The 1,152,546-nt window shown below is 42.4% G+C and overlaps 7 protein-coding genes across 28 annotated transcripts; 2 read left to right on the plus strand and 5 right to left on the minus strand.

Annotated features, from left to right (window-relative positions):
* The first annotated feature begins 44,874 nt into the window (after positions 1-44,874).
* CELF4 (CUGBP Elav-like family member 4) lies at positions 44,875-733,822 on the plus strand. Of its 16 annotated transcripts, none has more exons than XR_004420789.1 (15): positions 44,978-45,409; positions 136,143-136,225; positions 437,195-437,243; positions 632,904-633,032; positions 637,711-637,790; positions 655,750-655,893; positions 664,277-664,424; positions 669,124-669,273; positions 680,096-680,176; positions 681,188-681,253; positions 682,892-682,972; positions 689,110-689,253; positions 710,472-710,638; positions 730,350-730,437; positions 732,299-733,822. XR_004420789.1 is itself a non-coding variant. In XM_033086042.1 (14 exons), the coding sequence occupies exons 1-13, from the start codon at positions 45,130-45,132 to the stop codon at positions 710,597-710,599; spliced, it is 1,563 nt and encodes a 520-aa protein (XP_032941933.1). In that variant the 5' UTR covers positions 44,875-45,129; the 3' UTR covers positions 710,600-710,638; positions 732,299-733,822. The 16 variants fall into 16 exon arrangements, 14 of the variants coding, with proteins under 14 accessions (XP_032941933.1, XP_032941920.1, XP_032941924.1 ...); XR_004420790.1 differs by having other exon boundaries at positions 732,448-733,822; XM_033086042.1 differs by lacking the exon at positions 730,350-730,437 and having other exon boundaries at positions 44,875-45,409.
* Positions 733,823-776,826: 43,004 nt separating this feature from the next.
* KIAA1328 (KIAA1328 ortholog) lies at positions 776,827-950,199 on the minus strand. The gene is made up of 11 exons (XM_033086007.1): positions 950,115-950,199; positions 945,584-945,619; positions 943,772-943,911; positions 940,351-940,445; positions 932,103-932,218; positions 879,831-879,958; positions 834,493-835,178; positions 831,554-831,649; positions 813,658-813,842; positions 806,292-806,400; positions 776,827-780,087 (listed from the first exon to the last, which is right to left on the minus strand). The coding sequence occupies exons 1-11, from the start codon at positions 950,164-950,166 to the stop codon at positions 779,889-779,891; spliced, it is 1,842 nt and encodes a 613-aa protein (XP_032941898.1). The 5' UTR covers positions 950,167-950,199; the 3' UTR covers positions 776,827-779,888.
* Positions 950,200-950,350: 151 nt separating this feature from the next.
* On the plus strand, positions 950,351-984,863 carry TPGS2 (tubulin polyglutamylase complex subunit 2). 7 transcript variants are annotated; one of them, XR_004420755.1, is made up of 9 exons: positions 950,351-950,506; positions 954,981-955,060; positions 962,908-962,995; positions 964,338-964,469; positions 966,581-966,694; positions 968,337-968,497; positions 970,152-970,412; positions 983,415-983,535; positions 984,060-984,863. XR_004420755.1 is itself a non-coding variant. In XM_033085703.1 (8 exons), the coding sequence occupies exons 1-7, from the start codon at positions 950,434-950,436 to the stop codon at positions 970,377-970,379; spliced, it is 876 nt and encodes a 291-aa protein (XP_032941594.1). In that variant the 5' UTR covers positions 950,351-950,433; the 3' UTR covers positions 970,380-970,412; positions 983,415-984,863. The 7 variants fall into 7 exon arrangements, 5 of the variants coding, with proteins under 5 accessions (XP_032941594.1, XP_032941596.1, XP_032941592.1 ...); XR_004420756.1 differs by having other exon boundaries at positions 984,631-984,863; XM_033085703.1 differs by having other exon boundaries at positions 983,415-984,863.
* LOC117010749 (aquaporin-7-like) lies at positions 973,147-984,528 on the minus strand. Its single transcript, XM_042780159.1, has 7 exons — positions 984,509-984,528; positions 982,885-983,023; positions 979,201-979,327; positions 977,183-977,320; positions 976,351-976,469; positions 975,497-975,714; positions 973,147-973,815 (listed from the first exon to the last, which is right to left on the minus strand). The coding sequence occupies exons 1-7, from the start codon at positions 984,526-984,528 to the stop codon at positions 973,656-973,658; spliced, it is 921 nt and encodes a 306-aa protein (XP_042636093.1). The 3' UTR covers positions 973,147-973,655.
* A 22,148-nt stretch (positions 984,864-1,007,011) lies between the features above and the next one.
* LOC117010810 (phospholipase A2 inhibitor NAI-like) lies at positions 1,007,012-1,012,158 on the minus strand. Its single transcript, XM_033085798.2, has 5 exons — positions 1,012,038-1,012,158; positions 1,010,892-1,011,008; positions 1,009,226-1,009,375; positions 1,008,945-1,009,085; positions 1,007,012-1,007,400 (listed from the first exon to the last, which is right to left on the minus strand). Exons 1-5 carry the CDS (start codon positions 1,012,084-1,012,086, stop codon positions 1,007,174-1,007,176), a joined length of 684 nt encoding a protein of 227 aa, XP_032941689.1. The 5' UTR covers positions 1,012,087-1,012,158; the 3' UTR covers positions 1,007,012-1,007,173.
* A 31,973-nt stretch (positions 1,012,159-1,044,131) lies between these two features.
* On the minus strand, positions 1,044,132-1,057,703 carry LOC117010801 (aquaporin-3-like). The gene is made up of 6 exons (XM_033085789.1): positions 1,057,521-1,057,703; positions 1,048,894-1,049,020; positions 1,048,606-1,048,743; positions 1,047,185-1,047,303; positions 1,046,238-1,046,455; positions 1,044,132-1,045,598 (listed from the first exon to the last, which is right to left on the minus strand). Exons 1-6 carry the CDS (start codon positions 1,057,626-1,057,628, stop codon positions 1,045,430-1,045,432), a joined length of 879 nt encoding a protein of 292 aa, XP_032941680.1. The 5' UTR covers positions 1,057,629-1,057,703; the 3' UTR covers positions 1,044,132-1,045,429.
* Positions 1,057,704-1,106,901: 49,198 nt separating this feature from the next.
* Positions 1,106,902-1,133,595, minus strand: NOL6 (nucleolar protein 6). Its single transcript, XM_033085668.1, has 26 exons — positions 1,133,590-1,133,595; positions 1,133,292-1,133,543; positions 1,131,928-1,132,044; positions 1,131,494-1,131,673; positions 1,130,731-1,130,899; positions 1,129,798-1,129,932; positions 1,129,487-1,129,650; positions 1,129,164-1,129,284; positions 1,128,806-1,128,864; positions 1,128,562-1,128,663; positions 1,127,915-1,128,030; positions 1,127,372-1,127,549; positions 1,126,887-1,127,009; positions 1,126,583-1,126,731; positions 1,125,817-1,125,892; positions 1,123,449-1,123,589; positions 1,123,074-1,123,185; positions 1,122,699-1,122,853; positions 1,122,307-1,122,470; positions 1,121,724-1,121,876; positions 1,120,469-1,120,566; positions 1,119,479-1,119,603; positions 1,119,232-1,119,321; positions 1,117,333-1,117,530; positions 1,108,386-1,108,487; positions 1,106,902-1,107,294 (listed from the first exon to the last, which is right to left on the minus strand). Exons 1-26 carry the CDS (start codon positions 1,133,593-1,133,595, stop codon positions 1,107,145-1,107,147), a joined length of 3,435 nt encoding a protein of 1,144 aa, XP_032941559.1. The 3' UTR covers positions 1,106,902-1,107,144.
* Between the last annotated feature and the right edge of the window lie 18,951 nt (positions 1,133,596-1,152,546).

The raw sequence follows: 1,152,546 nt of genomic DNA on the forward strand, positions 1-1,152,546 counted from the left end.
TTTGCTCTTGAATTAATATTATAATCAATGCAACTTTCCATGGTGTTTGCAGTTTGTCACTACTATTTATTAGATACAGTATGTTAACACCCAAAGAATAACCAACAGAGGTATTCTCTTGTGATAGGCAAGACTGAGACACTACCCATTCCATCTTTGCCTATTGAAATGGTTCATTTTTAATGAGTAAAGCAGAGAATACTTTTAGGGGTAGGAGAGAAGAATACATGTAACACACACAAGTTAAGAAAACAGTAATCTGATTTGTAGACTTCAAATTATTCCTACAATTTTGAGCAACTTTGAGGAATAGCTGCTTTTCAGCAATTTTCTAAGAAAATTGAATACTTATGGTAAAAAAAAAAAAAGAGAGAATGGTAGAAGTTAGATTTTTTAATCCATGCTTTATGTTGGCAGTTATGCAGCTGTCTTTGCATGGTGAGCTAGGAAAAGGAATGGTTGCATCTTTATGCAGCAGGCAGAAAGAACCCACTCAGCAATCCTAACTGGAAAAGTAAGGCTGTGCTCTGTACATGGAATCCCAAACTCATAGAGTAGCCAGGGTTAGAACGGACCTTAAAGATCATCTTGTTCCAACCTTACCAGTGTTCGTTCCAACCAAGTTGCTCAGAGCCCCATCCTACCTTGCCTTGAGCATTTCCAGGGTTGGGACACCCACGGCTTCTCTGGACAAACTGTGCCAGTGCCACACCACCCTCACAGGGAAGGATTTCCTCCCCTGTAAACTAAACTTCCTCTCTTTCAGTCTGAAGTCATTCCCTCTCAGCTTGTCAGTACACATCCCTGTAAAAATTCTTCTCCATCTTTCTTGTAGGCTCTCTTGGAAGACGCAAGACTGCACTTGGGTCGCTCCAAAGCCTTTTCTATTCCAGGCTGAACAATCCCTGTTCTCTCCACCTTTCCTCATAACATCTCCTGTTTGCTTTTTTGGTTTTTTTGGTATTTTTTGGGTTTTGTTTTTTTGGTTTTTTGGTTTCTGTTTTTGTTTTTGTTTTCGTTTTAATCAGTCAGATACATTTTTTCCTTTATCTGGATACTTCACTCAGAGACTATCAAACAAAAACTGAAGTTTGTACAGTGAAGATACCCTTCAACAGTTAGGACAGGATGTAAGTAGGAACCTGTTCTTAGATAGGTCCTGGAATCTATCATGCTTGCTTATACTGTAACTTTGGATCACAGTCCATAGGTGAGCGCATATGTGTACATCCAAATTGGTAAATTACAGTATGTTTTACAATTAAATTAGCTACATCAGCTTCTGATACACAGAATCTTGTCTTTTTAGCATCAAATCTTTGAGATGAGATTCAGCTGCAAAAAATTCTCAGTATGTGACTGTTGCTGTCTGGTAGCTGTGGATGTTGTCTAGGATAACTGCACATGGGTGCCTTAGCACCCAGTGCATGACAGCATGACACTGTTCTGGATAGAAAGTTGTGTGTTAAATTGATCTGGTCTTCTGTGCATGTTTTGCTTGTTTGCTTTAGTCCAATATATATATTCCCTCTTCTGTATATCTAATCTGTTTCTCCTGTCATGGTATATTTTTTCTCCAATCCAATCCACTAGACTATTCTTACTATAGGCACTGCAAAAATATGTTTATTGTAGAAAAAAATTAAAATTTATGTTTCATAATATTTTGCTGAATTATTGCATATTAAATGCAAAGCAATTAATTTCCGTAACAATTAATTTTATTAATTGTAAATGGAATTCTATTCAAAATATTTAAAAACAAATATGTGGAGTTTTTTGTGTTGGTGGGTTTTTTTTGTTTTCTTTTGTTTTGTTTTGTGTTGTTTTGTTTTGGCAGGGAGGGCTTTTTGGGGCTTTTTTCTGTTTTGCTCTTTTTTTTTTTTTTTTTTTTTTGCATAACACAAACATTTATTCTCCCAAAAATAGCAAGTCTGCTTACAAGTACCCATCCCCTATGATTCATTTACACTGGCATTAGCCTGTCTAGTGACTTTCATCCAAACATGTAAAAGCACTGAAAAATATCAGGTAATGACTTATAATTGCTACTTCTGATGGACTATGGATTTTGTATGATGAATTTTCTTCCTCCTTACCAACCTCACATCTTTATTAGGACACTTTTTGTTGGATTTTTTTTTTTCAGGCTGTAAATTCTATGGAATAGAAATGGTATCATTTGATTTATTTTTAGAGCATCTAACATAATGTGATACTAAACATGTCTGTATATAATCAGTGTTGTATCAGTGTTAATAATAAATAATAAAAACCCTATAAGATTATTATTCATTGCTCAGGTAAAGAAAAATTAAAATAAGTAAGTAGTCTCCTGTACAAATCAAGGGCACATACAACCTTCCAAACCAACACAGATTAAGATTTACTTTCAAGGCATGACAAAATGGTGTTTCCCTAAAAGCACAATTAAAAGATCAGCATCATCTACCACGAGTATCCAAGGGTGAGCTTCACTGCGGACCTCTCCACCTGGCTTAAAATTTAGGCACATAATTTTCCTGTTCAGCAAAGAGTGAGCAGTACCCACCTCTCAAAACAAATTCCTCCCATCTCTCTCTCCTTGCTGACTCCAGAGGGAACCAAGACAGCTCAGAAATTCCTGGACATTCATGGCTCAGCTCACTTGCATGCACTGACATCTGCTGCTCCAGGCTGGGCTGGCGGACACCACGCAGGACCTTCCAGGTGCCTCTTGCCCTGCAACATTAACCTCGTGCTTAGGATCCTTTTCCAGGGAGAGCCAATGTATTCTGGTGAATAATCTAGCTCTGCCCGCGTTTAATCAGAGAAATCCCTCTGAGGAGTCACACAATTTTAGCAACTGGAGCTCAGAAAACCAGCTCTTATGTAGACACTTACCCTGCAGTTAACTAAAATTAGGTGAAATGAATCCCAAATTCATAATTTTTAAATAGCTATAGTTACATTAAATGCAAATGAGCCACTGAGCAGGGATCTGCAGTAATTTCTGATCAAAGATTCCAGAGTTGGGCTGGAAGATGATGGCTGCTAAAGTTCAGGAGCAAGCTATAAGAGGAAACTGGGGACCTCACACAGGACTTAAAATGGTGCTAGACAGACATTTCCAATAGACTTGACTCAAATCTTTCTGAAGGAAGGTATCTGGGGAGTATGAAACCTTAGTGCTAGCACCGGGATTATGTGAAGAGGACTGGTTGGTATTTTGCATATTTTTGTCTTTTTAGAGAACTCTGTATCAGATTTCCACCCTTGAAAATGGTTTACTAATTGTAGAAAGGAACTCTTTGTACCTAAAAATCAGATACGTTCCTTGCACCAAAGAGCATAAGGCAGAGATCTAGATCAAGAAATACTTAGAGATTATTTTTAAAGAAGACTGAGAAAGACTGTCAGGCTGACAGGCTCTTGAACGTGTTCCATCCGTATGGAATAGAGCACTGAGCAGCAAAAAATGTAATATACATACACTAGCAAAAAAACCCATACATAGCTAAATGACATAATGAGGGGCATTAAGAAGAGCCATGGTGCCATTCTGAATGCTAGACTGATGCAGTCAAATGAAGAGGGGAGGAAGACAGCAGTTGTGTGTGCATCAGGGAAAAAAGATTCCTCTTTAGGTCAGTTGCCTGTCAGCAAAAATATATTTTCAGTTAATACTGGAGGAAAAAATATAAGTAAATGTTCACAAACAATTGGAAAGGTTGGGAGTGGGTTTATTTTCTACTTTTTGCCTGTAAGCAAAATTAACATAAAAATGTTCAGCATACGCTTGCCGGTATGTGTTTCAGCAAATTCAAAAAAAAAGAAAATGTCCACCAAACAATAAACAAACAACAAATAATAATATCATAAGCATTTATGGAAAACCAAAAATAAAATTTGAGGTCATTTTCCTTCCAAAATATTTGTGAGTTTTTGCTTATGTTTTCAAATAAAACTTCCTTGGATGTTGTAAGCACAAGAAATGGTGACTACCTGTAAATGACCCAGATTTGTGATTTCAGTAGAAAAAATGGGAACTCCTGACTGCCTCCTGTGTTATTCACTCTGACTGTGAATACCTTGAAATACAGCAATCCCTTTCAAAGAAGTCATAAAAACTACAGTTGTAGCCATCTTTCCCATGGAAACCACTGTGACACTATCTGATTTTAGGGCAATTATGGCGATTAACATCAGTGGAAGATTTGTCTAAGCTGAATCTGTACTATTTCTTTATGGTAGACCAAAGTTGTGACTGTCTTTTTTTACATTTAAGATTAAACAGCTTTATACTAAAAAGGATCATCACAGGATCTGACACCTAGTCCAGATCTGGAGATTTCAATATTTGAATGCCTGGTCTGCTTGAGACATCCATTGCTGCTGTTCAACATCAGTAAAGTAGTTTGGCCTGTAACTGCAAAACCAACTAAAGGATCCCCTTCTGGTTACAGGGGCAATACACATCTACAGATGAGCTACAAATATTTCCAACATGCAGAGAGCAGGAAATACACAGCAACTACTACACTTGGCCCTATGTACTGCTGTGACTGCTGCCATACAAATTTTAGAAAGGCGAATGAGAAATGAAGTCATAAAAACATATGTAGAAAAGAAGGGAAAAAAAGACATTTCACAAGTCTTAACTGCAGTTAAAAATATTTCTATCATTCCTGAGTGAAGAATTTCTGCATCACTAAGATATAATTCTAGTCATCTTATACCTACACTAACAGAACAGCAGTTCCTGACTATCTAAAGATAGCAGAAGCCATGTTTTCCTAATCCTGGGGTTGTTTTTTTTCCCCCAACAAATGCAGCTGAAATAATAACAAAGCAGCCTCATTCCACCTCTACAACCCAGCAGCAAATATAAATCCATCAGGGTGACAATAGGATTAAACTGTGGGCACTGTTTGCTTGTTAGTCTTCTCCCTTAAATAACTTCCATGTGAGATGGGAAATTAATGTTGCAATAAGTTGGTTCCTGTTGTGGGCTCAACAATAGAGCCAGCAATCCTCTTACCGTGGAGCATTACTTTTGCCTGTATGTCGGCTGGCTAAACTGTTCAGTCACCTTTTGTCTCCATAGGAGTACAATATGCTTGTTGATTTGCCAAGTCCCAAATCCTATATTTAATACAATGCCTCGGTGTAATTTGAAAAATAAAAGTATGACTTTCCCTGAATACCATTAAGAAAACTGAAGGGGAGGGGAGAGAAACAGGGGCACAAGCTCACATATAGATATTCTTACATTAATACCCCAGAAAAAGACTCAAGCCGTGTCTACAGGTGGAAGGAGGCATGGACAAAAGAAAATGTATTAATTGGACCACCTCAGGACTAGGTCTTAAGTTATCATGGCTCATCTTCTTCCACTGCTCTTTCCTTGCTTTAGTGCAAGGCTGTTTTTTTGCTGCAGAGCTACCTCAACTCTGAAGGCCACTGGAGAAAGGACAGAGCCAAGCCTGTTCCTTTTCCTAACTAAGCAGATATTCCTATGCCTAAACCCAGCTGTATTGGGTTTTATTTGTTCCTAGCTGTTGAATCCAAGCCTGAGTAAATCCAACACATGTAAGTCTATGACTAAGGGCTGTCTGGTCCAAGTATTCATGAGGAAAAAGGCAACATCTACTGAGTGCTCTGGAGTTTCTGCCTGCATTCCTCCTTTAGGTGCCTTAAGCTGGTCAGAGCATTTCAGGGCTGAAGTCACTGCCATTTAAAACTGTTGAAAACAACGTTGTCAGAATGCCTGTCTGGTGAGGAAAATTATATCTTATGCCTTAAAAAAGTATTGTTTTCAAACAAATTTCATGCAAGGAGGAAAACAAATGAAACACAGTGATGGTGACAAACTGTACTGTGGCAAAACCTTCTAAATGGGATATTTCTTTTAAAATTTTAAAATAGCTTGAAAAAAAACAACACATTTGTTTAGTGCATTAAAAAAAAAAATCATTTATACTTTTACTGTGAATTAAGTGCTCTGAATTTAGTACAGCAAAATATTTGGAGTGACTTTCACCTTCCTCATTTTTTTTCCTCCAGGGAATTTAATTTTTAAGCAAGATATTTATTTATATGTTCTCAAGGAGCTTTTTGTATTTTATGAATGAACAAATAAAAATCATGGATTTAGATTTTCCCATCATACAGGGAAAATCTGTGTGTCCTCTCTCGCCAGGTGTACCACCATCTCACCACTTTTCTGTAGGTAATTAATCTGTTCCCTAAGTTTGCCTCCCATGGGGCACAAGTAATGCTCAGAGCCATCCCAGCACACAAAAAGGAGGAGAGAGGGCATTTTCAGTGGTAAAATTGTGGACATCATTTGTGTTCCAATGCACTCCTTGAAAACACCATGGATCTGCTATTGCTCACACAGGTGGCAAAAATTCTCCTCAGTTTACAGCCAGGACACAGAAAGACACAGATGAGAAAAGAGCAAGGGTACAAGAGAAAAGAGTTTTTGAGTGAGGTTTTGTTTCTATTGCATGAGTAGTAGAGTTACACATCCTACAGACTCCTCTGCGGCCATCCCTTCAATACAAACCTCATGGGACAGGAGGGAATTTTGGGCTGTCTCTGCCCCATGCTAGAGGTAAATAGATGAGTGCCATAATAAATCTGTTTTAATGAGAGAAACAGCAATTTATTATTCTGAGTGGATAAGGAATGCAAGCAGCACTGTTGTGGTTTAAACACGATTTAGCCCCACGCAGCCACTCATTCCCTCCCTGGCCATGGTGGGATGGGGAGACAATCAGAAGTGAAGAAACGCATGGGTTTTTCATGAGGACAGTTAACAGATAAAGGAAAAAACACACTCACAAGCAAAGCAAAACAAGGAATGCATCCAGCACTTCCCATCAGCATTGCAGATGCTGAGCAAGCCCCAGGAAAGCAGGGGATCCATCACACACAACGACGGCTTGGGAAGGCAAAGGCTATCACTCCAAACTCCCTGCACACACTTTCTTCTTGTTCGGTGAGAGTGATGCCTCCAGTGACATCCCTGTGATCACCTGGGGTTGGCTATCTTGCCTCTGTCCCATCCTAGCTCCCTGTGCACCTGCTGAGATGAGGTGAGAAGAAAAGAGCTTGATCCTGTGCAAGCCCTGATAATACAACCTCTCTGTATTATGAACACTGTTTCAGCAAAAATTCAAAACACCTCCCTGTGGTAGATACTGTGAGGGAAATGAACTCTATCCCAGACAAAACCAGCACATGCATGAGTCTCCACCCAAAGTACAGGAGACAATTCCCAATGGGAATAAACAGAGGGCTTCTGGAGCCAAGGTGCATTCTCAAAGTGACTTTATAAAAGCTCTCTCCTCACTCCAGTCTTCTCCCCCACTCAGCAGCCTCCTTGAGATCTCATGTATCATTGTTTTGTGCATGCCACTTTCCATGAGATGAGTTTAATAGCATTATAAAAGTCACATTGTGCACAAATTGGGAACTTCAGCGCCTCGGTAACTGCTCTGATGCATACACACTTGCAAAGTTTTTCAAAGCAGAAATGTTGAAGGCACTTCAAGGCACAAAAACATCCTTGGGTAAATTACTTCCTATTAGTATGTCACATATATCTTATATATGACTCTGGTTTCATGAAGTGACAGCCGCGCTTGACAATAAAACTTCGCACTCTTTTTTATTTATATTTTTCCTGATTTTTTTATTTCTTCCAAGTATATAATGTCTGATGCGAAACCACTTATCTTCCTGCTACCAGTGAGACCAGCGCTGCCTACTTTGCTTACCAATAAGCTGGAGCATTTCCACCCCACACCTCCACCTGAAACATCACTGCTGGTTAAGTCAGACAAGAGAAGGAAGTGGGATAGTTTTAAAAGATGGATAGGTTGTAATCCTGTGACCCATTTAACATTAAAGGGGAAAAACATGAAAGAAAAGTTGAGTATCTGAAAAAGAGATGTTTCCTTGTCTGGATAAATTCCACCTTAGATCACAGAATATCACCCTTTTTTTTCCAATATCTTGAAGGTATATAGCAAGAACAAAAAGTAGCAAGCCTTCCCTCTCACCGACAAAAAGGAAGAAAGAGGCAGAGTTTCTACCCACATGAACCCCCAAACTGCTGCAACCCTCCCTCCCCCTTTCCAGATAGTGATTCCAGAGTGAGTAATTTGATTCTCAATTATTTAATGAAGAATCTGATCTCCTTTTTTTTGTTGTTGTGTTTTATGCTTCTGCATAATGGGACACTGAAATTGAAAAATCAGTTTAAGTTCAGGTTTACAATCTATTTCACTTCCTCATTTCCAATTACAATTTTGGAATATTTTGTTGTTTGCATTTAAGGCATCATATGGAGATATTTAACACTTCATATATAGTAGGTTAAATGACAATTTTAATTGACTGTTAGGAAAGTTTAGAAATACATAAAAACTAGGAAAAGATAACTCAATTTTTTCTACTTTTCTGCCCCATACACCATTTATGCATCACTTTGAAACACAAAAACCACACCTCCTTAATAAGTTCTGATCATTTAAATCACCCTTGTTTAATTTCCTCTAGAGTATATTTCTGAAATTTTATGGCTGTGTGAAAGATGGAGTAGATATAGCTAAATTACAGAAAATAGAAGTGCATCAAGCCTACATATTAATCCCCAACTAAATTCACAGTTTCCATTTAACTGAGCTACAAGCTCTGTTTACAACTATGGGAAATATCTCCTAAATAGTTCTCTTTCCAGTTAAATTCCTAAATATAGTCACATCTGGCCAGAGGAAAGTATGGGAGGGAAAGTTCAGTAATTAATAATAAATTATTTGAAAATTTAGGTGAAAAATCTTATCTTTCAGACATTCCAAAAAAATAATCAAATTTGAATCTAGGACTGAATTATGCTCATTTGGAAATTTATATTTTCTTTAAAACTCTATATTTTTGTCTGCATTAAAAAAGTTATTCAAATTCATAACAATCATAAAAATAAATAAATAAATAAATAAATAAATAAATAAATAAATAAATAAATAAATAAATAAGATAATCCAAACAGAAAGCAGTCACCACATCAATACCATTTCCAAGGATAACTGCTAGGAGATTTTTGTTAGACACATTCTCCATGTTTATACTGGTTGAAAAATATATTATTATATCATGGCATTTTAAATAATTCAAATAATGAAAAAAAATTAAAGATCATTACTACCCCTTCAAATAAAGAATTCAATTTAGAATTAATGAGTTATGATGGTTTTAACTATTTTTTTTTTTTTAAGTTTTAGGAAGCAAACAGCTGTTCAATCCCAGATCTTGACCTGCTGGAGTTTCATTTTTTTGAACATTATATGACATCATAAATCATATATAAAGCAAATATCTGAAGCATAAATCTCCCATTAGACACACTAGACAATGTAATTTCCTTCATTTAAGCTTCAAAGATTTAATCATGACTCTTTACCTGAATTTTAGTTCTGATTTAGGTAGTGGCTGTCTAAATAAATCTCCCATAAATTGTAGGGAAAATCTTAGTTTGAAGGAAGTTGAAAAATAAGGAAAGAAGAAGAGGAAGAATAAAAGGAAAAAAAGAAGGGAGGGAGGGGGGAAGGAAGGGAGGAAGGAAGGAAGGAAGGAAGGAAGGAAGGAAGGAAGGAAGGAAGGAAGGAAGGAAGGAAGGAAGGAAGGAAGGAAGGAAGGAAGGAAGGAAGGAAGGAAGGAAGGAAGGAAGGAAGGAAGGAAGGAAGGAAGGAAGGAAGGAAGGAAGGAAGGAAGGAAGGAAGGAAGGAAGGAAGGAAGGAAGGAAGGAAGGAAGGAAGTCACAGAAAGAATCTCAGGCAAGGCTGAATCCAGAGAGATTTCAGTGGACTAAGGATAAGGCTAAACTTAATCAGAAAAAGCTTTATTCCCAAAGGGAGTTGCATTGAAAAGGAATAATTGACTACAGAACAGAAAGAACCGATTCATATTCTTTGAAGTCAAATCAAATTCCTCATCCTGAAAACTTCCTTTTACAGATTAAGGGCCAAGTTTTCTTCTGCATTCTGTGAAGTACAATAAATTACCCTGGTATGAGTGAGACGAAAACCTGTCTACAGGCATTTGATTCTTAGATCAAGGAAGCAGAATATTTTTAAATGCATTGATTATTCTGCTCACCATTTCACTGCATAAAATTGCTATAGGACAATTCCTAATCTCTGTTTTTCAGTGTATTTATTCTTATATTCTGAATAAAGCATTTTTTCACATTCCAGCGTCACCTTAACGAACATGGCCGCCAGGGTTAGTTAGGTCAAGGTCTTTCTTATTTCTTCTTCTGATAAGAAAATTGTTATTTTTGAAATTACTCTTTCACATCAAGGCAGTGTGAGTTGTCTCTAAGACCAGCAGAAGGAAGGCAGAAGTGCACTTGACACCCAAAGTGGAGAGCATTATAAGTTATACAATGGTTCTTTCTTATTTCAGAAAAACTGAGGACAGTTCCTTCTTTCACAAGAAGTCTTTGCACTAATAGGCTCTGGGTGTTTATCACCCCAGGTTTGCCTTTGTAAAGTGAGGTTCAAGACTCTGAGCTTGATGTATGAAAGCAGAGTAAGGAAGAGAGGACATAAACACTTTCCTTCTGTGAGGAAAGGAATATATAGGATGGTAGTGGTAACCTTTCACTGGGAGCATAGATAGGTGTACATATATAGATGGGAACTGCCAAAAAGCAGTTGGTTATATATTCTTGAAACAAGGCAAAGTCTTACCCACTTTTAACCTTGCAGAGTTTCCTGCACTGACATCAAGTGTTACAGGACCTCTCTGAGTGGAGAGGTCCCTGTACAAGCACGTCAGAATCTGGGCCAACACATTACAAGGAAAGAAAGGGGAAACAGCTGTCTTGAGTAAAGACAGAACAACATTACCAAGCGGTGGACTTTGGGAAATTTAGTCCTTTTCCTACTGTTTGTGTGGCCTTTGATGATACAGCTCACCTTTGCAAAAGACATTTTGCGGCAGACAGTTCAGATCGCTGTCCTTTAAATCCAGACATTACAACCAGCTGGAAGTCTGCAATGACCTCTTCCATGGCAGAGCAGAATAAATCAGTGACAAAGTGCTAGAATCATTGCAAGAACAAAAGAGGTCCCTCCCTCCTGGAGCCTGTATTTTAACCTCTTTAGATGAGATTCGTTACCTCATATGGTCCTTAGAAAGTTAGACATCTAAGTCTAAGCTAGCCATTTCTGATTCCTTAAGAGTCAACAGAAAGAAACACAAACCTTCAAAAGGGCAGCTCACCTTGTCCTCGAATTGTCTTTGGGAATGAGTCAGCAGTACTGCCCTCTGCATTACCCATATCTGTCTTTTGGCTACAATGGATGCTGAGGGCAGCCCACACCTGTAAACTTCAGACACTGAATTTATGTATGAGGACTCCCACTTTCTGTATGGTATTCCAGATTTCATTCCTGTGGAGTCAAAAGCTATGAAGTCCACGTATTCAGCACTTGCCTCTTATAAGTACTTGGATAGGTAACATAATCACAATATTGAGTTGAGAACTGATTTGAATGGAGAAAAGACTTATGCTGGTCAACTTAGTTATTGTGGAAAAAATGCACCATAAACATAAAGCCATAATATCAATCTCACTTTTATGTCCACACACACACACAAAGAAAAGGAAACAAGGTAAATTTGGTCTCAATTTACGTAGATGGATAATAAGACTTTCAATTATTGTTGCATTATTTGTTAGTATGTGGATGAAAGATTAGGTGACAATATGCAAAATATATTTTCTGCATATTATAATATTTAGTAATGTCATTCGATTTTTTATATGTTTCATTAAATTGTTTTGTGGCTTTATTATCTACCCAGATGCACAGCTCAGAAATACAATTATTCAGATTTAGAAGCAATAAAATTTGGCATGCATTTACTTGTATTCAGAATTCCTGCACGCTAAAGAGAAATTACTGCATTCTCCCCACATAGCTCGGTTCTCATGCCTTCACTGAACCATTCATTAGAAGGAGCACATTATAGAAAACACCATTTATGTTAAGAAACCCTCTGATAACAGATGTATTTGTACAAAGCAAATATTTCAATATATCATAGCCTTTTGATCATGACTATAATAGAAGCAAACCTATACACATTTTCTGTAATGCATATCTCTGTTATATGATTATTGGGGGGGGTATAGTGAAATGAGTGTTATAGATTATATGTTGTACAAAAAGCCACCTGCAGACAGAGGTTGACAGTCCTTTGAAAACATTATTGAATACAATACAAATTGTTCCATTTTATAATAAATGTTTTGAGGTTGCATTAAAAGGCATGTCTCCTAGCTGAAGCACAGGGAGCTTTCCTATAGACGAGTCATTCCAGCTTTGTTTTGCCTTTGCTATGTTTCATAAATCAAGCACTCAAATATACGACACAATGTCCTGAAGTCATCCCCTGTCCCCTGTAGTTGCGACTGAGTCTGTTCCTGATGGATAGCAGGGTAGGGAGTAAGTCAGCGGTCGTGTCCTAGCAGGGGAGCTCTCAGCAGTGGTGTCTGCTCTGCTCTGTGAGCCTGCACACAGCACCTTGGGGCCCTGCTTGGACCTCAAGTGATGATCCTGGGCAGAAGCATCCCAGATGCTTTAGTGTGTGTTTCTCGTAAAAGCATCCCAGATGCACACGGACTGTAGTACAGACCTGCTGGGCTGAGATGGGCTGTAACAGATTATCAATACACAAGTAAATACAATAAGGGTAAGGTGACACTTCTTGGTGTTCCTTCCACTCCACCCTCCAACAGGAGCTGTAATTCCACCACTAAGTGCCTTCTTTCACCAGTGTTACTTCTCACGACACTTCCACAAGGAGTGCATTCCCTGACAGAAGAACACTAATGAACTTCCATTTGCTGCCCAGGAGTAAATGGCAGGATGCTCAACCAGAGGAACATCTCCATTCTGACCGTCCCTGACCAGAATCAGGCCACACTGCCTGGTCTTTGCTCACTCAGTGTCAGTGACACTGACTGAGGCAAGAGTGTGAATTTTAGGGAGTCTCCCAAGGCACTGCCATGTGCTACACTGGGGAGTCCCACGTCCTTGGCCCTTCCTTTATGCTGTCAGAACTGTACCATAATAGGTGTTATGCTGATGGATGCCTTGAAGTTTCATGTATCTCATGAACCCAAACTGTCTCCCATTTCTGCCCCCCCATCACACAGACAACATTTATATTGTAAGCCTGTGTAAGAGAGGAGACAAGATAATCTGAGCAGCTGTGATTTAAGATTTGGACAACTGAGGCACAACATGGCCATCTCAAAGGGGCAATCCCTGACTGATGTGGGAGATCTACAGAGCATCAGAAACTGACCAAGACTTTTTTCCTATTATTTCCTTCTAAAAGCAGAAAGGTCTCCAAGCAGCAATATTGGTCTGAATATCTCTGCTTTGCAAAAGCCACAGATCTCACCCTCTTCTTTTTTTCTGCTGAAATTATTAAAATGTAGAATAGCATTTTATTTTTTAAATTAATAACTTCTGCTTCAACATTTCTGATTAGGATATAAGAGCTTTATTACATGAATGAAATCAGCATAATCTTTTTTGCCTAAATTTACACACATAATACAGATAGCTTAAGTTCCCATTTCTGCAGAGGTATAGAATTTTTATTCTTTTATCCTAATGGATAGAATTTCAGGCAATTATGTTGTTTATATTTTAGAGACCAAACTATTTTTTATGTTAATTTCAAATAACTCTATTGACTTCAACAAAGTTACAGTGGATTTACATTACTATAAATGGTAGTACATGTTGGTCCTTAAATGACTATGGGGAGTTTGGATTACCCTATGGATTTGGCAAACCACACTCAATAATTTTGCTAAAAATGTCTTTATTCCTGGGGCCATTTAATATTTATGCACTTGTTTCAAGCTTGTTTCTAAAGAGTACAATGATTTATTATGAACCAACACTTGCACAATAAGCTATAATAAAACAGCTATTTAGGTTTGCTTATGTTTACCACAAAATCAGTTCAAGGCATCTGAGAATTTTGCTTGGTTAAAATAAAGTATGTCCAATATAATGAAGAAATCGTACTTGATATAATTCATAAGCTTGTAGGACAGACAGCAAAGTGTCCTGGTTTGACAGATGCCAGTGGATATTCAGTGCCCACCACATTTTCCCCTCTTAGGGCTTCCCTGTTCCTCCTCTCCCTCCAAATACATTATCTTTTGGAATTGGGGATTGGTCTTACCAAGAGTGAAGAAGCAGCAATATCTTTCTGTTTTTCTTGGCTGAGTTATTTCACTTGAGGGTAATGTTCTGGGAGTTTCTAAATTGTAAAACAAACAGATGGCTGTCATTTATGTATGATTTTCAACTTGTACATTATAATCTTTCCATTATTATTTTGAAAAAAGTATCTGAAGAGCTTTCAGCTTCTCAAACCACGAATCACCTCTTTCCAGATCTCTGCAGTTTCCTTGGACAGGTACATTGTCTCAAGGGAGAAGAACCCTTGCTCTTCATGCATGATATGACCCTACACTGAGGTCACTGAACATTCTCCCACTTATACTGGATAACTGAGTGTTAAATGAGGATAACTTACACTGGATAACTGAGTGAGGGCTAAATGAGACCCTTAACAGGGTCAGGGTCAATGAACAGAAAGGTTTAGAAATTATATTTTATTTTATTTTAATTTACTTTAACTTATTTTAAAGACTCAGAATCTAAATTCTACAGACTAAGAAAAATATCATATTGATGACTGACATTTAAACCAAAGACAAAAATCTGAGATCCCAGATTTTGAATCTCTTTCCCTTCTGTCAAATGGTGATTTTAGTAACCAGAGACAACTTTGATTTAATTTTTCACTGTGTTCTATGGACCCTATTTTGTTGTCCATCAAGCAAGAAACATTAGTCATTGCTCTGACAACACACAGAAAAAAAAATGGCTAAAATAGAGGTCTGATATATATCAGCTGCTGTTATTCTTATTGCAAGCCAAGAGAATACAATTTCCACAAATTTGCTTAGACTCCTAAAGTCTCATGCTCAGAAATACAGCTGGGGCTTTCAAAGCTACATCAAAGCACAAGCCCTGTCATTGCCACAAGAGCAGAAACATTGCTTGAATCGTCAGCACCTGCATTATGCATACCCACTTCCTTTCCTTTGATGACATCAATGAGATCAAAATGGGTTCAGCTCTCAGAAACCAGTGTTGTGGCTCAGTCATAGGTGTTTGGGCCAGGGAGAAATTGTGGGGAGAAACTCTCCACCTTCAGGCTATGCAGTAAGGTCACCAAAGCAGTTAAAATCAATTTATTGCATCATCCTCTCTTCCAAGTTTTCGGCACTCCATGACATCACACAAGCAAAAGATTTTTCATTTAGCAGAAATGCTTTCTGAGTGGCAATTTTCACATCCTTGGGGGAAAAAAAAAAATCAAGCTAGAGGGGCCTGGAACAATTTTGGAAATCCGTGAAGAGGGAGAGAGAAGTTCTGAGGACGTAGATGAACTTTGTCACCATTGCAACCATCGGGAAATAGATCTTGTTAAAAAAGAGGCTAAAACAAAATCTGATATAATCTTATTGCTATGAAACTGCTCAAGTGACTAAAGGACAAATGGGGATGCTGGGGAGAAGGAAGCATCCCCCACTTACAGGTGTTTTCAAACTGAACAAAAAATACAAGGTGTCCTATCATCCTTAAAGAGAAAAATAGGACTGAATATGGGAAAAAGAAAGGTTAGGTTTAATGCAAAGCATTTCCTGTTTAACAAGATAGAACTTTGGCATGTGCTTCTACAAATGCCATAGATCTCTGCACATTCAGGAGGCATCATTTCCACAGTCTGATGTTTAGGTTGGTTTCAACTCCTGACCCAGGTCCCTACAAACAAGTTGTGGACAGCAGAGAGCTGAGCTGGTTGTGGTGGCTCTGTCATGGGACACTAGAACTCCAAAATGGATGGATTTCAGCAGCCTCAAACAATTGTGAGCATGAAAACAAATACATTATATAATTTGATGTGTTTAAGTCAATTGAATATGTTACCACTTGTCACTCTATAGCAAAGGAAAAGAAAATTTCACACTTGAGCAATACAGAAAACTGACCACCATTCTGGCTATCCAAACCAGTTACAGGCAGTAACCTGGCTGTGGATGTGACCAAGTCTCAGTGAAGAACTGCAGAGAGAACGCACTCATTTACAAGGGCCCAGCCATAAGTTATTCTCAGTACAAAAGGCAGTGTGTATTATTTAATAAGAGGCAACTAGTTTCCATTTTGTCCATAAGACACATGTAACCATCTCATGACTTTGTATTGTCATGCTGGAAATATTTTTTTGTTGTTGTTTTGACATGATTTGTGAGATAAAACTTAACTGCAGACACCTAAAACTTCAATCCCTCTCTCTGGAACATCTCCTGGAACTGTGAAGAGCACAGTGCAGAGGTTTTCTAGAGCTTATTCTTTGATTTAACACAAACAAATGCCTTTTAAAAAACATACTGCACTTGCTAAACAGTTACTCTGAAAGAGAAGCTGCACATCTTGGAAGGTAAAACGTAATATCCCAGCTCTGGTGAGACAGCACCAGGGTGACCAAGCTGACTGTGCTGCCTGGCATGTAGGATAAAAGTAATTTGTTCAGACCATTTCCATTTCTCCCCACTTTGTGGCTGCACTGAGACATTGCAACTAATTCTGGGAATCTTCCAGGGCCAGTTAAGAATTGAAAAGCCTAAGAAATAGCTAAAATAGCTATTAAAAAAACAAACAAGGAAAAAAAAAAAAAAACTCTCCAAAAAAGAACTAGACAAATATAAATTGACATTTAAGAAGCTGTCAAGACTTGCTATACATGCCACAAATATAAGTCCAGTTCAAGTCAAAAAAAATCCAATGTCACTGACTCAGGGAGAAAAAAAGGCTCTCTGGAGCACAGCTGACATAGGTCTGATTATGCTGACAGAGGAAAATAAAGTACTTGTTCTAGAATATTATTCTAACTTCCTTGAGAGCTTACTAAGAGACATTATGGCTAAACAGGTAATCAGACATGCCAAATCTATTTTTGCTAAATATAGTACACCTGCGATCAAAAAGTCTGACAGTGGGCTACAGTTTTGTAATTTACTGATGAGAATTAGATATATTAAGAGTAAAGAGGCCACAGGCATCCATCCTGTGGTTTAACGAACTTGTCTCCTTAGAACCATTGAGTCATATAATTTTTTTATGTTGAAAGAAACCAACTTTTAAGAACATGGAGTCCAATCATTAACCCAGCGCTGTCATGTCTACCACAAACCATGTCCCTAAGAGCTACCTCTACATGTCTTTTAAATAGCTACAGGTGTGATGACTCAATCACATCCCTGGGTAGCCTATCCCAAATCTTGAAAAGTCTTTCCACAAAGAAATTTTCCTAATTTTCAATCTAAACCTCCCCTGACACAACTTGAGGTCATTTCCTCTTGTGTTGTTGCTGTGATTTGGTACAAAAGACTAAACTCCACTTCCTTTTAGACACTTTCAGAGAGAATAAGGTCTCCTTTTCTCCAAACTAAGCAGCTCCATTTCTTTCAGCTGCTCCACATCAGTGTTATGCTCCAGATCCTTCTCCAGCTCCATTGCTCTTTGTCCAGCACCTCAATATATTTCTTTTTGTGAGGAGCCCAGCCTCTTAAGCAGGGCAGTCTGCCCTCCAGAAGTCCAAGGTGTCAGTGTTGCTGACCTCATCCTGCATACTTCTCCAAGAATCAAAAACTCTATTATTCCATGGTTACTGTGCCCAGGGCACCCTCTGACCATCACATCCCTGACCAGTTGTGTCTGCCTGACCAACTCAGTGGCCTTTTATGATGGGTGACTGCATCAGTGGACAAGGGAAGGGCTGTAGATGTCACCCTTCTGGATTTCTGTAAAGCCTCTGACATGGTGGCCCTCAACACCCTTCTCTCCAAACTGAGATGGATTCAACCAGTGAACTGCTGGATGGATAAAGAATTGATTTAATGGTTGTCCCATTGCCCCAAGATGAGCTCAGATCTTTGGCCCAGTCCCAGAGATCTGATATCACAGGTGTAAGTGAAACCTGGTGAGATTGGAACGCCCTGTTGGGGGGTCACAGGGGGTTACAAGTGCTACAGGGGGGTAGGCAGGCCAGGAGGGCTGGAGGGTGTCACTGTTTGGAATAGGAGGGCTGAAATGTGTGGAGCTCACACCTGCCAGTGGGACAGCTGTGGGTAAGAGTCCAGGGACAAACAGATAATGAAGATGCCATCGTGGGAGTCTGCTACAGACCTCATCATGCCACGATGATGTCCATGGGATCCTTGGGACACTGAACAGGACCAGGTGCAAGGAGTGCCTTGACTGCTCTGGTGAGACCCACCTGGGGTGTCCTGCCTCTAGCTCTGAGCGAGCTGGGCTAGTGGGAGGTGTCTCTGCTCATGGCAGGGGGTTTGGAACTGAGGGGTTTTTAAGGGCTCTTCCAATCCAGTCCATTCTGTGATCACATTATTACCAACCAGTCCTAGCTGTTATCTGCCCTTGACCCTTACCCATAAATTACCCATAAATTATCATTAAGCTCCAGACAACCAAAACACATGCTAACATACATGGCTACTCCCCCACCTTTCCTTCCTTGCTTTTTGATGAGGTTGAAACTACCTGTTGCAGAACACCAGGGTTCAAGAAGCCAAACCTTGTTTATTCCTGTGTATTCCCTCATTATTCCCTGCAGCTGGAAGGGTAGAAGAGAGCAATGCTGGTGCTCTGAGCCCTTAGCCACTCATCCCAAGGTATGAAGTCTCTCCTGATAGCTGTTGGACTACTTGTTGTAACTTCACGAGTGCCCACCTGGGAAATCAATGGTGAATAAAGATCTCAGGGCCCTACCAGAGAAGGTCCTTCCCTTCATGTTGATAGCTGGGCCCAAGGGCATCAGCAGTGTTCCCTGAGGAATGGGGCTGGTCTGCAGCCTTACACACACCGGCTGTGCTGGGTGGGAATTCTGTTCCCTCTGTCCCTTCAGTCAGTGTGTTCAATGCCAGTCCATCGCACATTCCCTAACATTCCTCAAACTACTCCTCTCCTCCTGGAGTGCTGTCACTAGATGGAGGAGCTTTCTGCCTCTCCCACTGGCATAAGAGCAGCTGGGTGTTCTCCCAGAGCTCTGCCTCCCTGGCTGCCTCAGTCAGGGTCAGGAGCTCACAGAGGTCCTGCCTCTCTCCCTGTGGACACCACTGCTCCCTGTTAGAGCTGGCAGGGCTTCAGTGCTCTTCTTGCACACCTTTCTGCAGGAACTGCCAGCCAAACTGCCAGGCTGTGCCCTGATGGCAGAGTCACGCCCTGTTTTCCTACCTTGTTGGTGTCACCCCTGGCTGCTAGTGCTCCCTGAGGTCTCATTTCATAGCCACCAGTGCCACTGACGCTGTCTGGCTTCTGTCATCCAAAGGCACGTGTTCCATGGGCTTCCAGCAGCTCTCCAGCTCCTCCTGAGCTTCCCTCAGGTCAGGAAACTCTGCTGTGCACAGCATCAGGGTGTTCTGCTGCCAGTCCTGCCAGGACCAGAGCTGCCCACTTCAGCAAGTCTGGGAAGACCAAGCAAAAGACATGTGCTGACAAAGGGGACAGAGGCAAAATAAAAGGGACATTTTTGGCAAATAAACCATCACACAAGGATCAAACAGCAAAGCAAGAAAACCCAAAAAGGTAGTTGTCCCAGGACAGTTGGATGTGGTACTTCACAGCAGCAATGGCACATTTTAAAGCATTCAGTCCTTGCAAAAATAGCAGGAGTTAACAAACAAAGATTCTAAGTACCAATGAAAGTCCCAATACCACTGATATCTCAGGAGAAACTCAGAAATTTGAGAATCTAGAGAGGCCTAATTTAATTTAAAATTGTTAATGAAATAAATATGATGGTTACAGATATTTTTGACAGGATATCATTTGCCAACTTCTAATAAAGTTGGTTTTGTTTGTTTTGTTTTTCCTTTTTCCTAGGACAGTGTAGAAAGCAGAGCAAACGTGGGGAACTGCACCTTTCAGTGGAAAACATAGGCATTGATTTATACCATCTTAGACACTTAAAATCAGGATCAAAATCTAAGCAAGTAAAACAAGATCCATTTCCGTCTAGTGGAGAAAAACAGACACCTTCCTGTGGATGCTTTTCCCCACCTCAAGGCAGGAATCAAACTGGGAAAAGTTCTTTTTACCTCTCTCTCTGTGTCTCTGTTCCCCCATGGGCTATACAGGGAACACAGATGGGAAGTCAGGCTTAGGTGTCTTACTGTGTGACATTTAGAATCAGGGGCACTGAATCCTGTCCTCAGCCTCAAGGATGATGCTTGACTAACAGTATCCCTAGGAGACAGCTGTTTTCCATGACCTTTTCAGTGACCTTAGGCCAGGCCTTCAATAAGAAAGCTTTTTATCACTTCACCAAGGACTCCTACATGCTACAGGAGTCCGCTCCATCACCCTTTTGCGACATTGGATCGATTTCCCTGAGAGCCTCTACTACAGCTAGTTTCAAGGTCCCAAGTTAATTTTCTTGGTATTTTCATTTCCACACCCCTTGGAGTCCTCCCTTGCAGCAAACCAAAACCCAGGGTACAAACCCAGGGACAGGACATCTGCATTTCCCTTGGGTTTCATCTGTTCCCTCATGCATGGGGCTATTGGCTACAACTCTGTGCATTTAAGATCAGGTTGCTTTGCATAGTGTCTAGCTCAGCATTAACGCGCGGGTCTGCAGCTCGCCGTGTCCTCCGAAATGCCAGCACCAGGGCACTCTCAAAAGGCAACTGGGTGGCTGCTGGGGCTGCAGGCAATACCTGGGCTTCTGCATCCCATTTTGAATCAGGTCCATGGTAGATAGCAAACAAGCATTGCTACCATCTGATGGTTGCTTGGGGAAGTGAGTTTAGATGCTGCAAATGTTCATCTCGGAAAAAAAAAACCACACAACTCCCCGTTGCATCAAGGAGCACCGTGCTGGCAGCTTCCTGGCTTGCAACAGGAAAGATTCACAGACTTATGTTTTATTTCTAGCTCCTCTCACATGACTCTGAGGAAAACAGACAGCACAGATGAGTAGAACTGAAAACCAAAGTCTTTTATATAATTAAATACTCATGTGAAGGGCAGAGGTGTATTTTTAACTTAGTCAGACATTTCACTCCCAGGGAATTAAAAAAAACCCCACAACATTATATTAAAAAGTTGCTTTATTAACAAAGGGAAAAGTTTATTATTTTCATAATATGTTTTAATGGGAGGGAGGAGGAAAAGCACGAAAAGATTCCTTTTGTTTCTTTTAAAAAGTATTTTTTTTAATTGCCTTCCTTTTCAGTGTATGGATAGATCAAGGGATTACTTTAGAATTCTTCATTATTTTGATGGCCTATTCTATATACTGGGAAACTGAGGCACTGAGATATTGAAGTTTAAAATCACAGATTGTCTATGAAAATGGCCAGTACTTGACCTTACAGTGTGGTTCACTTTACACTCTCTTTTGCATGTTCAAAATGCAGCTGTAGTGAGTTCATCTGTCACTGAAGACTCAGCATTTTCATCAATTAGGATAATTGTCCTTCTTGCATGTGTTGTGTGGCCAAATGGTTTCTGCCCACAGCACAGCTTCCATCCTCAGACCCTTCTTGCCTTCTTGTCCCACATCCATTCATTTTTAATTAATGCATCAAATGTCCAGTCCATTTTTAGTTTCTTTCCCTTCTTTCCTCCTCAGCAGCACCTAATTCCAATTCATTTTTCACTCTTTCTTGTTTTTTCCTGCCATGTAAATTTCTTGTCCTGACCTGTTTCCAACATTCTCAAGCCAGGTTTCTCTTTTTCGTATGTGCAGCAAACAATTTCCTCATCTTCCCCAAGCAAGCCCCACTCGAGGAGAGGAGAAAGGATGTATTCCAGGGAAAGCACAGGAGAGTCATTGCATTCAGGTGCAGAAATGCTGAGTTTCACAGCCCACCACCCAAACTACAATTGGAGCTGAAATTGAATTTAGCAGCTGAAATTCAAGATATCTCATAGAACTCAAGGAGCTTGTCAATTTTAGAGGCCTGTACATCAGTCAAATTGTGGTCACAGCAAGTGACCCACTGAGATCTTGAATCTTTACTACAGTTTATCAGAGTTTTAGAGCTTAATTAACAAACTATTACCAGAAATCTGTAGATAGCATAAACAATGTATTTTTCTCTAGTCTTGTTATCTGAAAAAAAGTGGTTTTGGACTTTTTGAGGGTTGAATTGGCTTATATTTTTGGTTTTGTTTTTGCTTGGGGTTTTTAGGGGACTCAGGGAACTCAAGGTTGCTGGTTGGTTCTCATTGTTTGCTTTTCTTTTGCTTGCTTGTTCTTTCCTTTGTTCTTGTTTTTGTTTGTTTGTTTTTTATTTTCTCCCTAAGAAGACATGCAAGTAACCAAGATGTCAGAGTTGTAAGGAACTGGATTTAGGGCCAAATAATGGGTAGTGTCACGAACCTTAGGAAGAAACAGGAAAACCAGAGCTGCTTATCAGAGAGAAAATAGTCTATTTTTTTCAAGGTGACAAGACCCAACAACATCTCATGAATCCATTATCTGAACTATTATCTACTTTACAAAATACCAAACTCTCCACTTAAGGAATAATTACAGTTGCAAATTGCCATCGTTTGCATAGCTTACAAATCAGACAGTTTAAAAATCCTACCTATTGAAAGCACTGAGTCTTCCACATTGCCCACAAAACAGACAAATACACAAGTCATGAAAGTTATCAAGAAAGGGACATTTTAAGTGGTGTTACACAAAGAAACCAATTTTTGTATTTATTTCTCATCCTGATTTTGGTACCTAAATACACCCTGCAACATAAGAAATGCCTAAGGTATAAACTCTTTGTAAAATTAATATGTATGGGAAATCTCATTTGAGGTAAACTGCCATGTATTTTTTATACATATTATGATTTGTTCCTGGAGAAAATGCATTTGTTTATGAGTTAAATAGTAAAAGGCTTTTGTGTACCTAGATCTTTGTGCACAATATGAAGAGTGTCAGTTCTTCAGAGTTTGTTACAGAGCAGTTGTTCTTTCCATAATGGTGCTTATGCATCTTATCATTTTTTTAGTACCATTATGCAGTTTTAAATTCTCTTCTCCATATGAGGCCTGGAAATCTCCGTCTCCATCTCAAGGTAAGAGAAAAGGTAAGGGAAAACAAGAGGAAGCTTAATGATTTACCCACAGTCATACAGGCAGCAGTAAGGCAGCTGAATGGGGTTTTCTGTGTAATGTGCAATGAGGACCATATTTGCTCTCACTCCATAAGTCCTAGAAATAAATTATTTTCCCACTGGCAGGGCTCAGCATCGTTCAGGGGTGTACTCACTTACTGGGTGGCACAGCTTGAAGTTTTAGATGGAAAACTGCAGTCACTGTGCTGAAACCTACAGCTCTTACACAAACCAAAGCTGAGCCCCTGAAATCCTTGGAGCTGGTAGAACCAGAGCTACACCAGAAGGACAGAGGGCAAGGGGTGAGACAAAGGGCTAGAGACAACCAAGGCCAAAAAGAAAATAATTTTTATTTACATTGATGTGTGAAACAAGAATTAGCACCAACAACAGCAATCCTAATGCAAAAAGAAAAGACATAAATGTGGTGGTATATTATTAAGTTACACCTGTTCTCCAAAAGTAAGGTTGAAGGACCTGTGGTAGTTTTTCCAAAAATGTGGGAGGCAAAGTAATGGTTCTTCAGTTCAAGAGCTGTCAAGGCAAGTGTGATGAATTATTTTTCAGAGGCACCATGAACAGTAAAAGAAGGCATGGATTTAAATTACAGCAAAGATTTAAAGTAGACACCAGTAATATGTTCTCCTGACATGGAATAGTTAAGTAGCTGAGTAAACTGATTGGAAATCTTGAAACATCTCCATTTCTGGAGGTTCTTTAAAACATAGTGGAGACCTGTCAGGCATCAAACAGGTAGAAAATCAGCCTTAGAAGGACAAAGGAATAGATTATTTCATGATTCTACATCCTAACCCTGAGTTATCTTCCATGTCTTACTAACCAGAGTCAACTTCTGTTTCTTCTTAAACAGAAACTGCTGTAACATACAGAACCAGGAGACAAGCATATGATCTAGTAAACTGAAGACCTAATTTGGAAAATATTCATGAGATTTCAAGGCTAGGATATTTGAGGCAAAAATAGAACCATTCTCTTCAATGATTTATAAGATTGCTTTAGAGAGACAGGGTAGAACATGCACAGTGATGTAGTGAGTGAAAACAAAAGTAATTGTTAACATGTTGCATTTTGAAGAGTAGCGGCACCATTTGCCCTCCTGAATTTTGTATCAGTATTTCCACCAGCTCTCCTGATCAGTGCAGATGTGACTTTGGTAGGCCTGGGAAAGGCATGACCTCAGTTATTCCCTTGACCTAGAAATGTCAGGGTTAATCTGTTCTTCCAATTTATATCTAGGTTGCCTGCCCTCCTTCCCTGGGAGTGTTTCAAGGCAAACACTAAGCAACCATTCAAAACTCTCAGCTGCTGTCTTATCCTCTCTTTGACAAACTCATGAGTATTTTATAAATATAAGTCTTACTTTGATTTTTGCCTGCTGCATCAAGCCCTTCAAATTAAGGGTTACTATTTCATGAGACTAAAATAGCCTCGTGGGGCATATGTCTCCAACAGTACAGCACAAACAAAATGGTAACACTCTTCCACTCACTTAATATTAGAAATAAAGTTGCTGGGGCAATTTTCTCTTTAAGATAATTATGAACGGACAGGTAATACAATTAGATGATGCCTCATTCTACATAAACCAGTTAAAAAGGTTTGGTTTGTTTTGTTTAGCTTAAACTACCTGTAAGAACTTTAACCTAAGTGGCTTCTCTGTCACCTGTACTGTAATTTGGTATTACCCCAAATGAGAACATATGTCTCACAGAAGTCGTAGCATGGTGTTTTGAAGACAGTTGGAACTATCTGAATATTCAGATAACTAGTAGCTAAATTTCTTCAGTGTAGGTGAATAGATGGCACCTCTGAGAAGCCTTAAACCTTGTTAAAGGACCTTCAGTTTTTTAGAAGGACATAAGGCCAGCAGTAATATTTGTGAACACCGCTATCATAGCTCCCAGCAACCTTAAAAATAGCCATAAAATCCATATTTGAAGTCTGAGATTGAAACATGTCTTGTGACAAATATTGTTTCCACTGGTTTGAAAAGAAATTCTGGAAGAATATGAATTCTGCTGGTTCTGTTCCCCAGTATTTCACATGGTTTTTGTTGAGTCTATTTTCTCTACAAAAAATCTATGATTTTCTGAGAGTCAGAATAGGCTAGAAATGCACCTATTTGAATGTTGCAAATAACTTTTGGTAGGGACTAGAAAGGAATGGAACATTGGGGGATGTTTAGTTGCTTTGTTTTGCGTGTTAAACCTTGGTGCCATTTGTGATGTTGCAGCACCTCAGCCTCACATCTTTGCCACATTTTTCTTCAGAGGTCACTTAGCTGTATTGTCCCTTTAACCTTCTTTATCTTCACATGAATTTTATCCCTTGCCCTGCATGAGCCCTGCAGTAGAATCCAGAACCTCAGATGGATCAGTACCTTTGGAAACCCTGTCTCATTCTGGCCCATTGTTCAGACATCTGTCTTTGGCCAAGAGTTCTCCACCACTGAGTTCCATCTCATCCCATTCTACAGCCTTGTAACTCATCAAACGTTGTTCATTCATTCCACTGTTGTGGTAGGGCTCACCCTAGAGAAGAATTTCACTGAGCTGTATGAACAATGTAGGAGAGTTTCTGTTGCTGAAAAATTTATATTCAAAAGAAACAAATAGTGAGGGAAATGCAGTATTTTTGTCATTTTTTTTTTTTTCTGAGGTTGAGTGGGAACATCAAACTATTGCCTTCTGTTCACACAAGAAAACTCTGATGTTTTAAAATACTCTTCCTCCCTGCCTAGGCTACAAAATCACCTTCCATTTCATCAAGGTTTTGTATTATGGAAATGTGAGAAGACACTCATATTTTAGAAGTTCCGATTCATTCCCAACCTTCATCTTTCAACAGATTTATTTGTTGGGTGCTTCGGTGGGCTTTTTTCTTTCTTTTTTTTCCTGTACTTTCCACTTTCCAAAAATGTTTGCTTTGATTTCACGTTGTTAAAAATAAAACCTGCGATCACCTTCACGTAAAATTTTGCCTGTGCTCCTCATTTCTTGTGTTTTCTCTGTGCTTTGGCCACTAGAGGGTAGCACAAACAGCCTCCTGGAGCGCAGGTCCAGGACCCCCAGGAGGACACGGGGGACACGGGACGTGGAGCAGGGTGGTGAAGCAGGAGCCAGGGACTGTGCACAGAGCTCCTTGCCTCTGCCCAACTCCAGAGAGTCCACCCCTGAAACAGATATGGGTGGGTCCAGATATGGATTATTCCTGTTAGCCAAGCCTAGGCGTGGTTTTGGGGAGATTAAGAAGGGTATTCGTGTGGATATAATAATGATTTTCAGCAGACGTTGGTTTTGTTTAAATGAGAATCTGCTTGTGTTTAACCCTTTGGGCAGCGTTCATTTGGATCTGATTGAGAGTGCATGGGGCATTAATTGTAGTGTTTACAGGAACAGACTGGATAAACTCGATGATGGTCAAGTTAATGAGTGTGATATTGGGAAAGAAAAAAGCAACCAAAACATATGAAAGAAGTGGGAGAGAAGACAGCATGCTTCTGTAAATTCACACGTACACTAGCCTGAATTGTCTGAATTGTTTAGAAATCTTGCTCCCACTAACAACCCTTTGGCTTATAGATCACATCACTGCCTCCTGACTCTGCTATGAGAAATTTGTTATATGTCAATCCCAAGGATGAAAGGCTTACTACATACCCAAAACCTGGAGCATAACCCAAGACTGAGAAGAAAGGAGATAGAAGCTCAGGAGATAGAAGCTCAGGAGATAGAGTAAATTTCCTGTGTGGATACTAAGAAACAGGTCAGACCTGACGCAAAATTTTTCTCCCTTCTAATGAAAATGAAAAGCAATAAAATACATTATCCAAGCTTGGATTCTGTCCACCGTGTCTGTCCTGATCAGAAAAGAAGGTGAAAAAGCCAAGTCAAAGAGAGCAAAACCACAGCTGTTGTGTACACTGACCTCCAGATATCCTGTAAACTTTAACTGCTGTACAGAAGTGAAAAAAACAGCAGCAAAAAACTTTAGGAATGATCCAGTACAGAACAGGATGCAACAGCTGAGCAAGGCCTATTATAAAGCAATTTTCATAAAGTCTCTACAGTAGGCCAAGGAACTGGAAAAAAAAAATTAAAAAATGTAAGAACAACAGACGGAAAAATTATATAACAGGTTGAAGATCATCAGTGTTTTGGTTTTTTTCTTCTCAGCAGCAATGAATCTGGTAGTAAAATCAGCAGAAAAGCAGTGTGTGGGTCCACTGATGGCAGGAAAAAAGCAGACCCAGGGGAAAGCCTAAATGGACAATAATTGCAGGTTATTATATACTGTGCTACAGTGCAGTGGAAAGCTGGTCAGCTATTAGCAAGTTTGGAAGGAATAATCAAGAGGACAGAGAAGAGTTTATAATCTTTCACACTCAGCAAATCAGAGGCAAGTCTCCAGAGCTGAGAGATGGGAAAAGAAACCAGTGATGTGATGCACCAGGGTTGTATCTCCACTGCTGAGGAAGGAATATGTCTAAATATGATTTTTTTTAAACCACTGTGGCCTGCAAAGATGTTTTTAGCTGCGGTTCCTAGGCTGAGTGCAGAAGTGTTCTAGGCTGATAGAAACAGCACCTCATGAAAGGAATTTAGTAATTTATTAAGGCCTTAAGCATTTATTTATCTGTGTTATAAGGTATTCAGGGTTTTCAACATAGACATCCACTGTCACAGAAAGAGCAGTGGGACATCCCACTCTGGTCTGGGAGTCCTGTGTCATATTTATCTGCCCCAAGCACGCCTTAGCTTTTGCAGGGCATTTGAGAGCTCACCGGATCCCTGTGTTCAGACACATGCATCCCACCCCCAGGTACATAGTGTTGTGAATCCAATGGAAAATGATAAACAACTCCTGATCCATCTGCAGGTGTCTGTCCTTCTGCCTCTGATTTATGCATCCTTGCATAACCAAACTTCTTGGTTTCCTCAGATGAGTGTCACAGCTAGCTGGGATGAGTCTGGACCTGAGTGCCTCCCAGTCCTCAATGTATTTATCCTACCAACGTTCCTGTGAAAGAAAGAGATGCTATAATTCCTCCCTGACATATGGGCAACAGAAACAGTCACGCAGAGAGCTTGTGCTCGAGAAGGAAATTGAGTCTCTCTTAGATTGTAGCTGTTGAATTGTTCCCTCTTATGCTGTTAGAACTGATTGCACAACAGACAAAGGTTTGAAAAACAGTATTACTCCTAATTAGATTCTGCTGCATTCATTTAGTTTAACACTGTAGATTATTTGTAGCTTTTTTTTAATACATCTTTGTCAAGTCCATTTTTATTTGACATATCTCAGTTCAGGAATGGCATTAGGAAAAAAGAAAAGGGAGACAAGAGCCCAACTTTTCTGCTGATTATTACAACTCCCACTGCATAGCAGATGACCGAGAAATCCTAAAGATGAGTCTGAGGGTGAAATAGGAGTGTGGAGTGTGTTTAAATTAATGAGTATGCTGAAAAAATATCTGACCAAAAAAAAAACCAAACCAAAAAAAAAAAAAAACCCAAAAAAAACCACCCCAACCAAAAAAATAAAAAACCCCAAAATACAGCAAGAAAAAGATATTTACATGATATTTACATTTCTAGATAAGTTGTCTTTAAAGGTTTTCTAAGGCAGTAGAAGAATTAAAAGAACTAAATCACTGAAGTGTAATACAAGATAAATTTACATTGTAAGGAATCACAACTCAGTTTTAACTATGGTGTTGCCACTAAGGCAAGCTTGGACTAATATTTAGGTGGGGAGCTTCAAGGGAAACCCAAGTGGCTCAGGAAATGGAATGAGTCAGTATAAGACCTCTTTCTTTTCCAGTTACCAAATTGCTTTGTGCCAGTTACCAAATAGGGATCTGCTGAGGTCGTGAAGGATATTATGATCTTGTAGATGCCTGCCTTCAAATGAGATATCAAATCAAGTCCTGACTAGTGTTAGTTATTGAAGGTCTCAGAGCCTGACTTACCCAAAGTCCAAAAGGAATAATCACAGTTTGTCTCTATACACTGACCATTCATCAAGGAGAAGTTTTTTTCCTTAAATCACAGATCTAAAACTTTGCCTCTTTGTTATCTGCTGTTAAACAGACACTGTTCTCAACATCTTTTACAATTTTACAACACAATTTTGCACCTCATCTGTGAAGGCCATTGCACTGCACTTCTGGGCTATGGCTCAACACAGAGAACTGTGATTTTCCAAGGGATGTGACAGGTGAAAGGTGGTGCTTTACATACAAAATTTGAAGATTTTAAGACATACCTTTTAGACAATAAAAATTAATAATTGTAAAAAATTTTAGCCCAGACTCAGATATACATAACAGTGGATGAGAACGACTGTTATTAATGGGGAGCAGGGATACACTGTGGGGATTGCCAAAATGTTCTTTACCAGGAGAGTGCTTTCCATCAGTGAGTACCTGGAAGAGTCTGCAAGAGGCTAGAAAGTGGGCAACTACAGAAATATACTGCTGCCAGCTGTGGGAGACGTGGAGGGCTTTGTTGGCCATGTAGTGTGATGTTATGAAGCAGAATCCTGGAGATCTTGCTCCCAGAATGCGTGGAATCATTTAGTTTACCTGGCCTCTGAGGAGAATCACTGTCCTGAGCTATTCTGCATGGATGTTGGTTCCAAGTCTGCTTTCAGAACTGCCTTGTCACATGCTGTGAGTTTTTGAATTATCCACTCCAAACGGGACAGGAGCACCTTTGCCTTTGCGTTCTACTGCATTCAAAGTGGCTTTGCTTGTGTGTGGGCTGATAAAATAAGCTGATAAAAAGACTGGATAACTAGATTAGGGCAAATAGGATATAACTGATAATGACAGTGAGTGAGAAGGCTGGCAACCGGGCAGAGATAACAGGATTTATTGGGGAAATCAAACGTGAATTGAAATGTTTTTTGGCAACCAAATGAGTTAAAACAATAAAACAAGGGACACCAAACTAGGCCTTCAGAAAATCAAACTCCTGGGCCCAGTGTAACAGGAGAGAGGAGAAAGAGAACAAATGATTGTTAACAGAGAAAAAATAAAGCAATCAAATGAAAACCAACTCACACCTTAGCAGGGGAGCAGGAGGATGAGATGAAATGATGAATTCTGAGCAGGAAAGAGAGTGGAGCAAATCCTTTTGCTTGGGCTTGAGGCCAAGCTGTGGGAAACAGGTAAATAACATATTGCTTAAACTTGAACTAGCCATGCTTCATTATCTGCATTTTTTCTTGAAAGTAAGGGGCATATATGAAAATATTGTCCATGTGTTTGTTTAATGGGAAACACAAAAAACAAAATTTATCTTCCTTCTTCAGCTCTTCATCTTGCAGGTTACCTGAGTCCATTGGTTATGGAGCAAGAACAGCTGATTTCAGGTTTCTCAGCACATGGGGAAGATGGCAGGCTGAAAAATGTACTTTGTACGTTCGCCTTTTGTAGGTGGAGAAATGACTGTTTCCTTGTAGACTGTTTTACACAAGTCAGTATGGCTAGTTTGTTTTTCTTCTTTCAGAGGTGCAATACATGATTTTGGCATTGGTTTTATAGTGAGAATTAATTAGGCATAGGATTGAGGTGAGTTAGATTAGAAGGAAGTTAAACCACATTATTAATCTAGACATATTGTTAAGGAAAACAAAATTTTGAAAAAATTTAAAAAAAACAAAAACAAAACCAAAAAACCCTAACAATAAATTCTTCCTCACTCATCAGATTTCTTCAAGGTCTTCTTCAAGCTCATGTGACTGAGATTTTTTTGGGGTTGCACTTTGGTGGTTGATTTGTGTGGGTTTTTCCTGCTTCACCTGTTGGTCCAATGTAACTTCTTCTGCTTCCAGTGCTACAGGGAAGACCACAAAACTGGAATCCAAAATGAGTCAACACATACATTCAGAGGGATGGTTTTTTATAGGCTGGGGGTGGTGTGTAGAGGATCCCAGTTAGGAGATGAACAGTGGTATTCCAAGTGTGAGTTTTTGACCTTAAAAAGATAATGGTTTTATATTGTTTCCTTGAAACACTACATAGTGGGGGAGCAAGGTAAGGGTGAAATAAAGCTATTTCCATTTCAGAGCTCATGACACGTAAAACAAAGTGGCCCACAGCCACCTCAGAGATCAGAACCAAGGAGCCAGTCCAAATCATCAGACTCCAGGTGTGAGAAAGCAGACAATATTGCCATGTATTTTTATTGAGACTGTTTCCCTGGCATCTCTCACCAGTGCTAAACACATAAGGAGAAGAATAACAAAGACTCTAAGTTGAGGGAAATAATGAAGACTTGTGAGGTTCTGTTCAGATGCAGTAATCTCCCATGTTTATTAATAGAAGGTCACCATGTGTAAATATATAATTTTGGCTGGATATGGGCAGCATCTCTTTAATTATCTGAAGAAAAAGAGTATTCATTATGTAGATAGTAAAGGAACATCATTCAGCAGAAAAGCAACAGAAAATTTCAAGCAAAGAAAGGCATGAACTGCTATTTTTCCCTGTCTCTTGCTTGTCATTATGAGTCATTTCCACAGAGTCTCTCTGTGTATGTGTAAGCGTGTATATATTTTTTCACATAAAACTATAATATCTGTATGACTTACATAAAATCATCTATGTGCCTCCTTGGTAACTCTGAAGGCAGGCAGGATCTGGAAATCCTGGGGAAAAAAAAAAAAAAGTTAAATGAATGTAGAGCTGACCTGGCTCAGTGTGCAGTGACTGAGGGTAAAATAGAATTTGGTTTCACAAATTGAACTTCCTTTCATAGCCAACGTGTCCTAAAGTGCTTTACATACAGTACAATGAGGGTGATGCTGGGAGTAGAGGCAAACACAGAAGTCATTGTAGGCACAAAAATAGCTCACATGTAGCCTTCTATATTAGAATCTGTTTCAGCAGGAGAATGGTCTTGGGAACATTATTAACTCTATATTCATCTGTTTCCTTATTGCCAAAGGATGTTGAACTTCTCCTTGGACAACCTCTGAGAGGATGGCTTGAAGAGCATCACAGTTTCCATTCTCTTTAAAAACCCCTACTATTATCACTTCCAAGTACTCACATTTCACAGCACAGCTATGACTGTATTGGTCTTTTCCTTCTTTTCTTCCATCTTGGACACTGTCTGATTGAGTATGTGTGATTGAGGATATCAGACTGTTATTCAATCAGAAGACTGGATAAGGGCCAACAGCAGCATTACACTCAGCCCTTTCCATTCATCGTATGCATTGAGTCATATTGCAGAAGAGTGTTTCATCATTGCTGAGATTCTCAGCCGTCTCAGTCCACCATCATGCAAATTATCTCCCAGGAAATTATTGAGTCCAGGGGAACTGCTATTTGTCATATGGTATTTATGTACCATATTCACCTTTCTTGTATGCATTCTTGGACCACTTATGAATTTGGAACGGAAATTTTCCCACCTACTTTCAGGAATTTACTCGAGTTAGTGACTAGTTGAGAGTCTTTCCATGTCACACTCTGTGTTTATTGAATGGATAAAAGCACCTCAAGCAGTCAATTTTGATTAGTCAGGAATAAAATGTCATCCAGAGATGCAGGTGGAGGTTACCTCCTGTTTTCCGGGGTCTTGTGTGGGCAAAAATCTAAATTCATCACTTTTGAAAAAACAAAAGTGTCTCTTCATTACTGAGTCTGTTACTCAGTTCTAGTGGGAAACTGGAGGTCAGCATAGGTAGATGATGTCCCCACTGAGAGCAGCATTAGAGTCAGGAATGAAATTCTGTCCTTATCATTTGCATCCTTCACTTCCAGAACAATGCAAACCTTGTCAGAACTTTGGAAAGTCTACTGAGTGCTTTGGGGTTCATTGTAAGCCATGTTTGAAGACTGCATCCAAACTGAATAGCAAATAATTTTTTTTTCATTTTATTAAATCTCTACTGTTCTAATTCACTGATTGCTCAAACCAGGGGGATCTGAAAACCCATACAATAGCTCCCATTCAGACTGCATGTCTCACATTTCTTTCCATGGAAACCATGGCACAGGAGCCTTGATTCAGTCCTGAAACTCATCCTGATATGAGCCCAGGGACTCAAAAACACTGTTGGGTCTACAAGCTGTTCTGTACTCAGTTAAGTTTGGAGACTAATCCTGCTCAGCTTGACTCAGCTCACATGTAAATCAGTTTATAACAGTGTCTTCCAGTTTACACAAGCTTAAGTGCAAGAAGAACATGGTCCTACTAAAGTCCCAACAGTAATTATAGCCACAGAAAGTTTTATGTGGATAAATGTCCCCAAGTGCTAAGCTCAGTATTAGGGTCCACACTGAGATTGTTCAGATATTGTATTGATTTATCAGAAGTCACATTTCTTTCCCAAGCCCACCTGATATTATTGAGTTTGTATTAGAATCTGTGATTTTCAAATCTTCAACATGGTATGTATAGCAAAATCAATGAGGTATGATGGCTGGGATGATTTGGTATTTAATCTGCTGCTGACCAAGCTGACTGCTTTCAAAGAAAGAAAAGGGGATATGGCAGCCAAAAGAGTTCTTTGAAATGCATACTTATCCATCAGATGCATGTATTTGAGAGGTAATAGTAAAGATCTTTTTTTCAACTTTCAATGCTTAGAAACACTTGAGATGAGTTTTGGTGCTTTGAAATTGAGGGGCATGGTGAGGGACACTGTGACTTTGAGTCTTATGTGCTTAGGCAGAGTTTTGACCCCTCAGTTCTTATTTTCATTTTGAAAAGTAGAATAGAGAATTTGAACAGCAGAAAGGTTTCTTATTTAATTGTTTGGCATGAAAGAGGGGATTCTTACCCCATATGGACTAAGATATACCAATCATTAAAACAGAATTCATATTTGCATGAAAGAGCTCTTCCTTTTAGATGAAAAAGCTCTGTTTTTTTCTGGGATGGTCTGTGAATTCTGATCTAAATTTTCTGTGCAGCTTGGGAGAAGTAAAGGTAGAGGGAACTGATGTCCTTTGGACACTCACACTTGTTCTCTTGGGAAGCAAATTTCCTGCAGAATACAGTCACCAAAAATTATATCCTACAACCTCAGTTAATACTGTGGGGTCTGAAACCTAGACAAGTCCAATTTATGTGACGGAAATTCTCAAGCCGCCAGCAAGGCTCTTGTCATAATTTGACCCCTTGAGGTGACCGTGGAAGACCAACAAACTTTCAGGCTCTAACAGCCTGATCTGACCACATGTCAGTAGGACAAGCTTCCCCAGGCCTGAGGCTCACAGGCTACATGGAGTTACAGAAATTGAACTGATTCAGCTGTGTGGATGCAAAAAAAGAGATCACCTAGAGATAGACATCCCTTTGCTAAAAATGTTGCAGTTTATAATTGAACCCCAAAGCCAATACATCTGTTGTTATGTTCAGGGTTGTAATATCATTACATAATGTGTATCAGCCATGTAAAAATCTTCAAACTAGCCAATTTCTCCATGGCCTGATCCCAGCTCTTCAGGGGATCAGAATTCTTTCTCACATGCTTTACTAAGAAAACTTCTCTCCCCATCAATTTCACAGATAAGAGTAATAATACACATGGCTGGTATTTGTTGGATTTTGCTGATAAAAGACTGATACAACCTTATCCTTATGTCCCATTCTGTGGAGTCTTGGTTCTGCTCAAGTTGCACTGCAAGCAAGCAGACCCCATGCTCTTGTTTAGCCAGTTAGTTGGACACTTCCTGCAGTTAAAAACAAGAAGAAATCCAGTATTTCCTTTCCTCTGCACAGACTGGGAAGAAGACCAGGCCTTTTCTATTCAAAATCAATTGCCCCTGGAAAGCAAGGTCTGTTTCTGTCAGTCTAGGACCTAGCAGGGCTCTCCTCATCTCTTCTTAGTGCTTCTCTGGCTGCTAGCCACCAGAAGCATGAACCAACACATAGAACCAGAACTACTGGACAGAAAGTCTCCCATTTTGCCTCTGAGTCTCCAACTGATCCTACTTTGGATACCCGTGTTTCATTTGACTTGTCCCATGTGCTTGAGACGACCTGCTGTTTATTCTGATGACAGACCTTCCAACCAGTCCAGTGGGTGAAAGTCTAAACTCGTATTTACACTTGCCCCATTATTTCACACAAAAAAAGCTGTTCTCCAGCTGTGTGTGAAGCTAGTGCTGGTGTATCCTAAGTTTCAATGTCAAAATATGCATGTAAATACATTCACAAACTTCTTCACTCATCTTATGTCCTTTTTTGGTGTAGATAAATTCACAAAGGTCATGATATCTTTACACTCATTCCATTATTTCCTGTCACAACATAATAGATAGTAGTGATAGAAGGTTTCCATGAGGAGCCACTGTAGATGGAGCTGGAACACTTTGTTCAGACTCTTAGATTAATTCAGAGCTATGGAATTATGGCAAGTTTCAGAGCCCTGTTGCTTCATTATGGACTCTGAAAGTTCCCATATGTTTTTTGGCATTTCTCCCCATGCACAACCTCTTTGACTTTATACTTTTACCCCTCCAGGCTCTTGCATACAGTTTTCTTAAATGTTTGTTCAGACATTCCTCAGAAAGGTCTCAGTAGTTTTACCTACCCCGTTATTTCCTGATAAACTTTTCATTTTTTTATCCCAACCAATATCCTCACCTAAGACTTTGCTAGTTCTTCCAGGAAATCTAGTTGTTTTTCCTTCTCCTGTCAGTACTGTGACTTAAAATTTTCCCTTCTCCCCTGAATTTCCTTTCAATTTTCCCTCTCTACCTCCCTCTCCCAGTTCCTCTTTTGACCTTCTCTGAGCATTTTTCTCATCTGCTGTCTCCTAGAGATCTGGCATTTCTGCTTTCTGAATTCTAATCTACCATTTCCTCTTCAGCTAAAGGTCTGGAGAGATGAACAGCCCTCAATAACACCTATCTTTCAGCATCAACTGCAGATGTAACTGGGGCTCCTAAATTAAATGGATACATGCAGAAAGCACAAAGGATAAAAAATTGTCTGTTCTAATTTCAAGCCCAGCACAACCCACTAGCTGGAGACACAGGAAAAGACCTCTTCACCCTCCTATTTCAGTCAATGGAACAGAGTCTGAATCTTTCTATTATGCTGTCACTTGGACTATAACTATTACTTTTAGATCATGGGGAGGCACATGCAACACAGTTTTCTTGAGATGCTGGAAGGTTGGCTGAGAGAAAATCAGCTTCCAGGTGGAAAAGTCATTCTGAAACGACCAAGACCCTACACTTTCCTAGAGAATGCACACTTGAGTACAGCCAAAGAACCTCTTGTATTTGTTCCATAAGCTTACTAATGTGGGCTTGGCCCCACAGCTGACTAGAACCACGAGTATTCTCTCCCACTGCTGTTGAAGGCATGAACAATTAAAATATCCCTACTTATTTCCTTCACTGTTGCTAGCTGCATGTCTGATTTTCAGAAGACAGCTCACAGTACAGGTGATTTATTATTTCTGGACAGAAACAGACAAAAAAGAAATAATCAATAGGAGTTTAAAGAGATATAAGAACAGATCTACATTTTATTACATTCATAAATTCTAGGACAGATTTATAAATTTGACCGTTAAGGAAACTGAGCATATTTGCAACACCAGTAACAAATAATGCAGGTAGAGATATCATCTATCAGACAGCAAAGAACTGATATATTTGTAGATATGTAGACAAACAGATAGGAAGGAAGTGAATTAGGCAGAGAGACTGGCAGAGAGAGGGAAAAAAAAATATTTAATGTCTCTATGAAATCCTAGCAGAAAACTGATAAGGAGAATTTTTGCATGTTTGGCTGTGGAGTATCCTCCTTCTCTGGGCAGTGTTTCCACATGTGTGCATGTGTGGATGCACTCCTACATGGGCTCACAGCCCCTCCAAAACACACACACACACACATGCTGTCAGCACTTGGTCATCTGCCACGCATCTGAGTTAGACTGAGATACATGAAATCAGCAGCATTAATGCTGGACCCTGACTGTCATTCCCTCTGGGCACTTGGAGAATAAAATAGGAGCAAGAATGGGTTTTATAAAACAAGTATTCACTCATGCAAATAAACACAGCATTGAGACAGTGCCTACAACATGTGTTGTTCAAAGCAAGGCTGGGCATAGCTTCAGAAGTAAAACATGCCATGGGATCTCAGGGTGTTCTGAATCTGAGCTCTGACTTCGCCATTTTTCCCCCCCTGAGGCTGTAAAGGTTCATGTGAAAAGAGACCAGTGATTTGGGATACTAACGTCACACACCTAATCTCCACGCTTCATTCTCTCTAAAGTTCAGCAAGCAGCTGGGTGCCTAGGTATGAATTAGCTGCTTAAAGTCTTTTTTCAGGGTTAGGCCTGATTTTCAAGAATAAACTCTGACTGTGGCTACAATTCTGAGAGGACAACACTTTCCAAAGCTAGCTTATAATCCATCTTTAACCTTGTTAAATTGAGTTAAATTCCCCAAATCCCAAACTGGATATACAAATTAAAAAAAAATAAAAATTAAAAAAAAAAATAAAAGGGTTTGCTGGGTTTTTTTGTTAGTTTTTTTTTTTCCTTGCACACAAGCCCTAATTAAAAGAAAATTATTCTGGCTGCAAAGACAAGCACTTAAATATTAAGAGCTCCCAGAATTGAGGTTACTTGCACAACCTGGATTTTCCTTTGTTGTACAGATGCATTCTAATTCAGACTTTAATTACATGATCATTCACCGAGTAGATGGCATGTGTAGTGCTGTTTGTTGACTGTAGAGGACTGAGGGACTCTACCTCACATTTCAAGTACACAAAAGAGTGGACTTTTAGGGGCAAGTATTCTTTCAGGCAAGACCTCCTGTTCTTTTAACTCATCCGCATCTCAGATCCACCCCTTTTGCTATGCATTCCCTTTCCCTGTTCTAGTGCTGTATCCAATTTCACTTTTTGGCTCTTTCTCAATTTGTCTCTTTTATCTTGCCTCAGCCTTTAAGTGCCTTTCCCCTGAATTTACCAGCCCCAGAGATCTCAGATCCTCTGTGCTTTACCAGAATTTATTTTCTGATCTTTTCTTACATCATGTTTTGTGTATTAACCCCTCACTTTTCTCTGTTTTTGCACTACAGATGGTTGCCCATTAGATTTATCTCCCCTCCCATTTCTCTCAATTTTTTCCATCTTCTTCCTACTGAGAAGCAGACTGCTGTGTCTCAGCACAGCCTTTTCTCCAAAGCTCTCAGTGGCTAGCTGGGTCAATACAAATAAATAACCAGAGAGTTCTTTAACCCTGGGTCCAAATGGCATGGCACCAACTATCCATATGGCTAAATGCTCTTTTCCATAAAAAACCCCACATTATCCTGTCTATAGTGCCTATTGAAAGCACCACAGTGGTCTGTGATGACCTCCAAGCTGCACCCAGAAGGTACCTGGGAGGCTGGTAAGGACCAAACCTGTCAAAGACTGTCTGCTAAGATTAAGGAAATTAATACTTTTCTTAAACTTATGATCTGAACTTGGCTAGTAATTTCCTATTCATTTACACATACTGTCTTTGAATCTGAATCTCAGTGTGTTCCCCATTTGAGTCCCTTTTGAATCCATCACAATCATAGTCCAGCCTCCTTGTCTTTCCAGATTACCTGAATTTCCCCCCAGCTGTTTCTTTTTAGTTTTGGCTCTAGTCTCACTGTTGGATCTCCCTGTCAGCCTCTGAAAGAAAAGGGAAGACACATTCCCTGCTTTTGTCTTAGGTATCCAGACTTCAATTTTTCCTGGCCTCTCCTGGCCCTGAGCTGCAATGACAGGAATAACTCTCTCTGCTGTAGAAAACCCGGTGAGACCCGAGTCACTGGGGAATCTGGTTTTGGAAATCTGCATCTCTAGTGAGTATCTGAGAACTGCCATTTTCCCCAGACTTTTAATTGGCCGCTTTGGGGCAGATTTTCCCAGAGATAGCAAAAAAACTCGAGAAAGAGTTTCACCTCCTGACAGCTCTTAGTATCATGCTGTAAAGCATGGGGACAGGAGAGCTTTGCAAAGCATCTCATTTGACTCAGTTCAAACCAGCCCAATTCTCCTACAGGTTGCTCTCAGGGACAGACAAATAGCTCCAGATAAAATTTTTTGAGAAATAATTAAAGAATCTGAGCTGCATGCTGGTGCCCAACTTAGAGTTTCAGCCAAAACACGTGCAGCTTATCAAAGCTGAATAGATTTTATTAGACTGAGGCAACCTTTTTAATTCGTGGTGCTACCAGATCCTATTAAAGTGAAATCTCCCTTCCTCACAGGGGCGCTGTAAGCATTAATTTGTTAATGACTGCACAATGATTTGATGATGAAAAGGACCATATTAACATGAAGCATTATTGTCCCTACAATACAGGCTTGCCTGCTTTCATTACTTATTATGTACAGGGACATACCTATTATGAAAAGGAATGTGGAGATAATAAACTTGATATTCTTTTCAAAGGACTAATCCAACATGTTTACGGTGTGTGCAGCTCGGGCAATAGGAAATTCTGGAGAGCTCTGTTTAGATAGCAGAATCCATTGTGTGCAATGTAATGATGTGCATGTGTGTGTCTGCACAAATCCTGTCTCTAAATGTACCTGCAAACACATGTATGCATGCTTTCTTCTGCTTTTCTGTCCTCTATTAACCATGGGTTTCTTTGCAGCCCTCCCTTTGCCACCTCAAACTCACCAGTGCTACTTTAATAACAAAATGCTTCTGTAAACAAACTCTCTTTTTTTTTCTTTTTTTTTTTATAACAGTGATACCTTTTGTTGTTGTTGCCTACATTGACTACAATCCTGTGCTAAGCTCCTTTGGATACAAATAATTTTTCATTTCTCTCCTCAATCAACCTTCTTGATTCTAACTAAGGCAGAGAAAACAAACAAACAAACAAACCAAAAAATAAACCACAAAAAAAACCCAACCCACACTGACTTATGCATTAATTCAGGGACCAATCTTGCAAATGTTCAGATGGGTAATCCTTCCTCAGATGAATAATCCCTCTGACCACAGCAGAGTGATTAACAACAATGCAGATTAAGGTTTTAGGATCAGGCCCATGCCCTGATGCTTGGGTTCTCACCCAAAGTTTAGTGGATGATGGTCCCTCTTCTTTTGTTAGATGTTGTTTGAGGCTCACATGCAGCTCTCAATTATTTCATTTGATTACGTAGCTAATATTCTCTGATCCTGTCAGCACTCCCTGCAAAGCCCAACAAGCTGAAGTAAACAATTTCAGCTGAGTTAGAAGACTTGGCAGGATTGGGCCCTTTAATAACAGTGGTGATCTATCTGATTTGTGATCAGAATGTCTTTGATATCAACAGTCTCATGTTTCATTTAGAAATAATCTAAATTTAAAAAGCTAGCAGAAAATTTGTAAGTATATGAGCTGGTATGGCTAACTAAATCTAAAGAAGGAGAAATTGCTATTTAAAAACAAAAGTCACACGATTTTTTTTTGCTTCAGAGTAAAACTTGCCTGCTATTAAGTTTATCTATTTAAAAATAAAGTTCACATATATTTCTTATTTATTTGAAACAAAACCTGACTGCAACTCTTTTTGCATCACACACCGACTGACGGTTTTGTGTGCTGTGGGTCCAGGGGTTTGAAGTTCAGCAGAAGAATCCCCCTCCAGCAACCTTTCGGCCTATTCCTGCCTTTCTTCTTTACTTGCTCGTTTCCTGGAGAATGAAGACAGTCAGGACTGATGTATCGCTGTGTCCCCCTTGCCTGCACCACACGGTGTTCATTAAAAACTTGCTGCTAGCAAGGGCCTGATCCAGCCCTCCTGGAAGTCATTGGAAAGCTGTCTATTGACGTCATGGGGACGAGGAGCATACTAATGCATGCAAGTACCTTTACTAATGCGGCCAGTCCTGTTAACAACACCGAAGTTGTTCACAGGATTAACAGCAATCAATCAAGCCCTTTGAAAGGCACATTAAAAGCCAAAGCCTGGTCTGCAAGCCCTTTCTCACAGGAGGTGTGTGTATACCTGTGGCTGGTCCTGCTGCATCCTCCTGCTCCCAGCCTGGCCGTGTCGGAGCCTTCTTCCAGCCGTGTTGATTTGGGGTAACATTTCTTCTGAGGAGATAAAAATTGATGGCCATCTACCCCAAAAATAAACGGTGCTTCTGTCTTATTAAAAAAAAAAAAAACAAAAAAAAAAAAAAGGAGAAGCAGGAGAAAATGGGGCTGCAAATGGCTGTGGGAGGGGGCTGCTTTTTCTGTGCAAGTACCGAAAAAAAAAAATTTAAAAGTGAAATGCTTTATTTTGGTCCCAAGCAGTTTGGTCCCAAGCAGATAAATAATTTTTACTCTCCTGAAGAAATTGAAGCCTGTTACAAAAGACCTTATCCTTACAAAATTCCTGTAGACTTCTCTGCTTCTGGATTGCTGAACTGGACCCACTGTGGTTACACTGGGAACATTTCTCACTGGGGAACTGTTCAGCAAAAGCTGGTTTACAGATAACAATTTCACTCCTCCTTTGCCTGTATCTGTTTTAAATCCACTACAGCCCCTTGTACATGTGTAAAGGTGCTTATGGGGTATAGCTTATTTCCACCCACAGCAGCAGCTGTGTTCATCTTGGAGCCCTTGTAGCAATATTTGTGTCCGTATTATTTCATCCTGCCACCCCTCACAGCTGTGCCTGTGCACCAGGGGGCTGTACTTGAACAGCATCCATTTCTAAATGACTATACTTACGGCTCTGTGAAAACGGGGCGTGGACCAGCTCAAAGTTTTAAAAAATAGAGATTGTTATAAAAGGGACACCCGCACTGAGCAGCAAAATGACTCTTTTTACTGCCCTGCTCTTTTTAATTGGCTTTCATTTGTGATTGCAGGCACAAATGGCCTGTTCGTGGACAAGGTGTTAGCAGAGCTATCCCTGGGATGGATCAGTGCTGGATTTTGTTTCACTTTTCACTGTAGTAGATATTTCTTCTTTAAAAAAAGGGCTTGAGTCTTCTTTCAGTGAGTCCTCCTAGTTCTATCACGGGTGTGGTTTTAGGGATCAGAAAGAGCGGAAATTAGGATTTTTAAGGGGCGGGGGGGGAGGGCTGAAGGATTTGGTTTCATGTGGGTTTTGTTGTTGTTGCCATTCTTTTATCACAGTGCGAGGCACAAGGCAGGATTTGAAAACAGGTGAGTCACGGGGCAGGGAATTTGGGAGTGGGGCTGTCTGAGGGTTTTACCCTCCCTGCAGCTCCCGGGCTGTCACATCTCCGTGTCTGTAGCCTTTAAAGGTCGCGGGAGTGTGCCCAGGAAGGGAAGACGGGCAGAGCAGCCCCCTGACCCCCCCCCAGCTCGGCCCCCAGCGCTCGGCACGCCTGGCCAGACGGCAGACAATGCGCGCTGCCTGCCACCAGCCCGGCACCAGGCGGCCGGCAGCCGCCGCTGCCCGTCAGCGCCCCGAGATGTTTGAAGAGCCGTAAAAGGCAGCGCAGGCTGCCGGGGGCTCCGCGCGGGTGTCGCCCCCAGGTGCGGACCCCGGAGGGTGGGATGGGGAGGCTCCGCGGGGCCGGGCCCGTCCCTCCCCCCGCCCGCAGCGCTCGCCTCGCAGGGATCGGCGCTGGCCCCGGGGAGGGGCGCAGTCCTGCCGCCCCCCGGCCACCCCCGCTCCTCTGCTGGCAGGACACGGGAGCACTCTGACACAGGAGTACTTGGAATAGCTGAGCCACCTGCAGTGGGGTGATTTTCTTTTTATTTCAAGGTTTTGGGGTTTTGGGGTTTTTTTTTGTTTTGGTTTGGTTTTTGTTTTTGTTTTGTTTTTAACGGGAGGCGGAGGGGACGGAGGGGGGTTAGCAAGACGCTGCCTTCCTTCTCTGTTACTAAAACAAAAGCCAAATAAAGTGGAAAGGCGGTAAACCTTTCTTTTGTTTGTTTGCTTGTTTGTTTTTAAAACAGACATAAAAAAAAAAAAAAATTAAAAAAAAAAAACCCAAGAAACAAATCCCGGTCAGTAAAACAGGCAGGAAGGCTGAAATTTTAAACTAATAACCTCCTTCCCCCGAGGCTGCCCCTTCTGTCGGCAGGCACACGTGTTACCTGCGCTCCCGGGGGACGGGCGGCCGGGGGGGTCCCGCTGGCAGCCCGGCCCCCCTGCCCGGCTCCCCGGGGCCGCCTCCGCCGCGGGGCTCGGCCGGCGGCGCCGCCAACAATGGCCGGGGCCCCGCGGGGCCGGGCGGCCGGGCTGCGGCCACCCCCGGGCGCTGCGGGCACCCCCGGGGCCAGCGCCGGCAGCCGGGTGGCGAGCGGCTGCGCCCGCCCGCCGGGGCACACGGGGTTCAGGCCAGGTAACTCGCAGGCTGCTCCGAGCTCGCCTGCTGGTGTTTCATCCGAGCTTCATCCCCGCACGGCTCGCACGGGAAGCGGGAGAACCGGGGGAAAGGGGAGGAAAAAAAAAAAAAAAAAAAAAAAAAAGGCAACGAGGGGAAAATTGCTCGGAGCGCACGCAGAGCCTTGTTTTGTTGCTGTTATTATTATTTGGGGGACAAGGGGGAGTTGTGTCCTTAATCCGAAGCTCCCTGCCCTCCCCACCCCCAGATGCTATGAAAGAAGAGCTGATTTCGTCTCCACCATACAGTACACTTTGTCTAGAGAGCATTGTTCGGACAAGCAACTCCCGATCACTGATGACTACAAAATACGATTTATGTTTCCATCAGAGACAGACAAAATATCCTGATGGCTTGAAAGTCGGGCAAGAAAACCTTACCTAATCAATCCCTTTCCAATATACACATGCACATACACACAGCCTGTATAGGAGATAACGCCCGCACTGACTGTACGTAAAATAAATATCGGCAGCACGAAAATTAACAACAGTCATTTCGATATTTTTCGTCTCCCTTCAAAGCTCTACAATAATATAGTTTGTGCTTTCCTAGTTTGATGTCATCATCAGTAACACAATTTATATTTTAAAAAAGAAAATTTTTAAACAGCATGCATTTTTTTTAGATGCAACATGAACAGATACAGTAAAGAGAGCTTGTAACATCACAATCACAACAACAACAGCAAAAGCAACCTCTGAGCCGGGGGGTTCATCCGTATCTGAACTGCTTTTTATTATCATTTGCGAGATTATAATAAGAGTAAATAATAAGTAAGAGACATCATCATAACAGAAAGAAGTCAGAACACCTTGGGTTGGGGTTTTTTTCCCTCTCAAATAAAAAGGCAGACTTCCCGATGATCACTGAAATTATAACGACAGCGATTGATCGGAGGGCTTGCAAAGGAAAAGGAAAAAAAAAAAATCATCATCATTGGTCCTAAAAACGCAACCGTTCCCCTTTGCTCACTTGGCACAATAGAAATTGACTGTCTCTCAAAGAGCCATGCGCCTAGTGCTATTTATAGCCAGGGGCTGTGTTGGAAGATACCATTGAGGCTCTGCCGGGCAGACAGACAGGGGGGAGGTTGGATGGGAGGAGGGGGTTTAACCAGAGTAGAGGCAAAAGCAATCCCCCACCCCTTGCCTCCCTTCCCCGTACACACACACATCCACACACTCACACCCCACCCCCTAGTCTGGCTGGGAATTTGAACCGATCCAGCCTGTTTAAACGGAAAGGACACAGATCTTCAATGTAAAAAAAAAATCAGATCAGACCCAGAGAGAGAGAGAGAGAGAGAGAGAGAGAGAGACAGAGAGGGAGGAGTGTGTGTGTGTGTGAGTGTGTGTGTGTGTGTGTGTGAAAGAGGGAGAGGGAGCGAGAGAGCGAGAGAGAGGGAGAGAGAGAGGGAGAGAGAGGGAGGGAGAGAGAAAAGAAGAGGGGGAAAAAAAGGAAAGAAGATTTTCTCTATGTATATAAAGATGGCCACGTTAGCAAACGGACAACCAGACAATACCAGCCTGAGTAGCAATCACAGCAACCCCAGCACCAACGGGCATATGAACGGATTAAACCATAGTCCCGGAAACCCATCCACCATCCCAATGAAGGACCACGATGCCATTAAGCTCTTTATTGGGCAGATCCCCCGTAACCTGGACGAGAAAGACCTCAAACCGCTCTTCGAGGAGTTCGGGAAGATCTATGAACTGACGGTGCTGAAGGACAGGTTCACTGGCATGCACAAAGGTGAGTTACCTCCTGAACTTTCCCGGGAGAGATCGGGAGAGAAAGGCAGGCTCCCTCTCTCTCCCTGGCTCTCTTTCTCTCTCTCTCTTTCCTTTCGATTTCATTTCATTTTATTTCATTTTTGGTTGGCCCGGGGGCGGAGGCGGCAGGCTGGGGGGGCAGGGAAAGAAATAATAGACCCATCCTGGAAAGAGAAGAGCGAGAGTCAGGGCAGGGAGTCAGCTCCGTTTGGCTTATTTATTAGTATTTTTTATTTCTTTCCCCGCTTTTTTGGGGGGTGAGAGGCAGCTCCCGGGGAGCGCCGGGCGAGCGGCGGCGCGGGCGCGGGGCCGGCGGCAGCTGTCCGCGGTGCTGAAGCCGGAGCGGGTGCTCTGTATTTACCTTCGGGAGCCGCTCTTCGTCAGCCCAGGGGTGTGTGTGTCCGTCTGTCTGTCCCTGGGTTCCCCCGATTTTAAAACTGTTCTATATCTGGCACCGGCGGCTTTTTCTTTTCTTTCTTTCTTTTTCTTTTCTTTTTTTTTTTTTTTTTTTTTTTTTGGCAGTTTTAAATTTTTGCTGCTGTCACATTCATTATTTGTAGTCCTCTACAAAGCAAGAAGTGGAGGAGAGTGAGTTGCTCTGCGCGGGGGGGCATTTCATTTTGGCTCTATTCAACACGGGAGTAGGGTTATAAACAACAATAAAGAAGTCCATCTCAAGCGGGGCAGGGGTGTGTGCACAAAATCGTGGTATGTATGTGTATGTGGGAAAAGACAAGACAGAAAGGACAGGTGGCAGCTTAGTTCCAGGGGAAGAAGTCTCTGACCAGGCATATTCCAAGCACTACTTTAATGTGCCCGAAGTCCGTGCTGGGAACTTTTTAGGTTTTCTCTAAAGGTAGTGGAGATGTACTCCTCGCACGATGCCTCACTTGCTCCATCTCTGCCTGCTCATTTCCCTGCTTAGCTTAGGCTCTCCGGAGGTGCCTATCAGATTAGCTGGTGCTCCGTTTTGGGGGTGGGGGAGGGTGTGTGTAGTGGGGGAGAGATGCTCAGATCCTCGGGTGGGAAAGTAGGACTCGCAGGGAGGAAGTTGAAGGTAATTTGCATGGGAGCCCCGCTTAGAAGCAGGAGAGAACCAGGAGCAATATGAGCCACCTCATTAACGCAGATTCTGAGTATGTGTGTGTTTATAGTCATTTTTTAGAAAGAAAAGGGAAAAGAAAAATACTGGGTCAGAAGTGATTGGGGTGTGACTCCAGATTTAGTGCAGTAGGAGAAAGCGTTTTGCGCGGGGCCACAGGGAGAGTGGAAGTTGTATCTTTTACAGGACAGCTTCAGTACCAGTGCTTAGTCCAGCTTGGTGGACTCCTGGCAGTGACAGTCACCGGTAATGGCATTACTGGCTTCCCAGCTATCCAGATGCCTTGGCGAGTTGTAAATCTTGAACTTAACGGCATGTTTAGCAGGCATCTCTTTCCCCTTCCCACTCACTCCCCTCCTTGCTTCCACTCTCAGGAAACAGGAATGAAAATATACCCTGACAGTGCGAAGTACGAGTTTTACACAGGCTAGAGAAAATGTTCAGGGCTCGGGGACTAGGGACTCAGTCTAAGTTACAGGATATTTCTTCCAGCCTTACTTGCCGGTCGCTTCAAACACCCTTCTCATTTTTGAAATGATCAGTGTAGCTCTTTCGAACCTTGCTTTCTTTTCAGACTGCCTTCCTAGAAGCCACATCAAGGTCTGATTGGCTTCATTTAAACATGACACCCGTACTGCAATAATTATTAATAATAGCAATAAAATAATAGTAAGAAGTGCAGAGAAGGAAAGGTCCTGAGAGATTTCATCTAATAGTGAGAGTAGACACTGAGCTCATGTGTGTGCGTGCATGTGTTTGCAAAAAATAATCTAAGGTTTCTGTAAAATAAAAATAGCAGCAGTAAAAGCTACACTGTAAAGAGTCATTCAAGTAGTGTAGAGGAAATCTTCGAGCTAACACTTCAATAAAGTATTTTTTTGGTAGTGGGAGGTTACTGTGATTTGTTGATGAGATTTTATTTTGTTATGTTTTATCTTAAACCTGAAATTAATCATCCTATGTGGTAACTTCAATTTCTGTTTCATAGACTGGAGTTCTCCCTCTTTCAGTTCAGTTCTGCTTTTACTGTATGCCTGTATTCACAGAGACAAACTCAGGAAGGAGGAGAGAGAGAGGGGGAGAGAGAGAGAGAGAGAGAGAGAGAGAGAGGAGAGAGAGAGGGATCATTTATCTTGCTTGGATGTGTTTAACACATATCCCTGAATTAAGCAAGATACTAACTTCATTTCCCTTCATTTCATTTCTGTTATAAAGCTGCAACCTAGGAAAAAAGCCAGGTGGGGAATCTTGTCACATCGTCGAACCAAATTGCATGAGTTCGTCTCAAACAAACAGTCATTTTTAACCTGCTATAAGTTTTGGACTTTGGAAAGAAAATTTATTATGATGATTGTTATTTTGCCAGCTAAGGTTTGAGTGAAGCTTCAATAGACACCGAGTTGCCAGCATTTCAGAGATCGGTTTTATTTAGTACATCCGAGAAGAGTTTGAACTCCTTTCTAGCGATGCCGCTGATTTATTAGCTAATCCTGATAAAAATGTGCCTCTGGCTACCTGGAAAAAAATTACTTTCTTGCCAGTAGTGATTAATTACTATTAAGTCAAAAAGCATGATGGGGCTTTGAAGGATGAGGGTTGTGTTTGGCTTTTTTTATTATTATTTTATTCATTTTATTTCATTTTTAATCTATTTTTTCTCTTTTCCCTTCTCTAAATGCAGTCATGTGAAGCATTGTATTCACTCCGATGTCCTTATTTTGGCTTTGCTTTGCAGGCGTAGGTGAAGAATTGCATAAAGATAGTCCAACTTGGCTCACAGGGGTAGGTTGGCAATACAAAACCCCAAGATGCTTTCCATAAGAGATGCATAATGCTTATACATTAATTGATCCATCACTCTCAGTTGATTTCATTCTTAATTCAGGGTATAAGGCTGTGGCAGTAGTACACCCTGAAGGGTTAATAGTAGGCTGTAGTTTATTTAAGTGTGTGAAGAGCAAACCTTAGGTGTAGAGGGGGAGAAGGTGGGATTGTTCTGGGAGGAGGGAAGAGGGAGGAATTAGCTTTAAGTAAAAAAAACAGCAACCGGAGTAATTTCAGGTGTAAATTCAATGAAACGAGATCAAAGGATGTGTATTCTTGAAAATATTATGAAGATATCCTATTGCGGTGCCCCTGTATAGCAGGAGGAAATTGAAAATTAAGAACTTAAAGTACATTACTATGCCCTCCTCCAAGAAAAACTATCAGAAAAGGAGAGTGAAGTCCCAGGTTCTCTCACCAGCAGCTCTGGCTGATACCAGCCAGACACCAGGAAAGAGGCAAGGGATTATGATTCTCTTGCAGATACGCAAAGAGAAAAAGGGTACGGGGGAAGCAGCTTGTGGGGGAAGGCAGGGAAGGACTGCCAGATCCCCAAGAAAATAAGCTTTCATGGCACAAGCATAGCTGCTGCATATTTCCCCCATCCTCGCTTCTCTCCACACGGGGCAGGAACAGGCTCCTGCTCTGGTACTTTGCTGTAGGGTTGGGAAGAGGCTGTGTGCTGAGATCCACGGGTAGAAATCTACCGGGGCTGAGCTGACCCACCCACGCACTCACACATGCACGCACACACATACACTGAGTTAACTAATCACACTTTAGCAATTTAGCAAGACACTCATTCATAACTTCCCCCCATCTTATCTAGCTGTGGAGTATGCTTAAAGGCTGAGTTACTGGGAGATATAAAGGTTAGTGCTCTCAGGACAGCCATATTATAATGCATTATCTTTGAAGTCATTTAAGGCCAATTTAAGTGGTATTTAGTATAATATTTATGAATTAATGTAATCTAAATATAGGACTCTCCCCATAGGTTTAAACAGTCTTTTCTATTCAAGCTTGCTTGTACCCAAGGCCTGGGAAATGTTTTAATTTAAAACACACAGGTCTCCATAATATTCTATTTAGGAAGTCAGAAGAAATCAGCATTCCGCACTTAACTGAGATTTACTGAAACACATGCAGGCGAATGCACTTAAAGTGTGGAGATAGTGTGCACTGGAAAAGCAGGAGTCTTGCATAGACTTGAGACCAACACACTTCCAACCCTAATTTAGGGGTAAAAAGTACAAACCCCCCAAAGCCTCCTTAAAATCCACTGCTGCAGCCCTGTGGTTGGGTTGTTTTTCCTACCTGACCCAAACCTCACTCTGTAAGCATTCAATGCAGATAGAAAAATGCAATATGAAGAGAATAGTTTAGTATTTTACAGGTTTACCCTCCTAAAAGTATGAATTATTTTGAAATTAAGACACCTCTAGGGTAGGGGAACAAGGCTTCTATTCATTATATTCTATTCTGTTTGATTACAAAGATAGATGATAGAAAAATTAAAATCTTTTTAAGTTTAAGGATGTTTATGAAGGTTTTGGATATGTCAGAAATTCAAAGGTGCAATGAAAATGAGCATTCAGTTAAGATGATGTGTATGTTTATATGCAGAAATATATAGATTTGTGTGTGCATATATATACAGAAAAAGATATATACACATTCATGTGTCCAGCCTTTGGGAAATGGAAATTTAGTTGAAAAGAAGCACAACGCAATACAGGTGCTGAATAAACTCCTCCATAATTGAAACATAAGACTTGCCTGGCTGAAAGCAACACATACAGCATTTAGTATGGTAGTAAACCAAACAACTTTTAGGGAGGTAAACACACAAATAAACTGGAATTAAACAGAGGCGACTTTAAGCCTTAGGTCTAAAGAGCAACCCCTTAAAACCATCACAATGCAATTGGATAGCTTGATGGAAGAGAGGAAAAAAGCAACCTCTTGTTCATTAAAATCTCCTGTACCTAGGAGTGTCTATGTGTTTTGATAATGTTAAACAGATAGTCCAGATTGCTCCACAAATTAGAAGGGTATATGTGTTAACTCTTATTTTCCAAAGGTCTGGACATGGATCCTGGTTTCTAAAAGCAGCTGCAGCCAGTTATGATGCTGTTGTTACGGTTGTGTCAGCATTTCCAATACAAACTCTAATTTTCTGGGATCTCTTGCTTGCCTGTCAAGTTTTGCACTGAAAGCTGTTCCTCAGCTAGTCCCACTACCAAATGAAGTAATCATCCTTACAAGGCGGATTTGTTTAAAAGTTACATTAATGCAGGAAAAGAAAAAAAATTAAAGTTTTTTGTCCAAAGCTTTTGTTTCTTCTCTTACATTTCTCCAGCTTAGACTTACATTTCTTACACTTTTACAGATTATGATTGCTTCCGTCGCTCAATATCTACATATACTGGTGCCTTAGGGCATTTTACAAAGTAAAAAAGGGTACTTTTTTCCTTAAAAAAACCCAACAAAACTGATTAGGAACAACTAAATTTCATAGTATTTATTCGTTCCTACCAAGGTTTTAATTAAGGGGTGAATGAAAAACTCACTAATTTCTGCAAGTAACAATAGGATCAGGGAGCAGTTTGGTTTAGTTTTATGTCATTTTCTTTCCCATATCAAACCAGAAAAAATTGGAAATTTCAGCACTGAAGTAGAGGGAAAAATTGAGGGTCCTTGTCACCTTGTATGAGAAGCGTGGTTCATCTGGTCCTGTATCCCGCATCTGCTAGTGGCCAGTGCCACCGGCAGGGCTTACTTTAGCAGAGGATTCAAATTGCACAGCATCATAAAAGCCAGACAGCTGATGGAACAGTCTTTTGAAGGAGATTGTCAGAAAGCACCTGGAAATTTTGTCTGGGTAAAGAGCGAGTGAGATTGCGGAATGTGTCTTGTGCTCAACCAAAAAGCAGATTGCACCTCTCAGGGAGGGCAGGCAGAGAACTCTCTATTCATGGTGGTCAAGAGCAAGGGACAGAAGGGTTTGAATGATCAAGAAGGGTCTCCTCCAGCCTTAAGAGCAGGAAGTACGCAGCCACATTTTTCAGCAAGACATCAGGGTGTTTTTTTATCATGCATACCCTGTGCGCATGCATACCAGCCGCACTGACCCGACAGACCATAACGACACTAAAGGAGCTGTTACTGTCCCTCCCGTCAATCAAGTGTGAACTCAGGCGGGTGTATGCGACAGGCAGTAATGGTTCCAAGGGAAAAAAAGTGGGGGAGATGATCTAGGCTGTTGGACCGCTTACCTGCATTTAAAAGAGATAGAAAGCACCAGATTCCCAACACCATACAGGTGTTGGCTACGGCCTCAAAATAATATTCCAAAAAAGCAGGGGGCTGCAGAGCTCGATGTGACCTGCCCATCGAACACGGTGCAGTTTCTGCCCCGTAAGAGTTTGCACTAAGCAAGTGAGGTGTTAAGGAAATGAAGTTGAATCCTGACTTTAACAAATAGCTGGTGCTTCATTAATCTCCACATCACCTTTACTTCGGGAGCAAAGGCCTGTTACTTGCTTGCTGAGCAGAACGCAGTGAGATCTCTGCCATCATTTAGGTGGCTTCACATTTGGAAGTCCTGCTGCAGGTTTGCACTTACTCAGTATTTCATATTCCCTTTAAAATTCTGGATTATGGGTTTACATAGCAAACCTCAACATTTGCAGCTAACGCTATTAATTTCTACGCTTGCTGGCTTGTCCCTTAACTGAGCCTAACTTCTGTAAGTGAAACTAAAACTAACACAAAGCTAAGGAGCTGGCAAAAGCCTGATCTTTGCCATATTTCTCACTCACTTAAATGCTTCACTAATGCTTGTATGACTGTTGCCAGGGTTTGTCAGGGTGGACTGATTCTTATGCATTAAGATTTGCTGCAAAAAAGGGAAAAATATTAACCATGGTGGGTAAAAGTTATAGCTTTCTTCCACCATTGCTCCACTTACTGAGCTGGGGTATCTATTACAAGAATTGGGTCTCTCTTTCCCTCTACCTCCCGAGGAGCAATCACATTTTGGGGATCTCAGGATCTCCTGAGTCACTTTATCTGTGCTGCATCTCTTGGTGTGGTCTGGAGTCAGGATGTCACCACAGAGATTGCGTTTGTTTGCTTTTGTCACTGTGAGCCACAGCCTAAATGCACATACAGGTGAATGCAGCTTTTAATGTGCATTCATTATATCCAACTGACATCCCCTTGAAGGAAGAGAGGGCTTATTATTGTCGCTCCTTAAAATAAAGATGGATGAGAGCTCTAAACCTCTCAAATAAAGTGCCTGACCATACGTAGTAGCTAAAAATAAATCATATATGGCCATCTATTCCATGTAAATGAATGGCAAGACATATAGATATAGACATTGTGTTAAGTTTGTCAAGCAGAAGCAGCCAAAAATATTGATCAAGGCAAAGGGGAAAAATTGATAATGAACTGGACTCCAAGAAGACTTTAATTGACAGTGACTTCTGTGAACCAGCTTTGGACAGTATATATAAACTGACCACGATGTAACTTTATTGCAAGGCACTCTCCTGTAATTAATTGTCACCTTTGTTAAGACTGGCTACAGATCAAAGGTTTAAAGATACTTAACAGGTTCTTAGTAACAAACCCTTCAGATGCATTAGAAATATCCGACAGCTCAGCCAATGAGGCATGCAGATTTCGATCTACCTCACCCTTATCTGTTTATTTCTCCCTCCTTTGTTGAACCTGGAAAGTCATTGCTTAACATTAACTATTTAATAGATGACTTTGTTGGCAATTTTGATGCTTTCAGCAATATATGATTGAGGTGATGGAGACCTTCACTGAAATGTCTTTTCAAAGTATTTTGCGATCAAAAAGTTGCTTATGGTTTGGTAGACCAATACTGCAGACACAGTTTGCAGTGCAGACTATTCTTACTCATTTATGTGGCTAAGGTATTCAATCTGCTTATTTCATCCCAGAAAACACAAAAAGAACATGAAAACCTGAAAAATAGGTACTCGAAAAGTGTAGCTGAGAATGAAATTTCATGGGAAAACTCCGTATGCATTGAGATAGAAGTGTGCCTGATGTTTGTATAACACACACATCAAATTATTTATTTTATGTGCATGTTAATGAAAACATGCGTTCAATACAGACAGGATAATATAGGTTTCTAAATAATTCCTTTCTAAAAGAAATTACAGAGAACATACTCTTATGTGAAAGTGGAAGGTGACTTAAGAGGGTATTCCTGGAATTATATGCAGAGTTTAACATTATATGTAACAATTTGCTTACTGTAGTATGTTAATTCATCTCTGGTTTACTTGTACATTATGTCTGAGCCTCAAAAATATTTCAGAGGCTACCAGGCTGCCTTCCCAGTGCACCGGGGCAGGTAACTCTGGACATGAAGCTTCTTCAAACAGAATAAAAACGGGCTTTGCAGACAGAGTTGGTCTGATGAGATCTGACTGCATATTTGGCCTGTTTCTAATTCAAATGCCTGTGTATATACTACACAGGGACTGTGTATGCATGCATGTATTGAAAGGGCAGACTTACATTTGCACATAGTTCCTCTCCTTCCCAGTCCCTAAGGATAGATTCGCATCACATAATATGCATCACTCACTGCAAACGCACACAAATATTTTTGTCGGACTCGGTAGCTTCTTGCAGGTAGATGTATAAAGCAGCATCAGCCTAATAATATCCCTATAAAACAACGCTTCCTTCCTAGGATCGAGAGGGATGAAGGTTGTCAGAAGATCAAAAGATATATCACAGTGTGCTTGTAGAAATCCCCTGATTATGTTTCCTCTCTATAATGCTCTAATTCACTATTTGATCAATTGTAAAAGGGCCAGTGCTTTAGGAGGAAAAAAAAGTATTAGGTTACTAGATGCTTCAGGGTGAGTGAAAATCACACCTAAAATTATATGTAGCAATACAGTAATGAACTTATCAATACTTCTTTAAGGAATCTGACAGCCCTATATGAGAGAATCAGTTCTGTGAGCAAAGGTCACAATACAGGTATTGCTTATTAAGACTATCGATAGCCTAGTTGACCAATCTAACCAGAGACTGTATAATGTACCTGCTGTTAACAGGCGGGGAGGAGAACTATGAAGAATTTACAGAATTGCCCACATGTAATATTAATAATATTGATTGATTCTAATAATATAATAAGGTAAAGATGTACTTCTTTGAAATGGTGCATGGAGGAAGCAGGGGGAGAGTGAGATACCTTTGCCGAGCAGATTGAATTGTTTTGCACCTCTCTGAAAGTTACCCTAGAGATAATTCAGTTTTCCTGCCTAGGATCCATTTCCTACTCATTATTTCACCCAACACAGACAGAAACCAGATTTGTTTTTTCTAAGATCAGGTCTTGGCCCGGCAGGTGCACGAAAGCCAGGAACCTGAGAAACTTCTTGCAGCAAGGAACATTTTGGTCAACAACTTCAGCTCCTGTCAAAATAGGATTAATCGTAGAAAGTTTTGTTCAACATAGAATTGCAATGAAAGTGTTTGATTTATTTTCCCCCACACCTTTACCAGCATTTAAAGAATGAGGGGAAAAATATGGCGGAAATAACGTATGTTCTACACTGTGTAAAATCTATAATTGATAAGAAAGGACTTTGCAGAGCAGCCACACACCTGCCCCCAAACCCGCTGAAGTCCAGAAAAAACTCTTCCTTGCCTGCAGCAGTGTTTGGATTGGGCCCGAAGTTACGGGCAGCTCTGCAGGAAGCCGCTGGTTGAAGCAGGAGCGGCCGATCACACGCGATGTGACTGACTTAAGCTTGCGAGTCACCTAAACCCAGACACGCAGACCTGGCTCCATCCGAGTGTCCTAACTACTCCCTCTGCAACAATAGGCTGCCTTATCTAGGTAAGCTAGCTCCTTCTGCTATACCATTCAGCTTCAACCGTTCTCGTTCCAGTGTCCATATGGTAGTTTCAAGAAGGTTTGCATTTCATTATGCCATTCTTTTTCAGTTTGCAGGGCAAGTGTTTTTCTTTTGTGAACATTTAATTGCTTTTAAATGCGATTTATTTGATCGTATTCCATCTTCAATAATACATGGATGAGGATGCAATTTTTCACTCTCCTTTATAAAGATATATTGTTATTCAATTATGCTATTCTGTGGGATTTGTTCTGTTTTGTGCATTCAGAGTGAGCTTGGTTACTTTTTTACTTTGCTTTCTTTCTTCCTATCTTCTTTTTATTATTATTTATATGGATTTTTTTTCTTTTTAGAGAAAGAAATCTCATTCAAGATACTGGCAATAAATGAGAAAAGTAGGAGTGGAAATGAGGAATGGGCAAGACAACCAACAAAAATCATTTGGCAAAGTCTTTAAAAGCATATCACTGCCTCGTGTTTATTTGCAAGAGGGATACAGCCAATTTTGATACCAAAAAAAGGGTATCTTAGAAATTATTTTCCTCCAAGTTTAGTAATTAACAGAGAAGTTAAAAAAAAAAGAAGTGAGTCAACACGTAGGAACACCAGCAGAAAAGGCATCTAAAGCAGGAAACAAGAGTTCGAGAGCGGTGTTAGTTTCTACATTCTCCTAGGGATTTGGAAAAAGTTTACAGCAAATTAAACAAACAAATAAAACAACAAGGAACACAAGCATTGCCATTCCTTCTGAATTATTTGTCATGGCTAACACACCTCAGAGCCGCTCCATTTAAATTGCTGCCTGTGCCTGCAGCTTCATTCAAAGGAAGGGCATTATCTGGTGGGTGAGGGCGGGCGGTGGGGACGCCCAGGTTCTAATCACAGCGTGGATAATTACTCACCAACACTCTCTGATGGAGTCACTTAAGCTCGGTGCCTTCAGGCCTGAACTGAAACCTGTTGAATCAATGGAAAGATTCCCATTGGCTCTAGTGAGCTATTGATCTTTCATTTCCCCAACTGCAATATTAGGCCAGCTGTAATTTTTTTTTTTTTTTTTAATTCTTTTTTTTATGAGGGAGAAGGTAATGGCATAAATTTGACATTTACTTTTTTCTGTGTAAAGGTTTTGGTGCATCTCTGATGGTAAATGTATTACATCAGAGCCCCTTTCAGCATAGATCCGGAAAACATGCTTTCAAAAAACACTCAATGGGGACATGGAAAATTAGCTTTGCTCATTTCACTTGTAAATGCATATTTGTCCCTGCTTTGCTAAGAAAGGGTCAATGTCAATTTTGCCAGTTTTCTTTGTGTGAGTAGGATTCAGCCTTTGTAATTTTTCTGTCTACAGGAATGTCATCATTCACTGATTCAGGATCTTGATTTATTTTTTTTCCCCTTCTTTTAGTGAATCACACACATACTCTTCATTGTTATGGCAACTGAGGGAGCTGCAAAGCAAGGATTTGATGAAGGGCTGCATCCCACCTTTCTTCTTTAAGGGCCTGATCCAAACCTATTGTTTGCAACACAGTTTGAATCAAGCTGAAGGTATCTGCCTTCACTGGGTCAGTAAAAAGAGCAAGTTCCCTCTAGACAAGTGTACTTCTGCCCTCAGTACAGGCAGATGGAATTGGCAGTCGTTGCCCATTTGCCGAGCACCGACCCAACACTCTCTGAAGTCAATAGTTAGACTCTGACCCAGCCTCACAAACAACAGACAGACACTGTGTGAATCCTTAAGCAGGGATGTGAATATCCCTGACTTTGGCAGAGCAAGGTAACCCAGAAGGGGGTTTTCACTGCTGCTACCTAAAGTGTAGGTTGTGGGGAATAAACAACATCCTAGTGTCCTTAGGTATCCAGACACAAAAAATTTAATTTAGTAATATTTTCGTCAAAGAAGAGGGTTTCAGATGATCGCCTACAGCAAAGATCTGACAAACAAATGAATCAGGTTTCCTGTGGGATTTTTAAAAATTATTTCAGTTTAGTTTTAGTTTGTTCATCAGTAGCAATGTACATGGCATTCTTTAATTTGTTTGTCTGGGGTCTTTTTTGGTGTTTCCATCCCATCTCTGCTCATCTGTTTTATGAAATAAATGAAGGAGCTGGAGTGTGCATGCAGTTATGTGTGTGTGTGTAGAGTCGATTATCTAACCCCTAGTCTATTTGAAATCATCACAGTGCACTCAAGTCAATGATATTCTGTCAAAGGTGGAGAGGAAGCCTGCGTGCAGTGTGAGTGCGTGAACGTGATGCTGTTTGATTGCCTGAAATCCAACTAAGTCTCAGTTTCAAAGGCCTGGGGGCAGCAGAGAAAGTATTTGTTTGTTTAATTATTTATATATTTACTCAGCTTTACTGACAGTGTTTGCAGATGGGGGAAAAAAGAAAAAAAAAATGAAGAAGGAATGTTGGGTTCTTGTTTGGAGGGGAATGTGTGTTGTATTAGCCTCAATCTGTTCTCCCATATAACAGCTGCTTTGTGCTGTTAAATGGTCATTTGTTACTGACCGGCTCATTGAAAAAGGCCAGAGAGGTGCTGGTAGAATTAGATTTCACAAGTTTATTCATAAAGGGAGTTGCACAATAGGTGTGTCATTCCCCTGTCTTTTCCTCTGCACCGGTCCAGGGACAGGACTTTTGGCAGCAGCTTCTTAACTCAAAAAGAAATAGCTGAGCCACCAGCAAACCAAATGACCCTGCTGTGACAAAAGATACAGGTCCGATTGCTGGGCAAGCAGCTCACTCCCTGACTCAGGCCTCTCTCCTTGGCCTCTGCCTTTGCTGTTCAAGTGCAGCACCCAGGCTTTCACTCTCTGGGCTTGCATCCAAGACCAGCTCTTCATCCTGGCTTCCCAGCCTTCCTTTCCTGGTTGCAGGTACAGGTGTGGGTGTGTGAACTTAGACCCACTCCCAAATCATGTCCCTTCCCCAGGTGCCGCTCCAGGCTCGTTGCCCATTCCCACTTGTCAGTTTACCGTGTTCATGAGTTGTTTCTTTTCCACAGCCAAGCTGCAGATCATTTTCCCCAGCTCTCACCATCGCTGTTCACGCTCCTCTTCCCTTGGTTCAGCTCTGCACCGATGTTCTGCCCTCGCGCCATCCCTTGCACAGAACACTTCACCAGTTCATGTTGCGAGTCACCCCTCGGGTTCTCTCAAACCATGCTACCTATCTCTCCTCTCTTTTCTCATCTCCTTGCCTAGTAGGTTTTGGGAAATGAAAGTCATGCTGTCCATAATTTCAGAAAGCAAAAGAGCCATCGGTAGTAGCAGAAAAACCTGCACTCACGAAATATGCAGAAACACAGCTACACAAACCGATGCATTTCTGCATGCAAACTTCTAAGAGAGTAGATAGAAAAATGTTCTTTTTTTACCCCTTTTTCGGGGCTTGAAGCTCAATGTCTTCTTTCAAACACTAAAAAAGAAAAAAAAAGAAATGGTGCAGTAAGTCTTTAATTTCACCAAGACAATTATACCTTTTTATTTTTTAACTTTGCCTATTTCATTAAATCAGCAGCTGTTTTCTCCAACCTGAACAAAGATCCTGCATATGTTTTTCCTTTGAATTCTAAAAATTGTGATCTTATTCTTAACTATCCCTGGCAGTCCATTCTGGGACTACACTTCAGCTTCTTGAAAAAATATTTTTTCCTGCTGTTTTGAAACATAACTACCAGAACTTCAGTTCCAAAACCCGTCTCTAGCAATCCAAAATTTATGCAAGAAGGCAAAATCAGAATTTGATGTGGTGTTGCATCAGAGTCTTCTTCATTCAGAGGTAGGTAGGAAGGGATTAGGAGCCTATTTCCAGCCCAGTCCTCTTACTAACCTTCTGTATCCTACCTGATCCCATTCCTAGACCTTGTTCTTCCTTAGTTTGCTATATGTAAAGAGGAATTTATGATATCCAGCTTTGCAAAGAGCTTTGTGTATATTTAAGGCAGAAGTCATGCTGTAGCTTTAGCAGTGATGGTCTAAGGTTATAAATGAGACCACATTTGTAAGGAGAGGTAATATCTTTTATTAGTCCAGCTGATGTAGCTGGGAAAAAAAAAAAAAAAAAAAAGACTTCCTTGTGTGGCTGGAAGCTTGTCTATTTTTTTTCCAATTGTATCACGCAGTCTAATAAAAGATATTACCTCTCTCAGCAAGGCTTGTCTCATTTGAGGTGTAAAGCATGTAGGCTGGTAATTTAGACCTGGTTTTTGTCTGTCTTGAGGGATTAGACCTTTCCTCACCACGCTGGGCAAGGGGAAAAGCACCCCAGGTTGGTGTTCCTGTCTCTCACTTTGTGTCATCAGCGGCAGTGGCCATCTCATAGGCATTGAGAGGTGCAGAGAAACTCTGACAGCCCCTGTTTTCTGATCCTGGAGATGTCCTTCTCTTTTTCGCCACTCTGCTCCCTTCCAAAGCACCACATGCCCTCTCCTCACCCCTGTGACTGTGATTTATTTATAAAATTGCTGCGTGCATGTGTGTGTGCGTATGTGTGTGGGCAACCACACAAACATCCCCAAGCTGCCGAGCAAGCTGATGAGCATTTTCTAATGTATTTAGCAAGTAATAATGCAAACCACAGGCAAAAAGTACAACAAGGAGACCAGGTAGAATGCTTAAGCCAGGGAAGACTTTGGAAGGAAGGGATTTTTTTTTTTCCACAGATATGAATAAATTGCAGTCCCCTCCATTGCTGGGAGATGCATTTTGGTGTTTTTTAGTTTCTTTTCTGTTTGTTTGTTTGATTTCATAAAGTGTTGCCGAAAATACTGAGCAGCAGAAAAGAATCCAGAAGTAGGCAGCAGGTTTTCAGACACAGCAAAATCTGACTCGTACGCATCAGGCAGCAGCAGTCAGAGGACAGCTATTACTTATGCTCGGCTTTACTATCAGGGAAAGTGTCGGATCATCTATTCAGATCAGGATAGTCAGCTATGCCAGAGGTTTAATCAAATATTAAACATGGTCAGTAAACTTAAACCAACGTTAGACATGCAGGAGTTCTACTCCTTTTCAAGCAAGCACTCTAAAAGAGGAAAGTTTCTCCTGTCTCTCTCTGATGGAGACCTTTTGTGGCAGGAAGGATTCTTTTTCCAGACACGGATCCACATGGGTCTATGTCTGGATAAAAAGGTGGGTACCCTGTCAAGTAGAGACAGAGTTGATTTTTCCCAACAAGTTTTTATCTTTCTCGCTCAAATCGCTTCCTGTATGCTGTTAACCGTTCACCCCATCCATTTCTCTGTCCATCTGTCCCTCTCCAAACATGTTTTTTCTCTTGCGCTCTCTTTGACAGAGTTAGAAAGGCGTGTGCTTGTAGATACGTGTATGTGTGTGTTTGCAAACCCGTTCAGGTAAATGTGCATATCTGGCTGCTTATTGATAAATAATACACTTACAAAGCCACATCTGCCTCCTTCTTCTGTACATTTGGGCTGTATTTACACCCTTCAGCTCTTATTTATTCTGAGTGAGGACAGTCAAAGGCAGAACATTTTGCAGGGAGTTATGGTTTACAATGTTACCTCTGCCTTCTATTATTCATTCTCTCTGATTTTTATCTAATCTGTCTTTGATTGTCCTGGTGCAGCTTAAGAGACAAAGTGAATTTTTATTACATCATCAATATAATCTCCAGCTAATCAGCATCTGTGTGCATTACCTTGCCCCCTTTGGCTTTTCATCTGTGTCCATAAATAATAAGGGCCGGTTTTTGTGTGCGTGCGTGTGTTTGTGTGTTGGTATCAGGAAGAGAGTCACAGCTGCACTTTTTCATTTCAGCCAGCTTGTTTTAGCAACATTGGACCCAGCTTTCTGCAGATTGTCTTGACTACTGCCCAGATTAATTTCCTGGTGCCTAATGCTTAAATCATGGAAAAAATTAAAGCGGATGAATCCATACACATCTTCTTGCAGCAACTGAACTTTTCTGTTAATTGTACACACATTTTCATGGCATTACCGGCAACATGCCGGTGCCAGTGGAGTGTGAGGTAGCCAACGTATCCCCCTATACTGGCATTTAGCCTCTAAATTTTAGTGAACACTTGCCACTCTTTCTTGGGTAGGAGGATAGTACATTGCATGTTTTTGAATAGGAAGCTTGGAGACCAGATTTTTGGCTTTTGATTGCTGATATTTTTCCACAGCTTGCTGTATAGCTCTTAGCCTGCCACTCAGGTCTGCAAATTTTGCAGAGTTGAGCTCCTATACATTTTTTCTCTTCCTTTTCCAGCTCTGGAAGAACAATGAGAATAATACCTCCCCATAAAGTAAGACTTGTGCCATACTTTGAAATTCTCATCCTCTGTACAGATGCATTGTGAATTTTAAACAGAATCACTCTGCTATCTCTTTAAAATACCCTGATTTGGCAGAGCAAGGCAATAGCAGTGCCTCTCTGTTAAGCAGGCAGATTTCAGATTGGCTTCCAGTGGCTTAGGGTGATACTCACATCCGATACACAAACTGTAACGCTTCTGTCCCGTTCTGAAGTGCCAGGATCATCCTTTCCAAGTTGTCCAAGACTCCTCGCAAACACTGTGCGAGGGTTCGATCAGATATGACAAAATCTTCAATTAAAAAAGGCACATACACTTACGGAAAAATTTTAGACTGATAGATTGCAGAGCAGCGAACCCTTTGGGAAAGAGTATGGCTGTCTTCCAGATGTAATGTAGTTATGGTATAGAGCTGTCCATCCAGCAAAGTGTGCGCTTAATTCATATTGTGGAAAGCCTCCCAGAACGCAATAGGTTCTTAAAGTTGAGCAGGTGCTTAAATGCTTTGCTGGATCTGTGGAAATCTGTAGTTCAGATGAAATAATTAAGCGTAGGGGTGTTACAGAAGCCAAGTGAAAAGCATAATTCTGTGACTCAGAAATAACACTCCTTCATAGCTGTGACAGAACAGTGAAATAATGAAGGAAGCACAGTGTACCTTGAACACCTTGCAGGGTGGATCAGGCTGAGACCACTTCTATATTTCAAAATATTTCCTTTCTGAATTCTTTTTTTAATGGACAGATTCTGATTAGATTTGGCTTGGGAATGGGATTTGCTTCAAACAAACAGAAACACTGCATATTTTCAGTTCTCGTCTTCTGTTTTCTTTTTTATAGCAAATCCTGTTCCTGGCCCCTCCAGTTCCACTCCCTGTTTTGACAAACCAGCTCATTTATCAGATGGGAAAAGAGGATGGGGGGAATAGGAATATTTTTGGTTGCTTCTGTTTTGCATGATATAATCCCCCTCTCCACTTAGCACCTCCGTAAATAGGAGTTCCAATCTGAAATTGGTCACAGTTTATCGAACTCAGGATGAGACCAGATTGGGTCCTGAGTCTCTGTCAACCATGTAATAAAGAAAATAGAGTTTTACACTGCAGGCAGATAAATCTGACACTTCATGTAACGTCTTCTGATGTTTCTGGATCTTTATCCTTTATCTTTTTATTTTTTTCTTCTTTTATTTTCTTCTTTTTAAAAATTTTTGAATGTTTATTTGCATGTGTACTGTGAGGTCTTTCTTTATTTTTCCACTATCTATTTATGCTCCCTCACAAATTTTTACACCCTTTTTTGCCCAGCTTCCCCAAAACCAGTGTCTAGATCCCCTGGGTAGGTATGAAACCATGATAATTGCTGGATAAAATTCTATCTTGAAGGATGAAGAGCATCCCCCATTTGGAACTGGAAGCCATGAAAATGAACACATCACTTATCTGAATTTGCTGTTCATTCAAGCACTGTTTATGGAGATTTACAGTTCCTTGCCTGTGCAAAGAGCTCTATTGCATGGTGTCTGCTGGAGGATTTTAGGTGGCAGTATTAGCTGCGGTATTAAAAATGCATCGGAAGGCACGGGGTGGGAGATTAGTTGGATAGAAGGACCCATGAATGAAGGGTTAATTGCATTCAAAGAGGCCATCGTATGGAGCAGAAGAGGCAATAGGTTTCTTTTCTTCAAAATTTACTAAATAGCTGGAAACACGGTTTAATGAATTTTAATGGGATCTTTCTGAATCCTATGCATATTGCATCTGCTGACTGTAGGAAGTCAAAGTATTGTTGAAAGGGAGGGTATTGCCCTACTTTAGGTTTAACAGTTCTGTATTTAAAAAAAAATATTCTGCAACAAGCACTTTATTCAATATATATTTTCTCCTCATTTAATTCCTTCCCCCCCTCCACTGCAAGTGAAAAAGACTTTCAGAATCTGTGAGCCCTCAATACCATAGATTATTCTACTGTTATGTAACACGTGCTTTACATTTATTGAGCCATCTTGTTCTGTCAAGATAAAGGAGGCCTTAGCATTTTCCTTGCTTATGAACCATCGATGAAGACACGGTGATGAATTCTCCTCTTGGTTATATCCATGTAAATCTAGAGGAACTGACTCTCGTGAATTTCTTCCAGGATTACTCTGATATAAACGAGACTGAGATTTGGCCCAGTTTGGTGGGAGAAATAGGAAGGGAAAGAGTCGGAGTTTTCTTTCTCCCTTTCAAGTGTGTATGGGCTGAGCTGGGATCTCACACTGCACAGCTCATTTCCACTGAAGCTCCAGCAGAGGCAGCAGAAAAGCCAATCTATTTGACTTCAATGAAACACAAACCAGATACCCACTCACACTTTAGAGAGAGCAGGTTTAAAGGAAGCTTTTTCCTATGGGAAACCGAGGCAGGGCATGCAGTGAGTTTGTCTCAGAGCAGCTGTGTGGATCCAGCATGTATTTTTTTACGTCTGTCTTCACTATGTTGAGGTTTTCCATTGCCTTGGTAACTTGAATTTTCTCTGTCGCTCATCCTCAAAATGCCAGGCACCCTCTCAGGCAGCTGATAGGATAAGGCTGCCCTACTTTTTATTAACCTGGGGCCCAGTTCCCCTTTGGGGTGGAGAAAGAATTGCTGAGACCCTCAGAAAAGAGGCTTTGAGGTTCCCTCGAAGCCAGCAGGAACTGACAGGGCTTGACATCTTACAGGATTGTGTCTTGGTCTGTGGAAGGAGAAAACTGCACTGTTTTAACTGCAGCAGCATGATCAGGATGACAAAACTCTGTTAGAGACATTGTAGTACCTATGTAGAAATGGTCACACTCCCATATAAGTACACAGATGCACACAAAATATAGAAAATGTGACAAAAAAGTAAAAGCATGCTGGCATTTAGGCATTTTTAAACCTATATGACCGTGGCTATTCCACTGGGATAATATTTTCTGTGACCAGTTTTTGTTACACTGGCCCTGCAGATCCAGTGGGTGTCCCAACACAGGAACCAGGGCTTCCTAAGAGCAGAGACAGCCTTAGATCTGGGTTTGGAGTGAGATTATCCAGACTGAGAACAGCAGGAGGACCTTGCACTCGGGGTTCTTTAAAAAAGAAAGACAGGTATTTAAACACTCTTCTGCAGGACTCCAGACAGCACGTCTTCCCAGTACGGTGTTGGTGTTGCTTTCCCCGCTTGTCTCCCGTCCCTCCCTCATGTGTTTCAGATCTTTCTCTGCTTACAAGCAGGCAATGTGATGCCTGCTTTTATGGCACAGATAAGTTAGCCATGCAACTCGGAGCGCCCGCCCTAAACCACCTATCCTCCTCCCTTTGATCTGGAGTCAAAACAAAAGACGGCGGCATCAAAACCATCCTTTGCCAGGTAATGGTTACTTCGTGCGCGTGTCCTTAATTCAGCTGCCAGCAGCTCTCATCTCTGTATCATGCCCAGATCTGTGCTCGTCTTAATACTTTATCAATGTGCCAGCAAGCTGCTTCTATCGTGGGTACAGCTGTGCAGAAGCTGTCAGCGTTTTTAAGTAAAGCATTAAACAATACTTCGGGAGACAGCAAATTGTTATTTCCTTACCCTCCTCCAATTCTTCCCTCTTCCCCTCCCTCGCCAAGCCCAATGATGAAGCCCTTATTTTTATGTCAGCTTCGTGCTCAAATTATACAACCCAAATGCATTTTCCTTCCTCCCCCCCACCCTGATGGGACATATTCTCTCTCTGAGGGGTGGAGTAAGAGAGGCACAGGAGTCCTTCTGAGGAGCTGCAGGCTAAATGAACCTCACGAGCAAGCTGGCTGTTTTGGTGGCAAATTTCCCCTCCATTCCAGGTGAGATGCTGGAGTGAACCCAGAAAAGCCACCTCACCCTTCCACAAGCACAGCCTGTGTTTCACAGCCCTTTCTAGACTTTTCACACACGGTGTTGTTGAGAGCTGGGAGTTAGGAGACATAGTTGTTTTGGTTTGAGTTTTTTTTTTTCCAAGCTCAGCTGTTGGTTTACTCTGTAGACGCTGAGCAAGTAATTTCTAGAGAAAAATTAAAACTGTCTGTCACTTTTTTTAGTGCCTACTTGTTTTGTGTGCTTGTTGTGTACATGCTTTGGGGAAGGGGGGGTCCCTAGCACAATTGGTGTTTCAAGTTGAACACTGTAAATTCGAGATTGATTTAGGAATTTCAAGATACTTAACTTATTGTCATTGCCTTTCTGATTCTTCCTTTACAAAACTGGATAAACAAAATTTCCCCGAGAAGAACTTTGAGATTTTCTAAAAGGTTAGTGATTGACAGTCACTTGAAGTATCAGGGATCAGACCTTGTTGGACTTGCACATACTGTGTAAAGAGATATCTCCTAACAGGAATACTTTGCCAGATTATTGCTTAAGGGAATCCAGCTTGTTTTGGTGCATAATAATCGAGCCACCCCCATTTTTTTTTTTTTTCGTTTTTTCCCCTTTTCTCCAGAGAGGGGCAGTTCTGAGGCACCAGTACCTGAGAACAAAGTTTACTCCTCGTATGTCGCGTTATCACTGACCCTCTCCTAGTAAGTCAGGTCGAATTTGATACAGGCGGGACCAAGGTCAGGCTCGCTTGACTCCGGCTGTGTCTTCCACACACCAGATACAATGCTGCCACTTTGTGGTGCCTTCCTCTCTGTTCTGCTGCACACACTCACCCAGCGCTCTCATCCTGCCAGACAGCATCCCAGCTTTCTCTCCAGGGAGGACTAGTGACACTCTGAGTCTCACACTGCCTCCTCAGGGGTGCTGTCTCCATCCCCACCTGCCTCCACAACAGGCTGAGACAAAAAAAAACCCCTCTGCCAGTGGTCATCTACTGCAAGTCCCTTGTGCACTCCCAGAGATTGTCTCGTGTGGCAGCTAGTGTTTTCAACTAAGACCCTCTGAGTTGGAAGGGAGGGAGTAAGGATGCCAAACTTTGTTTCTCAGATAAACACTGCCTGCTTTTACCCTCCTCTCCAGATCCTTACAGAGGTGGCTGATGATTTTGGTGCAAGAAAAATGTACTCAGGCCACTCTTTACTTAAACATCTTTTCTCTTTATTGTTTGTCAGGTTCTTGATCCTCTCAATTTTTTTCTATCATTGTTTTTTTCTTATTTCATTCCTTCCTTTGAAGAAAAGAAAAACACGTACACAAAAAAACACAGCAGGACAGAAATTAAACCTTTGCACAAAGATGATTTGGTAAGATGCTACTTTTCACTTGTTTGTTTTGCAATGATTATTTTTTTATAGGGGAGAAATGAAAGCGTGAGAGCAAAAGGATGTGACAGAGAGGGTAACAAAGTAGAGGGGAAAAAAGTCCTTTAATTTATTTGGAGAACTCAAACATTAGTTGTTGCTTTTTCCCTATACACATGAGAAAACCAAAAGAGCTTTAAACCCACCAGCAACACTCACATGAATGAAACGCCAGGTGGAACTGCTCCCATTTTCCTGGATATGATAAGGATAATGGCTTCCTCCTGGCGAGATTCTCCCCACATCATCCTGGTTAAGCAAGCCTTAGCTGCATTGCTATACCACTAGGCATTCCAAGGCTCCTTTTAATTTAAATGAATCCATTGCTTTGTACCGAAGGGTTGTTTCAAAATAAGGCCATAGCAGTTTCTTCAAATCCCTCTTGCTCTTTTACAAGACTATGAACATTACAGTCAGAAGCACTGGATGTCTCTGGCTCCCTGCTCATCCTCAGTGCTCCCCAGGCAGCATGGTTTGTCTCCATGCAGTGAATCCTCAGAGAGGATCTGCCCCTTGGAGATACTGAAGTCCAAACAGCAGGAGGGAACCGCCACAAGTTTAGGAATTTGCACTTCAAAACAGTGGAGGTATATCAAGGATAGTTGCTATTTCTGAGGAAGATGTGCCCCAGGCAGGAAGATTCCAGTGTTCACCCAAGGAAGTGTCTCACACTTCCTGGAAACACGTTCAAGTGCAGTAAGAAATAGCTGTGACAGAGTCCCAGCAAACCCCAGCCTTCAGCTGCAGGGCTGGGAATTTCCCCACATGTCCTGCACAGGGTGGAGTAGCCCAGGGAAGTGAGAACAGAGAAAACTCTCCTGCCCCATCTGTCCCTGGTGGCTGTTATCAAAGGACACACCTGCAGTCCTCCTGCTGTGCAAACACTGCCACACGGCCATGGTGTGTGTATCTGCCACAAGGTTTAAACAGTTTCTCATTCGCACACTCTACAAACCCAGAAAACACTGTGCTCTCAGTGGTTGCTTCGTTTGTGTTCCTGTTGGCATGAACGGCCACACACTGCCTGCTCCTACTGAGGGAGAGGGACAGATTTAGGGTGCTGAGTGCTGTTATTAGGAAAAAACACCACCTGGTGAGTTGCAGGCAGAGGTGGCATAAAGGAGAGGTTTAGTAGCCAGAGGAGCGGAATTGTGACTCTCATCCCAGGAGACAAAATTGGGATACTTGTAAATCTGACCAAAACAAGGGAAATGTTGTGTCTATTCCAGAGTAGCATTTACAGAGATATTTTCCTGTTTCAAGACCTAAGTACTTGTTTACGTATCCTTTGTCTGGGGCAAAGTTCTGTGACTCAGTTTCCTGGACTGCAAAGTAAGCAAAGTTATAATCCCATGTCTGGGAGGGCAGGATGCAAAGCCTAGTTCACGCTTGTAAAATAATTGAGATGTTTTGAGGAAGGGTCACTAGAAGGGCTGAATAATTGAAAAGGCCACAGGAGATCAATGCACAGCAAAAATACACGGTGCTTGCTGATAATTTTTAAAGCACAAGAGAACATAAACAAATAGACTATAATAATAAGGTCCTTAGACTTTTTTTTTCTTTCAGTTTAACTGACAGTAGGTGTTGGGCATTGGGTTGGGGAGGTTTTTTTGGCAGTTGTGATCCTAAGTGTGTTATATTTTTCCAGCAATGGCTGAAATCAAGAATGCACTGTGCTAGATGCTGTACAGGCACTTACAGAGTTGCCATATTCCAAATGGACACAAACAAGAGCACATCCAATAGGAGAAAAGAAGTACCAGATCATGATCAAATGTGGTGGGTTCCTAACCCAGAGTTGCACTCAGATTAAGACTCGGATCCTTAAAGGCACTTAGAGCCCAACTCTCATTGAAATCAATGGGTGTTAGATACCTAAATAGCTTTATGGATCCAAGCATAAATAACTTATCCAAGGGCAGAGCAACAATCTACAGCTGGGTTGGGAATTAAACACAGATTATACAAGTCCCAGTCTGATTTCTTAATCACAAAATCATCTTTCCTCTCCAAATTTTGTGCAATTAATCCCCAGCATTCACATCACAACACGGATGCACAATGTCCATCCCATCATATCACTGGAAACTTGCAGTGACAAAAATTATTTTCCTCAAAACAAACCCAGCTACAGACACACACCAGTGCATTTCTTTAGTGCTTGGGATTGGCTTCTGCTCTTCTTTACACCATAGAAGCTTCCATGGTATTTAGAGTTTCCTCCCCAGGTTTACACCCAGGTGACAGAGAGCAGAATCCAACCCCAGCACTACAAATTCAAACATTTTTCACCCGGCTCTAGGGAGGGGATGGATTAGACAAACTGAACTTTCTGAAAAGATCAATATGGAACATCTCTTTCAATTACTCTCCAAGGCACTAAGCCTGTGAAGTCGGTTATGATGCATTTATAAATCTTTCCAGGAGGGGCTGTCTGACATTCTCCTCTTCCACCTTTACTCCCCGCAAATAATTCCCTATTGCCTGGGATGGGCTGGCAGGGCAGTGTTACTCAGGGAAGGATCAGGCTTGAGTTTCTCAGAACCAGGACAGATGGGGACCATTTTCATCTGCCTTCCCCAGACACTAAAATTCACGTAATTAGAGAGGCAGCTGCAGAACAACAGGAGGGGCCAGGACCGAACCTTCCGAAAGCCACTGCTAAGGCACTGGCAGCAGAAGATGTTGCACAAGCTGAACGTGTGTGTTACACTCTCCAAAAACATCACAGCCCTCATGGACTACTGGTTTGGATGCAATTATATAGGGGAATGGGGTGGGGGAGCCCTTATGCCGATGCAGCTCCTTCGATTCACCGAACAGGTTTAAAGCCTACCCAAAAAATAAGGCTGAAGGTGTTGATTTAAGTTCATCTCCTACAATCCTGCTGGCTCTGGTACTGCAGGGTTGAAGTGAGGATTTGGAGCACACAGGGAGAGTTTTCTAGAGGACCATGAGTCACTACACTGTGGCTATGCTTTTCTGTGCATCTACCTGCCAGGATGACAGGAAACCTGCCAGTTAAAACAGCATCAGGGTCACTTGAGATGCAATCTGTGTCCTTAATTCTCCCTGTCCAAAACACCTTGCTTAAGATCAGGCTGTCAGAAGTTTTATTTTGTGTTCTGTCTTGGTGTCTGGTTAGAACCTTCTCTAGAGGCATTAGCTGAAAGGCAGTAATAGGCTGGGGCAGCCAGGGCTGCGAGTGTTTAATTCATATAAGCTATTTAGACGTCGCATCAACAAGGCTGCAGGATTAGCGCATATTAATTCCCATCTTTCAAATCTGACTGCAGACCAGGCCTAAAGACACCACCGCTGGCCCAGCTGTCTCCACTCTTGTATGGATGTTTTTTTCTTGGAGGGTGTGGTGAGACAGCTTTTGGGGGCACATAGGATCAGTCTGTGTCTCCTCCTAGGTGTAATAAAACCCTCATGATGGTGAGTAGACAGGAAAGAGATGCAGGGCAGTTCAGACTCCTCTCTGCATTAAATGCACCCTCCTACTGCAGATGGCATGGTCACACCTTGGGGTTGCCGTGACTCTGGGCAAGAGTCTGTCACCTCTGCTGGGGCTGAGAGCCCCACTGCTGGGTCCTGCACAGATGGAGCACAAACAGAACCTCCAGCCTCAAGGTGCTGGGATGCAAGGCAGGGGACAGGAGACAGCAGATGGACACTGGCAGGCAGGGGAAGTATGAGTTGGTGCTGAGAGGTTTTCAACAATGTGGCTGGCAGCCATCCCATCCACCCAGCCACTCTGGGTTCCCAGGCAAGAGCCAGGGGTGAAAAGGGCCTTGGCAACAGCTGAGGGGGTTTTGGTCTTGGCTTATTAACCCAGCAAATGTGACAGCCATCCTGGGACCTCTCCCACCAGGTCCCTTCTTGCCCTTCCAGCTCTTCTTTGCCCTAACTTGAGAAATGTTGGGAGGGAGGTATGCCCTTGGGTTTTGTTTGCTCTGTCAGCAATACTGGGGTGATTCCTGGCCTGAAAGGGTCTGCTTTGCTGGTGTATCTTCACACAGTGTACACCTCTGCAGCCCTTCTACCTGCCTTTAGGGAGTCAGGGCTTGCAGATGCAGGCAGGGAAGACGGGGAGCTGGCAGTGTGTGAGAAAGGCTGCAAGAACAGGTGGGGAAAGTGCTCTCCTCCATTTCTGCCCCGTGAGATGACCAACCCTCAGCAGCTACAAGGGTCAACCTCTTCGTTTTTCACCTGCTGGTGAGGGTGAGACTTGTGAGGGTCGCTAGAAGGGATGTTTAGGCAGCAGTGTGACATCTTTTGCTCACCAAGCCTGCGGAAGCCGTGGCAGTCCAGAAGATGCCCTCACTGCTGCCGGGTGGGAAAAACACTGTGGGGTGGTAGCGGGGAAAGCACTTCAGGAGCAGCTGCAGATTACGGGCGGTAAAACTGATCCCAACTGCAGGATAAGGCTGCAGTGAGCTTGAAAAGGACCTGTCGTCCTCAGTGACAGCATTTGGTGTAAGTGCCAGCCTTATTTTAACCCAGTTGGTGCTGTTAATGAGAGGATGCAAAGGCACCGAGGAAAATTTGCATGCAGCAACTGCGCAAGGATTGAATCTTTTGGAGTGAAATTTCTAGTGTGAGACAGTCTTGGTAGATGTTATGTAGAATTAATATTTATAGACCATCTTAGCTCTTAGCTGGGAATTTCTACACAGAGGTACATTTGCATTCTTGGAAAAGAACTTTTTATGAACTTTTTTTTTCTTTATCACTAAATAGAAATAACTTGTTGATATACAGCATATAATTTGAACGGGTGATTACTGTCACATTTACAGATAATTGAGCAAAGTGCATATAATAGATGTATTTTTACATTGTAGTGGTTACATTATCTAGAAAAAACAGACAAATGCACATGACTACATTAAAGATTTAGGGCTCTATTCTGCACCATTTAAGTCAATGGGAGTTTGTCACTGATTTTAATGGAAGTTAGGGGTTTATAAGCCGAAGTAATGCAGCTGCTAAGGAATAAATATTGACATAAGTGGGTCAATATATTGGTGTCTTTTAAGTACTAAAACTGTACTTTGAGATACCTATTGCAATTTTTTTTTCTTTCTTTCTTTTCTTTTTTTTTTTTTTTTTTGCATATTCATTGTAGCTGCAGTGCAGCCATCCTGCTGCTAAAAAGCAGGACATGGTGGGTACCAGTATTCATTGTGTAGTAGTGACACCTTCAGGTTACTACCAAAACCAGTCCCCTCTGTGCAAGGCACTGCACACACACGTGTGGAGAAAGAAACCTTTAGTGAGACATTTGGTGACTTGACCAAGGACATGGGGCACATTAGTGACAGAGGTTGCAGTGAAAGCCAGGGACTGCAGCTCCAGAGAGAAATCAGAACTGCACACACTTAATCAAGTCTTGCTTGGGAGGTTTGGGATATTTTTCACCAGTGGGGATAAAAAAAAATAAAAAAAAAAAAAGAGAAAGAAAAAAGAAGTTTAGGATAAGCTGAAAAGTTAATTTGTTATTTTTCTATGACAAAAATTCCTCAGGTATTTTATATTTTAACATAAATGTTAAATGTTGAGTCCTCTTCTATACTTTTCATAAAATACAATAACAAAACCAGGTCACACCCATTTAAGAAAAAAGTTATTCCCATAGATAAAGTTGTTTTTTGTTTTTTTTAAGTAAATGTATTGAATTTTTCCTTTTTATGTCCTGCTTGAAACAACTTGCCAAATTTCCTCCAAATCTGCGAACAGATTTCCTTCTTGCTAAGCTATTTTTCCCCTACAAATATCAGCTGACAAAAAAACTCTTCAAGTCTAGTCATCAAGCTAACAGTCTGCTGCTCTCAGTCTCTCCAAACTAAGCAAACAGTATATAAAATAGAAAAGAAATTAGGAAAGAGCCAAAGAGACCAGAACAAAAGCAAAAAGGATTTATTCTCTTAAAGCATCAGCCTGGAGTACGGGGATATTACTCCAAGACGCACAAGAACCACTAGAAACAGCCACCTCCATATGAACAGAGAGAGTGCTGTACTCTGCCTCCATCTAATACGTGAGATTTATAAGTGCTTCAGCTCCCCAGAGGCACTCAGGCATACTGCTATATATAGGACTGTTCCCAGATTACAGAATGCCTTCCCTTGACTGTAGCATTTTCAGTCCACAGGGATTCTTTTGCTTCTTTTTATTTTCTTTTAAAACCAGCTCACTCCAAGCTGCTTCCCTTTGTTTGCTCCCCCACCAGTGTTAATCATTGCATGGAAATGGGTTCAATGTCCAGTTCAAAAGCAATCCTAGGCAAATACAGATAAACAGCCTCTCCCAGGAAGCGACAATATTTGTGCGGCACATAATGTGGACAATAGATTTGTTTTCTGAACGAGTTAGCTGGAAAATCAGTTAGGGCTCTGCCTCACATTGAGCTGTGCCTCCACTGAGGCCAGGGCTGGGGGCTGTGGATGCTGGAGACAGGGCTGGTAGCTGGAACCACCCATGGGTTTGGGTATGCTTCTTGCAGCCCATCCACACCAGATCCATGGAGGATGCAGCTCTGTCCCAGCTCACACTCAGGTTTTTTGGCTTTCTAGATTAAAGTTTTTGCATTAATCTAAAGCATTCACAGGACAGCAACCATCACCCTCGCAGGAACAGTGAAGAGGGGAATTGGACAGTGACAGGTGCTGTTCTCGTATAGGATGTGATTTCACATGGTTTTGGGGAAGACATGGACAGATCCTGCAAGGGTGCTGAGTTCCCTCTGTGCAGAGCTGGTTTCTCTTTCTCATTAACCTACAAGGAAATTAGTCTTTTTGCCCTCCTTCACTCTGAAACTGGTGTGTGATTTCATACATTTCTGCTTCTGCAATCTGGCCCCTCCTCCATTTCTTAGATTTTTTTTTTTTGTGCTTTCCTTCCCTGTCATTATTTTTGTCCAACAGCTATTTGTTCAGTAATCTCCCCCAAGAGATTAGCACACTAATAGGCAGTCAACAAAACAAGAAAGAAAGAAAGACACAGTACTTAAAGGATGAATACTTGGGAGAGAGCATCAGTCTTTTGATGTCCTGATTCCAGTCGGGTTTATTTGCTATATATATGTCTATAATAACTATGCATCTCCGTACAGCTGTCCTACTGCTGAAGCAGAGATTTCTGACTGCCTTGCAAACCTCAAGCCTCTCCTTCACATGCAGAGAGGAGGAAAACCACAGCATTCCCAGTACCCAAAGGGGTACCCTGGCACACGTATTTAGGGCACCAGGACAGCTTAGCTGCCGAGTCAGTCCACCCATTACACACATTTTCCTGCCCTCTGTAGCAGCAGCCCATGTCCTGAAAACATCTCCACACCTTTCACTTTAACCCCATGGCTGCTCCCATTCCCATTTGAGAGGTTTGTGCCTCCTGAAGGTGCAGAACCAGGGCTCCATCTCCAAACGTAGGCGCTGGATTTCGCTCAGTCATGGCTGGCTAAAAGAATATCATCTGATCTTTAGTGACCCTACTGTGCTGAGTGGATAACAGCCAGACATTTAATTCAGATGCAGAAAAAGGCAGGGGCACTCAGGAGGGAAAAGATGGCTGCAACTGCGTCACATTTTGCAGCATGGTCTGACAAAAGCTGCAAGTACACTTTTCAAAGAAAGTTTGGTTTTTCAGGCGTGCTCCATATCAGTTGGTTGCTCTTGCTTTGTTTTTCCTCAGACAAATTCTTCTTTTAAACTGGCAGTGAAGACTTACTTAGGACTGCATTAGGGGCTCTTGAAAACACCCTGGAAATTGATACCACACACTTGGGCGATTTTATTTTTTTTAACATATTGGTAGGCATTCTTTTAATTTCCCCCTTGTGATTTTATACAGAACACTTTTTCAGGCAGATCTTTTCGCACCCCTCCAAAGCAGTCAATGAAACCATTTGCATGCATACAATTAAGCACAAGGGAGGGGGTGAAACCAGGAAAAAGCTACAGCTACAACAGCCAATAATTTCATCTGAAGAAATCCTTCAGTCAGCTAATATTCTGAAGCAACAAGTCCTTTAGAGCAGAATTTCAAAAATTCATGCATACCTCTAACAATCATTTTATATACCAACAAATTTGGGAACATATGAAACTAAAAATTTTAAATTATAATGATATTGTACATTCTGCCCCTGGTTTGCCCCTGATCCTGCACAGTTGATGATGGCAGGAGCTTTATTATTGACTTTGTGGAGCATATGATGAAGTGGCTGATGGGGTGCAGCCTCCCTCAAGTCACATGGACTGCACAAGTGTAGCAGAATTTGCCCCCACGTTTCTGATAATGTGTGACATAAAAACCCCCACTTAACATGCTCCAATACACAGAAATCATAGAGAAACAACAGGGGGACCTGTATCTGAGGAATAAAAGTGAAAGAAGTTGCATCAGCAGGAATAAATCTCTAATCTTCACAATAATACAGATCTCTTAGATATATCCAACATCCTAGGCCTCCTCCCAAAAGATCATGGCCACCCAGTCATACCCTGTGATTTCCAGTGTACACAGAAGAGGGAGTTACTCCTAGAGTTTGGAAGGCCATGAAGCTGTTACTTTTGATTTCAAAGAAAACAAATTGATGTTTGAAGATTAATAGGGTTTTATTGTCATCTCTTATGCATTGAGAAAAATGGAAGAGATAATCCAAAATTATGATGCTGGGTTGAAAATCTCTAAACAAAATACATTCAATCATTTTATCTCAAAACAGTGCATTCTGTTTCACAGTAGTTCAATCTATAAGAGTCAGATTTTCTCAATTAACCCACAGACTGAAAAATTTACATTAAAATGACAAAAAACAAGCTGAGATTCTCATATATTCTCACACATTCTGGAGTGGTTGTGAGGAAGTAGAGCAAAGCACACCAGACTTGGAGGAACTAGACGAGGGAGAGCAACACCAAAAAAAGAATAGGAATTTTTTTTCTTTAAGTATGCACATAGTACATTTAGTTCTTTTCGGGATCAGACCTCAAAATCATTGTTTAAATTTTGTTTTGCTTGCTCTTCCTGGAATCCAGTGAACATGGGTATCAGCTTTGTAGATGAAGTTGACACCTTTGAGGACTGCTCAGAAAACCTTTTAAACATTAAGGATATAATGGGAAAAAGAAATAGAAAAGAAATGCAGAGAAAAACAGAAAAAAGGAAGAACAGGGCAAGTGTGTGCAACACCTCCCTCAGACATTCTCCCAGGCTCTCACCATTTTCAGCCCAAGGGACCTCCAAAGCCTGAGGCTGCTCACTTCTTTCTGTAGTGAACCTCAATGAACTGTTTCACCCCCGTGCAGCTCCAACACACAAGTCTTGGAGGCTTTGTACCATAGGTGTATGAGATGCTCCATCTGTGTGGGTGCATCTGGTCAGGAGAGAGAAGAAAACTAATTCAGAGGGCACACTAAAACCTTGAGTAGAGTCTTCTGAAAGCACCTGAGAGGAAATACCAGTCCAGAGACCTGCCTGGAGTAGACAAGGTTTGCCTTTTAGGACTGGCATTTTAGGAATATATATCACTAGTGTAAGAAAAAGAGTGATCACATAATTCCTTGGAGAAGCAGTACATCTGGAACCAGATCAAATGTCTGCAATAAAAGCTGAACACAAGTAAAATTCACTCACATTTAATGTTTCACTCTAAGCTTCAGGGTCAGCTAGATTAGAATCAAAGTCTGTCCAACATTTCAGATGAGCCTGAAGTTTTGAGAGAAGGACTTTTGTTTTTCAACATTATTGTGTAGGTGGAACAGTAGTGAGTCTTTCACTTGAAACCAGCTATCTGTGCTCAAAAGCAGCTTGAAAAAGTGTGACTTGAGAGAGCAGAAAAAGATTTATTTTGATATATTTTTATCATGCCTTTGCAACATTTCCCAAATGAAAGGCTGAGGTATTGAAAGTGGTGACCAAATTTACCAGAACTTCTGTAACAAGATCTTTAGACCATCCAACATCCTACAAAGAAAGATCAATTTCTATCATCACCTTATCACAAAATGTTGGTTTAAAAGTTTAATTCCCGCTTTGTGCCTCTGAACAAAGCAATAACATCCTTTTGTTTTTTGTGTTTTCTGGCCCAGGCCAGCTTTGGATTTCTATTCAAACCACTCTGTATTCCAAACCCAAGCCCCTGCCTCTCCTCATCCCAGGTAGACATTTGCATCCTTTAAATGATCTTGTTTATGCTATGTTTTGGAATACAGTTATCTGAATATTAATTACGGTTTTAGTGAAGTTCATCGGTTGAGTGCAGGAATTGAGAATTCTTCCTTCGGTTGCAGCCACCTGCTTAGATTTCTGTGTTTATCTGCTTCACTGAGTTTAAATCAGTTTCTGTAAGTGAAAGTCTGTTGCTTTGAGCAGATGTTAATGCTCAGAAATAGTGTACAGTCTGCCATTAGCATATGTAGCATAACGCTAATAAATAGAGGCATGTACCACCCTTGAAGGTGATTCTGATTTCAATAGAGAAATCTTCCTCCCCGTTCTGCCAGCCCCTTTCCTTAGGGAAGCCTCTGGCATACAGCTGTTAAAAGTGAGGGATCTTCCTCCCACCCCTGGAAAGACCTTAGCAAATGGTCCATTCTGTTTATGCTACATTTGGATGATTAATGATATTGTATAGTGTAACTAAATTGTACTGCTATTATCATCAGGTCACTGCTGACAATTAGATATATCATCTCTGGGGTTCATATACAGATAACAATTTTAACTATGTGGATAAGTAAAGGTTTGATGGTGTCCTAATGTTAATGTAAATATTACCACATATTGGAAATCAGTAATGCACCACACACGGGGATCGCGTTACACAGCAGCGGCTGCCGGGGAGCTCGAGCTGGTGAGATGGTTGCAACAGTGGTTTTCTCCTTTATCCTCCTTGTTAATTTTTTCCCCTTCCCTAAGGATTTGGAACAATCCATCTGTTAAACATGACAACCATTTAGGCTCTAAGGGACCCGGAAGCTTTCAAGCAAAGCGGTAATCAAACTGATTTGGGATGTCTTGGGTTTTGGGAGGGGGGGAGTTCAGTCACCTCAGTGCCCTCCTGGCTCCCTGTTCAATGCAGGGCTTAGAGCTCCAGTACTAAGGCAGAGTCACTGGAAGAAAAGTTGTTGTTTGAGCATGGCCAGCTTAGCCATGAGAATGAGAAAATCTGAGAAAATCAGGTCCTGAAAGTGTCTTCATGTTTTGTCTCGAGAACAGATCAGTGCTCCTAATCCTGACAGCTGCAAGTAACCATTTGAGAGAGAGGTCGTATTAAGTCAAGATGAAAAATTTGAGAAAGGAGTTATTGCAGAAATGCAACATTACAGCTCCTGGCTAAAGTTGAAAGTATATTGAAAAGGTTTGGAGGAGCAAGAATTCAAATTGAGCAAAGCCTCTGCCCCTTTTACTATTCATCCATCAATAACTGGCACATGTCATGTTAGGGCACAGACTAGAAATTAATTTTCTCGCTAATATTAAGAAACTTTATTGCACCAACCCTTATCTTCATAAATCCTGATATATACCAAGAGCAAAGAACACGGAAGTCACTGCAATAATATCAGCAGAAAACTGGAGCATGATAAAAATCAGCTTTACAGGCCTTGCATTTCCATGAGTCTAATTCCCATTTCATAGGGAGGAAAACATAGCAATCTGCACTCAAAAAGAGAAGAGAATCACTGGATCAGAGCCCCCAACTGATTTATACTCACAATTTCCTTCTGAGATAGCAGCAGCGGATGTGAAAAGCAAAGACTACCAATAATTCTGTTCTCCTCCCGGCATGAGAAAGAAAAGATTTTCCTAAACTCAAGAAATTACTGGAGTCAGATTCATTGGACAGTGGTTATTTTTAAGTGGCTTGAGCTACCCTTCCATTTTTTCAGGTGGGTGATAGATCCCATTTTCCGCAGAGGAAGGCATTAAAAATGAGAATGTTTTTGCACAGAAATAAAGATACAAGCTGAGTTCACACTTCGGTGATTATTGCACACCTTGTATACTAATTAAATAATGGGGTTTAAATTAAAGTAAAATACAAAACCGAAGAAGAAACAATTAAAAATGCTAGACAATGGCTGCTCATCTTCTTAGAGAGCTGAATCCATGCAGACCTCCTGTTGGTAAATTTTTACAGATACCCAGAAACTGGCAAAACAAAAAGCCCAAAGAAAGCCAAAGCAGATCCCAGAGGACCCAGGGTTGTGCAATAGGAAAAGGGAGATGGTGGCAAGTGGATATTAGCTTCCAACTAACCAACATAGAACAGAACATCATTTCACTTGACATTCTGCCCCTCTTAGGAAAGGGATTCAGCTTCAAGACACTGTTTGGGTCTCTGGGCAGTGGTACCCAATTTCCATGGTTCTCAGAATAAAAAAGCAAATTTCTCCCTCTGCTCCAAGCACTCTTCTGCTATAAAATCAGTCCACACAACAATTTATAGAGAGGAAATAAGGAATGAATAGTATAAATTCATTTCTATTCCATTGATGCTCCCTTGCCCAATATTTGCACTTATTGATCTGCAGCTGAGGAGAAGGCCAGAAACAGTAAGAGATAAAGGTAAGCCCAAAAAGTTCTGCTATTCTAGAAGCTGGAGGGCAGAGGAGAGACAAGGAAGAAGAGCAGCAAGAGAAAGGGAGAACAGAGAAAGGAAGAGAGAATTAGAAACAGAGCAAACAAGATTAAGTTTCATCTGACTTATTGGATGTACACTTGGAAAGCAAAAGGCAGAGTGAGGAAGGGCAGGGGGAAAGAACATGAACTGCAGCAAGTTCTGTCCTGAGGCTCCATGCAATGGTTTTGTCAGAGACTCTCTGAGGCTGGTGCCACTTCACATGATGTGTAGCTTTAATGAAACAAGGAGGGGGGCAGGCAGGATGGAAGGGAAAAAGAAAAAGTGACTGAGACTCTCTGTCTCTTGCTCGGTCTCTGTTTCAGAGACCTATTGGCCATAACTCTTGCAGGGCAAATAACAAGCGTTCCCCATCCAAATGTAAGCACATTGGCACTTAATCCTATTTTATAAAGGTTATAGTTTTACATAAATCACTCGCTCTAAATGCACTTTAGTCATCCTCCTCATGTTAAGTTTCCCTTTAAGCCTAACTAGGCAAGGAGGATTTCTCCCACTGGCCCTCTGGACATGACGCCACCAAGATTGAACTATGCTCTCCATCTTTAATATCCCTGGAGGGATTCATCTATAATGATGTCAGGGGCTAAGCATATTCCCTTGCCAGGGCGGGGGAATTAAATCCGTCCTTCCCCTGTCTCACTTAGGTCCAGCACAGCTAAAAACAAGTTGTTTGGAGACCAGAGAAATCTGGTGACGTTTTACTTTTGATGTCTTGCTCTCCATGCAGGTTCCCTAATGTCTACTAAAGGGTGAGCTTAGCAGACTTTTCTTTAGTGATTTCACTATCAGTCATCCCATTAATGAAGTTTATAACAGGCACCGAGACCTCTCGTCTCTATCATATCATGTTGAATTCTCCCAGTGATTTTCAGGGTTACACTGGAAGGACAGACTGACAGACAGAGCCAGCCCTAGGTAGGCAGACAACATATTGCTTGAAAAAAACACATTTCACTAAGGAATCAGCTTAAAAGTACCACTGACATAATTGCTGCAAGTCATCTTTTATGAGTTCTCACACAGACGCATCCCTGATGAGGAAGGCACACTCAAGCTCCTGCACATTTTCCTAATGACTTCTTTGTTTCATAGCAGGGTGCACAGGCTGTTGAATCATCAAGCACTCAAGGAACTTCACAAGCTTTGACCAAGTTAGGTACAATGATTTTAGCAGCCTCAGAATAGAAGTACACTACTCCAGCTGCTGCCTTTACTTTTTTTAGTGAAAAGTTAGTTAGTCCAGGAGGATGAAGTATCCTGCCGTGGACACAGGGCTTCATGTGGCCAAAACAGAACTTGAGTTCTTTTCACTAGCACAGTTAAGCCACCTTTGTGGTCTCTCACTAAGACACCTTTAATTTAAATATTTATTCTCTTTACAAATACCCATGTTCATAGCATTTCTTCCAGTTTAATCACTCAGATTTTTGATGTAGTCAAGATTTCTGAGGTTTAATAGATTTCCAGAAATCATTGGTGTGGCGTAGGGGAGAGTCAGAGATGGTAACACCACCATCAGTAGCCTTATACTCTGAAAACTAATCTAAAAATACACCCTCTTTACAAGGAGAGAAGGTAGGTAAGTAACGTTAGCTGGCAGGAAGATTTCCCCTTCTTGATCCCTCTCCACAGATCAGTTTCTGGTAATCTGCAAGGATATCCTGAATTTCTTGTGAGTAACCCAGAAACCTTTTTCAGTTTTCCACTAGCACAGATTTTACCTAGCCTTTGTGTTTAAGAAATGATTCATGAATTCCAGGTTTAACTGAGTGTCTCTGTCTAGCATTAGAAAAGGAGCTGATGCAACAGGAAGCAGCTCTTTTGTTCTTTCTGGCCTTCCATCAGGCAAGAGACATTTTATGTGACTTCCAGTCAACCGATGCAAAACCACGAGTCATTGAACTAAATTCCCAGTGTCTGATTCAGAACACGACTGTAAATAGATGACGCTCCACTGAAATCATTGTTGTTTAACTCTCCCCACCAACTCTTTGACTCTTCACAGCAACTCTGATTCTAGCTCCAAATTAACATTAACAGCACATAATCCGTCTTAACAGAAAACTAAGGACAGATAGGAGATGAAAAGCTTGAACTCCTCTGCAGAGAGCAATCTCACACCTATGAAATCCTTAAGCCCTCTATGTCAGCCTCAGCTTAAATGACTGCAGAAGCCTAAACAGGAATGAATTTCACCCACAAACAACATGAAGAAAAATTCTACTTGCCAGTCAGTGACGATTCATGCATTAGCAAATTCACGGGAAGTTCAAAGCTGCCTAGTTCTGTCACCAGCTTTGCACAGCTGGGAGAAACTCCATTTCCTTGCAATAGTAATGACATTCTACTACAAGAGTAAGAATAAATTTGTTTTCTATCAGACAACCAATAGAAATAATTCATAAGTTTGCCTTATGCAATATGGTTGCATTTGGAAAGCTCAGCTGCAATCAGTGCCCCACAGTGCAAGGTGCTGTTCATTCTTTAACAAAAACAGAAGCCAAGAGAAACAGAAGAGAGGAAGTCATACACTCAAGGCCGTGCAGCAGCTCAGCAGCCAAGGGAAAAAATGAACTTAAGTTTTTTGACCACCAGCCCAGTGTTCCTTATGCTGCACCATTCTCTGTGCCATCAGTGAGGTCAGAGAGGGTTTTATATTTATGCACTTTACACTGTCATCATGCAAGAGCACCTCACAGCCTATTTTCTTATTTTGCCCCTAGAAAGTAAATGCTGCTTCTGTTCCCAGTAACATAAGAGAAATTGAGATATAGGAAAAGGCTGGAGCTACAACCATAAACTAACAAACAAACAAACAAATAAACAAATAAATAAATATGTCTAGACCATAATTTGTAGTGCTTATATCCCAACCTCAAAGGCTCTGCTCAGTTTCTACTCAACCCCAAAAGTACCTATTCCATCAGCATAAATACTCCTTCTCTAATGAATCCGTATCTTGGAACAGGGCCCAGAGCTGAGGTCTCCTCTGAGTCACATAAATGCCCTTACCAGAGCATCATTTTCTCAAATCTCTGCTCCAGAATTAAGACAAAAGAAACAGCAAAACATTTTTTACCTCCAGCTATCACAGCATCCAAAGCAGCACCTTGATTCTTTTTTGGTGCACATTGTTTTGGGAACAGTAGTAGCTGTCACATCCAATCACTGCCGTGTACCTGGTGGGGCACTCGCTCACCTCTGCTTGTCCAGACAGCCACCTCCAGCACCAGCATCCCCCAGCTGTGCTCAGCACACCCAGAACAGCTGCCTGCTCTCCTCTGTGCCTGAGATCCCCAAAACCTCTCTCTCTTCACACAAATATACAAGACAAATGTTTATCTGAAATGTTTAGGGCACTGAGGTTTCTGAGGATTTTCTGTTAAAATCTCCTTGGTGCTAAAAAACAGGCTGGGTCATGGAAACACAAAGCTTGTAGTTTCTCTAACAATTGACAGGGAAAAAAAACAAAAAAAAAAACCAAACCAAAAAAACAAAAAACACAACATTGCTTCTTTGTAGAGAAAAACAGTCTGGGGCCAAGGACAAAGAATCAAGTTGCTGTTTTCTAAAACATTGATTTGAACCTGCCTTACACTTAAAGCAAAACAGAACAACAATAAATCCTAAGAAAGAATCAGCAAAAAACCCACAAGGTATCAAAACTTATGGAGTTCTATAGTAAATCTAAACTGCTTGCATTAAGGTCTTCCTGCTGAAACATCCTAGGAAGACTTTTCTCCTCAAGGGGATGCCAGAGTCACCAAGGTTAGCTTATCCCCCTCCTGCAAACATCTTTGGAAAGTATCACAGCTGGAAGGCTGACGTAGATTTGAGACAGACACACACGCTGGACTGCTCATGCAAGAGACCCCACGCAGTCACAGTGACAGTCACACCTGCTCCATCTCTGCATATGCAAGTCCCAAACTGCATCTGAGCTGTTCCCATTTTCTACTCCCCTGTTTGGCTGCACAGAGCCACAGGGCAGGGCAGAGCAGCACATATGCTGTTCAGAAAACAAAGCAACAAAAACACAATGTCATCAGGAGATTCTTCAACACTACTGAAAGGTGATAAGAGAGTCTTCTTTTTTTTGAAAACACCCAAACAACACCGGTTCTCTCAGCTGCCACCACAGAAACCTGTGAACAGGGCATATCAATTTTATGCAGTCACAGAATAAACAGCAGGTGTAGAAGACACTGTCCACATGCTGTCAACAGATATTTCATATCTATGCTCCTTAACACTAAGCACCTGCATAGGCCTGTCCATTACACAAATCTTCTAGTGCAGGTGTAGCCACACTTTTGACTGAAAACTTTTTAAAAATTATTTTTATTTTTATTTTTTTAATTCTCCTGACAATCCCATTTCATTTCTAGGAAAGTATAAGACAGGCAATTGATGTCTTAGCACTTTCCACTGTTTCCCCTAAAGCCTGCCAAATTAGTTCCTGAAAATTGCTCTTAGTCCTATTAGGATTATCTGGAAAAGGTGCAACAATAGAGGATTAGGACAAAAAGGGGTTCTTTCACATAGTTCAGAGAGGGGATATATAATTTTTTTTCTCAGAAGTGAAGGTGGACTTTGGCAGATTTCTCTGCAAAGCTCTGCTCCTGTTCCTGACAGCTGTCCTGAAGTGATTTCACATGGAGGCAAAAGCTCTCCTTGTAAGATCAGACCTGGTTCCCACTCACTGCATTTGTCATGAAGGTTCCCAGCTGGTACAAATTCACATTACTTTGCCAAAACCAATAAAGCTGCAGCTCAAGTGTTGGATGTGAAGCCATTTTCTTTTTTCTGAACTTTAACTTTTTCCTTTTGAGAGCTAGTCTGTGTGAATTAGTGGTCCACCGAAAGCTAGGGTGATATAGAGTTGCATCTAAAAAGTTATTTATATAGCAGACCTGCTGCTGAAATCCCTTTGAAGGTATACACCTGACTCTAGCCCTGAATTGAACTCTTAGTCACTAAAAAGGAAATCCTTATTTCTTAATTTATGAGCATAAATTCATTTGCTACCCACCTAGAATGTGGCTGTCTAACTATTTTCTTTCAGGAAGAATAGGAATGGAACTTGGGGAGTTAGAGCTATAAGGTAGTAACTCCTTAACTGTTAAGGAATGTATAAACTCTGAAATTCACTCTCAACAGAAGCAAACACCACATCACAGAAGTTAGCAAGTGGGGAAACTATTTGCTATTCTACAGGCAGTTGTGTTTAAAAAAGCTTAGCTCCTGGAGTATCCCCTTTTTGCTCACAACCTTTTGACTCTCTCTACATAAGTAGTTAGGTGAGATTTTAGAAAATTGTACCAAAAATTATTGCAATAAGCCCTCCTTATAAATTTAACTGACTTGCTTGCCCTTTGAGCCTTTTTATTTTTGTCACTACTGAAATATCTATGTGTATTTAATGGAGGAATTCTCAAAGCCCAGTTAGGAAAAAAAAAAACCCGAAATGAAACAAAACCAGAAAAAAACTCAAAACTTTTCCAATCATTTATTTTATTAGATATAATAGAAATAATAGCAAATACTCCTGTGAACAATTTTAAAAGTCTTTCCAATATTTAATAATTGTTTAATTTCCCCTGAAGACACTTGGAAAAACAATTTACTCAAAAAAGCAGGAGGAAACAAATCCAGGACTGCACCAGAAATATTATACACAAGTCCCAGTGTCCTCTCTTTTTTATAATTTCCTTCCCACAAGCTTGTCAAGGTTTCCCCTCTTTGAGAGCACTTCCTACCCTACTTTTCGGAGGGATGACTTCTTATCACAAGAGGTAGAAGCATTGCAAAGGCCCTAAAGAGTCTATTTTGCAGTAGGTAGTAGACTGTTAAATCTCTTTGTTTCAGGTTGCAAGTACCCTTATTTCTTCTTTATGAACTTTGAGTTGGACTGTGTGTCTCAAAAAAAAACCTAGTTGTGCCTTCTCCTCCCTTAAAGCTTGGTAGTTTTATTTTTCTTTCCTAACTGATTTTTGTTCTCCTGAAAATTGTTCCAACTTGCCACTGTAAAAAATCATCTCTAAGCAGACTTCAGACATAGAAGGGTTTTTGTTTTTTTTTTTTTAATTTTTTTTTCTGAAAGCTATGGATAGACCCATTCTTGCACAGCTCCTTGGAAGTAATTCTCATTAATACAACATGTTAAATCCCAGTCTCAAGAAGACTTTGATGTGTAGGCTTAGGAGATGTTCAGGATGGGATCTATCCATTAAGAAGGGCTTGCTTGGGACAATGAGTTTGGGTATTAGAGCCTAGAGCTGTTAGTTTAAACACAAGTAATAAGATGAGGTTATTCCTGGATGTAAGGCTAAATATAGCACCACCTTTGCTGGCTTATGCTTCTGCCTGTGCAACTGTCTTACTCCTAAATCCCTATGCCACATTCCTGCACAGTTCTGGGACGCTGTTCTATCCCTCTAGGATGTTAATAAGCCTCACTGGCAAGGAAGAGAGCATTAGTCTTTGATGGGTAGGTAGATTAAATATGCACGCATAATAGTAAATATTTATTTAGGTACCTGAGCTATTCTGATTAATGGCTGCATTTTTCTTTTAAACGATTTGAGTACTTTTTAATGGCAATTAATTAGTATTTATGGCATGATTATTTAATTTATTTCACTCTTCTGCTGCTAGTACTGTCAGGGAAGCTGGAAACTCCAGGTTTTTACAGTTTTTTCAGGTTGGTAAATATTAGAGTTTGCTTCTGTCTTCTGTGTGCCTGGGGATGCACAAACCAGCATGTCTCTGCTCTATTTCCTGGCACTTATTTACCAGCAGCAGAACTACCATCCAGGGAAATAGGACTCTGATCCTGCAAGCACTTCATGAAGTTTTTTAACTTTAAGTACACAAATAAACTTGTTGTGGTCAGCAGTGGCACAAGGATTACATGCATAAGTTTCCAGAATTGGGACCTCTAGGTCTCTCTAGTGACCTGCTTAGCTTGCAGGAATAACAGGGCAGCTCTCAAAGGACTGTGCACAGAGATACCCGGTGCCATAATCTGGCTTTGTAGGTCCAATGTAAGTAGTGGTAATATGATTGATTTTTGGCCCTGATTGTTGAAGTGAGAGGAAAATAAATGAGGGTTTCAAGGGAAAGGACACAAGAAACCCTTCTGTGTCAGGGGTGTCCACTGCAGAAACTGTGAGCAAAGAGGGTGTAGCAATATATATCTTCTTTATTTGGCCTGTCAGGTAAACTACAAGGATTGCAGGTATCCATCTCTTGCTCCTGCCATCACTGTACAGACACTTTGTTGATTGACCCTGGGAAGAATCTCCAGTGTTAATCTCACAAAATATCTACTGAATTAAAAAAATATAATTTCTTCTTTGAGTGAAGTCCTTGAAGTTGTATGGGCTTTGCTGTTAGTCACTTAAGCAGTTTGAATTCTCTCTTGGCTCAAAGCATGCTTTGGCAGTTGGATTTTTTTTTTTTTTCCCTGAGGCATGTGGGTTTGTAAATGAGACCAATACTGTATTAAGCCAAAACTTTGAAGTGCCCAGGTCCATTCCAGATTTGTCTGAGATAATTTCAGAGATGTAGGGCTTCTGAGCTTTCTGAAACTGCTGACAGCCTTGATAAAACCTTGTCTCCCAACAAAGAGTAAGGACAGGATCAGCACCTTGCCTGGATCAGGCAGAGTTGGAGACTACCAACAGGGAATGAGTTGATGGGAGAGGCCCTAATGAAGCAGAGGGTGAGACAATTAGTGCCAAGGGATAAATCTTACACAGACAGTTCTCTTATTCGCTCATCCCCTAGGCTCTCCTCCCTCGACAGCCCAGAGTCAAGGCAAAGCAAACAGATGGGGAAAAATACAATTAGTTGCAGAGCCACCAGAAATCCAAACAATATTCCATCACAAGTTCTAGGCCAGCACACTAATTTATCGAGTGCGCGGTGCTGTTGGAAGTGGCCCGGTGTGCTAACTCGGCAATAGATCATGATAAAAAATGTAAGTGATCCGTTATCGCCAGGTTAATGCGCTTTACTATGCAATTCTGCTAGCTCGACAGAAACATCATTACATAATGATAATGATGCTCTGCAAACAGAAGCTGGAGGAGGGGGGGAGGGAAGGAGACCTCAGGCTCCAGGATTTTGCAGAGAAATTCCTGGGAAGAAAAGGGCTGGGTTTTCAATTCATTTTAAAATAAATATAGGAAAGTGAAGAGAGTTGAGTCTCAAAAAGCAAAGATGTTAAGGAATCATTAGTTCAAAGTAATGAATGCTTTTTTTTTTTACAGTTCATCTGCCTGATTAGGAGTGTTGATAACCATGAAATTCACCAGATATTTGCTATTGTTTCATTTCTCAAGAGCTGACAGGGCTGTTCAAATCTGGATGCACTTTGCTGATAATGTGGATGAATCAAAAAACTGTCTTCCCACCTGGCACATGGGCTTTTGCAAGCTTTGAAGAGAGACTGGAGGGAGGAGGAAGGAGGGAGGGAGAGAGAAAGCACAAGTGACACTCAGTGCCTGGGACGTGGATGCAGAGAGAGTGGGACAAGTGGGAGAGGCTGAGCTGGGCAGGGTAACAGGACTGCAGAGAAAGGTAAAAATAAAGCACAGCAGCGTGGTACTGTGTGTGAGGGAGTGCACACAGCAGTGCCCTGGGTGAGGAGTCCCCGAGAGTGAGCAGAAATAACTGTGTGATGGAAAGACAGCACTCTGCCTGCTCTGAAGGCGTGGCACTGTGAGTGACATGGTGATGCTCGTGACACAGCCATGACTCCAGCAGATGGGAGTGAGAGAAATCACTGCATGAGCAGGGCCCAACAGGGAAATTCTCCTGCCTTTGATGCCTCACTGGGTCCTGGATGCAGGACAGAGACCCAGTCCCACACACTGCACTCAGGGCTTTACCCCCATCTTGCTCTGCATCTTGTGGGTGTGACATGTTTGTCTCTGGTGCTGTGGAAAGCTCTTGCAGTTGGTGAGCTTGCCTGGGTATTTTTAGCAGGTGCTTTACATTATAAATCCTGCTGGCTTTAACATTGCTGGGTAGACTTGGTATAATTTACCTTTGGTTTAGCAAGAAATAGGAGCTGACTCAGGGATTAAGGTGTGTCAAGTCAACACAAATAAAAAATAATGCAGGGGAGGATTAGTCAAAGATGAATGCAACACGGGACCTGAGTGTTAATTGTGAGAACAGCACAGGGAAAGAAGAAATAAAACCTCCTTTAGTTACCCCCTACTTCTTTGAAAAGGGGTCAGTATTGACAACACATTCTGCTGATGTGACTCTCTGTAGTTTGCAGAGGTTGCATCCCTTCCTGTGGAACTCATTGTCTTTTAGGCCAGGTTCTGGAGTAGCATCTCTTAGATTAGGAAGCTCCTGGTAGGCCTCCTACACAGCAGGCAGGGTGGCACATCTCGTGGCTTGCAGCTGCTGTGGGATGTGGCTGTGAGCAGAGGCTTGCTGCTGACAGAATGAATTGGGAGATGCCTGATTTGACTCAGATTTTGTTCTCCAGTAGAAGGATTTCCCTTACAGGCTCCAAACAACTTAGCCATTCTGGGAAGTGGAAATTTCTGAAGCATTAAAACTCTTCATGCAAACCTGCTGTGGGAGGGAGGATGCTGTTGAGTAAAGCTGGTTGCTATCAAATACAGGATCCTGTGACTTTGGTGAAAGATGAGGAGTGACTTGGTAACATTGAAAAGACAGTGGAAAAAAGGGCTGGCCTTCCCTGGCCAATCCCTATTGGTTTTTTTTGAAAATGAAAGACCCTGAAGGTTTCAGCACCTGAACAAATTATAAAACTTCTGTCTTCCCTGAGGGTCAGGGGGTCTATTCTGTTCAAACTGCTGGGGTTCATGCTTTTGCCATATGGCAAAGGCTCAGGGTTGAATCCTTCAATGACTGTAGGGTAAACTACCTTCTACTATTATTCTCATTCAGCACAACTGTCTATACACACATATGGACTCTACAGTGAAGCCTCTATCACAGACTTCTGGCTTGTATGTTGCCCTGCTCACATTCCACATTTCATGGCTGGCATCAGGCTGTGACCAGAAGACAAAAGAAATTAAAATGGCTCAGTGTTTTTTGAACTTTTTGTTCCTGTTCAACCTATGCCCCACCCTTGACAGAAATAAATGGTTATAACAGATCTTGAAACAAAAATTTCATACCCTTAGGTTGGTTTCTTGGGAATTATCCATTATTTTTCTACAAGAATGTGCAAGGACTAATTTGGAAAGAGAGGATGGGACCTGTTGCATATGTACATGGACATGCACACATTCTCTCTAAAGACAGTGCAAAAATTGTGATTAGTTATTTAGATTACTTATGCTTCCAATTCCCAATCCAAATTAGATGGGATTTTTGCTAGTCATTGCAATTTCACAATACCCACCCCCTCCCCTTTCCCCAGTGTTCCGGCACTGTTGTCTGAACAGCCTCTGACTGGAGGTAGGAGAAGGCTGAGGGCTCCAAAATGCAGGAAAGTCAGACCTGGACAGTTGGTTTGGACCTCTTCACTGCCAATGCTGTAGCCCAGGAGTGACATTTCTTCACACTGCACGTGAGAGTCCCACCAAGCAACAGGCTGAAACTCAAATCTGGCTGCCAGCCTGCTGTGAATATGCAGGCACGAGGTGCATGAGGTGGTATGAAGGAGTGGGTACCTGTGGGTTGGGATTGTGTGTATACAGGGTAGAAAGAGGCAGGGTACTGGTACAAAATACTGCCTTCATCAGGTCCGGGCTTCTAAATTCTCTGTAGCACTGGAGTGGCACTACAGAGGTCTGAGGAAGACTCACAGGGTTAAGGACAACTGGCATCTTGTCTATCAAGTAATTTAATCCTTCTCCTAAATACAACTCTCCTGTGTTGAATCATCACCTGTCTGTTAATATGTGTGAGCCTAAAAGAAGGCATTGCTAAGATTGTACATTTTAAAATTTCATTTTCTGTAAGGAGTGCAGCGATAGAGTGGAAACACTTTTTCCCCACCAGGAAGAGGAGGGATAATGCTGGTGCCAATGGAATATGAAGCTCCTATCATTGTACTTGAAGACCAAACCAATGAAAATCTCAGTCATACAAAATGCTTTATATCTGATCTTTCACTGTAAATGTCATATAAAGAAAGGATCTCTCTGATATTTCAAGGAGCAGCAAAGTCTGTGATGACATGCTGGTATCAAGATTTGCATATTTATTATAGATAAGCTGTCAAAATGTATGTTGTCAATTTCACCTTATACTCAGAATTTAATGATGCACATAAAGGACAGAAAATCTTTAATATTAATATTAATATGATTTTAGATTATAAGACTTCATTGTGGCTATCAATCACCTAACCCTTAAGGACATGTCACTCAAGTTGATAGAGTTTATAGAAAATTAATGTGATCCATTCTGTGTGATCTATTGCAGGGTGGGGGGCTCAGGGGGTGGTACAGGGAGTAGGCAGGGGGCTGGACATCCTGAGTTTGATTCCTTTCTTGGGTATATTCAGCCCTTTGAGTAGATTAACTCTGCCTGACCTGGGACTCAATTGCTGTCTTTCATGTAGCTGTTGAGGAGCCGTGCTACCTGTAACCTGAGGGAGAGCTTGCAGCTTTGCTGATGGCCCCGTGTTGGGTCAGTGCCTGCATAAGGAGGTTGTATTTCATCAGCAAGAGGTGCTCTTGGAGAAATATTTCACTTCCACTTGCTACTTAATAGCTTTAAAGGGGATGGGTATTACAGCTCCCAAGATTCTAAAGGGGAAGGGAACACAGGAAAGTAGTTGAGGAGGCAAGCTACTCCTGTGATTGATATCCCTATAAGAAGAGTGTTGAGGTTGACAGGTTTCTTAAACTTGATTGTACAGATATTCTGGTAAAATCACCCTGATATTTAGAGAAAGGCCTTGAAAAGCAGTCACAGGCCTTGGTGGGGGTTATTTTTGGTATCTTCTTCCTCATGTCAGAACAGGCTCATTCATTTAAGACAGTACCAAATCAACACTCTTACACCTTCTTTGCATGGGCAGAAGCTCCCAGGTAGAATTCAGAGAGGAAATTGGAGGTTTAGATCTTTTACTGCAGTATCTGCTGCTGTAGTTCATTACCCTACAGTATTTGACACCAGCAGCTCCAGTGGAGCTCCTGTGCAGGACCCTTTGGAGAAGAAAAAACTTGGACCAGGTTACAACAATTAGATTTGTTTTCTTTTCAGTGGGTGGATGGAACAAGACCATTGCACGCTCTCCCTGGCAACTTTTGTATGAAAAGACACATTTTGTGGGTGAATTGAATTAGGATTAGTTTCAAGCTCAGTCACAGGTGGGGAAAAATCTGAACACTCTAACAAAATGGAGACCCTTCTCGTGTGCAGCTCTGCTGAACTGCCCTTCCTTTGCAAGCCGTATGTTCAGACTACAGCTGTGCTGGTTCAGGGCTTTCCTCACAAGTACACACAACACAGGAGTGCAGCCACACAGTCCTATTTTAAATTGCTAGTGATGGTGCATCCTGTCTGATTACCTCCCCAGCCCTCATGTCCCTTGGCATTGGTTCCCAGGGACAGAAGAGTTAAGCTAGCTGATGAAACCATGCCTTCACCTTGCTGTGGTGTGTCTGGGTCAGTTTTTTCTATGGGCAAAGCAGTCATCCAAGTTTAGAAATTATCTGGTTTGTTTCAGTCCCTGAAATTAAGTAGCTGACACTACTTTTATTTGGGACTTTAGGAAGCGAAAACTCCTGGTACCCACCTTTTGTGTTACTGTCTAAGCTGCGAGTTCTGAGAGACACTTAAATTTGTAGGGGGCACCTGGGCTTTGACACCATGGTGGGATGGGGGAGAAGGAACTGGAAACTACCTTGCTAATAATATTCCCACCAGCAGAGAATCATAATGTGAAAGTTCAAGCATGAAATGAAGACAACATGGATCTGTTTCCTTAATCCACCTCATAACACCAGCAGAAAAGAGGTAGGGGAGCTCTTATACCTAGCATGTGAAAGTACCACGAAGCTCTGGTAACACAGACTGGATCAATGTAGTTAGTTACTACTGGAGTTTATGCACATACAAACTCCTCTTATCTCTGAAAAAGACAGTATGCACAGGTTCAATAAATTAAATTAAAAAAAAAAATCAAGTGGGAATGAGAAGGGGGCCTGAAATATCTGTAGCAGCTTCAAAAACACCTTCCTTTCATCATGGTTTTTAATGGAGCTGAGTTCCTACAGATCTTGTGTTAGCAACTTGGTTTCTGTCCCATATTTGAGTGGGGAAGAAGAGATTGCATTACATCTTGATTGTATAAATTAATGGGTGAACACCCTGCACATGTCTTCTTATCCTAAATAGTACCAAAGATTCACTAGTACAACTTTCTCTGCATGCTGGCAAAATGCTGAATTGGGAGATCTTTCTCAACATGTTTATGCCTCTAGAGCAACTGTGAAAATGATAAATTCCAAAATCTGTCCTATTTTGACTGCTTTTTATCTCTTTTTATTTTTTTTTCCTGCTTCTATTCCCCTCCCCTCCACAACTTTCTTCTTCTGCTTGCATATTTAGGACACTTACTCATCTGTGTAGCTGCCTCATCTATTTCCTGCAGGCCTCCTGCATAGTAGTATAAGCAATGAAATAACCTAATCAGCCAAACGTGTGCTCTTTCTTGCATTGTGCATTTTCTCCTGGTTGTATCTGTTTATCTCTGTGTCTCCAATATCTGCTTTTATCTATTAGTATGTCTTCTTTCCCATGTTTTATCCATTAATACCTCTTGTTCAGCTGAGGATAAACTCAGTAATAATTGCACTATAAAATGAAGAGTACACTACATGTCTCGTATTGCTCAGGGGTCTGTTAATTGGAATTTATAAAGTTCAATAAACAGTAATCCAATAAGACCTAAACTCTTATTCATTTATCTTAGAGGTAATATCCAGCCTGCCAGCAGCAAGCTGGAAGTGGCTGAGCCACAAGCCTTGGTCACACGTGCAGAATGGATTTGTCTTTATACCTCTCTGTAGTAGGTACCTGTGACTGTGAGTGTCCCAGCATCCCTGTCCCTCCCAACAGCAGATGTTTTCCCCTCGTATAGGAGACTTTGAAGGAATGTGGCAATAAGCAACTCATGCAAAGCAAAAGGTAATTTTTTTTTCTCCCCTTATGTCACGACCTGTCTAGCAGATCCATGTAAAGGTAGTGAGTCCTGTGACTCTGGGTGCTTTTTGCTTTTTTCTTCAGTTGGAAACTGCTAATTTAAAGCTATTTTAAAACACTGTTTCCCCCACACACCCCTTTGAATTCTGCCTTTTGAACCGTAGCCCTGTACCAGAGGGGTCTGCTCTGCTCTCCTCCTCACTCTGGCCTAAAGCACTGCCTGTGAATCACACTGGACACCACCAGCTCATTTCCAATTCAGCCTGTGTTTGAACAGAGGGAGAGAGCATGAAGCAGCTCTGTGATATTTTTCAGTACTGTGCAGAGACCTCTGTGTGTACTAAGTTTTCTGCAGTCCACTGCAGTGGAAACCAGCAGTGGAGTCCTGAAGACAGAGATCAGGTCCTGTCCCTAAAGCAGCCTGGGAAAGCAGTGCAGATATGGGGTGAGACAGGGTCGTGTTTTGAGGCCCCTTGTTGGCTAGCATGGGGGCTGACTGAATAGCCCTGCATTTGGCTAAGCAAACAGTTAAGTGTTCTGTAATACAATCCCTGCAGATGTTGTACCAAATATATCTCAGTGATAATGCAACTTAAATAGCAATGTATTGACTGGGCAGACTAAACTGATAACATGAGACCTGATTACTGGATCAGTTTGGGAGCAAAAAGCAGTAGGACCTGAAAGTGATTTACATGGCATGAACAAATGTGTGTTTGCTGCTACCTAAAAATAAACAACAAAACAAACAAAGAAAAAAACATTGTGTAAAACCAATTTGTGGAATAGACTTTCACGCTATTTCTAGGGTTTATTTTTTCTTTTTTGTCCCCATAATAACTTGGGGCTTTAAACTGAGTTTGATAAAGCTGAATATATTGCTTAGAAACAATCTTTGAAAATAGCAGTTGAATATCTCAGTGTTTCCCAGGAAGCCCCACGGAAACCTCTCCAGCATGCAGCAGTATTTTTGCTGCTTGTGAAGAGCTGCTGTAGATCTGAGAGGAGATGCCTGGGCTGGGGATTACACAGCTGAGCTGAAGGTCTCACTTTTTCCTAACTCTTGTGCACCTTGAACCAAGACACTGTCAGCCCCTCACAAGCAAAACATGACAAACACTGCTGGCTCATCTTATCAGAAGTGCCCACAGTGCTTCTGCATTTTACCTGGATGCTCAAAGGATAGTTTGATCTTGGTTCTGTGGCATTTTTACCTCTACCTCCAGAGGCTGGAGTGTCACTGGAGTTTTTTTATTTATACCTACTCATATCCTGTCATCTGATATGAGCACCCTACTAAGATTTTGAAGCAATGATATTATGGCAGTGGTTTCTACATCATTGCCTATGCACTGGTTTCTACATCACTGCCTATTTTTGCAGCATGATGTGGTTGGCAGAAGTTTCCCATCTCAAAGTGACTAGGCAAATGTTCAGATAACTCCACTCGAGTGTTTTGCTTTTTTTCTTTTAATCTAAGGTTGCTGCTTTGGAGTCAGCAAAACTTTGAGATGTAGATAGCAGAGGTTAAGAGACTATGCAAGGAAGAGAGCATACATATTTGTCCTGTTCTTGTGCTTTTTCACTTAATAGCCATTACTGACCACTGCCAGAGATGGGACACTGGGATAAATAGCTATTGGGCCTGACCCAGCAGGCTGTGGTTACAAATAGCCTTCCTGAGACCCCTCTCTCTGCATTCACCAGCTGCATAAATAACTTTCAACCATCACAGTCTGTTCTGAGAACCTCAGCCATGTATCTAAAGTGAAGTGGAAGGAATCCTTGTCTCCGGGTCTACTCTTGTCGAGCAAAAACTAAAACCTTAATTGTGAATGACAAATGCTCTCCAAACTCCAGGAGGAATGTTGGGCAAGGCAGTAGATTTGCTTTGCCCCCTTGGGTGATGAAAAGTGGTTTACTGAAGAAAACGGAACTTGTACAAACCCTTAGCTCATCAGTGAGGAAGCTGCAACAATATATTTGACCCTTTCACACTTCACAGTTCTAACAGATTAATATTAGGGTTTAGAACAACATATGTCCCTGTTTTGAGAGTATTCACTTGTTTTAGGACTGTGGAAAAAAACACAAGCTCTATAGTAAGGAGAGCAAAGGGACCTCAATTTTAGCAACTTTAGTACAGAAATGGACAAAAATCCTACCCTTGATTCAAAGCTTCAAAGGTGTAAAGTGAAGGCTCGTTATGACCTGTTCTGTCAAATGAAGTACAGTGGTTGTTCAGAGGTAATATCCTCATATATTATCATGCTTAAAAACAGGCAATGTCATAAACTTTTTGAAGCACCTAACATACCACAGAAGCTGTGCAGGCTGGTAAAGTCACTAGTTAACATCTCTAAATCACATAAAGCTGGAAGTGCCATATTCTTTCCTGATGTGTTCAAGGTGACCTGCCATTCTCACTATAAACTGGATTTTTAATTCATTTTTTTATTTAAGAAGGGAAATGCATCCACTCTGGGGTGGTGCATAGCAGCTCTTTAACCATACTGGGGCACTGTTCCTTAGGTAGTGGCTAAGGACATGTGGCCTAACCACAATGAAGAACTGAAGATTTTGGTGGTGACCACCATCCAAATTTTGACATATTTTTCAGTAACAGAGGCAGATGCCTGTGTTTCCTCATTTCTTCACAACCATGATGCATTTGTTGAGCCTAAACACAGGTATGCCCCAGGTGTAGTGCTGCAGTCTTTACAGGTGCAGCTACAGAGTGAGCATTACTCTTTTGAGGAGGGCAGTAGGATGTGTAAAGACAGTGAAAGTGCTGGCCCCTGTGGGTTCCAACTCTTTTCTCAAAGGCAGGAATAGACATTCAAACCTCAGTAGCTTATTTTTAAATACATGTTAGACCTTTAATGCTCTGTGTAGGAACCAAAGTGTGCGGTGTTTGGAGACACCAAACACGCAGAAGATCCCACTAAAATCAGTGGTGGTGCCTTTGTGCTCAGAAGCTCTGAAATAATACCATGACAGTTTTGGAGGGATTGATGATTTCTTCCTCCCATAATCTATATCTAACCTAGACAAGATATACCTAGACCAGGACCGTGTGGAGCTCAGTGTTCTGAGCAGGAGCATCTGTCCTGTTTGATTTACTCTCGCCACGCTGTGGTTTGCACCAATCCATCCCTCAAACCCTCTTCCCTCTCTAAATCACAGTGCTGCTTCACTGACCATGTCAAAGGTTCACTTTGCTCCTGTAGAACTCTTTTCCAGCCTGGTTAGTGTCACTTAGGATTTAGCTTAGTGTTTGTTTTGAATCAGATTAATTAGTTTTCCATGACTAGTGTGTTAAGAGCTTCTTGATTCATGTGTTCTGAATATTGTCTCTGGACGTGTTTTGTGGACAGTCTTTAGAAATGTTTGTGCTGTGGTGATGTTTGTTGCTGATTGCTGTGATTTGTTGAGACATGGAACAGTTGACTGATATCACTGTTAGCAAGGGCAGGCAGAAAAATAGTGGATTTTATTCTGAGGTCACAAGTAGGAAAAAAATCCATTGCAAGTTGTAATGAAGTTTTCCCTGTGTAGCAAATAATTACTTTGAAAAGCATCTAAACAGAAGGAACTTTTTGAAAACCAAACAAAAATCTATTATGTTTTAGAGATAATAAACAAACTTACCAATGAGGCACAGCTGTTCCCTGCAGCTATGTTAATGGTGAAAGGTGTCTTTAAGCACCTGCTTAAACAGGGGTGGCCAGCACTTGACAATGTTATTGTTTTTCAAGCTGCCTTAGTAAAAATGAGTTTTAAGCAAATTTAAGTGCAACATCCTTTCTAAAAACTCCAGTGACTCCCAATGACTTCTAAAACTGTATAGCTAAAGATGTAGATTGTGGCAGCTATCTCTCCCAAACATAAATGAACCTGCAAGAAGTTGCCTATTCCCTCTCCTTGTAGGAATGCCTTCCCTTAAGGACCCTGACTGCTTTTAGTAGCAACTTTTCCTTGCACTGATCAAATTGTTAAAACTGTGTCCAAAATTAAGGTTTATCTCCAAAAATATGTTCATCTTCATCAGTGAGAGGGATCTGGTGCTTTGGCACATGTTCTCTCCATGGATCTGTGGTCTCCTTAATATCTAAAAGCCAATGGCTTCTGACTGAAAATCTGGGATATAATCTTGACATAGCAAGGGAATATGATGGGAGAAGTGCTGTTTATGGAACACTGGGATAAAGAGTGAGGTTGTCTTCCAAACACCAAGGAAATCAAACCTACTATGCTCCAGCTGCTGATAATCATAGAGGTTATGTTCATAATATAATAGATACAGACATGGAGTTGGATGTCTGAAGAGTCCAGAATTTCTTGGCAGATTGCTATGTATTAGTAGCTTTTTAATTTTGGTCATATTGTTGTCTCCTTGCTCTGTGTAAATTTGATAGAGTGCATCTTTCACACTCTCTGCTAGCTCACAGCTGCTGGGAGTGTGGTCAGGGTGACAGACTGCCATGATGTTCTGGGATACATGTTATTAAGGAATTGGTGCTTTTCTAGCCTGCCTGCAGTTCTTGGGGTTCCTGGTTTTGGCATCTTGCCTAAGCTCCATCTTTTCTTACTGTAAATATATTGAATTTGTTCAGAAGTGTGTGCATACACCAGCCATTGTCTGGAGACTGTTTTTCCCAAACTGTGTTGTATGAGGGCTGCTCAGTTTTATGCAAACCTAAATTGTTTTATAGGTGTCCCTTCTCACAATATGAAAGAGGTTTTTCTACTCCCTTTGGTAGGAAGCACAAAAAATGTTTAATTTTTCAGGAGTTTCACACCAGATACAAAGCAAGAGAAGCAATCACAGAATTACAGAATATTTTGGGTTAGGAGGAATGTTTCTAGTTATCTGTTCTAGTAGTTCTGCAATGAGCAGGGATATCTTCAACTGGATCAGTTTGCTCAGAGCCCTGTCCAACCCCATCTTGTGTGTTTGCAGGGAGGAGGGATCCAACACCTCCTTGGACAACCTATCTGATGTTTTAAAAATTATTTCAAAATATTTTTTCCTTATGCCTTATCTAAACCTTTCTTCTTTTAGTTTTATTTTAAGATCCCTTCTCCTATTGTTATAGGCCCTACCAAGCATTTTATCCCCATGTTTTTTATAGGCCTCCTTCAAATACTGAAAGGCCACAACAAAGTCTGGAAAGCCAGACCCCTGCCTTTCTCTTGAATATTCTTTTTGACACACTATATAAGTTATGGTAGCTTGCAAATTTACCATAAATCATCTTCTTCCTCCTCCTCCTCCTCCTCTTCTACACACCCCCCAAGGAGTGTGAGCTACATATGGCCCCTGCTCAGGTAAGGCTGTTACACTAGAACACACTGTAAATTTCACCAGTGCTTTGTGTGCTTTTGACTTTGGAAGATATTCCAATGGCAGGATTTGCAAATATGCTGGGAATATAGGGCCAGCCCCCTTTTCCTTGCCTTTGCTGCACACCTGCATGAAACTTACCCTACCATACCAAAACCCAGATAATCTGCAACTCAAATATCTTCTGTGTATCTGAAACAAATTGTGCTGGCTGTTTGCCATGCAGTGAAATCACACAGTTTTTCATTACACTCTCAGAAGCCTTAATTAGTGAATAAGGCAGCTGTATGCTCTCAAAAATACATCTATCAGTACAAACGGCTGCCTGATGGTCCAAAATAAAACGTGCCAACATTTCTTTCATGCTTTCTCTTCTCTTAGAGCTCATGGGCAGGTAATTGGGGGGAAAGGGACCACTGAGGATTTTGTTACTTTTTGATTTATGTTCATCCCCAATTAAGAAGAAAAGACAAAATGCATCTTTAAATTGTCTCTCTGATTAAAATTATCTGTCTCTGTATAGAATTACATTCCTTTCTGTCTCATCTAGGTACAACTGCTACCTTGTAACTCCTGATTTTGTGGGTCCTTCATGCTTAGAGGAAAGTTTCTCTGATCTTCACCCATTAGCTCCACAGGGCTGTTTGTCAGCAAGAGAAAAAAGAATGCTTGTCTTGACATGTCTTAAAGAGAGCAAGGATCTTACCTGTCTCAGAGAATTGACCAGAATGTACTGTTTTTCTAAAAAGGGGCAATATATTTTTTTTTTAATTGACATGTGTCACTTCAAGTAGCTCTTGGTATTTTTGTTGAATAAATTGGCCCTGGGGACATGTGCAGATGATGTTTCTTTGCCTGGAACTTTTCCTGGAATGTCCACTTCCTTTTTACAGCAAACTTAGAAATGAGCTTGTGGAGGTTTGTGGTTTTTTTCACTTCATGGCAGGTAAAGAGCTTCTATCACCCAGTTCCAAATTATCTCTAATAGTAGGTTTCTACCAGCTTTGAAATGAAGCAGCTGAAGCATCACTGGGGTTCTGTTTTCTCAAATTCCTAGTGGGGCAGTGAAACTGAACGCTAGTTTTTATAGAGGGGTGGAAGAAAATATCCCCCTTGCCACCTTGGAGGCTTTTGGTGAAGAAGGGAATTGAGCCCACACCTTTCACAGCAGCAGGGACGTGGCCTTGATGTCATGAATGACTGGCGTAGCTTCAAGGGGGAAGAGGATTAGTTTAGGGTGGCACCAAGGGAATGCAAATTCACATTGATTCCTCTCATCTCCCGAGCCAGGGAACTGCCTAATGATGCAAACTTGCAGAAAGTGACTGAAAGACCAAGGAAATGGTATAGAAATGGTCCAACTATTTCAAAATTTTGTATGAAGAGCGGGAAGGGTGATTAGACATCAGGCCTATTGTGAGTATTTTGTCTTGTTTGTACTGTTTTCCATAGTGGTGGTTGAAACATCCTGTTTGAGAGATGAGAGGAGAAAACTCTTTGTTCTGAGCCAGGGGTTCATGTCTGGTGGAACAATGGAGTCTGAACTTTCTGACTATCTGTATCTGACATGTACTTGTACCCTGTCTTTCTTTCTCCCCCTTGCACCCTCAGAAGATCCAAGTGCCTCTGCTTCGTTTCTCATCCAGATCACTTCTGATCCTTCCTCAACAAAATTCTGGTACAAGCCTTGGTCTCCTGTGTTTGTCTCAATGTTTGACTCAAGTGTGAGTCAGAGATCCATCTGGACACTCTCTGGGTCTTCTGCAGAAGACTCAAGGATCAGCATACGAGTTTTGCTAGCCTCAGCTGGTGGAATGTCTCTTGGCTAGTTTTCACCTCAGGTTTTCTGTTCCTTTTGTAGATTTCTAGTTGGAAAACTAACTAGCAACAAAAGAAAGTTCAGCCTTATAAATGTAAGTTGTATTAAGTGTATTAAGTGTGTACCCCTATCAACTTCTGACTCACAGTTGCAGATCCTGGGAAATCTAACATTCTTTTGCAGTACAGTGCAGATAGAAAGACATTAAGTAACTTCAGATGAACAAAACATATCAAACAAGACTAGATTTAGACTTAATTTCCCCTCCCTCACTTCCTTAATTTCTCATATTTCTGCTTCTTGGACTTTATTGTGAGGTTTTAGCTGTGGTTATGATATGAACAAAGAGCTTTGATAGTCAAGAGACTCATAAATAGAGGGCAGTGCTAATTGTAAAGCTTTTATCATTGAATTAAATAGTGAAATAAATTCTGCACATCTGAGCTTCCCAAAAAGACAATATTTAGCCTTTGCACTAAAAAAACACATTTTCTCATAAAATCATACTCCAAGCTGAATCTTATCCTTCAGCAAATAGTTGGAAGGCAAACAAGCAAAATTTGCTCCCCCAAAAATGCAAGTGAAGTAAATACAAGCCTTCTGTCCCTCAGCAGGCAGTAACATCTCCCAGATGATATGTTCCTCCTCAGAGGTCTTCAGTGGTGCTGGGAGGAGATAAGCAAGTAGACTTTTCAGACTTCTATTTTGCCTGCACATTTGATCCTCCTCGTGCCTGAAAAAGAGGTAATATATAAAATCAGAGTTATTCATGATGGCAGTAATACCATTAACTGCTGCCTTAATAGCCTGCAGGAAATGAGTGGGAGTATGCATCTTACTATTTATGGTGAGCAGAGGGACACCATGAAGAAGGCTTTGACAGCTCCAGTGGTTTCTGTGGTTGGTGTTGTCCGTGGTGTGTTTATCTGACCTCAAAATGCACTTTGGCTGGGGCAAGAGATGAAGGAAATGTGTGACCTCCTACAACAGAGGGGTTGGAGGGGAGGTGGATTTCATACACAGCTTTGTTACCCCTCTCCTGGCTGAGTTTGGCCAAGTCACTTCATATTTCTTCCAGTATCTCTCTTGGAGAAATGGAATAAAGACATTGATCCTAACTACTTTGAGACCTACACAGATAAGATAATTTCTAAGACCATGGGTGGGATTAACATGGTAGGTTGAGAGCTTTACCCTTTTCTGGGTAAATAGGATGCAATTCTCTCAGGCTGTCAATCCAGTAGCTGTCACTTGTCAGAAGCACTAAATTCAGATGCAAAATGTATAATTGCAGACAAAGTTAAGTGTACCAGGGTCAAAAGAAGGGGGTGGTGGGAAAATGAGATAAGTTGTTTATGTGGAGAGGGAAGGTATGTGTGTGGGGGAAGTGTTTGGTGAACTTCATAGACCACATCTTCTGAAGGATGGAATTGCGTTTGCATGAAGATTCCAAATGCTAGTTTCTAGCAAAAAAGCATTAGCTGCTGGAGAAGCAAAGCCATACATTATGGAGCAGCACTTTCTGTAAATTTTTTTTTGAGGCACACATTTGTAAACACATCTAAAATTAGAGTTCAGCATCAGAACAATGAGTACTAGCACTTCATATTCTTTGCTCTCAAATTTTGATGTTTTTTTTCTCTCTCTAGATCGTAATATAAGTACTGCATGTGTATATAATTTATTTATATTTTTAAAAGGAACTTTCTATATTTCCATCTGTTCCAATTAGACTGAATGGAACAGCTTTTGTAAGTAAATGGAGAGAGGGGGAGGAAAAAAGAGTAAAAAGAACAAAATGGCTTAAAACACAAACCTTGAATGGAAAAAGAGAAAACATTTGTTGCTTAGCACCAAGATGAAAAATATCTTCTCGCTACAAAACTCAGGAAGCACGATTCTTGTTCCTCCCCCTCCATCTTCCTTTTTCCCTTAGAGAACTTCCAGCCACTAGCAAGGAATATGGGTTGAGACACTTGAGCACACAAGGTCACCTAGGAGCTGGACATAGCTCCTGTGGCAGGTGTCATTTTCCTAAATAGAGAATGTCTTTGGAGTCAGAAATGAGCCTACATCACCTCTCCATGTTTTGAGTGAGTTTGTGCAATCCAAGGAGAGGGAAGATCTTCGTGGTCTTGGACAACACGATCTCCAGATTATCCTCCCAGCATCTGAAATTCTATGACTCAATATGGTCAGCAACATGTATGCTTTCTTGGTTTTGAGAGGTTGTAGTTTTGATTTCTGTCCCGATGACTTGGTGTGCGGAAAACTCTTACCAGAGACTCTAATTTTTATGGTGAATCAGTTAGTCCACTTGGCTTGTTGAGCAATGATGAGAACAGGGCAATACCCTGAAAAGCTGACTGTTTTACTATCATTCTCTTCTGCTTGGCTTTGGGATTTTTCTTTTCCTTAAATGGAATGCTTTTCAGTTTTTCTGATTTTCTGATTTGTCTTCAGGATTTCTGGCTGCTTTGTACCTCCACTTTTGGGTGAACTGAGGCTTCTAGAGCTGGTTGAAGCTTCTCTGAATTTGTTCTTCTTCCTTTGCTGGAGGGTCCCAGCAGAAAGCTGAGATATGACCCAGGGTGGAAGCTGTTTCTCCTGGGACCCTGCTCTGAAGTGTGGCACTTGGAAGGTGCATCCATGCCAGATCCTTCCTTCATCCAAGTGGGAAACCCAACCAGGCTGCCTAAGCCCTTTCTGCTCCAGAAGAGTGAACAGGCCTTCTTTATTGGCTGGAAGTTGCATGGGGATGGGAACCCATGCAGTTTTTAGGTTCATATCCCCCTCCTTCCTCTTCCCCCTCTTCCCATGTCAGAGTTTTGTTGCCATGGCTACAGTAATTACTCCAGGAGGTTTCTAGACTCTACTGAAGCTCCCATCAGTCTCGCCTCCCACCTGGGGAGCTTCTGACATTGAGTTAAAGGTCAAGTCCTCATGTAAATGTTTTCCTTTCCAAAATGAAATATTTTACCTATTTTGGGGGACTGTGGCGGCAGCACAGAAAACAGTTTGTCAAATCACTTACAAAACCAGAGCTGGGACACTTAAATTCTATTCCCATCAGGTACATGGGAGTATGGGTGGAAATCAACAGCCTCATAAGTCATATTTTAGTCCAAGTTGAATGCTTGATTTTCCCTACCTAATATTGCACATGTGCTTTGCCATTCCGTTCCATCCCCCTCCTTCCAGCTTTTCTGAGCTTCTTGTTCTCATTAATTTGTTGTTTGCTCTCCTGCCTACACGTAAAAGCTGGGATGAAATCATTTTTATTGACGTTAGTCATAGGCTGACACAGTCCTAGAAAGGATCCCCTGGGTCACTGAGTCTGCCCCCCTGCTATTGCAGCAGGCAACCACGTAATTTAATTCTTTTCATAAACTACCTGTTAAAAGCCAGAATAATCCCTTTTTAAGTGACTGGGAGGGAGATGGGGGAGGGAAAAAAAACCCTCATCCCCTGATGTTTCTTGTATAGAGGGCAAAGAAATGGAGATGTGCTGTTAGAGCACTTAGAATAAGAAGCAGGAAGATGTGGTTCTCTGATCGTTTTCCCCAATTAACCCACGCAGTCACCTGCTGGAAGGTGTTATCCATGTGTGTTAGACTAGACTGGGATCAATTAAATGATGGTGCTGACACACCAGTCCTCTCTGAAGAGAAGGACAGTGTTGCAGTTTCAGGTGCTGCACTGAGATTCATGTGACCAAGTTCTGCTTCTGTCTTTGTCCTGGATTCTTCCTAAGTAACCCCAGACAAAGAATTTCTTTGACAAGGTCTTTGCCATTTGTCCATCGATGCTGCAGATGACTTGCAGCTTTCCAGAGAGGCCCAGGCAGAAAGAAGTGTGTTTGTGATGGCTCCTCCAGAAGGAATAGCTCTGCTGAGCAGTTCTCCATCCAAGCTGTGCCTGTGCTCCGTGCCGCTGGCACGAGTGACATGGAGGTCAACTGTGCTCTCGTCAGAGGCAGACTGGAAAGCAGCAAGTGTAATTTATGGAGACTTGGCATGCAGTTAAGTGTAAAGTGATGGAAAGTGTGGTGGATCACTGCACTGGTGCACTTGACTTGTGCATCAGGCACATATCTATGCAAGTTCATGCTCAGTTCAAAGACAGTCCTGAAAGCATAAAAAATGGCAGCACTCGCAGCTGCAGCATTGTCAGTGTCAGAGGATGCCATGGGGTTTTGCTCTTGATACCTTTCTGAGCTTCTCTGCAAAGCATACAACTGTAATTAGTTGACAAGCTGGCTGTGAGGAAACTCTGGGCTTTTATAATATCCTCGTGTTGCACTGACACCTTTGATCCTGAAGCGCTTTACAAAATTCTGCATGCACACAGAAAAGACCTTTAGCATTGGCACTGACATTCAGCCACTGCTAGGGTGATCTGCAGCAGGTGGGTAAACAAAGAGCAGCTACAGCTGCATTGGGTGCTGGAGAAAGAAGAGCTGAAGCAGTTTTGGGTAGGCAACTTGCGTAAGGCCCAAGTGAATGCCATTAGAGCAGAAAAATAAAAAGAAAAAAAAGGAAGGAGCTTTCAAAAGTATGTTAGTGCAATTTTTCTAAACCAATCTGTTGAGCTAGGTAGCTTGCAATTGGAGAAAGTAATTCTGGAGGATCAAGTGTACTTGGCAATTTTCTTTGAGAGAGGGACTCAAAGAACAGAGAGCTTTTTCAAACAGTGAAAACTCCGGATACAGGCTAAGCTCAAACAGTGAAGTTGAGCTGATGGAGAAAACAACATCCTGCAAGCAGATCAAAACTGGACTGCATAGACAGCAACTTCAGCATTGGTTGAGTATAAAATCTACATGACTGGACCGCGAAAAGGATATCTGTTTATAGAGAATTTCTTTTTTGGTGAGACAAGTGCCCAATCTGCAGTCTCTTTTCATCCTGCTCATTGTGGGGCTGTTTATGCTGGAATGTAGAGGCTCTCAGAATGGTTGTGAGCAGTTCAGACCTGTGCTCACACCTGCAAACCCACACTTGGTATCTATTTGTTCTGGTCACAAATAAATATGGTACAAAACAGTGAAAGAGAGGGCAAATGTCTGCCTTTGAAGTGTTAATGTGGCCTGGCCTTCTGGTAAACTGTTTTTGGTGTCTGAGGTCAGGATTTGCTGGTCCAGTCAGTTAGGTGCCATGCTTAGCAGTCAGGGACCTTTGGCCATCTGTCTTTTCTCCTTGGATTTTGAAGACCTTTGATCTGTCAAGGTTGGACATGGATGCAGTATCTATTAATTAGTTGTGATTTTCAGTGAGCTTTCCAGTCACATCATACCTTGGTTTCCCCATTAACAAGGAAAGTAGTCTCCTCTTTCACCAGCACGCTCAGAGGAAAGGAAATGGACCTTAGGTATATTTCCATTGACTTTTATTGTTGATGGAGAGCATCCTTTAGCTCAGTTGAGAAAGCAGGAAGATGAATTTAACCCCTGGAGGTTTAGCCACAGCATTAGTTAACAGGCCTGAGCACTGCTGCTGTGGAATAATGCTGCTTCTTGCTGCTTGAATCAAACACTTTGGGGAGGTGGGCATTGAGGTAGATTGCAACTTGTCCAGATCCAGAGGATGTAATCAGCAGCATTTCTGGCTTGGAGACTTCTGGGTTCCCAGAGCTGCACTCTGGAACCTTGGTCTCTCCCAAAACACAGTGTAAAGTCATTGGACTGGACACAATATTAAACTTTCCTGCTTCACAAACCCTGATCTTCTCTGTGGTGTGTAGCCACAGCACAGCAGCAGGCTGCTGTGTAGTAAATTCATTGTGTATTGTGCAAGGGACCATTAGTTAGCTTATTATTAATACATGTGTGGGCTTTAATATACTGGTAGTGTATCTGTCAGCATCTCTACCAGGTTTGCTTTTGTCCTTTGTGTTTTCCCAAAACAAGCTTATACAATTAGTTTCTTCTTGTTTCCTAAATTATTTTTGCTGTTCCTAATTATTTCACACTCCATATAAAAGAATTATTGGGGTGGGTAATGGGAGGCAAGGGATCACCTCACCATTGCACTGCAGGCAATGTGACGTTAAGGCAATTTGGATTTGTTTTTGTACTTGTTTATATTTGGCTGCTTAAGAAATAGGAGATACTTGGGATCTGATTTTGGAGGTTAGGGTGTGACTTTCCAGTAGAGAAAAAGAGGTCTATCAGGGTGGTCTTTATGCCCAAGTAGGATGTTTGCTGGAATAGATTTAGACTAAATCACTGCCAATTCATTCAGAGATTAATGTTCTTACCTGAACATGTGGAGTTATTGGTTATTTCCCTTATTTCTATTCCTTTATAGACAATTCTCCTTCTTCCCATCTTTAGATCTGTGTAAGTAGTATCTCCAAATATTCATAGCTATTTACATCATGGGTAGAAGACAGGATTCTGTGGAAGATTGTCCTCTCAGTCTCATGCAGAAGAAATGTGTGAGAAGAGTGTGAATAAAATGAATTTTACAGCTGGGCAGTTAAAATGTTTCTGATTTTTGAGAAAGCAGCCAGCTTCTTCAATACTGGTTGACTGAATGTGAATAGGCCAAATATCACTTATTTCTTAAATATCAATTAAACAGCCATCTCAGTGAGGATTAGAATGCAGACCAGCAACGGAGAGAGCCTGAAGAGATTGTGTACGGAGTGTGCTGCTGACTTGGAGACGGTGCCTCTTGCCCATCCAGGATAGTGATCCATGTCCCTCACCAAGCATACCTGTGCTTGGAAATTTCGACCAGAACCAGAGTAGCAGCTGCGCTGTCCAAAGCTCTAGGGTAAACAGGGCCTCGAGTATGCTCATTGCCAAGTCATGCTTGGATTGCGGTGGTTAAATGCTCAAACACCATCTGCTTATATACTATTGCTGCCTTCCACAGAGCAACACCCTTGCTAACGTTTGCTTTCTGGTAGAGATGAAGCTTGTTTGCCTGTTCTTCCCAGGTTGAACTAGAGCAAACATATCCCTTTATTTTCCAGCAGAAAGTTTCTTGTTTAAAATTGGAGGGGGTCTTTCCTCAATGGACTCTTCCCTTCCAGTGATGACATCCTGCCTTCCTCTAACCTAGCCTCATACACCAAGACCATTAAAAAAATGTAGTGTAATGGGAGGTGGGTTCTGAGCTGGGCTCATCAAGATCTGGGGATGAAATTAAACAGCCAGAAACACTGTGGGGAGCATTACAGAGGTCAGGGAGAACATACTAATTAAATCTGATAAATATGTTTCTCTTGGGGACAAAAAATAAAACATGGCAGTTTGTTGTTTGTTTTTTTGTTTTTGGTTTTTTTTTTTTTTTTTGCTGTTGTTGGAGACATATTTGTTTGTTTGTTTGTTGAGTAGGTTCTTTTGTTTTCTCATTTGGTTTGGTTTTTTGGTATTCTTCTCGTACAGCGAGTGGGGAGGTCTTGGAAAGGGGAAATGCAATTTACTTGATTATATATACCACAACTGAAGGCCATGGCCAACAGTTCCCCGTTAGCAGGGAGTGGTCTGGGCTGGGTGGCAGGGCCCTTCCACTGCAAATATCACTAAAATTTTCATATCCTCAATGTGAATGAGTCCTTGCTACAGGGGAAGGGAGTGCCACAGGAAAAAACAGGGCATAAGCAGCCAAAACATCTCTAAATGGAATATTTGTTAGTTTTCCGTGAGGCACTAGGGCGTTTTTAAGCTCTTCCAAGCTTTGAACAAATTAAGACTGAGTATAAAGTGTAGATATATTTATATTTGTTACACCTCTTTTGGGTAAGTTGAGGATCTAGAGAAAGACTCATCAATTCAATACATGTTCCATTAGAAACTTCTTGGGATTAGATCAGGTTAATGAAAGGAATAAATAGGGCTTTGACATGTTGTTTGGTTTTACAGGACTGTATTGTTTTATGATGTTTTATGAGAAGCACTTATACTACTCTTCAGGCGAGAGATTATTGCGCCTTTTATAAAATGTAAAAGAAAACCCACTTCTCTTTCTTTTTCTCTCTGTTGCTAAGTAGATGCTATGTTTGTTTGCAGTCGTCATTTCCCAGTAGAAATGCTACGTTCTGGAGCACTGCCTAGAAAGAAATGGGTTCAGAGCACAGATTTCACAAGCAAAAGTGGTGGTGCGGTGGGAGGTACCCAAATCATGAATATCCAAAAAAAAATCTTGGAGTAAATAAGTTGTTTTGGAGAGATGATGAATGAGCACAGTCCCAGATGAATACACCCAAAATCCAAAAAAACCCCACTGGGCTCTGTTCTGAAATATTGCTCTTGTAACATTTTCTACTTCTTTAGAACTCTAATATCTCAACAAACAATTGAAAACATTATTCTGACATCAAACCTCTGGCTGTGCAGAGAACATCTGAGGTGATGTCAGTGTTCAATTTGAATAGGTTAAGCTCAAGCTCTGAAAGTTTCTAACACCTACTTTCAGAGCTGGTCTTTTAGTCTTTCAGCATCCTAGTTAAAATGGGACGGCTGATCTTTTGATTTGCTTGAAGGGTTTGGAGACTGTCATGCCAAATCAACAGGGAGTACTTGTTAAGCTGCTTTGTCTCTGACTTCACACTATTCTGTTAGGGTTTTAATCTTTTCTGTAGGATTTTAAACAAAAACACAGTAAAAGTGTAAAACTCCATCCTCTCTTGCTACTTTACTCTCCAACTCAGCTTCTTCATGACAGCTTTCATGTAGAATGACATCATTATTCTAGATAGTGTCATTTCCACTTTTAATATCCTCTCCCTTCCCCTATGATGACAGTCCCCAAGCAATTGGTTTAACTTTCTAACCTTCCAGTACTATGGAGATGCACAGCAGTTAGTACGGCCTTGCAGATGGGAGGCAGAGCTGAAGAAACAAAGCAATGTTCTCAGATCCACACACAGCTTGGGGGATGCACAGACTTGAGCAGGATCCTCTCGTAACCTTGGCTTTACAGGAGGCTCTGGGCTGTACTTGCAGACTGTCACTGGTTTTCTCATATGGACAAATGTCTGTTAGACCAGTGTGACCCACTTATGCATGTAACCTAATGAAGCTTTGAGTACAGACCTTTCCTCAGAGGCAAAAGGCCAATGCACTCGCCTATGAAGTCTCTTCTCATTCACCTTTAATATTTTGATGTTAATGGATCATGCTAAAAAGGATTAGCCATTTCAATTTACATTCTGCTGCTTTCTGCATTTAACATTCTCGCTGTAAGTGATGAATTATTGACTATTTAAATGTGACTACAAACAGCCTGAAAGAGAAGGTCTGCTTTACCGTTTGCAGTGCTGAACTCATGCAGCACAGGTGAAGGTGTTCCTTTCTCTTTTTAGTTACCCATCAGTGGCCTGCCTTCCCAGCTTTCACCTACTGTCCCAGTACCCCAGGCTGGTGTACTGTCTGGTGTTTAACAGCCCAAGAAGAGGCCCCAGGGTTAAATATTGTTAAGCACGTGAAATTTAACCTATATTATTGATATTGGGTTCAGACCAAAGTGTCTGCAAAGTGGCTTAAAAGGAAGAGTTCATTATAGAATAAAGCACTTTGGCAGAAGACCAAATCCACATGCCCTTAAAATTGCTCTTGATTCCCCCCTTCATATTTAAAAGTACGTAGTTACAGAAACGGCCACTGTTCAGAAATCAAGATCTGTACTTGGAAAATAAGTCAGAAGAGAACTAGGAGCAAGATGGGGTACCACTTCTTCGGACCTGAAGCACACTTGTAGCAGTGCAGTGAGGCTGGGAGATCAGTGTTTTCCTGGGCTTGAAATAGTTTTACAGCAGCCCAGAGTACACCTATGAAAGCAACGGTGAGTGCAGAGGCTTTGGGAAACAGTTTCTACAGACTGAAGTGAGGTTTCAGATTTCCCCTGGAGAAATGAAAGATTCATCCTTTGCTTCTTGCAAATCTCCTGCAAGTCAGCTGTCCTGGGCCACCTCAGAGCTCAGGAGTGGATCATGCAGCTCCAAGGTGGAAACAAGGCTTCTACCCTTGCATGTTGGATTTTTTTGGGGTGGGAAGGGGATGAAGAGACCTGGCATTGGTTTCCTGGTTACTCATTCTGGGGAAAAGTAGAACTTCCTGGTAAGAGTCCAGTTCATGCTTGCAGATGGTAATGGTGGAGGAACTTGGAAGTCTTCTCTTGTTGTGCATATGTACTGTGTCTAACATGTGATAGACAGTTTTTGTAATTTTACATGGATAGTAGGTCTGTGGCATCTTCATATGGAGATGGGCAGAGAAGAGGGACAGCTTTTCAAGCAATCAGACTGAGAATGCTGTAAACTATTTTCTGTCAATACATTTAGATTTTTTAATTTTTTTTTTCTTTCTTAAGTTCTACTTCCAAAATTGCTCTGTAGACTCTGCATCATGAGGGACTGTCCATATCTGGAAAGCAGCCACCAAGGGGAAACCACAAAAATCCAAATCACATGTGGAAACTGAAGTGCTTCTATAAAATAGGCTGCAGAAACCCTGACATAAAAGAGAGAGGCAGGCATGTATCGATGGTGTAGGCAAGATTTTACCCTTCAATGTAGTTGTCTGAAAACAAAACAGTTTTCCCAGAGCAGTTATTCAGAAGAGTATGAAATGGGTAGGTATTTGGTGAACTCTAAACAAACTCAGCCTTGTCTGAGCTCTTCTTCACACGTGTGCATGAGAAACACAAACTCCTGGTTAGAGGAGAAGGTGGCATCAACACAGATACCCCATCAGATGGCTGAGTATGACTTAGCAGTTGGCACCGAGCATGGAACTTCTGGCTCCTCTTTCTGTGATAATTATGATTTGAATCTTCCATCAGCTATGGGGAGTGTTCCATTTTAATTTTTTTTATTATTATTATTATAAAGGGATACTTTAGTGCTAAGTATTTGCTGGTTCCATTATGTTTGGTACAATATTGTGTATCTGTTTCCTCACAAATTCATATGCCTTGAGTGCCTTGCATATAAATTCACAGGTATGCAATATTACATGGTGCTGTTAATAATAATTATGTAGATTTTTTTCAGGGCCTTTTGTAAAGGAGAACAATACACTTAGAGCTCTTCTCATGCACTTAAAAACCTGACACAGGAAGTCAGAAAATTGTTGACAGAGTTTGAAACAAGTCTATTCCATCTCTGGCAAGGTTTCTTTTAAGTAAAAGAAATCACGTCCAGTGAAGTATAATAATATTTCTTGAAACTCGCTGCAATCAGGTGTTCTATATACAACAAAATATAGGTGAGTATGTGAGAAAATGCACTTTTATGTTAAGATTTCATTAATGTTTTAACCTGGCATTTTTAAGTAATGGTGCACCACCTGAAATTAGAAGACCTGTTCTACTGGTTACTAAACAAAATTAATTCTGAAATATTGGTAAATGGAAGAGCCAGTGAAGAACTAATCGAGACATTGCTGAAAGTGTAAAGTGATGTGGGAATGCTTATTGAAACAGATAAATAGCAGGAACCACTCCTGTTGCTGCATGTTTGTGTTTAGTCCCAACTGTAACAAGCAATAGTTAAAAATGAAGGTTTTTCAAGAAGAAGAATTGAATCTTCTGGAGGAGGGACGTTGTTAATTATTTCAAGAAACATGCTGACAGAAATGACTCAGTTGGAGTTGGGCAAACTTCTTTTTTTTTCTTTTTTTTTTTTTTTTCTAATGTATGTCCTTTTGGTAATCGAAGTCTTATTTAAAGAATTTTTACAGCTGTGAGAAAGAAAAAATGATAGACCTTCAAATCATTTTGGGCCTTTCAGACTATGAAGCGTGATTTCTTAGCATATGGCTAGAGGAAGAGGGTCTGGATGTGCTCTGGAAAATAATTTTCCACAAGCAATTGCCAACTCTGCAAAAGTATTTCCTGAACAGAGGCTGAAAAGATGCTTCTGATTCCACTCAGGGTGTTCTCTTTAATGGAAATGTCTAACTTGCTGCAGTAAACCTTGAAGTCCCCATGAAAAATTCATGGAGGATAGAAAAAAAGCTGAAGGACTTGCGTAGTGCTGCAGGAAGAGGCTGGCACTGAGGCTCAGTGACATGAGAAATCCTGCGGCTCTGCCAGGTGGTGCCCTGGAAATAGCGAGGAGTCCAACTCCCGTCGTGCTCTTGAGCACTGCTGAACTGGGAGAGAAGTGCTGCAGGGGAACCCAGCCACACCTCGTAATTTAACTGTGCTCCCCCTCTTTCAGCCTTGCTTTCACTCTTGGGGAGGTCCAGGCTGGAGCAGAGCTCTGGCAGTGGATGTGAATAGATTCTTCTCCTCTTGGAAGGAAGATGTGCAAAAGCCATTCCTAGCCTCCAACCACACACAGTCCTTGTGCTTGGGGAAGAAAACTGTCTTCCTTCTCCTCTGGACAAAATCTCTGTTCTGGATTCAGTTCTGTTCATTCAGTGTGAACTTAGTGTGAATTGAATTCCGTTCACTCTGTGTGAATTCAATTCAGATTATTTCACTCTTGGTGTAAGCGAATGGCAGAGAGACCTTTCTAGTGTAGAATGTGTCAGGCAGTCATTGAATTTAGCTGTTCTTTCCCTTACGAAGAGTGAGTAAAACTTGTTCTTTTTCTGAGAGATGGAGTTTTGAAAGCAAACTAATGATCCTTCAAGGCCCGCTGGGTAATGCAGGCAAATGACAATAAGGCAATAAAATTGCTGGCATAGCAATTTGAGCAGTATGACCCTTGTGGTAAGGAATTTGCCTGTAAAATACACCTAAATAAAATAAGCATAATTGTCAGAGGAGGTGTGGAGTGAGATTTCAAAAGAAGTGCAAAATAAGTAAAATATTTGCATTCCATCTTCATTTATGGGCAGCTGTGGGGGCCATGTAGGGTTTGTTTGGCAACATGGTTGGTGTGGACAATGACATCCAGAAGCAGAAGGAGAAAGGTTTCCTATGTGGTGTTATGGCACACGAGAAGTTAAGAATATCCCAGAGGTCCAGTGATTGACATCATCAAATGCACTTACGGTTCCAAAGCTCTTGTCTGTCTCAGGCCTGTTTGGCAGCAGAGCCAAAGGTCAGAGAGAAATTAATCTGCTGTAAATGAAACTAAATGGATTTCAGGGTGCTGTTTGTGACAAGAGTAAGTAGTGGAAGACTTCAGCAAGCAAAGGGCTGCAATTTAGACCTCGCTGGTGAACTGGGTCATTCATCTTTCCCATGTAAAATGAGGTGAACCTAATCTTTCCAGCAAAATAAGGATAACAAGCAAGATGGGTGTTTTTAGCAGTTTAACCCCAGGGCAGTTACTATCTAAATAACTAACTATTAATGTGCCTCTCCTGCCCTCTATCAAAACGAATAAAAAAAATAATGCTCATATGAAAATAAAAAATAGTTAATTGTTGTCATTCCAGCTATCTTAGCTCTGAACTCCTGGTAATACATTCTATGTTCTCTAAAATTACTGATGCTTGAATGGCAATTATATCTGAGGAGTACTCTGGACCAGTTCTGGTTGACAAAAATATTCTGATCCTGTTCCCAGATGTTTCTTCCATAGCATTATGGCACATGGTGCAGGGATCCCTCAACTCCTTGGCAATTGACTAAGGTAATATCCTGCTTGATTCAATCCTCCTGGGGTTCTGATTGCTTCTTATTCTCTCTCTCCCTCTTCAGTATTTTATTTAGTCCTCTGAAAACCAATTAAGACACACTGATTTAAGAAAAGCTTTGTGTACAGCCTACCTGAATATGGTCCTAGGTATGCATGTGCCTCTTTTAACATGAAGAAAACTGAGTCTGATTGAGATTTCTAGGTATTAAAAGGTATACATAATCTTCTCTTGAAATGAAGTGAAATAAATGGGTGTACTTGTAGGAGAGCTAGCTTTCTATTGAGAAACATATAATGATCCCAGCTTCTGAGGTGTCTGAGCCAAAATGTGTGTGTATATAAATGAATGTATATCTCAGTGCTTAGATGCTCGAGTGATGGATGCTTTGGAAGAAGATAAAGTAGCCAGAGAGGTATGAATAAATGTCTCACCAGTGCCTATCAATAGGCAGCGACTGCTGCTGACATGCTGTGTCTCAGTGGGCAAACCGTAAGGGCTTTAAGTAAAAACAATTATTGAATGTATGATGTCTAAATCTATTAGTTGTATACTATTATTGACTGACATTAGATTAAAAAGCATGTCCTTATTACTCCCTCCTGTCATTAACTTGCCAGAAAAGGTCAGTCAAGAAGTATATTATTACTAAATTGTAGACTCACACATTTGTAGATGAAACAGGAATAAAGCCATGGAGGACTAGAGCCAAACTTTGGTCAGGCCCAGAGCCTAGTTTTGTTCTCGCTCCCCACACTCTATAACGAGGCCAACTGTTCCCCATCCAGAGACACTGTGGCTTTGTCTGTATTCTGTGCTGAAAACAAGCGGATTTGTCTTACTGTAGCTTTTTCCCAAATGCCTCAGGGTACCTCTGCACTGTGCAAGGAACCTGGATCTAAGCCTGCATTCGAGTTCCAGTCTGCTGTCCATCAATGCAGGGCCATGGTGTGCTTGATCTAAGGGACAGAGGGAAAAGAGAGGGAATAAAGGCTTTGTGCTCAAAGTGTATATTTATCCATGCCATGGAGGGACCATTCAGCTGTGTTCAGCCTGTCTCTCTCTGTTATTTAATATTTCCTGCTGCCATGGTGGTTGATCCACACCAAATAGTGGAGAAGATGCTGCCAAAGCCTTCCTGAAAGAGCCCGACATCTGCTGCTGCAAAGCAGAAAGGATCTGTAAGCAACCTGTCCTAAATCAACTCTCTGTCAGTAGGCATCAGGAATCAAAGCCTCAAGCCAGAATATGGAAGGGTGGAGAGTGGGCAGGAAAAGAACTGGCCATCAACTTTTTTGCTGACCTAAGCATCATAAAGGCAAATACGTAGTTTCAGTGATAGACCATCCTTGTATCTTCTCTGATTTCAGCAGTAGTTAGTCTGAAACGCCTGAACTTTAGTCCATGAACTCCTTTCTAAGAAATAGTATTGAGCTAAATAGAATGCCACTTTGCAGTGACTTCAGTATTTTGGAAGTCTTTACTTGGTGATTTGTGTCATTGACACAAAATTGCAAGATCAGGGGTGGATAGGACTCCACTTTTTCCTTTTCCAGGGATTTCTTTAGATGGTCCTTCAGCTGCTCGAAGCATAACACCAAGATTTCAGAACAAATCAAGCTCAGAGGTGAAAATGGAAATTATTCTTTGTCCACAGTGTGGACTTACAGATAACAGCAGTAGGTTACTGACACAGAGAGAGAAACAACTTGCACAAAAATGAAGCTTTGTTTTGGTATTTTTCATCCCTTTACCTCCTTCCTTGGACAGAAAGATTCATCACAGCCTTTTGATTCAGAGCAAAGCACCTTACAAACATCAAATTTGTGACTTTTCTTTCAGGAATAATGTCACTGTTTTGGCCTTGTGCCTTCTTCCTTCTCTTTCCCTATTCCCAAGTAACCTCCTTGAAATCATCTGGGTTAGTGTGTTTTTATTCTTGGACTCTTGCATGCCTAAGGGAATTGAGTCACAAATGGCTTGTGTTCACAAAATTGGTGGAATAAAGCCCAAGCTTTAAAGATGCAGCTTGGCAGCTTTTAAAAGGGCGCAAGTAAAGGCATAAAACATTGGGTGAAGTTTCCAGAGCGATTTGAGAAAGTGATTTCTAAGTGAGTTTAGAGAATTTAAAGAAGATTCTGACATTCATTTTTTGTCTCATAAAGATACAGAATGATGAGCCATTACACATACATTTAAGCATCTTTAAGTGTGCTTCAGAATATATGTTATTCTGTTCCTGCAAGAATGGGGAGGGTGTGTGTGTGATTCCAGAACAGGCTCATCTTTGAAGCAAAACTCGGGAATGTCATGTGGCAGAAGTAAGAGGGAGTAAGGAAAAGAGTTTGACATTGTAGTGGGAGGGAAGGAAGGAGCTGTTTGCTCTTTGTAGAGGAGTTCAAAGGTTCAAGAACTGTTTAGGCATTTGGAAATATCTGTCCTATTCTACAGACCAAAATCAGGGAGACATGGTTAATCTTTTGACTGAGAGCTGGTCCGAGATATCCTGAAAGATCCTGAAAGTGATCTGGAGGACAAGTTTTACAGAGGAACCCATTTCTGTTTCTTAGCATGTAAAAGCAAAGCAAGAGGGACAAGGTGTGCAGACATTAATGTTTGCCATGGGATCATTCTGATTCCTTTACCTCCACTGTACTCTGTGTGCCTCTCTCCAAGATACCTATATCTCTTTAGGACTCATATCTTCTCTTTTTCTGGCAACTTTGGAAGAAGTTAAGTTTTTGAAGCTAATCTTAAGGATTTTTATCTCTTTTAAATATCCTATCTCTAGTCTGCTGTGTTTCAGAAGTGTCACACCAAATCCTGAAACAAGAGTGAGAACACCAAGCTCTGCATAATGCAGGTGCCCAGGAGAGCAGTAGGCAGGCTGGTTGCTATAACAGCTTGTAGCTGTAGAACATCTTCCATTTCAGAAAAGATCCCAAATCTCTTTATGGACTCAGTTGAGAGAAGGTAAAATGCTCTATGGACAAGCTGGGAAAAGCTGAAAGAGGCAAAGTACTGGGTTTAACTTGGTATCTAGGATAAACAGTCCTGACCTACTAAGTACTCTGTATACATAGATGAGAAAGGTAGTCAGAGTTCTTCTGCTTATTTCTAGGTAGTCTTTCAACATCTGTGAAATAGGGATAGCAATTTCTCTCTTTTCGGTAGCACTGGTGCAGAAGAAGTATCATGCAACATGGCTAGGAAACCCTATGGCTCAGGAAGCTTAAAATGCTGCACTCATCAGCTGTCGTGCTCCTCTATAGAGGACAATTATATTAGGTGAAGGATGAGATGACAACTGACACGCTGGACTGTGTCTGTGCATCCTATTTTTCTTTTGGAAATGACAGAAATGGGGAGGTTTGTCCCTATGGCTTTAATAGCCATGACTGAAGTGATCTAATTTGAGAAATGTGGATGGGAAACATTGTTGGAGTGGTCAGGCATAAAACCACTGTGAATTGTGTGGAGTTTACGACACCCTTAAGATTTCTCAAAACACCAGAGGTACTTGCTCTATATTCTTATCAGAAAATAATTTCTTTTGCAATGTGAAACTGCTTTGCATATCAAGACTCATCTTTCCTGGGAACTTTATCAGTTATCTTAAGGAAAAAAAAAAAAAGGCTAATATAAAAATTGCTATTGGGGTAACCCTGGGACAGCTTTAACTTTGCAGAAGTGTACCATAAGGCTTTTTTATTGAAAAAGGAGGAGTGGTTATATTCTAAATCTTCTTCACCTGCCACCCTAATACTTTATAGGATTCAGACTGAGGCAGTTTATATTGCACTGTGATTCCCAAATGTAGAGTCTTTTTATTTCTGGAGATTTCTAGGAGAGGATTTGGACAAAAAACATTAAATGCTTTATGTATGCCATGCATTTTGGTAGCTGGTTGGATGAGCTGACCTCACAGGCTCCATTTCATGGTAATTGGTGTGAATTGACAGTTCTGTGATTCACCTGAAACTACTAGGTAGCCAAGAGTGCTGCCCTCAGTTTTCAGAGTTGAACAGAAAATATGGTTTGCATGACTAATATGCTTATCTAGATGTTTTACCTCATGCAACAAAACTTACAAATGCATGCACTGATTTTTATTAAGCATCAAAATTATTTCCAGTGTATGTGTTTATTCGTCAAAATAATGGAGTAGTTTGCCCAAATTTCCAATAGAAATGATCTTTCCTTTCTTCCCCCCACCTTTATTTCAATGACAAATGTCTAAATTCCTAATTTCCCACCATCTATAAAGATTTCTAGGGGCTTTTTCCTTCTTTTTTTTTTATTTTTTTTTAAATTTTTTTTTTATATTCAGTAGTAGAGGTTCCCCTTCAATGTAAATTGAAATGCACAATCCTTGGAAAAAGGAAGCCAGTCCTGTTTTAGAATAGGGTGGTCTCTGAGATGCCTGGTAAATCACGGCACTGCAGAGGAGGATTTGGGTTGACAGAAAGCAGCCTGGAACACAGGAGTGGGGGAAAATTCTGGCTCATCAGGATCTGTTCCCTACCATTGCAGACAACCACATCACATAATCCCTTTCATAAGTTTATCGAGCCTCATCTTTAAACTAATTAGGTCGTTTGCTCTCACTATCCTTGTTGGAAAGCAGTTCCAGAGCATCGCTCCTCTGATGGTTAGAAACCTTTTTCTAATTCCCAAATCAAATTTATTCATGGTCAATTTATACTTATTTGTCCTTGTGCAACATTGTCCTTTATTTTAAATGCTTCTTTTCTCCTTGATATTTACAGTGGGGATGTAGCTAGCAATCCTATCTATGTGGAGCCTTTTTCCATTTTGCCAGCCAGAAAGAGCAAGCTCTTATTTCTTGCATAATACAAGAATTTGGTAATATGTCTCTGGCTCCAGGTTTCGCATTCCACCTTTTGGAATACAGATGTGGGAAATGGTACCCCCTCTTCCAGCTGAGCATTCCCAACAGCCTTGTTAACAGCAATGGTACCCTTTTTCTTGATTTTTGAACATCCTTCTTGACACATTCTTTGTTTTTTACTGCTGGGAACAACATTAGAGCAGCACACACAGATTAAGCTACTGTCCTTTCCTTTTTGCACATGAAGAAAGGGATGTAATCAAACCTCAAGCAAACAGTTTGGAACAGGGACACCCTTGGATGTGCAAAGTGCCCTGTCACACAAAGCCCACTAGATGACCAGCAGCTTTCCAAGCAGTCTCCAAATTTGTGAAGACCTACATGCATCTTGAATGCTGACCAAAACCAGAACAAACAGCAACTGAAAGCTGCTCTGCTTTTTGCCCTTCCATTCACAATGTGTGAATTCACAATTCACACTACAGAACCATGTGCAAGGGGAAAGACTGGTGTCTTGTAACTCTTCCTGGAGTGCGACGTGAGCTGCAAGTAAAGCCCTCACAAATGGAGTTCTTCTGGGGACACAAAGTTCCATGAGTTTGCAGGAATCATAGCCAAAGGGGCAGTGATATGGCTGCAGGGCATCCACTCAAAAACTGTGAAAGTCTTAGACATGGAAATGCAGAGCGGATCAAAGACTTTGTGGATACCTGGCTGTACTCCACAGAGGGCAAAGACAAGAGGTAGAGTAACACAGCCATTAGCTAGTCCAGAGTGTCAGCAGGTTGTCACCAAGGAGGGTTTTGCAGCAGTTGGACAGACCTGACCATGAGTCATCAAGTGTTAACACACTGTGATGTTGAACTGCGTGATCTGCCATGCTAAATTTTATCTGTTTATCTTGCTAAGGCAGCTTCAAACTGCACCATGCACCTACCAAACATGCCCTCATCATCTTTGGGCATGGAATTCTTACAGCATGCATCTGGCTAGAAGAAATTCTGAAATCCTTTTGTAGAGAGAGGAGAGGGAGAAAACGAAGTGATGCACATTTAGAGTCTGAGTTGTGTGAATGAATGTCATATGCATGTCAGGGGTTGGGAGGAAGATGTGGGCCTTCCAGAGATATCCAGCACCTTTGCTACTTGATAACAGCTGGATAAGAAGTTTCTGGTTATACCTCTTTTGTGTCTTTCCCAAGGTAAGGGTTCCTGCTGCCTTATAGCTAACAAAACATTCTGAATATCCTGACAAACCTGATCTGTTGCAATTAAATCATATCACACATTTCAATTCAGATGGAGAATTGCTTCAGTTGTGCTGGAGAAAGTGGCTGCATGGATTTGTTTTGATGAGGATGCTAGGATCTGTACAAGAGTGGAACAAAGACAGTCCAGTGAGAGAAACTAAAGTACAAGGAATGGAAAAATAGTGTGCAATCATATAACTGACATCTTCTATAAAGCATACATATATTAACATAGTCTTACTATAGAGGCAATTTAAATTCTGCTGTTTTCTGGTTTCTAATTTCCATGTTAAAAAAAAAAAAAAGAAAAAAAGAAAAAAAAGAAAAAAAAACAGAAAAAAAAACCAAACTCAAGATCTTGTATTTTCACTTCTGAAAATACAAGGACCTTGCAGAAATTTTATAGTCCTTTCCAAAGGAGGGTGGGGAAGGGGTGATAGGAGTGCATGTAAGGTTTCTTTCTTTTTTTTTTTTTTTCCTGGGGATGAGAGAAATATTATTTATCATTCCTCTGAGTATTATCCCATTATCATGCAGAGCATATTATCATGAGAAATTTGGTTTATCAGCAGAGGTATATTGGATAAGAAATTCTGTGATAAATTAGTTCCCTATTGAGCAATGTTGTTTTACATGAACCAAAATATTTGAGAAACGCTTCAACTCGAAGCTTCTGCCAGCTGTTGTACTTGGATCTTAAATATTTTGGTCTGTAAATGGATTGGTAAAATACTGGGAGCCCTGTAGCACACTTTTACATCTACAGCCTCTTGATTCACCTTTTGGACTACTCCATAAAATCAGATTACAGGTGGTTCTGGAAGTAGACTCTTCTAATGAATGTTTTTAAGACTGAAGCTTACTAGCCAGGGGTCTACTACTTTTCCTGGAAAACTTGCTCCCTATAAATGATAAGAAAACCCACAAAACAAGCACCCTTAAATCTGTTCACAGGAAGAAAAAAAAACCAAACCCAACACAAACAGAAATATTAAAACATAGAAAATGGATGTGGAAAACAAGGGATTCAGTTTCATCAAGTGATTACTGAATATGCAGAGATCACATTTGGACCAGAAGTCTCTGAGCCACAAGGTTGAAATCTGAGAAGAATACCCAGAGGAGGCATGATGCACATCATCTGCTTATAATCTTTCCAGGGCCTCTGCTTCTGGCCACCACTGGAGTGAGGATATTGAAAAGGTGGACTTTGTCTGATCTAGTACCTCATCCTTATATAATGTTCTAGTCCACTCCTTTTGAAGGGAGCAGTAGTTGTTCTTTGGGATTTTTAAACTCATTAAACTCTACTCTCCTACTTTCTGACATCAGCAGGGATTCTCCAGTGAGTTTTAGCCTCCCAGAGACACTCAGCAGCTGGCTCACTATTTTTAGCTTTCCTGATAGAAAAAAAATAGTAAAATGTAACCACGTCTTTGATGTGTGTCTGCTTTCAGGCATTCACTATCCACTGATTCATTGACTGGTAACAGGGAAAATTTTGGTAGGTCACTGTATTCATGAGGTAGCCTAGAAAGTTTCTTTCATCTATCTTTTAATGTCTTGGTCAAAATGGCTTCCAACAGTCTCTTTTGAGGAGAGCGCTCTGCAGTCTGAATACTTCCCCACTGGGAACTATTTGCTGGTGCTGTGTTGGTACAGACATGCCTTTCTGTTCATTTTTGGCAAAGAACTTCTCAATCTATACTAAAATACCAAGCAAGATGTCATATTAAACTTTTATTTAAAAAAAAAAACAACAAAAAACCACAAAAAGCAAAAAAAAACAGGGAAAAAATATAATAGGTTGTGTGTGTGTGTGTGTGTGTGTGTTTGATTCTCAGTTTTCTCCCTGAAATTAATCTTTACAAAATTAAAAAAAAAAAAAAATCAAATAAAAAACAATTATACCACTCAGGAAAATTTGGTGACTGGCTGTCTGCTCAGGTCCATCCAACCCCTTGAAAATTACTGGCAATTGCCCAGCTGACCACGGATGGAATGGTACTTTAATGCAAATTTTATCACAGTCAGTTGATATACTGATTTCTTTTTACCAAGAAAGGCTATTGAAATAGTTTTCTTTAAAAATGGGCTTTTTCTTGGGTTAGACAATGCGTTAAACTTCTAGATAGAATCATTAAAGTTAGAAATAGGGAGCAGGGGGAAAGTGGAGGCCTTCTGAATGCATTTGCTTTTGGATCAGTATTAGCTTTTGTTTATGGTTTCAAGTCACTTAAGTAATAAAAGTTCCATGAAGGACTGATTTGCTCTAATGGCTGGGAGAGACAGTTAGTAATGTTTACTTTTACCTTCTGAAGGGTCATAAACTTCCATCTTATCGCTTGCAATTGTCCTAAATGGCTTAAGAATCTGTGGTTGTGATTCTCTTCCAGGGTTGCAAGAATTTGTCTCTCCTTATGCCTTTTAGCAGGTTAAGTACAAAAAAGCCTTACAGAACAGTCAGATGGAACAGTGACAAAGAAAGGTGCTGGAAAACTACTGAGTTAAAAGTTTGCACGAAGAGGTACCCTCTGTCCTTTCATGCTGGTTTAATTCTTCAGCCTTTTACCTCCCTGCCTTTTCTCCAGCCCTGCCTCCAGCACACACAGACAGACACACCCCTCAGTCATGCTTAAGAGATTGTTCCACTATTGCCCTTGAACTTGTATGATCTGGAAAACCCAAGGTTATGTGGTCATGCACTACACTCATGCAAATAAATGCCAATAAAAATTAAATTAATTATATTCCAGACTAGCAGGTTGTTTAGATGCACAAGACACTTTGAGGCTGTGCAGGATGAGCAAACACCAATATTCTAAACAGTTAGGAAGCATTCCTAAAGCTCAGGCTAAGTGTTCTAATGTTGAATTTCCTGTTGTTACCTCTAGTTATTGTTCCCTAGTATCACCCTGAACAACTTTCCTCCAGTCTTCGTGCTTATGCCTTCAGGATTTGCAGCCCGTTATCATCTATCCCCCTGAGTCATCATTTACCCAAGTCATACACATTTAGTTAATCTTCTCTCGTAAGTCAGTCCTCCCAGTCCATTACGAATTTCTATTACTCATCTCTGAAATTCATCTTTTCTTTTCCATTTTTTTTTTTCTTCCGTGTGTTTCTGAACACTTTTAGGTGATTAGAGCTGACAGGATGATTTTAGATGTAGGCTTTTATTGGCACCAAAGGAAGGAGGTGTTTGATCTGGAAGAGACATACACACTATTGTATGTGATATTGTCCACTGTCATCTGAAAATGTCTTTTGACATTACTGCCTTTCAGCTTCATTTGTCCTGTTGAGCACTTGCCTCTGTGATTATTCTGTACCTGTATTTCCAGAGCTGAACCATGCAAGGTTCTGGGCATGGCTAATCCTCCCCAGCTGGGATTCAGGTGACTGACCATGCTATTAAGGGGCTCAGCACCCTCTAGGATCTGTTGCAACTTATTCTCCATTCCTCTTGATGTGTGAAATCTTCTTTGCTGTGCTGTTTAAATTTAATATCAGAACTTCTGCTTTACTAGATAGTTCTTCTACAGCTGACATTCATCATGCACGTTCCTCCTGCCAGCCCTCAGTGTTTTGTGGTCTACACTGTTCATCATCTAACACAAATTCAGTTCTCAAAGCAAAAAAAATTCTGTTATAAGCTGTTTCGAATGTTCAATTGAAACAATTTACTATATACTAACAGTTCACTAATTTTTAAGTTGATCAACAAAAATTGGGATCAAAATATGTCTCTGGTAGTTGATTACTACAGACTTTTCCTTCTGTTCTCTACGTGACAGGAAATTGTACCTCCTTTACTTCAGCCTGACAAGAGCCCTTTTTAAACTTAGTGCACTGAAGCTTGTAAATTGCACAGATCTTGTTTTAATTAAATTCACTGTTTCTTTTTCACTTCAAAGATTACATCCTTATACCTTTTGTAGAAATCTGAAGTCTTAGGCTTAAATTCACACAGTTTGTTTCAAACTTGTTACCCAAGAACTTTGTCCCACAGTAGGATGGGAAAATGCACCTGGATACAAGGGACAACAGAGTTTTCCCAGGTTACCATTTTGAGATAATATATTGGCTAAGTAATGTATTTGTGAGTCTGCACAGGAATGTGCCCACGCTCAAGAAAAACAGACTGATAGGTGCTCATAGGTCTAGGTAGACCCTTGGGAGATTTCGGGTTCGAACTTGAAGTTTACAACTAACTCTTTGTGTGGCTTTGGAGAGGTGGTGAAATCTCCTTTCAGTCTCTGCTTGCCTTGTCTAGGTTCCTGGGTTACTTATGCGTGAGCCAGGCCCTTAAAGGAAGCTTGTACCATGCAAACTTACCTCAACTAAGCTCAGCTTAGAGCTCTTTGCCAGAGGCAGTGGAAGCCCTGGCCCACAAGACAGACCTCTCTTCCTTCGTGTTACAACTGATTGATTGGGCCTTTGAGAAGCCCTTCCCATCTTTCTCCTGCCATGCTCCCTTCATTTCACCTCCCTCTCCCTCTCATCCACACACACAGAGTGTGCCTTGTGGTTCTCAGCCCTAGGAAGATAGAGGTTTGTTGATTAAGAGGATTACTTCATCCCTGAAATCTTGCAGAAGAATTTGATCCTACTTCATACCATTCCACCACCTATACTTAAAGAACAAGCCAAATTGAGAAAGGAGGATAAAGAGAAAGAAATAGGTGATAAGAGACAATACTTATTTGCTTCCAACATCTCTTAGAGAATAGAAGAAGCTATTCAAAGTCAAAACATATGGAAAACAGCATCTGGTTATGGGAGCTTGGATGTTAATTGTTCTGACAGCTGAAATTTGTCTCCAGAAATCTCATGAAGCCAGCTGGTATTGTAGAGTTTTCTCTGGCTCATATTGTGACTCTTACAAGTTTCTGGAGACTTCTAGTCTCAGGGTGATCATCTTGTAGGAGCAGATGCTGCTTAAAGATTTTCATTTCTATATCAGCTGGAATCAGGAAATACATTCTTTGTGGGTTTGGATTTGCGTTTGTAACATAAAAATCCTTAGGTGGCTTCGGATGCTCTTCCCTGAATTCAAACTTAACAAAACCTTGTGGAACTTAGCAGAGAGGTTCTGATGGTGTCCAATTTACAGCTCTTACATATGTGGTGTGGAGACAAACTCAGTAACTGTGAGTAATGAGGTTGATTTTGAGACCATTTTGAATACAAATTTCCCGAATCAGAAAACTCTGGGCTGGCAAACTTGGTAAGGACAAAAACTCTATAGAGATAATTACAATAGTTTGTTTCTGAATGGGCCAGGAGTTGTCTAATAATAGCTCTTTTCTACAGTTTTTTTAGTGCCTTTTTCTTCCAACCTTGAGCTGGAAATGTCAGAAATCTGTATTGACACTTGTGCCCTGTCTGAGAGAATAAAGAATATGAGGTTGTTTAAAGAGCATACAAGTCTGTATTTAGAACAAGCTACTTACATGTTTCTGAGACAAAAGCATAAATAACTAATCATTTGATGATGCTATCAACAAGATGTTTGCTTCATGGCCCTGACATTTTTTAAGGGTGAAAATACCAACTTTTCTTATGCAAAAATACAAATACCTTTCCTGCACATAGACTTGATGCTATTTTCCAAGAAATGTCTGTTCCTCACCCTTGTGAAAGATAATGAGCAGTAAAGGGGAAAAAAAAACCAACAAAGCAACAGAAAAGAAAAAATAAAACCCAACAAATCAAACCCACTCTATATAGATGCAGAAAAGAAAGGCTTGGACAAAGCTGTAAGTAGCAAAGCAGTCTAATTAGTTTAGAGATGGTTTTGCTTTAGCTTTATTTTGCTAAGATTCAAGGCATTGAAAGTGATTGTTGTTTAACAGTAACATAACCTCTAGAGAATAGTTGAGCATACTCAAAGAAGTTTTTCCAAAAGAAGTGAATCCAAAAATCAAAACAAAATGAAGAGGAAAAGTTTCTGAAGGAGCTAAATGTTTTAGAAAATCCACTGAGTTATTCATATGCTGCTAACAATAGAAAGAACTCAAAAGGCAGGACCCAGAACAGCAGGTACAGAGTCTAATTAATGCATGTACTCTAAGGAGGTTTAACCCCTAACATTCTGAATTTAAGTGTTACTGTTTCAACAGCAGGATTATATTCTCCTGACTTTCACTAGCAAATCACACGACACAAAACTCCCTCAACTTCTATATCTTTTTCTTTATCGCCTTACTGCAAACAAGAACTGAGGCTGCAATGTAAAATGGGTAACATAATTATGTTGGATTTTCTTTGAAGTAATAGGTAGGTTGGAGTGATTCAAACCTAGAGATAATCACGATTTTAACTTGAACTTGATGCATCATTATGGAGTACAAACTGAAATCTTCTTTTCTCATGAGTGATCTCCAGAGTTTGTTCATCACTCTCTCACCAATGACAGAGTTCTGAAACACTGGGAACACTGTTGTTTGGTCCAGAAAACCACTTGACTATTATTTTTACTTTAATAACTGTTTCTTTTTATTTTAAATCAAAAACATGCCCTAATTGTTTGATTAATAGGACTTGAAGACATACACCTCTCCTTATAACATACAATCCACAGATATTAGGCAACAAATGAGAAATTGATGTGAAGCTGTTTAAAAGTATGTTTTCCACTGCAACTCGAAGCATTAAATATTTCAAGGCATTAGGGACACCAAAACCCTCTGTGGTAGACAACTATTTTAACCAATAATCTGCATTCTGATTTTTATAACGGAGAGCCTATTCATTGGCCATTTCTTGTGTGTATGGAAATTAGACACCTGTATTAGGGGAAAACGTTCTGGATAGTCAGAACTTCAGAAACTTGAGCAGTGAGTCTTCTGTTGACTTGGCTGGGAGGATCAAAATTATATCAGAAGTTTCAGGATGAAATTTAAAGCTGAAACACTGGCAGTTATGAGAGAACAGGATCTGGTACATGGTATGTCAAATCAATGGTTCATTCTCCACCTTGCTTTGAGTGTATCAGCCAGCAAAGGATCATTCAAAGCAACTTTAGAATGAAATTTCAAGACCCCAGGAAGAGAACATCTATGTGTGAATCAGAGCCAGAAATTGCTCCCCCATCCTGGGGAAGAAAGTTTGTCAGATCAGAAGCCTTCCAGCTTTGCAGTGGTGTGGAGGCAAGGAAACTGTGGTGTTACTTTAAAAGTGAACATGAAGCCTTGGGGGTCTGCCAGTGACAATGTGCTCCTCTGTGTCAAAGCTCTGCACTCAAGAGAGACCCTGCTTGTCTGATCCAGATTAGAGCCCAGATTAGGTTGTCCTGGAATAAATTACTCTTGCTGTAGGATCTTGTCAGTAATGGTATCATGGGGCTGAGATCTCGGTGAACTATTTTGTTAAAAAATTTCTATGAGAAATTCTGACTTTTGAAAACTGATGCTTTCATTAAAAAAACCCTACTTGTTATCAAAAATCAAGACAAAACCATTGTCTGCGTTGTTGAAACATAAACCAACAGATGCTCAAGTCTCTGCTGCCTGCCTGGACAATGCTAAATATAATTAAACACAGCTTACACTGAGGACTCACTCTGATTTGGACTGTGCATATCAATGTCTCATTTTGAGCTATCATAAATGCATTTTAAGTGAGCTAATATTCTGTAAATATGGCTAACTTCTGCATTTTCAGATTCAGCCTCTAATTTGTTTTTTAGTATTGGTTCATGAATGTATATGAGTGGGTCTTTTGCATGCTTTTAACACAGAGAACCCTATCAAGTTATCTATAGCAGGAATATTACAGCAACATAATAGTTAATGGAAAATAGCATAAGAGGAAAAAGAAAATTAGCATTCCACACAGCAGGGCATTTCGGATGTTAATCTGTCTTGCAATATAATTGACAGGGAAGCTGATATCTGGGAAGATTTTTATTCCTATCTTTTTCTCTAAACAGTTAGTGTTCAGTTGTTTTGCAGCAGGGGAGATGGAGAAAAAGAAAGTTCTAGCCAAGTGAATGTTCTTTACCAGCAAAGATGTTAACTTTTGTCAGAAGGTAGTTAATCACTGAGAGAGAAACAGATGAAGAAATTGGATAAAACATTTCCAGTTCCAAAAGTCTTTATTGATTGTGTCTCCCTGAAGAAAATTCAGCTCAATCTCTGAAACCCTCAAGTGATTAAACCTTGGGCAGTCCACTGTAGACAGAGCAAATGAGAATTGTTTCAAAACCAGACATGTAGAGCTAGGATAGCTAAAGCGAAAAAGGATTTCTTTTTCACTTTGAAATCCTAGCTGGGAGACGTAACCTGAGATGTTGATTTTAAGGCAAGAGTTTTCTTAAGTATCATGATCTTTCTCTATATAACAGATCTCTGAATTTTGAAGCAATGAACTTCTTTATTTTCAGAGAAGGAGCTCTCTTAAAACACAAACCTGGAGTCTGGAAAATGGGACACAGATCTCTGGTCCACCACAAATAACTCATATATCTTGGTCTAATTTTTCAAAGGTAATTAGGGCACAGAGAAATTGAGGAATCGCTAAATGAGATGCTCAGACCTGTGACCAGTTAAGAGTTTCTATTTTCTCTTTCCCAGCAATGTGAAATTTTTCTTTCAAACCAGCTCCTCTAGAAGACTGCAGCTCTTCTTGACTTGGAGCACTAGCCCGTGACCCAAGGTGTGCAGAATTACTAGCCCCCTCCATTTTCAGTGTACAGCATGAGGGTCTTGGAGAGTTGTGCTTGGATTTCATATGCTTTTTGAAAGTCCATAGTGCTCTTCTGGAGTAAAACCTTTGGTTTCTCTGTGGGGTTTTAGGCTGTGAGGTACACTAAAGATGGTAGGGGAAAAGGTAGACACTGTGAGCTCATCCATGTTCTTTCTTCTTGTTCACTAGTTCATGTGCTGTGCAGAATTCTAACCTACCACAACACAGAAAGGCCAATTAAGGAAATCCTCACTGTAACTAATGTAATTATAACTAAAAGCAAGAAAGTATTTGACTCAAAGAAGAAAAAACAACAACTGACAGTCTTGTGGAAGTTTTATCTTTTTTTGGGCAATGTTTCTGATTTTAGTTACACTCAGAAGCATTGGAAGAGCTGTAGTTTCAGAAGTTATCACCTGTCAGCCAAGCTGTGATAACTGGTTGAGTGCATACGCTGTAGTCACAAAAGTTTGTGAATTAAAAACTGACATAGATCAGTCTCAATGCCCAGGGTTATCCTGACTGTTCTGGATTATCGTGACTGAGGTGAGCATCTGAGCCAAGAATTCTTCCAAGAGAGGCACTGGATTAAGGCTCAAATCATCAATGGAATTTCACCTCTTTGTTCCAGCTCCCCTGCCACGGTCAGGTCCATCTTCTGCTAGACCAAGGCACCAAGCCTCATCCAGCCTGGCCTTGAACATTTCTAAGGATGAGGCATCCACAACTTCTTTGGGAAACCTGTTAGAGTGCCTCATCATCTTCACAGTATTTTTTTTTCCCTAATGTCTGATGCAAATCTACCCTCTTCAAGTCTTAAACCATCTTTCCCTTTTTTCTGTCTCCCTCTAGCTGTCTTGCAGCTCCTTAAATTAGATGTCCCCAGAGCTTTCTTTTCTCCATGCTGAACAAACTCAACTCTCTCAACTTGTTTTTACAAAAGAGGTGCCCCAGGCCCTCTGATCCTGTTTGTGGTCTCCTCTGGACTCTCTCCAACAGCTCCACATCCTTCTTAAGTTTGTGACTCCAGAAATGAAAGCAGTACTCCAAGTGTGTTCTCATAAGTGTGGACTAGAGAGGAAAATCACCCCCTTAACCTGATGGACACTGCTCTTTTGCTGCAGCCCAGGGCATGGTTGGCTTTTTGGGCTACCAGTGTGCATTGCCCCAAGTCCTTCTTGGCAGGACTTCTCTCAGTGCATTCTCTGCCCAGTCCGTATTTGTGCTTGGGTTTGTCCCAAAATGGATAAAAGGCTTTGCACTTGGTCTTGCTGAACTTCACAAGGTTTGCATGGGACAGCCTCTCAAGCCTCTCAACATCCCTCTGGATGGCACAGTGTCAACTCCTGGAGTCCCTCCGCTCCAGAGTGTCAACTGCTCCACAAACTAGGTTTCTGTTTCAAGGTAATCCTGTTGAAGGTGCACTGAAACCCAGTGTCCATGTTGCCAGCAAAGATGTAAAACAGCACCAGTTCAAATACCAAATCCTGAGGAACAGGAGCACAACTTGCCATTGCTCTCCACTTGGATATCAAGCCATTGGCAGCAATGAGTGTGGCTATCCAGTCAATTCCACTGGCCCATCCCTGAAATCAATATTTCTCCATTTTAGACACAAGGATGTTTCATGAGGCAGTGTCAAATCCAGGTAGATGCTGTCAGTTGCTTTCCCCCTTTCCACCAATGCCACAGTCCTGTTGTAGAAGGCTCATGAGTTTTCCAGGTACAATTTGCCATTTGTGGAGCCACGCTGACTGTCACTAAGCACATCCTTATTTTCCAAGTAGCTCTGCTCCTACCCAACGTGGCTTGCAGTTCCCTGGGTCTTTCTAGGTTCTCTTTGACAAATAGGGATTTTTTTCCCCTCTTTTCCAGTCAGTGGGTATTTTGCTGGTCTCCCAAATATGATGGACAGTAGTTAAACCACTTCACTTGCCAGTTCCCTCTGAACCCATGGATTCATCTCATCAGGTTCTATGAACCTGTGCATTTTGAGGTTCCTCAGATAGTCTCAAACCAGATCTTCTGCTAAATTGGGCTGTTGTCCATTCTCCCAGGTCCTGCCTTTGCCTTGTTCACCTCAGGTTGTGTGACTGGCTCTCAGTTTTCAGAATTATTCTGTTCAGTTCATAGTGTGTCTCCTGACAGTTTTGCCTCCTAGGCTTGTGCAAAATCTTTTGGAGGTTTACTATGAAGTTGAAGTTGCCATTACCACAATCATTATCCACCTGTATCTCATACAATTATTATTTGCACTCTTGAATTCTCTGGAGATAAAATTAAAATAGAGCTTTTATAATTTCTTTTCCATCTCATGCTTTTGTTTTTGTTTCCCACCACCTCTTTAACAATCCTGTTTCCCAGGAGACAACTTGCTATGTCCTCATGCTTCCAAGAGACTGCAGATCAATAGGTTCAGAGTTAATTGGCAGGTGGGAGTTTCCAGATGTTTATGTGTTGGCCCAAAAGCTGTCCACTGCTAGCAAATGAACAGCTGGAAAGACACAATCCAAACAAAGCACTTTTAGCTGATTGACATATGTCTGGAATGCATGGTGTATTTGAGGAAAATGAAATTGAAATTAGGAACAGTTTGGACTGAGCCCTTCATTATCAATAATTAGTCAATTAGAATTTTTTGTTTAAATTCTGATATAATTACAAACACTGTACTGACTGAGTCATTAACACCCATAGAAGTGGAGCATAGAAATAATGCGTTGCTTTCACACTATCCTTACTTAGGAGATACATTGAGAAATGCTCATTATACTGCTGAACATGGGCAATTCAAAGGGGGTGGTTGGTGCAAATGTTTTGTAGTGGAATATGAAGCCTTCCTCCCAGAAGTCATGATCACACCCAGACCAAACAGCTGATGGCAAGTGAGTAGTTAAGTTGAACTACTTAGGAGTTTACTATGAAAAACTTTTTTTTTTTTCTCCTGTGAAATAAGTGGTTCTGTACACAATCATGAGGTTCAGCAGGGAAAATTGATTGTTCTGAAATTGAGTTCCATCTGGGAAATCAAAATGAAAAGAAGAAAAAAAATATACAAAAAACAAAACACTTTTTTTTTTCATTTTCTTTTCTCTGAAAAAAACCCTCAACATAGCTGCTCCATATGACATTATTTCAAGATTCAGTTGCTTAGGGTGCTGTATTCCATAGTGTTAACCTGAGTGTCTAGTGTGCTTTCTAAGCAACATTCTCCAGGAAGGAAGAGCCCTTTGGAGGGGTCATGTGGAGGCACATTGAAAGAGGTGGCCTAGGAAAAGTAACACCTGAAAGACACCTTTTTCAGTCATCATTCCATTAAACATCACAGTGCAAAGCAGAGATCAATGTTGATGTTTCAGGAGGACGGTAGGGTGGTGCAAGAAAGAGTATTTCCTTTCACCCTAATGCACAAGGAGGTGAAATTATTGCAGAATGGAATAATAGATATACATTGTTTTATAAGAGGCCTCGTGTTTTGAAAAAATACTATTTTAGCTGATGGCCAATGCTGCAATGTGTCTTCCACAGCAATCTTGTGGTAAGGAAAGGGAAGACAAAAATTCCCCATAAACTGTCCTTTTCAAGTTAGGTTTGAGGCCTGCTATGAACATTAATCTCTATTTCATTTGTCCACTGCTTGGATGGAACTTCTTACTGTCTCTAAGCAACTAAGTCTTACTTAAAATAAACAAGACATTATTTTTCATAAAGATATTACTTTTTACCCAACATGTGTGGGATAGATTGCAATTTGTGTGCGTGATATATGAATGAGAAGAGAAAAAGAAGAGCATTCATTTTATCTCTGGAAAATGATGGGGTTTTTTGTCTCATCATATGAGATTTCTTTTTGATTTTGAAGTCTTTTAATCCATAACACTGTGTTTGTTATACCAGTGATAATTGGATGCATTCTGAGCATTGTTTTGGGGAGTTTGGTACTTCTACCACTTTGGACAAAAGTTTTGGAGAGAACTTCATGGAGATTTCTCCCTGGTGACAACTTGTCTCCACACACACACACAGGGTGGATCTTGGGTGGAAAATTTCCACCTTGAGAGAAGAGTTGTCTTCTGCTTACTTGGCCTGAATTACAGTCATGGTACTGTAGGAGCTGCAGGACATTGTTACCCTGAACTGTCATCGTGGCCATCACAATGAGGAGAAAAATACAGCTATCATTATAAGAGCTTTACACTGCATAGTTTATCTCTATAACAGTGTACTATGATGTGCCTAATTAGACTGTATCAGCTGCTCCACGTCTGCTGCTAAAGGGAGACTTTCTTATTGTGCCTAGTAAACAGAGGGCTCTCAGCCTGTGATTTAGCACTGAAATTAAATTTAAGCATACTTTCCCATTTGATTATCAGACTATGGGTGACTTTTAAGGATCCTTTTCAATCCATTACTTCTGCTAGCTGTAAACTCTCTGCCACAATTTCTTCCTCTTTTTTAGTGGAGAAAGACGAACTGAAAACTCATCCGTTTAGAGGGGAACAAATCAAAATAATTCAAAGTACAGTAATTTCACGATTATAAGCCACACCATTTTGACGAAAATTTTGGTCTGAACCCAAAGTGCGGCTTATAATCAGGTGCGGTTTATATATGGACAAAGAACAAAAAGTTGCTGTTTTAGTTTGGAGGACAGGTGTCTACTGAGAAAGGCAGGAACTTCTCTTTGAAATGGAGAATGTAAACCCCCTCCCTCCAAATTATTATAATTTTTAAATCAAGCAGCTCTCAGGCAAAGATATGGGAATTAGGAATAACAGTTCTTTTCTAGGGAATTAAAATAGAAATACAGTACTACAAAGAAACAAGCTCCAAACCCTGACAAAGTCAGAGTACAACCTGACACCCCATCAGGCAGGGTGTTGGCAGCAGTCCCATTCCATGGTGGCTGCATCCTCCTGCAGTGACAGATGTGGCTCAGCTGGAGCAGTGCTCCTGTACAAGGTGCAGTTTCCCTCCGGAGCTCCACTGGTGATGTGGAGAAATCCGGTTTTCCTCTGGAGTCCAGTGGAGAAAGGGGCTCCCTTAGCGTCCCAAAACCTCTGTTTTTATCTTGGTAAGAAATATTGGACTCTTCCCCCTGGCTGGAGCAACTTCCAATGGGAAGCAGTAATTTTATCAGTCACACAGTGGGACTCAATGGCCATGAGCAGAAAATGACTGGCTGGAGGGAGGATGGGTTGTGAAAAGATAAAGAACAATGCCCTGCCTGGTTTCAATGGATGGCCCATTAGCAGATTATCTGCCATTGAGATAAGGATCACTGCCCCCACCCTCAACAGATGGTGATAGAACAGATACCTTTTATCACACTCTGTATTGTAACATGCGGCTTATAATCAGGTGCAGCTTATGTATGGACAAAGAATGAAAAGTTGCCAGCACCCGGAGATGCGGCTTATAGTCAGTGCGGCTTATAATCGTGAAATTACTGTACGCAAACTTTTGATGATGTTCAGTCTCCTTTTTTGATTGTCACCTTCTGCGTCTGAATCTCAATTATTGACACATAATAAATGTGATTGGCTTAAACAGACAGACAGTAAGAAGAATCCCAGAAAGTAATTCAGGAAAAGAAATAGTGAAAAAAAAATTATTTTTATTCTTTTTCATGCCATATCATAGCTTCATTGTGAGAAGAGTAGGGTGACTTCCACAGGACAATCTTTAAGGAAAAAAATTAAAAATTTACAGAAAAAAAATCCTATTTTCTTGTATGTACTAATCTATTAAACACATGTAAAAGTGTGTATTTCTTCTGTGATATTATCTAAGGAAACAATTTGGAAAAAACATTGAACATTGCATGGACAAAATGCTCACAGTGGCAATGAAAGCTGAAAAGAAGTTTACAGTCTACTGTTTGCTCACCTGTTCTGTACTTTATATATTCTTGAGGAGAGGGTAGGAGGGTCAGGATGAGGTTATGGGACTTGTTTATTTCTTTGGTAGTTTCTCTGTACTTGTGCTGCTCTTGGAAGACATGCTGCCTGAACCTTGAAAGATATGATACCTCCATTTCAAGGAGCTGGAGATATTCTGTAGTAATTTCAGAGAAAATGTCTTCTGCATAACAAGCACTTTTTTTTTGCTGCAGGAACTGGCAGGTTTTCAGTATACTGCAGTAAGAAGAAATAATTTGATCACATCAGACACACAACTGGAGTAGGATATTGCAACATCAACCAGTTTTACCAGAAGGGAAGATAGAGGTGGGGAACGAAGCCACAGCAGGGTTCTACCTGGACAGGGCTTTAGGCTTTGTAGTTGATAAGTTAATCTTTGGAAGAATCAAAGATGTAACCCATTGGTTCATCTCTGAAGTTGGAGTGATCTGTGGGTCAGGGGTGTTTTGGAGTGATTGTTTGGGCTTTGGCATGATTGTGTTTATGACTGGAAGCCAGTGAGTCCTTGCAGCAGCCAGTGCAGGGAGATGGCTTTCTGGAGTGATGCAAAAAGAGCAATGAGTTTCTGGTGCAGGTCAGGCTAAACAATAGAAATTTTCCTCTGCAGTAGGAAGTTCAAAGTCCTTGTCTGCCCTTTTCTTAAAGCACTTGGTACAAAACAAAGGCATGAGACCTTTTAGGGTATGGCAGCCAAGGGGCTTGTTCCCAGTGCTGCTGCTGGAGCAGGACTGGGATCCATGCCCCACCTTGCCATCCTATGGAACCTCTGAGATCCCTAATCCTGTGCAGCCTCATGCAGCTGACACCTCAGCATGTTTTGAAGGAAAAATAAGCACTCAGGTACACTGCTGCTCACTTTCCACTGGGGCTCAGAGGAAGCTGTTTTAGCTTCACTTCTTGACTCTTACTACCGACACACTAAGGAGAGAATTTTATGATTGATTTACTGGGAATGGGATGATGACAGGAAAGTGGTTTGTTCTATGTCTCAATTTCAGAAGGATCTTCTCTGAAATAGTACTGTTGCTGAGGTTTTTCTTTTTCTTTTCAGGCTGTGCCTTCCTAACATACTGCGAAAGGGAGTCTGCTCTAAAGGCCCAGAGCGCACTGCATGAACAGAAGACTCTGCCGGGGGTGAGTCCAGACTGATAACTTTTTTTTTTTGTTTTTCTTTTATTTTTTCCCTTTTCTTTCTTTTTAAATCTATAATGGGTTGCATATGGTGTTCTCATCTCAGATTTGGAAGCATGAAGTCTCCGTTTGTTTGGATGGTTCATTATTTGCGTTGTACTAATAAAACCAAGATACCACCAACCCACCCAAATGGTTTCCATGCACAAAACTAGAAGCTTTTTTGACCTTATTGGGAGTCAGTAAAACAGTAAGCAGCTGGTTGTGGACTGGATTCTAACAGCCTTACTCAGCTGAGGAACTGCTTTAGGATTCTGACCATTCTGAAATGTAGGAAGTCCTCTCACCAGGTGCTTCCTCTCACTACTTTTCTTCTCTGCAGCAAGGTTTGGCAGCAAGAAATCAAGAAACAGATCACATTATTGAGTTATCACAGAATGAAAACATATTCCTGATGACAAAGTGGTTTGACTCAGTTACTTTAGTATTCAAGCAGCTGTAGCAGATTGGAAAGGCGGTGAGACAAGGAGAAAAGAGAGAGAGAGGAAAGACGCACACGAGATAATGAGGAAAATTATTCACATGAGCAAGATCTAAGGTTCAGACAACACAAGCAGAACTAAAAATAGAATCAGCATTATGTGGGGAAGACCTGCCCTGCTGGGTTGGGTTTCTAGTTAAGTGGTTGCCCCGGGGAGGCAGAGAGACAATTTAGATTCAACCAGAGTACGTGGATTGGGAACAGCCAAGTGCTCCTGTAGCTGGAATGGGGCTGGTTTCACAAGGACCAGGAGCCAGTGATCACATAACTAGGAGTGGGCTTCTGATGGCTCCAGGTTGCATCTAAACTGAGAGGAAATCTATCCAAAAGTCTGTCTTTATTAGCTGGTGTTGAATGATGGATTCCTGTGTAGCTGTAACCTACCTTTCCACCAGCTCTAAGACACATCCCTTGCTCTGTGTTCTGAGGAAAGTGTTGATTCTGGTCTGCTTTTTTTCCATCATCCTGGGTCTATTTACCTATCTCTAAGCCACCTTGCCAGTTTGGAGATGCCCACGCACTTGCTCATCTACATCTATCTTTGCTTAAAAGGCCATACCTTATGCAAATATATACATACTTCATTGCCTAAAAATATTTCTGTCAGCTGACAACTCCCTCTGAATTATTTTTTTTCTAAAAACTCCTCAGCAGCAGATTGAAAGTAACTTCAGTCTTGGGGGCTTACGTTTTTATTCCTCCTCCCCCTTCCAAGGTTTTGCTTTTGCTTCTCTCTTTTCTGAATGATAAAACTGGATGGGAAAATAAAATGAGAATATGTTGAATAAGAATGTATCAGGTAACATTTGAACATGAAATTTTCTGAAATAAAATTTTCTTGAAATAAAATATGTATTTATCAAAACTAGAGATGTGATGAATAGGGTGTTGTGTATTTAAAAAAGAGACTAATTGAAATTCCAGATTTTCCACTGAGACTGTTTGCTTTTCTCATTAGAAGCCAGATCATTCACTTGCACATGGAACTATATCTTCTCTATGAGTTTAAAATCTCATTCTGAAATTATATGATGATAATATCTTCAAGAACACTGGGTCAGTGAAGTTGAGGACTCAGGTGTTAAAGAGAGAGGGCAAGTGGTGATTTAGGACTTTTTTTTCTAAATTCTTTATCTGTTCACAGTTCTGAATCTCAATCTCAGTGTTAGAGACTTCAAATCGCAAAAGTCTTAAAGTCAAAACTGTTTTCTTGTGAAAACAGTGATAAAATTCAACCATCTTTTGATTTAGGATCAAAATTTTCTTCAAAAGCTGCACTGACTGATTCTAGACTACAGGGAAACAATTTCTTCCTTGGTTTGTGTAATCTCTGTTACCTCTACTCCTACTGGCCACACTGCCTCTAGAAGGCTTTCTCTTTTTGTTGTTTTTTTATACACTTTCAGGAGACACATCAGGATCTCATTGAACTGGGAACAGTGAATCCTCTATCTAAAAGAGCAACCAGGTTTCTTAGAGTTCTGAACACTGATTTTCCCATCCCTTTCATTTCCAGTTCTATTTGTCTCAGGGTAAAGGTTTACTTTCCACCAGCAAACCCTCTTCATGCAGCTTTCTGCCAAGTTTCTGAACTCATCCTCTGAATGATGTCACTGTAGTTTATTTAAGGAAACCAGTCTTGTCTCTTGATAAAGTATCATGCCTGGATACTGTTTTATGGTTCCTATCTGAGTAGCAGAGAATTATTTATGACTTACCTGACTGTTCTTGATAACATGCACCAAAAATATCAACCATAGTTCATCACCATAAAATAAGAGGCACTTTTAAGGTCAGGGGTCTAAGTCCTTATTCACATAAGTTTACAAATGAAACATATATAACATCTTCTCTTGACACTCCACTGTCTGTGACACAAACAGCATGACTGAGAAGGCATCAAAAACAATTAACAGTCATGGTATAGGAAAAATAAATAATAGTAGACTAAGCCATTCTTTCCCATTCCCCAGGAAACTGTACACTTTCTTGTACAAAAGAGAAAACTGCTACAACATTGTTCTTTGCATTCTTTGTATTATAAAACACAGAACTGAGTAATTTTTAATAATATGCACATGAATGGTAATGTATGGAGATGTTGAGGCATGAGGAGGTTTTGTCCAGATTCAGATGCCTTGCCTTTCAGCTATGTATCACTTTGTTTTCAGTGGAGTGGCTACATGCACATATTTTACAGTAATTACTTTCTGGATGTGCTTTGTAAGATGACAGAAATATGTTTCACATATTTCTATGTTATATGTAGGACATAAACTCATCTTGTGGAATAATCAAAAGACTTCCAAGGTATGTGTTGATTAATAAAGTCTTTATGGCACTTTGTTTTTGGGTGGGAAGGAATCATGATAGATATTTTGAAGCAACTAGAATGGAATGTAAAACATAAACCTATCAGTTGGATCTTCTTCATCTGAATGAGTAAATTAGGTTCTTTTGAAGATTTTGAAATTGTTTTGCCTAAAATGGTTAATGTAGCACAGTGTGTATGTATGTGTAAAGAGCACTTTGTGATTGTTGGACAATTCAAATTCTGGTGTTTACTTGAGATTGTTTATTTTACATATAATAGAGTGGCTGGATGATAAAGTATATTAGTTCTTTAATAATTTATAGAAATGCTTTGATGTTGCAGTAATTACATTAAAGGTCACATATCAAAGGTAATTTGGTTGAGCAGCTGTGATGGTTTCTCAGAAGCAATCAATATTGCTGTCCATGGCGCTGATTTCACCAAGGGGACTGCCAGATTAAAGGAGGCTTATTACCAGACAGACAGACACGGGGGAAATCAAGAACAGATTGGAGAGATGCACTATTCTTTTTCCTCACCTATAATTAACACTGTTCACCATAATCTGTGCTAATCCTTCATAGTGGGAAACCACCTTTTTTTTTTTTTTTTTTTTTTAACTTGAGTTATAAAAAAGTGAATTAAGGCAAGAGAGAGTAATTTAGGGGAGCAAGAGAGGGAAATTAGAGAAAGTAAAAGTTGATTCACCTCTGGGATTTCTGAGGCTGATATATCCCACAATGATAAAATGCAATATCAAAACCACAGGCCATGGTCCCGAGGAAAGCAAGGCGAGGTGGGGGGAAGTGATCTCGACAATGACAGTGCAACGTATGGGAGAATTATCTGCCTGCAGATTTTGTATAATATTATCTATTTGCCCCACAAAGCTCCACAGGAAATGAAATCGGGGAAATAAAATTATGTTTTAAGTGTAGTCATTTTGATTACAAATTATAGTGAAGTGAACTTTTTCTCCCCTTTCTTTTTTCTTTCTCAAGTGAATGGCAGAGGATAATGCTGAGAAATGTAATTACGCTATCAAGATCTACTTTTATTTATAGCACAAATAAACTGAGCTCTTGTATGATAAGCACAGCAGCATTTTTCTTCCCCTAGTTCTTTGTAGCTCTCTCAGGCAACGGGAGGGAACAGTCCATGTATACTTGGTTGGAGGCACTGTCTCTTTGCATAATGTTAAAACCATCCTGTAAGACTTGCAAAGAATAACTATGAAATTAAGTATGTACGAAACTGTTAACCTCAGCAATCTGCAGGGCTTGTTCAGTCTGGGAAATAGGCTGGGTTTTCTGACTGTATCTATTCCTCTTGAAAGAGACAGTGGTACTACTGGTATGCTAAATTTCTCAGTGCGTAACATAATTAGTTTTCTCCCTAACTGTCCTGATATTCTTTGTCTCTTCTTGCCATCTAGAAAAAAATGCATTCTGTTTTATTCATTATATGCAAAAATATGCATCTTTAACATTAGAAGACAGGTGAACTCGTAAAACTCATATTAAATCCATTTCTTAAAGAAACAAACCCCTCCATCTAATCAAAGTTGCCCACAGTTTGGGGTTTTTTCCTGTATTTTCTGGTTTGTTTTTTTGTTTGGTTTTTTTTTCCTGTTGAGGTTTTTCTTGTTTTGATTTGGATTTTTGTTTGTTTGTTTATTTGTTTTAATAAAAATGTTTTTTCCAATATTACTGGTCTTACCTGATTTAATTTTTAATGTATATGTGAGGAAAGACACCCGAGCATAGGAGAGAGGAGGGAGGGTACCCTGCAAAGTCTGGCCTCTCTTAAATCCATGTAATAAGGCTTAAATGAGACATAAGTGTCATGTGGACTTCAGAAGTCCTGCACATATAGCATGGATTTCACTGTTTAAGCAGACCTTGAAATTTTACCGTCTTATTGTCTTTTTAATTTTTTTTTAAAATGTTTCAAAGCTTTATCCAAAAGCTTGTTAGAGAACCATTAAACCACATATCACCCTGCATGCTGTGTTGTGCCAAAAATGGTATTATATTCCCACAACTTCCCATTTCAAAAGTTTTTCTCTACTGATGTAAATTGCAATTTGGTCAGCAGTGGTAGGCTGGATGGGTTCCATTGATTAAAGTAGCCTGCTGAACACACAGCCTGCTCACCATGCCCTTTAGATTTTGAAAGAAAACACATTTAATTGTTCCCTTGGGAGAAACATGTCTGTTTTCTGAAGTTAAAAATGAAGATGAAAAGGAATAAAACCAGATTTGAGGGAAGAGACTTAGGAAAAAAAAAAAAAGAAAATAAAAGAAAAACAGAAAAAAAAATCCCAGTCCTTCAGAAATTCTGTAGAAATTCTCCTTTTAAGATCTCTGGATGTCAATGTCATGCTTAAAGTGATATATATTTTTTTTTTTTACCCCTTGTTTCTTCCTTCTGAGTGGCCAGCCAGTAAAAGTACTTTAGGATCTTGTTTTGGATAAAGCAGGGCAGGGGAGAGCAAGAGGAAGCTGTATGCAGTTTCCATTTGCTAAAAACCCCTGTAGTTTGACAGTGCTGTTCTGTTCACCAGATGAGATGAAACACCTGGGTCCTATCTGCTTGGTAAACATTAAAGTTCCATTTCACTAGTTAAAGATTGGCTTCTGTATCCCTATAAGGCAGCCTCTAGAATACAAAGTAAACTCTCTCTCTGCTACCCAGTCCAAAGAGGTTTGCAGAGAAAGAGCACAGTGCCAGCAACCTGACAGGACTGGTGTGTTGGATGCACACTGTTATCTCAGCTGAGACTGGTGAATTCATCACCTTTGTGAGGGCTAACCACGCTCAGCCTGAGACACAAAATGGGACAAGGGCTTCCCAGCCCTGCCTGAGATGTGGTGGCAATTGAAAAATTATGTGAAAAAAAAAAATTATAAAGGTAGCATAGTGTTGTATTTTTAATTTGACAACTTTTGGATCTCAGAGGATGATTTCCAAGTTATTCAACAAAAGCTTTTGCTGGACCTTCATTTGCTTTATGTGTTATTCAATGACAACTTTTCTCTCTGACGTGTCTGCCATAGGAGGATCAATCTAATTTTATGTACAACTGTAAAGATGAATGATAAGTAGAAAGGATTCAGGCAAGTACAAGCTGAATAAATTATAAAGGGTAAATGATGACAGGACTGGGGGTCCCAAGAGACAGTGATATGATAACAGAAACTAAAGACGAATTTATGATGGATGTAGTTAGCATGTACTGAGGCTGTTAATTCTTCAGGGTAGTTTTACAACTTCTTGTGATTGGAGCAATCAAAGTATTTCATTTTAAAGAGATGCTGTATATTTTCACTTGTCTGTTCTGCATATTTGTATGTATGTCCTCATTTACATGCATAGCAGTAAACTCCCATAGGCTAGTCAAGCTTCCTTCCCATCAAAGGACCCCTATTCTCCAAATCATAATGCCACTGTTTATGCATAAATAAATAGATAATATGTAACGATTTGAGGGCAAAGCTGGATACCAGGAAAAAAAAAAAAAGTTTCCATTTTCATAGAACACAGCAATCAAAATTTTTTAGACCCTGCAAGAATCTGAGCACCTCTAGCTACCTTCAAAGCCAAGCCTAGGGATTGAGTTAGCTCACGGATCCCTGATGAAAAATTATATATAACAAGTTTCAGGTAGGTCAAATTTTGGGCTTAAGCTGCTTTAAGAGCCGCTGATGCAGCATCATAAAGTTAGAAGCAAATCTGATCTCAGAGCAGTTCTTGATTGCATTTCATTCATACTCTTATTTCTAACTCTTGTTCCTTATTATTAAGGATATTTGCATGAAAATGATCTTTTTTCCTTCCTCTGAAGGGTTGTCTCTTGTCTGTGAGTAATGCTTACTCTGGCCTACATTTGTGAATACCATGGGCTGGATTCTGACTTCATTTACACAAGTGTAAATCAGCAATGATCTGATTGAGGTCAAGGGATTTATATGGCGTAGGAAAGAGCAGACTCAGCTATATTTGTCACTGCTGAAATGATGTCATCGTGAAAAGTACCGTAGCTCTAAATGGGGAAACATAATTTTACCAAGAATCTTTGCATGCGAATGCATGATCTCACAAAACACTGAGCATCCCTGACACCTGCTGGGCCCTTCAATAGCTCCACAGCCCACAGCTAGAGAGAAGTCCCAGACCCAAAATGTAAGGATTAAACGATGGTTGCTGTCCTAGTGTTTCAACAGCATTAACTACTAGACACTAATGAACCCTAAGCATTTGGAATGCCAGTTGCATCACCCTACTGATTTGGCAATGATGGGATACACCCAGGAATAACTTGCAAGCAGTAAATCTTCATTCCTCATCCCACGTTCCCAGTCACAGAGAGTCAGAGGAAGAGAACAGGTACCCTTTACTTTTTAATTTTTTCAGTCATATGGATGATAGTGAGTGGCATTACCTAGCCCAGGAGTCATTGTTCATAGGCTAACATTTCCATAAACACCCACTTCCCACATTTGCACTACAAAGTCTGGCTGTGATCTGCAAGGCCACTGTAAGCTTCTAGTAAAGCACTTAGAAGAAGATCCTGTATAATTATGTAATTTGGATTTCTCCCTGGGGTGATATGCCCACCTATACTACAGCTTTACCAGCTGTACTACTCATAGCCTACATTGGTGTGAGCTGTCTGCCTGATGTTTCTTATGCAGTGTATACATCCCTCAAAATCCTTCAGATACTCAGTGACAATAAAATAATTTATTTTTTCTCTTTTTTAAAATACAAAGGTTGAAGACCATGCACAAGAGTGATGGATCAGATGTGTATGTTTGCCACCAAAACCATTATCTTTGAAACACACAGACCTGCATCTTGATCTAATTTAATTTGTCTTATAATAGCAATGAAAACATGAAAACATGGACTTGAATGCTGTGGAGTAACTGCATTCCATGACTGTAATTCCTGGTGGGCAGTTCTAAAGAAAGGACTTGAATCTTGCCTGAAACTTTATTTCTGTTAGCTCTACTTATGCTATGTAGGTTAAGAACATCTATGCTTGTTGAAAACATTTCAGTTGCCGAGTAGACAGCCTGCCAGCCTTACCATGTGAAATCCATCCACTGGCTGAAGAAAGATCCTTTAAAAAAAAAAAGCTGCATTTCCTGAATTAAATAATCTAAGAGCATGATTCATGCATTAAACTTGAAACTTTAAGTTAAGGACACCTTTCAGAGAGCTATCTGAGCTGGAATGCTTTTGGGAGTGGCAGACACTGTCCCATCTCTGCGCTTACGGATAACTTCTGATAGGACCTGACGTGATGTAACCCACTTAGCTCCCGTGTTTCCCTCCTGCTGCGCTCTGTCTCTGGCAGGGAGAGAGTGCTGGGGAGTGACTGACCATGAGATTGCACTATCAGCTGAGGAGAGCAGGTATCTGAAGTGATTTTGCTCTGCTGAGTAGCTGCAGTGAGAGACTTACAGTGGCACCGCATGTATGAGCTGCTGCACTTGGCAGGTTCCCAGCAATGTCAAATCTCTCTGATTAGTTTCTGTAAGTACAAGGACAGAATTAAGCCTAACCTATTTTTCAAAGAAGAAATGTGCATTTCCCATTTTTCTCTTTAATGGGAAGTTCTTATATCTTGTGTTCCATACTTTTCTTCCCCCTCCCCTTCCCACCATGTCACTCCTTTTAAAAAAATTGTTAAAATACAATTTCTTATAAAAACATGTGCCTTCAAATTTCTTTGATTTCTTTAACATATTTTGACCTTGATATGCATTCATTTTCAGCACCAAATGAATCCTATGGTGCTAGAATGAAGTTGTTCACTTACTTTCCCCTTAGGTATGGTAAACTACAATCCTAAAATCCTCTGCTACTTTCTAGTGCATATTTTCTTTGACATGTTGCAAAAAATGAGTGTTTTGATCACTGGCTTTGTAGGCAGGTTTTGGCAGAGCAAGCTTTGTCCAGCTATAACTAATCCATTCCAAGCTCAGGTTGTTCCTTCAAACAGATGGAGAAAATTTATTTTTCTCTTGTTCTTAGAATGGCTCAGTAATTTCTATGCTACTATATTGACTTTGCACGGTAAATATGTAACTGATAAGACATGCTGGCATGAGTTTCTGATTTCATTTACAGCTTTGATCAGTGGAAGAGCACTTTGTTTTCAAGGTGGTAAAACTGGAATCAGTTTTTCTTGGTCTTTTTATTTATGGATAGCTTACAGTTAAGATCTTCCTTGGTAAACATTTGAGGTGTTGCTTCTGTCTTTTAGGTTATTTTGTAGTGTCCTTTCTCAGTGAAGTCACGCTAATATCTGCTGTCTGGCCAAGCATAATTTTCTCCTTTTCTCCTACATCCCATCTCATCCTGCACGTCTGTCCTTGCCATCTCTTATCTCCTTCGTAGATTTGCTGGAAACATTACCCTGTGTTCCCGTAATGCCTGCTTGGTGAAATGAGCTGAGATTACAGCTGCTGAGGTGGAACACCGTGCTTCCCAACTACTTCTGCCTGGGAGAGCATGCATTTTCTCCAGACAAAAGGAGAGACTCAGCTTACTGAACATTTCCACGTTTTGTGATACCACATGTATATAGACTGCAGAGCTGGCTTGTCCTAAACCTGATGTCTCTTGAAATTATGAGGCTTAGTGTACATGAGCTTTTCAGTGTTGCCCAAGAGAAACAAGGCAGCCAGGAGAGGGTTGTACATGCTGTGTTCTCTTGTCTGTTCTTCCTCAGAGCAACTGGGAGTGACTGGGGGTTGATTTCTGTGTCTGTGTTTATCCTGCATGGGAGAAGGGAGTGGGATGCACAGGGGGTGAACCTTTCAAACCTTTCAGGGTACCTGTTTTGGTGGTAGCAGCTGCTCCCACCTTCTTATTTTTTCTACCACTGCATCTTCACATTGCTTGGCATGACTCACGCTTTCACCTGGAGAGGAGAGGCTGAGACACTCCTGGGGAAGTTGGGCATGTGTTGCTGGCATTCAAAAAGCACAGAGCTTCTGAGGGGAGCCTGAGAAAATGCTGATATCTGAGGGCTTTGTATGGATTCTGGGATTTTTTGGAAGCTATAGTGGACATATATATTTTAGAATCCACAAATGTGGATACTCTACTAAGAGTACAGATGTGACAGCCTTCAAGGACAGCATCTCATGTCCCAGTGGAGGTCCCAAATTTATGAATATTGCTATGTGTTCCTCTTTCATTTTTAGTTAATTAAGCCTTAAACCTTTTCCACCAGCACTCTGAACACAACCAGCTACAGCACAACGATAATGCTTCTAAAGTGAGCCTGTCCAAACTAATTTCATTGTCCTTGTTGAGTGAAGTGCAACAATTAAGCAGACAGCACAAATGGGTCCAGATAAATCGAGTATTTACAATTATTTCAGTTTGGATAATCTAATGTGATATTCATTATGCAGCTAAGAATTATGTTTCTCGGTGAGGAGGGGCTGTCATTCAGTACTCTTGTTGGCTGGATGTAAATTCAGAGTAACTCCATGCACTCTTGCAGAGTTTAAGTTTCTTTACATCAGTCCAGCTCAAATGAGAATCTCGTCCTCTTTCTTCAGATGCCCTATAAAGCTGAATCCCTTCAGCTGTGCTTGCACTTCAGAAATACAGCCAATAGAGCTGGAAGGTCATTTTTTTCCCTATTTAATTTTTTAGTTAAGTTTAGTTTAGTTTTGTTTTGTTTTGTTTTTTTTTTCCCTGGGCCAGGGTTGTCTTGTTGAACTTGCTCACTTTAGGGAATCCAGCTTTCTCTGAGCTCCTCTTTCACTCTCCATCACTGAAACGCTGACTGACAACTTGAGTTACCCTCCAGATCTGGCACTGCTGCTGACTTTCTGAGCAGTACTGCAACCAGATCTCCTCATTACGGTACTTCCCTTTCTTGGTGTTAACACCTTGTGGCTGTGCCCTGCCTTTCCACCAATTCCAACTGAAAACTCATATGAATCTCGGTGGAAAGACAAGGGATTTATAGCAGTATATTGACGTTAAAAGGCAGATTGCTGCTACTTTCTGCTTCATTTCTTTGCAGGATACATCTCTTCTCGTTCCCTCCTCCCGGTCCCCCCCTCTGCTCAAGCAGAGCACTCTGTGTTGCTGGGCAATTTTCACCAACTTAATCACATTTGGGCCCAGTGTTTTTCCTGCATACCCTGGAGTGTGCAGTGGTTAGCCCTTGGTTATTAGTTTACACAATATATGAAGCCCATTAGAAGAGGATAATCAGGGCTTGGAGAAGGCCACCTCACTCGTTATCTGAGGAGGTTATGTTAAGCCTCTGTAGTTATTAATCATACTTTCCCATGCAGATAGCTGAAGATTAAGAGTCACATTTATCCTCTTTGCTCCTCATTCTTTCGCACTGATGTGCAAACGCTCTTTATAATCGTTGTTATTATGGTTATTCATAGCCCATCCAGGCAGCCAGGACTGCTCCTGAGATGTCTCTTGAAGCCTTGCACCTATCCTGATGATACAGATCAGAGCCACTGGAGGTCTCTCTGTTTGAAACTCGGAAAACATCCTTGAGAGTCCTAGAAAGTCTCTGCTAGCTGTTATTGAATTGCAGTATCTTGTCCAGAGGCCAAGAGAATTCTGAACAGAAGCCGACACCATTATAAGAGCCAAGTTTAACAGCAACCCTCTTGATTTCACTTGCCTTGCTTTTTAATACCAGCTCTAACCTTGAACTTTGACTAAGATGATATGCTGCCTTGTGGCTTTTTGAAACCTAGCCTAATGCCCTTTTAATCAAACTGAATGATCCTTTTCCCTTACTTCATTTTTAAAGCACTTAGTCAACTAGGATAAAATCAGAACTGTAATAAGTGGACTCAACATTGCTAAAAAAAAATATTAAAAAATAATTTTAAAAAGGGTTAAAAATAAAGGCATCCCCTAAAAATTGTTTAGGTTTTCATCAGTTTCTGATATCCTGCAAACAAATGCACACACACAAACATAACACACACAAAACAATTCTCCAGAAAAAACTGTTTAAAACCCAAGTAGTTGAAGCATTTTCTCCAATTACTCCAGTCACGGAGCCTCTGGTTCAATAAAATTAAAGTTAAAACAGCAGTTAACAACAAACGCCATGCAGCATTTAAAACTGCACAACCATCCAGTCACAGATCAGATCCGTGTACAATTGCTTCCAACACCTATTCCTTTCCTTTGTGTCCACTACCAGCATTACAGAAGCTGTCCTCCAATTTTTTTCTTGTTCCCCTTAAAGAAAACAGTTTTTATATGAGTGACCTTAGCTTCTGAAGCAGTAGCCATGTCAGTTACATGCAAAAATCCAAAATCATGGAGACCATAGTATCTATCATGCAAATTTAAAATCACCTGTTCATCCAGTTGTTAAAACCTAGATTTACTCTTTGAAACTGGAGTGTAAGTTATGTGCGTATATGTATAAGTTATATACGTAAGTTTTTCCATCCCAAAATTTTTTCTCAAACTGTGAGGAAAGGCAGATTTCCAGAATGAACACTTCACAACATTTCTCCTTTGACTGAAACGATTAAAACTCCAAACTCTGATTTCTCCTTAAGAAGTCTATCTCATCCCCAAATGCTGTGCTTATAATACCAATTCTGCCTATCTAGAGGAAATCAGTACGGCTGTATTGACTGAGAGGTCCACTTGTCTCTGTCATCTCGTGTCCTGGCTTCTCCTTTTTCCTCTTTTTTTTCCCTTCTTTTGAATTTTTGTCTGCACCTAGACAGCATGCTTGATAATGCATAAGACCTTTGCTGGGGCATTATGGGGTTTTTTTGGTTTGCTGGTTGGTTGGTTGGTTGGTTGGTTGGTTGGTTGGTTGGTTGGTTGGTTGGTTTTAGGGTTGGGGAAGGGGGTTGTTTGTTTGTGGTGTAGATTTTAAAAAATGTTTGGGTGTTTTGGTTTTTTTAAAATGTCAATTCAAGACCTTTTCCTTTGAGGTATCATAGTGGATTTGATCATGCATTTATGTGAAGACTGAGTTTTGTATCTGATAGAAAATTCTTGCTCAAATGAAAAGACCAGAAAAGCAGGAATCAACCCAAACAGGCAGGCATGACATTTGCTTGACATACATAGCTTCTCTGATACAAATCCCTGCATTACCTAATTCAAACTAAAATGTGAACAGACAGTGGCTTTTCTCTGCCCTCCCCAACTAAATTTCCTACTCACCTGATCCTTGGCTATTTGAAGATATTTGGACATGTGCTTCCTTTATTTTCTCCTCCTCTCCCTCCAATTTTTATAGAAATTGCTACATAATTTTCTAGAAACGCTAAGGAATTTTTTGAGTGGATTAATGTTTTGGTGTGTTTCATTGAGGCACAATACCAGACCTGGCTGACTTTAAGATGAATGTATAGTTTTTTGACATGCAATGATGAGAGGGGACCAGGCACACAGATGGAGTTTGCTGCACATGACCTCAGGTTTTTTTAAGATGTCCTCAGTTGTCTCTGTACAAACTGGTCTCCTTTGTCCTCCCAGAGGTGGGAAAGGCTTTGAGAGAGTGAAGAGAGAAAATACTTAAGATAAAGGGTACTTGTGAGGGCTGGACTAGAACCAGTATTTCCAAATTCTGGATTCAATACTTGCCTATACAACAGAAGAACCCACCTTTGCCTTGATATCCTAATGAAATGGAGCAAATTGCCTTTCCCCCAGTGTTATCTCTGATTGGTAGACATTTAGAGTCCTCCAGAAAAGTATTTTTTCTTTCATATGCATCTGTGTTTGTGTACAGTGCTTAGCAGTTGCAACTCCTGCTTTTGACTAGAGTGTCCTAGACACTCCTGTGATGCTGACAAAGGATGATAACTGTTGGGAGGGAAAAGCTTTCTTCCAATATAAGTTGATGACTCAGGATGATTCTTGCCTTTCAGAAGGGCTTTGCCTCTCTTCTCTTTCTCATGATTGACCTGAAAATAAATAAGGAAAGAGTGACATTCTTACTAGTGCTTTATTTTTATATTTTTTTTCAGAAAGGAGAATTTCTCTTAGACTCATGCTGTACTTGTCCATACTGTATTTGACATCTGTAATAAAATTTGGGTCAGATACACTTGTCGATAAAAAGAGGTATCCTACAAACAGCCCTGTGCTTGCATTAGGGTCATGTCAAGAATAATAGAGACTATTGTCACTGCAGTGAACCTCTGCATCATATTAAGTATTCCTCACTTCTCTCCTCCCTGCTTCCCTCCAAGACATAATATAAGATGCCTATCATGTTCCATCCCATCTCACCAAAGGGCACAGAAAGGGGAGAAGGCTAGCAGGAAGCAAAACTCCTTCAAGTTGCTCCAGCATCAATGAGCACAGGGAAAAATGGAGCATCCATTGTCTTCCTTGATCATATGTCTCCTCTCCACTTTTTTTGGTGAGAATTGCAGGGAAAAAAGTGCTTTTGTCAAGAGGAATTTCAGATTCTTCTTGTTATTTTTAAGCATAAGGTGTATGTTGGGGGTGTTTTTGAATGAACAGAGTCCTGGGGGCAGATGAGGGAATCACACCAGTGCATATGAAGGAGATGGTCCCAGGCAGCTTCCTCTCAGTGGCTTAAGGTCTCCCATGCTGCTCACAGGTGCACAAACATCAGACACCCTTATGTAAAAAATGCTCTACCTGCTGTGTCCTAGCAATGGGATTTCCTGCTGCATCTCTACACTGTCCACCAACACCAGAAAAATTCATGTGCTATCAGGGACCTGCACCCACCTCTGACCTGCTCACATCCAGAGATGGCCCCTGGCCTTAATTGCATCATTCATCTTGCCCTGATCAGCAACCACAGCAGTGTGGTGGCCCAGGATCACCTTTGTATAACCATCTTATTTTTTACCACCACGTTTGTAGTGGTCAAGAATACTGAATACTCAGTGGTCAACACTGAGCCTCAGTCAAATGTCTTCTAATTCTGGTGAGACAACGGCAAACGAGGAGGAGGGGAGACTGATTTCATTTAACTCACACTTCACAAAAGGCTTAGAAGACAGGTCATGTAGGTAAAGGAATTATTTGCTCTGAATTTAATGCCCAAAGTCGCTCTGATATGCTTTTCTGCCCCTGAATAGTATTTTCTGGGGTAGGCAGTGAAATCTAGTTCCCCCCAGAAGTGCAATGCTCACCTCTCCTCTGTACAAAACCACTTTCACTTGGCCAATGTATCAATAATTCAGTGTCACCTGCTTTGGCACCACACACCTGCACTTTCCCTCCCTTCTTGTCTCTCCTTTCCATTCTTTTTCCAAAGCCTAGTGACATCCTTTGCTATATTTTAGGTGCTAGCATAGATCAAAGTCCTCTCAGGATCAAACAATGTGCTGCATACAATCCTTACGGTAACAAACAAGGTCTTTCACTGACAGAAACACGTTCCTGTGCTGAATTTCAGACTTGATTCAAGGGTAGCTTTTGATTTCATAGGGAAATCTTCCCTGCCCTTCCCCCCAGTTCTTAAAATGGAGGGGTAGGGGGGGAAAAAAAAAAAAAAAACAAAAACACTCAGTTTGCCTATTCAGGGAGAAAGGTTTTATTGAAATTTTGGGGAGAGATTTAATATTCCCATGCTGTATGCTTTATTTGTTGTATCAAGTAGCAGACGGAGACCTTTAATGGAGGATGAATGTATCTAATGTCAAAAGCAAGAAGGAGAGAGGACTGAGACACTTGCCTGAGTGTTTCTTACGTCACTCTTAATGGTATTTTTTAATATCTTGTGGTCTTCACTTCCCAGTAAGGTTTTTTGTGTTCAAATACCCCTTCAACACAACCTTTGATGTTTGAAGTGACAGTTGGGTCCAGAGTATGTTTTGAAAGTTGGATAAATGGGTTTCAATAGAGGATACTAGTTACTATGGGCAACTATTTCCTATGAGTCCTGTCTTTGTACAACTTCAAGCAAACCTTCAAAGGAGATGAAGTGAAAATATAGGTATTAATGTACAGTTTTCTGACTAGCTTGTATCTTTTGTATTCTATCTCTTGGGGCTTCTGAAGAGCTCTCTGAAAATTTAAGTGACGTAGATGCCGAAAATTGAATGCAAATACTAATTTTGCAAATCCCATTTGCAGAGGTTCTCTTTAGTTTCCAGTACTCTGAGAGCAGTCTCTGCTGCACAACTTAGGGTTTTGTTGTGTTTAATTTTTCAGACCATTTGATAAAAATCCCTTTTAAATTATTTTCAAAAGACAATTCTACTTGAACTTTGAAAAAAATCCCAACAACATATTTTCTTTGCCACTTTCTGTACAATCAGAAAAATGGAAAAGTAAGGAATGTAAACAGTAAGTAATACCCCTCTCCACATTAATGGAAGAAAAATCTATATTTTTTCTAGGGAAAATAATTGCTGATTAATATTTCTGAACAAATAATCTTCATACTCCATAATTTGCATTCTATTATTAAAAAATCAATCAGTAGAAAGCTCCTCTTAATAATTAAGTTCAGGAATGTTACTATTTACTCATAATGTTACTGGGTTTGGAACTGTTCTGGTTCATCCTGAATCACAGAGATGGAAAAAAGCACTTACTTATAAGTGGCACACAGATGAAACATATTGCTTTCAAGAAGAAAATTAGAAATCCTCCCTTGATGCCCACTTCATCAGGGTCTGTTTATTTGCCAGGAGAGCCTTAGTTTCATTCCTAGTTGATATTTCTTCTCTAATTTTGAACATCCACTCTTCTTAGGGTACAAGTAGCTGGCTCACAGGTCCTCAGAAGATGTGAAAAATATGGATGATACGCTCTGAAAAACTGTTTGTCAGGAAGCAAGAACACGAACCCGCATCAGCCTGTGATTACCCATTATGGGATCACACACTCGCTGGCTTGCCTCAATGGCCTCTCTTCTGGAGTACATGCAGGGCAAATAGCTTTAATTTCCTTGCTGTATAGAGTGCATTTTCTGTCTTGTCTCAAGAGAGGAGGTGCTCATTTCCCCCTGAAGAGTTTCTTTGTGTATTGGTTTGGATGAGACAATCAGGAGAGAAAGTCCTCTAATCACCACATACTCAAGTGAGATGCACTGTGCCTTTCTCTCCCACAGTTAATTCCTTCAGATTCTTCCCTCACAAAGTAAAGTAATGATTTAAGTTTCCTTCCCAAGAAATATCCCTGCTGGTCATTACAGAAAGCTGATGAGGTAACTCACATGCATGAGAAGCATCACAGAATGAAAAAAAAAAAAATTTAGTAATTCACAAACTGAATGAATTTTCAAACCTCCACAAGCAAGGAAATGGTTACACAAAACAAATCATAGTGTGTACATATGCACTCTAATATGAGGAAATATCTGTAATACATGGGAGGCATAGAGAGATTTGATGTGGATTCCAATAGGTTCATTGGAAATCTCACAAATTTTGAAATCCATTCCAATTCCAGCTCTCAACCCCTGGATCATAATTTCATCTCCTTGCCACCCTCAAAGAAATAAATTCAAAAAGAAACCTAGGAAAACTGTTTTATGGGAAATATGGAATGGTTAAATGGAGTCAAAGCTTTAGTTTTTTTGAAAGGAATCCATCCACAGCTTTTCAGATTCTCTCTGAAAATGAGCATTATACAAACCTCCTTCAAAAGTACACTGGAGCAATTTCATGTAATGAAAACAGCTTCATTTAAATTAAAATACTGGTGTAATTCTCATTAAGATTTAAATTTATGAAAAATAACCCAAAGAAGTATCTTAAAGTGATTTAAAAGAGGAGGACCCTTGCTAAACTGGAAAACATCACGAGGGGCTGAAGCAACTCTCAGTGAGTAACAGGAAGATACTCACAGGAAGAGATTGGTAAAACCCAATTACTTTAAAATCTCTAGATTATGACCCAGAATGTGTGGACCAGCTCTGCACAGCCCTCAAAGGGCAGGAGGAACTGACAACTTTTCTCTACACCCTTACTCATTACCACAGCCAAATCTTTGCAGGCCTAAACCTGCCTTGCACAACTGAGGCTAATGAAGCATCTTTCTTACCAGCTGCCCATGTCCTTGGAGCTCAGGGTGCTGGGCTGTGTGAGCTGCCCTGTGACCTTTGGCTCTCTGGGCATCCTGCTGGTCACTCTCAGCTGACCAGGGCCACCATCTCTATGGCCACAGTGATCTGGGGGACCACTTCCCTCTGGGGTGGGCAGGGAGCAGCAGGAGCGTGTTGGAGGCTGTGGGATCTGCTAGAGGAGGGTGAGACAGCCAGCAGCAGATGGCTGTGAGTGCATTCTGGTGGCTGCTGACTCACGGTGCCTCGGCGCTCACGTGTCCGACAGAGGTGAAGCCCCACCGGTGTCATCCTGGGAGTCCAGCTTTAAGTGGTTGTGTGGAAAAAACTAGAGGCTTTCTGAAGTTGGAATTAAAGCACAGTTTTACTATTCCAAAGGGAAGACAATGAGGAGGCTCTTCAGGCTTTGTGTGTCGCTGGTTTTGATCTCTCTCTCTGCAAATTAGTCAATTACAAATGACTCATTTCAGTGCGGAGAACCCAAGTTAGTACTGGGGGAAGGGATGGAGTTGATTGGATTTTCTGTCAGTATGTGGGCAGATTTTTCTTATGTATGTGTTCAGTGTCTGTTTTGTTCTGCTCGCAGTTGGAACCGGTGAAAAATCTTCATCTGGATTCCCAGAAAGTAGAGCTAAGTCAAGGACACTATAAACCTCTCTTTTCATGTGAGCTATCCATTATGTCCATCCCCAGTATGTGTGGGAGGAGGTGGAACAGGGCTTAGTAAGCTGATGGTAGAGCTCTTTTATTTCCAAGGATGTTGTTTTTCTTATACTGGGAAGCTGGTGGGAGTTGTGCAGTGAGTAGGTGAATACAATTCTCAGAGGCTGGCTTGGTAGTGGCAGACGTGCAAGTTAAACTGGAAAATGCAGTCATGTGATTTGACTTTTAGATGAAGCTAAAGGGGGAGCAATATTCTGGTATTGCAGTGTTTTTGTGTGAGCTCACAGATATCAGCCCCTTTATCCAGATATTAACCCTTCTCATGTCAAAATCTCTCTCCCTGGGATTTGGCATTTTAGATTAGTTGCAGGCATCCTTATAGATATCCAAGGCCACCCTACCATTTCCTGGGAGTATCCTTACTGTCTTTTTCCCATTATCCTTTGATGTTTTATAGTGTAGTGAGACCTGATTCATGATCCTGCATGGCATGGTCAGTTGTCCTCTAGAAAGCAGAGTGGACAGGGTGAAGGAGATTATTGCCCATTTCAGTCTCACCTGAATATTCCCAAACTGTCTTTGTGAACAATCAGGTGGGTGGTTGAAGTTATTTGCATTGCTGGTTTGTACAAACCTGAGTAATCTGAGCCTGAAAGAGAGATTACTGCCTCTGTAGTGCAGAGATGCCCAGGTGATTGTGGCACTGCTGTCATGGGCTGGGGAGGCTTTACAGCTCAGATGCTCATCTGCAGCCAGCCTGGCCAGAAGCTGCTTACCTTTGGTACCACATACCTGGATCACTATTCTTTACATCACCAGAGCAGTTATTAACAGTTTAAATTCCAGCTCCCACACCTAATAGCTCACCTTGACAGATGATTTGCTTCTTTTGTCAATGCTTGGCTGTATTTTCCAGGTGGCCTTCTGTAAGGAGGAAAAGGCAGGGGGCAACGTGGACATAGTATTTATTTCAAGCACCTATACACAGGATGCAGTATATCTGGAAAGGAAATATTCCAGCCAGGCTTTCAGGAAAGCACTCCATGGGAGATGGAAAAAAAAGCACTGGGACTTCAGCATTTCTTCTTGTGCTTGGCAAAATAAAGCTGACTATTCTTGTTCTGAAGTAAATAGAAACAGAAAACCCGTCCGCTAATTTAGTTCCCAGTGATCCTGGGAGGAAATGCCAACCACTGCCTGGGACTTGAGGTTTCAAATTTGTTACCAGGTTAACTATTAGAAATATAGATTATATTGGGCAAATCATTTTGCATCTCTGAGTCTTGGGCTTTCACACATAAAAGGAAGACAAAGCTCCTGAACTCTCTTGCAAAGTGGCATAGAAAGATCACATATTTATTCTCCAGTCACCTGCTCCCCCTGCATAGGAGAAATTTCATTTTCTTCCTTAACCATTTCACTATTGTCAGATGCTGGCAAGAACTGCTAAAACACCAACTGTTTTCCCACCTCTTGGCTTTTAAAAACTGTAAGCCCTTAAAATAAATTTGAAAAACACCAACCAAGCAAAACCCTGAATTTATCATCACCTGGTAGGTCTGGATAGGGCTATTCATGAGAACAATCCAAAGGCCTTCACCTTGACTTCCCAACATAGTTTGATGTGATTTTAATCTGATTATTAGACTCTTGATACATCTTGCAAGCTTGTAAAAGATTCATTGCTGGCAGAAACATTTTCGTTACTGGGGAAACTTTTTGTTGTTGTTGATGTATGTGTTGCCTGCCATAAATACTCATCCAAGAGCCAAAGGTCATTTGGTAGCTGCTTAGCAGCTTCACTTTCTGAAATGAAACTCGAGTGTGTCGGATTTGCAGCAGAAAGCTGGGGGAGTAAAACAGATGAGGGAAGAGCAGCTCTGTAGCACTGAAGCAGCCAGATTATTTTCCATCTTTTTTGTTTGGTTTGGTCTGTTTTTTTGAGTTGTTTTGTTTGTTTATTTGTTTGTTTGTTTGCTTGCTTGCTTTGGGGTAGGGTTTTGTTGTTGGGGTTTTTTTTTGTTTTTGAGGTTTTTCTGGGGTTTTTTTTAGGTTTTTGAGGGTTTTTATTGGTTTTTAAATTACTATTACTATTATTTTGATGAGTTTTCTTGTTTTTTGCTTTGTTGCCTATTCTTCTTCTTCTTCTTAATGTTCAAGTTAAGAAGTGAAAAGTGCAAAAGGGACAGCCTTGCTACCCAAACCTTGTGTTTACTTACAGGGTTTATTTACAGGGCTGCATAGCACAGCCTGTGGCATTAAGGGATGCATTCCCAATGCCATGACCTTCTCCTGTGCTAGCCCAGGGGATTTGTCTGCAGAGCAGCAGATGCAAATTTGGGCTTGTTTTCTGGGCTAACCAGAATTGTGTGGTAACCAAGGGCAGTGGGTAATCAAGCCCTGACTTAGAAATTTCATTATGTGTACAGAAATGAGGCTGAAGAAAAAAACTGAGATTCTGGCTTATGTTGGGTGTGCAACATAAATGCATCCCAAAAAAACCCCAAAAATCATTTTAGCCCTGTGTCCATTCAGCTCTCAGTTTACTTCTATAAAGCCTGCTTGTGTAGGTAACAGTTTCTGCTAGGGCTTGCAATATCTTCAAAAAACCTCTGTGACCCACATGACACAGCACATCAGATTAGGTGGTACAGCAGCAAGTGCTCACTCTAAACTTTTTAATTTATTTTGTTTGGGGCACCACCTTATACCTCTCTAGATCTCTGAATTATCCTCGCACAGGGTCTTGTTTCTGAATCTTCAGCAGTTGTGATTTGGTGTCAATGCTGAGGAAAAAAAAAATTGGCACTGTTGACAGACCTGTTTGTCCCTGGTGCTTGAATGGCATTCACTCTTATACAGATATGTTTATATATTTATATTTATATTTATATTTATATTTATATTTATATTTATATTTATATTTATATTTATATTTATATTTATATTTATATTTATATTTATATTTATATTTATGCACCAAAAGCAAACCAGGAAACCCTTGAAACTGTCATACATTTTTGAGAAGTTAGGAGTTTTGGTTATGAAAACAGGTGCCATTCACAGAAATGACAGCAGTGCCAGAATAGCAGCAGCTCCTGACTGCAAAACCAGCACTTAATTATCTTACAGCAGTGAGGAGCAACTGGCCTGTGATGAGGAGCTACCTTTGTGCAGGATCTGTAGTGCAGCTAAGTTCACTGCTAAAATTGTGACTGCACCCCTTCTTGTTTAAAACACAAGACAATGTCAAATTTAATGAGCAGAGATGATGGAAAAATTATCAGACAGAAGTTATTCTCCTGGAAAGCACTGAAATGTTTTCTGGAACAATATTGCTTTTGGTATATTTCTTACTGGGATGGCGTCTCAGATTCAGAACAGTAATTTGACCAACAAGTTCCCTTCATCCTGTTTTGATGACATCTGGGGTTACAAATCAGTAAATAAACCTACTCTGAAACTGGTAGAGAATTCTCCTCTAAAATTGCATCTAATCACTGGATAATATACAGTGATATTTCTCCTCTTAAAATACCAGTTCTCTCTTCACAGGAGAGAAATAAGCTTCACAGCCTTGAAGTGTGCATTAAATGGAGTAATATTTTTCTGTCCAGCGCTGGTGGTACTTTTTGATCATGGCTATATTTCATCCTCAACTTCAGCCTAATGAAGGTAAAATATTTGGTTTTCTTCTTACAGCCATTGCAGAGTGGTAGCTGAGTGTGGCCAGCCAACCCATCTTTTCTTTTTCCTTAGCAGAGAGTGACCCAAAGGCGAAGGCTGCCCATGCTCTGACAGCATGGTTGGTGAATTAATCCCCTTGTCCCAGGCAAATCAGTAGCCAGGTCTCCCAAATGAAGCTAGTCAGAAAGTAGGTTTTCATCCTATTAACCCACATGCTTAGAAGATTTAACATTATGCAGCTTGCCATAAACTCTTCACTGTCTTTATTAAACTATTTATCTGAGGTAACTTCATATTTTCTTTTAGGATAAACTGGAGATAATGCAATGTGCTTGTTTTAATTTGCAAGGTTAACTGATCTAATTATCTGTGTGTGTTTATTTAAATCCTTTTGAGCACTAGGCCCTTGCAGGTGGCTGCTTTGTTTTCCACCAACAGGAAATCTTTTAAAATGAGATGATATAGCTCAGTGGGTCTTCTTGTATAAAGGATTTTCTAATAATGTATGAATTTATTAAAGACAAATAGAGGGCTTATTTACATTAAACAAATTCACAAGGAACTATTTTTGCCTTAACTGGGAAGAGCAAATGACACCTACTTCTTTCACATTAAAGGATTATACATTTTCTACAAAAATGTTTGATAGACATCAACATTTTGGGTGAGGCCTTTTGGCAGACATTTCCTTTTTCATACCAAGCAAGTTTTTCAGAGTTTGTGAGTTAATATTTTCACCAAGTCTTCGAATACTGAAGATTTGATGATTTCAGTGACACAGAAAGCAGCACCACAGTTCTAAACTTCTGCTTCAGGTTGAATGAGTGCAACCTCTGTGCTACTCTCTGTCTATATGCTCAGTAATTTAAAGAGAAGAAATATGCCCCTACAGTTGTCTAGATAACATTTCAGCAAAATTGAAAGGAGGGGAATATTTCTTTTCCTCTTTCATTCCATATGCTCCTGGCCATATTCTCTTCTAGTCTTTACATGGCTACATGAAACCTAGATGTTCTACTGGCAAATGCTGATTTACTATTTTCTATAACCAGCTGATGGAGGTAAACTACAAACAGTGCCATCTGGGGAAGCTTGTCAGCAAAGGTGCTGCATGAATGTGGCCAGACAGCCTCCAGACCAGAAAGGCCTCTGCCCTGGCACCCCCTAATCTTTCAGCCCAGGGATTACCTTGAACAGAGCCAGTTTGTGCCAGCCTGCTCCTTATGTTGTACAGTCACCAAGGCCCCCAGGCTTGCAGGACCAGTGGATTTCTTTTGTTTGTGCTGCAGAAAGCTTTCTCCTGCTAACTGTTCATCGACTCTGAATACTCCCCATATTAATGAATTACCATGTTGCTCCTATCAGCTCACAAAGCCACCTTTGATAAACAGACTCATTTGCTCTGTTTCCTGACCAAGCATTAGCTTAGTGGCCCAGCACATCCATCTTATCTTTTGGGAGCTTTGTTCACTACAGCAGAGCCGATATCTTGCTTCAGTTAAACACCTGCCAGTGATAAACAGAAGAGAGACAGGTGCTAATCTCCCCGGGCCTGCCACTCCCCAGGGAAAGAGCCCATTTGGTCATGGATATGAATTGCTGATGGATCACTCTATTGATGCCACATCTCACCATAAAGGGAATTGGCTGAAGCCCTTTCTCGATTTTGGATGTTTTTAAATCTTGGCTGGCTGGGGCGCTGCAGAATGTGCTGCAGTGAGCAGTCATGTTTGGGCTAGCATGTAAAGCAGCACTGGTTTCAGACAGAGTTGTGTATGAGGAAGGTCTTACTTTTGCTGATCCTGCTTATGCTCCAGCCGGTCTTTTACAGGCTGTCAAAACACAGAGCCAAACTGAAGTCTTTCCTCGGATTATATGTGGTCTTTACTTGAGCAGAGCCTGCACTAAGTGAGCAAAATCTAAATAAGGCTGTCAAGGCTTTGACCTAGAGTATTTACTCACACGAGTCCCAGTGAGAATTGCAGACTTTATACATCGGTGCAAATGTAAGTGTTTCAGTGCATTCTCCTGTGCTCTGACAAAGTTAATTGTCTAATCTTGACACCAAGTGCCCTGTACTTTTTAAAGTGGTTTATGCATGAGACTAATTATGTGCTGTTAATTTGGCTGCTAGCAGCTTTCTGCTTTTAACATCCATTTGATTTGGGAACCGTACAGGGTGGCATTTGCAAGTAACTAGTGCAAGGGCTGTGAACTGGATGCTAAAAGACAAAGGCAGCATGTACCAGTGGAGCACTCAGAAAGAGGGGAAAGTGCTGATTCCTTTGTCTTGGTGTCCAGAAATATTAGCATGCATGATCCACAAGTATCAGAGAATTTTTTCCTGCACAGAGAAATTTTTCCAGGATACATATACTCTTTCCATATTGATAGCGTATACAAGGAAGATTAGCATTTTTTCTAACTACGTTCAAGTGCAAGGAGAGAATTTAAGTGACAAGGTCAGGGCAGGGAGCCCTAGGTTGGGACAGATTATTTCCATCATCATACTTGAACTTCCAGTTGTCTCAACTGCTTTTGGGGGCACCTTTAAACTTAGTAATATCTTGGCATGAAGGCTTTGAAATGAGAAAAACCTGTGAGTTGTCTAAATTCTTGGGGACATGCTAGTCTGTCATAGCTAAAGGTGCCTCAAAATCTGAGCAAAGCTCTTGCACTATTTCTGGAAATGTTGAGCCTTATTTTTCACCCTCCCAGTTTTCATCAGGACTTCCAGTGGCTGCAGCTGAAAGAGGAAAAAGCCTTCGGAAAGGGCTGTGGAAAGCTAATCAACTTTGTACCATAGGACCTTTACTGTACTACTGTACTCTGCTCCCAAAGTAGTTTCTCAATGGCATAATGAAGCACTTATAAAATTTCATAAATTAATTAAAATTAAAAAAAAAAAGTGGGGGAGGCAAGCCATTGAATCAGATTAATATGACAGAAATTTGTAGGTGTTTGGGGAGGGGGATGGTCTGAGCTCCTACTGTGTTACAATCATGTTATTCATGTCATTTCTATCTGAAATGAAACATTATGCCAAAGATCTTAAGACAAAATTGAACTATTACAATGCTTCAGGAGTGGAGAAACTTGGCTGTTCAGATGCTTCTATTTCAAAAATTTAAGTAGATCAGAGAATCTGCAACTGGTTTTTATTATGAGCCACATAAACACACATTAAGTTTCTGCCAGGGCAGTCTCTGATTTGCAGTTTGGGAACTGGCAGACTTCAGGCTGCCCCCTTATGTCACATAATGGGATGTTTAATTTTAGGTTTGAGTATGATGAACCTTGATCTTGGGTTTCCAGCTGAAGTTCCCTGGGACTCTAAGCTCAAGCTCCAAAGCCAGTGTTGATCTCAGCATGCTCTAGCTCTGAGGCAGCTGGTCTTTGTTATCCACCTCAGACCTTCAGCCTGCAGGCCAAGACCTTTCTGAAACCCAAAGCAATCAAAAGAAAGCAGACTCCCCTGCAAAGAAAATGGTATAACAAATTTCTTAGGAGCTTCTCTGACTCTGTAGGCCTGATTGTTAAGAGGATGTGTGACTGTGGCATCCCTGAAATGACTGCTCTTTATATGGCACTTACCCATTTGGTATAGAAATCAGGCTGTCAACAGAGCTGTTTTGATTAAAAGGAAAAAAAAAAAGAAGAAATCCAGGTGTCATTGGTAAGGTATTAGGATCCCAAATTTTTATTTAAATCTAGGGGCTGAGAGCTGAAGACCATTTTTTTTTTCTCTGAGACAATGTAGTGTCTTAAGGCTGAGGAGTTATCACCACATGCCTGTGAACCCTTTTGAGCCTGTAGATGCATCTTTACCTGAGCAGGGGGCTAAAATAAACCCCTAAGTTGATGGATGTCTAGACAGTGAGGTTCTTTTTAAAGGAGCAGGTGTTGCAAGAAGTCGGAAAGCAACAAAATAAGGGGACTTGGTTTCTGAAGGCAGCTGGGCTGGGCAGGAGAAAAGCACAAGCACAGGGCAGCTGGTAACCTGTGCTGAGAGGAAGAATAGAGGAGGCTGCTGAGGACAGGGGAGAGCGAGCCTGCTCAAGCCGAGTGGGAGGCAGCAGGAGGAGGAAAGTTCACTGCCTGCTTAATTGCAGGGGGTGCCACAGTCCCACTGTGTACACAAAACCCTGTCAATAGCACTGAGGTGCCAGCCTGTTAATTAATGATTTACTTACACTGACCCTTAACCCTGAGGCAAATAAGGGGGATTTGTTTTGCTTCTATTAACTCCTCAGCTTGCTGAGCAGAGGCCCTGTAGTCCCCAGAATCACACGGCCACACAGGAGCTACGTGTCCTTTATTGTGAGGGGATGCAGCTTGTGGCAGAGGGGAGGGACTCCTCACGGGGCTCAGCAAAAGAACGGGGGGCTCTGGGCCTCCTTTTCCCCCTGCCTGGCTTGGAAGTGTGTGTTGATGTGGCACTGTGGGTGGTGGTAGGGGAAATATGTGCAACAGCCTCTCTGCAGCCGGATGCGATTTCCTAGCTGTATTAATGGAGATAGAAGTCCCAATACATCCTCAGGGACACCTGCTGTAATTATCACAGTCAGTTTGGCCAAATGGCTCCCAGCAGAGCCTGGGGTCTGACCTGTGACTGGAGTCAAAGCCAGATTTCTGACACAGCCCTGTCCTCCTGCATGACCATGACCAGACCTTAAGCCCATGCCAAGATTCAGGGCTCCAATTCCCATGCCATAGGAAATGAAGATCTGAGAAAGCATTGGGAAAGCAAAAGGAGCAGCAGTGATCTCTCCTTCCCCTGAGCAGTAGGAGGATAAATACATTTCAGAATGTAAAGAGATTGATACTATGGAAATAGGAACTCTATAAGTTACTTAGTTCACACACGTGCAACTCCCCGAGGGTGTAACTAGGGTTGTTCAGGTTTTTTAGTATTATTGCTTCAGGCATTACACCTGAAAATGCCAGATGTATTTAAATCAAGTGTGATGGTGTCACTGCATAGTAATAGTGTTTTATCAGGGGGATGAACCGGTCTGCTTTCTCTCTCAAGAGTGTTTGGAAGAGTATGATGCAGAGTGGTTTGGAAGGCAGATGGGTTCCTCTCTACTGGAGAATTACATTTTTATTAAAGTAGGTGGTTGTTGCTTCAGTGGAGGGCCAGTGGCGGCTGCTGTGATCAATAGAACTGTGCTTTTTATGTAAGATTTACTCTTGCTTGTCCCAGTTTTGCCGAGAATGTTCAGCTTGCAATCGATAACAATCCGTGATGACAAAGTAGCTCGTTTCAATTGAATTTGATGTCATTAAAAATGTTAAAAAAACTATTGTCTCTTCCACCTTTTTTTTAAGAAAAAAGCTTTTCAATGAGAAACTTGGGTGCTGCCCTAGCAACCCAGCAGAGTGAGAATAACCAACTATCTGTCTCAGCCTTGCCAATGCTGGTCTAGGATTATCATGGCTGAACCCAGCATCTTGTAGCCCTGTGCTTGGACTGGGTTGTGGCTGCAATTTCCCAGGAAAAGAGGTTCCATTGGTGAGGGGAGAAGATTCCTGATGGTGGGCTGTGATGTGATACCAGGCAGCTTCCAAAGTAATTTTAGCTGATACTACTCTTGCCTCTGGAATCGGGGTCCTTTTGGCCTTTGGTATTAAGAGTCTAATTTGTAATTAGAAGAATGGCAATATGATAACTTTAAGCTCTGGAAGGTAACTGTTGCCATGTATCTCATAATTTTCTGCTTCCAAAGTCAGAACACATTAGGTAAATATCCCTCTCGTGCCCAGAATGGGTGATTATCTTTTGTTCTGACTTGAAGAAACCCTGATTCAGGGACTAACTTGCTCCAACTTTTGGAGAGCAGCCACTTCTTCTGACTCTGACTGGAGCACAATTGCATTTACCAGGCTTGTCTTGCACTTTTCAGCTTGTTTAATTTCCTAATAAGTTCCTCTTCCTGGGCAGGGGAGTAATATGACTTCTCACTCTTCCAGGAAGTCAAATAATTCCTGGCTCAGGTGGTTCAGGTCACAGTGACACAGCATGGGGTAGATCCCAGCAGTAACTCTCTGCAGCAAAATAAATGGCTGCACAATTTAATTCAACTGGGAAGTGTTCTGAGCTGTAGATTTGACTTTTTCTCTCCAGTCTGCAGAATTGTGTCTGCACTTAGAGAACCTGATAATTGCTAGGGAGAGCAACCCTTAGAAATCAGCTTCCACCTTCCACCTGTTGTGGGGTTTTGGTTGGTTTTGGCTGCTTTTTGTTCCTGTTTTTTTTGTTTGTTTGGTTGGTTGTTTTTTTTTTCTTTAGCCCACATCCTTCTTTAAAAGCATCCTCACACCCAGAATGTTCCCGTCAGCAGAAACAGGTGTTTTAACATCACAGCCAGGCAGAGAGAGATATGTGTGGCTACAGAACTGCCTAATCCTTCCTGCTAGGTGAGTCTGCTGGGTTAACTATCTCCTCAGAGCAGGTAGTCCCTCCTCTGAGAGCTTCCCAATGAGGCACTGCACCAGCAGAATAAGATGAAGGGGAATGGGACGAAATGCACAAAGGCCCAAACCATCTCTACCTGCAGCTGGTGCAGAACACTCTCTTTAGATGGGCTTAGAGGTGGATGGAGCTGAAGTCTGACAAATGAGCTCGGAGACCCTGCTGTGTGCTTGGAGCAGGGGGAAGGCAGGATGAAGTGACTGCAGACCAGGCTGACAGACGGACTTTGTGCTGGTTGCTAGGCAAAGGCAACTCATGCCTGAGCCAGCAATCCCCAAACTCTCCCGAGGAGAACCAGAGCTGGAGATGAGGGTTGCTGCTATTCCAGTGCCAAGGAACAACACTTTCTTTTGTTAAGAGCGTGGTCCTGCTTTATTTGTTTCCCCTCCAGCTGCTGGACATCAGTGGCAAGGTTAACTCTGCTATGGGTGGGGAGAATTCCTCGCTGTGTCCTGCTTCACATATTTTGTTTTGCTCTGTTATAATTTCATAACCTCAGCAACAAACTTCTCCCCCTCCTCCTTCCTTTTTCCCCCTCTCCCCTCCTCCCCTTACTCCAATGGTTTATGAGTTTTGTGCTCTGTGGCCTATTAAGGTTCAGTTCCCAGCCAGTAAAAATGAGGAATTGGTTCCTGCCATTCCACGCAAGGAGTTTTAATGCACTCGGTCTCCTGGAAGCCTAAATGTTTTGTATCGGTGATAGTTGTGTAACATAAAGCCTTAATAAAGGTTTATAAGGGAAGGGATATGAAATGGAGCGTATGGAGCTCTGTCTGTGGCTCTGTTTGAGCGTTAAACCAGGGAGCATGAGTTTCCAGGAGAGCTGGGGTTCTGTGATGTGTACAAACACCCACTGCTGGGATCCCCATCCCAGCTGTGCTGCCTCCTCCTGAGACAGCAAACTGCCCATCCTCTGAGCCCTGCCTGGGGACTGTGAAGAGACATGAGTGATGTCCAGAGTGGACTCCTGTGTGTCTCACCCTGAGGTGTCCTCTGCTGCCCATCTCTCCAGAATCCTTGGAGAAGCACTTCCCTCCACGAGTTCTCTCCAAACTTGTGTGTGCAGGGATGGTGCCTGTAGGGCAGAGGGAGCAGCTAGAGGGGCACCATCTCTCTCTGCACCTTACTCAACTCTGGGCTGAAAAGTTGGGTTTTGCTTCCACTTCCATCTTTCACTTGATCTTTTTGCAGTGATCCTTGAAAAACAGTTTGCTGTCACCTCCATTTGCTGTCTCACCTTTTTGGGTTGTAAGCTCTTCAAGATGCTGTCTGCTCCTGTGCAGTGCCTAGCACAATCTTTCTTCAGTGGTCAGTGAGGCATCTAACACACATATTTAATATTTAATAGTCTTGTGGGACTCAGATGGGAAATACAGAGACAGTCTCAAACCTACCCCTTGTCTTTTCCCCAGTTGTGTGGGTGGTGCCACATGCAGTTAACAACTAGCCCCAGCAAGTGATAAAACACAAGTTTTTTATTAGTCTTCCCATCAAAATTCTTGAAAGTAGGTGCATGGGAATGCATTTAGTAGGTTTTGAGGGGTGCCCTTTAGCTGCCTTATGGTATGTAAACATGAAGGTACTTTTTGTGGCTTTGTTCTTTAGAAAAGCAGCAAATCATTTTCTCTTCCTTTTGTTGAAATGCCTCATAAACATGAGCTTTTAAAGCGAGAGGGATGGCAGATTTTTGACATATAGGGAGTTTGTTTTTTCCCCCCAGGTCTTTGAACAAATGGAAGCAAAAACATGAGAATGTCTTTCCTTCTCAATCAGTCTCGTGTTCTCTATATTTTAAATTTTAACTTCCCAGAAGTCTTCATGGGGGTTGGGAAAGCACTGAATTTTATTTTGCTGTTGCTCTTGGTTTCTGTGTTCTGATCTCTAGACCCAGTCCCATTCCCAGTCACCTCAAATTCAGATTTCTGTATGGTTTCTATTTTTATGAAAAGAACTTGAAAGACAAACATAAATGTTTTGAAGACTTTGAAAAAAGTTGTCTTCTGATCCTAAGGTTTGTTTCGTATTTCTTCAATATTGTTCTTGCAGTCACTTCACAATTCCAAAAATTTAAATTCAGATTTAATTACAACTGATTTAATTGTCAGTTTTTAACATGAACATTTTCAGGCTTAGATTTCAAAACCAATAATGTTCAAATATATGTATGGTACTTTGGTTTTATTTGTTTGTTTGTTTTTTAACAGGATAGATGAAAAAAATATGTGAAAATGGTACAATAGGGATCAGTAGTCTAGTCCTTAATATTGCAAGAAAAATGCAGGAAGAGTTTAAGAAAGACAGTGAACTGTCCTAAGTGATTAGAAATGGTGCTTCTGTAAGGTGTAAATTCCCCATAAATGTATTAAAGGATATTAACAATAAAGCCTAAAAATGATGGATGAATATTGCAATGAACTTTTTCATTGCTGATCAGGTTAATAGATGGGGTGAAGAAGAAGGCTAGTATGAGGCCTTCTAAAGGTCCTCAGGAGTTATTGCAGAGGACAAAAAGCAGAAAGATGAAATAGAGAAAATAGATATGGATAATAACCGTGCTTCTGAACAGGTGCAGTTTTCTCCTGTACAACAGAGGTGACAGAGTAATAGCAAGTGATAACTAAAATGGTGTTTCAGTAATTGCAAAGTCTTGGTCCATGCCTTAGCATCCTGCTGCTGTCCTTGGGTTACTTTGATGAGAGGACAAAGTAGTCTTAAATGAATATACTTTTCTAATGATCCAACCCACAGAAAGGCCATGGGGTTTTTTGAATGCTGTTAGGCTGGCTCCCATGCTGTTCACCTGCAAGCAGCACAGGACAGCTGTAGCTCACCAAATTTTGTCTCTGGAGCTGTCTTAAATGACACAATTTGCCATCCTGTGCTTCTCAGTATGATGGTTGATGTCCAAAAAAAGTTTCAACATTGATTGACTGACTTTCTCTGATATATATGTTTCTTGGGCTTGACATAAACAACATTTCTGGGACATTACACCATGGATTGGTGTGGGGTACCCATAGAAAGGATGGTGGTCTTAATATCATGCCCAAGTTCACTTCCATTCCTTCAGAAAATTTCCTGTTCAGCCTAGAATAAACCACTTTGTGTTACACTCAGAAAAATATCTGGGATGGGTGACTCATATTGAAATCAATATGGACCCATTGCAGACAAAAGCTCTGTCTCCTTCTTGGCTTCATTTCCATGTGTGTAAAATGGTGAGAGTGGCAACCTCTGCCTCACAGAGCAGAAGGACAAAATACTTTAAACACTGAGAGCAGCTCAGACCCTGTGGTAATGGGAAGCACACAAGTACCAAGTTGCAAATGCTTCAGACAAAAATGCCAGCAGGAAGAACAACTTCAGCATTGGAAGTAAGTCATCAGGGTATCTGCAAAGGGAAAAAAAAATTGCTTGAAAGAATCCCCTGAACAAATTAAATCTTGAGGCCTAAAGACAAAGGGAGAGAGAATTAATTTTTCTACAGATATGAAATGTTCTGAATCAGATAAGTCTTGTCATTAGAAAAGGCACTAAGCAGCAAATGTCTGGATAATACCGCCAGCTCCAAGCTTCTCTTGGAACCTCTAAATACATTAAATCCATAAAACTAAATGAAAGCAGCTGCAGTTTTATAGAAATAAAAGGCTCTCATATTAAAAAGCTAAGAGCTTATGAAATGAAAGAAAAAATAATAATAAAATTAAAGTGGGGGAGGAGGAGAGAGAGAGAGGAGTGAAAGTTAGAAACATAGGTTCCTGGGAAAGGATGATGCAAAAAAGCTCTCAGTTAATATGAGAGAATCCTTCAGAGACAAAATAACATACATTCAGTGCTCAGTAAAAAAGAATAATAATTTTTTAATAAATTTTTTTTTGGCTTTAAAGATAGGTTGTAGTGTAAAAATGCCGTTTTGCAATTAAACCTTTTAGAGTATTGTACCCTCTGAAATTTTGGGAAAGGCCCGGAGGGTTTATCCTTTTTCTCATTTCTGCTTCAGTTTTCTGAACTGAGGCATTTTGACTTTCCACTTTGAAATGCTATTCTTCCACCTTTTTAAGTTACAAAAAAAGATAAGTCTTTTTGTCCCCTCTTCTTTTTCCTTAAAACGCATCAGTGCATAGAAATAGCCAGGTACATTTTGTGAGAAATTCTGCTGTTTCTTCTCTTTGAGGGAAATGGAAACAAGATTTCTGTCCAGCAGTAATTCCTCGCGTCTTATGCATCCTTGAGGTTCTGAGAAAAGAATGAAACTGGAGGTGGGGGAATAGTGCGTGCAAAAATAACTTTCATTTGTATGCAAATTTGCTTTCATTAGGATTTTCAGTTCTTCTTTCTTAGATGTATTACAGCAGTGTTTGGAGGCCTGCTGTACAAACACATGAATTCTGCATTGCTAACATCCCTTTGTGCAAGAGCTGTTGAGCCACATCTGTGTGATTTAAGCAGAGCTGCCACTTGTTGTGTCCTGGCTTTTGCAGAGCTGTTAGAGGAGATTCGTCTTGCCCCATCTACAGCGTTTGAAACCCAACTGCCCATGCATGATTGGGCTGTCTCAGACCCATTTTATAGCCAGGAAAGGGACAGGAACCTTCAGAGACACATTGACCTTTGCCTGTTGGTCTGCATTGCCTATAAAAACAAGTCTAGGTTGAATAACTCGAACTTGGAGTTCAGATCACTGACTCCCACTCTGTGATTCCTTAACTTGCTGGAACCACTCTCACCAGATGGATGCTTTCTGTTGAAGTTGTGCATCACAGGACTGCTATTTTGCCAGCTATTCAGGAAAACGTGCATGTGGGCCAGATGGCTAAAAGTAGTGTTGATGTGTGGTGATTTAAGTAGGCCTTCTCCTGTTTGCTTTGGGGTTTTTTTTAGTTTTTATGACATGGAAAGGCTGAAGAGAGAGAAGCTGGTTGAATATCCTATTCATAGGAATAATTACTTTTGTAAGACATTTGAAGGGAAAACAAAGAATTATTTGATTCCCACAAAGAGAAAGGCAGGAGCTGAGACAATGAGACATCAGTGAATGCATATTAAACCAGCTGCCTTTAGATAGAGTATGGACTCATAGCTAGAACTGACCTAAGCTCCCTCCCTGACTGTGTCACTGGTTTGATACAAGATGATGGGTGAAATGGGTAACATCCTTCTCCATCAGTCATCTTACTCGAATAAAATGAATAAAAGATCTGATATTACCACCAGTGATTTCGTGTACTTATTGACATTAATGAGGCCTTAAGAATGTTAGAAAAAATTATGATAATTCTTTGAAATCCTTAGCTGGATGCTAGTTCTCAGCAAAACAAAATATTTTAAGTGCCATTATCCTTTAAATTCCTGTACCGTTTTGCTTTTTGCCTTGTTCTGATGTGTCAAGCCTGTGGAGCAATATTATTTCCTAGTCCTCTTGCATTGGCAGGAAGACACAAAGGCCAAGGAAAGTTCTGTGATTTATTCTAATTTTCCTTAGAACCTCTCTCTTGGTACGCTGAAACTCCAAGTGGGCAAACGCTCCCAATCCAGGAAGGCAAAGCTTGTCAGAAGTTACCATGACAACCTGAGTGTAATTAAGGCCTGTTTCAGCTGCTAACAGCTGTGTGCATTTTATCTGTCTTGAAGATTATATATACACACACACACACACTATAGATAAATATATATCTACATGGAATTGTACTGTGAGGATATCTGCATCTATCTAGCTGTACACAAGCCCACACCTAAACTGTTGCCCCTATGTACTTCCATATTAACTGAGCTGAATAAAAAAAAAGATAAAAATTGCTGTTCTTAAGGATGCTGAAGCACCAGAGCTTCTCCATTGCCTTTCCTTTTGCAACCACCCATTTCTAATGAAGTGTGGGAAAATAAATATTCATAGCCAAGAAAAAGGAAACCTTGCTTCAGGGTTAGAGTTTCCAGCATCTTTTCAGGTTGGTTGTAGAGACTAAAATTTTTGTTCCTATGAAGGAGGAAATAGGAACTTCTTCCTAGCATTAAATATCTCTTCCAAATGCATCAAGTTCTGAAATGAGTCACTTAACCTTTAGGTAGCTTGCTGTCTTCCTGCAGGAAGCCGTTCTCACCTGCACTGTTCCTGCGCTCGGAGCGGTGTGTGCTCCTCGGAGCGCCGTGTTTCCAGGCTGGGTTGGACTCTGCAGCCCAGGGCACGGTCACTGCTGCTCTGCCTGGGTCCTGTGCCGTGCACAGCTGAGGTCAGGATTGGCTGCAGCTCGTCCTCTCACAGGAGAGGGATGGGACCTGTAGGAATGGATGCTCAGACTACTCAAAAATAGGTGTCAGACTGATGTCCTTGGTGGCCAACTGGGACCAGAACCTTTTGAGAGCTACCTACAGCAGGTGTGCTCACTGTCAGCCCTGAGACCACCCTCCTGAGCTCACTGGCTTTCCCTGCCTGTGCAAGAGGCTGCACTGGGGCTGCTTGAAGGACATGCAAACCTTTCATTGTGGCGCAGTGGGTTACAGAATTGTCACCTAATAAACAGTGCTTCACTTGGCTGTGCTGAAGGTAAACAGGTTTGCTTGAGTGTGGCTCTTAAAGAATGTGGGGTTTTGTGAGATGTCACACGTAACTTGTCTGAGGCTGTGAATATATTAGACTCCCACTCAAGTTTAGATACACATCCTTCAGCAGAGGAGTTTAACTCTTCATGGAGCCCTAGGGATACAGTAAGGCATGGGGAACTTTATAATTAAAAATTTCATTTCTAATAGCTGTATAAATTTTCAGAAATCACACCAGTTTCAGTAGAAACTGATGGTCATGGCTTAAGTCAACAATTTATAGGAAAAAAGAAAAGGAAGATGACGAGGTAAAAAAATTAAGAACTGCATTTGGGAAAGATGGTTCACAAAGTAAATACAGTGTAATGAAGGCAATAATGTTATTCAAAAGACAATAAACTCTGGACGTATCTTCTAAGACCTAGACTTTTTTGTTGTTGTTCTTGTTTTTTTTAATGTCCTCTAGGTTTGCACCTGCTATAAACCATACAAATGTGGATGTCCAGAGTGTGTTTGGTTGGCCTTTGGGTTTTGTTTTGGTGGTTTTTGCTTTTTTTTTTTTTAATTATAATAATCTGAGCGGGTGAATACAGCTGCGTTCTCTTGCTCTTTCCCTTTGTGTGTGTGAAATTATAGGTGCCAAGGGATCCAGTGAACTTTCTGTTTTGGGAAGGAATCTCATTGTGATCTGCATTTTGGGAATGCAGAATTTCCCCATAGTAAGTGAACGAGGTTATGTCCCTGAATGCTTTTTGCCTGGGGGACAAAATAGAGGGAAGCTGCAGGCAGAGAAGCCAGCAGTGTGTGATTATGTCCATAAGGTCCTGTGTCTAAGGCACAGTTCTCAGAGGTCAGATAACTCTTTACAGCTCTGTTTTTGAGTGCCTGGCTGTGGAAAGGCAAGTCATCTGGCATCATTTTTCTTGAAATTCTTTGTCTCAATCCTACACTCTCTTCTGGTCTCCCTGGTCATAGTGCTCCTCTTTCTACTGCAAGTGATTGTGTCAGGACACCTTTTAATTTTTTCCTCTATAGGAGATGATTGCATAGAGTAAGTTAGGTATTTCTATTAAAAGATGCTTAAAAATCCACTGAGAATGTGTTTCATTTGTGCGCATATGCCCATATGCTCAGGCTTGTATACAATAATTGCCACATCCCAGGTACAGGTATCCTGCTCTGGGCACTGGTAAGGTTTAGATACAGCTGCAAGATAAAGTGGGACTGGTGTGCTACAAGTTAGCCCAAATCCAGAGAAATTAGAACAGCTTGAATGCAATGCTGTACCTTTAGCATGGTCTAAATGATTCCCCAGAGAAAAAAAATACATTCAGCATTTTGTGGTATTTATGTGAGGGAAGTGCTACTCAGGGGAAAGGGTGAAATGAAGTTTTCAAACAAAATAAATGGAATTTCATTTAAATAGGGGGAAAAATTGGAATGGTGGGAAGATTGGGGTAAAAGGGAGTAGGAGACCTTTGCAGAGTATGGAGCTTTTTGTTAGAGAAATTTGTATGGGTTTTGATTTGAAGAATTCTGTGAATGATCAAAATATATTCTCCATCCACCCACACCCAGTCCCTTTTCCCCAAAAAAACCCCACCAAACTAAAGAAAAACTTATTATGAAAACTGTTCATTTTTGCTGAAATAATTCCAAACTTTAGATGCCAAAGAATGATTTTCGGGTCCAACTCTTACATGTGAAAAGCTCCAGTTCTTAATTTCAAGTTGGCATATGCTTTATCAGACTGGAAAATCCATCTCTGAATGGAAGCGAAAGAAATAATAAACTGGTAATTGAGATAATATCATACCAAGATTAGCTTCCTACGTAGCTGCAATGCCTTGAGTAATTTTCTTGGGACTGTGATATACCCAGTTATATCCAAGAGTATTTTATCTTGATGTATATATGTGTGTGTGCATATATATATATATATTTATGACATACTTAAATACCCCACTGATGTTTCATAGCTGGGTAGCCATTTTGTGAAGTGCAAAGTGAATACCCTCAGAGGAAAACAGCACCACTACTTTTTGTGTACCATTTTTGGGTTCGTGCTGCCCTTTTCCTACCCCACGAGAGGTGACACCATGAGGAAAGTGTTTGTATGGAGAAGTGGAGGAAGGTGAGGATGGGATGTGCAAGGGATAGAGAGGTCAAATATTTACAGAACTAGGTCACATTTTCCAAGCTCAACTTCTGGATAGCAATCACAAAGAAAAAACTCATTCCTTCAGAAAGCAGGATGTGCCCTGAATAAGGAGGAGTCTGTAAGAAAATGAAAAACACGCTTATCACACAGTCAAAGGATCGACTTGGAACTGGGAGATTCAGCAGTTTAAATGTGCCTTTGGACTGTAAATAGACCCAAACCCCTATCTACCAGTCAAACAGACTCCAGTCCTTTTAAACATAAGATTTGCTTTAATTACAAAAGCATATTACCATTTATCCCCACACTCTAATCCCTAACCATACACCTCCTTAGCCTCTCTTATCCAGTAACTTTACTCAGCCTACCCTAACTGATATAAATCTACATCTACATATCAAACATATTCATGAATCTCGGTCAAAAAGAAAAAAAAAAATGAAATAAACCCCAAACACCCCCTTCCCCATCAGGTGCAGGATTAAGCCAGCAGAGGTGTGTGCCTGTGCTAAGTCTCACTTTGCTTCTGCTGAAGCTGTATCTCAGCAGAGGTGAGCATCCCACTCCGAGGGACAGGGACAGTCTCCCTGCCAGCCTTGCGTGCGTAGCCCATAAATCCCTTTTCTTTCAGAGTGTAGGTGTTTGGTGTCACGGTGCTTTACACATCTCCTCAGCTGCTGCCGAAGCTGCCTGAGGTCTGCTGCGATGGATCAGGGTTTTGATGTTGGTTTGCCTGTCTGTACACTTTGCTAATTAGAATAACAAAACTGGTAGCAAATCTTCAGGCATCAGCCATGCATTGCATCAATTAAAAACATCAAAAACAAAGTCTCTGCTGGTTCCTCTCCTTTCCACTTGATCTCTTACTCCATGGGATGATGTAACTGTTTCCCTAAGTCCTTCTCCTAATTACTGTGTTCCTTCCTTTCTCTCAGAGCTTTCTTGCAACCCCAATTCTCTTCTGACATTTTATTTGCTTGCCCTTTCTTTTGCTGCTAGGGGACACCACTACTCTAATAGGGGAAAACAAGCGTTTGCTGAGCTTATGTACTCTGGCAGAAATGTAAGCATATGATTTTTAACCAAATTTTTCTTCTCATTTAATTTAAGCTGACTTTAAAATTTTTCTTTAAAGTGCCAATTTTTGCAGCATTTCTTCCAAAGGATAGATAAGTATTGTTATCTCAATTGCACGGGGGGTATTCAAAACACACAAGTTTGAGTTAGATGAGCTCATATGTTCTACTGGATAAATTCTAAGCCACTGAGCAAGTAGGTTGATATCTTAGGACATTGACAAAACATGATTCTATGGAATTTAGATAAAACACCCTGAACATTAATTTTGACAGAGCTTGGATTCAGTTTTGAACTGTTAGCATTTAAACTCACTTTTCATGTTTAACTGATGCAGAAATATAAAATACTTGGAGGAAGACAGAGACACTGCCCTAAATTTTTTTCTTAGGCAGCTTAGTATGTGCAAAACAAAGCAGAGGGAGATGCCTCACTGTAAAGATAATTCTTTGTGCAGTCTGAAAAATGAGATCATAGTATAAAGAAGCTACTTCCGCACTGATGTAATTTCCTTATGGGCTTCTAATATAATTGTTTATTTTTCTTAGATTAATATAAAAATAGAAAGAGTGCATTGAATATTTCAGGTGATCCATAAATCATACTGTGGCTATTTTGGTTTTGTCATCTCACTTTGTCCAGCTTGAATTATATTGTGACACGTGGGGGAAAAGAAAAACACTGCTCAGTGGAATTCAACACCAAGTGTGAAGGCTTGAATATAACCCCCACCCACCCCAAATATTACATGTCCAAAAATGCAGACCATCAATATTTTGTCTTTTCTTCCTCCTGTTTAATCTCTCTCATGTTTTTGGTTTTGTGTATGAGTTTTTGCTGTTGCCAATGAAAACTGGGATGGAAATCTCATGACAGAGGCCAGTGTCTCCTCATCATCTTCTCCCTCTTGCTGACTCAGGCATCTCAAACACAGGGATGTTTCTGAGCCTGAACTCTCAGCCTTTCATGCCTCACTTTTCAGTCTCCTTTCCTTGCTTTCACAGTGTTTGTTTGCTTGGTATCACATTAAAACCTACCTTTGCTGGGACTTTTGAAATCTCCCTGTTGAAGCCCAGCAATGCCCCTATTTCCCTTTCCTCCTTCCTCTCTCTCTCGTCATCTGTGAACACTCAGAGCTGCTGTTGGGGGAGTGACTTGTACCAGGGCAAACTGCATTTAATTCAAGTCACTCCTTACACCTACAGAGCTGCCTTCCTGCTGTTCAGCATATGTTATGCATCCCCTCTCCGTGCCTGCTCTGTCCGCCTTGGCAATTTAATTCAAGTTGCACAGCATCATGCTTAGAGTCTCCAGTTTGCTCTCAAGTGTCAGCCAAGATGGCTGCTGTCATATTCACTTAAACATCCCATGTAGATGAGCCCTTTGTATGACAGGAGAAGGGATTTGGTGGGTCAAAACCAGCACGAACCAGGAGACACAGCATTTCCTATTTCTAGCAGAGCAATCCTGACGTTTCTGACCAGACTTCACACGCCACAAAGGACTGAGTGCAACACGCCCTTTCCTGATGAGCTTCTTCTTAATTAATTATTTCTCTTCGAAGGAGTTGTGGAGTGGGGTTGATATATTGATACACAGTACTTACAGTCAGTCCAAAGTAGAAATTGCTCTTGAAAATTTTGGAGAATGCCTTATTTATTTTTTTTAAATAAATAAATAAAAAAATAAAGGAAGCAAAGCAAAAGCCCCAAATGTTTGCAGGACTTATAAAGAAAACCCTAGAGACTAGAAAAAGGCAAAAAAGTGAGCAGTGCTAGTGCATCTGACAACGTGTAACAGGATGCCTGTTCTTGCATCATTTGGTTAAATCAACTCAAAATTACTGTCTAGGAGGAGGATAAAAGAAGGGGGGAGTGGAGGAGATAGAGGATGAAGGTGGATGGGGAACAGGGGGAAAGAAAGAAAAAGAAAAATCAATGGAAGCTGAGTGAGATTTTGTTTGCCAAGTTTCCAGCTGCTGCTCAGAGTGAATTTTTATGGCCAAGTTATAAACCTTTGAAAATAGGAGTTTCTAATGGAAATGCTGACAGACCCTTTATATGGTGACATTAACACTGGCCGCTCTGCAATTGTCCTTGCCTTCTTTTATTTATTTTCCTCTCTTTGTCCTTAAGGTCCTATCACACTTACTGTGATCCTGGTAAAGAAACAAAGAGAAAGAGGTCAAAATCCCTTAGAAACAGGAACTCTTTGTAAGCTGATGAAGCAGGTTGAGGAAAGGCAATTTCACTGTGTGGGGACAGAAATGCTTCAAGTTATTTTACCCTCCCACCACAAAGCCTCTTGTGATGCAAAGTAGTGTTAAATCTCTCAATATATATTGTTTTATCTTTCTTCTTTTTTTTCCTACTCCCAATAGCTAAATGTCTTGTGAATGGTGTTCCTCCTCACAGCCAATTAATGAGGCAAATTTTTAAGCTAATAGCAAAATTGAGCTTGAGAGTAAAAGAAAATAAAAGGGAATTGTACCCTGTGTTTTCCTTTTGGTATTTTGTGTGTGTTTCAAACATTCAAGTCTCTTTCTCAGCTGAAATTAAAGTGTTTTTTAGGGGAAAATTAGACTTTTCTGCCTGTTTATTGAAAAACTTGATTATATTCTTACAGGCTTTTTATTTACTTGAGAAAGTTTAACTTTCCTTGTGTCTGAATGGACTTAAAATGAGTCTCAAGCTGTATTTCTGAAGGATGCAGTCACCTCTGGGTTGCTGGAATAAAAATGGTCAGGAATATGACCTTGTTCATATTTGCTGCCACAAGCTTTTCCTTCACATGTGGAGGTTGGGATAGGGAGCCTCCAATGACCTGCAGAAAACAGGCTCTGTGTGGAGTCAGCAAAGGGGTTAACAACTCTGAGGGCACTTGGGGACTGCAAAAGATGTGAAACTTTCCTGAAGGAAAGGAAGGAGGGGATGTGCAAGAAGGAAATGAGGACATCAGTCTTGGCCCTCTCATTTCCTTCTGCAACGCCTTTAACTTGCCAGACAAAAGAGAAAAGTTCCTGCATCACCTGAGATTTAGTTTGGTCTTATCGTTCTTGGAGACATTAAGCATAAAGAAAGTCTTTAATGAAAGAGGGGGGGAAAAAACATCTCTGAGGTCTTAAATGCTGTTACTTACCTTTTCCATCACAAGCTGCTGTGTGCAGCAGTGCCCTGGCAGCTGTGAGGGGTGGGATGTCACATTTGTGAGGAGAGGTGTCCCATAAACTGCCCTGCCACTGTGGGTGGGTCCCAGGCTGGCCCCAGAGTGAGGGAGGCAAGTGCTGGGTCACAAGATGAGCATTTGTAGCATCTCTGAGGATGCTCAGCGAGAAGAGGTGATGACACCTTCTCCCTGGAGATGGTGATGGATCCTCCTCTCCAGTGAGGCAGCGTGTTTGCCTGGTGGCACCACTCTCTAAAATCTGTGTATCAGCTCTTCAGGGCTTGTGCCCTGAATGCACCTGCAGAGCATTTGGCCATCATTGGATTTAATAGATCTCAGTCATGCCTCCCTGCACTCCCCAGAAGGTGGAAGTCAAATACATGCCACATGCTTCAGTGCTCTTCAAACACATGTTTAGCATCTTAACTTTATTTCTTGGTTTCCATTTTGATGGTACACAAAGGGTTTAATGTTTTCATTGTTATACACAGTAGCTTAATTTTTTTCCTTGTAGCCTCTGGGCTGTTGCACCACAGTTATGAATCCCTCCTAGGAACAGCAGGGCAGAAATGTTCTTTATTATGTGCTTGAGTTTAACTTTTTTTTTTCCCTCTCCTCCCTTCGCTCCCCCCACAGTTTCGTTTGCCTCTCTGGTTTTAATTAGCCTTGCTTTTCCAATTAACATCCTGGTCTGCTGCAGTGAGGCCAAGGAGGGAACCAGAAAGGCATGGCAAGAACCCCCTTTTCTGAGAAAGACTCGTGGCTGAGGCTTGGAGACTGAATTTTCCCAAGGTGGAGCTGCATTGACTGATTCTTAATAAAAGGAGAATTTGGGGCCCAGCGGCACTGTGGGTTTGTAACAGGCATTGTTCCTTGAAAATATTAAGCTCAGTAGGAAGCACGTTCCCCCTTGGCCTCTCCTAGTCTCAGGTAGTGATATGGAAACTATCATCACATTTGAACCCCTTGCAACCTGTCCCTAGGTGACATAATGCTTTATGAATACCACTGAGCAAGCAAAAAGAAGAAAGGAAACAGGAAAATAAAAGATTAAAAGCAAAACCTTTTGGCTTGTCCCCCAGCACAATCAGTTTGATATTTTCAATGAACTAAAACAAAACAAAAACAAAATTGGGGTCGAACAAATCCCTTAATTGGGACTTAAAGATTTTCTCAGACATTTACCAGAAGTGTAAAACTGATGTTAGTACATTACCTGATGTGATACATTTATCATCTCTATCCTGGCACTTGTTTTCAATGAACTGAGTCCGGATTTTCCTCCCGGATTTTCCTTTTCCTGCACATATCCAGCAAATGGTGGGGCACAGGTGTTTTTGTCCCCTTGTCCAGCAGGCCTCCCAGACTGGCTCTGCTGGTCCCAGGCTTTCCATAGTGGTCCATCCTTCCATGAGGGGTCACAGCAGATGACAGCCAAGGAAAAAGGGGCGTGGGTCAGCCTTGTTCCCTGGGGTGCAGTGCAGGGAAAGGTGGTGATGGTGACATCCTGCCAGTGATGCTCTGTCCAGCTTTCCTTTCTCTGTCCCAGCTGTGTCCTCTGGCTGGGGGCTGATCTGCAGTCACAGAGTCCCTGATCCTAGTGAGGAATGAAAGCCTTCCAGGAAAGAACTGTAGGCACAAATTCTATATATTCATATTTGTATTCAGATTGGGTGTGTTTGCATATTTCTAGATAAATGGCATCTCGTAAGAATATCCCTTTCTAGACAATATTTTTGGTCTGATGCAGCCAATACCTATTTATTGGCACAACCAAAGTTCAAAAAATGGCTTTGATAAAGACACAGAATCTACCTAAATAAGGACAAATTAACATTCTAGAAAACGCTTTTTCACTGGTGTTCTTGAACAGACTAAACTATCAGAGCTTTAATTTTTTCTCTCTGTCCCTCTTCCTGTCTCTGCTCATTTTTCTAGCTGTGATCATGCATCCTTAATTCCATTCAGATTTCCTTCCATTGAGAAGATGGTATTAAATTAATAGCTTTGCTGGAAATACAAAAAAAAAAAAAAAAAAAAAAAAAGAGAATGTAGCCAATGTGTAAAGTACCTGGAGATTTAGCACTTTGCTGAAGAAATTAACAATTACAACAATATGAATCTCATTGCTTTGCCCAGCCCACCAAAAAATTAACAAGTCTCTTCCCCTCTAGAGATAAAAATCTTATTTAGATCTGTCAGGAATATACTTTTGTTGCATTTGCAATATCATTGTCAGTGCAGGGACAGGGGGAGGGGAAGAAGATTCTGTGTAAGGTAAGGGATTTTGAATCTAAATATTTGATCACATCATTCTCTGCTGAGATTTTATTTTTCCTTATCTTACTTCCAACAGTTTATTTTACCCTCTTCCCACTAGGATGGTGTAGCTTTAGTCACACTTCCAAAAGAGCTCTGTGTTAGACCCTGGATTCAGCCCTGGAAGGGTTATTATTAATAGTGATGTTTCTCAGTAAACTTGCCTCCCAAGGTTGTTCTAGCCAAGATTGTTTAGAAAAGTCCACTGGGATACTTGTAAGGGACACCTTGGGTCTAATGTACTAGCATTTAATGGACAAATCTATTTAGGTCCCTGTGTTAATATAAAACTGTTTTGTTAGTTGTGAAGCAGGCACAAAGCACTACTAATAACAGCTGTGAAACAGAGCTAATTCGAGCATCAGTGGCCACCTGAATACTGGAAATTCAGGGCACTCTTAAAGCCTCTCTGTTCTTGATGAGAAAAATTGGATTGGTGTAAATTTCATTATTAAAACAGAAATTCTTACTTCCCATGGAATTTCTTTTTCACTTCTTTGAAAGCAAAAATTATTTTTTCTTGAGAGAAGAGCACAATTTGATAGCTAGGGGAAGTATATTCCCTGATTTTCCATGGCTTGTTTTGGAAGGCTGATACCAGGCTGGTCTTGTAATTCAAAAGGATTTGTAGCCTGTGCTAACATGATAATGGCAATATTGGTGCTATTAATTTTGTGTTTCCCTCTGCCTTGTCCTGCCAACTTGCAGTTTTAGACAGACTTGTCTCCTGCTCTGTGGGGACGTCAGCCAGATGATCTCCCCAGCTCAGAGTGCTGCTTATTTTCCCTGGTAAAACCCTGCAGTAACCAGAGCTGCCACAGAATGGGAGAGACAATGGAGATTTCTGAGTAAAGAAAGGAGGTTTGCACCTTCAGCACTGCAGCTCCCAGTGTGGGATGAAATTGCCTCAGATTCCAGCCAGGTCCCCAGTTTTCCTTGGTGTGACACAGAAAAAGGAGGGTACAGAGAGCAGGGAGGCAAAGAGAGACCCCAAACCAACACACAGCCACTCTCTTCCCATCCCCAATTGCCTGTGCTTCCCTTCATCTGGCTCTTTTTAAAATCACATTTTCCACGGCTCACAAAAGCAGTCTTTGTGTCTGTCCTTTTCTTTCCACATTGAATAATGCAGTGGTTCTGGGTTTTCTTCTTGGAAGACTACCTAAGACTAAATCCTCACGAGCTTGGTTCATGTTCATGGCCTTACACTCAGTTTGTGTTCACTGTGGCAGGTGAAGTAATGACCCTATTTGGAGAAAGGGTGGGGGAAAAAAAATAGAGGGCATTTTTTTCTGGAATATTTCTGAAAGAAACCTTGTAGGGCAGTAAGTTAAAGACAATTTAGCATTTTTTCTCTGGGACAAGTGGGTGGAGGAAAGTTTTCGGGAACTAGAGACTGGTATGTAGGCGTTGGATAGCAACACAGCAGGAAACAACACAAGGAGCCAAAGGTCATTGGACCAGCACATCTCCTGTGTCTGCACTGCTGTGCTTTTAAATGATGCATTGCTTTGGTTTTTCTTCCTGGGGCCTGTGGTGGATAGCACCAGCAGTTTTTGTGCTGCCCTGGTGTCCTGTGAGCACCAGTGCAGCTCACTCCTGCCGTGACCCTGTGAATATCACTTTCAGTGGCACGGATCCGTCCTGCTGCTCTTGACTCTCCTGTAACTGACAGGTGCATTTCTCGGGGGACTTATTTGTCAGCCTGGAATTCCCCTTCCCCTGCTTTAGCAAAAACCTGTCGACACGATTAGCATGGGCACTGCTGATTCACCAAGTGGGAAACAAGAGGAGATTGTTTTATTTGCTAATGTCAGACGTCAGTTCAAGGTAATCTCTGACCCTTGGTCAGGTCTCAGGAAATGAAGCTAAGTGATACCTTGGCCAGTTTACTTTGACAGAAGAAGCAAAATATTATTATAAACTGTATAGAGATTTAAAAGAAAAAAAAATATGGAAAAAACCTGGAAAATTGGTAGGCAAGGAATCCCCAGTGTATTATCTCTTTGAAGGTATCTTCATCCATCTTCATGACTTTTTACTTTAAAAAAATAACCTAATCTTAGCCTAATCCTGTTCAATTTTCAAGGAGAATTGGAAGAGGTTATAGAAGGGAAAAAAAACCAAAACAAATCAAAAAATTCTCACCAAAACAATGGAAAGCCTCAGTGCTAACAGATGGGAAAAAGTATGTATAAATTACATTGCCAAAAGACTTTACTGATGGCAAGTTGGTATCTCCCTAATAAAATAATGTGAAAGGTGTTTAATTTGTGGGATAAATTAATGGCTGGCAGCATGAAAAATCCATACAGTACACAATATCCACCATCCCTCTCCTCTCTTGGATTTCATATCCAATATTGATAATAAACAAATTATTCTGGGCTTTTAACAGAGGCTAATACTAAGACTTCACAGAGCTGATTGCATTTTTCATGATGCCTGCTCTTTACATAAACTGGATATATTTTTAAGTCTGAGCCAGAAGATGACTGAATTCTCTCCCTAAACCCCTTCTGATTATAAATTGTTGCCTAAAGTAAGGTGTTAATCAGTTGTTGGTGCAAATGACTGGTGAGCAGCTGCCAGCCTGATCCCAACCTCACTGATATTAGTAGGAATCCTTAACTCTATTGTGAATGGTCCATGAAAGCAAGTAGCCTGAGATTTTCCTTCCCACTTAAAACCCACATAAAGGGACTAAGAAACAACATCTCAGGCTCAATTTCCAATGGAGGACAATGCTAATCTCTAAAAAAGTGTTACTGACAATTTGTTCTTCGTGTCTCTGGCCTTCCTATGAATGTGAAGCCCCCAAACTGGAGCTTGGTCGTGGTAACTCTCAGAACAGAATCTCCCACCACAGCAGGTGGGAATAGGACAACTCTTGGGCAGATACCCAGTGGCAGAATTTAGGATAAATGAATCCTTGTCTGCTCTTACCTCCCTCCTTAATACTCTTACTAGCATCCTGGTGAGATGAGTCCCCATTTCTGGTCTGATGATAGAAACAGATGATCTTTTAATAGTTCCAGTGGTGGGAATGCTGTTCCCTCGTCTTCCGATGAGGAGTTTAGAAACCGACAGGTAATTAGCCGGAGCAGCTGTTCATAGGAATAGGCCAATGTCCAGCTTTCCCCTCTTCAACTGTTATACTCCGTGGAAACAGGGGAAATTATATATCAGTGCAAGGGCAACTCCATTTCATGTTCCTTTTCCTCTTCTCCATCCTTTACAGTAGTTCCAACAGTACTGATGCGGTGGCAGGTACCACTTAAAGCTGAGACCTGCAAGAGAATGAGACCCTTGACTTTTATGTCAGTGGATTCAGATTTTATCCTTTTCACTATAGTTAGCATATGGCACTAAGATTTTTTTGATCTATTTCTTGAAATTCAGAATTCTAAAATTTCTCTTGGCAATGGTGGTTTTGTTCAGAAAATACAACTAAGCAGATTAAAACAATCTGTTGCATAGACAGCTTCAAATAGAAGAAGATCAAAAGTAATTTTTTTAGAGTTCTTTGGGGGGTTTTTCTGCTTTGGTGTCTCCTATGTCAACATTTTGTGAAGCGGGTGGGAAAGGAAAGAAATACGCTAGAGGCTTCAGTATAAATTAAGACGTGCTTTCCAAATCATTAAAGGGAATTGTTAGTATTCACAGACACTTGCAGGGGTCAGTTCAGCCTACCTAGGATCTGAATTGCCATCTGGCTATGCCAATCTCTGCTCATTCAATACATAGTGAACTTAGGGACTAGACTCCTAATACTAAGATGCTGTTTCCAATTTTGTATTAATATTCTACTCAGATGTTGAAGATTGTACTTCCATTAGAATCATCTAATTCAGAGGGTGCTGCTTTTTTTTTTTTTTTAATTTTAATGTGAGCTGTTGCCTTGTCAAAAGGAGTTGTGCTGGTGATGTAGTAATTCAGATTGTAAAGTTATGCATCAATAATTGCATGTTGGGCTCAGTGAGAGGTAGGACCCTGCAGGGTTAAGCACCTCATGAATGTGCAGAGATGTCTTTGGGAGTTTTCCATCGTGGGAAGGAGTAGAGAGGAATGGCAGAGAATTGGGGCAAAGAAGGCTTGTTCACCAGCAACCAGCAGTACAGCTGTGAAGAGAACTGGAGATTCAGCCTTGTGTCTTTGACTGCAGCCCCTGATTCACTCCAGCTGAGGTGTCAAGTTAGGAGCTAATCTCCTTCAGCTCACTCTGGAGTCAATGAAATCTCTTGAAGCGTTTCTGAAGGACAGGTTACTTAAGAGCTTGAAGTTAATGAGATAAATTGAACAGTTGGTGCCCCTTTAAGTTGCTGTCACTTCTGCCCATTGAAATCTCCAAAGTGCATTTGGTATGGCAGCATGACAAATCCTAAGCAACAGTAATGATGACTTCAGTCTCTCCAACACCAGTTAGACAATATAATATAAAAGTGTTAGTAGTGCATGTTGTATTTTTGGTTAGATATGCTGTTTATCTAGCTGGGAGAGGTGCTCCATGCAGAGCCCCATCAATAGCTCTGGAAACCATACTCAGTGTTGCTAATTGGATCCTCTGCATTTTCTAAATTGAGGGAGAAATGCTGGAACTGAGAAGGAGGCTGGAGCACCTCTTTTCCCTATTCACTCTGCACCACTTCTGCAGCTGCGACCATTGTTTTTCCTAGTAATTTCCAGGAACCCAGACAAAGGAGATTACATGATCACTACAGTGGCCTCTCTGAAGAGAGAGTGATTAAATGTGTTGATTAGAAATTTGCTGCACACCTCTGATAGCAGTGGCATGGATCAAAAAGTCAGGTGGGAAAAAAAAAAAAGCCTTTTGAGAAGAACTGTGAGTACATTTCTGTCAAATACTTACAAGAGTCGAGCGTAACTAACAAGTGAGCAATGAGTTGAAAAGTTTTCTAGGTAAGTAATTTACCATGTATAAAAAAACAGATGTATGAATTTAGATGTTCTGTGTCTACCCAGTGCATGGACACTGTGGTAGCCACTGCCCACTCTGCTGCTACAGATACTCAAGTACATCAGCTGTCCTAGCCCTGAGCAAGTTTTTGACCTTCATCTCTTCTGTCCCACCTAGCAATATGGTCACTCTGCCAAACTGTAAAACACCTTAGCTTTCCCTTAAGAGGAACGTCTTTTTTGCACTGAAGTGTATATTTACGGTTTCCTGCTGTCTACTGCAGGAACATGGCTTATATGGGACAGAGAATTGAGATGAAGAACTCAGGGCCCTGTAGAACTGCAGAACACAAGAATTAGATGTCCAGCACAGGAAGGCTTCTCCCTTTTTCAGCATATAAGGGATGGTGGAGTATAGAAGACTGGCTGGTGCAGTCTAAAGGAAAATGTTTTGTGTGTTTTCTCAAATTTGTAAAATCTAGAAACAGGTACATATTTTCAAAGGACTCATTAGCAAGAGTTGAAACTCTCTGTGTTGCTTTGGTGTTGTGATCTGTTGTTCTTGTGGTTCTGTAAGCATTCAGTAATAGACCATGTCTATTCTGATACTTGGGGTGTTTTTTAAAATATGGAGATAAAATCTACAGCTACTGTTTTATACATAATGTACTCTTCTTATTTTTCCTTCTTGTTTGTCTTCTGTATTTGCTCCTTGGACCCAAAATGCAAGGTGTTGAAGTATTGCAAATGTGTTTTCATGGTGGGGTTGCAAAACGATCCAGAGGGATGTGCAAGCTAACATATGATGCACATTTAATTTCCTTGTATAATTTATGGGTTTTACCGAAAATCTGTGATGAAACCAAGATTTCAAATCTGATTTTCCTGTATCCCAGTAATTTAAGAGCAGAGTTGGACATTTCAGTTAATTTTTTAGCTTATCAGGAGTGCGTGGGCTAAACTAATTGGGGTTAGATTTTTGTGGACATTCTGGATTTTAATAAAATGTCACACTAGGATGTTTATCTCTCCAGAATATTGCATTTTTCTGGCCCTAGGAGGCCTCTGTCTCAAATAAACTTTGCCATTCAGCTACCTGTGAATAAAAGATTCTTCTCTAGGTCAGCAGAGCAGACCACGAGCTTTTGAACAAGACCAGACTAAGTTTGGTCCCCTTGGCCACTGAATAATTGAGCAGACAGGAGATGTCACAAAAAGTGACAAAACAAAACTTTTGAGGCTGCTGTCATTTTTGTTACACTGCACAGGGAAACAGTGTTTTACTTGAAGAGTTTCACAGAGAAAAGAGAGATACAGAATTTTTTATTTCTCCAAAGGCTCCTTAGCAACAGAACTTTTTGCTTCCAATTTGGTGCCGCGCTCATAGGCTCAAATCCCTCACCAATGTGACCCCACTGAAACTGGGGAGGAAGCTGCCCTCCACAAGATAAACTCCATTTGTCATGGCAGGTCTGAGTGTGGCATTTTGAACTCACTGTGTATGGCCTTAGGCTCTTCTGTCTTGAAAGGAGCTGTATTTCCATCTCAGGCATACAGAGACTTTTTCATCCTAGACAGGACTCAGCCCTCCCTGCTTTAGTGATGCCTTGACTTTTCCTGTTGCTCTGTGCCTGCACTCCTGACACTGCTTCACAGACAAGGGCAGGAGGAGCCACAGCTATGCATAACGCTGCCACTGGATGAAAATTAGGCTCAAGAGCTTCAAAAGTGTTTAGAAAGTGTGTCAGACCTAGAGGATCAGTGTGTGCAATGACAGGTTGGTAAATACACAGGAGTGTGTATAGGAGTCAGAAGACTACAGTGTCAGGATCCAGGAGCTGCCAATGTCTGGTGCTTAACCAGCTGACCAGTGTAACCAGTTAATTTGTTGTAAATTCTCATCCTCAAATTTTTAATCTATTTGCCTTCTTTATTTTTCATTTTTTTAAACAACTGAGTAAAATGAGAGCAAATATTATTGTAGTGTAGATAGAGGTAAAGAAGCTACATCTTTGAAATCACCACGAAATTTTGGAATTCTCTCTCAAACTTGGGTTTCTGAGTCTAAAACATTTTTACTGTAGCTCTATTTTCCATTCTTGCCCTTTTTCAGTCTGTTGAACTGAATAGCCAAGTCCTTTCTCTCTCTCTCTCTCTCTCTCTCTCTCTTCCTCCCCCACACCCCCCTTCTCTTCTGGAATAAGCCCTCTCAAATGTATTCATTTCCTACAAATCTAATGAAAATAAGGCTGTGGATAGAGGAGGAAAAGTCTGATTCTCACTGAGGGAAAAACCTTAGTTGAGATTAAGCACATTACTTTGACAGCAGAGGATCCAAACTGGGAGGAAGACTGGAAAACAGAATGTTTAGTAGTTCTGCCTTTTGTGTACCTACATGCAGAATTCCCAGCTATCTGCTCCTTTGGAAAAGTAATATTATTTTAGTGAACAATTAAAATAATTGAAAAATAAAACAATTTTTTTTTTAAAGATGTATGTGTAAGAACTGTATGCTAATTTTGGAAAAAAAAAATCATATTTTTCGCCTGGATGATCGGTTTGGACTAGCTATTACCACAAACCAGTTCTAAACCAGGACTTTTTGTAAGCATTTATACTTGGGAAAATCACTGCACTTTCCTCAAAACTCCCTGGAGCCCATGGGATGGAGAGAGGGACAAGCAATTTACTGGCACAGAAAAATACCATTGGAGCTGCATATGAAATTCTTTCCCTCTTTTCACACAATGAGGATTGGTGTCACTGACCTGAGAGTGCTGCAGGAGTGTGTCCCACAGGAGCTGAGGCTGCAGTGGGGTGTGGCAGCTGTGGGACCAGCACCCAGCAGTTCTGCACAGAGCTCCAGGACAGGAGCTCACCCAAAACTGCAGGTGAGGGATTTTTGGAGACCCTTAAGAGGGACAAACCTGGGCATGTAACTTGAGCACAGCCCAGTGTGGTCCCATCCACTCAGTATGTCCTTCCCACCTACCCCCATGCAAACAAATCAGCTTTTCTCTAGGAGCTGCTGGGTCCTTCTGCATCCCAAAGCTTCACTGAGAGCAGATCTGCTGATCTGACCTGAGTACAAGATACCCTTCACTGCTGCTGCAGCAGGGCTGCCAGGATATTCCTGCCATCAACAGAGCTATCCATCCAATCCTCACTGGTAAATTGGAGCACAGATCACATGCTTTTTCAGGCTAATGATGATATAAGGGAGTGCAATCCATGGGTTGCCACTGCAGCAGCTCCAGGCAAGCACAGCCTCTGCTATTCAAACAAGAGGGAGGAAGAAAGCTTCCAAAATTCACCTAGTCTTTGCCCATCATGAATGATCTTTCTCCTCCTGGCTTCAGGCTTCATGGTTAATATCAGAGCCAGGTACTGCTGCCACTGAGAATTGGTAAACCTGGTGTAGCACAGCTCACTTTTCACTTGCTTACTTTTGACTCTCACAGGGATGGTCCAAGATGGGAAAATATCTCATGATATTCTGCAAGCCTCCATCCCTCAGCTGTCTGCCCAAGCAATGCAGCACCAGCTTGCCTGGCAGGGAAGATGGGGCAGGATTTTGTTGAGAGAGACAATATATCATGAATTTGAGTCTGCCTTGTGCTTCTGTTGGAGCAAATGGGAGTCGTGCCTCTAATTTAATGGAGACCAGAATCAGGGCCCTGGTCGACAGAAAATAAACCTTTTAAACAAAAAGGAGTAAAATGTGAAGATGGATTTTCTCTCTATCAGAGTTAAAAAGTACTTACTACTTGGAGGGAAAGTATTTGTCTGAATTATGACACTGAAAGTCACCTTTTCAAAGAGCTCTCTAAACAGATTTGTGTTTTACTTTCCAAAGTTCACTGCTGAAAGTTAAGAAATCCCCAATAAACATTAAAATTTATTTACAATGTTTTAGGTGTGAATATGAAGCATAAAATGAATATTTAATAAACAAGAGATTTTGCTTAACATATATGCAATTGATTCATTTTTTTATTATCCCTGTCATAATGATCATTGCTTATTTCACACTGAAATCTGTTTCTAATGGTTAGTTCTAAGCAGACACTTTCTGTGATTAACATCATTGGACATCTCATTACAGGCAATCAAAGATTTTGATCTTAAATACTTTTTGATAATTAATTTGATGTTTTATTGAGTGGTTTTGGCTATGCGATAGATGCAGGAGACAAATTCTGCATTGTATGACACTGCAAAAATCTTGGGCTAAATAACTCATCACAAAGAATATTTTCATTTGGAAAAAACAGCTATATTTAGAGTCAAGTCTCTCTAACTAGTTCTTCTGTAATGTGCAATTTAAGATTGACATGCCATCTAATCTATAACAGTGGATTACACCACTTTCCTTACTGCTGCATTCAAATATTGAGCCGAGTTTGAAGTATTGATTCAGCTGTCTTCAGCCACTAGAAATATGACAGTTTATACCAGCTATCTGGTTAGTAATGTCTCCATAAAGTGATACATTTAAAAAATACATGCTTAAAAATAATACTTTAATTTTTGCTTGCTTCTTAAGAAGACCATCATGGTTGTCATTATATGAAAATAAAATGCTCTAGTTCTGAAGGACAAGCTTTATAATTTTTTTTACTGCAGTCAATCAGGTCAGATGTACAGTCCTTGCGCAGCTGATACTCCTTTTACTACCAATGCTTTGGACATCCGCATTTTATTTTGATTTTTAAACAATTTTACTCCAGGAAGCTTTGCATAATTGGACCTTTATTCCATCACTGTGCTGGTTCAGGTCTGTTTTAGAGCTCCTGTGTGTCAAAGTAGGGGAGAGAAATAGAACCTCAATTAAGAATTCCTCATACAGTGACGAGATTTCAAGGCAAAAAGAAGATCCTGCCTTAATTTTTGCTTGGTGAATGGAGGCCAAGCTGACCTTCTGACCCAAAAACATTCTGCCTGCTCATGGCTTGTTTCTTCTGTAGTTTTTCTGGCATCATGGCTTGCTTCAGGCTTCTCTTTGTCCCACCTCATACAAGACAACCCAGGGACACCACTGCAGGGAAAATCTCCAGGGAGCGACACTATGCTAATACCCAATAAATAACAAAATTAAACCCAAACTATTTAGTGGGTAGGTCACACAGCCTTTTAAGATGACTTCTCGATGCTGGAGGGAAAAGAATATGAATCAACAGGCAGGACAGAGACCCTGTTTCTGTTGAATGACTCATTCTGGGAGTGAATTGTCTTCATTAGCATAGTGTCACCCATTTATTTTCCTCTGAGGAAGGAAAGGGCTTCAATTTCCTCTCTTCCTCACATGACCTTCTTCAAAGTTATTCTAGAAAACCACTTGGAGATCCAGCACCAGCTCTGTTGCTTTCCTGCTCTTCTCTTTTTTTCTTTTTTTCTTTTTTTTGTCAGTGTGACAATAAACACTATTTGAAGCCAAAATCCTTGTAGGCTACTTACTCTATTCTATTTAATTTCCTATATCAAGACTACATTATGACATTCTAATCAGGTTCCCACATCACACCCATTGTTGCTGAAGTGACTTTTATTTATTGTTTCTCCTGTTCTCTCTTGTGCCCTCCTTCATAAGAAGGACATTGGGGCTATCTGGGAAATGAAATGACTCACTCAGTGAGAAATCCATTTGTATCATACAGGAAGGGCAAAACAGATTTGCTCAGTTGCTTGCAGAATGTGAGGGCAAACCTTCTTGGTGGATTTCCAGAATTTTTCCCCGTGTCTTGAGCCTGGGAAACAAACAATTTTGAAATTGCTTTTTCTAACTTGGTTTGGGTGTTTCCTCTCACATCTGTCTCGAGGTTACTGACTAGAGAAGGGATAGAGGGAGGGAGAGGAAGGCGAGGGGTTGGTGATAGGAGCCTTGGACAGAATCTGGCGAGGTTATCCAGCATATCTTTTTAATTCCAAAGAGGGATCAAGTGTTCTTTTGTGTGGAATTCGAACAGGAGGGGTTTTTTAATTCTGTGGAGCTGAATTTCTGTCCTGATTATTATCTAATCCCAACATGCAAGATTAAAATTGATAGTTTTAAAGCTGAGAAATACATACGTGAGGAATGAAGCTTTTAGCTGTATTGATCAAACTACCAGTTTTATATGAGAATTAGTTAGTATTTAATCTATCTAGCAGTATATATCAAAATTACAACCTAGAGTTTTTAATACTTACAAAAAAATTGGGAGGGGAGGCTTGGGGAGGTATAAATCAATGGGATAAACTGTAATTAGCTTTTTTTCTGATAGATTATAGTTCCTTCCCCAAACGAGAACTCAGTACAGTCACTATATATATTTAAATTGCATTAACTATGCTAAGAGCTGTAAAATACCTGGAGCATGGGAGATGTCTAATATAATAAAGAAAATAGTAAGTAACAATATATAACTAGGAGCTAGTGTTGAATTTTTATGGGTCATGTTGTTTATAGGCTTATAACTGTGCTCTTTGTTGGAGCACGCACTAAGGAATAACTAACTAAGAATCAAGGAGAATACTCTGCCAGAAGATTTGCATGAGTCCTTTTCTTTTATAAACTCTGTGTATTACCCATTTTCAAATATGGTAGCCTGCTTATAGAATGCTATATTAAAAAAAAAAAAAAAAAAAAGAAAAAAAGAAAAAAAGAAAAAAACAAAAAAACAAAAAAAGAACTTTTAAAAAATAGAAAAATTTTATCAAAATATACTTTGTGTTCATCTAAATATTTTTCAGTACCAAGCACAAAAGATTAGAAAGAATTAATAAATTAAAAATAAATAAATAACCTCCCCAAAAAAAACCTAAAAACAACCCAACAATCAAAACCCCACAAACACTACAAAACATGGAATTTTAAAATTTCATTACCATTCTGAACAATTTGAAAGTTCTCAGAGCTGAGATTTTGTTGCAACAAAACCTGCACTTTACTAGCAACTCAAGTTGTGGCCAAAGGGATCTCAAACACAAACCTGGAGGACCAAGTTTGAAGAAATCTTTTGGCATTAATCAAGCTGACATCTTTAGGATGTTTTTTTCATACACTTTCTCCACCACTAATATTTTCAAGGCTGTGCTCAATCACTTCCAGCACACATACTCAGTAGTTTTATAACTGGAGGGTGACTTATTGAGTTGTCCCTCCTCTTCAGTGCCACTTTTATTTGGCTTCAGATCCTGAAATCCTCGTTCTCCAGTTCAAAGTGACTTTGTCAGAGTACCTACGTGTGGCTTGGTCTTACACCTGGGCCTATCTGAGGTGCATTTAGCAGCAACGCTTTAAACCTTGGCACAGTCATAAAGCCTTCCAAGAAGATTGCAGTTAGCTCATCACCTTCTAATGGATGCCTTGTACAGCCCCTGAAGCAAAGAAAACTCACGTACTGTTCTGAAATACACCTTGGGTTGGCTGTGCTTCTGGTCATCAAACATTAACACCAAGTGTTTGCAATTAGACTGCCTATTGTAGAGACTCAGGAGTTCTTTGAATATAGAGCAGCAAATGGTTCTGAGATAATGGCAGGCGTTATTCCCCCATAGGGGAGATCCTATTTCCAGTGGCAGGCTATCTTAATTCTACTTTTCAGCTGCTATGCAGAAAAAAAACAAAAAAATCTTGTTTCAGTCCAGCTCTGAGCATTTGATTCTTGGTCTGCATCATGGTAAATTTGGTAAAAGTTTTATTTAGCCCCACTGCTGCTTTCTTTTCTTATGACAATGCATCTATCAGGATTTTCAGGTTAATTTAGAGATCTGCCTGCTTACATGTTTATTATGAGTCTCAATCAAGCCATCTAGCCTTCTTCAAAAGTACAGAAAGCCTGGAAGTGCTTAGGATGTAATGAAAATAAGCAACTTTATGACCATAAAGGAGGAGGGAAAGAGTGGGTGGCAGAAGAGAATGAGCAAGGGGAAGTTTACATCTCTGTTGTTTCCATATGGTCCAATAGGCAGAATCTCAATTCCACAAAGACCTGAGTCAACTCTGTTGAATTCCCTGGCCACTATAGACATCCTACATGACTTTAGAAGTTACTTAGCTTGTCTGTGGCTCAGTTCTCCTTCCTGCTTACTTGCTTTTAGGCAGCACATTGCTGATAGCAAGATACTCATACTTAGTGCCAGGGTAATAGATAGGAGTTGCACAGATGATCTGAGGGTGTGACTTACCTCAGGGCCATATGCCAAGTCTTGGCTAGTGCAGGAATAAAACCAAGTCCTGTGCAGGTTGGTGGCTTCCTGGTGAGACTTTCTGCTTGCTGTGCTGTGCTGATTGACACGAGAAAGGGGCTGCGCTCGTTGCTGAGCTTCAGGATGGGCTAGATTATGGACATATACCACCACAAACAATCAGTTTAAAATATTTCTTGCTGTCGCTATCACTTGGATCTTGGTGCAGCAGTGGGTGAAGGCACGGAGCACAAACATTGGATGAAGCACGAAGGGCAAGAATACCTGATCTGAAAACTGACTTTGGTCTTGGAGGCTAATCCAGTTTGGTGCTCAGTGTGCTCATCTCCCCACCAGCTCACCAGAACATGAGCAAGCTGTGTACCTTGAAGGATCAGCCTCCTTTAGTACGTACTTTAGCCTTTGGCAATGCATTAATTAAATGAGGATAATGCTTACTTTCCCCTTGAGGATATTGTGAGGCTTGGTGTAGAGAGATATTTTGAGCCCTTCTCGTGAAAGACACTGCACAGAGTAAATGCCAAGCGTTATGCACCTCTTGAGAATCAAAAGGTCACCCACTGAAGACCAGGCTAAATTCCCATTGATTTTTATGAGAACTCTGGGTGGAACCCAGAAAAACAATCCCCAGGTCATGGACTGATCCTTCTGGCCTACTCAGTGCTGGGATCATGTAAGCTTTGATACTTTCTGGAATTAAATAATTCACTTCTTTCTTAATTTTACCATCATTAATTTAGCCTATCTTGAAGAGAAGCAATAGGTCAGTTGGATGGGGGGTAAGGAAGCCACATGGAACAAGCGAGGAGAAATTAATTAGGTATGCTGCTGGCAATGTGCTGCTACCTTCTGTGGAAGCCACAAAGCTTAGAGCTATGGAACTAACAGGGAATGAAAAATAAAATAAAAGGCTTTAGATTTACGATTCCTGCTCTTATGTGTTCTTGCCGTCGTTCATATGGATTAGGACTTAAGTTCAAACATTCCCTGTAGAAACGAGAGTTTGCTGACTTAGAACAAACAGCATTAGGAATACAGGTTAGGCAAACCCAGAGATATTCAGGTTCATCTTAAGTTTCAGCTGGAGTTGGTCTGAAGTGCTATGTTTAATTTATTTTTTTTTCACTCTGATGCAGTAATATTCATAGGATAAACAGAAACTGTGAAATCTATATTGGTCAGAGTTTTTCAGAGCTGCTTTGGGGGAGAAATGTAAAATAGACCTAACACTCAAATATTTTTATAACTCCTCTCCCTTGTCTGTTTCTAGCTTCTTCCAATATCTGTCCTTTCAGGTTATTTCAGAGTCACTCTGGGCAGTGTTAATGTTGTGAAGTTCAGGTCCACCAGAGTGGCAGATTCCTTCTATCTGAATAAGAACAGGAAACTGATATTTTTGGTATCCAGTGCTGTGGCAGTGCACAAGGTCAAGAAACAAGGCATCTCCATACAGATTAGGCTTTGTATGAACATAGCTTGTGGCATAGAAGTTATAAAAGTTACATTCATCAGATGAGGGAAAATAAAATAATTAAATGTAATGTTAGAGGTAGGAGCAGGAAAAAAATGAGGAATGACAGACAAACACAAATTTGGCCTCTGTCTCATGGAAGCCAGGCAGATGTGCTTCTATGGAGGTTGATAACTCCTCTGTTCTGAGAGTTTACAACTACCACAGGGAACAGTAAGTTTTAATATATAGGAAAAGAGGACTACTTTAGGATTGTCATTCTGTCTCAGCCTATAGAAGCTGTGATGATGATACTAGACAAGCATCCACAAATTACTGGATATTAATATTTCCTTCTGGATCAGCTGATCTTTTGGGATTCGTCAGAGCTCTGATCACTAGCTTAAGAAACAAAAACACTGATTTGAGACCTGAAATTTGACTAAGATGGAGAAGGAAATATTATGTACTTTGCAATAACTTTTTCAGCTGGTCTGGAACACATGTCCAGACTGAAAATCATGTAACAGCTGAAAATGTGACTCTTAGCCTACTTGCACAGTTCAATTCTCTTTCTCACCTGCGGCCAAGGCTGTCCCCAGGGCTGTTTGATTTTGTTCTGCTTGATCCTGAGCACCAATTCCCTGCTTTTCATAAATCCAAAAGACAGAGGAACAGCTCATAATGAAGGCAAATCCCATGATCCAGGAAGCTAAAGGGCCAGAAGGGATCATGAATTGTAAAACCACTCTACAGCTATCCCACCAGTGAAGTGGTTTCTCCTTTCCACCTCTCACCCTCCCTTGCACCCATTCTGGCTATGAATTTTGGGTCTGTAGCAGCCTGTGTTGATACCAAGTCAGAAGGCAAATCTCTTTGTCTCCACATTAGGCAAAACATTCACTGATGTCATTAAACAAGGAGCCTCTTTCTACAGCATCCCTCCTCTGGAAAGAGCCTTCTGATTTCTGCTTTGGGGAATGCATTAATGATGCCGACAGGGAACTCTCTCGCAGGTTGTTTCTTGCAGCGTACGAGGATTTTACTCTATCAAAGGGTTTCTGGCTGTCTCTTAGGGCCCAGGCAGCATTGCTGCTCTAATTCCTGGGCCTGGTTTTCATTTAGCTTTTTTACTACTTCTACCCTGGTGTGACTCCACTGACCTGCAGAGGCTTTTCTCTGATTCATGCTAAAGAAGCAGCCTGTAGTTCAGAGATCCAGAATTCGCTCTTTCCATTCCTTCCTCTCCATTTCAGGCATAGATGCTGATCTTAGTTTCATCAACACCTGCCTGAAAAATAACTCTGTTTGTGTGCATCTGTTGAATGTGTTTAAGGACAAGACACCTTGGAGCCTGTCTGTGTGAAGGGGCCAGGTGTTATCACCCAGCAGCTCTGGTGGTGAAGGGTCATGCATAAACTTCCACGAGTATTCTGTTTCCAACTTCACTCCCTCAGATGCAAAATCTTTCCTCAGGGGACTGTATTTAAAAACTTGTCCTACAAAAGAAGGGTGAAAGGGTGATATTTGCATATCTGCAAAAGCATCAGGTTTTGGGTGAGAATCTTGATAGAGGAAGGATGTCACTTTTAATAAATTCCTCTTTTGTACAAGACTGCTGAAATTTCTCTTATCTGACACAACAAAACCAAAATTTTCTAGCAATGCTGTTTGATGTGAGGAGTTCCATTCCAAGCACTTATTTGCTGAGAAGATGATTTAAAAGTTGTGAGACCTGATGCCTAATCCCAAATTCAAAGTGGTGTCATACATATCAGGTTACTGGAACCCTGTGCCTCAGTTTCCCCAGTTATAAAAGGGAGAACAGCTAACATTTTCCTATGCAAAATGCATTGAGGATTAGGCAAATTATGTAAAAGAAAGCACCTGAATCCAAATGCTGCTATAAGAGTTTATTTTCCATGTTGCTTCAAACTCTTAAAAGTAATTCAAAGTAGTGGTGGTGGGGTGTGTGTGTGTGTGTGTGTGTTAAGAAGGGAAGCAGCAAGAGTATTTATGAAAAGATGAGCAGGCTTAAAGTAACTTTACCTGAAAAGCTGTTGTCAGCATAAGGGGTGGCTTGAATTGAATGACAGAACTATGTGTGTGTTTATTTGTAGAAGTAAATGTAAAACATCTGTTGGGCCCATGTATTTAAACCTCCTGGGAGCAGCTTTGAAGCTATATACCTCTGTATCTACTCATTCTCTTTCTCCAGGTTGGTGACTAAAGATAAAAAGAAATCAAAATATGCCTAAAACAATCTCATGTGCTGATCTGGATGTGGTGTTTCAGGCTTGTTCAGATTGTAAAACTTATTTATGGTTTATTTTGTCACCAGCGATCTCCAGTATAAACCCTGGCCTCTTATTGTACATTTGGTTCTTGTTTTATCCTAGGTAATTAGACAGCAGATCCAGGTATTGAACACACATTCCTTCACTAGCTATCTAAAATTAAAGGTAATCATAAAGACATTACAGAACACATCAAGATTTCCTTTATTACGACATTAATAAGACATTATGCATCGCACCCCATTTGATTAGCATATGGTGCCTCAGAGCAAATCAGTTAACACTGATGCATCCATTAAAGTGTCCAAGCAATATCCCGCATCTCCTAAGTGATGCACAATAAATACACTGCTGTGTGGCTGCCCTCTCCCAGCCTCTGCCAGCCTGGCACAGCCCTACACCTCCCGTGGTGAGCTGGGTGTGCTGCAGATGCAGCAATGGGATGCCATCGCAGGCTTGGAGGGCCCTTGCCAGAAAGAGAAAAGGAATTTGAAAGCACATTTTAAGCCTTTGTAACCCAGCTGAGCTTGTTTTAAGAGCAGGCTTGTTTTAAAGTGTGAGTTTAGTGAGGTAGGAGTGAGCAAGGCTTTTGTCCCTCCAAGACACTGCTGTTAAATTACCCGGTTCCACCGCATCCCAAGAGCCCTGTGAGCACAGTTCCCCCAGGAAGTTAGAGCTGCACTCAGTGCCTTCCTCTGCAACTGTGCAAGTGAACCAGTTTCAAAACATCCCTCCTGTCCTTTGTCATGGAATTGCAGCAGAATCAGTAGTGCATGTATTGTCCTGATCCCCGCTGCAGTCAGTAAAGCCTGGAATAAACACATTAATTTTAGGGTTTGATAAATTTGAGTTTTGCCTTATGACTCAGTGGTCAGGGTTCCTTCTCAGATTTGGACTTACTTCTCCTGCTCTCAGAGTATAATTCTTATTGCCTAATTCTGTCCTTTCACATTTTAAATTATGCCTTTATCTAGAATTTATTTCTCTCTTCTGCAATTCAGAATTTCTATTATAATTCTATGCAATATTAGAGACATGCAGGAAGTACTGTTAAAAATTCAATTTACTTTAAAAAATTATATTATTGTGTTAAAAAAGGAAATAAGAATGCTATTCATCTAAGAGTTCAACATATTTAATTATGTTTAACACATTTAATGACATTTAAGAAATAGACTAAAGATGTATTTGGGGTTTTTTTTTGTTTCACTTTTTTTTCAGAAATTCAACCACAATTCAAAGCGAATTCTGTTGGATTGTGTCACATAACTGTGAGATTAAAGCAAACAGTAAATGTATTATCCCCTTTTTTCCTGGATGGGAAAACTGCATCGCAGGATAAGTTACATGACACAACAGAGTAACAGTAATAGCCTGGATATTAAATGCATAGTCTTGTTTGCCCCAGATAAAGTCCCTGTGCATTTCTTTCTAGAGATTGTCTCTTACTGAGCAGCCTCTATTGTTCAGACATTCTGCCTGAAAGCCTTTGTCACTAACTCAGTATAGTAAAGTAGGAGCTAAACACTTGAAACATTTTCTCTCTTACTATAACTTTCAGGCACTTCAGGAACATAAAGGACCATTTTTAAGTGTGGCACATCATATTTCTTTAAAAGAACAAGTCAAAATCTCTGATGTGCTTTTGAACTTCTGCAAAATTCACACTGCACTCTCTTTGCTCCATGACTCTTACACTGTGACAAGTTGGGGGAAGGTTGCCTGAGGTCAGCTGAATCAGACAGGAGTAAGCAAAACTATTCCTTGTCTAGTCTGTAGAGAGAGGATCACCCCAAAAAGAGAACTAGCCATGTGCAACCACTGGGCTCTTCTGCTATGAGCTGACAACTGCCTGTCTTCCTCAAAATCAGGCTCTGTAAATTTTATTTTTTTTAGAGCAATAATAGCCTTTCCTACACTGCTAACATGAATGACATTTTTTTTTCCTTTTCTATTTTTAGTTTTCAAAATAAAATCCCTATTGGCAATCATGAAATATTATCTGGGAAAAGTTCAGCAAACTGTGAACACTGCAAAGGCTGCAGATACCCAAGAGCTTAGAGGCCACAGTCAAATGGGGAAGAAAGAGGAATGTGAGAGTGGAGAACAGAGGAAGGAAGAGTAGGTATAGTTTGATGAGAATCATCTGAGTTTCTCTTGATGTCCCTGCAGTTCTGCCTTCCACTGGTGTCTTTCATCTGTGAAGCTCCAAGCCATGCCTCTCACACACTCCTGGAATTGTGGGCATGGAGCAAAGTTTTTGAGCAGGGGCAGCCTCGGTGTGTGGCACATACTATACATGCATTTTTCTTGGACCCACTCCAAAAATGCACATATTCAGACACACACAGAGGAAGCCCATTCTGAGGTTTAACAAGCACCTCGACTTTTTACAACATAAAGCTCCTCTATAGCTTCCAGAAAGGTAGAAAAGAGAAAATATCCTTTTTTTTTTTTCCTTTTATTTAATAGAAAGCTGTAAACTGCAAGGTATTTATTCAAGAGCTGTTCCCAAGAGCTATTCCATTTGCTTTTAGAGTTCTCTCTGTGTTTCTCTTAGTGTGGAAGAATTTTAATATTTGTCCCCTTCTTTTTACTTTTAAATATAATGTAAGTGGATCTGTGACAGTTTGAACTCTCTGCTTACATTTTCCCTGATTGAAAGGGCTGCAGGAAGATAGGATAAAATTTAGAGGCATGGGTCATAGTTTTGATAAAACACATTTCAAGAATTGCTGCTACAGGAATGCTACAGCTGAGATTTTCGCAGCTAGTAAAATGTAATCTCAAATGTTTTCGCTTGCTTTGCCCAATAGGAAATTCATCAAAATGGGGTTAGATCCTAATTTAAAAAGCTAAAAAAGATGATTGTGAGAAGTGACTACAAGATGGTGTGAGTTATTTCCCCACACCACTCACGCTCCCATAACATCTTTAACATTAGATCAAGTGAGGCGCCTCAGCTCCCCAGCCCTCTCCACTGCTGCCACAGCACCGCCCTTGGAAAAGCTGTGTATTCACACAGCTCTTCAAGGATTTTATTCCTCTGCAGGTCACAAACCTTTAGGTGTAGAGATGTTTGCAACCCATTAGTTTTTCCCTGACTGTGCCATGCACGACCAGCCCCGTGAGCAGCAGCACCCACGTTCTTTACAGTGCCCATGTAAACACCCAGGGGCTCTTGTGATGAGGCTGTTTGTGTTTGTGTAACTTCCACAGCTACAGAGGCTTCACTGCTGTCAGGGTTGCCTAAAAATGCACACTGATGGTGGGTAACAGTATTTGAGTCTTTAGATGCAGAGTGGTTTAATGTGCATGATGTGAGCTTGAACCTCTAATTCTTTGCTCTGGCACTGATTTCTCTGAAACTGTAAGCAATTTGTTTTACCTTTGAATCCTCCTTTCTCTGAATCACAGTGCTTACCTGCTTTGAGGTTTAATCAAGGAAACTGTGCAAGTGCCAGATACTGTATAAAAGCAAGAACCAATTATTAAAAGTGGGCTTTGGCTTTTTAAAGGTAGGATAACAGATGCTGGGTAATAAATCTCATTAACGATGATAGGGAAATCGTCTTACTTTTGAACTCTCATGGTGTTTGTTTCCTAACTTTTGTTACCGCTTAATACTTATTCTGGTTTCATTGTTTGTTTTCCAAAACTGCTGAAAACAATTAGATGACACAATGAGCTATTATTTCCCCAGGGTGTCCTAGCACTTTCAGATCTGTGTTTATGTTTAGGAATTATTGAAGCATATTGTTTTGATATGGCTTTAAGCAAAATGATTGGCTTTCAGATCTAACCAACGCTGAGATTTGAAATCTGTTGAGCAAAGTTGCAGCGTTTTTAAACAGTGTTGCAGTTAGAAATTTATGCGAGATATTTCACCGACCTAATATTTGTGTATGTGTGTGCACGCTTGTCTACTGACAAAAATTATTGACTTAATAGGCTCTGATTTTTCTCTCTCAACTTGGAATAGGAAAAACATGTCTCTTGGTTGCTCGTGATGGGAAATCTGCTTCCTGTCCACTTATATCAACAGCTCTGAACGTGGAGCTGCAAATCCAGCCTGGACTTGATTGCTCTCAGAAGTGTTCCTGCAGTTAAGAAGCTGCAGTGTAGCACTTGGTTCCACATGAGGAGAATCAGATGGGCTTTAGGATTTACTTTGCTCTGCTAGTGAATGTGCCTCAATTCTGCAAGTTCGAAATGGTGATGCATTTAAAGTTAGCTCCTGCTCTTGACTCACCCACTGTTCTTCTTGGATGATTTCTGTCTTGCAACAAGCAAAGGCACAGGAAATAAAGATCTAAGTTTGGGTGATTATTTGTCTTGAAATGATGGGTAAGGCATTCACATTGAGATAAAAAAAACAAAAAAAATAAAAAAACAACAGATTATAAAACTCATGCTTGAGTAGGAGACAAAAGTGTCCGTGATAAATTAAACCTCGACCTTAGTTTCCCTTTCCCACACAATTAGGAGTTTCATACAAATGCCTCATGGCATGCTTGAAAGAGAGAAGACAGATCTTACAAGAGGGAAATATCCTTACTCAGGGTCATGAGAAATACGAATCATCAGAAATAATAAAAGCCAAGTGAAACAGAGGTTTGAGAGAAATAGTTTTGGGGTTTTTTTGTTTAAAAAAAAAAAAAAAAGTTTTTGCTCTAGCAGACAGAAAACTGTGATAAATAGACATGCAGGTGGTGTACTTGTGTAGTCCTGGGCTTGTTGGAGATGCTGACCCACCCAGACATGGGCACATCTATCTATCAGGCAGCTCCTCTCCGAGAAGTGTCCTGTACTGATTCCCTGACTCATATTGTAAAGAGAGAGGGAGACCAGCCTCGTGCTTAGGATTTTATGATGGAGCGTAAATCAGGTCTGCCTGTACTTGACCAAGGTTGAAACCCACAGTGCTGCATGGTAATTAGATTTTTAAAAGATTTTTTTTTCCCTCTGGTTTATTTATATAGCAGTAATTACCTCCAGCACACAGTCGGAGTGACTGCTTGTCTTTCATGACCATACTTTTACCCTTTCATTTGACTGTCCTGCGCTTTTGTGGCTAATATAGAGCTTCATTCATTATCCCCGAGCCCCTTCCCCTGCCAGCCCTTGCACAGCAGCGCAGCGGGGAGCACAAGGTTATTCTGTGGCAGCTTAAGTGGGAGTGGACGTGAAGAGCGGAGCAGGGATGTGTCCCTCGGCTCTGGGAGGGCCAGACTGCTCCCACACCTTCCTCAGAGCACAGAATTCCTAGGGGGAACACAGCTTGCCTGGGGGCTGTGAGCCCATGCACCCTCTTCTTGCTGTTTCTGGTGATTTTCCCCTCTCCAGCTCTTTCTGGTGTAACTCACCAGTTGTGCAGAAATGTTCTTTAATAAGCATCTCGTTTTCCAGCTCTCCTTACCATAGATTCGTTAAGGTTGGAAAAGACCTTTAGGATCATCCAGTCCAACCAGCACTGACAAACCCACCACTAATCCATGTCCCCAAGTCCCACACCTGCATGTCTCTTAAATCCCTGCAGGAATGGTGACCCCACCACTGCCCTCGGCAGCATGCTCCAGTGCTTGACAACATTCTCAATGAAGGATCTTTCCTAATATCCAATCTAAATTTCCCCTGGGGCACATATGTCTCCCTTTGCCTCTTTTCTCCTTCCATCTCTTCCCACCTTCCTTTCCTATGAAGTATCTTTTGAATTTTTTCCTGGGTTTGAGATGGGTTTGACAGCACTTGCTTTACTGCAATTCAAAATTATTTGGTTCTTACACTTCTCATCTATACATGAGAGAAGGACCATCAGTTAGCTTCCTGCAGATAAAACACGCCCTCACTGTTTCAGCCTAGCTCCTGACAGGACCTGTGGCCCTGGAGAGAGGAGCCCAGGCTGGAGCAGGTTTGCTGCAGGACTGTGATCCCATGGGGGACCCAGCTGGAGCAGCCTGTTCCTGAGAGCACAGCCGCTCTGGGAGTGTGTGAAGAGCTGCAGCCCGTGGGAAGGACCCAGAGAGGAGCAGTTCATGCAGGAGGGACACTGGAGCTGGGGAAGGGTGTGAAGGAAGAGGCAGCCAAGACAGTGTGTGATGAGCTGACCACAGCCCCCATTTCCCATCCCCCTCCACCACTGAGATTGAGGAAATCAGGACTGAAGTTGAGCCTGGGAAGGAGGGAGGGGTGGGGGAAAGGTGTTTTAACATTTGGTTTAATTTGTCCTTATTACACTGATTTGATTGGTAATAAATTAAACTAATTTCCCTAAGCCAAATCTATTTTGTCTGAGATAGTAAATGGTGAATGATTTCTCCCTGTCCCTGTACAGACACATGATCCTTTTGTTATATTTTCTCTCCACTGTTCAGCTGAGGAGGGGAGCAAAACAGCTTTGGTGGGTACCTGATGTTCAGACGGGATCAATCCACTGTGGCCCAGTTTCTATCCGGCTGCAGTTAGGGAAGGTGATTCTCATGTGAATCAACTTTCCTGAAGTCATACAAGTGTCTTAAAACCATATTCATTCAGCTAGACCAGTGTTTGAGGTGGGAAGGACCGAGGTGGACGCCTGCTGCAGCTCTGTGTGGCCATGCTCAGGCTGCAGAGGGACACTGTCTTCTCTCTGGAGGCTCCCAAGAGCTCTGGGTGTTCCCAGTTATGTGCAACAACGTGTTCCTGGACCAGCAGAAGCGTGGGTTTTCCAGGGAATGTCTTTATGGCAATTGAAGAAGGCTTGAAGCAAAACAGCTATGAAATGGAGCATTTTCAGTGCTCGAATGAGAGAGAAGGGGCTTGCCACATGAGGTGGTGATGCTGCCATCAGGCCAGTGCAGTCAGTCAAACAAATGCAGCTCCCTTTACAGTGTGAAGAAAAATAGGTTTTAAAAGCATCACCAGCCTCCCCAAAAGCAAACAATGTTGGTGAGTCAATAAATGATGGAGTTCATAAAGTGCCATTTACTTCCCCCTCCGTCTGCAGCAGTAAATTCAGATCAGACTTTCAGTAGCTGTCTGGCCTCACAGGGGTCTTGATTTCTTTTTGAAAACCATGGATGACAGTTACTTCTCTTCCCCAAGCTGTCAAGAAGGAGCTGATATGACTGTCAGAGGTACAGTGTACATGGTGAAAGCAGCATTTTCTGTTTCCACCTCACATTTGTAAATGCGGCTGCTAACATCTGAATTCAACTCATTTCTAATTATTTCAGTAACACTGGCTTTCTCTCTCTGTGGAAATTTTTTACTATTTACCAAGTTTCCTGAGAAGATCTTGAGGGAACAGAATCTATCTGGGATATTACATAGGTCCTAGCTTCTAGTAAAGGAGGTCAGCAGCTGGTGGTTCACATCTTGGGGGCAGCATGCAGAGAGCTCTGCTGCAAGGTGTTGGTGTCAGCATCCAGGCCTTGGAGATCTTCAAACAAACTGACTAGCTGCCACCAAATCTTGGTGCCATGGGCTCAGCTGCTTCAAAACCATCACAGTAGCCCACCTGGATGTCTCTAGCCTTGTTAATCGTGGGTCTACAGCAGACAGAGCTTGGGAGGAGCCAGGTCTAGAACCACAGGGTCACAGAAGTGTTTTGGTTTGAAGGGACCTTAAAGATTGTCTCACTAAACCCCCTGCCATGGGCAAGGTCACCTTTCACCGGATGAGGTTGCTCAGAGACCCATACAACCCAGTCTTGAATATTTTCAAGGATTGGGCATCTAGTTTTTGGGCAGCCTGTGCCAGTGCTTCACCACCCCGATAAGAAAGAATAATTTTTGCTGTCTTTCAGATTAAAACCATTCCCCCTTGTCCTGCCTCTAAGTGCCCATGCAAAACATCTCTCCCCAGCTTTCTTATAAACCCACTCTGGGTTCTGAAAGGCCACAATAAAGTCACCTTGAGGCATTCTGTTCTCTGGGCTAACCAGCCCTGGCTGTCTCAGACTCTCTTCATGAGAGATGAGCTCCACATGTCTGATCATCTTTGTGGCCTTCTCTGGCCTCACTCTGACACATCCAGGCCCTTCCTATGCTGGGGACCAGAGCTGGACACAGTGCTCCAGGTGGAGCCTCCCCAGAGCAGAGCAGTGAGTTCTTTCTCTGTCTTACCTGGACTTCTCTGTTTCACACCCTTTCACACCTGCATGTGCCTGGTGCAGTAGAGATCAACCTGGCTTGTGCAATACACAACTTCTAACCATGACACCACAATCAGATTATCTGAAGAGCAGACGCTTGGCTCTCAGCACACCACAGACCTGTCCCAATACTACTTTCTGATAATTACTAAATGCAGTGCTGTTTGGGTTTTTTTGTTTGTTTGTTTGTTTGTTTTATTTTGGTTTTCAAGGTACCAAAAGCACGCACAATTTGAATTCCTGGTGTTATTTTTTTTTGCCCGCTGTAAGATAGCACCTCACATTACCATTCTCCTGCAAAAAGCCATTTTTAACAACTGCAGGTCAGGAGTCTGTTTTTCCTTCCCAGCTTCAGCCCACAGGGATTTTCATGATAACATTTAGTTTCAGAGATGCATGCTCTATGGAGAAATGTGATTCAACAGCTGCCCTTCCTGAACTGTGTCCTTAAAGTAGAAGCAAACCTTTCTTAAAGCCAGGGATGTAGGGGAACAGGTTTGTATGTGTGTGGATGGGTTTATGTGTATATATAGGGATCACCCATTTGAAGAAAATTTTGCTCTGTTTCCTCGGATGACTTCTGATTTCCAAGTACTGCAGAAATCTTGGTCTGTGGTAGCTTTTCTGCAGAGACAGTCTGTGAGTGGTGAGGACAAGCAGTGGTGCTTTGGTGGCAGAACATTGGGTTGGGGTGCAGGTGAGGAGGCAGTAAAGCACATCCCATTGTGCATGGGAGTGGAGGTCATTCCCACACCCTGGAAACCTCCTCCTGTTGGGGTGTTGGGGTGTTATGTGGTTCCTGCCCTGGCAGGGCTGCATGGGTGTGCAGGGACTGGGGATGGAAAGCAGTTGACTCCTACATATGCTGAGGAAGTGCTCAAGTCATGCAAACAGGGCTGTTAGACAATTTTCTTTGTCTCCTTTAAATTATATCCGTTTTGTTTGGTTGTTGGAGTATCTTTTCTTTGATTGTTCAGTTTCATTGGGGGGTTTTTTTTGTTTGTTTGGGTTTTTTTCTGTTTGTTTTTCCTCCTTCTTTAGTCTCCTCTTTCCTATAGATTCTCCTTGTATGTGCTGTTTTTTTAAAGCTAATTTTTTTTCTGTACATCTTCCTTCTGCCCCCTGAGGGAGGAGTTGGACCTCTACTCTTTCCACCCACAGACTCTACTTCCCACCGTCATTTGGTGTGTGTGTTTTAGGGTTCATTTTAATTATCATTAGTGTCCTGAGACGACCTACAGGCGCAAGCTGCTTTGCATTGCTGAAAGCTGGTGTGGAGTAATGCCTGGCTGGCTCCTCTCAGGCTGGGTGGGAGCTCTTGGGACCAGAGCTCTGCCCTTCACCCACCCTCCTGCGCCCTGGGGAGCCCACACAGAGCTGCCTTCCCCTGCCGCCCCTCAGCTGATTGAAAACCCTGCTCCATGGATTAAGACACAAAAGTCCTAAGTGAATTAAATTGCTCAGCCTCAGCTCTTTCCTTCGATGAGAGATTTTGGAGAACAAAAGCCTCTGTAGGTTGATTTTTTTTTCACATGGTTCAGCACAATTGGGGCATCTTGCTCTGAGCAAAAGAGAAATTGCAGGGCTGGTTGTTGGGCCCTGTCCTCCACCCTCCCCTCTGTTCTCTGCACCCAGTGCAAGAGCTGAGATGTTCCAGTTGTACACATGGTGCGGATCAGGTGGGAGTTTTTCCCCCAGCACCTTGGCCTGAATGCACTGAGGGTCCAGAACTGCCCTGGCCCCGAGTGTGCATTCCCTGATACTGTCACTTGAATTAAAGACGGATGATTTTCACAACATTCCTGCCCTGACAACATTAATCTGATGTGGCTTTCACAGCTTTAGTTGCAAATCCAATCACTTGATGGATGGGAATGTTTACCCACCCCAAATCTCAACTTTCCTGCCTTCCCCGCCTCCTAGCTAGTGTCAGCCAAGTCAGCAAGATCTCTGTCCATAAAATATACCAAGCAAGCTGCAACTTTGCAGTCTTACTGGGATTTATGGACAGGCTTAAATGATAGAGGATATTTTTTCTGTTTTGTTTTTGTCCTTTTAGGCTTTTATAAACAAACGTTTTCCATGAGTAGCTTTGTTTTCCTGAGTTTCATGTCAACCCAGCTCAGCTGATGCAGAGACCTTGCCCGTCTTTCACAGACACCTTAATTGCAATGAGTACTGTGGCAAACTGAGAGATGAATTTCAGTTTCTGGAGCATGGAATAAAATTCTTGCAAATTACTTTTAAGACTTAAATCTCCTTTTCTTTGTCAAACCAAGAGAGAATTGGAATATTGAAGAATATTGAGACAGGTGTGGGTGCAAAATTGGAACAAAACAACAAAAAATTGACAAAAAAAGCAGCCAGATCTCACTCTCTTTTTTTTCTCTAATAAGACTGTAGAGGGCTGTGTATTATTTCTTTTAATATTGGACTCCTCACGTGGCTATCTTCAATACACCAAATCAAGCAATGCAATGTGTATTTGTGTTTTTATTTGGATGTCAGTCCATGTCGCAAGAGTTGCCTCACCATGTGTGAGGAAGAAATATTGGTTGTGCCTGCTACACAGTGTAATTAATCAAGGCCTTTTAAACCTCTCTTAGTAGACAGAATGGGTCATTTTATAAGGACTGGTTCCATTCTCTAACAATTAGAAGGACTTGGTGTCATCCTCCATCTGCTATCTCACTATTAACCATAAAGCACTGGCTATTCAATGCATTAGTATCCTCTTTATAATCTCTCTCTGTTCCCCTCTCTGACTTTCCTTGAAAGGACAATGTCAAGATAAAAATCAAATATTTACTCTTGTGGGTGTAGACAAATCCTTTCTGTGTTACTTATAACACCTCAGATTATGAAATCGGACATGATTTCAATCCTCTAATTGACCTGTCATCATTTAGGCTATTTACTCTAGGTCTTGCGGTGCTCACAGTTTGGACAGTGAGTTCAAAGGAGCATGGGGGAAGAGAGATTTTATTCATAAGTTGGATGCCTTTAGTCTTTTCATGACAGTAGAAACCTTTACATCAGGTGATAACGCTGAGAGAAACAGCCTGACATTAGCTGTGAGTAAGCACAATGTACAATCACCTCTCTAAAAATGTAATTTTGCTTCTCTGGTCCCTCATTAAAGAACTACAAAGCATAATTTGAGGAAATTTTTCATGTAAGTGCTATTCTGGAAAACCTGGCTATTAAGGTTTTGTGTTGGCCCTCAATGTACACAGTAGTAAGAGAAATGTAGCTTGGTAGTAATTGGGTAGTAAGTGAGTCATATGCCCTGAAACTTCATTTGAGGGAGCAGTAAAGTCAATTGGAAGATCTCTGTTGAGTTCAGCATTATCTTCCTAGCTTTGTATGTACTGACCTGTGCTACCCGGGTAATTCTGATAAGCTGAAGGATGCCATTGGTGTCATTGTTAGAGACTCAGCCCCTCTGTTACAGATGTTGGAAGGCCCTTCATTTCCAGTCACCAGTGCTGAAGGACAACCTTATGCCTACGTGCTTCAGAGGGATGATACAGAAACCAGCATTTTTCTACCTTCTGCAAAGCAATTTCTCAGTAAACATGCACAAGTCCCTTTGAGAGGTCTTGGCTTAGGTTTAACACCGGATCATTTTTTGTTTTCTTGAAACTTAATCACTTCTGCTAAAACTTTTTTGGTGAGGGACTGAGAAAGGCAAAGTGAAGGAGGAAAAGAAAAGCCTTCAACCTTTCCAAGCACTCTTCTATCTAAGAAAACATCAAGTTTCAGCAGGCAAATTGGTGCTTGGTGCCTATTCACATCATTTTACAGCATTCTCTGAAGACAGTGCTGTTGAACGATGAACAAAAACAGGTTTTGGAGAGGTTCAAGAACACTCATGGGTGCTGCAACCTTTTCCTTTCCTTAGGGCAAGGCGTTGCTGCTTGTTGGAGTGGACAGGCGGCTACATGTTCATCCTTCACTCCTACAACATTGACTGTTTTGGTCAACACAAAGGACAGATGGATTGTCACCCTGAGGTGACACAGCATGCTTGGGAGGAACAGGAATGCAGCTAAGGGTCCATTTTGCCTCTATCAGGCAGAGGTGAGCAACTGGACTATAGGCCTATAGGAGAATTTGAGATAAAAAATCCCCCTGGCCTGAAGCTTGCCTTCTTCTATCACCATACACATGGTGTTTAAGCACAGTTTAGTGCCTAATCACAATATGTTTCATTGACAGTAACTGTTAAAATGGTTGTTTTTTACCTTCTGCCTAATGGCCATTGAGAGGTAGGCTGTGCTCTGCACGTGACAAGGTGTAAGTTAATGACTGTCATTTCAATTGCTTTTAAGAGATACTGGGAAGATTTTAGCATGCTCCCTTTTCTCCTAGTGTCTTTTCTCAAAGCGGGAGGGTGACAAAATTCAGATGTGACCATCACTGCCCATGGCAGTAAATCTGTGATGGAACCTTGATTACAGTCCATCTCTTCAAACTTGTTGTCTGGTTCTCTAGCTAGCTGACAGACAAAGTGGTATCAGCTGCTGCAAGTGTGAGATCAGATGGTGTGGGTATTACTTGTATCTTTGCTTCTGCTCTCGTTGGTGGCCTTGATCAAGTCCATGATCTTTCTGCTCCTGGATCTCACCATTGGAGGACAAAGCCTGCCACCTACAAGGATTTTTTCTAGCAAGCTTTATATCCCAGTGACCAAACATATCAAACCATTAAAAACCTTGATCGTGAGACTACAGAGGAGGGAACCCAAGAAGCTTTTGAGGGAAGGTGTCTTTATTTATCTTTTTAACCAGCCTCTTTCACAAATAATTACCCAACCAATTGACTCATTGGCAATTGGGGTACCATGCTGGTGTACCAAAAGGGGAGCTTTCCAGAGAAAAGTCTCACAAGTAAAAGAAAAACAAGTGCCTTTTGTCAAACAAATTTCTGCAGCAGAAAGCATCAATCTGTGTTAATGCAGATGCTCAGGGAGGGTAGAGATAAGAGGAGAGAAAACAGAGTTAAAAATTGCAATCAGTGCATAGTGGGCACGGTCAGCTGAAGAGTTAAGTGACAGAGCCTTATTCACTCATATGAATTAATAATTGATTCAGTAACAAATCACTAATGTTGCAGTAGTCATGGTGAATAAGATAATAAATGTGTCCTGTCCAGGGAATGCAATGTTGTTAGAATTCAGCTGAAATTATTCATAAATGTGCTACTTTTCCTCATCTCCAACTACTGCTAGTTTAGCTTTTCTTTTTAATCTTCCTAAGCTGTCACATTAGATGGTGGAGCTAGTCACATTCTATATACAGTGGGATATTAAGGAGAACTGTGGAGACATTATGTCAAATTTCAATAGATAATAGACACAAATTGAGAAACAAAGTGCCTCCATACCTTTTTGTGCTCCTCATCTAGCTTAATAAATAAATAAAATAGAAGCCCAAAGGCTATTTAATAGCTTTTGCATGTGACCCCTGCAGATTTTCTGTCCCCTCCCTCTTTCTGCTTGTGGAAGGAGCTCCAAAGACTTCTGTAGCCCTTTGGTGAGATGTGCAGTCTCCTGACTGAAGAGGCTCCAGGGTACCTGTTACTTGACCTGGTAGAGGGGATTCACAACCCCTACACACCAGTCTGAAATGCCACAGGTCCTTATGTGTGTGAACCACTCTTCACCAAGGCAGCTGGGTGACAGGAAATGAGTGAGGGCTTGTGTTGGTATTTGGAACATGAGAAAAAGGTTTTAGGGATGGAGAATCAGTCAGCCAGCAGTCAAAGAGAAGGTGAGTCAGATGGAGCAAGCTTGCAAAAGATGAGAATGCTTAGATGATGTGAACAACAAAATATCTCTAGCTTATCAGAGAAAACGACGCCAAGGACTAACACTTGTGAAAGCAAGTCAGACAAAAATGATAAATAAGGTATGCTTTTGGGTTTTTTTGTAATCAATGAGTGTAATTAACTTTGTCATAACTTCAAATGGGTGAATTTTTCATTGCTTGAAGTTTTCAAATCAACATTTGGATTCCTTCCTAGAAAAGATGCTTTAGCCAAGGGCAAGGTGTTCAGTAAGTGAGTGGAAATTGTGGTGCATCATGTTAACGAGGTGAGATTAGAGAAATCTGGCCTTAAACTCTTTGAACACAATCTTTAAGTACATCTGGAAAATGGCAACAGTATGAAACAAAAACCATCAGTGTAAAAATGAAGAATGCTGGAGGAATTACCAGTGTGTTCAAAGAGGGCAACTAATAAAGACAGGAAACAGTTCAGAGCTGAGGGCTAATGGCAAGCAATCTAGAAGTAAGGACAAGGTAATTTTCAGGACAACAGAGGGATAAGTGGTAGAACAGAGGAGATCTCATTTTAAAAGTGAGGCAAACATAGGGAATTGACATGCCTGCAATACATAGGGCTGGTCTGAATTGCGGTGGACAGCTTTGTAGGAATGTAGGTCAGGAAGTCTTCATCCCTGCTCTGCTCATATTCTTGGTAGACAGAGAAGCACATCCCTCTGAGCCAAACAGAAGACCAGGGCTGAGTCAAAGATCAGAGAAATTGCCAGAGGACTGCTCAGCACCCTTGGAGTACTGAGTTGAGAAAGGGAGGGGAGCACAGGAGAAATCAGTGAGCTCTTTGGAAAGTGATCTCAGCTCTCCCTAGTTTGATAGGTATACTTTGCTCATCAGCAGCAATTCCATACAATGTTCTAAAACTTCTTGTAAATTCACCTTTCCGTGCCCCCCTCAGATATTAGCACTTTTGACTTTAACCTCCTGTTAAGATGCAGTTTCCACCAGGAGACCCTTGCTATAGAGCAGCAGCACAGCAACCCATTTCTGTCTGGAGATGCAGCAGCCAGGGCAGGTTTATCCATACAGCCTGTGATTCCCCAAGCTGGATACCAGCCAAGATGACGTTGTCAGATCGCTTGTTTTCCAAAAAAAAGAAAAAAAACCCAACAAAATAAAACACTGCCATGGGGGCCACAGTGATCACACGACAAGAGGACCTCCCACCTCTGCCTCCCCTCCGCATCTCCCTGGGTGCTACCAGGGAACAATAAAGCCCAGCAGAAAGGAGCATCACTCCTCCTGTAATCACAGCGGATAAGACACGCTGTCTCTGCCTTCCCCCCAGGTTACCTAACCCGTGGTGGTGGCAGGAGCTGTACGTGCCTCTCTGGAATGATGTCAGAGCCAGGCGTAGGGGGCTGGGGCTGTGCCACATGGCAAGTCGCATGCAGTGTAGCTGTCTCCACGTCCTCCTCCTCCTCCTCTGTGTTTACTCACTGCAGCACAGTGCTCTGTGCAAGGGAGGTGCAGCTTGCTGGGATGCTCAGGGTGCACACATGTGCGGGCATGTGCCTGCACGGGGTGTGTGTACAGAGACAGGGCTCTCCTCCTCCCTCGCTGCTTCAGTGCCAGATTTGGGACATGCTCTCCCCTCGAGGCTATCAGGTCCCTTTAAGTGAAGCCTGAGCTCTTCCCCACTCAGCAAGAGGGACCAAAAATAAGTGAGAATGGGGCTGGAGGGAAGTGGAGAGGGCCAGAGTCCTTGGCTGGCTATTCGCCCTGTCCTCCTTCCACTTCTACATTCCGTCTTCTCCTGCCACCCAGCCCTCCCCCTCCCTCCATACACATACACTCCTTTTATTCTCAGTAAGTTATTAAAAATGTAGACATCACTGGCTCCCAGGGTCAATATGTTGTTTTTAAATTTAAACATGAATTTCCATTTCATTGAGCCTTCAGGCCTAATGAGATGTGCTTTGACAGGAGCAGCTAGCTGGAAAAGGCATGATTGAGGGGCGAGCCAATAATATTAACTCACAGCAGAGTGTGCACACACAGCGCTGGAGCCACGAGCCTTGATTCGCTCCTATCCAGGGCTCCGGATACAGCAGGCAAGGATTTCTGCTGCAGGCCCTGCAGTGAAATGTCAAATGCATTTAACCATCTGTGAGCTCTGCTTGCTCGTGCTGGCCCAAGTTGGACAGCCTGAATGGAGTTTCTTTCAGCTGGGATGACAGATGGGGCCAGGAGGGCTCTGGAAGTTGGGCTTGTCAGTTTAGAGGGCATCAGCTAAAACAAAGGGAAGAGCAGAAGGCTGTGGAGAAGGCACTGGGATGGGACTCAGGAGATGCAGAGTTCCACTGGCTTGGTGTGCAGCCAGGGTGGATCACTGAGCCTTTCAAGGAGGATCAGGAAGGGGTGTTTGCACATCCTGGGGTTGGAGGTCTCTCCTTTCCCTGGACAGGTAGTGGAAAGTTTTTCACTGTCCCTGGGGAAAGCTTCCAGTGCACAAACTTGGCGATATTTCCTGTGGGGAACACGATTTTTCCAACCCGGTCTACACAAAAGAATATGTGGGAGTCTCTGTCAGGATTGCAGCAACCCCAACTTCATTTCCACAGGGAAAACCTACTCTAATTTATGAGGTGGCCAGCCCTACCAGCACGTTCTGAGTGCTAAGGGACTACAGAGTCCTCAGCCTGGCTCTGTCACCAAATAAATTTGTCACTGGAAGTGACATTTTCCCATATTTCTGAAAGATGGCTCATTTGAGAATCTTTTCATCTGTTACAGACAGAACCTCTTACCCAGCTCCAAGACCCATGTTTTGTTATTCTTAAAATGTGTAAGACCACAGATGTGTCAGAACACCAAGGAAGTGAGAATTCACATAAAAGATAGGCTTGGTCTAGTTTTTCCTGCTTTCCATCGGAAAAAATATCAATTGGAAAGAGTGAGCAAAGGACCTCAAAAATGAAGAGAATTATTTGTGAGTTGTCTCCAAATTAGGATTAGCACAAATGTTTTCTCAGAGCTGTGTTTGGGAGAAATTAGATTTTGACCTTTAGATTTTATGAAAGGACTTTTTTTCTCCTCTGAAAATAGTGATTTAGCATTGATAAAAATTAAAACAGGAAGTAGAGAAGAAAATCAAGTTTTGGGAAAAATAAATAATTTTGATTTTCAGATCAAAATTGATGCTTCCCATAGATTCAATCCAATTAAAATGCTATTTTTTTCAATCTTTCTTTTCCTCTGTCTGGGCATATACAAAAATCCATTTCCCAACCAGACCTAATCCAGACCCCTGGTGACTCAAATGACTTAGGAGATTTCTGTCAGGTGTGATTTGTAGGGCTTCCTTGCTTTTGTTGATCCAGACTTAAAATCAGGAAGAGTCTTTCTCGTGGTACTTTACTGGGTTTGCTCCTGCTGAAATCCACAGCAGCAGATGCTGATCTGTATGTGTATGTGTGTTTATAAAATACGAAGGAAAAATGCAGCATGATATTAAATGAAAAGTAAATCAGAGTAATAATTAATAATAAAGGCTGCTGAGTATTCTGAATCTTTGAAAAGGGTTGCTGTCTTCCCCCCTGAATCCAGTGAGCACTCACTCGTATGAATAACATTACATGCATGAGTAATCCTTTTGAACTCAATGAAACCCAAGTTAAGTATGTGCAGGAGACCCACTCAGGATGGGGACCAGCAGCTTCAGCACTGAGCTGAGGGAAGCTGTAGCATTCTGTTTGTACTGTTGCCTAATTGCTAAGCAGATGTAAATAGTAGATCTCCCCAGTTCTATTCTGTTTGGGCTTGGCTGGAAGAGATTCCCTCTTGGTGCCTAAACCTTTCTGGACTCGTGCATCTGTGGCCTTTAAAATGTGATATTTAGCTTTCAGAAAGCAAATAACAACCATTGTGCACTTTTTTGCACCTTTCTCCTGAGGGTCTTCCAAAGCACTTTTGACAACATTAACTGTTGAGACCTGACAACTCCTCTGTTGAGGGACAGCATTTCAGATTTGCCATTTCTCCTTCTCCCCCTCTCTCAGTCTGCCTGTATTTTTCACTTGCATAGTGATATTTGGATCTTCCATAAAGCTTCTCCTGCTAAAAACATGTTTGTATAAGAAGTTGAGTTTCCATTTCACATCTTTTCTAGGAATAAATTTCTAATCTCTACACACTTAAAATTAAGGAAAAAGTATAACTTACAAAAATCTTACAGTTCGATATGTCTTAATGTTTGATTTTGAGAGTCCTGGGTGCTCAATTCTGATTTTATAGAGAACTAGATAGATAAAGGTGAAGTCTAATTTAGAGCATTGTGCCCAGTATCATATAAATCATCAGTGTTAGGAGCCAGAATAAGAAACCCAGAGTACCAAATCCCTTGCTTTATGTCCTGGCTGACACTTGTAGTAGGAGAGACACGAACTGCAGCAGCTGAGATGGTGTGAGGATTTGCTGCCTTAACATACAGAATGTTTTCCATAAGCTGAGTTTCATGAGTCAGCATTTCAGAGAGCAATAACTTACAGTAATAAACAGGGAAAGAACACCAAGTTTGTGTGGGTAAATTTGGTTCTAAAATGAGTGATGTACTTCGTGGTAATCAGGTACAGTTGTGATTTGAACCCCTTAAAGCCTGTGAAATATGTCCTCTGTTGGATGATTCCAGCTTTTTTTTTTTTTTTTTTTTTTCCCAGGATTGGTTTTGGTTGGGGTTTTTTGTTTTTTTTTTTTGTTTTTTTTTTCTTTCTTCCCCCACAACTTTAGCTGTCTTTAAGGAGAGGTGCCTCAGTGGGTTATTGTGCATTGCCACTACAGAAAAAGAGAATAGAGAGTGAGGCATGGAGAGGAAGAATACAAATTTCCCCATTTGCTATTGATTTCTGTGATTTGCAGAGGGAAGCTGCTGTGGCTTCTATGTGGAGGCTGTAGGTGGGGAAGATGGGGAAAATGAGGAAGCAAATTCAGGAACCGTGGATCCATGTAAATTTTTACCCATCCCTGTCTTTCTGCTCAGTGGAATCTTGGAGCGGGTTCAGGCTTTTCATGTTCACAGAGAATTGGAAGCTTATATCTCTGACCTTTTTAAAATCCATTTTGAGTCTCATCTTTCAGAGATTTAAACAAAAGATTTTGACCTAAAGAGCCATTGTTTTGCACTTTCTGATAGAGGGGATAAGAAAGACTAAGAGGAAGGGGGGGAGAAGCAGAGATTATCTGAACAGGACCTGCTGATTCAGGTGGTAATTTTGAAAGTGGGAGAAGGAGAGCAAAACCTGTGAAGGGTGCAAGTTGCTGACTTAAACTTGTAGCAGGAAATGTGGCAAGAACCTTTGGGGCACAGACAGAGTCATTGTTGGAATAATACAGTTTTCCCTACTATAGAGAAAAAAGAGACTCCATTTTTTACTGCAATCATCATCAACTACTTTTATTGTTTTTATACTTATACCCTGAAGAGATGTCTCAAATGTTTCAAGCAGAACTTCAGAGATGGAGAAAGTGTGGGATCCAACCATGGTGGGAGCTGAGACCTCTCACTATCTTAGCTTGAAATCTTCATTCTTAATGTTGTTTTTTTTTTTTTTTTTTCTTGGAGTACTTTCAATTTGAAAATTATAGTAGCTATGAAAAGATATTCATCCCAAGCCTTCTTTATTTTCCTTCTCCCTCATTCTTCTTTCTAATACTTCTGTTTCTGTTTGGAACAGATTTTTTGTGTGTTTAGGCAAACAGATAAGACTAAATTTTTCATGCCTCTTCTTTTTCTCACTGACCCACCCAAATATTTACCCACTCAGAGAATTAAAAATGGAAATGTGCTGGTAAAGAATTCTCCATAGTTAGGAATGTTGGAAGGGGATATGTCCTTTCCCTAATCACTCTGGGGGGACTTTTGTGATACAGAAGTGTGCCACCACTGGAGTATCATCTCTGTTCTTCATCTTCAGAAGGAAAGCTCAGTGTGTATGGAGAGAGGAGGCATCTGACACACCAGACACATAAGAGAGAGCAAGGATTTGCTACCTGTGGAGAGAGGGGCTCACCCCAGGCTTCAGAAAAGACTAGAGCAAAGCTCTGCCCCCTCTCCTGGCTGCCCAGCTGGAGTAGGCTGTACAGATGCAAGGACGTTCATTCAGTAAACAGACTGGCTCCAGCTGTGGAGTGTCCTGTGGGGAAGAATGGCTTGAAGCAAACTTCCACTTTCCCTAGATTTCAGTCTCGTTTCCAAAGAGAACAGAGCCTATTCATTCACCTACCCACATCTGTTCTCCTGTGTCTGTTCTACCCCCATTTCCATCTACACTGCCCCAAGACGCTTTTTAACCCATCAGTGGGTTTCAACCACATCTAAAATACCCCAAAACTCCTGATGATAATTGTGGTTACAGTGGTTGTGTAAAAATTGTAAAAGAGGAAAGGGATACCAAGGCATTTCCCCTGTGAGGAGGTGGTGGCCAGAGTCTGTCCAGGGCAGCAGCCAGTGCAGCTGGAATGTCTCATGTCCTGCACGAGCCCCGGAGCTCACAGGCTCTTGGACAAAGTGGAACTTATGGAGGAGGCTGGCTTGTCGAGATGGGAGAGCACGGGAGGCCTGAGATACAAATCTGTAGCAAGCCAAGCTTCATTAGCTTGGCTTCATACTTTGAGAAAGCAATTATTATTTCCAAAGCGCTCACAGTGTAAGGAGGATGTGCTGCTTAGCTTAGAAAAATGCCATGTCCTTGAAAAATACCTGCACCATTGGAAGATCCAGGGTTTGTACAGTCAGTCCTGAGTGCACTGAGACAGAGAGAGGAGGAGTTATCTAGGCAGCTTTGGGACAGCTTGGAGTGGGGGCATTAAGATCTAAGCATGATGTGGAAACTTCCCTATTGAAAAGAAGAAATCTGTCCCATGCCATAGGCAAAATATTGAGTCAATTGTTTCAGGACATTGGGAAGATCAAGAGGTACTCTTGGAGTGGAAGGTTTACATAATAAAATAAATAAAAGCACTAGGAAAATTTGGTTTAGGAAAAATTTCCAGAGAAGACACCTGTGGTGTCTCTCAAATATGGTTACTCATGTAACCCATTTCTGAGAAATTTCTATAATAGCTGATTTCCTGAAGATAAGAGGCTCTGGCTGGGGGTGGGGGGGATTGACTTGTATTCTTTTCTTTCTTCATCCACAAACATCTTCTAACTACTTTCTGAAATAGGTGTTGGACTTGAAGGGTCGTTAGCTGGGTCTAGCACTGCTGTATTCATTATTTCATCCTCACTTGTTGGGTATTCTGAGTGCTGCTAACTGAAGGATTGAAGTTCGAAACAGAATTCACTGGGAAGGAGCCATGGACAGATTGACAAAGCTGCTGTGGGACGAGAAACTGATAATGTGGCAGATTTATTATGACCTTTATAAACGGGCATTGGAACCTTCAATTCAAGGAGGAAGCCATTAACCCTTTTACAGATATTAAAAATAATGTCATGGGGCATTTTAAGTATGCAAAATTTTTCCTCCTGATGACACACTTTCCTTTGGGCCTGATCTGAAAAGCTGTGCATTCTCCCAGGGGCTAAGCTTCAAATAATAGAGAAGCGTGCAGGGAAAGAAGCTACTTTCACACTTCATAAAAGCAGGACAACTTTCCACCAGGGAGCCAGCAAGCAGTGTCCCTGTAGGACCTGTAAAGGTGTGTTTAAAACAAAAGTAAGACAGGATAAGAGAAGACTGCAGTGATTACCAGGGGGCCAGGTGTTCCCTGTTTAAAATAATCTGATTATTGCAAGAGTAACATCAACAGTTTCACTGATTACTCTGTGTGTGGTTCCACCCAGTTATTTCTTTGTGAAAACAAGAAAAATCTGGTAATGCAATTTTCTCATATTATAAAATATTTCAGTATTCCAAAGTTATCTGAAATATTAATGATTTGGGAAAATGTGAAGCATTTTGCTTAAGAAAGGCAACTTGACAAGAACAGTAACAGATTTCCTTAGGATTTGATGGCAATTATTAGTCTTCAGTGTGCTGAGGCTACTAAGATTTTGAGGGGAGAGTGAAAATTTTTGCTTCCCCAGCATGTGAGTGAAGACACTGAGGAAATGACAGTTGAAAGGACTTATTGAAAGAAATATATGGTGATCTGGGGGGAAAAAAAAAAGTGGTTTTGCTGAGTTTAGAGTCTCCTAAATCAGTGTTGTGGCTAATTTTTTTTTTTTTTTTTTTCAAGTTCAGTACAAAATTATTTTTATGAAAATGCAGTGGGAGTGGCTTATAACTTGCTGCACAGTGATGATGAACTACCAAGTAATTGATCAGCAATTTTTTGAGAGGTTTTACATCACTAACAGGAAAGGCACCAACAATTTTGTCATCTCTGTGCAGAATGATGGTCACAACTCCCTGTAAGCTTTGAACTGATGCCTCCCTTCAAGTCCAATGGTCCCAGCCCACAGATTTTTCCATGCACCATTTGAAGTCACAATGACTTTTGTTCCTGTGGCACTGCATACTTCATCCTACCCTTCAGAACAGAGTAGTGTGAAAAGTGCAGATATTTCCTGGAAAAGATAAAGGAAGGATAATGAAACCTCTTCCAGGCAGCATTGATTGTATGACCTTATATGAACAGTTTTTTCCTTATTTCCAGGATAAATATACCTGTTATGAGGTCTGTTGGTCAGATAGGAGGAATAGACTCTGGCTCATCTCCATTGCTCCTCTGAGCAAAAGCATCACTTTAATGAACCTAGTGTTCAGCATCCAGGGGACAAAAAGTGCACTCTGCTCTTGCAGGCAGGAGCAGGAGGGATGATTTTCCCCATCAGTGTTTTGGAATATGGATAACTGCTTTACCCCAGGATGGCAGAGCAGTCAGTAGGATATCTTTTTTCCCACAGCCTCCCACAGAGGTGATGGGGGAAAAGGAAAGAACAGTGGGGAAGAAGCCTCTTCCAGCCAATTTTCCTTTCCTTGCCGTCCCTTGTTCCTTTGATGTAGCTGCTGGGATATGTGCACAGGGACAGTGAAAGGCCCAGGCACAGAGGGGACTGCCCCAGAGAACACAGGAGCACACAAAAACAAAGCGTGTCCGTGGTGAGCAGGGTGTTCCAGCAGCACTGCTGGGGCAGAGCAGGTCTTTCCAGCAGCTCTTCCTCTGGTGTGTAAATGAAAATAGAGCTGGTACTGTGGGACACTGGAGTCTGAAACAGGAACATATCATGAACACAAAATGAAAGCGAATGACAGTTACTTTTATCTATTTGTCTTCATTTCAGTGGATTCTCCCTTCACCCATTCCCACCCGCCTCCCGTCCTTTTTTATTGGGTGAATAGCAGTTTTTGAACAATCTGATAGTAGTTGCTAGCTCAGCTCCTTTGCTTTTGAGCTGTATTTATTACTCATTTCCTGATTTCTTACAAAAGAGTTCTGCTGCCTTTGAGATTTACAGAGGGGTCTCTTTTCTGCAAGGAAAGGAAGAAGACACACAGGGAAGACTTTTCTCAAATCTGGCAGTGGAAAGAGCTTCCCCTCACCTTGTTGCTCTCACTGACCTTTTTTTCCAACACTCATGCAAATTAAAATCAGTTTTTTTCTATCTATCCATTCCCTTCTCATTCTGTATATCAGTTTCACATTGCAGATAATCAAGAAAATCCTCCTACAGTGCACTTGTTGGTGGGGATCTGGAAAGTGAGTCTCTATTCAGCTGCAAGTCAGGGCCAGACGTATCTAATTGTTGCATAATTATAACCTATTTGGTCTTCCAAACTGCTGCTGCTGCTGAAGCTTATCTAACCTTAAGAAGGACTGGCTTCAGCTGCTGCAGCTGCCACCTCAGGAATGCCTTGCCAGACCCACTGGGGCTAATAGACATTAACCCTATTGCTCTGGGGTTTCTTTCCAATGTGTGACACGTCTGTTTTTGGTCTTGTTTTTGCCCTGAGAGGACCTGGATGTGCCCATTGGTGGAGCAGCCCTGGGTGCACAGTGGGTTCTTCTCTGGCTGCTGTATGTGGATGGAGGCTTTTCACCACCACCATCACCACACCAATGCAGTTCCCAAATGGGAGTTTTGGGGACTGCAGCTGAGGAGGACAGCAGTGGAATTGCATGGGAACTTGAGCTCTAGAGAGTAGTGGGAGCTGTGGGTGCAAGGCCATGGTGATACCCAGGCAGGACCCAAGGAGGAACCTTCCAGGCCCTCCTGATCAGTGGGAAATTCAGCCCAACTCCAGAAACAAACCACCTCCTCGTCCTGTAGCACTTCTCTATGAATGTATTTGAGCCCTTACATGGTCCACATGTGAGACAAGGAGGAATAGAAGAAGGCATGGAAACACAGGTCACAGGTCATCCTGCCCTCTCTAATACTTTTTATTTACTTCTAAAAAATTTTCTGCAGAGGGAAGATCTTCCTGTTTATGTGCAAAATTGCTGAATTCTAAGGATGGTAAATGTCTTAATATTACCACACTGTGACTGAGATATGAAAGAACCCAGGTGACTTGACTTCTCCAACTCTTTATGATTTTCACCCCGTTCTCTCCCTTTCTTCAAAGTGGTTGTGCACTAAAGTACATGGGAACTGCTGCACTTTATACTCACTGAATGGAGCTTTTAAATTTGGGCTGGTAGACCTTTCTCTTGAGTACCTGCAATTTACAGTCCCTCCTCTCCACGTTTAATTGTGTTTGTAAATAATCAGTATATCTTTGGGTGGAAAAATAAAAGCGCAAAGTATCTGTTGCAGGCTAGATTTGTAAACTAAATCTTTTTTCTGCAAAAGAGAGATAAAGGGGAGGACCCCTTTGGTAGTTTATTTCCTGCACAATTAAAAAAGCTCTCATACTGCTGTAAATAAAACTCCAGCAACCATAGTCAGCTGGCACCATGTGGAAATCACTGATTTTCAGGCTGAACAAAACTGTCCTTTTGTACACCTCTGCCATTTGTTGGCACTGAGCCGAGCACAGTTTGAGTGTGTGTGGAGAGGCAGCTGGCTGTTTGCTCTGCGCCTTGCCTGTGTAGCACCCAACACAGAGATTTTCTGCCTCAAGAAGGAAATTTTGCATTGGTGAAAATACATAATTATGTGTTGGGTGGTAGGTCATTACTGTGCTGACTGCATTTGTTCCTTAAGCAGCCTGAGAGAAGCCAGTATATCCCAATAGCTAAGAAAGGATTTGCACGCCTGGCTGAGGATCTCAGTGCTTTATCTGCTCTAGTGAACCAAGCCAGCAGCTCCCTAAAATGAAGAGAAATGCAGTCACTCAGGACCTTTTCCTTTGTCAGAGTTGCACAGTCCTGGACCAGAAGGGTATTTCATGGAGAAGGGAGGGACAGAGCCTAGGTGTGGTTTTTCCCTAATATGGCTTGCTCGTTAATTCCTATTCCTAACATTAGATCACTTTTTCTTTTTGGTTTGGTTGTTTTCGGGTTTTTTTTTGTTTTTTTGGTTTTTTTAAGGGTATTTTTTGTTTGGGTTTTTTTTTTTTTGGGGGGGGTTGGTTGGTGTTTTTATGTTTGGGTTTTTTTGTGGTTTTTTTTTGTTTTTGTTTTGTGGTTTTTGTTTTTTGTTTTGTGACTGAGAAGGAAAAAAAATATCCATGACTGGTATGAAACCAGGATAATTTTATTTCCATGTGAAGTTTCAGAGTGCCTGTTCCTGTCAGCTGAATATTTTGATGGAGGAGCCAGCCTCCAGGACACCTGGCCCTGCCCCATGGGCTATGGAGAGATCCTTGCCCAGTGTCAGTAGCAAGTCTGCAGTACTTATAGCAGAAAGTGGCTTTATCCCATTTTCTCCATTTTGGCATCTTCTCACCAGTAAGATGTGCACAACTTGAAGGAAGTTCAGACAAGAGCCACAAAAATGATGAAGAGCCTGTGAGGTGTTGAATTATGAGGAGAGATTAAAAAGAACCAAATATGTGTAGCTTGGGTAAGGGATGGCTGGGGGTAGGGGGAGGAAAGGAATGTGATATTTATCTCCATGTACATACAAGGATGTAAATTCCAAGGCAGGAGATGAACTGCTTATGATAGTACAAAGGAAGATTTATTAGAAGTTGTAGTAGGAAATTAAGCAAAGGAAATTTTCAGCTGAATATCAGGAGAATTTTGTTAAGGGTATGATAATGATGATAAATATTTATATAGCATTTTAATAGTGAGAAGGGGAGAATGGTGGCACAATGATTCCTGCATCCAGTGTTTCAAGGCAAAAGGGAAGGATCACTTTCCACCCTATAATGTTATTTGATAAAAGGCTCAGTGCAGAAAAGGGAAAGCTTTCCCTCCAGTATGTGAAGCCTAAATGGCTAAAATCCTTGTCTAACCACAAATGGCTTTGGTTCTCTGGCAGTAGTAACTTGGAGAGACCTTGACCAGTTTGTCTGGAAAAGTGTTGTGTAAGCCAGTAGTTGGTCAGCTAATGCTGGTCTTTCTAAGGACAAACAGACCGGTTAAACTTTTTCCTGGGCAGGTCAAGCAGAAGATGTGGCTGTTTTCTCATGGCAGGGGCTTATATTCAGAAAAACATCAGAAAACCTGCCATTTACTTGGTAAGTAATCTCTGCCTTCCAGACTGTGATCAATTCACTTCACAGCTCTGCATTAGTGCTTTCTGAACTTAACAGGAATTTTCCTGCAGCAGCCCAAGGAAAGATATCTTCTTAGTAGGGTGGTGGAAAGCCAATGCTTGAGCACCTGGAGGCAGGAACACCAAAATAAAGTTCTTTGCAAGGGACACTGCCATACAAACCTGGAAGGAGTGTGCAGGATGGAAAATAGTAGTGTCTTCTGTGTCTCACAGCAGTTACAGTGACCTCCATCTGATGCCCCTCAAGCCCAGATTGGAGTCATTCACTTGACTTTGTCAAGCAAAGGGGAATCCCAAAGACCTTCCAAGCCTTACACACTCTTTCAGAAAAAAGATTTCACACAATTCAAAGCAAAAGAGTAGAGTGGGTTTCTTTTTTTTTTTTTTTTTATCTCTTTCCTAGTGCAGTATTCAGTGTCTGGGACAAAAAAAAAAAAAAAGGTATTGTCAGATGTGTAAATGCAAATTTAATGAGTGCGTAAAAAAAATCCCTTCAAATCAATGCAAAAATATTCCACAGTGGAGTCATTTTGATTAAAAAAAAGAAGGGGGGGGAGGAGGAGGTTGCCTGAAATAAGCAAAATTTCAAGCTAATGGGAATCTCATTCATTATTTAATCCACTCCTTATCTGAAATGTACAAAAAATGGAATCTAATATGGCGTATGTATGTTGTTGTCTTAGCGAAAAGACAGGGGCAAAGGCCTGCAATTTCACTTAATATATTAAATCCTACTGCAGGCTTTGAGCCAGATTAATAACTCTAGCGAGCTAGAAAATCCCAATATATATTTTTTCTAGCTCCATGCATGATGCAGCTTGATTCATAAGCAGCTCTACTGCTGGGCTTTATTAAATACAAATAAAATATCTCTTCTATTGCAAAAGCCCACAAGGTGACAGAAAGAGGAGAAGCAACTGTCCTTGCTAGTTAAAATGTATTTTCTTTGGCTTCCTACTCCTTAACTCAGCCCCCAAGTCCCAGGTCCCTAGAATATTTATACAGTCATAACCCTGTGCATAGAATCCAGAGGGATAAACTGAAAGGAAAGAATTTGTTCCCGATCACTGGGGCATGCTTGTGCAAAAGACCCTGCAGTGTTCCTACCCTCAAGTGGACACGACTCAATTTTATGTCCACTCAGGAGAAGAGTTTCAGCAGCCCAGCACGCTTCCTTACAGTCTGGGACAGCTGGTTTGTAGCTGATTTAAGAGTGTTACCCAACGACTCGCTGGCAGCTCTGCCACAAAACCTGGGTTGGTGCTGTGTTTGCCAGGTGGCATATTTGAATCCCCAGCTTGGAAAGCAAGAACGGTGTCGGGGAGCTCAAGATCACCAGGCTGGTTTAAAAACCATCAGATTGAAACTGTAAAATGTATAGGAGAGACCCTATATAATTTCTAAGGTTGCTTTGCAAGCCTCTCTGTGTACATGAAGCGATAGTAAAACAAAGCGTTTAGAGGAAAAAAGGAAAATCAAAGTTACATGAGCAGCATCGTCCTGACTATAAATTGTGGCACTAGTTAGGGAAATAAATTCTATTTTGGACCACACTGAAACACATGCTGTATGCATAGCTGGGGATACTCTTGAACATCCTGAAAAGAGGAGAATTTACTTATGCAAAACCTTGGTCTAAAATCTGGGCTTCTGTGCGCACAGCATTCAAGGCCAAGTTCTTGGAGTCTGTACTGGAGTAAATGGACAGGGCTTCCAGTATAGAAGGATTGGATCCCATTGCAGCTCTTTGCTTTGGTATCTCACAAAGGCATTAAAACCCCAAATGAACATGCCTTGACTCTAATGGTGCTAGTCCCTACGGAGAACACCAGCAAAAATCTGGAAACACTAAATTTTCTGTGGAAGTAGATACAGTAAAAGTATGTGTGAGTCAGATCCTTCTCAGACAGGTTAATATGGAATTAGGCAAGTGAAAAAAATATTACCTGTTCTGAAGTGGGCAGAGCTGGCCTAATATAGACCAAGGGACAGAATACCTGCAAAAGCACTTTGGGGGAACATGATACACTCTTCTTACTCACTTATTTAAGCCAAGACTTAGTCTTTCTAAAATAAACAGAAGAATAAGATCTTATTTAATTTATTCCTCTGGAGGAAATGGAGCTTTCAGCGTACTGGAACAGGATAAAATAACTTCTCCAATGTAATTTCACAACTTTTTTTTAAATTTTTTTTTTTTTTTTAAATCATAGATGACCAAGGGGGTTTGTTTCATTTTAATTAAAGGAAGAAGAAAAATGGAGACTTAAGTTAGTGCTGCAGGTTTTCAGATATTGGGCAGGGAAATAAGAAAGTAGTGGTTTTTATTGCTGCAGTTGTTTCTAAGGTGAGAAATTAGTGTAAAGTTATTTTTAAATCCACATTAGTAACTTGATGGATTTTTCCACTCACTCCTGGCACAGACCCAAGGATTCCAGTCGTGACTGCACTGAACTGATGGAAGTGGTGTCCAAAGGGACCAAGGACAAGGACATGGTGCAGGAGGAGGGATGGTGTTGTGTCTGTCTGTGAGGTGTGTGTCACGCTTTTGTTTGGGGTTGAAACTGCTCTGGTGTCACTGCAGCACCTCTGCTGTGCTGTGAGCAACAGCAAGTGGATAACCTGAAGAAATTTGAGGCTGGCATGAGCTTCTCTGGTCATGCTTCACAGCTGGGCCAGTCCTCAGCACTGCTGCTGCTGTTGGTTTATTATAGCGTGCACTGCCATGGGCACAGGGGGTCCTGTTTGAAGGTAAAAGTCCTGGACTATTAAGTGCTTACCACATGCAAAATGAAAAGATGGTCCTTGACCTGAACTGCTCGGAGATGTGAACACCTGAGAGAGGCCACAGCAAACAGATGGAGGGAGAGCAAGGTAATATAGAGCGGATTATGATTTGGTTGGGAAGTTGCAGTGATAGCACACTGGCTGCCTCGTGGGTGTTGAGTGGTTTGGAAGTGTCACTGCAAAGGTGAGTTTCAAGGAGGGATGATGAGGCGGACTCTGTAGTAGATGCCTCTGATGTTGGCAGGACTTTCACATCCCTGGTACACAAAGGTCTCTGGACAGTAGAAACAGCTGACATAGCTTTGGGGTTAAGCCAACACTATCATGCTGTTAGGATGTTTATCTGTACCAAAGGCTCTCCCATGCCTACCTCAATATTAAGGACTCAGAGGATTTTGAGGACAGAGCACATCATTTATCCTGACCTTCTGGATGTAGTAGAGGCCACGGGATTACAGTGATTCCTGCACCAGGCCCCAGTCACTGGGGCTGAATCACAGTAGCTCTCTCACAAAGGTGTACAAGCCTAACAGAGAGCATCGAAGGGAGATGGTGTCTCGCTTCCATGGGACCTGTGTACGTGTTTGCACAGCATGTGAAATATAGTAAGCATATATTTGTGGGGGATTTTTTTGTTGTTGTTTTCTTTTCTTTTTTTTTTTGAATGTTAAATGGGCTTAAGGGCCTTTCTGAAACCTCAGGGGTTTTGAGCACTGTTGTGTACTGCAGAGGCAGCAACTGCAGGCTAATTTGAAAAATTCACGCTGGACACTGGGCTGAGATGTGCCCTTTAAATGATGGTCAGTGACCCAGGAAGAATTTCCTGAGTGCAGGAGGACCTCAGCGGAATTGTTTCATGTCTGCAAGTGTGTGGCTAAGCAGTTTAAATGGAAATAGTACTAAGGGCATATTGTTTTCCTTTGGCTTGCATTTAAAGTGCTTATCTTGTGCTTCAAAGGCTCATGATTTTACACAAACTTAAGTTCAGCATAAACATTTACAAACTTTAGAAAGTCACTTGTGTTACAAATCTGTATTTTGATCGATAGGGCTTTCCCCCTCTTTTTTCCCAAATGCCATGTTACCTCTTATTTTTTTCATTTTCCTTATACAGTGAGCAGCATTCAAAGAGTCCACAGATGGTAAAGTTGGCTGTGACCATTAGAAATGAGATTTTAGCTAGAGGAATAGAATTCAGGGGGTGGGTTGTGTCTGTGCCACAGAGTTGCTTCAGAAGCCTTGAGTGGGACATGGAAATGTTATGAAAAGGAGGAGTTAAGCAGAAGGTGGTATTTGGTTTCACAAGTTCATTAGGTGTCTTTCAACCTATATGACGGTGAATGAGGGGGAATATGTTTTGTTCTAGGAACAGTGTGGAACACTGATCATTGCTGATCTTTTTTTGACACTCTAAATGGAAGTGGAAAATGAAAAAATTACTGTAAATTACAGGGAAGTTTAAAATTTCACCATAAATTATTGCATTAACTGAGCCCTATGTTGTTGTCAACATTCTTCTAAACTTCCCCCATCCATTACAACCCCTTTTCTCTGCTGAGATCATGTCTGTCTACTTTGTAAGCTCTGTGTATACAGTCCAAAACCACAGTTTCAGGCCCTGCTAAGAAATTGCGTTAGCACGAGGACAGAAAATTGATTAGTCCGTTTTCTCTGTTCCAACTTAAGAGAAGAGTGAAGCAGTAAATAGTGTTAATGCTGAAAAGTGAATTAGATTTCTAACACTGTTTCTGCTTTAATAGTTTTTTCCATTTGCTAATAGCCCAGATAATAGCAACTGCCCTTCAATAACATGTGTTGTTTTGTTTGTATCTTTCTTCTGACAGCATCTTTTTAAAGCAACATGTTACAGCTCATTCATGTAATAGTTATCAATTCTGTCCTTGTTTGTTTCTCCAGGCAAGCTAAGTATGTCCTTGTTAACACTGGCTGTCGGGCATTGTGTACCTGCAGGCTGTGCTTAGCTCCCTCCCTTTAAGGGTCTCTCAGTCAATTAAAATTGCAGATACAAATTCCAGGTGCTTTGGAGTAGGGCCTTCAAACCCAACAGCCCATTTCACACTTTTTTGGAAGGCAGAGCAGCGGAAGGATGGGTGGTGATGGCTGCTCCAGGAAGGGGCAAGGTGTCCCCTGAACGCCAAGGATGCTGAGCCAGATTGGATAATTTTGGTATCACCTTTTCCAAATTTTCCAAACCTTTTCCCCTATTTTATTCATATCAAATTCTTCCTAAAGATACTTTTACCAGTCGTGCTGCTCTTGTCAATTCTAGCTTTCTTACCTAGTCATTGCTGTATTTAAACCCTTTCCAAGAGTGTTCAAATCAGCAGGGCTATTATGTCACCTGTAGCTAATATTCTTTACCATCCTCTCCTCAGCAGAGCGAGGCGGTATTCTGCTCTGGTTTCCTTTTATCCTGCCTCTGCAACACATGTGCTGGTCCATGTGAACATTTGAAGGAGGAGGTTAAATTTGCTATAAGAAATTGATGTGTCCAGAGTGCTCCTTCATTCCTGTGTTTGTTCTGAAATACTATATTTGTCTTGAAAATCATGGTTCCCAATTAAGTAACACATATGGAGAAAAAGTCTGTCGAGCTTTCAAAGCCTGTCAAATACAGGCCACAGTGAACAGCACCAGGACACTTCCACATCATAGTCTGTGTCTTGGAGGGGTTCCCCACGTGTCCTTTGATTGACAATTTGTGATTTGGTATTGCCCAGAAAATTCATTTTCTTTCCTTGTACCAGACTTCTCAACCCACCCCATTCTGTCCCAGCATTTCAATGCTTAAATTATTAGGAAACTAGGGCAGAGACCATTTACTTTGGATGTCCATTCAGTAGTTTTCCCAAGTATTTAATCTCAGATTGGTGACTGTAAAGCTACAGTAATTTGTAATTGCAATTACTGAGTGATGACAGTTAAATGGTATGTAATAAGAGCCTTTTAGCTACATACTGTGTTTTATCCTAGTTTATCACTGACATTTCATTCAGAGAAAAAAATCTTGCAAAGTTTCAGTTTTGTAGACACAGTCAGCTAGAGCAGAAATGTTTGCAGAGGAGTGCTACTCAGTTGGTTCTGTCATGCTATCCTTGGCAAAATACGTGTTTAATTATAAAATACTCTTTTAATTTATTTGATAGTTCAAAGATCCATTTTTTTAAACTTGGAATTGGCATTTACTTGGATCTCAGAAAATATATCTGGCTTTTTTTGCTAAATTAAATATCCTGGTTAGAATTTGAATCCAAAAAAAGAAACTGGTGAAATTGGAATGGAAGAACTATTTGATTAGTGCGTTCTCAAATACATTTGATTATCCAAATTCCTTCTTCTGCAACGGTGTGCAAAGCCTGTACCTAATCCCTGAGTGAGAGAATTCACAATTGTCTAGGTGGAAAGGATGGCTTGCCACATATCCCTGGGAACCATTCTTCTCCCCTTCTCCAGGGGAGCCAGCAGAGCTTTGCAAGAAAATGAGCTTGGGAAAAAGTTTCTGAAGTTCAAATGGGATGTTTGATAAATTACTGGCCATCCTATTATTTGTTGTACTGTGATTGTGATTAGTCCAGACATAACCCTGTGTTTTTTCTGGAGTTATTTCTTTGAGATTAAGCAAAGCATAATAGTGTGATAGAGCTGAAGTTTATAAGGAAAAAGGTTAGAACATTCATTAAACTTTTCTGTATTTATCTCAGTCTTCTTGCAAGACAATTTCTTTTAAAGCCAAAGCCAGATACTTGAATGAAAAATGACCCATCTCCTTAGCTTTCCTATCCACCACTTTTCATGAAAATTGACCTCTCCATTAGATCAACTAATCAGTGGAGCATAACTGAGGTTTAATGGCCATCAAAGAGAAAACCAATTTAGTTTCAGCTGCTTTGACAGGAGTGCATCTGCAGGACTTTGGGCAGGCTCATCAGCTGGATTTTTTTCTAATTGTTGTGCCAAGACTTCGCTAAATTTCGAGTAATGATCTCTCACAACTGTCCCTTTACTTTGTGTTTGTGCTAAAAATAAGTTACTGAGTATTTCTCAGGAGGCACTTTCAAAGCCTAGACTTACATGTTTGTATGAGAACGATCATGTCTCACTCCTGTGGCATGAAAAAGAGGGATCTAACCTCTCTTCAAACTGCAGGAAGATCTGCATTTCTCTTCAAGTGCCTGAGGGGCATCACCAACAGTGATTGCAGAATTTTCACCGGGTATTTTCTTTGGAATAGATAATCCATTGTCATCAAAGAGTAAGTTCTAGGGTAAAATAAGGTGTTTCACATGCAGCAATTTTTATTTATTTATTTATTTATTTATTTATTTATTTATTTATTTTATTTTATTTTATTTTATTTTATTTGCTAGCTCCATGTTATGGTTCTTCCCTGTGAAACTGATTTTTGCTGGAAACTGGATCTAGTTTTGACTGAGTGTGAGAGCTGCAGTAAAATATTAGTGTCTTGATTGTTTGACTTCTTTTTTGGTAGAGAGAAGTTAAAACTTAGACATGGGCCCAAGAAGAAGGTTTGGGAACCTCAAGACTGGTATGATATGGCTAGATCCAGCTGATTAGGATTTCATTTTCCCATGGGGTTTTGTCCAGAATTCTTTATGAGTAATCTGAGTATAACCTAATGTGCATCTCCACACCAGTGTAAGTTTTCAGTGCAAATTACTTCTTAATTCACATTAGCTTCAGTTCATAAGAGTTCCTAGTTGGATTTCTTTCTTTTTTTTTCATCTATTGTAGAACCTCTTTTAACTTCCTGAAGTATTCTGCAGTTTCATTGATTTTTGGAGGGGGCACAAGTTAAAAAACATAATAAAAACTTCTTACAACTCATTTTGCACCTAGAATAAACATGTTTCCCATTCTTGTTCCAGGGATATTTCTGTATCTCCAGACTGATCAAGAGAAGCTCATTGCTATACAAGTACAGTCAATGAGAATAATTTTGGTAGGTTTTAAACACAGAAAAGAAGAGAAAAATGTGTGTAGAAACTAGTAAATAAAAAAAAAAATTAAAAAACCATTTTAAGACAGAGTAATGCAGAGCTTTCAAAAGCATGAATTAAACCAACCTTTCACTGATTAGGCATTAGGATGAAAGTTTCCATGGGAACATGTTATCTCATCAGTCTCTACTTCAGTGTTCCTTGTGTCCTCAATTGAAACAGCTGGAACTAGCTAAATTATGCCATTTTGTTTGTTCTCAATTGTATGAAACCTTTTTCTTTCTGTGTTTCAACTGCAACACCAAAAAGTCAGTGTCTCTTTTTTTCCATCCTTCTTCTTTCTTGGCCAATGGATCTTTAATTATTTATACAAGTGGAATATCTCCAAGAGAAGTGAGGGAGAGAAAAGGAGAGAGAGTAAAATGAAGAGAAATTGTTTTAGCTTTGCTGGTGTGGAGTTGATCCCAGTCTTGAAATAAATATCATCCTTTTTGGACTTGATTATTTACCAGTTAGGGGAAAAAAAGAAAAAGAAGAAAAATAAAAAGGAGAAAAATCATGATCCTCTGATCAATAATTCAGGCTCCTCCATCTGTGAAAATGTTGGATTTGGCCTAATTTTTCTTATAAACAAAGACCATCATCTGCTCCAGAAAATAAAATCTGCAAAATTCAGGTTCTGAAGGGGCACTTTTTCCCTGCCAAGATCCGATATATTTTTTCCCACACACATGCAATTAAAAGCCAAACCAGGAAATTATAACAGAAAATCAGGCAAGCTATCTTTCATCCTTGTTCTGGTAAAATGTCAGTTGCTTAGGGCTATGTTGTTGAAACACAGGTCAACAAGAAAGGAGTTGTTACCTTTGCCAGGTTCTGCTATTCAGCGCCTAAATCCCTTTGGTAGCATATGTTAGATACCTGATGCTGCTCTGGGAAGGAGACTCCGTATCAAGGATTGAGATGGAGCTTGAAGGACAAGAAGTAACTTTAGCCTGCATCTTGTGTTGTGCAGAATGGATATCTCTTTCAAATTTAAAATAGTTTTAGTAAAACAGCTTCAGCAATTCTGGCCCTCCCAGGATTTATTTTTGTTTTTTTCTTTAGAACTATAGAGAGATGTCTGTGTGCAAATATATGTTATTATTTCAGGTCACAGAGACCAGCTGCAGCACTGAGTGGTCTCTGAGACCTCAGCATTCAGGAGTTTCAGGTAAAGAGCTCAGGATTAGGACAACCTGAGGTTCAGGGATCTCCTTGTGTGTCTGTAATCAAGGAATTGGTGATGTTCTGTCTTCTACACCAAAAGTAAGAGTTGGAGTGCAATGGCATGCAGCTGATTTCTCCAGGTTTTGGGGAGTTAAATGGACAAGAGTGGGCAAATGTCAGGTTAAACACTGGCGGGAACTGAGTTGGGAATGGAAGGAAGGTGTGCCAGGCTGCAGAATTTGTCATATAGCTTAGAAAACTGTGTTCAGAAATAAATCTGTAGACTTCAGAAGGAGAAGAAATTTGCAAGGAAGGGAGCCTGGATCCACATCTTAGAAAAATTCAGCAGGAAAAAGTGTTTAAGGGAGCTCTGAGAGGCCTCTAGTAGAAAATGCAATATGATGCTGGTAAACACATCCTCCCCATGGCAAATCCTTCTTTGCATTTGGCTTCTTCCTTTGATTTCACAGAGGTCCAGGGGAAAAAATACACCCACAAACTACACCAAGCCAAATTTGATTGCAGCTTGTTTGGCAATTATTGTATTCATGTATGCGTGAAATTTCTGCTGGGAACTTCTCAGGGAGAGTTTGTGGCTAAATTATCATCCTTTCTCTCCTAAAACTCTAAAAATGTTAATGAAGGTTGGTGCAAAAACTTGTAACTTTAAAATTAGATTCATCCAGCAGAAATGACCTGAAAGTGAGTTCCCTGTGACAAGCAAACCTGAAATCTCGTGAGAGCAGAATGGCAGTTTTCCCTCAAGAGTGAGGGTGGTGAACTCAGCTTTGCAACATCAGAATCAAACTATCTGCCTCTGCCAGACAGGTGGGATATTTATCCACCTGCCACAGATACACATTTCTATTCAAGAGTAAACATAAGTGACATAGAGGAAGAATCTATCATAAAGTGTTTAGGGAAAAGAAAATAAAGAAACAAATACAAACCAACAAGCTTTAGTGTTTCTCTTCTAGATGCAAATAAAAATAAAATATAAAAGCCACATTGTGAAATGAAATGTAAATACAAGTGGACACTTGGACTGCATCCAGCTTGCTGGACAGTGCTCACAAGGCTGTGCTGAGCTGTGACATTACTTTAGAGAGGAGAAATCAAAACATACGACCATTTCTGGAATGCTTGTGATGCCTTTATGAAGTGGCATTTGCAGTACAGGGTGGACAGAAACAGTAATATCCAAAGGCCAGGCAGTGTTTCCATGGATGCTGAAGCTGGATGGAATAAAGTGACTGTGGTTGAGCACCAGGGTGCCTGAATATGTGTGCCTGTCCCGAGACACCCCAGGGAGCAGTGGCTGGGCTGGGGGGACAAAGAGAACACAAGAAGTGGAGACAGGAAAGGATAAGCAGGATTATTTCCTGCAGCTTTTCACAGCTCTCCCTCAGCACCAGGTTAGCCTCTGCACTCCCCTCCTGCTCCGTGGAGGTGCAGTGAGCACTGTCTGGAGCTGCTGTACCATGAGAGGGAAGTGTTTATAGCATGTGGGTTAGAGCAACAAACCTGACCGAATTCCCCAAAGGGAGCTGCACTTTCTGAGGCTTTCGACAATCTGTTGGGAAGATATATTTTTTTTCCCCTTTGTCTTTCCTTTCTATGTTCCTCAAAATTCGAGCAGCATTTTAAAGAATATAACACAGACTGTAGAGAGAAGAGGAGAGGCTTTTCTGGGGGTGTCCCTTCCTGCAGAGCAGAGCAGAGCAGAGCAGACACTGCACTTGTTTCTTTGGTGGGGTGAGAGGAATGGATGGAGACCTACCTTTCTCCTTCCCTTGCCAAGCCAGACCTGGTCATGCAGGGAAGAAAGAAAATGAAACTCGCTTTTGGGATCAGGGGATGAAGATGGGAATAACTCCTCTTCACTGTTATTTCCAGCCTGAGATTAGCTAATTTCTGAGCAGTGACGCTCCATTATGCTTTGGGGAATCGGCTGCCCAGCCCTACATTGCCAGAAAATCAGTCCTTTCACAATGATCAACCTATTTTTAATTCATCAGCAGCCAAATCCTGGGGAACAGCTCTGTGTACACGTCTATATGTGTGCAAGATAGTTATGAAAGACCTGTCTTTGACCTCCTCACTTTCAGCAGAAGGTTATTGTCTTAAATAGCACATCCAGCTCTCTATTCCCTTTGATCCTCTGAAACTTCAGCTCAGCCACCTGATATAATTTTCATCCCCCCTCCAACTCCTTGCAATCCCTCCTCCCCATCCGCCTCCCCCCAAACATTCAAAGACATTATAGCAGGAACTAATTTTGTCTGGACTATTATTAGATCATGAGATCAGGGCAACATAGAGGTCGTAAAATGTTTCATTCTCTCAGAATGGCCATCGTGCCCCTATCAGGTACCATAACGTTAGGTTTGCTTATTGTGCAGATTGCTTGAGTTGCAAATTGCACATTATCCAGCTTAAACACCTGGCATTTACATTCATTATAACCCTGACACCCCCCCTTTATGGCCTCCCGTGAGGGTCTTCCAATTGGTCAGAAGCGCAAATGAATGTTTTATGATTATGATGAATAATGTGAGGGGCTGTGGAGGGGAAAAAAAAGGAAAAAGAAGAGAAAGGGAAAACAAGAACGAGATGTAGGCAGAGGAAGGGCCTTATAAAGCACTTTGGCAATGCAGAGGTTTTTGTCAGAGGTGCATAGTGATCTCTGTAGCTGAAAGAGGACTCGATGTAACTGAATAAACAGAAATAAAGTTGCTTTCAGGAAGGGATGTGTTTTTATTGAAGGTTGAAGTTTTTGGTATCCTGACACTATACGGAGAGTTGGAGGGAGGGGGTTATATTCCCGGTGGTGCTTTTTGTTTCTGAGTGATTTCAGGCCAGCACCTGCATATATTTCCATGCCTCAGTTTCCCTTTAAGCACTCATCAGGAGTGGATTTAGCAGCCATTCTCTTCCTCTTCTGCTCTCCACCTGTCTCAGTGCCTTTGCGCTGAAACAATCCCTTCTCCAGCTCTTCCAGACTTTACACTTTCCCCAGGAAGGGGCACTTGGAGAGCTGCTGCTAACTGGACTCACATCTAGATGCAGTTTTGAGATGTGTGACTGTAACATCCAAATCAAGAGCAATTCTTTCAGTGTTTTCCTGCCTCATCTGCTGGCATGAGGAAGGGTCATAGCTTTGAATTAGGAAGCTGCAAACTAAATGTATGAAGCCATTTACTGCACTACTTCTTGGGTGTTTGGCTTTTTATTGGCTCCTTCGTTTCCGCTGTCACTGGCTGCTGGGCCAGATCTATCTCAAGAAGTCACACTGCATTTTGGACTCAGGTGTTATATTTGCTATTTTATTTCTCAGACAATACCTAGTTACACTACCCTAATGCTGTAATGCCTCAAGATTGTTTTTCAAGGGCCAGCAGAAGGTGGACAGAGTTTATCTCTTACCTCTGAGGCCATCTTCAAAGTTAAGGAGCCTTGACTGTAGTTGTTTTGGTTTTGGCTTTGGTGGTTTTTTTTTACAGGAAAGCTGTAGCTATTTTGCAATTTACTTCATTGGAGCCAGAACTTCAGACCTTATTTTCTAGACAGTGGTCAGACAGAGAAGTTGGAAAAAACACACTCTCTCTTCTGGGACTTTCATAGCCTAACAAGAGCCTGGAAATTGCCTCTGGGTTTGCTAGTGCCATGTCTTCCCTCAGGAGGCACACAGAGATCATTCCAGGATGCTCCAAGCAAGGAGGAAGGAAAAAAAATTAAAATAAATCCCAGGAAAAAAACCCAAAACAAAACAAAAAGTCTAAATGAGACTCCATGTCTCCAGAGATTGTTTCTGTGGCTTAAATGATTTTAATTAATAAATAAATAAATGAGATTGAAAGTTGCCTGAGAGAGAGACTGAGGTTCTGAGATATTTTTAACCCCTCACTCCTCCCCCCCAATGTTGTTTTGCTTCATCTCTGAGGGGGATCTGCTGGTTGCTGGGTGCTGCTGTGTGCATCTCAGTCTGGGCTAATGAGACTTTCATGTGATGGAAAGCTCAGAGCAAGGGCAAAGATAGATTTGACTATTGTGTTCAGGGCTTGTGTGCACTGTAGGTTACCAGCTGGGCAAGGGAGGCTGATTTTAAGGGCTGGTTTTGTTACAGCCTCACAATTTAGAAACAATCAAGCAGCATACTGATAATGAGAGTTTTTAAATGCAGTCTTGGGGTCTGCACAAAACTGAAGTGGTCGAATAGCAAATTGCTCTGCGTTGCTTTCTCTCACATTGTCTGTGATAGTTCACTTATTCATGATGTGCACTGAGCTCAGGGAAGCCACATGCCTGGCCTAAATCCATACAGAAAAAACAAGTCAGTCTTATAAGATCCAAGAAGGAAAGAAAGGAATATTTGCCTAAGTCTAGCATGACATTTAGAATGGGTGGAAAAGACACTGCTGGAAATCTTTCTGCCTGATCTCGTTGTGGAACGTTGGAGAGAGCAGGGCTCAGAACAAAGGGAGAGATGTGGGCTGCTGTCCCTTACAAAGGACATGCACCTGTCAGTGCTCTTGTAGTCCACCTAAGATGTCTCTGACTAAAACATAAATCATGCTTGGTACCAGTGGAGGACTCATGTCCTGAACAGAAGGGGGCTCAAACCCAGAAGGTGATTGAATCAGCAAGGAAGCCCAGTGCCCAGTCTCATATGGCTGTCATCATATTGCAACCTTCAAATTGACACATTCTTTAATTTTTCAAAATAGCCCTTTAATTGAATTATCAGCCATTGATGAAAACATACCCTTTGCCCAGTACAGGCATAATGAGACCAATTCCACAGTACTCGTGACATATCAGTTTCTCATGGCAAAGTCCTACATTCAATAGGAATGAAATCATCAGGGTTTTATAGAAACAACTCTGAGAGGGCATATAATCTATTTGATAATGTTTTGATCTCATGGATAGATAGCACTGAATATTTCAATACATCCTAGAGATTTTTCTAGGATCATATTCAATTCAATCCTATAGATGTGTGTACACCCATCCTCTCTCCTATGTCTATAGACAGAATGGATATCTGTTATACACAAAATAGCTATGTAAGTGAAAAATATTAATCCAAAGGAGGAAGGTGCCTTGTCTGTCATCAGTTACTTGAAAATTACTCTTGTGTAATTGAATCTTGCCAGAACTCCTTGACTGAACACAACATCCATTTCTGGTGGCACAGGACAAGTGCTAAAATCCACTTAAGGGGTAAGTACAGAATAAACCAAATTTTTTCCCAACTTTGTTCCCATGCCGTTGAATTATGCCTGGAAGCATGAGGGTTATTTCCCTAGAATTTCTTATCCCAGACAGTGCAACTGTGGATGTTCTCATTATGCATATAAATGTCTAATCCTATTTGGAATTATGGTGAGGTCTCGGCTTTCATGGAAACTTGTGGCAATTTGTTGCACAGGGTAATTATGCAGTGTAGTTAAAAAATAAATAAAAATCTTTTGTTGGCTTCAAATTCATTCCCCCTTTCAGCTTACTGAGACTCTTCCTCAAACTGGTAATATATGCATATATATTTTATGCAGGGTTTTTCACAGAAAGACTGCTGATCATGATAATGGTTTCTTGGAAGAATGAGGATTGTGTTTTCTGATCTCACTAATTTCTTTCTAGGCACCTATTTCTTCATATTTTGGGAATATGTATTTGCCTCAATATCACTGCTGCATAAAAAAAGATAGATTTAGTTACAGATTCAGTTTAGGTACATGATCCTGGAGTTGCAAGTTATTAAATTAAAAATAAAAAAGTACTTGAAAGAATATGCAAAAAGGTTGGTGCTGCTGGGCAGTGTATCTTGGGAGCATGATGGATCTTCCATCAGTAGGGGATGTTCACATGAAAATTGGATTGTGTTTTAAGATGAGCCATATACCAGAAAAGATAGAAGGACATGATACAGACACTATAGTGTAAAATTCTATGAGTGCTTTATATGATGTCAGACTAAAAACTACAGCATCTCCTTGTATTGCTAGTGTCTTAATCTAGAATAAATATTTTTGCTTATTATTTTTAATTAATTTAGCCCTGATTTCAAGTTGTTGAGACTTTTTTTTCCCAGTTGTTATTGGCTTGCAAATTTTTCGTTTGCTTAGAGGTTTTTGGTCATATAACATTATCTTAAATTAAAGTGTTGGAGAAGATGCTGTTCAGAATACATTCCCCTTGAACTGAGTAGGATGTTATCAGATTTTAAGTTTTCTATAGGAAATGAGTCAATAAACCTGATGCTACAAAATAGAAAGCAAGATCTTTTCAGGGGCAGATTTCACTATTCTTATAGAACTTGAGAAACTGGCTGTGAGTCTCTCTTGAATGTTATGATGTGGCTCAAAATATTTAGGGGTGGCTGATAGTTTCCTGTTAAATTGTAACAAGCTGAGAAATGTGACAAAGATGGAGCCTGTGGAAGGAAGTGGAGTTCTTTTTGCCCTTAGTGATTTGTGCTAGCTGACGTCTTCCATTATAATTCAAATTTGCAATTTCCTCTTAATTGTTTTATATAGAATCATTATCTTCAGACTACCTTTTCATGCCTACATGTAGGGCAGTTCTCTGACTCCAGTCCTCTCTTTAAAGTTTGCCCTTTCTCAGATGTACTCTTCCCTCACTTTATCTGATTCCTGCCTTGGTATCTGCAAGGGCTGGCGTTGTGTGAAGCCACAGGAACAGTACAAAGTTGCCACTCATAAAACGATTTTCAAACATGAGAAACATAGCGTTCAATTTTCCTGTCCAGAGCTGCATCCTTAAGTTGGCATTGATAAATCAGCTCTTTATTTGGTGTCACAGGAGCCAAGTCCAGGAAGATTTCCTGATGCTTCTGGAACTCTCCCTCTCCATCTGTGTGGTGGAGAGACCTCTTCATGCGGTGAACCATGAAAGGGCTGTGCCACAGATGTTGGGGACTGGCACAGAGCTGGTGATGGAAACCAGCTCAGGCTGCTGGGGCTGGGACACTTCACACCAGCTGAGGGTCAGCAGGGAATGGACAGCCTTGTTGGGCCTTGCATTTTGGACACGGTCAGCTTTTTTCTCCCAGAATTTCTTGGCATGCTCCTTTTCAACTCCCTTCCAAAAAAAAAAAATAAAATAAAATAAATAAAAAAATCCCAAACTCCCAGTGTGATGGTCTGCCTCGCCCTGTCCTCCTCTTCCTTGCCCAACTAGATCACGCTGTGAGTCTGCAGAAGTTTAGCAATAATTAGTGCCAACCTCTAGCTGCTCACTGCTTGCTGGGAATCCGGGTTGTCAGCTCCGCCTGTCACAGGGCTGTGAGGAAATGAAGCATTGGGAGGCACAGAGATGTGGGAAGGAGGAGGAGAGATGTCCCCGCGCTACAAAGCACATTGCTATTAAAGTGTCAGTTTTTTGGTTTACTGTTGCAGTTTGTGTGAAGAGTTTATGGATCAGCAGATAACAGTAATTATCACAGAGACTTTTCTGCTAAAGTCTAATCTAACCTTTTATAGTTTTGTACCACAGGGCATCCTTCTCCTCACTCCTCCCCCTACACCCTTATTTTTTAAGAGCTTATTGGGTGATTTTATTATTTTATTTTTATTTTTATGTCCTCTAAATCATCAAAGTTGACATCAGACACCTTCACATACACAAAAAAAAAAAAAAAAAAGGATGCATAGATTAATTGAATGAGAGGGAGGATGGTAGGGTTTTATTAATAATACCAATCTAGAGAGTTTATTGTAGCAAAACTCAGGAACAGATTAACTGCATTAAAAGAAAAGGGAGGGGGGAGTTGGGAAGAGTGAAAAAAATTAGAAATGTTGGTCAAGGTGAGATGCTGTCCTCAAATTTAAAGCACTTGGAAATTTATTGAATAACATTTAAGCCTTGCAAATACTGCTCTCAATCTGGAATCATTCTGTCAAAGGCAATGCCTTTACTCTCATTTGGGGAACGGAGTAGGAAGACTTATCCCAAAAGTGGCAGAGTGAAGAAAAATTGAAAAAAAGGTAAAAATCATCAGCAGCATTGCTAAAAAGTGTAGAAAAAGTACCACAAGGAAACTTTTTAACAGTTCTTTTTAAAAAAACAAAAAACTAAGTCTTTGAGATAGTGTTGTAAACTTTGTTGGGGTGTCTTGTGCTTTTCTTTTGCTGAAACACAGTTTTTTCGATGAAAATATCTGAAATGCTGATAAAACATGGTGTGTCATTTTAACAAAGGGATAAAAATTTTCATTATTTTTATTTCTGCCTCCACAGACTTTGCTGTGCAAGCATTAGAAAGAGGTCCTGATGGAGGTTAAACTCTTAGTTTATATTAATTTTTCTCCCTCTCTCTTCACTCCCACTTCTCCAGAAGAACACGAAAGGAAAGAAGTAGATCTAGAACTCAATAATGCAAGAGAGTAGGGGTTCGTTTTCCTTGCCCCACCCTTTGTGTTTCTCTGTGAAGCACTTCAGAACTGTCAGCATAGGGGTTTATTTCATTTGTTCATTATTTCATAATATGGTAAAAACTATCCCGAAAAGGGGTATTTATTTCTGTTTGATTGAGTATATGTTTTTGACAAGTTACCAATTCACAATTGTAATGTGGTGGTTTGGAGACAAGAAGCCAATTGAACAGCACGATCCACAGCTATCTGAAACTCTTCAGATTCAGAGGAAGTCACAGCCTAGCTCTGTCAGTCCTTTGGAACTTTTGAGTCTCTGGTCTCTTGGCAAGCCACCACACTTGGTTTAGGTTTTTGTCACACTTCTAGACAGGCAGTCAATGCTGATAAGGGTGAACAGTGCTGGATTGGAGCAATATCTTTTATATCTTTTGCATGAGAGATACAATTCATGTATAAGTTTTCTTCCTGTGGTGCTGTCAGCACAGACTTAGGGCTTGGGGCAACTATTTACTACTTTAGTGGTGAAAAGGAGAAGTAACTCAAAATGGGATACACAATCATTGACCCCTCGTAAGAAGAACCAATAGTTAATGAATTGTGCAGGTGGAAATGAGTAGGAAAATGCTAAAACACCCTTGAGGGTTAAATTGCTTTGTGTTTAAGGTACCAGCCTGAGATTTGGGTGGTCTAGTCCCTCTTTATTCTTCCGTTACCTTTGTGCTTCATTTCTATTTATAAAATAAGGGAATGTTTCAGAACATACATATCTGTATATTAATACTCTAAAAACCAAGGTTTCCCTGGACAGAAAAAGTCCATACAGCAACCCAGAAAGCTTCTCTATTTTTTCTTGTCTTCAAGCTGAACCGGCAGAATTATAGGTCTCCAAAACTGTTCTGTTGAGATACAAACTACCAACTCAAGTGTAATTTCCTGCAGGGACATCAACAAAGAGTCATGAAAAGGAAATACTGAGGCAAGCTATAGTCTGTAGAAGAACATGAGGGGGAAAAATCCTCTTTTAATTTATTTATTCTTAAAGAAATATAATGACACAGGGTAGCAGTCACTTTTCAGGGTATAAAACATGCCTGGGGAAACGGAGGATATTTTTGTTCCTGCCTGAGGAGTCGTGTGGATAGGTACAGCCTTGGTGGAGAAGGCATCACTGGTGCAAACCACTTGCCATGTGCTACTCTCCACCCTGTCCTACCATCTAAGTGATGGGAAATGTTCTCAGTGTACGGGTGTTCCCCTGGTGCTCAGCACAAGCATTAACTCACCTTGCAGGAACATGAGGTATAGTGTATTCCTGGATGCCAGGCATTTCACTTTTCCTCTTTTTCTCCTATTCTTCAAAAAGCTCTAGTTCATCAAAATTAAAAACAAAACAAAAAGAACAAACAAAATTAAGCAAGACAAAACAAAAATTTTAAAAAAAAGCCCAAATTTTCACCTTCTTCCTTAAAGCACACAAGACCAGCCTTTTTCATCCTAAAACGACAGAAGAATGGCAGGAACAGTGAACATGAAATGTAACAGTTCACTTAGCAGGAGAGCAGGCTCCTGGTGTTTGAGGTCTCTGAGAAGCCTCTGTCAAATGGCAGATGTGGCACTGGTGATCAGGATTTGCTCTTGCTGGATTTAGCACAGTCAGAGGATTTGGACTGTTCTAGTCAACTGTGAAAACAGTTTCCTTTTTCTGTTTTGTTCTAAATCTGAGGAGAGAGGAAAATAAAATGCCCATCTTCCAGATACACTGAAGGGCAGTTTTATTTATGTCATAATGGGAAATATTTTCATCTTGCAGATCCTTCTCTGGATGCCTCAAATTTTGACATTGTTTTTATAATCTCTGTCCCCTTTCTTCGCCCCTTAGCAATATTGACTATTGTTTATCTAAGCCCTTTCTCAGTCACCTGAATATATGTTTCAAAGATTGAATTTCTTCCCCAGAAGTAGCTCTATTCTATTTTCTCTAAAAACTGGAAGGAAATTGCTTCCAGGAGGGTATATGGCAGCTTGGATTGCAAAGGCTACCGGCATCTTCTTTCTCCAGCTCGCAGTACACAGCCAGAGATGCCATTATTGCTACTGGACTTTTCATTTCTGAAATTAACCATGTAACCAGAGGCAGTAGCTCATTTCATGGCTTTGCTGGGAAGCGAAGGAGCCAGGGACAGATATCCAGGCATTTTTACTTTGGCTGCAAATTGATTTTAGCTCTTGCTCTGGAGTTTGCAGCTGGCCTTTGGCATCTAGAAAAGCATTTGCTGAGGAGCATCCAGCACAAATTAAGGACTCTAATTTTTTTTTTTCTTTGGACATTCTCTTTGCAGGAGTATTTTTTACTCTCAGAGAGTGCAAAGGGAGGGAGGGAGGGTGTCTTCTCAGACCTCTTGTTTCCTTCCTCTAAAGCCACTTACGAGCCTTTTAGCTCCCTGCAGTAGCCTTTTGGGGGTACAGACTTTTGACCTCCTTTCAGAACTAGAGACAACAGAGCTGCCTAGAGGTGATATCAAAAACATGGAATAAATGCTCTTGTTTATGGTTTGACACTCACAGGGCACCCAAAGGCCTCGGGTTTGATGACTGCAGATCTCACAGGACCTGTGGAGGTGTTTGAGTCTAAGCACTCTGGTTTTGGAAGTTTTCCCCCATGATAATTGACAGAAGTGGTGCTGCCAGATTGGTGATGGGAGCATACACAAAAATTAGGACTCTGGATCTCCAGATGCCTCCCTTAAACATCAGTTACGTTCTCTCTCTTCTGCTATGGTACCATCATTATGATTAAGGCAGCCTACAGGACTATGGAGAAGTATAGGGATTTTCTGCTGATTTGGGCTATGAGAAATTACATCTTGGGAAATCCCGTGGATTAAGCAGATCTTTTTACCCTATTTTAGAGACTGTGATATTTGCTAACAACAAAGAAATCAATATCATTACTTTTTTCCCCAGGAAGACTGGTTTCTTTGAAATTTGAGATGGTACAATAGAAAAATGAGTGAAACAAAACATTAGGGGGGGAAAAAAAAGAACCTGAGAATCTGAAGGCTATGCCCCAGAAATATTTTTATATTTATATTTTTTATATATTTATTAAAAGTCCATGGCCAGAAATTCCACATCAGTTCTGTTTCCCACTGCTCTGAGGAACCTGTGATTTCAGATGTTAAAGGTTAAGAGCAGGGAGATGTCAGCCCTGTAGTTTGCATCTTCCCTCTCATTGTCAGCTCTCTTCTCCAGCCTGTGCAGGAAGCTATGCAGCATCATTCTGGGCAGGAGAGAGTGTAATATTCTGTATATAATCACAGTGGTTGAGGAACATCCCTCTGCAATGGCATTTAGGAGCTGGAAGCCCCTTTAAATGCCAGTGGCTCTGCAGATCATTCAGTCTGCAAACAGCAGACAAAGTAGTTAACTCTTGGTTTTGTGTTCTCAGGCATCCCATTTAACACCCTCCTTTACACCTGCAGCCTCCAGAGCACTGACGAGTGGTCACCTCCACCCTGCTGCTTCTGCCACTGCTCACACCCAGCATCCCTCCCAAGCCTGGCATGAACTTCACCACAGTGCCCAAAAGCTCACAGGTTTCCCCAAGACTGTTCATTTTACTGACTCCAGAGCAAATTAATTCTGGAATTGCTGCCTCATAGAGGGGCAGATTCCAGGCTTCCCAACTAGTACACAACACAGGTTTAGTCTAACCCTGAGCTCAGCCTTCTGCCACCAGCACCACTAGCCCCACTGGAAAATTCCACTCAGATACAGAGAATTCTCGCTGTTAATATTGTTGGTGCCATGAGTCTGGTTAATTCCTTCCATCTGCAGGACCCTACTTCAGTCTGAAGAACACTGGAAAATAGCATAGAGTCTGTGAGTGTCCTAGAGCAGGCCTGTTGCAGTTTGGTTAGATAAACAGAGTTATTTGAATCCTTTTCTGCCAGCCTAAAACTTGCTGGAGACAGGTTTTATTGAAAGGGAAAAAAAATAATTCTTGTTTGTGTCTTTCAAGTGTCTTTTTGTAACAATACTACACTGAGGGAAAGGGCTTTTCCATCACTCCACACTTCTTGATTAGTTTGGATTATCAATACTTCCTGATTATCTACATGGAATTGCTTCAAGAATTATCAGAGGTGACATTAAATTGATTAATCTAGTAAAGCTTTTCTTGCAATTAGATTCATCCTATTTCCAATTACCTAAGCACTTGCCTGGTATTTTATGTGGTGGAAGAGGAATCACTGAGATGTTCTTGTGTGCTGGGTGCACTTTTTTCCCCCTTTGTAGAGGAGTTTATCTCAGAAATAGAAAATCACAATTCAGTGCTGTGTTTCCAGCAGTGAGAGGTCACTGCTTCCAGACCTTTCAATGAGAGGGGCAGAGTTGAAAAAAATACCAGCTCCAAGTCAAAGTTGTAGAACACAGTAAAAGTTATCTTTTGACAAATCCGATTTCCCTATGGTCTTTTTGGTAATTTCCACTTGGCAAATGCACCAGTCTCCAGGCTTTCTGGTACAATGTTTTGAAGATGGTCACTGCTGCTGCACACCAGGGAAGTTCTGTGTTTGACTTGCTGGTTTATGATGCAGGAGGTTTCTGGCTGGTCCCAGGACAGTGATTCCATGTGAATCACCCTTTTCTGACTCTGCTGTGCCATCCATAAAACATGAGCAACAACATTCCCAATGTTTCCATGCTTTAATCTGGTCCCTCTTGACAGTAAGTTCTTTGACTTCAGAGGAGCTGTGCTGATTTACACCGGCAGAAATTCTGCCTTGGAAAGTTTTTGACGTGTTTTCCAGCTCTGAGGGTGAAGAACACATGAAGTTTGTCTGGAATTAAAGGTGAGGGTGACTAGTTGGCTGTGTAAGAGCAGAGCTGTTGTGAGATGCCCTTCTCAAAGCGGGGAGAGCAAGCTGCTTTGCCACAAGGCCATGCTGTGTGTCTCGTGTACAAAACAGGACCTGATAGAGTGAGATGCTTATCAGCTGCATGGAGAGAAGAGGAAGAGCAGTGTAAGCAGTAGGAGGGAATCTTCACAACAGCTTTAAAGGAAACACATTTGAAATATAATGAAAGGTCTTATTGGGCTGTAAAAAAAAAATAGAGAAAGGGAGAGGAAACAGCAACCAACCCTGCTGTTGTATTGTCTTGTTAACAGTGTGTCACCAAATTTAGCAGAAGGAAGCTTCTCCCACACATCTCCCCTCACACAACTGCAACTGTCACAACCTCCCGAGCTCTGAAGCATGGCTTTGATCCTGTGCAGCTCTGCCCCAGTTCTGCAGCACGCAGAAACGACAAGAGAGGGGAATCACCTCGCAGATTTTCTGGGGGAACCAAGAGCACCGTTGCCAAGACAGGGTTAATTGCCATGACAACAGCACTTCCCCAGCATCTTTCCAGTCTCTGTCAGAAGGGCCCCCCTCCTCGTGTCCTCCTCCCCTCGCTGCATGTGTTGTGTTAATCTAATTTGTTCAGCTCAGTGGCTAAACAAATAACTGCAAACCTGGTGCTCATTCAGATGCATGGCAAGAGGGGGCAGCTCTCCGAAATGATATTTACTTGGTTATCTGATGATACACAAGTTGTATAAGAAAGGACAAGGCCTGGGAAGGGAGCAGACGGAGAGCAAGGTGAGATAAAAGTGAAGGGGCTCCTTAAGTGCCGGCTGATTTGTGGCCGTGTCCTGCTGCGGTTGGGCAGATTGTACAGGGCAAAGTTGGTCACTGGAGCATGATGTGGAAAGGCTGTAGAGGAAATCTGCTCCCAAGGATTTCCACCGAAGTCCCAGCAGCAACTGACAAAGCTGATAGGGAAAAAGAGAAAGGTTTATTGAATCGCTGGGTCCCAGAACAGTTCTTAGAACAAAATCTGTTCTAGTCAAGATCTGGGTCCCTTTGTAAAATGTTTGATCCAAAGGACAGTTTAGCCTTTTTTTTCCTCATTTAATGATTATGCTTGTGACCATGAAACCTGATTCCCTCCTCTCATGGGATTTTTGTGTTCTCAGCTACCCTCAGGAATGCTTAGCTTTTCACAACTGCAATTTGGTTGCCCTAAAATTTGAGAATTCTCTATGAAAGGAAAAGTTTCTTCACAAAAAGTGTTCTCTACCTATATTTTCAGAGAACATATATTCTTAGATTTATCTCAGAAAATCAGAAGTGAGCTACTGGGTCCCATACTTGCATATGGATCAACCAGTCCGTGACCATACATCTTACACTATGTGCATCTTTTCTAAAGTCATAATCTTTTGGGTAGAGCAGATCCCTCCTAAGAAGTAAGGCAGAGAGGTGCAGGGCATAGAATTGGGCACCTACATGAAAAAACTGTCTTGCAAATTGCTGAGTGCCTCGAGAATCCGTTTCCAGTGTGGAGTGTGCAGGCAGGTCCTCACCTCTCCAAAGTCTCCTCTGTGTATTTATTTGAAGCAAGGCTTTTGCCAGTGGTCATGAATTTCCACATAGATTCTGAACCAGTCATATTTCCAACCAGACTTGTAACCAGACCATCCTCAGATTTCAAATTATTTTCCCATTATGTCTGTGCTCCCTGGATTCAGGACAATCTCAGGGACAGGGAACAAAACCGTGAGATTCCCCTACTCTGCGACCTCTGCATCACCTACCTGCACCTTCTGTGCTCCTGCCAGCACTGCCTGCTTGGCTCTTATGCTCAGGATGTGCATTCACCAGGGTCCCAACAGGTGTTGCAGCACATTCTTATGTATTATTAGCAGTAAATAGCAGACCATTGCTGCAAAATGCTAAATATGTTTTGTTTTCCTTAGCTTCACTAAGCGGAAGGAACACCTATTAGCTCAGGTCTGTTCAGACCTGTAGGCAAGGACTTTCTAATTTAATGTGAATTCTTCTGCAGTTAAAAATGATAGCCTCTTAGAAACACTGCACATGCATATAAGATTCAATGCCTCTCTTAGGGCTAACGTGTCCACACTGTTACAGTAGTCTTGCATTTTAACAAGATCAACCATTCTGACATTTTTCGAGGAAATTAAAAAGCTGCAAAACTTTTGGCCTTGGAATGGTTGTTTTTTATTGCTTGCAGCCTGTTTCTTACCTGCCAGAATTACAGCAGTGCTCTCTGAGACCTTACTTTGTTTAGAGGTAGGTCTGTTTTCAGGGGAATGAACACTGGTATGATGCTCCAGCAGTCCTCCTTTCCTCCTCTAAGCGGTTTAGGTTGTTTTTTCAGTGTCTCCTCTTTCAGTATTTCACTAATTATAAGAGATTTAGGGAGATACAAAAACTTTTCTGCAAACCTCCTACTCCCATTACTTCTTTGCAGCATGGGATTTTCCATTTCTAGGTTCATACAGAGAGTGGTGACCAAAACATCAACATGCTAATCTCAGAGCCTGGGGCCATTTTCCTTACTGTTGCTAAAGAACACAGCCCTGCTGGCTGTGCCCTGAAGCTCTTATAGCAAGGAGCTGAATTTTGATACTCCTTCCTTCTCTTGCCCTTTTTTTTCCCCCTGCCTTATTTTATAATTATATTTATTTGAAATTGAATTTTAAAGGTTCAGTCCCCAAAGCAGTGAGATGTAATTTCTGGTGGATATTAAAACTGTATAAAACTGCTCATATATCCCCTCATGAAGAACAGCTGGTACTCAGAGCAGAGGAGAGAGAAAGAGACTGACTCTACCCTTCTTGCCAGCTATGCAAAAAAACAATAATAATAAATAAAAACTTATTATTTTCCCTTGGAAAAGAAAAAAAAAAAAAAAAAAATGCCTGAAGTTACATGAAGCATAAAAGTTTGCTGTGTAGATTATAAACAGGTATTCAACCATATAATTTAAAGCACTGCCATTGAATTCAGTACCACTGTGCTGCCTTGTGCTGGTGGAAGGTGTAACATGGAACTGCTCAAGCTGTTCCTGTCTGAGTGAAGTCTAAGACACAGCCATGGGGCCTCACTGCATTTTGTGCAGTGTAATTCGAGACCATTTTTCTATCCAGGGTCCAGGTAGTGATGCCTGTATTTTTAGTTCAACTCTTCCTCAAGGAAGCATTGAAATAAAAGGAATAAAACCGTATTGTGTTAACCTGCATGGCGATGACAATAAGGCCTAGAGTTTGTACAGAGACAAAATAGACAAGAACATGAAATACTGGGACAGGGATAAATCATGGTGGTGTTCATTTGCTCTACCTTCAGGTACATTCAGTGAAGGCTTCTATTTCTCAGCCCCCTTCATAGTTAATGCAGAGGTAGGAAAGACAGATGGCGAGTTTTAGGCCATGACTCGTGTTGGCCTTGAGCAGATACCTGTGTTTAGCTGGATAAATTGCACTCCAGCCTGGTGGGGCTCTTGGTTCCATCCCCAGTGGCTGTGGAGAGAGCCATGGATGAGCCCTGCACAGGCTGTGCACTCTCATTGCTGACAGGTAATTACATTGGCTGATACAGCCAGTGACCTGCTCAGTGTTTCAGTGGCAGGGACAAGAAAGGAGCTCAGGTCTCTTGAATTTGAATTTTGTGTTCATCCTTCACCTCCTTTAACAACGGGGAGATTATTTTCCTGGTTTGGTGTACTGGTTATCCTGTGCATTTGTCTATACAGACGCATAGTTTTGGCATTTCCCCTCGTTTCTATTGCTTTTCAGCTAAATTAATGAGATTCTGTTTTCACTGAGAAAGCAGTAGAAAAACAAAAGTGGCCAAGTACCCCTTTAGTGTAAACATCTCCACTGGCCCTGGTGGGCCAGGGGACCATGGACATGACTTGGAAAGGACAGATTCCTAGAGGGCTGTGCAGAGGGCTATTCACCTGATCAATAATTCATTAAGTACAATTTGTAAATAACTGAGTGGAAAATATCCTTTCTTTTCTTCTAATCATCCCAACTAATCTGCTGATCCAGAGAACAGACAGGTTGACAGGGAATGTTATCTCACACTCCAAATGTAGAAGGAAGAGGTCAGGCTTCTTTGTCAAGTCTCACCTCATGGACTTTGGATGCATTTTGGTCCAGCTGGTGTTATTTGAGCCACTTGTCTGGCTCTAACCAGCCTGATCTTCTTGATAAAGTGCTACCAAATCACTGAAAATCTCATTCTTTTGCCTATTTTTTACTTTTATACCTCAGCTTTTTACACCTGTACAGAGGCCTGTGGCAATGCCATATTCTACACAATGCAGCCATGGGTGAGGTATTAACTGGTGGAAAATTCAAAGATAGCAACAGAAGAGTTTCTTTAGTGTAGCGGATAAGAGTGTATTCTGTCACCAATCCACTCTACACCCAAAGTCACATCTCTCAGTTCCTGTTTCACCTTTCCTTTGCCTCATCTATTTTGACTATATGTTCTTGGATGGAACAGCTCTGTTACCACTGCCATCACGATACTGAAAACACAGTCTGCCCCATATTACCCAGGAATAGTAGGAGTCCCATCCTCCTCCACATATGCATGCATTTCCTGCTGAAAATGTCAATATTCTGCAGGAACCCGTCTGTTTTCAGAGCAGTCTTGTAAGATTTCATTACTGTAGGACAGAAGATGGGGGGGAAAGAAACTTTTTAGCTTTCCAACCAGTAAGCTCTAGAGGGAAGGAAAGGGTCACAGTTTTGTAGCTCAGGGTTGAAAACAGATTCTCAGCTTTTTGGCATTTAGCTGATGGTCCCAACTTAGACCAGAGGAGAGCAGTGGAATTTGAATTCAGTGCTCTTCCTGTCATGTGTGTGGTTCCACACAAACACCATAACACAGAACAGCCCTGCTGTTTGGCATGCCAGTTCTTGTGGCCCAGCAGTGTCACTCTTTGCCCTGCCTTACAAGGAGCATGATGATTTGATTTGTGTGGTAGTATCTCTCTAACCCAACCCAGGATTGCAGGATCATTTAGCTTGGAAAAGACCTTTAAGATCAACTTCAGCCATTAGCACAGCCACAAAAACATGTCCCTAAGCCCCATATTTGCCCATCACAGCCATAAAGAGTAGCCTGTGGCATGTTTTGCGCCTTTCCTGGGCCCCTGGGAGAGTTTTTCCTCCTCCATCATTGAAGACAGAATAGAAGATGTGAGGCAGTGTGAAATCCCATATCTCACCCTCACCCTGGTTTGCTACTAAAAAGACTGAGCAGTGTGCAGTGCACTTGTATTCAAATGTCTGTTTTTGTGCACACATGAGCAAGTGTAACATGGCACAGATGAGGCATCACTTGCCCTATGGATTCCAGTCACCTGACCTTCTTTTCTATCTGATTGATCTAGAAACACATAATGACATTTAATTAGAAATACACTGGAGAAGTTTTATCATTTTATCATCAACAATAATACTAAAAATATCAACTTGTTTCTTAATTCCCTTTGTTTTCTCAGAGAAGTTAAACTCTAAATTAGTACTGATTAAGGTTTTCTGGGAAATCTTGCTGTGATGCAGATCTTGCAGTGGCCTAAAGACGCTCACACTGGTTTGAACTCTTCAGCCCTTGGTAGAAAATGTTTAATTACCTTTATTTTGCCAAAAGCAGAGCTGTTTATCCTGCAGTTCTTGGAGATCTCTCGGACTCCCTCTGGTGGCTCATCTACTACGATATGAAGGGAAAAGAAAAGTTGTTTACTCGGTGCATTACATCTGGGCACTGTTTGTGCTGCCGCTGTGGTTTGCATTCTTCTCTTTCAGTATTTCCGAGGACTGTGTCATCCTCTCTCTGCCTAGTGCTTTTCAGTCAAAACTCAGTGAGGGTGTGATGGGCTCAAGGTATTTTAATGCCTGGTTAGTGGAAATAACAAACCTAATCCTCAATTCCCCAAGGCATTAAAAATAAAGAAATAAATGTCACCATGCCCATGAATGCCCAGATGTTTGCATCAGTGCCTGGGGAAATCTGCTGGATAGAAAGCCTGTAAGGCAGGACTCAGGTTGCTCCTGCACTGCACAATTTCTTACTCACTGCCTTTTTTCACAGTGGGGTATTCCTGTGGTTTGAGCCCCAAATAAAGAGCATTGCCCATGTACTCAGAGAATCTGGGAATCCAACCTGACTAAGGATACAAACAAATACGGTTTTATTTTGCTTTTCTGAAAGGGAATTTCTGCATGGAAACAAAACCCACCAGTTTTATTTGCAGCACAGCTGTTTTGCTCTGCTTGATACTTTTCCCTCTTAGTTTTTAAGTCAGGTCTTTGTTGTTGCTTTTGATTTTGCTGGTTTTGCTGTTGTTTTCCTGGTTCACTGGTTTTGTGAATTTTTTTTCCCTTCTGGTTGGATTCACATGAAACTGGAGTTTTCTATAAATCCCATCCTGTGCTGTGCACCTGACCTCAGATATTGGTGAGTCTGGCTTTAACCTGGACAGAAAGACAGTGTATCCAGAGAGATATTAAAATATTCTGATGACAACTTCTCTTCAGTTCTATGAATGCCAGTTCAGTCTTTTCCATGATGGAAGCCTTTGCACATCTCAGAAACTAGGATAAGTTTTCCTGGTGCAGACACAGATGCAACAGTAAATCTGTTCACAGTACAGAGACAGCCAAAAACTCCCTCCATGGCCTCAGTGAGATATCAAGCTGGCTGGAGAAGCTTCATCTGCATCATGGCGAGGATCCGGGATCTTCTGCTTGTAGTGTTGCCCACGGAATTTGCCAGCACAAACCACGACTTTTCCATGTGCCCATTCAAGCTGAGTTTCAGTTTTGTTTAAATGTCTAAAAGATAGATATTTACATCTGAGATTGTTATCTTCATCCCTTCTGTGGTCAGTGGAGGGAATGAACAGTCTGTCTGTTCTTAAAATAATCATACTATGTTTGGGTCCAATGACAATCCATCCAAAATGATTTATCTGCAATAGGATAGTATCTCAAATTTAGATGTCAAAGGTTTAGATGTCATGAACAAAGTACCTCTGAAGGGCACAATCCTTGTATTTAGGAAAAAAGTGACTTTTCCCTTTTGATTCAGGATGAAGTAGAAAGTGTAAAGTACATTTTTCATGAAATTTGCTCTATATTGCCAGAATTCAGTGTTGTGTGATGCATCCTTGAAAAAGAGTATGAGCTGGTAAAACAATAAATGTTCAGGGAGCACACTGAAAAGGAAGAGATCTGCTCAGAATGTGGCTTCCTTGAAGGTCTGCTTAGCATGTCTGTGACAGCACCCTAAGTGCTGAGAAAGGATGGTAACCTGTTAAAAAGGACTGTCATGCCCCTTGGGACTTGGGTCCCAGCCCAAGAGTAACTCACCCACTAACTGACACTTGCAGCACTTTGAATAACTGGGCAGTTGATTGCTTACATATATTTCCTTAAAATAAACATAAAATAAGTACTTGCAGGTGTGGATTGTGCACACTGCCACATGCATACAATGCTTCTGACCCAAGTAATCTGTAATACATTTTGTTACAGTAGTACAAAAATTCTGTTTGTTTGCCCTTTTCCAAGAGTGGAGAAATAAGCACTCTACAAGTAAAGTTCACGTGTATGTTAAGTGATCCCTTTTGAGATCAAAATTGGGCAAAGAACTTCACGGAAGGTTTTGGGAGACACAGCAATGCCTTGACTGGCTTTGCTGTCCAGTTCTTCAGCTTTGTTGTGTTCTCACCAAAGGTACTGTGCTCTTTCATTAATGGAGATCCTGAAACAGTTTTCCATTACTGTACTTTGGTCTCATAGAAGTCAGTGCCACTGCAATGATCTATGCCATCTAATAATCATTCCACTGCCTACAAAGGAAATGTCTCCTCACAAGCTTGATCTGAAGACAGAGGGATGACTTCAGGGGACCTAGAAGGCCCTCATTAAAGTCCAGTTTGTGATAAGCAGACCTGGAAGTACCCAGCTCTGACTTCACATGATCAGGAGCGTTACTGGGAAGAGGGCTGAGGTTTCTGCCCTTGGTTACTGGCACTGATCATCGGGTGCCCCTTTCTGCCATTACAGCAATTGGTGTCTCCTTTCAGGGGAATAACCTCACTCCAGGTCAATGAAACAGTGCTGGAGGGACGATGGAGAGGCAGCCCCATGTGTGTAACCTCTAGACAGAGAGATGCATGCCAAAGTGTTGGAGTCAGCTGGAAGGGCTGCTTGCAGAAGCTCTGGTCACTGTCCGGTTGGTAGGTTACAAAAGGCCTGTGCTGCACACACTGTTTGCCACCCACAAGGCTCCCTGCCTCACAGCAGGTGGGCCAGGGAACGAAACTAGCTCCCTGCACCAAATATCTGCATGACAATCGAACAGATACATGGAAATGCCATAATTGCACATGCAGATGCAACCTTTGGGAGCAGGGCTGGGGAGCTGAGGGGCAGCCACCCTCTCTGCCCCACTGTCTGCTGCAAGGCAGACCTTGTCTGGTGAATTTTAAAGTATCTGCTTCCTTCAGAGCGGGAGACGTGAGGGGATTTCTTTTTTTCCCATTTTCGTTTGCTTTTTGGCTTCTCTTGAAAGCATTGAAAAAAGTTTGCCTTGATACTCACTGCCGAGGCGTTCCCGGTGATTTCCCCCATGGCACATGCCAGTTGTCTTTACCTACTTGTCTGTTAGCACAGTGCAGGGGATCTCTTTGGTGTTTGGGGCTAAATCGAGAATAAAGAGCCCAGTCTTTTCCTGCATGGTTATCAGAAAATGGATGGTGAGAAAAACACCTCTGTTTGCACAGGGTTCTCTTTGTTGTGCTGAGTGAGGGATACAGAGGGCACTTAGTCATTCTGGGAATTACTGACTTAAATTCTGCTACCAGAGATTCAAAATGATAATCCAAAAGGTCCATTCTGTCTTGAAACACAACATGCAGGACCCATAGCTTTAAAGCATTAGAGATGTTAGGTCACAGCAAACTCTCTTGAAGATTTAAGATCATTTGTTATCAGATTTTCTTTATAAAGTTTTGCATCCTTTCTCCAAATGAGCTTAAAATGATCCCTCTATTTTTTAATTTTTTTTTTTTTGCAGTCACTGAATGGTTTACATCATCCCCAGTCTGGTCAGATCTCCCTGGAAATACTTGTCAGTCTTTTAACAGATCTGACTCAATTACAAATCTTCAAGAAACACCCCCAAATTGTGATGGTCATGGCCTTAAGCTATGTTGCATTCATTTCATTACACCTCCTATCACGGAGAGAATTTCAAGGGTCTCTAGATACCTTTAGGATGAGCATCACTACTGATTCAGGCATGCAAATAATGTGGGATATTTCTAATTAATTATTTAATTGTTTCTTTGCAGAGTATTCATATGCTTCCAGAGCAGACTTCACCTGCTCCAGCCAAAATTATTGTCCCTCTCAGTCGTGTTTTTGTGCCAAGAACCACAAGTCATAGAGCATCTCAGGTAGCTCAGGTAAATGGTAACTATGGGTGCAATCCAATCCCTGGAAGTGAAATTCAGTCCTCTCAGTTTTGGAGAGAAGGAGAGGATTCAACCACAAGTGAGCGAGGCTTTCATGCTTACAAGAACCAGACCATGGCCTGGTTTAGATTTTTAGCAGATATGTGAGAGGTCAGAAAAGTAGTTTTGGAAGATTCCACTGGTTTATTTCTTCCTAAAGTCAGAAATTCCAATTTCATCAAGGTGTGGGTAGGGGCACAGCCTCCTGGTCAGGAGCATGAAGTCATAGAATGTGAACCTTGACTTGAATATGGGCTGTGACACCTCAAGGGGTGAAGAGAAAGCTCAGCTCAAGATAGGAGCTTTTTGGTATTTTCAAAGCCCATTTCAGGGGATGTTGGGAGAATGAAATTGTCCTGTAACACACCTTGAAAGGAGCTAGAGGTCTTCTGAGTACCTCTGCACAACAGCGGGCAAAGGAGAATTTTATTGAGTGTTTGGATTTCTGCTCCTGAAGGACACGGCCATAACTCGGCTCCTCTCTCCTGTGCAGCTCTGTCACTCTGTACATGCAGATGGAAGCCTCTTAATTCACTGTATGCCCTTCTCTCCCTTTTTCTGGTGCAAACATATGCGCATTTACATGCTCTGCTTTCCTGCATCCTCCTCACAGCCCCTGCCCTCTCTCCCACCCACACGCTATAAAAATCTGCCAGGGATCCAGTTAGTAAAAGGTGAATTTTTCCTGCCATCTGGGTGTTTGGTGGCACAGATTCTCTTGGCCTGCCTACACACACTCGCGGGCGCGATACGCCCTCCTCTTTCCCCTTCCTCTTTCTCTCCCCCTCCCACGAGCTGGCAGTAAAAACAAAAGGGAAATCTTCAAAACCACAATGTCAGCTGCCTGTGTCAGTGTGGGTTGAGAGGACGGATCACAGCGTACTCATCTCCCAGTAGGCAAAGGGGACTGTATTTCAATAAATTTACATACTACAGAAGACTCTGTAAGAGATTGCTTTGGGGATCTCTCTGTTGAGTTGCTGTGGGGACACCGAGCCCTTGAGTTGCTCAGGAAGGGTTTGATGCCACCTGCTCTAAAACTCTCATGCTCTCCATATCCTTTTCCTTTCAATACCAGGCTTGCTTCAGAGCACAGTTTTGTTTTCTCCCAGTTTGAGGAAAGTCTGGTTATTTATAGATCTGGAAATGTTGGCTCCGGGCTTGGTCTCAGGGAAGAGCAATGATGACTTTCCTCTGGTTAGCTCTGGTTAGCTCCTTGCTCCTGACCTTCTTGGGTCTCACTTAAAATCATTACTTGTCTTGAGTACATCACTCAATCTCTCTGCTTTTCTTTAATCTTTGGCTTCTCCTCTGATTAAATCCAATGGAACTATTCTAACTTAGGAGAGCAATCTGTGAAAAATATAACGTGTCACTGAAAACAGCATTTATGTGTTCATCTCAGTTTTCTTCAGCATTATGTATAATTTTTTCCTGTGAAAAGATAATATTGAAACAGATTTTGCAACTGGCTGTTCAGTACAGATTACATCTTTTTGTTCAGAAGAGAAGAAGAAATTTTCCTTAGAAATCCCTGCATTTAAACATTTTTGAATTGCATATTTCCACAAAGCATGTGTAGTTGTTGCCCTTTTATTTTTTTTCTGGTTTCAAGGGAAGTGGCAGCTGTAGAAATACCAACATTTCCTGTGTTTTTTGAGTCCTTGCGTGCTTCATGAAAGGTTGCTTCCTCTAAGACCTTAGTTGGATTGATCATGGACACAAATCCCATCACAGAACAGCACAAAACATAGGGACTGCCTTCCAGATGGTTGTTGCTGTAGCTTATTGGAGTTATTTGGTGTTATTCCCAGACTTTTTGGGGTGATCACCTCCAGGTAGCACAGAGAAGACCATGACTACACAGTCTGCTGGAGGATAACTCACCTCTATACTTAAGATAATCCTTCATATTTCTATGAGCTCAGACTGATGTCATGTCCTACCATACTCTTCAAGCAGATGAAGAAAGATACCCTCACCTAGAGGCTGGAATTTAGAGCTGGGCATGGAAGGTTGATTTGAGGAACATAAGGAGAGAGGAGCTAGTAAACATTTCATATACCCACAGCTGATATCAAAGAAACGGCTTCAAACTCCCTCTTAGGCACGAGCTCTCTGTGTGACAAGGCAATTAGCCTCCCTGTGGCTCCGTTCCCAGTCTATGCAGTGAGGATACAGCACACAGCAGAGCAGAAAAGCACAAGGACTGGTGAGATGTGCCACGGGAAAGGGGATGGAGGCATTTCTGAGAAGGGATAAAACAGGAGAAAGTGACAAAGAACCACACGAAATGCACATCCAAACAGGAGTAGCAACCTGCAGCTTAGGTGTCTGCATGGCTCTGAAAGAGTACCATGCACCCATGGAAGTGCAAGAGACTCTGAACCAGGTGGTTTTAACAGTTCCTGTCAGAGGAGTAGTCATTTAATGCAGAGAGGGAACAGCTGAGCAGCTGCATTTAGAGAGAAACACCGTAATCTATTATGGGGCTTGGGCCACCATTGATCAATATGGCAAAGTCAATAATAGCTTTTGATTCCAGCATATTAGGCTGACTGTCAGATTCATGTTTATTAGAAGTTTTTACAAATAAGTCAGGCTTGAAGGAAAGAGAATATGTGTCAAAACTCCAGGTGGAAGGCTGATTTTTTTTTTTTTCTTAGTGTTATTATAGAATGATAGAATAATTTGAGTGGGAAGGGACCTTATAGATCATCTAATTCCAGCACCCTGCCATGTTGCATAGCTTTTTAAGGAGGGGAAAAAAGCCCCACCTTTCTCTGTACAAAATGAAATTCAAATAAAATCCATTATATTTGAGTTTTCAGTTAAGGAGGATGAGGATTATCTGAGGTTTAAACTTGTAATGACCAAAGCCTCCTATCTATTTTTTTTCTCCTGAAACTTCCACGTATGTAAATAAGTCAATCCATTAGGACCTAAAACTCTGCTTGAAAAGAAAACAATACAAACCCAAAGTACCTTAGGCATTCTATATGGCATCAAAGAAATGCTATAACTATAACACAAATTTATTTTAAATATCTAGAAAACAATTAAAACAATATAGTTTTTAAAGGAAAATTTAGCATAGTTTTTATATCCATCCCATATGTTTCTACCTCAACAATGAATTTAGAATATTTTTACTGAAAAAAAAAATTAAATTACCAAATATAGAAATACCTTAATTTTTACAGATGCTATACTGACAGGGTAAAGTGAAAATGCAAAAGTAAGAATACAGAACTCCTTGAATTTAATCTCCTATATCTTTTTAATCAACCATGTCCCAAAACACTTCCTGAGAGTTAAGCAGCACCAGTACAGAGACAGCGTATTAAAGAGAAGGGGGAATTAAAAGGCATAAGGAAAGGAAAGAAAAAAGTTATAGTAGAAACTAATTGGAATTGACAAGAAAAAAGGGAGGGTTTTCCTGATGTCTGGAAATATACACAGAGACAAGCAGTGAAAAGATTGTTTTAAAGACACACACAAGAAGTATCTGTGCTGGATGAAACTAAGAGTGATGGGTGCTCACAGATGCAAGTGAGACTTGTGTGTCTGGTGGAGAAACAGACACCACAGCATTTTGATTTTTAGTTCTTGTTTATTAATAATCAATGGAGGTCAGCAAAATGAAATCTCTCCATCAAAAGAGAAAGGCTGAACGAGCAAATAGGTGAGCAAACCTGTTGGAGAGCAAGTAAGGCTTGTGTGTCAGAGCTCAGCCTTGAAGGAATATGTAAGAAGAGCTACTTGTGTCCTTATCTGAGTCTCCTCTGAGATGCTAGTGCATCCGATGCATTTTAAAATTTGATGGATTTCTGTGGTCCTTATCTTCTTTGTTCTGCTGGTGCTTTGCCCTTCTGCTTTCCTTTGATCGCTGCTCAGGATCAGTTTTTTGTAGCGCTACTGGGGCAGAGTGTGTTGGCCGCCTTGCTGGTCGATGACCCAGCAAGAGTGGTACAAGGACATTACATGGAGAGGAGTTTTTCAAGAGATGCTGGATGAACAGGTTTATCATAATTAATGAACTTGCAGGGAAGAGAGGCTTGAAATCTTCCTGCTCCAGTTCTTTATCCATCCCTTCAGCATGTAAATTGCTAGGTTCATACATCTTGGTGGGTTTGTGCATTTGGGCTGAAATAGTATCCCAGAGAAAACCAGACTCTCACTTACGTGCCAGTGGTGTTTTTAGCCAAGGGACTAAAACTTTTTGGAGTAACATTATAAAGCTGTTTATTCTTAAGAGAGAGAAAGGCTTTCACCAGTGCACATCTGCAGTGCCTGACTTCCTGGTGGATTTCTGCAACTTTTTAATGCAAACCTTGTGAAAGTTTGAGAAACAAAAACCTGGGAAGTTGCTAAACTGCTGATTTCAGACTCAAGAGTACAGCCAGGGGAAAGATCACTCTGTAATTGCCATGGTTTTTATACACTTTCCCCAAACATCTGTTACAGGTCACTGTCAGGAACAGGTTATTTTGTTACAGACTTTTAGTCTGACCCAGGATGACAGTTTTTACGTTCTGATTAATAGCCTTAATCCAACATCACCCACAACTCCCATAAATCCTCTTACCTCTTCTTTGGCTCTTACTTACCAGAACCCCAGGAGTAGGAGCACTACAAAGAAAATGTTCCTTTCCCTTGCAGCAGAATCCAACTTTAAATCCAACACAGTCTACTGAGTTTATCATTCATTTTTCTTTGAGCCTTGCCTTATCTGTTTTTATTGCCCCTCTTGGATCCAGAGCATTATGTGAAAGGAAAGGTGGCTGAAACCTAGAGTTAAGGGCCAAGATGATGATTATTGCACCAGCAGAGGAGCACAAAGAGGTTTGCCTAACACCACAGTACATCGTGGTTTTGTTCCCATATTGTCATCATAGCACTATCCAACAGAAGATAGTTTCCTGGGTTTGTTGTTTTTTAGTTTTTGGGGGTTTTTTCTTTCTTTTTCCTTTTTTTTTTTTTAGAAAACAAAGAAAGATCTTACTTTTCAGCCTGCCTAACACATGTACCAGAAATAGGAAAGAGAACATGTTCATAATCTTACAATGCTTACAAGAGTACAACACGTATTTTCATACTGGAATAAATGTTGTGTTTGCAACCAAGGCTTATTGCTGTACCTCTCCCAGGATGTTTTGAAGTGTGTATCTTGTGGGCATAAAATTGTTTTCTGTAACCCTGGCGAGGCAAAATGGCATAGTGCATGATGCTTTCTTGTGACAGAAAGAATTGTTGTCTGCATTTGCTGTACATAAATGAATTGAAGCCAAATCCTTTATGAGTTAGTCTTTCCAAATGATTAACAGGACGAGTGTAGGTTGCACACCGTGATGTCAAGCACAATCTGGCACTTCTCTTTTTCATGTTGCAATTCTTTTCTAGCTAATATTTTAGTGGAAAAGAAGAATTATGAAGTTTTTGATGGTTTCTCCATGATGATGATGTGTTTGATTGGTGTATGTTCGTATGACCTTTCTTCTTTTCTCCAAGTTCTGCAGCCATCTACAAGCAGAATGGCCTTTTTTGTGTGTTTAGTGTGACAGTCTCTGTTTAAGATCCCCAACTACTAGCCTACAGGCAAGGATGAGAGAGTGAGAGAGAGTCCCTCTTTGTGGTAACTAACTCTTTCTATAATGAGCCCTTTGCAAATTCTCCTTGCATACTTACCGACACCCCCGCAGTTACTTAAATGGGCATTATTGGTCACTAGGTCCCAAGGTCATTCAACAGAATGGGGTTGTTAAAAATAGGAATGAGGGTTCAAGGCACAGGGTCAAGAGAAATTAATTGAAAAATCTTCTGCAGGCCTGACATCATCTGTGGAATGGCAGTGCCCAGACACCTCCAGCTGCTGTTGCGTTTCTTGCGAATGTAAATGAATGGCTTCCTTTGTGGCACTGGGGTGGTTTCCAGGCTGGCTTGTTCATTTTATTATGTTCTTTTGCCTTTAATTTTAATTTTTTTTTGTCCTGCAGTTCATCTTCTTAAGCAATCTTTTCCTCAGTGCCTTTTAGTCTTCCTTCCTGCCATGTCCCCAGCTTTAACCTTTGAACGCTTTGGACAGATCCAATTAAATATGAAGTTCTGACCAACTTTGTGAAATCGGGCTCCCAAATGAAGGAAATGCTGTTTCTTTTACTGTTCAACTTCATGAAATGGGATGCCTTAGTAGACTGTGGAGAATGCCCACCATTGCTGACGCATGAAAAAATATTTCACAAGCCAAAGTGCATCACTTCCCTTACAGACAGAATTATTCCCATTTGGAGATGGGTTGGTGTTGCTTTTCTTTATACCAGGTAAGAAATCAAAAGTTGTTGCCTAAAAGGATCTGTAAATCTACTTCATTCATGAGCACACATTCTAAGCCTCTGAGCTACTGCAGATCATAGCAAAATGTGAGCCCTGAGGAGAGTTTCCATAGGTCTCTGGGATCCCACTTTTGAGAACTAACCACAGACCAATCATGGAAAGTCTAGAGGAGGGTGTCTTCTGCAGGGTGTCACAACTTGGGGTGATAAATGTATACAATGAACATGTATCTGACCTAGCTGCCTAAACTCTGTACACAGTCAGTGGAGAGAAAAAGGTAATTCCAGAGAGTGATTCTCCTGACATCTACATTTAAATTAAATGTATCGTCCTCTAGAATTGACTATTTCTCATGAGTTTTGAAGGTGACCTAGATGACTATCTCAGATGTAAATGCCAGTACTGTAGATGACTAAATCTGTACCAATGAATCTCCTCCCAGTGTTCTGATGAAGATATGCCAGTCCTGAATTGCTTCTGGCTGTTTATGCTTTAGAGGAGCCTGAGATCAGGACTTGCACACCAGGAGAACATTTCTTCTCAATGCTGTGGGTTTGTTTTGTTTTGTTTAGATTTCTTTTTTTTTTTTGGTAAAAAAAAACCAAGACAAGCAAAAGAATATCCCTTTTTCAACAAATGTGACTGAAGAGATGTACCTTTCCCACTGTGACATTGAAATTTTGGTACAGAATTGCTAGTAAGACTGATGTGTCCTCACTCACTCCACTACCTTCTTAAAATTAACTATTTTCAGAACATATTATTTTCAGAGTTTGAAGTCAGAATCATTTAAATTTGAGGTTCCTCATAGAACTAAACATAATTTAGACTATGAAGACTCTAGGAGGTGTTGGATTTATTCCCTCCTCTGGTCAGAGAAGAACTTTACCAGGTCAGAAATCACACTGCAAATACCAAGTTCCCTTCTAATTAGGATATGGTGTTCAACTTGCCAGTCACAACTTTTATCAGTCACTCCCTCCTGCTCCAATCTGCTGTGGAGGATCACTTCTCTCCCTTTCTCTTTCTTCTTTAAAGGAAAAAAATATTATTAGGCTTTCAGGGCTTAAAACTGTTGCTGCCTGCACATCTCTAAAAATAATATAAATCAGTGCCAAGGGACCACTTGCATTTTGGCTGCATGAGGAACTTTAACAGCAAAAGAAAAAGGGGAGAACTCATCAGTGCGTAGATCTCAAAACTAGGATGCTGTGTTTGCAGCCTTTCAGAAAGTTCAGAAACCCATTAAAAACTTTCATTTTTATTTTCTTTCCTTTGGCAGAGTTTTTCTCTCTGATAGCCTTAACACGTCTCTCATTTACACTTTTAAACATGCTTGTACTACAGCAAACAGGATCATCTCAATCTAACTACTCCTCTAGAAACAGGCATGAGGCAATTGCAGGAAGATAGATGAAGGACTTTAATTCTTCTTTGGGCTCTGATTTTGCACTTCTTGCTTACAATCTCAGATATAGACAGCAGTGGTAACACCAGCCAGCAACAGGTTGCAGGAGGGATAATCTGTGGTATCAGCAAGCAACAAGAAATGTCAGAAAGGCAGGCTGAGTGCTAAAGAGGCAGAAGGAAGTCAGCCAGCATCACCAGGACATGAAGAGTTAAACAGAGGTCCATTTGCTTCTCATTTGACCTCTTCAACTTCTTGCATTTTATCCGTAGCTGATGTGGCCTTGGAAATTCACCTGGAAGAACTGAAAGGCTCGTCCAGGCATCTTCCTTATAGACTCATTTGTAAACACACATTTAAAAATTTCACGCTGTTAATGATTCCCTTGATAAGATGCTTGCTGAGGCAGCAGAGGATATTTAATGAATTTGGACTATCCTCTATCCAGCTCCTTCCTCTTCCTCAGAAGAAGTATCGACACTCAGGATCAGATCTGACCCATGATCTGGGTCTGTTAGAGACAACTGGTGAGCCGAGTTCTCCCCTGTTGCCATACCAACTGAAGCAGAGGAATGAATATTCTTAACATGAACATGTCCATCTAGCTGTTAAAGCACTGAAGATGTTCTTTCACACATAAACTTGAGATGGAGAAACAGTGATAAAAGCGAAACAATCCTTGAAGGCCAGATACCCGAAAACCAGAAGGATCAACAACAATACTAAGGTTGAACCAACTCCCTGCCCTGTCTCTTACCTACAAGACTGACTGACTGACTGACTGACTGGATTTAGAAATCAAAAGCACTCAGAGAGCTCTTCTCACACTTCTCTAATATCTTTCCTCCTGGCTCCTTGAACATCCCCCTTCATCATTTTTTTTATTCAAATGCACCGACCATAAATCTGTTTAAGTAACATGATAATGACCAAAGGAATGGTTATGATGTCACTAAAATGAGCTATATATAATCAACCTAGTGTATTATTGGGAGCAGGCAAGACAAGGAGATGGGAGAAAAGAGAGAGAGGAAAAGTGGTTGGAGTTAAATATCAATGTTTACCAGCTGCCTTCTCAGAGGTGCTCCTTTAAAGGTAACTGATCTGTTCCCTTGCAGTTCTTTTGCCCCTTCACCTTCTGTTGCTGATGTATTAGAAGTTTAATTTTGATAGCAGAAGAATTTCCCACACACTCCCTTTGGTTTACACTAGACTGTCTGATCTGTTTCACGGGCATAGCACAATGGAGATGCTGCTAAGAGATATTAAAGTCAGGAATTATCAGCTCGGTAGTGTAATATTATTTCAATCTCATCCTCAATAGATTGTCTGCACAGTGACATGCTGCCAAGGTGAAATGAATGAATGAACCTGGGGAGGTTCATTGCATGGTGAGCACAGGAAATGAAATAAACAAAGGGAAGAGAAATCCAATGATAAGGAGGAACAGGAATGAGAGATTTGGAAGGGTTGCCTTGACTGTCCTGCTAGAAATTGACCTAGTGGTGTCACAAGGTTAGATTTGTGTCTGGAGGGCACATGACAGGAGTTTAAATCCTTCTTGAATAGTGGAAATGGTCTGGTCTGGTTATGTGAATAAATTAATGAGAAAAAAAGTAATAGCCTTGTTCCTGCTGTAAACTATTACTTGAAAGATCTGAATTTGGTTCAAGGAAAACAAAACCCAGTGAAACCCTAGACACAACCTTCCAAGTACTGCAGGATTGCACAATATACCAAATCACCAATGTTTAAAGGTGGGATATTAATGCATGTCCTAAGCTGGTATGTGGGAGAAAAAGGAGGGCTTGTGCCACAATCTTTCTTCATTCCTTGCACAATTTATATAACCTCTTTTTCTCTTTCTCCTTGTTTCACTATCTGTCCCTTGGGGTTAGACCCCAGTTCTTTCCCTAGTGGGAATGTGATGTTTCTTTACACCTGCCAGACATTTCTGAACATTACAAGGGGAAGGTCCTTAGGCACATAGGCAGGGTCTGAGTGAATCATGGTATCAGATCCCCAGAGAGGGGCAGTTGTTGGTGAAGCACAGGCTAATCAGCTCAGCTGAAGAGTGGTCATGATAATTTTGTTATCTCAACCTGTTCACTGAAGAAATTATATAGTACTGCTACAGAGATCCCTAAGCAGCTCTGACTTAATCTAAAATTATAAATCTGGCTTCAAGGGGAAGAAACACACTCTGTGTCTGTCCTTCAACTTTTGAACTCAGCTGACTTTGGATAAATTAAGCAGTGGAGGTAAAAAGACTCAGATACATTCTGCTTTAATATGAATTTTGGAAACAGGTAAAATGGTGAGGAAAAGGTACTACCACTGCTTCAACTGAAGAAAGAGCTAATTGATGTTGTCCTTTGTTAGACATCAGAGAATCCAGTCACAAGCAAGCCACTGGCAAACAGTCCTTATTAATTTCACAAAGTCTGAAATAACTTGTTCCTATTTAGGACCTAGGTTAAAATATTGAGGAGGCACCTTACAGCTCTGTCTATCAGTAAACTGAAGTACACTACAGAAAATGAACGGCTTTAACAATCAACTTTTTCCTAATGACCAGCACAGACAACTGATTTTATCAGCCTCTAGGCAGCACCTCAAGACTGGCTTTGCATATGTACTTGATTGTGCATTGTGATGGATTTAGGCTGATTCTCACTTCAAAGTATTTCCAACTTCCCTTCTGCCTGTCCCACACCCTGTGCCTCTCAGCACAATTCCCACAGCCCATTAGAGAGAGTTGTCCATGGTTCAGATTGCTGCACTCAGCCAAGATCGATGCAAGTCCCATTGCCCTTCCTTCCACAATCCTCCCTGTGCACCTCTGTCCTCAGTGGAAACACTCATGCACACCCCAGCCTTGCTGCTTCAGCCAAAATCTGGCAGGAGCAACACGTTAAAGATGCACCCAGTGGAGCCTGCACCCAGAGAAATGCCAGTGGGGCTTCACCCTCTGCAGGCAGGGGAGTCAGCCAGGAGAGGAATCACCTGATGAGCTCTTGATGAGCTGCTCTACAAGCTTAATCTTGTAACTCATCCAAAACAAAGTAAACTAACACAGAAAGTGTTCCACTCCACACACACTTCTGCATCAACATGGGTTCTGTGCAGAAAATTTGGATGAATATTTTCCTTTTGTCATAGCTGTACAACCAGTTAATATCTCAGACTGCTCCCCAAGCCCCGTGAGAAAGTAGCATCTTCACTTCCACTTGGTGGTTGGAGAGGAAGCAGAGACAGAAGCAAAACTACTTTTGCTCTATAGCGTGAGGATGATGGTCCTGAGTCACAAACATCTCAGGCTGCAAAAGGAACAGGCAGATGTAAAATTTTCTTTTGTCCTACAGCAGCTTCCTTCAGCTGCTTTCAAGTCGAATGTGTTTAGAGAAAAATATGAGCAGAGTCTGAAGATAGCTACAGGATCTGAATTATCTATGGGACACTCCAGTCCCCTATTCTGGTCATCTCTTCAACTATTTCTACAGTAGTTCAGTTTTCCTTCTAAGAGCCAAGTGTCGCACAGAATGGAAGAGTTCTACACCATGACAGATTTGTGAGGATTTAACATGTTTTAATGATTTAGAGCAATGTTAAGATCTCTCATATTTGCTGTTCACAAGGAGAATGGTGGGGTAGGTAAATCCACCCACATGAGAGAGATTGAGTGCTGCCCAGTGCTCATTGCATTTGTCTAGATGATAGGAAATCCTTTTACCTGCTCTTTTCTTCATTTGCTGAAGAAGAATTTGAATCTTTGACTTCAGTCTTCCTAAATGAGTGCCCCAATGACAGAACTTTCATACCTGCACCCTCGTTCCCTACAAGTGTTCTACTATTTATAAAGATAAAATTGTTCCAACTGTAAGGACTGACAGGTTGAGGTACATAGGATGTTAAAGCCTCAGGCAAAAGTTTCTGCCTTGTCTGCTCTCCAGGCTTGAACCCAGGGATCTCATGTGAGTACCTTAAATGTCTGTCTATCCAAGGTCTCCCTGACTGCCATCCATTTATTCTGGAATGAATAAAAGCAAACTAGACATCAGACCCCAAATATGAAAATCCCAGGGGATTTAAAAGAAAACAATACCTGACTGATTTTAGACATTTTCTTCTCTGTGTTATTGGTGGGGAGGGAGGAAGGAGGAGCTGTTTTTTAATCAATCCTATTGTCAGAAAATTAAAACTGTTGCCGAATTCTGTAGCAAAGACTTTAAAATGCATGCACATATTTTGCCTTGCAGAATACACACTGACTTTAATAATTTATCTCTCTAGAATTGTTTTTATTTATGTTAAACTCTTCGGAGTTTCAGAGGACTTTTTCTTAAATCAAATAGTATAACTCTTTTAAGTTTTATAGATATTTTCCATATAGTTAAAGGACAGATTTCAGGAGTTTGAATGTCTCAGGTCTGTGGAGGCTTGCCAATGGGAGCTATTTTTGTGCTACTAGACACAGTCCAATATAAGAAGGACTAGAATAAGACTCTTTTACTTTGTTCATTTTTGTTGCCTGCTGCATTATTGATGCAGGAATGGAAAAGAGTAAGAAGTGGTGAGTTAAACAGGGACATATCAGTCAGTCCTGGTCTCTTGGAGCCTGTTCTTCTGTCTAGGACTTTCAGCATCAGTCACACACTTTCAAAGAGTTTTAGAGATCTATTCAAGGTCACCCTACCACTGGATAATTAAAAAAAAAAAAAGCCACCACTATTCAGCACTTTTAGTAGACTTCTGGAGTCACAGTACTTCTAGGAAGTCATTGGATAAATCAGATTATGTTTCATCTTGCAGACGAAGCAGATACATATTTTCATGCTGACAAAACCAGTTACAATTGGTGATCTGCTGGTGCCTGAAGTACCACCTCTTTCTCCAGAGTCAGAAATCTTCTTGGGCTTGGGAACCTCAGAGGAGAAAATGATTGCCAATACCTTGACCTTGAACTCAGTAAGGTGAGATAAGGTCCAAACAACTGTCCTGGGAAAACTGAGGAGCATTACTTGGGACTGTACAGAAACATGGGAGATTCCCACATTTCACAGGGCTCAAAGAACTGAAATTCAGTTCGTATTTGAAAGAAAATACCAGAGGGGAAAAACCAAACACACAAAACCCAGAAAGTCCTCAACAGTTACTTCTCAAAAAACACTTTCCTGGCAAGGTGAGCTGGACTCTGGTAAGCTGGATGAGGGTGGTTTGGAGAAGTCTCTGCTGCCAGTTGTTGATTGTCTGATGGAGCTGATGGGAGCATTGGCTGAGCCTCTGCCCTCGTCGTGTTCATTAGCATTCACACCATTCACTGGCTACCCCCTTGCACCAAAGACATTTTCTGAGGTTGCTAATTTTCATGAAAGCAAGTGGGGTCACTTTCCACCTTTTTTCCTCATCTCGACAAGGCTCGTCCCCCAGAGAGCTGAGAAGAAAGGCGCTTTCTTGTTGTCATCTGTGCAATTATCAGCTTTGAACACGATGGCAATTTGTTGTTGTTGTTGATTTCCTTTGTTATGCAAATGTACTAGCTCATTCTCTGAGTGCTTTTTTCCCCCACACAGCATAAAAAGGAATATTACACATTTAATTTCATGTTATCATTTGTTTCCCTCTGAGATTTCCTCCAGCCATTTTTTTGGTCTTCTTCAGGCTAGTGGGAACTAAGCAGTGGCATTTTGAATTCCGACTTTGTCACTTCTATTTACTTTTTATCATAAAGGGGTATTGTCAATAGGTCTTATGTGGCACCTATAAAACCCATTTAGGAATTTAAATCTCCACTAAAACACAGAATTTATGCTTCCTTTTATGATTTATGAGTAGAAGCCTAAATTCTGCTTTTAATAGTCTACCCATTTATATTCAAACAATCAGCTTACATGCTGCACGAGCCTTAAAGTTGTTAGTGCACAACTAAAGACAATAAAAGCAGGAGGATGTAGACAGAGGCCTAAGCCAGGAAGTTCAGAATAGAATTCAAATTAGGACTTCTCCAGGGCTTTAAGATGCTGTATCTCTCTGACAATTATTATGATTCAACTCCTCTATGCATCCTGTATTTCACCCTTTGGGAAGGAAAACAATATTTGAAATCAAGAAGCAGGGATTTCTTTTTTTTTTCTTTTTCCCTTTTTTTTAATCTCATAATCAAGCTTCGACTTGTTCACTCACAAGTATAAATCACTCGAGAAGGTGAATACTTCTCTGACTCAATTGTTCAAAACTTACCAGTCCATATAGCTAAGGTGATAAGTGGTCAAAACCAGATTTTTTAATGCTAACTGTTCTTATTAATTTTCAGACAAATTTAGTGGCTGTAATATGGTGTGAGTTTTTTTGTTTTTTTAAATCAAAGTGAGTAATAACACTTGTCTGTAATAATGCTTAGAATAAATGAAAGAGACTGATGAGTACTTAGGTGTTTTCAAGTTTTTTGATTAATTGAATTTCTTTCCTCTGAATTTTGAGAAAGAGTAAGTGGAACAGGACAAAGCTCTTACCTCTTTTGGCCAATTACTGGTAATTTGTACCTATCAATAATTGCAGATTCATATCTCTTGATTTACATATTTGGAAGGCTATTTGTTGGATGTCAGTTTAATTTGTCTTCCTTTTGATCTCCCTGGAATAAATGTAAAATCTTCAGATAAATGAATGACTCTGGAGTATCGTTATCATAACAAAAATTATAATGTGTCTAGGACATACATAAAATAACCCATACTTCTTAAGGGTTAAAGTATTAACCCAATTTTTTCCTACAACCTGACATCTTTTTGCTCTCATGTTATCATCATTGCATGCAGAGGCAATCTCAGAAATCATACGTCAAAAATGGGACTCAGAAGTTATCTATTTATGACAGAATATCTTTTGCTGATGAACTCTGTTGCAAATGATTTTATGCCTGGTGGGTTTTAAAGGAGTTCTCACAGATCATTATTGAGGTTCTGAGGAATGAATATGAGAGAGGATGCATCAAAACGTGGCCAGTTTAAAAATATCTTCTACTATAAGTATTAATGCTGTCTATTGATGAGCATTGTAGTGTGCATAGCAAGCTTTATCTTCACTGTAGATTTAGCAACATGCCATGCTGGAGCTGAAATAGGTTTCTTGATGCAACTGTGGTTCATACAGTCAGCATACATTACAGCCTGGTCTGCTGCTAGTCTGAAGTATGAAAAGCAGAAGCACGCAGCAAGATAGTCCCCTGAGTTCCTTTTAAACTCTCTGCATTTCACTCCATTCCAAAAAAATATTCATAAACTGCATGTGGAATATTGTGCACAATAGGTTTTGTTATTTACCTGTACAATACTATTTTTGCTTTTTCTTAAGAGTGAGCATCAAAGTCTGTGATGAAACTAACATATTGTTTTATTCACAACCATTTATACCTTTGTTTAAGGTGAATTTGGTTTGGTTTTGGATTTTGGTTTTTTTCTGTCTTCTCAGGAAGAAATGTAGTACTCATCATTTTACATATGCATTTTCATACAACTTCTAGTGAATCTGGAACACAAAAGGCTTTCAGGTATTCTCCTTCCTCAGGTGTGGTGATAATGTATGTATCAGGTGAATGAGGCTTACATTTCTGGAGAGACAGGTGCAAGGCACAGAGGGATCACAGTGACAAGTTTAAATCCTTAAGGGCAGCCCAAAATTAAGCTTCCTCTTAAAGAAAAGGGTAATGAATTTACCTGTAGTTTGGCTAGCACAAGCTGAGAGCATTTCTTCAGTAGATCCTAATTCCTGCACCATTGCTCTGCAGATCCCAGTCAGGCTGCAATGGAACAAGGATTGGCTCACTCCTTCCAGGACTCACAAAGCCTTAGCTGAGGACAGAATTTTACCCATTTCTCACTCGCAGTCATGTGGTGGGTATCAAAAATAGGTCATGACTTTTACCCTCCTTTTAGAAAGAAGACATTTCTCACAGCATAATCAGGACTTCCCTGGTGAATCTCTGCTTTGGATCTGTATGCTCACTCTTCCAACTATGAGTGCTATGATAAAATGTCTTCACAAAGGACAAACTACTTCCATAGCATCAGTCAGTATCATTTAGACTCCAGTGCCCTTGCTGACTAGGTTTATAAAAATGACATCTACATCCCAAACTCTTGGAGCTGAAGGAGCAGCTGCCTCTGTGAACAGCGATTTTTTTTCTTCTTATATTATGCTCATAGTGATAAACAAAGCCTCTTTTGAAATATTCATGCTACTGGCCCACCTGGGGTATAAAATATCCAGAAGGTAAATAATGAGCTAAGATTTCATAAAATATATCCCCAGACAGAATGGATCACATCAAATGCTTCCAAAGTTCCAGAAAAATAAGTCCCTTAAACTTACTCCTGCCTTGGATAGGAATGTGTTTGTGGGAAAAGGTGATTTTACTTAGCAGGAGATTGAAGATCTTTGGGGTTATAATATTTTAGGGGCATATAAACATGAAATATTTTCTATATAGACCACAGTTAGTCCTCACTAAGCAGGTGTTTTAACATGGTGCTGAGCTTGGCCTTGTATTCTCTGATTTTCCCTATTCCTATTAAGCTTGGGTAAAATTTTGATCAGACATTGCTTACATGGCTTTTTTTCAGAACTGGCATGTGTAGTGCCTGCCATAGAACAGGCCATGGACATAATGTCTACTATCAAGACACAGAGAGAAAAATAAGAAATGACAAATTTTTCATCAGTCCCAATGTTCAGCAGAGATTCTATTCAAGGCAAGCAAGCAAAGCCAGACTCTATCTGCAAACTGCTCCTTTTGTAGTCCCACAGCTCCTATTGGTCTCCATTTTACACTCATGGTGTCTGTGAACAACTAGTCCCTTTATAAACTGTCTAATAGCGTCCTTCCACACAATCTCCTGTGGTAGCAAATTCCAGAGGTTCAGCACTCATGGCATAAAGAAACTTTTCCCTTTGTCGGTTTTAAACAAGCCCAGTGCTAGTTTCATTATTTCCTTACTTCTTTTATTACATGATGTGTTGAAAAACATTTCCACATTCACCTCACCCAATGCTTCCACCTTTTGTAAATCTTTATGGCACCCCACCACAGATTCCTGAATTGTGTCAGTCTTTTAATTTCCCTTCAAGAGGCAGCTGCTGTGTCACCCTAACCATACAGTTGGTCTTCCTTTCACCTTCTTTAACTTCAATATGTGTGCCTAGGGCTGTGTCAGCCAGAAAAGCGTACAAACTTGGGGAAGATAGGGGTGCACAACACCTTTTAAATACAGAAATGTGTATCCTATCTTGCTACCCACACTTTTACCATGGTGTCCAGAATCTCATTGGCCTTTTCAGTGGCCATTGCACATTGAATCAAAAATTTCAGACACTTGAAAACATGAAACCAAGATTTCTTACCTGAACTATAACTTCCAGTTTCATGTTCAGCTTTATGAATCATCAGTGATTGTATGGGTTTTTGGTTATTTTTCTTATTTACATTGGTTTAAATTTGTCCACATTGGAGTTTATTTGTCAGCCATTTGTACACTTTTATGAGATCTGTCTGCCACTCATTGCAGCAGAAAAGCGATTATCATATCTACAGAGTTGGATATTCCTCTGCTTATTTCTTCTTCAGGTCATGGGCAAAGATATTCAATAAAATTGCTTCCAGGACCAATCCCTATTGACTTGTCTCTTGAAAAGTCTCTTCTCTTTAATATTCCTTGCCTTTCATCCATGCATTTACAGTCCCCCTGCTAGAACTTCAGCAGATTATTGAGGTGGGTTTTCCCTTTGCAGAAACCATGCTGCCCAACAGAAAATATACTTCATGTACTATATGATTTTATTGTTTATTACAGACTCTGTCATCTTTCAAGGGATGGAAGTCAGACTCACCAGTCTGCAGTTCCCAAGATTTTCCCTAGAGTCCTATACACTCTGAGTGAGGTCAGTCTTTGATTAGAAGTTATAGCCTGTCAGTATTGGTTTTGATAGCTAGGTTAGGAATCTCCTCCCATGGACTTTCTTGCACAGTTAGCCCCCGAAACAGAGTGAGAAAAATGTGCTTCCATTTGAAAAAAACTGACATTTTACTCCTCCTCAATTTTTTTTTTTGAATGAGTGAAATTAAAAGCCAACACTGATTTTATCATTAAAATAGAGTGAAAGCAACATAGCTTTGTGCCATGCAAAAGGTAGGGGGAGGGACACAACAAAAAATATACAAAAAAGTCCCTTCTCTCACTACAGTAGAACATAGTGTAGGAATTTGCTCACGGGGTGTTTATTTTGGCTTCGTAAGATAAGGATGTCATTCCTTATTCTGTTTCTGCTTTAGAAACAGCATATCCAGGACTTTCAGACTCTTAACACAAATATCATCTCTGTAATAAGAAGATGTGAAATATGAATGAGTCTTTTTAACTGATTACTACGACAGGGATGAAGAGCTAGGACAGTCCAGCAAGACAGAGATATACCAGTCCTTTGCTAAGTGTCTCATTTTGCTGATTCAAATGTCTCTGTAGTCAGGGTTGTTTGAACAGAATCAAATTTACTTGTAATGAGCCATATAGTGATTCTCTTGTCTTTTTTTTCCCCTTTTTTTTCCTCTTGTCTTCACATTAATTTCTACAAAATAGCACATCTGATTTTGTAATGCGCTAAGCAACTGTTTCTCAATTACACCAAATTTTACTGCTCCTCAGTTGACTTTTAAAGACATGGCAACTTCAATATTATCAAAGGTTCTGCTCACAATAAAGTCTACAGTAATTCTTCACCAGTTTCATAAAAGTTTCAGTACCAAATTACTACATGAATACTTGAGTAAGTAATACTTTCTACCAAATTCTTAGAGTTGTTTCTAGAACATCATAGATCCACAGCAATGAAATCCAAATTGCCCACAATGGTAAACTGATAATTGCTGCACACATCTACATTCTTTTTTATAAGTTTTTTCTTCCTAACTCATCTTTTTTAATGTATGATTTTGAAAGTGTACTACAACTAGCAAGAAGTGGTGCATATATCTTTGGACTTGAACAGAACAGTAGAGGGATAGAGGAGGTTCAAGGAGAGTAATGATTAAATAGGAACTACTTAATTTTTTGTTTGTTTGTTTGTTTTTTGTTTTTTTTTTAAAGAGGAAAAAAGTGATATTTTTTTCTTTCTTGAGGTTTTCCTGAAACTTTTGTCCTTTCTAAAGCAGCTATTTGGGGTCTCTTCTTTCCACAGACCCTCTCTGTGACTCCTTGTGTGTCTTTTCCAGACAGCTCATCCAGTTTCTAAACCTCTCTGTGTCCTGCCCTCAACCCCCTGCCATGACAATTCCATATGTGTGAGGGACACAATTTGATTCCTATAGTTTATATCTTTCTTGGGGATCTGGACTGGGAACTTTATTCCGTGCTGAGGGACTTCAAAACACTTTGAGATGCTTATATACGAGTCAAGACTCTTACATTCAAGTACTTGAGAAAAGTGTATGTGAAGGAAGAGAGGAGAAAATCCAATATGGTCACAGATCAGAAAGAAAATGTTATCATATGTGAAAATATCTCCACATGTCTTTTTTTCCTGTCAAGGTCAGTAGAGATAATAGATATTATATATTTAAATTTCTGTGCAGGACAGGCTATAGAGATTCATATCCAAGTTCCTGCAGCAGGTGGACAATCTACATGGAACAGGCTGTACACAGAGGAACTGTTTCATCACTTAGCAGTGACCATCAATAGCAACAGTCACAGATTACTTTCTTCTCTCTCCATCAGGTATCTGTATCCAGAGTAAAATGAGTTCTCTCCTCAAAGCCAAAATGCAGGATGTGTTACAGATAGAGCTGTCTTGCACCTTTGAATTTCCTGCTTAAGCTGGAAGGAAACATTGCCAGCAACCCCAGCAACTTATGCTAGTAATTTTTCAGAGCCACCCACTTTCAAACATTACACTTTCCTTCTGCTTTTCCTAATATTAAAATTCTTTCCTATTACAAAGCCAAGGGGTGAAAGAGCCAGGCATTCTGATTATCTCCAGCAGTATGACGACCTATTCATTGACATTGAGGATCAAGGCAATATTCTCTGGGCTGCAGAATCTTCCCAAACACCAACAGCCATTCATCATCTGTCCTGTAGCAGAAGCACTGGCATGAATCTCCACAGCTGGCTGAATGTGGTGGTGAAGTAAGTTCTGCTGGGTTTTCAACACATTAAATTGGTTTTCAACACATCTTTGTGAATCATGGGCAACTGGAGAATCAAAAGTTTCTGTTGAAAACACCAAGGTGAATAAACCACATAATTTTTGTTTATTTATTGGAGGACTAAATTCAGCAGCGACCCAAGTACTCTAAATTACAGCCTGAGACATGTTTGGAAATAGTTTAGCTTTACCTTCCTTGTGGCCTCTTTCTTTTCTGGGACTGAAAGGGACTTGGTGACCAACGTCAGTACCTTGCTGCTGTAAGAGGAAATTAAAATCCTATGAAGTTGCCACAGTGAAAGACATTTGTTAGTGAAAATCCAGTATAAGAATACAGGTTTTTGCTGTTCCAGGATGCACATAAACCACTCAGCTGTCACACGAGTAATGCAACGAAGTGAAATTCATCTCCCTCAGCATAAGCTGAATAATGAGAGAGCAGATTCCTGTGAATTCTTTGCATTAAGAGTTAGGTATGACCTGTCAGAGCTCAGATGGTGCTTTCAGTGCAGCTGAGTTCACATGGCTTTTCAGTGCTAAGACACTTCTGAGAATATGACAGGAGCTTCCACCACCACAGCCTGGCTTCAGACATTCCCTGTGGATGTCTGCCAGCTCCCTCTATGGCCATGCAGGCTCTAGTTGAGACCTTTGCAGCGATGACAGTGCTGATGACCATTTTGACCTTTCTTAAGTTATTCATTCCTCCTTTCAGAGTTCCTTTTTCCTCGTCTTCTGTAGCAGTTGCTCTTTTGGTTTAATTATATTAATGTTGTGCAGTGCATCGATTGCCTAGAGATGGGTCCTTTAGAGAACAGTACAAGAACAAGAGTTTGCAGCAAATCCTTTGTAGTAGAAATAGATACAAAATTCCAAACTTTGCCCCGAGGAGCTGTCAATGTGACAATTTTCACTTCCCCTACAACTCATGAAAAAGGTGTCTTTTTGATGCAGCTGATGGCTAGGGGAGCTGTGATCTTTGTGCACATTTTCTCTGCCAAATACATGATTGAGGCAGTCCTTACAGCAGAAAAGACAGTGTGGTTTACAAGCACTGCAGTGAGGGAGGTGATCAGGAAGTGACAATAGTGGACCTTTCTTAGGCTCCTGTCCGACTTGTCAAAATGCAAGAGCAGGAATGAGATGCAATTATGTCTGAGCTTTGACTAACAAGCAATTTTAATTGCTTGGGTTTTACCACAGAGATGGAGAGCCATTTAGGTTGAAGATTTTGAGGAGATCTTCAGTATTTTAAACTCCTCATCATGCTAATAAAAGTAATGTGAGAGAAGTGAATTACTTTAGTGGTCTGGTGCTTGGATTCAAAGCATTGACAAGAGGCAACAATCCTAAATATCTACCTGTAATTTAAGGCAAGAGGACAGTTTGTGAAGTTAACACCAGAAAAGGGGCCACTTAGTAAAGAGATGGATGTGAAAGTGTTTGTAGTGAGTGTGAAGCAAAGGCCTCAATGGATGGTCTTTAATTCAAGATTTTTTTCTTCTTTTTTTATCCAACTCTAGATCTTCCTGCTCTACTCCCCTACTTACTGCTTGAAATTTCTCATGGGAAACCACTTCCCTGTTGCAGAAATGTCATACTAGCAGAGGAAAAAAGGATGAGAGGAGACAGGATATTCCTAGAAGTATTTGTTCATGTCCAGCAGTAATCACGCTAGGACTTATGTAAGACAGCCTCTGAGGCTGTCACCATTCTGCAGCACTAAAAACACGGTGATACTGCACAATACATGTGGGTTTTTTAGGAGTTCAGGTCTTCTCTTCAGCTATTAACTTCCCATGGGAAATACAGAAGTACACAGAAAGCATCTCCAGGTGGGGTTCATCACAGAAAATAGGGAGTCTCCGGCTTCTCTGACTCATATCCTGCTCCTGTGCAAAGACAGTAAATCATACTAGTACAGTGATGAGCAGCTTGGATTGGGGTATAAGGGATGGGGAGTGGAGCTAAACCTTGTTAATTTGAGGAAACATTGCAAGTCTTTCCTAGTAAAGCTCCCATTTACTTCACTGACTACCCCAGGTATCTCCCAATGTTAGAGTTTTAGATATTCAGAGCAGACCAGACCCTTACAAGGCTTAAAAGAGTCTTCTTCATGTAGCAAAAAACTGTATGACAGCTTAAAGAATTCTCATGCACCCTGAGAGTGCCCCAATGTTTTCTGACAGCTGACAAACTAAAAAGGACGAGGCTGTCAAAGGCAAAGAATGGGTCCCCTCCTTTTGGCTTCTGTCCCTCTGGTCTATTCAATTAGGATTGATCAAGCTGTGTCAAAGGTCCCTCCTCTGTTTCAGTGGCCACCAAGAGCTTTCATGATGACTAATGATAGGCTATCCTTAAAAAGAATAGGAGAAGAAATAGAAAGGATAATACAAGCATTTCTTTTTTCCTTTCCTTTTTTGTATCCTTATGTTCCAATTAGGCACATTACCTTTAGGGTACACTAAATGTATTTATTATAATTGTCATTGTTCAATGATACACCATGCCCTTCTGCCTTCCAACATTTGCTCTCAAGCAGAAACCACCACTTACTCAAGCAAAACGAGATTTAATCATATTTGGTGAAAGACAAGGTGGAAGATAAATGTTTTTCTTCCTCTGAAAGATATCTAAAATATTTGAATTCAGATATGGATAGCAAAGGGAAACTGGGTAACATTGCTGATAAGAAACTTACTTTATACATTTCTTGGATGTCTTGCATAAGTTTAAGAAATTATGCTGAACGGTTTCATCTCTGGTACTAGAATTCAGGAAATGACCTAATCATCCTCTGGCAGTTCCCATATCTATTCATATTTCTTTTTTCTGGAATTTTTGCCTGTTTAATACTAATATTCAGGTACCATTTACCCTTGAAGGTATATGCCACACTTTTCTTTGGGAGCTGAGGTTGTTGGTCCGTGGCAACCATTTCAAGATTTTTTTGTCAATCCTAAAATTGGGTGTGATTTGTAACAGATATTTCCCATGTCTTAATTTAGACCAGCATCAGAAAGAAAGAGTGATCTGCACCAAACAGTTTAGATTAAGGAGATGGAATGACACTGTGAACAGAAAATAAATTTATGAAGATAATTCTTATTATTGCAATAGCAATATAAAAACTGCATCTATCTTATTATTCTAGAAACCGGACAAGGAAAACCAGAGGCTCCCATCAAACATCAGTTATCTACAGAATATAGGCTTCTATCTAGTTAAAAATCCTTTATTAATTTCTAAGGGTTAATTTTCTCTTAAAGCTAAAATATATAAAAGAAAGGAATGGAGAGATCCTAAGAGATTCGAAAAGTAAATAAAGCCTGAGAACCTAAATCTGTTAGAGTAACACAGGTCTAGGGATTTTCCTTTCAAGTTCACACAGAACTTCCTGATTTTCACAATCCTATTCATGTCTAGTGTAAAATCTTTGGAAATTTCTACTTTGTATTTAGAGCAAATTATTTTGGGCACCTGTGTGAGTTCCAATCACAACATGCCAGAAGTTGATCATGGCTGAATCTCACACTTTTCAAGATGCCTGATCCTGTGTTTCTCACACATAAACCCTTCCTTAGGACTGAAAATACCAGCGATTTTCCTAGTGTGCTAAAACATTAGTGACAATAATGCTGTGAGATTAATTTATTTCTTTTCACAGAGGGTTATGGCATTTTTGATTGCTTGAGTTTTTCCTACTCTGACCTGAAAGAAGAATCACTCATTTATTGCAAGAAAGTTTCATCAGATTTACCAATTTTTTTGTAATACTTACCAGCTTTCCAAAAGGACTGAAATTGATGGACTTCCTATCTTCTTGTAAAACTCAGTGGCCATCCACTTTCTGTCTTTCCTTGAAGTCACTGAAAATATGCCCTTAGATGAAAAAAAATGCCAGAAACACAAAATAAATTCAAATATTGAGGCTGTGCAGTATTCTGATTCTGTAACAACACAGCTCTACATTTATCCTGTATTGAAGGATCCTAAACCATGATGCAAATACTGTAACATTAGCACTCACAGCCTTGAAGCATCAACTATTATAATTGTTCAGCCCATAAGGAAGTGAGGCAGACACAGACTGAATTAATCCAGGTTCACAGTCAGTCAGGAAGGGTCCTGACAATTTTGATAATCAAAGGCTCCAGGGATCACATGCAGAGATGCCCTGGGAAGGTGAGGGGAAGTGACAACTACCTAATTACTTAGGCAGATCATCACTTTAATCACTTACTGTATGTTTTACTGAACCCCAGAAGTCATAAGAACCATCATTGGTGAGGAGATGCCATAACTGTGCATACCAAAGACCAAAGTCAAACTGAGCTTGCTGTCTAAATCACTGGCTACTGATACTGAAATGTAGCTCAGTGGCATTAAAATGAAGTCACAAATTCCAAGCTAATAAGATTTTCTGCCATTATTAACTCCTGACAGAAACAGAACTGCCAGCCCCATCAGCAGGAGCTGAGGAGGTGGTGTTGCAAGACAAGCAGGTTTTGGGAGCAGAAAGTCATGGAGCAAGTGAAGAAAGGAGGAGGAGAAGATGGTGTCAGGAAGGTCCATCTTAAAAAGAAAAAAGTGGGGAACAACATGTCCAAATGAACAGATGAGGAGTGGGAGGGGAAGCAAAGACAGAGGGGAAGGAGTAGAGCCCAATTACATGATCACAAAAAATATTTTTGCCACTGAAGAAGTCACCACTCTCCTGGTGAGACACAACAGCCAACCAGCCATACTGTTATAACACAGCAGGAAAAGGTCTGAGCTGAAGACACGTGTACAAGCCAGTGATGGTGACTTGATACATAATACTCTGACTTCTTGGTTTGTCCTTGTGGCCAGCTCTCAGAAGGAACAAACTATGCAGTAATAAAAGACTCTCCAATCTAAGGGAACAAACATTCCAAGAAAAAAAAAATTTTAAAAAGACCAGAAGTTGAAATTAGATAAATGGATTTCTTTCTTTTGTAAGCAGTGAGTATAATTGCCTATTGAAAAACAAGTGCTGTATTTTACAATACTTTCTTCAGAAAGATCACAGAGATCTTTCAGAAGACAAATTTCAGCTTAAAAAGTCATTGCACTTAATAAAGAGCTAATAAGGAGAATCAGTGCCCAGTTATATGCAGAGGGTCAGACAAGAACAGTGATGGAGGACTGTTGGCATTGGAGTTACGCCTGGCACTGATGGAGGTCTGGAATGACACCAGTTGGTCTGTGCTGCCATGTTTTAAGCAAATTTGGCAAGAGGAGCCTGAAAATTTTCAGTTACAGTTGAAGAACCTAGGGGTCTTCAGAAGTAAATGCATTTCTGAATGAACACATTTACTTCCTGGAAAATAACAACATTGTTTTGGTCAGGGTCCTTTTGCAAGGGTGTGGGAAGAGCATTAGGTTTTATCAACAGACCAACATTTGTAAAACATACGTACACACAAATTGGCAATTATAGCAGAGACATCCTATCTGTAGGTTTAAGTTACATTTATGTCTCTGTTACATGGCTGTCTGGAAAGATTGATTTCTAGCTACAGCCAGTGTTGTGGACTAACTCTAGGGGTCACTTTGCCAAAAAAAAAAAAAAAAAAAATTAAATAAATAAATAAATAATGCTTGCTACCTCTTGTGGCAGCTAACACTTCTTGGCTAGGCTTAGCTTTCCATTTCTGTATGTCATGGACCTGCACTCTGAATAATGTCAAATGCCTCTAAAATATACATCACAAAACTGTAGATCTGTTAAGATTTCTAATCTTTACTGGTGAGAATCAACTTTTCATTGCACACAGAGAAACCAATTCCCATCTCCTCTCCCTCCAGAAATTAGACTGTACAGTGGAAAGGCTCCAAGTCACTGCTGTTTAATGGCAAATTGGCTTGGGGCACCAGCAATACTAGTTCTAAAATCATTAAGTGAGCTGCCACCAATACATCTTTCACAGTCAAGCTGCAGATAAATGGATGGTGAGATTGTCAAAGATGGAATTCAAAGTAACTGATGAGTTCTATCCTCATCCTTTGATTTTTTGAAAAATAATATTATTTAATATTATTTTCTTCAAGTGCAACGTATTTTTTTCCAGGTGGAAAATAAAGGGATGTGATAGGAGAAAGCAGAGAATAATTTTCCTCTCTAAAACAATCAACTTGTCTCCCTACTCCCCTTTCTCCAAGACCAAACTCCATTAGTAGTTTGCTTTGATAGGAAGGGGTAAGATTTGTAAAAGTTTCTGAGATAAGGAGAAAGGAGACCTGAAAGAAAGAAAAATGATGCATGTTTTTGCTGAGGGGAGGGCAGCGTGGCAGAGACATTTGTGGCTCCCACAGTATTGATCCTGAGACAAAGGTACCCCTCAGAATTCCCAGGTTACAAATGAACATGTCTTTCCCCATCCTCAGACCCCATTAATCGAAATAGGCTCTCTCCTGGAATCACAGCTTTGCTTCAGTTGCAGGTCAGTAAAAAGCATTGACTGAGGGTGCAGAAAAAATCCCTTCCAGGGGAAGTGTGGCACCCACTCACCTCTCACCAGCTGCTGTGGATCCCAGTCCAAGTGGGAAAGATGAGCAGATTTTTGAATGGGCGGCACATGAACTGATGAGTCCCTGTGTCTCTGATGGCTTGGTTTGATGGCAGTGGCTGTTAGAGGCTTTTCATGCAAATTGTGAAATGGCATTAAAAGGTGTCTCCTGCCTGGAAGAGGTTGTGCACTACAACGTACGCAGCAGAACGAAAGGGAGAGATTCAGGGAAAGAATTGCTGTGCCTTTCCTATCTTCCTATGGAACTAGGTTTTCTTCTTACTAAAGAGGCCAGGAAATATATATGAAAATAGATACCTGTATTTCTAAGATATCATCAACTTTAGGATGGAATAAGTGTTCTTCAATGGAAGTACAGATCATTATTTATTGATTAGAATGTTGCCTCATGTGACTAGCTTAGAGGTTAGGCTTAAAATCTGAATAATTTACATGAGACACTCTTCCCTGTCTTTTCTGAATCTCTTAGGCCAGGAAACCAACCTCCCCAGCTTGTTTAATCCCCGGGAGGTTCATAGGAAGAGAGTCATTGGTGATTTTATGCGAAAAAAGATGTACCTTCAGCATTTTGTTACTCAATAAGGGTATTTCATGGCCAAGCATATGGGTGAAACTGTGCTATGCATGAGTCACAGGCGTGGAAGATAAATATCTGAGACTGTCAACAGAGTGGTCATTTCATGTCCTTACAGATATTAACTCCCACCATAGTTAAAGTCATTGCCTGTATAGAAACACTGTTTATTGGCAGGAAGCACGTGGAAAATCTGAGTCATTTTACAGACTCCTGACATATGTAGGGACCATCAGGGATAGCAGAGCTATAATAGATTATGCTCTTCCAGCACAAGAGATTTTTTATACCATGCACTGCATATCACAGGTTCTCAGCATCACCCAGAAATCTTTGATGGTGATTTGTGACTTGTTTGAAAGGTTTTCTTATTTACTGCAGTGCAAAGTTTTTCAGTCTTCTCTAAACTCCAGTATATTTCTGACCAAAACTGTTCCAAAGAGGTATCCAGATTCTCAGGAGTATTATGTTAAACTGTTAGAAGGCTCTTTGCATAATCTTTTGTTATAAGCCTTTGGGTATTTAATATTTACTCCACATGCATTTATTCTGTTTTATTTTATTGTTAATAGTTAGAATCAATGATATTAAGGTCTTTTTCCAGCCTAAATGATTCTATGATTGTATTTTAATACTGCCCTTATGATTAATTGCAAACGGACATTATTAGAGTGCAGATTCACCCCTTTCTTCCTAAGTCAACTCTACCAATGTCAGGGAAACAAGCGATTCTTCTTTTACAAGAAGATAAAATTATGATGAATGTAATATAAGGAATAATTGAATTAGTGTCATAACAGCAGCATAGACTTCAATTAGAAAAAAATATTTCCATTGTGATAAAGTTCTGACCATAAATTTCAGAAATCATGCATTTTTGTAGTCTTATATTTCTTTGCTCAGGAACTGTCTGTCACTGAGAACCTGAGGATGACTTTAGAAATTAAAGGTTTCTCTTTATAGAAGAGAGGGGGAAAAAAAAGCCTGTCCTGTAAATGAGATACCATTTTCAGGAATCTGGTTAAAAGGTAAAAGACACTTTGCTCCCAGGTATGTGAGTGTTAAGTCAAGGTGTTTTGTTTAACATGACAAAGAGCAAAATGTGGCTCAGTAGGTCTGTCTTACCTGTAAAACATTTTCACCCATTATTCAAAAAGGGGGAAGATGACAGAGATTAACAAAATTTGAAAGGGCCACATAATATAGCATTTGAACGTGTTTAGACCATTAAATGGAATAAAGAGATGGGCATGGATTTGTGCTGAAGGTTGTCAGTATCAGGTAGAACACTTTTGAGCAAGGTCCTCATTATTATTTACTTTTATCTGAGAAGTAAAAAAGGGAATGAGCTTTTCTCATATCAACATGGTGTTCTACATATAAACCAAAATCCCAAAGAGTTTGGTAAAGAGTGGACCAAGCTGCAGGGAACAAATATGATGTCTTTTCAAGTCTTAAAAAAAATTTTGCAAGTTTGTGTGTGTACATACATGTGCATTTTGGGACCAGATCGCCCCAGTGGTCAATTACAGTGCTAGCTGTTTGTAGAAAAATAATTGTAGTACAATATGTCTGATTTGAGTGAGAAGAAAAAAAAAAAAAAAAAACCAAAAAAAAACCACAAAAACAACCTAAGACATTTCTATCATTTCTATGCTGTTGATGTTTCATTTTCCTGCACGTACTAAAGTACATCTACATAAAGGAGAACAGTTTAAGTTTCTTCAGAGAGTAGCCAAGTCCATAGCTATTAGGATGGGCTGGAGTATTTCACAAAAATACGTTAAAAATTGTTCCCTTTGTCTTCCATATGCCTTTCTCAATTTCTTTCACTTAAAAAAAAAAAAAATATATATATATATAAATGTACTTGTGATGTTTCAGTCCTGTTTCATCACAATAATTATTATTTATATGCCACTTTCAGCTGGCAGACATGGAACTGATATTCTGGGTAACACTGAAAGGAGACCAGGCAGGACTGTACCCCCTTTTTATCATGGCATTGCCACCATACAAACACACCATACAGCCCTGGCATTGCTAGGAATAAGTGTCGCTAGTGCCTCTTATTAGTGTTTATTATCATAACTGCTCATTGTATTGCCCATTATGTTAATGAATTAGAACAACAGACCTAAATGTTTGTTGTTGTATAAAGCTCATTAGTCTCTGAGAGGAACTCAATGCAACATGAAGGTTGAGGAGCTGGGTTGCAGGAATATTACCAATTAAGTCCTATATGAACACGCAATTAGGTAGGATGACATGCTTGATTTACGTTGCTTTATGGCTAAGCTGGATAAACAGCGTATCGCTGAAGACAAGAAACCTGCTCCCCCTTTGCTCATCCCCACCCTGCTGGAACCTATTCTAATGTTTCCAGTGGGAGCTCAGCACACAAGAACGGCTGGGCAAGGTTATTGGTGCCATCCTGAAGCACATTTAACTCTCTCTGCAGAGCTGAAAGGATGGGGCAGAGCGTGCTCCTCTTGACGCACTTGTTAGTTTAGCTGGTCGCTTCTTTCTCGCTGATGTTTGGTCTTCATGGGGTGTTTTTCCTCAGTACCTCAAGCCTGCAGTGACTGTCAGTTTATAAATGGCTTTATCCCACATCATACTTCTTCAAATAGAGCACTGGACTTAATTTAGATTTCTCCATCAGCCCTTGCCTTCCCTGAGAGCACACACAAGTATTTATTATGCAGTACATAATGCAGCATACACCATTGCACATCACACACACAAACATAGCGCATCAACATGCACCATCAGGTGAGATTCTTGTGAAGCATCACTCTTCCTAACTTTCTCAGGTATGCATTTGTGTCATTATACCCATTTGTCACAACTGAGGGGAGATGCAGTTGAAAGGCACTTTCAGAAGTTGTCACCTCCAGCTTCTCAGCCATAAATTGTTACCTCCCAACTGAGACTTGGTAACTGATCATATGAGCGCTCCTAATTGTTTCAGAGCAAGGTGAAACTTCAATAATGAATTAAACTATGGAATCAGCAACCATTAAATAGCGACATGTTGATTTTTTTTTTTTTTCCAGTGTAAGGCATTTTATTTCCAAAATTAGAGGTTACATGTACGGGTGGAAACCCAACAGGAGCCAGGAGACTGCTAGTGAAAGACACAGGCAGCTGATCAGCAGTATCTTGTTCTGTGTGAGGCACCTGTCTCTCACAAATGTGTCTTTCAAAAAGCCACGTCTCCCCAGTCTCCTGGCTTGCTCTGTGCTGTCTTTGGCACCTGCACAGTCAGTTGTTGACCTCTGTTTTCAATGACGCTGGCTTGGCACTGAAATCAAGCCGTGGAGACAGTAAGGTACAACTGAGAGACATTTTATGATGCTGTGTCTTACTGCCTGAAGTGCTGCACATGGACTGTCTAAATCGTGCATCTGCACAGAGGGTTGAGTTTGCATCCCTTTTTCTGTTCTAAGCAAATATGGTGTGGCTGCATACTAGGACATTTGTTGTGTGAGCATCTAGTGACTCAGAAATCAAGTTAACTCTTGATGTTATATTGACCAGAACAATAAAAATGTGGTATAAGTCAGATTTGGTAAGAGAGTAGGGAGCTACACACTTTTTGTTGCCCCTTACTGCTCCTGTCTGTGCAATACTAGTGCACCATTTGCTGTTTCAGCTGTGTGGCAGGCTTTTGCATCCTATCTTTTTGTTAATACTGGGATAAAGGAATCAAAATCCTCTAAGTTGTTGATGAATATTACATCCCTCTCATAGTCTTTTCCCCTATTCACCATGAAAAAATGGGAAACTTTCACCATTGCATTGCTTTAGATTCTAAAGTTCTGTCACTTCTGATGAAAAAAATCCTTAATAACAAAAAACTTGGACTCATCAATGGGGAAATGAGTCTGCTTTAGAAACTAAGGTAGCAATCAGCTTGGAATTGAAGTGAATGCTTAAAAAGAAACCTGAGAGGCACGAAATGTCAGTTTTGAATGGGAAGGAGAAGTGGCTGTTAAGGGGAAACCAGGAAGATCTGAAGTATGATACATTGGGTACACACACCCAAACAAACAAACAAATCCCCACAGAAACCAGAAACAGCCCCTAAAGGGAGGAGAGAGGAGGGGACCTGCAGTTACAGGGAGAGCTGGAAGGAAGCAGTGACAGACAGGTAGCTCTGATGTGCTCAGAAGATCTTTTGGGATCTTCCATGGCTCTAGCCTGCAGGCGGAGAAGGAGGACCTGACGGGAGGCAGCTGAACATCTGCACAGCCTTTGTTTCACACCAAGAGTATTTCTGTAAGGATTTCTAAAGAAGATTTTACTGCTGTCCACCTTTTTCTTTCCTAAATATCCTACCATAGCCTGTGATTTTTGATGAATGGTTTGAGATCGTTAGTTTTGGAGATTGGTGTTTGAAACAGGCTGCATTTCTCCAGACAGACACATCCAGGTTATCTCAGCCCTACCCTGAAGGACCTATCTTTAGCACTGTGATTATCTAGTTATCTTCTTTCCCACAGTCCTCCTGGAGCTTTGGCAAGAGGGCAAAGTGATGTGCATTGTTAGGAGTAGAGGCAACTCCAGAACTCTTCATTAGAACCTTCCTGCCCACTCAGCTCCAGTCAGGCTACCTCAATATTCTAGCAGACTCTGCTAGTCACTTTAATCTCAATTCAAACAATTCTTGATTGCAAGTTTCCTAACAAGTGTGAAATATCCCAAGGTGCCTTGCACTTTCCTCCATTTTACAAATGAGCTTTCTCACGCAAGAAAGCAAAAACAGAGACACTGTTCTCTGGTACTTCATGCAAAGCAGTGATGAAAGTTGAGAGGAATGGTTATTAGCAGGAAAAAAAAAAAAAGGATTTTTTTTTTTTAAATTTTATTTTATTTTCCATCTCCACTGAGTGTTTGCTGGAAGGATTGTTCCAATCTGCTCCTGTAGCTGCTAGATCAAGTGTCCTATTCCATCTGCCTGCACTGGTTTTCCTTGATTGAATGGACTGAAGGTGAGAAGCCTCTAATGTGGGCTGATGAAAGTGGAGCTGGCACTCCACAGCAATGGGATAAAAGTGGCAGGTCTGATTTTTCAAACTTGTCTGAGAACATCATTCCACTTTGTCTCATTTTTAACCTTCGGCTTCAAAGATGGGGGAAAAGCAAAAAGGAAGGGGTAAGATTCTTAAGGGCTCATTCTGAACAGTGATCTTCCCAAACATAAACTCTATGGATGTCATTTACTAGCAGGCATTTTAAAAATCAGAATTTGTCTTCTACACGTCACATGCTGATAAAGGAAGATTATAAAAAATAAAATTTGGAAAAAATTCATTATCCCCCAGTACTGGTGCTTTTGGAAGACAGCACTCTGTGTCTCTGTAAAAGGGCAAGAATTTACCATCATCTCTGTTTCCAAGTGTCATTCACGGGAGCTTGCTTAAAAATTTTGTGAATCAGCCTTTTGTGGGGAGTAAATTTTGTCATCCTTCCTTAGAGTTTGTTAGTTACTTTGGCCTTTTTGTCATGCTAATGGACAATCTTAAACCAGTAACTGTTCCATGTTCCTGTTGAGGGAGCTGTCCACAGTTTTCTAGGACTCTAAAGAAGACATGGCTAAAACCCATCTGGAATGGAGTTAAGTTGTTTGCTAAGTCTGGTTAATTATCATAGTAGGAACAAGCTATTCACTGCCATGTGCTTCCTAAAAATTCAATGTGAAAGAGGAGTGAATGAAAAAGAGTGCCAAAAGAGTCTAAATATTAAAACTGATGCTGCATATTCTGAAATCTAGGCTTTCTTCTTTTCTGGAGATCAGGATCGTTTGACCTAGAGGTGGATCCTAGAGGGACTTGTGGCTTAGTCTCAACTTATCTAGGTTAAGACTATAACTTGAAAAACTTCTACTGGTTTTATAAAAACTGAAGTCTTTTAAAGGTGGGAAGGGGTTATTTTCCAGAGGGAATACAACCATTTAATATTTGAATTGTTAATTTTTTTTCTACACTGACTACAGTGATAGGATAGTCTCACTCTAAGCTTTGGTATCTTATTTAAATACACGGAAGGATCTGGGCCACTGTGTCCCACCAAACCACTCTTGAACCTAGATGGATTTTACCCTGATTGTTAATCAGAACCAAGACCATTTCCAAATCACAATCCTGTACAAACTGCAAGGCAAAGCACAAGGTGTAATTTCTGAGCTAGGATCAGCTGTAGGATGTTGTGTGGTACCCACCAGTGAGGTGAGAATACCTTTCAGTCATGGTACAAATATGCTGGTGGTGAAGTAGAACAGCTTGGAAAGGAAAGGTCGTCCTCTTCAAAACCAAACTAGCAGTGAACAAACTCAGAGCCTTAATGCACACCGATTAAAAGGAAATCAGGATGGGTAATTAACTCCTCTCTCAAGTGTTTGTACAATTCACTTTCCCTCTGCTGCATTTCCTGAGCACTCCTGGTGCTAAGCTCTGAAGACGTTGAATAATGACTTAGACCACTGAGTTAAAAGTTTATTTTCTTAAAAGATCTGTTCTCCCATTCAATCCATTTCACACATTGCCCTCCACCAAGCAGAACAATAAAACGAACTATAATCATAAATCCATGGGTGTTTTGAGGTAGCCCATTCATAGTTTCTCAGACTAACAATATGAGTCAGCCTGCAGTACCAGGGGAGATGTTAAATTTACGTTGTTAAATTTTCACTCTTACCTCCATGGTTTCTCTGAATCCTCCATTCTCTATTTAATACAGCCTGCTAATCTGCTTTCTGTTTATTTTTCAAACACAGGCCTTCTGCCTCCTACACCATTCAGCATCCCGCCCACCTCCCCTCCCCCTCTGACTTTCCCAGAGCAAACAGCGCATTCAGATCGAACCAGATTGACAGGTGTGTGACAGATGGATGGACAGAAAACTGGATCGGTCCAAACTCCTTGGCACTTGAAAAATTGACAACACAACCAAAGCAGCGTAACGGGGAGAGATAGATTGGCAAATGGAATAAATGGTCCCCGGAAAGTTTGTGATTAATCTTTGCCCTGTCAAGTAATGGCCTGATAATGCAGGAATTTAATGGGAACGACTTCTGCTAGTTCAGAGGCATCCATTAGTGTGGAGTAAAGCAGGAGACAGTAGTAGGCATTGTTCTTTTTCATAGCCTTTGCAAATGAGAGGAGATTATTAAAATTGTGCCATCTGCACCCCAGCTCCACTCTCCTAAATTACAAGTCCACACCTTTCCACTCTTCTGTTCATAAGGGGTGACACTAGCGGGTTTGCAGCTCTCTTCCTGGAAATATTCCATTTTATTTGATCTGTTACATGCTTCTCTTCTCCAGAATGAACTCCAAGATACCTAATGAAGTTGGCAGAGGAAGAGAAAGATTGTGTAAACTAGAAAGTGTATACTTTTCCGAAAGTGATGTTTCTAAGACCTGTCTGAAAAAAGTCAGTTTTCCTATCTTCATACATCATTTGGCTCTGCCTCAGTTTCCCTATATATAATAAGGCTGTTCCCCAGCAATAGAGCACTGTGGAGGATTCTGCTAGGCAAGTCCAGAAGGAAAATTCTCTGTCTGAACACATATTGGGTTTGTCTCAGGTCAAAATTATGCCTCACATACTATGGGTGTTGGTTAGTAGCATGCTAGCTTAAGGATAGGTCTGATTAAGGTGGGAACACATCTATTTTAGTATTCTGTTTATAAAAACAGTTGTAGTGACTGGGGACATAATACAAGAGTAGGCAAGAACATTTCCACTGAAATTTATCTTGTAAAGACATCCTGTTCTGAAGCAATTTGGCTCAGTAGATACTAATTCGCCTGTGAATCTGTTTGTTTTCTTGAACTTTTCTGAACTTCGTTGGTTGCCTCAGCATCTCCTGCAACAAGTGCTTTAATTCTGTACCACTTCAGGGGAAAAAAAATAGCTTTTACTTTCAACGTGCTTGTCTTCTCACTTCATTAGCTTCAAGTATTCAGAGCAGGTGGTAGCATTTTTGTCTTTCACCCTTCAGTTCCAGCCAGGGGCTTATTGCACGAGATGTCAAGAGGGGAGGGAAGGAGCTGTTGGGAGAAGCATCCCAAGAAAAGAGCAGGCAGATGTGTTGCATCAGTGGGGTGGAGTTTACTCTCCAAGAATCCAGGTACAGCCTGAGATACCCCAGGCCTAGCTGATATGAATAACTGAGTCACCTTCACGTTGGCAAGGAGGGGACTGGCTGAGGAGTGAGAGGGGAGCCCAAGTGCTCAGTCACGTCGGTGCAGCTGTAGCACTGGGGGAGGGAGGATGCAGGGGGGCGGAAGAAGCTCATTATGACTGATAAATAGAGGGCTCCTGTTGTCAGCAATGTCATTGTGTTCACCTTTTTTTTTTTTTTTTACAGTCCCCTCTTTCCAGCTGTGTAATTAATTAATGGATTGGAAGTGCTTAGTTTCCAGTGATCTACAGGTTGACCTTGCACCTTCCCCTGCCTGTCTGCAATTGTTGTCAGTAGGGCCAGCTTTCACCAAAGACACCTCCCTCTCAAGCCATCTCTGCATCAGCCCCCATGGTAGCAATGGTTGATCTTGTATTTTCCTCCCCATGCTATTTTCACAGTTATGAGGAAAAGCAACAACCTTCTATTTTGCTGGCATTTTTACATAGACTTTGCATTCGGATGAGTGTTGGCACAAGGTGCAGGTCCTCGTGAGCCAAAGGGTAGGATCAAGATCACAGACATTTTAGTTCCTGGAAGGAGGGATGATCATATCATCGGATTTCAGACTGCCCAAAATAATGCATGCAATCCAAACTAGATTTTCTGGTTCTTCTGCAACCAGTGATGAAAAAGGAGCCTCTACTCTCACACCCAATGCAGGTAACTGTCTCAGTATAGGATAAAGGTCTTCCAAGAGAGATGTTTCTCTTATTTAGGTTAGGAGGACTATAGAGGTTAAAGCACATATTTTGTGTTCAAGGTAGCTAAAATTAGGCAAGATGTGTTTCACCCTCATTATGTCTGCCTTGTACTTATAAATGAGATGAGTAGATCCATTTCTTCACCTCTCTTTTATATCTTTAAGCATATGTGTAAAGTAAAGGCATTCAATGTTACAACAGTTTACCAAAAAATTACAGTTTTTAATGGGAACTGAAGAACTTGTACCAACAGGGACCTCATGGCTTCAGTCCATAACTCTTTTTGCAGAATGTGAATAAAATATCATGAGCTTTACATCAACACCCTGAATGAAAGTCTGGGTAAATACACTTGGTGACCTTGCTGGCAAATCTGCCCGACAATTCCACAAAACAGACTCGGGCTATTGATCAAGTTGGCTGGGAGGGATCTTTTCACCTCGGGGTCTCTGGACTACATTTGACTTAGGGCAGCCCAGAGCAAAAGCGGCTGTTATCAAATGATAGGAGCAAGCTGAAGGTCTCAACCTAGTCTCTGGAGAAATAAGTCCAGGGCACGGAGATCTCAATCAATTTAAGTTATACTAGGGGTGACTGACTAGGTTCACATCACAAGACCAGTCTTCTCTTGGTTTTAGGCCTGAATGAATAAGAACACAGTTATTTAATCTTTTAGTTTGACATAAGATTGGAAGAAGGTCTGAAAGATCATTAGGGAATCTGCCAGTCTATTGCTTCATTGTTACAGTTTCTATATAACACCAATTTCTTTTTAAAACTAAACATATCCCAACACTGACAATCTAAAACTTTCAGCTACCTTAATAAAGTACAATAACTAATTCAAGACTCTATTCCCCAGCCTCAACTTCTCCAAGAAGAAATACACCCAACACAGGAGCAGGATTACCTAAGCAAGTTGCAGGAATGTGCCCATAAGTGCTGGGTCAACCACTTCATTACTCTGGTGTACAGCTCTTATGATTACTCACAGGCTTTGTCATGTATTTATTCACCTAAGCAAACCCCACCTTTCCTAAGAGCTTTACTGACTCAGACCAAAACTCCACTTTATCCAGCAGCATCTCTTGTAGCAGTGACTGTAAGTAAATGTTCAAAATAAAGTTGCAAGAAGAAGGCCTAAACATTTTATTAATTAGTTTCAGCAGCCTTGCAGCAAGTTCAGGGTCAGACATTTTCTAAGGTGAGACATTTCAAGTTAGGAGCATTGGGCAGATTTTATATTCTTGATTTCTCCATAGCTTTTGGATTTATGAAGCTATTTCATACCTATATCTAGGAGAAAGTTGATTCATAAGTCTAAGTACTGTATAACCAACCCATTTTCTATATTTTGAGTATACTAAATGCTAATTCTGCTACAACTGAATTCCAGATTCTATTTTTTCATGGAAGGTCTTCCCTCTCTCCTTTCTCCTCCTTAGAGAGGTTGTCCTTTCCCTTCCCTTCCCTTCCCTTCCCTTCCCTTCCCTTCCCTTCCCTTCCCTTCCCTTCCCTTCCCTTCCCTTCCCTTCCCTTCCCTTCCCTTCCCTTCCCTTCCCTTCCCTTCCCTTCCCTCCCCTCCCCTCCCCTCCCCTCCCCTCCCCTCCCCTCCCCTTCCCTTCCTTTCCCAGAACTTCCCAGAATTTCCCTTCCCAGAACTTCCCTTCCCTCTCAATGTGCGAACTACAGGAAAACCAGGCTCAGAACAAAACCACAGAAAACACAGATCAGTCCACAGGAGAGAACAACCAGAACTCCAAAGTCAGTTTCTGATACCAATTTTATTATGGTGCTTCCTGCTTTGCAGCTCTGGGATTTGGGGGAAAGCGTCTGGCAGTGGGTTCCCTTGTACACCCTCCATTCTCTCTGACTGTTCTTTGCATCTGAGCTAGATGGTGTTTGTATTTCTCCTCTTCAAATGCACATCAGCATTTCAAATGAAACTTCGGACCACTGCCGTGGCAGCCCTTTGAAAGGATACAGCACGAGATTCCTCTGTCTCCTCTCCTCCTCTGGAGAGCAAAGGCAAACCAGAAGAGGGATATTAATGTGCAAATTAGCGCAACCTGACTGGCTCCAGATTGCTACTTAGAATTTGCATATTAATAAATGTTTTTGTGACAGCATTTAGCAGATCAAGAAGGGCAGAGATTAAAAAAAGTCAACAAGATTTTTAAGCTTTTCCTTTATATTCCCTTCTCCTCACACTCGCAGCCTCCTGTATATATCTATATCTCCTTATACCATGTCCATATGTGCTTAGGTTGCATATCTATAGGTCAATGCATGTAAATCTGCCCGGCTCTTGACAGATGTGAGATTTGCAGAACTGCCCTGTGTGAAGTTGGAGAAGCAGTTCTGTGCTGGAAGGAGAGCAGGCAGCTTTGCCTGTGCGTGTATTTGAGTGAGTGTGTTTTATACACACGCACACAGAGTTAGGAAGATAGATGTAGGAACTGGACAGTCTCCCTCCCCCACCCCCCTTTCAAATCTTTTTCCAACAGGCGCTTTTATCCCATTCAGCTGAATAAATTGGGACTCTTGAAACTGTGATCTTGACAGATGTGAGCTTTTTTTCTGAGCTGCATTGGAAAAAGATAGATAGTGAAAACCTCCAGGGCATTTGGGCTTAGTGGAGCCAGTGAAAAGGGTTATTTCCAAGCGTGCTGAATAATGCATCCCTCTGAATTCCTTAGTTCTCTCTTTCTGTCCTCCTTTCTGTCTTTCACTCTCTCTTCCTTTAAATGCTTTGTGGATGAAATGTTGAATGCCCTCCCAGAGTTCTTCCACCACCACAGGAAAGTTGCGATCAAAATCTCACCAAGCAAAGGGCCTTTAAAGTGTCTTGTGTGAGGAGTCTGTGGGGGTCAGAAAAAGAGGGGGAGAAAACGAACAGATAGATAAACAGAGCAAGTTACATGTACATAACTGGTGCATTAAAGATATATTTCCCCATTTCAGCTAATTAGTTGTCACATCAGTCTTAAGCAGAGAAACTGGCTGATAGCCAGACTACATTTTTTTTCAAAAATCTCTGTGTCAAGAACATATGTTCAAAGAGACTTTCACCCCTATTAGATTCCTCTCCCTGGCTTATTTTTGTTTATCTATGACATGTTTATCAAAACAAGAAACAACTTGAAATTATCTCATTGTCAACTCTTTGCTTTGTTCTCCTCAACTTTCTTTATCCTTTCCCAGTTAGAGCTTGAATTTTTGTGCTAGATGGTCAAGGCAGGATTATAGTTTGGAGAGAGGAGAAAGTCAGCTTACAATTTAACAGAATTGAAATGTACAATTTCTGTATTAAAAAAAGGGAAAAATGTAATCTCTTTCAGGATAAATGTGAAATGCTTTGTTCTTGCCTTGCTTCACACAAGACAGATGTTGGAAAGTTATGTAATTATTGGTTGGAATTTTTTCTCTTAATTGTCCCCATTTTGGGGCCTTTTTTTTTTTCCTTTTTTAAAACAAAGGCATTTTGAAAAAAAAAAAAAAAAAAGCCCAATTTCCAAACACAAAAGTTTTGTTTTCTCCTTTGGCATTTCCACCATAAAGCACTTTGTCTCTGACTGCATTGAAATGCAGTGTTTTGACATTTTGCTATGTGGATGTCGGGCTAAGTGTCTTGCCTGAAACCACAGAGGGAATTAAGACCGCATCTCTTGAGCCTTCGGTTAGCCCTTAACCACTGAACCATCCTTCCTCCTAGCAACCCCTAGGAATTTCTGAGCAAAAGTGAGACCATGGACAACAACATGGAGAGGGACACATCTCTTTATCAGAGGCTCATGAGCAGAGACAACCCCAAGCGGTTTGTGGAGAGGGGTAGGCACGAACCCCCATGCTGGAGTTGGCATCATCTGTCTTTTTGCTATGCCTCCACTATGAAAACAAAGATTTAAGAGAACCACAACAGTGGCACACACACCCTTGGGCCACACATCAGTGAGTTTGCTGGCGAAAGCAAAGCTGCCGTGTCTCTGCAATGTTTTTGTCAGGATTATCTGACTCCCAGTCAAGGTGCAAACAAACCTGAGGTCTTCTGTCAATAGCAGCGTGTGAGCTGAGAATCTCAATGTCTTCTGAAAGAAAGTTTGGGAGTTCTTCCAGAAAAAAAAAAAGAAAGAAAGAAAGAAAGCATGCGGGCAAAGGTTTCTATACCAACATTCAGAAAGTCACTAGGAGAATCATAGTGAAGTGAAGACAGGACAGTGTGAGAGTATCTCTTGATGTGTCTTTTATTTGGCTTGGTTTTACTGCTGCTTTTGGGAGCCTACTGCATCATCTCATTCCCATGAGTCTTCCTCCATTTAACCCTCTGATTGTATCACACAGTCATTCCTTGTAATAAACCATCATTAGTGTAAATCATTTCAGAACATTCTGGTTCTGGCTCTGGTTCAGGTTCTGGTTCTGGTTCTGGTTCTGGTCCTGGTTCTGTTTCTGGTTCTGGTCCTGGTTCTGGTCCTGGTTCTGGATGGCACTTGCATGGGTGTACTCAGCCACCCAGGTGCTGCTGTCCTGCAGCCCAAAATTGCTCTACACATATCTGGAAACCAGTTACATGCACCCAGCTCCTGAGTGATGAGAACATTGGACTCCAGACATCCATACAAAACCTGTGACACAACTGGAGATTCAGATGACAGCCAATGACAGCCCTGATTTCATTGATCCTAAGTCCATTTATATGACCCAAAGAGATCTCACATATTAACCTTATCACTTTATCTCCTCCTTATTCCCTGTTTCTTGCTCCATCCCAGTTTCTACCTCCCTTTCTAGTTTTCCTTTTTTTCACAGTATCCCGAAGCATTTTGTTCCAGCTGCCCTTCATCAGCCCATCATATACAGTAGCCCAGAAGAAACACCACAAAATCTTCAGAGCAAAACCTTTGCTCTTCACACAGCCTTCTCCCTTGGGTGGGGTAGAAAAGAGAGGGCACAAAACATTTCTAACAGGCATGAGTTATATTGCTTTACTTATGGCTAGAAAGCAGTTAAGGGCTGAAGATGTAAATAACATCTTTGTGCAACAGAAGGAATGGGGCCCAGTTTCCCTTATTATCCAATCTCCCTCCTTTCTCTCATCACATCCTTTTTGTAGATTCCCCTATGTCTAATATAAAAAGGTGAACATGCTTCAGTTTTCTCTCAAAAGAGGTTTACAAAGCTTTCCTTCACTCATCTGTCTAGTCTCATAAACATCCACAGAAAGTAATGTCTTTTTTTTTTTTTTTTTGTCTTGAAGAATTTTCTTTCACTCTGTCAAATTTGGTTAAAATTGCTCAGTTGCTATAAGAAATATTGGCAGAGAAAGAATGGGACAAGGAGATAGGTAATAAACACAGCACAGTTCTGTGAATCCTGTTTCCTTAGGAAAACTGGGTAAAAGAGGATGTTCAGGATTCAGCCTGGTCCTGGGATGGGCTTGATCACTGTCTCTTACTGATTCCTTGTGTGGAGGGCAGGTTTCAGAGCTTTCCCTTGGAAGTGCTCATGGTAACTGGGGCTGCTGGACGGGTTCATCCTGCCTGGATGTGCTGAGGGCAACAGCACAAAGTGTGGTGGCCTTTGTCTTCGGGTCCTTTCACAAAGTCATAACATTTCAGATGCCCTAAAATGTATGCCTCTATGTCCTGAAACATACAGTATTCCAGTATATCCTCAAAAGCAGCGTAAGATTTCTCTTCCCACTTTTCTAACTTCACTTCCCCCTCTTTCTGTCTTCTTCCATCCTCAGTCAGCCTCTTTTTTCCCTCTCTCTGGTGTTCATCAATAAATATTCAATTAATGCTTTCCTATGATATAGATCTATGGGTGCCAGATAAGAACATCTTCACAGGATGAATGGTGCTGCTAAGTCTGGCAGATAATTCTATGCAGATGCAGAAAGTCTGCTGGAAGTGACTTTACAAAATGGAGTGCTCAAGCATCCCTGTTTTATTTTTTAATGCAGATGAGAATTTAAAAGCCTGTGTTTTCTACAATTAATTTTATGTACTATTCTTTTCAATTATTTATGTTCCCTGAATGATAAATGGGCTGGTGGAGAGGAAAAGACTCAAGGTAGTGGGAATATGTAGAAAGAATCCTTTTTCCTCATTAGTTATTTATTTATTTTAGACTGGAATAGCAGCCCAGATGATAATTAAGAGAATGTGGGCCCTAGATCAACAGGTGATAGGAGACCAGTTTATCACCTAGCAAGACTCAGAGGAAAAAGGCCAGAACAGAGGATGGAGGTTTAGTCATAATTTTGCTACAGATTTATTTAATGTGCTTTGCCAAATCCCTGAACTTCCCCACTTGTGAATAGGAGATAGTTGTTTTTTGCAAAATAGAAATGGATAGCACAAGCAAGCATAAATTCTGTCGCTGATGAAAAAGCAAAACTTTCATGGATTCAGATAGACTTTTCTTGCCTATACCAGCGTTGATCCTGAGCCCAGGTGAAAGCTGGATTCATTAGAGTCATGTTCATCCAAAGCCAGAGAAGTAATCCAGGGTAACTTCTGATGTTGGAAGCAGGAGAGGACACATCCATAGCTTTTGGACAACCTGTGCCAGTGCCTCATCACCCTCACAGAAGAGAACTTCTTCCTAATATTTAATTTAAATCTGTCCTCCTTCAACTTAACACCATTGCCCTTCATCCTATCTCTACAAATCCTTGTGAAGAGTCTCTCTCCAGCTTTCTAAGAGCCCCTTTAGGTACTGGAAGATGCTATAAGGTCTGTCTGGAGTCTTTTCTTCTCCAGGCTGAGCCACCTGAACTCTCTCAGCCTGTTTCTTCAGGAGAGGCTCTCCAGCCCTCTGGTCAATTTGGGACTCTTCTCAAAAATCACTCCAACAGATCAACACCTTTCTTGTGTTGGGGGCCCTGAGCTGGGCATAATACTCCATTTATTTATTTATTTATTTATCTATTTATCTATCTACACATTTATTTATTTATTTATTTATTTATTTATTTATTTTATTTATTTATTTATTTATTTATTTACTATTTTACACCTTCGTGCAAGTTCTTGGCGCAGCACTTAGACAGAAATACAAACGTGCTGAGGAGAAAAGCTCTCCTCTATAAAGCAAGCACCTGCTCAGTCAGGGGGCGTTTGAAACCTCTGGAGACAGAGCCTGACCCTCTCTGGTTTCCAGTCCATTTCCGAGGGTTTTGGAGAAGCAACAGGATGGCATTTGGGGCCTTTGAGAAATTGATTCTAAAGATGTAAGGGGATTATTTTAGAGCAAAAGGGAGGAGACCCCATTAAAATAGCACTGAAACGGAAAGGAAGCTGAACAAATGGAGATGTGTTAGGCTGAGCGTTGTTTGAAGTGAGACACTTTCCTTGAGATATTGATTGAGTTTTTATGCCATTTTTAACCTAAATCAGATCCTTAAAAACAAACAAAAGCAACCCTGAGTAAAAAAAAAAAATACAAAAAAACCCAAAACCATCCAACAAAAACCAAATAAAAAATATATTAAGGTTATTTTGGGACTGAGAAGAACAGCCAGGATTTTCCTTCTGCACATTCTGCTTCCTTAAAATAGTAGTGCTTGCTTGTAAGAGAGACATCTTGGCAGTAATGTATATTATTTTCTTTCAAGTTCATTTATAAGGTTAAAATCAGTAAGTTTGTGAGTTCTGGATGGAATTTTTTTCTCCTTTCTAAATTTATTTCAGCATAAAAGAGTTGAGTTGGAAGAAAAACAATGGAGGTAAAAATTACGCACTGGAAAGAACTAGGGATGAAGCCACTTGAAAAATTGCCAACTTTCAGAGACAAATTCATACTAATTTTAGAAATTTCAAACACTTTCACAAATGTATTTTTATTCAAAGTCATACCACTGTGCTTTCATGGTTCTTTAAAAAAGCAGGGCAAGGTGGGGATGCGAGGATGGTAGATCAGAGTAGAAACCTTCTCCCAGTTTGGGAAAAATAAGTAAGCAATTTGGTCAATTTTACATAGATTAGAGTTTATTAAAGTCAAAATTACAAAAATCAGCTATTAATTGAGAATTATACTGCAGATATAAACTGCCTGGCCCTTTACAGGGTGTCCAGAGGGACATCTGGAGTAATCTCTTCCATCACGACCTTCAGAGATGACTGAAATTACAGCCTTTGATATACTAGAACAGTTCCTTCAAGGAAAAAAAAAAATTAAAAATAAAGCCAAAAAAAAACCACCAAAAAACCAAAAACAGGAAGGCGAAGTCAAAAAAAAAAAAAAAAAGAGAGATCCATCAGACTTATAGCATAAATGTTTGTCTTTGTCATAGAGGCTGTTAGATTAGTTCAGCTTCCATAATCTATTTAATTATTGTCTTTAATGGGACAGCCATTAAGCGAACTAGTTACTTTCTGTAAACATAATGAGAACTATCTGCATTTTTTGCACCAGCCTGCCACCTTCTGAAGCAAAATTGTGTACTCATCTCAGTGACATTCCACTCTTTCCAGAAGAGATGCTGTTATGAGATGGAGAATGGGAATGATTTCACCGCTCCATCTACTCCACTACTGAGCTCCATTAGCAGTGGAAGATAACAGCTGGAGAGAAACTGGAGTCTTTGCCCTACTTTTCCCTTTTTCTGAGTCTATTGCACCGTTGTCAGTGCAATTTGTGAGTTTTGTGCTGAGGAACACTTAGAAGGTAGGGATCAAGCTGAAGCTGCAGGTTCATTTTTCTACTGGCAAACAAGATGTGCTAATAAAGCACAATTTCCCTGCTTCTCCCTGTGGCTGTAGAGGGATCTGTTCCACTGATATACTCTGAGATATCATGTGGTTTGGAGACTCTGTTACTTTCTAGTGAAATAGTAATTAGGCAGAGTGAACAATTACCAAAAGAAAGCTGGGAAACGTAACCAATTTCTGAATTAAGAGCCAAATCCATAAAACACCTTGAAACACTTCTTTTTTTTTTTTTTTTCCTCAGAGTTGCTTTTTAAATAAATATTTTAAACTTTAAGGAAGGGGAGACTCTAGATCTCAGCAGAACCTGAACCCGACCTAAATCCCACTACACCATTGAATTTACTTATGAGTTGTGGCACTCATATTTTTAACTTCTTTCCCAGTGTGCTTTCTTGTTACCTCTGTTCTTTTCCTTTCCTGCAGATTTTTTCCTGTTTATTGTGCTCCTAGAATGAGACGGGATCTGAAAATATTCAGCTCCTGGGAAGGGTTTTGACCTAGTGGTTGCTAGGTGATTAGATGTTTTGATGATGGGAAGTCATATAAACCGATAGCAAAAGCAGTATCCAAAATACAGCACAAGCAAGTGTGAAAATATGTGGGTGATGAGCCTCTAATTTTACACTCTTCATCTTTCCACATGAGGCTCTGAGTTTACAGTTTGCGTGGATACTATCTAGATGCCTGTTGTATGAGGATGAGAGGTGCTGGGAAAAGGTAAGGCTATCTTCAAAAATAAATCTATAAACTCCCCTTAGCTACCAGCTACAACAAAAAAACAACCATTAGAGTTCCCAATGAGGGTGGAGAAAATTGGAGAAAACAAGCTTCTCAAATTGGTGCCCCATGCCCCAAAGTGGCTTCAAACATGCTGGTAGAAAACAACATTCCAGAAATAAGCCTTTTTTTTTTATTATTTTTCCTACTCCCTGTGTGTGATTAGTTCATCCTAATTCACCATTTAGGAAGCAGGAAGCCATGAGGCAGAAGGAACACTACAATGCCAGCCTGCTATTTCTTGCTGAGTAGCAACAGGCTGCAGAGTGGACATACAGCTTTTTCTGGATGTGGCAAAAGGTTTCTTTCAGCCCCTAATTTGCAGTGTCAGAGTAACCCATTATCAAGACGATTAAATTTAAAGAGACTGCAGTAAATGCTAGCATACAGAAGACATCAAGCATCATTAAAATGTAATTGGAAGCAAAGCTTAATGAGGTAAAAGGAAAAAAAAAAATACCCAGAATCCTTTAGCGTTTTCTGCTCCCCCCCTTTACTTGCTTTGCCTGAGCCAGCAAGTACTGTATTGAAAATTATAACATGCAAGCTGCATTATTATTTGCTGTTCTTGCAGCAGCTAAAAAGGCACGATATTTAGTGTAGCTTTGCAATGAGTGTATAAAGTTATATTTGCTGTAATTTTAGACTAAAGGCAGGAATGCTTTTGCTTTCTCAAAGTCTAAAGTTTCTGGTAGGAGCAAAGCTAATCTTGTTTTGCTCATCTAAAGCAGACAATAATGGCCAAATGGAAACACGTGCCTGCAGTTTTGCGCTGATCTGTAGACAGCAGTGTTTTGAGGCAGCATGATTCCATCTTTCCAGAGGACAACAGGAATGGTGAGACAGGGGAGAACAAAAATGGAAAAAGATGGAGAGGGGAGGAGCAGTCATTGTACCTGGTAAGCCAGAATGAAACTGCAGTGCCTCTGGTAGGGATGTGGATAGCAAATGTAATGTTTGTATAGGAGGTAATAGCTCAATAAGGCAGTGGGCTGGTTTCCCAGGTCCTTAAAGGCTACCTGCTACAGAGCATCTGCAGTTCAGCTGGTACCATTGTGATATGTGCTGGTAGGGCTCTCTGGAGAGGGAGCTGTTCCATTCATCTCTGTCTTGCAGCAAGGTTGAGGCCAAGCCTGAACTTTGTAAAGGCTGAGCTGGTGTGAGTCCAGTTTTATTTTTTTGTTTGGTTTAGGTTTTTTGCTTTTGTTTGTTTTTTTGGTTTTGTTTTTTTGGTAAATTTCTTTCTTTCCCAAGACATTAAGTCATCACATTTTGTACTTTTTCCTTTTTTCTGGAGGCGAGAACAGACTGGCTCAGTTGGCTACATATCACTATCTGGGCTTGAGTTAGTGGTTGTTCTCCTTGTACACAGCTGCATATTTCCTGGAAGCATCACCATTTCAACTGGAGGCCCACACAGAAGTAGGTTAACATTACAAATATTTTTCACGAACCATCTGATCCAGCTAGGGTGCCAGGACCTGGCCCTTAAACTAGCCAGATATATTAGTCTCAGTTGGATCCATGATGATTTCATCATTTTTTGTTTGATGTTGTCCTTTAAGTCAAAACTGTTCCAATGGTGAATCTAGAAGGGAATTTAGTACCTTTGTTAGAGAACAGAAAACCTGACCTCTGGAGAAAGCTGCCTGAGCTACAAACAGAGCCCCAAGCCTGCAGTGTGTGTTGCAGTTCAGTCCTACCAAGCACCATTCACCATCCCTGGTTTCATTTACAAAAAAATCATACCCAACTTTGTGCATTAGTTTTTTCAAAAGGCTTCCAAAAGCAGCAAAGTGACCTCAGAGCTTGGAAGTGATTTCCAAACAATGTCTGCACCAGAGGGGGCTCTGAGGTACAAATGCCTGAACTCATTTGGAGCTGTGTCCGCACAGCAGAAAACCCAGCTGTCCCGTCCCCTTATCCAAAATTGGTACTTGCACCAGGCTCCGCTGTCCTCTTCCAGACAATCAAAAGAACTGGCCCTGAAAGTTTCTAGTATCCAAGCATTCTCTGAAAACTATGCCCTTCAACTTTTGTCTTTGCTTTTATTGCTGTTCCTATTCTCTGTCATGTCTTTTTTAATTTAAGTCCTCCAGGGAAAAGACACTGTTCCTTATTAGGAGCTCATACAATGTATGAAACAGCAGGGCTCTATCTTTCACTCTCTAGGATCAAGCAAACAACCTGAAGAAATAAATTTTGTCAAAACATGTCAACAGAAGCTTGACTGAGTAGCACATCTCACTACAGTAGAGGTGGTGTGCCTGATACAAAAGATTACAGATGAATCACTGCTTGTTTTTGTTGAATAAGGTCCTCTTGCTTCCTTGTACTGTTGCATTTATTTTTAATTGCAGATACAGTGTCAACTTAATTCAATATGGGGAATGATTAGTAGAGTATAACCTGCAACAACCAGACAGGTAGAGCACTCTTAAGGATCTTAGCTGGGCTGCAATTAAATAGAGGTCGAGTATTTGAATAAGCTCCAGATTAAATTTTCCCTTCATTTTCCAAGTTGCTCTTATTGGCCAACTATTTTACACCGCCTAAAAATGTAAATCTTCAAGTCTCCAGCTGCTCGAACAAGACCTTTCACTGACACAGTGTTGTCTTTAGATTGAAAAAAATGCAGAGTTGCTGGAAGCTGGTCATTGAATCTTTCATTTCTCTGCCTTTCCTAGAGGAATATTTGCCTTCTCATGAAGAAGTAAAAGGAGGAAAAAAAAAAAAAAAAAAAAAAAAATATATGTATATATATGTATACATATATCTATATCTATATCTATATATATATATAGCTAGACTCTTTTCTTTTTGGCCCCAAACGTATGTCTATGAGAGACTGAGTCAAATTTGTTGTTATGTTACCTTTCTTTGACAGTTTCTTCTAAATAATTACAGGGGTGTAGGGGAAAGTTAGAGCAATCATCCACTTCATAGTATGACAAAGAACAAAAAAGGAAACTTTATTTTTTGCTGTATTTGGCCACATCCTTCACCAAGTTTGAGATTGTGACGACAACGCTTACAAAGAGAGGTTTGGATTATTTGGATTTGGACAATATTAAAAGGTAAAAAGAAGATGAGTTGACATCTTCACTGCCTGCAAAGGGAATTCTGTTTTCAACAGAATTTTAAGAGGATGTTTTGTGCTCAATTGAATGTGCTTTTGCTGCATATAATTGAAGAGAGTCTCTCCTTTTTTATAAAAATTAGATCCAAAGGTTCTCTACAAATAATACAGCAAAGTTCTGTGTCTCAATGTGCTGTTTTTACATGTCATGCTTAGCTTTCTTTGTAGGGCAATCCTCACTATACTACGCTTCTTGCTAAAAATAGGAATATTATGTGCTAGAAAACTGCAGCTAATTTTGTTCCTATAAAAATTGTGTTTGACTTTTTAAAGGGGGAATTTGAGGGATAAAGCTGAAGGTTTGTTGCCTTCTCAGAAGCAGCTGACACGTTTTAGGAGATTTCAGCTTCTTATTTCATGTCAATTTTCAAAACTTTCATTAGAAAAAGGAATAGAGGGAAGAAGAGAACATAATTTTGGATGAATCTGTGTGGCAGAGAAATAAGCACTAAATTTAACTACATAGGCATAAATTATAATAGGTTTCCATGTGGTACTACAACACATTAGATACCTCAAACATGAGTCCTGTCAGTTTCGGACAGAGTCTGAGAAATTATTTGCTTTCATATGATAACATTTTGCAATTTTGTAGGGTGAAACTCCAGATTTCAATTTCAGTCCCTGTGTACTATGGGAACTCTTGGAGGGTGAAATAATTTTACTCCTAGAATTCAGAACCAGAGGTTTTGCTGTACTTCAAAAGCACTTTGGGATATCTTGGGATTTTCATTTCACCAGCCTAGTCCTTTATAGAGATTAACCATTGTACACTTATGATTTTGCAATGGCAACACTGAGCTTTGTACCATTCAGTTATAGATAAAGTCTCAGCCCTTAACAGTGGCCTATGAAAACTGAAGTTGTATAGTAATAGCTGGGGCTCTGGGTAGACCATCTAGAAATATTTAGAAGAAAGATCAGAGGTGAAGGAGATGAAAGAGGATAACAGTTAGGAGCCACTATTTCCGTCTCTGTAGCTCAAAAAAACCCACAAAAAAACCCCCAAAACCCCGCCCAAAAAACCCAAAACCAAAAAATCCTGAAAAAAATCACCCCAAAAAAAGCAAAAAACAAACAAACAAAAAAACTCCAAACAAAAAAAACCCCCTCTGTATACATTTTATCATAGAAATAGATTGCCCTGCAGCTGCTCCACTCCAGATATATTAACAGCTCTGGGACTCAAGAAACCATTGTACAAGCATAAGCTTAAAGCCATCAGAGTGACCGCAATGGACTTTTTCATTAACAACAGGATTACAGAGGAAGAATTTACTCAGGCGGAACAATTAAAAAGCATGGGGCTGCAATAACAGGGAATGAGACTTCAACTCTTTCTCTGCCTCTGTCTTTAGGACTCTTTCTCCCTTTCTGTCTCTCTCTTTTTTTCCTCCTTCTCTCTTTCACATTGTTGTTCTAATCCAGGGCTCCCAATGGTCTGGCATTACATCTTCCCTTGAATTAGCATTCCCATTCCCCCGGGAGGGCTGCTGTGGTGATGACTAAGGGAAGGGGTGATAAATGTTAACAGAAACACTTTTGCAGAGTGCTGATTTTTCTGTTTGTAAAGCATGCACCTGCACAAAAGATGCCGAGTGGAGAAAATAACTCCATCTCGATGGGAGACAAGCGCACCCGGAGACACACACTCACTTAACATACATTACAGGGATGCCCTGTAGTAGTATCACACTGGGACTTGTATGGCAGAGCAGGAAGGGGGAGAGGGGAGGAGAGGTGCAGAGTGGAGAGGATGTTTGCTTTGGGGTTAAGGCTTATTTTTTGTTTCGCTGGCACCCAGCCCCATCTCCCCTTCCTTTCATGACCTTGTGTGTCTCTCTTGCCTGGTGTCTCAGTTTGTCAGCATCAGTGTGGTTCATGAAGTGGGGGTGGAGAGCTGGGGCTAAAGGAATTTGAGTTGCTGAATATCAGCCACACTCTAAGGATGCATCTTTTCGGGGCAATTCTGTTGATTTCTGAAACCCTACATTTTTACATGTGGAATTTAAGGAGAAGGAGGGAGCCCATAGGTGATAAATTAGAAACTGGGGTGGTTCAAGTACCTGTGGGGTCTAAATATGGACATGAGGATGAGCAAACTAGAGCTTTGTCCCACCTGAAACTCCACTCCACTCCTGCCCCACAGCACAAGCCATAACACTGAGATATATCAGCACACCTCCCATCTCATCACCTGTGTGATGAAAGAAAGGAGAGTGGGATTGTGGCCTCACACTGGGGTGTACTCATCTTCAAGAAGCTAGTACTGCAGAAGCGATAACTTCTTAAATAAATACAGTAGATTCTGCTTTGGTATTGGAATAAAAATGATAAATATGAGCAACACATCCACATTTGATGAATTGCGGGGCTAAATGTTCTCATGCATATGTCTGAACCACTTCCTGAGTCACCCATTCTTGGCAACATCTACTTTTGGGCTCTCTATTATTCATGGCCATACTGTATTTGCAGCATTTTTAGCTGAATGGACAAACTAAGGCCATGGACATTTTCTGGGAGAAAGGTCAGTGCACTCCCCATATTGTAAATTCAGGAAAAAAGTAAAAGAAAACTTCTTCAAGCCAGTGGTGGATGCACAGAAACTTGTGAGAGTTATGGTTTGCTTGTGATTATAGCTATGATAAGGATTTGGTTTAAGAATATTACATTACAAGGACCTACTAGGCTGCCACAAGCTTTGGATTAGTTTGGAAGCCTGTGTCCAATTTTTTTTTTTTTTTTTTTTTAATGATAGTAATGAATTTTGGTCTTTTTCTGGAATTCCTATTATAAACAATTACATTATAGAATAGGAGGAAATCACCTTCTTTATGCACAAAGTTGAGTAAAAGAACAAATTCAAAGCAAGCACTAGTTCATTGAAGAGTTCCAAAAAGCAACTTTATTTTAGGATCCTTAATAGCTATGCCTAGCACATTCCTTCAAAGGTTCTTGGGGAAAGTTGCATGGGCAGGTCTGTGAAAGAATTTGGGGATGTCTGAGAAGTTCTTGGGCTTTCTAGGAGTCCTAAGAAGAGAAGCCAGAGTGCCAGTCTCCAGGTTTCAAACTGCAGAACATGCAGTGGTGAGATGTTGGTAAAGACATCTAAACACCCTGGTCAGAAGGAGCTTCAATCTTTGACAAATGGCAAGCACTTTGAGCCAGAAAAGCCACTGATTTCATCCAGAGAAGGGAGGGGAAGAGAGGCAAAGGCAATGTTTAATTAGGAAGCTAATTTCATGACATCATGCCTCCTGGCCTTTATTCCATTAATGAAGCTGAAAGTAGGCCACAAACTACAGGGATTTATTCTTCTCTATTGGGACCATGTTATATCTGTCTGTCTGCTTGCATGGAAAATGCAACATCATTCCCAGTTGTTAACTTATTCCATAAACATTCACCATTCACTCTTCTCTTCCTGTACTCTCATTTGTACTGCATGTCTAATGCCCTCTGTAAATTGCTTCTCTCTGTATACTAATGTGGGCACATTTTTATTTTTTCTTATTACATTTTCTTAGAGCAATGGGCATAGGAAGAGTGGAAACAGCCACCTCTTGAGGATTTAACTGTGGGCTAAGCTCAGAGTATAAGGGCTGTCTCCCAAGATACCGAGAGGTGCTGAAATAGAAATTGTGAGATAGGAGAGCAAAGAATTAATGTTGGTTTTACCTGTACCGTGGGATGAATACTGAGGATCTGATAACTCAGCCTTTCTGTGCAGGGGGAAGAGGGAGAAGAGGACAGTGAGAATTAGCTGGAAGCATGCTTGGGCTGGTGCAGATTAAAACGCCTCCAGACCTGGCCCGTGCCCTGACTCCCGGCTCCCGGTGTTTTATGATAACGAATCTGTATCCGTGCCTGTCCCCCCTCTCCCCGGCGTCTGCTGCTCCCCACAGACAAGGCAGTGGAGCAGAAGGCACGTCTGCTCCATGCTGCTACAGCTCACAGCCCGGGGTCCTAACGCAACACGCAACAGATGCCAGGTCTGGTTCCTGCTGGAGCCATCCTGTCAAGACTTTGGGAAAGGAAGCGTCTTCAGCCCTTCTGCCGTCACTGCTGAGGCACTTGGCTGGGTTAGAGGGGAGAGTGTCTGAAGTCAGCCCCGTATCAATCACCACAGCTCCTAAGACAGGACAGAGAAGGACATGTTTGGATAATATAAGTAAATAGCTGCAATGGCCAGCTGCCATTGCAGGGGCAATGTCATCCCCTGCCCTTATCTGCATGTTTGTGCTCTGTCTGCTGCACCAGCATGGCACTCATCAGGCTTGAGGGTTTTATCACAGTCATAGAACCAGAGAACATCCAGAGTTGGAGGGGTCCCACAAGGATCACTGAGTCCAGCTCCTGAGGAGCTCCTGAGCTGAACCAGCTCATGCAGCAGACCATGCCCGGTGTGGGACCCATGCACTGCCAGTGCCACCCTGAAAAAAGGGTAGGAAAAAACATTTGTCTGCTGCTGCCAAGAAATTCTGTCCCATGGATCTGCAGTGACATTGAAGTCTTGGATCCCTTTCCCAGACTGCACAGAAACCAAAGTGAAGGTTGGGAAAGTGAAAAAATGCTGTCATGAGAATACAGCATCTCAGCACTGAAAATTGTGGGTTATACCCAAAAAAATGCAGTCTCTTAGCTCAGGCATGTACCCATCCCCTGTGTCTGAGCAGCATCAGCACACATTACACCAAGCTGCTCCAAAGGCCTGCTCAGCAATCAGCTGGGTATATTCATAGATGTTAAAGCCCTGAGGACTACTGTGATAATCTGCTTTGACCTACATAACATGGGCTGGAGAAATTCACCCAGTATTTCCTGGAGTGAAAGGAATTGTTCTTCCCAGAGTGATTTCATTCAAAGTAGGACTGAGTTGATTGTCTGTGTGTTTGTGTGTGCTTGTGTTTAGCTATGCATTATGTTGTGTCTCCTTTTAATTCTTTCTCCATCTCCCATTAGTGGCCTTTTCCCTTCTTCTGAATGCTTAAGCCCCTGAGGATTTAACAGTATTCAGGGGATTCAAAATTCTGAGTTGTGAGCATGACAACTGGAAATATCACCACGAAAATGTTAGTTCACCCAGGAAGATAGGGCCATAACAACATGTGTCACTCTCTGACCAACCACAGTGTAAAGCTGTGATTCAAATTTCAGATCTGCACCCACGATAATGGTTGAATAAACATCACTTTTGTTTGGTGCTTGACTGCTTAGGGACGCCAGCAAACACTGATGAAGTCAGCACTGATGCTCTGTGTCACAAATTCCCTGCATGCACTGAAAAGGGACAGTCTCAGCACAGTCAGAGCAGTCACATCTTGTCACAAGTTTCCTTTATGGCTGGCATCTGTGTATCCAAAGCAGAGCACTTTTCTCTATCTGTCCTGCTTGATTGTGGGACCAGCTGTCCCACACCTGCATGGAGGATGCAATGCAGTGGCCCCAGATTTGGGAAAGCTCTGTGTTTTCTAAGCTGGCAGGCACTAAGGGATGTATTTAGTCTGATGAAAAATATTTCAGTTTGTTCAGGCTCTGAGTATGAGTGAGTGATCTTTGCTGATTGTACTTGATGCCTGTGTGGGGAAGAATCCCTTCTTTCCAAGGATTACATTGCCTGGAGAGATTATGAGCTGGGTGCAGCATCACTTACTAAGTGAGAGGTAGAAGGACTGTTTTCTCCATACCAAGGTATCCCTGTGCATTGTCTGTTTTTATAGGAAAGTCCTCTTTAAGCTATAGCACGGAGCTCTATTCTTCCTTTCAAAAAATCTAAGCTACTTTTTGGCTTATGCTTACAAACTATCCTTCCTGTACTGCCCTGCTGCTTCCTGGACAAGTAAATCACAGCACAGTGCTGAGGCTTCTCCCTTTTCCTTGGTTTCCTTCTATCAGATGGAGGCATCTGATCAACATGCAGTCCACTGAGCGGCAATGGAAGTCCCAGAGCAGGAAAGATGACGCTGTGCTGTGTAGGGCTCCTAGTGACAGATCTTGAGCTGAATAATTTTTTACCTGGTCACTACATAACCCTGACATCTAGGGTTTTTCTCTCCACGTGGCCCCAGGGCCCTCTGTCCACAAGCAGGTGCATCCTCTCCAGTCTCTCCAGTCTCTCCAGTCTCCTAAGAGCCCTTCATCCCACAGCACACCCCAGCACTGACTGTCTTTGCCTTCCCATGCCCAACTCCAGGCTCTGAGCAGCCACCTCCTGCCCTGCTCTGCCCCTGGGTGCGAGACGCGAGCCCTGGGAATCAGCCCTGTCCCTCCTGCTCAGAAATTCAGAGTGTTACAACGAGGGCAACCAGCCTGACCCTTGCGTGTTTTTTATAAATACATCCTCCAGTCACCAGGTCAGCCACATAAAGACTTCTTTCTGAAATATGGGAATCTGACAAGTGCTTAGCAGACGGCCCGACATCCTGAATCCGGTCTCTGTGAGATTCTCCTCTCAGCAGCGCCGGCACATGCTGTTCTGATGGTGCGGTGCCAAGTGACTTCTGGGTCAGTGCTGATCTTTGGAAATAAGTCTCAGTGGGGGATTGATGACAGAGTTCTTCTGACCTGAGGGAAATCGGTAGGAGGAAGGCACAGCCGTGGAGTTGGTCTGCAGGAGGGGGTGAGGAGGGGAAGGGGCGGGCAGAGGGGAAGGGGGATGGAAAGCTGGCGACTGGAATATTAAATCCTCTTGAGCCAGGGAGCATGGTGAGGCAGCCGAGCCTTTAGCTCCCTTCCTCATGGGCTGTTTTCCAGGGAAGGAAAACAGCTTTAATCTGTTAGAAGAATCCCAATTTGTGTTTGAAAGCATATGTTTACGTTGGGAATCCAGCAAATGGCACTGCAGTGCTTAACTAGTAGGTCAATGCTGTGGACTGGGAATTCAGCTCTGCCTTCAGTCTGGAGAGTTTATCCACACAGATCTGAGCTGTCCTGGTGGTACTGAGGAGCAGGGAAGGCCTGGAGGATGCTGGCTCTCCAAAAGGCTCCCCTGGACCTGCCTTTGTTCTGAAAGCTGACAGGGTTTGTGGGAACTGTCCTGTCCCTCTTTGCTTTTACGGAGGAGCTGGGACACCCCTTCAGCTGGCCTGAGGTCAGGCTGGACTCAGCCTCCTCCTCCAAAACTCACTCCCTCCTCCAAAACTAAAAGAGCATGCAGAAGTCTCAGGGGTCATTTCATTACAGCAGGTCTGATCTCACACACCTTTTGCTGCTGAAAACCAGCAGTGTGCTCAGCAGAAAGCAGCACACAGCAGCTCCTGGCACGGGACCCTCTCTGCAAGTGCTGCGGTCACGGCGTGCAGGGCAAATTCATCCTTCACCCCTCTGCTGCTCCCCTGCCCCAGAATGGTTTCTGAAGAATCTCCTGCGAGCTGCAGCAATACCTCACCCTGCTTTCTCATTTGAATCCACAGGGTTCAACAAATGGTTTCTCCAAACGGAGGAACAAGAAACAAGAAGGGTTTAACCTAAGATGTGAATTATGTTAGGCCAACCTCCAGCACAACCTCCCTGTTGACCTTACTGTTTGTTTTCAACCAGGCTCATTTTTGTTCAGTCACTTAGGGACAGTCTCGTTTGTGACAATGAGCAAATGTTTACATTGGGTATTTTTATCAAGCAGGCAAAACCTAGTTTAAGAAAGAAAACAACCCGGATAATATGAATTATCTCATTGCATCTTTGCTCCTGAAAAATAATGCTGAAGTTATGATTTCCCTCCACACCCTATGTGAGAGCACAGTGCAGCTCTGTACATGCAAGCACAATAGAATAGTAACTCTTTATTACTCCTCTCTTCTCAAAATTATCCCTAACTCTGTCCTGTAATACCATTCTTTATATTTAAAAGTGTGAGTACAGGAACAGATTCTCAGCATTTCCATAAAAATTATATAGACAGGTACAATCTGCTGCAGGCAAGACAAAGAATACGTGATTTTCACATTCTTTATTTGATTTGTCCAGCTATTTCTTGGCATGAGACAAGACAAGGCAGGAGTTTCCTTCACCTCTCATATTAAGAAGCAAGCATGCATCAAATAAGGAAGAGTTCGTGGCCATCTCCCATGTGAGCACTCCCTAAGAATGTGCTGGGGGAAGAACTCTGGGGGAAATATCACCCATGGGGAGAGGGTGAGATTTGCTCTGCAGTTTGGTTGCTTCTGTAGGACAGAAAGCAGAACCTCAGAGATGGAGCAAGATACTGAGGCTGAAAACTAAAGTGGTGCTGCTGCATCTCCCTTGGCAAAGACCTCTCTGCAGAGGTCTGGGAAATTTTGCTACTTTGGGACACTTGGAAGCCGAGATTGTAGCTTAGGCTTCAGGTAATTTATGAGTTCACATCCAGGATACTAAATCTCCTTAATTGCATGGTGAGTTTTCAGGAGTTTGGGCCAAGTCCCATGATATCATGGGAATACATTAGTTGACAGCTAGGGACAGAGGATTAATCCCAAGTCTTGAAGGCCTGGTGGTGTCTACTCCCAAACTTATTAGTCAGACTTGGAGTTACTTGTGTTTGGCATTAGGAAAGGTGCACTGAGACATAATCAACTTCTTCTAACTCCATCCCATAATGGGAGAACAAGGGGCGACTCGAAATTAATGGCTGGTAAATTTAGAATAAATAAAAAGAACCACTATGCCATGTGCCAGTCCCCTGTGGGATTTACAGCCATAGGAGGTCATCGAGACAAATACTGTGGCTGTATTATTAAAACAGGCTAGATAATTTTATTACCATTAATAACGTTTACAGTTATGTAAGCTGAGATAATGAGGCTAATCAAATCTCATGCTTCAGGGCATAAACTGATTGCCTGCAGGGGTCAGAAAGAAGTTTCTTTTTCCCCACATGCAGCACTGCACAGCTGGCTAAGTGCTCTGTCTGGGGGGGGTTCCAGCACACTGGCTGTCACTGGCGTGGGTGACAAAAGCCACACCATGGCAGCGTCCTCATCCACGCTTTGCTGCCATCTCTTCTTCCTCCATGTGCTCCTGCTGTTTGGTCCTGACCCCATCCCCTGCTGTGCCCCTCCTCCTCATTTTCTGAGCATCCTCTGCTTTCTCGCTCAGCACCCCAGGTCCCTCTCACTGCCTCCAAGTACCTCTTTCCATGCTGTCTGCACTTCCCCACCCCCTGCACCACCCACTCTTTGCCTCTGCACTCTGCCACAAGCTCCAGCATGCTGGCTGGGAGCCCAGGCTAATAAGCCTGGCTCAATTTGTCTGACCCTGTCCAAAGCTGACCCTCTGTGGAACAAGAAAATGTGTTTGTGTGGGGTCTGGGGTTCATGGTGCAGGTTATGAACCTGCGATATTTCCTGCAGTTTCTTTGCAGATTTATTTTAATGACTTAGTGCATTCCCTGGTAGCATTCAACATCCTCTGCTGAAAAGTTTTTTGTAAGCAGCCTGACAAAAGTGAGGGCACAGTTTCTGAATGTCCACGGAAAAAAAAACCAAACCAAACCAAAACAAAAACAAAATCTCTTTTTTGATGCACAGCAAGACTCTGAGGAGAAAGGAGAGGTGATAAGTAGACAGGAAAGTGCTTCTGGATATCTCTTCTGGGGAGCAGATGAAAATAGCAGTCATGTCATTGTTATTTTGGGTGAGATGGGGAAAGGAGAAGTGAGGGAGAAAGTGTCACTTAAGTCACATGCAGTGCTTTGGATCTGCAGTGATTACTCATGCAGGTCTCTGTGCTGGTGTCTGCTGGGCAGATGAGCAGGCTTTGGGCTTGCAGAGCTGTGAGCAGGGGAGTCAAACTCCAGGTGAAGAGGTTTGAGATGTTCACTGCACTGTTATTAATTTGGCAAAGCAGCCCTGTCCCTGATAGCCCCAGGGGCATATCTCCCTCCCCTGTTACAGCCAGAGAGGGCCATGGTAGAATCTAGGGCTGGATCAGCATCCAAGGCTGCCTCTGCAGCACGTGTCCAAATTCTTCAGCTGCCCAACACCACAAGTAGCTATCAGGCCCATCTTCTCACAAATTCTGTGACAGTCACTTGATCCTCTGATTTCCACTTCAAAAGTATAAACAGGCCAGATGAGAACTTGAAAACCTGCTAGGAAAGGATTTTAATAAAGTAAGTTTGCTCCTGTTGCCAGAGTTCAGATGACTCCAGGGTGTATACAGAGCTGTGAGCAAGCTGATGTACACTTGCTCTTCTCAGTCAGAATAGTGATACATTTTCTTCTTTAAGCATCCTTCACAATTAACTCAACTTGGTGGGAAAGACACTTCATGTTAAATACCCTGCTCAGATTTTGTCCCTGAAAAATACACGTGAGGAGCAGGTTTTCCTCTCACTCATAGCAGACCTCCTCACCTCCAGGATCTGTGTTCACCTCAAACAAACTGGGAAGCTACAGGCTTTGTAAAACCTGTCCTTGATGCAGGAGAACACCCTGATGTGTGCACTTTGAAGGGGTCTCTAATACAGGCACAATATGGGGGTGACTTCATCACTGAAAAAATCTCTTACTGAACCAATATTTATTAATGTAGACAGGTGCAGAATGTACCTTTCAGTACTCCTTTCTAGCTGAATGCACTGAAAATTACTAGTGCTTTATGTAACTCCATTGGGGGCCACTGAGATTTCAGTTTTGCAATTACATGCTATAACAGATATGTATAAAAATATATTATGGAGTTGGGTTTTTTTTTTCCCCTTCCTTTTCTTTGATTAATCCTTCTTCCCTGAGATTTCTCTTGCTCTCCTGCCTCCACTGCCTCCATAGCACATCTCCCTCATGTCTGGTTTCACTTGATCATCTCCCAGGAGTGGCACTGCCAGTCCCAAAAATGTGAATTCCAAGAAGCATTTGGACTGGTACTGTAGATGAGAGACATTTTCTTCTGCAAGTGAATGATTGTCCCAGGCATTGTTACAACTCACCTGGTAGCTTGCTTTTCTTCTTTTTGCCCACATATATCCTTGGGATAGAGATTGTTCTGATAGCTTGTGTACCTTGGAGTATTTTGTAGAACACTACCCCATGAGAAAAAACTATTTGATTTCGGAGCTAAAGTTTACTGATTAACAGAAATATGACGTTCAGTCTTGGTGCAGTGGGGCTAGTTCTTAAATATTTTAAAACCAAGTTTGCTTGTAAGAGGCCTTGATTTAAATTTATGGTCCACTTTCACGTATAAAATGGTGGATATGGGATTTTAACCCCAAAAATTTGGCTTAAAAGCAGGAGGGCTTGATTTAGAATTAGAAATTTAGAGAGAGCTGGACAGGAAGGTTATCCTCTCTTAAATTTAAAAAAAACCCCAAACCCTTAAAAAATTAAAAATTAAAAATGTTGTTTCACAGAGCCAGGGTACACTAGAGAATTACTATGAGCAGCAGTAGCAGCAGTTGCCCCACTACAACCCTAGGTAGACAGCCTAAATTGCTCTTCACAACAATGGTGTTTACTCCAATTTTCAGCTCCACTGGTGCAAATACACCAGAGGTTGCACGGGTACAGCTATCCTGGTGGCTGCTGAACACACAACCACTTATCCTCCCCAGGATGGAAAATACTCTTTGCATCCAATCCCACCAAAAGCTCTTTTTCTTTCTAAACTATCTTCCGAGAAGTTCACTGGAAGATTAAATACCTCCTTCTGCTATCGCCCTCCCCTCTTTATATTTTTATCACTCTGGATGGCCCAACCTTTCCCTCTTAAAGCTGTGCTCAGTGGTAATATAAAACCCAGACGAAAGCACAGAAGCACCAAAGACAGCAGCCAAGTTAGAATTTAGGTTGCGTCCTCTGAGCTCCTTTTCCGAATACTGCAGGCTTAATTTGTTGTTTGAGCATCTCCCATATTTATAATAATACCCTCTATTAAACAACATGCCGTTAGCCATAATTTCCCGCGTGATTTACATATTTATTATTTTTATTTTTATATATATACAGAGGGTGATTTTGTCTCTCAGAATCTACTGCTCTCAGATGGCTCTGGTTGTTGCATTATTATTTTTTTTCCCTATCCTTTACTAAGTGATCAGAGACAGATTGCAGGGATTTTTTTTGCTATTTTTTTTAATAGGGTGGCCTGGCTAAAGAAGAGCAGAGTGAAAATGGGTGCAATGCAGTAAACCTGGAATTGACACAAGGAACCCAGAAGGTCTGCTAGGTTCTTGCCTCATTAAGAACTCCATATCTGCTCACTGACTAACCTTGCAAATGAGTTCACGCTCAGTAAAGGAAATTGATTACTTTCCATTGCAATTAACATCTGGTCCTGGGTCAGATCATTAGGATAATTTGTTATAGAAAAAACCAAAGAAGCTAGCTACAGGGTAATAAAGTTTCTTCTGGACCCAATTAAAGATGCATTCTCTGGTTATTTTGCGGGACATCAGCCATCTCTTGGGGGTATTGCCAGGGAGAAGGAAGCATACGGAGTGGACAATAGGTGGTGGAATGCCATGTATGAGAAAGAGATATCAGGGGAATCATTTACTCCTGCCTCTAGGAAATGCTCCCATTTGCAGTCTGAGTTTCAGAAATGATGTATGACATCTATTTGGTGAGGAATGCGCAGGGCTGAAGGGTTAGTAGGGACTGTGAATCTCCAGGGATTCTACTCAAAGAAGGCTGTGTTCCAGTTTCGGACAGGTTCATAGATAAAAATAAAAAAAATCTCTTTTTTAATTTCACACCCCTGTTTGCACTGAGACTCATAAAAGATGTTGGCTTTCACCAGCAGAGTTTTCCCAATTTGAAACAAAACTCTGAATCTTGCCCAAGAACTAATAAAGGGTTCTCTTGGATCTGAGACCTACTTTTTTTTCCTTGCATGTACATAAATAAAAAATCTAATAAATCGCTAAACATATAGAAGCCAAATTTTAGCCCCATGTGTTGATTGAGCTAAAAAAGAAGCAAGCACCACCACCTAAGAAACCTAGTTTCCATTCATTTTTCTTGCAACACAGGTTTAGCATGACTCCAGGGAGAAAATTTTGGGAGCCATGCTGCCGTTAGAAATGGAAATAATGCTGTTCACATTTGTAGTAGCAAATGCTCTTGTAACAAACCTGTTGGTGTCTGTGACTTCCTGGCATTTCTTATGGTTCTTTCTGTGGCCACTTAGAAATCCATGGTGACAGGGAGGCTCAAAAACCAGGTTTTCCTGCAGCACAAACACCATCCCCTACCACTGAGTAAAAGAAGAATCTTCATTAGCAGCAGAATGGATAAATAAAGTTGCTCTAATTATATATCTGAAGCTGGGAAGTGGCATGTCAGAGTTGGGTGAGAATTGTTTTTTTTTTTCCCCACTGGAGAAGAGTTTTTGAGATTGCATTTGATTTAATGTTTTTATTTCAGTCATGGCAAAAAGTGAAATTGGGAAAAAAGTGGCAAATAAACATTTTCAAAAATAAGATTGGATCAGGTGAATATATTTTACATTTATTCATCCTTTATTTATGAACTACAATTTCAAAGCAAAAAAAGCAATTTTCTATTGATGTTCACTCAATATGTCCTCTTTTAAAATTATTGAATCATTATTAATTTCAGATTATAGAAGGGAGGGGTATTATTTTGTTGTTGAAGTTTTTACTTTCATTTCAATTTTCTCTGTGAAAGCTGAAGGAATTTCTCTTTTGGCAGATTTTTCTTGCAAATATTTTCAATTATTTCTGACCAGCATAACACCAAAATGTGATGGAAGGGAAAAATCAGAACTTAATTACTCTGTGAGATAATACTGAGATATAAGACTTTACTATATGCCACTCTTTTTATTTAGTTAGTTACCCTAAGAAATAAGCAAAATCTCAACTTAAAAAAAAAAAAATCAATCTTCAATTTTTTATCTTTTTTTTTTCTGAAAATTTGAGCCAGACATTGCTGGTGGCTACAACAGTTTGGGTTGATCTCATTGCAGCAGAGGATGTGAGGGAGCAGAGCCCGGCTGAGTGCTTAGGTAGGACTCAAGTGATGCATAGACTTCTTGATGGCTCTGTGCAGGAGATGTAAATATCGGACTCCAGTGGCTTTGAAGCATCTTGCTGATAATTCATATGGCTACAGATCTATAAACCTGCTGGTTCTCAGGCACCTTTGCCACAGCTATCCATGTTAATGGGAATGGGAAATGAAGCATATATTTTTCTAGTAATGGATAAACATCAGGAGGTCCAGGGAGTTTGAATTCTTATTAGAGAAGACTAGTCTACTTGTGAAAAGCCCCCTCCAACTCTGGAACAGCTTAGACCTAGATCACTGAAATCTGTACAGGTGGTACCTGCTTTTTTTGATGGGTTGAGTACCAGTTTCAAAGCCTCTGAAAGCTAGAAGAGGTTGACATTTTTAAGATCTGGCTCTGGAGCTCAGAACTATAGTCTGACATCACCTCCTGAAGACCTTGTGTTCGTGTTTTGTGCTAAGATCAGGCTAAGTTTGTGGTCATTTATGATGAGACCTCATCACAGTGAAATAAACCAATAGAGGTATTTTTCAAGCACATTAAACGTCCAAGTTATTTACTTAAAGAAACTTTGGTGTTGGGTCAGATGGTGGCCAGACTCTCTAGGCTGGGATTCATCTTAGCCAGTGTAGACACCATATTATCTATATCTCTAAGCAGCCTCTGTTCCACAGAGAAAATTCACACTTGCAAGAGGGTTTCCGTACTAAAGCAGACATCCTGGAAGGTACCTGTTTTCCAATATTACTGCAATGTCACCAGCACAGCAGAAAAAGTTCATGCGTGATAAAAAGGTCAAGTTGATTGCTATGCAAAAAGAGTGGTCTGCCCACAATCTTCATATATCTTCATGTGACCCAAGGTTGATTTAGATTCTGCTGATAGGTAAACAGGCCAGTGATTGAATTTTACACCACAGTTCATCTCACCCCACAGTGGACACTCACATTTCATCACGTGAACAGAAAAGATTTCCACTTATTAAAGGAAAAACCTAGATTTCTACCTACCTAAACTTGAGTGACAGGAATCCTACCCAAGATTATAGACTCATGGAATAATTTAGATTGGAAGGAATTTAAAGATCATCTCATACCCCCTTGCCATGGGTAGGGACACCTTCTACTAGTCCAGGCTGTTCATTCAGTCTGACCTTGAATGGAGCATCCACAACTTCTTTGGGCAACCTGTTCCATGTCCCTTTACTCTCATAGTGAAAAGTTTCTTCCTAATATCTAATCTAAACCTGCCCTCTGTCAGTTTAAAGCCATTCCACCTCATCCTGTCACTCCAGGCCTTGCCAAGAGTCCCTCTTCAGGTCTCTTGTAGGCTCCCTTTAGGTACTGGAAGTTTCTATAAATTCTCCCTCTAAGCCTTCTGGTCTTCAGGGTGACCAGCCCCAGATCTCAGTCTGTCTTCACAGGAGAGGTTCTTCATCATTCTGATCATCTTTGTAGCCTCTTCTGGATTCACTCCATCAGGTCCACATCCTTCTGATAAATAAAAATCTTGTGTAATTTCAGTGGAAAGTGAGCTAGGTTGCGCTTAAATCCCCCACCAGAAGGAGGGGTGGGTGAACTGTCTGCTTCAGAGGGATTTGAACTTGGGTGGGCTATGGAGGCTTGTAAATGAGCTTAGAAGAGTTTTATCACTATCTTGGTAATTCCTCAATAAATAAAATTAATGAGTTCTGTTGTCATCCACATCCCCACTGAAGAGGATTCAGATCCTCCTATCTCTGAAACCACTCAAGGAGTCTTGCTCCTCATCTGCTTCCTGATGATATTTTCTTTTAAAGAAAGGTCCATTTAATATGTTCCTCCCCAAAAAGTATTTGCAATTAATTCTTATCAAGGGCAACAGCTGATTTGTAAGATTACTTCTAAATTGGTAATTAATTAACCTATTACCAAAGGAGGGAGGGGTGCTCTGATTGTCAAGAGGTTAGAGCTGATAAGTGATGAATGGTTGGGTTATATCAGGACCTTGGCTCCCCTCTCTGATCACTTTGGATGTTACCTAACCATGCATTATATTTGAACATGAATCACAGCTCCTCAGTCTTTATATTTCCTAAGCCAAAGCCTGACACACAGAACTATGGGTAGATCTCATTTATTATTGCTTAATTAAAGGCTCAATGCACAAAGAGACGCCTCTTGCTTCACTCTAGCTAGCCAGCAAGATCATAATTGTACTGATGTCGAGGCCAGCTTTCTAAGTAGCTATTGGAAGTCACAGTGAAGAAGATCTGAGCTATTCTGTAGGGAATTCTAGACAACAAAAGTTACAGTCATAATTTTTAATTAAGAAATTACTTTTTTTTTTTTTTTTTTCTACCAGGCTGCAATGTTGATTCCTTCTCATTCCTCTCATGGTTCCACACTGGAGCATTACAAGTAGCAGGGAATAATTAGTTATTTTCCTTGGTTTTAATTCTTGTGACTAGGCAAATATGTTAAAATCTTTGCATTGACTAAAATGGTATCTTATAGCCCTCCTAGTGTAACAGCTGTATTTTGTTTCAGCACAATAAAATATTTTTTTCAGTTTACCTTTGATATAGTCTTACAGTTTTTAGGTTTAAATATTTTTAGATACTCTATAGAGAGCTATTTATAATATAAAAAAATTTAAAATAACAGGTCTATGCAACTCAACTGTAAAACATATGCAAAAAAAACCCCAATTCTTCTATTTTTTTGGTATGTCTTTTAGTAAAAATAGTTTCCTCTGGGTGAAATAGATTCAAAGCAGTATTTTATGTAGCCTCACATTACTGTCTGAAAGAGATTCCATAGGTTTGCAAGGTGACAGACAATGTGTAAGGATGAAAACTATCAAACTGCATCTTTTTTTTGGCAGAATCTTTCTCTTCTAAGGTGATGTAAGAGTTAGATAATGCATGACCCATCCTTAGGGGGAGTGTGCCAGAGCTGAGTTGAAAATGAAAAAAAATTATTTTTGACTTAGCAAACTCAACCTGGCAATGTTATGAGAGAGAAAGAGAGAATAAAATATGGAAAGCCCAGATGGCATTACAGAGTCACTTTCCCTGACTGTGAGTGTGTTTTCAGGAATTGTCCTGCACTCTGGGATGCCATAAATCGAACTTGATATAATGCTGTACTGCTCAGTTGCTGTCTGAAAACTTGCATCCTCGGCTTTTTCAGTGCTGGGGTCTGGGGTTGGGTTGTGTTTTCCATCACAGAGAAATAAGAGCATTTTTTCTGTGTGATGGAAAGAAGGAGGCATCTTGTCTTTGTTTCCCCCACTCTGCTATGCTCCCCATTTAGCAAAATAATCTGTGTTACATGCAAATAATGATGGGCCAGTCATTCCTGAGGAAGAAAAGCATGGGGTAGAAGCCTGACAAACAGTAAGAAAGCCTAACTCCATGGAAATCAAGATGAAAAGTGCTCTCAGATTTAGAATTCTTCTCTCCTGCTGGCCAGCTGTTCCCAGGTGAGGCAGTGCTGTGTACGTGCCCTGTACAGGCAGACTCCACTCAGCCAGACAGACCAGGCCAGAAAAGAGGTGTTTGTTCCCTGCAAGCCCAGGTGGAGAACAGTGTCATGATCCCAGAGACTTCGGAATTCCCCTGCTATCTGTCCCTCATGGCTCTGTTTTGGTTTAGCAGCCACCAGAGGCAAACTCACTGCCCGAACTGAGGACTTATCCACAGCTCTGGAAACTGCTGGGAGAAAACAATGGAGATTTTCTGCATCCTTGGGTTTCTTGCCCTGCTCCCAACCATAGGGAAGGCTCTCACCAGCCCATCAAAGCTTTTCCTTAGATTCAAACTTGTAGAAATATACTTCTTTCTGTGTGTGGCTGTGTAAAATACTAGTGGATGAACATGGATGTACATAAAGTCACAACTCCATGCATCTGTACATAAAATACTGTCATGATCCATCTGATTAGTGAAAGATGCCCCTGCCCTAATTAAGGTGAAAATTGGACCATACACCAAAGTAAATTTTATGGATTTTATTTTACAATACATGTGAGGTAGAGAGCTAGAAGGAAGTAGAAAAGAGGAGGAGGTGAGGAGGGGGAGACAGAGAGAGAGATAGATAAGGCAGAAGGGAGTCACAATCCATAGATCCATCAGCATCCCCTTGGTCCTTCTTCACCATGGACTTCTTGGTGATAGAAGTCCTGCAGTTATTCTTCTGGGGGAACCACCTTTACACAATCCAAATTCCAGGTATGCACAGGGCAATCACAGGTGCTATTCCCTTTACTGGGAGTGGTATTTCATTCTCCTGTGCTCATCTCAAGTTCCTGCTGTGGTGACTTATCTTATGGCAACTTCACTCCATGGCCTTGTCAATATTTGAGACAGGTAACTGTGCTCTTTAAGCCCTTAAAAATGCACATATAGATACATATATGTATATATATGTGTGTATATATGTGTGTATGCATATATGTATATATACACACACACACACATATATATACACATACACGCATATATATACATATAGGGACATAACAATGTAGTTTCTTGATTTCTCTTTCACTACCCAAAGTCAAGACATCAAGAATATGTGCTTAACATGAGCAAATTGAGGTGGTTCTTGAAACAAAAGCGAAGGGTGTCTGTGAGGCATTGCAGTGGTTAGTGTTGAGACACAGAACAGGCATCCCAGCGAATGTCTTATAAAATAAAAATAATGATAATAATAATAGAAGGGAAATTAATTTACTACATGTAACTGTATCTGCACCATTGCAGAGGTCTCCCCAAGACTTAGAAGTGTTTTTGGAGAGGTGAGTCCCTGCAGAGTCTCTCAGGGTGTGAATAGTCAGTCTTGCATACCACTGTGCTAATTTCCAAATTGTAGATTTGCTCCAAATTTTTGCCATCTCCAATGCAAACAAGGCCCATGTTTCTGTGTGCTTGCTGTTGTTATTTTTTTTTTAATTTTAAATAGTCTCTTGTCTTATTGCCTCCCACAGAATGTAGAGAGATTTTTGTTATTATTATTTATCAAATGTGTTTTAAGGAACACTAAGCCTTATGAAATGCTCTTTATGTGAGCCAGCAGAGGCCAGTGGGCCACAGGTGAAAAACACTGGCCAGCTCTCGTGAATAACCCCTGTCAGCTCTACACAGCCACTTCCACACTCCCCAGACCCAGCAGCGTGAAGGAGAGGATCAAAAGAGTAAAACTGAGAAAATTTGTACTTTGAGATACAGAAAGTTTAATAAAAAAAAAAAAAGCAAAACAAAACAAAAACTGAAACGACTTCCCCAAAATAATAGCAGTAGTAATAATTATAATAATTAATAATAATAATAATAATATAAAGAAGGAGGAGGAGGGGGAGGAGGAGGAGGAGGAGGAGAATATTTATTATTTCTCACCACCCAACTGATGTCCAGCTATCGGAGCCCCCCATCCAGCTCTCCCCACAGTTTATATTCTGGGCATGATGATCTGTGGCCAGCTGGGGTCATCTCTTGGCCAGGCTCCCTCCCACCTTGTCATGCACCTCTCACTGGCAGAGCTCAGGGCTCCAAAAGCTCCTCGATCAGAGTGAGCACCAGTAAGCAACAACTGAAACATTGGTATGTTGTCAATATTATTTTCATACTAAATCCAAGAGGAAGTGCTTTATCAGCCAGCCAACTGCAGGACACCATCTTTCTCTGCAAAGACTTTTCTGTGTAGATAAGCCCTCAGGAAAAGGTGTTTTCAGTTTCTGGCGACATCTCTGCAATATCATGCCACTGAGATGTCTTTAACCAAAACCAGTTTCATCACCAAATGCTTCTAAAAACTGTATAATCACAAGAAATTACTTGTCTTCATGCAAGTGAGGTTTCAATTAAGAGATATTTTCTGTTTGAAGGATTTTTGGTACGTTGCCACACATTCAAAAACCAACTGAAAATTCTGCTAGCTCTTTCAAAAGCATTCCTAGTGCAGTGCAGGAGGACAATGGCCTTTGGTTTCCATGTTTGCCTGTACAGGGTTCCCCAGCAGTACACAGTATATTGACCTAGTACCCTGATTTAGTTTTAGTCAAAATACTAAGCTTTTTTGCAAATTTGGTGTACTTAAGTGGTGTCTGTGGTTACCAACTGCTCTCTGTTTCATTTTCTGGAACTTGGGATAACTAACTTTATGATAGTGATGCTGAGTAGCCATTAATTCTCATTTCTTTCAGCTATTCCTCAACTCCAGCTTATGAGTTCTTCAATAAAAATCTCCCAAAGTTACCTTGGCGACTCATACGTTTGCCAAGCTGACAGATTTATGACAGTTACATATATAAATATTTATATGCTGCGGCAATGCAATTTTTAAAGGCAGATATATACACTCTCACCGAGACTTTCAAACAAGGCAAAACGCACTCGAACAATGTGACATAACCATATGCAAGTCAGTGTGTATCCACACGTGCCTGAACACACAGACACACACCTAATGATCATACAGACTTTCTGACAAGCTTGTAGGCTTTGTGCTCAAAGAGCTTTTGGCGAGCCAGAGCATGCTTATAGATGTGCTGTAATACACACCTCAGACACCAGAATTAAACCTCCTGCCCTGCTGCACTTTGCTGGACACAGCAGCACAGGAACATTCCTCCCACAGGAACTCCACGCACTTTGTAGACTTCAACTTGGTTTCTACATAGCAGCACGTTCACTCTTTCCCAATAAAGTTGGATACAGGACACCAAAAGATCTGCCCAACAAAGCCAGCTTCAACTGTTTATACAAGGTCATGCACATACATGGCATATATCTGGCAGTAATTACAGAAGAATTATCCCTGGAAATAATTCTCTTTAATTTTGCCTGGTCACACACTTGTGTACCTTCTTTTTAGACCTGACTGAATCTCTTTGTGTTGCATTGCCCTAGGCTGGTGACCAGAGCAAATCCTTAGCCTATAAATTCTGTTGATGAGTTCAGCTGTTTTATTGTCTGGCAGTATAGATGGAGATGATACAAAGTCCAAAGTTTGGTTTTTTTAAAAAAAAAGAAAAAATGAGGAGGTGGCTAAATGGAGAGGAGTCATTTATATGTAAACGACTCAGCAATTTATAGAATAAGCCAGGGATCTTTTATTCTTGTAAGACTGAGGGGAAGCACAATCAGCATCACGTTAACCTAGGATGTTCTCTGAAGGTACCATTTTACTTGCTCCATCTTCCCTTTCTTTGTCTGAAAGTCTAAATATAAAATCACGTCCCCCCTCCTTCTCTTGCTTTAAAAATAGAACTGAGATGAAGTCTTCCTCCTCCCCTGCTTTTGATGGGGAAATCTCAGTGGCTGTTTAGATTTTGCTTGTACATTAATAAAACATTACAGGGAAGTAGTAGGAGAGAGAGCAAAAATCTTTCCTGTGACATCAAAATGCCTTTCTATTCTGCTGTTGCCACTTGAATTCACTGCTGCTTCTTCTAATCTCCAAAACTTTGGCTTAGTGTGAAATGTGCACATAGGGAGAGGTTATATATGTGCATATATTTTTGGTTGTATCTCCCAATCCCTTGGATGTATCCTGAGTGGTGTCACAAGGGATCCAAGAGAGCCTTTCCTTGTATAAGGTCTCCTCTTGCCACATCTGTGGACATTAGAGCAAAAGAGTTGGCAGGTTCCTAATTAAAGTCCCAGGCCTGAAGATTTTCTCTGTACTTGTGGCAGACTCAAAAATTTGAGCAGTATCTGTTAGGGTGGGTTCTGACTTTTCATGTTTTAAAGAGAGACACTTGAGGTGAAAGGAGCAAACAAACAACCACAGAGAAAAAAGAATGTGAGATTTTGAGAAGCAATGGGAATCTGAGCCAAGAGAGAAGCCAGGACAATCAGTGACTTTAGAACACTTAAACTGGGTGTCCAAAGATGCAATCACTACCTGGAGAACTGTCTTGGCCTCCCATCTGTAATTCCAGTTATCTACCACACCTTTCATTCTGTGAGCTTGAGCAGTGCTGGAAAAGTGTGCTGCTCACTATGCTAACCATTGATAGCTAGCAAAGAGCTGTGGCAGCCTGACTGCCAATTCAGCTACCTGGGTAATCCTCAACCTAAGCCAAATCTCATGGGGTAAGAATTAGATAGTGCTGACATTAAATATTTGTGCCATTTTCTCCTCACCTGCATTATCTTTGCAGAATTTACAGAACTTCTAAATACCATGGCCAAAACTGGTTTTGCTAGATGATAAAAAATTTTATGATATTTATAGCTTGCTTTTTTGTTGTTTTATTGGGAGGTATGCGAAGTCATCTCCTCATTCTCAGACTTTTGAAGGCCTGAGGTTCATTCACCAGCCTCCCAGCTTCTTTCCCAGTTCTGCAGCCACAGCTTTCCTTAGGATCTGACCCAAATCCCTTTAATCTCAAGGAAAAGCCTCAATAGGCATGGTTGCTACACTCTGTGCAGACATCTAAGAAAGTTCTCCAGTCTTTTTTCCTTACCTGTATAACACTGGGAATTATAACAATGTATATCTTCTTTCACTTTTTCCTTTTCTTTTTGTCTTTAAGGGAGGCCTTATTCATTACTTTTCCATTACTGCAGTACTATACAACATGTGTATATATATTTTTATATATGTGTACATGTTTTTATATATTTATTCATATATATACCTATATATATGTATTGTCACAGATATATAATTGTTATCTACGTCTCCTGGCAAAGAATAGTTTTAAAAGTTCAATTCTGTTTCCTATTAAGTATGAAGCCCTAACAAAGCTACAAGTCTTACCAAAGTGTTCAAATCTAGGAACAGGGCCATGTTTGAATGGTTTGTTGGAAATCATGATTAGGAATGTTGCCATCTTAAATCACTTTCTAGGAATTAAAAATGGTCATGCACTGTAAGTGCCCATTGTGCTTTTGAGGTTTGGAAATTAAGGAAGTACAATAAATTTACTGAATGGGATCTACTGTTTCTTGTCTTATTTTCTTCAGGGTAGTTAATCTTAAAATATACTGCCACATTTGCTGAATCTGTTTTTGTGTGTGTGTGTGTGTGTGTGTAGCCATTTTGAAGTAGGAACAGAAGTACAGAGAATCCTCTAGGAATTTACTGTAAGTCAGTAATGGATTTTGCTTGTTTTCAGGCCTGGTTTTAAAATGTCTTGTAAAAAAATAATATCCCCAATGCATATTGTGCAGGAATTAATGTGGAACTAGAGCAAAATTACTCTGCCTCTTAGGCATTAAAAAAATCCCAGTGACAGTAAGTTCAAAACATTGCAAAAATGTGTTTCTCCCTCCTTCTCTCTCTCTAATATTTTAGTAACTTAGTATAATTCTTCATTATTGTGCTGTTTGATATATAGGAAAGGAGACCTTGAACATAGAATAAGTGCTCCTAGTACAGCTGTAAGATATGTGATCTGCAAAGCATAATATTACATAAGCCTGATAAAGCAGAATGTTTTTAAGCCATTAGCTAAAGCAGGTTTTGTAGCGACAAGGGTTTAACTCAGTGGTGTACCACTGAGTTTATGCTGGTTTAACACCATCACCCATATAAGGAAAATCCATAGATAAACCTCATTTTTGGAGCTGGACAAGTTGGGGTTTTTTTTACCTTTGAAGGCTTTAATTTTTTTCCCCTTTTATCATGGCACAGTTGCATTAACAAAATAAGCATTGCATACTTAGAGAAAACAGTTATCAAAGGGCTTAAACTGAAAAAGATCTATGTCTATGTAAGTTAAGGAAGGGACCCTCATCCCAGCTGACACTACTCAAGAGGAGCTTGGATCAAATGATCCCTTTCCAAACAAAGTGACTCTGGGATTTGGCAGCCCTGGGGGCTGAATTGTACCAGTTTAAGGACTCCCATGATGAACTCAGGGATCAGTCCATGCTTATTCACACAGTCTAAGCTTGCACTGACCTCCTAGTGTAGGTCCAATTGAAGAACAGGGGCTTTCCATATAATTTATTGGAAAACCCTTTCAGTCACTGGATTTTGCTGTTTTCCTTGGTCTCAGGAGATCTAGACTTATTCTTTCTTGGCTACTGATTTACAGTGAAACTCCATAGAAGGTACTTCCTCTTCTGTGCTTTACTTTTTCCGTCCACAGGGAAAGGCCTATTTGAGCCTAGCTTTGAGATGAACTGAGGAAAATTTTAGGGTATAATTAATAGTGCCACTCAAGGTTAACTTCGTTTGAACTGGACCCTGTCAAAACTTGTCAAAATAGGACTCTTGTCAACAACTAGACCCATGGAAGAGGACCCTCTTCTACACCTCCTGCTTCCTTCACATGGCAATAATTCATTTCCTAGAAATATTGTAATTGAATTAAGCAAACACAGCAGCCACTTTGTGGTTCTGTGGGAGATGGTGTTTAGAGTGGGAGGATGACTAGAGGATATAAGATTAAGTTAAGCGAGGGAAAATTAAGACTGAACATCAGGAGAAATGTTTTTCCAGTATTAAAGTCTGAGAGGCTGTGATTGCAATTTCATAATCCAAGGGAGGGAGGGACAGGGGGGACAGGAGGGATGTTCATGGTATCTTTGAATGACAAAGCATAGCAAAAAATATGTTTCTATTTCTATTTACTGGACTCCCAAGCACACTGTGATCTGGTCTGGCTTGAATTACAAAGTCTAATTAAAACACACCCTTATTTAATGGGCTAGAGACACAGAACGTTTAGGTACACAAATGCTGGTGTAAGCTTTGCATGCAGTTGCATTAATTTGCCTGCCCAGTTACAAGAGTTCTGTGTAGAAATTGGTTAATTGCACCAATTGAATCGCTGATTGGGCATAATACCCTGCACAATAGCCTTATTTGCATAAGCATTGATACAGGCTTGCATGTATAGTTATGTGTTCAACGGTGCTCATATTTTGTATATATAAGAGTGCATGTAAATTGCTTGAAAATCTGTCCCTGTAGATCTCTTCCATCTCTACTTTAGATCATTTTTGTTTGCTAAGCAATAGATCATCCCACTCTGATACGAAAATGCGTCAGCTTAGAGAGTGAATATCAATTAAATGGGTAAATAAAATGCTGCCAAAGGTGTATTTTTGTCTTTTATCTGCAAAATCCTTTTTTGCAGTTCTCATAACTAAAATTCTGGATTGTTTTAGGGTCTTTTTCTGGCTGATTTTTCTTTCAGCAATTTATTTATTAACCCCCTTTCACATAGATATATTAATATAAACCTCATTAAATTCTGTGTAAGGCACACCAGAACTATTCCCACTAAATTCCATAAGATATGGGTTTAACTGGAATCAAGGCCTCATAGTACTGGGAGATACCAAGCTGCTAATATGCTCCTCAAGGCTGGAATCTGTTTTGAGGCAGTTATATTGCCCTGCAAATATCTTTGCTTTGATTTTTCTGTTTTTCCTTAGGTAGGGCAACCAAGTCACAGAATGCAACTGTGACTCAAAGGTCACCTAAAATACTATTAAGGAAACCACACATCCTGGTGAACTAGGTCTTTATTCACTGGTGAGTGTTTAGCACTCCTTGCCCTCTCCTGTCTCCAAACATCAGCAGCTGGCCTGCTCAGTCTCTTTTCTTCAGCTCATCGCTGGCTTTAGAAAGTAATGAGCCCTCCTGTGGCTCCCTTTTGTTGTGTCTCATTCTTCTTTGGCAAAAGTAACACCTTGTCCAAAAAAAAGAAATGGCAGAGCATTCTCAAGCCCTTAACTCAGTACAGGAAGGGCTGCAGGATGAACTAAGAGATCCTGTAGGAATGTTCACTCATTCTTTCTCCTTTCTGGTTTGGTAGAGTTCTGAAGAAAACAGAGTTTTCTGAGGAAAGCAGAGTTTCAGACAAGTGATTCCAAAAGGTTTGGTATTATTCATGGGCTTTGTCTCAGCAGAGAAATGGAAGGCCCTGTTTCCAAAAATATTCCATATTTCCATGCTCAGGAAAGAGATCCTGAAGCAGCAGGAGTACAGTGCTGGGATTAGGCTGGAGGATGCCTGGGCAAGCCTAGAGAAAGTTTCCATTGCTTGTAACTTGGGTTCTGCTTTCCATAACTCCACCAGGAGCTTCACGACTACACTACTCCTTCTGTGGGAGCTGTGATGTATTTCTTAATCAGGAATTCCCACCCTTTGCAAAACTATTTCAGACTTCCAGAGTGTGTTGATAGGATTGCCAGCAGTTGGACATGATTGAGTAATTGCAGTAAAACAAGACTACATTCCTTACAAGCAAAATGATATCATGTAAGGGGCCTGATGCCCCTTACTGGAATACATTAATCTGAACTTTAAAATACAAAACAGTTTGCAGAGCAGTTCCCAAGCAATGAGTATCCTAGAGTAGCTAAAAATTGTCACATGTCAGGTGAATGAAATATCAGCTCCCTAAAGATGGGGGCAGTGAGAAAATGGAGCATCCTTAACAGATTAAACATAAATTGAGTCTCAGAACCTCCAGGTATAGACCCATTTTTGCAGGGAAAAATTAAAATTCAAGTGTGATTTGAAGGGAATCTGTGATGCAGAAAGTAAGAGAAACTCTACTGTTTAGAGGATGAGTCAAAGTTAGAAGGCACTCTTACCAGCAGAGGAAACCATTTAGTGTTTTATGAATAGATAAGAGAAAAAAAAGGACAGAGTAAACTGGTGCCCAGCCTTTAGCACATGCTTAAAGCAGGCAAAGCTCCTTAAATTAAAAACTGAGATCCAGGGACTGTGGGGAAAGAGCACCTGTGTAAGCACTGGTATCACCAAAAAAGAAAAGGAGATCTGACTATTTTCTTTTCATTGGAGATGATGTGTCTAAGGCAGGTAACACCATTTTCCACTACAGTTTGTTATGCTCCCTGTCATGAAAAACAAGTCTGCTCCAGCCCTGGCCCTCTGTCCTATAAAAAGTCAACTCCTGTCATCCAAGAGCATGTCTTTGAATAATGAATCCTGAAAACAGCCAAGAATTCGTAGCAAAGCCTATCTAGCTTTCCCAGATGCCAGGCTTCCAGGTTCAGATTTAGTCAAGACTTTTGAGAAGCTCAGGTAAAGAAATAGGAAGTGGAAAGCTTCATTATTATTGCTTGTTGTGGCTAGAGGTACAGGGAACTAGTCAGCTAGTGGCAGAAAATTGACAGCTTTTTAAATCCCCTCTAAAAAATTGAAGGTGCTTTGTAGGAAGTCTTTTTTTTATTATTTTTGTTTATTTCAGTGTTGTTTTTTATTATGTGTGTTTTGCTATTTCCACTTTTGCTGGTGCTACAGGATAATAGAAATTATTTTTCTTGAAGGCCACACCTTCAGATAATAGCAAAGAAGGGGAAATATTTCTATCAAGAAAATAGAAAAAAAAGGGAATACCTTCATCTCCCAAGATAATGCCATACATGATGAATGCATCTCTTGATCACAATAAAGTGTTTAATTCATGTAAAATTACAAAGGCATGAAAATGAGCAGGATTCCTTTTGAAGTCAAGATGGTTTGCGTCATCTTGGTGGTCATTTCTCAGGAAGCCAACTCTGAGTTTATTAAGAAAGCTGGGAACCTAGGGGAACGGCTCTTTTTGTGGGTGGCACTTTGGTTTTTTTTTTGTTGGGTTTTTTTTTTTTTTTTTTTTGGTGGGGGGTTTTTTGGTGGTTTGGGGGGGGGGGGTTGGTGTGTTTTTTGTTTGTTTGTTTGGGGGGTTTTTTTGTTTGTTTTTTTCTTTTTTTTTTCCCCTTAGAAGGAACAACCTAAATCACTTGGAGTGTGAAGCATTCTGGCACCTAGAAACACTGGCATCCCTTGAAATAGCCATAACATTCCTATCTGATCCAATAAATTCTTGTCCCAATTATTTCCTTTAATCACCAGGATAATTTGCTCTCAGTCTGCATCACTCTTGTCTCTCAGATCATCAGTCAGGAGGTTGAAACCCTGTCCTACTATGGTCCACAAATTTTCTTGTAGCCTTTATCTGTTGACAGCAACAGGAGTCATACACCAAAAGTTTGAGCTATTCCATGTGGTTGGGTATTTTCTGAGACAAAGTTGTGGCAATAGTATGATACAAGTGTCTGAGACACCAGAGACTTTCTAAAATCTTGGTTTATGACCTGCATGTCTGCAGGAGAAAGTTTTGAATTCAGTGCAGGACAGCCTGGCACAAGTGGTGTCAAGGTGAGATTTGCACTAAAGGAAACAGCATTCACTATGGGAGACAACTGTATGTTGTTTAAAAACATTAAAACTAAGTGGGAAGAAGTATTCATCACTGAAAGGAGGACTTGAAAACAGTTTTGTGACATGAGCAGCCATGGTCCAGTGGTTAAATGAATGTAGCTTTTCTTCTGGAAGTCTTCAGTGGCACAGAGCAGACCCCATTGGTAAAGTAGAAAATTGATTGATATATTTAGAAATAAATATTTCAGTGCCAAAGCTTGCAAAAGATTGCTCCAGAGCTTCATTACAGAGGTAGGAAGAAATTGCAGGAGTTCTTGGTCCCATACTCTTCTTTTTCCCCATATTAAATATCTATAATATTTCCACACTAAAGAAAAAATACCTGGATGACACCCATCTGTCCTAAACTTGAAGGCCAAAAGAGAGACATCAAGGTCTGGACTAGTTTTGTTAGACTGCCTTTATGGACAGTGGAAAGAAATAGTCCTCTCCTGAGAGTGATTCATCACATCCTGAGATGCACATCTCAGTTAACCCAGCTGTGTGCTCCCAGGGCGTGCTGTTTCTTTCCTTTGACTGCAAACATAAAGTCCTCACTGTCTGAATGCAGATGTCTTAGTGAAAGTGAAATTCCTGTTGTCTTGCACCCACCTGAGAAGTCCTTACAACCTTTGGATACTATATTTTTAGTATTTTAGTCTTCTCCACCAACCACTCACCCCAAATAGTACCAGTATTTATGTTTTGAAATGGCATTTAAGTGAGAAAACCTACATATATGAGACAAATCATATTCAAAAAGTGTTTCACCCACCAACACAGTACTTCTGAGGAGTCTGAGCAGCAGATGTCCTTAGATGGAAGTTTACACTGGACATTTAGGTGAAGGTATTTCTAATTTCCGTGTGTGTGTGTATGTGAGTACGTCTGTAGCAGCACATATGACAGCGTGGTGTGTACAGGAAGAATGGGTGAACTTTACCATTTCATCCAAGCATTGTGTGCTACAGTAAATATCAGAGATAATGATATTGACTTTAAGGTATTGCAGCTTCAAATGTCAGTTCTACTCTATCTAACACTCCTTTGGATTTGATTTACATCTCTTCCTCCCACCTCAAAAGCTGCAAAAGGAGTGCATTGGAACGGACTTGACACCAACACACTTTGTCTGTTTTCTGGCTCTTCCTTTGACAATTTTTAATTGCAGATTTTTCACTAGGGCTGAAGAACTAACTCCACAGCCCTTTTTTCCCAATGCTTTAATTCTGATTGTAAATAACTGTGCTTCAGGCTCAGGGGTAAATCAAATGGATGAAATATCATCAGCCTCGAAAGTGAGTTCTCTTGCCAGAGGTGCTGCACCTGAATCAAAAGGTCAAGGAAGTATTAGTGACAGTTTGAACAGAAATTAAACTAGTCTAAAAAACCAAAGAGCTCATAAGAATAACATTTAAACAGCATTTCTTAGTCCTTTACAGGCATTAACTAAGAAATCCTCACTGCACCCCGGTGACATAATGAGAAAATATGATGGTGGTATTGATACTGAAGATTCAGTTGCAGAGTGCAACCAAATCTGCACCCTATAATTGAGTTGAAATCCTATATTTTTGATCCTTAGAAATTGCAAACTATTGACTTAAAACTCAAAGTGGGCAGGAAACAGATTTTTCATCCAGCAAGAACTTTGCTTCTTTCTGAGCCTTGATAAGAGAAAGCTTCGAAACAACTAATTTGCAGGAAGGTGACAGCACAGAAAGAACCCAAATGCTTGATTCTGTGAGGGCATTTTGCTTTAATAGTCTTGAATGCTTAATTTTCTTTTCAGGTCCTTGGTTTTATTCTGTCTTTTAGAGAAGTGTTGCAGTGTTAGGATCAAGTGAAGGTTACTGAGGAGGCTGGTTCAACAGAGGTCATTTTTCCAAATATTCTGCAAGGAAGCAACACAAAAGAACTCCCCCAGTTATGGTTTTAAGCTTACTAAATGAATTAGATCACTTTCTTTCAGCTTCTTCTAACACTCTCACCCTTACACTGTATGATAAAGTTTTTCTATTTTAAGTATTTTGTGTTTATAGGAAGAGGAAATTACCTTGACAAGCTCTGTGGTTTTAGGGAACCATTACCCTCACTGTTAGAGACATCTCCTCTATATCTCAAGGATGTAGGTACTGAAAGACTGTGTTTTTCTTAAAGGATGATTAAAAGGACAAGAAATAAATACACAAAATGGAAGGGAAAAGCTGCCTATGAAGGAAAGAGTTATTTAAGATGGTTCATGGGGTCATAACTAGGAATAATAGGATAAAATTAGGCAAAGAAAAGCTCACAATATATATCAAGAATGAAACACTTATTGTCATTGAAGTATATCAAACCATGATCTCCCAAAGAAAAGGGTGGAAAATCCAAAGTTGAGAAGACCTCAAGGCACATTGAGCAAAATGGGGAAACATGCACAGGAAGGAACATTCAGACACTGGCAGTAGAAATGGCTGGATGACCTACAAAAAAAAAAAATAGGTCTTTTTCTTACTCCTGGTCCTGGCAATTACTGTCCTATAAATCTAACTTCTCTCCCCATTAAAATAATGGAATATAAAGACAGAGAAAATATCATGAAACTTCTAGAGGACAATGGGATCGTGAGCCATAAGGAAGATGGGGTTGAGAATTAATAACATCAGTGTAAAGACAAAGCAGAGGGAAGGTTATGTGATAAGGTTTTAGTAATAAGTTTGATAGAGTGCATCTGAAAATCTTGAACCCAAAAGGTCATTTAGTTGCCTAATATACCACCACTTCCTTGTTAGGGCTGTCTGTGAGAGAAGGTGATGATAAACAGCAGAGTTTCTAATGATGGAGACTGGTCTGAAAGTACATTGCAGTGCCTTTTCCCTTGTGGTGTCTTCATTCCTGATGCAGAAAAGAACCAGCATGATAATGATGTTTCTTACTAACAGGAAGTTAATCTTAGTCCTAAATGCCTGTCATGGCAGAGAAATGTTTCTAAGGAATGTATCCAGATTTGCAGTACTATTTGTTTGAGGGAATGGTATTTCAAAATTCTTCATTTTTAGGCTTCTCTTGAATTATTCTAGACAATGCTAGTCATTCCTGGTGGTAATATCCTTATGTAATTTAGAAGAACATAGTTTTTCATATTTTCTTACGTGGTCTTCTTTTTTTTTCCTTTTTTTTTTTCTATTAGAGAAAATGAAGCACAAAGAGGTGATTTCTCTTAAATATACTGAGGTTGTTATAGCTGGGAGTAGACAGCCTGACTTTCAGGGCCCTAAAGGGCTTCTGAGATCCCCACATATCATCACAATGGTGCTCACTGGTATGTGGGTAAATAAAGAAGCTGGGGTAGGATTTCTCTGACACTTCATTACAAATCTGAATGGTTGAAACCTCTACCCAGCTGTCCAGACTGGTCAGATGTCTGGAATTTTTAGTCTCTTTTCTTTGATTATAAACTAGAGGATTAATTCAAATACAGACATAGAGAAATGGAAACAGTTGAGTTGAATCTCGGTCTTGTAACCAAGTCCTGTGAATTATTTGCCTTCTCTTGTAGTTCTTCCAGAATAATACCTACAACCTTCAGAGAATGCCTTTAGATGCCTAGTATTACCATTTAATTTTGGCTTTTTAATTTTTTTTTTTCAAAACAGCGTGTTTCCAAACATGGCATGTTGCACCATATTCCTACATTTTTCCACACCTTCCTACAGAGAGAGTTCAGATTTTATGTATTGTTCTGTGGGAGAGAATAGGTTCTTGTAGCTGGATTCTCAGTCTGGCCATTCCCCATCTCCTCCCACCTTCATGGCCAAGAGGTTTTGTGCTGATAACCAGATCAGTACAGGGACCAACCACAGATGTAACCTTGTGAGGGCCCTGCTGTAAAGAGCCTTCAGTCCTTCCTAAAGTGGTTTTTGAGATTACAAACTCCTTAGAGGAGAACCTGGTCTTCCCCCCTTTCTCTTTTGCCAGCTGGATTTCTCACTGTACCTGGATGCATCTTGTGCCCAAGGTGTAGCTGAAACACCCCTGGGAGGAAAAGCTGCAATCCAACTCTTCAGCCTCATGTTTTAATCCGAGCAGACATTCCTTGCTTTGCTGTGCCACTCTCCAGCACTAGCCACTTCCCAGCCTTGGTGGTCTGTGCTGGATTCAATCTGAAAGGTCAGCTGGAGAGGGGAGGCCAGATGGCCGTGGAGACCCACCATGTCGGAACACTGTGTTTAATTACACACAAATTTACTGCAGCATGTCAGGAGGGACGCAGGGAGCTTGTCCCATGGAAAGGTCAGGCATTGTGTGGTGGCTTTACCTAAATTACACTAGGAGGAATGGAAGTGAGACCCTGACCTTGTATAATGAATGTACAGCCAGACCCCAGTGGGCACAGTGCATTCATGTGTTCAGTTGTTGCTTCCCCAGACAAAGAAAAAATAAAATTTTTTCACATGCTGACTAAAATGCACTGGATTTTCCTTTTCTTAAGAAGTGATAATATTTCAGGGTACAGGGCACTATATGTATTAGGATGTTAAAAAACTAAACAAACAAAAACAAACAAACAAAAAAAAGGGCGTGTTTTGTCCATAGAAAGCCATGTAAATATGATATGGATGTCTGAAATAAGCTGAGAAACCAAAGTCCTGAGAAGAGTTTAAATAATCACATGCAGGAATTCATTCTTTTAGGGTAATTTGATGGGGTAATTTCTCTTTGAATTTTAAATTCTCCAACCTTAATATCTGTAGATCTCCCTTTTTTATTTTTTTATCCCTTTTGTAGTATAAAAATCTGAAGAAACAGCAGCTTATGTTTGTAACTTGTGCACTTATTTATGACTTAGTATTTGTTGATTTGCTTGCTTTTTTCTGATGGAGGAGAAGATGAAATGAGGGAGGAAGGAGAGTTTCTTTGGCTGTTACTGACCTGAATCTCAGTGGCATCCAGTGGTCACCATCACAATGAAGATCTCACAGTGCCTGGTGCTGTGTGTGCATTTGTTCAAGTACAGACCCCACCGAAAAACAGCACAACTCCAAGTAACCAGTATTAAGACAGGGAATAATTGAAGAAGGTGGGAGAAATTTGTTTCCCAAGATTACAGCTGGTAAGTGACAAGCTGGAAGGGAACTTTGCTGTCCTGATTTCCAGCTTAGTTCTAGTCTTAGGCTTCTTCAGAGACATGAATATGATGTGAACACTTATCTGGGGAAGGTGCCGATTAGAAATTCTTGTAGGTAACTCACAGTGGTTAGGTTTCAAATTACATTAAGAGCTTGACATGATTTAACTGCTTCTGCAACTAACCAAATCTGATGGAGCCTATAGATTTCCTTTTCCTTGGAATGAAAAATCATAGACTGATCTCATTTTATTCAAAGCAGTTGTTCTACTACTGCCTTAAACAATGAGTTTTATATCATTATTTGTCAGTTTGGCCTCCTGGGATATTTCTTTAGTTTCCTTAAATGAGAAATGAAGAACAGATAGCAATGGTGACACTTACTAGTGCCATATTTCTGTATCCTACCATCTTACTGGTATTTACTCTGCAGAAGAAGTAAGTGACCTGTCATATATAAATGAAAGTATTCAGGACCAGGAATTTATTTTTGTGTTTTTGAACTTACACATTCTATGAACAAATGTAAAGAACTTAAGTAACTCCATAAAGAAAAGTGCTAGTATGAGAAGGTAAAATTGGACAAAGAGTTAGAATGTATTGCACAGTAAGGGAAAAATAAAACAAATAGCAATAAATAAATAAATAGATAAAAGCCAATAGATAGGGATATACATCCATAGAAATGGTGCTCACTAAGCACCATCACACAGATCAGGGACTGTCAAAGTTCTGCATTAGCTGAAGGCTGGACTACGTGACTTTGTAAAACGGATATTTCTTTTAGCTGGGATTACTTCTGACTCTGTGTGCTCAATTTTGATTAGTTTATTAGTTCCTGACCTTCATATTTTAAAAAGCCTGTGAGATTTTTGGCAATTCAATTCAACAGAGTTGCATGCCAGCTCTGTGAGAGAAAGCATGTTGTCTCATGTAACCACAGAAAGGACACGTGCCTATGGTGCTGGCATATGAACAAAACAGGTGTGTGTTACGGGGTTGTGAAATGTTATCTAAACAAGTAGAGGTCAAGATGACAGTTCAAAGGCCTCTGTATCAAGGATTATGTGTTTATATAATTGACAGCTCCACCACTGCACAATTTTAATATCTAGATTCATTCCATTTGACAGAGGAGTCTCATATTCTTGGAGTTTGCTCCAGATCTTGGACTGAATAGCTCCACGGAGAGGCCTAAATCTCATTAACTCTCTCCATTTTTGATGAAGTTAAATGGTGAAAAAGCAGTCAAACCTCTTCACTCTTCAAATACTCTCTGTCTAAAACAAAGGTGTCATTGCTGGGCATCTGAACAGCTCCAGACCATTGAGTGTTGTGGTTAGTCATGGAGATGCTATTCCTCTAATTTATAGGAGGATTGGGGGGACAAGGCAATAAAATAGAAAGGGATTGATCCAGAAAGGTTCAGATAGTGCCAAGCATCCAGCACCATGAGTTTTGTCCATCTGTGTCTGCACATCAGCAACACACATGCCAGTGGGGCAGACACGGGTTTCCAGTTTAAACACAGGAAAGCAGAGAACACACTTTCACTGATGTTGGAAGACCCCAAAATAAATTCTTTCACAATATTACTATCAAGAGTTGATAGCAGTTCATTTCAGCTAACTTGACAGCCCGTGGGTTAGGGGTATGGAAGAAGTCACCGACAGAGAGAAATGGTTGTGTGATATTCGTAGAGCCTCTTTCCCTTCTGAGATCCCCATGACCTCCTTCCTCTACCACTGCAGGCAGTGAACCCTAGAATTTATCTCCTGAACACGAAATTTAATTTCACACCCTTTCTATAAGCACACAGTCATAGGATGGTTTGGGTTGGAAAGGACCTTAAATATCATGTCCTTCCATGGGCAGGGACGTTACTACTACTGCACCACGTTGCTCAACTGCTCAATTTTTGTTATCTCAGTGATTGCACTGATCACTGACAGCCCTTCTCATTACATTCCAGCCTCTAATCAGAACTAGTCCTTATACCTTCCTACGTGACTGAGGTCACAAGCTGGAGTTTGTGGTGACCTGAATCCAACACCTCCTGCAAGGCTGCCTGGGAGGTTTGTCAGTCTGATACACACCTGAGCAGAACTGCCTGAGGGAGATGTCAGTCCTAAATCCAGCTTGCAACACCCAGGGGTAAATACAGCCAAGTTCTCCAGCTCTTTTCTGGGACTGGCACGCTGAGGGGAAAAAAGGAAGGAGGAGATCACGGGTTCCTTATGCTACTTGACCATTCTGAAAGTTAAAAAAACAAAGTACAACCAAAACATAAAAGAAAACAAAGCACAGAAACAACAAAACCAAACATGTTCATACACATGCACATAAAATTCTTCTCCAGCACAGAGTCAAAAGCTGAATTTAACACTGAGAACTTTTTTCTTGCTTTTAAACTGAAACCTCCAATAATTGCCTAGTGTTCCTAGGAATGTAAATTACTCTTTTTGGTCTCTATGTGCGAAGCAAGGAGATGAATGGGAGTCTAAATTGGTTTTGCTTCCTGTTCCCTGTAGTGGTTGCAGGATTAGTCCACTGTGCCTCTTTGCCCTTCCATTTCCTTGAAGACATGGGAAAACCTTCATTTTGCCAGGAGTTACTTACTCATTAAAATGAATCAAACAAGCCAGATTGTAGCAGGCATTTGAAAACCTGCTATCTGTCAAGAATTTTAAATTTAAAATTAACATTGAGTCCTCCTTTAAGACAAAAACCTTGACCTTAAGTTGCGTAGTGATTGGCAAGCGCTCCCCATCCCCTGACTCGATTAACATTTAAATGCCATTTTGTGTGAATATGAGTAGCGCCTTTGGAACAAACAAATTACTAATGTCTTCCTGTAGGAAAGGAGCATCAGAAGTGTTTTATTAATTTGATGTCTAATTGAGAATCCTTTTCTTGTTCTGGAGAGGTCTATGTGGTCTAGGAGAAAAAGAAATGGGGTGATTTTGGCCCCAAATGTGATATTGCCATTGGATTATTCTTTATTTGTTCTTCTGGGCATGTTCTGCAGTGGGACAAAGAGAAATACAGGAGAAGACTTGTCTTGTATGAGGAAGTACATGTTTTGTGTTTGAGTCTTCTGGAAATGAGCAATAAGGAACAACTTATGACCATTAAGCTTTGTAACCTGCAGTACAGCATCCAGCTGCTCTATCAGTGAATGAAGAAAGCTATTGAGAAATCCAAGTCTTTCAAGCAAATTAACCAAAAAAAAAAAAAAAAAATCAAAGCTGGACGGAAACTCAGAAATTCTGGTTTTTGGACTATTTAGCAGCTGGGATGCTGATGTTTAAGGACGCAAATACCCTGCAGCCCTAACCATTATCCACATCATGTGCTCAGCTCATCTGTGTTTGTTGGATCTCACATATCTCTTGTAGCCAGTGCAGGTTAGAATCTAACTAGAATCACAGAATTATTAAGTTTTGAAAACACCCCCAAAGACTATAAAGTCCAACCTTTGACCAAGTACCACTATTCCCATTAATCCACATCATGGAGTGCCATGTCTGCTCTTGTTTTTAACATTTCTAGGGATGGTCACTCTATCACTTTCCTGGTCCACCTATTCCAAGTTTTCCAATAATAAGTACCTCTTGTTGGTGAGTACACATTAGAGGTGTCCCCATCCTCCATCCCCCACAGAGAAGTTTCGTAACAAATTTGCAGGTTAACCTATCGGTGATGTGCTCCTGTTTTGCATTTCAAAAAAATGTCTGAGGCCTGTGCTGTTGGCAGGGGAAAGTATAGAAGGGAATGCTTCACCAGCCAGCACATTTATCTGCCAGCACTAATTGTGCAAATGGGGAAAAATTTGTAAGATGCAAAGGTGCCGCTCAGAGAACAGCAGAATTTGCTGCTATATCAGATAAATAAATATGCATATGCAAATTAGAAATGGGTTGCTTTCTTTCTTTTTTTTTTTTTTTTTTTTTCCTAGGATAATGCCCGCCATCTCCTTCAAATTATGTCAATTTGACATTGTAAATTTGCAAGGTACACACAGGAATCCTGATACACCAAGCCTAGCGCTCGTTCTGTTTCGAGTGTTTTTCCCCCCCATCTCATTAACTCTGTCAGTTAATTCTTGTTCAGCCACTTTGCCATACTCTATATTTAAATTTTGAATAAGAAAAGATGAGATTTTATTTAATTACTCCCTTGTCCCAACTTTTCTTACTAGAACTCCCATTACAGTCTGTCTGTACACACACGCTACTCATCATCTCAAGCTACAGAGATTTATTTCTTTTTACCTGTGCTTGAGTTAATCATCATGGTCTTCTGTTGTGGTTGGTAGAGAGAAATACACATTTTTATGATGTGATTCCTCTCATCCTAATGCTGAAATCTAAAATCAGTCAAATTAATTGTGTCTCAAAAGCACACATTTCTCTTTGTTGATTATAGAGAATATCAAATGTGACTCATTCAGATGAAGTAATCTCTGTTCAATGACCACATCTGGCTGGATAGACTTAAACTCACTCCATCTTCCTGGAGGAGAAATGTTCTTGAGGTACCAAACCCAAAATATTATCTCCTACCCCTGAGCAGCATTCATTACAGGCTGTGATATCTCTGATGTCAAAGATTCCTGCGTGCCTGGAAATAAGGGAAGGTGCAGTTGCATCCCTAGGTGAAAAAAGACCCAAGCATACAGACATTTCCTAGATCCTACCCTGGCTTCTGCTTTACCAAAATGGGATGGAGATGTTTTGTTTGAGCTTACCCTCCTCTTGAAAGGATATCAATCAGATTGTGTGGTGACAGCATGATCATCATTTTTGTGTTCAAGTCCCCGCCCCCTGCCAGTTCAAGGATGCTTTCTCCAAAGAATATTTAATCTGCAGCTGTCTTATGCATGCCTTTAAGTAGTAGCATGATGAAAAGCTCCTCCTGAACTAAGTGTTATGCAAGAACCTTAGGAGAAATACGTTCTTACAAGACTTTTAACTCAGTCAGATTGAAACATTTATTTTTGTACAAAGACTGCATCACAACTTTACAGGCGTTCAATCTTTAAACTTTAGAATATTTCCCCCATGTTAAAAAAATAGTAATGAAAAAAGAAAACATGAACTGTACATTGATCCATGTCCAGCTGAGCCATGTGATATTAAAGTACATAAAGTTCATCTGCCTGTTTTCAGTATATGAATGACTCCTAGCTGCAAGTGCTGAAGAAAATGCTGGTATTTGAGCACTTTGGGGATAGATCTGTCAACATTTCTACCATTTTCTTGAAATCTTAGCCATGTTTGTCTGACACAGGGGTGATAAATCAGTGCACAGAGTGCAGGTGACCTGGTCAAAGGTGTTTGGTTAATGCAGTTAATCACTAGTTCTGCTCTTCATCAGGAGGTTATGTAATTTATAAGATCACTGCTGTAAAACTGTTGAAAACATGTATGCCATGCCATTGGTGCTGTAGACCCTCAAAATGTGGGTAGCATAACCTGCAAAAGGTGCTGCTGTAAAGTTAGCTTTCCATAAGCTGGATACACATTATATAGATTACTATGGTAAAAGATGTTGATGCAATCTTTTGAGCAAAATATTAAAATAAAGATCTCTCTACGTGGGATTATTTGGAATAGAGGGGGAATTGTGTGGTGAGGCTCATAGTGAGTAAATATAACATGGATATGGCTATGGACAGCCATATTCAGAAGATACCTGCAATCTCAACACTCCTGTTAAAAAAAGATCTAGGAGGATGGATTGGGTGATGTAGGATGCAATTTTGCCAATTGTTTTCTGTTATATATTTCCTCTACATCTGTCTGAGTGAGTATTCAAGATCCTAAATAAAAGGGCTTTCTTTATTTCCCAGGGTGGTTACAACCTAATATACTTTTCATTTACGAAAATTCTCCTTGGCATCTATGTCCTTCATTTTTCTTCCTGTATTTGTGTGTAACTCTATCAGCAGATGATCTGTTCAAAAACTGATGGCATTTTGGAGCCCAGGACAGCATTTTACTCCTGTAGCTTGGTCAGCCAGTAGTAAAAAGCTCTGGAACACATCACTGGCTTCCCTTAAGATTTTATCTTTCATCAGTTTCCAAAGGAAAGTGAGAGTAGGCCAGAAGTCTGAGTGGGAAGTATCTTTATGGACTTGGACACTGTAACTTCATTTGTCTGTGGAATAGCCTATTTTGAAGAATTGCCAGTATATGGGGAACAGCAGAAGAAAATACAAAGCAAATCAGGAAACAGAACATACTGTTTCTCCACTCTCTTTTCAAGAAAAAATGTATTTTTTCCCCCACAAAATTTTGGTAATTTTATTAAGAGTTCTTTTTCAAAAAAAGGAGAAAGCATTATCCCAATATTATCTTCTTTGTAACTGGAAAGTTTCTAAAAATTCTTTAAATTATGTTTACTTTATTTTTATTAGATTTCTTTCACAGAGAGAAATCGGATGGGAAAAACAATCCTAAACTTTCAGAAAAATGAGGCAGCTCCTATGTTTCTTCAGGTTCAATAAAAAATAAATAAATTTGCTACAGTTCCTATCACATCTATTAGCATTGTGATGGTTGGTTATTCTTAGAAATAACAGAAATTGCTAGGTTTTCATGGAAGATGAAAATAAAGTGGTAGTAGTGTATGCTATGAAATAGAGGGCAGAAATCTAGGTGTGCACATATCTGCTGTGGGAAGAGGATGAAAAATCAGGGAGGGGTTTTGAAATGAGTTTGCTTTTATTCAATCACTTGCCCAGGATCTTTCTTAGTGCTTCAGAAAGCTTTCAATAAAAAACAAATAAAATGCATGATAAAATACGGACTCACAACAAAAATTCAAATGACCATCTCGGTACAAGGCCATAAATAAAAGATTCAGCTAGTGAGACACCCACAAAATACATTTTTGAAGGCTTTTAAACTGATTAAGGAAGTTGACTTCATGTCTATTGATACTGGAGGGTACAATTTCCTACAAAGTGCAGGCAGGCAGGGTTTGGTGCACAGAGGGTAACCCAGGATGCAGTTTTGCATGGCTGTAAAACCAGCCCTCCCAACAGGTTGTTCTTAGAAGACTGTCATTAAATCTTAAAGAAAGATTTAGGTATGTGTTCTTCTTTCTTCCTCCTCCATCTATTTTAATTTCAAAAAGTTTTACAATCCTCAGTGTAATAGCTCATCTATCTGCAAAATAAATAGAATTTATTCTGTTCAGCTGAATCATGCAATAATGTAATCAGGAAAGAGTCATAGGCTAACACACACACAACTTGATCATATTAACTTAATTTTTTTAGAAAATCTAGCTCTACTTACTAAAAAGGACTCTAGCAATCATTTCAATCTAAGAACCAAAGATTCTTTTCTGTCTTGGCTTTAAATCTATCTCATGTTTTAAAGAAGATTGATTAGACATTTTAAAATCCCTTAAAATGAAAATGTTGCATTTTTAATGAAGAATAAGGATGGCAATAGAGTATTTCTAGATATTGTTATCCAAAAGTGTCAAGACACCACCAAACCTAATATATTCACAACGCCAGTATAAAAGTATCACTTGTATACACAGGTGGGGAGGGTTTAGATAAGAACTCTGCCTCTGTCTCTGTCTTCCTGGTTAAATTTTGCTCCCTTCCCATCTGCTGATCTTGCTGTAGTGACAAGTTTGCACTCTATGCTATTAAAAGTCTCATTTTTGGCAGTGGCATGGCTGTGTGGTAAGGTGAGGGTGCCTTGCTTTCCCTGTTTATCATGGGTCCAGCGTGCAGGATGAATGGAGGAATGCAGTGAAGGCTGCTGGCTATACACAGGCTGCATCTCAAGAACCCTCTGAGATGGAAGTTACTGGAGTATAGGTGATAATTTAGGCTAAATGTAATCTTTCTTACCTAGTTTTGCCCTATGCTCCATCTGTGAGGAGAGGAATTTTAGCTGGATGGACCTATTGTATGATCCAGTAGAACTGGTCTCATTCCTCAAAAATATTTACTATCATGACGGTGCTGTGATGGGAGCATGACATCCATCAGCACAGGAAATGAGCTGAAAGGAAACCTCAGGACACTTCATGCCAGAAACACACCCACAGAGCAGCGCTGCACACTCCAGGTATGTCCAGGATTGCTGAATGCCCAGAATAAATCACCCAAGTCTTCTAATCCGATGTGTCTACAATGAAGTGACAGAAACAGATGTAAGCTGGAGACATGATAGCCCTTCAAACACACTTTTCTACATCCTCATACTGGCTTTTGGTTATTCAGTGAGAGTTTTTGCTGTGTGATGTAGCACACAAGGCACTTGCAAAAGCACAAAGGACTCAAAATTTGAAATAAGACAGGCACAGTGGAGAATTTAAGCACAGGAAGATTAAATGACTTGCCCACAAGCATCTCAGGAGTCTGTAGCAGAGCCATGGACTAACCCCTGTTTTCCAGCTCTACCTCTTGCTTCAGTCTATCACTTGCTTTGTTTTCTTGTTTTTATCTGGCCCTTCTTTCCCTGAGGGCAGAGAAATTTCCCAACTCACTGGATCATTTTGTCAAGGGAGATAGATAACTTTCCAGTTCCTCCCTCTCCCCACCCTCTTCCCCCCATTAGCCAATCCAATTATAGAAAATCAAATATCTTGCTAGAGCTGGCCAAATTCAATTACACAGGTACTTCTGGGTAAATTTTGGCAGTGAATAGTTTGCTCGCTTTACCCAGACTTTTCTCTTTAATAAAATGCTCCCAGTTAGCCAATATATCTTATAAAATAAAATAAAATCCCACATATACATGCAACCATAGATAAGCAAAGACATTTTCTTCAGATGCTTTCTGGGTATAGATTTTCAGGTGTCTCTCAGGAGCTCTATACCACTCTGGGTCTGAACTGTTAAATCCTCTCTGCCTCCCCATGATTAAATGGCAGAATGGGAAGTCCTGCCTTTCAAAGCTGGAGATCAACAGTCAAATACCAAAACTGCTTCTGCTCAGAATATGCTCCCCTTTCACTAGGAAAAGAAGGGAAAAAAACCAACTGAAGAAACACAAACAAACATGCCATGTAAAAGTAAATTTTTAAAAGAAGTTATTTCATTTGAAAGGTGTAATATGTTATCAAAAATATCAGAGTAACACCAGGTAGAAGTTCAAATGGCTCATATTCTTATTTATCTGTGTAGGCTTAACTTTTTAAGTTGCATTGCTAGTCTCTTCTGCTTTAAAAGGGCCAATTCATTGCCAGACACAAAGTCCACCTGGAGATCACTAATCAGAGAGGAGAAAGTAAACCTCTGGCAACTACCGTTTAGCTCATCAGGACAAACCCTTACCAAAATATTTGGGCTCTTCTCTAAAAACTCTGTCAGGCAAAAAAAAACCCCAGAACTATTTTCCTTAGGAATCAAATTATTGCTTATAAGGTTTTACAGGTGACCAGATTAACAGTTGCATAAGATAAAGGACATACCACTGTAAAAAAGCGAACCCATCACAAGAGTCCTGCCTCAAAGAACAGTACCTCACACTATTTCTTTAGGGCTTCCCAGAACAATGCTAAAATGTAGGAGCTGTAGGAGCGACGGTGGGCAGGACGGTCGGGACAGACAGGGAGATCTCTAAAGCCAGGTCATGGAACTTGTGGTTTATTGTAAAGGGGGTGGGTGAAAGGGCCCTGCCTGGAGCTGCAGCCACAGCTCGGAGCAGGGCAGTGAGAGAGTGAGGAGGAGAGAGAAAGAGTACAGAGCTAAGAGAGTGGTGGGAGAGAGAGCTAAGAGCGAGGTGAGAGGAAAAGCAAAGAGTTCTAAGAGGAAAAGCTCAGAGACCGAGGTTCTCGTTAAAATGCAATAAACCTTCTTCTGTGTTGAACATTCTAATTTCCACTAACCAATCTAATACAAGATACAAATCCTATAGCATTTGCATACAGCCTATGAGAATCATTACATTACCATACTCTGTTACACTTTAAACCCTAAAAACTACTCTTTGGACCCCTTCTGCCAAGTTGTCAGGGTCTTCTTTGACCCTTGGACCTGTCTGCAAGCAGAGGGAATTGTTCAATCAAGAGGGAATTACTTTCAGCTGGCCATTCTATTATTTTCTAGTTATTTAGAAACTAAGGTTTGGTATCTCAAAGGTGGCTTTGATTTCAATCTCACTTATAGTTTCTTATAGTTTCCATATTCTCAAAATCTTTCACCAGGCAATCATATTTATAAGGTTTTCCTGTTTCATCTTTCCCAACACTAAAACCTCCACCAACATTTTTCAAGGTTCTGTGAAATGTAAACAGGAAACACTGACCAAAATAACCAAACCTTATCTGTGGCAATTATACTATATTCTCTAAAAGGTATTTTGTTGTGTTTTTAGACTTTTTTGAAGCTTCATGTGGAGAAATTCTACAAACATTCTCTCCTTCTGAGTCCTGTGGTTGTATTCTTGACCTTACACAGCTCATCCAGTAAAATGAGACAGTGGACTGGCACTTGGAATGAGTCAGAGCTGATGTATCTCCTTTTTCTCTTGGATAACACCTCTTCTTCCTCTCAATAAAACCTTGTATTATTCAAATGGGGTGTAAAGACAGTGGACCAGCCAAGAAACATGCACTTAAAATGTCTGAAATACAGAATGCTAAACATGTCCCCTGGATCCTTTCCAAGCAGGTTTAGTTACTAGGCTTGTTTCATAAAGGAAATGGGTGCTAAGTGTGGAAAGTGAAAATGCATGGAAGGGCATTTTTCAGGCTGCTTTAATGATCACAGCCAGATAACAAGAAAATTTGACATCTCTGTTTTCAGTAATTCTTCTGAAGGAATTCTTCTTCTCTCTTTGTTCTAAGATGCAGGTAGCTGCTGTGAGCTATTAGACGAGTTTCTGTGTCCTGCCCAAGCAAAATCTGCAATTCAGTTAAAAAAAATACACAAAAGAACTACTATTTGAGACCAAAATTTTGACAGTTTAGGAGGAGAAGGGGAAGGGGGAGAATGGGATTAGACTTATATTAGGTAGCAAGAACATCCAGATTTAGTATTGTGAGGATTAAAAAAAAAATAAAAATCCCAGAGCTTCAGAGTGGATAAAAGCTTTCTTGCTTCAGTGCCTAAACCAACTTCTAATTAATGGGGTTTAGGAAGACATTGTCCTTATGAATATGTTATCCCCATAGCTGCCCACTGAAGGGTGCCCTGCCTGTTGCAGGGAAGCAGATGGTATTGACCACAGTCTGAGACAGGCTATTGAGCTAAGACTGACTGTTGATCTTGTCCTCTATTTCAGTGCTTTTTTAATCTAATCTCATCTAATCTAATCCTAATGCATTTTTCTTGTGCGTCTCAAAAACTCCCAGGTATATATATAAATTTTTTTTAATAAATTCTTCAATTCCAATTGAAAGTGGCCTTCTGGTTTAGGATGTCCTCCCACCTTATCAATCCAGCTATGAAATCTCCACCCCAAACAATGAAGACATCCACTGCAGGTAGCACATTTTCAGGTAGAACAAACAGGTGTCTGGTGTAAGGATCAATTACAAACACTTTGATTTTGGAGGGGACCCTCCTATGGGCTGGGGGCCACAAGGGGTTGGTTTGTCCAGGAAACGTGCAGGGTGACACACAAGTTTCAGAGTCAAGATGAGCCATCTGTGATAAGCTTTGTGCGGACACTGCTGACTATAAATGAGCAATCATTCCGTGGACACAAGATGTAGAGGATTGTCTGTGACTTGTACACCTGGACATAAATCATGCCATGACTTTTTTTTTCCCTCTCACTAGTCAAACAGTCAGTGTTTTGAAGAAGACTTTGTCATATTTAATAGTGCTGTCAACCTTGCAGTTTTGCTGGCCTGTTAATAAGAAATTCCAAAATGACACTATTAACTATTATTTTCCCAGAGCTGAGCAAAGCCAACCACCACAGAGTCTCACTTGAGGTGGAGTGAAAGCCTTCATGGTGTAAAAATGATAAGCTTAATTCACCCCCAGGGTAACTTCAATATATCTGGGGTGCCAGTCTGCCACCTGCTTTGACAGCAACAGCTACAGTGAAAGGAATTTGAACCCTTCTGGGTTGATATAGATGTTGAGGGAAGCACAGGTTGAAGTTCTTCTCAAAGTAAATCATTTATATTCTATATAATGCTGTGGGTTTTTCCCCCCTTTTTTTTCTCTGGGTGCCATCTCGGTGTGAAGATAAACAGAGCTGGCAGGAAATATCCTCTCAAAACAGAGAAAGAAAGGCCTTAAGGAACTTGATAGATAAAATTGTACTTATATTTCCCCACTCTGCTGAGAGATTTATCCTGCAATAAAAGTTATGCCAGAAGCTCAGGCAGACAAGTCCAGATTAATGCCAAACTCCTGCCAGAACCACTAAATGATCTGCATGGTCAGAATCTAGTTTCCAATATGTGATAAATGACTGCCCTAACAGATGATTTAGTTTTAAGATTTGCTTTTAACAAGCTGTAGCAATGAGTTGGTGGGTGTTTGCCCTGTGCATACAGTCAGTTTCTATTGTGTTTTGGAGTGCACTTTCACCCTCTTAAGCAGGTTATCCTTCAATAGAGAAAAACAGGAAAATAAAAAATTTCTATCTGTCCAGATGGTCCAAAAAAAGCAACTCACAGGTGGTTGGAGTCAAAAAGGTTAGAGCTGTTGATTTTGTTAATCCATTCACTCACACATAGAGATTCCTCTCCTTCAAACTCTTCTCTTTCCGTCTTTTGATGCAGGTAATTTGACCTTACATGGGGGACAAAAAATGTCTGTTGAAAGATAAGGATGTTTTCAGAGTCATAGGCACCTGAACAACTGATTTCAACTTCTATGGGTTCTTCCCTGATGCCAGCTTTAATTTTTATTCATCACGGTGTTGACTTGGTTAATTGTGCATTGAAAACAGCGCCATTTGCACCATTAACATTGGGCTGATCTGTTCTATCAACAGAGGAACACAGCCCAAATGGATGCAAAACCCCTTGCAGCTCCAACTTGTCATGTGAGATCGGGTTCCAAAAGACATTACCCAAAGTTTTGAAGGAAAAAGGTTCAAAAAGGAAAAGAATGTTTTTCCCCTTTGCAAAAACACAAAGCGACCCACAATAACAATAATAAGTAGGGGAAAAAAGGTAGAGTGGAATTTTGCTACTGTTCAGATTATTCAACAAATGTTTGATCCAGTATTCACTGAAGTCAGCAGGATTCTTTCCATTCCCTCCCTTATCCAATTGCAGCATCATTAGCCACATTACTTCTAACTGTTGGGCATCTACATCTAATGTTGCCCTCTCAATTGCAGCAAATAAAAATAGAAAATTAGAGAACTCAGCTTTCCATATCAGCACCTGAGGAAGGGGACTGAGCAAAATTTCCACCCAATTACCTTCATGGCCAGATGCACAAGGTTTTGATCACCTTTCCTTCAGTTTGGGAAGCATTATTTGCTGTGCAGCATTTTCCAGGTGATGCTGTAAATGACAGACCCTCATAGGCAAGGTACATCATGTATGGATTCTGCTCCTGAAGCTGCAATCTTTGCACTTCCCATCTTTTTTGCCACTTCACATTTGCAACATTAATATTGCATTAAGATGGGGATGGGGTTTTTAATATGGGTGTGCAGTTGTTTGCAAATCAGTTTGCAAAGCGCTCTGAGATCCTTTTGGATGAAAGGTTCTGTATAAGTGTCAGTCATTATTACTATCATTATTATCATTATAAGTTCACAGGGAGACAAACAACAATGCTGGAATAACACTGGGGGTGGATTTTTCAAAGCCACAGTGGAGATTTGGGCTGTAAGTGCCATGAATGCACAGTTAATGGCAGTTCTGATGGATTACCCAGCAAGGGGAGGTTTGGCCTTGTGAAAGGAAGAGTACTTTCAGAGCTACACTCCAGTCCTTAAAGCAGCACATCTAGGTAATGCCAGGGAATTTTAGCTTCTTTTCCTGCTGTGAAGGATGATTCATATCAGAACATGTAGTGGGGAATGTTGGGAGAATTGATTGGGAAGAAAATTCGTGGGAGCCCTGTAAGGTGGCAGCTGTGCTGGGACTTGCAGCAACTTCTGATCCTGTGAATATTCCAGGATAGTGCTAGAGAAGGTTCTCTTCCCCATAATTCTGTGCAAATTCACCTCAGAGCAAAACCTTTCATCTGGATAGGTGAGAAAAAGAAATCAAGAAGGAGTGTCTCCAGCGTTTTGAGAGCTGGAATGCGTGTCAGAAGAGACAGCTGTTTTCTGGACTTTCAGAAAGAGGTTATATTCATAACCATCAAACATAACTAATCTTCTGTGTGAGCATCTCCTGTCCTCACCATTGTCTGCAAGGAGTTACAGTCCTTCTCATCTCTACAAACAAACATACTTGTTTGGATGAACTTTAAATTAACTCCATTTCTGGGTGGGGACATTCTTACTTAAGATTGGGGGGGTTTAGCAGTGTGGGTTTTCAAGGGTTTAATCTTTTTGTTGTTGTCGATGAGTTGTTGTTTTTGTTGGAGTTTTTTTCTGTTTTGCTTTTTTGCATGTTTTGGTACTCACTATTTTGCCAATGGATAGTTTTTCAAGCATTTAAATTGAGACATTTATGAGGATTCTGCGGTAGAGGGATATCTGTGGTGGAACCATGCCCCAAGTTATGTGTAGAAATATAGCCCTGGATTGTGAATACATCTATAGATGGCACAGGTTCTGCTTTTAATATTGCAATTTCATATCACTGTCTTCATTTTTTCTTGGGGAGGCTAAAAGCCAAGTGTTTGGCTCAAATCAGACATGACATTTTAAAACATAATTATAAAGTAATTGACTGAAACCAGAAGTTACTGTTAGCAGGTTGCATGGCTGAAGTGGAAATGGCCATGAAGCATATCTCATGACCTAACAGTCCCTAATGGTATCCCAGAACTGGATCTGGTGTATCAGAACACGGCTTTGACAACACCAAAAGAAACAGCTACTGTCCTAACCATGTGTGTTAGCATTCAGGCACCTATTTCCAAACAAATTAACCCTCGACCTGGATTTCAAAACACCTAATTTTAGTCTAGTTTCTTAAGAAACAGAATTTATGCAATCAGCGTCTTTGTGCTCCTGTCCATCTGTTCCTCCTCCTCAGGAACTGTGCAACCACTGAAATTTGACTGATCTGTGGCATGTCTGGGGTCCCCAGGTCTTGGATTTTGAAATGGAGCTAAAGCAGCTTGAAGTGAGCTGAAGTGGAGGTGGAGTGAAGCAGCACAAAGTTTGGCCCTTCTGAGTGTCTTGGCTTGCTTCTTAGTTTAAAGGACACACAGATCATGTTATATTCCATGTGATAAGGAAAAGACAGATACTACAAATATCCTGGTGCTTTGCTGGGCAGGAGCATCCCAGACTGTATTCCTCACAGCCTACACCACAGAATGACAATTTAGGGTAAATGGCACCTTTGGCATGAGCCACATGGAAGCAAATGAAGGCTAAATCGAGGCCACACACCCATTTTCTGTCCCTTTCACTAAATCAGGAGACATTAAAACCCATATGGGTATCATACAGTCAAACGAAGGGGAAAAGACAAAGCAATCTTTGTTCATGGTATTTTTTGTGCTAATCCACCTGTCCACACTATTATAATCTTGTAATTAGGGTGAAAGATACTTGAGACAGCAATTCCCTTTTCTTCTTCCTTACGGTCGCAATTATAAGTGGGTTTTGGTTCACATCTGCATCTTTATGTGTTCTTTTGATTAAAATAATTCAGATTTTTTTTTAAAAAAACTAGGCTCAATTAACCCTCTGTCCCTTAGTTTTCTAATTTGTAAGACAGAGCTAATAAATATGTCCCATTTACAGAAATGTTATTCAAAATTAACATTTTTACAACTGATTTGCAGAGACAAACCCTTTGCAAGTGAAAAATAATTATTGAAGATGAATTTACAAACGTATGATGACAGACAACTGTTCATGAAAATCCAGCTGCATATCTTAAACACAACTGTTTAGCACTAGCATACTTCTCTAGTAAGATTTATGGATTAAGAGACCAAAAGGGATTTGGATTTGGAATGGATCAATTCCCTCCAAGGTTTCTATTGGCCATGTATTTCCAAATAATCCCACTATCATCACAGTGTTTTCATGTCCAGCTTGAAAAACAGCATTTGATTTCTCATCTCTTCAAAGGTTCCTTGACTCCTAAGTTGTTGATTCCAATTCAGATGTTAATTGAGGAACTGAAAGATGAGTGTGGATTGGGGTTTTTTTGTTTGGTTCTTTTTTGGTTGGTTGGTTTTGGGTTGTTTTGTTTTGTTTTGTTTTGTTTTGTTGGTGGTTTTTTGTTTAGTTTTTTTTTCACTGGAATATTTTTGCTGGAGAAATGAGGTGGCAAACGATGTTTTTGACAAATAGATGCCAATTTAATGCTGCTACGTACACTATTCCTACTTTCCCCTGCAGGGGCTTCCTTTTACAGTCCCACAATGTGCTAGTTTCCAGAGGCTATGCCTCTGATTATCTCAAAGTTGACAGCATTTCAAACAGTCAGCAACCCTGTTTTAAACGAAGCTGTGGTGATTGGTTGAAAAAGACAGCCTGAAGGCCTCCTGATCCAGGAAGCCACTTACACGTATGACATCTTCCCCATTCCCTTACTTCTTCAGATCCACTCAATACCAGTTTCTGCCGTGATAGTGCCCTCGGGAAACCAAACAATTAATAATGGCTGAGAAAAATGCAAAGTTAATTGATGCTTGTTCTGTTCTTCAATGAAAACTGTGGTTGCCCATGATAGATCTGCAATAGTATTTCTCTTCCTGTATCTTCCCTTTTGGCACTGCTAAGCCTTTGGGTCAGAGAAAGTGATTCTCATATGTATTTGTTAAGTTTCTGGTCTAAATTAACACTTCTGTTGGGAAAACAGGAATTTTCTCCCTAATGTATAATTATTTTTTTCTTCATATCTTGGATATGCCTTGTAGAAAATTAAAGTTGATTTACAGATTTTGAGACTCAGAGACTGGACTCAATCAAAATAAACCACGCTGTAATTTTAGTTTGTCTAATGTGATATTCTGTGATGTCTTCACATCCTAAACTAAAATGCCCTCTGCCATCACACTTTTTTTCTTCTGGTAGGTAATAATGAAGGACAACAAATTTTCCTGTCTTTCCTGTGTATAAGCTACACATACAGCTCCTTAAATCCCTTCCTGAAAGAAAAGTTTCAAGGACTCTTTTTCTTTTTTTTTTTTAACTCTTCCAGTAACTTCCCATTTTATCAGTGTTCAGTTTGTAAAATGGGCAGTTGAAAAATGCACTGTTTTGATTTAAACATCCTCACCAAAGCCCTATGGATAAGTCACATTTGTCGCCTTTTCCTCATTAAGCCTTTACTCCTGGAACTCACAATCCTCTTGGTCCAGGAAATCACAGAGGGAATTTGCCACGCTGGCAGTGCAACCTGAATTCTTCATGTGGGTCGCTGCTGTTGTGTTCTGGATAGATCTGCACTCTTGCTTTCTTCCTGTTATAGTTGTGAGGCTGCACTTGGGAAAAGGAGGGAAGGTGAATGCAGGACCTTCAGGAAGAAAAGAGCATTTGAAGGAGTGGAACGTGGAGACAGGATGTTCCCAGCATAACAGGGACATAAAAAGGAATGAAACATCATTTTGGACAAGCAGAAAAGGGGAGAGGAGACAAAAATGTTGAGTCGTTGGCAAGCACTAAATCAAAGAGGGGGGCCTTGAAGTCAAGGGCAGTGCCTTCCATTATATCAATACAATTAATGGCATCCTTATGTTCAGTTATTTGCATTAACAGCAAAGTTAATGCCGGCAAAGATCAATGCTGAGATTAGTGATGTCCAAATCAACATGCTTTTAAGCAAATTATTTCCACTGTCTGAGTCCCTCTCCTAGTTAGTAGCATGAATCTTTGGTGGTGTCTGCAGCTCCATCAGCAGATGCCTCTTAAGGGCTGCTGTCTCTTAAATATAGTCCTGCTAACATTAGTACCACTTGCACAGTAAGCAGGAATATCAGGTCAATAGATCCACTCAGTGTGGATGCCCTGCACATCGGCAACAATGGCCAGAAGCAAAATGTTCCTTTTGCATTAGTGATTAACACTATTGAGAATATTGTTGAGAATATTTTAATTTCCATTTCTCTTTGATCCTCTCTCACACAATCTGATTATTGTGCTTATTCCTTCTAAAAAAAAAAAAAAAAGAGCCTGTTGTCTTGGAACATTAAACCCAAACAAATAAATCACACCAAATCCCATGAACCACCTCTACCCATGTTGCAAAGGCAAAGTAATCAGGCAGCTGTGGTCAGTAGCAGCTCCATAGTATGATGACAATATGCTTCCTGCCAACAGGAGGCCTGGAAGCTTAAGACTTTCCAAAGCAGATTCAAAAAGATGCCTTTGGCTGGGAGCTGGTGGGAATAAAGCTAAATCTGTGTATCTCAAAGTACCCCAAAAACCTCTTAAGGAAAATATCCCTGACAGCAGTGACCCAAAATATTCTGCATTATTATCCACTTTTGCATCCTTGTCTAAGTGTTGATCCCTATTCAGCTATTCCTATGTAGTCCTCTCTGCCTTTGGGCCTCCTTAGAGAACTTAGAAGTTCTTCAGGTTTGGTTCTGCCTCCACGTCGATACTTGACAGACCCCGTGTGCCTTTTGGCTCCTTGAGCAGTGCCCAGACGCTCCCACCTTACTCCAGGCAGCTGCTGGCAGCTCTGGGCTGGAGACATGTTGGGAACGACTGATCAAAGTAGTTTAGATACCTTTATCTTACTGAAAATTCATGTTTGTTTTTGTTTTGTTTAGGTATTTTTTGTTGTTTGTTTTTTAAAAAGACAGTTTTGTTGGTGTTTTGGTTTTGTTTGGTTTTTGTTTTTGGTTTTCCTTTTGTTTTTTGTTTTTTTGTTTTTTGTTTTTTGTTTTTTTTTTCCTGAAAGAAATCATCAGGGAAGTCTCTTAGATTCAGGCTTGAATTTCTTTTGAAAATTAGTGACAGTGGGAAAGAGACAGCTCTGGATTAGCAGGCTTTCAGGAAGTTATCAAAAAAATTCATTTTTTTGCTGATGAGTAAGTTATTCTCTAGCACTTCCTTCTCTGTTTTTTTTTTTAAATCATTACAATAAATGTGTGTACTTTGTGAGTTAAATTTTCAGTTTGCTAATAACAAGTTAGAAAGTTGGAGAGGATTCCATAAGAAACATCTTTTTAAATGCCATTCTGTTGGAAGACATGAATTTAAATTAATCTTGAGAGCAGACCATTGGCAAGATAGTTTTCCTGGTAATAATAGAACAAGGTTTTGATGATATAGCAAAGATAAGAAAAATATACTCAGAACCCTGAGAGTGTATATAAATGGAGCAGTAGAGGAATTAGTAGCAGTGGTATCAGTATGCTTTCTGATGGCTGGATAGGCAGGTGGACCACAATGTGCAATATTTTTGGTTATCAGTTAGTATTGGATAAGGATTTCACAAGCAAATATTCACGATAATTAAATACTGTGTTTCTGGCACCTTCAAGAACTGTATAACCTACTTGGATCCTAATTTATTTTAATTTCTAGAGATCCTGTCACCTCCCTCACAAAACAGCAATGTTTTGCACCCTACACATGGTGTTTTGTGACACTAAGACATGGTGTCAGATAAGCAAAGTGCTTTCTTGCAACCTTTTTCCTTCCTGATAACCCCCAGTCCTTACTAGGATATTAAGGAAAGCCAGAGGAAGGTGAAGGGAACGTCTTTGGGCCCTGGTTTAATTCAGAGCACCTGCTGTCTTCCTGGGTGCCAGAATTGTATAGCCTTGTTGGGAGCCAGGATGTAATAGCTGTGCCTGATAAATAGCAGCACTAAACATGCTACAGCAAAGGTTTTCTGTACTATAATAATTGTAGGCGCTGACTTGGTGCAATATATCTTTGCCAGCGTGTAGTGACAGAATAAATAGCTGTTTTTAACTATAGGATCAGGAAAAGCTAATGCAGTGATTGAGGGAAAGTATCCAGCTAAATGTAGTCTGTCTTTGTTATGCCATCCTTGCAGCCCAGTCCTACCTGTGCTGAGGGGGTGATGGATGGACTCCAGCCTCTCCAGCATCCTCTGCTTCTCTGGGCTTCCCAACCAGGGCAGTATCTGCCCCCATGATGCCTCCTGGGCAAAGAGAAGGAGGAGGCAGAGAGGAGGCTGAGAAACCCAGCATTCCAGGAAGCTGTTGGAGGAGAAACAAATCAAGGTCACGAGTTCACAGTCTTTGCAATCTGGTCAGTCTTTGTTGGCCAGGAGAAAATTAATGTGAGTCCAGCCCAACTCCTGGCAGGATTTCCCTGACGCAGAAGGGTGCCAGAATGGTTGGTCACCAAGTTGACAGTCCTGCAGGGACCAGGATTGAGAGGGGTCTGGTATCTAAGCTAATGTCAACTATTTTTTCCTGCCCATACCTGAGATATTTTATCTTGCTCAGGTGGCTGTAGGATATTTCATACAGTCATTTCCCTGCTGTGGTTTGGCTTCTTTTGGAAATAAAGTAAGCACAATATAAGAGAAGAGCTTTCACTGATGCCATGCTTCATGGCAACAGCCATTAGGAAAAAAAAATCAGGCTGTGCAAAGTATTGTCAGGGAAGATAATCTCTTGTGGAGGGTCTGCTTGGGGTATAAGAGGTAAATATTTTCCACCTTGGGCTCTGGAGTTTTAAGTAAATCTATTTCATATGAAAGATTAAGGCACAATAGGAGTAACTAATGGGGGATCTTTGCAGCATGGGCAAGCACAGAAGGGCAGAGCCCTTGCTCCAGCTTGACTCACTGCAGCTGGCAGGAGGTCAAAGAAGGTGAAACCTTTTGCTTCCATCCAGGGGCTGACCCAAGATGAGGGTTCCCTCCCAGAACTTCCAGGGCAGTGTTGCATTTGCTCTGCCCTGCTTTACAGATCATTTTTCCTTCCACCTCTCTCTTTTCGGTGTCTTTGCCGGCTCTTGCTGCTTGTACTGAGAGTACACTTTGCATAATTTATCTGTTTCCTAATGAGGAGATGGAGTCCTGGCTGCAGCTAATGGCACTGAATTAGCTCACCTGCAGTCTGAGCACTGGGTCTCGTTTACCAAATCTGCTCTGAGTGTCTGGGAGCTCCTGCCAGCCTTTGAGGCACAACCTTGGAGATGGGGCTGGATGGTCAAGAGAGTGCTGAGGGGGGAAGGGTCTTTAGTCAGCTGAGACTAAGGCATTTGAATTTTAAATTGATTCTTCTGCTGCAGTGAATGCTGTACTCTTCTGAGTCTTCCTCGAGTGGAGTTACAAACTACTCTCACTCAGGACCACTAGACCCAGAAAGAAAAGGTCTGCTTGAACAGCAGATCTGGTAATCACTGTACATGCATCCTTTCCATGCACACAAACAGTGTGTTTAAGCAGGTCAAGGAGGCCTGCACATTTCTAAAGCTTTAATCAGTATTAGTGATTTGTAAATGTGCTTCTCCTACAGCAAGGAAAAAAGAAGTAACAAAAAAAAAATTGAGGAAAGGTTGGGGTTTAGAACTTCAATAGGAAAAAAAACAGTATACAACAAACCCAGACAAACAAATCTTAAAGGCAAACGTATTATTCCAGGAGCATTTCCTCTGTAAGGCATCAAAACCTATGGGTGATTGTAGGAACATTTTAAAAGGTAGGAAATGAATCCACGGCAAACTTGGTGACCATCATTTTATTCAAGAAGTCAAAGTTTTTGACTTTGGTAAAAGAGTACAGAAATCTTTATAATTTTCAGGGTATTCAAAATGTAGCTCTTGATTCTTGGATATGATTTCCATCCTTACACCCTGCCTGTGGGGCAAAGGATCCCAAATAGGATACAGATCCATGTCCACGCTGTACACATCAGTCCAAAATAAATTCAGTGGTATTCTGGTAGAGCTTTTTATGTAAGAGCAAGTGTACAATCCTGTTGAGTCAAATTAAAGATTCACCGACTAGTTGAATGTCTATCTGTGGCAAGTGGCACACACTCAGGGAAAAGGTACAAAAAAAGAAAATAGCCTGACAGAGATGGCACTGATTCATTAAACATCTGTATTTCAGACAGAGCTGCCAAGCCTGGAAAGTGTTCTCATCATCACACAAAAATAATTAGGGGTGTTGACTAAACCTGTTCCACAAACAGTAGAAAGAAAGTGACATCTCAGGAAGATAGGAGCTATCTTACCTGAAGACAGGTAATCCTTCTTGGCTAAAATCCTCTGATGCCTTAACTTTAATTCTGCTTTAATTCTATTTTCATACCTTTACTCATTTTTCCCTTCTGCACTCTAAGCAGGAATATTTCTTTCAACTGTTTCTTGTGGACAGTGTTTCCTCAGCTTCTAATTCACCCTTCTCTGAATTCACTGATCAATCCACACATTTCTTCAAGGAAAGTTCAAACCTTGGTTCAGCTGGGGCTTTTTCAGTACAAAAGGACTGTAAGAACTGTTCACCTCTTTTCTCCCATGGTCTAGTTACAGCCACTTGAGTTAGGAGGCACAGTGAACAGTGTTAATGCACTGTGCTTAAAGACTGCATCAGTGCCACTAGAGGATATTAAATATTTCATGGTTTGTTCTTGTTTCTTTTCTCATCATACTGTAAGATTTCAGCATCTTGTGCACCTGGCAGAGGTTTCTTTAGATAATAATGACTGGCTAATGCAAGAAAAAAACTCATGGATCATTCTTGCGGTCATCCTCTGTCCTTAACTTTTTTGAATCTTCTGTTGTATTTGCTTTTCTTTCTAATACATTCTCATGCACCTGTATGTGTGATGCATGCTAATGTAGATAACTACCTGTACAATTATCCTATAGCAACCATTCCACATGCTTTTGTTATTGCACTTACATGTAAATCCATGTGTGTCCGGATATGTGAAAAACATCAGTACAGACAAATTTGGAAGCACCCAAGTGTTTTCCAGTCCAGGCATTGGAGGCTGGGATGATAAGGTTGTTTCTGTCACAGGAGGGAACAGAATTGGAAGCAGATCCTTGAAAAAAAAAACCTGATCTTCCTCTTTGCCTTTTCAGTCCTGAATAGTGATGGATGCAGAATCAGTGTAGCATTTTTCCAGCACGCCCAAATTGTCCCTAGATGAGAGCAGGCAGGCTGAGGGGCAGAGCCATTTTGCTGCCCCTTAGCAATGTTCTTCTCTTGGCAAATGATCAGGTTTCTGGCCAGATCCATCCCCACATACACCTGCAAGTGTTTAGATAGGAATTTCATCACACCATATCAGTGAAAACCATCCTCCAGGACAAACATGTGCTGGAGAGCAGCAGTCCCAAAAGCAGCCTAAATACCAGGAAAATTGCCAGACCCTGCTGCACGCTAGACATATGCTGAAAGCATCTCTAGACCATGACGAGATCCATGAATCCCTGGGCTTCATTTTCTTTCAGCCCCCTGTTCATATTCATGAGTTCAGTGGCTTTCAGCATAGGTTTTGTTCCATCTTCTGTTCTCCTTTCCAAGGAAAGGGAACCACAGGCACCCTTAATTCACAGATTTCTGTTGTATTCTTGAACTAGGAACAAATGTTGGAAAATGGAAACCATTTGTGGTTCTGGATAGCCTCTCTGTTTGACTGGGTGTTTTGGATTCCTTATCACCGCTTCTACCCTGCTGCTCTCCCCTTCCTCCCTACCTTTTGGGAGAAAAACCTTTAAGCATGGAGATAAAAATTGTACTGGAAATCAGCAACTGGGTGCTTGCTCTGTAAATTTCACATGCTGATGCATTTCTGTGTTAGACAAAAATAGCAACAAAACCAACAACAAGAACAACAAAAGGAAAAAATGGTTTAATGCAAATCACTTGCCACTGACTCTTTTCCAAAACAGTAACATTTAGTCTATAGTGCAGTGCAGCTGGCTGCTGGCCCCCTGTGGAGATTTCTGACTAAGGTACCATTTAGAAACAATTTGGCTGATCCATCTTGTGTATTTTTGGCAGATCTTGTCCCTCATTTCATCTTTACTAAGAAATTATGACAGATGAGCCTCAGATACAGATGTCATCTGCTAGATTCTCCTAGAGGATTATTTTAAACCTAGACCACCTGTAGATGTCCTATTCATCCTTTGGATGCCTGTCCCAAGATCAGACAACCTGTGGCAATCCTATCTGTAAGCTCCAGAGCACCTCCTCTGGGACTCGCCACTATTAGTAAAATCCTGTTTCTGCTGAAATCTGTGGCAAAGATCTGATTCGTGCCCAAACCCTGTTAATCCAGAGGAAGATTCTCAAATTATGGAGATTTTTTTTTTTTTTTTATCATTCATTTATCGATTCTTCTAATCTTCATAGAGACTTTCCTCTTATCAAATTTGACTCTGCATTTCTAATTGGGGTCAGTATTAGGTTTCACTCGGGTTGCAATTCAGTCCCTTGGCATTTGAGTTATTCTCAAGAAGTGCCTCAATTTTGTGGGATAACTGCAGAAGGAGCCTGATGTAACTAATTCAGGTGTCTAGCCTAATGAAAACCGTGGTTAAATTCAAATCCTTAGGGAAACATAAGGGTGTGTGCAACACTCTCCTTCTCCTCATCAGCTGCCCAATGTTGCACATTTTCTATCTGTACCTTTATAATACACAAGTGAAAAAAGTGTTCATCAATTGTGACCTTCATGTAGTCACTTAATTTCAGTACTAGAGTTCCTGTAACTTTCCATCCCTTCCTATCCATCATCTCTGCTTACATTGTGGAGTCTTTACGCAGCTTAAGCTTCCTGCTAGCACTAAAATATAAATCATAAATTATATTAAGGTCATCTCTCTTCTCCAATATTGTATTTAAACAAAACATATATGGCTTTTCGTCTGCTTTCAACCATTTTTATCTTACCATTTCCAGGCTGAAATGAGAGCTCTTACAGGATTACATTCAACATACACGAACTTTAGATGTCTGGAAGTAAGGTACTAAGGTTAATCTGGTCATCTAAACCTTTCTATAGACAATGGAGAAAATGGACCATCACAGAATAAAGTTTGTCTTGTATACTATGAAACTATGACTGAGAACAAAAGAAATGTCTCTTTGGAGATATGTGCGTCACTTTATTTGATCATGGAAGGAGCTGGAATGATTAGGTTAAACTAAATACTACACTGTTAAAATTCCAATTGACAGAGATTAAATTAATCATATGCTAAATACACACTCTTCTTACTGTGTCTGTGTTTTATCCAGTGCCCTGGATAAGCATGACAGTTCTGCTTCTATATTTTCTGATTCAGATGCAATTTTTCTTATTGTTTTGTCTTTCCTATATGGGCACAGGACAGCATTGTTGGAAGTATCACATTTTAAACAGCTGCTGTGGTAACAGACCCTAGGACACAAAATGCAGCTCTAAAGATGTCATGTAAGGCTGGAAATGCCTGTGATTCTGCAATCATGAAACATTTCTTCTCATCCCAAGTTTACCATGCATTTCATTTCTGGTGACAGCCCAAAATTTCTCTATGCTAACTTTCCTATTAAATGAAAACAGCCCACTTACACATCTCTGTTTCCCCCTCAAAGATATTTTTGTTGATGTGTTTGAAACTTTGAGATTACATTGATCTTTCTGAAGGTTGAGAAATTAGCACTGTTTTACCAAAGTCACTCTAAGGATATCTGCTATTTTTGCTTCATTTCACACATCATGTGGTGATTCTTGGAGGTGTAGTCTATGACATATAGTGACATGATTATGCAAAGATTGCCAAATATGTTTTAGACAAAGATTCATTACCAAGAAGCTCAAATAACCTTCCATGATAGACAGTAAGATAAAATATTTCAAAGATTTTGATTTTAAATAATTAGATTTTAGAGGTGGCTGCATATGTTTTATACACATAGCATTTTGCACAGGATTCTTTCTTGCAATGAAATGAAAAAGGAGAAATATTCATTGTCGAAAACCTAATGACATTAAAGAGAAGCTCTCTGACTTGAAACCTACCTGCCCCAACAAGAATGAACTTAGACATGCTAATTTAACATTTCACTGTTCTGTTTTCTTTCTTTTCTTATCACATGTACTCTTTCTTATATTCTAGTTTTAAAAGTACAGTCTTATAAAATTTACAATGATGAGTCTTTTGTTTTTCTTTTTCTGTTAACTTATTGTCTGGCTATAAACTCATGATAAATTTCAGACATAAAATGTGCCAAAGTCTACAAACCCAGTGGATCACCACATGGGATGAATAAAAAGCAGAGCTGCTATTTATCTGCCCTTGGAACTAATTAGTAACTGCAGCTCCTGGATCCCTTATACTCTTGACACACAAACACAAGCAGAGCCCAGTTACACTTCAGGGTGTCTACTTGTCTATTAATTTCTCTGTAAAATGCTTCTCTTTGCTCCAAACTGTAGACCAAAGTGATTTAGATATTACCTGGATCCTCCTAAGTTCCAGGTAGCAATATGGGAAGGGTTAAACTATACAGGATACAGGCTGACCTCCTGCCCCCCAGCAGAGAAAACATTCATCTTTACCAGCTTAGCTTGAGTTAATCCTGCTTTGTACTGGGGGAAACCGACCTTTGGAGCTCCCTTCCAGCCCTGCTCTCTCTGATTTCCTTCAGGGAAAAGGAAGCTATCCAAAGCAATTTAGGGTGGGGTCTCTGGAGAATGTAGTATACTTTCTGCAAAGGGCAAACCAAGGAAGAACTCATTCTGCTAAAGTTATTCAATGCTATCCCCTGCCAACATTTACTTAATTATCTTTCTGTTCTATAATGGCAATTGAGTTACGGCTCTTTCCTGGAACTTCTATATCCTTCCCTAGTGAATGTGTTTGTGTGTGTATTTTAAAGAAGAATAAATTGAGTCAAATCAGTTCTGCTTTGCTCAAGGCAGAATTTATGATGGCCTTGTTGGAGAAAGAAGCCATGAGGCAGGAGAGGACAGTGCTGCTGCTATATTTTAGCTGCTAAACATGCATCATAAACTGAATGATCTTCTCTCCATACTCTTCAAAAATCTGTCCCAGGGATATTGTTGCCACTTGTCAGAATCGTGCACTGCCTAAATATTTTGTCCCTCTGTACTTGCTCAGCTTATCCAGATTACCTTAGTCCTCGTGAACTGCATTCACCCAGACCTCAGTCACACAGATTTGGTGTTTCAACTCCATTCCCTCACTGCAGAGTCGATTTGATGCCCACGTAAAAAGGGAGGGTGATCCTCTGCACAGCACATCTGCCTGGTGCACTGGAGGCATCATTTTCTCTTCTGTCCACCTTCTGCTGAGTTGCTTTGGAGAAGACAGCTGGATGGGAATCTCCTCAGCTAAATGCAGGGCTAGTGAAAGGGAAGGCTCTCAGCCTGGGTTGCTATTCACAGCTCTTTGTGTCGCTAACAGGGAGACACAGGCACCTTTGTAAACCAGTGGGTGCCTCCTCTTGCAGCACAGGATGATTCATTGCATGGGCACCTGACTCCCCGTTGATGATGCAGCAAGGGGAGATGCCTGCAACAAACCTGATGTCTGAATTTTGCTGGTTGGGTTTAACTGAGTTGAATTTATCCCTCAGTTACCTCCCTGGCAAATGAGAACGGGCTGACTCCTCCAGAGATGTCTGAAGGACATGTACACTCCTGAATTGTTGCTCAGCTGGTATTTCAGTGAGACCACAGTAGCTGTTAAGGATTTGTACCTTCTTCTCCTCCAAGAGCTTTTCCCAAGATCTCCTAGTTAATATTACAAGTTGCTATCAATGTCAGTCTACTCCTCACTTTCATAGCCTACACTTACATAATCACAGAAACACTGCTCCTGCAACAACTCTGAAGAAGCCATCAGCCATCAGCTGAGTGTATGAGTAACAGCACAAAAGAACAAAATATCGTTCCTTGCAGGAGATTTTTGAAAATTAGGACACATGGGAACACTAAATTTCAAGTTTTAGAGGGTTCTTCCAGTGCTAGTTTTTCAAGATGGTTTTCATAAATTATTGTTAACTCTGTCTGCAGCGTGAGGAGACCCCAGGTTGGGATAAAGGTCTGCTGTGCTGCCCTTTACCAGAAGAGAATGCAGTCATAGCAACATAACACAAATGGAAGAACAAAAAGATGAAATATTTTGCCAGTTAGTGATTGTGTGATCACAGAAAAAAAATAAAAGCCATTTAAAGAAACACTTGACAACACTCCCTCCAACTCTCTAGTAATGAATAGTTTCCAGCTCCCAAACAAGAAGAGACAGAATGTAACTGAATATAAGCCCAAGATGCCTTTGCACTAACCCTTATGTCCTAGGGTTATTTGGCTTTAGTTTTATTCAGTGTCAAGTTTTACTTCTATAAAGAAAAAAGAGGGGGAAAAAAAAGAAAATAAAAGAAAGAGCTGATGAATTTTCCTCTTCCTATGGAATGAAATGCCAGTACCTGTTGAGCTGCATCTTCATCGCTGCCTTGGGGTATTTGATTTCATGAATCTGATTAAATTATTCTGCTTTCAGTATTTTTTTAATATTGCTTTATAAAATATACTCCTAGTGGCTTCAGTAGTGAGAGCACTTGCTGTACTTTCTTTAAAGCTTGCACTGTCCCTCTTGAGACTGGGGGGAAGAGCCCTTATTAAAGAGTTCAGTCATAAAAGCTTCTTCCTCTAGGAGAAGTACTTTGAAACAACTGAAACACACACACACTTTTTCACTATGATTACAGGGGCACCCATACTAATGCCTTTCAGTGCACTATATGGCAATCTCTGATTTCATTGGCAGAAAACATCTTTTTGCAAAAATTCTAGAACATCATCATCTGATCAGAGTCTCTACCTGATGGGAGATCATTTTCCCCCCCAGTGGTGAATTTATGGAATTTGCTCTGTGGTGAAATGTTGCATTTTTATATCCTGGGGGTTTCTGAGGCTCTGACCTTTTGTAGGGTAAGGCACTGCATGAACATTCAGTGAGGGACTGTTCTGGTGGCAAGGACTGCACAGACCTCATGAGCAGCATGGATAAAATCGAAGCAGGTAGGAAAAAAATGGAGAGAGGAGATTAAGTAAGGCCAAAGTGAGTGCCAAAGGTGAGTGGCAGAGCTGAGGGGAAAAACCCTTCCTTTCCCCCACCTGCTCAGTACTGCTGTAGTGTCACTAGTTAAGGGTCCTGTAAAAATAGAAAATTAGCTGCCCTGTTGCTGTACCATGCACCTTGATCTGCTATCAGTTCTAGGCATGGGTCTAAGGACACTGAGATTTCAAAATCACATAAGTTTTAGGAGCAAAAATTCCAAGGCAAGTCTTTAAGCTGAAATGGAAGAACCCAGCCCTTTTCTGTGCATTACCCAAACATAAAACATGAACATGAAAAGCATGAACAAAAAATTATATAATGCGCTGTTAATACAATATATACCAGTGAAATGAAAAGCTTATGCGAACAGTAGGAAAAAGTAAAAAATACAGACTCTGTGGCTCCTGATCAGTCTCTATCCTCCTCAGTCTGATCTCATACTCATAGAAATTTCTCTTCTTTATATTGCTTGGATGCATGTAGTGTGATGTGCAGGGAAACACAGCCCTGTCCTCTACCTGGTTCTTGACTGGGAAATCATCCATCTTATTGCTGCTGATGAAAGCCCTTTATTGCTATTAAATGTCTGCAAATAACACCTAAATTGCATTGCTTCTCTGAGAGGCACTTATTATATACATGTATAAATGTATATAATAATTGTTAGGAGCAACTCACGCATCTACTGCTGGTTTGCAAGATAAATGACATTAATCAATAGGATGCCTACAGAACTTTTGGTGAGTCATTTGTTATGCTAATTGAACCACTTAAAGTAAACTGTCAATGAATAGAGATTTTTGACAGCTGAGATGAGACGTGGGGCTAATTAGTCAGTTGCTATTAAAAAAAAAACCTGCCCAATTTTCATAATGTAATGTTTAAGAGAGAAGATAATGTTAATCATCTGACCAGACCTCTCTCCCAGAGGATATAGTAGCAAAAGGCATAGCCCATCACAAAAATCAAGTTTCTCTCAGAAGCAAACAAAACAAATGGCTGGCTGCACAGAGATGACAACCTTTGCAAGAGAGTTGATGTGTCCCATAGGTTACAGCAAACTTTTTAATTAATACACAAAAGCCCAACTTCTGCTCTAAATTACCTGTGTCCTTTTAGATCAATCCCCTTGTTTTCACTCAAAGTATTTTGCATTCATGCTGGCAGCAATGAGATCATTGGGTCTGACTGTGAGGCTTAGTTCTAACCTACAAATCAAATGGATTGATCAGATACACACACTGTCTAGAAGGCATGAGCAGCATTTTGGCAGCCCTTTGGAGCTGGGTTGTAGAGGATGTAGCCGTATGAAGTTGCGACTGAGATCACAGGATAAACTTCAGATTGTTACACCTCTCTTTGTGAGATAGTTTACAGAGCTTGTAATCCATTGTTTTTCAGCGCTGCTGCTTTTACACTTGAAATTGCAGTAGCCACAACAGCAGAAGGATTCAGAAAAGAAGCCTTTAGGTTTTAGAGCACAACAGAAATTTTCTAAATCTAACAGACTTAGAAATACTTTGAAAGAAATTACTGTTCCTTACATGCCAGCTGCTGTACAGTATAAATAGTTAATCTTGATTGCACTGAGGGTGTGCCAGAACCCTTGATGCCTTTAGCAACAGGACTGGGACTGCTGCTGTCATACATCCCACCCCAGGTGGCCACAACTCTGTGGATGAATAGTGACTCTGGCACTGCAGAAAGTGTCAGTAGCAACCACCAGTTACCAACTTTCCACTAAAATTCTCTTTTAGGCTTGCCAGAAATGCCCTTAAAACAATTTACCTTAAGTTGAAAAATTCCATTCTTAATGGCAACCAGCACGGTTGTGTGGAAAGAGCTGTCTCCTGTGCACAGGACAAGCATTGGAAGCAAAATAAAATAAGCTAACCAGCCAGTCATCTAAAGTGTTGTCATTCAAATTTTCCTTAAAATAATAGGATGAAATAAAGGCAAATTCTTAACTGCGTTGAGGGAAAAAAAAAAAAAAAAAAAAAAAAGCAAATGTGAGCCAGAAACTTCCATCTTGATTTCTTTCTGGTTTTATAACTGCTTTTGTAAATTACTGGACTTCACAAAGAGCATTTGGAAAAAAAAATTATTTTCGTACTTTTAAATTTTAGGCTTTTAGAGTTAATCATATGGTACAGGTGCTTATCAGTAACCAAAGGGAAAGTGTTCAAAGCAGCTTTTCAGAGTGCTAAGAAACAAGAAACTAGTTAATGTATCACATAAAATGTCAACAGTACTGTAAAATGGCCAGGTCTCTTTGTCTTTTTCTTAGTCTATTTGTGTATATGCACCTATGTCATTACCATGACAGTACCTATGTGTTCCATAGCAATATTATAAAGTTAAAGAAATTATTTCTGTAGGTTGGTTGTTGCCATTTTTCTGTCACTCTGTCACTGCCCTTGAACACATTGACACACAAAGTCACGTGTACACACACTATTCAACAGACTTGGACTAAGATACAATGAACTGCATTTCCAGCACCCATCTTTAGCATCTAGTCGGGTCAACCTGCAATACTGCAAAATAAATGTCACAAATGTCACATATTAGGAATTGGCATTTTCACAAGCCCAAAGTGCTGAGATGTTTTTTGCTGCTGCCTGTAGATGGAAGGTAGGGTGACACAGACTTCACCACGAGGGAATGCTCAGCTTTCTCCAAGGCAATTCAGCTTAAGCAAGCATGAAGCACAAGCCTCATCACCCAAACCTCCAGACCTACTTAATCTGACAGGTCTGACATAGATCAAAGCCTACGAGCTCTTTGCTCTCTCTCTGCTTTCTGGTGTCCTGGCACTTAGTGTCTTGCTTCAGGAGCACCTCTGAGTTGGAGTGGGTGATGTCCTGTGAATTGAAGGGTTAGTGAGGGCTGGGAAGTGTGAAGTGGACATGGCAAGTCTTTGGATTGAGTTAACAGACTGAAACATCCGTGAGGCAAGGGGGAAAAAAAAAAGAAAAAAAAAAAAGGTGATGGTTTCAGAAGCACTAAAGCCTTTGCCTCAAGTTGAGAGCAGCTTGCCCCATTCCCCATGGTGTCAAAGAGATGAGAAGCCCCTGTAGGATGGGTCTCAGGCAGGCACAGGCTCAAATCTGTCCTGGGTCCAGCTGATTTGTTGATGTATCCTGTGCTGTGGCTCACTCAGAGCTCATGCATGGCCTTCAATTGCTCAGGACAAGTTTCTTGACCAGAACCTAGGTGATTTTTGAGGACCTTTCAAATCCAGTTTTACATTATTCTGTGCAGGAAGATTTGTCTCAGTCAGGGACTCTTCTACATTCCCCTTTTAATCAACAGATGATCCAAATCTTCCAGGGCCTCCTTTGGCCATTTGTCTCTGGTTTTTGGAACAAGCATTTTCAGCTTTTGACATCTGCATTGTGCTTCCCCAAATGACAGCTTTTGGAAGAAGGAAGGTTTAAATTTTCCTTACATCTTTTCTCTGTGCTACAGCAGCTTCATGCTCTATTGGCTATCAAGAAATTTGTTGGTTTAAGGAATGCTCAAATTTCAGACTTTTCCATCTGAAGAAAAAACTACTCATTTTTGTTTAAAAAAGAGGCTGATTTGGCTGATCCTTGTTCACAACTGCAAACCCTGACCCTCATCTACAGTTTCTTTCCTTGCTTTTCCACTAATGTTGAGTAACTTTGAAAGAGATTCATGAATACAGTAGGCTGGGGAATAGGGAACCCAGGGCAGAAGGCAGAGGTGCTCATGTGTGGAGTAGGAAATGAAATTTCCTTCACCTTTACTGAGTACAAGGATTTAAAATCCAAACATTGGCATCTATATGCGTTAAGAGAATCCTGCCTAAGAATATTCTTCTAGAAAACTCCAAATACTTCTTCAGCTGAACTCCAGACTTATAATGTATGCATCAGAAGTGAGGCTATGCCTTGAAGTCTGAGTGGGCTTGAAATCTGAAGTAGCCTTAATCTCTTTAATGACCTCAACCCTCCCAAATTTTGCTGAGAAAAAAAGAAAAAAAATGGGTGTGAAAAAAATCCAACTTTACAGCCTTGACCTATTTCTAATCCTGTTCTGATTGCTATTTACTGGGCTCCTTTCCAAACATACTGTTTACTTTAGGGCTGATTTTTCTCCATCCAGATTAAAATTCCAGTGAGTTTCCCTCATTCCTTTAGACTGTAACCCCAAATGGGCCATGGTATTTTATTCAGAATATAGTAGCTGGATAATGATGCTCTCAGCAACTCGCAGAAACCAGGCAGTTTGTATATGAGGAGCTCGTAGGCGCACAGAAGCACACGGGAGCTCATGCATACAGCCCTGCAAATTGCCTCATGCACACACACACAGAGAGAGGAAAATGTGCTCCATGAACATGCCCACGGTTCCTTCCACGCCATGCACATATGGACTAAACAATTACACTCACCTATGAGCCTGTCACAAGGCAACAGAAATGCCAGCTGCCTTTGAAGTTTCCCGAAGAGCAGGAAAACGAGTCAACAGTGCTGGCCAACATCACATCATTAATCATCTATTAGCCGAGGTTGTGTGCTCCTGTCACCTGTCACTTTGTAATGCATGCAAATCACTCCAAGAGTAACATTTTCAGCCTGACATTTCCAGGGCCAGAGCTGGGATCAACCTGCTCTTTGTATTCAAGATTAAAGGGAAGTAGAGAAACAAGTGGTGAGATTGTTGGAAGGAGACAGGGAAAGCGAGAGAAATAAGAAAGGTAATGAAAAATTGGTCAGGAGAGATGAGATTAAAAATAGAAAGCTAAAGGTTTTTGCATATGACCAGGAAATACTCAGTTTAAAAACATACCTCTGCTCTATGGCTCTTAAAGAAAGTGAATCATAAAAATGACACTGTTTTCCTGATAAACTATGTAGAAAGGGAGAATAGTTTCTATATTTTTTATTTATTTGTAACTTACAAATTTGAAACCTGATCTAGCTTTAGTAATCTCTATCTGAAGTGTTTGCTATAAGTTCCCATTATGGTCAATGTACGAAATAAGTTTGGTTGGTTTTGTTTTTTTAATAAAATTCCCCTGTCTCTGTTTTATATACATATGTTAGGAAGAAATAAATTGCTGAAGTGCATAGAAAGTCTAATTCTCTCTTTTGTCTAGCAAGGGAATTGAGGGTGACTGGGTGAGATTTGCACAGGTACAAGTATCTATGTTTACTGAGTTGAATTGCATCCCTACTGATTTTTAACTCAGTTTAATTCCTGGTAATTCAGAAGGGACAGGAAGTGTGACGCCAAACCAACTCCCTCTATTATTTTTGTCATGATTCTTGAAAAGATAGGATAATATAAACTCCTCATATCCTAGACCTGACCTACCTAAAAATGCCACATCCAGTCTGAATGTCTTTATTAAGCACGGTGTTGCTTAACCAGGAACCTTTTCAGTAAATTAGTGTTGCATGACCAGTTTCTCCAGAAAGAGCCACTCTTCTACTTACAAGCTTTCCTGCCACAATGAGGACATCTTAAATTCTCTTTGGACAGGTTGTACCTGAACAAATGCCAGTGTTACAACAGTCTCCATTGTGCTGATCCACAACACACTGTTAAGAGAAAAAGAGGAGTCTGGGGTTAAATAATTCTCAGTGTTAGATAAACACCTGAGAAAAACCAGATGGAGATATCTGGTAGTTCAGGTGGAGCTGTTCAGGTTTGTATCTCCAGATAGGCACAAGTTCCCAAATTCGTATCTGTCTTTCCTAAGGCATTCATGTTAGCTTTCTCTCCAAGCCCTCTGTCCCATGCTATCATTCCTTTCCTTTTCACTACTTTCGTTTCTTCGTCATTTGGCTCACTTTGGCAAAATATGTCTGCCATTTCCCATGTCCATCCTTATATGGATGAACATGTTAGGGAAAATCATCCTCACGTGGACGAGCATGTCTTCAGTGTCAGCAAAGGATACCCTTTGACTGAAAAAAAAACAAAGGGGGTCACAGTCATCTCAGCTGCTCCCCTCTGGCAGGGATGGTGGTGCTCTCTGCCATGCCATGTCTCACTGCCCAGGAAGGCAGACAGATTAATCCTGCATGTACTGGGGAAGCAAAACTGGGAAACCAGAACAAGGCATCAGCAATCCTCACCAAGACTTGCCTGTTTCATGTCTTGGTCTTCGGAGGAAGCAGAGTGCAGAAATTTTCTTCCTCATATAAAGCCTACATTTTCTTTCCTTTCTCACTGAGATAACTCAGCTTTATTCTTTAATTCTTTTGCTGGGTGTGAAAAGGTAAATCTTTCTGCAGGAACCAGCAGAGGCATGTCTCATCTGTGGAGTCTTAATTAGGGTGCAACACTCCAAGGATGGAGGGGCAATATCCTCAGCTAGCCCACAGGATATGTATTTGCAGGACATTTTGAGGCTTATTTCTTTGGATAGATAAACTGCAGATCATGAAGGCAATTAATCATGGACTCATGGAAGAGTACATCTGGAAGGGACCTCAAGAGGTCATCTCATCCATCCCCCAGCACGGAGGCAGGATAAATGTACACAGACCATCCCTGACAGATGTGTGTCTGCTTCTCTCTGCTTCCACTCTGGATGCTTGCACACCATTATCCATCTAGAGAAGCAGCAGATTTAAAGTTATGAGGAGAGGCAGAAAATATCACTTTTTAAGCCTGAAGATTTCCCCCTTAGTGTCTCTTGGGGCCTGAATCCAGTTTTTGGCAAGAGGAAGATCCAATCCTCACTGTAAAATCTTATGAAGGGAAGGAGGTATGAGCAATTTGCTCGTTTTGTAGCCCAGGTTCTGTTCCAAGGTGTAAGACCTTTTTGATTGCTAGTTCAGTAGAAAAGCTCAAAATTAAATCTTATCTGGATGTGTGCATGAGAAAAAAAAAATGAGCTAAGGAGGAGAAGGGAAAATTAAGTACAAGGAAAGTGAAGAGAAAGAAAGAAAGAGACAGAAGGGACAAAAAAAGATAAAATGTGCAAGACAAAAGGGAAAACACAGAGAAGCAGGGACTAAGTTGAAAGGAGGAATGAAGAAACAGGAGGAACAGAGAACATACAGACTGAAGTGAAAATGTAGAGAGATGCAGGATTTTAAGCTGGCCATTTCTAACAGAGAGATCAGGAAGATTTTTGTTGTTGTTGTCCTTAAGTGACTTCTCCCACTGGCTAACATCTCATTTTATGGCAGGTAAATAAGCCTGCCTAATTGGTCCCTTGTTCAAGAATGGGAATATCGAGCTGAGCCTGCTCCTTCTGAAGTGGGATCTTGTCCAATTTATGGTCTTAGCAGATGTGATCTCTTCAGGGTTCCACTGTAATGATAAATTGAAACATTTGAATGCTGCGTTCCCAGGTCTGGGCATCCAGCTTTGCGAGAGGGGAGAGAGGATCTGATCAACTTTCCTTCTGAAATGACAAATTGTAGTTTCCAGAAACATGACTTAGTCCCATTTGCAAGCCTAACAGTTGTGGAGGCCAAGAGTGGGCTGGTTGAAGAAGGATGCATCAAGGTCACTTGAGTCTGAAGGACTCTGGTCTGAAAGAAAACTTCTCCTTTGAGAAGGAAAGTCGGGAAGTGCACCTTGACTCAGAAGCACTTTAAATTAAGGTGACACTTACAAACACTTTATTAATAATTAATAAGTGATTAATGAAAATTACTTTTTAGCTGATAAATTGCTTGAAGACACATTAGAGCATGTTTCAGAAAGACGTGGATAAATATTTTTATGCATTCCCATTTATAAATGCTTAGTAATGGGCTCTCAACTTTCAGGTGTCTCGGCATCATTTATCCCCATCATCCTGGTGGCATGCTATAGAGACATCTTATAATCATTTATTTTCAAAATCTGTTCCTATTAATCATGTATTAATTATTATAAAGAAAACATTTGTGCACTCTTCTCTTAATCTGAATTCTTGCTTGACTGCTTTTTGTAGAAGTGTGGAGGAACACCCAGCTTGCACAGTTCATCATGCACTCCAGAGCCAGGCAGGTGTAAAATGGTAGCTCATGAGACTACCTCAACTTACTTCGGTGAAGAATTGACTCTAGCCTGCTCTGCCCTGGCTTTTTTTTCCCCCTGTGGAGCAAGGGGGAGGATCTACAAGGATGCAAATGCATGGCTACCAGCAGCACTGCTGTTCCTCTAGTGTCTGGGCATTAGAGGATGGGAGCTCTGCTGAAATCCATCCTCCTGTGAACAGACCAGTGTGTTTTCCTCCTCTCTGGTGGGTGGCAAAACACAGCACAGATGCACAGAAGTCCGGATCTTGGAAATTTTTTAGGCACCTATGGAAATTAATGAGCTTGCAGCTGAAAATGGCTAATGACTTATCCGCAGCTCAGTCCCATGCTGGCTCTTCACCTACAGGGTTGTTCTGCTGCAAGGTCAGGATTGGTCTGTCAGTGAAGTGTACACAGAGAGAGGGAGGAGACGAGCCCTGTAAACTCTTTACACCAGGCTTTCGCTGAAGCTGTTCCTCCACAAAAGTTAGAGCAGTGTGAGGGCTATTGTTATTTATACCAACCTGAAGGACTGAAGTGACATAGGGACACCTAAATCTGTCGTGAGGATGACTGTAAAATTGTTCCTAAATTAGTTTGCAGAGCCAGGCTGAGTATTTCACTAACTAGCAATAAAGCAGTAGACAGGACCACCTGGCTGGTGGTTTTCTGATGAGTGGTCCCAAAACCTGAGCTCAGAGTCTATTGTCTTTCATACCCCTCAATATCAGCCTAAAAGACAGGAGACTGAAGGAGTAACAGGTACTGGAGACAACACTTGCTCCATACCTTGACCTTGCAATCAGCAAAAGGCTGGAGGAATTCTGATCTGTCCTACATGGACCAGGTAAACCACAAATAGAAGCTGTCTTAGCTTAGAACTTTCTTCAGATAACAATCTTAATTTATTCACTATGCATTTAATCGTGGGAGGGGTCAATATTCAGAAACACCTCCACTTTTCCAGGAAAGTTTTTTTCAAAAACATGCATTCCTCTGAAAAACAAACAAACAAAAAAAAAAAAACAGGAACTATTTCCTTGCAGCTTCTTGTGTTTACTTTCTCCCATGTCTATCAAGCTGCAAATGAAACTTCCTGTGTCAATTGGTTCAAAGTTATTGAGGGAAGAGAAAAAGAGAGAGAGATGTAAATAGACATTAAGATACAGAATAATCACAAAATCCTTCGTTTATTTAGGAAACCAAACCAAAAATAATTTGAAAATTAAGTCGAAGTTTCCTACATCTGTCCCTGGTGCCTATACAGAGCTCTGTGACAACAGACCATTGTGGAGGACACAATAGCCCTGTGACTCCTGAATTGAATTTGTTCTGCCTGTTCATGGCCAGTTTGCACTCAATTTTTATGCCTGTTGCATAGAAGAATCATTTTTCACAGACAATGATTTCTCCATGAGCCGCTCTGGAATATGCACAGTGCAGTGACTAGCTGAATTCATAATTACCAATGCTCCTACTGGAAATACACAACTGCAAAAGTTATGCTCTTCTAGGCAGAGAACACAAACAATTTATCTGCCTGCCTAGGTGCTTGTATTCCCTGTGCCAGGCTGTGAGTGCCTCTTGATCATTGCTTGACCTACAGCCTCAAAAACTGTGGAAAATCAGAAAAAATACTAACTCAATGGTCAGTTGTGGGACAGGGATGGGACAACAGAGAGGACAAGCAGACTAGGAAGAGCTAAGAATTGAACTGAGATCCGAAACCTAGCACCCATCCTGACTGCTGAACTCTTTCTCTGATCAAAATCTTCCACTACAACAGGGTATTGAATGTTTTGCCTTGATGACAAATGGTTGCCACTTGGCTGCAGTCCAAGAAATGTCCCTTCCACGCACCTTTGTGAATAGTTCTTAAAAAAAAATAGCCAGTACCTACTCAAAAAATAATTCCGAGAGAGAATATGTATGAGACAAAAAAAATAAATCTCAGGAAGTCTCTCAGTCTTTTTCTCAACTCCCCTGCTGTGACTGATTTTTAAAATATCAGTAATACCTATAATACCAGTATTACAGGACACTCTGTTGCCTAGAAAGTAGAAGAAAAATATAAGAAGAGGCAAATCTGCATTATGTTCCTTCTTTTCCTTTTTTTTTTCCATTGGGGGTGCTGCATGGCTTGTGTTATTCACTTTCCCTCTGCCTACCTGTAAAATTAAAGTAATTTGGGGAAATTTGCTGAAAACGACTTCCCACAGAAGGTGTGTAAGGCCTGTGTGTTTTTAATCACACCCATCTGGAGCTGTTATGAAAGGATGAGGGAAGGGCGGACGCGCGCAGACACAGAAATGCACGTGGTGCATACACGTGGAGAGCTTGGGAGGCACAGCAGTCTGGGGTTTGTCTCAGAGCAGGAGCTGCAAGGAGCAAGCAGGATCATCAGGCAAGAGGGAGAGATTTAAAGGTCTCTGATAGCCACACAGGTCGGCCAGACCACGGCTGCTGACACTGTGATCCCTCCCATGGAGTAGCCATCACGTATTTCTGCTCCAGGCAAACACTGGAAGGACCTGGTCTGAGCTCCCTGCTCTTTAACAGGGCTGACATGTGCTCCAGTCCAACACCACCTGAGCGCCAGAGGCTGGAAAAACCCTTGCATTCTTTATAAGATGCTCTGGGGGTAGCCAGCAGTATGTCATGTCTCTGCAGGTATTATGAGAAAAGAAGCAGAGACACACAGGTGATTACCAATAGATTCAGAGATATAACTTTCCATCCAATTCCATCAGCCCCATCTCTCTTTAATATTTAGCTGTTTCTCAATAAACTAAATTGACAGCAGAGTCTCTCCTGCAGAGTATTTAAAATATATGTGTATATATTATATACAGATTGCTCCTTATTCCTTTCCCTCCTTATATCATTAAACTGGTGTTGTGTCTGCTGCTCTGTAAATGTGTAAATGGCAGCTTCTCTTACTGATAGTGGAAAAGTTTGAATAGTGTGGTTTTGCCGTAGATGAAGGAAGGGAGAGGGAAGAGGAGGACTGTCTGCATGTCTGCTGGGTGATGAGTGCGTGGTTGAGGGTGTTAAAGCAGAAACTATTTCCTCAGAGTCTTGGTGGTATGTTCTTTGACAGCCTCCTACACCCATGAAAATGTTTATGTGTTTAAATTCTTCTTTAGGACCCTAATCTTCTTTCCTTATACTGGGCATAAAATATCTAAATGGTAGGCAGGGACCTTTATGTCTTTTCAGATCACTTAAGTTTCTCCCTTCCCAGAGTGTTAATTTTTATGCATGGGGCCTTATCATGGATCAGGGGTATGTAAGTGCCTGAGGAGCACACAAATGCACAGAGGGACGTGTGATTGTTCTGCTGAGGCACATCACAAGAGCAACAGCCTGCGCACAGCATCATTTCTGGCCAGCACAGGAGCTCCTCCAAGCAAGGAGTCAGGCTGGGAGATGCAGCTGGAGGGGTTCTGTGGGGTCTCACACAGACACAGGGACAGGAGCACACCCACAGTCCACAGCAGTTCAGTCTGTGGCAGAGCACACAGATACACTGAGCAGGAATGGGTTTGGGGCCAAAATGTGGCACATAACAGGAGAGCACCCTCTGCAAGTGAGATGGATGAGTCACCTGGTCAGGGGCTTGAAGTGGGAATCCAGGCATGTCTCTACTTCACAAAAACTGCAGGACACTCTCAAATCAAGCGGGTGTTGCCTTGTATACTTCCTGGATGTTGTAATTCCACGTGTGTGGATACCCACATGTGTATCTAATGGAGAGAAAACAACATACAGACAAGATCTTCCCAAATAATTAAGTTCACAATAAGCTATCAATCAATACAGAAAATCATACCTGTTCAGCCTCCTTGGGAGAGACATACCCAAGACCCATCTGTTCAATGATCTAAAAGCAAATGCTTGGAAGAGGCATTTAAAAAACAAATGTAGCATGGAGCGACGCCTCCCTACATTAACCCACTCCAAGATTCTGGCAAACACAAAGCCACAGGGTATCCAAAACCTCTTCTGTATAAGGTATACCAGAAAGGAAAATATTTTCTTGTGAGGTCATCAAGAAACACTTTTAAGCTTCATAGCATTTTTTTATTTAACCTTTGAGCATGGACTAAAACTTGCTTTTAAAGTAGGCTTGATTTGCGTGTGTAAGTATATGCTTAGAGTCATGGTAGAGCTTCCAAGCTTCTGCTTAAAGCCCCTGATTGCCAAAAAGGCGGTGTGAATTCAGGTGATAGGAAGAGGTTTTGTAGAGACAGGTGCTCAAAAGAGAAGCTGAAGAAACCACTCTGTCCTGGGGCCAGTCTGAGACTGGAATGACTTGCATTTCATCTGCATTCTCATGTTGCATTTCCAATTCCAGGAAGATCTCCTAATATTCCACCTTTGCCTGTTCATTATAGTAGCTCTGGTTATAATTAAACTCCTCTTTTAAACAAGATACCAAATCCAGCCTGCAAAAAATATTCATCAACGATTTCCATCTGCGTTAGCAAAGATTTCCATTCACTTTGTCTCCTGCCTCACCCCACCCCCTCTGAACACGTTTTTGGGAAGCTTTCAGTATGCTCACAAGTAGGCCTCATCTGCCTCTGGGTAGATGTAATTTTAGCCTCATGGTAACTGAGAACCATGAATATTGGAGGGGCTGTGGCTGTTTCTGGAACGGCTGTGGAGGCAGAAGCCTGATGTTGGTCAGAGAAGGGTTGTGTGCCAGGTGGCCTCATGGTTTAACCCTTTCACACACTCCGTCACAAGGTGTCTGCAAAGCCTTTCTGACCAAGCAGCCTCTGGCACTGCTCTGCTGAAGTCTGTTTATTTGCTAAAGGCAAAGCTGAGGGGCAGCCTCACTGGCAGTAGTTTTCCAGGCATGGACTGCCTGGTTGCACTTAGGAAGGTATCCAGGGATGCTGGCTGCCCTTTTCCCTCAAAGCCAAATATGCTCGTCCTTGTGCTAGCACTGTCCATTATGCAGTTGTCAGTAGTGCTCCCCAAGGCTTGCAGTGAAACACCTGATCCTCAGGTGGAGATAAAAAACCCCAACAGAATAATTCCACTGACTTCAACAGGGCTGTGTCGTTCCATGCCAGATGAGCAACTACATCAGGAGACCTCAGAGTCACTTGAGAGGCTGGGAAATCATGAACTCTTAATTCTGTCTGAATAGTTCACCGACCTGAGAGGGAGACTGGATGTCATTGTCTCCAGAGCCAGGATATTCCCCAGCTCCCAGGGATGAGCAGTACTGTGTACCAGGACAAGTGCATCTCGGTGCAGTGCTGTCACCCAGTGTAAGGGATGTGGTGTCCCTGTTTTCCCAGGCTGTGCCAGGCACTCAGAGATGTGTTAGCAGGGAGTGGCAGCCACACTCAGTGCTCACCCAGCCTGTACCTGCACACCCTTGCTTCTGTGTTTCACCCTGGAAAGGGACTGTCCCTCACACCCAGTCCAATATGAACAGGGAGAAATATAAGTCAGTGTAAATAAATTGTTCTTCCAGCTCCATTGCCAAATAGAACAGGGCTAATTTGCCTTAAAGTTCTTCTAACAATTCACAGAATTAGAAGCAATTTTTGCACTGTTTTCAGAAATTTCTTATGGTTTTGTTGAATCTAGTTATCATTTTAGTCCCCAGAAGATTCTGTGGCAAAGAGTTCCTCCAGTAAAATACATATGGCATAAATAAGCAATAATTCTTTGATTTCAAATATAGTTTAACTTTTTAAATATTACAGTAAGTGAATCTTAGCTGTCTTTTTAAAAATCATTTTGACATTTCATTTTTTTAATATAAATCAATTTGATTTCCATGCTGTTTTGTCATTTCTGTGAGGGTATCTAAACCATTTCATCTTCTCCATCATATAGTAACTATGCTTTCTCTCTGATCTTTAAAGCCATCTTTTTCTCTACCCTCTCTAGTTTTATTTTACTCTTTTTCTATCTTTCTGGTGATTTCTGGGCACCATCATAGGAGACAGAGTCAAACTCATTTAAGGATCATGACTTTGGAATATAATTTTGTTGCCTTTCTAATTCTATTAAAGGACTGTGCTCATAGTTCACCTTCCAAAAGGAGGGGGGGAAATAGCAAAAAATTATGTGGGTTTTATTTTTGTTTTCGAACAGCTATTTAAAATGAATAAATAAATAAATATATGGATAAATAAATGGATGGATGGATAAATAAATAAATAAATAAATAAATAAATAAATAAATAAATAGAACCACCAACCAGCAGTGAAACCCACCCCAAAAAAATCTAACCCCGACTTTTTTCTTGGATGGATGGGTGCTTTTGCTGTCAGGCTCAAGCTGAATGCACAGCTCCAGGGCATTGTTCCAATATTTCAGTTCTTCAGCTAGGTGATACTTCTCAAGTGTTTGAACAAGAGATGCATCAAGGAGTGGGGGAAGGAGGGGTGGAGAGGGAAGAGTCTGTCAGCAAGAGGCCCCATGCTAATCTTCTCCTTCAAGACGGGGGCCTTTTGGAAACCTGTTTTAATATTCATGGTCTTTAGGTAAATAGTCTCTGAGTCAGGCTGTCAGTTTCTGCAAATGTGGCTGTCTTGCTGAAGCTACTGCACATTTATCAGTGAGTAAACAGTGACAGGAGTAGGGGGATTAGAGAATTAAATTAGTGTGTAACCACTCTCCTTCTCAAGTTTTTGGCATTACCTCGTGTGTGTTTTGTTCCAAGAAGTTTTTTCTAGATTTTTTTTTTTTAATCTTTTCTCTCTCTTTCTCCCTTCCTTCCTTCACACACGCCCATGTCACATACTTACTTGAAATCTCTGAGATTTAGCTTTTTCTCCATTTTTTTAAAATTGTGGGAGTTTTAATTTAATTTTCTATCAAAATGAGGTTTTTAAAATAACCATGAGGTAGATAGCAGGAAAGGATCAGGCGGCATCTGATGATGCTGACCACTTCTGTTTTCTCCCATCCTGGTCCTTTCAAGTTTGTCTGGCCGAGTTTCCCAATCGAACTGCACTGCTCCAGCGAGGAGAGCTGGCACTTCCCATCTGCACCAGTCTTATTTTTTCCTCCTTTCTTTCCCTTCCCTCTCCACCCCCCACAGGGCATGACATAGACCCTGCCACCTGCCTTGTACTCATCAGGTTATAAGCCAAATATGCAAGCCCCTTGGCAGCCCCACGTTGCTGACATCCTTTGTTGCCATCCCCTGACACCGACACGCAGACACGCCGTGGTCACCCCTTCCCCCTTCCCATCTGTGAGAGGAGGAGATGCTTTACTCTCTCCTGGCAGCCAGGGCCAGACCGATGGCAGAGGATGCCAATTAGGCCTCCGAGACACTAACCAGGTCATGGCCAGCAAATTTCTCACTTGCAGGGGTGCTAGCTCTCGAATGGGTGCTGGTGGCTCCCCGTGGAAACGCTCTCCTGGTGTTTAAACTGTGGGAGCCCAGCTTGCCGGTGTCCTGTGAGCAATTTGGGGTGTCTGCATCACAGGTAGTGCTTACATCACTCCCACGACGTCTGCCCTGTGTCACGGCACAACCAGAGCGTATGCTGAGCATCCTCTTCTGTTTGCTGCATCAAAGCCAATCTACTGGGAGTGCCGTGGACACCGCACGGGCTTCCAGACTCCCTTCCCAGCTCAGAGCAGAGAAAAAGGTGGGAAGGAAGGAGGGAAGCAACTGCTTCCCTGTGCATCTCCTCGCCTTGTGTTAGGCTGATATCCACTGGCATGTACACTGCTACAGATGGGACAACAGTACCTTGTTGTGCATCCAGCCCACAGAGTTTGTCTTGTGTGTGCGTCTGCTCGGTTCAGCCGGGTTCGCCAAGGTGGGTGGCGGGGAGCCAGTGCTGTAGCTCTCCGGATTTATTATTAACACCCAGCTTGAATCAATGCAGGCTCCTTTTACAAACCTCATAGTAAGATTTCTCAGGCAAAGGTTTCTTTACTAAGCGGAAACTTCCCCATTCTGTGCAAGCTCTTAGTTCAAATTCAGGGGCTGATGGTGCTGGGGCTGCTCTTGCATGCCAGTCATTTGGACTAAACCCTGCAATAGCCACTGCATATGGTAGTTTGTGTCTGATCTGTCCTTCAGCTGTAAGGGCTGGCCCACTTTCTGTTCTGTTGGAGGGCTGGGGTGGCAGATGGGGCAGTTAAATTTGCTGCTGATGGGCAGAGGAGACTGCTGCAGGTCTCCATGGGGCTTCTGAATCCTTTACAAGGGGTAGGAGAGGGTGAACTGCTTCATCTGCCTCCACTCACCCTATAAATGTGAGCATTTTACAAATTGCTAGCAGACATTTCTGCAGGAAAAATGCATAGAGAACACAGTGCAAATAAATAGGGTTGTTTTGGCATTTCTATCCCTGTGAACACCTATCAAAGTGTTAAGAGCTGTATAACAAGCCTATGAAATAGACAGAAATCCCATTTTGGCAAATTTGCTACTGACCATGTGGACATCCCTGTGACTTTTCCTATACTCCCTCTCCATCACCATCAACCTCCTGCAGGGCAGGTCATCACTGAGGGGGAGGAAAAGATGGTCCCACAGATGGCCTGAGTTCAGAGGGTCTGTGGAAGTGAGATAGCTCTCATTTCCAGATGTCAGTGGAAGAAATAAAATAAAATAAAGCAAAATAAAATAAGATAAAGTGTAAGCCCCCCATGAAGCTCTTTCCCTCCACACCCTCACTTGCACACACATTATCCTGTTAATGACAACCACCCTTGGGGGTTTTACCATTTGAAAATTCCAGAGTAGATGGAAAATGCAGCTGCTGCCCTCAAGCCAATGCCCAGGCCAAACAAATGGACCTGCTGCCATGGTGTAAAGTCCTCCAAGATGTGCATGTGCTCCCTGCCCAGGATACACCCCTGGTCGTGACACATGGCACAACTCGCTAACAGCAAACACTCAGAGATGCCATCCAGCTGGGATGGGAACAGGAGCAGATGCTCCTATTAAAAAGGCTGTAAGACTCAGTGCCCCTGTGCCCTGTTCAAAGGGAAAGTCCAAAGTGGCTTGTACAAACAGAGGCTCTTCTCCTTCTGTCGCCTCCTCCTCCCTGGGGTTGAGTGCAAAAACCAGCCATCCCCAAAGATATTTCTGGTTAGCTTCATGCTTTGCAGGACATCATTTATTGTCATGGGTCTTGCCTCTGTGCTTGTAATGGCTGAAGCTGCTGGCAGGACCTCCCATGCTGGAGATGTTTTGGCTGTTTTTTGGGGTACTTTTTTGGTTTTGGTTTTGTTTTTGTTTCTGTTTTTGTTTTTTTTCTTTAATTTAGTTGCTACAGCTCTGAAACTGATCTAGCTGGGAAAGGGCAGAATTTTTGAGGGGTGGGTGGGGGGACTGTACACATCCTGTTTTACAGGAGACCAGTCATAGGTGCATGAACCTCAGCTACTGTGGTGTAAACAAAGAATGAGAATTTTCCTGTAGTATCTGAGGCCAACCCTTCTTTCCACAGGTGTTTTGGGAGAGGGGACTGAGACCAGGGGCACTGTGTGTCATTGCACAAAACTTGTCTAGTTCCCATGTGCTCCCCTGAGTTTCCTGGGGAGGGACTGTGTCAACAAGACAGCTTTTTTCTTTCCCTAAACACTCCCATCATGGCCCTAGGGGAGAGTTACAGATTCCCAGAGCTCCAGATCTCCCAAGTGAATATGGCTTTAGAGAGTTTGTTTTCTTCCCATTAATGACTAGCCTTTACACTGGGAAAGAAAGAGGCTGTGGGGATGTCCTGTAAGCTAGAATTGAACTGTGCCCTCGAAAAGAGCCTGAAGGTGCAATTCTCCCTGTGAAATTCTTTCTTCATGTCCATGTGGAAAAGCAGAGTAGAAGAGGAGAGGGACAGAGTGCTGCCTCCCATCCCATGTGTAGTGTTAGCTCTTCCCCACCCGTGCTTTTGGAGCAAACAGCAGAGGAAGACTAGGAGCAAGGCTCTCCTTCACATATTCTTTGTGTTTCTCTTGGAGATGGGAAGCAATAAAACACCATTTTTGTCTTCTCTCCAAAATTTCCTCGCTGCTCGTGGTTATCTCAAGGTCAACAACAATGCAGCTGGTCACCCCCTAAAACAAAGCCAGAATGAAAAAGCCTGTATGTAGTGCTGCAACCTGAAAAATAGCCTGGGATGGTGCTGTAGCCCAGGGATGGTTCTTAATGTGATGCATTTGAGAGAAAACAGACCTCTGGCATAACCAGCAATATGATTAAGGGGTTTCTTTGCTTCCAGTAATGCAATATTCCAGCCTAACACATGCTGGATTAATCAGTCTCTTCCTGTAGACTGGGAGCAGGACATGTGTAAGAAGTTACAGCCCTCGTTTAAACCCAACTGCAGAGGATTTTGCGGGGCTTTTGCTCGTTCTTCTCATCTGCAAAATGCCACTTTGGTGGTTTATGTCAGTCGTAACAGCACCACATTATGTTTTCTGAGCCCAGCTGGCCCTTATTTAGAGATCAGGAGGTAATGAAGGCACAGTGGAATGATATCGATGCGGCTGCTGAAAATTTTCAGGGCTGGATTGCAATTTGCTGGAGTGGGGGCCCTGGGGAGGGGATAACGGTGTGTTAACCCTTTCCATCTCATTGTCCTCCTGCTCCCAGCCAGGCTCCAAGCCCTAGCAGTCAGAGCGAGCTAGTGAGAAGCTTCTTTGTGATATTTCACAGAGGCTGTGTGGGGCACCTTGGTTCTTGGCTAGTTGCTGTTTTGCCACTGGACTCAAGGCCAGTTTGCAGGAGACACTCCCGGTGCCAGGACTGAACTTGCTGGGTGCACTGAGCCAGCTCGGTGTGCCTTAAATCCTGCCTTAACTTGCTGAGATTTTTGAGAGAGCAAGATGACCACTCTTGGAAAACAATGACTCCAGCTCCTCCAGTCGATTGGATTAGCAGGAGCGATTGGATTAGCTGCTAATGAGTAGTTGTCACTAGAGCTGATGCTACCTCACCGCATTACTAAACCAGCATCAGCTGCCCTCTGCACACCTTCCCTGGCTCAAGCTCCATTTACATCCTAAAGTACAGTTTAAACAAAAAACTAGTGATTACTGGGGTGCAGAGGGCATAAATGTGGGTGCAAAAGTCGGTGCAGCTCCAGAGGGATGCAGAAGACTGTACAGAACTGCAGGCTGAGTGAAATCCTTAGGAGGAAAAGGTAAAGCAGCACATGCCATTGCGTATTTCTGGGTATTGGACATTAATATGTTGGGAAGGAAACCATGTAATACACAGGAACTAGCACATTTCCTGCAGTTCTGGGGTTTGGGGATTCCTTTGGATTTTTTTTTATTGGATTTCTCAAAAGCTGCCTAACCTTGTCTTTCCTGTAATTCAGCTCATTCTGATGGTGATTCAATTGAAAAAAAGAAAGAAAGAAAGAGAGAAATCTTTCCTCTAGCTAAAGGGGGAAATCAGCAGGTTGTGTGTGTGAGTTGTCAGAAGCCCTGCACATGAGCTCACAATTCACACACATCCTCCTCTTTGGTACAAGCACCTAAATCTGGTAATTAGCATGACAGATAAGATTAGGGGGAACTGTTGGGTAGGCATAGTTGGTAGTTTTTTGTCTGTGCTGTAACTTTTTGCTCTTTCCACATTTCTGGAGCTTTTTTTTTTTTTTACACTTTCAATATATTTTCCACTCTGCCTGATTTTTCACTGTGCTACTTTTTATTCTTTTACCTCCTTCCCCCACACACTCTCTGCTCTTTTGTTCACAGCTTCTCTTAATCAGAACATGAACTCAATAGCTTTAGAGATCAAATTGAAATGTTAAAACTGTGGTATTTAGTGGCTTCAAAATTAAGAAAAAATTGTTCCCACCTCCCCAGTGCATTAGCAGGTTTGGTAGATTTTTTTTTTTTTCATTATAACAAGACACAAATTTATTTTCTCAGCATCATTTTGAGTGACTATTTATTAGGGAAAAACTGCTGATTTTGTTTTATGGTATCTGTGCTGTCTCCACCCATATTCCCCTATCTGCTTCCTCGTGGTAAAAGCTGTACAAACTTGGATTTGTAGGTGTGCAGATGCCAAAAGAGAGATAACAAGGCAGGCAAATTGAGAGAGATTCCATCAGCTTCCAGAAAAAAAAACCCTAAAAACTGTCCTCTCATTTCCCTTCTGCCATGAAAGACTACAGCTATAGCAAATCATCTTGCAAGGCAAACAGGTGGCCAATGTGTTGGCTGGACCAAAAAGGAGCGTAGGAAGTGTTGCAAGCCTGGTTATAATTATTTCCTTGCTCTTTCCTGCTTACAGTATTTCACTTACGTATGGTCTAGTTTTCCAAGCCTCCCTCTACCTGCTCAGCCTTGCACATTTATTTGACCTAGGATGCAGAGTGTGTGATGACACAATCCTTCTTACCGACACACGGCCTCTACAAACTGCAGGAGCTGCTCCATAGGGATCTGGGTGCCCCATTTTATCATCTTGTGACACTAATCCCTACCCCTACTTGTTAAATTAAAGGGGAAAAAAAAAAAAGTCACATTTCAGTCATCGCTTTTCCTTATCGGATTCACACACAAATTCCAGGTTTGCATGATTGCCCTGTTGAGGAAGAGGCCTTTGGTGAAAAGTGATAAGGGTTTGGCCCATATTAAGGGAGAGCAATGGAGGAAAGATAAGGTCAGGAAGGGGAACTAAACATAAACACCGCGGTTACTGTTTCTGAAGCACTATTTGCCCAGATTAATACAATTTGTGAAATGACAATCCCTGTGGTGGCTTTGTCCCAGCAAACGTTTGCTTTTCGGATTAAGCCTAATTTGATTTTATTTTCTATTTCCTTCTCCAAGAGCCCCGTGCCCACCTCTGAATCCTGCTGACAGACACAGGGACTCTTTGTGCTGCTTCTTCCTCACTGAAGTGGAACAGGGAGAATTGCATTTCTTTGCTTTTCCTCCTGCTGCCCTGGAAGAGAAGAGCAGATGGAGGGGGCTGGGGCCAGCCTTTTCTCACACAGATATCAATGGCCTTTATGGTCCTTTCTAGTTTGTGGAAATTTGAAGAAAAGACCCTCACACCTATTGATTCTCTTTTTTTCCATATACCTGTACATACATATATACACTCTATATATGTATTTAAATGAAACACCTCTATGGAAGATAACTATGTAAATATAAGCACATTTTAATCTCAGTCTGACCAAAGTGAGACATGGGAATTTCTTCATATAAAGCAGCAGCCCAAATGAGATATTTGAAACTGTAAAATACTCCCCTTCTCACCAGCCACTGTCCTTTTAAGATCCGTCTTTCCTTCTCCTTTCCCTATAAAAATTTCCAGCCTGGACATACCCATTCTTGTGAAATTAATTCATCCCTCCCATCCATCCCTAGACCATTTCTTCTCCTTTGGTTGTCGCGAGTGTGACACACTATTTAAGATCAGCCCTTATCCCCTTATTCCTGTCTCCTTCCCCTGACTAGTTAGATTCATCTTAGCTCCATCAGGCTACCTTGCTTTTAGGCTGGAAGCCACACAGCAGTTGTTAGTCAGAGAATCACAGAAGAAAATGGGGAAAGGAAAGGGGGAGAGCAGCCCTAGTGAGGCTGTGTTCCTTGGTACAAATCAGAAAGGAGGAGTTATTTCATAACACTTCAAACCTTTTCCTAAGCAGGCCTTTTCCCTCTAGGCAGGACTTCAGGGACACTCATCCCCCTCACCTTGGCTTTACCCATGCCTGGAGGTTTCCCTGCTGCCAGCCCTGTTCTGCAGAGCTGTCTCAGGGTGGGCATCGTGCTGCTGTGTCAGCGAGGCCACAAACCTGTGCCCCAGCAAGGCTGCTGGAAGCTGGGATCCAGGGCACAGGGCTTGGAGGCAGGGAGAGAGGAGAGAGCTGGGATTTCTGCCCCATTAACTCCCCTGTCCCTGCAGTGGGCGTTTACGTAAGAGGGGATGGCGTGTGCCCGCGTGGGATGGGCAGGACATCTGGACTCCTTTGCCTCTAGAATGGTATTGTTTTGAACAATGTAACCAGGTAAATGCTTTGATAGACTAGGCCACATCGCCAAGATAGCATTACTAATTTGATTATGTCACTGTGACATTATTAACCCACTCAACCATCCTTTAGATGCATCGCTGCATCCTGAACTTGCGCTGCTTTTCCTTCCCAGTGACAGGCTAAGGGTTCTTTCTCCCTAATCTATTGTTCTACACGACTACTACTCTACACAATAATTTCTCATAATACTCAGCTTTCCTAAGAGCTAGCAAGCTCCCTGGCTTTTTCTTTTATATTTCTGCCTGTCTGCCTCTTTCTGTCTTTCTCTGCCTGTCTAATCATACACTTTTCTATAATAATTTCATAAAACATTTCTTCCTTATTTTGTAACCATGTACATAGGGTATGTTCTTGAAGAATAGACCAACCTCTCTTTCACTCTTCTTTAAAAAAAATAAATCTCTGAATGTATTTTGCATGAAATCAGCATTGGATAAAAGGCAAATGCATTAACTTTCCCACTCAAAGGTGTGCTCTCTAATCTCTGAGCTGTGTAGATATACCCCTGTCACTCCTCTTTCTTCTGCTCTATATATTCTTTCTGTCTTTTCTCACCAATTTCACAGTATTAGGAGGCAGAGGGTTCAACTCTCTCTCCTCTCTCACAGTGTAGCTGATAGCCTGGTGGAAAGGAATTTTCCCAAGAGTAGAGCCAAGGAAGAGACTCAGCAGAAATCTCCTGCACGAGGGTGATCATCTCATCCTTGCAAATGTCTAGGCTCTTTCAGCCTGGAGCAGATGATACCCTACCAGAAAGGTCTCCCCACGTTGTGTGTGTAGCAAAGGGATAGCCACTAAAGGGAAGGCTCTCAGGCAGCCTGCATCTGCAGCCTCAATAATTGTGTTGTGCCTACGTCTGCTCTCTCCTCGGTGTAGCCGTGCTCTGGTGCAGCCTCTGAAAGCCATGGCGTACGCACACGAGTGAGCGTCACTCCAGATAGTGAGACTCAAATGCATTTTTAAGTCTGTGCTAAATCAGGACCTCAGAGTGTTCTGGGAGGGGATTTCTTCTCTGAGGCGTTGTGCAGAGCTGTCTCTTCGTATCACATGAATAACTGGGATATTGGGCTCTTAGAGCTAGAGATGCCTTCCTCTCTTAGTTATGCCGAGGAATCATTTCACTGGAACCTCGGCTCCCCAGACATCTCCCTTTTGCTCTGCTTCTCTACATCACATCTGTGTTTTGCAGCAGCAGCAGCAATACTCTAGCCACAGCAGTAGCAGCACAGGGATTCCACACAGGAACCTGAATCCTCCCACATTTGGGATGAGGGTGTTCACAAAGTAAACAACTCGCTCCATTTGAAGTAGTTCCCTATGGCTCTTTGCCTTGTAGTTTGTTCTTCTACTGTCCTGCAGTATGTTTTCTGCACATTTGAGCATTGGCTTTCGCTTGTCCATCCTGTGTTAACTCTCTGGTGCCCTTGTGTCCTTGTGCCATGGCAGGAGATCTCTGTGTCTTTCGCTTATGGGACATGTACACACTCTGGGGGCTCAACCTCAGACACCTATTCTCATGAAATTTTTCAGAAACCAATGTCTTAAAAGCCAGTTCCACTCTATATCTCCCATCTGGGCAAAATCCACTCACTGAACTGACAGAAATACCAGAACCTGTGGAGGGAAAATCTAAAAAGAGGTGTTACCTTTTAAAAAGACTAACAGGTTGAATCATCTTTGTGTCTTACAAGCACCAAAACTGGTTTAGATGAGGGTAGTAGGATCTCAAAGGAGCGGTTTGGTGGGGGTCAGGAACTGGCCTTACCCAGGCAGGGATTATTCCTTAACCAGGAGCAGCCCCCCTGTGTAGGTGCACTCCAAAACAGAGGGGTTCAGGCACAAAAGGGAAAGCAAAAGGACAATGCTGTGGCATAGACTGCAATGACAAATAACACCTCAGTACACCAAAACCCTCACCCCTGAGCACTTTTCTGCCTTTGAGATTTTGGGAGCTTTATGTTTAAGGAAATGCAGAGCTGAAATGAACCCTGACTGGAGCACAATGCAAATATGAAACAATGATGAGTAATATTAAAATTAAGCTGGACAAAGCACTGAGAGAGTAATCCATAAGGGAATAATCTCTCATCAATTCCTTGGAGCCCCAATGCGGCAACTTATTAGCTCTTTATAGCTCTGGGGGAAAAAAAGAAAAAGAAAAGAAAAGGAAAAAAATCTAAGATTCCCTTAACCAATTTGACTACAAAGTAATTTAATAATAGTAACAATTATAAACATAGGGGGAGGAGTAATAAAAATAACAATACTAAGATGACTTCTAAGAAAAATGAAAACAGTTTCTTTACATGCCCGTTCAAATAGTAGAGCTTATAGAACAGCAACATTTGTACCACTGCATCTCTTTGTTCACCAGCTGCCACCAAGTAAAGTACCTGCCCTCACTGACCACAAGAAAAAGAAAGGAAACACTGGAGAGGTCTGTCGATCCCAGCTTTTATTTTGAATAGCTGATTTCTCAAGTATGTGCAGCCTGAGCTCTGTCTCATTTGCAGGATACTCTGAGGAATCAGCCCTAACGCATTCAGTGACCTGGCCCGTAACAATGCACGATGTGGAATAAAGGGGACTTTATATTATTTACAAAAACAAGCTAATCTGTGTCAGGTATTGGTGAGCAGCTGTTTCTGCAGGTGCTGCACTCTCAGCTGAGCTGCAAGGAAACTCTGCAAAGGGGTTTGGTTTCTTTTCATCCCTGCTTTTGCCCCTCAACGCTGACAAGTGCTGCAGGATCAGGCTGAATGTTCTGGCTCCCCCTCCCCGCTCCCCGTGCTGCAGTGGGCTGTGACTGCCCAAAACCAGCTGTGCGTGCCCAAAACCAGCTGTGCGTGCCCAAAACCAGCTGTGTGTGCCCAAAACCAGCTGTGTGCACCCAAAACCAGCTGTGTGTGCCCAAAACCAGCTGTGTGCGCCCAAAACCAGCTGTGTGCACCCAAAACCAGCTGTGTGCGCCCAAAACCAGCTGTGTGCACCCAAAACCAGCTGTGTGTGCCCAAAACCAGCTGTGTGCCCAAAACCAGCTGTGTGTGCCCAAAACCAGCTGTATGTGCCCAAAACCAGCTGTGTGTGCCCTCCACCATGCCCATGTGTGTAAATCACACGCTGCACAGAAAGACAAACACAGGAGTGCTGTGCACACACGCTGCCTCCTGCACCACAGAGCCTGGCCAGCGCGGCTGTGTCCAGGGTGGCCACACAGGCACAGTTTTCCTGAAGGGTTAACACCCACCACAGCACAGGCACACTCTGCTCTGTGCCACCAGGCCCTCCAGAGAGGCTCGCTGTCGTAGCTACAGAGCTTGGCACAACAAAAAGAGCACACCCTGGACGTACAACAATTCCCCAGCATCCCTTCCCACGGGAATTTTTTACAGTTTCACGGGGAGGTGGCCAGAGCACAGCCCCAGAATGGTACCCTCCACATGTGTGGTAACTCTGGGTGTTGGTGTGAGGTGTCTGTGTGCACGCTGCTCGCACAGCACACACACCCCACACTCAGCCTTGCCTCCCTGCTCCTTCAGCCCATCAGGCCCACAACCTCTCTTTACCTGCTTACACCTCCAGCACACGCTGTGGCAGCTTCTGTCACCCCCACAGAGCCAAGGGACAGCAGGCTGATCTGCCACACACACCCCAAAAAGAACAGCACAAGCATGAGCACATACACCTGTGAATAAAGGGGGGAAAGGGCTAAAAAAAGCAGTGTACTAACAGGAAAATAACACTAGCTGAAGAGGCATGTGCTCTCCTCTGCTTCCTGAAGGGCTCTCATTTGAAATATTGGAAATGTTAATAAGAGTTAGCCAGGTGAGACCGTGGGCAGAAGGGATAGTGGCTGCGTTGGAGGCTGCTCGAAACACCTGTCCCCTCTTACAACCTGTCCCCTGCTCCCCGCTCCTCATCCTGCCTGCACCGGAGAGGGGGAAAGCAGATTCCAGGACGGATTCCTCGTTAAATTGCTCTATAATGCCATCTTGTGGCTTCTTCAGTCACGGAGCTGCGTTTTTGTTACGTTTTCCCCAAATTAGGTGATTACCGTGTAAAGACAGGGATGGGCAGGGAAAACAAAGGAAGGAGAAGTAAAAGGAGCAATTTTTGAGCATCTACCCCTACGTCAGGGGTGTGAGTGGCTATGGGTGATACTAAATTTAAATTTAGAGCACACACAATTGATACTCTGCAAACCACCTGCATCCAGTAAACCTTGACAGACTTCTAAAGAGTTTTCACATCTCTTGGAGTACCAAGTGATATGTTAAAAATATATATTATTATCATTTAGTAGAAGACCAAGCTCAGTTAATGCAGGTCCTTAGTTTGATGGAAGTGAAGAGAGATCCCATTTCCTATGAAAACCTGGTGTTTGAATTATCTCATTTGTGGCAGGACTGATGCTAGCATGGGGTTTTCAGAACAGGTGGAGTCAGAAAGGAACCATGCTCAGAGCCTGCTGGTCACTATAGTGAAAGATGAAAGAGGTGTGGAGGGATTTGCCGGAAATCTGAAATGCTGGACAAGCCAAGCAGCACACACAGATTCCTTTGTCAACGCTAGATACACAGCAGAGTGAGGAAAAAATGTAAGGAAAAAATGGGCAAGAAATTACATCACTCAGCCGTTGGTTTCAGGATCTGGTTGCCCCAGTGACGATGCCAAACTCTGAACAAAAGCACTCAGCTGTAGGTGCAAGCTTAGAGTGCTTGGGATGTTTGCCCCAGGAGTGCTCCGTGTGTGACTGTGGTGTTTTTTGAATTGAAGCAAAGATTCTCAAAAATACAATTCTCAAACTGTTTGAAAAATTCCTGAGATGCTACCTCATATGAAACAAAACAAATCAAACCAAACCAAACCAAAACAAACCAAACCAAACCAAAACAAAACCAAAACAAAAAAAACCCCCGCAACAACAACAAAAAAACCCCACTACTGTCATAAGAGGAATTTAATTCTGCTAACTCCTAGCAAAAGCAGGCAAGCAGGACTTCATCCTAGGTGAAGGAAGGTACCAGTACCTTTGGGACCATGTGTGCTGGCTCCCTTTATGGCTCAGGTAACTGGTGTCTGTGCTGGCACCCACTGCTGTGATCCACTGCTGTCTGCACTCTGGATCCAAACTATGCCAGAGGTCCTGGTGGTTTTTATAACAAGTCACTGTGGTTTTGCTAAAAAGAGCCACTCAGAACACAAAAGCTTCTTCATCTTTCCTCTGCAGCACCTACCACTGTTTCCCATTAGTTTTGGCAAGTGAAGCCTCTCATAAGCAATAGTACGTTTTTTATTTGAGATTTGAGGCAGCAGTGGTAGCAGGAGTCACCATGTGGAAACTTGGTTTTATTCAAGGGGAAAGGAGTTTTGGAAGGTGATTGAGACAAATTAGAGGAAAAAGAGTATAAAGAGAACCGTCACTCTTGAGCAAGTGTCTACTTCTTCCTTATTTAAACAAAACCTTTGACTCACCTCTGTCCAATACAGGAATATTAGATAAAAATAGATAAATTAAGACAGGAGAGAAATGCTGTCATCTTTAGGCTTTAAATTCAAATTAACAGGGAAGATGCAGTTCAGTATAAACTGAGAATTGCTGTTTTGGTTTCAAAGGGAAGTATCTGTATTTTTATAGCAGTAGTTGTAAGCAGTTTCTATCAAGGAAGTTTTTTTATTAACAGATTGTTGCTAGTGTTGTCCCATTTGACCTGCAGTGGACTCCTCGCATCATCTCATTCAATTATATCCTTTTATGTCAGATAACCTTCATGCAAGTGTTCTGTTGCACCTAAAAACTCTTAGGGATTTGTTGTTGATTATTTTTTACCTATTTTTTTTTTTTTTAATTCATCTCACCTAACTTTTACCACCTACAGTGTAAATGTACCAGTTACCTTGGGCTCTCACAGCACAGGGAGAAAAATAGGTGTTTCTGGACTGTGATTCATCTGGTCTATTTTGGATGCCTCATTAGGGTGAGATGATTCATAAGCGATGCTTCATTCTCTCCATTGAATAAAAGGGGCCTGGCTCTGTTATAGGCATCTGCATTTGTTCAGATCACTCCCATTCTTTGTTCTGGTTTGGAAGGCTTTTCCACATCTCTGTCTCCTCTTCATTTCTAGACTAAATTTATTCACAGACAGTCCCAGCCCATCAGTTTAAACAGAGACTCTCTCCCTCACTTTGGACGGCCAAGGAGCTGCAGTTTGCTGTCAGCCTTTGTCAGCTTTGGGGTAGGTCAAGGGAGAAATGTTATCAAGAGCAATGGCCAAGGGCAGGTGTGATTCCCTCTGTGCTACATGTCCGTATAACCTCATGGAATCTTTATTGCTCAGATTAAGTGTTTCAGTAAAAAAAACAAAAAAAACCCCAAAACCAAAACAAACAAACAAACAAAAAAAACCCCACATAAAACCCCCACCAAAACCCAAAAAAACAAACTACAAGGTTTGAAACATCATCTGCTGTGTCTAAATAGGGATAAAGTATGATGAACTGAAACATTAACCTCAGGAAGTTTTTTAGGGTTTTATTTTCTCCTTGGGTGCAAACCTAGCTTTCCCTGCAAACTACCAATGAATTACCCATGAACCAGCCAAAAAGTCTATTCACCACCTGTACCTAACCACATGAGCAGGGAGTTTGGCACCTCTCCAGTCAGAATAAACACTGAGGACAGAATCATTTATAGGGTAGCTCTAGTCAGGGCTGTCTTGGTCTCTTGTTTGCAACTGAGAGATTACATGGTGTTGAAACCAAACACAGGCTGGGAAGTAATAGGCCTTGTTATCAGCAGCAGCAGAAGAAAGGGTTTTGTTGTTGTTGGGTTGGGTGTTTTTTTAAAATGTTTTTCTCATGTAGATTATACTATGGGATTTATTGGGAACCTGCTCAATCCTTCAAATTAAATGCAAGATAAACCAAAACATTGTTCAAATGGACTAAAATAAAATACCACTCATGAAATAGTCTGACTATATTTTAGTCTTTCTTTCATCCCAAACCAGGCCCAGCAGACTGAAGCCGCCTGGTGCAGACACAGTAGCTGTAAATGCTCCATTGCACTGGCTTTTAAATGCTCCTTTACAAGGTGGAAGATGGGGCAGTTCTCTGTGCTTTATCTAATCCTTCTCCCTCTGGTGTGCCTGCCAGCAGGAATACTCACTGTTAGTAAATGTGAGAGTGGGTTTGTCCTCTTATGTACCTTGTCCATGAGGTCCCAGTAATGGCAATCAACTCCTGCCTTTGCTACCGCAAACTTACCAGGCAAAAATGGCATCTTTATTTCTGACCACTTTTTGTAGTCAGAGGAGAGAGAACTGCGCAGAAGCCCTTCTTGGGACATGAAGTTTGCGGGAATTTTGCTCCACACTCTTCTTGCTTGCCTTAGGGTGGTTGTGCTGGTACCTGCAGGTGCACAGTTTTATTCTTTTAGCCTATATGTTGCTTGTGTTTATGTCTGCTTCAGTTTGCACAGCTACAGCATCAGCTGCCATTGTGCACCTTGGTGACCTCCCCTGGGGTCAATCCATCCACTGAAACGAGTCCTGCATTGTAAGTTGTGCATTTCTGCACAGAAATTCCACATTTCTCTTGTGGTCCCTCCTTTTCTGCAGTGAGCACAGTGAAAAAGGAGGCAATCCACGGGTGAAGTGACACAAGTAAAGCATTTGCTGAATTCTTCCTCTGTGGGATAGGATCTACAGAGAGGAAATTGTATTTCTGAGCCCTGCTCTATGTACTGGCATCCTGCTGCATTGTCTGAGAGTTTTGGACTTGGGAATAGGAGTATAGGCTCAGCATAGAGGTCCAGTTTGGTTAGTCAGCACTACCTCAGTTAGCAGTCAGCCTCAAGGAGTTCCAGAGGGCAGAACACATTTTGGGTGGGTCTGGCTGAGCAGCAGGGTGCCAGGTACGTTTTGAGGGTGTGCTTGTGGCAGGATCACCAGTTAGTCTGGTGAAGTGGAAAAAATCACCCAAACAAAGTGAGCAAGTAGAATGCTTTAGCCCAATCTTAAGGACGTATCTTTTGGCACTCCTAGCACAGGACACACTGTCTTTGCAAACCCACAATTGCAGCAGGGATGGAGCAGGATCGCTGGATTTCCCAGATGACTCATGTCCTAAGAGAAAGCACCTCTTTAGGGACTGATATGAATAATAAAGACACAGACCCTGCAAAGGCAGCATCCTGAGGGTGTTTTTATTTTTGAGACTCCTCTGGAAGTGCAGGATGTTCCCTTCATACCCTGAAGAGCACTGACTGCTTCACTGCCTCCTTCTTCCTTCTTAAATTTGTTCTCCTCCCCACTTACTGCATTTAGCATCCCGTGAAGTAGGCACTCCAGCACTGCCAGCGAAATAAACTGCCTGCCACCTGCCTACCTATCTGCAGGTCCATTTTTTCCCTTCTTCTGGCTGTAAATATGTTGGTCAGAATCAGAGCCGGCCCCTACCATCTGCATCAGGTTGTATTTCAGCACTGTTCAGGCTTGTTGCAGTGAGGGTTTCTGACTTAGGGCTGAGAAGAGCAATAAGAGCTCAGCTCCAGAGGAAGGAGCATGAATCAGGTCATTAGTTATCCCTCTCCTCTTCTGGAACCTGGGACACGAGGTGCAATTTTACAGCTCGAGGTGAATGAGGAATCTGAAACTGTTGTTTGCCTGCATGTGCAATTGGTGGCAGGTGCTAAGCAGCTTCTTCAGAAAGTCTCACACATCAGGTCAAACCATGAGGAAAACAGAGTTAAAAATCAAGGTGTGCTTTTTTTCCAGTGGAGTGTCTCAGTGTCTAGGTGATTTCTCAAACTAGAACTCCCCAGAACTTCTGCACTGCTTTGAGTCAGAATAATTTCCAGGGGCTGCTGGAGCAGACTTCTCTGACTGGGCTCCTCTGTGAGGGACTTCACTCTCAGTAGACTAACAAACAAAAAACTCCCCAGCAGGTTAATGGGAGGACCAGAGCAGAGAGGCACTTATGTGCTTACAAGCCACAAGATTTATTGATCCATGTCCCAAATCAGGGACAGAGCACCAGTGAGGGGCACAGGATACAGGGTTATACAGGGTTATACCTGTGAGACACCACAGTGAAATGGTGAACTGCCTCCCTTCACAGTAATGGATTTGGCCTCCCTCAGCTCCTCTCCTGAAGGTCACTGTGCCCAGAATCTGTACTCTCCAGAGCATGGGACACTCTCCTTCAGGCCTGATTACACAGACTGAATTCCCCTCAGACAAAAGTGGGAATGTGACCTGCATGTAGTAGCTTCAAAAAATGAGAATCAATTATACCAGTAAGACACCACCTCAGAAAGACTGAGACTGAAGCCTTGGTAGGGATACTCATGTTGGGCCAGGCTTAGTTCAGCTGGTCCATTGTAGGTTCAACTGAACTTCTGTAGGAATATTATAATAGTTTGTCTGAGACCTTTCTGGGATGAGATGAGATGAAATGAGGTGACAGGGAATGGTGTTGTAAGAAGGCAGGGATAACATCTGGAACACACAGCTCTGGGTCGGCATGCCTGCAGTACCTGGTGCTGGCACAAGGCACTTGTGGCTGTCTGTGGGACCAGCTCTGCTCCTAAACACAGCTGTTGGCAGGCTGGCTAGCACTTTGCTATGTGCATTATATAATTCCCTTTCTTTCCTTTTCCTTTCATGGCTCTATTCCTTCTTTTCCTTATTCTTGTCTTCTTCCTTTCTCCCTTTTTCCCCTCTTACTTTCTCCCCCTTCTGGCTGATACTCCTCCATTCCTTCATTTGTTTTTTCCTCTCTTCTCTCATTTATTTGTTTAGAGCAAATTTTCAAATCTATAAACCCATTACAGCAAAGAGACTGTGTTGAGGCAGCCTCTGAGCCTGCAGATGTGGTGGGTCCTGGATTCCAATAACAGAACTTATTTGGAAAAAAACATTATCTGTAATGTGGAAATGGTTTGGCTTGAGGCTAAAATTTATCATCATTACCCTAATATCATCTCAAGCCTCAGCTCTGGCAGCAGCTAAAGAAAACACCAAGGCTTAATTCAGTCAGTGCAAGGAAAGAGAGACAGAGGATGGAAAATATGATTTATGATGGAAATCAATGCAATCATAATACTTTATGCTTGTAAAATTGGGCTGTTCCAACAGTGCTCACAGATTGTATAGGCAGCTCTCCACCAAAAATTCATGTCAAGAGAGAATGCAGCAGTATGATGGCACAAAGGGATAATTCAAGATTTGGGGTGTGAATGGGAGCAGGTTTTATTTTGCTGGGGGTTTGTTTTCCTTCCTTCCTTCCTTCTCCAGGGATCAGGCAACTTCACTCAGCTGAGGTCTATCTCTGCAGGACAGTGGAAAGATGCTGTCCTGCAGCTCCCAGAGGGTGGAGGAAGGGGGAAAGGGAAGGATGACAATCTGGAATATGAAAGGAACGCTGACTAGTTTTCCAAGTAAATGGCAAGATCTGGCAGGAGCAGTATCCCCAGTGTAAAAGTGAAAGCAACAACGTGACTCATTCCTCTGCAGTGCGGAGTACCTCTCAGAGACCAGCTGAAGTATATTTACAAAAATTTGAATCAGGCTGTTCACCTCAGCTAAAGACAGACAAAAGTGATGAGGCCTGGGAGGTTTGTTTCCAATGCAGAAAACTAAAAAGCATCTTAAGTTTTAAATTTGACCAAATCATGACTCCTTTCATCCCATAAATAAAATAAAAGTTGCAGAGATCATGGGCAAATTGCTGATGCAAAGTTGGGTTAGCTCATATGTAGTGTAAAGAACATGACTTTTCAAAATGTTATATGCAATTTCCCTGAACAGTTCTTGAAGGATGTTCTGCACTTTGGCTGTATGGGTGGGAATATAGCCTTGCAGCATTGGTTGTCCCTGGAGAAACAGGACAGCTTAGCATCCCCAGCACCCAGAATGAGGGAATACAGCTATTCTTCAGGAATGTAAAGAAAAATGCTCATTTATTTATATAATTTCATCAAAGCTGAAATACATTATATCTAGGACTGGCAATTCAATTCTGTGCAAAAGATGGTCAAAAGAGAGCACTTGTATTGTTATTTTTCAAGGGAAAATATCTTTCCAAACAAACCTGTCTTTAATAAGATTCTTTGGAAATTATTTTTATGTTTCCTGATCTCTTGAAAAATCTGTCCCTAAAAGTTGGGGGGGGAAAATTGTGATTCCTCCTTAAAAATAATAAAAATTTCCAGATATCAGTTTATGATTCATCCTTCTTCCTTTCCCTCTGCCTCTCTCAGGCAGAGTAGGTGCATGCTGTGATTTAGATCTACAGCCTCTACAGAGGAATACATTGTAAGGTGAAGCTGTGAGCACCACACTTACACAGAAAGAGGGAACATGCTGAAGCACACCACTCACTGCACACCAGAAAATCCAAACAAGATTGGGGCTAACAGTACTAAACGAAGATGGGCTTCATTGCCTTCAAGTCTCAGGAAGGTTTTTTGTAAATGCTGTAGCCAGCAAAGGCAGAGTCTCCCTGTCCCTTTCCAGCTCCCAGTAACTCTGCAGAAGTTACACAGTGGCCAACATTGAATAAGTTTGTATAGGCAAGAGAAAATTGAGAGGAAATGCTGCTTGGAGTGACTCCATGCCTGAACTTTCATCAGCCATGCTGAGGAGTGCCTGGTGTCACAGGGGCCTCCAGAAATATGCAGCTGCAGGCAGGTTTGCATTCCCCTAAGGACCATCACAATGAAAAGACCATCACTGCACAAAAGTAATACAGTTCACCTTCCACTCCCAGGGCCACAGCTAGGGTTACCAAGGACTTTGCCTTACACTGACAGGGACATCTCCATCTGTAACTTTAAATGCTTAAAGCTTTCAAGCACTGTGCTCTTTGCAGGAATGGATAAAGAAAGAAATGTACAAAGGAGCCTTTAGTCTATTCTTCTCCATCTCATCCACTTCCACAAGGACATTGACAGACAAGGCTCTGTGGTGCTAGAGAACTTGTGTTCCTCATGTGATCTGAGCTTTTCAAATGAAACCAAGAGGAGGCTGGTTTTATCAGACGTTAGGTCTTATTCTGTTACATCCCATCAGTATCTGTCATTTCTGTCACCTCCCAGCCCAGATCTCACCAGCTAGTCCTCTTCTTTTTCCCCTCCCTTGCATCCACAGATTTCCACCACTACCCCACACACCTACACACAGAGAGTGCACACACCTGTTTCACAGAGATCTGTTTGTGAAGCAGGTTGTTGTCTGATGGCCTGATTTCCCAGATGGATTAACAAATGACTCTACCACCTTCTGTAATTCTATCACATTGTCCCCACACTCTTTCTTGCTTCTGGAAAAGTTTGACAGCGGTAGCAAGGGACTGGAGAGCAAAAGGTCTAGTGAATGAAACCGAATTAAAAGCCTTGAACACCTGCAGTGTCAGTGTTGGACAGCCATCTGTCCCTCATTTGAGAGCGCTGCTGCTGCTGCCATATCTAATGTTGCTTGTCCCAGACAAATGTTAAGGTGCTGCATGGACTAAGTTTATGTAGAGCCTTGCTTTGCAAATCTATCCTTTGTTTTAAGGACAGAAAGGAAGGCATTCCACTGGTTCGTCTTCTAGTCCATTAATGAGATCAGAGGATTTACACTGTACATTAACTCCTGTTGAGGAATGGTACCTCAAAATAAACCTTCTTCTTTAACTCACATCACTTTCTATCTGCACACTACCTAAAGCATAGAAACACCCAGACCAGGTACAAGAGTATTTCCTCTTCACAAATACATATATATGGATACATATATATACATATACAATGATTTAAAATATGCTAGACTTATGCATATGCATGTCTTCACACATGCACACACATGCTTCACATGCATAAGTGATGAAATTTTTCATCAAACCAATGTGCTGGGAGCGAAAAAGAGCAATAAAAAGCATGTTTGACACTAAATTCTTGAGCATACTGCCCATCCAAGAATAGAAGAAATGTCTTTAAGGACCTGGTACATCCAAATATTTTGTACTCTAACAAAATCAGTTTACCAGAAGAAAAACCTTCGAGTACCTTTAGAGGAAGCACAGAGGGATAAAATTTTTGTTTTCTAGCATATTCCTAATTTAAAGAAAATCTTATTACCCATCTCCTTACAGACTTATTTTTTGATATGTCAGTTGAACTGGCAGAAGAATCACAGTTTTTGTGTAGGAGACAGAAAAACAGATTCTATTTGCTAGTGTGCTTGAGAACTATCTTCTGCTACTTGAGCTGATAATGTTTCCTTGTCTGTGATGATATTGAAACCAAGAGATCTCAAAAGCCAGGAGAAATGACTGTCACCAGCTCGTCCACAAATACTGCAGGACCTTTGCTGTAAGCTGGGAAAGTCATATTGCAAAGCAAACTTTGCTAGTAGTCATTGTTTTTTCTTCCAAGGACTTACTGTACTTCTACAATCTTGTCCAGACACCAATCAGAATCAGAGTAGAAATAAGTGAGGAAGTTTCACCATCTTTGCCACATCAAAAGTCAAACTATGTAGATCCAATCAATTTGAGAAATCAGTGGCAGAGAATCAGATCACATCCTTAGTAAATAAAAGCCCATATCAGGTAACCATGACCATGTTCAGCATTTAATAGTGCATCTTTGATAGTGAATCTTTAACAGTGGTTAAGATTGAAGTTTCAGAGAAGCTGTTGCATCTTTGCATCCTTGGAGACAGATACTCAGTCATGGCAGAAAGAGGAGGAACATGAAGGCCTCACTGGTTAATCAAGAACCAGAGACTTTGTCAGTTTAACATTTTTCTCCACTGAAGGCATGGAAATAGAGGGGATTCGAGCTGTTAATATTTCACTTTCCATCACTTCAGTTGCATATTAAAACCATTTCCCAGCAGCACAGGAGTGGTGATCAGTAAAACCAGACACAGGGTGCCTCTTGTTGCCACCACTGCTCTCGCAGGGATCTCTTGGGGATGAAGCAACAGCGTCAACATGGCTGAGCAAAGAGGGGCATGACAGTGCTCAGGGAAGATTTTCTCGGGAGGGGGTGTTTGGTTTTTCGTTGGTATAGGCAGGAAGCTTAAGATGTTATCTTCAGGCTACAATGTGTGCCATTTTAAACACACTGCTCTTAATAAATACCGACAGCAAATCAGGACAAGAACAGACGCAAGTTGTTTCAGGCGACTTCTGTCAAGTGAACAGTAATGCGCCAGGATTAGTGGCAATCCTCTCCATATTGAAGAGAGCAAGTCGCCTGCAGATGAAGTGCTCCAGGCATTGCAGTGGGTTTATCAAGGGGTCCTTGATATTCTGGAGCAGACGTGCAAGCTGCAGCATTATCAGTAGCTTTTCAATTCAGCCATCTTCAGCTGAAAACTGGGTGGCAGCAGTGGTGGGAGTGGCAGGCTGTTGTTTTTAATTCCAGATGCATCCTGAAGAACCCACATCCCAGCGGTTCCCAGGCTGCTGCCTTCCCCCCAGTGATGTTGCTAATGCAACTAGACTTGCTCTTAATAACTAAAATGTTGAAAGCATGGTATTGGCAGGGCCACAGTTTGAGCCAGTGAACCATTAACTTCCATCCCATCGTTTGCAATCAAAGTCGAAATTCACTGGGGTTTAAAAAGGCAATGGTAGCTATCCCCAGTGTCACCAACCTCCCTTATACCAAATGTCCCTTGAAAATGCCAGCCCAGAGGATGTTTTCTGGTATAATGTTATTAAATGAGCGTTGATATCTGTGGCACATTATTCTTCTCTCCACAATGAGAGAGGGACTAGGTGTGTGGGTTAGCTCTTAATGTATGAAGGAGACACCTCTTGGATATTCCTAAATAAGGATCTCTTTGGACTGACAGTGTTGAAGTACTACCAGGCCTATTCTTCCTTTACCTTTCAGCAGCTTTATGCCATCCTGCTAGCTTAAGACTGCCTAAAGACTAGAATGAACAAATTTTACTGAGTTACCATGGGGGAACCCTCATAACAGAGCCAGCTGTGTTGTTTTACTAATAACGCCATCAAGGCTGGTTTCCAGAAGAATCTATCTGATCACTGGCATCTGGTTTGAATTACTTTGTACATTAGCAGTGAGAGCTGACTCAGTCTCTGGGTACCTCAAAGGTCTCTTTCAGGCACAGATTGGTTTGCTTGCTAGATCCTTGTCCACAGCTGAGCATCTAAATTTGTATTTCCAATCCAATTCGAAGGAAACATCCTGAGAAAAATCTGTCCCTGTAAGACCTGTAGGCTGAAAAATACTGAAAAAAAACAGGAAATTAAGATAAAAGCAGCATCTCACATTCCATGGAAACAATTTCTAAAAACCTGTCACCACTTCTGGGATTTAGCTGTGCAGAACTCCTGGCTAAGAGTTTTAAAAGAGGTAATTAACAAAATACATATTATGGTCTCTTTGAAGCTGCATGGTGGGGTCTCGCTCTAGCAACTTTCACTGCAGACTTTCTGTCTTGACCCACCTCCATCGAGAGCACAGGAAACACAAGCAAAGGAAATCCAGTTTGGAAGTCCTTCCTAAATTATATTCTAGCACAGAAAAAGGGTTTATAGGAACTCTGAAGCTTTTCCCCTGCTCATCCTGAGTTTACAGCTAACAGGAACTTTTCTTGCCCTTTTTTTTAACCCCATTTTTTTTTGCCTCATTAGCCTTCCAGCAGAAAATGCTGGTTCTGAAAGGGCCTATGTTCTCCATGCAATTTTTATGCATTATATAAAAATAAATAGCATAATCAGACACCAAAAGAAGAATGCAGACACACACACAGAGTGAGAGACAGCAGGCACACCTGAGACTGAAGTGCATCCTGTTCATAAAGGGAGATATAGTGCTGATGGCATTTCACACTGAGGTATCCAGGGACCATCACATGGCTTGATGAGACCAAGGAAGCTCAATAGACTTTCCAAACCTAATTAGTACTTAATGATCTGGAGAGACACGGATGTCCATCACCTCTGCTTCAGCCCCTCTGTTCTTCCTCAAATTCTTAATTAACCTTTAAGGAGATGATGTGCTGATGAGTTTCCTAGGATATTGCATTGATTTTTTTTTAACACACGCACACATACACACTTGTGCACATGCTCAGCCACACAACACACGTCAGCTCACATATTAAAGAAGCTCTGGTACAATTTCTGAGCTCCAATGCACTCCACACTGCTGATCAGTGTTTATTAATGAAGCGCTGCCTCGAAAATTGTTAATTGATGGCAATGTACAGAACATTGTCTGGAATTTAACCTTATTCATCATTTAAGTATGGGGGAAACTAGAGCGTGGTGTTAATTAATAGTGTAAGAACAAAGTTGGATCGTTCTGCTGTGGATTTGAAAAACAAAATCGTAAGTGCAAAGAGAGGGAGAAAAAAAAAAAACTGTGATTAAATATAAAACCAGTGCAAAAAACTGAGAGAAAATGGAGCCAAAGCCAGTGTCATATTCAAGATGACTCACTTTGTGCTGATAATGAAATAAAAATTTTCTTGTGAGCTTATGTAATATTTTACTCTTGTGTCATATTTAATCAACTCTGAGTTTTAACAAGCTAAGTAGCGGGTGGGGGGAAGCTGCTACCAATGAAGTGAAAACAGATTAATAAGTTTTGAAAAGTTAATAGACAAATTTTCAGATTAAAAAAAAAAAAAAAGAAAGAAAATAATCAATGTTGGTAGCTGAATTTGCCAGGGGGAAAATGACAAATGGAGAATGCCTTACTTCAAGTTCACTTAATAACAATCTAAATATATGGTGATAATGTAGTGTGCAATGCTAACAGCTGCACTCTTCCAAGCTTGTCTAGATGTTTTCAAAGGCTGTCTGTTCTCCAAGTCATATGCCTGATTAATGGAAACCTATCTACTCAGATATTCATTTAAATTACTTATTACCACGGGGTCAGCACACTCTGGTTTGAGTGGGACATTGTCTTCCGTGAGACTGTCGCCCTTGCTGAGCTGGGGCACTCGAACCACTTGAGTTTGGGCTCAAAAATCTCAGTGTGAGGCTTCAGCCTGTTGTGTTTGGGTAACTAGATCACAGTTATGGACCAGTCTTCTGGTCCATGCAGGAATTTCTCTGCCACAAAGACCTTTGGCTTGCCCCACATCATACCCAACCCAAGGGATAACAGGGAGACAGCCTGGGCATTCCTGGCTCTGTACTCTTATACACTAAAGCCCTATTTCTGCCTGTGATCAGAGAAAAAGTCTCTGTAGAGCAGGGGCTGAAGCCTTGGACCTGCCTTCTTCTGCAGTTTCTGTGTTTATATCAACTTAGGGTCTTAACCCTTTAAAGAGATATTTCAGTGACTCCTAGGTTTGAAAATGTGGAGGATGGTGTGAACATGTGGTGTGCTCCCCACTCCAGAAATCTTGTCATGTAAAGAGAAAGGATGCTCTGAGGAAAGAGAGGAAATAAAATGTAAAAAAAACCCACAAAAAAAAAAGATAAAACAAAACAAAACCCAAAAACCAAAACAAACACAAATAAAAAAAGGAAACAAACAGCAAACAAACAAAAACAACCAAAAAACCCTAACAGAAATCCAAAACAAAACAAACAAAAAAAGCAGTAACTATACCAAGGGAAAAGTAAATGTACTGCCAGTTTTCCTGAATTTCATGGAAATGTTCTTCAGGGGTTAGTCCAGTGCTTTCTTTACAGTTTAAAAGAAAAAAACATGCAATTTTGAAACAAGGATAAATCCCATCTATTTTCTTTATTTCCAGCGCTCTTTTTCTTTATTTCCAAAGCTCTTTTGTCCTTTTTTTTTTGTTTGTTTGGTTTTCCCAAAAGTATCCTGGATGCTGATCAAATTTCTGACTTATTCAAGTACCCCTAAAACTTAATTTTCAATTTACTTTGCTGTTTACTTGGAACATACTCCCTAATTTCTGTTTGGGAAGATAAGGCACAAAATGATGAAATGTTGTCTAACCCACCTTCAGGGCCCCAATCAGGATTAGTTCTGCCTTTGCCATTCCTTGGGCCTGTAACCCTTGAGGCATTTGGCTGTGTGATGGGAAATGGATAGTGAGGAATGCAGAGCACAGGAGATGACAGTGCAGAGCATCAGGGACCATGGAGGATGTCAGTGGCTACCAGATGCCATGAGAAGGCAGAGATATTGTTCTGCCCAGATCTCCAGTGATGAGAAGAAAGGTCCTGGCAGTGCCTGTGCGATTCGAATTAAGCTCAGATTTCCTCTGATGTGATTAGTGACTGCTTGTGTGCAGCACTCTCTGATGGGTGGTGGTGGGAAGGTATCCAAAGGACATGGAAAGCTTCAGAGGTGTCTGGACTATGTCAGAAGCAGGATGGTGTTTTGCAGAAAGTACAAGAGAACATTTCCTGTTCTGCACTTCATGACCCTTGGATGAGGTCTGATTGTCCTGATATCACTCTACTTTGTGCTTTCCCTGAGAGCTGATTCAGTTTTTATTGCCTCTTCTCTCATCACATGCCTGGGGGCATAAAGGACACCCAGCCCCACAGCCAGTCATGTCAGCTGACATGTAAGTTACGTAAATAAGTCATATAAGAACAAATACCCCATCTCTCAGCCAAGAAATGCCTGGTGTGGATGGTAGAGTGTACTCTTATTAGTGGCTGTTAAGTGAACTGTTTATTATTTAAAAGTCAGATGGCTTAATTGTTCTTGTGAGAGCAAAAAGCAAATAAATGTGCTATAGGCCAAGCTCATATTACTTCCTATCTTATCTGTATTAACCTTTACTACAGAACCTGGGACAAGAAGATGGCAGCTATTTTCTGCATCTTTCACTATTTTCTTTCTTCTACTTCTTACTGAGAAGATAGCTTTTCTCCTAGCCTGTAATATTTTGTTTATATGAGCAATGAGAGGAAATATATCCTGCCTAAATCTAGGACAGTAGCTGACTAGTTAAAAAGAACAATGGTCTTATATTTAAGAAGACTGCTAAATGACAGACCAGAGTAGATTTTAGTTCCAGAAAATCAAAGAAATAAATGAATAAATACATAGAGTAAAAAGGAGAGAAACCCATCTCCTCACTCTCTAGAATCTCAGTGTTTTTAGAGAGTCAGGTGAGGCCATCTAGATCACCAAAGGCAACCCAAAGCTGGCAGCTTACTGACTGTGTTCTTAGCAATGCTTACACCCAACCCTGGACATTAGAATCTGTTTAACTGAGCAAAATAAACATGTTAATCATGATCCCAGGGATTAGCTTGTAGTCTGCTCGAAAATCGCTGCATCATTTTTGGCCACCAGAGTTACTCTTTATCAGAGCTGGTTTCACGCAGAGATTAGGCACCAGCAGGGCTCTCCAAAGTGTACCCAGCACACTCCCAGGAGCTTTTGGGGTCAGTGGTGAAGTACCTTGCAAATAAGCTCCTGGCACGTGTGACTCAAAGAGGCCCCTCCTGATCTACCAGGGGGAGTGTTAAATTGTGGATTTCTGCACTTGGTTCAGCTCCTTTCTTCACCTCTGTGGGGGAAATGAATGTACAGGGCTCCTTTGTGTTCCCCATCCCGCTCTCTCCTCTTCCTACTATCACCTATGCAGGTCATATAATTTTTTGCATCAATATTTGTTTCTTGTATTGAACAGTCTTGTCTTGGCCAGGGGAAGGTACAACCTTGGTGGGGATTTGTTTCTGGGGCACAAGAGCAAATCAGAACTAGTTCACTCTTACCTCCAGCATGAGTCAACCCCATCAGAGAAACCCTGCAGAAGAGAGTGCTCAGCATGTGCCAGGAGCTAGAGGAGCTGGAGGGTGCTGAGGCACAGGAACAGGTTGCCCAGAGAAGCTGTTCAAAAATCCCTGGAAGTGTTCAAGGTCTGGTTGGAGGGGGCTCTGAGCAGCACAATCTAATGGTAGGTGTCCCTGCCCTCAGCAAGTGTGTTGGAATTAAACGATCTTTAACGTCCCCTCCAGCCCAAATCATTCTATGATTCTGTGATTCTAAGATGAACAGTGGGATATTCACTGCCTTCTTAAGCCCAAGAGAGATGTCCTCCCTACTTGTCCCAATTAAATCCTGCACTACCAATCTTCTCTTTTCACCTTGAGTGAGAAAGAAGTAGCTTTTGATTCCATGACGGGTGAACTCCCAATGATAGTGTCAATATTCAGCTTTCACTGGCTTGACTTAACATCTTAACATGGCACAAGGTCAGAATCCATTCTCGAGTAATTTGAAGAGAGCACTTAGTCTTGGAAAGACAGAACACTGAAGGCTTTGTTTGTCTGCTAGACCTAGGGAAGCTGTGCACAGTGAGGATCAGAGTGGAATCATGAGGCAGATGATTGCAGCTCCTGTCCTGTTTTGTTGATAAATATGCTTTAATCAGATAGCACCAGTGGTGGCGAGTGTGGCACTACCTGTTTTGTGCACAGTAGGATGCACTCAGCTTTCTGGGAGACATTCACACACTTGTTTGAGTATCTCACTTGTCTCCAGCAGGTGCTTTTTCCACATATTAGAGTTAGTTTTGGTAGAACACTGTCATCCCAAAAGACATCCTCTCCATCCTTCCTATTCCTTGGTGTCTTCTTCCAATGACTAAGCTTCTGCATGCCTATTAGCAAACAGTCTCAGCATCCCATTGTGTTACTTGAATGACACTACCATAAAAAATAAACATAGAAAAGGAGTAAAAAATCTGACCGGGGGAATCTCTAGAGAACTTTTCTCAGTCCTTCTGCCTTGTAATGTGTTGATTTCATTCCATTCCTCCTCCTGTCATTTCTGTGCCTGCTTCCCCCTATCTCCCTCATTCCTTCCCCACTCATCCCTACAGGTATAAATAACCCAAAAAACACGCAGCTATGTCTGTGACACAGCCATGCTGTGTCAGTGTCTGCTGTGCCAGTTTCCCCATCTGCTGCCTCCCTGTCCCACGCTGCCTGTCCAACACGCTCTGGTCATGCTGAGTTGAATGAAGTGGGTGCCCATGTTTGAAACGAGGCAAGGGCTGAAGCTCTCTGCTGAATCTGAGACCTAGGTCATGGCACTGATGGTGAACAGGCATTTGTGCCTTTACAAGGGGGCACAGAATCCATTTCACAGTGCAAATGCTGAGTGTTAACAAGTGTACTAGACACAGGTGTGAAAGTCATTGAAACAGCAATGTCCAGTGCTGCCTGTCAATGCAGAAATATCTGCTTGATCTTCCTGTGACCAGGCTAAAGGCTACTGCCTTGCATGAGCCCAAAATGCACATTGATTCAATTTCCCATCTCCATCCTGGAGTTCCTTAGGAAACGGAACATTTGCTGAAAAGAAATAAAGCAATCATTACAAATGCTAGTCATTAACAGTGTGAACCTTCATATTCACCTGCCAAGACATTGGTAGCGACTCAGCAATGTTGTTCCCTGAGCAGTGACTGTTGGGTTTTAATTACATTGTTCTATTTGAGCTGCTCAAATCAACCGTTTGAGAACTGTCTGGCTGCTGTAGTAAAAAAAAAAAATAATAATTTGACCTTGGCATCCTCTTCCTTCTCTTTGTCCTAGTATTCTTTGGAGGCAATCATTCATACAGCATATATCTTGTATATAATCTGTCACTCTTCCTCCTGCAGTCCTTGTGGGATCAAAGTAGCTCTTCTAAGCTCCTCTCAGCACCTAAATACTGATATTCCTGTGGGTGCTCTGTAAATGTTCTCCTGCTGGCATTTCCTACCGTGGCTCTGCACCTGTGAGAGTTTGGCCATCATGTGCATAACCTTCTTTGTGCTTTACTACTCTGACTATATACATCTTTGTTAACACTTAGAGTCTGCCTGCTCTCCCATCTACCGTCATGCAATAAACTCCCCAAGTAGTCAAATGCAATAACATTCCAAAATGGCAAGAATAGACCACCTGTGCAGCTCTCTTATTATCAGAATAGGTCTGCTTTTCCCCATTCCATCCCTAAGCCAGGCTAATGAAAGGCAGATGGACAGGATTTTTAGAAGTCAAAAGACAAGTTCAGGCTGGTCTCTCGTGGCAGACCTCCCTGAGAAGCTCCCTGTCTTCATCTCAGCTGACATCATCTTGACAGCTAATGAGACTGTCCAAGTTTTGAAAATGAAATGAAGATACGAGTGCACTGATCCCAAAGCCCCAAAAGATGGTTTTATAAGTAGTGGCCAATTCTGTTACCAGTCCTCCAGCTGGAAATTGAGTTTGAGCATAGAAACAGTTTATTGCAACATTTTCTCTTAACAAGGGTTTAAATAGCATGTCAAAAGCAACACAAATAGAGAGAAACTAAGTCTGTAGTAAAAATGTAAACAATTTTATTTATGCTCCCTCTCCTCATTAAAAAAAAAAAAACAAAAAAAGCCAACTATTATATGAGGTCCTTAAAATTTATCTATGGAATATTTTGATTTCATGGACAAATAATAACTGAATGCATAAATATTTATTTATACTTTAAAAGGCCATCATGCTGTGAATAGCAATTTGGGTAAGTGATGCTTATATCTCCTTCCTTCCATACCCCATAATCCTAAATTGGACTCCATGGATATGGTACATGTAATAGTCCCTAGTCTTAGTGGAAAAAGGGAGTTCATCATGGGAACTTTTGCCTACAAAGTATCCTGAGAGGTTTAGTACATCTGGGGAAGCCATCTCACAGCAGCGTACGATGACTGCATAGGAAATGAAAATACACTTCCTCTGGCAGCATCTCCAGACTGAAATCTTTGGGGTGTTCGGGATTTGAAGGGAAAAAAAAAAAAGATTCTCTGTAGACACCACATTTGTTTCATGAAAAAAACATAGAGCTCAAACACTGAATTTCTCTGAAGAAACAGCTTGATTTCACACTAAGTGGTGATTAAGACCCAAGAGGAGAGGCTTTCTCCAGAATGCAGCCACCCACCCGTCCCCCAGATTTCTTTAGCCAAAGAAGTGCTGTGAGGAATAAGATCGTCACGACCTTGTGGAGGAGTCTCAATGAGATCCTTGTGATCATCCTGCTTGGCTCCAAGTCATATGCAGGAGCAATAGCTTCCAGTTTCCTCCACAGCCACATTCCCAAGGACAGTCAGGGCGACCACAAGGAAAATGAGCATTTTGTATAACTGCTGCCCATGTGCAATATTCACACATGGCACCCCTTGCTACCAGAATGGTGATCTAGTTTTTTTTTCATTTGTTACTAATATGAATTTAATTCTGGGCAGTGCTCCTGAGGGGAAGAAAAAAAACCAAAACCCACCACAAAAATAACCTGTACCACTCCCATTACTATCCCTTTAGTTATCCTGTCCCCTACTGCTGCAAGAGACCTGCCATTAGCAAATTCCCAAACCACTCATTTATTTCCAGGGCTGTGCTGTGAAGCCTCATCCTTCAAACATAACAAATCCAACAGCTTCATGAGTTGAGCTATTGTGGATTTTTCCCTGTACTGCAAATGGGAATGGTCTGTACAAATAAAAGCCCAGATCTCTCTGCTATTACAAGTAAAAGAGTCTGGGTGAAATATCTGCCAAGGAATATATTTTATGTGTTTTCTTTAACTGTCCATCCAAAAAGTGCTGAGTGATGGCCGGGTGCTGTTAGGAGGCACAGATAATGGCCTTACATTTATAAAGTACCATCCATCCAGATGGACTCCCAAAGTACTTTATAAACTTTACTAACTGGTTGTTCCAGCTCCACACGTCACCTTATATCTATCCATCTGTTCACAGCTATAGCCTTACACAGAGCACTTTTTTTCCACCACTAAAGGGTGGCTATTCCAGATTTGGGATGTAGCTGGTGTTTAAGAGCTCACATCAGTGAGGAGTAACAACTCCATGGCTTAGCTCTGCTTCTCTTCCATAGTTTTGTTGACTTCAGCATGAATTAAAACTAGAGAGCAGAAAATGAAGCTATTGAGGAATCAGGTCAAAAAAAGACAAGGATGAATTTTGTGCTGTAAAGAAGAGTAAGGAACTTCTTTGCCAGCAGATGCTTAGATGTTAAGAGTTTGTACAGATGTGTGGGGAAACTCACAAGTTCATGGAAAATCTTGATTCCATATCCACCTCTGCCACAGAGATATGCAAAGTCTCTGGGGAGATTACTGTTGGCAGACCTAGACCCTCTAAAGTCACAGCTGGATTTGGGGTGTCTGTGTAAGTTTTCCTATAACCCAGCAGAAGGGCTTCTTGTCTGGGCAGTGACATGCCCGATTAGACATCATCTGGGAATGTTGGCTCTGTAATCTCTCATTTGGCTTATTGCAAGAAATTTGCTCAGATTTTCATTGCTCTTTACTACCCAGATTGCTGTGAGGTTCTGAGTTGAAGCTACAATTGCACCAGCAGCACAGACCTTGGGGGTCAGTATTTGGGGCTACCAGTTTGCAGTTAAAGTACCTAACCAGGGAATGGTGAAGGTAAAACCATGAAATGAGAAGGAAGCCGTGAGGGGTGTGCTGTGAGCCCCAGGGGGACTGCTTCTTTCCACAGGTGAAGTGGGAAAGTTCTATGCATTGCTTCCTCATCCCAGAAATTGTTTAAACCAGGAACACATGTGCCACTTTACACAGCCCTCTGACACTTCTGTTCGTATTTGGTTGGGGTTTAGATCAAAATTAGATTCTGTTAAATTCTGGTTTGCATTTGGCTACAGGAAGAATTTAGATCAGACAGCGTCTGCTCCCCTGCAATGTACTCAAAAAGCAAATTAATAGTGACTGATTAGGCTATGATTTTTTTTTTTTTAAGTCCAGAAGATATGTTCAGACAACAATCTACATTTATGTGAAAGATCCATCCAGCACCCTGTAAAAAATCCAAACTAAAAGATTAATTGTTAGCCATGATTACCATATTATTTATTGTTACTGTGTGATGTTGAGACTATGTTTGGAACAGATGGGAATCCAATTAGCTTAGTTCTGCCTTTGTCCGTTGGATGAGACATTAATTTCAGGGCCACTCTCCACCTTGTCTGAATAGCTACGAGAAAAGAAATATGCTCGTGGAACTTCGTATTTTTGAGACTGTCATATATTTTGTTTTCTCATGAAAGGACACTACTGGCTGCTAAGCAACAGAATAGCTGTGTTTACATGTACATTTATCTATATATATGCACATACATACGCAGACACAGGGAGTTGTTTACTCAAGGACAAGAGTCCTCAGCAGACTGGCTTTCAACTGAGAGTAATTCTATTAATTAGGGCTGCAGATACCATCCCCCTTCTGCTTCCCCCACCTTACCCCTCCTTTTCTTTCCTCTGTTGCAACTATTACTATTTTTAATTAACGTGCCAAAATGTTCACTTCTAACTATAACAAGAAAAGAGAAAGACAAAAGGGCAGAAGCAGAGAGTGGAGCTCTGGAGAGAAAGACAATTTGTTTGACTAACCCTTTCAGAAAAAGACAGGCTTGTCAATGATTTCTCTTCAGGATGGTATCCCATAACCAGGGAGGGAGCAGAAAAGCTTTTTAATGGGGCTTTTCTCCCAGCCAGGAATAATCATGCCTACAGAGAAGTCTTAAAGCAGCCTTCTGCTTGGGGGCAGTTCTATTACACATCTCAGTGGTATTTCTTTTTTTCCTTTTTAACATTTCCTCCTTTTTCTTTTCCCCTATTTTTTAAGGTGTTACGATTCTGTAGTCTAGGAATTATCTCTCAATCCATCTATATTTTTTGTGCTGTATTGATTATTAGGTTATTTCTCCACCACAAATCCCTGCCCATGGATTTTAAATGTTGCAACATTTGATGTAATCCCCACACTTCAAAACTGATATCCAGACACCACAGTAAATATTTAGGGTTCAAGGTTGCCTCTCTGTTCTTCATCTTTGAAAAAGATTGTGATTAATTGAATACCTGAGAAATGGGAAGGTGATTGAGATGTTCATTGCAGAGAAACAGAAATATAAAAGACAATACTGGGATTGAGATATAAACACAGCATCAGTGCTGGAAAAAGTGTGATTGAAATTGGGCATATATCGGTATAAAACATCGTTTTTCATATGCAATAAATTCTATGAAATATATGCCTTTACTGTTGCTGTTTTATTTAAGTTGAAGTTGTCTGAGTGCTGATGAAATAGCAGGGGAGGTGAGTTCAGGAAAGAAAATCAGATTTTAACTAAAAGAATAATGGCTTTGCATTTACTAATGTTATCATTCTTCATGGATAATATTAATAATCTAAATGTTTGCCAGAAACTGGAAAAAATAGTTTGCTCATTTTAGATTTTTTGTTGAATCTTTCCCTTCCTAAGCCTCCTGTCCCTTCCCAAAATATGTGTGAGAAATTAGAAGCATCAGAAACTGGTGTGTTATGAGCCCAGTGCTTTCCCGTTCTGAGGAGATGTGAGTTTGTAAAGCTTCCAGCTGGCATCTACCAGCCTTTCAAGACAAGCTGCAGATCTGGATCCCACTGCTCCAGAGGTCCCTGATTCAAACTCAGTGGCTTTGTCAAGAGGGTGGTGACTACTTTTGCACGCACACAAATTGGCAGTTTTCTGAACCACTGTGCGCAGAAATCCTTGACTCCTATTCATATGCGTCAGGCAGCGTCTCTCATTCCAAATGACATTGGCTTATTTGACTTTCAAATGAGAAAACTAAGTATCGTGAACAGATGAAGAGATAATCAAAACATCTTTGTTCAGGTTTTTGGAAACTGGTTTTGAAAACTGAAACTCCTGAGCCATTCTGCCAGTTCTCACAATATTTTTATAATTTAAAAAAATAACAACAACATTTGCTAATCGGTTTCCTGAATCTCCTGCCTTTGGAGGCAAGTGAATTGGAGCTGATTCACCTTAACAATAATTAAGTGCAACTTATGTTTCTATCAACCCATATTTGTACGAAAGCTTGAACAACATTCAAATGGAGAAGAATTCAGAAGCTGAGCTATTTCTAAGCCAATCTTCAGCACTGACAAGTGTTGTAAGAGCCACCCTTGCTTTGAAAGCATTGGTGTAAAATCAAAAGTAATGTAAAAACAGCAGAAACACATAATAGTGAAAAACCTTCCTGGATCAGCAGCTTTGATCCCTTACCACTGCATGGACCAGTCAAGGTTCATCTTGAACGTGATCTTGTGTCTTGCTCCTCACTTTTCCAGCTAGGCTAGGACTGCTGGCTGTTGATGAGTGATAATCCTCCTCCTAATTTCTATGCTAAATATATTGATAGCTGGTCAGTCTATTTCCTCATCCCAAAGAATTCATATTAATGGCTGGCTAATCATTAATTCAATTATTCTTTGTAATTATTCTTAACTATAAGTTGCATTTTCTCTCCCTTTTTGCATATTTGAATTGTTATCTATGCATAGTCACTCTCCAGGCTGTTTTGGTGATTTGTGATTGATCAGCAAAATCATATGGTGAATGTGTTTCATTTTCCCAATTCAATAAGCAGACACATCTCCATGAGAAAATGGAGCGCTCATCTTCCTTTAATATTTCAATATATGTCTTGGAAATTTGGGGGTTTTGTGAATATTCATTGCTGTAGAGAACCATTTCACTGTTCACAGAAAGTGCACAAAATAGGTAAAGAAAATGTTATAAGCAACTCAGTCCTGCTCTCTGAAAAGGGAATTTACCTTCTCATGAGGCTCTTGCTGTATTATCTTCTATAAATGGCTGCATTTCAGCAATGCCATGTACAAATTTCTTATGAATTCAGTGTACTGTAAAGTACTACAGGACATTTTGGGATGTCATTGTGGGTGTAGTTTGGTTGTGTCTAGACTGGTATTTTTTAAACAGACACCAGGGAATGGAATATCCTCAAGATAATAGCATTTCATAAGGATGGGTGAATGCTGTCAAGATGAGAAGGTCTAGCAGCATTTCCTAAGGGATTTCAGGGTCTTTGCCAGGCAATTCCAGAACTTCAGGCCTTGTTTGCTTATGTTTTGGTTTAATTATCTGGAGTGAAAGGACATCTTTGCTTTGTATTTGAACAGTGACACATCACCTGCCCTCTCTAACCTCAGCTAACAGCATTATCTCCTCAGGTCAAGTGAGAAAGGCCAGTGCTCTTGCTGCTGTGGGTGACAGGTTCAAACCCTTATAATCATCCATGACAGCACTTGTTATACTTCTTTTTTTATGAGAATTTTCCAACCTCTCTCTTTCAGCTCCTTTATACTGAAAGTCTTTGGCTCTTAGCTTTCATTTTGCGTCATTTCCCTTGCCCTTCATCAGCAGTCTTTCATTTTTGTATGGCTTGAACGGTTTTCCTTCAGGATTTAAGTCACATGCTCATGGTCAAATTTTCAAACCCATGGGGTTAATCTGGGTTTGAAGTAAAACCAGAAGCATGTTACAGACCAGTGGAAGCACACACACAGACCTCTGCTGCTTAGAGCCTTTTTCTCCAGCTGGCAAGCTGGAGAAAGACACAAACACAAATGCACACACCCACAGGGCACAGACGTATCCTGTTCCTTCAGCTCTATCTTCAACATTATCAAAATTAACAAGAAGTCACCTTAATCCTGCTCAGTGATCACAAAGCCTTCTTGTTCCTGTGGACCTGGATCCACAGCTATTGGCTCCTTATCTTGGAGGTGAAGTAAATAAAAGATGGGCAAAGGTAAAAATAAGTCACTTTCCTACTCTTACATAAGCTTCACACCAACCTTCTTGTTATTGATAAGTGGCTTAGAGTGCTGTTTGGAAATGAAAAAGTCACCCTGGTAAGATAACTCTGGCCTTGGCAATTCCTGGCAAATTACTGAGCATCTCTGCCTGGACACAGTTTCTCTTACTTTGGGCTTAGACTGGGTCAAGCTGACACCCTGGATCACAGTGAGGTACCTGAGGGTAATCCCTTGCCCTCACTAGTAGTGTTTTATTAATTGATATCGGGCCTTCTCCCCAAGTTTCTCTCCTGCCATCACTTCTGGGTTTTGTTTTGACGTTTCCTCCGCCAAGAGAAGACAGAGGCATAAAATGTGAGATTTGACATTTTCTAGCCCAGGAAGAAAGAACATTTCAGGAGCTGCACTGGCTGGCAGAACTCCACTTGCTGGTACCCAGTCTGAGTTGCTGCATGGAGAGACACCAGGGAGGATATCAGTACAGAAGAGAGAGGAGATGCTTTAGGGTACGAGGGCAGTGAAGGCAGCTTTGGTGAAGGCTCTCCCAGGACAGAGTGACAGCATGGCTCTCTTGGGAATTAATGTGATGTAATCTTCCTGTGGAAAGTGAAGTTTGACCACACGAATTAAGCCTGCTACTTTGCAGTGGGTGGGGAGATTTTGTTGCCTGTGCCACCACTCCATAGTTTTTCTCAGGAGGTAGTGTGTTGCATTATTGTTGTTCCTGCTGCTGTTTTAATCTTTCACAGAAGATTATATAAAACAGCCTCTCCATGAACCAGAACACATCTCTGGGGAATATGATGACAACATCCATATCTTAAAAAGCCATAAAGTAGAGACGCTCTGTAGAAAGTAGTCATTCCCAGTAATAAGTGCAGTATGACATCCAGGAAAGATACCCTGTTGTGACAAGTTTGAACACGAGTGCAAATCTGGAGAAAAGTACCTTTAAAACCACAGATGTTGCCATGCTTGTTATTTTAAAGGATTTTCCTTCCCTAAATTACTCCTGCAGCCAGAACAAAGCCCTTTAACCCTTGGAAGACCATAGCCATTTCCTGCTCCCCAGCTGTGAATCTTAAAACCGATTCCTCTTAAAGTCTGCACCACATATGTCCTCCCTTAAAATAGAAGCTCCCCTGCATTTTGCAGGACTCATTCTTTGGTGTACTCCAGCCCATGTGGACCCTGACCTTGATGGGTGAGCAAGCTGATAAAGGGTTTTCTTCTTCCCTGATCTCACGCAGAGATTAATTTCTGGACTATATATAGTAGATGTGAGGCCCGATAACAGGCTTGTTTCAGGTCCTGCAGGAGCTGAGGCAGGAAGAGAGGATAACCAGAGTTCCTAGTCACAGAGGGACAGAAGCAGCCTTCAACTTCCCGTTTGCTGCACCTCAGAACAAGACACTCATTAGCTATTGCTGAATTCATAGCTGGAGGTACAATCCTGCTGCATCACCCATGCTGCAGCCCACAAGATGGAGTGGGAAAGAGTTTCCTTGCTGTGCTACTCCACTAATCTGTTAGGAGAATTCAGGCCACTGAGCTTTAACTACCTTGGGCCACACTTTCAGAGCTGAAATGCCACCTATATCCCTGCAGCTAGTTAGTGAAAGAACAAGAGACTCCCAAGCATGATTGAGACTGCCTGAGCAAGGTGACGTGCAGGAACCTGTTCAGAGCAAGTGAATGGAAAGCCCTGGGCACAGTGCTGGTCAGCCTTTCCTTTCACATCATCAAATATGATGCCATGTGCCTCAGTTTCCCCTCTCTGATCAGTGTGCAAATTATGCCAGCAGCCACTGCCCTCAGTTAGGTTTTATTAATGAACTCTAGGACCAATAAGTCAATAGATCCTGGAGAAGTGTCACTATTACAACCATCCGCGACATGGGAAAGCACATTCCCAAGCAGGGACAGTGTGGAAGGCCTAATGAACATTAAGCAGAGCACTTGTTCAGCACTGGCTTTGTCGCTGCTGGGCAGCCTTGTCCTGACAGAGCTCCTGTCCAACCAGGGACGTACATCCATTCATCATTAGTCCTAATGCAAGCTTGGGAGTTTTAAAGCCAGGGCTAAATCAGACCATCTTAATTTGCAGGCTTAATGCATTGCATATTATCCGTATCCTTCCTATGGGATTTATCTTGATTAAGTGCTAATTTGTAACTGGTGGTATACCCAATGAAGTGACTGATGAGAAGGGTGCCTGGGTTGAGAGTCTGTGTTTTGGCAGCAGTGCAGACTGGGGATGGGAACTGCTGCTCCCACTGCAGACACTCAGGCAGGCAGCACGTCCTGTGCCCATCCCCATCAGCCTCATAGGCAAAGTGTCCAGAAGGGTTTGGCTTGGTTTATTCTTCAGCTGTGATGGAAAAGCCAGAGGCCTGCAGTGGGAGAGAGGAGCAGTCCTGTAAAGATTTTTGGCCACACTTAAAAGTCAGTCCCTGTGCTGTGCCCCCTGCTGTGTGTGGGCAGAGCAGTGCAGGTCAGAACAGGAGTAGATGTTCCAGTAACCAAGTGCAGGCAGCTTTTTGCACTCCCTGACTGACACAAGTTCTGTTACCTATTGGGCTTCTCCAGCCTGTGCCCACAGCTGAGCTGCTGCCCCATCCCCTGCAGTGACACCCTGCTCAGCCCTACTGCTTCCACTCTGTCCACCAAGAACCAGCTCAGTAAAAAGCTGAGTGCCTGAGACCATTTTAGACATGATCACAGTCCTGATTTGACCACAAAAAGCTGGGAGAGCCTAACAGCAGCATAAAAAGTCTCTTTGAGAGGCGTAGAGCTTTTCCAAGGAGTTAGGGAGCTCCTATTTCAGGGTAGTTTTACTTTGTTGACCTTCATTTCGGAATCAGAAACAAACCTTCCACCTTCACTAGACACACCAAATCTCAGATCAATCTACATCAACATGTAAATTTTACAGGGTTTGAGGAGAAGTGACCTTTAAGCAGAAATGGGTTCTCAACTTTTGCTATCACAGTGTTGGCATTTCACTAAAATAAAAGCCTTTATTTCATCTGGCACTTTGGTATCTGAAACTGTGCCTGATTCTGTAACCACCTGTTCATCCCACCCCTCCAAATCATAAATACACACTGAATATATGCTTTAAACAAGTCTTACACACAGAAACACATATACACAATTCAGGTCAAGCTGTTTCATAGTCCTGTTTTACAGAAGACTGAAATGAAACTTCACTCAAATTTCTGTCATGTGGTAATAGTAAACCCAGGGAAGGCATCCAAAAGTTTTAATTTATGTTTTATGCTGTACAGAGGTGTTCCCAAATAGCATTTCTCCTTTTGGTTGTTTTTCCTAATGCTGAAAATATTGGACAGTTTCTCAGCTGATGGGTGCTGCTTCCTTTTACTTGAGTAACTAATGACAGCATTTGAGGAGGAAGGGGGGCTTTGTGTAAAAAAGAAGTTAATTAATTTTAGGGGTTTTAATCTCTTTTCTTTTGTACCAAACTATAAAACAAAAATTCTTCGGGAGCCAGAACATGTACCTCCAGTAATCGAAAGAGAGGCAAGGATCTGACTAATAGATATTACGTTCCATTATATGGTCTTGAAGTCAATAAACATTAGGTTACCTTCATGCAGTGAAAAAAGACCAGATTTATTAAAAAATCTTATCTGGAGGGTTTGCATTTCAATAGGATGTGAATTTGCATATTTTAACAATAACCTCCCATCATTCTGTCTGATCTGTGCTCAGTTGGCCATACAGATCACTTTATCTTGAATAGATTATCACCGGTTTAATAAACCCTTCATAATATGCAGGTATAACAATGGTACTTCATTGGATAAAGAAGGCATTAAAGTTCTTTTTCTGGAAATAGGGGTGGCCCAGCTAGTGATTAACTTTATACCTCTGTACATCCCTGTGCTGAATACCGATTGAAGGAGAGTATTCCCATTATTCACATTCAAAATGGACCAGCTCTTCAGAGCCTGTTAACTCCTCCTTGCCCATGGCAGCTGTGCAGAGGTGGGAGTTAAAAAAGCCAAGGCTGCCAGGGATGTTATCTCCAGCAGTGGCCACTACCTGGAGCACCAGGAAAAGCTGACATTCTTCCCCCAGGCTGTCTCTCACATGTTCAGGGTGATCAGTGCCAAGATGTCTCATGAAGGAGGCATCATCTCAGTGCTAGCTGGAATTAGGATCAATGCCCTGCTCAGCAAAGGGACAAAAAGGCTTTTAGGCAAAAAATCTTAGATAATCTGCTGTCAGTGAAGAATCAGCATTATTCTTCCTTGTCTCTTCTCACAGACTTTTAGTTACTGACCACTCAACTTTCCACACAGAAGTTAATTTTCTGCTGGTTGCCCTTTACAAGGGGTGAGTCCCTCCCACAGCTCCCGTGTCCTGGGCTGTCATCTCAAAATGTTTGGCTGGGAGAAGCACACTCAGACCCTCGGCAGGAGTACCAAGGAGTCTCTGCCAAACCACAGGGCTGGCTTTTGCCTCCTGCAGTTTCCACGGAGACAGACTATTATTTACATATGCCTGCAGTTCCAGGCTCCTGACCACCCTTCTCATGAGACACAGGGCAGAGCATTAGCACCAGTGCAGCAGCGACAGGGGCAAACATAATTTTCGTGTTGTCCTGCAATTTTTGATTTCTTCATTTTTGTTTATTCGTTGACATTTGCACCCTGACTTGAAAAAAAGCCGGATACCCTTCCTGTGCCGGGTACCCAGTACAAAGCAGGCAGCTGTGAGCATCAACTGTCCGCACACAGCTTAGACAACCCGCAGGCTACCGTGGCATTAAGCCCGAGCTTGTAGACCTTAATGAGAGATAATGTTTGCTCAGGACCAGCTCTGTGGTCATGCAGCCTTGGGATCTGAGCTGCCTCACATCTGACCAGCTGGGAGCACAGGAATAATGAATTTAGGGGTTGAGTGTGCATGCATGTATGAGAAATAGAGAGTATGTCACACACGCATTCCCCAAGACACTCCTGAGAGCAACTAGAACTTTTCACACTCTCTCCCTCCCCTGTTTTCTTTTCCTCTGCTCAAGCTGTGTTCGTGCTTGCTTTTCCAAAGCTCCCATCAGGAGCTTTTTGCTTCACAAGAGCCAACATGCCGTTGTGCTGCCTGACAGTGGGAGCACAGCAAGGCTAGTGAATAATGGAAAGTTATTGACCTATAATAACCTGGCATTATTGACCATAAATGATTTAGTTAAAGCGTGCACACACATACACATGCACACACCATCTCACGTGAAGGAGCTGAATTTTGAATTTCCTTTGTTCAGCACTGGCTCAGTGGAGCTTGTCACGGGGGCATTTTGGCCTGGCATGAAATTAATGTTAATCAAAACATCTCTGATGATCCCATAAATAGGATTCTTGTGGGGAACAAGCACAATTTGGGTCCAATACCTGGAGCCAAAGGCAGATTGTCCTGAGTCTTTGCTTGAGACTCCATGAGAGCACAAACCTTTCATGAACTTCAGCAGAGTTCACAGACTTTAAGGCTGACGAGGACAATTTTCATTAAGCAGTTTTGACCCCTGCCATAAGGCGGTCTAGAGACTAACTACCAGGACCAATAACCTGCCACCAAACCAGAGCACAACATTTAGGGAGAGGGAAAAAACATCCACTTTTGATGTCAGACTTCCCAATTTCCTATTATTTCTTCTTTCTGCTGAGCCAGCTGTTCCCCTCCAAAATGCTGACACCAGGTCCTTTGGAGTCACAAAGTGTCGGTTCCCCTTCTGGAAAGCGTACTCAGGGCTCATGGCCGGCCTCAGGTGCCCCTCTGGATCCATCCACAAGGTCAGGCACCACCCCCCACCTGTCCTGATGAAACCCCAGCACCTGAGCTGGTGAGTCAGGTGAAGATGTGAGCGAGTACCTGCTTAGCTCAGACAGATTTCTGAGCCAGGTATTACAGCCCCAGCCACTTGCACAATTGCCATATGCCCTCCTAAGATGCCTGTGTTTGTGTCAGCATCTGAATTTTGTGCCTGGCTCTTATTATGGAAAGTTCCTGCCCAGCTTTTGACAGGTGAAACTTTGCAGCTTGGACCTGTTCCTGATTACCTATCAGAGCTCTTCAAACAGCCATAAAAGCTTCTCATTAGCTTTGTGGGTGCTGTTCTTTATACACAAAATAGCCATGCTCGCTGTGCCTGGCTTTCTTTGTTTTCTCAGGGTCAGACGGATGAAAGGAAGGATTGCTTTGGTTTCAGATTTGCCTGACTGGGAGCCCTTGAGGGACAAAACAAGAATAAAATTTTAACTCTCAGTGGCGCTGACCCGTGGTAAGGGAGCAGCTATGAATTGGCATTTACAGCACAGGAGAGTGTCACGATGCAGGGATTCTTTGCCTTGCTTTTCCAAGATCAGGGCAATATTCTCCTACTTACTCCAGCAGGCAGTGGAAGCACCTGGAGCTGCTCCCGTAGTCCAAAATCACTGCAGACAGGCAATCACTGAAGTCAGAGGTGTGATCCAGTCTGTGTACTGAAGTAACTAACTTTTGAGTACATTTTAAGTACCTAATGAAGCAGGCTTCCCGGAGTAAATCCTTAATTTCTCCATCTAGGAAATTGGGTTTGCATAATTTAGTTGTTTAAATTTAGGTAGCCAAGAGCTCCCTCTGGAGGTCTCAAACCAGCCCTTTCCTCTGCATGGGCACGGACAGGCACTTGCTTCAGAAATGCAATTTCAAGATGTACCTGTGATTTCAGCACAAGCTAAGTCTTTCCATTAGGAAATAGTCTCTGCCCCAAATTCTCCAATTTTTCCTCTAGTACTGGGGCTAAGCTAGTGGGCAAGGCCAGCTGGAAAGGAACACATTAATTCCTCCCTGAAGCCACATGATATCCAAAGGTAGATCTGCTGGTCACAGCAAGCAGGGGCAGCAGCACAGCGCCTTTTCTGGATGTGCACACCATCACACACCAGCCCAGAATACCTGACTGTAGCAGGATGTGAATCAGCCCACAACTTTTTCAAGGGAGGCAGAGATGGGAGTGCTAAATCCCTAATTCCCTCATGGAACAAAACTGTGTCTGGGAAAGCTCAGCCTAAACATTGGGAAAAGGTTCTTCAGTGAGCGGGTGTCTGGTCACTGGCATTGGCTCCAAAGAGCACCAAGCCTGTCATAATTAAAGAAGCATCTAAACAATGCTCCAAGTTACAGAGACAAGTGTTTTGTGTACTACAGTGATCATTGTAGGTCCCTTACAACTCGAGATTTTCCATGATTCCGTGGCTTTCATCTCTGTCCTTCCCTCCTCTCTGTGCTAGGGGCTGTTATACCAGCATTATCCGTGCCTTGATACCTCGGATCCAAAGAGCTTCTAACAAATATAAATTCCCCTTTGCACACACCCCATTTAATCAAAACCTTGCTGGTTTAAGCAGTCTGTTTTATTAAATTACCAACCTATGAAGCCATTAACTCAATTAGAAGCAGCAGTTCTGTAGTCTTGAACAACCAAGGGGTAATATTGCAGTGGTAGATGTTATGCAGGTATGGCACGTTATAATAACAGTGAGAGCTCATATAGCATCTTAAAACTTTACAATTCTGTAGGAATAGTATCTAATTAATCCTCACAATGGGCCCTAAAGGTAAAGATTACTGTCTAACCCCTTTTTCCATGGAGGAAGCTTAGTGGGGAAGGAGATGATAGGTAATAGACTTCAGAAAATTATAAAAGGCTGTATCTTTCCACAGACTGCATTCACAGTAAGAAAGTTCCCCAAATTGCTGCTTTCTTTCAGAGAAAATCAACACCAAGTGACCATTTTCTCCCTTTCTTGTCTCCATATTGTAATGTGTAATGGGTTGAGTTTATTTTTTTAATATATTTTTGTTGAAGGGGGGTAGGAGTGTAAAAGTAAATACCAAAATATTACTAAAATTTAATATTAAAAGAAAATTATACAGAAATAGAGACAACAAATAGGAAAGGAGCTGGACTTGATTTGAATTTGAAAAAGAAAGTGACAGATTTAGGATCAGTATATTGTTTTAGCAAAATACTGAGAGAGACAAAACGGCTGAAAACAGTGAAAATGAATAATGTTTCTAATAATCAAAATTTTCTAATAAAGATGCATCAGTCATAAATTATCTCAAGCAATCCTGTATGATAAGATAATATAAATAAGAGAAAATTTATTTTCATATTTTTGTTTTCTTTGAGTGATATTTTGAGCATTAAGAATTTTCTTTTATTCTGAAATTAAAATTCTTGTTAAAAAGTTGCCCAGGTCCAGAAGCTGAGGATTTAAGGAAAGCACCATATATCAAGAGACTGATGGTAAAGCCCCAAAAGCTCTGACAGTGCTTGTAAACAGGGCTAGATCAGGGTTAGCTTTAAATGCAGAGAAGTTTGCATTTTATCCTTATTCAAATAATTAATGAGTAGTTTATTAAAGTAGATTATTTTTAAAAAAGAAAAGCCTAAGACTGTTCTCAGTGGTGATGGCTCCATTTTATCTCCTTTCATATTTACAACATGTAGCACCCAATTCACACTGCAGAGAGAGAAAGTAGAACCTGGCCCAAATTTTCAAATATGCTCAGCACCCAGTGGACCAAAATGTTTTAATTATCTGTCTGTGCATTTGAGAACATCCTGCATTTGAAACAGAAGGCTCCTTAAGTAGTGTGATTTCTTGCTCAGTTTCCCCCTCTGCAATTTTTTTCACTCTCAGGATCACATCTGGAGCCTGTCTCTGCTCTGTGATTTCGGACAGACCCTGCTAGGAAGCACAGGCTTTGCTCTCCTCCAGGCTGGTTCAGACATGTCTGTGTTGCTTAGGCTTGGTCCCCATCCACCCTGGAGCACCAAAGCCCTGGAACTCAGACACACACACTGCAAAACCTTAATGGCCTGAAAGTTTATATCTGAACTTCTCTGAACAATGCTCCCTCCTCAGCCACAGCCCAAGAAGGGGAAGGAAGGAGGAGAGAGCTGCTGGATGCAGTTCCTAGTGAGGCCCCCCTGCTTTGCCTTTTCCAAATTAATCCAAGCAATTCTGTGCAAGCAAGGGAGGGGGTCAAGCTTGCAAGCAAGCAGGAGTGGGGGTGATGAGGAAGGTAGTGAGAAACTTTAAATAACTTGGAGCTATTGGCTGTGATGCCAGAGGTGGCACGCTGCTTCCGGCCACTAACACATGTGGACAGGTGAACCTTTACACCAAATCAATCATCATATTTATTCTAATTGTATCGTAATAGTCCCCCAGGAGCTCAGTTCAAATGAGCTTGACATTATTAAAATTTTAATGCCCAGTTTTCATAGCTGAATGAATATTTAAAGGGTATGTCCCAGGCTTAAGTTATGATGATGAAGAAATTAATGGAATGTCTTGTTTAATGCTTTGGTACATGTTGATGCAAAAAAAAAAAAAAAAAAGAAAAAGCAAAAAGTGGTTCAAGGCAGAAAATAAAGAAAGGTAATATTTAGGCATAATTAGAGGAGGAAAGCATCAGTGATGCATTAGTATCAGACACCAGTTTTGTTAGATAGCTCACAGCAGAGGGGAAATATTTATCATTCAGGAGGGGGGGGAAGTCAAGGTGCGGTCAGGGACCAGAAGAGAAGCAGCTTCACATGAATGACAGATCAGAAACCAAAATCTCTGTGACTCTCTGACCACATCCCTACACAGTGGAATGAGTTTGCTAGCCTTTGTTGCCTGGAACAGAGAGAGAAAATCACCTTTGTTACCCAACCAGGGTGTTTGTTTATTTTAAGTATCCAGATCAACTTTGAAGGATGGCATAATTAATCAGCAAGACTCATCAGTCTGGTAATTATGTTACAGATAATTGTCAAAACATAAGACCAGATGATACCAGTTATACATAGACGGGAGTGAGAGGTAGCTCCTTTTTCACTGGAGGGCCTCATACAGGCTGAAACTGGTACAGAGAATCGCACTGAGGGTCTGAAACCTGGAATGGTTGTGGGTTTTCTTTCAGTGTTTGTGTTTGGGTTGTTTTCAAGCCTTATATCCTTTTCTCAATTCAAGCAATACTTGGGAGTCTATAGATTTTTGTTTTTCCCTTTTTTGAAAGCTCTACTAAAATTTGCAAGCTTCCAGCTTGTGCTTATTCATTTACTGACAGAAACTGAGGACTAACTTGTGCATCTGCATGGGCTTAAAGTCACACCCTGTATGCATTTCCTAGCTGTGAAGGAGGGTAGCAGAAAAAGTTGTTACTCTAAGTCCCTTCACAGAAGATTTTCTCTAAAAGGGCACTATCAAGATTAAGATAATCTTATTCTTCCTCTGAGTCTTTCCTTGTTTTCTTTTTTGTTAAATTATTTTTTATTTTCCTTTTGCCAGCTCAGGAGCTGCAGCTGTGATCCAGTGCACAGCTAAGGGGGCTAATCATCAGAACAAAGTGCTCACACATCTAATTTGAGGTGTGATTTCATACCAGCTTACACAAGTCAATGGATAAGGTGGCATGGCTGCTGGGGACTCCTCTGCTCAAATGGAACTTATTTCAGGCTGTCTAGGAGAAAAAATTAAACTTTATTTATTAGTTAATAGAACTGAAAGGAGAGCACAGCCATAACACCTGGACAGGATAGGGATACACCTTGAGAGGGAAGGTCTTGTGCTTCAGAAATGCCAGAGCTTTCTTCTTGGAATAGGTCAAGGTAGGAACCTCCTGTGGTTCAGAACTGAGGTAATGGACTGCTCCATGTTATACTGCAGACAGCAGGTGACTTTAACCTTTGGAAAAAGAGAAATTAGGGTAGGAGGAAGAGAGTGAATACACTAACCTTGAAAGCAGGACTACTGGTGGGGGAAAAAACCCTTTTTGGCTCAGAGTGGATCTAGCCCAGTCCTAGGGAAAAGCCTGATTGCAATCTTAACCTGTGAGAGCCTCTTTCAGTTCTTGGGCAGGCTGTGTTTATAGTCATGCTCTGAAGCTACCTGCACATTTAGATCAGTGAGAGAGCCTGTATTTCATGGGCCTGGCAGTGGGTGAAAGCAGCTAGTTAATTTACACAGCTTACTCAGTTGTTTGTTAAATGGCAGTGCTGTGGAAAGCATTTCTCCATAGGCAAAAGGGCTGGCTGTGGTTCTTATCTTTGTGGCCAGGCATTCAAAGCTACAAGCACAGAAGGTCTAATCTTCTTGGATGGATGGTGGCCAAGGTCTTTTTGCACTCAAAGCACTGAAGTCAATGGAGCTTGGCCTTGCCTAAAGTCTACAGAGTCAAGCCAAGCAACCATTAGTGGCAAAGGCAACGTTTGGGTCTTGCTTCAGAAGAAGAGATAAAGCCCAGAGGGGGAAGAGCGCAGCAGGAAGGTTCCAGTAGCCAGAGGCCATGGGCTCTGGATAAGGGAGAGACAAGAGCAGATGTTCATCTCCTAGTGAGGGAACAAGGGTAATGTCTACAATGCCTTCAGGGATACAACAGTCTCCCTGCCCTGCTCATGTCTGCGTTGAGTCCCTGGGGCTCTGTGTGACCAGGGTGTGACCTACATGCAGAGAACACCCCACCCAGACAACAGACAGCAGCAGGACAGCACCAAGAGCACCCAAGGGACCACTGGGATGTCAGGTCTGAGGGGAGGCTGTCAGCTGGGAGGTGCAGGCAGAGAGAGATCCACCACCAAAAACACCTTAGCCGAGTTCTGCAAAACTGGCCCAGGACCCTCAGCACATGTTCTCAACACTCATTTAAATGCTGTGATGCCTCATGCATGCATTTAGCCATCAGCAGGGTAAGGATCTGTGCTTGTTAGTTGTTGTATCCATATGGACTACCCTTCATATGCTGGGGGAAATGGAGAGCTCAGCCTGGAGGAAAGGAGACTCAGGGGAGACCTTGTCACTCGCTAGAACTACCTGGAAGGGGGTCATTGCCAGGTGGAGGTTGAGCTCTTCTCCCAGATAACAAGTGACAGGACAAGAGGAAATTATACAAGCTGTGCTGGGGGAGATTGAAGTTGGATATCAGGAAACATTTCTTCCCCAGAAGGGTGGTCAATCATTGGAACAGTCTGCTAGGGGAAGTGATGCAGTCATCATCCCTGGAAGTGGTCAAAACCTTTCAGATGGAACATTTGGGGGCACAGTTTAGTGGTGGATTTGTCAGCGTTGTATTAACAGCTGGGTTTGGCAATCCTAGAGATCTTCTCCAACATAAATGGTTCCATCATTCTGTGACTATGCTGTTGCCCTGCCTTGAAGGAGTTCGGGATCACAGTGTCTACGCTGAAAGAGAATGAGGTCTCCTTCTACTCAATACATGTTGGCTAATAGAGAAAGTTAGGGATAGAGAGAATGATTTTCAATAGAAGGTGTATAAGCACATTATAAAATTAGATCTAAATTATGTTGAAATAAACTCAAGAGGGAAATTAGAATAAAGATAGAATTGTGGAAGAACTTTTCCCTACTAATGCTAGGGAAGAAGGAAGGAAAGGACAGCAAAAGACTGACTTAGTTTTATATTGGAATTTGATGTGTTTATGAACAGAATTTCACATTGTGGTTGCTCATTGTAACAGCAGGGAATGAGATTTAATGAGTAGCATGTTCATTCAGGAGTTATACCTCTGCTGCCAGGATACACATAGAAATAGACCCTTTTATGTAGCTTAGCATGATCAGAGGCCCAGTCCTAGGACTCTTTACATGCCTGAGTGTACTCACTAAATGTTCAGACTTCTCACTCATGTAAAGGATCTAGAGCTGCAGGCACACTTTCAAAAGTCACCATCCACAAGACACCTTTCTTTTCCAGGAAAGAAAGGTCAAGTTCAGGAGCCAAGCAAGACTCATGAGTGCAATAAACCCATCTGGGTGATCAGGGCATCATCCTCTTCCCTTAGTCACTAAGGTACTGCATGGCAGCACAGTCTAGTGGGTGAAGATACAACTATTGAACACCATTTTTACAATGTGACTGCCCAAAACTTTAAAGTAATCTCCTGCTGTCTCTTTCACATGCAGATTTGCACAGGAAACAATATTTTTAAGATATAAAAAAAAATTTAAAAATTTTAAAAGCAAAAAAAGCAGTCCTACCTCTCTCATTTTGGAAAATGAGACTTTGATCCAAATATCCTGTGTTTTGTCCTCTAATGTGCTGAAGAATGAGTTCTCCCTTTGCCCTACCCCAGTTCATTTAAAACCAGAGACATTGAACATTACATGCCCAGCTATCTCAGGAACAAACCAAATTATTTGTTGTATTGGGAAGGCTCTATCTGCCTATTAACAAGATTAGCATCAAGCCCAAACTGTTCTGTGAGTAAAAAGTTTAGTATTTGAAGCCACAGGCTTGTGCACATGAGCGTGAGCTGAACTGGAGCCCCTCTAGGTTCATCTCCACACAGGAGAGAAGGAGAAGGATGAATCAATAGTTAGACAGATGGGATATAATGTGTTTTATATGATATATAGAAAATACTCTCAGAGAGCAGGGATGGCCGGTAGCAATCATTCTCAGGGGTAGGCACCACAGCATTGACTGATTTGGAAAGGTCAGACCCTTCAGAGGGTTTTTTTCATATTTCACATATTGCCATTTCAGGTCTTCTCATCTGTTTGTGTACATACCTATGGCACACATCTCAATAGGTGGGGAAGAGGGTGGCAGGGAGGAATTAAGAGTCCTTTACCAAGATGAGGTTTGGGATAGTCATTTCAGAGGCATTCCTAGCAAGGTAAACCTATGTGATTTGGTTAGTTTGTTTGTTTAAAAAACAATCCAACATTGTATCAATTCAGAGTGCCCACAGCAAATGTGGTTAATGTGTAATTACACATCAATCCGTGCAAACACAGCACTTACCTCTATTCCCATGGGTTTTTGCTCTATGCATTACAGCTGAACTAGACAAATGCAGGAGTCTACTTGTGTAGCTAACTTGTGCTGAAGAAACCTTCCTGATTCTGTAGCATTTGGAGAAATTTTCCTGAGCTGAGCACCTGAGCCCTGACTTTGTTTTTTTCCTTCAGAGAAAGGAGATTGCTTTGGATTCACGCTTATGGCTATCTAGTTTAGATCACTGTAATTCAATTATGTCACTCAGAATCAGGTACAGAGTGATTTACTTGAACTTTGCAATTACACATACACAATTCAATTGTAGGTGATTTCCTTGGCTTTTCCAACTTTGACACTGATATACTTTGCATTTCCTTAGGGCCCTCTATCAGGGCAGATTTTGTTCAACACTTTAAAAATTATGACCCACTCCTACAAACACATTCCTGCCAATACCTTTGCTCAGATAAATAGCTGTATTGAATTCAGAGGAATTACTATTGTGCACATGGCAGACTCAAAAAAGACTCATGGCAGACTCAGCTGGCAGAAACAGTAAAATGAAATTCCTGGGGAAATGGGGAAAGATTTTAAATCCTGTCCCACCGATGAAATAAATAGTAAACCTCTTTCCTGAAAATTTCAGAGCAGGTATTAAACTATTCCTAGCTCCAATTAACATCTGAACTATTTAATACTTTTAGGGTAGAAGTTGCTCTGGCATAAGATTTTTTTTTTTTTTCCATGAAGCTAACCAGCAACTACAGAGTTGCAGGAATGACCAATTAACATTTTCTAACACCTGCTAGTGGGAATCCTGTATTATTATGTCACAGCTGAGTTTCATCATTATTTAGGGGGCTGATGCCTGAACAATACCAAACACAACACAACATCAGTGAGCATGAAGATTTTGTTATTTGCCATTATATCTGTCCACATAATTCAAGCATAGAAATGACTGATGTTTGTATCTTTCTTTGTGTGTTTAAAAGCAGAATTTGGATACCCTTTTTTCACCCATCTACCACCTTCATAGTACATGATGATATCTTTATCTTCATTATGTAAAATAAAAAGCTGAGAAAGAGGCAGATGTAATGATGTGTCCAAAATCACTCTGTAGAGAGCTGGAAACAGGTCTTGACAGAGATTAGAACCTTTTTTACCCTCTTTGGAAATTTCCAGAAATTGGGCAGCAGAAATCCTTTCATCATGGTTTTTGATACAAACCAAAGCCCCCAATATGTCTTCAAACAAATGTATTCAATTTTTTAAGACCTCTAAGGATGGTGGAAAGAATATTGTTTTTTTATTATTATTATTATTATTATTATTATTATTATTATTATTATTTAGACGATCACAAGGATAATCTTCACAGTCCTATAAAACACACAAGCTCTATAATTACCTTTGTCTCCTGAAGTGACATCATCTTTAAAAACAGAATATTATCTCCAACATACCTCTCTTCTGCTTGGTCATGTCTTTCCTAACCACTAGTGACTTTAATTCATCTTCAGTAATCTCCTCATCTTTTCCCTTTTTCTTCTTGTCTCAGAGCACATTTTAATCTATTCAGGATATCTCCATATTTTTGAGGAATTTTTTTCCATTCCTTCTTTTTATTTTTTTTTACCTCTGTATTTGTCCACTCTCAAGTAGAGTTTTAGATCTACTTGTAAACACAATGTACATTGATGAGCAATGAAAAAGTGGGTGAGACAAGCAGGAAAAGTGCAGTAGGAACAGCAAGAGGAAGAAAGATGGAGACAGTGAGAAATCAGCTGTCTCTGCTTCCTACTCTTCTTTCCCAGGTGATCCTTCTACCAGCTCTAAATTAATATCAAAGCCAGAGGGAGCAGAAAAGGGTTGGTGGGGGAAAAGAACGACAACCTTAGGAAAAGAAAAATCATGATGCAGAAAAGCGTCTGTCCCCTGTCTAATTCCTGCAGTGGCCTGTAGCTGATGGTGCTGAGAAAAATACAGCAGCAAGCTCTGACATTTCATTTCTGTGGAGAATTGAAAAAGGGCTTGCTATAATTCATCGCTTCTTGTAACTCAAACCCTTTTTGACAGGGGTACCTGCGCTGTCTTTTAACAGTGGCACCACAGTGGCTGTAATTGGACATGAAAAATGATGTTGTGCTTCTGCTTGCTGGGAGAATTGGGGTGGGGGTAGGTGGGGCAGTGGCAATTTGGTGTGAGATGGTGATATCTGGCATAATTTGGATGGGTTGGGTTTTGGCAGAAAAAAAGGAAGGACAACCCAAAATGAAGGACATGAAGTGTAGCCAGTGTGATCACCTTGCCTAAGGTTTGCAAAGGTGATAGCAAAGGTGGTATTCAGCAGAGGTGAACATGCCAAGAGTGACAGGAAAATGAGAAGTGTGGTGCACATGAAGTTCTAACTCCACCATCAACACAAATATTTATGGCATTTGTGGGAGAAGGACACCCAACCCTTCTTGCTGAAATAGGCCAACTCACAGCTGCAGTGGTACTTCTTCCCAGCACCAATGGGCAACCTGAGCCACAGGCTTTTCCTGGCTTCACACTGGGAGCACAGTCATGAATAAAACTCTGGTGTGCCACTCTCTCGCCACCTCTTTGAAACCTGTGCCCATATATATAACCAGAGATCCAAATTAAATTATTTGGCTCTTGCCTAAATCTCCGTGCCTCAGTGGTCCTCAGCACATCTTTGCTGCAAAATTGTTGTTGAGTGAAGCACTTGAAAGTAAATTTTTGGCCAAATGGGACTCTGAATCATGAAAGAGGATAAACATTGTCCTGATTTATAATGGTTTTATAACTATAGAGCATTCTGGTACCATAAAGTCAGACATCTCCATATTATGGAGAGAATAAAAAATTTTAGTCAGGTCTTAAAGGATGGTAGAGAGTTTAAAGAGGAGATAAATGCTTTTGGTACTAACAAATGGTAAAACAGTTTACTTCTTTCTCAGTGCCACCACAGCAGGGATAACACAGAACTAGGACACATTTTTCAAATGAGAGCACAAAGAGCATCCATGAGCAGAAGAAAGAAGGACCTCTGAAAAAACAGGAGTGCAGCACATTCTAGGGGAAAGCCTAACAGAGTACACTCACTCCATCTACCAGTTCAGATGTTGGGTCAGCCTGCCCTAGGTCTTCTCCCACATAGCCAAATCCATTCTGAAGCCTTCTAGAGACAGGGTTCAATAACACTTTACAGCCACATCTGCAATTCCACAGATCTCAGGCGGATTTCCTGATGGTATTAATCAGATTTGCTGTCTGGGAAATATTCTTTCTCCTGTCACACTCTCAGGGTCCACCAAGACAGGACAGATATTAAAGATGTCCATATCAGTATTTCCCCAAAGACTCTTCAGAGAGCTGCGATTAGGAGCACAAACTTTGGTTTCATTCCACTTAACTTATGGCCATTTCCAGATAAAGAATAAGCAGGGAACTTGAATGTCTGGATTCCCTTGTTCCCAAGCAGACATTTCCCCAGACTGAGGAAGCCACATTGTCCTGCCATTTTATTCCCCTTTTTAGTCCTTTTCTGGTCCCCATGACAGGTCCTTGCTCCCAGAGTGTCTATGTAAAAAAAAAAAAAAATTCCATAGATGGAAAAAGGAAACTTAATTATTTTCCTCACAGTGTTTCTCCCTATAATTGGTGTCTTTCATGTCAAGATGATCTCAATTTGTATTATGGGCTCTGTTCAGGCAGCACTTTCTCTTTGGTCTGTAAAGAAATTGTCAAGTGTATAAATCATAGTGTACATTAAATTACACTAGCCTTTTACTTATTAATTTCCCCAGGTTTTTCTTCCTCTGTTGCATGTTCATTCCCACACTCTTTTTTTTTTTAACTTTCTTTGGAATTGACTTATTTTTCTCACTCCCCAAACAACAAAAACAAAGAACCAAACCAAACCAAAATGAAAAAAAAAAAAAAAAAACCCTAAAAAGAAGCAAAACAAAACAAAAAAAAACTGAAGTCCAAATATATGTCTCCCTTCATTTTAGCCAAAGGGTCTGATAATGCCCTCTGCCTTGTGCAAACTGACTTTATTCAACTCAAAAAGGAAGGATGAAGTCTTTCTAGTTTTTTCTCAAGGCTGGATCCAAAAGTTGCTTGAGTTCATTGCAAATTTTCATGGACTTTAGCACACTTCAGTACCTATGTAGGTAGTACTTTTATGGGATGTTCTGCATCTCAAGGCTCTCTCTGTTTGGACTCCAGACTTTGCCTCTCAAGTTTGTAGCTGCACACTTCCCGTAAATTCCTGGCTAGTGTGACTATTTCTCTAACTGACTGCATGGGATCAGGTCCTGACTGTCTTGGAATGATCATCAAGGACCTCTGGCTCCCCTCCTCTGGCCATGGAAATTGGATTAGCCATGGAGTCCATACAGGAACCCATGTTTTGTAATAAGGGTGTAAGTGCTGTAAGTAATCAGGTCTTGAGTTGGCGCTTGGATGTCAACACCAACCTGCTGCACACACGAGCAGTCAGAGGCTGAGCAGCTGAGGGAGGCAACTGAGTAATTTGGCTTCATTGTCCTGCACATGAGAAGCAAGATGGGACTCATCTCAGCTAAGTCTAAATGCAAAGACAACCTCCATGATCAGCAGAGAGGAACAGGCACTCCAAAAGACCATGCACTGTTTATGTGTCAAACACCAAGCTTAAGAGTGGCTTAAAGTTACACTTTCTCTACTTTTGGAGTTCTATGACACAGAGTACTCTGCTCACCTGTGTGATGTCAGATCTTTGAACGTGTGCAACAACCAGCTGCTCACATGTGGGTGTAAAGGAGCCCTGTGGTAGGGTGTCTGTCCTGCTGCTGCTGCTTCATGTTTCACCTCTGCCCTGCCAACATCTTGTGGTACCTACGTGAGCAACAGGTCTTTGCAGTGACAGAAGAAAGGGCTGATAAAAGGTTTGACTATTACCAGACTCTTTGTTGGTTTTAGCACTTCATCAGCCTGGATTTTGCTGGATGATACAGGCATAGAGGAGAGCAGAAACTGTTCAGCAGCATCTGCAGCCCTTGATCCTTCTCTTCCAGAGTGTGAGTCTAACTGTAGTCAGTTTATGGATAAGTACCTTTTCCTCTGGAGACAACAAAACAGCAGGATCTGGTGGGCTCTTCATCATCTTAACCTACTTGTCCACCTGCTTGGTAATTTGTTATTACTAAAAATGTGTGCAGAGCAATTAGAATAAATCTAAGTTATTATGAAGCACTTTCCAAAAAAAAAAAAAAATAGAAAAAATAAAAAAAGTAAAAGGAAAAATAAAACTAATGGTCTTGCTGCCCAACTGTGATTAGCCACAAATAAGGGATGGATATTATTCCCTGAAGGCATCCTGTGACATTCATCAGCCAATTTGTGGTCTGACTTTACTGTGAAGACATATGTTAGGAGATTCCTATTGCCTTCTGACCTCATGCTCCTTGTGATGCGTGTTTGAACTTGTACTTTCTTTGTTGGTTGACAAATCAAAAAGATATTTTCATTCTGCTCAGACATGGTCATACATAGAAAGATATTTTGAATAGTCCATCTACAGGGTATTGATTGCTTTATGTGACAAGGAGTATGAGGCAGGGAAGGGCTTTCAGATTAAATTCTTAGCTGGTTCTGATCCAATCTGTGGCTCTGGCTATTGACAGAAGGTCATACCCTTATCCCTGTTCTTCAGGCACCCACTTCGTGTTAGGCACTGCCAATGAAGAGCACTGTGAGCATCTGTTGCTCTCTCTCCTGGGAATGAGCAGCTCTGGGAATAGTGATGGTCCCCAATGATTTTGTTGAGTGAGAGGGGGATAATTTGAATAACAGAAAACCTATTCACAGCACAGTGGCAAGGTTCTTAAACTTACTTCTATTGTGATATGAGAAAGGAAAAAATATATCTGAAAAAAACAATAGAAGGAACATCTGGTCCTCTACTCCCAGAAAATTCTCAGCATCCAACACTTCTGCAGCAAGTGGACAAATTACATCCAAATCCCTCTCCCCAGGTTTGAAATGGAGGCTGCTATGTTACACATGACTATCCTACTGAGTTAACAGTAGAAGTGGAATTAGCTTTTCAATATCCTTTTCATAATGCCAATCTCAAGAAATTTTTGCAATTTAAGTTTCACTGACCCTGATGTTCTGACAAAGCATTTTTGCTCTCACGCACCAGTGTTTCCAGAGGAAACTATTAGAAATTTTAAAAGTTACATTTAAAATTTCATGACCTGTGTGAAATGAGTCAGATCCCTCTCCCAGTGTGATTCAACAAAGCCACTGTCAGGTAAGAGGAGTGACACTGATTTATTTGCCTCAGACCAAGGCGCAGCCTGCACTCCATGGTTAGTTCTTTGTTTACTAATTGCTTTTTTCCCCCCTTGTGGAGTAAATTCTGGTGCTAATTATGATGCGCAGTGAAGAAGCAAAGCAAGCCTGTGTGTATGAATGTCTGAGTCCTCCATTAATTACGTGTCTGTCTTTGTTCTTCCTTGCAGATGAACAGACCGATCCAGGTGAAGCCAGCGGACAGCGAAAGCCGAGGAGGTAGTTGACTGCATTGCTTTCAGCCACACTGCTAAATATAATTGTTGTCTCTGGCTTCTCTCAGGCAATGTGCTGATCAATTAGTAACGTAATCACTGCCAAAGAAATTCCCTCCACAGCAAAGATTCTCTTTATTAAATCTCCTTTACTTCGTCTCACTTTCCTCATATTCAATTATTATTTGATTTTAAAAGGCAGGCAGGTGCCAGCGATTGCCTGAGAAACAAATAACTGCCTCGTTAAGAAGTGAAGCATCAGGCACTAACTTAACAAAGTTTAACAGCAGTGGACAGCAATGGGGGTTTTTTCAGACCTCTGTCAGGCTGAGCTGTAGAGGTATTTAATTTGGTTAAGATAAAGCAGATATTTTATGGTTTCTCTAGACATGTTGTTTCTGCTTGCACTGAAGCAACTCCACATCTGGAGAAAGCAAATTCTGAGCTGGCAGAGTTTTCTGCACCTGTATCAGCTTATCTGGATAAACCTGTTGTGGAAACTGAAGACTTCTCTCAGACCCAGGGAGTTATTCAGGATTTGCACAGGTGTAGCTGAAATCAGGAGCTGGTATTTTGCTTTTCCATTCTACACAGTGGATTTGGAAGGCTTTGTTAAGTGATTGTTCAATAGATCACCAGTGATGAGGTGTTTCCTGTAAAAGGTTTTTTACCTGAACTGATGTGGTGATACTTCACCGCACTCTTCTAATAGGAGCCTGTTTGTCAGATCAAACACACAGATCACTGAGAGAGTGTGAGATGGTCTGTTATGCTGGATAAATTACCATCCTGCTATTTTTTTCTTGTATCTGTACATTTATATATATACACACGCAGATATATATAATGACATGTTCTCTTCCTCTCTATCCCTATCTCTTCAGGGAAAGAATAGAGAGCCTTTTCCTCATCTTTTCAGTAAAACCCTCTAGTGCTTATGTATCAGATAAATGTGGGAGTAGATTTTGTCATTTAGTAATGATGTGGCTCTTAGATGTCTGAAAACTCTTTAACTTCCACCATAAATATAAACTCTTCTTCATTTGTGGGATGACTATCTTTGTGCTGGCATTAGTGGAAATCTCCGTCAGCAACTACTTAAAAGGAGAAAAATGCCTCACAGACAAAAGGCACCATGTTCTCTCTCTTTTCATTTGAAAGCTGTGGATTTCAGGGACTTTGGCTGCTTCAGTGTGAGGCTGAAACTCTCCAGTGACTCAAGTCATTGGAAGACTTTGCACATAGCTTCTAGTTAAAGGGCTGGTGTTACAGGCTGGTGAAACCACAGGTCCAGAGAGGCTCTGCAAGGAAGGGCTGTGGTGCCATGTCAGAACAGGAGTGCTGGAGAAACACCAGGAATCTCAGAGATAAATATTGCACTTTCAGACCCGCTCTAAATAAAATTTAGGGGAATTTGGTTAATAATGGGCAGAAAGTATCTGATGGGATCTGGCAAGTTCTGCATTCAAGGGCCAGGGCACATTTCTGACTTGCAACAAAGACATATCACATCCTACAGCACTGTCCAGTGGTTTTTAACAGAACCAGGTCAATTTCCTCCCCTTTCCCTCCCTGTCTGATGATCTGGCTCTGTGTCTGAGTAGGATTGGGTAAGCCATGGGCAGTTGTCAATGCCAATCTCCTAGGGGAAAACGGAAAGGCTCAGCTGCCTGGGCAAATGAGGGGACATTATGCACATTCCAGTGGAGTTCGTGCCGACAGCGAGAGTGAAGGGAGGGCCTTTTGTCCATTTAATTAGACATACCAAAAAATAATAATTAGGCTGGCCAATTTGCTTAGTGTGCCTACAGGGTATGTAGCTCCCAATCTTTTTTTTTTTTTTTTTTAATGCAAATCAGTAATAGAGAACACATGCCTGGCTTTCTGGGAAGGGTTTTCAAACTCCTTTGCTAAGAGCAGCTGCTTTCAGGAGCAGTGGTTTGAACTGCAAAGGGCTCCAGTGGCAGCTTGATTCCACATTATCGCACCCGTGGTCCCCTCCTCATTGTATCTTAGCTAATTATCTCCCCAGCTTGCACAAACCTCATCTTTTCCCATCCAGCCTGCTCCCATATTTCTTCTGTCAGTGGTGATCATAATGCAGAGGCCAAGCGGGTGCTCTCATCATTGGTGTGAATGACACGTTGTCCTAATTCCCCAATGACAAGCTGCTTCTGGGCTGGTGATGCTTCAGGACGGCATGACTCAAGGGCAGCTGTGGGAGAAAAGAACAATTGGCACCCAAGGGAGGCATTGTATGAAAACTTACGTTCTTCAAGAGCCCACCGGTTAAAGCAGGCACAGCAAACAGAATGCTAAAAAGGAGGCTGTGTATCTTAGGAGCACATCAGAAAGCTTCATTAGGGTTGAAAGATAAAGGTCAGCCTAAACAACAAAGAAACTTAAGTTGTAGCTTATTATACCCTGTCTGTGCATCAGGATGGGACGTGGGGGAGGAGGGGGCTTGGAAGATGAAGCAGCTCTTCCACACAGCACAAGTCTTTGGTCTTCCCAAAGTCCACACTCTGGATTGTGGGGAATACACATCCCGGATGTAGGGGAACTCTGGAGCCAGGCCACAGTGTTAATGAAAAAATGCAGTGTTCTCTGAAAGTGCAGTTTGCAAGGAGGTTTTTACTGAAAAAGGTGAGCAGCGCTCTTGAGGAAGTGAGATTGTGTTTTCTTTGGGGACAAATACTTACTTTTTGATTAAACATGAATCTTTGAATTTTTCAGCAAGTTCTTTCACAAGTAAAAGGTGATGAGAGTCACAGATTTATTCTCTCCTTCAACCAGATTCAGCTCAGCTTTTTCTGCTCTTCTGGAGTCTAGATGTTTTCTGTGTTTAACAGTCCCTGTGTCCTAATTCTCAGTTGAATGGAGTGTTAGCATTTAGTGTGAGCTAGAATTTAGACCATCTAAGTTTGGGAAAGTGCTCAATATAGTGTTTGGCAAAAACTGCAATCAACTCACCAAAATGGATATGCTGAGTGCCCCTTAATAGTTTTTCTGGGTTTATTATTTTGTTTTTCAATCTCCGTATTGTACTATGAGCAAGACAAAACATGAAAACCTTTTGAGCAAAAAGTAGCATTATTTACATTTGCCTAATCCCAGGGGAAATAGAAATGAATGTGTCCTCAATATATTTCTCTAGGGAAATAGTCTAAATTACTGGGAAAAATTTGCATTTTACATTCCTGTCTGCTTATGCATGTATGTGCATAGTCAAGATACAAAATGTTCTATAGGGGTACTCCTTCCTCAAAATGCATCATGGAACTTCAAATACCTGATCAGAAGGTCAAAGTCCCTTGATATTTTATAGAGACTTTAACACTAGCAGAATTGATAGAATATGATAGAAAGCGAACAAGTTCATATTTTGTTCTGAAAAATCAGATTGTGAGTCTAGTTCTATTAAGGATATCTTACAAACTTTCATTCGCCTTTGTTTTGGCCAAATTTTATCTTGACTATATGGAAACTATTTTGACAGAGATTAGTTAGTCCAGTAAAGTTTTAGCGATGGAAGTCAGAACTCCACATTGAAATTTTGAACATAAAAATCCCAACTAAACTGTTAGAACTTGCTATTAATTTCATCTTGATGGAGGTGGTTTTCCTCGGTTCCTTGTCTGATAGTAAGCTCCAAAAATAGCCTGCAGGTATTCATCACTAAAGTTTCTCAAACTTGGGAGAATGATCTCAAGTCTGTTTTGTGGTTTGGGGCAAAAGTTTGGAGCTATTTCTTATTTCATCCACAATATCTCCAGCTCTCACTAGGCAACTCTCACTGCAGCTGGCAGGGTTAACCTATGATAAACGCAGCCCCGAGGTCCCACTACGTTGCACAGGCAGTAACATTTTTTAAAAGGAAAGGACTCTCCTGCTGCTCCAGTTGCAGTCCGTTAGTGATCCTTAGATGCTCCACTGCTCCCACATTCCTCTCAAAGGACACAGGAAGGTCCGTGAAGGAAAGCATGCAAAGATGCACACGGTGTGCTGCCCTGGCTCAGTGTAAATGTCACCGTCAAAATGTGTTTCACGGCAGTTTTGGGGTCCTCCAGCCTTTTATGGAAGAGAAACAGAAGGCTCCTGGGCTAAAGGAAAGTAGAAAGTGGTTTAGAGTTGAAAGGGTGTAGTGTCCTGCAGGGAGGGTGTTGAGAGGTTTACAGGAGAGGCTGTATTGCAGTGTATTGTATTGCAGTGTTTGCTGCATGGAAGAAATCTGCTAAAGTTTCTGTCTGTGCTTTCAAGTAGATTATCTTTTGTGCATGCTTGAGGGAAACATGTGTGGTGTCATTTTTTTGCTATTTGGCAGCTGGAAGTCTTGGACTTGGTATTTCAACTAACTTGCAGCATTTCTCTGTTACTTGATGTGCAGAGTCTGAAACTATCTGTTTTGTCATGGGTTATTCCAGATTCAGACCAGAATGTTCAAGAACTGAATTAACAGAAAAACAGTGTTCAATGCTCAGGCACAATTTATGCTTCTTTTTATACCCTTCCATCAGCTTAGTAATGACAATGGGGTCAGAATGGCCTCTCCATATTTTCTGAGACAAATTTTCATTTGGGACAAAAGCTGGGTCTAATTCTTACTTCATGGAGGTAGCTTCTAACTTGCTAGCTCTCTGCTGCAGCAGGCTGGGCAATCTGTCCTAGGTCCCAGTAACTATTTGTTAGTGGTTTTCCATTGAACCAGCCAGACTCACACAGCTTATGCAGATGGCTGCAACCTCTCAGGATGCTTCCCATCCAGGTACTAGACAGATCTAGGCCAGTTTGGGTGCTGCAGTCAAGCAAGACTGGTTGCCTTCAGCTTAGTTTGGCTTCACACTGGTGTAACAGTCCCACATGAAATTATTTCATCCTCCTCAGAAGCCCCTTTGCAAAGAGTAAGTTGGTTGCTCAGATCTTTAGACCAGAAAAGTCTGAAGAAGACATTTCAGGAAAAGAAAGGAGAGGGCATTCTTGACAGAGCTCAGCATCTTCTTTTCTGCCCTGCTGTTTGGGCTGTGCCAGTGTGCAAGAAGTCCTGAGGTCTGGGGCTCTGCACCTCTCAGAGTTGTACCTTGCAGCTCTTATCTCCTCCCCAGTGCTGATCCACCTGTTGCCTGTAACAACAAGCTCTTTGGAAGACACTTTGCTAGCTGTTTCCAATCTTTTACCTTAAAAACACTTCCCACCCAAGAGGCTGCAGAGCAGCTGGAGGGAATATCCTCTTCCAGGGTGGTAATCCATGCAATTTACCTTTATGTGGCCTGCCACAGCTTTTTCCTTAACTACTCATCTTTTTTTTTCTCTTAAGGTCCACACACTCATTCAGCAGAAGTAAGCAGCTGGCAGTGGCAAAGTATTTAGGGAAGAAGATAACTTTCTCTCACCTCCGAGTTGGGGGAAAGATCTCAATGAACACATCTCCATTAACTCTTTCAACACCACAATGAGTGCAGTATGGCTCATGCTGATCTTTTATAGCTCAGGCAGAGAATGGAACAGACAGGGACTTGCAAAGGCCACACCACACATAAATCTCAGCCTTTGCTGAAAAGGTTGTACTGGAGATGCTGACTATTGTTGTAGAGCAACATTTTCAAATTGTATGTAATCTGGATTCAAGACCTCTGAAAAAGTCATTTTCTAGACCCAGGGTCTCATATTCCCCTTTCTTTTCCTCAGTATTTACAACATTTTAAAGAGCATCTCTCTTCTCGCTTGTCAGATCTTGAAGTTTGAAAGGAGATTTCCAGCTCCATATCAAAACCACCTCCTAAGTCCCATACATCTTCTATTCCAGAGATTTATTCCCAAACCTGGTCAGCTGGTTTTGACTTTTCTTTCAGGAGGCATTTGAAAAAAATACTCCCACATAAAAATCTAAATATTATTTTCTCCATTAATTATATATCAAATATTACCCACTAGTCCTGAATTGTAGTATATCTGTGTGGACAGTAAGGAGCAGGAATGAGTGGTTAAAAATAAACCTAATATTCTATTAAAAAGTCTATCACGAATATATGAGCTCATGAATGAAAAGGAAAAAAGAATGAAATGAAAAATCAAGAACCTAGGCAAAGATCTTGATATTAAATTGAGAGGTAGTTTTCTTGCCTCAGAGGCTGGGTAAGTGTCAGGACCAGCAGCAAACCTTGATGTCAGTGTCAGGGACTCCTGAGGAATGGCTGTAGGAGATGCTGCAGTGTTGGGAGAGATGTCAGTGCCTTGAAGGCTGTTTGTCTGTCTTGTCAAAGGCTGGGGAAAGAGCTGGGCCCAGGACTACAGCAACCATTCAAGGTGTCCCACAAACTTGATCATCAGTCTGAGAACTTGTCCACTGGATTTTATTTCAGGTCTGAAAATCTCTTATGACCTGCAGTGTTTTTCCTTCAGCTCTAAGGTAAACCTGATCTAGAGGAGCATTTTAGTACCCATGGAAATCTTGCCTTTCTAGCTGTAGCTGGTTGTGGGACTGATTACAGTCAACGGGAAACCAAAATCTCTTGGTTTATTGTGGAATTTCAGCACAATGTGACCCTACTGACAACTGACACTCTGTTGTCCTCAGAAAGCTGTATTTTCAAGCAGAGAGAATGTACCAGCATGCAAATGGATCAGTTAATTCAAAGTGGCCCTGGATGACCCCATTCATGTTCTCAGCTCTCTGTTGAAACTTAATTCTGGGTGAGAAAAAGGGCTTCAGCAGATCCTCATGTGTAGTGTTTTATATTTGATGACTCTGCTGAAGGCTGATGTGCTCCATTCCACAGTCAAATGTTGAAAGAATATAAGGGACATCAAACTTTTGTTCATGTCTGCCCTTCCCGTGGTGATTGAAATCGATGGAAGTGTGCCCATCAATAGGAACTGGAAAGGATCCACAGGACATTGTGTTCTAGCACATGTCCTAAGGACAACCTTTTAAAATCAAGTATTAGGGGAATAAAAGGGAAAAAAACCCCGAAACCAAAAATCACATTGCACATTTTTCATAAAGTGTCTGCAACCTAACAATTTACTGACAAGAAGGAGGAGAGAGACTGGGGAGCTCCTCAAGATTTTGATATTGGTTCTGTTTCTTGCTACGACAGAACTTTTGATCAATTATGTAACTTTGATTCCCTTCTCCTTCAAACCCTTGCTTTATTGCCTGCTTAGGCTGAGATATGCTTTTATTTGCTCATTTCTTGTAAAAAGAGCCTTTGGCATTCATGCAAAGACTGTCAGTGTCAAAGGGTTAAGGCACCAATGAAAGCCTGTACCCTACACAGAAAGATGTGTACAGAGCCAAAACTCAGCTGCAGTGGGTGATCAAGAGCCTTCATATTGCAGAGTGATACTTGGAATTTTCTTCAATAACAGGGCAAAATGGAAGGAGCAGTGGGAGGAGAAGGGTGGAGGAAATAAAAAATATAATCCTATAAAAAATCCTACCTTTGTAAATACAGTTCAGCCTCCTAGGTGAACTTGGGGACACATAACAATCCCAGTATCTTTTTCTTAATGTAAAGATGTAAAGGTCGCTTGTCAATGGGGTTTTATATGGCATTAATAATACATTTATATATACGCTTCACAATCAATTGCAAAGCATTTATGGCACTGAACAGTTAGAATGCATTATGATAATCACTCCTCGTGCATTGACTTTATTGTAAAGGTTTTGCTGATCACTGTAATTGGCTTGTTATTACACAGGAATATAATAACACCTCTCTGTATAGTAGTTTATAGCACATCAATAGCAAATGCATTCCCTTTATTGGAAGCAATGTGCATTTTATTAGAATACAGCTGAATAAGTGCAATCTGTGTAGACAAATGAAGTTTCTAATGACCTGTCTCACAAAAGAGTCGAAATAACAAGCCATTTATTATGTATTTTTTCCACTGATGAACTTCTAGTTGCGGTTACACAGGCATTCCTTAAAAAAAAGTAAGATATATTTTGCTGTTCTTTCAAAGAAACATTTGGAGGAAAAAAATATATGGACCATCTTTTTTCCCATGTTGAATAAAGTAAGGGTGACTGATATTCATACCTAGAGATTTAATTTGCTTGTTGAGATTTTCCAAGCTTCTTCCTTGAGTGCTTGTTCTGAAATTCACAAAGAATCAAAATGTTCCTACGCTGAGTCCAAATCCAGCACTTGGAGCAGTGCTAACAGCCCCTATGCAGTCACCAACCTGCTGGGTGTGAGAGCTTTTGTGTTGTCCTTATTCCTGTTGTATGAGTTCTTTATTTTACAAGGAGCCATGTCTTACAGTTAGCAACAAAAAATTTGAGAAGGCAGGCAGATTTTTTCCCTGCTTTTCCCTGCCTGCCACTATTACTCCAGGTCTGAATTTGAGAGTTTTCTGGGAACTGAGTGGTGTGAATCTGGCCTACACATGTAATTAATGTGCATTTGTTTATCCAACTATCCCCAAGTGTGATCAATGTAATCAAGTACCTAACCACTTCAGAAACCCTGAATCTGGTAAAGAAGATTGTTGTTCTCAGAGCTGGTATGGTTGTACTGCTCTCCACGGTGCAAACTGAGTCCAGTGCTCAGCACATGAAGATGGTGAGTTGTTGTTTTTTGTCATAAACTCAGTTGGTTAGAGGGTGGGGCTAATAATGCCAAAGTTGTGGGTTTGATCCCCAACTTTGATCCCATATCAGCCATTCACTTAGGAGTTGGATTTTGGGTCTCCTCCAGCTCAGATTCTGTGATTCTGTGATATGTGTCTGCTTCTTCTCAACTGTAGACTTGCAAATACCCTTGACTCTGGAGTAATTCAGGGTATTTTTGGAAAGCAGGAGCTCAGAAGTGTCTGCACCATGGGCAGTATTCTCTGCTGCTGGCATGCAGGCGACTCAACCCAGTTTTGACAGAGACAAACTCTCAGCTTGGAAATGCAGAAAATCTCTCTATGTAAATAATTTAGCTCTCTGAGTAAACTGTATCTAGTACTTTTACCCAGAATATGGGCCTCTTAGGAGACTTAGACTCAGGGACAGAAGAAATTTTAAATAGGTCTGCTATGCCACTGTTCTTAGAAACTTATTTCAGGTAAAATTAATATTTTCTAGCTTTATCACAAAATATTAAGCATGTAGTCTAAGTTAATCATCTAGGCTCCTCCTATGGACAGTGGAGAGAGAGAGGAGCTTCCAAACCGAGATTCATTCTGTCCTAAGACAGATTGGACAAATGGTACTTCAAAGTTTCCTTTCTCTCTCTCCTCACTGAATCAGGAATGAACCTATGGCAATTAACTTAGATTTAGATATCTCACTTCTAGACACCTAAAGAGAGGTAAGATGAATCACAACTTTCACCTTTTCAGGCCACAGTTTTCCATCTGTATCATATGAAGGATGATACTTGACTTTTCTGAAACCCTATAAAAATTGCTGTATAAAAACTATGGATTTTAGAAGTTGGGGGTTTGCCCTTAAAAGAAACGATATCTTTCTTTATTAATGTGTTTGCTTCATAAACAGGAGGGATTGCATCTCTATCAGCCTGAGCAATAGAGATAATCTGATCAGTTTTAATTCCTTTTTAAATTCAATTTCCATTTTCATTTTTTGTATTTTAGTTTGCTACCACTCACATGCTCAGGACAGAAAGTGAACCAAAAAACTCCTCAAAAACTTAAAATTAAAAGTAGTGGTGTGTAGCATCAGTGTCATTAAAATGTGTTTTCATAATTAAGAAAAGTATTTTTATCTTTAAAACCAGCTTGCTTTGGAATCTGTGATAGAAAATGAATATGGCCCCTTGTAATATCATTTGTAGAGAGGTAATTTTCAAGGCAGCACTGCACTGAAACATTTTCCCCCAGGGAGGATAAACAGTTGGCTTCAATTAGTGAGGGACTGTTTCCTTTCTTTTCAATTTTAAGGACAGTCTTGCAGCCTGATCCTGCACAGAGGAAGAGAAAGCTCTACACAGGGCAATAGACTGCAGCTTGGAAGGCTGAGGCTTAAATTCCTGCCTTGCCATAGACATTCTCCTCGACCTTGAAGAGGTTACTTAGGATCAGGCTATTATTTTCACTCCATTTCTATCTGGTGACTATTATTACCTTTGACTGTCTGAATATACACGTAAAATTGGCCGAATATCTTGCTCTGACTCCAGTTTCCTTCTATAAAATAATATTGGTGCTGCAAGGATACATGCATTAAAGATTATTAGGTGCTCAGGTTCTCTAATCATTAGTTCCACAGAAATAACTTGGTTAGATAAATAGAGGTGTTCAAAAGTGTCAAATGTGTTTCACTGCTCAAATCTCACATAAAGTCAATGGGCCTTGGGTGTCTAAATATTCCCTTTGAAAATCTCCCCAAATAATGATGTTCTTCCAAATAGTTGGAGCCAGCTTTGTGGGGCTGATTCCTTACACTTTTACAATGGAGTCAGCTCTATCTTTTTCCCATAGGAAAAGCTGCTTATGGATGTTTGTGGAAAGTGAGGAGAAAATGTTCCATGCCAGGGCAGATTTGTTTCATAAAACAAGTTGAGACTGCCCAATGAACAGGACTGGAAGAGTGTTAAAAATAAGGCAAAAGTAACTAAAGTATCTTAGGACTGGCCTGAGTGAGGGAATGCTTTCTTTTAGCATCAAACCTTGAATGCAGGGATTGATAGTTAATAAAATACTTCCTGCCCATGAATTGCCAGATGAATGGTAATTAATTCCCAAAAATCTTTATTTTATCCATCTCTGGAGTCACTGATGAATGGCCAGGTGCATTGATTTCAAACCACAAAATGCTAACACTTCCAAGCAGACAGCCAATTAATGTGAAATTATATTGCCACAATGTAAGGTACATTGGATGTGTTGATTTCTTGTTGTTTTGTTGGTTAGTTGTGGGGTTTTTTGCCTTAAATGACTGTGGCTATTATTATTATTATTATTTTGAATAGTTAATGAAAAAGAGGTGTGAAAGAGGGGGCCAGAATTACAGGCAAGGGGGAAAGAAGATTGTGTGAGTTTAATGACTTTAGAGATGGGACTAAACCAATAGTCTCTCCACTCCCTAGATCAGAAGTCTAATTATTTATTATCTTTCTTGTGGCAGTGCCTAGAAGATCAGCCAGGAATGATGACATCAGGTTCACTGTACAACACATAACAGACATAGGTCATGTTTTCCTTAGGAAATGAATCTCTAAAGACAACCAGAGGCAGTGTCTGGATACAGAGTTGTCAGATAATGTCCCACCAGGTGTGACAAAAAGTATTGTGCTGGGTTGCACATTAGGAGTGAAATTAATAGATCAGGCCAGGGGCTGTGGAGTTAGGGTCTGCCTGGAGTAAGAAAACAGCAGGATGGCCTTCAAGCAAAGCTCCTTTAGGTGGCAGAGCTTCTGACACAAGGCAAGAGACACCCTGGATAGTGCACACAAGAGATTAAGCCAACAGCACGGGCTCCCTCTTGGCAAGGACCATTCTCCTGCACTCCCACAGCACAGGGCTGGGGAATGGGATCACACCAAAGGCCAAACAGCTGTCTTTGGTGTACAAGCCTGCTAGAAGGACAAAACTGAGGTTTAGCAGGCTTCTGAGGGCCATAACAAGGAGCCTTTTATGCCACCATGCTGCTCACTACAGAGGAGGAAGGTCTGTGGGGACTGTGGTAAAAACAAGGGTGTAAGGGTATGATGTCCCTAAATAACAACTGTATGTTTACAGGGAGCTCTTCAAAGGGACCACGGCCACCTAAAACAAAACAGAGCTCAAAATACATGTTCACAACAGAAATTCAAATCCAGTGTCTGCAATGAACTGAATTTATCCCTGTCTCTCCTTGATCTCAGTGTGTGATCCCATGCTCTTCCCTGGTATTACAGGCAATGGGGTTTTATTAGAGCCTCTAATGTTTCCTTTTTGAAGTTTGGACTTTGAGAGGAAAGGCCAAAACACTGGAGCACTAGCCATTCTTCGTGTGCTTCTGTCTAGATAAAAAAGGAAATGAATAGGGTTTAGATCTAGATGAAATCGTTAGATCTCATTTAACCTTCTGCATAAACTGACTGTAAAATTTCACCAAGATGGTCTGTGCTGAGACTTCTGGCCTGTATTTAACTGAAGAATAAAGAAATTTAGCCAGAGAATGACTCTTTTGAGGCTTCAGTACAACTTTGATATCAAACACGTTGAAATTATAGAGATGAACTTTCTAAAAAGCTTTCAGTAATTCAATTCAATTAGTAAGGATACATTTTGGTGATAATTACATGTAACAAGTAGGATATATTTTTCCTAAAAAATGTATGCCTTCCCATTTTCCCCCACAAATAAAAAGACAAGGGGCAATCTTTTCCTGGGGCAAAATTTTCCAGATTTTCCAGATTTTTCCAGAGATCCTTGGACAAAAAAAAAAAAAAAAAACCCAACAAAAACCTGGGTAATTCTCCTAAAACTGAATGGGTAGAAATATTCATGTCTGTGGACAGTGGAATTCATTCAGAACAATAAAAGGGAAGTCTCCTGGAAAGCAGATATTCCCATGCAGAGGATGCAATTTGCATGGCTCCTCCTATGTGGTCCCAGTGCTGTCATTTCCTTCTTGCCATGTGTCCATACCACAAATGTTCCCTCCTCAGTTTCTATCTTCCTAATCTGACCATGTGCCAAAGAGGTGAGATATGTCTAATGCTTTTCAGAAAGTTGTGCTGTCTCCAACTCAACAAATGTTTCATCTGCCTTAGCCAGTGACCACGGAAATGGTTGTTACTGCATGTCCACAGACACTGTGGAGTGACAGAATTTCCATGGGCAACTTATCAGGAGAGAGAAATCCTCCATTTTGCAGACATTAGTAACATGGTGACCTTTAACAACATCGCAAAGCTTTCACTCTCTCTTTAAAGTATTATATCTGTCCTTAGGGAGAAAAACTTGTAGCTAAGGATTGAAATCAGAAGTGGATCATAATGCTGGCTGTGCTATTCAATTGCCCTGCTGTATTTAGGATCCATTTATTTCTAGCTGGGTTTTGGGTTTTTTATTCTGTCTTGAGTCTAAAAAAAGAAGTGACCAGGCTGGCAGTGACATGTGATTAATAGATTGCACCTTTAGAAAAAGTTAGCAGAAGGAGATTAGCATTGTAGCCTATTATTTATTAATTAAATGCAGACACCCTATTTATACCAATGCTGATGACATTAGTGCACGTCCATGGTTTGGGACTGCATTATCCATCCAGTCTCCCAGCATAGTAATGTTTGTTACTAAGCTGGTGAATGTTGCTGGGCTCCTTCTGTCACTTGCTTCTGTTATCAGCAGGAAAGGACAGCCAAGAAGTTAAACCTGAACATTTTGTTCAAGTGTCTGGTCTGTCTCTAACAGCCTGAGTTACCTTGGCCATATCTCTGGGCTCCTTTGGGACATCACTGCTTGCTTTTTACATCTGTACCTCCCTGTAGCTCAGTGTGCAGTGAAGATTAAGCATTCAAGGCAGTATGCTGTGTGAGACCTTTTCCATTGCCTACAGGAGAAAGAATTACATTAGTGGGCATATAGGTACCTGCTGCTGCTATTTCAGTCAGCAGAATGGGAAAGAGTTATCACAAGTGTTGTTATTTAGTGGTGCCAGGGTAGAATATTATACTTCACATGACTCTTGTTTGATAAGCTTGTCCTCCTGCCTACAAAGTGTTCAAAGGAAAGTTCTGAAGACAATCCAACCCTGAGGTTTCCATTGCTCCTAGCAGCTGTTTTCAAGATCCTGCCTTCAAATGCAGGAAAAACAACAAATGGATTGCAGGACTCTTCCTGATTCCACCTCAGGGCAATGCCACGGGCTGCTCAGTCACATGTTAAGCTTGGGACAAGCAGATTGCTGTGAAACTGCCCTCCCTTGCACCTTAAGAGGTGCAAAGAGATAGCCCTAGTGGTGCATGACACACTCCTGCTAGTTTTAAATCAGCAAATAGCTCTTAACTGCCTCATAAGCATGGCCTTTGGTAGGACCCACTGTGGCGGCATGAGCCAGCAGAGCCAATAGACCATACATGTTTTGCCTTCAGAGTAAAGATGGTGGTCCAGGGAATCCTCAAATCCACCAGCAGGTATCCTTGTAAAATTGCAGTTTGGGTGTCCATTATCCAATGATCATCCACTCCTGCAGAAGTGTGCCATAAATCCTTAGATTGGTAGGGTTTCTTGAAAGGTGTGATGTGCACTCTTTCTTGTGCCTATGTCTGGGGTCTTTTTCACACATTAAAGGACAAGTTAGATGCATGAACTAATCTTCCAACACGGTCTTCTACGTTTAAGCAGCTCCTTTGCCTGCCAGCAGGATGTTCTGCCACCACAGCAGGCAGTCTGGTCATGAATGGGTTTAAGGTTTTCTTCCTACACTGGGAAATTCCTAAGTTTACAGAGGTAAAAAACAAGTTTTGAAACCAGGGCAAGCTCATGAAACTATTTAGGATTTGGTTCAAAACCCTCTCAGAATCAGACTTCTGGAGTCTGAGTAGGCTTTGGATCAACACCCTCGTGGAAGTGTTCCTCCAGGACAATCTGAGGACCTGAGCCTTAGGCATCCTCTTACCATCATTCTGGTGTTTGCTTATTTGAATTTTTGTCAGCTATCATGCTCCCTTGCTGAAAGCTGAGCACTGTAACAACCAATAATTAAAACCGAATATTGAAGAGTCTTTCAGCATTATCTGCACCATGATACAATCTGAACACATGCAAAAGACATTAAAAGATGAATGAAGAGAGTGAATGGGCTGATTTATCCTGGACTGTTTCTCACGGTGTGAAGTCTGCCTTTCACAGCCTGATGAAGTGCAGACACAGTTAGTGGATTTGCTACCAGGAAGGGCACATATTCATTTCCCTTCCTGCAAATGTATTTAGAACTGAAACTGAGCATAGGAAAAGTTAGAGCCAAAAAAGCAACTGAAAATGCAAACTATCGTTTATTTTGGCAAGTTGGTGTTAAAAAGAATAAGTTGAGGGTAGTAGAAACTGGCATAAAAAATTTACAGTAGGATTTCTCCCTGTGTGTGTATGCTTCCAACTGGTTGGGTTTTTTTCTTCTTTTTTTTCTGCCCTGCATTTCTTGTAGCTTTTCATAGTTACACATTGCTTCCTATGGAAATTTCTTAAATACTTTACCAGTTGTGAACATACCCACTCCTAGCCTTAGACAAAAAGAGACCTGGATGCAAAGTGAAACTGCAGTTCCTTACCATCCCCACTGCTGTAACAATAGCAAAAAGCACCTCGTCTTTATCCACATAGGGAAGAGGGGCAGAAAGATGGATTTAAAATGGATGCTGCTCTGCTGGATGATGTAGATAATATTAGCAGTTCTGCATCTCTGTCAGTGACTCTCAAAGCCTCCTTCAGATGTAATCAGCCTCTTCACCTTGCTCAGTGTATGAATAAGGAAACTGAGGAACTGTGAATAATGTGGTTGGGAACAGCACATCACTACACAGCTTGGAGATGAAGTCACGTCTTCTAAATCCTGTTCAGTGCCCTACTTAAATCTGGTCTTCTTCATTCATTTTGTCCTCCTTCCTCCCCCTAGATTTTCATGAGTCTTTTGGCTTTTTAAAATGTGCTAGGAAGTGAATCAGAGGGCATAGGAGTGCACAGGGTAGGGAGTTTTAGGGCTCCCTTTGGGCCAAGCCTGTCAGCACCACAGCACCCACCCATGTGCATGTGGATGGGGAACACCTTGTTGCTGGCATTGCAGGAAACAAAGGAAAAGGTGGTGCTATCATGCTGGAGAGGATGTAGCCCCATTCCTGACCTCCCTGCATCCTCTGTGCAGTAGGAATTCATCATCACTCTCCTGTCAGTTATATTATCTCCTGCATGCAGCCGTGCAAACATGCAGCATAACACGTACAAATATCTGGTCACAAAAGGCTCAGCAACAGCTCTGACCAAATAAAATCCCCCAAACAGACAGTGAGTTTGGATATTGTCCTTTTAAATCTCCTTTGAAGGTTTAAATTTTTCCCCCTTTTTATGTAAATCTGTTCTCCCTACACCACCCAAATGCCAGGAAGTCTTAGAACAGTAAATACCCCTGCAGCACAAACAAAAATCGTGCTTCAGAAAATTGTTCAGCTTCTCAAAGCCACGGTCTTGCCCTTTAAAATGAAGGACGTGCTTCTGAAAAGCTCTCCTTCTTTTCCAGACCTTTGTTTTCAGCACGTTTGCAGCTGTGCCACCTTTGCCAGTGATGGTATCATAGCTTCTCAAGTTCAGCAAGGACGCGCAGCCCAGGGAGACATTAAAGTGATGCCTTAAAACTTCAGAAAGTGTTTTGCCATTGAGTTGATATTAAAGCAACATCTTCAGAAGGCAATACGAAGCAATTTGCTGTAAGTTATCCAGTCTGTTGGCTAGGACCAATAAAATCCCTGCTCCTTGCTGCCAAAGGAAGTCAGACTGGTACAGTCAAGCTGTTTGTATGTGCATGTCTGGGCCCATCTATCAGTCAATCTGTCAAGGGTCCCTCCTCTGAGCTTTGAACCCACTGGGTAATTTAACCTGTTGTTGATGGGGTGGAAGAAGTCCCAAAGCTACCGTGTTCCTATAAATTTCATGAAAATAGGCAACCAAGCAGAGCAGAGGGTTCTCATTAGTGTTCATAAGCCCATCTTCTATTAGACACCACTGAACTCACGGGGGTAGGGACACTGGAAGAGGGTTTACACATTCGGCTGCCCATGAAGCAACTTGTTTCAGTGTGTGAGCTCTGATACCCTGTCAAGAGGCCTCCTGTAGTAACAGCTTCTTGGTTTTAACAGGATGTCAGACAGATTTCTTAGCTCCTTTCTGCTGATTTCAACAATGCTTCACGCGGCAGAAAAGTCAGCCTGCTGGTTGCGTTTCCCTTCCCTCCTCAGCCAAAGCCACTGGGGAGAGTTTCTGCACAATGTTTAACAAGTAGCACAACATCAGAGGTGGCTGCTTTTCAGTGAGGAGTACCTGAAGGAAACAAGAAAAAACAGTACAATCTTTTGAATTTTTTTCTGTCTAGCATCTCAAAAAGTAATACTAAAAAATATACAGGTATCTATTACTCAATCATATCTTCAGGTTGTCCAAAACAGACTTCAGTATTAAGAAGGATGTGTGAACAAATCTCAATTTCATTTAACATTGTTCAAAATGACTCAATTCCTCTTCCAAACCCTTTTGCATTAGTAGTGTTGATTTTCTTTTTTTCCTTTGTTGTGTGGAATAAAGAAATCTGAGCTGTTGCTCAAAGCATCTAGGTTTAAAACAGGAAAAGCACACTCTGAGGCAGACCTCAAAAGCTCTAGATGTGTGGCAGTACATGTAGCAACAGGAGAGATGGTTCTTCAGCTTTAGTTCTGAGATCCCTGTGCTTTCCTGGGGTGATGCTGAATCTCTGGCCATTTCCCAAGCTTACCTGTGGACAGAAGTGTGTGGATGGAAGCGTTCACATATACAGTATAATATACAGTATAATGTTCTACAGACAAATTATGGGTCTTTGTTTCTAACAAAGATTTTTGAAGTAAATTTGATACAACTTGCCTAAAAAGTGCAAGGAATAAATGGCATTACATATATATAGATATATATAAAAAATAAACTTTTGCAAGAACAGCATTGAACGACAACTGGAATATGCCCCCAGCTGGCAACAGTCATATGGAAACTTACGTTTCAAGGAAAGACAACTTAAAATTAATGTCATATCAGAGTTGCTGCTTTTTATGAGCACCAGAAAATTCTCCATCCTATTATTTCTGTAGATCAAAATTTTTTACATGTATGCTTACATTATTTGTTCTCATTGTTGCATTCTGGATAAAAGAAAAGTCAGTTTAATTCCTCCTTTCAAAGAAAATCACACTAATTTGAATATGTGGATAGCACATAACTAGGTACTCCGTGGGCTGTGTGTGTACATTCTTTGTTCAGGTCCTATGCCCTTCTAGATTTTTAAAAGTCAGTGCAATTTTACAGAAGAATTATTGGGTTTATTTTCAATTTGTCAAAGTTTTGGATTTTTTTTTTCCCTTAGACTTCATTTCTATGTTCTTTTTGCTGGAGTACAATATCTTATTTTCTTTCTTTCTTACCTTCTTTATTTCTTTTGGTTTTGGCTTTCTTCCTTTCTTTCACCTGCCTGCCTGCCTGCCTCTCTCTTAGGTAATACCACCATAATTTCTAGGAGCTATAACAAGCAGGCAAAAGAATAGGACCAGCCTTTCTTCTTTTTAAATGGTGGTGACTAAGCAGTAACTCCACATAAGTTCTTAAAAGTCAGTTTGATTTACTGTGGGGTACATTAGAGCAGGCTCTGGTATACATTATCCTGCCAGAGAAGTTGTTTATATGTATGGAAGACCAATAGGATGAAGCTGAAAAAAAAGCTGGTTTCTGTCCCTCCTGAATGAATGGAAGCAGGAAACAGGAGAAAGAGGAGAAGAGACAGGGAGGAGGAGGAGGCAATTCCACCAGGAGGGCATTTGTGCTCACAAGGATTCTGCACAGTTCTCTCTCCTGACGTGGACCACCCTCTGTACAGCTGGATGTGTGCCAGGTGAGGAGCCAGACCAGAGAGAGCAGCTTGGCAGCAAGAGGTGCTGCCAGTGTGGTCTCATGCAGAAGCTGAAACTTGTTTTCTGAAGATAGACCCCTTTCTGTGATCATTATTCGCCCCAGCCCTTACAATGTAATTATTTGGCCCTAATAATGTTGTTTTCCTCACGAGAAACATCAAGCTAGGAATCACACAAGGAATGCTTGTCTCGGGTATCTCTAGTGCTCCCTGAATTCCTGAAGAAACAAGTCAAGAGGAGGACAGAGGTTTGCAGAGTTAACTAAGATTTTTGATTCCTTTTGGCTTAGAATGGCTGGGAGCAATGTTCCAGATCTGACCCCAAGCAGGATCAGATTGTAACCTTTGCTGTAGGCACTGTAGCAGTACAGCCAGCACAAGGGGAAATCACCTTTGCACCCAGCTGATGTTAAAACAATAATATTACTTGTCTCCTTCTCTGATATACCACGAGGATAATGTCCACCACAGTCTCTGTCCACCACCATTAATGTCCTGTGAGATGTTCTGTGAGATGTTCTGTAAATGCATCTGGGTCCATAGAGCAGATGAAGTCCCTATGCCATCCTGGCAGAGCTCTCTGAAATAACAGGGTAGGGGGAGATAGAGCTGGAGGCCTTAGGAAAGTCCTGTAGACCTCCCTTACACATTTAGTGCAATTTCTTCTTCCCAGTTCCCAGTCTAACACCTCTCAGCCAGGAAACCAGGGACAATACCACAGCAACCACATTCCCTCAGGCCATGCTTGGCCATACCTGTTCTGATATTGGATTGAGCATATCATTTTTTTAGTGGGAATACTTATTTCCCAAGCCTAAATTATCCTTTAGTGTTTTTCAGACTAGATTTTTACAGGCTTTGGTATGGTCTTAAGCCTCCAATAAAATTTATTCAAATTGCCTGGACAACTTCTAATAGTTCTTATTTTTCCCCCCTGGCAGTTGTCCTACAGAAGTAGTTTGTTCTCCAGTCCCAGACCCTACATACTCTTCCATGGTGACCTACAATAATTATCTTTGCAGTTGAAGGTTGTGTTAATTTCCAATCCCTTGCTTTATTAAGAATGAAATTCATCTGGGACTTGGAAAAAGTTATTTTACTCACTTGGCTTTTGTTGTGTTTGCTCAGACTTAGTTTTAGTTGTAAGGTCTGGATTCAGTGAGCACTTTGAATCTGGGAAGGGCAACATTCCTTGATTTGGACAGCTTTTTGGCTTCTGGTGATGTAAGCAATGAGTTAGATAAAAAAAAGTCTGGAGTGATCTATCCTAAAGAAAATCTTTATCTCCTTAGTTTTGTATGTAAAATGCATAGTTGTTTCCCTCCTCCAAATTGTTCAATTTCTATAATCCACTAGAAAAATATTCCATCTGTGTGGGCTGAGGATTTGTCTCCCTTGCCAGGATCGGACTTTCATTTTAACATTATTTTTAATTTTTCTCATGGGCAAGGATGGAAAATAAACCTGAAGGTCTCACCTGACACCCAGTACAGATCATGTTAACACTGCTGTGACTATCAGTGAGCCTGCAAAGTTTTACTGAATGTCTGGGTGCACACATGCCTGTTGGAGTTGAAAGGACAATCCTGGGGAATTTTGATTTATTTATTGATAAAATGCAATAAACTATTATTACTGAAGTGGAAACCTCTCAACTGTCAGAGAAGTTGCTAGTACAGAGCTTGCTAAGGATTAATATCTCTGTGTGTGTGTGAGTGTGTATCAAGGTGAATAATAATAACCACTTTAGTCAGGTATTCTTTTCAATCCTTTCCTTTATGTCAGCTGTAGGTTTTAATATTTTTTTCCCTTCAGGGGATATTTAAGTATGTTAGCTAAAAAGAAGTAAAGCAAATGCAAAACCAAATATTACTTGAAAACGGCATTCATTCCCAATGGGTTGCTGTGCATGGAATTTACCTAGCTTTTCTGTGTGTCTTCAATTATTATTATTTTGTAGAATTTAAACAGGGACATTCGCTCCAAGAAAAATAATATCAAAGATGATCCTCCGGCTCTGCTGTTCATAAGAAATGTCTTTATCCTCATTTCCTCTGAGGGGGAAATAAGGGTCTGAGAGCCACTGAGTTTGGATTAATCTGGATCTACAGACTGAACACTTCCTCCATTCTCCAATCTCATTTCCCTTCTTCCCTTCCCACACACTCATCTACTGCAATACATAACAAAAACCCATTGAAAGTGTGACTCTGGGCTTCAAGCCACACTCATCCCTGAACCCAGCTTAATCATGCTGAGGGAACATCATCAGCACTGTGTATTCCCATTCTCTGGAGGTTTTCCTCCTTTTACACCCCCAAGAACAATTTATTTTCGTTTTAAACAAAACAGCTACCAAAACATAGCTGTTTTTCAACAGTGTAAATTCAAGATTTGCCTCTGTGGTTCATCAGAAGTTACATGCCAGATCTGAAAATGTCAACTGGACACAAAAACAAAACCAACTGGCAAAACAGAGAGTGCTGGTCCACATATGATTGCTGACTAGAGGGTTAACACATGTCCCAAGGAGCCATGTGCTGAATACTCTACAAGAAGAATGTTTGCTTCATCTCCTCCCCAAATAAATTTTACTCTTTCAAGTATGGGAGTTAATCAGTCTAAGAGAGAGGCATTAGTCAATAAAACAGCTTTCTGAAGAAATCCTCATTGTTCAAGACTTTTAAAAATTGGCTGGACAATGAACTGCTTGAATATAGGGATTCATTTTGCTCCATCCAGGGAGCAGAATGAGCGTGTGGGATAGAAGAATTAATAAGTCTTTTCTGCTGCTAATTGCTGTAATTCTGAGAAAGAAAATGGAGCGAGAGCATTGCAGCAAGGGAGCCAAGAGACCCCAGGACGGGAGGGGTTAACACTTGTCATTCTTAATCATGGCTGTAAGTGTGTGACACAGGACTGCGCAGGGTACAAACACAGGCAGCTCACCCAAATCCCTTCTCCCCACTGGCACCATCTCTTTATGAGTTATTGTGTTAATTAGCTGGCCTGCTAATTCCGCAGCGGAGCCGAGCGCGCCGCGGTTGCCACCTGAGGGAGAGGGGATGCTGTGCCCAGCGCCTTGGCTGCTCTGCACAAGGGTGGCTTCACACGAGGCAGGCTTCCAGCCATCCTCAGGGGAGCAGGGTCTGTGCAGCTGGCAAACAGGAGGGTCCTCCCTCCCCTCTCGTTTTCTGGGATTGTTCCTGGGGCTTGCTGGTCTCCTCTGCAGCCTCGGAATTCATCCCTGCACCCCCCTGGGCTGTGGTTCCCCAGAGTTCAGCTTCAGACTGATGTGATACAGGCCTGGAGGAGGGGGAGTTGTTTCTAATATCATGAAAATCAGTGTTTCCTCATTAAAACAAAAAGTAAAATGTCCTTTCTCCACCCCCAACTGTTTTCCAAAAAAGAAAAAAAAAAAAAAAAAAAAAAAAAAAAGAGATTTCAGGCTCAACCAAAATGAGTCCTATCCTTAGGAGGGAGGATGTGTCAGCTTAGTACAGGAATAAGTGTGGCTCAAGGGAAGGAGTGTCCCAGCCAGAGGATTGAAGGTTGTTATACAAATTAATGTGGTAATTACAGTATCATCTGGAGAAAGCAACTGTGACTGTGTCCCTGTTCTGCTAAGTACTGTAAGCACTGTAACAGAAGAGAAGTCCTGGCATGGTTATAATCTCAGCAGACAACTCAAAGTGAAATTAAAAAAAAAAAGTCCTTTATTACTGTGTCATAGATAAGAAGCCAAGCCCAGAGAAATTTTAAAGGTATTACAGTCACCAAGTCACCATCAACTCTGGTGTCATTTTGGCTATGCTATGTGCAAGACTAAATTTAAATTCTTGACAGGAGAAAGGGACAGCCACAAATGCTAGGAGTCAAAGCCATTTTCATTTTAAAATGAAAATTTCTTCCAAATTGCTTTTTCTTTAAAGTTTCCTAATAATGACTGAAAAGAATAAGAAAAGCTCTTCCTTCTTCATTTATCCCTTGTTTTGGAGAAAAGGGATCTTATCTTGAATCCCAGAAGAAAGAATAGATAGAAAGGATTCTTTCTAAATACAAACACAAATCCTAATGGGAAAAAACATTAGGAAGAAGAACAGACATCCAAAATAATGTGTTTTGGTTAATGAAATATGCCTTGGTTAGGTCCAAATGTGCCCCTCCAATACCTGTGCCTAAGAGTAATTTGCTGAAGGTCACCTAAAGAAGTTTTAGCAGAGTAGTCTTGTTAAAACTGTTTTCATAAAAGGAGTAATGTTAATAAGATATCAAATGAGCAGTCATGAGCACGTGTGGGCAGCAAGACAAAAAGTGTAAGTATGTGAGAAAGGGAAGGATCAAAAGCAACTTCTGCCCATGCCAAAACAACCCTGCTACAAACAAAAAGGACATTAGGCAGAGATTATTAAAAACTAGTCCATTGTTCAGTAATAGCAAACATTTCACACCTCACAAGGCAGAAGCAATAAATCCCATTGATTCCTCTGAGACAATTCACAATTAAATACTGATTTGCAAATAAATAAATAAATAAATAAAGGCAGAATTCATTGTGGCACCTTGCACCGCCAAATCAAAGCAATTGGAGTGGAATTGAGAATAATTACCAGATGTGTTGCTTTGTGCTCAAAACGGCATCCATTATTTACAACTACCAGTGATGTTCCTTATTTATTCCTCCTGCTGGTCTAATGACTATTGCCATTCAGCGTTCTTTTATTTAATCATCAACATCCAAAAAAAGAAGTATCTTTTTTCTCTCTCTGGTTTGGGCTTTTTTTTTTCTCCTTTTGGCAGCAGCAGGAAGGGAAAATTTTTCTAAACCCCAACAATAGCAAATTGCTCTGGAGGAATGCATCATTTTTTTTCAGATTGGCCTGTAATATAATTATGTGCATTGCCTTCAATTTATTGGACTTTTACAGATGTGCAATCCAAATGGATGTTTCTTTAACTCCTGGAGTAATGAATATTTGTTTTCTCCTTGCCTATTTCTCATCTTTTCTATGGAGGTTATTTCTGGATGGAAATTGACTGGTGGTCATAAGCATTAAGAGAGTCTGAAGCTTCCCTGGGGAACCCAGTGCAGTCATAAAGTTGTAGTACATGTAGCCATGCACACACAGAAAGAGAAGTGTTCGCAGGTGAAGAGACTCCAGGGACATGGATTTTCTTTTTTCTTTATTCTTCTGTTTGTTTCAAACCCATTTGCAGGCAGGGTGCTTTCCAGGCTCATTCTAGGTAAGGACAAAGGGAAAATATTCCTTGAGGAATGAAGAATTGATAGGTAGATATTAGCAGACAATTAAATAACCCGGTCTTTCATATGCTATGTCCATAATAGTCTATTTAATGAGTATCCCCACACTTTTTCTAAGATGTATTTGCATGGATATATCCATTAAGATAGAGAAGGATTTTTGAAGGAATAGATGAAGATGTACTGAATTGTCTCAGCTGCAGGCTATACTAGAAAACATCCCTCTTCCATTGTCGTCTCATCATTTCCAGAGGTAAAACTTTTGGGACACATCTTTTCCCTATACAGTTTACAGACTGAACATAATTTCTTTAATTTTTCCTCTCATTTTGGCTGTTTAGAATGGATCCTATACTTTCAGGCCCTTACACACATTTCAAGAAATTCACATTTTAGATGAAGAGTTTTTATCACTATTAGTCATCTTCAGGGGGCTCCCCAGGAGAGGAAAGTCCTAATAGTTCTGGTTTTGCAGGGACAGTGAATCCATACACACAAGGAAAACATTTTTTCCTCCATTTCAAATGGAATCTGGCAGGTTCTCTCCACTCCAGTCTCTCCACTTCCACTGTAAGGCAAGTATGACCACAACACCTCTGCAAGTGTTCACCCTCTATCATAGTAAAAGGATTAGAGTAAACTGGAAGCCAGAAAATGCTGGGGAAAGACACTAGGTAACAGAAAATAATGGTACTTCTGCTACCCAAAATTTTCTTTCAGGACTACTAAAAGTGAAAAGAGTACGAAATTTTGTAGGAATTACAGAAGGCACCACAGAAAACCTGATATTTAAGCAGCATTCTTATGTCCTTGCTAGTGTCCAAATCCCTCACAACAGGACCTCTGAAGAACCAAGGGCGCAGAGCACAGGATCTGTGCCCTTTGGTGGTCTGTTACACGTGTACAAGGTTTTGGAAGCTGGGCAGTCACTGTCTAAGAAATGTACAGCAAATTTCAGCGTACACACCCCCACACACACACAGATTCCTGAATGGCTCAAAATCAGTTGGGTACTCTCAGTGAAGACAGACATCACTGCTCCTTGTTCTGTGCCTTTAATCTTCCGTTTTGCTCATTCTGCTCTTTAATCATCAGACGACTCCTGACAGTAATTGTGGATGTCCCTGGATAGCTCAGTAATAAATGTATCCTGAACAAACATGCCTGTCAGACTCTATTTAGCCTAGAGCATCAACTTTATGACCTCATGAAAGAGAATCTTTCTTAAGTTCTCTAAACAACTCTCAAAGTTAATCTCTACTTGTTCTAATCATTAAGTATTTTTTTCTATTTCCTTCAAGAATTAGGGATAGCACCCTGAAAATTGCATAGGTGCCAAACTTTGGATCACAGACATAACCTTTGTGTCCAGGTCTTAAAGACTGCATTGCATTCTGCCACTTCAAATCTGCCTGTTGGGAAGACCAGTAGCAACAGAACAACATTGCAGGATATTGTTAATAGAAGTACACTTCTCTCCTCAAAGATTGTTGTTGTAGGAGCATGGAAGACAAACTCTTATTCTGTATTCACCTTTGAGGATGGTACATCTGCTGTGAGAGTTTCACAGAGTAAAGAAGTAGAGTTGGGGAGGGGTTTCTTTCATTGTTAATTATTTGTGCTTCTGGTCTAGTGACCCAAACTATATTTAGCTCCCGATCAAAACCAAAACCTGAAAATTAAATGGACTGGAATGGAAAGGTGGTCTCTGTGTCAATCTCTGGATTCTGTTTCACAAGATGCAATCCTCCTCGATTTCCAAAACCAATTTTCTCCCATCATCTTATGAAAGTAGAGGTCATCCTGTGAAATGTGATAGCTCACCAGTTTTTATAAAAGAATGTGCCCTTCCTCACGAAAGCAGGGTTCATTAAATCATGCAGCTGATCAGATTGCTGAAGCCTTGATTGGCCGGCAGCCAGGGGGAAGAAATCCATGGGGAAGAGGCACATGGCACCATCCAAATAGGCTGGACCTGAACTAGGGTATTTTAATCACACTGCTATAGAGAGGAAAGAGGAATCTCAAAGAAGGGCAGTAAGGGAGCTTTATCGACTTCTAGGGTCAGCAGGAGATGGGAAATAATCACCCAGCCACATCTGAGTTCCACAGTTAGCACTTATTCCCAGGCACCACTTTACCACTAATCAGAGTTCAAAAATGATTCACAGACTACCTCTGCCCTTGTTCCACACCTTCCCTCCACAGTGTCTTTACACAAGCTGTCAAAAAGCTGTTTGGAGCTGGTACCAGAAGATAGCTGCTTCTGGACCAGGGCACAGCAACAGTTCCTACAGGACAGAAAACCCAGTAAATTTTGAGAGCAGGTCCCTGGTCTAAGACAAACTTCAGGCAAAAATCCTTGTGTGTGCTAGTGGAACAGGGAAAAGTGTGCAGGAACAAGTGAGATTAGGAAGGCATAGCTTATGTTCAAACTGGACACTGGGGTTAAATGCCCCAAATGTCAGATGATTTAGAGTGAGTGTTATCTTGAGTTATGGGGCTAATTTTTTCCACAGATTTCATGTGGAATGAAAATGGACTGGATTTAAGCAACACTCTTATTTCTTTCTCAAGGTGTTCAAATGAAATTCAGAGCCATAACTGGTGACTCAAAGACTAGCCAGGTCTGAATAAAAAACCAAGAGTCTCTCTGTCTGGGATTTGCAAGACATGTCTGGGATTTCTTAGGCCTGCACCTAAGAAAGGATAAAGAGAGCAAAAGAAGTGTCCCAGTATTCATCACAGCTGTCGGGGGCTCTGAGACAAAATATGCTGGAAGTTTTCTTTTTATCAAGAAGAAGGAGGTTGGCAGAGCATCCTCAGCTGAATCACCTATTCTTCAGGCTGGAGGGTTTTGTATAGTTCAGATGAGCAACCGTTCTTCTGGCTTTAGCCCCAACATTAAGTTTTGTAGGGCAACTATTTCATACACTATTAATGCTTTGGGGTTTTGGCTCTGCTAGAAGACTTTTTCCATTGATTTTGTGAAAAATAGGTATATGCAGATCCTCTGTTCACTCTCTGACTTAAAATTTGAAAATATGTATGGTGTTATTATATCTATAAACAACCCATGCATTGTTTTACATCCATCCATTTTTGCAAGTGGGGAACTGAGGCACAGAAAGACATAAGATTGAGGCTAAGGTACAGGACTGAAAGACAAGAATCTCTAATGGCTGGTAAGAGCTGCCAAAGGGTCCACTTCAGCTAAGTTGATAACTGCAAATTCAGGGCAGCTGCCCCTTCATTCATGGGAATCAGTGCATCCCCACTCCAGGGTGAGGTGTTCAAAGGCCAAATGCCTTGCTCACCAACTGCTGTCTGAGAAGTTTTTCAGCTCTTTGGAGAATGTTGATATTGATTGCAGAAAACAAGAGTAATCTGGAGAGACAGACAAACACACATAAATAAAGTGCATTTGAGTTTAAAGAAAAAAGTTAGCGTCATGCCATTGAACTATTGACAAGGCTGTCACAAATATCATCTTGTCTCAGTGTAAATAAACAAGCTTAGTGCTGTTATTTTAGAATAAAAGGCCGGAATAGGTTTTGTATTGACTTTCTAATACCCACTCAAGAGTTGGAAGAAGAAAATTAAAGATAATAAAGTAAAAGTGCAAACCATAAAAGTGGAGACAGCTGGTGCATAGTAAACTGTGAATCTGAGTCCTCTTCAGTTCAGGAAACCAATTGTGTAACTCAGAAAAGGTCAGCAGCAGAGATAAGTTGAGCTTGTCAGTGAATCCCCTTCTATATTTGGAAGGATGATGACTGCAGAGTGATACAATCTTAGTCTGCACTGATTCAAAGACTGGTGCTCGTGCCCTACCCCAGGTGCATTCACCTGGGAGCTGGGAGGTGCTCCTGGGTGCTGTCACGTTTGTTTGAAGTTGAGCTGCTCTTGGGTAGCTTATCCAGCCCCCTGGGCAGCAGTGATAGTGCAAACTGGCAATACCATCCTGGCTCTGTTCGGTGACAGGGATATTTGTAACTCCCTACAGTAGAATTAGCTGGGATCCCAAGCTCTCTGCATTTGCCTTTCTTACAAAACTTACACTAATGCCACTTGGTATCTTTTTTGGACATTGTCACTCTGTGTCTTGGTTAAATTCAGGCCTCTTTCTGGGTAAGGGTTGTTCCTAGAACAGCCTCATCATCTTTATCAGGTCCTTTTTTTTTATTTTCCCCCAAGTTTCTGTTATACTTTTGTGGACTTTCTCACTTCCTTTGCTTCATGCTAGGCAAAAGAGGATAGAAGGATTCTAAAAGATAGGAGAGGACTGAAAAGAGAAATCTGATTCCCTAGTCCTCTCAGGAAGGAAAACTCTTTTGTCCTTTGGCTCATCTCAACATGTTTTTGAATGAGATGTTAGACCTGCAGGCCCAAGATGCTCCCTTTAGGGATGGCAAATTATGTGTAGGAGGCCACACTTTTAATTTGGCAAGTAAAGTACTGCTAAGTGAGTGAAGTTAAAGGCGAGTAAGTGGTAATAGTTGGAGGGGTGAAAAGAAATTGCATAAGGGGCTGACAACATGATGAGGTCTTTGAATGACGGTGTATTTGATGAAGATGACAATGTGAGCAAGAATTTATTTATTTATGAAGGGCAGTTGAGGAAGATATTGACAACACTAATGACTGTAGGCTGCTGCTCTGCCATCTCTGCCTAAACATCCCTGCATCCAAGCAACCAAGCAAGGCTTTCCATGAACACGGCTTCTACACACGATTTTGAATCAAATCAAAACACCCTCTAGATCTGAAGTATTTCAGACCTCAGGTTCTGCCTTGTGCAGCTCCTTGAGTTATCAATGACATTGCCTTGTAACATCCAGCATATCAAACTCATACAATTAGAGGGTGCAATGGCCCATGAGTTGTTGAATAAACACAAAGCATTCATGCAATCATTTAGTTTGAATCAGATTGGTTGGTTACTGTGTCCAAATAATGCCATTTAAATAGGTTTCTTTGACATTCCTTCCCAAATTCCTTTGAGTTGCAGAGTCAAATGTGAGGCAGAAAGGAGTTATTTGTTTTCTATTTCAAGGGAGAAAATTTGGATGGAAAATTCAGAAAATCCAGCCCTTTATAGAAGCTGCAACTCCTTAGTCTTCTTAGAAAAGAGAAGGAGATGCCATTGTATGGATAAGCTCTGGTCTCCTGTACTGGGAGAGAGGGCTGATACAAGTAATGACAACATTTCCAACTTTTGCACTTCTTCCATGGAGGATTGAAGGCAGAAGTAGCCTTTGACACTTCTTCCTGGCCTCGCACACAGGCTGAATTTCAGATAGTGACTCTTGCATGTGTCCCACAGCGTGTGGCTCAGCCAGAGGTACCTAATTGCCTTGAAAAGTCACATAGCAAGGGAGAGGTTTCCCCATCTCTAGCCTCAATGGTTAATTACCCTTGCTGGTTAATTATGCTCACTAATTCTCTTCAGTGACAACAAGGTGGCTATAGGGTTTTGTTTTTTTTTTCCCTACTGAATTTAACTTCTCCAAGCCTCAGATTCACCTTTGTTAAAAGTGGAAGTAGTGAACAAAGAGCCAGATCACCCCCCAATATACACCAACAGCACTAAGCACAAAAACACCTTTTCTACTTATTTAGTGTGGTGTTAGAGTCCTTTAAAAATCCTGCCTGTGCTACTCTGTACTTTTGGTGGGCAGGATGCAAAAGTCCTGAAGATGACATTGTCTGTGAAATGATGCAAGCCCACTATCTGTGCAGCATTGTTCTTACAAGCGTGTATCATATCAATAAAAGATTATCCCAGTTCAGGAATGAAAAAATAAAAATGAAGGAGAAAAGGATTGCCAATCATTCACAGCAGGTCATTTTGGTTGGACTGCAATCAACTTGCCAGGCTTGATAAGACAGGTGTTTGAGAGAGTATTGATCTCAGCTCTTTTCTCTCTTTAATTTCATTTTTTATATTTGTTTATACTTAACATTTAATAAGCTCCTTGCATCTTGCCTGCTGGTTACATGCAGCCTCTGGCTTCCGTGTTTGTTGCTCCTTGAAAGTTTTGTAAAATTTCTGCAGCTTTTGGGCCAGCATCCATTTCTGTATGGCAGGTAAGGGCATAGCTCACCTTTTCCTCCCTCTCTTCAGTTTGTGTTGGGATGATTAATTAAACCCCAGCTTAATTCACAAGACCGATGCAATTTCCTCACTACATTTTCACTCTGAAAGATTCTTGCAATGGGAATCCTGCCTTGGTACTGTGAATTCTCTGGTTCTTTTTGTGCCTGCATGGGCTCAGCACCACCATTTCCCTTCTCGAAGCAATTCCAGGTGCTCTCTGAAAGTAGTTTGTGGGTCCCAAGCAACTTATTCATACCTGATAAGATGCAGTAGTTCTTGATCTGCAGTTTCTACCAGGCTGTACAAAGATGAGAGGGGAAACAAAGGCACAGAGGTGGAAGTGACTTTTCCAAGGTCATGTTGCTGACCATGTCAGAGCCTGCCCAGACCCCAGTGCTCTCAAACACTCTCTGGTGAATTAGCTCCAGCACCAGAAAACCTCTCCAGGGTGACTTAAAAGGGCGTGATTTTAACCAAGCTCAAGGCCCAGCAGTTTAATGAATCTTCTCCCAACGAGTGGCATAATTCATCTCGTTTTTCAGGCTTTTGTGACTAATACAAGAGCAGTTCACCCAAACCTGGCTATATGATTCATCTGTGGTTTGCATGGCTTTTGTTACTCAAATTGTAACTCTCAAGTGCCAGGGGTAAAAACAAAATTAAAGAGTGATATCTGTCAGCAGATGGAGATTTGATAATATGAAGAGTAAAGGTTTTTACTGGATCTTGTTCCAAATTGTACCAGTGTTGAAGATGATTAGACTTGGTCTAAAAATAACAAAAATATTGAAATAAGAATTCATATCCGAACTCTCTTTTGCCCCCTGGGTTTATATCCAGTATTTCAGATATTGTGCTATATTAGATTCAGAGAATCATAAAACTCATTTAAGTTAAAAAAAAGTTTAAAATCTGAGTCCAGTTGTTAACTCAGCACTGCCAACTCTACCAGTAAACCATTTCCCTGAGTACAACATCTACACATCTTTTAAATACCTCCAGGCATCGTGACTCCAGAACTTTCCTGAGCTTTCCTCGGAAAGCATGCTTGACAATCTTTTATGTGAAAAAATTCTTCCTGGTGTTCATTTGCCTTCCCTTCCCCAGCTGTGTTACCCTCCTCTGCACAGCCTCCAGTCCCCAAATAATGAGAAGAGGCAGACAGTTCAATTCCAGTGTGAATTAAACTTTGTTTCATTTGCAGATTTGAAGTCTGCTCACAATAAGGGATTACAGGTCAGGTAGAAACAAGGTAGCCCAAATTAAAGACTGATTTACAGCTCTACCTCCTTCTCTACTTGATTTTTGTTTTTTCATCACATTCAATCCTTGAATTTGTTTAAAGTTTCCCTGTCACCTTCCTCCCTTAGCCAAATAAATCACCACATTTTTTGTTTATGTAATCAGTTTGATAGAATGATTAAAAGTTAAAATATATGAGGGGTCTATTCTACTTATGAGTTCTGGGGTTTTTGTTTAGACCCTACTTTCATAAGGTGTTGGCTTAAAGGAATGTAATGGCACCTGCATGATTTTGTATGCTTCCTTTTGTTAAAGAGGCACCCATGAACTCTGCTGGTTTTCAGTGTTATTATTATTATTATTATTATTATTATTATTATTATTATTATTATTTACCAAAGAAGGTCAGTGTAGTTTGGAATCAACTGTTTCACTCCACGAGAAAGTCAAGCTCTGATCAAGCTGAAAGCTGAGATGTAGAAAAACACAATTTAAACACTCTGTGGCATTTTTTATTACTGAGTGCAAAGCTGTCCACTCCAAATAGGAACATTGAGCTCAGCTTCGCTACCCTCTACCAGCTGCCCTTTCCAATCATGATTCCATGACTGGTAGTTAGCAGAAGGAATTTTATTTAGGACTCATGTTTTGATAAGATTTAAGGCTATTTTAAAAAAACCCCAAATTTCCCAAATGACAGGCTAAGTAGGTGGTTAACCAGCTCCAAAGCAGAGATCTAAAGCAAAACACATTTTCAGAGAAACTGCACAACGTAAGCCCTTGGGGGACAGGCTCAAGTAAAACGAAATGGGGTTTGCAAATTCATTGAAATTAGGTGAAGCATTCGAGAACCATCACCATTTAAAGATATTGATGAGCCCCTGCCTGTACGTGCAAGTCCATAGCATTAATCATTCACACAGACAGGAACGGACTGTAGTTTTCAAACAAGATTTGCTGAGGGTTGTTGGGCAGTTTGGAAGATGTGCTGTAGCTGGTGCTGAATATATTGGGGTAAAGATGCAGGTGTGGCTCTCCCTACACCCTATTATTGCAGTAAATCTCTCTCATCCCTCAGGAAATCCTGTTTGCAGCTCCTGGGACTTCAGTCAGTCCTGGCACCTTCCTGTACCAGGGCTGAGGTTAAAATGCCAGTCTGAATCCAACCCCTCCAGAGCAAGTCATGCCCCTCCTCTTCCTGCCCATGCCTCAGTTTCCTGAACTAAGCAAAGTACAAGAGACATGTATTGATCTGCCTTGTAAAGTTGTCACACAAGAGAGGAAAAAGAAACATTTGCAGGATGAAATTAATAAAAAGTCCCATTGGATTTAGTTTGCTATTGGATTTGTAAGAAGTCCAGACCAGTTGCTATGTTTGGAACTTTCAACCCCAGCATGAAATTCTTGGTTCCTCCCTCTCCCATCATTAAGGTCTGATCCTGACACTTTTTACAAGCAAGAGTAAACACTGCCCTTTGAAACTGTCACAGTGATTGACACGTAAAAACTCCACATTACATAGGCCATTGGGAGTGAATAAAGATTTCAGGCTCAGCTTTAAAAAGACTGCAGTAAAGATGGCTCAGTGAGAGGTGCCTGCTCCCATCCCTCAACCCCCAGTGATGCCAGAGTGCATCCTCAGCACTGGTGTCCTTGAGACATACTGTTGACCAGACCTCCCTTGTCCTACCTGTCTCTGGTGGCTGCTGCTCAAAAAGAGCTTAAAAATATCCCAGTGTAACATTCCCAGAAGAGATGTGACCTCAGTGTCTTTGCCAAAGCTCCCCTCTTGCTGTAACACAAGGCCCAGATGTGAGCTGAGCATATAATGACTTCCAGAGTTTAACCATGCAGGGGCAGATCACGTCCTTGGTTGACTGACTCTACAGAAACAGCCCTCCTGCCACCACCACTGTCACCAAACACCACTCCTTGCAGTGTCTGAGTGGTGATCCATGGCATGGAGCTCCCTCTCAAAGCCAGGGGCTCCCTGACACCCATTTGAGGATGCTCTGCATTGCACCTGCATTGAGATGTTCCCTGATTAATAGGTCTGAACATACCCTGTGCACAATAACAGGAAAGGTTTGCTGAGGGTGTATACCAGATACCTCAGCATTGGCCTGAATCCTAATCCTCACCTCTGTCACTTCCGCATACTGCATTTGTTCTATCCTGTATTTCTCACTGTTTCACACACACAGCTCTTCCTCAGCATGGCTGAGCTCTGGAGCAGAAAACAAAGATAAGGGAGATCCCATGCTCAGCTCTCCCCTTCACCACACAGCACTGGAATAGCCTATCAGTACTGGAGATAGACCACTAAATTTACACCTTTGAAGCCCTGCTTTGGTGCAGCAGCTCTCTAGTACTGGTAAAATGAAGGAGAGTGTTGTAAAGGTAGTCACCAGTGGCCCTGTTTTTTCCCAGATTCTAAGATCCCCTCCCTTCTCCTCCCTCAGTCAAGAGGAAGGGTGTCTGTCTCCAGAACCACAGCAGTTGGCTGTTCATTCACAGATTAACTGCTCCAGCTCTTTGCCTTATTACTATTCATATTTGTTTCCCCGTCTCATCAGGCAGTAATCCAGTAAAAGATGTCAGCTGGTTAGCAGAATCATCTGGGAAAAGTTGGGAGACCCTTAACAGACTTCCCCTTCCCACTGCCAGCCCCCTGCTACTAATTCAAATAGTCCCCAAAGCACTGGGGGGTTTATTTTAGTTCCCTTTCTCTTTGTCTGTTTTCTTGGTTTTGCTGTTCGTTTGCATTTTTTGGGTTTATTTTTATTTTTTTTTCCTGCTGGACCCAGCTGCATCTCTGCAAATTCGATCTCCAAAATGGAAGCTTGGCTGAGCTGGAAGCTGTCAGCACCAATGGTTAGTAGCTGGCTGCAGCCACTTGCCAGGGAAGGGGGAAGATGAGTCCCTAGGCATCAAGGCAGCATGAAAAGTGACTACATCTAAATACTCCAGCACATGATTTCTTTCCCATTACTTTGATTCAAATCTCCCTTAATCCTCAGCTGAGTTAATGCAGTTAGTAGGTTATGAGTGCCGCATGTGGATGCCACTGGATTTGAGTCCTTCACACAATTGGTTGGTAAATAATTTAGTACCAGTTTTGCCTGGAACAGAACCTCAAAATAGCCAGGCTGCTTATAGCTCCTGCTTTCTCTTCCCACTTTTGTCCCCTTCACAGGCACTAGGAGGGTTTGCTAGTGCAAGCAGAGCCTGGCAGAGACTCACAGCTTCCTCCTGTCCCTGCTCATCAGAATCTCTCTTATTTTCTAAATGAGAGGGGAGGGGAAGAGTGGGGTCAGGCCAGAGAGCTGGAGCTACACACACACACAAAAAAAAAAAAAGAACTCAACATTCCTACCTTGGAATCTGCAAACAGTAAGAATATCCCCAAATTTCTGTCACCAAACTCAAGTTTTTCCTTTACATCTGGTGCTTTTGAAATAGTGGTGTATTAATGTATGTGAGATTCTTGAATCTCTTAAATTCAGTTTAAGGTCAGCATGGAAAAGGTGGACAGAAAATGGTAATAACAATGAAGGAATATATGAGTTTAGGAAAAGGTCCTTGATGAGCAAGGCAGCAGGAATCCCACTGAAATTTCCAGGCAATATGGGATGGACCAAATTTGAGTGTTTTAATTCTCCTTTTAGCCATAATAACATTCCTTTTCATGTCTCTCATCCTGTTTTATTTCTTCCCACACTCCTTCCCTGCTACTGACCGTGGTGCCCCATGCTATGCACTGTATCCCATGCTCCTTCTTCATATCAGACCCCACCCTCCTCACCCACATGGAACTGAGCTTCACCCAGCAGATGTGCAGCAGGCTCTAAATCCCTGTTGCTTATCACTGCTCCCAGTTCAACTTAAGTTCTTCTTTATCTGAACCATGGAATACTTTCCCTCTCCTAACCCTATGAGATACTGATAAAGACAGGCATTGACCTCAGAGCTGTTTTTGTGAGATCCTCTTGATTGTTTTGTTTGGAAGCCATGTAGGGAACAGAAGAAACCATGGACAAAATTTGCCATTGAATGTTATTCTAAAGAGAGGCAAACCAGTTGCACATAGAAGCTGATGTGCAAAATATTTAATTTTGGTGTATTCAGGAAATTGACGATGAAAAATGCCCAGATTCTTCTTGACTTTTGGTGGCTGTTAAAGTAAATATTGCTGGGACCTCTCTCGGACACTGAGGCCAGCCAAGATGGAACACCTTGTACCACCAAAGTCTAGACCACGGCCATTTTGATCTTCAGACAGGTCTTTAGGGTGACAGACCAGTGCATTCTTGCTTAAAAAAGCAGTCTGGGGGCCATGCTCCCTCTCTCAGACACCACCTGTCTTAGCACACTGGATTTTGGTCAGCCTGCCTGCCCAGCTGCAAATAAACCTGCTAGCCAGACCCCAGAGTGGTCACCCTCACACCAGATGTTCTCAGAATTTCTTATCTGCTGGGAGCCTCCACCTCCCCACTGCAGCTCCCACACATGGCTTTCCAAAGACCTATTTAGGACTCCATCACCATATAAAGCCAGCAGGGTTTTGTCTGGGAGGTGTTTTCAATATGTTTTAAGGCGTTTTGTGTATCGATACAAGGATTTAATTATATATCACAGTCACAGAAAAGAAAGATAGCTGCTGTGCCCTGCACTGCCCCAATGTCACATTGTTGTGTGTCAGGGCTCTCACTTGCTCTTGTTTGCTTTTCTCACTTGTTTTGCCTGTTTCCTGCTGCAGTTTCCTTCACCTGAACAGTCTGGGGCATTTTGCAGACTCGCTGCAGTTGAGCTGCCCATGCTCAGTGAGATGCAATACTTTTGATAGAGGGGAGGACTGAGGCACAAATAATTTAAGGTCAGAAAGTTCATCCTCAGGTGCTTAAAGGCAGCAGGTTTCTTCAGTATTTAGGGCCAGAGGGATGCTTGCCAGAGGTGGTATCACTGCGTGTTTGCATGTCCCGTTGGCTCCGATATGAGCAATGGTTGCTTAGCAACTTTGAGATGATGGCCAACTATTCTCATGTCTGAGGAAGGATTCAGACATTTAATTTCAGGGACCCACATTTGAAAACACTGGTTTAGGTAAGATGATGAAGGTCACATGCAGAGATGGTGGCTGAGCAATAGGGGCAGAGCCAAGCTTGCTCCTCAATGCCCACTTCCATCAGGAGCAGCTACTTGCTTCCTCTACAGAGATGTTTTGGGGCTTTGGTGTTAGGGATTAACCTTTCTGCCTTGGCATGGCTAAAGCTGGCTCCTGGGAATGCAGTATTTGTGGAAAGGGGTGGGTTGAGGGTTTGGAATGACTGTCCCCCCAAGTGCCTGCAGCCAGAGCTGGCATCCTCACTGGTGGCTGGGGTGACAAGGGGCTGTAGGGGTGCTGGGGCACTGAGCCACCCTTGGGGGGTCTCAGCTTGACTCACAGACCCTTTCTGAGGGTCACACTTTAGCCCAGTCTGCAAAATGGGAATAGTGATGCTTCAACCACCTTTGCCAAGAGCTTTGAGAGGCTTGTTTCCCTCCTACAAATGCTACGCAAGATCTAAATAGCAGTGTTATTTCTAGTGTGTTATCCTGATAGCGTGAGAGGCACAAACAAGATCCGCATTTGCTGATGGTGACTCACTGTGAGCCTTTGAGGGCTGTGTGGAAGGGCTTGCTCTGATGTTTTTGCTGCTCTGAGATAGATTATTGATTCTCTTTATCTGGTGTTCGTCTTACAAACCCAAGGTGATGAGCATCCTGTTAGTTTCAAGAGCACTGGTGCTATTTTTCTACTGCTTCAAGGGACACAGAATACGATCCAAGTACCCTCAGATGAGCAAAAAAAAGCAGGTCAACCTGGTTCACATCAATTAAACTGCCAACTCCAAGGGAAGGCAGAAAAGTAAGATTGGATAACAAAAGCAGACCTTGTCCAGTGTGAGGGTTGGGAATTTTCCATTAAATTGTATTTTGCTTGGCTTGGGATGGCTTCTGTTGTTACTAAGTTTGCTAGGAAATGCCAGATCATTGAAAACAGTGTCTTTCATCTGGGGGGGAAAAAAACATCCAGAGAAAAATCTCAGAAAATTGTCAAAATGCTGTATTTTGACATTGCTGCCAAAGGAAAAAAAAATGTGCATCTCTCCCATTACAATAGAATTTGTTATTTTAGAAATGTAATCTTAGTCCCAGGTAATTAATATGAGAAAATGTGTGGAACCTAACAGATTTGTATATACAGCTGTCAAGATACAAAAATAAGGATTTGGCTTTAACACAATAGGGATTTCACTGTTCTTCTCAATCCATAGCAGAAAAAGGTCTCTCCAGCAGCAGCTGCAACATCAACATTCCTTTCTTTGCAGCAAACCCTCCAGCCAAAAAATGCTAGATGCAAAATTTACCACATTCTTCACAAAAAGCCTTTCTTGGCTCACTCCCTTGCCCCATCTTCTGCCTTTCTTGAAAGCCATAAATATGAAGAGGCCAGCTGAAGTTAACTGCAAAATACCCACTTGCAAACAGGTGTAACAAAAGAATGAGTCTGAAATGAATGTTCTGCAGAAAAGAGAGGAAGAAAGGAGGTGGGGTGGGAGGCGGGAAGTGGGGAAAGGGGAAAAAAATAAAACCACTACATGATTGAAGGCCTTATAAATGTAAATGGTTTGACAGAAAGGGTTTAGCAGCCCTGGGTAGAAGATTGCACTTGCTGTTTCAAGGCCCTTATTTTCAAAATCGCAGCACTGGATCCCTTTCAAAGCTGGTCCCTGTGTTTGCTTTTTCAATCAGTGAATATCAGGTTGTCTTTTTTTTATTCTCTGCACTCAGATGTGCCAGGCTTAAATGAAACCTGAGAGAGAGAGAGAGAATACGAGCCGTGTTCTGGACCTTTGAAAGAGCTCATCCCTGCTGCCTTTATTGCTACTTATTTATGAATCTCCCATCTCCCCCTCCCAATCCCCCCTTCCTCACCAACCTCCACCTCTTGTTTTCCTGCAGCAAATCCCACCTTCCCCTTTGGATGTTTTTTACTTTTCTTTTTCCTCTACATTTATCTATATATTTTATACCCAGTAAGTCAATCAGTTTCAAATTATTGGTCCCTGAGACAGATGTTTGGTGAGTCATTTAGCTGCGCGAAGTTCTTTAGACGGCTTGCTCTTCCACCTCCTGTTCATTTAAAGCATCTTTTGAGGCTGATTTTTCCTTTTCAAAATGTCTTTAACTGCCGAACGTTTGCTCCCACCGGGCAGTCTAATGATGTTGGACACAATATGTGTGAACATCTCTTTAGAGGCCATCTCCCCTAGGCTACATTCCTGCCTATAAAATCATTGTTTATTTAGTCCTTAGGCCTAGGAACCATCTGCAGTCCCCATGGCTCCTGTTGTTTTTAAAGTCCTATTAAGTTTCTGCACTTCTCCTCAGAGCATTATTTTATTTCTAAATAACCACAGACAACTTCTTGTCAACGCGGCTTCTGCCAGGCAAATTAGAGATGACAGTTTCATTCTTCTGACTGTGGTGAGCTCTCATCTGATGTTATTTAATGTAAAAAGCAACTGTTATATAGAGAGTGATTTAAAAACAATGAGGAAAAAATAATAATAGTAATAATAATAATTTTAAAGGAGAAGATGGAGAGGGTGGCCCAGAGACTCTGGGTTAAGGTGCTCAGACAGCGTTTGCCAGCCAGGAGAATATAAGGGATTGGAAGGCTCTATATAATGGTTATAACAAAAGAGAATCAATGAGAGCTGACTTGATGTCATTTTCAATCTTTCTTTTCCTGACTGGAACTGAAAACATTTTTGTTTGGTTTGGTTGGGTTTATTTTTGCTTTCCCTCCTTGCTGTCTTTTCCCACCTCACACTCCCCTCCTCTGCTGAGTAAGCACTCAAAGCCAAGGACAGTAGCTGAGCCCTGTCCTCCAAGGGGGAGCCCGTCCTGCTGAGCCACTGCTGGGCTCATCACCCAGGAGCTGTGAGCTGGCAGCAGAGACACCAAAATCCACCCTCTTGGTTGAGCAGCATCTCAGAGGCAGGATGTTCTTGGCATCAAGAGGTACCTCCCCCTAGAAAATCACTTTTTCCCTATGTCTTTGTAGAGGTGCTTCACTTAAACAGCTCTGGCTAAAAAAGGTGAAGCCCCTACAATGATGCTAGTGCCACAAGAGAGATGTCTGGGCAGCTACCTCTGCTCTAGCCACAGACTTGCTCTGCAGGCAAGGGAGACAGTGTGACTCATGCCCACACTTCTAGAAATATTCTTCTCCCTAAAGACAGATGGCATCTTCCACTTTTTCTTCTGGGAAAGGTTCCTGGCTCATGGTACACCCCAAACCATGCCCAGACTGACTGTGAGTGCTAGCTGGTCAGGGCTGGCAGTGTGCCAGTCTACATCAGTAACAAAGCCAAAGGGAGGACAAAAGCAAAACACCTGAGCCCAAAATGCCTCCTTGGACAATGACATGGCCGTGGTGTTTTGACCTCCCTCAGCTTATGAACAACAAGCTGCTGGCTCTGGCTTCATGCTGACTGCTGCTGATAAAAGTGTGATCGGGGAGGAAGTGAAAAATCAGTAAGAAAAAGAGGTAAACCTGTGTGATGTCTGTGAACCAGCCAACATCTTACTGCATCAGTTTTGCCACCCACTGATCAGCTGTGATAGCTGGGCAGGAAGTCTGCATTGGTTGTGTTCATTGGTTGTGTTCATAAGGCTCTTCCAGACACGCAGGGAGAGGACTGTAAATGGAAATGGCTGGGAGGGGCTGATGTGTTTTGGGAGAACACCTCACTATAGTGGTGTGGCTCTGCAGTCAAACACTCAGACATCAGAGAAGGAGGTTAAGGTGGCTTCTGTCATCTTAACACTTCCTCCTCCTTCATGTGCTGCATAAGGCTGTCAACCTAACAGTTTGTGGAAGTTGTGTAACTCTGCCTAAGTTTTCAAAAATCAAAAATTATATTGTGTTATATTAGCAAAGAACAGCACATTGCACTACTGAGAAGAGAGGCTGACATCAATGGATCGTGCTTATTGACACCAGATGAAAAGCTGCCTTTTGCATCAATCCCAGGTTAGTTTTCCAATAGTACGGTATCACCTCAGGTGAGCATTTCTGCAAACCTTAGCTGTTGTCATGCTTCTACAACCCATTTGTCTCCTTAAATGCTCACACTGGTGCTCTGTCAGAGCAGTGTACACTATCCTTATCAACTTAGATGGTTTATCTTCTCACTATGGCTTCTATTCTAATCACCTGGGCACCTACCATCCAGACTGAATTTGCTTTTGAAACAGCAGGGTAGCCTTACGTAGGTACAATTCAGGGGGATATGGCAATTCCATTACTGTGAAGTTCATTTACTGCATGCTTGGGTGGTCTCTATACTTTAGAAAATTTTCACTGTTTATGCTGCAGCTGTGAATAATCTCCTGAGTGCTGTTCTGTTCCAAATAGGTTTTCATCCCATCCTCAGCACCAGCATGCTAGAGAGCCCTCCAGTCACGCATTAAGTAGTATGACCAGTTTCTCTCCAGTGAGCCTCTTCTAACATTTTCTTCTGAAGGGGACAAATTTAGGTGCACAGCCACTTTTGTTTCATTGGTTTTATTTTTGAAGTCTGTCTCTATGTCTGCTCCTGGGGTATACAGTAGAAAAGGCAAGACTAGGAGGTGTCCCTAGTTCTACAACTAAAAGATGTCTGTAGTCTATGGTGAACATATTTTTATGTGAGAGCTGCTTCTACAAAGCCCTTCAGAAACTTTTGGGCTGTTTCAGACCTGACACTGCCATTCAGTGTCTCTTACTCCAGTGGGAAGTTGTTGTTCTTATGGCTCCAGGTAAATATGGAGGATATTTGGAGAGGTGAAATGGGTACAGGCTAAGGAGTGCAATAATGGGGCTCTCCTCCAGTGCTTCTCAGAAGAATTGGGGACTTCTGGCCCAAGGGATCAAGCTCACAAAAAATTGGTCGTTCCATAGGAAGAGATAATGGAGTGGAGATGATCTGCATAACAAGCTGTCTGTCTCCACCCCTTGTTCCTCCACCCCAAAAGTGCAGGAGCCCTTCACAGGAACAGAGAGTCAAACTGAAGTGTGCTCACACTGAGTCCTTCCCTCAGCAACAGCCTCATCAAATGGCCCTGAAGAGACTCTTAAGTTCTGCTTTAATTTTTGTCTTGTGAAATTTTATTTGGGACAGAGCTAGTCACATACAGCTCCTTTAAAAGCCAGCAGAGAGGAGAATTTACTCCAGGTGGCAATTCATCTCCTTGAGAAAAAGACAGAGCAATTGACTTCTGGAGGAACATGTTTTGCTCTAAAAAGCAGTGGGACACAAGCAGTGGCTAGGACATGAAAGGCTGAATCTCATCTGTGGCCCCTTTTTTTGGGACCTACAACTTGGAGAGCACATTCCAGGTTCTACCTCAAGCAAGGTTTAAGAAGAGAAATTCTTTAGAGAGGAAAGGAGTGCATTCTCATCCTGAAAAGGAGCTGTGGAGAGGATGAATTAGTGTAGCCCCATCCAAAAGAGCTGAGGTATGTTTGAGGATGGGGAGAGAATGTTGTGGTGAGTAATTGAGTCCATCTATCCCACTGCACAGTCAAACAGTGGATGTGTGATTCTCCAGACACCAGTGATGTCTCCCCACAGGATATCCAGCTGTTCCTTTTATATGGGGAGAGGGAGGGAGAGGAGAGGGGGAGAAAAGGGGGAAATGAGAAGTGAAGAAAATTACTTTGAGCCATTACAATTGAACCCAGACAGTACTTGGATGTGACTGCAATTAAAATGGAAGGTCTTTTAGATATAGGAAAGAAATCCTGGCTCTTAGAGTCCATGGAGAATGCAGTATTCAGTAACCACAGAGGCAGGCATACATTATAAATACATCTGTAACTACTGAGATAGGTGTGAAAATGTAATTAACTGGAAACCTACTGAGTTTAAATGGACTTTTAGTTGTTTCAGTTTTTTTTTCCTTCTTCTTTAGCCCTGCTTCCTCCCATTCTAAAGTTAAGTTTAGACTTGTGGGTCCTCTAACTCCCACTGGCACAGTGTAATTTAGCAAAGGTTGTTCCAGCCGAATTTGAAATTAATAATTTCAAATAGGCAAATCAATGATATTTAAAAGCTCCCTCCTGTGTGTTTGTACAATCTGCACAGGTATAAAAGCTAATCACATCTTGCTGGGGAAGAACATTTTTTATCGGTTTTAAGTAGAGCTTGGCAGTTTGGCGGGATCAAACACCATGTTTCTTCCTAAAGTGTGTGTGCACCTCCGTAATTTAATATTTCTCATTAACTTAGTGCTGGGAAAAGGTGTCAATGCCAACAGGGAGAGGCCAGGCAGCCCCTGAGAGACCATCTATTTAGTGCCACTGTGAGATCTGTGAATAGAAGGAAGGGGACATAGAAGGGATCATGCAGGATCAGAAATAGGAAGTTAAAAAATAAAGTTTCTGAGGGTCTTGCTTTTTTGGACAGTAAAGGGCTAGGTTTGGCTTACCTGAAAGACATACAAGGGGGTGCCAAAACATGGACTTCTTTTGAATATCGCTGCAAATGCCATATTAGTTCAGTTCCAGACTACTTGTTGTCCTTTGTCATGATCACAGCACTTTGAAATATCATATACCTCATGTAAAATATCAGAAAAAATTGCAGACTCTACACTTTTCATGACAGCATTTCTTTCTAACACCAGTAATTTACATTTACTGCCCACCCGGAAATAAGATATTGTAAAACCACTCCCCACATTTTCTCTGGTTAGTATAATTTTGAATTCTATTACTATCTGCAAATCAGAGAATCATAAAATGGTTTGGGTTGGAAGGGGCCTTAAAGATCATGTAGTTATGAATACTACCCCCTTTCTAAGTCCTCCAAAGACCTTCAGCTGCAATAATTTTTTGCAGCAAGGAGTTCCATAGGTCAACTCTAGAGAAGGCAAAATATATGCTATTTCTATGCCAACTCCAATGTATAATTTATTTTCTGGATTAGTATTTTGCCTGTGCTTCTACATGAAAAGATCCTATTCAGCCCAGTGCTGTCTCATATGGAGAAGAAAAGCCAGCTGGCTGTGCTGAAATACTCTTTCAAAAAGTTCCAAGAAGGAGGAAGAGTCTCACATTTGTATTCTCCTTGCAACATCTCTTAATAATTTAATTCCCATTAGAAGTGCCTGTGTTGTAGGGGGGAAAGATTTATAGAGAGATTTCACTCCAGGTTGGGTTTTTGTCTTTCTGTGTTTTCTTGGCATTTATCATGCATGTTTTAATTTGGATCTGAGTCTTGCTACCATCTGGTCATTATTGCAAAGAAATATTCATTTTCTCTGAGTGACATGGGCTTCATTCATCATGGAACTAGCTGATTGCCCCTCGTTTTTTTTTCCTATTACTTGGAATGAAGTCTGAAGATACTTAGCACCAGACACAGCAGTAGTCAATAAAGTTTGCAAAGTTAGTGGCAGCTGTTAACTGGGCATAGGAAAAATTAGAAGACACTTTTTAGGCTCTGATTCTTCCACCCGTTTCCATACGTTGTGCATGGGAAATGCAGCACTAGAGGCCAAGAAAACATCGCAGAGGATGGGAAGTGAACTGATGACTCCATTCCCCTTCTGCTATTGAACTGTGAAGTGCTGTCACCATCAGAGTGAAACTTGGAGGTTTTTGCTGTCACCTAAACATAGGGAAGACAAAAAGGAGACAATTTACCCCAGAGGAATGTTGCAACAGCTACGCTCTGTTTCTCTCACAAAAGGAAAATACTTCCAAGAGTGACAGCCTCAGAAGCAGTGCGAGTTCTTCGTGAAAAGGTCTCAAAAGCCATAACTTGAGCTTTGAAGGGAAATTAGATATGATCACTTTTAGGCTCCTGCCATACAAGAGCCGTCCCTGGTTGCCTGCTGCTGCAGACAATGGGCACAGAAGCAGGGAGCAAACAGAGGGACTCGGCTGTTTTAAGGTTATTTGCCATGAGTAGTGACCCACAACCTCATCTGTAAAACCCTTTGCAAATAAGCTGCTTGTGACTCTTTTCTTTCCCTGGTACTTCCCACATGCTGTTGTGTAGATCCCTGGACTAATCTTTCTTTGGTTCCCTTTGTTGGCAAACACTCCTTTGTAGCAGTAACAGCAGCAAAGAGGGAGGGGGTGTGATGGGGAGGGGTCTCTGCAGGCTGTGAAAGCCAGGTGCCCATCAGGGGGTTGGACTGGACAGTCTGAAAGACTGACATCCTTCAGCATCATCATCTATGCACCTCTCCAAATGGGGTATAGCTAAAAAAAGGCCAGCCAGGGGCAGATGGCAACTTGGGATCAGTCAGGAGCAGAGACAGATGGCAACGTGCAACCAGTTGGAAGACAAGTTATTGCACGAGATTAGCTGGAAATGGATGGGAATTGTAAAATGGGACTGGTTGGGAATGTAATTCTGTACAGTCATTTGCAAAGAGCTGGAAATTAGACCACCGTCCTTGCTCCCCTGGCAGTCTTGGACCTACTTATGTTTCCAAACAGTGCAGAACCACACAGATCTGCAGAAAGCAAAGTGATCTCCCAGGGATAAGATCTGGCCAACATGATCTCACTACGACCTCTGGATTTGGTCCTAGAGATTAGCTTCTTTTTTGGAGAGAACAGGACCACTGGTAGCATGCATTGCAGTTTAGTGTTCATCAGCTGCTGTCACTGTGCCCAAGGAAATATGTTTAACAGTTTTTGGACACACAGCACATTCTGTTGCACCATGTCGAGGGTGGTTTCAAATGGAGCAGCCAACAACTGGAGAAGGTGATAGAACAGCTTGCTTCAATTTGGACCATCTGTGACAGTGAGATTTTGGGGTTATGAATACTCAGCCTTCCTCCAACCTAGCAAGGCAGAGAGAGAGAAAAAGAAAGTGGGAACAGCTGTGAATTTGCTGGAGGGTATAACCAAGCTCCATATTGGGTAGAGCATCATCAAAATACTGAAATGACCAGGAAAAAAAAAATTGTTCTCGATCAAAATTAATTTTTACTCTTCCTAATAGGTGGCTTGTTTGGAGGCTCTGCTCCTGCTCAAAGTGATTTGAGGTTGGTCAGGTCCCATTACTCAAGTGAAATCTGTCATGATCTATTCTAACAAAGGCAGGAGGCTAAGCAGAGCATTTATTTATTTATTTGACATCGAAGAAGGAGAGCGACAGAATCATCCAGTGGTAAGGGTATATGAGCAGGAGAGAAAAGGGGAGAGAGAGGCAATAAAAATAGAAGGCAGTCCAGATGTTTACTGCACACTAAAATACTGCCTTTCTTCTCTACTGATAGCATCGAATGCTATTTTGTTTCTTTGGAATTCGTTTTCTGAAAGTGTCTGCATGAGGAACATCTGCTCCCTCAAATCCAGACCTACAATTTGAATAAATTATCAATATCTGGCAGAGCCCGTTATTAATGGCTAGAGTTTTATAAGATTCTCCAGTATAATAATAGCAAAACTAGCGGCTGGCATTCCTCCCAGAGGGACTCTTATTTGTCCCATTTTATTCTGTTCTGTTTTCTTTTCTCTTTTACTCTCTGAATCTGAGCATCATCAGTTGATTTTTACCACAGCTCTTGGCAAAAAAAAAAAAAAAAAAAAAAAAGGAAGAAAAGGAGAAAAGCCATTAGTATCCTATAAATCAAAAAGAAAAATGATATCCTCAGATATAAAAGACTCCCTTGAGTGTTTTGTTATTATTACCTGTACAAGGTTGCACATGTGGTTTCAGAAACATCTTCTTCCATCAGGAATCATCAGGTAGTAAGATTTCTCACTTCCATGCAAGAGATGAGTTTTATTAACTTCCTCTTCAGTATATACCCTGGTAATTAATGATGCAGAGCACCTTTGTGGTACCCTAATGTAGGCCGTTTATCAAAAAGTGCAACTGCATAGAAAAACCACTATGTTCCTTCAATATGATAAATCCAAGTGCGTGCTTGGGTGTTCTACATCTCTCTTTTAAGTACAGCTACTCCTTATAATTGCAGGGTTTGACTTTCATTGCAAGTCCTGAAAAATCGCCTCCTGGCAGAGAGGTCCTCCCATGCACGTGCGGATGGCCACGCACCAGGGAAAAACTCATCACTTCCCACAGCCAGCAGAGCAGGGAAAAGTCATCACTTCCCACAGCCAGCAGAGCACTAAACCCATGGGGAGATCGTGCAGCCTGATTTCTGGTGCCACTCTGTGGAGCCTGTGGCAAAAGTAATTTGTCTGTGAGTCTTCTTTGTCAATGGGGACGAAGGAGAACCCAGCAGGGTACCTGCATGGAATTTCTGCCCTCTGCTGTCACCTAAAACTAGTTTCTACTGCTTTGGCCTGTTTGTTCCCCAGAGTTTAGCACTGGGAGATAGATGCCCGTTATGAACCTTAGTGCAGGGTCAGGACCTGTGCCACTGAAATCATTATTGTATGTCTGAGCTCTTGGCAGGATAAAAACTCCCAGACTGTTTGCAGAGAGCATGGAGGTATTTAACCTATAGGTATGCCCATTGCAATAAGGGCAGAAGAGAAGGCTTCAAGGTGCTTTGGTTTAAGTCCTAATGCAAAAGCTCTGTCATCATATAAGAAAAAGAAAAATATAGAAGAAGGTAATATAATCATGTCAGCAAATACATGGAGCCTCCTGAGTCCACATGTTGCCTTTTGTCACTATGATTTGCTTAAAAAGGCTGGTGTCAACCCAAAACCAAGGAAAGGCAGATTTCACAGGAGTCTTCCTCATGTGTAGATTCTGAAAACAGACATGAATCAAGCAGCACCCTGTTTCCAGCAGCTCCCACTGATGACAGAGAATGGCTCTGAATGGATATGTCGGTCCTTTAGGTTTGGATTAGTGATGGGACAGGCATCCCAATCCCCAAGCACCCAGAGGGCCTGGAAGTCATCAGGACACAGGGACAGTCCTGGAGAGGGGAGTCACTCACTCACTGAGTGGCCCATCTGTCAAAGCCATGGCTCTGATGCTTGACCAAGAGCTTCTGTGGGTCATTGTGAAATGCTTTTTCAAGTCCAGGTAGATGATGTCAGTCACTCCTCCCTTATCCACCTGGGCTCTCATCCAGCTGTAGAAGGCCATGAAATATGTCAGGCACAATTAACCCTTAGTGAAGCCATCACTTCATTATTTTCCTTAGCATAGTTTCCAGGAGTATCTGCTCCATGATCTTTCTGGACACAGAGATGAGCCTTTCTTTTTGTCCCTTTTTAAATGGAGGGTGTATTTACCTTTTTCCTATAACTGAGAGTTTCACCAGTCTGCCACAACTTCTCAAAAATGATGCACAGTGCCTTAGCTACTTTACCTACCAGTTCTCTCAGGACCCACAGATGCATTTCATCAGGTTCCATGGACTTGTGCACCATCAGGTTCCTTAGATGGCCTCAAACCCGCACTCATCCATGCCCAAGCTCCTAAGATACCCCTGTCCTTAGGACAGGTCAGATGTTTTTCACCCAGAATTGGTCCCTGCGAGCAGAGTCAATCCTGAGCACATGAGCTGCTGTGCTGCCTCAGTTGAAAAGCTCCATCTCATGCAGGGATGGTGAAAATGAATTAGTTAATTATGTAAAGTGCTTTGGAGATGAAAAGTGACATCTGAGTGCCAAGTACTACTATTAATAACAAAACATATACCACCTACCAGGTATATTTCTTCTTTTCCTCCTAAAAAATATAGTTCTGAAGTTGAGATTACACCAGCACAAGTCAGAAGGAAAGCCTGAGATTTCCAACAAAGCATTCCAATCTAAGCAATCCAGAATTCAGAGCAGCCAATTTTCTTTGGTCCTGCCTGTATTACCACCTCTGTACCATGATGTCCCATGCCAATCTGACATCCTAACAGATCACAAATCTTGCATAAAAGCTGCCGGTCCTTATTTCAGTGTTTTGTGTAGCACTTTGTTGAAATTCAAGGAAAACATCTCTGTAGGTAAACAATAATCTCAATTACTCCCCAGCAAATCATTTACATACCTACTTAATTTAAAGCACAGGTTTTAAGCTTGAGAAAGCTGGGTGCCAGATTCTTGGTGGGGCACCAGCTTTACTGAAACCCAGAGGGAATGGGAATGAGAGGGAGGGGAGAAATTTTCTCTGAAAATTTGACCTCACATGACATTCCAGATTGTGGTATATGAAATGAGAAAAAAAGACTGCAAAACAGTAAATTTGGTACTGTACCGTGCAGGGTATAAACTACATTTCAGATTTGTGTTGGTGTTTAAACCTGTTAGGTGTGTTCTTGCTGGGTCACTTGAAATCTGGACCTTGGTGGGAAAAGCAGCTGGTCATTATTGATTTTGGTACATTACAATATTTCATGATAAAGACTCCAAAAGTGTTTTGTGAGACAGCAGTTAAGTTACAAACTCTGCTGTAGCAATGTGCCTTATTAAAAAGAGGATTCATATATGGCAACCAAGGCCAATATTAATTAAACAAGTCCAAACACTGCAGTATGTTTCTGCAGGGGGGAAGGAGTTTTCTTTTCATGCACCATGCAGCCAGCCAAATGTAAGATATTTTGAGAATGAAGCAATTTGTTGAATACACATTCTTGTCCTCGTCTCTCCCCCTCCTTTTCCTCTCTCTCCTTGCACAAAATTTGAAGGCATTCATGTAAAATTGCTCTTAGGAATTTCACACACAGTTTTATTTATGGTAAATTTATTATAAGGATGTTCTCTGTCATTGTCTGAGAGATTTATTTATTGTATCACACTTTTGAAACTGCTGATATTGATTGTTTCAAGAGTTTGCCTTAAAGGAAGAGGGGGAGAAAAACAACAGCAAAAAAAGCCTCACGAATGAAAAGAAATGGCCATGTTGCTATCAATTATTTCATAATGAGATATGAGGAGAGAATTTTAAACATTATCTCTAGCAATACAGTTGAACAAACAATATATTTACTGGAAATTATACTCCAATGATGAATGGCTTGTTTTAAAATAGAGGCTTCTCTAATGGGGGCCTTTCAGAGAAGCAGTGACACACAGTCCAACTCACAATTATTATTGCATTTTAATCGAAACTGAATTCCGTATTTCTGCCAGAGAGTGAGAAGAGTGAATCCCATTTGCAAATATCTCCGTCCTGATGATCCCCAAACAATAACAAATTCTAAGCTGTCCAAAAATATTCTAGTGATAACTCCATTTGCCAGTAATTTATCCTTTACCTCCTGCTATAACCCCCCTTTGGCTTTCTTTCTCAGTGTCCAGGTACATTTTCAACTGCAAAGGTTAAAAAAAAAAAAAAAAGCTTTTCCCACCACCACCAAATGAGTGCACCCTTCCCCCGTGACCACCTCATCTTATGTAGAATAGGGAATTGAATATTACTCACTGAAGTTTCTAGCTATGACAGACAGTAATTTACCATTTTATTGTGATTCAGTGCTTTGGACAGAGGCACACATTGCCTGTCATGCTGTGTTCATCACTGACTGTAGAGACAAGCGTTGCTTGTCAAATAGTAGAGCCCTTATAATGAGGACACCTAGGTATAACATAAAAGATTCACAGGCAAAAGGACTTCTTATGGAGGGCTTAAAGCCTCTAAAGCAGTATGAGATAGTTAGATAACACACAAACTTTAGAAGTGCTACAGGCAGATATTTCCCCCTTACATCTATGAGGCATACCAAAAATGTTATCAACAGAACAATATGTAAACCTCTGTGCAAAGTAAGCAGAGCAATTTATTTGCATTATCTCTCCACCCTATAGAAAAGATGAAGGAGAAGGGGTGGGTGTGAGTGTGGGAGATGCAAACACAAACAAAACCACACAACCTAGCCAGATGTGTCCAAGGGAAAGCAAAAACCTTCTACCTTTCACCGAAGCTGTTGGATGGTCACTAATGAGCTTTCCAGTGATTTTCATTTGTCTTCATTTCCACCAAGGTTGGCTCTGCATGGCATTTCTTTCATAAAGTGAAAGGTAAGGTGGGCCAGCAGGTTACAGCACACGAGTCACGCCGTGAGCAGCTGTCGGGGGGCAGAACACTGACACTCCAGACTGGATTAATCCTCCATCAAACCTAATTGGAAATAATGGACTGGATCCTCAGCTGGGGTAAATGGACACAAACCCAGTGTTCTTCAGTGAGGCTGTCCTCTTTTATGTCCGTCACAGAGCTGCACAACCCATGTGTGACTCTGCCTGTCATTGCCCACGTGGCTCCCAAGGTTGGAGCTGGTCCCTGAAATCCATCCCTTTGGCAGGTCAGGTAGGAAAAGGTCTGCACAAAACTTGACAGTGCTGAGACACTGGGATAGGCACCCAGAGAAGCTGTGGCTGCCCCATTCCTGGAAATGTTAAAGGAAGGGCTGGATGGGGCTTGGAGAAACGTGGGATAGTGGAAGGCATCCCTGATCATGGCGTGTTAAAGCTAGATGATTTTTATGATCTGTTCTGACCTAAAACTTTCTCTGGTTTATGAAGGTTTGCAGAGCATGCAGGCAATGCCTTGTCTCCTCTGCCAGGTGTGGCTCAGGCCCAGGTTTGCTCAGGCTTGCGGGAAGTTTTGTCAATAGGACAGAGCAGAGACCATGGAAAGGGCCTGAGAGCTGCGTGTAAAGCCAGAGCTGTGCTCGTCTTCAGACACTTGGCCCCACTGTGCTTGAAAAGACCTCTGAAGAGCAGCAAGCTCTTCACAGACTGGGGCACTCTGTGGGCACAGTTGCCTCTTGCTTTCTATCCCTGCCTCCCACTCCAGTCTAAGTGGGCCTTGTTATCCTGGGATTGCAAAGTGTCCTTTGAGTGTACGCTGCCAAGGTGAGCAGGGGCACGTCTGCATGGGTGGCCCTGTGTGAAGAGCACACACTGGTCTGTGTGGGAGAAGGCTGGGTGAGAGGTTCATGAGCCATCTTTTCTAGACAGTTTTTCCCCATGTTAATAAACCCCATGTCAGATTTCCCCTGGCCAAGGGACAATGCCTTTCCTTAGCAGTGCTTCCCCTGCATACCCTGTGGGAGGGGGGAGTTTGCTCCCATCTCCTCCAGGTCCTCTCTCCTCCCTTTCCTGGGATGGGGACATGGAAGGAACAAACCTGGATGCAAATGCTGCTGGGTGGAAGTTGCTCCATGTGCTTTTATATTTTCTTATTTGCACAGTAATGTGAGCACACAAGTTCATCAGTGCATTATAATATGCACATTTTCAGTCTTAGATGCTGTGTTACAGAAATATGCCTCCACACACAGTTCAGTATCTCATTTGCAGGCAAGGTTATGTTTTCCTTTAAGGGTAGTTAGAAACACAACCAATTTTAGGTACTAATACTAATTTAGGAAAGTGCATGTTCTAATAAAGGTAGTTTAAATGTATTTAGAGGCTGAGGAGTACTTGAACTTTAATATTGCCAGTTTCAGATAACATTTGAATATTAGTGAAGCTAAACTGATTGATTGAATTACTTTAGGGAAGGGTGAGACACAAATGCAACATTTTAGTTAGTCTTATTACATTTTCATTTAGCTTAAGGGAAATTGTAACTGCTTGAAGATTGGATATTAGAATGCCCAGGTAAATTTTTGCAAGATTTTGCTTTATCACTACATGCATATGTCACATGCTGACATTCATTTTCTAATGCTCTTTCCCATCTTTTGTCCCACTTCTCCTAAAAAAGAAAACAATATGTGAAATTGAAAAATGGTGCTCACTGAGGGGTTTAAAGACATTTGAAATTTGGAATATATTTTAAAGGTCAATTTCAGCAGTAATTATGTTATAATGGTGAAGCTTTTAGAGAATGCGAAACGCAAGATTAATATGTTGCCGGATAAAAAGTGGCAGAAGGCTCCATCTTGTGAGTGTGTGAGGACGTGTGTGCACATCGCACGTGTTGAGCTTGCAGGCTCCACCAACACACCAGAGCAGCTTTCCCAAGCACAAGAAACACCACCACACTTTGTGCAGAGTGGAATTAGCCATTTAATTAGCCAAAATGAAATATTCTGGTTTACAGTGTGCACGCATGTAAATCTCAGGTGGGTGCTTTAACTACATGATCGTTTATGCAGCTTTGTATTTTGTCAGGTGCTCTATTGGCTCACTGTGTGCTCCTTGCTGTCTCATAACCTAATGTGCCTGAGCGTACTTGATCAAAAAAAGAAACCTCTGAGTCATGACGATGCCAAACATCACATGAGTTTTCAGCTCTACTAGAGTGAGTTGTGTAAGAAATTTCAGATCTTCTGGTGGAAACTACTACATAAAACATGGTGAGGACTTAGTCAATGTAGCCAACAAACTTACTTGTTGCAAACCCCTCTCTGCTGGATGAAATCCTACTGCCAGGGAATGGTCTTATCCTGAAAACTCAGTCCTGGCTTTTCACTGGTAGGGATGGGCACTTTCATCCCAACAAAGTTTTTCAGTCCTCTAGCTTCTTTTTGGAAATCCAAGACTGACAGCACATTTTTAACACGAGCCACAGGGGTGGATCAAAGCCTGAACACAGAAGGGATTGTTCATACCCTCTAGCTGTCGCTGTGTGAAGAAAATCCTGTGAAATTTCGAGGCCCCTGTGTAAGTATTCATTATACAGGAGTAGGATTCCTATTTCTTTTATTTTTAGCACTTACAAGCCAGGGGATGAGGTCTGAGCTGGTTTTCTTTTAGGACCAGTAAAGAAAAATTGGCAGGCAATGAATGTGTACCCAACCAGTTCTAGGTGGATATCCAGGTTTTTGCTGCTCTCCTCTCGGTGCACAGGGAAGCTAAGTGACAAGCTCAGGGTAGGCATCTAACACTTCAGCACTTAATCCTTAGATGAACCTCAATTGCATGCTATTCACTCCATTTGCATTTAAATTAGGTGCCTAAAGACCCCAGGAAGATGGTAAGCTCCCATCTCTCCAGTGGCAGAGTGGATATGAAGGCAGAGCCCACACAGCAAGGGCTGTGATTGCTGCAGAAACTGTGAGGCACCTGGCCACTGCAGCCAGGCAAAGTAAAACAATAAACCAGAACATGATGTATAATGAGAGAACTAGTCATTTCCCAAAGCACATCGTAAATAGTATATTTACAACATTAATTAAATGTCTGCAACTAAAATTATTTATAATAGAGATGAGAGAACTCAATAGACTATTAGTGAAGTCAACTTGTTTCATTCCAGAAGGACTGGACAAAGACTTATTACACCGTATATGAAAGTCTTAAAGAGTTGCTGGCTTAGAAAAGTTTCTTTCTAAGATGTCTTCATAAAAATAATGAATGTGTTATAGAGCATAGCTTATGAGAGAAAGCCTAGTTTGTCTTGACTCCTCTCTGACATATTTCCCATATAAACAAGCAGAAAAAAAATATGTGCTTGTATCCTAATGAAATAATAGTGTACAGTGTTAAAGAGAGCCCCAGAAAACCTACGCACTGGTACCTTTTGTCTTTGAGTTTCTCCACAATGTGTAGAGCAAAGAGCAACTGAAGGCCAATAGGTCGCTGCCCTCATGGCCAACAGTGCTTACATCTCTACCTGTGAATAAATAGGATGTTGGCATGTACCCTGCCCTACAGTTTCCCACACTCCTGAACGATTAGCACACCCCTTGACAGCTTTGGTCCGTGTCCAGGCTGACCACGGTCCCTACATGAAGGCACACATCATTCTAAAAAGCCATGTGAATAAATTTCTGCCAGGTTTGTCTCCTTTTCTCCTGCTTTGCCCTCCACTGTGTTTCCACAGGTCCTGCATGCAGATGCATCCTCATGCCACACCTCAGGGCATTAGCACATGCTCTCATTTCCAGGCTTTGCAAACTGCTTTGTAATGTGGGGTTTCTTTCCCACAGAACCAACAGAAATTAACACAAACTCTGAGCAGAACCCACCCAAATTAACAGACCTGTTTACTATGAGAGCAGCCAGAAAACTTCAGCTGGCCAGGGTGCTAGAGAAGGGTCCTTAAACGTTTTTTATTTAGACGTGAAGACATGCCTCTCTGCTTTTGAGAGGGGACAGTTTCCAGCAGCAGAAAATCTGTATCTTTGTGCACTGATAAACTTTTCTGTTCCTTCTCCAGCTGTGATTTTGAGCTTGGAGGCTCAAGAGCTGGTCAGGTCTTTCCCTTTTCCCTTTTCACACACCAGCATCTATTCACAGCCCGCTCAGCTGGACCAGCCAAAAAGATGACCAGGGAAAGAGGAGGTGTAAGGCCTATTATTATCACCTCTTATTTTCATTTTATGAGGCTGTGAACACCTACCAGCCAGATAAAATTGAAAATATATCAGGTAACTACCAAACTCCACTATTATTACATTTAATTTTGATTTTCTTTTCCTCTTCTCTTCACTCCTCCCTCCTTTCTGTGTTCATTGAGGTGGCTGTACCCACTTCTTGTTTATTCCTTGTCCTCAAGGTCATGCACTATGAAGATTTCACTCAGTACACTGAAAGGTAAATAAATCAGGAGAAATCAAGTCCTCCATCCTCCTCAAGGAAGGAATTTGTCCTCTGCAACTTCTTCTGGTCCTCTTCATGGCTGTTGTCCACTTAAAAAACATAGAAGCAAGGCAGTGTCCCTTTGTCATCTCCCTTCAGATTCCAAGAGTGTTGTGCATGAAAGGTCTGGAGCCACAGGGTGTGCCAAAAGCTGGGTCACATGCTTTGCTATGATGTTTCCACTATTTCAGCTCTGTCTAGAAAGGGCAAATGGTCAATCATCTTCCTGAGAGTTAATGGAGCATTTCTGCAGCAAGAGGAAAAAGTGAAAAAGTTTAAAAAGAGTAGCTTATTATCTCAGTCAGCCAAAATTCACCTGGCCTGTCACCTGCCTAGAAGTCTTCATTTTCTTTTCTTTATTCTTCCAGATTTTTCTTCCTTTGCTTTCTTTCACTTTTTAAGCTTTCCTTTAATTCTGTTGCTTCAGTTTCAGACGCACATCCCTGTTCAGTTCTCCAATTACAATATTTTGAACTTTAACATTAAAACCAGGATACCTGTCTAACATCTTTCCTGTGCATTTCTAAGCTCTTTGCAGACAGTAATTAACTGAATCTGATAACAATTCTGAAAGTTTAGGTGATTGGAGGCACAGAGTGCCTGAGTGTTCAGGTGCTTAATTAGTGGCAGAGCAAGGAAGGGAGCTCAAGAGTCCTGACTCCTCATTCCTTGATTTGACCATCTGATGTTGTCTCACATAAAGCATAGGAAAATATAGATCAGCCTAACTCTCTCCACATCCCTCTTCATCTTATTCTAATTACATGTCCATATTTAATCTACTTTATCAATGCCAAATACCCCACCAATCTGCTCTGGGTCATGTTCTGTGATACTCTGATTACTCTGTGATACTCTGTCTTCTGGTTCTAACCTTTCCCTTGAGACATCCCCCCTCACCTGCTCTAGCTGTTAATTATATCAAAGGATCAACTCCAGCCACCTAAACCAGAGAATCCAGCCAAATGACTTAATAATTTTCCTTTCTCCATCAGGAGGGACACAGGATCACATAGTCATGGAATCACAGAATAGTCTGAGTGGAAAAGGACCTTTAAAAGTCATCTAGTCCAACACCCCTACAATGACCAGAGACATCTTCAGCTACATCTGGTTGCTCAGAACCCAGTCCAACCTGACTTTGAATGTCTCCCAGGAGGTGTCTTGCTGAGCATTGCAGCACTTTTTGCTTCTTGTGAGGCTTACAAGCACATCTGGGCTGATTTTTTCCCCACCATGTGCCCAAAGTTTACACTTTTCCTTAACCACTGCTAAGCACACTCCTTTATCATTCATCCTGACAAGTTTAAATTTGGCTTTGGGTAGGACAATACCTTAAGACAAGTGATATGTACATCCCTTTCCTATCTATGCCACTCCTGACATGTTGTATTCTAGATTGTACTCCCTTTTGCTTGTTTGGGAAGAGCTGGGGGCCGGATTGAGGGATGGGGATGTGGTGCAGCCACGATGGGAAGAGCACAGGCCAGTGGGCATTCTTCATGTCTCCACAAAGACACATTTCAAAGCACCTTGCCCACAGTTGCAGAGGGAGCTGTGGCAGAGTTTGTGGCTGTTTCCCTGCCGCTGTTTCTCATCACTGGTGGGGCCAACCTTCACCTGCTCAATTCAGGTTTTTGGGTACAGCTGGGGGCAGCCAATCCTCGCACGTTCTGAATCCACCTGTCTCAGTCTCTGCACTGTTTCTAGTGTTCATCATCCTGCCCCATGCTGCCATCTCCCTGACTAATTAATAAGTGAGTCATCTTCTCCTGTGGCCTCAAAATGCATTCAAGCTGTCAGTGGGGCATTTATTTATTTATTTTATTGTGGTTAAAGGACTACTCTCCTAAACAAGGAAAGGATAAATAAAATCAACTCAGACAAGGTTATTTCACACTCCTAATTTCCAACACTATTTTTTTTGTTTAAGTCCCACGATGCTTGTTCGTGTTTTCCCCTTTCCCTCTCCCACCTGCTAACAAAAAAAACAAAATACATTTTCAAATCAAGATAAAGCCATCAAAGAACTAACTAAACATGATTAGAAAGGACCTCTCCTTAATGGGAAAAAAATCATGATTTAGACCTGGCAGCTTTCCAAATATCCCTGTGCAATCAACCAAAGAAACACATTTTAGAAAACAGAATTGTAAAAGTAACTTTGAAGAATTGGTTGCCATGGAAACAGATCTGTAAATACTTAACTGCAAACATTAAGTGACACAGTGATATTCCAGAGCTCAGGATGCTTTAAAAGGATGGCAAATTTCACCCAGCTCTTTAAATAATCAACTCGGCTGTGCTTTGATTTTTCTTCCTTTTTTTTCCCTTCTCCTTTCTTTTTTTCACACTATTCAGTGCAATCGCATCCCTGTTCTCAGGCATGTGTGATAATGGAAATGCCAGAACTATTTTATAAAAGAGAGTCCTGATCTTTTATAACATGGAAGCAGAGAGGGAGGATGCAGCACCAAATACAGAGTCAGAGCAACCTGTGGAGTCTGAAAATATAGCTGAAATTCATTCTGTTTCCCTATAACTGCAGGGTCAGAAGAAAGCGTGATTGATTGTGGCTTTTCACTGCAAGAAAAACCACAAACGACCAGCAATTTCTTGTCATCTGCCAGGGAAGAATCAGATGCAAAGAAATAAAAGGGTTATGGGCAATTTTAATTTAAACAAGTGGGCACATTTATGTTGTGCTCTAGCCTTAAATCTTGGCTCAGAGTTAACTCTCTCCCAGGTTCCCCAGTACATTTCAAGACCCAAGTCCCCTTGAATTCAGTGGATTAAGAATTCCCTGATCCCTTGGGAAGTCAGGGCAGCACTTCTTTCTTGTTATGGACCATCCAAGCCTCATGTACTTACCTGATCCAGTCAAGCAAGTGACTTCCTCTGAAACCTCACAGGAAGGGCAAAAATCTGTCTCCCCTGCTAAGATCTGACAAGAAAGCAGCATTGGTGTTTCCTTCTGGGAGGACAGTGAGGGGCAGCTGCTGATAGACCTTTCCCTGACTGCAAGTGCTGATTATTGAGGATTTTTGCAACCCTGCTTTGTAGAGATTTTGAATGGTTGCATTTTCAGACATACTTCAAAAAGTCTACATGTTCTTCCCAGCCTCAGGGGATGTAAGATGGGTCATCATAACCAAAGTGTGAAGGAAATCTTTAGGGATGGTCATGGCCCAATCCATGATAATAGAGTGAACTCTGGTTATGCACCTAGTCCCATCAGATGCCTCTTAATGGCTTTGCTCATCTGCACGATGTTTTGCAATATAGGTTTGGCTGCAGTTTGAAAACCTAACATGGGCAGGTTAATTTAACTTGTAGAAATCTTTTGGGCAAGGTGAATCCTCTTTGGCTTCTGACAGGTTCTGCTCAGAGCCTCCCAGTACTGCTGAAATAGCATATGGCTTTTCCAGAGTAAGGGACTAGGAGAGAGGAGAGGATATTTTCCCACTACAACTCTGCTGTTGGCAAGCATTTGGATTTGAACCAGAGATCCTCACTGCTGAGCAACAGCCTGTGAGTATCTGCAAACATGGGTTTAGCTGTTGCTTTAGGAGGACCTTTAATAACCTGCTTGTTTTCATCGTTCTGGTTGGGTTTGAGGTTTTCTCTTCCCCGTGGGCTGGCTCTGTTATCCTACTGAAAGCTGAGCGGTATTATCCTTTAAGCTGATTTTTCTGCCCAGCTTAGGAAAAGAAGGGACAGGCAGAGGAAAGAAAAAATATAGAGGCCAAGGATGCAAGAAAAAAACTGGAGGGGACAGAGAAAAGCAGTTTCAAAGGAGCCCTGATCTCCAGAGTGATCACCTTTTACTTACACATTTTATTTGCTGGAAGTCTGTACGACTGTAAGAAATTCCTCTATTCCCTATCTAGTCTAGGGGTTACTAAAATGGACAGTGAAACACAGATAGAGGGATAAACCTAGACATAGATAAGTTAGCAATCAATTTATATATATAGATGTATAATTTTTTTTTTAAAGAGGTGTCTTTATCTCATATAGCTGAAAAGTTCCCACCTGGATCTCTCCTCTGCACAGCTTGCCTATCTCTGTATCTCACATATATGCCATCTGTCTGGGAACCTCTGAGAGAAACCTGTGTGATCTTTGTGGAAGGAAAGTGAGGAAAAGCACATTTTCCTTTGCCTTTCTCCACTCCCTCCTGCTCCCTCCTCTGGATGCATGCTTCAAGGAGATGTGTGCATGTCAGGCAGAACTCAGCCCAGGCAGGGAGAGGAGAGGTGGCTCTCATTTGCAAAATCTGCAGTGTTTTCATCCTTGGCATGGTGGTGATGGGGTGGGGGAGAGGAAGGGGGTATGGCATGTCACTTCACTTTATCACTGCCTGGGCTCTCGCCTTGTCATTCGGCACTTGCCATGAATCTAAAGAGAGTTTGGCCTTAATAACTTCACACAAGTACTGCACTGCCAGTGACTTTAGAGACGGGTGACAGCAAGCAAGGAATTATAATGAATTGCTGCAAATGCCTTCTTCACACAAATTACAGTTATTTTCCTCTGAGCCTGCAAGCCTTCCAACATCAGGATTTTGGTTCAGAAGATAGGATAGGTTGTTTTTGTGTCTAGGGAGGCAGCTATACCTTTTACCATTGCATTTGGACCCCTTCACCCCTTTCTTCCCTACTGCCACCCTGGGGATTTTTTTGCTGTTGGTTTGTTTCAGAATTTTTTTTTTCTCTCATGCAGTCAGAAAACTGATTCTCCCACTGAAAACAGTACAGTGCTCACAAGCCACCCTGTACTTCAGCAGAGCGTGGAAGGAAGTGTGGCCCTTGTGGTGACTGCAACAATTTAGTTTGGGGTCAACATCTTTCCTTGCCACCACAGTTATCCAGACTGGACTGTGAAGGCCCCTTTCTGCACTGAGGGCCATGCCATCCTGATGTTTGCCCATCCTGATAGGTGTGCCCTGCTGGGCATGATCTCAAACAACACTCCTGCCTTTATTAAGGCAGCTGCTCTGTTGCTGCAAGTTTTGTTTGGCTGTTCAGCACCCAAAGTGCCCATCACTGGTTCAGGTTGACTGTCACTGCTGCCCATAAGAAGATTCAGCTTTGTCAGTCTGTGATACATTTGGGTTCTGGCCATTGAAAAGGATAAATATCACCCAAATACAGCATGATTTCTTTTAGACTGGTGTTAATGGCCAGTATATGGCCAGAACATGGCTTATAACAGTTTTTCATTTCTCCATCAGTGTCCATCCTTTCCTTTAACAGATATTTTTAGCAGTAGTGAAGTGATGCAGTCCTTGGCATTTCTAAGAAGAAATTGTCTGCACAGGCAGGTAAATTGCCATAAAATCTCCTTGGGGCTAACACACAGCCAAATCTTCCATCTTAATGCCCATCCTGGAGACGCCTTCACTAGGGGTCAGATCACAGCTGTCCCTCGGCCGAGGACAGAAGATTGTCTTTTGTCACCCTCTGTGCTGAACACAAGGCTGCAGATGACACTGTCTTCTCTGTGCATGAGTTCAGGTGATTTCAGTGGTGGTCTGCAGAGAGCAGAGCATATATGCCACAGGATGAAGAACAGCCTCCCCTAAGGTGCAAAAAGAGAACTGCCGGGCAGTCACTTTGTGCAGCTCTGCAAAGGTCACTTCTGTTTTGGCAGAGCATCTTCTAAAATCACTACAGCAAATGGGAAGATTTATTTTCCCTGCCCTGCTTTTTGTTACAGGCTGGGAACACAAGACAGTTTATCCACACAAGTCAGAAGTGTAAATCTAAGTCATTTTAACCTCATGAACTTTAGGTATTTAAAAGATTTTCTAAAGAATTTTGATTGAGACCACAGGTCAGCAGAACTCTGTACAGTTCAGGCAGCTTTTCATTCTTTCTCAACATAATCATCCAAACAACGAGGCCTTGCTTCAGCCATTCAGTTCCTAGATTGGTTTTAAAACACATTATTTGTGCTATTGCCCGTGTTACTTGTTTAGTTAGCAGCTGTTATATGTCAGGATCAACTGAGCGATGATAATGCGTGGCAGAAATATTTCAATTATACATGGAGCTATTCTTAAGCATTTAGAAAAAGAGGCATGTCTGTCATCCAAGCCCATGTTATCCCAGAGGTGCACACCTGCTGCTGCTGGGTCTCAGGTGCATTCAGGACAGGTATTTGATCTTCTGTTTTCATTGGAAATGGGTTTGATTTGTGAAAGGTGTTGTGGGAAGAAAGGAAACCCAAAGTGTTCTGAAAAACAAAGGACTGAGGAGCAATTTTATTGAAGGGTGAGTTATTTCAGCAAAGGCTCCGGGAGCAACAAGCTTGCCTTTTCCCCAGCCCAGTGTCTTTGGGTCACCACTGACTTGGTTACTGGCAGGGACAGTCTGCTGCTGCCGGCTCTGCAGTGTCAAAGCAGTTAAGGGGACACTGCCAACATGCTCTACCTCCTCAGGAACAAAGTGTGAATTACAAGTAGTTTCAGGTGCTATGTTTGCCCTTGAGTATCCTTTGCTGATTCCTGTTGTCTCACAAACATGTTTTGAAATGCCTTTCCCTCCCTTGCTGCAGCGTGAAAGCCCAATGACGGACTGTCAGAGGGAGTGTCGCAAAGTCCATCCCTGGGTAGAAGGGTGAGAGTTTCACTTTGTCAGTCTCCCTGCAAAAAAAAAAGTGTGTGGTGGTGGTACCCTGCATCATGCACCTTGTCAATAAATTTATCAATTAAGTTTCAAGGCTAGGAAGACATCCACTGCTGGCTTTTGTCAGAGATGGGACCTGCTGCCTGGATCCACGGGCTCTCCCTGTGCAGCCATTTGCAGGTTATAAAGTATGGCATGCTTATTCCTTTACAGTTATGTCAGAAACTGAACCAACTTCTTTAGTGCTCAGATCACAATTGAATTGGGCAGAGTTGGCTGTTAAGAACATCTATATTTAACTTGGAGGTGACTAAACATTACTGGGTCCATCTCACAGGTATCTGATACTGCAGCTGCTTTTGTCTATGGCTCCAAAATCAGGAATGAACCTGTGACAACCTTGTACTAGTGTAATCATACTGGATCACACTGGAAGTGTGGCCACATGGTCTAAAATCATCCAGCTACCAAAGCTGATGGGTTGCCATCTGCTTTTTGGGCTCCTTGTGTTACCTTCTGCCTGCATGGGTGGCAGGTCTGAGGACACTTATTTGATGAGTTACATCAGGTAAACAGAAAGAAGACAATTAATTGTGTATAACACAAAAGTTTCTAATATAGAAGCTGTGTGTTAAACACTGTGGTGTTAATATATCCAGATCAGGTGTGAGCACACAGTCAAATTACATTAGTGAAACAGCTAGCTCTGCTACAGTCTTCAAGTTTTAGCATTAGCTTTATGTAGAAGAATAGAAAATGTATTTTCTGCAACTGGGCATTAATCCCAGATTCTATCTGAACCCAAGGCTGAATCTGAAACTTTCTGAAACACAGTTAAAGCATCAGAAACATCAAAGGCATTTGAAGAAGTGGTATCTAAGATCAGCACATTATTTCATGTGCCTGAAGCTTTTGTGATCCTTTAGCTGGTTCCATGTACCTGGATAATGTTTTACCACGGTCTTACTTTAAATAGTTAAACCAAACACTAATATTTCTTTAAGAGGGCAACAGATTCCACCTTATTTTAAAACTTCCTGAGTGAACCAAGTAAAAGTGGAAATGTCCTCACAGCCTTCTGCCCTTCTCTAACAAAATGAACCCAAATAGGAAAGCTGACTTAAGCAATCACAGTTTTGTCAACATTTGGTTTTGTTCTGGATTTGAATGAAAAGGCAGAATATCAAAAACCCATCTTGGGACAAGGAGTTCTGGAAAAACTGAAACTTTTTTAGTCTGTCATCTTTGATTGAGGAAAAACATTTAGACTTCCCTCAAATTGAAATTCAATTTCCAAGCGGCCAGACCTGAGCTGTCGCAGTGCCTCAGGCAAATGCTGTGGATGGGGGCACCATGGGATTTGTAGCCTGGCAGGGGAGCCCAGCCCTGTGAAGGATGGGGATGTAAGACAGCTAAACTATTGCTCTCACAAGAAATGGCTTTCAGCACTATTATTTGAATTGTGGGAAGATTGTGCTTTCATCAGAAGTCCTTCAATTATCTTTTTTCAAACAACAGATAATTATCCTCATTTAAAGGAGAAAATGATCTGTGGGTTTAGCAGAGAAAAGAAGACATTTGACCTAAAACACATTCTTGAAAGGTGGAATTAAGTGTTCTGTGCATAATTTTGAAGGGGAAGGGGAATAAAAAACAACAAAAGAATTCAAAAACTCTCCTCTCCCGCCCAACACACACGATTGGTTTATCTGATCTGATTTGTAATTTCAGTGAGTTTGACCAGCGTTCTTCATTAAGAATCTATAGTCTACTGGATTTTGAGACACTTGTGACAGGGATCACAACTTATTTTTTGTTGCATAATTTAATCTTATTACTAATTAAATGCAATAATTGTAATGAATGCAGTCCTCAGGCTTGAGCAAACTCAGCGCTTTGAGCAATTCAGGGTTTTTTTTAGTAAGACTTTCTCAAAAACAAAAACAATAGCAACAAAACAAACAAACAAAAAATTGAAAAGGAAATTATGAATATTCTTTACAAAGTGAGAGGCTTCAGATCTGTAGATGCAAATCTTGCACAATTAAATGTGTTGAATGCCTTAGCTCAGGAGAATGGAAGGAGTTGTATGTCATACCTATGAGGTTCCTGATTCTAGAAAAAGAGCAGCTCTCTAGTTAAACACCTGTGTTCTTTGGAGAGAAACTTTCTCTATGCTTCTCTTAATTCCTTCCCTATTTCTTTTTCATTGCTATTTCCAGTAAGTGGAAGTGATGAAACCTGTCATGGGGACTTTGAGCTGTGTGCGCCTTCTCGCTGTTGGGTCAGCCAGAGTTACAACACCACACGGCCAGGTTGGTTAGCAGTGATAGGAGATTTTGAGAGAAGAAAGAAAGATGGTTACATATTTAATTTGGTAAACTCAATCCTCTCATACCTCAGAGAAGGAAAGAAAAAGTATTGTATTAAGGGGTTTTAAGGGAATGGGAAGGGTAATGGAAATAGCTGGGTGGCATGGGTGTAATGGAAAATATTTTTAGGAACACAGATGTGTGGAAGCACAGATTTGTGGAAGAAACTGAGAGGTGTATTGGGTGTTTCAACAGAGACAGATGCATGAGATCAGCTTGCTCTTCATCCTCTTCTCCCACTTTTGTGCTGAGGTTCCATCATCAGTAAGGAATGGAGAAAATGTGCCTGGTCTGGGGAGGGCAGAGCAGGGCTGCTCAGACCTGGATAGGAATGAAGCAGAGGAAATGCCTGGTCAACTTAGCTTTGAATAAGGAAGAGAGAAGCCAAGAGGCAGAGAGAGGAGGAGGAGAGGCAATTTTGGATGACTTGTTAATTTAAAAGTGCAATTGCACAGTAGACCCTGTACTTGATGTCACTGATATGAATTTCAGGCCTTTTCTTCTCAGAGAGCATCAGGGAAGGAAGCAAGAAAGGCAGAGATGACCCTCAACCTTTCCCTCCCTAAAGAGCAGAGGGAAAGAGCTGTCAGATGCAAAGAGGTCAGAGGAGCTCTGGCTGTTGCCACCCACCACCAGGAGAAAGGCTCATCCCTGCTTGTGTTTTGAACAAGAAAAAGAGATCTTGAGGGAAAGAAAACTTGCTACATATCTTGCTGTAATGGGTTTTAAATGCCTTTATTTACCAGCATTTGCAGTAGTTTTCTGTTGCAAGACATCACCAGCTAAAGATAAAGGAATCTTTCAACTGAAGGTGCATGGGGTCAGGAAATAATTCTCCTGCTCTCTCTGTTTAGCTTTGCATAATTGACCCTGTGAGTTATGGGGATGAAATGGGAGAGCACCATCGTCCAAGGCAGCAAGCACTACCTGGCAGAAGACAGGGACCAACACTATAAAGTCCAGAGCAGCAAATTCTGTTGTTTCTTTTAATATCCACAGTATTTCGCCTGGAGAGACATCTACCAAAACCCAAATTGTGTAATGCTAAAGTAGATAAATCTACTGCTGTTTGCCATGGTTTATCTCATCCATGGCTAGAATGAAATCTGATCAGTGGTGTAAATCCAAATTCCTTTTCTTGAGAACATTTGCCAACAATTTGGACAAGAATTTAACTTACAGGGGTAAGTTTCATTGCTAGCCACCTTTATATGCTGAAGGGCTGTGAAACATACCCAGCTGTCGAGTTCCCTGTCCCCCCTCTCCTCACCCATGTTTTCTAAAGATAGTTCAATTAGGTTTAGTTTATTATAGAATAATTGGGGTTGGAAATGACCTCTGGAGTTCATTGAGGTCAGCACCAGGAAGGGTTGGAGGTATTTTTGATTTATGAAATAAACTGCCAGAACAAAGAGGAGCCAGCTAGACTCTGCTGCTTTTATTTGTGGTTAGTAAAGAGCAGGTTTCCTTGTCATACACCCCACACCTTTTTTAGAAAAGGAAAATGATGGTTTACCAAAAAGTTTCTGCCTCCTGTTAAGTGTGCAATACCAAAAGTCAGTGGCAGACAGCAGTGGAATGATTGCTTCAGAAACTGAAGTATATGATTTTTCAAACACGGGGTAGAGGGCTCAGGCAGAAAGTTTAGGTGTGGTGTGCAGGAGCTGTTACCTGAATGCACAGCCTTCATTTTGGCTTTGGCTGAGGTACAAGAACATGCACATCTGGACTTTCTTTGCCTTCCTTGGCAGTCTGATGCTGTCCTCTAGACTTCCTCACGTTAAGCTTTTGTCTTTGACACCCTTGGGATCCTGAAAAGACCCTGAAACCAGTTCTATGCTTCACCATCAGTGTTGTTTTCACTAGGCATATGAATTCTCTAACTATGGTACAATCAACAAGAAAAAATGACGCAAATCTTGGCATTTTGTAAGAAAAAGCTCCAAAGCATTTCATGGTTTCACAACTGTGCCAATGTACAAATGTTCAAAATGATGAATAAGACCCCCAAAAAATCCTAGCACTGATCAGCTTAAAAAGAATTTTTTTTTTCTTAGTGGTTATATTTGGCTTCCTATCATTTATCTTGTAGTTTTCAAGTCTTCAGGGCACAGGACTTGGTTCATATTTTCAAGATTTTGTTGTTCACAGCAATTCATGTCTGGAAAGGTATTTATTTTTAAACTGAAACCTGTGATTTGTACACATAACTGCAGAACTCTGAGAGGAGTCATGGATCAACACAAAATATTCTGACATTCAAAGAAATTGCTGGAGTTGGTAATATGGGTTCATTACCACTGTTCTAGTGGCTTCTTTGAAACTAGTAAGTATGGTTTTAAGGATGTTAGAAATTCAAGCAGAAAAAAAAAAGTCTTAATAAAAGAAGCCAGTAGCAAATAGCTGGTCTGCTATGACAAAGATGGTTCTTAAATTGTGTAAGGATTTCTGGGAAATTATTTTTCATGAGGTGTGTGCTAGTGATCTCTTTGATGCTTGCATCCCTGAGGAGGATATGTACATCTTTTAAAGTGTTCCTGGAGATATTCCCTGTGAATTCATGCAAGAATTCACAAAGTTTAGCATCAATTTTCTTTAGCTCTAAGCAGCCTCTCAGATGTATTTCTCTTGCATTCTAAGTATAAAAGGCAGTGGCCAGTCAGTGAACCTGGAAGGTGGGGGTCTTGGATATATATTTTTTTTCCCCTCCTTTACTACAAAAGAGTATCCTCATGTAAAAGGAACCAAAAAAGCTGAGGAAGATAAGACAAAACCTGTGCAATGTGCAGCAAAGATTCCTCTGAGAGGACCCAGTGTCTTAAGAAAGACCCTTTGAATGATCAATTCCCATATGTTGTTCATTGATTTTCTCCTGGTTTTCCCTTATCTTTCCTTTCCCGTTGATATCTCTTTAATTGACTCCTGATTACAGATTACACCAGTTACAAACTGTTATTTGTCAAACAATGGAGCCAGGCTTCTCTCTGTGGCTTGGAAAAAGGCATGAAGCTTTTGATAGTTTTAGGAGGTTCATACTGAACAAACTGCAGAGAACATAAGGTGATCTGGTGGTAATTGGCAAAGAAGGAATCAGTATAGAGTCTTCTTCAAGCAACTACCTTGTTTACACTCACAGGACTCTATACTGCTAGGAAATCCTGTATCCTGCAAGAATTACAATGCAGGAGAATCTGCAACTGAGTTCAAAATGTGCTTCTCGGACTCATTATCAACTTCAGCTCTGTTTGCAATGCTTAGCATATAAATTATTTAAATTAAACTAACTACATAAATTATTCAAGTTTCTTTCCCCCCCGCTTTATCTTTAACAGACACTGCAGAAGTTCAGTGCTAGTGGTGTCACACTTCACTGCCAATCAGATGGGAGTGTTAAAGGCATCTCACAACGTTGGCAGTGCCTAAATGACCATGAGACTCTTAGGAGGAAGCTACAGAGAACTAAATGACAGTGACCCTGGAACAACCCACCACCAGTGATGGGCAGCATTCTGCTCAGCAGTGTAAGCAAGGAGGGAGTTACAAAGGGAATCACAGCAGGGATGGTTGTTCTGGAATAGGTGCAATCTGATCCTGTTAAACTCTTTCTGCTTTGCCTTTGAGTGTCTCCAGGGCTTGTGGGAACCTGAGGGTGCTGTGAGCAATCCCAGTGCAATGTTAAGGGCCTTTCTCCTTAGGAGACATCACCTTGACCTGGCTCCCTTATCCCCTAGTGAAGTCTTACAAGCATCAAAGGAATGTGATCTTGATCTTCAGCTGCCTCCTTTCTTGTCATCTGCTCTATCACCTTCAAGGCCCAAGTCCACAGCAGCTGGAAGGAAGCTCTGACTTGAAGGCACATGCAAGCTGATGTTTCTTCAGAGCCTCAGCCAGGTGTTTGTTCAGGTGTTTCATGTAGGCAGTTATGGCTCCCAGCTCCAGGAGGGCAAAAAATATAGACTGCTTTAGAGGGAGGGCTGCCAGGGGCTGGTTGGTAGACTGCCATCAGACAGAGGCAGCAATAAAGTGTGAGTATATAATAGGAAACATGAGCAGAGCCCTTAGTTTCAGTCTGAATTGTTCATTACACACAGGTCTTTTCTTTCCTATTTTGTTCTTGCTGTTTTCTTAATTTCACATTTCAAATATGATTTAGGAAAGCAGCTTCCATCATATCCCCTGATTTTGCTCTGATTGATTTATAAATCTGCGAGGATGTGGTTGAGTTAGATTTCTGAGTACATCCAGGCATTGTGATACATCACAGCTGTGGGGTTTGTGGGGGGCCATATTTCAGCTGTAGGAAAACAAATAAATTCTTTTGTTCATCACCGTCCCCATGGACCATCCATGCGATGGTTCAATACTGGTCTAAATAAAAGAAGACAAAATCCAAGATATTGATGACTACCTGTTTAGTCTTGAGTTACTGTAGCTATCAAGGACTTACATCAATCCAAGCTGGAGGGGAGTTAAGACAAATAAACTTATAATAAATATATAAATCATTTGAAGGACGTAAGGATGGGCATGGCATGATCCTTGTTGAAGGGAGAGGGCAGTACAGATCATAGAGAAGGACGACATGAGGCAAAGAGCTGTCTGCTGAGACATGTGGTGAAGTACCAAAGCATCATTCCCTCTTTGCATGGCTTGAGCATCCCTACAGACCAGGCAGCAGAGCCACAGAGGAAGATTATGGTTTTTTTGTCACTTCAGAGAATTTGAACCTGTTAGGCAGGCTCAAGGCTCAAATGGTGTGAGTGTGATGGAGAGCACACTGCCACCCTTGTGATGTGACAGCAAGTCTCATGATACTCAGGGCTTTCCAATTACCCACAGCTCTTGCGAGTACTTGTGCATATAAAAGCCTGTGTTTCTTTGATTTAAAAAAAGTAAAAGATTACATCCTGATCACAAGTTCTGGAGAACGTGAACTCTTAGAACACAGAAGAGCAGGAAAAAGCCAAAATTACCCAGAGAAATCATTGAAAAACAAAGCAGAACAAGACCCATTTTAATCCCTCCTCATGATTCAGGGCAAGCAAGGAGAACATAGTCTCCTATCTCATTTTTCAGCAGTTTGGGGTTGCTGAAATACAAGCAGGTGAGAGATACGTCATATTCATTAAAGATGGATGCGGCATGCTTCTTTCTTTTTAGGCCACCAAGAGATGACATTCTGTGTGTGGTGATTACTAAGAGGATAAGATGGTGTTTCTATTGGTTTCATGCTTGCCTGTATTGGACTAGATAGATGCAATCACCCTGGAGATACTGTATTTACTTCTCTTTACTTATTTACTGTGTTTCTTTTATTTCACTTTAGGGGACTAGGCTGGAATTGACATTTCTTTCTCTTCAGCAGCAGCCTCCTCTCTCAATGCAGAGTCTCTGGGCACTGAGTTAAGCCAGACAGTGGAATGGACCTGCTGTAAATAGTGTTGATAAATTGGGTAGATAACACAGCATGGCCTGGTTTACCCCAGTGCACAGAGTAATAAAAAGGAGCTTCCACCTCAGAAAGGTCACAGTATTGACAAGGGGAACGATTGTGGGAATGGCAGTTGTGAGACGCCTGTCGCTAAAGTCACTTTTCCACAGGAGATGCTGAAGGCCTTTTCCTCACTGCCCTCACCCCTGAGGCCATTTGATTTAGTGGTGGTGGAAAGTCTGTGAAGATGAGGATCCCTGGTGACAAAGAGAACTGAGCTGCAGGGCTCCCAAAATCACTCAGGATCCAGCCAAGCCCAATTATGCAGGGACTTTTCCAACTTGACCAAAATGGGGTAGACCATCAGGGCTGGCCCAAATGTCTTTAGATGCTTTTTTACCACATCCTGTGGAACCACAAGGTCTTAGTGAGAGGGATGATATGGTGCCACCAACCAGTCACAATTCAGCCAAGCAGCTGGGTTGTTTCATGTGGTAATTTTAAAGAAGATCCATTTTAATCCTGTGCTTACATTTCTCAGTTCATACACAAGAGACAACCACAACAGCCAACAGAGGACCCACCTGGACATCACTGAAACATAATTTTGGAGACACTAAAACACTTGTGGGTCGCAGACACTGAGCAGAACTTGGGTTGTGTTCCTGGCATGATGGAGATCAGCCAACAAAATAACTCCAAGAGACAATTAGGAGTCTCAGACCACCCTGGGGAAACATGCACCCAAAAATCTCATCCTCAACAGCCCTACCTTCCCCTTTGAGCAGTCAGAGCAAATGTTGTGTGTTCACAGAAACCAAAGCAGAGATGATAGAACAGAGAGTGCAGTGGGGTTGACATGAATTCACAAATAACAGCAAATTGAATAATCTCTAAGGTCTTGCCTAGACTTGCGGTCCTTTTCATGTCACAGCACTTTTAAACAGCTTTCCAATTAACATACCCAATATCAGGACTGGAAATTCAGGTCTAACAAGGTCTCATTAAAAAGCAAGGCATACAGCCCACCAGCTGAATTCCATGGACCATGCCAATTGGCACTGGTATGTGACATGATTATAAAATAGCAGCCATTCTGTGTCACATCGAAGGTCCTTGTAGTCCAACAACCTTCCCTGACACCAGACAGCAAAGCATGCTTAAAAAACCAAATTGAGAGCAAAGTGCTTGTTACAATGATTTTTGACCCAGTTACTCTTCCAGCACTCCAGAGCTTGTGGGATTCCTAAATCAAACTTGTACATAAAGTACTTTGAACATCAATGAGAAAGTATACACTAAGTGAAAGCATTGCTGCATGGTGGGGAAGAATATTTGTTCTCCCCAAAGAAGCTAAACAACTATGACAAAGTATTGATTCCATAATTTAATTTCAAGAGTATTGCTCGTGGTGTGTTAGGAAAGGGAGTGTGTCCACAGTAGAGCAAGTTCCTGTGCTCTTTAATGTGCTGAGCTGCCCTAATATTATAACAGATGTTGTTTTCTGAATGGGAGGAGAAATGGTTTTGGCCACTTTCCGTTTTTTGACTATAGACTTGCTCAAAAATTGGCTTAATAGTAATTTCCAACAGCACTCATGGCCTACTCCCAGCTAGGAAACTCCTGTGAGTTTTTTATGAGAATGACGTTTTGGGGACATTCCTATTCTGCATTAAGAATTGGCCCACACTAAGGACTGGAGTCTGATGTATCATCAATTTGTGTCACTTACTACCGTTTCAAATTCAAAGTGACATGGATTTGGAAACCTTGCTAGACGCGGAACTGTGGCAAAAGGGCTGAGTTTGGCCAGGGTGGGAAATTGTAATGCCTTGAGAAGGTGACATAAACTGGCTCAGGGGATGCTTAAGCAAGGCCCAAACGATGCCCTGTGCAAAGGCAATCTAATGATTTAATACCCCTGTTCCTGGAGAGTGGTGTCATGAAACCAGAGCAGAGATCCCAGCTTTGGCCACACTGCACAGTGTTCCACAGAGCCAAGACCAGCTCATTAGACTGCAAGATCTGCGCTCCTTGCAAGAAGCTGGTCTCCATCCAGGTTTGACAGTTTCAGCCAACCTGTGCCATCTGTCTGGGACAGCTCCTCAAACACAGAGCAAAGCCTTTCTCAGAGCTCCAGCCACAAGGAGGGAATATTTCAGAGCACTGAAACAGTGGTCACTGTCAAGTGCAGTAACTTTTGGCCCTAGTGGCCACTTTATCACAGGTGTTGCTGAGGTTTTTTGTAATTTCCAGGCACTTCTGGGAGGCAAAAAATAATTCAGTAATCACAAAATTAGAGAAGGATCAGAAAAGTAAAATTGTTAAGCACCCACCTAACGGTTAATATTCTCCCTCTCCCCTACCTCTGACTGCAAACCTCCCCCCTTTATTGGCAGAATGACCTGGACCTGGGTTCCTGTGAAGTGAAGTTAGTTTGGGTTAGTCTTGCAGGAGGCTCTGGGCTCTCAGTGATGTTGGGAAGTGAGATAATAGGGCCCTCAGCAACTCACCCTCACCTTAGCCTCGTCCACTGGGCACGTACGGGCTAATGCATTCAGCCCCTATTGCTAAGCAAGTCAGGGTTATAAACATGATTTTCATAATTGGGTTTTAACATACATAGAAACCATCCAGCAGCGATGATAGCTTTGCATCAGAAGAGCCTTAAGACAGAGAACAGCTTCTCTGAAGTGTTAAGAATCCCAGCATATTTATCTTAATAAGTTTTATTACAGCCTGCCAGTTTAAACCTAATGACTAATTTATCGTATAAAATACCAGCAATATATTTTTTGGTTTTGCTAATTAATTATCTCAAACAAAGGTGATATTTATAAAACTGTCCAGAAATGGTATGTGTATTAAAATTGCCTTGCAGCAGGAGATGAAATTATTACTAATATGGGATCAAATTATTACTGTATTGACTTAGTTATTTTATTACCTCATAATGGATTTCTTCATTATTTTCCCCGGGATTGTAGCATTCATGATTGCATTAAAGTCTGTTAATCTATGCAAATATCATTAGGAGCTACTAATAACCATGGCAACTTTCTTCAATTTCAAGGAATGTGGTAAGTACTCCCAACACATTGTTATGTTCTGTTAGTGTGATGGGATTAACTCAGCCCCCAAGTCCTTGGGACAGTGGGTGGGCAGCAGATCCCTGTGAGCCTTTCATGCTCTACAGACAGATAAAGTGGAAGGTGGGAATTTGTTCTTCTGCTTAAGAGGTGGCACAATTTTCAGCACCAGCACTGTAACCCTGCCTGATGTCCACCAAGTCACGAGCTAGTTTGGAAAAGGGCTGTGCCATATAAATTTCCTCCATATTTCCAGCCCTGCTGTCTATCCTCAAAAACAATAGTCCATCCCATGGCCCCATGCTTTAAAACTGCAGTGGGAATCAGATATTTTCTAAAGGTCAGGTCATGGAGTTGCAGGTTTTCTACATGCAGGACAAAGCAGAATCAAATAAAGAAGGTGAATTTTCAACACTGGGCACAGCTTTCAAGTGTCTCATGTGTGATCTAATGCCTTCACACTGATGTTTCAGAGGTGCTCAATGAACCATTTTTGAGAGGACTGAGATTGCTGCAGAGCTGTGAGTGTGTCTGTCAGTGTTTGTATCGACCACTTCAAAAAATGCAGACAAATATTAAGCCTTGAATGTTTCCCTTTTCAACACCTCTGAAAACTGAAAGATGCATGCATGAGTAGTGTGATAGGTAAGGAAAAATACACAGCTGCTGAGTGGAAAAATACACAGCTGCTGAGTGGTATAACTATTTATCTCTATTACCTATTAGTCAAATTTCACATCTCCCATACTTAGATAATGAGGTTACAGACACCTTTGTAGTAACGCACACAAAATTAAATAGAGGAAAATCAGGTTAAATTGGATCACAGAGTGACAAGGATGGAATTTCATCTCCTTACCCATATCTGTCTGTCTGACTATCTGTCTCTCTAAATCATCCAGATCCACAGCTTATATGCAAGCAAGACAATCCCATCAGCAACTTTCCAGCAGTGATTTCCAACTGATCAGTGCTACGTTATTGCTGCAATATTAGGGCTTACACAGGGCTCTCCTGTCATTTCTGAATGGCACCTGAAGCCTCCTCTTTGAATTGACCTTAGGCTGAAATCAGTTTAGGTCCAATTATAAGAGCTACTGAACTCTGAGTGCCCTTGTTTTGCTCCATCACCATGTGCACCACAACTGAGAGGAAGACAGGCTTTGAAAATGTTAAAGCTTCAGTTTTTGACACTAAAGTTGCATTCTGAACTATAAACAAGCAAATTGGACTTGAGATGTTGGGGAGCAATCCCACAGCCCCAGGGATTCACAGGAATCCTGTCTTCTCCTTCAAACAGTAACAAGAGTGTCCCTCCCAAAAGCCTCATTTAAGAAAAAAAAAAAAAGCCCAAAAACACTGCTGTTGTGTCAGAGCAAAGAGGGGTTGTATTAGGCATTTGCACCTCTGTAAATGAATTAACAAAATGTGATTGTTTTATGTTTGGCTGTCAATCTATATTTGGCTCAGAGGGGATAATTTTTACTCAGAATGTGTTAAAAAGTAACTCCATAGATGGTAGCAGTCTTGGACCCTGTGAAACTCTCAGCTTTTTTGCTGATGAGCTGACCTTGTTTTGTTAAATAAAAAGAGATCCAAAACAGCATTCAGGAAGGGAAAAAGCAGGGTGAATGCACAGAAAACAAACAAACAAAAAAAGAAACCAAAAAAACCCCACACAAAACAAAACACAAAAACCTCACCATGTTATTTTTCCTGTATCCTTTCTTGGTGGGTTTTTTTTTGTTTTTTTTTTTTTTAAGAAGAGCTAGGCTTCATGATGAGATGAGCCCAGAAGAAATGCAGGCATTAAATTAGATGGATTGGTTGGAGCTGTTATGCATTAATTGCGTTTCAGGATCAGCTGGGTCCCCTCTCCACCAGGCAGCAGAGCCCCAGTCTGCTGGGGGGCTGAACAAAGGACAGTAACAAAGCAGCATTAAGGGTCTATCAAGGGTCTCTCTGGCTGCTTTCCTTTCACAGCCTGTTGCAGAATACGAGCTCATTAATTCTTTGGGTTTGGGCAGATTCTGCCAGAAAAGAACAAAACAACTTGAGCTGCTTGGGAGTTTTGGGACTGGAAACACGGGGAGCTGATCTGCTTGTGCTGTTCACCAGAAAAGGGTCCTAACTTGGCAAAATTCTCAGGTCAGCCCTGCTGAGGGGTTACAGAAGATTTAGGTGTGAGGAGACGGATACAGAAGGAGGATAAACATCTGCCTATGGCTGCCCAAAACACGAATTCAGGAGATGAGTCCCACCAGAGCAGTCTGTCCCCCTGTGCTCAGCATTCCCTTTAGGTCAGGCAGAGAGTGCAGAGGTTTGGACAGATGTGAAAGTGGGAGGCAAGGTTTTCTTCTTACTGCTTATATCAGGGGGCTCTTGGAATGTCTGGCATTGGTTCTGAATGGCTGAGAGCTGCTGATAAAAGGTTTGCTCTCAGTCTGACTGGGTGGCTTTAATGTAATTTGGAACTTAGAAAAAGTCTGTATTCCAGCAGTGATCCCAATGCTGTCAGTTTGAGCCCATCTCAAATAGCAGTGGGGGGACATAATTATGTGGTGTAAATCAGGATGGCTTCAGTGATGGTGCTGATTTACACCATCTGAGGGCCTGGCTTAGCTCTGTTATGGCAGTGAGCTGCACTGCCTAACCTCCCTGAATTCCCTGCATGGATTCCACACATCACTTAACTTCAGGCAAGACTTTCTCACATTGTCTGAATGCTAATTGCCCTTCTGTGCTGGAGCTTATATTAAAATTAATATATAATTCCAAAAAATAGAGATAATTGAACTGACCCAAAATATAACCCCTTTCCTTATTTCTTAAGCACTTGAGTTTTAGCACAAATCTCTTTTACTGCAGGGGCTTATGTTGTGCCGTCAGCAAATGCAAAGAGCAATTAAACATTTAACATGATCACAAGGAGAAGAGGAAAGCTGCTGTTTAAATGCATCAAGGGAAAAAAAAAAAAGCCCAGGAAAACAGCCTCTTGGGCCTAATATAAGACAGAAAAAATTGCACTATGGTCAGTTCAATTCAAGAGCTTTGTTTATTGGGGATCTAGTATATTATTTTTGAAAGTAAAATTCCTACTTTGCTGAGCTCCTTAGAAAGAGTTTCAAACAATCTCTATGCCAACAGAGATGCCAGTTTCAAGCAAAAGCTTTCTGTAGGGTAAGCATTAGAATTTTCACCTCTTTGTTTTCCTTAGTTGGGAGGGTTACCTGGATCTTGGGGAATATCTGCCTCTGGAAAGAACTGCCCTGCATTTCCTCAAAAGAAGAAAAGAAGTAACAGACTTCAAAACTCTTCATCCCTAGTGACATTCCTCATTTTTGTGTTTCGCACATTTTCCTGTTCTGCTAAAAGCAGAATCTAACGTAATCTAACCCATGAGTCATCTTGGTCAGTGCTGCTGTCTATACCCAAAGTATTAATAAGAGGAATTAGTCCTGTTTGTCAGTCTGTCTGTGCATGAGAGATGTGGGATTAAGTCGCTAGATGATATTTGTTTTCCGTAGCTTATAGAGAATGTTTATTCAGTTGCCATAAGGACATTGGGGTCACGCAGCCTGATATGCAGCCTGAGCAGGCAGCTGCAGTGTGCAGCCCCTCTCGTAGGGGAGACAAGTGCCTATCAGAGAAAGCAGCCCTGATTTGAGATTCTGCTTGTCTGAGGGGCCTGCCTTAAAAAGTCCTTGGAGTTTCCCCAGTGTAAAGGGAAGCACAGCAGCAAACACGTGCTCAAGAAGGTCCCACTCCTGGCAAGGGGTGGATGGGGAGAACAGATAAGTAATGGGATTCTAGAGCTGCTGCCAACCTGACAGCATCTGAACAAAAATACAGAGGATTTTGGGGGGGCCTAATTTAATAGTATTTGTCAGGTTTTTTAATGGGATACTACTGTTTTCGATTAAGTGTTTTTCCGGACAGTCTCCTCAATTCCAGTGGGTGATTTAGGAAAGGGGGCCAATGCCAGAAAGTCAGACAAACAGGCAGTGAGGTTGCTCATCTGTTCTGAGCTGAAGAGATAATAATCTCTTTGGAAGAGTCTGAGATTCCTGACATGGAGTGCTGGTCACCAGTGCCCAGAGCAGACTGAGACAGTGAGAGAGCAAGGAGCTGAACCTATTTCCCTACATTTTAGGAGTGCATCTGAATGCCAGAAAATGGAATCTACTTCTTCTTGGTCTGAGATTTTTTAAGAGTTTAGGATTTAGAGTGCTTCTTATTTTTTTCATGGAAACAGCTTTAAATTTTTTTAGGTTGAATTCAGAAAAAGTGGGAAAATGACCCAAATATCAACTGCTTTCTGCCTGCAAAAGCATTTTCTTCTCAGCTCTTGGATTAACACCTAGAGTCAGGCATGCCTGTGACACAGAGAGGCTCTTTATTTGCCAATCTCAATGTTTTCTGGGACTGCAATATCAAACACAAAGCAACATTTTCTCTAGTAGATTGTGCCACTAATACAATAAGGGTCTAATATATTAATGAATAAGGATCTATAATATGCTAATATTTCTGCATCACATTAATATTCTATTAGACTAATGTATTATTATGCTAATAAGTCTATTAAAAATGCAAAATATAATTATACGTTCTGTATGGCTCCACTGTTGAAATCTGATTCCTGCCCTAGACACACTTGTATGTGTATTTCTAGAAATTGTATTACCTGCTGTGCAAAGTTAGCTTGATCCACACCTGATGTCTTTCATCACGCACCCCAAGCAGCAGAGAGTGGATTTCATATCCCCAAACCCATTAACAGGTGAAACAGATTAAGTGCTTCAGCAGGTCTGCATTTCAGCAGTGGGAGAGACAGGCTGACAGCCATGCTTTACACACGCCTCACTCTCTCTTGGAATTTACCTTTCTTTTCAGTGAGCAGCTGATTGAGAGGGGACTCTCCTCTGGGTGGGCATGTTGTGCCAGAATGGGGTAACACACCTGAATCCTGGCAAGCCAATCCCCTAGGAAAGGGTGCTGTGTGAGACCCATTGAGAGAGATCCCTTTTTCTGTGGTGGTTTCTTTTGCCAAGTTTAGGCAGCTCCCTATGCAGTGTGCTGTTTATATAGTTTATTCTTTAATGCCTAATTTCCCCTGACACCATCAAAGGAGTCTAATCCACAGGCAGAGAAGGCTGTGGCTTCCTCTGGACAGCTAATCCTGAACAACAGAGCACTGGGTGTCTGTTTCCCCCTCTGGTCCCAGCCCTGGCCATGCTTCTGCTCCTCTGTCAGTGTTGAAAGAGAATTTTCAGTGTGCCTCCCACTCTCCATAAATATATCCACACTCCTGCTCACTTCTGAATAATGGCATTTGGAGGAGAGGTCTCCTGCAGATCTTTCTACCACAGCTAAATGTTCACTTGATTGCTTTTAGATGGGCCAATTAAGAATGAAAAGGGAAAGTGAACAGCATGGTTTTGTTTTGTTTTAAAAATGTCATGTTTGCCAAGTTTATTAAGCAGGCGCTTAGAACGAATATTGAATTTTCAAAGACTGGCTCTGATAAAATTTGGCAAAGAAAGTGTAAGGACATGTCCTTCCCCTTGTCCCTGTCAGGATAACTCACTGCCCTGTATCAATGTCTGCATCTCATGGCACCAGCCATTTAATGGATGTTACAACAGACATCTTTAATGAAAAACAGGGTTTCTGTTACCTGTCTGAAGATCTATTCACTTCTTTATTGCGACTGCAGAGAGGCAGAGAATTGAATGGAGAAGGTTTCTGACTAAGAGAAATCCTTTCTAATGGGCAGGAAAGAAACTAAATGGGTGGAACTCATGGTCTGGGGAGGCTGAGGCTCTCTGTCACTGGAGGCTGGTTAAAAATGGGAGAAATGTATCAGTCAGTAATAACACAGTTGAATGTGGTTCTGCATTGTGCCAATGGGGCGCAAGCTAGGGAGCTTCTCCAGGTTCCTGCCAAACCTTGCCTCTGGTTCTGGCCCTTCTTTCATAGGCAGCAGACCTAAGGCTTGTGAAGACCTCACAGCTCTCAGGGTTTTTTTGTTTGGTACCCAAATAGCAAAGAAGTTGGGATGGTATGGAATTGTCCCTAAGTGGGGAATAGGAGGAACAGTTTATGAGTGCTTCATTAAACTCAGAAGTGTTCTAAATTTCACAAGATTTAAGGTTTCCATAAGCATCTACATGCTTCACACAGCCCAGCTGTATAGCACTGCCTGGTGCATGAATAACTTTGTTATGTGGTGGCTGATTCAGTCGCAGTAAGGATCCTGCTACCATTAACAGTGATTGGATTTCTCTTTTAGAGCAAAAGAAACAAATCCAGGTCCATGGAAGTGAAAATCTAAACATTTCATTATTTTCTATGGGCATTATATATATACACATCTACTCATGAGTAATAATGAACATATGTGACTCCCTGATTTGGATTTATCCTAGGACACATGGTAAATGAGTAAGGGACTCAATTACACAATATTCAAAATAATTTTATTTTTACTGTATCATATCCCTCTCTGGCTTCCAAATTTCATATTTTCAGGGCAGCAGCAGAATGATTATGTACTGAGTGAAGATACACAAAGCACAGAATTCCTGACTCTGGTCTACAAAATAGGAAACTTATACTCAAATCTTTACACTGTCCATGTTTTTAACTTGATGTGGTGTTCAAGTAGTCCCACAGCAGATTCCGCTCACGTTACTGTCATTATTATTTTAATACATGACTCATGCACCACCATTTGCTGTGGATTCTCCAAGATGATGGTCAAGTGGTTTCAAACTGCTTTATCAACTTAAAGTTCAGTGGAGCTACACTGATTTACATGAGCTGAGACTTTAGCCCAAAGTTCCTATTGGAAGTGACAGAAAGCTTTTTGCTGGTCTGTCTCTCCCTGGGAAAGATAACGCTTTTCACAGGAAAGCTGTTATTTGGTGAGTTCCCTTATGTAACAGCACTGCTGGCAAAGTAGAGACCGAAAAACATGAGGACTCTAACACTCATGAAGAGGCTCAGGGTGCTGAAGTGACCAACCTCTCCACAGCACGATGCTGTGCTGTTGTGAAACAAGTTCACAGAAGGAGGATTTTATCAAAATCTGTTCTTCAGTTTCTACAGATATCTTCAATCTACATTTGTGTGGAACAAAGGTTTAAGTGTAGGTTATTACTCCAGCCTTTTGTTTTGCCTGAGTTAATCTGCTTAGCAAAAATCTTCCTGTCCTGCCTCCCACCTATATTTCTGTGTCAATATATATCTAAAATATTTCTTTTTCTTCTCCAAACATAACCAGAGCAGAAGTTAGATATGTTGATTTTGTTTTTGTTAAAGTGGTTTGTTGGATGTTGTGTAGGTTTCTTTGACCTCTAATTGGTCCATCCACAAAAGGAGATAAAAGTACCCCTATGTGCTTCAGGTATAACTTTAGATCTGCTGGGTAAGTTCAGGTGTTTCAGGGGTGGTATTTATTGAACAATCACCATCTTTAAGAGGTGTATAGTCTGAACAGCAAGGAAAGCCTTGAAGAGAGAGGGTTATGTTGCACATTTTTGTGTCAAAGACCAGTCCAGACACTCCTGGGCAATTCCCTGGACTGAGAGTTTGCTGCAGGAATCCTGATCTGCAGAAGCCTGGTAGCTCACTGTCTATCTGTGAGCGTATTTTCTCCTCTTGGTTTGCTTCATACAGGATACAGAAGCAAAGGTTGGCCTGTAAAGCTTACACAGAATGCAATTCCCTCTCTATATAATGCTCCTCCTTTTCACAGACAGGCTTCTTTTCCCCTCTAACTTTTTCTGTTTTTCTTTCTCTTCATCTCACTTTTCTGCAGTCTGAGTGCAGGCATGTGTAAAAAATTGGGGTGAGAGGATTTGGTCTCTAGGCAGAGAAAACAGCAACAAAAGGAAGCGTAACAAGCAATTCCCTCTCTCTCTCTCTCCTACTCTCTCCCCACATGGGCCCTTCAAGCCCAGGGTTTCACGCAGGAGTGGAATTAGCCAGGACCTGGATGGAGGCAAGAGCCCTGGAGGAGAAAAAGGGTTTGCAATCTTTGAACAGAGGTAAAGGTGGGGGAAGACCACCCCATCAGTGTAATCCCAGTGCAATTTCACCTAGGCCTGTTGTTTCTTAATGAGTTTTTATTCATCTTTAATTTGACTGGTCTTCGTTCCCAAAGGAAGGCTAAGAGAGCAAGGGAAAAGGGAAACTCAACAGTAGGGTAGAGAGCAAAGTCTTTGACAATATTTCTTTTTATATTTGTTTCTTTCTCTCTTAACTGATAGCTAAAATGTTTTCTAATACATTAAATATTGTATAATTAAATACTAAGTATGTAGCAGAAATATTTTTTTTTAATATCTAACAAAATAAAGAAATAAAGAAAGCAGGTTGCAAAAATTTGATACAGTGTGCAAAATTTAGGAGAAAAATAAATAATAAATCCTTCCTTCCTTCCTTCCTTCCTTCCTTCTTTCCTGGAATCCTTCCTTCCTTCCTTCCTTCCTTCCTTCCTTCCTGGAATCCTTCCTTCCTGGAATCCTTCCTTCCTGGAATCCTTCCTTCCTGGAATCCTTCCTGGAATCCTTCCTTCCTTCTCTCCATTCTTCTCAGAGCTAGGAAGTTTAGCAAGACCTGAAACCTATTTTGGGTTTCTGGGTTACATATCTTGGATCAAGCCAAAATAGTATTTAAAGGGAAAAGTCATGGAGTTTTTACAGTAAGGAACAGGAATGTCAGGGTCAGGATGAGCTTGGGGGATATCCAGCACTAACTGGGATCTGGTCCTTTTGATAAACAGCGGGGCAACTTTCCACTAAATCAAATCACAGATTGGAGTCCGAGACAAAGTGAGAAGCAGGCTTGTTTGTTGTGGTTGCTGGGGTTTCATATCTCACTTCCTTTCACTCTCTTTCACCCATACACACACAGGTAGACTTTGAATGTAATATTTTGCACATCTCCTCCAACTGCATTACATCCCGCTGGCCATATCTTGACAGGCTGCATCAGTCAATAATGATGTAATATTAAAGGGTAATGACACAGCCATGCAGAGTAATGAGAGAAAGCAATTTCTCTCACTATTTACCCATTTACCAATCGATTGAATTCATCATGTCAAAAAACACAGGGATAAGTCCATGAGAGGCTGACATATGTTCCTATTGTGTAGTGGTTCTGCTCAGCTGGCTGACAAAAATGTCTAAGTAAACATATTAAGTTAAATTCTGCTCAGAGTGTGAAGACAAAGGAGAAAAAGGAAACAAGTCTGTACATGAACTTGGACTTGGAGAGTGAAATAAAAAATATTACAAAGAGATAAGGAGATGAAGGATGGTAAAAGAATGCAGTTTGGGTCCATGCAGTGAGCATCAGTCTAGGCATGTGTGTTGTTCCAGCAGAGTAATTAATTAATTCAGGTGTGCCTATTACTACAAACTTTCTCAAGACTGCAACTCCACCCTGCAATCCTTCCTTTGAGAGTCTCCACAGGCTCAGGAAACATCTGTGGCTCTCACGAGCTACCCCCAGAGAAGATTAGGATGGACAACCTTCATTTACAATCAGGCAGAAAGTGAAACCAGATAAATCCTTAGATTAAGCGGAACAGGATCTGCATTCCCTCCTGGTGGTGAAACAGGGAAGGGGCTTGGATCTGCCACAAGCAAAGCTTGATGGCCAGATGTGTCCAGGAAAATTACATTTGGAAAAAGCAGGAGGCAGATTTTATGCATAAGTTGGTAAGAAGGTCCTCAGACTTCCAGAAAGCAGAGAGTCTTCCAGCAATGCTGTCACTATTTTGGGTTCTTCCACCCAGAAATTTGAGGCTGATGTGACAGGACCCTTCTGCACCTTCATTGCTTCTGATTACCATTTGGAGGTATTCCCTCCTCTGAAAAGCATATTGGATGTACATTAGAAAGAAAGGTGTCAAATTCTGGATGTGATGAAGTGTTTGGCCTTACTAAACCACAGGCATCCTACACAAGCTGTGGGCAAAAAGGCAAATACACAAAATATACCAAGAGAGGTCATATATGAGGTGCTGCCCTAAAACACTGAGCTCAAGTAACTGAGCAAGGCTGTGGGAGAAGAATAGGGTGGAGAGAGGAGTTAAAATCACTGAGACTCCATCAAAGATGGGTATTCACAGGTTCTGGGCCAAGGAGGTTTAGAACTGAGGGCATGGAGAAAGGAGAGGGATAAGGATGTTGCAAAGTATTTTTTCTTTATATTTTCTTTCTCTGAGCTGTTTATAGATGTAATCCTACAACTGCAGAGTGTAAATCCTACACAAGCCTGAGTGATTATTGCAGCTGGAGGCTCTGGGTGGTTTTGTAACCTCTCTGCTCTGCTTCAGCTGCTGAAAACCAAGAGGGAAGAAGAGCAGAGGGAGGGAAGTGAGGGGAAGGAGGAGATCTGGGCTCTAGCAAAAATTTTGATTCAAAAGCCCAGCTATTTTCCCAGCACTTAATGCCTCATGAATTCTGTCCAAAAGGGGGAAGGAGGCACTGTCTTCTGAGCTGCATCAAAAGCAGTGTGATCAGCAGGTAGAGAGAGGTGATTCTCCCCCTCTGCTCTTGTGAGACTACCTGAAGTGCTGAATCCAGCTCTGGGACCCTCAATAAAGGCAAGACCTGCTAGAAAGGTCCAGACAAGGACCACAGAGATGATAATTGTGCTGGGGAGCCTCAGCTATGGAAACAGCCTGAGACAGTTGGGTTGCTCAAACAGGAGAGAAGGATCTGGGGTGACCTTTAGCACCTCTGATAGCTGAAGTGTCTGAAAGAGGATGGGAGAGGGGATTTCTGAAAGGATATGTACTGAGAGGACAAGAGGTGATGTCTTTAAACGAAAAGACAACAGGTTTAGATTAGATATTAGGAGGAAAGTCTTGACTGTGAGGATGGTGAGACACTGACACAGGTTGCCCAGAGAATTTGTGGATGGCCCATCCCTGGAATTGTTCAAGACCAGACTGGATGGGGGTCTCAGCAATCTGGTTTAGTGGGAGTAGTCCCTGCCCTGGCAGGGGGGTGTAACAAGGTGATCTTTAAGGTCTATTCCAACCCAAACCATTCTGTGGTTCTATGCTTCCTCCAAAACTCCTTTTCTCCCATCATGTCCTCCTGTACTGGGTTGTAGGAAAATGAAGTGTGATGTGATCCAGCACCAAATGCTGGTACAGTGGCCCAGGTTGCTGTCAGCAGGAGCTGGCTGCAGTGTTTATCTCCAGCTGTCCCAGCTCACAAGCATGCCTGCCTGGCACACAGCAGCACATTTGCCTGCAGCACTGCAGACAGCCCAGGCTGAGACCAGCTCGTGCCTTGCCATGCAGGGACACAGACCAGCCTGTCAGACACAGGGAACCACACTCAGGAGTCAAATGGGTCTTTCTGGCCTGATAGCTTCGAGCCCCAATCATATGCACGTTTAAAACCACTTTGTTTCCATTTTCCTTTCTCTTTATCCTTCATGGAGAGCCATTAATTGTGGAAGAATGTGGCAATCTTCGCTGGCAGAGCAAGCCCCAAAGGCTTGACCACACAAGGGCACCCATGCTGCCCTCTCTGCCTGCTTTGGGGAGGCTTCCAAAGGAAGGCAGGGGGTGTGTGAGCGGAGGGAGGCAGTTTTTGAGCCAGTGGAGTGTGATGATTTCTCCAAGTGATGCAAATGAAGAACGCAGAAGCATTCTCTGCCAGCACTGCCGCATGCAGAGCGTGGCTGTGCCCATGGAGCTGTGCCAGCCCGGAGAGGAGGGACACGAGCACAGTCCCTGCAGTCTCCTTAGCTAAATGGGCTGCTCATGCCTTGGGACAGATCTGTGCAGCACCTAACCAAGTGGGGCTCCTAACGGCGCGCATAATGGAAATAACTTACAATAATAAAGTAAATAGACAGTAAAGCTGTCTTCTGTAATGTTATTCTCCAGGTGAAATGAGATGCCAGAAATGAACAAACAGCCTCCAAATGATATTAAAATGTCTTTCACTTTTAATAATTTAAGGGACACACTAGTGAGAAAGATAAGGAAACTTAAAAATACATTATTTTTCAGGCTGATGGTCTTTTCCTCAGACTCTCTCCTGTCTGATCCACTGAGGACTCATTGACATATCCTAGGCTGAAGCATAGCATTATAATAAGTTATTGGGACAAAAAGTTTTCCTCTTTAATTTTATTTACTAAGTTTGCCTTCAGATAAAGCTGGTTTAGCTTTGCAAGTTTTACTTCTAAAAAATAAATTTCTTTCCTCTCTTCCTCCTTCCATTCTCCATCCCTGTTTCCCATCCCTTTATTTGTTCATCTACCCCCCTTCCCTCCCACCCCTTCCATCCTTCCATCTCTCTTTCTCTCATTCTTTTTCCTGGTTCAAAAAGCCCTAGACTGTCTCCTTGAGTGTTAAGGACAAACTGGCAATAATTTATGTTATAGCGTGATATGAAAAAAATTACATTACACTATAAATTATAATATGAAGGGTGAAATGCCAGGAAGGATGCCAAATGCTGGTGGAAGTCCCATTAGACAACAGAGTTCTATTGCCTACCACTCCCCACAGAAACCTTAGAAGGTTTGCATGAAACTGCTTTCTGTGAGGGGAGAGAGGCTGGTGTGGGGAGGAAGAAAAAATACAACACAAAAGGTGAAATAAATAATCAGTCAACTGGAAGTAGGAATTTTTTACTGATGTCCAAAAAGAAAGGTGACTTTTCTAAAGACCTATAGAAATTTCAAATCTGGCCACCTGGTACTTTGTGGTGGTGCAGAGGCTGTGGGGAGGAGCTCTAATGTGTGTTTGTGCAGGGTGTTGTCAGAGGGGCTCGTGGATTTCATCTTCCCAGGAAACCCCTGTGGGAGTCTCAGAGGTTCCATGGCTTTTGAGTAGGCTTTTCCCTACTCATTGCTGAAACCACGCCGTGCTCTGGTGGCTCTTCTCCGAGAGCAGGACTAATCAGGAGTGAAATCCAGAAGGGCTTTTGGAGAAAAATGGCAGCAAGGAGAGGTGAGAGCCCAGAGCTCATCACTGACCTTGTGCTGGAAAGTTCCTGGAGTCAGGTGGCTGCAGGGGAGCAAGGGACAGGTGATTTTCTACTCGTGGGGACAAATTTGCCTTAACACCCTCCACTTCCCAGCTCCTGAGAAGATCCCAGGGACGCGTGGATCGTCCTCATCTCCCTATGTATTGACTGACCCCTGATAATTATTTAATTCCTCAAGATCTTCACACCCTGTCTGTTCCCCTGAACCTCACCCTGTGTCCATCTCTTCCGAAGATATGATGGCACCAAAAATAGATGTCAGAACAAATGAACTGTTTTGTGCAAAAGGCTGTAGGTTGTAGAATCAGAGGGCACAATTTACCCAGGGGTAGAATGGTTGGTGAAGCTGTTGTTTTGCTCCTATCTCATGTCTGGTTAAAATAACCGAATCTCAAACTGTCAGTCAAATTTTATAACACTGCAGTGTGAGTGAAGAAACTAGAGTCCTCTCTAGATACCAGGTAAAGAAAGAGGAATATTTTTATGATGGACCAAGAATGAGAAAAATATCTATTTTTCTTTAAAGAAAAAAAAAAAAAAACACAAGACAAAAAAATTAAAAGGATGGGGAAAATAAGAATAACCCAAAACCACAGATTATTATTTTACTTTCCAAAAAAAAAAAGGAAACTAAAACCATACCAAACACCCCAATCAATGGAGAGAAAAGCAGCTTTGAGTGCCTTATTGAACTGACCTACAGAAAAAGCTTCAGAGTTTCAAGCCCAAACAAGTCCCTGATAAGATGTGAAATGCAATGGAAAAATCATTTAGAGGAAACAACAGAGAAGCTGATTTTGCTCTAATTTTACAGGTCAGTTCAATAAAGGTTCCTGAACTCCCTTTTCTGTGTAATTCTAAGGAAGGGTCATTTAATTAATATATTTATCTGAAGGAAAAAAAAAAAAAAAAGAAGAGAAAGGGAGGGAGGAAAACAAACTTAAAACAAAGACTGTGTTTCACATTGAGCATTGCAGGTTTTGGTTGAGCCTGTCTAGCACATGAGCTCTCTGGGTACCCACAACCCTTTCTTCCACACGGTTGCTCTCTTAGCTTCATCCTTTAATTTGGTGTATAAATTATCACAAAAAATGATGGAATCCAGAGAGGGAAAACACATCCAAGCACATTTCTTACTCATGTTTTCCTTCTTTAGCTCTTTGTGATTCATTTACTGCACTTTCAACCAGCCCTCCTGGTTTTATGAGATGTTGAAAGACAGCTCAAGCATTTTATAATCTCCCTGCCAGCCTCCAGAAGACAATCTGGCAGTGCTCAGGATACCCCCTGCAGTGGGACTTGTGAATGCAAAACTGTGGGGCTCAGTGCTGGGCTCTGCAGCAGCACTCAGTCCCTGCTCCTGCCTTGGCTGTGCATCCTGCCGGGCACGGCACAGCTGTGCAAACCCCAGCACGCCACGGACTCCCCAGCTGGCAGCATCCCCACAGCCCCTGGTGGACACACCTCGGGCTGAAGCTGTCTCGACAGCCCTTGACAGCTCCATTTCTCATGCAGGCAGTGCTGCTGAGGGGCCAGGCAACAAAAAGGTTCATCCATCGCTGTGTTTGAGAAAACCAGTCTGTGCCCATCACTCAGCGCTCCGCCTGAGGCGCCGAGCGGGTGAGTTTGATGGCCAAGACCTGGTGTGTGCTGAAGACCCTGCTTAACGTGGGCACTGAGGCCTTTTCATAACTCTGTAGGTCCAGCCCTGCTTCCAAGAGACAAAAACTTTACACAGCCTTTACACAGCCTGAGGGGGCACCCCGTGAGCAGTACTCTGTGAGCTGCCTAGACCCTGGTTAGGAGCTCCATTAATGCCATAATAGAAAGTGTTTTTGTGCAAGAATAGGGCAAAATCATTTGTGATGGCATGTGTTCGCTCTGGTGGTGCTCTCCATCTGAGAGCCATGCTGGGGAATGCATCTGGAGCTGGGACTGGTGTGTCTGTGCACATCATACATGGAGCTGTTGTTGCCAAATGTGTTCCTACAGCTTCTCTTTGTTACTTTCTTATTGATGAAAGATGGGGAGAATTTGTGCCTACCCCCTTTCCTATTGACACTTTTATTACAAGGGTGTTCTGCACAGAGGGAGGAGAAGGGTTAATAGAGAAACTTTTCAAGGTGAGATGGGAAATTGAACTGTGGAGAAGTGTGAGAAAAGGCTTTCTTCCCCCGCCCCACCACAATGCAGTCTGTCTCAAATTAAAAAAAAAAAAGGAAAAAAAGAAAAACTGTAAGATTTTTTTTTTCATGTTCTTCCAAATATCACTTCTGCTTGTCACAATATTTATAAAAACCCTCTTGCTATCTCAAGCTGCACAGCCTTTGGCTCAGGTTCCTGCTTATGCAAAACAGGGTCATAAACATGTCACTGTGTATTTGATAAATCCATCTTCCTCTTGTCATTGTCACCAAGAAGCTGAGATGACGGGAGATTACTCCGTCAAATCGCCGTAGAAACGCCTGCAGAGTTTATGAATTTTCATAGGATGTAAGTCCTCTTTAATGGGAAGTGGGGCCCAGTGAAAGCTTGCTATTTTTAAGGAAAAGTGCGTGCATCTGTGTGTCTTCATCGGTGTGTGGGAATACACTGCATGGCCAAAACTTTACCCACCACACACTGGGAGCTGTGCCAACGCATCCCACTTGAGAACATCATCCGGAGCTTGTGCCCATTTCCTTCTACCTCCTTCTCTTGCTGTGACCCCAATTCACATTTATATTAAAGCTTCCCAAGCCACACTGGATGTGAAAAAGAGATGTTAAATAAGTGCAAATGCCATTAGAGGGTATTTACTGATCTAAGATATTTCCTGTGAGCATTTTCATTACCACATCTTGACATGCTTGTCTCTGCCCTCACCTCCTCCTTTTTCTGCAATCTAGTGAAGAAATCAACCCGTCTTCTGTGAGAATTGCCTCCATGTCAGGGTTCAAAGGCCGGCTGGGTTTCTCTTTCTGTAACAAAACTTAAAAGCAAAGCATTTCACGGTTTTCCAGACAGGAAAAATGTCCTCTTGTCACTCCTTACAAGAATAAAAAAAAAAAAGGCTGACAGTATTATTGTCAAATTTTAGCAAAATAGGAGAAAACAGATAAATATGAATGTTAACCTTCAGGTATGAAGCCCAGTTGAGCCAAGTACTGAGCTCCGCTGAGGACATCCTAAAACCTGGTAACACCTTCAGCAATTCAGTGAAATATTTTGCAACTTTCCACTGGCATTTATGCACCTGCAATTAAACAGCTAATGCCCAGCCTGAGAAGCTTGCAGGTAGGTCTTCCATGTAGACTCTTCTTTGTGAGTTGTTTTTTATTTATGACCTATGGTAATGTCTCCTATGATCCTGAGGCATCCTCATTGCGCTAAAGTGGTTTTGTCTTCATTTTCCAGCATATCCAAGTAGTTCAAACTCCTGCTGGGATGTGGTGGCTTAAGCCCAGCCAGCAACTCATCCCCATACAGCTGCTCACTCACTCCCTGCCAGTGGGATGGAGGAGAGAATCAGAAAAGTGAGAAAACTCAAAGGTTAGGATAGTTTAATAAGTAAAGCAAACACTGCACACAGAAATGAAGCAAAGCAAGGAATTCATTCAGCATTCCCGTGGGCAGACAGGTGTTCCATCATCTCCCCAAGAGCAGGGATCCCTCATGCATAATGTTGACCTGGGGAGACAAACACCATCACTGCAAATGTGCCACCCGTCCTTCCTCTGCCAGCTTTATCAGAATTTTCCCTGTGGTCAGTTGGGGTCAGCTGTTCTGGCTGTGTCCTCTCCCAATGCCTTCTGCACCCTCAGCCCCCCAGTGTGGGGTGAGAAGCAGGAAGGGGCTCGATGGTGTGCAGGGGTCACATAGCAATGACTGAAACATCCCGGCATTGTCATTGTCATTGTCATCTCCAGCTCAAAAAAACCCACAAAACACAGTTACTGTGAGGAAAACTAACTCCACCCAAGGCAAAACAAGCACATGGTGCTAGAGTACAAAAGGCTTTCAAGCCTGTACCACGGGCATTAGCCCCCATACTTTAATAAAAATCTGTGCTGTATCATGGTTGCTGCAGTGCAAACAAAAGCAGGACCCTCCCCAAATAGCTGCCCACATATGAAACTGCAAAAAGAGAAGGATCTTGCTGTTTCTGAGCATCTCAAGGTGTAAAGGGAGACAGCATTACTCTTCTGATCCCCATGGCAGCAGTTACTGCAGCATGTGCAGCCCCAACGTGTTGTTACCCAAACAGGGGTGAAGTAGCAACTCTGGGTCAGACTTAACCAAAGTGATCATTATTCATGGCCTGTCTGCCCTCCGAGTGTGTGAAATCCCATGCAATGTCCAGGAGAGCTGGCCTTCGGTGGGATTTTCATCCAAGTGGCCACACAAGGGTAAGGCCACCAATCTGCTCTCTGTCTGGACCTTCAGTGAGCAGTTTCCCCATGCAGTGACAGCAGGGGATGATGCTACTTGTGCTGGGTCTTGGATTGCACCCCCTGGGCTTCTCTGGCTGGTGCATTTTCCTCGCCATCACAGATTTCCCACAAAAAACAGGAATCTCAGTTGCTAGAAGTAAACTCCAGTGGACACATTGGATGAAGTCTCTTCCCTGGTATATCAGGAGGGTGCTGTGGATTTCAGCAGTCACCAAAGTGTTTTAGAGATCATGCAAACTGAACTGCATTACCAAGTCATTAGTAAGTGGAGCAAAACTTAGAGGGAAAGAATGAAAATCTGGCAAAACTTTACCAGATACCACAATCCTATATGTTTTCTAGATGCATCTGACCACTTTATATTTTTCATTTGTTGAGAGGGCATACAGCATAAGGAAGTCTAATAAAAGCAGGAATATAGCCTTGGTCTGGTTATTTAAAAATTAATTTTCTGCCTCACAGTGAAGGGATTCTGTCTTATTGTTTTGCAAGCAAACAGCAGCTTATTCTTCTGAAATGTAGCATTCTTACTTTTGGAGGATGAAAGAAATGTTCAGAGAATTTACAAGAGAAACCTGTTCATTAGATTATAAGTTAAAATTAATTAAAAATTGGATTCTCTAAGAAATGTATCATCTGTGCACACACTCTTCATCCAAATGATGTCAATAAGAGAATAGCTCAGACTTCAAACTTTCTGTATAGTTGCAGTTAATTGAATTCTTATGCTTGGGGTATTCTTGAAGAAATTAGGAGGTAATTAGGCTATGCTATTAACCATTGTATATAATTGATCTGATGATATAGCCAACAAACAGGCCAAGGTCAACAGCTTATTCAGCTCTTTAAGCTTGATGTGTTCTCACAGATGATGCTCCATTCCTTCCTCTGTCATGGATTTGCTTGCTGGAGTTCTACTGGCTTGGAATCATGACTTTTTGGGGGGATTAAATCTACCTTCTGCTATACAAAACATGGCAGGTTGGGCTTGGGATCATATATATGGCTTTGCATGTCTCTTGGCAGCACTGCTTCATCTCAACTCTGCCCAAAGCAGGATTTCCCAAAGCTGTGTGTCCCACACCAGGGTGTCCCAAAGCTGGGTATCCCAAAGCTGGGTATCCCAAAGCTGGGTATCCCACAGCAGGGTATCCCACAGCAGGGTATCCCACACCAGGGTATCCCACACCAGGGTGTCCCACACCAGGGTGTCCCAAAGCTGGGTATCCCAAAGCTGGGTATCCCACAGCAGGGTATCCCACACCAGGGTGTCCCAAAGCCCCTTTGGGCAGCCCTGAACCAAGTTCCTGTTTGCAGAGCTAAACCAAGCAGGTGACTCCCAACGCATAAACAAACTCTGTGAGTGGAAGAGATGTCCCCAGCCTTCACCTGCCTCTAACACACGTTACCCAGCCATTAAAAAGACATCCAAAAAGTAAATGCAAAATTCAGCCGTGCAGTTTGGCTGCTTGCATGGCTGTAGCTCTGAGCAGCAGTTACAAATCCAGTTTAACAGGCCAGCGCTCTGACTCTTTGCATTGATTCAGCACACCGGTGGATTTGTTCTTAAAGAATGAAGTCAAAACTCCCTTTGGCTTTGCCAAGGTCTGGCTTTCACCCTGCAGAGCTACAAATCAATAGAAGCAGTGGAAGGCAGAACTCACTGTAAATGCCTCTGAAGGGGGAGGTATGGAAAATGCAATTACCCAGAGAAGGAAATAACAAGACAAGCTTTTTTTTCACAGCCTTTTTTTCCCCCTTCCCTTTTCCCCTCTTGGTGAAGAGTACTGTTGCAGGAATAGTCAAGAAAATACATTTTGAACATTTTATAATTCTTCTAAGCCAAATGCAGGAAATTTACTTACAGACAGAAATACAAAGAGGCAAGTGTGAGAAAACATATTATTTTTCAGTCCATTCAGAAATAATATTATTTAAAAAAACACTGTAAAAAATGTCACAATGTGGAATTAGAAGAACGTGACTCAGTTACTTCATGGTGCCACTGGTAACCAAGCATCAGTGTTAGCAGGGTTAATAGCATGTATAGCACAATACTTGTCTTCAGGGGCCTTAAAAATTAATTGCTATTAGGATTGTGATGGCACCCCTTTAAGAATACTAATGTAAGGTTTCATACAATAATGTATATGATCTTATACCTATATTCTAGTGTGTATATTCTTAACCTTTAAAATAATTTCAGTAGGGATCCTGGCTCCCTGGGTGCTGTTCTGCTTTGCTTTTTATGCACATAGCAGTGAGCTGGGTTGGTCTTGCTGTTCTTCATCCAGGGGTAGCCCATCTTTGGTCCCTCTGGAGAAGAAAGGAGCAGGAGATGGTTTTCTGTACATGCATAGCTCCGTTCCTGTGTTTAAAATGCAGCTACCTCTGGGGTTAAACACGACAGCATTTTAACAACTTTCAGTCGTGAAGGATGGCTTCTGCAAGTCAAACTGATTGAGGGCTATCTGACAAGGGGAAGGGGGAAGCAAACACCATGAATTATAGATGGCAATCTGTCTATTTTACCATTACATACCCACAGTAGGAGCAGATTCATTCCTCTTGCACCTCCCATTGTGCAGTCATCCCCGTTGTACATTCATTTCCATTGTTTCTCCTTCCATGTATTGTACATTCAGACCCTGTCTCAACTGTACATTCCAGCTCCGTGGCAGGAGATCCATCCATGGGCTCAGCTGTTTCACAAACAGATCTAATAGCTGTAGTGTGCTCAGATGAGCATGATGGGTAATAGCAGAGCAGATTGAACTATATTGTCCCAGGAGTTCATATATTTTTATACACTCGTAGGGTACACATCATCTTGCTATGACAATGAGGCTAAGTCAAGCATCTCGGGATGCAATAAAGCAGATTACAATACCGTTCTTTCACTCATTTTCACTACACTTCCCCTCCCACTTTCTTTTAACAATGCCAGGCTACTTTACACACAATTCCCAAATCATGGCTTGCCCTATGTTCTCTTCATTTCCCTCCAAAAGATATTTTGTTCTTATTCTTCCTGAAATAGTCTTCCATGGAGATAAAACTAAGAATTTCTTAAAAATCAAAGACAGTTAAGGACATGAATTTCAGCAGAAAAACTCCCAGCAATTCAGGCTTAAAAATGGCAAGGTTATTAATTTTTTCCCTCCCCAAGCCATGTCACATTATTAAGTGAAATAAAGCTGGCAAAGGAAGTGATATTCAAACAGCCAGTGTTCTCATTTACTGCATTATTATTACCATACGCCTTTCTCGTGCAGACATGCCAGGCAATTAAGAGCCCAATTAGCCCCTCAGACACAGGCAAAGGGCTCCCCAGCATCTCAGTGTGAGCTGTGGATGTTCTTGCAGAGGGTCAAGGTGTGACCCAGGATGGGATTGAATCACAAACTTAGCCAAAAGCTGGAGAGCACTTGTGTCCTCTTCCCAGCCCGTGCCCACATACCCAAATGACAACTGCATTCATCACTTGTCATCTGAGGCTCTGTTCAGCTTTCCCTCCTCCAGTCTGGGCAGGGTAACCCACAGTGCTCATGTGCATGAAGCAGGTAAATTGGCACATGCTTTTCCTTGCTGTTTCCACCCTTTTCCCACTGCAGAATTCCTGATCCCAAACATTCTTAATCAGGAGCCAAGCTTTAGAGAAGCACTAAAGTTGCTTAGATTCTTGAGGTGCTTTTTAACAGATGGATAAGGCATTCTTTGACTTTGCATCATGTCTGGCCTTATACATTCTTCTTTTTTTTTTTTTTCATTCCCCCAAGAGCTGAGAGGTGGAGTAAGAGGGAGTTGCAGTCATTAGGGAGCTTCAAAACTTCATGCAAAAATAAGTATATAATGCTCTCCTTATTACAGGATTCCAGGAGCTAGTGTAAAAAAAGATTGTCTGGAAGAGGTAAAATTTTTGATAAGGTAAAATTTACTCACGCCAACAACACTCTGTAAAATGGCAAAGTCCAGCAAATCTGAAATCTTTTTTTCACACAGCCTCTCCAGGCCTACAGACCCAAAAGAGCAGGATAAACAAACTTTTGTCTATAACCACGTAGATATGGCTGATCCTGTCTCCTGAGAAGAAAAATGAGCTCTTTCTGGGTGCCTTCGAGCCCAACAGTTATGACAGTCTGTGAACTCAGTTCCACTTTGTATTCAGATAGTTCTCCCCACCTTGAAATATCCCACTGAGGGCAGCAAACCATATATAAGGAAACACATCTTCCCAACACTGACATCCGTCCGTCCCGAGGTAGCCACAAGCATCTATCTTAATGACCCGCAACACCACCAGACAACAAATATCAGAGAGAGCATCTGAGATGATGGGCTGGTGTAAAATGAGCCAGAGCAGGCTCTGTATAGATTTACACCACTGGAAAGTCGGAGCCAGGGACAGAAAATCATTACTACATGCTTTGGAAAGTAAATGTGTACCTTGGAAGGCCAAATACTGGATTGGAATTGGAGATTAATTGTGGCATAGGTGGGGCATTAGGAAATGTATCGTAAGGTACAGTTGTCCTTAGTGATATTGACTCCTCTCACAAGGGTGCTGTGAAGCTTTGTGAGATTGTGTCAGCAAGAGGTTCAGAGATGCTCCACAATTAGGAGCCATGAGAGTGCAACCCAGAAAGGACACTGCCTTCGTCTTCAGGGCCATAGTAACAAAGAGAGAAACTGATAAATCTTAGAAGGATGGACAAATAGGCTAGTTTGACAAGATGGCTGTGATTTCCTCTTTCTTTTCTACCTCCTCTTTACTCCACCACTCATTTTCTGCTTCTGGACCAAATGGGAGAAACAGAGCTATGAATTCCTCTGTTATCTTTCTTATCCTGCCTTATTAAAAGGAGGTCTTTGTGTTCATAGTAAAGCATATACCAAATCTATAGCTAGAAATAAAACCATGTCCACATTCAGAAGAACTGAGGGTCAAAGCTGAACCAGAGCTTCGCCAATTTACTCATTAATTTTTCCAAAATCTTATAAATCTGTCTGTAAAGTGATGAAAATTTCCCACCATCAGGTTTTGTGAAACTTTTATGGGATACAGGGCAAGTGGATGCAAACAAAGAGGCCAGAGCTCCTTTGCCTGTCCCTTGTAACACTCTCTGTAGACTTGGAGCACAACTTTATCCCAAACACCAATCAATAAAGTCAAATATGTCAATAAAGTCAATAGAGAAAATAAAGTAGTCAAATACAAAGATTGAGACAGACAAATCTAAATACTTTTCAATATAATTTCCCTCTCCTTTCCCTCCTTTTAGTGAACCCTATTCACATCTTATGATGGTTTAATTCATTAGCAATGAGATACATTGGAGTTCTGAAAAAAACCTAACAAACAAAAACCAAACAAATGGAAGAAAAAAACAACACCAACAAAAAATCTTGGTTTATTTAGTGACAAATTCAGTATATGTTCAATTCCCTAGTCCCTTTCACCTGACGCAGTTTTTCCAGCCCTGGTCAGATCTGCCTTCATAATACCCTGCAAACCAGTTTTATAACCCCATTTCTGCACCTCACCAGCCTCCCTGTACAAGTAACTGAGTCTGCCTTACTGACATCGAGGTATTTAGGCTCCTTGTGTATATTGGACATGGATTTCCATTTGGTCTGATGTGCTTGAGATGGATGTGCTGGCTGCACTGCTTCAATATTCTCCTCTAATTGTTAATGTTTCAGTTTCAACACAGAAGTACAGATTATGTTATTTTTTTTTCTTTTTCTTTTTTCTTTTTAAGGCCATCTGACTTGGTTTCCTAGATCAGGTGTGGCAGGCAGGGATTGTATCATGGGTTTAGCTGGGCTGGAGCAGAGGCAGCACCAAACACACCCAAGCCCCACAGTTCCTCAAAGGAAAGAGCTCAGCTTTTTCCAAATCCATTTCCAGGCATCCAGTAAGAAGTTTCAGAGTGCATGTTAACTGGGTTTTGGGGAGGAGAAATAGGAAAGTGAACTGTAAGATACAGGAGAGTCACAGCAGGCTGTTAGCCAGGAAGATTGTGTTATCTTTAAACTTTCATGTCTCACTGTCCTGTTATCATTACCACATGATGCAACCTTAAAACATATATCTGCTCTAGCAAATTAAACCAGCCAAGGCCCATTTTCTGGCCCACAGGACAAGAGACACAGTACAGCTTCTATCCAGTTGTCTAAACTCTCTTCCACACAGAACAGAGAGAGCGAAACAGGCATCCCTGGAAAGGATGCCCAGCTCAAACAATCTGTATGACCCCAGCACAGTGTCTGGGTCTGTGCCTCCTTTTGGTTTAGCTGAAAGAGACAAAGTCCAGTACTAACCCTTTGGGCCAATTTCCAAGTTTGGGAAAGGAGAAAAAACACATTCCTTGTGCTTGCACATTTCACACCTTCAAACTCCATTCCAACTCCTACCCTGGTGTTTAGCTGTAAACTCAAGAAATCCCCCCTAACTTCGTATGAGAACAGTTCCAAGGGAATGAAATTGTCATGGAAGGAAAGGATTCGTGTTGTGCTTCAGTTTTGATTATTGAAAGAAGAGAAGAGACTAATTCATATCCAGATAGAGATTTGAAGTCCCTACCTATGGGTATCCTGGGCTTTATGATTCTTCCTGTTCTAAAGAACTGAGAGCAGAATGGGATTGCAGCCCAGAAATATGCATATCCAGGGAAGATCAGAGATGTTTGATCCTGAAAAATTTCTTTTTTATCAACATCACCCTGTAAAAAAGAAAGCCACTGTATGTGAAAATCATGCTGTCTCTTGCTCCTATGCAGAAGAGTGTTTGAAAAAGGGCAGATGCCTGCAAATCTGTCAATGGGCAGGAAAGAATGAATGGTAGTGAAGGGCTGAGGTAAGAGTAAATTCAGAACAAGGGAAAATGTTATTATGATAAATGCAGCTCAGGCAGTGCACTACTGGGTGAGAGAATGGAAGAATCTCTTGGCTGGACAGTAGATTTTCACTAGGGCTGGTCACAACACAAATCCTGCCACTGTGGGGAAGTGAGTAGCTCAGGTGAGTAGCACCTGACCCTGCAAGCCCTGAACTCTACCCGAGCCACTCCCAGCTGCTAGATCTTTGCATCCTTGTGAAGCTATCCATTAAAAAAAAAAAAAAAAAAAGTGCAGAATTTACTACAAGGAGAAAAAAATGGAGCCCCAGTGCCATTCGTAGGATGTATGGCAGCATTCTGTAATACATCAGTCCCACTTATAACATAATAGCTGTATAACTCATACAAGGCTCTGGCTCATGTGAGGCACAGAGGTCTACATTCCACAGGGGAGGAATAAGCAATGCAGTTACACACCCTGTAGCTGGGTAAGATTACAACACAAGCAGCAAGCTTTCCAGGCCCTAAATGCTGGAGGGAAGGACAAGGCATAGGAACAGCTTGATCCCAGATTTTTATGAAAGTTAGAGCATTCTCACTGCAGAACTGCAGCAATTCTCTGCATATCTCTCTGTGTATGTGTGTGGTCAGCAGTAATTCGTAGTTGTCTTACTAGTGAAAGTAAAGAATGAATTGGTGATGGCAATTAAATTTGCATTCTTATTCTCTCAAGAGGTGATGCCATCAGTGTCAGTGAATGGAGAGGTGAAATGAGACATATTCTCAGATGAGGAAAATTGCTCCAGCTCAGATGAAGTAAAGAGAGCTATGCTCCTTTATACTAGCTGAGAAAGAAGAAAAATATGAGGAAAATTTTATTGTTACAGACCAGGTTTCTTTAAGGAATTAAGAGCTCCGGACTTGCAGTATGACAGCTCTTTTGCAGCCCTCAATTCACATGGTTGGGCAGAACAGGGTGGCAAACTTCAGATCAGCCACAAAATATATAGAGTAAGAATCCAGTCCTTGATTTTTAATTTTTTCTGTAAGACCTGAATTCAAAGCTTTGGTCTTCGACTATGGCAGGTGATGAACGTCACAAGAAGCTACAACTGAACTTTTAAAATGCTTCAGCCTTCCAGCAAAAGCAACCTTTGCCTTGGAGACTCAGTATCAGACTTCAATAATTCATGTATTTTAAGCACAGTAGAGACTGGTGTGACAATCTAAGCTAGACTGCTACATATAACAGCCCTTCAGATTTCTCTGAATTATTTCCAGTTTCAAGTCCAAGAGCTATTGTCAAAGTAAAATACGTATTTCAGAAAAATACCCAATCCCATTTTAAAGCAACTAGTGACAGGTTATCTTCTATAGTCCTTGGTAAAGGCTTCTAATAGTTAATTACTCTAAAAAGGGGCAACTCCTTTCTTCTTTACATGTCAGACTTTGTCTTCTAGGATTTGGCTCTTTCTACCTCCCCATCTGCTAAAATAAAGGGCCCTGTATTCCCATATTTCTACTCCACAGAAAGTGATTAAATAAATGCTTAATTTTCATTTTGTGGAGCTAACTGGCACCTTTAGTCTCTCCAGATAAAACTGGATTATGACAGATGTATGTAAAACTGAGTGTCTCAGGGAAGATGAACAGAGAATAGTCATTCACTGCTTCTCCCAGTGTAACAGCTGGGGGACATTGAAAAAAATTATCAGCCAGCACGCTTAAAATGGATCCAGGGAAATTCATTTTTAATGGGACCCAGTCAGGTGATGTAACTCTTTTCTGCAGAACATAGAAATAGTCCCAAAAAGATGTGTTCTCCTTGCTCCTGTCCCTGCCAGTCCCACATCACTGTTGCACGTGCCTCCGTTTATCCATAGGTTTAGCTGTGTTGTGGGTCAGGTCCAAACCTCAAATTGGGAAATGTTTAAATAACAGATAAAGAAAAAAAAGGTTACGTATCTCTAACAGGATTAGTTCTAGCATTTTCCAAATGTTCAAAGTAGTGCAAAAAGCAATGGAAGCAGGCTCCTTTCCATGCTCAAAATTTCATGGCTCAGGTCCAGCCCCGAAGACCTGAGTGAAGGTTCCAGCACCAGAGGGGAGTTTGAGGCACTGAGTAAGAAGTGAGAATTATGTGCCTTCATGGACATGAGCTGCAGAGCCTGTCCACAAAGATAATGCTCGTGAATTTTCTCCTGCAGCATGAGGCTGCCCCTGAGGATCCCCACAGGCAGCCAGGGTCTGTGCACAGGTATGCACACACCTGCATTGCAGCTGTGTTGCACGGACTGAACATGCACAAGAGCAGGAGAATTTCTCTTGTCACTCTCCATTCCCAGCCTAGATCATCGGGAGGGTGGAGTAGAGCAGCAGAGGTTAAAAACTAAAATGCCTACACTGGAATTAAGCCATAAGGTCTGACTGGACAGGGAGAGGAAGAGGGGGTGTGGATAATTGCACCCATAGGGCAATTAGAGTTACAAGGAGCAGTGGAGCTACACTTCAGTCCCAAGAGTGTGATTAATTGGCACTAACAACCCCTCTGGAGTTGCCTTATTGCTATTATGAAGACAAGTCTTTATTTTTTATTTTATTACTTTTTATTTATAAATGAAATATTTAAGTGCATGACTTTGATCGCCAGGATCTGCTAGTTAGTGCCGGCTTCAGCCACAAGGTGCCAAGATTAAAGATTCATCAAAGGCAAAGGATTAACCCACCCTGCTGGAATGCCAAGTAGCTAGTCAGGAAGAGGATGCTGCATTAAAGCCCTGAGAAGTCCCTCTTTGCTTAACTTGTTCTCCAGGGCTGTGGATTTGGAGTCTCCCCCTTCCCTCAGTCCCTGCTTAGTTCATATGCCCTTCTACACCTGTAAATTGCCTAGGAGGAGAGGGCAATGCTAACATTAAAAAATGCAAATATTCTGCTAACATGAAGTATTATCCTTTTAAAAAGAGGTAATTGCAAAGGTGACATCTTTAATGTCTGGGGTTGGGGCACAACCTCCTCTGTCTCAGTGTCTTGTGGAGAAAGGGCTCAGATGAATCTGGGACCGATGGTCTTTTCAAAAGCAGCCAGAAAGGAGGCAGCAGAAACAGCATCATCTCTCGTTGGGCAGAATCACCACACATCCACATTTTCCCCTAGAGACTTTCTTTGTTTCTGTGTAGAGATAGAATCTGAGGCTGCTGTACATTTGTCTGAGATTTCTGGGTGCTTTTTTGTGGACATGTTGTGTGATATGGTCACACTGGTTGTGGATCAGTGCTGAGGTGAACAGCAAAGCTGTACAGCTGTACAGCAGTCCACGACAGAGGAATGGCCCTCTGTTTAGCAGTCTAAATCTATTTTAAATCCTTCTTACTATGTTAGGACCAATGGTCTTGAAAACATTAATTTACATGCCAAGACTGGTAAATTTTTATTCCTTCTGTTTATTCTCAGACATATTAAACACTATTTGAAGAGTGTGTTTTGTGACTTTCAGAAGTCCAAACAATTGCCAGGGTCCTAAGTTGCAAATTTGAAATTATGCTCCATCCTTTGAATATCCAACTTCTGAGTAAATACCAGATTGTTACAACACTCCCCACCTGAGAAGGGACCACTGGAAAGCAGGGCTGTGTAAACATCCACTCCCTTGCAACAGGGCTCTGCAAACCAGTTAGCTCACTGTTCATTTAAAGTGATCTGTCAACAGATGAAACAAATGGGAGAGGAGAGAGTCTGCCTTGGAAGCACACAAGTTCACCCCAATAATCTTGGTCTGTCTGACTAGTGCTGGTCCTCCTGCACTACTGGGGCTCCCTCTAGGAGAGGATAAATACATCTACTTCTTCCCTCTCACATGGCAGTGCTTTCATCTTTTCTTTTCTTTTCTTTTCTTTTCTTTTCTTTTCTTTTCTTTTCTTTTCTTTTCTTTTCTTTTCTTTTCTTTTCTTTTCTTTTCTTTTCTTTTCTTTTCTTTTCTTTTCTTTTCTTTTCTTTTCTTTTCTTTTTTTCTTTTCTTTTCCTTTTCTTTTCTTTTCTTTTCTTTTCTTTTCTTTTTTCTTTTCTTTTCTTTTCCTTTTTTCATTTCTTTTTTCATTTCTTTTTTCATTTTCTATTCCTTTTCTATTCCTTTTCTATTCCTTTTGTTTTCCTCTCCTCTCCTCTCCTCTCCTCTCCTCTCCTCTCCTCTCCTCTCCTCTCCTCTCCTCTCCTCTCCTCTCCTCTCCTCTCCTCTCCTCTCCTCTCCTTCCTTTTTGCTGTCAAAAGTAATTGGTAGGCTTTGGGAAGACTTGAGATTTTTCTGGCATCTGGTTATGTAAGGTTTCCTTCTCAGTTGTGCTTCCCATCCCTCTCCTATGATGTAGCTATGGAGCCCATCCTTCCCAGCCAGATACCATCACTCAGTTGGAAATACTATTGTTTTCTTTAGGCAGATGGTTAGATCCTTTGATCCCTTCACTAAACTCATTAGAAAACCTGGCCTGAGATCAAACCTTGAAAAGAAGAATAATTCAGAGGGAAAAATAAATACTATGGTGATGAAGGTGGTGTGTAAGATGCTGGATAGAGCAGGATAGAACTTATTTTCTCTCTGCCTTTGAACCAGGTTTTTTTACTCTCTGAAGTCTGCAACTGTTTCTAATACTAATCAGATCACACTGGCCTTTGTAGGTATGCACACACACACACATTCAAACGTTCATGTGAATGTGTATGTGTGCCTGCGTGTGCAGAAGTAACCAAAGGCAACTCCACTTGTTTCAGTCCATGTGTGGGCCATAAGAGCCTTGTGAGACTGGCTGCACTGGACCCTGCATTCCTCTGGTACACCTTGCTGTATGTTGATAAGGGCTCTGCTGTAATTCTCATTTTGAAAATAAAGGATATTTCCAGTGATTTGGGCCATGAGGTGTAGGATGAATTGCAGCCAAGTGACAGCTGACATGGCCTTTGTGCTTATCAACTCGAGTCCAATCCCTCTACACCTGGCAGTGCAGAGTGGGCACAAAGAGAATGCCCAGCCATGAGTTATCAGAATAGCTCATGCCCCTCCCTTGTGTGGAGACAGGTTTATTGTGTTGTGCAGGGAGAAGGTGCCAGGTGTGTATTTGAGAGAGGAGGATGGAAACAGGGGGAAGTCCAGCAGCACAATCCTGCTCTTCCTTTCATCTGTTGGAACAGGCATCCAAGGATCCCCTATGAAACAGGAGCACTGTGAGTGACAGCAGTGCCAGCAGCAGGAAGGGACACAGAGAGGTCAAAGCAGGAGGTGTGGCAGCACAGCCCACTCCGAGCACAGCCCACTGGCACAGAGTGAGCTGGATTTGCACAACTTTGGGATTTCAGCTATGTGAGAGGAGGGATCTCCACACCTTCTCATTTCTACTGAGCTAGGGAGAGAGATATGAAGGAATTTCCTCAGATCCCCTAATAGCAAACAAAACCACCCCTCCCAGAGGCAGTCTGTGGCTGCTTGTATGGGGCTCTGTCTCCCAGGCTGAATCAAGGGGTGCTGAACACCCACAGATCCCATTGGGGGGGCACAGACACATCATTCATCCAAAATACCAACACAGTAGTTTTTCTCTGTAGCACAGGACTGGAGTCAAATACTGTGACTGGACTTTTTTTTTAATTTTATTTTTAATGGATTGTATAATTTTATGACTGTCAAGATGAACAAATAATTTGCAATGAATAATTTATCCAACAGATTTTGATTCTTTTGCAGCTTACTGAATATCCATGAGCAGACCTCGATTTCAGCTGGCTTATTTATTGTTTGAATTTATTTGACATGTTCCCCTTTCTTTTTTTTTTTTTCAAAAACACTATCAACTAATCAGAGACAGCTTCTGAAAAAGTTTGATAGTCTGCAGTTGAAAGTAGTTGTAGCAGCCATGAATCAGGGAGCTGGACAGTACAATGTGTAGAAATTTCACTTGAGAAATCTGGATTTAATTCTCAGACCTTCCACGAACTTCCATTGTGACCTTGATAAAGAAAGTTGGGAACAATGTTGCTGCTAAAAAACTGTCCCCAAGTGACTAATCCAAGGGAGAGGGAGGAACACGAGAATGACCATACTGGTGCAAGCACATCTGTCCAGCTTGATGTTCTGTCTTTGACTACGACCAAGACGATGTGTCTAAGACAAAATGTAAAATCAGGGCAAGCAGGCAGTGATTCTTCCCTAAAGCATTTATCCCACCTCCCTCAGTTTGCAGTTCAAAAGATCACTGAGATAGAGGTGATGTTTTCCTGTTTGGTAGCCCTTGATGTATTTTAGTTTCACATGAACCCAAGGGACATGAACCCAAGGCTGTGGAGGACGAGGACTGCTGGTGAAAATTGTGTCTTACTCTGTCACAAACTACCTGGGTTACCTTGATCCAGACAATTAAGATGGAATTTATTTACCTTACCTAACAGTATCTATTTAGAAGAAGGGTTTCTGTGAGCTACCCTGCTAGCTGAAGATGGGGATGTGTTCGTGTGCCATGGATAGGGGACCCCCACGAACCCACGAGAGTGGTGGGTGACTGTCTGGGAGCACCAGGGTGCAGGCAGAGGTCCACTCATTACAATAGGGAAGATGGATGCTTCCCTCCTCCAGAGATTGGGATTATCCTTGTACCAGGGGTACAGAACAAGTGGAACAAATAAGCAAGGCAAGATAACAAACTGAACAATACTGGGAGGGAAGTGAGCCCAGGATTACGTCTGGCTTTGCCCATGAGAGGCAGCAGTGTTTTGAAGGCACTGGAGCAAAAGGTAGATTTTAATTCAGGTTCGTTCCGTACACAGACTCTGCCGAGATGAAGGAGGTATTTTAATCCCCTGGGAGCAGAGCTATCAAATTGGCTGGATGGCTCCCTCTGTCACAAACAGCATATTTTATGCAATGTACCCACACTCTGCTTAGTTATGGTAAATGTGCTTTTCGTTCTCTGATGTCTGTGTGGTTTTGCATAGTTGGGTGGAGGGAAGGAGGGAGGAATGACCCAGGTGGACAGAGATGTAAAATGCTTTCTTGTCCAAGAGACAGAAAGAGCTGCTTGTGAACAGGTGGGATTGATGTTAAATGTCTACACTGGCTGTTCAGGGTCGCCCTGAGAGCTCAAGACCAGGAAATCACCCTCTGCGCAGATAATGAGCCTGCAAGAACGGCCCAAGGTGTGTCAAGAATACTCCACTCCCACTGCACAAGACCTCACCTGCCCAGGGACTCCTGGAGGGCCAGCACGTTACCAGGCAGGCCCAAACAAACTCTCCACAGGCAGGCAGTCCGCAGGAGCTGGAGTGTGCCATGTTTCCTGCTGCTCCAGATGGTGCCCTTTCCAAGTAATGGAGATGTAGCCACTGAGAGACAGCCCTCTCCTGCTGGGCAGCTGCACACGAGATCAGCAGTGCTTTCCAAAGAGCTTCTGCACTCTCCAGCCTGTCCTTGTTCTGTCTGGGAGGACTTGCTGGGAACCTGTGCCTGGGAGCAGGGTCCGGGCAGCACAGCTCCTGGGAGAGAATGTGGCCTCACAGCCCTCAAAACGTGGGATCCTCTCATTAAGGGGTCTGCTTCACAAGGCTGCTCCTCCTCTCTGTGAAAGGAGGAGGGAAATAGCAGATTTTATTCCTGTCATGGGAGAGAAGGCTAGAGGAGTGAATGCCAGGGTGGAAGTACTGGGCACTGCTCATTCTGTCCCTTCTCCACTGACAGTGAGTGACACTCTGCACCAGAGCCACAGCTGAAGCTCTCCAGTCTGTCTTGTTTCCCTCTGGCAGCAGGCTCAGCTGAGGTCACAGGTGCCAAACTCACTGTGGTTTCTTGTCTTCCCTCATCTTTCTGGACTCCCATTTTGCTTTCTTTTAGCACCTCAACACCTTAGGGTACCTCAGGGGTTCTCAGCATCTCTCTCTACACCCTTCTTCTCCCTGGACATATCAAGTCTCCCTGTTTATCCTTCTTATGTTTTTTCTGTCTTTAAGGAGTGCAGCTATGTTCAGTGACCCAATCTTCCCTCCAGAACAAGAAGAGCTTTTCTTCCAGGCTGGTGTATTTTGTTTTGGAGGTTGTCTTGATTCAGGTGAAAGTGTTTGCAGCCTGAATCTATCAGCTACTCAGAGCTGCTCAAATTACTTTCAAAAAGTAATTTGTCACTGATTCCCACATCCAAAAACTTATTGTCAATCTCATGTTCTTGGTGACCGTCTCAGTAAAAGATAGTCACGTATCCAAAATTAGAACCCGGCTGTTGCAAGCTCTGGGGAAATAAACCTGAGGTGCAAATGAAGGAGAGGTGGTTAGAGACAAATATAGTTTGGTTTCCAGTGCTCTCTTTGATGGCTTGCTAGAAACCAGCCTCCAAACTCTCTGGCCCTTCAGCAGCACTTCTAAGTGAGTTATACATTGCAGTTATGCATCCTGTGGTTTTCTCCCCACTCCTCTCGGATTAAAGACTTGGTCCAATTTGCCCATGAGCAATGTCCAGGAGCCAGCAGATACCAGGGCACCAGACAGAGGGATGATCATTTGTCTATGACAGGGCTCAAGGGCATTTTCTGCCATTCCAGGCTCATCTTCCTTGCCTTAGGTGTCTAGTTGGGGTTGGTCATACCAGGCTTTTTTTAAAATGAATACACAAGAACAGGTGCCTCCGTAGGTAATTTCATTGCAGCCAAAGACAAATGTGTAAGAAATGCCTCAGGATGTCTTTATATATCCAAAACAAAAATAAAGAAAGGCACTAAAGAAACCTTAGGATGATCAGCTTAGACATCCAACTTTCAGACATCCTCAGCTAGAGAAGATGGATCCCACACTCTGTTGGGAAACTTAGTTGTTCAAACAAAAGTAGTTCAGGGCAAAATATTGCTGGCAACATCTTTCCCAGTGCAAAAGATACAAAGCGGAAATTATACCAATTTCTTTTTACAGAATTGAAATATATATATATATATATATATATATATATATATGTATGTATGTTTGAATTGGTTTTGCTTGTTGAAGGAAGAACAGACTATTGCATTAGAAATGCGCTAGAAATGTGTGAAATGCAGGCAAAGCTGTAGGGAAGTGGAGAAGAAAGGTTTATCATAAAAAGGGCAAAAGATGTAAAATGTTAATATCATAGCACAGCATTGTGATGTTCACATGGTTAGTGAAAGTCTCATGAGCCTGAGCTAAGAAACAGTTCTTTCTTGTTCCTCAGATTTGTTCTTAGAAGAGAAGTTTAGCAAAAAAATTGCACCTTGGCCCCGATTCAGTGAAGGAAAAAAAAATTAGGAATTTCTGAAGCTTACTTATTCCTAATTTTCTTGATTTTCTTTGAAAACTACCTATATTCACACATGGAAGCAGACAAACTGCCTTATAGGGCGTTTCTGGATAAAGAGCTGAGGTGAGCACAGATAGATGATGGGTATTTCGCTTCCTACAAGTGATACAAATTTTCAATTAAAGTAGGGTCTTTTTGACAGCCTAAGATTAAGATGTTTTTCTCAAAATCACATTTATTTTCTGAAGGAAGGAAAATGTCTCTCCAGCAACGTTTAGGCACTTTGCTGGGAAAAACTTCTCCATTAAAAGGCTGGATTTTGATTGAAAAAACTTGAGTTAAAATGGCAAAAACATGTACACTGATTCTGAGCTGAGGGAATTGCAGCAGTAAACTGCAGAGCTGAAGCAGTGTAAGTCCAAAGTCCCTCACTTACACTTAGCTTGTCATGCTGACGTGCTGGAGGCATTTAAATATATCAGAGGGGCCAGTATGGAGGGGGGAAATGCCTGTCCTTCTTTTTTCATCTTAAAACCCAGTAGGTCATTACTGGTCATTCTGACATCAGTGCTGGGAGGAGGCAGAACAAAAATCCTCTCCAAGGGCAGTGCCCAGATCTCTCTGCCACAGGCAAAATCCAGCTCTGTCTGTCCTTCCAGCAAGGATCCTTCCTGTCATGTAAAAATTACAGCTTTTTAATCCATCCATGGCATTTACACTTCCATATCCAACCATGGCAGGGCTCAGTCACTGATAGTGCTGATCTGCCTAATCTCTCTGATAATGTGGAGACATGAGTCAGTCCCAAAAATGAAGATGGTTCTCACTGACAGTGAAGCAGTTAAATTTGCAGGGTGAAAAGAATGTGGGGTGAAAAGCAGAGCCGACTTGGTAATTCAGGAATCATCCACATTGTCATAGCCTTTCTTTTCTTTTGAATGTGACAAAGGTTTTTGGCTTTATCCAATGTACTCACCCAAAATTATTGTTTAATTTGCCCCAGAGAAAGCCCCACTCCTGCAGCCCATTTATGGGGCTGCCCATTTCTGCAGCTAGCTCATGTTCAACAGGCAAACAAGGAGCCATGGCATTTGGGAGGGAACCAAAGTTGCTTTGAGGCTAAGCAGGATGCGTGTGAGTCAACTTAAAGAGCAGTAGGAAACTGTACCACATACTGACCCCTTAAAAGTGCTCCCATAGCCAAAGCTGTCCTTGATTTTCTTCTCAAGAAAAAACAGAAAAAGCAGTTTTCTCAGAGAGGGCTGTTTTTCCAGCTTGACAAGAAAGTCACCCTTCCTCTGGGTTGTCCCTTACTTGCACACTGAAAGAAACATGCTATTTACATTTCCAAAAATGTGGAAGTATGTACATATATGTACCTTTCAGAGCATCATCCCCTGAAAAGGAAGAAGCCTAAGATTGGCCTTGTTCCAAATCATGTTGAACACGCCACCTGGAAGGAACAGAGACATCTGGAAAATCATTCCACAATCTCTGAGGAAATTACAGGAGAAATACCGGATGATTGGAAGAACAGCCCTTTGTGGGATTCTTACTTTATCAGCCAATTTCACTTAGATTTTTTTTTCATAAGTAGCATATGTTCAGAACTTTAATAAGAAATCTTTGAGTTCTGGGGGTTTATTTATTTGCTTATTTAATTTTCCTCATAAATGAAAAAAGTTCTAGAAATTTCAGAGGTGGCATGGCAGAGGGTGAGGAAAACAAAACAAAACAAAACAAAACAGAACAAAAACATAATGAAACAAAACAAAACAAAACAAAAAGAGGAAAGAAATATCTGGTAATTCACACTTTAGGGTGCAACAGTGCAGAGGTTCATTCCCTTGCCTGGAAGGTGGTGCAGATTAAATGAGGTCTTAGCATGCCTGGACTGCAGAAGGAAGAAGCATTGAGTAATAGTTATATCTGTTAAGAATTAAGGTCTAGGTAAAGCTGAGATTCTGTGTGCCCATGCAAAACATGCAGCATGGGGAAGACAGCTCTCCACATGAGCTGCTCTTCTCACCCATGTGTGATGCCTCTATGCAGAGCTGCTCTATCCTCACATTTGCAATCCCCCTTCAGATATGTGGATTTTATACAATAAACCAAACAAGAAAGAAAGATAGATCACACATCCCACCAAAATTCACACAATACTCATCTACTTAAGTCACTTAAGCACTTCATCCTAAATATCTCTAATGGAATTAGGTATCCTCTCTGTTAAAAACACTGCTAAAGATAGATGTGCTATCTCTTCTCAGTTACTCAGTTAAATGTGGGGAATTGCTTGGTACTTACTTTAAATGCCCCCTGGAGATAACATGTAAACTGTACTCTTCCCAGTGCTATTGTGAGGTGAATGGCAGACAAAGCATTAGCTGAGGGCATGCAGATATTTGGGGAAACCAAGCCATATAAAGGACAAGAAAAATCACAGGTGCCTCCACTTGAGCCTTACATCCATTCTGCACTTACAGAAATACAAATTGTGCATTGTGTCTATGCAGCTCACCTCAAGATTTAACTAAAATTCCAGTGTCTGCTGTTTCTGATTGACTCACAGTGCTGCTCTTGTTTGTGTGTACTTGCTCCAGTAACCTGAATAAATTTCTCATATGAAGTTCATATTATACCTCTACATCTGCAGTTGAAATCACACTCAGGGGTGAGGAGTCTAGATCTTTTCCATTGCTAATAGAGAGAGTTTGCATGGTTCAATTTAGCTTTACTCCAAATTTTCAGGTATTTGCTGCCAGGTGAAATGAATTGCAGAGGTTCTCACTCAATGAGTTTGGACTTCTCTTTAAAACCAATGAGAATAAGGGAAAGACTTCCTCTAGGAAGTCTCTACATCCTACCCCTCAGCAAAATCAAGCTTAAGTTTCCATCTTCAAGTTGCCCATCACTTACATAAACACCTCCTCAAACCTTAGCCCTGTTCGTGGCACAGGTGAGGAACCAGAGCCATATCCACCCCCAGTACTGTCAGGGGATGCATTTGTACCAGCAGCAAGGATAGGCACCTGCTCCCTGGGTCTGCATCTCTGCTCACTCCTGTAGTATTCCATGCGAAGTCTGGAACCTGGAAGAGCAGTCTGTAGGCTGGGACAATTGTTAATTCCTTTGTGCCACCCAGCTGTTGACACAGGGCTTGGAGAGGGGAGTCTGCTCTGCAGAGCTGGGGAACGGTGGCACAGAGACAGGACCGAGTGCTTTGAACAGGTAAAACACACTGAACTCCTAACTCTGCCAAAAAATCAAGAGAAGCATCGAAAAGGATGTTAGCTGCAGAACTCACCCAAAGGATCCTAGTGAGCTCCTTCCAAAGGAAGGCTTTTTTGGTGCACAAGGACCCCTCCAGTGCCATGGGTGTGAGCCCACGCAGGACAACATCAGCCATTGAGGTGCACACTCCCTTTGACAAAGCTCTTTTCTCCCTTCCCTCTTCCTTGACTTTATCATTCAATTCCTTGTGAAATAATGTGAAAGCATCTGTTATCTCTTTCATTTAATTTGTAAATACAGTCCCAAAGGGCTGGCAGAGCACATGGGTCAGTGCTTGCTTCCAAAGGCAAGGAATGCAGACTCCTGTCCTCACAGGAAATGTTCTCCATCCTTGCAGGACCCTGCTCAGTGTACATCAGCCAGAAAGATGTTTAAAAACGGGTTTGGGTGATTTCTGCACATACCTGGTGTGTGGAGGTGGTCAATGGGCACTGGGAGCTGTAGATGTGCCTCAGATCCCCCTGCATAGCTGGACAGAGAGGATAACAGGCACCTCCACGGGTCTCAGATGTGTGATGTCAGATGCATTTGGCCCAACAAGCTGTTATGGTTTCTATGAAGTACAGTCATATCTGTCTTGTAGACAAAATTACTAAGAAAAAACCCCACCCTTCTGTTCTCATCACCATGGAGTGAAGGGAAAAGACAAAATTCTGGAGTACATAAGCACTTACTCGGCTGTATTAGCTAAAGCAAGGAGGGTCTTTGCATTCCCTTTGCGATATTATTACTTCAGATAGTCCTTGGACTGCAGCTCAGTCATTTACAGAGTCCTTGAGACCGCAAACTTGTCACCAGCTTATGTGGCCGTTCTGCCCCACAGCAGACTGCTAGAGGAGTCAAGGCTTCCCTCATGATTGTTATGATTACTATAAATTATCTTTTTATTGCACACTAAAACCCTCAGGCACCGAGCACCTACAAAATCATGTTTCCTTCGGCAGCAGGTGCAGGATTTCAGTTCCTGAACACCCTCATATGGCTGAGAAGACAGCTGAGACAGCCATCTGGAGACTCGGGAAGCAGTGTACCTGGTTCTCCAGCTCCTCAGCTCTCTCACTGTCTCCATGCCTGACAGAAACAAGTCTTTCCTCTGCCTGGCAGCACACAGACTTCGTGGGTGACATGGCTTGTTCTGCTCGGTGCATTCCCTGCCAGAAATCCAGAGGAAGCATCTTACAGACACGCACTCTGCACTGACCAAAAATGGAGCCAGAAGTCAGGTTTCCCACTCTTTAACAAGTAAACACTTGGTAAATGTGCTCCTTTCTTTAGAAATCGGTATAGACTGATAGCTAAATAGTCATTTATCTCTTGATCACTTTTCCTGGCTATAGTTGTATTTAATTAAGGGTAAGAAGTGCCTATGGGACATTTTAAAAGAATCATGTTAATCCCCTATTGACAACATTGTAACATGTTTCATGTCATTTTGCTGGTTTTGGAATGCTCTGGGATTAATTTTTATTCCTTAATTCTAGCACAAGGCAGGTGATTGAGGCACAGAGGAATGGGCAAAGTGCCCAAGCTGGGCCAAAAGGAAAGTGGCTGAGCCAGTTTTTAAAGTCAGGAGTTCAAACTTGGTCCTGCACTTTGGTTCCCTAAGACCTCATCTGTTTCTTTCAGTCTATAGCCTGCTTTCCAGTCCCACCAAAGCCAGAAGCCCAGCTAGGGTAGGAGGAAGCTCTCCAGGCAGCAGTATATCTGCTCCCCTCTCCCTCCTTGCACCTGGAAAACAGATTGCAATAAATAGACAGAGACAATCAGCTCTTTTATAGACAGGCCTCCATACCAAGAGGGATTTCATCCTCACCTGCTCCTCTAGATTGGGCTGATTGGCAAAGGCAGGTAAATCCCTACTCTTTGTTTAACAAGATGGGAAAATGATGGAAAGCAAGAAACACCCACAGCCCTCCCAGGTACGAATGCTTAGGCTGATTCAAGCCCTTTCAAGTGGTTTTGTCTCCAGTGATTTGCACTTTCCTGCCTCCCAGCCCTTCCCCACATTCCCATTCCCACTCCCAACTCTGTCTTGCCAACTTCTTCCACCGCTGTTATTATTTGTGAAGCGTGAGGAGAGTTATGACAAGGGAGGGATGTCATTAAACCACGCCGGGAGGAGATGTCAGCCGCCATGCAAACATCTTCCTGACACTCCACTTTCAAACGATTTCAGAAACTGCACTCAGATGATTTCAGGTTGGGTAGGCCTGTCAGCTTGGATGGACGACACGCGCTGCTTTGGTGCCGCAGACAGCTCCGGAGCCTCTCAGCCACGCGTGCACAGCCCCGTCCCCACACACACAGCTGCACATCATTATTTTTATGCCACTCCGAGACAGATATCCTTGAATGCCGCTGGAAGCGTCAAACTTTCACTGCAAGAGAAAGCTTTAACATTTAGAAGGTTCTTGTGTAATGCAAATGAACCAGAAAGGTAGGAAGGCATCCCAAATGCCAGTCAATGCATTTATAAAAAGATAAGGTGACTTTGTCCTACCCTACCATATCACTTCATTACCAAGTGTCAGCAAAGAGCCTGGCAGCTCGATTGGTTGATGAAATCACATGGCCCAAGTGTTATCTTGCAAAAACACATGAAATTACTAAGCTTGAACAGCAAAGAACTACAAATACCCCTACAGTTTATTCTCATCAACAAAAAAAAAGACTATGTATCTCTTTATTTCCTCTCATATTTTCCTCCCATTGGGGGGAAGAAAAAGAAATTCCCCATCTAATTTATAATTCAAGATATTTTGCTATCTAATATATTTATATTACTTTCTTCAATATCTAATTGAAGTGCTTTGTTTATGCATTATTCATTTGATCTTTGTTTTCCATCCTTATTGTTAACTTCCAATGCAATTTTAATGGGCTCATGGTCAGAGATCAGGGTGGCAGACTCTTTGATGCCGTGTTAACTCACTGACAAAAGGGCAGGAAGAAAATGTGAGTTAGGAAGACTTTAAAGCCATCATTTCTGATCCAGATCTGAGCTGTACCTTGCTGGTACGTGCCTAATTTTCAAGAGGGAAGATTTCCTGGCTTTGCTGTGGTAGCCAGTTAGGTGTTTGGGTGTCACATTACCAGCAAGCAAGAAGAAAAATGTAATTGCTTGAGCTTCTGCAGAAGTGGGACATTAGCCAATGCCTGCTGAGGTCTGTGGAAATAAGGCATTCTACTGCTCTTCAACCTTTCAACACCTCTGCTGAATTGCTCACAGAAGTAAACAGAGGTGAAGGTGATGGATGTGGAATGTTAGACGGGAAAATGGGTTGGTGATCAAGATTTGCTAGTACCTAGAGTGGTGCTGCACAACCAGGAGTGCACACTAGACTTGAGCAACACGCTGCTGTGGGGTCTGTGACTCAACCACAGGACAGCACAGTCTGCCTCGTGCGTGAGCAGGTACCAGGTATGGCCTTTTTATTCAAAGCATTGGGGTTTCAGATGGCTCTCCACCCCTTGTCTGCCTCCTGGGCATACATATTGGTATGTAGCCCACTCATTGAACTCACAGTTAAGCTGTCTTCCACAAGAAAAATTCTGCATTTCTCTCTCAAGTGAAATATTGCAGCCCTGCCACACTGAGATATGAAACATTCAGGTTCACTTCTCACTCCAGCCAAAAGCTCTTATTTTCCTTTTTACTGTTTTCTTCTCAGCTTTGATCTCAACAAAGACATTTTGCAGAAGACAAAGAGTTAAAAACCATGTAGGAGTTATAATTCGTCTTAGGAAAATAATATATGGATGTTCTTGGCATTTCTGGATATCAGACAGCTGTAGCACTGTCTCACCCATGAACAAATATTCTTGGCCAACACACCAGCTCTCACAGACCATTAAAGGGCTTCTGGAGGAAGGAGTGCATGCAGCAAACAATGCTAACCAGAGTTTACAACTGCTGCCCACTGAAAGTTGGCATGGACAGGTAGTGGAAGTATTAAGTGATAGAAGACATAAAGCATTGAAAGTGACAGGCAGCAGATGTAAATAGAGGTAATTTTGTGCAATAACCCACCAAATTCCATTTTAATGAACTTAGCTCTCCAGTCTCCACAAGACGAGTCATTACTAGACAAGAGAGAGAGGGAGGGAGGTCCAAGAATAGTGTCATGAAGGCTGCTAAAAAGTTGCAGCAGCAATCCCGCGGAGAGCAGGCTCCTGGGAGTGAACCCACCCGCCGGCTTCGGTTTGCACCCGCGACAGGAACGGCAGCACCCCCAAGGATGCCCAGCGAAGAATTTGTACTCACAGGATGATGGAAGGAAAGACATGAGGAGTAAATTATGCTTTGCACATTCCAACAAGAAACCTGGCAGCGGATGGTGGGAATAAGGGAGATTTGTGGGATCGGTGTTTGTCTGGGACCGCTGTGCCTTTGACTTCCTTCTTTCCTTTCTTTTGCACATTTATTCCCCTTGAATTAACTCGTGGAAGAGGGACAGATGCCATCAGGATTGAAAACGGCATTTTCAGTAGTTTGAAACTAGTGCTTGAATGGAGGATGTCAGCATTTCCTCTGAATTGTACAAATCAGTAGCATTGTAACAGGGCTATTGTTTATAGATGATTTTTTTTTTTATTAGAGATTCTTAAGGTCAGTTGCTGACAAATGTTTTTCAGAAAAATTTGGGACAATTTTAGGAATTCTCTTTCATCTAATGATACATCCTTTTCAAAAGTTAGAAATAATATCTGCCAGGTGTTCTGGGTTTTCACGCTGAAATAAATCTCCATGTTTTCTGGAGCAGAAATTCCTGACTTTGATTCCCTTTCCCTCACGTTTGACTGACAATCATTGACACACTGTTGTGAATGAAGAGTTGCTGTCTATCTGAACTCAGTGGCCTCAGACTTTCCCCTAGATGATTCATGTTATTCAGATGATCAGAAATCTATAAATCTCAGAATGGAAAAGTGCAGAAATGGCATCTTCATTATTCTTCTGGTTCTTTTTTCTCATCAAGAATGTAAGAGTCAGTTTTTCATATGTAGTTGCTATTTCAGATTCAACATTCTCATCTTCAAAGTTTGAAATTTCTTCACGTTAGTCTTTGCATGTGGCTAGAAGAGATGACCATCTCAGAAAATATTTTTGTACAAAATGCATCAAATGCAAATAAAATATCCTCATGTAAACTCTTGCTAGCTACTTTAGAACCATGCTGGCAAGTTTATTTCTGAACACAGGAAAGAAGCACAGTATAGCTGATGGGCTTACCATGGGGGAAAAAGCAAACGAAAACATCAGTGAAAATATTACCCTTGTCTGTAGAAAATGTAATTTAACTCATCTTTTATCTGTTGTAAAATCAACTCCTTTAATAAGGCCACATTCTTCCTAGACCTAGACGTGCTGGACATTAAATTTCCTATCTCAAAATAGTTTTGATGGGGAATCTTTAACCTGCCCTGAAATAGCAAGTGTGGTGAGATGGCTGTCCCACTCAAACCCCTGGCTGTGCTTGGTCACTCTTAAAAGCTGTCAATGGCAACAATGCAAAACAATCCTATGACTGACTATGTAAAAGTCACCAGAGGCTCCATATGTGAACAGAAAAGGGATTTCCTCCCTTTCCCCGTGTATCTGGTCCTTTCTTAAGGTTCAAAAGAATATGGATGTATGGTGGGGAAATACCTTTCTAGCTATGAGAGATGAAGTAAAGGAGGGGGGAACAAAAAGAGACAGAAAAGGAAAAGAAAATTCTACTTGATTAGCTTCTTAGCATCAGTTGGATGTGACAACTCTTTGAATATGGATGAAGTCTACAAGAGGGATCATCTGCCAGCAGTAGTTGTTACCAAGGAAGTAAGTGATGCTGGAGGTCGGAGGGCACCTGTCTCGCCAGCTAATGAAAGAATTGTGGGAGACAGAGCTTTTCTATCTGATTAGTATAAGGGCTGTAATTCCTGTCCTTCCCACCCCCACACCTTCTCTGCTCTCTCTTTTAAAATGATTCTGAGGCTATTGTTGTTATTGTAAGTGGGATGTGAAAGAGACTGTCCTAGGAAGAGCTTTTCTTCTCTTAAGTGCTATTTTGGCCAACAGCTTTTGCCAATCTCATCATCCCACACAGATTCTGGAAGGGAAGAGCAACTCTTTTCTTTAATCTCTGCCAGACTTTTTTCCCAATCATGCTGGGAGTTGAAACTCACCCTTGATTTTCAAGGGGTAGAAATGCAGTTGTTGGAAGGGACTGATGCATATATGAATTCCCATAAGGAATGCATATATGAGGGTGGGAGTGTTAGAAGAAATAACTCAGGAATGCTTTATCTGTAAGGGCAACAAAGAAAAAAATATTTTTTACAATCACAGACTATTGCTTGAACACACTTTTCTCACCCAATTTACTGCAGGGATAACCTAAATAATCATGTAGTTACTCCACCTTTTAGGTGTCCTGAGAACTCTATCCTCACCCTTCCAAAAATCCCACACCAAAACAGACCTTTTGGCAGGGCCGTGGACACAGACCAAAAACTGACAATTTGAGGATAAAGTCTCTGAAAGTCTGATCTGAAAGCAGATTTAGGCATTCAGCATTGTACACTTCACAGTGCATTGCAAACACAGGGAGGCAGAAGAAAAAGATGCAGAAAAGAAAACAGACCTAGGAGTTTTAGGGATCACTCTATGTTTTTTAAAGCAAGGCATAAACCAGAGCCTTCTCATTCCCAGGCAGAAGGCCCCTCTGGTTATCTCAATCTCTGTTACTTTCTGGCTCAGACTTTCCCTTACCTGCAAATTTATTACAGAAGCTCATCATGGCTTAAATCAGTAAGTTTCAGGACAGCTTTGGTGGTTTTCAAGAGCAAATAATTTGGCCCATGCATTACACAGACAGACCAAAGATTTTGCTTGACCTCTCTAAAGCAGTACTGGTCTGATACCCTTATTTATTTACCTAGTAAATGCCACTCAGTGAATTTAAGATGTTGTCAGAGTGTATGAATCTACACATAGGTCTTCCATAGCCAGGATCAGGTTTCACAGAGTTTAATTAATGCTGAGGATAAGACATTTTCTCTTCCGCTAGCAGAGGAAAGAGAGAGGGAGTCTGAACTTCTTCATTGTTGAGCTATCACTCAAAAACTTTGCTACACCATCAATCGATACCCTGCAATTGGGAAAAGATGGATACAGCGAGGCAGCTACTCCCATGATAACACCCAAACATGGATAGTTATACGAGGCTGCAGTGAAAGACACATCTATACCAAGGCACTGTGATTGAAGTGTCCTGCTTCAGATCACTGTGAAAATCACAGAGAAATGCTTAAAAATGCCTTGCCCTAACCAAGGTCCTCCAAAAGTTTTTCACAGCTGTTCTGTTGAGGGTGGATATAAGTTAATTTTCAGGTGTAATATCTTACTGGCTCACGTTTTCAAAGATAATTTACCAGCAGAATTTACTAACAGAATTTGCACTCCATTGGCGTGAAAGCCTTAACTTGCCACCTGATAAAAACAAACACTGGATGGTGATTATAAATTGCATTTTTAAGTGGAATTTATCTTTAGCACAGGTACACATATGTACGTATATGTATATGTATATGTACATATATATGGACATGTCTATGTGTATATAGGTGGTTTATCTCTTTTGAGTGTGTTTTCTTATGTAAGTGTGGGTGGTAGGAAGAAGGGAAGTAGTTTATATCTCACTTCTCATTTTTCTATGCATTTTAAAGTCTTGATAATATTAAAAGAATGAAGATGAGCTCAGCAGAGATGGGACACAGCTAATAGTGTTTCCTCTACAGAGTGAGTATCTGCAATTTCAAATAAATTGTGCACTATTGTGCACATTTGGTGCCTCTGCCCATAGGCACTCAATCTGAAATTAGAAGTATTTACTTTCATGTGCTGTTGCACAGCCAGCTTTAGGGAAACCATGGCCCTGTTAGGTTCTGCATAATCCTGTTAGCATCCTGAACAGCTTTAAGGAACAAACTCACTTTTAAACTAGTTGGTCAGGTTTAATGTTCGCTAAATTTACCCACATCTAAGACATCTAATTAAAATGCAGATCCTTCCAAGGATCTTTCCAAGTCAGTCAAGACTTGCAATATAGAACACAGAGAGAAAAGTGCTTTTTTAGGGGAAGTGTGATTTGGCTGAAAGCTGATTACTATATTATGAGGAGAGTTGTGCCCTCGACTTTGCAGAGCAGATCCCTGTTAACTACAGAAGAAAGACAAGGGTGATTATTTCAGATGGAGGCATGTCTTGCAGTAAACACTTAAATTTCTCCAAATGGATCCCACCCTTTCAAACACAAAACTCTAAATCTGCATATTATTGAAATAAATATTAAGTTTTCTTTTCAGACATAGTGAAAATGCTATTCCAGATTACAAGTGAGGAAGGATTTTGTACAGATACTTTATTCACTGGGGAATAGAAATATATGCATGCTCCTATCAAATAAGATACCACAATCAGTTTACTTGATTGAAAATGTGAAAAATTTTGCTGATGAAGTATTTTTTAAACAAAGCTATTTCTTTTCCTTTTTCTCAATTTCCTTTATTAATCTACTTGCTTTTAATGAAAATGGAACAAAACAACAAAATGAAAAGTTGTTACATTTTGGATCAGCAGAGACACTCTTGTAAACTGTAATTTATTTTTTTTTACTATTTGTTGGTGTGCATTTTGGGCAGTAAAGCAAGCAGTATTAAGATACAGTCCATGTGTATGACTGCCTGCACCTACCCACAGACCTGGGGAAGAGCTGCCAGGGCAGTCTTTGAGGGTAGTGAAGATCAGGGATGTATGAGATCTGGGAAGTCAGGATCAAACAGATATATCAGATATTATATTTAGACAGCATATTTGGAAAAATGTTTTATTGGAAGCGTGATCCGGCATTGGAACACCCAGCCCAGGATAGGATACAATAGCATCCTTGGAAGTGTTCAAAAGGTGTGTGGATGTGGCCCCTGAGGGACATGGCTTGGTGGGGGTGAGTTAACAGTTGGACTGGACAATCAGAGAGGTCTTTTCCAACCTAAATGATTCTAAGAATCTGTATGTTCATTTATGCAGCTATAAATGAAAGGAAGGCCTCTCCCTGGGCAGTTTTAGCTCTCAGTTTCCTTCCCCATACAAAGATGCAGTTTGTGACAGCAGATGGGACGAGTGATCCATCCTGTCAGGTACAGTGCCTGAGGCAGTGGCCTGTGCCTGGGGTGTGTGAAGCCCTCCCTCCCACAGCACCTGGCCAGATGCCTGGTGCTGGACACAAAGGACAAACTTCTCCTCAGACCCTGCAGCTCTGACCCGGTGTGCTATTGACACACACAAAGACAATGCTCTGTCCAAATCTGTACCTGCAGAGTCAAGACAGCCCCTTAGGTGTTGTCTGGGAGCAGCACATGCATGAAGTCAGGGAGTTCCAGAGACAAAAGGCATCTGTGGAGCCTGAAACAGTGCCTGCAGGAAGGACCTGCGGCAGAGCACAGCCCAGGACATCTCCCTCCACCACAGCCTGATCATCATTCACAGCAGGAGAGATTGACCTAGAGGATGAGCCTAATATTGGTTTAGATTGTCTATCTCTGCTTTATAGTTTAAGATGATTAAAATATAAGGGTGCTGCCAGTAGTTTCCCAAAAATGGATCCCCACCTCTATGTGCTCACCAAATTTTGAAGAGAAAAGGTGCAGGCAGAGCACCAGAACGGGAAGGACGGACCATGTGCTCAGTGCTGCCCAAACCCTCAGAACCCATACCAGGCCCACCTGTGGCAGGCTGGGAACACACATTTGTCTTGGATATTCACTAGGAAAGCCTTGTTGGGAACCCCTTGATCTTGTGAGGAATGGAGGGGAAGGTTTGAAGAAGAGAGAATCATGGAATCTCCTGAGCTGGAAGGGACCCATGAGGATCATGGAGAACATCTCCTGTCTATGCACAGGACAGAGGAAGGAGATTGGAGAATCAGATCTGCTAGGTGAGGAAGTAGGGTGAATGTACTAGGAAATGCTTCCTTTGTCATTTTATCAGAGACCTAAATTAGTGGGGTTTCCTGAAATAATTTTTAAAAGGTGGTTAAAAAAAAAAAAAAAAAGGAAAGAAAACCTTGCCATTCATCAGTTCAGCTCCAGATCTCCATAACACTTTCAAATGAAGGCATTACCACAGAGCACATTTTATTTCCAGAGACACTCTTGAGCTTGAGCAGAGGGGATTTGCATCTCTAAAAAGGACGGAGAGAAGGAGACAGCAAGGCTTAGCCTTTGTATCCATCGCCAGAGCTGGAGGAGGGGAAAGCCCAAGGAAGGGGGTGTTTGACCCTCACCTGGGTAGCAAAGAGATTGGAGACAAAAACATTTTACTCCAACAGGCCCACCTCCTTTTTGTTCCTCCAACTCTAGCAGAAAAATCAGAGCTGCAATCTCCTGTTGTCAGGGGCTAATACATAAATAAATAAAGGCCCAGATAAGATAACAACAGCCACAACAACAACAAAACATGTAGCAGCATCAGGGGCAGGAAGGATCAGCATCTGCTTTAATTAAAAATCTGCCTTCATTGATTTTTTTTTTAAAGGAACACATTTGTAGGGATATGAAGAAAATGCTTCCACTCCATCTTAGTTCAATGAGTGGTGTACGTCCGCTGTTAGCTACAAATAAGCCTTTGATCATTTTACTGCTGTCTGTAAAAAAAAATAACTTTCCTGTGTATTTTCTTTTTTTTTTTTTTTCCCTCTTTAAATTAGGAACTTAAAGAGGGAGTGGCAATAGACAGATCTGCTTGGGAAACCTCTGAGTGAGGGTGGGGGAGAGAGCAGGGAGAAGAGAAATGAGAGTGAGTTCACAAAGCTGCATCTAGCAAGGAGGGATCAGGCTGCCACAGCCCAGGGGCTCAAACAACCAACTGTACCAGCCTCAGCTCAGAAAACCCAAAATACTGTGCCTGCTGTTCCAAGCTGCCTACACTCCTCTCCAAACATAACAATCAGAAGCATGTTGGTGTATTAAAACTGCAGGAAATCTTGCATTTAAGCCCAAATTTAACGGGAGTGCTTCACTGTGCTCACCCTCAGAGGAAAACTGAGGGATGAGGAAGGAGGCAGGGTGGGAAATGCTGGTCCACGTGGGGGTGGGACATGGAGGACAGAGCTTTCCTTGCCAGAAATGGCACTTAGCAGGGCAAAGCCAAACCCGTGAGGATGGAGGTGGGTGGCACAGAGCTGCCCTCCATCCCAGGGAGGGAGAGCTTGGTGGGTACAGCGACGGTCCCACCTCTGCTGCCACCTTGAACAGCGTTTGTTTGGAAATCACTCATGTTTCCCGCTGTAAAATGAGCTTAAGACCACTTTGCCTGCCTCCCAGGGCTTCCTGAGGGTAAGCAGATTAAAGGTTTGGAAGCATGTGGGCGCCGCAGCAGTGGGGAGCAGAGGCCAGCGCGGCACAGCCGGGGCTCGGGGGATGCAGGGCTGGTTGCAGCCACCAGAGTTGGGTCCTGCTGCCTTCACGTGTCGCACAAGTGTGAGAAGTCATTGCAGGTGGTGGCATTGAGGCAAGCAGGCTCATTGCCTGGTCAATAAGGGATTTGGAATGCAGTTTTTATCCACCTCCCTCCTCTCACCCCAGCAACAGCGGCTGGCTTAGCGCGATGGGGCTCTGCTACTTTGTGCAAAATCACTTCCCATCTTCCTGATGGCATCAGCGACCCATGCTAGGGCTCATTGTAAGAGGAGGGCAGAAAAAAACCCCAGTTTTTCCTAAAGAGTGAGGAGTCTGGAGCTGGCTTTGGTGGGAAGGCAAAGGGAGCAGTCAGGAGGGAGGAGGGGACAATGTGGGGAATCCCTGCTGGGGACTCTGTGGTGCCACAAACTGTTCCAGTGATCCCAGGGAGTAGATAAGTCCCTTTTGGCTGTGGGTGTCTTTTTGCATGGTCTCTGAGATGTATTTCTCCTCGGTTGTACGTGCTCCTGACTTCCCAAGGGCTTGGGAGGTGCAGGGAGTGGGACGTGGCGTGCGGCTTCCCACCTTTAAACTGTGTGCCTCAGAGCTCGGTTCTTCCAGTGGCTGCTGCTGAGGAGAGGAGCAGGAAGGTTTTTCTGTCCCCAGGGGCACCATGGCATGGGACACAGATCACAGGGTCAGATCACTGGGTCTTGCCCCTAGGTGGCCTCCCCTCCTCTGGCTCTGCACATCCCATTCACAGGCGGCAGTGGCAGCGTGAGAGGGTCCCTGCATGTGCATGTGTACCCACTGCACTAATACATATGTATGTGTATTTTTACATATCAGTTCTATAGGGCTCAGCAACATCAAAAGGAACCTGGATAATCAGAGCAGAAGATATAAAAGATCAAACAGAATATCTTTTAAACAGATCTGAGAAGCTTAATTTTCATCCAATGTTACTGCAGGAGCTTTTCCTTCTTTTTTTTTCTCCCTCTCTCCATTTTTTTCCTACTTCCATGAGTTTCTTTGATCTGTTTTGATGTCTTTTTCAGCTCCTCTTTCAAAAAAACTCTTTTAAAACCTTTTTTTTGTTTTTTTTTTTCCTTTTTGCTTTTCCTTTCCCCGAAAGTCATGGAGGCTTCTAAGAGTAAGAAACTAGCTACATGCAGCATCTCCCCACACACTTTCTTCCCCACAATGTACATGCACTCCACAGTCCCTGTTCTGCTCAGAAACCTCTGACTCCAGGGCAGAGGGATGAAATTAAAACTGCACTGAGTGAAATGTTATTTCCTTCATGTCAAGGGTTTTCAACACGGTCACTTTTGAGTCTTGTTCAGGGTTTGAATTGGACTGCATTTGTGGCAAAAAGCTGTTCCCTCAGTTGTATGTCTAGCAAAAGGCCAACTTCACAGAGAGAAACCCAGCAGTCTTCATTTCAGACCCGTGCTATCAGTCCACGTCGACAAGGATGTGAGCGTGGGGTCAGGTCACCCGAGTTTTCCCTTTGATTTCCTCAAGGCCTGGACAAAGTTACTTAACTTTTCAGCCTGACTATGGAAGAAATCACTAACTTCTGCAAACCTGCTATGCCTGTAAGCAACAAGGAAAAATTAAATTTCACCCATGGATGAAGAAGAAATTCTCTCTTCACAGCTCTATGGCACATTTTGCACTCTGGTTAGGGGCACACCAGAACACCTCCTCTTTGTTCTCCCAGGTGGTTTGAGCCCTTCAACACCCTGCAGTACCAAGCTCCCACACACAGCACTGCCCCATGCCATGCTCAGATGTCCCACCCCAGCCGTGACACCCTGGCATTGCATCCCAGCAGTTCTCCACAGGTCCCCTGGCCATACGTGGGGCAGCTGACTCTCCCCATACGCTCCCAACAGCCTCAACTCTCCCAGCTGCCTATCCCAATCCTGGTTTTGCTCCTCTTTCTGTAACAGACACACTTTCAAAAAGCCTTTCTCCAGCGAAAGGAGCACTCACCAGCACTTCAGAGCCAGCTCTCCACAGCAGGCACCAAGCACAGGCAAGAGCTAAACAATATCAGCTGAGTGAAGTCAGGTGAATATATGTGGCAGGGCACTGCAGGGGATGGCTGTCTGCTGGGCACAGGGCAGATAAAGCCAAAACTCTTTTCATGCTAGCCTTAAGCAGGCTGCAAGCAACTTCTCAGGATGCCAAGGCTCACATTCCTGCATTAAGGCTCTCCCTCCCTCAACAGCTAGTGCCAGAGCAGTAGGAATGCTGGTCCTGCTCTTCTAATTAATATGATTTCGATCTCTCAGAGTGTCCTCAGAGCCCAGATAAAATGTAGAAAGTGTAAATACTGTACAGAGACACACAGACTCACAAGACTGCCTCGTCTTTCAAGCCGAGTTAGCCTTTCTTGCAGCAAGCAGATGAGCTCAGAGGAACAGGGGAAAAAAAACCTGAGTTATTACAGCAGAAGTTTTGCGTGAAACCAAAACTGCCCTGCAGATTGGAAATCTATTTTCAGTCATTCCAGTTCCTTCCAAAATACTAATAATAATAATAATTGAAGTTCTGAGGCTTTTCAAGTAATTTTTATCCACCAGCCTCCTCTGAAGTACAAAGCCAGCTCATGCTTGTCAGGCCAGCTGGGCTGAGCTCAATCCGAGACACAGGGTGCCAGAAATTTAATCCTGAATTTCCCAAATCTAATCAAAATGGCACAAGCCGTGATTAATAATTCACTACTTTATTACTGATACGATGCCTCGGACTATCACAGCGTCTGAATAATTGATTTGCCAAGAGGGGCGACATGTCCTTTCCTAAAGCAGAGAAAGTTTGACCAGAGAGTTGCTGTGTAAAGCTGGCTAAATGTTTTTAAATAGTTTGAGACTAGATCTCTGACATTCACTTGGTGTCTAAGGACAAGCTGGGAAGAAGCAGACAGGAAGTTTTATACCATCCTCCACAGTGCAGATCAGTCTGTACACAGTTGAGAAGCAAAGGGAAAGAAAGGTTAGAAAGGGCTGGAAGAGAAGGAAATTAAGTTACCAGAAGAAAGAATCCTTATTTTACAAAGTATGCATAGTATGAGTACTAGCTGCCTTTGGATTTGATTCATTAGGGTCTGTGTCCCCCTTCTCCCACACTGACCCCTGCTTTCACTAAGGATGATTCAGATCCTTGGAGATTCACCAAGGGATAGTGAATGTCCATAGGAGAGCTGAGCAAAATTTGGTGTAACGCAGCCACACTTTGCATTTTCTCCTCCTGGAAGGCTGACTAAATTCTGGATGACAGTCCTACTGTGCCTTAGGAGTAGAGGCAAATTTGGGCTAGAAATAGTGTTTCAAAGTTCTCCAGAACTGACAGCCTTATATGTGGGCCTTGAAAACGCCTAGAGTCAGTATTTCAGTTTGAACAGTAAACAAAATTTTCTTGTCCCATCAAAACTGGACCTCAATTTACCCATTTGTAAAATAGAGATATTGAGCTCTGGTGCACTGTTTTCCATGTATTACTGTGGATGCACAAAAACTCAGAGTACTTTAAACCACTGCTATCATCTCGACTGGTGTGGGATGGTGGCAGTAGAATGCCAATAGACATCTGAAGAATGGGACTTTGGTCAAAGGAGGGCAAACTGCAGCCCTGCATTTGGAAAAAATACTACCTGAACTCTTTATCTCCTGCCATATATGCAAGGTGACAGGTCTACTGGAAAGCAATCCCATCTACATGCAATTTTGTGGAAATTTTCAGAGCAAATGGCAGCCTCTGGCATTTTCAGGGAGCAAAACACAACAAAACAAAACATTTTTACTGCTAGCTCTGCCCTTTTTCTTCTCACTTTATTTTAATACAGAATTTTGTACTTACAAAACAAGTCACCTGCTGAGCTAGTAGCAAAGGGGTTAACATAATCGGGGCTGTTTTCTCCCCCTGTCCACTTTGCCTTTGGTAGTTAAATCGAAAGCAAGTGGTACTGCCTTATTACTATCATTGTGCTGAGATATTGCATTAAAGGAGTTTAGGGTTTCAAATTGAATGTCAAATATAATATCACAGTGGAAACTTGAAGTGCGCAGCTGAGCTGCTCAGCTCCAGAGGGTGAACGCCGCTCGCCCGCCCGCACCGCGAGCCGCTCATCTCCATTTCAGCCCACTGAGCCATCTTCAGATGCTCACCACGACTTGCAGGCAGGAGAAGGGGCCCTGATGGATGTCAGGCAGCTGCAGACGGAGAGAAAGGGAGTTCAGTGTAACGAATTGATTGCTGGGGAATTGATTGGAGTTCTGTATTGCCTCAGCTGTAGCAGCCGATCATAACTAATCAACCCTTTGTCACTTCAGACTGGAGGAGCGTCATGCTTGGACCAGGGATGGGGAGAATGTCTTTCATTTTCCTTGGTAGAAAAGTTCCTTGTTGGAAAAGAACCATAGCCATTGCTGTATGATTTTTCTACCTCAATGCTTAGAAGCTGTATAGTTCAGGTTTGGAGTCATTTTCTAGGTGCATAGACACAATATTGCCAATGCTTTCCTCTAGTTCTTATTTATTTTCTTTCCACTTTCTTGGTCTGATTTATCCATTTTCTGCAGGGAACACTAATGAAGTATGCTGTATGATGGAAAAAATGCATAGTACCACATACAGGCTTAATACTGGAACCATGTTTTTATCCTTTTGTTAATGTGAACTAAAGTGTATTAAATCAAATCACTGAGAAAAGCAGATTAGACCTATTCACAGCTTGGAGGAATCCATATATAGCCCGGAGAACAAATTCCCATTGAAGCAAATTTTCATTCAGTGCAATGAGTTGTCACAGTAATGAGTTCTTGGGGTAAATACTTTACTCTGGTACCTTTTCTTAAGTGGTTGGAGGACTGCCAGTGTTGTTCATCTTTCTAGCCTCACTGACATCACTGCAGTTATGTCCTTATACCAAAACTAGAGCTGTTTAGAAAACTGACCTGACACTGCAAAATTGTCTTTCAAGTGCTGTGAAAACCTTGGACTTAAGATTTAGATAATCTTAGACTTAACCTATGCTTTTAGTCTGCTGTAAAAATTTTAAAGTGCCCTGAAAATCTTGTTCATAGTCTTTGTGCATGATCAGTTTGAGGATCAAGAAAACTCTCTTGTCATCCTCCTTCTCTGCCAGCTTTCCTTATAAACCCTCTCTGAGCACAGCCCGTGTATGACTAAAAGGTGCTTCACTTTCTGATTCCCTAAAGGCTTGTGTCCTGGGATGTCAGGCCCAGTCTCAAGCTGGCATCTGAGACTGCCCAGAGGGACTGGTACACCGTTTAATGTGGGCAGGAGCTCATTATCTTCTCCTGATAGCTGAGATAGGTAATGCAGGGCACACCCCACCCACCACATCACTCCAGTGAATGAAAACACAGCAAAAACACCTGCTCTGCCTTTTCATAACTTGCAGAGGGGAAAAGGGAGGCTTAATCTTTCCAAGTTCACTGTTCAGCAAAGAAGTTACACGTGTCCAGGTCTCTGCTCTGCAGGGAACTGTGACACATGCTGGAATTTGTGTGTATGTAACTTCATGCACAGCTTTAGACAGGCTTCAAGTTACCTGCCTGTGCTTTGCTGGACAGGAATGGATCAAGCCAAGCTTCTCTTTGGAAGAAGCTTTGCTAATTGCCAAAGAGTACTTTTGCACTTGGCATCATCTTTCGATTATAAAAATAACTACAAGCAATTATGAAAATAAAGTCCACTCGTCACATGAATTGTGGTTTACGCACTGTTGACTCACTGCAAATTAAGAGAATTTTGTCAATGTAAATGTCTGAAAGAGATAAAGAGATAAGAGATAAACCATCTGTAGACAGAGCTATACAGCAAGTCTGCTGAGAGTGAGAACACCTGATGCAGGAAAGTCTTGGATCGACTGCACAGGTTCCAGTTTTTTCCCCTTTCATTACTCAACATCCTAGAAGCACAATGAAAAAAGATGGTAACTCTAGTTGATGCTGTGTCTTTGTGTTTGTTCACCATGTTGCACATTGTCTTGTAAAAGATTAAAAAGAAAAGAAACTTAAAAACCTGCAGGGTTAAGTTAGAATTTTATAGCCCTGTTGGGAAATAACATGGCAGGAGCAGCAGGCTCATCCTACAGATGCATTATATTTTGTGACAAACTCTGGTGCATGCAGAACATCCATCAATCATTGAGATAATTTTCCATCTCATCAATTATGCAAATTAAACCAGAAAAACTATGTTCAAATAACGCTAAGGGCCTGACATAAACCCAGGAAAGCGAGGCAGCTTGGAGCGAAGGCTGGAATCCTACCTTCCCTCTGCCCTGCCATGTACTGGCTTTTCAGGAGACAGGCTGCACATGACCACCATGGCAAAGCAGTCTTTCTGTTCCTGCCAGGAGCTCCAGTATCAGCAAACCATGCCATGGCTGCTAGAGAGAGCCTGAGAGACACACCTTTGTATTCCTTCAGCTGATATTCCATATCCATTCTTTGCAGACTGATTAGGGCCAGGACCTACCTAAGGTGCTTGTGAGGGTGTTCCATGTCCCGTAGCACCACAACCCTGAATACTGTGATGCTGATGGTCAGGCTGAGCAATGAGCCACTCCCTGGGTGTGCGAAGGTAGATGGAGGGTGTAGTCTCAGCTCTCAGTGGCTGAGCTCAACTCCCATCTCCCAAAGAATTGCCAGCGTGAAGAAACTCCTCCTATGGTGGTCCTGCACCTCTCACATGATTTAATCCTACTTTTCTAGTTTTTCTGTACTATGACATGACTTAATGAACAGAGCCACACCTGGAGAGAGAAATCCATCCCTTTTGAAAGAGTGGCATGGGACTCACAGGGGTGGCAGTCGCTGCCCACGTGCAGATATTGTCACTCTCCCAGCAGATCTTCCTCAAAGGCAGAGCAGGATAGCGCGAGTTAAATAACTCAGAGCTCAAAGCTCAAAGTGACAAGAATGGCAGTGGATAAGACATTTGTTAGCTTTTCAGGGCTTTGGAGCAATCTTGCAATCAAAACTGCTGTCTTCTCATTGATGCCGTGTTGTCACCATGAAGCCTTGAGGAACTACAAACATCAATGCGGATAACACAAAGCAACTGCTAAGTCATGGAATAAGGAAGACTCTCCAATATCCTGGTTATTTATTACTATTATTATTGTTATATATTAATTATGATAACAATAACAACAACCACCTGCATGGTGCTGCGCTTCATCTTCTATTTTGTTTGCTTCAAAATCAAGGCAGTGATTCCTTTGACTGAGTATGTGTATCTGCAGGGTATACATCTGTACCAGAGCAAATCTCTCTTGGCTGCCTCTATTGTCAACAAGGAGTTAGGCAATATGGTCACTGGAGTTTGATCAAGGTTTATTTCAGCTCAAAGTAAGTCCCCATCATTCAGTTACAAGAATTTATCCTGCATAATACCGACTGTATTGATGAGCTCTCAGCTCCTGTCAGGGCACCTGGGCACCATTTGGACAATGTCTCAAACATTCACACCTACACTATAAGGCCTGCTGTTAGCTGGGATCCATTTCCTGATTGTTCCAGGTCTGAGTTTTAAATGGTCCTAGAGTTACATAGTATAGAGAGGGCAAGTCAGTGATTGTGGGATCCCTTTGTTTCTGCAGCACTCTACTCTTGGAACTTTCTTCCAGTTTCCAGAGACCTTACTACTTTTCATCAATAATAGTGATGCTTTCTCAGTTGGTATATAGAGAAGTTTTTCTCTAGGAGAAGTCAAATGAAAATGCACAGAGAAATAAATGCTATCCAATCAAAAAGATTTGGAGACAGAAGGAAAAACACAGTGTAGTTCCCTTGCCAAAGGACAAAATTATTTTTAATTCCAAGTACCTGCATCAAAAGACAAAAAATACATTTAAAAAAAAAGCCCGCTCTACCTATTTAGCTATCTAGCTATCTACCAGAAAACTTGGGGGAAAACACAATCAAAAAGATTACTTTTATCAGTGCACCTACACTGCAAAACTTCTTTTTCCCTCCAAGTTATTGCTAGTGAAGCTGTTTGGTAGGCTTTTTCCCTCCTGCACCTCCATTTCTGATCACAAATGCATTGCTTGTACTCCCCGTTGGTTACACTCCACATTTGGTATGCGACCACCAGCTCTTAAATGTAAGTGAAGAACTATACTCCACTGATTTGTGTCAGTGAAGCTGTGTTTGGGAGATAATTGTTCACTGGGTTTATTTATTACAGTCACTCTCACAGGATCTGCATCACAGTATGGTCACAGCATGTCTCTGGAAATAAAGCAAAATGAATTGTATAAATAAATCGGGTACATTAACTCAACATGAGCTTTGCAGGAGCAATATAGTCAATAGAACATACTAGTAAAAGTGACAGGACATTATATATTCAATGACACATGCTAACGAAGGTAACAAGAAGCACTTATTCCATAAAGCATACAAATATCAAGTAGAGACAGAGGAAGTTTGAGTCACAGCCAATTAAAATGGCTCATTCCTGGCAGGTCAGCTGCACTTGACAGATGTCCTCATATACAGCAGCACCTTGCAATGATCTTTGTACCCAGCCCAACTCATCTCTCATTAGCAAGACATTTCATTACCAGTCTGTGGGACCATCCTCTCAGCATTGCTGATTTCTGTCTGCCCAGCAGAAATGCTGTCGAAGCCAAGAGCTTCCTGTAGGTGACTGTCTAGCCAGAGAGGGAACTTGGCACTCAGTGAAACCCACCTACTCGAGAGGTACCTGAGGCACTTGCAGCCACATTTCCTGACTACTACTCATTGCACTCTTTTCTGACTCTTTTTTCTACAACGTGGAAGATAAATATATTTTTAAAATCAAATTTTCACCTTTTGTCCCTCCTTCCCCTTCTCTTCACCTCATGAAAACCTCCTAGCAGGATTCTGTTATCTGTTTTAATTTGTGTAGGATATCAGCTGACAGTAGGATCTTCTGTGCTGACAGGAGAGCATGGGAATAGGGATAGGAAGATATTGCAAATGTTCTGCTTCTCTTGCTGGGAAACAATCCCTCAACAATCCCTCTCCTTTACATAACTCTTTCCAGTTATGTAAACAGTTTCCACAGGGAAAAAAAAAAAAAAAAAAAAAAAAGGATGGGAACTTCTTAAGCATTTGTCTGTCAAATAGAGGTACACATTACCTTTGTGCCCAAAAACACAAGAATACTTGGGTAGTTCTTTGAATCTACAGGAGTTATTCGGAGAATTCAGTTCTGGGAAGCTGCCAGTGACCACGGTAGCACCCCCACATTTGCCAGCAAATTAAATAAGAAAAGAGCCAATTTGTGCATTGGTTTTGCCAGAATGCTGGAGGGTCCTTGTAGTTTAGCTAGTAGACCATAAAAAGTACTTAGCAATTCTTTCATTCTCTTTCTTCATACTCAGCTTGATTCTCTCAGCCACAGGTTTTAATTAGACAAAAACTTTGCGTTCACTGTTTTCAGGCCATGAAAATTTTGTAGAAGTAGAACAGAAGTGATTATTGGCTCAGTGAAGGAATGGATGGTTTTATAGTAAAGGACCTATGTGTGTGTGCATGTATGGACTAATGTAGTAGGCATAACTCAGATGGAAATAAAAACATCAGAAGCACCCTGTTGCAGCTCCAGCCTACCAGGAAAAAGCATAATTTTATGTTATTTCTAAAAATATACAAATCATATAGTATATATATTATGTATATATACAATATATTATATATGTATGGTATGATTTGCTGTCACTATTTCTCACTCCTTCCCTTTTCCTCATGCCTATCATTCCTTTTTAGAAGTGGTTAACACTTGATCCTCAAACTGATGAGCAAAGACATCACTTCAAGGATAACATTTCCATTGTTACTTAATGTATACCACAGTATTAAGCCACGGGGAATCTTTATCCTTTCAATTGATGAATGGCTCAGTGACACACTTTTTAGGTAGCTGCCCAGGACTCACAGTCCTCATTTGGCATCTTGTTACCTCCAACTCTCTTCCTCTACACATCCACTTTGGCCAAGACCAGAGGCACCTGCCTTTCAGCACACCAGTAAGGGAGAAAGTTGATTCTTGTTTCTTTGTCCTCTGAACCAAGTGATACCCACATCACCACACACCCCTTCAGCTAATGAAACCCTTCCCAGAGCTACTGCTGCTGGTGAAATCGACCTGTGATTTATGTTCATTAACATCATGAACATTACTGTGAAATTTTTCACCCTGGCACTGTCTTTTTTAAGCAATAAAAAATGAATGACTTCCACCAAAAACTCTTCTGTCACAGCAAAAGGAAAGCCATTTTCTGAAAATGTGGTTACTCTGCCTCAGCTTGGAGCAGAAGTCAATGGGTGCAGCTCTTTAGATTTATAAATATTTCTTAGAATTAATCTATCTGTGAAGTTTAACATCTTCAATGTAGTTGTACCTGTCAGATACAAATGATTCAGCTATGCAAGATGAAATCCCAATATGTCGATATGATCTACTGTAGAAACAGGTTATTTTTCTTTCCCCTTTTTCCAATATTAGATAACTAAGTCTCCATCCAGATACAAAGAAACAAAAGAAACCACATAATATAACCAATAACATTCAAATGCAATACTTAATAGTAGTCTCACCAATGGGGTGAGAAAGTCTTATGAAAGCAATGCTGATTTTCAGCACCTCAGCTCTGCTTGCTTATCCAGACACCCATATATATCCTCATTGTCGTGGTGATGTTTGTATCTCTCTGGCCTAAACTGAGATAGGTTCATCCTGGGGTTCTGTTGCTTTGTGACACTTTTCACTTGTTTTTTTATTTTTAGTTTAGTTCTTGGTTTTGTTTTTGGTTTTTTTTTCACAGTACAGCTGTGGCAACTGGAGAACTATAGCACATATGATTTGCTCTTACAGAGCTTTTTTATTAATTCACAGCAGCAAAGTTAGGATCTCATATTCTGATTTGTAGGAGGTAATCTTCAGAAATGAAATTTGCTGAATGTTCATTTTGTGTCCCTCTTATGTCAGATGCAAGAAGGAAATGGAGCACCTTGTATCCACTCCTGTAAGAGCCTCAGATTAGAAGGAAAAATTACTGCTCATATTTCCATTTCATTTTCATTTGGTCCAGGCTTCGAGGTCAGTTTGTCTTCTATTATTCCATAAACACATAAGCAGGGAACAACACAGCAGTGGAAAGATTTTAAAAAAGTTGCCCCCAGATTTTAGCATCCCCATGGTAAATATGTGGCATATGCAGAACAAAGGTGCAGCTGTGATATTACTCACTGTGTAGATTGTCCTCTTCTGAAGCCAAAATAAAAGGATTGTAACTGAGTACATAAGATAGAGAAAGGCTTAGCAAAAGTTTTCAAGGAAAAGTACTTACCACTTCAAGCAGAGAAGTCATGACAACTTTATATCAGTGGGAGGGGAAAAATTAAAAATATGGCACTCTTGCGAGCACCAAATAAATTGCAATTAGAAGGCTGAAAATAAAGCAAACCTCAGAGACTGTGACAACTATAAGATTCTCTTTTGATGGTGGAAGTATGGTCCTTCCAGTGAAGTGGCAGAGGCTCTTCTGATTATGTTGCCTAATTTGAAATTGGATTGGACAAAGTCGCTAATTTCCAGTAACAACAAGCTGTGCTGAAGCTTAGGTGAGGGAAGTTATTCTAATGGGCTTTGGGAACAGAAGGAGGGAAGAGTCTACTGTGATGATCAAAGAGTTCTAGTTTGGGCATCACTGTGCAGCAAATTGTTCATTAAAACAGTTACTACTTCTGTCTAATTATTATACTTGAACATTTCTGAGCACCAACAAGAAAAAATCCTGTTAGCAGCATTAGCCTACCTCTGTCCTTCACATTTCTCACCGCAACCACCTACAATGAAAAGTGAACTTTGATCTCAGTACCTAGATCTAAAAGTAGCCCTTCTTGCTCAATCTCAGCCCTAACACAATCATATCCTGTCTGAGGAAAGTCAGATGCCACTACCAGCCCAGCACTGTATGTGCAAATAATGAGGAAAGTGAGGGAAAAAACACACGGCTAGCAGACTAGAAGTAGTAATAATAATAATGATAATAATAATAATGATAATAAATCTCTGCACTTACAGATTATGATTTTAAGATCAAAAAGTACATTATAAACATTCAACAATTAAAGTTGCACAGGCTTTGATAACCTGTGTTCTCAGGATTTGCATTCTGGACTGCTTATTACTAACACTATTAATGATACTGTTTTGCATTAGAGCAACAAATAGCGATCTTAATCAGGGCCTGGAGGCCTCTTTCACTACATCTCACAAACAGAGATGCTTAAAACAATGACTAGTTTCAGACCTGCAGCTTTACAGGGTTTGGATGGGATTTATCTCACCTTCAACTATCTAAAAGTGGGGATCACAAGACTGCAAAATGAGCACGAGTACCCTGTTTAGCAGCAGACAAGGTGTTTTTCTGCCACAACTTCCTGGGCTTCTACAAGGAAATCAGAGCATGGGTTAAGGATATCCAGGGACTAAGATAATATGCTGTTACGGGTCTTTAAGTGTTGTAAATCCTTGAAATGCTGCAGTCTGATTTGTGTGTGTGCATTTGAAATGGTTGTGTGTCCATCTGCACACAGAGAGAAATGTATATACAGATAGATGGATATTTTATATGACTCATTCCTATATTGCCATTCCTTAATGGATGCTATTTGCTTCCTTTGAAACTATCCCTGACTAGCATATCAATCCATATTATGTAGACATCATTGAAACAGGCATAACAAGGAGCAATGACTTGAATCCTAAAAGGGAAACATTTAGTTTAGACATTAGTTAAAAAAAAAATCTTAATGATAAGGCCAATTAGGCACCAGAATGAGGCACTGGAGGTGTCTTCAGAGGAGGTTAAAAAAAGGACTTGCATCAGGGGTGAGGAAGAAAATCATGCTTGTAAGAGAAGTGTTTCAAATAGATTAGATAGTTAGACAGACATGTTTGTGTGTGTGCACTTGTACATAAATATATGTAACATGCACAAACCTCATTGTGCATTTTGTGTGTTTATGTGTTTACATATATATGCACAGATGTGTATGAATTATGGTTCCTACATGAATTGGCCTATTGAATATTTATAAAAGGTGACCTACAGAATCAAGTAAAGCAGAAGGTTTTATATTGCTGCTAATCTGACTGTTGAAGCTTTTTTAAACTTGATAAAAATCAAAGTTGATGGAGTTGGAATGAAGCATGGTGAAGCAGTTCTTGGTTCCCAAGCAATGACATCTCCAGTGGTTAATGGTGTCTGTAAGGGCACTCTTAGTCCACATCTACCAAGCAGCCCAAGTTTTGGCCTTCAGTAGTTGTCCACATCAATGCTGCAAGTCCTGCTTGGCTGTCATCTCTGAGACAGCCCTCTGTTATTTGATTCACCAGCCCTCTTCCTCTTTGTGTCTGCTTCTTCAGAAATGGGGGTCCCTTCTGCTCTCTTCTTTAGTTTCATTTTCTGGGATAGAGGAAAATATAGACAGAGAAATATTTTCTCTCCAGTTTAGGACTACTCATTGCATAAGTGGTTAAGGAAGAATGATGAAGAACGCCACTCCACGTGACTTTACAGTAAAAAGCAACTTTCATACAGATTTTATGTATTTGTGAAGATCACCACCCATTGGGCCCAAGCCTCATTTTAGGGAACAATTTTGCAATCTTGTCCTGTTTAGCGATACCAAGATGGGTAAAAAATTGTTGTGAGGTGCCAGTGAGGTGTTTTTGTGCACCTGCTTCAGCACAACTTCCATCTGAAAACACCCCCATGGAACCTTCTACAATTCCATCTGCATCCAGCTCAGCTTCAAGGCTCAGGTTTTTGAGCAAATCTTCCCTGGCATAGCCAAGTCAACATGCACATGCTTCACTTCAGGGCTAGAGTAAATCCTGTTGATGTCCAAAGAATAGTAAGCAAAGCTGGTCACAAAAATCAAAATGCTGTGTGCCCCAGGCCACAGAAATTTGTGTCAGAGCCAGAGCTGATTCCAAACCTCCCAAATCCCAAACATTGCTGTAACTGCTGGAAAGCACATGCAATGCTACAGGAAAGGGCCATGCTGTTTGACTGTGACCAAGTCTGAGTATGTCCAAAAATCCCAGTCTGTGATAGCATAGGGGGAAGGAGGAGGAAGAAAGTCCTGTTCACTCTAAATTGATCTCTTTCCCTGAAAATGACATGGACTATGTAGGTATTTATGGCTTTCCTAGACACCTCTCCCAAACAGCCATCCTTTCCATGCCAGGGGAATCTGATACCCAACACTAATTCATTCTGATTTTCTTAGAAAAGGAGAGTGAAAAAAAAATATCTGGATGGAAGCCTCTGGCACTCAGTTCTTCATATTTCTTTCATTTACTCTTCCCATCTCTCTTCTTTTTATTTCTTTTGGACTGTAAGTTTCATTCCAGCTGGAAAGGACCAAAATATATCTGTTAGATATGCACAGGAAAACCACTATTGTGGAAGAAAAAGATGTGCAGAAATAAAGATACACCTTTGGGCTCTGCCAAGCTAAACACTGGGGGTGTTTGTGTGTGTGTACAGAGAAAACAAGCATAAACATGTGCATGTGTCCACAGGTGCCATTTAATTCTCCAAAGCAGAAAAAATAGCTTCAAATTTCACTTCCCTGTAGTGAGGAATAGCCAGGATGAGGACACCCAACCCCAGCACACTGGTGTCCTTCACCAACACATTTGATGAGCAGTAAGAGAGTCTCCCCTACACCATTTTCCACCACCTGCACCCTGAACCCCCCTGCACTCCGGCAGCTTGAGAACCTGGGAGATCCCTGTATCCTCAACTGTTGCATTTGTCTAATTAAATGGACAATGTGATGGAAAATATCCTTTCAGAGACTGTAAAAGTGCCTATGAAAAATGCATTCTTCCTTGCAGGTTGGGCTGGTGTAGATCCAGCCCAGCTATCCTGAAATCAGCAGTGGTGTTCCAGATTTACACCGTAGCAGCACATGGTCCTGTCATGGGAAATGAAACTCAAATACTGTATGGGTAGTGCAGGAAGCCTTAGAAAGGATGGATTTGGTCAGATTGACAGGTTTGTCTGTGACTGCTTACCTGTAATACCTGGACAACACATTTATTTCAGAGGGAATCTGTGGGATTCGTTTCATCACCACATTTTCTATAGTTCCCTGACAGGAGTTGGACAGTTTTAAGTATTTATGAGTAAAGGGGATGGAGACAAGTGGCTTTGGGCAGTGTAAAAGCTGGAAGCAGAGGTCTGGTAGAGCTTTCCGTGGTGATACTGGTGTATGACTTCCTCCTGCAAAAAACCCTTCTGACCACCTTACAAGAAATTACCTCTGCAACAGCCATTCTCCATCCCACAGGAGATCAGCTTTGGCAAGATACTTCTGTTTTTCTTTCTCTGAAAATCATATAGTGAAAAATCCACAAGAAACCATGGTGAAAGCTGCAAAACTGTCCAGTGGTTCACCTCACAGTGTCTTTTCAGCACAAATTGAGACTTTCAATCACCTAAATATTTTTTCTTCCCCTCCCCACTGATTTGGGTTTCTGTGGACCCAGAAGAGAAGCACTTCTCTCTGACAGAGTTTTGCTCTAATTAATTGCACCCCACTGCCCAATACTGCAGTCTTTCAGGTGCAGAACTGCTTTCCATAAGGGAGATTAATAGGCAAACCCTGCCTCAACTGGGCTCTTTACCTTAGCTTCCTTTCCTTCTGTCATTTACTGTTATTTCCTTTAATAGATGTTTTGAATTATTTGGGAATTTGGTAAATTAGATTCATTTATAGTGTCATTTAAAATAACTAAATAAATGTGCTGAGCTCTGCTCAAGAAGACCATGTCTTCCCAGTCTTTGACAGGGATAAGGTCTGTGAAACTCAGCTGAGCTTATGCCTTAGTTAATGGCAGAGCTGGGGCTTCTAGATACAGATTTTTTCAAATAACGATTATGATATCCTATATTTGCCTAGTCCTTTCCACTCCAGAATTCCCCATAGCACATCCCAAATGTCTCATCAACCCCCAAAGCACAGATTCTTTATTCCTGTTCAGCTAAATCTTTCTTCTCTGCCATGGGCTTTTGCTTGAGTTAAGACTTCAAGCCATGCTCCTATGTACACTCCAGTTTTGCTTTATATGGTACTCAGAGGCAATTTGCTGTGGGATGTAATACATCAGCTGTTCCAGCAAGGGAAAGCCACATATCTGCCCAGGGGTCTATTCTCCAGCTGCTATAAGTCAATGGAGATGCTCCACTGGGCAGAAGAGGAATCCCTTAAAAACGATGCTGGAAACAAGGCAGGGAAACCTTTACAGCCTGCATAGTAAGGGCTTTTTGTGTTACTTTTTTCCTCCTGTCCAACAAGCCACCTGCCTCGTAGACCTGCCAAAAGGCCTGAGGGGGATTTATGTAATTCAATTTGGACAATATCTTCCACCTTGGCTTGAGTTGGTAGGAAAACTTTCACAGTTTTGATTAATTTTTTCCTCTCTCAAAAGCTTGTCTCCCAAGCAGACATTGCAGAAATACTCTTGCTGAAGTTCTTGAAAAGGTAAGCTTGTCTTGTTTTTTGATCAGCCTGCTCCCAGCCTGAGAAAGAGTGTCAGTATTTCCCTCTCCCTCAGCCAGTTTAAGACCCTTTGTTTAAGGGCAAGTGTCCTCCAAGGAGAGAATGCAAAGCCCAGGAAGACTGATGAGCAGCACGGCTGTTTGCAGAGCAGTGTCAGGCATCAATGGGCTCTGCAAGGGAGAGCAGGCAAGAGCAGTGCCAAAAGACACCTGTTCCCTATCTGTCTCCAATGTCTCACACCTCTCCCTCCTCTTTCACTCATCTCTCACTAAAACTTCTTTTTTTTTTTTAACACAAATTAATTGCTACCACTGATAGAGATAGTTTGATGACCCCAACGTGCAAATCAGCTTCACTGAGGTGGAGAGGGAAAAAAAAAATAAAATCCTCAAAAGGGTGATCTTTCACAGTGCATTTTAGCAAGTCCCCAGGACAGCTGCTTTTTGGCACATCCTGTCACACCCAGGTCCTGCACCAAATTGGAAAGAAGGGCAAGCTGTACTTTATCCACATCTGCACAATGAACTGGCAGGGATGTGACGCTGTGGGTGGAAGAACAAAATTAAATTCAGTTTCTTGTCTTCCTCTGGCTATCCTCACTCTTACAGAAAAGGAAACCCTGTGACAGGTCCAATAGAAAAGCTTCCCCACCTCTTTTCTCAGGTGTTAGGATGGGCATATCTTCTGGAAAGATTCCCCCCAGAAGGTCCTGTCCATCGGCCAGATAAGAAATGTCATTTTGTCTGTCCTGCCCCTGGTTTCCTAAGGACCAATAGAGCTACAAACACTTCCTGCTGTCCTGTCACTTCAAATTGTCACCCTCCTCATCTCAGAAATGCAAATCATACAAGACCAAGTGCTGACCTGTCATTGCCCTGCTATACTGGGGAGCAAGTGATATGGACATCTGCATTCTTGTCTGCTGCCACCTCTGCAACAGTTTCCTGGAGATGAGAAAAACCCAGTAGATATCTTGTTTGTAGCCCTCCTTATAGTCTTCCTTTCATCCCACTGTTGGGTGTGTCTGGAGCCTCTCAGAAGCTCTGTGGTTATTAACTGAACCAAGCAAACTTCAGAGGGAATAAAGAGTTGTGCAGGCTTTCAGGAATCTCTCCATACCTTAACTGAACCAAAGCTCTTCCCTCCCACTGTACCTTGCACAGATATTGCTTTGCACAGACAACCAAGCAGTTTAGGCTTAGATTTAGTGCCTAAAAAATTTAGAGTATTTTTGGGGCATAAGGAAGCAGTAGAGGAATTTAAATACACAGAAAGGTATAACTTTGTGTGAATAAAACTAGCTTACAGCTAATGAAATAATACTGCTGAATGCCTGTGCTTCCCTTAGGTTTTCTTTATGCTGCTGGGAATATGCAACCTATTAGTTATGTTCTTATTAGTGTAGCTCTGAGATATGTTTGTGTTCTCCGTTTAGCTCTGTCTGTTTTATCAGGTTCTCTGTATCTCCACACTCATGCTGAGCATGTTCAAACCCCTCATTGCTGGGCAGGAATGAGGGAGAAGAATTACAGCAGCCTTTTGCAGGAACACAGGTGTCCTCATCAGGAATCCCCATGCTGGGGTGGTGCATGAAGGAACTGGGTATATGCCCCACTTGAATATTTGCCCTCATGTGCCCTTTCCCATGGCTGATGGGGTACTAACTGCATGGCTTGGGAAGCTGGAGTTAGGGGACAAGTGTTACAAGCAGATGTATGCCAAAAGATAAGGAATGCGCTTTTATTTTTTTTTTTTTTTTCCCTTAAATGAAGATTGGGTTGGAAATACAGCAATGTTTGTTTCTAATTCAGGGCCCTACAGAAGTGCCAGAGTTTAGTTTCTCCAAGACATAGCCTGACACTTCTGATCTGTTTACATCTCATCAGCACAGCAGTGTTAAATCTGGCCAAGGCAGAACAAGGAGAGCTCCAGGGGGAGAAATATTGCTGCTGTAGAAATCAGAGTTGGTCAATGGCTGTACAGCACTTCCTTAGCACCCTTCTCCAGAACACTTCTGAGCTGTAAAACAGAAGTCCTGGGTAGTGCTTTAAAGACTCCTTTTTTCATATTCTTTATGAGCTTTTACTCCATCTTGGGCTATTGTGTTTTGCCAGTTCTATGTGCAGTGGTATTGAATAGTTTTCTTTATTTTCCTGAAAAAACATAGAGAACCATAATGCCTCTTTGTGGATCCCCTGATGCCTTGCCACGGAAGCACCTCATTTTGCAAGAGGTAGTAAAACAGCTCCTCTGAGTAAGGAGCTACAGTCTGGAGGAAAGAAAAGTAAGGGACTGCCTTAACACGTGTAGTTTGTGAACACAGCCATGAGGAACTCTTGCCCCTCAGAAACCCTGCAAGCTTGATCCATGTGATGAATAAGTGTCTCCACTAAAAACATTTTGAGATTTGGGAGTTTATTCTTGTTCCAAAAGTAGCTGGTAACACCTCCATGCAGGCAGCCTGCACGTCACCTTGAATGCAGCATAACACTAAAAATGTGGAGAGAGAGAGAGAAGCCAGCACTGGAGGTCTGCAGGACACAGTGGCCCATTTCCTTCCTCTTCCAAGCTCTTGGCATTCTCATCTATGCCATCTTCAGTTTGCCTGTTGTTATCCTCAGAGTATTCTCTGTAGCCTCTGCGAGTATTCCAGTTTTCCCTGCATAGTTAAAAATACCAAACAAACAAGTGGGAAATAATGCCCAAGAGTTAAGTTCCTCTTCTTGAGGCAGGAGAGGCAGGAGGATTGTCCCAGCCTCTGAGTACTGTGCAAAATAAAAAACCCACTATGAAGCCTAAACTTCTTTCTTTCTACCATCAAGGTGGCAAATGCAAGGTCTAACCATTTATTTATCAAAATCACTGTAGATATTTTCTTCACTGCGAGGCTCAGTACTTTAGGCTGAAATCATCCATCACAACTAGGGAAAGGGGAAAAAAAAAGCTTTTCACCTTCATGGATTTCCCCCCTCCCTTCATCTCACCTTATTCATGCTTAAATGGATAGAAATTCATCTTTTTCTCTCCAAAGATGCAGCTGGCTGCAACACACTCTGTACTTAAACAAGCTACCTGCATTGGAAGCATTTTTCAGGCTCTCTGTCTTTCTCTGTCTCCCCTTCCCCAGCCCCCTGGGCCCTGATTGACATCTCATCTCATTTTTATATTTGACATCTCAGGAGGGAAAAAAAAAAGAAGAAAAAAAAAAAAGAAAAAAAAAAAAAAGAATAGCCCCAATTTGTAAATGCAAAACAACTTTTCTCAAAGACAAAACAGGCTTCTCACCAGGACTGTTCACACTCCCCAGTAATTGCTCTTTGCTACCAGCCTTGGCAAGGTGGATTGTGCGTGCGTGTGTGTGGTTACCCTTGCATACAATGTGTGTATGTTTTCATCTTGCATAATATTTAAGTCTGCCTTTCCTGAAAGCTGATATGGAAAAGCAAATAAGCAGCAAGTCTCATGCCTGGCTCCTCTGGGGTTCTGGGAGTGGGATGTCTGTCTTGTGGCAACAGCTTTGATAAAGCTGCCAGCAGCTTCTCCTGTAGTGTCCATTAATGTACCCACGTCCTTAAAGCAAGAGGTTTCGGGACAGTTCACCCCAAATATACTCAGACTGTGTGCCAAACCCACTCTAAACTGGAAAACATGAGTTTTTCTCAGTTCACTTCAGACAGAGAGTGAGCAGAAACCTCTGAGGAATGTAAGTTTATGCTGACAAGGCTGATGGTGTGATGGGACCACTGAGGCTTCAGCTGTCTCTGTGGGGAGGGCAAAGCAGAGCAATGCCACTGTTTTTACTTCAGCAAACATGAAGCAGAGCCTGTAGACTTGATTGGTTATGAAAGGTGATTGCATCCACATTTATTGCACTAGGAGGAAAATTATTGCTCAGCAAGGGAAAAAGTGAAAAAAAAGGATTGACATCCTTCTCCCAGGGAACATGGGATGTGCATTCAGAAATGAGGCCATGGCAAAGCATCTCTATTCCCACCTTTTCCCCTGTCTGCTACTGTTTGGGTGGGTTAGTCTGCTTGGGATGAGATTGCCTTCCTTGTGTTTGTATAGGTCCTGGAGAAAGGAGTCATGAAAGCCTTATAGCTCTCACAATAAATAAATTCTTATTTATGGATCTGGGACCAGTTTGGTTTTGAAAGCTCTGAATGGAGCAGAGAGATTTTGATCCCACTCATCCACAGATACAGGTGTGTATCTCTTCTGCCATTCCCAATCCACTACTCATAAAAGAGGTGCTGGGGTTGGAATAGTGATATTGAGACATGCTGGCCTTTCCCATGCTGACAGAAGTTCCCTGTATCATCCCTTCCTTCCCTAGCAGCGTAGCTGGGTCTGATGAGCTATTAACATGTCAGCAGAGACAGACAAATCAGACTGTCTGAATGAAATGGCATTACTCTCCAAGACATGACAAAGCAACAACAAATGCATCATCTCTGTCTTTGATCTCAGATGATTACAGACAATGAAGCTTCCAACTTTGTAGAAAGCAGTTTTCTTTGCTCCAGTGTAACAGCTCAGTGCCTGATTCCTTGGCACAGCCTACAGCCTATAACCATAAGCGTGTGGCTGCTACAGATAACATGGCTCTTCTGGGAAAGCTGCAATAGTTTGCGCATTTTCCAGAGCCAAATTCCAATTTGAAAGGTCCATTATGCCTATCTACACACCCATTGAGCCTCACACAACCACAGCAACTGGCTACAAAATCCCACCTTCCATCCTTCCCTGAGCACTTGGTTATGGTGTGGCAGAATATTGCCACAACTCCTGCAGAAGGAGTTGAGTTTTGAGGCCAGAGTGATTGATCCTGAAACAGGGCATCCACTGTATAGAGAGAAAAGCCACCTACAGCTTTTGGGGATAAGACATTTCTCTGCTTCTTCTCTTTCCTTCAATGCAATTCTGCACGAATTCAGGAGATCCCAGGTGTCCATGTGGGGACATCACATGAGATGGAGTTACCTTTCCTAACAAGGATGGGCTGACTTCCCTAACAAGGAGAAGAGGTGGAACCTCAGACAGCCATATTCTAATCTTTGTCAAATGTATATCTTTTAATGGGGCATTTCAGGGGATTTTACACTTTTCTTTGAGGCATTCATCTCTGCTGGATATGTAATAATACTGGATCAGAAAGACTGAAAGTCTTTGTGGTTTACATCTCTCTACTTATTTCAGCTAAAATGATATGAATCCCCTGAACATTAGAGACAGTTCTCTAGAGTGAGTCTTTCTCTTTTTAATTTTTTAAAAATTTATTTATTCTCATTTCAGGTCAACCCAAAATGTACTTTTTGCATAAAATATAGATTTGTGGTTGATGTAGTGGTTATCTAACCAATTTGTGCTCTAATAGAATTCAGGTAAAATTTTATTTAATATTACTTTGAAACAAGAAGTCATCAACCATTGGGCTTTGATACAGGATCAAATATTTGCTCCAAGAAGGGCAGTATTTTCAGTTAAGATTTTTGAGTGTTCCTTGATCCAAAATCACACTCTTTAAATTTTGACACAAAAGCCTCCTCTCCATTGCATGTAGAAATGGACCAAAAAAAGCCCCACAAATTCTCAGCCAGCCATGTGCCATATGTCCTCGGATTTGCTTATCTTACTAATTTGCATATCTTGCATATCTTACTCTTACTGTAGGATAGTTATTGAGGGGCAATCAGGTCCGACTCCAGGATGTTCCCAGACTCAGATTTTCTCCCACATTTGAACATTCTGATAAACCATGTCCACTGAGGTGTGCTGGCTATTTCACACGAAGGTCTGAGGATATATATGCAGCAATCATGGTGAACGCCTCACAATAACTCAGTTTAATAGCCCAGTATTAGGGTGTAATTTTCGGTTGGTGTAATTCCTCGCATAGCCTTTAAGTGTGAAAAATTTCCACCTATTCAAATCAGCTGAAGATCTTGAGCCTGAATCTGGTTTAAGTGCTTGGTCATTAAATTAGGAGCTTTCCAACCGCGATGCGATTGTATATGCAGTGCTAATGCCTATTCACTCATATAGGCCACCCGAGATCGCTGACTTCAAAAGCCTCCTCATGCAAACAGCACTGTGAAATGCCCAAATTGCTCTCTGTAAATTCTGCAAACTGAGAGCAAGTGTCTTTGTTAAGTCCACGAGGAAGTGCACGAAAATCCTATTTGCTGACGTGCAAAGGCTTCGTAAGGCAGAGCCCCCAGCCTGAAATCGCTTGATTTGTGGATCTTTGCGATTAAGTTGAACTGAATGACATGCAAAGCTGGCAATTGAGATAAAGAATCACTCTAGGCTAAGGAAGGGAGGCAGCTAAAATCTGAAAACAAAGGATGTTAATCTCACGCTCATCATCTTTAAACAGGGCACGCTGAAGGAGCAGGTAAGGCTCAGCCGATGCCTCCAGATTACAGGACCGGGATGTTGTCTTTTGTCTTGGCAAACCTCATTTTGATCTAGCTGCTGACAATTCTCCCTGGTTCCCTTTCCTCCCCCATTCCATCCCCTCCGGCGGAACATCTCATCCCAGCGGAGCCCGCCGGGTGCGGGCAGCGCACAGACCCCATCCCCAGCACGGAAAGTTTCCTCACAGCTCCCAACCTTCCCCAGCACTGCGGGTTCTTTGTCCCTCTGCCCCTCTGCCTGCCTGGGCTCGGGGGTCCTGCCCAGACACCATTCTGCTGTAGGACAGGCGGCCAACCTGTCTGTCAAAACCCGGAGATAAAAACTGTCCAGAGGAGATGTGTGCAGCCTGGAGCTGAATCCCACTCCCAGAGCTGGGTGAGACACTCATTTCTGACAGCCAAAGAATCTGTGCTGCAGGTTCAAAGTTCAGCATTCCCAGCCCAGGATCTCAGGGTCTGCACCTGTGCAGCTTGTCACAGGTGGTCCCACACGTCTGTGGACAGTAAGTGTTGTCCTTGTGCAAGTTAACGCCGTGGTAGGGTCTGGCAGCATCCAGACACAGCAGGATAATCGGCAAAGGGAGATGCATTTAAACAGTATTGGAAACATTAGAAACATTCCAGCACTGCGGGTTAAAAACTGCTCCAAGATTGCAAGTTCGGCATTTTAGGGATCAGTGGGAGATTTCTCTGGAGATTAAGAGCAATTGAAAAGATCGACTTCCTCTCTATAGAGAAGTTCTAATAAGGCTGAAAATAAAATGCTGTCTCCCTCAGCTTTCCTGGCAGAGGAGCTCCAACGCGCCCCCCTGTAGTTTCAATAATTCAAACTTCAGCTTTAGCCAGCCAAATAGGCCTGAAATTCACCTGTGAAAGTTCATGAGGCTAAGTGGGATTCGGAACAAACTCCTCTTGTTTCCAAACTCATGTATAATGCAGCGAGGAACTTTGCTCAAAGCTAAGCTTTGGCTCGCTGTTATATTTACGATGCCCCACAAAAAAAAGAGCAGGAGGCAAGCAGATAACACCAGAGGAATGGGAGGGGAAGGAAAGAGCACAGCCACCAACTTATGATAGCCTGGCATTCATGTGCAGCTGGGCAGCACCTGAATCTGCCTCTTCTCCCTTCTCAACTCGAGGTTGTGGCATTGCCCAGAGGAGAGCTCGCTCTCAGCAGAGAACAGAATAGACAAGGCAAGCATGGAAGGACAGAAGAAGCAATGCTATGAGGAGGGTTGTTCCCGTAGCCAGACCTAAGAGGAAGCTGAACACAAGCATTGCAAGCCTTTTTCTCACACAGACACAAAGGTGTGTCCAATCCACCTGTCCATCTGTCAAAGCTGTCGGTCGGCAGGAGCATCCTGGGCTGGCTCTGGGGTTGCCCAGTTAGCCCTGGCAGCAGGCATTTGCCAGGGGTGCTTCTGTGTGCCCACATGGCCAGATGGTGTAGGGCTGGCAGTGCTGCTGCATCCCCAACAAGGTGGAAATCCAAGCTTCAGCAGGGTTTGTTTCACCAAGAGTTATTCAGACAGTGCAACATGTACCATGCTGGTTTTCTGCCACAAACCCATGCAGTAGACTGGAAGCAGGTCCCAGCTAAATTCACTTCCCTGCTGGCTCACCCTGTTTGTATTAACACCTTTATCCAAAGACCTTAAATAGATGTCTGGAAACCTATAGCTGTTGCCCACAGAGAGAATAGACATGTAAGTTCTAGGTAGCTTCCATTAAGTAAACAAAATCCATGATAGAGTATTAGGAATCAGCTTGTTATATCTACTTAAATTATCATTGTTTCACTGAGGAAATACATAGAGTGGTTATATCTAATCACGAATTCCAGTGCTGATCTGAGATCTTTTCTCTTTCCTTCCTTCCCCTCTTTCTTTAATTACCTCACTAATGTGGTAAGATGTTTATTGTTGTTGTTTTTTTTCATTTCAAGTATTTGATTTTTTTGCACTTTTCTGGGACTGGAGTAACTGAAGTGCAATGTGATTCATTTGAAAGAGTAAATATTTAACTACTAAATAGCACCTTGTTTTTCCTAGACTCCCATGTTCTTTCTAGCTCTATTCATACTATAAATAGGAGCTAGAGTGTGTCCAAAGGAGGGCAATGAAGTTGGTGAAGGGTCTGGAGCACAAGTCTGATAAGGACTGAGGAAATACATACAGTGGTTATATCTAATCATGAATTCCAGTGCTGATGTGAGATCTGAGATCTTTTCTCTTTCCTTCCTTCCCCTCTTTCTTTAATTACCTCAGTAATGTGGTAAGATGGTTGTTGTTGTTGTTTTTTTAAAAAAATTCAAGTATTTGGGTTTTTTTGCAGTTTTCTGGGATTGGAATAACTGTTTAGTTTGGAGAAAAAGAGGTTCAAGGGAGACCTTGACAGCTCCCTGAAAGGAGGGTGTAGCCAGGAAGGCTTTGGTCTCTTCTTCCAGGCAACAAGTGGCAGGCTGAGAGGAAATGGGATCAAGTTGCTCCAAGGGAAGTTCAGATTGGATATTAGGGGGGAAAAAAAGAGTGCCTAGCAATGAAACAGGCAGCCAAAAGCATGGTGGAATCACCATCCCTGGATTTTTTTTTTTTAAGTCGGATACGGTGCTTTTTAACATGGTTTCATGATGACTTCACAGTGCTGGGTTAATGGTTGGACTCCGTGGTCTTAAAGTCTTTTCCAACCTTTACAATTCCATAATAGTCATCTTAGAAGTATGAAATTACATTAAAAGAAAATAAATATGATAAAATTTTCTCTAAAAATATTAGACAATACCAATATGAGGCCAACCCTGGCAAGCTTAATTATTCTTAATAGTATTTCTTTCATAATTTCACTACTCGCTTCTTGGTTTAATAATTACATTATGTTTTTTGAGAGCTACTAAAACTGAGAGTGCAAAAGCCAAAGCTGGAGTGAATCAGCTTGCTGTGTTCACTCAAAAACACAGGTATCTTAGTTCATGATGGACACCCTTTCCCAAATAAAACAGAAATTACTCTTTAAAATCATGCTCTTATTGCTACCCTGTGGGCACCATGTCAATGTAGCCGCTTCTGCTGTTTTAGGCACCATGATCAGCTGGGTGGGCTTTGGGTTACGTTTGCCTCCTTTGTACCAGGCTGTCTGCTGCTGCTTTGTCTGGGTGTTTTCAATGTTGACCATATTTACAGCTTAGCTAAGTGCATCAGGGAATGAGAATGAAAAATTGCACTTCAAAATGTACAGGTGCTACAAGCTAAGGACATTCTGCAAAATTAATTTTGGTGTAAACTTGTGAGAAGTAGGAATGTTGCATTTATGTTTCTTGATGAAACTCTTTTTCCTGCAACATTTGCTGCATTACAGTTAATGGAATTTATGAGAATAGCTTGTGATTCTCCAGAACTACCTGGTGCGGTCATTTCAGCCAGCACAATGTGAATTATGCAATAAGCCATCACTTTAATTAAAACAAATTGCATTTACTGTATCAGTCCATACTATAAATCATTCCCTAGGGCCCCTCTTCAAGGTTTGTGCTTGGCCTATTCTTGAGAAATGTCGACAGCAGCCTCCATTACCAAAAATATTTTTGTGCATTTTGTTCTAATATCCTTCCTCAGAATCCAGCTTTTGAGCTCACTACCCTGAAATACAAAGCAAATTTTATCCAAAAAACAGGGCAGAAATCATGTGAAAAAGCAGAGTACCTCATTTTCCTTTCCTCTTCTGGTCTGCAGCATGCACTTTAGTAGACTGTGGCAGTGGAATATGAAGTTTATTAATTGAAATAATGATAATAATAAAAGCTAAAAAAGGAAAGATGCAGATTAATTGTTTTCATCCAAAGTTAGGAGTCACATGGGATTCCTCACACTCCCTACTATAATTAGACTGAACAACAAGACAACCAGATTATTAGTCCTTTGTGTATCTCCAGTTTAATAAAGAGAATGACCATTGGGTATTTATATTCATTTGAGCTCAATGCAGCTTAAAATGAAGTGCTAAATACAGCATATCTGACTGCAGGATGAAGTAACTCACATTATAAGGAGAAAAACATCATCTTTTTGGTGACCTCTGATGAGGGGGCAAGGGTTTTTGCTTCATTCAGTTTGGATCAGGCATGCTGAGACCATTCAGCCCTACCTAATGTTTGAGTGAGTGTTTCCTTGAGAGTTTGTTCAGGTTTCCTTGCTTTGCAAAATAAAATAAAGTGTTAAGTTCTTTTCTCAAAAGGGGTATAGTTAAGAGTTCTCTGACTTAGAATTTTAGACTCAGTGGTGATTCCTGCATTTAGCCGCATGAGAGAGAGGCTATTGCAATTTTGAAGGAGATGCTGTTTAAGACAGTCCTGCACAGGTTCAAATGCACAGGGGGGCCCTAACAGAAGGCTAATGCAAATTTGAAAATTTCAAGCAAGATTTTGCAGCCCCTTTTGAACGAGTTGCTTAGCTCTCATTAATTTGGTGGATCTTGTAGGTGGAGCTGCTTTGGTAAAATTTATGAGGAAAGTGAACCATTTATATATAACACTAGTCACTTTGAAATTGCTGAAACCTCATGATGAACACCTGGGTCATTGAACATAAAATAAGACCCTAGAGCCTGATTGGAAAGCTATTAAAGCCAATGGAAAGGGACCCACTGGCTGGAGCCAACACTGGAGCAGATCCACAGAGAACAATCTAAACCGAATCTGTCTTCATATTTATTTTCTTCTTGATATACACCTAAAAGAAGCCCAGGTAGACTTTCAGCAGCCTTAATATCTACCTGTTTGTTGTGAAGATTATCTCACTTTACATCAAAGCAGGTGTCTGTCTCCTCTAGCAGCCTCATACTGTTGCTCAGGTCTTCAAATGAAAGCCTCTGTCACACAAACGAGCAAATATATCCCAAGAAAAGATTTAAGCATTGAGAAGGAAAGAAGACAATACCTATTTTCTTTCCTTAAAAAGAAAAGTAGACGCAATTGGAAGCAGCATATGCCCAGACTGTAACTCCTGTTCTTCAGCCAAAATAAAGTCTGAAAATAATTGGCATCAATAAGTATTATCAAGGACCATCTGGAACGCACATGTAGTGAAAAGTGAGCAAATACCTTCAGAGCAGTGGATAAATACCTTAGTTGCATTTCTTATATATTTGTTGTATGGAAAAGACCATTTAGCTTATGAATTCAAAATCATTTATTGAAGCTGTAGTAAAGGCCCACTGCACAAAGCTCAGAAAGCTCAAAATGCTGAAGCCAGCAGAAAAGGTCCTTCAACCTCCAATAAACATAAGTACATTTTCCATCTCTTACTATTAGGCTTGCACTGTATCTGAGTGGTTCACAATTTCTCATTGTCTTTAATATTTTTCTATGCCTAAATTTAATGATAATAAAGTGGTGCCTCATGGATCCTGTGGTCACCACATTTTTTTGTGTTACAGGATGTTCAAAGTGCATGCCTACGTTTTCTTTTTAATGATCAAAAATAGTTTTGGTTTGGTTGGTTTGGGATTTTTTTCCTGAAGTTTTGATAGCTCCAAAAGAGCTGTGGAAATTATCTTCCAACTTTCTAAATAAATTCACTGCTGGCCTGTTAATAAGAAAGCCTAAGAAAATTTCAACCCTCAAAGGTAATTTTGGGGGAAAGTTATAAACCACTGAAAACAGCAGCTTATAATGAAAGTGTCATCTCAACCATAAAAGGTACCTCAATGCTCCGAACAGGCACCGTAAAACATGATTGAAAGGGAGTTTAGAGATATTGCTAATGGCCCCGACATAAGGAGTGTGGCTATAAAAATGAAAAGATGCATGGCTAAAACTGCCCACCACAAGTCTTTGAAGAGCATCTGACTAGCCAGGCATGCCAGAGACAGAGATTGCTGATGGACCTGGTCATGCAAATCTGCTAAGACAGAGACACCTTCAAACACCTCATGCTTTTGCTTCCTCTGAAAGTGATGCAATTGTTCAGCATCACATCCCCAGGCTCATCCTGGGGGCACTGGGTGGCGTTTGGAGGGTGGGGATGGCCAAGAGTGAGGTAGGACTGTGGCACTCAGCCTCTGAGCCTGGAGGAATAACATGACCCGTGGTTGAAAAATTCCAGGTTTCAACATATTTGTACAGTTTTCATGAAACTGTGTCATTTTGGTTGGAAGTCTGGAGACATGCAGGAGTCTAGCCTCCTGCTCACAGCAGGAAAACTTCAAAGTTAGTTTTGAAGCAGTTCTGCAGCTCCTATTTAAGCCAGGTGATTTAAAGTGTAATTAATACGTGCAAAATACTTCTGCAGGCTGAAAGTCATTTCATGGACTTTCAGGGTTCACATTTGGCCATGCTTATTTTGCAGCGTGGTCCTTATGATATCTTTAGTGAAAAGGGTGCTGGTCTGTGCTGAGATTCAGTCAGGAGGACTGTTTGGTTAAATTTATCCTACCCTTCAGGGAGCAAATTCTGAGTAGGAGCTATATTTTGAATATCTGTAGGTCAAGGTTATGCATGACCATGACTGTGCATTTTATTTAGGCCATTTAAAAAAATGGATTGTAATGCAAAACTGTGTTGAAGGCTATGTGGCAGAATTATTTTCTTTTTTAATCACTGGTCAGCAGATGAAATAATAACAATAAGGAGGCTGTACTTACTTGGATGCTAGCTTTCTGCCTGAGTCCTTTCTGTTTCTCAGTGTAACTCCATGCCAGAGATGTGAAAAACAATGCATGCATCTAAAAGTCGGTGTCATGGGTTGACCTGGGCTGGACAGCAGGTTCTAACCAAGCCACTCTATCATTCCAGTCTTCAGCTAGGCAGAGGAGAGAAAGAATACCACAAAAAGCTCCTGGGTTGAATAAGGATGGGTTAGAGATCACTCACGGATAACCAACACAGGCCAAACAGACTAAACTCAGGGAAATTTACTTAATTTATTACCAATCAAATCAGAAGAGGGTAACGTGAAATGGAAGTCAAATCTTACAACAACTTCACCCCACCCCTGCTTTCATCCTGGGCTAAACTCCACTCCCTATTTCAGGCTGAGGTCAGTTCATTGCATGATGTCTGTGCTGCTCCCTCCCCAGCAAGGGTTGGGCTCTTCTCACTCTACCCGGGTCCAGTGTGGGGTCACTCCCACAGGGACAGTCCTCCACGAGCTGCTCCAGCGTGGATCCCCTCCACACTGTCAGTCCTTCAGGAACAGCCTGTCCCAGCATGGATCTCTCCCATGGGATCATTCCTTCAGGAACAGGATGCTCCACTCTGGGTTCCCCAAGCGATCACAGGTCCTGCCAGGACCCTGCTCCAGCACAGGAATCCTGTGGGGTCACAGCCCGCTTTGGGCATCCCCCTGCTCCAGCCTGGGCTCCTCCAGGGCTGCAGGTGGATCTCTGCTCCCCCTGCCCTCCTGGGCTGCAGGGGCACAGCTGCCTCCCCATGGGCTGCTCCAGGGGCTGCAGGGGAATCTGAGCTCCAGAGCCTGGAGCAGCTCCTGCCCCTCCTCTGCACTGCCCTGGGTGTCTGCAGGGCTGCTCCTCTCACATGGGCTCACTCCACTCCTCCTGCTCCTGTGCTGTTGTGCAGCAGTTTTCACCCTTTCCTTTTAAATACCAGAGGTGCTATCACAGGGTCCAGCATGGACCAGTGGCAGATCCATCCTGGAGCTGGCATTGACTCTGTGAGATATAGGGGAGCTTCTGGCACCTATCACAGAAAGTAGTCCTGCAGCCCCCCACCACCTTGCTACTCAAACCAAATGCAGCCTGACTTTGCAAAACCCTTCCTGTGTACAAGCTGCCCAAACTTGACAATGTGGAGAATTTTCTAAAGTCTTCAAATGTTGACAAGTATATTTCTGAATATGTTCCCAAATATTATTAGGGGATCAAAGCTCCAGACGTTTTCTTGGTGTTTATTAGCAATTTCAAGGACTCAGAAAATATAAGTCAGACCTAAAGATGTCATGAGGTTTTACTCGTTTAATAATAGAGTTTAGGTTCCTTTATTTGTCTCCTGCTGAGCCTTTAGCTTGAACTTGGGTCACTTTCAAACTTTGGTATGCTCCTGAGGTCTAGAAAACCAGGGATTTATTGAACAAGAAAGAAAAAAAAATCTCAAGTGTGCACATGACAGCAGAGGGCAAGGCCTCAAACAGCTTGAGATTGCTGTAAAAATCCTGATGGGTTTCTAAGCCCTATCATTGTCGCAAGCCTCTAGCAGGCACTACTCCTTGTAGCCAGTTAGGTTCCTCATGGGAGGCTGCAGAGCACGCAGCCTTTCCCCAGGGCCAAGAGGTGAGTGTCTCTGGCAAGATGTTAGCCTGACTTTTTTTAGAACAATTTCATATGAATTCTTCAAAGACAAAAAGGAATAGAAGAATAGCTAAATGTAAAACTAATTCTCTTTATTTTTGAAATTAGTTTTGAGCTTACCCTTGCTCCTCAACTTTTTAGTTAGCACCTCTTTCTCTTCCTACCCCTTCTGGGCTAGGATGGTGCCTATTATTGAAAATTATTTATCCCATTTCCCTCCAGCCTACTGAGGGAGATGGAGGAGCAGGGCCAGGAGAATACTTTTGTTCAGTAAAAAGAGCACCTCTGAAAAGCTGTGGAAGTGGTTTCATTCCTTAGGTCACAGCATGCTTCTCACCCTGCTGGGTGCTTCTGTGAGACTGTGCAGGAACAGGGATACCCTAAAACTGAGTATTCCAGGTGTGAGCATCACCATCAAGGGGTGCTCAGACATCATCTTTTGCTCTCCCACCTATCTCCCACCTCCTGCAGCAGCAGGAGGTGCTTGGGAGCCAGATCAGCTTCTGCCCTGCTCCACACCAGGAGTTCTGATGTACCTGAGCTGGGAAAGGATAATTGGGAGATGCTCCCTTCCTGCAGCCTCGGGAGACTCCCTTCCACTGCAGAGGGGCCAGCTCATCCCCAGCCCCAGGATAAGATGGAGCTGATCTCATCACCACAACAGCCTCCTCCTGCCTGCACAAGTTACCCACAGCTGCCAGGGCAGGGTGACATGGAGGTGAGATGCACTGTGCCTCTCCAAGCTCTCTTTCCCTCAGCAGTGCCTTGCACCCCTTGGGGTTGCCCTCATGTCCTTCTGCAGGAGAGCAGCACTTTGTGAGTACATAACTCTTTACAGAATCACAGAATCATTAGGGTTGGATAAAACCTCTGAGGTCATCAAGTCAAATAATTAACCCAGTGTTCACCATTAAACCATGTCCCCAAATGCCACATCCACAGACCTTTTGAACACCTCTGGGGATGGTGATTCCATCACTGCCCTGGTAGCCTGTTTGAATGCCTGACCACCATTGCAGCGAAGAATTTTTCCAATATCCCATCTAAACTTCAGCTGGTGCTGCTTGAGCCTGATTTTCTCTTGCCCTGTCACTTGTAATCTGGGAGTAGAGGCTGATGCCCACTTGGCTGCACCCTCCTGTCAGGGAGTTGTAGAGAGTGAGAACATCCCCCTCTGAGCCTCCTGTTCTCCAGGCTGGGCTCCCTGCCCCATCTCCCTTTAGCTGCTCCTTATCAGACTGTGCTCTAGACCCCTCACGAGCACTGCTCCCCACCACCTCAAGGTGTTTCTTGGTGAGGGGCCCAAATCTGGGGCCAGGTGTGATGTGTGTCAGTATGACAGTGTGATGGGGTGGTGACACACTTTGGGCACCTTCTGTGCCCCCACGCCCCTCAGACAAGGAGGGTAGCAGGACGCTGGCTGCTGGTCTTTGGGATACTCAGGAGAAACAGGCAGCTCAGTGCAACTCTTTTTTTCCTCTGTGTTAAGACTCAAAAGGAAACCCATGCGTCCTTCTTGAAAACCTCCTCTGCAAACCCACGTGTCTCTCTAATTGAAACAGGGCAGGGTCTGAAACCGTAGGAGTCCACAGCTGCTATTTCTATTGTGCATGTCTGAGTCAAGGTGAAGAGAAAAGTCAGCAAAATATCCCACAGGGTGAATCCTCCATGTGCCAAGAAAGCTGACTCCACATTAAAGGTGAGAGCCAGAGCTTGCAAAGCAGTGATGGCTTGGGAAGACAGAGGCCTTGATTTCTTCCAGCAGCCTCCAAGTGTTATTCCCATTAACATTGGCACTAGCCATCACCCTGAATACCCCATGCACCAAAAGACGAGTGAAAGTGAGCAGGAGGGAGGGAGGTGATAAAGTTGTCAGGCTGTAGGCAAGGCTCCGGCCTCCGAGGACTGGCAGAGGCTCTGTCGTTTAGAGATACATCCTGGGATGTGTTTTAAGAGTAGATTGGAGATATTCAGGATAAGGGTGGGTTTGCTGATCTTGCAAAGGCTTCATCTTTGGTCAGCCTTCAGTTCACAGTGCTGGAAAATCAGGGTCTGCCTTTTCTCTTTTATCTTCATTACCAGAGGAAAAAAAGCTCTATGTGGCACAAAAAGAAAAAAAAATAAAACCAACGGAGATGGCAAAGATGCTTATGTTACCTTCCCACAGGTAACAAATTTCAGCATTTGGTGAGGGTTGCTAACCCTGTGGTTCACAAGGCACCTGCCCTGACTGCCTTCAGGGTCAGAATCACTTTCAGGCCCCCACCAGCAAACAAAATCTGTCAAGAGCAGAGCAGGCAGTCAGACCATGCCATGGGGAGACAGGAGAGGGTGTCACTTCTGCACTGGATCTCTGCTTTGGTGTTGAAGGAGCAGCACTCAGATAAAACACAGAACTGTAGACAGGATGGTTTCTTTTTGCCGCGAACAAGTCTAAATGCCACAAAGAAATCAAAAGTATCCTTGTTACTGAAGATCCAACCTCTTTTCACAGCAGAGCAGCCTTTCTGCAGAACCTTTAGTAATTGATGCAGAATCGACAAGTGAGTCATTTCTCCTTCCCTCTTTTTTCTCCTCTTCCTCCCACCTTGGCACCAAAGTGCAGTAAGAAAAGAAGACGTCAGGAAGATGTCTTCTGGATCATTGCTGCAGCATCTTGTCTGCCTTCAGGCTCTGGTGTCAAGTAGTGATCAGCCTCTTTCCTCCAGCCCTGAAGTAGCAGTTTTCAGACATGACCTTCCACCCCTTCACAGCTCCCTGTGTCTCTGAAATGTCCAGAGGTCAGCCCCTCGCTGCCTCCACAAGGAGACCTGCTTTGGAGATTCCTGCCTGGCATCAGCCCCACCTCGTGTCCCTGTCATCTCCCATCATGTTACCAAACTGAAGGGGATACCAGGAGCCTAGATGGTGTCCTCCACCGTGACATGGACTCATCATTTCACTATTTGTTGGGGAATGGCAGCTGTGCACTGCTCGTGGAAAGGTAGCCTTGACTGACTAGCTAAAAATTGGAGGTGACCTAGCTGTACAACTTACTGGTCAGGAACAATGTGACAAACTTCATCTTTCTTCTCTGCCAGCCTCTGAGGTTAGAGAGGGCCACTACCTGTCATAGTGGGGAGGAGAGAGACAGCTCTATGGATGTGTCTGTCAGTGCATGTGGAGGGGGAGAGGAGGGGCATACTCTTATTCTTTCTTTCCTACTTCGCTATATTGATTTTCAGTGGCTTGAATGCTTGGAATGCAATAAGGGAGCAATTCCCTTCTATGCAGGCTAGTAAACATTGTCTGTAACTTTATTCTGGGTCAGGAAAGTCAGCACTTAAAATTAAAAGTGGCTCCAGAGGAGGAAAGCCATATTTTAGGAAATTCCAGCTGGGGGTTCCTTGTTACTGTACTTCATTTTAAAACCCAGTGTCGTGTCATGTCATGTCATATATGCCTTTAAAAAAGCATTTAACTGATATATATTCTCATCTGCTCTTTACTTGCAATATTTCAAGCAGAAAATATTTTTTAAAAATTAGTTCCCTGGCTCTCTGAATTTACAGCGGAGGCCACAGACTATAAAGTGGAAGGAGTTGAAATTAAGCCCAGGGGAGAGAGAAGTGCACTAGAGAGAAAGTCTCATATGCCAGGTGCTTAAACACATGCATAGTTTAAATCCTGTGCCATCACACCAAAGCCAGTGGAGCTGCTCTTGTATTTAAGACTAACTTGCCTTAAGTTCTGGGACATAATCCCTAAAAGAACCTGTGTAATGCTGGGGTACAGACTGTGATGCCCATAAGCTGCTCCAGGTCTAAGGTACAATCAGCTGTGAGAGCTCCTTTTATTTTTTTATGCAAAACTTCTGTGCTCAGGTCTTGGAAAGCTGAAAGGTTTCCCCAAGACAGAAAAACAAATGTCCTGGACAGTCAGATTGAGGAATGAGTGCCTTTGCTTACATGTGGGTCCCAGATGTGAATCCATCTGAGATCTGTGTGCTCTAGGATGAGCAGAAGTTCCTCTCAACAGAGTGCTGTGAATTTTATCTGGAAAAGTTCCTTCTCATGGATCAGGCACTTGCAGCAAGTGTTCCACACACAGTCAGGCAGCAGCACTGAAAACATGGTGCACTGCTTTTTAGTTGGATACATAGGCATTTTACAGAGCTCTGCTCCTGGCACTGCAAAAGCAGGGAAGTGTTGGGAAACAGTAGGAAGCAGAACCAGTGGTGTGGGGTGCTACCCTTTGGAATGCCATGTGCTTCACCAACACAAGCATGCCCAGGGCCCTATTTGAATTCTGTGCTTCTGCAAGAGTCCCTGCAAATCCCCTGCCCACTCTGATGTGTATCCACGGGCCCAGCAGCAGGGCTGTCACCACTTTGTCAGGTCTCAGGGATGTCTGCAGCTGGAAACCCCGCTGGGGACATGAAGGAAGCCTGGACAGTTTAGGAGATGGCAGGAGGCAAAGCACATCTACCTGGCCCTGAGCTCTGATGCACGGTCTGCCTTGCTCCCCGCTTGACATGTACAAACAGTGACAAGCCCTGTCACCTGCTGCTTGATGTGACCATTCCAAAAGCTGGGACAGCCAGGCATGCTGTTAACAGCACCAGCTTCCCCAAAGAAAGCCCCAGAGACTCACAACAAGGAGCTGCCTTGACTCAGGCCAAAATGCAGTCATGGCAGGAGACCTCCACAGCTGGCTCCTGGGTGAAACAGCCCCCATGAAAGGACACCAGCATGGCAAGCAAAGGGAAAGACGTGGCACTGGTGTTTCACCCCAGCTCTCCTCCTTGTCCCTTCTCTTCCTATGAGAGGAGAAACCCCCGGCTGAAAGATCTCGACTCTGGGACTGACATAAGCTGCTGCAATTCTTTGCATCAACGCTGTCTATGACTCCCTGTTCACTAATTTTCATGCTTTCCCCTGGTCAGTCTCCTGACCACAACAAGGGCTGATGGAAGCACAGATATCAGCACAGAAGGATGATCTGAGCACCTCTCTGGGGTCTCAGTTTCCTGCAGGTTCACTGGTTTTGGTACCCAGATTGCTATTTCCTGATGGTAAATCACAACCTGGATTTTAAGAACCTGAAAAAGCTGGGCACTGCCTTTCTGAGGAGCTAAAATCTGTAGATTTGCAAATCTGAGCCATCAGTAAAAAATCTCCTAAATTTCCTAGATTCTCAAATGATTCTCACAGAGCATCTACTTCCAAGATACATTTTTCAGGATGCTGCTGTTACTCAAGCCTCCATCTAAGCAGTCATGCAACAAGCATCACTTTCAAACAATGGTCTATTGATTACTTGCTTCGTTAACAATGATGCTTTTCCCTGGAGGGGTTTATTACTCTTATTTTTTGTTATTTTGTGCCTTATGATTTGGTCATTAATGGGTACACTTGCATTTCATTTCATTGTGACTGACTTTCCTGTGAGGAATTCTCAGGGCAGACCAAGAACCTCCATGAATAAATGTTTACTGTCAGGAGATATGAGTGTGTTGCAGGGCTCAATGGATGTTTTCATCCTGATGATGCAGCAGTAAATCAATTAAAAACATGATTGATTGTAAAATTGTGGCTAACTTGCTTTTGCTTTGGGATTTCACATGACCTAAGTTAGTCAGTATAAATCTAACAATGTATTACTCATGCAGTGATCATCTTGCTGGTATCTGCAGTGAGGACTGCTATGCACACAGCTCAGGCAAGAGCAGGGGCTAAACCTGGCCTTGGCATATCCTGCAGCTCTACTGCTGCACAGAGCACAGAGCCTTGTCCCACTGGTGATTTAACTCCTTTTGGCAACATTTGACTAGAATTCCCTTTACCAGAGGATAAAATAAATCGAAAGGGCTCTTGAAAGGGTTCTCTACACAGATACGTTCATTCAGATTAGGGTATAGTGTACATTTAGCAAAGAATAGCTATTCTTAATTAATTCCCTGTCTAGTTACTTTTTTTTCAGTCAGACTACTGTAGCCCAAATTAGATTAATCGACTTTGGATATTCTTGCTAACAATCACTTTCTCTTATTAAGCATTATTAATATTAGTTCTTAGAAACTGATGATTCTGGAATAACTCGCCACATTTAGTTATATCCCAAAATCTCCAGTGGCATACAGTGGCAAGTGTGCTCTGACTCGAGCAGAAGTCCCCACACTCCCCATTTAAAGCTTTTGCCAAGAGCAATGAGTTGTGCCTGCTGAGCAGAGGTAGGAGATTCTGTTTTAAAATCAGCTTAGAAATCTTCTGTCTTAATCTTCTGCAGAACAGTAAACCTCTTGGTAAAATGACCAAATCCAGAAGCCACCGTTCAGCACACAGTGCTGCAAGGGAAATGTGAACCAGGGAGACTGAAAAGATTTGAGCTCGGGACAAAAATCACATCCCTGTCTTCCACACACCCATCCAGGGCTTCATCCAAACCCCTGAAATGGTGTAAGTCCTTCTGTGGGCTCTGAGTGCAGACCAGGGGATGTGTGCAAGTCTGCAGAGAGGGGCAGGGGAGCAATCTGCAAGAGAGATTTACACAGACAGTGTGCATAAATCTAGATAATTTATACAGTGCCACAAATACAAACAGCAACGGGCACCCTTCACAAATTCACATACACAAATGTACCTCCAGTGTGAATAATGCAGTGACAAAGTGAGCTGCCTTTGTGTGGACATCACTGGTATCAGCAGTTAGGAATAATAGTTGTCTAATTGTAGTCTTTCATTGTGTGCTGTGTCAAAGCGTGGGCGAGTAATTGCAATCATCAAAACCCTTTCAGAGTGTGTGCAAAGCCCCGACCCCCATCACCTGCTATCAAGCCTATCTGATCCACCACACACATGCACTTACTGGGCAGATGAATTAGCTAGATGGGTTGTTCTTTATTATTATTATTATTATTATTATTATTATTATTATTATTATTATTATTATTATTATTATTATTATTATTTTCTCTTTTGTTTTTTGTTTTTCTTCCCTCAAGATTGTGCCTGATTCATGAAGAGAGGTTTAGAATTTTTTTTATTGTTGTTATTCTTATTTTTTTTTGGGGGGGGTGTGGTGTGTGAGAGAGTGAGACAGATCGCTTTTTGGGTGAGATAATATAGATGACAGACATCAACAATTATACAAAATAATATGGTAACCAGCAGCTGAAAAAAAAATAATAATTGATTCTCATGGGCTGCTGAGTGTTACAATTTGAATGTCTTTCTATTAAAAACCTTGTAATAGACACAGGGAGGAAGCAGGGAGGAGGGAGAGAGAAAGCCGTTCTTTTTCAAATATTACTCATACGATGGAGCACAAGATATTTTCAGAATGCAAGAGGGACTGATTTCCATTAACATAATCCTATTTCCAGTATTTTTTATTAATATAAACATCTTGGCTCTGGGAATGCCTCCTGGATCATTTATACCTGCTGTATTTTGCATTGGGTTTAGGGGAAAATCAAGAAGAGCACTAAAAAATATATATATATATAAAAATTGAACCTATTTGTTACATTCATTCTGAATTGCCTGCTGTACTATACCTGAGTGGAGAAGCAGATTTGATTATCAAACGTAATTAGGGCCTGGTTTTGCCAATGTGGAGCACCATGTAAGTGCATATGGTAGATATCTGTATGGAAGACAGGAACACCACAATCATGTGGGATACACGCTCTGTCTTGCTGCTGGAGAGAATTTGCAGTGATTTTCTCTGGTTCAGCCTGCTGCAGCAAGGAATCCATCTCAGTGCTGTAACTACTATTGCAGAGACCACATCTTGCTCAGGGAGCACACAGTTTCATGGGTGGATACCCGCTTTAAACCTTTAGAGGGTCACAGCTCTGAGCTTTCTGGTGTCTGCCTTTGTGTGATAAATCATATCTATTTATTAATAGTATCTGTACCTTCAGAGACTCAGCAGGACATGTCCTTTCTGCTGAAAGTATCTTCTATTGCATAAGGACAATGTGTAGCTTCCATGGCTGTCAAATACTTGTATGAGTGTCTGAATTTCTGCAATAAGACAATTTTGAGGTCTGTAATTAAACTTTCCAAGGAAGCAGGAGAAGCCCTACTTTTGTGCAAAATTCAGGTAAAAGGGAATTTTGAAGAATTGTAGAATCATTTAGGTTGGAACAAACCTTTAAGACCATCAGGTTCTACAATATTTATAAAATGTGTGCAAAATTCAATGAAGAAAAGTCTTCATTGTGAATTTTCTGACTGTGGGTCAGGCCCCCCAAGGAGAAGAGATGTAACTTGTTATTTAGACCACTTAAAATGAGGATAGGCAATATATTTTTTAATATTCAGTGAGGAGATATGCCATGTTGTCAGCAACCCACAAACCCTAAGGAGTCTTTTTCATTTTTGATTGCTGTAAGTCATTTCCACTGTGTTGTCTGACACAACTGCCCTCATTCTGCACACGTTGAATTTGCTTCTGTCTTTGAAAGAAACAAATTCAGATATACCAAAACACATACATTTTATAAGGCCTCCAAGCAATCAGAAATGCTGATGGTATTGAAGACAAGAAACTAAAATACGCTAGATTGGAAACATTATAGATTGTAGATTTTTCTCATCATTGCCACTGCAGAGGTGACCATTTTTCAGACAGCAGAACACAGGTCTGGAAATAAGAAGAGTTCATTTCTATTGGTCTCATTCTTGCTGTAATATTTGAGGCAAGTAATTTGGGGGTGGAGTTTGTTCATCTACAGTACCTTCAGTCTTGGGAAGATTAGGTGTTTATTCCCAGTTGTTCATTTGAGATATATTCAGCAATCTGCATGGAAGAAAAGATATTTTCCAATACAGTTATTCATTCACTTTTAAAACTGGTGAGGATGAATCAACTTTATGCAAGTTCATTTATATCTGCTCCCATTTTCTGTAGACTTGTGGACAGTTTAAGTAAATTCCTGGATGGGCAGAAATCAGAGAAGAACACCTTTCTTAAATACCTATTTCTCTCCAAGCTGGAGAAATTCCATTCAACAGAAATGTTGGATTCAAAGATCTATAATCATTTTTTCCCATCTGTAAATGTCTAGAATTTTGCTCCCTAACACAGGGAGTGAGTACTAAGGACTTGTTTCCTCATTATAATGGTTTAGAAGGGTTAACTGGACTAAACCTTCATCTTAACAAAGTTGTAAATGCTTCTTTTCTTAATCAAAGAGAACTGTTAACAATTTCCAGTCCCATTACCCACTGTGCTTTGCCAGCAACGTTTGGCCTGGATGTATTGAAGCATTGTGCTACAAAGCAACTTTCCTAAATACTTATTATCCATGTGATAATTAGCCCTGACTGAGGTAATTTTTTGGGCAAAAATGCTAATTTTCCATGATTCCTACTCTGGAGACAAAAGCAGAGGATTCAATAAAATTTATATTGGTCATGTTTCTGAGTTCCAGGACGGACTTAGTACAATAGCAAGTGCTCCAGTGTGTAGTCCATACTCTGATGGCACAGATTACCTGTGCTGCTGAGTTATCCTGGTGTCTGCGCTGATGGGTGTTCAAGGGGAAAGAGTGATGATGTCAGTCCAACCATATTTTAAAGGTCATTGGTGAGGAACAAAAATTATGTATGAAAACTTGACATTTTCCACTAAATGGAATTCTTGTTTCCCACCTCACCCTAATTAAGATAGTGCTGAAAAGTGTTTGTCATGGGGAAGGACTGTACACTTTACAAAGACTAGCTAGAGGCACACTCAACTCCAAACTTTTTACAATGCAAGATGAGTAAAGAGGAAAAACCAAAACCAGAGAACAGAGTTGAGAAAACTGTAAGTTTCATAGCAAGAGGAGAAGTAGTTTCAACACACACATGGTCTCAGTGTTGTCAAAGTCAGTCATGGGCACAGGGGGACCAGTTCTGGAGAAATTTCAGGGAACTGAGATGGGATGGCAGTTCTCTTTAAGGAGCTCCTACCATGCACAAAGGGCCAGCATGGGAGAAACCAGTGAGACACTTGTCTGCAAAATTCAATTACTGGCTGATAGAGGATGTTATCACAGGATAACCAAAGATGGGAGCTGGCATTCCAAAAGCAAATTAGAGATGTGAGGTAGGGGGGCGATAGGCGGCGAGGAGCCTTTCAGAGGTCCCTGTATGGACATTGAACCATAACAGCCACTCATCAGTGGTATAACTACCAGCAGCAGTGTCCCCAGGCTGGGAAAGACTCTTCTTGGCAAGCTTGATACCACACCATGCCATCCAATAGAGCCCATCTTATTGAAAACTGAATCCCTTTGAGTTCCCTGGAACAGCAGCAGCTGGAGGGGAAATAACAGTAAAATTCTATGGCCATAATAAAACGCATTAGCCATCTGAACACTCATTTCAATCAAATAATGCAGCCTATTCATATTTAAACAGGAAATATTGTTTAATGTTTATGATAATGATCAAATCAAATTTTAAAAATTAAACACGAAATTAAACATTAAAGTGAGGTTTCAACATTGGGCACTTGGGACAGTGCTTCCAACCCACAGCTGATGGTTGCAATCAGCAGGGTCTATCCCCTTACCTTTGCTTAGTGCAGCTCCTTGAGGAGGATGTCAGAAGAAGGCTTTGGTGTCACTCAAATGACCACAGCTGGTGCAGGGTGGCTGATTTTGAGTTGATTGTTCCAGTCTCCCCTTGGACCCATCCTGCTTGCCATGACAGTTACACTTAATGGCTGTTGAGGGGGAAGTGGAAATTCCAAACGAAAAGTCCTTTCATCCAGAAGAAGCTAAATGGGATTTGTTTTTCATCCAAGTGGAAGACAGTTGTGTTCCTATTGAAATATTTTGGACTTTAAACTTTTTCCTGAAGAGAACGGGGAGAACTTACAGAGGATTTTTCAGAACACTTGGGAAAGAGAAGTAGAAAATGACACTGTAAAAAAGCAAGTTCTCAGATGTACATAATGGTCACAGGAAGCAAAAGTGCAAAATAACACCTTGTTGCTCTTTAAGTACTGTTCCTTTGGGGTAGAACACAGCAGCTTTTACACCCCAGTAACACACAGCCTTCTCTGCAGTGGCAGTAACTGGTGCAGGGCTACAAATTTCAAAAAATAATACGTTGCTTTACACCACTGGAGTCATGATCCCAGCTGATTAATTTAAGGTTTTGACAGCACTGTCAAAGTTTGTATCTAATGAAGACCTTGGAGTGATGGCTAGCAGTGAGGGTATTGCTTTTAGACCATATCTGGTGCTACAGCAAACTCAGAGCCAGGAAACAACTTTCTCCCACATGAAATCTGTAGTGATTTTATTGATACTAAGCCTTGCAGGTTTTTTCCCAGCTCTCTCCACTTGAAGTCAGCAGAAAAGCAAAGTTTGAAACTAAAAAGCCTTGAAACAAACTCATTGTCTGTAATGTTCCTATACATTTCAGCCATGGACCTTATCTGCACTGTGAGCCTGTGCAGTGATGTTAACCTTCTGCTTTAATAGTTGCATCTTTCAAGGGAGTATACCTTCACTGTAAATTAATATCAAATTATTATGAATTAATACAAAATTAGCAAAGCTTTGGACTACCAGTGAACTGCATGTTATTTCTCAGAGTTTAAAAAAAAAATCACCACAAAAGACAAAATCAATCTGTCAATCTCCATTCCTGCAGCAATGTTTGCCCAAATTTATTATGGAACAGCATGCACAGAGATTTCCATACTATGGAAAAATAAATAAAATGACTGAATAAATTATCTGGGAAAGTACAGCAAAACAGAAAGATTTATCTTAACCTGTGTCTATTGCTCTCATCCCTGTACCATGCACTTTAAAATTGGATTGGTATCCTATAAGAGACTGTCAAGGATTTCATTTGTTCTGCTTGACATACAGATGTACAATTGGTAAAACTGCATCTTATCTTAGTAATTGTCTACACTGCTAAGGCTGTACCTAGTTATTGACTTCAAAAGTGAGGTTTCGTCTGTGCAGTTCCCTGATCCAACATCAGTCCAACCACCTCGAGCTCTATCTGCTCATCTTTCTGCTCTCCTTCCTGTGTTAAACCACCTTTCTTTTTGCAATAGCTGCTTTTCAGCCTTCTGTAATCAATCAAGACCGGAGTGTGGGGGTAGAGAAGTGAATAGCTTAGTTCCCTGGTTTTGGTAGCTCCTTGTGTATCTAAAAGAAAGTCATTGTGAGCTGGTGCTTAAGAATTGCTGAATTTTTTGAGGGCTTTTAAAGAAAAGAAGGGTTTTTCTAGAGTTTGGAGGGATTGTTATCTAACTCTAGTGAAATTTCTGTTTAGCAAAAGATTCATAGAGGTTAGTGATCACAGAGAGAAATTTCTGTCTGTCTGATGATCTTTTAAGCACATTTGGTTTCAAATCCAGATTAGTATGCTGACACTGTAATGGTTCAAAACAGTGTTTTTTCAAACCTGCAGAACCTTCCCTTTTCACAGGCACATGCTGCAAATAGACACACTTGTAAAACAGGGCATTTTGCTACCAAAAGAAAGCCTTTAAAAGTAGTTATTTGTTTTCCACTTCTGGCTGGAAAGAGCTTTGACGTTTGAGTTTACAGTTTAAGAAAACAAATAATGCCCAGATTTTTTGCAGGAAGCCCACATTTCTATGGCTTTTGTGTACTCTAAATGCTGGCCATTATTTCTGCAACTATTCTTCATGGAAACACTTTAAGCAACTGTTGGGAGAAAAAGGTTAAAAACAAAAGCTTATTTTCTTTCAATTCTGCCCACTGTCTCAATAAACAGTAGTGCCATCCTGGGAACCAGTCGTGCTTGAATCACAACAGCATGGATTCACATTTTCCAAGGAAAACAGGAAAAATACAGGACAAGTATAGTCAGTCAGGCCAACACTTATTCTGACACATATCCCATCTCCTAGCCTAGTCAGTCATAAAACAGAGGCAAAATTGCAGGAGCAATATTCTTGCCTGGCTTCCTGCAATTGGCAGCTCAGGGATTTCCAGAGTCAGGGGTACACTCTTTGTATCAGTAGTTTTCAATGGATTTTTCTTCCATGAGTTGTCCTGCTGTTTTTGAGTTCACGTGGATGTTTAGACTCTGGTTTTGCATCACTGGCATTTCTCATTGTTTGAGCAGAACCGTTTGTCCCCGGGGAAGGCAGAAGTTAGTCAGAGAACCTCAAGACTGACAACTTGTACAATCATAAACCAAACCACTGAAGTCTCTTTTCACTTCCCCAAATACTGTCAGCCAAAGCGTGGATGCAGCTGGCACGGCAGCTTCAGAGAGAAAAGCCTGGCTGCACAGGGTGATGAAGCTTACCAGATGTCATCACTCCAGGTAGAATCCCAAACCCATGGTGCTTTATGCTTCGTAGGAAAGCTGTGAACTGCAGTTCAGCAGCTGCTGTACAGCCCTGCAGCAGGAAAGGACCTCCAAGGCCACTTGGGTGGAAGCACAGGTGAACTGTTCCACATTCCAGAGTTTAAGTCATCTCCAGTCATAAGTGAGAGCCACGAGACAAGGAGCACGAGGTTTAGAGAAGGTCCTGTGGCACCTTTGCCAAGCAGTCCAGAAACAACTTTTTTCAAACAATGCCAGCTCTGGGGATGGCAGGCTGTGCCCACATCAGCCAAACAGCATTCCAGCTCACAGAGAGGAAATTCCTCTGCTTTTAAGGAAAGATCTGTAATTGTCACAGCTTTTTGGGGAGATGAGGTGGGTTTCCAGCCCTGTTTCTCTTCCTGCATTCGATTTTCGAGTTTCTATTTACAATCAGTGTTTGCAATGAGGTGGAATGATATTAAGGTAGTTGGAAGTTTATCCATGGGTAAACAAAGATGGTAATTAGATTAGTATGTAGATCTGGGGTTGTCTGTTACACCAAGAGCTGTATTCATGTGTTAGCTTTGTTCCTGGGCCTCCTTTGTGAGGAATCCTTATTGCAGGACCTCACAGGAAATGGATTATGACTTTTGTTGTTTGTAAATTTTTTACATTTTACCTGTTTTTTATTCTTTGATTCCTTTATGGACTCCCCAGGCACCTGTAACAATGTGGCAATCAATGGATATGCGCAGTAGAAGAACTTGCCCTTTATAAATAAATCCATGCAGTATGGCAATCTACCTCAGGGTATCTTTCAAACTTGGGGAAAAATGTCAGGGAATGATGCTTCAGACAGTTTGTGGACATTGCTCCCTGGCTTTGGAGGCTCCTCTCCCTTTTCTCTCTCTTCTCCCTTACCCTCTCACCTCAGTGTACTTTTATAAAGACAAGTGAGTAAAACTGGCATGAGCTGTCTTGAGGGATGCTTAGTGGTGCCCACAGGCGAGGGCCATCCCAGAGCAGTGGTGTGCAAGGGGAGCTCAGGGACACGTCCTGCTTTAAATGTCTCCACACACCTGCTACTGGCCTCAGCTGGGAACTCCCTGCAGGCACAGCTGAGCAGTGGATTTGAAACTAAGCCTCTATTAAAATAAAACAGAAAGCATGACATCTTTGGAAAGCAGAGAGCTGGGGACTGCAAACAGTAAGGGTGCAGCATGATGCAGACCCAAGGCAGGATTTGGCTTTGAATGACGCTCACAGTCCTGTGTCCTCTGGGCTTGCCACCCACACAGCTGATTTCCTCAGCCAAGATTTTGCAATAAAGTAGGACATATCTTAACCTTCACAGCAAAACTGAGTGTGTTCTCAATCAGGCTTGGATGCCCAGGAGGAAATGTAGGCAGACAGGTTCTGCCCCACTGGCTCTCCCAAGAAGGGCCAAGTGTCTTTATGGGGACAAGGGTGACCAGAGACCCCCGGAAAAGTGACCCTGGGGGACATCTGACATCCAGCTGTCCCTAAGCTGCAGGGGGAAATGCCTCCCTGGAGGCCTTTGACATCAGCCCAAAATGCTCCTATGTGATGACCCTCACCAGATCAAATTACTGTCTCTGTAGTTTGGGGGTATGCTTTTTTATCTTGTTCTCTGTCACATCAGAAAAGAGAATGCTAAAACATTCTAATGGAGGTTTAGCAACCATTACTACGGGAAGCTGGTGAGGTCTAATCCCATTTGACATGAATATACTGGGAAGAGTCTGAAAGAGTATGAAGCTACAGGATTCCCAGACAGACACCCAGGCCCAGCACAGATTTGAAGGGACAAAACTGGGATCTTACTGGTAAAAATACATTTTCAAATCCCAGGGCAGTGGGACAAGATGTTTTAATACATAAATATAGATCATTTTCACCAAGAATAGAAATCAAGACCCACTGTTGAAGAACAGATTGCCGTAAACAAAGGTATCACATGGAGATGGGCTCTATGCAAAGCACAAATCCAAACAGAACAAAATTGTGTGGAATGACATTAAGGAATCTAGTTTAGAAGATGGTGAATAATTTCCACTTTAAATGCTTTCAAAATGCATCACCCACCCTATGAAAAACCTTCACTACTTTAAGGAGAAGAGGAACACCAGGTGCCCCTGCAGATGCCCCTCAGCTTTGACAACCCAAGTGCCTCCTCCATACACAGGTGTAACCCCTGACTACTGCCTGTGTTTGCCATATGTCGTCCCTGTTTTGTTCACTGCCATTTACATGCTGGCAGGTTGACTTTTTAATAAGGTAAGAGTAGGCTGAAAATTTCAGATGTGGGCACTTGAGAGACCCTCCCCTTCAGCTTCCTGAGTTTTAGCTCAGGTTGACATTACATCAAACCATGTCTCTCCCCACTGGGGATAACCACAGTTTATTTACAAGATACAACAGCAATGTCACACTAAATGAAGACGAAAGATGTGCAGGAAGTGTGATTGCTGCCTGTGCCTTCTTAAGAACTGCTTATTAAGGAAATAGTCCTTTTAAGCAGCAAAGATCCACCAGAACTGGCCATGCTCAGTACAGGAGCAGGATCTGACCTGCTCACCAACACCTATCGATAACATTCCTCCTGTGGTAGTGATGCTGATGCTAATGAGCATTTTAATAATAAATAACACTGTGTGCATTTATCATGTTCCTGATTCAAAGGGTGGGAAATGCCTTACCAACTAGAAAGTGTGAAGTCCCAGAGCAGCCCTTTTCTCTGTTTGGAGCCTATTGCTACCCTAAGCAAAGGGACTTTTGTCATTTGGGTTAGCAAAGAGAAGCGGCTGTGGAAACACTGGATTACAGTCACTACGGTGCTGCTGATTCATGGTGTGAACTTGGGGGAGTTATTTCAGTGCTCTGAGTCTCAAGTTAACCATCTGTAAAATCAAGATAATTATATTTACAGTGCTTATTTCATAGAGCTGCTGTGAAGATTAATTAATGCATATATATTTACAAAGTGCTTTGAGATCTTCAGGTGAAACCTGCTGCATATGTGTAAGATATTAATTCTCTAAAATACCTTGAAACCTCAGGAGCTGCAGTGCCTTGCCAGGTATCACTACACTTTATAGTGCTTTTGTTCTTTGTCTAAGAAAATTGTTTTGCAGGTAGCAGCAATATATTGTGTTAATGGTGGGATACTTTGAAAATAATAGTTTTTCCCCATTCCTTTTGACCTTTTTTTCTGTCATGCACCGTGTACAAGCAGATTATGGGTTCACCAAACAGTAATTCTAGGTCATTATTAGGAAACATATTTTGAACTTTTTTTTTTTCTTTTACTTCTGTAGGTCTCATCACAAAGAAAATCTCTGTGTTTATTTGATACTGGCTATTCAAGCTGTGTTGGTTGTTTGTGATCAGTCAGATAATCTAAAATGCATATGATCCAGAGAGAAGGCACAGTGAAGGGACTGAGGATTATGTGTATTTATTTATGTTCTGTTGGTGGGATTGGTCTCCCCTAAATTTAGTCACCTGAATATTAACGGTTAATTCTGAAGTAGTTGTTTGAAATTACTTCGTACTCATTGGAAAGAGGTGGGCACTGGCTCAGAGCAGATTGCCTGACCTTTTTGGGTAAGACAGATCAGTGCAGCTGACCAAATGTAGTTATCCACTGCAGGGTAAATGGAGCAGTGTACTCAGCTCCCCTGTTGAGTACAACAATTCCTCCACTGGCTTTGGCACCCTAAAAGGCCAGACTATCTGTAGGTAAAAAATGTGGATATTTTAATCTGCACCTGAGATCTCACCACAGAAATGTGGCTTCATTAAGAGGATGGATACTGAATTATTTGGTGCAGGTAGATATGCTGGGAGTGCCATATTTCCTACAGTTAAACAACGATGGCTTCTGCAGTGCTGAGTAGTCTGTAAGCATCTCAGTGTTTGCAAATCAACTTAAAAGAACAGCAGGCAATACAAAACTCACATACACTCACCAGTTCTTATCTCTGCCTATTTCAGCTGACCCACGACTGTGCAGTTAGTCATATTGTGTCTAAGGTTCTCAAACTGTGGTATTTCCACCTCCTTTACTTTAAATCAATTCTTCAGTTTTAGGAACTCAAAGCCCAGCAGCTATTCAGTGGAAGGTTTCTTCCTTAATTTCTCTCTGTGATATGCAAAGTCCCACAAATCACATAATTCAATTCTTCCATCTCTCTATGCTTATACATGCATTATATTATGCTTATATTATATCATTATATATATTATATATTATATAATAGTATAAGCATAATAATATAAGCATAATATCTCCAGATAGCTGCCACATCTAAAACACAAACAAGTTTTCTTCCTAATTTTCACCCATTCTAGTCACCTTTGAAAAAATTCCATATCCTAGATCTATAAGAAAGTGAAAAGAATATTTGCACATGCTCACCTACATACAGAAAAGTCAAAGCATTCAACCAAGGAAGCAAACAGGTAATGACAGTTTAAGCATCTTCACATGCTTTCCCTAATTCAGTGGATTTTTACTATTTAGCACCAGCTGGCTACCTGCTTTAATATGCACATTTACACACAGACTTATATATGTATGTTTAGAGTGACAGAGATATCTAGATTTACGTTGGAGTCTTGAGAGAAGAATTCTTTTGATTTCCTCTGGACATCTGATCTTCCTTAAGGCAGTTGTCATTCTACATTAATTTGTCCTGTTCTGTCTCAGCTCACTCTTTTTTTGTCTTAAATGCCATTTTAGAAAATGTTTACAAGCCCCCTGCCTCCCCTGTGATACCACAATCCGCGTGGGCACCTAGGGAAGCGTGCCGTGATCCCTCCTGACACATGTCAGCCAACATCTCATCAGGGGCTCAGCTGTGTCACCCCCAATGATATTGCGTGGCAAGATCAGTCCTGGGCTACATTACACCCAATCCTGCCCCCGGGGGAGGTGGGAAGGACTATGCTAATTGCTTCTGACCCTCCAAGAGCAAAGAGGGAAATCGCCTTCATCCTGTGTAACAACGGGATGGATCTCTTAGATGGAAAACTCATGGCTGCAACGTGCACAAACCCCTCCAGAAGCCTCTGCCCATGTGCCTGTGGTGAGATGATGTGGCTCGAGAGTTACCTGATCAGCTCACCTGAAACTATTCCAAGCAAATGCAGGGGCATGTTCCCATTCACAGCCCTCGCATATTTCCCAGCCTAGCAGTTATAAAAACACGTGCTTGCACCCCGCTACATAGGTGCTGCTTCACTGCCCGTCAAGAAGCCCTGGATTCTCTCTTCAGGGATCCCAGGAAACAGTGCAGCTATCTCTGAAATTGAGGAAAAACTCAGAAAATCAGTACATTTCAAAATACCCTGTCTATTCTTTACTTTCTTGAAAGAAGGGAGGTTTTCTAGTTTACTGTAATCATAAAACGTTTCAGATTGGAATGGACCTTAAAGATCCTCTAGCCCAACCCCACTGCCCTGGGCAAGGACAGCTTCTACTACATCAGGTTGCTTCAAGCCCCATCCAACCTGACCTTGCGTGGGACATCCGGAATCTTTCCAGGCCACCTGTGCCAGTGTCTCAACATCCTCACAGTAAAGAATTCCTTCCTAATACTTTCTTAATAGGAGGTATCACCTATTTCGCACAGCCAACAGAGAGCTAGATTTAGGGAGACCCAGGAGTTTCTTCTGTTGCCCAAAACTTGCTCTCAGCCCTGCAGAGCCCTACCCTGAGCCAGTGGACCAGCACACAAAAAAAGGATGAAAGAACCAGCTGTACTCTGACCTGGCTCTGTACGTCCACATCATCAGACACACACTTCTTCATGTCTCTTATCACTGTATTGAAAGAAAATATAGGACTGAGAGGTGCAATTATTCCCTCATCACATTAATTCTTTTCTTTTTCCCTTTCTTGCTCTCTTTCTTATCAATACTCCTTTTCCTGCTTTAATCACACCTTGCTATACTCTGTGCTTTTATGCATCTCCTGCCAATGACATGCACAGGTTTCTGGCTTCACATTTCCCTGGCATGCAGATATTGCTGTCTTGTCCTTTGCTGGGCATGAACCCCACAGTCATCACCTCCAACAGAATCAGACCCCTTTTCAGATCATGTGTGCTTAGTTAGGTTGTAGAAACATCTCAGAAGGGAAATAAATGTGTGCAATTATGTGAAATAGTTAGAGCAGCACTGGATAAAGAAAACAGACACTGAATTTGGAGTCTGTTTTCAATCAAGATTTCAGAAGCACCAGGTGCTCTAGTAGAAGCAGAAGGCAGTTTTAAGATAGCCTTACACCAAACCAGTTCCTTGCCAGTTTTCCTAAATTAGACATTGGCTTTCATCCTGTGTGATAGATATTTTGTCTCTTCCTAAGTCCCAGAAACAGCTAGTCCTTGTAGAACAAAATCTAGCACTGAAAACCCCTTTACACTGCATGCCAAGGTGAACAACTTGGTCTGCAATGCAGGGCAGGGGTGTAGAGGGCCAGAATTGGGTTAGGCATTAAGGATGGGACCTCAGGACAAGCTGGGGAGGGGGAGACTGTTGGATCATTTTTTGTTTGGGGTTTATTTGCTTGATTATCCAAGGGATGCTGAGTAGGTGGTGTAATATTTTACTCTAATTGCTCTTGTTTAAATGCACACATACACTGCACACACACAAGCACACACTCATAAGCACATGAAAATGGGTGTTCCAGTGTTTCAGCGTGGGGGCAGGGGAGGGGTGGGAGAGTGGAGCTGTCAGGACGATGTCATGGCAAAGGCATCCCATCAGCTAGAGGGGGAGATTTTCTGGTCCTGGGTTTGAGAAGCAGACAGATGAGTGACAGGGGTTAAAAGCTTCCTGCTTTCTTTCCCACATTGCCTCCTTGATGGTAAAGAGTTTCCTGTCCCTCACACAGAAGGTGCTCTGAGATTTCAAAGCACTTTGCTGGAAATACTGTACAGACTATAATAAGCTATTGTAGCCCATGGCAGAGAAGCCCAGCTGAGCCTAATTCTCCATATCCTTAACTCATCAGTCTCTGATCATAATGCAGGTTCAGTGTCCTAGAGTACCATTAAATAAAAAAATGCACACAAAAAAACCCCAATTAGTACATTTCACGATGGTGAGAGATGTCAGACTGCGCACCCTGGGCACAGCAGCTCTCTGCTTAGTCACAAGACAGGCAATGTAATCTACCCCACAGTCTCCTGTGGGCCTGACCCAGAGGACCTGAAACCAAAGGGCAGACAGGAGCATGGGCTCCTGCACTCTTTCATCTCCTTCATTTCCCAGCTGCCTGGCCGAGGCTGTCACAGCAGACATGGTCAGTTTTGACATTGAAGGCATCATCATCCACTCTCACAGGGAACAGAGCACAGCCACCAGCACCTCCAGCACTGGCAGCAAGGAGGGGAAATACATTAATGGTACAGGTTAGCAAGGGAAATTAGCAGAAGGATATACAAATTAAAAGAAAGAGAAACGTGATCCTAAGTAGCTGTGACGCTCCTGGAGATCATTGTTGGAGACAGTGAAAAAAGTGGTGACATTTGGCTCTGAGTGATCAAAATTACAGAAAAACAATTTTAAAAAGCACCTGAGATTTGCAGCATAGCCCAAGAAAGTTTGTTACTCAACTATTCCTGAAATAGACCACATTCCTCATAGGCTCCTTTGCAGATTCCCTAGGGGGAAATTAATTGTCTGCCTTGCATTTAACCAATTCCCTCTTCCAAAGAGGTCTGGGCTCATTCCATCTACTTCTCATTTTATCTTGGAGCTGTAACATTTAATGAGCAGGAGATAGGACCCATGGTCTTGTTGTCCAGCACCATTTCCCTTAGAAAAGACTGCAACAAACTTTCTAGACTAAGACACAGCGAACCTCACAGATTTCACAGACATGGGGGAACATGACCTCTCAAAGGTCTCTTCAGTTCATTGAGCCTGAAGATGAGACATCATTGTGACACTTGCACTGTAAACACCTAAATAGATGAGATCTCAGCTCAAAAATCACACCTCTGAGCATCATTATTTAAATATTTCTATGCCTGAAAATAATTGTACCAGACAACTATCATGAAAACAACTTCTCCTTAGCCAGGAGACAGTCAAATGGGCAGCAGTAAATCAGTGACCATGACTTCTTAGCTCCCAAGTCTAGTTGTGAGGTTCCTGGCTGGTGGTTGCAGTCCCTGTTCCCATCTCCAGGTGAGGCCATTTGTGCCTAATGATGCCTTTTCCATGGGAATGCAGCTCATGGCTTAATGTACACTGAGTGTATATATATGCATGTGTTTAAGTGTGTCTGTCTTGGCTACAGCATTTTGGACCTATTTTTCACACTTTGTAAAACCAAACATCCAGTTAAGAAAGGCAAAACCAGGAAATTAATAAACATAAATTATATTTCTGTGGTTTTTTTCTATCAGTATATTCAATTACTTCTTGCTAATAAACAAGATCCATTCAGGATCAACAGGTTTCAGGACTGATTTTATTTTATTATCATCAAGGAGAACTGGCTTTGTTGTTAACCTTTCCATTTATTTAAAATGCCCTGGATTTCATATTCAATTTTTATGCTCCCTATTTCTGATTGTTTCCTTGAAATGGGAAATTCAAGGACTTTGATATATGGATTGAAAGGTTGCCTTATTTCTCTGTCACTTCTGCCTTTGCATCCTCTGCAAAATGCTGTTTTGCAAATCATAAAGATGTGGATTGCAACAAGAATTCATCTGAGTATAGCAGGGAGGGCTGTAGGGGCAGAACAGATTAGACTGTCCTAGTGAGGAGAAGAAGTAAGAAGCTGGTGGGAAACATTTAGGAGCTGAAATTAGTACAAACTGGCATAGGCTGGCTGTCCCTGTAGTCTCTTTGGTGGTGGTATCCATAGGCTGAAACGAGTTTTACACTGTCATGGTCTGTGGCAGTCTGGGAGCCATGGAAAAAGGCCTTCAGTGGGTTTGTGAAAATCTGTTGAAGAATTCATTTTCTTATTTGGGACTAATTTACACCCTTTTTGTAGTAACTCCAGTTGAAATAGTGCTGATACAGGTATGTGTCAGACTGTGAGAGAGACTGATAGTTCTCCATCACTGCACAAATTGTCACCTAAACTGCAAATGGCAACACTTGTCCCAGCCACCCACCCCACACCTCCCTAAGCTGGATCACAGTTTCTGGGATATTCCATACCCCTTTGAATGAGGCATCAAATGAATTACTTCCTCAGAACAGGTTTTCCTGAACTGAGTCACAGATAATAAGCACCTAGTGCCAGAAGTTTCCCTATTCAAGACATCAGCATACCCAAACAGCAGCCCCCCATAAGGAGTCAAACTCAGGCCTTAAGTAATTGCAGAATGAGAAATCTTAGGCACTAAATAGGTTATTTCTCTCCTGTATGAGCTGAAATAGGGTTTCTGTCCCTCCTGCATCATTGTAGTCATTGCACTTCAGCTGACACCAGGAGCACCTGGAGATCTCTTCTAAGAGTGATCACTTCATAGTGGAGTTGGTCAATAAAAAAAAACCTTGTGCCACTGTACAAGGAGAGCTCCCTGCAGAGCAAACACCTGGGACTGCTGGCTCTCCCACTGTCCCATTCCTACACTCTGCTTGTGCCCCCAGGGCCCCTCAGTTGCCTTTCCACCTTCTGAGCCCTCCAAACCCCACTGCAAAGGGCATCCCACAGGGAATGCTGAGCCCAGAGGTGACTGAAGCCCCAGTGCTTCACACGGAGCTGCCTCCCCAGAGGGATGTGGCCACCCCTCAGCACCCGTGTGAACGCAGCCAGTGGTGAAAGCACCAAGACCTTTCGATGATTCAAATGTGTGATTGTCACACTTATCCCTCACACACCTCCATCAGGGCAGTCAGCACCCGTGTTCCCTCTGGCTCTGAGCTTTTCATTCCCTTTCTTTGTGCTGCTATGGCAAGTAAGGAAAATGTTCAGCTCCCAGCTCTGAGTCATTGCCACCCTCCCAAAAAAAACAGTTGTGTCCTGAACTGCTCTTTCCCAGGAGCTGCCAAGCACGTCCCAGTATTCACCCTAACTTCTTAGGAGGCTACAGACTACAACTTGTAGCAGGAACCATTGATACTATTAATAAGCTCTTTTTAACATGAGACCTTTTCAAACTGCAGGACCCAAAACACTTGACGCATTTCACTACCTACATGCTGCAAATCCACACCCTCCAAGGAATTTCACAGCCATCACTGATGCAGGCTGAGCTCCTTGCGCCTGCAGAGCAACATCACAGAGAGACCTCAGGCTGTCCTGCCCAAAACTCATAAATGCATCACCATACAAAGGAACAAGGGGTCCTCTGCAGCATAACAGCTCCCCACCGTGCTTTGATGTACCACCAAACAACTCCACTTCTGAGCATTCCTGTTTGCCAGGGCACTGTGGGTGCTGTGTGAGCTTCCATCTTCCCGGGTCGTTGATCCCAGCAGCAAAGTGCTGGAGCTGCTCAGCTCAGACCAGCAGGCTTACTGTGCAGGCTAACACAGCATCCAAAGATTCAAGGACGGTAGAGTGCAGTTCCTTTAGAGCATGAGTACTTTCTGGAGCAATGATCTCCTGTCTAGTCTGCTTGCTATTACATTCTTACAGTATTACTGCCCATCCATCCTCATAGTCACCTTTATTCACACTAGAGGTGAGCACCTACCTTTCCTTAGGAAGGGCAATGCATGTTTTTTTATCAATAGCCATCTCATCTCACTTTCATTTATTCAGAAGGCAGGCCTATTCTTTTTTGCTTGTTTTCATTTTGGATGCCACAGCCATGACTGACTTGCTTGAGCATCTCTGACCTTTACTGCCTGTGACCATTTCCCACCAAACACCTCCTCTGAAAGGGTTTGATTTTAAAAAGAGACCATTTGCTACAGGGAACAGATGATTTCTTTGCCTTTGCAGTCCCACTTGAGTGCTGGGGAGAGGCAGTGTTGGGAGGACTGCTGTGCCATACCCTGGGGTTCAAGAGAAGGGTCTGGCCTGCATCAGGCTGAGACTGATTGTAAGGAAAAGAGGGAGGGAAAGGGGAGATAGAGACACGAGAAACAGCGTCATTTCCACAACTGCTACTTCTCAGGAGAAAGGAGCAAAAGAAATATATATCTGCTTGCCTATTAATTTAAATCTAGACACAGGAAGAAGTCAACGAACTGTAATTTATGAGCTGTCAAAGACTGAAAAATTCCTTTTGACACTGTATTTTCAGTTATTACATGCTTTCCTGCAAGACGACAGCGTAATTCTGTAGGGAGTCTTCTAGTGAACAGCACAATGGCAGAGGGCAGTGGGGGCTTTCTTATTATCTTTTCTTCCCCCTTTCGTCTTCTCTCCCCATCCTTTCAATCATCCCCCCTTTCCTACCTTGCTGCTTGCCCAAACAGCATCAAGGAAGTAAATCAGCAGCAGTCCCCATCCTGCCAGCCCTTCAACACCTCCAAGGCAGTGCTGGGTGCTGGGCTGGATCCAGCACCATGCAGAGATTTCTGAGGATTCACTGGGTGATGGGAATGGAGATCAGGCTGTGACCACAACTCCCCACAGACAAGGGAAATACACTCTTACACTGCCTCTGGCATTTTAAACACTTCAGCTGGTTTAGCTCTGCCCATGCTAGGTGCCACCACTCCTGCTGGCACAACTTTTGGTTGTGTGTCCCTCTCACTCATATCAGCATTGATTGACAAGTGCCAGCTCCCTCAGATGCCCAGAAGTTGACAGCACTCACTGCCTGGCTCCCTGCTTCTCCATAAAGTGAACCAGGACAGTGGATATTCCTGCCAGGATCCTGGGTCACATGTGATTCCCTAGAGAAGAGCAGTTTCTCCTCTGTCCCAAGCCCCCCTGAAGGTTTTCTCCTTCCTGCTAGAATCTTGGGATGGACACCCCGGACCACACAGAAAACAGAGGGTGAGGTGGCATTTTGGTGGTAGTGTTTGCTGGAGGGGAAGGCATGAAAACCTGCCCATGGGCAACTGTCCACATCTCCACCAAGCTGTGAGGACACAGAGGTTTGGCAAGTAATGACACAGTGGCACCTTTTCTCAATGTCAGTTGATGGAGGAACTCAAGCCAGCATCAAATGAAGTTTGACCTGAAAATGTTTCCTTCTTCCTGAAGTTCCCTTGGCATCCAGTTCATTTCCTTATCACTTGGGAACAGGAGTGGGGGAGGCTTTCACAACAAATGTCATTTATCCCAGTGTTTCCAAATCTTCCTTTTCCTTACACACACAATTGCTTTTTAATTTGGGTTGACAGTGGTAGTGGTAAGGTGGTCTTTTTGCTTTATTTTTTCCTTCCCAGCTTTAGTTTCTCACTTACAGCTCAGAAAACCCTTTTAAGGTCTACTCCCTGTGATAGGCACTTCGCCTCCTATTTAGAGAATCACTCCCACACGCTGCACGCATCCATATGCAAACACGCAGACATACGATTTTTCTGGGTGAACTGAACTACAAATCTTGTGCTTTAATATAATTTAGGCAGCCTGTGCAAAGCTCTCTGAAGTCTGGATTATAGACTAGTCTTCTGAAAAATGCTGTAGAAAAGTCCAGAGGAAAGGATCATGCAGGGTTGTGCTGCAAAGTGAGTGCTCACAATTCCCAGAGTCTGTTCCAGGTTGTGTGTCTGTTTAATTTCTGGGGGTCTCAGTCACCCCAAGCCCGAATCACGGCCAACACCACCACCTACTACTAGTTAGGCAGTGTTTGAATGATTATGTCAGACCTTCATCAAGTGTGCTATCATTGCTTTGGTAGCATGTTCTTTCAGAATTGAGTATCAAAACAACCAAGGCCAAAACTCCTCTGGGTCGCAGGTGATGAGCCAAAAAAAAAACAAAACCAAAGAAACAGAGGTTTGCCCAGACCTACTCTCACATCTAACAGCAAAAACAGGGAAATAAAAGGCTGTCTCCTGAATGTGAGGTGAATCCTTAGGGAGCTGGGGACAAACTGTTGTATCTTACTCATGAGTGGGTTATTGATGGGCAAACTTTCAGTGTTTTTTGTTAAAATTCAGGAAAGCCTGCACCAAATCTTTCAAGCTACCACTCTCTGGGTCCTAGCTTCCACTTAGATAAGGTGTGAGCTACTACCTGAAAAAAAAGACAGGACAGGTAGCTGTCTGTGAGACCAAGGACCACCAAACCACCCAGGGCTAGAACTTCCTCAGTCTGGGACAATGTGGCTGGAACAGGTCAAAAAAAGAGACAGGGAAAGCCAATAGTTAAACAGCGAAAGAGACAAAGCAGGGTCCAACGCATGTTCCCTGACATCTTTTGGTTAACATTACATATGCTAAATAAATGTCACCCCAACTGGGACCTGTGCTTTGTTTCCAGCTCAGAGAAGTGTTCAGGGAAGCTGAATGATAAGAACCCTATTGCCTTTACATTGCTTCACTCTGAGTCTCTGAGTGCATACAGTACAATTACTTTTGCTCCCAGGGAAAAAAGATATTGAGGTGGGGAAAGGAAAAAACTGTCCTGTGTTTCTCATCACATGAAACATTGTTAGGAATTATGATTTTGGTTTCCTTTATTTGCTGGTCTCTCCAGCTCTTACAATCTTGGTGGAAGTAGCTTGTAAGCAGGTCTTTAATCCCAGGCTCCTACAGACATAATAGTGGCAAGAATATAATAAAGAAGAACAGGGTCCTTCTTAGGATGGTTGAGTCACTGTATTTGCAAAGATAACATCTACACCCGCATAGCAAACACAACCTGCCAGTGAACCAGCCATTAAAAATAAGCTGCAATAACCAAGAGCAAAGAACAGAAATAACTGAGGTCTATGCCCAACTTTTATGGCAATATCTGGAGAAAGGAAAATGCATTATTCCTTAAATATCATTGTTAGAGGATGGTGCTGCAGCAGAGGTGAAGTCCTGCTGTTCAAGCTGGGAGAAGGAACAATGCCAGAGGCAAGGGAAGGAAGGAGAGGGGTTATGTGTCTTTGAGATCCTATCTTCCCCGTGGCAAAACAGACTGATTGAGTTTTCCTTATCAGTATAAGTTATCTTGAGCTGCAAAGGTTCTCTAGTATTGGAACTTCCTTGTAGTTCTTGCTGAGCACAGTGTTCAAGAGGGTGGACATTAAATGGATTAAGAAGTGGGTAATGGACAAATCTCAAAATGCAGTTGTCAAAGAGAAACCATGATAGAGTGAGGGTATTTGCAGCAGGGCTCTACACGGATCAGTAGCCAGCTCTGACGCTAGTCAGCATTGTCATGAATGATGTGGAATTAAATATCCCAGCTGATAAAATCTGGGGATAACACAAAATGGAAAATTGTAAGGACAGAACTCTGATACAGAGTCATCTAAGTCACTTAGGTCACTCTTCAGATGGCTGAGACATTGTGTGTGTGTTTCTGCAGAACCAAATCTAAGTTGACTCAGGGAGGAATAGGGCTGCAAAACAGGCCTAAAGAATGAGGGGTTGCATTTCATAAGACAACAACCTAGAAAAATACCTAAGCAATGACCTAGAAAAGTGATTAGCACGGCTGAGGAAGACAAAATCATCTCCCAGCATGGTGGTGGGCAAAACCATCTAGTGGGCCTCTTGCTATGTAAGCAAAGAACCTGAAGGACAAAGATGATTTTTCAGTAGGTGACACTGGTGCAGAGAATACTCCAGAAAACTGATCCAACCCTGACATTCATCTTTTAAAAACTGTAATAGTTTTTTAAAAACCTGTATAAATGAAACACATCCCTCTAAGTGCCAGGTTTGAAAAGTGCTCCTCCTTGCCTGAGAGAGCTCCAGGAGACTTGGGCCTTTATGGAAGTATCTTTTCTGGGAAAATAGCCTATATATGAAAGAGCACTTTAATCACCTGGAGAGAGACTGCACTTTTCTCCAAAACTTTTCTAATTTGAACACGATGCCAAACACATTAAAGCGAGAAGTCAGAGACAGGCTCTTGTCACAAGAGGATGCACATCAAAGCAAGCTATGATGCTGTCGCTTGCTCTGCCTGTTGTCCTTGCAGCCAGAGTTGGCCCCTCACCAGGACACACATTTCAGCCAAAACACAGCCCATGGGGATGGCTGCAGGGCAGCAGCAGGATGGCTTCAGTGCTTCAGCCCCCTGGGGCAGCTCTGTGGGCATTTCTGCTGTGGAAGGGGAGAGACCAGACCCCTACAAATCCCTTTTGAACAATGAGGTGTGTGAGCCCACGGTTAAGGGGGCTTGGGGAGAAAGGAGGGGTTTGCCACTTGTGTATTTTTCCCTGTTCAGTGCCCATCTTTGCTTCCTGAGTGATGCTGCAGATCTCTGAAGAGGGTCTTTAGCATGGGGAGCGTGGTGCTGGCTCCCTGTGTCAGTGTTATCGCTCGCTGTCACATCCAGAAAGGGAAGCGAGTCTGTGCCACGCACACAGAGAACAAAGCCCTCGCCAAGCCGAGTGAGAGCTACAACTTGTCAGCACGTCTCTCAGCCCGCCGAGGGCCAAACATGAAACACAAGAAAAGACCTGAAATGAGGGGAAAAAGGGAAAATAATAGCACAGTGAGCTCTCAAGCTCAGAAAAGGCTTGCTATAAAACAGCACCTTCGCTCTCTGCCTCTCTCTGTTTCTCTGAGTCCTGGCTACTGATGAAGGGAAGAGATGACTCCCCTTAGCACAGTTACAGTACTGTTGCAGTAATAGGGACCAGAGCCAGGTTCTGATCTGGCTTGCACAGCCCTGCTTTCTCCACACACCCCAAAAACCATTGTTAGCCAAAAAGTGTTATTAGTAATGATGAAATTTGAGGTGGAAGGAGCCTGTGGAGGGTCATTTTTTGCTATATGGACAGTAAAGCTCTAGTGGTTAGAAACACCTTTCTGAGACTTGGACTTTACCCTGAATTAGTCAATTAATTTCTCCCATTACTAACATTGAGTAGGAATGGGATAACCTTTCTTAATATTTGCTGAGCTTGCCTTAGCTGTGTTGGTGGGACAAATAATTCTATCATTGCACTGTGTATGCCTGTAATGTTCATTTATACCTAGTAAGATCTTGTCTCAGGAAGCTTTCTAGATTTATGCTTACTAATCATTTGGTCCAGGTGTGTAATTTTCTGTTTCAAACAATTTTGACATGGATAATATGCCCTGCAAGAGAAAGACAATACTAGGGGCAGCACTGTGCAGAGCTGACATGAAAGACTAAAGCACTTCTGTGAAAAAACAGAGATGCATCTATACAAATTGAGTGAAAACAGGAGACAAACTTCATATGGACTCTGTCCTACACAGCCAGTTGCTGTTGATACAGTTGGTAGTGTATGCATCCTTCAGGCTCTCTGGTCTAATTAAAATTAGATGAAGCAGAGCACTATCAACAGAAAATTACTTGACACATATTTACCATGTTCCCATCTTGCATCCCATGGCACTGTGCTGCATCTCCTTCTGATGCCCACACTGGTAAGGGATTGAGTTGCCCCCCATTAAGACTCACCTGCTCTTAGGGAAAACATCATCCTGTTCAACACCCTTGCCACAGGCAGGGACCCTCTTCAGCCAGACAAGGTTGTTCAAAGCCCAATCCAACCTGGCCTTGAACACTTGAGTCTTCATGAGTAGACAAAGGGAGGCCCCTTCTCTTGCAGGTGTACAGAAATCTTTTGTCCCCAGCTCTTCCCTTTCATTCTCCTCCATGAGTTCCATAGCACAGGATCTCAGGTACGAGCTCAAGAGTGGCACATGTAAGATTAGGGTGTGGTTTAGAGCAGGATTTTATCTAACTCTTGATGAGCAAGACAACAAATTCATTAATCCTGAAGGAAAACATAAGGGCAATAATGGTCCTTCAAATAGTTTAAGTCATGCTGCTTTTACAGAAGGAGAGCCCTCATTCAGCCAGTAAGAGTTACCAGGTAGTGTTGGTCTGAGCTGAGAAGAATTTAAAAAGACTAGTGGAAAGGAGAAACTCAGAAAAGAGAGAGACAAGGCAGGATTTGGCCCCGAGCATTCCCATCTTCCTGTATGCAGGAGAAGATGATGGAGAAAATATTTGCAGGTGCAAGCCACTAATATGTCATAGGCATCCACTACAACCAACACCTGTTTGCTGTGATTTCAGACCACAGCAGCCAAGACCAGAATTGTGGGACTGTCCCCAAAGGCTCTCCAGGGAAGGAAGGGCTGACTAAACTGCGTGAACGGGGAGGTGCCCAGCCTTTTCTGACCAAGCTCACCCCTGAGACCCACCTGTCCACAGCACTGCCAGCAGCACAGTGCCTGCATTAAACTGCCTCTGCAGCAGGAGGCTGTTTATGAACTAATTCTTTACTGCTGGCATAGCACCCGGCTCGTTTTCACCTTTCTTAAAGGTTAACCTCATTTCCCTCTATTAGTTGGTTTTAGCGAATGCCATTCGGCGCGCAGTTAAAGAGCTCTGTCAGCGGATGGAAATGACAGTGGCATTTAAAGCCAGCCGGAGTCGAGAGCTGGGGGGGGTGAGAAGGTGGGTGGAAGAAATAATCTTCAATAAAATGTTTGTAGGGAGATGCTCAGTGACATCAAAGAAAGCAGCCTTGCTTTCCCCAAGAGGAGAAATCTTTGGCTTAGCATGCTCAGTGGGATGGGTCTCCCCTGAGGTGGAAACCAGCCCAAATGCAGGGAGAGAAAGTGACTGGAGGACTCCAGAAAGGGCTCTGGACATCCCATCTCTATGCATAACTTCTTTTTGGGTCCAGATTGCCTTGTTTAGTGACAAGTGTGTGCTGAATATTACTATCACTGAAGGAAAGTTCCTCTGTGTGTTTTAATTCTGCGAGTGTGTGTAGTTAAATTATAAATACATTATAAATTCTATTGCAAGCCTTGTCTGTCATTTTAGGCCATCTTGTCTGATCCAAATTTTACTGCACTCCAACACTGCTCTGCAGTGCTGTTTTAAAACCTGGGGTGAGACCTGCAGGAAAGTCTTCTATGCAGAGGAAGGACGGTTTTTGCCTGTACAGGAGATTTCACAGGGGTTTGTTTTCCTTACTGCAACAGAATGGTGAAAGGAGTGTAAGGAAACAGGCTGAATCAGGGAAATACATGCAGACTACCAAACCCTGGCACAGAAAAGGTGTGATGGGCGTCCTCCAGGCTCTTGATGTCCTTCTGCTCTGTCCTCACCAGATCTCTCCTGGCATGGGTGTAAGACACAGTTCTGCATCACGGAGAATCTGCAGCACCCAGCAGTGGCAGGGACACCTGAGCAGTGTTTCAGCAAATGGAGAGTCTGATCCAAAGCCTGCAAGGCTCCGTGGCACTCTTTTTCATTAACTTCAATGAGCTTCAGCTCCAACCCTGAATCCCTGATGTTTATTTCAAGCACTGGTGTAACATCTCTGGAATATAATGTTCCTCCTCAGACACACCTTAGGGTAACAGTCTGAATGAATATGTGGATAAGTCAAGCCAGATCCTGCTGGGTGGCATCCTGAAGCAGACCCATTCATTTCCTGGGTCATTTGTCGAGCTGGCCAAAGCATTTCAAAGGAGCGGGTGTCTAGCCCAATGTGTAGTTTTGTAACAGGCAAAGCATTCCCCTGGAACAGATTCATTTCAATGAGATTTTTGCCAGGGGACATCTTTTTTTTCCTAAATTAATGCATTGAGTTCTCTTTTCAGGAGGTACAAATCCATCATTTTAACGGGATCTTTTTGATTTAATTTTGTTTCAAGTCTGTATTGTATTAAACCACCAGCTTCCGTTCTGAGTTAGACCAAAGGTTTGTCTAGTCCAGCATCCTCTGTTCCAACAGTGCCCATTAGAAACCGTAGGAACAAGGCTTTTATGAAGAGTGATACTCCCCCTAATACCCTCTGGCTTCCAGCAGACAGAAGTTTAGTGACTAAGATAGATTTTGCATCTGGATATTCATGTTTTATAGCACTGAGTGGACATAACCACCACTAATCTGTCTCATTCGCCTTGGAGCTAATTTATGACTTTTCTTTCAGCAACATCCCATGACAGAAATGTCTTTTATTTATTCATATAGTGTGTGAAAATATACTTTCTTTTGTCTGGCTGAAAACCACAGCCATTCTGCTTTATATATTTTATGTTTTGAGGTTATTAAGACAAAGGCCTTTTATTCCTTTGAGACAATACCTTGTAACGTTTCACAACTGAAGAATTTCCGTTTCACAAGAACTTTGGCCTCTCCAATTCCAAGTGGAAGTACATTTTTTTCAGATATCAGTATTTCTTATGGGAAAAAAAAATTCAATTTTTCTTCCAGTTTCAGTCATTTCATTATATCAGTGTAATTGAGGGTGACAGTAGCAAAAATAAATATAGAAAAAAAAAAGCAACCAAACAAAAAACTACTAACAATAACAAAAAAACTACTTAGGTACCCTGGGAAGAACTGGCAAGAATGAATTAAAGTTTCATAATAGCAGCTTCTTCCTTCCAGCTGGGCTAGGAGAGTCACAAGGACACGTTGGGAGGATCAGACACCCCAGCCTAACCACACTGGCACCACATCATGTGCCTCCACCTTATTGTTCAGCTGCCCATATGCAGGGTGTGTTCTACATAGCAGCAGAGTCCATTTCTCACCTTCATTTTTATCAATAAAATCTTCCAAATGGGACTTTCACCTAGGGTGGAACTGGTTTAACAAAAGTTATGATGTCTTTTTAGGTGACCTGCCTTGTGGAGAAAAAAAGTCACTGCTAGGGTGTCGGAGCAGTCAGTGGGATGTCTGAAGGATTAACTGGGCGGATCCCATTGGGGCTCAGATCTTGTACTATTCACCTGCAGCTGGCCACATGCACTGCATGCCCAGCTCCACTGCTCACATCCACAAGAAAATCTTTACAGGATTTCAGCTCCTGCCCCATAAAGCAGGGTGAAATTATTTTTTCCCCCAATCTTTTTATTTTTCTGCTTACAGTTGCAGGCGAGACTGTCTCTTTACGTGCTCATAAACACAGCCTGGCAAACTCCACATTTGATTTTAACTAAGGATTCCAGGTACAGCATCAAACAAATCATGCACAAAACTTCTGTGTGAAATACAGCTTCATAACTGAAGTGAACACTAGGTTAAGAGCTGTGTGAAGTAGGAAAGGTGTTATTGAGACCTCTGAGACGTGCTGCTTGGATTCCTTTATTATTATTGTTTTCTTTTGCCTTTTCTTCATTTTCTTTGTTTGTAGATGAGGGGATGGAGAGGAAAAAAAGCCGGCAAGTTTATAAAAGCAATAAAGAAGGGAGGCATTTTGTGGAGATCTTTAATGACATTCTCTATAATTTGAAAGTGGGGAGAAAAGGGGAGAGAGAAAAAGGGAATTAGCAAAAAAACTGGCAAAAGAAAAGTGGAATGTGGAGAGAAGCGTGTGGATGAATTTTAATGCAATCAGAAAGCTGTAATAATGGTAATAAAGGAATATATTCAGACGTCAAGAGAGGGAGAAGGGAACAGGACCCGCGACACCAGAATTTAAATTAGACATAGACGTATAATTCTCTTTTCTTCCCCCCCTCCTTTCTTCAAATGAAGAAAATGGAATTTTTAAGCACAGCAAAGGAGGGATTAACAATTGGCAGGTTTTCAGCCCTTTGTCTTTTGGCGAATCCCATTTAATCACCGTCTTTAATATTAAGGAGGCTGTGGCCGTGTGGGGCTGTCTCAGGCTTGGGGGAAAAGGGATGATATACAGAGGAAAAGAGAGATAACACTTAGGTTCAGGCAATTGTGAGGAAGTGTTTCAATTACCTCCACTGAAGTCTTTAAAAACTGAAGTTTAATTTGATCTGAAATGTCGTCCCAGCTCCTGCAAGAGAAAATATGTCCTTCCCACCCCCCTTCCTGCCCATGCCTATGCTGTTTCAATAGTCCTCGGTGCTCAAGGCTGGAGTGCTACCACAGATTAATGTCTTGGCCTTCTAGGCTTCTGGAAAGGGTTTCAAAGCTTCGACAGGTCACCAGTGAGACGAGTTTAGGAACTGAAACTTATTTTACTGACATACCAGTCTTGACACCACTGACCCTGCGGAGTTTGTCAAGAAGCTCCCAAGATTTGCTCTGAATGGGTGTGAAAACCAAATGGCCCTTCGGGCTCAGCCTCAACCTTGTGTGGCCACAGAGTGAAAAGGGGATGTTACACATAGGGATTAAGATCTGTAAATTCCCCAGAACCAAAGGCAGTAGGAGTTGTATTCAAATCTGAGCTGCCTCTGAAAGATGAGGGCAAAAGCAAAAATCAGTGTTCATTTGAGGTATCATTCAATTGCACAAGACAGTCTTCTCCTTCATCTCCTCCTTCTTCTGGAAGTCCATCAAACTGGGCCAGATAATATTTGTGGATTCACAGGAGGAAGGATCCTAAGCAGTCATGCAAATTCCTGTGAAGTTTAGTCATAGCACAGGCAGACACATCCCTTTTCCATGCTGGGTCTCTTTAGGTCCTTCCCCCAAGAACGTTTCCAGGGCTGTTCCTAGGCAATGGAAACTGTTAAGAACAAGCTGCAAATAGCTAGGAAAAGAGGTCTGATTTTCACCTTTCTTTCATGATTGAAAGGTTGATTTGGATTCAGATATTCTTCTTGTTGTAGCAGAATTGTGAAAAGAAAATGTATGTTTAGGCTATAGGTTGAGTTTAGAAAGACCAGACTTTGACTCCCAAGTCTTTTCCTAAAAAGCATTGCCTCAGGAACAATTCTCAAAAATATTCCAGTTGTGGGTTTCTGATCACAACTAAGAAGAATTATGAGCTGTGAGACACAGTTCAGAGGCAGAGGTTTTTTGCTTTGCCTGGCCCGGGGTTTTAGACTTTTTCTCACCAACAGCTTTCCTAAGCAAGGGCTACAAATAAAATGGCTCTTTTTGAGTTGTTTTCCGGCTCAATATCAAACACCATAAAACCTGTCATTTAAGATCTGTGCAGGGAATAGCATCTCTTGGCAATGGACAGTTGTGACGGTGCTGTTCAGCAAGTCAGAACTAAAGATATTTGTCTTGGGGTTATAATATTCACAGCTGTACAGGGAGAGTCTGCTGTTAGAATCATTTAGGCTGTGTCTTCATGGCAGGGTTTGCTTGGCCCATGGCCAAAATTTTGTGCTGTGTGCCCAGAGGAAGGCTGGGTGTGTTTTCATCTGAACTGCCCAGATGAGGGTCTCGGTTTGTGGTTGGGTTTCGCTTCAGTGCTGGTGCACAGAGGGTGCTGCTGCAGCAGCACAGACCAGCCAAACCCAAACCACACCCACCCTCCTGCTCTGAACAGTCTTCTCCATCTCCTTCCATTTCTCGTCATGGCTCTGCACTTTTTCCATCTTGCTCACACACTTGCTCCCCCAGATAATCCCCAGATGTGGTTTACAGCTGCTGCACATCAAGGATCTCTTCCAGCTCCCTGTAGAGCAGGTCCTTTCTCAGGAAGGTAGGACTGTAATGTAGACTGGGACACTGAAAGAAGAGAATAGGCCCAGTCATGTTTAATTTAACAACACAACCTTAGATATTGGGCTCAACATCTGGCAACAAGTTAATTTTCATTCCAGTTCCCACAGAAATAACTGCAGCCAGTATCTGTGTTCTCTTGGACACAAGTACCTTGATCACTCTGCCACTGTCTTTAGGAGTCACTACTGCAGGCATGAAAATCTCTCCCTGTAAGATAACTCCAAGATTCACAGTCATTGTAATTTCTAAAGGTGGGCTTTTATTGAGGACTAAAACCTGCCTTGGCTTTCCCCCATGCTCTTGCACGAAAAGGAGTTGGGAAAGCTTCAGCCACTTAAATCTGATAGAAACCATTGTATGTTGAGCCACAGGTCTGACTCCCAGCCTGCCAGGTACATTTCATTATTTCTGCCAGGACTACCTGTGCACCTGAAGTACGGCAGACCTCACCAATGCCCAGTTCAGCCAGTTGCAAACACCAATCAGTCTTTTTACAGGTGGGGAAACTGAGGCTGCCTTTCTCACTGGGTAATTTATGTAGCCCATATTTCCACTGAGGCCGCTGTCCTTGGCAGAGATATAAGTATTTAATAGCAGTAACTGCACAGTCATTTATCTCTTTGGTACCAGGAATAACAAATCACTCCAAGAGAAAAGTGGTTTGGCTTTCCCTAGTTTTCAAAGCACTGCTTAAGATGGGACTCAGAAGTCCCAAAAACCAGTCTGAAATGTACAGAAAAGAGCTTCAGCCAAACTCTTGAATATCCTCATGGGTCCACTCTTCCCTAACTGGACCAGGAATTATTTCCACTCTTTCCCAATGCAAGATCTAGGTTCTGTCTATTAAAATAGTTTGTGGCGTGTTCAAAATAAGCAGAAGGAAGAAGTTTGAACTCAGTGCGTGCTTAAGCTGCAGAATATCTCGCTGCAGGATGTGCTGGATGCTCACAAGCACACATGGGTTCAAAAGTCCACTGAACAATTACATCAAAGAAAGACACTTCAGAAACTGCTACGTATGAAAAAAAAAAAAAAAAAAGTGAGAGAGAGAAAGAAAAAACAAACCCATTCCAGAATTCCCTGAATTGCAGAGCACTGAATTCTAGGAAAATATTTGGGGGGATCAACATAATTCCCAGCTCTTTTACTCTTCCCTAGACATCCACAACTGGCAGTTGCCAGACAGCAAACAGAGTCAGACAGACCCTCTGTCTCTTGTTCAGCTGTTCTTTCACTCTGTTTACAGGATCCATGTCCAAGTCAAGGCTCAGAGTGCAGCCAAGCAATTAAGTAAGAGAAATCCTTCAAACTAAGTTTTTGACATGCAACAGTGGAGAGTAACACACCTGTGGGAAGAAGCTTCCTTCTTTGCACGGGAGAATTGTGCTCCCACACCTGGGCTTACATTCATTTGCGCTTGTCCCCATCACACAGCTGTTCAGATTAGCTGTTATTCTCTCTAGCCCTGGTGTCTCAAAGCCTCTGTCTCCAGCAGTTGGAGACCAGCAGCTGTGCAATCATATCTGCTAATGTATGGGATATAAAGGATCTGTTAAGTAAAACCAACCCAGGGAAGGAGGAGGGGAACAGATCAGTGCAAAGAAATAAGTCCTGCTAAGATGTGATTAGGGATGCCCCACAACACCCAGCTGCAAGGAAGAGGTGAACTCAGCAAACATTTTAAAGCCTGCAGCAGAATTAGCCCCTTGAGGGTGCTGTTTGATGTGGGGAGGAGGAGGGAAAAGGGGCCAAACAGGAGCTGCAGGTGGAAGGAGGGTTTGTTTGCTATTGTTTGGAGTTAGGTAGTACTATGTTTCTGTTTTTTGGGCTTTTGAATCTTGAATCTTTCCCCCCATCCTAATTTTTGAAACACTATTTTACAAGGTTCATGTATTTTCCAGCAAGGTACCACGGAGAAGATAATTAGCTAATTTACAATTAGCTACAACAGAATTCATAATCACTTCCCCTGTGGAAAGGGTGGTAATCATCATCACGTAGCTGTAGGACTGCTGTGAAAATGGCAATAGGAGTGTGAAACCCAGGCCCTGGGAAATGCCCTGCCATTGATCACCTGATTAGCACAGGTTAAGGGGAGTGGTGGGGCACTCTGGCTCATGAGAATGACAGGTTTGAGCTTGCAGATTTGAGTTCAGAGCTCAAACCAAACTTTCATAACATCCAGGGCATCTGCAACTCACCCTTTTTCTCTCAAGCTCCTCCTTTCTTCTGTGACCAGTGGAGGATTCCTTGGTCACGAGTGTCTGAAAGAAACCCAGGTTCACAGCTCTTTTCACCACTGTGACTTTGGCACATGCCTGACCCCACTGCTTGGAGTTGGGAGATCTGCTGGATGAAAGGCTGGACACGAGTCAGCAATGGGCTCTCACAGCCCAGAAACCAGCTCTGTCCTGCACTGCATCAAAAGAAAGTCGAGGCAGTTGGTTCTGCCCCTCTGTTCTGTTTCTGGGAGGCTGTTTTTTGTGGTTTTGAGACTGCTACATCCAGCTCTGGGGCCCCACCCCAGGGTGTGAGCCTGTTGTACAGTATCCAGAAGAGGCCACAGAGATTATCAGGGGGATGGAGCACCTCTGCTATGAAGACAGGCTGAGAGAATTGGGATTGCTCAACCTGGAGAAGAGAAAGCTTCAGGCGGACCTTACTGGGTTCTTTAAATACTTTAGGATGCTTATCAGAGGTGGGGACAGACTGAATATAGCCAGAACCAATAGGATAAGGGCTCCTGCTTTTCAAACAAAAGAAAGCAGATTCTCTCTAGATACAAGGAATACTTTTTATTATCAAGGAGCTAGTGAAGCACTGACAGAGGCTGCTCAGAGGGGTTATAGGTTTCTCATTCCTGGAAAGTTTCAAGATCTTGAACAAGACTCTGAGCAGTCTGCTCTAACTCAGGAAGTCCCTGCTCACTGCCAGGGACTGCTGGACCAAGTGACCTTCAAAGGTCTCTCCCAACCCAAACCATTCTGATTCTGTGCATGTGGTGAACACCCTCAGTGCTATCTCCACTTCCTTCTCTGCCAAGGATGAATCAGGAGAGTGGGCAAGGAAGATCAGCTCTGCTTCTTGCATCCTCTCTGGTAAATGTGCCACCTGGTCCTATGCACTGGTTTTCTCCTTACCCACACCTGCATAGAAAACTTCTCTAGGCTGCTTGTTTGTTGTGTCGTGGTGCCAAGGAGATTAGCTTAAAGGCCTTCCCAGTGCCACGACCAAACACTGCAGCTGCTCCCCCTCTGTGTGTGCAAGCTCGTTTGGGAAGGAGGGGAACAGCAGCAGGGACAAATAATTATTAGCTATATAGATTAGCCTGGGACACAGAGATGGTAGATCTGTCCCTCTTTATTTCCGAGGCCTCGGAAGCCGCGTTCTAGATGGCAAAGCCAGTTTGTGCTTTCCCGATACGAGGATTCCTCTTTGTTTTGCATGAGGAATACGAGAACACAAGTGTATTTATATACTCTTATCTAAATGTACCCCCACGCACACACATGCATTAGCGACAGCTATCTGGATAAACACAATCCTGTGTCATGTCTCCCTGCGAGTGACCCTAATTTTCCCCCAGTCCCTCCACAATTGCTGTGATTCTTGTTCTTGTCCTCTTGCTCCACAGAGGGTCAAACATCCTGCATCTCATTGTCCCTTCTGTCTCTTTAATTAGTGCCCGTCCTCCCCCTTCTCCCCCTTCCCATCTCCTCTCAGCTCTTGGTTTGCAGAGCTCTATTATTTCACCTTTCACGTGCGCCGCCTCCTTCGCCCGGGCCCATCTGACACCTCTGCCTTACACTCATCATGGAAACATAACATTTAAATACAAATAGAACAGGGAATAATTTAACCCCTATTTGCACTGGGGAAGGTGCCAAGGCTGCATATAAACACTGCAGGGAGGTCTGTAGATGCCGTATATTTATCTGACAAGTTGTGTTTCTTCACCACCCTGCCTTGCAGCCAGATTTTCCTGACAGGCACGAGCCTCCATTCCTGGCAGAGTGGTCAAGAAGAGGGAAGCCTGGTTCCACAGGGATGTTGGAAATATCACCAAAGGGACGTCTCTGGGATCTCTGATTTGTCACTGCAGTGGTCTTTCTCTCCCTTCCCGTCCTCCTGTAAGGATCTTGGGGTGCTGCCTCCTGTCACTGTTGTGACTTGTTTATGGTAGAATGGGGCAGACCTGAGAGGAACTTAATTTTCAGTATTATCAAAATTCACCAGCAAAAACCTCCTAACCTCTCCTGGGTGCCACCATACACAAAAATATACATGTTTGTATATTTCCATGGCAAAGCAGGCATGATGGACTCAGCTTGTAGAAGGAGACTGATAATGGGGTGTACAATCATGAGGGAAGACAAAAACGTGAGGAGAAGAGGCTCACGTTCAGTTTGCAATGTTGCAGGGCAGTCCCACAGCCTGAAATGGCATTGAGCATTGAGCCTGGCGGGGGAGAGGATAGGGGACTGAGTCTACCCAATGCTCTGAAATTCAGGTGGGGATCCTGAGACACATGTAGCTAGAACAATGGAAAAGGAGGAAGCATGGGACTCAGGATGGTGATATGGGTGGACTATTGTTGATAGAGACAGACCCTACAGGCAGCCAGAGCTTAGGGACAGAATCATCCAAGACTGCTCCAGGCTTGTGTGCAGCCTAAAACTCTGAATTTGTAGGATGAGGTGGCCTCAAATCTCACTAGAGGACACTGGAAACACCTGGTGAGGAGCACCAGTGGTGTGCACACATGCTAAAGACACACCTTGATGACACTCGGCACATCCCCTCTTCATTTTATTCTTGCAAACTCATGGCCTTATTTAGACATATTTACAAATCAGAAGAAGGTTTTTTGTGCGTGGCATGTCAGATTTTTGTTTGAGATGTGGAAGATTAGTGTATGATGGTGCCTAGGGTGTAGGAGCCTCATAAAAGACCATTAGAGGATAAACTCATTAGCCAAGTCCTGGAATACGTTGAATGATCCCTTCTGCTGGACTCTTCCCTCCCTTTTTCTACTCAGGACATATGAAGAGTGTCATTAAAACACAGTGTTGAGCTCCCTGAAAGAGCTGGGATGTGAGAGGCAAATGCAGCACTTTGTTACAGAAACTACTGAAAGTAAAAAAAAACTTGTTAAATCGACTCATTTTTTATCAGTCTAGTGTGTGATTGTGTAGAGTTAGGAGATGGCAGATATAACAAATTATTCCCTTGACTACACAGGGTGCTGTTTTTCAGGATGCTGATTTGGAGACAGGGCTGGAAGTGATGTCCAAGCAGTGGCTGTCCATGGGGATCCCCTTCACTCCATCTCCCCTGGACCAGCAGTTCCTGGGGAAGGTGATCCTCCCCTTTGACACAGCCTGCTCCTGATGGTCCCTGACCCTCTCATGGGCAGCTCACCAAAGCACCACCTCATCTGCCAGCCAGTGCAGCCCAGTGTACTGCAAAGGGGCAGGGTGGGGGGATGTAAAAATAATACTTTGAGTGGTTCCTAAAACACCCAGCTTTAGCTTGCATAAACTAGACCAGACAAGGCAGTTTCAGGCCAGTTCCACACTAGAGAGTTTTGCTGACAGAGGAGGGATGTGATTTTTTTTTTAAATGATACATTTATATTAGCAAAAAGTCTGGTGAAAACAGTTACACAGCTATAGGAGTGCTTTTGCTGATGCAGCTTATTTGGAACAGGGAAAGCTGTATAAAGCACAATATAACACTCTTCTGTTGTGCTGGAAGCATTTAACAGACTCAAAGTTTCTAGGCAAAACCTTTTCCTAATCATGTTCCTAGTTCTTTCCAGCTGATCTGCCCCCTTACTAAAATACCTTGCAGGAAGCTGGTCCCATCTGCTGGGTGGGTTTTCTTCTGGGAAACCTTTGGACTTTGGACTGGACACATTCCCCAAGGCTCTGCCCTGCCCCAGACTCAGAGATACTCCCCAGAGCACACAGTGAGCTTCAGTAGCTGCTTCTCTAAGGCTTGTACCTCACATCTTGGAGAGTCTCTTACAGGACACTTTGGCCATTGGGAAAACAAGCCTTTCACATGTCCAAATCACCTTCTTGTGAGGTGGAGACAACCTACAAGCTGCATGGTGTAAGGTGGGGCTTTGTGCACCACTACAATCTGAATTTTTTGTTGCCAGCAAGGACTTGAAAACACCTCTCTACCTAATCAATTCCAACATAAAGTAAGAATATTTCTTGCTTTAACATGTCTGTCAGAAGGCAATTTCTGTTTTTCTGACCTGTCAGAAGCGTACCTGTATCTCCCTAAACCTATTTTTCCTACCAGCTCAGCAGCCTAACTGAAGGCAACATAATTCCTGCTTTTCTGTGGGCAGTACACTTTTGGTTGTCGTGGATAACTCGACTGCAGGGTTGAAAGCTCCTAATATCCTCATTCAATAGCCACTGCATGAAAAATTATTCACATCCAAGGCTGTAAAGTAATTTGCCAATGTGCAGGTGCATCTTGGAGAGGGGAATTTTGATCAAACACTGGTTGAAGCAGAGCAGATTGCCTACTCCAGTGATTTCTCAGTGAACAAAAGTGACATGAATTGCCCAATTAGTCAGCCAGAAAAGGGTTATTGCAAACCAGCGTTTTGTTCAGCTTCAGGTTAACCTGTACACTAAAAAAATAAATTAATTTTTTTAAAAAATTATTTAGATATTTACATGTATTTATTCAAATTAGTTACATCTGCTCTGTAACGTGCTCTGAAAAAACCCTCTTGGTTCACACATTTACATAGTGTTTAATGAATCATAAATAAGACATTTATGAATCATGTGCAAATGGCCTGTTTACATACACCATGTAAACTATGCAAATTTCCTTTTTTTCTGGGAGTAATGGTAGTAGTCTTTGAACAGAAATCTGATTGAGAGGTGTCACGCAGCCCCCTCTGAGATTCTTCTGACGATCAATTGTTTTCACCAATATTTTCTGGAGGTATCTCATGAGAATCCCCAAACTTGGTTTAAGTCCAAGTATAAATCATAGAATAGTTTGGCTTGGAAGGGACCCTGAAGATCTCATTCCAGTTCCTGCTCTGGGCTCACTCCAGCAGGTCCCTGTCCCTCCTGTGCAGGACCCCAGCTCTGGGTGCAGTGCTCCAGGTGGGTCTCAGCAGAGCAGAGCAGAGGGGCAGAATCCCCTCCCTGCCCTGCTGCCCACGGGGCTCTGGATGCAGCCCAGGACACGTCTGGCTCTCTGGGCTGTGAGTGCACAGTGCTGGGTCACACTGAGCATCCTTGTTCAAAATGCAATTATCCACTAGCAGAAAACATCCTGCTTTGGCATGAAATACCACCTGCCTGAGCTATCTCAGATATTAGCAATCATATAAGTTAACTTTATGTTTCAAAACACAATTTAAGTTTCAAAAACTTTGGGCTTATTTCAAATGAACTTTATAAGTATATTAAAAATCTCATCCAAACTTGTAGATACATGTCTCTGAGTGGGCATGAATGACAAATCTCCAGTTTACAGGCTGTGACTTCTGTTACATCCTGATTTTAAAAAGCTTATGTTATACATTTTTTTTGTGCAACTTATTTAGTATTGCGAGGGCTACTAACTTATGTTATTTTTCATTTGGACTCAGTTCCAATATACTATATTTATCACATTCCTCTTGGATTGCAGTCTGAGCAATGTTGTCATTTCAGTTACTGCAAACCGACTGCAAAAACTGATCAGAAGGAGCTGATTTGGAAGACTTTGGTGCCTAGATTTTAAGAGGCAGATAAAGATTTTATATATAAACAAACCATTTTAATTTGTGGTTTGGTTTTTCCAAAGTTTGCTGGATTATTTCCAAGTACTCACGTGAAGTCAGAGGCTGTTAAGGTTTTTTGAGCCAGCCACCTGAATAGGCTAGCAGCTTCTGAGATGTGTCACCTTGGTGAAGTCACTGTTTGTGTTGCATGTGATACTGAGCCGTCTTGGCTTTCCCATCCTCCCTGAAATATGGTAAGCATCTCTTTATTTTGTTCCAGAAGACAGAAAACTCTTTGTGGGCATGCTCAATAAGCAGCAGTCGGAAGACGATGTGCGCAGGCTATTCGAGGCGTTTGGCAACATCGAGGAGTGCACGATCCTTCGGGGACCCGATGGCAACAGCAAAGGTGAGGGATGCTTTCTGCTGAGCTAGACACTGCTCTTCATGTGAATATAAATTTCTGGTGTGACAAAAGTACCATGCAGCCCCCAGAACAGCACCTCTTACTTTAGGAGGGGTCACATTTTTTACATTGTCACTCTCTGCCTGTGCCTGAGAGGAGGAAGCTGGTGGTGCTGTAAAACACACATCTCCAACTGGCTGTGTCTCACCACATGCAAACTGATGTCTCCCCTCTGAACATGGCCTTTACATTCCCTCATGATGTGCTCCCCCCAGCCCATTGAACAGGATGACTCTTTAAAAAAAGCCCATATTGCTACTTCACATCTTGACTCACTGGCTCCATCATTGCCTCTGTTTATCTCTCATCCACCAGCCCCAGGTATTTCTCTTCTTCACTTGGTCTTTGCATGGACTCACCATCAGTGATTGCAGCTGCAGGGGTACAGGTGCCAGTTTAAATATTACACATTTACTGTTTGAAACATGCAAATACCTCATTGCAAAACTAGGTGCCTTTCCTCCTTCTGCCACTTTGTTTTATCTGGATAGCACAAAAGACCTGCTACAGCCCAGGTGTGAGAATGAGGCTTCTCTTTTATGCAGGAAGGTCATATTTTTCCCCCATAAGTCTCTAGACAGAGTAACTTCAATCTGAATGGGAAACCTTCTCCTCTTTGCAGTATAACGTGTCCATTAGATATTGATCTGCATATAATATAGCATAAACTGTGCTGGCATGTGCAACCCAGAGAAGAGTCCAGTCCTGCCAACACAGTTCTTATCTCACTGGATATTTTGACAAGTGACAACATCAACCAGCACATTTTTGCAACAGCAAGGCAAAAAAATCCAAATTACAGTGATGCACTGGAGAAAGATATTGTTATTCCATAAAATCACTGGTAGCCAAAAAAATACTGTACACTAGCCTCATAGCTGTTCAATACACATCAGCACAGCTCAGCCTACCTGATATAAATGGCTGAAAATAAGCCATGGGCACTTTTTTTCAGTTTTGTGATTACTTTATTTGCACAACACCCAAAGGCAGGGGCTGGCCCATGGGGAAGTAGTAGGCTCAGATATCCTAGAGAGGCTCCAAAAATCATAACAGCAGACAGTTAAACACGTCATTCACTGAACAAATCAGTAAATTCTGGAAAAGAAAAAAAAAAGTCTGTCTGCTTCCATGTGGAATAAAATCTAATGACAAAGGAGTTAAACAGACTAATAATAAAGGCAATAAATTCTGAGTTCTGTAAGAAACAAATTCCAGAGGAGATCCAACCCACAGAGTTTTCTTGGTACTTGCTCTATCTCTTTTTTTTTCCTTCTAAAACAATTTCATTATAAGACAGAATCTGAGTGGCAGCTCCATATTGCTAACCAGTTTAATTATTAGTGCTAGCAGGCTGCAGTCTCAGGCTGACGTTTCACTGAGCTGTTCAGGATCAATACTGAGCCTTGACAGAGTTAATATTACCAGCTTCCATTTGCTGGTGCTATTTACTGAGAATGTGAAGCTCCTAATTTACACACACACAGTTTCGTGCATGCACACATGCACACAGAGCAGTCAATCCAATGGAAAACTTAAGGCTAGTGCCCTTATCTTAGGAGACAGTCAGGCAAGCCACAACTCCCACAAAGTTATTCCTGGTCTGTAATGTTTTCCATCTGCTAGAAACCAATATGTGACACACATTGCTGGTGAGCTACTTATTTTGGGTAACACCCATAAGGCTTAAATTCTACGTAAATTGAGATCCAAGCAGATTGTCGAAATTCCAGAGAGCAGTCAGATTCCAGGCACTTAAATCCTACCCAGCCTGCCAGGTATCCCTGTGGTGAGCCTCCACACCCTTCAGGTAGCTCAGGGCAAGCACTGCTATTAGAAGCTGGGTTGTAGCTTCCCAGTTTAATCCCATCACAGTCCAGGCATAGCCAAAAGCCTTTCCCGAAGCCCTGGGTGCTCTTGTGAGCCACGGGGCATGGCCTTCAGGGTCTGCAGAAATACCTCCTGCAAGAGTCACAGTGCTGGGAGCAGCGGCTGGAGCAGGTAACCCAGTGGCAGAAGAGCTGGGACTGAGGAATTTCTCACTCTGAAAGGGAATGCAGCACCTGTCTTTCCTGGGAGAGGATGGAATGATTCTGCATGACTCCAGGTAAAGCTCACCAGGGTTCAGGAAGGACGGAGGAGTTCTCAGTGAGAGACCTGAAGTGGATCCAGAAGGACCCATAGTCTTCGTTGCTGCTGCTCTCTGTGCAGCTATTCTTTTTCCCTTTTTAATTTTTTTCCCCATTCAGCAGTCTGCCTCAATAACTCAGAAAGTAAAAATTTCCAACAGCAAGAGCCCTACCACCCTCTGCAATTACAACCCTAGGGCCTGATTCTGCAGTCTCCTCCAAGCTGACAGAACAGTCAGGGCAGCCCTTCCAGCACTAGTGTGGAAGAAAAGGAACAAGAAAACCTTAAGCGCATGTATCACCCTGTTCAGCAGAGGTTGTATCTGTGTGCGTGTCAAAATCCCTTCACTCTCCAGAGTTGCTCCTGTCAAAAGGACACCATTGTTCTGAGAAGAGTGACACGACTCACATCCTCAGCTCACCAGCTCCTGGAGGCAGCTCTGGTGACAATGGAAAGGAAGATTTTGTGCACGTGGGGTGTTGTGTACAGAAGCCATCTGATTGAATGCACAAACAAAAAAGGACAAAATGTTGGGATCTCTGCTATTGCCTTGTCATTTACACCAGTAAAACCTGAGTTTTCATTCATCCTGCTACCTCAAAACCCACTGGAAGCAGCTAATAGAAAGCAGTAGGAGGGATCCCATTAGCATCCTGGGCATTAAACAAGATAAATGCCTGCTACTCCCTTTATTCCCACCTTTATCCAGCTCCACTGATCCATCAGGACCCTCAGCACAGGGGTGAATTTCAACTGACAAGAGTGAAGCCTTCAACATGACAGCAGCATCACAGCCAAAAATCCTGCTCTAAATTAAATTGGTGACTGGAACTGGAAAGCTTTTGTATATTTGCTAATCAGCATCTTCTTTTTAGAGGCAGAAAGTACAAAAGAACCTCTGCAAATAATTAAACACCCTAATTCTGGATTATCTCTGATTAATGAAGAGGAAGACGCAGTATCTCAGGAGCCCGGGAATGCTGGGCTGGGATTATGTCATAATTGATCCCTATTGTTTCCAGCTGAAGTTTATCTATCTCATTTTCTCATGATTGTCTCCTCTCAGCTCCTTATAAATTAGATCCAACTATTAGCAATAATCATTGGGCCTTTCCTGAAATACAGCCTGAGCACAGTGCTGAGAGGGTGATGCAAAGTGAACAGCTCTCAAAGTGAACTGTAAGATATGTGTATATTATTTTTAGAAGGGGCTATCACTACTTTTTTCAGTCTCAGTTCTATCAGCCTGCAGCGATGATTTTAGGGACCTTTGGGGTTCACTCTTCCACTTTGCAAGTTGTGTCGCTTCATTTTCCACCCTGCACTGTCGGGATCCAACAGGGTGTGAAGATCTCCTAAAGATGCTGCAAAGGGGCTGAAGGAGAACCATCCCACTGTCAGGACTGGCATCCTGTGCCCTGCAATCTGCACCCCTTCAGGGAAACCAAGAGGGCTTTGAAAATTTATTAAAAGCTCAAAAGTCAATGGTAGTAATAGAAGGGGATGGAAGCCAAAACTTCTCAGATCTCTCCCAATCTGTTCCAAAAACCGCCTTAGCATATGGAAATTACCCTTCCCGTCTCTGAGTCAGTTTGCTTGTAGCTGGGAGTGTTGGCAATACTTTCCCCCACCCTAGAAGAGCATGTAACCCTTTGAAATGTTGATCATTTTTGCACTCCAGCACATATCCATAACTGCACCTTTCTGCCCCAAAACCTTCTGTAGGAGTTTGGTGTGACATTCCCACACAGCAATACAGGCCAGAGGAACACTGCCCACATTTCCCTAATGTCCAGAAGAGAACACCTACACAGGCACTGACTTTGCAGCTATGAAAAACTAAGATTCAAGTTTTAGTGGTGACAGGATGGTAATCAACACATGGGTACCTCTCCCACCCCTGCTACTTCACCAGAAGGTGTCTCATGCTTTGCCAGACCTAAGTGGCTCAGAGCCAAGACAAGCTCTGGGCAGTCTGTCACAGAGCTCTACCAAGCAGTGATATGATGAGGTACCTTGTGGGTTTGGAGTAACTTGAATGCCTTCTGTACATTTGTCCTGTGGTTGCTTGTATCAAGTATGTGCAGCTTTCCAATAACTTGAACATGCTTTCATATTGTTTCTCACAACCACAGAGGGAGGAACACTCTGCATTGATTCTAATACAAGTAAAAGAAACAGCTTTTTCACCCAATAAATTGTAAAACTGCAAGATTCTGCCGTGGAAAGCTGTGGAGGTCAAAACATGACTAGATTCAAGATGTGCTTGCTAAGTTTGTGTCTGTCAGTACTCATTACAAGCAATGTAGGAATTCTGGAAGCAGTATAGCCTTAAGAGGTCCTCAGGCTTCTGATGTCTGGACCTGGAAAAGAACCAGGACACATTCTTTTTGTTTTATCATTGGTTAGTTCTGAGGACAGGATATTTAGCTAGATGGAATTTCATGCTATCCATGCAGACTGTCTTACGCTCTTCTTTTTCCTCTTCCAGGGTGTGCATTTGTGAAATACTCTTCACATGCAGAGGCCCAAGCTGCCATCAATGCCTTGCATGGCAGCCAGACAATGCCGGTGAGTAGCTCTGTAACACAAGCGAGAACTGGGCCAGCCCTGGCTGCCTGTGACCCGACTGGGGAAATTATTTATCTGTGCTCTGCAACTCATCATCCAGGAAGGCCCAGGGCCTTGGGAGTGCTTAACTGCTCAGAGCTGGGATGACACTGTCATTCCTCACAGGCACAGAACCCCTGTGGGTGCTGTGTTCTGTCACCAGCAGTTTTGATGTCCTGAAAAAAAAAAAAAAAGGCATACAGGGTCACCCATGCCAAAAACTTTGAGCCAGACTCACCATGAGCACAACCTTTAACGTTTCAGAGGGATGAATCAAGTAGTAACTGGTGTCTAAGGATTTCTTCATTTTCCCTCCTCAGAGAGTTCCTGTCTCTAGGCAAAGGATAAAGAACTTTTTGCCAGCAGTCAGCAGAGAGAAGCATGTTCAGAACATGGTAATAGGAGCTAGAGACAAATCACAACAGTGATGGGTGCCTTTCACTGTTACCACAAAAGTGCCAACCTAGGCTTAAGTCTGGTTCCCTACACCTGCCCTTTGTGTCAGACCAATTACAGGATCTTCCAGGAAACATCTGAGGGATCAGTCCACTTGCACAAATTTCTAGTCACATGGGGTTTCAAGTCTGATTGCTCAATAAAAGAGAAATGGGGTTGTATTTTCTATGCAAATAGATATTTGCACACCATCATGAGACAGAGAAGAGTGTAAGGCATTCCACTGTCAGTAGGAGAAGGAAATCTGGTATAACTTATTTTGGTTTATTATAATAGTGTATTATTTTTATTACTAATTATTCATAGTGTAAATCACGGAAAGCTAAGAGGCATGCTGACAACTTGGAAAAGACACAAGAAAGCTCAATTAAAAATATTTGAGGGTGTAAAATCTCCCTTTCAATAAGTGACTCTAATGTAAATTCATGAATTTATCCAAATAAGTTTAAACTAGGCCCGACAGATTTTCTGTGGATCTTTGCAGGGCTGAAAATGGAAAACTCTTTACAAGCAAAAAGGTTTCTAAAACTAACAAACCATCAAGATCTCATTTCTTGGAACTCCATCTTAGACAAATCAGTTTAAAAACAGTACACGTTCACCAGTGATGGTACCAAAAAAAGTCTCCTCAAAGATGGGATCTCCATATTTTGAAGTATTTAAATACTTTTAAGAGTCTCTTCCAAGAAGGCTCCTTCTAACAAAACCAGATGTTGGTCTTGATGCTCACGTCCAATGCTGATCTATTAGGGACATCTTTCCTGACGCAGGTTTAAGAGGTACTTTCAGTGACTTTCTTGCAAACTTGGACCAAAGTGGTAATGTCTGTAGACCAACATCAGGAATTTCAATCAGGGTAGTGCAAAAAGGTTTAGTAAAAAGTCAGTCCTCATCCCAAAAACCCTGCTAATTCCTGTAACAAAGGCAAGAGGAAGACATGAGAAAACAGACAGAACACAGGGAGAGTTAAAGATTTTATCTAGATCTAGTATACCCAAAATATCATTATTCCTCCCCAGACCTTTCTCTTCCTACTTGCAGAACACTTTGGATACAAAAACATACTCATCTCAAAACCTCATGGAAACAACTTATAACTCCATCCTCGTGGTATCACCTGAGCTTAGGATATACAAAACACCTGAGAATTTGGCCACTTTGTGGGTCAATTTTGTGGGACCATTTGTCCTCTTGACTTATCTGACTCAAATACCTGCCACAGAAATATTCTTTAATAACCAGACCTTGGCATCTGAAAAAGCAACACAATTTATCCTTTACTAGATGCCCATCCCAGACTCAGAATCAAGTTTCCATGGATTCACAAGTTTCCATGGATTGGCCGGGTATCACAGTTCACAGAAAAAGGCAAGGAGACAATTAATTTCCTCCTCTTCATTACAAGCTAAGTTACATGGCATTGCCTTGTGTCCCCATGAGCTAAAAGCAGGCACGACACTGCGACCACGTCTTTGCAGACCCGTGAGGACCTGCAGAGTGACCAACACTCAACGAAGCACGTGGAGCACAACAGGTTTTTCTCACAATGGCTCAAAATTTCTGCGGCTGTTCGAATGGGAGAGGCCAAATCCTACCGGGATCTCTGTGCCCATTCTTGTTTCCGTGGTACTTTGGGGTGTGCAGCGTTGCTCAGGACTTGCCTGGACGTTCACAGGGAAATGCAGCCACCTCGTGGTGAGACGCTGACGCAGCCCACCGTGCTTGGGAAGGAGGGGGGCATTTCTGCCATCTTCCTTCAGCCCCCTTCCATTCCTCTGGCCACTAGGACTGGCCTGGCTTGTCCAGATGTGATACCAACTCAACGTTGCTCCTGTGGTTCAGCCAATTTCAGCATCTCTTGGTTTGTCCTCGTGTACCACCAGCAGGGCATCCATCATCATTCTTGTCAGGTCTCGAGCCGTTCGTTCCTGCGGCAGACTCCTCTTTCTCCACAGCTGTCAGGATTATTGCTCTACTGTGACTTCCTGTTCACACAACATATGTTGCCTAATAGTTTCAAAAGGCAACTTTCTTTTATGAAAGTTCCTTTCTTTTTTTTTCTTTTTTTTTTTTAATTAACCTTACCTTGGACAAGTGCCTGACCATCAGCCATTACAAGCCAATTTCTCTATGCAAGGCACTTGTTTCTCCTAAGGGTCCACCAAGTCTAAATCCTTCCAATTTTTACACAATCAATTTCCTTTAGAAATAAGCTACCCGAATCCCCTTCATTTGCGCAGGCACAAAGTTCCTTCTATACCCACCTGTCAAGAGAGCTTCCTTTTTGTCTTTCTAGATCGTGTTTTCTATCAGCTCATCAACTTTATGAGAGTGTTTTTCTGGATCTCTGTATCATCCTTTATAAGAGACCATAACCTTCATGTACTTTTGCCTGTATTTAGAATATTTACAGCAATTATATGTCCTGTACTTTCAGCTTTGATTACTCGATCCCCTCCTGTCTCTGTTTCCCATCCATATGGAGACATAAACAGGTCTCTTCCTATCATTCTCTTCTCTTCCTCATCCAAGCCTTGTCCCTAACAGCCTTTTCCACCAACACAAATTCAGCTGCTACTGCTGTAGTGACAGCTTGCAGATCTAATTCCTCTGCTTCAGGACTGACTCCAGTCCAACCCAAAATCTTGGTCCATCTTTCCAGTATCTCCTGATTGATGTTTAACTGTCAGAACAAGCTCAATATGTATAAAACTGAGCTCTGAACTTCTCCTCCCTATCTTTTCTATCCTCCATCTCCATCCTCGATCACTGTGAACAATATTATCCTTCTACTTGTCAGTCATGCTCCTTCCTAGGCATCATCCTCAACTTGGTTTTCTCCTTCTCCCCATGCCTTCATATCTGGGCAACAGCCAAATGTTGAAGAAACATTCTGCAGAACACATCACACAAATCTAAGATGTGGCCTTGTCCATCCACCCACACAGAACAGACTCTTCCAAAACTCCACTGAGCTATCCTAGAGTGGTTTGAAAGGGACCTTAAAGATCATCTACGTGTCCATTAGCAGCATTACAGGTTGGTCAAGGCCTTATCCAAGCATGCCTTGGTCACTGCCAAGGATGGAGCACCCACAGCTTCCCTGGGCAACAGGCTCCACTGCCTCACCACCCTCACAGGAATAAATTTCTTCCTAAGAGCTGACCTAAGTCTGCCCTCTTTCAGTCTGAAGCCATTCCCTCTGTTTTATCACTCCAGACTTTATCAAGAGCCCCTCTCCAGCTCTCTTGTAGCCCATAAAGCACAGGAAGGTGCCAAAATGTCACAAGAGAGGTCCCCCAGCCCTTTGAGCACCTTTGTGGTCTCCTCTGGGCTCAATCCAACGGCTCCATGTCTTTCCTATGTTTGGGCCCCAGAGCTGGAGGGGTCTTAGTGGAGTAGAGGGGCAGAATCATGCACATTTAAGTCACAGCAAATACTATTCTACCCAGAAGCTACACAGGATTAAAAAATAGAGTATTTTTGCACCCCCTTTCCCCATCGCATCCACTGTGGCAACTCAAAATTTCTTTGGTTATGAATTCATTCCTGGGAGGGGTTGAATAGTACTGTTACTGCAAACATTTCCTGCATGACTTATCTTTAACAGTCTGAAAGTTTGTGACCTATTCTAAATATCTTCTAGGATTTCTGCAGAAAGGAGGGAGAGACATTACTAAGCATTTGTGCATTCTTCACTTTTTCTGTGCTAGGATGGGTAATATCACCTTCTGGGCATGCCTGTCCCATTATAATGAATAACTCAATAACAGACTTAGGCTGAATACCTGAGGTGGGACTCACCTAACCTAATTTGAGACATCCAGAAGTTAAGAAACTCATATCTGAGGCTGTCATCTAAGTTTGTCATCTAAGTTTCTCTTATAATCAATAGAGGGAAATAAATACCTCTGGAGAAATTTTATTTTACAGAAATAGATTTTGAAACCTGTCAAACTAATAGGCAAGCCCAAATAGAAGTGTGCTTTTTAGCTAATTTTAGGCATCAATTCCAGCTCCAAAATAGTGGTTCTTCATCCAAAGTGTAACTCAGAATGAAAAAAGGACAAGTACTGCTTAAAAACTAAAGATAAAGTCAGTGCAGGCTAAAGTGGACACCTCACACCCAGTGTGGGGAGGCCTGAAATCTCTCCTGGATGTTTGTTGCCCAGATAAAGCAATTTGGAATTCAGAAACCAGGCATCCTGCAGCACAGTCCCCTGACTCCTGTTCCATTAGATGAGCTGTGAACTTGCTTAACACACTAATTGTCAGCACTATGTTTATTCCATAACTTTAATTAATGTTTAAGGCCATCAAGACCTCCAGACTTCTGTAAGGTGGCTTCTCCTCACACACAAGCCAAATTCTCTCTTTGTTTTACTACAGAAGCCTGCAGCAGCTTGGTCAAAGCACTGCATTTCCTCTGCATCCAGACAATAGCATCCCAAGTCTGTCTACAGCTGGCTCAACATTTTCCATGAAAATTACTTTTCAGGTGGAATCCTTGGTTTTGTGGAAAGTGAAAATGTAAGACTTGGACACAAGCACTGAACAGACGTCTGCCTTTCAGAGAGAGATTCAGTTTAGCTGAACTTTGAAAAAACTGGAGCACTGCAATGCACAACTTCATTAACTTGGGGGCTTTCATTTAAATATTTTTCCATGCAGCTCTTATCAACACAAATGACAAAACCAAATTCAAACCTCTGTCCAGGAACCACCTATATCAAAATATGCAATTATTGCTCAGTGTTGTTAGATGACATATGGATTAGATCTCTAGTTGTTGTACTTTACACTTTTTATTAAGCAAGAAAATATGAATGGCATAGCACCTTGAATGCAGTTGATTTTGAGCCTCTGTCCATCACGTTCTTTGGAAGTGCACCCATTTGGACTTCATGGGTAACAGTCAAACATGGGTAACAGTCAGGTGAAATAATTGTTTTCTTTCCTTAGACAGCGTACTGTCTATCCCCTCACACCATAAGAGATTTTTTGCCATTATTTATGCTGAAGGAATTTGTCACCTGTTTGGCTTATCAGGGAAGAGTGACTTAAATATGAGATTATCTGCCCCAAGAATCACAGAATGGTTTGTGTAGGAAGGGACCCTAAAGATCACCTAGTTCCAACACTCTGGCATAGGCAGGGGTGCCAGGCACTACGCCAGGACTTAGAAGTGTCTTTGTCCTGTGCAGTGGCCTCTTTCAAACTAATGGCTAATGGGGTTCTCATCTTCCTGGCTTTGGATGCTCAGGCACCCCAGCAAGGAAACCACCCCCAGCTCCCGCTAATGAGCGCTGCTGTTATTGCTGCACATTCCCACCGTGCAGATACGACTGTGCAGAGCTCTGTGAAGCTGCCTTCAGACACAGCCCCACGGTGGAAAGAGGCTGAGCAGCTGTGCTCAGCCCCACTAACATGGCAGAGAATATTTAGGTGCATCAGGGGTGGAGGGGAAGCAGTGGGGAGCCTGCAGAAGGAGCTCTGAGCAGGTGGAGCAAAGGAGGGCAATGGGCTTTTGTGGGCACGGTGAGGCTGCAGCCTGGGTGCTGTGCTCTCAGAGTGGTGGGGATGCAGATTTTGCAGGAGCAGGCTGCACCAAAGCACTGAGTCGGCAGGAACTCCCTGGGAGGAGCAGCCTGGTGGCTCCGGTGAGTGGGGGGCCACAATGCCGTAGATCAGCTGAGGTATTTTTAACAATTATTTTGATATAAACAGCTCTGAACTTGAGGAGCTCCATGTAAATGGGAAGCAGTGGGGCTTGTAATTAGATTTGTGTACACTTTCATAAATTGCTGGAAAACATCAAAGCCGTGATAGAAGGCTGTGGTGCACTTTATTTCCTTCTTCTGTTCTTCTGTTAATTGAATGGTTGATGTGTGGATAGGAAGCGTTGGCTTCGCAGAGTACTATTTACAGACCCGCTGACAGCTGCACTGTGAAAATTAACAGGAACAGAGCAGCCTCTGTCACAGCTCTTCCCATGAGAGACTTGCTTCAAATTAGATCATTTCTTTCATAGGAGAAACTTTCCTCATCGCTCCTCCCTTCTTTGCAAATACGCACACACATCCAGCTGCACACTCCCCTTCTCCCCTCAGGCTCATGGCAGCCTTTAGTGCTCAGAAGGGTTTGTCATTTCCACAAAGTTGGGGTAGTTAGGCTGCTGTTTAAAACCTGTAGTGCATTCCATTTCCAGCAAGACACATTCTTCAGGAAGTCATCCAAATCTGTGAGCCGGCTGCGTGGAGCCACAGCTTCATGTTTGCAGGTCTCATATTAACTAGAACATTCTCTGCATTCTCCCAGAAACTCTAGTAGGCATCCTCTCAGACTACACCATAAAAACCTCTGACAAGATAGTTCCTACACTCAGGGCAGGGTTAACCCAGCTGGAGGAATTACTTTGAAGTGCCATTCAAAGTATGAAACGTCAAGGTTATCTACACTTTTGTTACACTTGATGGAGAAGGTCTAGAACCTGAGAGAGGCTGTCTTGAGTAGCAGAGGGCTTAGTATTGATGCCCAAAATGCTGCAATTAGATTATCTGAATGTCTCTTTAATAGACAAGACACAAGAGAGAAGTAAAAGAAACAATAATACAATGTATGGGAGTGAACCAGTCTTTTATGTTGTTAATTTATAAATTTAGCTTGTTCTTAGCCAAGTGCAGCAGTTCTTGTTCCTGATTCCAGTAGAGAAGTAATAACCAGTGAACAGCTGAGAATCTAAATCTTAATATTTATTGATATCTGGGAAATACAGAATTAAGAATCAAATTGAAGCCTTCAGTTCACCCCCTCACTTCCCAAAAATGTCTTCAATATATCCCACTAAGATAAACAGAACCATACTCAAACTCATAGTATAAACAGTAACAATTAAACTGACCACGATTCAGGACCAACAAAATTTACTTCGATTGATATTCCAGCATGGGCTCAAGTTCTCAATTAATAAAAGACAAATAGTGAGAGTCAGTAGAGACAGAGCCACTGAGCCCCTTAGGCTGATAGGATAAACAGAATCACAGTATCATCAACATTGGAAGAGATCTTTAAGTCCAAATATCAACCCAGTACCACATTTGTAACTCCTAAACCACATCCCCCAGATCCAGATGCTTCTTAAACACCTTCAGGGATGGCGACTCCACCAGGGCAACCTATTCCAATGCCTGCCAACCCTAACAGTGATTTTTTCCCAATACCTGGTCTGGATCTCTCCTGTCTCAGCTTAAGGCTATTTCCTCTGGTCTCCTGCTGCAGCCATAGTAGGAAAGACCAGTCCCCACCTTTCTATAACATCCTTTAAGGCAGTCCTGGAAAGCCATAAGTTCTCCCCTTAAGCTTCCTCTTCTTGAAATTGAAACAGGAAATGGAAAATCCATTAGACTTTTACATAACCACAGAAACTAAAGAGATTTTCAGAGGTAATCCAGGCTGAAAGTTGATGAAACTCCACCATCTAAGTGTCCTTCATGCCTCATACCAGTGTTTGGCTGAAAGTTAATTGCTCAAAGTCACAAAGTCTAGGGCAGAATGAGGTATCATCACTGCCAGTCCACCTGTCCAAATTAATGCAGAAGGCTGAGGCCTGGTTTTACACAGTTAATGTTAAATAAGCTGAAGGGTGCAAATGGAGATGTCGACTTTTTTTTTCTCTTTTCTGTTGATCTTGAACTCTCTAATGAACACACATTCCTTGCAACACCTTTGGGCAACACAGAGGCTGTCTTGTTTAACTCAGGGCAAAGCACAGCACATCCATTCCTTCTATTTAAAAAACAGAAATACCTTAGGAACCCATTAATAAGTCATCAGCATCAGGCCTGGCCCTCTTTGCAGTAATGAATGATTTTTTGAATATGCTACTTAAACACCACTTATAAAGGTGTGTGTTGTCCTTTACGATGAAAAAAGCAGTGGACATATAATACCTACATGTTAGTTTACAGCCATTTCTACCACCAAAGTCCAGTGACTCTTGATAGCTTATCTCTGCTTTTTGTTGGGCAGTGGGCTCCGGATGGAGGGGGAAAAAGCTCATAGACCCCATCCCACCACCTCCATCAACACTGCTGGTTCTACAAGCTTTGGGACAGCAGTTTCCCAGTGTTGCCATAATTTCCCTTAATTCTTCCTATAAAATGTAAAATTGTAAGATTGTGTTCCCTGCCTCTCCCACAGTTTCATGAATTAACTAATTAATCATGTTTCTGGGTCCCAGAGCAGAGATCCAGGCAGCCTGGCTGCCTGATACAGGGTGTGAATCATGCTGGCACCAAAGGTGGCCTTCACTTCTCTGGTTACATCTCCAAAACCACAGAGTCATCCAGCAGGACACTGAAGTGACTTGTGGGACATGACAGACATCCTGGATGTCTTCCCTGAGCTTCTCTGCTCCCTCTGACCTGCAGCACTCACTGCCTCCAAACAGGATACCAGCAATAATAACTTGTAAGCCACATTTCCTCATTCCAGAAAAAAAAAAATTGCTTGGCACCCACTCATTCACCACAGGTCCAAGGGGAGCTGGGCATTAAATCATCAGCTGTGGAAGTGGCCATGGGAAAGCAGGAACAGGATGAGAAGCAGGAACAATGCTGAGAGTTGCCCAGGTCCTGGTGATAACAGCAGCCCCTGCAATTCTTGCTCCACTCAACTCTCGTCATATCTGTGTGAGATTAGGACTTGAGGGGCTGAAATAATTCACAAGCAATGACCTTCCTTGGATATCAGAGTCACTGATAAGCCTCCAGCCTGGGAGACATGAAACAGTCCCTGTCTGCCAAGGGAGTTCCTGGCCTACTGGAGGGAGCTCCACTGGGCATCACCACCTTCCTCTAATAAGGATTAAAGATGTCAGCATTGTCTTTACCTCTTCTGCCTGCTTTGGGGGCATTTCTTTCTTCCTCCTTTTCTTTTCCTGTATCTTTTGATCTAAGTCTCATTTATATCAGTGGGAACTTCCTACATAGTTAAGTAGGCTCTGGTTCAGCATTAAATCACTCTGGATGTTTCTCATCTTTTCCCTTTAATTCACTCCTTCCCAGCCTTGCTCAGGTGTGTGGTCAGGATTGATAACACACACTCTCGTGAGGAAAACAAAAAGATCTTAGTAACTGGCAGAATGCTGTCTCTATCCAAAACATTAGCATTAGTGATGCAGTAGCAATTATCCAATGGGTTTTGCAAAGTTCAAAACTAATTTTTAGAGGACAAAGATGTTTTCAAGGAAACAAAACTATGACATTCAAATAAGACTCTCAGTTGAAGCTCACACAAATTTGTGAATGTGAAGCATCCTACCAGACACCAATGTCTTTGTCTCAGATGTCCACTGGCTAGTGAAATGACATGGAAGAGCATCCTTGACTTCCCATTCCAAAGGTCTGTCTGGTTGGTGCTCACAGGAATAGTGGCTGTGAAGGTGGCATGTTTCAGTCTTAGTGAAGTGTAATGCAGCAAGGGCAGATCCTTCAACATAAACCAACTTCTTATTTCACCAAAGCCCAGGAGAGCTTCACGAATTTACACCATTTCTTCATTTCAGTTGACCATCTGTTTCTTTGTATTAAAGCATGAGTGATACCTCCCTGAAAGCAGAATATTTTCTCAATTAACTGTGGAATCATAGAAAAGTTTGGGTTAGAAGCAACCACAAAAGCTCATCTGGTCCAGCCCACGGCTGGACAGTGCTTGGAGATCTTCAGTTTAAATATTTTGCAAGAATTGAAATCTTTTACTATCTCAGTTGAGCAATATGGTTTACACCACGATAGCCTGGAGTCCTGCAGCATGACAGGGATCTGGGAGGCACAGTCATGTGCAGGTTCTTGGCAATGCAGTGCCATGGAAATGTTCTTTTATGTCATATGAACAGCTGAAATCTTCCCAGCTTGCCAGCCCTTCCTCAACATCTCTTATTTTTTCCCCCCAAGTCATAGGCCATTCATGTCCTCATCCTGAGCTGCCAAAGAGGTGTGGAGCTCCTGTGAGCAGAGTCCTGAAGCATCAGAATCTCCATGCATGGTAGAGATGCTACTTTGCTTTGACAATAGTCAATTGACTTTATGATTCTGGAATAATTCCACTTCTCTTATTTTCATCCTTGCTTGTTTAACTGAAAAGGAAGGATCATTCATAGGGCTCCATACTGCAGCTACAAAATACGTTCTTCATAGTAATAATAATAATTTCCATGAAAGACTAAGCAAGCCTTTTTTTTTTTTTTTTTTTTTTTTTTGGTGCAACGATATTTTATAGGGAAGTATATTTTTAGTTAATATGGAACTAAACATACCTAATCTTTCAAACATGTTGCTCTTATTGGAAAGGGGACATATAAAACATTTTCTTTTGGATTCTGGATTTTATGCTTTTCTTCAAATAGACAAAAAAAAAAAATCATTTACTACTTTCACAATCCTAAAAGTCAGGAAAGAATTTCTAGTCTGTTGGTGTAACAATGCCTCCTACTTCATAATGCATTAAAGAAGGTGAATGATTTTGTGAGGACTTTTATCATTCATAAATGAGCTGAAAAATGCAGAAGGGCTTGAAGAACTCTGCTTTTAAGTTTAGGTTTTTCAGATATCTGGCTTTGATTCGAGAGGCATACTAACACCTGGGTTATATATTGAGTTCTTCCTAATTAGAATTGGGTACAGTGACACCAGGACTCAATGATTCTGTTGCCCTGTGGAAAGCAATAACTTTAGCTCTGAGAGACACCTGGTAAGTAGTGTATGGGCAAATAAAACCTAAATCACACTTCCACTCCCAATAAATTAACAGCTCCGGAGACCTGTGAAGGGAAGTACCTGCAGCAACTCTCTCTGCTTAGACATTGCATGAAGAATCTTCTCTACTGAGGGAGCAGCATTATCAAAGGGTCCATCACTACAGTCCTGGATGAATGCTTCCTTTCCCCTCTCCATCTCTGTCACTCTCAAGAGTGTCTAAACCAGCTCTCAGGATGTACAGGGGAAATAGCTCCCAGTGACTGCTGTCCTACTCATCTTTCAGGTGAGACATGAAATTGGAGCCCTGAGTTCAGAAAAAATAACGTATTTCACAAGATGGGAGGGATGTTAGTCCCGGCCTTTTGGTCATCTTCCAGCCTGAGTAATTGCATTTCTGCCCAGCTGAAATTCCCACTGCTCTACAGTTTAATTGGACAGTAGCTTCTCTTTTGCTTGCCTAAAATCCCAGGTTGGGGGCAAACCCCACTGTCTAACTCAGCAGCTCTCTTCTCAATAGAGCTGCATAGGCATTTCCAAAAAAACTCCAAATTTGTTTTCAGAGTTAGGAGACTTCATGCCAAATGGCCTGAGGAGACAGAGCCCAAAGCAAAGAAACCCTCCTTTGGCTTTTGGGCCTTAACATCAAGGATCCTTGCATGGAAATATTACCATGACTGTTTTGCTGAAGGTCAGCATCCTCCCAGCTCTGCTTTGTAGTCACAAAGGCAGTGCCAAGGCAAAATGTCCACTACAAGAAAAACCTATTTCTGTGGTGGCACTTAGGAGTACACTCATTGCCCAAAAGAGGAGCATCCAGCAAAACCTACTCATTTAAGCATCTTTTTGTTCATGGCTGACATTTTAGAAGGTATTTTATAGGATCTGCGCCTTCAGAGCTCTTATTCTCAAGAGCTTTAGTCACTGGAACTTTAATACAACAAATTTTTTAAAAATATTTTTGACCCAGAACTTTTACCTGGCTCCATTTGAGCTAATGAAGATGTAAAGGTCCACCTACATGAGACACCCTTGTGTTAAAGTACTTAAATGTCTGTTTGCCTTCAGCAGGAGATTCACTAACCTTAAAGTGAAACAAAATTTAATGACTTTGGCAAATTAGGCCCAGATTCATCAGTTTTGAAGGAAAAAGGTGTCTAACCACTAATCTGTGGAGATTAGTAACCTACTGAATCAGATCAGATTTATAGGGCTTGCAGGAAAAGGAAATTCAAGCATATATTCTGCAAGGCAGACCTTCATAGAACTTGTCCTAAAAATATTGTTCTAGGGAGAAGCAGTTGGACACCTGAGCTAGGAGACAGGGATGGGAAGCAGAACAGCCCCCCTGTAACCCACGCAGAAGCAGTAAGAGACCTGCTGAGCGACTCAGGTGGTCACAGGTCTATGGGACCTGATGGGATCCATCCTAAAGGGATGAGGGAGCTGAGGAAAGAGCTCACCAAGCCACTCTCCATCACTTAACAACAGTCCTGGCCCACTGGGGAGATCCCAGATGGCTGGAGGTGCCAATGTGAACATGCATCCATCAGAAGGGCTGGAAGAAAGGTCTAGGAAAATCCAGGCCTGTCAGCCTGACCTGGATCCCCTGTAAGGTTTATGGAAAAGATGGTCTTGAGTGCCATCACACAGCACCTACAGGGCAGGCGGGGGATGAGAGCCAGGGTTTAGGAAGGGCAGGTCCTGCGTGTCCAAGCTTATCTCCTTTGATGACCAGATGATCCATCTGGTGGCTGTGGTTGTGTCTGCCTGAACTTCAGCCAGGCCTTTGACACTGTGTCCCACAGCATTCCCTGGAAAGGCTGCACCACGTGCTTGGACAGGAACACTCTGTGCTGGGTTGAGAACTGGTTGGATGGCCAGGCCCAGAGTGGCAGGGAATGGTGCTGCATCCAGCTGGGGATCAGTCACCAGTGGTGTCCCCAGGGATCTTTGCTGGGGCCTGTTCTGTTTTATTGAGGATCTGGGTGAGGGGGTTGAATCCACCATCAGCAAATTTGCAGGTGACACCAAGTTGTGGGGGAGTGTTGGAGGGCAGGAGTGCTCTGCAGAGGGACCTCGATGGGCTGGATAGATGCACTGAACCCAGCAATGGATGGGGCCCTGGGCCCTGCACTTTGGCCACAACACTCCTGCAGTGCTGGGGACAGAGTGGCTGGACAGCGGCCAGGCTAAAAGGGATGTGGGAGTGCTGGTTGACAGCTGACTGGATATGAGCCTGCAGTGTGCCCAGGTGGCCAAGAAGGCCAGTGATACCTGGCCAGTATCAGGAACAGTGCGGCCAGCAGGATCAGGGAAGTCATTCTTCTCCCATACTTGGCACTGGTGGGGCTGCACCTTAAATACTGTGTCAAATTCTGGGCCCCCCAATTTAGGAAGGATGCTGAGGTGCTGGAGTGTGTCAGAAAGGGGCATTGAAGCTGATGACAGGTAGCACAAGTCCTGTGAGGAATGTCTGGGGAGCCTGGGGTTTTCTAGCCTGGAGAATAGGAGGCTCAGGGGGAACCCCTACAGTGCTCTCTGCAGCTCCCTGACAGGAGGCTGTAGTGAAGTGAAGGTCAGTTTCTTCTCCCAGGCAATAGGACAAGAGGACACAATCCTAAACTGCTCCAGACGAGGTTTAGGTTGGACATTAGCATTCACAGAAAGGGTGACTGGGCATTGGACTGGACTGCGCAGGGGCATTCCTGGAGGTGTTTGAGAAAGGACTGGATGTGGCACTCAGTGCCATGGTCTGGTGGACACAGTGGTGTCAGGTCATAGGTTGGACTTAATTATCTCAAAGGTCTTTTCCATCCTAGTTGAATCTGTGATCTTTCCCTGCTGCAGGGCAGTAATGTTTGGACTCCTGAAAAGCTTTTACTTAATTTGTGTATACACTCCATTTGGAAGACCATATCTAATGGGAAAAAATTCCAACAACCAGGCAATAGATTTGTTTTCCTTTGCCTTTAAATGAAATATCAATGGATGGATATTTTATTTTTAGCTGAATATGAAATTTCACAAGCGACCTGTCAAGCTCCTGTTTTCAAGAATGACTTTATTTCACACGTCAAGACAGGCTGGGAAATTAGTTTTTCTCACAGAGGACTCTGATTAGGGATTACAAAGTGAGTGTGGTGCAGAGTGATTTTTCCTCCATCTTTTCTCTCTCCCCACCAACTGAGAGAGTACCTGACTCTGCTGACTAAGGGGAGCAATTCATTACCATGCGTGGGAGGGGGATGGGAAGAAAGATAGTCATATTAAGTAGACTTGCTGGCCCAGGAGAGAATAGGAGAAGCATAATAATACTTAGCCCTTATCATTCTTTTCATCAGTAGATATCAAAGCACTTGAAAAAGGAGGTTGATTTGATGGGAAAAGAGATAAATTCCAATTGCAAGCAGGCTGTTGCAGAGGTGCCATCAGGAATGCTCACTTTCATGATAGTATCTTCTGACTGTGGGTCTGCAGGGCAGAGAAATGAACAGGTCCTTTCCTCTGAAAAATGTAGAAGTACATTTCAAACATTATTGACTTACCCAGTGTAACTCTCATGGGGTTTGGCAAAATATGAGGTCCAGTCCAAGAACCAGAGAGAGCAAGGAGATTATGTATTACTAGTAAATGACAGAGCAGACAGGACCTATTGACTCTGTCAGCAGACAACAGCTGATTTACACCATGGTTTAACTCCTCGTGGAAGCAATAAATAGCCCAGATGAAGGGCTGCAGCATTTTTACCCTATGGAAAATCTGGTCCATTCTGGGGCATTTCTATTGTTATCCAGCGGATCAGTAGAAGTCACTGCAGTAGAAAGTAGCCGTGTTCTGCTGTATATGAACAGCAATATTTGGCTCCACTGTTAAAAGTCCTGCACTGGCTGATCTGATAGAGTTTACTGCCTGATTTCCTTTGGGCCACATGAAAGAGCTGCACATGAGGAACCACATACTGAAAGTATCAATCCCAAGGTCAGTCTTCATATTCAAGAGCAATGCAGCATCTCTGCTGGCTATACATCTTTAACCGCTTACATGCACATCTCATTGCAGAGCACTCCCAGAAAAAAACCTCTTCTTTTCTTCTTCTTTCTTTGTAGTGTGAGGTCTAGCTTGCATCTATTTGCCAATGGCCTTTCTGCCCTGTGTATATGATAGCAATGTTCAAAGAGGCCTGAAGTCCTGCTGCGACAGGCAACCCAGAAAAACATCTCTCAGGAGGCAAGATGAGATCCCATTGGGTCAAACAGCTGCTGTGCAGTCACTGTGACTCACATCAGAAGGGAAGAGCACTCCAGGGGCAAGCACTTCATGTGGAAGTTACCCATGTTTTCATGATGCCATCTACAATAATAGCTTGGTTCTCAAAAGTGTGAGGCATCAGCAAATGCCTGAGGCAGTTCTCTGGCCCTAAGACTTCCAGGGCAAATAGAGATGGAAAGAAAAAGAGAAGGAAGAAGACACCAACTTATTTACACTTTTCTGTCATGCTAACAAGAGCAGGTCACATCTTCAAAACTCCTTCTGCAGAGATGAATATACTCTCACCTTATTCCATTTCAAAATCTTCCATCCTGCATTGTGCCCATCACGATGCAGGCTCTGCTCTGCAAAATACAACAGCAGCTCTGAACAGCCCAATCTGCTGTGGACCAGTGCCTCCCTCCAACACAGCTGCAAATAGGTTTAAATCATTAGATGCAAGTTACCAAACAGTCTCTTGGATCAGGGTTAATTAAATGAGTGTTGAAATCTAATTAAGAACTGGTCCAGGTGATAATTAGCAGGAAATGTATGCATTAAAATATTCATTTGTCGATGAGCTGCAATTAAGAGTGTGATTTGGGGAAGGATCAATATCTGCATCATGTGATCTAAAGAAAAATTAAAAGTCACCCAGCCTTCAACAGAAATGCAGGGGAATTTTGGCTACAGGGTTTTTTTCCCTCTCTCCTCTCCTTCACTCCCCCTTCTGTTCTGGTTTTATAATAACTGCTGAAGATTGCTCTTCATCTTTGAATGGAGCATTCATCTCTGCATCCTTTTTTTTTCCTGAAGCACTTCTTTCAAAACCTTCCTCTTCACCACATTGTGTGAGTGGGTTATAGATTTATTAGAGAGAGACTAACAGGTCAAAAAGAAAGATTCTTTGCCAATGAAAATCACTTTCTCCCAGAACAGATTGCTAATCCAAGGGAGCATCGCTCATTGTGTGGTGTTAGATTGTTGGGGTCTTTTTTTAGCAGGTTAATTCCTCAAGTCTTTATTCATAACTGAGGCTCTGAAGAGGCTATTGAATATGTATAGCTTAGATTTATATATATGTACGTCTATAGCTGTGGTTTACTACACTCTTCCCAATTTGTAGCAGAGCAATTGTGGTTTCACTGAGACTCTTTTCTGGTTACAGGTACTTAGGAACGTGTGTAAGCCAGTTAATAATATTTTTCTTGTGCAATCCCAGAAAATTCCTCCTCTGTTAGGAAAACAAGGGTCCTGCAACAGTTCAGCTCCTCTGGCATGAAGCTGCTCTTCCTCTACTGCCACAGCCAGAAACTGAGCTAGTCATTTCCCCACTGACTCTACTTCCACCAGTGAATACCAGTTTGTCAAAACAGAAGCTATGGGAGCACAATTATTTCAGCTGCTCTTTGTCAGTGTCCTGACAGCTCACTGCCCATCTCCCTGGGCTGGGTGGCAGCCCAGCTCCCAGGACAGCTGTCCACTGCTGTCAGGGCTGCAGACACATTGTCCCTCCACTACACCTCCTCTCCCCCTGTGGGCAAGCAACCAACCCGTGAAGTTAGGATTTCCTTGAAGACAGACCAAAATATACCTTCCTGGGTTGATCTATTTCTCCTCATCTCTGCCTCCTATCAGAAATTTAAGGATTGCAGCTACTGACCTTTCATCTGGTTTTGGGAAGGAAAGGGATTTCATTTGTTCCCAAAAGCACTACATTTTTCACAGATTTCAGCAGGCAGCCCTGATGATCATCTGTAGTTCTGCACTGGTGTTGACTGCTAACCCTAATATTGTAGATCTTTCCTGGAAATGTATGGGCTCTTTCATGGTAGCCTCTGTTTCCTGCTGTTTGTGGAGAGGAAGGTCAGGTCCATCCAGTACTATTTTTGCTCCCTTAATTTAGTTGTGCTAAGTGAAGAGATGCTCCTTCATGATTACACACACACCCTGCCCAGCATACTGACTGCTGTCTCCCAGGCTGGGCAGGGATTTCTCACTGGACTTGGGGGTTACAAGACACAGCATTGTGAAAGGGTGATCAACTTCAGGGGTCTGGAATGCAGAGACATCACACATTCCACCAAAACAAATTGGTCCACAAATCCTACCACATTCAATGCAGCAAAGCCTCCTAAATATTGCTGCACTGTGTCCAGATCTTTCTGGGCCTGAAGGTTGAAATAATAAGGCAACAACTTTTGCAGAGAAAATGTAAATTACATCATAGAAGCTTGAATTTTGGAGGAAACAAGAAGCCAGGCTGCTGGCATTCACCCTGCAAGGACTTTACTTCCTGATGCTGTCACCCTCTTGCAAGGGTTAAAACTCACAGCCTGGTAGGTTGCATGGAAAACATGGAACCCATCCTACTGAATCCATGTTAGATGTATGGGTTGATGATCTGGTGTGCATCAGGCTCATCCCCTATGTGTCTCCTTCTGTTCCCTGTGCTGCAGGGAGCCTCTTCAAGCCTGGTGGTGAAGTTTGCGGACACGGACAAGGAGCGTACAATGCGGCGCATGCAGCAAATGGCAGGACAAATGGGCATGTTCAACCCCATGGCCATCCAGTTTGGAGCCTATGGCGCGTATGCACAGGCAGTAAGTATAGACTCAGTTCTCTGCATGTTCGTGGGAGGGGGACTATCACTTGGAAATGCGCAAAAACACGTGTGAGTGGACAAAAAACCTGAGCAGAAGCAGAAGCGGTGGCTTATCTGTTAAAGTGGTTACATGATGGGAGTAGAAAATAGCCATGCCATCCAGGAGAGACTCTGGGAATCTCCCAGGTGTCTCCAAGGTGCCATAGACAGTTCTAGCATTAACTTTTGGTCATGTGTGGACCCACACTTGGTACAACCCAGCCTACCCCTTGTGTGAGCCATGCAGAGTTGTGAGGGTGTGCTGCTGTAGAGCTCCACTGAAGTTCCTCCTTTCCTTCCAGCTGCATCTCTTGGTGCACTTCTGGACCTTTTATTCTCTCTCCTCTAGAAAAAGCTATATTTTTACTTCCATTTTGCTATCTTCATGTTTTATCCCCAGTCAAAGCCAGTCTCTGTCTCTTCCTTTGTCCTCTGCTCCTTTCCTCACATTACAAGAGAGTTATTTCCTCCTCAGCCTGACTGTGTTTAACACTCCCCCTGGCCAGGGAAGGCTGCTGGAAGAGGAAGAGACAGCAAATCCCAAATGAGCCTAGGTCAGTGGCCAAACTGTCAGAGGGATGTAGCACCTTTGCCCCCGTGTACCAGAGGAATTAACAGGAGGCAATCCACAGACAGCTTGGGACAAACATTTGTGGAGTTTGTCTGGCAGGAGAAGTGGCTTCAGTATTACTCTACAGACATTGGTCAGGCAGCTGGAGAGATGGTAGAGACACAACTGTCCTGATGTCCTGATCCAAAAACTCTTCTTGAAATACTGCCATTCTAGAGTAACTCATCTAATTTCCAGACAAGGTTTATATTGATATGAGAAGATGCAGTCTGCATCTTTACACCACAGAAGTTTCCTCTGTTTCTCACCAGGTAATAAAGGTGCATTATGAGAGGAGGTGAGAAATCAGGGCAGAAGGAAGAGGAAAAAAAGATTTCTGGTCTTCTCCCATCCACTTGAAACAAATGGTTATTTTTCATGTTGATTTCTGTGAAAGCAGAATTGGACCCATACTCCTTTTTTTTTTATTTTTCTGATAAAAATGCTAATAAGGGGGAAAGAATAAGTTTTAGATCTTGACCCATTGGATATGACAAGCTGGTGACACCAATTACCCTGGGGACTTCAGAGCTGTCTAAATGATGGGATCACATTTCTGTGTGGCGCCTTGTACACCCAGAGCGTGCTCAGACGCTGTCTCTCAATCAGCCTCCCTATCTGCTCCATCTCACAGTCTCACATGAAAGGGAAGGAAGGGAGAGTGAGGCTCGGTGACGTTGCCTCGGTCCCGATTAATCCAGCTCGGACTGCTGGCTCTCAGATATCAGGGTGATTGGCACCTTGCAAATGCCAGCAGGAGATGGAGGAATCGATAGGGGACAGGGAAAGGGAGACAGCAGCTTTATTCAGCCTGGAGTCGTAGAGCTAAGGCAAGTCAAGAGGAGGGAAGGTGAAATATCAGGAGCAGGACTGTCATGATGGGTGATGCCACTGCCACCAGCAGCTCTTGTGACATTGGTTGAATTGTTTGACCCCCTGATCTTGTTTCCTCGTGAACAAATAAACCTGATGATCAGATTTATTTATTTTCTCTTCTCCCTCAGGGACATGGGTCTCTCTTGTACTGTCTCTCCATGAGCTTTCTCAGAGTGGTATGGCAGTAACATAGAGTAAGAATTGCCTCAGAGCTTAATAGTAAGGCCAGCACAAGCATGAGACGTCAGGCTCTCTCATTTGTACTCGTAGCCTGTTCCCAGCTATCCCGCAGCAGCCCAAGCCTGACTGATGTCTCTATATAAGAATTCCCAAGCAATCCCCTGACAGTGGTTTTTTCAATAGTTTCTAATGGTCTGTCCCCATGGAGGTGGTTGCTCAGGTCCCCATTGCTGCAGTTTCTTGATGAATTTCCCCCAGAGAAGCATCTTGCACATCACTGTGCCTGGATTAATTCCCAAAAAGGTCTTGATGCACCAAGGTGGTCAGTGCAGCAGAAACCCCCATGGTGTGGCTGTTTGATGGATTGGTGGGCAGCCATGGGTTTGCCAACCCTCCAGCTGAGGAGAGGCAGCAAGGGTCTCAGTCTATTAAAGTTTGACAGATAAATTTTGCGTTGCCATCAGGACAGATTTTGGCCCCAGCTCCTCTCCAGGTTACCTCCCTTCCAGCCCAGCAAATGCCACAGCTCTCCCTGCGGCAGCACATTGCCAACCCCCTCAGCCTCAACTTTAAAACTTTAACCTTGGTAGCAGCCACGGTCTCATATCAACCAAACAACCAGTCCTGGGGCTCAGCAGCCATCTGGCCTCAGAAATGGAGGCAAAAAACTGAGGGAGCAAAGGGAGTTCTCCACTGTGTGTGGTCTTCCATCCCCTCCTCATGCCTCACCTTTAAGCAGAGGAGACAAAGCTTGGCACTGACTCTGTGCTGTTTCAGTGACACAGAAAGTCACATCAGACCTACCTCACCTCTTTGGTATGCAGCTCAAGGCAAGTCAGATTTCATAGCTTCCTAAAGCTCCCAGAGCCCCTACTCTAATTTATTTCAGGGTGGGTTTTTTGATTGTTTTAGGTTTTTTCTCTTCAGCAATATCTTCCCATACTCATTTAACTTCCCCTTTTATGGAGCAATTATTTATTTTATTTCACAAGCGTACAGAACACCAGCCCTTTTCGTTGTCAGGTTACTGTGGATCTACATCAGCTGGGTACTGACAGCTGTTTCTGCAGTCTGAGGCCAGCTTGAGGTACAGATCTGGACTCAGCCTGGAGAGAAGGAGAGTGATGCTACCTGGCACCACCTTTGATTTGCTGCCAGGCTAGGAAGAACCTGCAGGCACACTCTCCACTTCACAGAGCACAGCACACCTACTTAGGATGGCCAAGTCCAAAATCACAAGCAGTGACAATCAAAACAGTCTGTGAATGGTGGTAGTATAGTCCTGGCATAAATAAACTACAGTTCCTGCAGGTCTTTCTGTGAATAAAAGGGGCGAGGAGTGTTTAGTGCCTGTCTGATGTCAGTGGTGCCTCACCATGCAGAAAGGAAACATGCACAGATCAAAAAAGGGTGAGGGAGATGGGAAAATGCAGAAGAGCACAGCAAGAACAAAGGAAGGAGCCTTGGAAAGTGACAGATACAGTATAAATTATTTAATTTTTAAATTATTTAAGATAAGATCAAAGTCATAAATCAAGTTTGCATAAAAAATGGGGTGGGACTGCTAGCCACAGTCTTCTGGCCAAACTCCAGCCATGGGACTGATTGCATCCTGCAGCAGGGGATAGGCATGGAGTTAGTGTGTAAAAACAGACAGGCTGGGACAGAGACAACACAGGCAATGCTAACATTTGTTCTCTGGCCTGGAACAAGTCCTTTCTCAGTAAATCCCAGCTCTCCTCACTCTGAAAAAGTGCAAATGGCTGCTGTTCCTGAATTGCAGACAATAACTGCAAGAAAAATTTGGAATGTGCAGCACAGCAGAGCTCTCAGACATCACCTTAGGTGGTCTCCTTGGGAAGTTAGGGCAGCAGTGACTACCATGCTGACCATAAAACCCTGGGTGCCCCATTCTGCCTCCCTGTCCAGCTCCCATGGAGATGAAAAGATATTCCTGCTAAATGATCTGAGGTAGTGCTGTTGGGAAGAACTGCTTTTTCCAATATTTCTTCAATTTGTACTGTGAAATTATTTTGGAGAGATACTTAAAAAAAAAAATCCTACAATCAGCTAGTCCTATGAAATCAGGGAAAAAATACTGACTATAGGTTCCCTTCCGGATATAATAGTTATTACATTTAAATTACCAAAATGGGAAAGTATTTTTTGGTAAATGCTACCTGTTATGCAAATTATTTGCACTGATCCATTCCAGAAGAGGAAGCTATTTTGAGGCCATAATACTTTGTAGCAGGGATAAAACCATATTTCTAATCACCAGCTCCCTGGTATTCAGAAATAATGAATACTAGGATTTGGGCTCTACATACAAAGGTTTTTTTAGGTCTTTTGGGAGGTTTTCCACAGTTCTCCGGAAGTTAGGAACCCAAGCTAGAGCCAGATTTTGGAAGGACACTAAAACACATGAATCCAGGTGTTGTTTATTTGTTTAGGGTTTTTTTTTAATATACTAATTATATTTACATTTTATTTTCAAAGCAGAAGTTTCTATTTCCAAGAAAACATAAGAAATATGAAGGACAATTCTGATTTTTCTACCAATTATTTTCTGTTTGTTTCAAGGCTTGGAAAGTATTTTTAGTTTTAACTCCCAATGGTCAGTTATGAATTTGTCAATTACATGATTTTGCCAAATATGAATCGCATTACTGCTTGATTGATTACTTTACTTACCTTTTTCTATCACAGGGATTCCATGAGGATTCATTAGCTGAGTCTTTGTATAGATCATTAGAGGTGCTGTTATTACTTTTATTATTATTATTGCTGAATGAAGAACATGAAAAGTCAAACAAAACATTCTGTGGTTCAGAGACAAAGATAGAAAATAGCACTGGAAAAAAAGGGGAAGGTCATCACATTGTTCAGAGTAAAACTGAAGGGCAATGATCACGGTATTTCAGAAAGAGCTCATCAGAAGTAATTCTCCTTTCTCCTCTTCCCCTCCTTCAGTTTCACACACATTCCTTTTGGGGGATGGGGAAGGCAGGCTGTGCATGCTTTTCCTATTTCTAGCAGGATTTTTTTGCTCTGAGAAAGCTCCTTCATCCTCCAAGCAATTGTTCTTCCCGTAAGAAAAGGACAGTATTTCCTGCTGTTGAGTACCATTGCAACTTAAAGTAGGAAAAAGATGTGAGAGACAAATCCTTAAACGTGCTCTCTATTGATCAACCAACAGTGCCACCCCTTCCCATGCTTTGGATTGCTTTTCCAGTGCCTCTGCACCTCTTCCAAGCATTGGGATGGTGACTGCAGGCTCTTATCTCTTGGGGTGCTGTCCAAGGGCAGGAACCAGTCTGGTAGCATCTCCTGATCTTCTCAGAAGATAAATAATTGAGCAATAGAAAAGATAGCAGGAAGGAAGGAATGAGTCTCTAAAATGGATGGGTAAAAGCTCTAAATGCTGAGGCAAAGGTCATGCGAAGGAAGTAAGAGAAGCAAAAGGAAGTACGTCCTTTCAGCTAAGGGAGGGAAAAGCTCCTCTCTGTCCCCTTGGATCAGCCTGAGATAATAAGGCTGCTGCCTTCCTGATTAGTGCTCCATAGCCCCAGCCCAGGCAGGGAAAATTTGCATTTCAAATGGCATATTTTAAAGTACACAATACCCAGGGGCCCTGCTGCTATTGATTTGCCTCTGGTGGGGTCACTGCCTCACTTTCTACAGCTTTATTAACTGGGACCATACACTGGGTCTCTTTCAAAGTGAAAGGAGAGTGGATGGGACATTTGTCTTCAGGGGGAGCTGGGGAAGGAGTGGGGTGACTTTCACTGGGAATGCCTTGGAGGTTTTAGAAGGAAGACTGGTGACCCTTACAGGACTTGTTCTCCTTCTGTAAATTTCCCCAGAGCCACCCTGGGGGGAAGGAGGTAGGTCTTACACTGTCAGCTTCTTTCAAGGTGACAGTCCCTGTCCTCCCACCCTCGTGGTGCCATTGCACTCAGCCAAGCTCTGACCATGAGCCATGGGCTGGGTAGGAACCCCCTCTTCTTCCCCCTTAGCCTTTGCCCCTGAGCACCTCCAAGAAGAGTGACATGGCATGCCATGAATGGCATCTGTGACCTCAGAAAGTCAAGGAACCAAGTTTGTCAAGGTTGAAACATCCAGACATTCCTGGGTCTTGGCTGGGGCCACCTCTCCAGCCAAGGAGGCAAAGCCACCAGCTGGGGTACACAGCTGTGTCCAGGTGGGGAATGCTCTACTCCTTTCAGCTCCAGGCAATCCCACTTTTACCCTATGGACTAGGTCTGAAGGCTGCAGAGAGGTTTGTGTGCTCTGAGTCTTGATGTGAAGGCTCATTTCAACATGCCAGAGGGGTTCCCAGGTCTCTAGGACATCTCAGAAAGTACATCCACAGAGCACTGAGTATAATGGATATTGTGTGACTGTTCTCTGCAGGAGCACCTCTGTTTTACAGCAGAAGCACCTGATCTAGTTTCCCATATTATAGGTTAGGACCTTATTTTTACCACATCAAGGGGTGAAAAGTGGTAAGAAGGTGCTAGAGGCTATAAAACTATGTATTAAAAACCTGTATATATGAAAACCTCTATACAAATACATGAAAAATATATTTTAAAAACCAGAAAAATCTTTAGGTATTGCCCAGGTAAAAATACCCAGAACAGAAAATGAGATGTGAGTCAGCACACCTAGTGCTGGAGTCAATCCAGTGTTCAAGATGGATGGATTCCCCTTCCTCCTTCACTTCCTTGGCATACCTTCTAATATTGCCTGCTCAGAGTTTATTCCTCTGCAGAATAAATTCAAATGATGCCCAGGAATAAACGCACTCCTTAAAGGAGAATCAGCATAGTGTATAGTACAAAAGATTGTCTAATCACTCCATCAGTAATTGCAAAGAGCAAAATATCACTAATTAAAATGTAAAAGTACCTTTTGCAGGGTAAAATAGAAAAGGGTAATTAACCACCAAATGGAAAGTCACTACTTTGCTACCAATCTGCATTAGGCTTCAAAAAATAATATTACTCAAATCCAGTACAGCACATTTCACCTGTAGATCTTTCAATGTGTGGAATCAAGTATCCTGTGTTACATTTTATTGCTGGAGAAATCAAGGCAAGTTTACATAACCTCTGCATAGCTGTTCAGCAGTTTGTTGTCAGAGCACCCCTTACTTTGGACTGTTTATGGATGATGACAGGGAAAGTTTCAGCATTTGAATGAGTGCAGTGATTTCAAGGGCTTGTTTCAGTGTATATGTGTAAGAACAGCTAATTTAGCTGATAGTTCAATATTAAAGCAGACAGAAGGGAACAGTCTGTTCCTTGCCATGGCTTCTGAGGTCTGTTTAATTCTGAGAAGCATGTCCCATGTGCTTAAAGAACAGCATCAGAGGGTGATTTCCTGATGGGAGAGAGAGAGAAATCAGAGAGAGCAGTGAAACAGAGTTACTCCAATTTTGGAGACAGCAAAGACATGACTCACTTCTAAAATCATCACAGAAAAGCATTTCTCTTTTCCACTATTATCATCAAGTCACAGATTACCAGAGGCTGGGGAGTGTACAGAATGAGGTTTCCCAAACTTCCTGCATGTCTTCTTTCTACCACACATTCTCTAAGCACCCAGCACTTGTCACTACTGAGAGTTGGACACTCAGACATACCCACCCTGTCCAGCTCTTTGCACAGCACCAGGCAAGGAGACAAGAAGCAGCTTCACCCAAACTTGTCTTATCCTTCACACCAGTTTAAAACACACACTTTACAATCTCTCTGCAGCCATACTGTACACATGAACTGCGCCAGCTGTGTGCTAGGTTCTGAGTGTAACATAATGATAACAAAGTCTTGTTTTAATGAAAGAAGTATTTCCAGGTTTCACAAACACTCACCAGCCTTCTGCTCCAAAATTTTTAGGCCCTGCTGCCTGAAAATGCAGCCTGGGATCCTTATTTCTGCCTTTTGTAGGTGCCCTGGAAGAAACAGCATTTTGACCACTTTCTAGAAAATAATTCATTGGGAAGTCAGCCCAGATCAAAACCACAGGGAAGGGGTTTCTCATTAGACAATATTAACCTTACTGAAACAGGGGAGCTCTCTTCTCTTGTACAGCACTTCTGGGGATCTCTGATAGTGTTGGAAAGAGGTGCTATGATGTGGTTAGAAGTTTTAGTAGTGGTTTTGCTCAGTAGCCAGCTGAAGCCTCCTAGCAGCACCAAAAAAGGTGATTTTTGTCACTGACAGATGGAAAAATCAAGTTTTCCCTAGAGAACTAGTCAAAATTTCTGCTTTGGAGAATGAATCTCATTTTTCTACATGCACTAGTCTCTCATCAGTAACCTCCAAGCTTTTCCAGAATTTTGAATGTAAGCCACGACACCACTCTGCTCAGGCATATCGTGTTTTGTCTGTACAAAGATTTTCCTTTCTGACCAGAGAAGTACCAAGGAGCTGGTGGGTCACAGGAGACCTCCACACTAGGACCACAAAGACCCCAAACTGCAGACACCCTTTGCTTCCAGCCCCTGCAGCGAGAATGACCAAGCCTGGGGGGTACCAGAGGGGTGGTGTGCTGACACCCCAAATCCCTGGGGTGCACCCCAAATCACCGGGTGCCCTCCTGGCGCCGGCGCCACAGGCTGCCCCGGCCGTGACCGCGTGATATTTTTTCCCTGCTCTCTTTGTTCCAGCTGATGCAGCAGCAAGCGGCGATCATGGCCTCGGTGGCGCAGGGCGGATACCTGAACCCCATGGCAGCCTTTGCCGCGGCCCAGATGCAGCAGATGGCGGCTCTGAACATGAACGGCCTGGCAGCCGCCCCCATGACTCCAACCTCAGGTAAGGGCACAGCGGGCTGAGAGGGCAGGGAAATCGGGGCACGTCCCACGGCACGCCTGGCAGCCTTTGTTAGCGCTTAGCCAGGCGGGGATCAGGCTCTCCTCCCAGCTGACAAGGGAAAGGGCCAAAGGAAAGTGGAGCCAGAGGAGGCTTGGATTGGGTATGAGAAAAAGATTCTTCCCCAAAAGTGTTGTAAAACTTTGTAACAGTGAAGTAGTGTCCATTCCTGGAGTTATTTAAAAGGCATGTGGATGTGGAACTTACGGACATGGCTGAATGGCAAACTTGGCACTGCTGGGTTAATGGTTGGACCTGATGATCTTAGAGGTCTTTTACAACCTTAATTATTCTGTGCTTCTATGGCATTTCTCAGTCTAATCCATATACAACTTCTCTTTATCTCTGAGAATCCTCCAGACATCACAAAACATCCCACAGTGACCTACACTGGTTTATTGGTGCATATATGTGTCCAAGGGGTCAGTGCTGGTGCTATCACAGCCAGGCTGTCCAAAGACTAGCAAAATAGGGTTGTGGCGAGATGCAATGTAATTAACAAGATGAATTTTGTCTTTGGGACACGTAAGCCATTCCCCCTGTTGTGAAACAGGACAAAAGATACTCCAGGAAGACATCTGGTGCTACCTGGAATGAGGGTGTTTAGTGAGGGTGTTTCTGGCTGCAGGAACAGAGACAGGTAGCCAGACAAGGGCTCCCAGGATCTGGTTAGGCTGTAAAAAGCCCATTCTAGGAGCTGCAGTATATGGTTCAGGAGGCAGAAAAATAAACTGAGATGGGAACAGGACTGTCTTTCTTGGGGTTTGAAAAACAAGACTACCATTTGGGCAGGATCATCAGCTCTGGTGTCCTGGACCGACATGTGCCCTAACAGCAGGGAAAGAGGGAAGCAGGAAAAGTGGGCCCAAACCTAGAAAGAAGTGAGGCTTTGGGAAGTTTTGCAATACACTAGAGTCTGGTAGGGAGGCAGAGGACTCAAAGGTACATCTTGAAACAACTATTTGTACTAGAATATCACAAAGGACTGGGGAGGGAAGGGAGAGTAAGAAAGACAGATCTAATTCCACAAGACTTTGTGGAGACCCAAGGAAAAGCACTTGACTCAAAAATCTTATACTGCACATTTCAAAATATGTGTTTACACAATGATAAATGTATAAACAGAAAGTCGATGGAGCTACTGCAAATCCAAACAAAAAAGTGGCTTAATTATATGTGCACCCTTTAAACCCGCTGCTGGCAAGATTATCATATTTGCATTAGCTAGATTTGTTTTGTGTTGGTGGGAGCAGAGAGAACATCAAACAAAGACTGCCTGGAATTCAAATATTGTCAGGGTCTGGAAAGCTGACAGTGGTTTGTGATGGACCCACCACAAAAGAGCACAAGCTCTTTTGAATATACATAAGTACATTCTTGAAAAGAGTGCATTCTGTGTCATGGGCATGAAAATACCTGTACAACAGCCAAATTCTGTGCCTACCAGGATCTCCAGCACATGAAAAGTATCCCAGCTCTTTTTTGGTGTAATCATTTCCTCTTCTGCTATGACCAGTGCGTTTCAGAGTCATAGGGTCATGCAATTTAGGTTGTAAAGGACCTTTAAGATCATCAAGGCAAACCATTAACCCAGCACTGCCAAGCCCACCACTAAACCATATCCTTCAACACCACATCCATGTGTCTTTAAAATACATTCAGGGATGGCAGCTCCACCATTTCCCCAGGCAGCCTATTCCAGTGTTTGACAGGATGAGGGGACTGTTAAACTCTCACTGTCAGAATACAGGAGAGGAAACTCATGTTTTTTGCATGCTTTCTGGATCACCCATGACTGGTCATTATTGAAAATAAGATGCTGGTTTAGATGATCCCTTGATGTCTTTCACGGCGGCCGATTTTGCACTCTCCTAATGACATATTTTCAATCACAGAGCCTATTCACTTTGGCATTATTGCAGATTTACCTTGAATGAGTGGCTTCCTTCATGAAAAACCTCTGTGGTGGGTTGTGGAAATGTCCGCTGACAATTATTCCTTAGGAGAAATGTTTAGACTTTGAAATTACTCCTTGTATTACTACAACACTCACAAAGCATGTGATAAGATGCACAGAAAATGTTTCACATAATGTCTGAGCAAGCAAGCCTACAACACTAGCAGCGATTTCTGAGTAGCCAGGAGATATCTGAAGCCTAACATTAATTCTCCTGCTGGCTTTTGTTAGCATTCAGAAAGCCAAATGGAAAATGATCATTCTGCTTCATAGCAGGATTTCTAGTCATTGAAGTATATCTTTGTTCTGCCTTGGAAGGAAAATGAAATATTTCAAAGTTCTCTGGAAAAAAAAAAAAAACAGGCACTAGAGAAAGTGTTTGGAACATTGAAAAAAAAAATATAGAAAGGAAGTGTTTTGATCTTCCTGAAGCGAAAGAAAAATTGTGCTAGGAAAAAGGGTTCTGGTAACCCAGAAGTCCTAGAGGCTTTGGAGGTATTGGCTCAGCACAGTGCCTCTGTGCTGGTATCTTCAGGGCCCCTGATACAGCTGGTTTCCTCTGCACCCCACTTCTAGGAGAGTGGATTCCTGGGAATATGACCATAAGTTCATTCATTCCCATGGGACCCCAGGACTCAGAGTTCTGGATCCAGGCAAATTTAACAGATGAGAGACAGTATCCATCTCACCTGGCTTTAACCACACACAAGTTAGACATCTCATTTGAACTGCAGTCATTGGAGTGCAATAAGCACTCCCTATGGGTAATTCATATCAAGAAAATGTCAATGCTATTTGCTGTCATTTCAACAGTCTTCCAACAAGAGTCAGGTTTATTTCATACAATAGTCCATAATTGTGAGGCAATTAGACATTTCTGAGAGTTTGGTTCAGGTTTTACATTTCTGCCATCACTGCTAAAATCTGGGTGAAAAGCGGGTCTGCTACTCTGTTACCTGCAGAGAGGGGCTAGAAATGAAATTTTATTTAGGCTTCCTTCCTTCCTTCTTCCTCCTCTCTTCCCTTCTTCTTCCTCTCCTCCCTCCCTCCCTCTCTCCCTCCTTCCCTCCTCTCTCCCTCCTTCCCTCCTCTCTCTTGTTATAAATCTGCACCTGATGTGGCTACAGCACGAGATCTCAAACAAGGGATGAAATCCTCAACTGGCATGCACCACCACCATTTGTTTTCCACGGTGGCATTATGCCAGTTCTTCTCCAGCTACAGATCTGACCTCTCCAGGGGGGTTCTTTATAAGAAGAAAATTGAAGAATTCCAATAAATATGCCTAAACTTCCTTAGACATGCACAAAATAGCAAGCACAAATCCCTTGCTGCAATTTTTGAAAAAAAATTATTTACATTTTCTATGCAAATAAAGGAGAGATCCAGAAAAGCAACTGAAATTTTAAGTAGCCTTTGTGATTTGGAAGCTGATGGCATATGCTAAGAGCATTGCCTTTGGACTTCAGTTGCCACTGCTGGCTCCCTGTACCTCCACAGAGGACATTTTTAAAGGCCAACACCATTTAAATAAGAAAAGGGGAAGCAGCAGCTTGTCTGCTCAGGGTATAAGAAATGAGCTGAAGTACTGCCTTCTTTTTTTTTTTTTTTTTGGCTACTCAAATCTGAACATATTAAAATATATCATGCATCCATAGCTGCTTTCTTAAAGCACCAACACAGATTTAAGCCGCTGTTAAAGGGTGTTTTTGGACTAATCCATCGTGGAATGCTGCAGTGGTGAAGAAAATATCTGCAATTGGTTTAAAAGAGGGGTTTACTGCAAAAATGGGACTTTCAATCAGTAGTATACCCTGACACAGAAAGATATTGTTGAGGATAAGATAGTTTAACTTCCCATGTACACCTAGCAAGAGAAAAATGTGATTTCAGGCTCATTGAAAACTCATTTTTGGTCCCTGAAATCATCCTGAACATGTTGCAAGAAGAACAGACTGTCCAGTCATTTTACACATACACAGGAGGAAGACAGTGAGGTAGCAGACGGATTTAATTCTCTCCCAAGAAATTTAAGAATTCTCTACCAGTGGGTGACAAGATCCCACTCAGAACATAAAGATGAATTTGTTCTTCTGAAATAGCATCATTGCAATCACCCTCAGGATGCATCTGAGAAGAAGGAAATAATAAGATTGCATGAAAGGAACAAATTTAGTCCAAATTTTTTCCCCCGTTCATTGGGAGATATCTATTAAAACAGTATGAAGTCAAGTTTGGGCCAAACAGTGACATTAAAAAATGTATCACTGGCTACCTTTAGGCTACAAATAAACTTGACAAGTCTTTAAGCATCCCTAGTGCTGGAAAAGTTCAGAATGAGTTTGCACTTGAAAGGTGTATTCATGAGAGAGTGCAGACAGAGCAGTCCTGGAAATCAGTACTCCCACAGAGATCCAAAGGGAATCTGATAGGAACTGTTGTAGAAAGCTGGGGCTGAGAGTTTTTGGAGATTTTTCAAGTTTTTCTTCAGGGCCTTCTGAAGAGGGGAGCAATTTCAAGCAGTCCATTTATTTGCTCAACAGCTTGGGAGCTTTTCCATTTCTCAGTGGTTTTTTGGGGTTTTTTTGCGGGTGGCGGTCACAGCTGTTGTGTCAGCAGATTTCTCCACGAAGTTGTCGTTTCCAGTACTCACCAGCTCTGCCCTTGTGTCCTCCTCATTTGCAGGTGGAAGCACGCCTCCTGGCATAACTGCACCAGCTGTGCCTAGCATCCCATCTCCAATTGGGGTGAATGGTTTCACTGGCCTCCCGCCGCAGGCTAATGGGCAGCCAGCCGCTGAAGCCGTGTTTGCTAATGGCATTCACCCTTATCCAGGTAAGCCACACCAACCCTGTGCCCACAGCCTGCTGCCTCAGCCCTAGGGATACTGCCCACAGCCCCAGGCTTTGCCCAACAAAAGGTTCAGAAGGGTTACAGCCCACACCACCAGGGCTCGTTGGTGTATTGTGTTTTATGCAGCTACAGTGTTAAACGGTTCAATCTGGATGATAAACATCAAGGGCATGTTGGAGGTGGAAAAACTGTGTGCTGAATATTTGGGTGCTCATCTGCTGGATAGCATGTCTGGTGAATACAGTCAGGACGACCAGCATGTTTTGCTTCAGCTGAAAATTGACCTGACTCCTGAGCAGTTCATGCTGGCAGATCCCCTCTCAGTACACCCAAGGGTCTTGCTTCTGGTTAGCCTTGAAGGAGCTGTGCTAAGCCTGTTTGCACCCAGCACTGGTATCTCCTGCTGGAATTCCCCTGCAGCCAGGTGGCTCTGGGAGGATGATCCAAAGGGTCCACATGTCCACTGACCCAAGCAGCTTCCTGTGTGCAGGGAGCAGGTGCTGATCTCCGAAATGCTCGCTGCACACAAATCCTGCTGCCTTACCAGGCTTGGAGAGGGAAGCTGCATTAATACAGGCTCTGAATGGGCTCAGGGTCACCCTTTGGTGGCACACTGCAGGAGAACTGCTGCTGGGATTCACACTGTGCCTAGCTTGAAGATGCCAGCACTAAAGAAGTGATTTTGCAAGCACTGGCAGTCAGAGATGAATGAGGGAGGTTAAAGGATACATACCTGCCCCTATACCTGTATTTACAAATATGTGTACAGTCTAAATCTGTAATTACCAAGAAATCAGGAGTTTACCATTCCTTAATGTGCACCTACATTTTTTCAAGATTTGAGATAGCTCTTTCCTCCAATACATTTCCTCTAGAAAGACATTTTTCACCATTCCCATACACATACTAATGGTAACAATCATAGCAATAAAAATCTAAGTAAATGTTAACTAATTGATCCTAATCACCAGCTGGCAAAGGAGAATTTTACCCTGGGGAACTGATAGATGATAGATTCATCTAGTCTGTTAGGAAATCAAATACTGAGTTCAAAGTTCCAGCCAAAAAGCCCCAAAAAACACCAAGGAAAAAATAATTCTTTCAATCTTAGCCAGTCATGAAAACTCAGAAGATTCATCATCATAGGGGACTTAATGAGCTACAAGGAAAAAAACCATGTAATAGGGAAATAATAAATTCTTACCTAGGTATTGACAAATAATTATCCTCCTCCCAACAAACACTTTGTGAACATGGAGTTTGAGTTCAACTCTACACAGAATTAAAACCAAGGGACTTACTGTACTCAAAATTAGGCATATATATGTGTGTGTTGTAGCAGCTTAAGGACTGGGGAGATTTTGGAGTCATCAGAAGACTGCAGAGAGCCTTTAGTATGCTTAGTGAGCTCAACCACAACTCTGAGAAAACATTCTGTCTTTAAGGTTATATAAACATGGCCATCTGTTCTTCTGTCCATTTATTTCAGTATCTACCTGTTTGCCAGTCAATCATTTCTCTGTTTATTCGTCCATTTCTGTGCATGTCTGTGCTTTTTTTTTTCTGGTTTATTTAGATCCTTTTAGCCAATTTCAATTATCCATTACTGTGGGTATCAGAGAAAAGATGTTCTTTCTAGGTGAATCTTCATGGCTTGAGCTTTTGTTACTATCCCCAACTATCCCTATAATTAGAGAATACCTCAGTTTGGCATTTCATTCATGGTAATATAAAGTCAATGGCCTTAATCTGATTCTCTCTGAGTTTTGGAGAGACTTGCTCAGGCAGCAATTTGCAGTAAGTCCCTGCACAAACACCAACAGTCTGACACACTGAAAGGTGACAGTCATCCTGCCCCTCTTCACTGCAGGCAGAGAGACTCCCTTCTGCCAGTAAAGCAGACATCCAAACAGTCTCAGCTGTGTAAAGTTTGGATTTATCTCGGGGTAACTTCAACAATGTATTTGTCTTTCTCATTGCTCAGCTTCCCCATAATGTGGTGACACCTTAAGTTATACCAGAGGTGTAAAGGGAACAGTGGCAGGTCAAACACCCACCTCTCATTATGTTTTGTCTGTCCCTGAAATGCTGAAAGCAAATCCACATAGCTCATATCAAGCATTTGCTCCATCTAATTGTGTTCCTTCTCATGAGCATTTATGCACTCTCCAAACCGCTCCTCCTTGCCACAGGCTTTATTCAGTCCTGGAGCTTAGCAGCATAAAAAATAAAAGGATTAGACATTTATACGGGTAATGAGAACATCCACAGCCATATTAGACTGGATAAAAATGTAGATAGGACACAAAACTTCGTGTTTTATGATATAAGCCAGCCACTAATTGCTTGGGGTTAGAAAGAAATTTTCATCACTGGGCAGCTTGTTCCATCATTATGGGATTTTTCTCACTCTCCTCTATTGCATCTCTTACTGCCCTGTGGTTCTGCATGGCTCTGTCTCTAAATGCAAGGGTAGAAATAAAATATTACAGCTGAGCAGGCAATTGCACTAACACTATAGAGGAGAGAAGATCATGACTGTCCCCATCCAAAGTCAGCATCTTCCAAACAACTTTGTTTTATGGTGTATCTCTCATTCTGAAAGTGGCTAAGACTGCTGCTGTATTATGTACATAATCATAGTCTTGCTATGATTATGACTTGCCATATATTGTTTAAATCCTGAATATTGCTTTCAGATACTCTTTCATACTCCACAAAAAAACCTCCAGTGTGGGTTCACACCATTACAGCCTGCAGCAGAATGTTCTTTGTTGCCTGAAAGTAGCAAAACAGGACAATGAACATCTCTAGAGGCATGACACCCATATCATTCAGACCCTAATAAATTCCATTAATCGTGCAGTTTGTCTCTGTATTCACCTTTCTGACCAGTCATATTATTTTTGATGCTGCATCCAAAGGATTCCAGAACACCAGTCTTTATAAAAACAAGTCCATATTACGTAATTATATTTAGCCTGTAATTTCACTCTTTTTTCTTCTGTCTTCCCCTGTGCTCATTTTTCAAGATTTCCTTTGACTGGAGAAGGGACGTACATGGTATCATTTCAGTCAGATTATCAAACCATCCATGGCTTTGTGGCAAAGGCCACAATACTTTGAACATCCCTACTCACCAGGGCTTTGATCACAGGCCCTGTCCCTGCAGGAATTAGCTTTCTCTGTTAATCTGGTCAGGCTATGGATCCGTGCAGTGGCACTAGAAAACCATTCCTTACAGTCATAACCTTTGCAAGCCAGGGTCTCACCTTCTCCAAGATCAGACAGCACATAATGCCTCAGTGCACTTTTTGCCACAGAGTGAATAACAAGGCAATAAGTATTCCCCCTTCCACTAGTCTGAGCCCCTTTGGAGATTTGACCTTTTTGTGTATTAATTCCTGCCCTTTAATCTTTCAGTTTGCAGAGCTATTGAACATGGCAATGTGTCACAACATATAGTGGGGACAAAGAGCATAATCTGTTGTGCCATGATCTTGTGAGACACTTTGCAGCAGCACAAGAGCGTTTGCCATTTCCACATTAGTCACAGTAGCAGGGATTGCACTCTTCTGCCAAAGCTTCTTAGCCACCCAGAGCCTCTCTTACAGCCATGTGTGATGTACAGTAACAGCAGATACCATCTGCACTGGCTTCTGCCATGTCTCATATCATCAGAATTCTGCTCTCTGCTAACAGGTCCCGCCCTGCTGAATTGCATTGTGAGGGCCTAGACAAAATTCTCACTCCAAAGATAAAACCTCTTTGGTAAGAGAGATGAGAAAACCATGAGACCAAAGGGTAGCAAGCAAGAGAAAGGACTGGCTGTCAAAGAATCAGTGAAATGAGAGACCTGAGACGAAGGAACAAAGCAGAGCTCCCACAAAAGTAAAGACTGCTCCGTAATCTTCTGCTCAGTGATGTGCCCAGAAAGAAGTGGAAATACACCACATAGTATCTTACATCCCCCTTACTCCTCCTGAGCCAAAGGATGTCCAGCTTGAGCAGAGACAGGGATGGCCCAGCAATGGCAGCTTTGTGGAGCCTCAGATGGGGAATGCTTTCGTGGGGGCTGAGTTCAGCTTTCTCACAAGGGGAAGCAGAGGGGCAGGCACTGATCTCTGCTCTGGTGACCAGTAACAGACCCTGAGGGAATGGCCTGGAGTTGTGTCAGAAGAGATTTAATTTGAATACCAGAAAAAGGTTCTTCACCCAGAGGGTGGCTGGGCACTGGAACAGGCTCCCTGAGAAAATAAACATAGCACCAAGCCTGACAAGTTCAAGAAGCATTTGGACAATGCTCTCAGGCACATGGTGTAACCCTTGGGGTTCCCCTGTGCAGGATTTTGATGATCCTTATGGATCCCTTCTTAATCAGGGTATTCCATGACTCTGATTAAGTGCATTTGGTCTGGATTTAGTTGCTGAGGAATAAAGCAAAGTCTCCTCAGTTCTCTGTAATCCATTAAAAGTGTGTCACCTAATTTACTATTTTCAGGCACACAGTGGTTCTGTTTCTGACTGCTCACCACTTCCAGGACTGGCTCTATCTTTCCACTCTGCAGACCCAGCACAAATTTCTCCACCACCACTCTGCTTTAGCACACTGTGGGTACCTCTGGGCTAGCAAGACAGCAATCTTCACTCAGGGCCCAGCCCTCTCTGGTGAGGACTAGCTGTTGGTACAAATGGACAGCCAAGCTTTTATGCCCACTTTTTTCCCAGTCACCACTGAGACAAGCAGTCAAGGTGTGCATCACAGGGCAAGTCCTGTTCTGTAGCAACTCATGTCTTTGTAACTGAACCAAGACCACCAATTCATTTCCCCTGGCTCAACAAAGAGCTATCAGGCAGTCACCAATCTCACCCACTGCCAGCAGAGACAGCATTCAGATTCCACCTGTAATTATTATCATTACCCAAGTTAATTTTGCAGGAGAGGAGTTGCTAGCATGCCACTATGACAGCCTTATCCATCAGGTTGTCAATTAGCAGTGCTGCTGATGGACAGGCTGCTGCTCCACAGTGAGTCCAGTGCCAGTCCTGACCACAGCAGGCACCAACCAGTGGCACTGGGCAAGAGCAGGGAGAGGAAAGGACTGGCTTCCCACACCCCAGTGCTTTCCCTGGCATTTCAGGTGTTAGACAAGGAGAGTTTAGAGAAGAGTGAACTGGGAGAACAGAAAAAGTGACCTGCCTGCACCTGTAGAAGTTCCAGGATGAAAACCACACCCCACAGCATTTAGTCCAGACATACACTATGGCCTAGAAACATGCCTGGCTCAGCTACCCTGTGGTTGAGTTTCTCACTGCACGATATCTCTGGCTCTGTGTTGTTTGTCCACCCTAAATTTCCAGGTGAGATCTTTCCTGATCATATTTTGTGTCAGCAGTTCCAAAACTGCAACAGTGAGCACCTGAGACAATATTATGACTAGGAAGCATTTGTTTGACCCATTTGTAACAATCTGCCATGTGCCATAAACCACGCTTTACTGGTAAAATAAACAATTGAAGGAATGCACTCATTAAAAATATAATAACAAGTTACCATCTTCAATTGTAGCCTAAGCCACTTTAATGATGCCATGTACTTCCAAAGACCATGCTGCAGCTGTAATGAATGAGGTTGTTTAAGGCAGCTGTGTGAGCCTTTCCAGAGCAAAAGTGTTTTCTCTTCTGATCTGGAAGAAGGTGTAACACAAATCAGACTCTGTGCTGATGTCTTCAGCAGCATCTGTGTGAGTTAAGACCTTGAGCTTTGTTTTTAAAGATGACTTAAACTAAGCTCCCCCAAAATATGGATCTAGAGTGCCTTAAGAGCCTTTAAAACCTGACCCTGACTTACGTGATTACGGCCTTCAGCAAAGAGAGGGAAGTCTGGTCCTGACTTTGCTGTTGAGTGTTTGTCACCTTGACTAGCCATGTCCACCTGTCTGCTTTTCTGAGTCATCTGTGTCTTTCTTGCTTTGTTACTCAGAAGCTCTTCATTGCCAGACATGTCTCCTATCATGTTTTCACTCAGCATCAGCTCAGAAGGAACCTGATCAGGAATGGGGTTTGGAGGTGGAGCTATTAACAAAACAATAAAGATAATCCTGGTTTCCATGACTGAACTATATGAATTTTATAGTAGGTCCGTATGTTGTCCCAGACAGGAACATACAATATCTGGGGATGCTACTAAAAGGGCTTTTTCCTGCTAGCAGGATGAAGCAGAGGGTACAAAACCCCTGAATTTCTTTGCTGTTTTGATGTGTAGGGGAAGAGACAAAGGGACAGCATGTCTTTAACTGAGTGGTGTCCACCCCTAAAAGGCAAAACGAGACTATAAAACACAGGATCAGCCTCTGTTTTCTGCCAGATCAGCACATTCTTTCTGTTATTGCAGTTATTGTTGTGTCTGAATACCTAATTAATTACAACAGTAAGCGCTGGCTTCTTTAATCACAGCATCAGCTGTCCTAATCAATCTTAATAATATGGAATCTGTACTATGGCACCCATGAATTTTAATCTACATAAATTTCTTAAGACCTCTCGCAAGCTTGTTGTACGAAATGATATAATTATGGATATAGATTAGGGCTGTAGAGAGTGATTTAAATTGGATTTAAGGAGAAGGTGAATAGAGCCCTCCCACTCAGTTATTTATTTATTTTAATCCTGGCCTTCACATAGATTTTTTTTCCCTATCGTTATGTTATAACCCCCCCACACTGACTGAACAGCACTGCCTTGATTGCCCTCCTCCCCCATCCACCTTACCAAGGGGACAGTGGCCAAGCTGCAGCTCCTGGGAGAGCTGTAGAACACCTCCAGGACATTGAGAGGAATGAATAGGTGGGGTAGAGCACAAATCTGAGGCTCCAGCTCATAACATGCTGTTTCAGACCTATATAGGAAGCACCTGGGCAAAATAGAGTGAAATAGATGGAGTTGAGATGTCAGTCACAAAACGTACAGATAATCAGAAGCAAAGAGTGGAGAGAATATCACAAAGGAGTAAGATCACTCCTACCACCAAAGCAAAAGCACAAGGCATCTTAGGGCCTGAAAGTGTGCCAGGCTCTGCTTTGGTCTGTCAGAAGCACTGGACTCCTCTGGTTTCAGAGAGCAGACTACTTTGGCTTTCTCTTACCTCAGCTGGGACAAGGAGGCTGTCCCATAGTCCACTGAGGGCATTTGAAGCCCTCTTTTGCTGTCTCAGGCTGTAACTATCATCTTTATTCCTCGCCAGCCCACTCACAGGATTCTATGCAGATCCTCCTGATTTACACCCCTGAATGCCAGAGCAGACTCCAGCCCTCTGTCCCCTACAACCATTTTCACTTGGGGCACCCATATAACAGCTTGTCTTGGACAGACACTGGAGTCAGGCTACTGACACCTCAGGAAGGATTTTTTATAGAATATCACTCAAACCAATTTTATTTATTTTTAACAACGTGCTTCATTCTGCCACCTCCATCCATTCATTCTCTGACAAAAGCTAAATGTCAGGCCCAACACTAACTGAAAGCCCCTTTAAAAAGCTGGATTTCAATCTAGAGATATATCAGGAGTAAGAAAGTTTCCTGGTGTTAATTTTAAAGCACTTGTATTTCATGCTGACTTGGGAAATCATCCTCAGTTTTTGGCATCAGGCAGAGGATTCAGAAAGTGACATTAACGGATCTACTTTCTTTGAAGGACTTGGGAGTTATTTCTTGACTCCTGCCTAATGAATAAGTGCTGCCTTCGTTAAATTTATATTTATGGCCATATAGTAGGTCATTGGCTTGTTTTATGTCTCCAGGTTTATGGAAGGTTATCTGCCATGGTCACCTTGTGGCATCTTGGCCAGGACTGTCTTGCAAAGAGACAATTGTATCTGAGCAGGATTTTTCCCGTGGAGATATGGAAATGATCAAATTAATATAGAGGAGATGTCCAGGGATAAGGCTCTTGCCCTGAGCTGCCAAATGAAGTTACTATTAGCATCTGTTTTCACAGTACACCTTTAGTTTGCCCTGGCAAGGCCAGATCCTCAGCTCCTGGAAAGCAGCAAGGCCACAGGGACTCAGTGGGGCTGACGTGATTGATAGTTGTCCTCTGGCCTCTCAGGAGCCTCTCTGCAATTTTCTCCCATCACGAGCTGATCCTCAGCATTTACATTACAACACCTTTAATCTGGGAAACGGCTGTATGTTGGACATGACACCTCTGTGGGTCTGGCCACAAGGAAATGTGTTTCAGATGCTCTCCCTAGGCACATTTGCAAAGAGTCAGCACCTCCAAGGTCTTTGGATGATTATACAACTTAGAGACATACTGGAGCTGGTCCAAAAGCTGCTGTAAGGTGCTCTATGATATCCATATCTCTAATCTATAGCTCTTACCAGCCCTTTTACACCTCAGGTGTATATCTTGTGTGCCACTGTGCACAGACAGCACACTGAGAAGCTGAAGTGTTTACCCAGTCCCATATGTTTGTGTTCAACTGATATTTTCAGTATCAAAGAAAACTGGTAAGCTGGATGGGCAGAAAGGGTGACTGAGGCAGGTTGACTCTCCCACTAATGATCTATGTGAAGGCCACCCTGTGAAGTTATGTGTATTTTATGGAGGAATAAAGCAACCCTACCCAATGGTCTCCTTGTGCTGAGATACAGAAAATACTCATAATTGCCAATCACTTTGAATTTTAGCAAGTGGTGGGCGACATCCACACCTAACCCCTGTGGTAGGCTGATTCTGAATTGTGAGCCTCTCATATACCTGAGCCCTTGATGAGCTCCTCATAGGTCATTAGTATGTAAGAGGGCTGTCACTTTACAGAACACAGCATGGCCACAACTTCCTCAAAGGTCTAATCTGTGTCTTGAGATTTCTGGACCAATAGCAGCTGTTGGCTTTATCCATGCCACATCTGGGAGCACAGGCAGTTACGCCCTTCTATGCTAGGTCTGGTTCATCTGGCAGGGTGAGCAGCAGCATGAAGATGTGCTCATGGCTGCCCAAGATGCCTTGGCTTCCTGCCAGGGTGTCCAGCCAGCCCTGGAGTCTGTGTCCCTGCATCTTCACAGGCCGTGTTGGCCAGCACAGACACATCCACTATGCTGAAGCCACATCTTCATCTGCTGAGTAAACACAGTCTTCAAGCTAAGGAGGCGAGTTCTTCAGTGAGCAGAGGTCACCACTTTTAAGAGGTGCCAAGTTAAATTCCTGCTGGTTGTGACTCACCACAGCTTTGGCTTTTCCCAGATGGCCAAGGCAGGGTAGGAGACTACAAGTAAAACAGAGCTCCAGGCCTGGAGTTGCTGCTTCCCCAGAGGTGCTTTCAACTCTCCTTTCAAGAGCATCTAGGGGTGGTTGGGTCAGTTAGGGCCCTGTGTGTTAGAACAGATACTTAGCATATTCTTTTCCCAAGAGGAAGCAATTTCCAGGTTGGAGCAAAGCTAACTGAAACCAAGGCAGAGCCTTCCCACTGGTTTGCATGTGCTGTGAGCCAAGAGGAAACCTCATGTATGACCTGGGTCACAAGGCAGCCTGATGAGAAACACTCAGATATTGCCCTTGGTGGCAAATCTTTAATGGGAAAATAATAAATGCTGAAGGCTTTACTGTGGAAGGCAGAAAGGCTGCATTTCATGGACTGGTATCCCAAACACTTTAAATAAATTATTTACCCAGTTTCAATACTTAATGTTAAGGGTGAAGGATACTCAGCAAATTTCCTAAGCGGAATATCTTAGTTCTGATAGTCAAAGTGCCAGCCATTGCTACTGATCAGCAGGTCAGGGGGAGAACAATCCTGTCCAAACCAGCCTCACCTGGGGAGGAATGAAATACTGTAACTGCATTTCCTCAGTGGCACAGACAATCTTTTCTTCTGTGCAATGAAAGAAGTATAGTTGTCTTTGGGGCAGAGATGGCAGATCCTCTCCTGCACTGCAGTCTGCAAAACCATAGTTACAAAGATTTGCTTCTCTCACCAAAGGCTCCCTCACCTTTCTCAGGAGATATCTTCTACATAGTAGCACTTGAAGGGTCTAAGTTATTATGATTCATTCTCCTAAAGGGGTGAGGGAACTTTTGTATTACTCAACTTTTCATAGCTATTCAGTTTTCTTGTGAACAATAGGATCAATATTCTGTTTTTCGAGGAAAACCGCTTTAAGCAGAGATTAAAAAGAATAGACTTTAGATGGTTTCTTCTTCAAGAAGAAAGTAAGGAAAAAAATAAATGTATTTTCCAAACATTACCTCCAATATTTTCCTGGAACAGCTATTCTTTTAAAAACATAGTGTAGAATCTCAACTCTGCCTTCCACTGACCTCCAACAGGTTTTAAAGCATTCTCTTCACACCATTTTGTAAAAAATTAAAATCCTTACGAGTAAGACAGTGCCTTCCCATTTCACATACACACAGATTGAGGTACTTGCCAAAAGTCAGCTAGGAAACCATTCCAAGCTAAGACTGCAATCCCACTTATTTCTTCCCATGACTACCCCAACCTCAAAGTCCACATGATCCAGTAATATCAATAATAAACAGCAGCTTCCAAGCCTTTGCCAGCTAATTGGGTTTGCCACCTCAAATTTGGTCGTTTCACCACTCCTCCTTGTATTTTGGGAGAAAAGTGCAAGACCTTGCAAGTTTCCATCATGACCAATGGTGATCTTTAAAGTTAAGTTTCAAGCTGGTGTTTCTATTTGTAAGAAAACACTTTATCCGCGTTCCTTGGGTATGTAATACTCACGTATGACAACCTCCCCCACACTTTGCCATACAGTCAGTGTCTTTCCTTGGATAGGTGTATGGCACCAGATTTCCTTCCAAGAGGCCCCCACCTTTGCATCCTCCAAGCCTTGCCTCCAGCCACACCTCTGTGCGGGTAAGAAGGAAAAAAGGTGGGATGGATGTGGGAAAGTGGCAGTTCCCTAAGGGATCATCCTACAAGGAATAGGTTGGAGGGACTGCATAAATGTAGAACTGTGCAGTCCCAATAAATACAAATTAAACTCATTAGAAGAAATGAAATATTAGGGCCAAGGTGACATTTGGACTGGAGGTTTAGCCAAGCTTTGCTTTAAATTTTTTATTGATGCAGATAAAGAGCTTATCCAACACATTTCTCTCTCTTTTTTCTCCCTATCAACCAAAGAAGAAAAAGAAAAAAAATTCTTAACTAGCTTTGGTTGTATTTGAGCAAGACTTCAAAGTTTCACAAAAATAAACAGTTTTAGTGGGGAGGAATGCACACTTGTAAAGAGAGAAAATACACTTTGAAGCCAGCAAGAGACTGCATGCCTTATGCAGAGATTCACAGCATCCTCCCTGGAGCAGACAAGTGGTGTCCCCCTCCCCTCCATGCAGCTTCTGCTCTCTCACTGGGGGCTGCCTGGCAGCAACATAGTCCTTCGAAGGGATGTGGGGATGACAGGAGCCATTGCTTTGTTCTCTTCTCCTTCCTCCTGCTATGCCCCTGTTGTTTTCTGCTCTGATTGAAAGTTTCATGTGACTGTAGCTGTCACTGAGATCTGAGTTTGCACAGCACCTAGCACAGTGTTAGTCCTGGCTTAAGATGAGGGTTCTTTGGGGTTGATTAGTGCCAAAAATCTGCATGATTAGTGCAGATCCATAATTTAAGCTTGGGAAATGAGGGGAGAGGTTTATTTGTCCTCTGCTCCAAGGTCTCACAGGGTGATGGCTGGGGGACAGAACCCTCTTAGCCATCCTGGGGGGTTCTTTGCATTCCTGTCCATAGGGCAAGTGAGCTGCTCCTCAACAACCCTCAGCCCCTGGGTCTGTCTGTTTCATAACACATATTGATGATAAAATATAAGGGGAGAGTGCCTATCATGTTTTAACCCCTTAATTCCTTGTCTCTCTTGTGTCTCCACAGCACAGAGCCCCACTGCAGCAGACCCCTTGCAGCAAGCCTACGCTGGAGTGCAGCAGTACGCAGGTCGTTAGTATTAACACTTTCTCCCAATAAACCTTTCTCTTCTCTAAAGCCAATACCCTCTGAACACACCTCAGGGGGTTGAGGGAAGGGAGTTTTTTACTGATATAGGGACAAGCTGGGGGCCACAGACTCACTGATTCCATTTGCACAAACATCAAGACATCCAGGGTCTTCTCTCACAAAGGAGGCAACCTCCTCCCTTTCCCATGGAAAGGCTCCCACTGAGCTGCACCTCAGTGAAGCTTCATCAACAGAGCTGTATCTGGTCTCTCTGAGCACAAGCACAAAATCAGGCCACTGCTTTGGAGGCCACTTGCTAAAACAGATCTCCTGAGTGCTGCAGAAAAGAGGGAAGATGGGCAGCCACACCCTGCAGAGCCACTGCTCCTGGTGCCTGGCAGGGTATGGGATACTTGCACACACCCATTTTTTAGGGTGTGTCTACTGGCCATACCCCACTTAATCAGTCTGAGCCTTGCTTAAGAGCTAGCCAGACATCCCCCAGCAGGTTTCACCACAGCTCCCCATGGGTCAGCCTCCCTCGAGCTGCCCTGTGTGCTGAGCAGCTCCTTTGCAGTTGATGGACTGACACCAGCCAAAGTGACCTGGTGCAGACCACGACCCTGCCGTGTTCAGCCTCCCCTCACGAGGTGTCCATGGCCAACGTTGCGAGGAAGCTGCCACCCCAAAGTCATTATTTCCTGTGGTAACTGGAGCAATCATGGGTTCCCACTGAGGAATGGCTATTATCTCGTGTCAGCGCTGTATCTGGAAACTTAATTTAATTCTCCATACAGGGCTTCATTTGCCGGTGTTTTAGTTATTGTCATTTATTGCTTGTGAGGTTTGATAGATGGGAAGCAACTCAACCCTTTGAGCTGTTAATTAACCCCTCTGCACACACATGGCCCCTATCCTCTTCTCTCTGGTCTTGCAGACGACCCATACTCTGTATTTTTAGCAGCAAGGCACATCATCTACCATCTGTGGTAGTGAATGGCTCCCCTTGTTTGCTTGGTGGGGGAGCTGAGATCGGGAAAATTGTTTAATTGCTGCTCACTGTTTCCACTGTGTTTGTGTGAGAGAGAGGAAGTCTCTACGGACATGAAAGAAAATGTATATCTGAGAGTGCATGTGCAACGGTGTCTGTACAGCCTGTGGGCACATGAAGGGGCAAACACACGTGTGGACTGTTTTCATGAGCACGGGAGTTACTCAGGGGGCAGAGACGAGGTGGGGAAAGGTGTGCACGTGCTCTGTGCGTGGCTGTCGGCGTGAACATCTCTGCTCGTGAGTGAACGTGTTCCTGTCAGCACCTGGAATGCTGCACACCTCTGCTGGGAGAGGTCTCAGCAGAGCCCCCCGTCTACACTGCATGGCTGCCCCGGGTCACTGCTGATGGAGCTGGAGGGAGAGAGGCAGAGAGGGAGGGAGAGAGGGAGGATGCTTCAGGCCCTGTGGCACCTCCTGGAGCACGACCATGGTTCTTTAGCCACACCTCAGGCTGCACGAGATGGCCCTTCACAGAGACAAAACACAGGGCAAAGCCCACATCTAGATTGGTGTGATGGTTTGGATGAAAGCTCCTTGCTTCCTAGCACTGAAATCTGTCCTTTCTTTTTCCCCTTCTCTCCCCTTTAGCTGCTTATCCTGCTGCTTATGGCCAGATTAGCCAAGCGTTTCCACAGCCACCTCCCATGATCCCACAGCAACAGAGAGAAGGTGAGTAAAAGTGGTGTCCTCCTTTGTGACTCCAGCCAGCCATCCCCACCTCATTGGTTCCCCTCCTCATGTACCTGGAGCATCCATTAAACACCCAGTTGTTTTGAATGCATGGTCCACTGAGTTTTTCTCCATTTCCATGTATGGCATGGTGTCACTGTCACCAAGGGTACTGTGATGGACCATCCATGTGGGGAACAGCTGATGAGATCTCTTCAGTCCCCAGGCAGGAAAGCATGCTGGTGTGCATGGTACATGGAAAGACCAGCTAGCCACATAGCCATTAACATCCAATGGGGCCCTCTGTTCGAGACAAGCAACAAGAATGCAGATAAAAATGCAGTTGTGCTGGAATAAAGAGCTTTACGGGGAACAAAGCACTAGTGGCCCTTCATTAAAAGCCAGTAACATTACTTCAGACACCTGCTATTTGGAGAAAAAGGACTTTCTGTTTAGAGTAGCTGATCTAGTCCTTTCAAGCTTTCAATCTCCACAAATAATCTGGAAACATCAGTCAGACCTTGTAGAGCACAACCCCTATACCAGGATGAGAAAAACATGTAGTAGAAGTTCCTGTTTCTTTGCAATGACTATGAGAGTTGCCTGGGTAATCTACTCCACAGGACTGGATGGCTTCACGGAAGACATGAAGAGTAAGGAGAGGTGAATCTACCATTTTTGCATGTAAATGCCTTGGGAGAAAACTGTGCCATGTAATATTTCCTTTACAGTCAGTAGGGAGCAGTGGAATCCTCAGAGGCAACCCACTTGGGTGGTTCCATTCCAGTTGTCCTCCAAGGAGTCCACTGCTCCCTTTTGACAAGAAGGAGGGGACTGCTTGCCTGAGTTAGACTTCGAAGTCAGGTGCTCCAGCTTATCAACTCTCATTTTATATAGTTACATTTTAAATTTTATCCTCTATTAGATCACTAATTTGGACATATTCTATATTATATGTGTTATTATATGTATGTAATTATATTTAATATTTTAATACAGTGTAAGAGTTCAGAATGAAATTAATCTAGATTACACCATCAAACTAAAACATTCTGATGATCTAAAACTACTTTGGGGGAGAAATCTCATTTTGTAAGAAAATTAGAAATGTCGTCATTTCCATCTAATTTGGAATTAATTTTTTCCTATGTCAGAATTTCCTGGGGAACACAACTTCCAGCTCCTGATTAGCTCTAGTACACGTCCCTGCTGTGAGAACAGATGCACAGACCTATCGTATCATTACAGAGATGTTTCCCCCATGCTGAAGGACTTTGCTTTTTATTACTTACTGGGGCTAGATTAAGCACAGGACAAAATGGCGAGCAGATCATTGCTCAGCAAAGCACTGTGCCAGGAACCACCAGAAGCAGGGGGAAACTGTGGTGCACACTTTGAAGACCCTCTGCCTGTAGACCCCTGTGTTTACAAGGCATGGTGTGTCTCTGTGGGTTAGGAGTGAGTGTCACCCAGTGGACAAGTTATCTCATAACTCTGCTCCTTCCTGCTCCTTCCTATAAGCAGCTGGGGGACAGAAATATGAAATGAACCACCAGCCAATGCAGGTTGCCATTCCCAGTGTTCCTCATTTTCCTGCTGTGCTGAGAGGTTATGTCTTTGCTTCTAGAAGAATATTCTCTAAAGCACAACACTCCCCTTTAGCAGAGGGTCAAGACCTTTAAGCATCTCTAACCTTTAACAGGAAAACACAGCAAGAGAGAACTCAATAATAACAATAATGCTCAGTGCTGAGAAGAGTATTTTAGGTTTGCAAGGATGTGCACAAACATTGATTCGTTAGTGAACCAGCCCTACCACCACAATAACACCAGTGATCACATTGTTAATGACAATCTGGCTCTCCACTCCTGGATCCCAGTTGGATAACAAGCCTGGGGACGTTTTGCTGCTGCAAGATTCCTGTAGAGATGAGTCATTTACTTCCACATGAACACTGAGGCTGCCGGCAGCTGACAGGGCACATAGGGTGGAACTGATCCAAAACTATCAAAGCTTAAGATAAAATCTTGATTCAGGCCATGTCAACCACACAAAACTTGGAGGTAATTTTAAGTTTGTATGGTATAACTCATCTTGATATGGTTTCTGAAAATAGGAAGAACTTCTTGGTACAAGTTTGCGATTCTTATCTGTGCTGTGCTCAAACATCCTGGGCAGGCAGAAGAGGCAATGAAATTCCATTCTCTGTTTGCTGTAGAGGTGAGGTGTGCAGCTAATCAAAGTGCTGCAGCCCGACTTCTTACAACCCCATGGGTTAGCCCAGTTTTAATTACTGTTGGAAAACAATCCTCTTCATAGCCTTTCCTGATGGCACTGCCTCCTAGTGCTGGGATGCAATGATGGATAGCTGATGTCAGAACAGGTACATGGAGTTCACTTGTGTTGAAGGTGGGTGCTAAGGGAGACACTGGGTGTGCAGCTGTCCCTGTGCTAGAAAACTGACAGTGAGCTCAAGTGTGAGGAGCAGGGGCAGAGCAATGGCTCTGCTCAGGTCCAGCAAAGACAAACCAACCATGCAATTATGGTTTTCCATTACCCAGCATAGTTTGCCTGTAATCTACAGAACATGCATAAACTATGCAGTCCTTAAAGCTTTTCTTGCTTTTTTTGTCTGAACCAAGGCTAACTGTCCTTCTTGTGTATAAATGAACAGAAATGTATATATGACAAAAAATTCATACATGTGATAAAACAAAGAGCCATGGCAAACCTTAGTGTTCTGATGTTGTGTCATGGGGTTTAGATTTCAAGCTAAACTACAGCCCTTTCAAAAACAAAAATAAAGCCTGTCGTAAATAATTTTATTATTGTATTCAGCCCTGAATTGCCAAGTATAGTGATCTCCAATAATCCATTAACTCTGTCCAAAACAAGAGCTTTTTCTCCAAAAAGAGAGTTGGGCTCTTCATTAAGGTTTTTCCACACCAGCTGTGTTTTTTCTGTTGTTCCAGTTTCCTGAGCAAGCCCCTCAGAACTCATTGCATTTGTGCACTGGGAACTGACTAAAATCTTTAAAGTATTCCAAGACAAACAACAAATGCGATATAAAATTGTTTGGGTTGGAAGGGACATTTAAGACCCTCTAGTTCCAACCCCCTGCCATGGACAGGGACACCTCCCACTAGATCAGAGCTCTCTCAGAGCTCAAACCTCCCTGGCCTTGAACACTACCAGGAATGGGACATCCACAACTTCTCTGGGCAACCTGTGCCAGAGCCTCGCCACCTTCATAGTAAAATTTCTTCCTTATGATCTTGTCTTTGGTTTTCTAAAAATATACACCTACGTGTACAACAAGACAGCCATGCACACGCACAGAGCCTTCTGTGGAGTGCCCAAATTAACTTGAATCAGGCAAAAAACATATCCAAAAAAAGCTAGGAGGGCAGAGGCAGACAGATCTTGTTTTGTGAGTTCTTCACCAATGGCTCTGAATGGGACAGGTAACTTACAGACAGATTTAACCAAAAATCACTTGTTAAATTCTAAAGGCAGAAATTTCATATGTGAGAGGGACAAAACAAATCAAACTACCCAGTTTTGGGATTTTTTTTTTTTTTTCTCAGAAGCAAGTGAAGTTTTCAGCAATGAGGTTAGGAAAAACCCCTCTGCAGTTGGAAACAAAGTGAGTTTGTCCTTGAATGTCTGGGTCAGTAGGGAAAGCCACAGCACAGATTTCCCAGGCACATTTAGGAGCTAAGCTGGTTTTTGAGAATGGTCCCTGCTTTTTCCCACCCTCCCTGTGAATTGTGTGAGGAAAAGTTGATTTCAAGGTGAACTAAGGGCTGTTTTCTCCTTGAGCCCAGGCTAAAGGTGTAGTTAAAGTTGTGTGCCTCCTGGACTGCCTTATGCCCTAGTAGGAGTTTCTCAGCACACACAGGCAGAATCCCTGCTCATGCACAACACATCCAAGACCCCAGGAAATGCAGCTGGTATTTTTGAAAGAATTGGCCAGTTTTACAGTGCAAACTGCTGGCACTGGTGATGTCAGTGGGAATTTTGCCACCAACTGCAGCAAAGCCAAAATTTTACCCATTTTATTATAATGTGGATCTCAAATCCCACAGCAGAAGTGCTCTGGGGCACGTTCAGATGAAGGAATGATTTTTTTCCCTGTTATTCTGGACCGTGGTCTGCTCCTGGGCAGAATTTTCTCAATTTTAACAGACACCTAAGGGGGTTAGTGTTTGTTTAACACTTTCAGACTGTTTCATATCTAGCTTATTATGCCAATAACTCTGTATTGTGTGGAAATAGATGGCAGCAAGAATTGGAAAAATGATAGTTGCTCAGTGAGAAGACTAAAGAAGAGGCAGACGGGAGGTGGGGGGAAGCTGGAAAAGCTTGGCATGAAATAGGGGAGCCTGATTATGGGCCACTGAGGTTCAAAAGTAATTTGGCTAAGCAGATGACCGGGTGCCTAATTAGTTAATTATCCCACCATACCACTATCCCCCCCATTTGGAAGAAACCCTGTTACCATCCTCATGACCTTTAGGAAATGCACAAGATGCAAAGGATCAGCTGTTCCTTCATGACAGTCCTTTTAGCAAATTAGTGGGGAAAATTGTGCTTAGCAAATATTCATTAGGGCTTCATTTTCCATTAATCCAAAAGGAAATGTGGAGAGCCTGTGACTTCAATCATGCTGAGGCCCAGGAATTTTAATGAGCTTTAAATGGGCATCTGCCAGAATCCTGACTTCACCGTACTTCTCTTGCCAGCCGGGGGGATGAGTAATGGGTAATAAAAGGTGGGAGCATCTAGGCGAACTCCTCTCCCTAACAGGAAAGGCAAAGTTGTAATTTGCTGTGTTATGACACTGTAATTATGCCCTGATGAAGAAAACGAGAGTATTAAAAAATCCTTTCCTTCCCCACACTGTGCCCCAGACGTAAAAAGGGGAAAGTTGACTGAGTCAGGTCACAGGGTTGTAGGTAGATGGGCTAGGGGGAAGGAGGAAACCCTCCTTCTCTCTGACCTCTAACCCTTTTGGCAAAGGGCACACAATGGATCCCCTTCATCTCAACCCCTCTGAGTCAAGGAGAGCTGGAGTTACCTGCCGAGGTCAGTGCAGAGCTGGGCAGCAGCTGGAAGTACCTTTAGAAATAAAACAATGAAAAAAACAATCCTTGTCTCATCAAACTGTACAGTTCTCTGCTATTGAACACTGCACAGGTTTTAAATTTTTAATTTTTTTTTTTTAACAAAGCCACTTGGACACACCTTTTGACTCAAGGACTGCATGCATAAAATAAAAGTCAGGATGAAAACTTATATTCTAGACCATTCAACAAGAGGCAGGTTTGCCCTCTTCTGCCCCAAAATACAATTTCAACAGAATCTTTTTTTTAGGGTCTCTACTTTAATTTCATAGTCCAGCTAAAGACACATCTCTGGATGTTTTCCAAAACACCCTCTGAAATCAGTAAGAGTATAAATTACAGGATTGAGGCAAAAAAGCCAATCCCTCTTGTCTATTAATTTGGATTTAAATCCACCTAAAAATCTCTCCTGCAGAATCCTCTAGAATGGAGGACATGGCCTAACTGTCCACATCTGGGGGAGTCTTCAGGCTGAGTCAAGATGGGGGGATGAATGTAAAATTCTACAAAACAAGATGAGTCTGTGGGTTTGTGCATATCTTTCTGCTTATTATCATCATTTGTGTGATGTTATTGTCATCACACAGATTCAAGAAGGGTAATGAAACATCTGCATGCAAACAATGGGAAGAGGCAAGGGATAGTGTGGGTCATCCAAAACTCCACAGATTAAATAAGATTATGAGGAATAAATAAAACCTATGAACCATATTCTTTCATTCTTTGTGTTCTTATTCCTCCGTTCTGTTCTTTCCATGGCCACATGTGCTGGTGCATTCCTCTCTAGATTTTATCCTGGTGTCCTGGGAAAGCTATTGAAGTTACCATAGCCTCTAGGTGACTTTTTGAGTTCCTGGTCTTCTGCTTTATCCATTCCTCTGAGGTCTACAGGCTGCTTCCTAACATGACCAGTCCACAGTCAGAGAGAGAAGATGCCAAAGTAAATCTCCACCATGTGCTTTCTTGTATCCTATTTCTCTTCATTCATGGGTCTTCTTTTTCTCTTGATAGGACCAGAGGGCTGTAACCTGTTTATCTACCATCTGCCCCAGGAGTTTGGGGATGCTGAGCTGATGCAGATGTTCCTGCCTTTCGGTAATGTCATCTCCTCGAAAGTGTTTGTGGATCGGGCGACAAACCAAAGTAAATGCTTTGGTGGGTAAAGATAACAAAACAATTAGATTCATCCAGGAAAGGGCTTTCTCTGAATACTTTACCTTTCAAACTGCTTTCTTTCTGCTTAAGCTTTATGATTTCTCTCAATTTACTCCTGTCAATACTTTCCCCTTTCCTTCTTTCTCTCCTGATTGTCTCATGCTCAGAGTTGTGTGTGCTGCTTAGAGGTCAGGGTTTGGCATCTCACCAGCAGCAAGATGCTGCAGGCACTGGCGGGGTCAGAAAATAACCCCCTTGTAAAGGGAGTGGGGAGGGTGCAGAAAAGACTAAAGCACCGGGAGAAAAATGGAGGGGGCTGGGCACAGGTGAAATTATGAGATCAGAAGAGAGATCATGTTGCAGAAGGGGAATTTCTGTACCTGAGGAAAAGGAGAAACAGGTGCTGGGGTTGAAGGGAAGACAGAGCTGTGGGGGCAGCTTTCCTGCAGCTGTGATGCATTAGACTGCAAGGGGATGTAAGGTTTGAGCATCTGCTGAGAGCCTGGTCTTCTGGGGGTGAGGCTGCCTGGTAGATCACATTCAGACCTGTTCTGACCTACTGGACCTGAGGCAGCCCCCCAGCAGACACAGATGGGCCAAGGTAACCCTGTGCTCAGCTGACAGGCCATGCTAAGAGGCTGGGTTTGAAAGCTGCACCTGGTCCACACAGCTCTGGCCTCACTGCTGGCTGCACCCCACCAGCTGGAATGGAGAAAGAGCACAGCCTGGAGCTGCCTGTGAGCCCCAGGCAGGGACACCCTGAGCTGCACCCACAATGGGAGGGCTCAGACAGCCAACAGCCATGGGGTGATGCATGCATGGGCTCCCACTGGGATACCACCTTTTGCAAAGTTGGGGCTGTCAAGGGCTCCTTCTGGCAGTGTGGCTTGATCCCACACACAGGGGAACTCCCAAGCCATGTGCCCACTGCTGGGATCTGTAATTTTTGATTCTCTGCCATCCTGCACCTCTTGCAGACCCTCCCTGGGAAGTGCAACAGAACAAACTATTGCTTTTTTTTCCTGTTACTTGCAGCTAATCTGGATTCTGTCTCTCAGGCAAACTTCCAGAGTTAAGACTCATTGGAGTTTTCATTCGATTTTAAAACCACTCTCAATCTCCACACTATGCTTTCTTTCCATGCTCCCTTCCCCTTTCCCTCCTGAACAGCTCACCTCCCAAAGCTCTTACTTCATCCCTTGCTACCATGGTGCATGTCAGAGACTACTTCAAGAGTTTTGTGCCCTCTCTCTATGCACAGTTTCTCCTGCCCATCCACAGAGGGCCTGAACAGGCTATTTTCCCTTTTTCTGTTTGAAGGAGCCTTGACCCCTGATGAGAGGGACACTCTCATCACTGGGAGTCCTCCCAGGCACCAGGAGTCACTGGGTTGCTGCACTCTCCAGCACAGAGGAATGAAGGACAAACAGTCTGGCGTGCAGAGGCAGTTGGCAAATTCAAATTAGAACTTAAAACTATGAATTTGCACCAATGAATCCAGAGCCTGCCTGCTTTTTATATACAAATTATTTATATATATATTTATGTGTATATAAAATCTCATCACAAGTTGAACAGACCACCACAGCTCTAGGTGACACTGATGCTCCAAGGAGACCCAGAGATTAGAAATGAACCTTTGGCAGTGAAATTGTCATCAGTGTCTGGAGGGATTCTGGGCCTGGCTCTCCACAGATTGAGAAGTAAATGGAGATGCCTTCTGGACAGCTATGAGCCTTATCCCCACTCAGTTCAAAGGCTCATGGCTACAAGGCCCCATGAGGTGACAAATATCCCATTTGTGGGGTTTGTGGGCAGGGATCTGGGGCTGCTTCTGAGGTACTGTGAGATTGAGGCTGAGAGTTAAGCAGGAACTGAGAGGTCTTAGCAGAAATTTTTATTTTTGTTTTACTGGGAGAAACTAAATGTGAGCTTGTTGGATGAAGTGAACTCTGAAACTAACTGTGGGATATTGGAGGCTCAAACAGGGAAGTGCCCTTTAGAAGTGTTGACTCAAATACACAGACAAGCAAAAGAAGGAATTAGAGATTGCTGGTGGATCTTGCTCACTTAATATCAGCTTCCAAGACACAAATACCCAGGTGCAGTCAGTTTGAGGTCCCAGGTGTCAAGTTCCAGTTGTCTCTGGGTTTCACCTAGTTTTCCACAGAGCTGAGTGCCTACTGTGACTGCTGGTCTCAGACAAACAGATTGACTATGCTTCCACATCACCACCTCCAGAAGGATAAAAATAACAAAAGCACAGGTAGCTAACTATCACAGGTAGGTTATGTTGCTTTTCAAAACCTCCCACCCTCCTGACCTTCAGATTTAAAGCAATGTAAAAATGTAAAAGGTATTAGAGGAAATCGGGGCTCATTTGTTCTGCTAAGTCTACTGAAGTTGGCATTTTTGTTGAGGAAATAAATTTAAATAAAAAATAAATTACTTTTTCCTAAAGGAAAAGAAGGGAGTTTATTAACTTTGAAAATAAAAAAAAAATAATTTCTTTGCTACTTAAACATTTCCCAAAACTCAACATGTAAGAACACAGCATTTGCATTCTATTTCACTTTTTTTTAGTGCAGCTAGAGCTCTCCAACTGCTAGCCTGGGGGGACAATTCTGTCTGGCCCCAGAAAGATATTCCACTATTATATGACCTTTTAAAATATATCTGCTAAGCAGATCCCAAATAAATTGCTGTAACAGAGTTTAGCCCCAGGTTGTCGAGAAATTGTCAAGAAGTCCTGCTTTAGACAAACTTTAAAAATTCTATGGAGAAAAATGTCACCATGTTTTTTTCCACGGGAACAGAAAACTCTTTATTTGATGCCTTTGTCTCACTCTTGAACAAGCTGTAAACATCTGGCACAAACTGAACGAGTCCGTAGAGCAGCATGTCAAAATGGAATTGTGGAGGCCCACAAGGATGATCAGGGGGCTGGGCCACCATTCCTATGAAGATGGGCTGAGAGAATTGGGGTTGCTGAGCCTGGAGAAGACTCCAGGGAACCCTCATAGCACTTTCCACTATTTAAAATGTCTTCAAGAGAGCTGAGATGGACTTTTCACAAAACCAAGTACGGATAGGACGAGGGGGAATGGCTTTAAAGTGAAAGAGGGGGGATATATCCTACTATTAAGAACAAATTCTTGACTGTGAGGGTGGTGAGGCCCTGAGACAAGATGGGCAGAGAACCTGTGGGTATTCCACCCCTGGAAGTGTCCAAAGCCAGGTCAGACAAAGCTGGGAGCAACCTGGCCCAGTGGAAGGTGTCCCTCCAAAGGGCAAGGGTGGTTGGAACTTGATGAACTCAAAGGTGCCTTCCAACCCAAACCACTCTATGAATTTTGTCCTTATTATTTGGCTCTGAATTCTTTCCTGCATTTTGAACACAAACTTACCTCTTTTTGCCACTACTGGCAGGATACTGTTTGGCAGTTACAGGAGTGTTAGGAAGAAAACAAGATCAGAAACAAACCTTTCTCCTAGTTTCTGGAGTCCATAAGCCTGCAGAGAACCACTAGCACCTGCACATGCTAAAGAAACCCCAGTGTGGTCAGCAAGCCTTTGACAACCCCAATTTAGAGGCCACTGCCTCCTGGCTGACAAGTGAGGAATGCAAGCTACAGTAAACAGCAACATCAGATATAAAATGTGAAAGTGTTCAGAGTATGCCTGTTGTTTTCCCTAGCAGGGCTGCCTGCTCTGCTGTGTAGGACTGCCCACGAAACAACCCCAGCTTCTCATTGAAAAAAGTAATTTTGTCTGGGAGGCTTCTTGGCCTATGACTTTTCTTCTGCTGCACACATCCAGGCTAGACCCAAATCCTTCATTTTCTCTTGCAATTTTTCAAACCTCTGTTTTCTTTTTCTCCCGTCCCTGTCCTGATGCAGCTGTGACATGGCCAAATGCAGACCATCCCCATCCTTCCCATTCACCAACACCCTGTGTATCCCCCTGACCTGAGCCCCCATCACCAACCATATCTGCATCCCCTTGGGTTTCTTCTCAGGCACTGTCCTGTCCATTCTTGTATTTCAGACTTAGTGATTTCCCCTTCACAGCTCTCCACCATTCTGCCCTTCTCTCTCCTCTCTCACGGTTCTTCACCCAATGCCCAGCTGACCCCTGCAGCCTCTGCCCACACACTCCTTTTGCAGCCAGCATGTTTCTCCAGCTGGGCCATGCTGTCCGTTCCCAGAGAAATGGCAGGGCCACAGCAGGACACACCTCACTCAGAGAAAAGTTACACTTAGTTGGACACTCCTTGAAGACGGTGACTCCCATTCTCAGAGTGGGCTAGTCCAGGAAGACTTGCATGGAGGTAAAGTGTGCCACAGCCTGAATGTCAACACCTGCAGGAGCCCAGAGTCTGTGTCTGCACAAGGCAGAATTTTCACTGGGTCTTTCACATTCCCACTACATGTGTGCAAGTTATTCTGTGTGTAGGTGTGCTGAATGTCAGAGGATTACATCTTTGTGCTGGTCTCAGTGGTTCTGGTGACAATTCCCCTCTCAGCTATGTAGATAGTTTAAATGTGAACAGTTTGTGTACAAGGCTAAAAGAGAACTCCAGTTAAACAACGCTTTTAAGGCTGCTAAGGCAAGTGGGCAATGTGAGAAGGGCAAATTTCACCCTGCCTACACATGGCTAACTCTACCTCTGTCATGGGTGAAGCTGCAACACAGCCCAGGAGCACTCACTGTTGCCTCACAAAACACATTTACAGAAAGCACTTGAAGACATTAAGTTAGTGAAATATAGAGACAGGCATATTCTAGAAAAAATGTTTTAACAGAGAGGAGAGCAAGCAAGGCGGGTTTGGGCAGTATTAATTAGAAAGACATGTCAGAAATTAGAAAAACGAGAACATGGATGGAGAAGCAGAGGTCAAGTGGTTATCCCAAAGTGTCAAATAAGATGTAGATAAATTAAAGCTGGAGGAATTGCTTTACTGGAACACTTGGTTTGCTCCAGTCACCTCTTTCTGAGAGCAATAAGCACCTGGATCTGCCAATTTTTTGCACACCATTGAGCAGCAGACACTGTCAGGCCAATTCTGCTGCATGTCCCTGCTTTGTCCCCTACATGTCTCCTTGGCATGTGCCTGCTCTTCATACCCATTGGTGTAGCAGTTTCAGTTTCTCCCCATGGGACAGTGACTCTGGAAGGCTGTGAACAACCTGTCTTATTCCCAGAGAGACACTGTGACTTCCTCCACTCACTTTGACATGCTCTGACACCCCAGGTGTAAGCAACCACAAGTGCCATATACTTCTCTTCTTTCCTGCACATTCCAGATGCACTTTCACATTGGCAAAATGCCTCACACCTTTTTGAAATGTCCCACATTAAACAAAAAAAAGGAGAATTTCAGCTTACAAACTGCAAGGGCTTCTTAGGACCACAGGTCAATATGTCCTAAAGGAAATATCTTATTTGACTCTTAGTACAACATGAACATTGAGTTTCATTCCAGATTCCTGCAGGGAGTGCATTTGAAGGTTTCTAATGGGCCACCTCATTTGGTAAAACATCCTGTCTTCTATGAAGATGCCAAAATAGAGAAAATAACATCACTTGATGAGGGTCATAATAGTTAATTAAGTTTGCTGTTGAATAATTCTATTCCCTACTAAACTCCTCCTAGCTTATAAAAAGAAACTGGGGAGACAAAGGAGAGAGATTAAAAGTGAGAAAAGCAGTGAGGAATGAGAACTGAACACAGGAGGGGGTGAAGCTCAGGAGAAGGGCTGAGGGATGGGTAGAGCTTGTATCTTGTTATTAAAAACATGCTGTGGCAGTTAAATGCTGCAGTGTGGTGGCAAAAAAGGTGGAGTGGGAGATGCAAGGCAGCAGGCAGGTCATGATGATCTACAGAGTTTCAATCTGGAAGCTGAAATAGAAGGAAGAAAGACGTGTCAAGAGAATAGGACACTGGCAAAGCTGTACAGGGCCCTGGGACCAGGGGCATTGCATATTAGGTCTAAAGTGCATTGGCAGCACTCCACAAGACATAGGAGTGGAACAAGGGACCCTGAGGTACATTAGGAAAATATTGTTCAGCACCTGCTGACAATGTGCCTCCAATATGCCCTGCCAAATATGGCAGATTCTCACTTAATAAAAAAAATTTAAAAAAAAAAAAGAAAAAGAAAGAAAGAAAAAGGGAACTCTCCTTGGGTTCATGCAGGGAAATGGGCAGGCGCAGAAGTAAGGTGTTGTAAAGGAAAGAAATTCCAGTTGCATGCTCATAGCCCATATGGGTGATCACAGGTCAGCCTAGCTGTCAGGCTTGGTCTCCCCTTCTTGAATCAGTACACTGACTCCTTTAGGATTCGTGGATGAGGAGAGTTTTTTATCAGATGAAAGGGGTTTGGGGTTTCTTTTCTGATTCTTCTTTTGGTAAACAGGAAACTCTCACCAAATAGATGTGTTATTAGAAAGGACTTGAGGCATGTTTCTCACTATTATCAGTACTATGATTAAGTTCGGGTTTTTTTTTTCTTTTTACCATTAACCTGATTTCAAATTTCCTAAGGAAAGTCTTTACCTGATCCTTTATCCCTGTAGCCTTAGAATTGGGCTCTGTCCTTTATTTTACATGATCTAGTGATAATACATTTTATTTCAGGGCCCTGCAAAATCTGTTTGTCATTCCCATATGGCTACAGCCCACAGATCAAAGCTCAAAGAGCAATGGAAGAAGCCACTCCTTCGAGTGCCTGAGTTGAGACAAAACAGAACTGATTTTTCAGGCATATTAAGCATGTCTGACCCTGGTATGTTTCAGTTCAGATCAGCACTGTTTTTTTGTGGTCCTCTCCACTCTGAAGGACTTGGCACGGCCAGAGAGCTAAGAGGGATTCATAAGGTGTGTCCAGCTCAGCTGGAAACTAATCCAAGGGGAGAAGGACACCCCCAGAGGGATGCTTTGAGCTCTCAGAGAGAAGGGGAAGGAGACACAGAAGTTTAATATTTGCTAGCATATTCCAAAGCGGCCAGGCTCTGAGATTTCAGGTCTGGAGAGTGAGGATGAAACTCTTCCAGCTGATAAGGAAAGAGTTGTGTGAGTAAGAAAGAGAAGGAGCTGTTCATCAAACTCACTGCACAGCACCTCCAGCCATTGCTTTTGGTTGGGGGAGGCTTTAGGGGGAGGAGGAGGAACGGGAGAAGTATTAGGGCTGTGAGCCACTATTCATTTACAAACTATAATTAATTTGATGTTTAGATTAATTTCTGATGCACTCTCAAAGGTGCACTGAAAGCATTTTTCCTTTATTATAATGTTGATTGCTTATTGGGGAGATAAATCTAACTGTCAGTTATGCACTGACTTACCAAAACTTTCAGACCAAGCAAGCATGTATGCATAAGGAACAGCTGTTTGCAGCCCTCCAGTTAAAGGGACAGCTCTGTCTTTTCCCAATAACTCACATTAAAGAAAATCTATACATTGTACACAGGGATTTCTGCTTTCTTTTGTAGCTCAACAATTTATTAGACAAGAATATGTTAGCAGAATCTATCTTCTATTTATCTGGGTGTCCATGTGTCTATCACTATTCTACCTATCTCTCCCCACAAGTGATAAAGTCTGCCCAAAATTTTTTTTTTAAGCTATGCATATGTGTCTACATACCTACTCATGCACACACTTACACCATCATTTTAAATGTTCTTTCTCCTGCTGTAATTAGATGGAGGAATTCATTACTGCAGGGTCATTGTGGCTACTCCTTCAGTGATTTTCAAAAGGGAAATGGTCACTGTCTGACTAACAGAAATAACCAGAGTTAAGAGCTAATACCAGAGGAGGAGTTTTAGTGCTACTTTCATTCCAGTAAGAAGTTACTGTTCAGAAGTCAAAATAATGACAATGGGCAGGCCCATTTCTGAACTCAAAGTGATGGATTTGCAGAGCGCAGACCTAACACATCCTACTCCTGTGGGACTGCAGACCTGCTAGAGTATTTTGTCTACCCATGGCATCTGGGTTTATTTTTTGTTCTCCCAAGATCTCTGATGCAAGGAAAATTCAAGCTGTAGGATGGATGAGTCTCTCCCAGTCCATGCAGCCATCCATCCCCCCACATACCTATCTTCAGCTTCTTTACATCCACCCATTGTGTCTCATCCACTGCACACGTCTGCTTTTCACCATCTTGAAGTCTTGTTGCCTGGTTAGTTACTGATCAGCTGTTCAACAGATCCTCACATCTTCATGCTTGGCCCCAAGCCTTCCTTTTACACAATATTCAAACTCTGCCATGAATATGAATTTATTTTTATTTCCTCACCGGTTTTCCTAAGACCCTCCCAGCAGAGCATTTGAGAGGTTCACAGAGCTAAGCAAGGGCATTCTGCTGGTGCTCATGGTGTCCTCATTTCACCAAGGGGATGATGAGGCAGAGAAATACCCAAAACAATTTATTGATCTTGGATTCCTGATCTGAGTTGCCACAAGACTGATCAGTCTGTTTACCTGCTTTGTCTAAGACTTTAGCATAATGCAGAGCATGCTATGTTTTTGTCTGCTTGAGATGCAAGTATAGGCAGCAGCTTTTCTGCCAGTGAAATCCCAGGTCACACTCCTAGAGAAGAGGAAAACCCAGTAAAACTTCATCTTCACTGCAAACTAAAACGGCTTCACATAGCTGCAAAAAACCACTCTGCCACAATTTTACACATATTTTTAACATTTGTGTGCTGTTATCTCAATTTGGGTGGGCCATGACAATTAAGCCACAGCTGGGCCTTGCTTGGGCATGACTCAGCAATGACAAGGGACAGGTACACCCACTTTTAAGAGGTAAGACAGTTTAGTGACATAGATTCAAGCCATGGTGTACCACTGGCACTCAGAACCTGCTCTATTTTATTTAATAGTAAAAAAAAAAAAAACAGCCTAGAGGTCTTTCCAAATGAATTCTGTGATATATGATATACTTAGAATAACTGAGATGTCATGGCAGAAATAGGGACAAATTCCAGTTTTCCAAGGCGACATCTGGTTGTACAACTACAAAACCATCCTTTCCCTGCCTTATTTACTATCTAAATTCCAACACTTACAATAATAAGTCTGATACATTGCCATTTTCCTTGCCCTGTTATGTTATTCATTCTCGGCAGTAATTAAAACAAGGATGCCATGAAAGAGAAAAATACAGAAATGTGTGGTTAGAAGCAATGCCTTTATGCATATACAAAGCAATACAGAATTAAAATTTTATAGGTAACATAATTTCTTGCATTTCTAAATGAGTACTTCATTTTGCAACCTTATCGTTGTTTCAATTTATGGCTGTGTGTGAGATATCTTCCCTTTTCAAGTAAGTAAACCTAAATCAAAAAATCCCTAGATAAGATTAGCATCTTCAAATAGTATATATTGACATATTCAAAAGCTGTCATCGGGGTAACAACTTGCAGATCCCCACAAAAACAGGTGTATCATTCTTAACCATTTCTGGTTTCATCTATATGAAATCCCAAAAGAAATTTGGCATTAGCTGTGCTGTCCCCAGTGTTGATCTGTCGGATCACACATATATAAGTATTTACATTATATATATAGATATGATATAAGATGTGCATAGGTATTTACATTATACATGTAAATACATTACATGCGTTCAATAACAAATATAAAAGCTGGCAGACACAAGTTACTGAAAACAACAAAAATTGTTGAACAATTGTCTGAATTTTAGCAACCTGCTCCAATGGCTGCTGGCCTTCAAGGTGAACAGCTTTTCCTTGTGTTCAGTCTGAACCTCTGCTGTTTCAGTTTATGTCCCCTGTCTCTCATTCTCCCACCAGACACCTCTGTGAATCATATCTCAGGTTAGAAGGGACCCATAAAGATCACAGAGTCCAAACCCCTGCTCCTCTCAGAGCTACCAAAAATTAATTTATATGGCTAAGATCATCGTCCAGATGCTCCATGAACTCTGATAGGGAACAGATTTTCTTCCTTTCTGACAACACAACCTAAAAATCTGATTGTGTTCTGACCATTTAAAGGTGAAATTAAATTATTCTTGTAAAGACAGATCTCTACAGATCCTTTAAATCCCTCTCTAGAAGGATCTTCAGAAAAATCCTTTACCCAGGTCTTCGTGCATCTTCTGACATGGCTGAACAGGTTTCAGATCTCTTTTTGTTTTGCTAGGGGTTTTTCAAATTCTGATGAGAGAATTTTTCCTAACAGGTTTTTTAGGACACTTTTTTTTAGGAGTGGTCCATATTTTTACCCCATCGCTTCAAATTAAGATCCCTCTACAAACCATCAATACACATCATGCCCTTTCTCAGGTCTTTAATTTTTTTGTTCAAAAGCATTTTCAAAACCATGTTTTCAAGATATATTACCACTCCTCTTATTTCAGTAATTAAAAAATAAACTTATTTTCCAATCTTTTACCCAAGGGTGGATCAAGAGCTCAGACAGGTCATTGGGCAGAGGCCCCACAGCCAGTACCAGACCAGGATTTAGCAAATCTGTGTTATGACTCAGGTCCCACAGGCTGAATGTAACTCCTCTGAGGAACTGCAGACTGTTCTTCATTGAGATCACCAAGATTCAGCCTTTGAAGGCCAACAGTGGTGAACATTCTGCTGGCAGATCCACAGGAATCTGTCAGCATCTCTGCTATAATATGACGGTTTTTGTTTCCCATTGTTTGTTTTGTTTTTGGGGTTTTTTTTAAATTAAGGAACGTGACAATCATTTTCTTGTCCTTTGGGGGTTGTTGAAAACATGAAGGTCTTACAATGACAGTGAAAGTTCCACAAATGTAATAGCAGTTTGAATCTGGAGATGTTATCTTCCAGCTAAAATGTGTACAACCCTTTCCCTTCTCCTCTTGCTACCCAGCATGGGCCAGTGCCAGTTCACAACATCCTGGTCTAGATATTGAGAGATTTCCTCTTTTCCTTTCCTTTCCTTTCCAAAAGACTCACTGCATATGAGGAGGTTTGTTTTCCTGCTGAGCTCACTTTTAGTTTGGTTAGCTATTTTTCACACAATTGCCTCCATAGAAAGCAAAATACTCCTTCAAAAATCGTGGCCAAAACCTGTTCATCACCACTTCTGGCTTCTGAACAGAAACTTCCAGACTGCTGCACAGGAGAAGCTCCAGGCCTTTCTGCCTGTGTTGGGTTGTCCCAAACTACCCATAATGAGGTATCAGATGTTCAGCAACCAGCAGGGAAGGGGTGGGCAGTTGTCCATCTGAGTAATGGTCAGCAAGAGCCAGGTGGGAAGGTTCTGGGCATTGCTGCACCAAAAATGCATGTGACTCAGAGGCTCCCTGGGACATGAGAGAACTGCTAAAAAAACAGTGATTAGTACAGTTTCACAGCACACCTTCCTGACAGGGTTTCCTGGGGTTTTTGGGTGTTTTGGGTTTTGGATTCTTTTTCTTGATTGGTCCAGGAAGTAATTTCCTTACCTTTCCTACTATGAAATATTTTCAAGAAAAAGGTCCCTTTTTATGATGCTTGTCTCTTATAGATCAAGAAGGATGACTGGTGATTTCAGCAGTTGCCTTTTTCATACATGGCTTCTTTATCAAAAAGTCACAAATGAAACAGGATCCAAGAGAGAATCAGGGAGCAAAGAAATTAGATTTAGATGAGAAATGGATTGTGACATGGCTGGTGGGAGCTTCCATTATTATTTTCATCTGGTTTATATTGGAAACTTCAACAAAACAAATGTAAAAATAGCCTTCATTTTGATTCAGTAACAATCTCAGTGCATCCTTAACTGAGCATCAACATCTGCTCAAAACTTGTGTAAAACCTGCATTATATTCATCCTTTATTTCCAATTTCTCATTGGGGAACATATATCCTTAAAAGTTCACCTGCTTTTTTCAACCATGTGCTTTCCCCCATAAACTTTATACTGGCACATGATGAAATCAGATGTTTTCAAGGAAGGCTCAGAAAACAAGTCAAGAAGAATTCCATCCATTTCTGAGAGCATTTAGGAAATAGTTTCAATCCTACTCATCATTCAAAAAGAGGAAAAAATCTATTTACTCATCCATGGGTGATTCATCACTGGCTGTTTGTTCCTTGTGAGGAAGATGATCATCACCCCCTGGGCTGGAATATTATGTTTCTTATAGAAGAACCACAGTGCTTTTTGTCCACAGCAGACATGCATGTACACTGGTCCAGTATCTGATTCATGGGCTCTCCAAAAAATGGCTGAAGCCTCAATCCTTCACTTCTTCCATCAATTCATTGTATGGCTTCAACTCCTACTTAGAATGGGTAGAACCACAGTTCATAGCATCAGACAAGCATTGCTCATCCTTTAGAAAACCTCTGTTTACAGGAAAAAGTTTCAGTCTTTACTCCACTCATATGATGAGAGATCTGTTGTAGTTTTCTATATGAAGTTTTTACTCCCTTTTATCTTTATACAAAAAGTTAGGCCTGGTCATGTGCTCAGATGTGTATATGAGCCAAAACCTTGGATCACAGAATCATAGACTTGTTTGGGTTGGAAGGGACCTGAAAGATCATCTCATTCCAGTCCCCTGTCATGGGCAGGGACATTTTCCACTAGATCAGGCTGCTCTCAGCCCCATCCAACCTGGCCTTGAACACTTCCAGGGATGTGGCATCCACAGCTTCTCTGGGCAAAGTGAACCAGAGTCTCATCCCTCTCACAGTAAAAAAATTCTTTTATACATGTAATCTAGATTTCCCCTCTTTGAATTTGAACCCTCAGATGAGATCTGACCATGCAGTTGTTTAAATTGTCAAAATTCTAGTCTAATCTAGAGTCTTACCCTTGTGCTTTGAGTAAACATGACTCATGACAACAATTTTCCTATGAAAAACAATCAAACACCACACATTATGAAAGAGAAGGCTCTTAGGTGGAGTAGTTCTTGGGTTTCATGACCATATTCAGGGTCAGCATCTATTGCCTCTTGCTTCTTCTATATCCTAGATATTTTTCCATCTGGAGATCGTACAACAGGCAATGCACAAAAACAAGGGCCAACTTCTCTGCACACTCCAGCTCACACTGTTGCAATGTGGAGAGGTAGTTTTGTGCACAGGAAGACAGGAAGGCGACATAAGGAAGATACTTGTGTATTTCAAGCTACCTTCTGCTATGGGTGTTCTGACCTTTAGAGAAAGTTAATCATGCCATCTACTTTCACTCTTCATTTAATCTCCCCTTCCCATCTGTTCAGTTTGTCTCAGCTGGAAGCAAGATGAAGAACGAGTACCAGTCAGCCCTCTCAGTGGTCTGCAGCCCACACTTTGGGGCCATTTATTATAAGGCATTAACATCAATTGTCACCTGTATCATGTCTCTCACCTCAATCCATCCCAGACTAGTAGGCAAGAACTGGTTCTCTAAATACCTGAAATGCAAAATGAACAATAGACAGATACGCAGTATCAGAAGAGACTGTTCTAATCCTTTGGACTGAAGTCTGAAGTAACATATGCCAGGTGCCTCAGCTCATGTGACAGGTTAAAACCTTCTGTTTGAGTCATAGCATCCCTTTTAGAAAATCTCTTAATCAAGGTTTCATGTGATAGGTGCTCCACTATTGCTAAACAAGATATTTTCCAAAATAGTTAATTACTTCACCATTTAAAATATGCAGATGTGGTGCCTTATCTTCATTTTAAATTTGACAAATGCCTGCATCCAGCTAGAAGAAATCAGCAAGCTCTTCCTTCCCCCCCATTTTAAAAGAACCCCATGTTTTAGTAGGTATTATTTACAGACTATGCCCTGAAGTATGTTTAACCTTCTCTTCAATAAACTGTGGCTACTCTGATTACATTTTCAGACCTAGAATTACTCTTCTACTTCTGAATAAGTATTAAAACTCATTTGTTTTGTAGAGCAGTCACTAGGACTAAATGCAGAATTACAGTAAGGATCCTTCCTGAGCCATACTTGCTATTTCTGGAGGATATTCAGCAGAGGTTAACTTCATCCCAGAACTGCACTAAGTCCCAGGACTTGAGAATTTCAGCACAGTCCTGAGTGCTCATATATTTGGCTGTTACTATGACACCCATCTTCTTCTTAAGAGGCACTGTTTTCTAATGAGGATTTCCTCTTTTTATGAGTGACCTACTTGCTTTTTCCTGCAGATACTTAATTTTGCATTTGATTGGATTAAAATGAACACCCTTTAACTGTGTCCAGCCTACACAGTGACCCAGGTCACTTACTTCTGTCATTATTTCACCATTTTTGTATGATTGGCCAATTTTACCAGTAATTACTCCAAATGCCTTCCAAGTAATGCTAGAGAAATTGAATAGCACAGAGATTTCAGCACACCACTGAAGGAGCCTACTAGAATCTCTGCAATTTTGTTTGTCACAACTGACAGATTTTTTGGTGGTCTCATTTCTGGGCTGATTTCATTTTCTGTAAAGAAGAGCTATCTGAAATACTCCAAAGTTTAAATACACTTATGATAACTTTGTTCACCGAACTTGCAATTTCATGCAATCAGTTTCATTTGATAGATGCTATGTTCCATGAAACCATGATACTTGGTACTAATTGTGTATCTTTAAATTCTTTGCCATATTATCTCATATAAAAATTCTCATAATTTTTCTGACACTTATGAAAGTTTAACTAAGTTTATTGGGTCACCTAGTTTACACCCTTTAAAATTGATGTTAGATTTTTTCTTGTCCTGGAACATTTTGAAGGTTTTCTAATATTCCATAAATTTCAAAATGAACATTAATGATTCGGCAGATTTCTGAGCCAGTTCTTTGAATATTCTGAGTGTCCAATTATCTCATCCCACAGATGGGAAATATTTAGTACTAGTTGTTTAGCGCTGTTGTTGGTTACTTACTGTTCATACATTTAAAAAATGGATGGATGGATGGATGGATGGATGGATGGATGGATGGATGGATGGATGGATGGATGGATGGATGGAATGGATAGCTGGATAGACAGATCTTTCTCGGACATAATTAAACAGCAGTGGAAGGTTAAATAATCCAAAAAAGTCATCCAACCCTCTCAGACACTGGAAAACAGCTGAGGCGCTATGCCCTTGCTCTGCAGATGCACTCCTTTATTGAGTATTCCAGTACCCATAAATCACCTTACAATACAATACCTTCCAATGCACACATACATTATAGAGCTACTTACATACAGATTGTATCCTGAAATTCTTTACAGCACCAAAAAATTGCGAGGCAGTAGCTAGTACATTGTGTAAAGAACACAGCAAGGTAAAGACCTTGCAAAGCAATTAAAGGAAAACCTCAATTCTCTGATAAGACTAATAAAAACAGAGAAAAAGAAACTGAACAGTCATAGGAATTAAATAGGCTGAAGTGTCAGGGAAGGTCTGAGGAGTAGGTGGGCAGGTCCTGCAAGGGGGAGAAGGACAGGAGCTACTGAACACCATCCTACCCACAGGAAAACAATTTTGATGTGAGCACCTCATTGTTGCCTTCACAGCAAAAAACACTTTTCTAGATCTCACCTTTCACTGGTCAGTAACAAAAGCAAGGAACCCATCAGTTATATCAACAACCAGTTGTGTCAATAACTAATTCCTTAATTACTGATTCAGGTTCTTGGAGGAAGGACAGGAGAGCGAGGTCTCTGGTCTAACCAGTCACCAGTACTCTCTGCAGGTCCCTCCATTTTAGTATTCTCAGACACATGGTGTGACTCTTGGGGCTGTCCTGTGTAGGGCCAGGAGCTGGACTCGGTGACCCTTGTGGGTCCCTTCCAGCTCAGGATAGTCTGTGATTCTGGGGTTCCCATCTGGCCAAGCTCCCTTCTTACAGCCTGGGTGGAAGCACTTTGGGCACAAGGGAAGCAAGAGGCACAAACTTCCCTTTTGCTAGTGCCTAGGCCACGTGCCTGGCATTTCTTCTCTTGCTCTCCCAGAGGCTGAGCAGCAGATCCTTGCTCTTCTGTTACTCTTATCTCCCTCTAGTAAAATGAATATGGGCTGAATGTCAAAAGGAAAAAGTTCAGAGATGCTCTCCTCAGCTAGTGACTTTCATAACTGAAGGAAGAAGAACCAAGAAAGATCCTTCATGGCAGTCAGACAAATACTCTGATGGCCAGAACTAGTAAAAAAAAAAGTCTGGCCTAAAAATAGCTAATAAGCACCTATTCCTACTTGCTTCTGTGGCAATCTCTTGCAAAGTATATCTCCGAGATGGCAGCAAGTATCTGGAACATAGATAAAAATATTCTTAGTTTTAAGAAAAGTTTAACATTCATTTCTTTGAGATCCCTCTTTTCCTTCCCATTGCCTGAAGGCAACCTAGTTACATGAGTGGACCTGCTGTAGGATCATCTATCCCCACTTCAGGAGCCTGGATTAAAAACTTGCATCTAGACCTCATTCGTGGTCTTGTCTCCTGATTTAAGGGAAGTTTAGCATGGTCACCCTGCACTAGGCTCCATCCAGAGGAAAGCTCCTGCCCAAGAGGGACAACAGGTTATTCCAACCTGGTAGCAGATCGTCAAGACACTCTTTTGCACATTAACCACTAATTCTCCTTGCTGGATGCAAAGCAAAACAGAAAACTCAGAAGCACCAACTAAGGATCCATAGAAACATAACTTTGTGCTCAGGAATGCTGGTAGTGCACAAACTAATTCACGGACATGCAGAGAAAACACAGACCATAAACAAAAAAGTATACAGTTACCAAACAGTCCTTAGATGTACTCTGACATAAATTGTGAATTCCCTTCTTTATCATTCTGGCTGATTAAAACAGAAAAACAGCCCTTAGGTAATATCTGTTGCATAAAGCCATTGGTGATTGTGCTGATCATGTAATGAGAAAGGCACAAAGCTCCCCCCCCCCCACATCACACCACGAGAACTTTCTCTGGAAGAAAGAGGGAGAAAATAAAGCATTTCCAAAATTGTACCCCAGTTTCTGCCTACGAATAGTTAATACAGTCCTGTAGGAAAAGAGCAGGCCAGAAGTAGTAGTGGGCTCCAACAATGGTGCTTTTCCTGGAAGATGCTGTGCAGAATCAGAAAGATTAGATGCCCTCTGTTGTTGTCCTAGCAGCTTTCACCATTCTCTGCTGCTTTTGATAAATCATTTATTAGAACAGCGTTTTTACATAATCCCTGGGGGGGAGAAAAAAGGAAAAAAGAAAAAACCCACCAATATCCCCCCATAAAGTAGATTTATCACAAAATGCTGTCCTCCTACCAACTGTCTTCAGACCAGAACATATATTTCTCTGATTATTAATTAACTGATGCATAGAAAGAGCTTCAAGCTTTTTAACCTCTCCCTTTCTCTTTTGTCCTTCAAGCGTGTAGATGACAATGCAGGGGTGGCGTTCAAAACACAGACAGAAATTGTAATATTGCCATCATGTTTTGAGCCCATGGGCTCAAATACTAAAGCCATTTAGGAACCGAGTACATACATTCTGTTCCTAGTAATACACGTTCGAATCATAGCACCATGAATCCTGCTGACACAGATGAGGAGAAACAAAGATGGTTAACTGCCAATACTGCGTGTAACAACAAAAAAAAAGTCAAATCTGCCAGTAGGTATTTGACCTGAGAAGAGAAAGGAATATGCTGTTGTTAGCCCTATCTGCCTATCCCTTATCCACTGTAAAGTCTCAAATCTCAGGATAAGCCATAGCTTTCCTTCTCTTTGCAGTTCATCCAAATACCTTCAACAATATGAAACACAGCTACACATAAATAACAGGAAAGGGGGAGACTTGAATGCACCAGAAACTTCTGAGCATTTTAAGGCCCCTGAAAACTAAAAGAGTGAAATTAAATTGGAGTAATTAGCTGCTCTGTCCCCAGAACATGATCATAAAGAATAAGATCAGTTATTGGCATTTGCCAGTCTCTTTCCCCAGCTTTTGAATCCCAGTTCCTCTACCTTCAGCATCCAGACAGAGGAGATTTTTATATTGCATCAGTGATCACCAGAACAGTTAAGGAGAAAAAAAATCTGGTCTAAATCTGTAGGCAACTAATACCAGAATCAGAGTACAACTCCCAGCTTCATTATCTGGTCTAAATGAAATATAGTGAGCAAATGCACTTCTGATCTTTCTTATTAGTCCCATTTGTTAAAATGCTGTATTATTTACAGCTTTGCACAAAATGAGGAAATGGGCTTAGAATTCCATCTCAAAAGCAAAGTGATGATAAAAACTTGTATAGCTTTGTGAGCTTATCTCACGCAAGGTTCTTGCAGAGGTACAACTATATTAGCCACCCAGCACAAGGGCTTATCATCCCTTGAAGGTCTAGTTCTAGTCTTGGCAAAAGTTGAGAAATAATAATCTTCTGTCATAGCAGGCAGCATTGCTGGAGGGGTTTGATTCAGAAATTAACATCACTTTGGGGAGTGACCCACCCAGGCACCAGACAGTTAACATTTTACCTAGAGATGTCACTCCCAACTATGGAACCAGCTAGGGGTGTCCTGATAAAAGAGAGGAACCCTGCCCTAGTCTCCACTGGCTGTGTTGGCTGGAGCTCCACTGGCTCCTGCAGGGTCCTAAGGTGTGGTGCTCACAAATGGATGAACGTGCAGGCACAATCTAGATGTACACATGTAGTCAGTAGGAGGGACATCCCAAAAGGACTTGTTGCAAGAGTAGAAATCAAAGTTCTCAGGCAAGGTATGTTCTCTAAAGACATGAGCTAAGCAACCATCCAGCTGCAACCAGCTCAGCTTTGATATTGGATTGCTGTGTGTGTATCAGTAAAGCAAACATACCTGGCACTTCTCCCTAGCCCTGGGGACAGCTGGCACAAAATGGCCTACACCCAGTATTAAATTCTCTCACTTTCCAGAACATCATGGACACATCCAAGTTAACCCCTGAACATAGCCTGTCTTCTGTGCTAAAACTCAGACTTTGTCCAGGAATTGTTTGATGTTAAACACAAGTCAAAAAAACCCAGGACCACAGATTATTTGGTTCCAGTTTCTCTGAACTTCCCTGGAACAGCTTTAGTCTACTGTTTTATATGTAACTGAAGTGTGTTGGCCAGGAATATCAGCAAAAAGATGTGATTTTTTTAAAAATAAATGGGTTTCACTATATACTGTATTCAAGGATATGAGGTATATAGACAACATATTTAGGGTTGAAGCTCAAGTAAGGCATTCCCAAGGGAGCTTCCAGAAGTATTTTAAGTCTGAATGTACTTGGGTGAAACCAGGAAGTGTTTAGTTTATTCCTCTGCTGAGACTGAATCATAGGACTTTGCGGATAGATTATTCAAGTAGTCAAAAGTAAACTGGTAACATCACCAGGCACTTACTGCCCAAAAAACGATGGCAAGAGCAGATCCATTGCTGTTGAATAAAACCACAGCTCATTACTTGCTATAGCTCACCAGTTTTCCTCTAGAAATTGATGATTGCTGTGGGGCTTGAGAGTACTTTTTGTCTACTTTTCATGTTCAGAGCTGCAGTGTTGGTACCTCCTCATCCAGGGGGTTGGCAGGAAAACTGTGTGCACAACCAGTTTGCTTGGAGCCTTGGCTTCCAGAGGGGAGGACAAAGAAGGTTCCCTATTTATTCCATGGGCTTCCTTTTTAAAGCCCCATGTGCCATACTCAGTAAACCTGTTGTCTCACTTTGAGAGACTGAGACCATTGGTTTCATGACCTGTCTTGAAGTTCCATCATTAGCCAAGCTCAGGGAGCCCAGTTTAGGGCAGGAGTGAGAAGGTGCCTTTGCATGCACAGCTCTGTGTCTCTCTCAGATGCAAATGGCCCTGTGTCACCTGTGAGCCTGGCTTCTGAGGAGGAACCAGACCAGGGAGGAGGGGCTGCAGAATGAATCCACAGCACAGCCCAAGGCTGTAAGCCAGGCCTGGTGCTGCTCTCAGGAGCAGGTGTATACCTGGCAGCAAACACTCGGCGTTAGCTTTTTGAGGGGCTTGCAAAAACCATCTCTTCATTTCAGCCTGTCTGCTGAGCAACACCAGGCTTCTAGGATTGATTTGTGCTGCCAGAGCCTTGCAGGGGTGGATAAACAGATGGCTTTGTCTGGAGAGCAGGCTGGTCCAGGCTAGTCTCACCCAGGGTTTATACTCAGAAATGTTGTTGGCACACAGGGACATTTCTGGCAAAAGTAGCAGAGACAATGCTTGTACAGTGTGATGGCCCCCTGCCTCACTAATATCTCAGACCCATGGTCACTCCAGCTACAGCCATACACAGTCTGGGGAAATGAGGCCTTTTTTTTGGATCTAACATAAGCGGGAAAAAAAATTTAAATATTAAATTTTTTTTTAAAAAAGCCACAGCAAAAACTCTCCCCAAAGCTGAATTCATTAGATGCATTGCATCCTGTGTGGTTGACTTATGTTATTTCATCAGACTGTTAGAGAGCAAATTGAGACAAAGAATGTCTTAGGTCACCCGTAGATACAATATTCAGGCGCTACAGTTGTTTCTAGTGCTGGATGTGCTCCATGGCTGATTGGGAGATTTGCTGGCAAAGTATGAAATTCCATAGGGAAACCATGTTAGGAAAGCACTTGTGTTCATCATTTAACTGCAGAGTAACATAGAGTTTGCAGAAATTGCCAGTGATTAAAGTTCTTTATATTGTTTGGCTGGCCAACAATCAAACCATTCATGCTGATTAATACAATAACTTATTAAATTCACATTTTACTTGTATTTTCATAGTAAGGAAGTAGCAGTAGTTGTGTCGGGTTCCCCTCACCATTAGTATTGGAAGGCAAAGAAAAGGTTATGATGGCAAGTTAAGGAAGGTCTAGAGGTTTACCCTGGTCACAATGGAGGGAGATAGAGGAAGACAGAGTGCCTTGAGACCATGCATTACAGCTGCTGACTCCCAGCTCAAAGGTGACCCAAATCTTGTGGCACCAACATTTGGATCCCTGTGCTCCACCTAGTCTAGTGGTCAGACTGGCACCCAGACCAGGCACTGTGTCCTGGGTCACTGATCTGTAAAAACCCCTCCTATCCTTTGTCCCACATTGGCAACCATCCTCTCCTCACTCTCCTGCCCACCTGCCCACCCTCCCACCTACTCACTTCCCCCCTCTCAGTACCCTCACCCCCTTCCCCATGTTCATTCTCAGTGGTCGTTGCATGTACGTGCCTTGGCACCCTTCAGCTCATTAAGTCCCCTGCCTTGCCTCATGTTTTGACAGGTTTTGTGAGTTTTGACAATCCTGCCAGTGCCCAAGCTGCTATCCAGGCCATGAATGGATTCCAGATTGGCATGAAGAGGCTGAAGGTGCAGCTGAAGAGGCCAAAGGATGCTAATCGTCCCTACTGAAGCGTTTTGGGAACCACTGGATACAAAGCACTAGCACAGGTAACTGCATGGGGAAGGGGGTGTCAGCTACACCTGTAGCGTCTCTCTGTGTTGTAGACCCTCAAGGAGACTCAGCTCTGTGACTTTCTATCTTCTGCCTTTTTGACTCTGGCTAGAGCCACTCTGCTCAGACACGCACCCACGCATAAACCAGGAACTGTTTGTGTGTGTGTCTCTTTAGAAAGAGAGGTGGAAGGATGCTTACCAAGGGATAAGACAACTTCCTCATCCCAGGGGCATCCTGCATCTCTAGAAAGTGTTTCTGGGCACTAGAGGAGAGTCAGCAAATGCCCTGATTCCCTTTGGTCAGTGAAAGAGAGCATTTCTGGCTCTCGAAGAAAATCTGCCATTAAGAGGTGGGACTGGGCTGCAGTTTAATCCCAGGTGATGGACTGGGACAGTGTCTGTCTCAATAGCTCTGTGTTGCAAACGTTTCAAAGCATTCTTCATTCTTCATGCGGTACAGTCTGTATCCAATTCCATCTCAGCATAATAACTTAATGTAAATATGTCTCCCTGACAACCAAATAACCCCTGATTTATTTCTTCACAAACCCAAGAAATTAATAGAAGGATCCACATTCACTTCTTGGTCAGTTGTTTTAAACTCCTGTGTGTAGATAAAACCCAACCAAAACCAAGGAAGCTTAGCTGGAGTAAGGACCTGGTGTCTCATTTTCAGACTCATGTGCCATGCATTGCTGGAAAGAAGCCAGCTGGACGTTCCAAGGGAACTTCTAATACATGTAACAACACCAAAAATATCAGAAGCCGCAGCTTGTTTCATTGGAATCCCAATAACAAAAATGAAAATGTTTCCAAAAATGGAAATATTTTCCACTAGTGGCTGTCTCTTTCATTAGGTAATTCTTTGAGAAACAGAAATATAAACCCTATGTGTTTGTTTACAGAGACAGGAAGTCTCCCTGTTGTTAAAACTGTTCCACACCAGAGATTCCCCAATAAACTCAGCACCTGGGGAGGCCCTAAGCAATTTGTACTCCTGAATTAGTGATAAAGAGTTTGGCTAGGTGACCTTTCTATGTCATTTTAGTTGCAATGTCTAACATTCTGTGATTTTTATTCAGGCCTCTTTTGATTCATCTAAGACAGGCAGGAAATCCCTATCTTCAACCTTCCCAAAGAAAAATAGTGTTTTAATTTTTCACTGCGATCCCAAATATCTTTGAAAAAAGGAATTTTTCCAGTTTTCAGAGCAGTATCCTTTCCAGCGAGAATTCAGGAATGGGATAAAAATGTCTTTGAAAGAGGTGCTGCACTGAAGACAGCATAAAGGAGATTAAGAAACCTTTCAATAAACATATTAGGTGCACAAGCAGGAAACAGCCACCATATTTTAGAATCTCCTTTATATGTGACTAAATGAAGACAACTATCAATGTTATTTTCCCCTTTCAAAAACCTCTTTTCTTTTTCTTCCTTATGAAAAGGCCTCTGGGAAGCTTGAAACCAAAACATATTGCCATATCCAAACGCTTTTTGCTTCATCACACCGGCTTTTTTTCTGCAGGCTTTGCTGGGGAGAGCAGGGGGTGCATGCTTGCCATTGTGTCAAAGCAGGGGCTGCCGTTGTCAGGGAGGCTTTCTGTGACACCTGCAGAGGGACCAAGGGACACAAAGGTCTCCCTAGACAGGGATAGGCACCTGGCATAGCTGTGCTCACTGAGGATATGCTTGTTTCTCATGGCGGTGCAGGACGGTGCAGGGCTGTGCGTATCTGCGCTGTTCAAGATTCACCAGTACGAGTCTAAGGTGGTTTTTTATCATGGTTCACCATGAACTGCTCTGAGGTCTCAGCTGGTTTCCTACAAAAAGATTACTCACTAGTAGGACTAAGATTTGTTGGTTGGGTATTTTTTTTTCCCCCAGTAAATCATACCAAAAGGAATCAGCAGGTAAAATGGTAATGTGATTCCATATGCCTCTCTCAGGGCATTTTTTTCCTTTCTTTAATGCTTCTATTAAGCAGAACAGTCTTGCAGTGCTGCCTCTAGATAGGAAGTTCTTTAGGCTTCCTATGTTTTATTTTGGCTTTAGTACTCTACTGTCTAGAAAAATCATTTTGCTTTTACCACCAGATCACTTCCACCCTTGGCTTACAGAATCCTGTTCAGAGACCCTAACAAAATGTATCTCAGAGGTCCTTGTTCTCTTGCACGCTCACACCTTGTTGAGTCTATTGCAGGAGCCCAACGTTTAGCAGAAAGGAGTTCTCCAGGAAAAAAAAAAATTTTATACATGTGTTTTCCACCTGACAGAAGGAATTGCCCTAGTGTGTGTGTCCCAGGAGGACACTGTAGGAACATTCCCCAGGGGAGGATCTGGGTTAGCACAGGGAGAACCATGCTGCAATAGCCTGGAGAGGACACCTGGCGACAGCAGGGATGCCCAGAAGGTCAGATGGGCTTAAGCACAGGTCTTTCCTCAGCTCATCTGCTCCCAGTGCTTGGGAACATTGATACCAGCACTCCAGCAGCAGGCAGGAAAGCCACAGCTCAGCTTCCCACCGGGGCTGGACAGTGATCAGCAGAGGGCTCATCCCTCAGGAATAAGCCTGGCTCAGAGACAGGTCAGCTGCTCTTGGCTCAGCACAGTGTTATTGTACCTCCACTGCTGCCTTCATTTGCAACTTCCTTTAACTGACAGAAAGATAATAACTCCACTGTGTTTTTATCTATCTTAACTTTGGAAGCAGCTCTTCAGGGTCTTTAATTCCAATTTGAAGCATGTGTATAACCATATTGACACCAGAGTAATTACTCATGTGCTTCAAGAGGATGCTCAAGAAACTTTTTAATTGGGATTTTTCCAAGGAAAAGCTTTTTTCTATTGAATTGCTTTCAAAAAATTAGAAGTTGCCAACAACAACAACAACAACAACAACAACAAAGCAGCACCCAGCCTGATATAATCCACCAGTGTTTTTTCCTAACAGAGACAGAAAGAACTTCTCTACATTTTAATTCTGGATGCACAGGTGTTTTAAAAAACTTATAAATCTCCTTTTTGGGGACACAAGCAGTCTAGGCCACAGGGATTTGAAGTCCTTTATTTTCTTTGCAAGTGCTCTGAACTTGCTGTCAAACACTGAAAGGGTCTCTGTGATGTGGTAGATAAGTCCAAAGCTGCAGCAAGCAAAGCCCTGAAGAACTTAGATGGCAAAATAGTTGCACCTGTTCTCTTTTTTCTTTATAATTAAAGGGGTGGTTGTAGGGAAAAAAAAAATAGAGAACGTAGAGCAGCCCAGGAGCATCCAGCTGACACAGCAAGAGAATACACAGCACCTGAAAATCCTGTCCATTCCCTTCTGTGGGTTCACTGCAGTGACTGGTCACTGGCAAAGGGATGCTCCCCACCTCAGACAGACATTCTGCTGCTGAAGTTTTATTTAAAGCTAAAGATGCAGAGCCATTTGGGTGAGACTAACCCAGAGCACTGGGTAAGTGAGGCTGAGCGAGACAAACTGAGTGAGGCAAAAGGGGAAAGTAAAAAAAAAAAAATAGAAAAAAAATACAAACAGCAAGATTTTTTAAGCTGTGCTCCAGAGTAGTGACAAAACATTAAATGAATGCACTGCCCAAGCAACCTGCTTCTACAAAGCATCAGGGGAAATAACATAGGCCAAAAAAAAATATATCTATATATATTTTCAGGTCCGCCTTCACTGCTTTTTGAACATGGACTGATTTCTGGTTCATGGTAAAATATGTGAAATACATGTTTTTGCAGCTGTCTGGAATAGTTGGTATTTTTAGTCTGAGGAAATGTCTTTTTTTTTCCATTTTTGTCTTTTTTTCTTTATTTTTTGTTTCATTTTAGTATATATTTTGCCAAACCAAAAAAAAAAAAAAAAAAAGCAAGCCGAACTCAATTTTAAAGTAAAATTATACAGTCAAAATATATATTTTAAAAAATCAAACATAAAATCAAAAATATCAAAATTCCAAATAGCCATAAACAAAAATATGTGAGTGAAAAATTTCTGTCTTCTCCTGTCATTTCAGATGGCTTCAATGTAAAGTCTAGTGAAAGTGTATTTTTTACTGAAATTTTTGTTGCTTATGCCTCCCAGATAGCTTTCTATTACCTCCAGTGAGAGGCTATTCTGCAGCTGCATTGATCTCACTGTTCTCTATTAGGCTGTTCATCTTGAGATTCATTCCAAATATCCTTTTTCAAGATAAAATCCCATTTCTTGTAGTTATGCCTCCTACAATCATGCTAACCAGCTCCCCTTCCACCTGCACAGATTATTGTTGTTTCCCTCTTTTAGTCATCACTTAGATCATTTAGGACTTGCTTACATTATGGAAATTTGCACTAGTATAATTGCATCAAAACAGTACTCCAGCACAAGCTTTAATATGAGTGAATGAAGAGAGAAAAATATCAGCACAGCTTAATTTTGGAAAGTCTGTTCAGTTACTGGAAAAACATCACCTCAGCCAATATTTTTTTCTGTTCTTTGGATTACTTTTGTTTTTCATTTCCACTGACACCTGTGATTAAATTAAGCATCCCTCAACTGTGTTTGCAACTCAAACTTTGTGCTGTTGTGCTTGTACTGAGAGAATGGAAGTGAATTTTAGTGGGGGAGGCTAAAACAGGACTCCTGAAGGTGTTTGCAAGACTGACAAGGAAATCCTTTATTTTTCTGCCTGGTAATTTTTTACTTGTCTGTCCATTTAAATTACTGATAACTTTATTATGGCAGAATTCTCATGTCTGTTCTACAAACCACAGTTTCGATACCAGAGCGTGCAAAATCCCATTTGCTAATTATTTTATTCTAAGATTGGCACACAATATAATGCACTGATGGAAAACGACAATAATTAATTACTGCATTTACTCCAAAATTACAATCAGTAATTACTGCTCTGAGACTGAATTCCATTCAGCAATATTTGGAACTTGTTCTTCCTCAAAGCAGGGCAGCTTTTCGGGAGTATTGCTGTGTTTGCATCTAAATGAGTCCATGTAGGTCACTAACAGATCCGTGCTATTTGTCATGGGACTGATAGAGCAGCACAAGGCAATACCACCACACACTCCCTCACTTTGGAGCAGGAATTCTTCAGTAAAACCCAAGTCCCCGTTTTTACTTTAAATGTTGGATAATGTAAATACTTCAGAATTAAATATTAGATATTAAAGCAGCTTCTCACGTCTCATCTTGCTGTGATACTGTCGCTGCTCTGAGATAAACTTATGGAGAATTGTGAGAACTTTTGCCAAAGACTCAGCCAGCAAAGAGCCTTCTGAGTTTTTCCTCACATTCTGTGAAAAGACCAGGAGCTTGTTATGGTTGTGCCCTCTCCAGAGGCTTCCAACAGCAAAACCCCCAGTTCCAGGGTTGACTGGAGGGTCGTAATTTCATATTCAGCCACTTCACCAAGATTAGCGTGGGAGATCATATGCACAATGTCACAAAAATTACCTGAGTAAGTCAGATTTTAGAGCCGTTCTGAGCTCTCTGTAAGCTTCAATTGCATCAGTTAATGGGCAGCTGCAGTAACCTGAAAACAGCAGCCTTTGAAGGAACATTTTTACCTGGTTTGTTCAGCATTTGCTGGGCCAGTGCATGAGGGACTGCAACTTAAAGAAAAAAAATGGAAAATATAAGAAAAGGAAAGAGTAGGCGTTTGAAACAGCAGTGATTTGAAATGGGAGCCAAAGAGATGGAAAAACACAGGAGACACCCATAGCCAAATTTTTTGTTCAAGCAGCAGCAGCAGCAGCAAACACCAACAGAATGAATCCTCTGCTAAATAAAATATGTACAAAATGAGTGAGAGAAGGCAAAGACCAGCAGTGAAAGAGGATTCTGAAAATACAGGATGAGTCCTAGAAAATAAGCACAGTCATTTATCTACAGGACCTCAAAACAAGTCACAAGTCAACAAAATCCATTGATACTGGGGCACTAGAGAGACCAGTACTAGTGAGCAAACAGGAAACAGGCACAGGTTATTGATTTTCAAATGCTGCTCAGGAAGAGAGAAAAGAAAAGTCTGTAACTTCAGAGATGCTCCTCTCAGATAGCCCTATATTTGAAGGCAGACAGAGCTGTCTTTGGTGTGTTCAGTTAATACAAACATCAGCACCATGAACGTGGCTTTTTTGTCCAGGTAAAGACAATAGGAACAGTACAGGCCAAAGGATGGGAACAGCCCTCTAGGTCTAAGAAGGTTAAAACTTTCTTCCAGGAAACTGGAAATTCACAATGAAATCAGAGTTGTGAGTCAGCCCCAACATGTGATTCACAGGACTCAGGTCACTTGTGCAGCATTGCCCAGTAAGCTGAAAATGATCTGATCTTTTTCTCACTGACCTTTGAGAGCTACTGCAGAACCATGAATTGAAGCTCTATGGGGTAGTGTTTGGCACTTACACTGTAGAGATAAAGAAAAGGAAGGCTAAAAAACTCCATGAAATTTACTCTGCAGGGGAAAACTGCTACAGGAGTTGGCAAGAATCTTAATAAGGGGTTGCAGAGTACTCCATCAATGTGAGCACCTTAAATTGATGTCCTTATGGTTTGGAAGGCATATACAATCAGCTGCACTAGAACACTGTTTCTCGTTCCCACGGTTATACCCAGTGATATATCAAATGCAATAATTGCATATTTGAATAATTCATAGGTACGGTAACTTTGGCCAGATACAAGTGAATATCAAAACTCTGGTCTCTGAAGTGTTTGATTCAGCTGTAGCAGAGAATTGAAGGTTTACGGTACAAACCTTGCTTCTCAGGTGTCTTTCATCCTGCCCTGTGACTGCAGTTAGTGGGGAAAAAAAGAGAGTTTTTATTTCAAACGGTTCATTTTTCCACTTAGCTGAGCTTCATCCAACCTTTTTGAAATATTGGGTAGAAGGCAGAGCTGGAGGGGAAAGGAGAACAGCAGTCAAGTCATTTCCCAAGCAAGAAGCAGAGTAAATGAGAACTCAGTGCTCTGTCTGGAAAAGTACTAACCACAACCATGATCGGGCTAAGTTCTCTGGCAGCGTCAATCACCAGCTCCTCTGAAGCCAGCGAAGTGACACTGATTTATGGCAGCCAAGGATTCAGGCCCACTATTACTTATTTAACTCCAAATGTTCTCCTAGCAGAGATGTTTCAATTATTTGCAATTCTAGAGGGAGATGCAATGTCACCATTCTGGCTGCTCTGGTGTTCTTAGAGCAGAGACACTAGGGAATGATCATGCCCACCTCCAAATATCATCATGGCTCATTTTGAAAATGCCTTTTTAGGAAAACTACTTGCAAACAGAAGAAAATATCTTGTACCCATGGAAAGCTGCAGCTCCACATTCAAGCAATCCTCTTTAGAAAGCAGATTTCTCCCATTTATTGGAGGATACAGTCTCCCTCCCCAGCTCTTCACATATCCCTTTTTCCTGTCTAAAACAGATCCAGCAGCTGGGCTGCCTGAAGCATCTGTTCTATGCAGAGCAATAACACTCTAAAACCCTCACAGTGACAGGATGCCTACCTTTGAAAGTTCTGGCTCCATGATGCCCAGTCCTCCATGATGCCAAAGATATCTTTTGGCTGATTTGGATGTGCTGTAGACCACGGTTGTCATGGTAGACCCTTAAAAGCAGGTAGTTCCAAAAGAAAATAAGTTTTCACTGCCTTGGTTTCTAAGGAGTTGGAAACAATTGGGCCATTAAACCCATGGGCTGTGCAGTCAGCTAAAAATTTGTCTTTGCTGGATAAGATTCTCTATTTTTCTCTACTCTCTGGAAGCATCTCCACTCATGGGCAGAGGTTGCATCCCATTTGCTGTGATGTATGACAAGTGAATGACTTCCATGCTCTTTATTTTCCTCTGAGCATTCTCCTTGCATGGGACATATTTCTCCATCAGGGCAGACTGGACACTGGGAAAGGAAACCAGGCAGGCACCCAATGCCAGCTGTAGGAAACTGGGCTCCTGTATCAGTTGTAAGAGATTTGGGGCTTTCAGAAAGGGGTTTATCTGGGGGGTTCCTGTCTTCTGCTCGGGTTACAAGGGCATTGTTCAGTACAGACCATAGAGATCCTTGGCACGAAATCCCCACAGGAATTCCTACAGGCCTTGTCCCCATTACCCATGAAGACCAGTGTAATGCAATTGAGAGAAAGGTGTACAGATCCCCATCGGGAATAAGGGAATTGCTCACACCTGGAGAGGTATTCCTACACTCAAACCTGAACAGAGGCATTAATGTCCTTTGATGGCTTTGTTGAGGAGCATGCAAACGTGCTGCCAGTAATTAGGAAAGGCATGCAGACTGGCACCATGGTTATCTCTGGGGTCTTTTCTCTTTCAGCACAGACCCACTTCCTGACAGCCTGAAGTCTGGTACTCACCAGGGATTCCTGGAAGTAACCCCCTGGATACAGTTTAGGATTAAAATGCAAATAATTTCTTTCTTCAGAAATGCTCTAGAATAAATGAGTTGTCTTGAGGTTCACAGGTATCTGAAGAAGTGCTGTGCCTTTCTGGGGAAAGAAAGCAGGCTTTAAAGGACTGATGATGATTTGTGCCAGCTAAAGGCTTGCTGTGGGATTTGGCCACTTACACTCAGGGATCAGAAATCTTCTGCTTTTTCTCTTCTAATCTTTCAAATTGCCTCTGTAATTTTTTCCCCAAGTTCTGTGTGCTCAGTGCGTTCTGTCAGTGTGAGAAGTGGTAATGTCACTCTGCTAGGAGTTTTATGGTTCACAGAAGGCAGGATTTGTGTTGAGATAGACAGATAGATGGATGTCTGGTGCCCGCACACAATGCATTACAGAGATTGACCCAAAATTTTCAACACTAAAATCCCAAACGATAGACTGAAGGAATTTCTGTCTGGGAGATTTCAGATGGATTTTATCTCTTTTTTTTCTGATTAATACAAGCCTTTAAAAGCATATCATCCCTGTCCCTTTGCCCAAATAACTGGAGAAGATCAGAGTAAAGAAGGATCAATAGCAAATAAGCAGTCTACATTTTCTCAGGTGTTGATGTAGAGGAGGTCAGACATGCCATACTGGGAAGGGAAGGACACACAGTTAGGGATGTCTGGCAGGCATTCAGATAAGGAACATTCATCCTGACAAAGGAGCAGGTGAATCCTGTTGCCCATGCAGCTGATGAACTCAGGGAAGATGAGGGAAGTGGTGCTCATGTCCCCCTGACCAGCCAGGCTCAGGGCCACACTGAGATCTGGGCTCTCCCTGCACAGGAGAGGGAAATGGAAGGGAGCAGAAGTGCTGGCTGATGGGAGCAGTGGGGACACCATCCTGCCAAGCTGCCTGTGGAGCCTGGAGCTGCCTCCTAATGAAGGCGAGCGGCTGGTCACAACTGGAGGCGAGCTGTTCCCCATTTGTTTGTGCTCCTCAGAGTGGCAGGGATCCGCTCTCCATCAGAATAATCCAATTGAACAAAATGATTCATATTAGCAGGCACATCTGTCTGAGGCCAAAGCAGAACCCTGGTGTTAGTTTAATAAATGGCGTTCATTAAACTCAGCTGAAAATATAATCTGGAGAGACTGATGGGGTGAACAGAGCAAAGAATAAGCAAAAGGAGTTAGCAATTATCAGATGTCATTTGTTCTACTGGTACCATGGAATTGGAGCTTGTTTGCTGAAATCTTAATTTCATTTTGCTGAGGCAGAATCCATCAGAGAAGCTCATGCTGCAGCTATGATTCCTGTTTGTCAGCCCTTGGTAGGGAATGTGGCATTTTTCTTTCCTCCTTTTCTATCAGACAGAGCTCTGAAGGAGCACAGATCCCAGCAAAGAGCCCAAGCACAGGAAAGAGGAAAGGAACAGCCTTTCCTCTGCCATGAAAAGACTGCTGAGTAAAGTTCCCTGTGCTGAAATGGAGGGAACATAGGCAGTGCTTTGGGACAGGAACTTTGGGTATTTCCAGTGCAGCAGAAGCCATAAATCTTCCCAGTTCCTCTGCTATTTCCCCTCCACACCAAGACAGTGTATTAAACACTTCTCACTTGACTTCAGGAGAATTTTATGCTCTATAGGGTAGGGACCAGTGTTTCCACTGGCAAATGTTTCCCTCTTTTCAGACTATACAAAGGTTGGGTTCTTGGTGTTCAGGTCAGGGAAGCTCCTACAGCTGTGCACTGGTGGCTGTCCAGGGCAGCACAGGGAACAGGCATAGACATTGAGGTGCTGGAGGCAGCCCAGATATCCAGAACTTAACTCTGAGGGTCTGGGGCTGCCTTCTCCAGGCCCAGCTCTCAACCTGTTCCAGCTCAGCCAGCTCAGTTATCTGGCATTAACATTCCTGGCCATGAGTCTCCACACAAAACACTGAATCCAGAGGGAGTGCTCTTAAAGAGGGAGAGCTGCCTTTCCCAATTCCTGCTGAGCAGAGACAAGCTTCTTGGGACTGACTTACAGAACGGTCAGCATTTGAAGATTGGCTGGACAGCCTGTTTCTTGCGAGTTGCTTTGGTTTTGTTTAGTTTTAACTTGTCCCTACAGGTATTCAAATGGTCCTTGGTGTGCTCCAGGGGAAGGCAAGAAAGGATTTTGTATTTATAGACTTGCCAGAGCTATCAAGTCCCAGCCAGTTAGAAAAAAATCAAAAGAATAATGGAGGAGAAGGGAAAGCTTGACCTCATGAGCTTTCAGCGTTGATTAGTTTGTTGGTGTCAGGAACCTTTTCTTGTTCAGGGCAGACTAACTGTGAAATAACTTTTTCCCCCTACTCTTTAATCTGTCTCCTGTATTCCCAAGGGGAAGGAGGAGCCAATACCTGCCTTCCTGGAGTTCTGTTTCAGAGGAAGCAAGCACCAGGACTTGCACACCAGCAGCAAAGGGCTGGTGGGTTCAGGTTTTTTCTGAGATTCATCTTCTCAGTGTGCCCTTTGGCAAGAGGCTGAACACCTTCAGTCTCCCTCAAAATTGTGTAGGAATCAGTTGCTGACATGAGCTGCTCTGGAGATGGTCAGAGGTTTTTCTTGCCCTGGTGAGCACAGAAGAGGGAGGGAGAGTTGCAGAGATGAGCAGCATCTTTCTGATATTTGCCCTGGATTCCACCATCACAATCAGGCCCCTCCACAACCACGGCAGTGGGTGAGGCATGCACTGACCCCCACCTCTTGCCCACTGCCATTCCTCATTCAGTTATTCCTGAGCTTCTTGGCATGGGGAGGACCATAAAAGCTTGGGTTAACATTTGAATTAGACTGGTGAGAAACTTGCTGAATTTGCTTGGTTCAGCTCTGTGGATCAGGCAATGACAGCACTCCCAAGCCAGCACAGCTGCACAAGGGGACATGCTTCATAAGCACAGGCTATCTGAGGTGACAATGAACCAGAAACCCAAAGAACTGAGACTGATCAGACTCAACTGGATGCAAATAGAATTTGGGATTTATTTTCAACACTCTTTTCAAAGTACATTGAAGTAATCTTATGAACCAGGCATCATGGGAATCAGCACATTGGTTATCAGGGCTTTCAGAAAAAAACAAATTGTTTTGTTTTGGAGTTCTTTTTAAATTCTCAGACAAAGAGTTTTGGCTATTTTTAAGCAGCGATGTTTGACTGATCACCTGCATTTTCCACCCAGAAAGGCTTTGAACAAAAATGTGATCCAGTTCTAAATTAAAATCATATAAATACCTCAGCTATAGCAGTGAAATGAGTCACAGACATAAGTCACATGCATAAGTGTTTTCAGAATCAAATTCTGAGATACTAAAATTTGCCAAGAGATGTGAATTCTTCCTATGGAAGCCACTCCAACTATATGGTGGAATTCTTATCCTTCTCCAACTCAGAGTTACCATCTCCTTAGTAAAAGTATCTTCTTTGAGAAGCTTCATAGAGAATTTGGCTTCAAGAGTGTTTGTGGGGTTTTTAACAAAAAAATTATTAATATTTAATAATTAATAGAACTATGTTATTGAGTCATCCTGGACTTTAATCAATTTGAAATGTTTGGGGCACCAATTTCCACCTTACTGCTCCTCACTGGAGGTACATCAGAGCTTTAGTGCAATTAAAATGAAGCAGGAAATATTTTTAGCTAATTGCACTGTGCACCTTGAAGGTAATTTGAAGCTGCAGGCAAAAAAAATAAAATATCAGAAGGAGTAATTGAGTGCTGCAAGCTGGGAGTTTGTGTTTCTGGCTGCATTCTGATTTAAAGGGGTATAGAAACTGGGCATGGAGCTGAACAGCGTTGGCAGAAGGAGGGTGAAATCTCACCCCTGGAGAACAGTCCCAGGACACATCACAGGCCAGCAGACCCAGCAGCCCTGCCACTGGCACAGCCTTGAGAGGGTCACCGGAGAACACAGCCCTGGAAGGGATGTCAGGCTGGGAGGAGAGCTGGGGTCTCCTCTTTTTGCAGCCCTGCACATGCACCACTCCAGCACGTCCATCCTGTACCTGGGAAGCACCTGCAGACCCAGTTCTTACCCGTCCAGCCTAGCAGGCAGCTGTGTACTCTAATTTGTTATGGCAGATACTGGGGCCACTGGTGGGGTGTAACCTGGGAGGGCACAGGCAGCTTAGTTGTACCTGCTCAGATCCACCAGCTGCACCTGAGGAGGGTCTTGGTGTCATCATAGGAGAGAAAGAGAGGAGCAGGATCCCATCTAACTGTCAGGAACAAAAACAGGAGAGTGTAGCACTGGTTTCATCAGCATTTTGATAAGGTCTAGCTAATCTATAAAGGGGAAAAGCAGAAACAGCGGAGACCGGTCACAGAGGCTTTCTTACAGCTTCCAATTAGACTTAGTCCTCAACCATGTACATTTTTTTAATTAAACTGTTGGTACAATGCTCAGGAGATAGAAAACTCCTTGAGGCCCTCTTGTAATAAAGAACCTTTCATTGTATGCAGAAAGGCAAGCTTAATTTCCTCTCCCACCTAATACTCACCTGCAGCAAAATCAGGGGTGAGCACTCTGCATGAGGCAGGATAAATGCTCCTCAGGGCACAGCACCCACTGATTTGGCCAGTGGGAGGGAAAGAGGCTACATACTTTGCTGCAAAAGTTGCCATTTAACACTCATTTGACCTTTACCATCACTGCTTCCCAAAATGACCTGAGTTTATTGCACTGATCTTTGTCTGCAAAGCTCTTGTTTGGCAAAACAGAGCTGAGAGAGGGAAAGAGCCACGGCTGTGTTTGCATAGCAAGTAAATGCTGGGTGTTGCTGAGGAGGGTGGACAGGGCTTTGACCGCTCAGACCTTGCCAAGCCCTTAGAAACTCCCAGCAGCAATCCTGGGGGTGGGCAGAGCTCCCTCCTGCAACCAGCCCACCCTAAATTCCCAGCCCATCCCAACACCATCCCTGCACACCCTTTTCAGAGCCCCTCCACCACCCCTGTGACCCCCACCACCCTGTGGCCACCTCTTCAGGCACTGCTGGGGGCAGAGTGAGAAAAGGCAGCACTGCTCAGGGAGCCAGTGACATTTTCTGACTGCCCGGGCTGGCTTCTCCAGGAGCAGCTGCTCCGTTGTGGTGCTTTTTCATCCGCTGCTTGAGACTAATGGCTCTAGAAAAATAGATAAATCAGAGGTGACACAGCTATTGCTGCTTGACAATTTTTCATCAAACAAGCTGGGGGAGGAGGGGATGACCAAAAAGTGACATTTTGACCAAACTGGATGTTTCCGCAGCAAATTTTCATTCCAGTAGATTAAAAAAGAAATGCAAACAGCACAAAAAAACGTAACTGTCATGATTAAAAATGTTGGACTTCAAAACACTAAATTCCTGTTAAAAATAGACTGGTTTTCAGATTGATTAAAAAAAAAAGGCAAAAATTAATCTATTTCTCTGGCCACCTCCCCCATCCCAGACTTGTTTTGTTTATTAACTAAAATATTCACAGGAAAGAAAGCCAAAATAATGACAATTTTCCTCCAGAAAATAATTGTAATTTTTCAACTAGCTCTTAATGTAACATAGTTAAATGAGAGCAATCTTAGTAACAACACTGCACAGCAAGTAAGTCATACAATTATTTGAAAGAAGGGCATTGCAATTTAAGAGCTAATTTTTATCATTACCTTAAATTTATAAATGGGAAAAATGAGGCAGGGTCATCAAGAATATTTTTTAAAAAAATTTAAAAATATAAAAACCCACAAAAAAAACAACAGAGGAAACATTAGCATTTGAAATGCTGGACTCTCATCTCCCTGTTAGATCACATTGGCTTCTCTGTCTGTGTGTGTGTGCAATTGTCTCTGTTAATACATATGTACATGTAATACCTCTGTACATATACATATGAATATGTTGATGTGCATTTTCATGTATATAACGATTCATATATAAAATCTGTCTGCTTTTTAACCTTCAGATGTTAGAACTGAAGCACCTGACAAAAACATTCTTCCCGCCTTCCCTCCCCCCAAAAATAAAAATAGCACCCCAAGAGTCCAGGTAAATGTGTTGATGTCTGGTATAAATCAGGCTTCTTTTAATCCCAGCATGGATGCAAAGTCCCCCTCACCAAACTGCCCTTCCCACTCTAATAGATTTGGGCTCCTAATCTTGTGCTCACCACACAGCCTTAGCAGTGGTTGTCATAGGGATGGAGTCTTTTTTGGAGAGCCCTGCCTCCCTTTTCCACCTCTGCCCAGACAGGAGCTGGGGAAGGGGAGGAATCTCTGTGGGTTGGTATCAGGGTACAGTGAAGAAAAGGACTGGGCACAAGGAAAGCAGAGCAATCCAGCAGCACTGGAGGCAAAAACAGAGAGGGAAATTGCTATAGAAACAGTACAAAAGGCAGGAGAGAAAAACATGGGCTGGAATTTTAATAATATTGATCAGCTTCAGAGGCAATAGCTGTGAAGATCTATCACTGGTAGCAAAAACATCTCCAGTTCCTTCCAGTAGATGTGCATGGCCACGGCTCCAGCAGACAGGAGGACAGGATTCTGACTGCAGTTTTGGGTGCAAAGGCACATGTGTGTGTAAATGGAGATTAATATATGTTGTATAAAGGTGAAGAAGTTTGCATGTGCCATGAACAGACATTTAAGTTTGAGCACAGGAGGCTGCCACTTTCCTGCTGGAAGAAGTGATGGCCTTTAAGTTTCAGCAGGGAGAGGTTTCTTATCTCCAAGACAAGAAAAAAGGTGTAGAGATGATCAGTGGAGACATGACTAATAAGGACTTGGGGGAGCGACATGGTAGAAATTATGTGGAACTGGAGGCAGTAGATTTCTGCAGTGGAAGAAGAACCCAACCTGGCAGCCCCCACAATGGTTGAGACACTGTGTGGTGCTGTGAAGGGCACAGAGCAAGCTTGTACCTGCAGCTGGCTGCACTTGCAGCTTAGCAGATACACAATGCCAGCTCCTGTGGCACTCACCAGATAATCAGGGACTGCTAGGCTTGCCACTTTCACACCCCTCTCAGGTCACCTACCTGCTGTAAGGGTATCATGGAATCATAGTATAGATTAAGGTTGTAAAAAAAACACTCTAAAAGTTAATTTAGTCATTAACCCAGCACTGACAAGTCTGGCACTAAACTCTGGCTCTAAGCACCACATCTGTACTCTTCTAAATACCTCCAGGAATGGTGACACCACAACTGCCTAGCAAGGCAGCCACTTCCAGTGCCCAACAAGCCTTTCAGTGAAGAAGTTATTCCTAAAATCCAGTCTAAATCACTCCTATTGCAACCCAGGGCTGTTTTCTCTTGCTCTGTCACTGGTTACTGGGGGGAAGAGACTGACCCCCACCTGTCTGCAACCTCCTCCCAGAGGGAGAGTGACAAGGTCTCCCCTCAGCCTCCTACTGCACTGAGCCCTGGGGAACTCTACTGACCAGCCCCAGCTGGATGTCATTCCATTCACCAGCACCCTTTGGGCCCAAACATCATCCCCTTCTTTAGCCAGGCAACAGTGCACCCATCCAAACCATGAGCAGTCATTTTTCTTCTGGAAATGCTGTGGGAAATGCTGTCAAAGGCTTTACTGAAGTCCACACAGACACATTCCCAGCATTTTTCTCATCAACTAAGCAGATCACCTTGTCACAGAAGGAGATCAGGTTGGTCAAGCAGGAACTGTCTTCGATGAGCTCCTGCTGGCTGGGCCTGCTGCCCTGGTCATGCTACATGTGCCGTATGATGGCACTGAGGATGCTTCACAAGCTTCCTCAGCACTGGGATCAGGCTGGCGGTTCCCTAGATCCTCGTCTGGCCCTTCTTTTGGATGGGCATGGCACTGGCTAACCTGCATCAGCTGGGACCCCTCTGGTTAACAGGACTGCTGATAAATGATGGAGCTGCTCAGTGAGCACCTCTGGAGCCCCCTCAGTACCACACTAGAGGGGCAATGAGTGTCTCCCACAATGCAGAGCTTATCCTCACAGCCAGAAACTGCTGTTAAAAGCTTTACTGTGACAGAGGTGTTTGTAGCAACAGGACTACTGTGCTGACAGCACAGGTTGCAAGGACATGACTAGATTTATGTTTGTCTAACCAAGGCTTTAACTGAGATTCATTTCCCCTGATGGTATAGACCTACACTGCAACTATTCCCTTCACAGCAAGTCAGTCAAGGTCCTCATTATAACCACGAGAGAGATACAGGTTCCTTTTGCCCATGACTCACACTCTTATCTAAAACAGCTCCTAAGCATGAGTGAATTGGGATCTAAAATCCCTGTGTGTCTCCACTAATTCTGTCCTAGAGTGATCTGTTCAGATGATAATGTCTGCATCTTGGCTTCCATCATTAGGACTTCAAGCCCTGATCGCTCTCCAGTGTTCAAGGAGAACACTCCCAGGATGTTAGGCACTTAGGTGCTTCCAAAAAGAAATTGTACAGTTACCAGATTTAATTGGCTATGGTTTGTTCAGTGGAGTAAGACCTTGGGCATGTCCCTAGAGACTATCAAAGTATCTTCTCCTGTCCAGTGACTAGGTAGCTGCTGCAGGCCCCTGCTTTAAGAGAAGAGCAACTTCATTTGGTGCTTGAAATACAGACCCAAGTTAGGTAGACAGGATTACCACATGTAACTTCGCTGTGAAAGAATTTTTTTTTTGGCTTTTTTTTTTTTTAGCCTTAGCAAGTCCTAATCCTTCATCTATACACATATATGTCTGTGTGTATGTGAGAGTGTGTGTGTATTTCATCTGCAGTGTCTGAGGGTGTCTGTGGAGGACAGGGAGAGGGATGGTAGTACCACCTCCAATGCAGTGGCCACTGATTGACCAGACCCATCCTCCCCACTCTGCACATTAAAAATCTTCCTCAGTAAAATTATAACAAAGAACCTCTCCCCAGCTTGACAGTTGCCTGGATCTAGCATCCATGTGTAAACTCACTACCCACTAAGCTCCACTCCTGGTGGCTGGTGCTGTGCCGCATTTCAACCCCAGACAGGAGATGTGGGTTGTTGCTGTTTCCCAGGAATAGAACAGGAGTACATTGTTTGCTCCGCCAGATCTCTCCCATTCCTTCTGTCTCCTTTGTCCATTCATTGAATCATAGCCTGTTAACTCTTCCTGCTGGCACAGCTGAGGTAAGGAAAGAGGCAGGTCTTGCTGTGATGGTGCTGACAGCTCTCCTTCCTTCCCCAGCTGCTTGTTTTCCTGTGCTATGACATGGCCAGAAAGCCCAGGGGGGTAAGAGGGATGCTAGAGATCTTTTCCTCTTCTAGGAGCTGTACAGCTGACACTATTTGCTCTTGGGTACCTAGGGACACAAATGACAACAGTTTTTCCCTGGGCTATCTTCAAAAGGACAGTTTTCCCCATCTTGGATTGTGAAATAACTGTAGACACAGATCTTGCATCTGCCTTGGGGATACCAGTCTATTGTCTTTGCCAAACCCCAGGAAGCTCAAGCTGACACTTCCAGATCAACAAAGGGCAAGACTTTGGGGCCAGGCCATCAAGAAGGAGTCAGCTTCAACCCAGACAGCAGCCAACAGTGGGAAAAGTGTGGAGCTGAAGCCAGAACTCAGATCAGGGGCTTAGTTCAGCACCGTCTCTTGTCAGCTAAGCGTAACTGCTGTAGCCAAGAAAGCATGTTTCAGTTCACAGAAACAGTAGAGGCATCCAAGGCAAACAAACAAAAAGCCAGGGAAGGAATTTTCGCTACCGGCATGCATGACTTCAGGATAAGAACTGCCAACAATATTCTTGTGACACCCCAACACGAGGTGAAATTTCATTCGTGTGCAGTGACTTTTCAGAAATAGGCTGCAAGGAGAGATATGAGCCCTGCCAAGGGAACAGAAAGGCAATACCTGAGGAACAGGGTGCAGAGCTGCTGACTGAGACAAGTGTACTGTTGTGTGCAGTGATTTTTGGTGTTTACTGAGGCAAAACTCTGTGGGCCAGTAAAGGGACATTTTCCTTCACAGGAAAGGAACAGGGTGTTTCTATAGCTTGTAGCAACCAACCTCTGGCAGGTTTTATTCTTTTGCCTTTTTCTTTATCCTTTGCTTTTTCTTTTCCTTTCTCCTTTTTTTTTTTTTATTTTTTCTTTTCCTTTCTTTTCTGCTTTATCTCCTTCTCTTTTCTTGTCTCATCTCTTCATCTTCTCTTCATCTTCTTTTCTCCTTCTCTTCTCTTCTCTTCTCTTCTCTTCTCTTCTCTTCTCTTCTCTTCTCTTCTCTTCTCTTCTCTTCTCTTCTCTTCTCTTCTCTTCTCTTCTCTTCTCTTCTCTTCTCTTCTCTTCTCTTCTCTTCTCTTCTCTTCTCTTCTCTTCTCTTCTCTTCCTCTCTTATCCCTTTTGTTTTCCATTATCTTTTCAATTCAGGCCAGAGCTAAATGCCAAAGGAGTAAATGTCCTTCTTTTAATGATGCTGATTTAGGGATCATTGTATCATCCAAGTCCTCCTACAAGTCTGCTTCCCACACCATACCAGCACTGATGTTTCAGAGCCCGCCGTCCTGTGAACTGCTAAATGGACATGCAGCAACCAGCAGTAGCTGCTTTCCTTTTTGATTTTCTTTTTTTGTTGCTGTTGTTTTGGTTTTGTTTGTTTGGTTTTTATTTATTTATCCTCAGTAGCCAAAGCAGCTCTTGGCCTATTACTCCCCCAGAGTTTTAAACTTGGGAGTGATTTGGAACCAGATCAGAGCGGTACCTGCTGCGGAGTCCATCCGGGCAGTGGAGAGGCTCCCGGAGGACTCTGGCCAGCCATCCAGCGAAGCCCAGGAGGCTGGGGGTGGTGTGGGGAAGGCTGGTGCTAACGAAAGCATTCTGGTTGGCAGTGAATGTATTTATTTTCCAGACTCCGCAAACCGATCTGTGTCTGCGCTCATCCATTCAGTGCATGCTCTCCTCAACAGCCGCTGCATCACGCTCTGTTCCTGTTCGCTGTTGACCGTGTGTCCACATTTAAGTGTGTGTTTTATGTCTGTGTCTCTGGCTAGGCCTCCTCCATCCTTTTTTTCTTGGTTTTTTTTTTTTTTTGTTCTTCCTTACTTTCTTTTCTTTTCCTTTCTTTTCTTTCTGTTCAGTTTGTTTGTTTTGCTCTCATTCTTGTTTTGTTTTCTATAGTTTAATGGCAAGTATTTCCATTAGAATTTTTTGATTGATACTGTGTTTGTAACATTTTTTTTAATTATTATTTTTATATATATCTTCTTTCCCCACCTTTCCCTTTTTCCACACTATATATAAATATATATATATAAAAAATCTTTTCTTCTTTTGTCATTCAATCAAATTCCAACCAAGAGCCAGTCAAATCCACCACAGTCTCGCGCTGAGCTAGGAAAAAAGTTCTCGTAATGACATGAAAGTGGAGAATACAGTTCCCCAGGCCGTAAGTTCAAATCAACTCGAAGTTGAAAGTGTGACATGATGGCGTCATGTAACAAGCTAAGAATTGGTTGCATGACATGCCGTCAAGTTTCGTGCAGGTGCCGTGATTGAAGCATTTTTCTTGGATGTTGTATCAGTTGATGATTGGCCAGTCATGATCACATGTGCCTTTTTTGACTTTGTGCTGCCACAATTTTTTGCTGTGCTCATTTTCGTTTTGTTTTTGGTGCTTGCAGTGGTTTCTTTATTTGTCGTTTGATTTCTCGTCAGCGTTTTATGCTTCTTTAGATGTCACATAGAAGGAAAAAAAAAAGATGGATTCCTAATTCTTTAGAAAAAAAAATGGGATTGTTGTAACTACAGATAATTTGGAAAAAAAAATAGAGAGAAAAATGTGTGGTTAATTTTTTGCACTGAAAATCTTGTGATTATTTTTTTTTTCCGGAGAATTGGGGCCTTTTTCAATTGACACTTTTTTTTCCCCCTTAGGATATTTCAAATCACTTTCTAAAAATTAAGAACAAAAATAAAAAAAACAAAAACTGAAAAACCAAATCAAAACTAAAAAGACTAATGATAGTAATGGTAGTTTGCAAACTATAGCAATCAAAAAAGCAACCCCAAGAAAAGCCTCATTGTATGTCTTTTCAAGAATTCCTAATTCTAAGGTGCCATATTACAGCAACTCCAGCAAAAATTAATTGCTTTAGAGGGAGGGAGGGATTGAGTGGGAAAAAAACCCATCCAGATCAAAAAGCAAAATGCATCTTTTTGTTTACAACTGAAAAAGGGTCCTTGACGAGTGTTTTTTATTTTTTTATTATATTATTATTTTTGGTGTTGTAATTGTTTAGACTGCTGTGTACGGTTTGCTGTTTGTTGAACCAACAGTGTGAAAACCTGCCAGCATGGATTGATATTCCGCATGACACTTTTCCACCAGAGTGGACCTTTTGCAGTTTCTAAGTTTCTTGATGTAATAAATCACCGAGTGTATAAGAAGAACCTGCTTGCTAGAAGGAGATAAGAGCTAATCCTTAATGATTAAGCATCCTACTTAAATGTCAAGCCTAGTCGGATCATGATTATATTTTTTAAATAATTTTTTTATTTAAGAAATGTTAGCTTTACTTTTTTTTCCCCCAAAAAAACTCCGTTTATTCCAACAGTCCTTTTTATTTAACCTCCTGTAAATTGCCTGTTCAAAGTCCTACTTTCTGACATTCACAAAGGAGTAGATGTTATTGGCAGCTACGTCTCCACAGAAAGCTCATACACTGTCGAAGATGGCACCCCATTAAAATATAGACCTACCCTCTCCCGATGCCTTTCACCCCACAAAAACCTGCCAAGCAAGATTGTGATCTGGCGTTGCAAAGCGGCGCTTAAAAATAATTAAAACGCCGCTGTCTTCACATGTGTAGTGATACATATTTACATAGACACGCCCTAATATTATTTTGATTTTTTTATCATTATTGTTATTATTACTAATAGGAACAATTGCGTTTTTCTTTATCATGATCGTGACTACCTTGCTTGCTTTGGGTTTGATCCGGTTCCCACTGAAGTCATGGGGAATCCTTCTGTTGATGTTAAGTGGGAGCAGAATCAGAGCCAAGGCCTTCAAAAGCAAAACACCAAAGCAGAAGCCCCATCCTGTCCCAATTGAAGGGAGAAGAAAACATCCATTACTTTCAACGGGAGCAGGATTGGGCCCAAAAGAACAGGCTTGATTTTAATTTCATTTTCATTTTTAGGTCTTTTTTTCCCCCCTCCTGTCTCAAATATTCCCCCCACACCTTCCCTACTTCCCCCTCCCCTTTTTGATTTAATTTGCAATGATCTTCTTCATTTTTTAGGGCAGCAGCTGAATGGGCCACATTTAGAAAAAAAAAAAAAGTATATATATATTAAAAAAAAAAGTGAACTGTTGGATTACACCTTTGACATATCAGCAAATATCAGTCAAGCTGAAGACTTCAGACCTATTCTCTCTTTGATTGTTTAGACTGTAACATTTCTTCAAGAAAAGTATCACATCTGCTGACTTCGAAGGACATGCGCTTGAAAACAAACAAACACATAAAGTAAAATCAGAGCAGGAGGAAGATGAAACCGGGATTTCTGAAGAGACACTGATATCACCACAGCGGCTTTTCTTCAAACAGGAGATGCAAACCTGGATTCTGGCAAAGGAGTGCCTGTTTGCCACCAAGGATGCGGTTACCATGCGAGACCCGTGGTAACAGTCACTGAGCATCTTTATCTGTCATTCCTTAGCTATATAGGGACCAAAGGACAAAACTTTTTACCGCAGACTTGTAGCTGTATGTAAAATATGGAAGTTCTTTCCTTTTCTCTGAGCTGTTCCTAAAACAGTTTTTGAGAGCGATTATATGAAATATGTAAAACCTTAAAAAAACAAAAAAGAAAAAAAAAAACAACAAAAAAACCACAAAAACACCAAAAAAAAACCACAAAAAAAATTACAAATGCTTAAATGCTTTTAAAACGGCAAGATAATAGTTCTTTGATACTTTGGGAGGTTCTTTGGTTATACATTAATTAGAGTCTATGAAGCTTTCATATGGTTTTCTGTATAATACGCAAGGATTGCGTTGTTAAAGGCAGGTAAGATGGATATCTATGAAAAGCAAAAAAAAGTAAATAAATAAATACATAATTAAGTACATAAAAAGGCATAGAAAAGAAAAAGGAAAGATGGTTGATATTAAATGGAAAACAAAAAGGTTTGTAAATGCTTCTAACTCTCCCCATTTAAAATCCTAATAGTTGTACAGAATTTAAAAAAAGAAAGTTTAAAATACCTATATAATAGAAAAAATTAGACAACATAAAAATAAAAAAAAACAAAAAAGCAAAAAAAAAATAATACTACATAGAAGTTAGCGTTAATGCTAAAAACAAAGATGTTGTAGAACTGTAATTTTTGTAGAGTTTAGATTGAGCATAAATTCCTACTCTCTGCCAATTGCTGTTGGATGCTGTTATTTATCGAGGAGAAAAAGGAGAAAAATGGCTATTTTGGCAGCTTTTTTAACTGCAAGCATTCCAGCTATTAAAAAATAAACAAGACAAGACTCAATTCTGTAGACAATGCAAATGGGAAAGAAAAAAAAAAAAAAAAAAAAACAGCTGTCTTTTTATCAGACGTTAGTTCTAACTTGAACAACAAAACACAGCTAAACGCTTCATGTCTTCATGATCTGCTGTCCGCAAAATTCCCATCATCCTATGCTTCAGTAGCTTCCATATTTGCTCTAGAAACCTTCAGGGCAAGGGATTAGCCTAGTACCTTAATCTTAAAAAAAAAAAAGAAAAAAAAAATTTAAAAAATCTAAAAACCTAAAAAAAAAAAACCATAAAAAGTAAACTAAAGAAACAATCTCTTTGAAGAATTTCTGAAACTGTTTACAAGGAATTTTGAAAAACAGGGGGATGTTTAAAAAAAAAAAAAAGATGCTGGCTCTGTTTTCTGTAAATAAATTTGCATATTTTGTAGGACTTTTAATTGTAATGATAGAGAAAAAACAAGGAAAACTATTTAATGAAAGCACGATATTTATCTTTGGTAAATGACTTTAGAGCAGTTAAAAATAAGACATTGCTTTAAAAAATCTGACTCAGAAAAAACAATGAATTATTTAAGAACACATATATTTTAAAGTATATCATATTTATTATAATTTATTTTCACAGTCTTAAAACTTGATTTACATAATTCTCACACTTGTTTGCATCGATTGAGCAGTGTGATAATTGTTTTTGATTATTATTTGGTTATACACTTGTTTTTGGTTTATGCTCTTGTTTGTTTTTCTCAGTATTTTTTATCTCAATCTCGAACTTTCTTTCTTTGTTGTTTTCCTTATTGGTTTTTTTTTCCTTTTTTTTTTTTTTAATGTTAATTTTGATTACATACTGGGCCTGACCGTGCAGTCCTTACTCTTCCAAAACTCTCATGGGGATATAACGAGCATTTTGCCAGAGTAAGGACTGAAGCAAACTGAGCCCACAGCTAGGAAGTACAGATGTGTAACGCAGCTGCAGTTCCATACAACTGCTCTTTCACTCTCAATTCCCTAAAACTCCTTGTAATCTTCTGTAATTATTGAATGACGCTTTCCAGCTTAGCCCTAAATAAAGCACAGTTTAAAAAAAAAAAAAAAAAAAAAAAAAAAAAAGCCGTGTTCTTTACTTCTTGATGGCTTTTCTTAATGTGTTTGCTTTGAGAACAAAATGAATCTATTTCGACTCTTTCATTAATATACATTGTTTGAGTATCAGAACAAATCCCTTTGTTATATAAAACGTATCTCATTGGATTGAATTAATGACACTGTTTCATTTAATGTCTGCTTGATATTCCAGTGTGGTTTACCTTAAACCTAGTAGGTTAGAAGATCAAATAATGGTACATACAAATTAGTGTCATTGTAGCTCCCATTTGAAGCCTGTTGTTTGATTTCACGCTCATGGTTTTTTCATGCTGATAAGTATAGAGGCCAAAGCTCGGGACGTTTCTCCTTTTGCTGCTTTGGGAAAACCCTGTGAAATTCAGCAGTCTCCAGAGATGAGGCTCCGTTTCTTCCTCAGCATCCCTCACATCTTGTCTTTTGAGCGGTTATTTTCCTTTCCCCTGAAACGGCTGTACCACATCAGCTGAGCTGAGGTTGGGGCTGAGATCAGGAGCCTTTGCATTTTCTCCCTGATTCTTGCAGCCACATCTGCATTTGGACAAGCTGCACAGGCTAAATCCACCTCTAAATGAGAGTAATAAGCTTGTCTGTAATTTGAACTCCACTGGAAGGAGTTCTATTAGTAGAAACTCCTATTATTAATACTATCAATTACTTAAGTCTGTTCAGAGCAGTAGAAATAAATGAAATATAAATAAGATGATGAATACAAGGAGGGAACACGGTCAGTATTTGCTTTTCTTCCAAAGGTAAAGGCAAATACAGAAGAGCACATGCACCAAACCCATCCCTGCTTTCCAGCAGAGAGGATGCTCTGCAGAGGACAGAGTAGGCTAGAAATGTGGGAACTGGTCTCAGATGTCACTGAGAGAGAAAATAAGGAACAGATTTCCAGTAAGAACAGTTTTCTGTTCCAGAGGTCATGAACAGACAAAAGCACAGCCTCTTACCTGGGCCAGGTTGAGAATAAAGCATGGGGGAAGGCTGATGAAAATCACTACCTGAAGGAAGAAAACCTCACAACAAACAGGGAAGATTGAATTTCCCAAACTGGCATAGCAAAAGGAGAACGAAAAGGTGTTTGCCTGATGGTCTATCCACTTCTCAGGCCACCTTCCATACCCTCCTCTGTGACCTTCACTGTCCCCAGAGCTCTTCCCTACCCTGCTTGAGGTAGATGCTGTCTCTGCAGTGTGAGTCACATCCTGATGGATCTGCAAGAACACATCCATGTCATCCAAGCAGGATGGGCTGCACCCCTGGGGCATCCAGCTGGGAACACTTCTGGCCAATGAGATACAGCTGGGGGCTGTTGACTGATGATTGTGAGACAAGATTTTGTCTTGTTTCGGGTACCCTGCAATACACAGCAGATAAAATACGCAGTGTTGAAGGGCAATCAGCTCCCAAGGGGAGACCAGAAAACACTATTAAAGATGAATCTGTGACTTAGGTCAACACCCCAAAAATGTTTCACTGTACAGAGACACCTTTGGGGTTACTGGGTTGGGGAAATTGGGTGTGAGGACCAGCAGGGACAACCAGTGACACAAGAGAGACCATGCCTGGTCCTGACTTTCCCTGGGGCATACCCATTACACTGCAAGCTCAAAAAGTGGTCAAATCTCCAAGTTCAGTGAACAGGGAAGCACCACAAGGCTGTCAGCCTGCTAGAGGTCTGTTTACACTGGTGTGCTGGGAAATAAAGCCCTGCTGTCACCACACTGCTGCCTAAACCAAGTCATGGGCATTTGCCATACTCAGCTCTCCAGCTGTGGTAGAGGCACAGACTAGAAGAGAATGGGCTGAAGCCCAAATGTAGACACGGCCTTACAGCTGGTTAAAACACCCTTCTCTGGGCTGTACAGACATACCAGCCCTGATTTAAGTGCTTGCCTCAGAGAGACTCCATGCTTCTCTCCAGAAGTTCATCCATTTACACTGAGAGTGCTGTAAAGCAAAACAAATTGCAGCACAAGCCTGTTTCAGGATGGGGCTGTGTTGTTGGGGCAGGCAATTATCCAAAGAAACATCCCAATCTGATGCAATGAAGATGAAGAGAGAGACCAGGTCTGCCTGAAAGCCTAGAGCTGCATGTCTGAGTACACCAGCACACAGAACACTGTATTACAGAGGTTCAAAAGCCCATATGCTTGATGCTGGCTCCTCTCTCTAGTTTGTAGCTTCTGGGTCACATTACATGAAACTAAAGGGTTTTTCTAAATCAAACATTCATCATTCACCAATGTGCTCCTTGGTACCACTGTGATTACAGTAAAGTCCAATCCCATACCCATGAAGGTATACCAAGGCAACCTTTGGTACAAGTACATGGTTTGCTGTCATTCTTTGGGGAGTCCCATGAAGACACATCACAATACAATGTGACAATAATCACATTTTCATGTCCCTAAGAAAGCAGTTCACACTGTCCTGGAGTCATTTTTCCATATCAGCATTTCTTGACATAGACACTGAGCCACTCTCCCTTTGCACACACAAGGTGAAACAATTCCTCTTTCCTCCTCCATCCCGTCCCACTCTAGGTAGATGTCCATTAGAAAAAATTATTTTATTAAAGGATAATATGGATTTTGAACGAGGCTGCAGAGTTCTGCCTGTTTCCCCTTTGTATAACAAATATCAAAATAATGTTTGGAAAGGTCCTTGCAAAGCAAGGTCAGGACTTCGCCATCTCCAAGATTTCAGTTTCCAAGAGCACACCTCCCAGTCCCAAATATGACCTGGGGGCAGTGACTAGACCCATAGGCCTACAACTGTGCAAGGTGTTTGTGATCCCAGAAATAACTCACACATCACAGGGGATTGGCAGATGGGTAAACTCATCACCAGGTGCTTCAGTGCAGTACCATGCACTGGCTCTGCACCACTTGGAGAAGGAAGCTGCTGATACCCTTAGCAAAGCTCATTTGAAACAGCCTGAGCTGTCCTGCCACTCCAGAGCCAGTGAAATGGGAACAGGCTGCAAACTCAAGGCAGCCAACTGATGAGCCTAAAAATGTCTTTTGGAATAGCTGTCTACTTGTTGAGGAAATCAGTTCTTAAAACAGGTTTCAGTGCCACAGCTTCTCTCTCACTACAGTAAACACTCACATTAGAGCAAACACATCCCCAAAAACCACCCAGAAGGTTCCAAATCAGCCCTTGTGTTTCATTTATTAAGGGTATGAGGTCACTCTGGTGTCTAATAGAACGATGGAATTTAGTTGGGAGGAACCTTTAAAGGTCATCTAGTCCAACCCCCCTGCAGTGAGCAGGGGCTGGATCAGAACCTCATCCCTCTGCACACTTGCCCTCACCCTTGTGCAAGCTTCTGTTAATGCCCAGACAACCTGAAACCTTCCCCACACTGCCTCTGAGGAACCTCTGTAACATCAGCACGGGTAAACACACAACAAATGCTGGTGGGAAGAAACGCCCTCGAAGCAAACATCCTCTCACCACTGCATTCATGAGCTATCCTGAATTCTGGGTCTCAGTCTGGTAAGTTCTGAACTTGGCATGCACCACTTTCAGCAAGCAAGATGTGGGGAGGTGTTTCCTTGCACAGGTGTAGGTAAGCACATGCCCTCTCCTGTGAGCAGCAGCCCCGCAGGGTGCAATGCATTCACACGGGACACAAGAAGAGCAGGTTCAGATTCTTCCCCATCCAGATGAAGTTTGCCCCCTGAGATTCCTGTGACACAGAAGATGGCCTGATTATACCATGGTAGGTTCAGTCCAGGGAGGTGCTCACAACTCCTCTCATTGATCTGCCTCGTCTTGTTTAAAAATGTGGAAATAGAAATGGAATCAGGAAGTGAGTGACCCTATAACCTCTCATAGGAGACCCAGGCTCCTAAAACCACTCCTGAATATGACACACATTGTAAAGGACACCAGCTCTCACCTTGGTACTCCTTAGCCTGCTCCTTGTGGCATTTTCTTGGAGTGTAATCATTGCTGGGCTGCAGCTATTGCTTTCAGCTCTCATAAAGAAGAGATACACACGTGCAGGTTTGCAGTCAGGTGGTGAGTGGGTAATTTAACTCTCCCCAGTGGGGAACCACAGCCTGACACCCCAAAAATGGGTGCCTCCCCTGCCCCCCGAGAGAGGCCCTAAATTACTCCTCACCCTTTGAGGGAGATCACATCACATGTTTTATTTTCTTCCATACCACAGCACAGAGAATGCAATTGCCTAATTCAGTGTGGTGAGTCCTACCAGATAGCAAAACACCCACAAATTAGGCACCATGACTGTGATGCCTCCTTTGTGAGTCCCTCCTACAGAGGGTGAGAGATGATTCCGCTTCAGCGAGCTACAGAGCAGGCTCCAAAACTGGAACGGTTGTCAAAATGCATATTGTACACAGATCCTCCTACCAACTCCTACAAGAAAAGATTACCTTCTTTCAGCTAGAACAAAGAGCTATTAAGTGAGACAATGGGCCTAGCAGCATTGGTGAACCATCTGTCATCAAGCGTTAGACATTAGCAATGTCTTTTTTAAGCCAAGCCAATAGAAGCCCCCAGCCACTGTTACAATGGCACACAAGCACAGATGAAAGTGTCAGCCCAACTTACCCTTGTTTTAACTCCTTCCACTCAGTCTGTGCTGTTACTGCTGCTTCCTGCAGCAACCCCAGCGTGTGCAGGCCCACACAGATTTCTCACAATAACCATCAGACGACGCTTTGCACCACATTTCACACAAGTGCAGCAGACCTGGGCTGCTCTGCGGTGCAGGCTGGTTTGTTTTGAGGGCTGGCAACCCTCAGGAGACTGATATGAGATGCTTTCCCTTCTAGACCCATCTCTCCTAACTCCAAGGGACAGCTTTCCCAAACACCTCTAATTGTGTTCCAGAGCCCAAACGCCAAAGAGGGTCTGAGTCCCTGTGCACAACTCTGATAGCTGATTACAACAAGCAGCCAAATGTAGGATAAGAGATGAAACATGAGATTTAGACTGAGACACACAAGAGTGAGGAGAGCAGGCTGACCCTATGTGTGAGAGCGGTCACCAGGCTCCTCTGCCCAGCCTAAGCATCCCAGTCAGTCAAAAATGCTGCTCCATTCTGGTTCTACAGAACAACCCAAGCCAAACCTGGGTAAAGAGCTGGAGAGCTACCTGGCTCTGCAGATTAAGCTTGTAGTTTAAGCAGGACTTATTTACACCTTTCAGTTTCCAGCCCAAAAGCCTGACCTTAAAGCTTTACTAAGTAAATATTTTCTCTTCTTGATTACCAAGCTTCTGCAGTGCTGAGAGGGGGCTGAGATTGAGTGAAATACTGGACATTCAAGGGGTTTTATTTTTTCTAGAAGTAAGGAATCCACATAAAGCAACACATTTGCCTGAAAGACTTACAATTCAAATCCAGTTCAACTAGAGACTGGGAAATTTTTCCTTCCATGGAGGGATGGACACAACCAAATGCCAAATTTTAGGACAGGTTTAAAGATTTGCATCAGATTTAAAGGAGCATTTCCTCCACAAACCACAAACAGTGAAGAACAGCAGGCAAAGGTCTGCAGCTGGGGTGAGAGGACAAACTTGACCTGACTGGACAAGGCTTTGCCTCCACTCAGATTATGTGAAGTCTTTGGTGGTCCTGGAGCAGAGGGGTCCCTATCCCTGCTCATGAGCCCAGCTGGTGCTTTTTTGTTGCACTTCCAGCTGGGGAGCCAGGAAAAGCATGAGATGTCACTTCTTAGTGGTTGCTTTTCCAGGGCCTGAGCCTGCAGAGCCGCCTCACCTGTCCCACAGATTGGTCATGGCCAAGCATCACACCTGGCTAAAGCAGGGAACATCTTGCATGCAGATGGAAACCAGCACATCTCATCAGGGAGGTGGTGACTGGGAGAAGCCAAGGGAAACGGGAAGTGAGAGATTGGCTGTAGTTTGTACTCAGTGTTTGGAACAGCCTCAGAGAGGGCACACCCTGGGGACTGCAGGCAGGAGAGAAGGGCTGGCATTTCTGTGCACCTCTACCCTGAGCTGAGCAGCAGCAACTTCCAGCCAACCTGCTTGAGGTGTGGGAAGGCCAAGAGGCCACAGGTTCACAGGAAAGCCGCATTCAAGGGTATCAATCCAGCCTCTCCCACTCTCTGGAAATGTAAATTCAAAGGCAAATATAAAAGAGGGGCAAAACTGGAATTTGAGCCAGAGGCACAGTTATTGGTCAGCATCACATGGCAAGAACAGAAATGGCATATAACAGAGAGTTTGAGATCTCCAGCCATGGCACTGCGTGACTAAACTGTGCAGTGTGACTGGTGTGGAGACTGAGTGGACCTGAGGGTGGCATGCAGCACTGCACATGCTAAACAGATCACAGGGATCTTGTATGGGCTGCCCTGGTCACTGTGAAGTGGCACCATTTTCATGGTGACTGGAAACACCCATGAAGAAGGCACACTGCTCCACAAATTTTTCCAGTGGCTGGTCTTTTATAAAGCTCCTCACATGTCTTTCCAACTGGGGTTGTGAAAAGCATTCAATAAGGGCCTCTTTCTGCAGCAAAATAAGTTAATAGGAACATTTACAACTGTTTTCAGTGAACACCTTACAAAAGTCAACAAGAAACTGCAATTTTAGTGTGTCAAAGGAGCTGGAATATCCTGTCCCAACATGCCCATCTTTTACCCAATAAAATCCACAATTGGTGTGACAAGCTGTAATAGACAAACAGCTATGCTCTGTCATTCTTCTGTGTGGAAACACCTTTAGCCCTTTGCCTTATCAGGCCTTAAGTCATTTCTTTGGCAATAAGATCAACAGAAACCTCTGCATTTTTCTTCCAACAGTTAAATTATTTATGAGCTTTGAAAATAATCCCACTTTGTCTTCTAACCCTAGTTTTGCATATATACATGTCGACCCCTGTGAATTCTTCAGCTAAAATATGCATTCATTACAAAAGCATTTCAGCATACTTTTTTTCTTTCCTCTTTATCTACTTGTTTGAATATGTTGTAAACTTGATTAATGTTGCCTTCTAATCTCTTTCTTTCTAGAGAGAACACCTGGAGCTCTTTTAACCTGCCTCAAATAAAAAATAAAACCCAAGAGACAAACAACCCAAGTGGCAATGTCACACTTCCACAAACCTTTCCTTTCCCTGGCCATGCATTTCTCCTCTTCTAAGAGGGTGGACACACGGGCAAAACTTGTGTCAATGAACCTACAGGGCCATGGGTTTCTTCTAAAGCCCCCTTCCTTATGCTCCCAGTAACCTGCTTAGTTTCAAGCCTCTTTCAGGCTGGAATAGTTTGGGGAGATTTATGACAGCAATTCTTCTGGTTCCTTTCACAATGTGTTTTCCGCTATTCTCATCTACCGCTCTGCCAACATGCATCATTTATTTAATACCAGTCACTAGCCACATTAAGCTTTTTTTTTTTTTTTCCCTGCCTTTTTTGTTGAGGACATTTCCCCCTATACCTGGAGAAATCATGCAGGTAAATAACATCTGAGCCAACAGCTTTGGACCTGCCTTTTCTGCCTCCATCCAAAGCTTTCCAGGGGTATCAATCATCCCCGAACTAGGATTCTTCTCATTTTAATTATGCTAATATCGCCATAATTTCATTCTCGTTAACAGCAATTGAGTTTCAGTCTCTGCAGATGGTGAAGCTGGACAGTTACCAAGCCACATGCCATCTTGAGAGGAGGTTATGGACCAGTGCTTAGCCTGTGGCAGTGCTGCTCAGCACCGTTTCTGGGCTGCATCACTTCACTTTACCCATTTGTGAAATGGCATATGCCTTTGCCTCATACTGGTTTTGAGATTTACAAAGGACACTTCTAAAAATAGAGTCCATTGCCCAGCTGGCTCATTCTTGTTACAATACAACCCTGCCTGCTTTGACAATTTCAGGTGAAGGCTAGAGAGGAATTAAACTATTAATCTCAGATGAGAACAAGTACAAGTTGCACCATGAGAAGTTTGTTGTCAACATAGAAAAGAGATTTTTTACAGTGAAAGCTATCAGTCACTGGAACAACCTCCCCAAGGATGTGGTAGAGCCTCCATCCCTGGGGGTTTTCAACATGCCATTGTGTTCTGTGGGTGCTAGATCATCTCATCTAAGATCCCTTTCCCATCAAAATTTGGACCACATGAACTTTCTAGGTCTCTTCCAAGGGATGTTGCATGATTCTGTGGCTCTGTGGTGTTGTAGGTGTGCACAGATGTGTGAGTATGTTACCATGACAGACACCAACCCCCTGAACCTCCCCATGACAGCAGGTCTGGCCCCCAAATCATGGCAGTGCTGATGGGAAGGACTTCTGTGGTTTTCTCATCCAGCCTCCTTCTGAAATCAGGTCGGGCCTTCTGGGTATGTCCCTTGTTATTCTCACAAAATAAAGGTATTAAAGGCTAGACAGGTAGATTTGTACAGCCATAATCATACCTGTGCTGTCCCCCAGTGCAGCCCCTCTCCTCACCACTGTCCAGCCTGGTAAATGGACCAGGGTTTGCTGCACCTCCTTCCTGCACTGGGTTTCTCTTCAAGGAAAACCAGAGTGGGTACAGTGACTGCTGAGCACAAAAGCAGTCGCCCAGAGAAATTCTGGGGTATGCAGAGGGACCAGGACCTCAGCACACATTATGAGGAACCACTCTGCCCCACAGAGCAGCTCCAGTTCCACCCAGTGGAGAACAGGTGGTTTCCCAGGTGTACCAGGGTAATAACATACAATAATACAATAACAATCCATCCCTGGCTGTCCTCACCAGTACAGGTACAAGTCCACCTGTACCATCTGCGAGCTGCTCACACACAATCCAGACAAAATCCTCAGCCCCAAGCTAAGGGAACTCCCGCTGCTCCCTGGCTGACAGGCCAGGAAACTTCAACTTAAACCTGGCTACAAGTCAGAAATCGATACAGCATAAACCAAACAGCCCCAGCTCTGCAGGAAAGGCCTGACATTGTGACTGGAAGTGTGAGGAATGATTTTTACATGGATCTGATGTTTGGGTTGTTGGGTTTTTTAATCTGAGTACAGAGTCTGGTAAGGCAAAGAGAAATTATGAAGGACTGTTGCAGCTTTCTGGTCTGAAGAACATAGTAAAATCTCTTCAGGAGATGATACCTGACCAGCTTCTTATGGAACTGTTGCCTCCTCCTACTGCATTTGACAGCTGACCTCCCTGATAATCAAAGTAAGACACAGATGGCAGCTGCACAGCCGAGGTAAACATGGAATGGTCTCTGTGACAGCCCAGAAGAGTCATTGTTTTCCCATCCCTAAATCAGATGGCAGTCTAGGATCCCAGCCAGACCCATCTTCCCCCAAGCAGTAAAAGCACACAAGGAATGAAGAGGCACCATAGTCAAAAGGGTGAGAAACAGTTTCAGTGAGATTTCATATTGCAGTAGGTCTTCAGATACTTTTAGGATATACTTTTAATCCATGGCAAGGACTTTGATTTTCTTTAGTTATTTCATCTGTTGGTGGGGGATTAATTAAAACATGAGAGAGAGTCACCTTTTAAGGGCAAAAGGTTTTGAATTCTGCTTGCTGATCAGGATGACAACAGTATTTATGCTGATGTCCAAAAAGGGCATTTCTGACTCCAATTCCATTTCCAGAAAGCATTAACTTTACCTCACGGTGCATTATTTGAGCCGGCACACGTCGCCAGGGGTCGAATGAGACAGTTTCTCCACACTCCACGATGGAGTACCGACACTTACTAAATTATGCTGTTAAATACTGTAGTATGGCTATAAAATACAATGAAGGCCCGTGGAAAGATGCCAGCCCCTTTCTGAGAGAGAGAGAGCACTTTTTGGAACCCTGCCTGTGGCCCGTAATTTTCACTTCCTCCTACCACAGTCTGAAGTGACATGAAAGGACTTGTAAAGTCAAGTCCAGGAGGCTGGTGGGGATTTGAAGGAGTAAAGATAAAGTTAGAACATCGGTGGTAGCATTTGACCTACTTGAACTTTGCTGGGAAAGGAAGGAGCCAAATCTCCCACACATCTCTACAGCAGACCACAATGAGGGGAGGGGGGAGGAAATTCCAGCCCACAAAATCTAAACTTTTCAGCCCATGTGGGGCCAAAATACTGAAAATATATAAACTTTTAATGAAAACAGAAACAGGACAGAAAACTGTTCAATCAAAAGCAGCAAAACTTAACAGAAAAGTTTCTAGCTAGCAAGATATTTCAGTATTTCATGGGAAATGGCACTTGGTGAAGGAAAGGAACCAATGGCACAAGATGGGAGGATGGAAGAATTGCTTACACAAACTTTTTGTCAGGTACTGCAGCAATTCACATGGACCTTGACATGTACAGGCAATAATGAAGTCCTTTAAGTCCAGCAAGCTCAAAATTAAGTGCTTTTTCTTACTAGTGATTACAAAGGAATTGAAAAATTGAAAAATAGAGAAGGAGTCAGACCTTTGTGAAAAATATTTCAGTAGGAAAGATTTGTCCTTCTCTGGTGGTCATAATCTGACTTGTCACACTCTGTGTGCCTAAAAGCCTTCACTGCAGGAACATAGACAAAGTGGTGTTGCCCACAAAGCTTAAAATCAAGCTGAGGAACAGCAACAAAACAAAACCAATACATGACACTATCCAGGTCAGCTCAGTGACAGTGCCTGACAGACAGCACACCCAATATCCTGCCCTCCTGCTTGCTGCCACAGCTCTACAGAGGTTGGCTAGTTCATCAGAGGAAGGCTGAACATAATAATGAGGTGGAGATGGGTGAGCAGAATCTCACAGACTTTTTTTTTTTGTCTTTTATGTTGACACAGCTCTTCATTTATTCCTTATATCCCCACACCTAGAAACTTATATACAAATCCTGCCAACCACTCAGCCTAAAATGTGTGTCCTTTGCTGTCTTGCATGTAAGCTTTCATCAGATGGCCAAAACTGGTGAGCAGCAGCATTTTCTTAGCAACAGTGTTTGAACAGAGACAAATTTGGAATTACCCAAAATGCCCTATATGGGTGTTCACTGAAGGTGATTCTTTGTCACACACTGTCTCTGGACAGACCGAGCTTGAGGCATGATTTTCAAATCCATTAAAAATTGAGAACAGCTCTGGTGGCTGCAGAAAACCTTCACAGAGTTCCTAGGGATAGCTCTGTCAGCAAAGCTCAGGGCTATCTTATTCCACACTACCTACTTCTTAAAGCCCTGTCCAGCCCAGGCACATGTGGGCAGTGAGCACCAGAAGTACTTCTTAGGGAGAGGATTTGAAAGGAGCTCCTAAGCCCAGTGATACAGGGCAGCCTGGAGAGCTCCTGCCCAGCCCCTCCTGCCACCAGGAAGGAGGGAAACAGCACCAGAAAGTGCTTTGCCTAGACGTCAGGATGCCTGACACCATCACAAAACACGTACAGCACAGGGCAACACCTCCATCTGCCAGAGGGCAGCCCACCATGAGTGGAGCTGAAATGCAGGGAGCAGCACTACGGAAGATGTTAAGCCTTGTCATCTAAAATAAAGTTTATGTCAAAGAAAATTCCCCATGCCAGCAGGATAGGAGTCACTTCCCTCCCTGTCCCCCCTCCTTAGCTTTTTTCTCATCTCCACTGCACTTTTGGAGCAAAATTCTCCGTGCAGTTGGTCACAGCAGTTCAGCTGGGGACAGGGATGAGTATCAGGAGTGGAACAAAATACACAGAAGGGTCCCTTTTACATTTTCAGAGACACAGACTGTATTTTCCCCTTTCCCTTGGGCTCTGTCACTTCACTTTCGACTCCCACAAGTAGCGCTTGGAGAGCAAAGAAAGTGGGGGAGAGGTGTGAGAAAGCTGAGCCATCTGCCTGGATGGGAACAGGGATTCAGGCACTGCCAGATGAGCTCTGCAAACACTGCCATGGTGTCCTCAGGTCCTGCCACGTGCTGCTGCATCCTCAGCCCCTGCCATGGGCACCCCCACATACCAGGAGGGGATGGAGGGGAGTCTGGAACACAGACCAAAGAAAACTGATGACATGCCAGACTTCCAGAGACAGACAGAGGTTCCCCCCTCTGCTGCAGGAACGAAGGGTTGGTGATCATCTGTGGGGATAAATGGCAGCAGCTTCTCTCACTGCTCCTGTCTAGTCCCTGAGCAGGGGCTGGAGTGTGGCAGTGAGGGCACAGGGAGGGATTTAGGGAACAGCCACAGCCCCTGTGACAGAGCATCAAAAACACTCCCCTGTGCCAGCTGCCTTCAGACAGGACTGCTCTTGGTCCATGGCTGCCCTGGCTATAAGATGTCATTTTGTTTCCCTGCCTCATACTTCCCAAATTCCTTTTCAAGCAAAAGTCTTTCCTCCACCTCCTTCCCCCCATTATAAATATATGAGAAAAAACAAACAAACCAACAACCAACCAACTCTTGGCATAAATCCTTTAGGCTTTTTGATAAATAGTAGTGTTTCTTTATCCTTCACAATTCACTGTTCTCCACAAGCTCTGAGCAAGAGTTTCTGGCAAATCTCCTCTCCATGGAGCACCTTGGGAGAAGTCACTGTAACCTGGGCAGGAGAACTCCTCTGCCTGTGGAGAGTGGACAAAACACGGAGTGAGCCTGTGCCCAGGACACTGCAGCATGGTCTATCTGTAGATATTCTGTTTTATTTCATTACAGGCATCACTTCAGTCGTTGTTATAGTGGAAATGGTCCCATCTAGCTGCCAATACCAACATCTGAGTCTGAGATCATCACTGTTTGGGTCAGCAGAGCTCTAGTCATCAGACCTGCCTGCATCATCAGACTGCATGCACAAAACCTGAGACAAAGACCAGCACCGAGGTCCAAACCCCAAACCTTCGCTTCCTCCTTGGGTGCTGCAGCCACGAGCCTGCTCCTTTCTGCTCTTCCTGGCTGCAGACTGAGATGAAACACTGAACTGTCCGCCTGAACTGACCCCTTCTCAGAGGATTTGGTACCAAGGTGTGTAAACTGCATCCAAGCACTTCCCTCCACGTGCCAGCGCTGGCAGAAAAGCAGAGGGGAGTAGAACATGTTAAGCATACAGGGAGGAAAGGAGCTCCTTGCTCCTGGCATTGGGGGCTCAACAGAATTGTTTAGAGTCCAAGTGGATCCAGGCAGGAGTTTTGGGTTCCCTACTGAGGTCCAGACCAGGCTTGCAGACCTCACCCTCACAGAAGAAGGAAGCAGGGGGAGAGTTTTGCTGGATCTCACCTGTGTCTAAGTTCTAGGCAGTGAATGAAGGAAACACCTAAATTCCTGTCCAGACAGTGGGGAGGAACAGCTGCTTTTCAAGGCTTCAGAGAGACAATTGTTACTGAAACTGTCAGATAGGGTGTTGAAAAAAACACTGTCTCAGATGGCTGGCTAGCAAATGCCATTGCCCCCAGCAGGACACAGCTACCTAAATTGCAGTTGCAAGTCTGATGCCTAAGCCAGGCACACCTGCTAATGTTCAACTTTTGTATTTTAACCTCAAGAGAAGCTCTTGTTATGGTGAAATATATGGGGCAGCAGACCATGGCAGCTGAGCTAAAGCCCATAGATCACAGAGTTAAATATTCTACTGTGGGCTGAAAGTGAGAGCACACAGTTTCAGCCCATGTGTTGGTTGAAGTTATGTGCACACGAGAAAAGGGGATTTATAATGAGAATGGCAATTCAACCTCAATTATAGTACACGACTGTCTGCACACTATAAACTGAAGGTTTAATAATGAGGCAAGAAGGCTGAAAGAGAGAATTTCATTGTGTCTGTTTCACAGCCTGGAATTCTTACTAAATTCATCAGATTACTTGAGTTCTCCTGACAACTGTAGCAGTATAACTAATTTTAAAGGGGTTTATTGTATATTCAGACTGCAACAGAAGATACGAGCACAGAAAACCCCATAGCAAAAGAGAACTCCAGATTGAGGACTATAATGTATATGAGATTTGAAAGAAGTAAGTGCTAAAAGATGTAGACAGCAGTTTTTCAGGGTCCTTAACCTTGATGAATAAATGAATAAAATCCCTTAAAAAATTGCAGTGTTTCTTTCAAGTGGTTTCCAGCATGTTAATGATCAAGAGAAGCTGAGAAAATTGCTGGGAAAGGAGATGACTTTCCTCAATATGCTTTTACCACAGAGACTATGAGACAGACATGAATTGTAAGCAAATAATACACAAAATATGACAGAGAGAGAAGAACAGAGGCTCTTTATCTGCCCATAATGCATTTTCATACAGATGCGTTGACTGCAAGACTTTGTGATGCTGCCAAATCAAAGCTTTAATGGAGACTTGGAGCCTCCAGTTCTTCCATACCCAGGTACTTAGACCAGACTCCCCTGCATTGTGTTTACCTTACTACACCAACACAAAGAGAAAAGTAGCTAATTTGAAAAGGGACACAAAGAATGCACAGAAGGCTTTATCCACCACCATAAGCATCCCACTCACCCTGTACAACATCCCTCCAGCTGATAATGAATGACAAGGGGCCTGAGCAGCCCACCCCTCCAATTTCCATCACTAAAGTCTCCTAACTATTGCCGAAAAATTTAAAGACACACCAGAATGCACTACAGACAAGGGGCATCTTCCCACTTGTGGCACACAGGAATTCTCAGTGTCCTGGCATGGCCTTGCCCAGGGGAACTGCAGGAAGGTGCAACTGAGGCAGGGAGCATCTGGCACTCAAGGCCAACTCGCCTGCTAAAAAATATCCCAGATTTAAAAAGCCAGAAAATGGCAAAGGAGAAGGGGGTGCTGAAGGCTAAAATTTTGAAGTTATCATCTCTAGCAAGGTTTTAACCCCTCAGTTTTACTGTCTGACAGTGCTTGAAGACAATGCTCTTGCCTCTCCCTGTCTTTGAACTCTCCCCAGCACCAACATCACCCACACACCCCTCTTCTCTCCTGGCCCCACCAACCTCCAGGTAATAATGTAGCTGATTAGATCTTTCATCATTTTTATTGTTATCCACCCGCAGATTAATAAAACAGCGCTCCGGCTGTTTCTGGCTGACCACATTCCCTAATTTATCATAAAGGCTCAGCCTGAGACACTCGTGTCTGACATGTGGGGGGAGCTGCAGCCCCTCCCAGCTCAGCACAGCGCCCTGGTCCACAGCAATCCCCTGCTCTCACCTCACAGAGCACAAGTTATCGCGCCGCAGCCGAGCTGCTAAAGCAAAATTACCAGAGATTGGTACCAGAGTCACAGAGGTGGAAAAACGGGGAGTTAACTCCAGCTCACTGGAGCACACGGCTTCATATCTGTACTGTCTCTTAATATGAGGGAATATGCTCTTAAAGCACTCCAAATTTTCTGTTTAAAGACAGTAATTGCAAGGGTGACTTAACATGGCCTCAGGGACTATCCTGGAAGAATTGGAAGACTTGATCCCTTAAAAGTCAAGCTGGAGGAATCATGAAACTGACACTGGAGTTCCCACACATGCTCAGCTGCTTCTTCTTCTTCTCCCCTCCCCTCCCATCCTCTGATATATCCCTTCCCTTTGCCCTTTACCTTCCTCCTTTACAGGGTACTGGTTTAAACTGAGAAGAAATGCAAAACTCAAATATCTTGCGGCCCAAAGGAGGATTTGAACCACAAGCTCAAAAACAATCCCCCCTCCCCTCCAAAATCAGACAGAGCTCTATTAAACTAATGGCTTCATTCATTTATTTGGAGTACATGACTAACTAAGTTTAAGGTGAATTCTTCTTTGAGTGGCCAGTGTTACACTGGGAGAAGCTGTGACCTATGCACTGTTCCACAAATCCAAAGTAATAAATAAGTGAAGATCTTCTGTCAGCTAGAAATTTCTGTAGGACATTTCCTGGTTTAAATTGAACAACAGAAAGAGTTTTCAAATCAGCAAAATGGGAAAGAAAACCAAAAAGGTGAAAGAAAACCTTTCTGTTAAAGAAAAAAGTGAGAAAAATACACAGAACCTATACTGGTTTATAGAAAGATTCCATTTAATGATAAAAAGTCGATTTTCCAATGAGAAATATTTTCAGGGGATAAATTTCAGTAAGGGCTATCAGGTGTTACTCACCTTTCAACCACTGAGCAAACCAGAGCAATCTTTGTCTTAGAGAGCTGGGGCTCATTTTGGGAAGGGCTGAGTGCAACGAGTAGTGGGGTGAAGGTGCAATCACAAGATCACACAGATACAAGTCACCATCAGAGAACAGCCCAAAGGCAGAGCATGTTTGAAAACAGCTGCCTCCATGCAGGAGCTCAAAGATGTCCAGCACAGACCTTAACAAAACCTTTATCTGAGAAAGAGCCTCAGACCTCCCAAGGTGACTGAGGTGGGTAAGGATGGAGCAGGAAAGAGGCAGACAGGATAAGAACTGCCTCCTCCCCAAAGGGACACGTCCAGCTGGCTCTGTGGTAAAGTCAAGTATCCTTATTCCCTGCAATGCAAGGCCAAGGAAAACTGGTTGCTGGTCTCACCAGAGCTGAGAACATGCAGGAAAAGCCCAGAGTTGCCAGTCCCTTCCAATAAAGGACACTTTACCTATTCTGATATCAAAAATACTCTCTTCACTTTTAGTAAATGTTTGTTTCTTCTCACTTTCATTTTTTGCTATTTCTTTTCCTCCTCCTCATTTTCAGCTGAGCTAAAATTTCTGTGAGCTGAAGAGCCAAGATGGATTTCCCACGAATCAAGGCCAAGTCCTTTTGTATGTGTGTATGTGTGTGTGTTTGTCCCTTTGTTTTATGGGAATCTTGTGCCTACCAGGCCCTATGAAGGGATAACACCCATGAACATCAGGGGCAGTTCCACAGACATCCTTTCTCCATATCTTTCTTCACAAAACACACAGGAGGTTAAGAACTTTGAGATTTCTTTCTCCTCTACCTATACCTTCTTCAAAGGAGTTAAAAATCAGCACTGAAGGGGCACCAGCCAGCTGGCTGGCACATGAAGTACAATTCCATTTACCCTTCCACTTTTCAGAAGCCAGACCTTGGTGACACCCGTGACATTCCCCCTCCTCCTTGTGCCTGACAGTCCATGCACACTGCCTGACCAACCCCAGACCTGGCTTATCTTATACCCTATGTCAGCCTCTTTGTCTCTTCCTCCCACCCAAACCTCAGAAAGAAAACAGCAGTTTAAAAGATTATCAGAACCCTTTTTTCCTGGAACAGAGACCTGTGCAACAAGTCCCTCATGAACAAGTTTTGCCCAACCAAGTCAAAAGGAAGCCCTGGCAAAGTCAGGCTAAAATGGACCAGATGCAGCTTTGTTCATCTTTCCCAGCCCAGGGAGGACATGGGTCTAATGCACAGCTCCCAGCCCAGCTCTGCAGTGACAGATGCTGCCTGGAACTGAAGGAGAAATGATGATGCAGGGCCGTTCCCTTCGAGATGCCGTTCTGTCACCATGGAGGCAGACAGCGTGCTCTCAACAAGTTTATCTGCAAAGTAACATGAAAATTCCTCACAGCAGGAGAGATTTGACAGGACGTGCCGAGCACAGCTTTATAAAAAGGTTTCTTCAAATGCTTCCAAATCCCATGGATCTTTTTCTTGCTTTATCATCCTTTTCAACATCCTTCTTTCTCTCGCTTTTTCTTTTTTTTAGCGCTTTCACAAGGCACGTTTATCAACATCAAAGCACATTCTCTTACTGCTCACTTTTTTCCTTCTGAATCCACTCTTGCAAAATCCAAACTACTATTTCTCTACACACCCAGTGACTTCACCGGAAGCAAAACTTGCCTCTGTGCACGAAATCTTCTTCAAATCAAATCTGGGCAGTATTGACAAACTAATGCAGGGGCTGAGATCCCTTACACAAAGGTGAATTCCTCTGAGACAGAGGATTTGTGTTTGGCATTCCTGCAGACTGCAGTGTGCCTAAGCTAAATTTTGATGGCTACCTCATCTCTGAGTTTCTCCCGCCTCCCAAGCCAAACCAGAGGCTCATGCTGCATTGCATTCATAGGCTGCACTCAGAATGTTCAGCCCAGACAAACAAGGGTTTGCTCTGTGCTGCTGTCACCAGAGAGATGCTGAAGGCTTGGTGCTGCAGCCACCACACTGCACTGCAGGGCTCAGGCAGTGGTCAGGTCCCCTCGGAGCAGTTTGGTGGGCACAGCTCAGCCTCTCCAGGTGTCAGGGCAGTGCTGAAGGTGCTGCCAGCTGCTGCTCCCTCCCCATGTAGCCCCAAGCCCCCTCGGGTGACAGATGCTCTAGCAATAGGCACCTGCCCAGCTGATGTGAAGCAAAACTTGGACCAAGAACAGGTCTAAGCTTCCTGCCCCACACCCTCAAAGCTGTTAAAACTTTTCCTTGTCTCCCTGATTCCTTCCATTTTAAGGAAGAGCTCAGCCATGTTCCCTCAAGCTCTAGAAACATGAGTGTGTCTGCATGGCACAGGAAGGAAAGTTTTCAAATCCCATGCCGGTCTGTAGCTGTGTTCCAGACAAGACTACTTCATACAGGTGTCATTAAAAACACCAAGGCAAGTCCCACAGGATCTTTAAATCCAAGCCTGGATCACCTGGTAATCCCCACCCAGCAGAGCCTTACATCTCTTTTGCTCAGCACTGGGCACAGGCTGGGCACAGGGGCAGCTTCAGAGTGGCTTTCTCCACCTTTTGGCAAATTTCATTTGGCAACTGGCCATGGCAGGATGGAAACTGGGTTAAAGGATGTGCAGTCACTCTCCTCAGTGTGAAAAGGGCTCTCTGTGTTGGGGTGAGGATGGGAGAAGGTGAAAGGGTAGTTGGAACTGTGAAGTTTGAAGGTGAAAAAAGTCTTTATATCTGGATTAGTGGAGTCCTGGGGCCTTCAAAAATAGTTAAAATTCCCTTTTTTGAGTAATGGAGAAGTAGTTTGCATTGATCTTAAGAATTTGCTTATAGTTTTCCCTGGAGTTCAATGTACTGGGGAGTGCAAAGCTGACACAGCTCAAAAGTTTTATGAACCTCAGGTAACAGCGTGAAAGGAAATTTTAATAAATATTACATTTATTTAAATTTAATTTCTTTCCTTGTTAATAATAAAAGCCAACCTTGGTCTTCTGGGCTTTTCTCATATGCCTGCTTAATACAGCAGCGAAATCGTGGAATTATTTATATTTTAACTTCATTTTCAGTAAATCGTCAATCATTCACCTTTCAAAAGCATTAAATTCAGAGACGAACAGCAGGGGAGAGGGAGACTGAAAAATAAATATTGACTTTCAGGGGTTTGTTTTGGGTTTTTTTAAGCACAGGGTTAGAAATAGAAGCTGTTGTGGGTGATGAGTAAAAGCACAGAAAAAGGAAAGTGCATTTGTGCCTATAGATTTCTCCCCATCACAGTCCTGCAACTCTATTTCTGCCTTGTTTGCAGGAAGCCACAGCAGTACTTATGGGTAGTGGCCCTTGCTGGCTTAAAGATGCACTTGGCTGAAAATTTTGGGTCTGCTTATCATTGGGTAAATGGTCTTCCTTGCACAGGACACCCATTACTAGCCACAGGTACTGGTGTTGTCAGCAGCAGCAGAGATCCCAAGGAAAACCCAAGAAAAGAGGCATGACAGAACTGAGAAATCCATCTGGATTGCAATATGGTGACACTTATGCCACGTGAAGGTGCAACAGCATCTCCCTTTCAAGTTCAGTAGCCCAGTCAATGCCTAAAGATAATGACAGCCTCTTGCCACTGTGCAAGTCCTCTGAGACAGAAGGAATACAGCCAGCTGCCCTCTCGTGTGCCCTAGAAACCTTCTGTGGGGCTCCTGCTGTTCTGTGAGTGACAGCATCTCTTCAATCCCCAAGTAACACCCACCCTGTGCACCAAACTCACCTGCTGCTCCTCCCCTAAATCACCTGAAATCCCAGCCTGTGCAGGCTAAGGCACATCAAGAGGGGCTGAACATGGCCTGGCAGATGCATGGAGAGGAGACAAAGGCCATACATCATGTGTTGTACTAATTTTACCCCCTCAGGGAGCACTCAAGTCAGAGCCGAAGACCACAGCAAGAGGAGCCCAGCCTTCAGTGAACCCCAGTGAACCACACTGAGTTCAACTACAGCCATTCATCCTTGCTTCAGAGACCTGTGCAGGTGAAATCTCTTCCAAGACCTTTGGCAATCTGTTCCTAGAGACAATGACCAGCACAACAAGTGCCTGGATTCCTGCTCATGTTATTTGTGTTGAGCTCCTGGGCACCGGTCTGTCTTGTGCCTTTCTTTCTCTCTGAGGTTTGAGAGTCCTCTACAGCAGGTGCACACACACAGCAAGCTGCCACTCGAGCTTGCTGATGAGCTGAACAAATTGCTCTCTCTTGGAAGCATTTTCTCCAGCCCAGATTTGTGTGGGTTTCTGCATCCTCCCTAATTTCTTGTTTTTCTTAACAAAGCACATGTCCCCAGACTGGAGATGGGTTTCTGTTGTCCAACCCCTTCCAAAGGTAAAATGAGACCTGTCCTTTCACCAGACTACTTCAAGCTGACATCAGCTGGTCCCAGCTCCACATTGAGATTATGGTCCAGACAAAGGACCCTCCTTTAGGGCCTCTCAATCACCTTCAGCTGCCTTCCAGAGGCACTCTGCACCCTGGGAAAGCAGCTTGGCAGAGGAGCACCCAGGGGTCCTGGTGACCACGAGCCACCAGTGTGCCCCTGTCACAAGGCCAGCAGGCTGCTGGGCTGCCTTGGGCTGATCACTGCCAGCAGATGGAGAGAGGAGATCCTCCTCCTCTACTCTGCACAGGTGAGACAGGCCTGAGTGCTGTGCCCAGCTCTGTACCCAGCACCAGTGAAAAGCATGTTGGAACAAGTCCCACAAAGGGCCACACAAACTACAAATTAATTGATGTGTGAAGAAAGACTGAGAGATGCATTGGCCAGTGTGTTGAAGAGAAGGGGGAGCTTGAGAGGATCTTACCAAAAAGTGTAAACACCTGGTGAGTGCAAGAAAAGAAGACAGATCCAGAACCTTCTCAGTGGTGCCAGGGAAAGGCCAAGAAGTATAAACTGAAATACAGGAAATTTCATTTAAATGCAAGAAAAAGCTCCTTTTAACTGTGACCATGCTAAAACACTGCAACAAATTTCTAGAGAGGTTATAGAGTCTCACTTTTTGGACTTATTCAGAACACAACTGGATGTGGACCTGAGCAACCTGCTCTGGCTGCCCCTATTCTAAGCAGAAGGGGTTGGAGCAGATGATGCTCAGAGATGCCTTCCAATCCTCCCACCCCCAGCTCTTCTGTGATGCTGATATTCACCAGCCCATACTTCTACCTGTCCTCCTGGTTCCTGTTCTCTCTCCTGGTTTGATACTGTGAAAATGTATGTCCTACATGCCTGGACTGCTGATGTCCTTTACACACATCCTCAAGCCATATTAATCACTCCTCCAAACTTTAGGTTATCTGTACAATTTAGCCAGCAGCGTTGTTTTTATGTATTTCCAGACCATTGATAGAAACATTAATTTGCATCTAAGTTATGACTGCCTTCTCAGGAATGCCATAGGAAAGTGCTCATTAAACAGATTTCCTGCTCATAATTTCTGTCCAAGATCTGTCAACCACCCATTGCTCAATCTATCAAATATCAGCACATAAAAGAAACATAGATTTCCAGTCCATATAGTCTTTATGTCCTATTTCTCTCCATTTAACAGCAACAGAGTCCTAGGAAATGACTGCAAGAACTGCAACACATCCACACCCCCACATATTCTCCACGCTTCTGGCAGCTGGATGTTTAAGATCAGGAATGGCAACCAAACTGTTGGGTCCTACAGTCAGCAGTGGAACTGAATTACTTCACTTCTTTTTAAGTAGTTTGCATGTTAGTTGTTCACTATCACAATGAATTCCCTAACAGGATTTTATGCCCCAAGAAAAACAACTTCCCCTTTTTTGTTTTAAACTTTTGTGTGATATTTTCACTGGATGTTCTCTCCTTTATGCCACACAGGAAGCAGTGAATCCTTTGGCTTCTTCATGTGATCTCTAGCACTCAAGATTTCATAGCCTTCCATCCAGGCCATTTTGCTGAGACTTGTCAGCCTGATTGTGTCAGACTTATTTCCAGGGAAGACATTCTATCATTCCACTCCTTCCTTGGGGCTGGTGCTAGGTGTCTGCAGAGAGCCAGGCAGGGCTTTGTCCTTTGCTGCCATCACACCACGCTGCCTCTGCAGCTCCCAATGGCCTGAAACCATCCCTGTCTGGGTTGCATCCACTTGCAACAATGCATTTTCTTAGGAAGCAGGACATCCTCTGTGGTTCACAGGGAAGCAGAGGCTGGAGCCCTTACAAGCTTCTGCCCTTGGTACAAAAAGCATTCTCCTTCCCTGCTGCCCCTCCCCAGGCAGGCAGCAGCTCACCGTGCGAGCAAGCACGCCAAAGGGGAAACAAAAATTAAGCAGTGGTTAAGGGAATAGGAGAAGAACAACAGCTGACCCTCCCCGGAGTCTGGGGCTGAGCAGCACGGGCAGTCGGAGCCCCTGGAAGCCAGCTCATGCATGCACACTGTCCTTGCTGCCTCCCTGTTCCCAGGAGGGGGCCTAATAAATTTTACAAAAGAGCAAACAGCTGAAAAATGCTCGTATTTAAAAATATATTGAGAGAATTTGCATGTTGTTCCCTTTTGTGTGGGGATGGCATTTATACACCCAGCATTTCAGCAGCACCGCATCTCAGAGCACTTTACATAGCAATTAATTACACACTGGTAGTGGAGTGACTGTCTACAGGCAAACTCATCAGCCATTATCCACTCAGCAACATCCAGCGTACAGCTGTGAACATTTGCATTAGCAGAAAGTCATCCTGGCTGCCATTAGCAGGGTGCAGGGTGTCAGCGAGGGTGAGAGGGGTCAGCTCACTCCCCACTCCTTCCCAAAAAGCCTTTGACAGCTTTCACAGCCAAACTTGTGACCCTTCCCTCGTTTGACCCCAGGTTTGGACCAAGGAGAGCTCACAGCACACTGCAGTCCAGATCCTGCACCATAATGCCAGCTTCTACAAGATGGGAATCACTCTTGGAAGGGAGACTTCTGAGATAGCACATGAAGGTACAATCACCAAATCTGTGCAGTGGATGGCTTTATGGTAGGAACTTTGTCCACAACAGTGACAGTTTCCATCTCATTTCTTCCATGATGCCTCTGTACCCCAGGATTATTTCAGCACTCCCCAGGTCTCTCCATAAAGCAGTCTGGGCAGACACTGAATATCTGAAATACCAGCATCTGATAACTGCTGTGGCCTCAATGCTATTCAGAAGTACTTTACAATGCCAGATTCTCTCCTGAGTCCCCTTTGCCTCTCTTTTACCCACAGCAGGAAAAAGCATGTTTGGCACCACAACCAGGAGATCAGAGGAAACCTGTGAGCAAAGAAGAAGATCCCAGAAGTGCACTGACTCTCAAAGGGGACCTGAGGACAAGAGACCAACCAGCAGTACCCACAGAACCCAGAGATATTCCAGCCAAAGCATTAAAATATTCCCTATACTGTATCTTTACCACCTGAATGGACAGTTGTGAAAATGTCCCTGGATGTTAGAACTTGATCTTCTGTATTGTAAGTTGTTAAAACACTACCTGGCATGTTTTTGGCACAATACAGCTAGGATGCTCCCAAATGATGCCTAGACACATCCTGGGAATTAGCACAGACTAGTGCCCATTCTCAGTAGGCAATTTGGATGCAAGCCCCCTTTTTTGGAGGGTGAGAGAATTCAATAGTACAGATGCAGGATATCCTGTGCCAGCTGGCCTCTGCACAAGAGAGCAGACCTAGCTACAGTTAATTTACAGGTATAGATGCAGCCTCAGAATCCTGGACAACATCCAGACGATGATTGCACCCTCCTTTCAATTTCACCAGCTTGAATTGCAAAAGAAAGCCACAATGCTTCTAATCTTTAATTGCTTCTGTGGACCACTGAAATGGTTCTGTCTTTTGATCCTGGATAAGGTGATCTTTGAATTTCTGAAAGTTAGAGTGTATAAAGTCTTTGGAGCTCCTTTGAAGGGTCACATGAGATATGACTGCAGCATAAACCACTGGGGTCTCTTCTTTCTATCTTGCTTGTGTTTCATGTGCACAAAAATATTCAAAACAATTATCAATTTTGTGAGGCTGGCGTGCCTTTCTTGCTGAGCCCACCAAGCCATCCCTACTCACCATGAGACCAGAGAGAGCAAACAACCAGGATCATTATTGCCAGGCAGCAGGTAACAAATCTCAGCCAGGAGGGAGACATGACAACCACCTACAAACCTGTGTAGCACAGACCTTCTCCAGTTTGTGCTTTATTAGAACACAAGTTGGGTGGATGAGGAAGATCTAATGGACTTGGGAGGATAAATATGGTCTTATAAACAACGACTTCAGTGTGCAAACCCAGCTCTCCAGCTTGGAGTTTTCCTGTCATTAAAGCTGAATAAACCAGGATTCTGGCAGGATGGGACCACTGCCTGAAGGTAGAGCTGCTCAATCTGCCTACCCACTCCACAGCCTGAACTTGCAGGACCTGTGGCACTAGAGGTGAGCAGACATGGTCCCTTCCCAGACCCTTCTGCAAAGAGGAGAAGGGAATCAATGTTTCAGTGTCTGGAGAGGGGGGAAATTCTTCCAAGTAATTGGTTTACAGCAAAAGCACAAAATCTTTGGAAAGAGAACAAGATAATATCTTTGAGGTTTCCTTTATCTGGTTTTTGCTGCCAGATTCTATCATTCCCTTTGGGTACGGACAGACACATTTCAATGAACTTCTGGGAGATGGGGTGCTTATCCTACTCCTTGATGTAGGCTGGATCCCATTAGGAGGTTGCCTCCTATCAAACTTACCTGCCCTTAATCACTCAGTTGTTTCCTGTGAGACTTCCCAATTTCTTCCCCGAACTCCTTTCAAAACCCTGGCAACCCACAGAAACTGCCACCTGCCTTTTGAGGTTTCAGTGGTGTGTCACTGTCCAGGGACTTCAACACAAGCAGTGAAACAATTCAGGAAACTGAGAAGGGTATTCCTGAGGAGACCAGAAATGGGAACAGTAAAGGCCACAGCTCTCTGTGCTCATGAAGAGTTCCCCTGAGCCAGCAGCCTTGGGGACTTCACTTCTACTGGGCTCCTGGAAGCCTCTGTAGACAAAGCAACTTTATTCACATTAGCACTATAGGGACTTTGATTAGTTTTGTGCACTTTTTCTCCATCCCAGGCTGTAGGGAAGAGTGCCTGATGCCCTGGCCCTGACCTGCTGCTGGTATCCCTCTCCCAGACAGGGGAGCAGAGCAGAAACTGAAGGAGTGACGGTGGGCAGGACGGTCAGGACAGACAGGGAGATCTCTAAAGCCAGGTCTTGGAACTTGTGGTTTATTGTAAAGGGGGTGGGTGAAAGGGCCCTGCCTGGAGCTGCAGCCACAGCTCGGAGCAGGGCAGTGAGAGAGTGAGGGGTAATAGAGCAAGGGGTAAGAGAAAGAGCTCAGAGAGCGAGGTTCCCATTGCAATACAATAAATCTTTTTTTGTGTTGAATATTTTAATTTTCACTAACCAAGCAATACAAGATACAAATCCTATAGCATTTACATACAGCCTATAAGAATCATTACATTACCATATTGTGTTACATGTTAAACCCTAAAAACTACTCTTTGGACCCCTTCTGCCAAGCCAGCAGGGTCTTCTCTGACCCTTGGACCTGTCTGCAAGCAGAGGGAATTGCTCAGTCAAGAGGGGATTACTTTCAGCTGGCCATTCTATTGTTTTCTAGCAATTCAGTAACTAAGGTTGGTATCTCAAAGATGGCTTTTATTTCAATTTTGCTTATAGTTTCCATATTCTCAACATCTTTTGCCAGGCAATCATATTTATAAGGTTTTCCTGTTTTATCCTCCCCAACAGAAACTGCTTTTTCTGTGATGCACAGCCGCATCCTGGGAAGCAGAACTGCAAACCACTGGGCAATTGCACAGATTCCACTAGAGACCATTTCAGAGAGGCCACTGAGCTTGATAATGCTGATTTGCATAGTGGAGCAGCCTCCCCTCACCGTGGGAATTGCTGGGTGGCATTCCCTGGCCTGCACGATGCTGGAGGTCAGGCTGCTGATCAGAGTGGTCCCATCTGGCCTGAAAATCTATAAATTCAGATCTGGATGAAACTGGGCAATTTTGGATTTGGATAAGCATTCATGAATTTAAATGAATAAATAATAATATAATAATAAATCATTCATCTCTCTGTCTAGTGTGCGAGTCCCCTCAAAGACCTGCAGTTCAGAAGCAGCCAAAGTTTGACTACCTCTGCAATTAGAGCCAATGAATTTCAAATGAGGGGGAAGGAGAGGTAAAAAGCAGGGGAAAAGAAATGTTGGGGGGGACCATTTATTCAAAGTGACTTCCCCCTCCCTGCAGGCCATACAAGGACAGGATGCTAACAAACTCATCCCACTGCTGGCTTGGGGTAGTGGCACTGGTGAGAGCTTCCATCTCACAGTAACTGTACTCAAAACAGGCAAGATCCATAAATCCAGGGAGTTCCAGATCTGCCACGTTAATATAAAGCTTGCACTCCTCACAGCTGGCTCACTGATTCAATCCCAGGCAAGTACATTTCCTTTTGGTTGTAAATCCACGAGCAGCCACCACGGTGGAGAGGAGACACCAGGCTGGGCTGCACCTCTGATGGGCAATCACTGCTGATCCCTCACCCAGAGCTGTCCCCTCATCCCACTGAGGGCCTTCTCCAGCCACTCACTGCGGGCAAAATCCCAAAATCCCTCAAAATCCTGTTCTACCCTTGTTTTCCTCACCCCTCCAACTGTTATATCCTCCAGAACCATCCCCCAACCAATTCTGTCCTGACTCTCCCTAGTGACTTTCTGCCCTCCCCAAACCTTTGTGTTTAATTTTCTCTCTGAACCAGCCCTTGCATCTTCCCCCAGTTCAGCCTCCTTCACTCATTTCATTAACATGCTGTTTACTTCTGCTTGTAGATCATTAGCAGCAATATTAAACAACTGGCAGCCTGCCCAGGAGGCTGTGATCTCTGGGGTTGATGACTTGTTTTATTTTCCCTCCCTGAGAGAGCAGCAAAAGCATCAGAGCTGGGTGGCCATGGACAGACCCGAGCCAGGAGCAGAGATGAGAGAGGTGGCTTTCCTGCCTTTCCTAGTAAACCCCCTTTAAATTCCTCACAGATGTAGGTCCTTCTCCAACAGGCACACTCCTGATACCTTTACTTGGACCCTTTACTTGAAATAATCCTTTGCCACCCCTGACTCCTCTTAAAATCATTTGGTTTGGAATCAATGAGTCCACATCTGGGACTGGAGGTTAATCTCCTTTCAGGCCCCTTGTATCACAAATTCCTTCTGTTTTCCTACTGAAAGATGAGCCAACAAACTTATTGACTAATTTCAGTCTGTCATTTTACCTCCTCTGGCACAGGGATTTAACCCCTTACAGGACTCTTCTCCACAACTCACACTCTTGAGGTTCTCATATGCTTCCCTCAGAAAATTCCTCTAAGGAACTTTGCAGAGGTGTGGGAAAAGTTCACCTTCAACTCAGGAACTCCGAAAATCTTTTAGTAACCCAGACCAAGTATGAAATGAACCCAAGGCAATTTATGAAGCCAGGAGGAAGCTCAGACCAGGGCAAAGGAACTTTGGTGCCTTGTAACAGCTATTCTGCAGTGAATAGAGCGGAGAACTGGCTGCACATTTTCATTGAATATTCATCCATTTGCTTTTTAATATGGTGGGTTTTTTGTTTTTCTTTTTCTTCCAGGGAAAGCTGAAGGGAAGGAAGGGTGAAAGGGAATTGGCACATTCAAAATCTTCCAATATCTGTCAAAAATATCAACAGAAACATCACTTGAAAATCCTAATTCAGATTATTTTGACTGAACTCTGTTCACATTTTCAGTGCCTCCACACTGGCCCCTTGGACTGTTGGCCATCTCTTCCTTGGATAAATAGAGACTGTCCACACAGGGACCTGCTGTTGGCGCTGTAAAAATTTCCAATGCTAGAATATGCTCCTTGTTTGCTCCTTCTCTTTTCCAGAGCAGGCTGTTGCCAGCCAACATCTCAAAAGCCTGGAAAGCTGCCTCTAGAAGACTCACACAAGGCACATTTGCACCATTTGTTCCTGTTCTAGCACGGCCACAAAGCTTTTTCCTCCACTCTGCCCACAGGCAAATCTTTGGGGAATCACTGGGTCCCCTCTTGGCCCCCAGTTACTTGGGTTAAGGAAACCAAACCTTTGACTCTCTCTGCCTGAAGTGACTCCTAACCCCTGGCCAGCAGATCCTGCCATTAGGAACTGACATAACAAATCTGAGTAAAAAGCTTCCTTTATTTTCAAGTAACTCCCTCCCCTGATGTGCTGCTATTTCAGACAGACTTGAGATTGTTTTTCACTCACAAGCCTTCCATCAAAGGCCACTCATGTGGGGCACAGACCTTTTTGTAGTGTTTCAGTCCTTCTTTACGATTTCACTCTTTCTCCACCTTGCTGCTGGTCTTCCCCACACCTTGCTGGCCAAAGCACCACGCTGTTCCAGAGGTGTCCTGCAGTTCCCATCGCTCCATGGACACAGACTGCTGTGTCCCCACTCTCAGGAGAGTGCAGCAGAGCTCTGTGACAGAGAGAAGCTGCATTTCCTCTTCTCCCCCAGGCACTTAATGTCCTCACGTGGCCTTTTATCTCTGCTTCCCTGCCCACTTGTATTCACATTATTCCCGGGCCAAACATCAAGCCATAATTCCCTGCTTGTCTTTCCAGCCTCCCCAAATCTTTTTGTTTTACTTCCACTGTCCAGACCAGCCCCTCTAGCTCCTCCCAGTTTAGCTTCACCCACACATTTCATTAACATGTTGTTTATTCCCACTTCTAGGTGATTAGCAAAGACATTAAATGACTGGCAGCCTGCCCAGAGAGACCATTACCTTTGGGGTTGATGACTTGTTTTATGCACCTCTCAGAGTGGTGAGAGCAGCAGAGCTGGACAGTTCTGGAAGATCCAGAGGAAGCTCCACATCTCCGTATTTTCAGCTTCCTGGTGATCTCTGCTTTCCCCCCACCACCATGTGGAGTCACCATGTGCCCTGGGACAGCCCCAAGCTGTCCCTCCTTTTAAGAGGGAACAAGAGACATGATGAAGAGAGCTGGCAGTGAACGTGACTCTTTGTCAGGGATTTTCCTGACAAATTGATTTCAACAAAACTGGGAGAAAAGAATGCAGAAAAGCATGCAGGACATCCTCAGTCACACAGTGCCCTTACCACCTGTGAGGGGTGGGGACTGTGTGACAGCCTGGTGCTTGTAAACTCATTGAAATGTTTTGACTCTGAGGTGGAAAAGGTTCTTTTGAGAAAATACCCACTGAGCACCGATGTCTCAGCGGGGAGTTTGGTAAAATCCCCGTGCAGAGCCTCTCAGCCTTCAGGAGCCCGAGTTCAGCAGGGACAAAAGCTGTCACTGCACACTGGGGTGAGGGTGGTTTCACAGGCACCCCTGGACACCTGTGAGAGCAGACACCTGACACCCACCAAGCTGCAGCCTCAGATCTCTGCCTCCACTTCCCCAGCGGGAATAACACTTTTCCTTGGGAAAGATCTCCTTGCCAACAGTGCCCACCACCAAAACCCTCAAAAAGTCAATTTACACCAGGGCAACATGTTTCCTGATGGTCACCAAATTTGGGATCTTTGGAGAGTCTCAGCCTGCCAGATTAGTCTGGACAGTCTCTGGAATGCCTCAGAGGGATGATTTTGCTAAACACCTCTGAGTGTAGCAGTGGCTCCAGACCAGAGCCCTTCCCCACATGAGTAGTCACATTTTCACCAGCTAGGCTGCTTTCAGTGCAAGGAAGATGCTGGTCACCCTTACAGAAAAGCACTTTCTTTTGGGCTTTTAGAAATACAGATCTTACCTGCCTTTTACACTCCTTTAAAGGACAAGATGCAAAGCAATCTCTTCCCCAATGAATAAAATCACTGAATTGAGAAAGAAAATGTACCAGGTGGCTCCCACTCTTTCCCGCCTTTAAAAAAAAAAAAAAAAAAAGGAGGAAGAAGAAAAGAAAGTAAGAAAAAAGGCTTTGAGCCTTTCTTCAAAGGCTGTCTGATTTGCTTTGAATAATATAAAATGATGATGGAGGGAAAAAAGAGAATATTAAACTCAAGGCTGTAAAAGCTCTGCACTCAGGCTGAGCCACTGAAAAAGATCCACGTACACTTTTCATGAAATAACCGCAATGATCCCTCCTTGTCTCTGTAACAGCTGGGGGATCAGCAGCAATGCAAACCCGGGCCCAAACATGGCCTGGGTAACAAAAGCTGGGGTGCTTCTTCCCTGGAGATGTTTCCCCCCTTGACACACCCGAATTCCCCATGTCTGACTGTGGTTTCCCCACCAGACTCCCCCCTGTGCCCCCCCGAATCCCAGGAAAGGGAGGCAGGAAAGCAGGGCAGGAGGGACACGTAGAAAAAGAGGGGAAAATGAAGGAAAAAGTATTTTCTTCTGAGCTCCCCTGAGAAAATTAGTGTGAAGCTGGAAGGAGCTGATTGCTGTCAAGGCCTGCCAGAGCCCAGATAGCCAGCTGCAGTCCCCAGGCACAAATGTGATAATAGCCAACAAGCTAAAATCATTAACAGTAACGATTGCCTCTGGAAAGACCCCAACACCTAGGAGGAAAAACCAGTGACAGGAGAGGGAGGAAAAAAAATTAAAAGAGAGAAATTGTAATTTCCTCTTAGCATTTCTGCACTCTGTTTTCCATAACCCTCTGATCCCTATAAAGACTGCCTCACCTAGTCATGGCTCTGGCTTTCCCCAGCTGGACTCCAGTGATCAACTCTTCTCCCTCTATTTGCTGGTGGGAGAGCAGAGGGAATGAGGGTGAGGGAGGAGAGGCAAATACTTGGTGAAAATAGCGCTCACCTTTAGCTGGATGGATAGCTCTTATGGGTGTTAACTACTGGAAAAAAGGGATCTTTGTACCTTTAGCTGGATGAGCCAAGCCCATGTGATGAACATCTGGGGTGTCCCCACAGCCCATGGCATGTGACATAGAAGGAGGGAAAAAATCTGTTTCTCAAGCAGATCTTGGAAGTGCCAGAGAAAAAAGGAATGCACTGTTCTAGGACCAGTCTGGATCAACTTCAACAGCAGCTTGGAGAGAGGATGAAAATTTGAAAGGGATGCCAGACTTAGGGGACTACTGTGAGTTATGCTCAGAGACAAGTTTGGGATGGATATAAAAAAAAGATTCTTCCCCATTGAGACCGTCAAGTATTGGCAAAACTGCCCAGACAGCTTATTCATCCCAGAGCCTGTGGCATGCCCATCCCTAAAGGTTTATTAGAGCCATCAGGATAAAGCCTTGAGCAACCTGGTCCCATCCCACAGCTGGCCCTGCCTCTAGGAGGGTGCACCAGAGACCTCCTGAGCTCCCTGCCAAGCTGGATCATCCTGTGATCCAAATCAGACCACATTGCTTCTGCTCCCTGGTCACACAGCCAGCTTCACCACCCTTGCTCAGCACAGCTCTGTCCACTCCAGCACCCTGACACTCCTGGGAATGACACTTTCCTCCAAGGAATTTTCTGTGACAACCAGAACTGGAAAGCAGGCCATAATGGGTCTGTGTGCTCTGTGTCAAAATGAAACATTTTCAGCTAAGCCCCTTGACTGCAAGGCCCCTTAAATCTTTAGCAATTCACATCCCAGTCTGCAAGCCTGAGAAAATTTCTTCTTGCTTCCCAACTCTTTGCCCTGTCCAGGCTTTCTGTTTTTCTAACCTCATCTCAAAGCAAACTCCATGTGAGCAGCCTTTGGTTAATCAACTGCTTCTGCAAGGAAGGAAAATAACATCAACTTTTAACAGTAAAAACAACAGATTTTGGCTGCAGTTGTATTTGTGAGAACATTGGATTCATGTGTAGGATTTCATGCTTTATCTTGGTACAGCCCCACGTGCCAAGCTGGTGTATCCTATTCAGGGGTAGGTGATGGAAGTGGGAAAATTATTAATTTGCCTCTGAAATGTGTGGCCCGAGGACGCCCTGCCCAGGACAGTGCTAATATTGGAGAGAGAGGAGTACATTCACCCTAAAAATCCCCAGTATAATGCAAGGCCACACTTAACCATGTTCTCTTTGGATTCATTTGCCTTTTTGCAAACAATTCTCTGCAGAGCCGTGGCTGACATTCAGGAAAGAGCAACGAAGTGGAGCACCAGGAGCTTTTTGCACCAGCCAATGAGCCCATTGCTAAGCTGCTTTGTGCAGAAGTTGTAGAAATCACATCCCATGCTGACGCTCACCTTCTTGGGGAGCTGGCGGGGAGGACCACATTCCTTTCCAAAGATTGTCAGGGCTCAGAGAAGCATTTAGCAAAGCCACACTGAACCTGTTCAGATGCAGCTGGAGTTTGTAAAATAGGGAACTCTTCTTCCAAAATTAATTCCTGGCTTTGGATTTCTCTGATGTAAAGAGTTTAATTTTCCAGCTCAGAAAACTCTGTGCTGTTGCTTTAGTGAAGGGATAGGAAGGTCCCCAGCCTCCCTGTCCTGACCAGCAAAAGCACAAATTCCCAGGCTATTCCTGGGAAGTTTCCTCCTGTACCTCTTCTTATGCACAGGATATCCTCACGTGTCCTTCAGTCCCAGGGTTGTGGAGGGAGAGCAGGGCACCAGCTCGAGAGCACTGACCCAGGAGGGCTGTGAGAGCAGGCAGCGACCTGTGGGGTTTGTTCAAGCTCCCCCAGGACCTGCTAAAGGACCTTTTGCAAATGGCTCTGGATATCCAGCACATCGTGCTGCCCTTAGCACCTTTCTTTGTCTTAGCAAAGAATTTGTCAGTGCAGGACTCCCCACTCAGGGATTTCAGACCCCACCATCCACAGCTCCTCAGTGGCCCTGGCACATCCCACCTTGGCTGTCCCTGCTCTCACTAAGGCTGGCCAGAGCTCTTCCTGGCATTTTCTAGCAATGGCAATTCTTCTGCACATCTGGTGTCTTGCACTGCCTGATGGGTTATTGATCAGGAGACATGCGAGTGGGTTTTGGTGTGGCATGGTGGGAATCTGTCCTTTCCCAGCTGGACTTTACACTGAGCCCCACTGGAACATTCATGCCATGGGTGGATCTTGAGCTCTGAGCCATGGGACGCTCCTCAGACACCCCACTCAAGAATTTAACAGCTTTATTTGGTTATTGGTGAAATCCTATATGAATATGCACTGGCACAAAGCTTGGAAGAACAATTTCATGATCTTCCCCTACTCTCACTACACTCAGATCCCCTCTGCTGCAGGAATGTGAGCTGGCCAGCTCTCCACTGAAAAAGAGGTGCCCACAGATACATAGAGAATGTCTCCAAAACACTGAGAGTAAATCATGTTTCACATCCCCAGCTGGAAGAAATCAGAAAGGAGGGGAAAGAAAAAGATAAAAGTAAACAGAAAACTTCTTACACCCTGAAATGGGAACTAAAAGGTGGAGAAATCCCACGTGAAGGACTCAGTTCAGAAATCCTGGCAGAGTTTCAGACATCAGACTTCATAGCCAAGTAACTGATGGCAGAGATAAGAAAAAGAAGCTGTCAGAAGTGTACACAGTGCACACATCACCTTGGTGTCTAATTAGCTAAAGGAATCTGAGCCTTTACTCAAAAGTAAAATTTTTCCCAATGTACACAAAAGCTGATTAAACTTTAACCCCTCCCCATAAATTAACAAAGAGACCCCAGTCAAAGTGATATGATACAAAACTTGGTCAAACAAAAGTTTTGGAGCTCTTATCTCCAGTTTACCTTCTCTATTGAGATTTCCCATCTTTGATTAATGACTTGTAATTATTTTATTTTTTTTAAGGAGTATGTCTGTTGCTAAACTTCTGAAAGCTCCACGGTGTTACTGGACTTTGAACAGACCAAGACTGATTGTCTCTTTTTATAGATCAACCTGCATCTTACACACCTTCTGTCCCCTCACAAAACACCTAGGAGGGTGGATATTTCCCAGTGTGACCACAGCCAGTCTCAACATCCCATGTTTGTCTACACTATGTCATTTAGTCTGAATTACATATATGAGAAAAGGACTGGTCACACCACACCAGCAGCTCCTCAGGCACGTTCATTTGATGTCAAAGAGGTCTCTCATCTCTTTTGGTTAATTGAAGGGGTCTTACTTCAACTCATCTTAATTCTGAGTGTTGAAACAGAGTCCTGATTCAGTTTAATTAATCCCCTTTAAAAATGAATTTGAGTTAATTCTCCCACGGGTCTCAAAGCAGAGAGGTGCCCAGAAATCACTACATGCTTAATGCTTAGAATGAGATGGAACTCTTTCAGGGTGAACTACTAAACCCCACCTGAAGATTTCATTTTCCTTATTACTGGAGATTGGAGGAAATGTTTTTACTCAGAAAGCAATTATGGGCACTGCTGCCATGCCCATGTTTTGATCACAAGTTTGATGAAGTGGAAAGGTCACAGCTCTTGAAGTCAAGTGCTAGGATGATATTCCCATGTGCCACATAAGTTTATAACTGAAAAAACATTGAAAAAATCTTTGAAGCGTAATAATAAAAGCAAAAACAAGACCTCAAATGCATTAGTATTTTTCCAAATCACGCTTTTTTTTCTTCATACTTGTGTTTGGCAGTGTCACATCCAACAGCATCTGCAAAACACTAAGTACTATTTGAACAGACCAAATGCTTAGGAAGGGAGCCAGAAAAATGTTCATAGCAAAATTTACCAGCCCTTAAATTTAATTACAAATCCAGAACTAAAACTGTGTTCAATGAAAATTTCACTGTGGTGAGTGCAGTAGAAATGGGCCTGAGCCAAAAGGGAGCAAAGAAGCAAATCCAGACCTCAGGAGCCTGGACATTGTTCTGAACTTCACAACTGTGGAACAGGGATGAAAGACCTGGAGCTGAGCACCAACCTCTGTCAATCACCATGGGTATCCAAAGAGCATGTTCAGAGCCAGGGGACATGGGTGCCCTGCCTGCACCTCCTCCCTCCAGGGGTGTCACCTCCAGCTCCAATGGGGATTGCCAGGGAATCTGCAAATTTGACATCCACCAGTGCCACATGCACAGAGTGGGCAGACAAGTGAGATCTGGCACGTACCAACAAATCCACACTGACAAACTTTCTTTGAAGCGGTCCTGGCCAACAGAAAATCTGGCTTTTCCTGGTTCTTTCTGTTTCCATCTCTCCTCCCTGCCCACCTTCCACCCAGTGGTCAAGTACACACGGTTTCCAGTGACTTTGAGCAGATTGGGGTTTTTTAATTTCTCCCGAAAATCACATGGAGGTTTGGCTGCCCAGTGTCTCTGTCCAGGGAAATTGAAAGAAGAAAATGCAAAAGCAGAGTCTGGCCTCTCTGCCCATGGCAGCTGATGGGCCTCAGCTGTGGATGGTGCTGGGCAGTGGTCACAGGCAGCCCTGTGGTGCAGAAATTCTGTCTCACACGATAGATCCTCTTGTAGCTCTGCAACACTGTCTACATTTATTAAGTGAAATCACTGCCTGTTTTCTGCAGCATTAAAAGTGAGCTGAGTACAATATATTTATTGATTCCTACTAAACACACCCTGGGCCTCCCTCCAGCTTCCTCTCTCCTGTTTATTCAAGCAGAGCTCTAAGCACACACCTGCATCCCCAGGACAGGCTGTGCCCTGTCCGTGGAACAGGGGACACAAAACTGCTGCCCCAGTGTTTCATGTTTCACCTCTCAGCAGTGGTGCACTCCCACAAACAGGAATTGAAATCACCATGCAGGAGAGGGAATGATGAGCTGGTGATGGGACTGCTGGACAGGCAGGACACAGCTACCAGGACTGGCAAGAGGAGGAAAAGGGTGTTGGACTCCTGGGACTAAAAGGAGAAGCACAGATGAGGAGGAGGCTGATAGAAGCATCTCCACAGCTTTCCTGGGCTGGCTGTCAGGAGGAGCAAGAGTCCTGCAGCAGGAGCAGATGCCAGAAAGGTCACCTCAGCACTGCACAGGGTGATGGGGACACAGTAGAGAAGCCCAAGCTCAGGCAGAGCCCATAAGGCAGTGAATCCCACTGTGCTACTACTCCTTGACACCCTGGGGACCCACAGCAGAGAAATGAGCCCCTGGATTTATCCCCCTTTTCCAATTAGCCTCATTTCCCCTCCTCCTCTCCCTCCACCCTGCTGGAATCAATCCTTGTCCTGGCATTTTAAAGGGCAATGTGCACGTTTTATGGCTGTCCCCTATAAAACCATTCTACATGATAACACATCCAGCCCTTTATTAGGGACGTTTGGCAAGTTTATTAGCCAGACATTTTTCTGTGCTGACAGATGAGGTCCTGCCATCACTTCTCTGAGCACGAGAGGCTCTCCTGTCCCCTCCTCCCCTTGCAGGAGCTGTCCAACTCCGTGATGCCAGACATCCTCAGTGCCCATCAGCCCCTCCCTGGGCAGCCAAAGTCCTCAGTGTCCTACACCTCACCTGCAGCCAGGTGAGGAGCAGCAGGACCATCCCTTTCCCCCAGGAACTATCATAATCTCATTGCTCTCTGCTGCAGCCACACTCACCAAAGACCCAGTAACCCTTCATAGCCAGGGAAACGCTCTTGGCTCCGTGCACAGGCATCCAGAGGGGCAGACTGTCACGTCATGGCAGGACAACTCCTCAATTCTCTACAGCAAGGCTGTGCCTTCAGGAGATGGAAGGTTTTCCCGTATCTCTGGGGGTAACTGCTCTCATTAGACACTAGGAAACCAACTGGCTTTTGTACTTTGGGCACTGTGATGCTTTGCCCCAGTCAACCCCAACACCAAGGTCACCACAAATGTGTGACCTTGTTTCTGCAGCATCCATGATGAGATGAAGCTGGGACACAAGTTCAGCAGATGTTACGTGGGGCACAGGGCCTCTGCTTCCCAAAAAAAGCCAGAACTGTGCTGCCAAAGTAGGTTTGACTCAGCCTTCAGATGCTGATGCCACAGAGGCTGTGTCTGTGCCAGCTCCTCCTCCCTGTGAAGCTGGGAGGACTTGATGTAAAGTCAGCTGCAAGTTTTATTGTCCTGTGCACACAGCTGTCCATGTGTGTAACAGTGAGTGGAAGGGTCAGCAGGGGTTTAATGGGGGGTCAGGGATTAAGAACAGAGACTGAAATTCATCTGAGTGCTTACCTGCTGCCTCCTCGCCATGCTCCAGGGCCGCTGGCCGCCAGTGAGGGGTCTGCTCCCCACATGCCAGCACAGCCAGAGGGGATGAGTCCCTGGTTAAAGGCAGCACACAAACCTTGGGCTCGGGTTGCAGGGTTGCAGCCCAGTCAGGGGGGCTGTCACCCCCCAGGTCACAGCACACAGTCCTTGTCACCTTTCAGGTGCTCTGACAGCACGTTGCACATTAAAATGGGAAGCAAATAGAAGGCCATGTTGTGATTCCCAGCCCGCAGGGAGCCTCTCACCCAGCTGTGGTTTCACTCACTGATCCTGACCCGTGTGTGCTGTTTAACCCTCGGCAGGGCCACCGGGAGCAGGGTTGGGCTCCCTGCACCTTCCAGCCCCCCTGCCCCGTGTTGGTTCACATGTCACATTCCCAGGCTGTGTTATTCTTAAGTGCTGTAAATCTCTCACTATTATTCTCCCACTTGATATAGTGAGCTGTGTCATTTTGAAAGGAAATACATAACAGTATATTAAAGAAATCATGGATCTCCTCATTCATGTTTAAAACAAATTTATTACAATGTAAGAAACCCTGAATAGCATGAATTTATTATAATGATTTAAGGCTCCTGGCACTTGAGTTAAAAATGTCTCTCAATAAATAACTTTCCCTTGAAAACACAGCAAATTAATATAGTTTACCATTTCCAAAGTTATATAAATCCAAGAGGCTTAAATCAACAGTACGTTGGATAAGATTACTGTTGCTCAGCCACAGACTGCTATCACAGCTCAGAGGGATGGAAAAATCGGTGAAAAATGAATGGCTTTTTTTTTTTTTTTTTTTGGTCACCTTTCTCTCCTTTCCACCACCTTAGGCTATGTCTGCTCTGTGAAAGTCAGACTAATGTGAAACGGATGACAGCAGCTGTGGCCTTTGCACACAGGTATCATTAAAACAGAGCGGCTCTGCCACCAGACTCAACAAGCACCGCTCTGATATTTCCCCAAAGTGCCTCCAACACACACAGCCCCATTGCTTTGCACAGCAGTGTTTTAATTTGACTGCGACCCAGGAGCTGAGATGTCTCCAGCTTGGCTGCCTCCAATCCTGCTGCAGTCTCCCGAGCCTAGAGCAAACACTGGGCTCTAAAAATCTGCCTGGACACCGACCCTGGCCCCAGTGCAGGAGCGCACATGGATGGGAAGGGAAGCAAAGCCCACACGTGCCTGTAGCCATCAGTGGAACTGGTGGGTTTTTGCTGGCCCAGAACTTGCTCCAAGAGCTGTCTGTGGAGCTCAGCAGCTGTTGGGCACAACAGCCTGTGCACATCTGTGCGTCCTGGGGAGCCGTGGTTTTGCTCAGCTGCGTGCACGGCTGGGTGTTGGCTCGCAGAGAAAATTCCTCACATCTCCCTCCCTGTGGACCTTCCTTCTCCACAGGCCACCCTCCAGGCAGCAGGAAGAGTTTGGCATCATCAGCTAAACAACCAGGCAGCCCTTCCCTCAGCAAGGTTTTCTATGGCTTTTTACTTTATGAAGGCCTAATTTTTTTCTCTTTACTGTCAGCATGTCAAGTTTTTTACACAACATGGGCGATGACTACTTTTTTAAAGAAAGTACAGCACCAGTGACATCCTGACACTGCCAATACAGCCAAAGTACACCCACCTGAGCTTTTCAACACAGGAAGTTAGGGCTGTTAAGAGTCAGATTGACAGCCTCGGTAAATTCAAGTCCTCTGTTCAGCAGACGACAAGGAGCTATTAGAAGCAGACAAGGCTTTCAGGTCATCCAGTCCATCTCCCACCCCACCTTTTAATTGTCTCTCTCACCCCTGCTATAAATATCTGACTCTTCTCATCTTGTTTCCTCATTATGTCAATTATAGCAGTCCCTGATCATTTTTATTACTCCTCACTGAGATCTCTCCAATCTGCCAGTAAGCTCTCTGGTAATGAGATCCCTGTGCTAAAGGCACAAGTGCAAATAGAGGGGCACCAGCTCCACTGACAAGGAGCCATTTCCTCTGCAATTCAGAGATGTCATTGCCTCCCCACCTGCAGCTCAAAAGTCTGTTTTTGTTGCCATCACCACCTTTTGTTCGCTCTTCTCCTGAGAGTTTGTGTTGTTTACGTGTCCCCCATCCCATCAGGAATGTGTCTGGCAGATTGTTATCACAGGTACTGCACCCACAAGTTCATGCTCCATCCCAAACTGAGTCTGGCAATCTTTTTCTTTCCTGCTTGGTATTTCTACTTCACATTATTCTTTCCTCCTCAACTCTTCTAAATTTAGCAGGGTCTCCTGGTGTCACTTCTTACAGAATTTCTGCTTCAAGAAACAGAACCATGATCTGAAATACAACCAGGTCTGGTAGTCAACCCAACATCTCCAAGATTAAAAAAAAAAAAAAAGCTTCTGAAAGGGGTAAGAAGGAAAGGCTGTGCAGAAATTAGGTCACCATTTCACATCAGCAGCACTGGAGCTGGGTATCCTGCTCTAACATAAACCTTTCAAGATGTGTAAATGCTAGAGAGAGTTCGGAAACAGGCACTCCAAATCATCCAGGGGCTGGAAAAGACATTAGGACACAAGGCATAAAGGATGCCATCTCAACAAAGAGAAGGCTCGACCAGGAGTTTATCACTGCCTTTGGGGTACTCAATCTGGCAACATGGCAATTTTGTAATCCTGCTTCTAGAGGCACAACAAAGTACGGCAGCTGGAAATTCAGGCAGATAAACCTCAGCCTCAAAATAAGGCAGTTTTGTAGCAGCAAGAATAATTGCATGCTGGAAGATTTTGACAAGGCACTTTTAAAATTTCAGTGCAACTTCCTCGCAGTCATCTCTAATTCAAGAATGAACTAGATTTTGTGTCTGTGAATTCATCTTGACCTTCCCTTCATTATCAGGCATAGCAGAGGAGAGGAGTTCCCACTCTGTTCCTAATGTTCCCAATACTCAACACTTTGTGTTTGGGCAAGTGCTTTAATCAAACCCATGCTTCAAGGTTTTAATGTAGTTGCCAGTAAGCAACCAGGAAATATACCTTTTTTCAGCTCTTCACTTTCCTCTTGCCAGTAGACAGGAGACCAGAAAAAACTCAAGGTGGTTATTGAATGCTCAGAGAAAAATATTTTGTTTTACATACTCAGGACAAATCCTGAACCAAGGAAACTAGGCTCTCACTGCAGCTCATGGATTAGTTCCATCTGCTGGGCCCACCTGGGCATCTCCCACTTATGTATGTCAGGACCTCACCTCTAAATGAAATGTGTTTCTCCAATTTAGCTCCTCAATGCCTGAAATGACCTCTTCAAGCCTCAAAATACATGAAGTCTGAGAGCTTCAGCTTCTATTCAATAGGAATGTCTGCCCCATGTTTCTGCTCTTACAGATTACAGTCATATTTTGGTGGATACTTCCAATGCTTTCTGCTGTGGGCAGTGATAGATCTTCTCTGAGATGTGGTGCTAAACACAGTTCAGAGCAGAACCCACAGCATGCTGTGGAGGGAGGCAAATTGGTTTCCTCAGAGATGGAAAACAAATCCAGTTCCCCCCCAGCCCATCCTTTTCCTGCAGCTGGGATGTTCTTCCACTCTCCATGAACAAATGCAGGAGTCTTCATGCACCAGCACTGGCCAAGCCAAGTTGGGTTTCTTGCTGTATTTTACCTGAATTCTACTTTCAAACACCCTAGTCACAAAAGCTCTGCCGCATATCTATGCCAGAGATGCTGGAGGTAGATGTTTCTCAGCTACATGGAGTCACAATATTGTAGAACATTTATTGTCACTGTGAGCAGACAAGCCTCCCAGTGATGCAGGGAGCAAGTCTGGATCGGGAGAGACATTTCCAGAGGAAAGCCACCCAGTCAGAGCAGACTGTGCTGCTTCTGCTGGTTTAAATCACCTCATTCAATATTCTGTGTTGTCTTACGTAGCATGCAGTTATGTAAATTTATAAATCATACACTAATTAGCACACAATTTCATAAATTTAGTAACAGTGAAAAAGGAGGTTTCTAACTAACCAGGCTGTGCTCTCTCCCCTACAGATGGTACAAATTCAAACACAGCCTGGAGGTCGTATTTGAGAAAGTCTCTGCTGCAACTTCTAGAGTTTAACCGCAGGCTCACATGCACTTTCAAGGGCTGTCTTTTGGATATCTCAGGCTCAATCTCTGTGAAATGCAGCTAAGCCCTTTTCTCTCCTTAACACCAAACCTCCACACCTCATTGGATCACTGCAAATTTTATTTGTTTATTCTCATTCTTGCTCTCCAGTCTCCCATTTTTCAGCCATCTAAGTCACTATCCCTAGAGCAATTAAGTTCAGTCCATGCCCTGGCTGGGCATGCCTGGGTTCTGCACAGTTGCTCTCCATGTGCTCTGGCCTCCCTGTCCAGCTGCTCTAAAGGAGAGACACTAAAATTATGTCAAGGTAATTTCCTTCTTTCCCTCATTTGCCAAGCATACCTTGAACAGTAGCTCCTCAAATGCAGGAACATGATTTGGAAAAGGGCATGGAATCATAAGGTTCCCATGGAGTCATGGGAACCAGTGTTTGAAAACATTTCTCACTTTAAGATACAAGCGCATAATTTTCCTTATCCTTACTTAGTGTAACAACTTATTCTAGTTTAACAACTCTGGCTCACTCCCACTTCATCTCCACCTTTGGTACAGCTGTCTGCCATGCATCTTTGTCCTTTCTTGACTTTACCTCCATCCTTTCTTCCTTACTCTTTAATTCACTTTTTTGTCCCAAAGAGTGGTGCTGGCTTTCCAATTCTCTTCTTTGTATTTTGAGACTTCTCTCTTCCTTCACACTCCAAAGGAGGCCTTGCTCCTTCTCACAGTAAGACCCATATCCTGGAGAGGAAGAGAAGGCTTAAAACAAGTTCTTCATGTGTTTTAGCAAACTGGAGACTCACAACATAATATAATGTGATGCTGTGGGAAGTGGAACACATTGTCAATGGCAGTATTGACATCTGAGCTGGACAAAAATCAGAAGATAAGTCAAAGAAAAGTCCGGAAGAATAAATTAAACCCCCAGATAATTTATTAGATTAAGACCTCACATACACATATAAATACGTGCTCGAGATGGGATTCAACAGCAAGACTGGAAAGGCTAGAAATGAAAAGGGTGTGATTATTACAGGTCTGTGATGTGCAAGGTGCACAAAAGCAGTAATACACAAACAGCCAGCAAGTGTGTGTGCACAAACCATGTGGGAAGGACACAAACTGAAGGCGTGGGTAGGAGCCTTAACAGCAGTCATGTTACTCCACAAAGCCTCATGGAAAACACAGCCTGATGTGTAGCTGAAGGATATTCACTGGGAACACTCTGGACAAACAGTCTGTGCTGGACCAACTCCCCAGCAGCAGTTCCCAGCACAGAAGCTCAAATTTAAAAGGACACTGTTACATCATTGCTTTTGCTAGTTTAGTTTTGCATTTCCTCTACTGTTTTAGCAGATGGAAAACAATTCCCCTCCCAGTACCAACTACTGATTTTGTCCTTTCCTATTTGACAATCATTGATTTTTTTTTTTCTAAGGCTATAAATGTTTTAATAACTTCAACTTTGTAGTGCCTCATGGCAAAATATCTTTGCTTGCACTGACTGCTAAACACTACTCCTAATGTACTGCTGATAACTAGAGCAAGAGCATTATAAAAATTATTTTCCACAGGGTCCACGAAATTAATAGCTTTTGGTTTTTTGTCCACATCTCACAGAGAGTTAATGCATACAGCTCTTCACCCATCAGGTGTTTCAACTATCCTTTACTAGAAAACCTTGCTTCATAAAGGTGTGCCCCCTGTGTAGGTCTGACTGATAGCACCCTGAGCATAGAGAGCCCACAAGCCAGACAATGTCCTTTTAAAAAGAGCTAACACCAAAAAATTTAGATTCAAGCCAAAAGTCACCTTCAGAATTAGAATTTTTTATGGAGTAAGCAATCATAAGAAATCCCAAAGCAGTTAAATATTGGCACCCACTAAAGAATAAAAGAACGGAATGCTTTCATGGAGTGTTCTCAACACAAAGGCACCTTTCAAGAAATATACATGTATTTTTTGCTGCTTTGAAAGGTCAGTTAGCATTTATCAGAAAAGGCAATTAAAGTTTCAGTCAAACTGGAAAAGAGACAAGAAGCAATTGGACTGAAATCAGAGAACTGTTCCTCTATAAATGCCAACACTTAAAAAAAAAAAAACACCAACAAAGCTGAAAAAACACCATGAAACAACCCCAAACTCTATGATCTATGTGATGGTTATCCCCAAATTTCCTGCTGGTCCTTGTACATTTTTCTCTTCTTTCTCCTCCTTTTTTCTTGCTCTCTTTAAGCAGCAGACTACTGCTGCCAACAGAATAAGAAAACTTATGTCCCCTCGTGCTCTACTTGGGCCAGGGCACTGAATATATCTTTGGGGCTCTTAGCAGAAACCTGGGCCTTCACAGGCTCAGGGAGTAGAACAAGAGGGACATTCAACAGCAGATGCACATATTCCAGAAAACTGTAATACTTCACTAAGAGCAGGACAGACCACGCAGGGACTTTCCACAGCAGTAATTTTCTGGTCCAGCAATGCTGCTTTCCTCCTTTAAACTCCTCCAAGCAGCTTTTAAAATTCAGCTGGGATGCACAGAAAGGATATCACCTAATTTGTGATTACAACCTGGGCTTGAATGAAGCAGCCTAGAGTATCCTGAGTTTCTTCTTCCCCTTCATTCCCCTTTTGTTTCACTGATGGAGCACAGTGCTGCCAGGGGCTGCAGTGCTCTCGTCTGAGATCCACCTCAGAGAGCATCACACGTTGCACAGGAGCAGCGTGGGGAGGCAGGCAGCAGCCATACCCCAAGCATCAGTACAGCAACTCAGCCCAGCCATTAAGATAAGCAGGGTTGCCTAAAGAGACTGTCTGAAAAGCAGTACTGGCCCATGAAGTGGTGTTTGGGAGCAAATGGCCTAGAACTTGCCCGTACTGGATCAATTCTACCTTTCCCTCACTGCAATTTTACTGTGCAAAATGAGTATTTTAGCCTCATATTTCTAGGAACACATGCCGGTGGCTACTGTTACAATAAAATATGAACACTGCATTGTGGAGAAAATGACCATTAATCCTGTAATGTGCAGTCATTTTTACCAATTCGGCACATTTCTTTAAATAACCAAGTACATGCAGTAGATGGAAATGCATTTAAATAAACTGAAATAGATACAGCATGAATAATTAAAGCTGGCAGGAAAGTATGCATTGTGAACTGCTAGTGGAAATAATTACTGATTTGTCTTATTTACAGTGGAGCCTGGATGCAGGATCAAAATAGTGCAAGTTAGTGAAAATGTCTTAAGACTGCTCTTACACAAGCACTACTATGTATTTCATCTTGAAAAGTACATCAAATAGGTTTTGGATCTCTACAATGTCTGACTCTGTTCTGCTGTTTCAGGGTTACGTTACCCAGCCCATAAACTCTGTCAAATAGCACTGATTTAAAGAAGAATGTAATTCAAACCTGTGTCTAGTACATCAACCTGCAACATCATCTATTAACATTATCAGACACTGTAGAGTTGAGCTTACGATATATCCCCTAAGAACTCAGTATGTTAAATATCAGAATGTTGAAGGAAAAAGTAGATTGTAAAATCAGTGAAAAAGTACTAAAGTGCTTGTACCTTTATAATATGTCAGGTTTTAAACAGACTTGTTTAATTAGAAAATAATCTAGTTTGAACATGCTGGTTGTTGAATGTTAGGCAGTTCTTGCAAACTGCTTTAGAGCAGAAAAAATCGATAATGAAATATACTTCCGATATCAGGCTGGCAAAACTGTGACTTCAGTCTATTAGAAAATGTTGTAGATTTTAAAAAAATGCTATTTTAAATTGATTACTTGGCACATGAAAAGTCTAGGAAAAAAGTTAATGCTTTCTGATTGGTGTACCCCAACAATATACTTGCATCATGATTACTAAATCCCAAATGAACCTGGATGCTAATTAGCTATGTTTTAGAAGCAGGAAAACAAGCAGTGATCACTCAAATAATTTAAGAGTAGCTGTAGGCCAAGGAGTTGTGTCAAATGAAGAAGATCTCCTCGAGAAGCCAGCTCTCCTCCAGCTCATCTGCCCTGCTCCTGGGGCTGCAAGAGGGCAGCCTGTGGCTGGCACAGCAGGGCAGGCGTGTTCTGTTCCTGCCACAAGGCTCTCGGCACAGCTGTCCCGGAGCTGATGTTGGGTTCATAGCTTCCACCAGGTCAAGAAGAGAGGCTTCATACCTGCAGAAACACACCGAGAAAACAGAGCTCTGTTAAGATCAGCATCATGCAGGAATTGAATCCGGTTTTTCTGCCTCCATAAATCAGACTAGACCTAGATTTGTCTGACAAGGGCCACCGGCACGGAACGAATTTTGCTGTATGGACTACTGTCACCAATGACAACACAGAGGTACTGAAAAAGAGGCATGCAAAGCACAGGTGCTCAGGTTATTTCAGGCTGTTTCATCAGCTTTTCCATTTGAGGTGTGTAATGTCTTAGTTGCACTCTGGAACCTGAACACAGACCTCAGAGAGATGACAGCCAAATGCACCAAACAAGGCAGACCCACGCTGCACTCCTTTTTTTTGGGGTTTTCTCTTTTGTTTGTTTGTTTGTTTTTATAGACCTCTACACTTGATTTAGTTTCTCAGGGATTTGAAAACAGCAGACTTTATTATTATTGCCACAAATTTCAGGTGCTTCTTGTAAATCTCTGTGTACTATGGAGTCTGTCTGGTGAAAGCACTGAAGGAATAGAATCTAAGCAAGACAATACAAAATCAACACTTGAGGCACCAAGAGAAAAGACAAAGTTGCTAAGCATCACTCAGGCTGTGGAAGTACAGACATGGGAGAAGGCTGCAAGCCAATGTGATCTGGTAATGGTCACTGAATAATGGCAGGTATTTGAGACAGGGACTTTCTATTAATATTCACAGGAGACAAGATTTGATCTAAATACCAGCAGAGGATTGATCATTACAATACATTTCCTCCTGTCCAATTTTAAATGTCTTAAACAATACCATTTCCACTGCTTCCCTAGGGAGCTTGTTCTGCAGTGATCTCTCACTGATAAGTAAGAGGTATCACTCCAGATTTTTACCCAAAAGTCTCTTTGTTCCATGCTGCTGTTAGCACCAACCTGCCTGATGTTCCCAGCCCTGAAGTGATTCACACATTCAAAGACTTTCATGCACAAATTATTCACATTATTCACCCAATGAAAATGAAATTATCAGCACAGGTGATTGGATCTATAGAGGACCTCTCTTGTAAGCAGAGTTCATCTATAGCATGAGGAAACATCTCAAGCTGTTCTCTGCTTTGAGAAAAGCCTCTGTTTCTACTTTTGTGACTGTAAGAACCTAGAAAGACTAAGCAACTAAGACAGCTGGGGGAGGTTTCTCAACTCAGAAGAGATAAAAAATTCTTAAGAACAAATGTTTACAGCAGGTTATGGATGTGAGAGATTAGCAGTGGCCAATGTATCTCCTAAAGACACGTCCTCACCTGTGCTGAGCAACAGCCTTGTGCAACAGCAGCAGGCAAAAGGTTTGCCTACCCACAACTAACCATGCCATGAAAAACACCCTTCTTTATCTCCACAAGTAAGTGCTACATCCTATCCATCACCAGAACACTGTCACAGAATCATTTGGACTGGAAAAGACCTCCAAGAACATCATGCCAGCCTCTGGTAACAGCCCTGCCAACCAGAGCGCCAAGTGCCACGTGCAGTCATTCACTGAAAGCCACCAGGGATGGTGACTCCAACACCTTCCTGGGAAGCCCATTCCAGTGCTTGACATGACAAGTTACTTCGTCCATGACAAAATAACTCATGTGAGACACAGAACTACTCCCTCAACTCAAAGGTATTGGGTTAATACCAATGTTAATGGTGACTACTGAAGTTATGCTATGAAAGCTATTTCTTTCAATATTTATTTCAATATTCTTTCTTCCAATCTGATGGCCAGTGTCATTTCTATACAGTCTGACTTGACATTACTGCCTTGCAGGGCTCTCTCCTGTTTGACTACAGATTGTTTTATTTTCCTGCAGATGTGCTAGCTTTAATCTCACTCATAACCAAAAAGCCAATTTGCAAATTTCTTTTCCACATTTTAAGCTTGTCTACACGTCTTTCTAAGTAGCAAAAAACAAGTGGCTTAAAATGAAAAACTACAGCTTGTTTGTTTCAACTGGATCTTGTTTGTTGTGGCCAACCCTAAGCAAACATGATGTCTTTTAGTTACCCTAACCAAAAAGCTCAGAAGGATGTGGAGTTTTGGATAGCCAAATCAGATCATATTAGGGAAATCTGTTGTTTGTACTAGCATTCAGAAGTACCCTTTAAAAACTGAAACTCCTCAAAGATATCTCCAACATAAAATGGAATAAGCTGCACTGATAGCAAGAACTAGCACGCAGATATATGAGACTTTTCACATGGAGAAAGTTTAAGACTAGACTCTGTATAGAAACACACATATGGTTTGAACCCCAAAGAAACCCAGTTAACACATACACTGCTTTCATTAGCCACACCTAAAACTTCTTTTTAGATCAATCTAGTCTAGCATACAAATGCTTATCTCCTCTGACGGTAGTGCTATCATAAAATTTCAATTTCTCCAGCAGCCACATGCAATCACAGATTAGGCAGGGGAAACCAAACCAGCCAGTGCATTTACAGCAAACGTGCAGGCCCTAGATTTCAGCAATTCTTGGAGTTCATTTCTTCTGCAAGTTTATCTAAGTTTTACAGCATTTCTGCTATCAGGAAGGCTAAATGATTTGGAAGATTAGAAACGCAGCAAATAGCAAAGATTATGTAAAAGACCAGGTGTTGTAAATCAGTCTATTTGACACCACAGTTATATATGCAATAAAATGAATGAACTCTGCTAACAGAGCACTATCTGATAAAGAGAATGCTCCTTGCAGGTATTTAGTGTTTAATCCCAGGATAATGGTTTGCCCTGGTTTGTCTAAGTAACATCAGACAGCATCTGGCTGGAGGCAACAGAGTAGACCTAGAATGGTCTGAAACTTGCAAAGACAATTTTCTCACCATTTATTTGTATCCTAATATTTAAAGAGACACAGTCAGAATGCTTGAATCCTGAAATGTAACTTTCTCTAAAACCAGGGTATGTATTCTTCGCATTAGTTGAATAAAAATATAAGTAAAAACAGGTTTCATTATTATTATTATTGTTTTTGTTATTATTATTACTATTATTATTACTACTATCATTATTACAACACTTAACACCTTCAGTGAATTCAAAGCTACAGAATCAGCCACCCAAGAGTCAGAACATTTCAAACAGGAAAACTGATTTGGCAAACTTGGCTTGTGAATAGTGAATGCTCTTTTAAAGCAAACTAATGACCAATGATCCCCTTGTAAGTTCCCGCTTCCAGAGGAGAAAAAAAATCCCAAACATTCTGCAGAAGTACCAGCACTGTACCTTAAGCCACATACAGACATTCCTCACTTACGTTCAACCAAGCAACCAAATGTCCCATCAGTGCTGGTGCTTACACATGTTTTCTTTGACAGGATTTGCCCTCACAAGAGAAGATAAATGCCATGGGTGACTGTCCCTTTAAGGATGGTGATAATGCAGCCTGTCCTCACTTTTTTGGTACATTTGTCAGCGTGCTGGAAGGTCACTGAGCAAGGGAGTGTAACCCACATTCTTGTTAATGGATCCCTGGGAGTGGATTAGAATGAAATGTTACAGAGTCCAATGGGTTAAAATATACTCAGGCTTGGTGGGAATACCAGTGTACCTCCTCTGAGTGGGGGAAGCCTTCATTCCTCTGGTGGAAGGCCCCAGCAATGAATCTGGGGGCACTTAAGGACTCTTTGATAGTTTATGATGCCCTACCAGGTCTTCCCCAGGGGGAAGGGGCGGTTTCTCAGAGGGAGTTATGTAAGGAAGAGCATTTAGCATAGCAAGAAGCACCATTTCCTGCAGGATCCAGGCTGTGATAGCTCACCTCGTGCATCTCATGCAGACTAGCATATGTACACCCAAAACCTCACCTCCTCCCTCGAGAGATGCCAACCTGGCCTCCACAAAGCGCCCTGGCACCTCCACAAATGGGCAAATGTTATGAGTCATTAATCATTAATAGTCCAGTCTCTCACAGCATCTCCGCAACAGACTGGAAAATAATCTCTTTTTCTGACACTTCCCCCATGTATACTTTTTCATCTAACTTTAATGAGCTTGAAAGTCTGCATGTTTCATCATGGGAGAAGAAAATTTGTAAGGTCTACAAGTTTGAATAAGAAATCTAACTATTTAGACAGATAAAGTTTGGTGAAAGCACTCTTCCAAAGTCTCCAAAACATTAATCGGGAGACAGAAACACTAAGAACTAGTGTACAAAGTCGAAGGAAGGAAGGGCCATGGGCAAGAGGATAGAGATGAGAGTAGGGAGAAAAACCACAGTGACCTTTGAAACTCTTCTTTCAATGAAGAACTTTCACCTTTGCTTTTATTGTAGAACATAAAACTCCAAACACAGCTCACAAAGCAGCACAGAGATGCCCAATCTGGGAGGCTGGAACCACTGGGATCAAGCTGGTACAGCTGGGTCAGACCAGAACTGCGACCTGGATAGCAAAATCCACGCTGGTCAGGCATTGCATAGTGCTGTGAAAGCATTCTCGTCTATCTCCTCTGCATTACTGAAACAGGCTGCTAGAAATGTGTCTCCTCAGGCACTAAAACCCTTTCAGAAATTTTATTAGAAACTCTCAGCATTGGCTCTTAATTAAATAAGTATCTAGTAGGGTTTATAAACTCTTAATGTGAAAAGAGTTTTGTAGTCTATCACTAAGATAACAGGAAACATCATAAACCATTATGATTCAGAATAGATCATTAACCATTCATATTTTTAAAAGGAAAACAAAAATAAACACAAGATGGCACAGACCCAAATCCCCCTTTCCACAGTGTCTTTTTTACTGCTCATGCAGCAGGAATACAGCTCTCTGAACAACTGCAGGTGAATCTGACTTTGTCCCATGTTTCCAAACTGAATGGGAAGGAAGGCTTTCACATTTTTATGATGAACACACAAATATGGCTGATCCTCTGGAAACCATAAGACCACTTATGCCCAGGATGGTTGGTGAGAAATCACCTGAAACCACTCTGTACTCCTTCTGATAAAACCTACAGGGCAATCAGAGCTCAGACAGTCCCATAATGTACAGTACCTAAAAAATGGTCAGATTATGCAAGAGTGATGCACAGAACTCATAACTGTGAAGGATATTAGAAAGAACAGTGCTCTTGAAGGTAACCACAAAGCCTACTTGCCTCAATTGGCTGAACAGTGATGCTAATTTATTTAGACGTTTGGGATATGCCAATGGATTTTTAATGTTTGTCTATTTCCCACCGCTGGTAGAATATATTATATTTCTTACACACTGTCCAATTTTTAAACTAGACTACTGTATTTTCATATCAGGCAGTCCAGCTAATAATACCATTTGTTCCTTCCTGAAAAAAAACCAGCACAACAGCATAACTTCAACAAGTTTGATATTTGGAGGAGCAGAAATCTCTTTATGAAGCAAAATAACTAAACTTATTAGAGTCATAAATACTCTGGCAGTAAAATATATGTATATTTCTTTGAACAAGCATTGTCAGGTAATATTCGATCACTATATTTAGAGACATCTTTTCATTTACAGTCTCTGAAAATTTATTCTTCCACCATAAACACATAGAAAACACATGGAATGTCTCTTTATAAGGTGATGGCATTTCAACAAAGCATACTGGCAATATGGTTTTGTAGCCGTATAGATTTACTTTATTTAACTGTATATACCAGAGGAAATAAAAAGGTTTATTTTTATACTACTGCTTATATTTTCAACATAAAGTTCAAAGTGATTTACTAATGTTACATGAATTGCCTTTGAATTACAGTACAGTATTGTGCCTAAGTACAAATCCTAACACTACTTTGTATTCATAAAACACCACCTGCCCCCGAGCACTTTACAAATGCTAAATACAGCTAAAAACACATTCAAGGGGTAGGGAACAGACCCATTTTACAGAAAATTAAACAGTTTATTGTTATGATAGAGCAAATATCAAATCACTGTTTGACTGGAACAAACAGGGCAAATAAAAGCAGAGAAAAAACAGATGCACAATAAGAAGTGGCCTGAGCAGTCAAACTACCTGAAACATGAATAAACCACACTAGTGATATAACCTTCCGTTATATGGAAGAAACAGCTAATCAGCCACACCCAAGCAAACCTAAACTCTACAGGTGAAGGGAAGAACTCAACCCAAATTAAAGGGTCCTAAGTACTTTCTGCCATCATTAGTCTGGCATCCAGAATTACAGCACAAAGGATGAGAGGTTATCTCCATGGTTTGTCCTTTCAACTTCCATGCACCAACCCACTGTGCATGAATTTGCCTAATTGTTTTTTCAACCTGCAGTTTCCACAACTGACAGCAAGCTCAGGAAGTTCGCTGCTCTTAACAGACATACTTTTGTTTTCTGTTTTAATACCTTGCTTGTGTTACCTTAAGGACTGACTGCAGTTAGTCTCTTTCACGTAGTAGAATCTGGTAAAAAACAGCTGCACATCCAATATATCCACCACTTGCACAATTTTGCATCCCTGATCATTTTCTCAGTCTTTTCCTATCCAAAGTCATTGCTTCTTAAAGTGCTTCATCCTGTTGATCAAATTAATTTTTCTATGTACCTTTCCTAGTTTTGACTACAGCTTTCTTGAGAGGCAAAGACCAAGCAGAATCAAAATGCGAGTACAGCAAGAGCTATGTACCCACAAGCTGTTGAGAAATTACAGAAGGGTTTGAACTCCACAAATCCTAACCACCTGCTCTAAGTTCAATATCATGTAGGCATGGTGTTGATGACTGTTCCCCAGGAAAATTACAGTTCCATTCACTCCGTTTTGATTTGCCTTTCTGGAGTTGTTTGCTACTGACATATCACACCTGAAAGAACTTAGTATCAAAACACACAAATTTATTAGGTCACCCAGGAGATTTTGCTGTTCTCACTCCAGGTCACTAATGAAGAACCAGCACAGTGAGTTTCTGGGGGATCCCTCTGCTAACTAGAAAAAATGAACATTAAGTCACTTTGCTTGCTATCATTTAACCACCAGTAAATCCCTAGAAGGAACTGTCCTACAATCCTACATAAATTTGATTTCTTTAGCAACTTTTGATGTGGAACCTTGTGTCAAAAGCCTTTTGAAAATCCATAGGGCTGAGCTGATACCTCAGAGATTCTTTCTTCCCCACTCCCTGCTCTGTGAGAATAATTCAAGTCTTAACCAGCAGACTATTTGGCCCAGGAAACTTGAGATGAATATGTCAATGAGCATTACAGGCTGGTTGGGTAGGAACTGAAAGCTGAGAAAGGGAAGCTAATTTTGTAGTCATTCACTGAAAGGCCACACATCAGGATAATCGAGCTTGCCTTTCATGTGTGAACTGCACCTTCGGTGACCAAAACACACCCTAGGGGGATATTCCCATGTACTGAACATCAAGACACCAAAACAGAGAAAAACTACAATACAGTGAAGGACAATTCATGAGGCTGAAACATCAAGAGAAGGAACAAGATTAAATTGAGAATTAGAGACAAAGGGACTGTGATAGCCTGAGATTCTCATTTTACTTTCAAGTAGGCTGGAACTCGGAGTAGATATTTCACTGTGGGATACAGGAGGAGGCAAATTTAGCAGTGCTATATATGTATTTAAACCAAGTCCAGGTGGAGACATACTTCTCACTTGCAACAGGTCTGTATCTTCCAAAAGCATTTCAGAGTTTTCTTAATTCCTAAATAAAAAGATCAGACTGCAGAATATTTCAAAGCAATTAAAAAAAGATCTGAGTCTTTTATTTAAAATATATCATACAATGTAAAACAGAATATATTTATACAGTGTCCTCAGCAAGAGCCTCCTGGAGTGCTGTAAAACCCACACCCACGTAATAGAGAGCTTACAGTATCAGAGACTTTTAGAGAGCTCTCCGAGGCAGTATTCACAGAATCATAACCTAGAGAAGGAAAAGACTTATTAGATCATCCAGCCCTCTCCCTGCTGACAGAACTGCTCCCTACAGTGTGCTTCCTCACATTTGTTGCTAACAATCAGCCTCTCACTACTCTCCTTGGGAAGCCATTCCACAGCCAAATATATCTCATGCTATCATTACCATTATTACTTATTTATGGGCCACGGTATAACCTAAAGGGCCTTGATCAGGATCAGGGGGACCAACTCTAGTACCACTTGTAAGAGCATTCCTCTCTCCAAAAGAGCACACAGTCAAAAGAGGTAAGCTAAAGCCCAGTGGGGAACATATAACATACCATTAAGGAGAACAGAATAGTATGGGAAGTGCCACAAATGTTCCATGAATCTTTGCTTCAGAGTTTGGTGGGAGAGAAAGGTATGTGTCACGAATAAGAACATCTTTCTGATAGTCACCTAGAGATAAACAAAGAGGATTTTCTTCCTCCAGAGTTCACCTTATTAGTTATGGCTAAAGATCTGACACAATACTGAGAAATCCCTTTTTTTATACAAATATACCTTAAGTATTTAAACAATGTTACCTTTTTCATTCTGCTCCAGTCTCAGTCAACATTTATCTGAACCACACATATTTTAATATTCACTCATAAATCAATACCTCCAGCATTGCAACAGATTTTGCCACTCTTCCATCTTTGACTATTTTTTTCTAGTAAGCAATAACCCAGAAATAAGCACCACATTCCCTAGAGGGGCTGCATGGAAAGATAGAGGAGATCAGCTCCCTCCAGCACTCACGCAATGCTTGTCTGTGCACATTCAGCCCTGCTGCTGCTTCCTTGCTCCACAGGTCCCTCCCTTGCCTGTAGGTCTTGCAGAGCAGTGGATTCAATGCCTCGTTTTCTGGGGTTACTAACAATTATCACCAAATCGTGGGGAAAGCAGCATCGCAGCTTACAGCCCTTGTACAGGAGAATCTGGAGAGAAGCAGCAGAACTGAGTGACAGTATCACATATCTGCTAACTGAAATGTGCTTAGCTGTGTTCTGGGAGTAGCCTCCCTCCCCAGCATGGTAAACAATAGTAAAGAGCTAAAGAGAACTTGGATTTAAAGGGGCTGAGGACTCTGGTTTGCCCCTGGCCATTTGCATGCCAAGCAATGCCAGCGCTCTAAAGAACACCAGATCCAGCAACAGCATCTCTAAAAACTTGTGCCCTAAGGAACGGCTGATCAAGAGATTTTTCCCCTCTCAGTTTTCACCGTGGCTTCACGGTGATAGCATCCAAGCAGCTGTCATTACTGAAACTGAGTTACTGCTGCTCTCATTCGTCCTTGCTACACAAGCAGGATATTTTCACTTACCTGCTCGTCAGAGACCAACACCTGTTTTCCTCGCCTTTCCACACTCCCATCTCAATGCTCACAATCCAGTCATCCTACCTCTTTGCTGCTGGTAAACTCTGCCTTTGTTATTTCCCCATTGGACTCAGACCCTGCTGTGCTGTTACCATCCTGCCAAATGCAATTCTAAGTGCCGCTTCATTGTTTTTGTCTTTGTGTGTTTTTAGTAGCTAAATAATAACTAACTAACCAAAGACTAAGAATAAGAAACACCACAGATCATTTCTTTTAAGGTATGGCTGGAGGCTGCAGCTGAATTGACATAACTGAGGTTGCAATAATTCTGGCAGGGGGGGGTGAATGACGACATGAGTGCTGGGAAGTAAAGAAACCTTTAAAATCAGATCTGCCAGTGACAGAAGAATAATTTAGAATGAAGTTTTTGTACAAAAGAGAGAAATTACAGAAGCAGGTAACTACCACAGAGTTTAACAACCACCTTCTGCAATCATTCTGTTTGTATTGTCCTTCTCTCCCCTCCCACACAGTCGTTTCTGTGTCATCAAGTCTGAAAGCTCTTCAGATCAGAAAATGAACCTTGGTGTATGTACAGCACCTGGGGCCCTGATTCTGCTCTGATATTACATAACAACTTTGCACTTCAGAGCACACTTAGCTTTTATTCCTTTTAAGCACTCTGTCATCACAGCACATCTACAGCAAGATCTTCACCCTTTATTGTTCTGGGCCAAAACTAAGCTGTCATCATCTTTTCTGCTGTACTTCATCCCCCTACATCTCCTGCCTTAACAGCCCTTCTTTTCAATTTTTTACTCTTACAAGTTCATCCCCAAGCATCCTTCCCCTCAAAGCAAACTTTAATTCAATGAATCATCCTCAAAATTCTGCCTTTTCTTTTATAATGTACTAAAGCCTCTGACAAAGGGTTACATATGTAAGTCACAGTACAATCCTGCACCTCTTCTCTGCCAGTCTCAGTGCTGCTCCTTAGTTTTGATTTCTTTTCCACTTTTCATCTCTTCCTAGCAAAGCTGGGACTACCTCACCCTACAACTTTGTGGGTATTAAATAATTACAAAACAATTTTAAGGGCCATAGCTTTGGGGAAAAAGACCCCCACCACATACAGCTTGCAAAGCCTATCACCATTTACATGGATTAGCAACCATTTGTCTTTTTCAAAAGCTCAGGCCAAATTCCTAGCCTGCCAGATAATAAATCAACTTTTTGCTTCAGTTGTACAGTCATTGGGAGATCTGCATAGTTTTAGGTCAAGCATTTATACCCTTTTTATGATTCCAAAGTTTCTTACCTTGTCATTTAGTTACTGAACTGTGAGCTTTCATTGACTTTCTAACCATTGTGGCTAGAACTGCAAGTAGCTGTGCAAGATTTAAAACCTCACTGAGCAGAGGAGCAAAATCAGACTGCAGTAATTTTAAGTATATATTGGGGTGAAATCATGACCCTATGGAAGACAATGGAAGTTCTGTCACCATTTCACTGGGGTTAGCTTTCTTCCTTGCCATTTCTTGTGCTGGGGTGACTAAGTATTGCAAGCTCTCTGTTTTACACCCTGGAAATAAGATGGTTCACAATGCTTGGAAATAGTTTATTCTACCATTCTATTTTCCTTTTTATTTCCCCCTATTCTGGTAAAATATTTTACATACAGTCAATTGCTGTACCTAAACAGCAATTCTTCTTCTGGTTCTGCATGATCCTTCCTCTCCTGCTTGTCAGCTTAATTTCTTCTGCTGTGGCATGGAGTGTGTAATAGCAAATCTAGCACTCAAATTCTTCTGTTTCTTAATTATCTCTGCCCTGTCAGCTATATCAGTGAAAACAAGTTGGCATTAGACAATTCAGATACAAGTAAACATCAAGTTGTAATATAGAGTCCTGCATTACTGTCATTAGACAAAGCTGTTTCAGGGAGGCTTAAAAAATTAAATAAGCCCAGCACTTCTAAATGGCAAAAAACCTAAGGATATCTAAATTATTCTTCAATATCTTAATCATCCGGGAGAATCATGATCTTATATAATGGCCATTTTAAATGAAAGGTTTGCTGCTCTGCACGGTTACCACTTCCTTTCTAATTGTGAATTAAAGTATAATTTAGGGTGGCTGTATGCCAACTTGACTAGAAAAATTTAGACAGTAACTCTGGTTGAAAGAAGGGGGGGAAAGTAGTTAGATTTCTTTAAGTAATAGAAAATCACTCACCAAGTTGTACTTTAAAACAAAACACTAGAGCTTTAACTTGACAAACTGACTTGAATTAAACCACAGAAAAAAAGTGCTTGCACTGTAAATCTTACAGGGCAGAAGTGATGGTAGGTTATCATTCTGTTTATTAGCATGCACTTTGGAGAGTTCAGGGCAAGTATGGATACGCATTCATTCCATTTTATGCTGCACATTACTGAAAACACATTCCTCATAAATAATTCATAAATGCATTGTCTGAAATTTCAGATTCCAAAAATACAACACCGTTTTCAACTTTATGGTTACTTGGTCTTCAAAGCAGAAACAGACAATTGGATGGATGGACTTCACAAACCTGATAAGAACCCATCAGTCAGAATTATACTCCAGAGGTAAATGCAAACATCTCCCAGCCTCTGATCCCTGCAAGCAAGGCCATGATGACAGACCCTGTGCTTGTGCTAGCAGTCCCTTGGCAGGGAACAGGCAGAAAAAGAGGAAGGGCAAAAGTAACCACATAGTGAGGTGTGGTGGAGACTTAGTAAGTTCAAATTGGGTAGAAATGCAGAGGAAATTAAATTTAAGGTATATTAACAGTCAAAATACAAAGACTGAATATAGCTTGTCTTGCAAAAAGCCCATTTTTCAGACCAGACTGCACTAGGAACTTGAGCTCTGCTTGCTTTCTCAGCTTTTAACTGGTATCACTTTGTTTGTGATGTAGTAACTGGCATCATCTTTACACCAGCTGTGCTAGCACAGGAGAGGTGAATAGGTTCTTGCACTTCATCTAAAGTCTAATTCCTGCACAGAGCAAAGTGACCACGACAGAAGAAACTGAAGTGTGCTTCATAGGCTAGAATGTTTAGGGTTTATATACACTGTGATTTCTGTATCTTGCTGACATTATATATGTAGATTATACTCAGCTGTCTTTTTATCTTCATACCATGCTCAGAAGCCTGATATCAGATAGGAACTGCTTTTCAGCCAGATTTGCATTCACTTGCTCTGTTCTACTCACCTCCCAGTGACAAGCTCACACAATTTTGGGTACCTTATCTAGAGAAACCTTTGGTGCCCAGCTCCTAGCAGAACAAAAGCCCATGATCTCCCTATGCACCAGCTCTTTATATGAACCCATTCCCTCCAATTTGCCTGAGAACAAACATTGCAACTGAGCTCAAATACTTGGCATCCTAACACACTGACTGCTTTGGTGCAGACCATATGTGAAAAAACAACGCTCTCATAAAAATTGTATTCCAGTGCCCAACTGCTGTAAAACTTCCCACTCGGTGCTCCAGCATGGAAAGACTGGGACTATCTGTCACTCCGTTAATTTCCAGGTGTGCTGAAGTCTCTGGGGTAATATTTAAATCAGCTGAGATTTCATACATCAAAGATGAGGATACATAATTCAAGAGGAGCCACTGAGATAAAACAGTAGTTTTAAAAAATACAGCGTGTTGGTGGTGCCTGGTTTAGCATGTCAAAGATGGGCCACTGCTGGCGAGGAGCCGCACGCCGCCGGCACCGGAGCAGGTCTTGTGGCAGAGCAGGCACAGCCCTGCAAGCTTCACAGGGACACAGACACACCGAGCAGGGCTGGCACTGTGCAAGTACCGGGTTGCAAGGCACCCTACAGAAAAAAACAGCAGTGAGGCACGGAGCACGAGGCGCTCAGGCCCGGTGTCCCTTGGCTATAGTCATCACACGCTAACAACCTCTTTCAAAAACTTTACACAGGTGGTAGGTGTCCCACTGAGATAAATTACCTACTTTCAGCTGCTGAACAGATGGGCAGGGAAGTGAAATTTTAGTTTGTTCATTCCCAGCAGTAACTAGCAAAGATGATCTCGGCTGCTGCAGGATTACTTTTCGATAACCACACACCTGCAAACAGTCCATGATTCTGTTAGAAACTACATAAGGTCATTAATACACTACAAAATAAGGCACGGCACTTAACAGCTCATGAAACTGATGCTAAGTCTCTCATTCCCATATTCTTCAGAATATACTCTAGGCTGAGAGAGGCCAGAAAGTGTAGAGACAGGGACCTCAACAGGCAGAAGAAATGGGCTCACAAGCATCTCACAACATGCAACAACGGGAAATGCCTGGTCCTGTGCCTGGGGAGGAATAACCCCAGGCACTAGTACAAGGCAAGTTTGACTGGTTGGAAGGAAGCTTTGCAAAGAAGAACCTAAATACTTGTCCCAATACACAAAAAAAACCTGAATAGAAGTGCCTTGAACAGGAGTGCTGTGCCCTGTGCTGGACTCTCCAGTATTAAGAGACGTGGACCCAACGAATGATTAAGGCTTTGATGTATCTGACACAAAAGCAAAATGTGAGAAAGCTGGGACTGTTCAGCCTGGAGCAAATGCAGCTCAGGGTGATTTTATTAACGGATGGAAATACTTGATATGGCAAGGAAAAAAGCTGGAGCCAGGCTCTTGTCTGGAGTGTCCAGTGAAAGGAAAAGAGCTAATGGGCACAAATTGAAAGGCAGGACATTCCACTCAATGGAAGTAAAAAGGTTTTCTTGCTATGTAGGTAGCTGAGCATTGGCACAGACTGCTCATCAACACAGATCAAAAGAGCAAAGATTGATTACCAAGGACTGGATGCTGACCTACCACCCATGCAGTGCAGGCATGACACAAAGGGAAGTTTAAAATACCACCAATGCCTGCAAACATGAAATCTCCAAAAATCCAAATATTAACCAAGGACTTCTGCCCAGAAAAGTTTGCAACTCATGAAAACCAGGATTATGGGAAACCTGATGATATATTTGAACAAGGGTTTTCCCTCCCTTTCCCACATATTTCACCAAGTCGCTTGCAACAATTCACATGCAAATTTATCACAGCATAGCCTAAACCCTGTACATAATTTTTTGTTTTTTTAAATAAGATGGTCATAGCTACACTACAAAAAACTTAACAAAAAGTAGTTTTATTATCTTTCCTTTAAGCTTGCAAATATTTTCCTGGCAGAAGTCCTGAGCTAACTTTACAGCAAGATGTCTCAAAGGAAACAAAACTTTAAAATAAAACAAACTCAAAAAAAATACACTACAAAATGAATGTGACCCAGGGACTTACCCTTCTATGCAACAACACAATCAGAGTGCACAGAGACAGTGAAGTCCGCAGGGCGTGAAATTAAAATTTTCACACAGATACAATGAAGTAATGATACAATGTTACAACCTTGGCACAAAAATCTTCTGGTTTGAGTAAAGTCAATGTCATGTGATGTTACGGTTTCTGCACTGGTAAAAAGGGTCTGCTGCTAAAAAGTTTATAACAAAACAGAAGAGGCAAAAGTGAGAGAATTGTACAGCTAATTACAACAGACCTGTACATTCTAGTGATCCAGACATCCCCTAAGACGCTCAGCACAGTCAAATCTGGCTGCCAGTGCAGGATGAGTTAAGAAAACACACTTATCTTTCATGTCTAGAAATCTAGATGCTGAGAGGCCATTAGGAGATAAGAAAAAGATTGGCAAGGAAGGGAGAGGGAGAGAACAACTCTCTTATGAGGTCAGTTTGTTGCCTACAAACGAGTTAGATATACAGGTTCAAAATTCCAAGCATATGGATAAGAACAGGGATGCACAGAGCAATTAACAGAGTCAAGCAGAAGCTGGGATGAGCAGCAGCTGGAGCACTGTTAAAGTCCTTCTAGGAATTGCTTCACCTGTTACAGTAAAAAGAAAAGAACACTGGCTCCTCAGCAAGGACAAGGTCATCTGAACAAGAGAAGAGCTTGAAAAATTCAGGGCAGAACCAGGCACAGGGGCACAGATATTTTAGAAGTCCATGCCACACCAGGGTGGTCACCTGCAAAGCAAGCAACCCTCGTACTGCAGGTACGCCAACACAGTCCACAGGGAATCACCAGGTACTCTGCAGGGAGCAGGAAGCATTTCATTTCTAAGAGTATGGAAAAATCTCTCATAAATCATAAAGTTGCTTGTACATTAGGATGTTCCAACAGACTGACAGACATGCGTGTATTCTATAAAGTATATTTACAGCCCTCAACTCTCTGGGGGGAGAATCAGAATTCAGTAATACTGCTCATCTCAAACTACAATTTTGTGATCACAGGAACAGAAGTTAATGCACGCAAGCACTTTGGCAGTAACCCTTCTGGAAATGTAAAGAGAAAGTCAGTCTAACAGTGCAAAGGTCATTCCTTAGAAGACAAGTTTCTCACCCTAATGATCCAAGACAGTACACACAGAGAAACATACAGCCAAATGTGACTTAATAAAAACTTCAAGTCTTCAGCTTATTAATTTTTTTTTTAATTTTTCTCATTTCATTCCAGTGATTTCATTAGGTTGGACTTCTTCATCTTTATTATAAAATAATCAGAACTGAAATGTTTCAATAAACCCAATTTCTGTTTTAAGTAGTAAAAGATGATTCAAAGCAGATGAAGCAAAAACGAAAGTTAAAAGTACAATGGCATTAGAGGCTTTGAGAATATACTTTAAAAGCTATTAAATACATAAATTATACATTAGTACTCTAGTACGTCTTTGATTGGTTTTTACATAAAAAAGAACTGTATCAACAATTTTTTTTTCATAGAACAATAGAATAGTTTGGGTCAGAAGGGACTTTTAAAGGTTATACAGTCCAATCCCCTGTAATAAGCAGGGACATCTTCAACTAGGTAATTTTCACTATGTTCTCCAGCAGTATGGAACAAAGCAAAATACTTCAAAACTTACAGGTGGGAAGAAACAAAGGTGAAAAACAACACTCAAGTCTCTACCATTAAAACAGAGAGAGTTAACTCAGTAAAGGGCAGAAACAAATATAAAATATTCTCAGTAAAAGGTTTAGATTTCCATCACATTTCCAAATTATTTCCCTCCCAACACACGCAGACTAAAAGAAATAATTTGCTTTTTTCAAATCAACACAGAACAGATCAAAATTAATGTAGATGGCCCCAAACTACTGGGGTGTTAGAAACATGTTGCAATGAAGAAATTTAAATGTTAAATATAATCAGTATCTACAATTAAGTGATGATAATCATTATCTAAATCAGTATCTAAATAAATGGTGGAAAACCCCAGCAAGATACTGTTTTCCTTCACGATCATCAAAATGTTGAAAAGATAGTTCAGTGCTCTAGTCACAGCCCATCACAAAGCCAAACTAAACAATGATCAATAGCATGTGTTTTTGAAAAGGAAACATGGCCTAGGAAGAGAATAAAGTCACACCTGCTGTAGAAACTGGTGCACTCAGCTTGAATAAAGATCTGTAAACAGAGACTACAACATCGCTCTCTGTTTCCTTCAATTCTGTATCAGAAAGCTAAAGGCACATTACTTGATTCAGGGGTCCTCAAATCAAAGCCAACAAAATAAAAACATATCAGTTCAGTAGTTCAAAGTTCAATATTCTTTACCCTGAAACACCACCATTACTTTCCCTAAACAAATGTGGAAGATACCTTGGCTCTTTTTTTTACCTACCCAGAAAAAATCAGGGCCCAAATCTTCTGTTACGATGTCCTACTGAACTCATGAGAGATATGTACCATGGTAAGACTGAGGCACAAGCCCAGATACTGTGTTTTTACCATTCAGAAATGTCTTAACAAGGATGATAAGAGACAATAGTTACTTAGAAATAGATAGCAATTTAAAAATCATTATTATAATCCATATAGTAAGAATGACTTTTAAAAGCTGTATAAATTAGAGGAAATGACAATAACAATCTTGAAATCAGTGGAGTTTAGAAACACAATAATAATAAAAGGTCAGGATACAAGCTCACTACTGATTTCTGTCTTCATTTACATCATCTTAATGTACCATCTCACAACTCTGTTTGATGCCCACCAGTTTTTCCAGTAGACAAGACAATAAAGAAATGTTCCCTTCTCATTTTCTGCAGCTCACTTTTAATTTTATAAAATTCTAATAGTATCTTAAACCTATCCACCTCTTTTCCAACCTGAAGAGTCTCAGTTTTTCTATTCATCCCATAAAATCTCTCTCATATCTGGGAGCAATCCATTGCACTCCCAGATGTGACAGCCAGCAAGCAATAACCACTATTGAGCAGAAATTTGCTGCAGTAGTCTTTCACTTCAGAAGTGGAAACAATATAAAAATGAGAAAGCTTGTTAAAAAAAATAGTCATACTAGGGCTCCAAAAATAGAAATTCAACCTATGGAGAAAGACTTCCTAAGGATGAAAAGAAACCTTGCTAGTTTAAGTGAAATGGTAAACTGTCATCCAGTCAGGCCTAAATAAAGAAAATAGAACAAACTACTAGCTCAAGGAAAGGAAAAAATATCACAAACCGACCACCAAAAAAAACCACAAAATCAAACCCCATGAAGAATTCCAACCAAAGACTCAGGGTTATTCTGCTGAAAGCATCAGGTCCAAAAACAAATCCCAGTTTTAAGTATATAAAACATAGGAAGTTAAAGCTAGAAGGAAATTAAGTTACAAAAGGAACAGGATGACAATGACAGAGCAGAAAAACTCAATGAGCTGAATATACATTCACTACGTGGGAACTTATGAAGTTTCTGAACTTACGAACTTTATAAACTTTCTCAAACTACAGAGGACACAGTGGAAGACCTGTTTGAAGCTGAAATGTCCTGCAAATAAATTACAGAACAAATCGACCTGAATGAACAATAATGAATTGCTGGGATCAGCTGGTACTCACTCAAACTGCTGAAGGAGCTCAGGTATGAAACAGCTGAACTATTTGCTGTAGCATGCAACTAATTGCCTAAAACTGCTTCAGTTCTGGGCAAATACAAGATCTATTTTTTTTAAGTTATCTAAAAAGATGCAAAAATCTACACATGAAGAGGTCTAATGTTTAGAACAAGCAGATAGATAGAAATTATAATTTATAATAAGGAATTAATAAACTCGACATATTGGCAGAGACTAAATATAAAGTCTTCATTCACAGGGGACCTCTACAAGATTCATAAGATTATTATGCATCTAAACAAGGAAAATACAGTTTATATAATCCATCTGGAGTTCCAAAAGTCCTCCAGCAAATCTATTACCAAAGTCTTAAAAGCTGACATAAACTAAGAGAAAAATCCATTAATGGATAACTGGCCAAAACTCGGGAAATTAAGAGAAAACATTAAAAGTGGTCCGCTACAAAGTGGCCAGAGAGGTCACCAGTGGAGCTCGCAGAAATCTGGGAGGGCCTGAACTCTTTAATGCATTCACAAGTGGCCTAGAGAAAGGACAAATAAGGAACAGACATTTGCAGATGATACTATACTATTCATGGTAACTCAAAGACAAGCTGAAAGTCTTCATTGAGGCAGAAAACTAGAATATCACAAAGGCTTTAAAAAGTGCATTAAAAACTGGAAATGGGGCAAATCAGACACTATAAAGCAAGCACTGGTTACAGTCCTTAAGTGACAGAGAGGTAGGAATTTATTTTTGAAGAAGGAAACTCATCAGCTGAAAACAACTGATGAAATACCTGAGAAGACAGAGCTGTGTCTGCCTGCTGAGACATCTGACAGGCAGGGATGAGACAGGCCCTGCTCAGACCAAAAACCCCTGCAGTACCACAGTCACTGGTGTTTGAGTTACAGGGCATCACCAGGTCACAACAGCTCAAAACAGGACTCTCCAAAGCAGCCAAACTTCTGTCACCACGATTTTTATTGAAAATGTTACCACATCACAAGCTCATGTACTGCTGAAACAGATGCTGCATGCTCTCAATCAGGTGTAGGCACACCCTGTCCCGAGTGGAGGGCTTCACATCTTTGATGACTAAGCCTTTGATTCATAGGGCAAGTGTTAAAAGTATATTAATAATCAGGGCACTGACCATGCAGCACATAGGTTAACCCTGCATTTGCCTCCAATCCATATTGAAAATATGAATGACAAACAACTTACTTTTAGTTCCATATATTCAGCCACAAGAAGAATAAGGTGTCAGTACTCCAGGCCTATTTTACACCTCATGGGTAACAGGTATCACCAAAAGGATATTTAGCTGGTTTTAAAATAAAAAAGTGAGGGTAACTAGCTGAGTTGTCTTGAGATAAGCAAGACAAATTCCACCTTAACTATACCATCATGGACCAGCCAAGCACAAAGATGTGCTGTGGCAACATCCTGCCCTAAGGAGTTTACACCCTGAAAGGCCCAGCAAAGTGAAGGAGAGAAGAAAAAGGGAATTTATGAAGCACATGCAAAAATGTGGAAGGATGGCAGAGACATCTTTTGGGATAAAGGCCTCTTAAAGTAAGATGCAATTATCCTGCATATATTATTCATCAATTTCTCCCATCTCAAAAATAAAAGGACCTTCCAAAAACAAGAGGAAATACCTGGGATAATGAGAAGAGAAATTACTACAGTACTGGGAACAGAACAGTTGCTTAGAGAACCATGAAGACAGGAATCAAGACTGATCTTACCTTGCCAAGCTCTGTAGAAACTGCCATCACAGTAATTCTAAAAAAGTTTTTAAAAGTACAAGGCAGAACACTCAAGGTATCAGTGAAGGAAAAAGAGACAGTATATTTTTATTATTTTTTAAAATTTCTTTTTCTTTTATAAAGGAGTAGAGGAAAATACAGAGGAACCTGAAAATATTTTGAGGCTGTTTTCATTGCTGTGATTACAAATGCAAACAGAAATCACATCCAAAGAACCAACATTCTCTCAAGATTTGATGTGGTATTTGAGAACCTGCAAATGCACATGGGGAAAAATTGCAAAAAATAGTAATTAAAATAACAATGAAAATTATGCAAAGAGTTAAGTCAGTTTCATAACATGATTTGTACTCTATTTTCCTTTGCTTATTATTACTTTCAAACTACAATCAAGTTATTGTCATACCACTGAATGATGGAAACCTTGCCAACTACTTCAAAACTGACACGTTTTCTGTTGCACTGAGCATTCCCAAAAGACATTTCCCCTCATTTTAATACAAAATCCTGTCAGAACCATGGAGCTGAAAAAAAAATGTGTAAAGGATATGTAGCTGTAATAGACCTCCCCCAACTAGTTGAGTTTGGAATAAAAGACGATCAAAAAAGACTCAAAGATCCAGTGCTAGATTAATGCAAATATCTGCTTGTTTGCAAGTGTACTTTTTGATTAAACTGGCATACATCAAGTACAATTAGAAGAGTTATTTATAACTAAGAAATACATAATTCTGCATTTTAATGAGGGTGACAATTACAGCCAACAGTTGGTAATTAACATTAATCCTTTTGCACTGCAAATCAGAATTTCCCAATATGATTTTCATTGTCAGCAATGGACACACCAAAACTGTTACTGCAAAGCAGCTATTACGTAGGCTGCTTTGACACAAATAGGTGTTCCTGTTATACACAGTAAAAAAAGAAGCCAATGATGTGTTAAATTTGATAACCTCAGATGTAAATACAGAATGTCACTTCAAAATTTACTTGATGTCTACAACACAAAATATAATCAAGGCTTATCATTTTCATGGCCGAACCCAATTCTAAGTTTCCCAGGAGCCAGGCTTCACAGGTGAAATCTGATTTCAACACAAGCTTGAAATCTCCCATTGTTAAATTTGGTTTAGATCCCAGCCCTGGGTTCACATCTGCATTTCCCCCCTGAGACTTCAAAGCTTTTAGTGGTTGTAACCGAACAGAGCAGATAAGGAGGAGTGTTTGCCCACTCGGTATCAGTTTCCACAGCAGAACTCTGGAGCAACTACTAAAGGCAGGAATAATCACTACTGAAGGATTTGCAACTGTAGCAAAACCTTATTGCACAAAAGGTTTCCAATAAAATTCTGGTTCTCAAACCCACTGAATTTTACATCTCAAGCTTCCCAAATTCCTTTAACATATTTCTATTCCTTTAGTAAAAAAATTATCTGAAAATAAGTTCCATGTCTATAACAAATTTTGAACTTATTAAACACTGATATCTATAATCCTCAAAGAGGTGATTTAGATTTGCTATGTGTGTAGCCTCTTAGCTGTTGTTTTTTCAGAGAGAACAACAGAAAACTCTTTTCATACTGATCTTTTATAGGAAAAGAAACTCAAATTCTATCTGAGGCACAAGATCACAATGCAGGCAGTAAATGAAGCCTCTAGAAGAGTGCTGAGGTGTTCACCACCTGGGTCAGGCAACTGGAGGGGGATTAGTGTCAGATACAAGTAAATGAGAAGGTAAAAAAGGAGAACTGTGAGCAGTAAGCCAAGAAACCTACAATGCGCTTCTTACAAAGAGCTGTAAAATTCACATTTATTTTGTAAGTATGAGATAGATGGGTTATTTCTACATATAGAGGTGCCCAACTAAAATCAAGATAAGTGATATTAATGTCCTATGGTCAGTATTATTGAACCTCGAAAGCAATAAAGTATGAGTCGATAAATATTACATTTGCAACATACTTAACATTCTTCTACTGTCTCTGGCACTTATTACACATTGTAACCGCAAGTCTACAATACATTATTCATATTTGGGGTGTCACTGAGTGATGGATTGCTGTAAGAGAGGCTGTCCTTTAAATAAATCAACAAATAAAAATGCAAATGTTAACATTTTCAGCCACAACTTTTTCCATCTTGAATGGGGAATGAAAATTTCACATTATATCGACAGCCAGCAGAGAGAACAATTAACAACCTACACTGTGAATAAGAGAGATTAATTTGCCAATGTCTGGTTTTATCACTTGCATATGGAACTACATTGGACTTTTTGCACTGCTGGCTTTCTCAGGGAGTAGGCAAAACTTCCGCCTCCTACCACATTCAGAAACTAACTCACTACCCTGCTCCAAACACACTTTTAATCTCTTTAAATGTTCCTAAATTAAATCAGGAATGAAAGTTTTCAGCTTCTTTTGAATCTTAAGTGGTGTCTGATCCAAAGGGCAAAAAAACAATTCTATTTCTTTGGCAGTGCTTGCTTAGACTCTACAGTATGAGGAACTTCAAAAATCATCTTCAGTTGATATCCATATTTAAACATCTAAAATGCAAAGATGTGAAAATCAACTACCACCTAAGTAAGACAAAAGCTTGAATCTAATCGCTGTCATATTTCCTAACACTCAGCACAAGAGATCTACTTTATACTATTCCAGTGTGCATTATTAAGTATACAATTCTGCACATTATATTTTACATCAGATATTAATTTGCTTAAAAGTCCCTGAGTACACATTCACCCGAGATGTGCTGGGCAATTGGGTAAATAGTTTTGTTTTTAAAACATCCCTAAACACAATTTTACACAATACAATCTGCTTATAAGAACTCCAACAGGCCACTGTAGTCTAACAGATAATAATACAGCTCAAATACAGCATTCATATTGCAAGAACTTCCCAATCACTTCTTTCATTGGCTACAAGAAATTTCAAGACAATGCAGTAAGTATGAAAGCTTTGATCTGAAACTGCAAGCAAAAACCTCACTTAATGCTGAAATCCCGGACTATCCCAGTTAATTTATCTAACTGTTCTTGAATTCGCTTTGTCCAAAGTGAAAAACACTACAGGAGAATTATCTGTTTCCATGGTGAGCAGAACAAACTTTGCCTGTGTCCTTTTAAATGCTTAATTTCTGCAGTTATTTGACTTACTGTGCCAAACTCAACACTACGTGGGGAGAGCCTGACAATTGTAACAGGGTTGGAATCAAATTAACTAGTATTTCAGAATGTACAATTTATAACTTCCTTTTTTTTTATTATTCCCTAAGAAATATCTGAATACTTTAATTTAGAGCAGTTTCACTTCTGTATGCAATACATTTGTTTTGCTGAAATCAGTACCTAGATATATCTAAGGTAAGGTAAAAATTTCATTTCTAAATTAAAGTATCAATATGCCAGTACTTCCCCCTGTCCAGCTCCCCTCCATTTCAGCAGAAACACAGACCCTCTCTTCCAGGCAAACACCAGTTATGAAAAAATGTACCTGGTCACCAAAAAGGTAATATTTAACACAATCAGAGTAACCATGCTTTAGGAAAAAACCTACTCTTCCAAATTTGCCCAGCCCCAATCTTGCCTGTGAATTGTTTTCCCAAATATATTAGCTTTGGTCTAGATCAATAAGCACATGGAGTAGAAGAGTTTTCCAGACCTGCTGTGAACATAATTTCAAGGGCCTCATGCAGGTGTAGACACTTGGCTTTAGAACACTGGATAACCAAACTTGCAGTGTTTGGCTGCATTATGGAAGGCAGCGACAGGCATGCACAGAAGCCTGACAGGCAAAAAAATTCACTATTAGCCCAGCTCCAGATGCCGGATAAGGAAATCTGGCATTTTCTCTTTCTTTCAGAAGTATCACTGGAATCACCTTGTGCACACTCATTTTGCAAGTCTGGTCCTTCTACAGGTCTAGCACTAAGGCTCTCAAGGTTTACATCTACCTTCCAGGGACACTTATTTCTTGTTCATGACATGCTTCATTCTGAGACAGAGGATGAAGTAGGACTGCAGCAATTCTTTCTCAAGCAGGAGGTAGCTGTAACACACTGAAGCCTCCAGTTGAGCCCTGCCAAGGCAGGCTATCATGCCAACACATCTTCTACCTGCCATGCCTGCTTACCCAGCCAGCCCTTCCCAGAAGCTGTGCTAGCACCCTGATGCCTCTCACTGCCAGGGAGCTTCTGTCGCTTTCCAACACCTTCTCTCTGGCAGGCTTTGCACTTCTGCTGCTGCTGGGTGCCAGGGTTTGTGCTAGTTAAAGCTGGCACAAACAGGAGTTGAATCTAGTTCTATAAATTTAAATAGTCAAAAGTAATTAGGTTTACATGTACTGCTGAATAAATAAATTTGCTCTTAGGCTAAGGCTTTGTATTGCAAGTTTCAGATCTGTGCCAACTGTTGTGGTTAAGCTGTTAACCCCCCCAAATCACAGATCATAATGAACATGCTGACAAACCCTAACTTTAGTGGCACAAAAGCAGCAATAATTCTCAATATTGATTAATTTAGTTAGTTAAACCTGCAGTCTAAGCTTATAACCATTCAGTGATAAATTGAGAATGACCTGCTGCCCAAGCAGGTTTTTCGATGAAGGATAGAATCAGCTTTAGGTCTCCCCAGAAATACTTGTCCATTTACCATTTTCAATTAGAGAAGGCCAGGAGTAAGGGAAAGCACAACATGGCTGTTTAACCAAGTCAAAAAAAACCTACAGCACCAATGCTGAGAAAGAAAAGGAGGAAGCATGGGAGAATGTGCCCAGAAATACAGGATTTGTCATCAACTAGTAAAATAATACTTTAAAGATGACAGCTAATCAGACTCCTTTTACTGATCACTTTACCTGATATGATTTCTAACAGCATATTTCAACAAATATTTTACTCCCCTCTGTGGAAAAGAATAGACCATCAATCCTCTTGAATAAAATTTCTTTCTCTGAGCAGTCTTCATATGATCTGCATAATTATATCTACTCCTCAGTGTTTGAATGGAATCTCAACCTTGCACTATTAGACAGTATCAGCAGTATCTTTACACACACTTTATCTGCTATGCCTGCCTTGCAAAGGTAACCACTGCTTCTAAGAGAAATGCTTAGGCAATCTTGTGGTTTCTGTTAGTTTAAACATACAGCTACTTGTGGGAAACAGCCCAATCTAACTCAGTCCTTAAATCCTCCAAGAATTATCATCCCTTCCATCAGAAGAAAAAAAAGTGTTTCCATAACAAGTAAGTACAAATTTGTCAATATTGATAGTGGTTTTTTCACCTATTATATATCACAAGTTCTCTCAGAAGATAGAAATAAACTGCCAGCTGCTGCCAAGAATACAGGGATGATATCAAGCATACATTTTCCAAGTCCACTGGGCCAAGAAAAGATTAAATCTGACTCTAGCCCTCTCATCCTCCAAGAAGCATTTAACTCTTCTCATGAATGGTTGCACATTCCTGTTATGCTACTGCACTGTTATCTAACTAGTGGTATAAAATACTGCAAGTTCATATTTCAATCTGCTTGTATTTTGTTGCTTAACTAAAGATTTTATTATGACAAAATGTAGGATATGATAAAGAAAAGCAGGGACTGTATGCTGTTCTTTTAGGCATTTACCACTAGAAATGTAATCCTGCCTAAAGAAGGCAAGTTGTTTTCAGACTTGTAAGCGTAACAACAATGCTGCTTTCAGTTTTTTCATTGGAACAGAAGTGATAATGCTGCTTTTCCAGTGCATTTAGTGCAGACATATAGTATAATCAGGAATTGCTGACTTAATGTGATTTTTTTGCTTGTCATTACACATAAAATAACTCTCATAAAAAACATTTTAAAAGAAATGCCATTTGATAAAAATGGGGGTGGGGGAGGAGGCGGGTGAATGATGAGAGATTAAAATCTTCAAGCGAATGTAAAACCTAACGGGGTTAACACTGTCCATTAAAATTATTTACAAAGGTATTTAATGTGTCAGGAATTGGAACATAAAATACTTTCTGTTCAAAATCTAGGTAAAATTAAAATGTTAGAACTTGGCATATTCTTGCTTTTTTTATTCTAACACGCAACTTAAGGCTTACTATAAATGTCAAAAGGATATGGCAGTTTACAGTTTATATTATTCAGCTTGTGGTAATATGAAGCATTATAGAAATTCAGCCACTTCCCTGCATCTAGGAGAATTTGATGGTTGTGTTTGCAGAATCTTAAACCAGAGATTACCCAGCAGCTTACCGTGAAGGGTCATGCTGAATTGGTGATATGGCTGTAGTTGCAAGCGCTTTGCTGCTGCCCATCAACCCAGGAGATACGGCTGCATCCTTCCTAGGTCCTGAAGTTGTCCCTGTGGAATGAAAGGAAGACAAACCAGGCATCAGAAGCTAGAGATTTTGGAATAGATGTTCCTCAATTCTGCCTTATTACAGAACATTGGGATGAAAAACTGAAACAGTTTTTGAGTGAGAAATATACACAGAGAAATGACAGAGAGCTCATCAGTTGACAGTACTGTGCACAGCATCTTTTCAGGACCATGCAGAATCAAATCTGTAGAACAAGACACACTCTGCAGCCTCCATCTTACTGCCCAGAGTTTGACAGACCTGCACGGTTATTATTCCTTAAGTGGTCCAGAGGATTCAGTTTGTTTCACAGATGCAGTTCTCATGACGTGCTTTAAGATGTTAGTTCACCAAATGTAAATATCACTACAACAGTATTTTCATTTAAATAAAATAGAACTGAGAGTACATGCCTTCTTCCCATCTCCAAATAACGCTTGAATTACAAAATAATCTAGGTTTAAAGGCAAAGTTTGGAGGTCAGGTAGTTTAATCCTCCATTCAAACAGCATCAACAGATTTCAGACACTTGTCACATTAGGTGCTCAATGTCTCCACTAATAGAACCTCTCTGGGAAATTCCTCTGGTTTCACTGTTCGACCAGCTCATAGTCAGAAATGTTTCCTGTATAGCTAATCAGAATTTTCTGAGTTGTGACTTTTTCCTGTTGTCTCTTGCATGGCTAATGATGACTTTCAAGAAGTCTCATTCCCTCTTCTCTACACCCTCTCCTAAGACAGCTGAAGCAAGATCCATGCTGAGTCATCTCTTAAGGCTGAACACACCCAACTTCCTCAGCCTCTTGCTTCAGCCTCATGGCTGTCCTGGCTGCCTCTGCCAGACTTCCTACAGTTTGTCAGTGTTGTCCACTGTGGAGTCCCAAACTGGACACAGCATTTATGGCCACAGTCTCACTGAGCTAACTGGAGGGAACTGCCATTTCAGCACTCTGATGACCACAGTTTTATGATTATGGCCCAGTAAGAGCTCCAGTTACTCCACCACACAGGCACATTGCTCCAGGATATCCCCTTCTTTTCAGGCAATACTGCCTTCAGGGCTGTCCTGCTACATGAGATCAGTTCAACCCAATTGAAGGATCCTAGCATTTCCCTTTGCTGAACCTAAAAAGGGTTCTGTCAAGTCCTTTTCCCAACCTGTTAAAAGTCCCTTGAATACTGTGCCCAGCTCTCCAGCCCACTGACTACTTCCCCAGCCTGCAAACCTGCTGAAGGTGCAGCCCTGCTGCCCAGGCTGTCGATATTAAGCAGCTAACCACTATGAACTGGCTGCCAGCTGGACTGAAGACAACGCTTGAAGGCTGGTGGTCCAGCCAACTTTTCACTTGCTCACCTGAGAACTGAGTTTCATTGACCGGATTCAGTAAGACAAATAGCATACAGGTAAATAAGAGGTAAAGGGCAATAGGAAAAGTAGGAGCTATCTGATCTACCACAAAAAAACCTGTGGATTTGGGCTTTTTTTAATCTAGCCTAATTAGTTGTGTGCAACCAACACCACTTAACAAGACTTAGTATAGGGAAAGCTAAACATAGCAACAAAAACTGAAGTCAAACCAGTGTTTAGCTCCTTATGTAGCCCTGTGATTACCAAATATTTCTCAGCTGTGTAAACAAAAGCATTATCTATGAGCCACGCTGAAACATGAAGCAACACAAAGTTGTAATTGTAAAATGTACAGTAATTTCACTAATACAAGCCGCACCGTTTGACTACAATTTTGCTCCCACACTGGAAATGCGGCTTACACTCAGGAGCGGCTAATATGTGAATAATTTTCTGAAATTTCCAACCCCGGAAGTGCAAATCGAGGTGCTGAGTTGAGCACCTGGCAGTAAAACCCGGCTTTACACGATTGTTACAAATTGGTTACTCTGTTGTGCCGCGGTGGAGCCGGGCTCCGTGCCGGCAGTGTGGGGTGGGGAGGGGGGCTCCCTCCTGCTGGCCCTGTGGCTTGGGGGGAGGCGGGGGGCTCCCGTCCCCTCCTGCCGCCACCGCTGTGAGTGCCAGCGGGCTCCATCCCCGCCTCCCACCACCACCGCGGGTGCCAGCAGGCTCCGTGCCCCCCTACCACTGCAGTGCAGCACTGGGCTGGGGCGAGCGAGCCCAGCGGCAGCGACGGCCGGGCCCAAGCTGCCCCGCTGAGCAGCAGCGCCGAGCTGGGCCACCTGGCCCCGTCGGCAGCCCCGAGCCCTCACGGCCCGAGCTGAACCAGTAAACCCCGCCATCCCACAATTCTGTCACTATTTGGCAACTTTGTTGCACGCAGGTCCTCGCTGTGAACGACAGAGAGGCTTATAATTGGGTGTGGCTTGTGTATGGACAAAGAATGAAATGTTTGCCAACACCCGGAGATGCGGCTTATAGTCAGTGCGGCTTGTATTCGTGAATTTACTGTACAGATGTCCAAGGAATTATTTAAAACAATGCAATGATCTGAGGTTTATACAAATATATACAAGTCATAAACCTGCATGCTTTAAGATACATTTTAGGGAGACTAACAGAAAATATGTTATCATTGTGCTATTATGAACTGTGTTTCAGCCCTGTGCAGTGAAAAAATCTTGCCTAAGAGAGTTAATTATCAGTGAAGGAAGTCTTGGAAATATCATGGGGATATATGCTGATTGTGAGTCCCTGGTAACTTGATAGTGTGCCAATCCATGATGAGAAGAGTAGGCATATAAAGACTGGAAGCCTCTTGCTTGGAGTTTTGACTTTACAATCGAATGAGAGACATTTAGAAATCATTTCACGTGACAGTGGAATGAGGCAGCTGGATTTTAAGAAACTAATACCACAGTAATAAAAACCTTGTTAACATGGGAGAAAATATTCAATTCCTAATATGAGGCAAGGTTGGCACACCATCAACATGCTACATCCACAGAAAATGAGATGTATCTGTGCAAAAAAAGACAATCTATGGACTCAGAAGTGGCCAACACAGCCTCAAGGGGACTATTCAAATACCAAAATTTGAAAATATGATCAGAGCTAGAGACAGAAAACAAGAAAAGGAACTCATCAGGAATTTACTGAGGCTATAAGGCTGCACAGACATAAAGCAGAGGCACCATGAAATCCTAAATAAATGTATATTAAAAAAAGAAAAAAAAAACACCAAAAAAACCAACCAAAACAAAACACCCAACAACAACACAAAACCACTGTAAAATATATCTTTGGAAAAGGCATGCAACTCTTTTGAGGGAAAAGAAGCACTCAGGAACAAGCAAATATATAAAGACAATTAAATCAATAACATTCCCAAAAATGTCCAAGCTACTACTAATTTTAAAATACATTATGAGGAAAAAATAAAGGAGGAGAAAACTGGCAAGTAGAGGATAATGAAGACCCTGTTGATGTATAATACCTGCTTATATAAAGCTGATGAAAAGAAACTACCAGGGGAAAAAAAAAGATACAAAGTCTTTAGTCTGAAGGATATATATTTCAGGGCTAAAGGGAATTAGTTAATGAATTTATGAAGTGACTGGTAATTATTTATGAAAAGTCATAGAGAACTGGGGTGATACAAATGACAGCAAATTAATTAGATTGCAGGTGTTAGAAGACAGTATGAGACTAGAGACATTGCAGATGATCTAGAGAAGCAAGAAACGTGGAAAAAGAATAGACACATTTACCCCTGGAAAAAAGAAAAAGCTCTTACATAGTGTGGTAATTTAAATCCTGACACCAATGGAAAGAACCTGGAGCAGCAAAGAATCTCAAAAAAAAAAAAATCCAACAAAAAAACTAGATATAAGCTTGCAAGGCTACACCAAAGCAATTATAAATGTCTCCTAAATGGTAATGTTAAGTATACTGTTTTCAATTTGGCTAACTTGGTACAAGAATGATTTAAAGTAGATCAAAGAATCATTTGAGAAAACTCAAATAGCCATATATTTCTGCTTGAAAAACAGACAACAAAAACATTATGAAAGTGGGGAAATACAGCAGTCTGTATTTTAGAAGTGTAAACATTAAGAATGAAAAAAGATTGTGGCTGGTTCAAGCAGCAATGAAATGAAAGTAAGCAATGGGAAATCTAGGTTGATAATCATAAAAGAAATCTTTATGACTTGAATAATAGTAATATTCATAAGACTTAACATTTATATAGTACTTCACATCTTCAAAGCACTTCACTAATATTAACTAATTGCTCTATTCAATTGTAGGGAAGAGTCTTCCCTCAAGGGAAGAAGTTCCAGATCCTGAATCCCTAAGAAGCTACATCAGAAAAACTACTGAAAAACAAACACTATCTAGAGAAATCAGCCCCTGGAAAAGTACAGGGCTAAAATGAGCTAAAATAATTTTCCTTCTCTGACTTTTTCTTTTGCATATGAAAAAGGAAACTGCACACTATACAACATCATGCAGATGTTATGTCCAAGGGAAAAAAAAGGGGAAAATAGTTCTTTCTTTAGTTTCAATGCAGAGGTATTTCAGGAAGCGTTCGTAGAGAGGAATACTTTAAGCACAAATGCAGAGAATTGGCCAGTATTGCACAGTGCAATGGGTGTAAGTTTCCCAGCCCCACGGTAAAATTTTCAAGAGCAGAAAGGAAGAGAAACACGCATTTCTGTACTCCAGCTCTTTTTAACTAGACAAGTTGTTAGATTTTAGTACATGTTGACATAGCTGGTGGTGACACCAATAAAAACAATTTACTGCTGAAAGGATCTAAGACTCCAGGACTGCTTCAACTGCTTCAACTGCTTCATTTTGCTGGTAACACTAAAAAAAGTTTGACTACAAGACACAAACACCTGCTAAAGTACAGGAATAAAAACTAAGGAGCAAGCAGAAACAGAAGACAAAATCAACAGTGAGGGAATAAAAATTGACTTCCTAAGTTGATCCAGTAAGTTTCTACCTTGAAAAGAGAGCAGAAGTGACCCTTTCGACTCCACAAGGTAAAGGAATCATATTAACAATGCTCTTTTACCCATTACTAACCATAATCAGGGAGGTGTATTTGTTAGGAAATCACCCTCTTCAAAACCACTGTTGTCACAGCAAGTGAGCAGTCCTGTAGGAAGGAAAGCCTTCTGCCATTCCAGGATGGGGACATCTTCCTGATTAATAATTTTAAAGCTGATACAAGTGCCTGTGTTGCGCTGGAGGGACACTGCTACTGATGCAGCCACCATTCCCAGTGGTACAGCAAGTCCAAGGGCTCACATCAGCACTCACACTGCACTAACGTGTGCTTGGATAGAGTCACCATGCTGGAGAACACAGGATTTAAATAGAACAGCCTGATACAGCCATGAGAAAAAATAAACTTCTGTATCAATAGGTCAGCATCTAATGCTGAAGTTTTCAGTTCTGACCAAAAGGCCACCTTCAGGGTATGTGGCTAAATAACACTGAGTTCCACGACTCAAGATATCCCTTGTGGAATTCATTCCCCTTTCTCATACTACATTGAACCAGAAACCCCAGGTCAGCAGCAGATGGAAATATCCAGTAAAAGCAAGGACAGAGCCAACTAAGTCCAGCCTATCCAAAATTAAAAATCTTGACATTGTGTCCCGGTGATCCCTTAAGAAGGAAAAAACACTTTACAAGTATGTGTGTGTGCTTGCTAAATGAGTCCAAATATATAACAGAAGGAAGCCAATTTAAAAGGTACTAAATACAGAAGACTTCAACTTCAGTGATTAGTGCTAGGTAATTTGCCTTGTGATAAACAACCATTCAAATCAGTAATAGACCTGAGGTTGTTCCACAGCTTGAAAGCATTCCTCTGAACTTTATCAGCTATCACAGCAGTGCCAATGTTTGTAAGTCAAATTTTGCCATGCAGCTCTACACCATAAAAGCCAGTAATCCCAGTAAGTGTTTGCAAAAGATGCCCACCATCTTCAGAGGTCATGCTGACCACTACAATCACTAAATCAGCATAGGTGCAGTTCAGTTGCTATGTACAATAGCCAGATGCAGCTTGTAACTTCTCCTCAGTCCTACAAAATTAAATTAATGAATGAAGAAGAGGCCAGGTTGGATATTTTCTCCTGAATCTATGGAAAATAAATTACTTTGGGGGACTACTGCCATCCAAGGAACAAAACCCATCATCCAGCTGTGAAAAATCCTAGTTTCATCACTGCAGCATAGAGAAGGAGGGGGGCAGAAGGAAGAGGAAAAGAGAAAAAAAAATGATAGCTGAAAAAAAACATAAAAGAAAACCATCAGTGAAAATTGCCCCTGAAACTTTGCAGAATTGTAACGGCTTTCTCTTGCTTAAATTGATTGGTGTAGCAATGTTATAAAATGACTATTAGGATTCATTGTGCACAACAGAAAGTGTGAAATGTCAGCAGATTATACAGCAAAAGTAATGGGTCCTGAACCCCTGTTAGTCAAAAATGATTTTGTTTCAAATTAGAAATTGATTTTTTTGGACACAAGCCCTTTACAGGCTTCCAACTTTTGTAGCTGTGCCTTGGAAGAGATTAACCTCAGCCACTGTTTGGGTCCAGGCTGATGATACCCTTTTGAAAGTTTCTTCACAGGGACTGCTTTTTAATGTTGGTACGGTCTTAACCAATAACACAAGTTATTTGTTCCTTTGAGAACTGCACCACATTTCTTCTCATTTTGCCATTTTCTTTATTTTTATGCTGACATATACGGCAAACTGGCTGACAAGCTAAAATAAAAAAATACAAAAAAAGCTAGTTCATAATTGAACCAAGGATTATGTTCAAGGCTAAGCAGTGAAACATCCAAGCTGCTTTTGTTCCCAACCTTTTCTCTTTGTAAGAGAGAAAAGATTGCATCTCTGCTCCTTAAGTGGAGGCACTAAGCTAAGGGCAGGATAGGTTCTAGCAGTGCAGTCATTCCTGTGTGGCAAAATAGCAGGTTGTGAAGGTGAAGTTGTCACTCAAGGAGGAAAAGAATGCAAAGATTACATTTAAAGAGCAAACCCCACTGCACTTATTCTCACTGCCTTTTGGGAAAGTTAAAAAACAAATAATTGAAGGAGTTTCCTGAGATTAAGAAGCTACTTGTTTCTCTTCCATCAGGAGGAGCAGACAGGATCTCCACTTGTTATTTAAAATAATTCTTATTTTTTTAAATGGAGCTACCACCTTCTCTTAGGTTGTTTTAAACACCTGCAAACCTCTTCTTTAATTATGCATTTTATTGATAACCTTTTGAACACACCAGCACTCTCATGGCCCTGAACACAGTAGGCTCCCCTTACCTTTCCTGGACTTGGTGCCTTCCCTCTTGGTCTGCATTAGAGGGCTTTGCCCATCATCCATGTTTGCACCAAAGCCAACCATTTTCTTCCCTGAACTGCTCCCACGACTGCTCCCTGGTTTTCTGGAGTTTTTGCTCACTGGAGGTGTCCTCAGTAAATAATCTCCACATTTCACCACCGGGACACTGGGAAGAAAGAAAGATTGCACTGTTACATGATGCATTCATCCCATTAACACTGCATCCAGCTGTCTCCCCAAATTTTACTCTCCAGAAGCATAAACATCATGCTGCTGGTGGTTGAGCTCTTGTTGAATTCATTCATAATTTCTGAAAGCAGGATGCCTAAGGCTTGAAGAGTTACCAATCCACTTTTTCAGGAGTCTTTGGTTATCAGCAGCCAGCAGCACCCTGACAACTGTATTTGGAGTTGTGCAGCATTGGGCACATTTCCTAAAGCATTAAGTCCTAGATTTCTTGAGTGGTTAGAACAGCACCAGTGGAATGAAGATATGCAAATCAAGATGAAGATGAAGACAGACTTTGTCCAGCACAATGGGGCAAAATTGGAAGAAAGAGTAATTTAAAAAATGTTCACTTTGCTAGAATAAAGGGGGAACAAAGAAGATTATATGAAAAGAAATCTGAAATTTTAGTTTGCAAAAGGGAAGCAGATCACAGAACCACAGAATCATAGAATCATTTCTATTAGAAAGGACCTTTGAGATCATCTGAGTACAACTGCCAAGGCCACCGCTAAACCACATCCCCAAGTGCCACATCTACATGTTATTTTTAAAAGCCTCCAGGGACAGTGAGAAGCTGATTCAAAAAGAAATGGATGAGAAGAGAGGAGACAAAGAGGTGACACTGATGAACAAAGGTACTTTAAACAGAATAGAGAATGTGTGAGCAAACTGGTGGGAGAGAATCTGGTGCAGAAGTGAAATACTTTGAGTAAAGTCAGAAAAGAGAAACTCTACCAGAACCATTATGATTGAAGATGAACTTCAACACACGATCATAAACACGGCATGGTCAGAGGCAGGAGGGAAATCTGGTGATAGGGAGCAATCATGATCTCAAGCACTGCAGACACAGATATCTTAAAACGTTCTGGGCAGACACGAGGCTATGAAGACCCATGTTTCTCTAGGTAAAGAAAAGCTACTGCTTTCAAATTCTGCTTTCTGGGGAATAACTACTGCTTTAAATGACAATTCCCAACATATGTAAGTCATTAGTCCCTGTCATAAAAGGCCCCTTTATAAAATAAATTAAAAATATTAAAAAAGGATCCTTGTATTATCCACATGAAACAATACAATTTATCCCAAGATTACATTTTTCTACTCACAATCATGGAAGCAACAAATAGCTTTCTTAATTTTTTAGAAGATTAAACAAATCTTAACAGCTGGACTCTGTGATCCTAGAGGTCTTTTCCAGTCTAAACCATTCTATATTTCTATGATAAATCTTTTTCCCGTTTAAGCACCAATTTTACATTGGCAACCCGAAGACTGTCACTGAGTTTTTATTAGTTTCATGGGTATTACCTTCATGGGGGTTGAATCACAAGAATCTTTTACCTAAAACCTTGCACTTACTAAAGTTACTGCAGATCTGAGAAAAAAGCAGGAAATGATAGCTAAATTAAAAGTTTCTCATCAAAGTGCTGTATAAGACATTGTTTAATAGGGCCCACTGAGCCTGTTGGACAATTAGTATTACTCCTCTATTATTAATGCAGAGCAGTATATAATGGCTTATGACCTATAATAACTGACTGAACTGTTGGATATAACTTCTCCAAATAACCTCCGTTTACTTTAGGGCTTCTAACTGTGTGACCACTAATACTACTGCAAAGTGTTTTTAAAATTTATGGTGGACTAAATTAGTATCTTATTTGAATTACATGAAATTATTAACCTAATAGTTCCTGCAACTACAAGAGCACCAAGAGGTGGTTTTGGGTCCTAGCAACTGCTTAAAGAGGCTAAAAGGTGTAATACTTGACCAGATTTCTCTGATAAAACAGGATCTGATATTCCATTTGCCTATACTTGGGATGATTAACAGCATTTGAAAAAACAATTAGGTTGTCATAATTTGGATGCTTTTTGAGTAGTTTAAAGCAAATTTGATTACAACCTACAGTCCTCATATGAAGACAGTGACCTTTGGCTTGCAGATAAGGAGGTGATTACTCAAATGGTTCTCCTTCTGAACGCTCTATCTTCTACATGGTGCAGTTCCTTCTGGAATACTGAGTTCTGTTTTAAATACTGTAGTGGCAGAGGCAATTCAAACAGAAACAGACACCAAGCAGAAATTACATAAGCTAAGGTACAATAAATAAGAAAAGCAAGTGTATTTGCATTTATAACCTCAATAAACAACTAGAGACTCGTTGTTTAGTATATAATAGAAGACAGCTCACACTAAAGTTTTGCTCAAGTAAAGGATAGAGTCCCGAATCTTAAAATGACACAATCTGAAAGGTGTGCAGACCAAGAAGGGAAAGTGATAATGCAGAGAGATAAAGAAATTCAGTAATTAACTATCTACCACAATTAAACAAAGAAAACATAAAGGGAAAAAATCTGTTTCTGAACATAATTACTCATTCACCTCTTGGAATAATTAGCAAAACGAATGATGTGACTATTGAAACATGGAAATTTAAACTCAACATATGGTCAAAAGGAACCAGCTATTTATATCTGGAGAGATTTAGCAGCAAAAGACGTTCTCGTCTATTTTCAAATCCAACTACCCATCATGTCACTCAAAGGCACCATGGTTAGTAGGACTTCCTGCAGGTACCACAATATCCAATGAATTTTCACGGCTCTCCTTGAAAACTACCCAACAGAGAAGACTGTCTAAATGAAGACTTTATTAACCTACCTACCCTACATACCAGGGCAGGAGACACAGTGTGACCAGAAAAGAAGAGAGTCTCAGCACTGCTATCTCATTATCAATATCCAAGTACACCATGACCAAAGGAAAACACACTTTGAACATTCCTTCCATCCTGTCTGAGCCTCATATCGCGATATCCCTGCTGAGCGCGAATGGCAAATTTTAAATGTCATTCAGGACCCATTGAATACTGCTAGTATTTGCATTCCTTAAAAAGTAGAAAAACATTAACCTTTTGTTTTATTGAATTAAAATGCCATGGAAATGCTGATGTAGTCTTCAGAGACTGAAATACTTTTACCAAGAAGAATAGCTGTCATTTATTAGACACAAAGAACAATTACTTGATAGGATGCTTTCTGACAAAAAGCAGATTGGTATTCTCATCATAGAAAAGGCATTGTAAAAAAACCCAGCACAGACCTCTGAGACTTGAATAATTTAAAGCTGCATTTGGTGCAATTTGAATTTTTCTTTAGGGAGGCAAAGTTAAATACCTTTAATTTGTTCTAATTATTTCAAATTTGCAAGTTAATTATGGCTGATCATTAAATAACAAAAAGGACTATCGTCTCCATAGAGTTTTACCTCCTACCCTCTGCATTACTTAAGCTAGATTTTAGTATGCATGAATTAACTTTCTAAATAATCACACGGTTTGACTAAATGGCTCAGTAAAATGAGCTCTGATCCTCACAATAAGCATTAATGGACATTAGAAAGGCTATTGGGACCCATGTTACTTACATTATAAGTATTTTTAATGGGGTCTTATTTACTAATCTTTATGTACTGTTCAAGTTAGGGCATCATATAGATACATTATTCTGCATTAATAGAGGAAAGTCAGTTCTTCAAGATACTAAAATAAATGTCCACTTAGAGCCAACTAAATTCATTTTTAAACTAATGCAGGAAAACTGTGATAGAATATAACTTGTTTTAGCTGCTGATCTTGATTAATCAATCCAACATAATGGCAGCCTCGTTCGGCAAATGGAGTTTTGCAGATCTGTTGAATCACTAAGCAACCCAAGCAGCTCAGGCTCTTGCCAGAGTCATGCTTACTATCAGCATGTGATTTACCTCGCCCACGAGGCTTCCTCTCTTCCCTGCTCCACACCCAGCATTCAGCTGACTGGGTTCCCAGTCTTTGATCCCAGATTTGGATGCTCACCTTCCACTGAATTCTGATCTTTCCATGCATTTTTCAGTGCGGATCAGCAGCATTCAGAGAACAAATTAATGTTGTAACTACTCAGAAACCCAAAACGCGAGGCAATTCATGCCTCCACTATGCATGTTCAACAGATGGTTGCCTTAATGGTACCCTACTACACTCTGCTGAGGCAAGGGCTTGTGAGTTTAACCATCATCAAACTAACAGATTGCCGTGGTAGGTTAGCTCCAAAAGCAAACATGTTGAAATGTTATTTTCCTGTTCCGTAATTTCTGTTTTAAAAATAAAATAATTAACAGTTCATGTGTGCAATCTGCTGCAATTATATCAGGCCAAGAATGCATAACACTTAATGATGCAAAACTGGTGATAAGTAGACAACCCAAGCAATACGTTTTTCTAGCTGGAACCTGAATTGCCATTTCAGATGCAGTTTGACAAACAGGCTGAAAATTGCTTCCTCCCCTGCCACTTTGGCTGGGAATGTTTTCCAGCTAGATCAGTTTCCAGAGTCAGCTCAGTATAAAGCAGCAGCATTACAAGCACTGGGACAAAAGAGAAGATGCCAGGACCTTCTTTTCGGCAGGGGTCCAAATTCAGATCAGTTCACGTCAAGCTTGTTATCAAACAGCACTTTTGAAAACCACTCATTCCAAAGTGGGGCTGCTTGGGAAGTTGCTTGTCTGCATAGAAAAAAAAAAAAAAATGTAGGAAAAAAACAAGCATTGTAGATTTGGATGCATGGATCTGAAAACAAATGGCAGTGGTCTACTGAAAAACCAGAACTTTTCCAGTCCCCTCAAGTGAAACTGAGGAGAAACACATCAGAATATACAAGCCAGCAGAGCAGCACACATGAAAGAGAAGAGAGATTGGCCTACTTGCTACTGCTTTGTGCAGGGTGTACAAATCCACAGGGCAGCTGAGCAGAGCTGCTAGGGAGGTAAGAGAGTTGCAGGTGGCAAGGAGAAGCACAATGCAAACTTCAGGGTAATCTCTTATCACTGAATGCCATCACCCTTCCCTTCCTAAAAAATGGTTTTTTTAGCTTAAGATTTTTTCCTCCCATTAAGAAGCAGTCCTATTCTAATACAGACCTTGCAGACCAAATTCAAGCCCAGAGTGAGATTTCACGGGCCAATTATGAAACTTGGCATTTTGAGGCTTATGTTAGATGCATCAGCATGTTAATGGCACTGCTGGGATCCAGTGAATGTCAATAAGAAACAGCTGCTTTCCTTTCCAGAGAGCATGTGCATTTAAAGCTTTGAGATCACAGAATAGGAGAATAGTTTTGGTTAGAAGGAACCTTTTTAAGGTCCTCTGGTCCGATCCCTCTGCAATGAGTAGGGACATATCCAAAGTGACCTTGACCAGGGCTGAGGCATCCACCACTTTTCTGGGCAACCTGTACCACTGTTTCACAGTGAAACATTCCTTCTATCTAGCTTGAATCTGCCCATTAAATTACTAAGTGTGACCACTTATCCTGTAACTACAGACCCTGTCCAAAAGTCTGTCTCTATCTTTCTTAAAAGACCACTTTAACCAGTAAAAAGGTGCAATCAGGTTTCCCCAACACCTTCTCTCCTCCAGCTGTCTTCAAGACCATGTCCATCTCCCTTCTCATATATGTTTTAGGCAAAAGGCAGGAGGGCAGGGACAGGTAGGGAAACACTTCAACAGTCAGTGAGAGTTCTGGAACTGAAATATAAATATTATCAAATCTGCTTGTAATAAAAGGATTTTTCATCACAGAAAATAGACAGTGATTGCCTACAATCTACATGTTATTATGCAGACAATATATTGCTGAGCTGTCATGCAGAGATTTCATCTCTTACAGCACTCTTCAGGCTCAATGCCCTTGAATCCAGTAATGCCCATGGCTGTGTCAGGTTTCTCTGTTGTTTTTTGGGTTTTTTTCCTCCCTGTTGAGCTCTCTCTCAAACCTACTGCATTTGTTTTTGTTTTCACCCATCCTGGAGGAGATACACTGGTACCTATGCTAAAAATTTTCGATATCTGAAGCTGTGCCAGGGTACAGCAATCCATAGCACAGCTTCCCCAGACCACTCTTTCAGAGACCAGTTCCTTCCCCATTCCCTCAGTGGCTGGTGCTCAGATATTTAATTCCGACAGCAAGAACTGAGGCCACATATGCTCTTAATTAGCAATGACCTATTAGATCATGACCTATTAGATCAGCCATAGGTGAAACCCTAGCCCCACTGAATCAATCAGAATACTGTCTTTATTTTCAATGAAGTCAGGACTTCACTTAATATACATGGTTAGAGGTCCATTTGTAGCAAGTATTAAGCTAAATTTAAGCTAGAATTATATTCATGCCTTCCCTTTGAAGCCCTCTCTTTCCTATGGTTTAAGTTCACTACATTTCAATTCCCTACCAGCACCTTTCCAACATATCTGAGTTTTATTAATAAACAGCAAAATTACAGCTGTGATTACTCTTCCATCTTTTCTGAATTCAAAGAAAATTCTAGCATAAAGATTTTCAGACAGTCACAGAGAAATTGGCCACAGGAAACAGACTGGCCAAGCTTAGCAGGGCAAAATTCTGTGACTGTGTGTTTGGCCTTTCTCATAGAGCAGAGCAGCTGTCGTTCCAGCAAACTCTGCTGTCAGCCTTCACAAAAGAAAGTCATGTAAATGTCAAGTCACAGGTATAAAAACAATCCCTCCAAACAGTGTCTGTATATCTGAAAAGCCTGCCTGGCTGTCACCAGTCAAAGCACCACGAGGAATGATGCAAAACCCTGTTTAGGACAAAGTTTTTGAACTAAATCTAAACTTCTTCAGTACACCAGGCAGCATCACTCTCTCCTTGAGAAGGAGAATCGCATGCTCTTCAGCAAAGTGAATGCCACTCTTAGTGCCTTATCCAGCATCACTAGTGTCTGGCTGAGAGCCAGCCCCAATCACAAGATACCCATCGAAATGCCATATGCAAGCTATCTCCTGAACAAACATGCCCCAAATTGGATTGCAATTTGGTTGTGATAAAGGCATAGAAGAACAACACATCATCTCTTCTCAACTTGACTCACCCAAAACAAATGGATTCACAGTGGATGGGCTGCATTTCAAAACAGGCTGTGGCAGAGATGGGTCTGGGTGTGCAGGTAACCACCTTCTGTCTTCCTTTGCTAAGACTACTAGTACACAAGCACCCTCTCCTCTGCAAAAGTTTCCAGACAGGCTGATAGGTGTTGATAACAGCAACTTTCAGTAAATGAGGAGCAATTCCAAAAGCCCCTTTCCTGATCATGGATCACATCAGGTAGCAATCATTTGCTAAGGGTAAGTGACAAGACAGCAGGGAGGGACACACTAAGAGTTGAACAGTAGATACAGGGTATACAGTATGCCCCATTACTAAGATATTCTCAAGAAATTCCTCATTAGAGAAACAGATATTTAAGATAGCACTTTTTTGTGTGGGTATTAAGAGTTACACATGCACAGAAAATCTGGAGTTTTGGAGGATCAGAACAGTTGAAAAAGACATAATAACTACAGTTGCTTCTGCTCACAAAGTTACACTCCATTGATGCTAAGTTTCAATGTTTAAGATACCAGTAGGACAAATTTTCATATCTGGTTTCTAAGTGAGGAAATGAAGGAACAAAGTTTCAGATTTCTCAAATCAATAAAAGCTAAAATTAATAACCACTAAACCGGGCAAACAGACATATCCCTAAGGGTCCTGAGGTGACTTTCTGGGTCACTGACAGCTCTCCTCATATCAGGGAATATGTCGCAGTGAAAGTCTTTCATAAATGCATCAAATTCCATAATAAACACAATCAGAGATTTTATCCTGTCTATTTTTCTGAGGCTGCAGAATCTGATTTCTCTAACCAGGAACCATTATCACTGAAAACAACATAGACACACTCTTGTAGGACCCATATTTTTCCATGAAATTTCTGTCCTCTTATTTTAATCACCTTTATTTGTACTGCAGGATGATTGAATCAAGCATGTTAAGCACAGGTTTTCAGGGTTACTGCAGGTTTTCAGGGTTATAGTCTGTTAGTGTCAAAGTCTTACAGATCTTGGGACTAGTGAATCAGGAAGCTGCAGTGCTTTACTTATTCCAAAAAGCCATTTGGCTCCTCTGCCAAATACAAACCTGTCACGGGTTTTGATTTTTGTTTTATCATGATAAAAACAATCATGTTAGAATTTTGCCAGGTCTGTAACTACAAATGTACATGGCATCCTAAATGTTCTCACACTACAGCATCTTTTAAAATGGTGTCATACACTACCCCAGATCAGTTAGAAACACCCTTCCTGATGCATCTTCACACTTCATTGGCCTTTTTTCCATTATTAAATCACATCTGTGGGACATGGTCACTCTATGATTAAAGAGTATATTAATGATTTACCACTACACTAGTACTCATCCATATTATATTGCTTAGTAAAATGAAAACACTGAGATTGTTTATTGATCTGCTTTAAAAAAAATCCTATAGCCTGAAAAGAAGTAAATAGAGAAGTTGAGACTTTGGACTTTACTCTGATTAGTAGATTACCATGCCCAACAGATGCAGATTTGACAAGATAGCTCCTGGTAAAGATTTAAAATAACCATTTTAGCCACTTCAGTTGCCTTAAATTCACTGAAGTTACATATTTCACAGAGCATATTTGATGGCTAGTGACTGTAAAATCAAGTATTTATTGCAAGAGCAATACAGACTTAGATGCCTAAATAATGGCATACAACTATAAAAACCATGGCCTGGGCCCCACAGAAAAACCAACACACTAAAGATTTCCTTTCAGTGCATGTATTTTATGTGAATTTGACAGTACCACCAAATATTGACTCAACCGGGATGTTTACAGATTTAACATGTTTTTGCACTTGTATTAAGAAAATACTCAGATATAATAGAATTGAAACCAGACAGAACCCACTGCCTCACTAAAAAGCACATACCACTGAGATATGTATTGGCATTCTTCTGATGTCCAGTATCACGGGGAAGAATAAAGGGCAAAGATCCTGGCACAAGACTATGTGCTGTGAAGCCTTGGGCTCTAGCCTGCCAGTTCCCAGCCTCTGGAAACCCTTTTGGTCCAGACACAAGTGATTTTTGCCATCTTAGAGCTACCACTACTGATTTTCGGGTGGGACAGTCTACCTTTGCATACGTTTGTTACAACCTGGTGGAAACATCTGTCCAGAGCAGATGCCATGAGTGCCACTCTGACACTCTGATGTGGGCTCAGGGATTTGCATTATTTGTGCTGCCAAACCATCTCAGCCCTACTGAGTCCACAGCTGGTATATAAACTTAGCCCATCTCTCAGAGACATGGTTTGCTCAAAAAGGATGCGAAGATGTAAATGGAGACTAAGGGAATAGAGAGTTAAAAAGAAAAGAAGGATTAATTATGCATTGATCAAACAGAAGGGCATGTTGTTATACAGAGGTGAAGGCTGGCACTATTGACAGAAGACTGAAGACACTTGCAAGTTGTTTTGTTTCAAATTCTTGTGCATGTTAGAAGCCATGCGAAAGCATTTCCACAAAGGAGAACTGATGACTTGTCACTGCAGTTGAGTTCTAATGCTTTTTCCCCCAGGTCACCAATGAAATCTTTTGAGTATGGTTGAGATTTTAGGTGGATATACCAGGCAAAGATCATCTTTGTGATAAGTGTGAAGAAACACATTAGTTCGAAACTCAATAAATTAGGATTAAGGGTGGGGAGAGGAAAAGAGCACTGTTAAAAAGTTCACCAAAAAAAAAAAAAAAAAAAAAAAAGAGCTCCAAGTGATAAAATGTAAAACAAGAACGTGGTCACAAGACACAGATGGAGGCAGAAGTCGTGACATGACCCAGTGGTTCTAAAAGACAGAAAGACTTAGGGCATGTAGTAGCAGCACATGGTTGAAAGAAGTTAATCCAACACACAAAAAACTCTGAGCGCCACATAACTGACAGAGTGAAGAAAAGGTGGTGGCAGAGAAAATGAAATAAGGAACACCTTTATGACTTTTAACAGACAACTGGCCTCTGAAGTGAGTTTAAAAGAAGGAAAGCAGACCAGACCTGAAAAATCAGCCAAGATACCCATTCTGGAAATTTATTTTGAAGTAGGTGAATGAATACCAAGCAGTTAAAGACTTTAGAGTAGTCAAGGTGCAAGAAGAAGGACTAAAGCAAGGGGTGTTGTTTTAATTCTTGACACAGTAAAACGATATTTTGGCTGCAAAGCAGAAAGAAGCTGCAATAGCTGTCAGCTCCAGATGCATGTAGAGGAAAGTGATCCTGAGGTTATGAGTCTGAGCGGCAGGGAGGATGTGGCATTATCAAAATCAGAAGTTAAGACAGATTCAGAAGGAAAAGAGTAAGGAGCTCTGTTTTGGCCAGATTAGGAATGATCTGAAGGCAAAACAACTGGGATTATGTGTCAGGAAGGCAGTCAGATATGCAAGACTAGATGGAACAGAGCAGAAGGTTTAAGAGTTATTGGCAGGGAAATGATAGCCAAAGCCGTGTAACAGGATGTTGTCATCCAGTGGGTACAGAAATCTTCAGTCAAATCAAGGAGTGACTAAATCCCTTCCTTGCCACCTCACAGAAGTTCCTACCCAGTTTCAAATGAAATTATCTAAAATAGTGCAGCAAAAACATGCATAAAAAAACCTGACTTTCCATAAAATCTAAAGATCATACTGTTTCTAAAACTAGGGCAACCACTAAATGAAAGTTAACCCGAACAATAACTTTAGCTAAACTTCAGGTCACATGCATTTAATATAATGAGATGAGGAATATGAAAAGGCCATTCATAATGGAATTCATCGAGTTAGGAATGCCATGCTTAGCTGCCTTATAACATATAATTAATGATCCTATAAAAATCCAGCAGTACGAACTCTCCCGGCTGCCCGCAGAACTGTTCTTTATGCTGGGTAGGGCAAGCAAGCATCTGCTTCCACAAATACTGCCCTTTGAGAAGCTCAAAAGCTTTTTTCCCCCTGTTCCATCAGGGACCACAGTGCCATTTCCATGACACACTGAGCTTTGAACCGTTACCCAAATCAGACTATAGCATTTGGCAACCCAGTACACATCTGTCATGATAGACTGGTTATTGGTCAAATGTTAAAGAAAAAATCATTAACTCTCTTCTCTTCTAATACCCCACCTTCCTCCAGATTATTTATAATCCCCACTAAACCCACCCTCTGTTTATAGTCTTCTAACACAACAGTGAAATATATATTGCCTGGAGATCTGTCTTGCCTTATACCACTCCCAACCATTTGGTACAACAAAAGATGTTTTCTCTCCATCAAAAGGCCTGATCCCTCCTGAAGCACTGATGCTCACATTCAAGGTTAAAGGATTAAGGCCTGAAGCACTGGGTACCAGAGAAAATGAAGCCAAATATCGAAAGAAACACAAAAATCAATCCTCTTCACTGCAGGAGCAGTGTGAAGAACAAATCAGCTGGGCTGAATCTAAAATTTTCTCTGCGTGGCTCTCAAAAATTAGCACTTTTATAAATATAATGGGTAGTTCTGCAAAGCCTCAGCAACCGTTCAAAGCCACAGAGTTCAACTCAATACATCAGTATGGTCTGGGAAGTTTTATGTCAGAATAATTTAGTGGCAAATACACAAAGTCCACTTCAGAGAGAGCAAGAGCTGGGAAGAGAGTGAGAGCACGTGTGCTGTTATCTTTGTATGTAGTCTGCAAATCTGCAAGTGGCAGAAACTAATATTTACTAAAGTTTGCCCTTTGCTTCAATTCTCTGAGTGCTGAAGGGCAGCCAAGGTCACAGGAGGGGTGGGGGAGTGGGTTTTAGCTTAGTGCAGCTGTGATCATGGGCAGAACAGCAGGGTACAGAGGATTTCTTGCTAAACTTTGTAATACCAATAGCTTTTGTTCTTAGTCCTGCCCCATCAGTTCTGATATAAGCTTTAAATGGCATGAAAGTTGTGTGGGTGGGTTTAAAATTTCCTGATTTAAAACCACCTTCCAGAACATTTTGTTTTATGAGGTTTTTCTTAACTTTTCCAACTGATAAATTTCTGGGACATATGAATGTCTAGATTAAACAAAATATTCTCTTCATCCAAGATTACACATAAAAATAAGAAGTAACAAAATGGTATGTCTGAAGAAGTAATCCACTCCAATTTATAAAAATAGAATTCAGGTTTTCAAAATTCAATTCAGGAAGTAAACTAACAGTGTCTACATTTTCCCATAAAGGAGGCATCTGCAAATGACTTGCAAAAATGTCTCTCACTGTCTGCTAGTGTTGGCAAGGAACAAACTTCTTCAGGAGACACACGCATTTCACATATTTCAACTCAAAGAAAAAATTCTCCAACCATTTTCAGTTTTGATGTGGGGTATTACCAGAACGAAATCCATGCCGAACACGAGCAAGAAATGCAAGTTTTGTGAAAATACCAAAGCACTTGCCTGTGAAACATGCCTGTTTTCACCAACTGCCCTCCAAAGCTTAGTGGTGTTTCTAATGCCAGAGTGTCTGTGCTTTTTGAAGACCTCACCTGCAGGCTGAGTGTATCTGCCTATGGAAACCACTTATGGCATTTCCTGCTTACATCTTATACCCACAGTCACTCAGTAGGCTTCCTGCTCAAGGTTACTTTGGACTGCAATGGGAATGATGTAATACTGCTGTGTGCAGCAGACACGATCATGAGAACAGAATCAGCATAATTCAGGTAAATGTTAGATAGGCAGCTTGAAATCACTGTTGCAGTTGAAAGTAAACCTGAAAATTAGATTAGTGAAGGAACCAGGTCAGCAGAAATGAACTCCACTCTCTCCAGTCCGATAAGGATCACTGCCCACCCTAACAAAAAAAACCCCAACATTAAATGCATGCATAGGTGTATGTAAAAAATTGTCATACACTCCCCTTTATGCTTTCAGTAACCACATCAGAACAAAAACCTTCACCCTCTACAAGAAAACCTACTACCTTCAGAGTCTGCACGTGGCATTAATGAAGCAAAAATGTGTGTCTAACTCTGACTGTACTCTCCCATACGTCACAGCAGACTCCAGCAGCCATCTGTTGGAAGGATGCTGTGCCTATATATAGCTAGACACCACCACGAGAGAAAGAAAAACTCATATCTGCACCTAATTCAGCGTGTGCACTATTGGCAGATCTGCAAGCACGTTTTTTTTTACCGGCCAAACAAGCGTTTGCTCCACAAATATCCTATCTAAAAATGATCCAAACTTCAATGTAAAATTATCTGGAACAAGAAAGTAACTTGGTTGTTAAAAGGAGCACTAACAGGTGGGTAAGCAGCTTCCAGATACACAGATTTTATGGGCCATTTGCAAGCACAGTTGATTTCATCCCAATTTAATGTGCCAGTCTGCCAAAACAGCAAATAGAAAAAAAAAATACCAACAAACTGTATTGAGTACATTCCTATAAGTTGGCCAAGTCCTATATAGATACACCTCAAGAGACCAAGTAAAATTGAGAGACGACCTTAAACCTGGGAGTTTTGGACAACAAGCCAATTGCAGCCGTGGTGAGAGTTTCTCCTTCAGAGGCTCAGGACCTGGGAGGTGACATGCTGGAATGAAGAATCAAAAAGAAAACTCCTCATAGGAAACCAAATGGGTGCTACCACTGTTTTTCAATTATCTTCTCCTCAAAAACAGGAATAATGGGGCCAGCAAAAGTCAGGCCAGCAGCAGCAGAGCTGTGCAATTGCATACAATTTTTATTTTACATTTAAATTATTTGGAGGGGGGAATTGAGTGAACAAACCTGGATATGCCTGGGACAGCAGGGGGAGCTGCAAGTCTGCGTTCCTCTGCAGGTCTATTTAATTGCATTGAATATTTGGACAAAAGCACACAAGTGTGCTTGCACATCGCCACAGAAAGATGCCTGCATGTCTAACAAGCCTCAGAAAAGAGAGTTCGTAACAAAGCATTAAACAAGGAGCAACAGATAATTGTCACCTTCTCTCACTAGATAATAAAAATAGTTACACCATAAACATAAAAATCTTTTAAAAGACCCCTGACAGCACTCCCTCCTGGAACTATCACCATAGCAATGAGCATCCAAGTACAGGGGAAGTACCGCTGAATCCTGTGTTTGATATTTTTGAGTAACTAAAAATACAAACTGGCAAAAATACTCATGGGTGATGTAGAATGAGGCACACAAAAATAAAGAGCCTTCAATGAAATTAAAGGTGGTAAATTCCACCTGCAAATCTTTAATACATCAGAAAAGAATCCTTTCACCAGGTAGCATACACTGAACAAGTGCCTGCAGATAACTGTAAACACATCTGATAGCTGCTGTATCCAGCAATTCCTATTTAGAACACTTTCCACAGGTCTTTGTAGAGGCTTAGTGGTAGAATTGTGTGAAATCCGAGGCAAGGACGCCCGTTAGAGAGAAGGCAGTAAAAAGCCACACTGGCAGAGCTTTATAGGAAACTCAAGACTCGGAAAAGCAGGAAATCTTGAATATTAAGGTTTAGGCACACAGCAGCACTCTGGGGAGGGGTGCTTGCAAAGTGAAAAACTGTCTCCTCAAGTTGGTGCCATTAAATATATCTTATTTCCATGCCATTCAGATCAAAGTTAAGATTAAACAAAGGAAGGAAGAGTTTCAAAATTCCTCTCCCAGATGCAGATGTCAGGAGCACACACAAAAGCAGGTGCTGGCGTGTATTGATCCTACTGAATACGCATGGAGTGGGTACTTGAGCATGTACCAAGCATCTGCGTCTGGGAGATGGAAAGCACTTTGTAAAATGCTGTTTTATGCTAAACAAATGCATCAGGTTATGTTTTTATTTTGAATATTTTAAAGCATCTTGCACACTGGGGCAGACTTGAAAAGAAATTATACAGACAACTTGCCATTAATTGCACAAGCTACCATCTCCATAGCTGCAAATCGTCTGTGGACTCACTTAGGAGAACTCCAAGCTACTGAAAACCGTCCTCAATAAAACCTGCTCTCACTGCTGTACCTTAGAGAAAAGGAGATCCTGCATCTGAAAGTGGTTCAGGTCCCAAATGCCGGCCCAGCTGCAAGTAGGCAAAGGGACAGGCACATTTCATCTAAACATCAGGGAAAGGACAAATCCAAAACTGCAAATTTATACCAGAAGAGGCATGCAAATAGGCTGAGATGGACAATGCCTGTTGACAATGGCAACAAAGAGACCTTAATAAGTAGAAGTGAAAATCAAACAGGCCACCTTTGAAAATCTGGCAATAGATTGAAGTAGTCCCTGAGAAGAAAGTTTTAACTTTCACTAACAGATTGCGAAGAAAATCTGTATCAGAAATCAAACCCAGCACTGTATTTGCTTGTGGAATCTTTTTTGCTTTCTTCAATGAGGGAAAAAATTAATCCCTACAGGAGATGACAAGATGCCTTTTAAACTACATACCTCATTTCTGACTACAATTACCTTTCAATAGTCTGGCACAGCTGCACGCTCCTATTTGCTTTTTTTTTTCATTAAGGGTTCCTCTATTATTTGTACCCATCCTATAGCATTTATGCCTGGCAGTGATGCACATTCCCTTGTCTACAATTCTTCCTACAGACAGTAGAGGATAAATTGCAATTAGATTTTTGTAATTGTAGATAATTAACTCAAAATGAGCTGTTAATTATATAAAAAACAATGTTTTTTAGTTCTTGATTATATTACTAATTTTACTTCTCACTTCAGCAAGTTTCATATTTTAAAGGTATTTCACCATTTCCTTTAAAATACCAGGATATTTTTGAAGTTTTGCTTATTTGAAGACTGAAATCAAGTTCTGTGCTGTGAGATTTGCTAGAAGAGCTCTCATGTATGAACTGGAAGTCAGAGAGGGCTGATTTTCCATTAGTGTTCTGTTGGCATTTGCTGTAACAAGAACTGTTTGATAGGTAAATTAAAAAGCAAACACCACCAAAAAAAAAAAAAAAACCTAAAAACAAAGAGTCTCACATCAAGGGGAAAAAGACAAAACAAAACAACCTAAAAAATAAAAAGGCAGGGAAAAAATACCACCAAAAGAGACAGTTAAGAAAAGGATGTATGTCTACCAGCTCTTCCTCTTTTCTAAGACATGGCCACACACTTACACACTCTGCCTCTCTGCACTGAGGAAAACATCACTTACATATTCAAATGCATAAAAGAGACAAATGGACTTGTCTTCCACAGCCTCTTTAAGCCTTACATTAGAGTAAATTATTTAGGGACCATTCATCTGGTAACCTTTGCAAAACTGAAGATGGCATATAGGAAGAAAAACTTCCAAGTGTTTTGCTGCCAAACTTTGTAACCAGCTGGCAAGGCACCTTGAGACTGCTCAAACACACAATAACTTTGAAAAATTACAGTAAATTAAACCAGGGGAATGAAGAGAGGGTGGGGAACCTTTTGAAATCTGGGACTCTCATTTTGTAAACAGCACAGGTTTTCCTAATTTTCCCTGTTAGGATATGTAGACATTTGCAGGTTTTTGGTAAACTGTTGCCAAGAAGCCCTACAGATGTTCTAGGTTACATTTTTCCTCCACGGGGCTTAATGCTGCTGCATCTTAAACATGTCATGGCTCTCCATCTTTTTTGTTACAGTGATAATACTTTGATCACTTCAGTTTGTGTGAAAATGAAAGCAAAATGCATCTGAATGCAACAAAGATATGCCAGTAACTCACAGCAGCCAAACACCTGGTTAAGCAGTGAAGTATTCCAAGGAAACTAACAACTCCTCCTGTTCTGGAGAAAAAAAGGCTTATCCCTTTTCAGGGAAAAGGGATCTCAAAAAGAAAAATAAAACTAGTACAACAAAGTTAAAAAATACGAAAAAAGAAGGTACTGGACCCACAGTTTATAAATGAATTATCAGTTTGTCCAGGATTCTCAGAACATAGAAGTTTATTATTTTGAGGTATTCTCTTGTTGCTAAAGAAGGAGTCATTCAATGCACAGCTCCTCATCTTGTCCAGCATTCTTTGGTCAAAAGAACACCTATAGTTACAGCACAGAACAAGAAGTGGTTACTTTCTGAGAAAAGGAGAAAACCTTGCCAGTTTTTATTTGTTGCTTTTCTAATAAGCCTGAATCTTCTTTCAGTGTTAACTTGAATGCGACAGGGTAGGACAGAAGGAAAGTACAATAGTGTACTGATTGAAGTTTTAAATAGCAAGCAGGATGGAGATAAAGAGCTAAATATTGGCTTAACTCTGCTTCCAGTTATTTCAGTGGTAGTTTGCTCTGATCACACTGAAGTAGAGGTGCAATGCAGAGGTATTTAAAAAACAAGTAACTGTCATCAACCATGGAGATCTATCTGAGAGTTAAAGGATAATGTATTGTTTACATCAGGTCTGAATAAAGACTAAAGAGATGTTCTGACCTTAATTTACAAAGTAACAAGCAGCACCTAAAACAAAGAACTAAAACCAAGATTTTGTGAAAATTCCATTTTGCACTGGGCTAAGAGGTGGCACACAAAACCTGAAGCCTCTTCATGAAGTCAGCCCCTAATCTTTGAGTAATAACAGGTCAGCATAACTACTGAGTTGACTCATAAAACACAGCAGTCAATGAATTTTACCCTTCCTGCAGAAAAAAGCTCTTAATCTGAAACAAACACATGAACAAATACACTTGGCAGGCAACAGCACACTGTCAAGAAGATATACTGACCCTGTGAAGCACTTAGAAGTGAAGAGAGAAATTACCTTAGCCCCATGCTGCTGCCATTCATCATCAGAGCAAGTTCTCTGGGTGCTTCAGCAATGGGCACATCTTCTGAGCCAGCTACATGGCCTCTAATCCTGGAAAAGATGAGTTAGTTAGCTAGCTGGTTCTACAGCTGGTCAAACCACATCAGGAACCTGCCACTAAAACGTGACCTATGTGTCTACAAACAGGGCACTTACACACACTAAATGCAGATGCTCTCACAATTATCTTCACACTTTCAAATATACCTTTGTACTGGAAGGCTGGTTCAGGCACAGTGCCTTTGCATCTAAGGGTTACCACTGGGACAACCTCAGCCAATGTAACTCAGTTGAGTACTAGCATCTCAGCATTAGAAAGGGAAAAAAATAAGAGAAAAATCCACAGTCTTTTTGTTAGAGAAACAGAAAATCTCATTTACAGATTGCAGCACCAGAGCTCAAAGGTGCCATGCATAAGCCGGAACAGAATTTGTATAAGGTGGTTCTGTGTCCTCAAACTATGGGTCCACAAATGATGCTCCATTTTTAACAGATTATTTCTCTCCAATAAAGACAGAAAAGTCAAGACAGAGGTATTTCTTTTTTATTTGACTAAAATTACTGTTTCCAAGCTTTGCTGTCACTGGTCTGCTCCAAAGAGGCTTGAACCAGGAGGAACCAGTGAACTGCACATACACACAGCATTTCTGATAGCAGAGCAACTATTTCACATAAACTGAGAGTACTACAGTCACATGAGACTAAATACAGAAATGCAGGAAATTAAAAGCAGTTATGATACAGTGTGGTAAAAAAAGGAATCAATTCACGCTTTAGCTAAAATATTAGAAAAACTAATTGCTAATAACTGCAAGTGGTCAAACCTCTTATTTGCCACTCAATGCCAGGATCTTAACCAGCACTCTACCCAGGCAGAAGGACAGACAAAAATAAACACTTTTCTGTAAAAGGATTCTTCTTGTACTGTTTTTTATATTGTTATGATGTTCTAATTCAGTTAGAACCTCCTGACAATAAAGCAAAGGGTATTTGAGCTTAGCTAAACAAATTTTTATTGTTAGCAGTATATAAAATTACCCTGTTACCAAGTGCAAAAGTGAATTATATATCTGGAACTGAAACAGAACTGTGATGCCTAACAGATTTACCTCTAAATATCAAACATTTAATTCTAAAGATACTGAAATATTTTTTAGAAAAAACATGTTATATTCTAGCTGTTTTCATAGAAAGAATATGGCAAATCTGGCTTCATATGTACTTCTGAGAAGAGATCACAAAATACTAAGTCCTCACATTGATCATATATGACTTTTCTCCATAGAATTCTTTTTAGGTAACTAAAGCTCTGTAAACCATAAAGGAATTTTTTCCAGAAAAAAAAAAGTAGCTATAATAGATATAATGGTACTAACAACCACATCATTACAGATATTTAAGATGCATTTTTTTCTGAACTTACACCTCCAAACCTGAAAAATTTCCATTAGAAAAAAAATCCACCAAAAAACTCAGTTTGCATGTCCTTCATATCTACTTGTTTTTCATTAGAGGGATGCATGCATAGAATTAAGGCATTTGATGATTAAGAATCCATCTGTTCCTACTTAATTCTCACCTGAAGTCACAATCCTTTGTTAGCGACCTCAGTCATTTTCAACACGCACATTTCCTCTAAGAGAGATACTTTTAAAGCCACACAAACACATTATTTTCAATGTAAACAACAATCCAAGAAGACAAACAAAAGACCACCGAGATTACAGTACTCTCTTTTACAGTTTGAAAAGTAACTGGGGGGTTGAAATGAGGAAAGGAAAGTGATGCATTCCTCCTCCATGGTGGTTACAGCACACAGATGTAGGAAGGGGTCATCTAATGCACACTCTCAGGGAGTGCTGTCAGCAGCTGCCATATTAAAACTGTATAGAAATATCCATTCCTATGAAACACTCCTGCAGCCTCTTCCAAAAGACTGCAGATTTCTCTATTGTTTTTCCTTCCTAATGCTGAAATGCTAGTACCCAGCTGAGTTACAGTGGCTAATTTAACCTGTCTCCATTCACTGTCCTGCTCACTTCAACATCATGCAAAAAAACCCAGTTGTTCCCTCTTTCTCAAAGACTCTATTTACATTGCCAGAGAAGTGTAACCTTCTGCAACAAGTTCACAGGCCTTTCAAGACACATCTCACATTTCTATGGCTGATCCATCTCCAAGTTTTAAGCACATATTTGTGCCTCAGTCTTGGCATTCTCCCTTTTCACTAACATCACTGGAAAGAAAATGTCTTTGCTACACTGAGCTCCCTTCCTCTTCCATAAATATAAGGGGGAAAAATATATATTCCATACTTAAAAATATATACATGCACACACACATATATATATATGTGTGTGTGTGTATATATGTAATGATCTCCTTATTTTCTGTAAAACACACTCCTCCCAGTCCTGGAAATACTGGAATATCTGGAAATACTGGACCTAGCAAGGTGCAACACTTCAAAACTGACCTTTCCAAGGAAAGAAGGAAGAAGGAAGAATGCCACAGCTATGTCATCCAGGGTGACACTGCCCTAATGCCAAATGTCTGTATTCCTCTCAAGCGCCTGCACTTAGATTAACCTCTCATTTTCTTCTACTGCTTCTCTTTTCCAACCTAGTCTTTTAGCAGTGCTTTTCCTCTGCCTTTCTTTCTACCACATACTGTTTTCCTCTGCCTGCCTTCCACAGCTGTCATGCTGTTTCTCAACAGTATACACTAACATACTAAAAGCTCTTCTCCTCTGAATCACTCTTAGAAATTGTGCCATAAGCCTTAAATTTTATTCCATCTATTGTCTTGTTCTATTCTCCCATTTAAATCAACTATTGCCTGTGCACTCATTAGAAATCTTAGAATTTTTTTTAAACTGTAAGTCTCAAAATCACCTGTTATAATCCAGACGAGATTGGTGTAGCTGCTGTTGTTTCAGGAGCAGTTTTGCTTCTTGCTTAGTCAATAAATGTTGGAGTCGCTCCTTTTCAATTTCCAGCTCCATTTTTTGAAGAAGCAGCTTCTGCCTTCTTTCTTCATACAACCTTTTGGCCAGCTCTGTTTCCTTAGGTTCCGAGTCCGTGCTGTGTTTCAGCCCAGAACCTGGACAGTGCCTGGAATGATCACAGGTTTTGTGAACTGTCCCAGACTGGTTTCTGAGTACCTGGCTGACATAGCAGCTCTCTTCCACACTCCCTGAGCTCCCCACGTGCCTCCAGGCACAGCCATGACTCACTTGCTGAGGGCATGTGCTCTGAAATTCACTTGCTCTCTGGTCCATCTCCTGAGCTTGCTTTACATGGTGAGGGCTCCTCTGCTTGGCTGGGGAAATCACGTTGTTGCACTTTCTGTGGAAGTCATTTTCCATTGGATACTCCTTCAGACACTCCTGATGGTTGTAGTGCATTTCAGTCCTGTAATCATGGTTATTCCTGCAAGGCTGAGACAGCACAGCACGGGCTGGGCTTCCAGCCTTCGGTGCTCTACTGCTCTGATGAAGAGTCCAAGGTCCCCCAACACTCAAGTAGGAGCTGTCCAGCCCCAAAGAGGGCTGTTGGCACAAGGTCTTCTTACTGGATACCTGCAATAGGAGAAACAATTCCCTGTGAATCACTAAAATTAATATTTGTTCACCATTTACCCTTGGCAAACAAGTTCTCTTTGAAACAGAGCTGCTGGTCCATGTTGATGGACATACAGCCAAACCCGACAAAATGTTTACCAGAACACAGACACAAATCTGCTATCAAATCTACATTTCATTCCATCTACACAAGTGTAATAAATGTAAAACTGCTGTCTGCAGGATCCTCAGCATAAAATGAGTCACTTCAGAGTATCAAGTAGTTGTGAGCATCTAGGGTTAAATAAAATCAACTTGAAGAGTGGCAAAAAACCTTAAATGTTAAGGTTTGGAAATGTTTAATTTTGAATACCAAGCCAAAAAATCCATTCAGCCACTATAAATACTCTTTGATTGGCTATTACACAGCAGGAGATTTGATGTAAAACATTTCACCTTGCACTGAATGGTATATTACTTACCGCTGGAAATTTGATGAGAGTTTTTGAAATATCTTTACAGAAACACAGATAAAAACCAACTACTTTCTGTAAAAAATGGTTGTACATCAAAAGCTGTCATTTAAATACAAAACATGTTTAAATACAGCTATAAACGTAAGTGATTTTTCAATTAAGCTGTGCAAGTGATTATAGTCTGATAAAACTCTGAAGAAAGCAAGCAAGTGTAATTCACATTCGTCAACCCAGTATAAGCAAATTCTAGTGGTTTTGTTATAGTCATGGATATTATGTAATAGACATCACAATCCTAGTTACATCCTGGAGTATCTTTGCACTAAGGTTCATCTATGCAGTTAAGTACTTGAGCTTTTATGCACATCACAGGAGTGCAACAGGCACATACATTTCTTTTGCTAGAACTGTGCATTAATTTCAATAACAAACTAAATTTAAGCTCCTCCAGCCTTTGGGACCTTCCACAAAGATATGGGCCTTTTTAATTACAGAAGCCAGATTTGTAAAAGATAGCAAAACCACTGCAGTGTAAGTAGTTTAGAAGAGAAATATGGAATCCACTGATGAAAAAAGAAAAAAAAAAAAGAATTATTTTCCCTCTGGGAATGCTTACAATAGCTAGGTATTGTGCATACAGAGTGCAAGACAGTCAGTCAGACCCAAAACACTCGAATTTAGGAATGCAAGCAAGTGTCCAGTAATGATTAGAAGAGAGATATAGCACAAATCTACGCAACATTTATATGTATAATTTAGATTCTTTTTTAATAAATAAACAAAATACCAAATATACTCAGCTGCCCTTCAAGACAACCAATTACAAGTTTCTTGTAGGCTTCACAGAATGTAAATTAATGTGGATTAGCACCTGAATACTGATATTTTATTATTTCCAGTTTTGTGCATACAAATATATCTTCTCTGCCATGTGATTGAAAGCCAAGGATGTCATGTTTTGCCCCAAAGGGCCCAGTGAGTTGGAGGCATTTGCATTAATGTCAGTGCTAAATGTCTGAGGAAAGTCTGGTGCTTGGACTGGGTGAAAAGTGCAGGACACTAAAATATTTTAAAGTCAGAGGGGCTGGCAGGGCAACTGAGCAGAAATGCAACATGCTGCCAAAAAGACGAAGTTTTGTTATTTATTATTTGTAGCATGCCATCCTTGTCGGCAATATTTTCTAGACAAATAAAGGCTACAGAGCCCTTTTAATATGAATTAGACAATACAGAAAGGATGAGGCAGTCTCTCATTTCCCACATCACCTGCTTCTGGTTATAGAGCATTTAGGGCACCTACAGGAAGAGACTTTCAAGGTGGAGGGCTTCCCAGTCCCCATGGACAGCAGAAGGTCTCAGACTTGAAGATATTCTTAGAGTATCCTATTAGGGCTGGCAGTGTAGGGTGGTCACACAAAGCAAACACCTGTCTTTCTGCAGCCCATAAATAGTAGTTAAAAAGAACACACATAAAAAAAAAGGAAACTCAAAAGATGAAATGTCTGAGAAGATCTTTATTTTAGCAGTTCTGCTAACTGGAGAGACAAGAGAATGTTAAGAAATCTAAGCACATGAATGAAGATGTTACAAAATAATCATCAGGTTTAAGAATAAAGGTCCACATTGCAAATTAACTTCATGACTGAGACTCTATTAAGAGTCCCTAAAGGCCCTAAAAGAGAGGTACCAGTTAGCATTTGTTGACCTTGGCTGCCATTAAGTCTGCCCTGATGGTCTCAGAAATGGCATTGACATTTAAAGACTTCATAACAAGGCAGAGAAACTTTAATGTTATTTCACAGTTACAATATGTTTGCAGGGGGGAAAATTCTCATTAATGTCATTGAATGTGAGTGGGATTTTTTTATTCCTTCAGAAGGAGGAGGTCATGTTAGGCAGAAGACTGAGCTCCAACATGTCTTTGATGGCTACTCAGCACTTTGCAGGGTCTAACTCCAAAGAAAAATTAACTATTTGGGAGTCTGAAACTAGTCAACAATTCTTTTAGAAATCTGTGGGTTTTCTGCTAAAGTCTTAATTGATAATACAGCTGGATGATAGACATTGCAGGGCAAATGGACTGACATTTACACAGATGTGGGGTCAGAAGAGACCTGCGTGTGACACGACAGATCTGCAAAATGCAGGCCAGGTAAAGGGGAAAAGTAGAGGAAAAAAATATTCTAAAGACCCACCTACTACTGTGAGTCGAAAGACACACAAGCATAAGGAATCAGGTAATTTTACAAGATGAGTTTAAGAAAGATACTGCCTATGGGACACATGGAAACCATGACGGACCATGATGGAACAGCTGTGCTTTTCTCCTCCACGGAGCTCTTCCAGGCTTGCTGTGCTGTATTTAAAGACACAAGTTCCGTTAACTGAGGCTTAAACAAACTCAGACTGCTCCTTGTAAGAAAAGGAGTTAATAAGACTTGATTAGATGTGAAACTCTTCTGAAACAAAGAGATACTAAAAATGGTCCTAATAATCTTTAGAAGGATTTAAAGACGGTGACGTGTGGAGGTCTACAAAGTCTTTACTGCAACCCCAGTAATTTTTGCTCAGGGATTCAGCGCAGAGCTTAAACAAACATCCAGTCCTTAAAACTTCCTACGAACAGACAAACAGTGCACCAGTTTTATGCATGCAGCATTATGATCTCTGCAAATTGTTCTTAAATGCAACTTGTGTGCTTTGCAGTTCTAATTCACAGCGCTGGCAGAGGAAGCAGAGTTACAGCACAAAGGGCTTTGTACTGCAAGGGATGAACTAGTAACTGAGCATATCTTTACAATATTAGCACAGGCAAGGTCCTGACAGATTTTATTACATGTACAAACATGTTTAAGAAACAGCCCAGAAACCTTGAGAAGTCCTGCACTCTGAGGGACAAAGCTGGGGTCCCAGCAAAATACAATGCTGTTAGAGTGCAGGGCAAAATTGCAAGAGATGCTTAACAGTGTTAAGAGTTTAGTTCATAGCACCCAGGTTTGTAGTCTTTAGCTGAAATATGTCTGAATACAGGCAAAAGGGACAATGAACTAAAATATTTCTCAGCTGTATCTTGAGGCTGTTTCTCTAATCTGGATTTTCAGCTCAGGAGTTTCTTTTAGTGGGGTAGAAAGAGTGGAAGGAACATGTTGATTCAGAACTAATCTGTTGTGCTGATCTAAATGTGGATCCTGAAGAAAACCAAGCAGAATTAACAGAAGCAGCAACCAGAGGAGAAATACAGAGAATTAAAGATTTTTAAAGATGACGCAGAGACTACCATACACAGAAACACCTTCAAGAGCACTAAGGGCATCTACTTAAGATTCTTCCCCAGTGTAGTTGTTCTTTGGACATGGTCAGCAAACACTATTAGGAGAAATTTCTTCACTGGAAGCATTGGCACAGGCTGTCCAGGGCAGTGGTAAAGTCACCAGCCCTGGAGGCATTTAGGAGACGTGCAGATGTGGTGATTAGTTAGTAGTGGGCTTGGTAGTGCTGGGTTAATGGCTGGACTCAGAGGTGGTTTCCAGCCTAAACAATTCTGTGTTTCCATCAGTGACCCAGCTGGCACCCTCACTAAGGTACACAACGTAAACTTGGAACTCAGTCACCACTCTGAATGGTTGATATATGGGTCTCATCTGAATAAAGTTTGGCTTTAGGTTTCAGGTCTATCAACAGCATAAGCACTTGCTTTTGTCAGCAAAATAAGGAGGATATATTATAAATAAGCTCAGACATTTGGGCAACAGAAATGCTGTTTGTAAGAACAATTACATCAAATTATAGGACTATCTGAAGTACCTTACTAGTGATTAAGGAGCTACTCTTTCCAAGAATCTGTAAGAATTTATCAGGGAGAATGAAAAAGCATAAAGATTTTAAAGTGGATTTGTAGGATCTACTGAAGTCTATAAATTTTTTCTTTAACTCATATAATCGTTTGTTAAAATCTGTACCATAAATAACCCAATATCAGTTATTACAAAGTGCCATGTAATAGTACAGCAACTGTCTCTGTCACTACCTAAGATAAATACAGTAGATAACTCCTAAGGTAAGACGACCATTTTTCAAGCAAGAAACAAAGCACTATTTTCTGTAGAAATTATGTATAGCTATGATTGCCATATTCCACTGAATAAAACAAGTGGTCTCAAACGAAAGATACCATGAATGACAGTCACCAACCTGTATTTTTCCTGTAAAAATCTACTGAACTCAATATACTGAACAGGCATAGCTAAAAAAAAGTAATATCACATCACAAAAAAAATGAATCTATAGCTGCTAGCTGACAGCAGAGGAACACCTCCGATGTTTGTGCTGCCTTCAGTATTTTTTCTCCTCTTTGTTAAGAGAGTTTGAGCCGGCATGCCAGGTGCACAGAAAACCTGCATTCAAAGTAGCATGTGAGCATTTGCTGGCGCTTAGCTTTAAGTGTATATTTTGCATTCATAAACATGCCACCCTTCTTCTCCAGCTACCCAAACACTGTAGATAATCTCTAACAAAGGCTCCCATTTCAGATCTGCAGACTGGTTTTATGCTGCCTGATAAGACAGTTAATAATAGAGTGCTCCAAGAAAACTAAAGAGAGGTGTCTGCGTGCCAAGTCTTGGAAGTCACAGCGAGCAAAATGCCCATTAAGCCCACACGGTACCCACATGAGGCAGTGCAGTACCCGGCCACTAAATTTAAGCAAACATGTTTGCTTTTCTAAACAAAACTGTATCATTCCTGTTTGCACTATAGAAAAATGCCACTACACTAATCTTGACAGCACAGGTCCAACTATTAAGATTCAATGTGCTGCCAACATTATAAAAATAATAAAAAAAAAAAAATCCCAATCTTCTGACTTCAATTTTTTACTTCTGCCCTTTATTTTACTGAAGAATCAGTAGTTCAAGACCTAGATAAATATTTCAAAAACTATACTATTTGTGAGCAGAGCAGGTCACTACCATTTCCCAGTGCATTTGGAGTTCATGTGAAATAAGGGCAAAAGAGTGATGAGCTGCATTTTTAACATGGGCATATACAGAATAGTTGTCTAGCTGATAGAGAATGTGTAATGCAACATCTGCACCGTACGCCTTGCCAAAGCCCATCCCAAATAAATGTAGTGCATTCTCCCTAGTGCAATTAACTCTTGTACTCTGGCAGGTTGTGCTAGAAGATCATCAAGGTAGATTACCTTCCAGCATATGAACTAAATACTTACAGGTGTTATATCATCAGTTATTACTTACAAACTTCTGCATTTAACAAGACATCCAGGCAAATGAATGATCTAATTTATGAATTATTTATAAGAATTTCACAGCATGCTCCTGGCGTCATCCATGGCCTTTTCCAGGTCATATGACACCAATTAGAGCTGAATTTTAAATTATTCAATAACCTGAACTCTCTTGTCATTTAACATATAGATATCAATGCAGTAAACAAGTTAAGTCTAATGGGCCCTGGAGGTTTGCGTTCCTCCACCCATCAGCAGCAGAGGCTGTATGCTACCACTGGAATAGAAAATAATAGAATGCAGCAGTCAAAAACATTTGCAAGGTTTTAATAAGTTATTTTGCCTCCCTTAGGGATTTTAGTATAACTTACAAGCCCTGAATCTAAAATATATTAAAGTCCTTAGCTATGTGCTTTTAAAACAAAATTAGGACATAGCAAAAGAGCAAGTCTGACACTAACCCTAATTTAGGCCCTTAATTTGAAATGTAGTGGAAATTATGGAGTAAGCAAGATTTACTACGCACAACTCATTACCTCCAGGCTCTCCTACAGTAGAGCCAAAAATAGCCCCTCTCCCAACAGAGATACACCTGCCTATAAAGATAAGGCTACACAGAGGGAAATGGAAATGGTAATTTAGCCGTGATCAGTTGACAGGTGCACCTCTACTCCTCATCATGTGGGTGGCAAAATGACTTCCACCATTCTTCTGTCCAAACAGCACTGAAGACACCAGTGATGTAAAACCCATCAGGATTTGGGTACTGGCTTCAAGACATAATACTTCAGAGGGGTTTAATGTTGCTCTACATCATAAAAAAAGTACATGTAACACCCTCCAAAGCACAGACACAGTAAAAGATATCTTAAAACCATTGTGCACAATGACTACAAGAAGAACATATCAACAACAAAGATGATGAGACGAACAGCACCATTAGATATTTTGCTCTGCCTCAGTGCAAAGTCGCATGAAATGGTGGCAAGCACACCACGTCCTGGCTCCGAATCTCATGAGCCTGTGAGCATGACACCCTGTCCACTGCTGATCCACCCTGAGAAGTTCAAGTCATATGGTAGAAAACTCAGAGATTGGGTGTGCTCAGTACAAGCCTAAACTCTGCCTAGTACTAATATTTTTTATATATTTTTAGAGTTTCAGGTTTCTGAAGGCTGCTAAACTGCAGACCCACACCTCCAGATGGTGACTTGCAGACCCCTGTCTTGGAGGACCCAGCAACCTCACTCATCCTGCATACACATTTCCTTTGTCCACTGCTTTGCAAGGATTAAAAAGTTTACTGAGATCTATCCAACACTAAAAGAAACAGATAGAAAGGGAGATGCTCAGCTTATCCATTTAAACACTAGCAAGAAGTTCTCTAGCTACTGCTGTCAAGATAAATGCCAAAAAAACGATGTTGAGAAAACATCATGCCAAATAAGTAAAAACACACGTATCCAAAATGTCTAGCCAGATTAGCAAGAATAAGGATTTAGATAAAGAACACAGCACTGGATTTTCTGCTCCCTGACCTTATCATAGGAGGGTGCTGCAACAGAGTTCTCCATGGTTTTTTAAACTTTTAAAACTTTTTAAGAAAAATAGCAGAAAGGGGAGAAAAAAGACAACTGCCTAATCTCTCAGCACACATTTTAAGAACATACAAAAATAGCTATAAGGGATTTTATTTTGGTTGGCAGCCAGATTTAGCTGCATTGCTACACTGGGCAGCATTTGATTATTTCACATTAAGGGTAGTAACATGTTGGACGATAAGAGGGAAGTTCATATTGGTTTTCATTAAAGAGTAATATCTACCATGTATTTGGTTTTTCAAGGTAACTTTTTCAAAGTTACTTTAAAAAGCAAACAGTTTTCCACTTGGAATCACAAGTTTAGCATATCACAGGCTACACATGTTCCCAGCTATTACCAGTCCCTTTAGAATTCAATCAACATTTGCTCTAAAGTCATGCTTTCATACCTCCAGACACAAGACAAAAGGGCAAATATACTGTGACCCTTCTAAATAGCCCTGATTACTGTGATCAAACAGAAGCCATATACTGATTTGGAGAAGCAGATGAAGAGTTTGATGTATGAAGATTACTGCAGAAGTAGACATTGAATCAGCATTTGCCAACATGCACTTCACCATGACAGCCAATATCACCTTTCCCCTGTTTGCAGTAGGGATACTTCTGGTACCCACTGACCAGGGATGAATTGTAAGTAACAGCCACTGTTCACTCTGAAAATTACAAAGTTTTACTTCCTTCAGGTGTCTCCTAGAGCATCCCTGGGGTATGGATGAAGGCTTTGAAATACTTTTGCTACACAAAGAAAGGAATAGATGACATCTAGGAATTAAAAGCACATTCAGAAGTAGGGACAGTGTTTTGGGGAAAAGAAGAAAAAAAAAACCAAAACAAACATAAAGTTATTTAAATAATAAAGAAATCCCACACATGCAGAAGCAGAAAATGTTTTGATTTTAGGAGTGGAAAGGTGTGCCTAAGCGAGTGCATTCTGTCAGGAGTGTCCTTGCACTAAGAGCTAGACAGCATTTAGATTCTGCTAATGATCCCATCTCTGGGAAATAATTCATAAAAAGTAAACAGTAATTTTCATATGCCTGCCCTTTTGATCTTACATTTGTAGGGAGTATCCTGAGGCTAGCTGTGGGCGCCCTTGTGGCTCTGGCTGATTGACCTCTAATCTGCCCCTCAAGTAACGATCATGCCAAGGAATGACAACAAGAGTTGCAGACATTTCAATGCAACCCCATTAAAGACAGACTGACTCACTTCATCTTGTCAAAGAAGAAGTTTCACACAAGAAATAAAAGCTTTTTAGAAGGACTCTTTTATTTTGTAATGATGCTGCTCTTCGGAACAAAGACTGGAACAAGACTAATGCAGCAGGACCTGACTGGTACAGAGTTTTACATTAACTGGCAAATGCTAATGCAAGACACAGTAACGTGGTGAATAGTCTTTGTAGTAGAAAATAAACAGTGTCTTCTAAAAGAATCAAGTCAGAACCATAATACCTGACCTCTCTACATTTCAAAAAAGTAGAGATACTATTTATAAGACAGCAGTTGTCTAACTGCTCACAGTCTCATCAGGAACACAAGGCTGTGAGCTTTGAGATCCAAGCCTGTGTGGGTTTTTTACCCCGTGCTAATCCTAAGTAAACACAAAAGGGGTCCTTGTGTCTCTCTCACTGGGTATGAAGGTGAGAGAGGAAACTGCCAGTCCAGAGCAGGTGACATCCAGAAACTTACTGTCATGCCAAAACTTGCTACCATGCCAAGGTGACCAATTTACTGAAACAATGGAGTGAAGAAACTAACAAACTAACCTGCTGGAATCCAAAGAAATGGGAGCACAGACTATTTCCTATATTAGAGTAACAGTGAACAAGCATGCATGCTCCCAACACACTGCAACAATGCAACAGAGAGATAAATAAACAGGAAGAAATAGAGCATTAGAGTTGCCACCAAAGTGCTTAGAACACTAAGTTGTACCTGAATGGTGGCACAACTCTGTATATTACATACATATTATGCTTCCACTTCCTGCTTCAGTCTTTCCATAGTTCATATCCTCGATCTTGTCAGATTCTCTTGCCTTAGCAAGAAGTCAACATCTTAATTTACAGTTACATAAGAAGAGCGCTCTACAAATTGAAAGGATTTGAACTTTTTTGATTAAAAACATATGTAGCTGGAAGTTTTGTGCACAACACAACCAGTCCTGAGGAAGTTACACCTGAGTTACCTCATAATCTGTTACCTACTCTAACAGTCTCTGAATTGGACACGAGTCCCTGAGACCTCTGAGCAACACAGGCAAATGATGTCATGGGAGTCTGGAAGGCTCACCTTGCTGAACATAAAAATTGAAGGTACTCTTGGCATATAGCTGTGGTTTCAGTGAGAGATTAAATGTTTTCTCTTTGGCAGGCTTGTAGTATGTCAAACAGGTACATAAATTAACTTATGAAAGACTGTATGCAAAGTTGAATCAAGGAATAGGAACAGGCATGGAGCAAATAGCAATATCTCATTCCCGGGGTAAACCAGCTGCTGCCTTTTGGAGCTCACCCTGAAGATGTTGACTCCACAACATTCCCACCACTCTTGAAACGCCACAATGTCCCAGCAGACATTCCATGTATGGCTGAGGCTCCTTAAGAGCTGAGGGCATTCTGAAGTGGGTTTAGTACTGTTGGAGGTGGCAACCGCTGACAGAGGGAAATGACCTCTGATATATCAAACTACAAAGATCAACTTCCTCTTGACCTATGGAAACTGATCTTTTACAGTCTTGCTTAATACCATAAAGTATAGCAATATTGTCATAGCTATTATTTGCATAAAATGGTGCTAGATGTGTTGTAGAGCAGTTTGACAGTCCAACCTGATGGGTCTCAGCTGCAGAATATTGATATAAAGGCTCTTCTATAGTAACCAGAGGCCATTAGGTTGTCTGAATGGACATCCATCACTACCAGCTTGTGTGAAGAAGAACATTAAGTTAAAAAGGCATGACCAAGAATAAATTGAAAGGCCCTTCACTACTCCAGGGCAGCAGTGACTTTGTGAGGCAATCGCTTTTACTCTGTGGCACTGCAGTCTGGACAGATAGACCAAGTAAAACCATCCACAGGTTTACTAAAGTGACTTAATTTCATACAGCTCTCAGTCTCAGCAACTGCAAGAGCCAGAGGAAAGGACGTCTTTGCACAAAGCTGGGCCTTGGTCATAGGTACACAAAAATATACAACGTAATTAAGTAAGTGATCATAGTCTCATATTAATAATTAGCAAAACATTGTGTCCTGCTTACAAGCTGCAGGACAGGCATATGGAAGGACAGTTTCCAGTTGTGAACCCCTACATTACTGCAGATGTGGACCTTCCTTTAAATAGAGAACCTTTATTTTGTTGTGTTGTGCCAATTTAAGAGCTCTGTTGTGATGAGCAGGCACTCCACACCTCATTTGAGCCATTTCCAACCAGTATCCTAACCAAGATGAATACAAAAAAAGAAAAACTCTCTTCCCCACATGATAGCAATTAATGTAGCACATATAAGACACCCAAAATTTGACCTTAATTATTCTCAAGAAGGCAACCAATTTGTGATGGGAATTTTTTTTCCCAGGGTAAACCCTAGAAGTTTTTGGTTTTATATTTTACCTTTCCTCTGGTTCATCCTTCCCCACTTTGTGAAGTCAATCTGCACAGTAAGTCTGAACAAATGCTGAAAGCTGAAACAGCCCATGATGCAGAAAGCAGAGACAGGCCACGATGCCAAAAGGTATAAATTTTTGAAGTTCTGACAAAATTCTAATGCCAAGTTGAACCCTCTATCTGGGTTCCCAGGCCACTTCTTTGGACAGAGTTAGTTAATAAATGTATTCTGATTACCAGGCTTAAGCCTTTCTTATTCCATCTGAAAGAGCTGCACTTCAGCTCTCCTCCTTAAACTCTGGATTCAACAAAGAATAGTAACGCTTTGAGGCTGAAAATCTCTAAAACCACTCAGTGCCAACTTTAACGGGAGCAGAATTAGGTCAACAGTAAAATTCACTCCCTCCAGGAACAGAGTTTGAACCATCCAGTTGAACAGAGAAGAAATTCTCACCGCATGTTTTCATATCTGTAAAGTCCCTTGGGATTTGTAAATAGTAAAAAAAAAAAAAAATTGCAAATATTGTTGTAGAGCAGAAAGTGCTACCCTACTAAAGGAGCAAAAAACCAGATTGAATATCCCTCATAGGTACATATTAAATAACTACATCTTTTAAGTGTCACAAATTTGATGGGGGAAAAGACATGAAGTCACAAGTATTCAGAAGAACTGAGTGGGAGGCGGAAAACAAAGGAAGGGAGAAGAGTAAGGAATAAACCTGAATCACATTGGTTCAGTCAGGTATTTAAAATGAGTTTTCTTTAATTAGCTGAACTGTAATACAAATTAAAACTGAATTCCTTGTTCATAGTATATTCATTGGAGGGGAGGGGATGCAGCTGGCTATTTCCAGAGCAGTTCAATCTAGTCCAGTTCTGCAGGACTGAACACGAGCCAGTTTCCATCCTTCTCAAAAAGACCAAAAAGCAACTTGGCAGCAAAGAGTCTGACTGCAAGCTCCATCTCAGAAATTCTTATGAAGCACGACAAACCTGTGGCAATTGTGACTAAACTCATCATTGCATATTATTTAAAGTCTTCATGCCTGACATTCAAGTCTTTTATTATGCTTTACATGTCCAGGAAAAGAAGCTGTAGACACAGGGCAGAAATGAAGGCTTTAATACCGCAGCGGATCGCTACGTGATGAGTAAAAGGAGTTTGGTCCCACACCGTATTTTTGGCATGAAATGTTAAACTGGATTGATTATAGAATTTCCCCTTGTTTTTGAAATCTTTTGCTTTCTGATGGCAGAACTGTTGATGATACAAATGCCCAAGCCCAGCTTTCAGTCTGGATAATGACCAGAAGCAAAGTAATCACATCTCTTGGATCAGTGTCTGTCTCATGATACGAGATAAGATTAATAGTTTCATGCTGATTTGCCATTTCCTAGAGTAGTGTTAAATTACAAATTTACAGGGGGGTGGGAGGGGATGTGTACCATATGAAACTCTCAGAAAAGGGCAAAACCAAAGCACAGTTATCATAAGATAAAACCATAAAACAATCACAGCCCTTGGGGGACCAGAAGCTCTGTGCAGCCTCTCATGTGTCAGATCATCACAGGGTGCCTGGTTATTTCATGATAAGATTATCTAATGTTAATCTCACCACTAGAATTGCCTGCAATAAAAATGCTACAAACTTTCTAATTTTAATTATTGGCTTCCTGAAGATAACTACTTCAATTCTGTTTGGAAAAAAAAAAAACCAACAAAAACACTCCCTATGCTTTCTCTGAAGCTGGAGTACTTCAAATACCAAAACTGTGAATTTGATTATTTTCCATGTCTTTATTTCTGTGATTATTAACTCCTCTCTTCCCTTCTATTTTCACCCAGTCACTGTGACATAGAACAGTAAGTGCCTATAGGATAACACAATTTCTTCCATTTTATTTCACAAACTACATCAAAAAAGTGCAAAATACCTCAAAAGAAAAACAGAAGGCACCTATAAATAAGCATTCTTGAAGTAATGCAGAAGGGAAAACTTTTCCTAAATAAAAATTGTCAACATGATGACCTTAACATTAGCTAGCAGAAGTGGCAACTCTGACTGCAACAATTCCAACAGTAGAAGCATACGAGCTAATTCCCTAGGGAAGATTTCTGTGGAGCAATTTCTTCAGAATCCACCACTAACATACTGAAGAGATAATCTCAGGTGTTAGTTACATTAACTGGTGTTGTAACACATGCACACACAAACACCCTCCTTGCAATGTAATTCTTATACCTGCAAAGCTTTTATAGCAAATAAATCCTTCCCACTACCCCAATGCACAGTGGCAAATGATTGCAGAGCAATACATGTCATTTACTGTCATAGGACTGCAGACAAGAACTTTCAGAAGGAGGTACTGTGCAAAAATCCTCTAGAGAATTAGTTTTTGGGGGCAATGGAGGTCCTCAGGAACACAGTATTAAATGAGAGGGGGGAAAAAAAGCCACACATAAGGACTCAGATGAACTCAAGAACCTTCCACTGCATAAACTTGATCTGGTCCAAAACCATGATGTCACCGGGGACCCTCACTAACTCATTAACAGCATACAGTTTGGGTCTGATGCTACATTTTCCATCAAACCTTATTATTATTGAATTAAGACTTCATGTTACAACAAACAAGTTTCTCACAAGAGTTCCAACCTGGTAAAACCAAATAAATGTCCTAATCACACTGCCTTTGGATACTATTCTATTGGAGACTATGTAATTTTCTGTAAATGAAACTAGAGAATAAGAACAGTTGAAGCAATTTAAAAAATAGATTTGTCATTTTACTCACTGGTATGATACAATTTGCTTATACATCAGTTATTTTATATATGCATACATAATCTATTGTCTGCATTTTCCTTGTGCTTTTAGCATAAAAATGGTTAGAGAAAAATCTAGATGTATATTTCTCCTGAGTTCACCAGTTCCTGCTGTTTGTTTCTCACCTGAAGTCATAATCCTGTCTTTGACATCATAATCATTTGCACAGCCACCAATTGAGATGTCACAAATGGAGGATTATGGCCAGGTGGGGAATAAGCAGCAGGAGCAGTTGAACTCTTAAGAAACAAAAATCTTGTTTTCATGCAAATGTCCTTCATAATAGAGAACAAAAGAACAAAGGCAGAAAGCTACAATGAAGAGAAAAATACTAGAAGCCAGATTGTTTCTAAATACATGATCTCCCTGAAGTCCCCTCCAAGGAGTCAGCTGCCGATTAACAACTGCACAAATCATTACCAAAAAAAAAATCAAAACTTGACATCTGATGATTGAACTCCCCCCACTGCCCCCTCTACACATTTACACAGTTTTCCACTTAAGATTAAATCAGCAGAAATACAAGGCACTTTGAGAGAACTTGTAACCTTTAGAGGTATTTATATATTCCTGGCAGTAACTAAGCACTCTTCTCCTTGCTCTATAGAAGAAGACACTGAGGTCAAAAAATACACAGGACCTCTCTGAATCTCAGTCACAAACAGATTGCTGAACACATTAGGTATTATAAAACTCAGAGCTGAAGTAGCACAAATTCTGGAGGAACAGAAAACCAATAGCTGCAGTTGCAGTCCAATGGGAGGCTGCTGCAGAAGGGCTACTCTGGTTTACCAGTTCCAAGGAGTTAAAAGAATTACGAACTATTTTTATATTTTAAAAAATCATTCATAAATTAATCTGTCTGAAATTGATAGCTAGAATCAATCTGAATGCCAATATAAAGTCACTGGGAAAAAAATTAAATCAAAACTGCAATCTACATCCAAAACATCAGTAACTTTATATGTAAAGAGAAATCCAATCAGCTACACTGATACTGCTCACTTTGTAAGGTTGCTGCAAAAACATCTACCAGGAATAATCCTGTTTTCATTTTGAGTTTCTTTTTTTATTCAGGTTTGGGTAAGCAGTGCTAAATTGAAAAATGCTTAAATTGCCATGTTCTTAGCACTGCTGCTATACCCTTATCAAGAAAATCGGTGTTTCTGCACCAGTCTAATTAAAAAAAACACAAGAAATTCATTTCTGAAAAGTGGGGGGAAAAAAGGACTGTTTCACATACTTGTGTTCTGCTTCATTATTGCTTGTGATGATGCTGAATATATGCCATTAAATGTGACAGCATAGATAGCCTACAGCTCAAACAATTCCATCATCTGCCTGTATTCTGTTCCCACACGGTCTTCTGGACATATCCTGTCCAGATCTTGTCACTGCACAGCAGATGTGGCAGCTCATTCCCTCAGCAGTAGTGCAGGGGAGAAACCTTAGCATGAAAACAGTGCCTTCCCTCCTCTTATTTTCCAGTCTCTAATTTGTGGTGCTGAAGCATCAGGACTGTTTCAAGCTCATTTTAATTGTTCAAATAGTCTGTCTGTAAATAAAAGTGCCATTTGCCAAAGGAGTAATTCAGTAGAAAAAACTTTTTGACTTTGCCACTAATCACTTTGTATTTTAGACTAACTCCCTCTTTCCTCCAAATCTGAAATGAGCACAAGCAGGACTGTAAACAGGATTCCAGCCTTTAAGCATTATCAAGCATGAGAGCAGATTGCTAAAAACACAGACCAGTCTGGTATCTGTACAAGACAATTGCACTTGAAAAAAACCTAATTAGTATATACGAAATCAAACCATGAATTCTAGTGAAGCAGTTGCTGAATAACGCTAAGATCACTTGGGATTTTACACTTGATGGACAAACCTCTAACTATCCTCACTAGATTTTAAACAAATTTAATTCTTCTCAAGTTGTATTTACCTCTGAAATCTGCTGGGTTTTTTTTCAGATCTCAAAAGAAGTTTGACTACCCAGAAACTTATTAATTTTCCCAGTCTTATCAGTTTAGTTTCACAAAAAATAGTAAGCCTACCTAGAAATCTTGCCCCACATCTGCTTTTATACCTATCTTGTATTTTTTTAATAGAAGCTATATTCATCCACAGTATTCTAATCATCTTTAAACCTGTCGCTTTAAGAGTCCAGATGGTAAAAAAATCTTTTGCTCCTGTAGAAATTTATGTATTATGTATTAATAAGGCTCAAATTCTATATTCAGAAAGCAGATATGGATATTTATGAATAACCCAAAGAAAATTGCTTTACAGAAAATACATTTAAATTTCTCCCTTCATTTTTCATAAAGGATGACGGGTACTTTGCTACACTAATAATCACTTGGAAGATGCAAAGGGATGTTTCAGTACGTTCCTGTATCTTACTGGTGGCAGACACCATGCTGACAAAACTTCTATTCATACCAAAAGAAGCAGACATACAAGAACATGGTCAAGTTAAGAGCAGGTGAAAGTCACAGTTTTACCTTTCCTGTACTGGAAGTTTCTCATCTAGTGGGAAAATGGGTACTTTTCTAAAAATTTACACACCCATACCAAAAGCAAAAATTCAATCATCTTGGAAAGAGTAACTCTGTGTTTACATTGAACCTTTACTTCTAGGTGGAAGAAACAGAGGGTGGAATCAATTCTGCACTAAATACACGTTCAAACCCTGTATTTCTGTGAGACCTTTGTAAGATGAGCAGGACCTGTGCTGAGAACTGCCTACTGAGAATTCCAAGACTCAACCTTTAGATAACATATGGCAGCAATGGATAATGGACACTCTAGGAAGTGGCAGATAGAAAAATGCCAGTTAAAATATTTTAACACCAAGGAGGCAACAAGCCTTTCAGAATCAAAAAAATCTCCTCTTACAAATAAATCAAACAAGTATAGTGTATTTTGTCCAAGGCAAAAAGAACAGAAGATGCAAAACCATGTATTTGAAACCAAGGACTGAAGGCCAGTCCAGCCACACCTCTACACAGTTTGTAAGCAGCAGCATTTCATTCCTAGAGGCCACTGGTGTCTGCTGTTAAAGTGAAAAATTCTGGTAGGTAACAGTATAACTGATGTGCCTCCCAGCCAAAAATCCTTACTGTCATAAAACTGAGTGCTAAGCAGAGCTTTAAATAAAGTTTGGAAGTGAAATGTTCTCAAACATTAGCCTGTGATTTCTGAAATTAGAGGTCAACTCTATTACCCCTTGATGCTTGACTTCTGAAATTCCTTAAAATATGGCACTTGTTTCCCATTTTCAGGAACGCACCTCATGCAGTCAAGCATATGGAGTCAATAAAGGTGTCTCTTCATCTGCCATCTGAAGCTTTATTTTTCTCACTTATAAACTGCAACTGGTTTTAGTAATAGCAATCCCTGCACACATTTGAAAAGCACTCCCATTTTCCACATTGCAGAGCTATATGGCTTAGTAAATACATGCAATTTAGGTTCAAAACCATAGCTTCAGGCACTACATATCGAGAATTTTATATTATTGAAAATTAATGCCTTTTTTGCATATGCTTGAGCAATAAATTAAAAAGCTGTGTCTTATATGTATCAATTGGGATTTTCTTAGCCTTCATTTTTAAAAAGAATCATGCATACAGAGTTGTATTTTGGTTTCTTCTCCGGGCTTTTAATAAGAGAATATTAATTTATTTCACTTCATCAAAAGCAACTAACTAGAACTCTAGGAATCTCGTATTTTGTACTGAAATTTGTAGGTGTTCAACTGTATGAATATCAACCTCTGAATTCAATTCTCCAACTGAAAAAAAAATTGGCACCTGAATGTACCATACTCATGCCATTATCCAAGTAGAATAACCAAAGTAATAGTCATAATTTCTTTCAGCACAGAAAACTGCAGTCCCCATATCAGAGCTGAGAGGAAAAATAAATGAGGTTATGATAATTGCTGGAAGAGTGGCATCAGGACTAAATAATACTTGGTGCTCTTCTCTGCTGGAGAGCCCTATTTCATCCTGAAATCCCCATTCCCCATGCACATGGAGCAGAGACAAAGACATGGGCATTACTGAATGCATACTGAAGGTGCCTGAGAAACAGGGCAAGAGTCTTGCTCTCTGCTTGCTAACACAACCTCACTTCTTCCATGGCTTTCTTTTTCCCACCCCAGGCTGACCAGTGACCCAGGTGTGAATGCTGGAGTAAGGTAGCATATTTTAGGGACTCTTCAAATTAAGGCGGCAGTAGAAGTTGGCCCAAGGAAGGTCAACAACTGTTGGTCCTTATTCCTCCCCACCTCAATACAGAAGGGAGAGCCTGAAGACAAATTCACAGAGCTGGCGGGAATGCTAAGCCACAGACTTGTGGGATAGAAAACTTAATCATTAAATCAGCAAGCTGTGTCAAAAAACACTTGAAACAAACATCTCACGCAGAACTCATTTGGGAGAAGCCTTTCATTTCTGCCATACATAAACCATAAGGAAGACAGAATTGGAAATAAATCTTTTCCTTCCTGTGTCTCTTACTTGCTTCACTCAGACTATGCCTCTGCTCTAAATTCAGATTTAAACTTGGGGACGTCATGCTTCAGAAAGTAAAACTAATGTGGAAAAGATGAAAAAGAACTTTCAACACACAATCTGATACTCTTTTTCAAAGTAAAGACGGAAGCATCGATTCAATAAAACAATGGTAAGATGAATCTGTTAGCTTATTTCCCTGCGAATCTTAGCAGTTCACATGTATTGTTAGGAATTATGCCACGTCGAATTCCACCAATTTTAAAATTCATTATTTCATAAAACTCACAAAAATAATTACATAAATTGGAAGCATTTGAAAAGAAGTACCACCTTCCACTTTCAAGTGCAACGAGCAAGCCAGGCTGCTCACTTAGAGAGATGTGGAAAATTATTAATATTTTAATTACGAAAATTTTAACTCACAAATATTTGAAAGGAACAAATACAACTTGTACATAAGTCAAGTTCAAACTAAAGTTCTAGATTTGTTTGATGGGGTTTTTTTAACCTTCAGTCTACAAAAACCATAAAAATGTATTTTGTTTGTGTTTTTCCAGAAGTGGGATCTCCTTGGAACTGGAGCAATGCCAGAACCATCCATAACCACAAGGTTTGGTATCAGCAGTAGAAGCCTTTCTAGAGACACTTTTTGAAGGTAACTTTCAAAGTCTTTCCTACATTACAAATATACCAAATGCACCAAAATATAATTTTCTCTAAACAAAACTGTATTCATCAAGTCTTCAACCTATTATCCCACATTCTCTTTTGGAACAGACATGTCAATAGAACAGCATCGTCAATCAATCCGATAGATTTTGAGTGTATCTGCAATGAATCTACTCTGCAATAAATTGGCTTGAGTCATTTAAAAACTCATATCTTAACGTTAGGAGAAGAAAAATTATTATTTTGATGTACTCCTCCTCCCCTTAAAGCACCTTGGGCAAGGGCTAAGCATTAAAAAGAAAAATAACCAACAGCTGTACTACAGCAATAAAGCCCAAAAAAAAAGGACTTATCAATCCAGAAGAGAAAATATAAAAGACATCATTCTACATAAAATACACACAAAGATTTTAACTCAAAAGTTTTCAACCGTGTCAAATGTGTTACAGTAATTAAACAAGCAGACAGGCTGCCAAAGCTGTACGTAGTTAGAACACCCACGTTTGCCCCCTTTTAAATCTTTCTGTAGTTTACTAAAGCATTTAAACTCATATCCTTTCACAAACACTGTTCTATTAAGGTACTTAGCAAGAGCACCACAGGCAATGACGACCCATAAACCTGTATGTGGATTTCTCTTCTAGTGTCTACACCACCACGAAAGGAGAGCCAGCTCCTCCCTCCTTGCATTAGGCAGGAATTTGCAATTCCTTTTCAGAAACGATTCCCATTACACTTCCTCCTCAATACATATTGCATTTACTTCTCTTGGATAAATCCCAGCTATGTTGTACTGCATCTCAGGCTCCTATCAGCTCACCTTAAAAGACTGTTTTCCTTCACAAAGTGGTTGGGCCTGAAAATACATAATTCACTACAATTCCATGAAATGGCACTGAGCAATTGCTTAGCTCAAATTATAAAGAAAGGAGACGGTTCACCAGAAGGCAGTTTCTGCTGCCCATATAAAATACATTTCGGGCATTTGAGTAATACAGTAGTTTGGAAGGGTGCTGAGAAACTGAGTGCTCCCACCTTTCAACAATTTCAAAGAGTCAAGAACACTCAGCATCAGCAGTATTAGTTCAAGCCCGTGTCAAATCACTTTATCTGAACATATATTTAAATATGTAAAGTAAGCTACATATAAAACTGAGAACTGCACAGAACAGAATTAAGAGGGCCAATTTCCCAAGGCAGAGGATCAACTGTAAGGGAGTAGCAAATCACCCTTCCAAGCCCTAACAAAGAAGTCCTTCAGAAGAATCCCAAGGAAATATTTCCTTAGAATTGAAGGAACACAAACGTATTTCAAATACTTCTGATACTGTAAGATCACCCTAAAAAGTTTCCCCAAAGTAACTTTTAGACTGATCTATCATTCTGTTCAAATCAATTCTCTTCAATGTATTGCACTAAGGAAGACTAGCTGAGACACGGCTGGCATCAATGACAGCACCATGAAAACTGAAAAATTACCTCTAAAAGGGTTTGAGAAGAAAATGCTCAACACCGTATTTCATACCACAAAGTCCGAAACAGAGCATATTGTTTATAATGCATTCTCAAAGTACTACCATTAAAAAAATTAAGATGTATTAAGATACAGACAGGGATTTATAACACCAGTGATCTGGTTAAACAACAAACATTTAACCAGGAAAACATAATGCACTAACAGGTTAATACCAAACAATAGGCAACAGTTATACAGGCTACTAAAAATTGGTGTGAAATGATGAAATGGGAAATAACGGCTATAAAAATGCTTGTGATAGCAAACCACAAAAGAAGCCTCCCATGGGAAGCAATGGAAACCAACTTTCATGCTATTTAGGCTGGACAAAAATGTTTAACAAAAGATCTGGAAGGAGAAATATCCTACAGCGTGAACAAGGAGTCAAAGATGAAAATTTTGGTTACACATATAGATGGAGAATGCAAGGGTAAGATGAATTACCAAAGTAACACTGGACATGTGAGAGAAGCCCAGAAAACTCTAGACGTGAGGGGGACAAAGAAGGGAAGACTACAGAAGTTCTTTGTCCCTAATATTTCTGATATTTGCATCATTTTTCCAATGCAATGAAAGCAAGCAACAATCTCCAAGTAGAATTAACAAGCACACAGAAAGGCAATAAATATGGGTTTAAAATGGAACATCTAATAAGAAAAGAAAGTCTTTCTCTTTTCTGCAAATGGAGTATAATGACAATTTAAATAAAAAAAAAACCCATAGGAAACCATATTCATAATATACAGTTTCTGCAGGCTACAAAAATCATTGCGAGGTGCTGTATACTGCAGAGTTTTATGACATTTTTTGGCTGAGTTGATGATTAGGAGATTACATAAGCTGTTTATTACTTGCTGCAGCCTATGGAGCGCAAAAAAATGAACTGGTCATTTAATTTACACTAAATTTGTCCCAGATAGCAGAAAAAAAAGCAAAGCAACTCACTGAAGACAGAGTAAGCATTAAAATGCTGCAACTGAGAAAACAGCACGATTTTCCAATATTGCGTTGTACAGAGAAGAGAAGTAGTTTGGTAAAAGACAATTAGTATAAAAAAGCTCTTGAACTCTGCCTGGACCCATGGATTAATGCCTAGCAACAGAAATGTGTGCATGTGTATTCACTTGCACGCGTGCATGAGCATAATGGCTGTGGATGGACAAGGGAAGAGCTCGAGAATGACAAAGGGCAAGGGAGGAAAAGAACGGCAATTCAGTCTTCATGTTTCCCCAAAGTCTCAACTAGAACTAATCAAAATGAATTCATCTGAATGTCTGTGATGGCCAAGAATTTAGTCACACACAGTCTGGCTGTCCAAATGAATGGTGAGGAAAGGGCTCACATCAATCAACTTCATCTGAGAAGATTGGCACAACTTCAATAGGGATTGACAGAGTTCAGTGTCTGCCAGACTGATGAGCCAAGCACCAAGCTGAAAATGTTCTGACTATTCATAATGACATTGCAGTCCAGGGCCTTTGATTAATTAATTCAGGAACTAAAGCATTTTGTTACTGTAAGAAGAATATTCAAGGTAGCTGTTTCTCACCCTTTACTGTATATGAAATCCCACTGATCTGCACTTGGGTCTGCGCTGGTGCCATTACTGGAACACCTCTGACTGCTGCTATGCTGGGTCTAAACTACACTCCAGTTCCTCCCTTCCCTCAAACAATTTACTTTCCTACAAAATAAATAAAGCCTTGCAAATGCTCAGTGCCTTGCCTTTGAGAGATTTTGCTAAATGAGCCTTCCTGAAGCCACAAAAGAAACATTTGTCTTAATTGTTACTAATAATGTTATCTTTCAGCCCCCTCCGAAAATCTCTGACCAACAGCAGGGCCCTCACCAGGCACTGCTAAAAATGTCGCTAGGTAGCATTACACACGCAGGCAATTAACAGCTTAAAAAAAGAAGGTTGATCATTTTATTGCATTATTGTTCAGACAGAAGAAAATTCATTTTCATTAAGATAAGACCTTTCTACTCGTTCTCAGCCCTAAATCTGGTTAGACGAAGGCAAGGTGTCTGCTATATTAATGTATTCCAATTAAACACAATTGGGTAGCACAAATAGGAAACTTGAACAAGTTGTATTGAAGTTAGGGAATGCTGCTACACTTTCTTGGGCATGCAGTCAGTCACACTGACAGTGTCTAATGGAAACCTTGAAGGATGAAAGACATTGTACTGAAGTCAGATTGAAAAAATCCCTATACTCAGCTATCCCCAACCTAAATTATCCCACCAATATTGTCCATGTATCTGAACACAGCAACCCATGCAGACTCAGTCTAAAGTTACCCTTTCTTTCTTTCCAGTGTGCATCACTTTTCTGCTTAGCAATGGTGCACTCTGTAGCATATTTCCCTAAAGTATCCATCTGCACTGAAAAATATTTTAAAGGGAAGCAACAAGCTTGACATAAAGAGTAGGAGTGCGATCCCATAAAACAGCAGCAAGAAAAAAAAAACCAAGATACAAAGTTAGGAGAGTTTATTAATTGACCTTATATCTCCCGTACTCACTTTGCACCCAGTGTGCATTCATTTTTTGTAACTCTACTTGCTCAAAAATAATAGTTGCATGCCTTTTGCTGGAACAGTCAATCATCAACAAGACTGTGGCCCATGTAAATGAAGAAATTTAGATAGAGTAATATATGTGCTGCTTTAATAGGAAAGTGAAGAGGCATTTCCTTAGTTTTCATGCCTATTTAAGTAATCTTTTTGCTTTAGACTAAGTCTCACCTGGCCATTAAGCTACAAAGCACAGAGGATTCACAATGCAGAGGCCTGAAGGGCCCTTACAGGTCACACACAGTGAATCCCTAATGGAAATACACCTAGCAAAAAGGATGCAGCAAACTCACCAGATTCACAAACTACACCCTTCTCCAAATTACAAATTGTAAGGGACACACAAAGACTATAAGGTCTATTATAATCCAAAAGCTGTATTTATAGGCTTGTGGCTGTTCACAGCTTTCAATTTAGATTCAAAACTTCAGTTTTGCTCCTGTAGTGAATAATGTATTCCACATAAAGACTATTTTCTCCTTCTTAGCACTGGTAAATATGACCTTTAAGACATTTTGGCTTAGTTCAAGTGGTTTGGCTGCATTTCTCCCTTCCCTTGTTCTGTTTCAATAAAAGATTGTATAATTCAACTTCATCTGTAAAGCCCAGGGAAGCCAATAGGTAGAGAACAATGTACTGATCTGTTACAAAGCAGCAACTGGTAAAGAATATTTTACTTCCTCTTAACTTTTAATCAAGCACTCTGCAGTAGTTTCTTGTATGAAATAAGATTTGTCATGCCAGTACCTAATTCTGAAAACCAGCTTAAAAATCAAGTACAAGCAGAGTAACAGTTATTTCAAAGCTGAAGGACAAAACACTCAGGAAAACAAGAAGTCTGTTAATTTAAACTGAGTTACTGAGATCCAGAGAGTCTTAATGAAAAGGAATCCATCTATTACTAAAGCAAAGCAAAAATGTCTGTACACAGGACTGTACTCATTTTGTTTCAGCTATATGTAAGGTGACACCTTCCACTGCACCGGTAACAGCTGACATGGAGAAGGGTCTTTTAAAATCTTTACTCCCTCCTTCTATCCTGTTGTTGTTCTATCCTGTTGTTGTTCTATCCTGTTGTTGTGCTGTGCACTTCACCCTCCCTGGCCCTTGGCACAGTCACCTCTGTGATAGCCACAGAAGTATTGCAAATTGACTAACAAGATTAGCAAATCCACGCTTGACTTGTTCAATAAGGTGTTGATGTATGCAGATATATTTGCCGAAATTACTTCATCCAGGAGCCATCAAATCTCACTGGAGCCCCTTCTATTTTCGGTCCTTAATCCCTAAACCTTTCTAACCCGCATATAAGACCAAAAAAAAAATTTTAAAAAAAGAAAGCAAAGGGAGCTGAAAAGGAAGGCGAGGAGATAATGATGCCCTCCGCGAAGGCAGCCGATCAGGAGTGCCTCCCCCAGCCCCTGCACATACAGTCAGTGCCAGCTGTAGGCCAATTAAACCCAGCCGCTCGCAGGTGTTCGCAGAAATGACTAACACAAAAGAAATTCGCACTTCAGAACTGCAATATTTAAAAGCTTTGAGGTGGAACCAAGAAAGATAAAAGCCCGAATTAAGTTTATTGCCACCTTGTGCTTCACTCTAATGCAGGTTTTGAACAGGGCCTCCCATTGGTATTAAAACTTGGATGAACATCTGCATTTAAAATACAGGAAACTGAGCACGTGAAGTGCTTTTAAAACGCCAGTTGCCATAGTAGATGGGGGCTTTAGTATATGTTCATTTATTATTATAGTTGTAAAGCAATATGGTAAAATATATTTGCCAAGTGGGCAATACAAGCTCAACTGTAAGTCAACATAATATGCTAGATTGCTTAGATTTTCATAAATATTTTTGGTGCTTATTTTCCCTAAACATAACTCTCATTTCCCAAAATAACAATTTCTTTAATTTTTAATGAGAACAAAACCATGGCAAGATCTTATCATGCTCTCTTACATTCAGATTAAAAACCACAAGAGGGGAGAAAAAGGGAAAGAGAGGCAGCCCCCTGACAACTCTCCATGTTCTCTTAAGCGGTCGAGTGACAGGAACTATCCAATAAGTGAATTCTTTCCCTCTCTCTACAGAGCAGCAGGCAAAGTATCTGTAAAATGAATTTCTCTTTGTGGTCCTATACCAAAAATAAGTATACAAATTAACATCCAAATGTCTTTAATTCCCATGATATGTCTATTAAGCAGCAATTCTCCATAAGGCTGTTTAGCTATCCAAACAGCAGCCTAAAATTATTATCTCTATAAGCTTTCCATAACTTATCACTGAGTTCCTATGAAAAGCCATTAATTTTGGCCTCTCTCTATCTTGGTCTCACAGGAAATATTCTGCAAAGGGATGTAATAAAAATGTGATTTCTGCCATCATTTCATTAAAATTCCCTGTTAAATTTCTATCTGAACAGTGTACATAATATAAAAAAACTCAAGGCTCTTATTAATGGTGCTGTTCCTTATGATACGAACTTTAAAAAATAATGAAGACCATTTCTTACTTGTAAGAATATTGTTCATTTTTCATTCCTATTAAAATTTAATCTGGAAGTTGTTTAAAAATGTTTAAGTTTCATTACATTTCAACATCTTAAGAAGGGGAAAAAGCTAGCAAGTTCATGAGCAGGAATGCTGTCACTCATCAGTCTCCACCACTGATATCTCAACAGTGAATCACTCAAACCATCCATGACTCAAGATACCCATCTGCAACACTTTACCACTTACCCATCTCAGGAAAGCACTGTGAGGCAACGTTTGCTGAAGATCTTCAGCTCCATGGGTGGAGGATGATAGAGAAGACGAGCAAACTGCTTCCTCCACAGTATCTCTCAAGTTTTGGGAGAGAGTTTTTGGAGGTTTTTATTGGGGTTTTCGGTGTGTGCTTTTTTGTTTTGATTTGGTTTTTGGAGGGTAGTGGGTATTTCTGGAGGATTTAAGCAAGCTGAAATCAATGCAAAAAATTGTAGGCAATACTCAACAAAAAAACCACACTAAAAGCCACCAAGTGTTCAATATGTAAGCATGCTTAGCAAACACTACTGAGATGCAACCCCAAATTGCCTTTTAGAAACTGGAAAATCAATTTGTGTAGTGTTTTAGTTTGGTTCTCAAAAGGGGAAACCAAACAGTTTTTCCCCACAGCAACAGCTGGTTACTTCACATTTTAAGAGCTTCCTAGAAGGAATGAGTGGTCTGACTTTCAGTGGTCTTCTCTCTGCCTCCTTACCTGTAAAGACTCGGTTGTAAGACACAGTTTCACCCACCTGACTGGATGTGCTGCAAGGGCACATCCCTGCACGCACGGCCATTCAAATCAACCAGCCCAAGTCAAGAGAACAGGACATTGTTCTGCAGCAATGCTGAGTGAAATGAAGTGACAGTAACCCACCAAGAAAACTAAAATTAAACTATCAGAACTAGGGCATGCATCTCTTTACAAACACTGTGCTTAAGCACTTTCTACAATCAGGTCTTTTATTCGGGGGTTTAATTTTAGACATCTAAGTATAAAAATTCTGGCCCATACATTTAATGGAAGCGTGCGATTGCCAAGCTGAGAATGTTAAATCTAATTTTAGTTTTTCTTTGCGCACTTGTTTTTTCACACAATTTCTGCAACTGAATAGGAAAATATCTGCGATATTTTCTGGACTGTATTCACAATACTCAATTTAGTTGTTGCATGTGGTATAGTTACAAAGCCTACTCCAGTGAGTTGGAGCTTTTTCATTACTGACAGTGAGACCAAAATTTAATTCTAAGCAGTCGAAGTATTTTCTGGGGATTTTTTTTAATTCTGAAAAGATTTATATTAAAACTAATGTTAATATATTGTGATCTGCACACATTCTAAATTAGAAATTATAAGTTAGCTGAAAGTCTTCCTTTTAGATTTCTTTGTGCAACTATCACCTAGTTATTGTGCTACAGGCAAATTTTTGAATTTTCTTCCTCACCGAGACGGGCTCGTAACAGGGATATATTGATTTAAGCTAGTTTCATTACTACTAATGCTCTGTTAAATTTTAAAGACAATGCAATATTGAACAGAATAATGTGTTCTATTAATAAGCATGCTATTGAAATACTGAACAGATTTATTGCATTTGGGTGTTCAAATAAACACTAAGATCATTTTATATATATCATCTCCTGCCTAAAAAGATGACTGAAATGGGATTTGATTTAAAAAATAATAATAAAAGCAACAAAAAAAAAGTTTGAATAATTAACCAATGGATTTTAATCAAAAATAATATTCTCTAATCAGACATGTATGGGCCTTGTTTAAAGCAGTACTTATTCCCTTTTCACATAGATAAAAAGAACCTCTAAAAGCACTAGCTGTAGCAAAAGTTTGAGGAAAGAAGTTTAAAAGGAGATTTAAGGTCTGCTTCGTAAATGAAATAAAGCAAAGATGGCAAAACTTTAGGTTCACACTGCACAGTGCTTGGCTCTTGCACACATACTTAAGCTGGCTCGGGAACCAGAAGTTAAGTATCCATGTCAGTGCAGTATCTGCTTGAGCCTGCTAATTAAGCTTGCTGAGAAGAACTAATTACTGATGCAGCTCTGCTGCTTCTGGGAGCTGAGCTAATACCACTATGTGGTACAACATATCAGCCTGTTCAGGGGGTACCTGACCAAAGCAGGGCACAACCATGCCCTCAAGCAATTCATTTCTGATAACAAACAACAAATAAAGATCCTGTTTCTTCACCGGTGACCCAGCATGTGATCTCCCACAGGCCCTCTCCTCCGTGCCTCATCTGCCACAGACAGAAAATGCTCCTGCAAGACTGCCTGAGCAGGGAAGGACTTAGTGAAAGACAGGAAAATAAGCACCTTCTGAGCACCAGCGTAACTGCAGCCAAGGGTTTGCACACACTGAAATCTTCTTCATTAACTCTGCTACAAAGCATCCTCATTTCCTGCATTCTTGATTGCCACAAATATTGTACTAAGTGCTCAGGTTAAAAGAGAACTCTTTTAGCCATTTTCCAGCACAAATTTGAGCTGCCATAAAACATTCACTTCCTATCTTGCTCTAAGAGTTCTCCATAAGAATATTGCTAAAATCACATGGGAAATCCAAGCTGGGGGGGAAAAGGTAAGATTGTAATCACAACAGCATGCCCCACCAGGGCTAACAACAACTGCTGGTAACTACTGCTAGAAGGTAACAGCGAGGCAGGCACAGAGCACTGCTGTGCTCCCAGCAAGCATAGGGCAATATGCTCTGTGGACATCCTTGTCTTTCCATCTCTGTTATCACCCTACATATTTTTCTTTCATTTCTCTGTTGCTTGCACCCCAAATCATAAATCAGACAGGACAGGAACCCTGTTTTATTTACATGTGCAGCACCTTCCTAAATTACTCCAAGATTGACGACTGTGGCCCCTCCATCTTCCTGCACCTCTGCAGTGACACAAATAAAGCAGAAAATCTGAATTTTGTTTCTAGTTTACTACAGCAGTACACAAAACCTGACAGCTCCCTTGGTGGTCAGTATATATTTCTAGGCTCAGGATCCTGTTGCCCAGAACACCACCAGACTGCCCAGTAAAGAAACCACACACAGATGTGAATTGCAGCATGGGTCAGAAATCTGTACCTTCCTTTAGTATTCAGGCTACACCTAAAAGAATGGAGCTTGAGCTTCTAAACACTAACACAATACAAACAACCACACTAATTTTTTACAACCTGCCATTTCTGCTTGCACATCCTGCCTGGCCTACAAAAGGTTATGCATATAAAATTGTTAGGTTACAGTTATTATCTTGTTAGAAAGAACATTTTAAGAGCATTTGAGGAATGAAAGGGATTTTTTGTATTAATATTTCAGTAAAACTACAAGTGTGTAGTACTTGCTTCTGATGTATGAAAAACTAATTTCAATTCAGTAATGCAGCATAACTGCAACACCAAATCCCAACATGCCTCCAAAATCTTAAAGATATAAAATTAGGCCACAGTCAGACCCTAACCCAATATCCACTAGTTCAGCAGAGATCTTCCACTGCCTAAACAAGCTCTCTAATCATGGCTATGTAGAAATCTCTGCCTGTCAGATATTAAATCTTTATAATCCCAATACTGATTAAGTGTATTTTAAAATGTTCCCAACAATTACTGTCATTACAGAAGACCTCTCATTGACCTGTGCTGCATACTTTCTACTGTTCCTCCAATCATTTTATTCCCTACCCACATTCTCTCTACAGCTTACCACAAAAGCATAAAAGCCTTTTTTTAATTAAATGATCTCATCTTTGATGGGCAGCTGAACTTGGCAAACTGAAGACACCCACTGTGTAGCAAAGGCACATACTTACCCTTTCTTATAGAGTACATGACAGAGTTTCTTCCAAGTTTGAGAGAAATATCAGCTCTGGATATCCACAAAGCCCTCTTACCATGCACTTACAGATATTCTTCACAATGCCTATCTCAGAAGAGTACCCTTTCAAGAAATAATAACCTGGATCAATTCTACTGAGATAGCAATATCATAGTTCACAAGTACCAATGGAGCATAGCTACGTCATCTCCCTGTTTCTACTCTCTGTCTTTCTCTCATTCTGCTCTTACATTCTCATTTCATCCATTTACTGTTAATCTCCAGGTAATAACTCCTGTAACAAACGAGTTACAATGCCTGCTTTAGGTAAACATTATGTAAATGTCAGAAGTCTTCTGATTATCTTCAATCATTCTTAAGCTGTATTGGCTTACCAAGAAGAATATTTGTCAACTACTATGACCTCTCTTCTCAATTATGTCCTAAAACAAGCTTTAAAAACCAAGTTTATAAAAGCAATAAGGATTAAGTTTCTCAGGTCTCTAACATACAGTCTTTAGGTAGTCACTCAAGATCCTTCCATGCACTCTTCTTCGAAGGATACACCCCTTTTAGCTGACATGCTTTAAGACTACTCCCCATGCCACTAACCTTTTTGAATAACCGACTGGTACAATGATTAAATGGACCTTACCAAGTGCTCACTGGTCATTAGCTCACTGCCTATCCAGCAGCACTACTGGGTGTCAATCCTTTGGTTTCCATGAACAGGCACAGTTCAGGCACATCACCACACCCTCAGTTTAATTAAATGTGAAAAGTCATGTGTCACCTGGTGCTCTGGGCCTTATTTAGGACAAAATGAGAAACAAGGATCAGAAGAAGCAACCTGAGGAGTCTAACACAACCCTGTAGGCATTTAAATGGTTTGCCATTTTGATGAACACTTCTTATGGCTATTTTATATCTCAAAAATAGAAAAGGGACAACAGACTTGATTCACCACTCTTACCCCAGCCCAGCTGTTATCTTAATAGAAGACTTCAGTACAAATGGAGTAATGCCATTATGAATCACAACAGTGCTTTGCTCTTGTGGTTTTCAAGCACAGAACTTGAAAAGCTTTACAAGTGCTGGTGGGAAGCACTCCTGACCTCACTGCACAAATAGTGAGCTTAGGCACAGAAAGCTGCATTATCCAAAGGTCACAGAGTGAATCAGTAGCAGATGCAGGACAAGGAGCCACTTACATTCACTCCCAAATTCCGTCTCCCACCTCCCCACTCCAAGGAAGTTATTAAGTGTAAATCAATAACTGAGCTCACCAAAAACTTTCTGCATGCAGATTGCAGTGAAGTCACCCTCAGAGAAAGCAATGACAAAAGGGAAGGTGCTTAATGAATTTTTCAATGGTCCTTACATAAGGATACAGCAATCCAGGAGGAGGTGAGAAGACACTCACTCTGGAAGCCCTGTAACAAGGCTGCAGTGACAAATCATTACTCCCAGAACACTGCTCAAGGAAATGTAATGCTGCCTCTTCCAAATGCTGGGTTATAAAACCTTTCACACATACAATATTTAAAACCATGAATTACACCTGAGAATGTATCCAAACTTCTAACAGTATCAAGTCATGCTAATGGTTATCTGTTTATAGGTCAGAAGGGCAGTAAATTATTGCAATGGAAAGTAGTAAAGCCACATTGTATCCAGTTGTGCTGTTTAACAGGTGATAGTGAAAAGTAGGTGATGCATGGAAACTTCAAGTTTTTATAGCTCCTGCCTCAATCTATATTCACTTATATAAAGATGTCACATTTTTAAACATTTAAAAGTCAAATTGTCTGGAGAATAGATTCATATAAAATTTATTTTCAGAAACTGATATTTAGCCTACTGCTATCAGAGTTGATTGCTCTTATGTATAAGCTTTATTCAAGTTTCTACAGGTTTGAAAATACAAAGACTGACATTTCAGATCCCATACTCAAGTGTGTCATTAACCAAAAATTGAAATGGGAACATTTCCACTTTCTCAGAAATACTCAGTTTGTTAGGGTGTTAAGTGCATTAACTGTTTTTGAGTTTTTGTGAAGCTACTAAATATGACTCTATTTCAACACAGACAGGAAGGGGGAGTCACAATGGCAAAAGAAAAATCCTGAATTGGTTCCTTACCCAGCACAACATGCCCTGAGAATTAAATAGTTTCAAAGCTCTGCTGCCAAAACAGATATTTGTAAATGGCTAATAGCAGAAATGTTTTATTCTGTTTATGTCAAAGACACGTTTGTCAGGCACTGGACAGCCAGACAAATCAGGGTCTAATTAGTTCAGTCAATTCCCTCAGTTTTATCCTTTCAGTCTACACTGAGTTATTAAAGCATCAGAAATAAAATGCTACTGAGACAGCAATAAGGGAAATAAGATGTCAGAACTCTATTAACAATGGCATTTTCAGGAAGCAATGTAAATAGAAAATCAAATTTATGCAAGAAATATATATCAGTAAGTAATACTTAATTTAATCATGCTGCATTTATCTTCAAAGCAGCTTTCATATCCAACTGATTTTTTAAAAAAATGCTTCAACACATGAACATTGTGACTTCTTTGGAACAGTGACCATCATTCAGATTCAAATTCAGATGTCTACCTAATACAAGAGGATACTGGTCCCCAATCCAAATAGTACAGTTATACAAATAACAGTATGTGAGTAATAATTTATTCCACCCTCGACATTTAGCCAGCTCAGAAAGAATGTGTGACAGTTAAGCAGTTGCAAGATAAAAAGAACCGGAAAATGCCACATTCAACTGAAATGACAGGAAATATTTAGGTAGACAGAATGTAATAAATTTGGCAGACTTATGGGAGTTTAATTGCCCCTTTGTGAAAAGAGATAAATACATGTAAAAACTGTAACTGTGAGGACCAGTTTCTGGGAGGAACAGCTTTCTGTTAGAGGTGTCTAAATCTTCATTACTTGAATACAACCATGAGAGAAAGGAAATTTTCCCAACCCACTATGATGATGGTTGTGATGGCAGCAGCAGCTCCCAGCTCTGTCTGGCACCAAGAGAACAGTGACCTCCTGCCCCAGAGGGGTGTCACATGTACCCACAACTTACTGGCTGGCCTTGCAACAGATCATATCTGCTCGCACACACATTGAAGCCTCTGCCACCCAAATAACTTAGCCTTATTTGCTCCCAGATGTCCCCAGAATAAACTTCCTTCTTGCCCTCTATCACTGTGAAATAGTGCATCTTACTGTGATGGCTGGCAAGTTCCACTTTAGCTCTCACTCAAGGCATCCTGTGCATCAAATCATGACAGGGAAAGATTGCTCACTAATATGGAGAGAAAAAAAATTGGTAATTACACCCAAAGTAAGAAAAGGTTTCTCCTAGGAGTCTGATAATTTTAAAAATTACCAGCCCTCCACTTGACAGTGTTTCTGACATTTCAAAGTGTTTTTGTTAATATCCTTAAAATGTTTATTCCATGCTTATTTTAACAGAAGCCTTAACCTCTTAATTCAATCTTTTAGCTTGCTTCTATTAGAGAAAAAAAGGGTTAAAAGGGAATAATGAACATCTCTAGATTTGCCCAGCTCTGTTTGACAGCCTGCTTGCTATATGCCTTTTGTTCCCACACAGAAGTGTAGACTTATAGGTCCAAAAGGTTGAAGACAAATGTTCAAAATACTTAGCAATTTTAAGAGAAGGGATTAGTCCAACACGTAAAGAGCCTTAATAATATTTCTCAAAATCAATAAGCCAAACCAGAAAAAAGCAAGCTCCTGCTTATTACTTAGGGTTGTGCATTTCACATGCAGTGTCAATCATCTTACTGATGATGCCATCTAATCATTTAGGAAAAACCAAATTGAATATCTTGATATTTAATAAAAAATAACAAGGACTTCAGAAAGAAGATGCCCAGATTAATCTAAACTGAATCATCTGCTGGATTTGAGTAACTTTCTGCAGGTGCCTCACACTTTTACTCTTGCCATGTACACAGGGACCCAAGAGTGACTGACACTGCTGTCACTCATCATCAGAAAGAAGGAATCAGGGAGGAACTTTCCAATATGCACTGTCCACTGAGTTACAGGGTCTGACTGACAAAGCACTGAAAGGGAAAAGCTGCAGGTATTCAAATACTTTTTATAAAGCAAATCTGTGGTCCTCTACATTTACTTCTTTTTAAATAAGCACATTACAACCACAGTGTTTTCAATAAACTGTTATAACATAATTAATCCTTAAATAAATTGATAATAAGAATGCACAGGGGTGTGTCAACATAATCAAAGACTCCAGTTTCTTCTTGTTGTATTTTACTGACAGAAGCACATACTCTCCATTTCAGATTAAGATATTCTTTTTACTTCTGATGAATAAACAAATCCATGAAATGGATCATATAATATGTGTATCTGCCTTGTATCATACAGCAGTGGAGGGAGGAGATTTCCCTATATTAAGTACTTATTTTTTCTAACCCAAGCACAAGCGAAGAATAAGAATTTTTTGTAAGAATTAACGTATGTATGGAGAAGTCCCAGGCTAATTGAGCTCTCCTTACCACATCTCACAACTAGACCTACAACTCAGCTTTGCATTTACAAAACATTTTAAATTCACCGAGCTTACATTCTCTGAAAAGCACTGGGCAACATCTCCTATTTAAAGAGCAATAAACTAATCCAGAAAACAATTAAATAATTTGATGGTGATACAGTAATAGAAGAAAATTAGATCCCAAGTCATCTATTTGCTAGTACTGGGTGACCACAGTAGCAGTCCCAGCTGCACACTTGCATGTAGAATTCTCATAGTCAGCACAAGTAATGAAAAATATTAATCAAAATTTCTCATGTCCCTTTAATGATATTCCCATGGAAAAAATAAAAAACAATGGTCTAAATATTTAAAGACCTTTTTAAACGTGTATGTATCTGAACCCTCATTTCTGGAAGTAAAAAGGACTGCATCCAGACCTATTCCTGGCTCTGATTTTACCTGAAGCTTGGAATCTACAGTAAGAGCATGCAGTAATGTTTCAAAAGGCTGACATCAGCTGATTAACCAGAGTGTTCACGTCATAAATAAATAAATAAATTTGGGGCTTATTTTGATATTAAGATTTAGAATACTATAGTCACACAACCAAACAGGTTATTATTATTCAAAGTTTGTTTACATATATATCAGATCGAGTGGGAATACTGAACTTGTGCTGATGTTTCAGCTATAGGTTTGTTTCTTCAACAGGTGGTAAACATGGGTTTGCTAAAAAAAAGAAAAGGTTACTTGCAAGTCAGTTTGTGTATTCATTCACATGATGTTTGCACATGCACCCAGGAACACAGAACAGGCGGCTTTCTGCACTGGCAGTGGCTGGTCGGAAGCAAGTGTTTCCCACATGTATGCTAATACCAGAACACCACTGTGCATCCCAGGTCTTCTATCCCTCTCAACCTCAAAATCCCCAGGGACCCCAAGGAAGTGTGCTCACACTTAATGCAGAAGTTACAGCTAAAAATAACCATCCTGTCTCCTTCAACTGGTGCCTAAACATGAACACTCGTAACACAGGACACTCTCAAATACACCAAAACCACAAATGACAAGGAGTCCCAGAGCTGAACAAGTTCTGAAGGATAAGTATTCAAAAAGAAGTCACATTAACTGCAGAATGTTGCATTTCATATGAGGAGTATATGGATCTCTGGATAAGAATTGGTCTCCACACCCGTCACTTAACATCCAGATGAGTGACTTCAGTTGCTCACAGGCTAACTGCAAACTACCTTTGCAGTCCAGTGCTCTCACTCAAGGAGACAAGTTCTCCATTAAATTTTTCAGTCTCATTTTCTGTAACCATGAACGTAAATGCTTCCTGACTAAAATGATGTTCTCAATATGACTGTGAATAAAAGCTTTTCTGCTCAGGTTTAAAAGTGACAGCCTACAAGAGTAGTCCTTGACCTAGTCACAGAAGGGACCAAAGTTCTTAGAAACACACAACCATCTAGGTTGGAAAAGATTTCTAAGATGACAAAGTCCAACCATCAAGCCACACTCACCACTAAACCATGTTCCCAGCTGTCACATCTACGCATCTTCTAAATGCATGCAGGGGTGATGGCTCCACCACTTCCCTGGGCAGCCTGTGCTAACAGTTTACACTTCTTCCAGTGAGGATATTTTTTCTCATATCCAATTTAAAGCTGTCCTGGTAAACCTGAAGTTATTTCCTCTTGTTCTGTCACTTGTTACCCGGGAGAAGAGAATGACCCACACCTGGCTTTCAGGTCCTTGCAGAGAGAGATTGCATTCTCATATAGCATTGTGAAAAGGTTCCCCCTGAGGCTCCCTTTCTCCAGGCTGAGTCCCTGCAGCTGCCTCAGCCACTCCTCCCAGACTTGTGCTCCAGACTCTTTCCCTGCTCCACTTCCTTCTCTGGACATGCTCCAGCACCTCAGTGCCCTTCTTGCTCTGAGGAAACAAAGCTGAACGCACATTCCAGGTGTGGCCTCACCAGTGCCCCCAGCACAGGGGGATGGGCACTGCCCTGCTCCTGCTGGCCACACTATTGCTGACACAAGCCTGGTGCCATTGGCCTTCCTGGCCACCTGGGCACACTCCAGCTCATGTCCAGCCACTGAAAACCAGCACCTCCAGGTCCTTTCCCTCTCAGCAGCTTTCCAGCCGCTCTGTCCCAGCCTGGAGCTGCAGGGGGCTGTTGTGACTCAAGGGCAGGACCCAGCACTTGGCCTTGTTGAACCTCACACAAGTGGCCTCAGCCCATGGATCCAGCCTGTGCAGAGCCCTCTGCAGAGCCTTCCTGCCCTCCAGCAGATCTACACTCCCACCCAACTCAGTGTTGTACTCAAACTGACTAAAGGAGCTCTTGATTACCTCATTCAGATCGTCAGTACAAATAACAGGGCTGGCCCCAGTACAGAGCCCCGGGGAACACCACTGGTGACCAGCCCCAGCTGGATTTAATTCCATCCACCAGCACACTTTGGGCCAGGCCATGAGACAGTTTTTTTCCCCCAGTCACCAGTGCATCCATTCACACTATGAACAGCCAGTTTCCCCAGGAGTATGTTGCAGAAGACAGAGTCAAAAGCTTTATTAAATTACAGGTCGACACCACCTCCTATCTATTCCACCAAGTAGGTGTTTGTGAAAATTCCTCTGAAGTTTTAGAGCAGAGACATTCATCAGATGCATTGTACAACTAAGGTACTGATGTTCATGACTCAGCTCCAGAGAGTATGAGGAGTTTTTGAAACTACACACCAGAAAATAGAAGACATCTTCTTCTTTCTGGTCTGCTCCAGTCAATAGAACTGCTACCACTTATGGAGAACTGATGGGGAAAGATTTAACATGGAATTTAATGCATCTATTAAAGATTAATGAGAAATTACTTTCTTTCAAGGCAGAGACCAACTTCAAGGTAATCCAGACTTCCAAGAGAGGTCAGAGGACACCATTTGCTTTCCCATACTCTAAATCTTAGTAAGTAACTCAGTCAGCCTGAGAGCCTGTGCATATGTGTAGGTAGCACTGAATACTTCTGTTTCATATTGACCATTTTCTTGCATAGACAGGAGAAACTAATGTATCTCTTTTTCTGTTGATTGTACTCTGAAAAATCTTTAGCACATGACGGCACTGAATGTCTACATGATCTGTTTCTACCCATGTTCCAAAATCTGAAATTATACAAACAAAGTTTCAAAACGAAGAGCAGTGTCTGTTACTGTAACTCAGAGAGACACTTCAGACATTCTCTGGCATTTGCCATAAATAGACAGCAGCCAAAAATTGTTCTGTAATGATATTTATTACATTCACTGGATCAGAGACAGATAATCATGCTACTATAAACCAAGAATCACATGCAACATGTATGCAGACTTGCAGTAAATCTGTAGATGCCTGGTCTGTGCTGAAGCCACTTCACCAGTTACATTCTGCTTATATAAGGAAATGAGTACAGATGTCTCGAGAACTTAAGAAGTTTGTCCTATGGTGGATAAAATCCCGGAAGGAGACTCCTTACAAACTTCAAATGGCAAACTGTGCATCAGAAAAACTTTAATTTCAAACTTTTTTGCAGCTCAAAATGAAAGACTCAAGCTAAATCTTAGGGTATTCAGAACTAACTCGAAGAGATATTTCTGCAGGCAATCATCCTGGTACAGACAGATAACGAATTCCCACCTTCTTAGCTGAAAGAAAATTACACCCTCGGCTCTCATGAAAAATCTTTCTGCCATACAAAGACCAACCTTTAGTGCCCTGAACTGATAATCACCTGGCTTTCATTAAATAAAGACACCTCTAATTAAACAACCTGATCAACACACAAAAATGTGTGCTTTGCAGGCAAGAGATGGCAAGCAATTTATCTTTCAATATAGTAATCACTTATATCACACTATCAGTAATCTACAGTGATGAATAAGGGCATTTAGATTATGAAATCCTAGATGAGTTACAGACTCTATTCATTTCAAAAGCAAGAAACGGCAACTCTAACTGTTTGCATTTTCAGAAATAGGATTCCAATTGCTGGATTGGCCCAAAAACATCTTCACTTTTTGCTAAAATATCTTCTCACAGGATGATCTCCTTCTTGAAAGGTGAAAGAGAGAATACACAACAGTTAAAGGAAAATTCAAGATGGATGGGAACTGTGCTAATTATTTGGTCTATACCACACCAAAACAAGGCAAGCTTCAAAGTTTCAAAGCTTCAAGCCTAACAAAGTTAGGCTCAGTTGGGCTTTGCAAGCTACCAGTGTAGATTCTCCTGGAGTTCAGGAATGTAATGTTTATCACAACATGAAGGACATGCCACTCTTGGAGGAATCAGACAAGTCTAGGAACCGGGAACTGGTGAATCAAGGACGTAAGTACATGAGAAACTGATTTTCAAGAGTCTCAAGTTTTGAAAAAGGCTAAATAGTGCTGAATCAAAGAGCATGTGCATAGGTCAAATGGACTGTACAACAGTAGTGACAGCATATGGCTAGGCAGCTGGCATGATTACACTCCTAATGACTGCCAGATAAACAGGTAAAGTTTACTCCACAAAGTGAGGGATACAACCGAAGTTTCCTTCCTCAAGGCCTGCAGCTTAACACAAAGTCTTTGACAGCACGTGCATTCATATGCAGCCTTGAATCTGCTGAAGAAAGCCTTACTCCTACATCAAAGCGAGAGGATGCTGGTGAGTATGGCCACAATTCACTCTCCCAAGAGCCACTACAATATTCGACTGGAGAAATTGCAATATCAGATCTAAGAGTTTGCAAAGTGCTTCTCAAGGACAGGCAGTTCTGCTGCAAATTTAAATTCTCGTGTAAATCCAGAGGTGGCGTTTCACAAGTGTAACAGTATCATCAGAAGCCTACAAAGCCAAGAGGATGTTTTGATCTCAGAGAATGGAAAGGAAGGCACTGTCTTCCTTCCAGATTTATTCCCCAACAGAAAAATATACACCACAGATGACTGTTCATCCAAGGAAAAGATTTCAAAAGGAGGGACAGTTTTTAAAGCTAAATGGATGAAATTGAAAGAAGCATATTCGAAGAAAACAAAAGAAAAATGAAAATACCTTAAAAGAGACTAGAGGACAAGGCTGATTAAAAACTGTAGAACAAAGAGATGGTGAACTGGCACAGATCTCAGGTGAACTGAGTGAGCTGAGAGTGGAGTGCTTATCATCAGGAATACAGTGTCATTCACATCAAGAAAATAGACTGGGCAAGCCAAACAGTTCTACTGTGGCACACATCCCAGGGGATTGAGTGTGGGTGGAATTCTGTTGTGAATGATAGCAATGCACAGTATTGCAATACTGATATTTCCTTTTTGCTTAAATATTTATATCCATCTGCATTCCTGTTTGGTGTTAACATTTTTTAGAAAAGACAGGTAAATTAACTATGACCTAGTATCTTAGAGGTAAAAGGAAAAAAACATTGCTTTTCCTCATGCTATTACAGTGTAGTCTATTCCAGATCACTCTGTGTTTGAAATATCACTGCTAATCATTTTGAACACCCATGAAAAAGCACCCAAAACCTGACATTCTCAGTTTAAAAAAACCAGAAAGAATGAGGATAAAAACATTATCTCATTTTTACAGATAAGAGAGGCACAGAGAGAGATCAGAGGATTTGCAGAAAGTAACACAGGTAAGGCAAGGCTATTTCTGACAGTTACTCATGCTAAAATTCTCTCTGTCTGGCCTTGCAAAATTATTCCAATACCCTTGAGTCCCTAGTCAAATTAGTTCTTTATTTATTATCCCCGTTTTCAAGTATCTTTCAGATGGGCTCATCCATTGCTCCCATACAGCTGGGTAAACAGACAAAGACAATTCTATAATGAAGGTTTACCTTATAGCATTCAAAACACTTCACATATGTCAGATTTTTTTTTTCTTTAAGCAACCTAAGAATGTGTTTAAAGGTGACCTATGCTCAAAAAAAATGGAACTGGGGAAGTTTGGGGACAATCACAAAGGAAAGGCTTCTGAAGACTGCAGTCTTTCAATATCTTTTTCAAAGGAAAAAATTAATAATCAAATAAGTAATGTTTGAATCTTTAGTATGTAATCACCCTTATTAAGGAAAAAAACAATGGACAAGAATCATAGCTGCCAGTAACAAAAGAAAGCAAGGCTTACTAACTTTTACAGACAAAGGATTTTTCAGACTTTACTGTAAAGTGATACAACTGCATTCAACAATTTTTAAGAAGCGATTCAAGGGAAATATCAACGTTATTTTAAAAAGGGCTTTTTTTTAAAAAAAAGCCTTCCCAAAAGTCAATTTTTACCATATGCCCAGAGCATGTCTTTGAGGATGCTTGCATGGTGCTTAGCATTGAACAGTACCTTATGCCAAATGAGAGCCACTGGCAAAGCCCAAAAGAGGAGGCAGACATCAGAACATAGAGGGAGAGGGGAGATGATACACCATTGAAAATAAATTCTTGATATTCCTTTCCGTCTACAATCCCATTAGATATCCATGCTTCTCCTACACAAGGAAGAGCTGGAGTCTCACACACACAAGCATCTTGAGTCAAGGGAATTAGCAGATGTGTTGGTAATCTTCCACAAATAAGAAGCAAACGCTGCCAGCTGTACTTGTAAATTCAAAGATTAACATTAATAAGCAGTGCTAAGACTACAGGTATTATCTTTCCTTAAGGTGACAGACCTCAAGAGCCCCAGTTCTGCAAAAACTCAGCTGCCTGTCCAACTTTTGTGCCTCAAGTCCTACCCTACACTGCAGAACATCTACAAATTCATCAGCCAGAACGTGCCAAATCAAACTGGATTCTTGCCACTGTTTGAGATGGCAGTGAAGTACTGAGTATATAAAATAGGTCAGACATGATTACCTAGAACAAGGGCAATTTTCTTTACAAGTCTGTGTAAAGCTTCTGAAAATGGCAAAGACTGAACGTCTGGGTGCTGCAGAGAGTATATCCAAAAATCATTTCTGATAGAAAAGTTTAACTACATTTTAATATGAATGATATTTTCTATTAACAGCAAGGCAGAAGCCTATTTTTCAGTAGAGTTCTTCCTTCACTAAAGTGCTATCTCTCTGAATCTGAGTCAACTTTAGCGACCACTTTAATATTCACTTTACAATTAATGCTTCTTTTTATGGGTTGGTAGAAGGTAAACCAATTTCAGTTCAGCTTCTAGGTATTGAATTTATTATAAAAAGTTATGTACTTAAAACTCCTATAATGAAACCAGAGGCATCATGAGATATTAACCTAGAGTTAATGCTGAGAAGGCCAGTTTGAATAATTCAATTCATGTCACCTTAAGTATCTTTTCAAATGGAATTAACTTTATCTCACAAAAAAAGGAAGTTCCATGTTCCAGTTACTGATTATTGACTCCACGAGAGTTCTGACTTAAATCATCTTACTACCATCTTCCCAGCAATTTTATTTCACTAGTAGCAGGATGCTTCTTTACATTTTGAGGGTTGACTTTCATTATAAAGAAGCAATATTAGCTAAGAGGAAAACATGGTTTCAGAGTTACTGCTATCGTTAGGTGATACTAAAACAGACAAAAATATAAGTTAACACCAAAGCATCTGCATTAGTTCAGTACAGCTACAAACCACGGCCGCATTTCAGCCACATGCACACAGCTACTGCAGTCGCTTACATCCTATAGAATTCCACCTCTTTTTACAACAATGCCCTCGATGTTCGGTAACTCTGCTGTTCTCTTGACCTGTTAATTGTCTTATTCTGACAAAAACCCTGCATTTAAACACTGAAAGGAGGTGTTTCCAAAAACCTATCTAAACCCAGGGGAAAGTGACAGCTCATGATCCGAATCATGGTGGGGTAAGAATGAGGGAGACAGGCAAGAGAAAAGCGAAGCAGGGGGTGCTAAGACAAAGGTGTAGCACTAGAAATTACTCCAAACTAACAAGTAAGAAAAAGGGGGAAAAGTGAACAGAAGCAAGAAAGAACAGCTCAAAACAAGCAGAACAAAGAAGTGCTTCATTACGGAGTACAGCTGTGCAGTCCACTGTTTCTGCAAGAGACAGGAAAATCAGAACAACATCGTACATAGAAACAGAGATCCCGGTAAGATCAGCAGTGTCCTGTATTAGGAAACATTGATTATGTCTCATAGACAGTTCTACGAAGAGAAAACTATGTAGCAAGCTAGTTATCTTGCTTTAAACCTAGTCATATCCAAGATTTCCTTAACCCAGAAAAAAATCAAGCAGAAAGGAAAAGATTTCAAACAGATCTGGATTCAAATAAAACTCATGAAGACATTCATTATCCTAAGATTTCAATAAGATTGCTCTTGTCAAAGTCTTCCTTTAAAACAGAAAGGGAGAACACAAAAGCTCCCGTGGGGCAGAAGGAACTGGCATGGGCACTACTTGGAACATGAGGAAAGTGTTCTGAGTCTGTCCTCTTCCAATTCTTCCCTTTCAAAAACCCCCCACTGCTGTGCTCTCCATCAGGCAGACACAACAGTGCTGGCCTGAACTACCGTGCTGAAGACAGCACTCAAACAGAATAAAGAGAGACACATCAGGACACTAAGAGCTCACAGGTCAGGTATTAAAAGATGTGTGAAAGTAACAGGCAAGTCCCATCAAGAAGCACCCAGCGACCCTTCCTGGGTCTCAAAGCTGTCCCATGAAGGAGTGAGGGAAAGAACCAGGCAGCCGTGCCCACCTCTTCAGTTTGTAAACTGTGAGGAGAAACGCAGCACAAAGTGCTTGTTTGGGTGAAAAACGGTAACAATTTACAACGCCAAATGCAAAGAATGAGAAAATTGAAGAGGAAGGCTAAAAACATCAGAAACATTTTGCACACTATAAGAAAAACCAGTTGAAGCATGTTTTGACAGGTTTTTATCTATGCCTACAATGCTTTGCACACAACAAGGGGACTAGGCTAATTTCAGACCTGCTAGGCTGGAGCTGTAGAGTATGCAACCATATAGAAAATGTCAAACCTTGATATAATATCTGAATTTGCATTTGTGGACAAAAGTACCTGTAAATATAGAGAAAAGAAATAATGGATTCAACTACAAGCTTAATAGAACTTTGCACATGAAGCCAAAAAACAATTTTAAAGAAGTCTCTGTGTATACACTGACAGAGTGATTAGGAAGACAGAAGAATAAGAAGAGATGAATGTGGATTGTTGAACTAAATTGATAGTCACTGGGCTGAAGGTTTCCTAAAATCTGATTCCATGTCTTTGTCCAGTAGATGTGATAACACTGGATCCCTCAATACTAAGGGCTAACCCAGTATAGGATAAATGCATTCGAAGTTGAAAGGCTAGAAATTAAACATTCAGGGCAAAAGCTGAAAGAAGGATTGGCATCACCTAAAACACAGTTACCACAGTGCTTTTGGACTACATGGACTCCTCTGGTCTATTTTCCATGGAGATCCCCAGCAAGTTGCATGTCATACAAGCAGCAACACATCATACAAGACATCCTCCATTCTGGGAGGATATTCTTGTTTTGAATTCAATGCCATCACAAAAATGGGTGACAGATATAAACACAAAAGAAAGGAAACGAAATGTTTATAAAAGGTTAAAAGCCTGACAAACAGCTCAGCGTCCAACAATGCTGGACCCAAAAAAAGCTAAAAAACCACATTATTTAAGACAAAAAAACCCAAAAACATTCCTGATGCCAGTGAAGTCACAGAATAGTGCTACCTGCTTCCTGAGAGAATTAAGACTCCTTCCTGCACAGTCTCCAGTCTCCTGAGAAGCAGGATCTCCCTGCATAATCCTCACAGCAGGGATCCACTGACATGTCAGAATCAGGCCTTCTTTTGGATACTCTATGATGATGACTTTATTTCTAGCCCTGTAATAAATAAGCCTTTAAGACTGTTCCAGCACAAGAGGGGATCAAGGACATAACCTGTATAAAAAGGCATGGTCTGAGGTAGGATGGGTTCTGGAGATCTGCAGATGGAAGCTGCTACCAGAGAACAGCAAGAACATGGAGTAGAGCACTTGCATAGGCAGTCTTCTCTTCCAGGGTATTATCTGCCAACAGCACAGATGCAAACTGAGCACCTAGCCACCAGAAGAAAATCTCAAGCAACCATGTTCTCAAGGCTTTGGGCACCTACATCTGAGAAACATTTTACCACTTAATTTAACATGTATCCCTAGTCAACGTTTGCTGGTTTTAACTGCATGTAGAACTGCAGGTCTTCTATAAATAGCTCAAATCAGATGAGCTGCTTTATAGACTTGAGAAAGCTCTTATTGACCAAATACATCATCTGTAATGCCCTTTTCAATCATCAAAAGCCACAGTGAAAATGTGAAAGGCTATATCTACAGTGACTGCAATTATATATCTACAGTAACTGCAATTATTTTCCTGTTTAAATAACAGAACAGAAAACAAAACAGCATTTTAACTTTCTCCTTGGCAAAGGTGTGGGTTCCCATGATTCCTACTCCATTACAACATGGTCAATTAACTTCACCCATTCTATTGACTCAAAACTTGTCAGGGTTTTTCTCTTTGTTTTCCTGCAATCCATTTATTAAGGCAAAGACTCATGGGAAACCAATCACAAAATAGTATTCAACACTTTATGATGTAAGATAATACACTCACAGTCTCAAAAAGATGTTTTGACTAGGTCATTTAAAAAAAAAAGAAGAAAAAGGAGATGGCAAGAAAGAGCTTACCTTCTGCTCTTTTTCCTTGGCAGCACTGAGTTCAGAAAGGGAGTGTGATAGCTTTTCTTGCTGCTCAGCCAGGTACTTCTGATAAAGGCTCAAAAGTTCTTGGCATTCTCTGTACTGCTGCTGGAGAGGTGAGACATCAGAAGTTAAGGGAAAAACACTCTTTAGCAAACAGTTATAGCCAAATATATACCAACTTACTCTATGTAAATCTGATTTAGGTCCATAACAGTTCAATTTAAAAACAGATACCGTGTGTTTGAGTAGCGCCTAATGATGATAAATCTGCCTAGAGATGAATGTTCAAGTACAACCTTCTTCCTACTCAGAGTGGAAAAGAAGAATTGCACCAAATTCTTTTATCATTGGAAAAGAGACAGCAGCAGGAGGCAGGTGATGACATTGTTTCAGCTGGAACAGCTACAACCCTCGTATTCGTATTCAGCAAAGCCAGCCATTACCAATGTTTATTTATAAATAAATAAATAGCCAGCCAAGTAAGTAAATAGTCCATTTTTAAGCACAGACATCGATTCACAAGCCCACATACCCAAATCCAATCTCTTTGCTTGAGTGCCAATGGCTCAAAACCCCACAGCCACAGATGCAGTGCTACAGGCCTTTTACAGACCAGCAATAATTTTTGGACAGTAATATGGAGAAGCAGCAACTGTGGTGTTTGCAAGGATATTAGCAACAGTGTCCTGCCTTGCTTGCAGCATTGAAATTCCAACAGGAGATAAATCTGCTCTTCACCTGTCATTGTGTAATTCCCTCCCTTGCTCATGTAGCATGGTAAACCATTTATGCTCCCCTCTCTCCCCCCTCACTTTTAATTATGCATGCAGATGGGATAAGGGCTCGCTGTCCAAAGAGATTACTCTGAATAAATACTTTAATAACAAGTCACTGCAATTAAGGTAGGGAACAAAAACTTCTTCAATCTTTAAAACGGTGTTGAGTTACAGATTTCCTTAACATTTTTATGATCTAATCATTGCTTCTGGGCAAATTCATGTTGCAATCACTTTTGCCAATCATGGCTGCATAAATAACTCACTGCTTTGTTATTCCCTGTTATGACCCTAAGGGGTTTTTTTTTTTGGTTTGGTTTTGTTGCCTTCCCTCCCCCCTCACTTCTTATTTTTTTGCAGGAGGGGTGGCTTTGCCAGAGATCCATTTTTGTTGTTGGTTGGTTGGTTTTCTTTCCTTTAAATAAAAGGCTACCGAGAGAATAAGCAAAACATTTTAGGAAGGAATGGAAGGTTAATAAACCCCAATGCTGAAATCAATCAGGAGAGCTCTCACAACAACTTTGCTCAGCACCTGGAAATATGGGAGGGTACAAACAATGGTCTTAACAAGCTAATTGCTTTCCAGAGCCAGCCTGCCTGAAGCCGGAGCTGTTTTACATTTCAGTTCATTTCGTCAGAGAGCACCAAAAGGCTGAAGTGATTTGTGGTGGTCTCAGGAGTCTCTGCCAGCTATGATGTATATAAAAGGAATTTTTTATTCCAGTTGTAACCATAGGCAGTAATGTTTATAGTAGGTGAACATATTAGCCTGGACGCAGGGCATGAATTTTACTCTAGCAAAAGCCAGTTCATTTATACAGCCTAAGAGTTAAATGTCAGTATTTGAAGACAAATTATAGGGAAATTCATTTAAACCCATGTTATGTGGCAGAATATAAAAACGGACAGTCCTATCTATCTTTATCAATTTTTTACGGCCCTCTTAATTCACTTTGCTTCCAGCAACCCCTTCCCCACAAAACAGATTTTGCCCTCCCCTCCCTCCAGCTACAACACTGCTGGCACCAGAAACAAGCACCCTAAACAGCCCTGGGGCACACAAGTTATGGCCAGGCAGCCATCCTCACTCTTTCCATAGTGTTGGTATCAGTCCTACTGGAAAGCCAGGCATGACTGCTCACACTCCCAGGCACCATTAAAAATATGCCCCATTTGTGTTTTACAGACTGCAGAGCCCTCACAGCACACATGATGCCATCACCTCCTGTATGTGGCTGCCAAATTTATTTAAAATATGGTTTAAAACAGGACGAGCAAAGTTAACATTAGCAAAGTATGCAAGTAAATCCTGATTGTCCAAAGGTCAGTTATGCGATCATGAGTGGGAAGAGCAACTCCTCACATGAGCTTGAATGGTGGCTGAGAAGTCCCTGAAATTCTTGAGATTTGGTCAGCCATGGTAAAACTCGCTGCATTAGAAGATTAAAACCTTCCTCACTCACACAATCACTCTACATTAAGCAAAGTATTGTTACAGCCACCACAGTCTAGAGTTTAAAACTCTGCTTTGCTTACTAAGTAAACATGAATTTTCAAATATGAAAAAAGAGTTCATTTGTTTAAGATGCAGGCAGAATAGCTGAAAGTATGGCAATTCTCAAAAATGTGCTGGTACATTTACTGCAAAATGTCGTCTTAAAAAAAATTTCAGGAAGTCTTAATACTAGATCTTATTCTCTCGTTCTATTGAAATTTTTGCTAAAAGCAGCAAGATGATCTCACTTTTTTTCTCCTACAAATTTGCCAGGCAATACACAACACAACCACAAAAATTTTTAATTCATTCAGATATAACAAGATCATGCACCTACTAAGGCAATATACTCTTTCAACAGATATGCATGTTATAAATATTTTCATAATCTGCTTTAAAAAAATAAAAAAAAAGTTGTAAGGTTGAAAAAACAGTATAGGAGAAGTCCTACAGATTTGCATTCCAAAAAAAGTAATATACCTAAATGGATACATTTGATAATTCTTCATGTGTTCAGGAGCACAAATATTGGATTTGCAAGATGCTAGTTACCCAAGAGAAGTGGTACTTGGCATTTCACTGAACGGTAGTTTTATGTCCAAGAAATATGCATTTGAATGTATTAGACTAATACTTTTTATGCAGTTTATTAGTAAAGTATCAAGGTTGTATGTGAAGGGGGGGAAACAAAAAAGGAAAATAAAATTAGAAATGCAAAGGTTAGGATTTCAACAGCCACATTTATGTGTCATATTGCAAGTGCTACATATTTTATAGAATAAATTAGTTAATTTTTTCACTGAATGTAAGTCAAAGCATTAAGAGCTCGTTTATGACTGTTAAGAGATAATAACCTCAGTGGAGATAGCTGGTTTTGAGAGGAGGGGCTGCCAGCACACAGTGGCAACACATTTCCAGAAGACAGGAATGCATGTCCAGGGAGCCAGGCAGCAAACAAAGAGCTTTTCCTTGGGGTGAAGCTTCACAAGAAGGCACAGCAAACCTAATGTTCAACTGCTTCCGAAGACACTCTCCCCACTCACTCCTTCCATCCACACTAGTTCTGCTGCCATCCAAATCCCTCACTCTGGGCCTGAGCAAACTGTCCCAGTGAGGCAAAAGGACAGCCAGGCACAAGATCTGGCACAAGGCAAGCAGAGGGAGTGGAGCTGGGAACAGAGGACACCTCTTCCAGAAACAGTCACCTGTCTGGGAGTGTTTATCCACCTTGCAAAGTCTCAACCCCATCCTTCAGTTCCACTCTTAATCCTCAGGCATTTAAGTCTGCTCCACGGCTACCTCAACTACTCACAGCTTACTCTTTGCTGAAATACTGCCAGCCTCCCACAGGCTGAAGTATAAAAAAAAAAACCCACAGTTCCTGCTTCCCCAGAAACTGGGAGGAGAAGGGCCAGTCTCTAGCACACCCACTGACTTCCTTCACTGCTCCCAGTCCATTGTTCCCACTGCCACTGTGTAGAAGTGAAGCCCCAGCTTAAAAACTGAAATGTTTTAGTTCAGAGCATCCAGCATCCACCTAAGAAGCTCTTGAATTCAACACATCAGCCTCCACATGCCTGTGCAAGCAATGTTTGTGCTACAGCAACTCAAACTAACTACTGGTCTCTTCAGATCCAGGTTTCCAAATGAAGCCAACACCATGTTGCTCCAGTAAACAGTCCTCAGACTATTTAACAAAACTCAGCTTTACTTATATCACCTTCTGTAAGGGAGAAAAAGAGACAAACCACAAGATACAGAGAATCTTCTCCTAAGAAAGAAGGTTTCTTTGGGGGCCTTTATCATTTAGGAATAAATGTTTAGTTTTATCTCACTTTATTAAAATAAAAATAAATAAATTCAAAGCAGCTTTCAATCACAGTAAAGTGAGGCTGGGAAAAAAACTTTTCTAGAAGCAAGGGAAGAAAATACAGCTAACAAGATTCTTTGCAATCAATCTAATAACAAAGGCCCTTCTGTACTTCCAGAGTGTTTGTGAGAACTCCTCACCTAGTGACACTTTCCTCTGTGGTTTGCAAAGAGGATTTTTGGGACAGGCAGTAGCTCTATTGTTCCCTTTTTACACATGGGGAAACTGTGTCAGGGGGAGTCTTTGGGCATGTCCGAGTACACAGGTGCAGCCTAGCAGCTCCACACTCCTCAAGCCAGCTCCAGGACATGCATCCTTCAGCTGCATGGCAAACTACCACAGCTCAGGCACAGCATTAACAGACCAGATTCATATTGCACCTGATTAGCTAGAGTCTGAGTTTGCTGCATTCACCCATGCAGAAAACTCCTAACAGACCTCCTAAGTGTCAAACAAGATGCCCAGTGATGACTCATTCCTGTAGTCCCTGACTGTAGCTTCAGCTTGGACTTTCAGTCAGGACTGCATTCTCTGATCCGCAGCCAGAACAGAACACAGGAGCTGAATCTCCGTCTTCAGTCACCAGATGCTGCAGTCCCATCAGCCCCCATATCCAATGGAAGACTCTCTAGAGACTCAGAACTATTACAGAGATATGCAAAGAAGAATAAAGCAATCAAAGGGAAAAAAAAGTCAAACACAAATTGGATTGGAATTTAAATCAGACAGCATTAACTTGAACTCTGTGGTAAAGATACAAGAAACCTTCTGTGATGTGATGAAGAAAGTTTCTTCACATGTGCAATCACGACCCAGGAGCCACAAAGCACTGGCCTTTTTTAATTCCTATGCATCTGGAAACCCGACTAATTATCATCATGTTGGCAGTTTCAGTAGACTCAACTCTTTTCACTGCCTCAGTAGTCCCTTGAAAACAAATTCTATGAGAAAAACTAGACAAGGAAGGAGATGTTGAGGGAATGCCACTGACAGTGGATGGAGAAAGCTACACTAAGCCCTGAGAGGTGTTTGCTCTCCCAAGAAAAATCTATTCAGATAAACTGCAGGCAGACCTGAGCTTGTCTGCATGCTCTCCAAGCAGGTGTGTGTGCCAGACCCATTCAAGGAGCTGTGCACAATCCCAGCAGCACAGCACCAAGAACAACATGCCTGATCTAACTTACCTCACTTTGGTGTTTTTGTGGGGCTTCTTTGGGGATTGCTTCTTTTCTGGCAGCAACTGCAACACTATACCTCTTCCAAAATGCTCCTGCCCTGTGCCTGGCACTTGAAGAATGCCACAGCAAGCTCACAGCTGTTTAGCAGACACACCACTGCATCCATAACTGTGGCACTACATACTACTACGACATTTCACCGTACAGTTAGCAGCCCAAAAATGACTTTAGAGAATGCTGCAAGAGTAAGACAGCATTTCAAACTCGGGCAAAGGCTAAAACCCATGCAGCTGGGTCTCCAAACATGCCATCCCTACAGCTACAGCTAAGGAACAAGCTTCATCTGAACACTCATAGTGCAAGGGAGTCAAATTTATAGAGCCTGCAGAGCCCCAAAGACCCATGACAGACTGATGGCAAATTCCACTACAAGTGTGTTCAGTTTGAAGTGGACCCACACTTTTTTTCATGCATCACCCAAGCATATATTTTTCACAGTATTTTGACACTTAAAGCAATGGGGTTTATTTTCTGCCTTAATATTTTGCATATCAATAGGAAAGAGATACCATGCCTTTTGGGAAAGAAGCAATATGTATGTCATTCTGATTTCCACCTGCAGGCTTTTTTCTTCCTAACCAAAGAAAGGATTAAAATAATGCAGCTTCAACTACTTACATATGAAAAGTCATATGAATAAAAATAAACTGCTGGTATTAATGAATTAACATCTAAAAGGAACACTTTAAAATATAAACTAAGATATTCTAAGCTCTTTCCTTTAGCATTTAACAATTACATACTTCATTGGAAGCTGACCCACATTTAATTTTAAAATATTAGTTGTGTTTAATACATACAGTCCTGCGCTTTGACAATCTCATCTCAGAAGAACAACAGGACTGCATTTTAGAAATCAGGCTATCCAGGCACGGATCAAAGTCAACCCTGTTTCTTTTGCCTTAAAATTAGGAGAAATAAAATAAGTGGTTTGACTCTATGTGAATAATTGTTCTGAGAAAGGGTAGAGACTAGTAACTTCTATGAAGGTTTATTATCTAAACTCTGAAGTTGCTGCAAAGACCGAAGGTAATAAAATGTTTTATGAACAACTTCACTTTGCTCGTTCTTATATATCTGAGTTTATGTGGACTCCCTGGCACAGTGATGCTAAGAACCTGTAGGGAACTTTCTGCACATCCACTTTTCGATGTATTAAAGAAATCATCTGGTGAGAGTATGAACCTTATGAGCCTTCAATTCAAAACACAATTTCCTTCTAATCCAAATGCCTTAGGAAGCACAATTCTGAAAACACTATAAAGAAGCAAGTCACATACAATAAGACAGAGTGATCTCCAATCTGAAGCCCAACAGTTACATTTTAATTTACACTTGAATATTTTAATGTTGTTATCCAGTCAGTAAATTAACTCAAGATGCAAGAATAAAAAGGGAAGATGCATAGGGAAAAAGGTCACAAGGTCCAAAAAAGTTAAGAACTTTACTTCTGTTTGAAGCATCAGCATTATGTTGTTGAATGCCACAGCTCTCATATAAAGGAATTGCTTAATACATTCCCATTCTGTTTGAAGGGAAATTAAATTTACATTCTTTGGGAATATGGTATTGTAATTAGTTCATGACTTGATTACACTTTGAAGTGAGCCGAGACTGCATATGGTGCATACAAATTAGTTAAGTTATGGTTACCTACCTACAGAAAAGCTACCGAGTTATGAAAGTTAGGGACAAAGCAGGGCAGTCCATTGGAGTTTTCAGGAAGCACACAAAAAACATCAAATTCACATCTAGTCTCTGGACTTACAGAGGTCAGGTGTGAAAAGAAATTTAAAAAATAGTTTCTTAAATAGCTGAAGAGCTTCCATTATTTCCATTTTCACTTACAGCACCTGTAGAGTTCCTGTTAAAACTGATCCCAAAGAAAAAGCAATAGAATATACAAGATTTCCTACTCTGGTTAAACTCACTAGTATGATTTATTCTAGTACTTGTAATTTTGTAATTTCTTTTATAGACAGCCTAAGTTTTATATCATCTACCAAGATGCTCTGTTCCACACAGATGATGAAATTCCCAAGTTTGCTTTAACACACTGGAAAATATTGAGATGCACAATACAAATATAGTGCATCTAAAATTGGCCAAAGAAGAAGATAGCCTGTATGATTTGATGAGAGCAAGGAAACCATTTAAACCTAAAACTAATTCCCAATATAGCAGATGAACTCAGAGAAGTCTCTAAGATACTGTGAAAATGCAAAAGCAGTTTAGGGTACAGGATTTGATCCTACGTATTGAAAATCCTTTCCACAGGATATGCCAATCAAACTGGACAGCTTATCTGCCATGTTCTCTGGCTCAAAGGTGGGTAAGGACAAAAATATCACACGCCATCATATGCCAGTAGATGTGCCGGGATCAATAAATGCAAATATCATCTCAGAGCTCGCATTTTCTATTCCAAGTGGAAAGCACATCTCCAGCCTTATCTTCATTAATACAAACAAAAGAATACTTACAAGAAGAGAAAAAAAATAAAGCAAAGGTTTATATTACAGCCTGGCTCTGCCAGCAACTTTCTTTTACTGAAAAGGAAGGAATAACATAACACACAGAAGACAAATTATGCTGCTACATATACTGGCAAAAATATGCGTTTTCATAATAATGAATGTAAGGGATCTGATGACAGAAGAACTAAGAACCTGAATATGCAAAATCTGGACCCCAGATCATTGTAACAAGATACTGGTCTTGGCATGGGCCATGAGAATTTTTACTTTTAGCTTAAGAACTGCAACAGCAGGAAATCTTCCTCACTTGCAAGAAGGAATTTTTTCAGAACATACTTGCTCCTTTCAGGGGAGCTCTGCCAACGACTATAGTGACTTTCAGAATTTAAAGACTTCCTTTGGCATTTGCTTAAACGGCACAGCTACCCAGCCTCTTCCACTGGAAACTGTGAAGGAACTTGTTACTTATGTATTTGTCTACCCGCCAGTAAATGTTCCATGCATTTTTTATGGAAGAAAGGAGCCTGGAGACTCAGACATACACAATTTCTGTGCGAAACGGTCCCAGCACCTGAGAACAACTCCACACATTTCATCATGTACGAGAGAAAATAATCACAACCTGCGCAGTGCAAGAACACGAAGCCAAAAGGAGGCATTGTACCTACCACTATCCACACCATACCGGCGCTATTTTTCCTTCTACATATTTAGAGCGCAAAATTAAACAAATAAAAGGAACACTGCATAATTTAGCTTTCATTTTGTATCAAATTGCTCATAATTGTAACCATAAAACGATAATACTGTGCCATATGTGCATCTGCAGAGCCGGCAGCGGCGCTGACCGGCCGCCGAAAAGTGGGGCTGTGGCGCCACCCTGTGCCCGCCCCGGGTATTGCCGCCCCCGCACAAACGCTCGGGTTCATTTTCTCAAAATGCAAAAACCCAAAAGCATCGCTTTGAAAGGTGAAAATCCGCCGTGCGACCCTCCTGATACTCTTCTTCCTCAAACTGCACTCTGCCCCACACGCAGTTGCAGCTGAAACACCCATCGCTGGGAATATTTGCTGCTTTAGTTGCAGGCCTTTGTGAGAATTAAAAAAATTTTCACAGTAGCCACTGTTACCGTTTACACAAAGCCATTTGTCATCTCAGTACTACTCGATATTAAAACAGACATGTTCCTTACTCTAATTTGACAATGGAGCTCCTGGCAGAAGCCCGAGGAGAGATAAGGTGGGAATTGAGGTATCTGAGAAAGGATGCTCAGCCTCTTATGTTTAGACACAGTAAGAGGAGTTATTTAACAGGATAAATGTGAGCTCGGAGTCAGAAGCGTGGAGAAAAGGGGATGAAGAGGAAAAAGAGAAATGGAATGTACAAGCTGAACTTACTGAGAGCAGAGCTACAGCACCTCCATCTCAATTAAAGAACATGCATAGTAAATCAAAAAGGTGTCTGCTTTGCAGAGAATGAGAATGTAAGATCACAAAACATCAACTCGTTTTATAACTAAGCTAATCAGATTTGGTCTTGGTTACTATCAGAATGGGGATCACCTGAGAATACACAATGGTGTCTGTCTTCTTGCTTCCTTGCAGGTAACAATCAATCGTCACTCTTAATTTTATATATTTGATGTCTCTCACGGAACCTTTTCCTTACTCTCAAATACAAATTCTCAGGAATAATGCTGATGGAGAAAATTAGTCTCTTCTCTCATTCAGCCCAGCTCCCACCACCTTCAGAATGAGAAAGACCTCGTTTGGGTCCTTACTGGAAAGGAAATCTGGATGTTAGGGAAAGCTTTTGTTCACTGCTTCCTAACGTGGTTGTCACTCTCTATCTTCCACAGTGGGAATCAGACTTGGGTATTTAAACTTTCTTATTTCCTCTTTTTAAACTAGAACTTAATCAGACAGCAGCATTCAGATTTTAATCTGACTGTACCATTGGCAAATGGTACAAGAGGCAAGATGAAAATCTGTAAATGTTGCTGGACAAAAATAGAAAAAAAAATAAATACCAGTGAACCAAGGAATCTTGCCCTTCTTATGGAACCGTCTTCAGCACTATAGCTAGAAGAGCACCAAATGTAAAAACCACAGATCATTCTAGATAATTAATTTTTTTCCTTTAAAACTATTGCTATTTTGACAGTCTTTCTAACCCTGTTAGAACACAATCTGTTTGCATGATGCTGACGAGAAAAATTCAGTGCTCCTTTTCCTAAGACACACTTGAGGTCAAAACAAACTCCATACCAGCACACTAATATTAAAGGACATGTCCTCAAACCCAAAAAAAGGAAAATATTACATGATGGAGTGCTGGAAAGATCTTTTCCACCATGTGTTGTAGACATCTCTAATGTGGTAAGGACTTCAAAATGACAACCTCAGAAAGTTGGTCCTTTCTTGTGAAATCTGGCTTTAAACATGCCAAACTCAGAAGCACTAGTTTCCCTGAACTGAGGCCAGTGAAGGAAAGATTTAATAACAGCCTCATTATAAGGTTCATTGTTGTAGGACTATTTAATATACAAGATTAACACATCTTATCTCCCGCTTTCACTCAAACCTATTATACCCCTCATTAATACATGCACATTTCTACATCATTTACAGCACTCAGGATTCAAATATTATTGCTTGAAACAGGGTGTGTTCTGCTGCTCTTCCTGGTGATAGACTCTTTTTGCAATAACAGTGCTCAAAAATAAGCTTCACAACTCAGAATTAGAGACATGTGTAGGTAAACAGGGCTGTCTAAAACTGGAGAAATTTAAAATAAAAATCATTTCTTTTGCCAACATTCCGGATTTCATTTCTTGATTTCAGCTCCCTCACCATTTTCAGTACCCAGACTATTCAAATATTTTAAGACAGGAAACTTCTGCTTTCTCAACCTAATGAATCATGGTACCCTTTCCTCCTGGCAATTTGAGATGTAGAAATAGGTAATGTGACCCCCAGCTCCTCAAATTAAAAGGCATTTTAAAAATCTTCAGATCTAGATGATCAGAAAAGAAAAGGAAGCTGTAAGGTAAGAACAGTACAACATTTCCCCAGAATACATTCCCTTGTGTCCACAGACAGACCAGGGCAGGCCAGAACAATGTACCTTAGAATTATATGAAGGAAAGGAAAAAATTTGCAGTTTCACGTTCTCAGGAGACCAAAGGCTGCAGGTTGGCCCCTATTCTTGCACGAACTGTTATGACCTTGCAAACATCTCAGGACAGAGAAAATGCACTTGTCCAGCAACTGAGCAGATCCAGGTGTCTACAAGCCCTCCTGAGTTCCCGTGGAACTGCTCCCCACAGAGAACTGAAGTGGTTATAAGGACTCACCTAAAAAATTCCTAAAAACACCACCACCACCACCATCCAGTGTTATCAAACACAGAGAAACACTCTGGCAGCAGGTTTTTTTTACAGGTTTCTGGACCTTATGAGACTTTTGCAGGGGAGGCAAGTATTAGCCTGCCCTTATACTTTGCTTGTGGCCACTGTACTGTATTGTAACATTGGACTTTTAATACTGCACAGATGCATTTTGGTTTATGTTTATGTAATTAGTAAGTTAAACACATTAAAACATTCTAAGAATAGCGAAGATACCTCTTCTGGAACCACTTGAAAAGAATTGCTACTCCCTGCACATTGTTAGAAAGAATGTTTACAAAATTCCCTTTCCTTCACACCTTACTTTATGAAGCCATCCTATGGTGGCTATCAAAAAGGTTTTCAAATCATTGAAATTATTGAAGAGAAAGAAAATTAATTACCTGGAATGACTCTCCTGGGAAGTACTGACAGCAAAGACTTAACTTCCACAGGCCATATATACAGTCCTTGGATCTTTTCTACTTTCTTGGAGATAAAAACACTTACTCTGGCTAATTAATTTTGTATCAGAAAATACAATTGGCTGAGACAGGCCAGAGTGACCCATTCACACTGAACTTCAGGCTTTTTGGAATCATCCATGCTTTCAGGTAAAAACAGTCACGAGGTTTTAGAAGTTGCTACCTCCTGGAAGAAAAAAATACTCATCCCTAAACCCTCACATTTATTACCACTAAAGAAGAGCTGACATCCTGGAGGTTCTTCTTGGCTTCTTATAAAGAATACTGTAAGGTACACAGCTGATGTGTATGGACCACTGAAGTCCAAGGTATTTGTAGGGAAGAGAGAAAACCTCATCGCCATAGCTATGACTTTTTTTCCCTCCCACTACAGTTCTCCATTCATCTGAGAGAAACATTGCTATGTGTTAGCCTTGAGGGTATCAGTGCTGGAGGGCTGTTACTCCTGAAGACAGGAATTCCTGAATCTAAACTCAAAAGTGCTCATCAGTAGAAAAAATAGCTGAAAAGAGTTTGCATAAAGACAGTTACTGGCAGCAAGAAAATGATACTTTCAGATATACTCCTCTCACAGGATTAATATTTGAGTAAGCAAATAGTTCTTTGGCAAATTCTTTACTTATTGCAATGCAGTCAGAATCACAGTGAGATGACTCCATGCATACAGCAACTGCTGATAATGCAGGGATCACCACGGATGCTTAGAAGAGCTTAGTCAACTCAGGAATGGAATAGGCCTTCTTGTCAAATACATTCCTGTGGTTATAATAAATTTCTGAGCCATCAAACTAAATACAACATAAGGAAATGGGGGAAAAAATTAAACACTGAAAGGCTTTATAACAGGGACCTAGAAAAATCAGGGGTGTTTTCCCAATCAAGAGGTGACCAAGATAACCTGCACACAAAGCCATATGGAAATGTCTATTGCCTGCCAGTAAGAAAGGGAAAATTACTGTATATGAATACCTTGCAAGGACCCTGGACTACAAGTGACTGGCTTTCAGGAAAAGGACCACAATAAAATTAAAGAAAAAATAAATCAATATGGACAGCAACCTTCCTCCCAGAAGTTCAAAACAGAAGACAAATAAAGGGCACAAAAGCACTGAACATTTAGTCAGATTTTCTCATTGATAAACATCATGGAGACTATGAAGGAGTAATAGCCCTCAAAGATTTAACTTCTTTAGTGCAGGATTAATTTAAAAGCCAAAACTGCAGCAGAGCTGCTTGGCATCTCTCCTTAATTTGGTATGGGGGAAGTTGGGATACAGACAAGGTACAGTAATTTCACGAATACAAGCCGCACCAATTTGACTAAGATTTTGCTCCTAAACCGGAAATGCGGCTAATAATCAGGAGCGGCTAATACAACCTCAGAAGCGCCTGCCAGAGTGCTGAGCCGAGCAGCTGCAAAGTCGGCATTTTGCGATTGTCACAAATCGCTACTTTGTTGCACCGCGGGTGGAGCCTGGCTCCCTGTAGGCAGCACGGGGGGCGGGGAGAGAGGCGGGAGAGCTCTCTTTCCTCCGCTGCCACAGCCCAGGGGAGAGACGGGGGGGGACCCGGGCCGCCCCTACCGCGGCCCGGGGAGGGGGGGGGGGACCCGGGCCGCCCCTACCGCGGCCCGGGGAGGTGGGGGGGAAGCCCGCGCCGCCACTGCTGCGGCTCGGGGAGCCGACGGGAGCCCCGCGCAGCCATTGCCGCGGCTCGGGGAGCCGACGGGGTGCTTTGTCCCCGCCCGCCACCGCCGCGGCAGGAGCGGGGAAACTCCGTCCCTGCCCACCGCCGGCGCCACAGGCGCGGGAAAGCTCCGTCCCCGCCCGCCGCCGCAGGAGCAGGGGAAGCTCCGTTCCTGCCTGCCACCGCGGGGCAGCGCCGACCCGGGGTGACCGAGCCCAGTGGCCGCGGCGGCCGGCCCCGAGCGGCAGCACCGGGCTGGGCCACCTGGCCCCGTCAGCGGCCCCTAGCGGGCCGAGCCTGCACAGCCTTAGCTCAGCCAGTAAACCCCGCCCTCCCGCGGTTCTGTTACTAATTGCACGCGGGTCCTCGCTGCGAACGACAAAGCGGCTTATATTCGGGTGTGGCTTATCTATGGACAAAAACCGAAATGTTTGCCAACACCCAGAGATGCGGCTTATACTCAGTGCGGCTTGTATTCGTGAATTTACTGTAAGTGATTTATAGGACTTCACAGAAGTAAGAAAACCCACCCCTGAGATTGCTTCCACTGGAGCCTGCAGTGCCACTCTGTCAGCATCATTCTCTGACCTGTTGCACTCCATGCTGCTGATGTGGCTTTCTGGGCAGCCTCCCTAACAGTCAATCCCTGGTTAAACCAGCACTTTCCTCTTTTCTCAAGTTTTGATGAGTAAGACATTTCATATATTCTTGCCTTTCCTTATCCAAGGATTAAGGTGAGAAAGAACTGAAGCAAAATAGGGACAAAAAAATTAAAGCAGTAACTGTACCATAACACATCTGCCTCTGAAGCAGGAAGGAACAGACAGCACCAAAACATCTTCAGATCTGACAGGTTGCTCTGCTACCAATCTGCACTAGCAGGTGAGACATGTCACTCCATGACAAGTACCAGAAATAAAGGAGCTTAATGTAACTTCTAGTGTTTTGTAAGATTTCCCTCTATTGTGCAAAAGGAGACGACAAGCAGTTCTAACAAAACATGGTGAGATTTTTCTCCCCTGAGCTGCAAAGCTTTAAAATTAGCACTTTGTGTATGCTTGTTCTTTTAATGTCTGCATTTATTAAGGAGCAAAACAACCATGCATCTGAAATGCCAGAGAAATATGGATCCATAAATAATGCCACATTCCTATTCACACCTAATCTAAATATTTATGTAGTAATTTACCAGCAAAAGATGCAAACTATTCTTTAAATGCTACACTGTATTAAAGGTTAACCACGTGACATGTTTTATTATAAGGCTCTGAATTATGTTTAACACAATTTTTATTTTCAGTGAAAGTTCTGGTGTTGAAATGGATGGACAGGGACAAGGAGTTTCAGTCACCTCTGTAAGATGAATGCTGAAGTTCAGACTTCCTCAGTATTTTTCAGTCCTCATAGCCATAGGCCATGCAACTCAGCAGCATACTGATTGAGAGAGGAAGAGCCACCTTCTCCACAACTAGAAGAGCTAGAAATAGTTATATCAGAGAGGTTTGATGCTTACAGCAGGCCTGTTGGTGCAGAGTTTCACTTAGACAATGCAGCCTCTACTGGAATCGGGGTCAAATCAGGAGGGCTACGTACACACCCCCCGAGGGAAACCTTAAATGGAACAGCAGAACTGCCCCAGTACAGGCACATGCCCTCAAATTTCACAGCTGCTAGATGCAGTCTCACCTCAACAGTGAGGTAACAGCTCTCTGCCCAGTACCTTACACAGGAATTCAAGATCCACTCCTCACTCAGTCCTACAAAACTCAGCTTCTCTCACTTCATGTCCTGCTACAGTCATCATGACATATTTATGGCCATAACAGTTCCCTTTGGTTCCTCCTTCAGCTCTCACCTTCATGCCTTCTGTTCCTAAAACCTTTCATATTAGACATAGTTCTCAACTTATCCTCTATTTTCTCTCTTATACAAGGTTTTCTTTAGAAATATTACTTTGCTGACTTCGTTTCCAATTCTCTTGATCTCTACATGATCTTCCACACAGAACACTTTCTTCATGTCATCACTTTCCTCAGATGCAAGACCTTTGAAGCTCACTGCAGACTCAGCCATGCAGGAACTGATACAAAGGTTTTACTGTGTTTTCCTTTCTCACCAACAGAGCCCATTCCACTTACACTACATTGAGAGAGATCCACTCTTGTGTAACTTTTTTGAGCCTATAATGTGACAGAGTTTTCAAGGCTGTAAAATGGAGGGGTAAAAAAACCCCCACATTTAAACTTAAGTAGTGTTCTGGGAGCTAAATATCTTCCAGCTTGTAGCATAAGAAGAAAATGAACATTACTACCAATATGCCACCTCCTAGACTGAAACTCTCATGAGAAAACAAATTCCACAGGTCTAAGCACAAGGTATTCACAAATAAGCATTATGACCCATTTTAAATGTCCGACTTCACATTTCCTTTGTGACTGTTAAAGCAGATACCTCTAACTCAACAGAAAAAAAGGGTGACTTTCTCCAGAAAGAGCTCATCAGGCATAGCAACATGAGATCTAGTAATGTTCCCTGCTTCAGCAAGAGATGAAGTGCAGACTTATTGACAGAATCTGCATTTTTGGTTCTCATTTGTTCTGCCTGAATAAGCTTACCAATCTGACGAAACACTTTCAGACACTGGTATTTTGAACACCACTGGTCTCTGGGACTATCCTTTTTCTGCACCTCACTGTATTTAGATCGAAGAAACCTTGGCAAAAAAAACGGAGGAAGCTGGAAGCATAAATGTTCATTCTTAAGTTGCAGTAAAATCTTTCATTTCAATGATATACAGAAGCACTTGGAATGTATTACAGCTGATAAATGCAGAAATGAGGTATAGAATACTACTGAAAATAGACCTTATTTGTATGCACGCCGCACAAATATGTTAAAATACGTAGTTAAATATGCTGTTGGAGTTAAGTAGCTTTCATAGAAGAGAATCATTGCAATTATCAGTGGTAATAGCAAATCCTCTCTGATACAGATGTTTACTTCCTGTTCTAAGAACTAGGGCAGGAAACAGCCATGTTAAAAATATTTGTCTAGCACCAGCCATAGTGTTCCTATTTGTTACAGCTAAGTGTACAACCTGTAACAAAAACAGAGAGTTTTTTCTTCCTCCCCCTCCAGCATAACTTAATATATTTAAAACCTTTAGTCAAAGACCAAATGCCTGCTACCATATTTTGGTACAAGCTGTCTCTAACTACAGTCCTATCTCTTCAGTTAACAACTGGAACACAGAATTAGTCATCTCTAGGAAACAGATAGCATTAGCTTTTCATCACAAAAAGCTCAATTAAAGCCCATTTGAGAGAAGCTGAGCCACTTCTTTATTGCATTTTTTCTTTTTCCCTGCCTCTTGATAGCTAGGCTGAACCTAAATATCATTAACTGCTGTGAAGGCTAATATGCAAAGCCTAAGTACAGACCTGACTATGGTGAGTGCCTCTCTCAGTTCTGATGCATGGGGGAAAAAAAAAAGGAGTCATCCACATACAGACACAGTTTCTTCTCCAGGCCCACATGTTTACTTCTTGCCAATTTCTTTTATAAAATGGTAGAGGTGTAACTGTCTATTCAATTTTTTTAAATTTCACTGTGTGACTTCTGTTTCTTAGAACATGGCAAATACTGTCTCTACACTATATCCCTAGTACTTAGAATGCAAAACACTTTACGACACTTCTAGCTCTGGGAGAAGAGAAAATGAAGCATGAAATAAGAAATATACTAGCAGAACAATATTCATTGACACTGGTGAATCTGTATACTGCTGCATTGGGAAAGTATTAGTATTTGGAGTTTTTGGGGTTTTTTTAATATGTTTGTCCAGCTTGTCTGATGTCAATGGTATGTCTGCCCTTGCAGCTTTTCTATGTAACATGCAACCCAGATGCCAAATTCATCAAATTACGCTCAAATCCAACAGATTTATACATTCTCATTTAAATAGCAAATATTTTTAAGCTAAACTAAGTAATTATCCTCACAATTCTTCCTAAATTCCCCACCCCTGAAAAAACACGATCACATTTGTTGAAGAGTCTGAAGCCAAACACAGAACTAGAAATCTTTTCTCTCCTAGCAAGAGTCTAGAACTAGAAATAATATTTTCTTTCCTAGCAAGGGTCAAGACAACAGATTGTCAAGCCAGAAACACAGCACAAAACACATAGAAATCTTGACTGACCAAAAACTTTTTACAAATTGTTCTTTGTTTCTTGTAGCTTGTACTGAAATTGAAAGAAAATGGTATCAAAAAGAAAAAAAAAAAATCACATTCTTCAAGCCCATTATGTACCAGCAATATTTAATTTAACATGCACTAATTTGGTCAGCCTCACCCTGATATTAGATGATGTGTCCTTGCACTGGTTTTAATTTACAAAAATTGAAATTCCTGCAGAAATATATACAGGCAGTCCCAGGACTCTAAAATTTGTCACATCCTACAAGTAAGAGTTGAGCAAATAATAACTGGAAGAAAATGCATTGCAAAAACAGAATAAAGAATAAAAACAGAGTAAAAACTGCTTTCCAGAGCAGAACCTCAGTCCCAAAAGATGAGTGATAAGAATCAGTTGTCCACAGCATATCCTGGTCTGTCTGGTGTGTGGCAGGAAAGGTATGGAAGCCTCCACACCACCACACCAGAGAAAATGTGCAGAGACTGGCACTTCTGCCGCAGGTATCAAAGAAGAAGCAGACTTAGGTATACCAGGCTAATCAATACTAAAATGGGTCATATCTGAGCCACCCAGTCCCTCATGCCAGGAATTCAAATAGCTGAAAAGCCTTTCTTTTGGAAAATAACTGGTACAACCCTCTTAAGATGCCACTTGTACTGCTGCCATGTTCATCACAGCTCAGGGAAAATATCCCTCTTACTCCACTTTTAATGGAAAAACCTTCCATATACTGTGTGGAAGGTACAAGACAGATCAGCACATCGTTGGGTAACTAGTTAGAAATTTGGCTGAAATCATTGTAGATAATTGACAAAGGCTTAAATCTTTTACTAGTGATTTGCTTGAATTATACATCAGATTCACACTAATTTAATAGGCAACTTGGAATATGCAGCCCTGATTTAGCAGGGATTCTCTCATGAGGAATTATTTAAAAGTAAAGAAGGTACAAACTAAGTAGCAAAAAGCAAAGATAAATGTCACAGCACTCATTACCAGCAGGCCCAGTGCAATACTGACTGTGTCAAAGCTACAGCAGTAGGTATTTACAATGTGAACACATAACAAATACGTAAAAATTACTTTGTGTACCTCCTCTTTTTTATTTTCTTCCAGTGTCTTGGGGAATGGCCATTCCCACCAGTTTCACCTCTCTTCAAATCTACCTGGACACTTTTTAAAGAGAGAATCTGGTATTTAATGGTTTCTAGACCATTTTGAAACCCTACCACTTTGGTCTCAATATATTTTCAGAGACAAAAAGGAACTCTCCAACTACCTTACACAAATAAACCCACCCATGATTACTGCTGTACAACAAAGAACACCAAAAGAATTCTCATATTTTGCAGCCAATTTAATTATAGATCACCACAAATGGACAATTGGTTTTTTATTCCACTTCCTTAAGGCAGGAGGGGTGCAAAATTGTCAGGGGAGGCAGCAAAAACAAAAGATGACTTTCAACATCTGGAGTAGAACATGCAGTGTACCTAATGCTTTTTATTTTAATTCCAAAAAACTGATGGGATGTTATTTACAAGACACAGGATTGGTGGGGGAAGGTGCTGAATGTATTATTTGCATTAAGGATGATATGAATTTGGTACAAGTGTCTTGTATTTCCTGCTACATAAATGAAGTCATTGACTAAGAACCCCAAAATAATCTCATGCCACAAACACCACACACCTCTCATCACTGCTGAGATGCTGACATTTGCTGCAGGGCTGGTACTGCTGCACTGAACTTAGGCACATAATCTACCTCTTTTCTAATTTAACTAGAATCTATTCTAGTCTATGGAAGAACTACAATCTTAACTGCAGAATATGTATATTTTTCCCTTGATTGCGTCTACTTGTTCTTTCAAGGGCATTCCCATTAGGAACAAACACTTCTCCATCCTCTCTCCCCCTGAAAGCAGAGTGAAAATAATCCTATCAAGGGAAACTTATTACTGTTTCCAAATTGCGCCTGGCTCTCAGCAGGCACACTCTCCAGGCAACAGTTTTGCCGCTACATTATAACTAATTTTTTTTCCAGATGACATTTTGTACTGTAAGTAGGTAGAGAAAGGACAGATATATGTGGTTTGGGATAAGAACGAACCTTCTTGAGCCAAGTAAAAAGCAGTGTCTCCCCTCACTCTGCACCCTCCTGCAAAGAAATTTTGCTCTCACTCCTTGAACGATTTCTTAGCACGTCACACCACGGCCAAAAAACAGACCCTTTCACAAATTAACGCTGCAAGAGACAGATGAAACCTGCGGTTTGTTCAAATTTGGAGCTCCTGGCTGCAGAGGATAATGAAGAAATAAAAGGAAAGAGGGGAAGAAGGAGAACAAAAGAAAGCCCAAAGCCATCATTCGATTCCCGGTACCTGGACACGGCACTCGCTGGCCAACGCTGCCACCTGGTGGCCACACGGAGCGACACAGCTCCGGCTCCCAAAAACCCGGCTCGGGAATGTCACCCACGCTGTCCCCCCTTCCACAGCCACCAACCCCTGGGTCACCACTCTGGACACAGAAAAACCCCGCTCCGCTTCCAGTTCCCTCTGTGTTTATGGCTTTCTGCAATCCTTCCAAACAGATCCACCCGAACGTTTTAAACACACGGCTACCACTACTAGAAAAAACAATCTCAAACGAAAAAATATGTTCAACGGAATTAAACGTAGTGCATTTGATTTTTAGTGAGTAGATAAAGAGCAATTTTAAAATCAATTCAAGATAAATACACTAAAGAGTAATTCAAGATCAATTAGTAAAAATGGCTCAAAGATACGGGCCACTCTTCCAGACAAAGGGAAACTCACCCAAATACATACCAATGAATTTATGTATAATTCCTACTTTTTTAAACAGAACATAGGCAAACACACAAGTCTTACTAACAGAGTCACATGATACTTAGCAGGATGAGACAAGTATCTGAATGAAGAGAAAAAAACATCATGTTTTAACCAAGACTTCTGAGTGAAATAATCAAGGGAAATAGATACTTCTTCAGGAACAGGACAGAGAAAACACAGGAGTTGTACAGTAACAACAGAGCTGTGCCCGCCAGAACACCACTTCAAAAATTAGAGTGAAGAGAGGTCACAAGCTAGATCCAAGCCTTTAATCTGCAAATGTAAGAACAGCAAATCTCAACCCGCCTAAAAGAAAGGTTATACACTGCCATTCTCTCTCCCAGTAACCCCTACAGCCCAGCTCCTCCTTGGGAGACTCTCAGCCAAAGAGAGGTATTATTTAACCACATCACACTCTCCTGGACATTACCCTGTTCTGCATTTCACAGCCTCCCAAAGGCATTTAACCAGCTACATTAACATCCTCTCCCACCACATGCTCTCATGCTCTGTCTGAGCCTGAATAACGTTCTTGCTCCTCACCACATCTCCCCATGCACCAGGCATTTCTGAAAAGCTGCACTATTCATCTTTCCAGAACCCTCACAGATTCACAGCATCCCCACCCTTACACTCACGGAAGTGAGAAGCGAGTCTACAAAACTCACAGCAGGTTAATGTTTTAGGAAAATGTACAACAGGCTTGACATGGAACAAGGACTGTGGTAAAAGCACCATCCCAGGCTTGTTCTCCCGACAATGCACAGCTCCAAGCTCCCACTTTCTGCACAGCCCCTTTTCATGTCAAATACAACACAGTTATATGATACTTGCTTAAAAATCCTTTTGGCCAACAGGGAGCAACAGTTTAGAACAGAAGTCCAAAGAAGTAGTAAGAACTACGCCATAACTGCAGTATCAAATTAGAAAAAAACACTGATGCAGTCAGTTCGACACAAAGACTGTCAGGAATGACAAAGCTTTGAAGGTGTAAAATTCTCTTCGAAGTTTGGCTCCAAGCAACTATCACTTTTTAAGTTTTGCCTATTCTAGATTACAGTTTTAAGTAAAAGGGCCTGGCAAGCCTGAAGCACTTGGAATGAAATAAATAAATAAATAAATAAATAAATAAATAAATAAATAAATAAATAAATAAATAAATTTTTAAAATATTAAAATTTGAGATCCTGCAATTTAGCGCCAGTTTCAAAAAACACAAGATTACTTATGTCAGGTTTCTTTCTTTAACTGTATGAGGGAAGACTTCACAAAGCACATGCCCATTTTTCTAAATAATTTAAATACTGCAGCTATGGATGGCCATACTGGCACAACTAAGACCTTTCTAATTCTGATTTCTCTTTCTTCTGACCAGAAAGTACCATTAAGCTGATTTTGATATTTCTTCTCATAATTCTCCAACAATAGGCTGACCTTGCTCACTGAAAGTCTTCCTTCGGTTAAGTGAAAGAGAACACTTTTTCTTTTTGAACTTGCTGCATCCTTAAATGCAGCACACAGTCCCTGTATCATTCTAGTGCCTCTTTATTTCCAAAAATGTCACAAGTCAGGAGGACAATCAAAATCAAATCACTTTTCCCTCAGCAGGTCTCCGTAACACATTCAGCTTGCTGTGTTTTCTGTTGTTTTAAATCTGTAATGTCCTCTTCAATTTGTAAATTTTTAATTGGAACCACAAGACATGCAATTGTTCTCCTATTTCTGTAACTCTTGGGAACCTCATACCACTATCATCTTGTTATTGAGCATTTTACTCCATAGGCTCTGCCAGTTTGATGGCAACTGTTTTCACCAGCTTTTTTTTTTGTCACTACATTCAGATTTCTACCTTCCTATCCACATCTTTACTGGAAAGTCAGATTCAGGTAAACTTTTATTACTGCCCGCTGCCCATATCACTCTGGCTCAGCACCTACTACCTTAGAAATTCAGATGCAGAACAGAAAGACTGTACCTGTTCAAAATAATTCACACTTGAATACAATCTTTGCCGTAAACTTTGCACCTTACTTCTTTCCTCATCATGATCATAAAACAACTGCTGGAGTTTGTATTTTCTCTGAATGAGATTCCCCAAACGTATCCTGAATTCAGTCAGCTATAGGAATTCATTATTTTAGTTCGATCTGATACTCAATCTTGATTGTGTCTGTGTCTCAGCTGTCATTTCTTGGTTTCTCCACCTCTTCCTATCACTTCAGTGCTTTATTTCTCTACCTTGCTACCCACAGTGTTTTCAGCCTTTACTCTCCTTGTTCTCTAGACTTCAAAGAGGACCTGTATCTGCTTTCAAAGATGTTCTGCATAAGCAGATCTAATCACTAATGCTTACCCCACAATCTCATCTATTTAGTTTCCATTTTTAATTATCTTGATTTGCAAGATATTTGGATGGCAGATATCCTAGTAAAAACACTGTAAATGCATGTGCCTAATACAAAAGCATAAATACAGCACCAAACAAGTCACATTTGAAACAGACAAATTGAGGCTGCAAAAGTAAAGCCACAGCACTTTAAGAAAAGTTTTGCATGAAGCAGGGGAGTAGACCAGAGATCTCCAGTGTGCCATGTTCAGCATGGAACACACGGCTGCAATAAGCAGCAAGCAGTGCTCCAGCAGAATATTCCAATCGGCTTTCAAAATAAATCTCAAGTAGGGGGTGTAATAATCAAGTTGGTAAACTCAATTTGAACATGAAACGTATTGATTTCTTCTGTGGCTAATCACCATCGTGATTCTAAATTATAAAGATCAGAAATTCTCTTCTCCCTGAATGCATACAGTAAATTGCAAACCAACAACAGCCCACAGAGCTGTAATTGCTATCCTGACAGGATAAAAACGCCTACTCGTCCTATTGTTTTTGTGAGTCCATCTCCTCTCCCTACTTTTCCTCTGCCTTTTATTTTACCTGTTTTTTCACCACAAATGTGAACCTTGGGGATATAAAAATGAAGAGCTTTTTCCAGATGTTTCCCACAGAACACAGTGCTTCATTCAAGCCCCAAAAACTTGCCCTTTCGTGCAGTAACACACTGCACATTCTCAGGTCAATCACAGACTTATGGAACAGTTTGGGTAAGAAGAGGACCCCAAACATTACCTAACTCCAACCCCCTACCATGGGCAGGGACCCCTTCCACTTGATCAGGTTGCTTAAGGCCACATCCAACCTGGCTTTAAACATTTCCAAGGATGGGGTATCTATCCCTGAGCAGCCTGTGACAATGCCTGGCCAACCTCACAGCAAAGAATTTAGTATCAAATCTAAACCTATACACTCAGCTTGAAGCAATTCCTCCTTGTCCTCTCACTACAGGCCCTTGTAAATAGTTTTGCCTCATTTTTCAAGAAGGTTCACAGACAATAACCATGACTAATCAATCTCACATATTCCAGTGTTACTTCTCTACTGTGCTCCATTCAACTACGTATTTTCATGCATTCTGTTAATTCCACTCCTCTGTTGGTTTTTGGTTTGTTTCTTTTAAAGCATTGTCATCCCAGTTCAAGTTACTCCTAAAATATAGATTTCACCCAAGTTCTATAACACTTGACTAATCCATGAAGATTGGCCACTCTCCAGTATCCCAGAAGGTAAATGAGCTAACGTGCATGTCTCAAACACCAATAACCAGATGGCTGTGGAGACAAGCAAGGACTGCTGCTAAAAACAGACAAGAATTGCTGGTAATAACCAAGGATAGCTGGATTAACACACCAGGATGTGGCTAGAGAAAGAGGTAGCACTTTTCCAGGACAAACTTCCTTGTCCTGGCTCCTGGAGATAAGCACAACACAGCACATGTGTGGGAATGAGGTCAAGAAGCAGACATGGGCTGTGGAAGGATATGGAGACCACCAAATACCCTGAAGCCTCTAACCCATTTCCACAGTAACCAAATCATACAGAAAGGGAGAAATTTACCTCCAGTCCATGGGAACTCATCTATAAAAAGGGACCTCCACAAAGCCCAGGAGTGTGTGCACCCCAGGACCCTGCACACCCCATGAGTTGCATCAGCAATGGAGCCAGGATCTCTCTGGTGATCTCTCTTTCTCCCTACCCCTCTTTTGAACACTCTTTAATTCATACATCTCTCCCTCTCTCTTCCATTTCACCTTAACCCTTTATGCTAAATCCACTGGCATGTGTTTTTAGCAGGCCGAGGACTGACATACCACTTTTCATGCCAAGTGTGCAATTTATGAATATAACTTTGTGATTGCAGACCCTCTGACTCCTATTGTTCCTTTTAACCATGAGCATCTACAAATTTTGGGTGCTCCCTTCTTCTTAAGAGTGGGGCATCACAAACACCAGAGATAAGAAAGGAAATTCAAACTCCAACTTGTAAGATCTATCATAAATATCATTAATCAGTTTAGGGTATTTTGTCACATTTCTCTCCACAGATTTCACTTTCAGTGTGTTCAATAACCCTGAAGGACTTAGAATTTAAAAGCCTGAAATTTTTAACACTTTTGACACCAATAATACATAGCTACTATACAACCTGGATTATTTTTCACAATGGTATTACTCTGTGTTTTTTGCCAAATTTAATGCTACCATATGCTTATCTACTTCTACTCTCTTGGTTCCTAAAAGAGTAAATCTGTTTCGTAAAGGTAATGCCTCATGGGGTTAATGTTTGTATTATCTGATGTAGAAAAACATGGATTATCTTAACTAAGTGTGTCTGACAAGACACCCATGAAAAAAGCCTTGCACATCTTTGTTGGGATTACTGCAATACAAAACTGAACCCTGTTTGAAGACAGTATCTCAGATTAAAGTGCAGAAAGGTCCCAACCTCAGGGTAGAATGAACAGCAGAATTTTCTTTTTTGATTTTCTATGAGATATCATTATACAAAGCAATAGTGTTGATGCTGTTCATTTGGAAAATAATCTGCCACCTTCAGAGATCAGGACACACAATATGGGCAATTAAGCTTTAACTGAGATTTGGCTCAAAGTAAGCATGGATGAAAATTAAAGTATGGCAGTTTGGAGCTTACTAGAAGGTCCTGATCTATGACCTTCATCTTTAATAATTAGACAAAGGATCATAAAGATCACTCTGGTAAAGAGCTGTCTGAAAACTACAGGAGGAACAAGTTTTAAATATCATACCTTCACTTATTTTCTTCATAATCATCTGCAAAGAGAAGGTAATGATGGGGAGTATGGAATACCTTTTTGAAAAGGGGTAAGACACCACCCAATGTTTATTCTCAATATTGACCGCCAGAGAGCTTACATCACCCTATGTTAACCTCAAAACTAATATTTAAGCATAAGTGACTACTTTAAACAAAATCAAGAGAGGAGAAAAGCAGCTCATTTGAAAAGAACATCCTGCCTGTAGCATGCAACACAGCATTCTTGGGCAATCAGAGTATACGATAACTTCAGCAAAAGAACTGTACTTTTAACCAGGGCAACGGAAGCATTTTTTCCCCCAGGTAATCCCTCACCACTGGTGCTTTACCAACTCTGTAAGAACCACCTACACAGAAAGGCTGAAAGCACAGTAGCTGTCCACCCTCCAGCACCTCTCACTGCTCAGAGAACAATCTTTCATCCTCATCCTTTCCACTCTTTGCATATTCAGCTGCATATTCCCTTCCAAAACAAGACTGGTTGGAATTTTAGCAACTTCCAAGTCTTAAGTAGGAAGATACAGCTCAGGCATTAAAAACCAGAGCGTTGCCATTACTTGAAAGGAGTCTGTTGGATGCCATTGTCCCCTGCATTTGCACAGATGAGCTGCTAATGAGAGAATTCAGGCATATTTTCATTTGAACTCTAAAGTCCTTAAAAAGCTCCAGTTCCGTGCCAGAAATTTCATCCTCATGGGTTTAAGCAAAAACAAAGAGGAATTCATTTGCATTCTATACACAAACAATTTTTAGCCACAGAAGGCTGTTCCATGATGTCAAGGAAAGAGGACTGCTGCTCATGTCACTCTTTATCCACAACTGTCTGTCTGCTCATGTGAGGGTCACACCAACTTAATCATTCTGAAGTTTCAATATTATAAAGAAATCCTGCTGATAATTTGCATTCAATTATAAAAGAGAATTTACATTTCCCACCACCTTTCACTGTACCCAAAACCACTACATCTCTCCATCTCCCAAGCTGAAGCTTCTGGATTTTAGAAGTGTTCCATTAGATCCCTAAAATTCATGTCTTCTGTTAGGCCTGGATCTCACCAGGCTGGATATCTGTCTGCAAATGGCAGCTGCCCTCTGGGAGGTAAGTAAGGAAAAGTGGCCTAGCATTATATACTTGATCAATTCTCCCACTACATAATTCCAGCTAGAACAGAAATCTATGCACATCCCACCAACCATGCAGGCTGGATCGGAAACCCCTCTACAGGTATGCAAGTCTTTTCTTTCCTTCCCTAAGCAGGAGAGAAGGAAGCAGTATTTCCTAATCATTGCAAGGATACAAAAATTGTACATTCAAAGAAAAGTTACAAAAGCATGCTCTAAATATTTTGAAGAAAGGTGTATTATTCCAGCAAAGTTTTTGGACATGGTCTGAATGCAGCTTCCTCACACAGGCTGCCACCAATCACCAAAAAACCCTCTTAACAGAGGGAACAAAAATGCAATGATTAAAACAAAAGGAAGGGTTGCTCTTGGACACTCTGGAGTAACTTAATTTAAGTTATCAAGGATCTCTAGACAGAAAACAGAAAAACCATCAGTCAGGTTCCTCTGTTTTAAAACTACTCCTCCTGGAAAAGGAAAGTTTCAACACACAAGCATTAAGATATTTTCTGTGATGTAAATCCCTCCACGTACTCAAGGACCATGTTGCCAAAGGTGACAGATACCATATTGCACTCACTGTATCTCCACTAGACAATAAATTAAGTTTGCAATATAAAGTTGTTCAAGAACAAGATAAAGTATCAGCAGCCACACATCCAAACGGATGCTTAACATGGAAATGGCAAAAGGCATTGTTTCAATTTACACCACTTGATTTTGTAGAAACCCTAAAGCTGTCTAAGGAATTAATGTCCATGTGCAGACAAATGGAAAATGCCTAAATGTTCCAGGAGGAGATTAAGGCTGAGTCTGAAGTGAGAATATAGGAAGACAAAAGCAGCAGTAACTTGCAAGAACCATTGTCAGATAGGTTCTTGCAAGTAGCAAAATGATACAGTTTGACATAAGCAGGTTTAATACCAATCTTTACGAAAGGGACTTCAAAAGCAATACTGGATGGGGGAATCTTAAGTCCCCTTTCTTTGTGAGCAAAGAGTCTTTTTACAGCCTCCTGCAGGCTGTCCTAATTGGCAGTAGAGCTCATCTTCATGTGTTTTTGAATTAAGTCCTAGTCCTGCCTTCAGTGAAGGCAAAAGTTTTCTCCCAGAGTTTTACTATGCAAGCTCAGAAATTAAGACAAAAAAAATCAAAGGAAAACACAAGTGGCAGAATAAAGACATCTGAATTTTAAACATAGTTCTACTACAACCTTCCTTTAATGTTGAACAAATTCTCAAATTTCTACTTCATTTTCTTCATTTTTATGAAGATGAGATGGCAGCAATACATTTTAACTCACAGAATGAGGACAGAATTATGAGCATTTGCAAACCACTGATCTCCCAGAACGAAAGGACCTAGATTAGCACAACACATTATATCACTCCTTAGAATGAGCTGATTTTAAGTGAGCAGCAGCATTATGTAAATTAGTTACAAGAAAGAAATTAGAAGAAGATTCAAATACAGTCAAAAGGTTTGAGTAAATATAAAGTTTAGCACAGATATATACCCATTGGCTCCACATATACATTTTCTGTTTGCACATATAAAATGGAAGCTATTGCATTTCCTAATTATATTGCAAAAGAAGATGACCATTCCATGAAATTCCAACTTCATTATTTCAATTCAGTAACCCTGCATGTTCTCATAAATCCTGAAGTATTTATATAGAGACAAATATATACATCACCTTTCTAATTTTATGAACACGGAAAGAAAAAAGCCATGATGTATACAAAGCCAAGTTTCAGGTTATTTTTAGAATTACAAAGTACAAAAAAACACTAGAAATTTCCCATGTCATCAACAACACTATCCCTCTTCCTTGAAAACCTATGTGTAATTTTGCAATTCATAAGACACACCATAGTTTCCCAGTTCATGCAGAGTTCTACACAATGCTGTTACCAGGTGAACAATTCTTAGAATTGCCTACCTACTCTCAAGGTAGATTGCAAAGTGCTATGCCCAGAAAGTAAAGTATTCATCAGGTTGTTTTTATGGTTTGTCCTCTGAAAAAGGAAAAAGTTGCATGGAAAAGAATATAAAATGCTAGGTACAGCTTAATATCCATAATTTCATGTTTATGCATGCTTATCCAGATCACAAAAATAAAGTGATAGCAAAAAATAAATCAGTTTGACCTGCATAACCAGGGCATAGCTGAGAAAAGGTCTATTTTCAGGACGGTCCCATGGAAATTATTAAAACTAGTTATAGAAATTAAAGATGTGTGAAGGTGCCTTTCTAGGATGACAAGCCTAGAATTATTGCCTAGACAAGCAATAATGACAAGCCTAGAATTACAGTTTTAGAACAGAAATTCTTCTATATTTTCAAGCAATTCTGTGACCACTAAAGTGGTCTCTTTCAGAACATTGACTATCTTCTCTGTGGCTCCTATGACAATAATAAGGATTGTCATTTTCACTGAAATGTATCAAAATCTAAGGCAAAATAAATGCAAACATTTTAATCCACCATTATGGTTCACAAGAAAAAAGCAACAAGCAGCAATGCATGCAAAAATTCAGAGTTCACTACAAACATTACTCCATCCATACCATATATTCTGTATGACTTACAGAACAATTTACTAAAAACAGTAAAATAAAACCATGTATAACTGAAAAACTAAACACTTCAAAATTCTACAATGAACTTATTAACACCACATATGCAAAAAGCTCACTAAAACCTACTGTAAAATTCCTAGACTGGTCTCACTAACAACACCCCCACACTTGGGGTATTTTGGCTCATGTTACTGCATGTTAAGGTGCAGAACCAAGCACTACTCGTGCTCCCTCTCACATCTCTCATTAGCTGTAATTAACATATGCATACCTCACGTATCCTGTCTCAAACTGTCATACGTTCTCTTAAAAGAAATTTTAACTCCTAGGGCCTCTAATAGAAGTTACGGCAACCTGGGAAACATAAGCCATAATTCTTCTCTTACCCTTTTTTCCTTTTATATCCAGGAGATTGGCTTACTCCTTAAATTAGGAATCTTGACTTAAACAAGGAGATGCCTGCAATGAAGCAGTGTAAATCAAAGACATCTCTATTCCTGTGCATGAGCCATAGCCATAACTGAAACCAGCACTGTTACAGACAGCACAGTCCTCTGTAAGTCTTTAAAATACCACAGAAGTCTTTCAAATACCACCAAAAGCCATACAATTCAAACTTTTGCACCTTTTTTTAAGAGCAACTGCAAAAATTGCTTCAGACTGGCATTTAAAGGAAATCTTAAATGCTAACGTGAAATGTGTCTCTTCTTTTCCCACAATCAAAAACTCGAGTTCACTTTTTAAGACAGTTTACTTTTTAAGATAGAACATGTGTCTGACCCCATACATTCACTCCCACTTTCCGATCTCTACCCTTCCCATCACAAAACCCAAAAATTCCATTTCTGATCTGCAGAAAGTCAAGACTGGGAATTCATGAGGCTGACTACCAGGGAAAGTGCGCCTTTAAAGGAAGAAAAAATTTTATTTGGCATAACAGCTCCTCAGCCCATGACCGTTGGTTTCACCTTCCCACCATGAATTGCTAATAAAATGCAAATAAAAATACACACACCACTGCAACCCGACAATATTTTGTTCACGCATGCACACAATTAAACAGAAACAACATACAGTAATTTCACGAATACAAGCCGCACCAATTTGACCAAAATTTTGGTGGAAACCCGGAAGTGCGGCTAATATTCCGGGGCGGCTAATCTATTAACAAAATTCTAAAAGCTGCCAACACGGAAGTGAGAGCCCGCGGCAGCCCCAAGCCAAGCTGGAGCCCGGCCGGCCCCGGCAGAGGTGGGAAAGCCTGGCAGAGGCGGGGCCAGCAGTGTCGGGGGCGGGCGGCAGAGCCTGAGCCAGCAGGGCGGGGGAGCCCGGGAGAACTGGGGCTAGCAGTGCAGGGGAGCATGGCAGAAGCAGGAAGGCCGGCGGGTGGGGCTGCCTGGCAGCGGGGGAAGCCCAGCATAATCGGGGCCAGCAGCGTGGGGGAGCCCGGCGGTGCGGGGGCCTGCAGTGCCGGCCAGGGCGAGGAAACGCGGCGGCGGTGCAGACGGGAGGGGGCGGCCGGCGAGCCTGGTGGCGGCGGCGGCAGCCCTGCCGGCGGGGCGAGCGAAAGCGGCGCTCGCGAAAGCGCCGCCGCGAGCCGCGAGCCGCGAGCCGCGAGCCGCGAAAGCGCCGCCGCGAGCCGCGAACCGCGAGCCGCGAGCCGCGAGCCGCGAACCGCGAGCCGCGAGCGCGCCGCCGCGAGCCGCGAACCGCGAGCCGCGAAAGCGCCGCCGCGAGCCGCGAAAGCGCCGCGGGGCGGGCGCGGCGCTCGCGAGGCGCGGCGCGGGGCGAGCGAAAGCGGCAGCGGGGCGGACGGCGAGCCCGGCGGCGGCAGCCCTGCCAGCCGGGCGAGCGAACGCGGCAGCGGGGCGGTGCTGACGGGAGAGGGGGGCCAGCGAGCCCGGCGGCGGCGGCAGCACCACCCGGCCAGCCCCGCCGAGCCGTGGCGCTGAGCTGGGCCACCCGGCCCCGTCGGCAACCATGAGCGGGCCGAGCCTGCCTGGCCCCGCCCCGAGCCAGTAAAGCCCGCTATGCCGCGATCCTCTTACTAATTGGCCAATTTGTGAAAACTGCGCACGGATTCTCGCGACGAACGAAAGTGCGGCTAATATTCGGGGTGCGGCTTATCTATTGACAAAGACAGCAACATTGTCGAGGCACCGGGGGTGCGGCTTATAATCCGTGCGGCTTGTATTCGTGAAACTACTGTAGTTACTAGAACATGAACTTCTGTCATACATTGTCTTCAAATTAATAACATTAATCTCCCATGTTTATTATGGTAGTCCTGTAATATGACTTGAAACAGATCCCTACACATCCATTAACAAGTCAATAGAAGTTTCTTCTGTGCCTACAATGTTTATTATAGGATCTCAGTTCTGGTCAAACAAAACCTTTAGACTGAACTTTTTGCCTAATTAGAAAAAGATAAACCTATTTTGCTTAGGAAGGACAGGTCTGCCATTTGAATGCATTTCTGTAATACAAGCATGCAAGCTAGAGAAATATAAAATAGTATGAGAACTGCATTACATTCACATAAAGGGTAGTTTAATAATTCAAGGTTTATTTGGAGGTTTGTTTGCAACTGTAGGAAAGGTCAGACCTTATATGAATATGGTATTAAGGTTTGCACATAAAGTCTAAGGTAAGGATAAGTAAAAAGGCTTGTTTACCATGCAGTTCCTCAGTGCTGTAGAGAGCTAACATTTTTAAAACCAACACAGTGATAACAGCATGGATTACTGAAAAGAGTCTGCATAGAGATCAGCACACATGCATCCAGAGTTCAAATGAAAATCACATGATCTGTTAACACACAGATTGTGGAAAGGAAGTTTTACTGTTTTAAGAGTTGTGTGGCTTTTAGATACATTTAACATCCTTATTTTAAATTTCTCATTGCTCTTCCTTGCACTTCTTGGATTTAATACTTTTCAAGACACACTCCCATACTTAGGCATTAAACACTTCCCACACTGTTTAGTGGCAGTCAGATACAACAAATTGTTACATTTGGACCTGGCCTGTGCTTCTCAGGAAAGAACTCATTATACCAATAAGCATCTACTTTGGGCATCCACAAATGGATGCAGAGATAGATGTATCCAAGAGGATAGAGAAATGCATACATCCTGCTGCTCTGCGACTGCTAGCTAAATATTTGAACACATACATGTGCACATGTTTTCACATTAAATAAGCCCAAACCAGCTCTTACCAAAACACTTCCTCAAAGAAGACAGTGGGACACTAAAAATACTCAGTCTAGTAGAAGTAGAAACAAAGACATAATTTACTAGTAGCCAATAGCAAACAAATATATTCCACAGCTGCAGAAAACACAAAAAGCATGTTTCAGGAAAAGCAAACTTTGAGCTCATACAGAAGTGTTTTCACATCACCTGCGCTACCTTGGAAGAAAGCAAACACAGACATTTCTAAGCCCAAGGTATAATTATTTCTGTTCTTCTAACCCAAGCTTCACTGATCAAATTCACAGAAGTCTTAGTAGCATAGAAGTAATTTAATTTTATTCAATCCTGTTGCCTCTTGATCTAAAAATCAGAAGTGACTGCTTCTCCTGAAAACCCCTAGATTCTCAAATCCTCAAGTGTCTCCTGGTAGGAATGGCAGCACCATAAGCTAGTAGAAAGGACCAGAGACTGCATCAGGCAGGCTGCATCTGCATCATCTCCACCCCTCTTTCAGATGTGAATGAGGAGCAGAGGCCAACGGCCAGGCTGCAGAACAAGTGCTTACAGAACAGTCACATCAGCACAGTGAAAATGCAGCACAGGGCAGGCATCACCTACGCAAGATGCACACCCATCAGGAAGGATTTAACCAGCCTGTACCTAGGCAAGAAGCTGCAATTATTTTATCCTATGGTTTCCTTTACTTACTTGCACTTTCACATCATCATGATTTTGTTTGCAGTTTAAACATGATTCATACCCTCAATTTAACTTTGATTCATAGTTTCTAATAACATCAGTCCATTGTCCAAACACTGCAAGGGGATATTAAACAACCTTAGACAGTCTGGGGAATTTGCCCACTAATATTAAACACAGAATAATTGGTTGCCATAATATTGTTTTAGATAACAGTTTCAGATAAACAAAGTAAAACTGTAATTTCCCTGCTCTGAACCAAGAAAATAAAAAATAAATTCAACAACTGTTGGACAATATTGCAAGATCTTGTATTATTAAAACACATAAGTGGTTATAGCTTATTCCAAAGAATTGTTACCCAATTTCAAATTATGTAAGAGCAGAAAAACAATCACAAATAAAAATTCTGAGTTTTATTAGTAGGTACTGCCCACAGTCAATGTGCAACTCTATTGTCTTTGTCCAGATTCTATAAGCTTGCTTGCTAGCTACAAAATGTCACCCTCTAGAGTTTAGGTTAAATTGTCACTGGTTTGGAAATGTAGGCATCTGGTAATACACACACACACACATATACACAGAGAAATTAAACTATGCCTAACAGGTATACCTAGGTTAGTTTTGATCTCTTATTAATGATACACTTCTCTGTAGAGCAGAGAACAGCCTAAAAATGAAGTACTGAGCAGATGGCTTTTTTAAAGTGTGATTTAAATATGTGGCACATGCATGACATGTGCCTTTCCTTGATTTTCCAGACACTAATTGTTAAATAAGACTTCTGAAGTATGCATAAATGCATGGAATTCAATAATCAGTCAAGTATTTAGACACAAAAGAGAAGTCAGCAGAATTTTATGGATAGACAAAAATTAACTTACCAAAACTAGAGTATATTCTGTGCTAAAAACATAGTCAGCACTATGAAAAAAAATGTTAGAATAATACAAGTTCTTGCGCACATACACAGAGACACAAAGGAAATTGTTTCAATTTTCACCCCTAAAAGCATAAATATCCCTTAGAATTGTACCATTTCCCTTATGAAATCTAAGTATAAATAGGCAGGGAGTTTTTTATGAGAGCTGTTTTCTCTCATTTATAGGGAATCTACCTCTTTTCCCAAACAGCCTGATACCAATTTTTTACTGTCTGTATTGAATATTCAGTTCCCTTTCATACACCTCTGTATCTTGGGTTTACCAGTCCTTTTTCTTTGCCAGTGCTCCCTATTCCTAGCAGTCTCCCCAGCACAGCGTCATCAATATTTTTGGAATATACATTCCTGCACACACTGATTCCAAATACAGCAAGCATACATACTCCATACTTGCATATATATCATTAGGAGACTTTTAGGACCTTATCCTGTCAAACCTTATTAAAGTGACATTTTTAAGGCTGACATTCCATTTTCTCTAAGCTTGTTTTGAGCAGACATTTAGTAGAAACCTCCTCCCATTCAGGATTTTAATCAAGAGAGAAAATTAGGAAAAAGTTAAGTCTGCTATCTAGGAAAAAGATCTATTAGGTCTTGTCTGGACTAGAGAAATGTATTCTTCTAAGAATCAATTTAGTCTTTGCAATGCACTTGTAAAATGTCACACGTTCACACAGAGAAAGCATTGCAGATCCTGTTAAAACTAGTTTCATTAACTCTAAATGCTATTTCAGTTGGGCTGAATTAATGGCAGCTAAGTTAAAGGTTTACTGGCATTGTAGTTAATGCTGATCAAAGAACCTACCTGTCACTTTCCCCACAATATACTCACGGCCCTTTGAAATCTGGCCAACTTCACCATTTTTGCAACCCCTACCACAAATTTCTGGGATAGGTACCCAAACTTTGTGCATTTCACAAAGCACAACTGAGGACAGAGGAAACCTGTGACAGTTTGAAAAGCTTCTCAGCAGTGGACATTGCAGAGCTTAATTTGCTGAGTGAGAAACAATTCAAATTTCTAGACAAAGGCTTACAGCTATGGCAAAGCTTCCAAATCAGAACGAAAATCTAAACTTAAATTCAGGCTATCCATACATAGAACCAGCAGCCAGAGAGAAAGACAGAAAGTGATCCATCCTCTGCTGGAAAAGAAAAGGATGCCTAGAGATACCTTTCAGGTTTTTTTTCTAATATATACTGCTAACAACACCAACCTTCCATCAAAATCACATTTCAAAACAGAAGAAAATCAACATGAAATTCAAGAAAATCTTCTCTTTTTTCAAAGTAGACAATATTTTCATTTTGTATCTGATGTTTGGTTGCTTGTCAAGGTTTTCTTTTATCACAAATTGTCACATTTTGCTCATTTAAAAAAAAAAATTCTTTTTCAGCAGTAGCTGAAAGTCTAATTGGATGACTGATTCAGTATTGATACACCATGCATGTTGCAATGACAGACTGACACAGTTTCAAAAAACAAATAAATCACTTCCATTATGTCAGAGCACAATCATCAGAACAGCAGGATCACATCATGAGTCGCTCACTGTGTCATGAAAGAATATAAAATCAAAACATGGCATCTTTGAATTTGTTTGAAATACATTTTAGTGAAACAAAATTGCATTTCAAAATATTAACAATGCCTTCAAAACAGAAATTTAAAATGCTGATCAGCTCTACATGAAAAAAAAATTGTTGTTTGTCTTTAGTTCACTTAATTCTCAATGCCTGCTTAAGAACAACCGCTACATAAGTCAAAAGGTTGCTGAAAGAGATTTCTATTCCTAATCTAAGAAACAATTGGAAAAGAAAGAGTAAAATATATAAGATGCTAGAAGTGGTTTTCTTTTCTAGACAAGATCCATCATAATAAAATGGAAGGATCAATTAACAAGAATTTCCTAGCACTGCACCAAGGCTGTCTAACCACTATAAATTCTGTTGTAATTTTTGCATATAACAGTTTATTTCACCAAACCATTGTCTGTCTGTTCAAGGCTATAAAAACTGTGGGAGACTCCTCTTGTAAATGAACCTTAATCAAAATTTATTTTGAGTATTGCTGTGTTTTCCAAGACTCCTAATGCATCCTTTTCACAGAGCAAGGCATATAGCATTCAATATTCTGCAGGACAAACTGCAGCAAAATTGACATTGTGGCAACAGAGGCTACATCTCTATTAAACTTAGAGAACAAGGGGCCAACTGAGTTTTAAATAAGACAAAGCACCACATGGCTATACTAGGAATCTCATCTCTGTCAGCAAGTCTGTTCCCAGTTGACCAGGGTTCCAATTTGGTATGCAAGTTCATTACTGAATCTGTCCACACTCTGTACCTTTCATACCGGAGTTCTGTCAGGCCAATGAAAACAACCTGACAAACATCCTGCAGTGCGACACCATCCCTCTATGTATCTGTTTTATTAATGTGCACTCAGTGCAGTTTAACGTTCGTGTTAGTGAATTATTCTCCTGTTACCAGAGACTTATCTTGGCACTACATTTGATTCTCAAATTGGCTTTGTAAACACGAAACTGTTATGTTCACAGTCCTTAATAAAAAAAAAGTGTTTTGATTATGATTATTCTGGTATAAATGTTTACAAGCATGGAAAAATTACCGTCCGCTACCCAGATGACTTTAGAAGACTCTGGAATTAGGGTTCTTTGATCTCAATTTCATCTCAAGCAAAGATGAGCAACAAATTTTAACAAATTCAGGGGAAATATATCTAATACAATAAACTACTACTACTCAGTTTCTCTCTTCTTTGTATATTCATTACCACATAATCAACAAATGGGAGATGAGTAGAAAAAATAAATACTGTGTGCATTCACATAAATCTATAGCCGAGTCTCCTCAGGAGAGAACAATTTCATGAACTGCACTCACAATTTGTGTTGTGACTGGCTACTGCACTCCTTTCGGGATATGACCATGTTACAGGTACACATGGCACTCTCTGAACACATTAGCTGCAGGCCCACCCAAAGCATTGGATCACAGATGTCACTGGGATCAAGCTGGGAAACAAGCACTACCAAGGATGAGACGCAGGACTCAGCAAAGTGGCCTCCAGCTCGTCTTTCCAACGAGTGCACTACAGCTTAGACTGCATGGGCAGCATCGGGGTCATCACTTACATTTATCATTTAGGAAGATTATCAGAAAGTCACAGAGATAACATATCCAGAAGCATGATCTTTTCAGAATGTATGGAGTAGAAACTCCAAGATACCATCCCTAGTTCTCTTCATGTGATATAACAGTGTAATTGCAGTCCACAAGGGAGAGAAATGCTTGTCCTCCATGCAGCTACCCAAAGAAACTACAAAGTCTTGTGCTTCACACCATTATGTGCCTTCCCTTAAAACTTCTTGCCTCCTCCTACATCCATACTGATCCAGACTAAAAACAATCTTCATTGACAAGCAAACATGAAAAAATATTGTTGAATTCCAAAATATACAAAATATGACACAAAGTAACACAAACTGGATCAATCTACAGCAAATACACAACACAACCCTTTCAAAATACACAGCATTGAAAAATAGATGCACATTAAGGAACACACTTCAAAGACAGTTAGACTAATTATCTTCTAGGAAAATTTGGAGAATATACAGAGCAGAAATCTTCTTTCCTCACGAATGAAGATTCACATCATCTAGCAAGCAGATCCAAAGAGTGAAAAGGAGTTTATGCATAATCTCATATACTTTTCATGAGCCTTATAAACTTCTGGCAGATTTAGTAATCTTCCATAAGTCTCCAGATTTCACAAGTCCTATTAAAATAAAATTCCTGACATTGAAAAAAAAAAGGAAGTAGAACACATTAAGCAATACTGTATGGACAGAAGGGAGAGTGAGGGGAAAGAACCAGTCTTTTTTACAGCTCACAAACATATTTTGGGTTGCTCTTAAGGTCTAAAGATATAAAAGAGACAAAATACCAATGATTCAGCATGTCCACAGTAATTTTATGTCAAAACTATGAAGTGCAAAGCTCCTGCAACTCAAGTTACCCACACTTTACTTAATTTCAAGGACCAGCAGAAAATAATGATTCATTCAGTAAGATATAAATTGCAGAGCTTTCCTTTCATATGTTTTCTATGAAATATGAGGTAAGAATCCATTTTACTGTCTACAAAGAGCAATAGATATGGAAATGGTAAAAAGTGGCATATCATCCAAAAGAGGGACAGATGAAGACGAAGACAGAGCCCAAATAAACACCCAAGGACAGCACTTAGCAGCTCTGAATTAGTCATCAGTTGTCCTGCAATTTCTGTCAGAATTATTTCAGCCATGTTTATTTCCTCATGCACAGTGAAAACTCATAACCTGAAAAGCAAATAAAATATAAATTTGTTGCAGATGAGGCTCCCAAACCTCTGATTACTTTATTATTGGTATTTAAAAGGTAGAAATCATAATGCTGGGAAGTAAACCCTGACTTTACTGTGAGCAGCACCAACACCAAAGTTCCAAGACACCACTAGCTACACAATTAATGCAAATCCAGCTACATTTTGCCCTTTTTTTCCTGAAAATTCAAACCATTCTCAACACCTCTATGTCCTTGAGCAACAGGCAAAAGAACACCCATAGTGGTGCGTCCCTAGCTGATAAAGCAAGACTGAACAGAATTCCTAACAGGAAGAACTGACACCTTTGTCATGGGGGAAGTCAAGATGCCTATTTAAAGTCACATTGTAATTTGTTCTGCTCATCATTACTTTAGATAATACACATGTGCATTTAATCTGACCTTTGGGGACTTTCTATAACACCAATGATAAGTTTTTCTATCCAGCTTTGCAAAGATGAACTTCATCAAGACAACTTCTATAGGCAAGAAAAAGCAAACAAATCCCAATTAGCCCACATTGCTGTTCTGACTTTGCTAGCTAGGCTTTCTGACATTTCAGTCATACAATTCTTCTCAATCTTGTTCCATTTCACTCAGATTTCTAGTCTGTTCTAATCCAGAAGCCAAGACTTCCCATCATTCATACAAGAGAATCTTCTCTCACTTTGTCTCTCTTTTCCCTCGGAGAGAGGAAATATCTATTGCTCTAATCCCTTCTACATAAACATGAAAGAGAGGAAGATCTATTTAAGCAAAACACTGGCACAAGAACAAGCATGTTTAAGCTAGCTGTGACTGTGTCTAGCGTGGAAATTAGGAGGTGTCATAAAAAAAAAATCAGAAGCTCTTCTAAGACACTGATCCTTAAAAAATGGCAGAGACGAGAGAAGTAACAAATGAACCAAGGCAGGTATTTACAGCTCTAGGAACAGAAATATGTTAAGAGGACAGTTTTAAAGAGCCAGAAGATTCCTGATAGTCATATGTTCCCTGTAGATGAGCCAGGAGAATCTCCAATGCATTCAGTGTCCAGTCAGAACAATGCAATTATACCATTGCTAAAATCTTTGCTCTGTCCTGTGGTTGTTTCCAGAAAGACAAGTGTAATATAGTAACATGAACCGTGCCAACATAAGAGAAGTTCAATATAAACAGTTCATTAAAATCAACTGGGATTCACACGTTGTATGTGCATCAGAACACATGGATCCAGGAAATACCCAGATGGTTTTCTGGGGAAACAGGAAACCACAAGACTTTCTGGGTTACCAAAGCTAGCCCCACACTACCAGAAACAATACCAGGCAATCCATCCCATAATCAATCTGGTCCTGAAGGTAAGATCACTTCACTTGCTCCCATAACTTCACTCTGCAGATAATTAGAAACATGCTTCTCATTTTTAATTTCCCTCTTTTCAGAGGGAAAATTTATGCAGTAGATTTATGAGCAGGTTAAAGCAAAGAGCAATGGCAAGTTAAGTACGGTTATTTTCACTGTAACAGAGCAATAAGGCCTTGCAAGACTTGCCCAGTTACCTGAAGCAACAGCTGGACATTAAAAGTTGTGCTCTTACCCTGCACCATTAAGTGATGTAAAGTAACATCTTTAAAATCACCTAAGGAACTTTCATCAATATGTCCAGCAATATTTATAGAAACCAAAAACTTCTCCCTGAAGATAATGAAATATGAAGAAACCCACACTGGAAGAGTTAATGCATTTTAAAGACTGTTAAATGCTTGGTTTGCATTTTTATATAATTACAAAAATTCTACTCTCTGAAGAAACTACTTGAAAGCAATACACTTACTTCAGTAAGTTCCCTGCATGTAAACAAAATTAGACCTGCCAGTCTTCGTGACCATAATACATTTTCTTTACCCCTTCTTTTATATTTGCATTTTGGAATAAGCCATATTCCAATCCTCCTCTTGATTCCTCCTACACAATCTCAAAGTGTCACAGCTTATTGTGCACAAACATGCCAAAAACAACCTCTTCAAGAAGATCACTAAATGCCCAAACTGCACTCTAAAAATTCATTTACAGGACAGGACTTCAAAAAGACAGCAAGATGCCACTTTATTGTCACATTCCAAGCTGAATTTACAGAACTACTAGATGGGGTGAAAAAGCATCATTTTTACTAACAAGGACTTAAAATATGCAGAAGTCAAATGACAAACCTTCACGATGGCATTTTCACATTTCCAAACAGTAACACTAAGTAATTCAGATGGCAAACATGTAGCTTCATGTATCAAAACATGTGCCAATCCACCAGAAATTAAATTCTACAGGGATAAGAAAAAGCCTGGCTGACTGCAAACTGCTGAAAGAAAAGAAGCATTGCTAAATCAATCATATTTGAACCTTCCTGGAGGCAGACAAACCCAGCAGCCAAGAAGAGTCTTGGCCTGGGTACTAAATTTAAACATAATCATGATTTGGTGGCTTAAAATTATAGATTAGGATGCCATTACAGCATGCACTACTCCCTCGCTGCATCTGCACTGGCACCCAGGCAAGACCCAGTCACTGTAAACACCACCACTTTTTGGTCTCCTTGTTCACTCAGCCAGGACATTTTGAGAAAGTTTTGATAGCCACAATTGTTTTATTCCATTTTATTCTCACTGCTTGGGATATACATCCTTCAGCTGACTCATTTTTTAAATCACTTCAGTACTTAAACTGTCACACTCGATGCATAATCTGACACCACAGAGTCATAGTTTGAATATTTCAGTTCTATTACTTTTAATTCTGTACCAGTTAATCATATTTTATTTAAAGGTAAAATGTTAATCTTCTGATGTTAAAAATCATCATACGTTACCTTTTTATGGCCGCATATTAAAATAAGGATACTTGCCAATTACCTAGAGTCTTCTTTTCAGGATTTAAATGAGACATTGACAAGAGGTCAGCTCAGACTCTCTGCAGTACAACAGTCTGCTCTGCATGCCAGAGGTGCTCTCTCTAAATTTCCCAATACTTTGCAGCTTAGAAATTAGCACATCTCATCAATTTGCTGGTCTAAATTGGTGAGTCCGTATTTAATTCTGAGTACACGGTGTACCAAAAAGCACCTGGCTCCAAACTGTTTCCCTATTGCAAGCTCACAACTCTGAATGAAATAGTTCAAAAATTCTATGTCTCTCCCTAACATAACAAAAGCAAATTTTTTGTTGTTGTTTTAACATTGCTACTTCTAATGACTTAGACACACCTCCACACACACCACCAAGAATGAGGTCTTAGTTTGCAGGCATTTCCCAGCAGGGATTTTTGTCTCCATACTTGTCTGCAAAGCAACTACCAAATTTGTTAATCATCTATAATTAAAGACACCATAAGCTCAGAATCCATCAGAGCACATCTCCAGTTTGCTTGCATGGCCCTTTATATATAAAATATGCCTTTTCATTTCACTCCAAGTATCTTTTTACTTGGGTGCGTTTTTCCAATCCTCTTTTAAGACATGACCAAGAAAGGCATTCTTTAACATGTATTTTTATGTATGAAACAACGAAAGCTACAAACCTGTGTAATATACTTATCTCAGTCTTTTCCTTGACCCCAAAATTTTTGTTTTATTTCGAATGTTCAGAGTATGTCAATGAAATACCATAACCGAGCAACATGCTTACATTTAACCTTCATGTCACACTAAGGCCAGCAAGCAGTACCACAAAATTTTAAAACAGGTGAGTAGGAGAGCAAACAGTAGAATTGCCCAGTGCCACATCTGCTAAGTCAGGAAAAGCAGAGAACTCAGCTGGAGATCCACAGGATTTCCAGGCTAATTCACATGGGTCATGTCTGGCTCATAAGCAACATAATCTGTATCTCAATAGTTACTTTTTCCCGTGACCACAACTGCATACTGCAGGTTGCACACACCTGCTCTATCTTTAGCACTCTACTTGCAATGGCAAGCAAGTCATCCCAAGATAAACTTCATACAGAACCAGAAGCAACATAATAATTTCATTTTTAGATGGAAGAAAAGCAGTGTGGTTTTGGTAGTGGTGCTGATCATATTTATGTATTTATTTTTATTCCATCGTTTCCACATTCAGACCTACAATTATTGGCAATGTTGCTCAGGTTTTTGATGCTCTGCTTTTGGTGTGGACTTCAGCACAAGCACCAAAGCTCTCATATACATTAAAAAAGTCAATACTGCTCATACAACAACTACCATCCACAGTTAGTTGGCAAGAGCTCATACACCTCTGCCTGTCTGCAAGATGAAAAAATATTTTAAGTCTAGACTAGAAACCTGACAATGTACAACTCAAAATGCATTTCTGCTGACAAAGCCTAGGAGGTTAAACTGCTCCCTCTCTTAACTTTCTTTACAGCCATGCTCTCCTGCCAGGTAAGCCAATCCACACCCACCTGACCAGGCAGCTTGCTCTATGAGACTCCACACCTTACACAGGTGGCAAGCTCAAGGCTACAAATTTCAATATAACATAATTGCCTTGAATTTTAGAAGACTCTTCCTTCTTCAGGCAGAGGACAGTCTCCCTCCGTTCAAAATGAAGGTATGCATCATTAGAACATTTGAAAGTGACTAACGGGGGTGAAACCTAAGTTTCAATTCTTACAGATTCTTTAGAATGAAACAAAAGTGCAGATATGCTTTTTTATTTCTTTTGCAGTTCAGGGGAGGGGGGAGGGAAAAGCATCACTGATTTGTATATTAAAGTGCAAGCATCTGTCCTACTGATGACATTCTAGGGAAGCACATTAGCATAAAATTTAACGATGTCAAATAAGTGGATGTGAAATAGGGACTGCGTAAAGACACTATTTCCAAGCCTGACAGAAACATCACTGTTTAGAAATGCAAATGATACCATTATGTTCAATAATTATATGAAAATATGAACAGTTCAGCATGTTTTCCAGCCCTGATGGCGGTTAATGGGATGTACGCTTATGTAAATAACTACTATTAAAGCTAATGCTGAAAAAAACTAATAAATTCATACTAAAGCAACTGATTTAGTACGCTTTTAAACCCCAGCAGTGCTCACTTATTAGAAAGGAGTGCATTCTTATGTTTAGAACTCATTACTGTTACAAGTCACTGCAACTCCATCAATTACCATGCATTAATGAAAATGGGACACATACAAAAAAAAAATTATTGCCTCTCAGCAGTTTTCTTTAAAGACAAAATATAGGGGTATTACCATCACTGGGCCTTGAGGGGAACTTATCAGCAACATAATCCTTATTACTACAACTGTACTCCCTGTTCTATAAACCCTGGGGTATTTTTTGTCCCAAGAAGGGGATGACCTTTATGTAAATCTCTTGCCACATGCACAATGAAAGTGACCATACTGCAATTAGTAAAAGTTTACCATTTCCATAGTAAAAAATGTATTTAAATAAATACATACATACTAGGATCGGAACTGAAAACTGTAAATGTGAAATGAAAAACTACAACTCCTGAAACCAGACCAAAGAAGGTGTAATGCAAATAGAACTAAGGATAAAAGGTATATGTGGAAGTCTTCAATGAAGCTGTTGTATCCAGATAAATTCCATCCAGTTTTACACTTACACTTTTAATAACCTCCTAGAGAGTCATGGAATTAAGACTTTAGGGATGCTATTCATTCCTTTTTCGATGTTTTCGCCGGCTCCTCAGTACTACTCAAAATTCTTAGCCCTGGTTAAATATCACAACTGATAGAGGAAACAAAACCAAGAGTGCTGTTGGAGTAATGAATTCCTAAGGAAATTAAAAGCTGAGATTTGCTGAATGTCTATAACTCTACAACTAACCCACTTTCATCTTCTAAGCAGTCTATGGAAATGAGATAGTAGTGTAACACCCACTAGATCCTAAGAAGTTTAGCAGGGCTAAAAATGTATTTATATTAGTTTGCATTGACTGACAGTTTAAAATTATGGACAGATTTCAACAATCTTACAAGATACTATGGACAAAGAACTGATGCAAAATGGAGAAGATTAACATAGAACAGTTACCAGTCCAGTATCAGCTGCTGTAAAACAAGATGACATTTTGGTATGGGAAGGCACAGACTTGCAATTCTTGACTATATAAGCACTGTCACTAAGGACCATGAAATCCCACATTAATAGAAAGGGGTTAAGAAACAGATGCTGTTTTCATCATGCTTGAACAGTGACAAAGTTCTTAAAGGCCAATGTCCACCTTAAAAGCCAATGTTAAATTAATGCTATGCTTAAGTGCAATGTACTCCCCACAGCACAAAGCAGAAATAAAGCCTAGCCCAGCCTGCAAAATTTCCAATCTAAAAGCAGGCAGCAAAACAAGGGTTTCAGAGAGCCAGCAGCTCACAGAATACAACAGCAAACGCATGATGACAGTCACTGTGACAAATGCTTGATGGGAAAGAGATGGAAGAAAAAAAACCCACAAAACTATCTGATTGCTTTCACTAAATCTCTGTTGAAAGAGAGGTATGAAGTGTTTTGCTATCTAGACCATTAGAACTATTTCATGAGTGAAGGCCACTCTAAAAACAGTAAGACAAATTTGCTACTGATTAATAATAAAGCCATTCATTTTATTCTTCAAATCTAAAGTAATTACAAGCCAGAGCATGGCAAATGGATTTAGAAGAAGCCATTACGTCAGAAGAATCCTTTAAAGAACAGTAATTTAAAAGACTGAACTGAATAATGAACTATCCTGAACAACAATTATTATGAGATTGATTTATTGAAAGTGTATTTAATTATGCAAGAAATGTTTAAACTTTCCAAAATAGTGCAGGAAGACAGAGAAACCAATAGCAGAGTCAGCCCTACGTCCTCATTATAGTTGAGAAGCTGAAGCAGATGGAGAATTCATTTAGTTTAGAAGGATAAAGTACATCAATTTCTCTGAATCCACATTTCTAGTCAATTTGTTACAGTACCAGCTTCAACAATTAATGATCTCATTTTCTCATTTGTGCCTCCTTTTAAAAGACTTCAGTCTTTGTTTCCAAATGAGCAAAACGTCATAAAGAAAAAATTTAACTCAAACATCACTTTGAAAGCTCACATGCCTAAAGCCAAATGTTTCAGCAATAACCACAAAGCCAGGAGTCAGATTCAGTCAGGTAAGTAGCCTGGTCAGTTTAAGTATCTGGAAAAAGCAGAAAGATCTGTCTTTCATCTGAGATACTTAAACTGACCAGCCTGACTCCTATAGAGAATTTTTTTTACATGAACTACTCCACTTTTTTTTTTCTTTTTTCTTAAAATACCTGACATTGATAGAGATTGCCATTGCTGAAGGTGCATTTCCAATGATAGGTGTCTCCTGTTTTGTTCAGACACGGGCAGCCCATCATCATATCCAATTCTGAAATGTCCACCACACAGTTAATACAGATAATATCATAAATCTGTGTTTCAGATACCCAGAGCTGGAAGACAAGCTGTCTGGGAAGCATACAGGTATCAACAATCTGGCAGGACAGAACTCCAGCTCTTATTCAGTTTCAAAATCATCAAGTCTCTAGTACTAGGTATGGATCACCACAATGTAAAACCATCATGAAACATGGGATATGAGAGAATGCTATAAGCCCTCAACACTCACCTCAGGGGAACTCCAAAATTCTATACAAGAGCTGTTGGGTGAGAACATCTCTGCTTCAGTCAGACACACACGGAACACAATTCCACCCTTGGTATAAAACACAGAGCAAATACACTTCTCCCATTCCACAGCTATATTTCTATGCTGACAGTACCATCTCATAGGCAATCCTGCACCACTGAGTACAGAGTTTGAGGGCAAAAAGCCTGTCTAGATCATATTCTACAGAGGTTGTTGTTGACTGCTTAGATGCTGCCTGCTGATTCTGGGTATTTTCATAACATGGTCGGTATTGCTAGATTGTGCTACAAGGCTCTAACTAGAATTAAGCACAGAAAGCTTCAAATTAATCTCCAGCCATTGATCCATTCTAATACTCAACATTACAATATGTTTCACCTTGTTTTAGTTTAAAAGTTCATGAAAAATTCAAAATATCTTATTTACCCAATAGTCCTTGACTGATTCTTCTACATTTAAGTTCGTAAATACATACATTATTTAGCCAATACTGCAGTTACAGAATAGCATATAAATATTCAGGGACTTTTTAATAAGTGCAGCTTTTTTTCAACAGACCACAATGGTTGCTTAGAAACATTTACTAGTAAGATACCTGAAATAACAGTAAGAGAAACACCTTCAAAAAGTAAAGTAGTTGGGTAAAATGGAAGAAAGGAGCAAAATACTAATTTTTCATTCTCCTCACACACCTTCAAACAAATTATGATGCACAAGAAGATATATGGTATGCATTCACATATGAAAAATAGAAAGGGGAAAGAACTTCAAATGATAAGCTGAGGGAGCCAAGTTAAGAAATAAAAGAAAAATAATGACGGTCATTTCAAACCCTCAGTTCATAACTTGTCAGAAACTATACCATCAGGAACAGACTTAGCCAAAGACAATCTCTAAAACTGTTACTGAGTTTTAAATAAATAGCCTGACTTTCAAAAGCACAAGTTTCCTAGAAACGGCAAATTTGCTTTCATATAGAAATTTTCTTGCCTTTTTTTCCAGAGGAGAATGGGTGGGGGCACAACAAGGCAGGGAGCCATTTTCATACACAGATGCTTAACTCCAGTGTTAATATCTGTGCCCCACCTCCCCCCTGACACTCTGCTGTCATTGTGAGGGCAGACTGTCCCCTTGCCAACAGCAGCCCCAGCAAGGGACACACATGAATCTGCCATGCAGGACACTGGGACCACACATCCAACAAAACACAGGGCCAAAGAAAGCCTTTCTGTGTAAGACCACCTTTGTTCCCTCACTTGTAATGACAACTTGGTGGGTCTGATTAAAAAGGAAAGGAAGCAGAAGTGTTCATATTTTCAGAAGATCAGATTTAACATCATAGGGAAAAAAAGGCTGAACCAGCAAACAAATTCTGTACTCTGATATCTCCTTTTTCTACCATTTTGTTCTATGCATTAAGCAAGCCAGTAACACTTTCTTCTGAAAAATACTATTCATTTTACATTAACACAGTAAGAAAGGAAAAGGAGAAAATATGTAAGTGGCCCTAATTTATGTATGCAAGACTTATGTAATGAACAGTACTATAGCAAAACTAAAAGCATTTTATTAAAGTCTCTAGATAATGCTTATAAAACTCATTATTCTTCCAGCAAATTAATATTCTATGTCTCACTAACACTATAAGCAAATGAACTGTTTTAGTTAAATTAATATTCATGTTAACTACATGCAAAACCAACTAATTAAGTAGTTATAACATTAAGGACATATGTAAACAGAGTCTGTGATCAATTTTAAGACTAACTAAGCAAATCATACAGGATTTGTTGTGTAAATTTGGCTGGGTGTTCAGCAACCTGGTCTACTGGGAGGTGTCCCTGTCCAGGGATTGGACCTAGATGGTATTTCAGGGTCAAACCATTTTGTAAGTCTATGTTCAGTCAGAAAATAATTCCAACAAAAAGCTTAAGTAACCCAGGTACATTCTAAATATAAATCAAAAGAGCAGCATAGTACAGCTGACTAGTTTAAATCTACAAAAAAATAAAAGTTCATAATAAACATAACCTTTCCTTTATTTGCCTATTCTTTGTCTATACAATAATATTTTAAGCAGAGTATAGAATTCAATAACAAATTTTAAATTTTTTTAAAAGTTTCCTCTTCACCTATTAATAAGTTTTTACAGAAATATTACAGATGCTTTTTCTTCTTCATTCATGCAACAGCATCAAATTTACATGAAGAAAATCCTTAATGGTGATAACGAGAAAAGCTAAAGACCACAAAATAATTTCTTTGAGCTATGAAGTATTAGTAGTGTTTGTTTCTTAATAATCTCATTATAATTCTTTTCCTAAGACATATCATGACAGTACTGGGACATCTTACAAAGGATATTTTCCTGATTGCTAAATCAAATTATATTTGTTATTTACTAAGTTATTATATTTATTATATTATAATAACATGTAAATTATATTATAATTTTCAGGCACCTAAATTAATAATAGGTGCCTGAAAATACATCAGGGTTAAAAAAAAAAAAAGAAAGCCAAGAGCTTTCCTATTAACAGCTCCTAGCAAAAGAGAAAAAGATGCACCACAAGTAGCCTAATTGCATAACATGGTGCACACTGCTCATCCCTTACTGTGAAATAACACAAATAAAAACAAGGGAGCTGCAAGTCACACACTCCAGAGCCAGTGCCAGAACCTAGACTGCCACTAGAAGCAATTTAGTCACCATACAGCAGCAAATAGAACACAAACACCAAGAGTAGATGCTGTAGAAGACACCACAGGAGGTTACACATGACAATTCTTCTCACACGAGCTTAGTCCCAAAATCTATTTCAAAAGTTCAGAGGGTGCTTGAATACCCTAAACAGACACATCCCTGCTTGCATCTGCTGTCTTACAGTTGTCTGACAGACCCCAGGTCACCTGCCACCATCTTGGCTCTTACTAACCCTGACTGCTTACCCAAACATTTCTGAATCCATCAGTAACAGGCTTTGGCTGCTTTCACATCAGCCACATCCAGCAAAACCTCCAAGTCTTTCTTCCCAGACACATTCTAGATCTCACTTTCCCAACACACATGCCATTTACCTTTTTCCTCTTTTATATTTTATGTAAACTTCACTTTCAGAAAGTGGTATTTTTCCCCACCACTCTATCATCTTCATAGTTGTAAGATGCTTTCATTAGGGAGGGCATCAAAAGAGCATGAGCAGCTGTTACTGGATTATCCAGTTCAGCCCAATTGGGCAAATTTTAGTAAGAACAGCAAGAGATGTCATCCCAGCATGCATACCTGAACACCTCTAAGTGCCATATCTAAGAACAGCAGCACTAGAACTTTCCAGTTTATTGTAAGCAAAAGAGTTAAAACGGTTTCGATCCTCTTTTGGTTTTGGAAGACTTTATTTGAAACACTTTGGATCAAGTTTCTTTAGAAAGAAGTCCGAAGTGTAAAGGTCATGAGACAATCCAAGCCAAAATAGCTACTTTTGACCAAATTAAAAGATAATATGATAGGCCTAAATATTGTGTTAGGAAGAAGGTGCAGACCAACTGACTATTTGAAATCCCTAGTACTTAGTATTCAACTTTCAAAGTTTCACCTGCTAAAAAAGGGTAGAATTGACTCCTAAATCTACGTGAAATTTTAGACAGCACTAAGCAATTCCAAAGTAAATGTGAGCTTGGGCTGCAGACAGATGCTGTTTTTCAAATGCTGATCAGTCACTCAAAGTTTTGCAGTGAGATCATTGCATACTACCCAACTCCCTTCCCCCAAAGCTTCTGTCACAGTTCATCAGGAGTAAATTTGAACAGAGAGGTCTTCATAGCTTCTCAGGGGTAAAAAAAATCAACCTCAACCAAATAAGGATGGATTTTCCTCAAACTAGGAATTTCAAGCACCAAACAATATCTCTCCTGCAAGAATCTCAAGAAAAGAAATCAGAACAACAAAAATACGTGTTGCTGAAAAAAACCCACACAGTCCCCACGCTAAGTGAATCAAAACTCTTACCAAGCTGAAATTGCACGTTGCGGATAGCTGCAGTTTTATCAGAAGCACCAATTTATTACTGCAGGGTACTTTTAAATACTGCAGTAAAGAAAGTTATCTTACAGACAATAAATTAGCTATGTGGGGCCAAAATAAAGACAAAATTTATTTTAACAGACTTGAAATTTTTTTCTTATGGTATTATATCCCAGGTATCTTATTTACAAGCGGACACTACAATCCAGAAGAAATTAAAGAATTTCAAATTGCTGTACTTGAAATGGCCATAATCTGTATTCAGCCTCAGCAAGTCATTTCTACTATCCCTTGTCTCTGCAAGTTTTAAAAAATTAAGTGATCAGAGTTACACTGAAGATCTTGAATCATTCATGTATGATAGGCAAGTATTGCAGCAGTTAAAATTACATTGTTTTAAATTATAACCTTGTTTTATATATCTAGGTTTTACAGAGTTTTATGAAGTGTAAAATTGCATGCATTAACCTTCTGCCATGTCTACCAGACTTCTGGAAAAGTATTCATGCTTGTACAATCTATTTCTGGTAAAGGAAAAGAAGAAAGGGAGAAAACCACAAACAACAAAACAAAAAAAAGCAAGCGTGTCTGCTTTCCACTAGCCAAATATACTTCATGTGAATTAGTGAAAGGTTTGTGTGGATAAATAACAAAAAATCAGGAACATGCATCCCACCCACATTCACATGCTGACTGAATACATAAGATGTAAAATACAACAAAATACTGGCTTCAGTGAAATCAATGTCAAAGAGTTGCTGTCACATCTAATGGCTCTTGAAATACCTCAGATCAAACAATTTGCAGTAACAGTTCACAGCCAGCTAAGTGTGTTGATCTGTATATTATTCAGGACAGACAAAATTTCTTTCCAGAACAATACGTGGCCACTATGCTACAACGGATGTTCTAGGTCATCAGGGCAATGCTCTCCCGACAGAGACCACACATCACTGAATGACTTTCCTAAGCCAAGCAAGTTCCATCATAAAGAAAGCACTGTTTTTGTTAGGTCTCCCAGTGCTAAACTGTGAAATAGATTGCTGGAATTTTCAAGAACCCTCCTCTAAATTCATGTTTAAGTTTCTGAATTACCTCTATTTCTGTTTCAACACTGGCCCATAGCTTGATGAGCCTCTTTTTGTCACTAATTTAGTTTTTAAGTTGAACAAATAATGGCTCAGGACTGAAAACAGTATTGCATACTGGGCACATTACTACCCTCCCTATTGGCAAAGCAGCTCTCAGTCAATCACACAAAATTTGCTTTTCCTGTAGCTGCAGGCCTGTCTCTTCCCTAACTCACTGCAACCAATCCTTAGCCCTCTGAGAAATTCAACAACAAAGCATCACAGTCAGAGATTTGGAAATGAAATGAACAAGAGAACTTTGTAAAGGTCTGTCACAACCACGAAAGGAAAATTGCAACTCCTGTAATAGTGACTTTCCATGTGATATTCCAGGATTGGGACTAAGCATACCAGCTTAAAGAAATGCAAGTCACAGTCAGCAAGAAAAGAGAATCTGCTAAGTATTTTTACATACAAACAAACCAACCAACCCTACACCAAACAAAAAGTCTAAGCTAACTAAACCTCCTAGAACACATACTTAATTCATATCCATTTAGTGTAGATTCCCTTTCTCTGGACATGGAGAACAAAAGAATACCATCCAAGTTTTAGACTTAAATTATGATCACCTAACAGAATGGAAAAAAAAAACCAACTATAATCCTATTTTAATGTGTAAATTCCTTATTGTCATTTTTTAGTTGACAAATATCTATTTCATAGCAAAACAACATCATAGGAACAGCTGGATGGCAGTTTAAGCTCAAATGAACCAGTGTCACATGCTGACAAGTCATCTCTCTGATTGCTTTTGAATGGCAGCACATGCAGATTTATTCTATGCCATAAATTAGAACAATTATTTCTCTGTACTTTACTTTTTATTTCAGTGAGCCATTGCACATATTTTTAAAGGATATCTTCCCTTTCCTTGATGATAAGTTCATTCTGCTCCTCTAGCTGTCTGATCTTCTTCTCAAACGACTCCTGTTCAGCTTTCAGCCGTTCTTCTGTCACCTCTTTTTCTTCACTTACCCTGAAAAGAATTTGAGAAAAATAAAATAAAATATACGCCCATAACCACAATGCCCAACTCCTCCACCACTTTACAGGTAAATGGATAAGAACCTCTCCACCCTTAAGCTAGTTAGTTACTCACAACGTTTATTTTAATATATTACATAGGAAGATGTGTATGACTTAATGCAATACTTTTTTTTTTTTACTTTTTTTTTTTTTCAAAAACACTGGCCTCAGTAAAGTACATGAACATTAATGGGCAGCATAGAAGAACAAAGTGAGGACCTGAACCCATAGTCAGGTTTCTTCAGTTTGATTCCCTGCAGCCATAATGAAGATTCACTGGGATACTTACAAACCTAGGACACGAAGACAGAAAATTCAGATAGGAGAGCTGAGCTGACACGACAGGAAGAAAATTCTGGAAAACTTTTCTGTTTCTTAATCTACAAACTAATCCTTCTTTCACCTTTACTGGTCAAATACAAGTCCAGGAAAGAATCATTTTTCTTGTTAGCTTTCTCCAAACAAAACAGTTTGTCCTTTTCTGAGGATTTTCAAATATCAAGCTACAAGAGTAAATTTTCCTTTCTGTCTGGGGCATGGCACCCTGTATCTTGCTGCTCAGTGTAAATAATTGGATCAAGATTAAAAGATGACAATGTGAGAAAGGCTTACAACGATCATTTATTCTGCACCTCAAGAGCAGGCTGTAAAAACAATTATTCTGGTATCACGTAGGCAATAAGATCATTATGCACAGATGATCCTGTAACTATGCTAAAAAACGTGGCTTGGAAATCATGGTTCTATAAAAGCTCCACAAAAATATTAAGTAATGAGCTTAGACTAATAAATATTACTGCTCTGCACTTAGGCAATTTCTGTTGCTGAAGGCTCTTAAAGTTCAGTCTTTTATGATGATGAAACAGCTGCCACAACACAGGTGACAGGAGACCAAAGCAATACAACTTGTAGAAACTCCAATTTTAACTTCCTTAAAGTGGAAGAATCTTATAGAAAGAGGAAATCTTATAGGAAAAAATGAAATATGTATACGTATATATTACATTAAGCCTTCCACTGGTCCCATTAGACTAATATTATTAACAGAATGTTTCATTCAAGGACTGAGCCATACATTTGCTACCATTGTTTCCCTTAAGAGGGAACAGATTTGTTTTGATCTTCCAGTTGAAAAGTCATAAATACCACAACTGGGTCACTTCCCTAGAGTGAATTATAGACAAGCAGTATTCCCCAACTCCAAGAACAACCCACAGCCCTTCCCATATCAGCTCAAGCAGACTGCATGAAGTTGGAAATAGTAACACTGAAACCCACATTTTTACTTTACAAACCTAGAGGGAGACAACAGATACCATAAAATCAAATTCTTCAAATTAGAGTGGCTCTAAAGCTTGGATCAAACTATTCATTGTAAAGTTTCTAATGTGCAAGGGGGAAAAAAAAGACATAGATTTAGTGTAAAAGCATTCCATTAGTCAAATGCACAAGGTCTCACTTTACAGTCTTGGGCCGTGCCTGGGAAGATGTGATGAGTTCCATCTGTTCTAGGCCCCTTTCCCACCACTCACAGGCTGTCAAAAGGGTTGTGCACATTACACTAAAGAAACGTGGTAAAGGGAACCACCTGTAAAAACTCTGGACCCACACCAACACCTCTATGCTCCTTAGCTAAGCAGGCAAACTTTTGAGGAATATCCTCCACACTTCCTTGCAGTAAAAGCCACAGCACATTTGCCACAGGCTGCAGATAGAGGCTTTCACATCTAACTGTAGCCATTTGTTTCCTCTGAGTTCAGTGCAACCACCTAAACGACTACAGCACATACGACCTTCCCTCACATCATCAGTGAAAGATGCAAAACCAAAAAACATTAATTAGAAGACCCCAATGGAGAACTCAACGACCACATGAATGAAAGGCAGGAATGAAACAAGAGCAGGACAGGGAACTCGAAAGAGAGAACAAGTGCCCTCTCCAGGATTCTATGAGAGGAAGGAAGCTTGCTCAGTAACTTCCAGGATGCTACATGAGAACAGTGTTTGGTGCAACAAACATTGGGCTCTGCTGGCACAAAGAAACACTAAAACTGAACAACAGTGTAAGAACAAAAGGTATGAAAGAACAGAGTACTAAAAAAATCAAACAAAACCCAGCAGGCTTTACTCATCTCTAGATCTGTGATTTGTTGCTTATATCAGTGTGCATCACATTCACGTGCTGTGTTTGTATTTAACACATCTCACAACAAGCTGTCACACTCCCAGACATATGAATATATTGTGCCACATATCTTACACAGTAAATGACTGAGAACACTAAGTGATCTCAGAAGAAATCTGGCAGTATGTGTTTATGTATCACAAAGCAGGAGACAGCCCACAAAGGGCAAGCAAGATACAAAAGATGGTTACTCACAGGAAGTGGCAAAAGGAAGTTAGAGAAAAGGAATACAAGAATGGCATCAGATTATGCTGGATTTACGCCACTTCCTATAAATAGCTCAGTGAGTTGTTTTGTTTTTTAATAAACTTACTTCTTTGCCTTCTGGCAGTAAAGAACAGATGATTTTTAGCAGAAATATGGAAGACTTCACTGATGCTGTACAAAAACATTACAAGGCTCATATAATGCTCCTCAGAAATAATTTCACCCTCTGCTCACCCACTTGGGTCACAAAAGAGCAGTGAAAGAATGAAGGCACAACTACAAAGAGCTCAGCTGCTCCACTGAGCAACATACTGGTATCCAGTTCCATTGTTCTTCCTTCCAGGATCAGACAAATGACAGCTGAGAGCAAAGATGATGAATCAGTGGAATTATTGCTTCTATTTAGTGTCTGCAACATTTTCTTGCACACAATTCACATTCACCTACCTTGTGCCATAGGACGTGTACCATCTTTGTTCAAGATTTGTTTTAAATTTAACAGTTCAAAGCCTATGCAATTCTAGATGTATTTAAATAAATAATTTTATTTTAGAGGAGCCTCTTTAGACAAACTCATAATGCAAATATATTGACAAAAAGCCCTCCTAAGACATCCACTTTAGAGTTAAAATTAATTCATAGTTCACCAGCTCCAATTATTATTGTGCGCTCCAGGTCCACTGCTGATACTAGTATTTCTGTCTGATCTAAAGAAGGAATTGATCAAGGAGTTTGCTGATGACACTGACTCATTCCACTGAGTAAGCAGGACTTCTGCTCTCCAGGTGGAATTTTTGAAGCACTGCACAAGTCAACAGCACTATAAGTTTTATTTGTTTAATGAAAAACTGACATGCACACGAAAAGGTTGTAATACTCATATCAACACTACACTAGGGACAGAACTCAGTTCTTTCTGACTGAAGACAGAGTTGAAAAAGCAAATTAAAAACAGTGTCTTCTATTATTCAAAATCTTTTAAAATTAGCTTTTACCAAGAGAAATCTGAAATGTAGTAAGAATATCGTGGCTCAGCAAGCTAAGACAGAAGACAAACTAAACAAAAAATTGAGATACAGACACTGGGAACTTCACTGATCAGTCCTTCACTCCTTGGGAACAATACTCTTTTAATAAACACCAGTCTGATATTAGTCTGCCAACTGGCTAGCAAAGATGAAAAGAGTTGGATGACCATTCTTGAAAACTACGAGTTTTAAATTCCAGGCAAAGAATGGTATCTGGAACAGGGAATACCACCATGGAAGAGGGGGGACAGAGCGGGAGGAAACAAAGAAACAGAATTTTTGTCCAAGGATCAGGATTCACAAATCTGATACTCTTTACTCAAGCATCATATGCAGTTTGTACACATTAGAAAAAAAAACAAAAAAAATGCTAAGAGCCTAATTAAAATTGCTACACAATGGATAAATTTTATGATGTGCAACCTGCAAAATACAAAACTAGATTTCACAGCATGAATTTATAGCTACAAATGACTTTTTAACCACAGAAAGTAAGTGTGATTGGTGATACAATAATCCTGGGCATGCTTTACCTATCAGCACAAAGTAATTTCCAGACAAGCTTAGGGATATCTCATTTGCAGTCTCACTGCCTGACCAATTAAGAAAACTGCAGCACAAAATTGCTCCTAAAGTAACACACAAAGAATGAGAAAATATCTTGATGCTAAAGCTAGGTAACAATTTGGTTAAATATGAAGTAGTATAACCCAGGAGAGAAGGCAACACAAAAAAACAAACACACAAGATTTGAAATACAAACCACAGTCAAGTTTTCCTTTGAAGATCTTAAGGACTGGAAGAAAAATAGCAGATATACACTACAATACCCTTACTGAAACCTCTGCAATGGTATCCAGTTCTGTAACCAAATTAACATTCTGTTTTGACACCCATTTTCACTTTTTGTTAGAAAGTTTCAATTTCAGCTTCATATCAAAGACAGTCAAAAAGATTAGTATCCCAAACTACTAGCACCCTGCAAAGGGTTCAGGAATCCAGGGTCTTGGGAAGAGGGAAGCATTTTATCAGTAAGGGATAAAGGGCTGTCTGAAGGCTGTTTTAGTAGCTGCCAGTTAAAAGTCATTCTGGGCATGCCAGTGATCCTAGCCAGAACAACACTAATATAATAGCAAACACCATCTTGTATCTCTTTTGGAAAGGGAAATCACTCCCTCTCATGGGTGCATAAGGGCATTATGATACCTTTTTACCTAAATTGTTTTTGAAGATTTGTTTGCAAAGACAACAAGAAGCGAGCTTTCTCTAAGTCTATCTTATTCAAAGAAAAGAAAGAATGCAAAATAGTTAGATACCAATTTCTGCCACTAAAAAATAAAAATTAAACTTTCATGAACCATTCTACATCACTTAGTAAATGCCTCTGCTCACTCAAAAGGCAAACTTCATATGTAAGCTGTCCAGGCATCTGTGATCAGTGGAGAAGTATTTTTGATGTAGCTGCCACACTAGGAGCCCCAAAGTCACAGAACTATGGCTGTGTATCAGTTAGGAGCAAAGTGAATCCCAGCAAGCACACACACATCCACTCTCTCTCCTAAGGGCTTATGATCCTCCCTATTCAGCCAAATGCCAAGACAGAGAGAGCTCTCAAAATCTGCATATCACTCAAGTATTTCACTCTAGAATATTTCATAATCTTTCTCAGTGCGGTGTCTATCAAGTCCTTCATGTCCAAGAGCCCACTGGGTACATCCCAGCAGGCCCTGCACTGCTCCTTCTCAGAAGAGGCTGATGTGTCCTGACACTGGCAGTGAGTACGAGCATAAGAATCTTTCTGTGTCTTCACCATGTCACTGCTCATTTCGTTATATAACCTGATGACTGCTTCAGGAGCACCCTGCAGGAATAAAAGCTCAGAGAGAATCTTCTTTGCCTCTTTTGAAAGGACTTTGCTTATAGGAGAGATAAAACTTGCTCTTACTGTGCCACTTTCACCAGTCTGCCAGGAGGACCTTACTGAAAACACAAAGGTGCCACACTGGTTGTCTTAGAAAATAATGGCTGATCACACTCAAGAATACCCCACTTACTCACAAAGCACTTGGGCATTCATGGGCATGACTCATTCTTCTCAGAAACTCCTCTACAAAAGCAATTTTTAAAAGAATCTGCTGACACAATAATTTTAAAAGCTCAAATTTGAAACATTTTTGAGTATTTTAAACTTTGGCTCCAGTCTGCCATTCTCATTTCAACTTAAAAGGATACATTCAGAGAAGGGCAAAATAATGGTTAGATTTACAGGTGGCAGCACAGATCAAAAACTACAACTATTTAGCCTAGAAAGGAGGATTAGAAAGAATACAGCTGAGTTCTTTCTTTAGACTCTGTCTCAAAATCCAATCCCGTAAAATTCCAAACAGCTAAAGTGATGTCAGCCATGGAATCCCCAGCAGCAGATCTTTAGAAAAGTTATTTTTTTCAGAGAAAATTATATTAATGTAGCCAGCATCAGAATTTTTTCATACCAAGACAAAGTCTGACACTTCAGCAAATTAACAAATGCACTGTCACATACACCCTCAATGTTCAGAAGTGCAGTGGGAGTGAGAGCTGGAGAAAGAGAAGCAAAAAATTCTAAGAGGAAGAAAAGTACAGGAGAAGTCTCTCCTTCAGCAGTCACAGAAATTGGGGAAAGACTACTACACTGAATTGCTCAAGCAAGACCTAGCTGAAATTCAAGCCTCAGGAGTGAATCACAATTTGCAACTGGTTTCCACACAAACAGAATTTTACCACTTTACAACAGCTTTCATGCATCTACTTACTGACCAATCTATTTCTGTTCACCATCCTGCAACAAATGTGCACGAATTAGCCTCAACTACCATTCATAAATTATAGCAAAATAAGGAACAGTGAGGCAAAGTCCAAGTGAGACCTTTATTATTCCAAGTATTTACTGCAGGACAGCGTTCCTGTAAAACTTCTGCTGCTCCTTTTACTTCTCCAAAGTAGCTAAGAATGTTCTACTGCTAGTAAAAACTCTCTATCATTGCACAACTAAGGATGAAAATTATGGAGAGTTTTAAAAAAGTGACGAGCTGAGCGGAATTAAAGTTCAACTTCCCTATTACTCTGCAAAGGACTTTTAATTATATCCAATAAAAATATGATTAGGTTTAAAAATAAAAGAGAACTAAGTATAAAATAATAGTGTTCCACTAATTTTACTTTTCAAAATTAATGTTGCTGCACCTTCTATTTTTCTTCAAAGAAATGTCAGGCAGAAATATCAAACTGTCCTCAGGGAAAAATCACAGCATCTGAGATTTAAGAAGAATCCCATGCTTGAATGAATTACTGTACTACTATTCACTAGGGAGCAGTGTATTATGAGGAACAATGTAATGAAAGGCTTTTTTTAATATTAGAATATACCTCTATATATCAACAGTGGCAACAGTGTCCGAAAAGCTCCAACATCTGACAATTTGTAACCAGGCTTCCCACCAATCTACTCTTTATGACAGTCTTAACTATACATTTTCTAACACAAGGTATGATTAACAGAGTTGCAAGCATGAAGAACTTTAGAAATTACTAAAATACTGTATGGCAAGAATTTCTGTATTAGTACAAATTATTAGCAGGTAAAACGGTCCACTGGATAAGGATAATCAGAGAGAAAATATTCCTAGCTGCACCAGAGAGTTATTGAATGACCTTGAACAAGTCACTTGATTTCTCCAGTTTTCCAAATTTTCCTATATAAAATGAAAAAGGACAGTAATGCTTGCCAATTATTGCACAGACATAAGGGTTCTATGTCAAAAAGTATTTAATTATTACCAGAGAACCTACACTTAAATCTAGAAAAACTTTAAAAATTCTAAGTATGTACAATAACTTTTAGCTCAAAGGACCTGGGATCATCTCACAAGAGCTTCCCCACCGACATGGCAAAGCCTGCCAAAGGCCCATGTGCTCCTCCTCATTTTTACACTCACTGTGTAAGACAGATTCACAGAGATTGTGAGGTGTTAGCGACAAAGAGTAGGACAAAAATCTCCTCACTTTAATTCAACCTCTTTTTTACCTCCTTTACCTTTGAGAATGTAACTAGTACTGGAATGAAACTTAGAAAAGACTTTTGCTAAAGCTGAGAAACTTGCACTATCTCTACCTCTCCTTCCAAGGAATAGGTAGAATCTTTGGAGCTTAAGGGAAACAAGAAGTAGTAAAGGTAAATAAAAATTACACAGGCAAATCATTATCAACATGTTTCAGCTGCAAGATCAGCAATGCACTCCTAACATGGCCTTCCATGCAAAAGCTTACCTCTGCCAAATAATAAGCATTCCAAAGTTTCATAGCAACAAAGTCTGTCATTTCCAAAAGCAGAATGTGTTTACTTTATAGCACTTGATAAACAAAACAAACAAAATCCTAGCCCTGTCACCAGGACATTAGAGATGAAGTACTGCTGGTCATGAAATTTTGGCCTCTGTTTTAAATATATATTTAGGGGCTCATAAGCAAGGAAAAACCAACCAGGCTGCTTCATACCTTTTCCAGCAAGAAAAATTACCTTGTGCAGATATTCAGGTTTTTAATGCAATTCTACATTGTTTGATGTTAATTAGAGAAATTACTCTCTTTAAACTTAATGCATTTTCAGGTGATGCTTCTTCTTACCTGGCAAGTTCTTTAATTAAGTTCGCAATGCGTCTCTTGTCCTCAGGACACAAATCCTTTAAAGAAGCACTCTTCATTCCTCCTTCATTAGTGCTCTGAAAATTTAAAGTTACATTTTAGAATGAACTGTTTAAAAGAAAACAAATATTTCATAAGCGATTAAAAGCATTTCAAGACCTAATAATTAGAAGCTGAAAGTAGATCAATTCCAACTGGAAATAAAATTCGTATATTTTAAAACGTAAGTACATTTCAATGAAACAAATTACCAAATTGTGAAGAATTATTTGTAATTCAAATGCAAGCTGCTAGCTTCAACACTAAAACATGCTGGGTGAAGTTTTAAGACATGCACTATTCCTGGATTCCTTGCCACGTGTGCTCACCAGAGGGCACTCTGCTGCCCGGCATTCCCGACTTCGGCTGCTCCAAAGCAGTAAACGGCTCCAAACTGGTTTTACTCGCCAAAAATTACTGTGACGGGGTATTCAGTTCTGCAGTGCTAGTGGAAAGCACGACAAACCCGAAGATATACGCAGCAATAACAGCCATGCTGTTCTGTTCGGGATTTTGGCAAGTTTCGGTACGTCCACTCAATCAAAGGAGTTTCAGTTTCTCCTTTTACAAACTCCTCCACGTGAATGCAATGCTTTACAGCAGATAAAGGAGTGCCACCAGATGCCCTGCAGTTTGGCAAAATCAACACAACAGTGCACAAAACAATACAAAGCCACCACTGGGCTTCTCATTATCAGTAACAGCAGCTGATCTACACACACCAGAGAGAAAGTGACCCCTTTCCTTCTTACCTAATTGCCTCTTAAACAGCATCTTAGAAACAATTAAAGAATAACGTCCACTACAAAGAAAGGTGGTGTTTTCACACAGACTCATGTTATACTTGCCTGACCCTTCATTTTAACTTCAGTGGATTCTTCTCAGGGGTGAGGGGGAAAGAAATTTCACAAGGCAAATTTCAGCACTTCTCAAGGGGCACTTGATTTCACAGTTTTCTTCCCAAGCATATGAAGAGACAATGTCTACCTTGGCTAAATTCAAGCAAATGTATGGAACCGAAGGAATTTCACTTCCCATGCTAAAAATGTGTGACTTTTTTTTTAGCAGACAATGGAACTTGTTTAAGAAAAATTAAGTTACAGCTCTCAAAAAAGAGAATCAAGCTTGTTCATATTAGTGAAGGAGATTTTAACAGAAGATCTCTAAAACTACTACCCAAACCAATGTACATATTGTCAGACAAAACTTTGTGAGATGAAGAGGAAAATCAGATTTTTCTATCACCCATAGGTATGCATAGATGATACATAAGAAATTCTCAGAGGCAGACTTCATCAAAGTGAAACTGTGGAATAATGCACAGCAACAGCTCAACCATCAAAAAAAGACCACAAAGGAGGCAGAGGCCAAGACTGCTTTGTCTCCTTTTCCCAGATTTCTGTTCTTTCTACACAGTACAGGATAGAAGACAGTTCTGGAACTCAGTACTGGGAAGATATTCTCCACACCTTGGAAGGTGACAACTGCACGACAAAATCACACAGAACCACAGAAAGGACCACAACAGCTCACCTACTCCAGCCTAGAGTGTTTTACTCAGAATTATGTCCAGGCCAGGCTGGATGAGACTCTGAGCAGCTGGTACTAGAGGAAGAAGGTGTCCCTGCCCACGGCAGGGGGATTGGACTGGATGATCTTTAGGGTCCCATTCAACCCAAACCATTCTATGACTCTATGCCGTAGCAAAGCCATCAGCTCTCCCTAGACGTGCACACAACACTTTGCAGAAAGTGAGTTGTGTTGTTGATGAAAACTCCATGCAAAAGAAGTTCTTCTTCAATAACAAGTAAAAATATTTGTTCTGTTTTGTTTCAAGTATTCAAAGCTTATCTTCAGAGTACAAAGTTTCCATGAGAATTTGGCAAGGTAAGCGAAAAACAGAAGGTTTAAAATTACAAAAATGAAACATAGCTTTGAACACATCTTGTTGTCAATAATACAAAAGCACGAGTCACCAATTAAAATTTTACATATCAGGCATTACATTTAAGAAAAGAGTACACCAAAACCCATTTATACAATGGCTTTCACAAAAAAGAAGTAAAAACTCTCTAGACTACAAGTAATGCAATCAATGCACCATTCAACAAAACACATTTTAATCTGACATATGAAGGCATCTGTGAAGCAGCACGCTTGTAGATACTTATGAAGAGATTTTTCTACATAAAGACTCTGCATAATGGGGGCTATTTGTGGAATTTATCTGCATGCCACTTAACAGCATCATTTGCTAAGCCAGAGGTACATACCAGCCTCTAAAAGCAAGTACTGATAAACAGAGCAAGGGAAATAGACAAGTCCAGGAAAAGCCCTAAAAATTAATGCTAGTTTAATAACTAGTCATGTGTCATCTGAAGGATTTGAAGGGCAATGACACTGTCAAAGCAGCAAGAACTGAGTAACCTGTCTTCACATCAGAGTTTTGAACCTACAAGTGCAGCATACAGCAGTTACTCAGCACACAGAAGGCAGAGAAGGACATCTTAGATGAAGAACAAGATTTAACTACATGATAATAAAAGCAATGCAGAAGCAGTCAAAGGTTTTAGATCCTGCCTGCAAATGGGAGGATGACAAATCCCAGTGATTTACAGGCTGGACCAGGATGACTGCTAGGCAAGAGTACTCAAATGACTTACACAGTCACTGTACTACACAAACCATGTCAGAAAAATGGCATCTCTCAACCGATTTCTAAACATTACAGCATCCATCACAATACATAATAATCTTCCAAAGGAAACCCTGCTGCTTTGGAATTTCTAATGCAAGGAACTGTAGGAAAAACATCACCTAGTCTCACAGGAGGAGACCACAAAATTCAAAGCAGCTGACATCAACTGACAAAGCTGCTTCTGCTCAAATGCATTTTGAACTTTTACTATCGAAAACAAAAAGTGATTTTACCCTTCTAACATAAGCAGGCATAGCAAAAAGGTCTCTAAAATGAGTTTTTACTCATGTTATTTTTAAATTAGATGACTAGAGTAATGAAAATGAATACACTGAACAAAACTTCTTGCACATTTAACTAGTAAAGTACAGGTTAGGCCCTATCCAGGGCTACATGCACAGTCTCTGTACAAATGCACACACAGAAATACAAATAATCTGTTTTACACAGACCCATTTACACATAATTTACATAAATTAGCATATTCTGCCTTATCTTTATGTGATAATTTCTGCTAGAAACCCATAATGTAAAGGGGGCAAAAAGTGTAAGAGACTGTAAAAATAACTACTCTAAAACTGTTTAAAAGTTTTCAATCTAAGAATTTTCAGCCGTTTTCTATACTATGTGCACTCTTAAGAGCAAGAAAAATTTGCCTTTACTGACCTGCTGCCCTTTCACACCTCCTGTACCTCTATCAGGATCCATGGAAACAGAAGCAACAGCCGCAGGCACCTTCAGTTCGGTTTGACCAGTTTGATATTTTGGCAAACACCTTGGTCTTACATTTCCTTTTACAGACACTCCTGTAAATGAAAGACAAGTAGAACACGCAGATTATCAAGTGAAAAGGGGCCCTATTCTTGTCTCGTATAACCAGACTTCCACAAAAGCAACCTTGCCTTAGTAGCTCTTCTTTTGAAAAGAATGAGGAATATGCCTCAGGAATATGCCTGCAGCTCCCCCCAGCCTCTCACTCCATACAAAATTTCACTAAGATGAATGCATCAGCAGAAAGAGAGGTGCATGGCACTGAAGCACACCCAGCCACAATGAACATTTCATAAATTCTGAAATGCTCATTATGTCTTCACACTGAAGTTCAGTGCAAATAAACTGCATTTGATTAAGACGCAAAAGCATAAAACTGAGCTTCTGCTTTGATACCCAAAGACACTAAGGAACCAACCAGCAGTAAAGCCGTTAAAAGTACTGCTCATATAATAAAATACCACTTTTTCTGTTACACAGCCAACCTGCTGATGCTCGGGCTGTTTGTTCCTTTCAGGACCAGGCATAAGAATAAGGCAACACTGCAGTGCACACTCCACAGATCATTTGTCAAACACTTCCTGCCATAATTAGAATTAGATCACCACTACAAATGGTAAGAACACGAAAGCACTGAAAATCCTGATGCCGCAATTACAAAGTGCCAACACTGACACTAACACTAAAACCTCCCAGGGCCAGATTAAAGCCCATAATTACTTGGTACTGGCTCAAGGTTTGATTTTTGACTGTTCAGAAGTGCAAAAATTTTGAACAAAAAAAAATATTAACTTCAAACTAGCTGATCGATTATATTTATTTGGGTAATTAATTTCAGAAGTGTATCAGCAATTCAAGTGAAAGAATTAAATTATGAACTCTAATATCTCTGTGCTCATACACAAGGCAAAACAACGGTCCTGAAATTCTCTTCCACAGAAGTAGTAGAAAACTTCCCAGAGTGAATCCATTTCCATCACTCAGGATCATTGCTTTCTTCCCAGAACACAGAGAAAAACAACCCAACATCACCTGGCATGTGTTTTCTAGTTCAACAGAGATATTTGGCCAGTAGTTTTGAAGGGTAAACCACACTACCCCAAACCTAAAGAGTACAATTCCTCAAAACTTATAACTGCTAGATGACACACACAATTTCAGCCTAGAGTAAACCATCCCCAGCTACATTTCCAGGACCCTGTGTCACTTTAAGCGCTGTGCTTGAAAACAATTAAGAGAATTCTGAAGGGGAACTAAGAACATTCATCTTTTCCCCCATGATGAACACAAGTATGCACTCAGTAAATCAAGGTCAAAAGAACTAATAAAAAAAAATTGCTTTATCTGTACACAATGAATCTTCATTTCAATTGATATCTTCAAAATTTACAAAAGACCTAACACCTCTAATGCTTCAACATTCCTTGGAGACCACATTAAAAATTCAGCTTGCCTTATAAATTGGATAAAGCCATGCTGTACCTGCAACAGAAACAACTCCCCTGGAACTATTCATCTCATACAGTATGCTTATCTAAGCAGCAGAGCATAAATCCTCTGCTATAATCATATATGAGCCATTACAACTTACAGTGTCTCTCTACCTTAAACACACTTATGTACACAGACCACATACACGAAAAGACATTGCAAATTCTATCATCCACAGGAAAAACACCTTTGTTTATGTCTATCAGAAGGTCATACCTGAAACAGATACCAGTGGATCTTCTTCATCAGAAGCTGCATGTGGCTTTGTTAAAGGAAATCAAAAGAGTGCAAGCTTGGCTCTTTAAACAGGACTGCAAAAAGAAGTATTTGGTCTCTTAATTTTACACAGCTGTTGATAAAAAAACAATCAACATTTTGGGACAAAGAAAAGAAATGAAAACTTGGTTAGGGAGAAAAAAAATATAACCACAGAGATTGCTAAAACAAAAGGCCTCACTCCTTCTTCACTGTGCATTGACTTTCAGCCTGTAAAGATTATCTTAGAGGTCACCTTTGCAAAAGATCCCAGGGACCAGCCCCAGTTACAAGAGCAATTACTAAGATAATGAACAAATATTATTTATTTAAATTTAAGCAGTTTATCGTTATATAGGGAACATCTTGATGTGTAGGGAAAGCAAATTCTGAAACAGTGTTTATTGATATTGCAATGAAATCCATTTTGAGCAATACATTCTAAGAAACACAAATGAGGATAAATGCAAAAGGTTTCAAACTGGTCATTCTCATCTGATCATCACATGACGAGCAATACATAAAAGCCTGAGGACTGATTTTCTTTAAGAAGTCTCAAGAACTTTCAAATATCCCAGAGGTTTAACTATTGAATAACTCGACCACAGAGAATACTTTAAAATCAGAAACAACAGGGCATCATATTATTTGTGCTATCAGCAGTCACTGTGACTGTTAGCAGTCACTGAACTTGAACCCCTGCCTCTTAAAATCCACTAAAAATAGGATTCAATAGAATTCAGGGAAGTGTGTGAATCATACTGTTTTCCTTAAAGGGGCAATTTCATGTAGCTGAATGTAAAGATTATTATTCCCACATAAATAACATGCTCCTGACTTAATCCCAGCCAGCAACTCAGTACCACACAGCCACTCCCTGTCCAGCTCCCTGCCCGAAGCGGGGAGGAAAATCAGAAAGAAACAGTAAACCTCATGGGTGGAGATAAGAAAAACTTGGTAACTGAAACAAAATAAAATAAAATAGGATAATAATACTAATTGCAACATAAAGAAAAGAGGGAGAGAGAATTAAAATCTGAAAGAAACAAGTGATCCACAGTATAGCTGCTAACTGAGCAATGCCCAGCCCTTTCGCCATCAGGAACTGGCAGTCCCAGCCAACACTCCCCAGTTTATGTGCTGGACATGATGTTCTGTTATGGAATCTCCCTTTGGCCACTTTGGGTCAGCTCTCCTGGACAGGATCCCTCCCAGCTTCTTCTGCATCTGCTCACAGGCAGAGCATGGGTCACTCAAGTCCATGTTTTTGGGTAAGCACTGTTGAGCAACATCCAAAACATCAGCGTGTTATCAGCATTATCCTCATGGTAAATACAAAACACAGCATACCAAGCACAAGGGAAAAAATTAACTCTATTCCAGCTGAAACCAGGGCAATACTAAAGTAGAAAACAAAAGCAGAGGGCACAAAATTATTCTCCACTCTCTTTTGTTTATATTTCTTTACTTTCTTCAACCTTTCATGGTTGACCAATTAACTCAATTATCTAATTTCTGCACTGTTAACAGATAAATCCATTTAAGGTTTTGCAGCTGTATTCATACAATAAAGTAAAATTGTAGAAATATTTCAATGACCCTGTACAAACTGTTGCCTTAACTAAAATTTGATTATGATAGTACCAAGTCAAAAACTTAATTTAGTAAATTACCACACAGTGGAGAAAATTAGGAAGAGTCTAGGAGTTTCCCCCTGTGGACAGCAACTTCAATCACCACCCACTGTCCATCACACAACTGGTACTTGTCACACTGGAAGGGCCTGATCACAGGCTCATTTATGAGCCTTGACACACTTTATCACTTGTAAACAATTATGACTCATCAGCCTCACATCAGTTTAAAAACATATCCAGTGAGTACTGCTGTCAAAGCCAGCTCTCCATAAACACTGAGAGCATTTCTGTTCTCACTTGTGAGCTGCAGCCTGCCACCTCCAGCTGCCAGAACACATTGTGGGGGTATAGCACGAACTGAGCGAGGACGCTGAACAAACTCCACTTTGTGGAGGCACTGTGCGTACCCTCTTTTCAAAAAGCACCAAGGTGGATCAAAAGTCCAAGTCTGGATCACAGCCCAGCCCAAACAGCTGTGTCAGCACAACCACAAAGCAAGCTGCAGGGTACTGAGAAGTCTATGTTCAGCTCACACAGCTTCAGGAAACAAAAAACTTCAGCACAGGCAGTTCCTGCTCAACTGACACACAGTTAATCTGCGTGTCAACACATGGCTATAGGAAATAAATCGATCTGCCTAAACAACATCCTGCTTTTAGAGTGTGCCTCTGGCACTGCCAGCTGTTGTGGATAAATTCCTAGCAGCAGGATGCAAGGACTAGTCAAAGCTGTCACTATTACTCCCTCCAACTACCAGGATGACTCTCCTGGTGAAGCTCTGCAGCCCAGCAGAACAACTCAAAGTTAGAGCAGGCTACCTCAATCAGCTGAACTGAAAATCACAATGACTCAGAGACTGATTCATAAGCAATCTCCTTGCCTCAGAGTAACAGACTGGGGACAGCACCGCCATTAACCTTTTAAAATTAATCCACTGCCACGTGTCTCCCAGGACTGCCAGTAAGGCAGGTATAGTATTAAAAACTTTGTACCACCATGGCTAAAGTTCAGTGCAACAGCAGAGAGAGGCATTGGAGAAACTCAGCACCTGAGTACAGCTCACCTATACAACCTGCCTTACTGTGCTGAGTTGATTCAACAGTGATGGAGAGAATTTAAGTTTTCCAAATGTATTAAACCAATCTATCAAATTCCCCACCCACTCCTCTTTCTTTGAAAGCATACACTACCATTATTTTTAAATTGTGCCATGTGCTCTTCTAAGAATTCAAATTTTTCCAATATCAGAGGCAACACTGCCTATTTATCAAAACATGTAGAACGGAAATGGTTGTCAGAAATAATTTAATTCATTGGACTGTCACGATGCACAAGGCCTCTGCTGGGCTCAAAAAACTATATTTAGTCATGGGAAACAACCTATTAATTGATAAAAATATCAACAACTGAGCAGAGTAGCGACAGTGTGGCAATAAATCCGGTATGTGTCACTCACCTTCATCCCATTCACAGCACAGAAAAAGTTGTAGACAATCTTTTTTATTTTATACAGATGGGAAATCATAACGATGTGCTCCCTAAACAGGCCGTGGGATGGTTGGCCCATTTCACTTGCACGTTGTCCCAGTGGGTGTGCAGTCAAATATAAACAAAAGAGCACACACATATACTCTTCCTTCCAACCACTTCCATTTGATTATGAAATCCCACTCTCAGTCTAACAGCGATGCCTCAAACCTCTCATAACTGAACTAAATTGTCAGCTTCCAAATTTCTACCAGGCCAGACTGTCAGCTCTACCCCAACGACTTCAAATTGCTGAGCCTCCAGCCCAAATACCAGCAGCAGCTCTTGGTTCTCTGAGCCACACAAGCACATCTCTCCCTAGCCAGGCTTGGACAGGCTGAGCTCCCAACACCACAGCCACCACCGACATCATCTATGTGTCCAGCCCCACGTAGTCTCCCACAACAGGAGCCTGCAGGTCCTCTGCAGATGAAACCACCCCAACCTCACGCTCATCCCTCAGAGAGCCCTTCAAATCCCACACGGGCTCACCCAAAATGTCGTGCTTGTAGTCAAGCCTAGGTGCCAGTCACAAAAGACACATCTCTTCCCTGCTCAGCTTCTAGCTTCAGTTTTAAAGAGTCACAGAATCAATGAGGTTGGAAAAGACCTTGGAGATCATCAAGTCCAGCCTATGACTGGACACCACTGTGTCAACCACCGAGTGCCAGGTCCAGTCTTTCCTTAAGCACCTCCAGAGACAGCGACTCCTCCACCTCCCTGGGCAGTCCATTCCTGCCCAGTCACCCTCTGTGTGAACAAATGCTTTCTAATGTCCAACATAAACCTCTCCTGGAGCAGCTTAAGACTGTCCTCTTGTCCTGCCACTTTGTCACCTGGGAGAAGAGCCCAATTGCCACCAGCTACAACCAACCTCCTGCCACAGGCAGCTGTAGAGTGCGATAGAGTCACTCCTCAGCTGCCTTTTCTCCAGGCTGTACAACCTCATTCTCTCTGTTGACTCCCTTACAAGTTCCCATAAACTCAGCTCAATTTCCCCACTTCCTATTTATTTACTCGCCCTGGAATTTCACAGCAGGGTCACAGTGAAGAAGTCTTACGACCCTCCCTTCCCTCCCAGGTAACTTTTCCTTTGAAATCCCGCGTTCCACCTACAAACGGGCACATACCCAATCCCTCTCCCCAGGCCAAGCCCGCCCCACACTCGCCAGCGGAGCCCCCACGTAGCTTCTGCTACGGCCACAGAACCCCACCCAACCCACAGCGCCGCATCGGTTCCAGGCCAAAGCCCCCGACAGACCATCCCGCACGCCCCTAGCGGCCCCTCCCGCCGCTGTCTCTTCACACCGAGTCCCAGGCAAGGATACAGCCCCGGCTCCAGCGAGCACCTCCACCCACACCGGCGGCCGCCGCCGCCATCTTGAAACAGGCGCCACTCCCCGCATACCCCCACCGCCCCCCCGGCTCTCGCCTCCCATTGGCTGTTTGCGCCAAAGGCACGCGGAGGATTACGGGGCATGCCGGGAATCGTAGTCCTCTGAGCGCCGGCTGCCGCCATGGGCCGACTGGGGCACCGCCCGGAAGAACTATTATTCCCAGCGTGCCCTGCGGCTACGGGGCAGTAGGGAGGACAGAAAGGCATTGTTCTCTGTCGGGCTGGGCAGAGACAGGACGGTCCCGTGAAGGATGGAGGAGAAACTCCCCACCGGTATCAAGCCCTACCTGGACAAGCTCACCCTGGGCGTCACAAGGATACTGGGTGAGTGGCCTTGAGCTACAGCCCCACGGGGCGGGGGCAGGCCGGGGGCGGGGGGAGCCACCCGGTTGTCACGGCCCCTCCTGTGAATCGCGCAGCTGAACAGCCCGTGCACGCACACAGACTCATACTTGTTTCTGGAAGCAGTGGCAGGAATCCCTAATCTCTTGACTTTACGAGTTTCATAAACATCAGAGAACGAGAAGATGGTGTTTTATGAAAAACCATGGAATCATTCAATGTTAAAGGGTGGGAAGGGACCGCAAAGGTCCTCCCGTCCCAGCCCTGATGCCATGGGCAGGAACTGCTTCCACTATCCCAGGTCGCTCACGGCCTTGAACGCTGCCAGGGATGGACATCTCCAGCTTCTCTGGGCAAACCTGACAGTGGCTTACCACCCTCAAAGTAAAGATTTTCTTCCCAATACCCAACCCAAATTTTCCCTTTTTCATTTTGTATCCATTACTCTTTGTCCTGTCACTACAGTTCATAACAAAGAGTCCCTGTCCAGCTTCCCTGTAGGCCCACTCCAGACATTGCAATGTTCCTACTGGGTCTCCACACTACCTTCCTGGGTAAATAGTGCCTAAATTTGATCATCTGTGGCGGAGTGGGGTCAGCAGGGAGTGTGCCCCATGAAGGGGAGTTCAGCATGGTGCAGTGTTCTGGTACAAGGCTGATTCGTGAATTTGCTCAGGATCAGATCCCCATAAATAGTTGCCCTGCAGCTTATTCCCACATTGTGAGACTTGTTCCACAAAATGCTTGCCATTTCCAGGTTTTGCTCAGATCTAGAGCCTTCTTGCATCTTCTCCGCTCCCTTTGAAGTTCAGCAGGACTGCACGGCATCAAAGAAGGATTCTCAGACAAAACTTTACTCATATCAGCAGAATCACAAGGATTTGTGCAAGTATTTGTGTGTGCAAAGGATTTCAGTGTTAGACCTTTCATACCTCAGCAGCACAGAGCACAGGACTGTCTTATGTGTAAGGCTAGAAATCTAAACATCTATCCCAAACCATGTGTACAACACAATTACAAGTTGCAGTCTTGGAATTTCTTCCTGGGAATTTTAGATCCAAAAGTGAACTCTAATTATCTCACCCCAGCACTGCGTTGCAGGACAGTGAGTTTCACCTAGTAACCTCAGTGTATCTATAGTTGCATATGGGTTTGGATAGCTGCTCAGACAGATGAGATTAAAAGATCAGGGTTAAATTCTTTCTTTGAGCTTCAGTGAGGACAGGATTTCACCCTCAATCTCTGGTTAGTGTTGTCATACTGACTTATTATTGGACTACTTGAGAGGGGGGTGGGTGGATTTATTTGGTTGTTTGTTTTGTTTGTTGTGAGGTCAGGATTATCTCTACTCTGTGAGTGAAACTGATGATCATCATCATAGCAAAGGCTTCTTTGAAGTTGCTCTTTTTAAAAAATTACTAGCTCTGCCCACATTTTCACCAGCCTCAGTTGTATGAGAGCTGTGAGATGTGAACTGTGTCCAAATGTCATGTTGCCATATAAACTGTTTTGGGTCAGTGTGTTGTCTACACCAGGATGACATGGCAATGCAGGTATGGCTCTGAAAGTCCTGTAACATCCCTTTCACATGGAAGGTGTTTCCTGGTTTGTATTTTCATGTTTTTCTCTCTATGTCACTGGCAATTTGTATTGTGTCACGCAGCAATGTCCATCACACTGATGTTTTTTTCTCCACTTCTTTTCTCTGTCCCACACCTTCTGGGAATTTGGCACATTTTTTCCAGTGAAGTAGTCCAATGCATTTCCACTGTGCCACCAAATTAATTAGAATTGCTCACCTAATTGGGAAACATTACCAGTCTGCTCAGTGCTTGTTTCTTTCAAATAACAAAAGGCATCTAATTTAGAACACCTTGCTCAGTATTTAGTTCTACTAGAACCTGTCTTACTTCAAATCTTTTAGAAAGTCTCAGGAAGTCACATGATATTTTCTGCCAAATGTAAAGTACAATCAGGCATTGTTGTGTTGGTTTGGGTTTTGGGGTTTTTTTTAACTTTAATCTCTGTGGAAGTCCCTACAAGAACGGATATTTCTCACAAGCATTGTGGATGCTATCCCTTGAGGGAAAAATAGGAGAGATCTTTCCCATTACCAGTATGATTCATTTTGCTGAAGTTCTGTGAGTAGTAGAAAATTCCAGAAAGATATATTATTCATAATTAAGTCAGAATGGAAGGTGTTAGCTCTTCTGGACTGCCCAGGACAGAACCATACTTCACTGCTAGCACTCTCTATTAGGTAAGAATGTAACTATTCAAACATTTTTAAATTATGCTGAGAGTTTAGCCAATTTACAGGCAGTATTAGCAGTACTGTAAAGACTGAAAATCTTGTAATTTCCTACTTCAGCTTTGTGTCACACCATTACATTGACTATTTCTAATTAATACTGGCAATTGTTTTTGGAAGCTTCCAGATGAAATGTCCTAAGAAAAGGGCAGAGTTTACTATGATCTTGATTCATACTAATTTATAGGGTGGAGTCTGAAGAAGTTAGGCTTCATCATGTATCTAGGTGCCATTAAAGTGGCTTCTTCATTTCTTCCATCTGGAAGGAAAAGCAGCTCCTGGCAAAGTTAACCCTTAATGTTCAATGGAGCTCCTATCCAATGTTCAGTGTCCATACCTGTCCGTACAGACATCTGTTAAACAAGGTCTTCAGTTTACCCACAGTACATTTTTAATGTAATATTTGGGCTCTTAAAATGGGATTTCTCTTTCTTTTGATCTTGGATTTGGTTCAGACCTCTTTAGAAGTTGCATTCTCTCATTCCTAAACATCTTCTTTGACTCATACGATATTTAATCTTCTGCCATCCCAGCCAAGATGTTGTGCATGATGAATTAAACATCCCTGCTGTTTTCTTTGATCACAGAAATAACAATTATTCTTTTATTATAATCCCCTCAACTTGTCATAAGGTTTGCATATAGCTTAGATGGAAAAGACCAGTCAGGTAACTGGTTCCACTTTCTTGTTCAGACGGCTTATATTTGAGCAAGAAACAGATCACCCTGCCTTGGACCCACCTACCAGAAGTGAAATTTGGTGAAATATCAGAGTCTTCTGTATGTTGAGGGTCTCCCTTGGCCAGACAAATTTACCTATGTGACCAACTATGATTTTTCTTCTATGTCTTTAACTTGGAGTTTATTTTTCTGATGTCATGTTTTATCTTTCCAATTATCTAACAAAGTACCAATTAATATTTCCAACTGAAGTGAAGTTTACGCTTCCTGAAGCTGAGAGCCACTCCTCCACCAACAAAACAGACAAGGACAATGCTACTGATAGAATTAGAAGTCTGGCATTGAAGATTAAAAACAAACCAAAGCTCTCTAGTGCCTGCTTTTCCTGTCTGGTGCACTGTGTATGTTTTACCAAAAAGCAATTGTAATGTGTGTGATTGCTTTAGGGGCCAATACTTTCACAGCAGAGCCAGTCTTGAAAGCCCTGCATAGTTATCACTTCTATTCCATGGCCCTGTCTGCTGGGCTTGCAGTTCCCACAAAAAGTTAGTAGACTTTCTGGACTTGATCCAAGAGAATTATCTCAGTGGGAATTATTTCAGTTGGCTGTGGATGGAGTAAAACATTATAAAATAATAAGTGTAAGGGAGTCTGTTCTGCCATCACACACCTGAAAGCACCATGTGGATTAGCATCTTACATTTATATAGCATTCATTCCCATAAAATATTCAAAATATTTTTAGAGATTCATATAAGTTCAGGGCTCGTTACAAATTTTGATGTGTCCAGCTGAGGTTCCAGACAACTGGTGTTTGTTCATGCAGATCCCTTCAGCAGGATCAGGTTCTGTTCAAATCCACTGAATCCAGAGCTGAAGTGTGCCTATCCTTGTGGAATAGGGTTGTTAGCAGTTCACAGCAGCACTACACTACGTCTTGTCCCCAGCCGAGGATATCCTACCCAATAGAAACCACAGGGAATGCTTACAAATAAAGATTTTTGAAGAGTTTGCCTAAAACCACCACTGATTTTTTTTTCATTTTTCCATGAAACCTCTGCAAAAGATCACACCTTGAAGACAAATGGTGTGTGTTTGTATCATAAGATGATAGAATAGTTTGACTTGGAAGGGACCTTAAAGATTATCTTGTTCCAACCCCTTCCACCCTCGCCAGGAATGCCACCCACTAAATCAGTGTATGTGTAGATATATCCTGATATGTGTATATATATGTACCAAAAAATCAAAGTATAACATGTTGTGCACCAGTAGACATCCTCATGCCAAGACATGCAGAGTACAGTTACAGACAAAAGAAAGTGGCTGCTCAGTCACCAGCACAATGCTTGCAATCATTAATGCCTTTTCCCTGGCTGTCACTCAAATTAATTTGCAAAATTGTCTCTCACAGTGTTGGCTTCACCCATGCCAGCTGCAAACATGCTCCTCTTTTCCTTTCAGAGACTTCCCCAGGAGTTGCTGAAGTGACTTTTGTGGAAAAGGAGCCAGCTGAACGCCACACAATCGTCTCTTGGGAGCAAGTGAGTGTTTTCCTGATAAAACTGCCGTTAGGTCAGTTTGAATGTGCAGCAGCCCATGGAGCATGTCAAATGCAATGGCAACCTTGTGTTTATGAGACAGCTTGTTACCAAGTTTGATGTACAGTGCAGCCTAAACAGGTGGTGTTGGGTTTTTTCAGGTATCACTCTTCTAGGCTGTCACATGCACCTGATCTGTTAGAGAATCATCATCAATGTAGGTACATTCAGCATGACAGCTCTAAAAAGAAACCACATAACTGTAGTAGGCAGCTACAGTGGTGACTCAGTGTGGAGCAAACATTTTTGTGACTCAGGTCTGAAAACATTTTCCAACTCCCTTTCAAACAGAATGAAGCAGTGCTTTGTTACCCATGGCCATTAAAGGTAAAGATCTCAAACTGGCAAATAACACTGAACTACCCAGTTTGTTCTAGTTACCTGTTTCTCTTTTTAGTCTCAGCCATTCACTTCAATTTCTCATATCCCTTTTTTCACCTCTTCTTCGGCTGCCCAGCCCAATCTTTTGGCCAGGGCATGTCCCATTGCCTGTTTTAGAAGTATATGAAGGACATGTGCTGCATTATCTGACCTTAGTGCATCAGTCTGTGTGATCAGAAGGTTCCTGAAAACTGTTGTGTGATTCATGGGCAGAGATGGCATTTTCATTCCCCTTTTGGAATATACATATCTACATTAATCCCATAGCCACGGTGGGATAACTGCTTGGTAGGTATTGCTTGTGTAGGGATGGAGCAGTAGAAACTCTCTGGCCTTTGGAAAGGGACATGACAGAGGTTGGAGTTAAGTGAATCATCCTCCCTCTGCTCTAACCCTGGCTATGGCCTCAAGCTACTGCTCCCAGAGACTGCTCTAGTTACCACTGCATAAAATACTGTCCCCTTTGATACCTTGCCATTTACTGTTTTTTCTAAACAGTGAGGAAAAGTCTTGCGCTAGTTTTGGTAATGCCCTATTCCAATCAGTGACATTTACCAAGAATATATATAATATATATTTTTATATATATTCCAGGTCGAAATGTATGTGGTGTAAGCCTGTGTGTTACTTACTGAAACTTGTCCAGAAGTCAGCAATTGTGGTCAGGGAGAAATGTCCTGTTTTTCAGGTTTGTGTAAACTGATTCCTGTTTTCCTGTAGCTGTTGTTCAGTGTTGGGTTAACTGAGCTGGAAAGTTTGAGGCACCATGACTGTAAGCCAGCTCAGGTCTAGGAACACAGAGTAATATTTGCTCATTCTTCTGTTGAATGGAGAGAACTCCTTCTCCTGGACACGGTGCTCATTCCTCTCATTTTCAGGCGCTGCTTCTGCTCTAAATTAGAATGGGTTTATTTCAAAACTGAACTATTCTTGTGAAGCCAAACAAATGCTGTAGCTGAAGCACTTCTTTCAAGAGAAGCCTAAACAAAATTTCAGTTCCCACCCTCTACAACCAGCAATGGACTAAGTCAATTGTGGAAGTAAATATTGACAATTAAATGAGTGCAGTTGAATTGTACTTCTAATAGTGAAGGACATGGTCGTCTATTTCTTTGCTTTTGGTTCCAGTTGCATTAAAAATTAAAGCTCCCTTCTCAAATTGAAAGGTAACTGGATTTTTTTCCTTTTTTCCCCTTGCACTCTGGGGATGAAGTGTAAATTTCACCCAGTCTACAGAGTTACAGGACAAAATGCACAATGCACTCAACAATTTACAAAGCCATTCCAGGATTAACTTGTACCTCATTTTTCCTGAAACTTACCTTTCTTGAATTTGGATGCGTTTGTTTTTTTGTCGGATTTTTGGCCACTAGGTGGCAATACTTCTGCACGTGATCATTTCTCCATGGCTGAGATTTCTAACAAGATTTTGTCAGAGTATATTTTTAACTTCCCTCCACACCTTTGGTTATGAAACTATTTGCAGGACTTTTTCTTTGCTGTAGGAAAAACTGGTGAAACTTTTCCCAAATTTGTACATTATACTTTCCCCAACAACTTATTTCACTCTTGAAACTCACCAAATAAAAGCTTTATTGTTTATTGTTTAATGGAATCAGTTTTTCCAGTCCTGTTTCAGTTTTGCAAGGAAAGATTTTTTGTACTGAGGAAAAACATCTAAGTGTTCAGAAGCTCTTAAAGGAAAATCAGCCTTTTAAAATCATTAATTAATATATTATTTTATTTGTGCTGGGTATATGCTTTTTTTATGCATCAACCATGTTTTCTAAATTGTGCTGTGTCGTGTTTGAGCTACGATGTAACTGGATACTGTGGTGCTTTAAATTCTTAACTTGTTGAGATTTAAAAAGTCTTTAAAATCTTAAAATCCTGTTGAATGTCCCTTTGCTGCCATGAAGCTTTGCAGGGGAAGCGGAGCTTCGTAACAGGAGTTAGTGCAGTAACTAAGTAAGAGAGCAGAAGAGATTTTTCCCAAGGCAGAAAGAGCTGCTAAGTGTGACAGTTCAGGAAATCAAGCTTGAAATCACTCCTTAAGATTTTATTGTAAATAGGCACAATCACAAAAATATTTAAGGTGTATGATTCGAAGTGTATTTACATGGGTAAAGCATCGCTTCCCCAAAAATTGTAAGCAGTTCAATATATTTTAATAAAACCAGATAATTTTTCAGTGTTCCCTCATATTTAAACCTACTAAGATGCTACCTTTTCTCCAAGCAAGAGAGACAAGCAGTAGAAGAAGGAGTAGAAACAGAGTTACCTGTTCACCAGAAAACCAGTGCTAATAATTGTGTATCATTCTATGAACCCTTTCCCACTCCTAAAATTAGGCTGGCAGTGGTCCTATTCCCCTCCACATGCAGTTTTTAGAAACAGATGTTACACTAAAATACTGCTAGGAGGCACTCTGGTGCAATGTCTGAATCACATTTTCTTTTTGCTTCAACTAGAAGAAAAATGAGTGACATATTTGTGTTGGTTTTCAAAAAAATAGAAAATTGCATTTTGTTGGAGGGACACAAAGGTTTCTGAGACCATTTTCTCTTGTCCTTCTCACTTGTTACTTGAAAGAAAAGCCTGAGCCTGGCTTTCAGGGACTTTCAGTACCTTTCAGGTGGTAGAGAGTGAGAAGGTCTGCCTTAACCTCTTCTTCTCCAGTCTGAACACCTCCAGCTGCCTCAGTCACTCCTGCCAGACTTGTGCTCCAGACCCCTCCCCACCTCTATTTCTTTCCCTGGACATGCTCCAGCACCTCAGTGCCCTTCTTGCTCTGAGGAAACAAAGCTGAACGCACATTCCAGGTGTGGCCTCACCAGTGCCCCCAGCACAGGGGGATGGGCACTGCCCTGCTCCTGCTGGCCACACTATTGCTGACACAAGCCTGGTGCCATTGGCCTTCCTGGCCACCTGGGCACACTCCAGCTCATGTCCAGCCACTGAAAACCAGCACCTCCAGGTCCTTTCCCTCTCAGCAGCTTTCCAGCCTCTCTGTCCCAGCCTGGAGCTGCAGGGGGCTGTTGTGACTCAAGGGCAGGACCCAGCACTTGGCCTTGTTGAACCTCACACAAGTGGCCTCAGCCCATGGATCCAGCCTGTGCAGAGCCCTCTGCAGAGCCTTCCTGCCCTCCAGCAGATCTACACTCCCACCCAACTCAGTGTTGTACTCAAACTGACTAAAGGAGCTCTTGATTCCCTCATTCAGATCATCAGTACAAATAACAGGGCTGGCCCCAGTACAGAGCCCTGGGGAACACCACTGGTGACCAGCTGCCTGCTGCAACTAATTCCATTCACCAGCATTCTCTGGGTCAGGCATCAGGCAGTTTTTAATTCAGAGAACAGAGTGTCCAAGCCACAAGCAGCTGAAGTCCCCAAGAGAATTCTATGGGATACAGGGTCAAAGACTTTTCTAAAGTCCAGGAAGTCAACATCCCCAGACTTTCCCCCAACCACTAAAAGGATCACCGTGTTACAGAAGGAGATTGGGTTGGGCAGTTACGCCTGTCACAAACCCATGCTGGCAGAGCCTGAGCCCCTGGATCTCCTGTGCGTGCCATGTGATGTGCGCTCAAGAGGATCTCCATGAGCTTCCCCAGCACCAAGGTCAGGTTGACAGGCCTGTAGTTTCCTGGTTCCTCATTCAAACCCTTACATACAATCCAGGAACCTCCTGAGTTGTTCCCTCTCTACTGTGTAGTGTTTCCAGCACTCCTTGCTTCTACTGCATCCCTTTTTGACTCCAAATATGCATGCAGGGTCCGCATCTTCAGTGTTCCTTCCTGGCATCCTTCTTTTCCTCCCTTACCATTAGCCAAGCCTCCCATCCCTGTTCCCTGTGAGCACAGGATCTACCCACCTTGGGCTTGCCTTGTGGCTGTGACTGTGGGAGAGGTGGGGAAGTGGATCCAGTAGGGCCAGCACATGAGGAAAGCTGTTTTTCTTCAATATACATAATGGAGAGGAGGCTGGAGGACTTTTGGGAGATAGATGGTGTTTCTTGCACAGTGTTCCCCCTCTTGTTAAGCTTTATAACATATTGAAAATCTGGCTGCACAACAATATCCTCAAGAGAATTTTTTAATCCTGTTCTCTGCAGCAGGGGATCAAGTCTACTCCAGCCCCAGAAAATCCAGGCGATCTCCTGGGAGACCCCAGGTCGGATTTATTAAAGGTGTAACAAGAACATGTCAATATGTAACATAAATTAACATGAGCATTCACTGGCAGCTAGGACAAGCCAGCCATGAAACTGCAGGATATTAGGGAGAGTGAAAGGTGGTTGCTGGTGTGGTCTGATACTTGGAAGCCCTGAGAAGTGACATGAATGCCTCTTTCTCTCCCCAGAAGTTGGATAAAACTCATTGATGCTTTCAGAGAAGTCTCTCTAGAGCTATATGTTTTGATTGCTTTGTGTTTCTTTGGTATATTTGTTTGAGAGGCATTGTTTCAACAACGTTTCAAGGGAATTGCCTTATGTCAGGGTTCTTAGCTTTGGCTCCAGTTCTTATCAGGTCTTGGCAGCAGAAATCAGATTCTAGTATTTTTCTCTGTGCTCAATGGACTGTGCTTTCTTAAGAGACTATTTGGAGATATTACAGAGAACGAACAAAAAGAATAGAACCCACGCACCTTATTAAGCACTTGGGATATTTTGTTTTATGAGCTGATGAGTGTAACCAGATAACTGGAATGAAAACAGCTGCTTGCCAGGGCTGTGGTTAAGCCAATTCTGACATTATTTAGGAACAGTGTGTTTTATGGGGCTGGAGAACACAACCCTGAGAACTGCCAGTTGAGAAAGAGGAATACAGAGTTTGACAAGCCATTTTTAATATATAGTGGCTTGTTTCTATGGCTGCTGTCAGAAGATTACTGTTTGGATGTCATATGGTTATGTGACTAAGCACAATATGGCAGATCAATCAATCCTTTCCATCAGATGAGAGAAATGGGTGTTAATGAAGCTTTCTATTTACAGGCCTTTTCCTGTAGACCCCAGACCTGCTCTGGTCCTGCATTTTCTACCCATATATTTTGCACCATCATTTGGAAACTCATGCAGAAGGACATGGTTTAGAGAATCCTGAAATAAATTCAGAGAGCAACCATCTGGAGAAACATGCACATCTTGATCTTTTTCAGATGTGATTTTTCTCTGTGCCTGAGCTGTAACAAGATTTACCTGGATACTACAGTGGAAGTTTTTAAATCTTAGATTTTGTCATCCCAGTGGATCTGGTTCTCCTGCTCAGAGAAGAACACTCACTGAAACCAAGACACGCATTCACATATGTGTTTTTACTGCTGCAATGAATTAGTTCGAATTGGGGGATTTGAAATGTATGCGAAGTGTTACATAAACTTTTGCACTCTCCTGAGGCTTTGCAGCATACTTTCATACTTTCTTTCTTCATAGTTTTAGCCATAGTCACTGTGCTTACAGGTACAGCTTGAAACTGGAAGTGATGAAAGCACAGCATGAAATTATAAATATTTAGGACTGGGGAGAACCACAGAAGAAGGTGTGTTTGTTAAAGGCATTTGAAGAACTTCAGATATGTCCATGTGGTTTCTAATCACCCTAAACTTACCACCAGGTCCTCAGCCATGAGCAGACTCTTGTCGTAGGATGGTACATTCTTCTCAAAACAGCCTCTGCAGTGTCAGGTTATCTGCTTTAAGACCTGGGGACTCTGAAGATTTTCTCTATCTGGATTAGGAAAGCTCTGAGCTACTGTCCAGGCTGTTTGATGAGGCAAGTGATCTGCCCTATTGCAGGCTGCAAAGCTATAAATGTCTGGGTCTCATCAGTAGTAGTCAATCACCATTAATGGATGTGCTTTAAAAGTGAGTTAACAAGCACAAGGTTGTGGGTATATCAGGGGGTCCTACATAGTGTGTGCTCCCCAGTTTAGGGGACAAAAACTGTAACAACCCAAATAAAGTGTCTGTGAATAAGGCTTTAAAAGGCAGAAAGGCTGTTCTGGTCCTAGGGGAGGGAGGATGTGTCCACAGGATGAGACCAGCACCTTCCCTTGCTCAGCCAGCAGTTGATGACTAGAGGCAGAATTGCAGCTGGATGCACAGCTGGCAGGTTGCTCTTGCTGGATAGACACATTTCTCGTCTTTTGAGATGTTAAAAATTTATGCCCCAAGTGAAGCAGAGATACTTGAGCTGCACATGCATCTTCCTTTTCCTTAGCTACTGGTTACTAGAATATGCTGTCTTTATTTACTGAAACTTTTCCACAAGGAGAGTGGTGCAGCCCTTGAGCAAGTCAACATGAACAGATTGTGGAACCTCCATAATGGGACACTCTTCTAAGTTTTGAGGTGTGATTCTTTTGGAGTCCTGAGTGTGACTATTTTAAATTTGAAGTCACTGGAGTCAATCTGTTTTTTTCTCTAAAACAGTTACAAACAGACCAACAGGTAACTCCTTTAGTCATGCTTGTTGCTTGTGTTGTTAAAGTTGTCAGGGTGCCATCCTGTTTATGTACTTGACACTTCAGCAAGAACAGAGGATCACTGGTCTGCAGCCAGTCCTGTCCCCAGGAGCAGGGTCTACAAATGCCTGTAGCTCTTTGGGCTTCTTTTTGTTCTGAGGATTAAGCCTTTATCCTTCCTTCCTTGTATTTGCAGCTTAACTGAAGAGTCTTAAGTTAAGAAAGATTCCTTCCAGAACCAAGACAGGTATAGGAGAATTATTCTGGTTTCTAGAAACTCAAACTCACTGGGGTTGCTTCTTTCACTGGTGGCTCAGAAGGAAGCAGGCTTAGGAGCCACAATGCAATGAAGTTTGAAGGGATGAAGCTAAACCAGCAGGTTTGTGAGTCTGGGTTTGCATGTGTTTGCACACATACTTTTTGTTAAGTGAAACATCAAATCTACTTCGGTATGTGCAGCTTTTGAGTCTATGCTTCTTTCACCTACTTGGAGCTGAAATCCCTCAGAAGAGAGTCATTGTGCTAATATTGTACATGCTCTAGTGGAACAGGTAAGTTTAGTCTGATTTCACTTAAAGGAAAACCCTGCTCTTTTAAGCCATATGAAAAAGCTGATTGTTCTGATTTATGTGAGTTTGGAGTGGTTACTAATCTCAAAAGGTAATATGATGTCTCAGTTTGGGAACAATGCTGCAATAATTTTGTGATGACTAACTGCTCATTGTGAAATTTTCCCAAGCTACCTTTGTTAAGACTAGCAGAGTCCCAAGAAATATGCAGTTTTCTCTCAAGGCTTTAGAATGAGGTATTTTAACCTATTTGAGTCACCTTGGAGTTAAGCAAAAAACTTGGTGACAAATATTTTTGTACCAATTTTCAGTTGTTCTTAGGGTTTGAGGCATATTCTGCATTTTCCCATTACACTTCAATTGTAATCTGCAGAAAAACTCCTGTGTATTACCTGAGGACTTAAAGAACTTCTATCTGATGACCGATGGCTTCCAGATGACCTGGAGTGTGAAAACTGATGGTGAGTCCCTGTGTTCCCCTCCAATGACAAGCTCAATTCATTGCTTCCAGTCCTTCCTTTGCAGAACCTCTTTGATTTCACTTACTTTCTGCACAATCAATAGATATCTCTCAGGGCAAAATTTACTGCTTGCATGTTCTGGCCTCCCACAGAAGAGGTACGTACACTGAACACTGGCAAGAAACAAATTATTCTTGACATAAATACTGTTCTGTAATACACTGGCCATCTGTTGACATTCAGATTTAGGTGTGTCATTTAAACCTCATACCTAAACTCTCTCTGTGGTTCATGGAAAAACTAGCTGTAGCTCATGATCCCATCATAAATCAGTAGAAAGAGTCACCCTCTGATAATGCTCCTTTCTCATTAAAATGTGTAGGTACATGTTAGAGCCTGATCCTGCTTTCCACCAGTTAAAGTCCAAGCTTCATTTTCCATCCTTGTATGGCAAAAATCAGGTTAGCTCTGCAGCTGTTATCCTGGCTCTCATAGCCTTCAGGCTGTGGACACTGCTAACTTCTGGAGATGGGTGTGAAATGCATGGTCTTCCTCAGGAAGTGGAGTGACATTTCAGACACAGTTGAGATCAGTGCTGTAGCCCCTGCAGTGACTCCCATCATGTTTCAAGTGAGGCTTGCTGTGTTATGACTTCTGAGGAGTCTTGTTTTCTGGGCTCACAAGTGTACAGAGACCACAGCTGCTGGTACAACTGTCTTGTTTGAGCAAATATCCAGCGGTGCCTTCTGACACCCATCACACTGGCATGTGGCTGAACAGGGTGCTTCTGCCTTGATGTGTGATAACAGTCTGAGTCCTCAGAAACATGGACAAGTGACAAATCCTGTAGGATTCTTTCAGGAACACCCACATGTTGATGCACTGATAAAATTCTCTGTGGAAGTGGGAACCAAGAGGATGTACCCTGTACGGGTACATGGAGTGGAAGAGGACAAGCTGCCCAGTAAGCTGTGAGTGTGTGGAGTGGTTTCTGATAGGAACGGCAGCAGCAGGGTAAAGAACTTTGAGGAAGAGGCTGTTGCTGAAATCCTGTAGCCAAGATTTTTAATTTTTTGCTAACAACTGCAGCACAGTCCATGCCAACAGAGTAATTGTCATACCTTTACAGCTCTGAGAATGTGTTGCATCACATGTAAGTGGCAGTCTGTGTTTGAAAAAGCCTCATTTTTGCTCCTGTAGAGTCTTACTAAAGTTAAATGTCCAGGTCTGCTGGGTATAAACATACATATTTTCACCCCACAGAGGTTGATGTATGGAGGAGAATAAGCACCTCCCATTCTTTCCTGACACTGGATGTGATTAGTGCTTGGTGTTGTTGCAGATACCCCAATGCCCCTGGGCTCCATGGTGATTAACAGTGTCTCGAAGCTGTGTCGGCTTGGGGGTTCCTCTATGTACACTCTGCCTAGTGCTCCAACTCTTGCTGACCTGGAAGATGACACAGACGAGGAAGGTAAGGCACTGTTAACAGGCTAGAAAACCTGCTCTGTATCATCCCTTTTGTTCTGTTAGTGTTAGGATATAGCACAAGACATGTAGACCAAAACACTTTCCACGAGGCCAGGTTGCTCAGAGCTCCATTCAGCATAGGCTTGAACACTTCCATGGTTGGGGCATCCACAATATCGCCAGGCAGACTGTGCCAGTGCTTCATCACGCTCACAGTAAAGAATTTTTTCCTAATATCTGATGTAAATCTGCCTTCTGTCAGTATGAAGCCACTTCCCCATGTCCTGCCACTACATACCCTTGTAAAAGTCCCTCTCCATCTTTCTTGTAGGGTCCCTTCCAAGTACTGCAAGGCCACAATTAGGTCACCCTGAAGCCTTCTATTTTCCAGGCTGAACAAACTCAATTCTCTTAGCACCTCAGCTATCCCCCATGGCAGAGTAATTGGAACAAGATGATCTTTAATGTCCCTTCCATTGTACAATGCAGCAACAGAAAAGGTCACTCTATGTAGATGGAGATTACTTGATCTAGCAGCCTGGTCCAGAGAAGGGTGTCCCTGTCCATGTCAGGGCAGTTGGAACAAGATGATCTTCAAGGTCCATTTCCAACCCAAACCATTCTGTGATTCTGTGACTGTCTGTCTCCTGGGCTGGATCTATTATGTACCTTACTAGTTCCCTACAGCCTTGGCAGGTACATCTGTATGCTGTGAATGTTACAGAGATTAGTGTTATTTGCATCCTCTTTTAACAGCCTGTTCTGCCTTTTCTCTGTTTAAACTTTCACCTAAGCTTTGCTCCAGTGGTTCAGCTTCCAAAGCTTTTGTGTGTGTATGGTGTTACATGAACAAAAGAAAACAGGGTTTTTTTGGTAATGAAAAGACAGCTGGAAATGGAAAAGTAACTGGTATATACAGATAACTATAAGGTTACCCTGGAACACATGTTCCAAGATGCCTAAAAATGCTGAATGCTTCTATTTGGAGAGAATAAAAAAGTAAAAGAAAGCCCACTCCTTTTGTCAGAACTCTCACAGTCCAGCTGGAAAAATCAAGAGAGTGAGAATACAGCCAGGTGTCACACCAATTTCTTAAAAGAATGCTATTTGATTTCAGTCTTTTCTCTGCCTCTCTGAACTCTTCTAGCTTCTAAACATGGCTGAAAGTATATTTGGATATTCCAGTTTGGCTGCAGTCCTGATCTTCTAGCCATTGTAATCAAATGCATCAATTTCTGCTTCTATGTAGTGGCTTAAACCTTCATTGATGCATTTATAAGGTACACTGAGAAAAAATTACATCCCCACAGAAGCTGCCTTTCATGGAAAATTCTTCTGAAGAGTACAGGTTTTATGTCCCACTTCTTCCCCATCAGGTTTAGGTTTCAGAATTGCATTCTGCAGGAACTTGCAGTTACACAGTCCCAAAATCGTGTTGTAGAACTGCTCAGTGATAGTTGATGGTCACAAGTCGAATAGTCAGATCTGGTTGTTGAGAAGGATGATGATGTCTCACTGCAGTGTATGGAGAAATATATATCTCTGCAATTTCATTAAAGTGTTGTCCAAGAGAAAAATAATAAATTGTTCTCCCTGTCCTCCTTAGAAAAAAAATTAATCAAGACAAAAAAAAGGAATCATATATAAAATAAAAATAATGGGCTTCACTTGTAGCAGGGAAGATTCAGGATGCATGAGGAAAACTTCTAAGTGATAAATGATGGATTTGGGTTGAGTGCCTAGAGGCCGTGGCTTCTCTAACACTGGAGAATTTTAGGAAAAGATTAGACAAACCTCAGGAGTGACATCTGTAAACCTTGTCTTACTTAATGCCAGGGAGGAACTAGAAGAAGTCAACTCATCTATTCTCAGCCATCTGATTTTGAGTCTATGGTTTGTTTTCCTAACAGACATGAAAAAAAATTTTCACTTTTTTTTCCCTTAGTTTTATTTTAAACATAAGGGAACTTAATCATTTCCAAGAAGTATAAATGTAATAGTTTGATTCAGTTCTTTGTCACCTGATTCCTTAATGTATAAAACAGATTGACTCTTTGCAACTGAGTCACAGTCAGTTTCCAAACATATTCCATAAATGTTTTTCCTTGGTTTCAGGTAATGGAGACAAACCAGAGAAGCCACACTTTGATTCTCGTAGTCTTATCTTTGAATTAGACCCATGCAATGGGAATGGGAAAGTCTGTCTTGTTTATAAGCATGCTGAACCAGGTAAGACTGAAAAAAGAAAAGTTAGCTAACTCTTGTGGATTGTAGCTGGAGGCCACATGTGGAGAGTTATCTTGTATTTCTGATCTTCTTTGCAATTTGTAGGTGAAACTTTTACTGGGATGTCCTGTCTCCACTGAAGTCAGGAGCTAAAACTTAACTAGATCTAATTTTTCACTCCTATTAATGTTGGAATCTGAGTTACGATTTCTGCATGCATAGAAACAGGGAATTATTCACATGTGACCTACAGAAATTTGTGTTGAAATAATACAGAGCTTCACTAATACAATTACTTGCATGTCTTGGAACAAAGTCATTACATTTGATGAGAAAGGGTATAACTCTGCTTAGAAACAAAGTGTAGATGGTAAGAAAAGCTGAGACAGAATTAGGCTAGGTCTTCCACCTTGTGCATGGATGCTGAGTCTCGAGGTGCTAACTAGGCCAAAATGTGGCAGGAAGGGTTAATGGGAAAGTGAGAAATGGAAGCTGAGCTGCTTGTTCTGACAGACACAGAGATAACTGTTATCAGTGAGACAGCAGTGAAACACCCAAGGCACTTGTAAAATAGTTGTCGTCTGAGGCAGTGCACAGGTCACTAGATGTATGTGTGTTTACTGTGTATGGTTGTGCAATATACAGGTTCTTAAGAAAAATCTTGGTTTATTATCTTGTACCTTTCATCGGGTGGGACTACAGCTGCGTGGGAGAAAGTTCTTGTCCTCTTCCCTCCCAGTGTTAGTGATCTTAGCATAGGCAGTAGATAACCTGAGAAAGGGAAGGGAGCATTGTTTACAGGTGTCAATGTCAACGCAGAGGCAGCCTGTTCAAATGACAGTGTTCAGCATCTCAATCTCTCAAGCATATAACTTCTTTTTATGCTGCAAAGGATGTCACCATCAGAGAAATATTTGATCACTGTGAAAGGATTTTGCAAAATGTGTTTTTGTTGGCAACACACACTGTCATGACTTCCAGACTCTGGACTCTATTCAGTAATCCAGATGACTGACAGTTGAGTTAGTTGCTTTTTACTTTGTGAGGTGGATAAATGTTTGCCATAATTGTACTTTGAACATACACTACAAAGTTGCCGATGTCCAAGAATATTCCATTTAGCATGTTAGTCCCAGGTTGTGAAGGAACAGTAGTACACTTATTGTCCAGCACACAGCTATCAAATACCCCATGCAGTGGGTGAACACTGGCTGATGGGTAGGACGCAAAAGGTTATAGTAAATAGAGCTAAATAGCCTATAGTCATCACATCAGGCTGACAGCTGGTCACTTGTGGGGCTCTGCAGGGCTCCCTCTTGGGCCCAGTGCTCTTCAATGTCTTCATGAATGCTTGGACACAGGGTGGAAGGAATGCTGAGTTTGTCCATTATACTAAATTGGGAGGAACTGATGTCTCCCTCGAAGGTCCTGCAAAGAGACCTCAACAAATCAGAGAGATGTGCAACCACCAGCCATACAAAGTTTACTAAAGTCAAGTTCTGGATTCTGCACCTGGACTGGAAAAGCCTGGGTGTACATAAAGCTGCCCTTTTCATGAGCACGTTGTGTCTCCCACCTGACAATTGCCAGAGGTTAATCTTAATACTGCAGAGCAGCAGTGTAACTTGTGTTTGTTTTACTCTAGTGGTCTCCCCAGACACAGAGATCTGGTTCCTGGACAGAGCTCTGTATTGGCATTTCCTCACCAAAACCTTCACAGCCTACTACCGCCTGCTCATCACCCACCTGGGTCTCCCACAGTGGCAGTATGCCTTCACCAGCTATGGGGTCAGCCCCCAGGCCAAGGTAGGACAGCAGCATCCAGCCTGTCTGTATTCTGCATAAGTATAGCCTGGAAAAACATCCTCCCCCTTTTGGCAAGCTGTCAGCTCAAGGGGGCCTCCCTGGTGAGCCATGGAAGGGACCACAGGTTTTTTCCCCTGTAACGTGTTAAGTAATTTGTTTCACAGTAATTGGAATTCACTAATATTGTGTTAACCCTGCTTTTCTCTCAGCAGTTGGGCCTTGATAAAAATTATGCCCAAGAAAAGGGCAATTTGAAGTCCTAGAGGTAGTTACAGAAGACCTCTAAATAAAGCCTTGTGAGCATTCCAGTCACTTATTATTAAAAATAAAAATTTGTATTCTGCCATGCCAAAATCCTGCTATTAGAGGCTTCTGCTGTTCTTGTGTGTTTGACTGGGCCTTCAGCCTCCATCCTGTAGGAGGTCAGGGAATGGAGCTGATGATCCTACTGAGCACAGCTCATAAGCCAGCACAGTGTCAGTGCACTCTGGAAAGGCCTGTTGGGACTTGAGTGTCCTGCACTTTACCCAGACATGACAGCTGTCTTACCAGCATGAGATTCCCTGGTCCTGTGTACACATCAGAATTACTAAAGTCACTCCTGACTTCCCATCAAACAGTGGCTGTAGAGTTTGGTTCTTCTCATTCCTGATGCCTTCCATGTTACACTGCACTGGACTTTATCAGTCAAGGCTGTGTACATGGTAGTGTGTTCTGCCTTTCTGTAACTTCCCTGCTATAAATATTTTATTATGTTCAGTATATTTGCATACCTTAAGAGTAATCTTTCATATATTCTCTAATCATTTGCAGCCCCTGTTGGTTAAAATTCTCCTAGTTCATTAACCATTATAATTTTTAAATGTTTTTGAGGGGGTGTATTAAAGCTGTTTTCCACTAAGTAGGACATTAATAGATGACTATCTGTGTTTTGGTATTGATCTTCTGTTTATCTTGTTCAACACTTTGCTGATGGTTTCACTGTGATTTGTAATACCATAACTACTATAGTTTTGTTTCCTTACTTTGTTGATGGAAAAATGATACAAAAAAATCCAAGAAAGAGTTGACAACTGTAAGGCATAACATTGTGGTGTCTGCTGCAACCAACAAACCAAATCATTATAGTTACTTCTAGACAGAAAATCAGAAACAATAAGACAAACAAACAAAATTATTTGTGTTAAGAAGTTAAAAAATTCATTATTTTATGTGTGAATAGAGGGAGCAAGGTTATTACATTTTGAGAAATTCAGTTGGTTTTCAGTTCATAAGTACATTTAAATTCCAAAGGTATTTTAGTCCTTTCTGCTTATCTGAATCTAAATAAATGTTTAATTTCATCCCCTCCTTTTGCTTTTCCTCCTGTTGTGTAAATCAGGATTTGCTCTTGATAGGAGTTACACTGCAGGAAAGGTGGTGTTAGGGTTGTGTCTGGTACTCCTCGTCCCTATCTGGAATGCAGTTCCAGGGCTGGGGCTGTAGCCACACCTTGTGTATCCTTATCAAAAGCACTCTTCCAAGTCCTGTAAACTGCAGCCTGATAAGTGGCGTAGGATTAAGATCATGTCTTGGGGAAGATGGGGAGCAAGGTGTAATTGTCTAACTGCAGTTTGAATTTAACCTGTTCCTTCCCCACCATTCTGCCTTTCAGCAATGGTTTAACATGTATAAACCCATAACCATCAACACTGCACTCCTATCTGAAGAAACTGACTCCTTTGTGAACAAGCTGGACCCCAATAAGGTATTTAAAAGCAAGAATAAAACTCCAGTGCTCAAGAAGAAGCCACCTTCACAGCCACCAGGCTCCCAAAAGAGTCACACGAGCACGACCTCTGCCAAGACATCCTCATTGGCTGGGAATTCTTCAAGGAAGTGAGCCTGCCAGATCTCACCCTGGACAACATTTGCAGTAAGCTTTGATGTTTTCTGCTGCAGAGTCTCAGTGGTTCTGACCAAGTTCCTTGTGCATGAATAGATGTGCCCATGGAAAATACATTGCAGCACTTGCATGAAATATAGCTGTGATGTGGATGCAGTTCCTGGAGACTCTTTAAAAAAAACCTTGATACATAAATTTTATTCCCTTTTGCTACTTGCAGCATGTGTTTTTCAGAGGGCATGAAGAAACCTTTGATGTCACTGCTCCATAGGGAAGCTTTTGTACAACTGCAGCACTGAAATGAAAGTACAGTAATTTCACAATTACAAGCCGCACCTGATTATAAGCCGCACTTTCGTTCGCAGCGAGGATGCTTGCACAACTTTCACAAAGTTGACAATTAGTAACAGAATTGCGGGATGGTGGAGTTTGCTGGCTCGGCTCGGGGCTGGGCGGACTCGGATCAGCCCCACCTTTTCCCCGCCTTTGCAAACTTCCAGGTTGGCAAATTTCTGAACCTCATCAATATATTGGCCGCACCTGATTATAAGCCACACTTCCAGGTTCAGACCTAAATTTTAGTCAAAATGGTGCGGCTTATAATTATGAAATTACTGTAAATGTAATTCACTGCTACTTTATCAGACCCATGCTGAAGTAGAGGGTGTGAAAATGTTTCTGCCATGTCCCTTGATGGAAAACTGTCCTGACCTTGCATGCAGTCAGAGCAGGCTAGAACCCAGTGAACACAGAAGCATCTTTCACTCCAGATAGAATCAAACTCTGCACTTCCCTCTGCTTCATCCAACCTATGCTCTGAGATTCGTGGTACAATGGGACTCAGGTTTTCCATGTCTCTGCATTAGCCTAGCCACTTGCTCTGCATCCCAGACCACTTTTTGGCCTTTGTGCTGTATGTTTTCAGATGGTGACATGATTTACAATAATCCTGAAGTAGAAGCTGCAAGATCCCTCCCTTTTGTGGGAACTGCTGAGCAAAGAGTCAATGGTCTTGAGACCCAATCAACCAGGAGGACCCCTTGGTTTGTCACACATTCATTTGCAAAGCTGACCATTGAAACAGACACTTTTCATTTGGGCAGGATCTCACCAGGGGCCACTGAGATCCTACAGCCTTAGAAGCCCCTGATGCTGTTTTCTGTGCTGTAAATTTTCAGATTAGAGATGCACTTTAACACTGCTGGTTTTCAGTTACTCCTGTTTGTTTCCATTACTTTTCTATGCTATTCTGTCTTCCAAATATGCTGGAATCATGGTAGCACCCAACACATTTTGTGCCTGAATATGGAAATCGAAATCACTGTCTTCAAGTAAGCATTGACTATTTAAACAGCATCACCTCTAATTTTTGAAACCATCACATAACTACGTAGACAAACCTACCTCACAGGGATGTTGTGAGGCTTTCATGAGAATTTGTATGGCCTTCAGAAAGATGAAGCCATCCTGTAAGTGCTTAATAATATTTTAATAAATACTTGAATATTTTCCTCCAAAGTGATTGGGTATTTGAAGATGCTTTGGGGAGGTCATGGGCATGGGATGCAAAGGATGTATGGCAAGAGCAGTGTTCAGGATGGATTGTTTGGGGTGGTTTTTTTTAATGCAGTAGAGAATCTGGCATTGAGAAGGGGTGGGTCACAGTACTTTTAGCTAATCCCTCTTGAGCTACTCAGAAATTCCCTGTTTATTTCACACAGGCCAAAAGACTGAACTGTTGTGTGCTAGGTATTCTACTAGTGTCCTGCAGTCACTGTACAAAATCTGCAGCCATCAGCCCCTGCTCAGGTGTGTTTTGTGGCTTCCAGCACTGCCAAGGGCCCACCTTCAAGTGCTGTTGCTGCATTGCCTGGCAGCCACTCTCTGCCACCCCCAGATGACAAGAAATCCTCTAATGCACTCTCTCAAGCCCATGTGCATCTTGAGACAGGTGAAGATATGTTGTAGCTGCTCTACTGGTATAAAGGGAGCTCTAATAAGAAAGCACATGTGAGTATTTCCCACCCAACCCCACGCCATGCCGTAGCAATAGCTCAGTTATCCTTTTCATATTGGGATGGGAATGATCATTACAGCCAGTAAATGCCATTTTCTGGAATTCTGTGCAGTAGCGATGTTCTGTCACTTCCTACTCTTGGAGACCTCTGTATGGTTTATTCATGGCACCCAACACTGGGACTGCAGTTATGTGCTTGACATACATACCATACTTGCTTAAGCACTTTCTAGAAAAGTTAAGACTGTTGTCACCCTCCTGGGAAGAGGCAGCTTCTGATAGTGTTCTGTTTTTAGTCCAGTGACAGCTCCAACTTGTAAGGCTGTCACAAGCACACTTCCTCATTCAGATGAAGGTAGCAGAATTCCTGCAGCAGCAGGGCAACCTCTTACATTTCTTATGCATTCAGAGTAGAAAAAAATTATGAGGGGGGGCAGTTTGTTCAAGCTTTTGGAGACACTGTCACAGAAGTTCCCTGACTTCTTTTCTGTGGTGATAGTTGGTGTAGCTCAAGTCTCAAGTGTCAGTACATACATTGTTCTTTGATGCCACCGTGTTCCAGCAGAACTGTGGCAGGATTCAGGAGACTGTGTAGTTTAGTTTAGTGATTTTGTAATGCTTCCTGAATGTTCAGATTAAAAAAAAAAAAAAAAAAAAATTAAAAAAACCCAAGCATGAACAAAACCCTAACAACCCAGCAGGTTCACGTTTCTATTTTAGACTGTCCTTGTTGTCTCTTCTGTGCTGTTCCAAACTCGGGTGACAGATATGCAAATGAAGCAAGCCTAGGCCCTTGGTCCATCACTGTAGTATCTGCCTCTTACCAAAGAATATTCCAGATTAAAATTTCTGTGTTAATTAACTAAATCATGTTGTATCTGCCACTGTTGATATGTGTATTTTGATGTAAATGAATATATATCTATCTAGAGACTTGTAGCTCTGCTTTGCTTTTCTTCAGAATATGATGGTTGTTTGGGGGTTGAGTTTTGGCTTGGATTTTGTTGTTGTTGTTGTTTTTTGGGGGCGTTTTTGTAGATTTTTATGCAGGGAGATTGAATAATTTCTTCAGATCACAGTCAGGTCTAGCCCTACACAGGCCTGCTCAATATCTCAGATACCAAGTTTGTCTGTTTAAGCAGAGTAGGTTTACTGAAATCCAGTCTCTCATCCCTCATCCATCACATGATCCCCATCAATCTGCATGGTGGACAGACAAATGTGCCCTTCACAGGTGTCATCACAGCACATGGCCATCACAGTTTGGAAGTCTCCATGCCTTCCTGTTCTTTCTCATTTTCAGTCTCATGGGCAGGGTGGTTGTGAAAATCGATGCAGAGTTTGTAGATTAAAACACCAGCAAGACATCCCAGAATTGGAGCTGTGACTGGGACCCACCACCAGGAGTGGTCAGCCCTGAAAAGAAACACAGAAGAGGCAGCTGGTGAGCCTGACTGGAATTACTGCCCTGCCACCACATCCTGCTGGGGTGGGAGTGAGCTGTGTGAGCAGAGGAGTCTGTCCTGCTCCAGGCACTAAGCCTACAATTGGCTTAGACAAATTCATTTTCCTCTCACTTAACTGCTGGAGGGAAGGTCATCAGCATGGAAAGGTGTCTCCACACTCCAGGTTTCTTGTTCTCCTAAAGAAGTGGGCTGTGTGGTCTGGATGAGTGGGACTCTCAGACAGACATAGGCATTTTGCTTCCCTGTTTCCAATAAAATCTGTGACTGCTCTACTGAGCTCTCAAATATATTTTCTGGAAATTTTAGGAAAATGGGCATCCAGGACAGGAGACTCTGGTAATGATCTCACCATAGGAAAAGCCATGACATGACACCATCTTACTCTTCCTCCTCTTACTGAAGGAAGGCAAGGTTTCATGTCCAAATTTAGACTCTAAATTTAGACCTGTTCAGCAATCCACCTGCATTCAGATGAGCTGTGCTCTGACTCTCTGCTCACCACAAGAACCAGCTGGATCTCCAGTGAACAGGCAGACAATTTGGTGCCCAAACTGAAGTATCTGACTGTCAAGGTAAATCCCATGCCAAATTTTGTGTACATAATGCACAAGGTTCCTGTAAGCACAACCCTCACTCTGCAGTGATTCCTGTTGGAGTCAGTGAGACAAGGGCCTGCCTGAATCCTTCAGGTGAAGGATTCTCACTCTGAAGCCAGAGTGCAGGAATTGAATTAAAGCCCTTGGATAGATTGAAACATGTTAAGCCACCCACACATAGAATGAGAGTTTAGGTTAAAGAACAAGTTTGAGTATAAGTTCAGATGTAAATTTGAGTTTTAGGATTAATAAGTCAGTAAGTAAGTTTCAGTGAGAGCTGTAGTGTTTTTAGTAAGTAAAAGGTGCAGATATCAGAATAGAAGAACAAGTTCGAGTGAAGGTTATGAAACACACGGATGTTTTCAGTATAGGCTCCGGAAGCTCCTTCTTAGACACTACTTAGACAAAATAGAACTTCAGTGAGAATACGCTTACAGTTTTCAGATAGAACAAGATAGATCGTATACATAGTTTATACATATCCTAGCATGTTAAGAAATTAGAATTTTCACAGGTTGAGAGAAAGTGGTCTGAATTTATGTGTTAGCTTGTTGGAAAAATCCTATATAAGATTGTGTATTGGGGCGAGTTGGTGCTTTTGCTTTTTGCTTTTGCTTTTTGCCATTGCTTTTTGCTTTTGCCACTGCTTTTTGCCATCGCTTTGCCATGCCTGCCAGCATCTCCAACACCCAAGAAGGAGATAGCAGCTCTGGCAGCAGCACCAGCCTCTCCAGGACCCCCGGAGATGGCTCCTGCTTTTGTTCGGGACTTTATGCTAAAACTTGGCATGGACTTTAATGTCTATGACTGCGCCTTTGAAGACTGATGCGGTTTTACAATAAATACCCTTTTTAACAACTACTAGCTGCTGTAACCGTTTTGAGATAACCCAGCACAAAGGGTGCATCGAGAGCACCAGGGGGATAACCCCACAGGTACCAACACTTGGTGCCAAGAATAAAGGCTTCATTTTATCTTGTGCTTATCTCCTCCCCTGGCAAGCTGAGTAGAGTAAGAGCAAAACAGGTCACTCACGTGAAGACATCCATTCCCCAGCCAGCCATTGCTGTGAAGATGCGGGGAGGCAGGTCCCTGGAGGGATTTATGGCATAGCCTGTGTTCAGCCCCATTCCCAGACCAATGCCCAGGACCAGCATACCCGTGAGTATGGGCTGAACAGCTTTGATGGCTGCATTGTTTTTCTCGTCATGGATGACCAGAACACCCAGGATCAGCATAACTGTTGCTGTAAACTGTGGGAAGAGAAAAGGGAGAAGAACAAGTCAGGAGAGAGAATGGGGAAGGTTGAAAGATCCTGCTCTGGTGTCTTAGTTCCCCACATCCCCTGAAGAATCCCTTTCCTATTTCTGGACATCTGGACACTTTGTTGTAAGCTGGGAGTCCATTGCACACAATCTCAATTGATCTGTTCCATCACAGACGTTCAGTCCAGGGTGTGCTTACGTGGACACAGTCCCAGGCTCTCTGTGCTGGGGAGGGCCAGCCAGCACATGCCAAGGAGCATGGAGTGCATGTACAATCCAAATAGGGAAGGAACAGGTAAGCCCAGAACCTAGAGGAGATGGCTGGTGATACAGCCCAGCTTCTCACTTCTCACTGCTTGCACAACATGCAGGGAAGGTGTCTGGAGAGTTCCTGGACCAAGTTGTGGAGCAGCCTACATGTATTAGGCTTTAGGCCAAACCCTTTAGGCTTGCCTAGCCTCAGTGCCTTGGATCTTACCTTTCAGGTGCCTTTCTGGATGCTTGGCTCCTTGGGAAAAGAGGAATGTGTCTGTGCATGTAGAGCTGTGGGGATCAGTAGCAGCCTAGCAGCAGCACCTGTGACCACCCACCTTCTCCTAGCACTCCACAGCCATTCCCACTGACCTCTGTGAAGAAGGCTCCCTGCAAGGACACATTGCGAGCAGGGTAAGTGGAGAAGATCATTGCTGTGGCAGTTGGTCCTGACACTGTAAGGCTCCCATTGGTGTAGTCATAAATAGCATCTAGGAGAAGTGGGAAGAATGGAAGTTAGCACAGCATTCATCCCACAGGACACACACACAAGTCCACCTGTTGCAGCCAGCACAGATATCAGGGAAAAGGGAGGCAGTAGAAGATGTGATGGAGGAGACACACTTCTTACAGAGCATGATCTCACCAATATATGCTACCCACAGACTTTGGTCTGCAGTCACTTCTTTACACCTACCAGCTTCCTATCCCTGCTTCAGGAGCCCAGGGTAGCCTGGATGGTCTGGATGCACTGGACCAACCCTCTGCCCCTCAGAGACTGGGACATGCTAGAGATAACAGGTGGTGGGTCCTCTGCTTACAGCACAAAACCCCCAATGGCTGTGAACCTGTGTTCCACAGAGCAGCAGAGTCCCCCTAGAGCTCCAACAGCACCTAATACATGGTAGTTCATGTAAATAAAGCCCTGCAGACCTGGAAACAAAATGCTGGCGAAATGGAGCTACTGCGCTTCTGCTGAAGACAGATCTTGGAAGTGGGAATGCCCAGAGTAAAAGAAGCTATGTTCTCCAGGAGCTGTGTATCCTTCCCAGAGGTATACCTGCAACCTGCTCTGAGCCTGAGCTGTGGTCTGTCCCACAAGCCAGGAGCTTGCCCTCCTCACCCAGAAATCATGCTGGCTACATTAAAAGGACATATTTTGACAACACTGTGAGTTGACCTCTGGTAAAAGACACAAACCTACCATAGTAGACAGCAAAGACAGTGGCTGCTGCCATAAAGGAGCCCAGGAACTGGCCGGTTATGTAAGCTACAAGCGTTGTCCCAGAGATCTTTCCTAAAAGGCATTGTGTAATGGTGATGGCAGCGTTCAGATGAGCTCCTGCAAAGTCACAGAAAAAGAGAGGCCTCAACACTGATGCAGCTGTTTTGGAACATGTGACATGGTGAATGCCCCATCCCTAGAAACATTCAAGGCCATGTTGGACAGGGAGGGCTCTGAGCAACCTGCTGTAGTCAATGTTTCTGCTCATTGCAGGGCAGTTGGACTGGAGGAACTTGAAAGGTCTGTCCCAACCCAAACTATTCTTTGGTTCTATGCCCCATGCCCCACAGTAATCACCCAGGCACTGATCCAGAACAGCAAGACTCTCGCAGGTCAGGGTCTTACTCCTGCACAGACACAAAATGAGCCTTTCTCTCTTGACAGCTGAATCATGCAGGTCAAAGAGCTCCTAGCTAGTCTTCTAAAAGTTCTGTAGACCACAGGCTGCCTCCAGAGACTGGGTCATCTCACCTGTCAGATATAGCTCTCTTGGGATGGCATGAGGTTCCTTCTGAGTTTCTCAATGGCCTTCTCCCTACTGATCTTAAAAAGAGCCCATACTTCAGCACATTTTAAGCAACTACGGGTAGATGAAGACCTGTTTTGATGGAACACTTTCTGTGGAGGAGGTTGATATCACAATAGTGCTTTGAAGACTAAATGAGTCTGGGTCTCATGCCCTTGGTGCAAACCATGTGTGTTCTCCAGGCGTCCTGTCCCCAGGAGTCTAAAGAAAATACTTATTTTTCCTGCCTGATACATATAAATTTTGAGGGTCAGTAAATATCCCAGCCCTCATGACGATCTTATACTCCAGACTCCACAAGGGGTAAGATGCAGACACCCATCATTTCATCAAAGTGGAGGATAGACTGAAATAGAAGTGCATGTAGCACCTGCTGCAATCCAACAACCACAACTGGAATGGGGACAGATCCTTCTTAGACCCTCTGCTCTTTTGTGGGTATAGCCAGCCATTTCAGACATCACAAAAAGCACCTTGTGACACAGATGAAGCAAAATTACCATGTCAGGAAGTCTGAAGTTTGTTCTCTAACCATACTACTGCTGGCTGAGCTGAAATCCCTTCTGCACTGCCCTCTGCCCTCAAGAGATGAGCTACTTCTCAAAAGTCACTTGGGACTGCAGAATCTATTTTCCTCAGTCTGCTTTCCCCAGGATATTTCCTCCAGCTCCAAAAGGACAAAAAAATCAAGGGCTGACTACTTCTGACTGCTCACATGGAAAATTTTTGCTTTCCATGCCAGCCCCAGGTTTGGACCTCTGTCTATTCCAATTGTGCAAAAGCAAGGAGTTGCTTTAATTTTCTGCCCATTTGTCCTTAGTGTTTTCTCTTGGTGCAAATGAATGCATAAATAGCAGGAGGCAAAGGTAATGCTCATCATGGAAGGGATGCCACCCCATGGCCCCAAAATACCACTTCCTGAGTTCATGTGGGGCACCTGTGCATGGGTGTGTGTGATAAAAACTGCATCCCTTTTGCAACATCAGCTGTAAGCTCTCCTTTGCAATAAATTATTTCTTTCCCCATGGGTCGTATCAGCAGCAGGTTTTGGGAGCTCCCTGTCTCATTGGGCCTTGCTGGCATGTCCCAAATGGAGGAGCTGCTGAAACCTGGCTCTGCTGGCCACAACAGGAGGGGCTGGCCAAACCTCCTCCCCTCTCCCTGTCCTGCTTGTCCTGTCACAGCTCAGAACACAAGTTTGGGGTCAATATTCTCTGTGTGTGCTGGACATGCCTTGTCCCTGGCCTCACCTGCTTTTCTTGCCCTTTTCTTGCCTGCAAACTCTAGGACTGGTTTAATTTTAGGTGAGGGCACTGCCCACGCCGTACCTCACCCCTCCACACCCCACTCCTCCTGCCCCAATGCACATGGCCTTTTTGGGATATGTCTCATGCCTGACAGTGCTGCTCACCAGATACTCCTCCAGCTGCATAGATGCCCAAGGTGACACCAATGCCAAATGCCAAATTGATGCTCAGATACTGACCACTGTTTCCTTTTCCCAATATCACTTGTGCCACAGAGGACAAGCCAAACACCTGTGTAAAAAGCAAGACAGAAAGGAGTGTTAAAAGTATTCTTGTTGCTGTGGTAGACTGAGCTGCTTTGCTATTTTTTCTGAAAAAGTAATGAGCTCCCAAAAGACAGGAAGTCTCTAAGATGACATGGTCAGAAAACAAAGAACAACCTTGCCCTGCAAAAATTGAAGTGATAGCTGAGGTTGGTGCCCAGCAAAGCAAACTAGTCACTCTCATTATGGTTGGGTAAGGGGAGACAAACCCCAAACACTCACATCAAGAGCTGGGGCTCAGTGGGGATCATTCACACAGCCACACTGCAGATGGCTCTGCCTGAAACCAGGGACATGAACTGGGGGAGCATCACCATAGACCACTGGGAGACAATGCCCAAGATGGATGGAAGGAGGGTGTGCAAATTCTCACTGCCCTTCTCTTCCTGTGTGCAATTTATTGACTAAATATGTAATTTGGACACAGCTATTTGCCAGACTCAACTCTAATTTTGGTAACATTCCAGCAAAAGACAAGAAAGGAAATTCTGGTTTAACTTTTCCATTTGACACATATATTTTCAGTTTGGAAGCAGCCAAAGTTTTCAGTGGATTTTTTTTTTTTTTTTTAAGTGACTTAAGGAGAACCAGGGAAAATATTAAGGGTAAACACTATTCAGCAGGAAAACACATATTCAAGACATTGCTCTGTCCTGAAAGAGAGAATTCTCTTTCCTGCATTTGATGTGGTAAGAGTGGGAAAATCAGTTCTTTGAATCCTCTTACACTGAAATCTAGAACAGGACAAGGCATCTTTTGAGGTTTCTGCCTCACAAAACACTGAAGGTTTGGAAAGCGTATCCTGTTCCTTGCATTGATGTTCATCCAAGGTGACATGTCTTTCAAAGACAAGAAAGTCAATATGTCCTCCAGCACATAAACTTTTGCTTTGGCTTGTACTGTTTAATTGTGATTTTTTTTCCTGGCTACTCTGCCTGCATCCAAATTTTATCTCCTGTGTCTTCTTCCCCTCATTGCTTTCAGACATCACCCAAATCCCCTGTTCTGTAGAGATGCTGCACTTCTTATCTCTTGTAGACACAGACCACACTCTGTGCTCTGCACAGAGCTACAGACCCCACAGTGTGAGCCCTTCTCAGTCTGCCTTAGAAAAAGCCCCCAGAAATAATTTGTGACATCCCCTTAACATCTGCAAATTACACAAATTCTGTATATTCATCCCTGATTTTCCAAAGCCTGATATAAGAGATACAAATATGTAAGGCCCAGGTTTTGCAGGAGAGCACGTGGGTGCAGAGCAAGGGTTGCAGGGGAGGAGACATGACTGTGCATAAACAGCTGTATCCTGACAAAAACACAAGATAGGACACAGAATCTGTTTTTCAGCAGAGATCCAAACTCCTGTTTTCCTCCTGTATCCTTCTTCCCTAGTCTTTGTGCTGCTTAGTCCTGCTGCCTGGTTCCTCTTACCAACACTGCCTGTCCATTAAACTGAGAAGCCCTGGGGTGAGTGTTATTATCCAAATAATAGCCATTCAGGCATCATGGAGGTGCATCCAGAACATTGCCTGTGGCACTGAGGCCAGAACTCTTCTTGCTGCTGAAGAGTTGGGTGTGCTGTATGCTTTGTTCCGATGCTGGAAGCTGCTTGTCTTCAGCCCTTGATGGGGCCCAAGTGTAGTATCCTCCTTTTCTCTCCTCCCTCCCATGGATCAGTGAAGGAACAGCCAGTGTGAGCTGCAGGTTGCAAAATCTGCCTTGAACTGTCAGAGTGCGGAGTGAAGTCTCCACCTCACACTGCTTCCCTGCCAGGACGACCCTGAAGTTGTTCTTTTATTACCGGAGAACTTCTACCACCAAATAACAGAGAACTGAAAAAGCAAAATGGTTTGCTAAGCTACTGCAGAGGAGTCATAGGTGTCTGTACTCAGACTTGCTATGGGTACAAAACTACCTGGGAGTGAAATTCAAAGAGCTGGATGTGCAAAATTATGTGAAAAAAAGCAGTCACGCTCTGCACAGCCAGTTGTTGCCCTTGGAAATGAGCGCCTTTCTTGGTACAGAGAGCTGTGCCAGAAGGTCCCTGTGCCTGCACAAATCTTAATTTCTTCCTCTATAAATCTTCAAGTACAAGTTATTTAGATTATGCCCAGCCTTTGCATGCCAGCCTCTGTCCAACACAGCGTCTCAGCCCAGGCTAAGTCCAGATGTAGCAAATTGGCACAGAGAGATACCAGGCCTTTTCAGAGGGAGGATCTCACTCTGCTCTGTTGATCAAACATTCAAAATCTCTGGTCCCAGTGGGTACTTCGCTCCCACCAGTCCCCACCAGTGACGGCAAAACCTTCCTAATCCTCTACACAAGCATTTCTGAAGCAGCCCAGGGGCTCAAAAACTATTTCTTAGTGAAACAGATCCCTCATGCAAGGGGGCAGCTTATGTATGATTTACATAAGCACAGGAGCAGTTTATGTATGATTTACATAAGCACTGTTCGATTGGCAACAAGAAAAAAGTGAAATCCTGGCATGCTTCACACCCTGTAATTTCATTTCCTAATGGTGGGCTGCGGTTCTGGAGAATCTCTGTGGAAAGATCATTACCCTGGCAACACCGAGGGGAAGATGGATGAACGCTGTTTTCATTTTGCAGCAGCTGTCAGTGATAGAAGAGTCTGGGTCTGCTCTCCAGACCTGTTCAGACCCGACCCCTCCCCAGCTACAGCACACCTCTGGCACAGCAGGAGGAAAAGTCTCCTTTCACGCTATGGGATCTTCAGGGGGTGTGGCTCAAGCATTGTAAACACTACTCTGATTTCATTCCTCAGCTCTTCCTCTGTTTTCTCCAGAAGTGAACTGAAAGAGGAACATGTCTAGAGAAGGCTAGTGGAGCTGGGGAAGGGTCCACAGGTGCAGCTGCAAGAGCTGGGGATGTTCAGTCTGGAGAAAAGGGGGCTCGGGGAGGATCTGATTACTCTCTCCAGCTTCCTAACAGGAGGGTGTAGCTGAGGGGGCTGGTCTCTTCCATGTGACAAGTGACAGGGCAAAAGGAAATGGCATCAAATTGTGCCAGGGGAGGATTAGATTGGATATTGTGAAAAATCTCTTCACCAGGAGGGTTGTCAAGCATTGGAACAGGCTGCCTAGGGAAGTGGTGGGTTTACAGATGTTAAATATATGTAACACCTTGGAAGTATTTAAAAGACATGTAGATGTGGCACTTAGGGACATGGTTTAGTGGTGGCCTCCCTAGTGCTGGCTTAGTGCTTGAGCTCCTAAAGGTCTTTCGCAACCTAAATGATTTTCACTCTATCCCACCTTCTTCACTCTCCCCCAGCACCCACCTCCATTTCCTTGCATCACCTTTTAGCTCCAGAAGGTTTTTGGCAGATGGTCTGCCTGCTAGGAAACTGCCACCCCACCAAGGCAGAGGGGTTAGCAGTAGCAACCAACATCTGGGCCACCCTGAGGATGTGGTAGGAAACCCCTGACCTTACAAATCGCTGCCTTAAATGGCTGCACACACATACGCACACTCTCATACACAAGCACAGACCCTTCTTACCATGAGGATGAATGTTCCCAGTGCTTCTGCCAGCATCTGCCTTATGGTGCTGTTACGAATCCTCAACACCTTCTTAGTGTTCTCCAACATTGTCTTCGACTCCTTAGTGCTGTCTTTGTGCTCCTGTTGTGACAGCACACTTCATTGCACTGAGCCAGGTTACCCTTTGAAACTTGGCACCCTCTCTTCACCCCCAGACACCTTCTCTCCCTTGGTTAAAGATGAACAAGCCAATGAAGCAGCAGCTAGCTTCAAAGTCTTCCCTCCTCCATCCCCTTCCCTCCCTCCCTCCCACATATGCCATCCTATAAAAGCTGTATGCTAGTGATGTACTATTTCTGTTCTGAGGGCACTGATAACACTGTGCCTGTGCCCAGGACAGCCTAACCCTGGAACAGTGGAGCAGTCAAACACCTTGATGTGTTTCTGAAGCCTGTCTTTCTCCTTAACCTTTTCTACAGGAACTGAACAGGAATTTGTGCTCTGCTCTGTAACCCATTGACTGGTGGTTTGGTATTTTTTTTTAATAGATTGGATTGGGACTGTTTGCCTGTGCAGAACTATCCAGATGCCTCTTCTGCAGCAAGGATGCTCTGCCTGAAGCTGTGCTCTGCAGTCTGCAGCTGGGAAGAGCACAATGGATTGTTTCAGGTAGAGTGTTTGCTCTTGTTGAATGCACCTGTGTCTGCAGGTGCCATCACACTCATGGAGAGCCTTGCCACCAGCCACCCTGTCTGTCCTCTCATTTAGGGCAAGGAGAAACCAACCTCAGCAACAGTCTCAAGAGATCTTCAATCTTATGTGGCTGCCAGGGCAAAACCATTGTTGTCCTGATTCCTCCTCCATCTCCTCATTCCCTCTGCCTATCTCCCTGATCACCAGGCACACTTACCTTTCCACAGTGAAAAGATTTTAATACCTTTGATTAATCATGGGAAAACTTATATCCACTGAACACTCAAGACCTTTTCCCTTGAGCCTTTCCAAGTTCTTTGCTGGTTTTCTTCACCTTCCTCTCAACCTGCTGCAGCTTCTCAGTGTAGCTCTGGAGGGGACAGCTCTGCAGAGGTGTCAGCTGCTGTCCTGATGGGGACAGGGGGACATGCTGCCCCTGACCTTGCCTCCCACTGCTCTACTGCATGGCAAAAGTTCATGAGCTTTTCTTTCACCCACAGGGCACTCAGCAGCTGTATGAAAGAACCTGGGAAGCTGATTCTCCTCTCTTCTTCATAGATGACTGTATGTCTTGTGGCAGGGAGAGTTTTATGGACTGGGGTAATCCCTCCTCCAGTGACAGATTAACTATTGACCTCAGTGAACACCTGGCTAAATATGCAGTAAATTACTGGTCTGTCTCTGATACTGAGGATCATTTAATTATGATGGATGATAATGATGTTGCTTGCAAGGATGTTTCTACAGCATATTTCTAGGTGGGAAAGTTTTTGTCCTGTGGGTGTGTGACCTATGCTGTAGCCCAAAATAAACCTTTCTGGGTCAGTTCATTCTCTGCCATGCAAATGTTTATTGGTGAGCACAAACCATGGGTCCTGGAGCACCAGGCTGGGGTAGTGACAAGACCCTTGAGTTTCTTCTGCACATGGTGATTTCTAGCTGACTTTACATGTCATCTGAGATCCTCATGTCTCCATGTGCTGGAGATCTCACAGCCTTTCTCAGAAGGACAAGGTATTAATGGGTCACTAACACCCGCAACTGGACCAACAACTTTGTTTTTTCTCCTAGATCTCAGGGAGCCTTCCAAGTGGATTCCTTCCCCGTGGGCAAAGAGTGAAGCTGCTGTGTATCTGACAGGTTTTGTCTCGTGCATTCAGGCATCAACTGTTGGCATCTCAATATTCTGATTCAGGCTGAAAAACTGACAGGTGCTTTATGGGAACACCAGGTTCCCATGGACTTGCAGTCTTCTCTGGGAAAAAAAAGCAATCCCACTGTGTAATAAAAATCTTTGGAAAATATTTGGTGATAACATTAGGTAATAGTTATTACCAATTATTATTGGTAATAATTGCCAATATTACCACCAAACTGTAAAACTCCAGCATGTTTCTAAGAGCTTGTCCTTGTATACAGGTCATTCCACAAGATGGCACTGAGACATTAATTTTTCCCTTCGAGGTGTTCATATGGCTCCTCTGTTGGCTGCTGAAAATATGAGATTCCTTTAATTTTGAGGTTCTGCTGGCCATTTTTAGACATTAAGGTGGCCTGCTAATGTTCAAGGACTGTAAAAATAACAAAGCCATCACCTTTCTGAAGGTCATGCAAGTCAGAGCACCTCTGCCCTACGAGTACACAAACCCAAAGTGTGTGAGCCTGACCCTGAGTTTATAACAAGCAGAGAAAAACAGGCAGCTCCAACGGGTAATTCTTCCTCACCTAAAATAAGCATCTGAGGCCTGACCCATGAGTCATGCTAGATACTGGCACTTCCCCTCCAGTGTCTGCACACAGACATGGAGTGATGGACTCCAACATGCACCCCCACAGCCGCCAGGGGGCTGGACTGCTCCTTCTCCCTGCATCCAGACGTGGTGATCTTGAGCAAGTGCAAGCCAAGTGAGTCAGCCAAGGGCTGGATTACTGATATCTGCTGGTTTCCCAACAGCAACCTGCTCGTACTTGCTGGGTTTCACTTACCCCCAGGGCTGACAAGGATCTCTGGGGTCACTAAATACAGTCCCCTTCGGACAGAGACAGCCACACCATATCTGCCCTTTGGTGGTCTGGCCACTCTGCATTTTAGTGGTAGATGATCATTGCCCAACTCCTTCTATTATACCCTGGTACCAGAATTTGCTGCTCTGAAGATTAGACACTTTCCTCTAATTTTCAGACAAATTCTCAAAACCATTTGTCCGTGTGCAGCATTAGCCCGTCACAGTCATGAGTTAACTTACTTCTTGTCGCTTAAAATGTTCCTGTGAGGTTTGTTAGAAGAGCACTGGCTGCTCATGCTTAGCTCCATACCACCTCCTAATGTTTGCCTTGATACCCTCACAGGTTGAAACTTCACTCAGCTGTGGCCATACAATGATTTTGCCACATTTTCCACTGCACATTAAGCAACCACTTACTAAACCAACCCACTTTCCTCCCCAAGACAGGTGTGCTTTCAGCACTGCTAATAAAAATCTCAGTTTGAAGAGGAAATTTTTGGCACAGTCAAGGTGTACTAACAGTTCTGGTGTTGATACCCATGGTAATGAAGAACCAGGACAGCAATGCCCCTGGGTCCTGCAAGAGCAGTCCTGGGAAGAATGAATACTCAGCCACTCCAGGGCATTCTGCAAGGAATAACTTCTCTGACTCAGTTTGACTGTGCACATGTTTCCTCTGCACCTAGGAGCTCATTTATCTCTTAATTGGGCTAATCAGCAGGTGGAACATTACCATTCCATTCTCTTCAGCCCTGCTGGTACAGCATTTCTTCCCCAGAAGCCAAGAGGAACATAAGCAGACAGCTGAGCAGAGGAGCTGCTCACCATCGGCAAAAACAGCTTGTTCCTCAATCAGACCAAATGAACAGGGCACCAAAATATCTCCAGCACCTTTCAGGAAGCAAGACCCAGTCAGAGAGATCATAACAGCACTGGTATGACCTTCACTGTCCAGGACAGACCCTGTTTGACATAACCTGGACCACCTGCTCCCTGTGGTCTCATGCTCCACTCATTGTCTGTCTCCTTCTCTTCTTTATGGATGGCAGGCACCAAGCGAGTCTCACACACCCCATGTGTCTCTCTGCAAATGTCTTTGCTCTCTGTACTGTCACCCCCTCTCCATTCCCAGGATACTGGCATCCACAGCCTTTCAGCTCACCCATTCTCCCTTGCCCTGAAGCCAGCCAAAAGTTCATCACCTGCACATTCTGCTCTTCGTCGGTACAAGACCTGTTCCAGTCATCTTGGTTAAAAACAGGTGGAATGAGAGATGGAGATATGCAGCGGCTCATGGGTGGGGTCCTGCCCAGGGCACTGCTGCCCTGCCCCACGCTGCTACAGCTACAGGGCTGCTACAGCTGCAGGGATGATCAGGTGAAGGTAATCCATGAGGTGATGCTGCCAGCAGGACAAGAATTGCTTGACTTTGTTTATAGGGGCAGAGCAGGACTCCGTGTGACAAGGTTGCCGGGAGTGGCCCTGGCCTCATTGTTGGGCAACAGAGTGGAACCCTCCTGGTCACCAGGAACCCATCCACTCATGCTGGGCCACACTTCTCCTGCCCTTGTCTGACTTATCAGACAGGATGAAGTCACTCTTAAACGGAGAAAAGCATGGTGATTTTTGAGGCACCCACCAGCTTTAATCTGTGAAAAGCCCTGGAAAGTCTCCCCTGCCCACAAACATTTAACAGAGAGTGAAACGGAGGCACAGGAGTAGATCAGGTCATAGAGTCATAGGATGTCAAGGATTAGAAGAGATTTTAAAGAACATCCACTCCCAATCCATCCTTGCCATGGTCAAGGACCTATCCCACTAGACCAGGTTGCTCAAGGCCCTATCCAGCCTGGCTTGGAATGCTGACAAAGATGGACCATCCACAGCTTCTCTGGGCAACTTCTTCCAGTATCTCCCCACTTTCACAGTAAAGTATTTTTCCTAATATCTAGCTTACATTTCCCCACTTTCAATTTCTATTATTCCCTGTCACTACAGCTCCTGACAAAAGGTCCCTCTCTGGCTTCCCTCTGGGCCCCTTCAGGTACTGGAAGGTTCTTGTGAGGTCTCCACACAACTTCCTCTTCTCCAGGATGAATAGCCACGACCTTCTCAGCCTGTCTTTCCTGTAGGGAAAGTGCTTCAGTCTTCTCATCAACTTAGTGGTCCCTTCTGGACTTTGTCTAGCAGTTCCATGTCTTTCTCATCTTTGGGGTGCCAGAGCTGCAAGCAGCAGAGGTCCCACAGGTACCATGGGATTTCCCACAAGGTGATGCTGGCTCCTGCCCTGCCATCACCCCTTATTTCCATTACCATCTTGTTCTCCCAGCCTGCTCAGGGCCATGCTCCCACCATACCCCTCTGCGGGAGAGCATCTGACCCTGCTGTGGGGCTGCCCAGGCCCAGGCAGCTGCAGCAGACTCTGTGGGTTCAAGTGTTCCCTCCGAGCCTTGAGCCACCTGCTCTGGTCTGCTGTCAATCCACAGATAAAGGGAAAATACAGGGCTCACAGGACAGCATCACCCTGGAGGTAAGAGCAGCCAGGCTTTCTCCTAGAGGAACACAAACACCCACATTCTGAAAGGAGAGATTAAAGGGGAAAGGCTGCAGGCTGGGGGAGGAGACACTGGGTCAGGTAAAAGAGGTTGTGAAATTGCAGAGTGTGGTGAAGCCAGCACACTGCTCTGAACATCTCCTTGCCTCTGACTGTACCCAGGGACAGTGCAGCATGGCTGTGCCCCCCACAGCCAGTTTGCAAAGAGTTTACTCTCAGAAACAATGCCACTGATGAAATCCCTTGTACTTCATCCCATAATGTCTCTTCTGCCTCATCCTTTCCCCAGGCACTCCAGTGCAGGATGTCCTGCAAAACACACCAGCCCAGCATCTGCCTGACCAGCACCAAAAAGCACAAGCTTGTGTTGGCATTCACGAAGAGCAAAACCAGAGCAGGGCCTGCGGACAGTCAGACAGCCATGCCTGCTCCCTCTGCTGCTCAGCAAGCAGAGCAAGGTTCAGCCAGCAGTACTTCACACAGTTCTGCACAGCCACCAGGTGCTTAAGGGTGTACTGCATCCAGGCATTCCACTCATAGAAGTTATGCCTGTAAACCTTTCAAGCGATGATGCTAAACCTTCAGGCAGACCATCACAGAATCATGGAACATTTTAGCTTGAAAGGGCCTTAAATGCCGCCTTATTCCAAACCCCTGCCATAGGCAGGGACACCTTCCACTAGATCAAGTTGCTCAGATGCCCATCCAACCTGACTTTGAGCAATTCCAGGGATGGGGCACCCACAGCTTCTCAAGGCCTCATGACCCTCTGAGAATTTATTAATATCTAATCTAAACCTGCCCTCCTCCAGTTTAAGTCCATTCCCCCTTGTCCTATCACTTCAGGCCCTTGTAAAAAGCCCATTTTTCTGCTGTCTGTGATCCAGATGTTTTGTGGGGTGAGGAACTGACTGGTGGCACTAATCATTGCCCATATGTGTAATCAGTGAATTACCCAGCTATCTCCCCCAGAACACGGCTGTGCTCTCCCCTATCACACCTGCCAGGCGGTGAAGACCATACAGCATCTGGCATGACTCACACCAGTGCTGAGCAATGCCTGCCCCGTGGGATCTGTCTCTGCACAGGGGAGGGAAAGGCCAGAATGCAGACGGCTGGGTCAGCTTTCCAGCGCCAGCCCACCCCAGCCCAGAGGCTGCTGCTGGTGCGGACGTGAAGGCATCCAGAGGAAACCCCGATAAGCTCCCAGTATCTCAGCCGTGGGGAGGTGCCACAGATTCCTCGCAGGCATGCACACAAACCCTCTCAGACACTGCCCAGCCTCTCCTGGCGCTCCAGGGATCCCCACAGGCATTTCAGTGAGAGCAGAAGTTTCCTCCAGCATCACCTAGGCCCCACCACCCTCATGATCCCCCAGCCCCTTTTGCCTCTTGTTTTGAGACACAGAAAAGAGGGGCCAGGGTGTGGATCTGGATGGCTACCTGGCCATTCCCATTCTTCTGGTTTCTGCATGTAAAGACATTGACCCAGAACAACACAGAGAAGCTGAAAATCCTGTTGATGGGCCCTGAAAACGAGCCAGTTTTCCTAGCTGTAATTTCCCAGCACAAGTCCTGGATGACACAAGTGGCAGCTTCATGAATTCTCTCATATTAAGTATATTAGCACAGACATGCAGTTTATTTCCCTAAGCACACAGTACCACATATCAGTCTGCACTGACAGTGCAAATATCTCTTATCCATGGCAATTACTCAATTTTGCCACTGTCTTTATTGTCCCTATGTTTGTTTTCACACAGACCCTCAAATGTATATATGCCTATCAGTGATTTCCTAGTGAAGAAGCAACTCTTATGCACCATCTTCCGAATTTTGACTTCATAAGAACCTCATTATTAAATCAAATAATCAATGTATAATCTTATGAATTCTTTACATGAACCTGTTACAGCTCTCAGGAACTACCTCAGGGTGTATTTGCAGAGGACCTGATGTGATGGGCCTCTGACCACCACACAGTCCCCAGGCTCCACCACGAGATACAAACCATAACAGGTCTGTGAATATATGGGTGGGGATTTGGCACCTCAAGTGCTCATGCATGTTCCAAACTGCAGCGTTAGGCACAGCAGGTGCCTGTCTGGACTTCACACCTACAGGAGCAGCCAGTGAAGAATCTGCTGGGAAATGTGTGACTGCTCCAATGACTTTGCACAGAATGAGCTCAAACTGTTGCTCATGCACTAGGCCATGTAATGCATGTTTAAAAGCCCTTGACACAGGATGTTGCAGGTCCTTAAAAGACATCTAAAGACAGACAAATTCATGAAGGTAAAAATTTACCCATGGCTGTTAAACATAGACACCCCTGTATCACAAGTGGTGCCGGAACTGTGAATCATTGAAGATTGTAAAATAGTTCTGGGGAAGTACATTTGTTCTGTTCACACACTCTTCTCATATCACACTCTCATGGATCTTCTTCATGGGTCCAATCCATTTCAGTGACCACTGCCTGGCTACCTGTGTGTCCAGTGGAATGGGATGTCCACCACTTCAGTACTTAAGTCACAGGAGCAGAAGACTAGCAGAGTTTACTAGCTGCTGTTCTTGAATTTCTCAGATCTGAGACAACATGAAAATGGTAAAAATATATTCCTGACTCTACTGTCCACCAGTGTGAGACCTGAGCATTTCCTCATCTCCAGGGAGTGGCCAAAACACCTTGTTCAGACACAGCCTGTGGTGGGCAGAGGAGACCCTTGCACCTGTTGTGTGATCTTTGCTAAAACACCTGCCACAGCAGAGTGCTGGGAGTGCCATCAGCTGCTGGGTCATCCATCTCATTACTCTTTTCTCCACTGTGCAGTACAAATAGTGATGTCTTCCAGCCCCAGGACAGCCAAGGATGTCACTTCACCACTGGTGAGGTCAGTGGTCAGAGGGGCAAGTGGGAGCGTCCTTCATATCCACATCAGGTCAAGCCAGCAGAGCAATTCCTCAGCTCACCAGAGCACTTACTGTAATGCCTACAGCAATGCAGCAATTCAATGGCATTTTAGATACAGTAAAAGCTTTAGATGAGGGATATCTATTGCACTGTGGTAGAGCTTCCTTTCCCTTTTCCTTCAGAAGCTGGAGGAGGCCACATCATATGCGTCATTTAAAAGCAGACTTGAAGCAAAAGGCACTTGAAAACTCACCATGGGGAACGATCATGCTCAGGGCAGTAAATAACTGACTTTGTCTTGTTCATCTCATATTTTATGGCCTTTGCTGTTTGTACACAGGAGAAGGCAAACTAGCAGAGCAGAGCCTGCTCACTGCTTGCCTGCCTCCTCCCCTGTGCAAGCACCATCTCCCCTCCTGAGTTTTCTCTTCTGCTCAGCTCCATGGGATGGTAGCTTTGAATGCCATATCATCACACTGCAGTCACACAACACTGTCAGCAAGGGCCTGGGGGAGAAAATCACTGCCAGAGCTCTGGGAGTATTGCAGGACCCCTGGCCACTCTCCCTCCTCTGTGCCTGGGGTGAGAGCTTGCACCCTCCTCCCTCCTGGTAAGTCCAGTCCCTGATCCACGTGGGAGCTGCAGTGTAGCTGGGAAAAGGAGTGTCAGAGCAGGGTCTCAGTCTCAAGTGCTATGGGGTTTGCAATGGGCCAGTCTGGAAATTTAGGACACGAACAAGATCTTCTGGACTCACAAGACTTCTTGTAAAGCCCACACTGGCAATCACTTTAGAAGCAGCAAAGGGGAAATTTTACAACCAGCAATTGCGTGTAAGTTTGATGAAGACACAGAGTGGTATGAAGGAGCAGAGATGTGTTCTTCACCATGGTCTCCTTGGGCTGCAGCTGGACTCTCAAAGCATACATTTGTTCAGGAGCCTTGGATAAGTTTTCACTAGCTGTTATTTCTGTCATACTATTGCCCCATATTTTTTGGACTCTGACTTATTTGGAAACACTGCCAAAATAATCCATCACACTGCTTTTTACCCATAGGCAATAGCCTGATGGAAGACATCATGCCCTGATCAACATCTGCATAGAGCAAGATACAATCCAGGAGTGACAAAAACATGTTATGTTCTAGGTTGTCAGCACTGAGGAAAAAAACGTGTTCATCATTTGCATTTGTTGATTCACACTTGCTGACAGGATAGCAAGATTGATCAACACAGAGCAACTGAGATTAGTGAATCCTGATCATCTTAAAGCTCTCAACAGACTGACCCTAATCCATAACCCAGGGTCAAAGTCTACATTATTCTGAGTTCTGTATCGGCTAACTCAACACCCGTCTACTTATTGAAATGAAGATGTGTGCTGAGGAAAGCAGTCCTGATACTTTAAATTTCTTTTTGACTGCTGACAACCCATAACTGTGAAGAAAACAAATCCCATAGAAAAGTCATGCAGTATCAGCTGGTGATTGACTTGGATGACCACAAGTATGTAAGGAAAATGGTGCTGCCATGGGCAGTGTCCTACCCAGCCTGTCTGGAAGTTTATCCCTCAGAGATGCTGTCACCAGTTGCTGCAGGACTTAGAGGTTTAATCAGAGTTTCCCTCTCAAGCAGTGACCCGTCTTGCCGGATCAGTCCTGCTCAGCTTTCAGCACATGATAGGATCATAAGCCAAGGCATACGCAAGCAAAGGACAGAAACAGAGGATAGAGATCTCCAATATGCAATTACACACACAACAATGTTATGTTATGCACAAAGGTGCGTGAAATATGTTTAAGAAAAAAAAAGTCTGCATAGATAGGAGAGTTGCTTATAGTCCAGGATATTATCAGATCTGGGAAAATGCCATAAGAATGAGTCACTGGACCATCACTCAATTGCTGTTTACAGAAAATGCCACAAAATCAGCTGTTGTAGTCCCTCTCCTGCATTTGTATTTCCTTTTCATGGTTTCTATAAATGATTGACTAAAATGTTTTATGGGCCGCTCTCTTGCATTATAGTTAACTGCCCTACCACCTTGCTCCAGTCCAGTCCCTCCTCCCTTTCAGTAAAACATATTGTAATGAAGTAATTTTTTCAGATGATGATTGGAGAGCAAACCAAGGTCCTTTGAAAAAATGTTTTGCATATTCCTGTCACAGCTGCTCTCCAACCAACCTGCCAGCATGGTTGTGCTGTAGCCTGGTGCCAAGGGGGGACACCAAATGTGACTGGTGCAGCAAGTTTATATATGCCCCATTCCTTCAGGAGCTGCTGTTCACTACTTCAATTGCCCAGCATTTATCAGCTGAAAAGTTCAAAAGCTGGTGATCTGCAGATCAAGACTCTGGCATGGAAGGCTTGTAAATCAGAGACAGTGCCTTCAGCCTCAGCTAGAAGCCAACAGCCAGACTGCAGAGATCCCACAGCAGTGGTGGCACCCTCAGCACAGAGGTTTTGTCTGGATCTCTACTGCAGGATGGGTCCCTGCCCTGAGCACTGTGCTGGGCTGGTCTCAGACAGGCAGGGACATTCACAGCAGGACAGCTTCTTGCTTAGCTCCCATTCCAACCACCCCAACAGGCAGGGTGAAAACAGAAGACTAGCAGGAAAAAAAGGGGGGAAACAAGAGGGACTGCCTGAGGAAAAACTGGGAAGCAGGAGGGTCCTGTGCCCAGACTGACTGTGGTATGGTTTGGGCAGCACAACACACCAGTACCTGGATAAGCCAGGGCAATGGTCGGCTCCCTCTGAATCCTGGGCTGCTATGAGCTGCCACCACATTCCCAGAGAGTAGCAAATCACTTCCACTCTCTGTTTACAAAGGTAGCAGGAGACCAAACTGTCTAAAAGAGCCTGCAGCTTCAGAATTGAGGCTGCCCTTGGTGTTTCTTCTTTGAGCAGTATTGAACTCTATTCTCCTCTGAAGGAGGAAGAGCTTTATGTGGGGCAGCCAAACTGTGGCACAAAAAGGCTAAAAGCCTCCCTGCTCCTGGTGTTCTTCCATGAGCTTAAAAGAAGAGCTCTCCATGTGTGCCTGCACGTGTGCCTCTGTGAAAAAGAAAGGGAGAGACTGACCTGCTGCAATGAGCATTTCAAACAAAACAATATAATTACAGATATTTTTCTCCCATGAGTAGGATGGGAGCTCAACATGTAACATCTGTTGCTTAATGCATTCCTAGATAGCACACAGATATTATGCTGATAAGCACCACTTAAGAACCAAGATAGCAAAGAACAGAAAGTAATGATTATAGTTACATAGAGAACAGGTCAGATCTTAGTGTGGCTTTAAAGCAACCTGGTTTCCACTCTTCCATTTATCATAATGGAAGTAATGCATATAGCAGTGAAGAATTTTAATAGCATTTTAGAGGCTATAATAGCTTCAAAATGATGACTTCCACTACATGGCTGTACAGCTGTCCCTGGAAACTGCAGAGGGCCACATCACACACCATTTATACCCTGAATCAAAAACATATCTTTTGGAAATCAAATGCCTGTATGGATGATCTTGTGCTGTTTGAGGATCTAGACGAGACCAAAAATTCACACCTGTTTCAGACCTTTGGCCTTCACCAGAGCACAGCTTACCACATGGAAAGCATGACCAAAATTAAGAGGTGCCCACCCCGTGCTTCCTACACGCTGGCCTCTTCCAGTGCACCATGACAGTGCTTCCCATGCTGTGCTAGTCCCTTATTCCCAGCTCCAAGAGGTGGCAGCAGCACCCCTGCCTTCGGGAAGCCACTCCTGTGAGGGACTGACTTCTCTCTCTTGGAACTGGAGAAGAACTGCCAGGGGAAAAGCAAGTGCACACCCACCACTCAGACAGTCTCAGCATCTCTAAGATGACCACCAGCTGCGCCAGGCTTAGCACTGCAGACTGCCATAATATAAGGCACAGGACTGTGTATTTAAAAAAATAATTAAAACAAATTTTAAAAATTTTTACATCTCGCTAGTTTTTTCATGTTAATGAAGAGGGAGAAAACTACTTGTGGGATTGAGAAGAGCCCTGAGACTTTTCTCATTATTCCCAAGGGAAGCTTGACAGCACTGCCCATTACAAAAACCTTTTCAGAAATATCAGCTGCTTTGACTGTCTCCAGCCATCTCAGAGACTGAAGGTTGAAAACAAATTCACAGTTGTCAGTAAAAGAAGAAAGAAAAGAGAAACAAACATGGTCCTTCTCTCAGATACAGTACAACCTCAGCAGAACAAATATGTATATAGCAGAGCAATACACAAAAGCTCCTTGCATCTTCAGACGAAAAAAGTTCCCACCAGTTCTCATCCCACAATGGTGTGACTTTCACCTGAGCACATCAACAGTGGTGTGTCACTAAGCAGTGTCCTGTCACCTCTTCTTAGTGGCTTCTTGTGTTTGGGGGTCTCCTCCTGCTGCCATAGGATGCAAAAATATTTGGAGGTGTGCATCTGTCACAGCACTGACAAAGCCCAGTAAATATAATTCTTTAAATTGCTGGCAAAAGACACAAGCTTTGGCATCCAGGCTTATCTTGACCTGTGCTGGTCTTAGTTTATGTTAACAATTGCCAGTGATCGAATAACTTCTGTATAACCTGTTGTGGCTTTATCTCTGTGTTACCATATAGGGTAAAATGTCAAGCATAGGTAGTCACTGCATAACAAGAAATAGCCCTTTAGGTTAATTGAGGCTGGGGAAAGCTGTTGTGCAACTTTTAAACTTCACCTGGAAACTACAGAGATGGAGAAAGAGTGTAATGAGGAAAAAAAAAAAAAAAAAAGAAAAAACAACATAAAAATAGCCCCAAGCAGACTGCAGGTCTGAGGAGCAAAGAGCACCACCATCAATTTTGTGCTTGTCCTGGTGACAATTCAGGGCACTGATGACTCACAGAGACAAGCCACCACCACCTCTCTGCTTGAGGAGGCTGGTGCCACCAGCTACAAGACTCAGAAGGTGAGGATAGCCTCCCTGGAGAGGAGGATTAGATATGGCAAATTTTCTTTGCAGCACCTTTAAGAGCATTACAACTAATAAGGATTTTTCTGTAATAATCTGGATTATAAGTGCTAGTATCATTGCAACTGAACTAATAATACATTTATTATGTCTTGATTAAGGTAAGATTTTAATAAAACTTTTGGCTCCATATGAATATAATGTCTTCAACTTGGCACATAACAATATTTTAAGCATAGCATGACAGAAGCTGTCAGAAGTCCCAGCTCACTGCCAGGCACTAGCAAAGCAGAGCTGAGAAAGTCTCAGTGGCTTCAAAGACATGAGTGAGCCCTGCACAAACCTTTTCCCTCAAAACCTATCCTGCCTGTTTGAGGATGCACAGGACAACAAGAGTTGCAGCTGTTGGAGGTGCTCCTTCTGGGAATTTTTGAAAAAATATTTTTTAAAAGTGTCAAGTATCACCTACTCCCAGCTTGTGCCCACATGGTAACCAAACCTCAGCTCTTCTTAGGCTGTCAGTTCAACCCTTCATTTATCCAAACTGGTCTTTCCCACAAACTCTTGCATCTCTCAAAGAGCTGTGAACTGAATGAGGGTGGGATCACTTACAAATGAGGGTTGGATTACTTACACCCAGGCTCTCTGTCTTTGACCCCTCCTACAACTGGTTTGGGTTTAGAGTCACCTGTGAGAATGTAATTCTGATCAAAGAACTCCATCTGAGACTAGAAACACATTTCCAACAAAAGCCACAGCTTGGAAAGGAAGAGAGAAATATGTTTCTCAGTCCCATCCTCAGTAGGTTATCCTCAAATATTTCCTGACCAATCTCTGCTTCCACTTTGCAACCTCCCTGTCTGTGCAAGGGACAGACTGAGCATCACTAAAAGCAGCTGAAAAGCCCCAAAACTGCCACTGAAATCCTCATCTCCCAAAACACACTGCACCATACAGTCAGAGGCAAACACCACAGTGACAAGTGCAAGAAGCCCAGCTGGTAAGTAGTAATAGAGACAAAAAAAGCCTGAAGTGATGCTTGTTAGAAGCTGTGGAGGCTTGAACGGATAGGGATTTTATTGTTGAACTGACCCAGCAAAGTTACTTAGGTTAAATTTTCCTATGCCAAACTTCAGCTGAAGTAAATTTTTACCCAAGGAAAGTGTTCATTCTGAGAGCATTTCGCTTAGAGATAGGAAAGTGTAATGTGGGAATATGAAGTTTTTCAACAGCTCAGGCTTTAAAAATATGCCTGTCTTCTCCTCCACTTTTCATGAGCTGGCTCCTCGTTGTTTGGAGAGTAGAGTGTTCTTCACTGAGATGAGCTCACAGCAGCCAACCAAGTGTTTAATCATAAGACATTATTCTAGAATGAAAAGTGTCACCTGGCCTGCAGTTTATTGTTTCAGATTTTTGGGGAGGTTTCTTCCCATAACTTACAGTCTCCTTTACCATATGTAATGGTTTCCAAAGTCTGTCCTGATTTCCCAAGGACAAAGAGAGAACAATTCCAGCCTCTCTTTTTTAAAATGGGCGGATGGGAATGGGAATATGGGAAAGGAATTGTAGGAGAGGTATCCTTGTCAGAGGCTAGCCACAGCCAGACTGTAAAATTGAGGCATCTTGCTGGTCTCAGACTAATTTTCTCTGTAGCAACCATACTAGTCAAGAAAGATGTGAACACAGAGGTTTCTACCTATTTCCACACATCAAATTTAAAACCTATACTTTTAAAAAACCAAACTTGTAATAAAACTGCAAGATTTGGCCAAAGGCTACCCTGCCCCCAACAGATGAATCAGGCTTTGACAGTTTCCAAGGTCTTTCCCAGTCACAATAGCACATGAGAAAATAATTTTCAGGTTTTCTGGAAATATGTCCTCATCCTTACCACATATCCTAGCAAGAAGTCTCATATGAAGAGACTTTTGGTCAGCAGCTGCATCCAAACCTGTGCTATTTGATTAAGCTGAGGGCTATGCAAAGCAGCCAGCAACACAAGGCAACTATTTGCAGGAGCAGATGATTCACATGCTTCACAGGCAACGACAGAGAGAACTGTATGTCCCCTTCCCACTGGATGTGCTGTCCTCTTGCCTTTACATCCTGCTCATGACTCCCACCAGTCTGATCCACAGCAACCAAGAGACCTGAGAATTGCAAGGAAAATTCACTTGCTGTGCAGGGAATTCAGCCACATTCCTTCTGCTGGCACGCTGCACCTCAGGGGGAAATAAGTGGAACCTCCCAAGGGTGTGCAGCAGCATCTGGGCAAACAGAAATGAAGCAAATAAAGGAAGATAATTTTGCAGCTGCCCAGTATCTAGAGCTGGAGCAGATTTCTCAGACTCATCAACTTCCATTCAGGCACAAAAAAATCAGCCAGATATTCAAAGTAGCTCTGATTCCAGTGCCAAGAAGGGTCACAAAGTTGGCCTTTCAAAAGGTGTCCACTGTCCTCTTGCTAATGCTCATTTCTCAGTTTGCAGTGCGTGTGGGTAAGCAGCGATTCCAATGGGAGTCAGAGACAACAACAAAAGGAATTGCAGGATCACCCCCAGTAGAGGAGAGGCTAGCTACAACTCTGCTATGGAAGGCAGCTTCCTCCCCTGCCTCCACTCTTCTTGTAAATCCATTATAGGTCCTGCCAAACAGCAGCTTCCCCCTTTCCATGGCTTTTCCCTGTGGCCTATGACCTCTCTTGGCAGGCACTGCCTGCACCAAATGCAGTGGCCAAGAGTCCAGTGCTGATGTAGCTGCTAAAGCTGGGAATGATGAAGAAAATTACTCCTGTGGGGAAAAAACACTGTTAAAAATAAGTTGTTCTGTGACCAACGGAGTTAATAAGGTGACCTTTCCTACAGTTTCCTTTCAATCTCCTCCACCTTGATACTGCAGCTCCTTCCAGAATCTGCTGCTAGTTTGGCTGGAGATTTGGGCCCTGCGCTGTGGCTGGCTTGGAGCAGTGTCTGAATTGTTTCATTAGCCAGGACGTAAGTGCTCCTTGGTGAACAGCATGTACATTGTGCAGAACTCTGCCTCTGGCTTGTGGAGCAGCGATAACACAGATCTTTCTGCTCTATGCAGCTGCCAGTTTTCACAAAACTGTAAGCAAGTTAAAATCTTGGACATCTCTTACTAGATGACAAGTAGGGTAGAAATCACAGTGGGTAAAGAGGAAACAAATATACTACACCTTGTTTCCCCAGATAATTAGGTTTAAAAACACTGACAAATGACACTACTATGACCTTTACACACCGATTTAGCACAGGATAACCTGCAGTATCAATTAGAGATACAGTGGAAGTGTGAGGTCATGCTTGCTGCAACCTCTAAAAGATCCTCTGGTCTCATTAAAGTCACTTTCAAGCTAATTTTAAGCAAGTGTGAGTGATTGTCAGAAATGCCAGAGAGGGAAAGGGATAAAGAGAAAATAAATGCAGTAACAAAACCTAGCCTGAAAGATAGCCTCTAACTGGCTGCTAAACTGCATACAGGAAGGGAACACTGCCAGGAGAAATTAAAATCCCCTCGCTCATGAGTGAGTCAGTGGGGTATGAGCTGTGGAATTTATCTGTATGAGGGGCCAAGAGGTTGCATCCCCACCAGAGCTGTACTGTGACCCTATCAAAAGGCTGCCCTGTCCCCCAGGAAATCTGGTTTTCCTGGCTGACAATTTTCTGGAGAAGCTCCAGAGAAAACAATTGCAGCTTGCAGCACTGCAAAAGAGTGTGATATCTGGCAATTGCTGAGATTCCTCCCTCTCTGTTTTTCTGGGATACTATGGCTTTTTACTGAAACTGTTGGAGCCTTAGCTTTGAAAAGAAACTCTGAAATGCTGAAAGAGGAGATAGCCAAAATTATGTTAGAAAGCTCCACCCTCTGCATCTGCTGCAGTTACCAGTTTTTGCCATGTCTTTTGCTGTGCTGATCCAGGGCTGTCAAGAAAAGCAGAATAAGAATAGGAAAGAGACCTTTAGCACTCTTAGCACATGGCATCAAGACCTGCAAACTGCCCACTTCACATCAGAGAATATTCTCCCTGACAGGCTGATTTTTTTCAAATTTCAAATTTTTTTTCAGATTTTACCATGTATTTACCCTGCTAGCAGCTTTTTTCATTTTTCATTTCTGTCACTGTAGCTTGTCTTCATAACAGCTAAGAGATGAATAGCCCAGTTTAAAGAGTCAAAGCTCAATTTCTATTTATGAATTTCCTCATGTCTTGGTGAAGAAATCAAGCCATTATTGAAGCCCAGAAGCCAATAATGCAGAGGAAAAGGTGACTTTGGTGCCAGCTGATGTCTTCCTAAAGAATCCTACTTGTTACAGGTTCATAAACTGAAACATGAACCTTCCCACAGAGTTGCCATCAGCAACAAAAGAAAAGCATCTTTTTAGGAAGAAAAAGGAAATCTGTTTTTTCTCTTTGTTGTCTCTCAGAGGTGTCCTGCCCATTATTTCCCCATGATGAGCTACCAGCCAGCTCTCATGTTAATCAGAAAACCTAAGCCAGCATAAATGCCTGGATTTAAAACCAGCCTTACTTTCTCTGACACTTCTCTGTGGGCTGTATTGAGACATCAGAGAGCTGAAAAACTGAGCTGGTATGGGTTTAGAGGTTTTATGGCAGTGCAGCTCAGCCAGGGAGGGTTTGCTCCTGAGCTGGGACTTGGGCAGCAGAATATGTAGATGCAGGGGAAGGAAGAGCCTGTGCCACAAATAGCTGCAGGGCTACATGTCCCACAGACTACCAGGCAGACACCATCTTCCTCTAAATATCCAAAAAGGGTGGGTGAGCAGTTCCTCATGTGTTGCAGATGGCCTGCAGAGAGAGGAACTGCCACAGCCAATGCAGATGGAGATAGGAGAGCATGGATGTATACCAGGAATGTGCGTCACAGAGGCCAGTAACTTCTGATCCCCCACCAGTCCTTCCCCTTCTCTTGCTCAGGACTATCCTAAAATGCTTGAAGATCTCCCTCTGCCCAGTCTGAGTCACCATTCTTATTATTTAACCAGCCTTGAAACACCAAAATTTCATCATGAAAAAGGATTGAGAAAGACCAGCTGTGCCAGATGCACAGCTTAGATTTGGTCCAGACTCTGGATTTTCTGCAGGGACTGAACATTAACCATGAAGATGCAAACAGGGAGTTTCCACAGCTGCCTCTGACAGCTTACCCCTCAACCTTTCCAGGTGAACAGAACCCACAGGCAGGAATTTCTACACTTAACTAGAAGGAAGAAAAGCTGGAAATGGGGAATGATAGTGGTTAATTACTCGAAAAAATTTGCATGGTGTTGGTCAGTGACTGGGTCGACTTGCCGTGTACTGTAGTAGACACAGCACTCCATTATATGGTTTAGTGGGTGTGGTAGTGTTCACTTCAAAAGTTGGCCTTGATGGTCTTGAAGGGCTTTTCCAGCCTTTATGAATCTATGATTTATAATTCTATGGCTTTTTTATTTCCCACAGGTCCTTAGTGTCCTAAGCACCATGTGCATTCAGTCTGGGGCCATTCATGGCTCATGGTATTTGTCAGCAGTTTTGGCAGCTTATAGCAACTCCAGCACATAATTGGCATCATGATCATCACTTCCTGTAATCGGAAGGATCTCGTAACACTGGAACTAATTTCTCACAGCGCCCCTTTTGCCATCATGAAAACAGTGACTATTTCATCTCCCATTTTAAGAGAAAAATGCTTTCCCACGCTCATGTCTGAAAATTCCCTGAGTAAACCAAAGAGGTTTGAGAGCACAAGACAAATAAATAAAGCCACAGCTACAGTCCTAGACCTAGGAGATTGAATCACATTTCTCAAAAACTTCCATCCAGCAAAGCTGTGTGTCAGACCACTGTCGCTGTATGTGAGCACTCAGTCATGGCCTCTGCAACCCAATAAAGAAAAAGGAGGAGGATATTGAACTAATTAAAACATCTTAAACCCATCATTTTACAGCCACATTGTGTGGGAACTTAACCATTTATGAAAAGCCTGACTCCTTGAGCACAGCCTGAGCCTCTGACTAATTCTATAGCTCAGCATCCTGCAACACTATCTGCTACAACTCCCAGCCCTCCAGAGCTCCTGCACTGAGCCCAGCTCTCCAGTCAGACTTTTTGCACTGTGACAAGCTACTTCCCAAATTGCATCAGCCTCTTTGAGTCCAACCAGCCCTATGAGATGGGTCCTCATCTGGTGCCACAAAAGGTTTTGTAGTTTCCTAGAGCTGTAACCTCACAGTTCCCTTTATTCTGCACAGAGCCCAATACCCAAAACCAGCTTCTCCTTTGGAAATCATCTGCCAATAGTTTTCAGCTTTTTCTCTAGTAGGCCACACCATTTCCAGCAGAATCCTGCTTGGAAAGAATGTGCTATGATCTGATACCCCCGACCAGATTCTTCTGAGGATAAAGTCAGAATCCATCACTGCACAACACAAGTTTCTGGGCAAGATGCTCAAGAAGTTTATTCCCTGGACATGAAACCTGACATGAGATGTGACCATGGGACACAGTGAACTGTGAAAAGAAACTTACCTTTCCTGCTATCTGTGACATCTGAAAACCAAACAACTGTGTCTGCAGTGGCAGCATCCAAGTGTCCAGCTGCCTGCACATCAGCTCTTATCCTAGTAACTGGTAAGACTTACGAGTGTGCTTGGAGAGATTTATTAGGTGATTCCAAGTTAGGTGCAGGGGTAAATTTTGTTTTCATTCACTCATAGACATGAGAGAACTCAGTGATCCTACAGGTCTTTTCCAACCTAAATAATTCTCTGAACCTGGGCAGTGCCACAGTTCAGATATAGGTAGGGAGAGGTGCTTCTTCCATGAGTCAGCGATAGAAGGGGGTACTAAATGCTGTTCTTCTCCATTGCAATCCAGAGAAGGGAAAATATTGTGAAAATTTGGGAAGAGCAAGTTTTCATCCAGTAGAAGTCTCCAAGGAGTTAGGAGGTGAGACCATGCAGGCTTTGACACGAGATTATCCTACTCCTGACCTGTGGAGCATTTGCTGTCTGTACTACACTGCTTTAAGGTAAAATAGGTTCTCCAAGGAAAATGCATCATCCTGGAGCTGGGATCCTTTCCACCCAAGACTTTGTGTCTGGGGTAGAGGTGCCTCTGCCCGTGGTGGATCTCACAGTGCAAATGGGAAAGTGTAGCTTAATTAGAAGATGATCTCCAAGAGCACTATTGACTCAGCCATCCTGGGAATTTAATACATGTCCAGGTGCAGACAATTACCCTTTGCTGAAGCCCAGATTTGGTCAGATGGCTCAAGACTCACCTATCCTTTCCTGAAAGAGGTGAAAAAATTATGTCTGTGGTATGGAGCAGGACACATGTCCCTGTCCACAATAAAGCCTTTTTGTTTACTTCCTGTTTGTCTTCACTTTGCCTTTGTAGAAGTGTGAGTCCCAGAATACCCACTGAACCTGCTAGACCAGGGTACGGGGGAAACTTCCTTATGGGAAACACTGTAATTATATCAAACAAAAATTTTAAAATTGAAACAATTTTGCATTCTCCCGCAAATGCAACTCCAGACCAATCTCTGGTCAGATAAACCGGGTCCTGGTGTCCTGAGCTCCAGGTGTGAAACAGCTGCGGGCAGGAATGTTTCCCAAAATGTGAGATAAAAAGAGAAAAACCATTCCCAGCTGGATATGCTGGGAAGAAGGAGCCAAGGTTTTTTATTATCTGATAAGAACTGCCATGCATGGTGCATGACTGCACAGAGATGCAGCCCCTTCTCCCTGACTTCTCCTGCTCTTTCCTGCTCCTTTCCAGCCCACCCACAAAGCTCAGGCCTGTGTCCCCCAAATCCCCACCTTCCCTCTACCCTACAAAATTACCAGCTTGCTGAGCAAAATTCCTGCATGTTCTTCTCCCTGTTTCAGATCTCCCATGGGTTTTCTGTCTGCCACCAGGCTTTCTGGCTGGCTCAGCATTTTGGGAAAGAACCAAAACTTCAGAGGAGAGAGAGGGAATGGCAGGACATGGTCAATTTTCCACTGCCTGGGAAGCCAGGACAGTGGTTTGAGCCCTCTTGGCTATACAAAAGGGGAGACAAAGGCTGTTGTTGGCATGGTGGGTGTTGAGGGTGAAGAAGGCAGCTTCAGCCATGCAGAGCTGAGAGTGCCTGTGTGTCTGGGGGCAGAAGCATCTGCAAGATCTAAGGGAGGATCGGCAAGATCTAAGGGAGGATCTGGTATTTACATGTCTGTGTGGGAGTAGGGTTTGTATATATTGTAAGGAGGAGCTGCTGATGGAAACAACCCATTTTGGTGTCTAAGGCCTGGTTCAGAGCCCATTAAAATCAGCAGGAGTCATTCCACTGGGTGGATTTTGGCCACATCTCTCCTTGCCCCTCCCCAACATGCCTATGACCTCAAGAGCTGCTCCTTGCTGCATATCCTCAGTTTAACCCTGTGAGGAATGGGATTTCCCATGGTCCCCAGAGTGGAGGCTCTGCAGGGAATCTCTGGACATGGCCCCACCTCTGCAGTCACACCCTGCAGCTACTGAGAGGCAAGTGCTGCTCATTCATCTCTCCTTGCTCAAGATACCAAGATGACACTGATTTGTTTAGTAAATTGGTCACCAAGGAGTTTTTATTCCATCTTTTGTGTTGCTTTTATCTGAACACACTTCAGCATCATCTCCCTCCTCAGAAGCCAGAAACTGAGATCAGAAAGGTTCATCATCCTATCACCTCCATCCAGCTCTGCCTGAACTGTTTTTAACCTGTCTGCATCCATTTCTGAAAGGTCTTTATTCTAATTTTCAGACCAAAGCTGATGAACCTTTGGTCTAATGGCTGCATTCTGTGCACAGTGATGATGTTGCTTTCTCTCCTTTGGTTTTGTCAGGCTATTGTTGCACTCCTGTGTATAAAAGAGCCCTTTGAGATCTTATCTTACTTCCACATAAGTGTGGTAATAGCCTGTAAACAAGGCACATCCCTGCCTTTTTTTTCCCAGTAAAATGACAGGTTAATGCTTCTGAAGACTTTCACTGTAAGGCATTGCATTTCACATTTTTTACTCGTAGCAGCATTTTAAAATGTGTATGCTGGAACAGGACCAAGTACAAGGGTATCAGTCATAAAGATGCAGGGTTGTTTCCACTCATCACTCCATCATTTATGCAGCCACAGATTGCGACAGCTTTGTTTGCCACAACATTGAGTTAGAGGTCAAAATCAAGCTGCTTCTTCTTTCTGGACCACAAACCCTTTTAATCAGAAATATTGCTGTCTGCTCTTCCCCTTGTTTTCCCCGAAATACCGCCCCAGCACCATGGCCTGTGGATGTGTAGCACCCAGGTCTTGACCAGGCTGAACAGATCCATTCAGCTTTTCCATCCCGATAACATCACAGGTTGGAGTGGAACGAGCAGAAGCGAAGGGCTGAGCCATCGAAGCGAATCGAGATCTGCCACAGGGGTGCCTTGGACAGTAATGTAGTGTTCCACGTGAGCGTGCAGGAGATGTGTTCAGGGATAATGTACTTACATAGACAGAGAGTTTTTTTAATTCCAGGATTTTATCAGATCTGGAAAAATGCTGAATGAGTGGGTCATTGCAGTATCAGTGTATTGCTACACCATGAAGAGGGAGCTGAGTTCCTTCTCTAACATCCACACTGTAATTGCACAGCCTCTGCAAATAATTAACTAAGTCTAGCCAGACTCTTTTCCCTGCATTAAATCTGTATTATCAGTTCACTCCCTACCCCAAAAATTAATTTTCACTCTCAGACCCACACCATTTATTATAATAGATAATATGACATTTTATCCCAAATAATTTGGTGGAAATACCAGGAAGAAAAGAGTTTCAACCTGTTTGGGAAGAAGAGAAAGTCTGGGGAGAAAAAACTGCAAGAACATTCAGTCCCCAGTCTGCAAGTTATAAGCTGATAACATATACATTCAGGCTTACACATGCAGGCAGTCATCTCACTACTGCCATGTGTTGTGGTCTGGTTTCAGCACCCAAGGCTTTCCTAGCACTGAACTAGGAGATAAAATTGCGTTGGAACTCAGGGATGCTCAAAACGCATTCTGGCGCTGTGAGCTGGGGCTATTAGGGGCAGACACAACCGTGAACTTTGCTTAATAGTCCTGGAGTCTGCTCCAAACTGGGCCATTCATCTGGGAACAGACACACAGGGAGATGCTGAAGTTTGCTAACACCCCTCCAATGTACACCTCAGCATCTCCCAGAGCTCTCATACTCCATCCTTTAGCCCACAGCCAGTACTCCCAGGTATGGCAGTGCTGCCTGGTGATGTTTTTTCTTCAGTGCTTTTGTGTGATACCAACCCAAGGATGCCCATTAGGCAAGGAGTGATTGGGCAGATTAGCCAGGGAGTGATGAGTGTAGAAGTGGAAGGTTACACAAACAGTGGGTGTAGTTCAGCCAACAGAATGGAAATAAGCATTGAGCTGAAATTTCCCATTAGTTGGATCCCCAGTGGTCTGTCACCATGGAAACCTACCTATTTTATGAAATTAAATGTTCCCAACAGGTAATCATGAAACTTAAGACTAAATGAGAGACTGTCTGGTAAGGCAACTTCTTTCCAGAAGCAGATTGCTTACTGCAGTGTCTTATACTCTGAAGCAATTATTTGTGGCCCAGGGCCACAAGCAGCCCTTTGAGCTGAGGGACTCCTCCTGCTTGGACTAACATGATACAAGGGTTGGAAAAAGGGGCAAGTGATCTTTCTTCTTAGAGTGAACCTCTCAGGAACTCCTCTCCAGTCCTTTTCAGAGGTTGGAGAAGTGGCTTTGTAAATTGCCACTTACACTGAGATAGTGGACATAGACTGTAGGGCTGTCTTGAGAGCTCCCAGCTCCTGTGCAGGGTTTGAGGAACTCACACAGTTTCATATGGTCCCAGTGTGCACAAAGCACTGAGAGAATGCAACACAAAACCAACCACAATTGAACAGATGAAGCTTTAAATGAGATTAAATCAATGAGGAAACAAAGGAAGTGTAAGTGCTGTCTTTATTCTGTGAAAACAGAAAATGAGAGCTAATCTGAAAATAAAATCCCCATTAGGATGAAGAAGAAGCTACATCAAAAATTACTAAGTTGTAAACCACTTCTGGAGTTTGCTGTGGGTTTTGCTCAATCCAGCACTAGTGAGAGTCAGAAAAGTACCTTCTCCAGGATGAATCCTGACAGGACAGGGAGGAAGGTCGTATGTAGAGGGGCAACTCCAGCCAAAGCCACCCTGTGCATAACAGAAGCTGGTCTGCACTCAAATCGTTTCAACTTTATGTCCATCACTCCCAGGCTGTTTTTTCCATCTCCTACCATACTGCATTCAGAAATGGTGGTGCAACCCTTCATGGCAGCTTTCAGAGACAGTCCACCTATGCAGGGGAAATACAAGAAATACAGGCCATGAGTCAGGAGATCCAAACCCCAGCATTAATCCCACCCCGGGCAGTGCAGTCCCTATTTCCAACCTGTTGTCTCCTTCTCTCTCTGACCCTCCCAAGACATTAGAACTGGGTGACTTTCTTTCAGTCAGATTTGACATGGAGTTGAGAAGTCTCAGTGACAATACAGCCTGAGCCATTTATTAAGAGAAATTCATTCCTCAAGGCTTTATAGGATTTTAGCAAAACCAAGACAGAAACCTGCTGACAGGCCCCCTGAAACCTGAACTTGTCCTTTGCCACCACTGGAGCATTACCAGAAGAGGAGACCTGAGCAGGTGCTGAGTGCCTATCCCCTTGCTTGCTTTTGCTAATGCTGTTCATGTGTCTCTGCTGTGTAGGTTATGGAGGTCTGGAACAATTTGTTGAACAATTTTATCTCAAATACACATAACATGTAAAGGCACTTCATTACTTCCTCACCTTCCTGTGCTCCCCTTTAGTGCTGTTTCCTCTGCACAGTTTATCACACTGTGCAGGCCTTCTCCATTCACAGTGGCTGATCAATCAAGCCAAGACAAGTTAGGAGCATTTTTTATTTCAGTGGTACACTGAATTAATTTTGCCACTCTATTTTCATTGCTGTGACTAAGAAATTCTTGTTTTCCTTCATGTTGTCTCTGTGAAACATTATCTAATTGAGGGTTTGGACAGCACATTAATAAAGTCTATAGGAAGGACCTTCAGGCATCACATCATCACCTAGCAATATTATCAACTCAAAGGAACTTCATCCATAACCATACACAAGATAATTGTTTTTCAGTCTGCTTCTATAGCTGGTGAAGTTGCTCTTTATTTCCATGGGTTTTTTCCTGCCTGCTGGAGCACAGGTGTGCCATGAAAGGTGGAATTCTTTAACCTGCAGCAGGGGTGGAAAAGAGAGTGACCAGAAGAATTACTGTCTACTTTCATCCCTCTAATTACAGGACCTGAAGTGGGAAAAAGATTTCTAATGGAGGTGTTCAAAGGCTGGACTTCAAGGCAGGGACCTGTCCCCAGCTTTCCTCATGCAGAAGAACCAACTGCAGCACTGTCTTATCCCCAGTGACTGGTATTACCCCACAGGAAAGCAGCATTTCTGCAAAGCTCCATCTGAACCTCCACTGGGCTGGCAACTGGCTTAGATCCAAATTCACCCTCATATATCCTAGCTAGGGCCAGCAGGTTCAGGGGCTTGGTCAGGTTTGTTACATGTACCAGATTGCTCCAAGAAACAAGTTCCACTCTTGATCTCAGTTATGCCATGCTGTAAGGAATTCCAGCAATTATCCATGCATGATTGGGAAGAAGGAAAGAAAAATGCCTGCCCTTTGTTCAGCTTGAAGTTTTCAGTTTTCAGCTTTAAGTTCCCTATATCTTCCTCTTTGGAATTTCACACCTTTTGCCCACTTTTATCTCAGCAGTGCTTTATCTTAGACTAGTTTCACCCATTTTCCCAAGAGGAAAAACAGCCCCAAATGATAGGCAGTTACCAGCATTCATTAACCCAGCAAGGTCAACACATTGGTCTTCAGATCCAGTGCAGTTTACAACTTCATTACCACACTGAAAGGAGTCCACGCTGTAGCAGGCAGGACACTGGTATCCATTGGGCACATCATTATCTGGAGGCACTGAAATTAAAGACATGGGCTGTAGCTGGTGTCAGTGAGGGAATGAGAGGAATAACCAGGTGGTGGCTTAGCCTGGAAGGCCTCACCATGGGATGGGTCAGACAGAGAGGGGGTGGGCTATAGGGAAAATAAAGAGTTACATGACACGGAGGTGGTCCGGCAGTCTTCGCCCGTGCAGCAAACCAAGTGGCTCTTTGCTTTCACCTTCCCGTAGTTCACAGTGACAGGACCAAGGTGGCAGACGTGGGATGGCAGGCAGGACTTGATGGATGAAGAGATGGCCATTCCCCCTGTCATGAAGCAGAAGGCAGTGCAAAGTCATTCAACACAAGTAACTCCCTTCCCCTCCTGTTACTTCCTGTTAGTACCAACTTCTAGGCAGCTGTCCCAGGGACTGAAAGAAATGCCTGATCTTCCTGAGAAGCATCACCAGTAAGCCAGGACACCACACCTGCAGAGATTATGGTGTGACACATGCCTCTGACCCATAGCACAGGCTTGCTCAGCCTGTGTAAAATCTGCAGAGTGCGCAGTCGATCACACCCACAAGCATCCTGGCACAGGCAAGTCTGGTCTACCCCCTCAGCCAAGCCCAAAAGGTGTAAAGGGGAGCAGAACAGCTGAACTGAGTCTGCTGAAGTGCTTAAAGGATGAGGGGTGGGTGCGCCAGCAGAAGAAGGCAGGCACTGGAGCTGCCAGCAGCAAAGCTGATAGGATATGGGCCAGACTCCAGTCTAACAGGCAATAGTCACATCACTAAGGCTGAGCAATGGCTAAGGCCATGCCTCCAACACAACTGAGTGTCCAGCTGTGCCAGGGCCCAGCACCAGCTTTGACTTATCAACCACGAGAACGTGGTTACTGGTTGACAACACCTCCTGTGAAGACAAGCTGAAAGAGTTGGGGTTGTTCAGCCTGGAGAAGAGCAGGCTCCAAGGTGACCTTATAGCAACTTCCAGTGCCTAAAGGAGTTACAGAGAGCTGGAGAGGGACTTTGACAGGGACGTGAACTCATAGGGCTGGTGGGAGTGGCTTCAGACTGAAAGAGGGTAGATTAAGATTAGATATTAAGAATAAATTCTTGCAAGTGAGGGTGGTGAGACACTGGATCAAGTTGCCAGTAATAGTGAGACACTGGAACAAGTTGCCAGGAGGAGCTGTGGATGTCTGCCATCTTTGGCAGTGCTCAAGGCCAGGTTGGATGGGGCTCTAAGCAACCTGGTCTAGTGGAAGGTCTCCCTGCCCAGGGCAGGAGTTTTGAAACCAGATGATCTTCAAGGTTTCTTCTAACCTAAAGTGATTGATGATGATGATGATGATGATGATGATGATGATGATGATGATGATAAAGTGATAGCTCAGCCCTGCTAGCGCTGCACAGTTTCGTGGTGCCCCCATCCCTGCTTGAGGATGGGCAAGCTTTTGTCTCCATACATCACCAGTGCACCCCCAGTACTAGATGTCAGGAGCATAGTGTAGCTCATGGTTCAGTCTCTCAGCTTCCCGACTCAATTTCTCACCTTAGCCACAATTACAAGCCAGTGTCTCCTCCCACTATGAGGTTTTGATCCTTCCCTCCACAGCTAAGAACCAAACCTTCCCAGCAGAAAACTGCTTCTTGAAATAGAGGAATAAAGAGCTTTCCCTACCCCAGACTATCCTGATCTCTGGATCATCTGTCAGTAAAATAAAAATTATCAGGTTGTAAAAGGATGGACCATACTACCAGTGACAGAAGTGGGGAGAGAGACAAGTCCCCCAGTCAGCCCCACTCTGAAAGCCACACTGGCTTAGAGGATGTCTCACCTATTAGGACCTCATGCAGAATAATGCCACAGGTGTCTTCACCACCAGTGCAGGTTTTCAGGGGGCCAGAGCAGCTTTTTCCCATGCTGTGACATATCTCACACTGGAGGCAGGTCCCTGGGGAGAGAAGGACACACTCCTGAGCAGCAGTCATAAGGCATTCACTTCCCCTTTCACTGATGTTTAATTTTAGCATTGATCAGCATTTTTTCACATTTCTCTTCCCTTATTTTTCCTGTTTCATTGTGCAATCTTGTGGGGCTTTTCCTGGAGTTGCTGATGACAGCATCCCTACAAATCCCTTATCCTGGCAAACACTCAGGTGTCCCTAGATTCACAGACCCCAAATTCTCTCCTTGTAGTGAATAAGGGCACCTGAGTGGCTGAGAAACAAGACCTGCCAGACGATACAAATAGAGACTTTCTTTGCAAGCATTATCTCTTTGTATATCTCTTTGTAGGCATTAGGGGAAGCCACTTCAACAGATACCTGTTGGAACACTTTAAGCAGACCAGAATATCAGATACTCATCAGGAAACACTTAGAAAGGAATAATGTGTATTTCAACAGAGGACAAACAGGATCTCTTCCATGACACACACCCACAAGAGTCCAGCATGTAGATTAATAGGTCCAGGGCATGTGCCACTTCCCTAAACCTAGGTGCCAACCAAGTCACGTTGCAGTGGCCATGGCATCTACCGTCACCCAAAACTTCCAAGACAGCTGTGCTTTTCTAGAGCAGAGCTGAAAGATGGCTGAGATGACATTATGTCCAAAACACACAACCCTGGACATGAGTAAAATAAATTAGCCTGGAGACCAATTCAGCTTACCAAAGGTCTGGCAGCCTCAGGGTAACCTGAATCACTCTGATGGCTGTCCTGGCTGTATCACCAGTGAGCACCACAGAAAATCAGACTGTCAGCTCGCGTTCCAAATGCCAGCACCCTCATCTACACATTGGCTCATAGGACCAAAGATCCCCGAAGACTGGCCACCCCCACCCCTCTGCAGTGCAAATCCCCCAGGATGAGGGAGGGGGTTTATGGCTCGGATGGCAGCAATAGCTTCACAAATGAAACACTCCATTCACAGACCTCTTTCATGTCTCACAACTCCACAGGTCCCAATGGAAAACTCACCTGAGTTCAGGAAAGCCAGGAATAAGCTGAGTCCAAGGGATACTCTCATGCTGATGGGATGTAAGCGCGGGGAGCTGCCAAGTCTTGCCCAACAAAACACTGTGTGCCACAAGGGCTTTATAAACTGGAAGGAAAGGGAGTGTTTTGGGGAAGTAGAGGTTGGGGAAGTTTTCTGAATGTCTTGGGTTACAGTACAGGGTGTGATAAAAGGTCTATTCTATCACCATCTGTTGAGGGTGGGGGCGGTGATGCTTAGCTCTGTGGGAGATGTTCTCCTAATGGGCCATCCATTGAAACCAGGCAGGGCATTGTTCTTTGGCTTTTCACAACTCATCCTTCCTCCAGGAAGGTATCTTCTGCTAATGGCCCATTGAGTCCCACTGTGGGACTGATAAAATTACTGCATCCCATTGGAAGTTGCTCCAGCCAGGGGGAAGAGCCCAACATTTCATACCAAGATAAAACAGAGGTTTTGGGATAAGGCAGCCCCTTCTCCACTGGACTCCAGAGGGAAGCTGGATTTTCTTCATATCACCACTGGACCTCCAGAAGGAAACTGCATCTTCTACAGAACCATTGCTTTAACTGAATCACATCTGTCACTACAAAAGGACTACAGCCACCATTTAATAGAACTGCTACCAACACCCTGACTGACAGGGTGTCAGGTTGTACTCTGACTTTGTCAGGGCTTGGGGTTTGTTCTTTGTAGTATTGTATTTCTATTTTAATTTCCCTAGTAAAGAACTGTTATTCCTAATTCCCATATCTTTGCCTGAGAGCCGTTTGATTTCAAAATTATAATAATTTGGTTGGAGGAGGTTTACTTTCACCATTTCAAGAGAGGGTCCTGCCTTTCTTAGCAGACACCTGTCCTCCAAACTAGGACACTGAACAATATATATATTGCTGAGCACTAACATCAGTGCTTGATTTTTCTTTTAAAGCACAGGTTTTGCCTTTTTCTTCATATAAGTGATGCTGTTTGTTTTTCCCCTGTTTAGACGTGCATCCTGTGGGATAAGACTGGCTTTCCTGGTGATACCAGGTATGTCTCTGATAAAGACTTTGAACAACATTCAGCCATCTATATGAATGATGGAGAGGAAACCATTTGAAAAGCCCTGTTGTGCTCTCACTGTTAGGCCCAAAGAAGCAAAGCACAGCAACCTAGGAAATACCCTTGTGGCTGAGTTTTTGATGACTGGTTTCCCATTTCACCATTCCCATCACAGCATCAGGAGCTCTCACGCCCAGAGTACAGCAGGAAAACAGGCAGTGTCAAAGCAGTGAGCTTCCTCTCCAAGCTAGAGTGCAGCTTCAGTTTGCAAAATGACTGCCAAAGCACAGCTTGGAGCGGGGTCAGGGCTCTTGGGGCTGAATACATCAGAGCAGCAAAGCCAGTACTTCGGGTTTTGGTTTTGATATGAAACACTTGGAGGTTGATAAGGAAGTCTCCTATTGTCCTTCTGGGCTTTAAATTAAACCAAGTCAGCAGAGAGAAAGCATCAATGTTGCTGCAAGACAGCCTGGTCACAGATTAGGTAAGCAGTTTTCCACACCCTGGCATCTCATGATGGGCTAATGACAAGCAGCAGTGACCAGCTTTCCCTGCCTCACGTGCAGGTTTTATCAGATGTGCTGCCTCCTTCAAACTATACCCTACCCTGAAGGTATCCTCTTGTCCTGCACCATGTTGGACACAGACCCTCCAGGACATTTTGCATTGGCAGACAGGAAGAACTGAAGTACCCTCATGCCCCCTTCCCATTTGAGACTCACCTCTTCAAAGGACAGTGGTCTTCTGACAATTCCCAATATATTGAGTAGTCCAGTGAGACCACTTCTTAGCTGAGCCCACAGTGCTAAGAGAATGGGAATCACACTGGTAAGAGCCTTGGTTCCCCATTGTCCAGAAAGCTGATATCACAAGAAAACAAGGGAGAATTAAATCTTCACCCTGAAATTCTTCTTCAGTTCAGAAATGGTCTCATGCCACACTAGATATATTAAAATGAAATCAAAGTCCTGACTGCAGCCGATCCAGAATTAAAATTAATTTCTTATTGGTCTTAAACCTCAGACAGAATAAAACCACGTCCCCAGGCATGGGGTACCTAGACTGGGGGTGATTCTGCCATTTGACTACATATGAGACTGCAGATACAGATAGGAAGATGAGAAGATGTGACTGTCTCTGGTGATTTTAATTTCATGTCCTTTCATTTAAGATGATTAGTTAAGTGCCTGGGGGACTTTCCCTGAACAACATGACCACACTAATCTCACTGAATTATATAGAGCTCACCTGTTTCCCACCTCTCATGGAGGGAGGGTGTGAAGCTGCAGCTTTTTCGTGTGCTCTTTTAGGGATGAAACGAAGCATAGCAAGGAGGAGGCACAATCTGCAGCAATGAGAGAGCTGCAAAATAAGACTTATTAGTGAAGGGGAAAACAATAAAGGTGCTCAGGTGACACATAGTCATATCATATACGTCTACAGAAAAACAGGGTTGGATAGGGGGCTTGGATAGGGTCATAGGAGGGTTGCTTACATTAGGCATTGGGAAGTTTTCAAACAGTGACAATAGTGAAGCTCATTGCCTGGGAAGCTGTGGAGCCTCCATCCTGGGTGGCTTGGAAAAACAGACTAGACCAGTACTTATTAGGGAATTATTTAAGCTGATAGGATACTGCCCCAGGGCTGAGAGATGAATTAGATGTTCTGTCTCAAGATACCTTCTAAATTGGTTCTTATATGTTAATTTCATGGTGTGCGTGAAGTGCCTGTCTTCTGCAGCATGTCCATGTTTCCAGAATGAGAGAAGGATGATAACACAGCAGTCACTCTTCAGGGAGGCGAGACAAAGGCTGAGGGGGTCAGAGAAATCTGTACCATGAGAAAAGTTAAAAATTCAACCCTGAAAATAGCATTGGTAGGAAGGGGAGATGAAAAGGGATGAAATGAAAAGGAAGATGATTCTATGATCAGCAGAAGAAAGATGTCCATCCAGCCTAGAGCATAAAAAAAAAGAAGAAAAAAAAAAAGTTAATTTGTCCTGCAGAGGAGTAGCAGAAAATATCAGTGTGTTTCATAAAATCAGAAAATTGCTTAGTTTGGAAAAGACCTTTAAGAACTTTGAGTCTAGCCATCAACCCAATAGTGCCAAGCCCACCAATAAACCATGTTCCTAAATGGAATACCTACATACCTTGTAAATATCTCCAGGGATGGTGACACCACAACTTCCCTGGGCAGCCTCTTCCAGTGCTTGATGACCCTTTCCATGAAGAAATTTATTTAATATCAAATATAAATCTTTCATAGCACAACCTAATGTTATTTTCTCTCATTCTGAGAGCCCAAAAATAAAGGTATGTCTTCAAGGCATGAAAATAATATATAAGATTTACATCACAGCTGAAGAACCCAGGTCAGAAAGCTCTAAAAAAGAAATGAAAGTAACAAAAGTGTGACAAAAAAATGAAGGCTAGAAATGACTGGGGTGAACAGTTCCTGTAGGAGATGCTGGAGGAAAGCCTTGCACAGTCCCAACTGGCATTCAAAGGGAGGATTCCTAAGGGGGAATTACAATAATGGCTTTAAAAAAGAAGAAGTGAGGTCAGAGCTAAGGCTAAACCCTCTGAGGGTGAGATCAGCTGGGGCCAAGAGGAGCACCCTCTTCCTGTGATGAAACACTTGAGAAGGAACCAGGACAGGATGTGCCTGGGTGAAGGGTGAATCCAACAGAGCCCTGGAACCAGGCAAGCACACAGTGGCTGCCAGCCCTCGTCCCTTACAGTCACTGCAGCACTGTGACCAGGGCTTCCCTCCCAGCAGCCCAAAGCCAGCAAAGCCCTTTCTGCAGTCACAGACAAAGCAGTGGTCAGGATGAAGCCCTGCACACAAGGCTGGGGTGCTCAGCTGCATCCAGAGTCAATCCAAGTACTGTCAGCCACAGCAGGGCTGTCACCCACATTACCAGGACACAGCTCCTGAAAAAGACTGGAGACACCATCACCATACCCATTTTTACCACAAAGTCTCCTTTTCTTCTACTCTCCACAACACAGCCCTAACTTCCCAGCCTCACTGGACTGACATTTGGGCTATGCTGACATGGGGCTGTCTGTGACTTCAGCACCTTGTACATCTCCAACAGCTCTAATATCTCCAGTAAAAGAACAAGTCTAACAGTGTTCCAAAAGCCCAGCACAGGTTCTGTGGGAGCAGTAGAGCAAAGGTGTCTCCTCACCTCTGTTTAACCATGATGCAAGGCAGAACCACGTGTCATGACATTTCAATGGTGAAGTCATCCAGCCCATAAAAAACCCTAAAGAAGACTCAAACCCACCCATTTTCTGAGCTGATTCCTTGTTCTCCAGAATAGAGATTGTCAAAAACTGCCAGTCTGGTTAACCAGGCATGGAAACATAACACAGCAACTCTAACCACACCATGCAAGGTTTAGTGCACCTGTCCCAAGGGCTGAGAGCAGGAGGAATCTCGCCATGTGCTTGCTGACTATAGGTTGAGGAAGTTTTCACAGAATCACAAAATGGTTTGGGTTGAAAGGGGCCTTAAGAACCATCTAGTTCCAACTTGTCTCATCTCCCACTAGACCAGGTCAATTTGTGCTGTGATTGCACAAATTAATAAACCAGCCAGGTGGTGGTAGGTCAGCATAAATCTAATTGCCACTCCTGATATGGAGCTTCCCAAGGCACCCCCTCAGCTGTGCTTCACCAAATAACTCTAAGCCAGAAAGGAGGAGATTTTATTGCCTCTCCCCACCTACTGCTGATGTGGGATCAGCACCCAGATGGTTCAAGGGAGCAAAGTCACACCCACGGCTTCATGGGGAGTCACAGACCCAAGAGTTTGTCAGCAAGGGAGTTACCATGTGTCTGGAAGAGCAGCATTCCTGTAATAGGATGCTAATTTTCACACAATAATTTCCCATGTGGACTTTACATGGCATGGTGCAAATGCACTGAGCCATCTCCTTGCACCTCTCCCCAGACAGGGGCTCACTCCCTCTTCCAGCCAGCGCTGGATCTGCCTTAAAAATACCCTTCAGGGTTCAGTTTCCAGCCAGCCAGGTCAGTCCCTTAAGGTGAGAGCTCCTGTTGGCAAAGAATTTGTGAATCAGGGAAGAGAAGCTGAAGGCTAGAAATATTATGAATGTAATAACATAGAACTGCTGCTTAAATGCTTTCTTGTGTGGCTAAAAAAGATGGTAGTTAACATGCTATTGTACCTGTGCAACAACACTCCTGAGAAGATACACAGAATCTAATTGCTGAATACTATCAAAACATGAAACTTCATCTTTTAAGAGATCAAGACATTTAAAGGAGTGCAAGGGACATTTTTTCTTACCTTTGACACGATGCCATTTATGCCATTAACATCGATGAATTGTTGGCACCCTGGCCAGTAGTTCAGCTGGAATAATTGCCAGGGAATCCAACTGCTTTACAAATATCCTGAAGGAAGATAAATTTGCACTCACATTAGTGTGTTCAGTGAACTCCCTATTTTTCCAGCATGAGTCATCAACAATGCCATCTTTGAGCATTCAAGAAAACAGCATCTTTTTAATCCATTGGTGGATGATGTAGAAAGTACATCCTTATAGGATATTCACACCTCTTTTTAGGCATTCGTATTTCAACCTCCTCTTTGGTGAGCTGCTCCAGTGTGCAACTTTACCAGCAGCAGAGTTCATTTGCTGAGAGAGCTCCTGACTGGCAGCATTTACTGGTTTTGACTGGTACATTAAGCCAAAGTTAATGCTGCCATGGTCTGGTATCAAAAAAACCAATGAATACATAAGATTAAGCCTTTGAAGACAATATTAATATCCACACATTATGTTTATTGTTCATGGCACTGGTTAGGACTCTCAAAATGGACTAGAAATTCAATGTCTAAGTGGGCTCTCAAGTAACCTGAATCTGAGCTAATCCCTTGAAAAAGTGGCCTGACCCCAGCTCCTGGCAGCTCGATTTAATGTGTTTAGATGTCTTTATTTTTTCCTGGTTTCTGCAAGAAAAGTCTTCCCTCCCACATAACTGGAGCTGATGATGAAGGGCCCAAATCCTGGGAAGGCAGTGGATAAGTGTCAGCCTTCTACAGCACACTGGAATTTGTGAAGGAATTCGTGGAAACAATGAGAACCTGTAAAGTTCTTTTAAAAGCCTAACTTTTTTGTCGGGGTGGGGACGGGGTAAGGAGGCAGCCAAAGACAGCCTGGTGATGAGGCATTGATAGGCTGCAGGTACAAAGCTGATCTGGGGGATTTTGGAGGACAAAACTCTATTCAAGCACCCATTTACTCCTTCCCTGTGGCTATCCACTGCACCATCTGCACACCTCTGGCATGGTAAGCCTCCTTAAAACAGACTGCATACTTGGAAACATACTTGGAGATGTGAATCGGCAAAGGCATTAATTTTTGCCCTGGATTGCATTTTTTCTGAAAAAATATCACTCTATCAGATTTCCACCCTCTCTTTGTCTTCAATCAATTGCTAATCAAGTCCCACTGACAGGAAACAAGATTTTATCATGAAAAGCAACAGTCACAGGTGAGTAAGACCTGCCTTGGAAATGGACACATGCAGCCAAATCAAGAAAAGAAAAAAAATTGCTGCCACTAGATTTGAGAAAAGGCTATGCTGTGGCTACAATCTCTCTGCATGGTGGTAAATATTTGAAAGCAGGCATTTCTTTGACCCTTTACACAGATACAAACTGTCTGTTTACACTGGAGATCTTTGAAGAGTGAAGATACAGACAACCACTTCTCCATTTTTTCTTAAGTTGAAGTTATCTGGAACTGACTGAACCGTCCTAACAGTTTTTGGCCTTCCATCTCTCCATTGATGCCATCCTTTTCTGTTTCAGGACTTTTCTTGAGGGTGCACACATAATTTTCAGCGAGCCCAGGTGTTATTTGCTTTTCTGCACCAGTTTCTGTCTCCTCTTTCCAGGCCTTTAGTGTGAAGCATAACACATGGGGTAAGGAAGAACCCAGAAACCCATGCCCTGCAGCAAGAGGAGACATGATCCCAGCTTTCAAATGATGCTCATCTTTCCCAAGCCTTTCCAGTCCATTATTCATTGGGTGATAAGCATAATAAAATAAAGGTATTCCCAAATAAGTATGACAGCATGAAGATCATGTTTGCTGAAAGTCTGCATTGGTCTGGGGATTTTTTAATCATCAGTCACTTTGAGAAAGCAAAATCTGTTATTGGATTTGTCTGGTTGTTCTTTCATCCTCTCACAAATTCATGGGGAAATGAGTCCACTACTCAAGGCAAGGCGGGCCCTCCAGGCAACTGTTTGACAAGTTGTAGTGGATGTTTCAAACTGAAAGAGAGGAGGTTTAGATAAGATATTGCAAAAAAATAAACTTTGCTATGAAGGTGGTGAGGCACTGGAACAGCTTTGCCAGAGAAGTTGTGGATGTCCCATGCCTGCAGGAATTCAAGACAAGGCTGGATGAAGCTCTGAGCACCTGGTTGAGTGGAAGATATCCCTGCCCATGGCAGAGGAGTCGGAACAAGACGATCTCCAAGGTCCCTTCAAGTCAAACCATTTTGTGATTCTGCGTTCAAACATAACAGCAGACATCAGATAAATATCCAGAAACAGTGAAAAGTGAATGACAGGGGGAGAGATCCAAGCAAAACTCCAGAGCACTCAGCATGGAGGTGCCTGGGTAGCTCAGCAGCAGCTGGAAGAGCCTGTGACACAGCACCATGTGGAGACATGGATTGGGTCCCAGGAGCAGGTAGGGTAGGGGGTCCATGCTCACCTTCAGGATCCAGAGCAAAAGGAGCTGTCCTGTGTGGCATGGAGGTGCCACAGCTACCTCCCACCTGGTTTCACCAGTGGTGGGGGAGCTCTGAAACCTGCTGCTGCTGGCCCATGTCTGGAGCTGTGTGTGCCACAAGACAAATGACCTTGATATTGTTTGTCCTCGGGTGCACAGATTGGACAGAGGAAGGAAGAAAGCACCAATGAATGACCTTGCAAGGGCTAATAAAACTTTTCCATGACTTGTGCTGATCCTGTGACCAGTTTGGGGCCTCCCATTACAAGTAAGATATTGAGGTGCTAGAGCATTTCCAGAGAAGGGAGCTGAGAAGGGAAGGGTCTGGAGCACAAATTTGATGAGGAGCAGCTGAGGGAGCTGGGGTTGTTTAGCCTGGAGAAAAGGGTGCTCAGGGGGAACCTTCTCTCTCTCTACAACTCACTGACAGGAGGGTGTTGCCAAGTTGGGTCAATCTCTTCTCCAAAGCAACAAGGGACAGGACAAGGAGAAATTGTCCCAAGTCATGCCAGGAGATGTTTACATTAAATACAGATAAAAGCTTATTCACTGAAAAGCATTGTGAAGCCCTGAAACAGACTGTCCAGGGAAGTGGTGGAGTCCTCATACCTGCAGGTGTTCAAAAAACATGTGGATGTGGCACCTGAGGGCATGGTTTGATGATGAACATCTGGTGGTGGAGAGTCAAAAATTTGAATTGATGAACTCGGAGGTCATTTCCAACCTTAACAATTCCTTCTATGGTTCTACGTCATGTTTTAAACTTACCCATCCCAAAATGATGTGGACCAGGATTTCTCACTCACTAACAAACATCTTGGTTATGGGGATGAAAAAACATTCTGGCAAGGAGCTCTCTCCTGGATAACGTATCACAATGAACACGTTTTCACAGATAAGCCCTCACTCTGTTATACCAGCCAAAAAGGAACTTACTGGTTTCAGCAAGTCAGGAGATCAGGCTACAGATATCCTGGCTATATGAAATTTTACAACAGGGCTATCCCCAGTAAAAAGTTTCTTAACTTATCACTGACATATATGCAAACAAAAGTCCCCCAAATGTGGTCTGTAATCAGTCTGCCCCATGTGTTAAAACCTGGGATGTTACAAATACACCTGATAGGGATGATATACTGACAAATGGCTGGTGCTTGTGGGTCTTTTAGGCCCCAAGCAATCATCTGGGAAACCACAAGATTTTAATGAGCCTGCCCCAGAGACATTAGGTTTTATGGAAACAGATTAAAAGAATTTTACATAACAACTTAATCATGCAGTATAATGAGAAAATAAAAAAAAAATACCATACAGATAAGACATGGGAAATTCCAGCCCAAATGATACGAAATGTATGGAAATGATGATGAGGTGGGTACAGAATGAAAATTAAAACAAATGTGAAAGAAGAAAGGCAGATATTTAAAACAGGGTTTATAAGATTATTAAAGGCTAGGTCAGTTACCTATAAGAGAAAAATCCCTAATGTAATATTTTTCTAGAATGTTTTTGTCATCTTTATTTTTTAACTTTTGCATGAACACAGAGGGAAAGGTTAAGGAGTACAGCTTCGTTCCAGATGTCTGCATGGTCTTAAGGATGACTTTAAAATACTATATCTCAATATAAAGGATGCCAAAATTACATGGTTCATGGAAAACCTCATTATGAGGGTCAACTCACTCTAGATTGCAGGGCAAAAAAGGTTGCAAATAAAGATGAAAATGAAGGTAAAGCTGGGCCTTTGAGAAAGGCACACTCTTCTTATCACATATCCCAGGACCAGAGAAATAAATGAAGCACAGACTGCGCACCACTGGGATCTGGGCTTCCAAACCCTGTCAGTTTTTTGGGTGAAGATCAGTTTTGAGCACATATCAGTGAAGACAGTATGGGAGCCCAGGCAGAGTCGTTGCTGTAGCACTCAAATCTGCTGAATGCTGCCTTTGGAAGGCCGTGTGTAGCTGCTCCTAGGGGTTTGCTGCAGCTCCTGACAGCCACACGGGGATTTTTCAGATGCTGACTGGAGCATTTCAAATGGTGCCTAAATGCATTTGATTGCCCAAACTGCAAGTTCAACCCCACCTGAGGAGGCGAGGCACTGCATTACCCCCACAATTTTCCCATATCAGATGATCCAAAGCTATAAACCCACAGATTCATGAGACACTCTGATAGTGCTTTGCATGACACAATCCCCAGGGAAATTTAAATGCAACAGATCCAGTTATGTATATGTGTAGATGTATATATATGTATATATGTATACTTTGTGTATGCATAAAAAGAGGCAACACCAGGTCCTAAATCCCTTAGTGAAGAGACCTGAACTCAGGTGTGGTGGTGCATCCCCTCACCTATTTCAGGCTGCACTTCCAGTTGAAAAATGCTCATTAGGCCTGGCAAACAGCCCCTGGGATCAGCTCTTCTTGAGCTTATTAGAAACAAACCACTCCCAGGAGCTGCTGCTTTCTAATGAGCTCCTGTTTTCTTTATCAACAGCCTTGGAAATTATTTTTCTTCCCTGCATAGCAGAAACAACCCTGTTCTCACACTTTCAGAGGAAGTGCTGGCCCAAACTGGGATGAAACACTGGTATGACTAAAGCCCACTCTCTTGCGACCCTATAAGTCATCCAAAATGAGACCCTTGGAGCTCTCCTGGGCCCAGCAATGCCCCTCTGGTTGGGGCCCCTCAAAACCAGCCAACTCTAGTATTTGTTGTACTCAGAGAATCACTGCACAGCAACAAATCCTAGGCCAACATCCCAACCCCTCGGGGCTCAACTCTTGGATTGCTGGGGAGGTGCAAAGTTATCCAAAGTGAGTGTTTCCCTGCCTCTGAGGGGAATTTTTCACAAGTACCTTCCTTGCAGTGACTCTGTCTCTGTGCATGCGTCTGTGCGTGTGCTACAGCGAATCTGGGGAAATTCTGCTTTCTTAGATGTTTAAGTACCTTAGATATCTAAGTTAGGCCTGTAAGTAAGGTTAAATCGTAAGTTATAAACTAAGTTAAATGCTGTTAAGTGTGTGTTCTTTTGCTAAATTGCTAAGTTTAATTGCGAAGTCACAAAGATGTATTCCTCTGTTAAATTGTTACCATTAAATTATAAGTTAAATTTAAGCTATAAATTAAGGTTAAGCTAGAAGTTAAGCCTAAATGCTGTTGAGTGCTGTTAACATTTTAGGCCATACTCCTTTTTATCCTTGCCCTCACCCTCCTTTTGTCTTACACACACACACACACACACAGATATTTCTTGGCTCATTTTCTGTTTTCATTGGCTGGATTTTGTTTGGTTTTGTTGATGCTTGTTTTTCCTTGGTGTGCCTTAGCTGTCCAGTAAGTAGTAGAGTGAATCTTGCCAATGAACTTTGTCGTGCTCTTGCTCAATATTAAATCTGGTTTTTACTGATACCCTCACCCTGCTGGTGATCCTTGAAGTGATTTCAAACGCTCACCTGTAACAAGAGAGCTAAGTGAGTTCCTCATGGCCTCTTGGACAACATAAATCCTTCCAAAAGCGAACCTACAAAGGACCTGCTGCTTGTACTTTCATCACTCATTCCCATGACTGTCCAATGTGGTGACAACCCCGTGTGGCAAGGCTGGAGACAGTCAGAACTGACACTGGCTCTGAAACCAGTGTGCAGGTGAGGCATGACACAGCATCATGTGGGGGCAGCTCCAGCCACTCTGATCTCTTGTTATAGCACCCGTTGCTAAGGGAAAAGCTTTTGTGCTTCACATGGGTCTGCAGCCATCAAGACCTGCAATTTATGAGGCAGAAAAGCGCTCTGGGAATACACGCCTTGACCTGCCTTTTGTCTGTGCCAAGAAATAGATTTTTCCTGCCACACTGGCCTGTCAGAGGGGAATTGTTCTTTGGTATGGAGCTGGGAAGCAGAAGATTATTGCCCTCTCCCTATGCATCCAAGGGGCTCCTAGTGCCAGAGAAAGAAAATGTAGCCATGTGAAGCAAAGCTGTGGTGCAACTTAAGTTTACACTGCTGACAGAAATGTATTCCAAGGATTAACTCTGATCTGGCAGGCTTTGTTCTGGATCAGACCCAGCACAGACTGTACTGCGCTGTCTCGGTCAAATCAGGCACCATTTGACTGCACTAAGCCCTTATAATATCTCACCATGGCAGTTAAGCCAAGATCACATCTTCCCTCTCCTGTATTGTCTGCTCTGTGTATCCTCCTTCTCCTTCTCCTTCTCCTTCTCCTTCTCCTTCTCCTTCTCCTTCTCCTTCTCCTTCTCCTTCTCCTTCTCCTTCTCCTTCTCCTTCTCCTTCTCCTTCTCCTTCTCCTTCTCCTTCTCCTTCTCCTTCTCCTTCTCCTTCTCCTTCTCCTTCTCCTTCTCCTTCTCCTCCCTTGTGCCACTGCCAGTGTTCCTGTGCTGCCCTGGAAAGGCAGTCCACGGAGCAGATCTAAGTCATCCAGCAATGAGCAGGGCAATGTGTCCAGGCCATGTGGCTGTGCTGTCAGGGACAGAGGACAAGGCTTCAGCTCTCCAAATTTAGCTTGGCTCACACTGGCAGGGAACCACCAACTTTGTGCATTTTCTTGGCCAGGCACATATAAAAACATCTGTTGCCTTAAGTCTGTTGTATAAATCTTGGCTAATTGAACTTAAATTTATTCAGGACTCAAACCCTGTTTTGATGCAAATATGTGTTGTAACATGACCCAGAAGCACACAGACCTGATACAGAGAGTTGGGGAAGCACAACCCCCTCCTTCATTCACACAGTCCCTGACTTTTTTTGCTGGGACCTCTTGTAGGATCTCAGGTTCATCTTCAGGGTTGTGAGCACACGTCCATCATGGACTGAAAAACTCTGTCAACATTCTGCAAAGGAAGCTAAAAAATTAATTCCTCATCATATGGGGCTGAACTGACACCACCCAATGCTTGGAAACTTAAGTATGCCATAGGTCTCTTATGACATCCCCATTCTAGGAATAATCTGGTGACTCCCATTTCTTAGACCTTCATTTGCCCCAGGCTGTCCAGAGTTTGGCTTGCTATGCATTCAAAGCTAAGAGAACAACATGTAAGCTCGTCGCCAGTAATACCATGTGCCTGTAGCATGGGATCCCCTTCTGTGCAGGGCTGGCATGCATACCAAAAGGGCAAAGGTTCTTTCTTCTTTTGCTCTGCAACATGGGCTCATCATGTCATGGTCAAAGTAAACGTGTTCCTCTTATGGACTTCAGACAGAGGTTCCATGAGGGGGATGGAAAAAATCTGCCTAAACTAAAGCCAGGAATAAAACAGAGTAATCCTGGACAATAGGCCAGTGCCTGCTTATCCAAAATGCCTTTGGCCCCAAAGGAAATGGCTGTCTAATTAATGTCAGCAGAATTAGCATGTGCATGGTTTGCATGTGGTCTTTGCCAAGGTTACAGTTGGCAGGAGCATACTTTGCCAAGAGCAGCCTGCTGGCAAAGCCCCATCTTTTCTACTGTCTATTCTCCTTTCATTTCAGAAATTCTCCACCTGTGGTTTGCTCTTGCCAGTTTAAAAGCCACCACCCATGGGACAGATTAATCCCTTCAGAGTCAGCCTCTGCATCCACTAGGAAAGAGACCTCAGTCTCTTATGCAATATTTAACTAGCACTCTAAGCCAGGGATGGTTTTTGTCCCCATTTCAGCCTGGAGCATGTGTGCAAGACACAACTAGTCCAGAACTCTAACAAGATGAAGACCAAGATGAATCATTACTACTAAGTTATGTGATTACTTAACATTCTATATACATAACTGGATGAAATGAACTCTCTCTCCTGTCTTCCTTCTCCTTTGTCCAATCTCTCCAATTATCTTCATCTACTGAAGCCAAGATCCTTTCAATACCTCCAGCTTGCCAGGGAGAGCTGCCCCAGCTTGCTATTTGAGTTATAACACACCCTCTAAAAAAGTCTCTGGATCAGAATTCACCTAAGTGAGAATATCCCTTAAGTGCATAAAAAGAAGCACAGTTGAATGAGTAATTTATTCCATTCAAATTGAAATGGAAAAATCTAGTTGGGTCCTACTCTTCTGTACTTGCACAGACTTAGCAGGTCTGTTTTCAGGGCTCAGGGATTTGTTGATGGCTCTGTGCTAGCTTTCCTGCTGAGGTGCTGGGTCAGGAACACCATCTGGGATTCACAAGCAGCTGTTCTCTTAATGTTAACAGAGAGTTGGGAGAGGGAATCCCAGGGCTGCGCAGGTGGAAAGGGCACTGGGGTTTGGAACTAGATGATCTTTAAAGTCTCCTTCAATCCAAAAAATTCCATCATTCTATGATGGGAAAGAGACTGTTTATAAGATAGTGCAGTACAGGAAAATGGGCATTGGCTTCAAACTGAAAGAGAGAAGGTTTGGATCAGATATTAAGAGAAAAATCTTTATTGTGAGGGTGGTGAGACACTAGCACAGGTTGCTTAGAGAAGCTGTGAATGTCCCATTCCTCAAGTGTTTAAGGGCAGGTTGGATGGGGCTCTGGACAACCTGGCCCATGTATGACATCCCTGCCCACAGTAGGGGAATTGGACCAAGATGATCTTTAAGGTCTCTTCCAGCCCAAACCATTCTATGAGTCTGTGATTGTTCTTCTTGGGGCCTTACCTGAAGGGCTGTTTTGCAGTGGGGTGACGTTCAGACACTCGAAACTCGACTGTAAAATATATGGTTGAGATTAACCCAAAGACACAGCACAAGTTTTGGAAAGGAGGGGAAATTCCTGACACTTGGAGGAAGACCACTAGGAGCCAGGTGCCTCCCAGGGGAGGAAACAGAAGGATCTCAGCACAGCAAGAAAGTTGAGATCTCCAGATTTTTATTCAGGAGAGGATTTGTAGTCATGCGATTTTTGACAACAAAGATGAGTGGAGGTAAGCTGTGCCTCTGAGCAGCACCGACTAACAAGAAGCAAGGATGGCCACCTGATATGGAGCAGCTGTTTCTTGTCCTGCCTTGACCTAACTGGGACTGGAGGATCTCTGACAAATTTTTTGCTAGGTGCACATGGAGCAGAGGAACCTGGAGCTCAGCAAACTTGTCAATCTACTAAGGAGACAATAAATTTAGCAGATAAAACCTCAAAGAACAGAGCGGAGAAAGAAGCCTCTGCCAAGGCAGGGACTTTTTCTTCTTCTTCAGCAAAACCAATTCAGTTTGCTTCATGTGTGGGGAAGAAAGACTGTGCAAGAAAATACAGCACAGGAGCAAGTGTCAGCTTAGCCTGTCTAAACCAGACAGGCCTTCTTGTCCCTTGGTCATGCCTGTCTCCAGCTATCCCAGCAATATGTCTGTTTTTCCTTTCCAGATGGCATGTTTGAATACTGGACACAGATGGGCACAGGATGTAAATCAGCTCCAAATGTACAGTGTACACCAACCATCACATTACAGGAGTTGTATGCTCACAGTTCTGCTGCCCTCCCACCAGTGGTGGCAAGAGAATTCCTTCCTTTTCCCACAGGATGGACAGTAAATGCATGGAAACAAAGGTCCGTGGTCCCTGTAATAGCCACTAACAAGGTTTGAAGAAAACACGAGATTTGTTAAGAGTTTTGCAGAAGGAATTGTGGCACCCCTCATGGCACCATCCCCAGTGTAATCCTTCCTGATATCACCCTTCTAGGAGAAGAACGACCCAAGGTGTCTTTCTGTATATTCAAGCTGGTGCAGCTGAAAGTGGGAAATTGGCACAGGGCTTCCTGAGGCAAGGGAGGAGGACTCTTCCCCAAACATTGATTCTCAATGGATTTCCATCTTTGTTTCTTAATGTGCTTTTTGTGCACTCTAGATTCCCACCAGTCATTCACCCCGGGGCAATCATTTGAGTGTTGCCACTCTATTAAATGTGAATTGAATTAGGCAGGAGGCAATTATCTATGTTGGAACTTTCCCAGGGTATCAGAGCTGAGATCCTCAGCAGTATCTGATGAGATGTTTACAGACCACAAGTAATGCAGTCATTATTTAAAATTATGGTGTTTCCCACACTGCTTCTTAATATGTTTTTGGGACACTGGGCTTCAGAATAAGTCAGAGACAGGAGTTAAATCACACCCCTCTATCACAAAGCAATAGAATTTTCCTTTGAGATCTCTTTGAGTGTAGGTCTGCTGCTACAGGTTTTTTATTCTCAGGTGGCTGGAAAACAGTCCTTTGACATGAGCCATGTTTTGTGTGCAAATTGACCACTGACATTGCTGAGTCCATGGGAAGGGTCCATCATCAGTGCAGGTACTGCTGATAGACATTCCTGCCCTACCCTGACCTGACTGTGGTATCTTACCATAATCATAGAATCACAGAATATTCTGAGTTGGAAGACACCCACAAGGATCACCAAGTCCAACTGCTATTGTTAATGGCAGGCTGGTTATGAGCCAGCTATGTGCTCCCATTGCAAACTGGGCAAACCATATGCTGGTCCATGTTAGGAATTTTGTGGCAAGCAGAGCAAGGGAGTTATAACCTCCACTGTTGGGTCTCCAGTTGAACAAGGCTACCAAGAAACTGGAGAAGGAGCAGAGGAGTGCTACCAAGACCAGGAGACAGAACTTGTGTCCTAGAAACATAGTCTAGGGAGTTGAAATGGATTAGTCTGGTGTAGAGGAGTCTGAGGGGGAGATCTAATAGGAGCCAACTAATAGTTAAACTACAGTGGTGGAGCTGTTCTCAGCTCAGTTGATGTAAGTTGTATTAAGTTGGAGTTGATAGAAGAAGGAGTAACAAAATGAACTCTGGCAGGTCCACAGTAGTCTTGAGGAAAAACTTCCATCTGATGTTGCAAAAGTATAACTAGAGGTCCAACAATGGATGTGAAAATAGCCAGTGACCTGTATTTCAAGTCACATTCGAAAGAGTCACTGGGATTCAGGAATCAGACAATTTTTCGAATGCAACATGTCAGGGTGTCATGGTTTGCTGGTGATAATGCAGAGTGATTGCACATAGCACCAACAGTACATTGCAATCACAAGATTAATATCCCATGTCAACACTCACACAGCTGAAGACACATGGCTTACCAAAAGGTATCCCTTCCAGGGATGGTGAAGAGAGCTAACCTGTCAACATTTCTCTGCAATTTCATGTCCAATTCTCATCCCCTGGTTAGATGCAGCATTGGGGTTATTTTTTATACCTTTTTAACCTTTATTGTGCAAAGGGCTGTGGTTGGGTGTTGTTGTACAAAGGGCTGTGGTTGGGACTGTGGTCAAATCTTCCATTCTTTGTGGGCATGTTGAACAGAACATTTATTAATTGAAGGTGTACTTGACATTTGTGGGTATGGGGTAGAAGAACGAGACCACATGGCCTATGCCTCAGTCCATGATCCTGTGCATCAATGCCATGGTGACACAAACCAAAAGACCTCCCTCTGCTTTCCATGCTTCCACCTGTGGGTTCCACGGCATATTAAGCTTTGCACTTTCTACACTATTTTACACTTACAACAGCCCTGGGTCTGGTCACCAGAGTTATTTCCATCCTCAGAGCTTTCCAGGACACAGGTAAATCAAAGTCATGTAAACTGGCCTGCCTTGTAAAGTGCTGGTGATGGCCCAGCTAGTCAGAGCAGGAGATTGAAGTGCAGATCTCTGAAGATGTCCTCAGGCAAAGATTCTGGGGTATAGTCTTCCCATCAGTTCGCCAACTTTTTTCTGGGCACAGAGAGGTTCATTGAATTGTTTTAGTTGAAAAATAAGCCAGAAAATTATGATCTGTTTCAGGCAGATACATTCTAGAAGTTCCTATGGCAGCCTGAGAGCTGAAACATGTACAGGGCCATTGGTAATCTAAAATAACCTCTGCTTCATAGTAATTTGTATTTTAGGACTAACACAGCTTACTGGCTTCCTGAGTGAGGCAGATTCATGCCCGCGTTGCACATGAATGAAAGATTGCAGCCCACAAAACCCAGGTCAGGGACCAGCTGCAGCCAAATCATCCTTGACTTACTGGTTGTCAGACCCAGTTCAGAACTTGTAAAGAGCCTCATGTGCAAGAGCACGTAGGAGAACAAAAGTCCCATCTCTCCTTATGATAATAATTCAGTGTAAGCAATTTCACAGGCAACAGATTGCCTCCTAATCAAGTCAGTTATGAAAGAGCTCATCTGTGGGGAGAGGAGGCAAGGTTTGAATCTGAACGGAACTCCACAGTCAGTTTCGGTACAAAAGAAAGATAAACACTGAAATGTGCATTTGCTTCCTTGAAGAACTGTTGAAGGCTGCATAGGTTGTCTAAGAAAAGCATGACAGGACAGGTAGAGAAAGGGGTCCTGGGCTGGCTGTGTGCTGCCCAGTAAGAGAGGGGACACAGGGCAGCTGTAGGATGACTAGTACAAAATGTGCTTTTCTTTTTTTCATCTCTTCTTCCACTAAGCTCTTCTGGTTGGTTTGCTGTCATACATAAATTCTTTGTTTAGTTTTGTTTAGCTTGACTGACTTTGCAGTTCCTGAGAATCAGTTACCAGTGGGTGTGATAATGCTGTCTCCTGCTCATGATAGCGCAGTACTTCAGGAAGCAAAAGGATTACAACCTGTACGTCACTCACCTGCATGGATCACACTGGGTACAGGTAATGGAGAGGGCATTTCCCAGAAAAGAAGGCTTTTCCAGGAAAGTTTTTTGCTGTGCAGCAGGACAGTGAGGAGAGCTTCCATGTTCCCCTATGAAGGCTGTGCTGTAGGTATTAGTGTCTGTGACCTGCAGTGACTCTGGCTCCATCTGGAATATCACCAAGTTATAAAATGTGTTTCTGGTCTCACACTTTCCTCATCTTAAGTCAGTTTTTCTTCCTTTTTCCCTCCTTTTGAATAGCATTGTCTAAACAGGAAAAGTGGATAATTTTTAAGTGTAATAGATTCATGGCGAATGAGTTGTTACAAATATCTATAGAGATGGAACAGACTGACAACACACAATCATTGCAGCTCCTCTCAGTTTCCTAAGTTGTAGTATCTTGGTTACTTCTGTTCACATGCACATAGATGAGAGTGAACCAAGAGAGAAAGGAGAATCAGCAAATCTGAATTCTCATCATGTCCCACATCTGCTACCAGACCAAAAGCATAAGCCAACAGCAGCAAAGCTGTACTATGCAGTGTTAATAATGCCTCCAGAAATACTTCTCCAAGCTGGATTCCCAAGAAACAAGTGTCTCAATCAGGGCAGGAGGAATAAAAGTCAATGGTGAGTAAATGGTGCCTCACAAGTTCAGCAAGGCCTTTGGATGGCAGCTCCTGTTCTGACTGCACTTCCACAGAACTTGACAAGGATCAAGGACTCAGCAAAAAGCTGGAAGGATTCATCAGACATTGAGTTCATGGGGTGCTGTATCACCAGGATGTGTGAGCACTTCCTTCAGTTGGTGAAATCCTGTATGGGTTTCCAACAGTGGTAACAACAAAGGGTTTCAGTTCCAGTCCAGGTAGTCCAGGTATGCTGTATTGCCTGCTGGTTTTCAAATATGTGCTTTTATCTTTTATCCCATGCCCTTCATTCTTGAGGGAATTCTCCTGGTCCCTCATGTTCTGACACTCCCTCTGTGTCCAAACCATCGTTTTTCAGCTGATCCTTAGGGTCTCACTTCCTTCTTCTGCCCCCTGGCTCCTCATCCAGCTGCAGTTCTTGTCTGGCATCAACTATAACCACTATGAACTAGTATGTGTCCTCAACTGAGGCACAGGGGAATCCATGCCCACAATTAGGACAGTTTTCTCTATTATGGCAACAAAGAGGAGAAGGTGGGGAAGCAATGCATAAAACAGTATAAAACTATTCTAGAAAAACGGGCTCTGGAGGAATCCCAAAGCCTCCTTGTTTATAGAGCTAACATCTACTGATAAAGTCAGTCACTTTTCTTATTTAACTTGCTTTTCAGCCAAATACATTTTTCTTAGGAAATGGGAAGCCTTTGCAAAATGCTGAACTACTCTCACATCTCAGTGCAGAGGGATTCTTTCTGGGGACAGACACTTTAGGGAAACCATAATCTGCTGGCTTGCAGGTCAGGCCCTTAGAGCCCCCTACAAAACCATGCTGGGAGGAGAAGCTCTGCCTCAAACACCCACAAGGCTGGAGGACACAACATGAGTCATCTCACAGCTGTCTCTAACACAGGAGCTGTATGTCACTTTGGCTTCTACAAGACACTGAAACCACAGCAACTGATAGATAAAAGAGACCCAGAGCCAGACCTTGCTTTTAGATGAAAGGCAAAGAGTAAGAAGAGAGATCAGGTAAGAAAAAACAGAAAAAAAATGGAAGGTGAAGGGGAGGATAGTGTGAGGAATATATTTGACAAAGGCAGGCTGGTGCTCAAGCTGCAGGTTGAGCTCTGGAGAGCAGGAGCCAGAGGCTGAGCCCCAAGCAAGAGGATGTGAACTGCCAGCCTTTTGCATAACAAAGAGCACCTGCAGCACCTTCAGGGACCTGCAGCCTGGGCAGGGGAATGGGCATTCAGAGACACACCAGGAGCCAATGACTTCAGGCTTTCCCCACACTTAGAGTGTGAGACCATGAAAGCCCAGGGATTTCTGTGTTGGGGCTCCTCAACAGAGGCAACAGTCGAGCTGTTATTTTGTTATTGCATCATGATTAAATTGTTTTAAGGATCAAGATGTCTGAAACTCTCCTTTTGTGGGAAGCCTGTGATCAAGCCAGTAAGCAAACCCAGTTTGTGTGAATCTGAGGCATGTAGCTGGGAAGGGGCCTCAGCTCAAGGGGTGTGAGTGTGATGGCCAGAGTGGCTCCTGGATGGCTGGGCAGGGAAGTTTCCTTGACAATAGTTGTCACCCTACATCAGAAAAATAGAATAGACTATTCTTATTGGAAGGGACCTACAGCAATCATCAGTTTGCTCATGGTGCACTCCTGCATCCAGATTGTTGATAAATGTATTGAACTGGCCCTGGAATTGACCCCTGAGGAAAATCACTGGTGACTGACTGCCAGCCAGATGAGGCCCCATCTATTACCATCCTTTGAGCCCTGTCTTTAGCCAGTTCTTCACCCAGCACACCATGGATATGCTTATCCCACAGCTGAACACATGAGAGGGACAGTATCAAAAGCGTTCCTAAAATCCAGAAAAACTACATCCACTCAATGGGTTACCTTACCATAGAAGGATATCAAATTAGTTAAGCAGGACATTCCCTTGGTGAACCCCTGTGGACTATGCCTGATGATTACACTGTTCTTTAAAATCCTCACTGAACCATGGCTACAACTGTCTCACAGTAACTAACTATAGACATTGTTGTGTTCCCCATTCCAGAACTTCTCTTCTTATTAGAGACTTAAAAAGCCTTGTGGCCAAATCACCCTTTGAGCTGTGAGCTTGTGGGACACACCTGAGTGTGTTGCAAAATCCCTAGAGCAGGAAATCACAGGTTTCATGCCTTGGAAAGAAAGACTGAAAACCCTGGAGTTGCATCCAGAAATAGGAAAATAAGTATGGAATAAAATAATCACACCACTCCCCCAATAAAAGTGTTTTTCTGTTATAAATGCAGCTGAGAAATAGAAGTGGTTTATGCTCCTGGCTTTTATATCCTGGCAACTGCAGTGCTGTAATACTTACCACGCATTAGTGTAAACAGGATCTAAATTAAAGGTTTGCATTACCCCAGTTGCACTCACACCACTGGGAGAAAAAACTCGTGAGAGCAGCCCATCAACTCCACAGCTCCAAGCCCCTCAGATGAGCACCACAGCATGGCTTGAATAAAGAACCAGCCCTGGAAGAAAACCACCTTCTTTCCCCACTCTGGGGCTTTGAGTTCACTTTAACCTCCCAGAGAGCTGCCCCTTCCCGGCAGGATTTCTGCAGCGCCCTGATGACTTGAATGTGTTTGCCTCATATCTGGAGAGCATCCATGTGATTCACCCACAGTTCCTCCGGGGCCTTGCAGCTTTGATCCTCGCTGCTCGTTTTTGTTTTCTCACGAGAGAGAAAATAACAAAGACGACTGAAAACACGCGAGATGGGGAGTCTGCTCCGTGGCCACCGAGTGCCAGGGGTGCAGGCGCAGGCATTTGACAGGACTGGCTGGTGGGCAGTGGGATCTTACAGCTTCCACGAGCCAGCTCTGCTCCCTGGAACAGTGTACATCTTCCCTCAAAAACAGAGAAACCAACGTAATTGCCGTCCTAGAAATGAGTAACAGCACAGAATGACAGACATCCTATCAGTTGACTTATACAGCAATGAGTCAAGTTTTGGTGTTTGAACACACTGAAACAGACAGAAGACTTTAATATTTTTTTTATTTTTCTTTTTTTTATTATTTTTTTTAATATATGTATTTCCACATATAGGAAAACAAGCAAGAATTGAGTTTCAGGAGCAGCAGCTGAATATGGAGGGGACTGTGCCTAACCAGAAAGGATTTTTATGCAGAATAATCTGCTTAGCCAAACAGGCCTTTCTCTCTAAAATGCACAGTCATCTTCATGCTGATTTTATTTTAAATAAGAGAAGTTTTCAAAACAAAGATCGTTTTCCAAGTTAAAAAAAAATAAAATAAAAAAGGAAAAAAGAAAAAAAGAAAATAATTTACATATATATTTATCTCAGCTCTGGGATCCTTATATCACAGGTGACTGGTTCCCTTCTTCCAATCCTTGGAGACTGTCACAGTTTAAGTGTTATGCTTATCAATGTTCCCTCAACAGGGTCATAATGCTATTTCATTTCTCTATCCAGCCGGAGACATTTACAGAATCTGTAGGAATTCTTCACTCCTGCTGAATTGGCCCTTCTCCCATTTCTGCCCACAATGGGCCAAGAGTTTCAAAGGTATCAGGGGAGCAGAGAGACGCTCTGCAGTGCAGGTGATGCACACACTCACCCTCTGCACACCCCTGCTTCATGATCACATAGCCCTGGTCTCCGGGGGAAACCAGACAGAAGTGGATAATCATCTCACTGTATGTCTCCAAGAGTAAAATTATCCCCTGCAGGAGAGAAGACTCCTTGTGTGGGTAGATTTCCCTGCCTGCAGAGCACTCATATGCTAAAAACAAGAGAAGAAGAATACCACGTGAGCTCTGGATCTAAGGCAGAGATGAAGCTTGTTTTGAAGATGAGAGCTTGTTTGCACACAGATCACTCTGGAATATTTTTCCTGGGTTTCCTTTGAAGAAGATAAACAAAACCTCACAGGAAAAAATAGTGAGAATTTTCAGCTTATCTATCTGGTGTACAGCTGATGAGACAGGGTACAGCCAAGAGCTAACCTGCAACACAAACTGTCCCCCAGAGACACCACTCATGGGACATCTTCATGATGCTCCCAAGCATGCACAAGGGAAAGTAGAAGTAAAAAGAGATTAAATGTGTTAAAGGAGAAGTCTCTGCCTCAGCATTGTCACACCTTTCAAGGAGTTGCACACAAATGACCTGTGACTTTTAACTGCTGGGACTAGAGTCCCACTCCAGTGAGACATAGTATGCAAAAAGGGTTAAAGACAAAAGAAAATATGCCCAAGTGGTGCCAACTGACACCAACTGAAGTGCAGGTACATGATAAACAGCCTGGAGACAAAGTCTTAATTAAAGTATTTTTCCGAAAATTAAAACAGAACTCAAAAGGGAGGGGCCATATGCTGTCTTATTGTATTCTTATTTTTCTGTTCAAGTTCTACGAAAAGAAAATTGGATATACCATTCTCACATCAAACAAGCAGTGCATTTCCAAGCCAGCTGGTTGATGACAGAATTTGGAAAATCAACAGAAAATAAATTGGGATCTTACTCTACTCATTATGCTATCAGTTCTGGGGACAGCTACAGCATGGCTAAGTAGAAAACTAAAAAGAAGGAATTATCCAAAGTGGTGGAAAAGGGATCAATTTGGGGAAAAAAAAAAAAAAAGATTGCAAAGAATATATAGGATTCAAGTTCCAAATGTTTGAGAAATCTAAGGACAGGACTCTCAATTTTTTTTTGTGAATCAGATAAGGCATATAATCCTATTGTGACAGAGGTAGTAAAAAAAAATTAGATCTTATTATTCCAGTGATATTAGTGCTCTTGCAGTGCTCTTGCAATAGTCTAAGGCAAAGTTTCACTTCACTTTAGCTGCATGCAGGCTCAACTTGTCACCTTTTACATAAAATCTTGGAAACAAATTGAAAGGTTTCGTGAAGTGTGTTCGGCATGTGAACAGGAATGCTTAACAAAAACCAAGGGAGGACTGCTGAGAGATAGTAGTTGTTTAGCTTAAATAAGTAAGTTTTAAATAGAATGAGCCACAGAGTTATAGTATTGTGTGATTTAATATACTGTTTGCTTAGCTTTAGTTGCTTAGCATTAGTAGCTGGATTTGCTTTAGACTTAGTCTGCAAGCTGTGGCTTTTCACCTAGATAAGTCTGTGGCTAAGAGTTCATTTTCCTAGTAATTTTCCTAGTAGCTGGTACAGTGCTGTGTTTTGCCTTTAGTGTAAGAACATTGATGACACACTGATGTTTTGGTTGTTGCTAAGTAATGCTTATCCAAAACCCAGGACTTTTTTAGTTTCCAATGTTCTGCCAGTGGGCAGGTACATTGGAAGCACAAACCGGGACGTCACCTGAAGGAGCTCTGGTCCCAGGCTCATGCAGTGCCCCAGGCCAGGCCATGGCATGGCCATGTAGCATTGCTCCTACATGTGGAGCAAAGGCTGGAACAGGTAAGCACCTGGGGATAGAAGCTCACCTGACTCTGTCACTCCATCTCCATGGAAAATCACTGGTCACCTCTGCACAGTGAAATCCATATGGAGGTAGACTTCAATAGGAGGGGCAGAGGACAGGGGAGGGAAAGATTTAAACAGATTTTCCCAAGGTTTGGCTGAAATGTCTGAGTGATTGCACTGTCTGGGAGGTGAGGAAACTCTGAGGACCTTCTCAGAGAGAAAGGTTCAGGCAGGAAGGGAAGCCTGGTCTAGGTCAGAGACCTTGGAGAGAGAGAAAGGGGAGCAGGTGGAGGAACAGAGCTGGGAGGGTACATGGGACAGCACACATGAGACAGCACACAGGAGACAGGGTACGTGGGACAGCTGAGTCCCTGAACTCTTGCCTTGGCTCTTTCTTCCACTGACCACCTCCTGGCCTAAATTTCTCAAGGGACGAGCTCAGTTCCCACATGTTTAGGGCATAGGTGACCACAAAGCTGTGTTACCTTGGCACAGGAAAAGGCTCTCTCATTACCCCTGCTCCCCTTGTATGTTACTTTCCTCCCAGGGGCTGACAGAGCTGCAAATGTTTCCTCCTCAAAAATGAAAGGAAGAAGCCTTGAAGAAACCAAGTCCCAAAGGGAAATAATAAACAAACCCATGACAGCATCACCTCTTTGATAAAATGCTGGGAAGATTTTATGAAAGCTCTTCAGACGAATGTGTCTGCCTGCTAGCCTGGAGCAAGAGTTCCCAAATTCCTTGTGCCCCCAAATTCACAGCTTACTTTATCAAGGCTTTATCCCCCCTGCCTCCATCACTCAAGTATAAATGGTGTTGGGTAGGGGGAACTCTGCTCGGACTGAGGTGGGAGGAGAACAGAGGGAAAAGCACTGAAGGGAGGAAGGGTGCCTTAATGAAAGAGAGGAACAGGACAAAACCTGGAAGACAAATTAATAAGACACACCAAAATGCAAAAGAGACACATAAAAGGGCTGAGTAGCGAAGAGGTCATGGTAAGGGAAAATACCAAGCCACTTATCCAAAGTGATTGAATAGCAAATGCTGTGCACAAGCTGTCTCCTTTGGTACATGACATTACCATCTTCAGCATGCGCCTTCTCCCTGCCTGCCCAGGGGCAGGGTGGTGCTGCTCTCTCATTCTCTCTACTTTAAAGACACCCAAAGGCCCGTGCCCAGACCAGCAAAGGGTCTCAGGCGTGGGAAAGCTCTGTGTCGCCACTCCTCGCTTCCAGACACCAGGCAGGCATGCTGCAGGAGACACACAAGTGCCCTATGGCACAAACAGGGAGATCCACCCTTCCCAAAACCAGTTCTCATATCCTGAGACCAAGAGCAGTCCTTGAGATTTTCCATCCCCGTGTTATCATTCCCTTGGTTATACATACAAAACATTTTTTCCCTGGTTCTGAGGTTCAGGATAGACCCAAGAGCCCTGGTTTAAGTTAATGGTTTCATTCTGGCCACTCTCACTGAGTATGGAATTCAAGGTTTAAAAGTGACTGAACTGAAATCAAGCAGAACTATTGCTGCTGTCATTCCTTCGGAGTCATGGTCTGTCTTGCTTTGCTGCTTTTTCTCACCAGGATTTTCCTGCTAATAATCCCAGTCCCAAAAGCAGGGGGGTGGAAGACACCTTACCCACACCGTGCACTGCAGGCAGTCAGGATCACACAGCCCCACTTAGCTTAAGAATCTTAGAAGGGCTGGTACAAAAGACAGCTTCTCCTGGCCAGGGAGCCTGCTTGTGGATTCTTCCTCCCTGTAGGTATTCCAGAACCATCTGGACACAATCTTGTGCGATAGGCTGTAGGATAACCCTGCTTAAGCAGAGACATTAGACCAGGTGACCCAGCCAGTGGTCCTTTCCAACTTTATTCATCTTGTACTCGGTGATCTTCCAAACATGCTGGCGCAGCAGCATTGATGCTCCTAGAGTTCAGGCAGTAGCTGAGCTAGGATTTATTGGATTGTGACTCTCCTGTGGACCTGTATGTCTGTCCCACTGGCTTAGAGGAAGTTTTTCAGCATGTTTTCTCCTCTTCTGTCATCGTCTTTCCTCCTGGAAGGCCAATAGAGCTGTAAATATTTCCTGACCAAGCACAAAGTAAATGAAAGGACTCAGACAGGCAGCTATTTGCCTGGAGATTACCTAAAGCAACGCAGCAAGAAAGGGAAAGCAAACTTAAAGGGCAACAGAAACTTTGCCCTTCTATGCTGGCTGGAGTTCAGAGGTTCCAAGAGAGCCCGGAATGTTTAAGTGAAAATGTAATTGTTTCAGGGTCCAAGCTGGCACCAGCCAAATCATGAAATACAGCTATTACAAGTTGTCCCTGTGACTCATACCTGAGAGGTGAGTGTTAGCCAGATATTAGCTTTCAGCATTAGTGCTCTGGGTTTGTGGCTCCTGGCCAGGGACAGGGTACAGTCTTAATAAGAGCCTGTCATGTGAAATGATGTTTGTGGGACTGACACCTGAGTGGGCTCAGTTCAGATAGGATAAGGAAACCAGGATATCTCTTTGACTCAAACCACTTTTCTTTTAACTCCAGCATCTGAGGCTGAGCCTTAGCTGCTATGTCTGTCAGGGAACATCCACATGGGACCACTGAGAGCAGCCAGAAACCTCATATCTGGGGTATTCCCTGACAGGTTCTTCAGGAAGGTGTTCCTGTACTCGCAAATACAATTTAAAACAGCTGAAGATCTCCTGGGACAAGCTAAACCTGCCTGGCAGGAAAGTTGTCTTCTGGTGAGAAAATTAGAAAAAAAGAAGTATTAATTATGAGACAACATCGGTGTTTCTCTTTGGGATGGTGAATGAGATTGGCCCTCCCCATATGAACAAACAAACCCCTTTTGGTTACTGTGTAGATGCAGTTTTACTCCAGCTCCTTGAGAGCTGGTTTCGATGAAGTCTCTCACAAACCGAACCAAGAGTGTTTGGAAGCTCAGAAGACGCCTCATCAGTGCGGTTTTTGCTGCTCCCCGTTGAAGCATTCCTAAAGAGGGTAGGGAGGTGTAAGTGGCTGTTGTTGGTGACTGGGTGCAGGGGCAGGCAGACCTTTCATCTGATCCCTGTGCCACTCCTATGCCTCTCTGGAAATGGTGCGCTAACACAAAGGCAGTGGAACTATGGAGATTTGCTGAGTTTCTGCCTCTGCCCAAGCCATAGTTTCCAGGGGGGAATTCCACTCCAGTTTAGTGATCTCCAGGACTTGATCCAGTTGCACACACATAGGACTCTTAAAGCTACCTGCATGGGGTTTGGACAGGTGGCATGGGGTCTGCAGGAGATATCAGCCCCTCTGGAGTGGCAGCTAGAGCGAAGGGGGATGACCCAGGGCATCTCACATGGTTCCTGACCCCTGCACCTAGGCATCTGAGCTGAAGCCATAGTCAGCACAGTCAACCAAGAAATTCAGTTCTCCTTTCCAGGGGGACTCAGGGGAAGTTCCTGTTGTCACTTGCCAGTCAGAGCAGAATTGTGGTCTCCCAGACTTCCCTCAGCTGCTCTTTGTCCCTCTTGCACTGTGCTTGTCTCATGCTGCAGAGCTGAGACAGCTTCTGCATCTGTCCCCTCTGATGGGTTCTTGAACACTCTTGCACCGTCATCCTTACACCCTCAGGTCCCCAGAGACAACACAAAAATATTCTCAGTGTTCCACCATTCTTGTCTGGAATCTGGAGACACCATCCTCTCTCTCTTCTGTCTGGAAGTCAGACACACTATCATGCCAGTATCAGGAATGTTCATCCCTGTGGCATGTTTGTTAAGCTCAGCTGTTCATCAGGGTAGGCACAGGGCTGGGCTGCAGTGTCTTGATGTCTTCTCAGCCCTTGGAGTGCATGTCTGTGAAGCAACAGACACAGAGAGAGCTCTGGCAATGTGTCCCTTTGTGGGCCTGGTGCTTGGAGATAGAGGAGACTCTCTTATCTCGTGTTTCCACCACGGAGAGAGAGATGACTTGAATGGGCTAGTAGCATTTCAGACACTGAGAAGTGGGTGAAAGCAGAATGTCCCAAATTAGATGACAGTAGATCCTGTCCACAGATGTATAGCTACTCTATTGACAGTACTTTTCAAGGAGCAAAAGGGATTTTAGGACAAGACCTGACCGGAGCCCCAACTATCTCTCTATCCCCTGCTATTCTTGGGCATTACAGCCACGTTATATGTGATAAATGTTACAGGACTCAGTGACATGTTTTCCCTCCTGAAGGTGGTTAAATGGGAGCACACTGGAAATTCTAATGTCTAATGGGTTATACTTGAGTCTCACATCTTATATCCAGGTTGCAGATTTTTGGCCCCTCACCAGAGTAACGCATGAGGGGGATCAATCGTATCCCAATACCCAAAGCAACTGTTGTGGGAATGTGTGGCACTGGCTGCTGGGCAAGCAGGGCTAGCAGGTAAGATGTTCTTAGCTGTCCTGGAGGCAGGAGGAAGATCTCATCCCAAAGTCCAGGCCCTTGGGTCAGGGTGGTTGCCTTCATTCAAAGGGAGCCTGTCTCCTCTTATGCCACCAGCTGTAAAGCCAGGTGTCACACAGCCATGCAGCTCCTATGAGCCAGCTGGTCTGGGCCAGACCCAGGGACTGAGCTGCAGACGAGCTGAGCTGGTACTTTAATTGAAAGCTTTTATGCAAGCAAGAAAAAGAACTCCAAGACGCTTTCATTTGAGATGAAGGGTAGAGAAGTGATGGACATTTTAGAGAAGGTTTCTCAGACCCCAGAATGTTTCATTCAGCTGATTCCTGGCCAGCAGCAGAAATTAATATAATGCAAGTGGATATCCTAGGGAGGAAGGAGAGCAGGAGATTTGGTAAATGGAAACTGGGAAATTCCCTGAAAAGGGCTAAGGTAATAAGCGATCCTGCAACCAACAAAACCAGGCAGTATATTTCTTATCTTTTCAGAGGTGTATTCTGGTTAGAAATCTTTAGCCTGAGAGCACATTCTCCTTGTTGTTCTTCCATTTACTTATTTTCTCTACCTCACCAAGGTGTATGTGACAGAGAGAAGGGAAGAAAGCAAGCAGATGATTTGTCAATGCTCATCTGCTTTGGGTACATGTGCAAACCTGCTCTGATACAGCCCCACCAGACCTGCCTGGGGGTGTTCAGCAAATGCAACCAGCTTCTGCATCCCCAGCACCCACCACTGCCAAACGGAGAGCTCAAACTCAGTTTGAGGCAGAAGGGCTGCAGAAAGGGAGACTGTGCTATTCTCCCATCCACAGTGCCAAGGAGCCTTTGATTCATGCTCCCACAAGGTGAAACAGTAGGGTATGGAAGAAATGAGCTCTGCTGCTGCCATTTTACAGATGGAATAGAGCAAACAGACCTGGAAGAGCTTCCCAAGATGTCAAAGCACCTGCAGCAACAATCTTAGACCAGACAAGAATCTAGAGGAATTGAATACATGGCCACTTTCATCTTGCATTTTAAATTTCATAGGTTTTAAGATCAGATGGGACATATCCTGTCAACTTGACCTCCTGTAATGGAGAGGTCTGGGATTTTCTTCCAGTGAGACTTGCAGTTTGTAGCTTAACTGAAAGAACTTTTTGCAAGACAGACAGTGTTAATTTGAAAACCTCCCACAATAGAGAATCCACAACACCTTTTCACATTTAGTTCCAACAACAAATTACTCTCCCTGTCAAGCATGAAAAGTTTAAATTGTAGATTTATTTCTTCCCACAAAGCGTATTTCAATAGCTTGACAGCTGGAGTTCATCTGACCTAAAACCCGGATTACTATATTTGGCCAGATGAGTCTTACCTCTCCAGTGAAGCACTACAGTGTGATTCATTGCCTTTGAAATTTAGGTATGGATGGAAAAAAGAAAAAAAAAAAGGAAAAAAAAAGTTTGCATGGGTCTGCCAGGTGAATAACACCCAGAAGGTCTCTCAAGGCAGCTAAATTGAAAACAAGCAGAACCACAACTCACAGCAATTTAAGGGTGTCTGCTGCCAGGGAAAACACCTTTCCCTCCCACAGTTTAATAACACTTCCAGAGCTCTTGAAATCTGGTGTATCAGACTGTGCTGTGCCCTCCTTACGTGGCTAGCAAAGAGCAAAGACAGAATCATGTCTCCTATGGACCAGACCCCTCTGGGGCTATGTTCTCCTTAGGTGGCCATCCACTGATAGCACCCAATGCCTGCCCCTTTTCTCACGCTGATGGATCTGCTCAGCAGTGCTTGGTGCTCCTCCAACAGCAAAAACAAAGCTTAACATAGTGGTTAAGACAGAAAATTTAACCTGAAACTGATATGACACTTTATTACCATTTTAATAAAGGTAATGAGGCACGAGTAAGGCAGGGATATAGTAAAAGTTGACTACTACATGTCAGGCAAAAATAAGAGTAATCTGGTTAGTAATGTAACAACAACAACAGAAACCACAAACAAACAAAGGGGAAAAACCAAACAAACCAGAACCCACACTACAACTTGAGTCATAAGTCTTAAGATCTGCAGCAAGAATTTTCATGAATTGATCGTGACAGTTGAAGATACAAAGTAGAAGAGTAGAAAAAGAGAAAATCCTGAAGGGAAATGAGAATTGAATTCTGCAGCTATGTTATTTGATCACAGAAATATACAAAGCTGCTACATAGAGTTTGAGGGATAAATTTTCATGTTAGAAATGGAAAAAACAATGTGCTGCCCACACATAGAGCAAATCAAACAAAACTGGGAAATTACTTTCCAAAAACCATTTGATTCCTAGCTGGTGAATTGCAGGAAACCGCATTCATCCAGACCTCACTGAATTCTTCAGTATGGCACCATGTGGGAAGTGAGGAGCTATTTTAAGGCAACACAATTAACACAGGAAAAATACAGGAGTATACACACCAGCCAAAGAGCAACAACAATTTTATTTATAGGTAAGTTGCTCATCTAATTCTGTGTGCACTGTGTTCAGGTCTGTTAGACTTTTCCTTGCCTGGCATAGTTACAGAAAAAAAAACTACTTGTGTAATATGCTAGATGGGGCTGAACAGAGGAAGGCAGAGTAGGATTGCACATTCAGAACTATGTTAAGTGAAAGACCAGTAAGGAAATTTAAATTGTACAAAGGGTGAAGGACAAATACTTACCCAGTGGTTCTTTTGCCTTAAGAATAAGATCCCTGACTGTAGGACAACTTCACCCCCAGCCCATACCTTGGTCACTATATTGAGCACAACTACTCCATCTCCTCCACATGCCACAAAATCACACCCCAAAAGGGAAAGGAATAAAACACAAATGGAGCATGTAGATGTACTGCCTGAATGGGTTAATTTCCCTTTGCTCAGGCTGAAGAGGAAAAGGGCTTGAGGAAGCTATTACTATAGATGACTTCCTTTTCATGGTGAAGTTTGCTGACAGCTGCTTAAAAATACAATCAACACTAGCATTTAACAGTGTAGGTACTGACATTTTATTTTTTTAAAAAGGAAAAACAAGAATACATCCTTTTAGTCACAGGAAATGTGTACAAAGATATATTTTTCAGCAAATTCATGCATTAAAGAAACAGGCTTTGAACAAGTTTCTCTAATGTATGGGACTTACAAATTCTTTCATGACCAGTAATGCTTTTTCTCAAATACTTTGTAATAATATGGCATTGGGTGAGCCAGAGATCCCCTGAGATGCCAGTACTGCTAGTACAGGAGGTGCCTGACCTCAGTGCCTCAGCCATGAGTACCAGGGATATCCCAGTTATTCTGCAAGGTAGAAAAGGAGGTGCTCCAAAAACCACAATGCCATAATCCAAGACCATCCCAGGAAAACCCAAAGTTATCTCAAAGCTGACAGAGAATCGGCAGTTCCCATACATCTCTAAATGAACTCATCCCAACCTTGGTATTTAGTAACAGCTTTAAGGAGTATATTTATATATAAATCTACTAAAATTATAAAATAAAAGACCCAACAACACCATTGTAAAATTTACATGAACACACGCAACTTAAGCAACACTGTGTCTCCAGTGGATCTTGGCTATTAGCTGCTTGCAGTTTATATACAAAGCTGATTAATTAGAAAGGCTGCTTCTGGGAGCCAAGCTTTCTGTCTAGGTTAGCCCTGGTTAGAGTAAGGATTTCTTACATGTGATCTTCTAGGAGTTGGTAATACTAAAATTTTTGATTGGAACATCAGGGTGCACTTATTTGTAAACATTTTGTCTTAATATTAAATGAAAATCCAATGCATTCTTACTCTCTGCACTGACATTATGGATCAGTTGACTGATACAATATCTAGGAATTCATAAGAGATATAAAAGTTTGGCTAATAAAAATCTTCTAGACTAGTTAATTCCTGGTATTGACTTTAAAGCAACATCAAGCAGAATTTGATCCACAGAATCACAGGCAAATTTCCTCCAGGATGTAGGAATTTCCAATCCATGCCAGCAAAACAATTTAAGTTTTGCATGATCCCCATTCTACAGATTGGAACACAGGTTTGAAGGGAAGCAGTTTGCCAATGTCACAGGCAATGTCAGCAACATAGCTCAAAAGAGCTTCAAATTCCTGAACACCTGATTTGTGTTGGACAACAATTCCCACTTCTCCCCTGACTCCTACAGTCCTCAATCCCCTTCTATTAGGAAAAGATTGCATGACACTGCATTTGGAGGAGGGCTCAAAGGAAAATGTCAAAACAAATGTGTCAGGGATATACAAAAAAAAGAAAAAAAATTACTAGGATATTTCAAGACAGGTAAAAAACTCTTCCTGTTGATCGTGAAGCTCTTCTTAGCTTCTCGTTTTTGCCAGCTGCAGTCCTGAGTAATGAATACCTGCCAGATGTGGGTGGCAGCTTCCTCAGACCCTCTCCTTGTGCTTCACGTTCGCCAGCTTGACTGTCTCCTGCTCAGAGGCAGGTGGAGAAGGCTCATCGTGACATCCAATGGTCAGCTGGTAGACAATCACCCCCGCAACTGCCCCGAGGAAAGGAGCCACCACTGGAACCCACCACCAGTGCTTGCCAGCCCTGGAAAACAAACAGAAAGTGCACAAGGTAAGAATTGCAGCTTAAGCGTTAGGATATTTGCACTTGGATCTGGAGCAATGCAAGATCTGACCCTCTGCAAGCCGTCAGCAGCCACTCGCACAAGACAGGAGCACCTGCACCTCTGCAGAGCTGCTAAGGCCACACACACACAAACACTTTAAGTCCCAGTGACAAGCAATTCAAAAAAGCTACTTTCAGGACTTCCAAGACTGTCTCTCCACCAAGAAAGGTGAGAAGCATTTGTTGTGCCCACACTAGGCACCTTCAATTCCCTCCCACTGCTTGCAGGAAAGCAACCCTCAATCTATCCATGGGTCTCTTAATTGTCTCCAAAAATAACTAACACTTCTCATTTTCTACCATTAAAAAATCATGATGTGCTCATGTTCAAGGCACAACTTAAATTCTCATGGATACTCTAGATTTCCTTTTTGATAGCAAAGTTATGTCATTCCACGATTTCTTAAGAAGTCAAAATGCAGACAGTCTTTTAGCAACATTTAGACAATCCTAAGATACCTCACGGCTGCCAAGGCTCTTTATAGAGCTACACTGTCTATTTGGAACTCATAATTTATTTCCCCTTGATGCACAAGGTTTTCATCATCAAGCACTTACCAGAACACTTTAGTGCCCCAGCCAGCAATGGCTGTGAAGAGACGAGGCCCAAAGTCCCTGGCAGGGTTGACAGCATAGCCAGAGTTGAAGCCCATGGAGGTTCCAATAACGAGGACAACAAATCCAACTGTGAAAGCCTCCAGCCCGGTGGGGACGGGGTTGTTGTAGGGATCAACAATAGCCAGGACACAAACAATCAGGGAGGCAGTGCCAATGAACTGGAGAGGGAAGGGGAAAGAAAACAAGAATTTAATCCAGATTAGTTTTCTAAACAAGTTATTTAACGCCTCTGGGATGTAATGCTTTTAAAAGGAAGAGGTGTGCCAGGTCATCCCATGGCACTCTCAGATCACAGCAGCCGTGGGAATGAAAGAGTGGAGCATGCTCTTCTCTTGACATTATGGCAGCCCAAAACCTCAATCAAGCTTGCACCTTTTTCCCTACCCCACAAGACTTATGAATAGCTGTTTAGGCAGTCAGAAAGCTGAAAACATCTTCCTAAACCTCCCTTCCAAATGTCATGCTGGGTAGAAGCTGTCCCTTTTGTGGTTGATGGCAATTTTAGGAGACAGTCACATTCGACAGCAACCACCACCCCACACCCAGCCGACCTCTGGACTGTGCCACAACCACAGTACTAGAGTGAGAGTTCCTCACATTCCTCTCACTATGGCTCTTCAGGGCCTTTGAGCAAATGGCATTCTTTTCTCTGGCACCCTCATCAGTGCTATATCACTTGTTAATGCCTTGGCACAAGCCTTCTGGCTGTAACGTCTGTTCTGGCCCTGCTCTTCCTATGGGCTAGTGAGATACCTGTGTCAACTCCAAAAACCTCTCTCAATATCTTATCTTTAAATTGTGATTCACTTTCTAAGGAAAAGTGAGGCCCAGAACCACTCAAAAGATTCCTTCCCAAATGCACTTTCATCCCCCCAGCAGCCTCTTACCTGGTCAAAGAAGCCATTCACAACATTCAGATGCTCAGATGGGTAGGTAGCAAAAATACCAGCAGTGGCATTGTTTCCAACAACAATGAGCTGGTTATTGCCAAAAGCCCAGATAGCATCTAGAGGTAGGGAAGGAGAAAAAAAAAACATTTACTCTAGAGCAAACACTCACTTGGAAAAGTTAGGGCATCAGCCACCACAGCTTTTTACCAGTCAGGCTCAGAGGCAGATGGCATAAGTCCCTGTTCCTAACAACTATTTCCCAGGCATCAAGAAAGAAAGCCAAAAAGCAAACAATAAGGTGACTCCAACTCTTTCCCAAAGGTAAACAGATGCCTGTGGTATCAGTCTTGGTGTGAAGACACAGCCTAGTGATATGGATCAGGAAACAGGATTTGGGCTGTTCTTTCACTTTTCTTAGTTACAACTCCCAAGGCTGTCTTTAGAGCAGCCAGTGCCTTGCCTACCCCTGTAGAAACTGGAAAACTAACTTAGAGAGTCTATCTTTCCTTCATGGTGAGTGGAGACAAAACCAGACACCTCTGAATGTATGGGTTAGGTAGCTAAAATGGGGTTAAATCCATCTGAAGAGGGGGCTTCAATCCACCAACTGGAAAGGTAATTGGTGTTGAACTGTAGCTCTGATGTTTACTGACAGGAAGGTAGGTCTCCCTCCTTCTTCCTAAAGTGAAAAGCAGCTCAAGCTACTGCTGGGGTGGCAGCTTACTCCTCCAGCTGGAAATAACAGCAACCCAGATGCTCCACTCAGCTACAGGGAACATCACTTCTATTGCCAGAAACAATCAGGAGGCAAAGTCTGAGTCCAAATGTCCCACTTGATACTAGAGGAAGAGCAAGGACCAGCATAAAAATTCAGTTCCTTGCCCACAAATATCTCCCTATGATGATGAAGAGCACATAGGAAAAATAGAGGCTTGAGAAAGTGGTTTTGTAAGGTGTTTTCCAAGCTATGGAATCACTCTGATAAAAACAGCAAAGTCTGCTGAAAGTCACATTATCTGGAAGCTAACACAAGACAATACTTTAGACATCACAGTGCATACTTCTTATTTTTTTAAGCCAAGAATGAGCAAATGGTTCTGGAACAGTGAACAGATATAAAACTTCCATCACTGCTAGTGTTTCACTGACTTTTCTGGAGGACCAGTAGATACAAAAGGGGCCAGTATTCATTACTCAAGGGCACAGACTTGCTCTTTAACAATGGTGGTTGGCTGTCAGGTTGCTTTGAGGAGACTTGAACCCATCATAATGAGAACGGAAAAGCCATCCCAGAAACAAAAAGGAGGTTTCTCGGATCTCTGCACTGCAAGAAACTGATCTGGAAACCTCCCTCCCTGCAGCGAGCCACAAACACAGTTCTTCTCACCTCAAGAAAGACAGAAGGTTTCCACACTTACCATAGTACAGCCCAAAGACTATGCCAGCTCCAAGGAAAGCCCCCAGGGTTTGTGCAAGGGCATAGATTGGTAGCTTGATCCAGGGCTCCCGGGCCAATAAGCACATGGCAAAAGTGACAGCTGGGTTCAGGTGTCCACCTGCAGAGAGGCTGGTGGTTAGTGCGCTTTTAGGGGTAGAATTTAGGTCCCAGAATTGTGCCAAGGGGAGCTAGTTTCCATACCAGTGCCACACAGGCAAACACAACAGTTGACACGAGTGAAACCGAGCCTGAGGGGAGCCACACGTACCTGACACCTGTCCTGCGATCAAAATGCCGAGCGTCACAGCGAAGCCAAAGGCCAGGTTGACAGTCAGGAAACCTCCATGAGTCCCTCTGCTGAGGATGATCTGTGCAACAGAGCCACAGCCAAAGAGCTAGGAGGAGAAAAAGAGACTGAAATTACCTTCTCTGTTTCACATCAGGGCCAGTTGCTGACCTCCCCTTACACCTTCATGGGCCATCATAGTCTGCCCACTACTCAAAGCCTTCACAGCTTCTGTGTTTGGTTGGTTAAAGTATTACACACACACACACATTACCTCTAGATATAGCAAACATTATCTCTAGAGATGGGAGGGAAGAAGAAAGGGCACAGCCAAATCTATCTCCTGGCTAGATGGACCAAAAACAGGGCCAAAATTAAAAGCAAGATGGATCCACAGGAGTCTGGAATTCTTTGTCCAAAGATCTAATTTTAAGATCGCAGGTGAGAAGGATGAGCCAGATATCATCCTGGTCTGAGATAACCACAGTACAACTATTTGATGGGGGATCCGAGTACCTTTGTTTAAAGAGGCTAATAATTATTTGTCACAGTAGCACATAGATTGGTAGGGAACAATTCTGGTAATGTCTGGAAATACAGTTGTGACTGAAGAAGGCCACATTCAGCCTGACATTCATGGATTTCTCTTTTCAGGCTGCATCAAGAAAAGTTCACATTCAGGAGAGTCCACCAGCACAGCCAGTCTTGGCCTTCTGTCCAAGATCAGGCGTGCACCACACCTAACACTCTGGCAGACAAAGCTGGATATTTTGGGTGATAAAACTGTTTTCTAACAGCTAAGGGAGGTCTTGCTTAAAGACGCTTGCTCCAAATGGATAATTCTTCTCTTCCCAACTGCACACAAAGGCCCTCATTCCTGCACTCACCCTTAACGAATCAAACCAGTTTCCCCCAGCAACTCAGTTCACCAGTCATCCAGCTGCAGGCTTCCTAGCTTGGCAAGTCTGTCCACTATCCAACACATAATTTAAAGAGCCCTAAATCTGATCATCTGTATGTTTGTATCTCCCACTGGCTCCACCCGAACTGACCCTTGGTGTATCATCACTTGGAATTACTACATTGGCAGGTGCTGAGAGGATCCTTAAAATAGGACAGAGATTACAGCTTGCTCATGAGATGCTCAAATCTAGGGATCAAGGCTTGAGTTATTTCTTCTGACCACATACGCATAACTACACCCCCACAAAGACTTCCTGTGCCCATGAACACCCCAGAATTGCTCAATTGCCACAGAGGTGGTACCAGCTCCTACAGGATGAGCCACCAAATAGGCACTGAGGGGGCCAGGTTTGCTGTTGTCACTTCTTCAGCCAGCTCTGGACATACTCACTGAGCAACACACAATCCAAATCAGAGGCAAAGACAAAACACATGTAACCCCCTCATACCCTTGACAACTGAAGAATTGCTAAAGCAAAAGGTGCACTCAGCTTGCTTGGAAGAGAGCAGCCAGGCAGGCTGCAGGCTGATTCACGGGCTGGACACTCTGTACATAGGTGCCTCTTGACAAGGAACCAGGTGCCCAACACAAGGGCCTTGCGTAAAAAGAATAAAGAAACCTGTTGAACTCGTTGTTGAGGGAGGGATAGCCAGTACTGCTCTCTACTGGGTGCAGTCAGAACAGCCCCTGCAATGTCCTCACCGAGCTGGGAAACCACGGCAGAGAGACTCCAAGACAAAGGCAAAAAATATTAATTATCTATTGGCAGAAAACAGAAACAGCTATGCCCAAACCACCGAGAGAAGCACAGCTCCAAGTGAACAAATAGTACAGGCTAACTACCAGGGTGAATCCTGTTTCTCCCTTTACCCAGACAAGCCCCACCAAGCTTTGGAGAGATTTCAGAGAGTACAAGGCTGTGGTGTTTGCCTCTCAAGTCTGACCAGGGAGGGGACAAGCCCACGAAACCCGAGTTTGGTGGAGCTGACCCCCGGTGATCCCTAGTGATGAAGGTATTTGTGTTATTCACGCTGTAAGAACTGGCAGTTCTGCAGGTGCATGGTGGCTGGCTCGTTATCCACATACCTTTTGGTTGCAGAAACCACAGAGTAAAATTTTCCCACCTCCACCTCCCTGATCACCCACAAAGGTCTTCCCTTATGCTGGAGGAATGCCAGCTCTGCCATTTCTCAAGAGGTTATCTCAAGAGGTCATTCCCCATCCTCCTCTCCTCCATCCTACACCTGGCAGAAACTCTCCAGCTTTTCCTCAGAAGGAAATCTATGGGCCATGCAAAAACACCCCGAAGCCACTCCACAGGACCATTACAACTGATTATCAGATGAGCCGTGAGCGCTATTTGGCTTAATTCAGTGTAACAGCAGAAAGACTCAGCAGATAAAAAGTGTGTAGTGATACTTAGGGACAGGTTTGAACTTTGTTACGCATGTGTTCAATTCCATCCTGCACCAGTGGAGTCCACTAAACACAAAAATACAGTGTAATGCACGACATTCCTCCATAGCACCTGACTGTAATGAACCAGTTCAAGCCATGCTTACCCAGGCTTTTGTGGCAAGTACCTAGACACCACACAGTTTTGTTGTGGCAGTACCTGATACAATTTTTAATCACACCACTTTCACTTCTGCTCTTTGCTAGCTTTCCTTCCAATTCCTTTTCCCAGGTCAGATGAGATTGGAGAACCTCAGCTTTCATTTTTTACGTTTTGTTTGTCCACTGCTCACAGAGAGCTGTTCAGGAGCGCCTAGCTTGGGTTGAAAGGCAAGGAAGATTGAATAAAAGCAATCCAACATTTCTCCCAGTCTTTTAAGTTGCATGCAAGGTATATAAGAGTTCTTAGGCAATATTGTACCACTGTGGTCAGTGGTGGACACCTAAGGGGGAGATGACACCCCATTCTTATGATTTTAATAACCTGCCTCCCACACCATTTTGTTGTGTGGTTTTGTTTTTAATTTGCATTTGCTGGGATTTTGTTTTGCTTTTTCATTTGTTTGGCTTTATTCTTGTGGGGGAGGTTGTATTTTGGTTTTGTATTTGTGAAAAAAAAACCACTTCTGGAAGAATATCCAGCCAACAGAAACCCAGTTTAGCACCTCCTATGGCAGTAGGTCCAGCAGTCAACTGTTATACACCCATGTTTCATTAGCCAAGTTCAAAAGTGGTTTTAAAGTGCTAATAAAATGCTTGCAATAAAGCATTACTCCAATGTGTTAAACCTACTCTCCAAGGAATTGAGGTGAATGTACCCATTAACCAGGTTAATGGAAGCCTGCTCCTTAATTTCATCTTACTGACTCTAGCAAATCTAACAGGGAGGTTTCCCACTACTCATGGGGTGATTCAACTTCTTGCACTGTGGAAAAGAACTAATTCCTCATTCTGCAGGAATGGGTTCAAGAGTGGCAGGGCTGACACACTCTAGAGGGGAGAAGATCCCCCCCTGTACAAAGGAGGCACCAGCCAGAAGCAGCGGCAAATAACAGGAAAAGGTAGCACATTGCAGGGGATATTTCAGGAAACCCTGAGCTCCCTGTGTCCAGGGCATGTTTGGAGACTGAGCAGCTGGCTTTGTCACCCAAGATAAAAACACCCTGTCTCAACCACTCAAGATAAAAACACCCTGTCTGAGCACACGAAAGCCCAGTGCTCAGAACTCCTCAGTACAAAAGTCAGGTTTCTTTCCTTTCTTGTGTCCTCTTTGCCAGCACATTTTTACACCTTCATGCACAACACAAAAGGCCTGAGTGCACTTGCTATTGGACTTCAGACAGACTGGTCTTTAAATGTAGATGGGAAAGTTTCACTGGCATAGATCAGTAGGAGTGCAATTACCTGAATTACAACTCTTCTGCCAGCAAATAAACCAGGGATTAGGCAAGAAGCCTGCTGTAAATCTACCCTAATCACCCTGGTGGATGGGAAAGCCCTTGATGTCCTCTGGTTAATGGGGAAGATGCCAGAAGGGCAGCCAGACCATGAGTCTGCTTTGAAGGAGGAGACCCGGAGATGTGGACAGATGACTTAAAAGTTTTGGACACACAGAAGGTACCACTCTTCCCAGGGAGAAGGCAGGGAGCAAGAGCAGCGTGCAGAGATCTTGAACTCCACAGCTCACATGGCAAGACAGCCTCCATCAGCCAAAGAGATCATGCAAGGAGCACGATCCTTTCTGCTTTTCCTCCAAGCATCTCTCAAATAACCAGACTGGTCACCATTCTCAATTTGCAAAGCAAGGAGAAGCCTTAGACCCCACAGCCCAGTTTTATGTCCAGCACAGCTGGAGGCAGCCCTGCAGGAAGGGCAGCAGCAGATGGTCTGTTATGTTACAGCTCTTTACGTACCACCCACTGAACCAGAGCCAAGGCAGGGCTGCAGAGATGAGAGATTCTAAGCAAAACTGTGCCCCATATACATCACATGCTACAAAAAAACATTGCACAAAGCTGAGCCTCCCTCAGCTCAAGAGACCTGAGTAACCTTCAGCAGAGGAGTTGGGCATTAGAGAGGAAATTCACTAGTTTAGGTTGTTCACATATACACAGAAGGGAAAACACTTATTTTGATGTCCCTACTATTGCTCAGATCGAGAGGTTTTAGCCCTTTGGTCACAAGGTTGGGCACTTCTAGGGAAAAGCTGTCTTCTCCCCAAGGGAAAATCTTGGTGCCCAAACTGTCCTGTTTGTAGGAAGGAGAAATGTTCTGCTCCTGGAGGGAGACAGAAAGAAGAGACAGTTTTGGACAGTTACTGAAGAGCTTCAACCTCTTCTGGTGAAAGGGTTGAAGGAAAACAGCTGCACTGCCACTTTCCATGTCCCCATACCCAGCAGGACAGACCCTTTGCAAGGAAGAATCAGCGGCACTCAACACGCTTACAGCAAGGATTTCCATTCCCTTTTACAGCCTAGACAAGCATTAACAAAGAAAAGAACTCTTTTAATTTTTTTTAAAATTACATTTTCTAAATGTTTCAAGCAAACCACCCCAAATCAAATAGCAACTGTAGGAACTACCATGCTGTCCCAGACAGCTGTGGGGTGAGCAGAAGTTTTAATTTGCCTACAGGTAAGTGGGGCTCCCCTAGCTGTGCTCATCCTATTAGGTGAAGCTCCCCTTGCTTTAGTCATCCAAAAACCACCTTGCCCTTTTTGTTTCTGTAGTCTACAGCAGAGCCGTACCCCAAAAAGCTACCACCTAGCCTCAAAGTGAAGGCAGCACCAATTGAAAAGCAATTAGGAATTGTTCTGTTCTTTCTTTGTGCCTCTGCAGCAGTGACTCACAGTGAGTCCCACTGGGAAATCAGCCATAATCAGCACATTACTTCTGCTGCAAATGTAAAAAACAAACAGAGCCAGCTTTGGTATTTACAGCTAGCAGAGCAAGGCAAACAGACTGAGCCTTAAGACAGGCACGGAGACCCACCATGGAAATCTGGCCTTAGTGGGTTGCTACAGTAATAACACAAACACCAAGGGACTGGGAAAACGCCTTCAGCGTTTGTAGTGTTTAACAACTGCCAGCAAGCGGTGCTTCCAACATAGGAATAACGTTCAAGCCTAAAATGCCACTCAAAGTAAATTTTGAAGAGAGGAAATGCCAATTTAAGGAGATGTGTGTAGAATCAGCATTACTGTTTTTGCAACAATGGAGGCACCACCCATAAACTAAATAAAAGTTGTGCAAGGTGCTCTACAGAGCAGAAGTGGCTTGCAAGTAGACAGCAAGTAGCCTTGGCATTCTTCAGGGATTGGCTGCCTTAGCTGGATTATTTTTCTTACCTTAAAAAGAGAAAAAAGGCACTATTCTAAGAGTCCTTTCCAGCTCAAACCATTCTAATATTCTACCTTCACTATCTCTTTTTTTTAAAAAAAAAACATTAGGTTCATTCTTATAGGCAGCCAGACTGTGCAGGGATCTGCAATAGCTTTTGTCTAGAAGAGTTTGAGAGAGCTGCAGTCATTATGCAAGTGAAAGGGAGGAGGGAAGAAGCTGAAGTGGTGCCAATATCCACGGTGGGACAAGTTTTACATTACAGAGTGAAATTTAAAGTAAGCTGCAAACAGTCTCCCTCCCTTGGGGCTCAGGAAGTTCATTTCGGTATGAACAATATCAAACTTTAAATCCATCCCTGACAGTATTCTGTTCAAACACATTTGTGTTTAGTCAACTTCATCTCTCACGAAGAAAACTTTCATGGATTCAGGTCTTTCCTCAGGCATTTTACTGTGAAGCCCAAAACAGATATTTACAGGGGTACAATGCATCTAAATGCACACACTCAGCTCATACACACTGCTGGCAGGGTGGGCAGTAGGGACTTTAGCAAGGTACAAAATGACAATTTCTCTCCTGGGAGAAAACCCAATTCAAACAATTGTCCAGGCCAGCTGAAAGGGGAACGAATTCACCTTCAAGACCCTTTCTACTTCATGTAAGTGATATAATAAAAAGATGAAAAGGAATCAGAGCAGTAATAAAGAAAAAATCTGCAAGTTTCCCTTCATTAAGACGAAGAGACTGAAACAGCATTAAGTTGAAATGGGATTGACTGGCTTGGATATTGCAAGATTGCAGTCCTAGGACCCATTTCCCTCTTGTGTAGCCTGTTTTGGACTTCTGACCGTGCAAGAGCATTGTGACTTTCCCTTTTCCCCCACAAGCCCACCCCACCTTCTCCCACATGGACACAGAATGCCCACAGCATTCCATCCACTGCAGAGCTGCTGCAGGAGGTCCTAAGCAAGTTTGCAACAGATGGAGTTGGGTGTGCGACTAAAATCAGTTCAGGAGCTCCTGAACACGGTGCAGGCTCAGCCTGTAAACTTAGACACACACTTTGAAACAGAGCAGATTTGGTGCTCCTGAGGACGAGGTACGTGCTGCCCATTTCTGCCAGTCCAGCATCACCACACTCATTTTGGAGGCTGCTTATTATTTTGGACCAAACTCTTCCTCACGCTCTGAGCAGATCCCAATTCCCTTCTGCCTGGAGAGGCAAGGTGTAAGGCAAAGTAGTCACTGTTGTGCCACCTGTTGTGGTCAGAGGATGTTCTAATGGGGTTTGGATCATGAGCCCTCATGAAAGCTCAGATCCAAATGGCTACAGGCTTTCTCAGCAATATCAGCTTTGCTATCAGGAGGCATTAATCCACCTTACAAGACTTACCTTGTTTCAATCCTGACACTAACAGCAGTGACATCAGTGATTCATAGACAGCAATCTCCTAGCTGTTAATCACTTTCCTATCACCTTCTACCCACCTTAATTCCAAACAACCTTCATGGAAAAATCAACAGGACTTGTTTGCAAATCACCAAAGCTGGGTCGCTCTGACAATAAAACCATTGCACCATGCAAAGCTGCTTTCTTTTAAGCATGGTAGCATTTTACAGTCTTAGAAGAGCTCCCTAAGCTGACATAGAAAATTCAGAAATCCCCTCTTCATCATAAAAAAAAAATCTTATTTATGAAAGCATAAAATTGTGTCAGTGTTTTTGTGTAGCTCCCCATATGCACGTGCAGCTTCATTAAGTCTTCCTCTGGCTTCAACTCTTCCAGCCCTTAGATATCTCTCCAAGCAGTTCAATCAGCAGTTATAAAGCGGTGTAAACCCACAGTCACTCCACTGAAACCTTCAGGATTGCTCTGGATTTGCACCACCTCAGAGGAACTTGTACCTGAGATATTCGCTGTGCAAACACCAACTCATTTCTGCCTCAATATATACACACCAAACCCGTGGCCAGCTGGGAAGTCCTGCGTTTTCAGATGCTCGAAGCCAGATATCCCTGTCACCATTTCTCTACACCAGTATTTACTCCACACAGCTCACACACAACTCTCCTAGCTGTTCATATCTGCCTTTAAAGCAAATTGCGGCCGCTCAAAACATTTGCAACCTCAAGCACTTAGACACACATTTATCCTGTTTTACCCTTTATATTCCACCCCTTTGGAAACTGAGCACCAAAGCAGGCAGAAGAGTTTTATCTCCACTGAGCACTGAAAAACACACTGACTGATAGCAAGCACCAGGTCCCAGCTGGCTGTCAGCACAAGCTGCCATGGTATCGTGCAGCCCCACTGACAAGCCCCTGGGGAATCAGCAGCTGACAGCAGAAGGACACTGCAACAGCCGCCTAAATTCTGGTTGCTTCTTCCTTATGGGATGCATGGGGAAAGCAAAGTGGAAAAAAAAAAAAAAAAAGAAAAAAAAAAAAAACCAAACCAACTTTTACTTCTTCAGGTGATAACACTTTCAGTATTTCAGAGCCAAGAAAATGTTCCAGGGCAGACAGAAAGGAAGTTTCGCATGATTTCTAGCAAAACACCTGCTGCTTACACAGAGATATTTTGCTCCCTGCATTTCTCAGATACACAGAAGCTCCCACCCACCCAACAAGCCCTTCAGAGCCCACATTTTGCGAGAAACCCCAACGTCCACCCTTAAGCAATATGCATGAATGTTTTTCCCGTGCAGAGGCACTGTCCTCTAGACCCCTTGCAGGAGGTTGCACAGGGCTGGGTTCATTCCCAATGCAGACCCTGGACAATTCACCAGGACAATTTCCCCCAAACCCATGGGTTAGAGAGCATCCCCACGCTACAGCCCCCACTCACCACCAGGATCAGTGTCCCCAAGCACTCGGCCAGTGCTTGCCGCACTAATTTGTTTCTGATCCTCAGGTGCTCCTCAATGGTAGCAAGAACGTCCTTTTGCCGTCCCATCGCAGTAGAGGTGCTTTTCAAGTGGTGTCAGGGAAAAAGCAGCAGCTGACAAAGCCTCAGCAAACTTTCTTCTCCAGCACAGCTGCCTTTGCTTATAAATAAGTTCATCGATGCCTGACACACCTCCTGGGTAACCACACCCCTTCATCTCGCTCTTCAAACCAAACTTTTTTTTCCCCTGCCTTTCAGCACGAGACAGCGTGGGTGTTTTTTTTACATTTTCCTTATTGCATGCATAGGTGAGCAAAAGATTTAGGAGCTTCGTAAGAAGAAGGAATTAAATGTGTCCTGCTGAAGGCACTGCTGTTTTCATCACCACCTAAAATTCAGGGCCATATCTGCCCTTTTCCAGCTTCAGTTAAATGCATAGACTGAGCAGTGCCTTACCCACTTGTGCGAGCATGGTACCCTGCATTCAGCTTTCCTTCCCTCCCAAGCTCTTGCAGCATGGAAAAGTGATGTGTGCTCCTGTGCTGATTCAGAGCCTGTAGGTGCTTTGACAGCAAAACTGGCAGGCAGAAGGGTCTGAGCCCCCAGAGCTGAGTCCAAGGCTCTCCTGAGCTCCAGCAGTTACCCAGCTGAAGCTGGTGCTGTGAACAAGACCAAACCTCTTTCCATGGAAATCTCAATTTGGGTCCAAACTCTTTTGTGTCATTACAATTTGTCTCACCCCCACAGAGCATTGGGAGAGCCCTTGCAGCCCAGTCCCCCTGGAAAATGTGAAGAAAAGACATGAGACCCCCAGTGCAGAGCCAATCCTTATCACAGGACCTCAGTGAGGAGCCCACAGACTTAGCAAGCCACAGAGGAAACAGCCCTTGCTGCCTTTTCATTGTCAGTAACATCCTGTATTAATCTAGGACTGTTCCACAAGATAGCCTGGATGAAAACAGTCCCAGTCCGTACCATCTGAGGTGAGGACTGCTAACAGGACATGTGCAGCTCACGGCATCTGGTTTTTGTTAAGTGAGTAGTAAAAATTCCCTGGGCTCCTTGACTCACCAGGTCTTGACGCAGAGCAACAGGGCTGAATTTGCAGGACTGAAAGGGACCCCTTTCCTCGATTTGTTCTCCCACCTCTCTGCAAAGCCACAGATGCCCAGCTTTTCCTATTCCCCTTATTTAACCATCAACTTTCCTGTGGAAAAACCAGAGCTTTTTAGTACAGTGGTGAATGAGCCTTTATTTTGTACAGAAACTGCAGCCAACACAAGAAGCAGTCAGGAATGTGGCTAAGAAAGCAATAATGTGTGAGGAATCAAATACAGGGAAACACTCAAGTCCAAACATAATTACACGGGCAGGAAACTTTCCTTGTTATTTTGTGCTCAAGCCCAGTCTGGAACTGCCAGCATCAATGGGGTCCTCTGAACTACAGTGAGTGCTCCATCAGCCCCATGCTTGCTTGCTGCAGCTGCAGTTTGCAAATGAGTGCTCAAGACACCCATTTTCAACCTTCTCTCCATACCTCTCCCCTCATCATCTTGCAGTGCATCACCAGAACCATGGAGGCTGCTCACTTCCTCCTGCACTTCCCTCTCCTTTATATTCTGCCCTGTCCTTTCACCCTGATGCTTTATCAAAGCTATCACAGCCAGAAATTAGGCTGTATGTTGGGTTTTTTACCCTTTTGGCAGTTCCTAAGCTGAAACACATGGCCACCAGTGTGTAGACACTGTGTTGTGTGGTGTAGTTTTATTAAGATTTATTTAGGCTCGTTCCCATTCCTCCCCGGTCATCAGACCAGAGAGAGAAAGGTGAGGAGCAAAAAGCATGGGAGGGGTGTGATGTTCTCCAAAAGGTAGGAACATATTTTCTGTCTCTGGCATCTGAGGCCCTCTGTTACCAGTTGAGGATACAGGCATTTCCTCACAAATGGTGAAGGAAGCGGAGATGTCAAGGTTCCAAGGTTGCTTGTATGCCTTGGTTTTGGCTGGAATAATTAATTTCCTTCTTACTAGTGATTTGGATTCAGTATGAGAATAATGTTGATAACACCCTGATGTTTCAGTTGTTGCTCAGCAGTGCTAACCCTTACTCAAGGACTGTGCAGTTTCCCATGCTCTGCCAGGGAGCAGGTGTGCAAGAAACCAGGAGGGAGCATGGCCAGGAGAGCTGAGCCAAACTGCCAAAGTGTTATTCCATACCATAGAACATCATGCCCAGTGCATAAACTGTGGGGAATCAGCCAGGAGCAGGTGATTACTGCTGGGAAACAGGCTGGGCATCTCTCACTGGGTGGTGAGCAATGGTGCTGTTTATCACATGCCATTCTTGGGTTTTATTGTCTTTCTCTTCTTCATTGTCATTGTTATTACTACTAGCAGTATATTTTATTTTGTTTCTATTACTGAACTTTTCTTATCTCAACCCACAAGTTTTACATTTTTTCCCATTGTCTTCCCCACAGGGGTGGGCAGGGGGCAGTGCATGGCACTTAGTCGCTGGCTGGGGTTGAACCACGACATGGTAAAAGATGGTGATAAGACCAGCATCAAAGCTGGTGCAAAGCTGGAGAAGTCTAGACAGAGGCAAGCCTGAGGAGCTGGGGTGGGGTGGGTGCTCTGACACCGGCTCTGTGCCTGACTCACTGCCTGACCCCAAGCAAATCCTTCACCTTTCCACACCCCAGCTTCTCTGTCCGTAAATTGGTGGGTGATATCAGATTCCCTTCTCGGGGCGTTGTGAGGGTGAATCACTGCAGCCCAAGATCCAATGACTTAAAATGAGCAATAGGGACTTATGCAATTGCTTTCCCAACAGGCAGCCGTGTTATTATCTAGGAAGGAGCTTGGGGAAAGGACAGTGATGCAACGCTAGAAGCAGCGGGACACCCTTTCAGAAGCAATAACTTATCAAAGTGTGGGCAAGAGCTGAAAGGCCCTAGTGCTGGAGATTCCCTGTGCCAATACAGGAATTGCTGTGCTACACTAATCTGCTGGATTTAGGGACACATAATCTAAACAGAAACCATTTAAAGATGTCCTTGAGTAGCAATAGATTTCCAAGCAAGCCCATCTCCTACAATAGCTGGTGGTTAGGGTGCTTGTACCCATCCTCGTGGTTAGAATAAATCCATGGGATGGTAGAAATAAACAAGGTAGGATTGTAGCAGTTAAGAATAATGAGACAAGACCTCAGAGCTGCTGGGCTCTGCTGGTGGATATGGAAAGACATGCATGCTTTTAGTGTGGCTTTGCATGGGCATCCAAATAAGCTCTTTCACAGCATAAAGCCTCAAAAAAAGGAAATTTCCAAAACTCTGTCACAAAAACCTCATGCTTGACTTCCTGGTGGTTTTGCTAGCGCTATTGAAGCGCAAGCAAGGGATTTCTCCTGTCGATCATAGTGTGATTAAAGTATCAGGTATTAAGGTACTTAGAATGAACTACCCCTATCAATCTGTACAGTGTCAAAAATCAAGGCAGTGAACACCCCAGTTGATGGAATCTGCTGGTAGCCCAGAGGAAACTCCAAGAGAAAAGAAAACTCAGCTCAGCGGGAAAGTCAGAGAAAACATTATTATGTTGTGCTCCTGCACAAGACTTTTCTTTCAGTATCTCCAGGGACCAACAAATACAGCTGTACCTTGGAATTATTCAGAATTTGAACCTATGCCTTTTGATGCTGGTCTGACAGAGCACTTCTCTGTAACATTTGTCACTTTCTTATTCCCTTCCTTTCTCTCCAGCAGAACCGTGCAATGTGCCACAATAAACTGACTGTGTGCTTGGGCTGTTATTTCTAGACCAGATCCAAAACTAACACCCAGGTTCCTAGTGTGCTGTTTGTGTTTCAGCCCTGCCACTTGGCTCCATCCCTCATCACTACATGCCAGGGGAAAGGTACAGGTGAAGTTATTAAGGAAGAACCAATTCCTAGCTGTTCCCATTCAGCTGTTTTCCAACTGGCTATAGTGGCACAAAATAAATTCAGGCTCATAAACTCCTTAGCTTCTGCAGAGTCCTGAATCACCCCCCAGCAATGTAATTTTTCCTATTAAAACCCAAGCTTAACAAGGTGACAAGACTTTTTCTTAAGTAAGTGAATGGATAAACCTGGACTGGTGGGTTCCACAGCTTGTCCAAGCCAAATTTATTCACTCATCCCAGGATGGATGGTGCAATCCAATAGGGAGAGAAGCGTGAATCACTCAAATCTGTAATGAGTCACCCATTGCACTGATGGCAGGGTCACCTGGTGCAAAAGCCGTTATGCCAAGAGAGGTCACTGTGTCAAGGCATGGCAGGATTCATCCTTGTGAAATCTCCCTTTGGAAGACACCTCTAACCATCTCCTTCCCATGATCTACTTGACAGATCAGTATGGTGACATGTTCATTAGATTTCATTAAAAATAAAAATTATAGCTTGCCTAGCAAGGCAGTGTAGGAAGTGGGTGGGTAGGAAGTTTATAAGCTTTCTAAACCATTCTAGCTGGAGGGTTAGGTGCAGGGATTTCAACATCCTGCCTTGAATCTCCAGATTTGCAGAGCCAGGTGTTTGTTTCATGTCTGGGTCTGCTTAGCCCTCCAAACTGAGTTAGAAAAATTAAGAAATTCATCCAGGAAAAAGTGGTAACCTACACAGCTGAGTATTGTTTATGACATTTGGTTTTGGTGAAACTTAAGGTGAAACTGCAATCCTAATTTAGGTTCCTTGCACACTACAGAGTGGCTTGGAACCTGGTAAACCGGGTTTGGACTTCAATTACTCTATAGTAATAGGAATAATATTTTCAATTTCATTAAAATAGCTCTTCATGAAGTCCACTGATTGGGACCAAGTGAAGGAAAGGATACCCTGACAATAGTCTGTGCCTAACATAATTCAGAAGTATGTCATAGGGATGGATCTCACAGAGCTATACTGGGCATGGACCTGTGCCCCTGGAGGTTCCTTGTCATGTCCAGTTTCCTCCTCAACCCAAAGCTTGTCCTAGTTTACAGGAATAAATAATGTACATCACATACCATTCCTGTAGAGATTGCATTTTCCACTCCCAGCGGTTGCATGCCAGAAAAACTACTCCACACTGGAAAAGCATCAATTGCTCCAGAAGAAAGCTTTTTAATAACACATCTGAAGGAGAAGCTATTACAAACAGCTCTCCTGAAATAGGATTTTGGCAGGGGTTTCTCTCATAAACGGCTCTGTGTAGACAGCCATTCCTCTGAGAGCTGCAGAGCCAGTCCTGACTTGGAGACGCTGCTGCTCTTGTGCACCACAGCAGGAGAGTTCAAAGACCGCGAAGGCAGAAGACACAGAAATGGTGTGAAACTCCACCAGCCTGAAGTGTGAGTCAGGAGCAATGACAAGAACTTTCCCTACCAGGTGAGAACATGTCCCAGAATGGAAAGTGTGCCCTCTCCAACGTAACCACAGCTAGAGGGTTCCTCAGCACAGAAACAATCACTTTAAGAACCCACCTAGATGTAATTTCAGATGTGTATTCCATGAGATCACTTTAGGAGCGTCCCTTTGTTGGGTTACAAAGAAGATTGAAGCAATTATCCCAGGTGGAAAAAGCCACAGTAACTGCTGTAACCCACCCCAGTCTCTAAGGGGGTGCAGACCTGCAAGAGGTAAAGATGTTTCTACCACAGGTGGGGTGAGCTGTTTGCAATAGGAGCAGGGAAACTGAAACTGTTCCACAGTTCACAGCAGGGTCTCTCTCTTCAATGCCACATAAATTCCAGATCACCTTTGTTCAAGAAAAGTGAAATGAAAATTGAAAAAGTGCAAAGGAATGTCAGGACAAATGGGTGAATGGAGAGTCACCAGTCCAGTATGGGCCAAAAGTGCTCAAATAAATGAACCCAAGACCAAGCTGGGACATACTGTTGTCAGTAGGTACATTAGGAAGAAAAAGAAGTACTTGTGTTGGCAGAAGTGCAACTAGGGATGAACCAGCTGTTGATGATTTTAGGCTAGAGCATAGAAACCATAGCAAGCATGGATATTCAAGATTTTCCAATTCAAGTAACATTTTTTCTTCCTAGGAGAGACAAAGGCAGAAAGTACTAGAGAGTTAGATCTGAAAGGAGGTGTGGTGTCTGCTTTTTCCCCAGTTTCTGTCCCCTGACCTAATTCTGTACCCTCAAATCTCACTTGGGTCTCTCATGGTCTCTGCAGGGGATTTCCTTCTAACCTTCACCCTCAGAAAAGAGAACTGGGCTCCTGAACTGTAAAAGCACTTTGGAGCAAACTATATGCCCCTTGTGTTCAGGGCTGTTGAAGGATGGTAACTATCCAGTTCACCTGGATGTTCCCTGTATCCACCTCTGCAAAAGCAAAGTGAGAGCTTGTCTACACTTGCTTCAAGTGAGAACAGAGTCTGCTGTCCTCTTTGGGACATTCATTCTTCCAGCTGATTTTAAATCAGCCTGAATTCTGGGGAAATTTCCATACTGACCTATTTTTTTTTCCCCCTGGGTAGTTTAAGTATTAAACATCATCCTTTAGCAAATAAGCATTAAGGAACTGCATTGTAATGGGCATTTCTGAGATTCCATAATGAAACAGGGATTTGGCATGGACAAGCCACCTGAGACGAGTGCCTGCGGCTGTGGAGATAACAGGGCTGTAAACAGAAGGGCTGGGCTGTGCAGTGGATGCAACACCTAAAGTCAGAGGAGACAGAGCAGGCACCCACCTCCTGATCCACCACAAGAGCCCCTCTGCCAAAGAAAGGGATAATGTCCTTTAACTGGCAGCTCCTTCACAGACATCAGAGGGTGTGGGACATGAGCTGGTTTGAGGCAATAGCTTTTAAACTGGTTCTGGAGTCTTCAAGGAAGTCTTGAAGTCATGGAAGGAGAAAAGAGGAGAATTTAAAAGCTACTGTGCTAAGAGCCACTCTCCTTCCCTCACTCCCCAAGCATGAAATTACAGTGGTTGACAAAACCTGTGGCTGACCTGGAATATCCAAAGCCAACCTTTCCTTATGAGAATGTCCTGACCTCTTTTTCTTGGCCTGCCCAGAAGGAATTAAAATGGGGATTTACACACAGAAAACTCCAAGAAGAGTCAGCAAAAGCAGATCCAAATTAGGATCCAAGAGATATTTAGAATTTCACTCCTAAACTAGGAGCACTGAAACTGGGCTAATCTTGTTCCTGGGAATGCATCCTTTAGTTCCTGTGTGTGGACACAGGAAGACCAAGCCCCAGTTTGCTTCACAGTGGTGGGTGGATAAAGATCAAAGTCTTTTTGATCTTGAGAAGCCCACAGTCGAATCAAAGTGGTTTGTGGGACCAGAGAGCAGTACATGGCAGAAGCAATCCCACCCCAGACAGGCAGTCCAAGATCTCCCTGTACCCCTTACATACAAGGGCAGGGCTGGGTATGAACAACCAGGCCAGAAGCCACAGGATCTGCCTGTCCTGGCACAGGATGGGGAGTCAGGGATGAGAAACTGGCAGAAGGGAACACATGCTTTCCCTTGAGCCACCAGTGCCTTTGGAGCCAGTGCCGGCAGCAGCTTCCAGTCCCAGCCACCTCCTCCTGCAGTCAGACACTCTTTTTCCCTTAGGCAAGGAAACCCCCAGCCCTGTCAGCTGCCAGCATCCAGTCACAGCAGGATGGGACCTAGAAGGAACACCAGGTGGAGGCAAGCACTGGTATTCTGTAGTGACAAGTAGGACATCCTCTCCCTCCTCCATCCACAGAGAGCTGTTGTGTCTCTCTCTCCTTCTGGGATGCAGAGGTGGTGGATTCCATTGTCCTTGCAGGCCATGTCTCCCAGTAAATCCCAGTAGTGGAGTCCCATACCCACCACAGCTCTTGTTCACTTCCAGACTAGAGAAGAAGGAGGAATGGGAAGGTGGCAAGAGCAGCAGTCAGCCAGGGAGCTCAAAAAACACAGAGAGGAGATTACCCCTCCCCAGGCTGCAGCAGCCCCAAATCTTCCCATCACAGGCACTTTGTCACACCAGGTACAAGGAGCAAGGCAATACTGCCAAGGCAACAAAATGTTCATGCTGTAGAAGGGTGTCTTGCCACACACTCCACTTGGGAAATCATTTCCCAGCAAAAGCTGTCAATGGAAGTCTCTAGTGTGTGACTGGGGCTTCCCAGGAAGGAACTCTGATCCTCTGGGGACAGACTCTCCTGCTTTACCTGTTAACTACACATTCATGCACTCATTCTTCAGCTCCTGGGTGGGGGTATCGTACCCTCCAGCCTGTCATGGGAGGTGCAGGTGATGGATCTCTGATGTGCCCCCTGATTCCTGAGCCTGCCACTCAGACATCGCACCCACCACATCCTGCAGGAAGCCCAGAGACCTGAATCAGACATGAGTCGGGAAACTGGAGTCAGCAAATTGGATGCCTATTACTGAAAAGCGAGATAAGATCTCTTACAGTCATCCTGATTGTGGCTTGGGGAGGATCTGCTGCAGGCACCCAGCTGGGGCATCCGTTCAGCCTTGCAAAACCCTTACCCTGGCTCCACGTATGCCCTCCCACCCTTCCCACGATGAATACACTCAGCTGGCAGAAATGACGATGCACAGAGTTAAAGAGTGGGGCTTGGCAGGCTCTTTTTCTGCTCCTTCATTCTTCCCCCCGGCACATCAAGTCAGCGTGACAAGGGAAGGGTAGAAGAGCTAGAGAAAAGCTGGTGGGATATCCCAGTGTGGACCACTGAAGGAGGAATAAGACTTGCCATAACTGCTGGGTTTTCAGCCAAGGGCCACGGGCTCCGAGCAGTTCACAAGGATCCAGGTCCGGGTGTGAAAGAAGGCAAAGCTGTAGCAAAGGGAATTGCATTGGCGGTGGCGTGACCTGCTGCTGGGATGATAGACCTTCACTGCAGTGTCTCATACTGTTCCCAGGGTTTGTCACAGCAGCTAATCCTGCTCCTTCAGAAACAGGCCAAAACTCTTTGCTTGTTTCAGTGAAGAGACAAGAGGGATCCAGGACTGTGTACTCGTATAGATGATGCTGCCCACACTCTAGAGGCAAGGTACCCCTCAGATCAGGTATATCTTTCAGAAAGATATCAAATGGGGTTCAAGACACATGTCTTATTCCTTTAGCAATCCTTTACCTCCCAGAAAGGAGGTGCATTCTCTTGGACTAAACAACCTGGTGGGTTATGTCAAGCTGGACCACAGCAAGCCTGGGAACCAGGGCAAATTCCTAGTAATAACTCTTGCCAAGGCCTCATATTGAAAAAGGAATTAGCTTCTGCTCTCTGAAACAGTTTCGTTGGTCTGGGAGGAGCACTTCTCCCTTGACACCAGCCCCATGGGTTTCTTATTGTTACCACTTCCCGTAAGGTACTTCAGAGAGGTTTCTGGAATGTACAGTGCTCTTAGGCTGACTCTGGGCCATGAAACTCTAAACTAGCTCGTGGACCTCTGTGGTAAAGGATCACATCTGTTATTATTACTTCCCGCTGCTGGAGCTGCTGAACTCAGGTCACTGCTCTGTCTTTCATCACTATTGTTTTTGCCGCTTGGTAAACAGGCAACTTTCCATCCTGTTTCTGGGACAATGCATCCTGCAGTGGATGGGCTCCAAGCTAACATCTCAAGGTTATTGCTGATTTGGGTAACAAAAAATACCAGGATAAATCTTCCATGCGTCTGAACTATCTTCGTCTTTCAGCAGAGAGAATTTGGCCCCTAAAAGTTGATTGCCCGATGCTGGGATGCTCACCTGCTTGCATTCTGCACCACTGGTGTGTGATCAACACTACAGGCAGATTCAGACATGTTTGGCCTCTGCCCGAGCATGTGTAAGAGCCCTGGACACTGCCTGGGATTATACTTGGGTTGCTGCCTCCTTTCATATCACAGAAGATGAAGGAAAGCAGGAATATGTGTGTACCAAAGCTGGCTACAGACTTGAGCTGCAATAATGTTCAAAGACCCCTGCTCAGGAGTCTGCACGAACATAAGACACATTTCTTTGTGCTGGATATCCAACAATAATGATGCTCTGATTCTGCCTTCTCCTCTCCCATTGGGATTGCCAAATCCACCAGCATCTAATTGTAAGGAAGGGGAGGAGAGGAGAGGAGAGGAGAGGAGAGGAGAGGAGAGGAGAGGAGAGGAGAGGAGAGGAGAGGAGAGGAGAGGAGAGGAGAGGAGAGGAGAGGAGAGGAGAGGAGAGGAGAGGAGAGGAGAGGAGAGGAGAGGAGAGGAGAGGAGAGGAGAGGAGAGGAGAGGAGAGGAGAGGAGAGGAGAGGAGAGGAGAGGAGAGGAGAGGAGAGGAGAGGAGAGGAGAGGAGAGGAGAGGAGAGGAGAGGAGAGGAGAGGAGAGGAGAGGAGAGGAGAGGAGAGGAGAGGAGAGGAGAGGAGAGGAGAGGAGAGGAGAGGAGAGGAGAGGAGAGGAGAGGAGAGGAGAGGAGAGGAGAGGAGAGGAGAGGAGAGGAGAGGAGAGGAGAGGAGAGGAGAGGAGAGGAGAGGAGAGGAGAGGAACCTCATATGGCAGCAGATCAACAAGACAGGAATAGCTGCACCCAGCCCTGATGAGTACAGAGCTATAGGGTTTCAGGTGTTTTTGCACTTTTGAAAGATGTTTAAAAGTTAAAGATAGTGAAGACAGCACCAGGAAATTCACCTGAGGGCTAAAGCAAATAACACTTTGCAGGAAGAAGCTGAGAGTTCAGCATGTTCAGCTTTTCAGAGAGAACATGGAGAAGCGGTTTGATTATAGGGTACGATACCACTGTGAGGAGAAAAATACAAGGTCTTTAATTTCCAGGAGAAAGGCATGCCAAGACAAATGGGTTTTAGCCTTGAGCCAGGCAAATACAAAGAGAAGCCCAGGCATGGGGATTTGCTCTTACGAAGTGCAGTGCAGGCTGTCTTGTGGGCTGGGGGCTCGGCACAGGGGTGTCCCTTGGGGGAAAGGAAAGACACCAGTACAGAGAGCTGGAATATGTTTCTGGTTGCCCCCTGATTGCAGGTGCTGCTGCTTCAGAGCATGCTCCATCAAGTCCCCCTTTGAAAGAGCACACACTTGAGTGGAAGGGGAGACATGGAGCAGAAGTGATTTACTAGCCTGAGGCTCAGCCAGGCCAGGCCTGTGCTGCACTAGTCATGTAGTGTGGCATCCCTGAGTTCCAGGGATACGGAGCCAAGCCAGAATAATTAATTGTGCAACACCTTTATGACTGGGAAACCTGCCTCCTGTCCCTTTATACAATGGCAGTGCCCAGGGGCAAGTCATCTCTTGCTGAGTGTGGAGCTGTGTGGCAGAGCAGGGTCCCACGGGGGGTGACAGGAGCAGGGTCCCAGTGTGGGTGACAGGACCAGGGTCCCAAGGGGGATGGCAGGGCAGGGTCCCAATGTGGGTGACAGGAGCAGGGTCCCAAGGTGAGTGGCAGGGCAGGGTCCCAATGTGGGTGACAGGAGCAGGGTCCCAGTGTGGGTGACAGGACCAGGGTCCCAAGGGGGATGGCAGGGCAGGGTCCCAATATGGGTGACAGGAGCAGGGTCCCAAGGGAGGTGGCAGGGCAGGGTCCCAATGTGGGTAACAGGAGCAAGGCGCCAATGTGTGGTGACAGGAGCAGGGTCCCAATGTGTGGTGACAGGAGCAGGGTCCCAAGGGAGGTGACAGTTGCTGCCACAAGGCAGGGCAGGGACAGCTCCTGCTGCCCCTGCATGAAGGGCAGGATGCATTTTCAGAGCCATTCACTGGTATGGGACACACTTCTCCAATCCCTCAAAGGAATGGGAAATGTGCTTTAACATTTCATCCAAGCTCAAAACAAGAATTTCCACTGACCCAGCAGGTCTAGCTGATTTTCTTCTTCATCCTCTCTGTTGCAGACTCCTGCAGTCATCTTCCATTCACCCTCCCTTCTCCTTCACACCATGTGTGTGTCATGGGACACAGTCAGGCTGCCCACAGCAGGAGGATGCAGCCATACAAACACCCTCCCACACACTGCCCCAGGCACAGCCAGTGCCCAGCGCTGGCAGGACGCACCCAGCGCACACCTCATGCCAGGCACTGCCTCCTCCTCCACCGCCTGGAGCAGGGCTGCCAGGCCCCAGGCCCTGGGTGGGCAGGGCAGGAGCAGAGCCCAGGGCTGGGCAGGGAGCAGGGGTGTCCTGCCTGGCAGCTGGGAGCTGAACTGCGCCTGCACCACCAGGATGTGCCAGGTTCTCCTGTGCTGTGGTGCTCCACGGGCAGCTCAGGGACCTGTCCCCAACCAAGCACATCTGGTCAAAGGGGCCAGGGGTGTTTTTGTCTGTGAACCCGAAACATCTGCCTGCACAAGATATTCTGCTGTGCCTCATTGGCACAGCTGCCAGTGCAGCCTGTTGCTCTGCTCCCAAGCTTGCCCAGGGCGTTGCCAAACTGGCACTGCTGGGGGTTGAATGTTTTCTCACCTGCTGTTTACCTCACATATATATTTATTTCAAGCTCTTCCAGAGGTAGTCTGACAAATGGGCATGTGGAGGGAAGCTCTGGCGTTCAGAAGTGAACACAGGGCACGGAAATGGAAAGAAAAGAGTTTGGGAGAGTGTTTGTGGTATGATACCATGGAAAGCCATTCTTGGAGACACCACCTCATGATTCCCCAGAGACAAACGCAGACAGACAGGAAAGTGGTAGAACCCAGAGGTGGCTGGACCTGGTGGCAGAGACTGTCAGACTGTAGAGAGCATGAGAAGGGACAGGAGACAAATGAGAGAGGCACAGAGAGACCTGATACCAGGGACACAGCATTTGCCACGGGGAAAGGGAGGAGGCATGTGTGAAGCTGATAAGGACTTGGGAGAAGCTGCAGAGGGATTGAGGCCAGTTAGCTGTGTGCAAGCAATTGAAACAAGAGCTTATACAGCAGATAAGGGGCCTGAGGTTAAGTGAGGAACTGGGGGAATGTCTTTGCAGACAGGCAAAGAAAAAGGGAACTAACTTAGGACTGAAGGGACTGTGAGCCTTGAACCAGACAGAAAGACATTGGGAAAGACAAAAAACTGGGGTGGACCAGAGGAGATGCCCCAAAAAAAGAATTAATCCAGGGAAACGAGCCTGTATCAACCATGAGAAGCTCTGCCATGAGACCCAAAAGATCTATCAGTCTCACCCCTGTCCTCTGTCAGCAAATACCCATATAAATCCTTCAGGCAAAACGGGTTTCAATCCCACTTCATAATGAGGCAGGGGCTTCCACCAACTGGCCACCCCAGACTCCCTGTGTTCCAGCTGGAAGGGGAGGGGCTGTAATGAATAATGAGAGCTGAGTAAGACCCAGGGTTTGATCAGTCAGGCGGCTTTTCTTAGCCACAGAGAACTGCTCCAGACATGTGTATTAAAAAAATTGTGTTAAAGCTTTTAAGTCCAGCCCTCCACCAAGAAAAGCCAGCCTGAAGTTCACCCACACAGTCTTGGGTTTAAAAAAACTCCCGAGTTTATTCATGAATATATAGCCCCCAGTATGTCTCCTTTGGGATGTAAAGCAGGCAGTTCTCACCTGATGAACAGCTCTTGTATCTTCTGTTTCCCTGCTGCTGCTCCTCACCTGTCTTCAAACACCTCAATTCCACTCCAAAGGACAATATGACCTCAACTTTCCCAGGTCTTTCACAGCCCCTCCAGCTGGAGAAATTCCTTCAACTCACTTTATTCCTTGGAAAGGGAGCATGAGAGGGAGGCATCACCTCCTCTCCAGTTGAGAATAGATACATATATGTTCCCCATTTATGTCCCCATGTCCTTTGCATCAGAGAACCCAGTGCTGTACATTCAAGCCCAGCTTATCTGAACTTCCAGCAGTGACCACTGACAGTGCAGACCAGCAACATAAAGAGATGTTAACTCAGCCCTCTTGGAGAAGTCATGAAAATCAGAGGCCAAATAAAGCATAGGTCACATACAACACCTGAGGAGGAAGTCAGAGCTGACCACAGGAGGCAGGCTCCCTGGTATATCCCTGGGAATATCCCAGGTTCTCTGGTCTATGGCTCTGGTCTGGCTGAGACCACCAAGATGCTGGAAAAGAGAGCACATCTACCCAGGTCTTGTGGTGCTCAGCAACAAAGTGTGGGGACACTTGCCTGTCCCTGATCTCACACCATTGTCATGTAGACCTCTTCTAACATAAACACAAGCAAGAAATTAAATCCAATCACTTGGCATTGCAGGAAACTTGGACCGTGACTGAAAATCTTGGGACAACAGTGTCTGACTTGGTTTTAAATCCTGCTGATACTGATTTCTTCAGAGCCAGGGCTGGAATAAGAAGGATACTGGAGGGGAGGCCTCCTATGCAGCAAGCCTTAGGAATGATAACAGGGGTCTGAGAGCTCTGAGGGGAGCAGAGATCCTGCAGTGACCCTGTTCTTACTGCACAGCTGTAGCCTCAGCAGGCAGATAGAGATCTTTCCCAAAGTTCCTAAATAACTTGGGCCTGAAAGTGGGAGGTAAACATAGGAACTGGAAGCAATAGAGAACATTAAAGATTTTTCAGAGGGTGCTCAGATTAAATTATACAGTGTCTGGGCATCAGTCTACCTGTCTAGAGAAAGACTTGGATGTAGCAAAACACATGCTGGGCAGGCACTGCCAACACAGGCCATACAACTGCACATTTGGGGCACAATTCAAATCCAAAACAAGTACAGTAATTTCACGATTACAAGCCGCACCATTTTGACTAAAATTTTGGTCCGAACCCGGAAGTGCGGCTTGTAATGCGGAGCGGCCAATATATGGACAATGTTCTGAAAGCTGTCAACCCGTGAGAGAGAACCCGCAGCAGCCCCGAGCTGAGCTGGAGCCAGCCTGGGTCAGCAGAGTCTGCAGGGCTGGCAGAGGTGGGCCGGCAGAGAGGCGGGCCGGGCCGGCAGAGGCTGGCCTGTCCAGCAGCATTGGAGGGGCTGGCAGAGGTGGGGAAGCCCGACATCACGGGGAAGCCCGGCAGAGCCGGGGCCAGCAGTGCCAGCCAGGGCGAGCAAACGCAGTGGTGGCGGTGCAGGCGTCGGGCAGGGGTGAGCGAGCCCAGCAGCGGCAGCCGCAGCAGCCGGCCCCCAGCGGCCCCGCCGAACGGCAACGCCGAACGGGCCACCCGGCCCTGCTGGCAGCCCCAAGTAGGCCCAGCTTGCCCGGCCCCAAGCCAAGCCAGTAAAACTCGCAATCCCGCGATTCTGTTACTATTTGGCAACTCTGTGAAAGTTGCACGGGGATCCTCGCTGCGAACGAAAGTGCGGCTTACAATCCGGTGCAGCTTATTTATGAAGGAAAAATGAAACGTTGCCGACACCCCGGAAGTGCAGCTTATACTCAGTGCGGCTTGTAATCATGAAATTACTATAGGTCTCAGAGATGCCCTGAGGTACCTAAACCAGTCAGCAGATCTGACATGGGACTTTCAGGAGACCCTTGTCCTTCCAAAAGTCAGCTGGAGGTCAGGAGGAGCATCCAAGTCAGTTAGGCAACAGAATCAACTCCTGATATGAAACACTGGTGTGAGTTTGGAAACCCCACATAGTGTCTAGACACATCTCCCTTTTCCCAGATGCTTTTATCTATGTCTGGCCTCCAGCTGGCCAACAGTGCTTTTGCAAGGACTTTATAACCTAAGTAATTTGGATGGTTTGGTAAATGTTTTCTGGGCAACTGAGAAAATGTCTCTAAGATATCTGACCAGGTCCAGACAAGGTCTAGATGCACTCCACTGCTTTGGGTCTGTTAGATGCCATCTCACTTGTTGCACTGGAGTCTTGGTGATTAGCAAAGTATCAAACAGCAGCAAAAAGAGGAAGAGCCAAGGCAGTGGACAGGCACAACCTCTGAGGAAGCAAAGTGTTGATTAGTCCTATGGGAATCTGTCCTGAACATACAGGATTTTACCCTCTGCATTTTAACCCCAATTTTGCCATCAGTGTCTTCACTGAGGCTGCAGCAAACCTCAGCTTTGGGAAGTGTCAAGGCATTGCAAATGCTTCTGACAGATGTCAGATCTGCCTGATCCTGGTATTTCTTTCCACTTCAGTTTTCCCTTCTGCACAATGAAACCTTATCTACTTCGTGTGGGCTATGCAATGATGACTAATTAATGTTAATGAAGTGCTTTCAGACCATCCAATTCAAGGGCATACATAATTGCAAAATATTAATTACTGTTTACTTATTATCATGAAGCCAATAGCAAAGCCAGCTGCTTATCTTCCTCAGCCATGACTCAGAAGGAGGATGATGGCTGATCAAGATAGAGGTGCAGAGTCCAGTTAATCCTGTACAGTGACACACGTGTGTCTGTGTGTGTGTTTGTGTGTGCATGTGCAAAGGCACCTGACGCAGCAGAGACCATGCCATACTCATGAGAAAGCCGTGAAAGCTGAAAGTCCGTGGAGATGAGCAAGAATTCACTTTGCCAAAGACCCACATGGGAAAACGGATGTCTAGCAATGATTCATGCGTTTGAAAATGATGCTCATGAGAGACCATGTGTCACAGAGAATTAGAAGAGTAAAAGCTGTAATTAAATACTGTGAATGACTAAAAAAATTTCTGCGCTTGAAAACATCATTGTCAAAGATCCCAAACGCTGCTTGAGGGGCAAAGAGAAAGAGGTAAGGAGAATATCCAGGAATGGATAGCTTGGCAGACAAATGGAGAGGAAATTGAGCTCAGTGTTTTGTCATACTTTGTCAAACCCTTGCAGGGTAATAGTTTTGGGTTGAGCTTTGAAAGAGCTGGTGATCAGAGATGTAGAGCAAGATGGTATTCCACAAACAAGAGCCACATAGGTGATATCCTTTGGTTAACAGTTCAGGGCTGACCATGTTGATGAAGCAAAAGGGATTGGTTCTATTGGAAAAGCAGTAGTTTCAGCTAACCTCCAGTAGAGAGACTTAGGAAGGACCCTGAAGAGTGTGAGGGGCACTCAGTTTGGCGCAGTTTGCTGAGGTCTCAGAGGGGTGAAGGGCTCACACTGCTGGATCTAGTGGAATTGTTCTTTGCAAGGAGCAGTGGGGAAGAGGAGAGGAAAACATGGAGGAACATAGAAGTCATAGGAAAATGAGTGCAGAAGGTGCAGAAGTTGGGTTTGGGAAATCCATGCCATGGATGATGAAGAACTTAACATTTCAAAGTTTTTCAGGCATTTAGAGGTGTCTTCAAATTACCACCTGACCTCAGAGGACCTACCAAATCCCTTAGGCATTCTAGTATCCTTAAACATCTCAAATTGCAGCCTAGCATCTCCATTGACATGCAAAACTGTCTTCCCTGTGAGGGCTTGAAAGAGTGACCTGAAAGCCTGTGGCTGTGTCTCCTGCTTGGCCACTTGCAGAGTGCCAGGAGCCTCTAGGCCACGGTGACTTTCTCTGCAGGTCGGTTCAGAGCCAGAGGTGTGTCCAACCAGAACAGCTCTACCACTCACACACCCACGGAAATACATTCAGGGGAGCTGGATACACTCCCTTAAATTGTTCCTTAGAACTACAAGAATGGTTATGAGCTACAAAAGCAGGATCCACAAGTCCAAGCACATTTTCTTTCAGGGGTCTTTAGTTAATATAAGTGACTTCACAAGTCCAAGGAGGTTATGCAAGTTGATGCTGCTTAGTGAGGTGAAAGATGGGGCAGTTGATGTGCCATGGAACCAGAAGCAGGGCAGGAATGTGCATAGGTCAATGGCAGCAGCCAGCAGCTTCCTTTACATGGAGAAATACAAGCGGGACAAAGTTGGCTTATGCCCAGAGTCCATGAGATCCTCAAGTTGTTCCCTTTCTGCCCCCCAGAGCCCAAACAAGCCAATCTAAAATGTGCAGTGATGCAATGTCCTTTGTCCTCTGCAAAGCAAAGCCAGAGGACTCCCTAGAGCCCACATTTTGGGGTCTGGAGATGGTAATGCAGCAGTCCTGTATTTCATCCACCACTCATCAGGGTAGAGTGGTGAGCAATCTGAAAGTAACCATCAAACATTTTTGTTGCTGACTCGTGACTTCTGCCTAACTCCCCAGGACAGATGTACAACAAGCATCTTCCATCAGAAAATCACTGCTGTTCTCTGAGGCACAGTGACATGATGAACTGCTCCCCTCCAATCCCGGTGTCACGATCTAGCTCCTGATTATATCCTTGTCTGGAATAAAGAAGCCTAGCCTATGAAAATACACTTAAGCTTCAGGGTGTCTCTGAGATATGATCAGTCTGGAAGGCCAAGTCTGATGGGGAAGTCTCCTCCTTATACTGAAGATGAAAGTTCAGAGCAGTCCAAAGCCCAAAGCTATTCAGAGCGTCAGGAGCTCAAATCCTTTTGTCTGACACCTGAGCCACCACGCTGACAACTCTGAGTGCATTGTGTCCATTATCCTCTTCATTAATTGCTCCCCAACAACTCCCGGCTGTGGTGGAGTCAATTTGTGCAGCCTGAACATCACAACGTGTCCTGCTGCTTCCTGAATGCTCTCAGGAGCATTCCTTGCTCTTGGTAGCAACATTCCTTTTAGGAGCAATATCCTTTCTTAGTGTTTTCAATCATCCTTTTGACATTCTGCTAAAGCTTTAGCACTGTCAGGATTCCCATTGACTTCAACCATTCAGAGAGAACAAACAGGTTAGATATAACAAGACTTGCTTTTCAGAAGAATGATTTTTCAGCCCTTTCTATTCCCATCCCTGAAGCTCCTGGAACCATGTATTTCTGAAAGATCGCCAACTACCAACTTTTAAACCCTTAAAAAACATGTCTGGGCCCAGATGTACAAAAATGAGCCACATTGACTGGGTTGCCTCCTTACAAAAAACAGATTCTTATAAATGCACTTCACAGTTTGGACTAAAAATGTAAGTCTTAACAAGCAGATTTTATTACTACAGCCTCTTGACAGAGCAGTTTCATAGCCATGAATTAATGTGGGTTAGGTCCACATTATAACACTAGCTTGATCTTCTAAACCAACAAGATTTTATGGCTTCAGAGTAAATAGGACTAAAGTGCTAACCAAAAATAAATGGATTAAAAGGTAGGTGTTATGCCTCACTTAGACCTGGAGTCTGATTGTGGGCTGTCTTTTCTGCCTGGAGGCCCTATGAGGAGACATTCCTGCAGCCATAAACACTATTGACAAGGGGTGTTGAACTTGAGGTTTTATCAGGGATCCTTAAAGGCAGGAACTTTACTGGTCCCTGATGAATGGAGAGTCAAAAAGCTTATTTAAAACACCCAATCTGTCTTCTATTGTCCAACATGAAGCATAAATAAATAAATTATGAGTCACAGCATCTTCCTGTTTGTGCATCTTTAGCTAAGAGGAGGTAGATTTCCATCTGAGCAGCTCCACCCCGTCTGCATCTATTGTCACATTTGTCCTGGCTCCCACACTCACTACTTTTGCACTCTCTCACACTTTCTGCAGCATTGTGTCTCCTTCCTATGTGCGTGGAACAATCGACCTCTCTTCATAGCAGAGAAACCAAGCCCCCAGCTGCCCTTGCAAGAAAAAAGGTCTCATTAATGCTACAGATTCAGTCCTAACAAGGGACCTGCTTTTACTGTTTCTCTGCTCCCCAACACAGATCTGCTCATGTGGGCAGACCAGACCTAGACACATTTTATCAAAAGACATCTGCAAACTGTCCTAGACTCCTTCATAAGCTGGAATCTTGCCAAAATCTGAAGTCCTCATGACACGGATCTCTGCTCTAGCTGGTTTCATGACACAGTGAAAGTTGTAAATCAGATGGCACAATGAGGACAGGAGAAAGGAAATGCAAGTGGGCTTGTGAAGTCACTTAGCCCTCATCTTCCACCATCTATCAGATCCCTCAACTTCCTCCTCTCTGAAATTCCTACTGGCTCTGACCAAGACTTCACATTGGAAAATGCCTTTGTGACAGAAGGCACAGGACTGAGAAACACTCCCTTGTGTTCTGCAGAATGGGAGAGGCCGTAGTAGAAAAGATAATGTGTGGATATTTTTTTCCCAGTTCAAACTGACCTGTCCTCCAAGAGCCTTCCCACCACACTTGTACTACTGGATCCTGTGTGGCAGTAATGGAATGAGAACAGTGGTTTCCAAAAAGAAGATGTGAAAGTTTCAACAAAAGGAATAATCAGTAATCATGGGGAATTCACCTTAGGAAAAGAAATCTAAATCAGTAATGCAAGTGCAAGAGAGCCTATGTGCTACCAGAGGACATTGTGGATGTGTTTACTCATCACAAGACACCAATTAGTGCATCGGAAGGCATTACTGCCAATCAGCTAATGTAATAATTGACTATATGCAAAAGACTAATTCATTTCAAATGTGATAAAAAGAGTTTGCTTAACCCAGCCACAAAGGTGTTCAAACTCATCCTTTTAATTTCACAATCAGGACAGGCTCAAACAGAAGAAGCGAGTCAGTTACTATGTTTCATCTGACAGGTGATAATTTCTTATGATGTGTTGACTTAATTCTCTTGCAATCACATGAACATGCCATTAATTAAGCACACAAAGGCAATCTGTCCTGACGAGCGGGGGAGAGAGGAAGTACAGTGAGAGATGACAGTGACAGCGTCAGACACCGGCTGGCGACCTGGGAATCACAAAGGAATTTTATAACAGATGGAAATGCTGTCCCATGAGGAGCAATGATCATGACAGTAAGGCCTGGAAAGATGAGGATAAACTCAGATAGGCTGAAGAACTGTAAGGGTTAGAAACTAGTGGGATATATGAGGGGCTCTACAGAAAATGTTCTTGAATTACATTGGAAGTGGGAGATGGAGAAATGCAGACCTGCTCTTAGCAGGAAATGAGAACACACAGCAGGTGATCCTGGGTGCACAGGGAAGAGTGTGGCCAGTGGTCCAGGGTGTTGATCCTCCCCCTCTACTATGGCATGGTGAGGCCACATCACAAGTGCCTTGTTCACTTCTGGGCTTTCCAGCTCAACAAAGACATGGAAGTACTGGAGAGAGTCCAGTGCAGGGCTACAGAGATGGTGAGGGGACTGAAGCACCTCTGTTCTTATGAGGAAAGGCTGAGGGACCTGTTTAGCCTGAAGAAGTTTACATCCCTCAGTGTTTACAAATACCTTAAGGAAAGGTGTCAGAGGATGAGGCCAGACTCTCTCCAGTGGTGGGATGACTGAGTGAAAGCTGGTACATCCCTTACCATGGTCTATTTGTAGGAAAAGGTTATACTGGGACATTTTACCAACAACAGAAAATGTTAAGAAGGGCTGGGACAAGATTCCAGAATGGAATAAACATGGGCTGAAGCCCAGCAGGCAGAATTTAATAAACCAGGGGTACTTAAAGAAACAGTCAGAGACACTTCAAACCCATTAGTAATTATCTTTGAGAACTCTTGGCAATCCCATAGGACAAGTGAAGGGTAAACACAACATCTATCTTTAAAATGCACGCCCAGGAGGAGACTGGGAATCCAGCTCAATCAAGCCACCTTCTGTGCCAGGAAAGACCCCTGCCTTCCCTGTTGAGTAGTCTGTTTGTAAGTGCTGAGAACATAATGAGGTGATGGGTGCAGGTAAGATGGTCTGTTGAGGAGAAAACACATCAAAACAAACCTGCTTCCTGGCAGATCATCTTGTGGTCTGAGAGGAGGTGGGAGATGAGGTATCACTCTTGCCATTCTCCAGCATGAAATCCTGATACAAAATAGCAGAGTGCAGCTGCAGTTCTGGTTAAAAGAGATTTGTTATTGGAAACTTTCTTCTGCAAAGTGTGCTCTCAGATACAGGAACATCTCAAAAAGATGCACAGAGGAGCCAGGTTTGGGCATCATTTTGGTCCTACTAATTCTAAGGCAGAAAATAAGGAGCCTTACGGTGAGTCTGGGAGGTCTTCAGAGAACAGGTTCAGGTAGAATGCAAATAACTTTATTAAAGCAAACTTTGAGTCTGTGGTGCCATGGGGAAAAGGGTGGCTGTCATGGGGTTGGTAGGGAAAGGAGAGCCAGAACTAGGTCATGGGAAGTAATTATTGTGCTTTTTCCATTGCTGACAGAGCTGGAGCTGAAATCCAATGTCCAATTGCCCTTACAAACTAGAGGGAGTCATGACAGGAGAGGGGCTGGAGGTTTCCAGTGGAGAGTTTTGGTGTGAGTTGTAACCTGTCTGGGGCACAGTTCCCAGCATGAAGACCACAAGTACTGCACACAGCAGAGCTGGGCAGCCACATAAACCTGAGAGAATGAAGGTCTTGCAGGAATCACCATGGTGCTGGTCCCAGGATTTGTGGTGTCCCAGCTCCAGCAAGACTGATCCCCTTCCCAAAGCCCACCCCAAGATTTCATGCCCACAATCATTGGGGTCTTTGTAAGCTTAGGGGAAAGCAGCACTGTGTGTGCTTGGGTTTTCCTCACACATCTGGGCTTCATGGTTTCCTCCAGTTAGTATCTGTTTATAGGATGGGCCTTTCTCCCTGTGCTTGGGCAAAATAAACCCAAGGAGTGGAAGGCACAGGCTAGGAACAGAAAGAGAACAACAGGGGCTGATGGAAAACCCACAGGAACAAGTAGGGTAAGGTAAACCCTCTCAGTCCAGCTCCCTGACTAATGGGTGACACAATGCAGGTGAGTCAGCAAGGAGGGAGGGAAGCAGTGCCCCCCTGCCCAAGCTCACCACAGGGTCCCTGGCCCCCTTGCCCCTCTAGTTCTGCTGCCAAACCCTGCTGGGCACACCTGGCACTCAGGGACAGCTTGCAGGTATTTACTCCATCCCCAGCACAGTGTCACCTGACTTTGTACTCAGTCACTCCACACCTAAGGGACCCCACCAAGACATGACACAAAAGCATTATTCATCAGCAGCTGCGAGAAAGGGAAGTTGAGTTTTACTTTCACAAGAAATTTAATTTTTCTTACACCATTCCCTGCCTCAGGGGATGCCTCTGCACCTGGCAGTGAGTAGGATAAGCCAGGACCATCACGAAGGAATCACATCTTCCTAAATCTGAAGGATGCTTTCCCAGGCTAATGATGCTCGCCAGTCATGCTGGGCTGCTGCCACAATAGTTTGAAGGGATTCAGGTGGGCACGATGCCAAATAATGGATTCATACCAGCACTTAGGGTTAAGTCAAGTGTCATCTGTCCACAACTTGAGCCATGTGAGCCATCCACTACTTCTCCAATTCTTTTACACAGCCTGCCCCCAAGCTGCTCCCCCTCATCACTTACTGGTGCAGCAGAGTCCTTTGGAGATCTTTGAGCAAAGCCCTCTCAGCCGCAACGGGACACTCAGCACAGAGCTATACAGTTTGCTCTGGCCCTGCTCATGAGGTGGGAGCAGGCAGTACCTCATCCCCACTACTCCTCATTCTTACCCCAGTGTGCAAGCAGAGCAAGAGTGGGATATCAGTTCCACAGCTCCCTGCACCTGAGTTTGCACCTTCCTTCCTCATATTGCCTAAAAGTAGATGGGGTTTTTTGATAAACTGGAAGAGAAAAATCATCCCAACCCACCCAGCTGGTATGGCTGCTGGAATCTCTCCCAAGTATTGAGATGATCAGACCCACCCTAACTTTTCCCTGTTCTCCTTGCCCAGCCCAATATCTCTCTCCACATCCTGCACAGAGGCAGGACTTGGTGCTGCCAGCCCCAAAGTCCCCAGCAAGCTGCTAATGACACACGCACACAATCCACCAACACACCCACACCCAGCCCTCTGAATTCCTCCTGCACGGAGACCCCCTCCACTGCTCACACTCCCCAGGGAAGACACAGCACCCTTTCTCCAGCTCAGTCCTGCAGTGAGTGGCTCAAGGATGTTCCCTGAGAGTTTCCACTTCCACTGCACTGAGTGCGCCAGGACCTGACCCTCCCTGGGTCTTGTGCTGAGACCTGCTCTGGCTGATTCCCTTGAGACCAGTCTGTGCCCAGCTCAGAGGTGCACACAAACTGGGGCACTGCTGGGAAAGGGTTAAAACCCCAGCTCTTGCATATTGGTGGGGAATTTTGGAAACCACAAGGAATTCAAGCTGCTTTGTAGTAGGGTGTAGAAGGAAACCCGAGGAACCACAGGCAGATTGCTGTGTGGTTTAGGAAGCTCTCAGCTAATTGCCACCTCCCGTCTGAGGCGGTGCTGGACTGTGTAGTAATTTAGATGCAAAACAAGATCAAGACATTCACCTGAACTCAGTCAAGCCAGAAAATAGAATTTACATGCAACTTATAAGCCTTCTTTACAGAAGAGGTTGTAAAACCAGAGACCCTCTGTCCCAAAAGGCAAGGAAACAATTAATGTCTCCTTATGGGAAAGCAACTCCTACACATACAAGACATCAGATTTAGCGTAGACCCAACATATACATGAGGAAAGCAAGCTTTGTGAGGTATTTATGTTATTCAATGAGAAATTATTGTGCAAGAAATACTGTATATCTTGTTGGCTGGGAGCAAAGATGTAGGAGGGTGTTATTAGAGACATTAGAGACGTTAGACATGTCATAAAAACACAAGCCTACGTTCTGCTTGAGAAAGATGCTGGTTTGAGAAATATGCTGCTTAGAGAAAGGCAGCAGTGGAAGTACAGAGAAAAGCCACAGCAGATTTTGTGAAGTACAAAAATTATGTTCCTATGGAGGCACTTTCTATCCCCCAAGCATCTCGAGCTGATGTCTGGAAAAGTTTCTATTGTTGGTTATCTTTCTGTTTCAAGACTCTAACTAGCCTAGTTATTCCTTAACTGATTTTGATGACAAAACTCTCTGAAGAAGTTTAGTGTGATTTTTCTTCACCTTACACAAACCTTTGTGTAATTGCTCCTTCACTCCTTTTTTTTGTATAAATCTTGGAGTGTTTATGTTTCATATGCCAAACTACCATGTTGTTAGCATGGTAACTCACAAAACAGAGAGAATTTGCAAGAATTAGGAAATATTTGTTTGGTAGCACATAGACAAACTCCTTAGGAAATTCAGAAAGACCAGAAGGATATTAGGAATAGGAAGATAGTGGGATTTAAAAAATAAATTAAGATTTACTTTAGAATTAATATAGTTAAAGACAATTTTCACACTTGAGGACTTTCATACACATAGAAAAGTTTACCCAGTTTTTTTGGAACAAAATCTTCACTTCTGAAAGACCCTGAATGGCATCTCACCTGTTGAAATTCATTCAGATAATTTCTCTACTTTAAAAAAAAGGAGAAGAAAAAATAGTTTTTCTAAAAACAGAAAACTCCAAAAAGTTATAAGCTGAAAATTTCAACAAATTAACTCCACAAGGACACTGACTCATTGCAAGGACACAGAGGTAACACAAACAGCCTGTTTCAGATCCAGACAAGTATAAAATAATTGCACTTTATTTCTTATTTGAGTCTTTGAAAAGAAGTGATCATAAAATACCTCTGAACTGAACATGTAAATGTGTCCTCTATCCTCATCTCTCAGCACTCATCACACCCTCTCTGTAAACAACCTCAGCAAGACAAATAACTGAAATAAAAGAGTTTATCACATAGCACAATTTCCAGACTCAGCAAGGTTTTAGCAAAATGACATATCAGAGGCTTCTGTGTTCTGGGTGGGGCAAAGCATTTAAAACACTACCCACAAATCAGACTGTCACCTTCGTAGATGCTAATGGATTTTTTAAACATTCTCATTAATTCAGCATATCCCTGTTAATCTCATGATTGGGACATTTTCCTCAAGATGAAACATAAACAAAATTTCAATGAGAAAGAAACTCAGTAGGATTTGGCTGTGCTTTAGCTGGCTACTGAGGTCTCAAGACAAGTCTTTAGATGACTTCTTCTGACTAATAGGCTTAGAGGACTTCTTTGATTTCATAGAGCTTGTTAATATCACCTGTGCTTGTGCATTCAGCCTGTGAGTTTTATTCTGGACATGCCCATAAGGATTCTCCAGCAAGGAAATGGTGAAGCCTCCTATCCACTGCTGATACTTACAGCTCTTCTAATTTGGGTAAAAGGGTGAGCACAGTTAGAGCTGTGATCCCTGCAAGGCCTTTCTGCAAAGGGGATACAGAAAACATGAAACACGCTTCGCTGTCTGCTTACTTTAACATCCTAAAAAACACCTTTGTCCCAAAAAACCCTCAGTTAAAACCACAAACCACAGTTAAAAGACAGCATCTTAGGAAAAATAAGGCAGTACATGCCAGTGGCCCGAGTGGTGCCCACGCTGAGGTGAGATGCTGGAAGCTAAAGTGGGTCAATGAGTTATAGCATTCCAGAGACAATGGCTGCCCCACTTCCAAAATGTGCCCTGAATTACCAAAGCCTTTTGGCACATCAGCCCAGAGTTTCAGAGACAAGAAGATTTTAAAACTGCAAATGAACTGCAATTAATGGGACAGGATTAGATCCAAAATAGCAAGACGAAAGAAAGCCCCTGCCCTTGCACTGAAATTACAGAGAACCTGGATCCGCCCAGGTGAAGTGCAAGTGTCTCACCTCACCTAGATCAGCCTCATTAAATCCCTGTCCTCAAAACACTTTCCAACTCCATCATGTCTTCCATTCTTTCTCCTCCCTTTCAGTGAGACCTCTCAGAAGCATGGCCTTTCTAAAAAAGCTACACATATTGCAAGACTTTATCCAGTTCCCAAGCATATTCTGTGATTTTGTGATTCAGTGATCTCTACTCGCTAGCAAATAGAGGTATTGTAGTGAGTAATTGCAGCTTTTGCTTTCTTCAAGCCACTGCAAGTATTTTTAGAGGAATCAGATCCTTGTCAAACAACAGCAGTAGCATCATAACCAAACTTCCTGGAATTACCTTTTGTCTTGCTGCTACCAGGTAAAATTTAAGATAGTGCAGATTAGCAGAGAGGCGGATGACATTCAGGATGTTTGTCAGCATTGTGAAAAGTTAGGATCAAATCTGAGGCCTCTGTACTTAACTCCCAGAATCAACATTCCAGGCTTGTGATGCAGAATCACAGAAAAATGGAGCTGGGGATGTCTGCCTAGCAATTCATAGATACCTGGGGCTGGATTAGTGGATTAGTATTGCTCAATATACTTTTACTAATCCAGAAAAGGAAGTGAGCAGTTAGGTGACAACCCATTCACTGCTCACACCCTTCTCAACTGTGTTTATGAATACATTAAATAGCAGTGACCATAAATTAACACTAGTTAGTTACATAATTGTAGAAAACTGGGATACAAAGTGACCTGGAGAGAGCCAAGAAGGGGCCAGCCCTAACCTTGTGATTACAGACAGATGTTTATCTGGCCTGCTCTTTGAGATTCCCATGCTGGGAATTGCAAGCCTGTCCAGATCACACATTCCAGCACCTAGAAATCTCACTATCTCCAAAATTTCCTCCATTGTCATTGCTACAGTGCACTCTCCTAACTTTCTACCTCCTCAACCAAGAGAACAGGTTCTTCCTTCTATTTTAGGCTTTTAAAAGTTGGCATGGGGCCCCTTTCACTCTTCTCTGTGAAACAGGAGCGGTTCATTGTCTCTTACTTCAGTGCTGGGCCCCGAGTTATTTTGCAAGGACAGACCTTTTTAGAGATATTGTATCTCTAGGCAGCCCTAAAGCACACAGAAACTTGCTTTTCTTACTCACCTTTTCCAGACCATGTACAAATAGACCAGAAGACAATAGGCCACAATCTGAAAAACCCCTGCTCTAGACCCTGGTCCCATGCACAGATCATGTTCCCTAAACCCCCGTCACTTCTGTTGCATTCCTCTGTGCCCTCTCCCACTGGTACATAACCCTCCTGAAGGGCAGCGCCTAGAGCTTGTCATATTACTGCCATGTAGGCATGATCCACACTAAAAAATCTTTGGAACTATTTCATGTGTCCTACAAACAATGCTGTTCTTTATACATCCCAAGGATGATTAAATTTCCTTTATTTTTTGCAACACCATGACTCTGTTGACTTATGGTCAGCTGCTCCAGCCACCTGCAAAGCCCTTTCCATACAGCTGCTGCCTCTCCAGATGTCTGCCTCTCCCTTGTTTGTACAAAGGATTATTCCTACATCCACATCAAATCCTGCACCCTGAAATGCATCCCTTCTCTCCCATCAGAGCTAACGAATACAATGAGCAAAGAACTTATTGGGCTGGGCACACCACAGTGAGCAAGGAGGGACAGGATGGAAATAAAACTCTATATTGCCAGCTGAAAAAGAAAATATTTTAATTATTCAAAACAGGCTTAGTTCTGCTGAGAGACCTGTCTACCACAGTGGTCAACTCACTGGCAACATCTGTTCCACCAGTGATCAGCCACATTGTTCATTTTCTAATTAAAAAAACAGTTTCCAACTAGGAATTTCTCCCAATGCCTCCTGGTTCCTTGTTGATGTTCTGCAAGCCACACATCTCTCATAACAGTGTGGACAAATGAGGGTGGGATTGCAATGACAGCACCACAGAGCTCTGGTTACCGTGGGTGAACAAGGAAGTTCAGGCAGGGATTCCCAGAACCAAAAGTGAAAAGTGTGGTTTCCCAAGTCCTGAAGCCGTACCCAAGCACGAGCTGCCTCCCTGCAAAAGCCTCCCCTGACCAACACCCGCTTGCACCTCTCATTTCATCTGTGGAGGGAAGTGAATCTCTGAGCTCCCAGCAAGGTGGAGCTTTAACATCTACCTGGGGCTTTATGCCTCAGCTGCCTGGCAGGTGAAGTGGATAAAACAGGCATCTCTCAACAGCAGTGACTAGGAAAGACATCAGTGTTCCTGGCCTTTCATATGCACCTTTGCCAAAGCTGAAATTCAAAGCAAAAGAGCAAGGAATGGGAGGATGGATGAAAGAGAGGAAATTTTCTGTAATATGTATGCTTCTGGGGTTTTTATCGAAAGGGTTAAGTCAGGAGGGTTTTGACTTTATAACTTCATTCTGAAATGCCCCATGGGGCAGAGGGGTGTGAGGTGTCTCATGTAAGGGGGCCTTACAGACCCTATCCCCCAGGGAGGCCAGGACACCCCACCTCTACAGGTGGTGAGGACAAGCCAAGAAGATCCATGAAGCCTCTGGAAATGCCCCTCTCATATAAATTGTCCTCTTTAATTTTGCTCCATGCTGAAGAAAATTTTAACAGGCACCAAGCACCTCAGGTAGTTCAGATCACAGATAAAGATGACGGAAGGGTCCATCAGGTTTTCTGCATATCTTCTTCCCTTCATACCAGGATCTCCTAATCATTACAGCCTCGCTGACTAATTAGACTTCAACTGATGGCTGAGAGAGTTGGGGCTGTTCAGTGTGGAGAAGACTCTGGGGAGACCTTCCAGTACCTAGAGGGGCTTCAAGAGAGCTGGAGAGAGATTTTTTTACAAGAACATGGAGAAATAATATAAGGAGGAAGGGGTATAAACTGACAGATGGCAGGTTTGGGTTAGATATTCGGAATTCTCGTCTGTGAGGGTGATTGGGAAGTGACACAGGTCGCCCAGATAAGCTGTGAGTTCTCCACCTCTAGAAGTGTTCAAGGCCAGGCTAGGTGGGATGCCATGAACTGGTTCACTGATAGCAGCAGTGTTGATATTAATCGCTTGAATTTCAATAGCAGGTGGACCTTTGAGCGACCTGGTCTAGTGGAAAGATTCCCCTCAAGGTCTCTTCCAATCCAAACCATTCTACAATTCTATGACTGAGGACTGAGTGCTTTGGCACTCAAGTGCCTTCAGCCTTCCCTGCTGTAGTTTATCATGCAGGACGCTGCACACACCCCGCAGTGCAGACTCACAAGTATCAGGTTCTCTGGCCATTGCGAAATGCTTGTAGTTTAAAAGTACACAAAAGAATGTAAAATCCTAAGTTTTTCCACAAGCACAGCTTCTGTAGCATAAAGAAGCATTGCAAGGGCCCCGGGCTCAGAGGTGGACAGGGTAGCCCCACCTCACCAGGCTGTGCACATCATGACTGGCCACAGCCGTGCTTGCACCACATCCCCCCAACCTCAGCAAGAGCAACCCAACCTCTCCAAAACGGAGGGGAGGAAGGCTGGAGAGGGTTTGTGAGAGCACCTGTGAGGCCCTGGGATGCTGCATCACCCCCATTTGACCATCCCCTGAGAGAACTCGTGCACTGGCCACACAGTGACACTGAGCCAGAGTGAGAGGGCCCCACGGTTATTTTTCTTTCTTTTGGCACCTGCAGTGCATGTTTCCAGCCCATTAGCTGTTCTGTCACTGCCTAGGTGTGGATGATTCCACTCCTGGGGCACAGATGAGGCCCCATTGATGGATTAACCACCTCAATAGGCAACATGAATGGCAGGTATGATTTGTGCACTCAGCTGCCAGGAGGAATTGGATTTTAATCTCATGCCAATATGGGTCATATCCTCAGCTCACAGCCTGAACCACATCCTCACCTCACATTCCTGACCCACCTTCTAGCACAGTCCAGCCTCATTGGCAAGGAAATGGTGAGGGCTGTTTCAAGAACATCAGAGACGGCAAAGGGGGAGCTGTGCCTGAGAGTCCATTGTAACTGGTGGAACATGAGTGCAGCTAAGCCCCCTTTAAACCTGGCCCACAGAGGAAAATCTTAAGCCCTGCCTTCTTTCTTTTTAAGGAGTTTAGAGAGATCTTTCTGGAGATGGAGATGGATGAAGAGACATCAAACCACAGCAGCATGCATTTGCTTTCCTGGCCCCCTGACAACACACCCTCCCAGGAACAGCAAACCCATCCACATAAAAGGAATCAGGTCTGGCCCTTGGTTTGATGAGTGCCCTGCAAATAAATTACATAAGAAATCTCTGATTACATAAAATGCATTGCACAATGCATTATATAAAGCTCAGGTCATGGCTTAATCAACCAACACTCCACTCTTACATCAAGAAAAATTAATCTGAGAGGGCAGCAAGGAAGGGGGAGGAAAAGGAGGATGCTCTCCTCTCTTAGGGAGGCGTATGGCATGCACGTGGCACACGTGCACACTGGGCACACCTCCATCCCCCAGCCAGGCCAAAAGGAGCACCTTCCTGCCAAACTCCAGCTTTTGGCTCAAAGGCCACCTGCAGGATACCTGAACAGGGGGGAGATTTATGCATCCCTCAGAAAACAGACCCATAATCACAACCACCTCACCATTAACCTTGTCTGGTTCTAATGGGATTGCCCAGAGGCACAGAGTGTCCATCAACCACTGTAATGCACCTTGAGGGGAGGAATGAGAAACTCCTCATGAATGCGTTGCTTGAAAAGACCTGGTTTTCTCTTCTGACACTTTTTGATTTCAAATCAGCAGGAAATAGCCATGAGGAATGTTTCAATGCTGACAGTCATGGAGGAAGTTTCACACCAGCAGAAGGAAAGCAAAACACACTGGGAATTCTATGCTGAATCTGGTGCCAGAGGTCCCCCTAAGATACATAACCAAAGCCAAAGGTCCCAATTTTCTGCCCTAATATACAGGTTTTTCCATAAAAAAGGATTTGGGTTTCATAGTTTTTAAAGCCCAAGAATGACATTAAATTAGTCACAGGATTTCCAATCAATCCACCACAGGGCTGGCAGATGGGACCCGCTCCTTCTCTCGGAAAACTTTGCTCTTAGAGAACCCTGAGGCTACCTGTGGTTTTAATACAACTCTTTCAATCAGTTTCAACAGGTCTTGTACAGGATTTTGAGCAGGCAAGCACTTCAGGGTAAGAAACATCCGCAAAATTTCCCACCATGTCTTGCAGAATAAGATTGAATCAGCAGGGGAGTCAGTGAAAATAATTTTCACTACTGCAGGTTTCAGTGATAATTGTATCCATTAAATAGGAAAACCAAAAAATCTATAGGGAATGAATGCTAAAAATAAACAGTGAGGTTTCAGCCATGCTTTGAAGTAGCATGGAATGGCCCAGAGGCAAAATTGCTTGGTTTATTGTGCCAGACAGGCAGAGAATTTTTGTGTACCAGTGGAGAGGCAGAAGATTGCAAGAAGAGGAGAAAAGCCCTTTTTGATGGTTGATTTTGCAGCTGGGCTGTTTCATGGAAGCTGAAATTCTGAAAGAAGAGATGGGGATGCAGGAAGCAGCAAGGGCAGTGCAGATAAATCCTCATGGGATATTTCTAAGCCTTGGAGGTAGATGGTTTCTAATGGCTCTTCCCATGAGAATGGCCATAAAGGAACCTAAGAGGAAATAGGATTTTGTGTTCTGTCACCTTTCCTTTGGTCATAGGAACACCAGCTGTTGCCAGGGGAATATTAGAGGTGGGCCAATTGGATGTCACACAGATAGAGGGGTGTTACACCCCCCTGGCACTTCCCAACAGAGCTGTCAGCACATTTAGGGGGGAAAAAAGCAACAAACAAACCAGAATCTTGCCCTGTGTAATAAAATCCAAAAGGAAATTGTGAGAGGCAAGAAGGAAGCCTGAGCAGAATCCCTGTGACCAGCCGTTCCCAGGGAGGGAGTTGCCACCATGTCTTCTGTGGAAAGGAATGAGTCAAGGAGAAGTTACCACAGACACGATGGAGCATGCAGATGTGCACAGGGAGACAGCTTTCCTCCTGGGGTGATGGGAACAACTCAGTAGACCCTTCTTGCAGCCAAGATCTCCATGGGTGAGGTCAAACAGGTCCTCAGGAGTCAAGGATTCTGCAGACAGATCAACGTGCTGAAGCCTGGATGTGGCATTAGGAGAAATTCGAACACTTGGAGCCTGCTGTGCCCAAAAACCATTGCAATAGCAATGAGTTTGGGTTGAAGGAAGAGAATAAGGAGTTGCTCCTAGCTACTCCTTCCACTCATCCTCCTTTTCTTCCAAAAATGGTGTTTTCTAGGGGTTATTCAGTACACAAAGGCTCTCTGTGCCAAGGCTAGATTTCTGAGTCACTAGATGAAAAGCAAACCTATGCCACCAGGGAGATAATGCCTGTAATGCAAGAGTGAGAGAGCTCTTGCACAAGGTACTGGGTTCCTGACAATCACTGCCCCACACCTGGCCAAAAGCTGTGGGCTTTAGTGCTCCACGTGAAGTTCCCTGGGTAGACACAAGATGCCAACCCATGGGACTCTCAGGCTGGCTACACCTCCTGTTTGTCCAGTTGGGAAACTGGTTCTGCAGCATGACCAGGGAAACCTGGCCCAGCAGCAATGCCTGCATCAAACCCTCCCTTTGTGTGAAGTGACATTGAACAGGTGCCTCCACTGAGGCTTTCTCCAAACAGTCTCTGCCACCCACAACTCCATCCCACACAAACTGTGTTCAGAGGAACCCGAATAATCCCCAGCACAAACAGACTTTGCACTGTGACCTGGGGACATAATCACTCACAGAATTCTCGGTAAGATCAGGCTTTGCAGCTTGCATTAACACAAAGGTCCCATCAAAGCCAAGTGGAAGAAAACAGAATTTAACCACAAGGTCTCCTAGTTGGTCCTGGTGAGCTTTAGTTGCAGCCAGGGAATCCAGAATCATGTTTGATGCACAGGTTGACAGCTCACAGGGCTTTTTGTCACTGTGGGCTGTAGCACAGGGTTGCTCAGATGCAAAAGGGAGGTGAGACCCTCTGGCTGTAGATGAGCCCTCCGTGCAGCACCAGGGAATTCCCAAGTCAGGAAATGGATGGGGAAGAACACACTTTGCACCAAAGAACAAGGCTCAGAGACTCTGCTTAATCTCAGGGTCAAACCATGTGCCAAAGCCAAGCCACAGAAAATGCTAATGGCACATTCCTGGCCAAGAATCACCTGTGTTGATACAAGGCACTGCACAGTTAGGGTTCCTGCTGGCACACTGGCCCATCAGGCAAACCCTCAAAGTTTTGCCAGGCTTCAGATACAATGCAGGAGTCAGGTCCTTCAGCCTGTGGTTTTAACCTGAGGACCAGAGGATTTCATATTCAAATCCCTTCTCTCCCCCAAGAAATGAGACACAAAGTAAAATTATCAACCCCCAGGCTAACAGCCCCTGTGAGTGTCAGACAGACACAGGAGAGATATCCATATCTCTCTTTTGGAAAGCTCTTTCACTTTGCACAAAATAACCTGAAAGAGAGCAAATCACTTCCATGATGGGCATGCAGACAGCTTTCAGCAGGAGAGCTGGCAAGAGCCCTTCACCTCAGCGCCCTCTCACTCAAACATACATGAAAGGCTTGTGTTCCAGCCTCTGTAGGTGGGAAGGGAGCCAGACATGGATCTCCTGAAACCACAGGATGGATGGGATAGACAGGTAAAAACATAGAAAATAGGAAGATAGCCAGGGAAGGAAAATAAGCCAGCTGTAGGAGAGCACAGACCAGGACTACACACCTTCCCCAGGCTGGAACAAGAAGGGATAGAAATGGAGGGTATTTGGCATATTCTCAGCCTGCAGAATTTTGAGAATGTGGAGGATTCTCCTGCTGTGCAGTGTACAGAGTCCAGGCCAGTTAACACCATGTTTCTAGGTGGGAAAATCCACTGGGGTTGTCCCCAGCAGTTCCCTCCCCCAGGCATCCCAGGGGAGCACCATCACCTGCATGCGACCAGATGCACCCCAGAAGCCCCACAGTGAAGTCCACCCCTCCCCAGGCTCTATCATGATAAAGAACCTGGTTCCCCTTGTTTTTGGTGTCCCATGCCTGGCTAAGGAATGGCAGTGGAAAGTGATGCATGTATATAGAGGGAGACAGACAGCAGTGGCATCCAGAGTGATAGCTACCACTGGACTTACAGTAATTTCACGATTATAAGGCGCACCTGATTATAAGCCGCATGTTACAATACAGAACGTGATAAAAGGTACCTGTTCTATCACCATCTGTTGAGGGTGGGGGCAGTGATCCTTATCTCTGTGGGAGATATTCTGCTAATGGGCCATCCATTGAAACCAGGCAGGGCATTGTTCTTTATCTTCTCACAACCCATCCTTCCTCCAGCCAGTCATTTTCTGCTAATGGCCATTGAGTCCCACTGTGGGACTGATAAAATTACTGCATCCCATTGGAAGTTGCTCCAGCCAGGGGGAAGGGCCCAACATTTCTTACCAAGGTCAAAACAGAGGTTTTGGGACACTAAGGGAGCCCCTTTCTCCGCTGGACTCCAGAGGGAAACCGGATTTCTCCACATCACCACTGGACCTCCAGAGGGAAACTGCACCTTGTCCAGGAGCACTGCTCCAACTGAGCCACATCTGTCACTGCAGGAGGATGCAGCCACCATGGGATGGGACTGCTGCCAACACCCTGCCTGACGGGTGTCAGGTTGTACTCTGACTTTGTCAGGGTTTGGGGTTTGTTTCTTTGTAGTACTGTATTTCTATTTTATTTTCCTTAGTAATAAACTGTTATTCCTAATTCCCATATCTTTGCCTGAAAGCCCCTTAATTTCAAAATTATAATAATTTGGAGGGAGGGGGTTTACATTCTCCATTTCAAAGAGAAGCTCCTGCCTTTCTCAGCAGACACCTGTCCTCCAAACTAAAACAGCAACTTTTTGTTCTTTGTCCGTATATAAGCCGCACCTGATTATAAGCCGCACTTTGGGTTCGGACCAAAATTTTAGTCAAAATGGTGCGGCTTATAATCTGAAATTACTGTAATTACACAGGCATCATTTTATACTTTCGGCCACAGAAAAATATTTGCCAGCACTTTTCTGTCATATTTGTCAGTTGCCATGAAACTTAAGGCATTTTCAGGGTCTGATCAATATGCACAAGGTCAGACACAACATGAAGCTGTGACAGAAATAATCCACAACCTGTGAAAGGAGGAATCTCAAGTGACTTGCAGCAAGGAAGACCTGGTCTGCGTGGCTCAGCTCAGCCAACAGACCTCTGATTTTAGTGACACTCTGCTGCTCAAAAGCTCTAAATTAGACGGGATTCACTGCTCAGGGGAGACCCTTTGCAAACAAGGTTGCATGTCAGATTTTGGCCAGAGCAGAAGCAGCAATGTCGACGCAGAGCTCAGGTGAGAAGTGCTGCAGAGCCAAGCTGGTGATGCTGTGTGCATGGCTTGAGAGAGAGAAGGCTTTTCTACACCACCTCTCCTTGCTACTTTCCTTATAAAGCATGGGAGACACACCAGCACAGTCTTGAGGGCAGGAGGAGGCAGGTTTGTCGGGCAGCTCAGTAAGTGGGCCTCTTCTTTGTGATCCTTTTCAGCCTTTTACCTTTTCAATTCTATTGTTCATCTGCTGGCAGAACTTTGGGGCACTTCTTGCTGCCTAGCCATCCCCCATCCCCTCTATGACCTCTTTGTTCAAGGGCACTGAAACAATCCAAGGCAAGGGAAGCTGACATCTTGGAGGCATGGACAAGGTACAGACCGTGGAGGTAACATGGGAACACTCACCTTCCTGTCCTTGGGTCACCCAAACACACCTTGCACCTTCAGCTGTTGCTGTGTACTCTCCTCTCTCTGCTTGTGGGGTTTGGCTCCATCTCACATCAAGATCGGTGATAAAAGTGGGGAATAAATAAATACTGTAAATTGAGAAAGATCAGCTCATCAGGCCAAGTGCAAATGCTACAGAGTCATCCAGAAAGCATCCTGTAACGTGCAAACAGGAACTGATAGAGATCCTCTTCCAAGGGCTGAGCTTGTTCATAACTGATGGATTCCCTTGGCCAAAACCACCTCCTGCATATCTGGGTGTGAGCACTCCTATCTGCTGCTGCATCGTGCACAGCCCAGATCTCTCCTGGGCCGAGGGCAATTCTCAAATTGGAGAGAATGGAAGCATCAGTAGGGGCAGATCTGTTGTCCTCATTAGCCCATCCTGTCAGAGAGCATTTCAGGATGAAAGTGAGAGAAGAAACATGCCTTTTTATCTTGTCACATTCTTGCATATGGAAGGGAATAACTGAATCCCTGTGGCAAGTTCTGCCTAGCAGAGCAAGCCCAGCTGCAGAACACCACGCTGCAGCCCACATAAACATCATCCTGGGAAGATCTCCTGGGAGTCACTGCACAAAAGGGCTCTGTGCCTGGCAACAACTACAACAGTGGAAAAAAACCCTCACTCTGGAGCCTGGGTGTCAAGGCCCTGGCACACCATTAGTCTCACCAACTCATTTCCTTGCCCTGAGGAAGCTGCACCATGGGAAGACACCCGAATCCTCTCATAGAAGTGCTATGATGGGGAGGGTGCTCAGTAAATCGGGTGGTACCACACCTCATCTGCACTGCACAGGTAATTGTTGAAAAAAAGGACATCTTAGGAAACTTCAAGGTGGGGGGAGCGGGTAATGAGGCAAAACAGCAGCGGGATGAAGCAACAACTTGGGCAGCAAAAGACATGAGCAGGAAAACCTGCTTTTGGGTCAGATTCCTTAGTCCAAGCCAGATCATCCCCCTCTATCCCATTCCTGTCATTATTGCTGCTGACCAGGCCGGGCAAACTCTGACATCCAGAGATCTGCACAAGGCAGAGGGACAGGAACCATCAAAGCTGACCACTGGCATCACTCAGGCTGAAGAGCTCCACCCTTGTGTGACTGGTTTGCATGGCCAGCTTGTGGTAGCAGAGGGAGCAGCTTCTGTGAGAAGCTTCTGGAAGCTTCCCCCATGTCTGGCAGAGCCAATGCCAGGCAGTTCCAGGATGGACCCAGCACTGGCCAAGGCTGGACCAGTCAGAAATTACAGTAATGCCTTTGTGATAACATATTTAAGAAGGAAAAAATGTTATTGCACAGGTGTAATTGCATCCAGAGAAGAGCAGGGTGAGCCCATGTGAGAGGAGCAGCCCTGCAGACACCCGGGGCAGTGCAGAGGAGGGGCAGGAGCTGCCCCAGGCTCTGGAGCTCAGATTCCCCTGCAGCCCCTGGAGCAGCCCATGGGGAGGCAGCTGTGCCCCTGCAGCCCAGGGAGGGCAGGGGGAGCAGAGATCCACCTGCAGCCCTGGAGGAGCCCAGGCTGGAGCAGGGGGATGCCCAAAGGGGGCTGTGACCCCACAGGATTCCTGTGCTGGAGCAGGGTCCTGGCAGCACCTGTGGAGAGAGGAGCCCAGGCTGGAGCAGGTTTGCTGGTAGAACTCCCCTGTGGGGAACCCAGGCTGGAGCAACCTGCTCCTGAAGGATTGCAGCCATGGAAGACTGAGCCACAGCCATGGGATGGACTCACTGGAGATGTTCATGGAGAGCTGTCTCCTGTGGGAAGGTCCCCATGCTGCAGCAGAGAAAGAGCTCCTCTCAGGAGCAGCAGCAGGAATAATATCATAATCCCCATTCTAATCTCCTTGTGGCACTGTGCGAAGAGGTAGAGCTGAGAAGGAGGGAGGGGTGGGGGAAAGTGGTTTTAGGATTTATTTTACTTCTCATTATCCTGCTTTGATTTTGGTTAGTAATAAATTCAATTAACATTTTCAGTTCAAGTCTGCTTTGCCAGTGACAGTATTTGATGGATGATCTCTCTGGGTCCTTATCTTGGGTCACTAACTTTTGTTATATTTTCTCTTGTCCAGCTGAGCAGTGACAGAGCAGATTTGGTGGGTGCCTGGCATCCAGCCCTGCAGTTCCCAGCCTAAGCCTGGCCATCCTCATGGCTAGGATTTGGTGAGCTCCTTGGCATGGCAGTAGTGTGCTCACCACCTCAGAAAAGCACCCAAAGAGCTTTTGGTGGCCAGGATCTGCTGTGGGTATTTGGGATGGCCCAACAAACCCTGACTCCCCGCCTTTGTTCCTTTAGGATTCTGCACTTTTTCCTGCTGCTGTCATCTCGACCATCACAGCTCTGTCCGCAGTCTCACCTTTCCCAGCATGGCCATTTCTCACAGCACATGGCAGGACCACAGCTGGGATTTCAGGGAGCTGAGGCCTGGGAGCAGGGCACTACCCAGAGATGGGGCTACAGGGAGATGGGTAAGGCTGGAGAGGAGGGTTAGGAGGGATGGCTTCCCCATGCCTTCCGCTTGAGCTGTTCCACCTCACATGGCAATAAATAAATAAATAAACAAATAAAATATGAAAAAAGGGTCCCTTGAGCCACAGAACGTGTAATAGTGAGTGCAGCTCCACCCTGAGTCACCTCTGCTGTTAGACAGGACAGGAGGGCTGAAGTTTCACACAACTTGAACACAAAGGACAGTCTGGCATGGGCACTCCGTGTCAGGGGAGGATCTTCCACAGGGTCAGACACACAGCCCCCAGGGACAGCCCAAGCCAAAGCCCAGCCTGGGAGGAGCAAACATGATACATGGTTCTCAGCTGCTTGTCTGTTTGACATTCAGCAGGATCCCTTCCAAGTCTTGTGGAAGCTGTCCCTGCCTGTGGTAGATCTCCTGGGAAACAAGATAATCTTTTAGGTCCCTTCTGACCAAACCATTCTGTGAAATCCCAGCTTATTGGGGTCAAGTCAAATCTGCCTGCAGAACCAGGATTCAACCTGTGCATAGAGAGCACAGCCAGTATCTGACTATCCACTGGAGATGACTCCTTGGATGTGTTACTGCTGAAATCTCTAGATGAATACAGGAACTTCTCATGCTGGTGCCACAATCCCACTGGAAAGACTAAAGGCAAATCCACTCTTGGATCAGCCCATGTGTTTTATGCTGCTGTAGAGAGAAGCTTCCACCTGCTCTGCCTTTTCCAACATTTCCCTGGATATGTAACATGGCACAGAGGCAGCACTAATGATGACAGTGCTTGTGCGACCCACTAGATTCAGGATGCCAGCTCGAGCCTCTCTGCTCCCACCCCAGAACTGGATGGTGGTCACATAGCCCCCTGGGAGGAGTGTGGGGAGGCCAGTGCTGCCCTGTATCCCTGCAGAACTCCCAGCTGGTTTGCCAGATGCATGAGCTGAAGGCATAAGCTGAACAAGTAAGGGAGTTTCCCTCTGAGGGCTTTGCAGCCCATTTTGGGGTAACACAGGCACAGGCTGCCCTAGTGGGCAGTGCAAGAGGAACCATGCCCATCGACCTCCCAGGTAAGCTATTTTTGTTGACAGTGCACACAGCCAAATCCTGTCTTCTCAAGAACTCTGTGTGGGTGATCCCCAAACAGACCTCAGATTCTCTGGCACCAGTTGCAACATTCCTGCCGTGCACACTGAGCTCTGCCTCAGCAATGCTCAAAACCTCTGCAATTCAGGGACAAGAAAAACAAATTTCTGCTCTCAGGATCCCCAGAGAGCTGCTCTGGTAGTGAACTCACCTTTGTTGTCTACAGCAACTCCCAATGGAGGCTGTGGGTTTTTTTTCCTGGGAGATCAACACCTTCTGGAGGGCGGCCGTGCATGCGCTGGCACGGCTGAGGTCTGCCCTGACTCACACTGAGACCTGTTTGCCCCAGGGCTACCAGCTCCAGCCATAAATCACAGCCTGAGACAGGCCTGCCAGTGTGCTTGGCCCAGCCAAAATTCCTGCAGAAAAGTTAATACTAATAAATGAAGGTTTTCTGGAAGTGCTGGCACAAGCCAGCAGGATGTTGTGTTGTGGTTTCAGATGAAACTCAAGACACTTGAGTCCCCCGGCCAAGTTTCGCCACTGGGTTTCAGTGTCACCCTCCACTGCAGGACACAGGGATGTTGGGCTGGGAGCACAGCCAGATCCCCAGCACATCCAAGGCTGAAGCAGTGTGCTGGTTCAGGAGGCAGAGGGGAGCTGGTTGCCCCTGCAGCCACAATGGCAGAGTTCCCTGGCAGCCTGCAGGACCTGGATTTCATCTCACTCCCCAAAATGTGGTAGAGAGGAAACCCAGCCCTCTCACACTCACACCAGGACACAGGAGAGGCACATGTGAGTGGCACCTGGCTGAAAAACCACACAGTGCAGCTGGGACCTGGGTGGGCAGCCTGCACACCTCCACCACCAGCCTGACTTGCTGCAGTGATCACTGGACCTCAGGCAGCCTCCACACTGAGTGACCCCTCCATCCCTGTCAGCAGCACTGCCACTGGGAGCTGCAAGCCCAAAGCCTCCTCTTGCCTCTCCATCTCTCATCCTGCATATCCAAAACTGCAGCTTGTGGATTCAGGGCTGCTTGCTACTGAGCAGGCTGTTTTCTCCAGCTGCCACCACCAACAGATTTTTGCCCATGCAAAACTGCCACCCCCTACTTCCAGGGGTCATAAATTTGTGGGGGAAATCCCTCCAGTCAGGCAGGGCTCTTCTGTCCTCATCACAGGAGGGATGGCAGCTTTGCAGCATCCCATTTCCATGGAGCTGCCTCACAGCAGGAGAGGTGCTCAAGAGGCCTTGAAGAAGTGTGTTACAGGCTGATAGTTTTTCTTGGACCACTCCTGAGCACCAGCAATCCTTCAACACGTGGAAGAAAACCCTCTTGGCTGCTTTGAACATTATTGTTCAAGCACAGCAGAAGGCACATGGAAATATTTTCATGCTCAGGAATATGACTTGTTGGAAGAGGGGGAATGAGTGGCTGGACTCATGTCCCTGCTTCCAACACTGTTGGTGATTCATCCTGTGACTTGGGTCCCATTGTTCCACAAACCACCCCATGTCCAGCTGGAGTGGGAAGATAAAGGCAGCCATGTCCCCACGCTGCCAGACCATGGCTGCAAGCCATTTTATAGCACTTTACACATACAGGTGGTAAAGATTGCAGCCTTAAAAGGGAACTGACAGATTTGCCCCCCAGCCCGGCTCTGGGTAGGTGAGGGAACAGCTGCTGCACTGGGGAAATGGTGTAAGCCCAACCAGGAGCACAGGTCTGGAAAAGGCCAATGCTTTTCCCCGTGATGGCTGCACATAGCCACACCTTGGGATGGACATCACTGGGGTGTGCAGGGGTTGCCAAATGCAATTTTGGATGCTGCGTCGGTTGATGGCTGAGATCCACATTCATGGCATGCAAAAGAGCAGGGGAAGGAATCCTGCAAGTCCATATGGCTGTGTATCAACATGCCATCCATCCTCCTGCCTTCCACAACAGGGACAGGCTTCCTCTCTCTTCAGGGTCATTCCCAGACCCGTGGCTGTGATGTCCCACCCATTCCCTGCCCAGACCCCATGCTTCCCCGAAACTCCCTCCTCATGTGCCGCTCACACCCTCCATGTCTCATCCTACCTGCCTCCAACCGTTGGTGCTTCAGGGCAGGGAAAGTATCTCATTGCCTCCTCCTTTCGATGGGCTGTGGCAAATTGCTGGTGCTAAACAAATTGCAGTTCCTGCCAAAAATCATCACTGTCGTGGGGCAGGAGCTGGGAGCATTACTCACTCAGGGAATTGTATTTGCCTGTGTCAAAAAGGGCTGGGGGCTGAAGCTGCCTTGCTTGCTCTCTGCTGCAAGCCAGTGGCGACATGGCACAGGCCAACAGTCCCCCAGCTGCATATCCCAGGGAAAGGCAGGTCATTCCCCAAGTCCTCACCACCCTCCAACAAGCACTCAAAAAAGTGAAGGAAAGGCATACCTATATAAATATAAGAGGCAGACATAAGGCAGGGCAATACCTTGCCCTGCAACCATGCAAGGGAGGGACATGAAGTCAACTTTAAAGGGCATAAGGGAAAGGAAATGTCCTTGGGATGGGACCACCTGGGGATGAGGTCCTGGTGCTGTGGCAGCAGGAAGAATGTTAACTATCTACACCTCCAGGCTGTAGTGGGAGGGAGCATGGGATTTGGTTGCCAATTATTCCACCTGGCTGAGCCTTTAGCAGAAGATAATCCCCACTGACAAGATCTAACAGCAAGGGCTGGCTCAGCCCTGCACTGTAGGACACCCCTTGCACCATGCAGTCCTGCCCTGTGAGCCCTGATCCCACTGGATGGAGGGAAGGCACCACCCATCCCCTCTGATCTTCCTTTGGCTTGGGGAACGGCCTTGTTTTGGGACAGGGTCTGCTGTCCCTGGTATCCTTACAGAGCTAGCTGCAATACATCCCTTCCCTGTAACACTGCTAGGGTCTCCCATCATGAAGAAGGACATGGTCACCCCATGGCAGCATCTCCAGCCCACAGCCATGGTCTCACCCTGCATTGACAAAAAGCAGGTCAGCATTCCACCAGACCAAGCCTGGCTACCATGTGCGTTCACAGAATCACAAAATAAGCTGATTTGGAAGGGCTCAAAAGGATCATCGAGTCCAGCTCCTGGCCTTGCACAGAACCATCCCAAGAGACACATCGTGTGCCCAAGAGCATTGTCCAAACATTCCTTGAGCTCCGTCAGGCTTGGTGCTGTGACCATGTTCCTGGGGAGCTGTTCAGTGCTCAGCCACACTCTGGGGGAAGAACCTTTTGCTGATATCCAACCTAAACCACCCTTGACACAACTTCAGGCCATTCCCTCAGGTCCTGTCACTAGTCAGAGAGAAAAGATCAGTGCCTGCCCCTCCTCTCCCCCTCATGAGGAGGTTGTAACTCTGATGACATCTGCCCTTAGTCTCCTCCAGGCTGAACAGACGAAGTGACTTCAGCTACTCCTCACTTGGCTTCCCCTCAAGGCCTTCACCATCCTTGCTGCCGTCCTTTGGATGCTCTCTGATAGTTTTGTATCCTTGTAGAGGCGCCCAAACTGCCCCCAGCACTCAAGGTGAGGCCACCCCAGTGCAGAGCAGAGCAGGACAATCTCTCCCTTGCCCAGCTGGCCTGATGCCCCCAGGACAGGGATGTCCCTTCTGGCTGCCACAGCACTGCTGACTCATGTCCAGCTTCTCATCAGCCAGGACCCCCAGGTCCCCTTCCCTGGCACTGCCTTCTGCATCTCATTCCCCAGTCTGTCTGTACATCCAGGGCTGTCCCATCCCAGTGCAGAGTCTGGCACTTTCTCTTGTTGAACTCCATGGGGTTGGTGATTGCCCAGCTCTCTGATGTGTCAAGGTCTCTCTCAGGGCCTCCCTGCCTTAGAGTCAACAGCTCCTCCCAGTTACGTATCATCTGTGGACTTGCTCCAGTTCTGCATTCAGGTAATTTATGAAGATGTTGAAGAGCGGAGTGCCCAGATGGAGCCCTAAGGAACCCCACTAGTGACTAGTCCCCAGTCTGATGTCACCCCAGTCACTATAACCCTTTGTGCCTGACCTGTGAGCCAGCTCCCCTCCCATCCCACAATGTCTTTATCCAGCTGTAGGATGGACATTTTGTCCAGGACAAAAAGTTGAAATATTTACTGAAATCAGGAAGATTATTATTATTTTTATAAAGTAATAAGATTATTATTATTTAAAAAAGGAAGATTACATCAAGTGGCTTCCCTTGGTAACTAGGCAGGGGAGAGCCAGAACAAAATCTTAAAGCCTAGTGGGGCCACCACTGTAGCTTGCCTCCCAGACACTCTGATCCTCAGTGTCTTAATATGCATGAAACCATGTGATGGAGCCAAAAAGTAGAGACTCAAGGCTAATTAATCAATACAGTACCAGGTTCCTGCCATGCCCTTTTCTGGCACCTCCCTTAGACTCCCCATGCATATCCAGGAGCAACATTAACAGGAGCAGTCTGTCTGGCACCTTCAGCAGTGCAGGAGTCACCAGCACAAGGCACAAGTGTTTCTCTGCAGGCTCACTGCCAACACAAGCTCTCAGCACCTTCATTTGTGACAGCAAATTAAACCCTGGGGAACAGATCCCCCTTTCTTTCTCTCTGGCGTGAAGAAGCAGAGTTTGCAGAGCCTGGTCATGATGCTCAGCAAGAAAGTGGAATAATGGGGAGATCCTTGATAAACCCCCAGTTGATTCCTCTGCCAGAGCCCACCATGGCATCACCAGCACCTCCCCACTGTGCTTTTGGCCAGTGGTTATTTTTCTCCTGGTGGCTGTTGAGCCTTTAGCACTTGAGTCTAGTGCAAAGGCTTTACAGCACTAGAGAATACATCTTTGTGATAGCTCATATGGTCTGAGTAACTTGCAATTTCATTGTGCTCCCCCCCTACACAGCCCTGGGATGCCAGCAACCAGCATTGCTTCTCCCACTACTCCTGCTGAGCCAACCCCACCCTCTTTCAAGACGGCATTTCTCTCATTTTGCAATTCCCCCACCCATCCTGATTTCTTCTTCCCTCTGGCGCACCCTACACTTACTAAATGCCACCTCTTCAGCTGGATCACTCTGCCTTTACAAGACCACAAACACCAAAAGCTGTCACCTGCCAGAGCTGCTTTGCTTGGGAACTGGTACTTCCCAAAAGCTGCTGCCTTGGCTGGCAAAAATCATTTCAGCTCCAAAGCGTTTTTCTGGTAACAGAAACCCCAGCAAACAAGTCATTCCCCAGCCTAGCAGAATGGTCATTGTGGGAGCAGCAAACCAGGGGAGATTATTCCCTTTCTGTGACAAAAAACTCCCCAGACAATCTCTCCTTCCTTAGCCAGCCATGGAAATTTAACCTAAGGGTTTTCAAAAATTGCTAGTAGTTGTGGGTGCCTGAGCAAGATACTTCTTTAAAAGGCCTTTTCTTCTATAACACATGTGCTCCTTGCTTTGAAGGGGTCAGCCTCACGTCAGAGAGCCCCACAGAGCCTCTGAAAATATCTCAGGAGCCCAAAAATATGAACATCAAAGTCTGAACAATTCAGTAAGCATGAAAAACTCACAGCACTCAACCTGCTGTGGTCATCCCATCATCTCAGTTGTGTTTCATCAACCTGTTTCCTCTGCTCCCTTTCATAAATCCTGTTATGGTCACTCAAAGCTGCCAAGGGCACCTAGCAAGCAGGATTCTAGTGACAGAAGAAAGGCTCCATCCAGCTCCCCTTCTCCTGAGCCTCCCAACAACTGCTGCCTGAGACACCCTTGCATTCTTGCAAAGCATGAGCTGATCCTTTCAGGAGAAAGGTGCCCAAAGAGTGGCTCAGGTAAAGGCCCCCGGGACCCACCAGCTTTTGGAAAGCCCTGCTTGAACGCAGAAAGCGTACATAAATCATGCACCACTGAGCCCTGTCTTGGCTGGCTCCATCCATGCACTAAGTACACCAATATCATCGCTCCAGCCCAGTCTTGCATTTGGAAGCACCACCCTGTTTGCACTCGCCCCCCAGGCACAGCAGACCCCTGTAAAGAGCTTCTGAGGTAGCTCTGCAAAACCAACACATCAAAGCCCCTTGTTGCCTCAGCTCTCCCTTTGCCCTTGTCCCAGCTCTTGCAACATGACAGAGCACGGGCTCCCCAGGGCAGCTCTGTGTTTGTGCAGCTCTTGTTTATGGCTGGGACCACAGCTAATCAAACAAGTGAGTGCCCACTCACTGCTCTGGAAGTGGAATCCCAGAATGGTTGTCAAGCAAGCGTGCTCTGAATAACCCAGGCCCTACCCCAGTTTTCACAATAGGAATTAGTCACAGTGCTCCAACGGGAGCAGCAAATCCAGCAACAGGAGATAAAGTTACAGCAGAGACCTCACTTGTCCTCTCTTGTGTACCTGAAACACCCCTTTCCTTTGGATTCTGCCTTTCCAGAGCCCTTAGAGGTCCAGGGACCCTCTGCTCCTGAGAAAGGTGTTCTGGATTTTGCTTTAGGTAGGCTGTCACTCAAGAAGTTAGAGCACAGCAATATCCAGACTCTTAAGGGCAACCAGCAGATGTCCATGGAAGGCCACCAAATTCATCAAAGGGATGGAGCACCTCTCCTATGAGGAAGGGCTCAGAGAGTTGGATTTGGAAAAAAAAGACTTCAGGGTGACCTAACTGTGGCCTTCCAGTACCTGAAGGGAGCCTACAAAATAGATGGAGGGACTTTTTACATAGTGACAGGACAAGGGGGAATGGGTTCAAACTGAAAGAGGGTGGATTTAGATTAGGTATCAGGGAGAAATTCTTCCCAGTGAGGGTAGTGAGGCACTGGAACAGGTTGTCCAGAAGCTGTAGATGCCCCATCCCTAGACATGCTCAAGGCCAGGTTATGGATGGAGCTCTGAGCAGCCTGGTCTAGTGGAAGATGTCCCTGCTCACAGGAGAGGGGCTGGAACTAGATGATCTTTATGATCTCTTCTAACCCAGGTACACTATTCAGATTCCATGGCTTTATGATCCCCAGGCTTTGCTGAGAAATGGCAAAGTCCACATGCATTGCGCTGAAGGGTCTGAGTTTAGCAGATGATAAAAAATGACCAAAAGTTATGCAATCTTCAACCTTCAGAATGGCTCAAAGGTGCCTTTAAATATTTGGATACTGGGAGATTTAAGGCAATGCAGTTATCCTTTCCCTGAAAGTGGAGGCAGGAGCCTGTGGATCAGTTACAGCTTTGGCAACAGTACTTGGAAGCACAGCTGGGATAATTTGTTACCTGGGTAACTTTTGCTGTCCCTTCCAGGTGATGTAACCTGGGCTAGCAGTGGTCAATATGGTGAGTCTTAGTTGAATTCGTGACAAGGTCTTTGCTGAGGTACCCATGGTTGTCACCAAAACTGGGCTCACACCTAGCTGCTGAGCACAGTGGCACCACCTTGTGAAACACAGCAGGCTAGGACTTGTACAAGGGTTTGCTCATTTATCGTGATTTTATTGGGACCCACAGATTTGCCTGGATGTTTCCTATCTCTTTGCTGCACTCTGCAAACGGAGGGTGGAAGAGCAGTTTTTTGCCTTTTTAAAGACAAGAAGGAAAATGTAGAAATACAATATGTAAAAGTGTAAAAGAAGCACATAAAAGCAGAGCTAGGCTGGGCAGGACAGGGCAGAATTGAGTACAGCATTGCTCAACTGAAAATGCAGAGGCCCATAAATATTTCCAGGCAGGGAATAAGCCACTGAGGAGCCACATCCCATGAGAGCCCCAGAGAAGGGGGAGCAGGACCTTCAAGCCTGCCCTGGAAGATAATGCAGGCTCTGGGACGTGCCTGTGCCCTGGGGAAAAGCAGATAGATGCAGTGGGGAGAATGTTCCAGCACCTGAAACATACAGCAGGGGGGGAAACAGCAGCAGAATGGGCCATGGAGGGAACAGGCAGAGCTCTGGCTCGAGCAACCTATGCAACAACTCCAATGGTGTCCAACAGCTGTGTTGGCAAATTTAAGTGATTCAAATGTCAAACTGGATGTTCAGAGTGAAGGGAAATGGACACAAAAAGCTGGAACAATCCAACTACCCAGGAAAATTACAGCCATTGCTGAAGGCAGGTTGGGCAATCCCAACATCTAGAGGATGATAAAGCCCAACAAAGAGAAGATTAAACATTAATCCCTAATTAGCTGCTTCTGAAACCTGTCGAAATCGCTGCCTGCATCATTTGCTAATGGACTTGTCAGCAAGTTCTGAGGCTGCAGGGGTCACAGCAGCAACAGAACCGTGCTGCTTTGTTCTCAGGTGAGAGGTCTGCTGTGCCCATTAAGAGCTTTTGATGTTTTCAGTTTAGGTGTACTCAGAAATCTCTCCAGCAACAATGGGCAAGGGATTCCACACGCAGCCTCCCTCAGCCATCAGCACAGAGGGAAAAATGATCCTTGTAATTTAAATATACCACAATTATCACAATAGAAGGTGCTGCACACATGTTCCTACCCCATAGGGCACACCAATCAATGGGCACTAAGCATACAGCACCAGCCCTGTCTCTGCCACAGCCCACTGTAAAATGATTCAGACAAAACATCTGAAAAACAAGTTGTGAATTTCCTCAACAAAGACCTGGGCTCACTGCCAACAGCTGGAAAGGCCAGTAGGTCTTGAAGCAACATACTTAATATCCCATCCCAACAACTGCCTGGTTATCAGGCTGCCTAAATAACCACTTGCCTTTCCAGACTTGATCTACTTTGGGTTTCTACAAAATCTGCTGTCACAAAGTCGGTTTTCTTTGGTCTTCAACTGATTCATCCACGTTTTGCTGTTGGAGTATGTGTTCTGCCTCCACCAGAAGAGGGGATGGGACAGGTACATTTCCTCCAACTTATTTGCCTGTCTTCCCTTATCAGGAGCCTTCACAATCGTTCTACATAAGAAAAATAAACCAACATCCTTGCTGTGAGTAGGATCACCTGAAGCAGGCTGCCCAGGACTATGTACAGCTGGGTTTTGAGCATAAAGTACAGAAACTCCCAGGCAACCTGTGCCAATGTTTAACCACCCTCATGGTAAAGAAAAGGCATTTTAAGCAGAACTTTCTGCATTTCAATTTACCCCTCTCACCCATCCATCTTTTTTAATTCTCACCAGGTATTAAAACACATTGGCAATAACCCCCTGAGCCTTCTCTTCTCCAGGCTGCACAAGCCTGGCTCTTGCACTCTCTCTCCCTCATGACAGAGGCTTCAATTCCTTTATTGTCTTTGCTGCCCTTCACTGGACCTGCTCCAGTATCCATGTCTCCTTTTTACTGGGAAAACCAGCACTGAACACAGCATGCCAAATATGCCCCACTGGGGCTGAGCAGAAGGGAATAACCTGGTCATTCTTTTAACAACTGGGTTTTTTTGTTTTGCTAACTGCTACAACAACAGCATGTCATATCAACTCCCTACCAAACAAGGAAACTGCCTTTCCATTGTACACCTCAGCCATATTTTTCAGACCATGACATTTGTGAACACAGCTCCAATTCCTACAATGAACAAGAAACATGAACATTTTCAAAAACTTTATCCCATCTTTATATTTTCTTCAAAATAAAAAGACATTTGTATTCTTGAAAACATTAACAGGTCCCATTGCTTTTCTGAACCATATATATAAAGATAAATAGAGTAAAACATACAGTTCTGGGATTTAGAAAGCTAAAAGGGTCTTCTAGGACTGATTTATAGAAAGGAACAGACCCAGAGGGAAAAACTGCTTCAGGACAGGCCATTCTGACACCTCTCTGTGGTTTCAGATAGTCCATTTCTCTGTACGAGCTTCCACACTTTTGACCAGGCCTTCTCCCAAAATCTCGAAGTCCTCCAGAATCGCCTCCACATTGGGAACGCAGACCAGCTCGTTGTTCAGAGTTGTCACCTTCCTTCCTTTCATGCTGGAGACCTGCAGGACACAGAAGATGCTGCATGAATGGGAGCACCTGCTCAGAGTTGCATTGCAACCTCTGCTAGTCCCCAAGTAAGTGAAGTAAGCTCCTCTTCTGCCTTGTCACATCCAAACCCTAATACACCACTGCACCCAGTTCCACAAGTTTCACTTCTCAACACTATCAGTGCTCATTTTTAGAGCTAACAAAGTGCAAAAGTGACTCTTACAGCTCCTTTTAGGGTTTACCCTGGAGCCACAGTTTAAAGACTGCAGGAAGTCAGGAAGCAAAGCAATGGCCAGGAGCATGGTAGAATGACAAGTGTGCAGGTGCATAGCACGGCCTGGGTAAAAAGGGAACAAGGAGTATGCAAAAGGGATCACAGCACAAGGTGAGTAAGAGCTGCTTCTGCTCTGCTCTTTGGTGGGTGTCAAGACCTCAAGTGAGAAAATATCCTTGGCTCCAACAGTGGCAAAAACAAAACCCTTGTGTTTAATCCAGCCAGACTCAGCTCCGATGTAAGCATCTCCTCCTCCACACTGTGAATAACTGGGTTTCACAACAGCAGCCAGGCAGAATGGCCAATGCCCTCTGGCCGTGAAGAGAGGACGATAAATCACCCAGAGACTGACAGCAGAAATGCCCAGGCTGCCAGCTCCGAGCCATGAGTAACCGGTTTCTTTGCGTCTTTCCTTCATAGAAAGCAGCATGAATCACTCCAGCGTGCCTCACACCTGGCTTAACCACCCTCTAGGGCTTGCCAACCCACACAGTGTAGCTGGAAAACAGCTCCATGCAGCAAGGAGGACATGGGCACTCTGGACCTGGGCTTCTTGTGGGTTGGGTATTTCTGGTAAGATCCCAAAGCCACAAGAATGGGATAGTCTATTTCCCTTCTCAGATCTGCTGATGACTGAAGACACTGTGACCACAGCCATGTCTTGGTTTCTCCCCTTCTCAGAAGCAATGTAACTATGATCTCTATTTCTCAAAGGGCTTACAAAAGCTGGACAAAGCAATTACCGTGCAGAAAAAGAAAAAAAGCCCTTCAAAAGCCCTTTCAGGGCATAAAGGTAACAAAAAGCTTAAAGTAGAGACAAAAACTCACCTTAAAAGGCTGAGGCTGGAAGCTCAGAGGTTTCCACAAAACTGCAATCACTTCCCCCCCATGCTTGTCATAGAAGAACAAGGCAAGATCATCAAAGGCATCCTGGGTAGAAAACAAATGTAGGTTAAGGACAGTGACCCCTCAGTGACAGCCCACTGAGTGTCCCTCACTGTGGTCCTCCTTCAGCTGACCTGGCACTACCAAGTTGTACCTTCCCAGTGTCCAGCAACCATATCCAAGCTTTCACAATACATGAGACAGAAAGAGGCAGGCCCTACCCAGCAGGCAGTCCTGCCACAGTACATTTCAGGGTATCAAAGACAAACCCCAAACCAGAGGCCAGCATCTCAAGCTCTGCAATCTGTGCAACCAAGGTATCAAAGCTCCTTCTTCCATCAAGATAACCCCCATGTGAGCTGTCAGCACTTTATCCAAACAGGAAACACAAGAGCAGAGGTTTTAGGTAACACAATGCTCTGTGAGGTGCAAAAAGATGGAAAGCTCAAAGGAGGCACTGCAGGAATCTGTCCTCCTTGCCCCTTGTGTTTCAGCAGTGGTGTCAATGAGCATCTCCTTTGCTGGTGCTGGGCAGCAGAGATCAAAGACAGATGTTGCACAAAGGGATGACTAAAGCCCAGTCTGGCTCCCCCAAGCCCACACCAGCTGGATTCCCAGGGCTGTGAGGAGGCAGATGAGCATCACAGCAGAAGGAAACAATGGTGTGTGTAAGCAACTTCTTGAACCCAAAAGTCTGGCCTTACAGCTCATCACCCAACATGCTGATATCGAGAGATGTGTACCCTGAAAGAAGCTGACCAAGAGAGCCAAGCAGCTTCTCCCTGACACTTGTTTATCTTGGTGGAGATCAACATCAGGCAACAAGACATGTTTACCAGGCCAAGCAAACAGCCCCCAGCATCAGTACAGACCCTCTGCTCCCTCTTCAGCCTTCTCCATCACTTTAGCTTCCCAGCTTTTACCAAGAGAGGTCTCTGCTGGCATCATCATATCAAGAGGTTTTCATGAGGATGTGCAGGAAAAGAAAATCAACATCAAAGACAAGCTTGGATGGGCTTTTGTATGGACAGAGTAGGATTGCAGGAGCTAAAAAGGCAAGGCGGCATTTTCAGGATACAGACCTGGTAAGCAATGAGAGGTAGTGTTGTCTGCAGTCGTCAGAAACAGATTTAAGTTTGGACTGCTGTTGCCCTCTGTGAGGGCAACAAAATTAGGTCATCAAGATGGAAAAATCCCAAGAACTGCCAACTCATCCCACTCTATGGGCTTTCACAGGGGCAAGCCTGGTCAAGACATTATTCCACTAAACTGGCTAGAAAAACCACTGTCTAAAAATACATTGAGAAAGAGGCAATCCACCCTGGCATTTCTATGCAGAGAGCAACTGGTTATGCTCAGAGCCAGTCAACAGGGAAGACTCCTCCTTCAGCCAAAAGCAAAGAGCAGGAGGGAGGGAAAGCTCAAGGAATGGCAATAAAGTTCAGGGCACACTGACCGCCAATGTGCAGCTCTCTGAACCAAAGGGGAGCAGAGCATGTGAGAACCTGAAAAAGCCCAGCTACTCTGCAGGGTGAGGTCTTTAGTGCCTCGTGATGCTTCTTACAAGAACAGTATTTTTTACAGATGCATTTTGCTGGACAGAAGCCAGGAGCATTTGCAGTAAAAAAACCTCCCAGGCTCAACTAATTTCCCAATAAAACCACTGTTTGGCCTGATACCCAGCATGTTTTTTTCCCAGCCAGCAGAAAGCAGATGTTAAAAGAATGGCAACCAATTCAAAATCCCAGCGCTTGTCCTGCTTCCAGCATCATCCATGTGATAGTTCAAACTGGTCTACCAAGCTGTGGAGTTCTTGGGAAATTGCAGCATTAAAGGGGTCAGGTGTATTAGTCACTGCACTCCTGTTTGTTCAGAGGCTTGGGGAGCAAAAGTAAACAGTTCACCCTCTTTTCCACATCCTATGTTCTCTGCCCAGTGTCACTGGACTTGTCTGAGCCTGCAAACACCTTCTTCCAGAAAAAGTTTCAGAGAAAAGGCAGGGATTACATTTGTTCCTTTCTCAAGTTGCTCTATCTTTGGTTGCTATTCAGCTTTCAAGGCCCAGAGAAATCCCTGCCATCAACAAAACCTAAAGCTGGTTCCATCTCACAGAGACATGGAGGACCTACAAGTTCAGGGCTTTACTTTGGAGAGGCCTCATTGTCCAGGGAGGTGTATATGGCACCTGGAGGATTAGAACAAGCTCTGTAAGAAACCATCTGGGTTATAGGAATGAAAAGGGTGGAGAAATGTAGTGAGTAAAACAATACGTGGATCTAAAATGGGATTACCAGACTAAACAGCTCCATCTGAAGTGTGGATTTTGCAATGAGCTAAATGTAATTTAGTTAAGTATCCACTAGTTAGGTATCTACATTGTTAAGTATCTACTATTTAAGTATCTACATTGTTGTTTAGGGATAGAGGTTTTTGCATGTGACCCTTTGTCCACCCATTTTTTTCACTGCTCCCACTAAGAGATTAGGCTCATTGCATCACAGTTGCTGGAAGAGCCTTTTACGGAGGTCTCTTCACACAAAAACATGTCCTACAGTAGCATTTCCTGGTTCAATAGCAGCTCAGAAACAAATGCATCAATAAACACTTGCTCAGTGTTCAGAGCATCTTAAGTGCTCTCAGCAAGGACCCCACCAGTGCAAAACCCTATTAAAACTACTTGCTTTCAACAAACAACTACATCTTTGGTTAACATTTTGAGGTCTCTGGCACCCTATTGTGACCTGCCCTGATGCTCCCAGTTATGTGACACAGAGAGTCTCCCCACGACTGTCCAAGTAACCCAGGCTGGGGCTACCTCTGTGACTGTATTTTAAAAGAAAAAGGAAACTCTTAGGTTTGGGATTCAGCTGATAAGAGATTTCCAACTGGTTTCAAACTAAGCAAACTTTTCCACCTGAGAACCACGCACACATCCTTGTCCTGGGGGTTGGGGCAGCAGGACAGAAATGTGGAAAGGAAAGAAGCCATCCGTGTCCTCCTGACTGCATCAGCAAACATATCAACCCACCAAACCATTGAGACAAAAGTCTTCTGTCACCTCCTACACCTACACAGCCTCTGCAGGGCTTTACCAACACAGAAGAAATGCAGCCACAAGTCCCCTGTCAGCTCACCAGCAGCACATGGGGCTGATGAAAGTGGGCACACACACACGTACCCATCCCCAGCCCTGGGCACCATGCTGAGGGTCTTGTGGCAGCTCTGCAGCCCTGAAAGCAGGTGATTGATTTCCTGACACCTCTGTGGGCACAGATCCACACAGGAAGTTTCTTGCCTGACATGAGAGTCCACACAGTCTTTTCAGCTTTTCCCTGTCAACCTGGCATCACCAAAGGAGTCAGCCCTGTCAGTCAAAACAGGAAGAGAGCAGACTGACCTGGAAAGATTTCACCAATTCCAGCTACATCACATACATATTTTAGGAGACAGAGAATTTTTATTATCATTAATCCCTTTCTAACATGCAGTAGCAAGAGACATATTTTTACACCATGGGAGGAAGAAAGGAAAGGGTTCCAAGTCTTCCTGATAGATCTTGTCTTAAGGTGCAAGAAATGCAAAACATTACTTTAGAGGGAAGTTTATTGTAAAGCAGGAAACATTTTCCTGATCATCCACACAAAAAAGTCCTCACAAGATGGACAGCTCCTCTGCCACAAGCTCTTCCTCTGGCATGTGCAGCCCAAGAAAGCTAAATCTCAGTGAATGACAGCACATCCCATCAATGACCTGGTGAGACTACAGATCCAGTGAGAAATGTGGGGTCTGTTAACAGCCAGAACAGACAGGCAGATGGACATGGCACAGGCAGCTTCACCCAATTTACCTCACAATGAGTGAACAGCTCAGGGAGGTGACCAGAGCCTTTGGCTTTTGTGTGCTGCAGAACGCACGCAGACAGGCAGGGCAAGCATATCCACAAACCCCGTGTCCTCTGGCTGGTCTCGAGTCCAGAGGACACCCAAGTCACCCTGGAGCAAAAGCTGCAGGGACTAAGCCCTCTCACACCACATCCCCAGCAAACACTGGGCGTTCTGCAGCTCCACAGCCACCGCAACACAGATCAGCAGTCACGACAGAGACTCAAAGGAAGCCTCATTTGAGACACTTAAATTTAATTTAGCCTAGCTGGAGAATCCCCACCAAGAGCCAACTCAGGGTATGCTCAACAAGGTGCTTTGAACTTTGTCATGGCAGAGAGGCTGTTGATGGGCTGAACCTCCAGGGAAAGCCCTCCCTGTGGGATGTCTGGCACCTGCTTTCCCTCAAAAGTGTCTGCCTCCAAAGCCTTCTCATCTGGACAGGATCACAGAACAGGCCTTCTCTATCAGACCTGTTCTGGAATTGAAGAATTTGCTGCCTGAATCCCACAGTCAGTCTTTCATCTCTATCCAGAGCATCCCAGGCACCAGAGCAACTCAGGTCAGTTTGTGCAGCACATCTCCTTGAAGCAGGAAAAATTCAAGCAGTCAGGACTCAGTAACTCCTCTCCTTTCATTTTTCTACTCTGATTAAGCTCCCTGGAAAAGGCACTCAGCAATCCTTCAGCTCCAGAGCGCTACTGCCTTGCTAACCCTTTGGTTTTAGAAGAACAGGGGCTGGACAGAAGAGTGGATCTTCTGGTTATGAGTCCAAACTAGGGAAAGAAATTACTCCCTGCCCCTCTCAATTCAATCAAAACACCAGGGCATTTAAATCCTGTTTTCATGTGGAAATCCCAGTAAAGGGAAGATGTTTCTTTTTTGCCCATAGAAGAACACTAAATCCCACAGCATCTGCATGGCAGATGTCTCCCTTTGTTGCTGCAAACCCACCATGGCTGCACTGTCAGCCACAGCTACAGCCCCGTTGCTCAATTCTGTGGTTTGTGCTGTTGAGAGCAAATTACTTTGAATCAAAGCCAGTCAGTTCTGCATCCAAACTGCCTTCTCATCCAAGATTTCTCATGCAGATCACTGCTGTCACCCTGCCCCTTTCTGGCACCAACTTCCTGCAGGATTTGGATCACCCCCAGGGCTCCCAGGTCACAGGACAAGAACACTGCTTAGAGCAGCAACAGCCAGGAAAAGAGAAATAAAAAGGTGCTGGAGAGGCCACCAAGCAAAGCCAAAGTCGATGAAAAGGTCTTGCCTTTAAGCAACAACATCAGTACACTGAGACATGAAGCCAGATGATTTCCAAAGGATGGAGTAGCTTCTACTGACAGCTCAGCATCACTGACTTGCAGTGGTCCTGCAGTGCACAATCAGCTTTTGAGGCCTTCCAACTTAACTGGATATGGCTGAGTTCTCTGGGACCATGTGCAGCATCACCTCTGTGATTTTTCCAAGAAAAGAAACACCTGTTTGCCTAGAAAAATGGATATTCATCAGCTCCTTCGGGACTGCCTGCTACTGATGCTATGAATGACAAGCAAACTGTTACTGCAAGATACCTCCAATACAACAGCCACAAGAGAACAAACCATATCTAAGAGCCTTAAAAAGAAAGAAGAGCAAAGAAAAGTCCCCCAGACAGGGATGCTGAGGCAGATTTTGGGCTCTCTGCCCCACAAATTACAGTAATTTCACGATTATAAGCCGCACTGAGTATAAGCCGCACTTCTGGGTTTCAGCAACTTTTTGTTTTTTTGTCCATATATAAGCCGCACCTGATTATAAGCCGCATGTTACAATACAGAGTGTGATCAAAGGTATCTGTTCTATCACCATCTGTTGAGGGTGGGGACAGTGATCCTTATCTCAACAGCAGATATTCTGCTAATGGGCATCCATTGAAACCAGGCAGGGCATTGTTCTTTATCTTTTCACAACCCATCCTTCCTCCAGCCAGTCATTTTCTGCTCATGGCCATTGAGTCCCACTGTGGGACTGATAAAATTACTGCATCCCATTGGAAGTTGCTCCAGCCAGGGGGAAGAGCCCAACATTTCTTACCAAGATAAAAACAGAGGTTTTGGGACACTAAGGGAGCCCCTTTCTCCACTGGACTCCAGAGGAAAACCGGATTTCTCCACATCACCACTGGACCTCCAGAGGGAAACTGCACCTTGTACAGGAGCACTGCTCCAACTGAATCACATCTGTCACTACAGGAGGATGCAGCCACCATTTAATGGGACTGCTACCAACACCCTGCCTGACGGGGTGTCAGGTTGTACTCTGACTTTGTCAGGGTTTGGAGTTTGTTTCTTTGTGGTGCTGTATTTCTATTTTGATTTCCCTAGAAAATAACTGTTATTCCTAATTCCCATATTTTTGCCTGAAAGCCCCTTGATTTCCAAATTATAATAATTTGGAGGGAGGGGGTTTACATTCTCCATTTCAAAGAGAAGTTCCTGCCTTTCTCAGCAGACACCTGTCCTCCAAACTAGAACAGCAATTTTTTGTTCTTTGTCCATATATAAGCCACACCTGATTATAAGCCGCACTTTGGGTTCGGACCAAAATTTTAGTCAAAATGGTGCGGCTTATAATCGTGAAATTACTGTACTCTTCAGAGAAAGCTGCAACCAGTTTCTGATCTGATCCCTCCTAAGAGCCCTCAGGTCAAAGAACAAGGGACACCAAGAGAATCAACACTGCTTCCAACAAGGCAATGTGACCTCTCCTCATATCCGTCTTTCTTCACTGGGATGCTAGCACATTGGATTTAGGAGCAACTGTAATTTGCAACCTGACCAAACCCAATTCCAAATCTATTACAACTGTATTAATAAAAACAGGCAGTAGAAAGTAGTAAAAATTCAGGCAATTTGGATGTCACTATTGACCAGACCAAGTAATTGCCTGAAGATAAATGAAAGCTGCTTTCCAGGAAAATCTCCTCTCTACCTTTCACTTCCAGAGCCACTTACTGACATCAACTTGTCTAGATGCATAAAAACATCCTAGAAACCCCAATGAGTTTCCTGATTGACTGCCACAATCTACAGCCAGACCTGCTGCAATCATTTAACAGCCTCCCCAAATAGACAGCTCTCTCAGTCAGCTCATCCAGCATCCTCCAGTTTCTCTTCAAGCAAGCAGTCTTCTTTCTATCAGATTTCCGCAAGAGTTGCTTAGCACTGACCCCTTCAGAGATACAGAGGCTCTGTCCCCATCTATCTCCAGCATCTTGGCAGCTGCTGAAAACCTCTGTTCAGCTGTAGAATCCACTTCCAGCACTGGGTGAAGGATTTCAGACTTTAAAAACACTATTTCCTGCCCACATCTATGCCGCTTGGCTGAGGTTTCATGGCAGCAGGTCAAACATTCATCACTGAAAAGTGAGGGGCTGGTCTTGATATGACTCCTCAGACACCAGGAAGGAAAGTGAAAGCAAACAGTTCCAAATCTGCTTTCTCCTCCCTTTTAAAACCCGCGTGAAGGATGCCTTTCCCCTTCCTTCTTGCCCCAAGAAATCCCCCAGTGCTCTCTACAACATGTCTGCAGGACCTCCAGCCCCATCTTCCTTCTCAGAGGGAGAGCAGCAATGGGCAAATCCTCTCCCACATGTCATCCAGCTAGAGGAAGCAATGCTTTTGCAGGGAAATTAAATTGTGTGACAACTTTGAGGTCTTCCTCAGTTTCATGAGTCCTTTCACACATCCCTGTCCCTCACTTCTCAACCACCCAAGACTATCCAAGGTGCTGTGAGTAACAGGAGGACTAAGCTTGCACCTTGGCAGGTCTGGCAGCTCTGGTGAAGCCACAGCAGATTCCCATGGGCGCAGGTTTTCATGCACTGTGGCTGGTATGCAACTTGGGGGGTAATAGGGCTGTGCCCAGGATGAAGAAGCCTTCAAAGAAACCCCTGCAAGTTTTCTTTGCCCAACTCCTAAGGTTCCTGGTTAATGTGAAAGGGAGCTTACACTGAAAGGTCCCAGAATCTTCCAGACTAAACTGGAGTTACAATTCAGGCACCACTTTTTCAGTGGTGGCCAAACATTGGGGCAGGGAAGTAGGAAATTCTCATCTCTGGAAATAGACTGCATCCAGCAGGACTGGGCTCTGTGCAGCCTGCTCTAACGTGAAAGATGACTCTGTCCTGAGTGGGAAACAGGGACAGAGACCCCCACAGCCCCCTTCCTGCCACAGCCAGCCTGGATTCCCATGCTTACAGTTCTGACACTGCTCACAGCACTCTTATCAGTAAGGGATGATGGCACTTCAAAGACAAGGCAGGTTTTGACAAGGGGGCCCCACAACCCCACCTCTCTGCACAGCTGACACTAACATTTAAGCCAGCTACCAAATCTGAAGCTGGGAAAGGCCAAAGTGCCAGGTGCAAAGCACAGGCTGTCCAGATCCAGGGAGGATCACTGCACCTTGCATACCTCTCCAGCTGGTCAAGGCTTTGGCTTGGCCTCATAGTGCAAGGGAACACGGTCGATGACTTTGGATACTGATGTTCTCCATATCACCACATTACCAACTTCCTCTGTTGAGAAACCACTCTCTGACCAACACTGATCTTTGGCTCACACAACCATTGGCCTAACAGCAGTAAGCTTACTGGGATCACATCATGGATACCTGTACATCCCCCCAGAAACTGTGTGTGTGGTTACTGCCCATCATGCACACCAGGTGGTGCAAGAAGCTGTGAAAAGTGAATTAACTGGAGACAAACGGCTTAAAGGAACTTTTGTGCTGAATACAATGTTCTTCAGCAAAAGCTCCTGGTGGTTTGCATCTCACCTCATTCTCACATCACAGCAGCACTCCCATTTCCATGGAGGAGGCAGAGCATTCACCAGGCTGCTGGAGAAGCAATACCCATCCCATGCAAATACCTAGAGATGTCACCAGCTATGCCCTGCAGAAATCCAAATTCCAGAAGGGAACTCCCTGCTAGGCACCCCATCTGCTTCCCCAACAGTGCTTACTCTCAGCTCCTGGAGGTACAGCTGCACAGGGTCATAATCCACCACAGGAAAGAGGATATTCGTGGCAGAGCTGTTCTTCACCACGCCACGAGAAGCCGATTTCACTGGCTGGTCCACGCTTTCCAGCTGTCGAGGAATCTGGTTTGGATTCAGGTGGATCAGGACATCGTAGAAGTCCAGAGGAGGGCGGAAGACCATCTGCAAGGAGAAACAAATGGTGCTAGTCAATACAGGACACAGGCAAGCAGGAGAGGTAAGAGAGGTTTCCCAAGTCCTTGTTTGCATTTTGTCTCCTTCTCCTTAGAAAGCAGCAAACCAAAGACAGAATTTTTGTGGGATTAATGTTAGAAGTCTGCCACAGACCCAAGGACGCCTACCTGAGTAAATGCTAGTGGGGTGGGCAACTGAGAGGGGAGCAAAGAGGTGAGCTGAGATAGATAACTGCACTGCACATGGTAGAGTCTCAAGATGAAGAGGGAAATCAAGAAGCCAACAGGAGCTGAACAACACCCAGGGGACACAAGGAGCTGTTTAATAACAGGATGGCCCCATCTGCCCAGCAGGATTTGCCCCAGAGGGCAACAGCATCTTCCATCAAGCACACAGAGGGCGAGAGCAAAACCCCGTTAACAGAGGGGAGCAATCCCAGAGACATAAATATTTGGACAGGCAGGATCTAGCTGTGGACACAGCTGTATTAAAATGGAAAAAACGTAAAACCATGTGTACATTTTCAGATGGAACAAATGATGCAGAGACATGAACAGAGGCATGGGACACTGCTCATCTTGGCACTGGAAGAAAACCCACTGCCTGGAATTGGTTTACAGCCAGGCCGGGGAGAACACACATGAAGAACATCAGTGACCAGCGCTGAGTCAGTCCTAGCTCTGTTCCACCCAATGATCAAGTCCATGGCTTCCTGTGCGTGCCCTGGGAGCAAACCCATGTCTGCATCTTCATGAGAGCAGGCATGTCCCATGGGACCCAAATGCAAAGACAAAAAAACCAGCTTGCAGCACTTACAGGCAACTGTAGAGGCAACTCCAAATTAATACAAAAGGCTTTTCCTTCTTCCCAGCCCCAAGCTCTGCCCTGGAAACAGCATTCCCTATTTACTCATCAGGAACATCATATGCCAGAAGGACACTGGCCTGTACCAGAGGGATTCTTTGGCAATGAGAAACGTTCCCACTGCAATGGAAGAGAGGAAGAAGGAGGCCCAAGGCAGCTAAGTCAAGGTGTTGGGAGGCTGCTCTGGCCAGGTGACAACTTGTTTTAGAAGCTAACCATCCCCAGCTCACAATGTGCCTCCTGAATTTCAGTCTTAGGCCAGCACTGTGACTGCAACGCACTGGACATGCCTAATTCCTTCATAGCCCTGTAATACACACCGCTAATGCCTCAAGTACAGTGAAATCACTGAGAAATAGAAGAGGGTTAAACTACATAGGGCTTTACTCCTCCACTCAAATCAAAATAACATTGTCCTAAAGTGCCTGGTACTGTCCTATGAAAACTTCCAACACCCTGAGCTTGGTTAGACTTGAGTACACAAGCCAGATTTCCACAGCTACTCCAAAACAGGAACCATTCGATCCAGTCATGGCCACACAACTGGTTTTGGCAAGGGAATATTGTGGGTTTGCTCATGTCCCTAGAAAACCAGGGTATACAGATTGATTGTCCTAGTCACCCCAAGCTGCAGTGCAGAGCTGGGTCCCTCACAAGCAGGGTGGGACACCAGCATCCCTTCTCCCATCCTTGCAGCTCTACATCCCAGGGCAGCCACATGGCCACAGCCTGAAACCTCCTAACACATCCGAGCAACCACCACCAAGGTCCAGTCTGCTCAGCCAGAGCCTGAAAACCCTTGTGCTTCTTTTCCAGGGGGTTTACCTTCACATCCTGGTCACTGAGAGGGTCCATGAGCAGCTCCTCCAGGGCACGGTGAGACTCCGAGGCGAGCAGGATAAGGCGCTGCAGGATCTGGGGAGCCAAGAAGTCAGAGGGTAAAACTTGGCAGCCTTGATGTACCAGGGATGCCCCTCCTCATGGGGCTGTGAGGGCTGGCTCCAGCACTGGGAGCAGGGAACTGCCCCAAGCCAGCAGCCACCAGGGGAAGGGGACAAAGGGCCCAGCTCACCTGTGCTGAGGGGCGCTCCCGGGTCCACATGGAGCTCCACTGATCTTTGGGAGTGGCCAGGAACATGACGGGGAGGCGAGAGCGAGCTGCTACAAACTTGTTCTTGATCTCTGCACAGTCAGAATCTGGGGAGGGCAGGCAGACAGGTGAGATGCTCTGCCCCATCCACCACCCTCTGACCTCCTAAACCCCATCACAGACAGGAAAGGGCAGCACAACAGGATCTACCCTCTCCCACCCTCTGATCCCACAGTCCATGTGAAACCAGAGCTCCTTCACCTCAGGCTTATGCCTCACTTTCATTAGATGGAACTTTGCTGTAAATCCACTCAGGTGGGTTCAGGCATGGTGGGTACTGAGACTGACACAAGCTGGTAACTCACATTATAAGTTAGTAGTTTATATTATCTTTTGTCTTTTATTTCCCCTCAAGTGGAGAAAAAAAATAGCTCTTTAGTTCATTAGAATATGTTGCAGAGCACTCGGAAAGCATCAGTTTTCAAAACCCAATACTCTCCTGAGCACCTTTACCTTTTCTTATAAATCAGCTTTAAAAGCTGTGTGTAACTCTCCCCCCCACCACATGACTTTGCAGAGCTAAGACAATCCCATGGTCTCTTGTGGCTCCAGCATGTATCCAAAAGTCAAAACACTAGAGGGCAGGAACAGAGGGCTTCAAAGACAACACCACATCCAACACCACCCACGCTTGTCACAGATTTCAGTAAGACTAAAGCAGCAGAGCATCATCACTGAGATCCACCTCTTCAGAGGCAGGCAGGGAAAAAAAGAAAACCACACATGGCACTGCCAAACCCATCCTGCAGGCAAGTGAAACATGACAGGACAGGGGCAAGGGAGTGGAAAATCTCCTTGTCCCCAGCACAAGCTACGATGTCTTCCTATATCAAAGAGATCTGGTGCCAGGCACTGACCAAGGAGGACTCAAGAATCTCATGTTGCAGCTCTCCTACCTGCTGCCCTGCTCACCTGTGAGGCCAGTATTTAGGTTGACAATCAGAGGGTTGTTTTTCCAGTCAAAGGTTGCCAGCAAGTTAAGGAAGCGCAGGAAGCCCACCTGTGGAGAGCTGCAGGCAGGACAAAACAGTTCAACATCAGCATTTGCTCTCCTGGCAGCAAGAAGGGCTGCACTTAGGGGTGACTTAGTGAAGACCCAACCCATATGCAGCCCAACGAGGTTATCTGTAATGGCAAAGGGAAGTTCAGAACAAATTTGAGGCCTCCCCTTCTCCAAATCTCCCCTTTCCCTCAAGATCTTTCCTCTCTTTTCCCTCATTCCTCAGGAAAAAGGAACCAGCAAAATGTAAATCACAGCCCACACCCCCGCTGCCAAATCTCTTGATGCTCTTCCCACCCAGATCCTGGGTCTGGATCAAGGAAAAGGTGGAGAGAGTGCTGCTCCCATCTCTGGTGCAAGTCTGAACACCAGCCAAGTTCCCAGTGCACCTCTTCCCCTGCAACACAACATGTGCACAAAGCCAGATAGCTGGGAAGATGGGGATTCTGTTATTTTAGGAGACAGGAAAGCATTCTAGGCATCAGACTGTTGCTCCTGCTTTGGGAAAGGAAACTGCACCTCAAGTGCAGGGCAGAGTAACCTTTTGACTCCACACAGAACAAAAACATTTCCTTTAACTTCATTTCACTTCCTCTGGGCCCTGTGACATGTGCCTGCCAGGGGCCAGCATGCAATTGGTTCTGTGGGGTTATTTACCATCACACTGCTCCATTCAGTTTTCAGCACCCACCCCCTCATCCTTCCCAGTCTCCAGAAGGAAGGGAGGCTGGAGCTGCCATCACCACCAGAACATCCTTCCTAGGCAACCCAGGAGCCCCAGCATGCTGGTAGCCACAACACAGCCCTCACCCCGCTTCTCCTGGCCACCACCCCCAGAACAAGGGGCCTCACCTGTCCTCCAGCAGGCACAAGACACTCTGCAGTTGTGCCACCAGCACCTAAAGGCTGCAAGGACACTCATCCCCAGCCTCACCTGCTTTCTCTGCAGTGCACAGAGCAGGGAAAGCCACAGCCCTGCTAAATATCATCTCCCCTGGCAATTCCCAAGAGGACTTGGGATAGTATTCTGGCAGCACAGGGGCCTCATGCTCCCTGCCGTGAACCTTCCCAACACCTCCTGCCCAACCAGCATCCCACCCTTCCTCCATGCCAGGTAATGAAAGACACTAAATCCCCTTTGAGCCAGCCTGGGCTCCTCATCCTCACCTGGGTGGTATGAAGGGGGCTGGGTGGAGGAAGAGAAACGCCACAAGGAGGTCCACACACTCTTCAGAGATGCTGTCACTCAGGAGCTGGGCACTGATCCAGCGCTTGGCCAGCCGGGAAGTGCTGCCGAAAACTGGGTGCTGCTGCTGGAGCCTGTGAGGAGGGAGACATGCCACTGCTCAGCCCACACACCCCAGGACCCAAAACAGCCTCTTGGATTTGGTAAGAAAAAAGAGAGGGGCAAAAATCTACAAGGAACACTCACACAGCATCACAAGCACAGAGACTTTTAGCAGGTCTTGAGATTTTGGAGGGGAAGAAGGGAAAATGCTGCCACATGCTCCTCTCTAACAACACTAAATTTTAATATTTGTGTCCTCACACTAGTGACCTCAGGTGCCACCCACACCCACATCCCTCCCTTAATCCTTCTAAAGAGCCTCTCACAGGGCTGGCTGAAGGACTACTCCCCACACCAAGCTCCTCTACCCACCATCACCCTCCAGGATCCAAGGGCACCTCCATGCTGGTTTCCAGCCACATCCCACATTCTGACCTCTCAAGCACCTTCTGCTTCACCTACCCATGCAGTGAGCTGGTTAGGTAGGGTAGATGCAATGTTTCCAGCTCCAGCTGCCGAGATTCTTCTGTGTCCTGGTACTTGAGCATCCCTTCTGGAGTGACCACTTCCTTCAAGATCAGGGGCTCCCGGTGGTAGGCCACTTGGAGACGGAAAACGTAGCCATCCTGAGATGGGAGCACAAGGCAAAGTTAGGTTTGATGGTGACAAAAGCAGCATGATGTGTGTTATGTTGCCCCTCAGGGATACAACAGCAGCATCCTGACATCAGTGCAGTCTCACCAGACTCTTTCCTAGGCCCACCATCTAAATACTGATTCTGCCCAGTGGGACCACTGCCACAGCCCCCCACCTTGGTAAGGTCAGGCTTGGAGAAGGTTCGGGGGACCCCCTACCTTGTACACATCAGTGTGGGTGACTGCAGGTCTGCAAACCAGCTGGTGCTGCTGCCGGAGGAGCTCAGCCAGCTGGAGGTGGAAAGCAGCCTTGATGCGCTTGATGGCTCCTTTGTCCTGTGGCCACTGGCCACTGCCTTCCATGTGGCAGATAACTGGGGGCAAAGCAATGGCAGGAGGTCAGTGAATCCCACACAGAAACAAGGTGTTGGATAGGGCTGTCTGGAGCTACAGGTTTATAGCAGGAGGGCAGGAGGAGCCAGGGTTCTGCTCCTGCCTGCAGCACACCAACGCAGCAATAACAGAGCCTGCATCGCTGCTTGGCTGCACTTCCCTCCACAAAATCATCTCCCACTCACATCCCACCCCACTTACTCTTCAAAGGGGTTATGTAGGCAGGGCAGGGTTTCTCCTCTGAAGGAAGCAGCAAGTGCTTCCTTCTGTCATGGAAGGAATAAATTGGCTTCACAGGAATAGGAGGAAAGACCTGAAAGAGAACAGCCACCCAGCAACTGAGAACAAGGAGCAGAAACCTCTTGGCAATATGTATCCTCCCACCCAAACCTCCCACAGCAGCAAAGCCCTCCGGTACAGAGGGTTTGGTCAGCCAGCCCAAAGGATAGAACAGCAAAGAAGAGGCACCATATTGCCCCAAGGGTTCTCAGGAGCCACAGAACCAGAGAGTGACTCATTCCCTCAGTCCTCCCTCACCCCCAGCACCCTGCAGGCCCCCTGCCCCAGCACACTCACATCTGTGTACCGGAGGGCTGGATGCACACCCTGCACAGCCGTCACTGTCAGCGGCAGCTCCTTCAGGTTCCAAAGCTTGCGGCTCAGGTCATCGTAGGAGCAGACGACACTGACCATGGCCTCCTCGCCTGTTTCCCATACCTGTGGACACACAGAGAGCCTCTCCATGCACTTCTTCCACGCACTTCACCTCACCTCCCTTGTGGGCTGGCATCACAACCGAGTTCCAAGGAGCCAGCACTGCCACCCCAGGGAGCAGCTTCTGGCAAGAGCACTCAGCAAAATGGGGAGGTAAGAAAGAGAGCAAAGACAAAGGCAAGGCTGTCTGTGACTCCCCATTAGCCACAGAGGCAAATAAAATTAATCCTTTTGCAAGGCACTAAGGCAGCACCAAGAGCTGTACTGCTAACGATCACTATAGTAAAGGAGAAGCTGAGAATGATCTGGGAATACAGAGATCACACATTGGCAAGGTGAGCCCTGCTCCTGTCTCCCCAGCAGTTACCATGACACCAACAGAGGCAGCAGTTAACAGAAAACTCCACTGACTATATCCTTAGCCAAGTAGAGCTCTGGTGCATGGCAAAAGCAAAGACAGAAAACATTCAGAGCATCACAGGAACTCTGCAGAGAGCAGTGGAGAAGCACCAGAAGGGAGAATTGGTGTTGCCCTTACTGCTTCCACTTCCCCAAAAAATAGCACAGCAGCCTGAACAGGGAGGCCACATTGGTGACACCAAAACACCCAGCTCAGAGGCAGCTGAGAGTCATACAAAGAGCCAGCCTGCCTGGAGTTTTCCAACCTGGGCTCTCTGGTGGAGCAGCAGCACCCTCTGCGGGGTGTGCCACAAATGGCAAACCCATCCTGCTCGTGGCTGCACCCTTCCTCTGCCTTCATCCTGCACATCCTCACACTGCTAGCTCCCCAGGCTGTCTGCACACAGCTGGAGGAGCAGAAACCCTGTACTCAACACCCCACACTCAACAGCAACTTTCTCCTTTGTTCCTCAGGGACTGGCAACAATGGAACTCCTAAGCACCCCTCAGGCTCCAGGAAAATTCATCCCCTGTCAGACTTGGGTGTCTGACATCTGTCATCAGCCCTCTTAACCCCAGACCAGCCTGAAGGGACACAACATACAGATCTTCCTGCCTCAACTCACAACAGGCTGTAAAAACCAGCATTTCATCCCAAATCTGACACCCAACTCCATCCAGACCGCAATTGGTCCTGGCACAGAGATCCTTTCCATCAAATGTGCATCCCTTTCCTCTTAAAAAGTGGAAAGGAAACAATTTCTTTCTCCATCCAACAACCATGTAAAGAGCAGGTTGTACTGATGCCTTTTCGGGACTACCTACAGAGGGTCACAAAATTAAGGGAATAAAGAGTGGTCATATTTACTGAAGGGCCATCAGGTACATTTTCTGGCAGATGAATCCTCCCTAGGGGCTACACCCAAAAAATGGAAGTTTGGTCCATTTGCATATTGCAGTTAATCTTCCAGTTACAGCTTCAGGTAATGAAGTCATTTACTCCAAGTTTGCTCCCAACCAACCCACTTTTGTTTATACTTTTCAGGGGTTGAGACAGTAAGGTGTCCTTGAGTCCCTTTGATTTTTGAGGAATCCCTTTCAGAGAGGAATTGTTTTGTCTGACCAAAATAGGAAGACACTAGCCAACACTCTATATGGAGTTTAGAGGTATACACTGAAGAATTGCAGGATTACAAATATATGAAAAATATAAATGCTAAAATCCTAAGGCATCAGTACAGAAAGACCAACAAAGTGTGTCAAAGTGCTCACAGCTCATCTCCAGACTTTATTTTCACAAACTGGAAAGCAGAAGTTGTAAGAAGGAACATTTCCCAGCACCTAAGATTCACCTTTTCTGTCTGAAAGTGGAGTTTCTTTGTTTTGGCTACACATTCAGATGGGGCACAATCTAGCACTTTGCAATATGTCAGGAAAGATCCTTTTCCTGGGTTTACCAGCTAGACCTAAGGGATGGCAGCACAGAATTGTCTGGCCCATATCCTGAAGGAAGCAGTACCCCAGAGGTGCAGCCAGAGAAGCACTGTGGGACAGTAATATACCCCCAGGCATGGGGACAGAGGGGCCAAAGCAGAGAGAATAGGACAGTGGGGTGCTAAAAGGGGAACATGAGGTCTGGGGGATGTTAAAGCAAGAGGATTTCAGCAGTTATGCACTGGCTGCCATGAAAGACTTGGTAGATCCTTACCCTTACTCCATTCTCTTGGGAATCACCCAGCTGCCTCAGTGCCACTCAAACGACCTCCCCACAGCCCTTCCCTCACTGCTCTTCCTGGAGAGAGTCCCAACCCCACCAGGGAAGCAGTCATACCTCTTTCCCAGTCCTGATCACAGATTCCAGCAGGGCTCCTGTGTAGCAGAGGGAGGACTCAGGAATGTCTGCATGGCTACGTGGGAAAAGACACCAGAGCATTAGAGCTACAACATGCCAGCCTATTGATCCTATTGACGCTGAAAGGGTCAGCCCAAGGATGAGCAACCATCCTCCAAAGGAAGATCCTGGTGAAAATACAAATCCCTGTGCATTCCTCCCTGGTCAAGAAATCACCCAAAGTGAACCAGTAACTTGTGCAGCTGCACAGGATGCAAAGCCACCAATGTGCAGCCTTCCCTCACAAGATTCATCCTCAACTCAGGACAGAGAGGCACAGGCAAACCCTCCTTTCTGTGCGAGAGGTGCACTTCTGGCAGATGGTAAAAACTGCTGCAGAGGCTTTCCAAGGCCACAGGGAAGATGCCATCCTGTGAACCACTACAAGGTCTCAGAGGATTTCACAAAAACGTCCTGCAAGGTCCAGACAGCTTCTCCTCCCGTTCTGCCGACAAGTAAAGGCGTGCTGCCTTCTTGCCCTTTGCATTATGTCCAGCAGGGGCTACAGCAGCAGGTGCCTTTCCCCCCCATCTTGGGAAGCGGATCACATCATAAGGACAGCTGAAATGACTCCCAGATCTTACAAATCCAAAACAACCCAAAACAGCCCACAAAGCATGAAGCTGACAATGGGGTCACCAGGAACAGGACACATGGCAGGAGCAACACATGGAGCAACCCACATCTGCTGCTCAGTGCAACTTACAGCTTCAGCAGGTGCCTGATGATCTGCTCAGGGATGAGGCGCTTCTGGCAGACAGTGCTGGCCTCCCACACCACAGCCTCACAGATGCTCCCATCCTGGAACCGACGCAGCTCTGACTTCTCTCCCCAGAAGGACCGGAACTCCAAGGCCTGTGCGGGGACATTGACCAAGCCAGAGCAGGGACACAGGTCACTTCTGGGCCAGATAGAACCTTCCCAGGATCACCAGCCAACCTCCCACCTGTCTTCAACCACAGCACGGCACCAGCTTTGCTCTTAGTCAGCACAAGCAGGGCATCCCTTACCTCGGGATGATCAGCCTGAGGACCCTTCTCCAGTGTGCTGGCAGCAAACTCTGGGACAAACAGGAGCCCAAATGTCAGGGGCCCGACATCCTTGTGTTTTGGGGGCTCAGCATCAATTGGCCACTGTGGAAAAATGAGGAACATGAAGCACAATGAGAGATGACGTTTCTGGAGCAGCAGCTGCTTGGATACTGGATGCTAAATGAACCTTCTGCTATGTTCTTCCAGGTACACAGACAAGCACAGACGAGGAAAGTCTCATCTAATACGTCTCCCCAATAACAAGAAAAGTTGTCTTCATCATGCCCCATTACTGGACCACGACTTGTGCCCAGACCAAGCAACACAGTGCACAGCCTCAGATTCTGTATTCCCAGTCTCCTTCCCCAGTGTGCAAGGCAAGTGCTCTGTCTCTGTAGTGCCACAAGAGACAGCTGACATCCCACAAGCTGCAAAGGATGCAGTGTCATTGCAAGCTGCATTACCTCGGGGGTCTGGGGCAGGGAGTGAGCCACAAGCTGTGCTCTCCGGGACAGACCACGTGCCAGCAGCGAGACAATGAAGGGCAGAGCTGCAGCCACGTAGTTCCCACCCCGATCCATCAGCTCGTTCAGCAGCTGCATCTTCTTGCAGGTACCCTGCAGCTTGGAGACATGCTTCAGGCTACAAAGAAGAAGAGAAGCTGGTCACCTACCTCTGCCATCAAATTTCTTGTGAGAGAAGAATATGTTAGAGGATGGATAAAACGGGGAACTGAGTGTCCTAGTCTACAAGAGGCTACAAGAATGCCTCTGGCACCTTGGTCACTGATTATAAGGCTTAAACATTGCTCCCCTCCTCTGGGAGGCTATCTAGACCAGTAAAAGTGGAAGATCCCAGTGCAAGGAGGCACCAGTGTCTATCTCAGAGCTTAGAAGACCCACTTCCCACCAGGTAAGTGCAAAACTAACCCAGACCAAAGCCAGAAGTAGCCCAGTTCTTTTTGAGCAGGTTCCCTCAGCACCACCCCACAGCACAGCAAGACTCACTGGAAGATGTGGTCGAAGGTCCTGAGCATGGGCTTTGGGGTCATGAGCAGCACCTGAAAGCCATCCACCATCCGGTCATCCAAAATCTCCATAGAGCACTTGGCTTCGAACTGGACCTGAGCAAGGAGAGAAGGCAGTGCAGGAGTATGAATGCAAAGGGAGAAGGAAAGCAAATCCCTCCAGAAGTGGTCACTTGTGCTCCCCCATCAACCAGGGCCAGCCCAGTTCCATGGTCAGCAGCACACCCTGACCCCAGTCTCTGTCTGTAGCATGAAGCAAGCAACAAACAGCTCTCACTGCTGGCCATCCCTGACACTAAGGTGATTTTTTTTCTCCTTGATAACAGTCACATCTGCTAAACAGATGCTTGGCTTCTCCCAAAGGTGCACACAAAGAGGGAAACAACTTTCCCACACCACTCGAGCAAGACTGGTGAGACAGCACTACATCTAAATCTCCAAATTCATTTCTAAGCTTCAAAGCTGGAGATGTTAAAATCTTAGAAAGCTTTTAACTAATGCCATCCCTTTATAATGCCTTCCCTCCCAGGAAGGCTGACACCTTCCTCAAAAATATCTGACCACTCTGCCTGTCTGAGCTCACTCCTCAGACAGCACCTCAAAAAGCCACCACAACCTGCTCAGTACCTGGTGGTATTTGCTGGCAGTCATATCAGCACAGAGATTCACCAGTCCAGAGGGATCCACAAAGACCACTTCAAATGCCTGGTGGAAATCATCCAGGACAGGCTGGAAAAGCAAACATGGTCCTTAGTGCTGCAGCGCATCACACACACTAAGACACCCCGAGATTGTTGCCATCTGCCATCCCTGCAACAGCACACACAGTACAGACAGACACAGGCACAAGACCCCTAGGAGGGCTGCTTACCAGGGAAGGATCAGCATCCTTGGCTAGACTGATCCCTGTCACGCTCAGGTCAGTGGTGGCTGTGGACAGACAGGAAGGAACAAGTCACATCATCCACATCTCGTGATTGCCAACACCACCAAGCTCTCACAATGTCAACAGTGCTAAAATACAATGCTGGCTTCCACCTTATGATGGGAACTTACCCACCTCTCTGCAAGCTGCACCATCCAGCCCTACTCTGTTGACACATCCCCTCCTGTCCATCCCACCCACAGGGGCTCAGCACAATGTCCTCTCTGCCTCTTCCCCGACTCTGCTCAGGCTTTGTGCAGAGACACCAACCTTTCCACGTCCAGAGAGGCCCCTGGAAACTCACCCAGGAACTGCAGAGTGCTCCTCAACACCTGGTACCCGCTCATCATCTTGACAATCTTGCGCTTCATCAGCAGGTAGGCAACAAGCATAGAGACCAAGAAGCCACTGAAGCACCCTAAACCCTGTGAAAAGAGGTACCACAAGAGCACGGTAACCCACAGGTTAGGATGGGGCCTCCACAAAACCCTAACACAGCTCAAAGCAAAGCCACAAGCCACCACCCCACCCAGCAGGATCAAAGCACCTCCCTTCTGCCCTAGGAAGGAGAGCAGGCCAAAGGCAGGTTAGCCAGATAAGCAGAGCCCACCTTGGCACAGGACATACCTTGCTGAGCTGCCGCTGGTTCAGCCAAACTTTGAGGAGGGCCAGGCCATCCTTCATGCCTGGGAAGTCCGTGGCTGCGTTAGACAAGAAATGCAGGTGGGAGAGCATCACTGTGTCACAGAGGATGGAGTTGTTGTAGTGTGGGGTTGGGGGCTCGGTGGCTCCTGTGTGCAGAAATGACAGCTTGTTGGACACAACCACCAAGTGCCTGCCCACAGAAAGAGCTGCAGTGAACTCACCTGCAGGCACAGGGGGCAGTAGTCTCTGCCCAGAAACAAACAGCCCCATGCTCCCCCAGCCCCAGGCCATACCTTCTTTGGGGGTGCTCTGCTCCATGAACCAGGCAGTCCGGACATTGTTCTTGCTGGGATAGAAGCGGCTGGGTTTGAAGAGACCCGAGCTGGGACAAGCATGGAGTCGGACAGCGACCATCTTCTCATCCTTGCCTGTAAGCACATGAGGGGAGATGTGCAGGAGGAAGAGATGTCAGAGATTAAACTGGGGAAACACAGAGCACCCCCAGCCTGCGCAAAGGCTAAAACTCCTTCCCAGCAAAGCTCTGCAGCAGTGGAAATCATCTCAGAGCAGAGAGTGACCATATCCCAGATTGAGTGATGACCTTGAGGCTCATGTCCTAGTCCTATCTTCCTCCCTATTGCCCAGCTTAGCACCTCAGCCTGCCCTGGCCTTGCCATGCCACATCTGTCATAGACCCCAAGCCACTATCTCCTGAGGACCGTGGGAACAAGCAGCACTTGGCCGCCCATGCATCCCACATCAGCTCATCAGGGAAGAGAGAGATTGCACACAGGTTCCTGGGGAAGGCAGAAAGACGGTGGGGAACAGGGCTGGGGAGAGCAGGAAGGAGGGGCAGTGCTGGATACAGGTGTGTTTTGTAGGTTTACAGTGAGGCCAAGCCTGGAGAGCCCAGCCAAGCTGCAGAGGAGGATTGGGAAGGGGAGAGACCCTAAGGACTAGACTTTGGGTGAAGAGAGAAAACAGCTGAGAAGCACACAAAATTTATCACCAATTGTGATGGTACCCCAGACTGATCCCTCTCCAAAGGGCCGTTAAATGGCATGAGACCACCATCATCGCACACAAAATTTATCACCAATTGTGATGGTACCCCAGACTGATCCCTCTCCAAAGGGCCGTTAAATGGCATGAGACCACCATCATCACCCTCCACCCAGCACCAGCACCCAGCCACACCCCACACCAGAGCAAGGCTCAAGTGCCACCTTGAGGCCTCAGGAGCAGGATGGGCTTCAGATGGTTGCTGTTCATGTAGGCAAACTTCACACTGCCAAAGAGCTTCTCCTTGGACAAGTGCTGGGCAATGTGGGACAGGTACAGGGCTCTCTTCCGGTGGTAGCGCTGATTCAGGTTATCTTTGTCCTGGAAGATTTCCTGGAAGAGAGGGACAGCACAATGCCACCTCACCTGCCTGCCAACTTCAGTGCAGCCTGAGATACCACCCACAACTCTCCCTGGCCCTACAGGCAGCCCCCTCTCAGCCCCAAGGAGCTCCAAGCTGGTCAGGAGCTTGCTGCTGGCTCACCAGCTTCCAGGACTGCAGGAGACAAGAGCAGTCCTGCAGCCAAACAGGGTGTGCTCGGTCTCAAGCTTTTCTTACAAACAAGAAAAGCAGCAAGAGGGGGTTACTGCCCTCCAAAACTCTACCTCCCTGTAACACAGTCTTAGGAGCTGGGGTAGAAGTGCAGTTGGGTACAAAAACAGATGGCCTGCATTTCCCCAGCAATGCTCAGTCCAGGTAGAGAGAAGGAAGATCTTGATGAGGAACTACGATCAAACAGCTGCAAGCTCTGATACAGCAAGAGGCCAGACTGAACTCCCCAGCCCCTTGTGGGAGTCACCCTGCATATCCAGATGCTGTCACCTCACTGAGAAATGGAGTGAGCAGGGCACGGGTCATGGAGGACAGAGAGGACAAGACTCTGGCAGGCCCCAAAGCCACTTAGGAGGTGGCATGGCCAGACTCACCCGTGGCATGGTCACTGCAATGTCCACGTTGATCTCTGGCCTAATGCAGGTGCCCAGCAGGTAACTGCCCACCACCTTCAGCTCGGCTGGGGGCACAAAGTGGAACTTTCCCTTGACGTTGAATGGCACTTGCAGGAACGGGACCTTCACATCCTTGGACAGCCAGGCCTGGTCAGTGAGCTGGGAACAGACATGACACACAAATGCTCTGAACATCAGCAGCAGCCGATATGCAGGGACTAAGACCCTGCTCCCCACACAGCTGCACCCAGAGCTTAAAGAGAGCTTTTCCCCTCAAAAATCAAAGTATTATTTTTTCAGCTCCTAAGGGAGACACTCCACAAGTAGCTCTGCTAGCAGAGCAACAGCAGAGCCTGCTCCTACTCCACCCAGGACAGGGCTCTTGCCACCTCTTCTATAACCCTGGAACATACTTCAGTTTCTGGAGTCTCTGGGATGGCACCCAGAAGGTTGTTAATTTCATGGAGGAAGGCGTCAATCTTCTTCTTCTTCGTCTCCTTTAATGTCACCTCCTTCAAAAGCTCTTCGATCTGTAGGGGAAAAGGGGACCATCAAAGGCAGCTGTAACACTCAAATTGCTCTTGACTTTTACCTTGTCTGAGAGCACCAACCATGAGCTTGCTGCAAGGGCAGCTGGTGAGCTGGGGAACACACCGAACTCTCCATAAACCCTGCCTGGAGCTGGTAGTGTGATCAGTTCCTGCCATTTTCTGTAAGTGCTGGATTGCAATCACCTCCATCCCAACCAAGGCCCAAGCAAAAAACCCTGATGTAATTCACACAAGCACAGCTCTCAAGAAGGGTGTTTGTATGACAGAGAATCAACTGCAGGAAACAACCACACAGGTTTGCACCACAAACCAGGCTCTAGAGATCCTGCCACTGACACCAGCAAGTGGCTAGAAGATCAAAGATGTTCCTCATAATAATCACCAGTGTCAGAACCACCTGAGGGATGGGATGCCACCCAGAGGGACCTGGACAAGCTCAAAGAGTGGGCTCATGAGAATCTCATGATGTAGGTGAGAGGCTGGACATGCCCCAGCCATGGCACTCACAGCCCAGAGAGCCAAACGTGTCCTGGGCTGCATCCAGAGCCCCATGGGCAGCAGGGCAGGGAGGGGATTCTGTCCCTCTGCTCTGCTCTGCTGAGACCCACCTGGAGCACTGCACCCAGAGCTGGGGTCCTGCACAGGAGGGACAGGGACCTGCTGGAGTGAGCTCAGAGGAGACCACTAATGTGATCAGAGTGATGGAGGATCTCTCTTATGAAGAAAGGATGAAAGCATTGGGATTGTTCAGTCTGGAGAAAAGAAGGCTCTGAGGAGACTTACTGTGACCTTCCAGTACCTAAAAGGGCTACAAGAGGACTGGAGAGGGACTTTTGATGAGAGCATATAGTGATAGGAAAAGGTGCTTTGAACTGAGAGCAGGTTTAGATGAATAATTGGACAAAACTCCTCCCTGTGAGGGCGTTGGGGCACTAGCACAGGTTGCCCAGAGAAGCTGCGGATGCCGCATTTCTCAAAGTGCTCAAGGCCAGGCTGGATGGAGCTCTGAGCTCCTGTCGAGTGGAAGGTGACCCTGGTAGGGGAATTGAAACCAGTTCATCTTTAAGGGTCCGTTCAACCCAACTGCTCTATGATTCTATACTGTAGTTACCAGCTGATCTTCACCCAACACCGACAGCTTGATAAACCCGGGTCATCTCCGAGCGCGGGGTCCCGCAGCCCCCCGCGCTCCCCCCGTGGGGCAATGCGCGATCCCCACGGCTGACCTGCAGGCGGAGCAGGCTGGAGTGGAAGAGATCCTCCGTCTCCTTCAGCTGGGTCAGCTCCTCGCTGGTCGGCGGCTTGTAGAGCTCGGCGCGGCTCAGCTTGGCCGGCTGCGGGTCTGCGGCTGTCGGGGCAGCCCTCTTCCCCCGCCGCACCGCGCCCCCGGCGCGGGGCTCCGGACCCTGCTCCGCCTCCTCCGCCGCCTCCGGAGAGCCCTGCGGGGAGAACACAGCACAGCATGGCTCGGTTCGGTTCTGCTCAGCCCCGCGATCCCCCCGGCCCGGACCCGCCGCCTCTCACCGCCATGGCCGCCGCCCACGTGGGCTCCCGTCACCACGTGCGGCGCCGCGCGCCCCGCCGGCCGCAGAGCGCCGCTCCCTATTGGCCGCGCGCGACGGCGCGACGCCTCCCATTGGCCCCGCCGGCCGTGCCCGCGCACGGGGGGCGTGTCCGCAGCGCCGCTCTGCTCCCGCAGCAATGGCGGCGCCGCTGGTAGGCAGCGTGGGCCGCGGGCTTGCCGAAATCACCGCCTTTCACCCCAAAACTGCGGCTCTCGGGACACACGGACTTTCGCCTTCAGGCGGGCGAGTGCGCGGCCGCCTGCGCGTCGCAGATCCCGGTTGTGGTATCTGATGCTTAATCGGGGTCCGTGCTGGATGTGGCCTGCCGAGAGCCTGAGCCGGCCTGGCCCGCAGGGACGGACACCGGGAGCCAGGAAAACCCTTCTGGCCTGGAGGAGCGGACACCGGGAGCCCTCATCCTCCTGGCCAGCTTCTGCAGGGACTGGGAAAGACACCAGGAGCCAGTGGCATCCTACGTGCAGATTACTGGAGTGGGAGGAATACCTCTTTTTATATATATAAGTTAGATGTATATGCCTTTACAGAAGCAACTCTGAACACCGGGTTCGATCAGGTTTGGGTTGTCAGGGCATTTAAAAGGTGACGCCATGTGTGCCTCTGAACAGGAGGACACAGATTTTTGACCCAGGTAATTGTAATTCTCTTTCCAGCTCTTTAGATGGCTTTTGCATGACTGTAGTCAGTTAATTCGTTTCTCTACACCCTACCATGAAACAGGGATTCATGCCTCCAGTGGGATCGTCCTTCTCCAGAGAGATTGCTCTGGGATAGCACGCTGGAGTCTGTCATCCCCACACCAGATCCAAATTCTCCCTGAACCCTGGCTACACTAAGTACCACTTTTTCCTGCACTGTGAGAACACTTACAGGGGTCTCTTCATGAGCAAGTGTGTGGGCATATTATGACAGATGGTAGAAGACCAGGTATCTCTCCTGAAGGTAAACATGGGAGTTCAGAGAACTCAGTGAAGTAAGCTGAGCTCCATCAGCCTCAGAGGACCCCTAACCCACTGCTGATAGGCTATGGGGGAAAACAAGCAGCTTTAGGGTGAAAGCTAAGCTCTGTTGGACGCAGGGGTGGGGAACAGGCTGTGTTCAGATGATGTTTGCAGTTGATACTCTCTGCCCTGCAGGTCTTCCCTGTGTCCAGCTTGGCTCAGAGCAGGGCAGGCTCTCACCCATTCCTGTGCCCTGGCAAGCAGAGTTATGCCATGTCCTGCCCAGCTGCAGAGCTTGTTTCCACACACTGCAGCATCTCTGCCTGGGACATCAAAGTGCCAAGCTCCTACTCAAGGCATTGTTTCTGTTCCCAAAGAAGGCTAGCACTTCACTTGCTGCTTGGCTGGGGCAACCACCAGCATAGTTACCAAGAGCCCTTCAAGTCTCTCATCCTTCCCTCGTGTTTAATGACTTCCATGCAGGAAATCTGCTGGAATTGAGGTCTCAGCCTTGTGTCAACTCAGCTACAAGGACTCCTGCAGGTGGGCATTTGATTCCTGCTTTCCAAGGCGAGTGTCTGGAGACCTGAGTGCTGCAGCTGGGGAGCACATCCCTCACACAAGCAGCTTGTGGCAGGGATGCAGGTGGTGGCTGTGATGCCTTAAGTTTTAGCTTTCACATTTCTCAGATGCTGTGCTGACTTGGTGTGGCCGTCACAGGCCCAGGGAAAAATCTTTGAGGATTTTTCCAGTCTAACTTTCTCAGGCTCAGCTGGGGTTCCTTCCCAAGCTACAGACCTTTGTCTAATGTAAACATAAGAGAAAGAATGATTACAAAAGATAAACACTTGCAGGATCTGTGAGAAAGTCTGGATCAGGGGTGTTATTTCTCTGGCCAATCAGTACTATTCTTTTCCTTGTCTTCGATCCTTGTTATAAATACAGAATTAAGTTTCATTAAACTGCTCTTTTTCACCTCAAGAAGGAGTGTCATGTTATTCCATGACTGCTCCATAACGCAAGCTGTACAGTAACAACTTGGTGTGGGACTCTGAACTTCATATTAAGTGTTAGTGAGTTCATAGGATAGTTAGACAATCCTTTTCCAGCCTGAGACTCAAGGGCAGCCATTACCCAAAAAGCATAAACAACGGCAAAATTAAGGAAGTAGACCAGGAGGATGAGACTTGGACAATTAACCCCAATATGTAAATGGACCAAAACTTATACAAGTGTCAGAATTTGTGACCATGATCCATCTTGGATCTATCCTGAATGTAGCCCTGGCCAGGATCTTGCACTGTCTGAGGTGTATTCTTTTAAGGCCATTTAATAAATATTATTATTATTATTATTTAACTCTGTCTAGTCTCTGTTCTAGATCAGCCTCTCACAGGCATCAGTTCTAGGTGTGACATGAGCCTTCTGGTCCCCTGTATGCTCATAGCAGTTCTTGCCTGGCTGCTGCTGCATTACAGCCTCTCTGGACCAGCAACTTCCCCAGCTCTCTCCAGAGGATCCCAGGAAAAGATTTTTGCTGATTATAACCTCCAAATCATTTTTTCCTCCATCTCAGTGGCCTGGGTCAGATTCCTCAGGCTTAACCCAGAGCCTTGAGCTGGGTAGACAAACCCCCTGCATCCAGGCACACACTCTCCTGCATTCCAAAGCTGCCTCCAGAATTGACTTCCAGGTAGTATGGATATTCACCTCCTGTCCAGTTTTGCAAGTAATTCCTGAGTGCAGCCTCAGTAATTCCATCAAGAATCCTAACTTTGTAAGTAGTAAGCTAACTTTGTAGTAAGCTCTTAACTTTGGATGTCTTAATCCTCCCAAAAAAATCCAGTTTCTTGGCTGGAGGAGCTCCTGTTCCTCCCCTTTCCTGACTGTGCTAGGACTGCCACACTTAGGTCTGCTCCACCCCCAGTGATTCAGTGCCAGACACCTGCAGGTGCTGTGACAATACCTTGCAATGTCAGGCTCCTCTCTTTTTTAAAGGGGGGGGCGGTAATTACAGGCTTGTGCAGGATTTTTAGGAAGGCTGGGCAAACCAGTTTGGTCATCCCTGTCCCCAAGGACACATCCTTGTATTGCCTGAGAGCAGCAGGAGAGGAGGGGGAACTTACTCAGGCAGATCCAGGGTGGGTGTCCATTTTGCAAATCCCACAGCCTCCCCTATGCATCCCAGCTGTTCCTGGGATTGTAGGTGGAGAAGAAGAGATTACAGGCAACCTTGCCTCTGAAAAATCACGGTTGTACTAACTGCTAAAGAAGAGGAACAGCCTTGTCCTTAACGGGTCACAGGTGTAACTAGTAAAGATAAGTGTGATAAAAGCAGTGGGTTGGGTAGGTGGGAGCATCTTGGAGGCAGAAGGCGTGGAGATAGAGGAGCCCTGAGAAGGAACAATCCAGAGAGACTCAAAGAAAAAACAAAACAAGGAAGAGAGTTTCTGCTGTGAAAGATCTGCTATGAAGTCAGTCTGGGTCTGATGGAGTCAGAGCCTGAGCTAGGTGAAAGCTGTGTTCGGAGTCTGCAAACCGATACTTGCAGTTATGATCTAATAGGAAATAGCCACCAGTCAGAGGCTGCAGCTGGACCCTACAGTAGGAGCTTGCTGTAGTCAGTCAGGATGGCTAAGCTGTAAAGAAGAATAAACTGGGACCCTTTTCATGTTGTTGAATAAGAGTCTGTGTCTTTGCTCATTTCTACCCCTAACAAGAGGTCTGCTGCAACAGGGATAGCATGTAATGCCCAACTGGTATGGAAGAATGAGTTCTGGGGGCAGTGGGGGAGGTTTAAGGGTACTAGGGGCAACAGGACAGGTCAGCTCCTGGATGTGTCACCTCAGGGCAGCCTGGCCAGCTTGGTAATGGGGAGCAGGACCACTGATGCTTGCCCCAGAACAGGTTCTTCAGTAGAGCATTTCAGCACATTGTGAGTCATTAATTACACCCAATTCTACAATGCTAATAGTAGTAATATTAATTTTAAAAAACTTACTGTATTCCATACCACGTGACAGCCCTTGCAGGCATCATGCACCTCCTCCTATCCTGCCTTGCCCAAAGAGCTACTGCTGAGCTCCTGCTTCTTGTCATGCTTCATCCTTGCTGCCCAGAAACACTTGGGGCATTGGAGGAATGTTCCCTATAAATTTGTGACTTCCTGGCTCAGATGAAGCCATTCCCAGGTGGGTTTTCAACAACGGGGAGCATCCCCAAACTCCATGTACCAGCATCTCCTCAGCATGACCTTTTGGTACTCCAGCTTTCCGAAGAGGCAGCAATGTGGCATCAACAGACCCCTGGGGAAATCCCACTCTGCCACACTGGCAGAGGCACCACTGGGAGCATGTGGAACCACATCCTCGGTGCTGTTTCCTGGGAGCAGCGCCGGAGCACCGCCAGCACCGGGCTCAAAGCGCACGAGTGCAGCCCTGCACGCACACCTGTGTACGCACACCTGTGTACACACACATCCCTGCTCCCTCGGCTCCTGACTCAGGAATGTTGCCGGCATCACGCGCAGCTGCCAGGAAGGGGCTGCGGTCGACGCGGCTGCCGAGCAGGTTTAGTGGTCACATTGATCCCGACTTGTGCTGTGTCCGCTTAACCCCCACACCAGCTGGTCTCTTACTGGGGTCTTCCCAAAAATACCACTGCTGTGGAAATGCTCCGCTCATCTGTCAGCTGTGGCAAAAACCTGGCACAACGCCGTAGCTTGGTATCACCTGCAGGTGTCTGCAGGCAAAGCCAGCTCCTGTTCAGAGCTCCCCCCTCCAAGACTTTTGCACCCATCCCCTAACTCTCTTTGGCCGCCCCGTGGCCGCAGCTGTTTTTTTTTACAAAGTACTCCAAAACCTCATCCCAGTGATGACACCCGGACATGGCATTTCTCACCACATGGCAGCTTTCACCCAGATTGGTTGGGAGTTTCTTGCTGCTTCTGTAGCGTGGGGGCTCTGTCCCACTTCAATAAATCTGCATTTCACTGTAGGATTAAATATTTCCTCCCTTTGGTTTCTGTAGTATTATCAAGTATTTCAAATTCTCAACTATTGACACATGACAGAGTAATTTGTAACTCCCATAAATAACCTGGCACACAGGCTATAATGACACACTCCCATAATGTTTGACTGTTCATCCCAGGTATGGCTGTATCACAGAAACACGTAGCTGCTGAGCAATTTTCACAATGGCCAAGAGGTGGAGGACTTCATCAGAGCAAAAGGGTAGGATAAAGTAGATGTTTGTAGTTTTAACTTCAAAACATTGCAGTTTTAAACAAAACCTCGAAGGCTTCACCCTGGGGTTCAGGCAGACACCCAGGGCATTCCTGGCAGCCAAAAAAACAAGGTCAGCTGGAGCCCAGACACTCCTGTGGGATGGGGTCAGAGGGATACTCAGGAGCCTGCTAGAGCTCAGGGACCACTCAGACAAAACAATGTTGCATTGATTAAAACGAGCCTCAATCATCACTCTTTTCTTGGATGGATGGTTGTTTGTTAAGTCTCACCTGGTTCATTAAGACTCAGCCATCTGCATTGGGACATAGAAAGTACTTTGCATCTCTCCCCTACCAGCAGAAGCGGCAGCTTCAGGGCTTTACAAGGGCAAGGATGGTATAACAGCCTCAGCCCTTCTGGGTGGGTCAAATGTGGGAATTGTGTGTTAGACATCCTGTTTGATGGGGGGGAAAAAAAACAAAAAAGCTTAACCAATACATACAAATATATCGGGGCAGAGAGGGAGAGTGTTTTGACTGTCTGAAGTCAGTCTCTGGCAGCTTTATCTCAAAACCAGTGATCTGAGTTACACAAAAAGAACTAATGGGAAGTTGATATGCTCTGAAATATACCGGCAGTTTTGCCTCCTCTTAAATTACCAATTTGCCTTTTGCATAAATTGTTTTGTGTATCTTGTTTTTATTCTCTGTTCACTTTGTTTGCTTTATGCAACAGACAAGAGAGCAAATTTACCTTATTTCCTGTCTGTTGCTGGGTTGGCTTTACACATAGCAACAAGGAGGAGAAACCCTTTTTTTTCCCTTGTAGTAAAAAACATCTCTAAAAATCACATTGGAGACAGTGAAGGAAAAGAAAAGCTCTGTCCCCTTTTCTCCTGCAGTCTTGTCATGTTTTATCAGTGATGAGTTCATATGCCTTGCCTATTCCACCAAAGCACCCCTTGACAATCTCCCTGCAGTAGAATAGCACGCTGTTTCCCAACCACAACAGAAAAAAATTCAGTCTTCAGGGCAGCTCCTGGAACAAGAGGGAGTGGAGAGAGCCAGGAACATGCAAATGTGAGTTTTATTTATTTATGGGTTAAACCTCTGAGTGCCAAATCGCCTGGCAATGTGAGTGCCCCCGCCGCCTTTCATCCAAACCCAACTTGCATGTTGCTGAACGAAGGTCAGCAGAGGTGATGATGATGACGATGATGATGATGACAATGATGACAACTAGATTAATTGAAATCTTCAAGCATACCTGACTCAGATTTAACAGCTCTGGCCTTTTTTATTCTTTGGTCCAACCCCCCCCATTCCAATGACTTTTCAAGACAGGTATTTACATCCTCATTCACCCAATGGGGAATAGAGGCAAGGCAGCAGAGGGTTTTGCTGGAATGCAAATTCAGGAATTCAGGAAGAACATTCCGGAAATCCCCTCACAGTTCTCCATTTTGCTTTTGCTTTTCATAGAAACAGAGATTAAGCAACAGTGTTGACTGTGTCTCTGCCACATCCCTCCTAGTTTGTGATTTTCAGCCCACAGGGGCTGCCTCACCTCTAGATGCAGGTGTTTCAGAGCTGTTCTGTGGAATTTGGCAGCTCAGCTGGGTGGAGGAGAAAGACCAAAGTCTTCCACCATGGGGAGGAAGATAGTGAGGCACTCTGAACCACATTAGTAACCACGCAAGGCTCCACCTAAGATGGTGATACCAGAGATCAGCTTCAAAGCTCTGCCACTCCAAGAACAGCTTGCAAAAGGCTTACCTGTGAGTGTTGAATCCTCCTTTTGCAGTGAGTCCCCAGCATGTGGCCTCGTGGTGTGCTTTTGGGCTGGAAGGGAGAAGCTCTCTGGCTTTGGGCTGGGATGAACCCCTCTTTCCTGGCCCCTACAGCCCCTGCAAAGCTGCTCCGTGAGCCAGAGCTGTCATCTGCTTAGGTCCAGAGACATCTTCTTCCCCAGCAAGGAAGACACCTTTGAGGCCTGGATGAGGGTTCTTCCACCAAAATAAAAACTGGGCATCAGCTTTGGGGAATCTTGGCAAATCTTTGCTGACCTTTAGCCTTGTTTGATCTCAAAGAGTAGGAGTTACCTGTCCTGGCTTAGAAACCGGGGAGAAACAAAGTGAGGCAGGGGAATACAGGGTGAGGCCGGATGCCTCCTGCACAGACAGCTGAGGGCTTTGTGCCATCTAACATTCAGGTGAATCCGAAAGTCCCAAAACCTAGGGATGACAGGCATGCCTCCCAGCTGAACGATACCTCATCCTGCCCTGCTGTGCATTGCCAAGCCATGGGCAAAAGACTTCCTTGCCCCCTGGGGGATGAGCCTCTGTTGTGAAACAGGCTGGTTATTGTACCCAAGTTTTGTGCTGGAGATGAATGACTCTGCTGTCATTTGGGGTTTCCTTTGCCTCTCCTCTACCTGGTATGGGAGGAAGCACAAAGAGACAGATCCCACAGGAAGCAGATCTTGCAGTCTGTGTGAGGACAGCAGGAGCATCGAGGGAAGAAAGTATGGGCATGGGACAATTTGAAGTCGCCTGGCAGATGGTGGATATCTCACTTTTGGGAACTTCCCTTTCGTTTGTTTTTAAACAATCTGTGGAGTTGTACCCAAGACTCATGGAACTATTTATGAAAGGAGACAAAAGGGAAACAATTTTCAGATAATTGTAGCACCACAAGGTCTCAGTGTCCATGAGAGGAACAGCTGTGCAGGCTGGAAATCTTCTGCAACAAAGATACCACAGGAAAGGTTATAGCACAGCCTGCAAAATTACAAGGGGCAGAGTGTGATTGGATAGAAAAGGACCATTTATCATTTTTTTCACTGTGAGACTGAGGGCATCAAAAAAGCTTTTCAGGTGGCAGGATCAAAACAAGCCCCAAGGAAGTGATTCTGCACCCAAGCAGATCATTAGATTGGGCAGCTGTTTGGTACAGGATGTTGCAAATGCCTAAAATTTATCTGTCTTCAAAAATAACTAAACAGATTAATGGTAGAAAAATTTACTGAAGGCTATTATGTGTAAGAACACTTCTGGCTCAAGGAGTCTGAGTCACAAAAAAATGTTGGAGGTTGAAGAAATATTTTGGGGAAGTATCATTTGTCTTTACACCCTTCCAAGGGTGGACTTGCATGAAGACAAGTGCTGGGCTAGGTAGGTCCTTGTGGGTTATTTCTAGATTCCAGAATAGAGAAGCACTCAGCACTGAAACTTGGTGTTTGCCATGACAAGTTTGCTATCTACCTGTGTGAATCTGCCCCAAGTACCTCCTAGAGGTTCAGGGGGGACAGGACACACGGCCCCCAACAGGTGGGGACAGAAGATAGTGCCTATCAGGACCTGTGCAAGCAAGCCCCTGGAGATAAGGCAGTGTCTGGGGAATCACTTAGTGCAGTGCCTTGACAGAGCAGCAGCTGCCTACTCTCAAGCCAAGAAACCAACCCTGAAGGTCATGAGATAAAGTGAAGGCAGAGGGAAACCATGACCTTGCAGTGAGAATTTCCAAATTTCCTGTTTCGTTCCTGTGACACAGGAAAATGAGATAAAAAGGGAAAATATTCAAAGCAATACATACCTCAAGCAGGCACAGCTCATCCCAGCTGACCCAGATGCAGCTGCAAGATCAGGCTCTGAAAGCTTGTGCAATATCTTCATGGTATTCACGGTCAAGATGCCCTGAGAGCTGTATGAGGAATGGACTGGCAGGAGCAGAATTCAATGTCAAAAGATAGGAGCACTTTTCAATCTTCTGGGTTGTTTTTACAGCTGTGTCTATAAAAAGAGGCAAGTTCACTGTCCCCAGAACAGCCTCCAAGTTTTCAAGCCTTCTATTACCCCCATATTAGTATTTTCCATTGGGTGGCTGTACACTGTAGACTGTACCCTGTACACCAAGGGCTCTGCAAAGCAGTCATCCCTCTCTCTTTGTGCAAAGTATCTCGGTGCAGCTGGTGTCAGTGCTGATAGAGAGCCTCAAAGTCTCAAGTCTCACTCAGCAACCACGTCCAATGTCAATAAAATATGACTCAAATGGCCCCACTGCCAAACTAATGACCACAGAACACCTGAAGGACAGGATGCCATCCAGAGGGACCCGGACAAGCTTGAGGAGTGGGCCCATGAGAATCTCATGAGGTTCAACATGTGCACTTGCATCAGGGCAGCCCCTGGTATCAGCACAGGCTGGCATGAACAGATGGAGCATTCCTGCCCAGAAGGACTTGGGGGTGCTGTGGGTGAGAGGCTGGACATGCCCCAGCCATGGCACTCAGCCCAGAGAGCCAAACGTGTCCTGGGCTGCATCCAGAGCCCCGTGGGCAGCAGGGCAGGGAGGGGATTCTGCCCCTCTCTCTGCTCTGCTGAGACCCACCTGGAGCACTGCACCCAGAGCTGGGGTCCATGGTATAAAAAAAGCACAGACCTGTGTGCTGGTTCAGAGTACAGTGGCTGGGAGAGAGTTAATTTTCTTCACAGTTGGTTTTCTTCATATTTATGGGGCTGTGTTTTGAGTTTGTGCTGAACACAGTGTTGATAACATAGACATGTTTTTGTTATTGGTGAGCAGTAACAGAGAGCCAAAACCTTTTTTGCTTCTCGTACCACCACACTGGCGAGAAGACTGGGGGTGCAGAGGAGGCTGGGAGTAGACACAGCCAAGACAGGTGATGCCAACTGACCAAAGGGGTATTCCAGACCATATGAAATCATGCTCAGTATATAAAGTGTGGGGAAGAAGGAGTTAGGGAGACATTTGGAGTGTTGGTTCTTTGTCTTCCCAAGTAACCATTACGTGTGATGGAACCCTGCTCTCTTGAAGATGGGTGAACACATGCCTGCCCACGGAAAGTAGTGGATTAATTCCTTGTTTTGCTTTGCTTGCATGCATGGCTTTTGCTTTTTCTATTAAACTGTCTTTATCTCAAGCCATAAATTTTCTCACTGTTACTGTTCTGATTCTCTGCCCAATCCCACCAGGGAGAGTGGGGCTTGGCTGCTGGCTGGGGCTAAACCACTGCAGTCAGAGAGGTTGTGGATGCCCCATCCCTGGAAACATCAAGATCAGGCTGGACAAGGCTCTGAGCAACCTGCTGTACTTGAAGATGTCCCTGCTCACTGCTGGGGGTAGAACCAGATGCCCTTTAAAGGTCTCTCCCAACCCAAGCCATTCTGATTCTATGATTCAATAAGTGAGAATCCTTTTGTTTTCCCCAGCTTTATTTACCAAGGTTTTGGAAATATCTCCATGGATAGGAACAGCCAGGAGCTTCATGAGCTCTTATTTTTCAAGAGCCAGATAAAATATTACTCAAATGGCTTTTATTATTTATTAATCATCCGAATATGAGGAGTAACAGCAGGTAATTTGATTGTGCTCTGTTATCAGAAGTTTTGACAGCTTTTGCAGGTTTCCAGACAGCAAGTAGATGTGAAAGAAGCATATATGTATATATATTTCATCTATATGTGAAAGTCAGTATGTGGGTTACTGTAAACAAAAGGTCTGGAAGGTTAGGGCAGTAGAGTCAATGGGATAATATTTTCACATGTATGAAGAAACCCCACAGAAAAATGCCCTATGGCATTGAAAATTGCTCTGGAAGAAGCAGCTTTATGCTGTTACAGGACAAGCTAGGCACACTGTTGGCAAACCCTTCCTTCTAATTTCTTTTGCCCATAAGCATTCAAGTAAATGAAAATATGTCTCACTCTAGGGAAAAACTCTGCATTTCTGAGGCTGAGAATGTGTTCTGATGCTTAGGGAAGGATCTGAGTGTTCTGGCAATGTTCACCAGTGCTGCACTTAAAGAAAAAAGAGAGATAAATGTATTAAAAATGGATGCTGAGAGGGTAACATGCTTGAGGTGGAGAAAGGCTTTTATCTAAGTTTTGTGGCCTTCGTGGAATGTTGGTTGCTTGTTTGCAGAGAGAAAAATTAGCTCCTTACTGATTCCTCTGGTTCCCATCTTGCATCCTGCTCTGTACATTTTTCCTGAGGAAAGCAGAGGTTTTCAGGCCTCCACCCCACAGGGCTTTCCTGTTTTACCCCACTCTCATACTGAAGGGGCATCATAAAGAGAGAAATTCCTAAAACCTGCCCTTTTTTGATTCTTCTTGACCACTGGTAAGTGGTCAAGTTTTTTTAACTTCCCCAGGGCAAATGCAAAGAAAGAGCCTTTGATTATCTTGGAGATAAGGAGATGCAGGACCAGACTACAGCTAGCTCATCCATTTGAAAGCCTGCCCTGTGTCAAAGACAAGAAGAAAAGCTTATTGGTTTAAAGCACTGTGCAAATGAGGGTCCAGATGAAAAGGCTTAGCTCTTAAAACTCCCTCCCTTCTACCCTTTCTAGATGCTTGAAATGTCCACACATAGGAAAAACAAACCCATTTGAGATAAAAACCACAGCTTATAGTTTGGTACAGCATCACAGCCTTCTCCATCTTAAAATGGGAATTCTGCACAACAGGCTAGCCTTGATGTGCATCCAGACACAAACATGGCTGTTGGCTCTTTTTGCACCCTTCCTGCCCGTGAATTGACAGTGAAGACTCAAGGAGGCAAACCCATCCTACAGGCCAGGCAGAAGATCTGAGATGTGCTAGATGGGACAAGGAAATGGGATGTGCCAAACCTACTGCGATTGAGAACTCAGGTTGGTGCAGCCAACAGGTTTCCTGCAGGATGGAGAAGCATGAGGTTAATTAATGGAAATCTCACAGCAGGTAAACAAGTCTGGAGGAGATTTACCTGGCCCTGCAGGCAGCTGTAGATGGGGATTGAGATGTTGGCACAACAAAGCATTGAGGGACAGCACCTGCAGGGCACAGCCATGCTCTACCCTGTCCATGTGCCCCAGGGACCCTTTTGCAGGTCTGAGCCCTCCAGCCTCAGTCACAAAAACAAGGGAGGAATATAACTGTGGTTGCCCCAAGGTCTGCAGCAGGGTGCTGATGGAAACGGGGTAACCAGCAAGGGGTGGTTGGAGGGGACAGGAATGCAGTGCAGCTGGTGGAGCCAAAGAGGAAGATGATCAAACCCCTGAACAGTCCCTGCAGGGTCCCATCCCTCCCTTCTCCAAGAGGGTGTGTGAGCACTGCTCTCCAACATGGACAATACTGGAGGGTTTCAGCCTTGTGATCTCAATGGTTTTCTGTTCTTTTTTTAGGACCCCACAGAAATTCTTTACAAATTTCCATGGGACAGCAAGCCCCACGGTAGAGATGACAGCACTTCTCAGCATGCTCATGCCAGGCAGGAAGGCTTCTCCAGACTTGTTCACCTGTCTGGGAAATTTGCATTAATTACCCTCATGGTGATTCAGGCTCCTGCAGGAAAGTTCAGCCTCTTCCTTTTTACCTGAGTGCACAGCGCAGTTTTCAGGATCTGTGCAAGGGTGTTCCCCTGCCCAATTCTGCTTCATACCCAGCACAGAGTGGTTTCCAGAGCTCACAGCCTACCAGTGCACACAGCCAGGTAAGACATTGCATGTACCACACAAGCCCTACAAGCAGTTTTTCAGAGGAACATCTCTTTGTTAGGAAGTTGAAGGTGGAGATGCTAAAGGAGGATCCACTGCCCCTAACCTCTCTGGCCTTTTCACCCAAGAGATTCTCTCTGCTATTCAGCCACCCAAGCCTGCTGGCCATGCCTTGGGCTTGGTACTTAAGCTGCAGTTCAGTTTTCTTCCTCTGGATCTGTTTGTATTTATTATGGGAAGGGTCATGAAAAGGCCAAATTCAGCCTCAGCAAAGCAAGGTCCAATTAAACTCATTTGGCCCTCCCTGTTTCCTCATGGAAAGTCTTCTTGGGGTCAGTTTTCAAGGCCTGGGGCAGCACATGAGCTGTGCATCTTCATCTACGCCTTGCTGGGCCTGCATTTTAGTTACTGGTAGAAGGTGTGCATTGCTGCTGGAGACCAGCCCGCGGAGGCCACCCAAGGTATGGACACGGGTGACAGCACTGTAAGCTCAGCTGATAGCAGCTGATATCATGCACAGAACATGAGGTTGGTGTCACCAAGCCAGGAATGATGTGAGACCAGACAGCTTCCTCTTCCCCCTCACTCACCTTCTGCAAAATGCTGTCTGTCCTCACCATGGCTTCCGTAGAAACACAAGGAGCTGCCTGCTCTGAGGGTAAAAGCAGGGTCTGTTGAACCCACCAGGCAGCTGCTCTGTGCACTCCAGCTCCTTCACTCTGCTGCCAGTGCCTGCCCAACACAGATGGCTCATCCCCAGGAATGGGGATAGCTGTTAGTCCCTCCTTGATGGGCGTCCACTCTCAAGGGATTGAGTCCCACAGAGCTGACCCTGCGGGTGAGGTGAAGGTGAAACACTGGGGATTTGGTTTAGGCTGATGTCTCTGCCAGAGTACACCCCATGCCACCTAATCCCAGTGATGCTGGCATCCATGCCATCTCAGCCACACCAGAATGCTGGAGACAGGGATGTCTTGTGCAGCAAGAAGAACCCAAAACTCCAGCTCCAACACAGAAACTATTCCTGGCGCTGAACAATATGGATACCCCAGTCACAGCCCCTTCAATAAAGAATTGTGTTCCACGGGTTGCTGCTTTGTAGGGGGGTAACAGTCACTTCAGGCTTTAATGGAATCCTGATGGGTCCCTTCCAACTCAGCATTTTCTACGATTCTCTGAGATCATGAATCTCTGAAGACCACAGTACATACCACCACCCCTGTGGGCAGCTGGAGGAGGACTGTGCCTATAGCTAGCAGCTTGAAAAGGCTCAGATATTCTGCACACTGAGCCCAGAATGGAAGGTGTAAGGTGACCTGAACAGCCAGGTACACAAACTCTTGGAAATTCAAACCACTAAGGTCACAGTCACCACACTCCTCAGGCCCTGGAATCACAGCTGAAATGGTATTGTAATGCACTTATAATTTATTCATCAGCTGAATGGGAGCAGCAGGCATTGTGACAGCACTCTTTTATCAAGCCCTTGTGATGGACTTCATCCATTTTAAAAGAGCAAACTGGAGTCAAACGGCAAAAAAAAAAAGGTAAAGCCAATTTTATTCAAATTAAAATGAGCAGAAAAAAAGGCCAAATCAAAACAGGGAAAAAGAAAAAGCACCACTAAAAATCTGATTTTCTCTTCATTTTTCTTCTTTGCTCTGAATCTTCTAAACTTTGCATTGCTCTGCTGGTGGCTACTTTGATGTAGGAGGCTCCTGTTAACCCAGATGCTGCTGACTGATGCTCAAAAGCAACTTTTCATCCCTGTGATGAGTTCTGCCTGAGGATCAGCTTGCCCCATTTTCAGGTGAAAGAATCAGAAGGAGAATTGCGGACAGACTTCTATTCTCAAAGATTGACAATTACTTCCCTTGAGTACTCTAATGCTCTGCTCCCCAGACAGAGGAACCTATATAGGTGTCAATGTGAGGATGAGGGCATTTGTACAACTGTTCTTTTTTTTTTTTTTTGAGGTGAGACTCACCCCATGCAGTAATACTACATTGTTCACTTGGGCAGCAGACCAGATAATGATACTTTGATTTTCCTCACTAAATGTTCAGGGAGTTTTATGTGAAGATCTTTCTTTGGCATCAGGGATTTGTGTCAGGACTGAGATCCATCATGATGGTGCTTGTCTGTTGTCTGGTCTGGGACTGAGGTATCTAGTGTAAACAAAAGAAGTAACCCCAGATTCCTCTGTTACTACCCCTCCAGGACAGCAAAACCAGCCTGCAAACCCCAGGTGCTGCTTCCCCTTGTCACATGGACAATGTGTGCTGCTGCTGGAGATTTACACCCAGCCAGGGCAATGGAAGGAGACAGAGGAAACAATCCTGACCCCTCTCTCTGTCTTCATTACCCCTATAGTGGTCTTGGCAAGAAAAAAACGGTTAAACTTGAGCAGTGGGGAGACCTATGAACTCTCTAACAGGAAGAGGAGCTGAGTCCAGAGCTGAACCACATTGACCTAGAAGCACATGAATTTTAACTTTGGGCAGTCTGAAGGACAAATTCTAAAGAACTGGTTGGACAAATATATCTTACGGTATTTCAAACCAACTTTGGGGCAGGACAATGATGAGGTGGACCTCCAGTTGTCCTGCTCTGTTTCAGTACAGCCCAAGAAATAGCTGCTTGCTCTTTGAGTGACAAAAGGCTCCTGGCGGAGCTAAACAGAACTGTAAACCAAGCAGAACTCCTACCCCCTGCCTGATCTTCCTCATCACTTTGCCATCTGACTTGTTGGGGCTAAGAAGGTGATAAAGTCAGCCCAGAGTCCCCAGGACTCTGTTGATGTGCTTTCACCAAAGCACAAAAGTAGGGAGGAGACAGGAGGAGAGGAAATGGTGTTGATGGTGTTGATGATATTGTCTTTTAACCCAGGTGAATCCAGTTCCCCTGGAGAAGGAGTAGGTATCTCATCCTTTGAGCCACCCAGGAAAGATATTAGATAAGCAGTGAAAAGTATCACATGAGAGGATTCTGTCCTAAGAATGGAGTCACACAGGCACTCCCACATCTTCCCACCTCTTGTCCTCTCTCTCTGACAGCTCATGGAGCAGTAACCCTCTAATGTGACACCAAGACAGGTTTGAATTTTCAAAGCTTCTGCTGTTGCTAAGCAGAGGAGTTAACTCTCAATTTGTCATCCTTTGTGAACACAGCTCACAGGAAGAAAGAAATAAATGAGGGAGATATTAAAAACAGCTGATAAGAATAACGTAGAAAGGACTTAGAAGATTTAAAGTAAGATTTAGCCTACTGCACTGGTGGTACCTTGAGGTCCAGCTTACAGTGACAAGTTCTGCTGCTGGAGACTAGATTAACGGTATGTGTAGCCTCCTCCTCTCCCAGTGAGACTTCCCCTTCCTGAAGTCCCATATTCCCACATCAGACTCTATTTCTTGTTCTCTGAGCCCAAAGAACAAACTGATTAATTCAGGTGAAAGTAAAACAAAATAAATGGAACAATACTGTTTGTGACAGAGCACACCTCATGTAAAGCTCTGCTTGCAGGTGAGCAGTGACCATCCATGGGAGAGCAGCTGAAGGAGGAGGAGAGGCTTCATCCTTTCATTGTGATATACCAGAGGTGATTGGAGGGGAGAGATGCCATATGACAAATCAAAAAAGTTATGCTAGCCTCAGGGCAGCTTGGGTTCAGGTAGAGCAGCTGAGCCTCCCTGAAAGCACAGGCAGAAACGCAGGCAGCAGCCTTGGAGCCAGGCTGCACAGGCTTCAAAATGCTCTGCTTCAACAGTTTCAATTTTCTTTGAGTGCTGAATGTTTTTGCAGGAAAAGGGGAAAAATCAGAGGGAAAAAGACCAATATCCTTTCTAAAAGCAGACCCAATAGAAAATTTGCAGTCTGCTCTCTTGAATACTCCAGGGCCTGCTTTACTTTCTGCCTTGCATGATTACATATTGCATTAACATTCAAGACAGGCAGCAGGAGGAGATAAATTGTGAATAACTCCAAACTTTGTTTCTTCTATCTCTTCCAGCATTAGGCGGGTTCAAACAAAGCCCGTGCTGGAGGCTGGCTTCAAGAAAAGATGTTTTAAGGGCACTGAAGTACCAAAAGAGCTTGGCTCCTGTACATTTTCCTCCAAGCATGTGCAAATCCATGTTTTACCAGCAAGCTGGGAAAGTCCTATTAACAAAGCAGGTCTTTGCTGGCTGGTATCAGCACAGAAATCACAGCATGTGTTACGTTTATCAACTAAAGACAATTTAAGAAGCATGCAAAGATCCATGAATATATCCTAAGGAGTGCAACAAAGGTGCTGGAAAGGCTGGACGAATGTCTTTTGAGGAGTGCTGAGGACTTTGGGTTTGTCTAGTTTGTAGTAAAGGGCTCAAGGTAATGCTCTCTACAGATTCCTGAGGAGGGGAAGTAGAGAGGGAAGTACTGAGCTCTTCCTGACACATGGCAATGGTTCAAAGATGTGCCAGGAGAGGTTTAGACTCGGCATCAGGAAGCATTTCTTTGCAGAATGGGTAGGCAGATATTGGAATGGGTTTCCTAGTGAGGTGGCTAATGCTCCCAGCCTGTCAGTGTTTAAGGGACATTTGGAACAACACTCTTGAACTTTTGGTCAGCCCTGAATTGTTCAGGCAGTTGAACCAGATGATTCCTGTAGTCCCTTGCAACAGAAATAGTAAATTATTTTCTGTTCTATTCCACTGACATAAATAAAAAGAACATGGGATTGATCTTCCACCAGAAAACACACACAGCATGGTACTGCCCAGCCTCCGAGCAGTTTCTCTGACAGTGTTTCATGATCCAGCCCTCCAGCCCCCCGCTGAGAAAGTAAAAGCTGAATTTAGCAGCTTTCAGTAAATATGAATTCACTCCAGGGTGGTGAGGAATGAACCACAGCTGCTGACCTGTGCCAGTGACTGACCTGTCTCAGTAGCAGAACACACACTTTATTTCAGTAGTCAGTCAAGCTGCAGACAGTCAAGGGAGGTTCCTCCATATTACCCCTGTAGTGCTGAGCAAGAACATGCCAGCTTCATGAGAAAATTGATGCCAGTTCCCACAGGGACGTTGTCCAGGGTGAGATGGGATTTTACAAGAGCTGGAGTATTTTACAGCTTGGAGGCAATCACAAGCCCTGGGTACCACTGACAGTGCTGGGGCACCTTTGGAGAGGATAATGGGGATGACTCTAGAGAAAGCTCAAGAGGCAGGAACAGGACAAGCAGAGCAGTCTCAGGACAAGGGAGAAGACGCCTTGCTTTTCACTGGGAAATGGCAAATTTGTCTCGGGATCAGCTGGAGCTTGGGGCAAACTATCTGCTTCCTGCTCTCCTCCCTGGGCCAAGGTCTGGAGAAGGAGCCAGAGCCAAGGCTGCCAAGTGTCAGGGAGAGACTTCAAGGTTCCTCTGCAGCACAGAATGCCCCAGCTGCATGATCTCCCACCAACACATGGGGCCCTGGCGGTCAGTCCTGTGCCTTTGGGAAAGTCCATGGCTTTGGAAAATGCAGGAGAGTGATCCAGTGGTCACCCGTGTTGTCATTAGGACAGGAAAGCACGGGAGGTGATGGGGGCAAAGAAGAAGGTTAAAGTCAGGTAATGGCATAGGGATGATGGGACACATCATCCAACCTGTTTGTCCAAGGTGCAGGAGCCTCTGTGAGGTGGCCTGAGCTCTGCCAGAGCTCTACGCTCTTCTCTGCGTAGAAGAAATGCCAAGCAGAAATGGGTCATCCTTCTCCTGGACAATTACTGTTATTTTTCTTTATTTATTTTTAAAGTAATATTATTTATGTTATTCATTAAATATTCATAAAGGGACAGGCGCTGGCTCATGTTTACTGGTTGATATATCTCTACACTTCTGCAAGCATTCTTCACCCTTCGCCAGGCCAGGGAATGGCAGGAAGCCTGGAAATGGCATGTTCTGGTGTGACTACATGGCACATCTGTGGAGAATGTGAGAACAACATGTTACAGTGAGGGATGGCAGCTGCCTATTAATGTCCTACTGCAGCTTGGGAGCTGCTGTAGGATTTTTTTGGGCCCCTGAGTCATATGAGTTCACTCCTCAGAACCCATACTCTGTACAAAACCACCTGATTTGTGATCATGGGTGCCTGTCAGTGGGAACAACCATGCCCTGTTGTACCCACTCATGATCTGTGACTATCTGGACAGCCTGGATGGATGGACCAATTGTGTGAGGTTCAATAACTCCAAATGCCAGGTCCTGTCCC

Source organism: Catharus ustulatus, chromosome Z (assembly GCF_009819885.2).
Source record: "Catharus ustulatus isolate bCatUst1 chromosome Z, bCatUst1.pri.v2, whole genome shotgun sequence".
NCBI lineage: Eukaryota > Metazoa > Chordata > Aves > Passeriformes > Turdidae > Catharus > Catharus ustulatus.

Bases quoted from the DNA above. Each gene is read 5' to 3' on its own strand.
- CELF4 (XM_033086042.1), top strand. From the start codon at position 45,130: ATGTATATAAAGATGGCCACGTTAGCAAACGGACAACCAGACAATACC. The intron at 637,791-655,749 runs GTGAGTAGCTCT...CCTGTGCTGCAG, and splicing joins ATGGCAGCCAGACAATGCCG to GGAGCCTCTTCAAGCCTGGT. The intron at 682,973-689,109 runs GTGAGTAAAAGT...TTCTCTTGATAG, and splicing joins CCCACAGCAACAGAGAGAAG to GACCAGAGGGCTGTAACCTG.
- KIAA1328 (XM_033086007.1), bottom strand. From the start codon at position 950,166: ATGGCGGCGGCGGCCGCCGGTGTGGGTGGAGGTGCTCGCTGGAGCCGG. The intron at 831,650-834,492 runs GTGATTTTGAGA...CATCTTTTCCAG, and splicing joins TCTCGTCTGGATTATAACAG to GATTAGAGGCCATGTAGCTG. The intron at 813,843-831,553 runs GTAATTTCTCTC...CTTTCTTCCCAG, and splicing joins GGCAGCAGCATGGGGCTAAG to TGTCCCGGTGGTGAAATGTG.
- TPGS2 (XM_033085703.1), top strand. From the start codon at position 950,434: ATGGAGGAGAAACTCCCCACCGGTATCAAGCCCTACCTGGACAAGCTC. The intron at 962,996-964,337 runs GTGAGTCCCTGT...GTGTTGTTGCAG, and splicing joins CTGGAGTGTGAAAACTGATG to ATACCCCAATGCCCCTGGGC. The intron at 964,470-966,580 runs GTAAGGCACTGT...CCTTGGTTTCAG, and splicing joins AGATGACACAGACGAGGAAG to GTAATGGAGACAAACCAGAG.
- LOC117010749 (XM_042780159.1), bottom strand. From the start codon at position 984,528: ATGAGGATCTCAGATGACAT. The intron at 983,024-984,508 runs GTAAAGTCAGCT...AGTGCAATGAAG, and splicing joins ATGAGGATCTCAGATGACAT to TGTGCTGTCACAACAGGAGC. The intron at 977,321-979,200 runs GTGAGCAGCACT...GTGACTTTGCAG, and splicing joins TGCAGCTGGAGGAGTATCTG to GAGCTCATCTGAACGCTGCC.
- LOC117010810 (XM_033085798.2), bottom strand. From the start codon at position 1,012,086: ATGAGAGTATCCCTTGGACTCAGCTTATTCCTGGCTTTCCTGAACTCA. The intron at 1,009,086-1,009,225 runs GTAACTCTTTAT...CTTTAATTTCAG, and splicing joins CCGGACCACCTCCGTGTCAT to TGCCTCCAGATAATGATGTG. The intron at 1,007,401-1,008,944 runs GTAACTGCCTAT...TCCCCTGCATAG, and splicing joins TGCTGGGTTAATGAATGCTG to GTGGACTGTCTCTGAAAGCT.
- LOC117010801 (XM_033085789.1), bottom strand. From the start codon at position 1,057,628: ATGGGACGGCAAAAGGACGTTCTTGCTACCATTGAGGAGCACCTGAGG. The intron at 1,048,744-1,048,893 runs GTACGTGTGGCT...GCCTCTCTGCAG, and splicing joins GATCGCAGGACAGGTGTCAG to GTGGACACCTGAACCCAGCT. The intron at 1,046,456-1,047,184 runs GTAAGAGGCTGC...TTCCCTCTCCAG, and splicing joins TGAATGGCTTCTTTGACCAG to TTCATTGGCACTGCCTCCCT.
- NOL6 (XM_033085668.1), bottom strand. The intron at 1,126,732-1,126,886 runs GTAAGGGATGCC...GTCCCCGCACAG, and splicing joins CTCAGGCTGATCATCCCGAG to GCCTTGGAGTTCCGGTCCTT. The intron at 1,123,590-1,125,816 runs GTATGACTGCTT...GTGTGTCCACAG, and splicing joins TGATCAGGACTGGGAAAGAG to GTATGGGAAACAGGCGAGGA.